Source organism: Homo sapiens, chromosome 22 (genome assembly GCF_000001405.40).
Source record: "Homo sapiens chromosome 22, GRCh38.p14 Primary Assembly".
Lineage (NCBI taxonomy): Eukaryota > Metazoa > Chordata > Mammalia > Primates > Hominidae > Homo > Homo sapiens.
This window is the reverse complement of record NC_000022.11, coordinates 37,442,545-38,507,666: the sequence shown is the minus strand read 5'-3', so window position 1 is coordinate 38,507,666 and position 1,065,122 is coordinate 37,442,545. Positions and strand designations below refer to the sequence as shown.

Genomic DNA, 1,065,122 nt, shown 5'->3' with positions numbered 1-1,065,122 from the left:
CAGCTCAACAGTCGTGTGACGCCATTTGGCCAAGCTTGCGGGGCTTCAAAATGCAGTTTGAGACGACAGGAAGCAGGTAAGGAGAGGGAAGCCAGTCTGGAAGGAATTGAGCGGAGAACGTGGACTAGCCTGGTTAAACACTTGTCCTTAGCCTTCGCCCTTTCTGTGTCTAAAGACCATCGCTCTGAAACCTTGTTCTCCTGAGAGTGCTGGGGTCTTCTCCGGGCCTTCTGAGGAGCGCCGTTCAACGGCAGCAAAGGGCCCACGGAGTCCACTGGGGCTCCAAGCAATTTTTTTTTTGAGACGGATTCTTGCCCCGTCGTCCAGGATGGAGTGCAGTGGCACGTTCTCGGCTCACTGCGACCTCCGACTCCCGGGTTCAAGCGATTCTCCTGCCTCAGCCTCCCAAGTAGCTGGGACTACAGGCACCCGCCACCATGTCCTGCTAATTTTTGTATTTTTCGTAGAGACGGGGTTTTGCCATTTTGGCCAGGCTGGTCTCGAACTCCGGGACTCAGGTGATCCTCCCGCCTCGGCCTCCCAAAGTGTTAGTATTACAAGCGTGAGCCACCATGCCTGGCCTCCAAGCACATTTTGTTTCTGTATTAGCAACAGCTGTGCTCGGCCAGGGACGGTAAAAATATACGGTTCAGAAAATGCACCTCAGTGTGAACCAAATGTAGCTGAGGGCACTTTAACCTGGAAGGGACATCGCCACCTCACAAACTCCGGAAAGAAAGGGACACGGCTCTTCCATCATGGCTGCCGGAGACAGAGCAGCGAAAGGCAACGGAAAGGAAATGGCGCCGGGGCCCGCCGCCATTCTCAGCGGGCCCAGGGCGGTGGGGCGAGAGGGCTGGCGGCGCCATATAGGAAGGCCAGCCACGGAATTTAAGACCCTCCCGGCCTCTGGCGCCAGAGGACTCTGAAACTTGATAACAATATGGAGGACGGTTATTGTCTCTGCAAAGCAACTTCTTCAAGCCGGCCGCGGGGTCTGTACCGAGATCGGAATCAGGCAAAATCCTCTATTCTCTAAACAGAATGCGTTACGCATACTGCGCATCTTAGCAACAGCAGGCCGGCTAACGACGCAAAGAATGTTACGTCGCACCAGAGGCGCTTCCTCCCACCTCATCCCACGTTCTAGTTCGGGTGGCGCGAGAACTCTACGCTCGCTCCGTACTTTGTTTTTCTTGTACAGACCGCAAAATACACCCATCGTCGCAACTGACGTAAAGTGCTTCCAAGAATACCCGTAGTTCCCCGCGGAGCCCTCGGGCTATTCCGAGGCGCTGTTTACGTATCGTCTCCGCCGTACGCAGCGTTAAGTTGGAGCCGACTCAGCGGCGGCCGCCATTTTGTGCAGTCGCTGGGAAGGAAGGAGACGCCTAAACCGCGGCACTGCCCGGTTTGAGCGTAGCCAAACCTGCCCACCGGCTTTGTAGCCCCGATTCTCTGTGTTTTGCTCCCGTCTCCGACGAGAGAGGCGGCGACGGTGGCGTCTGCGACGGGAGACAGCGCGTCGGAGCGAGAGAGCGCTGCGCCTGCCGCCGCCCCAACAGCGGAGGCGCCGCCGCCATCGGTCGTCACCAGACCGGAGCCGCAGGCCCTCCCGAGCCCGGCCATCCGTGCCCCGCTCCCAGATCTCTATCCTTTTGGGACCATGCGCGGAGGAGGCTTTGGGGACCGGGACCGGGATCGTGACCGTGGAGGGTAAGGGTGGGGGAGGAGAGGAGAGGCCTGGCGTGGGGGTGGGGGAGTTGCTTCTTGGGGAGGCCCGGCGGACTGCGAGCCTGGGAGCCTTGCTCTCGACCCGGGAGGCGAGGGGAGGCGACTCGAGGCGAGACAGCGGTTTCGTGCGCGGACCTCGGCCCCGGGGTCACTCGGGACCCGAGGAGGGCGGCCGCTTGGCGACGCTGGGCCTCTCCGTGCGGACGGCCGTCGTGGCGCGGCCCGGCCCCATCCCAGCCCCGCGGGGGATCGGGAGGGGCGGCCTGGCCGCATCAGCCCAGGCCCGGGCTTTGGCGCCTCGCCTGGTTTCCCGGCTCTCGAGCCGGGCCGCTTCGGGCGGGCTGTTCGATGTCTCCAGGCCTCGGCGTTCATCTGAAAAACGCGGATCTTCCTGAGAGAACACTTCAGCCCAGGAAAGCCTTACACGAAATGGCACCCTTGACGTTCTCTCCCCAGAGTTCACTGTTTAAGGCACGGGAGACGAAAAGACCAACTTCTCATTTTTAGAAATAGATTTTAATTCTCTTCAGTTATATTTTAAGTCGGAGGAAATGCATTGGGATGTAAAGCAGTGGAGTTGCTTGCCATCTAAATGACCGTGTTTGGGGGAAGGATGGGTTTTTGGGTCGTTACTTTAGTTTTAATCTTAATATTTCAGCCTTTTTTCTCTAATTGGACTGCAGCGTCAACTATTCTGCCTCGCTAGAAAGTTCTTGGTATTGTGGACCGGGCGTGGTGCCTCAGGCCTGTAATCCCAGCGATTTGGGAGGCCGAGGCGGGCGGATCACCGGAGGTCAGGAGTTCGAGACCAGCCTGATCAACATGGAGAAATCCCGTTTCTACTAAAAATAACAAAATTAGCCTGGCTTGGTGGCGCATGCCTGTAATCCCAGCTACTCGGGAGGCCAAGGCAGGAGAATCGCTTGAACCCGGGGGGAGGAGGTTGCAGTGAGCCGAGATCGCGCCATTGCACTCCAGCCCGTGGCAAGAGCGAAACTCCGTCTCCCCCGACCCCCCCGCTTCCCCAAAGAGTTACGTGACGCCACTTGATATGTGTGTGTGTGACCTTGGTCAAGATCCTACCTTTTGTGAGCCTGTTTCCTCTGAGGAACGTGATAATTGCCTTTACTTTGCTGTGTTGTCAGGAATTAAGAGATAATGGATGTAATAGTCTCACTGTAGTAGGCGCTCTGTTAACGATATTTTCTCCAAACGTTTTTGTCTTTTGTGGTTCAGATCCACAACTGCTGGATTTACTAGTCTCAAGCACTTCAGTTGCCACTTTTTACAAAATTATTTTGATTTATACCTTATTAGGAAGGAAAATATTTTATCTCATTGTTTAGAGGATGAGAGGTGGAATGTTTGCTTCGCGTGTGACAGTATTGCTAAGTTTAGAAGTGAATTTCAGTTCATTGACTTAGAAAAAGAACTTGAGATTATCTAGGAAAGTTGAAAACGACCCAGCAATTCCTCCCTAAGCTTTATACCCTAGACTGTAATGCCTAGAGAAATCCTTGCACAGGTACCCCAGGATCCTTGTACAGAAAAGTTTATATACCAGCATTCGTGCTAACAGGATATTGGAAACAACGCAAATGTCTCCATAAATTGTGGGTATTCGTACAATTGAATCAGCCGTGAAAAAGAGAAAAGAACTTGGATTAATGTGGATAAGTCACAGAAGTGTTGAGTTAAAAAGCACGTTGTGGTAGGGTGACACATTTAATTAAGGATATGTGCAAATATGATAGGAAAGGGAGTGGTTAACAAAATTCAAGGTAGTGGTTATTAGGGTGAAAGTTGTAAGCTTGAAATAGGCACATAGAGGGGCTACAAGTTACTAATAGTGTTCTATTTCTTTACCATTGGTGTTTGGTTTAATATTTCCTTTCACCATATATATGCTTTAATAAGTTATTTGAAAGGAAAAAAGTGAATTACTGATCCATACTTTGAGTATCAGATGACATTTTTTAAAAATTTCAAACGAACTAGCCTTCTTTCATAAGATCTGTGCCCCAACTCTCCCTTTCCCAAGAAATGTTCTTGATTATTTGAATTGCTGTTGTTTCAACTGAGTGTTACACAGTTGAAGTGGTGGTTATTTTGAAAAAGGAATAGGTGAGGTCAGTTCATGTATTTCACATGTGTGATGCAAAAATGATAGGCATTGTACATTTGAAGTAGTATGGTTTTTAATGTTAATATATGACTTCAAAGGTGAATTTTTTTGTAAAGCCAAATTAAACTAATTACTGACCGGATAAAAACATTTGAGCAGCATAGTATACCAGAGAGTACAGTGTGCGTATTTAAAGATGGCATGGATATGCTCAAAAGTAAAAGGCTTTCTTGAATTTTGAGGTCATTAATTATGTCAGCATTAATTATAAACATGGAAGACGGCATATTTTCCAAGAACCACATGTTTCAAATTAAATGTTTAGTGTAGAATAGAATGTCTTGAATAAATAGCCAGGGAAGTAAGGAGAGAGGAAAAAAAAATACATGAATGATAATCATCAGTTTAAAGCCTTAACAGGAATCTTACTTTCAAGTTTTATTTTTTCCTAAGTCACTAAGGTTTGGGTAGCATTGCAATGTGGCAATAACAATGAAGTCTTTTATAATTTGCAAGAGTGATAATCCAAAGACTTTCTACCTCTTGAAAAGTACCTTATTTAGCTGCTTCATTTGCAAGTGTGGCGGGAGCGGCAATTGAGGTGGCCTTTTGGTCTGTTCAGTATTGAGTCTTAAGCTGAGGGGCATATTAAATATGTCGCTGACACGGGTATCCCTATGCTATGTGCTCTTCCTGTTCTGATTCTTAATTTGTCTTCACTGTCTCAGTAGTGGTATAAATGGAATTAGCCAAGTTCTGCCTGTTGAGTGTAGGTATCCAGTGATCCCAATAAAATCTCCTGCCATCAATTTTTGTTACGTATGTATTTAGAGGAATGTCTGGCTGGTTAAGCCAGAGTTCTAATGGCTTTGAATTGCAGGAAATTGAGGCCCTGTAGAATAATACACCTACTTGCCTATCAATGATAAAGTGGAACTTTATATAAGATGAAGTTACAAGTGGGTTAGAGTGGGAAAAGGGAACTAAATTCAGTACAATATTTTACAAGGAGTAAAGAAACTGAGAAAATGCTATACAGTTTGTATGCCAAACAAAGACCTGTACTTTACAAGATCGAAATAGGGAAAATTAAGGCCATCTTAGTGTTAAGATTCTTCTAGGAAAAGTAGCTTCTGATTTCTTAAATATTAGCTTTGGCTAGTGGTCATATTTGTATTCCTCTTGAGCTTGTCTGTTGTGAAAGGTATATAAAAAGCAAGAAGTTGATCTTAAGTAATTAGTTGAGTGTTAAAGCCTTAAATAAGTCTTGTTAGTGTTTTTTTCTCTGTAAATTAATAATACCATTTGGGAACAAGAAGGAGATAGAAGGTAAAAGTAGAGATCAAAGAAGAAGGAAAGGTCATAAATCTATGTTCAGCTTTTTTTTTTTTTTTTTGACGGACCCTCCCTCTGTCTACCAGGCTGGAGTGCTATGGTGCCATTTCAGCTCACTGCAACCTCCGCCTTCCGAGTTCCAGCGGTTCTCCTGCCTCAGCCTCCCAAGTAGCTAGGGATTACAGGCGTGCACCACCACGCCTGGCTACTCTTTTGTGTTTTTAGTAAGAGACAGGGTTTCACTATATTGGCCAGGCTGGTCTCAAACTCCTGACCTCAAGTGATCCACTGGCCTCCGCCTCCCAAAGTGCTGGGATTACAGGACTGAGCCACTGCCCCCGGCAGGCTCAGCTCTTTTATTAGCGTAAGCTAAAAATGAAGACCAGTCTACCAGTCCTTTCCAAGACCCAGTTTTGCTTTGCAGATAAGCAGACAGGTGGAGTGCTTATCACAGTTTAATAGGGGAGCAGGCCCAAGAAGCTATTCTAAGATTGAGGGACTTGCTTGGAGTGTATCTTCCTTCTTGTCCACAATCTTCCCTTTAATTGAAACTTAACTTAATGTCATCCTTTGCCTGCATGTCTGTTACACAAAAATAGAGACTTGTGTCTGTTTTGTTTAGTAACTCCAGCACAGCACCACTTCAAACAGTAGCCGATACATACTTGGTACCTAGTAACTTGGTACCTAATAACTATTTGTTGAATGAAATGATGCTAACTTGTACTGAGTGCTGGCTATGCCAGATACTTTTATAGTACATTACACATTATTAGGTCATTTTCTCAGCAGCCTCTGAAATAAGTGGTATTATTTCTACTTTGCATAGGAAACTAAGGTGTGTGGAAGTTAAATAATTCTCTTCAAATTATACAGTAAGTGGCAGAATAAAAACTCAAACCATGTCTGGATCCAGAATCTGTGATTGTAATCCCTAGGATGTATTTCTCTCAATAAAGGGATTTTTAATTTTTTGCCTATTGTAGCTATATTCATAAACAGTATTTATTGTTGGGTAGTAAGGGAGGTTTTACACATTTCTCCATACCTTTAAATCACAGCAAATAAAATGGTCTTTTTGGAGGTAGGCTGGTAGTATCCCTAGAACTCCATCCTTTTTGAATATTCTTATGGCATGTACGATACGTTGCTTTAAAAATACTGATGAACTAACTAAAAATTCTGTTCCTAGATTTGGAGCAAGAGGTGGTGGTGGCCTTCCCCCGAAGAAATTTGGTAATCCTGGGGAGCGTTTGCGTAAAAAAAAGTGGGATTTGAGTGAGCTCCCCAAGTTTGAGAAAAATTTTTATGTGGAACATCCGGAAGTAGCAAGGCTGACACCAGTAAGTTTACATGTGTGTTTTAATGTACAGATTATTGAACCAAGTAGATATATTGGTTAGAGTTTATTCATACGCTACTGTTGCCGTTTTACATTTTATTCTAGTGTGGTGATATTTTTCTTAAAAAATTTTTTGGTTAATTTTTTTTTTTTTTTCCTTTTTGTAGAGACCGGGTTTCGCCATATTCCCCAGGCTGGTCTTGAACTCCCTAGCTCAAGCAAACTACCTGCCTCAGCTTTTCAAAGTGCTAGGATTACAGGCGTGAGCCACTGCACCCAGCTGATTTTTTTTTTTTTTTTTTTTTTTTTTTTTGAGACGGAGTTTTGCTCTTGTTGCCCAGGCTAGAGTGCAATGGTGTGATCTTGGCTCACTGCAACCTCCGCCTCCTGGGTTCAAGCGATTCTACTGCCTCAGCCTCCCAGGTAGCTGGGATCACAGGCACCCGCCACCATGCCCGGCTAATTTTTTGTATTTTTAGCAGAGATGGAGTTTCACTATGTTGGGCAGGCTGGTCTCAAACTCCGGACCTCGGACCTCAGGTGATCGACCTGCCTCAGCCTCTCAAAGTGCTGGGATTACAGGCGTGAGCCACCACGCCCAGCCTCTTTTTATTTTTGAGACGGAATCTTGCTCTGTCACCCAGGCTGGAGTGCAAGAGTCAGGGTTTCACCATGTTGATCAGACTGGTCTCCGTCTCCTGACCTTGTGATCTGCCCGCCTCAGCCTCCCAAAGTGCTGGGATTATGGGTGTGAGCCACCATGCCCAGCCTTTCTTACATTCTTATCTAAGACCCCTAATACTCATAAAAGGGGACCAGTTTAAATATGCATTTAATTTGTTCTCTTGTTGATAATGCTTACTAATCTGTTTATTATACATGATTGAAATATTGTATATTAGGTCATGTTTTTTCATCTGTTAGTGAAAAAGATAGATTGGCTTTTTTTTTTTTTGAGGTGAAGTCTCACTCTGTCCCCTAGGCTAGAGTGCTGTGGCATGATCTTGGCTCACTGCAACCTCTGCCTCCCAGGTTCAAGCAATTCTCCCACCTCAGCCTCCCGAGTAGCTGGGATTACAGACATGTGCCACCACGCCTGGTTCATTTATTATTTATTTTTTTTTTTTCAGTAGAGACGGAGTTTCACCATGTTGGCCAGGCTGGTCTCAAACTCCTGACCTCAAGTGATCCACCCACCTCAGCCTCCCAAAGTGCTGGGATTACAGGTGGGAGCCACCGTGCCCAGCCAACATTGTCTCTTCTTGTACCTCATTACCATTGTTTTTTGGACTCTACACATGAAATGGTTACTCTTTCAGAAGAAAGTGTAATGGAAAGAGTACTTGGGTCCAAGTTCCACTTTTTTTTCCTTCTCATTCTGACCTTGAGCAAGTTACTTATCTTTTTTCTCCTATAGAAAATGGAACTCTTAATCACCTACATCATTAATTAACTTACAAAGTAAGTAGGAGCCTTGCAGAGTTAAAGTGATACACATGAAAGTACCATGTAAACTATTAAATATTTGCCAACATAGCTGTGGACTGGATAATTGCTCAGCTAGCTTGGAACATAAATTCTGAATGTTTAGAATAACTAGTTTACTAACTTCTTTCATTTTTTTTCAATAGTATGAGGTTGATGAGCTACGCCGAAAGAAGGAGATTACAGTGAGGGGGGGAGATGTTTGTCCTAAACCCGTGTTTGCCTTCCATCATGCTAACTTCCCACGTAAGTGTTCTTCAATCTAGAACCTTAATTTGTTAAATTGGGTTGAATGGGAGACAAGGGTAGTAGGTTAAACTCTTTGAGCCAGGCTTGGGGTTTTGTTGAAAGGACAAGAGATTGTTTTTATGGTCATCAGTTCTGTTCTAGTATTTAGACTGAGGTTTTGTTTTTGTTTTGTTTTTTTGAGGTTTTTGTCTTTTTCTAGGGTTTTGCCCTCTGCCTTTTAGAAAACAGCAGAATGAAATTGCTTTCTAGCTGGATATAATGTGAATTTGCTAAACAATAAATGACTACCATGTTCCCATGTCCTGTTAGATGCTTTAGGGTAATGGTTTTTCAAATTTCTGGGAGAGGTAGACTATTGTAGCAGCTTTTGTTTGTTTGTTTTTGGAAACGGAGTCTCAACGTTGTCACCCAGGCTGAAGTGCAGTGGCGCGATCTCAGCTCACTACCTCCTCTGCCTCCTGGGTTCATGCGATTCTGCTTCACCCTCCCGAGTAGCTGGAATTACAAGGGCCCACCACCACTCTGGCTAATTTTTGTATTTTTAGTAGAGACAGGGTTCACCATGTTGACCAGGCTGGTCTGGAACTCCTGGCCTCCACTGGCCTCAGCCTCCCAAAGTGATGGGATTACAGGCGTGAGCCACCTAGCCTGGCCCTTAGAAGCTAACAGTGAGTTGGTCGGAGATCTAGTAGATAAAGAAAAAGCACTTTGGAGAGATGAAGCTGGGTAAATCTTATCTTCAGTGAGCTTAAAAGTTTTTTTAAAAACTCTTGGTTTGTGTCTTTAAACACAATAAAATACGCAAAATAAAATTCTCTTACAGAATATGTAATGGATGTGTTGATGGATCAGCACTTTACAGAACCAACTCCAATTCAGTGCCAGGGATTTCCGTTGGCTCTTAGTGGCCGGGATATGGTGGGCATTGCTCAGACTGGCTCTGGGAAGACGTTGGCGGTATGTATGAGCAAGAGAAGATCCTTGATATTGTGGTAACTTATTTTGCTATTCTAGTTGTCATACGTTCTCAGTTCTTCGTAGAAGTGCCATTCAGATAGTTAGATACTATTTTAGTTATTAAATATATGGAAGCATTTTATGTTCAAATTTGTATTGCTTCCTGTATATAGCAGTGGTAAGTTCTGTTTTTCACTTTCCTATTTATGCATTAATTCAGTAATTACTAAGTATCTAAGTAAGATTGTACTTCTAAGCGTAAGGTTGTCATTCTTTCCCCCCTCCACAGTATCTCCTGCCTGCAATTGTTCATATTAACCACCAGCCATACTTGGAAAGGGGAGATGGCCCAATCGTAAGTGTGTTTCAGTTTCTTTGTAATTCTAAGAAAAACTACAATTTAGCGACTATTTAGGCTTGGTGCTTTACATTATCCATTTGTACTCTTAACCACACCCTCCATAGGTGGAAATGGTTTCATTCTCATCTTACTTGGAATTAAATGACTTACCCAAGATCACTCAGCAATTGAATAGCTGAGCTTACATTTGAACCAAAGTCTTACTCTTAAAGAAACCATGCATGCTGTATGGGCATTTACTGTGCAGTAAATCAAGTGTTTTCTGGTTTTGGTGTGGTTTTTTTTGTTTTTTTGTTTTGATTTTTTGTGTTTTTTTGAGATGGAGGTTCGCTCCGTGTTGGTCAGGCTGGTCTCAAACTCCTGACCTGAGGTGATCAGCCCACCTTGCCCTCCCAAATTGCTGGGATTACAGGCATGAGCCACTGCGTCCAGCCTTCTTTCTTTTTTTTTTTTTTTTTTGGAGATATATTCTCACTCTTGTTGCCCAGGCTGGAGTGCAGTAGCGAGATCTCAGCTCACTGCAACCTCCGCCTGCCAGGTTCAAGCCATTCTCCTGCCTCAGCCTCCCGAGTAGCTGGGATTAAAGGCGTGCACCACCACTCCCAGCTAATGTTTGTATTTTTAGTAGAGACAGGTTTGCACCATGTTGGCCAGGCTGGTCTGGAACTCCTGACCTCAGGTGATCTGCCTGCCTCGGCCTCCCCAAGGTGCTGGGATTACAGGTGTGAGCCACCGCGCCTGGCATTGAATGTGTACTTTTTTTTTTTTTTTTTTTTTTTTTGAGATGGAGTTTCGCTCTTGGTTGCCCACGCTGGAGTACATTGGCACAATCTCGGCTCATTGCAACCTCCACCTCCTGGCTTCAAGCGATTCTCCTGTCTCGGCTTCCCAAGCAGCTGGGATTACAGGCATGCGCCGCCACACCCAGCTAATTTTTGTATTTTTAGTAGAGACGGGGTTTCACCATGTTGGCCAGACTGGTCTCGAACTCCTGACCTCAGGTGATCTGCCTCGGCCTCCCAAAATAATGGGATTACAGGTGTGAGCCACCACGCCCGGCCTACTTAACTTTTTTAAGAAATAAGCTTGCATTTGTCCTATATATTTATGAACATGTACAATATGTCTCAAGATATTCACAAAAAGAAATAATGCAGTACTTATAATACATAGTATATGTCTGACAGCATTATTATTAGTTGATATCTAATGGATCAGTATATAAAGCAAGTTTCATAATTTAATTTGAATGGTATATGATACCTTGATTTTTGTATTATTTGGCCAGATTGTACACAGTCTTGTCAGATTACATGTAAATTTTCATTGTTTTTGCCTTATCTACCTGGTGATGTGCTTAAATTAGAGGTCAGGAATGTGTCATTCTGCCAGTTTAAGTCAGGATGACCATCCAAAATTCCAAATTTTAGGCCAGGCATGGTGGCTCACACCTGTAATCCCAGCACTTTGGGAGGCCAAAGTGGGCAGATCACATGAAGTCAGGAGTTCGAGACTAGCCTGGCCAACATGGGGAAACCCCCATCTCTACAAAAATACAATAATTAGCTGGGCATGGTGGTGCCTGCCTCTAGTCCCAGCTACTCAGGAGGCTGAGGCGCAGGAGAATCATTTGAACCCAGGAAGCAGAGGTTACAGTGAGCCTTCATTGCACCACTGCACTCCAGCCTGGGCGATAGAGTGAGACTTTGTCTCAGAAAACAAAACAAATCCAAATTTTGAGGACCAATATGATCCTCAAAGTAAATGCTTGCTGGAGCATTTTGGTTTTGGGGGTTTAGGATGCTCAACCTGTAAATGAGAGTTGTATACTTAAAACCAGGTAATACAATCTATATCTCCACTTAAACAGTATATATAAACTATAATGATTGATAATGTGTCATAGTAAAAGTGACGAGGATACCAGTATCATTCCAAATGCTAAACATGAAGTTCTAATAATTTTTTTCTATATTCCATTGTGCTAATATTCCCCACTTCTGATCTTCACCCCATCACTTTTAATGTGCTAGATTAGACAGCAAAGAATTAAATTAGCTTTTTGTATTTTGTTTCTTCTTTTTTTTTTTTTTTTTTTTAAACCTTGGATGAGGTCTCAAGTGTCTTTTTGTTGGTTTCAGTGTCTAGTTCTGGCTCCTACCAGAGAGCTTGCCCAGCAAGTACAGCAGGTGGCCGATGACTATGGCAAATGTTCTAGATTGAAGAGTACTTGTATTTATGGAGGTGCTCCTAAAGGTCCCCAGATTCGAGACTTGGAAAGAGGTAATAATATATAGTGTAAAAGAATTGTTAGTTTATCTTACTTTACCAATTCCTGTGGAGGAAATTGGAGAAAAAAAGTGGGTTCTTGTGATAAACTCAGAATTTCAGCAGCTTAGAAATTCTCAGATGTGACTAAAACAGCTATTTTGAGAGAGAAGGTTCAGCATGGCTGGAAACTTTGTGAGGATTTGGTGATTGTACATAAGTCCTGACATGGTTTTGCGGTTACTTTGTTAAAATTTAGCTTCTCTGGGCCAGTGCGGTGGCTCATGCCTGTAATCCCAGCACTTTGGGAGGCCGAGGTGGGCGGATCACGAGGTCCAGAGATTGGGACCATCCTGGCTAACATGGTGAAACCCCGTCTCTACTAAAAATACGAAAAATTAGCCAGGCGTGGTGGCAGGTGCCTGCAGTCCCAGCTACTGGGGAGGCTGAGGCAGGAGAATGGCGTGAACCTGGGAGTCGGAGCTTGCAGTGAGCCGAGATCGTGCCACTGCATTCCAGTCTGGGTGACAGAGCAAGACTCCATCTCAAAAAAAAAAAAAAAAATAGCTTCTCTGCAGCATTGAGTACAGCCACCAGGGCTGCTGCTGCTGCATTTTTGTAGAGTCGGGGTCTTGCTATGTTGACCAGGCTGGTTGTGAACTGGCCTCAAGCGATCTTCCCGCCTCCTCTTCCCAAAGTGCTAGAACACAGCTGTGAGCCACTGCACCTAGTCGATTGGCTCGATCATTGGTTTTGTTTTACAGGTGTTGAGATCTGCATAGCCACTCCTGGACGTCTGATAGATTTCCTGGAGTCAGGAAAGACAAATCTTCGCCGATGTACTTACCTTGTATTGGACGAAGCTGACAGAATGCTTGATATGGGGTTTGAACCCCAGATCCGTAAAATTGTTGACCAAATCAGGGTGTGTAAAGCTAATAATAAGCAGTCTTTATGCCATTTGTCCAAGTTCCTTAGCCTGAAAGAAAGCCTTTCCTTTTTTGATAGCCTGATAGGCAGACACTGATGTGGAGTGCAACCTGGCCAAAAGAAGTAAGACAGCTTGCAGAGGATTTCCTTCGTGATTACACCCAGATCAACGTAGGCAATCTGGAGTTGAGTGCCAACCACAACATCCTCCAGATAGTGGATGTCTGCATGGAAAGTGAAAAAGACCACAAGTATGAAAGATATTTTACTCTGATTTGATAATGCTGATAAACCTTTTCTAATAACCCTCCAAAATTAGTACTGTAGAAACCAGTATATTTTGAGGCCTGAGAACATTAAAAGCATTGCTAGGTTTCTGATAATCCATCATCATATCATTTGTCAGAGCATTATGGTTAAATGCAAGGATTCTGAATTCTTGAGTTTGAAATTTAGCTCTGCTGATTACAAGCTGTATAATTTTGCACAATTTTGTGTCTTGGTGCTGCAGTTTCTTCATCTGTGAAATGGGAGTAATACCACTTACATGAGACTTGCTGTGAGGATGGTATGAGTTAGTATTTCTTGAGCACATAGCAGAACCTGACTCAGTACTCTAATAGTTATTAAAAATTTTAAAAGCGTAATGTGCAAAGAAAGTACTGTAGCCTTGGGAGTTGATATTGCAGACATAATCGTCCACATAATAACTTTCTGTGTGATGACTGCATTGTTGGTCATGTTTTCAGGTTGATCCAACTAATGGAAGAAATAATGGCTGAAAAGGAAAACAAAACAATAATATTTGTGGAGACAAAGAGACGCTGTGATGATCTGACTCGAAGGATGCGCAGAGATGGGTGAGTATAGCACCAAGGCAATTAACCTCTGGTTTTATAGTTAACTGGAAATTTCTAAATTGGTATTCCAAATGTTGTGTAATATTTCAATAATGCCTATCCATGCAGTTTGCTCTTTTAATGAGCACAGTCATCTATTCATGAAGCCTGACAAACCTTACAAAAATTGCATGATAGCATTTGGCTTTAAAGTTCGATTTTCTCCACTTTAAAAGATTTTTAAAATATTGGTCACTTTTCTTCTGATAGTTGGCCAGCTATGTGTATCCATGGAGACAAGAGTCAACCAGAAAGAGATTGGGTACTTAATGGTAAGTTTAAAACTAAGCATTTTCTGTTGATTCCCCACCCCCTGCCCATAAGTGAATGTTCATGCTCTATTTCAGGGATAGGCAAACTTTCTGTAAAGGGCCACATAGTAAGTATGCTTGGCTTTGTAAACCAAATGGTGGTCTCTGTTATAGCCACTCAGCACTGCTGTTTTAGGACAAAAGCTGTAGGCTGTAGATAATATGTAAAGAAGTGGCCTGGACTGGGCACCGTTGGTGGCTCATGCCTATAATCCTAACACTTTGGGAGGCTGAGGCGCGTGGATCACCTAGGCCCAGGAGTTCAAGACCGGTCTGGGCAACATAGTGAAATCCTGTCTCTAAAAGAAAAACAAAACAAAACAAAACTTAGCCAAGCTTGGTGGTGCACGCCTGTAACCCCAGCGACTCCGGAGATTGAGGTGGGAGGATTGCTTGAGTCTAGGAGACAGGTTGGAGTGAGCCAAGATCGTGCCACTCCAGCCTGGGTGACAGGGTGGGACCCTGTCTCAAAGAGATAAACGTGGCTATGTTCAGACAATATTTATTTGCAAAAATAGGCGTTGTGCCAGATTTGGCCCAAAGGCCAGTTTGTCTTACCCCTGTTGTATAGTTGATTGAATTACTGAGGGTACTTTTAGCGTGTGCTCATGGTTCTTTAAGGGCCACGATGCTGGCTCTTTAAACTTTTTCACAACTTTCACCACCCTCCCTTTATTAATAAAGTCTTCAATTTTTTCCTTCTGATTATAAAAATATAACTACCGTTTGGGGAGAATTAAACTGTTACTGAAATATTTAAAGAAAAATGTTTCTTAATGAGTCATATTTTAGCATATTTCCTTTCAGTCCTTTTTTTCAGGACTACTCTTAAGGGAAGCCATTGAGAAATGGAAGAGGCCATATTTTGTTTAAGAAATAAAATGTGGCCGGACACAGTGGCTCACGCCTGTAATCCCAGCACTTTGGGAGGCTGAGGTGGGCGGATCACCTGAGGTTGGGAGTTCGAGACCAGCCTGACCAACATGGAGAAACCCCGTCTCTACTAAAAATACAAAATTAGCCGGGCATGGTGGCATATGCCTGTAATCCCAGCTATTTGGGAGACTGAGGCAGGAGAATCGCTTGAACCCGGGAGGTGGAGGTTGCGGTGAGCTGAGATTGCGCCACTGCACTCCAGCCTCGGCAATAAGAGCGAAACTCCATCTCAAAAAAAAGAAAGAAAAATAAATAATATGCATACCTTTTGGGGGGAAATTCAGTTCTTTTCATTCTACATCTTTTGAACTTGTTTCCTACTGACCCCCAACTTTTGGTTGTGTCTCATTTGGGAAATAACTTTAAGGGGAAAAAAATCTAGCTCATATTAATTATGTAACAAATTGCCACACTCTCTTAACGGTATTTCATTATTAGTAGAGGTAACTATTGTGCTGCTGAATATGAGTGTAATAAAGATTTTCAAAAGAATCACTGTCAGTCATTACAAGAGCTTGGGATTTTCTGGCACCATTATTTGAAATTTTAACATGGTTATGTAAACAGATCAGATAGCAAGGAATGCTTATTTGATGATGATTATTGTTTGTTTTTACAGAGTTCCGTTCTGGAAAGGCACCCATCCTTATTGCTACAGATGTAGCCTCCCGTGGGCTAGGTTTGTATAGATAGGTGTCTCTGTCAATGGTATATGTATCTTTTGGTTTAAAGATTCGTCATTTCAAATTCAGACTTCAAGTTTAGAAAGTTGTATATACATGTGGTTAGATAAATATTTGAAAGAAAAAAATACAAAGCGTGATTCTCCCCATTCCCTGCCCCCCCCACAATTTTTTTTAACTTTGGTTTCCCCCACCCCCCTTTTATTTTCAAAGTCTCTTCCTGCTCCTAACAAACAGGCTTTGGTCTGCAGCAAGGCCTAGGCATGACTATTCAAACAGAGGGAGAGGAGACAGACAGCTGAATGGCTCAGCTTCTCTCTGGTGGTGGTTTCTGGCTGGATAGAATAAGCCTGACGAAACCTAGCTATTGTAAGCTAGTTTCTTCAGTTATTCTTTTCCCTATCCCTGTCTAAGCTAGATATATACAGAGAGGTCCAGTTTTATGAATGCTTATTAGATGGAATTTTATAAGTCTAATGCAGTATCAGAATAGCAAATATGTGTATTGCCCAGTTTAATTTACTGAGGTCAAATTATCATGGGCACTTGGCTATCCCCTCCTACCCATGCACTTATCTGTAGGTGTGTTATCAACTGATGATTTTCTGGAGTTTTTGACCCATTACCATTTAAGATATACAGAGAATTTTATGGTAGTTTAGCCCACTATTCTGAGCTAAACAGGTCTAACTCAGAACTTCTATATTTTAAAAAAAAAGATTATTTGTATTACAAGGAAATCCTTAAATTATTGACAGGTATTTAATTTGCCCAGTAAGGTGAGAAGTACCATATTATTCCCTTATACTATATAATATAAAGAGAACAGGTATTCAAACTGGAATACAAAAGTAATGAAGCCTTTTTATGCATTGCACTCATCATTCCCTCCTTCAGAGGTGGTGACCTGCAGCCATGATGGAAAGTTCTCTCTGCCCCTCTGCCCTCTGAGGTCATGTCTGGATCTGTGCCATTAGAACTTGGGCCTGTTGGGAGAGGAGGCGGAGGCCTGAAAGCAGTTTACATAAAGCTTTCAGTAATGGTTGGTTTTTAAACAGGCTTGCTATGTGCTGGTAGCTTCTTTGTGCATCTTGCCTAGACAATTAAAAATATTTGCTCCATGTCCCCTTGCATTTCTAAACCAAATTAATTGGCTACCATTAGAATAACTTAGACTCTTCATCCCACCCCCACTCATCCAAGTGAGGGGAGAGGGAAGGTACCCGAGTCTGTTTCTTGTTACTCAACATCAGTGCTTGTTTTGGGCCCCTTTGTTTGCTGCCTTGTAAAAAATCAAAAGAGGGAGAAAACCCACCAAAATGGCAGAATTCTGACCAATGTCCTACAAGATCCTGGAAAGTGAAGGCTTCTACCTCATAGACAGGGGTGCAATTTTCAGCTGAGTCACCAGGGCCTTTTTTCACTTCCTGTCAAGCGATGGTCTCTTAAATGTTCCCTTCAGGTAAGTTCTTTGATTCCCATAATTTTATAATAGTCATCCTTAGGCTACCACTTCCCTTTCCACTGGGATATTTTTTATTTTTCCTTTTTTTTGTTTGAACTACACACTGTTAAACTAAAAGTATTGAATTTATTTTGTTTTGTTTTTTAACAGAAGCTTTGATATCAGCTGCAGATCACTCAATACATGGCCGAGACAAATCTACATTGGCCGGAAGCAGCTCTAGATGAGCCTCTTGGCTAGACTTAGTCCCTCCTTATTAGTGATTGGCGATTCAGGCCATGTCATAGGGCCTTTCAGACAAAAGGTTCTTATCCCAGTCAGCTGGCCAAAACATTAACTTTGGATTTCTTACCCTGCTACAGCATCTTCTAGAAAGGCAGCAAGATAATATTGTGGCAGTGCACAGATAACATCAGGGTAGACTTGACTGGAGAAAACCAAATTCTGCGCTTGCTCCTGTGTGCCCCCATCCAGCTGTGCATGCACACACAGGACACCTTTCTAGTATGAAGAACTTGCATCATGTCTGCCCTCTATTGAGCACCCCCTTCTAGAAATACTTCCAAGTATTAGCATGTGAACTGTTGACTCCACCCTGGTGCTTTCTGCTAGGAAAGCACACTTAACGCATCCAGTGTAGTAATTGAACTTGTTCTACTGCCATGGTCATATGCAGTGGGATTGCATAAGGAGCATTATCCTAGCTCTGAAGATACCATGGAGTAGAATTCCCCACCCCCTGTCTTACATCCACCCTGGCCCTGTAAATTCTTTTTTCCTTTGTTGCGTCAACGACCCTAGCCGGAGACTCAAGCTGCCCCCTGTGATAAGTGCCTTCTCGTCTTTCTGGTGTGATTCAGGACTTTAGGGGTCAGTAAAGACCGAGGAGCCTTTATTGTAATAAGAAACAGACATAATGCCCCTTCTTCACAAGCCCTGTAACAACAGCTAATTTTTTTTTTTTAATCTCCCCTTTCTCCCTTGAAATTAATCCAGTCTGGGCAATAGATGCAGTCTGACCCTTTGGATGTAACTTACATTTTTTTTTATTAATTATTTTTTTCTACAATCACCCCAATTATCCTTGGGGGAGGCGTTGGAGGACCTGAAATTTTTACCCGAACCCAGGTTCTCCGGCGCTTGGCAACCAAATGGGGCTACAGAGAAGCATCTAAGCCAGTTCACAGAGCGAGCGTGTGTGGGGACTTCTCACTGCCACGGACCCTTGATGCATGCTCCCCGCGCTCCAGTGGTCCCGTGTCAGAAGGCGGAGTTTTCGAAAGGAGGCCGCCAAAAATAAAAGGCAAAGAGACGGGATCGGCTGCAGCGGTTTCCCAAAGGAGGAGGGAGTGTGCATCGGTCTGGTAACAAACAGAGAATGTTTTTTAATTATTTATATCACAAAAATCTGTGTTTTATCTAGGATATTTTCTGAATATTCTTTGTAAAATGCAGATTTTTTTCCACAAAACAGTAGGATTCTTTGTTATATTCTTAAAATTGTTTGTTTAAGTAGGTAAAAATATACATTCAGCTGAAAGCATTACACTAACATTTACATTTTAAGCCTTAGGAGGTTATTCAGCCCAATTCCCAGCAGTAGAGAGAATACTAAACTTGTGTCTCAAGGTTTCATGGTTTTCCCACGTTCTTTGGCTATTAATTTAATTTCCCAGGTCACGTAGACAATCATTGATAATTGAAACAAGTCCTGAGTTGAAATAACCTTGAGTTGAGCAAAAATATCCTCATTTTGGCAGAAGCTGGGCTTGGTAGTACAGTAAAATTTTAGTGTAATGTGCTCTTGTAATTGAAAGGGGATAGATAATCTGGATGTTTCTGCAAAGGAAAATAGGTGTGTACTTAACAGCTTTGGCTCTACTCAGTTTCTTAAAAAGATAAGAGCAAAAAAAGTTAAATGTTAATCAAAACATTTAAGTTTCCTTTAAATTGTAGTAATAAAATATATGAAGCTCCTTTTTTTACTTTGCTCTGTGACTGGTTTAAAGGTAAGTTTGTTATGTTGTTGGTAGATTTTGCCAGGCTTCTCCCAACAGAGTAGAAGTGATTTGGCCTCATAACTTCACAGTGGTTTACCACTTTGTTCTATGTTCTGGTTTTGTAAAGGATAGTACTGGAATTTGCGTCTGAAGACCAATATTGGTGTAACTCCTGTCAGTATATTGGTAAAATGTAGCAGAGGCAGGAGTTTGGATGTTTGGATGGGATTCCCTTAGGATTCTACAGCCAATAAAGATCCTATTTCCTATGCATGTCCCAGGAATCAGTAATCCTCTTTTACTCTGTTGGGATGAGTCTTTTTTTGTTTCTGTTCAGAGTGGTTACTAACTTCACCTTCTTTCCTCTTGCTGTCATCTGCATTCGTGCTTCCCACCTGTTGTTGGCATGTCCTTTACCTTCTCTTTCCCTGCCACATCAACCTACACACTGACTCATCATTGACGTGGAAGATGTGGAAGATGTCAAGTTTGTGATCAACTATGACTATCCAAACAGCTCAGAGGATTATGTGCACCGTATTGGCCGAACAGCCCGTAGCACCAACAAGGGTACCGCCTATACCTTCTTCACCCCAGGGAACCTAAAACAGGCCAGAGAGCTTATCAAAGTGCTGGAAGAGGCCAATCAGGCTATCAATCCAAAACTGATGCAGCTTGTGGACCACAGAGGAGGCGGCGGAGGCGGGGGTAAGGGTAAGTCCTGGAGTTTTCCAGGTACTGCCAAGGTATCTCTTTACGCCTTCTGTGACTTGCTTTTAGTTGCTGTTTTTAAGAAGGCTGTAAGTATGTTGCTTAATAGCAAAGGACACTGCCTAATGCTTTTTATAACCTTTTTCAACTAAGAAAACGTGAAGTTTGTTGTGATAGTCCTATTAGTTAAGCTAAATTGTGAATTTTTTTTTCTTAGAGACTGGTCTGAGGTTTGGTTTTGTTTGTTTGTTTGTTTTGAGACGGAGTCTTGCTCTGTCGCCCAGGCTGAAGTGCAATGGCGCGATCTCAGCTCATTGCAACCTCTGCCTCCCAGGTTCAAGTGATTCTCCTGCCTCAGCCTCCCAAGTAGCTGGGATTACAGGCACCCGCCAGCACACCCTGCTAATTTTTGTATTTTTAGTAGAGGTGGAGTTTCACCATGTTGGCCTGGCTGGTCTCGAACTCCTGACCTCTGGTGATCCACCTGTCTTGGCCTCCCAAAGTGCTGAGATTACAGGAGTGAGCCACCAAACCTAGCTGAGGCTGGTCTGTGGAGTTTCACCATGTTGGCCTGGCTGGTCTCGAACTCCTGACCTCTGGTGATCCACCTGTCTTGGCCTCCCAAAGTGCTGAGATTACAGGAGTGAGCCACCAAACCTAGCTGAGGCTGGTCTGAGTTTTAATGTGGTTGCTTTGGCGGGGCGGGGGCAGAGACAGTCTCACTCTGTTGCCCAGACTGGAGTGCAGTGGCACGATCTCGGCTCACTTCAACCTCTGCCTCCTGGGTTCAAGTGATTCTCCTGCTTCAGCCTCCCAAGTAGCTGGTACTACAGGTATGTGCCACCATGTCCAGCTAATTTTTGTATTTTTTGTAGAGACAGGGTTTCACCATGTTGGCTGGTCTTGAACTGCTGACCTCAAGTGACCCTCCTGCCTTGATCTCCCAAAGTGCTGGGATTACGAGAGTGAGCCAGTGTGCCCCCGGTCATGGTTGCTTTTTTAATACTTTCAAAAATGCTTAGTAGTATATTAGGTTTCCAGTTTTCCATACGGAGAGGTCAGTCATTTTACACTGTTTAGTGGTGGGTAGAAACTGAGACATAGCAGTTGCATCTACAGTTGCAGAATATCCTAGGATCTGGGCTTCCTGACTCAAGGTTTCATATTGTAATACCGTGTTTCTTGATCATCCTCAAGTAAGGGGCCTAAAAGGGTGAAAAGGTCTAGTGTCCTTTAATTTTTACTGTGCTTTTGAATGTGCCCCATTAAAGAATCAAATTATGAGTATATTTTTACAGTACTAATTGGGAGGCTGGCCAGCATAACTAAATATCAAGGAGACATGTTTAATACTTTTGTACCCAGTAGAATTTTTACATTGTTATGTTTAGGTCCTATATCTGCCATTAAAAATCTTCTTGTATCTTCCCATTAGGTGGTCGTTCTCGTTACCGGACCACTTCTTCAGCCAACAATCCCAATCTGATGTATCAGGATGAGTGTGACCGAAGGCTTCGAGGAGTCAAGGATGGTGGCCGGAGAGACTCTGCAAGCTATCGGGATCGTAGTGAAACCGATAGAGCTGGTTATGCTAATGGCAGTGGCTATGGAAGTCCAAATTCTGCCTTTGGAGCACAAGCAGGCCAATACACCTATGGTCAAGGCACCTATGGGGCAGCTGCTTATGGCACCAGTAGCTATACAGCTCAAGAATATGGTGCTGGCACTTATGGAGCTAGTAGCACCACCTCAACTGGGAGAAGTTCACAGAGCTCTAGCCAGCAGTTTAGTGGGATAGGCCGGTCTGGGCAGCAGCCACAGCCACTGATGTCACAACAGTTTGCACAGCCTCCGGGAGCTACCAATATGATAGGTTACATGGGGCAGACTGCCTACCAATACCCTCCTCCTCCTCCCCCTCCTCCTCCTTCACGTAAATGAAACCACTCAAGTGGTAGTGACTCCAGCAGACTTAATTACATTTTAAGGAACACTGTCTTTCCTTTTTTTTTCCTCTTCGCCTTTTCTTTTTTTTTCCTTTTTTCTTTTTTTTTTTTTAATTTTTCCCCCCAACCATCGTGATTTGTCTTTTCATGCAGATTAGTTAGAATTCACTGCCAGGTTTCTTCTGCCCACCAAAATGATCCAGTCTGGAATAACATTTTGTAAAAAAAAAAAAAATATATATATATATATATAGCTGACTGGAAGAGATTAATTTCTTCCCCCAACTTCTTGCATGTTGAAGATATTTGAGCTATTTTTCATCTAAAAGAGTAAGGTATTAGGCCCTTTTGTGGGAGCCCCATGTTTTGTTTTTCTGAGTTGGTGGGGAGGGAGGGAGGGGGAGGGCTGAATTGTTTTGCAGAGGAAGATGGCATCTGTGCTTTAAATTTCTCATTACTGGGTTAGAAAACAAAGAGGGATTGCCCTGCACATTTTCTTTTGTGCTTTTAAATGTTTCTTAAGTTGGAACAGGTTTCCTCGGGCCTGTTTTGACTGATTGCTGGAGTGCATTTGATAGTTAAAAATTACTAATTGGTTTTATTTCCCTTCACACTCTGCCTCCCCACTTCTCCCCCCGTTACTGAAAAATAACCATTTTAGTGTCAGGCTAGAAATTGAATTGCTGAGTTTTGTGTATCCTTTAAATTAAAAACCACAAGTGTTTATTGTAGTGGTTAAACTGTAGCATCTCAGCATCTGGGTGGAAGCTGCCTATATTTCTTCCCAGTTTAACTGGGGACCATCTGTGAAATTAATTTTCCATCCAGACAGCTGCTGTGAGCAAATGAACATAAATGCTCGCTGGAAATTTACTAACCAGTTTTTATATTGACCTGCAGTGTAAAAAGCACATTTAATTATAAACAATATATTCAAAATGGGCAAATTTTATTTTCAAATGCAGTGTAGAGCTAGATTAAAAGCAACTCTTTGCCACCTACTCTGCCCTTTTGGCAAAGTTACCTTGAACAAAGAATCTTAAGGGTTTATTAAGAACTCTTTATTTTCTTCATACCCTGTTCTCTGCAGTGCTTTCTAACAGCTTCTGGGTGCAGATTTTCTTCGGCATCCTTTTGCACTCAGCTTATTACAGGTAGGTAGTGCTTAAGAAAAGTCATGGAGGACTAAAGCCTAAGTCCTTTTCACTTTTCCTCCATCTGAAGGTAGGTGAGTTCATCCTCTTCATGGTAATGCTGTTTTACCAAGACTTTATAGCAGATGGACCCAGAAAGAATTTTCTGCTATTGTGTTCACTACAACAGGATAGGGACATCAGACAGCCCCAGAAACCCCTTCCAGATCTGATATGGGACTATTAATTTTTATGCTGTTAATTGGTATTCATTCACAATGCAGTTGAAGGGGGAAGGCTCCACTGCATTCTTTGGCTAAGGCCTGAATGCTTGCTCATCTGTAAGATCTATACTCGAGGTTTTGTTTTCCTTTTAAAATTCTTTAGGGAGAGAGGGATGGTTTCTGAGGGGTTCTGAAAGTATGATTCAATGTGCAACATACAGGTAGGTCTTCAGCATAAGCTGAAATATATGCATGTAAAAACTTTGACATCTTTTTTTTTAATTTTCCACTTTCTTCTTAACTTTACTTCTCTTTTTGTCCCCCCCCCATCTTACAGAAGTTGAGGCCAAGGGAGAATGGTAGGCACAGAAGAAACATGGCAAACTGCTCTGTGCTTTCAAACCAAAGTGTTCCCCCCAACCCCAAATTTGTCTAAGCACTGGCCAGTCTGTTGTGGGCATTGTTTTCTACAACCAAATTCTGGGTTTTTTTCTTCTTTCTTTAAACATAGAGGTACCACCACAAGGGATGCCCTACTCTCTCGCAGCTCTTGAAAGCATCTGTTTGAGGGAAAGGTCTCTGGGCAAGCAAGTGGTTATTTGGATTGCTTGCTTCCCTTTTTCCACCTGGGACATTGTAATCATAAAATAACAGTAAATTCCAAACCTCAAAAACTATTATGGCCTGAGCACAGCTGAAATCTAGCAGAGTTTAACTCTTCTGCCTCCATGTCTGTCACTTATAATTCAGGTTCTGCTGTTGGCTTCAGAACATGAGCAGAAGAATCGTTTTATGCTAGTTATTGCATTCATGGTTGAAACTCAACTTAGGGAAAGGGTTCCAATGTATTAAGCAATGGGCTGCTTCTCCCCAATCCTCCCTAACAATTCGTTGTGTGGACTTCTCATCTAAAAGGTTAGTGGCTTTTGCTTGGGATCAGTGCTCTCTATTGATGTTCTTGCTGGTCTCCAGACACATTCCTGTTGCATTAAGACTTGAAAGACTTGTAGATGTGTGATGTTCAGGCACAGGATGCTGAAAGCTATGTTACTATTCTTAGTTTGTAAATTGTCCTTTTGATACCATCATCTTGTTTTCTTTTTGTAGGTATAAATAAAAACACTGTTGACAATAAGGTGTGAGCTTTTATTGCTTAATTCTCTGAATAATTCAACGTAGACGTCTTAAAACAGTTTTTGTTTCAAGACAAAGATGGGGGATATTGGATTGACTGATTACTTTCGCACCTAAAACTGAAAGGAAAAAACTTAATACAAGAATTGGAATTGAAAACCCTAGCAGGATACCTAGTAGGTAAGGGTTTGGATATATCTGTATCTGCTCATAAGTAAAACAGTGATTGTGCAAATGGTACTCGCCTAAGTACCATTAGGTTATTGGTATTAAGGTACTAAGTACAAGGCAGGTATCAGCCACTGGTTTGAAAAAATTCAAACCAGTAAAAGATGAGTCACAAAACTCCTCCAGCCAAACCTGGTAAATTTGGTTTGCTTCTGGCCTGAAGGCAGTGTGAAAGTGAAATAAGTTTCACACTTAAAACTAGCTGACACCTTTATATCTTGACCACCTAAATTTGGTCATCTACCTGGAAAGTGGAAATTCACAAGAACGTACCCTAATATTTTAACTGGTCTTTAGTTGGGACATTCTAAGAGGAGGGACATTGTTCCAGATTGGGGTTGACTTGCTCATCATGAGTCTTGCCCTCAGGCCTTGGAGAACAATCATTTATGTTTTTTATTTCGTCGGTAAGACACCTTAAGGTTTCTTGTTGCAGTGAGGCACCATCTTTGTGCAGGTGGCCGAGGTTTTTTATGACCTTACAATGGGTCTTTAAGGGCGATCTATTGATGAGAAGGTCTTCTGGGTGGGATGATCAGGTTTTGCTGAAATCCACACTAAACACTTTTCTGGTTTTAACATTTGATCCCAAATTATGGATAAGTTGCCAAAGAGAACATTCAAAATAGTTTCCTTCATGTGCTTGTTAAGGCGTAGACTGTCTCTGAAGGTCCTCAGATTGGCATTGGAAGACTTAACTTCTTTCCCTTAAGGACTGGAAGAAAATGGAGATGAAATAAGAATTTACCATCTGATGAAAGGACTGCTTTATAACTTGATGCATAATCTTGGTATCATCTCTTAATGGCCGGCTCACAGTATATGTTCGATTGTTAAAGCAAAGGGGGAGTCCATCTCCGGTTGACTATGGACCTACTGATCCCCGACTTGGTTACTGGCACCCTTCCCCCCAGCTGTAAACTTAGCGATTGGCCTCAAATTGTCTATTGTACATCTCATACAATCAAATCAGCAGTCCTTCTCAAGTCCTAGAACTTGTGTCCACATGTCTTTCTACCTAGAGCCTTTTTCCTGATCAACTGCAACTGCCCCATAGCTAGTCACTGTACTTGGACTGCTTTCTACCCTACATAGCAGCTAGTGGATTGGGTTTTTTAATGACCCAATACCTGCCCTTGGCAATCAGAATGTAGTGCAAGCCCCTTACCCTGGCCTACGAGGCGCTAGGTCAAGCTTGTCCAACCCGCGGCTCAGGATGGCTTTGTGGCCCAACACGAATTTGTAAACTTTCTTAAAACATATGAAGTGTCTTTTTGTTTGTTTTTGCTCATAAGCTATCAGTGTATTTTATGTGTGGCCCACGACAATTCTTCAGTGTGGGCCAGGGCAGCCAAAAGGTTGGACACCCCTGCCCTATGTGAACTGGTCTTGGTTGACTCATCTCCAGGTTTATAGATTTTGACCCCACTAGGCTTTTTGTCCATCACACCAAGCTGGTGGTTGCCTTGGGGCTTGTAATAAGTTCTGGAATGTTTTTCACTACTAACCAAGTATTCTGTCAAATGTCATCTCACAGCTGTCTTGCATAGTACACATAACCTATTGGCCTGCATGTTTTTATGGCATTTGTTTCTTTATTGAAAATATTTGTCTTCTTGCATTAGAACACAAGCATTGTGGATGGCAGAGACTTGACTGTTCACATCTGTATCTGCTGGAATACTTATTAAATGGATGAGTAACTCCTTAGGCCAGTGTCAGCATTGCTGTCATCCCAGGACCTACCTTTGGTCACATACAAGTAGAAGAAGTCACAGTAGAAGATGGTTTGTACTACTCCAGACACGACTGCAATTTGGTCATAGAAATTCTCAGTCTGGTACCGCCTGATCCAGTTAGCCAGGTAGAGTGCCCGGTACAGACCCAGAAAGAACAGGTAGTGAGTAGTTATGGTCTCAGCCTCTCCAGTCTTGCTGATCATGAAGAGCTGGGGCAGGATAGCCACTGATTCCAGATAGATAGAGAAAGTCCAGAGGATCTGAGCCAAAGAGAAAGCAACCAGAGACTGAGCAAGACCAAGAAGAGGCCCATCTTAAAAGAACATAATTACTAAAACAATAGCTTGCTGGAGAAGGTACAGTAAGGAGGGAAAAAGTTCTCAATAAAAATTATAATATTTTAATCAGTTTAACCTACCATCTCTAGGTAAATATAAGGGTTTTTTTTTCTAATTTTTGAAAGATTATACAGTACACTGCTTTTTTCACAGTGTAGCGTGAGCATTTATATAGAAAACTACTTTTAATTTTTTTTTTTTTAAGATAGGGTCTTGCTGTTGTCACCCAGGCTGGAGTGCAGTGGCATGATCATAGCTTGCTGCAGTCTCAAACTCCTGGGCTCAAGTGATCTTTCCATCTCACCTTCCTTAGTAGCTGGGACTACATACAGGCATGTGCCACTACACCCAGCCAAAAATAACTTTTTTATTTATTTTTTTGAGATGGAGTCTCGCTCTGTCTCCCAGGCTGGAGTGCAGTGGTGCGATCTCGGCTCACTGCAAGCTCCACCTCCTGGGTTCACTCCATTCTCCTGTCTCAGCCTCCCGAGTAGCTGAGACTACAGGCGCCTGCCACCACGCTCGGCTAATTTTTTTTTTTCTATTTTTCAGTAGAGACAGGGTTTCACTGTGTTAGCCAGGATGGTCTCGATCTCCTGACCTCATGAGCCACCGTGCCCGGCCAAAAATAACTTAAATGATAGTTTCATAGTATAAAATCATAATTGAAGCCACAGTTTCTTAAAATCTAGTCATGTTGCCAGGCTCACACCTATAATCCGAGAACTTTGGGAGGCCGAGGTGGGTGGATCACTTGAGGTCAGGAGTTGGAGACCAGCCTGGCCAACATGGTGAAACCCCGTCTCAACTAAAAATACAAAAATTAGCTGAGTGTGGTGGCTCGTGCCTATAATCCCAGTTACTTGGGAAGCTGAGACAGGAGAATCACCTGAACCCAGGAGGCAGAGGTTGCAGTGAGCTGAGATCCTGCCACTGCACTCCAGCCTGGGCAACAGAGTGAGACTCCATCTCAAAAAAATAATAAAAAATTAGTCATGTCCATAAACACCAGCATCAGAATCTCCCATGATGCTTGTTGCCTGCAGATTCATGGGCCACAGTCCAAACTTACTGAGTTGAAATTTCTGGGCCTGGACTGTGCTACAGGGATACAGGGATCTGCTAATCGGTTGAACAGAACGTCTCAACAGCCAGAAGTAGGGCTGTGATGCCTGCTTGGTTTATGGGCATCATGACTATTGAGATGTGCTCATTTCCAACTAAAGCATTGTAAATAGCTTGTCAATTTCTTCTCAACTTATAACTGAAAGATACATGAGTAATGGTCACAGTTGTAAGCAGAAGGCAAGCCCAGGGTCTGGAGGGAAGGATGCAGGGAGCATATTTCCCTTTGAGAACTGGTACTCAGTCCATTCCCTTACCTCCAGCAGAGTGAAACTGTAGTTTTCAAGGAAGGAAAGGCCAATGACTGGGACCAGAAGAAACTCCAGGCGGAATGTGTCATTCTCACTGTCAAAAGTTTTACGGAATTTCCCATATATCATGTACACTGTAACATAGGCACAGAGGAGAAAAACCACCTAAAAGGGGAGAGAGACATGGGAATCGAATCTATGAAGTCATTTCCCGGCCTATTTACTACGCTCCTAGCCTACCAAACCTAAGGGTCAGTGTTCTGCCATAATGTAACATGAAGAGGTTAAATGTGTTTGCAATTTATCTTGGGTCCAGTTGCCTAGAATTTGAAATCAGTGACCCTTTCATTAAATAACTCCATGCTTCTATACTGGGACTGACAGTGCTGCCATGAACAAAGGTGCCCTTGTCGTCCCCTTCATTTGTGGAGCATTAGGTGAAACAGGATTGGTCTATTTCAGGGGATTTACCAGAGGCATTCCAGGGCTCTTGAAACAATTTTAAAACAATTTCCTGGATATGCATCAGTGACTTCTGAGCATTCTTCCACAAGGACTAGCCTTTTTTTTTTTAAATGTTGCCCAGTCTGGCCTCAAACCCTGGGGTCGAGTGATCCTCCTGCTCCAGCCTCCCTAGAAGCTGGGACTACTTATGGCCTGCTAACATCCCTTGAACTAACTGACCATTGCTCCTTCAGAAAAGCTCTCCTAATCACAGTAGCTGTCCTCTGGCATATAATGATTTCATTTTGATATGGCCTCCAACCTTCCAGGCCAGCACTTCTCAAATGAGTGTGCATCAAAACACAGATGCTGCCTGGGTGTGGAGGCTCACACCTGTAATCCCAGCACCTTGGGAGGCCAAGGTGGGCAGATCACCTGAGGTCAAGAGTTTGAGACCAGCCTGGCCAACATGGTGAAACCCTGTTTCTACTAAAAATAAAAAAACTAGCCAGGCATGCATGCGGGCGCCTGTAATCCCAGCTACCTGGGAGGCTGAGGCAGGAGAATCGCTTGAACCCGGGAGGCAGAGGTTGCAGTGAGCCGAGATCATGCCATTGTACTCCAGCCTGGGGGATAAGAGTGAGACTCTGTCTCAAAAAAAAAAAAAAAAAAAAAAAAAAAAAATCACAGATGCTGTCTCTTCCCTTGCCCCAAGAGCTTTTGATTTCATAGGTCTGGATGGGCCTGAAAGTTTGTTCTTCCTTTTTTTTTTTTTTTTTGAGATGGAGTCTCGCTCTGTCGCCCAGGCTGGAGTGCAGTGGTGCAGTCTTGTCTCACTGCAACCTCCGCCTCCTGGATTCAAGTGATTCTCCTGCCTCAGCCTCCTGAGTAGCTGGGATTACAGGCGTGCACCACCATGCCCGGCTAATTTTTATATTTTTAGTTTCACCATGTTGGTCAGGCTTGTCTCGAACTCCTCACCTCAGGTGATCCGCCCGCCTCGGCCTCCCAAAGTGCTGGGATTATAGGCATGAGCCACCGAGCCCAGCCTTAAAAGTTTGTATTTCTAACAAGTTTCCCAAGTGACGCTGATACTGCCGGAGCAGGACCACACTGGCCTAGAGCACTCCTATTTGTACTCCTATTTGGAGTTATTTCCTCGAAGCAGTCTTTTTTTCACTACAATGAGGCACACATTCTGTCGCCATAGCTCCATGTGAACATACTCATTTTAGCCCGTGATCACATGCTCTGTAAATGTCTAGGTACAAGTCCATCTCCCCTCTAAGAGAGGACTCCGTGGCAAGGTCCACCTCCTAATCCCCAGCTCCTAACTCAGTCCCTGGCACAAAACAAATGCTGGAATGAGTGAATGAGGTGGTCACTTTTTCATTTCATAAATGTAGAAACTAGCCTCTTTGAGCTTCCTAGACCTCATTCAGCTATGGCAAGGGCTGAGTCTGCTGTCTCTGCCAGGAATGCCCAAGGCTGACTTGGGCTGAGAAATGAACTAGCAGGTGATGTTTGATACATGTGTGAACTTAAGTAGACGGTGATTTCCAGTCCTCAGATTCACATTCACTAAATCTGAATGAGTTCAACACCTCACAAGTAACAGCAACCTCCACTCTACCAACTAGTAACAACATGCCTGAAATCCCAAAGGGATGTCTCTGATATGGAAGAAAAGGACAACTCACTTTAGTTAAATATTTTCTAGGTGCTGTATGTTATCTCATGTGATCTTCTCAATAGCCCTGCAAGATAGAATTCCCCCATGGAACCCTTGTTCCTTAGAAATAAGATTCCTAGGCCAGGCACGGTGGCTCTCGCCTGTAATCCCAGCACTTTGGGAGGCCGAGGAGGGTGGATCACGAGGTCAGGAGTTCGAGACCAGCCCGGCCAACATAGTGAAACCCCGTCTCTACTAAAAATACAAAAATTAGCCAGGCATGGTGGTGTGCACCTGTAATCCCAGCTACTCAGGAGGCTGAGGCAGGAGAATTCGCTTGAACCTGGGAGGCGGAGGTTGCAATGAGCCGAGATCACACCACTGCACTCCAGCCTGGGCAACAGAGGGAGACTGTCTCAAAATAAAAAAGACTGGGCATGGTGGCTAATGCCTGTAATCCCAACACTTTGGGAGGCCGAGGTGGGCAGATCACGAGGTCAGGAGACCATCCTGGCTAACATGGTGAAACCCCGTCTTTATTAAAAATACAAAAAAAAAAAAAAAAAAGTTAGCCAGGCATGGTGGCACACATCTGTAATCCCAGCTACTCGGGAGGCTGAGGCAGAATCTCTTGAACTTGGGAGGTGGAGGTTGCAATGAGCCGAGATCGCGCCACTGCACTCCACCCTGGGCGACAGAGCTAGATTCTGTCTAAACAATAAATAAATAAATAACTTGAACCCGGGAGCAGAGACTGCAGTGAGCCAAGATCGTGCCACTGCACTCCACTCTGTCTCAAAAAAAAAAAAAAAAGGGGGGGCCAGGTGTGGTGGCTCACGCCTGTAATTCCAACACTTTGGGGGGCCAAGGTGGGCAGATCACGAGGTCAGGAGTTTGAGACCAGCCTGGCCAACATAGTGAAACCCCGTCTCTATCAAAAAATACAAAAAGTAGCCGGGCGTGGTGGTGGGTGCCTGTAATCCCAGCTACTCTGGAGGCTGAGGTAGGAGAATTGCTTGAATCCAGGAGGCAGAGGTTGCAGTGAGCCGAGATTGCACCACTGCACCCCAGCCTGAGCCACAGTGCAAGACTCCATTTCAACAACAACAAAAAAGAAGACTCCTGGCCGGGCGCAATGGCTCACACCTGTAATCCCAGCACTTCGGGAGGCCGAGGCGGGCAGATAACAAGGTCAGGAGATCGAGACCATCCTGGCTAATAAGGTGAAACCCTGTCTCTACTAAAAATACAAAACTTAGCTGGGCGCAGTGGCAGGCGCCTGTAGTCCCAGCTACTCGGGAGGCTGAGGCAGGAGAATGGCGTGAACCCGGGAGGCGGAGCTTGCAGTGAGCCGAGATTGCCCCACTGCACTCCAGCCTGGGCGACAGAGCGAGACTCCGTCTCAAAAAAAAAAAAGACTCCTAGCTGATCATGGTAATTCCAGAACTTCGGGAGACTGACACAGGCAGATCACTTGAGCCCAGGGGTTTGAGACCAGCCTGGGCAACATGGTGAAATCTTGTCTCTATTAAAAATACAAAAAAATTAGCCAGGCATGGTGGTGCGTGCCTGTAGTCCCAGCTACTCAGGAGTCTGAGGTGGGAGGACCCCTTCAGCCCGGGAAGTTGAGGCAGTGAGCCATGATCGCACCACTGCACAAGAAATAAGATTCCTATTAGATAATGTGTCCAACTAAAATCTACATCTTGGCTGGGCATGGTGGCTCACACCCATAATCCCAGCACTTTGGGAGGTCGAGGTGGGTGGACCACTTGAGGTCAGGAGCGTGAGACCAGCCTGGCCAACATGGAGAAACCCTGTCTCTCCTAAAAATACAAAAATTAGCTGGACATGGTGGCACATGCCTGTAGTCCCAGCTACTTGGGAGGCTGAGGCACAAGGCAAGCTCCCGGCTTGAAACCAGGAGGTGGAGGCTGCAGTGAGCTGAGATTGCGCTGCTGCACTCCAGCCTGGGCAACAGAAAACAGTGAGACTCCGTCTTAAAAAAACAGAAAGAAGGTGTGTCCTTTGATCTTTACATGGCTGGTTCCTTGTTGTCACTAAGCTGTCAGCTTACATGTCATCTCTTTGAAGATGCCCTGACCACACTCCCTGAAGTAGCTCTCTAATCCTTCTCTATCACCTAAATAATTTTTTTTTTCTTGAGACGGGATCTCACTCTGTTGCCCAGACTGGAGTACAGTGGCATGATCATGGCTCACTGCAGCCTTGATCTACCAAGATCAGGTGATTGTCCCACCTCAGCCTCCTGAGTAGCTGGGACCACAGATGAGCACCACTACGCCCAGCTAAATTTCTTAAATTTTATGTAGAGGCGGAGTCTCACTGCATTGCCCAGGCTGGTCTCAGACTCCTGAGCTCAAGCGGTCCTCTCGCCTTGGCCTCCCAAAGTGCTGGGATTACAGGTGTGACCCTTTATTGAATGTTTAATATATGGCAGGGTTTTTTACATTTACATTTATTATCTCATTTAATGTTCCCAACCAAACCCTCTGAGCTAAGTAATGGTACTGTCTTTTTTTTTTTTTTTTTTTTTTTTTTGAGACAGAGTCTCACTCTGTCACCCAGGGTGGAGTGCAGTGGCGCGATCTCGGCTCACTGCAACCTCCGCCTCCCAAGTTCAAGCAACTCTCCTGCCTCAGCCTCCTGAGTAGCTGGGACTGCAGGCATGAGCCACCACGCCCGGCTAATTTTTTGTATTTTTAGTAGAGACAGGGTTTCACCTTGTTAGCCAGGATGGTCTCCATCCGCCCGACTCGGCCTCCCAAATTGCTGGGATTACAGGCATGAGCCACAGTGCCCAGCCCTGTCCTCATTTTTGCACGAGGACACTGACATACAAAGAGGCCCAAGATGAGGTCTTGCAGCCACTAAGCAGCAAAGTCAGGATTCAAACCCAGGTCGGCCTGGCTCCACAGAATGAGTTTCCAAGCAGGCTACCTCACAGTTTGTGGGGGCTTGGTGGCTTCCCCCAACCATCATCACCCAGCCCCTCACCTTCATTACTGTGTTGTAGATGGAGATGAAGTTGGTGAACAGGTCCAGGTACCTGGTGGTGAAGACGAGAGCAAACAGGATCTGGCTCTTCCCAGAGATGCCTGTGGCCAAGGGTAGACAGGAGACAATGAGGACACAGACTCCCAAGCCTGCCCACCCTCAAGAGGTGCACAGCCTGGAGCTGGGGAGGCCTCTAGAGTGTCCACTCCCACTCAAAGACCTCCTGTCCAGGGCACTGTCGCTCCCTAAGGGCCAGGAAACTCACCCTTCCCATCGGATCACTTGAGTCGTCGTTCCTCTCATTAAACTGTAATCTGTCTCCCAGTCTCCAAATAAAGACACGAACACCGAGTTCCCAGTCCCCCTGCGTGTGCCTGCCTGGGCTCTTGCTCTGGGGAGGATGTCGGGGGTGGTGTGAGTCGGGCTTGGTGGGGGTTGTTGAGGCTTCTCTTCACTCCACCCCCAGAGTTCCACTGACAGTCCCCAAAGCTCAGTCTTAGGAGGAACAACTCACTGACTTTACAAGGTGTTGATTCACCAGGGAGACCAGAGCAGGCAGAGGAAGGTTCAGGGCCAGGGGAGCATTCTATTTTATTTTTCAAACTGTAAGATTTAAAAAGCCTTTTTTCTTTTTTCTTTTTTCTTTTTTTGAGATGGAGTCTCACTCTGTTGCCCAGGCTGGAGTGCAGTGGCGTGATCTCGGCTCACCACAACCTCTGCCTCCTGGGTTCAAGTGATTCTCCTGCCTCAGCCTCCGAAGTAGCTGGGATTACAGGTGCCTGCCACCACGCCTGGCTAATTTTTGAATTTTTAGTAGAGACGGAGTTTCGCCAGGTTGGTCATGGCTGGTCTCAAACTTCTGACTTCAAGTGATCTGCCCGCCTTGGCCTCCCAAAGTGCTGGGATTACAGGCATGACCCACCACGCCCAGCCAAAAAGCCTTTTTTCTAGTTACAAAAGTTATGCCTATATTTACTCTTTGCAAAACAAAAATCAAACAATATACAAAGATGCAAAGATAAAAATATTCCAAACCCCTAGTGTTCATCCTTCCATATCTTTGTGAACATGTACACACATGACACCTATGTGTACACATATGATGCACATGGATGCACTGAGTTGACAAAAAAGGGTTCATACTCTCCATGATGTTTCTTTCTTTTTTATTTTTTTCTTTTTAGAGAAAGGGTCTTACTCTGTCTCCCAGGCTGGGGTGCAGTGGTGCAATCATAGCTCACTGCAGCCTCTATCTCCTGGACTCAAACAATTCTCCTATCTCAGCCTCCCGAGTAGCTGGTAACTACAGACACAAACCATCAGACTGGCAAATTTTATTATTAATTATTATTATTATTATTTTTGTAGAGACAGAGTTTCACTATGTCGCCCAGCCTGGTCTCAAACTCCTGGGCCCAAGTGATCCTCCTACCTCATTCTCTCAGTGTTGGGATTATAGGCGTGAGCCACCGCGCCCAGTCTAAATGCTGTTTCTTGACCCACTTTGGTCTCTTTCTTTTTTTAACTTTTTATTTTGAAAGAATGTTAGATTTACAACAGAGTTGTAAAGACAGTACAGAGAATCCCACATATCCAGCTATATCTAGTGTTAACATCGTATTTGGGCCGGGGGCGGTGGCTCATGCCTGTAATCCAACACTTTGGGAGGCCGAGGCGGGCAGATCACCTGAGGTTGGGAGTTTGAGACCAAGCCTGACCAACTTGGAGAAACCCCATCTCCACTAAAAAATACAAAATTAGCCAGGTGTGGTGGCTCATGCCTGTAACCCCAGCTACTTGGGAGGCTGAGGCAGGAGAATCGCTTGAACCCAGGAGGTGGAGGTTGCAGTGAGCCGAGATCGTGCCATTGCACTCCAGCCTGGGCAACAAGAGCAAAACTCTGTCTTAAAAAACAAAACAAAACAAAACAAAAAAACATCGTATTTAGTGACAGTACTTTATCAAAACAAAGAAATCAACATCAGTAGAGCACTGTTGACTGAACTCCAGGCTTTATTCTGATTTCACCAGTTTTCCCACTGCTGCCCTTTTTCCATTCCTGGATTCCATCCCGGAATCCATGCTGCATTTTGTTGTCATGCTCCTTAGTGTCCTTTGGCCACTTTTTATTTATTTATTTATTTTTTGAGACAGAGTCTCACTCTGTCACCCAGGCTGGAGTGCAGTGGTGCGATCTCGACTCACTGCAACGTCTGCCTCCCGGGTTCAAGTCATTCTCCTGCCTCAGCCTCCCGGGTGGCTGGGATTACAGGCGCCCACCATCATGCCCGGCTAATTTTTGTGTTTTTAGTAGAGATGGGTTTTCACCGTGTTGGCCAGGCTGGTCTCGAACTCCTGACCTCAAGTGACTGCCCACTTCGGCCTCCCAAAGTGCTGGGATTACAGGCGTAAGCCACTGTGCCCGGACAGCAGTCTTGGTTATCAGATGGAAGAAACAGTATATATATAGGGTTTGGTTTAACCCGTGGTTTCAGGCATCCACTGGCAGTCTTGGAACATATCCTCCGTGGATAAGGGGGAACTACTGTGCTGTCTAATTCAGGGTCTGGTTCCCCTGTACCCCTGAACTGTGCCTTCTCTAACCATCCCTCTGGTTCCAGACATTTGGGGTGGGAGAACATTTTTTTTTCTTTTTTTGTGAGGCAGGGTCTCACTCTGTCACCCAGGCTGGAGTGCAGTGACACAATCACAGATCACTGCAGCCTCAACCTCCCAGGCTCGGATGACCCCCCTACCTTAGCCTCCTGAGTAGCTGGGACTACAGGCACATGCTACCATGCCCAGCTAATTTTTATATTTTTTCTAGAGACAAGATTTTGCCATGTTGCCCAAGCTGGTCTCAAATTCCTGGGCTCAGGTGATCCTCCTGCCTCAGCTTCCCAAAGTGCTGGGATTACATGGGTAAGCCACTGCACCCAGCCTGGGGGAACATTTTTAATGAGCAAGAAGGAACACCCCTGAAGTCCCTAACATTCTGGAGAATGTGCTGGCTTTAGGGCGAGCCTCGGTCTCACATTCCTCACCTGCCAAACGGCCCCTCATGCAGAGTGGCAGGACTGAGCTGAGGAATACACAGTGCTCAGTGAGAACCTGAGTCCCTCTGGGGGGTCTAGCACGCGCGCACGTGCACTAGCCGGGGTGAGGGCAACAGTGGGGCTGGCAGTGGGTAATGAACCCCACTGGGGGAGGCCATACTGACCTGAGGCCAGCTCTGGGATGGCCTGATGTTCATCTCACTGAGCCCTCACACAGACTTTGACAGAGAAGCCCTCAGCCCCACGAAGGACTGCCTGGGAGGCAGCCCTGGTGGGGGACGCTTGGTCACCCGCTTGGGCCTTCCCCTACCCCTCTTTTCTCTTCATCCTCAGCCTGCCAGTCCCCTGGGTTTTACTCACATTTTCCTTAGCACTTTGGGAACCCTTGTGATCTTCAGTTTTGTTTTGCTTGTTTGTTTGTTTGAGACAGAGTTCTGCTCTTGTTGCCCAGGCTGGAGTGCAATGGTGCAATCTCAGCTCACTGCAACCTCCGCCTCCCAGGTTCAAGCGATTCTCCTGCCTCAGCCTCATGAGTAGCTGGGATTACAGGCACCTGCCACCATACTCAGATAATTTTTTTGTATTTTTAGTGGAGACGGGGTTTCGCCACGTGCCAGGCTGGTCTTGAACTCCTGACCTCATGTGATCTACCCGCCTTGGCATCCCAAAGTGCTGGGATTACAGGTGTGAGCCACTGTGCCCAGCCCCCCGGTGATCTTGAGCACAATAGTTTTCACACTTTTGAAAACAATCATTTCCACCAGGAAGCTGCACATGGAGACCCGGGACACAGAGGACAATGTGAGCCTGGACTGGCCAGAGTCCCTCCGGGGTCCACTAAGCATAGGTGGACCCCACTGCCAGGGGCAGCCCTCACTCCCATTTGACAAATGGGAAAACACAGGCCCAGGGTCACACAGCGAGTCAAGGGGAGGAGTGAGAGTGAAGCCCAAGTCTCTGGTCTTTGGGGCTGGGTCTGTTGAGGTCATACCAGGCCCTGCCTCCATCACCTCTGACTTCTCTCTGTGCACACACAGGCCCATCCCTGCCACCCAGCTGCCCTTTTTCTGTTCCCATAGTACTCACTATGGCCTCCAACAAACCGTGTCATTTGCTCAGTTTCCTAGGACTATTGTTTATTGATGGCTTCCTACCACTAGAAAGTCAGGTCCACCACTTGGCCGGGCATGGTGGCTCACACCTGTGACTCGAGCCCAGGAGTTCGAGACCAGCCTGGCCAATATGGCGAAACCCCGTCTCTACTAAAAATACAAAAATTAGCTGAGTGTGATGGCGGGCGTCTGTAATCCCAGCTACTTGGAAGGCTGAAGCAGGAGAATAGCTTGAACCTGGGAGGCAGAGGTTGCAGTGAGCCGAGATTGCGCCACTGCACTCCAGCCTAGGGGATAGAACAAAACTCTGTCTCAAAAAAAAAAAAAAAGAAGTGGGCGCAGTGGCCCACGCCTACAATCCCAGCACCAGCACTTTCGGAGGCCGAGGTGGGTGAATCACCTGAGGTCAGGCGTTCAAGACCAGCCTGGCCAACATGGCGAAACCCCGTCTCTACTAAAAATACAAAAATTAGCCGGGTGTGGTGGTGCGTGCCTGTAATCCCAGCTACTCAGGAGGCTGAGGCAGGAGAATCGCTTGAACCTGGGAGGTGGAGGTTGCAGTGAGCCGAGATCACACCACAGTACTTCAGCTTCAGGGACAAAGCGAAACTCTGTTAAAAAATAAAAATAAAAAATAAATAAAAGAAAGTCAGCTCCACCAGGGCTGGGCCTCTGCTGTCCGGGCTGTATTCTAGGTGCCCAGCAGTGTCTGGCAGACAGCGGCCAGGTACCAGTGTCCCCTCTTGGTCATGGTTGCTCACTCCGTGCAGGGCCTTCTGCAAAAGTGCAGGAAGAGGTTGGAGCTGATTCTCCCCTCACCAGGGCCTGCTGCTCCGGGTCCCCCACTCAGCATTCCTGGCCACCTCCCCTGAGGAAGAACCTGAACTGTCTCTGTACCTGTCTCTCCAGAGACCCCAAACCCAAATGGCCTCCAGGCCTAGAACCACTCCCTCCACACCGTACTGTTGCTCATGTCTGCACCAACCCCCACCCTGCCAGGCCTCCCCCTGCTCTGTGCCTTTTCTCTCAAAGCTTGCAAAGCAACCTGTTCAGGCCCCCTTCCAGGCCCCTTCCCGGCTCCCAAACCATGAAGGGCTCCCCAGACCCAACTCCCTGGCCTGGCAGAAAAGGCCCTTTCACATCTGGACCAGCCTCCCTCCTGGACTCATCTCCCTCCAGACCACCCCAAATCTGGCTGCCCACCCTTCCCGGGGGATGCCCGGTGCTTGGTGACCTCCATGCCTCTTCATCCCCGGAGCCCTCCACAGCACACACTTCCTGGATTGACACCTGCTCGTCCTCCGGGACCAGCACGGAGCTGCTCCTTCCACAGGGCCTTCGGGGCCCACTCTCAGCCTTCTCAGCCTCCTCAGCCCCACGAGGAGCCTGAGCTCACTCCTGCCTCTGCACACCCAGTGCCAGGCACAGGGAGGGCACCACGAGGATGCCGGTGGACAAAGATGGCTGGAGGAGGCTCTGGCAGCCTTTCGTGGCTCTGGATCTGTTGGCGACCGCGAGTCCAGCCTCCAAGCTTCTCCAAACCCCCAGCAGGGCAGCCAGAATGCAAACAGGGGACCCCTCCAGCCTTCCCCGGCTTCCGTTTAGAGGCAGCTCCATACCCGCCTGAGCCCGGCTGGTGCCCTCCTGCCACATCACAGCCACCGGTGCCACACATGCAGGCAGGGGAGGGACGAGGGCTCACTTTGGGGGGCGGGGTGGGGTCTGGGAAGGGGCAGGGAAGAGAAGACCTTGAGAATCGTGGGCCGTTCCTGAGTGCATATCTGCTTCTCCCCACAGTCGATGGTGGAAGGAACAATGGGTGTAACTGGTGGGAGGGAGGGGTTGTCACCTCCCTTATAACCCCCTCTTCCAACCAGCAGTGACACTGCCAACCTGAGGGGGCGTCTGTGCAGGAACAAACCCACCCGCCTCCCATCATCTCGAGGGGTCCTCCTCCTCTGATTTTATACAACTTTACATTGTTTTTGGAAGTGGAGCTCCGCAAAGTTTCAAGGACCCCCACGCCGGAGTCCCCACCCTGAGCAGACACCTGGAGCGCCCTGCCCTGCACGCAGGGGCATGAGGCTGGCCAGAGAGGGGGTCCCGCACCTCCCTGCCAGGCGCCCCTCACCCTTGCAGCACTTGGACCTCCAGATCTTCCCCAGCAGCAAGATCATGGCCAGGAGGTGGCTCAGGTCGCCGAGGATTCGGAACACGTTCATGGTCCAGCCAGTCAGTCGTGCGCCCGCGCCCAGCAAACTTCTAGGAAACTTTCTGGCGGGCAGGGCGGCTGCCACGTCTCCGGCCCCGGTCTCTAGGTGCCCCAGAGCCCTGCCTGCGCCTCACAGCTCCGCGATCGCACCCGCGCGCCGCCGCCCACGCACTCTTGGCCGGGCGGTGACGTGGCCAGGGCGGCCGCCGGCGCAGGGTGGGGAGCCAGGAAGCGGCGCGGCCCGGAGATCCCGCCTCCCGCCCATCCCAGCGCCCGGCTCCCGGACTGGGCGGCCCGGCGACGCGGGGGGGCTTCTGGCCTGCGCCCGGCTGCCGTGTGCGCCGGGTGCCCGCCACGACCCATGTCGCCCATGCCCCAAGTGCCCTCTGCCTTCCCTCCGCAGAAACTGGAGGCCTGCCACCAAGCCCCAATCTCTGCCTCAGTTTCCTCATCTGTACACAGGCCCCATAACACTGGTGCCAGCGCTTGGCAGGAGCCAGCACGTGGAAGTACCCTGTGGGGCGATTCCTGCTATTGTCCTCATCTTCCCGGAGCTGGAGCTCCCTCCCTGGGAGAGTGGGGTGGGGCGGGGCGAGCCGGAAGCGGAGTCCCCACCTCCGTCTGTTAATTTGGTTGTCCACCCGGTCGGGACCCGATCTTGCTGCAGGTGGACAATGGTAATGGCACACCACTCAGCAGCAGAATCAGACTGACCTCGGCTGCAGCCTGGGTCGGTGGGCCTTCCTCTCTCTTGGTCTCAATTTTCTCACCTGTAAAATCGGGTTGTTGTGGGTAGGCAGGAGGTCAAGCTGGTCAGGGAGATCCAGGGCCCTCGTTCGTGCCTTCCCTCTTCTTGGTGTTACTAGGATGTTAAACAGGGACACACAGGACAGGAGAGACCCAGGAGGGCTGAGCACCAGGAAGGGTGGGGAGTGAAGGGTCCCTGGTGGGAGGGAGTCCTCCCAGGGCTGTGTGGTCTGAGCAGGTCCACCACCCCCTCTGGATATAAGTCTCTGCGTCTGAAAGAGTGGACCAGGTGAGCTGAGGGCCCTTAGCCTCCCCTCCTTGACCTGAATAAGCCCTCCTCCCATTCAGCGCCCTCATCTCTCTCTAAATAACGGACCTCCTCCCACTCCCACCTCCTGCCACAGATAACCAGAGAGGCTTTTCCATGACAAATGTATTTAAACAGAGATGGGGTCTCACTGTGTTGCCCAGGCTAGTCTCGAACTCTTGTGCTCAGGCCATCTGCCTGCCTCAGCCTTCCAAATGCTGGGATTACAGGCATAAGCCACTATGGCCAGCCTCTTTTCTGTGATAAAAATCTGTCACTTCAGTGGTCAAGACCCTTCTATGGCTCCCTATGCCCCCTACTTTCCCTACTTTTCCTCCCAGGGAAAGGCAGTCCTTTTTTTTTTGAGACAGAGTCTCGCTCTGTGGCCCAGGCTGGGGTGCAGTGGCACAATCTCTGCTCACTGCAATCTCTGCCTCCCTGGTTCAGGCGATTCTCATGCCTCAGCCTCCCAAGTAGCTGGGATTACAGGCGCCCGCCACCACGCCAGGCTAATTTTTGTATTCTTAGTAGAGATGGGGTTTCACCATGTTGGCCAGGCTGGTCTCGAACTCCTGACCTCAGATGATTTGCCTGCCTCAGCCTCCCAAAGTGCGGGGATTACAGGCGTGAACCACCGCGCCCAGCCAAGGCAGTCCTTTGAGACCCCAAACGCAGTCCAAAGACCAGCAGCATTGCTACCGCTTGTTGGGAATGCAGAATCTCAGCCCCTCCCCAGGCATTCCCGGGTGAATCAGACTCCGATGTGCACACGAATCCCCTGGGGATCGTGTTTAACTGTAAAGTTCCAAAGGCACTCATCTAAACAGCACTGTGAGGAAGCAGTGGCCTCATTCTCATTTCACACATGGGGAAAGCGAGGCAGGGAGGCTAAATAACTTGCTTGAGGTCACACAGACACCAAGCAGTCCTGTAGCCCAGATTCCAACACACGGTCTACCATGAAATCATTCCCTTACACTGTGGGTTGCCATGGCAGGTGATGAGCACCCTGTCGCGAGAGGTGGGTGAGCGGCCGGTGGACGCTCATTTGTCAGAGACTCAGCAGCAGGCCCTCCTGCCCTGGCAGGGAGGTGGTGACCCCAATAGCCGTCAAGTACTGAGCATCTGGGTGCCAGGCATGGGTCAGGCCTGTTACTCAGGTTCTTTCCATCAACAGGCACGTGGTTCAGCGGCCTTCAGAGCCTCGCTTTGCAGGGGATGAACCTCGAGGTCCAGGGAGGTGAGGTGCCTAGACCAGGTCCCTCTGGGAGGAGGAGCCAGGCGCTCATCCCTGAGCTGCGGCAGGTTCCGAATGGCCCTTCTGTTCCCCGCTCCCCTCCAACCCTGCCCAGATGCCTCCTCCTCAGCCGGTGCCCAGAGAAGGCGGAGGCTATTTAAATCCCTCAGGTGTGGCTGCGGTTGTCTCTGCCCAACCAGCTGGCATTTCCTTCTCAGCGCCCACCTCCTCCCCAAGCCAGAGAAAAGCACGTGCAAGTGCCATTTGGTGAAAACATCTGTCCTCCTGGGAAGCAGCCCCCACTGTGTGTGTTGGGGGGGACGTGGGGCTGGAATGAGGCTGGATCCTCCCCTTCCCTTTATTTCCTCAAGACCACAGGGAAACTGGCCAAGGCCAGGGAGAGTCTGAGGAGGGACCGTGGTGCTGGAGGGGAAGGAACCCAAGCTGAATGGCTCCAGGGGCTAGACCTTGTCCCAGGCCTGCCACTGTGGCCTTGAGCCTGCCACGTCCCCTCTCTGGGCCTCAGCTTTCTCATCTGATAAATGGGAAAAATAAAGACAGATGTAGGCCAGTCACGGTGGTTCACACCTGTAATCCCAGCACTTTGGGAGGCAGAGGCAGGGGGATCACTTGAGGCCAGGAGTACAAGACCAGTCAAGGCAACACAGCAAGACTTGTCTCTACAAAAAATTAAGAAAACAGAAAATAAAAAAAAGATTAGCCGGGCATGGTGACAAACCTGTGGCTCCAGCTACTTGAGACGCTGAAGCAGGAGGATCGCTTGAGCCCAGGAGTTGAACGCGGCAGTGAGCTATGATTACATCACTGTATTCCAAACTAAGTGACAGAGTGAGACCTTGTCTCAAAAAGAAAAAACTAAAAAGAGGCCAGGCGCAGTGGCTCATGCCTGTAACCTCAGCACTTTGGGAGGCCAGGTGGGCAAATCTCTTGAGCCCAGGAGTTTGAGACAAACCTGGGCGACCTGGTGAAACTCTATTGCTACAAAAAAAAAAAAAAAAAAAAGACAAAAATTATGGCCAGGCACAGTGGCTCACGCCTGTAATCTCAGCACTTTGGGAGGCTGAGGTGGGCGGATCACCTGAGGTCAGGAGTTCGAGACCAGCCTGACCAATATGGTGAAACCCCGTCTCTACTAAAAATACAAAGATTAGCCGGATTAGTGGCGAGCGCCTGTAATCCAAGCTACTTGGGAGGCTGAGGCAGGAGAATCGCTTGAACCCAGGAGGCAGAGGTTGCAGTGAGCCAACACCAGGCCACTGCACTCCAGCCTGGGTGACAGAGTGAGACTCCGTCTCAAAAAAAAAAAAAAAAAAAACACACACACAAATTAGCCAGGCGTGGTAGCACGTGCCTATAGTTACAGCTTCTTGAGAGGCTGAGTTGGGAGGATCACCTGAGCCTGGGAGGTCAAGGTTGCAGTGAACTGAGATTGCGCTACTCTACTTGAAACTGGGCGTGGGTGACAGTGAGACCCTGTCTCAAAAAGAAATGAAGTATTGCAGGTGCTTAGCCATTGCTCTTTGCATCCAGTTTTCCTGATGTCCCTATGAAATGGATACTATGTCCTTATTTTACAGATGAGGAAATCGGGGCTCAAATTTGTCTCTTGCTCCCCAAGGTCAGTCACATGGCTCTCCTCTCCCCAAAGTCCTAAGGCTCTGTCCACAGTAATTAGCCCCACCTCTTTTGTGCCCACTAGGCTCCCAGGTGGAGACTTTCAAAGCTCCCCATGGAGAAAAGGGGAAACCCTTTACTCACGGAAAACATTTGGCTCTAGCCCCTGCCAGCACTCTGGCCACCTGCATGGTCATTCACGATCTGTCCCTGCTGCTGGGTGGATTCCAGCAAGTCCCTCACGTCTCTGAGCCTCAATTTCCCAACACTCAAAAATGTGCCTGCTGCAGGGGAAAGCAAAGAGGGAAATTTCCTTTAGCTCAAAGGGCAAGGACTGTTTTCTTCTCACTTAACAAAGCAAATTCTACGTTCAAAGTCAGATTTATGGAAGAGAGAATGGGGGACTTGCTCAATTATTTTTTAAAAATAGGTATATATAATCTCTCTCGCTCGCTCTCTTTTTCTGGTCCTAGCCCTTTCTTATATTTCACCACTGTTTGGAATATCCTGCAAACTGCCTCCAATTCTGTGTGGAAGGAAATAGGGGTGTAAAGTGAAAATCACTCCACTTAATTGGCTGTCTCTCACCGGGCAGGGGCCTGGAAGGAAAGCTATGTCCCGGGCTTCCGGGGCTCCCTAGAGCTTCCTCTAGGCCGCCAAGTCTTCCTCTGGCCTAGGCGAGTGGACGCTCCCCCGTGGAAGGAATGACCTCTTCCCAGGCAGCCCCTGAGGTCCCGCCCGCCCGGAGGCGCGGACGAGTCCATTTCCTAACCGAGTGCGGGGTGGGCCCAGCCTTCCTCTCCCTGCGGTTCCACCCCAGGTGTTCGGGAAGCTCTTTCCCCAGCTCAATATATTTTGAGTGACAGGAGGCAGGGGCAGCGGGCCGCATTTTACTGACACACCAAGGTTATAAACACCAAGGTTCAAAACCTCTCTTCCCGTTTTAGTTACAAACACATTTACTGAAGACCAGCTGGGCACCAGGCGCCTTGAGGGTTGAACTTAGGTGCAGCCTCCAGGGGCCTTTCTGGTGCTGTGGGAGGTGGGTGCCTGTGCACGGACTGGACCGCACAGAGGAAAAATGGCAATCACTGTCTGTTGGAGGGAGTCCCTGGGAGGACTGCTCTTAAAGAAGGCTTTAGGGCAAATGATGCTCTAGTGGGCTTTGGAGGGTGTGTAGGAGCTTGCCTCGGAGACAAAACCTTGGGGAAGAGAAGAGAGTCCCCAGTAGAAGGTACTAATTGCACAAAGGCGAGGAGATAAGACGTGGCCTGCCCCCCCGCCCCTCAGTGCCTTTTACTTGTACCATTCATTATTATTTATTATTATTATTATTTTCAGACGGAGTCTCACTCTCTCACCCAGGCTGGAGTGCAGTGGTGCGATCTCAGTTTACTGCAACCTCCACCTCCCGGGTTCAAGCGATTCTCCTGCCTCAGCCTCCGGAGTAGCTGGGATTACAGGCGCCTGCCACCACGCCCGGCTAATTTTTGGATTTTTAGTAGAGACAGGGTTTCACCATGTTGGTCAGGCGGGTCTCTTAAGTCCTTACATCAGGTGATCCACCTGCCTCGGCCTCCCAAAGTGCTGGGATTACAGGCGTGAGCCACCGCGCCCGGCCTGTAGAGGCCAAGGAAGGGAAGAAGGAAAAGATGAGCATTAAGGTTAGACAGATGAGTTAGGCCCTCAAACTCCACCACCTAAGAGCTATCTGAATTTAGACTAGCTAATCTCTCCAAGTTATAGTGTTCACATCATTAACCTGGGTATAAACCAAGTACCGACCTCATACAATAGTTATCCGGGTTAAAGTTAGCTAAATATCTAAAGCGATTTGCAAGATATAAACCACGCAATGCACGTCACCTCAGCTCCTTGCTTCCCTTCACAGGCAACTGAGGCCCAAAGAGGGTCTGCCAGAGCAGAGAGGGGCAAAAACAGACAACTCCAGGGTTTCAGATGGTGACCTCTCCCTCACTGGTTTATTCCTGAAGATGTGAGACTTCTAGGGCCTGGAAGTCTTCTGTGTCTTGATCATGGTGGTGGTAACACGAGTTTTATGAGTATGTCTGAAAAATTAATCGAGCTGTACCTTTTTTTTTCTTTTTAAGAGACAGGGTCTCGCCTTGTTGCTCAGGCTGGAGGAGGAGTGCAGTGACAGGAATGATAGCTCACTGCAGCCTCGAACTCCTGGGCTCAAGCCATTCTCCCGGCTCGGCCTCCCGAGTAGCTGGGACTACAGGTGCACGCCATTACACTGTTATTTTTTTCTAAAAGACAGGGTCTCGCTATGTTGCCCAGGCTGGTCTCGAACTCCTGGGCTCAAGTGAGCCTCCCGCCTCGGCCTCCCAAAGTGCTGGATTACAGGCGTGCGCCACCGCGCCCCGCAGAGCTGTACTTTTAAGATGTTCGCTGTACTATTTGTAAGTTACACCTCAATTAAAAAGAAAAGCATAATAACCCGGGCCGCGACGCCCCCACCCCTCGCCGCTGGCGACAGGTGTCTCTCGGTGACCAAAACGCGGCTCTCAGCGCGCGGAGTCGTGCGCCTCGCGGAGGCCCTGGCGAGGTTCCTACGGCAACCGCAAGCCGCTCGCAGCGTCTCCAGAGTGACGAGGCGCGAACGAAGACCCGGAGCCCGGATTCAGGAGTCACAGAGCGAGGCTGGAGAGAGACCGCGGCTGGCCAAACGAGGAGGGGAGAGGCTGGGCCACCCTTCGTCCTTGCGCTGGCATTCCGAGGACTTCCGGCAAACACCACTCCCCAGCCCTGACGGTGGCCACAAGCCGCTGCTTGAAAACACCCCTGGGGATTCATTCTCAGCTTTCCAGGTGGGAAGATGGAGGGCCTGGCTGCCCCCCCAGTAACTCGGGGCTCATCAGGGGCAGAGCTAGGCCCTGCACCCGGTGGCCTCCTTCCAAGTTCGTGCAGTGCAGCCAAGTGCCAGGCACTGGGGCTGGGTGCTGGCACCCCCTTGGGTTATGGGTCCAGCTCTGCTAGTAACTTACTGTGTGGTCGTGGAGTTCTCTCTCCTCTCTGAGACTCAGACATGGGGACACCTCCACCAGTATCTCAGAGTAGCTGTTACCAAGCGTGTGAAATAATGGAGTGTGAAAGCGGCTCACCAACTGGAACGTGCCTTGCGCATGCCACAGACCATCACAGTTGCCACCCAATTGCCATCTTGTCCTCTTTATCGCCCCAGCCCCTGGGGCTCAGAAATCTCTGTGCCCAGAAGTTTCAAGTCTGCGGGTGAGAGTCTACTCCACTTTCCCCTTCGAGAAGTGGGTCCAGGGCAGCTCTCCTGAGCACCAGTCATCATCTAGTCCCCAGACTTAAAGGGGTTCAGAGAGACACAACCCTTCATCCACCTGCCTGCCACCTCCTCCTTACCCTCTGCCCTGTGGTTGTAGAAGTTCCCCACTAAGTAAGGATTTCTGGAAACCCTAAGACACAGCACCCCAGACAGAGTCTACTGGGTAACACAACTGATTGCCCTTTAGATGCCACAGGCTGGGCATGTGTTTGGACAGTTGTGTGTATCTGTGAATATGTGTGTCCATGTGCTGTGAGGGTATATGTACACTGGTGTGTGTGTGTGTCCGTGTGCCTGGCATGCATATATTGGTGTACGTGTGTATTTGGGATGGGTGTGTGAATATGTGGATATAAAAGCATGTCTTTGCGGCTCCATGGTGTGTGTGTGCAGGTGGATGTTGTGTAGTTGTGGCAGACGTTTACCCGTGCATCTGATGCAGCTTTGCTGATGTGTGTGTACCCCTCGGTGGGCATGCGTGGGACTGTATTTGTGGTGTGTACAGTGGATGTGGAGAACTGTGATAACCTGTAATTGTGTATGTGTGGGAGTGTGCTGGGGGGTCTTGGGTGCGGGGGTTCTGCTCCCCCCTCTCCTATCACCTGAGTGACCTTCTTCCCTAGCTGAGGACTGTGACTGAGATCACAGGCATGCATGGGACAGCTCCTGCCCTTCCACAGACCTGTGGCTGCCCAGGTCTTGGGCCAGGGTGGGCACCAGGGGCCAGGGTGGGTGGGTGAGCCTAGGGCGAACACTCATGTGCCACCCCCTCCCTGCCTGGTCTCCTCCCCTCCCCACAGCAGGAGCAGCAGCGGGAAAGGTTGGCGGAGGGGGGCTATTTTGGGAGCGTCTCCTTAGCAACAGCTGCCACGGCCGTCTGTGGCGGTTTTTCTATAGGTGCTAAAATATTCCACCCTGGTGACTACTGAGTGCTGGGGGGTGGGCGAGGGTGGAGGTGGAGGGCAGGAGAGACCCCTACAGTCCTCTGTCCCCAGGGCACAGCCTGCTGGGATGGGTTCTGGGCCTCTGGCCCCCCAGTGTCCCTTTAATCACCTCTGGACCTCACCCCCTGGAAGCTCCTGGGACTTTAGAGCTCCGAGGCAGGCCAGCTGTGTCCTGATCTGATTTCTAATCTAAGTATCTGGGCTACCTCAGTTTGCCTCATCTGCAGAATGGGCTGGCTGGACCTTTTTTTTTTTTTTTTTTTTTTTTTTTGAGATGGAGTCTTGCTCTGTAGCCCAGGCTGGAGTGCAGTGGCGCGATCTCAGCTCACTGCAACCTCTGCCTCCCGGGTTCAAGTGATTCTCCTGCCTTCGCCTCCCGAGTAGCTTGGATTACAGATGCGCACCACAGTGCCTGGCTAATTTTTGTATTTTTAGTAGAGTCGAGGTTTCACCATGTTAGCCAGGCTGGCCTCAAACACCTGACCTCAAGTGATCTGCCCGCCTCGGCCTCACAAAGTGCTGGGATTACAGGCGTGAGCCACCGCGCCCGGCCCTGGCTGAACTTTAAGACACTCTCTAGGACAAAAACCTCTGGCCTCTGTGACTCTAGCATTTTGAAGTGGCCTTTTCCGTCTCCTCCCCAGCTGTCCACCTGCCTGGCCCAAGTTGCCCTCCCTTCCACTCCTCTCAGCCCTCTACACAGGCTCTCAGGGCCCCTGTAGGACCCAGGAGGTGTGAGCAGGACCCCACAGTAAATCGGTTAGTGAGTGCTCTGCTAGCCTGGAATGACCTTTCCCCAGAAAGTGGAAGTTGAGCCTGGTTCAAATCCTGGCCCAGACAGTTGCTTACTGCCTGACCCCAGACAAGCCACTTCCCCTCTCTGTGTGTCAGTTCAGAGTCCTCACCTGTGAGGTAAAGACAGGCATAGCCCGTACCCCACGGAGATCTTGTGAGGATCAAAGGAGAGAATGGAGAATGGAGATGGCCAGGACGTTTTACCAAAGTGTATGGTGGACAGAGGTTTTACAAGCATTCTCCTCCAAACTTCAGAGCGAACCTCCTTCCTCCAGACCATTGTTCCTGGCCACACCGGCCCTGCCACTCATGGCATTACTGCCCGTGCCTCAGTTTCCCCATTGGTAACAGGTGCCTGGAGAATTCTTGCAAGAATCAAAGGAGACAATCCCTGCGAAGGTCTGGATAGTGCTGAGCTAGGGGTACGAGTGCAGGGGAAGCAGGTTGTCCTCATTCCGTCTGGTGGGGGGGCGCATCTGTGGTGGATCATGACAAAGCCCACTTACCCTTGGGAGACCTAGTCCACACTGTCCCACTACAGACGAGGCCTCTGAGGTCCAGAGAGGACACGCATCTTGCCCAGGGTCACACAGGTTCTGACACCCAAGACTTTTCTCAACTCCCTCACACTGCCCCCAGGCCTCTGCATGCCCATTTCCATCTCTGCCCCCAACCTCACACAGGGCTAGAGGCTACTCACACGGAAGGTGAACAATGTGAAGTCTTCCTTTAGTCTTTGATTATCCTCAAAACAGCTGCTCGACCACGTGCGGTGGTTCACACCTGTAATCCTAGCACTTTGGGAGGCCAAGGAAGGTGGATCGCTTGAACTCAAGAGTTTGAGACTAGCCTGGACAACATGACAAAACCCCATCTCTACAAAAAATACAAAAATTAGCCTGGCATGGTGGCACATGCCTGTGGTCCCAGCTACTCGGGAGGCTGAGGTAGGAGGATGGCTTAAGCCCAGGAGGCGGAGGTTGCAGTGAGCTGAGATTGCGCCACTGCACTCCAGCCTGGGCAACAGAGCCAGATCCTATCTAAAAACAGCAACAACAACAAACACACACACACACACACACACACACACACACACACACACACACACCCCGAAGCTCAAAGTGGGTATTATAGTTCTCATTTTACATATGAGGAAACAAAGGCCCAGAGAGGAGAGTTGAGCTGCCCAGGGTCACACAGGGCTGGAGAGGAGAGAAAGGGCTCTTTCCTGGGGCCTCCGAACCTCTCCCTGCCTGGAGCTCCTCTGCTTGCCTCTCCCTACCTCCTCCCAGTCCAGTCTCCTTGCAGGATGAACAGCAGCCCCAGGGTGCGGCCCAGGCCCGGCAAGCTAACCCTCCTTGCCCCAGAGCCCCCATCCCATCTTCAAGTTTGTGCCCAGGGACTTGGCATCAGGAGACTGATTCTGTGACAGTAGATGCTTTGGATCTACAGACATCTCTGTCTGCATTTTCCCCTCCTTCCTGCCCCTTCCTCCTCTCCCTGCACCCCACACTCCCAGGATGGCTACCAGGTCAGGCCCGTGGCCAGGCAGGTCATTTGTCTCACCCTCATCCTCCCACTTTCCATCCACAGAAAAGGTGAAAAAGACCAGGCACACATCTCTTGCCCACAGGGCACTCAGGCTGCTTGAGTCTCCCCTGCATCCACGCACTGAGCATTCATGTGATGGAACATCAGTCCTGGCTGTCTGCCTGTGAGGACACAGCAGGGTAACCAGGGAGAGGCGTGGAACAGGACGTGCGTTCTGGAGGTCTGCACAGTCGGAGAGAGCCGTGAGAAAGGATGGCCACATTTATTGAGCGCCTACCATGATCTGTGTATTTCTTGTGCATCCACCTCACTTAATCTACCCCTTGGGAATGGAGGACGTTAGGGTCCTCAATTTACAGACAGATTAAATAAAAACTTGTTCAAGGTCAAGTAGCTCCTAGGTGCTTTTGAGCCTAGGTTAGCCTGACTCCTCATCCCACTAAGCAAGAACCATACTTGTGCCCCGCCCAGGGGCTGGTATGTGGTGGGTGCCTAGTGCTGGTTGAATGAATGAGTGGGTGATAAATGACTTCTGCTGGGGTCATCAGGAGGCCTTCTCAAGGAAGTGGCACTGAGGCTGGGCTTGGGGAACAGCAGGAATTCTCTGGGCAAAAAAGGTGGAAGGATATCTTAGTGAGGAGGAACAGTGCGTGCAGGCAGAGAGGTGTGGAGGCCTGTGGCGTGTTCTGGAATCTGTGGAATCAGGGTGTACCTGTGGATTTATGGGATGTGGGATGCCGGATAAGGTGGGGCCTGACTATACCACACTGAGGAGTTGGGACTGAATCCTTTTGAGTAGGGAGAGCCCACGAGGAAGGGAAACACTTGTGGTGGTTTGTGTGTTGCTGTTCTTATGCTGACATCCTCGAGGCTCAGGAGAGCCAGAGGGGATTTCAGATTTCATCAGTTCTCCACCTGGCTTTGGGGTGCCTCGGTCTCTCCCTCTCTGTAATGGGGCTAGTCGGTGATGGCCAGACTCCCAGGGAAGTTTTGCTGGCTGTCTAACTGCAGGTGTTCTCTCGTCCTACCACCCTGGAAGGAGGAGCACTTTCCCTCCTGTCTCCTCGGAGGGCTAGAGTGACGTGGCAGGATGGTCAGGATGTAGCTGGCTAGACAGGTGCTGTGGGTGCTGGGGGTTCCCTGACACCCCAGAGTGTGGGGCCCAGGCCTGACAGCTTGGGGTAATGGAGAGCGACAGAGAATAAGAGACTAGGGTTTGGCCTGGCTTTGTCATCTCTGGGTGACCTTGGCCGAGTTTCTGACCCTCTCTGGTACCCAGTCTCGCCATCTGTAAAATGGGGCAGTGGTGACTGAGTGATCGCGAGGGTCCCTCCAATAGGGCCCCCTCAGACTCCCAGAGTGAGGTGCTTCGGGTCCTTGACCGGCGGTACTTTGGGAGAGTACGAGGACCGCTAAGGAGAGGGGCGGACTCCGTGGGACCCCAGAGGGACCAGCTCCCACCCACCCCCCTTCCCGGCTCGGAGGAACCCTCTCCACCTGCCCCCTTTTGGGGGGGGGGCACAAAACCCGGGAGCGGATCCAGGAACGGGTTCTGGGAGGAGCGCTCCTGGGGCGAGGAGGAAAACCCGGGCAGGATCCAGGGCAGGAGCGGGGCCAGCAGCCCCCCGCCCCAGCCCCTGCTCCGCGCCGCGGGCCCCGCGGGAGGGGGCTTGAGGCCGGGTTAGGCCGAGGGGCGGGCAGGGCGGGGTCCCGCGGGCAGCCGGGGCTCCCGGGCTGGGGGGCGCGCGGCCTCCGCAGTGGGGCGCGGGTCACGTGTGAGGAGGGGCGAAAGTCTCGCAAAGCGGGGCGGCGTGCCGCGAGTTGGGAGTTCTCGGCGCGCCGCGGGCGGCGGGAGCTCGGGCTCCCGGGCGAGCCGGGGACGCGGCCAAGGCGGGGGCCGGGGTCCGAGACAGAGGGGGCCGCACGGAGAGTGGGAGGGGGAGAGACAGAGAAGGACAGGGGCCGCGAGGGAGACGGACAGAGACGCGCAGGGGAGAGAGGCAGCGCGGGCAGAGGGAGGCGGGGGGAGGCCGGCGGGCGACCGCGACGGAGACGGAGACCCCGCGGGCAGAGGGCGAGCGGGGCCGCAGGAGGCAGGGAGGCCGGGAGAGGGACCGGGACGCGAGCGCGGCGGAGACCCCGGCGGCAGGAGAGAGACGCGAGAGCGGTCGGGGAGGTGGCGACAGAGCCCGGCCGGCGGGGGCGGGGAGGGCGACCCCAGGCCGGGAGGCCGAGGGGTCGCGGGGCCGGGGCCGAGCGCAGCGGGGCCGGGAGTGGAGCGCAGGGCCGGGGGCAGAGCGCGCGAGCAGGAGCGGGTGACAGCGAGGGAGCTGGGCGCAGCGGGGGACGGCGGCGGGGAGGGCGCCTGCAGCGGGGGTGGGGGGCGCGGGCGGCGGGGCGCCCCGGGCCCCCGGACCCCCGCGCTGTGAGCCCGGCCGGGCCCGACGATGCTGACGCCGAGGCGGCGCCGAGGGCGCGGCGCGGGGCAGCGCTGAAAGTTGGGCGGCCCGCGGGGAGCGGCGCGGGACGGCCGGGACGCGCGGAGACCCCAAGACCCACGCGCAGACCGAGCGGCAGCCGGGGAGGGGAGCGCGGGCCGGCCGGCCGAGTTCGCGGGCAGGGGGCGCCGGGACTCCCCTTTCCGCGCCCGGGACGCCGCCCGCCGGATCGCGCCTTGGGATGTAGCGCCCGCTCGCCGCCTCCCGGACTCTCGTCGGACCCTCCGCCCAGCGGTAAGCCGCGCTCGCCCACCCCGGGCGCTGTCCGTCAGTTTGTCCCGCCGCGTGCGTGTCTGTGTGTCCCGGGCCCGCCGCTCCGGCCCCGCCCGCTCCGCACCTGATCCGGAGCCGGGTCCCGGCTGCCCGGCGCCGCGCGCGCGGTCCCGTGACTCCCCGGGAGCGGGCGGGCTCCACGGGCGGGCTCTGTCCGTCTGTCCGTCTGGGAGCGTCGCGGTCTGGGTTGTGGCCTGGAAAGGGGGAGAGAGGTGGGTGGAAGGGGTCTTGACCTCCTGCCCCAGCCATGACCTTTCCCTGCCTCCACCCACCCCAGTTGTCATGCCGGGGAGCTTCAAGGCAGGTGACTTGTGGCAAGGTGGGGGATGCCGCCTTTCCGCCTCCCCAGCTGCATCCTCGTTGCAAATGGCCCTGTGATCTGAAGAACGAAATCTCACTTCTCATGTTTTGAGCACCTACTTGGCGCCACACGACCCCAGGGCGCAGGGGCAGGGATTGGTAGAGGAGGCACTGCACGTTCACAGTGATAGACACAGGCTGGGGAGGGAGGCAGAGGCTGCTTTTTCCTCCGTGTGTAGGGAGCACCCCAAGGCAAGAGAGGTCTCAATGAGCCTCCCGCAGGGAGAACTTCCCCTGCAACCTGCCAAATGTCCCCCCACCAGTGTCAGCCTCCCTGCCCCCTACCCACATTTCTGCCCCCAGTGTCCCTGCTTCAGGATGGACAGGATGCAGGGAGTTGGGAGGTGGCAAGCTGGGTGGGGTGGAGCGGCGGGCTAGAGGCAGGGCAGCCTGGCCAGCTGACAGAGCAGGGCCTCAAGAGCAGTAGAATGTTCAGCAGCAGGTTTGGGGGAAGTGGGGAACTCAGGGAGGGAGGCCCAGAGAAGGGTTGGAGCCGTGTGTGTGTGTGTTCTCCCCCACATCCAGTCCCATGACCTCCATGGCTTCAGGCCTTTTGGGGGCAGTTAGCAGGACTTTAGGGGCCCAAGAGCCTCACTGTGGCCCTGGCTTGGCCTGTGCTGAGGGGAGCAAAAGGTGGACCAGGGCAGCTGGGGTAAGAGATGGGTGCAGCATGGTGGGAACAGAGACTGTTGGCCACTGAACTGACCCATATCCCAACTGGAGTTGGAAGGGCTGAGCCTAGAACATTCCACTCCATTCTCACTGGGAGGAGGGACTCTTTCTGGGGTGTTCCACACTGGGCAGTGGGTCTCATATGTCCTCCATTCAGCCTCCCAGAAATTAGCTCAGGTGGCTGGGAGAGCAGCCCCCTGGGCTGGTCACTCTCCTCCCAACCGTCATCTTCCACATCTGTGGCATGGGGACGTCACTCCCTGCCCCAGTGACCTCCAAGGCGGGCCCTGGGCTCAATGAGCAGTGGGCTGTTCACAGGCTGGGGAAAGCACTGGGGAGATGGGAGTAAAGACTCACTTTACCTTAAGAGAGATGAACAGCTAGTGGGTGGAGGTGGGCGTGGGGCAGTGGGAATATGGCGGAAATAGCTGACGAAGGAGGAGTGTCCAGGATTAGAGGGGGAATCTGGGGTACAATTCCTCATGGCCCTTTGGGTTATCCTTGAAAAGAAAGCTCTTCTCTCAGAAAATCCTCTGGAGTGGCTGTGACCAGGCAGAGCTGGTTGAGTTTCTGCTGGGTGACCTTGGGTGGGTGGCTTGACCTCTCTGAACCTCAGTTTCTTCAACTGGAGAATAGGTATGATGATACTGACTTCATCAGGGTGTTGAGCAGTTTCCAGACTGTGTCAGGTCTGTGAAAGCCGCGTGCGCCAGCCTGGAGCATAGTAGGTTCGTAGACATTTGCGAAAGAGAGAATGAAGTAGCTCTGGGAGATGCTGTGAGAAGATGTCTTAGCTTAGGATAAGAAGGAAGGGGAGGAGGAACAGTGTAGGCTTACAGGGCGGGCTGGTTCTTAATGTGGATCTGGGGGAGGCGGGGGCGAGTGCTAAGGGGGGTGTGAGGAGGAGGGGGCCCCTCTGCGGGGACCACTGAGTCACGAGGACATGTAAGCGACATGACAACCGGCAACATGGTAACCAGGAAACTAGCGGCGGTGGGAAACAGAGCTGGAGCAGTGTGGGGTGGGGGTGGCGGGTAGGCCTGGCAGTGCCGGGCTCAAGGGGTCCGGGGAGAAGCCAGGCTGGCCCCTCAGAGTGAGGAGGGGAGGCCCCAGGGCCAGGCTAGCTGGGGAAGAGATGGGGGCCCTGAGGGGAGGGAGGGGAGGCACCTCGGGGCTGTAGGGCAGGGGGCTCCTCCTGCACCACCCCAGGCTCCTCTCTGCTCCTCCACATCTCCACTTTTCATGCCTCTCCCCCTAGGATGCCAAATTTGGCTCACGCAATCTGTCGTCTCTCTTCTGAGATTGGCACCGGGACGAAAGCCGAGTGCATTACATCACCACCGCCGCCGCTCCCCCTGCACGAGGAGAGCAGTAGGGGAGGGCCAGAGGGCCGGGGGCAAGTGGCCAGCCCTCAACTTTCTTTCCTGTCTTCCTGCTCACTCTTCCCATCTCAGCCCTAGATGCTCGGGGGCTTCTGGGGGCAGCGGCTAGAGGCAGGACGTGGGCTCCAGTCTTGGGGAGATCCCAGGACCAGGGCAGAAAGTCAGGTCATGTTGCCAGCCCCCTGTCTGGGTGGAGCCTGGGGGCAGGGAGGCTTGGTTCAGGACCCTGGTCTGTCAGTGCCTTGCTCTGTGACCTTGGGCAGCCCCTTGCCTCATGTGGAGTCCACATCTGTATAGAGAACGGCTGGCCACTTAAGATCTTGGCGATTCTCCTGAAAGAAGGTGCCCTTAAGTTCTGCGGCTCTCCTGGGCCCAGAGGAGGGAGCCCTGGATTTCAAATCACCCTCTGTGACCTTGAGCAATTGGCTTCAATGCCTCATGCCTCCATCTCCCCACCTGTAAAATGGGGATGACAGAATCCTCAAAGGCAACAGCTATGAAAGCAGGAGACAGGAGTAGAGATAAGGCCTCTGACTCTGAAACCATAGACACTCAGGGGCCCGTGGATCCAGCATGCTGGGCAGGGGTTGGACAGGGTAGAGTGGGAGGGTGCCTGGATTCAGACAGAAGGTTTGGAGCTTAAATCACTGGTCTGATGCCTTCGTTTTACAAAAGTGGAAACTGAGGCCTGAGGGGGAAGTAGACCCATCAGGGTCACAGTGATGGTTTGTGGGCGGAGGAAGCAGAGCCAGGGCCATTGTTTTACAAAAGTGGAAACTGAGGCCTGAGGGGGAAGTGGACCCATGAGGGTCACAGTGATGGTTTGGGGGTGGAGGAAGCAGGGCCAGGGCCTGAATCCAGGGCTTCTGGCTCCCAGCTCTATCTGGAAGCAGACAGACAGATGTCCCTGTGTAACACTGTGGCAAGCCCAGACAGGACCCAGGAGCTTTGAGGGCCCAGCTCTGAATTCGGCCACCTCCTTTCTCCCTCCCTTCTCTCCAGATCCCCTCACCCCACTGTCCTTGGGCACTAATCCCCTCCCTCTATTGGTCTCTTTGAAGAACTCCTTTCAGTCTCATTTTAAAGCCAGTTTCAGGCAGTCCCAGGCAAGGACAGGTTGGATTTGGGGTTAACTGGAAGCTTATGCTCCATTCTAGAAAATTCCCAGAGCTGGAGGTGGAGCAAGATAGGGAGCAGCTGTGGTTGTTTTGTGAGATAGTGGGCTCCTCAATCCTAGAGGTATTCAAGCAGAGCCAGATGAGCACCTGCCAGGTGACTCTCGCCTTACGGGTGAGGCCGAATAACATCCCCACTTCCAAAATCCTAGGAGTCTTTGGTGTTTCCCAAAGAGGAGCTGGGAAGCAGTGCCCATCGCTTCCCCGCTTCCCAGCGAGGAAACACATTTGCTCGCCAGGCACTGGGCTAGGAGCTTTTGCAAATTCCCATTTAATTCTCCATGGCAATGTTGATTTGATGTCCCCGTGTTATAGATGGAAGGGCCATGGCTCAGAGAATCTATGTGATTTGTCCAGGGTCACACAGTAAGACAGCAGAGGAGCCTGGGTGTGAGTTCAGACTAGTCTGATTCTCGGGGGCTGTCTCTGGGGCTTCCCTGGGGAAAGAGTGGAAAACGTTCCTCCCTGGGGCTGGGGCTTGGCAGGAGATGGTCTAGACGCCCCCACAGCGTGACACCCCCTCAGGGATCCTCTGGCTCCTCTGGGGGCTCCATTCTGAAGACAGATACCACCATGCATCTTAGGGGAGAACTCATTTCATAGATGGGAAGACTGAGGCCCAGAGACAAGGAATGACCTGCCCGAAGGTGCCCAGAGAGTTAGATTAGGGCCAGGCTGCCTGTCTCCTGGCCCAGGGCTCTGTCCCCTGTGCCAGTGAGTGAGGAGGGGCCTTTGGGCTGACGGTGGTGGCATGAGGTGTGAGGTCGGGAATGCAGAGGGCTGAGAGAGGGCTGGCTCCAAGCTAGGGCTGCAGGAGGAAAGTTATCGGCGCAGGGAGAGGGGAGCAGAAGGGAAATGGCACATGTGCTACAGAGCCTGGTGAGGTCAGTGGGACCTGGCTGGCAGGAGAGGGTCTTGGAGACAACTTCCTTGGGTGGCTCTCTGTGTGACCTTAGGTCAGTCCCTCACCCTCTCCGAGTGATGTCCACCCATCCATGTGAACCTGGGCTGAAAGATCTATTTCCACCGAGTAGCTGTGGTTGGGCTGCTGTCGAAAAGCGCTCCTCCCAACGATGGGAGGACTGTGGGTCCTGGCAAGGGGCAGGCGGGAATCCTAGGGGTTGGCATAACCTTTAAGCCTCCTCTGCGGACTCAGCCCTCCTTGGGGTGTGGGGGATCGCCAGTCACAGCCCTTCTTCTCCTTTTCATCTTTATTTTTCTCCTGTTCCCTCTTCCCCTCGCTACGTGGGCTGATCGCTGCTCAAACTTTTAATTCAGATGGTAATTGAAATAATAATATGGGCTGAGGCCCCTCTGCTTGTGACGCTGCAGCTGGTGGAGCTCGGCTATGAATAGACCTTGAGTCACACACGCGCGCTCCTGCAGGCGCGCACACGGGCGCTCACGGGGTGGTGGGTGGGGTGCAGCATGGGGAGCAGGGGTGAGCTCACGCTCTGGCTTGCTCTGGTCTTGGCCCCCCACTCCCAAAGGTCTTGACCAATCCTGGCCCCGTGGCCCAACACGGGGTCCCTGTCGTGAACCTGGAAGACTTTGGACATAGATGATTCTCATTTACAGAAGGGGAAACTGAGGCTCAGCAAGGGGAAGTGGCTGGCTGGAAACAGGCTGGATTTGAATGGATGGGTTTTGCCTGATTCTAAGACCACTGTTCTCTGTTGGGACACACAGGGTGGGAAACCGGTGGGGAGGAGTGCTGGCGTGTGGCCCCTGCCCCTCCCTCTGCACCCGTTGCCCCACCTGCTCGCAGCCCCCTTTCAGCCTGCGCGTGCATGCTCAGGCACAGACACAGGCACACACGCATGCGCATGCGTGAGGGCTGCTCAGATGGCTGGTGCCGTTGCTTGGTGGCTGGGGTGAGAGCAGTGTTCTCAGGGTATTGCTGCAGGAGGGAAGCTGAGTGCCAGGCTCAGCGCTGGGCTTCATATTCATGATTTCACTTAATCCTCCACCACCCTGGGAGAACCATCACCCCCACTTCTCAGATGAGAATACTGAGGCTCAGAGAGAAGCAAGGATTGGTTCCAGGCTCCTGGGTGGAAACAGCCACAGATGCTTTGTCCTACTGTGCACCCAGTGCCAGCCCCTCCAGGACCCTCATTGGCCACCTGAAGGGAGGTGGGTACATGTCTGCCAGCCTAGGCCTCCCCTTTCCTTCCATGCAACAGCTCAGCCACTCCTCCCTGTGGCTGCTGGCCAGTCCCTGACCAGCCCTGGTGCCAACAGCTGGGACGTCTGGCCTTGGCAGGCAGGGGAGGGTGAGGTGCCCCAGAGAGACATTGGCAGGTCAAGAGGTCCTTAGGGGCTACCAGGAAAGGGGGTCCTTGGTGTTCCCGACCCCAGCAGGAGCTGTGGAGGGAGAAGTCAGCGTTGTAATGGTGACCTGTCAGCTGGGAGCTTTGGTCTAGGCCTGGGGGGCCCCCAGCAGGGCAGAGGGGAGCTGGGGCATGGGAGGTGCAGTTGGGCGGAGGAGCTCCCTGGGACTGGGATGGAGGAGAAGCCCCCACCAAGCCTGGCCCAGCAGCTCCTGTCTGCGGCTGCATTGGCCTTCTCTCCATTTCCTCTCCTGGGAGATGGAGAAACCGAGTCCGGAGACCACCAGGGTTTGCCCAGGGTCACTCAGCAATGGTGGCAGAGCCTCTCAACCCGGAGCTGCTCCTGACTCCTCTGTGTCCTGATGGCTCCCAGGGCTGCCGGCCCCTCCTCTCTCACTGACACTCCCCAGAGCTGTGGGGTCTGTGGGAGGCGAGCAGGGTCTGGGTCTCTTTAAGCTCCTTCTCCCCAGAAAATCCCCAGATCGGAGCGAGGGGAAGGGCAGCACTCCCTGGTCACAGCAGTAGGAAGGGTGGCCTGCGTCAGGGGCCTGGGATCGAATCCCAGCTCAGCCCCTCACTGGCTCCGCATGACCTTGACTAGGCCACTGTCCATCTGGGGGCCTCTCTTTGCCCCTCTGTGTATCGGGGGCCACCCATGGGGATGGTGGGGCGTGCTCAGCCTTTTCCTGTTTTGCCTGTCCTGGGAGAAGCTCACACACCAGCGACCCGGGCTGCAGGGATGGGAGGGTTCCTTTTTTTTTTTTTTTTTTTTAAGACGGAGTTTCGCTCTTGTCACCCAGGCTGGAATGCAATGGCACAATCTCAGCTCAGTGCAACCTCTGCCTCCCGGGTTCAAGCGATTCTCCTGCCTCAGCCTTCCAAGTAGCTGGGACTACAGGCATGCGCCACCATGCCCGGCTACTTTTTTCTTTTCTTTTCTTTTCTTTTTTTTTTTTTTTGAGAGTCTCACTGTGTCTCTCAGGCTGGAGTGCAGTGGTGCAATCTCGGCTCACTGCAACCTCCCCCTCCCAGATTCAAGTGATTCTTCCGCCTCAGCCTCCCGAGTAGCTGGGACTACAGGCGTGTGCCACCACGTCTGGCTAATTTTTGTATTTTTAGTAGAGACGAAGTTTCACCATGTTGGTCAGGCTGGTCTTGAACTCCTGACCTTGTGATCCGCCTGCCTCAGCCTCCCAAAGTGCTGGGATTACAGGGGTGAGCCACTGCACCCGGACGGGAGGGTTCTTTAGCTGGGCCACAGGAGAGGGTGCATGTGCTGTGGGGAGCTGACCCCATTTTACTGATGGGGAGATTCAGGCCTAGGGGAGGGGTGTGCCCATCTTCAAGTTGGTGGCAGAGTTGGCCCCTGGGACACCTCAGTGAAGCTTCCCCCAACCCCCTGCAGCTCCTCTCCCAGCCCCCACCCTAGACTCCCCCAGGAGCCTCCCCTCTCCTCATAGGCCTGAGAAGCCCAGGACCCTCTGCCCTGTGAGTGTGAAGGTACCACTCAGCCTGGGAGACAAATGGGATGGGGTCCGCAATTAGGGGCTCCTTGGGGCCATACAGGGGAGGTGGTGGGCACAGGCTGGAGAGGCCCTGGCTGGGGGTGAAATGGAGCAGGCAGAGGGGCTTTGGGCATCCTTCAAACCTCGTGCCCATGGATACCCTTCTGCAGTTATCCTGAGAAATGGGCCTCAAGTCCCTCCTCACTGTTCCTCACGGGGAGCTCCCCATCTCCGGGGAAGCCCACTCGTGTCTGGAAGGTTCTGCTAATTGATCCCTGACTCCCTCTTTCCTTCGCCCTGCCCTCTGGGGCAGAGAAACCCAGCCTGCTCTCAGCAAGACAGGAGGAGTGGCCCACCTCCCCCTCCCCTACCCCAAGGCTCCTCCAGCCTCAGTTGTCCCAGGCGAGGCCCGTGACTGGGAAACAGAAGATCTGGGTTCATGTCCAGCTCCACCCCTTAGCAGCTGCGGAATCTGGGGCAGGTTTTTCACCTCTCTGAGCCTTTACCCCCTGCCCCGTAAGGGTGGGCGTTTGCCTCTGTTTCTTTTTTTTTTTTTTTTGAGATGGAGTCTCGCTCTGTTGCCCAAGCTGGAGAGCAGTGGCGCGATCTCAGCTTACTGCAACCTCCGCCTCCCAGTTCAAGCAATTCTCTGGCCTCAGCCTCCCAAGTAGCTAGGACTACAGGTGCGCACCACCATGCTCGGTTAATTTTTGTATTTTTAGTAGAGATGGGGTTTCACTATGTTGGCCAGGCTGGTCTCGAACTCCTGACCCTCATGTGATCCATCCACCTCAGCCTCCCAAAGTGGTGGGATTATAGGTATGAGCCACCGTGCCTGGCCCTTTGCATCTGTTTCTGAGGGTGACTGGGAAGATCCTGTGAGCCTGTGAGTGAATGAATGTATCATAGCTCGTTGATATGAACTACTTTGTGACCCAACCACTCAAGGGCACTGCTGGGCCTGATTTCCAGACCCCCATCACCAGCCACTGCCTTGGGGTACCACTTCTCTGGACAGCTGAGCCTCCCCCGGCCCTCCCTCACCCAGGCCCCCAGAACTGCTTTGGTGGGCAAGGCTGGCTGAGTGCCAGCCCCGCCATGAGGCTTCAGATCCTGAGCCCACCTGACCTTGGAAAGGGCCTCTCTCTGGCTGGGCTCCAAGGCTGCCCCCAACAGACACCCGGCAGTGGCTGGGCAGCAGAGAGAGAGAACTGGGTGGGGCAGAGAGAGGACCACTTGCCAGAGCTGTCCCGGCTCCCTGAGACAACAGGCTAGAGGACAGAGGAGAATGGCCAGCCAGCCACGGGCGGGGCCCCACTTAGCAGCTACATCAGCAGCCCGGCAGAGCTTACTCCTCACAGTCAAGTGGGCTGCCTGAGAAGTGGGTGAGCGCCCTGTCCTGGGAGATGTGTAAGCAACTGCTGAATGGCATCTGTTATCAGGGCAGGAGGGGGCTCTATTAAAAGACCCGGGGAAAAAATTGGAACCAGACCCCAAAGAGTCCCTGTTATTTGGGCTGCAGAGTGGCGGTCCTGTGAGCTGGGGGGTCTAACAGACTTTTCCCAGTATTCCCCCATAACATCCAACAATTCCCCACATGGTTGTGTGTCACAAAGCCCGGAGTCCAAGCACCGCCCGTCACAGCTTCAAGACACACGCCGGATCCCATTTCACCGCTCCTAACCCCCACTCAGGCCAGTGCTTTAAAATTGCACACAGGTCCTGCCCCGTTAGTGGGTTGGGAAATTGACTTAGTGAGTTGCACTACTTGTTTTCCGAAAATGAAATTAAAAAGAAAATTTCAAAATACTATGCATGTAGTGAGGGTAAATATTATTTTGTGACGCTCTTACTTCAGCTTTAAATATATAGCCGGGTGCAGTGGCTCACGCCTGTAATCCCAGCACGTTGGGAGGCCGAGGCGGGAGGATGGCAAGAACCCAGGAGGTTGCAATTGAGCTGTGATCGCATCACTGCACTCCAGCCTGGGCATTGGAGCAAGACTCTGTCTCTAAAAAATAAATATAAAGTAAGTTAAAATAACAAACAGGATGTTTGCTTTTACTACGGATTTTGGTCAAAAAACTTGAAAGCTACTGTCCTGTGTAGAAATCCAGGAGGCGCCCTGATAGAGGTTCTGATGCTCAGGTTCCGATTTCCCTGGATGTTTGGTTCCTAAAGACATAGGTGCCACAACTTCCAGGATGCTGCTGTCCTGCCCTCAGAAGTAGCCGCCTGTCCCTTGCTCAGTGGACCACCCAGGTCCAGGCACCCATGCTCCTCCAGAGCCACCACCTCTCCCCAGGGCCTAGATCCCAGGCCGGGCCAAATTCCCTGCTTTCCGCTCAGCCCAGGCCCAGCCCTGCTCTGTCCTTGTGCCCTCCTGCTTGCCCTCATCTTCCTAGGACCTTCTCTTTATGCCCTTTCACACACACACACGCACACACACGCATGCACGCACACATGCGTGCACGGAGCTCAGCAAAGCCGGTTTGTGACTTACCTGCTTCCCTTCAGCATACAGTAGGTGCTCAATAAATGTTCACTCAATTATTTACAGACCGCCCTCCAAGGCAAGGCACTGCGCTGTGTTGAGACACATCTGGCACCTGGCAGGAAGGCAGATGCTGTTCCAGCTCAGGGGACATTTAGGGTGATGAATGAATGGATGGATGGATGGGGGTCGGCTGGAGTTGGAGATTCTCTGGCCTGAGGAGCCAGTGGGAAGGTGGTCAGCAGTAAAGAGGGGCATGCAGCCCGTGGCCCCCCCCATGGCAGGCGTTCTGTCAGTGACAGTCCCTTGGGGCTGTGGCCCAGCATTGAGTCATGGGCAGGGGCTGACTGTTCCTCCTGCTGTCTCTGGTCCTTCTGAGGCCTGTCTCCCATGCCCTCTCCCACTAGGTCCTGTACACATGTCCCTGCCACCCATCCCTGGGTGAGGCCAGGACATCCTCCCCCGAGCCCCTGACACCTGGGGGACACCTGGGAAGAGAAGCCCATGCTCCGTGGAGGGTGAGGCAGAGGCATGAGCCCTCTGACATCCTGTCCTCTGTCCCCTCTGCTCATGGCCATTGTGCTCATGTACAGTGACACAGAGGGTCTCCTGGTCACTGCTCAGAGGCCACCTCCGCTGGGAAGTTCTCCCTGACTACCGTGTCAAAAATAGCTTCTCCTTGGTCACAATGTGTCACATGACCCAGTTAGACCCTTTCCGGGAATTTTGACGGGCTGGGTTATCTTGTTTGTCAGTCGTTAGATATTTATGAAGCAGCTACTCTATGCCAGGCTCTGGGAGTCGGGGTGAAGTAGGGAGGCAAGGTTCCTGCCTGTAATGATGTTGCAGATGAGACTGGTTTGACTGCTAAGGGCTGCCAGGAAGATCTGAGAGCTGGATGGGAGGGAGGGCCTCGGGGCCTCTTGGAACAGGCAGCCTTTGAATCAAGACCTGAATGGTAGGAAGGCACAAGCGGTGGAGTCTTGGAGAAGAGAATTTCAACCAGAAAGAACAGCCAGTGCAAAGGCCCAGAGACAGGAATAAACTTGGTGCGTTAAAGGGACGGGAAGGAAGGTCTCTTCCCGTGGTTGGAGAGTGGAGGGGGTGCAGTCAGAGAGGGCAGGACCTCTCTGAGGCGGGGCGTTCATCCCGAGTGCCCTGGGGAGACGAGAGCTCTGAGCAGGGAGTGATGTGGAGATGGACTGCGGGAGGTGGGTGGAGGCTGTGGGAGGAGGTGGTGGGCAGAGACTGTGGGCTGCAATAGTGATGTGGCTCTTTGGGGTGGATGACTAGGTGAGGGGACGTGTCCGGGGCCCCGAGGTTCACCCGCTTTGGGCAAGCTCCCAAGCCCACTGTGGGATGATGATGACAGCACCTGCCTTGCAGGTGTGGACCAGTCAGTGCATGGCCCTCAGTGAACACTAAGTGCATGTTAGTTATTAACCCATTGTTATTGCGGTTGGGCTTAGGGAGGGCTGGAGGATGATGCCTAGGTGTCAGGCCTGAGCGACCTCCTGGGAGGAGTCACAGACTGAGATGGGGAAGGCAGGAGAGGGGAGGACGGGGGCATGGCTTGGGCTTGGCAGTGCCGGGTTCGCGATGCCTCTTCACTGTCCAGCAGACACAGGGAGCAGGAGCCAAGTGGGCTTGTAGCTGCCTGGGAGGGAGGCGCAGGCTAGGTGGTATTTTAAGCCACAGGACTGGATGAGATCACAGGACTGGGGAGAAGAGAAGGGAGGTGGGATGGCGGAGCTGGGCACTGCACGGTGTGGGTCATGGAGAGGCCAGAGGCAGGAGAGCAAGGGGCGACCTGGAGAGGGACCCTCAGGCCTGGAGGACTCAAGGAGGAAAACGAGGGCCAGTCCAGAGCCTCCATCAGAGCTGCTGAGAGGGAAGGGGGCACAGAGGAGCTCTGGAGGGGGCTGAGGGGAGACTAGGAGGTGAGGAAGAGTGGAGAGTAAGTCATGCCCTTCAAGAAGGGCTGCAGGCCGGGCACGGTGGCTCATGCCAACACTGTGAGAGGCTGAGACAGGAGGATCACTTGAGCCCAGGAGTTTAAGATCAGCCTGGGTAACATAGGGAGGCCCTGTCTCTACAAAAAATTAAAAAATAAGCCAGGGATGGCAGCACACACCTCAAGTCCCAGCTATTCGAGAGGCTGGGGTGGGAGGATCGCTTGAGCCTGGGAAGTCAAGGCTACAGTGAGCTGTGATAGTGCCACTGCACTCCAGCCTGGGTGACAGCGAGACCCTGCCTCAAAAAATAAAAAAAGAAAGAAAGGCTTCTGCACTTTACAGTTTACAAACCCCTGCCCACACTGTTCGCCTTGGCAGCATGCCTGTTCACTGGGTGTTATTCCTTCCCATTTTACAGATGTGACTCAGAGAGGTTAAGAAATTTTCCCAAAGCCACGCAGCCCATAGGTGAAGTGTTCTCAGACTTTCGGGGTGACAGTCCTTTTTTTTTTTTTTTTTTGATGGAGTCTTGCTCTGTCACCCAGGCTGGAGTGCAGTGGTGCAATCTCAGCTCACTGCAAGCTCCGTCTACCGGGTTCACACCATTCTCCTTCCTCAGCCTCCCGAGTAGCTGGGACTACAGGTGCCCGCCACCACGCCTGGCTAATTTTTTGAATTTTAATAGAGATGGGGTTTCACCATGTTAGCCAGGATGGTCTCGATCTCCTGACCTCGTGATCCGCCCGCCTCGGCCTCCCAAAGTGCTGGGATTACAGGCGTGAGCCACCGCGCCCGGCCACACAACCTTATGAATGCCTTCTCTGGAAAATATGCATGTGTACACATTAATTTTAAAACTTTTCATGTGCATTTTCCCACAGGTAATACATTCATACGGTTCTAAAATTTAAAAAGACACAAACGGGAATACAGTGACAGTTCTTCCTCCCACCCTGTCCCCAGCCACCTGCTTTCCCTCCCCGGAGCAGCCAATGTCACCAGCTTCCTGGGTCTCCATCCACAGACAAGCAGAGACAAGCAAATATGTGTATCTATAAATTTCTTCTCTCTCCTTTTTTACACAAATGGTAGCTACTATACTCACCGCTCATCACTGTTGCCTTCTTTTGCTTAAAAATACATCTTGAAGACCTACATTGCTCCTCACAGAGCTCTCTCCTGGCTTTTTCTGTCTGTGTGCTGTGCCATTCGTGGATGGGCATTTGGGCCGCTTCCAGGCGGTGCTGCTGAAGGCAAGGCTGCTCATTCCCCACGTGTGAGTCTCAGGCTGGAGTCCCAGGAGGGCCCAGGAGGCGTCACAGGCGATACCACCCAGTGGCCTCCACTGGATAAGTGAGGGAGTGGGGCTCGAACTCAGCCCTGACTGTTCTCACTCCTCCCTGCTCCCACGCCACTTCTTTAGGGGGCACCTGCTGGGGCCAGCCGAGCATCCCAGAGAAATCCTGTGTGTGAGTGAGAGGGGCACATTAGCCCCCATCCCCCTAGGTTCTGGGAGACACCCCCCACCAGCCGGCAGCCCCAACTCCTGGAGTCTTGTTTGCTGACAGCTAAGGATGAGGCAATGGGATGGGGCAGCAGCAAACACCACCTCACCCCCACCCCCAGCCCCACCCATGCTGGAGTGCGGGGATGAGGGTCAGATGATGATCAGACATGGGCTGTTACCATGTCACCTCTGCTGCAACTTCCCTGACCCCCGCCCAGCAGAACTCCTGGCTCTTCCCCAGCACCTCCCTTTCTGCCCAGCCCATGAGGAGATTTCCCCCTTTCTGGCTGGGGAGGGAGGGAAGCCAAGTGGAGGAGGGACTTGTGGCTACCATGGTCAGTCCTCAGGTGCTCCAGGCTGGGCAGGGCCTACCGGGCAACTCTGCTGAGAGCTCCCTCTCCTGTCTGTGAGCTGGCCTCCCTCCCCTACTCCTCCTGCTCTCTGGCCGGTCCTCCTCATCTGCTCTGCAGCTTCTCTCCCATCTGTGGGGCTGCTGGGGCCGGGTCTAAGACCCCCTCTCCTTTTCCATGCCCTTGGCCCAGCCAGTCTCGCCCACCCTCACAACTCAACCTGTCACCAGCGTTCACCATCTCATGCACCCAGCTCTGCCCACTCTCCCTCTGGAGGCTCGGGATCTGACGTCAGGTAGACATCTGCATTTGGATGTTCAAAGCCACTGCACACTAGAAACCGTCGCTCCCGAAACCTGGCCCCGTTTCAGTCTTCCACCACTACAGGCCACTCTCGACAACCCCCTTCCACCCTCAAACCCTGCGGACTCTTCACCCAGAATGCATGTGTCCCAAATCCATCTCCTTTTGAGCTCCATGGCCACCATCCTGGTAGCTCCAAGCTACCATCATGGTCTTCTCCCCAGCCGAATATACCTCATCACAGCGACTGGCACTGCACTCTGGACAGTGCAGACTTCAAAGGCTAGCTGAGGCAAGGGCCAGGGTGCCACTGGGATTATACTGGGAATGTTTATCTTTTATTTTTATTTATTATTATCTTTTGAGACAGCGTCTCATTCTGTTGTCCAGGCTGGAGTGCAGTGGCAAGATCTTGGCTCACTGCAACCTCTGCCTCCTGGGTTCAAGCGATTCTCCTGCCTTAGCCTCCCGAGTAGTTGGGATTACAGGCATGCACCACCATGCCTGGCTAATTTTTGCATTTTCAATAGAGACGGTGTTTTACCATGTTGACCAGGCTAGTCTCAAACTCCTGACCTCAGGTGATTTGCCCACGTCAGCCTCTCAAAGTGCTGGGATTACAGGCGTGAGCCACCATGCCCAGCCTACTTTTTATGTTTTAGGGAAAGAGTTTCACTATGTTGCCGAGGCTGATCTGAAACTCCTGGGCTCAGGCAATCCACCCGCCTCAGCCTCCCAAAGTGTTGGAATTACAGGCATGAGCCAATACACCTGGCTAGGAATGTTGTATTTCTTTTTTTTTTTTTTGAGACGAAGTCTCGCTCTGTCACCCAGGCTGGAGTGCAGTGTGCAGTGGCGCGATCTCAGCTCACTGCAAGCTCCGTCTCCCAGGTTCACGCCATTCTCCTGCCTCAGCCTCCCGAGTAGCTGGGACTGCAGGTGCCCGCCACCATGCCCGGCTAATTTTTTGTACTTTTTAGTAGAGACGGGGTTTCACCGTGTTAGCCAAGATGGTCTCAATCTCCTGACCTCGTGATCTGCCTGCCTTGGCCTCCCAAAGTGCTGGGATTACAGGCGTGAGCCAATACACCTGGCTAGGAATGTTGTATTTCTTTTTTTTTTTTTTTTTTGAGATGGAGTCTCGCTCTGTCGCCCAGGCTGGAGTGCAGTGGCGCAATCTCGGCTCACTGCAAGCTCCGTCTCCTGGGTTCATGCCATTCTCCTGCCTCAGCCTCCCGAGTAGCTGGGACTACAGGTGTCCACCACCACACCCGGCTAATTTTTGTATTTTTAGTAGAGACGGGGTTTCACCGTGTTCGCCAGGATGGACTCAATCTCCTGACCTCGTGATCTGCCTGCCTTGGCCTCCCAAAGTGCCGGGATTACAGGCGTGAACCACCATGCCCGGCCGGAATGTTGTATTTCTTAAGCCTGGTGGTAGATGCACAAGGCTTTATTTTATTTTATTTATTTGAGACGGAGTCTCACTCTGTTGCCCAGGCTAGAGTGCAATGGTGTGACCTTGGCTGACTGTACCCTCCGCCTCCCGGGTTTAAGTGATTCTCTTGCCTCAGCCTCCTGAGGAGCTGAGATTACAGATGCCCACCACCATGCCCGGCTAGTTTTTGTATTTTTAGTAGAGATAGAGTTTCACCATGTTGGCCAGGCTGGTCTTGATCTCCTGACCTCGTGATCCATCCGCCTTGGCCTCCCAAAGTGCTGGGATTGCACCTCACAGGTCCAAGCCATCCTCCCACCTCAGCCTCCTGAGTAGCTGGGACTATAGGCATGCACCACCACACTCAGCTAACTTAAATTTTTTGTAGAGATGGGGTTTTACCATGTTGCCCAGCATGGTCTTGGATTCACGGCCTCACGTGATCCTTCTGCCTCTGCCTCCCAACGTGCTGGGACTATGGGTGTGAGCCACCATGTCTGGCCTAAGGGCTTTATTGTATTAGTCCTTATTCCTATTTGTCTTAAATATTTCACATGGAAATTAAAACCAGACCAGGCAAAGCCTGACAGCCCGCCAGCCCTGAGGGGGACATCCGCAGCCCTTGCCATCTGCCGCCTCTGTGGCCTCATCCTGGTCCACTCACTCCCAGGCTCACTTCACAGCCACAACCTGGCCTTCCTGCAGCTTCTCAACACCAGACTCAGACTTTTGGAGTATTCTTTCTTTCTTTCTTTCTTTCTTTTTTTCTTTTTTTTTTTCAGAAGGACTCTTGCTCTGTTGCCAGGCTGGAGTGCAGTGGCGCGATCTCAGCTCATTGCAACCTCCACCTCCCGGATTCAAGCGATTCTCATGCCTCAGCCTCCCGGGTAGCTGGGAGTACAGGCGCCTGCCACCACGCCCGGCTAACTTTTTGTATTTTTAGTAGAGACAGGGTTTCACCGTGTTAGCCAGGATGGTCTCTATCTCCTGACTTCATGATCCACCCACCTCCGCCTCCCAAAGTGCTAGAATTACAGGCGTGAGCCATCGCACCAGGCCCTTTTTCTTTCTTTTTTTGAGACAGAGTCTTGCTCTGTCACCCAGGCTGGAGTGCAGTGGCACGACCTCAACCTCTGCCTCCCAGGTTCAAGCAATTCTCCTGCCTCAGCCTCCCAAGTAGCTGGGATTACAGCCACCACACCTGGCTTTTTTTTTTTTTTTTTTTTTGAGACAGAGTATCGCTCTGTCGCCCAGGCTGGAATGCAATGGCATGATCTCGGCTCACTGCAACCTCCCCCCTCCCAGGTTCAAGCAATTCTCCTGCCTCAGCCTCCCTAGTAGCTGGGACTACAGGCGCCTGCCACCACACCTGGCTAATTTTTGTATTTTTAGTAGAGACAGGGTTTCACCAAGTTGGCTGGGCTGGTCTCAAACTCCTGACCTCAGGTGATCCACCCACCTCGACCTCCCAAAGTGCTGGGAATACAGGCGTGAGCCACCATGCCTGGCCTAATTTTTGTAGTTTTAGTAGAGACAGGGTTTCACCATGTTGGCCAGGCTGGTCTGGAACTCCTGACCTCAAGTTATCTGCCCACTTCGGCCTCCCAAAGTGCTAGGATTACAGGCATGAGCCACTGCGCCCGACCTCCTGGAGTATTCTACACCCCACTTCCACAAAGATATACAGTTCTCCGGACAGACTCCCACTTACTACCCAAGTCTTGGCTCTGCCATTTTCTCACAGAGGCCTTTGGAGATGCCCATCAAACCAGAGGCCCGCCCTCTGACTCACCCCATGTTGTACTTTTCCTTCAAACTGCTTAACGCCACACACATCCGGCCGCCTGTGATGGCAAATGCCTACCATCCAGAGTGTGTCTCTCCAGCTCTTGCATAAGCTGGCCGAGTCCAAGGCCTGTGTCTGGCCCACAGCTAGCGTGCAGTCCATAGTAACTGAGTGGAAGCCCCAGCCAGGCAGTGGGGTGTTGAAGCCCCACCTGCCGCCACTGAGGGAGCTGCGGTTGTTCTGGAAAAGAGAAGCTTCAGGGATCCACTGGCCTTCACAGCCCTGTGGGGAAGATGGGCACAGGTATTTGTGGAGGGTGGGAAGCTCTCGAGGGAGGGCAGAGGACTGGCGTCAGCAATTCAGCAAAGGGCACACCTGTGGGTTGAAACAGGTGGCCTCTGGGTCCTCCAGCCCCCAGCGCCTGTGATTTGGCCCTCACCAAAGGCCCCTCTGGACATTTTGGGGAGCTTGCTTGTCAGCCTGCTCCCCCGCCCCACATTCGCTGGCCAAGTGGTTGGGAGGGCCCGGTGGGGTGCAGAGTAGGAGGAATGAGCCGGTTCACCCCTTGCTGCTCCAAGCCCCTGTGGAGCCCAAAGCTTGGTCTCCAGCGTTTGGCTGGACCTGAAATCAGGAACCTGGGTCCTGGCTCCAACTTGCCCTGTGATCCAGTTTCTCCATCCCCATAGGACTGACTTCACAGAACCTGGCACGTAGTAGGACTGGATGTGTACCAGGTGGAAGCAAGCGTGTGACAGTATTTCTTCGAGGCAGGACAGTAGCATGCCTTGTTAGCGTGCTTTGATGCCCATTGCCCAGGCCCACATCCTGGCTTTACCACTTACAAACTGTGTGACCTTGGGCAAGTTGCTGAACCTCTCTGTGCCTTGGTTTTCTTCTAAAACAGGGGTAATGATAATTTCCTCTGAGATCATTGTGAGAATGATAGGAATCGATCAGGGTAAAGTACTGAGTAAATGCGTGCTCAATGCTCAGATGCTCAGCCTGAATTTTTGCGATGTCAGAGGGCTGCCTGGTGAGGGAGGGGCTAGGTGTACCACAGGATTTCGTGGTCCAGAAGAAGGTGGGGAGGGGGACAGCTTTCTTGAGCCCCCACCATGTGGCATGCGCTTTTGGGACAATCCACATCAGGCCCTGCAGGTAGGCACTGCGATGCTCCTTTCACCATTGGAGATACCGAGGCTCAGAGAATCCAGTGACCTGCTAGAGCCAAGTGGGACTCGGCTTGGTTCCAGCCCAGCTCTGTGTGGAACAGCACCGAGGCTGCTCTTCTTGCCCACCAGCTCCCTAGTGCAGTGAATGAAGACAAACTGGGCAGGGCCCTGTGGATGGGGCCCAGGCAGGCTCTGGGATGCTGCATCTGAAATTGAGGGGAGGAAATCAAGAGGGAGCAATGTTCAGCCTTGAGTAAAATGCACCTTATCGATCACTTACTCTGGGCTGGGCACGTGGTGTGCATGATCCCATTTGTCCTCATTACAGTCCTAGGAAGTCTGCTCTATTATTAGCTTCTCCTAAAGATGGGGCATGCAGGGACTAGAGAGGTTAAGTTCCTCGCATAAGGTCACATGGGCACAAAGTTGTTTAGAGGCTCCAGAGCTGAAGCTGCTGCACCAGGCGGGGGGTTCCTGAGACTCATGAAGAGGAGGGAGTCAGGCCTCCCAGGGACAGGGGACTGCAGGGCCTGCAGAGGGCAGTGGCAGGTGGGGACCCTGCCACAGTTTCCCCTGTGGCTCAGTCTGTCTTTGGCTCCCCTTACTCTTTGAGGGGTACAGCTCAAAGAGCCGTGGGCCTGGGGTCTTGAGTTCTCTTCCTCCCTGCAAAGTTCCACTTGTTGGAGTGGAAAGCCCCTCCAATCAAACCAGACCTGAGGGCCTCAGCTGGAGTGGGGACAGACTCTGTGCTCCACAAGGGCTGGGAAATGGGACAGTGGTGTTAATTCTGTCTATTTCTTTTTTTTTTTTTTTCCCGAGACAGAGTCTCGCTCTGTTGCCCAGACTGGAGTGCAGTGGCACGATCTTGGCTCACTGCAGCCCCTGCCTCCTGGGTTCAAGCGATTCTCCTTCCTCGGCCTCCCAGGTAGCTAGGATTACAGGCACTTGCCACCACGCCTGGCTAATTTTTGTATTTTCAGTAGAGACAGGGTTTCACCATGTTGGCCAGGCTGGTCTCGAACTCCTGACATCAGGTGATCCACCTGCCTCGGCCTCCCAAAGTGCTAAGATTACAGGTGTGAGCCACCGTGCCCGGCAAATTCTGTCTATTTCTTCCAGGAAAATCCTCTACCCTTCAGAACCCATCCTGGGTGCGCTGAGCTATGCCCTGGGCTGCGTCCCCTGACCTCCACTGCCCTGTGCTGGCTCCCTCTGGTAGGACATTTGCTGGAGAGTCAGCCTCCCCATCTAGGCCCAGGAGGGCTCAGGGATGGCTGGGGCTAAGGAGACTCAGGAGCGCCCCCCATCTGTCACCTGACTCCAAGCTCTGTCTGGGTGCCTCGTTTTGTACATTTTCCCACCTCTCCTGCCAGGGAGCCATGATGGTCTCCCCATCTTGCAGACAGAGGGAAGGAACTTCTGACCAGAGCATGTTAGTGGTGGAGTCAGGAGTGGAAGGGGTTCCCCAGCTCCCAGTCCAGCATTCTTGGTCATCAGCTTCTGCATCTTTGTCATCACCATTATCAACATCAGTTTTTGCACTTTACCTGCAATGTAATAACGCATGGTGGTTGTCATGTTCATTCAGCAGCGGCCTGGTGAGGAAGGTACCAGTATCGTCATCTCCAGTTTGCAGATGAGAAAACTGAGGTTCAAAGAGGATATGCTGGGAGGTGACAGAGCTGAGACTGAGAGCCAGGTCTTGCCACCCAAAACATATGGGTTTAACCAGCACATTTTCTCATATTGAACAGAGGCCATGTGCTGCAGATAGACAGTGAGGCCTGAGGGCTCAGAGTAGCAGGGTCAGAGAGCCTCAGGGGCTCAGGGTAGGTCTGGAGGGATGGGGAGAGCCTGGGGGTCCCAGGTTGAGCAGGGTGATGTGGCAGGAGAAGGGGTCCCGAAGCCAGAGGCTGGGGACCAGGGTGAGCCAAGGACCTGGAGCTAGTCAGACTCAAGTTAGATTTCCAGCTCAAGCTCAGCATCACCCCTCAACCCCCCGGCATCTCTGTAGCCTGCAATTCTTCAGCTGGGGAGGAGAAATAACAACCCTTCTTGTTACTGTGGTAGGTGCTTAATACATACTTGTTAAATACACAAAGGATACAGTGATGCTTCAATGAGAGAGAGGAGGCAGCGCCTGGCATGGAGTTGGCAGAAATTCCCTGAGAGGGGCTGGAGAGAGAGGATGACTGGTTCCTCGGATCCCCAAGGCTGAGCTCTGTGACCTCAGGCCAGTCACATCACCTCCCTGGTTGTCTCACCCAATAATAGTCACCTCGAAGTCTGGTGGTGGGATGACATGAGATGCATGACAACCTGGCAGGCTGGCACTGGCCACTGCTCTCTAGGCGTGAGCTTCCTGCTCCTGTCTAAAGGAGCAGAGTTTCAGGCAGGGCTGGAGCTGCTGCCTGGCTCTGGCAGGGCCTGGCGGAGGTGCCCCTGCAGTGGCCATGGTGTCTCTGGTCAGTGGCACGGATCTCGGGGAGGAGATTTGCCCTCGAAGCCTTCCAGGTAGCTGGGACCTGCCGAGGCTGCTGCAAGCTGATCAGCTTTTCTTTTGCAAAGGGAGTTGTGGGCAAGGACAGATAAGTTAGTGTCCTAAAATTGTCGGGAAAACCTAAAAGTTGACAGGGTTGGGGTGGTCTTCCTGCCTCCTCTGGACCCCCAGGAGGCAGAGTCTCCAGCCCCTCCCTAATTCCTCAGGATGGGGCAGGATGGCTGGTGTCAGTGGTGAGGCCTGAGCTTCCTTCCACAGCTGTTGACTTACTGTGCCACCTCGGACACGGTGCCATGCCCTGTTCTTGGCCTCGGTTTCCCCAGCTGGCTAATGAAGTCTGGACTAAAGACTTGCAGATTTTGGATGTTTACAGCACAGTAAAATTAAGAGAAAGCCGGATGCAGTGGCTCGTGCCTGTGATCCCAGCATTTTGGGAGACCGAGGCAGGAGGATAGCTTGAGACCAGGAGTTTGAGACCAGCCTAGGAAACATAGTAAGACCCCATCTCTATAAAAAATAGTAATAATCAATTTTTGTGTTTATTTTTATTTATTTATTTTTTGAGACGGAGTTTCACTCTTGTTGCCCAGGCTGGAGTGCAATGACACGATCTCGGCTCACTGCAACCTCCGCCTCCCAGGTTCAAGTGATTCTCCTGCCTCAGCCTCCCGAGTAGCTGGGGTTACAGGCACACACCACCACACCTGGCTAGTTTTGTATTTTTAGTAGAAACAGTTTTCTCCATGTTGGTCAGGCTGGTCTCAAACTCCTGACCTCAGGTCATCCGCCCGCCTTGGCCTCCCAAAGTGCTGGGATTACAGGCGTGAGCCACCGCACCCGGCCAATAATAAATTTTTAAAAATTAAAAGAAAAGTCTGGTAACTGGTGTAGCATTGTCACTTCTTCATTTTGCCAAGAAAAGACATTAACATTTAAAAAGCAGTCAGCATCTCCTATGTCCATCACTTTCTAAAAAAATGTTTGCCACTGAAAGAGTCCCAGGATATAAAGGACAGCAGTACCATTGATCTTTTTTTTGAGATGGAGTCTTGCTCTGTTGCCCAGGCTGGAGTGCAGTGGTGTGATCTCGGCTGACTGCAACCTCTGCCTGCTGGGTTCAAGCGATTCTCATGCCTCAGCCTCCCGAGAAGCTGGGATTACAGGCGTGCACCATCATGCCCGGCTAATTTTTTTGTATTTTTTGTAGAGATGGGGTTTTGCCATGTTGCTCAGGCTGGTCTTGAACTCCTGGCCTCAAGAGATCCGCCTGCCTCTGCCTCCCAAAGTTCTGGGGTTACAGGCGTGAGCCACCGCGCCCGGCCCATTGATCCTTCTTAGGCTCATTTTGCCATGGGCTAGTGGCCTGCACTGGGGGTTTTGGAAACCTCAGGCCCCATTTCACCAATCCCTCTGGTTCTATGTCAAGCTCTGTGACCTTCAAAAAAGTTGGGGAGGATGAGTAGTCCCTTAATTGGAGGAGGACCTGATGCCAGGGAGAGGAAGAACTTGTTCAAGGTCACATACCAGGGCTGTGACAGAGGGCCTCTCCACCTCCCAGGGCCTCCATCGCAGAAAACAAGCCTCAAACTGCATTCTTCTAGTGCACATTCCATGCAAGCAAATTAGGCCCTGCATCCCTGCATCCACAAAAGTGGTTTAATCATAGGGATAAAGCAGACACCTAAACAACCAGGGGTCTTTTTTATTTTATTTTATTTTATTTTATTTATTTATTTATTTATTTATTTATTTTGAGATGGAGTCTCTCTGTGTCACCCAGTCTAGAGTGCGGTCACTCAATCTTGGCTCACTGCAACCTCTGCCTCCCAGGTTCAAGCAATCCTTCTGCCTCAGCCTCCCTAGTAGCTGGGATTACAGGCGCCCGCCACCATGCCCAGCTAATTTTTTTGAATTTTTAGTAGAGACAGGCTTTCACCAAGTTGGCCAGGCTGGTCTTGAACTCCTGACCTTGTGATCCGCCCGCTTCAGCCTCCAAAAGTGTTGGGATTACAGGCGTGAGTCACCTAGCCCAGCAGGGCCCTTTAAAAAAAAAAAAACATCTCTAGTCAGAGGAGGATGGTACTGAATTGTCAAGGCCTTTTGACCCTCTCCTGCCATCGTCAGCCTTCCCTGGGAAGCCCCATGTGACAAGGAAGAGAAAATCTGGCCATCTCCTGGTGGTTGTCACATGAGAACACAATGCCAAGCTCATACCCTTCACTTTTTGGCCAGGCCTTGCACGGGTCAGCCTCGAATTAGCAGCTGAACCTCTCTCTCCTGCTAAAATGGTCTGTGGTGGCAGCAGCGTGCTCTTATTTGAGCAAGTCACTGCAGACCAAGGGTTTTCAGGGGGATGGGATGTCACAGAGGCTGCTCCATGGGGAAGGGTGGAGGTCTGAGAAGTGCCAGGGAAGCAGCTTTCCTGCTAAGCTCCAGGATGTGCTGGGGGCACTGGGAACCCAAGACAGGGCCCAGCACATAGCAAGGGCTCAGGACACCTGCTGTGGGCTGTCGGGGAGGCACCGGGGTGAGGGGTAAACCATGTCCCCATCGGGCTGCACTGTGGAGGCCAGTGGGCTGGTGGGCCTGGGGAGTGAGTGTTGCCGCTGGGGCTGAGGATTGTGGAAGCTCAGAATTGACCCTGGGCACTCGATAATGGGGAGGAGTGGGCACTGCTGGCGAGGGGATGCCCAATCTCTGTAGCCATCAGGGGATCGGCTCCCTTACCCCCAAGGCCCCTCCAGAGGTGGGGAAGTCCAGGAAGAGATCTCGTCTGCAGCACCAGGTGAACTCGCCATGTCAGGAGGCAATCCCACCGGGCAGAGAACCAGGGATCCCCTGGAACCCTGGGCTTGTGTTTGGCCTTGGGCAGGGCCCCCCACCTTCTCTGGAGCTCAGTGACCTCACCCGTTGAAGGCCTGGGCCGCCACACCCTGTCCCCTCTGCCTCTATCCTGCACACCTGTGGATGGTGGTCCAGTTTGGACTGGCTGGTTTCTTCTCTTCCCTTGCCCCAAAACCCACTCCAGCCCCCTGCAGGGAGGAAGTGGATGAGGAGCTCTGGGGTGGGGGTGAGGCCTTGTTCAGGGCTGGCCCACCTGGCTCCACTCTGGGACTCTTAGCAAGTCCTTCCTATCTCTGGATGTCCTTGGTCTCCGATATAAAATGAGGGTCCTGAACTCGGTGACCCTATGCTCCTCCTGTCCTGACAGTCCGCGGTGCCCCTGGAGCCATTTCAGGCAGTGGGACAGAACAGGGGGAATACATTTAGCAAAGAAAGGCCTCCCTGAAAACTCTATTTACAGAGCAGAAGGTGTGCCTGGCCCCAGAACCCCAAGCCTTTCTCCTGGAGCCCTGGCTGCTGGGATGCTGCGGGAGGGGGCAAAGAGGGTCTGGGCCTCCCAGCTCTGAAGGGCCAGCATTACGTTAGAGGCCGTGCCTGCATGACCTGTCGGGTCTCCAGCATGATATCTCATTGGCCCAATTTTCTCATTTTCTTTTTTTTTCGAGACGAAGTCTCACTTTGTTGCCCAGGCTGGAGTGCAGTGGCACGATCTCGGCTCACTGCAACCTCTGCCTCCCAGGTTCAAGCGATCCTCCTGCCTCAGCCCCCCAGTAGCTGGGATTACAGGCACACGCCACCATGCCCGGCCTAATTTTTGTATTTTCAGTAGAGACGGGGTTTCTTCATGTTGGTCAGGCTGGTCTCAAACTCCCAACCTCAGGTGATCCACCCGCCTCGGCCTCCCAAAGTGCTGGGATTACAGGCGTGAGCCACCGCACCCAGTCAGCCCCATTTTCAAGATGAGGAAACTGAGGTTCAGAGTAGTCAACAGCTCGCCCAAGTCACACAGTGGATCTAGGACTTCAACCCAGGACTGTAGGAGCCAGGGAGCTCTTTGAGAACCAGGGGAATAGGGAGAAGAACTCGGAGTCAGGGTGGGTGACCGCGGGGGAGGAGGTGGGGGCAGGGCTCACTCTCCCTGGGCCCGGAGAGGGAGTTTCTCTTGGGAAGAGGCAGGCTCTGAGGCTGTTGATCTCTAAATTATAGCGTTGGCGCGTACCGGTTGCTGCGGCAACCGAGTTGTCCTGAACCGGGGAAGTGTATAAACATTGCCACAGATGCACAATTAGATCAGGAAGAAGAATAGAACAGAAAATAGAAACTTCCAGCCTTATGTAATTCTGGGCCAAAATGTTATTGGGAACCCAGGCCCAGTCCTGGCCCTGCCAGCTGCTGGGGCCTGGGGCAGCAGCATGTCTTCCCTGGGGACGCAATGGCAGAGAGGGGTGGAGAGAAGGTCTGTCCTCTACGGGCCCGAGGCGCATCCCGCCACCCAGTGGGGTGAGGGGCCTCTTCTGCTGCAACAGCTGGGGATGCTTGACAGGCAAATCCTGCCTGTCACCAGCTCCTGGGAAGTGTGGGAAGGAAGGCAGGAGGGTGATGGCTTTACCCCAGCACCTGCTGTCCCCGTAGGTCCCATGAGGTAGGGAGTTTTGGTGCCCATGTTACATGAAGACATGGAGGCTCTGAGAGGTGAACTGAATTGCCCGAGGTGTGTCCTCCCCTCCCACTCCCTGTCTCCCCGCCATCAACTCATTCATGTTGGTGCCACGCAAGTTTGTATCCACTGCCAGCTTTGTGGCTGGCAGGTGGCTTTCCATCTCTGAGCCACCTGGGACATGGGAATAGCGATGTCTACAGAGGAGTCAGAGCTGGGGGCTCCCCCTTCCTCCACCCTGACTGTCACATTGGATTCTCCCCTCACCACTGCTCCTAACAAGTGTGGGCACTGGGCAGGAATTTGGGCTCAAGGACTCAAAGCAACACTGGGAGAGAAGAGTCTAAGAAAGGAGCTCAGACCCAGGTGGGGCTGCGGGTCCCAGTAGAACTTTTTCTTTCTTTTTTTTTTTTTTTTTTTTTTTGACATGGGGTCTTGCTCTGTGACCCAGGTTGGAGTTCAGTGGCATGATCACAGCTCACTGCAGCCTTGACCCCCTGGGCTCAATAGATCCTCCTGCCTTAGCCTCCTGAGTAGCTGGTACCAGAGGCATGCACCACCATGCCTGGCTAATTTTCTTATTTTTTGTAGAGATGGGGTCTCACTCTGTTGCCCAGGCTGGTCTCAAACTCCTGGCACAAACAATCTTTGCATCTCGGCCTCCTAAAATGCTGAGATCACAGGCATGAGCCCCTGTGCCCAGCCAGAAATTTCTCAGTGATAGAACTCTCCTGTGTCTTCTCTGTCCAGTGTGGTGGCCGTTGACCACATGTGGCTCCTGATCACTTGAAATGTGGCTCATGCAAGGAAGGAGCTGCAGTTAATATTTTATTTCGTTTTAATTAAATGTAAAGAGCCACACGTGGCCAGTGGCTAGTGCACAGGAGGATGTCCAGCCCCCGAGAAGCCCAAAAGTGCAGAGATGGAATCCAGGGAGGGAAGCGGGCTTAGCGCCTCCGTGGCTCCCTATGCTCAGGGCAAGCAGGACAGAGGGACAGGGAGGAACCAAGATGGGCATCAGGAAGCTTCCAGAACAGTGAGCATAGGAGGGCCGGAGGGGCAGTGTTGAGGGGCAGGGACTAGGACCTGGATCCTTGTGGCTTTAGCTTCCTGGTCTATGGACCCCAGTCTCTAAGCTGGGCCGGACTGGGTGGCACTGGCTCAGACCCTGTCATCAGAGCCACCTCTGCTGCCACCCTCCGCCTGCCGGGGCAGAGGAAGTCTTAGGTCCTGGTCCAGGCTCACCTGCTTCTGAGAGTCTTGGGGCTGAGTCTGAGTGGCCCCGAGGGAGCCCCTCGCTCCCCAGCATCTCACCTGTCCGGCTTCTCCTCCGCAGGCCCTGCGTCTTCCCAGGTGACCACGCCGGCTTCAGGACATGCACGGACACAGCCGCAACGGCCAGGCCCACGTGCCCCGGCGGAAGCGCCGCAACCGCTTCGTCAAGAAGAACGGCCAATGCAACGTGTACTTCGCCAACCTGAGCAACAAGTCGCAGCGCTACATGGCGGACATCTTCACCACCTGCGTGGACACGCGCTGGCGCTACATGCTCATGATCTTCTCCGCGGCCTTCCTTGTCTCCTGGCTCTTTTTCGGCCTCCTCTTCTGGTGTATCGCCTTCTTCCACGGTGACCTGGAGGCCAGCCCAGGGGTGCCTGCGGCGGGGGGCCCGGCGGCGGGTGGTGGCGGAGCAGCCCCGGTGGCCCCCAAGCCCTGCATCATGCACGTGAACGGCTTCCTGGGTGCCTTCCTGTTCTCGGTGGAGACGCAGACGACCATCGGCTATGGGTTCCGGTGCGTGACAGAGGAGTGCCCGCTGGCAGTCATCGCTGTGGTGGTCCAGTCCATCGTGGGCTGCGTCATCGACTCCTTCATGATTGGCACCATCATGGCCAAGATGGCGCGGCCCAAGAAGCGGGCGCAGACGTTGCTGTTCAGCCACCACGCGGTCATTTCGGTGCGCGACGGCAAGCTCTGCCTCATGTGGCGCGTGGGCAACCTGCGCAAGAGCCACATTGTGGAGGCCCACGTGCGGGCCCAGCTCATCAAGCCCTACATGACCCAGGAGGGCGAGTACCTGCCCCTGGACCAGCGGGACCTCAACGTGGGCTATGACATCGGCCTGGACCGCATCTTCCTGGTGTCGCCCATCATCATTGTCCACGAGATCGACGAGGACAGCCCGCTTTATGGCATGGGCAAGGAGGAGCTGGAGTCGGAGGACTTTGAGATCGTGGTCATCCTGGAGGGCATGGTGGAGGCCACGGCCATGACCACCCAGGCCCGCAGCTCCTACCTGGCCAGCGAGATCCTGTGGGGCCACCGCTTTGAGCCTGTGGTCTTCGAGGAGAAGAGCCACTACAAGGTGGACTACTCACGTTTTCACAAGACCTACGAGGTGGCCGGCACGCCCTGCTGCTCGGCCCGGGAGCTGCAGGAGAGTAAGATCACCGTGCTGCCCGCCCCACCGCCCCCTCCCAGTGCCTTCTGCTACGAGAACGAGCTGGCCCTTATGAGCCAGGAGGAAGAGGAGATGGAGGAGGAGGCAGCTGCGGCGGCCGCGGTGGCCGCAGGCCTGGGCCTGGAGGCGGGTTCCAAGGAGGAGGCGGGCATCATCCGGATGCTGGAGTTCGGCAGCCACCTGGACCTGGAGCGCATGCAGGCTTCCCTCCCGCTGGACAACATCTCCTACCGCAGGGAGTCTGCCATCTGACCTCCAGGCCCGGCCCTCACCACTGCCCACAAGAGCCTCTGCCGGGGGTGGGATGCCAGGACACCCCCTCCCACACTCAGGACAGAGCCAACCCTGGCTCCGTGGACCTTCTGGAGGAAGGTGGGGGTTTCAAAGACTGGGGGACCCCTTCCTCCTGACTCCAGCACCCAGGCCTGGGAAGAGCTCGGCCCCGATCAGCCTGAGTTCCGCCAGCGCCTACTTCTGGTGGCTCTAGGTCCCCGGATCCACCACCCTTCCCCCACTGACTCTTCAAGGACGTGCCCTCTTTGCTCTCAGAACCTTGGGGAAGGTGGCTGGACTGCTGGGCGGGGGACATCTCGGGGTTTCAGGGTGGGCAGGGGGTTAGTTTGGGGAGGGGGGGGTGCGTTTCTTTTGCATGACTGTGGCCTGTTGCTCATGACTTTCTTTTGTAAATATCTATAAATGGAGACAGATGGAGACACCAAATTCACTTTCTGCCGTTTTTACCTGCTGGACAGGGAGATGCAGTCCCTCTCTGTGCACCCCTCCCCACCCAGCCCATCAAGCCTAGCGCCTTCCCCTGCCCAGCTGGCTGGCCCCTTGAGGCCCTCAACGCCAGCCACCTTGGCCCTTGGATGGTGTTGGGTTTGGGTGCAGAGGAGGGACTCTGAGGGGTGGGATGAGGGACCATCCCTCCCTCCCTGCAGTCCCTCCAGCCCCGGGCCCAGCCCAGATTGACAACAGAGTTTGTAACCATATATATATATATATATATATATTTTTTTTTTATTTTTTATTATTATTTTTTTTTCTTGAGACGGAGTTTTGCTCTTGTTGCCCATGCTGGAGTGCAATGGAGCAATCTCGGCTCACTGCAACCTCCGCTTCCCAGGTTCGAGCGATTCTCCTGCCTCAGCCTCCTGAGTAGCTGAGATTACAGGCATGAGCCACCATACTCAGCTAAGTTTTGTATTTTTAGTAAAGATGGGGTTTCACCATGTTGGCCAGGCTGGTCTCGAACTCCTGACCTCAGGTGATCCACCCACCTTGGCCTCCCAAAGTGCTGGGATTACAAGTGTGAGTCACCGCACCCAGCCGTAACTATATATTTTTAATAAAGTACATGGTCCATTAGGGGTAGGCTGGTTGAAGATGGAGGGGTGAGAAGGAGAGAAAGAGAGTGAGCAAGCACACATGTAATTGTGCCTGTGTGTGTCGTGTGTGTGCCTGTGTGTCATGTGTGTGCCTGTGTGTTATGTGTGTGCCTGTGTATGTGGCCCTTTCTGAGTGACTGACCCTTGGAGGGAACTTTACCACCTGCCATTCTCCTTCCGGCGAGTCAATAGAAGGATCTGGAGTTGGCATCAAAGAACCAAAAGCTTTGATGTCAGAGCTTTGTTACCTAGTAGCTGTGTGACTGTCAGCTCTTGGCCTCAGTTTCATCCTCTGCAGAATGGGATTAACCATCCCTCCCGCCTGCAATGATGGGCAGGACAGCCCTGTGTGGACGTCAGCCAACCCTTCCTAACTCAGGTGGAAGTGGGAAGGGCCCACCCGATCCGCACCTCCCTACATACATGCAGATCCACACACCGCTGGTAGAGCTGGCGGCAGGACACTGATGGGAAGGGCACAGGGGCCAGGAAACCTGGTCACAGACTTAACCAAGACAGGCTTGGTCTCTGCTCTCTGTGGGACCTCGGGTAAGTCCCTTCCCTTCTCTGCCTTCGGTTAGCCTATGCTCTATAACCAGCCAGCACAAAACAGAGACCAATGACGCATCCTCTCTTAGGGTCCTGTGGGTGGGCTGGGGTTCCTAGCTGATTTCTCCTGGGCTTACCCGGCAGCTGTGCTCAGCTGGAACATCAGTGGGCCTGGAAAACCCCCGATGAGCCCATGTACATGTCGGCAGCTGGTATGGCTTTCTGGGGTGGTGGTGGGGTTTGGTTCTCCTCCAATAGGCTGCATCACATTCCTTCATGGCGACTCCGGGCAGCAACCTACGAGGGCAAAGGTAGAAGCTGCAAGGTCTCCGGAGGCCTAGCCCCTTGAACTTGGATAACATCATTTCCACTGCAGTCTATCGGCCAGAGTCCAGGTCACGAGGCCAGCCCAGATTCAAAGGGTGGGAAATTAGTTTCCACCTTTTGGGAAAGAGGCAAAGTCACATTGCCAAGGACATGCCGAGCAGGAGGGAGCTGTGGCCATAGTTGGTCATCTATCCCAGAGCCTTGGAGTTTGAGGGTTCCTCCCACCCGACTTCTACTCTACAGGCTGACTGTGTGCCCCAGGCTGAAAGGAAGCAGAAGGCACCCTTCTGGGTCCCAGGGATCTTCCACACAAAGGTGCCAGCTGCCTCTAGAAACAGGGAACCAGCAGGCAAGCTTACCTGCTGTGCAGCACAGCGAGCTGCCTTGTGAATGACCACGTCTCACCAGCCCCGGCAGCATAGCTGCCGTTTGGGTGGATCACTGTGCACCCCGTATGCTGCGCTGCTGCAGAAGGAAACTTGAGGCCTCTTTCCTGGAGACAGAGCCAAGCTCAGGATCCAAGCCTCCCAATAGATAACTCATAATGTCTCTCATTTGCATAACACCTTTCACGTCCTTGGGTTCATTGAACTCTTACGAAACTCCAAGAGGAAGCCAGGACAAGGATTATGGCCTCCTTTTACTGATGAGGAAATAAATAGAGGCCCAGAGAACCAGGGGGCTGGCTGGAAACAAAGTGAGGACAGTCAGAGGCCCGGGAGCCTGCTTCTCCTTCACTCCATCCTCTCCCAGGTGGGGGCTCAATGAGGGGGAGGGGCTGCTTCCTTTCCTCCTCTGTGCCCTCCCAGATTTCCCAGAGTGCACCTGTGGCCTTTGGCCCCCACCCCCACCGAAGAGCCTGTGGGGGCCGCTCAGCAAGAAGGAAATTCAGTGGCGCATCTGCCCACATTCTGGAAGGACCCCTGGTCCCCTTCTGTCAGGTGAGTACCCCAGGGTCTCAATCCTGACCCTGGAGGCTCATGAGAGATGTCCCTCTATCCAGCCCTGCAGGCCCTGGGTGGGTCTCGCCAGGTCTCCCCACTCCTCCCACCACATCCCCAGGATGCCACGGCTTCCTGGGCTACGAGCAGTAACTGAAGAGGATTCAGGCTCAGGTGCTCCCAGACTCAGAAGCCTCCACCTAGAGCACGTCTTAGGGGATGTCTACCCTCCTCTAAGATGTGCGAGAGGCCCGGATGCAGGGTGGGGAAGGGGTACATGTGGGGTTACCCCCAAGAGGGCCCATCATCCACCATCCAGAGCAACATGGGGCGTTCCAAGGTCCCCCCAGGCCCTTCACCAGCTTGCAGCTTGCTCATATGCTTGTGGTAGTTGCTCTTTTGGGAGAGGCCTGGTCTCTCTGGTCACATGCAAGGTGACCTGTGGCAGGGTCACACAGAAGAGGCAAGTGAAAGCCCAAAGCCAGGACTTCTGGAGTGCCAAAGGGCAGTGCCAGTGTGGGCACTGGGGGAGGGGGCCACGCGGTGCCGAGAGCCCGCAGCTGCAGGGAGGCTCCCAGGCCTGGCTGCGCTGCAAACTCCTGCTGGCTCAGCTCTGCTCGGGGCTGACTCACCTTCCCTCTCCCACCTGTTCCCCTTTCACAGCCCTCCCACCTGCCTCCCTCCTCGTGCCGCTCCTCTGATCCCTCACTCCACTCCGGCTCCTGCGGCGCTGACGGAGCGGGGTGGGGGGAGTTGCTGCGTCTGGGGGTGTAAGAACCTTAGATGTCACGGAGCTTGGAATTGTGCCAACGGGCAGGCTGAAGGGGCCTTAAAGTGCTGCCAAGCCCTCCTCATGCCACACCAGCTTCCCTGCAGAGCCAGGGTAAGGAGACCCCCTCTGCCCTGCCCTGCCCTCTCTTCCCCACTTCGGTCACAGCCTCTTGGGGAGCAGGAGTGGTGGGCAGGATGGAGAGAATGAAGAGGGTATCATGCATGTGGAAGAAAAGGAGGAAGACAGGGAGGGAGGAAGAGGAAGAAAGGGAGGAAGACAAGGAAGGAGGAAGAGGAAGAAAGGGAGGAAGACAGGGAGGGGGGAAGAGGGCGGATCTAATGGGAGCAAAAAACCCCGCCCTCATCTGGCCACACCTGCCTGCCTGCCTGGAATTCCACGGTTCAGGCCTAATCCTTGTAGATTCACCATGGCTTCCTTCCCACCAGCTTCTGGAAGATTTATCTTCCTTATGAACTCAAATAGCTCACAGAAGAATAGAAAAGAACTTAGGAGGCATCCGACTCAGCTATTTCACCTCATTGCGTTCACCCCTGTCTTTGTTAGAGCCCATGGCTGCGATCAGATGACTGCTTCCTGCGTCTAGCTTTTCTCATTGCAGTTTTTTCCAGGTATTGACTTTTCTGGGTATTGATGGATTCTACATCTTTTCAATTTTTTTTTTTTTTTTTTTGAGATGGAGTCTCGCTGTGTTGCCCAGGCTGGAGTGCAATGGCGCAATCTCGGCTCACCACAACCTCTGCCTTCTGGGTTCAAGAGATTCTCCTGGCCAGGCGTGGTGGCTCACACCTGTAATCCCAGCACTTTGGGAGGCCAAGGTGGGCAGATCACCTGAGGTTGGGAGTTCGAGACCAGCCTGACCAACATGGAGAAACCCTGTCTCTACTAAAAATACAAAATTAGCCAGGCATGGTGGCACATGCCTGTAATCCCAGCTACTTGGGAGGCTGAGGCAGGAGAATCGCTTGAACCCGGGGGGGCAGAGGTTGAAGTGAGCCGAGATCATGCCATTGTACTCCAGCCTGGGCAACAAGAGTGAAACACCATCTCAAAAAAAAAAAAAAAAAAAAAATAGATTCTCCTGCCTCAGCCTCCCGAGTAGTTGGGATTACAGGTGTGCACCACCATGCCTGGATAATTTTTTGTATTTTTAGTAGAGACGGGGTTATGTTGGCGAGGCCAGTCTGGAACTCCTGACCTTGTGATCCGCCCTCAGCCTCCCAAAGTGCTGGGATTACAGATGTGAGCCACTGCGCCCGGCCTTCAATTTTTAATGACTATAGAATGTTCATCAAATTATAGAAGATCAAAAATTATACACCATTATGGATCATCAAGGCAACCCCTCATTTACAGATAGAGAAACTGAGACCTGGAGCAACGCAGTGATGAACATCTTTGTTCACTATTTTTTCTTCTTGTGCCTGTTTGCATAAGCTGAGTACAAGGTTCAAAAGCTAACAGAATTCTGGGCTCTGTCTGGCAGGCTGTAGAAATGCACCCTTCAGCCTTTGAATCTTCCTACAAGGACGATGTAGACCTGGGTCCCAGGAATTGGAAAGCGAAGGAGCTTTAAATCCAATATCCTGGCCAGGCACGGTGGCTCATGCCTATAATCCCAGCACTTTGGGAGGCCGAGGTGTGTGAATCACAAGGTCAGGAGTTCAAGACCAGCCTGGCCAACATGGCGAAACCCTTTCTCTACTGAAAATACAAAAATTAGCCGGGCGTGGTGGCGTGGGCTTGTAATCCCAGCTACTCAGGAGGCTGAGGCAGAGAATTGCTTGAACCCGGGAGGCAGAGGTTGCAAAGAACTGAGATCATGCCACTGCACTCCAGCCTGTGTGACAGAGTGAGATTCTGTCTCAAAAATAAATAAATAAATAACCAATATTCCCCTTCACAGCCACGAAAGGGGCTCCTAGTCAAGAGAGTGAATGAAGATGAGGAAGAATGGCAGGCAATGGGCACAATAATGAGACCAGGGCATGGGGCCGAGAGCACTGGCCTCTATGTGCCTATTCACAGAGAGGAAAGATCACGGGTATCAGAGCCAGAGGGTCCTAGATTTGAATCCTGCCTTTACCACTTACTAGCTGTGCAACTTTGGGCAAGTTAATTGATGTCTCTGAGCCTGTTTCCTTATCTGAAAGAGCCATTCATATCTATCTCACATGCTTGCTGTGTGCGTTAAATGAGATCCCATATGTGACCAGGCATGGCATGGTGTCAGGTACATTACTGGACCTAAATAAATACGAATTGCCTTCTGGAAGGGATTTGGATTGGCTTACAATATAAGACACACAATTTGAAAATGGACCTCTGAGCTACCTGGCAGCCATGGAAAAAGGGACACCTGATGGTTACTTTGCTCTCAGTCTATGAAAACTGGAAGGCTAGAGAGAGAGCTTGGGTTTGACCACTGTGTGATCTTGGGTGTTCTCTTCTCTTTCCTGGGCCTCATTTTCCCCATCTTCAAAGTTAGGAGCTAGGCCAGGTGCAGTGGCTCACGCCTGTAATCCCAGCACTTTGATCCCAAGGTGGGTGGATCACCTTAGGTCAGGAGCTCGAGACCAGCCTGATCAACATGGTAAAACCCCATCTCTACTAAAAATACAAAAATTAGCCAGGCATGGTGGTGAACACCTGCAGTCCCAGCTACTCAGGAGGTTGAGACACGAGAATCACTTGAACCCGGGAGGCGGAGGTTGCAGTGAGCTGAGATCATGCCACTGCACTCCAGCCTGGGCAACAGAGTGAGACTCGGTCTCAAAAAAAAAAAAAAAAGGAGCTGGGACCTGATGACCTCCAGGGTCCTGATGTGCCTGACCACCTAGGATTTTGTTCCTTTGGCCTTCAGAAGCTGGCAGGAGGTCTGGGGGAGAGGTGAGGACAGACAGAGATAGGCACTTAGCAAAATTGGCCAAGCCTAGCTTTGCCCCTCCCCCAATCACTGGCCACCCCTCACTCCACTTGCTGCCTGGAACCTGGCAGAACCTTCCCACACAGCCAGAAGCAAGTGCCTGGATCCTGGCCCTCAGCTCACACGCCGGCCCCACCCACCACAGATTCTAAAGGGCGTCTCAAGGTCACGCGATGAAAACCCGTTGAGCACCTTCTGTGAGTAAGGAAGGCCTGTTTTAGCAGAAACCGTTCAGCACTGAACCAAACCGACAAAGATGTAGCTGGGACCCCACCCTTCAGCCCTGTGCTGAGAGTCCTGAAGCCGGCCTCTGGCCTGGGCCCTGCCACCGACGCCAGGTGGGACCATGGGCAAACCCCTGCCGCTACCTGCTCAGGCTTGGGACAGCAGCCAGGGCTTCTTGGTCATGGTCGCTGGAGCCGTCCACTGCGGTTGCAGGGGCTTTGATAATGGGGCAAGTAAGCCAGAGCCCCTGCTGGGTGGAGGTTGCTTTCCGCTCTCACAGTGCCCACAGTGAGAAGGAGGCCAAGAAGAGACCTTTGGTTGTCCCCAGTTCAGAGGAAGAGAGGGGAGGGTGGGGGAATTAGCGACATCACACAGAGGAACAGCCACAGAGCCCTATCCAGAGCCAGGCTCCTGACCCTCCGCCTGTCACCAGGGTTACCTTCTGGGATGTGGCCCCTTGGGATGAGGGTCTGGAGGCCAGCACCTGCCCCTCTGGCCTCCTGGGGCTCCTGCTAAGCAGGGCAGAGGCTCAGCTCACTGTCCTCCCCTTGCTATCCCTGGAACGTCCCCCAGGCCTGTCTGAGCCCCTCCTGCCTCACCTCCCCCCGGGGCCTCTGTCTACACCTGGTGCAGGGCCTAAGGGTGAGTGCACACAGGCGGGAAGGGTTCAGGGAGAGGCGACAGAGCTGTGAGGATGGAAGGGATATTACACACTGATGTGGGAGGAGGTGACAGGGATAGGTTGTGACAGAGATGGGGAGAGAGAGGAGAAACACAGAAAGAGACACTGAGAGAGTCAGAGACAAAAAATGACAGAGAGACAAGGGCTGAGAGAGGGAGGCCTACTGAGGCCCAGGGGCCAAGAGTGAGCCCGAGGGAGGCAGAAGAGAACGCAAAACAGATCAAGCGGAGCTCCAGCAGAGGAGGCACCGGCTTGTGGGTCCGGAGACACCACACTGAGTCACAGGTGGACAGCAACAGGTGTCGGGGCACAGACGGAGGGGAAGTGACAGCCTCCCACCCACTACAAGGACTGGCATGTCTGTGGGGAAGCAGCTGGGTGCTCAGGGACCCCAGGATGGCAAAACCCTAGGCCCGCATGCAGCCAGGCAGAGAGGAAGGTGGGCATTAGAGAAAAGGAGCTAGGGCCAAAGAAGGGATGGCCCCGGGAGAAGGCCGGGGGCGCTGAGCGGTGCGGGAGCTGCACGGAAAAGCCAGAGGAGGCTAAGGAGATACAGAGACCAAGACAGCCCAGCAACTACAGCAGCGGCTGGAACCCAAATCGGGGAGATGAAGGCCAGGCACGGTGGCTCACACCTGTAATCCCAGCACTTTGGGAGGCCGAGGTGGGTGGATCACCTGAGGTCAGGAGTTTGAAACCAGCCTGGCCAACATGGTGAAACCCCGTCTGTACTAAAAATACAAAAAATTAGCCAGGTGTGGTGGCTATAATTCCAGCTACTTGGGAGGCTAAGGCAGAAGAATTGCTTGAACCTGGGAGGCAGAGGTTGCAGTGAGCCAAGATGGCACCACTGCACTCCAGCCTGGGCAACACAGTGAGACTCCATCTCAAAAAAAAAAAAAAAAAAAAAAAGGAGATGAAGAAAACCCAGAGGCTGGAGGGGACAGAGAAGCCCCGCTGCGTGCGTGTTGGGGGCAAAGGACAGGCCTGTTGCCAATGCCAGTTCCGCTTGGCAGCTGTGTGCCCCAAGCCTCCTATCTTCTTCTCTGCAGATGGGGACCCCGATGTCTGCCCTGTGGGCTGGAGCAGGCGGCGACTCTGTCCTGGCTGTGAGATCTCCTCCACCGCCCCTGACTCCTACCCTGTCAGGCCCACCCCCAGTCTCTTATCACCGCTGGAGGGGAATCTGAGCAATCCCCTACGGTAAGGGTCACAGTGAATGGTGCACTTTCCAGGTGATGGAGCCCCTTACTCTCTGATTTCCCATTTGACACCCCCCATCTGCCCTGTGAGGGGGGTTCTGTGATTCCCCCATTGTACAGATGAGGAGGCTCTGAGGGGTGACACGTCTTGCCCAAGGCTTTCTGGCCTTAAGGTTGAAGACTCTTCAGCCTCTGTACCCTGGCAGAGGTTGGCGGGGAGGCGAGTGAGGCTGAAGGGGGGTGCATGGCATGGGTGGGGCCGTACTGGGGGCTGGGCCAGGTGAGCAGGTGAGGACGACACACTAATGACCTGGGACCTTTTCCTGTAGGCAGTGGGGAGCTCTGGGCAGGCTGGGAGCAGAGGAGTGGGTGACGGAGGTGGCATTCAGGAGCTGCACGTGGCAGCTGAGTGGCCTGGAGCAGGGGCTGGGCAGGGATGGGAAGCCAGCAGGCCCGGGTGGGCAGAGTGGCAGCCTGGACGGGGCCAGCCTTCTCGCAGCCTCTGCCAGTCTCCAGGTGTCTGGGGCTGCTGTGGGACATTGAATGGGGCAGCAGGAATAGGGGGGCCACTTTTGGGGTTCCAAAACCAGTCAGGGAGGACCTGGGAAGCTGCCAGAGGCACCTCAGTGGGCAGGAGAGCGCGAGACAATGGAATGACTGGGAAATGGCAGGTGAGAGGAGGGAGGATATGGGCAATTGAGCATGGGGACGGCAAAGGTGGGGCCGTGGAGAGGATGGGCCAGGCTATTCACAGCCCAGTCACTGCAGGGAAGGACTGGGTGCGGAGGGGGCCGCAAATGGCCTTGCCACCTCCTGGCAGCCAAAGACCAGCTTGGGGTCAGGGGGGTAATGAAATCAGACTTCGACTTTGTGGCATCATGAAGGTGGCGGCAGAAGGGTGGGGCCTGGAGCCCGCAGCCTGGGTGAGGGGCCCAACCATGACCTCCCTCTCGGGTGGTCCTGGGCCCAGGGACTTCCTGGCCCTGGGCTTCAACTATAAAAAAGAGGCCATAACAACAGTCCCTCTCTCACAGGGGTGACAACCTGCAACTACATGGCATCGTGCACGTGGATCCACTGCAGCATGGAGCGGGGTCTGCATCAGGAAAGACACTCCTCCTCTTCCCCCGGCCGCAGGTGGGCCTCACTGAGAGACCTGGAGAATGGGTTTGCTGGGGAAGGCAGGCTTCGAAAGCCCCGGGTCATTGCAGCTGCCTCCCAGCCCAGCTCTCTGCCAGCCTCCCCGTGGGACATGTTATAAACATCAGAGTTGGATGGGCCTTGGCCAGGCACGGTGGCTCACTCACGCCTGTAATCCCAGCACTTTGGGCCACCGAGGCGGGTGAATCACCTTAGGTCAGGAGTTTGAGACCAGCCTGGCCAACATGGTGAAATCCTGTCTCTACTAAAAATACAAAAATTAGCTGGGCATGGTGGTGGGCGCCTGTAATCCCAGCTACTTGGGAGGCTGAGGCAAGAGAATCGCTTGAGCCTGGGAGGCAGAGGTTGCAGTGAGCCAAGATCGCGCTACTGCACTCCAGCCTGGGTGACAGAGCGAGCGGCCCCATCTCAAAAAAAAAAAAAAAAAGAAAAGTTGGATGGGTCTTTTGGGACTGTGGCCCGATCTCCTGGAAGTACGGATGGGGACACTGAGGCCCAGACAGGAAAGGGGTTTGCCTGCGTTTGGGCAGTAACTCAGACGCTCACCTGAGGCTGGAGCTTCCCAGGCCTGCCTTCTTGGCTTCAGGCCTGTCTGTGAGAAGGGGCGAGGCTGCAGCCTCCTGTGGGGCGGGACACAGGGCCTCACTGAGCCATCGCGCGTGCAGAGGGCCAGGCACCCGGCAGGTGGTCAGGAAACAGCTGCTCCTTCTGCCTGTGGAGGTCCCGCTCACGCCCACTGCTGGGGTTGGGATTACATCTCAGGCGTCATCCAGACCTGGCCAAATCCTGGCTCTGCCCCTTGCTACTGATTGACCTTGGAGAGGTGACTTGGCCTCTCTGAGCCTCATCTGTAACATGGGGAAGCCCCAGCTCCCACCTCACACCGCTGCCCTGAGGACGGAGGGAGATGATGTCTGTGGGCCAGGCCCCCAGCCCCTCAGCCCCTCAGCAGCCACGGTCCTCTCCCACTCCTTGGCCCGCACCCTCTGCCTCAGGCCGCACCCATAAGGCCCACCCCCTGCCACTCCGGCATAGGGGAGGGCCTGCCCTGGTAGAGGCTGAAGCAACTTCTCACTTCTGGCAGGGAAGTGACTCCAGTTCGCCTCAGGCCCCCAAAATAGAGTCCTATTTTAGCTTCCAGCTCCTCCATGGGGAGGCCCAGAGTGCAGCGGGAGGTGTTCACTGCTGAAACCTGTACCAGCCACTGTCACCCGCCCTCCCGCGCCCTGCCCTGCTCTGCCAGGCACTGCCAAGTGGTGTGCTTGGGCCTCTCCTGCCTCCTGGTAACGTCCCTGTCACCCAAAACCCTCCACCAAACCCCTGGGCTGCCTGTTCCTCCTGGTTGGGTTCCAATTCCAATTCCAATCCAGGGTCTTCATTCCCCCCGACCCATAGGCCCCAAGACCATCGTGCATATCAGAATCTCAGCATTCCCGTTCGCATTATTCAAATTAGGTCACCCGGACCCACGGACCAGTCTGTCCTTCCACAGCCCCATTCCAGGGAAAGCAGAAGTTCTCCCAGGGGCAGGAGGGAGACAGGGCTGCTGAATTAGAACTTGAGCCATAAAATATATTCGTCCAACCCCACAGAACCTTCCCCCCGAGCTACCTATGCCTTCCCGCTCCAGAGGCCTCGCACCTGCAGTGCCCCCAGCCCAGAGCGCCCTTTGTTGTCTCCAGCTGGGACTGGATTGCAGATTGCCTGCGTCCAGTCATGCTCTTACCCCCTCTAGGGACACTAAGGAAGGACGTCCAAGCAGAGGGACAGCATATACAAAGTCCCCTTATAAAAGAGGGGGCTGGGCCGGGCATGGTGGCTTACACCTGTAATCCCATAGCACTTTGGGAGGCTAAGGCAAGCGGATCACCTAAGGTCAGGTGTTTGAGACCAGCCTGGCCTCAAACACTGTCTCTACTAAAAATACAAAACTTAGCTGGGCGTGGTGGCGGGCACCTGTAATCCCAGCTACTCAGAAGGCTGAGGCACAAGAATCACTTGAATCCAAGAGGCAGAGGTTGCAGTGAGCTGAGATTACTCCATTGCACTCCAGCCTGGGCGACAGAATGAGACACCATCTCAAAATAAATAAATTAAATTAAAAAGGGGGCTGCCATCATCGGGCAGGGTGTTTCTGGCTTCCAGAGGAGCTAGGGGGCTTTCAGCCCTTTGCCACATTTTACAGATAAAAAACAAAGGCAGGCCGGGCATGGTGGTTCAGGTTTGTAATCCCAGCACTTTGGGAGGCAGATCACAAGGTCAGGAGATCGAGACCATCCTGTCTAACATGGTGAAACGTTGTCTCTACTAAAAATACAAAAAATTAGCCGGGCGTGGTGGCGGGTGCCTATAGTCCCAGCTACTCGGGAGGTTGAGGCAGGAGAATGGTGTGAACCTGGGAGGCAGAGCCTGCAGTGAGCTGAGATCGCGCCACTGCACTCCAGCCTGGGAGACAGAGCGAGACTCCATCTCAAAAAATAAAAAAGAGAGTGGAGCCAAGCCTTTCTTTCTGGAGGAGGCAAGGGGTTGCGAGGGACCCTCCAATGATCAGACTCTAGATTTGGTGAGTCAATGTGGGGACGGGGTGCAGATGGACGGGAGGGTGGGAGGCAGACTGTGGGCACAGAACTGGGGTTGCGGGCAGGTGGAAAGCTGGAGGTGCTTTGGCTGCATTCCAGAGCACAAGACCATAGTCAGCAGCTCCTCCATTAAAGGGGAAGCCAAGTGGGGCGCAGTGGTGCACACCTGTAGTCCCAGCTACTCAGGAGGCTGAGGTGGAAGGATGGCTTGAGCCAGGAGTTCGAGTCTGATTGCCCCGTGAATAGCCACTGCCCACCAACCTGGACAACATAGTGAGACCCTGTCTCTCTAGAAAAATACAAAATAGAAGGTGAAGACAAGACTCAAGCAAATCTCCCAAGGCCTCCGGGCTCCAGGCTCCCAGCCCCTAGGCCTCCAGGCAGGTTTCCCAACTGCTCTAGGTGCCAGAGTCCCAACATCCAGCCACACTGGCCAGGCTTGAGTCCCATGCCTGTCTTGAAACCACTATTACGGCCAGAGGACCACTCTCACTGGCTAGGCCTGAGCTGTGGGCATGGAGAGGCTTCTGATCTTAATGGGGAGACTGGGGGTCCTGGCTGTGGGCCCTGGCAGCCTTTGGGGAGGGGAGGGAAGGCCAGAGGGTCTGAGAGCCCAGGAGGGGAGGGAGGAAAAAGCCATGGGTGGGGGTGTGTGCAGGAGAAGGTTCATCCGAACCCGTCTAAGCCAAGGTCTGGTCACAAGGCAGCACAGAACCCTGGAATCAGGGTCCCGCTCTGCTGGGCCAGGTAAGGCCACACCAGACCTTGGAGGCCCAGCTACCCCATCTGTCAGATGGGGGCAACAGTCATACCAACCTCACCGGCTGTTAAGAGAGTATAAAGAAGAGTAGGCATTTAGCTCAGCATCGGCAGCTGTTATTTTTATCCTCATCTCTCAAAGTTCGCCTCTCAATCCCAGGCACGCACTGACTCTGGCTCGGCACCAGACAGTTGGCAACGCCCCTTTGCAGCCGGCATCTGCAGGGAGGCACAGGTGTCCCCGTCTACAGGTGGGAGACCAGGCCGAGCAGCCCGAGGTCCCTCAGAGGTCAGAATCAGGACCTCACCCAGAGCCCCCGACTCCAAACCCGGATCCTCCCATGGCCGCAGTGTTGGCCGACTTGAATTAGGGGGGGTTGGTTGGGGGGATGGGCTTCTTCGCCTGTTTTCCCTCCTGTCACAGAAGGACCAGAGTGACCTCATTCTCCCCTCCCCCGGGAAGTGCACCCCAGACAGGGGCTGTTACTAATTATTCTCACTCCTCCGCGGGCCCCTGCGGGCCCCGGGGTCCCTGCTCCACAGCGCCGCCCGGTGGCCGCCTCCGGAGCTGCCGGCTGCTGCAGGCGGACTGGCGTGGCCCCAGCGGAGCCCCCGCACCCGGAGCCCGTCTGGTTCCCCCGGCTTCAGTTCTTGCCCCCACACCCGCCCGCAGGCTTCACTCCTTCCTGCCGCGAGCACCCGGGGGCGCCTGACTCCCCGCACGCGTGTCCCCACGCGCACCACTGCTGCTGCCAGCAGGAGTCACCACGCCCATTTCTCAGGTGTACAGGTCAAGGCTCTGGAGGCGAAGGGACTCCCAAGGTCACGTGGCCAGGACGGGGCGGAAGGACCTTGGGGCAGACAGCCAGGAGTGGGAGGCAGAATTGGAGTCCGGGTATGACTTTGTTCCCTCATTTTGTTTGGAGCACCGGAGTCTGCAAAGTGAGTTTCACAGACACGATCCAGCCCTGCGCTGCTCCCAGCGTGGCCCCCGGGCTACCCGGATCAGCCTCCGGGCTGCGCTGTCCAACACAGTAGCCCCGAGTCACACTGCGCACTTGAAATGTGGCTGGTGTAACTGAGGTGTGCTGTGAATGTAAGATACACACCGGATTTCAAAGACTTTGTAGTAAGAAAGATTGCAGGCCGGGCGTGGTGGCTCACGCCTGTAATCTCAGCACTTTGGGAGGCTGAGGTGGGCGGATCACCTGAGGTCAGGAGTTCGAGACCAGCCTGACCAACATAGTGAAACCCCGTCTCTACTAAAATACAAAAATTAGCCGGGCGCAGTGGCGGGCGCCTGTAATCTCAGCTACTTGGGAGCCTGAGGCAGGAGAATCGCTTGAACCCGGGAGGCGGAGGTTGCAGTGACCCAAGATCGCGCCATTGCACTCCAGCCTGGCAACAGAGCGAGACTGCCTCAAAAAAAAAAAAAAAAAAAGAGAAAGAAAGAAAGATTGCAAACTATCTTTAAATTATCGTTTTTTGTTTTTTGTTTTTTGTTTTAGATGAAGTCTCTCTGTAGCCCAGGCTGGAGTGCAGTGGCGCGATCTCTGCTCACTGCAACCTCGGCCTCCCAGGTTCAAGCCATTCTCCTCCCTCAGCCTCCTGAGTAGCTGGGATTACAGGCACCCACCACCACGCCTGGCTAATTTTTTGTATTTTTAGTAGAGACGAGTTTCACCATGTTGGCCAGGCTAGTCTCCAACTCCTGGCCTCAAGCGATCCTCCTGCCTTGACCTCCCGAAGTGCTGGGATTACAGGCATGAGCCTCCGTGTCTAGCCTTCTTTTTACTTTTTTTTTTTTTTTTTTTTTGAGACGGAGTTTCTCTCTTATTGCCCAGGCTGGAGTGCAATAGCGCTCACTGCAACTTCTGCCTCCCGGGTTCAAGTGATTCTCCTGCTTCAGCCTCCCGAGTAGCTGGGATTACAGGCATGCACCACCACGTCCAGCTAATTTTTGTATTTTTAGTAGAGACAGGGTTTCTCCATGTTGGTCAGGCTGGTCTCGAACTCCCGACCTCAGGTGATCTGCCTGCCTCAGCCTCCCAAAGTGCTGGGATTACAGGCGTGAGCCGAGCCACCATGCCCGGCCTTCTTTTTACTTTTTAATGTAATTGCTGGAAAATTTAAATTGATGTGATGTGGATCATTTTGTGGCTTACATATTGTAGGACAGGGCTAGACTCAATTGGCAAAAGGTGCCCACTCCTGGTCCCCACCTCACACCCCTGACATCCTGTGTGAGATGGGTCCTGGGACCTGCATTTTAATAAGCTCTCTTCAGGATTCTGCAAACTACCAAATCTCAGATTGAAGCTCCAGGAATATGTCGGGCCTGTTCACCGTTATATTTCTCAGGATCTGGCATGGGGCCCAGCACATAGTGGGGTGCTCATTAAATATTTGTCAAGTAAATTGCCTCATCTATACTCATAGTAGGTAAGTAGGGGAGAGAAGACTTTTTTTTTTTTTTTTGAGACTGGGTCTCACTCTGTCACCCAGACCAGAGTGCAGTTGTCCAATCACGGCTCACTGCAGCCTCAACCTCCCTGGGCTCAGATGATCCTCCCACCTCAGCCTCCAGAGTAGCTGGGACTGCAGGCACACACCACCACACACAGTTAATTTTTGTATTTTTTTGTAGAGACAGAGTCTTGCTATGTTGCCCAGGCTGGTCTCAAACTCCCAAGGCTCAAGCAATCCACCTGTCTCGGCCTCCCAAAGTGCTGGGATTACAGACTTGAGCCACCGTGCTTGGCCGAGAAGACATTTTAAAAAATAATAACTGGTCCCTCTCCCTCCCCCTCCCCTTCTCCCCGGTCTCCCTCTGATGCCACCAAAGTTGTGAAAGCCGAGGCTGGACTGTACTGCCGCCATCTCGGCTCACTGCAACCTCCCTGCCTGATTCTCCTGCCTCAGCCTGCAGAGTGCCTGGGATTGCAGGCACGCGCTGCCACACCTGACTGGTTTTTGCATTTTTTGGTGGAGACGGGGTTTCACCGCGTTGGCCGGGCTGGTCTCCAGCTCCTGACCGCGAGTGATCTGCCTGCCTCGGCCTCCCGAGGTGCCGGGATTGCAGACGGAGTCTCGCTCACTCAGTGCTCAATGTTGCCCAGGCTGGAGTGCAGTGGCGTGATCTCGGCTCGCTACAACCTCCACCTCCCAGCCGCCTGCCTTGGCCTCCCAAAGTGCCGAGATTGCAGCCTCTGCCCGGCCGCCACCCCGTCTGGGAAGTGAGGAGCGTCTCTGCCTGGCCGCCCATTGTGTGGGATGTGAGGAGCTCCTCTGCCCCGCTGCCCCGTCTGGGATGTGAGGAGCGCCTCTGCCCGGCCGCGACCCCGTCTGGGAACTGAGGAGTGTCTCTGCCCGACTGCCACCCCATCTGGGAGGTGAGGAGCGTCTCTGCCCGGCAGCCGCCCCGTCCGGGAGGGAGGTGGGGGGTCAGCCCCCGTCCGGCCAGCCGCCCCGTCCGGGAGGGAGGTGGGGGGCGCCTCCGCCCGGCCACTGCCCCGTTTGGGAGGTGAGGGGCGCCTCTGCCCGGCCGCCCCGTCTGGGAAGTGAGGAGCCCCTCTGCCCGGCCGCCACCGCGTCTGGGAGGTGTACCCAACAGCTCATTGAGAACGGGCCATGATGACGATGGCGGTTTTGTCGAATAGAAAAGGGGGAAATGTGGGGAAAAGAAAGAGAGATCAGATTGTTACTGTGTCTGTGTAGAAAGAAGTAGACATGGGAGACTCCATTTTGTTCTGTACTAAGAAAAATTCTTCTGCCTTGGGATGCTGTTGATCTATAACCTTACCCCCAACCCCGTGCTCTCTGAAACATGTGCTGTGTCCACTCAGGGTTAAATGGATTAAGGGCGGTGCACGATGTGCTTTGTTAAACAGATGCTTGAAGGCAGCATGCTCGTTAAGAGTCATCACCACTCCCTAATCTCAAGTACCCAGGGACACAAACACTGCGGAAGGCCAAAGGGTCCTCTGTCTAGGAAAACCAGAGACCCTTGTTCACATGTTTATCTGCTGACCTTCCCTCCACTATTGTCCTATGACCCTGCCAAATCCCCCTCTGCGAGAAACACCCAAGAATGATCAATAAATACTGAAAAAAGAAATAATAATAATAATAATAATAACTGTAGGCCAGGTGCAGTGGCTCAGGCCTGTAATCCCAGTACTTTAGGTTGAGGAGGAGGACTGCTTGAGCTCCAGAGTTTGAGAGCTATATATACACAAGGAAATTAACATATAGTATAATAATAAAATAAAATATATTTTATATACTTATTTTTAAAATCATTAAAATTTTTTATTTTAAAAATTAACATAAAAATTGTAGTTATTGTACACAACATGTTGTTTTGAATTATGTATGCACTGTGGAATGGCTAAATCAAGCTAAGTAATGTAGGTGTCACCACATACTTATTGTTTTATGGTGAGAACACTTAAAATGTACTCTCAGCAATTTTCAAGAATACAATACATTGTTATTAACTGTGGTCACCATGTACAATGGATCTCTTGTACTTATTCCTCCCATCTAACTGAAATTTTGTATCCTTTGACCAACATCTCCCAACACCCCCACTCCCTCTGCCAGCCTCAGCACAACCACCGTTCTCCTCTCTGCTTCTGTGAGTCCAACTTTTTTTTTTGAGACGGAGTTTCGCTCTTGTTACCCAGGCTGGAGTGCAATGGCGCCATCTCGGCTCACTGCAACCTCTGCCTCCCGGGTTCAAGTGATTCTCCCGCCTCAGCCTCCTGAGTAGCTGGGATTACAGGCGTGCACCACCACACCCAGCTAATTTTTTGTATTTTTGGTAGAGACAGGGTTTCTCCATGTTGGTCAGGCTGGTCTCAAACTCCTGACCTCAGGTGATCTGCCTGCCTCGGCCTCCCAAAGTGCTGGGATTACAGGTGAGAGCCACTGTGCCCGGCTGAGTTCAACTTGTTTAGATTCCATAGTTTAAGTGAAATCACGCGTACTTGTCTTTCTGTGCCTGTGTTATTGCGCTTAACATAATGTCCTCTAGGTTCGTTCACGGTGCTGACAGTGACAGGACTGTCTCTTTTTTTAGGCTGAATAGTATTCCATGGTGTATATATACCACATTTCCTTGATCCATTCATCCACCGATGGACATTTTCAGTTGTTTCCACAGCTTGGCTATTGTGAATAAAACTGCAATGAGCATGGGGTGCAGATGTCTTTTTGACATACTGATTTCATTTCCTTTGGATACACACCCAGTAGTGGGATTGCTGGATCATATGGTAGTTCTATTTTTATTTTGTTTTTGAGGAACCTCCATACTGTTTTCCATAATGGCTATACTAATTTACATTCCCACCAACCATATGCAAGGATTCCCTTTTCTTCACGTCCTCTCCAACACTTGTTATATCCAAGATGTATTTCTAAAGATCATTATCTATATAATTTCATTAAACAAAATATTTTATATGAAGGACAAATGACCTGGTTTCCCCAACTAACAAATTGCAAGGAAAATAGAAGAGATAGAGTAGGAACCTATAGATTGAATGAGATTTAAGAGACATTGAGGCCAGGCACGGTGGCTCACGTTTGTAATCCCAGCCCTTTGAAAGGCCGAGGTGAGGGCCGGGCGCAGTGGCTCACGCCTGTAATCCCAGCACTTTGGGAGGCTGAGGCAGGCAGATCACCTGAGGTCAGGAGTTTGAGACCAGCCTGACCAACACAGAGAAGCCCCGTCTCTACTAAAAAAATACAAAATTAGCTGGGTGTGGTGGCGCATGCCTGTAATCTCAGCTACTTGGGAGGCTGAGGCAGGAGAATCGCTTGAACCCGGGAGGCAGAGGTTGCGGTGAGCTGAGATCGCGCCACTGCACTCCAGCCCAGGCAACAAGAGCGAAACTCCATCTCAAAAAAAAAAAAAGATTAAAACCAAAAGATTTTTCATTGTATTAATAACAGACAAACTAGGCTTCAAGGCAAAAGTATTATTAGAAACAAAGAAGGAGTATATAACTCCAGGAAGATAAAAACAATTCTGAACTCTTATACACCTGATAACACAACCTCAAACTATATAAAGCAAATCAAGGAGAAGCTAACAAATCCATTATTCTAAACAGAGTTTTTTTTCCTTTCTTTCGATAATGCTGGTGCCAATATAATTAGAGATTTTATGACAAACATTCAGTGACTGACACATCAAAAAGATGAAAGAATCACTAAGGATATAGAAAATATAAACAGGGGCCAGGTGTGGTGACTCACGCCTGTAATCCTAACACTTTGGGAGGCTGAGGCATGCGGATCACCTGAGGTGGGGAGTTCAAGACCAGCCTGGCCAACATGGAGAAACCCTGTCTCTACTAAAAATACAAAATTAACCGGCATGGTAGTGCATGCCTATAATCCCAGCTACCTGGGAGGCTGAGGTAGGAGAATAGTTTGAACCCGGGAGGCGGAGGTTGTGGTGAGCTGAGATCATGCCATTGCACTCCAGCCTGGGCAACAAGAGCGAAACTCCATCAAAGAAAAAAAAAAAAAGAAGATATAAACAAGACAGATATTCAATATCATTAGTAATAAGGGAAATGTAAATTAAAGCCGCAGTGGGTTGGGATTTTACTCTCACTGGCTTGGCAGATATTATGAAATTGAACGGTTTCAGATTTGGCAAGGAAATGAATCAGTGAGGACTCTCATCTGCTTTGGGCGGGAGTATGAACTGGTTCAATCTCCTGCAAAAATAGTTTAGCCTTGCCTAATAAAGTTGAACATGTTGCACACACAATAATTGAGCAATTCTCATCTTACACTTATTACTTAAGGAACATATATGTGGCTAATAGTAAGAAAAAAGAGAAATACAGCTGGGCATGGTGGCTCACACCTATAATCCCAGCACTTTGAGAGGCTGAGGCGGGTGGATCACCTGAGATCAGGAGTTGGAGACCAGCCTGACCAACATGGTGAAACCCTATCTCTACTAAAAATACAAAAAATTAGCCAGGCGTGGTGGCGGGCACCTGTATTCCCAGCTACTTGGGAGGCTGAGGCAGGAGAATTGCTTGAACCCGGGAGGCGGAGGTTGCAGTGAGCTGAGATCACGCCATTGCACTCCAGTCTGGGCAACAAGAATGAAATTCTGTCTCAGAAATAAATAGAGAGAAAAGAGGAGGTGCAGGCATAGAGACATACAGGGGTATAATTCAGGTGTTAGCAGTTTTTATGGGTGATGAGTACATGGTATCTCTATTTTTTTAAAATTGTATGTCTTTTGCATGTATATCTTACAATAAAAATTATGTCTATATATTTGAATATATCATGTCTGTAGGTCAATAGTTCTGGAAGGAGACCCCAGACTGTTCACTGTGGCTCTTCCTAGAAAGTGTTATTGGGAGGCCGGACGCGGTGGCTCACGCCTGTCATCCCAGCACTTAGGAAGGCCAAGGTGGACGGATCACGAGATCAGGAGTTTGAGACCAGCCTGACCAACATGGTGAAACCCCATCTCTACTAAAAATACAAAAATTAGCCAGGGGTGGTGGCGGGTGCCTGTAATCTCAGCTACTCAGGAGGCTGAGAGAGGAGAATCGCTTGAACCCAGGAGGCGGAGTTTGCAGAGAACCGAGATCGTGCCATTGCACTCCAGCCTGGGCCACAGAACAAGACTCTGTCTCAAAAAAAAAAAAAAAAAAGTGTTATTGGGGGACAGGTGCATTCAAGGAGGAGACTTATATTTTACCCAAATATTCCTGGATGGTTTTAGTGTTGTGTTTTTTTTGTTTTTGTTTTTGTTTTTTTATAGACAGAATCTAGCTCTGTCACGCAGGCTGGAGTGCAGTGGCGGGATCTCGGCTCACTGCAAGCTCCGCCTCCTGGGTTCACACCATTCTCCTGCCTCAGCCTCCCGTGTAGCTGGGACTACAGGCACCCACCGCCACGCCCGGATAATTTTTTGTATTTTTTTAGTAGAGACGGGATTTCACCGTGTTAGCCAGGATGGTCTTGATCTCCTGACCTCGTGATCCACCCGCCTCGGCCTCCCAGAGTGCTGGGATTACAGGCGTGAGCCACCGCACCCAGCGGTTTTAATGTTTTTACAGTAAGTGCATATGACTTGCATAATTTCAAAGACCTAATTACAGCAAGTGAAGCAAAACAAAACCCAAATAACATTCACTTGAGATGAGCGAAAATGCCACGGGGCCATTTGCAGAGGCAGGCTGGTGGGATGGAAAGAGCCGCCACTTTCTGGCAAGTGATGGGACCTTCCTGAGGCTCAGTTTCTTCATCTGTAAAATGGGCCCAGTGGAGTCCTGTCTCACAGAGTCCCTGGAGGATTAGGGAGAATGAGATGGGCAAGGGGCCTGCCTTAGCCCTGGGTGCTCAGTGGATGTTTAGGAGGACACAGAAGCACTGAAAAGAGGGGGACCGGGCCGGATGCAGTGGCTCACGCCTGTAATCCCAACACTTTGGGAGGCCAAGGCAGGCGGATCACCTGAGTTCAGGAGTTCAAGACCAGCCTGGTCAACGTGGCGAAACCCCGTCACTACTAAAAATACGAATTAGCCAGGCATGGTGGCACGTGCCTGTAATCCCAGATACTCCGGAGGCTGAGGCAGGAGGATCCTTTGAACCCGGGAGGTGGAGGTTGCAGTGAGCCGAGACTGCACTACTGCACTCTAGCCTAGGCAACAAGAATGAAACTCCATCTCAAAAAAAAAAAAAAAAAAGAGGGGACCAGTGTTTTGGGAGTTCAGAAGAGGGGCTAAAGATTATGAGACTGGGCTGGGCATGGTATCTCACTCCTGTAATCCAGCACTTTGGGAGGCCAAGGCGGGCAGATCACTTGAGTCCAGGAGTTTGAGACCAGCCTCAGCAACATAGCGAAACCTTGCTTCTACAAAAAATACAAAAATTAGCCAGGTGTGGTGGCGAGGGCCTGTCGTCCCAGCTATTTGGGAGGCTGAGGTGGGACGATCGCTTGAGCCCTGGAGGCAGAGGTTACAGTGAACTGAGATCACACCACTACACTGTAACCTGCACAACAGAGTGAGACCCTGTCTCAAAAACAAAGCAAAACAAACAAAAAAAAAAAACGAGTGTGGGACTGAGAACAGGCTTTCGGCTCTGGGGTGGGGGAGGTGATGTGTGTGTGCCAGGCCTTGGGGGACTAGGAGAAAGTGGAGATGGGGTCAAAGGATGACATATTTGACTGGGGCTAGGAGGTGAGAAGGACGGGGTTAGTCCAGGCCAGCCAGGTCTGGGCGGGGGCAGTGCTAGGGGAGGGCGGGAGGGAAGAAGCTTTGCTCAGCACCCAGCAGAAGTGAGGATAAGGACTAACAGGCTTTATTTGGAACCAGGGAAGTCATGCAAATATATGCAAAAGATCATGCAAATGAGCCTGGCTGGGTGGCCGGTGGGAAGAGGACCCAGCTGGCGATTTTGTTCCTAAGTGTGGTCCAGGGCCACCTGTGACAGAATCACCCAGGAGCTCATCCTGGCCCCTGCCACCCATAGCCCTGCTGCTTCCTCCCTTTGGGGCTGCAGCCCAGGAGTCCACATGCCCAGGGAGCTCCCGGGTGACGACTGACTTCCGCATTCATTCATGGACCTGCGCGTGGTGACGCATTATAATGATACCACATTATAATATGTAACACAGACATTCAAGCAGAAAAGTATGTCTCCCTCCCACCCCCATTCCCAGACACAACCCCCGGTGCCAATTCCTTGTGTGTCCTTTTTTTTTTTTTTTTTTTGAGACAGAGTCTCACTCTGTTGCTCAGGCTGGAGTGCAGTGGCGTGATCTTGGCTCTCTGCAGCCTCCGCCTCCCAGGTTCAAACAATTCTCCTGCCTCAGCCTCCTGAGTAAATGGGCTAACAGGCGTGCACCACCATGCCCGGCTATTTTTTGTATTTTTAGTAGAGACGGTTTTCGCCATGTTGGCCAGGATGGTCTCCAACTCCTGACCTCAGGTGATCTGCCCGCCTTGGCCTCCCAAAATGCTGGGATTACAGGTATGAGCCACCGTGCCTGGTCCCTTGTGTGTCCTTCTGGAAGCTACTCTATACATTCCCAGGTGATTCCGCCTCCAACTGTTCAGATCCACTGCATCTTTGCATCTTAGGGCGATGCCTCTGGGTCACTCTGAAACTGAACTGTCACCCTTACATGTCTTTATTCACTTACTCAAAATTCCTGAGGAGGCTGCTGAATGCAGGGCCCATGCCAGGCACAGGGGAGACTCCGCTCTGCCCTCAGGAGCTCGCAGGAGATGGGGAGCCATTCATTTACAAAAGGCAGCAGCCCAGTGGTTAGAGCCCCAGCTCTGCAGTCAAGATGCTGGGTTCGGCAAGACCTCTCCTTCCCTGAGGGTAGTAATGGTACTTGCATCTCAGGGCAGCAACGTCATGGGCAAGAGGCTCATGCAAGCGTGAGAGCAGAGCAGTGTCTTTAATAAATGCTGCTTTCCTTCCAGAAAACAAGACTTTGCCTAGAGCAGATGCAATGGGGTCAGGGAGGCTTTTTGAACATTCGCTGGCCAGGCTTGGGGCCAATCGGTATGAGCTGCTGGTGGCAATCAGGGCTTCTCTCTCTTTTCTTTTTTCTTTTCTTTTCTTTTTTTTTCTTTCCTTCCTTTCTTCCTTCCTTCCTTCCTTCTTTTCTTTCTTCTCTCTTTCTTTCCTTCCTTCCTTCTTTTCTTTTCTTTTTTTCACCCAGGCTGGAGTGCAGTGGCATGATCTCAGCTCACTGCAACCTCCGCCTCCCAGGTTCAAGCGATTCTCCTGCCTCAGCTTCCCGAGTAGCTGGGACTATAGGCAAGCACCACCACACCCAGCTAATTTTTGTATTTTTAGTAGAGATGTGGTTTCACCATGTTGGCCAGGATGGTCTTGATCTCTTGACCTCGTGATCTGCCCACCTCGGCCTCCCAAAGTGCTGGGATTACAGGCTCGAGCCACCGCGCCCGGCTGGGCTTGTTTTCTTGTCCCATTCTCAGGCAGAGCTCTCTCTGGCTACGGTTCCAGTGCTGTGGGGCCTGGATGGGCAGCTGTGACAACAGAAGGTCCACAGCCCTTGGCCTGTGTTCAGGGGCCCCGGGGCCAGGGGGAGCCCGGCAGTCTCTCCTGTGCTCATTCTGAGTCTCTCTGAATCAGCCCTTACCTTCAAGGCCTGCCTCCTCCAGGCAGCCTTCCTAACTGCTTCAGCCAGAAGGGGAAGGGGAGGACATGCTCACCACCCGCCGGGCTTACTAAATACCTGCTGCTGGGTCCAGCGCTATGACATTAAAATAAATAAATAAATAAAAAATAAAAATAAACTCTAGTTTAATCCTTCCAACCCTTATGGAAGGAGGCATTTCACACCCACAGGTGCGGCAACTGAGCCTCAGAAAGGTGAAGAGACTTGCCCAAGGCCGCCCAAAGAATCAGCCTCCATGTGGGCTCTAAGTCTGCCCTGTTCCTGTCTTTGGGACTCCCGCCCGGAGAGCCCGAGCCCCTCAGCAGCAAAGTCCCAGGGACTGTGGAGGGACTGGGATAGCTGGACTCCTGTCGGCAGGGATGCTCATCACTGGGTGACCTTGGTGACATGGCCCGCTCTCCTTCCTCCCTGGAACTCGATGATCTCATCTATCAAATAGTGCCTGGCCTGCGACCCAGGGAAGCTGGGAGCATGTCTTGTCTATACCTCCAGTCCCTCTGGGCCCCTCTCCCAGCCTCCACACACTTCTCCAGCTCAGAGGGTGCCAAACAAGCTCAGCACCCCCTGCTGCTCCCCACCAGGCCCCTTCCAGTCCCACAGTCCCCCATTTCCTGGGCCAGAGTCCTGAGCAAACCCTTGGAGTCTTCCTTTTCTTGCCCCCACATGCAGTCACCAGGTCCTTTAGCTTCTCCCAACAAAGGGCCCCAGCTGGCATCTGTCTCCACCAAGCTTTGGGCTCCCCACAGGTGGGCTCAGGTTGACTCAGCTCAGAGAAAGTTAACTGCGGGACAGGTGCACAGCTCAGCAGCAGGAGGTGGCAGAAGGTGCTGACCCTCCTCGTCAGCTCTGCCTGAGCTGTTTGGACAATTGTGAAAAATGAGGTGTAGCTGATGTTTGCTGCATTGAACCAAGGTGAAGTGGGGCTTTTCTGCCCCTTCTCCAAGTACCATGTGCAGAGCTTCTCTTTTGGTTCCATTCTTTGTTTTTTTTGCTGGCATCTAGTAGCACCTGACTCCTTTAGAGATGGCCTAGGAAGGGAGTGATGGCAAAGCTGGATTTCTTGTGGGTGGAGCTAAGCATAGGAAGACCAACGTTCGATTTTCAATTTTCACTTCATGCAGTTATGAGTTTCTAGCTTTTATTACAAAACCAAATGTTTGCAGTGTTCTCCTGTTACTTTTGGAGTTTCCATATTTTAATTGTTTGAACTATACATGCTTTCCAAATAAATGGGAGGTATGAGTCTCACATTCTAAGGGAAGAATGTGTCTCAGGGAAGCCCTCCCGGACGAATTCAGATCCCTCTATGTTCTTCTGAAAACACAGTATGTATTTGCAACCCAGCAGTCAGTCACTGGCAGAATTTTGCAACGATTTCCCAGTTTCGTTGGCACGACTCCAGGACAAGGTTCTTTGTAATTCTTTGCTCAAACATAAGGAGGATCACATATAAATAAAACTCTTAGCGGATAGATCAGTGAATATAATCATCTTTCAATTTTAAAAGCTACAACATAATAAGGCACTTTTTTTTTTTTGAGGGAGGCAGCGAAACAGTAACAAATCATGATGCTATAATGTGAACAAAGTGGTAGCTTTGGAGGGCACAGGGGGAAAACAAGCACAACCGTTTTTGCTCAGAAAATAATTCAGTAGCAACAAGGTCTGAGAGCCAGGAATCTCCTTGTTCTTACTGAAACGATTATTTGTCAAAATATTTGATTGTTTCCCTATTCCCCCTGAAAAGTTTGGACTTTTCTTTTTGCTCGATTTTGACACTGGAATTTTTAACTGTCAGTGCTATTGTGTTTACAGCATTCAAGTTCTCAGAGTTCAAAGGTTATCCATTAACATGTAGAATGAGGCTACACTTAAAGGCTCAACCTGGTTGCACTTGTTCATAGTTTCTTTGTTGTGTAGCAAGGCTCATAGTCATTTGTTTTCATAAAGTTAAATGAAGTTTCTTGTTTATGAAGTGTTTTTGGACTGTGTTTTAGAATGTGACAATAAGATTAAAAAATATATTTTAAAGATAGGTATTCATCTTTTGTCAGAAAAGGACTCCTAATACTAAAAGTGATCAATATCAGTGGACTTGAGTGAAAAAAAATTCACCCAATTTAGTTTTTTAGTGCTGGCCTAAGAATCTACCGGCACTGCTAATTAATTGTGAGTAATTGATTGGCTTCCTTTTTAAAAAAGACTAACCAGACCATATGGGGGGTTAGTAGTTATATATAAAATGACAGCAAAACATGACACTTGGCAAATTCTTCCCCTTTGCTGAGCTGTCTTCTCAAATTCCTTTTCCTATTTATTAAGATTGCATTGCTCACCAGCTCCGGATCGTTTCTGTAGTGCGTTCTTTCTTTTGATTTAGGAAATAGATATTTTAAATGCTTTTCTTGATGTGTTTTAAAGTTTTTTCATTTTGGATATGCCGAAGGCCAGTAAAAAAACAAATATTTGGCTATTTTGTTGGTAGCGACTTGCATAGATCCATTTCACATTTGCATTAGTTTGCATTTTGGGGTAGAAAAATTGTGGATATGTTTGTTATGTCTGTGGTTCCTCGAGGCTTACTTAAAATGGGGAAATATCACAGGCCTTAGGAATCAGGATTTTTTTTGTCCTTTTTTTCAGTAAGAAAAAAAAAACAGTTGGGAAACGATTTAAATGAGTTGTGCGTAGGGAGGAGGGGAAAGGGTAGCGGTTTTTTGTTTTTTTTTGTCCCCGGTTTCCTCCAAATGGATTTCTATCAAAACCAAGTAGATTCTTGGAACCTAGTCTAAGTTTAGAAATCTCAAGTTAGAATAGCGCAAGCCCAGTCCTTTCAGAAAAAAAAAAATCAGAACAATTAAATAGCTTTCTGAAGATACTCATTTAAAAACTTTATCTTCTCGACCTTCCTCACGCTTGAAGAAAATCTGAGGTGTTTTTCGCGCACAGCTGCCTTCTAACCCGCGAGCAACGGCGTTAAGGTTTTGTTTGTAATTCGGGGTGACCCAGGAGTTCGGGCCGCGGGCCCCTCCCCTCGCCCGGGCACACCTTGCAGAGGAGGGGGCGGCGGGGACGGGACCCGGGTCTGCGCCTGCGCACACCCTCGCGGCCCCCCCCGCCCCCCCCGCCGGGTACCTGTCACGGCTACCGCCGCGGCGCTCGCCCGCCACGTTAAATCGGATGGCGGGAGTAGGGGTATGGGGCGGGGGGCGCGGGGAGGGTGGCACGGCGCGTGCGTGCGCGGGAGTCGCCGAGCGATAACTGGGAGTGCGCGCGCTCGCCGCTCGCTCGCGTCCCGGAGGCGGAGTCTGTGGCGGGGGGCGGAGCGGGGGCGGGCCTATGCTAGTCACGTGGGCGCGGGGGCGGGGTGGGGCGGGGCGGGGCGTCTCCGAGCGGCGGGCCGAGGGAGGGCGCAGCAGCTGCTCCCTGAACACTTTCTGACCCAACAGTCCCCCAGCGCCGGACGCGCCGCGCCCTGGCGGCTCTAGGGACCCCCCCCGCGCCTGCACTTAGCCCCGCGCCCGAGGTGAGCCCGGCCCCTAAATCCTCCGGGCGGGGGTGGGGGTGCGGGACGCTCCTTTTTTGTTGGGGGTCTTGGAGGCGCGAAGGCACTAGGCGCCTCGGCAGATGGCTGCACCCCTCGCTTGCGGCTCCCCGTGTCTTTTGGGGGGCCGGGTGCGGGCGCGGAATCCGGGAGGTGTCCGCACAAAAGGCCGAGAAAACTGCGCGAGGCCTCCCTCCCTCCGCCCTCCCCGCCCCCTCCCCTCCGCGCCCGCTCCTCCTCTTTCAAACCCGGCCGGCCCGAGTGGAGTCAGCTCAGTCCCGGCAGCCGCCGCGCGAGGAAATGGCCGAGGGGCCGGAGCCACAGGTAAAGGGGGGCGCCCCCCGCCCGCGCCAGCCGGGGCGCCCGCCTGGTCCTGCGGAGGCTCCCGCGCCGCCCCCGAGGCGCCCGGCTCTCGTTGTCTTGTCCCCCCCCAGGATGACCTCAGTTCCCCGTCTCAGCTTTCTAGCTGCTCTTTCTAGGGCGCCCCCTCCCCAGCCGGCTCCTGCGCTTCCGCTGGCGGGAAGGTGCGGGCGATCCCGGGCTGCATCCGCTCTTGGCCGTCACACTCACGCCGCACGATTCAGAAGGGCTTGGGGTGCGGGGTTCCCTGAATCTCCGCCGGGAGCGGGGGTCCGGGGGTCTGCGGGGGTGGGCGGTGGGGGGCTGTTCCGAAAAGTTGGGTCGCCCCGCGGGGCGGGTCTCCCAATTTGCCCAGTCGGCCCTTGGGGCGCGGGCGGAGGGGGGACGTTGGCGTAGGGTCCCCCGCGATACCCCGGGAAGGGCCGGGGGAAGTTGGAAATGGCCAAAACAATGCGTCGGGACAGGCTTCCCCCGTAAACAATGGCCGGGACGGTCCACACGGGCCAGGCGGAGGGCGCGTCTAAGGGACCGCGGGAGGGGCTGGGCCTCTCCGCGGACCCCGAGGTGCGCCGGGTGACTCCCTCGGGTGCCCAAAAATCTGTCCCCGGGAGTCCTGGGGCGCCTGCTTATCCCTGAGCAGGGATGCACGGGGCTGCGTTTCCTGGATGTGTGCGATAAGGTGGCTTTTTTTTCCCTCCTCTAATTTTAAAGATTTTTCTTAAGTCTTAATGTTCTATAAACACTTAAAGAATATCTTTACAACTCAATTGTAGTGGAACACCCAAAGGCAGCTGGAAGCAGAACTGGGAACTCTAAAGGGCAGGAAGGATTGAAATGCTAGCCCAAAAGTGCTGCTGCTTTTTTTTTTTTTCTTTTCTTTTTTTAAAGGGAAGTTTCTGCCAGGAGGTGCCAAGTGGTGAAACCGCTCAGTTTCAGGCACAGCCCTCTTGTCTCTCGATTTGGCCCCGACTGCGAGCCGGACGGGATGGTGGAGGGGCGGAGGGCGCTGCTGGGGGCCTGGGAGGCTGGATTTAGGGCTGCCTGGGCGGTACCGCCCGAGGGGCAAGACCCGACAGCGGGGCGCGCGCCGCAACGTAAGTCCCGGGGATTTGAGAAGACGTTCAGGGCCTGGGTTGGAATCCACATTTTGGGATTCTGGGTAGGGCCACCGAAGACGGGAAGGCGCATTCTTGGGCGGATGGGGTGAGCAGGCGGGGAGTTTTCCGCCAGGTTTAGTTACAGGAGCTAGAAAAGGCCACTTCTGGGACCCTGGCATCTGGGCCACCCTGAGAGCCCCAGAAACTTTTTTTTCTTTTTCTTTCCCCCCCACCCCCCAGAAAAGGATAGTCATTTCAGGTTTAAGGCTTTGGTGTATTGTTCCACTTCGAAATTCCTTGAGCCTCAGTTTATCTTCCTGAATCAGCCTATGGTGCTTGCAGCGGAGAAAGTAAATGGCGGTTGCAGTGGTCCACTGGCCAGTTTGGGGGTCCTGTATAATTGGCCACTGTGTGTGTCAGGCCTCTGAGCCCAGGCCAGGCCATTGCTCACACAAAGCTTGTTTGGTGGTCTCTTCACACGGACGTGTATGAAATTTGGTGCCGTGACCCCAACCCTTAAGAAGGTTGTTTGTAATTCTCCCCACCCTTGAGAATGTACTTTGTGAGATCCACCCCTGCCCACCAGAGAACAACCCCCTTTGACTGTAATTTTCCATTACCTTCCCAAATCCTATAAAATGGCCCCACCCCATCTCCCTTTGCTGACTCTTTTCGGACTCAGCCCGCCTGCACCCAGGTGAAATAAACAGCCATGTTGCTCACACAAAGCCTGTTTGGTGGTCTCTTCACACGGACGCATATGAAAGTGTGTCCTACAGCGTAGCTAGGTTTCTTAGTTTTCTAGATCGTTTGGAAGCATTAAGCTGTATGTTTTAAGAAGCCTAGGTCTGATTTAGTTCAGATTGATTCAATAATGTCTTCATCGCTTTTGAGTTGGTTGAATGACTTGACATGAGATTAAGCTCAACAAAAGAAAAGGTGAGGTAGCAACAGCTGCCGTCCAGGCCTGGCCACTAGGTAGGGGTCTTAGGAGGCCTTTTACCTTCTCTTTTGTATATGTCAAGAGGGACATTTACAATGTTCTTATTTTACTGTACTTCTTTCCCCTGAAGTGGATGTTCTTTCTTGATTGATATCAAACAAGACTTAAAATGCTAAGTTTTATGATACTTAGACAATGAGTAATAGATGTAGTTTCTAAAAGCCTTTATGTGTCTGCAGTGACAAGTGCAGAGGAATAACCTCATTGCTTTTTGTCTGAAAATATAACAGGCAAGCCACTAGTTTGTGCTTACTTAATGTGTGCTAAGAACTTTTAAGGTATGTCCTTAATGGTAGATAACTTTTTTCCTTCTGAGAAGTCATATTTATTTTAGATATTGTTTTGTTCAATATTCTGGAGACTAATAGTGTTTCATTTTGTTTCTTAACCCTGATGTTGCTGCCATTTTTAATCGGTTATATTTAAATTCAAGAGGCCGTAAGTTATTTAAAATACAGTTGTCAGTAGTTACAAGGCAGATTTATCATTTATTTTAATTGTTAGAATAGGATTAATAATCTGTTTGGAATTTTAATTATTTGGCATGATGAGGAAAGCTAGTCCTTTAGAATTGTCTTTATTTGCCTACAGAAGGAGGAAGTAGAGGACAAGATACGACTTTTATTGGTGAAGGACACACACTTTTTTCTTTAGTGTCCCACTCTTTTAATCCTTTTGTCTTCACATTTTTCTAACGCTTTGCAGTTTGACCTTTGCTGTTTTTTAATAACTTGTGAGATCGAAGTTTAGCAGTTGTGTTGGGTTCCTATTCCCTTTCACTTCTTACTCAAAAAAAGGAACTAATACACCACTTAGAAAAAATTTGTAGAAAACTTTTCTCCCCTTTACCCTGAGGAATCTATTTTGGTAACAGGTCAAAATTTTTTTCCACGTAGTAGGGGAGGAAGGAGGAGCAGTGAAGGTTTTGACTTTGACTGCCTTTACTTTTTTAAGGTGGGGGTAGATTTGCATTTTCTTTGTGAGCCTCCATTTTTGGCAGGAAAAGTTCAGGGAGGAGTAGGAGCCCCTAATCCCCTTCCAGTGGACTTGTTTTGGAGGAAATCTGAAAATAAGACTTAATCATCAAGTCACTTATAGACTGATGAAATAATTAAGGAATATAATGGCCTGGCAATGACTAAGTCGTTCTATCTCCTCATTGCAGGTACATGCTTATCACTTTTTTCTCTCTTAACAACGTTTATTATGAAATGGCATGTTTTCGCCACAGCAGGGTAGCCATTTCCCAACCCTGGAGCACTCTTAATTCTGAGATGCCTGATTAGAGCCTCAGGGGTCCCAAAAGATGTGCTGTTTTCCCACTTTATAAAATTACATTCTTTTCTCACAGTTGTCACAAACATGATATTGGTTGATAAGAACTTTGGAGTAGTTTTAATGACTCTTGACTGCCTGAAAGATGCCACTTTAAAAAAGGAGCTACTTTTAGCTGACTCTATTTGAAAGTAAATGATTGGACCCTTTTTATGTTTTATATGAAGCTTTGTTTCCATTTGCTTAAAAAAAAAAATTCAAATTGTCCCATTTCCTGTATGCCCATATGGCCTGTATGTTATAGATTTTGAGGTTGCTGGGTATGATTTGTTTTAAATGGTTCTTTCCTAATTTCCCATTTCAGTTTAATCCCTGAGCAGAATGTTTAATGAATGAATTGGGAAGGTGAAGCTGAAGGACTGAGCAATGGCTGTTTTCAAGCCTTAGAATTAGAAAGTAGGAATGAAAAACATGAGACAGTTGCATAAACTGAGTATTCCACTGATAAAATAAACGTAATAAGATTTTAAATCCAGTTCCTTCAATTGAAATCTAACAACAGAATAGTTTTTAGATTACTGGGATATTAAAAAATAAAAACCTGAAAGGTATTTACAGAACAGCTACCAACATGGAATTAAAGGAATCTCAATCTTGTTAAATATTCGAAAGAGTGAAGGGTTTGGTTACAGCATGTAAATTAAACTTGAGACAATGGCGGGTGGAGGGGTCTTGATCCGCACACCTCTTTTCCAGATTCTGCGGCGGGGAGGGGTGTTAAAATTAAAATGCACATGGAAGAAAAAAGTTTATTACACAAAGACGGCAGGAAATTTCTTGAATTCGGGTGAAGGAAGCCTGATTATTGAATATCACTTAATGGCCTCATTTTAGAGGCAGAATAAAAACTTTTCTGAAATGCTCATGTTTTTGGAGTAAGGTGAACTGGGTTATTTTTCCCCAACCAGTAATAACAGACAAATTTGCAGTGGTATCTGGGGCAAAGGTTTTTGAATTTAGACCACGAAGAGAGATAGAAATCTGACTTTAAGAAAGTGGAAGAACAGGGACCATTCTTTCCTAAAATCTGCAGCTCACGATGACATGCTCAATTATTGTACACATCTATCTTCCAGATAAATAGGGGGGAAGCCCCCGCTAGCCAGCTGCCGCCACATATTACCCTTTTATATTTAATGTTGGAATGCTTTCCATTTGAACATTTGTTGACTGACTGTTCTGAACATCTCCATTACTTCCTGCCCAGGGTATCAGCATAATTGAGTTACTGGAAATTTGGGGACAGTTTGGTAATTTTATGATAAAGTTGAGAAGTAAAATTACTAAACCTGAAAGGGCAGCTGAAGAAGTTGTATGAGAGAGTTAGTTGGATTCCTTACTTAGCCTTTGTTCTTATTAAGCTTTACAAAACTTGTTTCTGACCTCCACATGACTGTACTTCCTATAGAAAAGCTCCCCCAGACTCAGAAGCTAGGTTTTTAACAGACTCGTGTAGTGTTTCTGTATTGGTGTTCCATTATTTTCTGGTGTGTCTGGAAACCTTTGGAATTTAAAATGTAGTTAAATGGACTGGAAATGTAGACTCTAGACATTTCTTGAATCAGCATTAGGAATAATAGTTACTTTTACTTCTACCTCTATCAAATAAGGATAACATAAAGCATCTCAGTTATACTGAAGAAGTGTTTCTTTCTTTTGTAATCAATATAGAGTTTTTCTTCAGTTTATAAATCGACTGAACAATGATTGTATTATTAATTGAAAGGAGACTTTCCCCCTTGATTTTGAAAGCAAACAGGTGACTGGAAAGAGCCAGATATACAACTTTAGTATGTAGTCAGCAAAAGATAGGATGGGGAGGGGAATATTTAAATCTTGCAGAAGAATGATCTTATGCCTTAAAAGGCATTGCCTAAGCTTGTATTTAGCTAGGTTACTTGAATTGTGTTTAATTCAGAGCGCTCATTGGAAAAAGTGGTATGGTGTACTGGTCTAGTAGTGGGTATAGTTATTTGTGTGTGTATATATATATAGATAGATGTGTGTATACACACGTTCAGTGTTTTCATTGCAGAGAGTTAGTGCAGGTAAAGATAGAACAGTTTATTAACAGTTAATTAATTTGCTGAAATCTTTTTTTTTTGGTGCAGTTAGGCCTGTCAAATTTTTACAGATATTTAAGGTTGTACTGGTTAAGTAGTAGTAATAGGAGAAATGGATAGCAATGCTTAGTCTTGCTTAATTAAAGTTTTTAAAAATTCACTTTCCTTATAACTTTTTTTCAGATCAGGATGTTTTTAAAAACCACTTTGCAGATGACAGTATCTGTTAATATTGAAACTAAAACTAGTATGTTATACTTTAAGTTCTTACTAAGATCCCTTAACTGACCTTAACTGATTTAGGATGAATTCAGGCAGTTTCTAGTTAATGACACTCAAATATGCTATATGATTATATTTTTATAGTACTTTGGTCTCTAATCCTATTTAAAATTGGTAATTTATGAACAATTTCAGCAAAATGAAATTATTTCCTTTACAAGCTTCCCAAGTTGAAGAGTTTAGGTTGTAACCTTAAATATAAACTTTGAATATTCCAATCTTTTTCTTTCGCTTAACTTGGAAGCATCTTTCCACAGCTAAATTAGGAAAGTTGGGTTGACCATTTAGCCTCGTGGGTGTGACCCCTAGTAATTTCCTTGAAACAGTGTTGAAGAATTTAGAGCATTAAAAATAAAAAATAAAAAAACCTGTAGCTTTTTGATTGTTAGTAGATGGCTATGCAGAGTTTTCTCCACTTGTCAGATTAAGAAAAAATACTGTGTGTAAAAGACAGAGGAAAAACTTTCAGAGAAAATGTAAACTTCTAGCCAGGTCTTGGAGATAATTTTGTAGTTTTCAGGGTACAAATGCATTGGCCAGAGAATAGCAATTTAAGTTGAATTTTTTAATAACTCCTTATTTGGACACCTCAGTAACTTGGGAAAAAGTAGCTTTGTTAGCAGTATGACAAATTGTGTATAAATATAATTTTTCTGTGTTTTTGAGGACTTGAATACCTTATTGCTTTGTATTATGGTAGATACATATTCCATATCAACAGTGTAAGATAACCTATTAAGCAGAAGAAACAAAGAGGCTGTGCTGTTTCTAAAAGTTAACAGTTTGAGTACATCAGGATGTAAAGAAAAATATTCCCAAGTTACAGTAATTGTCAGCAAAGTGGCTGTTGTACCTAGTTAGTTGTACTTAAGCACAGATTACTGTGCTTTTTATTAAGCAGTGTATAATGTGTCCTATTTGCTAATTTCAAGATCTATAGGTAGTGGTAGAATTCATGGTAGCTTTAGTCACAAATCAGTGTGTAATTAGTGACCTAAAGAACATCACACTTCTATTCCAGCCTTTTGTAGCAGTGTGGTTCCCACTGGGTTTCAAAGATTATGCTCTGGTAAATTTTAAAAGTATCTACTGAAATAATCCCAATAGAAGTTTCTTTCAAAATATGGCTATACTCAATAGCCCACTTGCCTTAGGTGTTAGGGGGTATATGAGTTAAGTTCTGTCGTTTACCTGAGTAAAGATTTTAAAATGTTTTTAAACATTGGAAACCATTTTTGTGAAGTACTTGTCAGTAAGCTTAGCGTGTTCGTAATGCTCACTTTCTTGCAAGCTAGAAGCATTTAGATTATAGTCTTGGATTATAATATCCTCCTTTTCCCCTCCAGTTCTTTGTTGAGAAAGACAATTTACTTTAACAGCAGTGCCATCGGTTTACTGCTGCCTTCTGTGTGCAGGAGTGTGGAGAGCTGGAGGCTTCTGGGAAGGCTTGTGTTTGTGCACACACACCATTCAATTGGAATGGTGATTTGCTGTTAGTAGATTAGAATTTCTATTTTGCTGTATTCTGTTATTAACATCTTTATTGTTACAACCACTTTAACGATTACTGATGAGCGAATTGGTTTTAAGCGATGTAAACCTGGTTTAAAGTATTATTCATTGTCTTAGAGTTTAAGGAAAGTGTTTTGTCTAGTATGTTAGCAGTTTCTAAGTCAAGAGCTGAAGGCATTTGCTGTCAGAGATAGCCCTAGGATGCCCAGCATTTTTGTTTTGGAGGGTCGTAAGGAGAGTGAGTATAAATCCAAATAGTGCAGTTTTTGTTTTGCTTGTGCTGATGAACTTTATGGTGTGATTAAATATGATTTTTTTATTACGCTCTTGAAATTGTACTCTTGAAGTTGCAGAATGGCAATTAGATGGCAGTCACTGATAGCCATGTAGAAGTTTTGATGAACATGCAACTTAATTTTAATTTCTGATCAGTTACGTTTAGTGACTGTGGCCAAACATGTGCGTACTGATTCTACACGTGTGCTAATTCCGTGACGTTTATTCACCAGCTATGTGTCGCGTGCCTACTCCTGTGTCAGGCACCTTGTTCCAGGCATTGGGGGCAGCAGTGGACAAGGCAACAGAGTCTCCATCCTGAGGTGTTACTTTTAGAAAAAGACAGTTACAAGCAAACAAACAGGATGGTTTTAGATCTGGACAGAGGTTTTCAGAGGAAGTCATCCTTGAGCTGTCACAATGCTTTGGGGTTAGGGTGTGCTGGGTAGTCAGGGATGGCACATTTGGGGTGCCTAAGGATTGCTGTGGCCCTGGGAGCCTAGGACAGTTGATCACAATTGACTATTAGAGTCAGTCTCAGAAGCTTTCCTGGAGAAAGAATTGCTGCTGTTTTGCCAGGAGGGTTTCCTTCCCCATCTGACCACACAAGAAGACCCCTTGGCCTAGAATGCCTGCCCTCATCTCCAGGTCTCCCAGGCTGTTCACCCTCCCAGGCAAAGTGGAAACTTCCTCTGTCCTAAGATCGTTTCCCACTGAACCTCCTTCATTGTCCTTCACTGCAGAGAAATAATCCTACAAGGTCTTGTGTGGAGACTGATGGTAACTTCTTTAACCCAGATAATTGAGAATTGGAACCAAAACATCTGTCTGTTAATAAATATTTTCAGTAACTAAGTTATGCTGTTTCCCTGAGTGGGAAATAACACTCCATCATATTTCTTTTTTTTTGGGCAAGAGGGGGGAGTCAAAGTCTCGCTCTGTTGCCCAGGCTGGAATGCAGTGGCGCGATCTTGGCTCACTGCAACCTCCACCTCCTGGGTTCAAGTGATTCCCAAGTAGCTGGGATTACAGGTGTGTATTACCATGCCCAGCTAATTTTTGTATTTTTAGCAGATAAGGGGTTTCACCATGTTGGTCAGGCTGGTCTCCAACTCCTGACCTCAAGTGATCCACCCACTTCGGCTTCCCAAAGCATTGGGAGTACAGGTGTGAGCCACTATGCCCGGCCTCACATCATATTTCTAATCCCGAGACTGTAGAGCTGGTGTCTCTTTTTGGAAAGGATGTCAGTAGAGAAGTGGAGTTCCCCAAAATTACAGTTTCACATATTAGTCAAGTTTCTAAAATACAGTAATAATGTTGAGAGCTGACGTAGGGACTAACTTAGTTTTTGTTTTTTTTTTTTCAAATTCTCACCTAACTTTGATTTTGCTAAATAAGGACATTAAAAAAAACCCAAAAAACTCCACTATTGCATATTGCCACTATTTGATTTTTTAAAAAATAAGCGTATTTTAGCATCTGCAAGTAGGAAGGGCCTCAAATAAATGAGTCTTTGTTCTTGGCCAGGGAAAACAGCGTTGTCAGCATTTGTTAACTGTTTTTCTAGGGTATGTGCTGTTATTCAGTTAAAACCTTGCCTGGGACGCTAGCATTCAGTAAATACTTGTTGAATAAGCAAATGAAACTTAAGCTTCTATGTATAGAAACCTAAGTCACTTCACATTCTGATTAGCAGAGTAATTGAATATTCTTTTCAGTGTGTAGATCTATCCCCAGAACCACAGAATATTGGAACTGTAAAGGCCATCCTAGAGTTTAACCAACTGCGTTAAATAGATAATAGAAAGATGTGGTATGTGGCAGTGACAACTTGAAGGTTGTGACTAGAACTCGGGTCTCTGGAGTGTTCTATTATATCACACCAAGCTGGTCACCAGCCCATGTGTTGATCCTCCATTGTGATAGCAACAAAGAAGAGACTTCAGGACATTCTTTCCTTTACCCTAATCCTTGATCTTCAGTCTTATTTAGAAAAGCTTAATGTTAAAGATCTAGTTTATTCAAAACTAAAGATAACAAGGAGTATGAGAATTTCTATTTCGGAGTGTAAAGGAGGAGATGTTTCCTTGGCTTCTCTGAGCCTACAGGCCTTCCTTGCTCTTTAAGGAAGTAGAGAGAGGGAGGAAAGTAAAGTATGCTTTTGTTTTTTAAGGTTACTTTGCTGGGAGTAGTTTGCATCCCTTTTGGTTTTCTTGGGTGGAATTAACTGACTTAAGTTTTAAGTAGTTGGGACTATTTAGAAACAATGCCTATCCAATGTTTGCCATAAAGGCAGAGGGTATTGGCTTTAGAAGTTAATTCTTCTCCAGGAGTGAAAATTAGCTTCTAAACCAGAAGCAGCAGAGCTAAATAAAGTAATTTTCCACCTGGCCAGTGCATGATGTGAAAGGTAGATTAAAAAAATCAGAGGACCCATTTTCTGATGAAAGACTAAGCCATGTTGAAACAGCCCTGTTGAGGATTTTATTTTAAATCTATACATTCACAAAGGAGCTTTGTGTATGTCTTTCCCTATTTGTTGTTTGGACTAGGAAGCCCCACCCAGTGCTTGTTGAAGGCAGAAAGTTGTGGAAAGCAAGCCGGGATTTGAACAGTGGATTGAGGTTTCGAATATCCAGTGAACCAAAATATATCAGGGTTCCCGTGGCCAAAATGAGTGACCATTCTGAGGTGTTAAGTATTTCTTGAATGGGGATTTTAGGAAAAGTTTCTGTATTTCTGTGCTCATTTTGTTGACCTCTGTATGTGCAAAATCTCTAAGGGGGTGTTTGGGCACTTAGATTGGATGCAGATTTGTTTGTATATGAAACAGATTTTAAATTGTTTTGTATACACTGGATTTAAAATATTTTAGTTTACTAAAGTGTTTTAATGTTTTCATCTTAATCTTCACAGTTCTTATAGTCTTTAGATTTAGGGAGGCTGCTGATGGCATCCACATGTGCATTTTAGTGGCATTTAAAATGTATTCAGCTGAATTTAACAATTTCTGACCTAAAACTTGACATTTTAGATTTAAGTCGGTAAAGCACTGATTTAAACTGGATTTTAACTGGATGAAATTCTGATTTAATAAGTGTACTGACTGGATAAAATGCCAGTGATTTAATTAACAAGCACGTTTAACAGGATGCCCTATATATTAGTTAAAAGTGAAGCAATTGAATTAGGTACCATTTCAAAATGGTTGCTATACCCACTCTCTCTATCCTCCAATTACGGTATATTTTGAAATGGTTGCTTTTCCCTTTTCCTTGTGTAAAGAGCCTGAGGAAATTTTCTTCAGCCTTCATCGTGAGAACCTGGTGGGGTTTCTGGAAGTAAAATTCATGAAAGTATAAGGGGCCCCCAAGACGGGACTCCAACAAGTTTTTAACTCTCAAGCTAGTCCACACTCAGCCACCAGTAAATTTATTGATTACCATTGAAGTGTTCCTACCAATTACTGGCTCTGTGGCTTCTGCTCTCAGGTAAACTGTGATTTTCTATAGTCACCCATCTCTCTAGTTTTTGAGGAGGTGGTTTCCCTGTGACCTCTATTCTCGGACAGATCTAAGAAAAGTTGTTGATTTTCAGTTTATCTTTTTTTCCGTTGTGAAGATGGGAGTGATGACTTCCAAGTTCTCTACGTGTTGGAGTAGGAACTGGAAGACCTAATTAACTTCTTAAGAAACGGTCAAACTGTTTTCCAAAGTGGATCTAGCACTTTACATTCCTGGCATTGTATAAGAGTTTCAGTTTCTATCTTTGTCAACACGCCATCTTTCTAATTTTAGACATTCTAATAGGTATCTAGTGGTTTCTTATTATAGTTTTAATCTGCATTTCTCTAATAGCTAGTGATGATGACCATTTTTTCATTTGCTTATTTGCCAGTTGCAAATCTTTATTAGTGAAGTATCTGTTCACATATTTTGCCCATTTTTTAAAAGTTGGGTTGTTTTCTTACAATTGAAGTTTATTTTTTCTTATACTCAAAATTTTAGTTGACACATAATAAATTGTACATATTTATGAGGTACAATGTGATGTTTCAGTACATTTTACATTGCATAATGATCAAATCATGGTAATTAGCATATCCATTGCCTTAAACATTTACCATGTCTTTGATGTAAGAATATTCAAAATCCTCTCTTCTAGCTAGAATATGAATGTATTTTAAATGTACAACTTTGTTTTCTCACAATCCTATAAAATGATAGCTTGAGTCAATGAGTTATCCCCCCAAGTCCTATCAACCTTGTCTATTTTAGTGAAATTTAATATTGTCTAGAAAACACTAAACAAACATAGTTATTCAGAGAGGATAACTGAGCCCTCTGGTTATTCTCTCTAACCCACAAAGGAAGCTGAACACTTGATGTAAACTTCTATATCAGAGTAAATAGTAAGAATCCCCTCCATTACATACAAAAGAAAAAATAACTGGAGAGTCTGCTCTGAGGTTATTATCCTGTGGTCTTTGGTTTTGGAACATTCTCCCCCACCCCATGCCCTTCTCCCTCATCTTTAATGAGTATCTGTATGTATGGCAGAACAGTATGGTTTTTTTTTTATTATTATACTTTAAGTTTTAGGGTACATGTGCACAATGTGCAGGTTAGTTACATATGTATACATGTGACGTGCTGGTGCGCTGCACCCACTAACTTGTCATCTAGCATTAGGTATATCTCCCAATGCTATCCCTCCCCCCTCCCCCCACCCCACAACAGTCCCCAGAGTGTGATGTTCCCCTTCCTGGGTCCATGTGTTCTCATTGTTCAATTCCCACCTATGAGTGAGAATATGCGGTGTTTGGTTTTTTGTTCTTGCGATAGTTTACTGAGAATGATGATTTCCAATTTCATCCATGTCCCTACAAAGGACATGAACTCATCATTTTTTATGGCTGCATAGTATTCCATGGTGTATATGTGCCACATTTTCTTAATCCAGTCTATCATTGTTGGACATTTGGGTTGGTTCCAAGTCTTTGCTATTGTGAATAGTGCCGCAATAAACATACGTGTGCATGTGTCTTTATAGCAGCATGATTTATAGTCCTTTGGGTATATACCCAGTAATGGGATGGCTGGGTCAAATGGTATTTCTAGTTCTAGATCCCTGAGGAATCGCCACACTGACTTCCACAATGGTTGAACTAGTTTACAGTCCCACCAACAGTGTAAAAGTGTTCCTATTTCTCCACATCCTCTCCAGCACCTGTTGTTTCCTGACTTTTTAATGATTGCCATTCTAACTGGTGTGAGGTGGTATGTCATTGTGGTTTTGATTTGCAGTCCTCTGATGGCCAGTGATGATGAGCATTTTTTCATGTGTCTTTTGGCTGCATAAATGTCTTCTTTTGAGAAGTGTCTGTTCATGTCCTTTGCTCACTTTTTGATGGGGTTGTTTGTTTTTTTCTTGTAAATTTGTTTGAGTTCATTGCAGATTCTGGATATTAGCCCTTTGTCAGATGAGTAGGTTGCGAAAATTTTCTCCCATTTTGTAGTTTGCCTGTTCACTCTGATGGTAGTTTCTTTTGCTGTGCAGAAGCTCTTTAGTTTAATTAGATCCCATTTGTCAATTTTGGCTTTTGTTGCCATTGCTTTTGGTGTTTTAGACATGAAGTCCTTGCCCATGCCTATGTCCTGAATGGTAATGCCTAGGTTTTCTTCTAGGGTTTTTATGGTTTTAGGTCTAACGTTTAAGTCTTTAATCCATCTTGAATTGATTTTTGTATAAGGCGTAAGGAAGGGATCCAGTTTCAGCTTTCTGCATATGGCTAGCCAGCTTTCCCAGCACCATTTATTAAATAGGGAATCCTTTCCCCATTTCTTGTTTTTCTCAGGTTTGTCAAAGATCAGATAGTTGTAGATATGCGGCATTATTTCTGAGGGCTCTGTTGTGTTCCATTGATCTATATCTCTGTTTCGGTACCAGTACCATGCTGTTTTGGTTACTGTAGCCTCGTAGTATAGTTTGAAGTCAGGTAGTGTGATGCCTCCAGCTTTGTTCTTTTGGCTTAGGATTGACTTGGCGATGTGGGCTCTTTTTTGGTTCCATATGAACTTTAGTTTTTTCCAATTCTGTGAAGAAAGTCATTGGTAGCTTGATGGGGATGGCATTGAATCTGTAAATTACCTTGGGCAGTATGGCCATTTTCACGATATTGATTCTTCCTACCCATGAGCATGGAATGTTCTTCCATTTGTTTGTATCCTTTTTTATTTCCTTGAGCAGTGGTTTGTAGTTCTCCTTGAAGAGGTCCTTCACATCCCTTGTAAGTTGGATTCCTAGGTATTTTATTCTCTTTGAAGCAATTGTGAATGGGAGTTCACTCATGATTTGGCTCTCTGTTTGTCTGTTGTTGGTGTATAAGAATGCTTGTGATTTTTGTACATTGATTTTGTATCCTGAGACTTTGCTGAAGTTGCTTATCAGCTTAAGGAGATTTTGGGCTGAGACAATGGTGTTTTCTAGATATACAATCATGTCGTCTGCAAACAGGGACAATTTGACTTCCTCTTTTCCTAATTGAATACCCTTTATTTCCTTCTCCTGCCTAATTGCCCTGGCCAGAACTTCCAACACTATGTTGAATAGGAGTGGTGAGAGAGGGCATCCCTGTCTTGTGCCTGTTTTCAAAGGGAATGCTTCCAGTTTTTGCCCATTCAGTATGATATTGGCTGTGGGTTTGTCATAGATAGCTCTTATTATTTTGAGATACAAATGAATTTAAAGGAGCAACCAAGGAGGCACCTGCGAAAGAAAGGTGAGTAATAGACAGTTAAATAAAGTCACCCATCAGCATAAGTGTGCATAGAACTATACACACACACCGGCACATGAGCAAATATATCCATCAATCCATCCATTCATCCGTCTATCCATCCACGCTTCTCTTCACCACGCAAACTACACAAACTAATCCATGCACAGGATGGAAACCTAAAATAAGGAGAAAGGAAACTGATGGACATTTGTGGAATTTACTCTCAGGAGCCTGCATGGCCATATAGATTTTTTTTTTTTTTTAACAGAGTTTCCAACTCGTCTCATTGTAGCATTTTTTTGTAACTTTGCATCCTTCTTTGATGAAATTGTATAAAGAGGAGCAAGTAATAGGAGAGTTGCTTCTTCCTGTTAGTGTATTTGTCACTCTTAGTTTCTAGTAAGCAGTTTTTTTATGGGACTCAGATTTCCTGAGTTGAGACCCTGCCAGATTGGCCCAAGGCAGGAGGGAATCCTATTTGCAACACAGAGGAGATAGTGGCCAACAAGGAGCAGTGAAGCTTTGGGCTGAAAAGAACAGAACTAATGGAATGTGGACTTGTCCCTCACCCTCCAGAGCTCGGTCCACATGTGAGGCTGGTGCCCAGACCCAACCCCAAACCCACCACCTCACAGGATGCAGCGCTTTCTTAGGCCTGCAGCTATGCAGCTACTTTCCTATGTCTCATGGACAGCAAAGACTAGCATGATGGGTGAAGGATGGAGGTGACGGAGGCATTCAGGAAGTCAGCCCTTAATGGGATTAGCAGGCTGACCACCTGCACAGTGGAGTTGAATTGAAAAGAAATTTACCCTCAAAAGGCTGTCACACATTGGTCAGCTTCAGTGGTAGAGAATTCAGTTAAATCTTGAGTCACTGAGTCTTGGATAGATGTAAAATGTGTGCTACAATTATATAAAGTATGATGTGTAGGGAAAATGGCATGGCAGATTCTAACTAACCAAATGCACCTGAATTCTGTAAGGTTCAAGCAGTTTACATGTTGAAAGTTAATTGGAACTGTTTTTCACTGAAAACGTTAAGTCTGGGAGTTACATGTTGTCTTACTATGTATGTTTTAAGTTCTTCGGCACTGCCGTGTGTGTGAATTGAAAGAGTGTCTTCTGGTAGACTGGCCAATGCAACATATGAACAGAAATACAATTACACATGTATAGATGTATATATGGACACACATATACATGCATTCATACCCACAACATGCAGAGAGATTGAGATTCGGGCTATTGACTCTCACGAGCATCCATGTGAATGAGGAGTTCCCTTGAGACTAGTTTTAGAGTCTTCTCAGGATGAGCTTTGTGAAGAATATTCTTTTGTTATTTCGATGGAGGCAGGAAAATGTGGAAGAACTCACAGAGGGAGGCTTTTTATGTTAGTGTTTGTCACTTTTTGTTTTTGTGGGAATGAGACTGTACTAGTAGTGTGGATCAAGGGGGAAGCAAATCCTGCTTGGAGCCAGAAGGAGATAGCAGTGGACAAAGAGCAGAGACTCCCAGTCAAAGAAGAGAACAGACATAATAGCCCTGGAAGTATTCCCCACCCTCCAGAGTTCTGCCACTATGTGAGGCTGACTGCCTGAGCCCATATCCATCATCACACGGGATGCAGCCCTTGCTTGATGTCTTCTGCTACTTGGCCCTAACTCTTGGGCAGGAAAGACAACTAGGATTGGTGAAAAGTGAGGAGGTGATTGGAGGTGAATGAGAATGAGAAATTCAGATGGGATTATAAGAAGGAGAACTTACAAACTAAAGTTGAACTGGAATTAAATCCCCTCAAAAAAGGCTGTTACACATTGAGGTGAAGATACAGCCACCTCACCTACATGCATCGCCATGTTCACAGCCTAAGATATTCACTGTTGGCGTATAAAACCTCGTTTCTAATAAAAAAAACTCATACCAGGTCAACTTAGTGATAAAAGTACATGTGAATATTTAAAGTGTAACCAGAGAATAACTCATAGAGTAACTGTAGCTATTTGGTACAAAACATTTAGAATTAGGCATCGTGTCTGTTTCTGACCATATTTGTTCTTTAGTCCCCATCCAAATGAGCTGACGGCAGTCAGCATTGATGGAGGCATCAAGGACATGTGAGTTATAAAAGATGTACACACAAACACACACACAAACATAACTATGACAGAGAGAGACAGACAGAGAGAGAGATTGAGATTAGTGGGATTTAGTCTGAGGAGTGTCCACAGCAATACAGAGTGTCTGACACAGTTTATTTATCTTCTCACTGTAGCAGGTATAGGTAAACTTCCACATTTTTCCAGTCGTTTTGGAAAAAAGAGAAACAGACTACAGAGGGAGGCTTCTGTCTGTTACTGTCTTGTCACCCTTAGTAAGTAGCAGGCAAATACCTTAGAAACTCAGATTTCTGTGTATGAGACACACCAGAGTGGGCCGAGGGAAGAGAGAATCCTGTTTGGAGTGAGGAGGAGGCAGGAGTACTTGGGGAACTGTGAAGCCTTCAGCAGAAAGCAACAGAGCTAAGAGCCTTGGAGGTGTTCTCCACCCTCCAGAACTCTGCCACCACGGAGGCTGGTGCTCTAAACCTCAAATCACCATCCTATTGGATTGTGCCCCTGTGTCAAACCTCTAGTTACCTGACCCTTTTTGTGGGACATGAGAAACCACCATGCTGGGTGAGCATAAGGAGCTAATGGAGGGCCTTTTAAGCAGGACATTGAATGGAATAAGAGGGCTGACTACCTACAAATTGGAATTGAGTTTGAAATAACTGCCACCACAAAGTCTGTCACACATTGAGACTGAGGTCATAATAAAGAGGTTTACTTAAATAGGGAAGCATTACTATTTTCCCCCGCCTAAGATTTTGGTTGTCGCCATATAAATCCTCATTTCTAATAAAGAGAAAAAGACATTCCAGGTTCCAATAGTGCTATACACATGAATAGTCAGAAATTAATTGGTTTCTGTCTAGAATAATGAAAAGTAATTTTTCCAAAATATAAATTCAGAATTAAGTCTCCTCTCTGACTGTTTTCTCTTATCATCCGCTAGTCCACAGACAAACGAATTTAAAGGAGCAACCGAGGAGGCACCTGCGAAAGAAAGGTGAGTAATAAATAAAGTCACCCATCAGCATAAGTGTGCGTAGAACTATACACACACACAGGCACATGAGCAAATATATCCATCCATCCGTCCGTCCACACTTCTCTTCAACACACGTACACAAACTAATCCATGCACATGATGGAAACATAGACCAAAGAGAAAGGAGACTGATGGACATTTGTGGAATTTATTCTCAGGAGCCTGCATGGCCATAGAGATTTTTTTTTTTTTTTTTAACAGAGTTTCCAATTCGTCTCATTGTAGCATTTGTTAGTAACTTTGCATCCTTCTTTGGTGGAGTTGTATAAAAAGGAGCTGGTCATAGGAGAGTTGCCTCTTCCTGTTAGTGTATTTGCCTCCCTCAGTTCCTACTAAGCAGTTTTTTTATGGGACTCAGATTTCTTACAGAAATTAATTGGTTTCTGTCTAGAGTAATAAAAGCTAATTTTCCAAAAAAGTAAATTTAGAATCGTGTCTCCTATCTGACTGTATTCTTTTATCATCCTCTAGCCCACACACAGGTGAATTTAAAGGAGCAGCCCTGGTGTCACCTATCAGTAAAAGGTGAGTTATAAATACATGAAGACACACGTATGCATAAGAGTGCATAGAGCTATACACACACCAAGCACATACACAAATATATCCATCCATCTTCATCCATACACACTTTTGTCAACACATTTACACAAACCCATGCACAAAATGGAAACACAAAACACGGAGACAGATGGACATTTGTGGAATTTACTCTCAGGAGCCTGCATGGCCATACAGAGTGTTTTTTAACAGGGTTTCCAATTCTCATTGTAGCGTTTGTAGATAACTTTGCATCCTTTTTTGATGGAGTTGTATAAGGTCAGTTCGTAGGAGAGCTGCTTCTTCCTGTTAGTGTATTTGTCACCATCAATTTCTAGTAGGCAATTTTTTAAGGGATTCAGGTTTCCTGAGTTTGAGACCCTACCATAGTGTTCCAAGAAAGGAGAGAATCCTATTTGCAACATGGAGGAGATAGCAGCCAATAAGGAGTAGTGAAGCCCTGGGAAAAAAAGAACAGAGCTAATGGAACGTGGACTTGTCCCACACTCTTGAGAGCTCTGTCCACATGTGAGGTTGGTGCCTAGACCCAACCCAAACCCATCACCTCACTGGATGCCACTTTCCTCAGGTGTGCGGGTACTTCACTGTGTCTCATGGGCAGGAGAGACTAGCATGATCAGTGAAAGGAAGGAGGTGGTGGAGGGTTTTCCCAGTCATGTGAAAACCTCTCCTGGAAATAAATCATAAAGTTGTAAGTAATATGGAAAACCTGATTCAAGTTAATTATAGTGTAATGCTCAAGAAAACTTGCAAAATGAATGAGATTTTACAGAAGGAATAAAAGGATTGTGTTTAATCAGTGGCTGATTAAGGAAACATCTAGGTGAGAATTCTGTAGTTACTCATTAAGCAATAGCATGTGAGTTTTGTATGTAGTATTGATTTTTAAGCCAATAAATAAATTTTTAAAAGAATTTATTTTATAGGATGTTGGAGGCATGGGCAAATTAAAATGTATTTCTATTATTATTATTATTTGAGATGAAGTCTCGCTGTTGCCCAAGCTGGAGTGCAGTGGTGCAATCTCGGTTCACTGTGACCTCCATCTCCCGGGTTCAAGCGATTTTCCTGCCTCAGCCTCCTGAGTAGCTGGGACTGCAGTCACGTGCCACCATGCCAGACTAATTTTTTGTATTTTTGGTAGGGGCGGGGTTTCACTATATTGGCCAGGCTGGTCTTGAACTCCTGCCCTCGTGATCCACCTGCCTCAGCCTCTCAAACTGCTGGGTTTACAGTCATGAGCCACAGCGCCTGGCTAAAATGTATTTCTAATATGTACATAGGTTTAATTTATATATAATTTAATTAATCTCTGATTAACTGACCATTGATAAATGAGTCTCTGTTAATTGTTGGACTTCACTTACTGGGCTTATGTGGTAGGATTTGCGTACCCTCACTTATTACATATGTATGTATTTCATATTTATGGAAAATCTACTCCTTTTGGTGCAAAAAATGTATTTGCTAATAGTGTCAAAAAAGAGAAATTCATTATATGTCTATGTACCTTTTTACTCCATCAGCACTGCCTTCAGTGAAATGACAACAGTAACACATGAACGAACATTCCACAAAATTTGAGGTTTAAGTAAATAGAAAGCTAGATGTAAACACACACATAGACACACACAAAAGTAAATACACACATAGACACACACAAAAGTAAATACACACATAGACACACACAAAAGTATACATGTAGAAAAGAGAGATTCAGATTTGGGAAGTTCATTGTATGGAGCATCCATAACAATACAGAGTGTTTTAGACACTGTTTTCTAAAGTCTTATTACTGTAGTATCTGCAGGTACCTTTCTTTCTTTGATCTAGTTGGATAAAAGAGGAATAGGTCTTAAGAGGAATGCTTCTTATTCCTATTCCATTGGTCACCCTTATTTAGCAGCACCCTGAAACCTTAGGAAAATATGAGAATGTGTGTATTGTATGACGCTCTACTAGAGTGAGCCAAAAGAGGCAACAGTCCTATTTGGTGCAAGGAGGAGGTAACAGTGGGCAGGGAGCTGAGGAGCTCTCAACAGAAAAGAACAAAGCTAATAGACCCCTGGTCTCTTCGTCTGTTACCACATGAGGCTACTGCCCCAAAGGTAAACCCACCCTCAGATTGTATGGAGGCCCTGCCTTGGGTCTGTAGTTACTTAACCCTATCTGAGGGGCAGGAAAGACATCCATGATTGGTGAAGAGTTACTAGTGGTATTTGAACGTGAGAAGGCAGAAAATTACAAGGGCAAGCAAGGTGGGTGTTTACAAACTGAAGTTGATTTTATGTAAATTTTGCCAGAAACAGTAACTTGGGGATTAGGTTTAGGAGTAAAGAAATGTATATAAACTTGATTCATTAAGTTTTTTTCACAGGCTGAAAAATTTCATTACAAACATCTAAAACCTCATTTCCAGAGAAAAATTAAATACCATGTTTCAAATAAATAACTGATTAATGTCCATTTTTCAGGGTAACTAGATTATAAATTGTAGAATAATTATTGCTAATTTGTATCAGAAAATTAAGTCTAGGATAACATGTGGAGTCTTGCTATGTTCATTTTTAATCCTTTAGCTATTACCCCATTGAATTAAAAAGAGTAATGTGTGGTAGAGTCATCAATGATGGGCGAGATTTCAGAATACGGAGAGAAAGAAGAGAGGCATATATTAAGATTGGTAAAATTCACTCACAAATGAAGTAATAAAGAACTGCACTTAAATTGTGATTCATTAGATTGTTTGTTAAGGCCCAAGAGCACCTTTACATAATATAAGGTTTTCTTCTAGGAAAAAATGATATATTAATAGTAGATTCCAAATCATTGACATATACATTTTCAGAGTTCAGCCAGTTTATAAATGTAGAGCAATTGTACATAATTTCAACCAGAAAAGTATGTCTCTGAAGTCACTTGACCTGATGTGTACATTTTTAATCGTTAGCACTGGCCCGGATAAAATGGCATCAGTAGTCTTTCGCTAATTTGATATATCTTTGATATAACTCACCTTTCAATGGTGGTGTCATTGAAAACTACTGATGTTATTAATTTGGGTCAGTGCTAAAGGATATATCCACACACACACAGACATATAACACGTATATATGTGTGTGTGTATATATATACACAGATATATCTTTTAGCTATATATGTAGTATACATAGATATATAAATATGTATTTGTGTGTATATATACACATATCTATATACATATCTATATACATGTCTACATATGTGCATATTTAAATGTGTGTATATATATCTATATATAGATATATTCTTTAGCACTGACCCAAATTAATAACATCAGTAGTCATATATATATCCTTTAATATACATATGAGCATGTGCGTATATATATATATGTAAACATATGTATATATCCTTTAGCATATATATGTATATATACACATATATAGTTTATATATACATACATGTGTGTGTATATGCAGGTATATCTTGTTTTATTGTGCTTTACTTTATTGCCCCTCAGATGTTACTTTTTTGTAAACTGAAGGTTTGTAGCAACCCTACATTGAGCAAGTCTCCTGGTTTTATTTTTCCAACAGCGTGTTTTCACTTTGTGTCTCTGTCACATTTTAATAATTCTTGCAATATTCCAAACTTTTTATTATCATATCTGTTATGGTGATCTGTGATCAGTGATCTTTGATGTTACTATTGTAATTGTTTTGGGGCAACACGAACCATGTCCATATTAAGATGACAAGCCTAATCAATGACATGTTTGTTCTGACTGCTCCACTGACTAGCCATTCCCCCATCTCTCTCCTTCTCCTTGGGCCTCCCTATTCCCTGAGACACAACAATATTGAAAGTAGGCCATTTAATAAGCCTATGATGGTCTCTGAGTGTCCTAGTGAAAGGAAGAGTCACATGTCTCTCACTTTAAACCAAAAGCTAGAAATGATTGTGAGGAAGGCTAGACTTCTTGCACCAGTTCAGCCAAGTTGTGAATGTAAAACAAAAACAAAAACAAAAACAAAACAGAAAAGCCAAAAAACTTCTTGAAGAAAATTAAGACTGCTACTCCAGTGAACATACAAATGTTGAGAAAGCAAAACAGTCTGATTGCTAATATGGAGAATGTTTTAGTGGTCTGGATAAAGGATCAAACCAGCCACAGCATTCCCTTAAGCCAAAGCCTAATCCAGGACAAGGCCCTCACTCCCTTTGATTCAATGAAGCCTGGGAGAGGTAAGGAAGCTGCAGAAGAAAAGCTTGAAGCTAAAAGTTTGGTTCATGAGGTTTAAGGAAAGAAGCCATCTCCATCACATAAAAGTGCAAGGTAAACAGCAAGTGCCGTTGCAGAAGCAGCAGCAAGTTATCCAGAAGATCTAGCTGAGATAATTGATGAAGGTGGCCAAACTAAACAACACATTTTCAATGTAGACAAGATAGCCTTTTATTGGAAGAAGATGCCATCTAGGACTTTCATATTTAGAGAGGAGAAGTCAACGCATGGTTTGACATCTTCAAAGCACAGGCCAATTCTCTTGTTAGGGGCTAATGAAGCTGGTGACTTTTAAGTTGAAGCCAACAATCATTGACTATTCTGAAAATCCTGGGGCCCTTACGAATTATGCTAAATCAAGCAAGATGGGTGACTAGAGATGCCTGGTGCTCATCTCCCCTACAAGAAAGAATTGAGGCAAGAAATACACATCTAAGATTTGATTAGAATATCAAAGGGATAGTCCTGGAGTGCAGCAAAGGAGTGGAGACACACCTGTGGTGACTGGAAGTTGCCACAGCATGGAAGCACTCAGCCTGTGCAGCCCCTTCTGCCCCATCTGGATTGAATTGGCCCAGAGACAGGAGAGACTTCTCATTGCAGGGTGAAGGTAGGCAGAAGATCCCTGTCACCCCACTGCCATCACAAACACAAAGTCTTTACAACAGGAGAATCTCACAGTCTTTGCAAGCCCTCAGGCCAGTTTGGAGTATTGCCAAGAATTGACACAGCTGCATGTCCTGGACTAGGAGTACAAGGTGAAGACTTCCCACCCCCAGAGACTTAAGCTGCAGCAGCACAGCACCATCTTGAGACCAGAGTCATCTCTTGAGTGTGCCCTCCTCTGGGGGCAGTAGCCACTGTGCCTCTCCAGCACTGGAGCTTTATCTTCAGTACACCAAGCCCACATGGGTGGGTTAAAGCCACAATCCCAGCTGTGTGGAGGTTGGTCCCAGGACTGGCTGTAACTCAAGTAATGCATGCAGGGAAATCAACCCCCACCACCACACTTCCAGACAGAGGAATAATCTGCAGTCCCATCCAGGGTAAATTCACTCTTAAGACAGCCAAACCACTACATGCCCTCTCCCAAGTGGGAGAGGCCCCTAAGCCTCTGAGCAGCTGATACACCCCCAGGTCAACAGAGTGACTATGAGCCCATGCTCAGGACCTGAGAAACAGCCTTGCAGGCCCCATCCACCACAGACATGCTCCTGGCCTGCCCAGGAGCCCTCTGCCTTTAATAAGGGCCTGAGAAACAGTCCCACAGGCTGCCCCCAGCAGGCACACCACCGAGTGGGCCTTGCACCTGTCTCTCAGACCTGAGAGACAAGCAGCTGTGTATGCCCAAGTCTCAGGGCCAAGAAACAACCCTGGGAGCTTACTCTGGCCAGCAGACTGTCAGGCCAGCTAAGCAGCCACATACCTATGTCCCAGCTTGAGGAACAGCCCTTTAGGCCACCCCCGACAGAAACACTCCCAGGCCAACTAAGCAGCTGTGCGACCTTGCATGAGCCTGAGAAATAGTCCTGTATCCATTCCCAGCAGATGCACCTCCAGACCAGCCAATCAGCCATGAATGTCCATGTCCTGGACCTAAGAAAGAGCTCCATGGGCTACTCCCAGAAGACATGCCCTTAGGCCAGCCGAGCAGCCTCGTGTCCACATCCTGGCTCATAGAAGCAGTCCCCTGGGCTTCCCCTGGCAGGCACCACCCAGGCCAGCTGAGCAGCAGTGTGCCCACATCCTGAGCTAGAATAGCTCTATGGACTACCCCCAGCAGACACACATCCGGGACAGCTGAGAAGTCATTTGACTGTATCCCAGGCCTGAGAAACCCCCTTCTTGGCCAGCCCTGGCAAAGATATTTTCAGTCCAGCTTAGCAGCTATGCAGCTATATATTTGGCCCATGAGTTTCCCCCCAGCAGACTGGCCACAGGCCAGATGAGCAGCTGTGTACCCACATACCAGGTATGGGAAACAGCCCTTCAGGCCACTCCTGGAGTGCATTCTTCCAGGCCAGGCAAACAGCTGTGTGCCTGCATCCTGGGCCTGAGAAACTGTCCTGCAAAGCACATCTGGCAGTCATGCCCTGGTTGAGCAGCTGCATCCCCATGCTCCTGGCTAGAGTGACAGCACCATGGCCAGCCGCATAAAGCCATACTCCAAGTTTTCTGACCCACTGTGTGCCTGCACACACCCCTACCCTGCGAAACAGCCCAGTGAGCCCACCCCTGGCAAGGCTGCACCACCATCACTACAAACTTCCTTAACCTAGGCCACTGAGTAACTTGCAAATGTTACTAGTGTGGATCACAGCTGAATAAACTACATGGAGACTACACTTACTGCATCCATGTAGAACCAAGGCCAGTATACCCCAATGAACAGACATCCAAGACCCATTCATACAAATAAATTCATACAAGTAAACCTACTCCATAAAATTGGAAAAGGTGACTTTTTCACCAGATGCATAGAAATCAATTTAGAAACACAGCAACCGTGAAAATGCAAGAAAACATGTCACCTACAAAGGGAAATAGTAATTATCCAGTAATAGAACCCAATCATAAACATATGAAATGGCAGAAAAAAGAATAATCTTAAGGAAACTCAGTGAGATGTAAGGTAATACAGATAGACAAGTCAATGAAATCAGGAAAACATGATTTGAAAGAGAAATTTACTAAAGATACAGATATCATAAAAATAACCAAACAGAAGCCCTAAGAGCTAAACAGTTCAATGGATGAAATGAAAAAATACAATCAATGGCTTTACAGACAAGAATAAGCAGAAGAAATAATTTCTGAACTTGAAGACAAGTCTTTTGAAATAACAGGCAGGCAAAAAAGGATAAAAAAGAATGAAAAAAGCCTACAGGATTTATGGGACACCATTAATTTGATCAAATATTCATATTATGGGCATTCCAGAAGGAAAAGTGTAGAGAAAATATGAGGAAAACATATTTAATAAAATAGCATGAAACTTCCTAACTCTTGAGAGAAAGCTAGACATCTAGTTCCAGGAAGATCAAAGAACCCCAGATACATTCAACCCAGACATTATAGTCAAATTGTGAAAAATCAAAGACAAAGATATTTTAAAATAGCAAGAGAAAAGTAACACACTTATAATGGAATCCCCATTAGACTAACAGCTGATTTCCCAGCAGAAACCTTAGGCTAGAAGAGAATGGGATGATATATTCGAAGTTCTGAAAGAAAAAAAATCTTTCGGCCAAGAATATTATACCCAGCACAGCTATCCGTTACAAATGAAGACATAAAATCTGTCACAGATAAACAAAAACCAAGATAATTCATCACCACTAGACCAGCGTTACAAGAAATGCCCAAGGGAGTTTTACATCTGGAAGTAAAAAGATGATAACCACCATCATGAAAACATGCAAAACTTTAAAAGTCACTGTTAGAGTCAATACATAAAGGAGAAAGAGAAAGGAATGAAACCTTATCACTACAGAAAACTACCCAACTTCAAAAGTAAACAGGAAGAAAGGAATAAAACATATACAAAACAACCAGAAAACAATAAAACGTTGGAAGTAACTCCTCACCTACCAATAATAACTTTGAATGTTAATAGATTAAATACCCCATGAAGGATATAGACTTACTGAGTGGATTAAAAAATAAGATCCAACTATATTTTATCTAAAAGAAACTCACTTTACTGGTAAAGAAACACATAGACTGATAATGAAGGGATGGAAAAAGATATTCTGTGCAAATGGAAGCCAAAAGTGAGCAGGAATAGCTATACTTGTATCAGACAAAACAGAGTTCAAGTTAAAAACCATAAAAATTGACAAACAAGATTATTATGTAATAATAAAGGATTCAGTTCAGCAAGAAATATAATTGTAATATGTGTATAATTGTAAATATGTATGCACTCAAACACCAGATCACCTAGATATATAAAGCGAATATTACTGGATCTAAAGAGGGAGATAGACCCCATTACAATAAGAGTTGGGCACTTCGTATCCCACTCTCAGCATTGGACAAATCATCTAGACAGAAAATCAACAAAGAAACATCAGACTTAAACTCCACCATAGACCAAATGGACATAAATAACAAACATATACAGAACATCTCACCTAACAGCTGCAGAATACACATTCTTTTCTTCAGCACATGAAACATTATCCAAGATAGACCGTATGTTAGGCTACAAAACAAGTCTCAACAAATTCTATCAGGTATCTCATCTTACCACGATGAAATAAAACTAGACATTCATAACAAGAGGAACATTCAAAACTATACAGACATATGGAAATTAAACAACATGCCCTTGAGTTACAATGAGTGAAGAAAGAAATTAAGAATGAAATTTAAGAATTCCTTGAAACAAATGTAACTAGAAACACAATATACCAAAACGGGACAGAGCAGAAGCAGTTATTAAGAAGTATGTTTTTAGCTTCAACCATGTCCCTACAAAGGACATGAACTCATCATTTTTTCAGCAAACTATCGCAAGGACAAAACACCAAACATCACATGTTCTCACTCATAGGTGGGAATTGAACAATGAGAACACTTGGACACAGGAAGGGGGACATCACACACTGGGGCCTGTTGTTGAGTAGGGGGAGGGGGGAGGGATAGCATTAGGAGATAAAACTAATGTAAATGACGAGTTAATGGGCGCAGCACACCAACATGGCACATGTATACATATGTAACAAACCTGCACATTGTGCACATGTACCCTAGAACTTAAAGTATAAAAAAAAAAAGAAGTATGTTTTTAGCAATAAATGCCTGGATCAAAAAAACTAGAAAACTTTCAAATAAACCACTGAACAATTCTACCTCAAGAAACTAGAATATTAAGAACCAACCAACCCCCAAATTATTAAAAGGAAATAAATAATGAAGACCAAACAGAAATAAACAAATTTGAGGCAAAAATTACAAAAGGTTAACAACAAAAAGCAGGTTTAAAAAATATCAACAAACCATTAGCTAGACTAATTAAGAAAAAGGGAAGACCCAAATAAGTAAAATCAGAAACAAGGAAAAGAGACCTCATAACAGATATGACAGAAATAAAAATAATTATTAGAGACTATTATGAGCAACTCTACAATAAATTTGAAAACCTGGAGGAGGTGGACAAAATCCTTGACCCATACGACCTACCAAGACTAAACCAAGAAGAAATAGAAAAAAACCTGAACAGACCAAAAACAAGTAACGAGATTGAATCAGTAATAAAAAGGCTTTCAACAAAGTCCAGGACCTGATGGCTTCACCACTTAATCCTCACTTGTGAAAGGAAGAGTCATTTGCCACAGCAAACTTCATTGTTGTCCTATCTTAAGAAATTGCCTCAGCCACTCCGACCATTGGCAACCACCACTCTGATCAGTCAGCAGCCATGAACATGGAGGCAACGCCCTCCACCAGCAAAAAGACTATGACTTGCTAAAGGCTCAGGTGATCATTAGCATTTTTTAACCAATAAAGTAGTTTTTAATTAAGGTATGTACATAAGTTTTTTGAACATAATGCCATTGCAAACTTAACAGGCTACAGTGTAGGGTAAACGTAACTTTTATATGCACAGCAACCCAAAACATTAGTGTGAGTTGCTTAATGCAGTTTTTGCTTTATTGCAGTGGTCTGGAATGAAACCCACAATGTCTTTGAGATATGTCTATACACATTATTTATATATTATATATCTGTATACATATTCTTTTATATATCTTTATATACATATATATAGAAAGAGACAGAGAAAAGAAGATAAAAATATGCAAAATTCAGTGTTGGGAGTATCCATGAGGAAAGAGTTGCTGGTTAATGATTGTAATTTTCTTTCTTAAATATTAGGTCTTCCAGTGAGCTAAGTCATGTTTACTATATCCTTTAGATTCATGGGATTCTTGTTATTCAAATATATTTTTCATCACTATTTTGTGTAGCAAATATCTAAGGATACATTTTTGCATTTTTTTTTTTTGGTGGCTAAAGAATGTTAGAACGACTTTCCAAGTTTGAAGTTGGAGATGCTGAAAATGTTGCTTCATATGAGTAAGTCAGTTTGAAGTTTGAAAGGAGGGAGCTATTGATGGATCTCTTATCTTTAAACAGGGCTTCCGCTGAGGCAAGAAGGAAAAAGGGAAACTATGGAAAGATATCAAAATGTATGGGTGGGAGGGTACACCGTATTTACTCCAGTTGAATTCTTAGACAAGTATTATTTTGAAAAAAAATTCCATCCATTCAGAAATAAATGTTCTTCTAGCTTGAAAATGTAAAAAGTATTCTTAGAGGAAATTAATTCCATTAAAAGTTTTTTTAAAAAAAACAGGAATGCAGAATGCTACTTAACTCATCAATAGTGAACGTTTCTCATTTTTACTGGATATGGTGTGATTCCCAATTTTGTAGATTTTGCCTATGAGCAAATAGTATTGATAGCAAAAGCAAACATATTTTGCTGACTAAAGACCTCTTTATGCTCATTGGGATTTTATTCTTATTTGTTTCTAATCTCACTAGAGTACTTCCTGTTGCACTGACCTGAAGGCATTTTATCATGTACTTACTGTAATGAAACAATACATTCTTAAACTGGCTTGTGTCTGAACTGCAGACATATTCAGGAGATTTTTCTTCTGCTTCTTTCTTGCCCAGTTGTATAACCATTCACCAGCTTGTGTCAATGCTGGAGAGGAAGTACGGCCATAGAGGAAGTTAACTCACCATGGTTGTAAGCTGTTGGTGTCTAAACAAAGATTGGAAACAAAGAGGGCAAATACAAGTAGTTCTTCAAATTACCCTGAATTTGCCACTGAATTAAACTGTGTGTCTGCAGATTAGCTATACGTTTTCTGTAATGGAGCTGCCCAGGGCTGAAACAAAATTAGATTAAGCAAGGCAAGCATTTCCTTCTTTCCTGACTCCAAACAAAATAAAGCAGGTTTTCATTTTATTTTATTTTTAAATTACAAAGTCTCATTACGTAGATATAGGAGGAATTTGCAATAGTCCCTGTGAGAAATGCTGGTGTTTCATACCAGGGGGATGATACTGGATTTATAGTAAAAGCTGGAATCAGTGCTTGGCTTTGGCATATCATATATTCATTCACCTGATACTCAGCAAGTCACTAACCCTCTTTAACTTTCAGATTATTCAAATGTAAACTGGCTATAATGCAATCTATGTACTGGATATTGTATTGTAAAAAATTAGTAATAAAACGAAAATAACATGCAAAAATACTTCGAAAACTCTGTAGATCTGTAAATAGGTTTTATTCTAAAAACTGAAAATAACGTAAGAGGTCATTAAAGGAAAATCAGAAAATACAATCAACAAATCTACCCACATATAGTCATTCTTAAGCTTTGATGCATGCACTTCTAAGTTCTTCAAGCATATACTTTTTTTGTTTACAGATATGAGACCATACTTATTCTTTTGTAAATAACCTTATTAATGACATCATTTTTTTTGTTAATATATATTCATGTGCACTTACAACATTATTTGTAACAGTTGTGTGATATTTCATGGTGTAGATGTGCTATATATAATTTATTTAATAGTCAGATATTGCTGAACAATTAAGTTTTTTACAAGTTTTTAACTGTTACAAAAATGAATATATTTGAGGCTAAATCTCTGTATATTGTTGGTTATTTGCTTGTTATAAATTCTCAGAAGTGGAAATTCTGTGTCAAAGGGAATGATTGTGACGCTATTGATACTGATATGTGCTTTAACATCAAGATGCAAAGTGTACATTTCTCCCCTCCCACACTTAACACTAGCCATCATTGATTTCTCTGATATTAGTAAATATATTTGTTCTAATGCACGTTCTTTGACACACCTTCATTTATCCTTTTCTGTCTTTGGACTGAAAAGTTAAATCTATTGATCCTTTTTCTATTTTATGTAATATAAGCAATTTCTCCCAGGTTGTCTTGCTTTTCACTATATAAAAGCATTTCATCCTCATGTAATCAAATGTATCTGTACTTTTCTTTGTGATTTTGCCTTTAATGTTATTCTCAGAAAGTCCTTCTTACCCCAAGATTTTAAACATATTCACCAAAATTTCTGTTTTGAATTTATTTTCTTCATTTAAATAAAATATCTGCCCTGAATTTACTTTGTCTTAAGGTATAAAGTGTAGAAATTTACTTTTCTCCTAAGTGACTCATAGTTTTTTCAGCATGAACATGTCATCCCCCTGTATTGTCCTTACCCTGTTTTAGTGATCTAGAGGGAGCAGGAAGACCAGAGTCACTACAGTGTTTTTCGTGCTTTTCATCATGGCCACCTCCCTACCCCCAGAGTCTGCACAAGAGAAAAATGTGTCCAGTGGGAGAGATAGCACCTGCCTTCAATACAAATCCCATTTCATTAAACATGGTCTTGTTAGTGTCATGTAGCTTCCACCTTCTATTGATAAAAAATGAGTCATGTTCATAGTTAATATTTTTGCTTTTAATTCAACTTTGATATTAATATTGGAACTTTTAAGTGTTTTAAGGTTTAGTATCTCATATCTTTTTTTCTCTCTCTTTTTTTTTTTTTGAGCCGGAGTCTCGCTCTGTCACCAGGCTGGAGTGCAGTGGCGCCACTCAGCTCACTGCAACCTCCGCTTCCCAGGTTCAAGTGATTCTCCTGCCTCAGCCTCGTGAGTAGCTGGGACTACAGGCACGCACCACCACGCCCAGCTAATTTTTTGTATTTTTAGTAGAGATGGAGTTTCACCATGTTGGCCAGGATAGTCTCGATCTCTTGACCTCATGATCCACCCACCTTGGCCACCCAAAGTGCTGGGATTACAGGCGTGAGCCACCGTGCCTGGCCTCTATCTCTTTATTTTTGAATTGTCATTTAAATTTAGTTTTTGTCTCTCGTGTATAGCATGTAATGCCTTTAATTTCAAAGTTATCTGAGAGTATTTCTCAATATGCAGTATGAGAGTAATATGTTTGTATTTATGATTTCTGGTACGTTTGGTTTTATTTATCATCTTTTTCTTTATTAAAAATACTTTGATATTTTCTTTGTAAATTTGTCTATATTTTGCAATTAATTGATTTGTTTTTATCCCTTGCATTTTTTGTTGATATGCAAGTCAGAAGCCCATTTCTAGTCTATCAATGTTTATATTTAAATGTTTAGAAAACATAATTATACCATTTTATCCATCAATATCGAGAATAAAACTGGACTTGTACCTGTGAAAGATAAGAAATGCAACCTGCCTTTACTTCTATCTTCTTCCACACCTTGAATCCTAGTGTAAGAATGCCTAAAAATTCAAATCAATACTATTATTCATGATTTTATATTATCTTTACTTTCAGAATCATTTATTTACATTTTCACCTGCTACTTTTCTTTTATTATTATACTGTAAGTTCTAGGGTACATGTGCACAATGTGCAGGTTTGTTACATATTCGTGCATGTGCCATGTTGGTGTGCTGTACCCATTAATTCGTCATTTACATTAGGCGTATCTCCTAATGCTATCCCTCCCCCATCCCCCCACCCCATGACAGGCCCTGGTGTGTGATGTTCCCCTTCCTGTGTCCAAGGGTTCTCATTGTTCAATTCCCACCTGTGAGTGAGAACATGCAGTGTTTGGTTTTCTGACCTTGCGATAGTTTGCTGAGAATGATGGTTTCCAGCTTCATCCATATCCCTACAAAGGACATGAACTCATCCTTTTTTATGGCTGCTTATTATTCCATGGTGTATATGTGCCACATTTTCTTAATCCAATCTATCATTGTTGGACATTTGGGTTGGTTCCAAGTCTTTGCTATTGTGAATAGTGCTGCAATAAACATACGTGTGCATGTGTCTTTATAGCAGCATGATTTATAATCCTTTGAGTATATACCCAGTAATGGGATGGCTGGGTCAAATGGTATTTCTAGTTTTAGATCCTTGAGGAATCGCCACACTGTCTTCCACAATGGTTGAAGTAGTTTACAGTCCCACCAACAGTGTAAAAGTGTTCAGTTTCTCCACATCCTCTCCAGCACCTGTTGTTTCTTGACTTTTTAATGATCACCATTCTAACTGTCGTGAGATGGTATGTCATGGTGGTTTTGATTTGCATTCCTCTGATGGCCAGTGATGATGAGCATTTTTTCATGTGTCTGTGGGCTGCATAAATGTCTTCTTTTGAGAAGTGTCTGTTCATATCCTTTGCCCACCTTTTTATGGGGTTGTTTGTTTTTTTCTTGTAAATTTGTTTGAGATCTTTGTAGATTCTGGATATTAGCCCTTTGTCAGATGAGTAGATTGCAAAAATTTTCTCCCATTCTGTAGTTTGCCTGTTCACTCTGATGGTAGTTTCTTTTGCTGTGCAGAAGCTCTTTAGTTTAATTAGATCCCATTTGTCAATTCTGGCTTTTGTTGCCATTGCTTTTGTTCACCTGCTACATTTTTATGCTACATTAACAATTATTATTTAGACTTACCTAATTTTGAGTTTATATTATTTATCATCTTTTCTCTGTAAGTCATCTTCCTTATTTCTGTGTTCTTCATTTTGATTCATTGCTCAGCTGACTCAAGCACTTTGAGTAATTGTTTTTAGGAAAGGTACATGGAGGCTATGCTTCGTGTTGCTTCATGTTGGAGTATCTGTCTGTTGTTCCCGAGTGTGAACCGTACTTTTCCTGGGTATGGATTTACTGAGTCATAGTTATTTCCCTGCAAACTCTGCACATAACTGCTTGAAGCTGCATTTACATAGTATACCTTTTTAACCAAAAAAGTCTCAATTGTGTATTTACTTGGTATAGTTTCAGGGGACACTCAAACAGATTAAGGGGCTAAAGCCACCCAAGCCACTTCTTCATGCCTTCGTAATCTGTCAGACTTGGTTCTGTATGGTGACATTGTCAAGTGAGTTCAGATTTATGACATTTCCTTGATACCCAGAGATCTAGTAGACTGTGTGGGATCAGAGGTTCTTGTAGTAAGGGAATGGCAACTTGAGGAGAGAATTCACCTCTTTTGGCCAATTGATCCTCCATCTATATCAGCCTTAACTCTCCAAGCCTGGGTGGAGGTGGTGGGTCCAGGTGGAGAGGGGAAGATTAGAAGGATTGGGGATTTCCTTTATCTCAGGTTAACCTAACATCATTCATCAAAGGCCAATTTTGTTTTTTTTAACTTTTATTTTAGGTTTGGAGGTACACGTGAGGTTTGTTACATAGGTAAACTTGTGTCAGGGAGGTGTTTTTTTTTTTTTTTTACATATTATTTCATCATCCAGGTATTAAGCTCAGTACCCAAATAGTTATCTTTTCTGCTCCTCTCTCTCCTCCTGCCCTCCCCACTCAAGTAGACCCCAGTGTCTATTTCCTTCTTTGTGTTCATCAGTCCTTATGATTTAGCTACCACTGATAGGTGAGAACATTCAGTATTTGGTTTTCTCTTTCTGCACTAGTTTGCTAAGGATAAGAGCCTCCAGCTCCATCGATGTTCCCACAAAATACATGATCTCATTCTTTTTTTATGGCTGCATAGTATTCCATGGTATATATGTACCACATTTTCTTTATCCAATCTGTCATTGATGGGTACCTAGGTTGATTCCATGTCTTTGCTATTGTAAATAGTGCTGCAGTGAACATTCATATGCATGTATCTTTATAGTAGAATGATTTGTATTCCTCTGGGTATCTACTCAGTAATGGGATTGCTCAGTCAAATAGTTCTGCTTTTAGCTCTTCAAGGTATTGCCATAGTGCTTTTTACAGTGGTTGAACTAATTTACACTCCCACCAACAATGTGTAAGTGTTCCCTTTTCTCTGCAACCTTGCCCGCATCTGTTATTTTTTGACTTTTTAGTAATAGCCATTCTGACTGGTGTGAAATGGTATCTCATTGTGGTTTTGATTTGCATTTCTCTAATCTGTGATATTGAGCTTTTCTTCATATGCTTGTTGGCCACATGCATGTCTTCTTTTGAGAAATGTCTGTTCATGTCAAAGGCCAATTGTCAGTGCCCCAGTTCTGCTCAGTATCTGCCCTCTTTGTTCTCCAGTCTTAGGCACAGGCTGTGAGCATTGTCTTAGGATTCATGGCTCTTGGGGTGGAATTTGAGTCCTGTGTTGGAGGCTTCAGTATGACAGAAACTTCCTGAAGACTTCTCCTACTGAAGCCTCCTGTGTTGGAGGCTTCTCCTCCTGAAGAGCTTCCAACACAGGAGGCTTCAGTAGGACAAAAAAAATTGTTCCTCATGAGCTACCTTGTCTCCAGCCATAAGGTAAAATGAGGCATTATTGGAGGCTCCATCAAACAGGTTCTCCTTCCTTTGATTAATGGAAGGAGCCCAGTCTTTCGGGTGTTTCTCCTTTGAAGTATATCTTACTAAAATGTCTTACCTCTGAAGTTCATTTGCAACCTCATATGCGACTCTTGCTAATGTATATCTGCTCACTAGGTGTCTAGTTTGAGGGGATGACAAGAGCATCATTTACTCCCTATGCTCATTCCTGAAACCTTATTTTATTGCAGTGGAAACTGAGATCTGGCCAAAGTTTGATGATTTGCCCAGGCTGGCATTAAAATACAGTTCTCTTCTACCACCCTTTTCTGTCTTCATGCTATACTCCTTGAGATGATGACCACAAGTTTAAGTTTAGTATTGCCATAAAGTTGGGGTTGGGGCTTTGCATGCAATGGAAATGTTACTAAACATCCAAAGTTTACTGTCTTCTGGATAGCATAGTAAACAAGTAAAATACTCATGGAGCAGGAAGAATAACATTTTAGCTATTAGTAAAAAGCATTTTGTTATACAACTTCTGAATAATTTTCTTTTAAAATTATATTTATAAGGGCCTTTGTTTTTTGGTTAAATTTACAATATATGTTAGAAGAAATCTGATTAATTTTATTTTTACTTCTTTTTGCAGCAGTAAGATTAAGAAAATTGTGCATTCAATTGTATCATCCTTTGCATTTGGGTATGTGAGACACAGAAAACACCATGTATTAAATATATCTGAGACTTGGCTGGGTGTGGTGGCTCACGCCTGTAATCCCAGCACTCTGGGAGGCCGAGGCGGGCGGATCACATGAAGTCAGGAGTTCAAGACCAGCCTGGCTAACATGGTGAAACCCCATCTCTACTAAAAATACAAAAATTAGCCAAGCATAATGGTGGGTGCCTGTAATCCCAGCTACTCAGGAGGCTGAGGCAGAAGAATCGCTTGAACCGAGGAGGCATAGGTTGCAGTGAGCTGAAATTGCACCATTGCACCTCAGCCTTGGTGACACAGCAAGACTCCATGTAAAAAAAAAAAAAAAATGAGTCTCATATATATCTATACATACATATATATATATATGAGACTTAATACTTCAATGAGAAACACTGAAATAAAATAACAAAAAAGCATTTCCACTGTCCATCAGTTGCTAAGTAGCCATGTGCCCCATCTAATGTAATCTAATTTATCATGGAATTTTGGTTTAAGCTGGACATTAAGAATTGCAAATAAATGGCTTTTGCCTAAGATTAATAGTAACATATTGTTTTTCTTCCATCTGCAAAAGTAACATTAATGAAAATCAAATGTTAAAATTCTGTAATTATTAGTAAAGTGTTTTATTAGTACCTTATACATCTGGAATTACTCTTTAATTCTGGAAACTATTTATTTAGACTACATAAGAGTAAGATTTCATACTATATGATATAGATTTATGCAATATAATTGTTTCCTTTTGAATTAATAATATTTGAATTTGAGCTGCAAGTTTTTAAAAAAGTACTTCAAAGACTAATTCACCTTCATAGATTAGGCAAATAGTCGAATCAATTTATGGAGAATGTATTTGGAATATGTAACAGCAAGTGGCAGGAGGTACTTTAGAGTTCAAGACTCATGTGCCCATCACTCTGCTCGAAGCACCCATAAAGATGAAATCATGGACTTGTTGAAAATGTCACTGATGAAAAATCTTGGTCTTTTAAGAGCTTATGTTACTCATGCTTTCATTTGGTTTTTATTAATAAATTCTTTAGAATTATCCAGATTAATGAGGGTTTATTTTTTATGAGAAGTTGGTATAAACTTCTTATGAAATTCTCACATTTTAAGAAGAGTTTGTAAACAGACACAGGTGATTTTAATTCAGTTTTACTTTTTCTCTCTTGAGGTGTTGGTCTGATGTGTCTACTATAAAAGGCCATGATAATATCTTCTGAAGTGGTTTGGTGAGAATTTTGTTTATTAAGAACTGCTTCTATTGGGTGAAAACAGTGATTTTTCTGAGATTCTAAGGCATTACAGTTTTTCCTGCCACTGGGCAGCTTAATACTAAATAATAACATTTTGGTACCTGATCAGTGGCTTAAATATAGTATAGCTATAGGGACAAATGCCCCTTTATCTTTGCATTTATTTATTTATTTATTTATTTATTTATTTATTTATTTATTTATTTATTTTAGACTATTTGGAGTTTTCCTCGTCTTACTGGATGTCACTCTCGTCCTTGCCGACCTAATTTTCACTGACAGCAAACTTTATATTCCTTTGGAGTATCGTTCTATTTCTCTAGCTATTGCCTTATTTTTTCTCATGGATGTTCTTCTTCGAGTATTTGTAGAAGGGTAAGTTTGATTATTTTTATAATAAGAACCACTTTGGGAGGCTGAGGTGGGAGGATCCCAAGGTCAGGAGTTCGAGACAATCCTGGCCAACATGGTGAAACCCCGTCTCTACTAAAAATACAAAAATTAGCTGGGTGTGGTGGTGGTTGCCTGTAATCCCAGCTGCTTGGGAGGCTGAGGCAGGAGAATCATTTGAACCTGGGAGGCAGAAGTTGCATTGAGCCGAGATCATGCCATTGCACTCTAGCCTGGGTGACAGGGTGAGACTCCGTCTCAAAAGAAAAAAAAAAAAAAGCATTTAAAAATAATTAACAGGAGCATTCACTGCAAACTGACTTAAGAGCCTTTGGGCCTTATGAGAACATTGGTGGTAGTCTGGCAGTACCTCCCCATGGCCTGTGTTTGAGGTGGCCCTGGATTGATGCTCCTCTGTCTTTGGACAGGGGTGGAAATAGTGGGAGGGACTGCATCTTGTGGTTTGAGTGACAGCTCAGCCATAGCACAATAAAACACTACGTAGACTTTTACAGTTTTTGATCTAGGCCCTGATTCCCAGACAGCACCTTTGGATCCACCTGGAGGCTAGGAGAACTTGCCATCCTGAAGGGAAGGACACAGGCCTGGCTGTTTTTACCATGTGATGACTGTAGAGCCCCAGGGCCTTCAGCAAACTCATGCAATAGCTAAGGAGTGGTTACAGCAGGTCTTGGGCAAGACCCCGTGCTGTGCTGGCCTCAGGTCTGACCCAATGCAGTCACAGTAGTGGTGGCCACAGAGGTGCTTATGTCACTCAACCCCAAGCTTTAGGTGCCTCAGAACAGAGAGAGAGACTCTGTTTGTTTGGGAGAAAGTAAGGGAAGAAAACAAGAGTCTCTTTTTGGTAATGCAGAGAATTATCCTGGATCTTGTCCAAGACCATTAAGGCAGTACCGCTATGAGTCTGCAAGAACCAGAGTTTAGGAGGCTTGGGGTGCCCCCTAAAGCAGATAGAGATTAGATCACAGTATCCAAGTTCTTTCAAGTATCTGGAAAGCCTTCCCAAGAAAGATGGGTACAAACAAGCCCTGACAGTGAAAACTACAATAAATACAGTGAAAACTACAATCAATACCTAACTCTTCAATGCCCAGACACCAAAGAACATCTGCTAGCATCAACACTATCCAGGAAAACATGACCTCACCAAATGAACTAAATAAGACACCAGGGGCCAATCCTGTAGAAACAGAGATATGTGACCTTTCAGACAAAGAAATCAAAATAGCTGTGTTGAGGAAACTCAAAGAAATTCAAGATAACACAGGGAAGGAATTCATAATTCTATTAGATAAGTTTAACAAAGAGATGGAAATAATTTAAAAGAATCAAGCAGAAATTCTGGAGCCAAAAAATGTAATTGGCATGCCAAAGAATGCATTAGAGTCTTTTAATAGCAGAATTGATAAACCAGAAGAAAGAATTAATGAGCTTGAAGACAGGCTATTTCAAAATACATAGAGGAGACAAAGGAAAGAATAAAAAACAATGACGCATGCCTACAGGATCTAGAAAATAGCCTCAAAAGGACAAATCTAAGTGGTATTGGCCTTAAAGAGGAGGTGGGGAGTGTAGAAAGTGTATTCAAAGGGATAGTAACGGAACGTCCCAAACCTACAGAAAGATATCAATATCCAAGTACAAGAAAGTTATAAAACACCGAGCAGATGTAACTCAAAGAAGACTACCTCAAGGGATTTAATAATCACAGTCCCAAAGATCAAGGATAAAGAAAGGATCTTAAAAGCAGCAAGAGAAAAGAAACCAATAATATACAATGGAGCTACAATATATCTGGCAGCAGACTCTTTAGTAGAAACGTTTCAGGCCAGGAGAGAGTGGCATGACATATTGAAAGTGCTGAAGGAAAAAAACATTTACCCTAGAACAGTGTATCCAGTGAAAATATCCTTCAAAGTGAAGGGGAAATAAACACTTTTCCACACAAAAGCTGAGGGATTTTGTCAACACCAGACCTGTCCTAGAAGAAATGCTAAAGGGAGTATTTCAATCAGAAAGATAAGGACATTAATGAGCAATAAGTAACAACCTGAAGGTATAAAACTCACTGGTAATAGTAGGTATACAGAAAAATGCAGAATGTTATAACACTGTAACTATGATGTATAAACTACTCTTACTCTAAGTAGACTAAACTATGAGCCAATCAAAAATATTAACTACAACTTTTCAAGACATAGATGGTATAATAAGATAGAAATAACAAAAAGTTAAAAAATAGGGAGACAAAGTTAAGTTGTAGAGTTTTTATTAGTTTTCTTTTTACTTGTTTATGAAAACTTATAAGATTAAAATAATGGATTATAAGATAGTATTTACAAGCCTCATGGTAACCTCAAACCAAAAAACATAACAATGGATACACGAAAAATAAAAAACAAGAAACTAAATCATATCACCAGAGAAAATTACCTTCACTAATGAAAGACAGGAATGAAAGAAGGAAGAGAAGACCCCAAAACAACCAGAAAACAAATAACAAAATGGCAGGAGTAAGTCCTTACTTATCAATAATAACATTGAGTGTCAGTAGACTAAACTTTTCAATCAAAAGATAGAGTGGATGAATGGATGAAAGAACAAGACCCATCCAGGTGTGGTGGCTCACGCCTGTAATCCCAGCAGTTTGGGAGGCCAAGGCAGGCAGATCATGAGGTCAAGAGCTAGAGACCATCCTGGCAAACATGGTGAAACCCTGTCTCTACTAAAAATACAAAAATTAGCAGGGTGTGGTGGTGCGCACCTGTAGTCCCAGCTACTCAGGAGGCTGAGGCAGGAGAATCACTTGAACCCGGGAGGCAGAGGTTGCAGTGAGCCGAGATGGTGCCACTGCACTCCAGTCTGGTGACAGAGCAAGACTCCAGCTCAAAAATAAATAAATAAATAAATAAATAAAATAAAATAAAAAGACCCATTGCTCTGTTGCCTACAGGAAACACTCTTCTCCCATAAAGACACATGTAGGCTGGAAGTGGTGTCTCACTCCTATAATCCCAGCACTTTGGGAGGCAGAGGCGGGTGGTTTACTGGAGGTCAGGAGTTCAAGACCAGCCTGGCCAATATGGTGAAACCGCGTCTCTACTAAAAATACAAAAAATTCGTCGGTCATGGTGGCGGTCGCCTGTGATCCCAGCTATCACCACTGAAACTCCTTTCAGTTTTCAGAAACAAACTGTAGGTGACCAGAAGCGTTATCCGCTAAGCGCACCACTTTAAGTCCCTGACTTAGAGCCACAAGTGTTCTGTTTACCTATTGTTACTACTCTTTTCACTCTGGCAAACAGATTAATTCACACAAAATTTTATTTGAATGGCTTTTCAATTTATCATAACAATGGTTACTAAAAAGTGAGAGAATATGTACTAAGGGTTGAGTACAAGTTAGTGCTAGTAGAAAATAAGAGCCTTAATAGAGAAAAAACTAGTTCTAATCAAAGACTGGATTTAGTCAATGATGTTTATATTTTTAGCTTACATTTATAGCTTCAGAAACATTTTGTTACTGATATTCCTATCATAATTATTGTTTCAAAAATTCTCTAGTCCCTAACCTTCCTTTTTTCATTAAACAACTGTTTTAAAATTAAACTGTTATCTTGAAGGTTTTTTTTTCTTTTGAGACTGAGTTTTGCTCCTGTAGCCCAGGCTGGAGTGTAATGGCACAATCTCGGCTCACTGCAACCTCCAGCTACCAGGTTCAAGTGATTCTCCTGCCTCAGCCTCCCAAGTATCTGGGATTACAGGCATGAACCACCACGCCCAGCTAATTTTTTGTATTTTTAGTAGAGATGGGGTTTCACTGTGTCGGCCAGGCTGGTCTTGAACTCCTGACCTCAAGTGATCTGCCCGCCTTGGCCTCCCAAAGTGCTGGGATTACAGGCATGAGCCTGGGTCCTCAGCCTTGAAGATCTTATAGAAAAAAGCAACTACTGTGTTATAGAATAACAAACTTTAAATAGAAACAAAGACATTTTAATACAATCTTAATTACTCTGTGAACATGTAGATTAACCTTTAAATATAGGCTTTTTTTTTTCCTCAAAACAGGATAAGAGTTATCTTCTCATTTTTAATTTCCAAGTTGAAACTACAGATGACTATGTTTACTGAATCACATTTCAGGATCTTAAATCTTCGGACAATTATGTGTTCTTTTTTTCTTCACATTTTTGGAACTCCCTCAGATTTAACATCAATTAAATAACCTAGCTAAAACCTTGAACTCTTTTCAAAACAGTAAGTGGTAGAATAACAATAATTTCATACTCATAGTTTTAAAAGAATTAAACAACTGGATTTGACAGACATTTTCACAATTTTTTGTTGTCATGCAATTTTGGATACAGCCATTCTGCATGGTTTCACAAAGTTGGCATAGAGAAATATAAGTTTCCTAAGTTGAAACGGAAGATTATAAAAGAGGGAAGGAGAATGAGAGTAAGAGACTGGTTAAAGATGCAAAGGATTTCCACTTCTTCATTGTTATGTAAATGTGTCTGCTTTTTAAAAAGCACAATCACTGAAAAATCTATTTGGATAATGCCTTCACTCTATGCAACTATATCTGACTACAGGCTGAGCACCCTTAATCCAAAAATTCTGAAATGCTCCAAAATGTGAAATTTTTTGAGTGCCAACATGATGCCAAAAGTGGAAAATTCCACACCCGACCTTCTGTGACAGGTTTGCAGTGAAAATGCAGGTATACAACATGAAGATGAGGTCAGGGAGTCATCTAAGACAAAAACCATTGTTAATAAGGCAGATGACTCCATAGGGAACTTTTTTTTTTTTTTTTTTTTTTTGAGACAGAGTGCAGCTCAGTCGCCCAGGCTGGAGTGCAGTGGTATGATCTCAGCTCACTGCAACCTCTGAGTCCCAGGTTCAAGCGATTCTCCTGCCTCAGCCTCCCGAGTAGCTGGGACTACAGGCATGCATCACCACGCCCGGCTAATTTTTGTATTTTTAGTAGAGACGGGGTTTCACCATGTTGGTCAGGATGTTCTCAATCTCTTAACCTAGTGATCCGCCCGCCTCTGCCTCCCAAAGTGCTGGGATGACAGGTGTGAGCCACCGCGCCAGGCCCATAGGAAACATTTTTAAAAGCCGGCCGGCAGAATGTCTCCTTAGCCTTAACGGACCCGCTTCCTGGTCCCTCAGCTGCTTCTGATGTTTCTTCTTGCCTAAGAAAAAATAAAATGTGGTGTACAGTAAACTTTTAATGAAAACACAGCATCCCAGGAGACTGAACGCCTGCCGCTGTGTGTTTCCACTGTTCAACAGCTGACACAGGGATTCTGATGCCGCTGCTGTGCTGCTTAGTTTCTCTGAACACTTTTTTTTTTTAACTGTACTAATGGTATGTCATTTTTTCTATTGTTAAGCACTCATGTGTGAATAAGTGTAAGAAAATGATGGCTTATCAGGAGCATATAAATTCAGAGTCAGGAGCTAGGCACGGTGGTTCACGCCTATAATCCCAGCACTTTGGGAGGCCGAGGTGGGTGGATCACCTGAGGTCAGCAGTTCAAGACCAGCCTGGCCAACATGGTGAAACCCCGTCTCTACTAAAAATACAAAAGTCAGCTGGGCATAGTGGCAGGCGCCTGTAATCCCAGCTACTTGGGAGGCTGAGACAGGAGAATCGCTTAAACTTGGGAGGCAGTGGTTACAGTGAGCCGAGTTCGCACCATTGCCCTCCAGCCTGGGTGACAAGAGAGGACGACGTGTTAGATCACTTTCAAATCCACACCAAGTGGAGACTCTGCTGGATGGGCGGAGCGCAGGCTGGCTCCAGGCCTTCCTGTTCCTGGCTCCGCCACCACCGGGCACGCTCAATTTCTTCCCCTCACATTCACCCAGAATGGGTCTATGTCCAGCCTGGTGGGGACCCTGCCTGGGCTGGGGGCTTGTCTCCCCACCAAAGAGGAGATATAGCAGGTACAGGCACCAGCACATGGCGGGGCTCAGAATATCCCCGCTGGATTGAATATGTGACTTCAGTCCATAGAATGAGAGGCTCCTGGCCGGGCGCAGTGGCTCATGCCTGTAATCCCAGCACTTTCGGAGGCTGACGTGGGCAGATCACGAGATCAAGAGATCAAGACCATCCTGGCCAACATGGTGAAACCCTGTCTCTACTAAAAATACAAAAATACAAAAATTAGCTGGGTGTGGTGACACGCGCCTGTAGTCCCAGCTACTCGGGAGGCTGAGGCAGGAGAATCACTTGAACCCAGGAGGCGGAGGTTGCACTGAGCCAAGATGGCGCCACTGCACTCCAGCCTGGGAGACAGAGGGAGACTCTGTCTCAAAAAAAAAAAAAAAAGAATGAGAGGCTCCTGGCCCAGCCTCACCTGCTGATTAGCGGGATGTAGAGGCTTTCTAGTGCTGGCTTCAGATCTTGTCACTCCACTGTCACCTTTGTTGTCTCCAGTGCCCACCTCTAAACTATTGTATTAAAATTATAGAATAACATGTTTTTAAATCAGCTTGCTTTTTTTTTACTTGAACAATTTTATTATTTTATTTTTGAAACTGAGTCTCACTCTGTCACCCAGGTTGGAGTGCAACGGCGCGATCTCAGCTCACTGCAACCTCTGCCTCCCAGGTTCAAGCGATTCTCATGCCTCAGCCTCCTAAATAGCTAGGATTACATGTGTGTGCCACCACGCCCAGCTCATTTTTGTATTTTTAGTACAGATGGGGTTTCACTATGTTGACCAGGCTGGTCTCGAAATCCTGACCTCAAGTGATCCGCCCGCCTTGGCCTCCCAAAGTGCTGGGATTACAGGCGCGAGCCACTGTGCCTGGAACAATTTTATTTTAAAAGGAAACTTCCTATCCCTACATAAGTGGAAACCAGTATCAACTTGCCACATATGGAAGGTAAAAGTGAAAAGAAATAGAATGAAGTCAAACAAGGAGTTTCTATTCTAGCCAGGTACTCCTGCTGGTCAGTGCTGGGCCCAAGGCCCAGGACCTGCCTCTCTGACTTTTGTTTTGGTTTCATTTGTTTTTTTTAGGGGGACAGGGTCTCACTCTTGCCCAGGCTGGAGTGCAGTGGTGCGATCTTGGCTCACTGCAACCTCAAACCCCCGAGCTCAAGCAGTCCTCCCAATTCAGCCTCCCAAGTAGCTGGGACCACAGGCACACACCATCATGCCGGGCTAATTTTTGTATTTTTTGTAAAGAGGTTTTCACCATGTTGCCCAGGCTGGTCTGTAATTCCTGGGCTCTAGTGATCTGTCACCTCGGCCTCCTGAAGTGCTGGGATTACAGGACCACAGCCAACCTCTGCCTCTCCATTGACGAGGTTGATAAGGTGGTGTAGACGGCTAGCACTCGATGGAGACCTCCTGACCCCATCAAAGGGAAGGGGAAAACACAGGAAGCTCTCCCACTGTGTGGTCAGGGCTAGTACCAGCTCTGTCCCTGGGCCTTGACAGGGCCTGGAGACACCTTTGGGAGGAGCAGTTCCAGCCCAAACTCCTGCAAGGGAGGGATGGAGAGGGGAGAGGCTGAACACAACCCACCTGGAACCCGGGGCTGGGCCCGATGCTTTGAATACCAACTTAATCTTCACAACAGCCTGTGAAGGGTGTGTGTATGCACGCGCGCGTGTGTGTGTGTACACCAATTTCTTGCTGAGAAAAAGGAGGCTCAGAGAGGTTAAGGCATTCGCTGGAGTCCACAGCAACCAAGCCGCTGGAACCCCTCCGCCGGGTTCCGAGGCCCTCGCTGTTCTCAGGCCAGCGCAGAATTGGTCCCAGGGCTGGACTCCTCCAGGTGGGGCGCCCGGAGCACTCCCGACCACCTGCTCCAAGGACACTGCCTCCTGGAAGCGTCCCTGGTTTCCCTTCGGAGGTGAACTCGTTCAGGGCACTTCTCGGAGTCGCAGTCTCAGGTGGCCAGGGCAGGCCTTCTCCCTATGGGTGCTCCCCACGTCCGCCCTGGGCTTGGCAATGAGAAGCAGCCCCGCCCCGCGTGACCAGGACCCGCCTGCAGCGCCCGCGGCGGCCACACGGGGGCAGCAGGCGAGCGCCGCCCGAATTCCCGGGTCCCAGCCTGGGCTGGACCGGAGGGCACTGGCGGGTTGCCTCGCCCCAAGAGCCTCAGTTTCTCTGTCTATATAATGGACTAGGCTGTCTGCCAGGGCCTTTTTGGTCCTAGCAATCTGACCCCAAGCGAGCTTTATTAACAAATAGAAAAAAGAAGACATAAAAACAAACAGCCGGGCGCGGTGGCTCATTCCTGTAATCCCAGCACTTTGGGAGGCCGAGGCGGGCGGATCACCTGAGATCGGGAGTTCGAGACCAGCCTGACCAACATGGAGAAACCCCGTTTCTACTAAAAATACAAAATTAGCCAGGCGTGGTGGCACATGCCTGCAATCCCAGCTACTCGAGAGGCTGAGGCAGGAGAATGTTTGAACCTGGGAGATGGAGGTTGCAGTGAGCCGAGATTGTGCCATTGCACTCCAGCCTGGGCAACAAGAGCAAACTGTGTCTCAAAATAAAATAAAATAATAAAAATAAATAAATAAATAAAACAAATGCAAAGGGGTGTTTGCTGAGTGTCCCTGATGGGTCCCACAGAAAAGTCCAGGCCCAGGTGGAGACCAAGAGCCAGGAGAGCACCACGAGTCCCCTGAGGTCACACCTGACTCCCAGCCCAACTCTGGGCCAGTGGAAACCCTCATGTCCAGATGGGGAAACTGAGGCCCAAATGGTATGGGGACTTGCCCAAGCCCTCAAATGGAGGACAGGGCAGAGCTGAGCCTGGGACTCTCACCCAAGTGGTCTCCGGGGGCCTCCCTCTAAGTCTAAGGACTTAGCAACCCCTTCGCTCACGTTTTTTGGATTTTTTTTTAAGGCAGAGTCTCTCTGTTGCCCAGGCTGGAGTGCAGTGGCACGATCTTGGCTCACTGCAACCTCTGCCTCCCGGGTTCAAATGATTCTCCTGCCTCAGCCTCCCGAGTGGCTGGGACTACAGGTGCCCACCACCATGCCCGGCTAATTTTTGTATTTTGAGTAGAGATGGGGTTTCGCCATGTTGGCCAGGCTGGTCTCGAACTCCTGACCTCATGATCTGCCTGCCTCAGCCTCCCAAAGTGCTGGGATTACAGGTGTGAGCCACCGCGCCCAGCCTGTTTTTTGGATGTCTAATGGAACCAGAACTGGCGGTCCCTTCTGTTTATGGACCCGTGCACACAGCAGGAAGGAGAGGCTCCAGAGGCCCTGGACTCGGGGGACAACCCTCGCTTCATCACCTCCTGAGGGTCCACCGCAGCCAGCCCTGGGCCTTCTGCCCCTTTCACTCCAAGATCTCTGGGCTGACCTTCATCAGCCCCTTCCACCCGCCTCAGGAGGTAGGGACAAGGCTGGGGGTGGCCTTTGCAGACCCTGAGAATGAATATTGTCCTGCATACACAGCCCAGTGGCCACGAGAGGCCGACGAAGATACTGAAGGTCACAGAGGGCCAGAGGCGGGGCCAGGGCTTGAGCCACCCTCTCTCCAGGCCCGTCTATACCATTGGGCTGCCCCCTTCAGACCTCCGGGCAGGAAAAGAAGGTAGAGGGGATATTCACTGAGCCCCCGCCTCGAGCCTGGGCCCGACCTGGGGTGTTTGCCTTACTGGCCGCTCCAGCCAGTGTGAGAGGCTGCACTATCATGCACCCCACTGACAGGTGAGGAAGGCGCTGTGACCACCAGAGGAGTGAGCAGACTGGAATTTGAGCCCAGGTCTGCTCAGCTCCTACACCCGGCACTGAGCTTCCGGTCTGACCTGGCTCTTGGGCAGGGGCCCTGCAGGCCGCCTCCCTATGTGGCCCCAGAGTCCAGAGAGCAGCAAGGAGAGTAGGTTTCTACGGTGACCTGGGCAAATGAAGACACTAACCTGTGCCTCAGTTTCCCCAGCCCTTCCCACTCACAGCAAAAAAAGAAACGAGGGCCCTTCAGCCCACCCAGGTCCCATGTTCCAGTGCTGATGTTGGGGACAGCCTGGGGCCCAGCCTCAGGAAGGCTGTGTGAACAGCTTCCTCAGCTGGGAAGTGAGGGCAAGACTGGGAAGGCCCTACAGCCACTGGATCTGGGGCCATGTTGGGGGGCCAGTGAAGGGGGCACCCCAGGCTAGTCTTCCAGGAGCTCCCTGGTTGGGGGGACAAGGAAGGACACAGGCAGGGACAACCAGGGCCACACTCAGGGCCATTGTGAGGGACAGGGATGGGGCTGTTGCCATCGTAGTGACAGAGCTGTGGTATGCTCCTGCCACCTTGCATTCCAGCCCAGGCTGCTCCCATCTTTGGCAGAGGGTGGGAAAACACATGATCCTGCCTTCCAGAGACTGTACTGGTCAGAGAAAGACATCAGCAGGAGAGCCAGAGATTCCTCCTCCTCTCCATCATCACCATCACCATTATTCTCATCACCATCACCGTCACCGTCATCATCATCATCACCATCATGGACTTCAAAGAAGTTCAAAGAATTTCCTCCTCTGGCCAGAGTGAATCCTGTTCTGTGGAAGCAGGAGGCTGGGTGGGAAGCCCTGTGGAGGCTCCACCCGTGTTTGGGTTCTGGGCAGGGATCTGGGGACAGGGGAGGCCTAATGCTTATTGCAGAAATTCTCTGCCTGGGAAGTCAGGATCACTCCTTGGAGGAGGCAGCCTGTCCTCTGAGCTTTCAGGAAAGGAACTGGTTGTGTGGTTCCCTGTAAGCTCTGGAGATGGGGCGGGCAGTAGGGGGAGGAGCACAGCAGTGTGGATGTATTAATACTTAGTGCTGGCCGGGTGCGGTGGCTTACGCCTGTAATTCCAGCAGTTTAGGAGGCCAAGGCAGGCAGATCACCTGAGGTCAGGAGTTCAACACCAGCTGAGGCAGGAGAATCGCTTGAACCCAGGAAGCAGAGGTTGCAGTGAGCCAAGATCACGACATTGCACTCCAGCCCTCCAGCCCAGGCAACAAGAGTGAAACTCCGTTCCCCCCCGCAAAAAAAAAAACTTAGTGCCACAGAACCTACGCTTAAAACCAGCTAAAATGACAAATCTTATATGATAGGTATTTTACCGCAATTTTAAAAATTATTTCCTGGCCAGGTATGGTGGCTCACATGTATAATCCCAGCCCTTTGGTGGCCATGGTGGGAGGATCCCCTGAGGCTAGGAGCTTGAGACCCGCCTGGGGAACATAGTGAGACCCCGTCTCAACAAAAATTTTTTAAAAATTAGCCAGGTGTGGGCCGGGCACAGTGGCTCACGCCTGTAATCCTAGCACTTTGGGAGGCCGAGGTGGGCGGATCACGAGGTCAGGAGATCGAGACCATCCTGGCTAACACGGGGAAACCCCGTCTCTACTAAAAATACAAAAAATTAGCCGGGCATGGTGGCGGGCGCCCGTAATCCCAGCTACTCGGGAGGCTGAGGCAGGAGAATGGCGTGAACCTGGGAGGTGGAGCTTGCAGTGAGCCGAGATTGCACCACTGCACTCCAGCCTGGGCGACAGAGCAAAACATCGTCTCAAAAAAAAAAAAATTAGCCAGGTGTGGTAACGTGCGCCTGTAGTCCAGCTATACAGGAGGAGGTTGAGGCTGTAGTGAGCCATGATTGCACCACTGCACTCCGGTCTGGGGGACAGAACAAGACCCTGTCTCCAGAGTAAATAAATAATTTTTACTTAAAAAATTAAAGAGTCCAGGTGCAGTGGTTCATGCCTTTAATCCGAGCCCTTTGGGAGACTGAGGTGGGTAAATTGCTTGAGTCCAGGAGTGTGACACCAGCCTGGACAACAGAGTAAGACCCTGTCTCTACAAAAAATAAAAATATCAGCTGGGTGTGGTGGTGTGTGCCTGTGGTCCCAGCTACTTGGGAGCGTGAGGTGAGAGGCTTGCTTGAGCCTGGGAGGATGAGGCTGCAGTGAGCTGTGATCACACCACCGCACAGCCTGGGTGACAGAGCGAGACCCTGTCTTAAACACAACAACAACAAAAAAATGAGGTCTTACTGCCCAGGGGCCCATTACCCTGCTATCTCCCAGCCCTCCCCACACAGAGTCACGTGGACAAGATGCTACGCGCTCACAAGGCCTCTTGGTCACCGTAACTCAGGGAGCCTTAGAGTCTTACCATCCGCCCTGCACCTACCCCAGCTGTCACGCACATCCCTGCCATCTGGGAAGACCCTGAGCTCTGTCCTCTGCTAAAAACCTGCTAGGACCCCTGTGGTCTACAAGACACAGTCCAGAGGCTTTGGTCTGGCATTTAAGGCTCCTGGCACTTGACCCGCTGACCTCTCCCATCACTCCTTGTGCAGGCCCTGCCCTAGCCCTGTGGGCACCTGTACCCAGCTCAAGGAGCAGCTTCGGAGCAGCCTCCCAGCAGCCTCTACTTCCGTCTAGACCTCCATACCTTGCCCGTCCCTGCTACCCCTTGGCCTTCGCCTTCCCTTCCTCTAGGAATGCCCTTCCCCAGCCTGGCAGGCTGACCCTGCTCCCTCCTCTGCCTCCTGGATGGCTCACAGGGGCATCCTCTGATGGCCCTGTCTTGACAAATTCCAGGCCCTTCCTGGTGCCAACACAAAGTAGGGGCTCAGCTGGAATCAGCCTACGGATTGGTTCACTGCAGACTTCCTGTCCAACCTCTGAACTCCATGGAGGAGGTGGGACTGGTAGGGACAACCCAAGAGAGTCAGGACCCCTGGGTTCCTGTCCTGCTCGAGCTTTGTTGTGTGACCTCAGGGAGGTGTCTCCCCTTCTAGGAAATGTGGCCTCCTGGGCAGCCAATCCCACAGGATGTGCTCCGTCAGAGCAGCAAAAGCGGGGACAGAGGGAATTATCAAGGCCATGACCCGAGGGTGGGGCACGGTCAGGTGACAGAGTGACAGGTGCATCATCCCCATAGCAGAGTTAGCTGGGTGCTGACACTCACTCACCACCTCCCGCCTCTCAGAGCTATGCTCAGTGCTTAGCCAAGCCTGTCCTGGCCTGCCTGAATGTCAGGGAGTGACCAGAACTTAGTCACCAGAATTACCCTCTTCGTCACCGCCTTCATACTCATCCCCATTCTCCTCATCACCGCCGTCACCCCCGTGCCATCAGCATCTGGAGGTTCAAAGAATTTCCTTCTCTGGAGGATGCCTCTGGCCAGTGACAAGCCTGCTCTCTGTATACAAGGTGGCCTGGACTAACAGACCTTTCCAGACTCTGTCCCTGACCTCCCCAGGGGTGTGAGGGGGGACAGGAACCCACTTTCCTGAGTACCTGGTATACACCAGGCATTGGGTTTTGTCTTCATAAGCTTCAAGGCGGGAATCTTAGCCCCATCTTATAGACTGGAAGACTGAGGCTTGGAGAGGTGGAGTTGCACAGTCGGGAGCTCACATGGTGGGGACTCAACTGAGTCTGCTCACCTCCAGCTTGCTCTTCCCTCCGCTTTTAGGCAAAAAGCAAAAGTGAGCGAAAAGCCTGTCCTCCGAAAGCCACCCCTTCTCAGCCCCATGGGCTTGCTCTTGCTGTCCCCTGCCTGGGGGTCCTCTGTGCTCCGAGGCAGCTGGGGTCAAGAGCCAGGCCCTGTAGCCCCCTTGCCAGGGTTCAAGACTAGCCATGTGACCTTGAGCAAGTCACTGACCCCTGCCACCAGGGTTCTCCAGCCATTGTTAAGTGGGGATGCTAATAACACCAGCCTCCCAGGGGCAGAGTGTGAAAAGCATTTAGGACAGAGAGGGGCACGGGTTGGCCAGGAGAATGATCATTTCCCCACCAGGTCAACGCCACCGCCTCTGCACTGCCTTCCTGGCCATCATCCCAGGTAGAGCTGCCCTCTTCCTTCTCCGCAGCTTTTCTCATCCTGCAAAGCAAGGGTGAGTAGCCTCCCTGCCTCCTCCTCACCCCTGGCCCTGCATCTCTTGAGGGCAGCAGTCTGCGGGGGGGTCCGCCAGGCTCCTGCTCATGCCCCTGGCAGGCCCTCGGATCTGCTGACACTTGAGTGAGCAAGTCCTCTTCCGTTTCCCCCTCCCACTCCTGTGGCCACCTGTCACCTCCTGGGAGTGCCGGGCATCCTCTCTGACCTTCTACCGACCCCAGCTCAGCTGAACCTTGTGTTCCGTGAGCTGAAACCCTCCAGCCCTCATCCCTCCTTGCTTCTAGCACAGGATGAGGGCCCCCTATGATCTCTGCACACCTCCTGGGCTCAGCCTGGAGTCCTGATATTCCCTGCCCACTGGCCACGTGACCTTAGGCAAGGCCTAGCCCCTCTGGGAGCCCTGGGCCATTCAACTGTAAAAGAGGGAAGAGACCCCCTTGCCTTCATGGACCGTTCTGAGGATTACAGAGAGAAGGTGGGAGCTCTTTGTAAACTGTAAAGCCTGGTGCACTTTGGAGATCTGGCCTTGTGGGTGCTCATTGCTGGCCGGAATGGGGTGGGGTGGTGGATGACTGGAGTCAATTGGGAAGCACCTGCCTTGTCTGAGAGAAGAACTAAGCTCGATGTCCCAGTGGGGCAGAAGCGTGAGTCCCTCAGCCTTGGAATCAGAAGGCCTGGGGTCGGTTCCACTGAATTCACTCCCATCCTGCCCCAGCCCCTGCTTTGAGCTAAGACCTCTGTCCAGCGCCCGGACCCAGGTGAGCCCCACAGTCCCTGTCCCGAAAGAGCTGAGAGCCTGCTGGGGAAACAGTCCTAGAAACACCTCGCTAGCACCCAGTGTGGACCCAGAGGAAGGGGCTCCTAGGAGAAGTGGCCCAGGGCCCAACTCGGAAGGAAGCAGCCTTCAGAATCAGCCGCTGGAGCTGCGGGACTCGCCCACGGCCCTCAGGACTCCCTGGTAAGGTCCACGGAAGCTTCGGGGAAGAGGCAAGTGAAGTCTTCCAAGAAACTGCCATAATTCAATCAGAAAAAGAACCCTGTTAATTTAGTCAAAGAACCAGTTAATTGAATTTCTTTCCAAATCCAGGCCTATTCAGAAAGCCAGTGAATTCAATGCCTACTAAATTTAAAGTCAACTCTCCAAGTAATCTAATGAATGGCATGGCCAGCTGAGTCAAGTCCCCAATAACTCTGCTTTGAAATTGTCCAGTCCCGTGACCATCATTCAATCGGCTTAGCTTTTCTTCTTTTTTTTTTATTAAAGTGTAATTTGGGGAAACAATGGTCCACTTTGGTCAAACGACCAGAAAGTTGACGCTGAAGAAGGCCGGCGCCAGTAAAATGAGAAATTGGTCATGCCTAGCTGGGGGTGGCATTGTGTGGTGACAGGGCTCAAGGAGGGTGTTAGGTCCCCACTGTACCCCAGCCAGTGAGCCTGGGGTGTCCTTCTCGCACTCTTTGCCTCCATTTCCACATCTGCAAACTGGAGAGGCAGCTGAGCATTCAATCAGGAAGCCAAGGGGAGCGCCCTCCCAAGGATGCCTGGTGGCAGGTCCCCTTCCCTCACCATTCTGCCATCACCCTGGGCCTTGTGGGAGAGGAGCCTGCAGATTCTGTTGACCCAGTTTCCTTCTCTGTAAAATGGGGAAATTGGTCATTTAATTTAATTCGATTTATGGAATGGAAAATATTTTCACAGACATCAAAATTCAAAAGTTGGGCGGGCACGGTGGCTCACCCCTGCAGTCCCAGCACTTTGAGGCTGAGGCAGGCAAATCGCCTGAGGTTAGGAGTTCGAGACCAGCCTGGCCAACATGGTGAAACCCCATCTCTACTAAAATACAAAAAATCAGCCGGGCGTGGTGGTGCACACCTGTAATCCCAGCTACTTGGGAGGCTGAGGCAGGAGAATCGCTTGAACCTGGGAGGCGGAGGTTGTAGTGAGCCAAGATCACACCACTGCACTCCAGCCTGGGCAACAGAGTGAGACCCTGTCTCAAAAAAAAAAAAGAAGTTACCAAAGAGGGTACAGTACAGTCTCCTTCCCTCTCAGTTTCCCTTCCACCCTGTCCCCAACCTTTGTATTTTCTTTCCTAGGAACAGTCTCTTACTATTCTTAGTCATTTTTATATTATATTATTAGTATTTTTCTTATTGATTTGTAACTGCTTTTTATATACTAAAGAAAGCATGGGCTGGGTGCGGTGGCTTACGCCTGTAATCCCAGCACTTTGGGAGGCCTTGGCGGGCGGATCACGAGGTCAGGAGACCAAGACCATCCTGGTTAACATGGTGAAACCCTGTCTCTACTAAAAATACAAAAAATTAGCCGGGTGTGGTGGAGGGCGCCTATAGTCCCAGCTACTCGGGAGGCTGAGGCAGGAGAATGGCGTGAACCCGGGAGGTGGAGCTTGCAGTGAGCCGAGATTGCGCCACTGCATTCTGGCCTGGGCAAAAGAGCGATACTCTGTCTCAAAAAAAAAAAAAAAAAAAAAAGCATGACTCGCAAATATTTTTCTTCTGGGCCCATCCAGAGATGCTGTATGTACATAGAAGCAAATACACATATATTTCAAGGGGCACTTTGAATCTAAGTTTGCTGGGGCTCTTTTCAAGTCAATGGTCCGGGTGAATCTCTGTGGTCTGAATCTTGAAGCTGGAGCTAGGACCAGAGCTGGGTGACCTCTCACCATTCTGGGCTGGGAACGACTCACCCTCAGTTCCATCTCTATCCGTTTATCTTAGGCCTTTGAGGGGAGGGACTGCACCTGAGTACAGCACCCAGGCGTCTTCTGCAGCCCACAGAAGGTTCAGCTTAGGGCTGGACGCAGTGGCTCACACCTGTAATCCAAGCACTTTGGGAGGCCGAGGCGGGCAGATCATCTGATGTTGGGAGTTCGAGACCAGCCTGACCAACATGGAGAAACTCCATCTCTACTAAAAATACAAAATTAGCCGGGCGTGGTGGTGCATGCCTGTAATCCCAGCTACTTGGGAGGCTGAGGCAGGAGAATCGCTTGAACCCGGGAGGCAGACGTTGCGGCGAGTCGAGATCTCACCATTGCGCTCCAGCCTGGGCAACAAGAGTGAAACTCTGTCTCAAAAGAAAAAAAAAGAAAAGAAAAGAAGAAGAAGAAGGTTCATCTTCAGACTCCTAGTCCAGAGCTCTCAGCAATCCTCATCTTGTAATGCTGTCTACAGACTCCAAGTATGCAATGGGCCAAGCCACACCCTCTCCCTCTTCCTCCTGCCCAAGGGCAGAGATTCATGGAAGGTTGTCTGTGATGAGGAATGGAGTCGTTGCCCCGGCCCAAATCGCACCCCAGGCCTGACTCAGTTGGTGGGCCTCTGCCTTTACTGCCTTGGCAAACTCCTACACATACTTGAAGGCCCAGCTGCAGTGAAGCTCCTCTGGGAAGACTTCGTGACTCCCATCCCTTCTCTCTTATGGCTCTGATCACCTTGTCCATGTCTACACTTACCAGAGCAAGAACCGTGTTTTCTGGTTTCTCGGTCCTCCAGGATCTCCCAACGTGAATTAGCAACCGATGCATCAAAGGTGGCACCTCGGCCGGGCACGGTGGCTCACGCCTGTAATCTCAGCACTTTGGGAGGCCGAGGTGGGCAGATCATGAGGTCAGGAGATCGAGACCATCCTGGCTAACATGGTGAAACTCCGTCTCTACTAAAAATATAAAAAAATTAGCCGGGCGTGGTGGCAGGTGCCTGTAGTCCCAGCTACTGGGGAGGCTGAGGCAGGAGAATGGCGTGAACCCGGGAGGCGGAGCTTGCAGTGAGCTGAGATTGGGCCACTGCACTCCAGCCTGGGCGACAGAGCAAGACTCCGTCTCAAAAAAAAAAAGGTGGCACCACCACCATTTTGGGGCCTCCTCAGTTTCCTCATTTGAAAAGGAGGAACATAATATAAGGCCAACCACAGAGGGTTGTTGAGAGGATTAAATGAGTCAGCTCATGAAAAGCCCTTAGAACAGTCCCAGGCGCAGAGCAAGGGCACAATGTGTAGTTGCTATCGATTATGACTAGTCTTGGGATCTTGAGCAAATCCCTTCTCTTCTTCGTGGCCTCCGTTTTTTGGTTTTTGTTTTTTGTTTGAGATGGAGTCTTGCTCTGTCACCCAGGCTGAAGTGCAGTGGCGCCATCTTGGCTCACTGCAACCTCCGCCTCCTGGATTCAAGCTGTTCTACTGCCTCAGCCTCCCAAGTGGCTAGGACTACAGGCGCCCGCCACAATGCCCGGCTAATTTTTGTATCTTTTAGTAAGTATGGGGTTTCACCATGTTGGTCGGGCTGGTCTTGAACTCCTGACCTCAAGTGATCTGCCCGCTTCAGCCTGGGATTACAGGTGTGAGCCACTGCTCCTGGCCAGTTTTTGAGGGTTTTTTTTCTTTTTTCTTTTCCTTTTCTGTTTTTTGAGATGGACTCTTGCTCTGTTGCCCAGGCTGGAGTGCAATGGCAAGATCTCTGCTCACTCAACCTCTGCCTTCTGGGTTTAAGTGATTCTCCTGCCTCAGCCTCCCGAGTAGCTGGGATTACAGGCACCCACCACCACGCCCAGCTAATTTTTGTATTATTTAGTAGAGACGGGGTCTCACCATGTTGGACAGGCTGGTCTCGAACTCCTGACCTCTGGTGATCCACCTGCCTTGGCCTCCCAAAGTGCTGGGCTTACAGGCATGAGTCACTACGCCTGTCTGGGCCAGTTTTTTAATCTACAAACTGAAGGGTGAAATTGCATGCCTGGTCAATGATCACCAATGGATGCTAAATCCACTGGGTAAAAGATTGATGGGAAACTTTGCAGCAGAAGGATGAGGCTAACAACACCTAAAGCCACTGATTAACCTTAAGGTCACTAAAAGGTAGGGCGGCCCGACCCTATGGGCCTCCTTCTCTGGTGCACCAGGAAGGACACAATGTCATCTATGAAATATTCTTTTTTTGGCCGGGCGCTGTGGCTCACGCCTGTAATCTCAGCACTTTGGGAGGCCGAGGCACGTGGATCACGAGGTCAGGAGATTGAGACCATCCTGGCTAACACGGTGAAACCCTGTCTCTACTAAAAATACACAAAAATTAGTCGGGTGTGGTGGCGGGCACCTGTAGTCCCAGCTACTCGGGAGGCTGAGGCAGGAGAATGGTGTGAACCCAGGAGGCAGAGCTTGCAGTGAGCTGAGATAGCGCCACTGCACTCCAGCCTGGGCGACAGAGCCAGACTCTGTCTCAAAAAAAAAAAAAAGACTCCTTTTGAGAAGGAGTCTTGCTCTGTTGCCCAGGCTGGAGTGCAGTGGTGCAATCTCTGCTCACTGCAACCTCCCTCTCCCGGGATCAAGTGATTCTTCTGTCTCAGCCTCCCAAGCAGCTGGGATAACAGGCACCCACCACCATGCCCTGCTAATTTTTGTATTTTTACTAGAGACAGGGTTTCACCATGTTGGCCAGGCTGATCTGGAACTCCTGACCTCGTGATCCACCGGCCTTGGCCTCCCAAAGTGCTGGGATTACAGGCGTGAGCCACCACACCTGGCCAAAATATTCTTGATAAAATCATTGTTGAATTCAAATCAAATCAAGCTACCAGCCTCTAGGGTCTACACTTGATTACCAGCTTAGGGAAATATGGGGGTAGTGGAGCACATTTAAAAAAAAAAAAAAACCCGAGGGCTGGGTGCGGTGGCTCACGCCTGTCATCCTAGCACTTTGGGAAGCTGAGGGGGGCAGGTCATCTGAGGTCAGGAATTCAAGACCAGCCTGGCCAACCTGGTGAAACCCTGTCTCTATTAAAAATGCAAAAATTAGCTAGGGATGGTGGTGAATGCCTGTAATACTAGCTACTTGGGAGGGTGAGGCAGGAGAATCTCTTGAACCCAGGAGGCAGAGTTTGCAGTGAGCCGAGATTACACCACTGCACTCCAGCCTAGGCGACAGAGCAAGACTCCGTAAAAAAACAAACAAACAAACAAAATACCCACGAGGGCTGGACGCGGTGGCCTGTAATCCTAGCACTTTGGGAAGCCAAGGTGGGCAGATCACTTGAGGTCAGGAGTTCAAGACCAACCTGGCCAACGTGGTGAAACCCTGTCTCTAGTAAAGCTACAAAAATTAGCCAGGCGTGATGGCAGGTGCCTGTCCCAGCTACTTGGGAGGCTCAGGCAGAAGAATCGCTTGAACCCAGGAGGCAGAGTTTGCAGTGAGCTGAGATCACACCACTGCACTCCAGCCTGGATGACAGAGACTCCATCTCAGAAAAACAAAACAAAACAAAAAAAAAACCCCAACAAGGATGCAGTCGACTAAATCCAGACTGTGGGGCTCAGTCTAGAATCTTACTCGGTGACGAAAAGGAAGGAGGACCTGACACACATTACAACATGGATGAACCTTGAAAACACGACACTGAGTGAAAGAAGCCAGACGCTGTCTCCATTTACATGAGCTGTCCAAAAGAGGCAAATCCAGAGACAAAAGTCCATTAGCGGTCCCCAGAGGCTGGGGGGAGGGCTGAAGTGGGGAACGACTGCGAGTGGAGATGGGGTTTCTTTTTTTTTTTTCTTTTTTTTTTTTGAGGCAGAGTCTTGCTCTGTGGCCCAGGCTGGAGTGCAGTGGCGCGATCTCGGCTCACTGCAGGCTGTGCCTCCCGGGTTCACACCATTCTCCTGCCTCAGCCTCCCGAGTAGCTGGGACTACAGGTGCCCGCCACTACCCCTGGCTAATTTTTTGTGTTTTTAGTAGAGACGGGGTTTCACCGTGTTAGCCAGGATGGTCTCGATCTCCTGATCTCGTGATCCGCCTGCCTCAGCCTCCCAAAGTGCTGGGATTACAGGCGTGAGCCACCGCGCCCAGCTGGGGGTTTTTTTTAGGTCAATAAAAATATTGGGGAATTAGGCTGGGCATGGTGCCTCACGCCTGTAGTCCCACTGCTTTGGGAGGCCGAAGTGGACAGATTGCTTGAGGTCAGGAGTTCAAGACCAGCCTGGCCTACGTGGTGAAGCCCCATCTCTACCGGAACTACAAAAATTAGCCAGGCATGGTGGCAGGTGCCTGTCCCAGCTACCCAGGAGGCTGAGGCAGGAGAATCGCTTGAACCTGGGAGGTGGAGGTTGCAGTGAGCTGAGATCATGCCACAGCACTCCAGCCTAGGTGACAGAGTGAGACTCCATCTCAAAAAAAAAAAAAATTGGGGAATTAGATAGTATTAGTGGTTGCAAAACCTTGTGAATATACTAAAAGCTACTGACATTTTCTTTTCTTCTTTTGAGATGGACTTTTGCTCTTGTTGCCCATGCCGGAGTGCAGTAGCGCAATCTCGGCTCACTGCAACCTCTGCCTCCCTGTTTCAAGTGATTCTCCTGCCTCAGCCTCCTGAGTAGCTGGGATTACAGGCTCCTGCCACCATGTCCATCTAATTTTTGTATTTTTCGTAGAGACAGGGTTTCACCATGTTGGCCAGATTGATCTCAAACTCCAGAACCTCAGGTGATCTGCCCGTCTTGGCTTCCCAAAGTGCTGGAATTACAGGCTTGAGCCATTGTGCCCGGCTATATATAAAATATATATTTTATATATTGTATAAAATATATATTTTATATATTGTATAAATTATATATTTTACATATTGTATAAAATATATATTTTATATATTGTATAAATTATATATTTTATATATTGTATAAATTATATATTTTATATATTGTATAAATTATATATTTTATATATTGTATAAATTATATATTTTATATATTGTATAAATTATATATTTTATATATTGTATAAATTATATATTTTATATATTGTATAAATTATATATTTTATATATTGTATAAATTATATATTTTATATATTGTATAAATTATATATTTTATATATTGTATAAAATATATACTTTATACATTGTATAAAATATATAATTTATACAATATATAAATTATATATTTTATACAATGTATAAATTATATATACTTTTATATATTATATATTTATATGTAATATATATATTATGTATAATATATATATTACATTATTGGTGGATGGGCCTGATAGCTGACCTCTCAGTCTTGCAGCTTGAACTCTGGGAAGCTCTGTCCTCCCTGGGTCCTTTCTGGGTTGGCACTGCCAGCCTCAAAGCCCCCTGGGTGGGAGGAAGGGGCTCCCCCTCAGGAAGAAGGCAGGGTGAGACTCCTGCCCCTCACACTCTGTGGTTTCCTTCCACACTGCCTTTTTTTGAAGCTGTTGCCCAAGGGTAAACAAACTCTGCTCCTTGACTCCCTTTAGCCCAGTGGGGGCTGGTAGCCTTTTAGCCTGGTGGCTAACCAGGAGTTTGCCTAAGAGGCCCTGTTGGGCTTAGAACAGAAAGGCCTCTGGCCCTTTCTACACATGTGACTTTGGGAATCAACCTCTCAGACCCTCCTTTCCTCATCTGTAACATGAACAAATAAGAATTCCTACCCCAGGACTATGGCAAGGATTACATGAAAGAGGCTTATCCTAGATTATAGTAGGTGCTCAACTAATGGGAACTTTTTTTTTTTCTTGAGTCTTGCTCTGTCACCCAGGCTGAAGTGCAGTGGCGTGATCTCAGCTCACTGCAGCCTCCGCCTCCTGGGCTCAAGCCATTCTCCTGCCCCAGTTTCCTGAGTAGCTGGGATTACAGGTGCCCGGCATCATGCTTGGCTAATTTTTGTGTTTTTATTTTTACGTTTTTATTTATTTTTATTTTTTAGATGGAGTTTTGCTGTTGTCACTCAGGCTAGAATGCAATGGTGTGATATCAGCTCACTGCAACCTCCGCCTCATGGGTTCAAGCAATTCTCCTGCCTCAGCCTCCTGAGTAGCTGGGATTACAGATGTGTGCCGCCCTGCCTGGCTAATTTTTGTATTTTTAGTAGAGATGGGGTTTCACCATGTTGGCCAGGCTGGTCTCAAAGTCCTGACCTCAAGTGATCCACCTGCCTTGGCGTCCCAAAGTGCTGGGATTACAGGTGTGAGCCACCGTGCCCTGAAACTGGGAACTTTTTAAGGAATGAAGAAACTTAGCTGGGCGTAGCGGCTCACGTCTGTAATCCCTGCACTTTGAGAGGCCAAGGCAGGCGGATCATCTGAGTTCAGGAGTTCGAGACCAGCCTGGCCAATGTGGTGAAACCCCGCCTTGACTAAAAATACAAAAATTAGGTCGTATGTGATGGCTCACGCCTGTAATCCCAGCACTTTGGGAGGCCAAGGCAGGTGGATCACGAGGTCAGGAGATCGAGACCATCCTGGCTAACATGGTGAAAACCTGTCTCTACCAAAAATACAAAAAACTAGCTGGGTGTGGTGGCGGGCACCTATAGTCCCAGCTACTCGGGAGGCTGAGGCAGGAGAATCGCTTGAACCTGGGAGGCAGAGGTTGCAGTGAGCCGAAATTGCACCATTGCACTCCAGCCTGGGCAACAGAGCAAGACTCCGTATCAAAAAAAAATTTTTTTTAATTAAAAAAAAAGAAATGAAGAAACTTTATAAAAGTGATATAAGCTTATTAGATGTTGAAAAAGCAGGAAAACAGAAGGATAATAAAGAAGCCTCATAGTGCCACCACCCAGAAATAATCGTAGTGAACATTTTCCTTCCAGACTCTTCCTTGTGCATAAATTGTTTTGCTTTTAAGTATAGCTGTGACCCTGCTGTCACCACACATTGACATCCTGCTTTTATTCTCTTCATATTATAACATATTTCCTCATATTATTATAAGCTGTTTGTAAACATAACTTAATGCTTGCATAATATTCTATCGTGTGTTTGCTCTGTTAAAGAACCCCCTTCTCTGGACACTTAGACCAGCCCCAACCCTCCCCATTATAAAGAACTCCACAATGCCTGGGTGCAGTGGCTCACGCCTCTAACTCTAGCACTTTGGGAGGCTGAGGTAGGTTCATCACTTGAGCCCAGGAGTTCAAGACTAGCCTGGGAAACATAGTGAGACCCCACCTTTTTTTTTTTTTTGAGACAGGATCTCACTCTGTTGCCAGGCCGGAGTGCTGTGGTGCGTTCTCTGCTCACTGCCACCTCCCCCTCCCAGGTTCAAGCTATCCTCCTGCCTCAGTCTCCCAAGTAGCTGGGACTACAGGCATGCACCACCACACCCAGCTAATTTTTGTATTTTTAGAACACACGAGGTTTCACCATGTTGGTCAGGCTGGTCTTGAACTCCTGACCTCAAGTGATCCACCCACCTCTGCCTCCCAGAGTGCTGGAATTACAGGCATGAGCCACCACGCCTGGCCAGAGACCCCATCTCTACAAAAGATGGAAAAATTAGAAAGGTGTGGTGCTCGCCTGTAGTCCCAGCTACTCAGGAGACTGAGGTGGGCAGATGGCTTGAGCCCAGGAGTTCGAGGCTGCAGTGAGCCGTGATCACACCACTGCACTCCAGCCTGGGCAACAGAGCAACACCCTCCCTGCTTCAAAAAAAAAGTAAATAAAAAGATCTCCACAATGAACAGGTATTCTGCATGACTTCCTTGGAAGAGATTTCCAGAAATGGAATTGCTGCCCTAAGGCAAACGCTAATTTACGACTCTTGGGCAGCTGGAACCTGTCCGACAGAGCGGAGACCCTTATCTCTGCCACCACCAGCAGGCTGATATTTTCAAGAAAAAAATTTGCCAAATACAAGCAGTCTCAGATAATACAAAGAAGATGGAAAGTTTCCGGAGCGCAGGTGTCAGATCCAAAGATAACTTGACCCAAACACCCCGATCTCCATGTCCCTATCTCTCTCTTAGGTGTTGGAGCGGGCCGGAGAGAAGTAGAGTGGGCTGCGAGGAGAAGGAAACAGGCCTTTCGGAGGCTCCTCATCCCTCGGAGGTCATCCCTTACTCCAGGTGATCTGAACCTGAAGTCCGAGGCCCCAAGAGTTCTAAGTAACCCAGGGGTGGAGGTGGGGTGGGGGATCCCAGCTCTTTCCGATCTGGGAGATCAGAAAGATGCTCATCTGGGAGAGTGGGACCTCCCCTTTCAGTCCGCCCACCCCCGAGGACCGCACTTGGAGGGCCGCACTTGGAGGACCGCGCCTCCAAGGCGGGCGCGGCTGACGCCCGGGGCCCAGGCCATGTGGGGCGTGCGTGCCGGGAGAAGTGTCCCAGCGCCTCACCCCGCAAGCATGAGAACCACGAAACCCCCGGGGCCGGGAAACCGGGGCGGGGCGGGGCGGGGCGGGGCCGGGAAGCGGCGCGGGGCTGGGCCGGTGACGTCGCGGCCCCGCCCCCGGCCGGCTCCCTCCTCCCGGAGCGCTCCCCAGCGGAGTCCTCACCTGCAGGCACAGGTGTGCGCACTTCGCATCTCGAAGGCCGGCCAGCAAGCTTCAGGTGAGCGCCAGCAGCAGCTGGGGGTAGGTGCTGGGAGGAGGAGGGCCCGGGGTGGGGGTCCTCACTCGACGGAGAGGAGAACCGGGTCAAAGGAGAGGAGGAGGAGGTGGGCGTGGGTCTGTGGAGATACTGCCTGCTCCCCCCAAATCCTCCCTTGTCTCTGGGTTATAGTCACGTTGTCCTGAAAACGTAGACTTTGGAGGGAATTGAAGGAGAGGAAGTTGAAGAGGAAGCAGCAGGTTTCCAAATATTTCAACCGCAAATGTATTGTTATCATTCTTCTTATTATTTATTTGTTTGTTTTGTTTTTTTGAGACGGAGGCTCACTCTGTTGCTGGCACGATCTCGGCTCACTGCAACCTCTGCCTCCCGGGTTCAAGAAATTCTCCTGCCTCGGCCTCCCTAGTAGCTGGGATTACAGGCATGCACCACCACGCCCGGCTAATTTTTGTGTGTTTTTAGTAGAGACAGGGTTTCGGCTGGTCTCCAAACTCTGACCTCAGGTGATCCGCCCTCCTCGGCCTCCCAAAGTGCTGGGATTACAGGCGTGAGCCACCGCACCCGGCCCTATAATTCTTTTTATTATTATCATTATTATCATTGGTGCCTTTTCTTTGTTGTAAAACTGTATGCCGATTGACTATTTGGCAAATGTAGAAAAGTAGGAAAGAAATCATCCATAGTACCAGGACACAATCACTCTGGATATTTTGGTGTGTTTCCTTTCAGTCTTTTTTCCATGCACAACCATTTTCATATAATTTTATCATACTGTATCTGCAACTTTTATGTCCTGCTTTTCCCTTGAATATTGTGTCATAAGCATTTTCTCGTTGTGGTGAGTCATTTGTGTATGTGTAATCATTGTTTTAATGGCTGCATAATGTAACATTTGAGAGATTGACCATGGTTGGGTACCATTCTGAACACTCCATGGAAGATTATGAAGGGAGACCGGGAGATGTAACAGAAAAAAACAGGCCAAGACCTCCACCGCCAACACTGGGATCTGGATAAAGACCTTTGCTCTCTCTAACCATGAGTTTCCACATCTGGAAAGTGGGTACATAGAGCTACCTCCCCAGGGTGTTGTGAAGATTAAATGAGCTAAATTATGTAGGCCCTGTCCCCACAAACACCGCCATCATGGGTCTGGCAGAAAAAGGGTCTGCATGTTTGTGTGTTTGTAGAAAGGACTTGGACCAACTGAAGGTATTGAGGGACCAGAGAACGGGAAGTGCTGGGGAGAGAAGGACGGGGATGAGCTCTTGGGAAAACCCCCAGAATGAAGACATCTCTGAGTCTGGGCCAGGTGGACACGAACCACTAGGTCGGCGCATATCCGCTCCTTGTGGGCTGGGAGCAGACAGGATCCCTGAGCCAGGGCCAATGACCTCCAGGCCTCCAGATGGGTTCGCCCCTTTGGGATGAGTTTCTGGGCAAGCTTCAGAGTGAGGGGATTAGAAGAAAAATAGGAAGGGGTGAAGGTGGGGCATAGTAACCAACCCCTTGTACAGATGAGGAAACAGGCTCAGAAGACAGGTGATTTGTTCAAGATCCACATGGGAAACAGTAACCGAGTCGGTTTGGCCCCCAGGGCTCCTAACTCCCTCAGGGGTGTCTACACCAAATGCCTGGATGGGGGAGTTAGGGAGAGGAGGATGTCAGGGCTGGGTCATCAGCTGTACTTGTACCAGGCTAATCTTTGCTTAGAGAAAACAGAAGTCTCTGTGCTTTGGGCCTCCGTTTCCTCAACTGTGAAATGGGAATAATAACTCCCCAGCTACCTACTTACCAGGCCCTCCTCCCACTTTGAAAGGCCTGCTCAGTCTCTGACTGTACACCCCCACCCTGGCCCCTCATCTTCTTAACTCCCTGGCCATCTTCAGAGGGGGTCTGGGTGCTGGGAACCTGTGGCCACACCTCAGTGGGATAGGAAATCCCCATTTCCCAGAGCCATCCATTTCTAGACCCTGGGGGGCTTGCTCCGTTTCTCTAACCGGGCTTTTTTGTAATGTGCACCCACAGCACGCTCTCACTGGATGAGAGCAAAAGGGCTCTGAGCCCTGTTGGGAGTGTCTGAGCATTAGCATTAAAATAATCTTGTAGAAAGGGTCTGTGACCCCCCCCTCAAGGTCATCCCTTTCTGCCTGGCTTGCCACTCCAGGACAGGAGTCTGGTTAGCAGGCTCCCCTAACAATTGGGTATCCAGGGGTCTCTGATGTTCTAAAACAGAATTAGGACAGTCATCTTCCAATTCACAGAAAATTGGAAGTGGTTCATTACATAGTCACAATGTTAGTCATTTGGAATAACAGCACCAGGACCCAGAAGCAAGTCGCTGCCTTGGGCCTGGGAAATGACACTTTCTGAAACTTTCACAGCCCCACAACATGTCTGTTCAAAAATCTGATAGCTAATACTTATTGAGGACCTCGTGTGGCTGTCTCTTGTTCTAGGCACTTTAGAGTCATTCTACGAAATGGATACATATTATTTAATTTAATTTAATTAATTAATTTGTTTTTGAGATGGAGTCTCCCTCTGTTGCCAGGCTGGGGTGCAGTGGTGCGATCTTGGCTCACTGCAACCTCCACCTCCCGGGTTCAAGCGATTCTCCTGCCTCAGCCTCCCGAGTAGCTGGGATTACAGGCACACGACACCATGCCTGGCTAATTTTTTAATTGTAGTAGAGATGGGGTTTCACCACGTTGGCCAGCCTGGTCTCGAACTCCTGACCTCAGGTGATCCACCCGCCTTGGCCTCCCAAAGTGCTGGGATTACAGGCATGGGCGACACAGGGAGACTCCATCTCAAAAAAAAAAAAAAAAAAGATACTGAAACTGAGGCACAGAAAGGTTAAGTAAGTTGCCCAAGGGAAGCCAGGATTCAATCCCAGTCTGTCTTAACTCCAGACCCCTCATCACTAGGCTACACTGCCTCTCTAACCTAAGAGGGTGTCTGACATACATCTGTGTTCTCAGACATCTCTCTGTTGTTTTCTGCACAAGGCATCAGAGCTTTCCCGAAGAATCCCTGCACTCTGTCAGTGTCTACTGACATCCCTGTCTCTGTCTTAGCCCTGCTCACACTAATTTATAATGACCAGTTCCTAGGTTTGGGTCTCCTTGAGTAGGTCAGCTCCACCGTGCAAGACCCATGTACATTTCATCTCTGGACCCACCGAAAGGCCCAGCCAGGCCCAGCTCTGTAGCTGAATTAATAACTAGCCAGGCCAAGGCCCTGTAGGTGAATTAATAACTGCAGCTACTATTCACATGCCAGGCTCTGAGCTACGGGCTTTATGCACAGCAGCTCTTTGATTTATTATTATTATTATTATTATTATTATTTTGAGATGGAGTCTGACTTTGTCGCCTGGGCTGGAGTGCAGTGACACGATCCCAGCTCACAGGAACCTCCGCCTCCAGGGTTCAAGCGATTCTCCTGCCTCAGCCTCCCAAGTAGCTGCGATTATAGGCACCAGCCATCATGCCCAGCTAATTTTTGTATTTTTGTAGAGATGGGGCTTCACCATGTTGGCCAGGCTGGTCTTGAAATCCTGATGTCAGGTGATCCACCCTCCTCAGCCTCCCAAAGTGCTGGGATTACAGGCATGAGCCACCTCGCCTGGCCACAGCAGCTCTTTTAATCCCCACTGAGGTGGGTGCTATTGCCACCGCCATTTCTTAGATGAGGAAACTGAGGCTTAGGAAGGTCCTATAAACTCATCCAGCCACATAGCCTGGAGCTTAAAGTAGCCAATTAAGAATTTGAATCCAGCCTCTTGAAGCAGAGTGTTGTTTTTTTTTTTTTTTTTTTTGAGACAGGGTCTTGCTCTGTTGCCCAGGCAGGAGTGCAATGGCGTGATCATGGTTCACTGCAGCCTTGACCTCCTGGGCCCAGGCGAGTCTCCCACCTCAGCCTCCCAAGTAGCTGAGGCCATGGGCATGCACCACCATGCCCGACTAATTTTTTTTATTTTTGTAGAGAGAGAGTCCCCTATGTTCCCAAGCCTGATCTTGAACTCCTGGGCTCAAGTGATCATCCTGCCTCGGCCTCCCAAAGTGTTGGGATTACAGGCGTGAGTCACTGCGCCAGCCTGAAGTAGTCTTTATCATTGCTGCCCCTCAAGTGAGAACTCGTTCCAGGGGTCTCCAACACTAATGCAAACTGTGGTTGCATACCCCATCTGGGAAAATGTTTTTGATCTGCAGGACTACATATGAAAGGAAACAAAATAAAGACTGAAAAAAACCCACAAAAATATTTTTGAGCATTCGTTTTGTATTTAATTGTATATTTAGTATTTATAACTTAGGTATATGTGTTCTGCTGTGTTCATAAGCACATTATAAAACATACATTAGGGGCTGGGAACAGTGGCTCATGCCTGTAATCCCTGCAGTTTGAGAGGCTGAGGTGGGCTGCTCACTTGAGGCCAGAAGTTTGAGACCAGCCTGGCCTACATGGCAAAAACCCATCTCTACTGAAAATACAAAAATTGGCCAGGCACGGTGGCTTATGCCTGTAATCCCAGCACTTTGGGAGGCCGAGGTGGGTGAATCACCTGAGGCCAGGAGTTCGAGATCAGCCTGGCCAACATGGCAAAACCTCATCTCTACTAAAAATACAAAAATTAGCCGGGCATGGTGGCTTGCGCCTGTAGTCCCAGCTACTCGGGAGGCTGAGGCAGGAGAATTGCTTGAACCCGGGAGGCGCGGGTTGCAGTAAGCTGAGATCGCGCCACTGCACTCCAGCCTAGGAGACAGAGCCAGACTCCGTCTCAAAAAAAAAAAAAAAAAATTAGCCAGGCGTGGTGGCACAGGCCTATAGTCCCAGCTACTCGGGAGGCTGAGGCATGAGAATCGCTTGAACCTAGGAGGCAGAGGTTGCAGTGAGCAGAGATAGAGCCACTGCACTCTAGCCTGGGCAACAGAGCAAGACTCTTCTCAAAAAATAAATAAATTTTTAAAAACCTACATTGAAGTAGAATATTTAGCGGGCTCAGATTAAAAACTGAAGAATACAAATTCTGATTTTTTTTCTTCTTACACCCCACTGGGTTAGTTAGTGAACCTGATGGGGTGCAGACATCTGCCTGGGAGTCAGCTACCTTAACGGTCACCAGAATCCCTGTGCTTCTGGAGTGGTGGATCGGACTTGTGGTGTCCTGAGAGGGGTGCCCAGTTACCATGCATTGAGGGAGACAAAGGCAGAAGGTGCCCAGTCCCCAAGGCAGGGTGAGGCTCCAGGCTAGGTCTGGAGAGGAAAACAGAAGTTCTTCCTAAGCGATTTTTTTTTTTTGAGATGGAGTCTCACTCTGTCACCCAGGCAGCTAGAGTGCAGTGGTGTGATCTTGGCTCACTGCAACCTCTGCCTCCCGGGTTCAAGTGATTCTCCTGGCTCAGCCTCTTGAGTAGCTGGGGCTACAGGCACACGCCACCATTCCCGGCTAATTTTTTGTATTTTTTAGTAGAGATGGGGTTTCACCATCTTGTCCAGGCTGTTCTTGAACTTCTGAGCTCGGGCAATCTGCCCGCCTTGGCCTCCCAAAGTGCTAGGATTACAGGCATGAGCCACCGCGCCTGGCTGGCTTTTTTCCTTTTTTTGAGACGGAGTCTCTGTCTCCCAGGCTGGAGTGCAGTGGCATGATCTTGGCTCACTGCAACCTCTGCCTCCCGGGTTCAAGCAATTCTCCTTTCTCAGTCACCCAAGTAGCTGGGACTACAGGAGTGAGCGACCGTACCCAGCTAATTTTTTTTTTTTTTTTTTTGAGACGGAGTCTCGCTCTCTCTCCCAGTCTGGAGTGCAGTGGCGCGATCTCGGCTCACTGCAAGCTCTGCCTCCTGGGTTCATGCCATTCTCCTGCCTCAGCCTTCCGAGTAACTGGGACTACAGGCGCCCGCCCCCACACCCTGCTAATTTTTTGTATTTTTAGTAGAGACGGGGTTTCACTGTGTTAGCCAGGTTGGTCTTGATCTCCTGACCTCGTGATCCACCCGCCTCGGCCTCCCAAAGTGCTGGGATTACAGGCTCGAGCCACCGTGCCCAGCCTTTTTTTTTTTTTTTTTGAGATGGAGTTTTGCTCTTTCACCCAGGCTGGAGTGAAGTGGCGCAATCTTGGCTCACTGCAACCTCCACCCTCTGGGTTCAAGCGATTCTCCTGCCTCAGCCTCCTGAGTAGCTGGGATTATAGGTGCCCGTCACCATGCCAGGCTAATTTTTGTATTTTTTTTAGTAGAGATGGGGCTTTGCCATGTTGGCCAGGCTGGTCTCGAACTCCTGACCTCAAGTGATCCACCCGCTTCGGCCTCCCAAAGTGCTAGGATTACAGGCGTGAGCCACCGCGCCTGGCCAATTTTTTTTTTTTTTTTTTTTGGACGGAGTCTTGTTCTGTCACCCAGGCTGGAGTGCAGTGGCACAATCTCGGCTCACTGCAGCCTCTGCCTCTGGGGTTCAAGTGATTCTCCTGCCTCAGCCTCCTAAGTAGCTGGGAGTACAGGTACGTACCACCATGCCCAGCTAATTTTTTGTGTTTTTAGTAGAGACAGGGTTTAACCATGTTAGCTAGGATGGTCTTGATCTCCTGATCTCGTGATCTGCCCACCCCGGCCTCCCAAACTGCTGGAATTACAGGCGTGAGCCACTGCGCCAGGCCCTTCCTAACTTTTATGCATTATTTGGTCAGATTCTCTTAAACTCTCTGAGCCTCGGGTTTCCTCCTTTTTTTTTTTTTTTTTTTTGACAGGATCTTATTCTGTTGCCCAGGCTGGAGTGCAGTGGCATGATCTTGGCTCATTGCAGCCTCGATCTCCTGGCCTCAAGCGATCCTCTCTCCTCAGCCTCCTGAGTAGCTGGGACCATAGGCATGTGCCACCATGCCCAGCTAATTTTTTTATTTTTTGAATAGAGACAGGGTCTCCCTTGTTGCCTGAACTGATCTTGAACTCCTTGTGAACCTCAGGTTTCTACCTGCAAAATGGGCAGGGTGATCTCCAGCTCACAGGATTCCTGTGGCATTTATTAAACCAGATTCAGTGCTGAGTACCCAGTGGGGAGCCTGCACGCTGTCCATCCAGTAAATCCTAGTTTTTTTCTCTCCTCTTGTCCATGAGCAAAACTCTAAGCTGTTCTGAGCAAAGCCATTGGCTAAATCTCCTAGTCAGCTCCTGGGATTAGAGATCCTCTTACCTCTTCCATCCTCTTCAGCCTTCTCCCCTGAGGGAGGCCTGGGTGCCATTTGACTGGTCTCCCCACAGTGGGCCCTTCCCACCCCCAAATATCCGAGGTTCCTACCGTTCAGCTATTGCTCAGGGCTGTTCCTTCCCCCCAGCCAACCACCATCCAGATCCCCCCTACATTTATTTATTTATTTATTTATTTATTTATTTAATTTGTTTATTTTTTATTGAGACTGAGTCTTGCTCTGTCACCCAGGCAGGAGGGCAGTGGCACAATCTTGGCTCACTGCAACCTCTGCCTCCCTGGTTCAAGTGATTCTCCTGCCTCAGCCTCCCGGGTAGCTGGGACTACAGGTGCGTGCCACCACGCCCGGTTAATTTTTTGTATTTTTAGTAGAGACGGGGTTTCTCCATGTTGGTCAGGCTAGTCTTGAACTCCCGAGCTCAGGTAATCTGCCCGCCTTGGCCTCCCAAAGTGCTGGGGGTACAGGCGTGAGCCACCGTGCCCGGCATCCCACCTACTTTCAAGTCCTGCCTCCTCCCTTCCACCCCCGTGTCAACTTCAGAATTTCTCTATAGACAGGGCTTAGGGAGACAGTCTGATGGCAGGGGAAGCAGGGGTCGGAGACTTGTCTCAGTGCTGTATTTGTGTAGCACTTCACATAAAATTACAAGAATAGCAACTGCCCACATCACAAAATGCCCAGGGCGAAGGGGAGACGGCTGCTCGCCAGCCATTGGCACCACCACTGCCCCCAGACACTGACTTTCCTGTGGCGGTCACTGTCTAGCGTATTCTCTCAATACTGTAGGACCCTCTTTTTTCTTGTGTCTATTCAGCCTCTCCTGTCGGATCGTCAGCTCCTGGCAAGCTGGGGCCGGCGCAGACCTCTGAGGCCCTGCAAGGAGTTGGCATCAGGAAATGCTTGTGGGTGAACGTGTGATGTGGCAGGATGATGAGTCGCACCAACTATGCCGAGCGAGGAGCGCTGCTGTGGGCATCGGGATTATTAGTCGCAGCAATCATCCTCATTCCCGGAGCCCAGCTAATGAGTGGTTGTGTGAGCTGGGAACGGGAAGCCCTGGCTTCTCAGAGGACAGAAGGAGCAGGTTTGGGCGCTGGTTGACTGCAGCACAAACAAGGGATGTTGTGATGAGCAGAGGGGTCAGAGGAGCCCATAGGGCCGGGGGTGACAGGCCAAGCTGAGGGAAGGAAGCAGGCAGAGGTGAGCTGGAGGCCGGGCACGGGTGGCCCTTTGGGGATGCCAAGGATTTGTGTAGTGCTCCCTGCTCCTGGGGACACGTGACAGGCGCTCCTGGCTCCTCTGGGAGTTGCAACAGCACAGGGAATGCTGAGTGGAGCAGGAGGACAGAGGGCCCCAGCAGAGCAGGAGGACAGGCAGCCACCGTGAGAAGGGATGGGTGGGGCAAGGTGGCCCTGAGGGAGGGCTGTTAGGGAACATCTGGCTCAGGATGGAAAGTGTCAGGCCCTGCCTTCACCCCTGAGATCACACACACAACATCACCATTGCACAAGTATTTACGGGGCACCCATGACCAGTTGGGTACCCACAGGAGCACCTATGGGAGATTTCTCTGTCTTGGAGAGACCCTAAGAGCATTAAAAATGAACAAGTTAATGTTTCAGCCAGTCATAAGTACCATGAAGAAGATAAAGCAGCTGGCCAGGCACGGTGGCTCACACCTGTAATCCCAGCACTTTGGAAGGCCGAGGCGGGCGGATCACGAGGTCAGGAGTTCCAGACCAGCCTGACCAATATGGTGAAACCCCGTCTCCACTAAAAATACAAACATTAGCTGGGCGTGGTGGTGCGCGCCTATAATCCCAGCTACTCAAGAGGCTGAGGCAGGAGCATCGCTTGAACCTGGGAGGCGGAGGTTGCAGTGAGCCAAGATCGCGCCACTGCACTCCAGCCTGACGACAGACTGACTCCGTATCAAAAAAAAAAAAAAAAAAAAAAAGCAGGATATCCCCAGTACAGGAAGGACAGAGGGGAAGGAAGCCCACTGAAGACCAGTCAAGGAGGGCTTCTGTGCAGAGGTGACTTTTGAGTTGTGATCTGAGCCCTGAGTAGGAGGCAGTCATGGAGGATTTGGGGAGATCATTGTAGGCAGAGGAACAGCCAGGCAAAGGCCCTGAGGCATGGTGAGATGACAGACAGTGAGGGAGGGAGAGTGAGGTTTGAAATGGGGTCTGAGGCAGGCAGGGGCTAGATCATAGCAGGCCCTGGGAAAGAATGTGAATTTCATGCTAAGGGAAGAAGGAGCCACTGGTGTATTTTCAGTAGCCACAGTCAGATCTCAGTGGTTAACAGGCCACTGTAGTAGCCAAGTGGAAGACACACGTGGTAAGAGTGGCTGGGTTCAGAATCCAGTTGGAAGGTAGAGCTCATGGGAGCTGCTCAGGTTTTGAATATGGGGGTAAGGGGTGCGGGGAGAGCCGTTTCCCACTGAGCCCAGATTTGTCACCTCAAGGTCTTTCTCAGCTTAGTGCCCGGGATGTGGAGTGTAGGGTCCTTGCCCATCCAGCCCTGCCCTTAGCTTCAGCTGGGGAGACTGAGAGCTTTAGCACTCACTTTGTCCAGCTCCTCAGAGAAGGGCTGTGGATTCTCCAAGGTCGCGCTGAAATTCAGACTGACCAGGGACCAAACCCAGACCTTGCTACCCTGCCCTGCTGCCTCTCCGCTGAAGATGGAAGAGGAGGGAGGAAGCCCTGGCAGGAGTGACCTGACCGGGCACGGCCCAGTGGTGAGGTTCCCTGGAAGAAGTGCCTGAAAAGAGAGCCTGGGGCCAAAGCTGTGCCCTGGGAATAGTGAGGGGTGGGTAGGATGTCATGGAAGGGTCTGGGGACAAAGAGCCAAGGCCTAGCTGGGTAAGGAGAGGAGAGTGCCCCAGGACAGCATCTTCAGGCTGGCAGGGCTGGGGGCGGGGGAACCTCTGGAGCCTGTGGGCCACAGACTCTCCATGAACAGGGCCTGAAAAGGGGAGGACCCTGAGAAGCTTCCCACCGGGGCCTTCGAGAGCCAAGACCAAGATGGGCAAGGCTAGCAGCTCCCCTGGGCCCAACTAGGTTTGCATATCTCCAACTCCCACCGTAGAAGGGGCTGGCGGTGGCCCCTCCAGAGGAAGGGTGACAAAAGGAAAGGAGAGGCGGGGGATACAGCCTGCAGGGCTCAGGTGCTCAGAGGAGCCCAAGTCAGGAGCCCTGCATTGAACTCTGCTCGGCTCCTAAGAATAGCAACATTGTAATGTAAGCATCTTCCTCTTACTCAGGGCTGCTTCTGGGCTACATTGTTTTTGTGATTTATATTATCCCCATTTTACAAATGAGACTCAAGAATTTTAGGAACTTGCCTAGTGTCACACTGTTACAAAATGGGAGGATACTATTTGTTTTTTTGTTTTGGAGACAGAGGAGTCTCCCTCTATTGCTCTATCGCCCAGGCTGGAGTGCAGTGGTGCCATCTCAGCTCACTGCAACCTCCACATCCTGGGTTTAAGGAATTCTCCTGCCTCCCAAGTAGCTGGGACTACAGTCACCACCACCATACCATGCCAGGCTAGTTTTTTATTTTTTATTTTTTAATTTTTTTTTTTTTTTTTGTATTTTTAGTAGAGACAGGGTTTCACCATGTTGGCCAGGCTGGTCTCGAACTCCTGAGCTCAGGCAATCCACCCACCTTGGCCTCACAAAGTGCTGGGATTACAGGCATGAGCCACGGTGCCTGGCTGCAGAATACTATTTGAAGCTAGCTTCTTTTTTGTTGTTGTTTTTGTTTTTTTGATACAGAGTCTTGCTCTGTCACCCAGTCTGCAGTGCAATAGCGGGATCTCGGCTCACTGCAACCTCCATCTCCCAGGTTCAGGTGTTCTCCTGCCTCAGCCTCCCGAGTAGCTGGGATGACAGGCGCACGCCACCATGTCCAGCTAATTTTTGTGTTTTTAGTAGAGACAGGGTTTCTCCATGTTGGCCAGGCTAGTCTTGAACTCCTGACCTCAGGTGATCCGTCTGCCTCAGCCTCCCAAAGTGCTAGGATTACAGGTGTGAGCCACCGTGCCTGGTCGCAGAATGCTATTTGAAGCTAGCTCCTTAACCATGTGGAGCTGCCATCACATGCTGCCTGTGACCTTGGACAAGGCTCATTCCTTCATTGGGCCTCAGTGTCTCTATCTGTAAAACAGTGGAGGGGGGCCAGGTATGATGGCTCACGCCTTCAATCCTAGCACTTTGGGAGGCTGATGGGGGAGGATCACTTGAGGGCAGGAATTCGAGAACAGCCCAAACAATGTAGTGACCCCATTTGGGCAACATAGAAACCCTGTCTCTATAAAACAACAAACAAAATTAGCCTGTGGCTGGGCGCAGTGGCTCACGCCTGTAATCCCAGCACTTTGGGAGGCTGAGGCGGGCGGATCACCTGAGGTCAGGAGTTCGAGATCAGCCTGGGCAACACGGTGAAACCCCGTCTCTACTAAAAAAAAATACAAAATTAGCTGGGTGTGGTGGCACATGCCTGTAATCCCAACTACTTGGGAGGCTGAGGCAGGAGAATTGCTTGAACCTGGGAGGCGGAGGATGCGGTGAGCCGAGATCACACCATTGCACTCCAGCCTGGGCAACAAGAGTAAATCTCCCGCTCACCAAAAAACAACAACAACAACAAAAAACAAAATTAGCCTGTGATGGTGGCATACACCTATAGTCCCATCTACTCAGGAGGCTAAGGTGGTAGGATCGCCTGAGTCCAGGATTTCGAGCCTGCAGTGAGCTATGATCATGCCACTAAGTTCCAGCCTGGGTGACAGAGCAAGACCCTGTCTCTAAAAAACAAAGAAACAAACACAAAATGAAAAAAGCAGTAGAGTGGAATAAATGAAGCTTGTAGCTCTCCCAACTGGAGTCCACAGTTCCTTCTGTAGCGGATGGGTTCAGGGGCAGGAGCCTGATGGGGGACACCTAGGGCTTTTCTTGAAATCATGTCCACAGCGGGGCATGGTGGCTTACATCTGTAATCCCAGCACTTTGGGAGGCTGAGGCAGGTGGATCACCTGAGGTCAGGAGTTCGAGACCAGCCTGACAAACATGGTGAAACTGCATCTCTACTAAAAATACAAAATTAGCCAGACGTGATGGCACATGCCTGTAATTCCAGCTACTTGGGAGGCTGAGGCGGGAGAATCACTTGAACCTGGGAGGCGGAGGTTGTAGTGAGCCGAGATCGCACCATTGCACTCCAGCCCGGGCAACAAGAATGAAACTCCATCTCAAAAGAAAAAAAGAAATTATTTCTTTTTTTTTTTTTTTTTTTTGAGACGGAGTCTCACTCATCGCCCAGGCTGGAGTGCAGTGGTGCGATCTCAACTCACTACAACCTCCGCCTCCCGGGTTCAAGCGATTCTCCTGTCTCAGCCTCCCAAGTAGCTGGGATTACCGGCGTGAGTCACCACGCCTGGCTAATTTTTGTGTTTTTAGTAGAGGCAGGGTTTCACCATGTTGGCCAGGCTGGTCTTGGAACTACTGACCTCAGGTGATCCGCCCACCACAGCCTCCCAAAGTGCTAGAATTACAGGCGTGAGCCACCACGCCCAGCCAAAAGAAACTATTTCTTCCGTTAGCCTGGGAGAGTGGTTAAGGGCACAGACCCTGGCAGGCCACCCCCAGCCCCAGCCCCCGAGGGTGCAGTGAGAGCTGACCTCGTCAGTACAGGCCACGTGTCTCTAAAGAGCCTGGCGAATGGTGGGTGACAGCACTTGGAGTTGGTCAGAGATCAGGAGGCTGTCTCCTCACCGTCCATTCATTCACTCATCCAGCAAATCTTTGTTAAATACCTCCTATGTGCTGGAATAGATCCTAGATATTGGTGATACAGTGGTGCCCAAAATAGCATTAACTCCTTCCCTTTATGCAGCTTAGACCCCAAAGTAAGGAATGCAGACAAAAAAATAAAAATTCCCTGCAGAGCATGTTAGATAGTGATGTGGAGTTCCCTACAGAGCATGTTAAATAGTGATACAGGCCAGGAGAAAAAGAGACAGGCAGCAGAGGCCCGGCCCGGCCCGGTGGCTCATGCCTGTAATCCCAGCACTTTGGGAGGCCAAGGCGGGTGGACCACCTGAGGTCGGGAGTTCAAGATCAGCCTGACCAACATGGAGAAACCCTGTCTCTACTAAAAATACAAAATTAGCCGGGCGTGGTGGCACATGCCTATAATCCCAACTACTCGGGAGGCTGAGGCAGGAGAATCGCTTGAACCCGAGAGGCGGAGGTTGCAGTGAGCCGAGATCGCGGTGAGCCGAGATCACGCCGAGCCGAGATCGCGCCATTGCACTCCAGCCTGGGCAACAAGAGCAAAACTCTATCTCAAAAAACCAACAACAACAACAACAAAAAAACAGAAACAGACAGCAGAGAAGGGGAAGGCAGTGACCCATGGGGATGGGGTTTTATTATTATTATTATTATTATTTTATTTTTAGTAGAGACAGGGTTTTCCATGTTGTCCAGGCTGGTCTCAAACTCCTAACCTCGTGATCTGCCTGCCTCGGCCTCCCAAAGTGGTGGGATTACAGGCATGAGCCACCGAGCCTGGCCTATTTTTTTTTTTTTTTTGAGATGGAATCTTGCTCTGTCATCCAGGCGGGAGTTCAGTGGCACGATCTCGGCTCACTGCAACCTCTGCCTCCCAGGCTGAAGCAATTCTCCTGCCTCAGCCTCCCAAGTAGCTGGGATTACGGGCGCACATCTCCACTCCTAGCTAATGTTTGTATTTTAGTAGAGATGGGGTTTCACCATGTTGGCCGGCTGGTCTCAAACTCCTGACCTCAAGTGATCCACCTGCCTCGGCCTCCTAACCAAAGTGCTGGGATTACAGGTGTGAGCCACTGTGCCTGGCCTTTATTATTATTATTTTTAAATTATTTATTTATTTTTATTTTTTGAGACACGGTCTCACTCTTTTTTTTTTTTTTTTGAGACAAGGTCTCACTCTGCTGTCCAGGCTGGAGTGCAGTGGTATGATCAAGGGTCACTGCAGTCTCAACCTCCTTGGGCTCCGGTGATTCTCCCACCTCAACCTCCCAAGTAGCTGGGACTACAGGCATGCACCACCACACCCAGCCACCATGCTCAGCTAATTTTTGTATTTTTTGTAGAGAGAGCATTTCGCCATGTTATCCAGGCTGGTCTCAAACTCCTGAGCTCAAGCAACGCCTGCCTCTGCCTCCCAAAGTTCTGGGATTACAGGTGTGAGGCACCGCCTGTGGCCCAGCGCCAGGATTTTAAATTGGGAGACTGGGCCCAGACGTGGTGGCTCACACCTGTAATCCCAGCTTTTTGGGAGGCTGAGGCGGACGGATCACCTGAGGTCAGGAGTTTAAGACCAGCCTGGGTAACATGGTGACACCTCCATCTCTACTAAAAATACAAAAATTAGCCAGGTATGGTGGTGGACGCCTGTAATCCCAGCTACTCTGGAGGCTGAGGCAGGAGAATTGCTTGAACCCGGGAGGCGGAGGTTGCAGTGAGCCGAGATCGGGCCACTGCATTCCAGCCTGGGAGACAGAGCCAGACTCTGTCTCAAAAAATAAATAAATAAATAAACTGGGAGACCAGGAGGGCCTACCTCTGAAGGGGACTTGAGAAAGGTGAGAGGTGAGGGGGGTTGGTGCTCTGCGGGAAGAGCGCACCAGGCAGTGGAAACAGCCCCTGCCAAGGCCCTGAGGCCAGAGGTTCATTCCATGGGAGGCCAGTGAGGCTACAGGGCTGTGAGCAAGAAGAAAACTTACAGGAGCTGAGGTCAGGAGAGCCAGGTGCGGGGAGTGGAGGACAGATCCTGGAGGGCCGTTTTCAGGCCAGCCCTTGATGTTTAGTAAATCTATGAGTCCTTAGTCAAGACTGAGATTCCTGGGGCAGGTACTGAAATCTTTCTGGGTTTATCTGCAGCCATATCGTCATTATCTGGGAATTCCAGGGCTGTCCTTGGGATCCCAGCCCAGTGCTCCTGCGTGCCAAGTGATCTTGAAGGGTCTGAAATAGGGAGCAGGTAAAAAATGTCAGTTTGGGAACACAGTGGCTCACACTTGTAATCACAGCACTTTGGGAGGGCGAGGCAGAAGGGTCACTTGAGCCCAGGAGTTTCAGACCAGTCTGGGCAACACAGTAAGACCCCATCTCTATAAAAAATTTAAAAATTAGCTGGGTGTGGTGGTGCATGCCTGTAGTCCCAGCTACTTGGAAGGCTGAGGCAGGAGGATCGCTTGAGCCCAGGAATTTGAGGCTACAGCGAGGTATGATCCTGCCACTGCACTCCAGCCTGGGTGACAGAATGAGCCTCTAAAAAAAAGACAAAAGCCAGTTTGGAAAGGTGTTGTGAGAGCCACTATTCCTGAACCAATGCAGAGCAGCTGAAACCCAGGGTGGGCCCCTTGGGAGCTGGCAATTCACCCCACACCTATTCTAGCCTGATTTCATCTTCTTGTTGGCTTGCAGAGAAGGTAGCTAGGGGAACTTTGCCACACCCTTGGGTTTTTTGTTTTGTTTTGTTTTTTATTTATTTTTTTGAGACGGAGTCTCGCTCTGTCGCCCAAGCTAGAGTGCAATGGTACGATCTCGGCTCACTGCAACCTCCGCCTCCTGGGTTCAAGTGATTCTCCTGCCTCAGCCTCCCGAGTGGCTGGGATTACAGGTGCCCGCCATCGTGCCCAGCTAATTTTTTGTATTTTTAGTAGAAACGGGGTTTCACCGTGTTGGCCAGGCTGGTCTTGAACTCCTGACCTCAGGTGATCACCCGCCTTGGCCTCTGAAGTGCTGGGATTACAGGGGCGTGCCCGGCCCCACCGTTGGGTTTTAAAGTTAGGAGTTAAATCTGAGAGGAATCACTGTGAACCAAGTCGGAGAGAGAAGTCAGGCTGTGGGGCTGCTGGAACACGTAAGGTTTTGTTTTTCACTTTGGACCAGTCTCCCCTCCTCAGCTGGGTTTTGTGTCATGGTTTGCCTTCCCTTATAGCTTCACTGCAAAGCTCTTTGGAAGGGCCCACACACAGGTCTTCCAGGGATAGGAAGGACAAGGACTTGGGCCCACAACTCAGGCAGTGGACAACAGCATGTCCTTCCAATGGCAAGGCAGGGAGGCTCCCTAGCAGGCCTGGGGATGAGCCGGGCTCCTCAGCCTGGCTGGCCCAGGGAACTGAGCAGGATCTTAACTGGGGCAGGGGGTGGGGTGGGGGTGCTGGGGTGGGAGGTGTGGTTACAAGTCCTGAATGCAGAGGGGAGAACGTGAACGTGCTGCAGTCAGACCTGGCGATCTGGCTGGGTTAGGAAGGGGCAGGGGGTCTGTTCCAGCCAGGCCCAGTTTAAGGGAGAGGTTGATCTGTGCCCTTAGGCAAGCACTGGGAGGAGCCTGATTCCTTCTCTGAAAGAATACAGTGTAATCTGTTGTTGTTTGAGAGGATTAAATGAGATAACAAATAACCTCCTCTCCCAGGGCTGGTTGCCTTGAAAGTGCTGAAGAAGAGGAGGGCTTTGGGAAGCAGGGCCCAGGTTGGAAGGTTAGGGGTGGTAAGGACTGGAGGACACAGGGGCAGACTTCACCCCCTGCTCAATTGTGCCCAGGCCTCTCTGCCTGGGCTCATGTGAGGAAAGAAACAAAATGGGTGGCGGTGGGGTGGCGCTCAGGCCGGCTGAGAACTTGGGCCCAGAGTTACCGGATCTCCTAATGCCCCCAGAGAAACAGGGAATCTGGATCTGAAATATGAAATCTTCCAGTTTTAAAACTTTGGGGAGTGGCCAGGCATGGTGGCTCACGCCTATAATCCCAGCAGTTTGGGAGGCCGAGGCAGGCGGATCACTTGAGGTCAGGAGTTCCAGCCCAGCCTGGCCAACCCCGTCTCTACTAAAAATACTGTGTGGTCCTGGGCAAAAATTAGCCAGGTGTGGTGGTGCACATCTGTAATTCCAGCTATTCAGGAGGGAGGCTGAGGCTGGAGAATCACTTGAACCCAGGAGGCAGAGGTTGCAGTGAGCCGATATTGAGCCACTGCACTCCAGCCTGAGCCACACAGCGAGACTCTATCTCAAAACCAACAAAAACAAAAAGCAAAAAAAAAAAAAAAAACTTTGGGGATTAATTAACAAAACAACAACAGAAAGCACCGCGCAGGCCAAGTAAAGCCCACCACCTGGCTGGTGACCCCCTGCTCTGGCAAAGGTGTCACTGAAGGCAGGCCCTCCTGGGAGGAGGCTTCTCACTCTCCTGCTCTTGGAAATGGGCTCTAGATAGACCCAGTTTCCTGGTGATCGCTGGGAGAACAGAGCTGTCCTGTTGGGCTTTGTGGTCCTGGGCAAAGCCCTTCCCCTCTCTGGGCCAGTTTCCTGGCCGGCGAAAGGACTTAGTCTGTGGGGCTCCTGCCCGTTTGGACACGTGTGTGACTCAGTCCCTCAGCCTCGAGGAGGGAAGATACGGCTATTATAGAAGTGACTCCTCCCAGGAACTGTGCTTCCGGGATTGGACGCAGGGCCTCAGGCATTTTGCGTGTCCACAGTCACAACTGTGTGAATATAGGTGTGTCATAATTGGAAGCTTTGCATGGCTCAGTGTAAATATCATCACTTTAATGACTTTGTTCTGCAACCTTTCATCGCGGCTCTGCATGCCGGTAGAAGCTTTTATTAATTCTGTGACCTGGGGAGGACAGGGTCCTTCCTCCCATTTGCTGTTTAAGGAAACCCAAGCTCAGAGCTGGGAGGTGGCTTGGCTAAACGTGCACCACTCGGAGCCCAGACTCAAGTGTCGGTGCTTTGGTACTTGTGGCACCCCTCCTTCAACAGGGGAGAATGAGGTTGGGATCTGAGGGGTCCTCTCTGTGCCCATCACAGTTTGAGCTTCAGGGAAAAGAAGAAGAGGTCTTTGCCCTTCGTTTTTCCACGGGAGGAGAATGTATGAGCCCAGGCTACCTTTCTGGGCCTTGTGTCGACATCCCTAGCTGTCTCCTCAAATCTCTTGCCCTGAATCAACCTGGCCTGTGTTCTCTGCGGCACTCGGAACCTGGAGGCGGACTGAGCCTCCAGCAGTCTAACATCTTTTGCAGTGTCGTGAATAGCCGCCTGTTTTCGCAGGGGCCCAGTGCTCTGCCTGGAGAGGAGAGAGATCCTGGCAGGCGGGGAGAGGAGACTTTGGGTCTAGACCCTCCCCTCCCATCCCCTCACCTCCGCTTTTTGTGCGCCCTCCTCTTCCCTCTGTCCCCCCCGCACCCCGTCTTTTCCACCTGTGCCCTGGACTGCATTAGGGTGTCAGTATCTGTGTGCTCCCCCACCCCCACGCGTAAGCCCGCGCGCCTGCACTGAGGCTGGGGAACTGCGTCTCGCAGCTGCGGCCCCCAGCGCGGAGGGCGCGGGCCCTTTAAATCCTCCGGGGCGGCGGCGGCGGGCCGGGGATGACATCAGCGGGCGGGCCCGGGGCTCAATGGGAGCCGGCGGGCGCGCGCGGTGCGAGAGCGCGCGAGCCGGCGGCGGGGGCGGGCGGGCGGGCAGGAGGCCGGGAGGAGGGAGGCGGCGGCGGCGGCGGCGGCGGCGGCGAGAGCCCAGAGCCAGAGCCCGGCCGGGGCCGAGCGGAGCGCGGCGGCGGCGGCGGCGGCGGCGGCTGGGCCGGGAGAGGCTGGCGCGCCGGGCGGCTCCGCGAATCCTCCGGCATCCGCCCCGGCGGGCCGCCCCCGCCCGCGGCAGCCCCCCGAGCAGTGGCCCGGCATCGGCGCCTTCCCGGCGGGGTAAATATCGGGGGGCCGCGGGCCCGCGGAAGGGTGCAAACCTGGGGGGAATCGGGCTCCCTCAGCCTCTTTGTTTTTGCTGGAGAGGGAGGGAAGGGAGGGCAGACACACGCGCGTTCGCGCTGGGGTGTAGGGGGGGCAGCCCGGGCGCCGCCCGCTCGGCCCGGCGAGGACAAAGGCGCGGCTGGGGACGAGGAGGAGGGGGCCTGTTATTTTGCAGGCTCGCGGGGGAGGCCCCCCGGCCGGCCTGCCTCCGCTTCCCCCCGCTGGGCCCTCCGAGGCCCCGGCCGGCCAGGCGGCCACCCCGGCTGTGATTTGGGGACGCTGAGGGAGGGGGCTTGGGGTGCTGGGCGCCGGATACTGTTGATTCGGGCCCGCGTAGCGTTTCATCGGACAATCACCGGCGCCCCCTGCTCTCCCGGCCCCGGCGCCCGGACCTGGGGGTTCGCAAGGCTGCGCCCGCTCGTTGGATGACGGGCGTTTGGGGGTCCTAAGGTGAAGAGGTGTGTGGTCACCAGGCCACTGATTTGTTTTTCTTTGTGGAGAGAAAGAAAGGGGTGGGGGTTATTTGTCGGATCGGATTCTCCCATTTTTGTGTGAGAGATTGATGTCTTGCAAGTCTCTAAGGAACGCAAAACAGTGTCTGGGTGTCGTTAGAGGATTCCCAAGCTCTTGTTAATACCCTAACTCGAAGTGGGGTGAGCCCCCTCCCCAACTTTTCCCTTAGTTTTCTTGCATATTTTCTTCCTGGCATAGCCTCCTTCCTGGAGAAGGATTTGGAGAGAGGAGAAGGGGACACAAGTGTCTCAAGTTGCTTCCAAGCAATGCCTGTGTTTGGGTCTCCTTTGCCTTCGTTTCTATGATGTCCCTTCAATTTTTATTTTAATCGTCCGAGGGACAAGGGCCCCGGCTCAGGGGTAGGCGATGGTGTTCGGGGAGTAAGAAGCACTGCCCGTGTGCCATGCTGGTTGGTAGTTTGTCTAATTTTTTTAACCTGCTGAAACTCTTGAACCTTTATATCCACTTTTCCCCCCACTTTGTTTATCTCCCCCCCTCCCCCATGGGAGAAGCAGCAAAAGAACTGAAAAGCCTCTCCATTCCTGAATGAAGCTTTTCTGCTCTCCTCTGGGAGGCTTTTTGGGTATTGGTGCCGGGACAGTCTAGGCTCCCCCAGGGACCTTGGACCCCTGGGGTGTTGGGGAGCGACTGGGGGTCTGGGTGGCTGGCACATAGCAGTCAGGGGGTCCTGAAGGGCTTGCCCCTTCCCGCTCTCGTTCTCTGCAGACAGCCGGTGAGTGGGGAGAGACTGGGGGGTCATGTGCAGTATATTTATGTAAGACACCCAGACAGAGGGCACGGGTATTTATATAACCCGGCGTGGGTATTTATGTAATATAGGATGCGGGTATATTTATGTTCCTTTCCTAACCTGCGGGTTTCCTGGCTGCCATGTGTGGTCTCTGAATTGGTGTTGGCAGAAAGTGGACTGAGGTGTTGGGGGGGGGTTGCGTGCACACCCCCCCTTACCCCCCAACAGGGCTCACTGTGTGTGCCTGCTTTTCTTTCTTCCGTTGGAGTGTACACACTCGGGAAGCTGGACGTGTGTGTACGTGGGATGTGTGGCGTGTGGGTTTCCTGCAAACGTGGACTGTGTTCCCCTGGCAGCGTGGCACCTCAGCTGAGACAGGCCAAGCATATGGGCAGCGGCCCTTGATTGAGAGCCCAGAGTTTGGCCAGCTCTGGTGGAGGTCCCTGCCTCGTGGTTATTGGTGGAGGGCTGGTGAGCTCCTTGGGAGCCAGGTGCCGGGGTTCCCTGTCTCTCCTGGGATCTGCCCACTGTCCCTGGAATCCATCTCCCTCCCAGGCTGGCCTGGTTGTTGGGGGCAGCACTTGGCACGGGCAAGGGGCTGATCTTCTGTGCCAGCACAGCTGCTCTGCAGTCTTCCTGTTTTGCCCTGTTTGTGAGTGTGGGAGACCACCAGGTGGGACAGCCGGAGCCCTGTCCTCGGCGAGGCTGTACCATCTGCAGGGTGGTGTGGGACAGGTGGCATGGCCTCTGTGAGCCTGAGTACCCTGTCTGTGAAAGGAGTTCCCTCTTGCTAGTCCTTGATGCTGGTCCTCTTGTAAACACCCCTCCCCCTGTTTACTGCAGTCCCTGGTCCCTGTCCCCACGGCAGCACTGCCTCCAGGCCTTCAGTTTCCTCCTCTGCTGACCAGGAACAGGGTGTCCGGACTTTTGCCCCAGGCCAGAGCAGAGGGGTCCCTCCTCTGCCCCAGGCCAGAGCAGAGGGCTCCCCCCTGGCCCTGAGGAAGGAGAGAAGCTGCTCACATCAGAACTCCTCCTCCCACCCATCCGGGGCAGGCGGCTAAAACCCTGGCTCAGTCCCCTTTGTTGTTCTATGAGGGCCCTCTTAGGAGACCCTCCTAGTCTTAAAGGACGCCAGCTCCAAACAGTTTATCCAAGCGGCTATGGGCCTCCGTGTGAGGTCTTGGTGTCATGACGTAGAGATGGGGAGGTGGCTGGAAGGTGGATGGTCGAGGGCATTCTTTTCTGCCTTCCCCCCAGTAGGGGATGCGACTTTCTCCTGCAAGGCGTGCTGGGCACTGGCGAGGTCTGGCCTCTGGGCAGGGGCAGTACTTGGGAAGACCAGGCCAGGCTGTGGGAGCCTGGGGGGTAGGAGGTGTAAGAGGGCTGATGCCCGTTGTGATCCCTTGAGAAGCTTCTTTTGAGGGGCCCCTGAATGAGCATCCCCCAAAGACATGCTTGCTTGGCTGCTTCCTCTCTGGCCACACTGAAACCTGTCCTCAGCCTGCCTTAGCTGTTCCCCAGGTGTGTGGAGTGCAGGCTGTGGGCCACCTGACACCTGCAGAATGTGGTCTTCGAGAATGCAGGTTTTCGAGTTCCTGGTGGCTCTGCCTGGCCTTGGTGGACTGGACCCCTTTCCCGGCTCCCCACGTCGCTGACCCTCATGTTCCTGCTTCCTCTGCAGCAAGAGTGAGCCATGGAGCTACGTGTGGGGAACAAGTACCGCCTGGGACGGAAGATCGGGAGCGGGTCCTTCGGAGATATCTACCTGGGTAAGTGTTCCTAGCTCCAGCTGGAGCCCCTGGGGCCAGCCCATGGGACCAAGAGGAGGAAAGACCCCAGGATTTGGGGATCTGAAGTCAGAATGTGGCTCCAGGGGCATGATTTGCCCCAGGGCCATCCCAGATGGGGAAGGAAGCAGCAGGTTGCCGGGAGGCAGGCCAGGGGGCTCCTCTCGCAGGCCAGGCTGGGCACTGGAGGGTATTTTTAGCTCCAGTTTCTGCAGGAGTCATGCGGTTCTTTTGTGCCTCAGTGTCCCGGGTCAGCTGGGTCACCAGCTGGGTGTGGGAAAACCCAGGCGGGGTTCACATCCTCTCCCCTGCTTCCTGGGAGAAGGATATTGGTAGATAGAAGGGACTTGGGTTGCTGCTGGACCCCTAGCCAGGCCCCCCTCTCTATGTCCTGGCCTCCTGGAACCCAGCCCAGGCAGGCTTTGGGATGACGCAGGCTCCCCTGTAACCTCGGGGGTGGGGTGGGGGGATGCGGTCTCCTCATTAGGGAGTTCTCTCTCTCTCTTTTTCTCTCCGGATGTGCTTCCTGTTGAAAGTATGAGTATGCTGTGATGTTGCATTTTAAACAAATCACTGACCTCTCAGTCCTCCCCTTGGCCTGGGAGAAATGAGGCTTGCGCCTTTCAGTGCCACTTCTGAGGGGCACGGTCATGAGTCTTGGCCCTTCCTTTGTGCTTATTGGTCCAAAGGGAAGGTATTTAGTGTTGGTGCTTGTGGATTAGCGGGTGGAGGCTTGAAGTTGCTGGAGTGAGGTGGCCAGCCCTTCTACGAGTTATCCTCATTCCTGTCCCTGCACCCTCAGAAGCAGGCTAGACACACCTCTGTGCCTTGGTTACCCTCCTTGGAAAATGAAAATCAGCTCTGTCCAGTGCAGAGAACACCAAGTCTGTGTGTCGTGTCCATCAGCTCAGAACTTCGGGGTTTCTGTTACCCCATGGTTAGGGTTCCTTGGAGTATGAAATGTGCTAAGGAAGCCTCAATGGAGACGGGGACGGAGACTGGGAGTTCCCTGACCACTTCCTTGCAGGGTACTTTCTGCAGCCCCTAGAGATAGTACCAGATTATTTGTTTGGCACATCAGGAAACTGAGGCACAGATGGTCAAGTTGGCCTCCCAAGACCGCTCTAGAAAACTGGCAGAAGCAGCCTGTATGCCCACAGCCCTCCACATGAGTGAGAGCGTGGAAGACAGAACATGCCGAGGGAGACGTTAGACGTCTAGCTCTGCGTTCTAGACGTGGCTTTGTGTGGCTGTGGGAAGGTCATGCAGCTCCTCTGTGCCTCAGTGTCCCCATCTGTAGTTTGTGATAATGCTGCCTGACTGACCAAGAACTGTTCCAAGGCAGAGATGAAATGACAGATGGGAAAGTATTTTGTAAACTCTAAAGTGCCAGCCAGATGTGCAGTTCATTGCTGAGTGCTTAGTAGATGAGCCTCCCCTATGGACACCCTGGAGCTCAGAGGGAGGGAGAGTGTGTGGTGCAGCTGGTTTAAAGGTTTTTCTCTGCGACCCCAAGCTACTCCCGGGGAGGCAGGCATTTGGTAATATCTGCTAGTGCCCAGCGCAGTGGGTGTTCACTGAAGGCTAGTCAAGCAAACCAATGAGAAAATGGGGATTGTGACATGCACAGACATGCACAGTAGCCTCACAGCAGAATAGAAAAATGCCGGGATGGCCAGGTGCGGTGGCTCACACCTGTAACGCCAGCACTTTGGGAAGCCAAGACAGACAGATTGCTGGAGTCCAGGAGTTCGAAACCAACTTGGGCAACATGGTGAGACCCCATCTCTACAAGAAAAATATAAAAAGTAGCTGGGCATGGCGGCACGCGCCTGTAATCTCAGCTACTCAGGAGGCTGAGGTGGGAGAATCACCTGAGCCATGGAGGTTGAGGCTACAGTGAGCTGAGATCACACTCCAGCGTGGGTGTCAGAGTGAGACCATGTCTCAAAAAAAAGGAGGCCAGGAGATATGGCTCACACCTGTAATCCCAGCACTTTGGGAGGCCGAGGCGGGCAGATCACTTGAGGTCAGGAGTTCGAGACCAGCCTGGCCAACATGGTGAAACGCTGTCTCTACTAAAGATACAAAAATTAGCTGGGTGTGGTGGCACATGCCTGTATCCCAGGTACTCTGGAGGCTGAGGCGGAAGAATGGCTTGAATCTGGGAGGTGGAGGTTGCAGTGAGCTGAGATCGTGTCATTGCACTCCAGCCTGGGCGACAAAGCAAGACTCCATCAAAAAAAAAAAAAAAAGAAGGAAAGAAAAGGGCTGAGATGTGGGGGCCAGTCCAGGTTCAGATCCCCAGCGTGTTCCTCATTTGCTGTGTGACCTGGAGTAAGTCACCATATCATTCTGAGCCTCAGTCTTCTCATCTGAAATGAGTGTACCCAGCTCCTTACTGTTTGTGAAATTGGAGTGGGTGTAAAGGACCCTCGTATTATTGAAGCTGTTGGGCTGAGCACTGAAGTCTGGAGCCACTGGCTGGAGGTCAAAGGGCATGGAGACAGCTCTTGGCACAGACTTGTTCCTAGACAGCGCCCATCCCAGGTCCCGTCGCTCTTTTTGCAGACAGGAGACAGGCCCATGGCTGGAGCGGGGACAGCCCAAGATCACTCAGAAAATCCAGAATCTTGTGTGGTGGGACCTCCCTGGGGACAGGACTTCCTGTTTATCTGCATAGTCATCTCATTCATTTTAAAAACTAAGTACAGATTTACTCCTCTTTGTACTGGCTCTAGAGTAAATTCGACCTAGGTTTGGGTGCTGGTTCTTCCTTTTGTGAGCTGTATGCGCTTGAGCAGGTGATGACCTTGTCCATCCTTGGCTTCCCCATCTGCAAAATGGGGTCGTGCAAAGTAATGAGGTCGTGGCGTGTAAAATACCCACGTGTGCTGGGCCCAGCAGTAGTGCTGTGCGCTGCGCCCCCACCATTGGTCTTAGTTTCTAGTTCGGAGTTGATTTCGAAGGGTCTGGGTCCTCTGGGTCTGAGTCTGGGGAGGCGAGTCAGACTCCTGACTCTCCCATCTTCACTGGTGCAAGGGCCTCAGGGGACCCTGCCCTGACTCACCATCCTGCCAGCACCCTCCTGGGCCCCTGTCTTGTTGGTTTGGGGACAGTGGTGATTGTAGGGCGTCCCCGGCCAGCCTTGCTGGCTCCATTTATTCAACACTCTGGCCACATTCTTATCCCCAGTGCTCTGCCAGGGCCTGACTCCAGATGGCCTCTGCCGGTGGGGCTGGATGCGTCCTCCAAGCCCTGCTTTCCAGGATCACCCGAGGGCCAGCACACTATGGATGTGGCTTCTGCCCCTTCTCCCTCTGCATCATAAGGGGTCAGCCAAGAGAGTGGGGCCTGCTTTGTTAAGGCACTGCTGTTGCCCATGCAGGGTCCAGAGGTGGCCAAATCTGGGCCCATTTGCTAGACTTGCATCCTGGGGAACTCTCTAGACCTCTTAGAGTCTCTGGTCCTCAGCTCTGAAAGGGGTGGCGAACAGTGTTGTTCGCTGACAGGTGGTTCCAGGGGTGAGAGTTAGTGTGGGAAATACTCCAGGCCTCTGATGGGTGGGAACTGAGGTTGCCGCCGCTGCTGCTGCCGGGACGGTGGGCTTCATCCCCTGTCCTCCAGTCCACCCATGTCCCCGATTGTGTCCATGTGTCTGTGTAGGTGTCAAGTAGGCCCCCGTGTGAGGCTGGCCACGCCCGTGGCCACCTGGAACTTGCCAAGTTCCCAGCCCCTCTAGGGCCAGCCAAGTCCAAGCCCTTTTCTGTGTCCAAGTTTGTTTTGGGAACTGGCATTCCCTCCACTGTGTCTGACTCATGGGGCATCTTCTGTTCCTGAAATCGGGCAGTTCTAGCTTCTAGGCCTTCGCATGTGGGGCACCCCTGCATCTATGCTCAGCCGGCTCCCAGACACAGCCTCTGCCAGGAAGCCTCACCTGGAGTTTGAGTGGAGAAAAAACACAGGGACTTTGGGGACTAAGTTTCAAATTCTGGCTGTGCCCCATCCAGTTCTGTCAGACCTTAGGCCAGTTACCTAACGTTTCTGAACCTCAGCTTAGCGGTTGTAAGAATTAAGGGAGCTCAGAGAAAAGCCTGGCGGCTTCCTGATAGAATTTAGAGGCCACCAAGGAACTCATTGGTGGCAGGACCTGCTGCAGGGGGAGGCAGCTCTGGCAGGTTTCCAGCACTTGCGGGGGTCAGAGGCTTTGCCTAGCAGCTTGGGTCCCTGTCCCTGGGAAGTTTGTAGCATATGATCATTTGACCTTTGGTGTCTGTTTTTCCACATGTCAAACAGAAATGCAAACAGTAGGCCAGGCACAGTGGCTCACGCCTGTAATCCCAGCACTTGGGAGACCAAGGCGGGCAGATCATTTGAGGTCAGGAGTTTGAGACCAGCCCGGCCAACATGGTGAAACCCCATCTCTACTAATAATACAAAAATTAGCCAGGCGTGGTGGTGTCTGCTTGTAATCCCAGTTACTCGGGAGGCTGAGGCATGAGAATCGCTTGAACCCGGGAGGCAGAAGTTGCAGTGAGCCGAGATCATGCCACTGCACTCCAGCCCAGGCGACAAAGTGAAGCTGTCTCAAAAAAAAAAGAAAAAAGAAATACAAACAGTAGTACTCGAAGAGTGGAGTAAGGGCTCGAGGGGAAGAGGGCCCTGTCTACCACTACCTCCCCAGCACCTCTCCTCCCTGCACACATCTGCCGAATCACCAAGTGCTGCAGGCCCTGCCTCCAAAGTGTCAATCAGTTTCTGCACCCTGCCCAGGCAGGGCCACCGTCAGCTCTTGCCTGGTCTCTGTAGTGGCCTTCCCAGGCCTTCCACTACCCCTCTAGCCTCCTCCAGCCCTTTCGTATCCACCAGGTAGCCTCAACAGGGTGATTTTTGTCCCCCAGGAGACATATGTCAAGATCTGGAGACCTTTTGGTTGTTACAATTCAGGGGGAAAGGGGTGCCCTGGCATCTAGTGGGTAGAAGTCATGGGTGCTGTTAGACTGTGCAGTGCCCAGGGCAGCCCCACAACCAGGAATTCTCCAGCTCCAGTGTCAGTAGTGCCACGGTTGAGAGATCCTGTGATCACACACCTGAACATGGCCCTTGGTGCCTCAGGCTGAAGGCCAGGATCTTAGCCGGCCATTCAAGACCCTTCAGATCTCTTCCCTGCCCACCTCTTCCACTGTCTTTTTCTGCCACCCCATGGTTCCCGCTGCACCTGCTGCTGTTGGGCCTCTGCTTGTGCCGTGACCTCTCTTGTCTGTCCAGTACAGTCCTGTTTGGGAGCCAGGAGCCCTTGCAGCCTGCCCTCCCGGAGGCTCTCCTTTCCTCATAGCATGGCTTATTCCCTCTTCCCCTCCTCCCACTGGGTGGACACCGGCTCATCTCTAGCCTAGGGGCTGCACTTCCCACCAAGCCGAACATCATGGAGCATTGACTGTGTGCCAGGCACTCTTGTAAGCATGTTTGTCTGTCAGAACATCCCAATGAGCCAGATAGTGTCATCGGTTTACACATGAGGTACCTGGGGCTCAGAGGGGTGAAGTGCCTTGTCCGACGACCCCTGGCCAGGGGATGTCCGAGTCAGGATTTGGGCTCTAGTAGGTTGGCTCTGAAACTCACACTTCAACCGCTGCACTCTCCTGCCTCTCTGCTCATGGGGAAATGGAGCATGGCCAGGGGACTCTAAGGATCCTCACTGTCCCCTGGAAACCTGTGTGGCTCATCCCAGTGACGAGCATTGATGTGTCAAAAGCTCTTTACAGTTTGCAAAGTACTTTCATTCCTGTTGCTGGCTAGATTGAGTTATTCATTCTGTTTTTCTTTTTCTTTTATTAAAAATCCAAATACTCAAAAATCAAAACACAAAAATGTGTTAAGTGAAAGAAGCCAGTCACAAAAAATCACGTTGTATGATTCTGTTTGATTCTATTTCTGTGAAATGTCCAGAAAAGACAAATCCATAGAGACAGAATGTAGATTAGTTGGGGGGCAGGGGATGGAGCGAGGAGATAGGACCTTACCCCACTAAAGGCTACAGGTGTTTTCAGGGTGATGAAAATACAGCCCTCCTGGGCCAGGCACAGTGGCTCATGCCTGTAATTCCTGCACATTGGGAGGCTGAGGCAGGTGAATCACTTGAGCCCAGGAGTTGGAGACCAGCCTAGAGATGGCAAACCCTGTCTACAAAAAATACAAAAATTAGCCAGGTGTGGTGGCTTGCGCCTGTAGTCCAGCTACTCGAGAGGCTGAAGTGGGAGGCTCACTTGCGCCCCAGAGGTTGAGGCTGCAGTGAGCTGTGTTAGTGCCACTACAGTCCAGCCTGGGTGGCAGATTGAGACCCTGTCTCAAAAAGAAAAAGAAAATACAGCCCTCCACCTTCGGTACCTGTGGGGAATAGGTTCCAGGATCCCCCTCAGATACCAGAATCCTCTGATTCTCAAGTTCCTGATATAAAAAGCTGTAGTATTTGTATATAAGCTACGCGCATCCTCTGTATACTTTTTTTTGTTTTGAGACGGAGTCTCGCTGTGTCGCCAGGCTGGAGTGCAGTTGTGTGATCTCGGCTCACTGCAACCTCCGCCTCCCAGGTTCAAGAGATTCTCCTACCTCAGCCTCCTGAGAGCTGGGATTACAGGCGCTCCCACGGGAGCACCTTGGCTAATTTTTGTATTTTTAGTAGAGATGGGGTTTCATCATGGTGGTCAGGCTGGTCTGGAACTCCTTGCCTGGTGATCCGCCTGCCTCAGCCTCCCAAAATGCTGGCACCTGGCCTTCTCCATATACTTTAAATCATCTCTAGATCACTTATAATACCTAATACAATGTAAATGCTATGTAAATAGTTATTGTACTGTATTTTTAATTTTTATATTATTTACCTATTTATTTTTGAGACATGGTCTTGCTCTGTCACCCAGGCTGGAGTGTGGTGGTGTGATCATAGCTCACCGCAACCTTGACTTACTAGGTTCAAGCAGTCCTCCTGCCTCAGCCTCCCAGGTAGCTGGGACCACAGGCACGTGCTACCACGCCTGGCTAATATTTGTATTTTTTGTAGAGATAGGGTCTCACTATGTTGCTTAGGCTGGTCTCGAACCGCTGGACTCAAGTAATCCTCCTCAGCCTCCCAAAGTGGTAGTACTACAGTTGTGCATCACTGCACCCAACCTATTTCTTATTGTTGTGTTGTTATTTTTTATTTTCTCCCCCCACGTATTTTTGATCCATGGTTGAATCGGCAGATGCGGAACCCACAGCAGATGCTGATACGAAGGTATCAGCTGATAAGAAGATGCTGTGTTCTAATTTTTAATTTTTTTTTTTTTTTTTTTGAGATGGAGTCTTGCTCTGTCGCCAGGCTGGAGTGCAGTGGCACAATCTCGGCTCACTGCAACCTCTGCCTCCTGGGTTCAAGCAATTCTCCTGCCTCAGCCTGCCGAGTAGCTGGGATTACAGGCGTGCGCCACTACGCCCAGCTAATTTTTGTACTTTTAATGGAGATGGGGTTTCACCATGTTGGCCAGGATGGTCTTGATCTCTTGACCTTGTGATCCGCCTGCCTCGGCCTCTCAAAGTGCTGGGATTACAGGCGTGAGCCACCGCGCCCGGCCTGTGTTCTAAAATTGATTGTGGTAATGGCTGCGCAAGCTTGTGAATATACTAAAAACGGTGAGTCGCACACTTTGAGTGACTCAATTGGAGAGTTATCTGAATTACATCTCAATAAAGGTGTTGAAAGAAATTGCAACTTATAACACAGTATCCAGTGAAGCGTCCCCCACCCCTTCCTCCCTGACCCACTTAGCCCTGTACAGTCATGTTTCTGTTCAGTGTTTCTTTATGTAGCTAGAGCCAAACACAGATACTTAGTTCCCCACCTTTTTAAAGAAAACTGAAATGAGAGTGTGGAATATACACTGTTCTGTGCTTTGCTTTTTCACTTCCTGTATCTTGGAGATCTTTCCACTTGTGTGCAGAGAGAGCTTCCTGGTTCTTTTTCCATTGTATTCTGTTTTATGGATGGGCTATTCTTTATTTAATCAGCCCCCTCAGGAGGGACATTTGGGTTGTTTCCAAGCTTCTGCTGTTCCAAACAGCCTGCAGCCGACAGCCTTGTCCCCGCCTTGTTTTGCACCGTGCTAGGATGTCAGGTAAACTCCCAGAAGCGGGGTTGCTGGTCAGGGCTGAGTAGCGTCAAATCCCCCTCCAGTGGCGACTCAGCAGTTGACGCCTCCACCACCTGGGAGGAGTGCTCAGCGCCCCCACAGTCTTGCCGACAGACAGGTGTGTTATCTCGTAAGACTTTTGACAATCCTAGGTGAAACATGGTCTTTCACGATCATATTAATTTGCATTTCTCTTACAAGGAGGTTGGGCATCTTTCCCTATGAGTAAGGCTTTTCTATTAATGATTTCTTTCTCTGTGAAGTGTGTGTTTCAAATCCTTTGGCCTATTTTCTGCTGAGTCTTTTTCTGACTGATTTGTAGGAGCTCATTACATATTAGCTCTTTGCCTGTGATAAGAATTGCAAGTGAGTATGTCTCTTAGGACTTTATTTCCGGTGTTTTTGCCATGCAGAAGGGATTCTTTTTTTTTTGGAGAGGAAGGAGCTTTTTTTTTTTTTTTTTAAATGGCTTTAGGATTTTGAATCAGGGATAAAAATAAAAGCTTTGCCTAACCCCAAGGCTATAAGGCAATTCTCCCTTCTTCTAACATTTCATTGTTATTTCTTATTAAACGTTGAGTGGATGCAAAGAATACGTATAGAATACCTGCATGGCCTAAGGTGTCCCTCCCTGGGAACCACCGTCTGACATTTAATCTTTTTCCTTTCTTTCGTGTTTAAATCTGTATTGTCCAGTCTTGTTGCCTGTTTTGATATGGAAACAAGTAGAACTGTGCTTGCACTCTTCTTTTTTTTTTTTTTTTTTTTTTTTTTGAGCTGGAGTTTCACTCCGTCACCCAGGCTAGCGTGCAATGGCACAATCTCGGCTCACTGCAACCTCCGCCTCCTGGGTTCAAGTGATTCTCCTGCCTCAGCCTCCCAAGTAGCTGGGATTACAGATGCCTGCCACTGCGCCCGGCTAATTTTTGTATTTTTGGTACAGACAGGGTTTCACCACCTTGGCTGGGCTGGTCTCGGACTCCTGACCTTGTGATCCACCCGCCTCAGCCTCCCAAAGTATTGGGATTACGGGCGTGAGCCACTGTGCCTGGCCTCGGGTAGAATGTTTTCAAGGTGCACTCGTGTCGTAGCGTGTATCGGTACTTTATTCCTCTTTATTGCTGAATAATATTCCGCCGCATGGAGGCACTGCATTCCATTCATCCTTGCATCTGTGACAGATGTTTGTTGTTTCCACCCTCTGGCTGCTGTGAGGAGTGCACCCCTGGGACCAGGGTCATTGTGTGAAGCAGGCATCCTTTCCTCTTCACTGCCGCCTGGGATTCCCTGGTGACTGCGCCACTGTTCCTGTTCTTCTGCTGCTGAGCACTTGGGCTGTTTGCTCCTGTGTCCATCCTTGTCCTGTCCCCCTGGTGCACACGTGTTTCTGAAGGATGTACACTCAGGAGTGGGGTTGCTTGGGCGAGCGTTTGTTTATGTTCAGCTTCACCCAAGAGGTGCACAGGGGCTGTGCCAACTCACACCCACACCTTTATTTCTTATATACAAACTTTTCCTCTACTTGAGATTTCTCCTGGTTGTGGTGTGAGCCATGGTGTCTTTTCTCAGGTGGCCAGCCGGTTGTTCAGGGACATTATTAATGAACAGTCTCATCTTTTCCTCTGATGTGAGGTCCTGCCTTTCTCCTGTCTTGAACTCCTCCTGAGGCTGTGTCCCTGGGGGTTGTTCTGGCCTGTTTGTGTCCTGTTGCGACACTGTCCTACTCCTCCTGCTGGGCTCGCTGCTGGCCCCAGGAAGGAGACACCCTGTCGCCCAGCCTAGCCCCAGCCCTTCATCTCATCCACCCATACAGCCAGGGAAACTGAGGCAAGGTACACTTTGGGCTTGGTCTTTCTTGTGACTTCTTGAGTTGGGCAGTGGGCCCAGGCAGAGAGCGGGGCCTTGGTGTGTGTGAGGGTATTTTCTTAGAGCCCCTTGAGAAGCCAGGAGTGGACTGGGGGAGACGGGGAGGTGCAGGCAGGACCTCTGACCTATGCTGGAGGCCAGCAGAGCCGGGGTTGATCTCAAGGCCGCCATTTACAGGTCAGGTGACCTTGAGCTGGGTCTCTAGCTGGGTCTCTGTTTTCTCATCTCTACAAGGGGGTTGAGAATCGAATGAGACACTGGATTAGAATGTGCAGGGCTGCCTCTGAAGGCATCAGCATTGACTGAGGGGTTGCTGCGGCTGTCCCATCCTCATCCTGTAGGCCAGGGTGGTCCTGGCTTGTTCTGGTGTGTTCGGCAGCCCAGCCCCATTGGGCCTCTTCTGCACGTGCCACCATCTCAACCCGACAGACCTCACTGCCTGAATTTGCTCTAGGACTCAGCCCCCTCCCTTAGGTGGTCTGTGAGCCTTTTGCATACCTGACCCTTGCCCCACTCACATCGGGCCTTCTTGTCGCCCCAACCTGTGGCCCTGGGTAGCCCTTGTGTGTCACCTCTGTCCCTCACAGCGCTGACCTTCTTTCCCCTCAGGAACCCTTTGCCGGGGCTCCTTTGCCCCCTTCCCAGCCTCCCCCAAGAGCTCCTCAAGGGCAGATGGCCCCGGGCCCGGCACACGCCAGATCTCAGAAATGCTTAGTGGGGCGCCTGGGACTGCCTGGCCTTTGAGGGTGACCCTGGTCCCTTGCCTCCCTGCCCCGGGCAGGTGCCAACATCGCCTCTGGTGAGGAAGTCGCCATCAAGCTGGAGTGTGTGAAGACAAAGCACCCCCAGCTGCACATCGAGAGCAAGTTCTACAAGATGATGCAGGGTGGCGGTGAGCGCAGGGTGGGCGGCGGCGGGCGCCGGGTGGGTGGCGGTGGGCAGCCATGAGCACAGGGTGGGCCGGGCGTGGCTGGCTGCCTGCCTCTGACCCCTGACAGAGGCCCTCTGCTTGACCCCCAGTGGGGATCCCGTCCATCAAGTGGTGCGGAGCTGAGGGCGACTACAACGTGATGGTCATGGAGCTGCTGGGGCCTAGCCTCGAGGACCTGTTCAACTTCTGTTCCCGCAAATTCAGCCTCAAGACGGTGCTGCTCTTGGCCGACCAGATGGTGAGTCCCCGTCCCCTCCATCCCCAGCCAGATGCCTGTGGGCCCAGGATACCAGCCCTGCCTCCTGCCCCCAGAGGATGCCAGAGGATGGGCCTGGGCCAGGGGACCTTGTCCACTGGCTATAGAATTGTAGGTGTTTATTTATTTTTTGAGGCGGAGTCTCACTCTGTCGCCCAGGCTGGAGCGCAGTGGTGCGATCTCAGCTCGTTGCAACATCCGCCTCCCAGGTTCACGCGATTCTCCTGCCTCAGCCTCATGAGTAGCTGGGATTACAGGCACCTGCCACCACGCTGGGCTAATTTTTGTATTTTTAGTAGAGACAGAGTTTTACCAAGTGATCCGCCCATCTTAGCCTCTCAAAGTGCTGGGATTACAGGCGTGAGCCACCGTGCCCAGCCAAGTTGTTTATTTAAAATGTGATTTCAGGCCCAACTCCAGACCTGCCGAGTCAGGGCCTGGGACTCTGCCTGGGGTAGTTTTATTTATTTATTTCAAAAATATCATTTAATTGTAAGAAATAGAGATGGGGGTCTCACTGTGTTGACCAGGCTGGTCTCAAACTCCTGGCCTTGAGCAGTCTTCCCATCTTGGCCTCCCAAGATGGGAATTAACACGGGATCACAGGCATGATCCACCACGTCTGGCCTGCCCTGGGTAATGTAAAGCCTGCGGTCGGTCACACAGACCTGGTCCTGTTCCAGACCAGTGACCGTAGGTGAACGCCGAACCTCTCTGAGCCTCAGTGGCCTCATGTGAGAGTCTCTCCTTTGTTGGTTGTTGAGGGGATTAGGTGAGATACCATTCAGCGCCTTGCCAAAACAGGCCCCTCTAACAGGCTGTTGTTAAGTACTAAGCCCTTCATCAGCATAGGGAGGAAAGCTTCTTAAAAATACAAAACTGTAGAATTTTGAACTTGGAATGGAATGTGGAGATCTCGTACAGGGGTTTTAATCTTGGTCTGCAAAAGCCCTGCGATGTAGGCTGAAGGTGTGTGAGCAGAGGGTCGCCAGAGCCCCTCATGGTGTGAAACTCAAGAAAGGTGCAGGAGATGTTGAGCTGTGCTGAACCTGGGGCCAGAGCCAGAGGCCACGGCATGTGGATGGATATTAGTTTGAGTTTTAAAAACTCGACTGAAAAGGTGGCTCAAGTCTGTAATCCCAGCACTTTGGGAGGCCGAGGCAGGCGGATCTCCTGAGATCGGGAGTTTGAGACCAGTCTGACCATCATGGTGAAACGCCATCTCTGCTAAAAATACAAAAAATTAGCCAGGTGTGGTGGCGCGTGCCTATAGTCCCAGCTATTCGGGAGGCTGAGGCAGGAAAATCACTTGAACCCTGAAGGCAGAAGTTGCAGTGAGCCGAGATTTTGCCACTGCACTCCAGCCTGGGCAACAGACCGAGACTCCATCTCAAAAAAAAAAATATCAAAGGAAAGAGGGCCATGTGCCTGTCTGAGTTTGGCATCCTTCGGAAGCCCTGTCTTTTGTGTTCTGCCTCTGTCACCTCTTCCTGGTCTAGGCTTCCCCCATGTTCCCTGCCTGCCCCTCGCCCACATCTGTTGCCTCTCTGGCTCCCTAAGTCCTGTGAGTGTGGGGCCGGGCAGGCAAGCCTTCCATGGGGAACCAGTTGCCTTTCTAGCAGACTCTTCATTTCTGGATCTTCCCATTAGCTTTCCTGCAATACTCTCTTTCTCTGTCTCACAGCCAACTTGGTGAACTCCCCCTTTAGAGTTCATCCTGATGTCACATTTTCCAGGAGGCCTTCTCTGGCCTGCCCCTTAGTTATCCTTCATGGTCGAAGGCAGGCCTTTCTCCCTCTGCCTTTCCACCTCTGTGGCCCCAGCCCCTGCCTGGCCCAGAGTGCTAGGCAAGGGCCCCTCTGTTGAACAAATGGCCCCCCTCCTCCCCAGATCAGCCGCATCGAGTATATCCACTCCAAGAACTTCATCCACCGGGACGTCAAGCCCGACAACTTCCTCATGGGGCTGGGGAAGAAGGGCAACCTGGTCTACATCATCGACTTCGGCCTGGCCAAGAAGTACCGGGACGCCCGCACCCACCAGCACATTCCCTACCGGGAAAACAAGAACCTGACCGGCACGGCCCGCTACGCTTCCATCAACACGCACCTGGGCATTGGTGAGGGAGCCAGGCCTGGAGCAGTGTGCACCCGGGGCCACTGGCTGGGGCCCAGCTCTCTGGAGCCCTCTCACCCCCTACCCTGATGGAGGCCCCCAGGCTCTTTTCTAGTGAGAAAGTCCCCACCCCGTCTGCCCCCAAGCTCGTGCTTATTCCGTGTCCTTGCACAGTCGGGTCTTCCCCTTCGTAAGCCAAGCTGTGTGTGCCGGGCGCCTTCCCTGGCCCTGCTTCCTCCTCCGCCCTGTTGGTGCAGGCTGGAAGATACAGGCTCAGAGGTTTAACATGGGTTGCTTAAGGTCATGCAGCTTAGCTAATGCCAAAGCTGGACTTGACCCCGGCCCTGTCTGATGCTGAAGCTTGTGACCTCTCCACGGGGTGGGCCAGGCAAGGGGGCAGTAGGTGCCCTCTCATAGTCATTGAATGATTAAGTGCCTGAACTGGAAAAACTAGGCCCAAATTAAGTTGAGAAGGCCCTGCCTCAGGCTTCTTCTCTGTAGGAGGAGGATAATAGCAGTGCCTGTTTAAAATGCGTGCAGTGAGCAACATCCGACGTGGGGGCAGGAGGGTCCTGGTGCATTGTGAGGAGCATGACCCAGAGGATGAGTTAGGGGCCTGAGTGGACCCCTGTCCCTCACCTAGTCTTTGACTCTCTGTGCAGAGCAAAGCCGTCGAGATGACCTGGAGAGCCTGGGCTACGTGCTCATGTACTTCAACCTGGGCTCCCTGCCCTGGCAGGGGCTCAAAGCAGCCACCAAGCGCCAGAAGTATGAACGGATCAGCGAGAAGAAGATGTCAACGCCCATCGAGGTCCTCTGCAAAGGCTATCCCTGTGAGTAGCCCAGTGGGAGGGGACATGCCTGGGGGCCCCTGAGGCACTGTCTAAGGGAAAGGTGAGGCCATACAAAGCCCACGCTGGGGCTAGGCGCGGTGGTTCACGCCTGCAGTCCTGGCACTTTGGGAGGCCAAGGCAGGTGGATCATGAGGTCAGGAGGTCGAGACCAGCCTGAGTAACATGGTGAAACCCTGTCTCTACTAAAAATACAAAAATTAGCCCCACCTGTAATCCCAGCTACTCAGGAGGCTGAGGCAGGAGAATTGCTTGAACCTGGGAAGCGGAGGTTGCAGTGAGCCGAGATTGCACCATTGCACTCCAGTCTGGGTGACAGAGCGAGACATCATCTCAAAAACAACAACAACAAAGCCCACACTGGGCTGCCCCACAGCCCTTGGCACCTGAGCAGTAATCCCTGGCTCTTTGCCACTCCTTGGCACAGCCAGAAGGCCCGGTTTCCCTGTCCTGGCTGTTACACCTGTTGCTTCCCGGCCTACATTCCTGCCTCATCTCCCAAGGGCCCTCTCCCCAGTGTTTTTGAGGAGGAATTGGAAGTTTTCCTCTTCTTGCTTAGGTTGTGTTAGAAGGTCCCGTCAGGCTCTTGCAGTCCTTTGAATTTATGGCAACGATTGATCTGTGGGCCCCAGGGTGCTTGGCGAGGGCAGCGGAAGAGCTGTGGGCATGGATGGCTCCTGGATCCGGCTACCTGGCAGAGGCTCCTGGCCACTGTTCGCAGGTCTTCCCTTGCTCTGAAAGCAGCAGAGGCTCTGCTCACGGGCAGGCTAGGCTTTCATCACAGTAGGATAGGGAAGGCCATGGCTCTGTTGCCTCCTTTTCTTGCCTCTCACAGATTGGAAGTATCTAGGGACAGTGGGTGGCTAGGACAGTGCTGGCTGCAGGGGGTCTGGGAGCGTGGGCCTCACAGTGGCCTTCTCTATCCTCTGCAACACCCTCCAGCCGAATTCTCAACATACCTCAACTTCTGCCGCTCCCTGCGGTTTGACGACAAGCCCGACTACTCTTACCTACGTCAGCTCTTCCGCAACCTCTTCCACCGGCAGGGCTTCTCCTATGACTACGTCTTTGACTGGAACATGCTGAAATTCGTGAGTCACCTGGAGGCCAAGGCGGGCTTGGGGGACTGGATGGGGAAGGCCCTGACTCAGAGGGCCAGAGTGAGCTGGTGGCGGGAGGGGCTCCCGACAGACGGGAGGTACGAGCTGGACAGTGTGGTTGACCTCACTGGGGTCCCAGAGCCCTCCAGCCTCATCCGTGCTGACAGCTTGTGCCACCATGGGCAGCAGGGCCCAGGCAGGGCGCTGTCTCCCGTCGGAACAAGGAGGATCTGGCTTCACCTGGGGTCCCTCCTGGGTGCCCGCAGCAGGGCATGGGTGGTGCTGGCGGCGCCCCCTGCTGCCCTGATTGCTGCCTACACCGTCCTGCTGCTCCTGTTCTGCACATCCCAGGTGGCTACCTGCACCATGGCCCCTCGGGCCAGCCTGGACCCAGTCATGGTGCTTGCTTTCTTCTTGGTCATGGGCCCCTGGGTCTGGCTAGGCAGTTGTTCTGTTTCCCTCTTTTAAGAGTCCCAGGGGTGGGGTTGGGTGGGGAGCAGCATTGGCCGGCCGTACCCAGAGCTCTGGAATCTGTGAAATTGTATGTCTTGTTTCACATCTCTTCTGGAAAAGGGGGCTTCCTCGAGCCAGGCTCAGCCCCGTGACAGCCCCATGACAGCGAAGGGACCTTTCTGTCCCCGCCCCTGTCCCTGTGCTGGGCCCACGTACTCACCCACGTACTGGTAAGGATCCTCTGAGGTCTGGCTTTTCCAAAATTTGCCACTTGACCAGTGAGCGCAAGAGGCTGAGCCTCAGCTGTGCTTTTTGTCCCTTTCAGGTGCCCGGCTCCCCTGGGCACCCAGAGCCCCCCAGATAGGCCGGTGGAGGAGGTGGAGGAGCTGTCCCCCCAAAACTACTGGCCTGTGGTCTGGACTCCAGGGCCCCATTTCTGATGTCGCCAGGTGTGCCTGAGCCCATCGGGGCCAGGCCTGAGGAAGTGTTTCTTGGGAGGATGGGATGACCCCCTGTTCCCAAGAGATGGCAGCACAGTGGAGGCCATGGTGGAAAAGGCCCTGCCATGGGGTCCTTGAGGGCCAGGACAGCCTGAGGGAGGGATGGTGGCCACTGCCCACAAGGGGCCTGGTGGGAACGGGTCCCAGGACAGACTCATAGCTAGACCCCGTTGGCGGCCTCTGTGTTGAACCAGAACTCATTAAACACCTCCTCTTGCTTCATCCTGGTGTGCCTCTTTCATGGCAGGGCCCTCAGCCACCCTGCTAGATGGTTAGGACCAAGGCTCTGTTCTCCTGGAAGCCAAGGTCGGCACATTGGTCTTGGGCTTCTCTTCTCTCTGGGTTTCTTGTTCACTAAGGAGTAACACAGAGGTCAGGCAGAGAATGGGGGTCTCGCAGGCTAGGGACCTCAGGGAGAGGCCTCTGTTGCCCTTTTCAGCAAGGCTGGAAATGGGATATGGGCAGGGGACGTCTTCTCTGACTTCACCCTAGACCTTCTGGCTCCAAATGGGGCCCATGGCCTTGAGCACCTGGGACCAGCTCTTTCCACCACAGGGCATTGGGCACTGGGCACTTTCTTATCGAGATAGTCACTCCCACGTCTGGTTCGTGATGGGCTTGGCCCTCCAGCTCAGCACAACTGCAAGAATGGATTTTGTATTCTCTAGACGGACACTGTCCAAGATGGTAGCCATTGGCCACATGCGACACATTTTTAATGAATTAAAATTAATCAAGACTGGAAATGTCGGCCAGGCCTGGTGGCTCATGCCTGTAATCCCAGCACTTTGGGAGGCCATAGAGGGCGGATGACTTGAGGTCAGGAGTTTAAGACCAGCCTGGCCAACATGGTGAAACCCATTTCTACTAAAAACACAAAAATTAGCTGGGCATGGTGGTGTGTTCCTGTAATCCCAGCTGCTTGGGAGGCTGAGGCAGGAGAATCGCTTGAACCCAGGAGGCAGAGATTGGAGTGAGCTGAGATCATGCCACTGCCCTCCAGTGGCCACCACATCCGGCAAGGCAGATGGGACCATTTCCTTCATCCAGAACGTTCTGTGGACATCACTGCTCTAGGTTCCTCCCTTATGGAGTCTCACAAGACTGTCTAGCCAGCAAGATCTCTTTTCCAACCAGGCCAGGAGCACCTCTCCACCCACTGCTGCTGGTCTGACCGCCTTCCTGGAAGTCCCTCTTGAGGCAGGCCCTGGAGTTAGAAGCTGGGCAGAGGCACCCACAGCCTTATCCTTTGCCAATCTCTGACTCAATGCCACGGCCACTGTAGTGAGCTGAACCACCTCCAGCAGTCCCCTGGCAGAAGCACCTGGAAAACATGCAATGGGAACCTTCACCCTGAGGCCAGGCCCTTCCCATGCTACCCAACAGTAGACAGGACACCCTGTGTTGTTGGCTGCACCGGGGTGCTGGGATCTGTGGATCCCTGGGGCCTGGAAGCCACTCTCAGCACATACAGCCACTGTGTTCCGAGGTCCAGTCAGCTGGCCGGGAAGGAATTCAACACAGCCAAGGACAGAGGTCCATATGATGACGGGTGGATGCTCGTGTGACTTTGCTGACCTTTTATGTTTTCTATGGGCAATAAAGGCCAAGAGAGCTCCCTGCTGTGTGTTTCTTGCGTCCTATGGGTTGGATGGGACCATGGAGAGTCGCCCACTTCTTGCCTCGGGGCTGGCAATGGCCTGAGCCTGCTGGGCTCACAAAGGGCAGGGGCTCCAGCCCTCTGCTTGGCTGCTGGCTGCAGGGCTCCACACCTTGGAGTGAGTCACTCAGCCTCTGTATCCCAAGCATGGAAATGAGATTGACCTGCCTCACAGGGTTGATGTGACTCTGCCCGCAGAAGGTTCGGCACGGAGGTGCCACAGCTCGTGTTCCTCCCCAGGCTTTGCTGTGGCTCTGGCTGAGTCACTGTTGGCCAGCCTGCAACCGAGTGGGAGCCCAGGGTGAGGACCGGAGGTCAGGAGTTAGAGCCCCGGTGGTCCCAGGCCTGCCTGAGAGGCTTCTGGGTGGGAGGATGGGAAGATGCATCTTCTAGAGTGTTCTAAGGCAAGACTCTGAACAGTGACCTCTTGGGGTGCAGAGAGCAGAGTGGGACTAGGTGGCAGAGGCCTGGGTTCAGACCCTAGCTCTGCCCTGAGCTGTGCAACCCCGGGCAGGTCACAAGGCCTCTCTGGGCCTTGGTGCCTCACTAAGATTCAGGGATCATTCTGGTCCTAGCCACTACTTCCTGGAGTTGCTTAAAGACAGGGCCCACCCCCACCTCTTGGCCAGTCTCCTGGGAGAGACATGGGTTGCAGGAACCACACCCTGTGCCCATGAGCAGGCCCCCAACTCAGCCCAGAGCTCTCTCCTCCACAGATGCGGCCCCCTTCCTGCCAGCCCCCTGCCCTTCCCTGTGGACGGCCCCAGGATGAACTAGGTAACGCAGTCGGGCGCTGCCCCCACATATGCTCTTCTCTGGCCCCTTCTCACTTCCTCCTGCACCAGGGGCGGCAGTGGCTGGACAGCAGGGCACCTGGGGGCTTAGGGTACCCCTTCTGCTCCAGCTTTGCCTGCTGGGCCTCTTCTTCCTCCGTGGGGAACGTGGCCCCATTTTCTTCTCCAGCTCCCCTTGAGCTTCTGTCCCAAGGCAGGCGGTGTCTGTGGGTTCCCTGGGCCTCCTGGCTGTGGCCTCCACTGCACCTGCCAGAAGCCATTGCCAGGTCCCGGCAGGGGGAAGGACAGCTCCCTGATGAGAAGAGCCCCTGGCTAGGTACCGGGAGAGCTGGTCTGAGTCCTAGCCCAGCCTTCCACTAGTTTTGTGACTCTGGGCCTGTTCTTTTCCCCCTCTGGACACCCCTAGCCAGTCTGCTAGAGGCCTCTAAACAGCTTTCCTGCTCGGTTTAGCAACCTTGAGTAGTTAAGGGCTCTTGGTACACAGAGGGGGGCCAGGGCAGGCCCAGCCCCAGGTCAGGAGGGCCAAGAGGTGCTCTTGATCATCCTGGGCGCATTAGTTGTCCTTTCTCTGGCTCCATCCCAGGAGAGCAGGGCAGACTGACCTCCCTCTGCCCCCAGACTCCTGCTTTCTCCTTCCTCTGGTGGTTGTGTGGCTTCGTGTCTCTGTGCTGTGTGATTGTGGGTCTTGGCTTCCCGCGCTTGTCAGGGAGGCTGGAGCAGAAGGTTTCTGAGATATCCACCTGGCCTCCCTCCCCTTCTGTGCCCTGCAGGGCTGCTGGGCCCAGAGCACCCTGGCCTCTGGGGCTGACTGGTGTCTTTTCTTGCATCCCTGCAGGGTGCAGCCCGGAATCCCGAGGATGTGGACCGGGAGCGGCGAGAACACGAACGCGAGGAGAGGATGGGGCAGCTACGGGGGTCCGCGACCCGAGCCCTGCCCCCTGGCCCACCCACGGGGGCCACTGCCAACCGGCTCCGCAGTGCCGCCGAGCCCGTGGCTTCCACGCCAGCCTCCCGCATCCAGCCGGCTGGTGAGCAGGGACTCAGGCAGTGGGCTGGGTTCAGGGTGGGTGGGGGGCTCTGTTTGTGCCTACTCTGAGGGTGGCTTCCCACTCTCCCTCCAGGCAATACTTCTCCCAGAGCGATCTCGCGGGTCGACCGGGAGAGGAAGGTGAGTATGAGGCTGCACAGGGGTGCGCCCGCCAACGTCTCCTCCTCAGACCTCACTGGGCGGCAAGAGGTCTCCCGGATCCCAGCCTCACAGGTGAGCTGCCCCCCTGCCAGTCCCTCTGGGCCTCAGAACTGAGTTAGAGACCCCCCAGTGGGAGGTCAGGCCGTGGCTCTGTTCTTCCCTTTCCATCGACGCTGCTTGCCTTGGAGTGAACCCCTTCTGTAGAGCCAGGACTTGGCCTCATTTAATCCTCTGAGGTCTGATGAGCCCTCTTGAGCAAAGTCATTCACCAAGGCTCAGGGCAGTAACATTCCCTGGCAAGTGGCACAGCTGGGCTCCAGTCCTCGCTGCCAGGGGCCCAGCCAGGGTGGGCAGCAGGGGCTCAGAGATGAGGTGTTGCTGCTCCCTGACATCAGGGAGCCCCCAGGAGCCCCTGTGAGCATTGGCAAGAGCATGGGGTGTAGGGGCAGTGAGGTCCCATCCTCTTTGGGGCTATGTTTGGATGGGGACACTTGGGAAGGGGGAATCTGTAGTTGCCCAGGGCAGGTGGCCTGGCAGAGGTGGGTGGGAGCCCTGCCCTCGTCCTCCTGCCTGTGGGCGAGGAGGGAGTCCTGCGAGAGAACCCTCATTGGCCATCTACTTAGGTAGCAGGTTTGCCTCCCTGGGCAACATTCTTAGCTACAGACAGGGACATCTTAGAGTCACTGGAATCACACAGGCCTTCCCTCAGCTTGAGGGGCTGCCTGGAGGTGGGGGTGGGGGTACACCTCCTCAGTGGGGAGAGACTTGCCAAATCTCTATCGCCAGCGGCTAAGGGACTTGACTTGAAGCTTGTACCTCCCTCTCTCTCCCTCCCCCTCTCTCCCTCCCCACCCTCAAAAGACAAGTGTGCCATTTGACCATCTCGGGAAGTGAGGAGAGCCCCCATTGGACCAGTGTTTGCTTAGGTGAGTCCATGACTGCTGCAGATGCAGCCAGCCCAGCCGACCTAGAAGCTCCCAGGGCCCCAGAAAGAGACCAATGTGTTGTGGAGGGGTGGGTGGCAGTGGCAGTGGCAGATGGTACCAGGCGCCCCAGAACTCTAAGGGGCCTCAAGTAGTTTAAAACCTCGGAGGCTGCCTGACTTGGGGCCAAGGGTTTCTATGCTCAGGCCTGACCCCTCATGGATTAGTTTCTGCTGGAAAAACTTTTTCTGCCCTCGGCCAGGTCTCTATCTCCTTCTGCCTTAACATATTTTGGAAGGTTGGTTCCCAGCAGAGACGGGGCCATGGGCTCACACTCTGACCTCTCCCACGGCATTAGCCCTGTCTCAGCCTCTGGGCTGTTACGCAAGTTAATTCCTGCACAAGACTCACAACAGGGCTGTGGAGGAAGCAAAGGAGCCCTTTTTATGCCTCTGTAGTAGGACTGAGAGAGGCCCTCTGGCCAGCGTGAGCCTGCTGGTTCTTCCCGGACTGTACCAGGCCTTGAGGCGGGGTATGGAAACGCCCCACTCTGGGGCCTGGCTTGGGGAAGGGGAGGCGGCAGGGGTTCTTTGGGCTTCTCGAGGGTATAATCTGAGCTCTCTGGGGAACGTGTGTCCATTTGTAGGCAGTAGTCCGACACGTCGGGGGACTCAACTTTACACTGGGACAATCTGTGTGTGGTCTGTTTTGTAGAAATTCATCCACACAAGAGAGTGGAGGCATGAACAGGGCTGGCCTTCCTCGGATCTCAGGCCCAGGAACCAAGCTGTCCATGGCGGGCTGGGCAGATATTTGGGGGTGGGGTGGGGAGATGCTCACCAGGAGGGCAGAGAAGGGAGAGAATCCGTTTCTGTCACATGAAGATGGATCTCCTAGCGTGCTGGGCCTTGAGCCAGGCTCTGGGGCCCAGAGGGAGATAGACCAAGGGACGAGAAGACAGGAGTTTGGGGGGCCAAGTGCAGTGGCTCGCACCTGTAATCCCAGCACTTCGGGAGGCCCAGACAGGTGGGTCACTTGAGGTCAGGAGTTCGAGACCAGCCTGGCCAACATGGTGAAAACCCATCTCTACTAAAAACACAAAAATTAGCCGGGTGTGGTGGCACACACCTGTAATCTCAGCTACTCGGGACGCTGAGACAGGAGAATTGCTTGAATCTGGGAGGTGGAGGTTGCAGTGAGCCGAGATCGTGCCACTGCACTCCAGCCTGGGGGACAGAGCGAGACTCCATCTCAAAAAAAAAAAAAAGTAGCCAGAGACAGCTGTGTACCTCACCTGTCTTTTCCCTTCTCCCTTCTAGTGTCTTCACTGTATTTTCTTTAAAAAAAAAAAAAAAAAAAAAAAGGCAAAAATAAACCACTCAAAAGAACAACAAAAAAACCCAGCACAAAACCGACGATGGAGTTTGTTTCTTTGATTTCTTTGCCAATGGCAAGAAGATGAGATGCCCTCAGCACTGAGGATTCTTGCCCCCTTGTGGTGCCCGCTGCCCCCAACCTTCAGGCTGCCAGATGCTCCCCTGACAACACCAGGCTACAGGAGCCAGACGCCAGGGCCTGCCCGGCCTCCTGTTCCTGCCCCCACCCACCACCTGCCTGGAGAGGAACGGGTCGGGTCCGTGTCGGAGAAGTGACAGGTCCCAGAGCCAAAGCCGGCCCTCAAGCATCATCAGGGAGTGGTGTAGTCAGTTGAAGGCAGTTCCCACCGAGTTTTCCGAGCCTCAGAATCCAGGAGATACGCACAGCCCCACCCACTCTGAGATGACAGTGGCTGACTTCCCGTGCTGGGCTTTTCCATTGTCCCCCTGGCCTCCAGGCTCCTCCTCTGCCTCTCCATGGAGTGGGTGGGGAGGTGGTGGGGGCCGGCGTCCCCTGCGTGTGTGTGTGTGTGTGTGTGTGTGGATGTATTGACCTGTGTTTCCCAAGACAGCAGGTGCCACGGCCCGCCCCGCCTGCCAGCCCGAATTCCCGTTCTCCTGTGTCTACTAACAAGGACATGGGGGTGGGCGGTGACCTCCGCATCCCTCAGAGCTCAGAGGGTCCTCGCTGCCACCGGTCCCCCCCTAGCCCGTCATCAGCCGGTGGCAGCTCCATCTTCCATTCCTGGTTTTAGGGCAGAATCCATGGAGACTGCTTCCAGAAGGCATCTGGCTCTGAGTTATAAATTACTTCCCTGGTCCTGACAGTCACCTGGGGTCCCCCCTCTCCCTGGTTCCACCTTTCTGAGGAGGAGCCTGGAGTCAGGGCTGGGTTTTGGATTAACCCATCCTTCCTAGTTAACACCTTTTTGTTTTTATTTTATTTTATTTTTGTTTGTTTTCTCCGTGTGTGTGTTTTCCTAATTTATTTACCTCTGTTTCCCCTTTTTCCTTTTTTTTTTTAATTAAAGAGCAAAGCTTTTTATTACTTTGTAATTTAAAAAACTGAAAAAAAAAAAACTGAAGAACTTTGGGGGGAATTTTGTACTTTTTTCCTGTGTAAATATTGGACTTTTTTGAGCTTTATCGTGGTTGTTAATTTGAAGTAATAAAGTAGAAAAGATAAAGTGATGCAGGCAGCCCTTTGTCCACCTCTGTGCCCTTAGGGCCTCTCCCTGCAGACCCGGAAGTGGGTCTTGCTGGGAGCAGCAGGAGTCAGTGAGGAACAAGCCCTCGCCCTGAAGGCAGGTGTGGCTGGGGCCACTTTCAGAACACTTGGGCTGTGGTTGGGATGTCCGGGGGCTTTGAAAACACGAGTGCACACAGGTGCCACGCCACAGGTGCCACGCGGGGGTCTTGTAAAGAGGGCTGGGGTGGGGCTGAGAGCTTCCCCCTGCACACTCCAGGTGTGCTGATGGCCTGGGGCCCCTCTTTGAGAAGCAAGGCCCTAAAAGCTCTTCACACATGATTTTATCCACACAAGTATCCTGAGTTAGGTCCTGTTAATAGCCCTGCCTTCGGACAAGAAACTGGTCCTGCTGTAAAATATCTTGCCCACAGTCACAGCTCTGGTGGCAGAGGCAAGACGAGCCGAGGTCATCTCGCTGTGGGGGTTGTGGGGGTGCTCTGACCCTCTCCACTGCTGACCCTGGGGCTCCATGAAGGAGAGTGCTGGAGCGAGCTCTGATAGTGACTCTGGATGAGGTCCTTCAGTCAAGCCTTGATAAAAGGGCAGCGCTCAGCCTCGCCTGCCTTGGTCTCACCAGCTTGGAAAAGAATCTGTCCATCTGCATTTACCCAACACAGTTTACTTCCTTTCGTCAACCGAAGAGCCATTATTGCCACAGTCTCAACCCAGAGGCAAGACGGAAGCTGTCTGGCTGATAGGTCTGCCTGGGAAGCGGATGGAGGGCCCTGGGAGGTTCCCCTCGGGCGTTTTGAAATCCTGGACATAGGTCAAGGCGCCTTCCAGTGCTGGCCGTCAAGACCCAGTGACCCACAGGCTCACGGCCTGGTGGAGGGTTTCCTGCTGTGTGAGGCCCAAGTAAAGGTGGGTCCCCTTTACAGGCATCAGGTATCAGGTGTGTTACCAAAGCCAGGAAATGCCAGTAGGCCCTGGAATGGCAGGTGCTAAGCAGAGCCTGGGCCTTGGGGCTGGGTGGCAGCCAGGAGTCAGTGGTCAATTGGTCAGCCTGCGAAGAGCCATTTTGTTCACCCGCACTTGGTTGAATGAGGTGCTGGGGGAATGCAGCAGAGAGTTCCCCTGCCTCCCTGGACTTTAGGACCTTCTGGGATGGACAACCTGACACCAGACAGCGAGTGGAAGTTACCAACTAGAGGCCCTGAGAGAAAATAATAAGGAGCTGGTCTTTGTCTTTTACAGTGAAAAGTATAGTTTTGTTTTTTTTTTTGTTTTGTTTTGTTTTTGAGACAGGATCTTGCTCTGTCACCCAGGCTGGACTGCAGTGGTGAAGTCATGGCTCACTGCAGCCTCAACTTCCCAGGCTCAAGGGATCCTCCTGCCTCAGCCTCCCTAACAGCTGGGACCACAGGTGCGTGCCACCATGCCTGGCTAACTTTTGTATTTTTTGTAGAGATTAGATCTCACTGTGTTGCCCAGGCTGGTCTTGAACTCCTGGGCTCAAGCAATCCTCCCACCTCAGTCTCCGAAAGTGCTGGATTTACAGGCATGAGCCATTGTGCCCACCCTATTTAATCAATTTTAATAATAAGCTAATGCTTCTCCCCCTCCTCTTTTTTGGTTTATTTTTTGGATATGAAGGTGTTTACATACACGAAAGTCAAGCTGTCTAAAAAGCTATAATCTGAGAATCCCTCCCGCCCCTGCTGCTCTGCCCCATTTCTACCCATCATGCTTCTTCCTGCATTCCTTTCTTAGAGAGCTAATGTTTGGGAGTGGGCAGTGACTGACAGCCTCTAAGGAAGTGACATTAATGCGTCAACCATACAGTTTAAGTACACCAAATAATCACAAGGAAATTTTGCCCCTACCAGAGGGGGCAAACAGGCACCTGGTGAGTCATTTTCATTCATGCCACAAAAAACACTTGCTAACTGGGCTTTTGTGTGGGCACCAGGGTGCCAGCTACTAGGCTGGAGGTGGTGCAGGCGTGGAGGGTTGGGAGCACAGGATTGGCATCCTGGGGGCTTCGGGCACATCTCAGTTTCCTCCTCTGTAATGTGGAGGTGATGATGCCTGTTTCTTTCTTTTTTTTTTTTTTTGAGACGGAGTCTCGCACTGTCGCCCAGGCTGGAGTGCAGTGGCGCGATCTCGGCTCACTGCAAGCTCTGCCTCCTGGTTTCACGCCATTCTCCTGCCTCAGCCTCCCGAGTAGCTGGGACTACAGGCACCCCCAACCACGCCCGGCTAATTTTTGGTATTTTTAGTAGAGATGGGGTTTCACCGTGTTAGCCAGGATGGTCTCAATCTCCTGACGTCGTGATCCACCCTCCTCGGCCTCCCGAAGTGCTGGGATTACAGGCAGGAGCCACCGCGCCCGGCTGATGATGCTTGTTTCTGAGGGTTGCCAGAATTCAGTGAGACCTCAGATGAACACAAGGGCTAAGCTCATTGAGGGTTCACCTGTGCCAGGCCATTTCCAACCCTTTGCTCCCAAAAAGACTGCGAGGTTAACGTATTATGTTCCTTATATTATTTTATTTATTTTTTGAGATGGAGTTTCGCTCTTATTGCCCGGACTGGAGTGCAATGGCACGATCTTGGCTCACTGCAACCTCCGCCTCCCAGATTCAAGTGATTCTCCTGTCTCAGCCTCCCGAGTAGCTGGGATTACAGGCATGCGCCACCACGCCAGGCTAATTTTGTATTTTTAGTAGAGACGGGGTTTCTCCATGTTGGTCAGGCTGGTCTCGAACCCCTGACCTCAGGTGGTCCACCCACCTCAGCCTCCCAAAGTGCTGGGATTACAGGCGTGAGCCACCGTGCCCAGCCATATGATCCCTATTTTATAGATGAGGACCCTGAGGCACAGAAAAGATGCCCTGGCTCGACAGCCCATGCTGCTAACATTGACTCCACAGTCCCAGGTGCCTCCTAAGCGCTCTGTTGGGATAACTCCTTGTTTCAAACATGAAGTGTGAATCTTCCTTCCAGGGACTCATGGCCTAGTCAGGGGAAGGACTCAGAGTAGCAAGTGGTTCACCCCAATCCAGAATCCAGTGTGAGAGGCCTAGTGTGAACTCAGGACAAAGGAGGGTGGGAATGTGTCTGGTATCATCAAGGAAGGTGTTTCAAAGGTACTCGGCCTGAGCCTTGAGATGTGAGTGGGATTTTGCTAGGGAAAGTCATTCTCAGCAGAGGCAACAGCATGTGCAAAGGCCCAGAGGTAAGAACTAGCATGAGATACTCAGGGAGGTCCAAACGGAGTGGGAGGGAGACAAGTCACAGTGGCTGAGGCTGGAGAAGTCCGATCCTGCAGAAGCAGGCTTGCATCCAGAAAGCTCTCCCACTCCCTAGCTGCAAGCAGCTCGGCCTTCTTGAGCCCTGATTTCCTAATCTGTAACATGGGGAGAATTGTCTGCACAGAGGCTGTTATGCCCCCTTAGCCTGACCCCTTCCGGGCCCACTCGCCTGACTTCCATCAGGCAGCACCTCCTGGACCTTGGGGAGCTGCTGCTGGGGGAGGGGCACGATGGAAGTTAACTTGGGGAATGTGAATCTGGCAACAGTGGGCAGGGAGATTGGAGAACAGAGAAAGGAGGCAGGAAGAAGGCTTAGGGAGCTGAGGTCACGACCCAGGCACGAGGTGTCCGGGAGGCCAGGATGACTGAACTGCTTCAGAACAAGATCTGTTCTTTTTTTTTTTTGAGACAGAGTCTCGCTCTGTTACCCAGGCTGGAATGCAGTGGCAAGATCCTGGCTCACTGCAGCTTCCGTCTCCCAGGGTCAAGCAATCCTCCCAAGTAGCTGGGATTACAGGCGCACGCCACCATGCCTAGCTAATTTTTGTATTTTTAGTAGAGACGGGGTTTCACCATGTTGGCCAGGCTGGTCTCGAACTCCTGAACTTGTGATCCACCCACCTTGGCCTCCCAAAGTGCTGGGATTACAGGCAGGAGCCACTGCGCCCAGCCGGTCTGTTCTTAGCAGAATGAGAGACAGGGAGAAATCGAGAGGCTCTGGGGCTGCCAGCCTGGGGTCCTGGGACCACGAGCATGGCAGGATCACTGATGGGAAGCTAGCTTGGGTAGGGGAGGGGCATATTCTCAGCCCCAAGCCAAGGAGGGGCAGCCAGCAAGAGAGGTGCTCAGCCAGAGGAGTGGGGCATCGGGAGGCGGCTGGTCAGCTCAAAGCAACAGGGTAGTGGGAAAGGCAAGGCTGGCAAAAAGGGGCCCTGCCTGGCCATTTCCCCCGATTACCCTCTTTTCAAAATTGAATTACAGGGCCAGGCATGGTGGCTCACGCCTTGCTATTCCCAGCACTTTGGGAGGCTGAGGCAGGTGGATCACCTAAGGTTAGGAATTGAAGACCAGCCTGGCCAACATGGTGAAATCCGTCTCTACTGAAAATACAAAAATTAGCCAGGTATGGTGGTGCATGCCTGTAATCCCAGCTACTTGGGAGGCTGAGACAGGAGAATAGCTTGAACCCGGGAGGCAGAGGTTGCAGTGAGCCAAGATTGTGCCATTGTACTCCAGCCTGGGTGACAAGAGCGAGACTCTGTCTCAAAAAAAAAAAAAAAAGAATTATAGACCAGGTGTAGTGGGTCATACTTGCAGCAATTTGGGAGACTGAGGTGGGAGAATAACTTGAACCCAGGAGTTCAAGGCCAGCCTAGGCATCATAGTGAGCCTCCATCTCTATTTTCAAAAATAAAAATTAAAAAATTGAATTGTAATTTATGCACAGAAAAATGCACACATCTTGAGCGTACATTTTCCTTTTTCCCTTTTTTTTTTTTTTGAGACGGAGTCTTGCTCTGTTGCCCAGGCTGGAGTGGCGATCTCGGCTCACTGCAACCTCCAATTCTCCTACCTCAGCCTCCCGAGTAGCTAGGACTACAGGCACACACCACCACAACAAGCTAATTTTTGTATTTTTAGTAGAGATGAGGTTTCACCATGTTGGCCAGGCTGGTCTCGAACTCCTGACCTCAGGCAATCCACCTGCCTCAGTCTCCCAAGTGCTGGGATTACAGGCATGAGCCACCACACGTGGCCTGGAGTGTACGTTTTTCTACTCCCGTGTAGTCACTGCCTGGATGAAGATGTAGGTGCTTGTTAATATTCCAGCACATCTCCTCATGCCCCTTCCCTTCCACACCCCGCTCCCCCATACACACACAGGTATCCACTCCTCTAAGTTCTATCACAGGTTATGTGCGGAGTGAGAAGGGAGGCTTGGAGCTCAAGAGAGGAAGAGGAAGGCCTGAGCTGGGACACTCTCACAGGCTCGGCTGGTGGGAGGAGTTTGTTGTGAGGTCGAAGAGGCCTGCAAGTGTTTTGGAGGCCACAGAACTCTTGAGCTGGGGGTGTCCAAGAGTAGACAGCAAAAGATTCTGAAAAGGAAGGAGGGGAGGGACCAGGGAGACTTTGACCTGGGACAAAAGAAGGGGCTGGGTTTCCTCTGCACTTGGTCTCGTCACCTCCCCTCTGTTTTTTATCTCCTTCAAAAATACAAGCTCCAGCCGGGCGTGGTGGCTTCTGCCTGTAATCCCAGTACTTTGGGAGCCTGAGGCAGGCGGATCACGAGGTCAGGAGATTGAGACCATCCTCGCCAACATGGTGAAACCCCATCTTTACTAAAAATACAAAAATTAGCTGGTCATGGTGGTGAGTGCCTGTAATCCCAGCTACTCAGGAGGCTGAGGCAGGAGAATCGCTTGAACCTGGGAGGTGGAGATTGCAGTGAGCTGAGATCGCACCACTGCACTCCAGCCTGGCAGCAGAGCGATACTCCGTCTCAAACAAACAAAATAAATAAATAAATAAATAAAAATACAAGCTCCTGAAGTCACTGGCCTGCTCCTAGGGGGTAGCATCCCCTCTCCATTCACTGCCTGCCCGCTTCCTACCCTTGGTGCTCCCAACCCAGGGTTTCCTAAGGGAGAATGGATCAGGCAGACCCCTGAAGCAGCTCCAATGGAAGCCCCTTTAGTGCAGCATTATTTTTATTTATTTATTTATTTGAGACAGGGTCTTGCTCTGCTGCCCAGGCTGGAGTGCAGTGACAGGATCATGGCTCACTATAGCCTCCACCTCCCAGGCTCCAGTGATCCTTCTACTAGCTAGGGCCACAGGCATGCACCACCATGCCTGGATAATTTTTCCTTTTTTTTTTTTTTTTGGTAGAGACAGGGTTCTCTCTATGTTGCCCAGGCTGGTCTCAAACTCCTAGGCTCAACCCATCCTCCAGCCTCAGCCTCCTGAAGTGTTTGGATTACAGGCATGAGCCACTGCGCTTGGTGAGCAATGCAAAGTGTTATAGCAAAGTGAAATATTCTCTCTCTCCCGTCCTCTCCTCCCTCCTCTCATCTCTGCTTTATTTCAGAAACAGATGTGGAAACAGTTATGGCTAAGAATGCTCAGTCCCCATGGCCTCTTTCCCAGAGCCTACAGCACAAGCGCCCACAGGAACACAACTGGTCATTGGAGAAGTCCACACATTCCAAGCTCTGACCTCACTCTGCCCAATGACCAGGCATCCGTAATTTGTTCTCAAAGCAGCCTTCTCCAGGGTCTGCCTATTTCCCGCCTGCATGTGGGTCAGGGAGGGAGAAATGCCCAGGTGCAGGATAAAGGTTGCCATGAAGCCGTCTTTTTCTCCTTCTCCTCCCTCTGTCCTCCTCTTCTTTCACCCTAGCCTTGGGCACCAACAGCAGCTCTCTATCCTTTCAAGTGGCCCACGTGAAGTGGTGTCCCGTAGCCTGCTGAGGTTCAGGAAGGTAAACATCCAGTGTTTGACTTCACCAAGGTTGCCGGTGCAGGAAGGGCTGATGGGATAAGCAGAGGGTTCAGCCCTGAAGCTGTGGGAGGAGCACTGCCCCTTTAAGAAGGCAAACCTCACAGCTGTAATCCCAGCACTTTGGGAGGCCGTGGCGGGCAGATCACCTGAGGTCAGGAGTTAGAGGCCAGCCTGGTCAACATGGTGAAACCCCGTCTCTACTAAAAATACAAAAATTAGGCGGGGCGTGGTGGCACACGCCTGTAGTTCCAGCTACTTGGAAGGCTGAGACAGGAGAATTGTTCGAACCCAGGAGGCAGAGGTTGCAGTCAGCTGAGATTACGCCACTGAACTCCAGCCTGGGTGACAGAGCAAGACTCCATCTCAAAAACAAACAAAAGAAAGGCCCACCTGGGGCAAAGGATGCCTACAGATAGTAACCTGGGCTCCTCCACGGCCCTTGAAGAATGTCTTCTCAAGTAATTATGCCTCCCAAGGACTTTCATCCCAGCATCTTGAAAGCACGTAGTGTAATTAACTTTGAAGTCACCCCATCCAGGTTTACCAAGGGCAGGCCTGAGACCTGATGAGTCACTGCAGCTCTGCCACTCAGGCCTCTTGGTTCCTCCTCTCCCCTTTTCCTCCCTCTTGTTGCAGCTTCCCTGAGAAAACCCAGGACCTGGCTGGGGGCGGTGGCTCATGCCTGTAATCCCAGCACTTTGGGAGGCTGTGGTGGGCAGATCATGAGGTCATGAGTTTGAGACCAGCCTGGCCAACACAGTGAATCCCTGTCTCTACTAAAAATATAAAAATTAGCTGGGCATGGTGGCGTGCATCTGTAGTCCCAGCTACTTGGGAGGCTGAGGCAAGAGAATCGCTTGAACCCGGGAGGCGGAAGTTGCAGTGAGCCGAGATCGTGTCATTGCACTCTAGCCTGGGCGACAAAGAGAGACTCCATCTCAACAAAAAAAAAAAAAAGAAAAGAAAAGGAAAACCCAGGACCCAGCCTCCCCAGCTCCCTGCATGCCCCTGACCCAAAGGTGGACCTCCCTTTCCTGATGGCATGTCCCGGACAGGTGACTACATCCGGGGATTTTGTAAAGAATCTGAAACATGTTCCTGGTGATTCCAGGAAAACTGATAGGAAATCCTTCTCTGTAGCCTGTTTTTGTTCGCTTGTTTGTTGGCTACGTAAGTTTGAAGTGGGACTCATCTCACCGAGGATGGAGCCACAGGTCACATGTGCAACTGAGAGAGACAGAGAAAGGAAGCTTCTTCTCTCTTGTGTCTCCTACTCAGGATCCTTACACAGCAATCTGTGAATCACCACCAGCTGCATACCTGATTCACTCACACACACACCCCAGGTAGCGCACCCAATCGGAATGGCCTTGTTCTGCTTGCGGATGGCCATTGATATCCTGAATGTCACCACCCCAACAAGAAGGGCTGCGTGAAGTTGGAAGCATTTTCGGTTGCTGGCTGATTTCCACCAAGCGGGGGCTGGCATAGGTTCACGGGTTCATTTCACAAACAGGCTGCCCAGGTGTGACCTTGGTCAAGTAACATTGCCTCTCTGTGCCTCAGTTTCCTCATCTGCCAGGTGGCACTCACAAGATCTTGGTTGACATTGCCTGCCACGTAATGAATGCTTAATGAACAGCAGCGGTGATGAAGATGATGAAGGACAGTCATGCCTGCCCCTGCGTGTCAGGTTCTGGGAACAAAAAGATGATTAAGATCCAGTCCCTTTTGCCCTCTGTTTGTGTCAGCACCCATTCTCCTGACTTCCAGAAATTTCCTGTACTTTGAAAATCACACACAAGGCCAGGCCCGGTGGCTCACACCTGTAATCCCAGCACTTTGGGAGGCCAAGGCTGGTGGATCAGGAGTTCAAGACCAGTCTGACCAATATAGTGAAACCCTGTCTCTACTAGAAATACAAAAATTAGCCAGGCGTGGTGGCAGGCGTGTGTAGTCCCAGCTACTCGGGAAGCTGAGGCAGGAGAATAGCTTGAACCCAGGAGGCAGAGGTTGCGGTGAGCTGAGATCGTGCCACTGCACTCCAGCCTGGGCAACGGAACAAGACTCCGTCTCAAAAAAATAAAAATAAAAATAAAAATAAATAGATAAATAAATAAAATCACACACAAATATTTGCATTAAGGGCTGGGCACGGTGGCTCATGCCTGTAATCCCAGCACTTTGGGAGGCTGGGGCAGGCAGATCACTTGAAGTCAGGAGTTCGAGACTAGCTTGGCCAACATGGTGAAACCTGTCTTTACTAAAAAAAAAAATTAGCCGGCTGAGTGCAGTGGCTCACGCCTGTAATCCCAGCACTTTGGGAGGTTGAGTTGGGCAGATCACAAGGTCAGGAGTTCGAGACCAGCCTGACCAATACGGAGAAACCCTGTCTCTACTAAAAATACAAAACTTAGCTGGGCGTGGTGGCACATGCCTGTAATCCCATCTACTCAGGAGGCTGAGGCAGGAAAATTGCTTGAACCCGGGAGGCGGAGGTTGCAGTGAGCTGAGATCCCACCACTGCACTCCAGCCTGGGCGACAGAGCGAGACTTCATCTCAAAAAAAAAAAAAAAAAAAAACTTAGCCAGGCGTGGTGGTGCACACCTGTAGTCCCAGCTACCCAGGAGGCAGAGGCGGGAGAATTTCTTGAACCTGGGAGGCGGAGGTTGCAGTGAACCGAGATCGTGCCATTGCACTCCAGCCTGGACAACAGAGTGAGACTCTGTCTCAAAAAAAAAAAAAAAAAAGATGGAGTCTCACTCTGTTGTCCAGGCTGGAGTGCAATGGCGCGATCTCGGTTCACTGCAACCTCCGCCTCCCAGGTTCAAGAAATTCTCCTGCCTCAGCCTCCCGGGTAGCTGGGATTACAGGTGCCTGCCACCATGCCCAGCTAATTTTTGTATTTTTAGTAGAGACGAGTTTTACCATGTTGGTCAGGATGGTCTTGATCTCTTGACCTTGTGATCTGCCTGCCTCGGCCTCCCAAAGTCCTGGGATTACAGGTGTGAGCCACCACGCCCCGCCGAGACTCCGTCTTAAAAGAAAAATTGCATTAATGAGGCATCCAGTATGCATTACCCTGCATGATGTATTTTTTTTCCCACTTGATGACAGGGACAATGAAAGTTTTATCAGGGACCTGAAGGAAGGGTAGGAATTAACTAGGAGAAGGAAAGGGATGGAGACAGCAGTGAGAAAGGGTGTGTTTTAGGTGATGGGAACAGCAGCATCAAGGCTGTGATACTAGACACAACGTGGCTGCTGGAAATACAATCATTGGTGACAGTGTGAGGGGCAGATTTGCTTAAAAACTGGCCTACTGGCCAGACACAGTGGCTCATGCCTCTAATCTTAGCACTTTGAGAGGCCAAAGCAGGAGGTTCACTTGAGGCCAGGAGTTTGAAACCAGCCTAGACAACATAGCGAGACCCTGTCTCTACAAAAAAAAAAAAAAAGAAAAAAAATTAGCTGGGCCTGGTGGTATGTACCTGTAGTCTCAGCTACTTAGGAGGCCAAGGCAGGAGGATTGTTTGCGCCCACGAGTTCAAGGTTTCAGTAAGCCATGATCATGCCACTGAACTCCAGCCTGGGCGACAGAGAGAGAGACAGAGAGAGACCCCGTTTCAAAAAAAACAAAAAACAACAACAAAAACAGAACTGACCTATTGGGCCTGTTTACATTTTTACTTGTAAACAGCAATTTCAGATTTCGGCTGGGAGCGGTGGCTCAAAGCTGTAATCCCAGCACTTTGAGAGGCCGAGGTGGGCAGATCACGAAGTAAGGAGTTTGAGACCAACCTGGCCAACATGGTGAAACCCCATCTCTACTAAAAATACAAAGATTAGCCTGGTGTGGTGGCTCGTACCTGTAATCCCAGCTACTCATGAGGCTGAGGCAGGAGAATCAGTTGAGGAAGGGAGGCAGAGGTTGCAGTGACCTGAGATCATGCCATTGCACTCCAGCCTGGGCAACAGAGTGAGAGTCCATCTCAAAAAAAATTAAATAAACAGCCATTTCAAAAAAGACCTTCTTACTCTGCTTATTATTGTAGATATTAGAGGAAACACTTATTGAGTGCTTAGGATGTGCTAGGCCCTGTGCTACCAGCCTTACTTATGTTATTTTGTTTGATCCCCACAGCAGCTCTGACAGGATGGTCCTGTTCATACCCCCATTTTACAGATGAAGACATTGGAGGGCCGGGTGCGGTAGCTCACGCCTGTAATCCTAGCACTTTGGGAGGCCAAGGCGGGCGGATCACGAGGTCAGGAGTTCGAGACCATCCTGGCCAACATGGTGAAACCCGTCTCTACTAAAAATACAAAAATTAACCGGGAGTGGTGGTGGGCGCCTGTAATCCCAGCTACTTGGGAGGCTGAGGTAGGAGAATCGCTTGAAACCAAAAGGCGGAGGTTGCAGTGAGCTAAGATCGTGCCACTGCACTCCAGCCTGGGCGAAAAGACTGAAACTCTGTCTCAAAAAAAAAAAAAAGAAAGAAAAGAAAAGAAATTGGGGCTTACTGAGGCTTACAAGACTTGCCCAGAATCCCACAGCCTGTCAGTGGTGGAGGCAGTTGACGACTGCACAGGCTAATGGCCTCCAAAGAGCCACCCAAAGAGCTGATGGCTCTGTCCTAGGTCCCTCCATCTCTGCTCTGGGTGAGGTCACATCTCAGCCCTGTCCCTGATCATCCTTCTGGATGACCCTTGGAGAGCCACTTAAAATCCCAGAGAGGCAGAACATCTGAGTTTTTTTCCCCAGCACTCTTTCCCAGTTTTTCTGGTCATGGCACCCCATTTTTCTTTAGGTACTCATGCCTCCTTTTCAGTACATTTGGTTCTGAAGGGGCTGACTCCACCCACTGGCTCCAGGGTGGGCCTGTGATCCAGGCCTGGCCAATTGATGCCCTGCATTTCCTGGCTACAATGATTGGCTCAGAGATGGGACCGTGACTCAGGCTGGGCCAATCAGAGGTGACTGTGGGACATATCTTGGAATTCTTGGCAAAGAGGTGCTCTCTCTGCCACTGGGGGGGGGGGAAGGCCACATGGGAATGGGGCCAAAACACACACACACACACACACACACACACACACACACACACACACACACACACAGAGCAAGAGACGAAGAGAAATAGCATCCCAATGACACTATGTGAGGCCTCAAATCCAGCTCTGCTTTGAACTCCTTAAGTGAACCCATATATTCCCCTTTTTTAGTTCGTTATTTTATTTTATTTTACTTTTTATTTATTTATTTATTTTTTGAGACGGAGTCTCGCTCTGTCTCCCAGGCTGGAGTGCAGTGGCGCGATCTCAGCTCACTGCAAGCTCCGCCTCCCGGGTTTACGCCATTCTCCTGCCTCAGCCTCCCGAGTAGCTGGGACTACAGGCGCCTGCCACCACGCCCGGCTATTTTTTTTTTTTTTTTTTGTATTTTTAGTAGAGACGGGGTTTCACCGTGTTAGCCAGGACGGTCTCGATCTCCTGACCTCGTGATCCGCCCGCCTCAGCCTCCCAAAGTGCTGGGATTACAAGCGTGAGCCACCGTGCCTGGCATGGTTCCTTCTTGATCCCCACCTCCCTCTCTATCCTCCAAATTCTGTATTAATTAGTTTCTCCCTAACAGAAAATTGGAAATAACCTGAAAGTCATTGAAGAATGGTTAAGTAAATTATATAGATCCATGCCACGAATGGCATATTGTATAGATATTAATGTAGTCTCTTGACACATTCCTAATCATTTCCATATTGAGTGAAAAAGGCAGTTATAAACTTATATGATAGCCTTTCTGAACGCTGTAAAAAAATGCTTAGAAGAAAGATTGGCTTTGGCTGGGTGTGGTGGCTCATGCCTGTAATCCCAACACTTTGGGAGGCCGAGGCGGGTAGATCACTTGAGGTCAGGAATTCGAGACCAGCCTGACCAACATGGTGAAACCCTGTCTCTACTAAAAATACAAAAATTAGCTGGGTGTTGTGGTGCGTGCCTGTAGTCCCAGCTACTCGGGAGGCTGAGGCAGGAGAATTGCTTGAATCCGGGAGGTGGAGGTGGAGGTTGCAGTGAGCAGAGATCGTGCCACTGCACTCCAGCCTGGCGACAGAGTAAGACTCCGTTTCAAATAAATAAATAAATAAATATAGGCCAGGAGCGGTGGCTCACGCCTGTAATCCCAACACTTTGGGAGGCTGAGGCGGGCAGATCACGAGGTCAGAGATCGAGACCACGGTGAAACCCCGTGTCTACTAAAAATACAAAAAATTAGGCGGGCACGGTGACCGGCGCCTGTAGTCTCAGCTACTCCAGAGGCTGAGGCAGGAGAATGGCATGAACCCGGGAGGTGGAGCTCTCAGTAAGCCGAGATCACGCCACTGCACTCCAGCCTGGGCGACAGAGCGAGACTCTGTCTCAAAAAAAAAAAGAAGGAACCAAAAGGTGATATCTGATTTGGTCCTTGAAGGGAGAATAGGAGTAGCTGTTTGCTGAGTTGAGTTCAAAGGGGTGGAGCTGGTCATTGAGAAAAGCATTCTTTCTTCATTAGCCTGTGGGCAGGGGGAAAGGTGAGGCTGGGGGCCTGGGAAACCATTATAATTGTCCAGAAGTTAAGTCAGACTGAACCAGGGCAGTGGAGGGGAAAGCGGACACATTTAGGTGGAATCTTTGAGCCTTGTTAGAAAGAATAGGCCAGGCATGCTGATCACATCTGTAATCCCAACACTTTGGAAGGCAGAGGCAGGAAGATTGCTTGAGGCCAGGAGTTCAAGACCCAGTCTCTATAAAACCATTAAACATTGAAAATTAGGCCAGGTGCAGTGGCTCACGCCTGTAATCCTAGCACTTTGGGAGGCCAAGGTGGGCGGATTGCCGGAGCTCAGGAGTTTGAGAACACCCTGGGCAACATGGTGAAACTCTGTCTCCATTAAAAAAATACAAAAAAAAATTAGCTGGTCGTAGTGGCGCGTGCCTATAATCCCATCTACTCGGGCGGCTGAGGCAGGAGAATCGCTTGAACCTGGGAGGTTGCAGGGAGTCGAGATCGCGCCACTGCACTCCAGCCTGGGCAACAGAGCAAGACTCTGTCAATAAATAAATAAATAAATAGAAAATTAGCTGAGCGTGATGGTATGCCCATGTAGTCCTAGCTACTTGGGAGGCAGAGGTGGAGGATTGCTTGAGCCCAGGAGTTTGAGGCTGCAATGAACTATGATCAAACCATTGCACCCCAGCCTGGGTGAGAGAGCAAAACCCAAGAAAGAAAGGATGGGTAGTTGCATGGAGGAGGGGTGAGAGGGAAGATAGCAAGGTAGGTGTTTATCTTCATTTTGGAAAACCTGAGTAAAGGTCTTGAGAGGGCTTTTTTCCTCCCACAGGGAGCACCAACTAGGGCCCCCAATACCACCTGCTGACCTGCCATATCACTCAGACCAGGTGACTTTCTGTCTTTGAGCCCCTTCCGGGCAACCAAGCCTAAAAATACCCACCACCTGCCTCTGTCCCCTGCCAGCCCGGGGCCTCTGTAAGTTGAGACCCAAGAGTGCCCCTAAGCAGAAACCAAGACCCTGAACTGAAAGCCCTGGAGGGGAAGTGTAAGTCAGGTTGTGTCTGGTCTGTAAGTGTCTTGTACTACACATTGCAGATATGGTGGGTAATTGGGACAAAGACTTCCTCCTGAAGGGGTTAGTGTGTAGGGAGGGAGAGCTGGGAAGTCATAAACAAGTTACAATGCAATTGATAAGCCTTACTCTTGTTAGGACAGACCCAGGCATGTCCTACCTGGGGCTGGGGAGGAATCGTTCTATAGGATTTTGCTATTACCAGATCTCTGGTCATGTTATACCTACTTTTGCGGGGGCATGTTCTCTATGCCAGACCCTGTACTAAGTACTGGGATTACATCAGAAAACAAAAAGGATACTTGGGAGGCACAGGCAAGAGTATCGCTTGAACCTGGGAGGTTGAGGCTGCAGTGAGCCAAAATTGCACCACTGCATTCCAGCTTGGGTGACAGAGTGAGACTCCATCTCAAACAACAACAACAACAAAAAAGCCAAAAAGGATGAAAATCTTTCTCTTCAGAATTTATTGGCCAGGCACACAGTGGCTCACACCCGTAATCTCAGCACTTTGAGTGGTCTAGACGGGCAATTGCTTTGAGCCCAGGAGTTTGAGGCCAGCCCTGGCAACATAGCGAAACCCCATCTCTACAAAAAAAAAAAAAAAAAAAAAAAAATACAAAAATTAGCCTGGTATGGTGGCACATGCCTATAATCCCAGCTAACCAGGAGGCTGAGGTGGGAGGATCACTTGAGCCTGAGTGGCGGATGTTGCAGTGACCTGAGATTGTGCCACTGCACTCCAGCCTGGGTGACAGAGACTGTCTCAAAAACAAAAAAACAAAACCGAAAAATTTTGTGTTCTACTAGAAGAAGACACACAGGGAAACAGGCAAACTATATAATATGATAGAAATGAAGTGACAGGGTGGCTCACGCCTGTAATCCCAGCACTTTGGGAGGCTGAGGCAGGCGGATCACGAAGTCAGGAGATCGAGACCATCCTGGCTAACGCGGTGAAACCCCGTCTCTACTAAAAATACAAAAAATTAGCCAGGCATGGTGGTGGGCGCCTGTAGTCCCAGCTACTCTGAGGCTGAGGCAGGAGAATGGCATGAACCCGGGAGGCGGAGCTTGCAGTGAGCCGAGATAGCACCATTGCACTCCAGCCTGGGTGACAGAGCGAGACTCCGCTTCAAAAAAAAAAAGAAAGAAAGAAAGAAATGAAGTGACAGGGAAAGTAGGGCACGGTAAAGGGAAATACAGAGTGCATGTGAGGGGTCTGGTAGTTTTACTAGGGGTGCTCACAGCAGGCCTCACTAAGTGGAGGACATTCGAGCAAACCCTTGAAGAAGGTGATGGAGGAGCCATTCAGGTATCTGGGGAAACAGCGATCGCAGCAGAGGGAACAGCTAGTGCAGGGGGCTCGGGGCTGAGTGTGCTCAGCTTGTTCTAGGAACAGCAAGGGATCAGTGTGGAGGGAAAGGGTAAGAGATGAATGAGATCAGGAATCCCCAGGAGAGTAGAATGTCAGATCAAGTGTTTGTAAGGACTTGTAAGGCTTTTACTTAGAGCGAAACAGTGAGCCAATGGAGGGTTTTGAGCAAAAAAGTACCATGTTTTGACTTCGATTTTATTTTATTTTTTGAGACAGATTCTCATTTTGTCACCCAGGTTGGTGTGCATTGGCACGATCTTGGCTCACCACAACCCAACCTCCGCCTCCCGGGTTCAAGCAATTCTCATGCCTCCAGAGTAGCTGGGACTACAGGCATGTACCACCACACCCAGCTAATTTTTGTATTTTTAGCAGAGACAAGGTTTCACCATATTGGCCAGGCTGGTCTGTAACTCCTGGCCTTAAATGAGCCACCCGACCTCACAAAGTGCTGGGATTACAGGCGTGAGCCACCGTGCCCGGCAGATTTTAAAAGAATCTTGGCTGGGCGTGGTGGCTCACGCCTGTAATCCCAGCACTTTGGGAGGCCGAGGCAGGCGGATCACAAGGTCAGGAGATCAAGACCATCCTGGCTAACGCGGTGAAACCCCGTCTCTACTAAAAATACAAAAAATTAGCTGGGCATGGTGGCGGGCGCCTGTAGTCCCAGCTACTCGGGAGGCTGAGGCAGGAGAATGGCGTGAACCCGGGAGGCGGAGCTTGCAGTGAGCCGAGATCGCGCCACTGCACTCCAGCCTGGGCAACTTTGAGACAAAGAGCGAGACTTTGTCTCAAAAAGAAAAAAGAGAAAAAAAAAAAAGGATCTCCCTCACCCCTGAATTGATAGAATGGATCAGAGGGCAAGGCTGGAACAAGGGAGAGGGGTTAGCAGAACTCTGCAATAATCCTGTGCAAATACTGGACCAGGGTGGTAGCACTGGAGGAGGAGTGGCAGACATCTGAGTCTAGATCTATTTTGCAGGTAGAGCCAACAGGATCTCCTGCCTGCCTTATTGGGTAGCGGGCAGAAGGGGGGCATTCATTCACAGCTGACTCCGAGTTCTGGCCTGGGGACTGGAAGGATGGAATTGTCAACAGCTGATGGAGGCAAAGCTGAGAGGGAGCAGGTTTTTGTGTGTGGAAGTGGGGTTGGCTCAGCTCAGACACGCTGACTTTGAGATGCCTGCTGGAGCTCCAAGGAAGAGGTGTTGGGTAGACAGTTCAGGCGAGGAGTCTGGAGACATAAATACATTTGGGGATCTTGAGCACATCAATGCCAGAACTTAATTGCATTTTATCTTGTTCAGTTAACCTAGGTGATGTCTGGACCGGCAAACAGAAATGGACTAGGCGGCTTGAACCCTATCTGAAGACTTTTGCTAGTTCGGCAGCCTAGAGCCAGACGGGGCAAGAAAGAATCGCTGCTAAGCGGAGTGGGAAAAAAAGGCCTCTTTCAGTGCTTTGCCATTTCATCTGGCCTAATTGCACACAACACTCGGTCCACGTTCATTCCACAATTCCACACGCATCCTTCACTCAACAAATAGCCATTGTATTTCGTTTCATCTTCAAAACAGGCTCAAATGGAGGAAATTAGGGTTAAAAGAAGTGAAGCACCAGCGAGGGTCAGGGGCAGAGATCGCAGCCCAGAAAGCTCTCGCGGTTGGGGGCCGGTCGTAGCTGGTTTTGTGAGTGGCAAGAGAACCCGGGTCGCGCCCCAACCCGCGGGGCGGCGGGCTGGGGTTCGGGGCGGCGGGCTGGGGTTCGGGGCGCGGCCCCTTTAAGGCCCAGGCAGTGATCTCAGCCGCGTCCGCCGCCCCGCCCTCCCCGGCGGCGAGCCCAGAGCGCATGCGCGCCGCGGCTGCACTCCACTGGGCCCGGGACGCGCCGGCGGCGGCGGAGACTCCGGGGCTGCGGCGCCGCCCGCCCCGCCCGCAGAGTCCGGCTGCCGCGCATCGTCCGCAGACGCCGCCACCGCCATGGGCTCCTGAGGTATCCCGCCTGGCCGGCCTCGCCCGGGAGCCCCAAGGGGGAGCTGCGACTCCCGAGCGCGGGGGGCTGCTTGTTTCGGAGAGGCCCGCGCGAGGGACGCCCGGCTTCGGCCGCCGGCTCCCGGGCGGGGAGGGCACTACGGAGGCCGGTGCGGCCGCGGAGGGAGGGGGCATCCGTCTCCCCACCCGTGCCTCCTCTCCGCCCCGCGAGGTCGCCCGTGGGTGTGCCCGCTCCCTTTCCACGCCAACGTGGCGGGGGCAGCTCCTGGAGTGTAATCGGACCTGTCCGGGGGGCGGCCCCGGGAGAGGGAGGCGGATGGACCAAGGCGCTTTGCAAGAGGGATTGTGTGCTCCCGGGTGGGTGTGCTGGCGACTGGCACGGCCGAGTGAGTGGGGGAGGCGTCCGTGCCCTGTGCGGGTGGCAGTGACCTGGGAGGGTGGTCGGCGGGGGGCTTTCGGGGCTGCGTCGTGAGTGGAGGGTGTACACGCCCGCCACACAGGTCCGCAGGTTTGGAAGGGGATCGACTGGGACCTGGGGCTCGAAAGATGTTTGCCCCCAAAGGGACCGTGGAGACTGGTTTTGGGTGTCTGTATCCTTCCCGTGAATTGTACATTTCCTCCTGGGCACACCCTTGGTACCTCGCTTGGATCCACTTACCTCCAGTGCTGGGTGGCTCCAGGCCAAGGCAAGGCAGTTATGCTGGGGGTTGGGCATGGATTCCCAATACATATCCCCTCTGGAGGTGTTGTATAAGGCCAGACGTTTTACTCCTCCCTCCTTTCCAGGGCATTTTGGGGCAAAGCAGGTATTTGCATGCCTGATACCTGTGGTGAGGTGAAGGCCATGTATTATTTATCTGACTGCTGGTGCTTTTGTAAGGAAAGAAGCAGCAATCTGTGCCCTGGAGGCCCTGCGCTGCAGAGTCAGCCAGGCAAACAAGCTCACCTGCACCTGCAGAGGCAGCGCAGGTCTCAGAGGTGTGACTTCGTTGACAGGTTATGCCTACAGTGTCCCTTTCCATCTACCTATTTAGCTTCCTTGGTAGAACCCCTAGGCTCTGCACCTCTGAACCTTGCCTAGGGTGCTGTGCGTATCAGAGTTGGGACCTGGGACGCTGGGGTGGGAGAGCCCCAGCAGCCAGGTATGTGTGCCCACCTGGACAGAAACATTTGATGCCCAAGCCATCAAGGAGCTCTCAAGCATGGGGGAATCAGATTTGGAAACAGGTGATCACGATGATGTGAAAAATACCAAACAAAGGAGTAGAAGGAGTACAGAGGCAGGTTCAGTTCCCGGGGAGGGGGATCGTGGCCGCAGGAAAGACTCCCTCATAAGGAGACGGTTGAGCTGAAGCCTGAAGGATGACTGACGTTCATCTGAGGCTTTTCTGCTTTCCACATATATTTTCCTGTGTAATTTGCACAGCAGCTGTGTGAGTAAGGAACAGTTGTCCCTATTTGCAGATGCGGTAAACTGAGGCCCAGAGGGAATTCATGACGTTCTTCTCCACGATACGTGGCAAGCCTGGATGGAATCATCCTTTAACCAGGACCTCTCTCTTGCTGCCAGATCTTGTCTTGCAACTTACTGAGCATCTACTATGTGCCAGGCACTATGCTGGGGCATAGCGGTCTGATGATCAATGGGACCTGGTGCCTGCCTTCTAGGGGCTCCCAGTGCTGGGAAGATGGACACTGATTTAGTGACCCCAATCTGGATACGAGGCTCCAATAGCTAATGTGGGTGGAGAAGGCGCTGTGAATTCCCCCAAAGCATTTGTGCAGTCGTTGGGATTCTGGATGTCTTATTTGTTGCACCCACGGTGGTGGTGGGTTATTCAAAGAGCCCCTTCTGAATTTCTCCAACCAAGTAGAAAGAAGAGCTTCGAGGCAGAAGGGTGAATGAGCCACTTGTCCTAGTTCTTTCCTATTGGCCGAGTTCTGTGAGCAGGGGCTTCTGTCCGGAGGCTGTTTGCTCCCTCTCTGTCTTAGAGGTTTTGCTCCTGGTCTCTGGCTGGCCTGCCCAGTCCCTCACCCTGAGAAGGGCTCAGAGCTATTTCCAGTCCCTGCTGTGCTCATTTTCTCTCTGTAAATTCCCTGGAGTGGAAACAGCCCCGGCAAGGCAGGGTACAGCTTTTTATTGTTTTGAAAACGAGTCACAGCTCTGGGCCTTTAGACTGGGGATCTGGTGTGGGAGTTCTGGAAGGCCAATAGCTGGGCCCCTGGGAGAGCTCTGTGTGGGGTCTGCACCAGGCCCTGCAGCCCCGGGTAGTAAGCACTCACCGAAGACCATGCTGCCCTGCACTGTGCTGGGGCAGCCCTCTAAAAGGTGGTTGGCAGAGGGAGCCCAATGTGTAACAAATATGTGCAAGACAGTGCCCTACTTGTGGTGGAAACAGAGGGCCCTAAAGGGGCCCAGAGGACAATAGGAACAACAGTCCGTTTATTGAGCACTTACTGTGTGCCAGGCACAGTTCAAAGCGCTTTCATGAATTACTGTATTTAATTTTCCTACCACCCAGTGTGGTGGGGGCTGTCACTGTCTGCATTTTGTAGGGGAGGCAGCAGAGAGTGGAACAGCTGAGTTTTGAACCAGTAGGTCTGACCTCAGAGCCCATGCTCCTCCCCCATAACCCTGGGGTGCTGGAAGTCGTCTTGGCCCTGAAGGACGAGGGGTGCTCCACCTATGAAGGAGAAGGAGGGCGTTCCAGGTAGAGGGAACTCCGGGCAGATGTGGAGGTCTGAGCTGCCTCACCTCTCAGACGCAGAGGCTTGAACTGCCTGTGACTGTGTTGGGTCTGTGTCCTGAAGACCTTTGGAGGCCCCGCCAAGGAGTTTGAACTTGATCCTGATGTCAACAGGGAGGCCTTGAAAGTTTCTGGAAGGATGTGACATGCTCAGCCATGTGTTATGGGGCAGTATTACCATCCCTTCTCATCCCTCCTTCATTCCTGCAGAGAACTTCTGGAAGACCAGGCCTTTGTTCCGTTGGCTTTCCTACAGCCCCTGGCATCGCTTTTAGACCCCGCCGCCTTTCTCTTGTTGTCTTCTAGCAGCTTTTGGTCTTGAAGACCCTGTGTGACTCAGGGCAGGTTCTGGAGCCCACTGTTGTAACGGTGTCTGCCCCACTGCTGACCCCTTGCCTGCTGGGAACTGGCTTCTCTGAGCTGGAACTTTTTTTGTTTTTTGAGATGGAGTCTCGCTCTGTTGCCCAGCTTGGCATGCAGTGGTGCTATCGTAGCTTGCTGCAGCTTCTACCTCCTGGGCCCAGGAGATCCTTCCACCTTGGCCTTCTAAAGCGCTGAGATTATAGGTGTGAACCACCATGCCTGGTCAGCTGGAACTTTTTTTTCTTTTAAGACAGAGTCTTAGGCTGGGCGTGGTGGCTCATGCCTGTAATCCAAGCTTTGGGAGGCTGAGGTGGGCAGGTCGCCTGAGGTCAGGAATTTGAGACCAGCCTGGCCAACACAGTGAAACCCAGTCTCTACTAAAAAAAATTTGCCAGGCATGGTGGCACACACCTATAATCCCAGCTACTTGGGAGGCTAAGGCAGGAGAATTGCTTTAATCCGGGAGGCGGAGGTTACAGTGAGCTGAGATAGTGCCACTACACTCCAGTCTGGTGGGTGATAGAACAAGACTCCGTCTTAAAAAGAAATGGTCACTAGGAGCACGGGAGGAGGAGGGAGAGAGGGAGGTAATGCGCTGAGCAGTTCTGGTGACCCAGAGAGAGAATTGGGAGATGCAATTTAAATCTGTGCGCTTATTAGCCCTGTGGCCTTGGGCAAGATGCTTACCAGGTTCTAATTCCTGCTGTTTAAAAATAGGGGGCAAATGATTCACTTTCCTTCATCTGTAAGATGGGAGTAATAACAGTGTGGCTGTCACGTGGCTGGCCTGACCAATGTCTGATGGAGCTCAGCACGGTACCTGGCACACAGGACATGCTTTTATTATGACCTTACAGGCCCATTCATTTATTTGAGAAGGAGGCATCGCAGGCCTGTGTGCCAGGCTGTTTGCGGGGAGCCGCCCTCAGGAGCCGAGTGCAGCTGGGGAGAGAGAAATCAGACACACAAGCAATTATGATTGTCCTGGGGGCTCTTAGGGAACCTTAGGCCATTGTCGCCTGGGCGGGCACTTGTCTAGTGAGGTGATGTGTATTAAGGTGGAGGAAGAAGTGGGCTCCAGGTAGAAGGAAGAGCACATGCAAAGCAGAGGTCTGAGTTCATGTCTATGGAGTTGTTTGATACTAAGTCTCAGCACTTAGTAGACCTGAAATAAATGTTTGCTGAATGCCATCTCCTCAGCCTCAGAGAGGACAGAAACGGGAAGAGGTAGAGTGGGAGGCGGCCACAGAGAGAAGAATTGAAGGGTCACCCAAGTTGTAGATTTTCTCATCATTCCCTCCCCTTGGCCTCCGTCTCTGTGGAAAAGCAGGTACTAATGTGGTGCAGGTACTAACAGTGCGTCTGAGTCTGCCAGAATTCTTTCTTTTTTTTTTTTTTTTGAGACAGGGTCTCCCTCTGTTGCCCAGGCTGGAGTGCAGTGGCAGGATCTCGGCTCACTGCAACCTCCGCCTCCTGGGTGATTCTCGTGCCTCAGCCTCCCAAGTAGCGGGGATTACAGGCACCCACCATCATGCCTGGCTAATTTTTGTATTTTTAGTAGAGATGGGGTTTCACCATGTTAGCCAAGCTGGTCTCGAACTCCTGACCTTGTGATCTGCCCGCCTTGGCCTCCCAAAGTGTTGGGATTACAGGTGTGAGCCACTCTGCCCGGCCTCCGCCAGCATTCTTACCGGGCACTCATTCCCAAATTGCTTGTCCTCAGCACTGGAGAGGATAAATCTAAATGCAGAGGTGGCTGACAGCTGGAATTAGGCGGACACCCAGGTAGCATTTGTTCACGTGTCTATTTGCTGCTGTTTTAGGGTGGCTGAAGCCCTATGCTTGGGTATGGCATAGAAGGATGGTGCGTGGCTTCTGGTTGGTGACTTTTCTAGTCTTAGGTTAATCATGGCTCAGTGTCTGGCGAAATGTACACAGTAGGTAGTGAAGTGGTTTTTGAATAAACAAATGAATGGTTGGATGGGTTTGTGGCACTGCCACTCAGGATAAAGCTATAATTATTCTTGAAAAATGACGGATATGGCTAGGTGCGGTGGCTCACACCTGTAATCCCAGTACTTTGGGAGGCCGAGGTGGGCAGATCACTTGAGCTCAGGAATTGGAGACCAGCCTGGCCAACATGGTGAAACCCCGTCTCTACTAAAAATACAAAAATCAGCCAGGTGTGGTGGCATGTGCCTGTAAACCCAGCTACTTGGGAGGCTGAGGCAGGAGAATTGCCTGAACCTGGGAGGCGGAGGTTGCAGTGAGCTGAGACTACGCCATTGCACTCCAGCCTGGGTGACAGCGAAACTCCATCTCAAAAAAAAAAAAAAAAAGATATTAGGGGTGGTTGGAACAGGATTGGTTATTCCAGGAGCCGGTGGTGCTCACTAAACAGCCTTGAGTCTGGCTGGCTGGTGTGGGAGGTCTTAGGCCTGTGATGGGAGACAGGAAGCTTGGTGGACACCTCCTTTTCCTTCTCTGGGGTGGAAACCACAGGGGAAGATCCACCCAGAAAGCCTTTGTGCTGAACCTGCGTCACTTCCAGCTCAACCATGTTTTACAAAGTCACATCCCACTAAGTGAATATTTGGTGAAAAGTTTGCCACGTTGATCTCAGTCTTGTACCTTTGAAAAACAATAGGCTTCTCTGAGATTAGAAGTAGTACTTGTTTTTTTTTTTTTTTTGAGACAGAGTTTTGCTCTGTCGCCCAGGCAGACAGTGCAGTGGTGCGATTTCGGCTCACTGCAAGCTCCGCTTCCCGGGTTCAAGCCATTCTCCTGCCTCAGCCTCCCGAGTAGCTGGGAGTACAGGCACCTGCCACGGCGCCCGGCTAATTTTTTGTATTTTTAGTAGAGGCAGGATTTCACCGTGTTAGCCAGGATGGTCTCGATCTTCTGACCTCTTGATCCACCCGCCTCGGCCTCCCAAAGTGCTGGGATTACAGGCGTGAGCCACCGTACCCGGCCGTACTTGTTGATAGTAAACTTGAAGCACAGGAAAGATTGGGGATAAGAATAAAAATTACCCCAAATTTCCAAATCAAGAAGTAATCATGGTTCAGGTTTGGGCAGATGTTCTTTCTAGGCATGAACACACGTTATCTCATTGTTTACTTAACACCGGGTTATAAACATTTACCCATAGCATTTGAAAGGTAGCTATAGATAGAAAAGAATCAGAGAAGTTCTAAAACAGCTCTTGCGCTTTGTTTCAAATTCTCTGCAGGAAAGATGAGGTCTTCAGCCTTTTTTTTAGCTGGACGGCACCGTTGCAGCAGTGGTGAACAGGGCACTGGATTGAGTCAGGAAACCCAGCTGTGACCTTGGGCAAGCCACTTGCCCTCTTTGAGCTTCACTCCTGCTAAGGCAAGGGGCGCTATTCGTACCCTGTCTGCCCACCTCACAGGCTCTGGTGAAGTCCTTGATTTGAACGCCTTTAGCTCCCAAGGTTGTGGTTTGGAGATAGGGCAGGTCACATGACCATGAAGACTGAAGGAGAAACGTGGAAGCACGTGTGCCTGTTGCTTCTTTTCCAACTTAAAATGCTTGGTGATCTCCTGAAGACTCCAGCCTCCTCTCTGGGAAGCCAGGATCCACAGACCCTTTACCTGCGGGTCATGGGCAGTCCCAGATGGTCCCCCTCCCCAACAGAGGGGGTGCAGTGAGACCTCCGGAAGTTACTGCCTCTGTTACCCTCAAAGGGATTTTCAGATCAGACAGCCCCCCTACTCCAAGGGACGTGTGTGGAGCTTGGTACCTTTATTTATCTCCTGCTCCAACCCCTGTGGACTGCCTGCACCCAGAATGGGGCCTCTCCTGCTGGCAAGTGGCTGAGAACCTCCACTCCACTCAGCAGGGCTGTTCCCCATTTACCGAAAAGCTCCGAGAGAAAATAACTAACCCCATGGCGCCGCTGTAGCTACTGGCAGAGCCTCCTGGTCCCCACCTCTAGCGCCTGTGGTTTTTGTTTCATGCAGAGTGAGCAGTGAATCTGGGATCCCATCAGCAGTCAGTTTGGGTGCCTGCGAGGCACAATGATAGATGTTGGTGAAGGGTATGTGTGAGGATATTAATTAATATTAACATGCTAGTTATATTAATATTCTCATTGGAATTTGTGGGGCTTTGCAAGTTATATTTCAAATATATGGTTTTATGTAATCCTTTTAACTGCCCTGAAACCTTGAAATTATTGCACCTATTTTATAGATGGAGAGACTGAGGCTCAGAGGGGTGAATTGCCTAAGATCCTGGGGGAGGAAGCACCCAGGTTTTCTGGTTTTGAGTCCTGGGCCCTTCCTGCTGAGTAGCTACCCCCAACACAGACCTGCCCTTGGAGAGCTTGCAGCCACACTGGGAAGGCCAGTGTATTGGATTGCTGCTTAGACCTGGAAAGCACGTGAATAAAGCTTCAGGTTAAAACCATGGGGGTTCCAGGAGGCAGCAGTCGGCTCTGCCTGGGGGTGAGCTGAGGAGCCGGTGCTCTCTGGAACAAGGGTAGTTGGGCTGAGGCTCAGTGGACAGTGGAGGTTGGCAGGTGAAGTGCAGGAGGTCTTTGCAGGGAGTGGGACCACCTTGAGCACACACAGAGGAATGAGACAGGCAGGTTACTCAAGGAGCAGAGGTCTCGTGACCACTTCCCAGAGCATGTGGGGTCCTAGCCTCATCTCCAGGAGGAGAAAGTGCATCTATACACAGATTTGTCAATGGAGTTTAAATAGGATGTGGGAAAATCTAGATTTTCCAAAACAGTACATATTTGCTTTGAGAAGAAAGGTAGATGCAGGATGCATAGGTTAGATAATTTTAATAGCAGTAACCTCAGAGCATGTAAGTATGATTTGATTTACTGGAGTGCCTGGCCGTCTCAGTCAGTGGGAGCACGGCTTGGGCTGGGAGATGAGGTTGACAAGGGTTCTTTCTCTCAAATGCTTCCTTTGGTTTGCTAAGAGGTATCTCCTACTCGGCCGGGGGCAGAAGACTTTTCCTTCTTTTCCCAGTTTGCAGTAGTTGGGCCAGATTTGTGGAAGTGGGAGAAAGGCCTGCCCTGCTTCTACATAGAGTTGGCTGTCCTGACTTGATACTCGGTGTGCCTTCCAGAGACCCGCCTCCATCTCCTCAACTCCCTGGCTTGATGCTTAGGTGGTGATGGCTGTTGGGCACAGGAGTTACATAACAGATCTGTGATGGACCCAGGAGCAGAGCCAGCTGAGTGAATGTCATGGAGTGGGAGTGGTCTTGCATGGCTGTGGTGTCCCCTGCAGCTTGTGCAGGGTATGTGGCAAGAGGTGCTCACCACTCATCTGGAATGGCTAGACTGGAAGCACTTGGCCCTCTTGGGCTCTGCACCCCCACCCCCTCCCACCTGGCCTGCCTGCTCATCTTCATGGGCGCCTGGGGAGACCAATTATGGCTGCTTGTCATAGTGGCTCAGGTCACCGTTCACACTTCCTGGGACCAGGACATCAGAGCCCTGAGAAGGGTCAAGGGGCCAAGTGGGCCTAGCCTTTTACTGACAGCTGGGAAATGCAAGCGTGTGGACCAGAGCACCAAGTGAGTTGGGGCCGGTGTGGGTTCAGCACCGTGTCCCTACCCAGAGCTCCATTTGTTGAAAACAGCCTTTCTCTACCGTTTCTTCACTTGGACAACTTTAAACTATGTATTGGCTGGTCGCGGTGGCTCACGCCTGTAATCCCAGCACTTTGGGAGGCCGAGGTGGGCAGGTAACTTGAGGTCAGGAGGTCGAGACCAGCCTGGCCAACATGGTGAAACCTCATCTCTACTAAAAATACAAAAATTAGCCCAGCGTGGTGACACGCACCTGTAATCCCAGCTACTCGGGAGGCTGAGGCAGAAGAATCGCTTGAACTTGGGAGGCAAAGATTGCAGTGAGCTGAGATTGCATCACCGCACTTCAGCCTGGGAGACAGAGCGAGACTGCATCTCAAAAAACAAACAGAAACCTACATATTTTCTATATTTCCCCCAACATTGAGGCTCATTTCTTGGATGAACAATTTAAATGTACTGTGCCTCTCTGGCAATATTTTCCAAAATTACAGATGTTTCTATACTTTCACCGGCAGCTCTGCCTCCCAGAATTTATTCTACGGATGGGTTAACACGTGTGCAAAATGATTTATTTGCAAGGTTCGTCATTGTTGCCTTATTTTTAATAGCAAAAGATTGGAGGCAGCTTAAATGTTCATTCGCAGGGGCCAATGAACAAACCATGGCCCGTCTAAACATGGGATACCGCGTGGCCATAATACATAAGATGGACGCTCAACGCACTGTGCCGGATTGAGCAGCAAGGTGGATTGCCGAGGGAAGAAGCAGGTCTGGGCGGTGTGTCTCGGAGCTGCCATCAGTGTAAAAGGGAAGAGAATCAAAAGTGTCTTTGCTTGTCTATGCCCAGGGGGTCTCTGGGCAGACACCGCAAGTCGGTGATTGTGATGCCTCTGGAGGGGGTGCTGGTCATGGGAGATTGCTTGTTTGCTGGAGATCCCATGTACCTTTTGATTGCTGAAGCAGGTGAATGTACGCCTTTCCAAGAAATTAAAATGGGCCAGGTGCGGTGGCTCACGCCTGTAATCCCAGCAGTTTGGGAGGCTGATGTTGGAGGATCACTTGAGGTGAGGGGTTCGAGACCAGCCTGGCCAACATGATGAAACCCCATCTCCACTAAAAATACACAAATTAGCCAGACATGGTGGTACATGCCTGTAATCCCAGCTGCTCTAGAGGCTGAGGCAGGAGAATCATGTGAACCCTAGAGGCTGAGTTTACAGTGAGCCAAGATCATGCCATTGTACTCCAGCCTGAGCTACAGAGCGAGACTCTGTCTCAAATAATAAAATAAAATAAATTAAAAACATAAGGACTGTAACCTTGCCTCCTGCCCAGTGTAGGAAGGTCAAGGTTCTGGCTACTTCTCAAGTACAGGAGCCTCACTCAGGCCCCAGACCACTAATCAAAAAATATGTGCTTGGTTCTCACAAAGGGGCCGAGTGTGAGGGCTTGGGTGTTGCTTGGTAAATACGACCCCCGGTCCCGGCCTTGGAGAGATGGAGCCCTCTCTGGGCCCCTTGGACACACTGCTGTTGGCTGACTTTGTCATTTTCAACCCTTGCTCCGATTGGCTCACGTCATGATTTCTGAAACCTTTGGGGGCTTCCCCACTGACAGAAAGATACACTTTAACTCAGCACTGGGCATCCCAGGCCCTCTTTACTGGGCCTCTTCTTGAGCCGCACTTGGCCTGTCACCCCTTCCTCTGTCTGCCCTCTTAACTCCCCACCTCCGTGCCTTTGCTCATATAGTTCCCTTTGCCTGCCTTTCCGTCCAGAGCAGTCTCCACGTGCCCAGGTCCTGTCTGACTTTCAAGGGCCAGCTTAGTTTCCACTTCTGCACTGCCTTCTGACCTCCCTGGCTTCTGTGTAAACTGCCCAGATCAAGCCACACAATGGTTCCTGCACCCAAGGAAGCTCCCTGGGGCCCCCTCCTGGCCACTCGCTCTTCGCCGGTAGTCACCACTCACACCTTGGCACTTTCGCGTGGTGCCTGCCGCTGCCTGTTTGGGCCTCCCACACACAGAGTGTACAGAACGGACTCCTCGGTGTCTGGCTGCCTTCCCGCAGCACTGTCAGATCATCCAGGTTGCCTGTAGTGGCCCTTTGGTTTTTTTCTCTGCTGCGTAGGAGTTCACCAAATATACCACTATTTATTCATTCTCCTGTGGACAGGCATTGGGTTATGTCCAGCCTCTTCGGTGAATTCATTCTTGTCTTTGGGGGCGCGTGTGCGCTCTTTGCTGGGTATACACCCAGGGTGGGTTGATGGCTTACCTGACTCAGAATGTGTTTGCATGAATGAAATTCAGGTTGGTATGAGAAATCTAGGGTGTCCTGGCTGGAGCCAGGCTTCTTGATTACAGGGACAGAGCAGGTACAGGGATCCTGGTTTAGACAGCCTGCTCCCATGGGGTGGTAGCATTGTTGGGGTGCAGGATGCTGAATCTGCAGGGGACCTATCCGCTCAGTGCCCAGTGGGATTTTAGCTGGCTGGAAAGGTGGTCACATGTAGAGGGGCTCAACAATCCAGCTAAAGAGGCTGAGCGTTGGTCCATTGTTCTCAATTTGAGAGAAAACTGAGATCATCAAAATTAGGACTGGTATGTACTAAAGGAAAGAACCTAATTACAAGGCTGAATTGAGTAAGCCCTCGCTGAGGGACTTTGGATTTCTTTGTTGTTCCCCTTTATTTCTGCACCCCCACCCAAGTGACAGATATGTACATGATTGGATGATTTTGCTTTCCTGGTTGAGAGATTCCTGGGAACTTGGCCCAGGAGAAGGGGGAGAAATGTGGAGCCGCTAGAGTGGCCTCCGCTTGTTTGTGTTGATTGAAGGGGAGACGGAAGGAGAGCTGTGGACCCCTGACCCCTTGTGAGGGCATGTGATCCTTTTCAAAAGGCTCACCAGGCAGAAGTGCCTGGCCAGGGGCCGCTCTTTCCCTCTAATCCCCTCTGGAGAAGGGCCAGGCTGTGGGTTGCTGACCTGCTCTGATGTGGATCAGCCTCCCCCAATAATGCAGCTGCCCAGAAGCTCAGAGAGCCCAGGCAACCCCCAAAGGCAGGAGGGCCGGCTGTCATTCCCGTTGTCATTCCCAGGCGGCTGGAGTGGGAGCAGAGCGGTCAGTTCAGATGAACAGTGCTCGAGTCTGACCCCAACCAGCGAGTTATGGTAAGATGGAAGGTTCTCCATCTATATTAAATAAGAGAACAAAAGCCCTCCCAGGCTGCATGAATATTCCAGGGATATATATGTGAACGGGTTGCCAGTTTAGCTTGGCCTGTGGGTGGCAGCCGCCTGAGTGAGCACTTCGTGGCTGCAGCTCTAAAGGGTTTGGATCTGAAACTAATGAATGAAAATATGACCTCAGAAGATTTAAAGAGAGCAAATACCCAGCAACAGAACCTGGGTCCCAGAGACTGTTGGGAGCATGAAATCCCAGGCTGGCCGAAGGAGGAAGTGGGAGAGCAATGGCAGCTGACATCACATGGTGCCAGACCTTCTCAGTGCTTTCTGTGTTCACTCATTATTCCGTCCCTCTCTCTCAGAGGCAGGTATGGCTGCTTCCCCATTTTATAGATGAGGAAGCTAAGGCAAGGAGAGGTTGTGTAACTTGCTCACAGACACAAAGCTAGCCAGTGGCAAAGCTGGAGGTCAGGTCTAGGTGGTCAGGCTCCAGAGTTCTGCGGATTTCACAGCACGGCAGTGGCAGTCGGAAGAACCATTTGTCAGGTGATTGTGGGCAAATGACGTCAGCCCTTCAAACCTCTGTTTTGCATCTGCAAGCTGCTTGCTGCTGCAACAAATTACCAGAAACTTAGTGACTTAAAACACAAATTAGGTCGGGTGCGGTGGCTCACATCTGTAATCCCAGCACTTTGGGAGGCTGAGGTGAGTGGATCACTTGAGGTCAGGAGTTCGAGACCAGCCTGGCCAACATGATGAAACCCTGTCTCTAACAAAAATATAAAAAATTAGCCAGGCATTTGGCCGGGTGTGGTGGATCACGCCTGTAATCCCAGAACTTTGGGAGGACAAGGTGGGCGGAACACAAGGTCAGGAGTTCAAGACCAGCCTGACCAATATGGTGAAAGCCTGTCTCTACTAAGAATACAAAATTAGCAGGACGTGGTGGCACGCGCCTGTAGTCCCAGTTACTGGGAGGCGGAGGTTGCAGTGAGCCAAGATCACGCCACTGCACTCCAGCCTGGGTGACAGAGTGAGACTCCGTCTCACAAAAAAAAAAAAAAAAAAAAGCCAGGCGTGGTGGCACGTGCCTGTAACCCCAGCTACTCTGGAGGCTGAGGTGGGAGAATTGCTTGAACCCAGGAGGCAGAGGTTGCAGTGAGCCGAGATCGCACCACTGCACTCCAGCCTGGGCCACAGAGTGAGACTCCTTCTCAAAAACAAAACAAACACAAATTATAGATTACTTACAATAAGAAAAACCAATAAAATGCATGCGCACACATTAATTATCTCACAGTTTTGGAGGTCAGGTCCAGAATGTGTTTCACTGGACTAAAATCGAGGTGTTGGCAGGGCCATACTCCTTCTGGAGGCTCTGGGGGAGAATTATTTCCCTGCCTCTTCCAGCTCCTAGAGACCACCTCCATCTGTGGCTTGTGGCGCCTTTCGCCATCTGCAAGGGCAGCAGCGTAGCAGCTTCCACTTTCCTCTCTCTGCTTCCTTTGTCACGCTGCCCTCTTCTCGCTCTCTACCTCCTGCCTTCCTCCTACGAGGACCCTTGTGATGACATGGGCCCACCCAGGTTATCCAGGATAATCTCTCATTTCAGGACCCTTAATTCAGTCACTTCTGCAAAGTCCCTTTTGCCATGTAAGGTAGCATGTTCACAGGCTCTGGGGGTTAGGATGTCAACATCTTTGGGGGATTATTCTTCAGCCTACCACACAGCACATAATAAAATCCATGGGCAGAGGGGATAGCAGCAGTAAGGTGTCCCTCAAACATGAGTTAAAATGACTCTGACGATAGAATCTGGGTGAGATGGTGGGATGCTCCCGAAATAAACTCCAAGGCAGGTGGCCAAGTTCAGTGACGACATAGCTGCGTAGCTTATCTGAGAAAGGATGTCTCTGATGGGGGGCCAGCCGGAAGACGTCTTTCCTGGAAGAGGAGGGAGGTGGGGCAGTCTTGGGAGAAGTGAGACTTTGGGTCCCACGGCCAGCTCCTGCCACATTCTCAGTGGATTTCAGGTTGGGAGGAGGGATACCATTACAGTTGAAAATAAACATAGAAATAAACGACACTGGATGTCTGCTTCCTCATCAGCCTCCCTACAGTTCTGGAAGACGGTCCAGGCCCACATCCCCTTCTCTGCTGTTCTAGAATTCAGAACGCTCAGAAATCCCAAAGGTTCTTCTAAGTCTGCAGCAGACTAATTTCTGCTGCAAAAATCTGACCTGAATTGATGTGATACTAATTATGGCCTTTAAAACTATCTTCCTTAGGGTGACTAACAGTATGTTTTCCTATGAAAGTACTATATGTTTGCTTTTGGGGTGTTGCACCCACCCTTCCAGGAGTGTCACTGTGTCTAGCAGCATAATCCTTTCTAAAATCTGAAAAATTCGGCTGGGCACGGTGGCTCATGCCTATAATCCCAGAGCTTTGGGAGGCTGAGGTTGGTGGATCACTTGAGGTCAGGAGTTCGAGACCAGCCTGGCCAATATGGTGAAACTCTGTCTCTACTAAAAATACAAAAATTAGCCGGGCATGTGGCTTATGCCTGTAATCCCAGCTACTAGGAAGGCTGAGGCAGGAGAATCGCTTGAACCTGGGAGGCGGAGGTTGCAGTGAGCCGAGATTGTTCCTCTGTACTCCAGTCTGGGTGACAGAGTGAGACTTAGTCTAAAAAAAAAAAAAAAAAAATTTGGAAAAATTCTAAATTCTTAAACCCATTTAGTCCAAAAGCCTTAGCTACAGGACAGTGCACCTGGACTTTTCTCCCTAAGAAACACAGTCAGAGAGGTCCAGTCACCTGCCTCAGGCCCAGCTTAGGTGATAATGCTGAGGTTCCAACTCAGTTCCCTGTCTCAGAGCCTGGGACAAAGTGCAGACTGCGTGGCCTGGCCTCTTTGCCACCTGCTGGGTGGCGTGTGAATGAGAGACAGGTGTGGAGACTGCACTCACTGGCAGGTAGGCTGTATGTGGGGGAGGTGGGGGTCCTTGAATTTGTTTTCTGTCTGATCTGCAGCCTGGAACTGAGCCAGGGGGCCTTGTCTGGGGAAGGACAGAGAGGCAGAGAGATTGCAGAGGAGAGGGGAATAGCAGCAGCCATTAGGAAGCCTTGGGCCTTTGCCTATCACTATAGCACTGCTCTCCAAACTTCCTTGGATCACACAGCCCTATCAGTAAAAAAGAAACCAGAACAAAACCTCTTGAACATGCACCCCCAATATGTGGATATTGGTGTAATTATAAGTGTATGTTACAATAAGTATACACGTATATTACTTTACTGTTTCAGTGTGTACGTAATAAAACCTACACCAAAAACAGAAACCAAAGGCCAAGCTAAAGATGTAATAAAGAAAATTTTTACTTTGTTGACGGTACAGAAACCTCCTGGGTTCATACACGGGGTCATTTTTTGGAACGTGCGCTTTCGTGATCAGTGAGAGAGAGTTTGGAAGGTCTGGCTGGCTTCACGTTCGGCTTGTTTAGAGACTGGGTTTTAATGGCTGCTTTCCCTGCAAAAGATCCTGTCTGGGACAGGAAGCTGCACACGGAGCAGACGCATCCTTGGCTTTCTTTCTAAATCGGGTTACTCATTTTTCCATCCCGTCCACTGAGTATGCAAAGGATTTGTTGAAATTTGGCCGGTACATTTCCATCCTCCCTGATGCCAATCACGTTTTTGTAAACGAAATGGAAGGTATTTTATTTTAAAATTCTTAACAAGCGAGTCCAAAACCCACTAAAATGCTTTGGAAAATTTTTAATGGACTAGAAAATTCTGTTACGTAGCTTTTTAGGAGTTCAGCTATGAGAGGATTTTTTTTTTCTTTTTAAAGTCAGTGACAGACATATTGTTTTGGTGCATGCCAGTAATACCAGCTACTTGGGAGGCTGAGGCAGGAGAATCACTTGAATTCTGGAGGTGGAGGTTGCCGTGAGTCGAGATCGCGCCATTGCACTCCAGCCTGGGCAACAAGAGCGAAACTCTATCTCAAAAAAAAAAAAAAAAAAAAACTATTAATGTCCACTTCCAGGCTTTGATACTGTACTACAGCTAGACTAGACGTCACCCGTTGAGGAAGCTGGGTGAAGGGCATACAGGACCCTAGATTCTATTTTTGCAATTTCCTGTGAACCTACGATTATTTCAAAATAGAAAGTTTAAAAAGTCTTTATCAAGTACAGATGCACACCGAAGTATTTAACATTACATCTGGGGGACAGGGAAAGATGCAACAAGATTGCGCAGTGTTGCTAACCGTTAAAGCTCAGTGATGGAGAGGTGGAAAAATTCATTACACTATTTGTTCCAGTTTTGTATGTTTGAAATGTTCCATAATAAAAAGCTTTAGACAGCAGAACAACAGATTTTTCTATGAAATGTGTAGTAAGATGGGGAGGGACTCAGTTTGTATCAGAGATTTATTGGTTATCTTGTGGAAAAGCAATCAATAAGGATTGTTGGCCGGGCATGGTGGCTCACGCCTGTAATCCCAGCACTTTGGGAGGCCGAGGTGGGAGGATCACGAGGTCAGGAGTTTGATACCACCCTGTCCAAGAGACCAGCCTGGCCAATAAGGTGAAAACCTGTCTCTACTAAAAATACAAAAATTAGGCAGGCATGGTGGTGGGTGCCTGTAATCCCAGCTACTTGGGAGGCTGAGGCAGGAGAATTGCTTGAACCCGGGAGGCAGAGGTTACAGTGAGTTGAAGATCACACCACTGCACTCCGGCCTGGGTGACAGAGTGAGACTCCAAATCCAAAAAAAAAAAAAGGTCCCCTGGGCTAATTTTTGTATTTTTAGTAGAGACGGGGTTTCTTCATGTTGGTCAAGCTGTTCTCAAACTCCCGACCTCAGATGATCCACCCGCCTTGGACTCCCAAAGTGCTGGGATTACAGGCGTGAGCCACCATGCCCAGCCCAACAGTACTATTAACTGAAGTACAGACCTTATTCAGTTTTCTGCATTTTCATGTAGGGTGTATGTGTAGTTCTCTTCAATTTTATCACATGTAGATTCATGTAACCACTACCACTATCAAGATACAAACTGTTTCATCACCTGGAAGGAACTCCCCTGGTACCCTTTAAAATTACACACCCCCACCCATCATCGTCACTGTCCTCTGCCAACTACTACACCATGCTCCATCTTTATAGCTTTGTCATTTTGAGCATGTTACATAAATGGATCATGCAGTATGTGACCTTTTGAGATTGGCTGGTTTCACAAAATGTAACACCCCTGAGATCCATCCAGATCACTTGTGTGTATCAGTAATTTGTTCTTTTTTCTTGCTGGGTACTATTCCATGGTCTGGATATACCAGAGTTTAACTTTTTGCCTGTTGAAGTACATGGGTTCTTCCCAGATTTTGATGATTACAGATACGGCTGCCGTGAACATTTGTGTACAGGCTTTTGTGTGAATATACGTTTTCATTCCTGTAGAATAAATGTCCACAGTGATTACTGGGTTGTGTAGTAAATGCATGTTAGTTTTATAAGAAACTGCCGGGGCCAGGCATGGTGGCTCACGCCTGTAATCCCAGCACTCTGGGAGGCTGAGGTGGGTGGATCACAAGGTCAGGAGTTCAAGACCAGCCTGGCCAATATGGTGAAACCCCGTCACTACTAAAAATACAAAAAAAATTAGCCGGCCATGAGGCCGGGTGCGGTGGCTCACGCCTGTAATCCCAGCACTCTGGGAGGCTGAGGCGGGCGGATCACAAGGTCAGGAGTTCAAGATCAGCCTGACCAACATGATGAAACCCCGTCTCTACTAAAAATACAAAAATTAGCTGGGCATGGTGACACGCGCCTATAATCCCACCTACTCAGGAGGCTGAGGCAGGAGAATAGCTTGAACCAGGGAGGTGGAGGTTGCAGTGAGCCAGGATCGTGCTACTGCCCCTCCAGCCTGGGGCGACAGAGTGAGACTCCGTCTCAAAAAAATAAATAAATAAAAAAAATTAGCTGGCCATGGTGGCGGGCACCTGTAATCCCAGCTACTCAGGAGACAGAGGCAGAGAATTGCTTGAACCCGGGAGGTAGAGGTTGCAGTGAGCCAAGATGGTGCCAGTGCACTCCAGCCTGGGCGACAGACCAAGGCTCTGTCTCAAAAAAAAAAAAAAAAAAGAAAGTGCCAAAGTTGTTTTCCATGGTGGCTGCACCATTTTATCTTCCCACCAGCAATGTGTGGGAGATCAGGTTTCTCTGCATCCTTGCCAGCATTTGATATTGTCAGTATTTTTTATTTTATAGGTATATGATATATATTTTTTGGTACCCAGGTATGGGATGTGAAGGTGTTTTCAGTTTTTCAGTTTGCATTTCCTTAATGGCTAATGATGTTTAACTTTTGTTGTGTTTGCCTGTTTGTTTGTTTTGGAGACAGAGTCTTGCTCTGTCGCCCAGGCTGGAGTGCGGTGGTGTGATCTCAGCTCACTGCAAGCTCCACCTCCCGGGTTCAAGCGATTGTTCTGCCTCAGCCTCCCGAGTAGCTGGGATTACAGACATGTACCACCATACCCGGCTAATTTTTGTATTTTTAGTAGAGACAGGGTTTCGCCATGTTGGCCAGACTGGTCTTGAATTCCTGGCTTCAAGTGATCCACCTGCCTCAGCCCCTCAAAGTTTTGGGATTACAGGCATGAGCCACTGCGCCATGTACTTATTTGCTGTGTATCTCTTCTTTACTGAGATATCTGTTCATGTATTTTGCCTATTTTCAAGTGGGATTGTTTGGTTTTCTTTTTACCATGGTGCTTTTTTTTTTTTTTTTTGGAGACAAGAGTCTTGCTCTGTCCCCTAAGGGCGGGAGTGCAATGGCACGATCTTGGCTCACTGCAACCTCTGCCTTCCTGGTTCAAGCAATTCTGCTGCCTCAGCCTCCTGAGTAGCTGGGATTACAGGCGCCAGCCACCACACCTGGCTAATTTTTTTATTTTTAGTAGAGACAGGGTTTCACCATGTTGGCCAGGCTGATCTCGAACTCCTGACCTCAGGTGATCCGCCCACCTTGGCCTCCCAAAGTGCTGGGATTACAGGTGTGAACCACCGCGCCTGGCCCATGGAGCTTTTTGAGCATTCTTCATACATTCCCAATGCTAGTCATTTACCAGATCTGTGACTTGCAAATATATTCTTCCACTCTGTGGCTTGTTTATTCATAGTGCATAAGTTTTTACTTTTCTTATATTGCAGTTTATCGATTTTTTCCTTTTATGGATCATGCTTTTGGTGTCAAGTCTAAGAACACTTGGCCATCTCTAGGTTTCAAATATTTTCTCCTGTCTTCTAAAAGGTTTAGAGTTTTACATTTTACATTTAAATGTGTGATTTATTTTGAATTAATTTTTGTATATGTGTAAGGGTTTATGTTAAGGTTTTTTATTATTTATTTATTTATTTATTTTTGAGATGGAGTCTTGCTCTGTTGCCCAGGCTGGAGTGCAGTGGTGTGATCTTAGCTCACTGCAACCACCACCTCCCAGGTTCAAGTGATTCTCCCGCCTCAGCCTCCCAAGTAGCTGGGGATTACAGGCACATGCCACTACGTCTGGCTAATTTTTGTATTTTTAGTAGAGACAGGGTTTCGCTATGTTGCCCTGGCTGGTCTCGAACTCCTAGCCTCAAGTGATCCACCCACCTTGGCCTCCCAAAGTGCTGAGATTACAGGTCTTCGCCACCGCACCCAACCAATGTTGTTTTATTATTATTATTTTTTAATCAGTGTTGATCAGGTTAGCCTCGAATGTGTAGCCTCACCTCCCCGAGTGCCAGGGCAACCGGCCTGAGCCACCGCGGCTCCCATTATTATTTTTATTTATTTATTTACTAGTTTTTGAGACTGCGTCTGGCTCTGTCACCCAGGCTGGAGTGCAGTGGCGCGATCTCGGCTCACTGCAAGCTCTGCCTCCCGGGTTCACGCCATTCTCCTGCCTCAGCCTCCCCAGTAGCTGGGACTACAGGCGCCTGCCACCAGGCCCGGCTAATTTTTTGTATTTTTAGTAGAGATGGGGTTTCACCATGTTAGCCAGGTTGGTCTCGATCTCCTGACCTCGTGATCCACCCAGCTCGGCCTCCCAAAGTGCTAGGATTACAGGCGTGAGGCACCTTGCTGGGCCCTTTCTCCATTTATTAATGGGACTTCTATAACCTAGAACTGTCCCTTGTTAATTATGTAATTCCCCTGAAATGTTATAATGAAGAAACTGAGGCTCCGAGAGAAGTACCCGCGCAGGTTGCACGTGGTGGAGTCTAGTGGGAGTCCTGTAGGGTGACTCACAGCAGAAGCCTGGTTATGTCCCCACCACATGGAAGCCTTCTCTGACCCCCTCCCCAGCCTGCCCAAGCCCGATGCTTGCTCTAGGCTCCTGTAGTGCTGGACACTCACCTCAGCAGTGCAAGGGGAAGAGGCCTCCAGGTCACTCCTGCCTGTGGCATAGAGAAGGCATGAAGAATGGCTTGGAGCACCTTAAAGGCTGAGGCTGGGTCTGCCGGTGCCTGGCATGGAGTCCAGAGGCCTCAGGACTTGTTAGAAAGATGATTTCAGCATCTTCCATCAGGGCCCTCTGTCATGTTCCTGGCAGAAGTTTAACACTTGGTCAATTAGGGAAATAATGGGAGACAGTTGTGGTGGCTCTCGCCTGTAATCCCAGCACTTTGGGAGGCCAAGATGGGAGGATCGCTTGAGCCCAGGAGCTCGAGACCAGCGTGAGTAACATGGTAAAACCCCATCTCTCCAAAAAAATACAAAAATTAGCTGGGCATGGTGGCTCATGCCTGTAGTCCCAGCTACTTGGGAGGCTGAGGTGGGAGGATGGCTTGACCCCAGGAGGCAGAAGTTGTAATGAGCTAAGGTCATGCTACTGCACTCCAGTCTGGGCAACAGAGTGAAGCTCTGTCTCAAAAAAAAAAAAAAATTTGTTGGACATGGTGGCACATGCCTGTGGTCCCAGCTGCTTGGGAGACTGAGGTGGGAGGATCACTCGGGCCTAGGGAGGTCAAGGCTGCAGTGAGCTGTGATCATGTCATTGCACTGCAGCCTGAGCAACAGAGCAAGACTCTTGTCTCAAAAAAAAAAAAAAACAGCATCATCTGGATCTGGTCCTGCCAGAGCAGCTGGAATTCTGAGCCTCATCTGTTTGCATGGACTGCATTGGAAAAGGGGAGACATGGATGGAGCCCTTCCCCACCCCTTTCCCCACGGGAGTAAAGAGGCTGCACCAGATGGCATTGCCCCTGCTTCCCCAAGGTCCACAGGCTGTGCCAGGTGAACGTCCTGCTTGCCTGTGGGACCTGGGCAGGCAGCTTCCCGGTCAGTGCCTGTACAGAGTGTGAAAGGGTCAGAATCCAGTGCCCACCCTGCCCCAGCCCCAACACACTGTGAACAGTTTGCAGAGTCTGGCCTTGTGGTCACTGACTTGGGAGTACGTTTGACAGCCTCCGTCTGCTGCCTTGGGTCCAGGGAGCAAGGCGAGCTCTGGGCCTTCAAGCAGCTGCCTGCACCTGCTTTCTTGGGTATTGGGGACCATGCGTCTATGAGCCAGAATACGGCTTTAAGTATTTTGGGGAATTATGAAAACCCTTGAATTGTTGCCACCCTGGGTGGCTGTAAAACCAAGTTCTGCATCGTTTTCCTCATCTCTAAGATGGAGATAATGTTACTTTCTTCAAAGTTGCCTTGAGAAAATACATGAGATAATGTTTGGGGAAATGCTTTGTAAACCACCGGGGTTGCCCAAGAGTAAAATAAGTTGTTTATGAATTGGCCTCGGTGCAGAAACGTGGCCAGCATGGGTTGGGCTGCGGAAACACTCCCAGCCATGGTGGCTTCTCCTCCACCCTGGGGGACCTGCCTCCCCTCCTGCTAGAAGAGTCTGGAGGCTATGGGAGGAAGGGTATGGCCATGTCTTGTTAGGAGGCTCTGGAGCAGGAGGGGTGGCTCAGCTAGGTCCCCCCACTTTGTAGGAGGTGAGGAGACAACGTGTTGATAGGACCTGGCCTTGAGTCCTGGCTCTGATTTGGGGGTAAGTCACTCACATCTCTGGGTGCATTTCCTCTTGTGAAATAAACGACCTATATGAAGAACGTGAAGGGGCCCTGAATGCCAAGTGGGCATGGGCACGTGAGTGGGCAGAGCCGCAGGAGGAAGCTGGCCTGTAGCCTTCACCCACATCCCAGCCCTGGCTCGGGTCTGCTCTCTGGGGTTGCCCCTCTGCCTGGGAGTCCAAGCTGGGGGTTTCTCAACACCGCCCTTAGTCATGAACAAAACAGCCTTCGACATCCCCCCACACCTTGCTTGGAAGGTGAAGATTTGAGCGTATTTGTACTTCCTTTGGTCCCCCCACAATTCCCCATGTTTATTCATTTAATTTGGGATGATAGACAAAGATGATGATTTACAACCCCAGTCTTTTTCAAGAAATATTTCTGGCACTGGTTTTCAGTTTTGCAACCATACTTACAGGAGCTATTCTTGGACTTGTCACTGTGTCTCTTTTTCAAAGCTTGCCACCAGTCTTTATATAGACACCTTCTCCATTTTTGAATTTCTTTATATAGACGCCTTCTCCAGTTTTGAGTTTTAGTCTCGATTTGTGTCTCAATTGGTGTGTTAAGAGATCATGTATATGTGGGAAAATAGAAATGTACAGGGCTCTCCTAGGGTGCACACTTACAGCTAAGAGCCGACATGGTGGCGGAGATGCTGCGGCCGTTGGCGAGGAGCCGGGGTGCAGGCGGGCAGTGCAGACAGACAGCGGGCGCAGGATCCTCTGCATCGCGGGGCCAGGCTGCAGGCCGCCGCACCCAGGAAGGCCCAGGGAAACCTCCGTTGGTGTCAGGATATTCTGACTTGAATACCAGCTTGCGAATTTGGAAGGGACCATGAGATCATCTAGGTTGACCTCTGGGTTCAGACCGAGACGGTCGGGGTTGGTGTTCGCTCATTCTCTGAGCTCATTTTTGGAGCAGGGAACCCACGTGGCTGGTTGGCGGGGGAGCTGGTGCTCACGCTCCAGCCAGGCTCTTTCCTCAGTGCCTACATACTGCACTTTGCATCTTTTAAAATTGTCGGGTGTTTCTCTGGTTGCATTGCAGGTTATTGCCAGAGTTGGTGATTTGGGCAGAGGTGTTTGCTGGATGGCACTGACCAGCCTGTCAGCAGGTGGCTGTACTGAAAGGGCCGCCCCATCAGGGCTTGGGTAGAGGGTGCAGCCAGGCTCCTGCCTTAGTCTTCTTGAGCCACTATGACAAAATCCCATAAATCGACTGCCTCCTTCCTCACAGTTCTGGAGGCTGGGAAGTCCAAGATCAAGGTGCTGGCAGATTCAGTGTGTGGAGAAGGCTCACTTTTTGGCTCAGAGACGGTGCCTTCTCCCTGTGTCCTCATGTGGTAGAAGGGGCATGGCAGCTCTCTGGGGTTCCTTTTATGAGGGCACTAATCTCATTCATGAGGGCCCCACCCACTATTCTTTGTTTCACTGTGAGGCACCTCACGATCTTTGGAAACAAGCAGTGAAAATCAGTAGATAGGCCAGGCACAGTGACTCACGCCTATAATCCCAGCATTTTGGGAGGATGAGACAGGAGAATTGCTTGAGGCCAGGAGTTCAAGACCAACCTGGGCAGCATAGGGAGACCCCCATCTCTACAAAAAATTAGAAAATTAGCCAGGCTTGATGACGCACGCCTGTAATCCCAGCTACTCAGGAGGCTAAGGCAGGAGGATTCTTGAGCCCGGGAGGCGGAAGCCGCAGGGAGCCGAGATTGCACCATTGCACTCTAGCCTGGGCAACAGAGCGAGACCCTGTGTCAAAATAATAATAATCAAGTTAAGTATTGTAAGTGGGCTGGGGGTGTGAGATCTTGCCTCAAAGAGTAGGCAGGAGGATGAACATGTGAGTGGTGACAGACCCGCGTGTTCGAGGATGCGGAATGGCTAGAAGTCTCAGAACTGGAGAAGGTGTGCAGGCAGGCTTTCAGGAGGGGTGGCACATGGGCTGGGTTAAAAGATGAGAGTTTAGAGGTACACAGATTGGGGAGGAGCCACAGAGTCTCCAAAACAGCACAGCTGGATGATGGGGAGTGGGTCAGCCATTAAGGAAAGGGGGAGAAATGGCGAAGAACGCACACAGGCCCTCGGAGGAGGCCTCAGCAGTAAAGTGGTTTTACTGGCTCCAGGGTATAAAGATGTTCAGGCCCACCAGGAAGCTCCCGAATTTCTGTTGTGTGTCCACGGTTCCCAGTGCTGCCTGTATAGTCCCAAACAGAGCCGCTGTCCCCAGGGGGCCTGCATTCTAGGTGGGGTGGGGGGAACAGTTAATAAATACATGAGTGAATCGAGTTAGTCGGGTGGTGTCGATGTAATGAGTGCTCTGGAGGAAAAGAAAGGAAAGCAGGGAGTCAGGCATGCCCAGCCTGGGAGAGGCTGACATGTTTTCATGGTGGTCAAGGTAGAGACCTAAAGGAAGGGTGGGAGGGAGGTATTTGACTGAGCAGAGACAGCCAGTGCAAAGGCCCTGTGGCAGAAGCAGGCTTAATATGTTCAAGGAACAGCAAAGAGGCCAGCGTGGCTGCAGCTGAGGATGGAAGTGGGAACTGTAGGAGCTGAGATCATAGAGGACAGGAGGTCCCATCGAGTCCTTGGGTACGGACTATGGTTTTTACTCTAGGGGAGCTGGGAGCTATTGGAGAGTTTTGAGCAGTGGCGGCCTGGTCTGGCTAATCCTTGGAAGACTCACAAACATGCTGAGTGGGGACTGGTCATTAGAGGCAGGGGCAGAAGCAGAGAAACTGGTCAGGGGCCTGTTGCATCAATCCAGGGGAGAGGCTGGCTGGGACAGGGTGATGGTTGGGGTCAATACAGACATGGTCAGGAGGTGGGTGGAGAGACCTGGAAGATTCTTTCCAATGCTGCCACTTGCCCTGGGAGGAGACTCACATTGCAATTTCTTCTCTCTAGGCTAGCTTGTCACTTTCTGCAAAGGTTTCCCTCAGGGAGCCTCCTGCTGCCAGGCACCATGACAGTGAGGGGGGATGTGCTGGCCCCGGATCCAGCGTCGCCCACGACCGCAGCAGCCTCGCCCAGCGTCTCCGTGATCCCCGAGGGCAGCCCCACTGCCATGGAGCAGCCTGTGTTCCTGATGACAACTGCCGCTCAGGCCATCTCTGGCTTCTTCGTGTGGACGGCCCTGCTCATCACATGCCACCAGGTACCCAAGCCTGGCAAGGGGCCTCTAGAAAGGTCCAGAAAGGTTCCTGGCTGAACAGAGTGTGGGTTAGGCTAGGCTAGGCCAGGCTGCACTGCAGTAGTAGGTAAGCCCTCTGTTCTCAGAGGCTTCCCTCGATAGAAGTCTACTTCTTGTTTGTTTGTTTGTTTTTTGAGACAGAGTCTCACTCTGTCACCCAGGCTGGAGTACAGTGGTGCGATCTTGGCTCACTGCAACCTCTGTCTCGTGGGTTGGAACAATTCTCCTGCCTCAGCCTCCTGAGTAGCTGTGACTACAGGCGTGCGCCAAGAAGTCGCTTTCTTGCCTGCGTCCCAGGGCCCAGTGCAGCGCAGGTTCCGACGTGTGGCTCTGGCTTCAAGCCTCGCCCATCTGACACCTAGCAGCAGGGAATGTGCGAAGGCACTCTGTATATTTAACCACCTCCAGCCAGAGGTGACACTCGTCACTCTGTTCACCTTCCATTGGCTGGAACTAGTCTCGTGTCCAGCCTAAACAACAGAGAGCCTAGAACTGCAGGAGCACAGGGACAGGGACCGCTTTGCAGATGAGAAAATGGAGAGCCTGAGAGGGAGGGGGAGAGGAACTAGCCTGGTCACTTGGAAGTTGGTGGTAGAGTGGGATAGAAGTCAAGTCTCCCGTCTGCCTGTACTTGTGGCCCCAGAGGAGGCTGATGTGGGCTGGGACGGGCCTTGGTGGCTGCAGAGGTTTGAAGGTGGTCCAGTGGAGAGGGGCAGGGTGAGTCTGCTCGTGTTCCCTAGTCAGCCCCTTGCCAGCTGCCCTGTGTCCCCATCCCTTTTAGAACCCATTTGCGTCCAAGGCTTTTGGCTCATAGCAGATGGAGAATATTTTGTTCTTTTCCTCCCCAGCCCAGGGCTCGGCTGGGCCAAGTGTGATGTCATGAGAGCTGGGACGAGACACCCAGGGGCTGCCTGGACTGAGGACTGTGGTAGAGCAGCTCTTGGCATTTGTGTGTAGCTTTTACTTTTTTCCTCTGCTTCCTAAAAGTAGCATTCATTCTCCTAACTTCCTGGTGAGGTAGCTGCCTAACTAAACAGAGCAGCAGTGGTGCTGCCTCTGTTTACCAGATGGGAGGAGGAGGCACAACCTGAGGACATCCCTGCAGCCACTCGGCCAGGAAGTGTGTCCACCCGCCATAGCGTGAGGGCTGCGTCTGTCTTGCCATAAGTTAAGGGACGGGGCAAGGCTGCAACCCAGGTGGCAGTGATTTAGCTCAGTGCTGCCACAGTCACAGCCGGAGTGAGGTAGAGGGAAAGGGCACACACTGATGGCCCAGAGCTGCCAGTGCGTGAGGTCCCCTGGGGAGCTTGTGGAAACTGCATTTCCATCCTCATCCTTGGCCTTCCTGTGGGCAGGGGTGTGGGCTCACTGCCACCTGCACCTGCAAGACTGCCCCACAGGCACTGCTGCATGCACTCCACGAGCCTTGTGCACGCCCGCTGGTCTGAGTCTCACAATGGCCTTGGGAGGCAAGTCCTGTCATCCCGCATTTTGCAGAGCAGGGCTCTGAGGCTCAGGGGTAGGTCACGTGCATCGGGTCACAGATGAGTCGGTGGCAGAGCTGGAAGCCCACCTGCCCTCCCGTCCCTGTGGACAGGAGGGTCCCCAGCTGACCCCACACCTCTGCCCCCAGATCTACATGCACCTGCGCTGCTACAGCTGCCCCAACGAGCAGCGCTACATCGTGCGCATCCTCTTCATCGTGCCCATCTACGCCTTTGACTCCTGGCTCAGCCTCCTCTTCTTCACCAACGACCAGTACTACGTGTACTTCGGCACCGTCCGCGACTGCTATGAGGGTGAGGATGGGGACGGAGTGGGGAGGGCTGGCGGGGGGCTGGGGGGCTGGGAGCCCCTGTCCCCACATTCCTCCCCGAGGGGCTTCATGAGGACTGTCTTGACACACCCCTTGCTGCTTTACCTACTACAGGGTTTCTGTCCCAAATTGACAGGTAACAGCACATGCAGCTAGAGTCTCACCTCACAGGTACCTGGAAGCAAGGGCCCTCCACCTGGGTCTCGCTTCTCAATGCTGGCGTCTCAGGCAGGTACCTGGAAGCAAGGACCCTCCACCTGGGTCTCGCTTCTCAATGCTGGCGTCTCAGGCAGGTACCTGGAAGCAAGGGCCCTCCACCTGGGTCTCGCTTCTCAATGCTGGCGTCTCAGGCAGGTACCTGGAAGCAAGGGCCCTCCCCCTGGGTCTCGCTTCTTAGTGCTGGCGTCTCAGACAGGTACCTGGAAGCAAGGGCCCTCCCCCTGGGTCTCGCTTCTTAGTGCTGGCGTCTCAGGCAGGTACCTGGAAGCAAGGGCCCTCCCCCTGGGTCTCGCTTCTCAATGCTGGCGTCTCAGGCAGGTACCTGGAAGCAAGGGCCCTCCACCTGGGTCTCGCTTCTCAATGCTGGCGTCTCAGGCAGGTACCTGGAAGCAAGGGCCCTCCCCCTGGGTCTCGCTTCTCAATGCTGGCGTCTCAGGCAGGGTGGGGGCAGCAAGCAAGTGGTCTGTTTGTAGAGACCCCAGGTGGCCCCAGGTGCAGTTGGGTAGGGACCCTTCCAGGGATCCCTGGCAAGTCAGTGGCAGGGCTGGGGCTCTGTCCCCATGGGTCTTAATTCTGAGGGCTTTGTCCCACGAGTGGGTGCCCTACTGTGCCACCCAGGAAGAAGACTCGATTCCTTCCGGGGACTTGGTTCTGGATGTGGAGTGGAGACATCACCTGCTCCCATCCTGAGCTCCGACCACAGGCCAGGAGCTGGGTTGCCAAGAGGAGAAGCCAGCCTCACCCCTGCTGCCCTGCGGGAGGCTGTGGCCCCTAAACAGTCACCACAAGGAGACCAGGATGCTGCTCTCATGGGAGCTGGCCTCTGACCTGTCTTGGGCAGGTCCCAGGCATTCCTCATCTGTTAGAGGCCAGCAATGCCCAGGTCTGCCCTAGACAGGCCAGCAGGAATGGAGAGGAGGGGTTCCTCAAGACCCCTGCATTGGGCTGGGTGCAGTGGCTCACGCCTGAAATCCCATTACTTTGGGAGGCCGAGGCGGGCAGATCACCTGAAGTCGGGAGTTCGAGACCAGCCTGACCAACATGGAGAAACCCCGTCTCTACTAAAAATACAAAATTATCCGGGCATAATGGTGCATGCCTGTAATTCCAGCTACTCAGGAGGCTGAGGCAGGAGAATCACTTGAACCTGGGAGGCAGAGGTTGTGGTGAGCTGAGGTCGTGCCATTGCACTCCAGCCTGGGCAACAAGAGCGAAACTCTGTCTCAAAAAAAAAAAAAGACCCCTACATTGATACCCATGCTATTCTCAGAGTGTGAGGTTTCCTGTCTCCTACCCACACCTGTGCTGCTGGTTTTAGGTAAAGTGACCGGATGTGGTTTTCCTAATCTCAGGCAGAGCAGCTCTGGCCATGCCCAGAAGTTGTCTGTTTCCTTGACCTGGGAGGGTGCTGCCCCAGGCCTGCACTCTGTGGATATTGGAGTGAAGCATGCTCATCCCCCAAGCAGCTGGAGTCTCTCTTCCTCTCCACGTTGAAACTTGTGTATCCCTGAGAACTCATAGGGCACAGGAAATGCCTTTAGGTTTGGCAAGAAAATGGAGGCGCCCAACAGGAGCCCATTGCACCCCAGCCTTTCATATTTCTGCCTTCCCACCCCCAACTGCGGCCACATCAGGCAGGTGCTTCCCAGCCTCAAGGGCTTGATACGTGCTGTGTCCCCGGCCTGGGAAGCTCTTCTGCTCTGCGTGGGGTCCCTCCTTTCCATCCGTCTGTTCCCCGCCACTCTCACTCCCAGCACCCATCCAGGTCCTCGGCCCCACCACAGTCTGCAGCTCCCTTGCTTCGTGTTCCATCTTCCTGAGCATGATTAGCCCTGCCAGAGCAGGATGGGGTGCAGCCATGCCCAGACAGAGCCGGGCCCATGGGAGATGCCTACTTCCTCCCTTTTGGATGAATAAGGGACTTAATCAAACCCCTGCCCTGTGCCTTGCATTCCTCCATGTGGGGCCTCAGTAACATCCCATGCTCCCTCCTCGCAGGCTGGCGTTCCATCCTGTCCTTCCAGATGAGAATACTGAGGCCAGATGGGGACCTGCTCAGGGCTTAACTGGGGCTCTGGTGTCTGATATTTCTGGAAGCAGCCAAGTCTCCAGGGAAACCTCTGGGTCCCTGGGGCACCATAAAGGCTGGAATTGGCGAAGTGTGGGGCTGAGAATCCACTTCCATTCAGCTGCCAGCCTCGCATGGGTACCCAGGGGCAGCCTCTGCCCACCTGTTCCTTCAGAAGCACAAAGCTGTTCCCTGCCAAGGTGGCCTCTCCTGTGTGGTCGGGGGACAAGTGTGGGCTCTCTTCTCGGCGGGACCCCAAAGACAGGCGCATGGCAGAAGGCGGGGCACACAGCCAGGGGAGCCTCCGCTTCACTCTCACTCCGTGCCCCAGAGGCGGCAGCAGATGGCTGGCGGGCACCCCTCACTCCAGAAGCCTCTTTGTTCAGGCCCCGCCTGCCCTGACCTGCCTCCCTGCCCGGGGAGAGGTCCTCCAGGAAGTCGGCCACCCTGTGAAGCACATCTCCTAGCAACGCGATTATCCCTTTGGCCTGGCCTCTCCCAGGGAGTTTACAAACAGTACAGCAGCTGCAGTGAAGTTCAGGCTGCCCCCGAGTTCACCAGCTTTTTTTTTTTTTTTTTTTTGAGACCGTTGCCAGGCTGGAGTGCAGTGGGGCAATCTCAGCTCACTGCATTCTCCACCTCCTAGGTTCAAGTGATTCCCCTGCCTCAGCCTCCCGAGTAGCTGGGACTACAGGCGTGTGCTACCACGCCCAGCTAATTTTTGTATTTTTAGTAGAGACGGGGTTTCACCATGTTGGCCAGGATGGTCTTGATCTCTTGACCTTGTGATCTGCCCGCCTTGGCCTCCCAAAGTGGTGGGATTACAGATGTGAGCCACCGTGCCTGGCCAAGTTCACCAGCTTTTAGCATCAGAGGCAGCGGGGCCTGCTCCTTGCCTTGTCCCTGCACCACTGCTCTGGGTCCTAGCCCCTCTCTTGCAGCTGCCTCTGCAGAGTCAGTGATGGGGCAGTCCCCCCCGATCCTTGTATTTCCCCTCTCACCCTTCCTTCTCAGTGCCCAAGAGGGGCCAGGAGGGCCCAGGAGGGAGTGGGATTCACCTGGGCTGGAGAACTCTGCAGATCCAGCCAGCCCTTCCTGAGGACCTGCTCAGAGCTGAGCACTACGGTCATTTGCTTTTTTTCTTTTTTTTTTAGAGACGGAGTCTCGCTCTGTCGCCCAGGCTGGAGTGCAATGGTGCAATCTTGGCTCACTGCAACCTCCTCCTCCTGGGTTCAAGCAATTCTCCTGCCTCAGCCTCTCGAGTAGCTGGGACTACAGGCACACGCCTTCACGCCCGGCTAATTTTTTTTTTTTTTTTGTATTTTAGTAGAGACGGGGTTTCACCGTGTTGCCTAGGCTGGTCTTGAACTCCTGAGCTCAGGCAATCCGCCCGCCTTGGCCTCCCAAAGTGCTGGGATTACAGGCGTGAGCCACCAAGCCTGGCCCTGCTTTTTTTCTTTGTTAACAAAATTCTGCTTTTAAAAAACACTAAAAAAAATTACATTTATTAAAGTAATATAGGCATATGGTTGAAACACGAAACTCCCCTAACTCCTCACTCTGAAGTTCACTGTACTTTCAACTCTTTCAGCTGTTTTCTTCCTAGAATGACCTAAAATATGCTTGTACTGGTTTTTGTTGTTGTTTGTTTTTCAGTTTTATATGATGTTACATGGTGACTTCCTACTATGGAAGGGCTTTGTTTAAGAGACAGGTCTCGTTCTTTTTTTTTTTTTTTTTTTTTTTTGAGACGGAGTCTCGCTCTGTCACCCAGGCCGGAGTGCAGTGACGCCACCTCGGCTCACTGCAAACTCTGTCTCCTGGGTTCACGCCATTCTCCTGCCTCAGCCTCCTGAGTAGCTGGGACTACAGGCGCCCGCCACCACACCTGGCTAATTTTTTGTATTTTTAGTAGAGATAGGGTTTCATGGTGTTAGCCAGGATGGTCTCGATCTCCTGATCTTGTGATCCACCTGCCTCGGCCTCCCAAAGTGCTGGTATTACAGGCATGAGCACCGTGCCTGGCACTGAAGAGACAGGTCTTGTTCTGACAGACACAGGCGTGTGCCACCACCATGCCCCGCTAATTTTTTTTTTTTTTTTTTTGTAGAGATGAGGTCTCACTGTGTTGCCCAGGGTGGTCTTGAACTCCTGGGCTCAAATGATCCTTGCGCCTCGACCTCCCAAAGTGCCGGGATTATAGGCATGAGCCACTGCATCCAATGCATTTCCTTTTCTTATGTAACTTTTTGTTTTTGCTCCAGTTACTACTTGCCTTCTTTTAGTTTGCTGAGTTTTCTACATATACCTATCACTAGTTTATTCCTAAATACTTCAGTTGAATTTAAAAAACAAAACAAAACAAACCAACCAACCAGCCCTGCTCTCAGTAAAGCCAGGCCAATCCAGGAATCCCTGAGCTCTGCCATTTTCCCCGTGACGCTTCTCCTGGTGCCTTCTCCCTGTGCTGCAGTCAGGAATGCCTGCTTTCCAGGCTCCCGCTGCTCAGCTGTTGCCCTGGCTCTTTCATTCACCATAAGCCTGGAAACCGCTTCTCCTGTGCTGAGTCACCTGTTCCGTGGAGGCTGTTTCCTCCTTGTTCATGGTTTGCTCTCCCTGCCTGGTTGGAGCACGTCTTCCAGCAGCTTCCTGAGAAAGAGAGTGCATGGGAGGTCTATTTTGTGGAATCTGAAAATATCTTTAGTATATTGTTGTATTTGATTGGTATTCAAGGGAAATACAATCCTAAGTTGGAAATCCTTCTCCCTTTGAATTTTGAAGGCATGTCTTCACTGTCTTAGATTCTGATGTAATTTCTGGAAAGTCTGCTGTATTTGATCCCTAGTGCCTGTATGTGTGTGTGACCTGCTTGTGCTTTTTTTTTTTTTTTTTTTTTTTGCCTTTTTTTCCCCCCCTCTCCTCTTTGCATTTAGGATCTTGTCTTAATCCCCAGTGTCCTGAAATCTCACAGGAGGTGGGATAGTCATTGTGCTCGGCAACCTGGCGGGCCCTTCCAGTGTGGATGCTCCTGCCTTAAGGTTCTGGGAAGTCTTTCTGTATGTTTCTTTGATCATTTCTTCCCCTCCACTTTCTTCCAATCTCCCTTTCTGGAATTCCTGCTAGTAGGACCTCGCGCTTCTGGATTGAGCCTCAGATTTTCTTTATAATTTTCTGGCTCTTTTTTGGTACTGTTTTCCATGAACTTTGTTTTGTTTTGTTTTTTGTTTTTGATTGTTTGTTTTTTTAATCTTACCTTTGAGCTTTTCTGTTGAATGTTTTAGTTCCTTTATCATGTTTTAGAATGTCAGTAGCTCTCTCCATTCTTTTTCTTTATGATGCCTTGTTCTTGGTACGTGAGAGAGTATTGTTTTTTGGTCTCTGGGGATGGTCATTGCAGTTTTCTTCTGTTCCCTACATTGTCTCTATCTCTTGAATTCCTTTCTTCTGTTTGGTCGCTTTGGTCTTTGACCTTCTTGTTAGAAGCGCTCCTCAAATATCAGTATCCTTGGCTATTTTTTATATATAAGAAGGGCTTAAAATACCAGCAACTCAGGAGGCTGAGGCGGGAGGATGGCTTGAGCCCAGGAGTTTGAGGCTGCAGTGAGCTGTGATCGTGCCACTGCACTCCAGCCTGGGCAACTGAGCGAGACCTCGACCTCATCTCTACCCGCCCCAGAAAAAAAAAAAATTGCTGGACCTCCTGATTGGGTGATGGAACATGGGGTGTTTCCTTGGCTGTTTGTATGCAGCATGGGGGGCAGGTACCAAATGAAGCCTTTTTAAATTCTGGGACCTGTTTCTGTAGAGAATAATTTTTCATCTCCTGCCTCAAAACACTGCACAGGCTGAGTGACTGGTACAGCGTGGCAGAGATCTGAGAGGACCTCTCGCCCTTCGTATTCAGGCTTAGTCTTTGGATTTTCTCCAAGTTGTCCCATTACTGCCCTCAGCTGGACCGTGTTCTGAGGATAGAGCTGTCTCAGCCTCTGTTGAAACTTGTAATGCAGTGGCTCCACGTGGAGACTTTTAACCAGCTTCTGCGTCTGCACCCTCACCCACAGCCACCAGAGCTGCCTGGCATGTGCAGTGCTGATTTTTCCTAGGGCTCTGACTCCCACCCCCACCCCCAACCATCCGCCACTCGGTGACCATGGAGCGGTGGGCATGTGGCGTTCAGAGCTTTGTTGATGTCGCTTGGCTGTTGCCACTCCTCTTGTCCTTGAAGGTTTGCTCCCCACCCCACCCTCATTCCTTCTCATTTCAGTGGCGTTAGGAGGGCGAGGAGGGGGATAGTGGAGATAAGTGTGTGTTTAGCCTGTGAACCCTGTGACTAGTGCTTCCTGTTCTCAAAGAGAGGGCTGAGTCTTGGAAGAGGGCTTAGTGCCACGTACCATCTGCGAGGGCTGGAATTCATAGTGCTGGCATGTGTCACCAGAGGGTGTGGAGGGGCAGGCAGATGGGGGCAGGGTGGGAACCACCCCCCATATGCATTCAGTGTTTGATTGTGGGGTTGGGGGTGGGCCATAAAGACAACTCTGAGACAGTGCTGGGGAGTTCTGTGATCAGAGGCACAGGGCCTTGGGGTTCAGAGGCAGGAGGCGGTGTCCGTATGTCGCTTTATGCAGTTGCTGTTTGTTAGGAATGTTTGCGTGGCATTTCACAGTTTTCCCACGTGTTTTTCATCACTGTTAGCTCATTCTCACCTCCCAAGTACCTGGCAGAGTATATATATTATCCCCATTTACAAATGTGAAAAAAATTTGAATAGGCTCTGAAACTTGTCCAGAGTGACCCAGATCTTGTAATGGCCAAAGGCCAAACTTGCAGCTGGGTCTCTGAATCCTAGGGCTCTGTGCCAGCATGGTGAAAGAGAGGACAGGACAAGTTTCTCCCCTGGAAAAGTGTGAACTCCTGTTAGGGAAAGAGATTTGAATGCATGACAGCAACAGAGAATGATGCTTCATTCACTGTCCAACCGGGGTGAGCACAGCCGAGGGCCGCAGGTGCAGGGCCACACAAGAGCCAGAGGCCAGTTTGCTGCCAGAAGGACTCCCTGGCTGGCTGTGGCTCTTGCAGATAGAGCCAAGGATTATAAGACCTCGATAGTGGCCAGGCGCGGTGGCTCACGCCTATAATCCCACCACTTTGGGAGGCCAAGGTGGGCGGATTGTGAGGTCAAGAGATCGAGACCATCCTGGCCAACATGGCGAAACCCCATCTCTACTAAAAATACAAAAATTAGCTGGGCGTGGTCGTGCATGCCTGTAGTCCCAGCTACTCAGGAGGCTGAGGCAGGAGAATCGCTTGAACCCAGGAGACGGAGGTTGCAGTGAGCCGAGATCGCACCACTGCACTCCGGCCTGCGACAGCGAGAGACTCTGTCTCAAAAAAAAAAAAAAAAAAGAAGTTGATAGATCCAAGTGCAGAAAGACATTCAGAAGAAGCCAGTAGAAGAGAGGTCAGAAACAGCATTCAGGGCAGAAAGAAGCAGGAATAAGCATGATCAGCAGAGGATAAAAAAGCCGCGAGGGGGCTGGGCGCAGTGGCTCACACCTGTAATCCCAGCACTTTGGGAGGCCGAGGCAGGTGGATCACCTAAGGTCGGGAGTTCGAGACCAGCCTGGCCAACATGGAGAAACCCCATCTCTACTAAAAATACAAAATTAGCCAGGCGTGTGGCGCATGCCTGTACTTCCAGCCACTCGGGAGGCTGAGGCAGGAGAATTGCTTGAACCCAGGAGGCAGAGGTTGCAGTGAGATCGCGCCATTGCCATTGCTCTCCAGCCTGGGCAACAAGAGCGAAACTCCGTCTAAAAAAAAAAAAAAAAAGACAGTAGGGAGGAGAAGAGGAACCATTTGGCACAGCTTAGAGTCTGGGGTCACTTGTACCACGCAGACCCCTGCCCCCTTGGTTGCAACACACTGTGCCCATTCTTGTCCAGGATGATCACCCATCACTGAAAAGAGGCATAAGAACGTTCTGAGGCCCCTATTTTCTGAGCAGAGAAGATTTCTGCCCAAAGTGGGCAAAATTAACTTTTCCAGGCTCATCCACCCGTTATCTGAAATACAGAATGCCCCCAGTCTTTCCAAGTAACCAGAGTGTTTCTCTGCAGCAGAAGGCTGGGCCATGAGGCCAGCTTTAGGCGCTGAAGGTGTGCACAGGGGGTGAGCTTAGAATGGCCCAGTGTGCCCAGGGTCATCGGGGTCCCGCACGCAGTGTGTGGCACACAGTAGGCACACAGCGAGTGTGTATTGAAGTTATAGCAAGTTATATGAGTGTGTCTGCCTCCTGACCCTGGGAGCTGCACGCAGAAACGTGAGAGGGCAAGTACTGAGTCTTTTCTCAAAGCCCGGGGGCTCTTGGGGTAAGTGTCTTAGGTGCTCCATGCCTGAATTTCCTTATCTGTAAGCGGGGATAACTCCTTCCTTGTGGGGGAATGAGGGTGGCCGTTGCGGGGGGATGTGAACATGTAGAGCCTTACAACTGCTGGGTCCTGTAGCATTTATTAGGTCACGGGGCAGCTGAGAGGCTGGGTGGGGAGCAGTCTCTTGGCCTACAGCTTCCTACCCAGGCTCAAGGAGCTGCCAATAGGAAAGAAGGCCATTCAGAAGAAGCCAGTAGAGGAGAGGTCAGAAGCAGCATTTGGGAGGGCGACAAACAGGAATAACAGGATCCACAAGGGACAGGAAAGTCACGAGGGAGAAGCCTGGAGCCTCGGGTTTGGAAGGGACTGCTTTAGAAAGTCTGCTGAGGGGTTACCCAGCCTGATTGCTTCTGTTGGCAGCAAGCTCACGACTTCCACCTCTGGACTCTGCCCGTTAGAAATGGTTTCTTATAGGCCAGGCGCAGTGGCTCATGCCCTTAATCCCAGCACTTTGGGAGGCTGAGACCAGCGGATCACTTGAGCCCAGGAGTTCAAGACCAGCCTGGGCAACATGGTAAAACTCTGTCTTTACAAAAAAACAAAAAACACAAATTAGGCAGGCATGGTGGCCCACACCTGTAGTCCCAGCTACTCAGGAGGCTGAGGTGGGAAGATTGATTGAGCCTGGGAGGTCAAGGCTGCGGTGAGCCGTGATCGCATCTGTGTGCTCCAGCCTGGGCAACAGAGTGAGATCCTGCATCAAGAAAAAAAAAACAAAAAAAGGAAATGGTTTCGTATATTGAGTATATTGAGCTGCAGTCCTTCTGGGATCTGCCCCTGGGAGTCCCATCTGCCCCTGGGAAGAAGGTGGTTGTCACGTCTATTAAGAGAGTGACCCCTGATGTCTTCTCGTCCCCAGCACAGTCCTTGTTTTGTGTTCATCCTGGTCCTTCTCTCCTGATACTGTGCATTTGTCTCTAGTTTGAGATGTGGTGTCTAGAATGGAGCAGAAAGTTCCAGATGGGGCATGGGGGTGGGGAGCGGACAGCCTACTCTCATTCCAACGATGGAGGAGTTCCTCCCAGAGGCTGGCCCCAAGGCCATCAACTTTCCAGTCTCCAAAGACAAAACCCTCCAGAGAAGACACAGCCTGATTGTCCAGGCCAGGAGAGAGAGGCCCTCCGGTCCCTCACGCTGGTTGCTGCCCTCTGGACTTGGCCTGAGGGCTCCTTGGTCATTTATGAGAGGGCTTAGCACAGAGCCTGGCACACCAGCTGTGGTAGATATTTAGGGAGATGTAGAGTCATTGTGTGTCTCCGAGGCCTCTCCAGGGGTCTGGTACTGGAGCCGTGGTGGGAAGGGCGGTGGGCAGTGAGCTTCCCGGTCAAGCACCTCCCTCCAGCCCCGTCTCAGCTTCTCCGCTCTTCTTACATCCACGCACGCATCTTTTATTTGTTTCCAGGGGATGTGTTGAGTTTTCCATTTTAAACACCTTTGCTAAGATGTTGGAGGTGGTGTTTCACATGGCTCTGTACTTTCCAGGAGGGAGACTGATGTGTCCAGTTGGTCAGTGGGGCCAGGCTTGGGCCGGTTGCGTCACGTCTGAGGAGATTCTGTCTCATCTTCTCCAAGAATTAGGGAGTCCATTATCGACTCACTAATGATTGTTTAAAGGGAACTGTCAGCAAATTGGTACTTTACAGACTGGCTGGCCCCAGAGCACCTCCAAAAGGTCAAGAATCTTGAACTGAGAGGGATGATGACATTTGATGATTCTGATCAGTTGTGTGCAGAGCCGGTTACGGAGGGACCTCGGCCACGTAATTCAAAAGTGTGCTGACTGCTGACATGTGTTTTGATGCAGGAAAGGACACGAGCCCAGATGCCAAGCCTTTCTTGGGAGAGGACTGCAGGGATGGGCTCTCCCGGGAGGGAGCTTCCAGATAGAGAGGGCTTATGGGCCTGGGGCCCCTGTGGCTTCCCTGGAGGGTTTTGTTGTTCGAGACTGGAAAGCTGATAGTCTTGGGGCCAGCCTCTGAGAGGAGCTCCTCCAGTGTTGGAATGAGAGTGGGGTGTCCCCTCCTGCCCTGCCTGAGCCTGTTGTCATGGCAGGCTCCCCTGGGGAGATGGTCCATGTACGTCTGTCCATTCCTTCCTTCAGTGTTGATGACATGTTTGTAGCTGCCAGGCCCTCCGGTAGTCATTGGAGGTAGGACTGCATTCTACCTGCAAGGAGTTTACAGTCTGGAAAAAGCAGTAGGTAACACACCGTGGACTCTTGACTGTGCCCTCAGCTCATCTAAGGCTCTGCACGTTCACAGCCCCTGACCCCACCAAGGGAGGAGTTATCCCGCTTACAGATGAGGAGATTCGGGCATGGAGCGCTTAAGACACTTGCCTGAGGCCACACAGCTCCTAAGAGGTGGGACCACAGTTCACAACCAAGGCAGGCTGTCTCCAGGGCCCATGGCTCTTTACCTTACTTAATGTTGCTTTTGTGCCGGAGGGATCAGGCAGAGCCCAGAGAGGGGTGATGTGTGAAGTAAGCAGGGTGCAGGACAGAAGAGGCGGCATCTCAGTGGGGTCTGCCTCTGCGGTGAGCAGAGGGACCAGAATGTACCATTGCATGCAGGCGTGAGTGATCACAGCACGTCCCAGGAGCTTCAGTCATGGTTTTATCTGTATTCCACTTACCATGGCTGTGCAAATAACTACTGCCAAAACACACTAGTGTAAAACAACCATCCAGTTTCTTCATGGATATTATAGGTCAAGAATTTGGACTGGGTGCAGGGGAGATAGTTTGTCCCTGCTCCATGACCTCTGGGCCTTGGCAGGAGAGCGTGAAGGCTGGGGCAAATCACCTGAAGGCTCACTCCCTTGTGTGCCTGGCAGTTGATGCTGGCTGTCAGCTGAAGGCCTCGGTTCCCTCACATGAGCCTCTCTGTGCGGTGTCTCCAAAGGCTAGCTCGTGCTTCCCCGCTGCATGGTGACTGAGTGCAAGGACAGGCATTCAAGGGAAAAAGAGCCAGAGGAAAGAGGCCTCTTCCAACCCCTACATCAGATGTCACAAAACATCACTTTGGCTGTGGTTACTCAGGGCCACCAGATACAAAGGGAGGGAACAAGACCCCACCTCTCAGAGGAGGGGTGTCAGCATCACGAGGTGTGGCAGTCTAGAAAATGCAACCGTCGGCCGGGCGCGGTGGCTCACGCCTGTCATCTCAGCACTTTGGGAGGCCGAGGTGGGCGGATCACCTGAGGTCAGGAGTTCAAGACCACCCTGGCCAACATGGTAAAACCCTGTCTGTACTACAAATACAAAATTAGCTGGGTGTGGTGGTGTGCGCCTGTAATCCCAGTTACTCCAGAGGCTGAGACAGGAGAACCACTTGAACCCTAGAGGTGGAGGTTGCAGTGAGCCAAGATCGTGCCACTGCACTCCAGCCTAGGGGATAGAGCGAGACTCTGTCTCAAAAAAAGCAAAAACAAAAAACAAAAACAACAAAAAAAAATACAACCATCATGATATAGCTGGACCCGGCTTAGAATGGACACGGTCATTGTGCTTGGCCTTGTGAGGTTTTGAACAGAGGTTACTGGCAGGCTGACATCAGGTTTGGCTTAATGCCCACCCCTTTCCCTTTGCCCCATAGTTCTTGCTGGTGAAGAGTCATCTGGAGATTGGTGGAGACTTGTCTGTCCTGAGACATCCTGAGCTGCCTCCAGCACAGGCAGGCAGTACACACAGCCCTCAGCCCTGTCTAGGGGCTCCTGGCCCTGCAGGCAGCAGATAGACGGTAATGGTCGTGACAGCCAACACCCAGCGCAGTGAGCCCCGGACACACTTCTGAACACTTTCATGCTCACGCCTCACAGCCACCTGCCAAGTTGGTGCTCCTGTGATCCCCTTTGATAGATGAGGAAACTGAACCCAAAGAGGCTCACACACATCGCATACCTCTGCTGTATGTGTGTGAAGGGTGAAGGGACAGTCACAACAAGGCGTGGTCAGTGCTGGGGGACATATACATGGGGATGCCACCTGGAGATGGGAGCCCTTAATGGATTAGGGCAACCGTGAGTAGCATAAAATGCCGCAAATGTGTTCCTTTCCAAATCGCTGAAGGCCAGCTTTGCCTAAAAAACATCACCAGGGCTTTCCACGCTCCAGTTCAGTCAGTGAAACTGTTGTGGTGTGCCCCGTGTGTGCCATGAGTGGCACCTGTGTCCTGAGGAAGGCGAGAGGGGGAGACCAGTCATTGTGACACAGGGTGGGAAGTGTCTGCAAATCAGGTTCCGTGGGTAGGAGGGCACTCACCTCCACGATGGTCACCGGGGACTTGTCACACTGGGTGCCATCCCAGCTGGGGTTGATGGATCCTGAGAGTACAGCGGGAAGGGTGCTAGAACCTCTGGGATCTGGGAGTGCAGAAGCACCGAAGGATAAGAGAACCTGCTCTGGGGAGAAGTGCAGCATTAGTGCTGCTCGGGAGTGGCGGGAGCTTGGGCAGGGACCAGGTCACCCATTGAAAGATCAAGTGCCAAGCTGGGCGGCACCAGGGAGCCTAAAAGGACTCTGTACTGCAGGGGCTGGCGGGGTCAGATGAGAAGAAGCCCTCTGGCTGGAGGGCCACCGTGGCTCCCTCGACCTGTTCTGACCCTGTTCTGCCCCTCCCCTTGGCCTTGTGCCTTTACTGGATGCCCATCCTCATTCCCATGTCCTCACCCTGGCTCTTCCTCTTGCGTTCTTTCATTTTGGGTACCGTCTGCTGCACCCCTTCCCCCGCCTTCTCCACACTCTCCTCCATCCTGGCATGTCCATTTGCCTCTAGCACCCTGCAGGCAGCAGCCTTCATTTTGCTGACCCAGAAGGAACCACCTGACCAGGAGACCCGTTACAGCGTGTTGCTGTATTTATAGCATCAACATTTACAGCAGACTTGCTGTGCCATCACTCCCGGTGGCAAATTTTGGGTCTTTGTGGAGATGTTGAGCCGAGTCCCAATTTAGAATGAGCAGCCCAAGCTTCCCAAGGTTTTTACTGTGTTCTGTGTGCTGCCGTGTGCTTTGTTGTAGCTCATAGTGCTGTGCGTATTCCGGATACCGCTACAGGTTGTTGACTGGATGAAGGTTCTTCCCTCTCACTCCTGCTTGGAATTTCTCCCAAGATTTTCACAGAGACTGTTTTGTTGTTATCTTATAAAATTGTGACCTGTAACACACAAGTATGTAAGACAAATATTTATTTATAAATACATTAGAGATGAGGTCTCGCTATGTTGCCCAGGCTGGAGTGCAGTGGCTGTTCAGAGGTGCGATCCCACTCTGGAGTTTGACTTGCTCTGTTTCCAACCTGGGCTGGTTCACCCCTCCTTCGGCAACCTGGTGATCCCCCACTCCCAGGAGGTCACCGTACTGCTGCCAGACTTGGTGCAGACACCAGATCAGTGTAGCACACTACAGCCCAGAACTCCCAGACTCAAGACGTCCTCCTGCCGCAGCAGTAGCTGGGACCACAGGCGCATGCCACTGCGCCCGGAAAAACTAATAAAGGCAATACTGTTTCGCCCCAGGGTCGACACTGCCAGCCCTCCCAAACCTCCTGAGTACCCACCCTTACCTCAGCCTCCTCTGGCCTCCCCACATAACCCTGAACTCACGACAGTCCCTTCATAGTATTACGCCAGTGCAGGGGTGCATCCCGGGATAAGATAATTTAGGTGTGCCGGGTTTTGAACTTAGGAGTGGGAGGTCAGATGTCTGTGTTCTTGACGGGCTCCTTTTGCACAACCTTATGTCCCCCAGCCTCCTCCCTGTTGCCACACACAGCTGTGGCTCTTTCACCTCCATTGCTGTTTAGAATCCCAGCATCTGCGGACCCATTCTGCTGATTTGACTGGTTTCTCCTGGACACTCTCTTCGCAGCCTTGGTCATCTATAATTTCCTGAGCCTGTGCTATGAGTACCTAGGAGGAGAAAGTTCCATCATGTCGGAGATCAGAGGAAAACCCATTGAGTGAGTATGGAGTCTTCCCAGAGCCCTAAACCACCCCGTTTCCTGGGCCTGGTGTACCTCGAGCCGTCCTGGCACCAGCTGGACACAGACCATGTCTGCCCGTGACCTTGACCTGCTGTGCCTCACCACATTTCCTGAGCAACGCCATTCTTCTGGGCGTTTTAGGAGGGCCTCTGCGGCTCAGTCTTTCTCTCTCTGTCTCTTCCTGTCTCAGTCTTAGTGCTTTCCTGTCTGTTTCTGCCTCCTGCAGTTTTTACATTCAGAGCTCTCCAAGTTGGTTTGTCACCCCAGGGCCAGTGCAGCCCTGTGTCCCTCCGCCTATGGCATGTGCGGATGCCCTGCCATGCCTCTCCCTGTGCTTGGCCTCGGGTTCAAAGTCTGCCCAGAATGTGTGCCCCAGCTCGTCTGGATGGGTGGGAGGGCGGCCTTCCCCACCCCACTGTTCCCAAGTCCTGGCTCTTCACTCACTGCCACTGCCTGCTATGCTTGTCTCTTCCAGGTCCAGCTGTATGTATGGCACCTGCTGCCTCTGGGGAAAGACTTATTCCATCGGATTTCTGAGGTTCTGCAAACAGGTGTGTGCCCCCAGCAGCTGCCTAGCTCAGGAGGAGCAGGGCGGGGTCTGGGAGGCCCTGCCGTGGGCTGCCCTGGGCCCCACCTTAGAGGTCCCCTTTCCTATGAGGCACCCCAGGCCCCCAGCACCCACCCCCCGAAGCTGTTAGGCAGATACCACATTAGCAGGGTGTGCTTGGAGGGGCAGCGACCGACATCCTGGGAGTGTCTGTTGCACTGTGGGCAAGAGCTGATCCCAGACTCTTGCTCGTGTGACCAAGTCTCAGTGTGTGTGAAAATCAGAAGAAGTGCGTGGGGATTCTAGAACCTCCATTTGAAAACTTCTCATCAGCTGCAGCTAGGGGGCAGGAGGGTTTTGGCATTAAAGACACACGCCAGAACAGGCCTCTGCCGTCTCTTCGTCTCTCCCTGCATTTCCTGGTTGGCAATCCAGCCGCTCTAGCTTCCTGGGCTGACTTCCCTGTGGTCTAGAGTAGCCTTGGCAGTCCAGCCGCTCTAGCTTCCTGGGCTGGCCTCCCTGTGGTCTAGAGTAGCCTTGGCAATCCAGCCGCTCTAGCTTCCTGGGCTGACCTCCCTGTGGTCTAGAGTAGCCTTGGCAATCCAGCCGCTCTAGCTTCCTGGGCTGGCCTCCCTGTGGTCTAGAGTAGCCTTGGCAATCCAGCCGCTCTAGCTTCCTGGGCTGACCTCCCTGTGGTCTAGAGTAGCCTTGGCAATCCAGCCGCTCTAGCTTCCTGGGCTGGCCTCCCTGTGGTCTAGAGTAGCCTTGGCAATCCAGCCGCTCTAGCTTCCTGGGCTGACCTCCCTGTGGTCTAGAGTAGCCTTGGCAATCCAGCCGCTCTAGCTTCCTGGGCTGACCTCCCTGTGGTCTAGAGTAGCCTTGGCAATCCAGCCGCTCTAGCTTCCTGGGCTGACCTCCCTGTGGTCTAGAGTAGCCTTGGCAATCCAGCCGCTCTAGCTTCCTGGGCTGGCCTCCCTGTGGTCTAGAGTAGCCTTGGCAATCCAGCCACTCTAGCTTCCTGGGCTGACCTCCCTGTGGTCTAGAGTAGCCTTGGCAATCCAGCTGCTCTAGCTTCCTGGGCTGACCTCCCTGTGGTCTAGAGTAGCCTGGGTGGGGGCAGTGTGGTGGGGTCGCTCAGTGTGTGGGCCTGGGTGTCTGACCATCTGAGCCTGATTTCCAGCTTTTCCTCTGACTCTGTGACCTTGGATAATTGGCTTACCCTCTCTGAGCTTTAGTTTCCTCCACTGTAAAATGAGTGTAATGATACTCCTCTCTAGAGATGGTTGTGAGGATCAGATGAGGTCATGGATGTAGAGCTTTCAGCCCGGCGTGGTGGAGCCCACGGCCTCCTGTTCAGGGAGGCAGAGTCTGAGGGGATCACGCCCACTCTTCATGACCTTGCGTTAGTCTCCTCTGGGGCTCCGTAGGGGCTCTGTCATGTCAGCCCCTCCAGCTTCGCCAAGAGTAGTCACGAAAGTACATGAAACCCACAGCCAAGTCACGATGGCCCTGGAGGGCGGGGCCTGCTGCTCCCTTCTGTGCAGGGCCCAGGCCACAGGGCGGGCACACCCACAAAGCCTCCACCTGAACATGCCAAGTCTCCAGTTCTGCTTCCAGACCTTCCTTCCCTAGCATGTTCCTAAATTCAGAATCTCACCACTGGACCTGCAGGGAAAGAGTTAAAACTATCCTGGGTTCAGGGTGGGGCATTGAGAGCCATTGTTTACCAGTTGGTGCAGCCACCCAGGTTCCGGCCAGCTGTGACTCACTGCCTTGTTTGATGATTATATTGTCTACAAAATTTTGATTTCATGATTGTTAGCTAGTGTGGCCTTGTTAGAAATTATTCCCCAGCCCTGTGGGCTCAGATGTTCTGTTCTTGTTCCTGGCGGTGGCAGGGAGAGATATAAGAAGAAAGAGAACAAAAGAGGCCTCTTCCTTTCTTTACCAGGGCGAGAGAGCACACCCCACAGCTTTGTCCTAGAGGCACAGAGACAGGCCTTTGACTCCTCAGGGCCAGTGCTCAATATCCAGACCTTCTGGAGAGATTCCCTACTTAAAGTAGAGATTCCCAGATCAACCACCCACTACCCTAGCCCATAGGAGAAGTTCTGGAATGGAGCCCTGGAACCTGGCACATGTCTAAAGCTCCCTGGGGGTTCTGATGTCCAGCCCAGCCTGGGAACTGCTGACTGGTCCAGGGTATGGTCAGGTGATGATTCTGGGGCCTGCTGGCCTGGGCTCTGCTGCTGCTGCTGCTGCTGCTTCAGCTTCTCTCTGCCTCAGTTTCCTCACCTGTACCATGGGGATAATGACAGCACCCACGTCAGGGGGCTGTCATGAGTACCAGGTGAGCTGACCCAGGGAAACACCAGCCTGTTGCTAGGCTCATAACTGGAACTCATGCAAACTGCCGTTCTTCCCTTTTCCCCAGAAGGTGCCAGTCCCACTTCTCTAGGCGGGATGACAGGGCCAGGGACGTTCTGTGGGGCTTTCTGAGAGTGGGACTGCACGTCTGCCCCATCACGCGGGCCTCTCCGTATGGCAGCCCCATGGTGTGGGCTGCCTGGGGCTCCCCTGCAAGACCCACTCAGATCCCCAGTTGGGGCAGAAGCTGCAGGTTTCACGGATCACGGTTCCCACTCCAGGCTCCTCGTCCTCTTTGCAGCTACACTAGTTGAGCCTTTTGGATTGGATTTAACCTCCCCCAGCTCCTCAGAAGGGGTCTTAGGGCTTAGATTTATTTGCTTTCTAGATAATGGTGATACTAGTGATGTTATGGGCACCATGGGTCCGCCCGTAGGGAATCGGGAAAACCTGGCTGAGGAACTCTTTCCGTGGCTCAGCCAGCTAGCAGGCGCCGTTAGTGCATGTACAGAGGCGGGAGACTCCCGAGAAGATGCTGCGCTTCCTGGCTGTGCCATCCCCGCAGCAGTGGCCCTGTGGTGTGGGGAGTGACTACATCCTTTTCATCAGGGAGTCTGTGCTCAGAGGCCAAGTGTCTGCCCAAGCTGTCCCCAGAGTTCAAACTCAGATTTTGAGACTCTGGAGTCCACGTGCTCTGGGCTCCTGCAGGTCACCTCCATCCCCAGAGTGACCTCTGCTGACCAGAAACCCTGGACCCAGGCCCAGAGAGTAGGGCTAGGAACCAGATCGGGGGTGGACATGGAGGATGGGAGGAGGCCCTCACCTGCGCCGGCTTCCCGGTGGCTGGTTCCTTGAGCAGGGCCCTAGCCTTGCCCCGGGCACCAAGGTCTCCAGGACCTGGCCCTGCCCATCTCCTCAGCCACCTCTCTAGTGCGCAGCCCCTTGCACCTGTCCACCCTCTGCCTCGGGGCCTTGGTGCAAGCTGCCCCCTCTGCCTGTCGAGCCTCTCATCTCCGGCACCCACCTGATGGTCCTGGCTCGAGAAGCTTCCTTGTGTGCATCTCCTGTCTCCCGCCTCCATCGTGCCCTGCCACACCATTCCTCCCTTCCTCCCTCCCTTCCTCCACATGCTCATATCACATACGGCATTGCGCTGGCTGCATCTCCTATATGTTCTGCCCCCCGCCCCGCGCAGACAGCAGTCCCCTGGGAGCAGGACACGTAGCCACCCCCCATCTCCTCCATCTCCTCTATCCTTCCATCCCCTCCATCCCTTCGTCCCTCCATCCCCTCCGTCCCTCCATCCCTCCGTCCTCTCCGTCTCCTTCATCCTCTCTGTCCCTCCATCCGGTACAGTTCCGTCTGCCAGAGGCAGGGCTTGCTTCATGCCTTCTGTGCTCCTCCTCCACACTCAACCTCCTTTTCCCCCCAACAGGCCACCCTGCAGTTCTGTGTGGTGAAGCCACTCATGGCGGTCAGCACTGTGGTCCTCCAGGCCTTCGGCAAGTACCGGGATGGGGACTTTGAGTAAGCAGCGGGTGCTCCCCGGGGTGTGTGGGAGGAGTGTTGGCGCAGGCTGGTGCCTTGGCTCAGGGAAGGGGGCAGCCAGAGTGGCCGCACAGCCATGACCTTCCTGGGTGTCTGGTGCTCACAACCCCCCTGAAGTCTGAGCCCAGCAGTGGACACCCTTGCAGTTGGCCCCGCTGCCAGCCCCGGAGTGAGCCATTGGCAGCAGTCACGTTCATGTCCAGGCTGCAGAGTGGTACCATGAAGGGATGGGCCACAAAGGGACAGTGACCACTGCTGAGGCAGGGAGCGAGAGGGTCAGAGCCCCAAGAGGTCGGCTCAAGTCCACAGATACAAAGCCCGTGCTGTGTAAATTGTCCACACCCATTTCATTCTGGGCTTAGTGAAAGTGACCCCGTGGCTGGGCACAGTGGTTCACGCCTGTAATCCTAGCACTTTGGGAGGCCAACGCGGGTAGATCACCTGAGGTCAGGAGTTCAAGACCAGCCTGGCCAACATGGTGAAACCCCATCACTACTAAAAATACAAAAAATTAACCGGGCGTGGTGACGGGTGCCTATAATCCCAGCTACTCGGGAGGCTGAGGCAGGAGAATCGCTTGAACCCAGGAGGCAGAGGTTGCGGTGAGCCAAGATCACGCCATTGCACTCTAGCCTGGGTGACAAGAACAAAACTCCATATCTAAAAAAAAAAAAAAAAAAAGTGACCATGTGTCTAGCCCTGTGCTTTCAAGCTCTCGGCACACACTGTCTGTGAACTGTGTAACAGCCCTGCCAGGGCAGGTGGGCAAAAGGAGGTCAGGGGGATGCAGCCGACCGAGTGAAAAGGCAGCAGAGCTGAGCAGCGTCACCTATTTTGACGCCTGTTATCTGAGTGTCAGGCTATGGCCTCGGGCCCGGCCCTGGCTTCCACACTGGTGTCCAACGTTAGGAGTGTGGGCACCAGGGCTTAGACAAGTCCACGAGCCACGCAGAGGCAGTAGAGCTGGTCTGGCCTGCAGGCGCACCCCATGTACCCCCACCCCTGTCTGTCGCTTTGATCACCCATTCTGACCCCTTCAGTGGCTCGTTGAGCTCTGCTGGAGGTGTGGGGCTGAGAGCCATGGGGACTGTGTGTGGTGCAGTCGAGGAGAGCCCCTTCCCTCCAAGGGTCTGTCCCAGCCAGAAAATGCTCCCCGTCCCGCAGCGTCACCAGTGGCTACCTCTACGTGACCATCATCTACAACATCTCCGTCAGCCTGGCCCTCTACGCCCTCTTCCTCTTCTACTTCGCCACCCGGGAGCTGCTCAGCCCCTACAGCCCCGTCCTCAAGTTCTTCATGGTCAAGTCCGTCATCTTTCTTTCCTTCTGGCAAGGTGAGCCCCCTCCCAGCACCTGGAGGCTGCCCATGCCACCCTGTCCTCTGCGCTTCCTGCTGCCCCTTCTGCTTATGGTCCCTGGTGCCTGTAGGGCCTGTTCAGAGGGGCCTCAGCCCACTGGGCACTTGCTGGGGGTGAAATCTGAGCCCTCGAGGGCCTTTCCCAGGGGCTAGGGAGAGCTTTGGTGGGGCCGCTACATGGATGAGAGGGCCCAGGAGACCCTGCGTAATTGCTGGCATCTCAGTTTCGGTGGCAAAGAGCTGGGAGAGTGGGGTTTCCGGAGGCTGTGGCCTTGTGTCGCTACCCCTGCCCTGCAGGAGCAGCTGTGGCCCTGCTCACATCCTCACTGGGGCATGTGGGCAGCTGAATGGGGCATTGTGGAAGAAGGGGGAGCAGGAAAGGAATCATTCTGGGTCCAGACACCCGTGCCTCCCCATCCAGGCATGCTCCTGGCCATCCTGGAGAAGTGTGGGGCCATCCCCAAAATCCACTCGGCCCGCGTGTCGGTGGGCGAGGGCACCGTGGCTGCCGGCTACCAGGACTTCATCATCTGTGTGGAGATGTTCTTTGCAGCCCTGGCCCTGCGGCACGCCTTCACCTACAAGGTCTATGCTGACAAGAGGCTGGACGCACAAGGTATGAGCCAGGGTCCTAGGCGACCCCCGCTGGGAGAAGCAGGGAGCCCCAAACATCCCAGGACCCTCCCACCTCCCAGCATCCTACAGGTGCGGCTGGGTCAGGACATGGGATCCCCACTCTATATGCAGGAATGGGGCCACAGAGGTCGGGGAAGAGCAGGTGCCACCAGCACGACCGATTCGGTCCTGGAAGCTCAGGCCACCTGTCCCTTGCAGCAGGTCCAAGTGTGGCGGTCCAGGGCTGATACAGACAGAGACTGTAATGAATAGACAAATTCCCTCGGGCTTCTAACTCCCAACACTGTGGTTACCATTTTGTCCTGTAATTCCCTCATCTCATATGCTATTTTTTAAAAAAAGGATACTTCTGGCCGGGCACGGTGGCTCACGCCTATAATCCCAGCACTTTGGGAGGCCGAGGCGGGTGGATCACAAGGTCAGGAGATCGAGACCATCCTGGCTAACACGGTGAAACCCTGTCTCTACTAAAAATACAAAAAATTAGCCGGGCGTGGTGGCGGGTGCTTGTAGTCCGAGCTACTCGGGAGGCTGAGGCAGGAGAATGGTGTGAATCCAGGAGGCGGAGCTTGCAGTGAGCGAGATTGTGCCATTGCACTCCAGCCTGGGTGACAGAGCAAGACTCCGTCTCAAAAAAAAGAAAGAAAGAAAAAAAAGAATACTTCTGAGAAACAGACTCGGATGGTAATAGGTTTTAACAGCTTTCTTTTACACCTGCGAATCTTCCTCCTTGCTAGAACAGTGGTAAGTAGCCCCAGTTGTACTGGAAAATGCCCTGGAGAGCTTTTGGAAGTGCTGATACCCAGCCCCACCCTCGGAGATCCCGCTGTAATGGGTCCGGGCTGGCAGGCTGGGTGTGCTGTGAGAGTTCTGTGCTTTAAGCACTCCCAGGGTGATGTGAAAGTGCTGCTGCCCGGGACGCTCCACTGGGCTGGAAGGGCTGCCTCTGGCCACTGGGCAGAAGGGGGTTGTCCTTGGAGGATGGGGAAGAGGAGGCTGGGAATGCCTGAGACTGATTGAGCCAGTAAAGGGGCAGGAGGGACTGGGGAGAGGGGAGCCTCCTTCTCTGACACATCCACCCAGGAGCCTGGCTGCTGCCAGCTGTCTGCCCGAGTGGCTGGAGGCAAGAAACCCACTTCCCCAGGGCCTACCTGCAGGCCCCACACAGGCTCCGTGGTGGGTGGTGTGGACTGTAGAAATGTCTGCCTGCAGCGGGGCTCCGCGGCCCACTTCCCGCCCCCCTTCCTCTGTGCCTTCCCTGGTGGGGGAAGACCTACTCTGTGCCCAAAGAGCAGGTGCACAAAGGCCAGGGGTTGCCACCTGGTGGCCCAGTTGGAAGGATCTAGCAAACACACACCCAGCATTGAGGGCAGTGTCCCTTGGACCTGGTGTGGTATACCCTGTGCCCGTGGGAACATCATCCTTGGGCCTGGGGCCTGGGGCCACCCCAAGGAGCAAGGGGGCCCATGGCAGAGAACCATTCCTGCACCACTGGGGCTCAGCAGAGGGGCTCTGCTGCCTGGCCTGAGCTGTCCCTCTAGACATACCCACGCCCGGCCGGGGAAGCTGCTTGCCCTCTTCTGCCTCCCCACTGGTCCTGAGCCCCCTGCTACCCTCTAACCCAGGCCCAGACCCTCAGCCCTCAGGATAGGCTTAGGTGCAGAGCTGGCTCAGCTGTGCGATTGTAACCCCTCCCTCTGAGCCTCCATGTCCTGGTCTGGGAAGTGTTGTGAGGTTTGTAAAATGTGAGGTGTGGATGTGGCCCCAGGCTAGCCGGGGAAGAAGTGGGGATGGGACGTCCTGACCTAGACGTGGAGGCGGAACTCAGTCGCCAGACGGATGTTTCCTGTTGGCGTGAACACCAGGGGAGGAGTCATCCCTAGGTGGATATCCCCCCTGCCAGGCCCCAGGAGGCACCTGGAGCTTCCTGGGTGCCCTGTGGGGCCTGGGGGGGTGGGGACAGGGTGTGTGGTGTGTCGTGCTGGTGGGCCTCGGTGGTGGGCACACATTGTTCACTCAGCTGTCTCTTGTCTTCTCTATTTCTTTGGCTTCTCTCCCCGCCCCCCTTGCCCTGCTTTTGCCCGGGGTTTGGCCGCGGGCAGTGCCAACATACGGCCCTTACGGTAGGTCCCGCTCTTGGTCTGCATGTCTGTCCTGCATGTCAGTTCTGGTCACTGTCACTGGCATGCGTCTCTCTGTAGCTCTTCTCCGTGTCCTCATCTCCTCCCCACCGGCACCCCCTGGGTGGGAGCGCCCAGAGCACCTGTCAAGGGCCACCCTCTGTAGAGCTTGCCTGCTTCCGTCCTCGTTTCTCGTTCTGGAATATGCCCCGCCTTCTTCTGGGGGCACAGTGCTGTTCATGGGATATCGGGGCATTTCACGATGTTTCCAAGAGTTCACAAGCTGAGTCAGGAATCCTGGGTTCCAGGGGTGGGCTCGTCCCTTACATCCAGGTGTCCTGGGCCACCTTTCTGCTCTGAGCCCCTGAGGATGGGGACAGTTGATTAGAGAGATGAGGAGGAAGCCCTCTTAGAGGGAGCCAGTGAGTCGCATCTGCTCCCCTGGGGGTGCAGGCCAGCCTGGTCCTGATCTCCAGAGTAGAGGGAGCACAGCACTTCCCCCGGTGGTGGGGGACGCGCCTGGCACCTGTGGAACCGGGCACCCCTGGCTTCCAGGCCCTCTGGCCCCACATGCCCCAACTTCAGTCAGTGCTGAGCCTGCTCTGGCCTCTCTGGGGCATTCTAGGCTCACTGCCCATAGCTTGCCAGTCTCCACCCTGGGTCCCTTCCCTGCAGCCAGCCCAGCTCCCAGTGGGGGTTTATGTCTGCTCCTCTTCACAGTCCAGCCTCCCCTTGGGGCTCCCCAGCCAAAGAAGTCCATTTTTTCCTGCCCCTTCTCATATCCTGGACCCCATTCTCTGTCCCAGAAGGGATGGTTGAAGGGCATAGCTTTGGGTTGGGGGGTGTCTGTCCCAGGATCACGGGCAGGGGCTGAGCCACCTCCCTCTCACCGTCCCAGCCTCCTCACCTGCCCCTCCCGCTCCCTGCCCGGCAGGCCGCTGTGCCCCCATGAAGAGCATCTCCAGCAGCCTCAAGGAGACCATGAACCCGCACGACATCGTGCAGGACGCCATCCACAACTTCTCACCTGCCTACCAGCAGTACACGCAGCAGTCCACCCTGGAGCCTGGGCCCACCTGGCGTGGTGGCGCCCACGGCCTCTCCCGCTCCCACAGCCTCAGTGGCGCCCGCGACAACGAGAAGACTCTCCTGCTCAGCTCTGATGATGAATTCTAGGTGCGGGCTGCAGTGGCGGAAGTGCTGGCGCCATAGCCACGGTCAGGCTGTGCCCCACCTCCAGCCTCACCACCAGGCCAGGAGGCAGCTGGCACAGTGCTCACGCCGCCTTTATTTATTGGACCAGAAACACTCACATGTCACTTCCAGAGGAACGGGGGACAGCCAGGCTCGCCCATGGGCCTTCAGGAATATTTATACATGGCCCAGCCTGCACTGCCCGGGCGAGGGCAGAGGACACTGGGAGCAAGGCTTATGCCCCTGCTGCCCGTCCTGTGCTGGGGGCATGCTGGGACCAGCCGCACCCAGGCCCCAATGCTTGTGTGTGGACCAGCGGCTGCAGCCTTCTAGCCCCTCCTCCCCGCGAGACTCTCAGGCTGAGGTCGGCAAGCCGTGGCTCCCCCACACACCGTGCAATACCCTGTCTGACCTGGGCTCTTCCCGCCTGCATCCCTCCCCTGTCCACCTTTGTCCAGTGCTAGATTCACCTCACCCCGGGCAGGAGTGGGGATGTGGGCGCTCTGTGGTCCTCCCCTCCTGACCCAGGCCTCTGTGGCATGCTGCAAGGATCAGAGCCAGACACCAGGAGTCACAGGCCCCACCCAGGAAGGGCATTCAGGGCCCCTGGGCACCGCTTCTGTTGAAGCAGGGGCTTCTGGGCCCCTGGGTATCCCCACCTGTCGTGGCCACACCTCTGCCTGCCTCATGCCCCTTCCCCCTGGCCTACCAAGGACAGCCCACAGCCCGCACTGCCGGCTCACTTGGGTCCTTCCTCGATAGCTTTGGGCAGAGCCCTTGCTTCCTGGCTGCTTCAGGGCTCAGGGGCTCCCAGCCCTCCTTCCCAGGCTGATGCTGGGTCCTCTCTCTCTTTGGGGCTTCTCCCTCCCGTTTCAGGGGAAAGGTCTGAGTCTCCACGTTTCAGACCAGCTTCTGGGGGAAGGCAGTCCGGCAGGGAGACCGGGAGGGGTGGCCACACAGTGGGGAGCTGGGAGGTGGGGGGAATGGTCCCAGACTCCTCTCGGGGCCCCTATCCACACAGGGCCTGGTGTTCTACCCCATCTGGCCCCTGGCCCATCTCTTCTGTGCCTTAGTCACATATGAAAGCGCCCCTCCCTGGCTCCCCATCTGTCCCACACGCTCCCTGGGGCTCTTAGTTCAGCTGCTGGCACTCGCAGGATCCTGCAGTGCTGGGCCCAGAGCCCTTGGACAGGCCTCAGGAGTGGTCAGGACCACCAAGCCCCTCCTCTCCCCCTCCACACCTCTAGACCTGGGGCCTCCGGAACCCCCAGCAGGCTGGGCTTATACTAGCTCCTGACTTAGGAAGAGCCTCGTGTCACAACACGTGTCCCTACAGGCAAAGTGTCCTGGCATTTAAAACCCAGATTATCCCTGGGTTTGGGCTGCAGTCACCTGGAGAAGCTGGTAGGGTAAGGGAGAGGGACCCTGCCGGTGTTCACTGGGGATTCTTTCTTTTGGTCCTTCCTGGAATGAACAGGTTCCCTCCCTGCCACCTGTGAGGAGAGTTGGGGCCCAGCCGTCTTCCTGGCCTCCTTCCTTTCCTCGTGGCAGAGGCCTGCATGTGGGTGCCAGAGGCCAGCTCTCCCCCTCCATCTTGGGGGGGCGGAGCAGTTGGGCCCAAGCTGCCCGGGAGGGTGGGTGCAGACACAGGCTGAGGACCAGCCCTGGCCCTGCCCCGCCATCTGCTTTCACCAAGCTGTCTCTCCACCGTGGCTTCCCTTCTCCCTCCAGGCCAAAGTGCTGCTGATTCCCACTCCCTTGGTTTTCGCCTGCCCAGCGTTGCTGTTTGCGTGGAGGGTGGGGGGAGCTCAGTGGCAGGGAATCAGCGGTCCGTGGGGTCGTGGGGACGGGAACATGTGCCCGACCGCTCCATCCCCTCCTCCTCCTTAGGATGCATAACCTACCTTGTCTTTTTTTTTTTTAATTTTCTTTCCAGGTAGAGTAGCTCTTTGTACATAAAGAATACTTGAAAAATTAATTGTATGATGTATGAGAAGACAGAGTCTCCTAGTTTTGTATCTTGTTGTATGACTGCCATGAGTTCCACCAGAAAGCCACTCTATTTTGGTCTCTGTGACATTTTAAATGCGTGACAGAAGTGAGCAAATAAAGTGAGGAAGAAATCTATATATGAGATAATATAGATTGTATTGAAATCTCTGCCTGTGGGTGAGGTTTTTCCTTCCTCCTCCCTGCCCCCTGCTCTGGCTTTGGGGTGGGTGGAGTGGCTGTGGGTACAGGCGGCTTAGGAAACCCTCTCCTTCCTGTGTGTAACCTTTCAGTGATGGGGGTTCGGATTGATAGGGACCAAGGTCAAGGCCCAGGCCCCCCTTGGACAAAGGGTCTCCCCAACCTCCAGCCAGTTCCCAACCCAGGACGGCCGGGCCGCAGGCGGTCGATGCTCCTTCCCTGTTTGGTCAACCAGGTCCATGGGGCCCACATGCTGGCAGCCCCGCTCCTGCAGGCATCTCCCAGGATTTCCTGGGATCCCCCTTTCAGACGAGCTTCCTGCGTCTCTGGGACTGTCCTCCACCCTGGGACCCTCAGGGCCAGGGACCCTGGGGCAGGGGGCCGCTGGCTGTGGGCACAGTGCCTGGCCTCTCTGGTACCGCATGCCTTCTTGGGGCCTGGCTTGCTGCTGACGGGAGCACTCAGGAATGCGGTGTGGGTGGGGGAATTCCCACCAGCCTCCCGAGGCGGGTAAATAGCCTGCGTCCTCCCGCAGCTTCCTGCTGCCCTTCCCGCAGGCCTGAGCTCAGCATTTCAGGGTCATGGGCTTGGCAGGGAAAGCACCGAGCCCCAACCTGAGAAGGGGAGAAAGCCCCGTGGACACGGCCTACCTACGTGATCTGGCCCTTTCCCGGACTCAAATCCTGCACCTTCGCCCAACTGGTCCCTTACCCCGCGGGCCCCATACCCAGCCAGCCCCATACCCAGCCATAGAGTTGGCCTCACCTCGGTCTGTGCCACTGTAAATGTGTGTTCGGAGTGTTAAAACCTGCAGCCCCACAGGTCTCCAGGGTTTTTCGCACGTAATGCCCCATAGCATCTTCATTTTACAGATGGTAAACTGAGACTGTAAGAAACCAAATAAGTACCAAAGATCCCACAGCTAAGAACAGACACCTAGATTCAAACCCCAATTGCCGTGACCCACAGACCACAGTATACTCCACTCCTTCTTCAGGGTGCCCCAGAAGGGCTGGCAGATTGGGTTGAAATTAGTGAGTTTGAGGCCTAGGACAAGACACAGGGTTATGGTTTAGGCCTGCAGGTGGGGGCTGGGAAAGCCACTCTCCCTGCCTCCCTGGGCATTCCGAAACATGGGGAAGATAGTTTCCACTTGGCTGTAGAAAATCAGATCTCAATGTGAAAGTGCTGGAAAAATTACTCTGAAATCTGGGTTTTTTCCTCTCTGGGTGGGACTGTCTGTTCACTAAAGGGATGCCCAGGGAATTTAACCCTAAATTTCTTCTTCTTTTGAGACAGGGTCTGTGTCACCTAGATTGTGCAGTGGTGCAATCATAGCTCACTGCAGCCTCAAACTCCTGGGCTCAACCACACCACCATGACTGGCTAATTGTTTTCTTTTCTTTTCTTTTCTTTTTTTTTTTTTTTTTGAGATGGAGTCTTGCTCTGTCACCCAGGCTGGAGTGCAGTGGCGCGATCTCAGCTTACTGCAACCTCTGCTTCCCGGGTTTAAGCGATTCTCTCTTGTCTCAACCTCCTGAGTAGCCAGGACTACAGACATGCGCCACCACACTCAGCTATGTTTTTCTGTTTTTTGTTTTGTTTTTCTTTTTTTTTTTGAGACGGAGTCTCACTCTGTCGCCCAGGCTGGAGTCCAGTGGCGCGATCTCAGCTCACTGCAAGCTCCGCCTCCCGGCTTCACACCATTCTCCTGCCTCAGCCTCCCGAGTAGCTGGGACTACAGGCGCCCGCCACCATGCCCGGCTAATTTTTTTTGTATTTTTAGTAGAGACGGGGTTTCACCGTGTTAGCCAGGATGGTCTCGATCTCCTGACCTCGTGATCTGCCTGCCTCAGCCTCCCAAAGTGCTGGGATTACAGGCATGAGCCACCGCACCCGGGCCATGTTTTTTTTTTGTTGTTGTTGTTTTTTGTATTTTTAGTAGAGACGGGGTTTCACCGTGTTAGCCAGGATGGTCTCGATCTCCTGACCTCGTGATCCGCCTGCCTCAGCCTCCCAAAGTGCTGGGATTACAGGCGTGAGCCACCGCACCCGGGCCATGTTTTTTTTTTGTTGTTGTTGTTTTTTGTATTTTTAGTAGAGACGGGGTTTCACCATGTTGGTCAGGCTGGTCTTGAACTCCTGACCTCAAATGATCCACCCGCCTCAGCCTCCCAAAGTGCTGGGATTACAGGTGTGAGCCACTGCGCCCGGCCTGTTTTCTTACTTTTAAATTTCTTGTAGAGATGGGGGTCTTGCTATGTTGCCCAGCCTGGTCTCAAACTCCTGGCCTCAAGTGATCCTCCCACCTCAGCCTCTTCAGTAGCTGGAACAATAGGCATGTGTACCACCACATGTGGCTAATTATTTTTTATTTTTTGTAGAGATGGGGTGTCACTATGTTGCCCGGGTTGCTCTTGGACTCCTAGTCTCAGATGATCCTCTTGCTTCAGCCTCCCAAAGTGCTGGGATTACAGGTGTGAGCCACCATGCTCCGCCAGAATCCAGTCCTAAATTTCATTGTGCCCATGGCTTTGTCTTCCCAGGAGCTCCTGTGCTCTAAGCAACCAAGAGGAAGCATCGAAGTTTCAGCATCACTGGTCTCTGTCGCCATCTCCCCTCCACCTCATACCCTGTGCAATAGCTGGTGATGTGCACTAGCCCTCCCCGCCACCAGAAGCCCTAAGGGGTTGAAAGCAGAACCCCATTTTAGACACCCCTCGCCAAAAAACATAGTCCAGGATACACATTTATTCTCTGTGGAAAAAGAAAGAATTTGACTTTATTTAGAAAGTCTACAAAATACAGAAGACGATAACTCGCTTGCTGTAAGTCAGGAAATAAATAAATTCTAGGAGCCGGGCAATATTTTTTAACTTTTTTTTTGAGACAGGATTTTGCTATGTTGCCCAGGCTGGAGTGCAGTGGTGCGATCTCAGCTCACTACAACCTCTGCCTTCTGGGCTTAAGTGATCCTCCTGCCTCAGCCTCCCAAGTAGCTGGGACTACAGGCATGAGCCACCATGCATGGCTAATTTTTGTATTTTTTGTAGAGATGGGGTTTCACCATGTTGTCCAGGCTGGTCTCAAACTCCTGGACTCAAGCGATCCCCCTCCTTGGACTCCCAAAGTGCTGGGATTACAGATGTGAGCCACCGCGCCCGGCTTAAACATTTTTTGTTGTTGCTCTCCGGCTTTCCCTAAATATAAGATAAAATGTGATTTATTTGCAGATATAAAATATAAAGCCCAGCTCAGGGCCATACGCCACTTTTCCCAGGGAGCAGGAGCTCGGGCTCTGGCTGGGGAGAATAACTTAGATCCGTGCAATAAATAAACAGTGGGGAGGGGCAGTGTGGACAGTGTTGGGGGAGGGACTGAGACTGGGCTTCCCAGGAGAATGACAATCAAAGGCAGGGGTCAGCCCCCACCCCACAGTGGACACTGACAGGGGTTGAGGTGGGACCCTTCTTCTTAGGACCCCACTCCAGACTGTAGTAGGACTGCAGGGTCTGTCTCCTTGTCTCCCTATTTGCCACAGCAGTCCATGGCCCCCTTTCTCTGACTGGCCAGCCCCCGGACACCCTGGCTGCAGGGACAGCCTAGGGCTGAGCCAGGCCAGCTCCTTCCCACTCTTCCATCCGTGTCACCTTCTCTCTCCCTCTGCTTCTCTCCCCCTCCCTTGCAGAGAGCGGTCTCCCAAGCCAGGGAGGCCCTCCCACCACATTTCTGAGTCCCTGTCCACTGTCCCCCTGAAAACCATGGCTGGACTCAGGGCAGCAGTGAGGACACCCAGGTTTTGGTCCCAACACAACCACTAAGTGAAATGTGACCTCAGGCCTGTTTCCCCATCCGTGAACTGGGTTTCACTAGTCTTCCCACCCACTCTTTTAGTTTCGGAAGGCCAGGCACCCCCAGGCCCAACCAGAGGTGGGGGCATCTCTTCAGTGCAATTTCTCAGCAGGACGGTCCCGTAAGTCACAGACAGCCAAACCTAGCTTTGAATCCTGGGAGGGTTTGGAGGGCATATTGGCACAATAAGAGCAGTTTCCAAGATGAGGGGTGCCCTCTTCTCCCCCAACAGCTGTTCTCTAAGCCGGCTCTGTATCTCTCAATCTAAAAAGGCTAAACTTTCAGCCAAGGGCGATCCCAGATCCAGACCTCTGCCCCATCCCCAACCTACCCAAGTTCCCCTTCCCAGGGTCATTCGGTCCCAGTTTGGGGGGCTGCAAGAGGAAGACAGGGCCCACGAAGGGAATGTGTGTGCACCAAGGGGCCAGTGCTGCAGAGAAATGGGACCTGGGCACAGAGGCGGCGCTCAGGCACTTTGGGGAGGGAGCTGAGGCCGGAGGGGCGTGGCTGAGGCATGGCGGGGGCGGGCACTAGGAGCAGGAGGCCGGGCCGTGGGCGGGGTCCGGGCCGTGGGCGGGGCCAGACCCCGAGCCCGGGGTGGACTTGACGATGGTGATGACGCTGGCCGGCGCCACGAGCGTGGCGGGCCCGCGGGCGGCGGCCACGGAGCGCGCGAAGCCCTGCAGCGCCTCGCACTTGCCGCGCAGCGCGTCGAGCTCCAGGCGCATGGCGGCGTTCTCGCGCGCCAGCTTGTCCACCTCGCGCTCCAGCTCCGACTTCTGCTTCTGCAGCTCCTCCTTCTGGCACACGCGCTTCACGCGGCAGCTGGCGGCGTAGCCACGGTTTTTGAGTGTGCGGCGCCGCTGCTTGAGCCGTGTCACCTCCTCGGCGGAGAGCCCGCGCAGATGCCGGTTCAGCTCGCGCACCGACAGCCCCATCAGCGCCTCGTCCGACAGGTGCGGCGTGTTCTCGCTCAGCTCTCGCTTGATCTGCGGGCATGAGGAAACTGAGGTCCAGGGGACTGGGGACGGGCCCCCCCGCTCCACCCGCGGTGTTCCTCTTTCACCGCCTTAGCCGCCGAGGTGGTGGGTGGACTTGATCCAAAACCCCGAAGGGGAGCAGGAATCCGGGAAGGGGAAACCGGGCCAGACTAGGATCGGGACACAAAAGGAGGCCACCCCGGGGCTCAGCCTGAATTCTAACCTAGCGCCAAGCCCTGGACTCAGCCAGAGAAACCCAGGTCGGAAAGCACCTTTGAATGCCCCAGGGGACATTGACCCGATGGGGAAGGAGGCCTGGAGAGGGAAGTGACCTACCCCAGGGACATGCAGCCTGTGACCAGAGCCCAGGCCTCCTGGTCCCAGCCCATGGCTGTGGCCCTTCCCTTTGGCATCATGAAGGCCTGGTGCCTGCTGAGCCACCCAGGGGATTCCAGGAAAGAAGGGGAAGTTGGGATGAGGAGGCTCTGCATGGGCAGGGAGGGAGGGCTTCACTGGGTTGACAGAGGCTGCCTCCTCACCTTTAGAGCTTTGCTGGATAGGGGATCCACAGACATGTTTGCAGAAGGTGCCCTCTGGGCTGCAGACCTAGGGTAGAAAGGAGGTCAAAGTCACTGTTTTGTTTTTGGTTTCCCATTTAGAATAAAATCCAAACTCACTACCTTGCCATTCAAGGCCTCTGCTATCTTAGAACTGATTCATACCTGCCACCTTCCTCTCTCCACATTGGTCCACAGGCCTCCTTGAATGGCTCCTTCCAGCCGCGGGAGCTGTGCACAGGCTGTGCTCTTTACTGTTCTAGCCCCATGGTGACTCCTCATCATTTAGGTCTTTGCCCAATGTCACCTCCTCAGGAGGTCCTCTTTGACCATTCTGGCTAAACGCCTCTGTGTCACATCACATAACCCCGCCTATTAACCCTTGTAACAGTCACCTCTTCTGCATTTCTCATGCTTGGTTCCTCATCTATGATTTGTTTCTCCTTCCCACTCCTCCTCCACCAAAACGGAAGCCAATGAAGGCAGAGGCCTTCCCTGTCTCACCACGGCATCAATATGCCTAAATCAGTGCCTGGTATATAGTAGATGGCTCAGTAAGTGTGCACCAAATGAATAGATGTGCCTCTCCTGACCATTCTTCCACATGGGGCTTGGACATGTGCCTTTGATTTGATTTTTCAGAACTTTTCTTTCTCTTTTTCTTTCTTTCTTTTTTTTTTTTTTTTTTTTTTTTTGAGACAGAGTCTCACTCTGTCACCCAGGCTGGAGTGCAGGGGCGCGATCTTGGCTCACTGCAACCTCCGCCTCCCGTGTTCAAGGGATTCTCCTGCCTCAGCCTCCCAAGTAGCTGGGATTACAGGTGCCTGTCACCACGCCCAGCTAATTTTTTGTATTTTTAGTTTATTTTTATTTTTAGAGACAGGGTTTCGCCATGTTGGCCAGGCTGGTTTTGAACTACTGACCTCAGGTGATCCACCCGCCTCAGCCTCCCAAAGTGCTGGACAGGTGTGAGCCACTGTGCCCAGCCAATTTTTCAGAACTTTTCTTAAAGTATAACCTACATACAGAAAAGTACACACAGCATATGTGCACCAGTAAATGCCTTTACACAAAGCCCATCCAGCACCCCGTAAGATACAACATCAGCCAGTCCCCTCTCTCCCCAGGCCTCCTTCATCTAGACCTCTGTTTTGGGAAAGTTTTCCCAACCTCCTGGGGGCTGCCCCATACTAACTCAGCATGCCCTAGGCAGATGGGGCAGCCATCCCTAGACCAATGAGGGCCTCTCATCTCCTAATCCTCCCTCCCACAGGCCTGACAGCCACATGCTCCTTCAACAACTATTTATTGAGCTCTTTGCCAAACATGTACTTGGTAATGGGGAGAAAAAGGTGAATAAAACTCGTGGAGGGTCAGTGGTCATTGCTCTGGGCTGGAGAAGGGGACCATCTCCCAAAGTCCCCTTTAAAGCAGCAGTCCTCTCTGTCTCTAGCTGATAGGATCTACTTTGCCAATCCTCTCAGGTTCTCCGCCATGAGAACCTGAGTTTTCTCATCTGTCTCCAAGGGGAGGGGGCAGTGATAAGAAGCCAAGGAAAATAAAGGAAGATAGGCTGGGCGCGGTGGCTCACGCCTGTAATCCCAGCACTTTAGGAGGCTGAGACGGGCAGATCACCTCAGTTCAGGAGTTCAAGACCAGCCTGGCCAACATGGCAAAACCCTGTCTCTACCAAAAACACAAAAATTAGCCCAGGCGTGGTGGTGCATGCCTGTAGTCCCAGCTATTTGAGAGGCTGAGGCAGGAGAATTGCTTAAACCTGGGAGGTGGAGGTTACAGTGAGCCGAGATTGCGCCACTGCACTCCAGCCTGGGAGCCTGGGTGACAGAGTGAGACTCCATCTCAAAAAAAATAAATAAATAAAAAGAAAACAAAGGAAGATGCTTTGTGATCTGAGCTGTAGCATCCTATAAACACGTACCGTATCGGAAAGAGCATCACCCAGTTTTGTGGACAGCAGAGGGCAAAAGCCAGATCCAAGTCCTGGTTCCTTGAGCTGTCTACAGGGTTGACCTCACGGGTTGGCTCAGCCTCTGACACATTCTGGCAGGACCGGGGTGTCTCCCAGGGACAAGGTGCAGAAATGGAAAGCACATGGACCTTGGTGCCAGACACACCTGGGGCCTTTTGGGGGTGGTCTCGCTCTCTAGTTGTGTGGTTCTGATAGGTCAGCCACTCTTTCTGTGCCTCACTTTCCCCCTGGGTGACACAGGTAGCTGTGTTAAGTCAGCTCATGTCACACCTCTCTCAGGACCTTCCCACGGCTCACTGGAGTAAAGCCAGAGTTGTCACCATGGCCCACAAAGTGCTGCAGAAAGTGATCCCCAGTGGCCGGGCGCGGTGGCTCACGCCTGTAATCCCAGCACTTTGGGAGGCCAAGGCGGGTGGATCATGAGGTCAGGAGATCGAGACCAGCCTGGCCAACATGGTGAAACCCCGTCTCTACTAAAAATACGAAAATTAGCCGGGCGTGGTGGCACGTGCCTGTAGTCCCAGCTACTTGGGAGGCTGAGACAAAAGAATCGCTTGAACCCGGGAGGCGGAGGTTGCAGTGAGCCAAGATTGTGCCACTGCACTCCAGCCTGGGCGAGAGTGAGACTCCGTCTGAAAAAAAAAAAAAAAAGAAAGTGCTCCCCAGCATCCCTTCTCCAACCTCAGCCCTACTTGGCTTCCTTTTGTTTCCCCTGCCTCAGCCACACCCGCCCTTCCTCAACACAGGATGCACGCTCCTCTCCAGGGCCTTTGCACTGGCTGGTCCCTCTGCTGGCGTTTTTGTTTTTGTTTTTGTTTTTTATACAGGGTCTCACTCACTCCGTTACAGGCTGGAGTGCAGTGACACGATCACAGCTCATTGCAGCCTCAAACTCCCAGGCTCAAGTGGTCCTCCTACCTCAGCCTCCCTAGTAGCTGGAACTATAGGTGCATGCCACCACACCTGGCCAATTTTTGTACTTTTTGTACAGACAGAGTTTCATCATGTTGCCCAGGCTGGTCTTGAACTCCTTGGCTCAAGCGATCCGCCTGCCTCCGCCTCCCAAAGTGTTGGGATTATAGGCATGAGCCACGACGCATGGCCTCTGTTGGCATCCTTGTTCCCTAGATATCCACAAAGTTTGCTCCATCACCTCCTGAGGTCTCTTCAAATCTCATGTTCACTCAGTTTAGAATTTGCAACCCCTGATACACACACGGACACACACACACACACACACACACACACACACACACACTCCCTGTGTCCCTTCCCCACCTCAGGTTTCCCCATGTGTAATTGTCATCACTCACATATATGGTGGTTATTTGTTCAGTGTCTGTCCCTCCCAACCCCCCGATTAGAATGCCAGCTCCATGAGGGCAGAACTTATACCTGATTCACCGCGGCCTCCCCCATGCCTAGAACCGCGCCTGGCACCTCGCAGATACTCAAGGAATCCTTGCTGAGTTCTCAGTGTGACTCAGGCCAAGGTGGGGACAGTCCAGGGCTTCTCAGGAAACTCCCCAGCTCCTCCCAGCCCACACAGTCAGGGGGTCTGGCAGCTCACAGGGAAGGAAGGAGTGGGACAGAAGGAAGTTGGCGCTTGCAGAGATCCCCTGACAGGGGCAGCCACTGTGGCCCTTAAGCAGGAGAGTCTTAGGGGTCACCCAGGTTTCGCTGGGGGTAGCTGGGTGGACCCAGAGTGCCAGGTCAGGACCCAGGCAGCTTTAGACCCCTGTGCGGATCCACGGTGAAGACCAGTGGCTTCATGGGGTGACCCCTGAGCTGCGACCCCCCACTGCTGAACATGCCGGCTTAGCCTGGGCTCTGGCCTCAGTTTCCCTGCCTAGCACTCCAAATCCTAGGGGGCTCAGGCCCTGGCTGCCCACCTAGCTCTCCTTGGGGGCCTCTGTGCACTCCCATCCTACCTGGAAAAGTCATATGAGATCTGCTGGCTACCCTGACCTTTCAGATACTATCTGGAGACGTTTACATGTCAACCTCACCGATCCTACCTTTCAATGCAGGCCTTTTTTTTTTCCCTTTTTTTTTTTTTTTTTTTTTTGAGATGGAGTCTCGCTCTGTCGCCCAGGCTGGAGTGCAGTGACAGGATCTCAGCTCACTGCAACCTCCGCCTCCTGGGTTCAAGCGATTAGCTCTGCCTCAGCCTCCTGAATAGCTGGGACTACAGGCGCCTACCACCACGCCCAGCTAATTTTTGTATTTTTAGTAGAGACAGAGTTTCACCATATTGGTCAGGCTGGTCTCGAACTCCTAACCTCAGGTGATCCACCTGCCTCGGCCTCCTGAAGTGCCGGGATTACAGGTGTGAGCCACCACGCCCAACCCAATGCAGGCCTCTTAAGTGGTCACCCTCACCACCCTACACACACCTGGGGAGGTCCCAGCACACCTCCCTGCTGGTCTCAGCTCATTCCCACACAGCAGCTGGACAATCTTTGCACCACGCGAATCTGACCATGCCACCAGCCAGATTAAAGCCTTCCATGGTTCGGCTGGGCAAGGTGGCTCATGCCTATAATCCCAGCACTTTAGGAGGCTGAGGCGGGCGGATCACAAGGTAAGGAGATTGAGACCATCCTGGCTAACATGGTGAAACCCCGTCTCTACTAAAAAATACAAAAAATTAGCCGGGTGTGGTGGCAGGCACCTGTAGTCCCAGCTATCAGGAGGCTGAGGCAGGAGAATGGCGTGAACCCGGGAGGTGAAGCATGCAGTGAGCCGAGATCGCGACACTGCACTCCAGCCTGGGCGACAGAGTGATACTCCATCTCAAAAACAAACACAAAAACAAACAAGCAAACAAAAAAAAAACCTTCCATGGTTCCCTACTATCCTAAGGATGGAGTCCAGACCCACCCTCCCAGCACCCCAGGCCCTGTGTGTCCAGCCCCACGCCCATTTCCCACCACTGCCACCTCCACTCTGTGCTCCAGCCACACAGAATTTCTTTCACTTCCTCCCACCCGCGCTTTCTTGCCTCTGAGCCACCTCCCACCCCATGATATTTCTCTCCCCTCACTCCCCTCTACTTTGTTTGGCAGACTCCTACTCATCCTTCGGCCCTGGGTGCAGACATCTCCTCCTCCAGGAAGCCCTCCCTGATCCCTAGGACTTGTTAGGGACCCCCACCCCTGTGTGTAATGGGTTGTATTTCCTTGCTGTCTCTCCACCAGACAGGGAGAGGCTGAGTCAGCTCTGGGTGCTTGAGGCCACCCATCTCAAGACCTGGCAGGGAGCAGGCACTGGGGAAGGGTGGATGGTCAGAGTCTCTGACGCCATCACCCAGCTTGTCACCAAGCCGGGTTCCAAGCCGAAACGTAGTTCAGTACCTCCTGGCCCTGTCTCTAATTCTTCCTCCTCTCCAGCTGCTTCCTTGGGCCTGTTGGCAGAGACAGTACAGATGCTAGGCGAATGGGAAGAGAGCAGAGGGGATCCCATCCACGTGACTTTGGGCCCAAAGGTGGGGTGTGGGAAACAGGGAAAGGAGCACTGGATTGGGAGTCAAGCTTGGGTTTAAGTCGCATCTCTGTTTTCTCAGGCTGTGTGACCTGGGGTGAGCCACTCCATCTCTCTGGGTCTCCACTTTCCCATCTAAAGGATCGGAACAATACCTGCCTCGCAGGGTTTTGGTGGAATCAAGTGGTATACACTGTAGAGGTCAGTGAGCAGCTGGGAGGTTAGAATTGCTGTCTGTCCAGGAGGGGTCAGGCCTGTAGCCAGCACTGGGGTCTCGCTCTGATTTAGCATCTCCCAGCTGGCTGGGGTCACACAGGGAACTGCAGGAAAGGCCCTTAGAGGCCATCAGGTCCTGCCTCCTCCCTTTACCCAAGGGGAGGTAGAGACCCAGAGAGGGGCAGCACTTGCCTGAAGTCACACAATAGGTGTGAATGAATAGCTGCAAAGGCCCAGGACTGAAACCTGGTCCCTTCACACCGTCACCTCCCTGGTTCGCCCAACCCTGAGGTAATGCCCAGAGAGGACAATAGAGTAGTCCAGGCTCATACAGCCAGCATGGGGTAGAATTCAGGCCTGAGAGTTCAAGACCAACCTGGGCAAGATGGCTAGACTCCATCTCCAAAAAATAAAAAGATTAGCCGGGTGCAGTGGTGCACACCTATAGCCCCAGCTACTCAGGAGGCTGAGGCAGGAGGAACCATTGAGCCCAGGAATTCAAGGCGGCAGTGAGCTGTGATCCCGCCACTGCACTCCCTGGGTGACAAAGCAAGACCCCGCCTCTTAAAAAAAAAATTAGCCGGGTGTGGTGGTGGGCGCCTGTAGTCCCAGCTACTGGGGAGGCTGAGGCAGGAGAATGGCGTGAACCCGGAGATGGAGCTTGCAGTGAGCTGAGATCGCGCCACTGCACTCCAGCCTGGGTGACAGAGCGAGACTCTGTCTCAAAAAAAAAAAAAAAAAAAAAAAAAAAAAAAAAAAGATGGCCAAGCAAGGTGGCTCATGCCTGTAATCCCAGCACTTTGGGAGGCCGAGGTGGGCGGATCATGAGGTCAGGAGACTGAGACCATCATGGCTAACACAGTGAAACCCTGTCTGTACTAAAAATACAAAAAATTAGCTGGGCCTGGTGGCACACACCTGTAGTCCCAACTACTCAGGAGGCTGAGGCAGGAGAATCGCTTAGAACCTGGGAGGCAGAGGTTGCAGTGAGCCGAGATTACGCGACTGCACTCCAGCCTGGGTGACAGAGCAAGACTCCATCTCAAAAATAATAATAATAATAATAATAGAATTCAGGCCTGAGGCCACATGGAGCCACACACCTCCTCCCTGTGTGGCCCTGGCAGGGCGACCTCCCTGGGCCCTGTTTCCCTAGCCCTGTGAAGATGAAGCTGGACTTGCCAGTTTCCAAGGCCACCCCAGCTCTGATTCTCCAGGATTTGTGTTGGGCCCGCTAGGGATACGATTTGCAAGTTACAGTTAAGTATCCAGGCCCCCTTACCAGCCGTTTGGGGAGCTGGCACGTGCAGTGATGCTTGGCCACCTGAGCTACACAGAAAGACCCAATGGGAGAAGGGAAGCCTCTCCCCACGCAAGTTAATCAACTGCCCTTTGGGTGTTGCGGCTGATACAGAACCTCAGAGGCACAGTCTGGCCTCATGCACAAGTCATTTTTCCTGAGTCCTGGATTCCTTGCTAAGTGGGAATAATCACAATAATCTTGGTGTGTAAAATATAAAGGCTTAGGCAAGGCCAGGCGTGGTGGCTCACGCCTGTAATCCCAGCACTTTGGGAGGCCAAGGTGGGCAGATCATCTGAGGCCAGGAGTTCAAGAACGGCCTGGCCAACATGGTGAAATCCTGTCTCTACTAAAGAAAAAAAAAAATGCAAAAATTAGCCAGGTGTGGTGGCGCACACCTATAGTCCCAGCTACTTGGGAGGCTGAGGCAGAAGAATTGCATGAACCCGGGAGGTGGAGGTTTCAGTGAGCTGAGAACAAGCCACTGGACTCCAGCCTGGGCAACAGAGCGAGACTCCATCAAAAAAAAAAAAAAAAAAAAAGGAGGCATAGGCAAGAAAGATCACCTCATCTCACCATCATCCCACTATCCACAAGCAACAGAGACATCACTAACCACACACAGCACCAATTCCCAGTGAGGCAGGCCACAGCCCCTGAGTCTTTCTCAGCACAGAACTGTTTTCTCCTGAGCTTGGACACAGCCTAGAATCCTCAACACTGCCTCCAGACCAGGCCTGAGAGATGGAACCATCAGCCATTCCCTATCCTTGATAATAGCGGAAGCTGGCTGTGATTGTAAATACCCTCAGGTGCTAGGAAGGTTTTGAACCTGCTCTTCCCCCACTCCTCCATGCCCTCCTGTCCGAGCCTCAGCCCCCTCAACCGCATCCTGGATGTCAGCTGAGGCACCCACGTTTGCCCAGGAATGTCCTAGCTCAGCAGTCAGGCAATCACAGGGGGAAAGTCACAAGAAGGGGGAACTTTCTGGTAACCTCAGGCTTTCCGCTGCCAACCCCAGGCCAGGGGCTGCCAAGGGGCCTGGGTCCTCTGCCTTTGCCAGGCTGGCTGACCCTGGGCCTGAGAAATAGTAGCTGATCCGATCCCCTGTTCAGCACCTGAGGCAACCAAGCCACTGTTTGGTAGCCGTGGCGGACTGGAACCCAGGGGTCCTCTGTCTTCTATGTCGGCCACCACCACCTCTCCCTGGCTTCTTCCCTTGGAAGCCAGCAGAGCTGACCTCCAGGGTCTGCAGGTTCATGACGTCTTCTGGAGGCATAAGGAGAGAGGTGACTCTTGAGGGACTGACAACTGCCTTGTCCAGTCAGCAGCCACAACCCTCCAACGTCCCCCTCCCTGGCCCCACCAGTCCACTCCAGAGACATCCTGTAGAAGGCCCACCCGCTGGCATGGGCTCCTTTCTGGCTGCTGAGCCATTCTGCTCGCTCTGTGAGGACAGGGAAAAAATGTGTTTTCCTAGCTCTTGGCAGTCAGCACTGCTGGAGCCTCCTCCCTGCTGGAAGGGGAGCAAGGCTGGAAGAACCAAGCACCACAGAGAAGCAACGGCCTGGGGTTCCAGCCCCAGTTCAGGTACCCTCTCACACTCGCTGTGTGGCCTCAGGTACGGCACTCCCTCTCTCTGGGCCTCAGTTTTCCCACTATGCCAAACGTCCTCCGAGCCTAAGGTACCTTCCAACAATGACTGTCTCTGAGTTTAGAGTTTCAGATTCTGGCCCAGAGCTCCAAGACCACCAGCAGAATGGAGGTAGGGAAAGGAAAGCGGTGAAGGCTTCCTGGAGGTGGGGGCATGAGACACAAACTATCAGACTATCAGACTAGCCCTCTTCTCCACCTGCACAGCCACAGACCACTTCCTCCTTCATCTGGACCATGACCACAACCGCCTGCTCACCAGCCTCTTGCCTTGCCCTCCGTCTCCAATCCCCATCATTGATCCTCCCCCAAGAGCTGTCAGAGGAATCACTACTGACACAAACCCACGAGCCTGTCCGTGCTTGGCCCATTTCAAAACCCTGCAATGCCAGCCTCCCCGCAAGCCAACACAGTAGGGTCCTCAGGCCTCAACCGTATTCCTGTCCACTCTCTCCCAGGATCGTATGCTAACAGATGAATGAACAGACAGCAAATTCTACTATCCCTGAATGTTTCCCAAAGGGACAAGCGGGCAGTGCATGCCTGTGTGTGTGAGGGAGGAAGTTGCCTGAGTCCTGAAGGATTTGCTCGCTTTTGGGAGACTGCTTCAAGATTCCCCCAGCCCCTGCCCTGGCTTCCTGTTTCTCTGGGGTTCCCAGGCCTTTTTCTCCATGTGTTGTGGAGCTCTTAGAGGGCAGGGATCCAGGGCTCATTCATTCAATCAGCAAACATCCAAGAAGCACCTACTATGTTCCAGGCTCTGTGCTGGGCCCTGGAGACCCTGAAGTGAATCACAGCTCCTGCCTTCAAGGGCTTCACAGACAACCACCACTCTATCAGACTCAGCACACTAGTCACCTCCCCAGGGAAGCCTTCCTTGATTGCCCTGGCTAAGTCAGAGCGCTGTTATGTACTTTCAAACCACAGTGACTTCTCCCTCACATCACCCATCTAAGCTGTGTTTTGCATTTACTTCTGTGGATCTTTTTTCAAGTTTGTGTCCGCTGCTGAGCTATAAGCTCCCAGAGGGCAGTCTCTGGATCTGGTCTGTTCATCTCATCCCTGGCATCTGGTCCAGGACAAGGGCCCAATGGCAATGCAGGGCCCAGGGGTGATTCAATGGGAAGTTAAACTTCTCAGTGCTAACTTTCCATCTGGGACTGAGTCAACCAGCCACTTCCCCTCATCCCCTGACCCCAGGCCCTACTTTGTAATGTTTCCTGCCCAGCTTTGAGGGTGGGCCTGTCTGGTTCCTGTGCTCCTGGCCCCAACCCTCCTGACTCAAACCCCACCTACTCTTGGGTACCCCCAGCTCCTGGCATGGGGCTGTCAGCCCTGCTTTCTCTTCCACAATTCACCTGGAAAATACGCTGTCTGCACAGACTTCCAGAGCTTCCCCCTTCTACCCACCATCCTGCCATCCTGGCTGTTACCTAGTTCCCAGTGGTAGATGGGAATACTGAGGGTCCGGGCTGCTGTAGCAGAGCTCACCCAGGGTTCAAAGATCCAAAGTCAAAAGATCATTGGTTCCTCACCCTAGCAAGTTCAATTGCTCCCCTCCCACAATTCCATAGACCGTGGGTGGGTGGGTGGAGGGGGAAGGTGGATTAAGACCAAGGAATCTCTAGCCCCCAGCCCATCCTGCAGGCGGCTACGACAAACAGGTGCTTTCTGCAGGGCTATTGGGTGAGTGGGTGGGTGGCGGCTAGGTCAGGCCCCACCCCTCACTCATTAACCCTCCGTGCAGTCAGAGTTCTATCCCCAATGCCTACTGACCCTGCCTGGCCCAGGGTGAGGGCACTCGGGGTCTGTCGGCTGGCTCAGAGCCTCAGCTAGCTTCCGGCGTCCAGCTGTAGGTCAGTCTAGTCTCACCAGTCCCACTTGTGAACTGAAACTACCAGGAGAGCGGAAACCGGCTCCGCCCCATCCTCCACGACCTAGCAGGTACAGCCTCCAGAACCCGGACTAGCTAAAAGCCTGTGGTCCTCTCCCTGCGCCGCACCCTTGCAGTCAAGGTTTTCTGGCCCTTCCTGTTCTCATGGGACTGAGGGGATGGGCAACCCTGGGGACGAACGAGAGTCCCTTGGTTCTTCCCTCCCCAGGAAGCCCCAAAATCTGGGGACAAGAACCTGGGCTCCAACTCACTTTGTTACCAGATCCACCGGGGTGCCAAGCGGGGGTGGCTCACATCCCTCACTCCTAGCTCAGCTGGGTGGGGTCTTTGATACCTTGCCCCACCCTGTGGCTGCGGGCGCGGGCTCTGGGCGGGAGACAAACACTGGGGTCACGTGGCGGAGGCCCTGGGAAACTCCGGGGAGAGCCGGGGACGGACAGCCCCGGGTAGTAGGACTGGGGCGGCCCGGGCCAGAATTCCCAGACCCCGTGCGAAGACGCACGGGTCCGCTTCCTTCGCTCGGGTCCTTGTTCCGCGTTTACTCCGGTGGCCGGCCCAGGGCACGCCCTCTCCGAGGTACACACTGCTGGTGTACAGGCCCCAGGGAGCGCGCGCGCGGACACGCACACACAAGCACAACACACGCACACACGCCCCCGAGGTACACAGCGCACGCACGCACCGGGCAGGATACCCAGGCCGCCCGCCAGGGAACACACGCCCGCCCTCGGACGTAAACAAACCGCGCACGCACCGCCCGCGGGCGCCGGGCCAGGGCCTGTTCCCACCGAGTCACGTAGGAGCACAGCGCCCCCGCCCCCGCCGGGCGGACGCGGAGATCGCCGGCCTGCGCTGCCCCTTCCTCCCGGCGCCGCCGCCTACCCGCCCGCGCCCCGGGAAGGGGCCCCGTCTCCACCCCCACTCCCCCGAGCTGGCCTCGGCCCCGTCCTCGGCGTCCCCGGGACGGCCGCTCCCTTCTCCCCGCCCCGAGCCGTCCGGGCGATGGAGCTCCGGGAGCCCCGACGGATCGGGCCCGGGCGCCCACCCCAGGCGCATCCCGGGACGCAGAAACCCTGCCGCCTTGGGGTCCCGCGCACCGTCCTCCTGGTCCCGCGTTCCTCACCCGCTTCTGGGCCCGCTTGGTCCGGCGCGCTCACACACGCGCGTCTCGCCGCTGTCCCGGCCGCTGTCCCGATCCGCGCTCCGGTCAGTCTCCCCTCCGCTCTGAGCCGCAGGTCGCTCTGAACCGGGCGCCCGGGAGCGCTGCGCTGAGTTTTGTTGTGGGGCGGGCGGCGCAGGGGGCCGAGGCCGCGCGGAGTTGTAAGGCGAGCTTCCCGGAATTACTCACTCACAGGATTCCTTTCATTCATAAAAACCCAGTCATGCGGTGACGTCACCGACCCGGCCGCCCTCCGGCCAGGAGCGGCCGCTTGGTCCCTCGGCCCCGCCCCCGTATGACCCCGCCCCCTGGAAGCCCCGCCCCCGGGGCTGCCGCGATTCTCTGCCTGGTTCCAGGGCTCGCTGGGTGCGTTCACGTGACACCTCGCGAGAGCCCCGTGGGTGTAGGTGTCATTGGCTCATTTTACAGGTAGTGGTCCTGGCCCTCTTCTTTCGACCTAGACCTTCTGCCTTAATGATCTCATCCAGTCCCGTGGCTTTAAATGACATTTATATGGCTATGAGCCCCAGGTTTGTATTTCCGGAGCGAACAGCTTCTCTGAGTTCCAGACTCATAGCCAGCTGCCCACTCTGCGCATCCAGTGGGTGTCAGATGGGCACTGCAGAGGACTCGGCCCAAAAACCCGCTCCTGATCGTCAGCCCTACCTCTGCTCCCTTGCCACCCCATCTCAGCTGCTCAAGCCAAAACCTTGGAGCCTGGCTCCATCCCTCCCTCTCCCTTCCTCCCCACCTCAGGACTCAAGCTAGCGGTGTCTCCAGGTCTCCTGCATAGGACCATTTCTCACCACCTCCAGTCATGGCACCTGGTCTCGGCACCATCAGCTTACCCGGACAATGGCAGCAGCCTCCGAGGCTCCCTACTTTGCCTCCAAAGTCTTTCTTTCTATACCAGCCAATGTTCTTCTCAAAACAAAGCTCAGGTTGTTTACACACCTTCTTTGGCCACTCTCTCCTCATCCACTGCTCTTCGGCCACAGTGCCCTTCTTTCTGTCCCCCAAACATACCAAGCTCATTCCTGCGACAGGCCCTTGGCACTGGCTGTCTGGTCTTCTGTTCACTTGCCTGACTCTTTCTCATCTTTCACGTCAGCCCGGATGTCACTGCCTCAGAGAGACATTTCCTGACCACCCTGGTTAAAGCAGTCTTCACCTCTGAATTTTTTTTTTTTTTTCGAGACAGGGTCTCACTCTGTCACCCAGGCTGGAGTGCAGTGGCACAATCTCGGCTCACTGCAACCTCCTTCTCCTGGACTCCAGCCATTCTCCCACCTTAGCCTCCCAAGTAGCTGGGACCATAAGCACACACCACCATGCTAGGTTCATTTTTTGTATTTTTTTTTTTTTTTTTTTTTTTTTTTTTTTGTAGAGACAGGGTTTTGCCATGTTGCCCAAACTGGTCTCAAACTCCTGGACTCAGGCAATCCACCCACGCTGGCCTCCCAAAGTAATGGGATTACAGGCGCAAGCCACCGCACCCAGCCTTGAAATTTGTTCTTATATTATCTTAATACTTCTGTAGGGTGTTTCATCATTTATGTATGTGAGTGCTGGTTATTGTCTGTCTTCCCCAACCAGAATGTATGTTTTATGAAGGCAGGCCTTGCTTCTTTTTCTTTTTCTTTTTTTTTTTTTGAGACAGAGTCTCACTCTGTTGCCCAGGCTGGAGTGCAGTGGCATAATCTTGGCTCACTGCAACCTCCGCCTCCCAGGTTCAAGGAATTCAGCCCCCCAGTAGCTGGACTACAGGTGAGTCACCATGCCCAGCCAGGCTGGTTTTGAACCCCTGACCTCAGGCCACCCACCTCGGCCTCCCAAAGTGTTGGGATTGCAGACATGAGCCACTGCGCCTGGCCAGGCTTATCTTGTTCACCACTGCCTGCCCAGTGCCTGGAGTAGTGCTTGGCACATAGTAGGCCCACAGTAAATACATGTTGAAGGAATACATGACTGGAGGCTCAGAGAGGTGAAGGTGACTTTCTAAATTCACTCAGCTAGGAAGTACAAGCACTGGAATTGGTATCCAGGTCTGAATGATTCCTGGCCCAGATGTTTGGGGGTACATCGCAACCAGGGGAGGAGGGCCACATAAACATGAGGGGTGTGCGCCGTGGTGGGAAGCCCCACCCAAAAGAGATGGCTTTGGAGGCCACGTGCGGGGTGGATGTTGCTGTTCATCCCCTGCTTTCCTTTGCTCATGATGTTCCCACTGCCTGAAATTCCATCGCTCCCACAGTCCCTCCTGTGAAGCCGACATCATGGCACTTACTCCACTGTGGAGGGCATAGGGCCTCTCCAAATGGGTAGGCCTCTATGTGGCACCCTGATCACCAGTAAGGATCCCCACTTTCCTTTTTTTTTTTTTTTTTTTGAGCCGGAGTCTCGCTGTGTTGCCCCAGGCTGGAGTGCAGTGGCGCGATCTCAGCTCACTGCAAGCTCCACCTCCCGGGTTCACGCCATTCTCCAGCCTCAGCCTCCCGAGTAGCTGGGACTACAGGCGCCCGCCACCGCGCCCTCCTAATTTTTTTTTTTTGTATTTTTAGTAGAGACGGGGTTTCACCGTGGTGTCGATCTCCTGACCTCGTGATCCACCCGCCTCGGCCTCCCAAAGTGCTGGGATTACACGCGTGAGCCACCGCGCCCAGCCCCCCACTTTCCTTGATGTAGCAAATTCGATTTCAGCGCCCTTGTCTTGCTTTCCTGCCTCTGTGCCTTGGTCCACCAGACACTATGGCTTCTTTCCGTTCCCTCCCACAGGCTGTGGGTTTGGTATGCAAATTGGCCCACTAGTTTCCCAAGTGACCAAATGTTGAGGCAGCTTTGTCTAGCACTCAAAAGGATCTCTAAAAACCAATTGCTCAGTCCTCTCCATGTGCATAGCAGAAAGAGCCACCTAGGTTAACCTTTGGGGTAGGAAAGTTCTCAGTTTTAGAAACTGCACAATGGTGAGTTGTCTATTTTCTCTACCCCCCACCCCCTTTAAAACCAAAACCAAAACAAAACAAAACAGGGTCTTGCCCTGTTGCCCAGGCTGGAGTGCAGTGGCATGATCATAGCTCACTGCAGCCTTGAACTTCTGGGCTCAAGCGATCCTCTCACCTCAGCCTCCCGAGTAGTTGGGACTACAAGTGTGCATCACTGTGCCTGGATAATTTTTCTATTTTTTGCAGAGATGGAGGTCTCACCATATTGCATAGGTTGATCTTGAACCCTTGGCCTCAAGCCTTCCTTCTGCCTCAGCCTCCCAATCTACTCCCTTTTTTATGAGCTTCTCAAGAGCTGGGGCCACACCTGGAACACTGTAGGTGCTCAGCTAGTGAGTGAATTCTCAGTGGACCTGAACAACACTCCTGGACACCATGCTGCCTAGATCCTTTACTCCCATCCCCAGCCTGCCAGAACAAGGGGGTCAGTGCCTCATTATCCACCCTGCAGGGACTGCTTCCCATAGACATAGCTCCCTTTCTGGTCAAGATCAAGGGCCATGGTGCAATGTCCTATTTAAAAGTGGGAGCTCAGGCTGGGCATGGTGGCTCGCACCTGTATTCTCAGCACTTTGGGAGACCGAGGCAGGAGGATCACTTGAGCCCGGAGTTTGAGACCAGCCTGGGCAATATGGCGAAATCTTGTCTCTATTAAAAAAAGAAGAGGAAGAAAAAAAAAAAAGAAATGACCATCAGGCAGCCACCATAGTAATCATGGGTTGCAGCAAGAATCACCAATGGATATGAAAGCTTGATGAGAAAGTATTTACATAGTTTCAAGTTATTTACCCACAAGATGATAATTAATTATGGAAGGAAAAATAATAACTCTGCAGTGGAGAAATTTGGCAGACACAACCTTCGCTAAGTGATCAAAGTTAATATCACCAGTAAGGGGCAAATTGCCACGGAGTTTGTAGATGAGGTAATTACTGCATGGATGCCCAACTTCCTGGCTTCAATGCTTGTCCTGTGGTCATAGAAGAGAATGTGTCCTTGATTTTAGGAAATATACACTGGAGTATTTATTTATTTATTTATTTATTTATTTTTTTGAGATGGAGTCTTGCTCTGTCACCCAGGCTGGAGTGCAATGGTGCGACCTTGGCTCACTGCAACCTCTGCCTCCTGGGTTCAAGTGATTCTCCTGCCTCAGCCTCCTGAGTAGCTGGGATTACAGGCACCCACCATCATGCCCGGCTAAATTTTGTATTTTTGTAGAGACGGGGGTTTCACCATGTTGGCCAGGCTAGTCTTGAACTCCTGACCTCAGGTCATCTGTCTGCCTCGGCCTCCTGAAGAGCTGGGATTACAGGTGTGAGCCACCGTGCCTGGCCCACTAGAGTATTTAGAGGTAAAAGGCATCATGTTTGCAATTTACTCTGACATGGTTCTGAAAATAATACATATAGATAGATAGTGTTATGGGTGGAATTTCATAATGTTAAAATGTGTATGTTGAAGTCCTAATGCCTAAAAATCTCAGAATGTGACTGTATTTGGAGATAAAGTTTTAAAAGGCATAAGTAAATTAAAATATATACGGTAGGCCCTAATCCAATCTGACCAGTGTCCTTATAAGAAAAGAAAATTTGGCCAGGCGCAGTGTAATCCCAGCACGTTGGGACGCCAAGGCAGGCAGATCACTTGAGGTCAGGAGTTTGAGACCAGCCTGGCCAACATGCAAAACCCTGTCTCTACTTAATTAAAAAAAAAAAAATTAGTCGGGAGTTGTGGCACATGCCTATAATCCTAGCTACTCAGGAGGCTGAGGCAGGAGAATTGCTTGAACCTGGGAGGCAGAGGTTGCAGTGAGCCGAGATCACGCCATTGCACTCCAGCCTGGGCGACAGAGCGAGACTGTCTCAAAAAAAAAATTGTTTTTTGAAAGTAGGGACTCTCAAGTCAGCCTGTCGGGTTCAGATCCTGGCCCCACGCCTCATCAGCTGACGTCATCTCCACCCTCTATAAACCGGGCTAATAGTGCCTCCTTTGCAGGCTGTGAAACAACATAATGTGTTTGCACTTATAAGCCTCTGGCACAGCGCTTAGTATATAATAAAAGATCAATAATATCAGGTTAGAGAGAGGAGTCCTCTACAGCAGGGGTCCCCAAATCGCAGGCTGAGGACCAGTACTGTTTGTCCGTGGCCTGTTAGGAACCAGCGGGCTGAGTGAGCGTCACCGCCTGAGCTCCGCCTCCTGTAGGATCAGCACTGGCATTGGAGTCTCATTAGGAGCGTGAACCCTATTGTGAACTGCGCTTTTGAGGGATCCAGGTTGTGTGCTCCTTGTGAGAATCTAACTACGGCCAGATATGCCTGATGACCTGAGGTGGAACAGTTTCTTTTTTTTTTTTTTTTTTTGGAGAGAGTCTCGCTCTATCCCCCAGGCTGGAGTGCAGTGTAGCCATCTTGGCTCACTGCAACCTCCGCCTTTTGGGTTCAACTGATTCTCCCACCTCAGCCTCCCCCAAGTAGCTGGGACTACAGGCACGCGCCACCACGCCCATCTAATTTTTGTATTTTTAGTAGAGACGGGGTTTCACCATGTTGGCCAGGCTGGTCTCAAACTCCTGACCTCAGGTGATCTGCCCCGCTCAGCCTCCCAAAGTGCTGGGATTACAGGCGTGAGCCACCGCGCCTGGCCACTGGAACAGTTTCATCCCGAAACCATCCCCCACCCACACTCCCCACTCTCCACCCCCACCCCACCCTCATCTGTGGAAAAGTTGTCTTCTACGAAATGGTCCCTGGTGTCAAAAGCAGAGGAAATGGACAGAGTGATCAGTTCGCCCAGAGGCCAAGGGACCACACCCTGGATGCCAGGTGTGGTGCTCCCGTGTATCAGGTCACACTCAATCCTCTCCATGTCTTAGCACTTAGCTATTATCATGGCCATGTTGCAGATGAGGAAATCGAGACCGTGGCAGGTGAGGAATCTTGCCCAGTATTGCACAGCTAGTCCCTGGCAGAGAAGGACTTAAACTCAGGCTGGTCCGACTCGAGGGCTGCGCTCTCTCCTGCTGCCCCCGCCGGAATGATTTGCTGGGTTTTGTTCTGGAGAGATTCGATATTTCACGTGGGCCACTTCAGAGTCTGACGATAATTAGAGCACACGCCATTTCTCCGCGTGGGCACCCCCGGGTGGGATCCTGGAGGAACCTTGTGCCCTCCTCCCCTTCTTCCTCCTCTTCCCTTCCCTCTACTTTGTCAATCCTAAGGCAAACCGGGCAGGGCCTGGCAGAGGGTGACTCTTGACCAGGGCCACTTTCTGCAAATACAAGGGTCCTGAGTCTGGGCTGGAGATGTGATTGTTCAGCAGAGAGAAAAAAGGTTTGAGCAAACCCAAACAATTGGGCCGGGCGCAGTGGCTCATGCCTGTAATCCCAGCATGTTGGGAGGCCAAGGTGGATCACTTGAGGCCAGGAGTTCGAGACCAGCCTGGCCAACATGGTGAAACTCTCGTCTCTACTAAAAAATACAACAATTAGCCCAGTGTGGTGGCATGCGCCTGTAGCCCCAGCTACTCCGGAGGTTAAGGCAGGAGAATCGCTTGAACCCAGGAGGCGGAGGTTGCAGTGAGCTGAGATCTCACCACTGCACTCCAGCCTGGGCGACAGAGCAAGACTGTCTCAAAAAATAAAAATAAAAATAAATCCAAGCAACCCCAGTACCTACTGTTACTGTTTTTGTTTTGAGACGGAGTCTTGCTCTGTCACCCAGGCTGGAGGGCAGTGGCCCGATCTCGGCTCACTGCAAGCTCCACCTCCCGGGTTCCCGCCATTCTCCTGCCTCAGCCTCCCAAGTAGCTGGGACTACAGGCGTATTATTGCTTATGAATCACATTTATGTGCCTAAGAGCTGTCATCTCACAAAATTCTATGAAGTATCTGTATCATCCCCACTTTATAGATGAGGAAACCGAGGCTAGGAGGGCTGAAGCCATTTGCTAAGGGCCCTTCCCACCCACATGTGAATATGAACCTTTCGTCTCCACTTCACCAACACTGGGAGTTTTCATTGTCTAAGCTCTGCTAATTTCCTAGGCAAATGACGTTATTGTATTTAAATTTGCATTTCTCTGAATAGGAATGAGCTTGAACACATTCCCATTTGCTTGTTAACCAGTTGGGTTTTTTCTTCTTTTGTTCGTGTGCTTTGCCTATTTTAGAGAATACATTTTTATGTTTGCAAACTGATATTTTAGGAACCTGAAACAGTACTGCACATGCTCCATTTTTCCCCAGCCCTCCATCATTTTCCCTCTAAAACCTCCCCCCCCTCCCCACCCCCAGCAGCTTCAATATACCTGGAGATGTGCCAGCCCTGGTCTGAGTCCTTTTGTGCCAAGCCTGTAAAACCATCGCTGGGGCACTGCTGCTCCGTGCACTTCACTCCTGCATGCCAGCTGCTCTGGCTTCTGGAGAGAAGCCACCATCGCGACCACAACCACCACTGCAACAACAGCTGCGGTCACGACAAGGTCATCTTCTCCAGTCACAGCCAGATCCTCAGAGCTGCCAGGAATCCCTGGAGTACTCGCCTTTCTCCTTCATCCGCAGGCCTTCATCCTCATCTCCATCGAACCTGCTCTCCTGCCACTTCCAGAGGAAGCAGAGGCCATGTGATAGGCACTGCCTCGACCCTCTGCACCTGCCCTTCCCTCTCCCTCCCAGTCCCTTCAGAGGCTGTCCTTTGTCTTGCCCTAAACCTACCTCTCCTCCTTCCAGAATCCCCATGCCCACACCCCAGTCCCCATCCCCTCCCTCTGAAGCAAATGGCTTCAGCCCTCCTAGCCTCGGTTTCCTCATCTATAAAGTGGGGGTGATACAGATACTTCATAGAATTTTGGGAGATGACAGCTCTTAGGCACATCAACGAGATTCATAAACAATAATAACAGTAGGTACTGGGGTCGTCTGGATTTTTTTTTTTTTTTTTTACTGAGACAGTCTCGCCCCGTTGCCCAGGCTGGAGTGCAGTGGCAAGATCTCAGCTCACTGTAACCTCTGCCTCCTGGGTTCAAGTGATTCTCCTGCCTCAGCCTTCTAAGTAGTTGGGGCTACAGGCACCTGCCACCACACTGGAGATGGGACTGAAATGTCTCCAAGTGGCTGTCATCTCTAGCAGCCACCCCTGAACCCCACCTTTCACTCCACCCTCACCCTAACACCCACCCTTGTTTTTTCTTCCCTTTGTGGGCAAACCTCAAGTCATCCCCACTCATTGCCTCTGGGTTCTCACTGCCTCTCATTCCCAATCCCTCACGGGCTGAGGGCTGCCCTCAAGAAACCTCTGAAGGGACTCTGGCCGGGGTCCCAGTGGCCTCTTTGTTACTAAATCCAGGTCCAATTTTAGCCCTAATCTGTCTTGACCTTTGACAGCATGCAATGGTGTTGCAATCTCCCTTCCTTTTAATTTTTTTCCTCTTTTTTTTTGAAATGGAGTCTTGCTTTGTCATCAAGGGTGGAGTGCAGTGTCACCATCTCGGCTCACTGCAATCTCTGCGTCCTGGGTTCAAGCGATTCTCCTGCCTCAGCCTCCTGAGTAGCTGGAATTATAGGTGCCTGCCACCACGACCAGCTAATTTTTTTTTTTTTTTTTGAGACAGAGTCTCGCTCTGTCACCCAGGCTGGAGTGCAGTGGCGTGATCTCAGCAAGTTCTGCTTCCTGGGTTCACGCCATTCTCTTGCCTCAGCCTCCCAAGTAGCTGGGACTACAGGCCCCCGCCACCACGCCCGGCTAATTTTTTGTATTTTTAGTAGAGACGGGGTTTCACCGTGTTAGCCAGGATGGTCTCGATCTCCTGACCTCACGATCCACCCGCCTCAGCCTCCCAAAGTGTTGGGATTACAGGCGTGAGCCACTGCACCCGGCATTTTTGTATTTCTAGTAGAGACAGGGTTTCACCATGTTGGCCAGGCTGGTCTCGAACTCCTGACCTCAGGTGATCCACCCACCTCGGCCTCCCAAAGTGCTGGGATTACAGGCATGAGCTACTGTGCCCGGCCTATTCTTCCCCTCTTTTTGGAAACACTGTTTTCTCCTTGGTGTTTTTGTCTTTGTTTTGAGACAGGGTCTCCCTCCCTTGCCCAGGCTGGAGTGCAGTAGTGCCATCATAGCTCACTGTAACCTTGAACTCCTGGGCTCCAGCCATCCTCCCGTCTCAGCCTCCCGAATAGCTGGGGTTACAGGCATGCAGCCACATGCCTACCTCCCCTTGCCTTCTAAAGCTCAGATTTCCCTCCTATCTTTTCAGCTTTCATCCCTGGCCCTCCATCTTGGCCTCTTAATTCTTAGCGAGGCTCAGAGCTTTAGCCTTTGCCCTCTTTTCTTATTGCTGGGGAACCTTATCCCTACCTCAAGATTTCAGGTGCCACCTGATGTTGAGGACTCCCAGATCTCTATTTTGGGCTCCCAGCTGTCTCTCATGGACCAGATCTGCTTAAGCAACTGCATGGATGACATGTATTTTCCCCTGCCCTTCCCTGGCACGTCTAACTCCACGTTGTCTCAGTGGAGCTTAGCGCCACCCTCCCCACCTAATTTCTCCAACAGGTTGATGATGCCACCTCCTCCCCAGTCACCCTGGAGAGAAACCAGGCCATCATGCTCACCTCACCCTCTCCCTCCCTCCCACAGCAAACAAGTCACCAGGCTTCAGTGATCTCATCTCCTTAACTTCTCTCCAGCCTCTCTCTTCCCTCAGCCATGGCCTCTGTTCAAGCCACAGCACCTGGCTCCAGGACAATTGCAGCAGCCTTCTGCCTGGTCCCCCTGCCTCTAGCCTCCATGCAGAGGATAGAGAGAGCTTTCTAAAACCTAAACTTGGCCAGGCTACTGCTCTGCTCACAACCCTTCCATGGCTCCCCAGTGCTGTCAGGACAAAGTGTAAACTCTTTCCATAAGCCTCCTCGATCTGGCCTCTGCCTGCTTCCACCACCTCCTCTCAGCTGCAGCCACCGTGAACTCTGTCCTCATACCCATCATTCTCTTCTACTGCCTCGTGCTTTCAATCTTCCCAGTCCTTCTTCCTGGAACTCCCTCCCCGGCTTGTGCTTCAGTCCCCAGCTCAGATGCCACTTTGTTCAGCAGGCTTCCCAGATCATCCCCAGGCTGACTCAGGTTCCTGTGTACAAGGTAGGAAACCTACCAGTGTATCCCTCATGATAGCACTTTCCTCTCTGACTCGGTGTTCTGTGTCTTCATGGCTGTCTTCTCTTAACCCACATGCTTTTTGAGGACCAGGATTACATCCTTTCATTTTTGTGTCTCCAGAGCTTTGCCCGGGCCATGGCACATAGCAGAAGCATGATCAATGTTTTTCTTTCTTCTTTTCTTTTTTTCTGAGACACAGTCCTGCACTGTCACCCAGGCTGGAGTGCAGTGTCGTGATCTCGGCTCACTGCAACCTCTGCCTCCTGAGTTCACGCGATTCTCACGCCTCAGCCGCCCAAGTAGCTGGGATGACAGGCGTGCATCGCCACGCCTGGTTAATTTTTTTTTTTGTATTTTTTATTTTAGTAGAGATGGGGTTTCACTCTGTTGGCTAGGCTGGCCTCGAACTCCTGGCCTCAATGATTTGCCTGCCTCAGCTTCCCAAAGTACTGGGATTACAGGCGTGAGCCACCATGCCCTGCCTAGGCCACCGTGCCTACGCTGGGAGCATGATGAATGTTAATGGGATGAATGGAGGAGTTGTCCTTGTTCCACTGGGCCTTGTCCTAGGCTCAAGCAAGAGGGTCAGGCTGTGGCGAGACAGGGAGGAAGGAAGAGAGTATCATTAGTTTCTAAGAACAGGGGTCCCTAACCCCTGGTCTGGGTCGATGGCCTGTTAGGAACTCGGCTGCACGGCAGGAGGTGAGCGGCGGGCGGGTGAGCGAGTGAAGCTTCATCGATATTTACAGCATATTTACAGCCGCTGCCCATTGCTCACTCACATTGCCACCTGAGCTCCACTTTCTCTCAGATCAGCGGCGGCATTGGATTCTCATAGGAGCTCAAACCCTATTGTGACTTCGCATGCGAAGGATCTAGGTTTTGCATTCCTTATGAGAATATGATGATCTGTCTGCCTGATGATCTGTCACTGTCTCCCATCACCCCCAGATGGGACCATCTAGTTGCAGGAAAACCAGCTCAGGGCTCCCACTGATTCTACATTGTGATGAGTTGTATAATTATTTCATTATGTATTACAATGTAATAATAATAGAAGTAAAATGCACAATCAATGTAATGGACTTGGATCATTCCCAAACCATCCCCCGGCTCCGTGGAAAAACTGTCTTCCACAAAACCAGTCCCTGGTGCCAAAAAGGTTGGGGACCTCGGTCCTACAATGTCCTTTGGCTCCCTGACAGTGGGGACTGTGTTTATATCACTGATTGCCCTCATGCCCTGTGTAACGCTATGGCAGGGCAGCCAAACACGGATTGATTCTCTGGAGATCCCTGCAATTCCGTTTCATTACCATTGCATCCTGGGGGCACAGTGATTCAGCCTACTCATGAATGTGTGATTTGCAGTAGAATTTCAGGAGCCCCTGGGACATAAAAGAGGATTATCAGGGCTGGGTGTGGTGGCTCACACCTGTAATACCAGGACTTTGGGAGGCCAAGGCAGGAGGATTGCTTGAGCCCAGGAGTTCAAGACCAGCTGGGGCAACATAGCAAGCCCCATCTCTACAAAAAAAATTTTTTTAAATTAACCAGGTGTGGTGGTGCTCTCCTGTGGTTCCAGCTACTTGGGAGGCTGAGGTGGGAGGATTGCTTGGGCCCAGGAAATGGAGGGTGCAGTGAGCCACGTTTGAGCCACTGCACTCCAGCCTGGGTGACAAAGCAAGACTCTGTCTCAAAAAAAAAAAAAAAAAAGGTAGGGGCTGGGCACAGTGGCTCACCCCTGTAATCCCAGCACTTTGAGAGGCTGAGGTAAGCAGATAGCTTGAGGTCAGGAGTTCAAGACCAGCCTGGCCAACATGATGAAACCCCATCTCTACTAAAAATACAAAAATTAGCTGGGCTTGGTGGTGGGCGCCTGTAATTCCAGCTACTCGGGGAGGCAGAGGCAGGAGAATCGCTCGAACCCGGGAAGTGGAGGTTGCAGAGAGCCGAGATCATGCCACTGTACTCCGGCCTCGGCGATGGAGCAAGACTCTATCTCAAAACAATAAAAAATAAATAAAAAGTATTTTGGGGTGATACACACATTCAGACCATAGAACATGCGATGATATGGAAAAATATATTTGCCTTTATATTCCAGTGCTTTTTCACAATAAACTATTATCTGTATATCTGAGACAAGTTTGTATTAAATTGTGAGCCCCAAGGACAAGAATAGAGATGTCTTTAGTGTCCCCACCATACTAAGAGTAAGGCCGGCCAGGCATGGTGGCTCATGCCAGTAATCCCAACACTTTGAAGGCCGAGGTGGGCGGATCATGAGGTCAAGAGATTGAGACCATCCTGGCCAACATGGTGAAACCCCGTCTCTACTAAAAATACAAAAATTAGCCGGGTGTGGTGGCACGCGCCTGTAGTCCCAGCTGCTCAGGAGGCTGAGGCAGGGGAATCTCTTGAACCCAGGAGGCAGAGGTTGCAATGAGCTGAGATCGCGCCACTGCACTCCAGCCTGGCAACAAAGCGAGACTTTGAGTCAAAAAGAAGAAAAGAAAAGAAAAAGAGTAAGGTCATGCACATAGCAGGTATTTCATAATTAATGGCTGACAAAACATAAATGAGGACGAGAAGCACAAGAGAAGGGACAAAGGGATTAAGAGCTTGCACACTCTGACCCTCAAGAACTCCACATTAGATTCCCCCATCGTGAGAGGCTTGGCACACACCCTGCATCTTTGCCTGAAATACCCCTGCTCAGCCTCTCCAAATCCTCATGTCCTTCGCCATCCTTCACCATCCCTCACCATCCCTAACCATCCCCCACCATCCCTCTCCATCCCTCTCCATCCCCCACCATCCCTCACCATCCCTCACCATCCCTCACCATCCCTCTCCATCCCCCACCATCCCTCACCATCCCTCACCATCCCTCACCATCCCTCTCCATCCCCCACCATCCCCCACCATCCCCCACCATCCCTCTCCATCCCTCTCCATCCCCCACCATCCCCCACCATCCCTCTCCATCCCTCATTATCCCTATCCATTCCTCTCCATCCCTCTCCACCCTTCTCCATCCTTCACCATCCTTCAGGACTCAGGTTTAAGCCAGCTTCCTTGTGAAGCTCCCTGGTTCCCTGTTCCTGAGAACCAGCTTCTCCTCAGCCCGCAGTCTGTCCTGTGAACCCCTGAGCTGGGCTGAGGTCCCCCCAGAGTAGGGAAATCCTGCCCTTCCTGACCAGGCCTGGCTTTTGCCCTTGGGATGGGAACACACTTGGCTGCTGCCTCACAGCTCAGGGTCACCTCCTGAGGAGCCCACTTCCCTCCTGTGGAGGGCACAAGCCCTGATGTCCCACTCAGCAAGTCAGAAGCCATGTAATTAGCATCATCATGCACAGCTGCCGTGTGGGCTCCGCACCCTCCCATCACCTCTCCCAAGGCAGCAGAAGGATTTTTCCACATTGCTTCCTGGCCCCAACCTTCCAGGGCACCCACTGCTTGTGGGACAAGGTCTGCATCCTTGGCCTGGAACTCAAAACTCTTTCTTTTTTTTTCTTTTATATATATTTTTTGAGACGGAGTCTCGCTCTGTTGCCCAGGCTGGAGTGCAGTGGCATGATGTCAGCTCACTGTAACCTCCGCCTCCCGGGTTCAGGCGATTCTCGTGCCTCAGCGTCCCAAGTAGAGTAGCTGGGACTACAGGCACCCGCCACCACGCCCAGCTAATTTTTTGTAGCTTTAGTAGATACAGGAGTTTCACCATGTTGCCCAGCTGGTCACAAACTACTGACCTCAAGTGATCTGCCTGCCTAGCCTCCCAAAGTGTTGGGATTACAGGCGTGAGCCACCGCACCAGCCCTTTTTTTCTTATTTTGAGACAGGGTCTCACTAAGTTGCCCAGGCTGGAGTGCAGTGGCACAATCATAGCTTACTACAACCTCCCTTCCCTTGGGAGGCTGGGGCTCAAGCAATCCTCCTGCCCCAGCCTTCTGAAGTAGCTGGGACTACAGGCATGCACCACCATGCCTGGCTAATTTTTAAAATTTTTGTAGAGATGAGAGTCTCGCTATGTTGCCCAGGCTGGTTTTGAACTCCTGGGCTCAAGCGAGCCAGCCGTTTTGTGCTCCCAAAGTGCTGGGATTAGGGGGAGACTCTTTCTAGATGGCCTCTGGGGACTGTTCTCCTGCTCACACACCAGGTTTCAGCAGTGCTCAACCCCTTGCCGGTCCCCAAACAATCCACACAATCTCATGGTATTGACTTTTGCTCACACAGTTCTTTCCACCTAGAATGTTCTCTTTCCTAATCCAGCCGGCAAACTCCTACTTAACCTTTGACATCCAATTTAAGATCAGTGGTGGGTAAATTTTTTTTTCTGTAAAGGGCCAGAGAGAAATATTCCAGGCTTTGTGGGCCATGAGGTATCTGTCATGATTACTCAATTCTCCCACTGCAGAAAGCAGAAACGTGTGTAAACAAATGGCGTGGCTGTGTTCCAATAACACTTGTTTACAGAAACAGGTGGCAGGCAGGATAGTTTGCCCACTGCTGCTCAAGAATAATCTCACAAAGCTTCCCACAGGAAGGAGTTTGACAATGCCTTCTAGCAATGGCTTACGTATTTTATCGTAACACAAACTTGGACTGTAACGTACCTATAGCTGTGATGATTAAATGGGCTGGTGGTCAGACCATCATCTCTCACCTGGATTTCTTTTTCTTTCTTTCTTTCTTTCTTTCTTTTTTTTTGAGATGGAGTCTCACTCTGTCACCCAGGCTGGAGTACAGTGGCACTACCTCGGCTCACTGCAGTCTCTGCTTCCCGGGTTCAGGCAATTCTCTGCCTCAGCCTCCCGAGTAGCTGGGATTACACGTGCCCGCCACCATGCCTGGCTAATTTTTGTATTTTTAGTAGAGACGGGGGTTTCACCATCTTGGCCAGGCTGGTCTTGAACTCCTGACCTCGTGATCTGCCTGCTTCAGCCTCCCAAAGTGTTGGGATTATAGGCATGAGCCACCATGCCCGACCATGGATTTCTACAATAGCCTCCTCACTGGTCTCCCAGCCTCTGCCTTCCCTTACACTCTATTCTCACTGAACAGACATAAGCTGTTAAAGTGTAAATTCATTCTGGTCACTCCTCTGCTTAAAAACCTCTCATGGTTCCCTATTGCCCTGATATTGAAAGCCAAAGTCTTAAAATGGTTTCCAGTGTCCTACAAGTTCTACTCCCAATATCCTTTTAACCTCAACGTTATTGCCTACTACACCCCCACTGGCTCTCTACTCCAAAACAAAGCTATAATAGCCTCTTTGCTTTTCCTCTTAAAACAAGCCAGGCGGGCTTCTGCCTCAGGGCCTTTGTTCTTGCTCCATCTGGAACACTCTTTTCCTGGTTGTGCACATAGCTCACTCCTTCGCCTCCATCAGGTCTTTATTTAATTATCTCCCTTCTAACGCTTTTCCTGGCCCATCTAGTTAAAACTGTGACCCTCCCCGGTCTCTCCTTCCTGTGTTTACTCCCCAGCATTCCTCACCCTCTAACTCACTATATATTCCCCCAACTTTTTGTTTTGTTTTGTTTTGTTTTGTTTTGAGGCAGAGTCTCCTTCTGTTGCCCAAGCTGGCGTGCAGTGGCAAGATCTTGGCTCATTGCAACCTCTGCCTTCCGGGTTCAAGCGATTCTCCTGCCTCAGCCTCCCGAGTAGCTGGGATTACAGGTGCCAGCTGTCACGCCCAGCTAATTTTTGTATTTTTAGTAGAGACGGGGTTTCACCATGTTGGCCAGGCTGGTCTTGAACTCCTGACCTCAAGTGATCTGCCCGCCTCGGCCTCCCAAAGTGCTGGGATTACAGGCATGAGCCACTGTGCCCAGCTTCCTCCAACTTTTTAATTATAAAAATGTTCAGGCCAAGAACAGTGGTTCATGCCTATAATCCCAGCACTTTGGGAGGCTGAGGCAGGCAGATTGCTTGAGGCCAGGAGTTCGAGACCAGCCTAGGCAACATGGCGAAAAGCAGACTCTACCGAAAAAAAAAAAAAGCATAGTGGCCTGAACCTGTAGTCCCAGCTACTCAGGACACTGAGATGGGAGGATCGCTTGAGCCCAGGAGGCAGAGATTGCAGTCAGCCAAGATCACCCCACTGCACTCCAGCCTGGGTGAGAGAGCCAGACCCTGTCTCCAAAAAAAAAAAAAAAAGAAAGAAAGAAAGAAAAAGTTCAAACACACAGATAATTGGAGGACTAGTGCAAAGGTATTCAAATAGACATGCCCAGATCCCACAGTTAAGGTGCTTTGAATGTAAGATGCTAACATGATGACACCCTCACTCAAAGACATTAGCAAAACACACTCTCTGTTTCCTTCTCTATCTAGTTTATTCTCCGTCTTTCCCCACCAGGATGTGAGCAGCACAAAGGCAGGGATTTTTGTCCATTTTGTTCAGTGCCTGGGATTACACGTGCACCAAGAACACTGCCTGGCACATAATGAGTGCTCCTAGAGTTTGGAGAGAGAAAAGACAAGACAGGTGCTGATTCTGGTTCTGCCTCTCGTTGACACTGGCAACTGGCACTGCCTCTCATTGGCAACTCTGGGGATAATTTTCCCTTGTGGAACCTCATTCTCTTCATCTACAAAGTGGGGATGGCAGTACTATATCACAGGGCTGTTGCAAGGATAAAAAAGTAAGAAGTCGGCTGGGGGTGGTGGCTCACACCTGTAATCCCAGCACTTTGGGAGACTGAGGCGGGTGGATCCCCTGAGGTCAGGAGTTTGAGACCAGCCTGGCCAACTTGGTGAAACCTCGTTTCTATTAGAAATACAAAAATTAGCCAGGCGTGGTAGTGCACGCCTGTAATTCCAGCTACTCGGGAGGCTGAGGCAGGAGAATCAGTTAGAACCTGGGAGGTGGAGGTTGCCGTGAGCCAAGATCGCGCCACTGCGCTCCAGCCTGGGTGACAGAGGGAGACTCTGTCTCCAAAAAAAAGTAAAAGGTGTGATATTGCACTGTTAGCATGTTAGTTAGATTTCCATCTAGCTCCTTGAAGGAAAAGATTAGTCTAGTCTGACCCTCTGTGCTCTGGGCTCTTAGAGGGCAGACGCCCTCCCTGATGTATGGGAGGAGCCTAGCACAACACCTCAGGAGAAGTTCTTTTGACTTTAACTGCTAGCAGCTCCATCTGCTAGCACTACAGAACACACTCCCTCGTGCTTACTTGCCCCATCCCTTTACTTGCTCATTCAATGCTACCTAATAATCCCCTCTATTCCATCTTTTGATTTATCTACTCATTAAATGGTTTCCACCAGAAATACCTAGGGAAGGGATACTTAACTTCATCAGGTACTGAGATTCTATTTTGTGAATGTCTTCTGTGGATCTTTGACTGTTTCCAGCAATTGATCCAGCCTCTCTTGGCCTTTTCTGCATTTTATTATTTATTTATTTATTGAGATGGGGTCTTGCTCTGTCGCCTAGGCTGGAGGGCACTGGTGTGATCTCAGCTCACTGCAACCTCCACCTCCTGGGTTCAAGAGATTTTTCTGCCTCAGCCTCCCCAGTAGCTGGGATTACAGTTGCCTGCCACCACGCCTGACTAATTTTTTTGTATTTTTTTGTAGAGACGGGGTTTCACCATGTTGGTCAGAATGGTCTCGAACTCCTGACCTCAGGTAATCCACCCGCCTCAGCCTCCTAAAGTGTTGGGATTATAGGCATGAGCCACCACACCTGGCCCTTGTCTGCATTTTAGATTCACCTGTGTATCTGCATTTCCAAATGTGCTTTGCAAAATCCTGAATGCAAGGGTGGGTGTTTGTTGAAGAATGGGACACCTCATGTTGCCCCTGTGGGTTTTCTCAGGAAGGAAAGATTGCTTGGCAGTGCGTGGAATGCATGGCCTTTTGCAAGCTCCTTGATAACCATCGCTCTAACTTTGCTTGTTTGGGGTGTGGAGGCAAGATATTTTCATTGAGAATTCTGAGTCTTTATCCTTTTCTCTCCACTTCAAGCTGAAACTTTTTTTTTTTTTTTTTTGAGACATGGTCTCGCTCTGTCACCCAGGCTGGAGTGCAGGCGATCTTGGCTCACTGCATCCTTGACCCCCCGGCCTCCCCTGCACAGTAGCTGGGACCAAAGGCATGCAAGACCACACCTGGATAATTTTTGTATTTTTTTTAAAGACGAGGTTTCTCCATGTTGCACAAGCTGGTCTTGAACTCCTGAGCTCAAGTGATCTGCCCACCTCGGCCTCCCAAAGTGTTGGGATTACAGGCGTGAGCCACTGTGCGCAGTCAAGCTGAAACTCTTAAGCAAATTTTAAATCTTACTTTAAGGAACAATTTCCTCACCTGTAAAATGGGGACACGAGGATATGATGGAAGTGAAGTCACTTTGTAACTGGTAAAGCTCTGTACAGATATTAGTTAAGATGGTTAATTTCATTAACCTGTGAAGATTCTTAACTAAACCTTGCGCAAGTTGCATTGGCTGCCCTGTCTAGGCACTAATATCTTTAGACGGACTAAGGAGGAAACACACTTTTTTTTTTTTTGAGACAGAGTCTGGCTCTGTCACCCAGGCTGGAGTACAGTGGCATGATCTTGGCTCACTGCAACCTCTGCCTCCTGGGTTCAAGCAATTCTCCTGCCTCAGCCTCCTGAGCAGCTGGGACTACAGACTATGGCCAGCACACCCAGCTAATTATTTGTATTTTTAGTAGAGATGGGGTTTCACCATGTTGGTCAGGCTGGTCTCAAACTCCTGACCTCAAGTGATCCACCCGCCTCAGCCTCCCAAACTGCTGGGATTATAGGCGTGAGCCACCGCACCCGGCCTACACGCTTCTTTTCACAAGAATGACACCCGCAACTATACTTCCCACGTAAATGGAGAGCAGTCTGGCAGATTCATCTAGACCTAGGGTTGGGTGATTATTAGGGAAAGAAAAGGTCCAACCAAGCCAGTGGGCTGAAGAGAGGACATGACCTGCTCAGTCCGAAGCAGATGTGTGACTAAAGTCTAGTCTCCTGGCTTCTCTGCAAAATACCTCATTATCGGCATTATTAACCCTAACAACTGCCATTTATTGAAATCCCACTATGTGCACGAATGGGGACCAATTTACTTCTAGATATTACAACAATCTTGTATTACTGTGCCCACTTCCTGGATGATGGGTCTGAGGTTCACAGAGATCATTTGCCCAAGTTCCTACTGAAAGTGCTAAGGTATTTCCTGAGACTGGCTCAGGGTGTGTTGCCAGACAACAATGCACACATTTTTAACACAATACTAAACTTAGTATATTATACTTATGTTAAAAATTTCGGAGCCGGGCGTGGTGGCTCACGCCTGTAATCCCAGCACTTCGGGAGGCTGAGGCGGGCAGATCACTTGAGGTCAGGAGTTCGAGACCAGCCTGGCCAACATGGTGAAACCCCGTCTCTACTAAAAATACAAAAAATTAGCTGGGCGTAGTGGCGGGCGCCTGCAATCTCAGCTACGCGGGAGGCTGACGCAGGAGAATCGCTTGAATCCGGGAGGCGGAGGTTGCAGTGAGCGAGATCGTGCCACTGCACTCCAGCATGGTCGACAGAGCGAGACTTGTCTCAAAAAAAAAAAAAAAAAGGACATGTGGTAATTCCCCTAGGGAATTTGGCCTTAGTTGTGAAAAATAAAAAAGCTATAATCAATTTCTGTTCTATCGGAAAAAAATGTATTGGCTGTTTAGCTGAAATTCAAATGTAACTTAACATCCCGTATTTTTTATATGCTACATCTGGCAACCCTGGCTTGAGGCTACCTGGCAAAAATCAAAACAGGTTCCTCCTTGTTATGCCCTATGCCTCTGTTGCCTTTATTTTTATCTTTACGAGCAATCATTAACAGTAACTTCAGACTCCAGGCTCTGGTCGCTTTAGGAGGCGGAAGGCGGACTAGGGTAGGACTCCTGGCCCTCATCAACAGGACTGCCAAGAAGCCGGGCACCTTCTGCCCCGCACAAACATGGCCGCGCCTCGCCGCCGAGGATTGGCTCCCGCCGAAAGCTCGTCCTCCTGGCTAAGGGAGCCCCTTCCATTGGGCAGTTAAAAAAAATGGCGGACCCCGCCTCCCGCCGTCCTCGGGCGCGGGGGCGGAGCCTAGAGGAGGCCTGGGACAGGGCCACCAGTGATTGGCGGAGAGCGGTGGTCAGGCCATCACGTGGCCCGAGGCCCGTTTGTTTGCGGAAGTAGGAGGAAGTAGAAGTGCTGAGTAAGCCGAGGTGAGTGACCTCGCGGGTGGGCGGGGCCTGGGGGTCCGTTCCCCAACTTCCTCGGCGCTCCGGACTCCCAAGTCTCCGCCGGACCCTCCTTTGGATATTCCTCGTGTCTCCGATTCTGAGGCATGTCCTCCATTAACCCTTATGTGACTCCCTGAGTGCCCCCACCTTCCATCTTTTCATCCCCCTGCGTCCCCAATTCCCATCCCGAGACCGCCCGTGTCTCATCTCGAACTTGTGGACCCCAGGGACCCCAGCTTCGACCCTGAGTTTCTCCCCTGAACCCCAGTCTCCTCCGTGTGTCTCCCTCAGTATCCCTAACTTCCCGAGTCAATCCATCTCTTCTCTTTCCCCGACCCTCAGTGCCTCTTTAGGCCCCATTGGCCGTCCTAATTTTCCTTCCTGTGCTCCTCTAAGTGCTCACTTGATTCCCCACTTCACGTCCGTCTCCACCTTTCGTGGTGCCTCTACTCATTTCTCACTCCCTGCTTCTCCTGCCTTTCCTCCCTGCTTTTTTTCCTTGCCTTTCCTCTCTCGCGTGCCTCCAGACCTGCCCCCGACATGCTCCCTCCTTCCCCTCAGCCTGGCCACCCCAGAGTCTCCCACCCCTAATCCTGTGTCCACCTCCTGCTCCCACAGATGACTTGGAAGCTGGTGACAGGGAGCATGTGACCAGGGTGATCATGGGACTGGGTCGGGGCAAGCCTGTGGGTGTGGGACAGGGAGGGCACAGGGCAAGGGGACCTGTGGCCGTATTTTTAATGGGCTACCCACATGACCCCAACGAATACCTCCCCCTAGCTTCTGGGTCTTTCCCTCACCTGCCTCTTACCCGCCCAACAGGATGTCAGGCAGGTTCGGTTTGGCAACGTTGAGGCTGCACCCTTGGGCTGAATGCATTGTTTTTGAATGCATTGTTTTTGTTAGAGTTTCTGCCTGGAGTTTGGAACCTGTTTTCTGTCCAAGTCTCAGTTTCCTCATCTGTGACAGGGGAACTGTACCTCCTGCCCTCGTAAGTCTGCCATGAGGTTCAAAATTTGAATGAGAAAATGTAGAAGGTAAAGCTTTATAACCAGTATGGCCCTGTACAAATACATGATTTTACTGTTGGGTCATAGGCAGAATTGAAAGGAGTGGAAAGGGAAAGGGCTAGAATGAGAAGACAAGGAGAGAAGGATGAGCAGGAGGTCCCTTGTCTTTCAGTGTATCATTTGGCAGTGTTTGTTCATCACCTCTTGTGAGTCAGGCTCTTCTGTATATGTTCTCTTCACCATTCATTCAGTCATCGTTTATCTAACAAATATTTACGGACTGTCTGATGTTCTAGGCTACCCTTGGTGTGGCCAATGATATTCTCACTTCACATGAGAAAAAGAGGGCGCATGAGTTGCTTGAGGTCACACCGATGAGGTTGAAGCTGGAATCTGACACCAGAGCCTGTGTGATTGTCCTGATGTGTAAGGTTTGCTACTGTTTAGGACACTTCTTGTTCCTTCCGTGGATTACTTTCTTGTTACATGAGAGACTCCCCAAAAGGGAGTTTCCCTCTTACTCAGCAGAATGACATCACTAAGAGATACAGAAAGGAGAAATTTAAATACTCTGTGTGTGTGTGTGTGTGTGTGTGTGTGTGTGTGTGTGTGTGTCTGCAGACATCTATTGGGTGTGTGTGCTGGGGGAAGTAGGTAGGCAAGGAGTAAGGGGCCGTAGTGAAGAGTGTGTTACAAACTTCACTTTGTAGAGGGTGGCTCCCTGGGAGAATATGTTCTGTGTCTTTCACAGTGGATTTTGATAGGGTCATGTCTTAAATGCCTCTTCTCGTTTTCGGATGGTGATCTCATCCAGTCTTATTTCTTTAAGTGCCGTCTCTATTCTGTCAGCCCACAAATTTATATCCCCAGTCCAGTCCAGACCTTTCCCTGGAATGACATACTCAAATCTAGTTGCTTACTCAGCACCTCAAACTTAGGCTTTTCAAACTTGAAGTATTTATTTATTGATTTATTTATTTTTTGAGACAGAGTCTCACTCTGTCACCCAGGCTGGAATGCAATGGCACGATCTCGGCTCACTGCAACCTCCACCTCCTGATTCTCCTGCCTCAGCCTCCCAAGTAGCTGGGATTACAAGCATGCGCCATCATGCCCAACTAATTTTTGTATTTTTGTAGAGGCGGGGTTTCACCGTGTTGGCCAGGCTGGTCTCGAACTCCTGATCTCAAGTGATCCACCTGCCTTGGCCTCCCAAAGTGGTGGGATTACAGGTGTGAGCCACCGCGCCAGGCCTCAAACTTAAGAGTTTAGAATTGAGCTCCTGTTAGTTCTGCCCTCCATCCCTGACCCCACTCTTCACCAAAACATGTCCCTCCCACTCTCTTTCTCATCTTAGGACATAGGAGTATTGTTCATTCAGTTGCTCAGGTCAAAGCTGTGAGATTATCTATGATGCCTCTCTGTTTCTTACCCCACACCCAGCCAGAGTGATCTTGTTAAAATGTTGTTTCTTTGCAGTGGCCTCTCCTCTCATGGCACATGCCTGGCCCCCTGTTGCCTCTCTGATGTCACTGGCTTCCTTGCTTTTCCTGGAACTCGCTAAACATGTTCCAGCCCCATGGCCTTTGCACACGCTCTCTTTGCCTAGCTATTCATATGACTTTCATCTCTCTCCATCAGGTATTTATTTAAGATCAATTTCTTGGTGAAGACTTCTCTCCTCACCCAATCTAAAATTTCACTCTCCACCTCAGCACTTCCTATCCCCATTCTCTGGTTTTTCTCCTCAGTAGTTAATTGTCATCTAAAACCTTTGTAAATATTTACCTGTTTATCTTCTTTATTATTAGTAGCTCTGTCTAAAATATAAGTTCCAGGATGTCAGGGATTTTGTGGGGTTTTTTTTGGTTGGTTGGTTGTTTTGGTTTTGAGACAGGGTCTCACTCTGTTGCCCAGGCTGGAGCGCAGTGGTGCGATCTCAGCTCACTGCAGCCTCCGCCTCCTGGGTTTGAGTGATTCTCCCACCTCAGTCTCCCAGGAAGCTGGAATTACAGGTGCACGCCACCACACCCAGCTAATTTTTGTATTTTTTGGTAGAGATGGGGTTTCACTATGTTGGCCAGGCCGGTCTTGAACTCTTGACCTCAAGTGATCCACCCGCCTCGGCCTCCCAAAGTTCTGGGATTACTGGTGTGAGCCACCGCGCCCGGCCTTGTTTTGTTTTAAGACAGGGTCTCACTGTCGCTCAGGCTGGATTGCAGTGGCACAATCACAGCTCACTGCAGCCTCGACCTGCTAGACTTAAGCAATCCCCCCACCTCAGCCACCTTAGTAGCTGGGACTTACAGGCATGAGAGATACCATGCCTGGGTAATTGTTAAGTTTTTGTAGAGGTGAGGTCTCACTATATTACCCAGGCTGGTCTCAAAGTCCTGAGCTTAAGTGATCCTCCTTCCTTGGCCTCCTAAAGTGCTGGGATTACAGGAGTGAACTGCCGTGCCTGACCAGTCTGTTTTGTTTACGATTGTATCCTCAGCGGTTAGAACAATGCCTGCCACAATCCATCTCAGTAAATATTTGTGGAGTGAGTCATAACATGGGCCACACTGTACCGTGCCACCAGCCCAAAGATCTCTTAAAGTCACCCCTGTCTCATGTGCTTGGGAGCTCCAGTGACAGTTTCGGGGCAGTTTGCTTCCAGCTGTGGTCCAGCCAAGCGGAGTGAATGAAAGAGATGCTTTTTCCTTTTGTGAAAGGACGTTTTGCTCTGGCTCACGTGAGCAGCAGTGCATTTTGAGACGAGGGCCTTGGCTTTTGGAATCTAAGAGCCTGTTGAGCAAGCCTCGCTCAGCCACCTTCTTTCAGCTTTCTCCTGAAGGCAGTTTGAGGATTAAGAGCCTGATGCTCTGGATTCCACCTAATTGGGTTCAGATCCTGGCAAACTGTGTAACCTGTGCCCCAGTTTCCTGTGTAATGTGGAGAGACCTGGACCTTTTCTTACAGGTGTTTGGAGGGTTAAATGTGGCAATTCGGCCGGGCGCAGTGGCTCATGCCTGTAACCCCAGCACTTTGGGAGGTGGAGGTGGGCGGATCACCGGAGGTCAGGAGTTCAAGACCAGCCTGGTTAACATGGTGAAACCCCGTTTCTACTAAAAATACAAAAAATTAGCCGAGTGTGGTGGTGCGCGCCTGTAATCCCAGCTAGTCTGGAGACTGAGGCAGGAGAATCGCTTGAACCCGGGAGGCAGAGGTTGCAGTGAGCCAAGATCACGCCATTGCACTCCAGCTTGGGCAACAAGAGTGAAACTCTGTCTCAAAAAAAAAAAAAAAAAAAAAGTGGCAATTTACCCGAAACTGTGGTGAAGCGTCTGGCGCCCTGTGGGTGCTGGGCAGCAGTGGGTGCTGATGGGGTGTGAGGGGATGGGATCAAGCCCTTTCCCACTAACTTAGGAAAGAGGTTGGAATGAGCTGGGGTCAGAGGGAACATTTGCGGGGACATTTTGCCGGGAGGCTGCCTTGGAGGTTCAGAGGCTCAGATGACCCCTGTGTTCATTCAGTGTTTTCTCACCCACAGATTGAGCACCTGCTGTGTGGCCAGCCCTTTGCCTAGTGCTGTTCAAGAGTCAGAGGACATAGGCAGGCAATCCCCCACCACAACCTGCCACCCCATTTCCTCTCTTGGGGCCTTGATTTCTCCACATGCCAAACAGGGAGAATGATTGCACCTTCCTTGTTTCTTTTTTTTTTTTTTTGAGACAGTCTCACTTTGTCATCCAAGCTTTAGTGCAGTGGCATGATCTCGGCTCACTGCAGCCTCTGCCTCTCGGGTTCAAAGATTCTCCTGCTTCAGCCTCCCAAGTAGCTGTGATTATAGGCACCCACCATCACGCCAGGCTAATTTTTTTTGTAGTTTTAGTAGAGATGGGGTTTTTTTCTCACACGTTGGCCAGGCTGGTCTTGAACTTCTGACCTCAGGTGATCTGCCCATCTCACCCTCCCAAAGTGCTGGGATTACAGGTGTGAGCCACCGCGCCCGGCTGCGCCTTCCCTGTTTCTTTGTGAGCTTGGAGGTGGATCACAAGTGTGAAACCCTTTGCCAACCGTGAGGCATGGTGGCCTTGTGAGAGGACGGAGGCCGGTGTGTGGTGGCATGCTCCCGTGCTGTGTGGCACAGACGGAGCTACAGGAAGGAAGTTGGGGCAGCTTGGCACTCTGAGTGGACCCTGAGTTTCCAGCCTGCTCTGTCTTGACTGGGTGGGAGGAGGGTGCTCAGGAGGGTGTCACTGCTGCCAGGTTCTGCTGCCAGGACCATCCAACAGTTGTTCCAATCATGGGACATCCTGTCGTCAGCAGCTGGGGCTCGTGAGGCCTGATTTCCACCTCGGGCAGTTCTGTGTGTGCTCCTGGAATCCCCCACGTGGCCAAGCCTGTGAGGTCTGCTTCCTGGCCTGCTGCCTGTGGGTTCCTGTCACGCACCTCTCGGGCAGCTGTCCGGCTCCTCTGCTCTCGGCTTAGTCAAGAAGGAAGCAGAAGGCTTGGAGTCTTTCCTGCTTGGACTAGGAGTGAGCTCAGCCTAAGTGCCCTGACTATATATAAAGCTGAACTTTCCAGACCGAAGCCTGGGGATGGATCAGTCCGATCACTTAGGGCCGCTCCTGAAGGAGTGCAGGTGCTAGATACAGGTTCTCCCGGTGGAGGAGCGAACCCCTTGTGGGCCGTTAGCTACTGGTGGGATTTGAGCATGGTATTTCCCTATCCGTTGTGGAGAGGAGCATGGCAGCTCAGAGTGGGTGGGAACAGTGTGTGGTCCCTGTTATCACCTTCAAGGGAATAAAGTGTGTCTGGGGGCTTCAGAGGTGCTGGCCCCATGGGCTTATAGGTGGTTCATTCATTCATTCTCATTCATTCATTCACCAAACTTATTAAACACCCACTGTGAGTCAGGAACATCATGCCAGGTGCTTAGGGAAACAAATCAAAGCGGGTTGGGTGAGCAGCCCAAGCCAACAGATGCACCCCCATTCTCACATGGTGTGTGTTCCTGTGGGCTGGGCCCTGGGTGGTGTGGGGTGCTGGGGAGAAGAGGAAGGCACACCAGGCTGCAGGGCGGAGGTGCGGGTATGAATTTTCAGAGGAGATGGCACCTGAGCTGTATCTTCATGGATAAGAAGAGATTTGTTCATTTGTCCTTTGTGGAGCACACATTCAGGTTAAGAAAGTGGGGAGGATGGGCTACGCTGATGGAGCGTATGTGTGGTATCCCCAAGTGCACTGAGACACGAGTTTGACGTGTTCTGGGAAGATCGATGGTGCGGCGTGGCTGGAGTAGAGGTGAGGGATGAGTTGGAGGGGTGAGTTGGGCCAGCTCTCATGGATGCTGGAGTCTGGGCTTTCCCTGGGAGGTCATGGGGCGCCACTGGCCAGGGTCAGCAGGGAGACCTGCAGCTGGATTTGCATCGTACAGTGGGCATGGAGGGGTGTCAGGCTGGGTTGGGAACCGTGCAGGCTGGAAGGGCACTCTGGTGCTCTGAGCATTCAGAGGGGGCAGCTGGGCCTTGAAGGATGAGCAGGGGCTCCAGCAGGAACTGGAGAGCGCATTCCAGGGAGGACGCAAGTGCAGGCCCCTTTCACTACAGAAAAGCAGTTTTCACACAGACCTTCCAAAGGGGAGGAGAGGGGACTGCCTGGGCCTGGCAGCTGCGGCAGGTAGCAGCAATCAGAGGGCAGGGACCGCTCCTCCCGTGCCTGAGACCTGCCCAGGGTCCTTCAGGGAATTCGTAGCTGAGGAGGAACCAGATTTTTGGGACTGAGTTCTCCCTCACCACCCGCTCTGAGCCACCCTCTTGGTCCCTTGTCCTCTACTGCACTTCTTCCGGGGCTTGGCTCCTCGTCATGAGAGGAGCTTCCCTGGGCATGGCGAGGGGCGTGACTGACATAGCAGCCCTGGACAAGTGGCTCCAGGTGACCTGTGTTCACGTTGATCACAGCACTAACCACGGCCCCTCCTCTCAGCACCTTCCCCTCTCGAGCCGTCCAGTCCCAGTGAAAATGCTCACCGTTCATGGGTGGGCTGAGCAAGCCCCTGATCTCTGCCTTCCTCCGTGTTCTGATCTGCTTCATCTGCTGTGAAGGCCTCTCGCCATTTCCCCCGCTGGCAAACTCCTGTTCTTCCTGGAAAGTTCAGCTAAAAAGTCATCCCCTTTAGGGGTCCTTCCCTCAGGGGACCGTGCACTTGGCGAGACAGGGACTGGTCTTGGGTCTCTCTGTTGACTGTTTTATGAACCCAGGTAGTCACTTCCAGGGAACTCATCAGAGATGCTACCATTGGCTCCAATCTCCCTCTGTTCCCACTCGAGGTTTTTTGTTTCTTCGTTTGTTTTTCTTTCTTTCTTTTTTTTTGAGACAGAGTCTCGCTCTCGCCCAGGCTGGAGTGCAGTGACATGATCTCGGCTCACTGCAAGCTCCGCCTCCCGGGTTCACGCCATTCTCCTGCCTCAGCCTCCCGAATAGCTGGGACTACAGGCACCCGCCACCACGCCCAGCTAATTTTTTTTGTATTTTTAGTAGAGACGGGGTTTCACCATGTTAGCCAGGATGGTCTCAATCTCCTGATTTCGTGATCCGCCCGCCTTAACCTCCCAAAGTGCTGGGATTACAGGCGTGAGCCACTGCGCCCAGCCCGTTTGTTTTTGTTTTTTGGTGGACATCAACTTTAATTTGCCCTTTGTTTTGTTTTGTTTTTGAGGCAGGGTCTTGCTCTGTCTCCCAGGCTGGAGTGCAGTAGTGCAATCTTGGCTCACTGCAGTCTCGACCTCAAGAGGATCAAGCAATCCTCTTGCCTTAGCCTCCCGAGTAGCTGGGACCACAGGCGCACACCACCATGCCCAGCTAATTTTATTTTATATTTTGTAGAGACAGGGTTTTGCCATGTTCCCCAGGCTGGTCTCAAATTCCTGGGCTCAAGCAATCCGTCTGCCTCAGCCTCCCAAAATGCTGGAATTACAGGCACGAGCCACTGTGCCCGGCCTTAATTTGCCCTTTGAACATGTACAATTCAGGGCCTCTCTGGGCCTCAGTTTCTTGATCTCTGAGATGGGAAGATGGGATAATAATACTTGTTCCTCCCGTCCTTCAGCTCCTCCAGGGGACCCTCACACCAGCACACTCTCTGTCAGTCTTCCCTCAATGAACCCAGCAGGCAAGCTTGGTTTTGACAGAGGATGGGTGAGCAGAGATAAGGAAAACGGCCAGAAATATCTGGCTTCCCTCAGCAGGGGCACCAAAATTGGTACCTGGAAATTGCCTGGCTTGGACAGGCAGAATTGTCACTGTCAACCCCCACCACCAAAGGTCTTGGGTCTTTGTCTTTCTGCTTGTGGTGTTTGAGAGAGCTGCTTGACACAGCCGAGGTGCGGTCTGTGTCAGGTGACCTGGGCATCCTGGGGGTGCAGGGAGAAGCCCAGGTAAGGAGGAGGAGGGGCCGGTCATCAGTGGGGAAAAGTGATTGTCTACCCCACGGGAAGGTCAAGGGTAGGACGCTGTGAGAAGCCAGGGGGAGAGATGAAGTGAGGCATGATGCGGGGGGCCCTCATCCACCATCCCCCTCTTGCAGCTGTGCTGGGAAGAGCCTAGGCTCCAGGGTCCAAGGTGGCAGGGACAGAAGGAAGCACGTGTGAGCACTTTCTCCCTGCTGGCCCGCCTTCCTGGTTGGCAATGCCGTGAGTGTTCCAGGATGTGGCCCCGTGGCTGTCATTTCCTTTCTTCCACCTAGTGATAACAATGGCCACTGTTTGTGTGCCCACAGTCGGCCTGTGTCCCAGACACCTTCCCTCCATTGCGTCATCTCGTCCTCCTGCCTACCCTGAAGGCTGGATGCCAGCCAAGCCTGTCGTTTCTGTGGCCATGCTGTCGTGGGTGTGTGGGGGGCATCCCCTAGCCCCAGGCTCTGGTGGGGGGTACACAGGCTGGGCCATTGACGAAGGGGTGTGTGGAATCTTTCTTTGATTTCACTGCACCCCTGGTGACTTTCTCCCTCAATCTGAGGCTCATGGGTGCTGGATGCTCTTGACTCTCTGCCCTTCCTGGGCGCACCCCTCCGCGTCCCTGTGGGCCCGTCCTCGGGGTAGCCTCTCTGCGCTCTTCCAGGCCAGGCCTGAGTCCCACAGGTCCCCATCTTCCCGGCTGCAGCCCCCAGAGGCTCAGCCTATACTGCTACTTCCTTTGAAAACTATAATCGCTTTACATAGCATCTGGAAAATAGGGAAAAGGAAAAAACAAAAGCCCATAAACCCAGCACCCTCATCTACTCAATGGCATGTTTTCTGTCAGTCTATCTTGGTTTGTTTTCTATCAGGCTTTGTTTTTTCTATGCATAATATTTACTCAGTTAAATTTTTGTTTTGACAAACTTTCTGTGAGCCAAGCTTGTGGACGGAGATGAAAAGACGAGCAGCTGCCTTTGAGAAACTCAGACTCTGGGCCAGCCCATCTGGGTGCCAGCTTTCACTGCTCCACCCACTAGCTGGGTGACCCTGGGCCCGTGACTTTACCCCTCTGTTCTTTGGTGTTCTCATATGTAAAATGAGGATAATAATAGTAACCAGTTCATAGAGTGGTTGTCAGACAGAATGATTAATGTACGTAAAGCTTTCAGGATGGTGCCAGCAAGATGCACAGGAGTGTTTGGTAGGAGGATGACGAAGCTTACCGTCTGGCAGGAGGGGCAGTTGTAACATGCTGGGCTGTGATAGTACAGATGTGTTTAAAGTGAGGGAGAGCCCAGAGCAAGGAGAGAGAACCTGGCATCTGGTGATGGTGTATCAAGAACATTTTAGGCCAGACACGGTGACTCACACCTGTAATCCCAGCACTTTGAGAGGCTGAGGCAGGCAGATCGCTTGAACCCGGGCGTTCGAGACCAGCCTGAGCAACGTGGTAAGACCCTGTCTTTATAATTTTTTTTTTTTTTTTTCTGAGACGGAGTCTTCACTCTGTCACCTAGGCTGGAGTGCGGTGGTGCTATCTTGGCTCACTGCAACCTCCACCTCCCGGGCTCAAGTGATTCTCCTGCCTCAGTCTCCCAAGTAGCTGGGATTATAGGTGCCCACCACCATGCCCAGCTAATTTTTTTATATTTTTAGTAGAGACGGAGTTTCACCATGTTGGTCAGGCTGGTCTCAAATTCCTGACCTCAAGTGATCTGCCCTCCTCAGCCTCCCAGAGTGCTGGGATTACGGGCATGAGCCACCATGCCTGGCCTCTATAAAAATTGTTTGGAAGAAATTACCTAGGCCTGGTGATACACACCTGTAGTCCTAGCTACTCAGGAGGCTGAGGTGGAAGGAGGTAGAGGCTGCAGTGAGCCATGATTGAGCCACTGTACTCCAGCCTGGGCAACAGAGCCAGACCCTGTTTCAAAACAACAACAACAAAAACATTTTTAAGGAGGAGGCTGAGAACCACGAGAACCAAGCTTGGATTTGAAGAAGGATCAGGGCTTTCTCAGACAGAAAAGGAGAGGAAGAACATTCCAGATAGACATCATTGAGAGATGGCACTGAGCCTTGTAATGGGACACTGCGAACTTTTCTTCAGTTGTTATGATCTTTTTTTTTTTTTTTTTGAGACGGAGTTTCGCTCTTGTTGCCCAGGCTGGAGTGCAATGGCGCCATCTCAGCTCACCGCAACCTCCGCCTCCCAGGTTCAAGCGATTCTTCTGCCTCAGCCTCCCAAGTAGCTGGGATTACAGGCATGCGCCACCATGCCTGGCTAATTTTTTGTATTTTTAGTAGAGACGGGGTTTCTCCATGTTGGTCAGGCTGGTCTCAAACTCCTGACCTCAGGTGATCCGCCCGAGTCGGCCTCCCAAAGTGCTGGGATTACAGGCGTGAACCACCGTGCCTTGTTGGTATAATTATTAGTATTGATCTTTTTTCCTTTTCATGTGCCTCTTAGTGGGCCCCTTGCTTTTGTCTTCCTTCTGTCCCCAGGGTTGATCCTGTGCTCAGCACATAGGCCAGGGAAGAATGTGGCTGTGACCCAGTGTCCACTCAGATGTCCTCTCTCCCCCAGGGCACCCATACTCTGTCCTTAGTGTCTTTTGTCTGGTGACATCTTGGCACAGAGGCAGAGGGCGGCCTCCGTCTGATTGGCGCCTGGCTTTGGTGACAGTACCTTAGGAAGGCAGTGTATTTTCTGGGAACCTAGGAAATAACAAGGTATCTAATTCCATCATCAACACTGGGGACAATTTCCATGGCAGAAACTATGACTCTGAATATGCAGCGTAAAGTTACCACCCAGACACTGCTGCTCCTGAGTCTCGAATGGCATCTTCTGCAGGGGCTCCCCCACCTGCCCCTGCAGAAGGTGCAGTTCGTTCATTTCCAAGGAGCTTGCTTTTGTGTGCTGTCTCTCGGAGCTCTTTGGGAAACCTGTGGTAGCAGGAAACAAAGGATTTAGACCAATGCCGATGATCCCCTTGCTCCGATAGAGTGTGACATGATGCTGGTCACCTTTTGGTATCTAGGAGGGGGGACATTGATTTTGTTTGCGGAAGTGAAATGATCCATGCTGGCCTCTTTTTTTTTTTTTTTTTTTGAGACAGAGTCACCCTATCGCCCAGGCTGGAGTGCAGTGGCGCGATCTCAGCTCACTGCAACCTCTGCCTCCCGGGTTCAAGTGATTCTCCTGCCTCAGCTTCCCGGGCAGCTGGGACTACAGGCGCCTGCCACCACATCTGGCTAATTTTTGTATTTTTAGTAGAGGCAGGGTTTCGCCATGTTGGCCAGGCTGGTCTCGAATTTCTGACCTCAAATGATCCGCCCGCCTCAGCCTCTCGAAGTGCTGGGATTACATGCCTGAGCCACTGTGTCTGGTCCATACTAGCCTCTTTGAGTGCTGAAAGGTTATCTCTGTAACTTATTTAGTGAGAACCCTCCATTTGCCCAGGGCATTACTGCCTATAATGTATGTTCACATGTGCTATCTCCTTTGGTCAATACCACACACTACAGGTGAGGAAACTGAGTCTCTGCTGGGACACTGGGTCAGGAAGCAGGCAGTTAAGGTCACCTGTGCACAGTGGCAGCACAGGGGGACAGCCTTCTAGGTAGCCAGCCTGGCCTGAGGGTTCTGTCACTTTTACCTCCCACTCAGTGTTGTTTCTCTTTCTTTCCCCTCCTTTTAAGATCCCTCCAGGCCCAGGATCTGGGGACAACGCTGGTGGGGAGTGATCTGGGTGTCTGTGCAGGAAACCGCTGCACTGGGTGAGATGGGCATGGGAGACTGTGCCTGGCTGACCAGAGACCTCGTTTTCTTCCAGACAGAGGGGGAAGACGGTGGGGCCTCCCCACCTGCCCCGCAGAAGATGCAGTTCTTTGGCCGCCTGGTCAATACCTTCAGTGGCGTCACCAACTTGTTCTCTAACCCATTCCGGGTGAAGGAGGTGGCTGTGGCCGACTACACCTCGAGTGACCGAGTTCGGGAGGAAGGGCAGCTGATTCTGTTCCAGAACACTCCCAACCGCACCTGGGACTGCGTCCTGGTCAACCCCAGGAACTCACAGAGTGGATTCCGGTGGGTGATGCTCAGCGGGAACATACTTCTCTCCTTTCACTCCCCCACGTCTCGGATTGGAGGTCTTATTGGCCGAGAAGCAGTTTCTTTGAGTCTCTGTCTGAGGGGTCTGGAGAGGGGTGGGAGAGAGGGGAGACTGTACTCTTGGACCAGAGGGAAGGGCTTCCGAGACTCCACACTTCTGGCCCATCAGTGTCCCAGCACGAGGCTGAGGATGGAAGCCTGGGTTGTTTCTGGCCTGGAGGCTCGACCTATATGGACAAAGGGAAGAAGGAAGGACAGGGAGACTGAGAGTGTCCACATCAGATAAGGCCCATGGGGAGAACCTTTAGCCCTGGCTCTTTATTTTTGGTTTTGGTTTTTGTTTTTTGAGACAGTCTTGCTCTGTTGCCCAGGCTGGAGTGCAGTGGCGCAATCTCGGCTCACTGCAACCTCTGCCTCCCAGGTTCAAGCGATTCTCCTGCCTCAGCCTCCTGAGTAGCTGGGATTACAGGCACCCACCACCACGCCCAGCTGATTTTTGTATTTTTAGCAGAGACGGGGTTTCATCATATTGGCCAGGCTGGTCTCAAACTCCTGACCTCAGGTGATCTGCCCACCTTGGCCTCCCAAAGTGCTGGGATTGCAGGCGTGAGCCACTGCACCTGGCCTAGCCCTGGCTCTTTAAGGGCATGGCCGTTCTCATAGGGGCTGCCCAGGGTTTGCTTAGGAAGGCTGGACAGAGCTGTTGCCTCTTGGGGCATGCTGGGACTCCCCTGGGCCTGAAGAGAAGGCTCAAAAGCCAGGACAGGCCTGAGGGAACCGGGCCAACGGCAGAGCTGGTTGGGAAAAGGGGAGAAGCAGCCAAGGTTCCAAATGCAGGCCCCAGCAGTGCTTGGCAGACTGGCATCTAGTTGGGCTCAGACAGATATCCCTGTTTCCGCTCACCTATCCATCTGGCTGTCCTGTCAGCCATCCATTCAACATGCACCAAGCACCTCCAGTGTCTCCAGAGTCCTGGGCTTCGGGCCAGTCCTGGCTGGCCTGTGAGATGACAAACATGTCCTGTGTCTTTAAGGAACGTACAGTCTGGTGGGGGAGGTCCGGTGCAAACAGGCGTCATAGCACCCCTTGAGGAGTGCTGTGACAGAGGGAGAGCCTAGGAAACAGTGTGGATCACAAGGAGGTGATTGAGAGCTACTCTGCGTCTGGAAGAGTGAGGAGGAGCCTGTGTGGCAGAACAAAATGGATAAGGTCGTTCCAGCCGTGCAGAAGTGTGGAGGTGTGAGCCTGCAGGCAGGTGGCTCTGGTTGGATCCCAGGTGCATGCAGGGCTTTGGTGAGAGTGAGGCTGAAGGAAGCAGCTGGGGACTCATTCTGACTAAAGAGGCATGGCAGGAGGGGTCTCTGAAAGTGTCAGGCTGGGGGCCAGGGGCTGCCACCAACAGAAGAGCAAGGCAGGTATCAGGGCCCCATCCAATCAGGTGAGAATTCAGAGCCTGGCTCCACAAGGAACCTGAGGCAGAGGCACCCACAGCAGGTGCTTGGGCTAAATGCAGCTCAGTGGCCAGTGCAGGCACCAGTTTTAATACAGTGGGGCCATTCCAGATTCTGAGTGCAGATGGGGCTGAGCAGACCGCCTTCCAGCTGGACTCGATCAGGACTGACCCTGGACGGGGCAGGCTTGCACTTGTAGCTTCAGAGCTCCACTGCAGGCACAGCTGACCAGGGCAGCGGGTCCACTCCTTGGAGAGCTGGACAGCCCCACTTTTGAGGTACACGGCCCTGGGGATACCACTAATCTCCACGTACCAATAATCACCAAGTTCTGTCAGTTGTAAAATCCCTTGACAGGATTCCAGATTTGTCTCAGCCAGCTTAAGCCCCAGTGTGGGCAGACCTCCATCCCAGGAGGATTTAGTCCTTTGTCAGCAGCTTCTTAGCTACACGTAAGCTATTCTGTGGTACTTTATAGTTTACAGGATTTTTTGTTTTCTTTTTTTTTTTTTTTTGAGACAGAGTCTCGCTCTGTCACCCAGGCTGGAGTACAGTGACGCGATCTCGGCTTACTGCAAGCTCCGCCTCCCAGGTTCACGCCATTCTCCTGCCTCAGCCTCCCAAGTAGCTGGGACTACAGGCACCCGCCACCACGCCTGGCTAATATTTTGTATTTTTAGTAGAGATGGGGTTTCACCATGTTAGCCAGGATGGTCTCAATCTCCTGACCTCGTGATCCGCCTGCCTCGGCCTCCCAAAGTGCTGGGATTACAATTTTACAGGATGTTTTTAAGTATGTTGGGTTAGCACATTCTCTGCCAATCCGTGGAGGTGGGCAAGGAAGGCAGTATTCCATTTTATGCATGAGAAAATAGCCTTGGGATGATAAGTGATTCATCCCACTTATACACAGGAAGCAGTGAAGAAACAGAATCAGTGTCTTCTGGTTCCCAATTCATTTCTCTGTGCTGCTGTGTTGTTTCCATGTATGTATGTATGTATTTATTTTTTTGAGACGTTAAGTCTTGCTCTGTTGCCCAGGCTGGAGTGCAGTGGCATGATCTTGGCTTACAGCAACCTCTGCCTCCTGGGTTCAAGCTATTCTTCTGCCTCAGCCTCCCGAGTAGCTGAGACTACAGGTGCGTGCCACCATACCTGGCTAATTTTTGTGTTTTTTAGTAGAGACAGGGTTTCACTGTGTTAGCCAGGATGGTCTTGAACTCCTGACCTCGTGATCTGCCTGCCTTGGCCTCCCAAAGTGCTGGGATTACAGGCATGAGTCACCATGCCCGGCTTTGTTTGTCTTATTTCTAAATTTTATTGATTTATTTATTTTCACAGTCATAGCTCTGGAGTCTTTTTTATCTTCTCCCCTCTAACCTGCTCCCACCCGAACCTTTCCATTTCAGCAGATAGCATCATTGCAACGGGCTGTGCCAGATCCAGCCATCACATCCACCTTTCCAGCCAAAGGGAGGGTGGAAGGGCAGGATGCAGAAGGTCAATCTCCCCCTCCTCAGGGACATTTCATGGAAGTTGCACGCATTGGCCAGAACCCGGTCACATGGCCACAGCTAACTGCAAAGGATGCTGGGAAGTGTTGCCTGTGTTGCAGACAGCCACGTGCCAGTCGAAAATCAGAGGTTCTTTCTCCCTCCGTCTTGCTGCTGGCTCGCTTCTCCAGACCACAGTCATTGTGCACGTGTCTCCTGCTGCTCCGGCTGTGGCCTGCACTCCTCTCATCCTCTTCCAAGCTGCTGTCACAGCGCTGTTTCCAGAGGGCAAATCTGATTGGTCACTCCCCTGCTTTACTCCCCAAGGGCTTCCTGTTTTCTTTTATTTTTATTTTTATTTTCATTTTTTGAGATGGAGTCTCGCTCTGTCGCTCAGGCTGGAGTGCAGTGGCACAATGTCAGCTCACTGCAAGATCTGCCTCCTGGGTTCATGCCATTCTCCTGCCTCAGCCTCCCAAGTAGCTGGGACTACAGGCGCCCGCCACCACGCCCAGTTAATTTTTTTTGTATTTTTAGTAGAGACGGGGTTTCACCATCTACTCTTAGCCAGGATGGTCTCGATCTCCTGACCTTGTGATCTGCCCGCCTCAGCCTCCCAAAGTGCTGGGATTACAGGAGTGAGCCACCGCGCCCGGCCAGCTTCCTGTTTTCTTAACACATCAGGTGCTTAATGACTTAAAAGGGCCCAGTGTGATCAAGTTTCTGCCTCTGTGTTCTCAGCTCATGCCGCCTTGTGCTCCTGGCCTTTGCCCAGGCTCTTGCTGTGGCCTGGAATACTCCCCTTTCTTTGCCTGCCTTCCTTCCTCTTGCCCTCCCCTGACCTGCAGGCTGGATTAGGAGTTTCTGCTGGGCATCCCATGGCACCCGTCCCTGCACTGGGGATCCTGCTTTCCTGGTAGGCCACAGACCTTGTGAGGGGAGGGACTGTGTCTGTTGGGTTCATGACAGTGTGCCCAGCCCCCAGCAGGTGCCTGGCGTAGATCAGGTTTGTGGAACAAATGAATGTGATATATTAATTTAGCTTTAGAGTATTCATTGAGGGCTGCTGTGTGCCAGGCCCTCTGTGCCACCTGGGTGGAGGGTGGAGGACTGTTGCATTGAGGGCAGTTGAAGGAGTGAGCTGGGAAGTGGGAGGTGGAGGATGGGGACTGGGATGCAGGGTTTGAGGTTATCAGGGGTCCCAGAAGCAGTAATGCCAAGGCCTAGGCTGTGACCTGGAGTGAGGGCTGCGATGGGGTGGGGTGGGGTCGAGGCTGTGGAGGAGGGTCATCAGGGCACTGCTGGAGCCCTGGGGTTCTCCAGGGCCGGGGGTGGTCATTGCAGTGTTCTCCCAGCTCCTCTCAACACCCTGCGGTCTGTGGAGAGCAGGCCTGGTGCACTGGACTTGCCTCTGGCCAGGGCTGAGTTTCTGCCTTCTAAACGATCTTCCTCCTGTGTTGCCCTAGAGGCCTCTGGACTGTCCTGAGTACTTGACGCGTGTTAGAGTGAGCATGGGCTGCTAGCCTTCCGCTCCAGGTGGAGGAGTTTCTGTTGTTCTTTTGCTGCTGTTGCTGCAGTGAGCTGCCAGGCTGAGCTTCTGGATGGACCTGGGGGATGGAATTAGGAGCTTCTGAATTCTTGGGTTGTATAACCTAAGGCCGGAGAGTCCCACAGCACTGCTGCTGGGCGGAGAGACTGGACCCTGCTGATACAGACAGCGACAGCAGCAGGAGCATCTGCAGTTTCCCAGCAGGTCCTGCATGCCTGGGCTTGGCACTAGTCTAAGTAGTAACTCATGTTATCCTCACGACAGTCCCACGAGGTGGGGTCATTACTGACCTCCTATTACAGATGAGGAAACAGAGGCTTGCAGAATTTGAGATCACACAGCTGGTCAGCGTAGCGATTATTCAGACCCTGTCACCTGGCTCCAGAACCCACTCGTTTACCTTTCTTACATCAGGGCTGCTTTGTAGTGTGGCGAGCTGAGTGGAGCTCCACCCGCCTGGGCTGATCCTGGCCCTTCCTGCCTGACCTATGGTGCGGGGGCCCTGGCTCTCCCCGTGTGAGCCCCCAGGGGTCACTTGTAATATGCCTGTGTACACTATGATAGCATAGATACTTCTGTTCCTGGTACAGATTAATCATTTACGGCTGGCATTGACTTGTAACAGATGACATTTGATGAAATCAACCAGCCTCTCACTGGTATCTCAGCAGAAACAGGGCTGTACCTCCCAGGCATCCTGGGAAGGATGATAGAAGTGTGTGATCTGTGCTTCCCTACCGGGAGCTGACTTTTGAGGCTCTCTGGACTGGGACTTTGCCATAAAACTGCTTATCAGAAACCTCAGATAAGTGGAGTGCCCTGTGTCCTGGCCACGTACTCTGGGGCCAGCTCCTCCATCCATTCAGTCCTCCCACATCCCATCTTCACCAAGCAGAGTGGAAAGCGGCAGGTCTCTGCGAGAAAAGGAGGCTCTGTACCCAGCCTTCAGTGAGATAACTTTAGAGTGGGGCCTTGTATTCCCTACACAGGCCTTGTCCCCGACACGGCCTCTTTGCCCTTGCTTCTCCTTCTGCTAAGAATGCTCCTTCCCAACTCCTTGGCTGGACACACGGCTCCTGCTCTGTGGGCCTGTCCTGTTCCCACTCAGAGCCTCAGCACCCCCCATGTGGCCAAGACACAGCCCCTCTTGCCTTAGGTTGCCGTGGGTCTGTTTCCACATCTGTTTCCCCTCCAGACTGCAGGGCTCCTGAGGGACAGGGCCTGGGGCCAAGTCTCCTCTGCGTTCCTGATGCCTGGTGGTGTGCCACGCTCTCCGTGGGTGCACGGTAAATATCTGCCGAGTGGCTAGATGTATCCATGGTTGCTGAAGGCCAAGTGTGTTGACCAGAGGGCGTGGGAAAGGCTCCACTGGGGTGGCTGGGGTAGAGATAGACCTTAAGGGGTCCAGAAGACTCCACCAGCTGGAGGGAAAGGCCCTACAGAGACAAGGTACTAGGAAAGGCCCAGAGGACAGAGGAGGGGCCCTGTGGGGAGCCTGTGGGCAGGAAGGGCCTGTGCTGGGCTTTGAAACTGGGGACTCAGGTACTGCTCTAGCGTGAGGGTCCTTGGCATTTTTTTTGGTCCAGGACCCCCTGAGGTCCCTGGGGAATGAGAACAGGCTCACACAGCCACTTTCAAGAGGTTTGCAGGTCCCCTGAGGCTTAGCCACAGACCCCTCCCACCCCAGCAGAGACACAGCAGAGGCTTCTGAGTGGAGGCCAGGTGGCTTCAGCCTGGGGTTCTAGAAGGGAGGGAAGAGACACACCCCCGTGTGTCCTCCAGAGCCTCAGCCTTCTCCCTGAATCTCCCCTTTGCCTCCTCACTGTAACCCACACCTGGCTCTCCTTGAAGGACCCGCTTGCCCCGCAGCCTCCTGAGAGTTTTCTCTCCCAGTCCCTCTCCCACTGGGCCTGGAGGTGGGGTAGGGTCCTCCTTGCCCCCAGCCTTGAATCTTCTGTCACCCTACAATACCACTTGCTGTCACCCCGGTGATAGGTATCTACGAGCCTGGGGTGCTCCCCCACATCCTCAAAGATGTGAGCCCCTGACTCAGCGTTGCCTCTGGTTCCTGACCCTCCACATTCACATGACCACGCGCTGGCCTTTATCATCGCCAGTGACAGCAGCTCTCCCGTAAATACAAGTTTCAAGCACCCCACTTTCCAGTCTCTGCCTTCTGTCTTTCCAGTTCATTCCCTCTAGTCCTCCACCCACACAGTGCTTTTCCCCATTGACAGGGAATTGCTCCTGGCCGCTTTTCCCAGCCCCATCCCGTTCATGTGCCTTGCTTTGTACCCAGCATGGACTCCATGGCCTGTCATTGTCACTCCTTCACCTATACTTCCTGCCTCCTTGCTTCTCTCTCTCTTCGTCATCCTGGCATCACCACCCCAGAACTGCTTGGTTTCAGTTCTCCACCATGGCTAGGGGAACATACCTTTTTGCTGACTGCTCTCACTTTCTTTTTTTTTTTTTTTCTTTTTTTTTTTTTTGACACAGAGTCTCGCTCTGTTGCCCAGGCTGGAGTGCAGTGGCACACTCTCAGCTCACTGCAACCTCCACCTCCGGGGTTCAAGCAGTTCTCTCTGCCTCAGCCTCCTGAGTAGCTGGTATTATAGGCACCCGCCACCACACCCGGCTAATTTTTGTATTTTTTTTAGTACAGACAGGGTTTTGCCATGGTGGCCAGGCTGGTCTTGAACTCCTGACCTCAGGTGATATGCCTGCCTTGGCCTCCCAAAGTGCTGGGATTACAGGCATGAACCACCCTGCCCGGCCCTATTGCTCTCACTTTGAAATCACGACATGAGCCACAGTGAGCCTATGATGTGGTTTGACGTCTTTCTGCATTTCTCTGTTCACCCCTCTCCCAGAAGGCATGCCTCCTTCCCTCCCCTCAGCCTGCAGCCCCTTCCCCTCCACGCTTACTCTCAGCTGATAGCCCTGCTGCTGTCTCGCTGAGAAAATAGAAATAGCCAGAGGAGAATTCCCTCTACCCCATGCACACACCTCTGTCCCCGCCTACTCCACATTCCCTGTTGTCAGCACCGATGTGTTTAGCTGAGGGTGGTCCCCCCATTCAAGGCCATCATCTCCTGTCATCTACTTCTTGACACCATTTGAACAATTATCTCCCCTCTTTCCTACATAACACTTTCCCCTTTTCTACTATATATTTTTTGCTATGGATTGAAAGTATCCCCCCGAAATCATATGTTGAAGCCCCAATCCCTCGTGTGATGGTATTAGGAGGTAGAGCACTATGGGGGTGATTAGGTCATGAGGATGGAGCCCTCATGAATGGGATTAGTGCCCTTAGACGAAGAGGCAAGAAAGAGATGATCTGTCTCTGCCATGTGAGGGCACAACGAGAAGATAGCCATCTGCAAACCAGGAAGTGAACCCTCATCAGGAACTCTATCAGCCAGCACCTTGATCATAGACTTCCTAGCCTCTAGAACTGTGAGAAATAAAGGTTGTTTAAGCCTCCCAGTCTGTAGTTTTCTGTTATAATGTCCTGACCTAAGTTATTTTCCATCGCTATACAATGGGTTATTTTTTTCTTTAAAAAAAAATTATTTCTTGACTCTACTTTTTCCTCCAGAGACTGCTTATATTCCACTGTCTTCATTCTTCTCCTCCTGTTTTCTCTCTTTAAACTTTTCAAAAATAGCAAAATATAACACATATAGAGAAAATGATATACAGCTCAGTGATTTATCACAAACACCTGTGTAACCACCACTCGAATCTAGAGATAGGACATTACAGCACCCCAGAAGCCCTCCTTTTGTCCCCTCTTCCCAAAGAAGGGTAACCAATAACTTGCCTTTTATGATAAAGGCTTTTTTTTTTTGAGATGGAGTCTCACTGTGTTGCCCAGGTTGGAGTGCGGTGGCGCAATCTCTGCTTACTGCAAGCTCTGCCTCCTGGGTTCACGCCATTCTCCTGCCTCAGCCTCCTGAGTAGCTGGGACTACAGGTGCCCGCCACCACGCCCGGCTAATTTTTTGTATTTTAGTAGAGACGAGGTTTCACCGTGTTAGCCAGGATGGTCTTGATCTCCTGACCTCGTGATCCACCTGCCTCAGCCTCCCAAAGTGCTGGGATTACAGGCGTGAGCCACCGCCCCCGGCCAAGATAAAGGCTTTTCTATCTGGCTTCTTTGTTAGCATTTTGTTGGCGAGATTGATACGTTTTGTGTGCAGCTGTCTGTCATTTTCATTGCAATAGAATTCCATTGTCTACTATATCACAGTTACTCATTCTACTACTGATGAAAATTTGGGTTATTTCTAGTTTTTTTGGTGCATACATGCATACATTTCTGGTAGACATACCTAGAAGTGAACTGGCTGCATTATGGGCCATAACTTGTCTTCAACGTTAGTAAATAATACCGCCCGTCTGTTTTCCAAGCAGCAGTAAATGGCACTTTCTGTTACTTCATATCTTCTGTTACTTGGTACTGTCAGGTTTTAAAATTTTAGTCATTCTGTCGGGTGTCTAGTAGTATGTTATTGTGGTTTTATTTTGCATTTGCCTGATTGCAAATGAAGTTGAGCACTTTTTGATACAGTGATTAACCATTTGGATATCCTCTTCAGTGAAGTATCAGCTCAATTCTCTTGACTATTTAAAAAATAAAGTTGTTTATCTTTTTCTTACAGAGTTTTAGGAGGAGTTTTTTGGTACATGTGCAGTCCAAATACACACCTTTTGTCAGTGATACGTGTTCAGCTGCACACACGGTGTTTTGCCTTTTTATTCTTTTAATGGTATCTATTGATAAACATGAGTTCTTAGTTTTAATGAAGTCAAATTTGTTCATCTTCTTTACGGTGTACTTTTTGTGTCTTGTTTAAGGAAGTCCTTCTCTATCTTAAAGCTTTGAGAAGCATTCCTTCTTTCTCCTATTTTCTAAAAATTGTTGAAGATCTCCTTCCTTCCTTCCTTCCTTCCTTCCTTCCTTCCTTTCATCTATCTCTCTCTCACCCAGGCCAAACTTCAGTGGCATGATCATGGCTCACTGCAGCCTCAACTTCCCAGGCTCAAGTGATCCTCCTGCCTCAGCCTCCTGAGTAGCCAGGACTACAGGCACGCACCACCATACCTGGCTAATTTTAAAAATTTTTTGTAGAGACACGGTCTCATCAAGTTACCCAGGCTGGTCTTGAACTCCTGGGCTCAAACAATCCTCCCACCTCAGCCTCCCAAAGTGCTGGGATTACAGGCATGAGTCACATGTCTAGCCTGTATTCTTTCTTTCTTAAATGTTTGGAAGAATTCATGGGTAAAACCATGTGACCCTGGAGTTTATTTGTGGGAAGCTTTTAAAACATGGATTCGATTTCTTTAACAAATATAGGACTATGAGATTTTCATCTCATGTCGGTTTGGGTATGTTGTGTTTTCAAGGAATTTTTCTATTTTATCGAAGTTGTCAAATTTGTCTGCAGGTCCCCTTATTTCCTTTTTAATGTATGGAGGATCTGAAGGGATGGTACTTTGTGTTGTCTCTATTTCTTGTTTGGTTTTGCTAGTGATTTGCCAATTTAAAAAATCTTTCCAAAGAACCAACTTTTGGCTTTGTTTATTTTTTGAAAACCTGAGTAGCTGGGATTACAGGCGCCCACCACCACACCCGGCTAATTTTTTTATTTTTAGTAGAGGTGGGGTTTCACCATATTGGCCAGGCTGGTCTCGAACTCCTGACCTCAGATGATCCACCCGCCTCGGCCTCCCAAAGTGCTGGGATTACAAGTGTGAGCCAGTGTGCCTGGCAAGCCGCTTTTTAAATGGCACCAATCCCATTCATGAGGGCAGAGCCCTGATGATCGAATTACCTCCTAATGGCCCCATTTCTTAATACTATCACACTGAGAATTAAGTTTTAACATAAGAATTTTAGGAAGACACAAACATTCAGACCATGGAACATATATAAAACAGTTGTCCTACCAACTAACAGAATACACATTCTTTTCAAGAACACCTATATAAAAATTATAGACACTGACCTATGCTGGCCATAAAGCAAATATGAACAAATTTCAGATACCTGAAGAGATTTAGACTATGTTCTCCAACTACAGTGCAATTAAGCTAGAAATCAATAGCAAAAATGTAACTATAAATGAGCCCGTATGTTTGAATTTTAAGCAAGATATATGTAAATTATCTATGGTTCAAAAAAGAAGTCACAGTGAAATTTAGAAAATATCTTGACGTGGCGGGTTGCAGTGGCTCACGCCTGTAATCCCAGCACTGTGGGAGGCCAAGGCGGGTGGATCACCTGAGGTAAGGAGTTTGAGACCAGCCTGGCCAACATGGTGAAACCCTGTCTCTACTAAAAATACAAAACATTAGCCAGGCGTGGTGGTGGGCACCTGTGGTCACAGCTACTTGGGAGGCTGAAGCGGGAGAATCACTTGAACCCGGGAGGCAGAGGTTGCAGTGAGCCGAGATTGCACCACTGCACTCCAGCCTGGGCAACATGAGTGAAACTTCATCTCAAAAAAAAAAAAAAAAGAAAAGAAAAAGAAAATATCTTGACCCAATGATGATGCAAATACTACGTATCAAACTTGTAGGATGAACTTCCACTTCTGGCCATGACAGAGGAGCCTGTATCAGACTAGCCTTCCTATTTATATATTTATTTTTGAGATGGGGTGTCGCTCTGTTGCCCAGGCTGGAGTGCGGTGGTGCAATCTCAGCTCACTGCAACCTCCACCTCCTGAGTTCAAGTAATTCTCCTGTCCCAGCCTTCCAAGTAGCTGGAATTACAGGCGCCCACCACCACACCCAGCTAGTTTTTTATATTTTTAGTAGAGACGGGGTTTCACCATGTTGGCCAGGCTGGTCTCGACACCTGACCTCAGGTGATCCACCTGCCCCTGCCTCCCAAAGTGCCGGGATTACAGGTGTGAGCCACTGCGCCTGGCCGTGAGTGACCTTTTTAATGTGTTGTTGAATTTGATTTGCTGGTATTTTGTTGAGAAGTTTTGCATCAATATCCATCAGGGATACTGGCCTGTAGTTTTCTTTTTTTATATGTCTTTGTCTGGTTTTGGTGTCAGGGCAATACTGGCCTCATAGAATGAGTTTGGAAGTTTTCTCTCCTCTGTTTTTCATAATAGTTTGAGTAGGGTTGGTATTAGTTTTTGTTTAAATGTTTGGTAAAATTAAGCAGTGAAGCCACTGGGTCCCAGGCTTTTCTTTGCTGGGAGACTTTTCATTACAGCTTTGATCTCATTACTTGTTATTGGTCTATTTAGGTTTTGGATTTCTTCACGGTTCCATCTTGGTAGGTTGTGTATGCCTAGGAATTTATCCATTTCTTCTAGGGTTTTCAATTTATTGGCATATAATTGTTCACAGTAACCTCTAATAATCCTTTGAGTTTCTGTGATATTGGTTGTAATATCTCTTTTGTCATTTCTGATTTTTTTGTTTGGGTTTTCTCTCTTTTTTTGTTAGTCTAGTTAAAGATTTATTGATTTTGTTTATCTTTTCAAAAAACTTTATTTTGTTGATCTTTTGTATTGTTTTGTTTCAATTTCATTTATTTCTGCTATGATCTTTATTATTTCTTTTCTTCTACTAATTTTGGGTTTGGTTTGCTCTTTTCTAGTTCTTTAAGAGACATCATTAGATTATTTTGAAGTTTTTCTACTTACTTGATGTAGGTGCTTATAGGTACAACTTTCCTCTTAGTACTTCTTTCCCTGTATCTCACAGGTTTTGATATGTTGTGTTTCCATTATCATTTGTTTCAGGATGTTTTTAAATTTCCTTCTTAATTTCTTCATTGACCATTCAAGAGCATATTATTTCATTTCCATGTGTTCGTATGGTGTGCAAAATACCTTGTTTTTGATTTGTAGTTTTATTTCATTGTGATCACAGAAGATACTTGATATGATTTCAAATTTAAAAAGTAATTTGGCTGGGAGAAGTGGCTCATGCTTGTAATCCCAGCGCTTTGGGAGGCCGAGGCAGGCAGATCACGAGGTCAGGAGATCGAGACCATCCTGGCTAACACAGTGAAACCCCGTCTCTACTAAAAATACAAAAAATTAGCCAGGCATGGTGGCAGGTGCCTGTAGTCCCAGCTACTCAGGAGGCTGAGGCAGGAGAATGGTGTGAACCCGGGAGGCAGAGCTGGTAGTGAGCCGAGATCGCGCCGCTGCACTCCAGCCTGGGTGACAGAGCAAGACTCTGTCTCAAAAAAAAAATAATAACAATAATAATAATTTAAGACTTGTTTTGTGGCCTACCATATGGTCTATCCTTGAGAATGATCCATATGCTGAGGAGAAGAATGTGTATTCTGCAGCCGTTGGATGAAATGTTCTGTAAATATCTAATAGGTTCATCTGATCTATACTGCAGACTAAGGCTGGTGTTTCTTTGTTGATTTTCTGTCTGGATGAACTGTCTAATGCTGAAAGTGGAGTATTGAAGTCTCCAGCTATTATTGTATTGAGGTCTATCTCTCTCTTTAGCTCTAAGAATACTTCCTTTATATATCTGGGTGTTCCAGTGTTGAGTGCATATGTATTTAAAATTGTTACATTATCTTGCTGAATTGACCCTTTTATATAATGACCTTCTTTGTCTCTTTTTATAGTTTTTGTCTTGAAGTCTGTTTTGCCTCATAGAATAGCATAGCTATTCCTGCTCTTATTTGGTTTCCATTTGCATGGAATATCTTTCTCCATCCCTTTAGTTTCAGTCTATGTGTGTCTTTACAGGTAAAGTGTGTTTCATGTAGGCAACAGATCACTGGGTCTTGTTTTTCTATCCGTTCTGCCACTCTGTGTCTTTTGATTGGAGAGTTTAGTCCATTTATGTTCAATGTTATTACTGACAAGTAAGGACTTACTCCTGCCACTTTATTAATTATTTTCTTGTTGCTTTGTGATCTTCTTTCTTTCCTTCCTGTTCTCCTTTTAGTGAAGGTGATTTTCTCTGGTGGTATGTTTTAATTTCTTGCTTTTTATTTTTTTGTGTGTATCTGCTGTATGTTTTTTGATTTGAGGTTAACATGAGGCTTGCAAATAATATCTTATAACCTAATATTTTAAACTGATGACACCTTAACACTGATTGCATAAACAGACAAACAAGCAAAGAGAAAACTAATAAAAACTCTACATTTTAACTTTGTCCCCCCACTTTTTAACTTATTGTACTGTTTATGTCTGAAAAGTTGTAGTTATTATTTTTGATTGGTTCCTCTTTTAGTCTTTCTACTCAAGATATGAGTGGTCTACATATGACAGTGTTATAATATTCTATATGTTTCTGTGTACTTGCTATTACCATTAAGTTCTGTACTTTCAAGTGATTTCTTATTGCTCATTAATGTCCTTTTCTTTCAGATTGAAAAACTCCCTTTAGCATTTAGCAGTATGTGAACTGCATTTTTCAAGTCCAGAATTTCTGCTTGATTCTTTTTTTTTTTTTTGAGATGGAGTCTTGCTCTGTCGCCCAGGCTGGAGTGCAGTGGCGCGATTTCCGCTCACTGCAAGCTCTGCCTCCCGGGTTCACACCATTCTTCTGCCTCAGCCTCCCGAGTAGCTGGGATTACAGGCGCCCGCCACCACGCCTGGCTAATTTTTTGTATTTTTAGTAGAGATGGGATTTCACCATGTTAGCCAGGATAGTCTCGATCTCCTGACCTTGTGATCCGCCTGCCTTGGCCTTCCGAAGTGCTGGGATTACAGGCGTGAGCCACTGTGCCCAGCCTGCTTGATTCTTTTAAATTATTTCAATCTCTTTGCTAAGTTTATCTGTTAGGATTCTGAATTCCTTCTCTGTGTTAGCTTGAATTTCACTGAGTTCCCTCAAAACAGCTATTTTGAATTCTCTGTCTGAAAGGTCACATATCTCTGTCTCTCCAGAATTGGCCACTGGTACCTTAATTAGTTCATTTGGTGAGGTCATGTTTTCCTGTATGGTCTTGATGCTTGTGATGTTCGTCAGTGTCTGGGCATTGAAGTTAGGTATTTATTGTAGTCTTTGCAGTCTGGGCTTGTTTGTATCTGTTCTTCTTAGGAAGACTTTCCAGGTAATAAAAGGGACTTGGGTATTGTGATCTAAGTTTTTGGTCACTGCAGCCATATCTGCATTAGGGGGCACCCCAAGCCTACTAATACTATGGCTCTTGCAGACTCGTAAAGGTACCACTTGGGTGGTCTTGGATAAGATCTGGAAGAATTCTCTGGATTACCAGGCAGAGGCTCTTGTTCTCTTCCCTTACTTTCTCCCCTAAAAGTGGAGTCTCTCTCTCTGTGCTGGGCCGCCTGGAGCTAGGAGAGGGGTGACACAGGCACCTCTGTGGCCACTATCACTAGGACTATGCTGGCTCAGACCTGAAGCCAGCACAGCACTGGGTCTCACCCAAGGCCTACAGTCTCCACTGCCTGGCTACTGCCTACGTTTGCTTAAGGCACTAGGGCTCTACAGTCAGCAGGTGGTGAAGCCAGTGAGATTATGTCCTTCCCTTCAAGGCAGCAAGTTCCCCCTACCCCCATCCTGGGAAGGTCCTTAGATGCCATCTGGGAGGCAGGGCCTGCAGTCAGAAACCTTAGTAATCTCCCCAGTGCTCTATTCTATTACAGCCTGGCTGATACCCAAGCCATAAGGCAAAGTCCTTCCTGCTCTTCCCTCCCCTTTCCACAAGCAGAGAAGTCTCTCTCCATGGCCACCACTGCCCCAGCCCTGTGGCAGTGCTGCCAGGCCACTGCCAACGTTCATTCAGGGCCTAAGGGCTCTTGAAGCAACTGAACACTGCCAGGCCTGGGACTCTCCCTTTAGGGTAGTGGGCTCCCCTCTGACCCAGGGCAGGTCCAGAACTGCCACCCCACAGCCAACACTTAGAATCTGGGACCCCAAGAGCCCTCTTGGTGCTCTGCCACACTGTAGCTGAGCTGGTACCTAGGCTGATTTTTGCTTTTTATGAAGGTACTTTTTTGTGTGTATAGTTCAATTTGGTTTTCCTCCAGGGAGGACAATTGGTGGAGGTTTCTATTTGGGCATCTTTTTTTTTTTTTTTTGAGACGGAGTTTTGCTCTTTCACCCAGGCTGGAGTGCAGTGGCGCGATCTCGGCTCACTGCAACCTCTGCCTCCTGGGTTCAAGCGATTCTCCAGCCTCAGCCTCCCCAGTAGCTGGGATTACAGGTGCCTGCCACCATGCTTGGCTACTTTTTTTTTCAATTAAAAAGTAAACTTTAATGTCGAAAATGCAAACTTGGGGAAGGCAGAAAGATCACACACAAGGCTGTCGCTTCACACTTGGAAGGTTGCACGGCGGCCAGGAGAGGCACTCCTCACTTCCCAGACAGGGCGGGGGCCGGGCAGAGGCGCTCCTCACTTGCCAGACGGGGCGGCGGCCACATGCCTGGCTAATTTTTGTATTTTTAGTAGGGACGGGGATTCTCCGTGTTGGCCAGGCTGGTCTCAAACTCCTGACTTCAGGTGATCCACGCACCTCGGCCTCCCAAAGTGCTGGGATTACAGGCATGAGCCACCGCGCCCAGCCCTATTTGGCCATCTTGCTTTGCCTCCACCTTCATTTGATAACAGAACACCCCCATGTAACCACCACCACAATCAAGATATAAGACATTTCTGTTATTCTCCAAATTTCCTTCACCCTCCTTTATAGTCCATGGCACCCACCCCATCCCTGGGCAACACCTATGTGCTTCCTTTTTTTTTTTCCCCGCAGGAGGACGTCTTCCTATACCTATGTGCATTCCATCACTGCTGCTTTTAATCATATAGCGTGTAGTCTTATGAGTCTGACTTTTTCACTTAGCATAATGCTTTTGCAATTTGTGATTGAGCGTTTTCATATGATTCTGTTTTTTCTGTCTCTTAGCTTGGAAGTTATACACTTTTTAGTAGTAACTGTTGGGAGATCGTTCTCCAAGAGTCTCTCTCATATTTCCATACATCCTGCTAGCAGAGACATTGACTACCTGTTTTTGTCTGTTTAGTGTTGCTATAAAGGAATACCTAAGTCTGAGTATTATACATAGAAAAGAGGTTTTATTTGTCTCATGGCTCCTCAGGCCATACAAGAAACATGGTGCCAGCATCTTACCAGTGTCACATGGCAAGAAAGGAAGTGAGGAAGAGAAAATAAGTTGTTAACTGGTTGTTAAAAAGTGCCAGGCACGGGCCAGGCACAGTGGCTCGTGCCTGTAATCCCAGCACTTTGGGTGGCCAAGGCGAGTGGATCACCTGAGGTCGGGAGTTTTGAGACCAGCCTGACCAACATGGAGAAACCCTGTCTCTACTAAAAAAAATACAAAAAAATTAGCTGGGCATGGTGGTGCATGCCTGTAATCCTAGCTACTCGGGAGGCTGAGGCAGGAGAATTTCTTGAATCCAGGAGGTGGAGGTTGCAGTGAGCCAAGATCACCTGGGCGACAAGAGCGAAACTCTGTCTCAAAGAAAAAAAAAGTGCCAGGCTCTTTTTAACAACCAGTTCTTACAGGAACTAATAGAGTGAAAACTCACTCACCCCCACCCCACAGGGAGGGCATTCATTCATGAGGGATCCACCCCTATGACCCAAACACCTCCCATTAGCCCCCCACCTCCAACATTGGAATCAAAATTTAACATGAGGTTTGGGGGGCAGAAATCCAAATTATAGCACTACCTTTGTTCCAGGCTACCTTCAAAGGATGTTTATACAGCAAACAGCCTTGGAAAATAGAGTTAGGGTCTCCTTGTAGAGCACAGGGTAAGTTTGCTTACTTTTCAGCATAATCAAGATTGTGTCTTCTTCTGGAGCAAAACTTTGACAACAACAAGCGGGGCAAAGTCTGAAACCTTTTGCACATCTTGACAGAACCTTAGAGATTACGAGATTTATCTCTGCCTTACTCAAGGTCCATTAGTATCTTCCAGAACAATAAGTTGGTCTTAGAATCCTTTAGCTATGTATTCCCTTCCAGGCTTCGATGCTGTGTGCTGTTGTTTTATTTAGTTTTTATTTTAAACCCAACAAGACGCTATACCATCAATACTTATTTAGATCCCCCCACATATTTAACTTGCCATGGTGCTTCATTCTTTCATGCCTCTTTAAGCATCCATCTAGGATCGTGTTCATTCCACATGAAGAGAAAGCTTTTGGCCCAGCACGATGGCTCACACCTGTAATCCCAGCACTTTGGGAAGCCTAGGCGGGAGGATCGCTTGAGCCCAGGATTTCCAGACCAGCCTGGGCTACGTGGCAAAACCCTGTCTCTACTGAAAATACAAAAAATTAGCCAGGTGTGGTGGTTCACGTCCCTGCTACTCGGGAGGCTGAGGTGGGAGGATTACTTAAACCTGGGAGGTTGAGGCTGCAGTGAGCGTTGATTGCACCACTGCACTCCAGCGTGGGTGACAGGAGTGAGACCATGTCTCCAAAAAAAAAAAAGAAGGAAAGAAAAAGCTTTTGTATTTCCTTTCGTGTAGGTCTGCTAATGACAAAGTCTCTGGGTTTTTTGTTTGACTAGAGAAATGTTTTAATTTTAACCTTATTCTTGAAGGTTTTGTTTTTGTTTTCATTTTGTTTTGTGTGCTAAGTACAGAATTCTCATTGGCATTTATTTATTTAGAGACAGAGTCTTGCTCTGTGGCCCAGGCTAGAGTACAGTGGCACGATCTCCGCCTCCCAGGTTCAAGCGATTCTCCTCCCTCAACCTCCTGAGTAGCTGGGGCTACAGGCATGCACCACTACACCTGACTAATTTTTGTATTTTTAGTAGAGACGGGGTTTCACCGTGTTGCCCAGGCTGATCTCAAACTCCTGAGCTCAAGTGATTTGCCTGCCTTGGCCTCCCAAAGTGCTGGGATTATAGGCATGAGCCGCCGTGCCTGGCCAGCATTTATTTTCTTTTCAGCTCTTTAAGGAAGTCATTCCATTATCTCTGGGTTCCATTGTTGAGAAGCCAGCTGTCATTCTAATGGTTGCCCTTTGAAGATAACTTTTTTCCCTCTGCTATTTTAAATATTTCCTCCTTGTATTTTATTTTCAACAGGTGTAATGTGGCACATATATCAGCAATTGTTATGTTACATACAATACATATTGTGCAACATATGTATCATTATCAGTTATTGCTGTGTAACAAACTACTCCAGAACACAGTGGCTTATAAAAGGAATCATTTATTTAGTCCTTAAATCTGCAATTTGAGCAGAGCTCAGTGGGAAAGCCTCAGCTTTACTTTATATGGCACCATATAAGGTAACTCGCAACTGGCAAGTTGGTGCTGGCTGTTGGCTGGTAGTTCATTCAGGGCTCAGGGCCCAGGACCAAGAGTCGTCACCATGGCTTGCTTCAGCCTCCTTGAGGCATGATGGCTGGGTCCCAAGAGAAGAGAAATAGAAACTTCCAGTCTCTTAAGGCATTGGTCTGGAAGCTGGGACGGCATCACTTTTGCCATATTCTGTTGGTAACGCAGTTACATCGCCAGATTAAAGGGTAAAGAGATACAAATTCCCACTGCTCAGTGCAAGGAATATCAGTGATTTTAGGGGGCCCTGTTTTAAAACCCCTACAAGGTGCTAAGCGTGGATTTCTGGGGCTTTCTTGTTTTTTGTTTTTTTCTATGTGTTTTTTTTTTTTTTTTTGGTGGTGGGGTCAGGGAGGGCTTATAGGGTATGTTAAATCAGCAGAATAATTTTATTTATTTATTTGGAGATGGAGTTTCACTCTTTTGCCTAAGCTGGAGTGAAGTAGCGTGATCAGAGATGGAGTTTCACTCTTTTGCCTAAGCTGGAGTGAAGTAGCGTGATCTCGGCTCACTGCAACCTCCGCCCCGCTGGTTCAAGCAATTCCCCTGCCTTAGCCTCCCAAGTAGCTGGGATTATAGGCACCCACCGCCACGCCCGGCTAATTTTTATATTTTTAGTAGACATGGGGTTTCGCCATGGCTAGTCTGGAATTCCTGACCTCAGGTGATCCACCCACCTTGGCCTCCCAAAGTGGTGGGATTACAGGTATGAGCCACTGTGCCTGACCTATAATGTTTTTTAAAAATCAGTTTTGGAAAGTTTGCAGACATTAACTTTTCAAATGTAGCTTCCATTTGATTCTTTTTCTACTCTGCCTCTGATCCTCCACTTATGTATGTATGCTAGATCTTTTATTAGATAGTCTGTGTCTCTTATGTACTCTACTATATTTTGTATTCTTCTGTCTCTCCATGCTTTATTCTGTTTACTCTTTCCTGATTATATTTTTTAATTTTGTAATTTCCATTTGATGCTTTTTTGATCATTCAAAACTCTTCACCAAAATTCTAAATTTCCTTTTTTAACCTCTCGAATGTTATCACAGTTACTTTAAAGTCTATTTTGGATAACTTAAATATTTACAGTCCCCTCACAGATATGTTTCTTTTGTATATTGTTTCTGTTGGTTTTCTTTCATGTCTTATCTCCACATATGCCTGGTGAGTTTTGATTATGTGTTGGTCATTGTATTTGCAAGTATGCTCGTAGAAATAATCTGGAATGGCCGGGCGCAGTGGCTCATGCCTGTAATCCCAGCACTTTGGGAGGCTGAGGCAGGTGGATCACGAGATCAGGAGATCAAGACCATCCTGGCTAACATGGTGAAACCCCATCTCTACTAAAAATACAAAAAATTAGCTGAGCATGGTGGCACGTTCCTGTAATCCCTGCTACTCGGGAGGCTGAGGCAGGAGAATCACTTGAACCAGGAGGCAGAGGTTGCAGTGAGCCGAGATCACGCCACTGCACTCCAGCCTGGGTGACAGAGCGAGACTCCGTCTCAAAAAAAAAAAAAAAAAAAAAAAAAGAAATAATCTAGAGCCTAGTTTGATGTTTCCTTACAAAGAATGAATTTATTTTTGCTTCTCCCATTGCAACTAGGATAACCTCAGTCTAGTTTCTGGAACTGAAATCACTTGAGGCTGAACTGTGGTCTCTGTGAGAGCGTGTCTGTGTATGGCTCACCCTTATTCCTAGGCTACGTAGTTCTTTAGGACCCTAACCCAAAGTAAGAGATGTTCATCAGGGCTCTCCTCTTGGCAGACGCCTGGGCTCCAGTCCCTGTGTCCTGAGCCCCATGAGGCTGTTACTGGTGCTGCTCGTCTGCCCATCCTCTCCAGTAACAGCCACCTGAACACTGCAATTCCTGGGTTTCCATCATTCCTTCCAGCCTGGTGAGTCATCAGTGTCTTTTGAGGTATCCAGTGCCTGCCAGCAGATGTTTTTTAATAATTTGTCCAGCATTTCTGGCTGTCCTCAGTAGGTGGTCTGTTTCACATTCCCTAGTCTGCTGTTAATGGAAAGTGGAAGTTCTGAGAGAGAATCATCGTTCCCGTCAGCATTCAAATGCCTGATTACACTTTCCCCATTCGCTATCCTTTCCTTTATTTGCTCCTCACCACAGCAAAACTCCTCAAAAATATCTATCTTTGCAATCTTCAGATTCTCACATTGTGTCCTTAAACCCACTTTAATCAGGCCTTGGTTCCCTCCATTCCACTAAAAGTAATGTTGTCAAGGTCGTGCATGCCTCCGTGATGCTAATTCCAGTGATGAGTTTTCAGTTGTCATTCTCTGACATATCGGCAACACTTGATGTGGAGTACCCTGATGTTGAGAGGCTGGTGAGATGAAGGAAAAACCCAGCCAAGGGCAATGAGGAATGGCTTCCTTCCGCCTCCTCCTTCCCTATCTTTGTTGTGGTTTTTGTTGTTTCTGTAACACTGATTACGTTATAGTTTATTTAATGTACTTCCTTATTCTATGTTTTTACTTTAGTCATTTTGTTGATCTCCTCCATAATAACATAGGCTCGGGCCAAGCACAGTGGCTCACGCCTGTAATCCCAGCACTTTGGGAGACCAAGATGGGTGGATCACTTGAGGTGAGGAGTTCGAGACCAGCCTGGCCAACATGGCGAAACCCTGTGCCTACTAAAAATACAAAAATTAGCTGGGCGTGGTAGCAAGCGCCTGTAATCCCAGCTACTAGGGAGGCTGAAGCAGGAGAATTGCAGGAGAATCACTTGAACCCAGGGGGCAGAGGTTGCAGTGAGCTGAGATCGCGCCACTGCACTCCAGCCTGGGTAACAGAGTGAGACTCTGTCTCAAAAAAAAAAAAAAAAAAAAGGCTTCAGGAGGGCAGAGCATTTTATGCAATTGTTCATTAATTGACCCCTCCATTTGGCACAGATCACATGCCCAGTAGTTAACTGTTAATCAACGCACTCTCTGTGGAACAACAGGCTGGTCCCGTTGAGCCAACACTCTCTGGGCACTGCCTTCACTAGACTCTGGCTGGCTGCTGCGCTTGTAGAGGTATGCAAGACAAAACCTTTTGGTATGTTAAAAGCCCTGGTCAGAACTTTAAGTAACCATCACTGACATATAATGGTTATGGTTTTGAAAGTGCTTTTATAGTGGTTTTTCATCTGTCCTCACAGCACCTCTGGGAGGTAGGTAGGACAGGTACAGTTAGTCTCATGTTTCAAATGGGGCTCAGAGAGGGAAAAGGATTTCCCAAGATCACACAGCACCTTAGTAGCAAAACTTGGACTCAACCTCAACACTTAAAAATGAACAAAGCTGGCCGGGCGCAGTGGCTCATGCCTGTAATCCTAGCACTTTGGGAGGCCCAGGCAGGCAGGTCACCTGAGGCCAGGAGTTTAAGATCAGCCTGGCCAACATGACAAAACTCTGTCTCTTCTAAAAATACAAAAAATTAGCCGGGCATGGTGGCGGGTGCCTGTAATCCCAGCTACTCAGGAGGCTGAGGCAGGAGAATCACTTGAACCTGGGAGATGGAGGCTGCAGTGAGCCGAGATCGTGCCATTGTACTCCAGCCTGGGCAACAAGAATGAAACTCCATCTCAAAAAAAAAAAAAAGAAAAGAAAAGAAAAAGAAAAGTTTCCCTTTTTTTAAATATCTCATTTTAATGACTGCATAATAGTTTATTACATAGTTATACCATAATTTATATAATATTTTGTTGCTGTACATTTAGGTTAAACAATACTTACTTAGTTCCTACTATGAAGAGGGGCCAAGTACTCGAGGCTGGAGCTCTCACATGTGGCAATGAAATTAGAAAGTGGATATGGCAGGGCTGTGGTAAAATAAAATATAAAAATAATAAATGATATTACCAAAGAAAAGGAAAGTTTTTCAAAATAAAGGAAAATCTAGACAAGCATAGTGGCTCACACCTGTAATCCCAGTACTTTTGGAGGCTGAGGCAGGAGGAACACTTGAGGCCAGGAGTTCAAGACCAGCCTGGGCAACATAGCAAGACCCCCTGTCAACAAAAATAAAAAAAAATTAGGCCAGGCACAGTGGCTCACGGTGGCTAGTGCCTGAAATCCTAGCACTTTGAGAGGCTGAGGGGGGTGGATTGCCTGAGCTCAGGAGTTCGAGACCAGCCTGGGCAACATGGCCAAACCCCATCTCTACTAAAAACACAAAAAATTAGCCAGGTGTGGCAGCACACGCCTTTAATCCCAGCTACTCTGGAGACTGAGGTAGGAGAATTGCTTGAACCCGGGAGGTGAAGGTCGCAGTGAGGTGAGATTACAACACTGCACTCCAGCCTGGGTGACAAAATGAGACTCTATCTCAAAAAAAAAAAAAATTAGCTGGGCATGGTGGTGCATGCCTGTAATCCCAGCTACTCAGGAACTAAGGTAGGAGGATCCCTTCAGCCCAGGAATTCGAAGATGCAGTGAGTCATGATCACACCACCGCACCCCAGCCTGGGTTACAGAGCAAGACCTTGTCTCTAAAAAACAAAGAAAGTCTAACCTAAACGCCATTATGTCATTTACATGTGTATAGGGGTGTGTGTGTGTGTGTGTGTGTGTGTGTGTGTGTGTGTGTGTGTGTGTGTTTGCTTGGGAGGGGAGTCGGGCTGGAGCTGGCCAGGCCGCAGCCTGGGGACCTTCTGATTCCAGCAGGGATGTGGGCCGAGGGTCCCGCCTTACTCATTTCGGGTCTTGCTCCTCTGTCCTGGCTCTACAGACTCTTCCAGCTGGAGTTGGAGGCTGACGCCCTAGTGAATTTCCATCAGTATTCTTCCCAGCTGCTACCCTTCTATGAGAGCTCCCCTCAGGTCCTGCACACTGAGGTCCTGCAGCACCTGACCGACCTCATCCGTAACCACCCCAGCTGGTCAGTGGCCCACCTGGCTGTGGAGCTAGGGATCCGCGAGTGCTTCCATCACAGCCGTATCATCAGGTGAGCAAGGGAACAAGACCATTTGGACAACGTGTGTGTACCTGCTTGTGTGGGCAGTGGGGGCCGCAGGCCTCGGTTCCCCTCCATAGTTTGACTTAAAAAGGAGCAGGGCCTGGCATGGTCGCTCACTAACGCAGTCCCAGCACTTTGGGAGGCTGAGGAGGGAGGATCACTTGAGACTAGGAGTTCAAGACCAGCCTGGCAAAATAGCAAGACCTTGTCTCTACGAAAAAATTAAAAAATTAGCATGTGTCTATACTCCTAGCTACTTGGGATGCTGAGGCAGGAGGATTGCTTGAGCCCAGGAGTTAGAGTTTACAGTGAGCTATGATTGCACCACTGCACTTCAGCCTGGGTGACAGAATGAGACCTTGTCTCTAGGAAAAAAAAAAAAAAAAAAAAAAAGGTGCTGCGTTGCTACCAGATTAAAATGTAAGAAGGACAATGTAATGTTTCCAGAGTCCGGAGTGCTCACCAGGTGCCAGGTCTGTGGGAGCTGATTTCTACCCACCATGAAATTGAATTTTCCCAACCCCCACAAGGTATCGTCATTTTATTTTACTTTATTTTATTTTATTTTATTTTATTTTATTTTATTTTATTTTATGTTACGTTATGTTATTTTATTTTGAGACGGAGTCTTATTCTGTCACCCAGGCTGGAGTGCAGTGGCGCGATCTTGGCTCACTGCACCCTCTGCCTCCTGGGTTCAGGTGATTCTCCTGCCTCAGCCTCCGGAATAGCTGGGATTACAGTAATGTGCCATCATGCCCGGGTAATTTTTTTTTTTTTTTTTTTTTTTTTTGAGACGGAGTCTCGCTCTGTCGCCCAGGCTGGAGTGCAGTGGCGCGATCTCGGCTCACTGCAAGCTCCGCCTCCCGGGTTCACGCCATTCTCCTGCCTCAGCCTCCCGCGTAGCTGGGACTACAGGCGCCCGCCACCACGCCCGGCTAATTTTTTTGTGTTTTTTAGTAGAGACGGGGTTTCACCATGTTGGCCAGGTTGGTCTCGAACTCCTAACCTCAGGTGATCTGCCCTCCTTGGCCTCCCAAAGTGCCGGGATTACAGGCGTGAGCCACCATGCCCGGCCCAGGTATCATCATTCTAGAGAGAGCTAACAGGACTTGTGCAGGTCACTCAGCCAGAGAGGGTGAAAGAGGGGCTTGGATCCTTGGTGTCTGCCCAGGCTGCTCTTCTGGAAGCTGAAGGCCTCCTTTTGTGAATCCATTCAGCCAGCAGATGGAGCAGCTGTTGCCCCTGGTGAGGGCACTGTCCCCACCCTTGCACAGGGCACCAGTTGGCCATCTTGTGCAGAGGTAGCCACACCTCCTCTGAGTCTCTATCCTAGATAGCTCAGTTAAGCTCCCAGGCCCAGAACTCAAAACCTCACTGCTGGCCGGGCGTGGTGGCTCACACCTGTAATCCCAGCACTTTGTGAGGCCGAGGCGGGTGTATCACTTGAGGTCAGGAGTTTGAGACCAGCCTGGCCAACGTGGTGAAACCCCGTCTCTACTAAAAATACAAAAAATTAGCAAGGCGTGGTGGCGCACGCCTGTAATCCCAGCTACTCGGGAGGCTGAGGCAGGAGAATTGCTTGAACCCAGAGGCGGAGGTTGCAGTGAGCCGAGATTGTGTCACTGCATTACAGCCTGGGCAACAAGAGTGAAACTCCACCTCAAAAAAACAAAACAAAACAAAAACCCTCACTGCACTTTAGTTTCCAGGCGTGCTTTTGGACAGCACTGTCTCATCTCACCATCACTCTGTCCATTTCCTGGGGCAGGCACAGCAGCTTGTGTCGATAAGGATATTGACGCCCAGAAAGGTTAAGTGAATTGCCTGAGGCTAGTGAGATATCCGTGTTCTGTGACCCTTTCCTGTGCCACCACCCTGCCCACTTCCTGCTGGTGTGGCCCTGGGGCCCATCTCTTGTACGAGTGAGCAAACTGAACAGAAACCTGATACAGGTCACATCAGATATAATTACATTCAAATCAGCCCAACTAGCTGAGTGGCGGGAATGCTCTTGAGCTCAAATAAACCAGAAAGTCCGAGTTTCCGAGTGCACTTCCCTGCATGTGCACTTAGGTCCCCCTGCCACCTTGTACCACACCTGCTCACCTCTGCTCACCCTGGCCCTCTCCTGCAGCTGTGCCAATTGCGCGGAGAACGAGGAGGGCTGCACACCCCTGCACCTGGCCTGCCGCAAGGGTGATGGGGAGATCCTGGTGGAGCTGGTGCAGTACTGCCACACTCAGATGGATGTCACCGACTACAAGGGAGAGACCGTCTTCCATTATGCTGTCCAGGGTGACAATTCTCAGGTGCTGCAGGTGAGCAGGGGGAGGGGCAGGGTGACTGGTACTGATACCTCCCGGTGTCCACGGTTCCCTTTGGGCCCCTAGGCTCAGGTGTCACTCTCAGGCCTCTCACTGTCCCCCATTGGTCCTTGAGGCCTGAGCTCCTTCATGGAGGGTGCAGACCCCTCCCTGGCTCTTCCCTCCCAGCCCTTTTCCAGGAGCCACGTCCTCAGTCTCTTTGCTTGATAAACCTGGGGACGGCCTCCAACCCAGCAAAATAAACCCCAAAAAAGGCCCAGCTCCAGTCAGTTAGTTCAGTTCCACTTTTCCTGAGCACAAACTGTGAGCCAGATGCCTGCCTGGAGGGGCTCGTGGGCCAGCGGGACCTGGGCTTAACCTTTTGCAAGCTTGTCCAATCTGTGGCCCTGCAGGCTGCATGCAGCCCAGGACGGCTTTGAATGTGGCCCAACACAAATTCACAAACTTTCTTAAAACATTATGAGATCCATGCATGGACCTTTTTTTTAGATCAGCTGTTGTTAGCGTTCATGTATTTTATGTGTGACCCAAGACAATTCTTCTGATGTGGCCCAGGGAGGCCAAAATATTGGACAACCCTATTTTACAGGAATTCAAACCAAGCAAACCAAACTGTCTCCAGTTCCTGTAGGCATTTGTGCCAGAGGCCCTCCTGTTAACGTTTTTGATTACCTGGGCAAAAGATGTGATTTTTTAATTGTGGGCAAGCAGATGGGGTGATACTATTAAATAGCTATTTCATATATTAGATTGAACAGAAAAGGCAGGATGTTGGATTATGTTTTATTGTCTAGAATTAGAAAATTCTTCTAAAGATCATGTTCTCTCTGCCTTGGCATCAGAATGCAACTACGTTATACCAGAAAATGTGGATTCCTTTTTTTTTTTTTTTTTTTTTTTTTTTGAGACAGAGTTTCCCTATGTCTCCCAGGCTAGAGTGCAGTGGTGCGATCTCGGCTCACTGCAACCTCCACCTCCTGGGTTGAAGTGATGCTCGTGCCTCAGCTTCCTGAGTAGCTGGGATTACAGGCATGTGCCACCATGCCTGGGTAGTTTCCGTATTTTTAGTAGGGATGGGGTTTTGCCATGTTGCCCAGGCTGGTCTCCAACTCCTGGCCTTAAGTGATCCACCTGCCTCAGCCTCCCAAAATGCCGGGATTACAGGTGTGAGCCACTGTGCCCGGCCCAGAAAATGTGGATTCATATCTTATGCTTCTTGCTCTCAGGGAAGGGAATTCTCCACCCACTGTTGAACTCCACTTTCACCGAGAATCCTCTGCGCACCCAGCATGGTGCCGCGCAGACCCTGCCTCCATGCGGGGGTGTGCACACCCGCTTCTCGATAGTCATGCACGACTGCAGCTGTCCTTTATCCGGTGCTGATTGGTGCCTGACCTTGAACTGAGTGTTGTATGTGTTCCAGTTAATTCTTAGAATACACTCATGGGGTGGAGGTCATTATTCCCCTTTCCTCTCCGAAGAAACTGAGGTTCAGTGTTGTTAATTAAGAAGCGTGCCCAGGGAGGGCCACAAAGCTGAGAGAGTGGGGCTTGACCTTACATTGGCCTCGATGCCAGCCCTTTGCTCTTCCTGCTGTGTCTCTGGCCTGCCTTCAGGTCCAGTGGGACTGCTGTGAGGTGACCCTGGTGTCACATGGGTACACTGTGGTTGTAATGAACCTCATGGGGACAGCACTGAGCCAAAAGTGAGACAGTAAAACCCTCCTAGCACTTTCTTTTTTTTGAGACAGCATCTAGCTCTGTCGCCCAGGCTGGAGTGCAGTGGTGTGATTGTGGCTCACTGCAGCCTCAACCTCCTGGACTCAGGTGATCCTCCCACCTCAGCCTCCTGAGCAGCTGGGACTACAGGCTCGTGCCACCACATGGGCTAATTTTTTTTTTTTTTGAGACGGAGTCTTGCTCTGTCGCCCAGGCTGGAGTGCAGTGGCGCGATCTTGGCTCACTGCAAGCTCTGCCTCCCGGGTTCATGCCATCCTCCTGCCTCAGCCTCCAGAGTAGCTGGGACTACAGGCGCCCGCCACCACACCCGGCTAATTTTTTTTGTATTTTTAGTAGAGACAGGGTTTCACCGTGTTCGCCAGGATGGTCTTGGTCTCCTGACCTTGTGATCCGCCTGCCTCGGCCTCCCAAAGTGCTGGGATTACAGGCGTGAGCCACCACACCCAGGCCACGCCAGCTAATTTTTAAAATTTTTTTGGTAAAGATGGGGTCTCCCTATGTTGCCGAGGCTGGTATCACACTCTTGGTCTCAAGTGATCCTCTCACCTCCCAGTGTGTTGGAATTACAAGCATGAGCCACTGCGCCTGGCCCCTGGCTCTCTTTTTAATACTGCTGTTCTTTCATTGAAAACATAGTACCTGCATGTAGAAAAAAATCAGTCAGGACAGAATGAAAAGCAAGAATCATTCCCACCTGGACCCCCAGTGCCCATCCTGAGATACAGCTACCTTTTAAGTTCCTTGACTCAGAAATGTTTCATGTGAGCCACAGTCATGCCAGGTCGACCCCTTCCCTCCCATCCACACTGGCACTTGGCTTTCCTGGTGCTTCTCTTTACGTTCTTTTTTTTTAGACAGAGTTTTTGCTCTATTGCCCAGGCTAGAGTGCAATGATGCAATCTCAGCTCACTGCAACCTCTGCCTCCTGGGTTCAAGCGATTCTCTTTCCTCAGGTTCCTGAGTAGCTGGGATTACAGGTGCCTGCCACCATGCCCGGCTAATTTTTGTATCGTTAGAAGAGACGACATTTCACCATGTTGGCCAGGCTGGTCTCAAACTCTTGACCTCAGGTGATCCACCCACCTTGGCCTCCCAAAGTGCTAGGATTACAGGCATGAGCCACTGCGCCCGGCCTCTTTACGTTCTTATCAGCATCCTATGGAGTCAAACTTCCCTTCCTCTTTCATCAGCTCCTTGGAAGGAACGCAGTGGCTGGCCTGAACCAGGTGAATAACCAAGGGCTGACCCCGCTGCACCTGGCCTGCCAGCTGGGGAAGCAGGAGATGGTCCGCGTGCTGCTGCTGTGCAATGCTCGGTGCAACATCATGGGCCCCAACGGCTACCCCATCCACTCGGCCATGAAGTTCTCTCAGAAGGGGTAAGACCTCCTCCCCTCCCCATCTGCTGGCCTGCTGGGCTCCAGCTCTCCTGTCACCTGTCCCGTGCCTGAGGCAAGCAGTATCCACCATAGATCTTAGCATCTCCAGCCTCAGAGCAGAGGCCCCGGGTTCACAAGCCTCATTAGGCCCCGCCTGGCCCAAAGAAGGTGCTCCATCATTGTATCATGGGTAGGAATCTCGGTTCACAAGTTCAGCTGTGCAAGGAGGAGACTTTAAAATTTTTCTGGCTGGGCGCGGTGTCTCACGCCTGTAATCCCAACACTTTGGGAGGCTGAGGTGGGCAGATCACCTGAGGTCGGGAGTTCGAGACCAGCCTGACCAACATGAAGAAACCCCATCTCTACTAAAAAATACAAAATTAGCTGGGCGTGGTGACACATGCCTGTAATCCCAGCTACTTGGAAGGCTGAGGCAGGAGAATCGGTTGAACCCGGGAGGCGGAGGTTGCAGTGAGCCGAGATCGCACCGTTGCACTCCAGCCTGGGCAATAAGAGCGAAACTGTCTCAAAAAATAAATAAATAAATAAATAAATAAATAAATAAAAATAAATTTATTTAATGTACCTTAATTCCTAGGAGTGAATCTCCCTCTATAAAACTGGAGACAACCAATCTTAGCCCTCTTTGGGGTCTCCTCTTTCCAGCTCCCCTCCAGGTGGTGCTCCAGTTCTGGAGTCTGATGCAACCCCAAGGCCCACCTGGCCCCTCCTCTAACCCAGCCCAGCCTGATCTGAACAGCCCCCCGATGGCTTCAGTGCTCCTTGGTTTCTTGTGTGCCCAGCTCAAAGCCTGGGAAATGCTTGGTAAGGTGGCCGAGTGCCCGTCCACCTAGATGCCTCTTTCCTTTCTGGCTGGTGGCACGTTGGGAGGCAGGTACAGGCTCATGTTTTGGGAGCCTGGGAACCCCTGGTGTCAGGAAAATTGTCTTCAAAGGGGTAGGGGATGAGATAAAAAGATAAATGAATATCTCAAATCTCAAAATACTATCTAGGCCAGGCGCGGTGGCTCACACCTGTAATCCCAGCAGTTTGGGAGGCCAAGGTGGGTGGATCACCTGAAGTCAGGAGTTCGAGACCAGCCTGACCAATATGGTGAAACCCTGTCTCTACTAAAAATACAAAAATTAGCCAGGTGTGGTGGTGTGTGCCTGTAGTCCCAGCTACTCAGGAGGCTGAGACAGGAGAATTGTTTGAAACTGGGAGGCAGAGGTTGCAGTGATTTGAGATTGTGCCACAGCACTCCAGCCAGGGCGACAGAACAAGACTCCATCTCAAGAAAAAAAATACTATCTAACAGGAACAACATCTAGAATGAATGAATGAGCCAATGAGTCCTTCGATCCTGGCACTGTGCTAAAGCACCAGCCTCACCGAAATGAATAAGCCACTCCAGGACAGGAGACACCCCAGCCACCCAGAATCTCATAGCGCAGTGCCAGACAAGCAGTGAGAAGGCATGGACGGGCAGCACTCAGGCAGGGAGGCTGGCACTTGTGCCTGTCCTCAGGTTGTTCCTTCCTCTGGGAGCTGCATCCACCTTGCTAGCCCCATGGGGCATTGCTAGCCCTTCTAAGGGCTGGACCAAGCCTGGACAAACCCTCCTTTCCTTGAATCTCCCAAGCACAGCCAGAATGAGCTAGAGCTTTCAGAAATACTTGACCAAACAGAGAAGATACCAACACCCCCAGCCCCGCAGTCAGGTTCCCCATTTGCAGGTTGTGACCTGAGTGGACACCAGGTGATGCTCTTCTCTACCCAGAGGGCTGGCACATGGCCCCACTCTTGCTTGTCTCCAGCCACCCTGAGCTGTACTGGGCAGGAGCTGTAATTGACCAGTTTTCTCTCTCTTCAAACAACCTCAGCCCTCACCGGTCCCTCTGTCCCCACACAGGCCATCCTGGGTGGGTCCAGCGTCCCATCACATAAGAGGATCTTTGCACAGAAGACAAAGGAAGAGGCTCCTACCTTGAGTGGAGCAGGGAGATCCCTTATCGACTTGGCAGCCAGCACAGCCCTACTCCAAGAATCCCACGGCCTCAGTGTTACTGACAAGTGGTTCCCTCACAGCTCAGACTAGGAGCTCCCTCGCTGTTTTTCTTTTTCTTTTCTTTTCTTTGTTTTGTTTTTGAGACAGAGTTTCACTCTGTCACCCAGGCTGGAGTGCAATGGCATGATCTTGGCTCACTGCAACCTCTGCCTCCCAGGTTCAACTGATTCTCCTGCCTCAGCCTCCCAAGGAGCTGGGATTACAGGTGTGCGCCACTATGCCCAGCTAATTTTTGTATTTTTAGTAGAGATGGGGTTTCATCATGTTGACCAGGCTAGTCTTGAACTCCTGACCTCAGGTGATCTACTTGCCTCGCCCTCCCAACATGCTGGGATTACAGGCGTGAGCCACCGCGCCTGGCCACCTCTGCTGTTTTTCAATGCAGCTGACCTTTCCCACAAAGCTCGGTTTGTGCCTGCGGTTCTCAGATGGTTAAGCCCCTGCTGAGGAAGGGAAACAGATAATCCCAGACAGTGAGATGGAGGCTGAGACTGAGGATGCCTGGGGGCTGCACTAGGAGCTCAGAGACGGCATCAGGCAGCTGGAGTTCAGGGAAGGTTTGGGGGCAGCAGAGCCCGAGCCAAGCCATGGACACTAGCCGGAGCTGGCCACTCGGGTGAAGACTTGGGGGGCTCCAGAGGGCCCAGGGAAAGAAGCTGGGCCTGACTCCATGTGCCTAGTGCTGAGCACCAAGCGCTGGCATAAGGGCTGTAGGGAGCTGGGCAGCATAAATCCTGGGCCTGTGCTGGGCACCCCTAATAATAGAGAACAGCAGCTGAACACTAACGCTGTCCCAGCCACCGGCTTAGCCTTCATGTGGGCTATTTCACTATAGCCCAGAGAGCTGATGTATTTTATTCCCCCTCTAAAGCTGAGGGCCAAGTGTGGTGGCTCATGCCTCTAATCCCAGCACTTTGGGAGGCTGAGGCAGGAGGATCGCTTGAGCCTAGGAGTTTGAGGCTACAGTGAGCTATGATCATGCCATTGCCCTCCAGCCTGGGTGACAAAGGGAAATCCTGTCTCAAACAAACAAACAAAAAACAGATGAGGAAACCAGGGCTTAGAGAGATTAAGTAATTTGCTCAAAGTCAGGCAGTCAGTAAGTGCCAGACCTGGGAATTAAACCCATGTGGGCTGTCCTAGTAATTGCACTAAAAAAAAAAAAAAAAAAAAGCTTTATTGAGATATAGTTCCTATTCCATACAATCCACCTATTGAAAGTATACAATGATTCTGATATATTATGTTTATTTTTTCCAACTGTGATAGATTATATATAACATAAAATTTGCCATTTTAACCACTTTTGTTTTTTGTTTTTGAGACAGAGTTTCGCTCTCGTTGCTCAGGCTGGAGTGCAATGGTGTGATCTCGGCTTACCGTTACCTCCACCTCCCGGGTTCAAGTGATTCTCCTGCCTCAGCCTCCCGAGTAGTAGCTGGGATTACAGGCATGCACCACCATGCCCAGTTAATTTTGTATTTTTTAGTAGAGACAGGGTTTCTCCATGTTGGTCAGGCTGGTCTCGAACTCCCGACCTCAGGTGATCCACCCACCTTGGCCTCCCAAAGTGCTGGGATTACAGGCGTGAGCCACCACACCCGGCCCATTTTAACCACTTTTAAGTGTACAATTCGGTGGTTTTAATCACATTTACAATGTTGTCCAACCATTACCCCTTTCTAAAACTTTTCTTATCACCTCAAACAGAAACTGTAACCATTAATAACTCCCGATTCTCCCCTCCCCACAGCCCCCGATAAGTCCCATATCCTCTCTGTCTCTCAGAACTTGCCTGTTCTAGAACCTCGTATCAGTGAAATCATACAGCGTTTGTCCTTTTGTGCCTGGCTTATTTCACTTAGCATGATGTCTTCAAGGCTCATCCATGTTGCAGCACGTATCAGAATTTCCTTTCTTTTTAAGGCAGAATACTATTTTGTTTATCCATTCAGTCCTTCACTGATAGACGCCTGGGTTGTTTCCACCTTTTGTCTGTTGTGAAGAATGCTGCTGTGTACATGGGTCTGCAAATGTCCATTCAAGTCCCTGCATTCCGTCCTTTGATACTTCCGACCTCAGGTGATCCGCCTGCCTCAGCCTCCCAAAGTGTTGGGATTACAGGCGTGAGACACCGCGCCCAGCCAGAAAAATTTTAAAGTCTTCTCCTTGCACAGCTGAACTTGTGAACCGAGATTCCTACCCATGATACAATGATGGAGCACTTTCTTTGGGCCAGGCGGGGCCTAATGAGGCTTGTGAACCCGGGGCCTCTGCTCTGAGGCTGGAGATGCTAAGATCTCTGGTGGACACTGCTTGCCTCAGGCACCGAGTAGAAAGCAATTGTGCTCTTTCCCACTCTGTCATACTGCTTCCTATAGCATGCAGGTCACTGTGTGACTCACTGACAGTGTGGTAAGGAGGTGGAGGGTGGCTGTGTGCCAGGCACAGAACTGGGCTCTGAAATGCCTGGTCTTCCTTACACCCCAGCCACTCCTCTCAGCACTCTCTCCATGTTGCTCAGCTTCTGGAGGCCACCAGTGAGGAAGCTGGGGCTTGACTTCAAGCCCATCTGACTCTAAAGCCAGTACCAGGGAGGGTGATCATTGCTGGTGGCAGCATCAGGAAGGCTTCCTGGAGGAGGGGGTTAGTTGTGCCTTGAGGGGCTCAGTACAGCCTTAACCATGGTGAGTGTGCTGGTTGGGTTTGCTGAACTTTGTTTGCAGTGATGCTCTCTGTAAGCAGTAGATGAAGCTCCAAGTCCTGGCTTCATCCCACGCCACGCAGACCCTAGCTTCTGCTCACCAACCGGGGCCCCTCTCTCACCAGGTGTGCGGAGATGATCATCAGCATGGACAGCAGCCAGATCCACAGCAAAGACCCCCGTTACGGAGCCAGCCCCCTCCACTGGGCCAAGAACGCAGAGGTGAGTGGATCCTGAGGTGGGTGGGTGGGGCAGGGGGCCGGGCCCCGCAGGTCCTCAGGGCCCTCAGGAAGCAGGTTCCCGAGAGGACCCTGAGGCTAGCACTTGGGGGCTGACCTTGCAGTGGGTGTGCAGGCAGAGAAGTCCATGAAGAGCTGGGATCCTGGCAGGGCTCTGCTGCTCTCTGGCTGGGCGGGGGGATCCGCCCTGTGCCTCAGTTTCCTCATCCATGAATTCTGCTTTGGCGATGTGATGAAGTCAGCAAGGCAGTGTGTGACAAAACTCGGCACAAATTGTAAAGTGCTTCCCAAATAGAAGGTGGCGTGATGATGATTGTATTATTAGTCAGGATTCTCTAGAGGGCCAGAACTAACAGGAGATATATATATAGAGAGAGAGGGGGGTTTATTTTTTTATTTTATTTTTTTTGAGACGGAGTCTCGCTCTGTCGCCCAGGCTGGAGTGCAGTGGCACAATCTTGGCTCACTGCAAGCTCTGCCTCCCAGGTTCATGCCATTCTCCTGCCTCAGCCTCCTGAGTAGCTGGGACTACAGGCGCCCGCCACCACACCCGGCTAATTTTTTTGTATTTTTAGTAGAGACGAGGTTTCACCGTGTTAGCCAGGATGGTCTCGATCTCCTGACCTCGTGATCTGCCTGCCTTGGCCTCCCAAAGTGCTGGGATTATAGGCGTGAGCCACCGTGCCTGGCCTAAAGGGGGATTTATTAAGGAGCATTAACTCACACGATCACAAGGTCCCACAATAGGCCATCGCAAGCTGAGGAGCAAGGAAGCCAGTCCAAGTCCCAGAGCTGAAGGACTTGGAGTCTGATGTTTGAGGGCAGGAAGCATCCAGCACGGGAGAAAGATGTAGGCTGGGAGGCTAAGCCAGTCTAGCCTTTTCACATTTTTTTCTGCCTGCTTTATATTCTGGCCGTGCTGGCAGCTGATTAGATGGTGCCCACCCAGATTAAGGGTAGGTCTGCCTTCCCCTACTGACTCAAATGTTAATCTCCGTTAGCAGCACCCTCTCAGACACACCCAGGGTCAATACTTTACATCCTTCAATCCAATCAAGTTGACACTCATTATTAACCATCAAGATGATGATGATGATGATGGATGATGATGGTGGTGGTGGTGGTGCTGGGCCTAGCTGCACACACAGGGAGCCTGGCTGGGCATCTCCTCTGAGTTCTTCCCCTAAGCTAAGCTCTGTCCTCCTGGGAGGATGGAGGCCTCTGGTCTCATCACCAGGAAGCACAGCTTGACAGAGAATGGGATGCCCCAGAGTTCATGGCCTACTTCTCAATGTGATGGGCCAGGAGGGAGGGCACTGCCAGCCTCAGGGTACCTCTGCATTCCAGGAGCCGGACACCGAGTCAGGCCCTTCCGTGTAGGTTTGGTCACTCATTGTCATCACATGCTGTGAGGTGGGGACTTGCATTCCCATCTTCACAGAAGCCCTGAAGTGCACATGGCTACAGTGACCCATCCAAGCGCAGGCAGCTGGGATGAGTGAAGCTGGGCTTTGGGCTCAGGTCTGTGACTCCAAAGCCAGGCTCCCCTCCCTGTTCCCAAGGCTCTGCCAGGGATGTGCATTGCCAAGGCCCAGTGAGAGGTGATACCTTTGCAGGGTTCCAGGGAGGGATGCAGGGAGCGGGGTGCTTCAGGACAGGCCCCAGAGGAGCCTTTGCAAGGAGAGTGGGTTCTGTTGGCACTAGGAAAGGACCAGAAGCCTCTTAAAACAGTCAGCACATCTTTGGCTTTTTGTCCCTAGTCTTGGGATGCTGATGGGATGGGAGGCAGTCTAGGCCCCCCTAGAACTGGGGCCTGCCCCTGGAATCCTCTTGCTAGCGCTTTCCAACATCCCAGTACCTGTAGGCCTCTCAGAGCAGAAGTGGCAGTGCCCACGTGTCCCGGGGTGCGGCAGCTCCCCGAGTGCCTGTGCTAACTCAGCCTGACCGTCTCCCGCAGATGGCCCGCATGCTGCTGAAACGGGGCTGCAACGTGAACAGCACCAGCTCCGCGGGGAACACGGCCCTGCACGTGGCGGTGATGCGCAACCGCTTCGACTGTGCCATAGTGCTGCTGACCCACGGGGCCAACGCGGATGCCCGCGGAGAGCACGGCAACACCCCGCTGCACCTGGCCATGTCGGTGAGCCCAGGACCGCGTGTCCTGCCCTGTGGGGCCCCGGTGGGAATGCAGGAGGGCTGTCCGGACTGGAGCCCTCCTCCCCACTGTCTCCCTCCTATCGTCAGCTGCTCCAAATCATCTTCCCACCCAAAGCTCAGTTCAGACCCTGACTCCTCCCTCAGGAAGCCTTCCAAGTCCCCCTCTCAGCCCAAAATAACACCACCTCCTGTGTGCTGTGGTACCTTTTCCACCTGTGCCCCCATTTGGCACTTGCATGGCACGAGAGGGAAAAATGACAGCTCTGGCCATAGACTGGCCCTGAGCAAGCCATGTCACCTGTCAGCCTCGATTTCCTCATCTGGAAAATGGTGGTGTCAATACTTATCTGGAAGAGTTGTGGAAAAGTTATGGTGGACACTTGGTCACCCTCTACAGAATGTCTAAGTGACACACGCAGTACCTGGCCCGAGTGAGCATCCTGCTTCCCTTCACTGGTCCGCGTGTTGCTCTCATCTTCCCTGGGAGGCTGTAAGATCCTGGCAGGCAAAGCCTGAGTGTGCAGCCCAGCAGCCTGTGGCAGGTGCCAGGCATATTCGTTGGTTTATTATAGAACACAGTTCCTGCCCTCAAAGCCCTTACTGTCTGGTTACACATCTAGAGTATGAACATATTAAACCTAGCAGAGGAGGACGTTACTGTGTTACAGACATATGTGTGTGCATGTATTCTTTTTTTTCGAGATGGAGTCTCGCACTGTCGCCCAGGCTGGAGTGCAGTGGCGCGATCTCGGCTCACCACAACCTCCGCCTCCCAGGTTCAAGCGATTCTCCTGCCTCAGCCTCCCAAGTAGCTGGGACTGCAGGCACGTGCCACCATGCCCAGCTAATTTTTGTATTTTTAGTAGAGACGGGGTTTCACCACGTTGGCCAGGCTGGTCTCGAACTCCTGTGTTGGCCAGGCTGGTCTCAAACTCCTGACCTCATGATCCACCCGCCTTGGCACCCCAAAGTGCTGGGATTACAGGCGTGAGCCACCGCGCCCCACCGTGTGCACGTTTTCTATAGCAATACCGTATGTACAGAAGTCTGTTTACTGAGTCTCAGTGACAGAACATGAGAGACCCCCGGGACTCTAAAAGCTGATTCAGGACACATTCAGAGACATCCTGTTTTATACCAAAGGTCAAAACTTGGAAGAGATGTTGTTGCCCAAAAGGCTGAAACTATAAATAGTTTCATTTTTGAAACTGTGGACATTTTTAGCACTGGGTGGGCCCTTGGAATGATCTAACTCAGCAGTTCTCAAGTTTTTTGGCCTATTTGATCCCTTTATACTCTGAAAAATTATTGAGGATCACAAAGATTTTTTAATCATCTGGATTTTCTTTATCTATATTTACCATTTTAGAAATTTAAAGTGTGAAAATTTCAAAATATTAATTCATTTAAAAATAACAATAATAAATATATATGCCTACTATGTACCCACAAAAATTAAAATTAAAAATTTTTTAAAAAACTTAAAAAATAACTGGCCAGCTGCAGTGGCTCGTGTACACCAGCACTTTGGGAGGCCAAGATGGTCAGATCACCTGAGGCCAGGAGTTCGAGACCAGCCTGGCCAACATGGCGAAAGCCCATCTCTACTAAAAATGCAAAATTAGCTGGGTGTGAGACCTCTGAAAGGGTATCACGTGTTCACAGGGGTCCCCAGGTCTTACTTTAAGAACTGCTGATAGACTTTGGTCATCTTCATCCCATCTTCACAGTTTTTGGCATATTCATCAACCACCTTTACAATTATGTACTTAATCACCTCTTCAAATTGGCTTACTTTTATTTATTTATTTTGAGACAGAGTTTCGCTTTTGTTGCCCAGGCTGGAGTGCAATGGCACGATCTTGGCTCACCGCAACCTCTGCCTCCTGGGTTCAAGCGATTCTCCTGCCTCAGCTTCCCGAGTAGCTGGGATTACGTTCATGCGCCACCACACCTGGCTAATTTTGTATTTTTAGTAGAGACGGGGTTTCTCCATGTTGGTCAGGCTGGTCTTGAACTCCTGACCTCAGGTGTTCCACCTGCCTCAGCCTCCCAAACTGCTGGGATTACAAGCGTGAGCCACCGTGCCCGGCCTGGCTTACTTTTAAACTGACTTAAATTTATTTTGAGAGAAATGTTGCATCACTACCATAAATGGCCATCCATCCATCCAGTGCCAACCATAAAAGGTAACCAATGCAGGGCGCGGTGGCTCACGCCTGTAATCCCAGCATTTTGGGAGGCCGAGGTGGGCGAATCACGAGGTCAGGAGTTCAAGACCAGCCTGGCCAACATGGTGAAACCCTGTCTCTACTAAAAATACAAAAAATTAGCTGGGCGTAGTGGTGGGCACCTGTAATACCAGCTACTCTGGAGGCTGAGGCAGGAGAATTGCTTGAACTCGGTAGGTAGAGGTTGCAGTGAGCTGAGATCACGCCACTGCACTCCAGCCTGGGTGACAGAGTGAGACTCCGTCTCAAAAAAAACAAAACAAAACAGTAACAACAACAAAAAATCACAGTTAATGCTGAAAACACACACATATCTGTAGCCATAGAAGTCCTAATAGAATGTGAAGAACTGTTTGGAAAACCCCATTCTAGACCCACAGCTTCATTCTCTAGGCAGGGAAATCGGGTCCCAAGAAGAGGAAGGTGACAAGGCCAGAGCCCACAGTTCCAGGTGGCCAGTGTGTCCTCTGAAACCATGCCATGCTCTGCGCCCCTGCCCGGCCTCCAGGTGTGGAAATGTGTGACGTTCTTCGTGGGGACACTCCCCCGAAGGCTGCCATTAGGGGCACGTGTGTTCGGTTACCCCTCAGGGATGACACCCTGGACTGGGTGGGCAAGATGGCCTTCCCTGCCCTCACCCACCCTCTCCTTGCTACTCCTGAAAGCCATCAGCAGCTGACCTACTGTGTCCCCATGGCTCCTGGGTCGGGGTCACAGATGCACTGCATCTTTGGAGGCGGAGCTGGCAGAGCAGGGGCGAGTCACTTCTAGTTTCTGCCTGGGTTCTTACACCCTCCCCTGTGGGTGCTTTTAAGCCTGTTTGTCAGGTCCCCAGCCATCAAATGGCAGACTTTGGACTACCAGATTGACTTGGGTGGGGGTGAGGAGGGTTCCAGTGTCTCCCCGTGCTGAGGAGAGGCCCGCTGGGTGAGTTGACAGGTTGGGGCTGGCAGCCAGGGGCCCCTTTGTTCTTCACTTCCCCGGCAGTTGCACGTCTTATCCTCTCTCCATCTCCAACAGAAAGACAACGTGGAGATGATCAAGGCCCTCATCGTGTTCGGAGCAGAAGTGGACACCCCGAATGACTTTGGGGAGACTCCTACATTCCTAGCCTCCAAAATCGGCAGACGTATGTGCTCTGCACTCTGGGGCTGGAGTGGGGTGAGGGTTGGGTGGATACAGGGACCGAGGAGGAGGGAAGTCCCAGGCATCAGGTGCCAGCATCCTGTGCTGACCCGCCCTGCTCAGAGCTGCCAGGAGCACCTCGTACTCAGAGAGGGGGCTTCCTTACCCAAGCACAAGGGCCCTGAGCAGTAGATGCAGGCCCACCACGGGGCTTGCTATACCAGCATCCTCTCCCGTGCAGCGCCCCCCACCTCAGGGAGCTAAGATTCCCAGCAGGGGTGGGGACAGGAGAGCCAGCAGCAGCCTTCTTTCCCCACCGTTGGGGAATTCACTGATGGAACCACTGGCTAGAATGACCAAGGGTGCATGCACTACACTGCACGAGCTCTGGGCATGCCTGTGTGGGCAGAGTGCATGGCCATGTGCTGCACGCTCGCACAGTGAGCCTTAGCTTCAGAGCTGGACAGAGCAGATCCTCCTCACCAGAGGCCTGGAGCCCGCTCTGGAGGGTTTCAGCAGCTGTGGGGGTCACTGTGGGCAGGTACCTGATGGCAGCAGTGTGTGTGTGCCAGTGCACACGTGTGTGTCTGCATGCACCGCATCTATGACCTCCTTTTCAGCAATCCCATCCATCAAATGGAGTAGGTGCCCCCTGGCTGGCTCATTAGTCCCTTTGGAACCCTGAACTATCACTTAGCATTTTTGAGAATCACTGAATGTGGCCATGGGATTCCTGCTTTCTTGGCTGGAGTAGAAGGAAAGAAGGGGTTCCCACAGGCATCGGGCAGGGTGACACTGACCTCCTCCTCCCATATCCTCCTTCCCTGGCCTTAGGAAGCTGCTTGGGATGTACCAGCCTGGGGGCAGCACTCCCTGTCAGGGTGGGCTGAGGCCTCTGGAGCAGCCCACGTGCCCAGGGCCTGGGAGCTGGGACAGGGGACGGAGTGTGGAAAGGAGGGGCCTCTCCTTTGCATGTTGACATCATTTCTGATCCTGTGCCATCTCCCCTTCCCCAAACCATGACAAGTTGTCACCAGGAAGGCGATCTTGACTCTGCTGAGAACCGTGGGGGCCGAATACTGCTTCCCACCCATCCACGGGGTCCCCGCGGAGCAGGGCTCTGCAGCGCCACATCATCCCTTCTCCCTGGAAAGAGCTCAGCCCCCACCGATCAGCCTAAACAACCTAGGTAGGCCTCGCCTCCCGACTCCCTCTTCTCCAGCTGGTTCCCAGGCCCCTGGATCACAGCAGGCCCCACCAAAGCAACAGGATCCCTAGGACGGAAGTCACTAAAGGAAGCCGGGGAGGATGGGGCCGGAGTTGTCAGCCTCTAGGCAGCCAGCAACCCACAGATCCCAGAGGCCTAGGGTGTCCCTGGCTGATGTCCCATGCTCCGTTGCCCCTGAGAGGATGTGTCCTGCACACAGTCTCAGGCCTGGGCATTTCCAGTGGCACCCATGAGGTGGCTGCTGTTACTGCCCTCCTGTCCCCAGGGCGTTCAGGGTGGGCAGTGAGGAGTGCTGTCGGGGGACTGGGGGCCCGGGCCCTCTGGCTTCACCTGTCCCTCTGGCTTCACCTCTATCACACTGTTTGAATCTCGGTTGGGCCTGAGACCTGTGTGCCCCCTTCCTGGCCCCGTGGTGACTTTCAGACGTTGAATGTGGCCAGGCAGCCAGCATCTGCCCCGGTGCATTCCTTGGTGCCCAGGGAGACATCCCCAGACTAGACAGGACCCTTCTCTGGACTTTCTGTGGGCTGGCCCACTCAGGGACCTCCATTGTTTGGGAGCGGGGTCCCCTGAACAGAGGGCAGCCAGGAGCCAGTCCTTGGTGAGCCAGACTTCACTGTGGAGGCGGCAGCACCTTCAGCCAGGGTAGCCCGACCAAGCCTGGAACTCTGGAGAGGCACCGTGACTGTGGCTTCTAGTCCTGGCTCCACCTCTCTCTCCCCTCCCAGGAACTCCCCCTCCACCTCCCATCTTTATCTCTCAATTTTGCAGGCAGTCACCCAAGCCAGGCCGGATGGTGGGCCTGGGGTGCGGCGTCAGATGGGTAACGCCCTGGGCCTGGAGAGGCCACCGAGCCTAGCCATGCGGCATTAGCTCTAGCTCTCACTCCCTAATCCGTCCTTCTTAGCTGCGCACACACCACACGCCCCCTCCCCTGCACCCTGTCCCCGGCCTCTCTCAGCCACTCTTCTGCTTCCCTTGTTCACTGTGGAGCCGTGTGCCCTGGGGAGGGGGAGACACCGCTTCGCAGCCCTCGGTTCTGCTTTGCTGCTTCTAGACTCTGCACAGTGGTGGGGGGCTGTCAGAGTTGGGGTCACGCGGGCTGCTGCACCAGGCACCTGGGGACTGGGCTGCTTGTCAGGAGGGGCAGCTAGTCAGTTGGGTGGACGTCAGGCAGGCCTTGGACACAAAGGAAGACATGGACAGAGTGGATGGTGGGCCTGATCCCGGAGGCCACTGGGATTTCCAGACCTGGGATCAGGACGAGGGATGTCTCCTTTCATCCATGGACTTAAACCCCGAGGAACGTCCTGACTCAGCCTTTTGACTAAATGACCTTGGGTGAATTATGGACCCTCTTAGAGCCTCACCTGTCAATAGGGAATAAGAATTCTTAGGCCCCAGGTGGTTATTGCAGCATCGGCTCCGATGCAAGAAGAAGCACTTTGTCTGAAGAGGACACGCAAGGGTATTCATGCCTTGGGGTTTCAAGAGGAAGAGATTGAGGGGAACCTGGGAGCTGGCTGGGCAGGGTGGGGAGCCCTTCCCAGAGCAGTGGGCCCCCCTTTCCACTCCAGCCCATTTCTCTCCTGTGGCCTGTGGCTCAGCTTTCTCCTGGGACAGAGTCCTTCCTGTGGGGAAGGGACAGATGACAGGGGGAGTGGGGGGATGAGGGCGTGGCCGTGGGCGAGGCACAGCCCAGGTTTGATCTAGGGACCTCTGGGGTAGCAGGGCTTGGGGACCCACCTGACCACAGCATGCCCTGCTCTGTGCCTCACAGAACTACAGGATCTCATGCACATCTCACGGGCCCGGAAGCCAGCGTTCATCCTGGGCTCCATGAGGGACGAGAAGCGGACGTAAGTGGATCGAGATCGGGGGCAGAGCGGGGAACGTGTGCGCTTTCCTGCCCCTCACCCACCCCCTGTTGTGGGCTCAGGGCTTTACTCTCTGCACCCTCACAGCCGGCGAAGTGGCTCTGCTCCTAGTCTTATAGTTCTCAGCAGAGACAGAACATGGAGAGCCTGTGTCGCTCGTTCATTAATGCTGGGCGGTGCAGGCTCTGGAGACCAGCCCAGGGTGCCAGGCTTCTTGGACTTGGTGGGGCTGGCGCAGTGTTCTGGCCTCCCTCCCTGATCTCCTTATGGCTAGAAGAGGGGGAGATGCCTGGGTCCCCCCTGGGGAGATCTCAGCAGCTGCTTCCCACTGCTCCTACTGGCTTCCTTAACCACCTCCCACTGCAGAATAGTGGCGTGGGCTGCCTTCCCCAGCACCTGCTGTATACCTAGTCCCATTGTAAGAGGCGGGCCTGGGTGACAGGATGCAAAGAGAAGACGCCCAGGCCTTGCCCTTCAGGCATAATCCCGGGTGCTTGAACTCAGTGCCAGCTGGCACGGCAAGGTACCAGGACAAATGCGTTTCCAGCCACTGTGCTGTCGCCACCTCCCTTGATTGCTGCAGTTGATTCATTTATTCTTTATTAGTCTCTCATGTTCCTAATAGCCTTCCCAGGGAGGAATTTGTAACCTTGTTTTACAGATGCAGAACCTGAGCCCCTGAGAGGTGAAGTGACTTGCTCAAGGTCACACGGAGTGAGTGTCAGGGTGGCAACTCACAGCCGGGTCTTCCGAACCCACGTCCTTTGTGCTACCGCAGGCTCTCTCTGGGTTCTCTGTGGACTCTATACCTAGTGCCAGCCCTCTGCAGGGAAAGCTCTCTTCTCAGAATCAGAGGCAGCTCCACTCCCAGGGCCAGGCAGTGATCGTGCAGCTCTGTGGGTCCTCTCACTTCGCACTCACTTCCATGCTACCCTGTTGTGTGCCCTGGAGGTTCCCCTGCCCCATCAGCATTCCCTCCCCTGTGCCCCCTGCATGCTCTTGCACGCGGGCACACGCACACACACACGCACACATGCACGCACACACACCCACATGCACATGCCTGCGGGTTGCCCACATGCATGTGTTGCCCACATGCAAACACATGGACACGCACACACATGCACACATGCAAACACACGTGCATGCACACACATACACATGCGCACACATACACATGCATGCATGCACATGGACACCCACACACATGCACACACATGTACACACATGCATGTACATACACACACCTGTGCAGGGGCTGAGGTGAGGCAGCTGCACCTGAAGGGGGGACCCACATTTCCCAAGGGAGGAAAAGCAGATTCCCCAGATTCTGGAGCCTCAGAACCCTGCCTGGAGCGGGGCTGAGGCAAGAGTCAGGAGACCCCTCGGTAGCTCCCCACTTGGGCCTTCCAAGCTACAGAGCCCTGCGCCCTCTGGGTTGATCTCTGTCGCCAGCCCCGCATCTTCGGGAGTTTGCTTTGGCCTCCAGCAACAGTGTAGTCTCTCCCCTGCCACCTCTAGGCTTGCTGTGGGGCTGGGTACCTGGTCCAGGAAAAGACCCCTAGAGGTGGGACCCGGGCCTCCTCCATTTATCAGCCCTCTTGGGCACCTCCTGCATCCCCTTGACACACAGCGCTGCCCAGAGCAGAGGCGGCTTCTGCCCTGGTGGAGCTTCCAGGTCAGCGCAGGAGAGAGTAAAAGAAAGATTGCGAATGGAATGGAAGCAGCCTCCACCAGGAAGCAGGTGGAGCAGCAGGCGGGCTGTGAGGGAGGGTCTCGATGGCATCAGGGCAGGCTTCTCTCAGCTTCATCAAGCTGAGATGGGAAGATGAGAAGATCAGAGGAAGGTTCCAGACTGAACCAACCACAAAGGCATTCCCCCAGGGCATGGCCAATGAGGACAGGCAGGATGTGGGGAGACGTGTCAGGGCGCGCTGGAGAGCATGTGACTCAGGAGGCGGCAGACCTGGGTCCAGGTCCAGTCCGCATCCATATGACTTGGTTCCCGTCACCTAACCTCTGAGCTACACTCCCTCCGTCACTCAAAAATATGCACAGAGAGTAGGCGCAGTGGCTCCTGCCTGTAGTCCCAGCTACTCGGGAGGATCACTTGAGCTCAGAAGGTTGAGGCTGCCGTGAACTGTGATTGCACCACCACACACCAGCCTGGGTGACAGAGTGAGACCCTGTCTCTATAAATAAATAAATAAATAAATAAGGCTGGGCACGGTGGCTCGTGCCTGTAATCCCAGCACTTTGGGAGGCCGAGACAGGCGGATCACATGAGGTCGGGAGTTCAAGACCAGCCTGGCCAACATGGAGAAACCCCGTCTCTATTAAAAATACAAAATTAGCTGGGTGTGGTGGCGGGCACCTGTGATCCCAGCTACTCGGGAGGTTGAGGCAGGAGAATCGTTTGAACCCGGGAGGCAGAGGTTGCGGTGAGCCGAGATCGCGTTATTGCACTCCAGCCTGGGCAACAAGAGTGAAACTCCGTCTCTAAATAAATAAGCACAGGGATGTCAGGGAGGGTCTGCCTCAGAGGCGTTTGGGACAATGACATGAGCTAATGCTGGTAGCACCCCTCCCATAGCCCCTGGCATGAACCTCTCCCTTCCTCCCTGCCCCCTCCTCCCCTGCTTCTTCCACCTTGTGTGGAGGCCCTGATACTCTGTCACTGCCCATTCCTGGCCTGGCTGTAGGGTCCCCGCCCCTCCTTCCCCAGCCTTATTTAATTCCAACAGACTTTATCAGGCACCTGCTTTGGATCAGGCCTGATACTGACCAAAATCAGGTGTCCCAAGTTGGGGAGACTGGCCGAGATCCTGCTGGGATGGCGCCTGGTCAGTGATGCTATCCCCCGACCTTCCTTTCCCTTTCTCTGTTGCACTCTCCAGCCCCTGAAATACTAGACATTTGTTCCTTTACTGCCCTCACCCCCACCCTCGCTGTCCTGCATAGGACAGAAGTTCCTCGGGTCCGTCTGGGTCTGTCTGCCAGGACACAGCTGCAGGGGACAAGGGCTATGAGGGTGGATGTAAAGTACTGGGCTGTGGCAGGACCCTCCTCTCTCCCACTGCTGTTCCCACTGCAGCCACGACCACCTGCTGTGCCTGGATGGAGGAGGAGTGAAAGGCCTCATCATCATCCAGCTCCTCATCGCCATCGAGAAGGCCTCGGGTGTGGCCACCAAGGACCTGTTTGACTGGGTGGCGGGCACCAGCACTGGAGGCATCCTGGCCCTGGCCATTCTGCACAGTGAGGGCGGCCCCTGGGGATGGGGCCAGGCGGGGCTGAGACCTGTGTCCTCAAGGGGCCGAGTTTGTCTTCAGGGCTTTGCAAAAAGAGAGTGGAGGAGTAGAGGAGGGCTATAAGCACTTTGAGGAGGCAGGGGCGGGGCTGCAGGTGCTGAGGTCCCAGGCTGGAAGGAGAAGGGCTGGGCCCATGGGCTTGGGTTTGGGGATCCCCCGCCCTCTGGCCACAGAGGGTAGAGCTGGCTGTGTGAAATTTTGGCATAGGAAGCGTTTCCTATCGACTGCCTTAACCCCTCCTCCCCTCACCCCTGCAAAGCAGGCACCAGGGGCCACACAGCCTGCTGCACATAAGGAATCCCATTCCCAGGGTGCACGCAGCAGGCAGTCTCAGGAATGAGGAGCCACTGAGCCTCAGGATGCCAGAGCCCTCGCCTGCACACTTCATTTTACTGGGAAATTTTACTGGGAAATTAAGTTCCCAGGTGGGGAGGGATGACGTGAAGTCACATAGCTCATCCATGGGGTCGCTGGGCTGGAGCACAGTCCCCTAGACTCCCAGCCTGGCACCTCCTAGGCCACAGGGCACTGTGTAGTCTCCTTTCACTGCCGCTTTGCGAAGGCGCCTGGCTTGCTGGACAGATAGCCGGGTGGTCAGTGTTGTGACGGCTCCTCTGTGGAGCTGTCTGAGCTTCTAGGTGCTGACAGGTGGGGAGGGGCACTGCCAGATCAGGGTCCTCAGCTCCCCCCAACCCCCTGGACATTGTCCTGGGACTCAACATGTCTGACTGGTGCCCCTGCCCCTGTGCTGGTCAGATTCCATTTTCTCCAGAGCGCCCCCACATCTGGATCCTGGTCATGCAAAGTCTTGGAGGTGCCCGGGGAGGACTCCCCACCCTAGGGTGGGTATCAGGGCCTGTGGGCCAGGCCTGTGTTGGATGCTGGGGATGCAGAGCTGAGCCAGGCATACCCCAGCCTCAGGAGCAGGGGGCTCAGCCAGTCCAGGAGGTGCTGGGGACAGAGTCCCATGGGCGGAGGAGGAGAGTCATCTGTCAAGTTGCCGGGACGTTAGTGTCCACGGCGGTTTATTGACTGGTATTTCATTTCCTTTTGATGATTCTCACCATAGCCCTGCGGGGTGAGCAGATGGGGAAACTGAGAACCAGAGAGGATCAGCCAGTGAATTGGGCAGTCAGGACTGGGTCTCCAGCAGTGTGCCCAGCTCTCTACCCCAGCCTCAGGGTCCCAGCATCCCCTCTCTGGTCTTCCACAGGGTCCAAGGGCGGGCACGAGGTCTGAGCAGGCAGACTGGGCAGAGTCCTAGCTTCTTCTCCAAAAGGGCCACGTCCTTCTTCAGGGACCATTTCTTCCCCATCCGGGGTCTTGAGACTCCCAGGGGCCATGGAGGGGATTTGAGAGGTCTCCTGGCTGATCCTCCGGTGTGGGCAGATGGCCTCCTTTCAGCTACCCTCTGCTTGTACATCCCTGGCCCTGGGGAACTCACTGCCTCACGGGGGAAGTGGGGCAGCTTCTCCTTCCTGGAGGTGCAGCCGGCCCCTTGGCCCTGTCTGTTCTGAAGGCTCAAAGGACAGGGCTATTCCTTGTTTTCTGTGACAAACAACGTGGGTCTAGCTTTTATAAGCTTTTACTCTTGAGGGGCTCTTCTTTAAGGAAAATAATACAAAATCATGAATACAAGATGAAGTGCAGAGCCGTGGGGCTTCAGTGGTTTTTGAGTCTCTCCGTTGCCCAGGCTGGAGTGCAGTGGTGCATCTTGGCTCACTGCAACCTCCGCTCCCGGGTTCAAGCGATTCTCCTGCCTCTCAGCCTCCCGAGTAGCTGGGACTACAGGCGCCCGCCACCACACCTGGCGAATTTTTGTATTTTTAATAGACGGGGTTTCACCATGTTGGGCAGGCTGGTCTCAAACTCCTGACCTCAAGTGATCCACCTGCCTCAGCCTCCCAAAGTGCTGGGATTACAGGCGCGAGCCACCATGTCCAGCCGGAAGGAGGTTTCTCTCTGTCTGTCTGGGAGGTTGCAAAGGAAGGGCCCAGAATTTGGGTTTGCTTAGGCCTCGGTAAACCCGCTTCCTCCTGCCACCTCCTGCGTTCAGGCGCTCTGCAGGCTGTTCTACGGGAGCCCTGCGTGTGGCCGCTGCATCTCCCCGCCTCTGACCCCTTTGTTCCTAGGTAAGTCCATGGCCTACATGCGCGGCATGTACTTTCGCATGAAGGATGAGGTGTTCCGGGGCTCCAGGCCCTACGAGTCGGGGCCCCTGGAGGAGTTCCTGAAGCGGGAGTTTGGGGAGCACACCAAGATGACGGACGTCAGGAAACCCAAGTAAGCCCTGGCGCACTGGGGCCGTGGCCGCAGCTGTGCCCACTGTGGCTGTTCCCTGGGGACAGAGGGCTCCCTGTCCTGCTGAGGGAGGGGGAAGAGCGCCCCACGCTTGAGGGGAGCAGAGGGAACCCCCTTCCCAGGGAGGCAGAGGGCTGGGGTGTGGCTCTCACTTGGGCATGCAGACACCTGCTGAGCGCAGGAGGGGCGTGGCCTGGTGGGCCTGGCTCTGCCCTGCCTGGCTCTGCCCTGCCCGGCTCTGCCCTGCCGGCTCTGCCCTGCCTGGCTCTGCCCTGCCCGGCCAGGGGTCTGGGGCTTGCCTGGAGAGAGCCTGGGCCACCCTTCTCTGAGACCACCTGGGCAGAGGCTGGGTTTTTGCTGCCCAGGCAAAAGGAACCCACTGGCCTTTCAAATGACACGGCTAAACATTTTCTCACATTTCAGACAGCACTCGCTCCCAGGATCGGACTACTAGGTTATAATCAGAGGGCTTCAGTCTTACCTTTAATTTAAGGCCTACAAGACTTGAACTAATTTAAGTCAGACTGAAGGAGAAAGTCACATTTCCAGGAAACATTTGTTTGGGAAGCCCAAATCCTAGGACTAAGCAATGCATCCCGTTCGGGGCTGGATGAATGGTGTGTTCCAAGAGGAGTGTTTTGAGCATTTCTGAGTGATTTTTTCATATTTTGAAAGTGAGTGTCCCCCAGTCTTAGGGGCCCGGCATCCCCTCTGCGGTCTTCCCTAGGGTCCAAGGCCAGGGACCTTCAATCTTTTTTCCCACTCTGTGGCTTGTCTTTCTGCTCTGTGGTGTTTCTAGGTTTTTGTTTTTTGTTTTTTGTTTTGGTTTTGGTTTTGGTGGCCCATGTTCTTAATGAGGTAGATAATATTTATAAATATTTTTCTTCTTGTAGTTTGTGATTTTTTCCTTTCTTTCTTTCTTTTTTTTGAAACAGGGTCTTGCTGTGGGGCCCATGCTGGAGTATATTGCTGTGAACACGGCTTACTGCAGCCTCGACCTCCTGGGTTCAAGCAGTCCTCCCATCTCAGCCGCCTGAGTGCCTGGGACTACTAGCATGTGCCAACACATGTATTTTTTGTAGAGATGGGGTTTCACCATGTTGTCCAGGCTAGTCTTGAACTCCTGAGCTGAGGCGATCCTCCCGCCTTGGTTTCCCATTACAGGCATCAGCCACCATGCCCAGCCTAGTTTGTGCTTTTTATTTCTCGTTCATAAACCCCTTTGCTGCCCCCAAGCAGCACACGATTCTCCTGTGTCGAGCTGGAAAGCTCTCTAGATCTGCCTTTTACATTGAGGTCTTTTATCAACCTGGAATTGATTTTTGTATGAGGGTGAAATCCAAGATCCAATTTAATGTTTTCCACGTGATTGGCCAATTTTTCCCAGCCCCATCTGTGAAGTCTGTCCTTCCCTCCGCTTCCTCAGCAGTGGGTCAAGCATCCCTCTGCTCTTGGATCTGCTCCAGGCTGTGTTTTGTTCCACTGGTTGGAAAGCTGTCTCTGTGCCCGGACCACAGAGCATAAAAAACTACCGCTGTGTGGTGAGTCCTGGTGTCTGGGTGGCAGATCCTCCACCTTGGCCTTCTTCAAAAACATCATGGCTATTCTTGGGGGCAGTAGAGAGAAGTGGATACAAGCATAGACCCTGAAGTTTCTACCTCTTCTCAAAAATAGGAATATGCCAGGCATGGTGGCTCAAGCCTGTAATCCCAGCTCTTTGGGAGGCTGAGGCAGGAGGATCACTTGAGGCCAGGAGGTCGAGACCAGCCTGGGCAACATAGTGAGACCCTCATCTCTACAAAAAATTTAAAACTAACAATTAGCTGGGCATGGTGGCACTATGGCTGTAGTCCCAGCTAATTGAGAGGCTGAGGTGGGAGGATCACTTGAGCCCCGGAGGCTGAGGCTACAGTGGGCTGTGATCCCATCACTGCACTCCAGCCTGGGCAATAGAGTGAGACCCTGTCTTAAGACAAAAAAAAAAAAACAAAAACAAACAAACTCACAAACTATAAAAAGAAAAAATATTTATAAATTCTACTCCATTAAGAACATGGGTCCATCCAAATAAATAAATAAAACAAAAACACCATAAAGGGAGTAAAAAGACAAGCCACAGAGTGGGAGAAAAGATTTCGAATCCATACATCCATCAAAGGACTCATTTTCAAAATATGAAAAGATCATTCAGAAATGCTCAAAATAGTAACCACCATTTTACTTTCTCTTCCTATGAGTTTAACTGCTCCAGGTACTGTTAAGTAAAATTTTTAGGGGATAATTGATTTGGACCAGGATTCTGTACCAGGCCCAACAGAAGAAACGAATATGGAGTCATTCATGCCAAGTGAACCTAGTTAGCTTAGGCGTATACCCATGTAACAAATAGCTGAGTTCTGGTTAGCTACAACAGCTAAGCTTTAATCAATCATAGATGGCCACCTGATTCAAACAAGGCAAACCAATTAAGCTCCACACCTCACTTTGGTTTTCAGCCCATCAACACTGCCTGACCACGTTGCAGGCCAGAGTTCTTTGAACCTATTCTGGTTTTGTGGCCTGCCTGACTCTCAGTTCATCAATAAAAGCCAATTAACATCTTTAAATTTGTTGCAATTTTATCTTTGACCGTACCTTATGTAAGTGGAATCATACAGTATTTGTCTTTTTGTGACTGGCTTATTTCTTTCTTTTTTTTTTTTTTTGAGATGGAGTCTTGCTCTATCACCCAGGCTGGAGTGCAGTGGCGCGATCTCGGCTCACTGCAATTTCTGCTTCCCAGGTTCAAGTGATTCTCCTGCCTCAGCCTCCGGAGTAGCTGGGATTATAGGCGTGCACCACCATGCCCGGCTAATTTTTTGTATTTTAGTAGAGACAGGGTTTCACCATGTTGGCCAGGCCAGTCTCAAACTCCTAACCTCGTGATCCACCCACCTCGGCCTCCCAAAGTGCTGGGATTACAGGGGTGAGCCACCGTGCCCGGCCATGACTGGCTTATTTCACTTGGCATCCATGTTGTAGCGTGTGTCAGAATTTCCTTCCTTTTTAAGGCTGAAAAACTCCATTGTCTGTTGGATACACGTTTTGCTTCTCCATTCATCCATTGATGGATATTTTAGTTGTAAATTGACTGCTGTCAATGTCGGATGTGCAAATACCTGTTTGAGGCCTACTCTCTCTTACTGGTGCCTTCTCTAGAGAGAATTCTGATGGGTTCAGTTTGATCATATTTTGTTTAAGATTTTTGGCCAGGCGCAGTGGCTCACGCTTGTAATCCCAGCACTTTGGGAGGCCGAGGTGGGCGGATCATGAGGTCAGGAGATCAAGACCACAGTGAAACCCCATCTCTACTAAAAATACAAAAAATTAGCCGGGCGTGGTGGCGGGCGCCTGTAGTCCCAGCTACTCAGAGAGGCTGAGGCAGGAGAATGGCGTGAACCCGGGAGGCAGATCTTGCAGTGAGCCGAGATTGCGCCACTGTACTACAGCCTGGGCAACAGAGTGAGACTCCGTCTCAAAAAAAAGATTTTTGTGTCCACGCTCGTGGGCGAACTTGACCCGTTTTTTCCTATTTTGGGTTTTGAGGAAATATTTCCTCTTTTTATTTTTCTTGGAAGAGTTAGTATAATAGTTTATTTTGAATTTATGGTAGAACTTGATAGTAAATTCTTCTAGGCCTGGAGTTTGCTTGGTGGGAGGATTTTTGATGATGGAATTAATTTCTATAGTGGTTGTGAGACTGACCACTCGGGGTTTCTAAATACCTTTTTGAGTTAGTTTTGGTTAAGTGAGGTTTTTCTAGGAATGTGTCCATTTCATCTAAATCTTTAAGCTTATTGGCTTAGAGTTGTTCAAAATATTCTGTTTTTTTTTTTTTTTTTTTTTTTTTGAGACGGAGTTTCACTCTTATCGCCCAGGCTGGAGTGCAATGACGTGATCTCGGCTCACTGCAACCTCTGCCTCCTGGGTTCAAGCAATTCTCTTGCTTCAGCCTCCCAAGTAGCTGGGATTACAGGCATGCGCAACCACACCTAATTTTTGTATTATTAGTAGAGACGGGGTTTCCCCATGTTGGCCAGGCTGGTCTCGAACTCCTGACCTCAGGTGATCCACCTGCCTCGGCCTCCCAAAGTGCTGGGATTACAGACATGAGCCACCATGCCCAGCCGATTCTCCTTTTTCTAACGTCTGCAGTGTGTGTTGGTGCGGCCCCCTTTTCTTTCCTGATTTTGATAACAGATAACAGCCATGTTTTATCAGTCTTGCAACAGGTTTTTCCATTGGATTAGCCTTTCAAAAAAACCAACTTTTGCTGAATTGTGCCCCCAAGGTTGGACCAATCTGACACTCCTCCAGCACTGCCGGAGAGAGCCTGTTTTGCGGGGATGGTGCGGGGAGAAGCCCACCTATCCCGAACAGAGGTTGGAGTGGGCACTCTGCTACCCAAGGCCCTGGGGTGTGAATTGTGGGGAAAGGGAAAGGTGGATGGGCGGGTGGCTCAGCCGTCCTCCTGCCTCATTTCTCTCCAGGGTGATGCTGACAGGGACACTGTCTGACCGGCAGCCGGCTGAACTCCACCTCTTCCGGAACTACGATGCTCCAGAAACTGTCCGGGAGCCTCGTTTCAACCAGAACGTTAACCTCAGGCCTCCAGCTCAGCCCTCAGGTTTAAACCATGTTTGATGCATCCATGGGAAGCGACTGGCCCGAGAGGCTGTGGGGTGGTGGGTGGGAGTCGTGCACTTGCCATCAGGCACCCTCACCGTGCCACCAGCCCACCCGCTGCACTGGTCTTTATTGGCTGAGGACAGGGATTGCGGGGGAGCTGTCAGGCCCCTGGCAGGTTAGAAAAGTCCCTGGAAAGTCCTCAGCTGTACCTGCCTTCCACCAGGACGAACTAGCCAGAGAGTGTGGCTTCGTGGGTCCTGCTTCTGAAGAGTTCCCAGCCTCCCCTCTTCCCGCACCCCCAGCCCCCAACACGCACACCCTGAGATCTGGAGTGCATGGGTTTTATGCCAGTCCCTTGTGCCACTGGGCCGCCCTCCTTCCCCGCCCCTAGACCAGCTGGTGTGGCGGGCGGCCCGAAGCAGCGGGGCAGCTCCTACTTACTTCCGACCCAATGGGCGCTTCCTGGACGGTGGGCTGCTGGCCAACAACCCCACGCTGGATGCCATGACCGAGATCCATGAGTACAATCAGGACCTGATCCGCAAGGTGAGTGCCGTAGGCCAGAGGGCCTGGACCCACTGCTCCCTGGAGCCAATCCTGTGTCAGCAAACCATGCTAGGGACCGACCCCCAGGACAGCAGGTGGCTTTTACACACGCACTCATTCATATGTGCACACAGGGCAAATTGATCTCACTGGAACCTGTTCCATGGGTGGGATCTGCCTGAAGCACTGTGCTAAGGGGGATCTGAGGACCACTGTGCTCTAAGTGTGCATGAGTGGGGAGGGCGGCATGCATACCATGAACGTGCCACTCGAGCCAGCCTGGGGACAGGACACATGCTTGCCCTTGAGCTCACCTCTGTGGATAGACAGTCCCACAGGAATGCCTGTCCCCACGGGTTGCCGGTGCTGTGGTGGAGGACCGTGAGGCCTCTGCTAAAAGGCCTGGGGGCTCGGAAAGGGCTCCATGGAACAGGGGACCCATCCTGAGGCCCTTGGGGACAGAGCAGTGCAGAATCAGTGATCTGGAGGAAGAGCAGCAGCCCTCTCTCTGCAGAGGTACAGCAGAGGCTGGCAGGACCCAGCATGCTAGGGGAGGCCCTGTGGCGTGGCGGGCGGTGGGTGACCGGGGTGGGCGAGCGCGGTGGCTGAGCTCAGACCCTGGAGCCAGGGCGCCTCTGGGGGTCCCCGTTCTGCCTGCACTCACTGCAGCTACCTAATGGGGCCATCATAGCGCCTGCCTGGGGAGGCTGCGAGGCCTTGGCATGCTGTTGTCTGTGAAATGTTCACAGCACTGCCGGGAGCCTGAGCTGCATCCTTGCTGCTGTGGTTTCCCGAAGCCCCAGGGCGTCCTGGGCAGCGCAGCAGAGGCTCTGGGCAGACAGAGAAGCGCCCTCTAGGGGCCAGATCGGGCAGGGCGGGCTTCCTGCAGGCGGCAGAGACCGTCAGACTGTCAGACACTAGCCAGTCTAACTCTCCTATTGCGTGCGGATGGGGAGCCTGGGACCCAGAGTGGGAGGCATCACCCAAGATCATCCAGCAAATCGGCAGCAGAGCTTGTTCGGAAGCAAATAAGAGAGGCAGCGGCCGGGCGCAGCGGCTCACGCCTGTAATCCCAGCACTTTGGGAGGCCGAGGCAAGTGGATCATGAGGTCAGGAGATCGAGACCATCCTGGCTAACACGGTGAAACCCTGTCTCTACTAAAAATACAAAAAAATTAGCCAGGCGGGCATAGTGGCAGGAGCCTGTAGTCCCAGCTACTCGGGATGCTGAGGCAGGAGAATGGTGTGAACCCAGGAGGCGGAGCTTGCAGTGAGCCGAGATCGCGCCACTGCACTCCAGACTGGGAGACAGAGCGAGACTCCGTCTCAAAAAAAAAAAAAAAAAGGCAGCACCCAGGGCTCAGGTTCAAGCCTTAGCCCCTACTTCCCTACCACGTGGCCCCTGCAGCTGCTTCCCGGCCTGAGCTTCGCTGAGAGCCCTCATTTGCAAACTGGGTGATCAGTGCCCTCTCCACAGACTGGCTGGAGATTAAATGAAGTAATGATGCAAATACCTGGCAAATCACCAACACCAAGGAACACCGTCTGCCTTTCCTCCCCTGGCCACGACTTGACTTGGGCCAGCATCAGATGGGGTGGGCGGGATCCTTCTTGCAGCTGGTGTATGTGTGGTCCTGTTGGTACACAGATGCTGTCCTGAGCAGATGGCATGTGATGCCCGCACCAGCCGTTCTGGGGTCACGTGCAAGAGGCTGGCTGGAAATCATGCCAGGCATGCTCTTGCCACCAGAGACCTCTTGCCCTGTTCTCATGTGCCCCAGAGCCCAGTCTTGGGCCTCCCCTTGACGCTCCCCTTCGTGCCCCCTACCTGTGGAAGGTCTCTTCTGACTGCCCCTGTCCTGTTCCCAACAGGGTCAGGCCAACAAGGTGAAGAAACTCTCCATCGTTGTCTCCCTGGGGACAGGGAGGTCCCCACAAGTGCCTGTGACCTGTGTGGATGTCTTCCGTCCCAGCAACCCCTGGGAGCTGGCCAAGACTGTTTTTGGGGCCAAGGAACTGGGCAAGATGGTGGTGGACTGTGTGAGTGTGGGCCCCTCCCCCAGGCCACTTCCCTCAGGGTCTGTAGCCCAGGTCGATGGCTTCCCCTCATCCTGTGGGGCCTTTGGTGTTGGAGGAGACAGCAGGGCTCTGTCCATCGCCTTTAGCCAGCTGGAGGGAGAGAGAGTCCACAGTTCAGAGTCTCAGTGCGGGGCAGGGACCCTCAGTGACCACCAGCAGGGGGGTTTTCAAACGCTTTTTAGCTGCGGATCCCTTTCTGCAAACATAGCGCAGTGTAGAAGCCCAGAATGGACAAAGGCTCCAGAGCGGGCTGGGCGCTCACCCTGTAATCCCAGCACTTTGGGAGGCCAAGGCAGGCGGACCACTTGAGCACAGCAGTTTGAGACCAGCCTGAGCAATATAATGAGACTTTGTCTCTACCAAAAAATTAAAAACTAGCTGGACATGGTGGTGTGTGCCTGTGGTCCCAGCTACTCAGGAGGCTGAGGTGGGAGGATTGCTTAAGCCCAAGAGGCAGAGGCTGCAGTGAGCTGTGATCATGCCACTGCACTCCAGCCTGAGCAACAGAAGGAGACCTTGTCTCAAAAAGAAAGAAAGAAAGAGAGAGAGAGAGAGAGAGGAGGGAGGGAGGGAAACTTCAGGGAGAGGGGACATGGAGGCCTGTCGACTCAGCCGCTACCCTTTCCCCCACTCATCATCCCTGAAAGGGCACTGCTGAGACCTCTGCCCCTCTGATTGCACAGCTGGGACAGTCCCTGCAGTCCCAGGAAGGGGTTTTGCCCGAGCCGCTCTGCTGCTGTGTGGCTCAGCCTGACTCGAAAGAGCCTGGGGCTCCCCAGGCTGGGGCTCCGAGAGTGCAGGGCAGGGCCGGGCGGGGTGCGGGCCGGGCGGGGTGTGGGCCCGGCACTCACCAAGGCTGCTTCTCACCAGTGCACGGATCCAGACGGGCGGGCTGTGGACCGGGCACGGGCCTGGTGCGAGATGGTCGGCATCCAGTACTTCAGGTGAGGGCTCAGCCGCCCCAGCCCTTGGCCCCGTGCCCTGGCGTGGTCGGACTCACCGACCTTCCCCTCCCAGCCCTAGTGTGGACTTTCCCTTCCCCAAGGGTCTGCTCTGTTCCCCAAGCCCACCCTGGTCCTAGCTGGCGTCCCCTGCCCAGCCTGAGCATCCTAGGGTGACCCCCTCCTCCCTGGCCCGAACAGATTGAACCCCCAGCTGGGGACGGACATCATGCTGGATGAGGTCAGTGACACAGTGCTGGTCAACGCCCTCTGGGAGACCGAGGTCTACATCTATGAGCACCGCGAGGAGTTCCAGAAGCTCATCCAGCTGCTGCTCTCACCCTGAGGGTCCCCAGCCTCTCACCGGCCCCAGCTGACCTCGTCCATTCAGCCCCTGCCAGGCCAAGCCCAGCCACTGCCCTCCCGGGCAGATCTGGGCCCAGGCACCTCTGAGTCCATAGACCAGGCCTGGGAGAATGCCAAGCTGCCTGCCCGAGGCTGGTCCTGAAGGCCTGTCTCCCACTAACCCCGCCTTCCAGCACTTTCTGTCATTCCAGGCTGGGAAAGTCTAGAGCCCCCTTTGGCCCCTTTCCCTGACTGTCAAGGACAACTGACTCCCCCATCAGCTCAAACATTAAGGGTACCCGGGCACAACCGTACCCCTGCCCCCAGCCCCAGCCTCCCTGAGGGCCTGCCGGGCTGCCTCTGCCCCAGCCCCCAGCAAGGGCACTCCCAGGCTTCCTGGTGGGTGCAGCCCACTCCCTCTGCCCTCTGCTCCGTTCCCTGGGGGCTGGGACTAAAGAAATGGGTGTCCCCCACCCCATCAGCTGGGAAAGCCCAGGCCGCAGGAGTGGGATGCCCGTTGGACTTTGCCCCTCACACTGGCCCAGCCCCTCACACTGCCCCACCCCGAGAACCCTCAGCTCTCAAAGGTCACTCCTGGGAGTTTCTTCTTCCCAATGGAAGTGGCTTAAGAGCCAAAACTGAAATAAATCATTTGGATTCAAGTTCACCTGTGTTGTGTGTGCAGTGGTGTGAGATCCACCTGTTCCCCTGACCCCCGGCTCCCCTCGGCCTTGACCCTTGGCCTTGACCGGACTTTTCCTTTGTACCCGGACACTCTGTTTTCCAGGATCCCTGGGCAGGGACACCTCCTCTTTCCTCTAGGCCTCCCCTAAACCGGCCCTTAGGGTATGCAGAGGCAGCTGCCAGGCCCACATACCCCCGGCAGGCCCAAGGAGGGCCACAATCTTCAACTTCATCTTGGAGGACCAGGGAGAGCCCCATTTGTCACCCAGAGAGGCCGGGGACTCCGCGTGGACAGGCAGCGCGTGTGCAGGGCCGAGGTCTGCCCAGGGCTGGGCAACTCCAGCGTTTGTGCTGCTCCTGCTCCGGCAAGTGGAGGAGCTGGGCGGGCCAGAGCGGCTGTGGGAGCCAAGCTCAGAGGGCGTGGCCCCACTGTGAGCCGCAGGCCTGAGGACAGTGAGAAGTAAAGCGGCGTTCCCCTCCAGGGGCTGCTGCTGCTGGGTCTGGCAGAGAGAGTCCTGGGGGAGGGCATCGGGCAGCGCCCGCCCAGTAAGGTGGGCAATGCCTGGTATAGGCAGGTGGGAGGGCGGGGCCCCCCAGGGTTGGGGTCCTTGAGGAGGGGGTGACCCAGGAGGGGGCTCATCCACATGGGCACTTGTATCAGCCCACAGCTCCAAGGGGTGAATAATTGAAGGGCAGGTCACACGAGCCTGCCCGGCACAGGATGCCTTCCCTGCCGGATCTGGTTACGCCCCAGATCACATTCTGACATCCCGAGTTGGTGAATAATTAAGCTGCCACTCCTCTGAGGCAGGCCTCCATCTCCAGGTCCCTCTCCGAGGCTTCCTCGCTGCCAGCTGAGTCGTGGGCACCTGAGGGACTACCTACCACTGCTCCCGGCTGTGCCATCGCCACCAGCTCCCAGCCTCCTGCTCAGACCCGGGACAGCCCCTCCATGGCCCCCGAGATGGACCAGTTCTACAGGTCCACCATGGCCATCTACAAGGTGAGCACATGGGTGGCCAAGCCAGGCCTGAGCCCCTCCTCCCAGGGCACAGAAATCAGGCCCGCTCTGGAGGACGGAGGGCCAGCCGGGGCTACAGATGTCCTGGAAAGGGAAGCCTGGAGCCAGGCTGGGCCAGGGGTGGGTACGGGGGTAAGGATCCCCGAGAGCACTCAGCCATACAGCGGGAACCCCCAACTCCCAGATGCTGGACAAGGCAGGAGGGAGCCCAAGGCCCAGGGTGGGGAGAGTTGAGTCTGGATGAGAAGGGCCTGGCTGCCCGGCCTGGGAATAAAGAAAGACCCTCCCTCTCTCTCTCTGTCTCTCCCTCTCTCTCTCTCTCTCTCTCTCTCTCTCCCTCTCTCTCTCCCTCTCTCTGTCTCTCTCTCTCTCTGTCTCTCTCTCTCTCTGTCTCTCTCTCTCTCTCTGTCTCTCCCTGTCTCTGTCTCTCTCATTTCTGAGCCCCTCAGACTTCCTACTTCACCCCCGGGGGGTTGTTGCAGCCGCCACAGACATTTATTGAGCGCCTCCTGTGTGCAGGACCCTTTCACCTGGAGGCCTCACACCACCCACCTGTGAGGTGGAAAATGACCACCCTGCTTGATAGATGAGAAAACTGAGACCAAAGAGGTTAAACAGCTCATTCAAGGTCACGGAGGGAGGAAGAGGTGCTGCTGGGATTTGAACCGAGACCCAAGTCCAAGTCCAGGCCCAAGTCCAGGCCCGTCTTCACCATCCGGGGAGCTCTCTGCCCGGCCCCAGCCCGAGGAGGCCCACACTAATCCAGCCACAGCCTTGCCCATGGGGGGCTGTTCTCGGAGGAGGGCGAGAGCTGCCCTTGCCCCGGGGGTGACTGTTGGCAGCCCCAGGCGTGTAGCCCGGCAAGGCCTGGACACAGGGCAGGGCTGAGCCGTGCCCAGTGGGGACCACAGCAGGCGGGCCAGCTTCTGCCCAGCGGGAGGAGGAGAACCTTCCAGGTGCACCATCTCGGGAGGCACCTCGGTCCCGCCAGAGCAGACGTAAGCGGGAGCTGGCTGTGAGGGGACCACAGCTTAGAACAGGACCCCAAAAGATGGGCTCTGAGGTCCCTGCAGCCAAGAGCCAGGATTCTGGGTGAGCCTAGGTTTGTAGATGGGCCCCCCAAAGTCTGGGGCTTCTCACTGGGCTGGGGGTGCCCTGTCCCTGACGCCTGGTGACTTGACTCCATCCGTGGTTCCTTCTCGCTCCCCCATCTCTACACCTTTTTCCTCCCCTGACCCTGGGGTCCAGAGCATCATGGAGCAGTTTAACCCCGCCCTGGAGAACCTGGTGTACCTGGGCAACAACTACCTGCGTGCCTTCCACGGTGAGTGCCTGCCCGGGCCACCGAGCCCCAGCCCTGGGCCTCTGCTGTTCCCACCCACCCAGGCCCCTCCCAGATTCTCTGCATCCCACACCTGTTCATCCTCAACCCTACACCCTCCTACCCACCACCCTCACCCTCACACCTCTGCAGCCAGAGAGGCCTTATGCACCCCCACTCTCCTGTGCCCACGCACCCCAGTCCACACCCAGCACCCCTCATTGCCCCCTCCTTCAGGTGCCTCCAGACACTCCCATGATGCAGTACCAGGCCCTGCAGGCCCACACAGCCCCAGGGCAGCCCCTGACAGTGCATACATTTCTAGGCGTCACCTGGATGCCACCAGCTGAACCCACCCCTATACTCAGTCCCACCTCTGCACCCAGGCTCACACAGCAGCTGGCTTCCTCACTTCAACTGGCCACCACCCACACACCCTGCAGCTGGCCTTGACATTCACTCGGTCCCCGTGCAAACCCTTGTACCCGTCCGCTGTGGCCGCTCATACCTGCCAATAGCACCCCACTACCCACCAGTGCTGATCAACCCTGAACCTCAGGGCCTCCCATCCCCCTGCTTCTTAGATGCTTTCCACGCCACCTCCCTGCCCCCAGCCCTCACCTTATGCCCCTGCACCTGAGTTTCACAGCTCAACTGGTCACACCCTCCTCAGGGGCACACACAGATGCCCACACCCCACCCAGGACAGACACAGTCCCCTCCAGATGAAAAGAGCCTCCAGAAGGGTGGGGCAGAGGCAGGGCTGGACCAGACCTGTCCCTTCTGGTCCACAGCTCTGTCCGAGGCGGCCGAGGTCTACTTCAGTGCCATCCAGAAGATTGGGGAGCGTGCCCTGCAGAGCCCCACCTCACAGATTCTGGGTGAGGCTCCCCCTCCACAGCAGACCCCATTCTTGGGCCCTCCTTTTGCACCCTTGCCCTTCCAGGATGTCCCGAGTCCCTGACACAGGCCTTTCAGCCCAGGGCCCAGAGCCAGACTCTTGTTCTGGGGCCCAGGCTCCCCGCCACCACTCCCTGCCGGGCTGCTCCCAGGCTGGGACACACATGGCCTGGCTCCCAGAGAACCATATGGGAAGTTCCCGGACTTTGGTCCCAAAATCCAGTCTCGGGCAGGCCCTCTGTTGGCTTTCAGCGGAAGAGGGTGGTGGGTGGGCGGGGCAGGCTGCCACACACCAAAGCCACAGCTGCATCCATGCCTCCAGGGGAGATCTTGGTGCAGATGTCTGACACCCAGCGGCACTTGAACTCTGACCTGGAGGTGGTGGTGAGTATCAGGCCCCAGGGCCTGGAGGGGTCACTCGAGGAAAGTGGGCTATGTTCCAAGGAGAGGGCCCAGCCTACCAGATGCCCTTCCCAGGGAGGATGACCGTGGCTGCCCTTCCCAGCACCCGGCTCTGTGGGGCACGGTTCCCTGCAATAGTCGTTCAAGCCTCTAGCAGCCCTAGGAGGCTGGTGGCATTTCTGCCTCCATTTTATAGAGGAAGAAACTGAGTCTCAAAGAGCTAGTCATTGCCTGAGATGCCAGAGTGAATGGAGGCCCAAGGAAGAGAAAGGTCCTTTCACTGCAGCCCTCCTCACTGCAGCCTCCCAGGGAGCAGCCACATGGACCTGACCATGTCACTCCCAGGAGCAGAACCGTTCCACGGCCCCACTGCCCGTAGAACTGAACACAGGCTTCTCAGTGAGGGGTCCCTGGCTCTGTCGATCCAGCAGCTTCTCCTGACACCCCCAACACAGCCCAGCCCCCCGGAAGAGTGGGCCCTCTGCTGGTGTCCCCGCTGCGGGGCTGCTGTCCTGCTGTCCTCTCAGCCTAGAGCCACCGGTCCCTCCCCCTGCCGTCCAGTTGGGAAGCAGCTGTCCCCTCCTTCCCAAAGCCTCCTCTGACTCCCTGGGGCAAGTCCAGTCACCCCTCCCCCTGGACTCCAACAGATGATTCTGTCCGTTCTTAGCTCGTGGTGGGTTCAAAGCCCAGCTTCACCAGTGACTAGTTTTGTGACCTTGGACTCTATGCCTCCACTTACCTATCTGAGGAATGGAGAGAATCATAATAACTGCCTCCCAGGGTTCTTGAGAGGATGACGTGAATTAATAAGCATAAACCGTTTGCCCTGGCCCCTACTTACTGCCCCTGGATACCTTAGCTATGATAACCAGAAGTTAACTCACCTGCCCCTATCCCTCCCAAGACTGGGAGCGCCGCAGAGCCTTCCTTCCTCTCCGTAGCTCCAGGGCCTTCCGCCAAGCAGGGCTTCAGTGACACAGGGGAAAGAAAAGAGCTGAGGGAGTCAGCTTGGCTAGATGGAGAGAAGAGAGGGCTTTCCAAGGGAGCATGGCAGCGGGCTGCGCACAGCCATGAGCGGGCAGCAGGCAGGCATGAGCCAGGGCTTGGGCGCAGGGGCTGAGTGGGAGAGGTGGGGTGGGGCCTGGTGGTGAGGCAAGTGGGAAGGTTCGGAAGGAAATTTTAACTAATTGTTCTCCCTCCAATGTGTGAAGGGGAGCCCCTGGAAGTCAGGGTGCTCTTTGGGGGATACCATAAAATACTAGTCAGTTGGGCATGGGGAACAATCTTTTTTTTTTTTTTTTTTTTAATTTTTTTGAGACGGAGTCTTGCTCTGTCGTCCAGGCTGGAGTGCAGTGTCACAATCTCAGCTCACTGCAACCTCCGCCTCCTGGGTTCATGCCATTCCCCTGCCTCAGCCTCCCGAGCGGCTGGGATTACAGGCACCTGTCATCATGCCTGGCTAATTTTTTTATTTTTTTGCAGAGACGGGGTTTCACCATGTTGGCCAGGCTGGTCTTGAACTCCTGACCTCAAGTGATCTGCCCGCCTCGGCCTCCCAAAGTGCTGGGATTACAGCCGTGAGCCACCGCGCCTGGCGGGGGAACAATCTTTCTATTAGTAAATGCACATCCCACGCACACACAACAAGGCCCCAAGGCCCCTGGGCTCCGTGGACTCCTTGGGCACTTTAGGATGTAGCATTAAGCCCCTGCCACCCCCTTGGATGTGGGCACGGAGTTATGGAGCCTGTGGGTTCCTGTCCTTGTGTTCAATGGCTGTCCTTGTCACTTGTGGCACACCTGGGCTGGGCAGGGATGAGTGTCACCCAGGCCCACTCTGTAAGGAGAGCTGTCCTCTCCAGGCAGTGGCATCTCAGCTGTGATAACTGGGCAGGTCCACTGGCCAGAATCATACCAGACAGAACAGTGCCAGAGGCCACCCCCACCTGCAGCTCATTTATTTGATCCCTACTGACTGCCCTGTGCCAGGCACTGTGGTAGGCCGCGGGAATACAGCAGACAAAAACCCCTGCCATGCCAAAGAGGGAGCCAGAAAAACCCACAGTGAGTAAGTGAATCGATACGTAACACGTTCCATGCAAAATACACTAGGAGAAAAGTAGAGCAGGGAGGGGATGTCTTTGGGGGGTGCAGTTTTTAACAGACGAGGTGACACTGAAAAAGGCCTAAAGGTCCCGGCGCAGTGGCTCACGCTTGTAATCCCAGCACTTTGGGAGGCCGAGGTGGGCGGATCACCTGAGGTCAGGAGTTCGAGACTAACCTGGCCAACATGGTGAAACCTTGTCTCTACTAAAAATACAAAAAATTAGCCGCGCATGTGGTGGCGGGCGCCTGTAATCCCAGCTACTCGGGAGGCTGAGGCAGGAGAATCGCTTGAACCTGGGAAGCGGAGGTTGCAGTGAGCAGAGATCGCACCACAGCACTCCAGCCTGGGTGACGGTGAGACTCTGTCTCAAAAAAAAAAAAAAAAAAAAGAAAAGAAAAAGGGCTGAAGGAGGTAAGGGCATTAGCCAGGAATACATCTGGGGGAAGGGCAATCTGGACAGAAAGGACAGCTTGTGGAAAGACCGAAGGCTGCAGTAGAGGGCAAGTCTCAGATGACCAGCCATTAACAGGTCCTGACTCTGCAGGCCCTGGCGGGACTCTGGCCCTTCCTCTCAGTGAAAGGGACACCTTCGGAGGGTCTTGAGCCAAGGAGGGACAGGATCTGACTTAGAATGTTTTAAAAAATGTTTGTTATTGTAAACTAAAACACAGGCACAGAAAATCTTGCTGAACAGATTAGAGCGTAATGAATCATTATTAGGCAAACCAGACCTGAAACTACCATGCAGAACTTTGCCAGCCTCCCCAGAAACCCCTTCAGGTGCCCCCATCAAAACCACAGCCTCTCCCTCCCTCTAAAAGCGGCCGCTGGTCTGAGGTCGCATTTCCTTGTGTGCCTTCGTGGTTTATCACTCTACCTTACAGCCTGAGACACTAGAATTTGGTTTCACTCTTAAAAAAAAAAAAATTTTTGGCTGGGTGTGGTGGCTCACGCCTGTAATCCCAGCACTTTGGGAGGCCAAGGCAGGCGGATCACGAGGTCAGGAAATCAAGACCATCCTGGCTAACACGGTGAGACCCCATCTTTACTAAAAATACAAAACAATTAGCCGGGCATGGTGGTGGGCGCCTGTAGTCCCAGCTACTCGGGAGGCTGAGGCAGGAGAATGGCGTGAACCCGGGAGGCGGAGCTTGCAGTGAGCCGAGATCGCGCCACTGCACTCCAGCCTGGGCGACAGAGCAATACTCCGTCTCAAAAAAAAAAAAAAAAAGAAATTTGAGTCTCTTCGAACCTCCGGGTTCCCCTTCCGTCTGTTTCTTTTCCTTACACTTTGTCTGTTGGAGACCCTGGGACCATCTGCTCTGACTTTCCCATAGTCTGGAAGTTGCTGAGGATGCTCTCCTAGTATGTTCAGCTGGTTTCTCTGTCCTCTGGATCCGGAGCCTTGCCCTTGGCAAGACCAGAGGGGCTACTGAGTTCTTCCACCAGGAGGCATCACTGTGTCTAGATCTGCCATGCATCCGGGGATACACACCACTGTTCCTCCCATGCCTTTTCAAAGCATTCTTAGCTAGGATGCTTCCAGAAAGAGACCCTTCCCCTTATCTGCTATTATTACCCACTGGCACGTTTCATATGGAGAGGGCAGGAGAAAGGTTTCATTCATTCCCTTTATTCATCAGGTTCCAAGATAATGAATTTGTGCCCTGTCATCCTCTGAAGGTGAAGCCACCAATTAACTTTATGTTTTTACTAACACCATTATGTAGTACTTTTATTTACTATAATCAATATCGTAGATTTAAACTCATTTGACCTATTTCAATGGTTGGCAATTATTACGTTTACTGAAGTTGAAAATGTCCTATTTTTGGCCAGTGGAAGCTTCTTTTTTTTTTTTTTTTGACATGGAGTCTCACCCTGTCACCGAGGCTGGAGTACAGTGATGCAATCTCGGCTCACTGCAACGTCCGCCTCCCAGGTTCAAGCAATTCTCCAGCCTCAGCCTCCCATGTAGCTGGGACTACAGGTATGCAACACTGCATCTAGCTAATGTTCATATTTTTAGTAGAGACGGGGTTTCACCTTGTTGGCCAGGCTGATCTCGAACTCCTAACCTCAGATGATCTGCCCAGTTTAGCCTCCCAAAGTTCTGGGATTATAGGTGTGAGCCACTGCACCTGGCCATTGGAAGCCTCTTTAATCTGCCTCCTGAGTCCTTGCTATCTGCCTGACAAGAGGTTCCAGGCTTATCTGCTACTTGTGCTGTGTGAGACATGGAATGAGCCATTTCTTCATGAAGCCCTGTTTTTACTTTTTGTTTTTAGTGCAAGTGGTATTTCAAAGCCATAATCTGAATACTAGTGGTGCTCATTGCCACTGGCTTGATCTTTGTTTCTAGGCTTTTTTGGTGGCTGTGCAACGCATAGATGGATACATATTTATATGCAATGTGTGTGTACACACATATAACACATATTCTCTCGCTCTGTCTCTTTATTTCTATTGCTGCTGGACAAATTCATCTTATTTATTTATTTATTTATTTTCAGAGGCAGAGTCTCACTCTGTCACCCAGGCTGAAGTGCAGTGGTACAATCATAGCTCATTGCAGTCTCCAACTCCTGGGCTCAAATGATCTTCCTGCCTCAGCCTCCCAAGTAGCTGGGACTATAAGAAAATGCCACCGTGCCTGGCTAATTTTTTTTTTTTTTTAATTTTGAGATGGAGTGTCACTCTGTCTCCCAGGCTGGAGTGCAGTGGTGTGATATCGGCTCACTGCAAGCTCCGCCTCCCAGGTTCACGCCATTCTCCTGCCTCAGCCTCCCGAGTAGCTGGGACCACAGGCGCCTGCCACCATGCCGGGCTAATTTTTTTTTTTTGGTATGTTTAGTAGAGACGGGATTTCACCGTGTTAGCCAGGATGGTCTTGATATCCTGACCTCGTGATCCACCCGCCTTGGTCTCCCAGAGTGCTGGGATTACAGGTGTGAGCCACCGCACCCGGCCGTGCCTGGATAATTTTTAAACTCTTTTTATAGAGATGAGGTCTCACTATGTTGCCCAGGCTGGTCTTGAACTCCTGGCCTCAAGCAGTCCTCCCATCTGGGCCTCCCAAAGTGCTAGGATCACTTTTAGACCATTGATTCATTTTCTTCTGTTTCATGGGCCTTTCTGGTGTGTTTTGGTTGTCAGTAGGAATGTTATTCTCTTCCATATTCTCTTTTTTCTAATAATAACTTTCTATTGGATTTCACCTCAGAGATTGTCTGTGGAAAAGTAGGTTTTTTCCTGAAATTGTAAAAGGAGCACAGTCAAGACAGCTCTTCTCACTTTGCAAGATCTCTTTCTGTTGTTCTTATGTAGTTTTCCAAAAATATGGCAGCTCCCTTTCTGCAATTTCCTGGTTCCGTTCATGCTCCTACTTTTGTTAGACTTTCTCTTTCCTTTTGTGTCTGTTGTCCTTGTTCCTGATTTTGATCCTCCTCACGGCATTCTCTCCTCCACATGGGCCCTGTCTGGATGGGAGCCTGGCTGGTCAGTTTCAAGACTTCCTAGAGGCTCGACTACTCCAGCCCCTTCAGACTTTACCAGGGACCTCTTACCTTCACCCTTTGGACTCACAAACTCCTTGGAGTTTCAGCTGCTGTTCACAGACTGGCCTACTGAGCTTCCCATGACCATCTGCTGGCCATGTCGGGGTGCACCTGTGCTCAGGTCCCTCAACGCCCAGCTACCTCCCACTGCTCCATCCACATGGATGCTGGTCACACTGACCTCACAGCCGGTGCTGATTTTTGTTTGGAGGGTTGTAGAGATATACTGTCATAGTTTTGTTCTGAATGTTGTCTTGAGTTTATTTTTTTCTTTTGGTGGTTTTGTTTGTTTTGTTTTGTTTGTTTGTTTGTTTTTTGAGACGGAATCTTGCTCTGTCACCCAGGCTGGAGTGCAATGGCGCCATCTCAGCTCACTGCAACCTCTGCCTCCCGGGTTCAAGCGATTCTCCTGCCTCAGCCTCCCAAATAGCTGGGATTATAGGCGCGTGCCACCATGCTCGGCTAATTTATGTACTTTTAGTAGAGATGGGGTTTCACTATGTTGGCCAGGCTGGTCTCAAACTCCTGACCTCAGGTGATCCACACACCTTGGCCTTCCAAAGTGCTGTGATTACAGGCATGAGCCACTGTGCCTGGACTTTTTTTTTTTTTTTTTTTTTTTTTGAGACAGGATCTCACTGTGTCACCCAGGCTGGAGTACAGTGGTGCAGTCACAGCTCATTGCAGCCTAGACTTCCTGGGCTCGGGCAATCCTCTCACCTCAGCCTCCCAAGTAGCTAGGACCACAGGCATGAACCACCACGTCTGGCTTTTTTTTTTTTTTTTTTTTTTTTTTTTTATGTAGAGACAGCATCTTACTATGTTGCCCAGGCTGGTCTGGAACTCTTGGGCTCGAGCAATCCTCCCACCTCAGCCTCCCAAAGTGCTGGAATTACAGGTGTGAGCCACTGTGCCTGGCTAGTCTTAAGTTTTTTATTTTGCTGTCTGGTTTCTCCATTCATTTTTAGGAGAAGATGAAGGAAGGTTTTGAAACTACATTTTATTTCCACCATCATCCCAGACCTGAGTTTTTTTTTCTACTGAGGTAAAGTTTACATACAATAAGATGAAGTTCCTAAATATGTTGAGTGTTAAGTTCAACAGATTTTGACAATTGTATGCCCTGTGTGGCCACCATGTTAAACAGGATTTATTTAGAACGTTTCCATCAACCCAGAAAGTTCTCTTATGTCCCTTTTGTCAGTGTCGCCCCCTAGGGGCAAAGGCTTTCTGACTTCTATCTCTGCAGATGAATTTTGCCTGTTCTAGTGCTTCGTTTGAGTGGAACTGTGCCCTGTATATTCTTTTGTGTCTAGCTTCTTTCACTCAGCATAAGGTCTGTAAGATTAATTCATGTTGTTGCATTGTATGAATCTGTTTGTGTCACTATCAAGGAATACCTGAGACTGGGTAATTTATAAGGAAAAGAGGTATATTTTGGCTCATGGTTCTGCAAACTGTACAAGCATGGCACCAACATCTACTTAGCTTCTCATGAGGGCCTCAGGAGGCTTACAATCATGGCGGAAGGTGAAGGGGTAACAGGTGCGTCACATGGCAAGACAGCAAGAGAGAGAGTGGGGAGGTGCTAAGCTTTATTTATTTATTTATTTATTTATTTATTTATTTATTTATTTATTTATTGAGACGGAGTTCCACTCTGTTGCCCAGGCTGGCATGCAGTGGTGCGATCTCGGCTCACTGCAACCTCCGCCCCCTAGGGTTCAAGCGATTCTCCTGCCTCAGCCTCCCGAGTAGCTGGGATTACAGGCAGCCGCCACCAGGCCCAGCTGATTTTTTTATTTTTAGTAGAGACGGGGTTTCAGCATGTTGGCCAGGCTGGTCACAAGCTCGGCCTCCCAAAGTGCTGGGATTGCAGGTGTGAGCCACCACGCCTGGCCTGAGTTCACAAAATTTAAGGAGGCAGTGCTGTGACATTCACACTAGCGCAGGGTCGGGAAGGCTTCCTTTTGATTGGATCCAGCGGAAAGCGGCCCCTCAGAAGCATCTACCTGGCATTTCTATAACAACGCACGTTTCTGTTCACCGTTGTATCACTCTGGAAACCTACGTGCCACTTCCTTCTTGGTGCTGACACCCTTCTCTACACACACACTGGCAGCCATAGCTCAGGGTTTCAGTACCAAAGAGGCACCCTCAAGCTCCCTTGCAGACTAGTGGGCACCAAAGTTTGGGAAATAACTGTGGGAGAAAACCTTAAACTTTAGAAATTTTATTATGTAGTGATTTTTTTCTGCATATTGGGAGGAGATTGCCAGCATTCCTTTTCTGGGCGATCCCCTAGCCCCGTGGGATGATGTGAGGACACCTAGAGCAGGAGGAAGGACCCACTGTGGGAAAAGGGTGTGTGGACAGAGGCTGCGCAGAGGCGGGAGGGCCTCCAGAGGAGGACGTGTCCGCGGGGTTGGGGAAGCACCTCTTGTGTCCCATGCAGCCTGAACCCTCCTGCAGCTGGAAGGGTTTAGGTCCAACTGCCCAACAACATGGAGTGACTCAGAGAAAGCTGATGGAGAATACAGGGTACCAGGGCATCACCTGGGCCCACAGAATCGAAGCTCATCAAGCTCTCAGAGAGCAGCTGGTCAAGCCTTTCCTTTTTCTTTTTTTTTTTCTTTTGAGACAGAGTTTCACTCTGTCACCCAGGCTGGAGTGCAGTGGCGTGATCTCCGCTCACTACAACCTCCGCCTCCCTGGTTCAAGTGATTCTCCTGCCTCAGCCTCCTGAGTAGCTGGGATTACAGGCACGCACCACCATGCCTGGCTGATTTTTGCATTTTTAGTAGAGATGGGGTTTCACCATGTTGGCCAGGCTGGTCTCGAACTCCTGGCCTCAGGTGATCCACCCACCTCAGCCTCCCAAAGTGCTGGGATTACAGGCGTAAGCCACCATGCCCAGGCTGGTCAAGCCTTTCCTGTTACAGATGGGGCAACTGAGGCCCAGAGATGGGTGGCAACTTGTCCAAAGTCACAAAGCAAATAGGAGGCAGAACTAGAATGAGGACGAAGCTTCTGAGCCTGAGCCCAGCAGCCTTTCCTGTCCTGCCCCGGTGGCCAGACATCCACTTGCCATGGGAACCTGTCACCTCCCAGGCCCATCTGAGACCTCAACAGCTTCTGAGTGTTTTTGCTGGGCTGTGCCCTGCCCATGGTGCTGAGGACACAGAGGTGAGCCATGGCCATAGCAGCTCCAAGGGGCTATGCATGGGGCCCTGGCCATAAATTCTGTATACAACTGGAGGAATGGACAACGAAGGAACAAATGTGCACCCATTCCAGAGACAAAACGAGGGAGCAATGGATTCTGCTTGGGAAAGTCAGGAAGACAGGAAGCTGGCACTGGAAGATAGGGAGGAAATTCCAGGCAGAGGGAATGATGTCATCAAAGCACAAACTAAGAATAAGACAAAAAATAAGAACCAGAAGACTCTGACACACTTATCAAGGGTTCGTTTCCAGGCAGCACTGCACTAAACATTGTGAATGTTTAACCATTTCGTCCTCCCTCCAGCCAGGTGGTGTTCTTGTCTCCGTTTCTCTGACAGGTGGGCAGGTGCCTGGTATATTAGGAGCACGATGGGCAGTCTGTTATAGCAGAAAGTGCAAGGGGGTGCTGGGGCCTGGGAACAGTAGGGGGGCCTTGATCACCCTCACCCTGCACTCCGCTCAGGTGCAGACATTCCATGGAGGCCTGCTGCAGCACATGGAGAAGAACACCAAGCTGGACATGCAGTTCATCAAAGTGAGTCTGGCCTCCCCACTCGGCCCCCAACTCACTGCAGGCAGGACCCCCTCTCCCATTTGACAGGTAGGCACACACAGGCCAGTGCTGAGCACTGACTGGGCCCCAGATTATCCATGTTCCCAGCTGAGCCCCAAGTCTCCAAACTTCCAGGGCCCTGATCTCTGGGAGGGGTGTCTTGAGCTCTCTGATGTGGGGGGATTCTCCCTCCCCGACTCCACCCTACCCCAGGACAGCCGCCAGCACTATGAGCTCGAGTACCGCCACCGAGCGGCCAACCTGGAGAAGTGCATGTCTGAGCTGTGGCGCATGGAGCGCAAGAGAGACAAGAACGTGCGGGAGATGAAGGTGCGAGGGCCGGGAAGCGGGGGTGGGCCAGGAAGGGCGGGTGGGCAGACCTCGGGGCGAGACCGGGCCCTGGGAACCCCGAACGCCTCCCTGAGCTCCCCCACCGAGCACCAGCCCAACTGTGATGAGCGTGGCTGGGGAGGTCAGCCAGCCCCTGGTGGGGTGGGCGTAACTAGCTCCTAGGGCCACGCCCAGCACCGCCCCTTGCCCTGTGGCTTACTGGCCTTACCCAGAATCCCCGGGCCTCTCCTGCAAACCCATCCCACCTCCCCCATCTCCTACTTCACCGAGAAAATTGCTCGCTTGAACATGGTGCCAAAGGTGTCATCCACCAGCCGCCCATCCTCCTCCCCTCTCTCCTGCCTGGCAGAGGTATCCCGCCCCCGGCTAGGGCCATTCCCCTTCCTGAGCCTGGGGCCCCATCCCTGGCCTCTGTCTCCAAGATCCAAACCCATGGATTAACCCTCTGCCTCCCTTCCCGTCTCTTCTGGCTCCTTTAAGTGAGCTCACGCCTCCCCTCCTCAGAATCTTCCCCCCAAGTAGGGGCTATTAACCTACTCATTCATATTCTCATTAAACCCGTCCCCCTGCCCCCCCAGCCCGTGCTTGGGCTTGTGCTGGGTGCCAGGGACAGAGCGAAGGCTCAGACAGCAGCCCTGCTTGTGAGAAGCACCTGGGAGAGGGAGACGCAGGGCCCAGACTCATAACAAGGCTGCTGATGATGGGGCAGGCTCAGGAGCTAGGATGGGCCGGGTGATGGGGGGTGGGCTTGGGGAGAGGGCAGTCAGGAAGAACAGGGGGCTTGAACAGCTGGCGCCTGTGGGCGAGGGGGGTGGGATGAGACACACCCACCGCCCCCAGCCAGAACTCCCGTTCCCCCCCAGGAGAGTGTGAACCGGCTGCACGCACAGATGCAGGCCTTCGTGTCTGAGAGTCAGCGGGCGGCTGAATTGGAAGAGAAGCGGCGCTATCGCTTCCTAGCAGAGAAGCACCTGCTACTTTCCAACACCTTCCTGCAGTTCTTCGGCCGGGTGAGTTGGACTGGGGGGCAGCAAGCGGGGCGCTTCTAGGAGCTGCCCCCTCCTGAGTGGCCGTACATAGAGGTTTCCCTCCCTTCTTCCCTCTTCCCTCCCTGCCTGCCTGTCTGTAGAAATTCATTTTATTTTGCTATCTCCATCCATTTCTTCCTTTGTTTCTGGGTTTGCTTGTATCACTGTATATTCACTCATTTATTCACTCGTGATATTGTTTGTTTTTAATGCATTCACGAATTCATGCATTTATTTATTCATGTGTGGACCATTTTTTAATTCCTGTTTGTATATTCTCACAATTCACAAATTCATTGATAGGTGTGCTCAGTTATCGTCTATTAATTTTATCATATTATTTATTTATTTATTTTTTGAGACAGAGTTTCACTCTTGTTGCCCAGGCTGGAGTGCAACGGCACAATCTCGGCTCACTGCAACCTCTCCCTCCCGGGTTCAAGCGATTCTCCTGCCTCAGCCTCCCGAGTAGCTGGGACTACAGGCATGTGCTATCACGCCCGGCTAATTTTTGTATTTTTAGTAGAGACGGGGTTTCGCCATGTTGGCCAGGCTGATCTCAAACTCCTGACCTCAAGCGATCTGCCTGCTTCGGCCTCCCAAAGTGCTGCGATTACAGGCATGAGCTACCATACCCAGCCATTTTATCATATTATTTAAATCCTCTATGCTCTTGCATTGTTCTGTCTGCTAGACTAGTCAGACTCTCTCATCTCTCATTGGATTTCTAATAGATTTCACTTTCTGAATTGAGCTGCCATGTTGTTTGGCGTTTTTTGGCTATAACTATTCTACCTTCTTTGTAAATATTGCCATTTATGTACTTAATGTCTCTCTTAAGTTTGATGCTTTTAATTCCGCCTTGTCTGATATTAATACTGCTCTATTTTCTCTTCTCTTTGCTTATCTCTTTGTATGTTAAGTATACTTTCTGTTACTGACTTTTGAGTTTTTGACCAGTCTTACAGTCTGTGTCTTCTAATAGAAAAGGAATTCAGCCCATTCCCATTTAACATAATAATGAAGATACCTGGGTTTTATTCCTTTTAGATAACTTGAGCTAACTGTATTTACTTTGTCATTTCCTCTTTTTCTCCCACACTATTTCTTGTCAGTTTGGTTGAGTTATTATACTATACATTCCCCTTTTCCCTTTATTAATTTAGAAATTGCACTATTTTTTTCTCTCTACCTGTGGTGACCTCACTTTGTGACTTTCATAATCACATATATATCCACCTATTTTCCAAAAATGCCAACTTCACCCTACTACAGACACACACTGTTCAGTCCATCGCTCCGCCAATTCATAAGATGAGACCTTGATTTAAAGCTTTCCACAAAAATTAGGCTGGGCGCGGTGGCTCACACCAGTAACCCCAACACTTTGGGAGCGCGAGGTGGGTGGATCGCTTGAGGTCAGGAGTTCGAGACCAGCCTGGCCAACATGGCGAAACCCCGTTTCTACTAAAAATACAAAAATTAGCTGGGCGTGGTGGCAGGCACTTGTAATCCCAGCTACTCAGGAGGCTGAGGCAGGAGCATTGCTTGAACCTGGGAGGCAGAAGTTGTAGTGAGCCAAAATCAAGCCACTGCACTCCAGTCTGGGCGACAGAGTGAGACTAAGTCTCAAAAAAAAAGATGAGATAATACCTTAAGAAGTATTTTCCTGCCCTCCAACTATTCTGAGGTGGGGCCTTTGGAAAGCTTTTACTCCTGTCTTCATCCTTCCCATCCTCCACTTCCTGGTTTTGCCAAGATAGTTTAGGACTTAGTTTCAGACCTCACTAGTCATCTCTGCAGCATGACCCTTGTATTTTGATAAACTGATTTTATTTATGTGTGTATGTATTTATTTATTTTGAGACGGAGTCTTGCTCTGTTGCCCAGGCTGGAGTGCAGTGGCGCAATCTCAGCTCCCTGCAACCTCCACCTCCCAGGTTCAAGTGATTCTCCTGCCTCAGCCTCCCAAGTGCTGGGATTACAGGTGTGCGCCACCATGCCCAGCTAATTTTTGTATTTTTAGTAGAGACAGGGTTTCACCATGTTGGCCAGGGTGGTCTCGAACTCCTGACCTCAGGTGATCCACCTGCCTCGGCCTCCCAAAGTGCTGGCATTACAGGCATGAGCCACCACGCCCGGTCCTGGCTTGGGGTTCTTATCCCTCCCACGCCTCCCACGCCTCCCACGCCCTCCCCGAGTCTCTGGATCTGAACCCACGGGCCCAGGGATACATGACTGGATCCAAAGACCCAGATTTCGGCTCAGGCTCTCATCTGCCCACTGTCACCGCCTCACCCGGCCCCAGGCTCAGCCTTCTCGTCCCCTGCTATCCCACAAAAGGTCTGCCAGGGAGAAACAACTTCCTTTTTTGAAAAACAGTTTTATTGAGATATAATTCACATACGATTCACCCATTTACAGTGTACACTTTCTGGTTTGTAGTATATTCACAGAGTCATGCATCCATCACCACTATCAAGCTTAAAATATTTTCAATACCCTCCACCACAGTAACCCAGTACCTCGGCCAGGCGCGGTGGCTCACACCTGTAATCCCAGCACTGTGGGAGGCCGAGGCGGGTGGATCACCTGAGGACAGGAGTTCGAGGCCACCCTGGCCAACATGGTGAAAACCCGTCTCTACTAAAAATACAAAAGTTAGCCAAGCGTGGTTGTACATGCCTGTAATCCCAGCTACACAGGAGGCTGAGACAGGAGAACTGCTTGAACCCAGGAGGTGGAGGTTGCAGTGAGCCAAGATTGCACCACTGCACTCCGGCCTGGACAAGAGCGAAATTCCGTCTCAAAAAAAAAATACAAACCGGTACCCCTTAGCTGTCATTCCCAATCCTCCCACTCCCCCAGCCCCAGGCCACCAGGAATCTACTTTCTGTCTCAATACATTTGCCCATTCTGGACATTTCATATAAACAGAATCATACAATGTGTGTGCTCTTTTGCGACTGGCTTCCTTTTCACTGCTGGATAATATTCCATTGCTTGGATACACCACATTGTATTTACTCGTTTACTCGATGTATTTACTCAGATGTTAGCTGATGGACGCCTGGTTGTTTCCACTCTTTGGCTGTCATGACCACTGCTGCGCTGAGCATCCATGTACGAGTCTTCATGTGGACATATGTTTTCATCTCTCTTGGGTATATAAGAGTAGAATTGTGGGGCCATATGGTAACTCTATGTTTAACTGTTTGTGGAACTTCCAGACCGTTTTCCGGAGTGTTTCCGTGTCCATCAGCAGTTTATGAGGGTTCCAGTTGTTTCACGTCCTCGCTACTATTTGTTACTGTCTTTTTGATAATAGCCATCCTAGCAGGTGTGAAGCGATATCTGATTGCAATATTGATTTCCGGTTCCCAGATGGCTAGTGATGTTAAACATGTTTTCCTGTGCTTCTTAGCTATTTATAGATCTTCTTTGGAAGGAAACTCTTTTTCACCTGTGTTAAACTCCTTTTTGCCTGTAAATAGTTAACCATCAACATTAAGAGAAGAGCTGACCCCCTCCTTGACTGCCTCCTCGTGGGTGAGGGTCCCTCAGGAGGGAGCTGTGGGTTGAACAGGCAGATTTTCCCCTATGCATGGTGTGTTAGTCCGTTGTGCATTGCTATAAAGGAATACCTGAGGCTGGGTAATTTATTTTAAAAGATGTTTATTTGGCTCTCAGTTCTGCAGGCTGTACAAGAAGTGCATTGCCCGCATCTGCTCCTGGCGAAGCCTCTAGAAGCTTACAATCATGGCAGAAGGCAAAGGGGAAGTTCATATCACATGGCCAGAGAGGGAGCCGGTGGGGTGCCACACTCTTTCTTTTTTCTTTTTATTTTAAGATGGAGTTCTGCTCTTGTTGCTCAGGCTGGAGTGCAGTGGCATGATCTCAGCTCACTGCAACCTCCACCTCCTGGGTTCAAGCGATTCTCCTGCCTCAGCCTCCTGAGTAGCTGGGATTACAGGCATGCACCACCATGCCCGTTAATTTTTGTATTTTTAGTAGAGACGGGGTTTCACCATGTTGGCCAGGCTGGTCTTGAACTCCTGACCTCAGGTGATCCACCCACCCACCTCGGCCTCCCAAAGTGCTGGAATTAAGGTGTGAGCCACCGCGCCCGGCCACTGCAATCTTTTAAACAAGGAGATCTTGCATGAACTCATACCACTCATTACCGTGGGGTACAGCACCAAGCCATTTATGAGGGAGCTGCCCCCATCACCTCCCACTAGATCCCACCTCCAACACTGGGGGGTCAGATTTCAAGATGAAATTTAGAGAGGACAAATATCCAAACCATATCACATAGGGAGCAAGTAACATGTTGTCTGACCCAGCTGGACTTTAAAACATCCAAGATCTAACTCCTAAGATAGCTAAGCATATATATTTACTTCTTGTTCTATTTATAAGTAGAAGGCACATTTGGGGTGGGCGTGGTGGCTCATGTCTGTAATCCCAGCACTTTGGGAGGTCGAGGTGGGTGGATCACCTGAGATCAGGAGTTCAAGACCAGCCTGGCCAACATGGTGAAACCCCGTCTCTACTAAAAATACAAAAATTAGTCAGGAATGGTGGCGGATGACTGTAATCACAGCTACTCGGGAGGCTGAGGCACGAGGATGGCTTGAACCCGGGAGGCAGAGGTTGCAGTGAGCCGAGATTGCGCCACTGCACTCCAGCCTGGGCAACAGAGCAAGGCTCGCTCTCTCTCTCAAAAAAAGAAGGCAGCCTTAGAATAAGATTTAAAGAACTCTAGGTGCCCGGGCACGGTAAATTGTCTTTCTTATTCATCTTCGCTAATTAGTCTTTGCTTAGTCCAAGTCTAGTCAGTAACGTGCCTTCCCACCTCATCCTTAGCTTCTCTCGTTTACTGCAGCTGTGCAAATGTATCTCCAGGATAAATTCCTAGAAGTGGAATTGGTAAGCCCAAGAATATAGTCATTGGTTGCACCAGTTTACACTTCCATCAGTGATGTATGAGTTTCTGTGCTTCTGCACCCCTTGACAACAGTGTATGAGCAAACTTTCTGATCTTGGCTAATTAGAAAGGTAAAAATGGTATCTCGGTGTGGCTTTACCTCATACTTGTCTTAAACGCGAGCTTGACATCTTTTCATGTTTCAAAGCCATTGGATTTTCTGTGCTGTGACATGCCAGTATCTTTTCATCCACTTATTAATTTGTAGGAGCTCTTGATATGTTACTGAAACCAGCTTTTTCTTGGTGATGAGTTGCAAATACAATAGCCAGTTTGCCATTATCATTTGCCTGTGTTATGATTGGTTTTGCTATACAAAAACATTATTTTTATTTAGTAAAATGTATCGGTCTTTTCAAGTTTATGGGTTTGGTGTCATACTTAGAATGGCTGTTTCACTTCGTAAATATATTTTTAAAATTTTTCCCATGGCCTCTCTGATGGTTTTGAAACCGTATGCAGTGTTTCTTCTCACCCACCATTTATTTTAATTTTTGTGGTACATAGTAGGTGTATATATTTATGGGGTACATGAGGTGTTTTGATACAGGCATGCAATGTGTAATCATGACATGCTGGAGAATGGGTATCCATCCCCTCAAGCATTTATCCTTCGTGTTACAAACAATCCAATGATACTTTTAAATCCCTTTTAAAATACGACATGTGACTGGGTGCAGTGGCTCACACCTGTAATCCCAGCACTTTGTGAGGCTAAGGCGGGTGGATCACGAGTTGAGGACTTTGAGACCAGCCTGGCCTATATGGTGAAACCCTGTCTCTACTAAAAATACAAAAATTAGCCAGGAGTGGTGGCGCACGCCTGTAGTCCCAGTTACTTGGGAAGCTGAGGCAGAATAATCACTTGAAGCCGGGAGGCGGAGGTTGCAGTGAGCCAAGATCGTGCCACTGCACTCCAGCCTGGGCAACAGAGCGAGACTCTGTCTCAACAACAACAACAAGAAAGATATGCAGAACCTAATGCTCTCACTTTGCTTATGTCTCTGAAACTTCTGCACAAAGGCCTTCGGGTTTTATCTTTGTGCTATTCTGCTAATTAGTTACTGCAGGGAAACAGAGGGGCTGTCCACTTAGTGACCAGCTAGACTAGTTGCTCCAGTGATGGGAGGCACCAAGCCTTCCCGTTATTGCTGCCTGAGTTTGACGTGAGGTTTTTAGTCATGGGGCCAGGTTCAAGGCAGAAATCATTGAAAGTGTAGTCGTAGGGGGCATCTTCAAGGACAGACCAACACAGACCCCTTCAACGCTTACTGAATGTGACACCTTGAGCCAGTCACTTAACTTCTCTGACCCTCAGTATCTTCTTTTATAAACTGGAGATAATAATTGCACCTACCACCCAGGGCTATTGCGAGAATCAAGTAAGATAATGCAGATAAAGCGTTTAAAGCAGGGCCTGGTATGGAGTCACTGCTCGACAAAGGGAGCTTTTCTTAAGGTGACCGTCTTGAGCTAGGCCTTGAGGGACAGGGATGTTTGAAAAGAGGGAGCGATCTTTATGGCTGGAGAATGCAGCATTCTGATTGTACCTGGGATTTTATTATGACTGAGTGACAACACAGAAAGGTCAGTGCCATTGAAAGAAGTTTTAGGCCAGGCTCGGTGGCTCACGCCTGTAATCCCAGCACTTTGGGAGTCCGAGGGCAGGCAGATCACCTGAGGTCAGGAGTTTGAGACCAGCCTGGCCAACATGGTGAAACCCCGTCTCTACTAAAAATACAAAAATTAGCTGGGCATGGTGGCAGGCGCCTGTAATCCCAGCTACTCGGGAGGCTGAGGAAGGAGAATGGCATGAACCCGGGAGGCGGAGCTTGCAGTGAGCCGAGATCGCGCCATTGCACTCCAGCCTGGGCGACAGAGCCAGACTCCGTCTAAAAAAAAAAAAAAAAAAAAAAAAAAAAAATGCATTTTCCATAGTGTTACTGGGTAAGTAAGTAATGGGACTGGGTTCTTTGGTCGTAGTTTCTATCTAAGCGCCATTCCTGAGCCTATCGCTGCAGGAAGGAGGATGGGGTGATTGAGTGGCCAGGCCTGGGTGCCACCCCTACCCCTGAAGCTGGGCGGTGAGGACAGCCCCGCTCAAAGCACACACATTGACGCGGGAAGCGGGGGGTCAGAGGAAGCTCTTCGTGGAAAATGGAGGTGCCTTTGCCAAAAGTAGAGGGTGCGGGTTGGACGGTGAGCTGGCTTCTGGCTCCTTCCAGCTAGAAAATCCGGTCGTCCCGAGCTGGTAGGGCCTGAGCTCTCAGGTCGAGGGTGTCATTTTGGGTCCCCAGGATTCAGGGAGCCGCCCGGACCTGGCTGACCCCCGTGTCCCCGCCCGGCCAGGCCCGGGGGATGCTCCAGAACCGCGTGCTGCTGTGGAAGGAGCAGTCTGAGGCCAGCCGCAGCCCGTCGCGCGCCCACTCCCCCGGCCTGCTGGGCCCCGCGCTGGGGCCGCCCTACCCCTCGGGCCGCCTGACGCCCACCTGCCTGGACATGGTGAGGCCCTGGGCGCCCCCGCCGCCGTTCGCGCCCCCGCCGCCCCCCGCGGGGGCCCGGGGCCTCAGGCCCCCAGCCTGGAGCCTCCTGCCCCCCAGGCTCCCGCTCTACGCTGCATCCCCCGGCCTGCCCTTCCGCCCCGGCGCGTTCTCCGCGCCCCCGTGGTGGCCCGGTCTCCGCCCCCAGAACCCCTACGCCGACGCCTGGGACTGGGGGTGGGGGCTGGACTAGGGCGCGGCCCCGCCCCCCCCCCCCCCCGCCCCACCCTCCCCTGCCCATCTCCCCCGCAGCCCCCGAGGCCCCTGGGAGAGTTCAGCTCCCCCCGCAGCCGGCACGGCTCCGGCTCCTACGGCACCGAGCCCGACGCGAGGCCCGCGTCCCAGCTAGAGCCAGACCGTCGCTCCCTGCCCCGCACGCCGTCGGCCTGTGAGTGCCCCCGCCCCGGGGCGGCAGGAGGGCCGGGAGAGGCGCGGGGGTGGGGCTGCAGCAGGAGGGATCGAGGGCAGACGCCAGGAAGAACTTCCTGCCCACGTGCCGCCGCGCTCTCCCGCCCACAGCCTCGCTCTACAGCGGCAGCGCCCAAAGCTCGCGCTCCAACTCCTTTGGCGAGCGCCCGGGCGGCGGCGGGGGCGCCAGGAGAGTCCGCGCCCTGGTCTCCCACTCGGAGGGCGCCAACCACACGCTGCTGCGCTTCTCCGCTGGGGACGTGGTGGAGGTGTTGGTGCCCGAGGCCCAGAACGGCTGGCTCTACGGCAAGCTGGAGGGCTCGTCCGCGTGAGTGGGAGCCTTGGAGGGGCCGGGGGTGGGTTGAGAAGAAGGCCCTGGGGGCCGGGAACCCGGGGACCTGCCGGACTGAGGTTTCCCTGGCCTCCCCCGGGGGCCTCGGACAATGCTCCTCTCCTCCCGACCCCCGCACCCTGCCTCAGTTTCCTCATTCATTCAGTGGGAGTAGGAAGAGCCGCCTTACCAAGTTCAGGATGACGGTCCTTGAGAGCGGGCAGAGGATGGGGGATGGGCAGGTTCTTCCAAAAGTGTGGAAATGGCAGAAATCCTATTGCTTGAGCACCTACTGTGTGCCTGCCTCTGGGAGGAGGCTGCTTCCCCTCTGCAGAGTCAGCCCTGGAACTCTGATGCAGGGGGCTGGGCTGGGAGTAGGGGCTTAAATGTGCTCACCTCTTTGCGGTCAGGCTCCGTGGAAATCCTGAAAGCACTTAAACTGGGCTGTTTTGACACTTGACGTGGAGGAGGATTTGGGGAGTTTCATACAGTGAGGTTGCCAGAAAGTGCGGAGGACAGCAGGGCTGGCAGCTAGCAGAGGGAATGGACAGGCACCACTGTCCTGCAGGGGAAAACGGGGCAGATGGGGCTGGCTGGAGCCAGGCAGTGCCCCCTCGGGGCTTCATGGGCAGGGTAGTGTACGGTGCCCACTCCTGCTGCAGGAGAGAAGCAGCGCAGGATGAATGCGTGCATGGGCAGAGCGGGTGGTGGCTGCCCACACCAGCCCACGGATGGATGAGTGGTCCTGTGCTTAATGGATGGTGGACAGGCGAATGGGTGGACCAGGGGATGTGCGTCTGGGTAGGTGGAGGTCTGTGTGTGCAAGTGGATGGCCTTAAATGGCGGGGGGGGGGTCACTGACTGGGTGGTTAGGGACATGGGAGGATGCGCAGATGTGGTGGACAGACACTGATGGGTGATTGGAGAGGTGTGAGTGGTGAGGGGGTGCTGGATGGATTCGTGGCTACACGGGGGATGGAGTATAGACAGGTGAGTGGGGGATAGGTGATGTATGGAGGGACTCATAGTTAGGCGCGAAGGTCCATAGCTGGGCGGGTGACCACAGGGACAGGAACGGAAGGGGGTCAGTGGGGAGAGAGATGACTGAGAACGCCAACGATAGGGACACCTGCTGCTGGAGTGGCTGCTTCACAGACCCACAGCAGAGGACGGTGTGCTGCAGATGCCTTGGGGACCTGAGGATAGAACCTTCTAGATGGAGGCTGTCACACCCTCCTGGGATGTTCTGGGACCATCGTTCCATCCTTGACTCACATAGCCTGTTAGGGAAAAGGATAGCGTGTGTTATTATCAGTAGGCACTTGCAGGTGAAAACAGAAGTAAACATACGGAATTGATTGTAGTCTGTCAATTCGAGGTGAAGTAGCTTCCAGTGACCCTGAGGGGAGGATGTCTTCTTTTGGTCATTGTCCCCAGGCCTGGCTTCTTTTGGTCATTGTCCTCTGCCTCTACCCCACAGGAGCGGTTGGTTCCCCGAGGCGTACGTGAAGGCTCTGGAGGAGGGGCCCGTGAATCCCATGACCCCCGTGACCCCCATGACCTCCATGACCTCCATGTCCCCCATGACACCCATGAACCCCGGGAACGAGCTGCCTTCCAGGTACCTGAGTCATCAGGGGTGGGGCGGGGGTGAGGACGCCGGCAAGGGTGTCACTGCCCAGCGGAGAGGATCTGCAAGGTGCAGGCTTGTTTTTTTGTTTTTTTGTTTTGTTTTGTTTTTTTTTTTTTGAGACAGAGTCTCACCCTGTCACCCAGGCTGGAGTGCAGTGGCGCCATCTTGGCTCACTGCAACCTCTGCCTCCTGCATTCAAGCGATTCTCCTGCCTGAGCCTCCTGAGTAGCTGGGATTACAGGCACACACCACCACACCTGGCTACTTTTTGTATTTTTAGTAGAGACAGGGTTTCACTATGTTGGCCAGGCTGGTCTTGAACTCCTGACCTCAGGTGATCCACCCACCTCGGTCTCCCAAAGTGCTGGGATTACAGGCGTGAGTCACTGCACCCAGGTGGCAAGGTGCAGTCTTGAGTGGGCCCAGCCCCCTTCAGCCCCTGGAGAACCACCGGCCCTGAGCCCCTCTCTCTGCCCTGAAGGTCACTGCGTCCATCCCTCTGCCTCCTCTCAGGACCTCCCTCCGGTCAACAGTCTCCTTTCATGCAGGTGCGGGGAGGAAGCTGTCGGATGCCTCCTGCCTAAGGTGCCCCAGCTACTGGCAGGACAAGGGATTGGACAGGCCCCAACCCCTTTCCTTCCCCCTCCTTTCTCTGGACTTAGGTCCTACCCACTCCGGGGCAGCCACAGCCTCGATGACCTCCTGGACCGGCCGGGCAACTCCATAGCACCCTCGGAGTACTGGGATGGCCAGTCCCGCTCCCGCACCCCAAGCCGGGTGCCAAGCCGTGCCCCCAGCCCTGCACCTCCACCCTTGCCCAGCAGCCGCCGCAGCAGCATGGGCAGCACAGCAGTTGCCACTGACGTCAAGGTGAGCCCTTGCCCGCCCTCTCTTGGGGCCTCCAGCGGGCAGGGAGGCAGGAGAGCAGGGATCCCGAGGCTCTGTCACCGGCTGTCTGGCAGGGGACCCGCCTACCTGGCCTCACTCAGTCTGTTCCTCAGTGCAGGGAGGGGTGGTGTGGGGCTGAGTCTGGGCTGAAGGGGAAGACCAGGGTCCCAGGACAGGGTGTGGCCTGGGGCTAGCCAGTAGGACGGGGCTGGGGGAGGCCAGGGAGGGCATCTCCGATGGAGCCACCCCGGTCTTATCCTGGGGGCGTGGTTAGTCCTTGGAGGTGGTGCTCTGGCCTAGGGGTTTCTCACTTCTGCAACCCACAGAATTCTGGGCTTCAGAACGTCAGGGTCTCATTTTCCAGGAGCCTGGCATGGCAGGGGCTCTCTGGCCCAGTCCTCTGCCCTTGGGCATGGGGAGAGGGAGGGGAGGAGCAAGGGATTGCTTGCCCCTCTCCCCACCAAACCAGCCCTTCCCCACCCCCACTGCAGAAACTGATGTCCTCAGAGCAGTACCCACCACAGGAGCTCTTCCCGAGGTGAGTCCTCACATGGGGGCCCAAACAGTGAGGAGGGTGGCAGGTGCGGCGGCACACACTTGTAGTCCCAGCTACTAGGGAGACTGGGGCAGGAGGATCTCTTGATTCCAACAGTTCAACATCAGCTTGAGCAACACTGTGAGACCCTATCTCTTAAAAGAAAAAAAAAGATGAAGCGGGGCAAGGAGTGGATGGAGACCAAATAGGGGCAGGAGGCAGGACCCAGCTCAGTTGCCCAGCTGCCTTCCTGAGCCATGGCCAGGTGGGGATCATCTGCCCTTCTCACCCCATTCTCTCTCTCCTCCTACAGGGGCACAAATCCTTTTGCCACTGTCAAGCTTCGTCCCACCATCACCAATGACCGCTCAGCACCCCTCATCCGCTGAGGCGGGGTCCGAGGTCGTACCCCACAGTGCACCTGCCCAGGGGCTGTTCAGAGCTGGCAATGGCAGCGACAGCAGCAACAGCAGCAGATCCAAGAAGCGGGTCCCTGAGACGGGGGGTGGCTGCCCTCCCCAGACCACCCCGGCAGCCTGAGCAGCTCCAAAGCACTGGCTTGGGGTCCGAGACCTTCAAAGTAAAGCAGGCGGAATGGGGGGACAGGACAATTTCTCCCCCTCCAGGGGCTCCAGGACTCTCCCTGGGGGGCCCACCTCTTGCCCCCTAACCTCTTTCCCCCTTTTCTGCCCCCGTGGGGAGGAGCCCCTTGTACCTGCTCCGTGCCCAACACATGCCCTCTCTGTACATCTTTTGTAAATGATGAGAAATAAAGGAAGTGGACGCAAAGTGATGCGGCAGCAGGACTGGTGGTGTCTTATTTGGGGGACAGGGCAGGGGGTGAGGGATAGAGACTCCCCCATTGGAGAATGGGGTCTAGGGGGTACTGAGGTCCTGGCTGTTCCCCGGGAAGCCATCTCACTCCCAGCCCCTTGTTTGTTTGTTTGGAGAACTCTTTAGGGCTGCCCCAAAGCCCTCGCGCTGCAGCCCCCATCTCCACCTGCTCTCATTTCGACCTGTGGGTTTCCTAGGAAGTAGCGGCTGCTCGGGTCAGGGGAGAGGTGGCAGTGGCCAAGGGCTGGGACCACCAGCAAGCTGCCCTCAGGCGGCCTGGACACAGCACCCTTTGTTTTGGCCCCTCCCCCCCCCACATTCCCAGGCACAGGCGTGGATTAGCTTCATTCTAGAGAAAGCTGCCAGCCCCTCCTGGAATGTGGCCTGGGGCGGGGGGTTGGGGCGGGGGCAGATGAGGCACTGAGGTGATTAGAACCGTTGGGGTCTCTTCAGGGCAGGGCTGTGCCCCCAGCACCAGACTAGGACCCCCTGGGCAAGGTCTCTGTGTCTACCACCCCAGGCTCCAGGAGGCACAGGGATTCTCTTCCTCCCTCCTGGACTGGCTTGGGACAGGGAGCCCACCGCCGAGGCCCAGCCTGGCCTGGGGCTCCCAGTCTCTTCTCCCCTCCTGGACAAAAGCCTCTTAGCAGGGGTGAGGTGTGGTGGGGGCACACACTCTAAGCTCCAGGCCTGGGGCAGGGAGCGTCAGGCGGGAGTCGGCCAGAGGCTCAGCCCAGGCTGGTGGGAAGCTGGGGTGTCTGGCAGCCCCCATCCGGGTAAGCTTCACCGGGAGCTGCGGCGGCGGCCCCTCCCTGCAGGCCTCAGGAGATGTGAGGCTGGACCCCCAAACCCACGAGGCAGGCTCAGGTGAGTGTGATGTGAGGGCTGCCTGGGATCACCCTCCTGTCTCCACCTTCAAGTGGCTGCCCCTGTGACAAGAGGACAACAGGCAGGAAAAGCCACAACCTGGTCCTAGTGGAGGAGGGGCAGAGTCCCGGATACCCTGGGGGTGGTGGCACTGCCCAGTGCCAGGAGGGACACTCCAGGCAGGAGGGCAGGAGGCTATCCCCAGCCCCCGGCTCCTGGTGCACCTGTCTCTGAGTACACCCTCCTCATCTGTTATGGGGGCGCTTGTAACTGCTGTGAGGGCCCCGGGTGGAGCCCCAGGAATGAGACAGGCTTTGGAGCCATTCTTTTCATATAGAGGGTTTGAGGTTTGGAGGGCAGAAGGCCACTCTCTCAGTGCTGCTAAGGTTCCTACCTGTCTGGCAGAAGCCAGAGACCTGACTCCTCTCCCGCAAGATTCCCAGCTGGCCTCGGGGTGATCAATCACCCATCTTACATCGGAGGAAAGGGAGGTTGGGAGAGGGGAGGCGACCGGCCCAAGTCAGGGAGGGAATCCATGGCTGAGCTGAGATGCATGGGAACTCAGCTCCCCTGGCTGATATCTGTTGAAAGTGGCTTTTGTCCCCTTAATGTTCTAATGACAATAGTCATTTGTGATCACTGAGAAACATTAGGAACATGGCGGAAGGCTAAAGAGGAAAATCACGCACAGCGGCCCTTTGCAGCCGGCATCTGCCCCTCTGCTGTTTGTTCTGTTGTCCCGAGACCCTCACGCGTACGGGGCGACTTTGGTGCTGGACGCCCACCTCCAGGCACATACCTGCTCCACTTCCCGACGCCTTCCACCTGAGGCCCTGAGGGGCCAGCAGTTGTCCTTCAGAGGGAGCCTGCAGAGGTGCAGAGTCAGGTGGGACCCGTCGTCCTCCCCTCGTCCTTCAGCGCCCTTTGCAGGAGAAGGAGACTTGGGGTGAGAGTCCTACCTCCGTTTCCCCTTTTGGTTCCCAGACCTGAGCCACCCTCACGTGGGTAGCCCTGTGCCTCAGTTTCCCCATGCTTCGTCTCCATCCCCCTCCTTCTCTAGGCTGCTGGCCCAGCCCCTCCCTCTTGTCCCCGCCCCCTCCCAACAGAGGCAGCGATGGGCGCTGGCGGCCCCCGGCGGGGCGAGGGCCCCCCAGACGGCGGCTGGGGCTGGGTGGTGCTGGGCGCCTGCTTTGTGGTCACCGGCTTCGCCTACGGCTTCCCCAAAGCCGTGAGCGTCTTCTTCCGCGCGCTCATGCGCGACTTCGACGCCGGCTACAGCGACACGGCCTGGGTGTCCTCCATCATGCTAGCCATGCTCTACGGCACGGGTCAGTGTCCCCGCCCGGCCCTCCGCCTCCCCGGGACCCCTGGGATCCGGAACCAGGAGACACCCGAGCCCCTGAGCATCCCCCTGACCCTCGGGGTGGCCCCCGAAGTCCCTTCCTGCCTGTGGGAACCCTGGCACCAGAAAGAGGGGAAGAGAGGGCGGGAGGGAGACAGCGGCCAGAGGCGGGGCCGGCCCAGGGGGCTGCCCTGCGAGCTCAGAGGGCCCCTTCTAAGACCACACCCGCCCATTGTAGAGGCAGGAAAGCTGAGAGCCACAGAAGCACTCCCCCTCCCCGCAGCCCTGACCTGTAGGTGGGGGCTTGCTGGAGTTCCCATCCTGGGAGGCGGGGCTGCGGAGGAATCCCAGTCTGTGCCAGGGCGGGACTTGGAGGCTGTGAAGGTTAAAGGGGTGCGGAAGCCCCCGCTCCGCTTGGGGTTTGGGTTCGCAGGATGGGGTGCTCTGGGCCTTGCCCTCGCAGGATGCTGTCTCTTTGGCCTGTCCCCTCCAAGCTGTGTGACCTTGGCCAGACACTGCCCTCCTCTCTGTGTCCCTGAGCCGGAGGTGACCTTATTCCTTAGAGGACTCAAGCCATCCCGGGACCCGGGTGGTGACCCTGCCCTGCCCACAGGCCCCGTGTCCAGCATCCTCGTGACCCGCTTTGGCTGTCGCCCGGTGATGCTGGCGGGTGGGCTGCTGGCTTCCGCGGGCATGATCCTAGCTTCCTTTGCCACGCGCCTCCTGGAGCTCTACCTGACCGCTGGGGTGCTCACAGGTGAGGGCCCCCTGGTCTCCTCTCCGCTGGGTTGGGGGTCGGGGGTTCTTGCTGCAAGATCTGTCCTCGGTTTCCCTATGAGGGACAGTCTTCGAAGTCCCTCGGCTGGGTTCCCGGATCTGCTGGGTTCCCGGGCCTGGCCCCTCCCTCCTGTGGGGGCCAGGGAGGGGCTCTCCGGGGACCCCGGCACAGCACCGCCTCGCCCGCAGGCCTGGGCCTGGCCCTCAACTTCCAGCCGTCGCTCATCATGCTGGGGCTGTACTTCGAGCGGCGGCGGCCTCTGGCCAACGGGCTGGCGGCGGCGGGCAGCCCCGTGTTCCTGTCCGCGCTGTCGCCGCTCGGCCAGCAGCTGCTGGAGCGCTTCGGCTGGCGCGGCGGCTTCCTGCTGCTCGGCGGGCTCCTGCTGCACTGCTGCGCCTGCGGGGCTGTCATGAGGCCGCCGCCCGGGCCGGGCCCGCGACCGCGCAGGGACAGCGCCGGCGACCGCGCCGGGGACGCTCCGGGCGAGGCGGAGGCTGACGGTGCGGGGCTGCAGCTGCGCGAGGCATCCCCCAGGGTCCGGCCCCGCCGGCGCCTGCTGGACTTGGCAGTGTGCACCGACCGCGCCTTCGCCGTGTACGCCGTCACCAAGTTCCTGATGGCGCTCGGGCTCTTCGTCCCCGCCATCCTGCTGGTGAACTACGCCAAGGACGCGGGCGTGCCCGACACCGACGCCGCCTTCCTGCTGTCCATCGTGGGCTTCGTGGACATCGTGGCGCGCCCGGCGTGCGGCGCCCTGGCGGGCCTGGCGCGTCTGCGGCCGCACGTCCCGTATCTGTTCAGCCTGGCCCTGCTGGCCAATGGGCTCACAGACCTGAGCAGCGCACGCGCGCGCTCCTACGGCGCCCTCGTCGCCTTCTGCGTCGCCTTCGGCCTCTCCTACGGCATGGTGGGCGCGCTGCAGTTCGAGGTGCTCATGGCGGCTGTGGGCGCGCCCCGCTTCCCCAGTGCGCTGGGCCTGGTGTTGCTCGTGGAGGCCGCGGCTGTGCTCATCGGACCGCCCTCTGCCGGTGCGCCCCGAAGGAAGAGGGGGTGGCGAGCCTAGTGCCCCTTAGACCCAGGGAAGCTCCATCCCCCTGTCTCAGATGGAACTTCCAGGGATGAGGGGAAGGGGCAGTCGGGTGGGTGGACTCCCCTTCACGGCCAGTTAGTCCCTCCTCCAAGCCGGACCGCCCGCTCTGGGTGAGGACAGAAAAGCCCAGGAAGGTGCAGGGAAGAAAGCAACACTGGTAGCTGGCCAGATCTGCCATCCCAAGCAGTTGGCACAAGGCCATCTGGAGCGCAGGTGCTTATTCTCATTTTGCAGATGAGGAAACTGAGGCACAAAGCCTTAGCGCAAGTTGCAGCCCCAGAATGAGAGCCTCAGTGTACCTGCTGCTAAATGCCCACGCCTTTAGAATGGTGCATCTAGAATGGTGACTGGAATGGGGACAGTATCTTTGGGAAACTGGTGTTGGGGCCAGAAACAGAGTGGGGGTGCTCAGCGGGCAGATGGGGAGAAGCACTGGTGTCTTTCACTGTGCAGATGGCCTGCTGGCACTTGTCACCGTCACCCTTAGGAAGTCATCGTCATGAGGGTGGTCAGGGAAGGCTTCCTGGAATATCCCCCAGGTGAAGGCACAGCATGGATGGGCAGGGCTTGTTGGGGGGGAACAGCGTCCTTATGCAAGCAAGGCAGGAACCAAAATTGGAAAGGTGGGAGTGGGGGACATGAGGGTTTTCCTGGGTTGTCAAGTTATCTTGAAACAGCAAGGGAGCCTGCCTTTGAGTCCCAGAGGCTAGAGGGCTGTGAGATGGTGCAGTAACCAGGGAGGACACCTTGCGGGGGCCGCAGGCTGCACTGAGATGGGGTGAGCTGCTCGTCCTTCCTTCAGGGCTGGGCTAATCGAGTGCCCTCACTGAGCTCTGTCATCCCACCTGACCCAGTGAGAACGGCAAAGTCCCTGAGCCAGTGTGTGGGCAGGCCACAAAACCAGCCTGCCCAGGCCTCAAGGAACCGTCTTCCATTTCTTGTGTGAATCTGGATGGATCTGATGGGCAGAGGAGGTGCATGGGGTGAGGAGAATGACCTAGAGAGAGGGTGGAGCACACAGACAAACCACACTTTAGGGGGAAATACTTGCAATTAAGAGATTTTCCTGGTCGGGTGTAGTGGCTCATGCATGTAATCCCAGCGCTTTGGGGGGCTGAGGCCAGAAGTCTGAAACCAGCCGGGGCAACATGGCAAAACCCTGTCTCTACCAAAACAAAACAAAACAAAATTAGCTAGGTGTGGTGGCGTGCACCTCTGGTTCCAGCTACTCAGGAGGCTGAAGTGGGAGGATGGCTTGAGCCCAGGAGGTGGAGGTTGCAGTGAGCCAAGATGGCACCACTACATTCCAGCCTGGGCCAATGGAGTGAGACCCTGTCTCAAAAGAATAAGAAAATTCCTGAAGCCAGGTGCAGTGGTTCACACCTGTAATCCCAGCACTTTGAGAGGCCAAGTCGGGAGGATCCCTTGAGCTCAGGAGTTCAGGACCAGCCTGGGCAACACAGCAAGACCCCATCCCTAAAAAAAACATAATAAAAGAGAGACTTTCCTGAGTTTGAAAGTAGTATCTACAAGGGATAGAAGCCTTGAGAAATAGAGAAGGAAATGAGTTACTGGCCCACAAGCCCCACCTGTGCCGATGATGGCTTGGTCTGGGATGCTCATGGGCCTCCTGGGACAGAGGGGTGGGAGGACTAAGCCAAGCCCCTGAGGACCAGGGCATTTACATGGCAACAGCAAGAGGTGGAGGCCCCCAGGAGGGCAGAGCTAAGCCCAGGGCCCCCTCCCCGCTCCCACCCCAGATACCCCACTGCCAAGCAAGTCACAGGACACTTGTGGGGCTTGAATCAGAGGGTGGAGGGGACGCCTCACCAGAAGCCACATATCACTTAAGCAATTGAGGTCCAGGGACAGCAAGTGACATTTTTAAGGTTTCAAATGGCAGAATCCACATGAGGTTTTACATCTGTAAAACAGGAATAAAGAGTGGGCATGTGTGTGTCACCCAGGAGCCTCACCAAGTCAGTGGCACCACCCTTGACCTGAGAGTGCAGGAGAGTGAGGGGAGGACCCCACAGGACCTTACCTCTCCCTCCTCTTCCTCCTCCTCCCCAGGCCGCCTGGTGGATGTGTTGAAGAACTATGAGATCATCTTCTACCTGGCCGGCTCTGAGGTGGCCCTGGCTGGGGTCTTCATGGCTGTCGCCACCAACTGCTGCCTGCGTTGTGCTAAAGCTGCCCCGTCAGGCCCAGGCACTGAGGGCGGAGCCAGTGACACTGAGGACGCTGAGGCTGAAGGGGACTCTGAGCCCCTGCCTGTTGTTGCAGAGGAACCCGGCAACCTGGAGGCCCTGGAGGTGCTCAGCGCCCGGGGCGAGCCCACAGAACCAGAAATAGAGGCGAGGCCGAGGCTGGCTGCCGAGTCTGTATAACTCAGGGTGCTCTGGGTGGGGTGGCCCAGTGACTTGGGAACACAGCTTCTTGTCTCAGAGAGCCTGGTACGCTGGGAGGCTGGTCTGGGGTGGTCACTCCCGGGGTCCACGTCTGGGCTCCAGTTGATCCCCTGGGTGTCTGGGAACTGCCTCCCTCATCTGTGCCCCAAGTTCCGCCAGGCCCTGCCCCATCGCCAGTGAAGCTGCTATGGAGCAACAGGAAACTGGTGATAAAGCTCAGCTGAACGACAGAAGGTTCTATTCCTCCGCCCAGGCTCCGGCTGCCACCTGAGTTGGGGGTCAGGGTGGTGGGAGGGAGTCTGGGAGGTCTCTCTCCAGGCCCCCTAAGCAGGCTTCTAGGTGGGCAGTGTTGGGAGGAAGCGTCAGAGATGGATGAAGAGACCCATCGTTCCCAGGTGTAGAGACACAAGGGGCTGGGCGGGCACAGGGCTCAGGGGCACAGGGCTGGGTGGGCACAGTGCCTGGCTCCTGCCCAGCCCCACTGCTCAGAGCTGTCTGCTGAAGGCCCCCTCGCTGGCATCTGCCTTTTCCCGTGGAGGGAACGAGGGGTTGGCAGCAACTAGGGTTCAAGGTTGGGGTCTGCCTGCAGGCGGGGGGCCCGAGCGGTCTGAGAAGACTCACAGTTCCCAGGGTCAGGGTCGGTTTGAATCCCAGCCCCGCTGACTTCCTTGCTCACTGGAGGCTGAGCATACGACTCCGTCCCCTGGGGTCCTGGGGAGGGTGGGACCAGGCGCTCAGTAACACCATGGGCCCTGCTGCCTTCCACGAGGTGGCCATGTCCCCTCACCTTCCCAGAGGGCATCTCTCCCACTAGAGGATAAACTTGGGTGTCCAGGGCCAGGGGCTTTTGCTGTGGACACTGTGCTGGCAGCCAGGTCATCTGCTGATCCCAGCACCTGCCTTCTCCCCACGGAGCGTCCCACGATCTCCCTCACACTTTGACATCTGACCTCCTGCACTTGGATCCAGGTGCACGAATCTGGCAAGACGCGATGTATTCCCTCTATGCATTTATCCTCCTCCCATACATCACACCCCTCCTTTCTTTGCCTCCCTCCGAATCATGAGCGTGGTGAACAGGCCCCTGCAGAGGAAGCCGCCTTCCCTCCGCAAACTCCCCTCACCTTCCAGCCCGGCCCATAGTGACCCCTCCCCACTGGTCCCTGCTGGCCCTCATTTTCCATCTAGGCCCCAGGAAGGTCTGGGGAGCCCCACAGATGCCTGGCCGGCTTCTACTTATATGGCCTGTGGCTTCCCCTGCACCACTAGAGCAGTGACTGCGTTTGACTTTATTATTATTATTTTTTATTTATTTTTTTGAAATGGAGTCTCGCTCTGTTGCCCAGGCTGGAGTGCAGTGGCACAATCTCGGCTCACTGCAAGCTCTGCCTCCCAGGTTCACACCATTCTCCTGTCTCAGCCTCCCCAGCAGCTGGGACTACAGGCCCCCGCCACCACGCCTGGCTAATTTTTTGTATTTTTAGTGGAGACGAGGTTTCACCGTGTTAGCCAGGATGGTCTCGATCTCCTGACCTCGTGATCCGCCCGCCTTGGCCTCCCAAAGTGCTGGGATTACAGGCGTGAGCCACCGCTCCCGGCCCGTCTGACTTTATTTAAGATTTAAGAGTGCTTGCTCTGTGCCAAGCCCTGTTCTAAGCCCTCTCCAGATGTTCATTTAATCTCCTAACAAGCCAATAAGGTAGGTGCCACACTTCAGATAGGGAAATTGAGGCCCAGGGAGGTCAGGAACGAACCCAGGCTGTCAGTTCCAGCCTGTGCTCTTGGCCTCCACTCTGGCTGCCCCCTTCAGGGAGGCAGTGTGGTCTGTCTGATGGCTCTGCGGGGACCCAGGTGGGCTCCTGGTGACAGCCAGCCCCTCCTCCATGTCCCACCCCTGCCAAGCCTCCCATTTGGGTTTCTGCCCAGCAATGCATGCTCAAAGCTGATGCAGAAACCCTTTTTCCATCCTGGACTCAGCCCACCTCGCACACCCTGTTGCCCCCTCGCATTCTCAGGATGGCCATATTCATCGTCCAAACAGGAACACGTTAGAGTGACAAGGGCCACTATGACTGATTACACCAGGCCGAGGCTGGCCAGGAGAAGCAGGAGAAGTGGCCACCCTGTTTCTGCCACTCTGCAGACACTCCCCATGGCCTCTCCCCACGCCCCTCTTCCCACAGCCCCCGAGCACCTCTCCCCACACGCCTTTCCCCACCACCCGGGCAGCACAGGCGCGCCTGGAGTCAGCACTTACCCCTCACCACCCTCCCCTACTTGGGGGCTCAGTCGCCCTGGCTCCATGTCTGCCCTTCTCTCCCCCAGAGGTTTATTTCCTGTCGGAAGCACAGAAAGGTCACAGATTGGGGGCGGGGGAAGGGGGCGGGGGGTGAGATACAAAAGGTTCCACAAAGCAGAAAGCTTTGGAGGCAGGTGGCAAAGTCAGGCCTTCAGGACAGATCTGAGTTAAAACCCACTGTGTCCCCACACAGGGCGTGGCCTTGGGCAAGATCTTTCTCTGAGCCTCAAATCACCAGCTGTGAGGGGACCACAGTGCTAGCCCTGCAACACTTCAGTGAGGCATAAATGGTGCATAGCAAGGGCGCTGTCAATAGACGGTGGAGGGGAGGGGCAGACAAGGAGGGTCTGAAGCCACTGCGACCACTGCGCCATCCAGGTTTGTGTTTATTCGATACAGGCCCAGAACCCAGCCCTCCTTCAGAGAAGTGGCCGAGCTGGGGGAACAGAATAAATAAAGGCCGCCGAGGTGTGATGGGGACTGGACGGGCCGGTCTGGGGCGAGGCAAGGGTGCCCAGGAGGCATTGACCCCAACCTCAGCTGTCCACGGCTGGCCCCACTCCCAGCAGGCTCCGGGGGCAGTGTGAGCGCCCACAAGGAGCAGGGCTCGGACTCCTGCCACCTCCAAGTCCTTTCTTTTCCTTCCTGCCCTCCCTCTCCTTCCTAAGGCAGGTCCAGAGACCAAGCTCTCCCTCTGGCCGGGGAGCCGGGAGGGGAGGGAGGGTGGAGGGGCCAGTGTCCAGGTCCCAGGCCATGACCCTGGTGCCTGTCCTGGGCAGGAGCCCAGGTTCGCTGTGCGAGGACAGAGGAGCAGGGAGGCAGGCGCCCCAAGCCAGCAGGCCTTTATGCGTCGCCCCCTTGCGCGGCGGCCCCGCCCCGCTCCCAGGCTCCGTCCTCCCACGCACCCTGCCCCCGGCACCACAGCCGCGGGGCACTCAGGAGTCACACCAGCTTCCACCCTTGTCCAAGGGCCCAGCAGCCCCTCGTGTATCCCTGGACGGCTCCCCAGCTGCCGTGTCTTCCTCCTCCTCCTCCTCCTCCCCATCTGTGAACTCCTCCTGGTTGAGGCCATAGGCCAATGTGGTGTGCGCCAGGTCTACCTCGATGGGGAAGACGTCGGCATCCCGCAGCACTGCGTAGCAGTCGTTGTAGTACTTGGACATGGTGGACACGAGGCGCTGCAGCTGGAACACGATGTCCTGGACTGGGGTGGGAGGTCGGGGGACAGGCTGCAGTGGGCTCTGGCTGCCTGCCTCAGGGAGGAGACTCTCCCAGCCCACCCGGCCCACCTCTCGCCTCCCCTGGGCTTCCCACTCGGGCACTTCCCTGACCCCTCATGACCTGGCAAGGGGCGGAGGCAGGGGCCGCCCAGCCCGGGGCCTCCCCGCTCCCAGTTCAGGGAACGCAGGAGGCTGCAGGGTAAATGGATCATGGATGGCAGCCCACGGAGCCCACGCGCACAGGCCAGCTCCACCCAGGCCAGGCTCTGGGCAGATGGCTGGGCTCCTGGAGGGGCTTTACATCTGGGCCGTGGCCTGGCCCTGAGAGTACCCCTCTGGGCCTCAGTTTTCCCACCTCTGAAATGGAGAGCGGACGGGGAGGAGGGCGGCGCTCACCGTGCTTCTGGTCCAGCAGCTCCATCTTCTCCAGCACATCCTTGCGCATCTGGGAGAAGCGGGCGCGCGCCTCCTGGCGGCAGCGCAGGATCAGGCGGTACTCATAGTTGCCGGTGCTCACCCGGTAAAGGGGCTCGCCTAGGGCCTGGGGCGGGGGTGGGACAGGAGTGCCTGCTCAGGGACGGCCTCGCACCGCACTGTGCTTTCAAAGCCACGGCTGTTCTTCATTCCTGAGACCTCATTTCTGAGACTTCAGTGTTTCTCAGAAGCACTCAGTGATAGCTTTGAAGAGAGGAAAAAACCAAACCCAAACCTCTGCCACATTCAATGAACACTGGCCACGAAATGGATCCCGACAGCAGAAAAATCAAACACTTAAAAGCGCCTCATAGGAGTGAAGAAAATCCGATTTCCCTCCAAGAGTCCCCCAGACTGAGGGAGTGGTTCCCGGCCGGGTGCCCAGCACCCCGAGGCCCAGCGAGCGGGACTGGGAAGATGGCCCTAAATCTCCAGGAACGAGAGTCCAGCCAAGTCCCCCCGGTCTCTCCCGGGTTGGCCTGAGCCACCTGCTATCCCTGGCAGACCAGGTGGGGGGAAGTACAAGCCCCCCACCCCCTCCAACACTCACAATGCAGCTGTATTCCTCGTCATCCATCTCCTTCACCTTCAGGCAGTACGACTGTGTGGGACAGGTGAGGCTGTCAGAGTGGCTACTACCCCCACCCCAGGTCCCCAGCTCCACCCCCATCACCCACACGCAGCAGGAGAGGCTGGCGCAGGTGTTCAGGGAGTCCCAGAGCGGGCAGCGGCAGGTGCTGAGGGATGACAGGGCCTGAGGCTTAGGCGGCCGAGTTGACCAAACTCAAGGCCCAAGAGATGCTCTGGGGAAAAAGGGGTCTGTCGTTAAAGGAGCTTAGGAAGACCCTTGAAAATTCACACTGCACATCAGCCTAGCAAAGGCTCTGATAAGTCCTGCAGCAAAGGAACCTTGGCTTGCTTAATAGAGCATTTTCTCTCAATTCCTTTGACTGTAGAATAATTAAATGTAAAACTCACGAACGTTCACTGACACCCATTTTATGCTCACTCACCTAGTCTAACCCATTGTTTAAAGGCAACAAATCCCAAGGGGTCAGAGTGCACACAGCGAGAGCCATGCCCGCCCCAGGCTCTCAGATGCTTCTTTGTGCAGGCGCAGCAGGGCTTTGGCTGCACCTCCCTGGGCCTCTGGGCCCACACCTGGAGCAGACATGCTGTCAGCTCTGGCTGGCCTCGCTGGCCGCAGCATGGCTGACTGAAGTGGGGCAGATCTCCAGGGTGGGCGCTTGCCCTAGCAGCCTGGGCACCTGGACTACTCACCAGGTACTCAAACTTCACGTCCAGGTACTTCTTGATGGTGAGGCGAGTGTCCGGGATGGCTTTGTTGAGGTACGTGTTCAGATCCGTCAGCATCTGGAAGAGGGTGGGTGGATGCTGAGGCTGTCACGGCAGGGGTGTGCCAGGGTGACAATGAATGGCACTGATGCGTCACCCTTGTTGGTGGACTCGACTATCAGAGCCAGATGGTGCTCCCTGATGCCTTGTCCCTCTCAAGGATGAGAAGACTAGTGCCAGGCCTAGGGCAAGCTGTGACTCAGTGGCGAGCCAGGGTCAGAAGCCAGCCCAGAGGTCAATGGCAAGGCCCAAGGGGGCACAGTGACTCACCCACAGTCCACTGTGTGGGTGACTGAGCCAGAGGCTGTACCCAGGCACAGGACTCCAGCATACGACCTTCTCTGCATGCCACACTCTCCCCTCCCCACCCTCACACGCCAGACACACACATGCTCAATAGGACCTACCGGCTTGATGGTTTTCAGAAGCCGAATGCCGAACTTCTCGATGCTGCGGTGGGCATCGGCGAACTTCACAAAAGCCTCGCTCGCAGCTGGCTGGGGCTCCCGCACCCCGATCACGGAGAACACGTCCCCAAAGGCTGCAGGACAAGTTTGCCTTGAAGGCTGCCCCTACTTGGCCCCCTAAGAGAAGCCAGGGGTTTGTTGGGGAGAAGCAGGGCAGGGGGCCTGGCAGGCTGGAAGCCAATGTCTGCACAGGGGCTACACCTCCAAGAGAGCTGGTCTAAACCCCCTGAAGGAGCTGAGTCTACACCTGGAGGAAACTGGATTGACACCTCCAAGAGCTGGTCTGTGCCCCCTAGAGTCCTGAGTGTACACACCAAGGGAGTTGGCCCTCATTCCCCAGAGGGACCAGTGAGAGAAGACTGGGTCAAGGTTTGTGGAGGTGGCGCCGCCTGAGGCAGAACACTGGTCCGAGTCTAGACACCTGGATTGGAACAACAGCTCCACCACTTGGGAGCAGTGTGGCCCTCTCCTTTGTCTGGGCTTCATTTTCTGCAGTAGCTGGGGTCAGCTGCAGTCGGCCTGCCCAGAGTTACAGGTTGTCAGAAATATAAATAAGCAAGGGCCTTGTGTACTGCCAGTGGCAGTGTGAGGAGACAGGGTGGGGCCTGTTCATCGTTGCGGCCCTTAAGAGACCAGCTGATCTAGATGTTCCCCGCAGGCCCATCGCAAATCCCAGCACCTGGGACCAGGCCCAGCCCAGAGGGAGCCTGAGGTCAGGCGCTGTGGGTCTGACCCACCTCAGCATGGGAGTGAGAGGCCCCAGGGATTGCCCACGGTCACACCACAGCTTTGGGGGATGCCATTACCCCGGTGAGTCTGCGACAGCTCATAAAAGGCCCGTAGGAGGTTCTTGGTGTGTTCCGTCATCCCTGTGGGAGAGACCGAGTGATGCGGAATGGGGACGCATGGCGGGGACCACACTGGCCCAGGGCAAGGCCTCCAATTGCCCATGCCACCCAAGGCCTCTGCTAGGCCCTGATACATGGCCTTTCCCCACCGCCCAACCACAGCCCAGGGGTAAAAGCTCAGTCCGACCCAACCCGTGAGGAGCCCCATCAGACAGGGGCGCCAGCATTTTGTAAGATGCAGGGGTACACAGCCTGCTGTGGGCTTTAGCCCTGGGACAGTGTGGGATTCCGGGGGACTCTCGCTATGTTTACAAGTGCTATTCTCTGAATTTTTATGAGTATCAGGTTTTGTTTTTTTTGAGATAGGGTCTTGCTCTATTGCCCAGACTAGAGTGCGGTGGTGTGATCTTGGCTCACTGCAACCTCTGCCTCCCTGGTTCAAGCGATTCTCATGCCTCAGCCTCTCGAGTACTGATTATAGGCACACACCATCATGCCTGGCTAATTTTTGTATTTTCAGTAGAGATGGCGTTTCACCATGTTGGCCGGGCTGGTCTCAAACTCCTGACCTTAAGTGATCCGCCCACCTCAGCCTCCCAAAGTGCTGGGATTACAGGCGTGAGCCACTGCACCAGGCCCCTGAGTTATTTTTAAATTCAGAAGAAGTATATATTCTTAAGAACTCTTAATGCCCATGGTCCTAGTATTTTGTAGGCTGGCATTCCTAGTGCCAGCACCCCTGTTGCCACTCTGCTGAGAGCATGCTCCCTGGGGTAGAGCTAGTGCCAGGACGAGGCCACCCCCCACCCACCTTTGTATAGCTCAGCGGTCCGCTCCAGCTCCTCTAGCCTCTTGACAAGCCCATCTGTCGGGATTCAAAGAAGAGGGGAGGTCAGTGGGCTCAGCAAGCCACAGGAGGCCCAGGGCCATGCTGGGGAGGGGAGAGGCAACCCCAGAGGAGAACCAGGAAGGGAAAGATCAGGGGTCCCAGGGAGGGGGATTTGGCAGCTCGGGTCAGCTGGGTTCAAAGGTGTTTTGTAAATGACTAGGCCCTCCTCATGGCCAGCGGAGGGTCCGTGCCTAGCAGGCAAAGCTCCCACACTTCTAACACAAAGCCTGCTGACAGCTGGGGAGGAAGGCTGGCAGGGGCCATAGGAATGGAGATGGAGCAGCCAGGCCTCTAGCGCAGGAAGGACATGGTCTCTGCCTCCCAAGCACACAGATGGCTCAGAAGGGAAAACGCAACTTGGGGAGGGAGGGGGAAATTCAGGAAGGCTGAGAGAGCTCACACTGGGAAGAGGCCTTGGTGATCAGTCATTGGCTTAGTGTTTCTTGAGCACCCACTGTGTGCCAGCCACCATGTCAGGCTCACTTTGAGCCAAGTCTTGCTCTCAAGGCTGAAAGCCCAGCAGAGAAGCCAGCCCAGTGGCCGGGCGATGGACAGCAGTGTGATGGTGAGGGCTGCAGGGGAGAGGTGGGGCAGTCAGGTGCTCTCTGCTCCCCAGCCTCCTGTGTTGACCTGGGTCAGGGTTTTTTAGCAGAAGAGGGGAGGAGCGGAGGCTGTGTTCAGGCCTCTCTGGGCAGGGAGGTGGCAGTGCGACAGGCTGTCGGGGAAGGAAGGGAGCAATTCAGAGGTCTTGGGGAGGCTTTGGCCACCCGGTGGCCTCCAGGCCTGGGTTCCCCAGAGCCTTAGCACCTGGCCAGCGGCAGGAAAGGAGCCATGTAAGCATCGTGTTGTTGTTTTTAGCTGGGTCATGGGACATCATGACAGCTTCAATTTTAGAAACCCTATTTAAGGCCAGGGAAATTGCAAGGTTTGGGGGGAAAAACACAACAACCAGTTCTAATTTCATCTCAACGGCTGGTAACTACAGTAACAGGGATTTATAGGCACGGCACCAGGAGGCTGAAAATAGCAGCCGCCACTTTTGTACACCATTTGGAACAAGCTCAGTCCCCACCCCCACTTCCTTAGCCAATAAAGCCCAGTGTGCCCAGCTGAGCCTACAATTTCTAGAAGTATTTATATCTACCCCACAGGCACACTGCAGAGCTGCTGCTATTTTTAAACTCGGACTGGCGACGGTAGGAGGGGGACTGAGTGTTTCGCTGGCCACCCCAGGGAGGGAAAGTGTGTGCGCATGTGTGCATGCGTGTGTAAATGTGCATGTACACGCCTCCCCCCTCGCCTGCGCAGCCACCACGAAGGGAGGACCTGCAGAGGCAAGGGCAGCAGCACCACCTCCTGGACAAAGGAGGCAGGAGGTGGGCCGCGAGAGTGCTGGGGTGAGGGGTAAGGGGCTGAGGGCAGGGGCAGAGGCACCTCCCCACACTAAGTCTATTTTCCCATCTGTGACCTGAGGGGCACTGGCTAAGACAGCCCAGCTGACAGCTGTGGACCCTCCGGGAGCTGGAGAGGCCTCTGGGGGTACAGAGATGGTGACTTCTCAGTTCCACGGGCAGAGGCCAGGGTCAGACCCGCGGGACCCACAGCAGCTTGGTGGGCAGCCATGGTGCCCCCCACTCTTCTCAGCCTGGGCTTGAGTCCCCGGGGCCCCAGCTGGGTGGGAAGGGACTCACCATTGCACAGGATGGCCCGGCTCAGGCCCAGAGCATCTGCGGTCCCTGAACTCATGTTCTCCACCAGCCGGTGCTTGACTTTCTTCAACACTGAGCGGGGGACAAAGGACCTGGTGAGTCTGTGGCTGCCCAGAGGCCATCCCTGCCCCCAGCCTTACCTCCATGCACAGGGAGCACCCCACAGGGGGCAGAAGGGCTGCTGGGGGTGGCTGTGAAGTGGGGAATGTCCAGTGGGGAGGTCCTAGGCCCCTGCCCTATTCCCTCTGCTTCACAGAGGTGCTGGCAGCCTGGGCAGTTAAACATGAAGCGCTTCGCCCAGGGCCTGCTACGCAACATCAGCTGCTGGTTGCTGAGAGCCCAGTGCTGCCCGGGCTCAGCACAGGCTAATGGAAGCCAAGGAGGCCTCTTCCCCTCCTCTGTGTCACATCAGGACCTAGGGTGTCACATAAAGGGGAGGGGGAGAAGAGGGGCCCCTGGGCTGGTTATGTGAAAGTAATGGGCACCATCAATGACCATGAAGCTCGGACCCCAGACTCAGTTACTGCATCTGACCAGCTTAGTCCTAGGAAGGGGACTTAGTCCTGTGTTGGAACCAGAGGGTTTCGGAGGGAGCTCCCAGATAGATCCAGCCTGCCCTTAGCCCCTTGGCCTCTGGCCCTAGGGTGTATGAAGGGGATTGCTGGGCTCCAGAGCTGAGACCTAGGTGTGCGCTCACCAGGGGCTGCAGCGCCCTCTCTGGGTCTCAGGCTTTGATCCATAATGTGAAGCGGCCGGTCCAGAGGACTCGAAGCTGCTGTCCAGCTCTTGAGTCTTAAAGTTTCTACAGAACCGAGGCTCAGCCCCTCTAACAGGAGGGAACTTGTCCCAGGGCGCAGACCCTCTGCCCAATGCCTGAGGTCCAGTTCAGATCCAGAGTCCCCCTGGGAGCTGATGGCAGGAGAGGCCAGGGAGGAGTGCGCTGTGCTAGAGGGCATGAGGCGCCAGGCCAGGGTTAGGCTGCTCTCCCTTTATGAAGAGTGAGGCCCTGGGCCATGGAAGCCGAGGCGCTGGCCTGCAAAGGACAACCCTAGGGTAGCAAGTCCCCAGAGGAGATGGCAGAAGCAGGGAGGTAGGGGTGAAACGCGGGGGAGTGAGAAACCAGGGACAGAGTACAAGAACAGATGCAGGGAGAGCACCGGGAGGCCTCCCAGGCCTTTCAGATTTGCTTGGTCAGAGGTCAGAGCCCACAGCCATGTAACTCTGGATTCTCCTGTCATAAAGGGGAGGGCAGGGCTGGCTGTGGCACTTCTCCTTTGGGCCAGGGCCCATCCAGGGAGGCTGCTGGACACCCGTAACTGCTCTGACCAGCTTACCAATGTCCAGGGACATGCCCTGCTTGGGGTCCGCCTGCAGCTTGTTGTAGTGGATGGTCACCTCCCCCTGGAAGAGCAGCACACACAGACTAGTGAGCGAGGCTCCACACCCTGAGCCCCTTCCCAGCCAAGACTGTTCTGGACTGAGACTCCTGAGCCCAAGGCCGGGTGCGGTGGCTCACACCTGTAATCCCAACAATTTGGGAGGCTGAGGCAGGCAGATCACTTGAGGTCAGGAGTTTGAGACCAGCTTGGGCAACATGGCAAAACCCCATCTCTATTAAAAATACAAAAATTAGCTGGGCGTAGTGGCGCGTGCCTGTAATCCCAGCTGCTCAGGAGGCTGAGGCAAAGAATCACTTGAACCTGGGAGGCGGAGGTTGCAGTGAGCTGAGATCACACCATTGCACTCCAGCCTGGATGACAGAATGAGATTCTGTCTCAAAAAAAAAAAAAAAAAAAAGAATCCTAAGCCCCAGTAAGGGCCAGGCTGAGCGCTGTGACATGGCCCCACCTTGTGACCCTGTCTGATCCCAGGCCCCTCCCTTCCTACTCTACATCCAAGCCCTGGGGAATCAGTGGGGACAGGGCCGGCACCGGGCCCACAGCCTGGCGGTCTCTGATGTCTTGTGCTTCGGCCAGGTCAGGCTCTCCTTCTTCCCTCCCCACGCAAACCACACTCCAAGCCTTTGCCGTGTCATTTCCCTACACTGATTATTCCCTCCTCCACCCCAAAACACCCCATCCCCAGGAATCCCTCTACTCATCGAACAGCACATCTGAGCACTTGCTCTGTGCCTGGTGCTGGGGCACCAAGGGGAGGGGCAGGGGCAGCCCCAGCCCCGCAAGGCTGATGCGAATCAGGGAATTACACAAACCACTTTCTAACGACTGCTCAGGAGACAAAGGCTTCTCCCAAGAGGACTTGCCTGAGCACGGGAGGGCGCTGTGTTCACTCTCATCCTTGCAAACCAAAAGCCCTTGAACTTGGGACCACATTCATCCAAATATAAAACAGGATTTTAAAATCAAGTCCCAAAGGGAAACCAAAATGAGCAGATGCAATCAGAGTCAGAGGTGGGGTGTGAACTGCTCCCGCAGAATGAAACACAGGCGTGCTCAGGGGCCACCCCACAGGGAGCAGCTGTAGGCCAACGGCAAGCGGGCTGCAGTGGGAGTCGGGCCCGGGCTCCAGTTCAGCTGTGTGACCACAAGCAGGTCACTCCCCGCCTGTGGACACCTGTAAGATGGGAGAGTAATCCCTGCCCAGCACCCAAACAGGGGAGCTGGGCCAATGCTGCATCCCTGTCATGGCTGTGTGCAAATACAAAGAGCTCTTGTCCTCATGGGCAACCTGAGGTGCTGGTATGACCAAGCCTGAGAGGACAGGGAGGGACCTGGCGAGTGGAGATGGGGAGGAGATGCGGAGGGGGGAAGGGCTGCCAAATGGGGCACACACAACCCAACTCGGCCAGAACGAGACCCCCTGCACCTGTTCCCATGATCAGCTCCTCTGCCTAACAGGTCATACCTGAGGCAGTGATACCCAGACCACGTGGAGTGGCAGCTGTGGGGTCTCAATGAACCTTGCTGCTTCCTTTTTTTACAACAGAGCTCTGAGCCCCAGCCCCAGGCCCTGATTTGTCCTATGGCTAAAGGGGCTGGAATAGGAGAATGTGCAGGATGGGACTCTTCCTACAGCAAGGAAGGAGAGAAGCACGGACTACTCAGGAGCAGGACAGGAGGATAAAGGGGAGAGAGGATGGAGCAGCGGCTGGCCTGGGTTAAGGCAGGAAGGCGGACTATCAGGAGTGCCAGAACCCGGAGGATGGAAGTGGGGCTGAGGGAGGTAGCTGCCACCCTTGGCCAAGCTGAACTCACAGTGGGGACCCTTGCCCCCGAGACTTTCAAATCACCCCATGGCTGTGCACTGCCTGCACATCAGTTCTTTCACAGTATTGGTTTCCTGAGACTAGCTAGCAGCCACTTCGCTAGGAAATGGCAAAGGGGCTGCATGCTCGCTTCAGGAGAGGCCGGGATGCCGCCTGCCATTCCAGTCCTGGAGCGGCAGGGGTGGGGGAAAGCGGGGCAGGCAGTGTGTGACTCTGGTCTGTAGAGCAGAAGATCAGCTGGCCTGGGAGGGGGGTCTCTGGGTGTCTATGAGCCCAGGAGGCTGTGTGGGACCGAAAGTTCCTACAGGATGGGGAAAGGGCACTCTTCTTTCCCTCCTAGCCCTCACAGGCCCAGCGTGACCCGGCTGACATTATTGGGTGTCTACTGACCCAGGGAGGATCACCTTGGACTTTTAGCTTCAGCTCTGGCACTGACTGGGGACACATGGGCTTGCCTGAGGGGTGGTTCCAAGTCTGTCAGCTCCCTGGGAGCTCATGGGGACCTTGTGGTCTTGCTGCCCACTCTCTTGCCAAGGTTCAGCACAAGTCCTGGAGCACGATTAGTATTTATTGAATGAATGAGGGATGGATGAGGGAGGCTGGAGTGTGACCCTGACCCTGCACATGACAAGGAAGGGGGCGGTGAGGGCTGATACCCCCTTCCAGGCCTGCTGGGACCTCTGGCAGCCTGGAGGTCTCAGAAACATGTGTTGCTGCCTCTGGACACCTGCTCTGCAGCAGCCCTTACCTTCACCTCCTGAATCATCTTCGCCACCTCCACCTTAGTTTTCCCTTTGATTGACCTGCCATTGACACCGGTGATCTCATCGCCAGCTGCCACTGTGCCGTCCAAGGCTGCTGGGGTGTTGTCAAATACCTGTGGGTGCATAAGGAGAGTGGTGGGGGAAGAAAGGGAGGGCTAAGATGGAACCTGGGAAGACACCTGACCACTGCCTGGCTCTGTCTTCCACTCTACCCTCTGCTCTCGTTTTTTGAGAAAGCGTCTCACCACCCGGGCTGGAGTGCAGTGGCGTGATCACAGCTCACTGTGGCACTGAACTCCTGGGCTCCAGCAATTCTCCTGCCTCAAATACATAGTCAAATGATTTCTTTTTTTTGAGTCGGCGTTTCGCTCTTGTTGCCCAGGCTGGAGTGCAATAGCGCCATCTCGCTCACCGCAACCTCCGCCTCCCGGGTTCAAGCAATTCTCCTGCCTCAGCCTCCCGAGTAGCTGGGGTTACAGGCATGCGCTACCACGCCCGGCTAATTTCGTATCTTTAGTAGAGACAGGGTTTCTCCATGTTGGTCAGGCTGGTCTCAAACTCCCGACCTCAGGTGATCCACCTGCTTTGGCCTCCCAAAGTGCTGGGATTACAGGTGTGAGCCACCGTGCCCGGCGGCATCAAATGATTTTTGACAAGGGTGTCAAGAACATTCAATGGGGAAGGACAGTCATTTCAACAATGGTATGTGAAAAATGAAGTTGACACTACTTAACACCACATACAAAAATTAACTCAAGGCCAGGCGCAGTGGCTCACACCTGTAATTCCAACACTCTGGGAGGCCAAGGCAGGCAGATCACCTGAGGTCAGGAATTCGAGAGTAACCTGGCCAACATGGCGAAACCCCATCTCTACTAAAAATACAAAAATTAGCTGGGCATGGTGGCAGGCGCCTGCAGTCCCAGCTACTCAGAAGGCTGAGGCAGGAGAATCGCTTGAACCTGGGAAGTGGAGGTTGTAGTAAGCCGAGATCATGTCACTGCACTCCAGCCTGAGCAACAGAACGAGACTCTGTCTCGAAGATAATAATAATAATAATAATTAACTCAAAATTGTTCAAAGACCTAAATGTAAAAGTTAAAACTATAAAACTCAGAAAAATGCCTAGTCCAAAACCTTCACGACATTGGAGTTTACAGTAATTTCTTGGATGTGACACCTAAGATCCAAGTAACAAAAAATAAACAAATTGAACTTCATAAAAATTTTAAAACTGGTGCATCAAAATACACCATCCAGTCTGGGCAATGTGGCAAAACCTTGTCTCTACAAAAAACACGAAAATTAGCTGGGCATGGTGGTGTACGCCTGTAGTCCCAGCTACTTGGGAGGCTGAGGTGGGAGGATCGCTTGAGCCTGGGAAACAGAGGCTGCAGTGAGCTGAGATCCCGTCACTGTACTCCAGCTTGGGCAACAGAGTGAGACACTGTCTCGAAAAAAAAAAAAAAAAAGAACAGAGAAGAGAAGAAAAGAAAGGCAACCCACAGAATGGGAGAAAATATTTGCAAATCACATTTTTGATAAGGGATTAATATCCAGAATATATGCAGAATTCCTAAAACTCTTTTTTCTTTTTTTCCTCTTAGCCGATTGTGCTTTGTAGAGAATTCTTAAAACTCAACAACAAAAACCAAACAACCTAATTCAAAAATAGACCAAGGGCTGGGCACGGTGGTGCGCACCTGTAATCCCAGCATTTTGGGAAACCGAGGTGGGAAGATCGCCTGGGCAATATGGCAAAACTCTGTCTCTACAAAAAAAATACAAAAATGAGCCAGGCATGGTGGCGCGTGCCTGTAGTCCCAGCTACTCGGGGGTCTGAGGTGGGAGGATCGCTTGAGCCCAGGAGGTTGAGGCTGCAGTGAGCCATGATCGCACCCCTGCACTCCAGCCTGGGCGACAGAGCAAGATCCTGTCTCAAAAAAAAAAAAAGTTAAGATGGTAAATTTTACCACAATAAAAAAATAGAAAAAAGCAGAACAGAGAATACAGAAAGCAGGATGTCATCATCGAGATACATGACAAGAAGGACATGGTGTTCCCGATGACGCCCTCTGAGGATCTGGCACAATAAACAAAAGCCTGTGCCTGCAGCTACCATCACGACTCCTCCCAACACCAGGGACAAAAACAAAGTCCTCAAAGTTCTCACAGATCAGAAATAAAACACATCACAAATAAAGGATCACCAATAAGAATGGCAATAGCCATGTGACAGCAAAGGACAATGTGACAAGGCCATCACACTTCCACACAGGAATTACTGTCAACCTTGACGTTCATTCTTGAATCGAATGAGCCAAAATGTCAACTGAAAGGAATATGGGAACCACAATGACCAAAAAAGACAGACCCGAGGTCTCAAAAAATTGACATCCCACGTGCCCTTTCTCAGAAAGCTACAGGAGGATATTCTCCACGGGAGATCAGGGAGTAAACCAGGAAAGGGACCCCCAAGATGGGGGAATCCAAAGAGAAGGGGCAGGGGCAGGGGGAGGGCACAAGGGGGAGAGACTACAGGGCGGAAAACAGACTGAAGAAAATGGGGCCGGGCATGGTGGCTCACGCCTGTAATCCCAGCACTTTGGGAGGTCGAGGCAGGTGGATCACTTGAAGTCAGGAGTTCGAGACCAGCCTGACCAACATGGTGAAACCCCGTCTCTACTAAAAATACAAGAATTAGCCAGGCGTGGTGGCACGTGCCTGTAATCCCAGCTACTTCGGAGGCTGAGGCAGGGGAATCACTTGAACCCGGGGGCTGGAGGTTGCAGTGAGCCAAGATCACGCCATTGCACTCCAGCCTGGCAACAGAGCAAGACTTAATTTAAAAAAAAAAAAAAAAAGATGGGAAATTGTGGAAAACATACTGAGAAAACAAGGAGAGTGCAAATGAAAAAAACAAAACAGGAAATTACCCCCACCCTCTCAAAACACAAGAACAGGCTGAATTAAGAAAAGAAACATAGATTCCTCAGAAAGTTAAACATAGAGTTGTTTTGACTAGAATGAGGGCTCCGCAAGAGTAGGATCTTTGCTTTCTTATTCTTTTATCCCTAGTGCCTACAACAGAGCCTAGGAGGCATCTGGAAAAGATTTCCCGAACAAAATCTCCGTTGTACTAATATTAATTTAGCCAAAAATAGAAAAATAACTATGTTGGAAAGGTGGGATGAGAGGAAACAGACTGGTCATGGGAAGAACTAAATTCTCATCTACCAGACGAGGCAAAGTCAATAGATATTTACAGGTGATAGATCAAGAAACAACAGGATAGGCTGAGCACGGTGGCTCACGCCTGTAATCCCAGCACTTTGGGAGGCTGAGGCGGGTGGATCACTTGAACCCAAGAGTTTGAGACAAGCCTGGGCAACATGGCAAAACACCGTCTCTACAAAAAATACACAAAAATTAGCCAGGTTTGGTGGCACGTGCCTGTAATCCCAGCTACTTGGAGGCTCAAGTGGGAGAATCATCTGAGTCTGGGGAAATCAAGGCTGCAGTGACCCATGCTTGCACCACTGCACTCCAGCCTGGGCGACAGAGTGAGACTATTGAGAAAAATGGAAGCCCATGCATGAAGAGACAGAGAAAGCCGGGTGAGGTGCCCAGGGGAAGGGCAGTGGATTGCTATTATTTGATACAGGGCTTTTAATGCTCTTGACTTGGTAGAGGCAAGTCATATGGCACTTTGATAAAAACAAAATTGAATTTAAAAAAATCAATTCTATGATGATGATGATTATTATTATTTTTGAGACGGAGTCTCACTCAACTGCCCAGGCTGGAGTGCAATGGCACGATCTCGGCTTACTGCAACCACCATCTCCCGGGTTCAAGCGATTCTCCTGTCTCAGCCTCCCAAGTAGCTGGGATTACAGGAACCCGCCATCATGCCTGGCTAATTTTTGTATTTTAGTAGAGACAGGGTTTCACCATGTTGGCCAAGCTTGTCTGGAAGTTTTCACCTCAGGTGATCTGCCCACCTCAGCCTCCCAAAGTGCTGGGATTACAGGTGTGAGCCACCGCACCCGGCCAGTTCTATTATTTTATTGGCTGGTGGTTCATGCCTGTAATCCTAGCACTTTGGGAGGCTGAGGTGGGTGGATCGCTTGAGGCCAGGAGTTCGAGACCAGGCCGGCCAACATAGCTAAAACCTCTCTCTCCTACAAATACGAAAATTAGCTGGGCATGATGGCGCACACCTGTAATACCAGCTACTCGGGAGGCTGAGGCATGAGAATCGTTTGAATCCAGGAGGCAGAGGTTGCAGTGAGCTGAGATCACGCCACTGCACTCCAGCCTGGGCAACACAGTGAGACTCTGTCTCAAAAAAAAAAAAAAATCAATTATACTATTTTATGATGTCTGTTCATTCTAAGCAAACTTGCACCTGAGGTAGGTAGAGGGAGGTGGCGAGAGGCTGAGCAGACACACGGCCAGGAGGCCAGGCCTGGGGGAGGTCTTGCTAATGCCTCCTGGGTCACAGGAGGCCGAATGGCTCATGAAGGAGGCAGCACTGTGAGCAGAAGCAAGACCAGGTCGATCCTGGGAATCTGTCTTCGAGGCCTACAAGCGACTCCTGAGCAAGATCCTCACAGAGGCCAGTTTCCCATCTGCCACCAGTGAGAGGGTTAGAACAGGTATTCCCAAGGCTACAGCAAGGTCACTGACTTGGATGAGCCACACAGTGAAGGAGGCCCCACAGCAGGCCTGTCACCACTCCTGAGTTACAGTGGACAGAATATCACCAGTGCAGCTTCCTCTGCAAGAGACACAAGAGTGTTCCTCACCACTGGCAGAGCATCTGGGAAAATGTACAGCTACCTGGAAAATAGCAGCAGCTACTGCTTAATGCATGGTTCTTTCTTTTTTTTGAAACAGGGTCTCACTCGGTCACCCAGGCTGGAATGCACGGAATGCAGTGGCGTGATCTCAGCTCACTGCAACCTCTACTTTCCAGGTTCAAGCGATTCTCCTACTTCAGCCTCCCAAGTAGCTGGAAGTACAGGCGTGCACCACCACGCCCAGCTAATTTTTGTATTTTAGTAGAGACGGGGTTTCACCATGTTGGCCAGGCTGGTCTCGAACTCCTGACCTCGTGATCCACCCACCTCGGCCTCCCAAAGTGCTGGGATTACAGGTGTGAGCCACTATGCCTGGCCAATGCACGTTTCTTAACTTCTAGTGTGTTAGGTCGTTTTGTTGACTTCTCACAAGAACCCAGAGATGATTGTGTCTACATGTTTTAAATCCCCGCTTTCTAGGTGATGAAACTGAGGCCCAAAGAGGTTAAGTAACTTGCTAGTAAGTAGGAAAGAAGCTTGCATTTGAACTCAGGCCATTATTTCATCGTGTTCCTATGACACTTCATTTTGGCTAGTACGCAAGGCTGATGGTTTTGTTGATTCAATAGTCAATTTCTATTGCATGTCCACTATGTGCCAGGCACTGTACCTGGTGCTTACTGCAGTGAAAAAGCAAACCAGGACACTGCCCTCAGTGCAAAGAGTCTACTCTACTAGACAGAGGGCAAATAACAAGTAATAAGTGCCGAGAAGGAAAAAAACAGAGCGACACAGGGGAGAAGACAGGGCAGAGCAACGCAGCGCAGGTGGTCAGAAAGCCCCTCTGAGAGGGTCAGACCTCAAGAATGAGAAGGAGTCAGCTATGCAGTGTGGAGAAATGAACCTGCCTTTGTCATGCCCAAGTAGGGATGTACCTTGTGCCCCCCTCCAAAGCGCCCAATACCTGGACGATATAGAGGCAGGGACAGTACTGGGCCCCTCCTCCAATGCTGATCCCGATCAGGTTCTGAGCATCCTTCTGCAGGGTCACCTTCCCAGGCACAGTCGGGATTCCGCTAGAAAGGAAAGCAAGCTAGGCTGACTCTCCTGGCAGAAGGATGACTGGAGCGGGTGGGCCCTCTAAAACTCCTGAGGGGCTCCACTGGCTGCCCAGCTTTTTCTCTCCCTCCCTTGGACAAAACAACATTTTGTGCTGGAACATGCACAGCTCTTGGAGTTAAGCAGATGTGGGATCAAACCCCAGCTCTGCCATTTATCAGCTGTGGAACTTGGTTTTTTTTTGAGATGGAGTCTTACTCTTGTTGCCCAGGCTAGAGTGCAATGGCGCAATCTCGGCTCACTGCAACCTCCGCCTCCCGGGTTCAAGTGATTCTCCTGCCTCAGTCGCCCAAGTAGCTGGGACTACAGGTGCCTGCCACCACGCCTGGCTGATTTTTTTGTATTTTTAGTAGAGACGGGGTTTCACCATGTTGGCCAGGCTGGTCTTGAACTCCTGACCTCAGTTGATCCGCCTGCCTCAGCCTCCCAAAGTGCTGGGATTACAGGCGTGAGCCACCGTGCCTGGCCAGCTATGGGACTTGGGTAAGTCAGCCTCTGTGCATCTCAATTTCCTCATCCATAAAATGTGGATGAGCACCCTTATCAGAGTTCTTCTAACCATGCATGGAGGGCACTAACAGCAACCCAGTCCATAGCAGGCACTCCATAAAAATAGGTCCCCCTTCCCTTTCATTTATTCGATCTCTGAGATTTGAGCCAGGTTCTGTCCTTGTCACCTTATCAGGCATCTATGTAGTATGATGGCCACCTACTCCAGGGAGTCTTCCTCTATTAAACTGTCCACCTCCCACCTCTCAACTGCTCGATTACCTCTCGGTTTCCACTATAAATTAGCATTGACTGGTGTTTTATGATAAGTACTCACGCTGATTCACTTATTCATTCAAAAAACATTCGCTAACAACCTACTGACGTCAAGTCCCTTACTAAGTGCTGAGCATAGAGAAAGGCATTGCACCCACTCCTTGATCTGAAAGAGGATATATTCTAATGGGAAAATCTGTCCTACTAACAACCTATGTTGGGAAGGAAGGGTGTCTACAATATTCCTATTCAACCTTCAAAACCTGGTTCAATTGCTACGTCCTCCATGAAGCTTTCCTTGACCATCCCAGCAGAAGCACTGCTCCATCTGCTTTGCTCTTCTTGTCACCAAGTCATGCTAATAGTGCCCTTATGGCACTGAGCTGTGATTATCCCTTTAACTGTCCACAGCCCCCTACAAATAGTGAGCTCCTGGGAGAGCAGGGTCCATTGCTGCTTCAGTACAACAACTGATCCACCGCTGAGAAGCAAGGGTCTGTGGGACTGGGAAGTCCAGGGAAATGAGGAACTTGGGGCTCCTATACTGCTGGAACTTGGGGGAATAAAATACTCACAGTTTATCCTCTTCGATGTCATAATCCAAGTCTGCAAACATGGTTCCGAGAGTTGGAGTGGGCTGGCTAACTGCCCAGCTCGGTAGGGGAATGGGGAACTGGATCCGGGAGAGAAAGGAGCATAGGATTTAAGGAACCCAAGTGCCTAAATGCCAACGCCACCCCTCCCTCCACCACCTCATACGGGACAGCAGTGCCCTCCTCTTCCCTCTGGAGTGGGATGGGACAGTCTCCGGGTGGGGGGCTGGGTAGGTGATTCTTACTAGGTACAAAGGGGGGCTCCAGGCCAGGGCGATAGGCTCAGATCCCAGAGTCCGCCCCACGGGTCTCCAGGCCCTGGGGAGCTGCCTCTGTCGCTCACCGGAAGCGTTGGTCCCACAGCCGGGTCCCGGCCAGGCTGGTACCTGAACCCACCTGCCGTTCCACCTGGCGGTGGCCGCGATTGTCACGTCACTTCCGGCAAGACGCGGAAGTCCCGGCTTTCCCCCCACTGGATATTTGCTCCAATCCCTGCAGACAATCCTTCCCTTCCCGGCTCCCGGGACGCTCGGAACCAAGAACGAGAACAAGTATTGGCGGAAGCTCGCTGTTAGTAGGAACAAGCGAAAACAGAGGAACGGTCTGGACAGGCTGACAGCGTCTAACCCCGCCCTTTGCCCTGCCGCCGCCGCCATCTTGGGAAGGGCAGGGTTTGTCCCAGCTTCCTCAGCTGCACTCAGGGGCCCGCGCCGGCCCGGCGGTTGCCATGGCAACGAAAGCATCCCTGAGCCGGGGTTACCTCCGGCGAGGCTCAGTGGACTATAAACCCCAAGACATCATGCCCTTTCACCCCTTCACCACCTGGGCCTGTGACTCCCCTACTAGAATGGCCCTTTGAGGTCCCAGCCCATCCCAGTTTCGCCAACTTAAGTGCCAAAGAGCGGGGAGTGATTTTGTGCGGGGCCACACACAGTTGGTGTAAGATCTGGATCGTGGCCCTGAAACTCCCGCCGCCTAGTCTAGGGATCTTTGAACGTCCAAACACTAAACAGAGAGCCAGGAGAGGTGTATTCAGTGGGTCTTGCTATTAAGGACAGACTGGACATGCTCCCTTCCCTTTATGTGCCTCAGTTTCCCCATATGTAAACCAAGGCCATTGAGGTAAATGCTTTCTATGGTATATGGTGAAAGGTTTCTCACACCCCCTCCTCCTTCCTTAGTCCTGAGGAGCAGCCCCCCTGGGGTCCCAGGGAGGGTCACGGTCCGCATGTACCTGAGGCTCGGGAAATGCTATCAGTGCTCCCCAGAGTCCGAATCTTGTCTCCTCGCCAGCCTCTGCTGCCACTGCTATTGTGTAAAGTGGGTTCCCTGGGGGAGGTTGGCTCTCCCAGAGCCACAGCCAGGCATCCACCTCATCCGGCAGCATGGGGCCAGGCCCATCCAGCTTGCTTCCCCAGCTGCCCCAGGAGCCATGGAAGAAAGATACAGAAGGATGATTATCCACATATCCCACGGCCGGTGGAAGCCCCGCCCTACTCTCTCCTTAGGTGGCTAATTGAGTCCGGACAGATGTGCAGAATGCCGTGACAATAACAGCCTTCCCACGTGTCCACTGCTCTCCTGTGAGATCACTTTCACAGGATTTGAAAGCTCACCACCACCCTGTGAGAGAAGACCAAATCTTGCCAGCCACATTGTGCAGGCAAGGAAACGGAGGCCCTGGGAAGCCTCTTCCTCTGGTATCATAGCGGCAGGGCTGGGGCTGGGAAAACCAAGCTCTGTTTCCAGGCCAGAATTTTGGTTTCAAAAAGCAGCAGTCTAAGGCCAGGTGCGGTGGCGCACACCTGTAATTCCAGCTATTTGGGAGCCTGAGGCAGGAGAATCGCTTGAAAATAGGAGAGGGAGGTTGTAGTGAGCCGAGATCAGGCCATTGCACTCCAGCCTGGGCGACAGAGAGAGACTCCGTTTCAAAAAAAAAAAAGGCAGCAGTCTCCAAACCCAGGTGCCTTAACATGGATTGTGGCTCTTCCAGCCCATGACCATGCTAGCTCAGGCCCAGGCTCTGCCATTTTGTAGCTGGGAGATCTTGGGTGAGTCGCTGTCTCACTCTGAGCCTCAGGTACGTGTAGAATGGGGAAATGACACCTGCCACCAGGTATTTGTGAAAGTCAAGATTAAAAGGAGAGGCTGGGCGCGGTGGCTCACGCCTGTAATCCCAGCACTTTGGGAGGCTGAGGAGTGTGGATCATGAGATCAGGAGTTGGTATAAGATCTAGATCATATATCTGGACCAGCCTGGCCAACATGGTGAAACCCCGTCTCTACTAAAAATGCAAAAATTAGCCAGGCATGGTGGTATGCACCTGTAATCCCAGCTACTCAGGAGACTGAGGCAGGAGAATCGCTTGGACCCGGGTGGCGGAGATTGCAGTGAACCGAGATCGCGCCATTGCATGCCAGCCTGGGTGACAGAGCCAGACTCCATCTCAGAAACAAAAGATTAAAAGGAGAAACAGGTGTGAGTGCTTTGTAAACAATTTGCATGGCACAGCTGTCACTCTGACCTCAAAACCCCCTACCCACTCTGGCCCTTCTTCTCAGGTTGGGGAAGATGCCCCTGTTTTCTGCCTTGTTCATCCCTTGCCTGCAGGCTCCGCTCTAATTCACCTCTTCCCGGCAGCCTTAGCAGACAATCTCAGCTCATATATCTTGCTCCCTTTTCTGAGCTGAGCTCCTGAGCAGTTGCTATTTGAATCATTTGTTCAGCAATTTGCTGTGTATTTGCCTTGTGAAATCTCTTCATGGTTTTCCTGAGCCAATTCTGCAGTGATTAATTTATTACATGCTTGTATTTTGTCTGGCAAGGTTTTTATCCCCTTTAAATTTGGGGCTTACAGCTCATAGCTACGCCTGGCTAATTTTTGCAATTTTTTTCTTTTCTTTTCTTTTCTTTCTTTCTTTTTTTTTTTCTTTGAGATGGAGTCTCCCTCTTGTCGCCCAGGCTGGAGTTAAGTGGTGCGATCTCAGCTCACTGCAACTTCTGCCTCCCGGGTTCAGGCGATTCTCCTGCCCCAGCCTCCTGAGTAGCTGGGATTACAGGCGCCCACCACCATGCCCGGCTAATTTTTTGTATTTTTAGTAGAGACGGGGTTTCACCATGTTGATCAAGCTGGTCTCGAACTCCTGACCTCAGATGATCCACCCACCTCAGCCTCCCAAAGTGCTAGGATTACAGTTGTGAGCCACTGCACCTGGCCTTTTTCTCAACTTACTTTCTAATCTCTGGCACCCCCATCTTCCATAGTATACTTAGAATCCATCAACAGGTGTCATTGTGACAGACAAGAAAAAGGAAATCAGATTGCTTTGTAATACTGTTGGTGTGAAAATGTCACAACCTGCTTAGCTTTTTTAGCAGAGGGGGTCACTGGAATCAGCCCACACAGCAGAGGAACATGTCCCAGTCAATTGAGGGGGTCTGGTTGGGACCAGGAATCTATTTGAGGGAAAAGAAAGTTCAAGTACCTTATTCTATCACCCAAGTAAGCACTTCTTGTTTTTCCAGCTGGACAGGAAGCCCCTGGTTCGGGGCCAGGTGCTCTGTTTTGCCCTTCTCTGAATTGGCCACGATGTCCAGCGCAATACCTGGCTGCAAATCTGGTGCTTGCAGAAATCGCTGCGGCTTTAGTATGAGATGAAACTTTCTCTGGATCCAGGAGGAGAGGACTTGCATGAGCAGAGGGGGTCAAGAGGGTTGGGTGTCTCAGGGAAGAGATGAGGAGGGCCTCAACAGGGACAGTGGCAGTGGCCTGAGTTTCCTCCACAGGGCTGGAATCACCAGGCCGTGTCTAGGTCCTGAATTTTGGTTTTGGAAAAACAGCATCCTTCAAACCCAACAGCTGTAACAGAGATTGGAGCTCCCCTAGCCCAGGGTGGCTCCAGCTCAAATCCCAGCTCCACTCTTTTAGCTGGAGGACCTTGGACATGTCACCCTTTGTCTCTGAGCCTTGGTGTCTGTGGAGTGAGGATGATGATCCTCCCAAGACAGTGGTTAAAAAGAGGAAGACAGGCTGGGCGCAGTGGCTCTCGCCTGTAATCCCAGCACTTTGGGAGGCCGAGGCAGGTGGATAACCTGAGGTCAGGAGTTCAAGACCAACCTGGCCAACATGGCGAAACCCCGTCTCTACTAAAAATACAAAAAATTAGCCGGGCGTGGTGGCACACGCCTATAGTCCAAGCTACTTGGGAGGCTGAGGCATGAAAATTGCTTGAATGCGGGAGGCAGAGGTTGGAGTGAGCCGAGATTGCACCACTGCACTCCAGCCTGGGCAACAGAGTGAGACTCCGTCTCAAAAAAATAGATAAATAAATAAATTAATTAATTAAAAGGGGAAGACAAAAAAGGAGAACCAGGTGTGAAAGTGTTTTGCGAGTGATTCACAGAGCACAGATGTCAGAGGTTTTTATCGTCCTTCTGTTTATAGCTATTTTGCTGAACCCCTGCAGAGGTCGGGGCCGATGGTGCATTTCATGAACCCTAAGATGCTCAGGCCTCTGCATCAGACTTGGCTGGGAAGTGTCTTAAATGCAGATCCCTGGGCTCCAGCTTAGACCTGTTGGATTGGAATCTCTGGGGAAGGGGAGATCTTGGGGGCTGCATTTTCGCAACGCTCTGTGGGTGATGCCAATGCCTGCTGCGGTTTGAGGACCACTGTGCCAGAGGTGAGAACATGCAGTGTCTGTGCACACTGAGGTGGGCCTGTGCGAGGCACCAGCAATCCGTGTCCCCAGGGCCTCACCATCCCAGATAATCCAGGGTGTTGCGTGGGCCCGGAGGAGGGGCTCCTGCCCAACCAAAGGCCAGCGAAGGCTTCCTGGAGGAGGTGCTGGTGGTGCCCAGGCTGAGGCAGGCAAAGGGAAAGAGGGAAAGGTGCAAAGGCTTCCCGTGGCGGGTGGTGGAGGGGACAAGGCACAGTCCCAGGCCCCTGGGAATCGCAGTCTGGCGAGGGAGACAGTTGGGGGCAGCGACTGGCAAGGGCCTCAGAGGGGAGGGCTGGGTAGAGCCCCTTCCTCAGGATGGGTAGGATTCTAGGGGTTGAAATCAGGGTGAGGACACCCACCTACTCCCAGGAGGCTGAGCTAGGGCGGCGGCTCACACCCTCCCTCTTCAGCTCGCATCTCCTCCTCCCCTGAGGCTACTCCTGAGTCCGTCCAGGCGCCAAGGCAAGTGACCTCTGTCCTGGCCTGGCCCTGCCACTGAAAGTTGTGTGACCCTGGGTCTGGGTCCCCTCCAAGCTTCCATCCCTGTGGCTCCGTCTGAGATTCAATCCACAAGGGCTGGCTCTGCTGCCCACATTCCTGGGGAAGTGCTGCCACCCGGTGGCCATTAGGAAAGACAGCTCCTGGAGCACGCGGCCCGCCACAGAGCCCCCAGCTTTCCGCACCTGCCACTGTCGCCACCTGCTGACTCAGGGCTGCCGTGGAGCTCAGGGGTCTGTATACTTTGTGGACGGGTGAGCTGGTCTTGTGCATGCCCGCGTTGTGCCTGGCTGTCCGCTCTGCAGCCACCGCTGTCCCCCAGCCGAGGCCTGCAATCCTCCTTACTTAAAGGTCCAGAAGCCGGAGTGGGTTGCTGGAATTCAGCTCAGTTCGTCGTCAACATAGACATTTAGAGTGTGGGCTTTCAGGTCAAGCAGACGACAGTGACCCGGGCAGCTAAGGCTGGGTGCCTTCTGTGCACAGGCCCAGAACCGAGCAGCTTCCATTCCCTTCCTCACATGAGCCTCACAGCAGTGTGGTGATCCCACATGCTCACTCATTCACGCACTCATTCATTCAGTACATTTTTCTTGAGCACCTACTACGTCCAGGCCACACACCAGGGAACGAGACAAGCAAGGCCCTGCCTTGATAGAGCCCTCGTGAGTGGGAGGAGCAGGCAATCAACTGGTAAGCAAAGAGTTGACTGCTTCCAGCTGGTGGCAGACACCAGAGATTTTATAAAATGGAGGGGTGGGAAAGGTGATGGGTGCAGTGGCGCGATCTTGGCTCACTGCAACCTCCACCTCCTGAGTTCAAGTGATTCTCCTGCCTCAGCCTCCCAAGTAGCTGGGATTACAGGCAAGCGCCACCACAACTGGCTAATTTTTGTGTTTTTTGTAGAGATGGGGTTTCACCATGTTGGTCAGGCTGGTCTCGAACTCCTGACCTCAGATGATCCACCCACCTCGACCTCCCAAAGTGCTGGGATTACAGGCATGAGCCACTATGCCTGGCCCAGGGGGTTCTTTAGACGTGCCGCTCTGAGAGGGTCTCTCTGAGGAAGTGCTCAGGGACACCCAGGAGGAAGCAGCAGGGCGTTTCTGCGGCAGGTGTGCACTGTCACCCTCAAGCGGCCTGAGAAGAGGTGGTGCAGCCAGCAGGGGCCAGTCCTGCGTTCTTATCCCCCTCTTGTCACAGATGCCTGCAGAGTGGCTGGTGATGGGGCCTGCGCTTGCTTGCTAACCAGTCTCTAGTCTGTTTTCTACAGACAGCCAGGTCCCTGTGGGCAGAAACCTGGCCCATCCAGGTCACATCTCTGTCCCCAGCACCTAGCACACTGGCTAGCATGGGGTGACACTCAACACCTGTCTGTTAAATGAATGAATAACTGTGTCATCAAAAGTAGGAGGCCAGATACCAGGCAGTGGCCAGAGATAGCAGAGGCCTCAAGTGCTGGCATCAGAACCCCAGACTTGATCTGCCTGGCACTGAGGAGCCACAGAAGACTCTAGCCGGGAAGGGAAAGGGCAGTCAGACTTGTGTTTGCCTGGAGGCCCCTGGCTACCATAGACAGGCTGAGGGAGACAGGGGGGCCCATTGGTGGGGATGGGAACACCACCCCCTGAGTCTGAAGCAAGGTGGGGACAGGACCCAGGGGCCGAACCACTGGGAAGCTGGGTTGGGGCAGCAGAAGGGAGGCCTGGCGGGGTGGGCCAGCCCTGAGGACAGCGGGTCACGAGGGTCACCTTCCTCTTGGGACAGGAAAGTGTCTCCCACTAGGGTGGCAGCAGTGGAGGCGAGGGAGGGGGTTAGTGTGGCTCAGGGGCATCCGCATCCTTCTGGAAGCCTGTTCTTAGCTTTGATGGATCCCTGGCTCTCACCACCCTTGGGGTACAGGGCAGCTATCTCCTCTCTTCTCCACTGCCTCCTCCAGTCAGCTGCCTCCAGCCAAAGGTGGGAGGTGGGCTTCCGTGGGGCCCCAAGTCCCCCCAGCCACCCCCAAAGTGGTTCTATTCCTGGCTCGGCTGGGCGTGTAATGGGCTGACCTCTGCCCTCCCCTCCACCCCCACCCCCCATGTGCCCTGCCCCCGGGTTAGGTCAGTGATGAAAGCTGGTGGGAGCCCAGGGGGATGGGGAGGAGAGGGACAGAGCCTGATTGTTCCCCACCCTGGCAGCACAGTGGCTGGCTCATTGCGCTCGCCCTCTCTCTCTCCTCCCTCTCCCTTGGTCAGGGTTCTCAAACTCAAGTGGGAAGCTATTTCTCTTGTAGATGCTGCAACACCCCATCCCCACCCCTCCCTCAGAGGTTCTGAATCTTTGGGACCTTAGTGGGTTGGAGGCCCATGATTCAGACACAGGCGGGGAAGGCTGGTGGGACCACACTTTGGAAAGAGCCGGGGACCAGAGCCAGAAGACCTTGGGTGTCACTGGCCCCCTCTGAGCCTCAGTGACCTCAGTGTGGAATGGGGTCTTGGGACGCGAAGAGCAAGGCCAGCCTAGAGGAGAGGGATGAGGACAGACAGCAGGTGAAACTGATGTGAATGCGCCTGGTCCTTCCTTTCTCCTCGCCTGCCACGCCCCGACCTTCAGTATCCCTGTGTGCGTTGGTCTGTGCCGGGCTCTTTGTCCCATGGGTCTCGGTGGCCGCCTCTGCAGTGATAAATCCCAGACTGGCCTAAAGACCGTAGCTGTACGCCTGGCCTTGATAGTGGGTAGGGCAGGTGTCCCACCTCGTTCTGTAGGAGTGTCTCAGCTATTCTTACTGCTTTGCTCTTTCTCACTGATTTTTGGAATCAGCTTGATTAGCTCCATCAGAAAGCCTGTCAGGTTTTGATCAGGACTGAGTTGAACTGACATTAATTTGGGGAGAATGAACATGTTTATACTGAATCTCTCTATGCAACTTAATAGCTGTCTCTTTGCATTCACTTACATCTTTTATTTCTTATTAAGGGAATTTTTTAAAGTACAAAATTAGAGAGAAGAGGGTAATGACGCTTTTTGTACCTAACACCAAGTTGCCCAGTGATCCCTCACCGCCGCTCCATTTTCAGCCACAACCCTGCCCATGCTGCACCCCTTCCTCCATCTCAGCTTTCCTTATGGTGAAGCAAATATTGAGGATCTTCTTTAATGTCTTCCAATAACATTTTTTGTCTATGTTTTTATTTTCAAATAATTTTAGACTCACATGAAGTTGCAAAAATAGTACAGAAGGGTCCCAGGTACCCTTTTCCCAACTTCCCCCAAAGGTAACGTCTTATATAGCTAGAGTACTTGACCACAGAACTTTATTCAGAGTTCGCTAGTTCTGCATGCATTCGGGTAGGTGTGTGTGCACACGTGTGTATGCCTGTGTGTGCATGTGTATGTGTGTACAAGTGCCTCTGTGTGTGTGTGTGTGGTTCTATGCAATTTCATCATGAGTAGATTCAAGTAGCCACCATCACAATTAAGATACAGAACTGACCAGGCGTGGTGGCTCACCCCTGTAATCCCAGCACTTTAGGAGGCCAAGGCAGGCAGATCGCTTGAGGTCAGGAGTTTGAGACCAGCCTGGCCAACATGGTGACACTCTGTCCCTACTTAAAATACAAAAATTAGCTGGGCGGGGTGCAGTGGCTCCCGCCTGTAATCCTAGCACTTTGGAAGGCTGAGGAGGGCGGATTGCCTGAGCTCAGGAGTTCGAGACCAGCCAGGACAACATGATGAAACCCCATCTCTATTAAAATACAAAAAATTAGCTGGACGTGGTGGCGCATGCCTGTAATCCCAGCTACTTGGGAGGCTGAGACAGGAAAATTGCTTGGACCTGGGAGGCGGAGGTTGCAGTGAGCCAAGATCGCACCATTGCACTCCAGCCTGGGCAACAGAGCAAGACCCTGTCTTAAAAAAAAAATTAGTTGGGCATGGTGGCACGCACCTGCAATCCCAGCTACTCAGGAGGCTGAGGCACGAGAATCACTTGGACCTGGGATCATGCCACTGCACTCCAGCCTGGGCGATAGAGTGAGACTACATCTCAAAAAAAAAAAAAGAAAGAAAGAAACTGCCAAGCCATTTTTCAGTGTGCCTGTACCTCAATAGCATTTTAGGTTTATCACCATAAATATTTCGTTAGATGTAATTTTTGTTATTATTGTAAATGGAAGATTTTTTAAAATTATATGTTGTCAGCTGTGATGTTTATAAATGCAATTACTTTTTTCTTGAGATACAATTTACATACCATAAAAATTCATCATTTTAAAGTGTACGATTCAGTGGTTTTTTGTATATTCTCAAGGTTATATACAACCATCACTGCTATCTAATTCCAGAACATTTTCATCATACCAAAAGAAAACTTAACCCATTCATAGTCACTCCCCAAGCCCTCCTCTCCCCAGCTCCCCGAAGCTACTAATATACTCTCTGTCACTATAGATTTGTCTATTCTGGGCATTTCATATAAATGGAATCACTTCATATGTGACCTTTTACCTCTGGCTTCTTTTGCTGAGGATCATGTTTTCAAGGGTTATCGGTGTTTTAGCTCTAATTAGTTTTTTTGTTTGTTTTGTTTTGTTTTGTTTGAGATGGAGTCTTGCTCTGTCGCTCAGGCTGGAGTACAGTGGCGCGATCTCGGCTCACTACAACCTCCACCTCTCGGGTTCAAGTGATTCTCCTGCCTCAGCCTCCTGAGTAGCTGGGATTACAGGCACCCACCACCACGCCCGGCTAACTTTTGTATTTTTAGTAGAGACGGGGTTTCACCGTGTTGGCCAGGCTGGTCCCGAACTCCTGACCTCACGTGATCCACCTGCCTCGGTCTCCCAAAGTGCTAGGATTACAGGCGTGAGCCACCGCACCCTATAATTAGTTATTGATATTGATTTGATGTAGGAATATCCTTTCTCTGCTAAATTTCATTCATAGTTCTAATACTTTGCCAGTTAGATGATTTGGGGTTTTCTATGAATAGACAGTCATACCACTTATAAATAATACCAGTTTTGCTTTTCTTTTCCAATCCTTATCCCTTTTCTTCATGCCTACTTTCCAGGCTAGGACCTCAGGTGCAATGTTGAATCAACTCATGGATGAGGGGCAAACCCATCCCTGATTTTAAGAAATGTGTCCATTACCCCTTTAAGAACTGTGTTTGTGCTGGGTTTTGTGGATAATTTTTATCAGTTTAAGGAAGTTTCTTTCTCTTTTTTTTGAGACACAGTCTCACTATGTTGCCCAGGCTGGTCTCAAACTCCTGGGCTCAATCGACCCTCCTACCTCAGCCTTCCAAGTAGCTGGGATTACAGGCGCACACCAACAGGCCCGGTTAAACTTGTATTTTTTGTAGAGACAGGGTTTCACTGTGTTGCCCAGGCTGGTCTCGAACCCCTGGGCTCAAGCGATTTATCTGCCTTGGCCTCCCGAAGTGCTGGGAGCCACCATGCCCAGCCTAAGGAAATTCCTTTCTATCTCCAGTTTGCTAAAACATTTCTATCTTAAGTAGATGTTGACCTTGATTTCCAGTGCCAAGATGATCATATGACTTTTCTCCCTTAATTTATTAATGTGATAAATTCACTAATAGATTTTTCAAATGTTAAATGATCCTTACATTTCTAAGATAAACTCAGTTTGGGCATGATGCATATATCTGTTTGGCTAATCTTTTATTTAGGATTCTCACATCTAATTTCACAAGCAGGGTTGGTCTATGATTTTCCTGTGAGTGCACTTTGTAAAGGGAAAGGAGCCGTCTCAGGTCTCAAGTGTCTGTCTCTGATGATCTGCCCACCTCGGCTTCCCTCTCTCCCGGTCTCTGTCTCTTTCTCAGGGTCTCTATCTGTCCCTCCCCATACACACTGCTTTGGCTTGAGGGTGGTTGGCCAAGGGGGTGCCCTCTCAGGGGACAGAGAGTGGGAGGCTCCCCCAGGCCTCCGAGGGAGCCTCAGGGGTTGGGAGCTAGAGAGCCTGGGACCAGCCAAGCAGCCATTGCTCCTCAGCCCCTCGCTGAAAAGCGAGGCTCTGTTCTTCTCAGCCCCACACACTCAGCCCTCAGAGGAAGTGGCTAAAAAGGAGCTGGGGTCAGGGGTTAATGACCCCATTGTGCCCAGGGCTGACGGATGGCCCTGCTTGTCAGGGACACCCCTTCATCCTTGGAGGGAGGGGCCCCGCTGGCCTTTGATAACCATTGGGGGCCACCTTCCTGCTGGGGGGTGCCAGGCTAGCCTCTTTGGTGGGGTCTGGTCTGCTGAGGCCCTGGCATGCAGCCCTCCGCCCCCTCTCTACACCCACCCCATTCTCTACATGGGGCTACAGGGAGCCACGGAGGGGGCTGCTGACCGAGGGAACTGCCCATGGCCCTCAACCATCAATCTTGGGCGCCTGGCACAGGCCTGGGCCACGCCAGCCCTGTCCATCTTCTGGACAATTGTACCCTCAGAAGTGACCTGGCGAAGCCCAGCTCTCCCACATTTTGGATGGGGAAACCGAAGGGGTGGCTTGGGCAGGAACATGACCAGGAATAGAACCAGGTCGTGTGACGTCCTGCCCAGATGTGCCAGGATGGGGCCAGCACGGGGACATGGAGGCAAAGCAGACACAGTCTCTCCCTCGAGGGACTCACAGGCTGGAAGTGGAGGATCAGCATGTCAACCAAAAATTATAACGGAGGAATAGGGGGTACCAGAAAAGGGAACCCCAGCCGAGCCAGCAAGCCAGGGAGGCTTCCAGGAGGAGAAGATGCTGGGGCTGATTATTTTTTCTTTTTCTTTTTTTTTTTGAGACAGAGTCTCGTTCTGTCACCCAGGCTGCAGTGCAGTGGCACAATCTCAGCTCACTGCAACCTCTGCCTCCTGGGTTCCAGCGATTCTCCTGCCTCCAGCCTCCTACGTAGCTACCACCACGCCCGGCCAATTTTTTGTATTTTTAGTAGAGACGGGTTTCACCATGTTGGCCAGGCTGGTCTCAAACTCCTGACCTCAGATGATCTGCCCACCTCAGCCTCCCAAAGTGCTGGGATTACAGGCATGAGCCACCGTGTCTGGCCTTATTTTTTATTATTTATTTATTTTTGAGAAAAAGTCTTGCTCTGTCTCCCATACTGGAGTTCAGTGGCACAATATCGGCTCACTACAGGCTTGACCTCCCAGGCTCAAGCAATCTTCCCACTTCAACCCCCCAAGTAGCTGAGACCACAGGTGTGTGCCACCACACCCAGTTAATTTTTTAATTTTTTTGGAGAGATGAGGTCTCACTACATTGCCCAGGCTGGTCTCAAACTCTTAGGCTCAAGCAATCTTCCTGTGGGGCTGATTCTTAAAGGGGGAGTAGAAGTTAGACCAAAGTAGATGGGGACAGCAGGGAAAGGTATTCCAGGCAGAGGGAACAGCATATGCAAAGGCATAGACTAAAACCAGCTGTGAGAATCACAGCAGTTCAGCAGTGAGGGAGGAGGCTAAGGAGGCCAGCAGAGGCCAGGTTTTCCAGGGCCTCACATATCGTGTTAAGAAGTAAGATGTTGGCCAGGCCCGGTGGCTCACGCCTGTAATCCCAGCACTTCGGCAGGCCAAGGCAGGCAGATCACCTGAGGTCAGGAGTTCGAGACCAGCCTGGCCAACATAGTGAAACCCTGTCTCTACTGAAAATACAAAAATTAGCTGGGCATGATGGCATGGGCCTGTAATCCCAGCTACTCAGGAGGCTGAGGCAAGAGAATCGCTTGAACCCGGGAAGCAGAGGTTGCAGTAAGCCGAGATCGCGCCACTGCACTCCAGCCTGGGCGTCACAGCGAAACTCTGTCTCAAAAAAAAAAAAAGGGCTGGGCACGGTGGCTCACGCCTATAATCTCAGCACTTTGGGAGGCCGAGGCAGGCGGATCACAAGGTCAAGAGATCGAGACCATCCTGGCCAACATGGTGAAACCCCGTCTCTACTAAAAATACAAAAGTTAGCTGGGCATGGCGGCAGGCGCCTGTAATCCCAGCTACTTGGGAGGCTGAGGCAGGAGAATCACTTGAACACGGGAAGCGGAGGTTGCAGTGAGCCAAGATCGTGCCACTGTACTCCAGCCTGGCAGCAGAGTGAGACCTCAGCCTCAAAAAAAAAAAAAAAAAAAAAAAAAAAGAAGTAAGATGTTAAGATGTTTAGACTCGGCAGTTAGTTTGTTACTTGTGTGGCATTGACCATTGACCCTTCAAACACACTTGTGGCCCTAAGTTCCTCCTGGTGCTACAAAAAAAAAAAATCCTCATAGGCATCATTTTTAGTGGCTGTGTCATATTCTGTCTCAGGATTGTGCTATGATGCACTTTACCAATCCTCTACTGGTTTGTGTTTTGTTTTTGTTTTTTTGAGACAGAGTCCTGCTCTCTGACCCAGGCTGGAGTGCAGTGGTATGATCTTGGCTCACTGCAACCTCCGCCTAACGGGTTCAAGCGAATTTTGTGCCTCAGCCTCCCTAGTAGCTGGGATTACAGGCACCCGCCACCACGCCCGGCTAATTTTTGTATTTTTAGTAGAGACGGGGTTTCACCATGTTGGCCAGGCTGGTCTTGAACTCATGACCTCAGGTGATCCGGCCGCCTCGGCCTCCCAAAGTGCTGGGATTGCAGGCATGAGCCACTGCGCCTGGCCGTAATCCTCTACTGTTGATTAAGGTTGTGGCCAGTTATTCACAATTAGACACATCGCAATACAGATCTTTGGGCATGAATCTTTATTTATACCTAATTTGCTTTAACAAAGTGTCATACAAATGTAGCTTCCATTTGCATGAAGTCATCACAGCCACCAAACCAGCAGAGCATCCGCGTGTCCTTCAACAAGCGCCCCATAGGTGTCACGTCTGTGTTATACAGTGGCTCTAGGGCCTCCCTTGAAATTTGGCTGCAAATGTTATCGACAAAACCAACTTACCACCTGTCTTCTCTCTTCCTGGGCCCTCTCTCCTCCCATGCATCTTTCTAATTCACCTCCAGCCTAGGAAATGGAAGCACCCAAGGCATCAGGACTGTGTCAAAAGGAAGAATAAATGGACTTCGAGTGGGTCAATGAGGCACAGGAGGGGCTCGCTCAGGTCGAAGTGCCTGATTTGGGTCCAGGGTCGGGGGAACTCTCCCCAGCCCCAATGGGAGTGTGTGTGCATAGGGGTAGTGGTGGAGAGATGGCGCCCTGTGGGTAATTAGGGGAAAGTGCTTTGAATCTGCCCAGAGCATACAGGCATAAGGGCAAACTGACTAAGGCCCTACTGTGTGCTGAGCCTGGTGGAGTGGAGGGCAGTGACAGGTACAGCCTGGGTGGGAGAGGAAGGTGCAGTCCTCAGCTGAGGGATGGGGCTGGGGGCCTGGGGAAGCACCGGGAGCTACCTAGCCTCTCTCAGTTCTCCTCAGTATCCACACCAGGTGCGCTGATGACAAGTTGCCCAGGACCAGGCAGGGGCACCTCTGAAAAGCTGTAAATAAACCCACAGAGGACAGGCCCCTTGCTCCCCAGGCCAGGGGCACATGGCCAGCACTCGGAGCTCTCAGAAGAGAAAGAACAACCCTGTTTCAGACGGGACCTTCCACACAGCCCAGCAGTGGCATGTGGGCCCTCACCCAGCACCACCCACCCTTTCTGGTCCCCAAGGCTTCCTTCTTCTGGGACCTTCAGTAGAGACAGTAAACCCCCTGAAGCCCTACACTCCTGACACCCCTCCTCTATTGCAGAGAGGAGAGGCCATTGGACAGGGCCCCTTGGCCTCCCCTCCGGCCACCAGCTTTGCAGCTCTCAGTCCTCACCCCACCTGCTGCCCGCCTGGGAGTGGGGGGCCCCCACCCAGCTCTAGAACCCTCCATCTCTGCAGGAGCCCCTCTCCCACTGGCCCAGCCCTCTTCTGTGTGGTCAGCAGCTCTTCTCCCCTCTACCCATTCCTTCCTCTCAGCCCAGAAAATAAGAACAGCTATTGCTCTACTCCTTCTCCCTTCCCAGCCCAGCTTCCCCAAAGAACTGTCTACTAGCTGTCTGCACTTCCTTCCCTCCTGAATGCTTGTGACCCTGCTCTGGAGAAGGTGCCATGGCATGGGAAGGCACTCTCCCAAACCCTCTCCTCCTCGTCTCTCCAGGCCACTTTGCTGGCCACCCCACCCTCCTGGACAGTGCGGCTCCTTCTCTGACCCCTCCAGGTGGGTGGGGCAGGCCTGCAGACTTCTTCCTTCCTCTTTTCATTCTCCCACTGGCTCACACCCAGGGGGTCCCTGGAGCCTCTTCACAGTGCCCATCCTGGCACAGGCCATGGGTCAGTCACAGCCCCTGGGCACCTGGGCACCAGGGCACCCTGGGCCTCCCGGCCTCAGTTGGGTTGTGGAGGGAGGAGCCAAGTGTGACCATCACAGAGATCCTCCGGGGCCTCCAGCCCATGACCTGCAGGGACCAGGAGGACCCGGAGGAAGGCAGCCACTGTGTGCTCCTGGACCCAAGCAGACACCAGGGTTCCTCTAGGAGGGGCTGGGGCACCAAACTTCTGGGTGATCTGCTGGCTGGGCCCTCGTTCCTCCAGGAAGAGCAGTTGAGACACTATCCTACCCCATCCTTCCCCAACTCCTCCCCAAAGTCATATGCAGCAAGCCTCCAAAAATTGGTGGTTGGGGTTTACTGCTTCCTGAGGTGGAGTAATCTCCACCCAGGGGCAAAAATGTCCAAGTACAAATATTCTCTTTCTCTCTCTCTTGCTTTTTGATAACAGCTTTATTGAGGTGAAATTCAAATACCATACAATTCATACAGTTAGAGCATACAGTTCAGTGGGTTTTCACATGTTCACAGAGTTGTGCAATATTTTCACAGTCATTTTAGAATATTTTCATCACCCAAAAAAGAAAGCCTGTGCCCGTTAGCCATGATCCTTCCCAGCCCCCAGCCCCAGCCCACCACTCACCCACATTCCTTTCTCTACAGATTTGCCTATTCCAATATTGCAGACTTAATGTCTCTTGCCTCAGTTTCCCCAACTATAAAATGGGGGTGATAATGGTACCTCCAATTTGATAATGGTTGGGAGGGTTCAATGAGTTAACGTAAGGATGCAGGATGAGGTCTGTACAGAGTCAAGGCTATGTAACGTCTACTGTCGTTATTACTTGACCTTGGCTAGGTGTCCGGGGGCTGGAGCTTTTCCACCGCCCACAAGCCTTCCACTTGCCCCATGAGCTCATTCCGCCCTCCCCTCCATCCCCCGCCTGGATCCTCTCCTAGACTCCAGACATCCCAACAGTCCCTCCCCAAGCCTGTCTGTCCTGCTGTGTCCCTCACTCAGGAGATGGAATGACCTTCCACCTGGTCACCTGGGCCAGAAACTGAGGGGTGTCCTGGAAACCTCCCTCCCCCTGTGCCTGCCCCCGCCATCTGGTCCATCAGTCTAGACCGTGTCCTCACATCCCTTCCCTGGCGGCCGCCTTGACCAGTCCCCACCACCAGCACTAGTCACCAGCCTGGCTCTGGCATTCCATGTACTTCCGTCCACCATGCATTGTTCACGGGGCTTCAGGCGAGTCACTCCTCTCTGAGCCGCCGCCTCCTGGAAAATAACACAGGGATAACTACGGTGCCGTCTTCCTTCACTGTGTTGAGGATGACATGAATGAAATACATGAAGAACTTCAGCCTTTGATCAACGTCACTGTTGTCATCATTATTCTCTCTCCTCTGGCTGACTTGACCACTCCTGTCCAGGGTCCTTGCCCCCATGTTCCCCTTGGCACATCCTCCACACGTTTTATAAAAGCTGCCATTACAGAGCGCTGACCGTGTGCAGGACAGCAAGCCCAAACTGCCATGCTCCCTTCACCATCACAACATGCCCACCAGGCAGGTGCCAGTGCCCTCGTTCACAAAGGAGGAAACTGAAGCTGAAGGACCCCCACAGGAGTTAACCATTGCCTCTGGATACACCGCTGGCATCTGTGTATTGATTCAAAGCATTTACTGAACATCTACTGTGTGCTGGCACTGAGCTAGGTGCTAGGAAAACAGTAATGAACCAGACTGGCATATGGTCAGGCCATATGGTGACAACCTTTCTAGAACACAAATCTGACTCCCTTGAAATCCTACAGTGACCACCCCACTGCCCTCAGGATCTAGTCCCCAGACCTTCCCAGGCCACCCTTGGTCCTCAGGAGCTCCCTGCTGACCTCTGTAGCCACTTTGCTGACTGCTCTTCCCCCTGCTGCCTCTCCCACCACCCCTGCCAGGCCCTCTGCTCCAGCCCATGGCCTGGGGTGCCTCTCCCCACCAGTTTTGCCATTCACATCTGCTTTCCTACCCTTTTCTCAATTTCTTTTTTTTTTTTTTTTTTTTTTTGAGACAGGGTCTCACTGGCCCCCAGGCTGGGGTGCCATGGTGTGATCTCGGCTCACTGCAGCTTTGACCTCACAGGTTCAAGTGATCCTCTGGCCTCAGCCTTCGAAGTAGCTGGGACCACTGGGACCACAGGCATACACCACCATGATTAGCTAATTTTTTAATCTTTTTGTAGAGACAGAGTCTCCCTATGTTGCCCAAGCTGGTCTCCAACTCCTTGGCCTCAAGTGATCCTCCCACCTCACCCTACTAAAGTGCTGGGACTACAGGTGTGAGCCACCACACCTGACTCCATTTCTCATTTTCATTGCCTGCAGAACTTTTACTGTCTCTTGAGACTTTATTCACAGTCACCTCCTCCAGGAAGCCTTCCTTTCCCAACTTCAGGTTAGGCGCTCCTGGGTAGCCCAGGCCCCCTCTTGCAGCACAGGGGCTCTTCACTGATTTGCCTGTCTTCCTTGAGGGCCGCCAGGGTCTCGCTGAACTCAATGGCCCTCGCCCTGCCCCTGCCCGCCACCCCGTCCAGTTCCGGGTGCTCGGGTTTCCTCTCTGGGTGTCTGTGCGCGGCTGGAATGCCAAGGTTCTTCGCCAGCAGTGCCTTTGCTTCCTTTGCGCCTCTGTGGAGGCAGGGCTGGTGCAGGGGTGGAAGGGGTGCCTCTTGGGAGCAGCTGCGTACAACCTGCCAGGGCTCTGGCTCCTGGGCCTGGGTGAACTGCCCAGGTCTCCATCCTTCCCCTCCCCCGGGCACCGGCTCTCACAAGGCGGGGGTGGCTGCCCTGGGAAGAGAGGATCTGCCCTGGAGTCAACTGGATGAGCGCCCAGTCCTGGCTGTGGAGCCTCTCTGTGCCTCAGTTTCCTCATCTGAAAATGGCATCATCAGCCGTCCCCACCCACCTTGCAGGGCTGTGAGGGGACGTGGGCAGGGACAGTGGACAGAAATTGTGTCCCCGGACGGCAGACTCTTCATTCTCTCGCTGGCTTCCTGACATTCCTATCTAGGACAAGTTGTGTTTCAGTTTCCAAAAATTCCGGTACATTTGGTTTTAGGCTTTGTCTCGGGAGACAGCCCCATCTGGTGCTTCCCACGGGTGGGAGCGGGTGCAGAGACGGCTCTTTCTGGAGGGGCTGGTTCCCAGCGGCGGCCCCCTCAAGCGCAGTCCACTCAGTCGTCAGAGGGGAGCCGCTCCCGGGAGGCAAGGGCCGCGGGAAATGGCGGAGGGCTGCCTCTTGTCCCATGCAGGGACGAGGCCTGGCGCGGAGGCTGGGGACGGGAGGGTCCTGCCACTCCCTGGGGGGCGCAAGGTGGGTCACGAACGTCCTGTGGAGCCCCAGCCGCCCCCTACGACTGCCCCGGCCCCGAGAACCCTGGGAAAGCCCAGGCCGCCCTGAGGGCCGCTCGCAAGATGGCGGCCGCCAGTGCAGGCGCTGGGAGAGGGAGGGCGCCGCGGCCGCCACGGTCAGCGCGCAGCCCCGGGGTGCGGGCGCCGGCGGGGGGAGGAGGGAGTTTGGGTGGGTGGGGGGCCGGGAAGAGCCAGCGAGAGGGGCAGGGAGGGGAACAAAAGGTCCCTTTGTGGCGCTGCGGGAGAAGAGGGAGCGCATTACCCAATGCCCAGAAGCCATGTTGGTAACAAGAGAACCATTCTCTGCCTCACTTGGAAAACAACTTGGAGCAGAGAGAGACAGGGAGAGATTTAACCCCATGGGCGCGGGCGCAAGGGGCTCAAGGCCACGGCGGAAGGTGGGGAGGAGCGAGGGCACACTCAACGCCTGGACGACCAATCTCTCAACCCGTCCCATCCTGTGCCCGGGTGGCTCCTGGGTCCAGAGCCCATCATGGCCGCCAGGTCAAACCCCAGCCGCCCTGTGACCCGGCCAGAGCCATGGCTTCCACCTGCCTGGGCCCGGCCTGGTCCTTTCCCCCAAGCTGCTTGCTCCAAGCTCTGGGGCCTGGCCCACCCTAACCTCAAGAGGACGCCCTCTGAATCCTCACATCCTCTGGCTTCAGGTCCCAAAGCTGGTCCTGGTTCCAGGGCCACCAGGGCTCCATTGGCCTCCTGATACTGACAGGGAGCTTGTCCCTTCCATCTTTGCACAGTTTGCCTTTCAGGACGTTTTTCCTAAAATTTAATCACATTTTTTCTTTCCCCACCCCAGCTTTCTCCCCTTCCCCCACCTTCTACCCCCCAACACTGGCTCTCAGGCTCCCAGAGAGGCCATCTGATAATAGGCAAGTTGTTCTAAAAGAAGCTACTGTTCATGAGCACCTACTGTGCTTAGGGTACTTCCCACACGCTGACTTGATGACCCTTGCTACCTCCGGCCAACCTGCATGAAGTGAGCTGCTGTCTCTCTGCTGAGGCTACTTATTCAAAAAGCACCTCACACAGGGCCACACATAGGAGGCACTCCATGAACAAAGGATAGGAAGAGTTGGGAGGCCGAGGTGGGTGGATCACGAGGTCAGGAGATCAAGACTATCCTGGCCAACGTGGTGAAACCTCATCTCTACTAAAAATACAAAAATTAGCCAGGAATGGTGGCACGTGCCTGTAGTCCCAGCTACTCAGGAGGCTGAGGCTGGAGAATCGCGTGAACCCGGGAGGTGGAGGTTGCAGTGAGCTGAGATGGTGCCACTGCACTCCAGCCTGGGCAACAGAGGGAGACTCCGTCTCAAAAAAAAAAAAAAGGAGATAGGAAGAGGCCAGGCATTGGCCAGGAAGTGGCTCACAGCTGCATTCCCAGCACTTTGGGAGACCAAAGCAGAGGACTGCTTGAGGCCAAGAGTTCAAGACCAGCCTGGGCAACATAGCAAGATCCCCATCTCTACAAAAAAAAAAAAAAAATAGCCGAGCATGGTGGTGTGCACCTGTAGTCCCAGCTACTCTAGAGGCTGAGGCGGGAGGATCGCTTGAGCCCAGGAGTTCAAGGCTGCAGTGAGCCAAGATTGCGCCACTGCACTCTGGCCTGGAAGACAGAGTGACACCTTGTCTCAAAAATAACATGACATAACATAACATAACATAACATAACATAAGGTTGCTCATTAGCAGAATAAAAAGGTCAGTCCTTCCTTCCTTCCACAAACACTGATTGAGCAGTGGCCATGTGCCCAGCTCTGGGGCTACAGCAGTGGACATAACAGACCAGCTTACCCTCACGGAGCAGATATTCTCCTCTCTCCTCAGGAAGATGCATAGTATACAAGTAAACCTACAAGCTAACATCAGGCAGCCATGAGTTCCAGAATAAAAAACAAAGCAGGGTAAACGTGAAGAGAGATGGGAGGGGTGTTATGTTAGACATGGTGGTCAGAGAAGACCCCTGCAAGAGTATGACCTTTGACAAAGATCTGAAAGAAGAGAGGAAGGATGTCTGGGGAAAGAATGTTCCAGCCGGTGGCAACAGCACAAAAGGCCTGAGAGGGAATGTGCTGTTGAGTTTAGGAACAGCCAGGAGGCCAGTGTGTGGGAAAAGGAGTCAGACACGTGGGGTTGGAGGGCCCAGCTCTGAACGCTGGGGGAAGGCTAGGCATGAGGGGCCCGTTGGGGCTTTAAGCAGGGGATGGTGTGGTCTGAACTCCATCGCAACAGGACTCTCTGGAGGTCAAGGTCAGAAACTGAGAGACCCACAGTTCTTGGCCGCAGCCCTCCTTACCCCGTCTCCCATCCCTTGCAGCCACTCCTCCCCGGTTGCCCACCCCTCCTAAATGAGATCCAAATCATTCTTTCAGTAAGTGTTTACTGAGCATCTAGTATGTGCTAAGAATGGGCCTGCTCCTCTAGGACAGGTTCCTAAGGAGAGCAGCCTTGCCCATGAGGGCGGTTCACTAATGGGGGCTTCCAGGCCCCTGAAGGGGAAAGTTGCCTGTGGACTTCCTGGTTGCACAGAAGGAAGCCTCTCCTTCGGGGAATTTTTAAAGCTTCTCAAAGGACTCTGAGGACATTCCCTGCCCCACCAGCCTCATGGTGCCGTGACATCAGCAAATGGCCTAGAAAAGCAGGGGCTCGGCTGGGTGCGGTGGCTCACACCTGTAATCCCAGCACTTTGGGAGGCTGAGGCAGGTGGATCACCTGAGGTCAGGGGCTCGAGACCAGCCTGGTCAACATGGCAAAACCCCGTCTCTACTAAAAATACAAAAACTTAGCCAGGTGCAGTGGCAGACGCCTGTAATCCCAGCTACTTGGGAGGCTGAGGCAGGAGAATTGCTTGAACCCGGGAGGCGGAGGTTGCATTGAGCCAAGATCCTGCCACTGCACTCCAGCCTGCGCAACAGATCGAGACTCTGTCTCAAAAAAAAAAAAAAGAAAAGCAGGGGCTCAGTGCCTCACCTCTGACCTCAGGCTGGTTCCTGGCCTCCCAGGGCCTCAGTTTCCTCATCAGTAAAACCACACCCACCCTGGAGCTTTGTGGGTTCATCAAAAGAAGGCAGCTTGCCCTTTGGGGGCAGGAAGGGGGCTCTGAGACGTGAGGCTGCAACTCATGGTCACCCAGCTGGGAAGGGGCAGCACCTCCCACCCGCTCCCGCCAGGGCTTCCCCTCCTCTTCTGCTGTTCCCAGTGGCCCGGCGGGTGCCTCAGTTCAGCCATGGTTATGAAGCAGATGCATATGAAGTGCCTGCGGGTGTCAGGCAGCACCTGGAGAGTGAGGTGGGGCAGTCATGCAGAAAGTGGTGATAGTAGCAGGAGGTTTCAGATGGCAGAGAGGCCGGTGGGCAGGAGAGGGAGGCTGCATGGCCCCGAGGACACGAGCAGGATAGACCGAGGGATTGCAAATGAACAGAAAAGAAACGTGCTCCTGCCAGGCCCCCTGCCCTGGGAAGGGAAGAGAGCGACCCCTGATTCCCACTTGCCCCACTGACTTGCTCTAGACCGTTGGGCAGCAGCCCCTTGGCCTGTTAGGCCTCAGCATCCTCATCTGTCAAATGGGCTTATCCCTCTCGTCCCATAGGATGGTGCTGAGAATCAGGCAAGGTGAGGGGTATGCACACACCACACTGGATGTAAAGGCCTCGGAGGCGCCTGTTGTTAACAGTTAATGGGCTCCAGATGTGCACCATTTACAGAATAACCCACCATGGTGAGTTTGTGCCACAGGCGATGCCACAGAAGGGTGTGAGACCGAGAGAGAGAGACACACACAGGGGGAGAGAGAGAGATGGCTATGGCAGAGAGCAGGGAAGGCTTCCTGGAAGAAGCAAGACCTACACTATGTGTGTTATGGAGGGATGGGCAGGATTTGCAGAGGCCAAGAGGTGTGGGGAGAGCTTAGGTGGAAGGACCAGCACAAGGGAATCTGCTTGGGGAGTGGGGAGGGATGTCAGCCCCCTGGCTAGCAAGGTGGGGTGGGGAGGCTGGGGTGGGATCCTGGAAAGCCCCAGCTCGTCCTAGGCCACGGCCCCAGGTCTCACCTCCCACCACTCCCAGCCCTGGGCCGAAAGCTCCCAACTGGTTTCTCCTCTGGCCTCTGCTCAAGCCCTGCCCCCACCTCCAGTGCGCTCTGTGTCTCTGCTGGCTGCTTCTGACTCATTGTTCCGAGCTGCGCAGGCACAACCCCCTCCAGAAAGCCCAGGCTGACAGGTCTCCCCTGGGATTAGTTCATTCTGTCCCAAGGGGAAGCTGCTATTATTATCCCCATTTTACAGAGGGGGACATTGAGGCTCAGAGAGGGGTCCAGGGCTGCACGGCTGGTGTCAGCGCTGGGATTTCAACTCCAAGTGGCCTGGCTCTCCTTTGAGCTCTTGGCTGCCTCCGCACCCCGCCCCATGCTGGGCACTTCGGTCTCCTTAGAGCTGGTGCAGGAGGTCGCTGGTTTTGCATTATCCCCTCCCCCGCTTCTTGGAGGAGGAAGCTGGAGCCCAGAGAAGGGTTGGGACCTGCCTGCCGCCACGTGGCCAGGAAGTGGCCGAGCAGATTCTGAAGCCAGGAGTGGCTGACCCCACTCCTCTGTGACAGGCCTGGGGAAGCTGCCAGGCCTGGGACGCAGGGGTGCATGGAAGGGAAGAGGCTGTGGCCCGAGGCCCAGTGAGAGCCCAGTGCAGCCCTGGAAGGCGGAAAAGACAACTAGTGGGGATGAGGAGCAGCGTGGACAGGCCCAAGGAGCTGGGGGACAGATGGTGGTGGTGAGGCAGCAAGGCTGAAACGGTGGGAGTAGAGGAAGCAGAAGGGGAGGCGGAAGGAGCTGACAAGGGGAGTCGGGAGGACACCAAGGGGCCATGCCAAGCCCTAGGTTTTGGGGCACTCCTGCCCTGTCCGGGTTCGGCCCCAGCCACTTGACCCCTGGGATGGTGCAGGGAATAGGGGTCAGCGGCGGTCACAACCTCTCTTGACTCCCAGAATCAAAGGGGTTGGGGCCCCAAGTGAGCAGCAAACTTAGAGTCAGCATGGGTCATGAGGAGTCGCCCAGTGCCCTCGTCCACGTCACACCCTCTCCCAGCGAGCACAGGACAGAAGCCTCGAGGCCCTTCCACGGGCACTGTCGTCAGTCAGTGGAGTCACATGGGGGGCAGGCAGCGGGGCCGTGGCGCCTTCCGGTGGCTTCCCCACATCCACCCCTCCCCTCAGGATCCTGCCACCGCTCTTGGAAAACAACTGAGGAAATCAAGTGGAAACACAAATCCGCCACCCAGTCCCTCCCGCTCCGCCGGGGCCAGATCCCATCCCCCAACCCCCACTGCACTGGGGGAGCAGGCTTGGCCTCAGAGGCTGTGCCAGCCCAGCAGGGCTTGCCTTGGCGAGGCTCTGTGGGCACTGGTGATTGGTCCTGGAGTTCCCAGCAGCTGGGCCTGTCTGTCGCCCCATCTGGTCCTACAGAACCAGCCCTACCCCAGAGGGACTGGGTAACCAGGCTTGAACCCCGCTGCAACCTCTAGACTCTGGGATCTGGGGCCAGGGAAATTCCAGCCCTGGCTCTACCAGAGCCTAGCAGGCCGCCCTGGACAAGCGCTTTCTCTCTGTAGGTCTCAAGAGTCCTCATCTGTAAAATGGGAGAGATAAGCCATGCCCCGTCCACCTGAAAAGGCTGGCGAAGAAAGACAGGGCAACTAGGGAGGACAGCTCTGTGCAAAATCTCAAGATTTTGTCCACTTCCTTTTTTTTTTAATTTTCTTTTTTCTTTCTTTTTTTTTTAAGACAGGGTCTCACTCTGGGGCCCAGGCTGGAGTGCGGTATCATGATCACAACTCACTGCAGCCTCAACCTCCTGGGCTCAAAGATGGCTCACAGATGGCTGCTTTGATGTTTACAAGGAGGTGTTGCGTCACAGGTTGGGAGGTCATGAATTATGTCATGCTCCATGTGGGGGACATGAATTATGTCATGCTCCGTGTGGGGGACATGAATTATGGACGGCAGTAAGGGATTCCAGAGGCAGCTCACCAGTGGCCCACGGAGCCCTTCTCAGCTTGGCCTCCCCACCTCCCACCGTGGCCACCCCTCCTGCCCCTGCAGGCCTTCATAACTGCGCATCCAGGCAGCTTCCTTGCTGAAGCACCCTCTCCGCAGAACTCCTGCTCATTCCTCAAGACCCAGCTCGACTGTCTGTCCTCTGTGACACGTCCTGATTCCAGGCAGCATGAGGGGCGTCCGCCACCCCACGTTGGTTCCTACAGCACACTGTGTCAGTGTGGCATCATCCATCCATGTCCCCAATCAGGGTGTGGACAGGGCCTATGCCTCAAGCATCCTGGTTTCCCTGCCCCATGCCCAGTGTTGGGCCTAAGGAATAGCAGAGCTCAGTGGACTATGTGCCTGACTGTGGGCAGAGACCCCGGTCTCTCCTGGGCACACTCAGCCTCGAGGCAGCAGCTCGGCTCCTGACTGATGGATTCAGGGGCAGGTGATGGGTGTGAAGCAGTTTCCCCTGTCAGATACCCGCTGTGCATTTTTGGGAGGACCGTAACAGTGGAACTCCAGAGCTCTCCTGGGAAGATGGCTGTGGTGGAAGGTGAGAGGACACTGGCCAGTTAGAAAATGGATAAAAGCAGGCCAGGTGTGGTGCAGTGGTTCACATCTGTAACCCTGGCACTTTGGGAGGCCAAGGTGAGAGAATTGCTTGAGATCAGGAGTTCAAGACCAGCCTGGGCAACAGAGTGAGACCCTGTCTCTACAAAAAAATTAAAAATTAGCTGGGTGTGGTGGCTTGTGCCTAGGCTTCCAGCTATTTGGAAGGCTGAAGTGGGAGGATCACTTAAGCCCAGGAGGTTGAGGCTGCAGTGAGCCAAGATCGCGCCATTGTACTCCAACCTGGGCCACGGAGCAAGACCCTGTCTCAAAAAAAAAGTAAAAGAAAAAAAAGAAACTGGACAAAATCTCCAGACTTCAGACCAAAACAGAGGCCAAGACAGAGGGGACTAGAATGCTGGGGAGGGGACTACGGATGTGTTTGGAAGGAAAAATTGTCATGGCCGATGACTAGCCATAGGGGATGAAGGGGATGGATGAGTCAAAAATGACTCCGAAGCTTCATGCCTGGGTCACTGGAGAACAGTGGGGCCGTTGATGGGGCAGGGAAGCGGGGAGGGGTTGGTCTGGGGGCAGCATGGTGACGCGGGTTTGAGACATGGACTCACAGCACTTTCAGGCTGGAAGCAACCTTCGGAGGTCACCAGGGTCACACGTGAGGAAGTGGAAGCTGAGTGAGGAGCTGCCACTCAGCCGGGACACCTGTGACATCAGGCGCCTGGGACAGGGTGTTGGTGCTGGTGGGGACCTGGACAGCGGCACAGGGTGTGAAGTCCGTGCCTGCCCAGGTCCTGCACTGGGCTCTGGGGACCTGGTGGTGAATCAGACCCAGTCCCCACACTTAGGGGCTCACTGTTCCATGGAGGAGACAGACATGACTGTAATTACTACCTGGGCTAAGAGGGTGGTGTGGTGAGGACTCAGAGGGCCAAGTCTACCTTGTGGGGGGACGTGGGTAGGAGAAGTAGCCAAGGAACGAGGGCATCCTTGTTGTCAGAAGTAGGCTCCTCCGTGCCAAGAACATCTCATTTAATCCTTGCAACCATCCTGCAGGCTCTGTGGTATTACTGTCCGCATTTTACAGATGAGTTTGAAAAAGATGAAGCAGATTGTCCAGGGCCCTGCAGATGGAATGACACCCAAACTCTCGCTCTTAACCCCTGCGTCTTGGAAGAGGTGTGCTGGAGCTGAGGCCTGACAGAGTAGTAGGAGTTTCCCAAGGGACAAGGAGGGAGGGGGCGACACCGACACTTGCCAAGACCCGTCTTTCCATTGGCAGGGTCTGAAGTGCTGGTGGTCTGTAGCCTGCTTCCTTACCTCTTGCCCAGGGCCTCTCACAGCTCTTCCAGCCCTCGTCCTGTCCCAGGGCCCCTCATTTCACAGACCCTGCCTTTCCCACCCCCTACTGGTGACAGCCGACTGATCTGATGGATTTGTCCAGCAACTGAGCTGGGGGTGGGGTGGGAGAGGGCCTGTTCCTGATCCCCGGGGAACCACTGACCACGCTCCCCAGGCCTTCCCAGCACAACCCTGCCCCCACCCACACCTCCCCACTGCATGACCTCTTCTTATCCCGGGAGTGACCCTGCAAAGCAAGTCATCCCAGAGAAGTGAGGATGTGCCTGAATCACCCAGTGCATAAGCAGCTGAGCTAAGTCTCAGACCCACAGGCCTGGGGTCTCAGACCATGGCGGTCCCCTGGGCTTGGACAAACCACAGAGTACTTTTCTATCCTCGGGCTCCGGTTTGCAGGGCACCATGGGAATGATCGGGGAGAAGGAGGGTTGAGCACTAGCAGTCTTGGGCAAATACAGTTTATAACCCAGGGTGTGGCAGTGCGCTGGAGTCAGCGCACACTGGCTCCCGAGAGCCAACTGTGAAAGTCTCTGGAATCGAAGCCAGTTGATATTACCTTGGAAGCTTTGAGCCTGCCCTGATGGGACTTTTTCCACTATGAAAATTGGCAGTCTACCTCTGTGTCTCCCACCTCCACAAACAGAGCTGGTTGTGAAGCATATTTACCAGCACATGACTGTCCAGAGGGCCCGACTCCTGGCTCCCCAGGGGGCTTGTGGGTTCTCTCAAGCTCCCAGCCCTATCTGGGGATCTTCGGGGAGTCGTTCTTGCTCAAAATCCATTGATATCTCCCACTTGCCACCAATAAAAGTCCAGACTCCTCCCCTGGGTTTTCCATCCCCAGCTTCAGGCCCAGGCAATCTTCCCAGCTGCATCTTAACTGTTCCCTTGCTGCCCCCACGCTTGAGCCAAACAAGAACAGATGATGCTTGTGGAAAAGGCCCTTGCTTCCTTAGTTTCCTGCTGCTGCAACAGCCTCACCTTGGCTCACGCTATTCCCTTTTCCCAAAATGCCTTTCCCCTAACTCTGCCTCTTGAAATCATCTCCAGCCTGCAAGGCTCATTCACAATTGGTGTTCAATCAATGTTTCTTGGCTGAATGGGAGGGAGCGTGGACGAAGGCTCCACAACCAGGACTGACCTGATGGTGCCTTGGTGAAGGCTAAGACCCTGGGAAACCCTGCATCCAATCCTCTGCCTCAGGACAGAGACACCCCAAAATCCCCTGCCTTCCCTAGCTTGCTTGCAGTCTCCCAGATGATGGGGTGTTAATGGAGGACAGACTGGTCACTGCTTCACAGGTAGCAAAAACAGAAACCAACTTGAACCATCCAGGTTACCTGGAAACCAATCCCTTCATTCTGTGGTCAGTCTCAAACTCCTCTGCATCCTTCAAAACCCATCCCAGGTGCTGCCTCCATTGAGAGGTCTTGCCAGTTAGAAGTCCTCCATTACCCCCTTGCCCCTGTGCCCTGCACACACTGATCATTGCACTCATGGCACAGGGTAGTGCTTATCTGTCTGTCCATCACCCCACTAGACCATAGCCAGAGGAGACAGAGCCTTATTTAAGGCTTTATCCTCAGGCTGGTGCCCAACAAGCTTAGGAGGTGCTTGTTGAACTAACTTGAAATGACTCCATCACTGTCAGCCAAGTCATCCTCCACTATCCTTGGGCCTCAGTTTTCCCCTCTGGATAAGCCAGACTTAGACGGGGTCATTTCCAAAGACATTCTGCATCTCCTATTCTGGGATTCTGTGATATGCCCCACTCCTTATCCATCTCTAATCTTCAAGTCTCCTTCCCTAAGCTGCAAGCCTTCCAGTGGGTGACGCCCCTTCCTCGGCTGCCTTCACCAGCACCACCTCACCCTGCAGACCACAGCAGTCTCTCCTCAGACCCCTGAACTCCCTTTTTCAGGGTGTTCTCTTCTCTCAGACTGTGGACTCCTCTGAAACCCTTTCAGAAGCCTCTCCTGCCCACTCCAGGCCTGGCTCACCAGCCAAGTGCACAGTCAGCACCCATAAGTGCCCATCAATGAGCTGTGATGGAGTGGCCGGGGCTTGCAGGGCCTTTGGAGAGCTGGCAGAGTTCCTGTTCAGACAGGCCTGGGAGCTGCCTGCCTATCACAGTGCGGGTGGAGGGTCCCCTAAAGCCCCCAGGACAAACAGCCACATCCCATTCTCTGCCTATTTCACTCAGACCTTCAGAGGGTGTGTGTGCAGGAGCGGGACAGGCTGTTGCTGCTGCCCCTTCCTCCCCATCCCACAGAGGGACACAGTGGCTATGTGGCCGCTGTCCTCTCCCCAATTTCTGCTTTCTTCTCTATCTCCCAAGCACACCCAGAGACATGCACGTGCATACACATAGGCACACACATACACACATTCATGCACACACGTATGCACACACATACATGCACACACGTATGCGCACACACACATGCACACACACGTACGCACACGCACACACACACACGCACACACAGATGCATGCGCAGGCACAGAGGGTCATGAGCCCCCGTATCAGTCACCCTGCACTGACATTTGGAGCACAGGGAGTTGTCCATGTGCCATCCAGGTGTGTTGACCCCAGGGAAGACCATGTGGGGCTGTGAGAAGGGGCTCCCAATCCCTTATCAGTCTTGAAACCCCCCACCCTAAAGCATCGCCGTGCAGCAGGAAAGCAGCCCACGCAGCCTCCAATCCTGGCTCTGTGTCTCTGTCTAAATCACCCAGGTCCCCACTGTTCTCATGTGGTGACCTCCTCCATCTCTAGCGCAGTCTCTCTCTCTCATGCACACAAGGTAGTCAGGGAACACACAGAACAAGCTGCGGGATGTCAAAAGGGGCGGTCAGTGGGCCAGGACATCCCAGAAAGCTCCAGGGAGCAGGGACTTTCGGTGATGCAGATACGATGGCTTACAACCCTGACTGTGGCGCCTCCTTCCCTAAGGGCTAGCTGGATGATCTTTAGCAAAATCCTAACCTCTCTATAGCTCAGTTTTCCTCCCTAGAATACAGTGGCGGGTAACAGCGCCACCTTGTAAGGTGGTTATGATTAAATGCATTTGATGTCCACCACACTGTGGCATGCAGTAAGGGCTCAATAAACATTGGCAGCTGCTGTTATAAGTGTGGAGGGGGTGTCCAGTGTCCTTGCCTATGAGCCCGCACTGTGCTGGGTGCTGGGGAAGACACCGAGGAGTTCATGAGGATGGGGAGGAGCAGACAGGGAGCCGGCTGCTCACAGGCCTGGGGTGGCGGAGGCGGGGGAATGTGTGTGTGCACACGTGCATATGAGCATTTGTTTCTGGGTGTGCTGCAGGAGCAAATGAGGATTGTTGGGGGCCAAGCTCTGATGGAGGAGGATCGGGAGCTGTGACAGGCCCCACATGAGGCCAGATGTGGTCTCAGAATAGCACAGCGAGAGGAGGGAGTTCCGGGCAGAAGGAATGGCCTGGGCAAAGGTTGTGGACAGTGAACTGTGGCCAAGGAGGACATGCTGCGGAAGCCACCAGCTTCAGGACCACCCCCACTGAGCAGAGGACAGAGACCTCCTTGAGCTGCTCTTGACCCCTGCCCCACATGGGTGACACGCCTCCATTTCACGCCTCTACACCTTTGTCCATGCAACCCCTCCCACAGTCACATCCTGTGAGAAGAACACGAACTCAGCGTGCTTTCCTAGAACTACAGGTGCCCCTCACCCAGCATGGGAGCACTCTGAGGCCTGCAGGTAGGAGGAACTCAATAGAGACTAGTTGATGAATGAATGAACGAATGAATGGACCACGTGTATCCCCCATACGCTAACGAGTCACCTGAGGACTGGCGTCATCCCGCACCCTATGCCATCTCGCACTCCACGACACACTGCACAGTCCCCAGGGACAGGGACACACATCCCGCAGGCCATCACCATCCAGTGAGCCTCGCCACCCGGGCCACATGGAAAGCCGCTGTCTCTCCATGCACGCCCCTCCCCGTCCATCCACCCACCCACACACACTTTCCCTCTTGCCTGGGGCAGCTGGGAGGGGGAGCTGGGGCAAGGCAGGGCCAGAGGAGCCTCAGAGGCAGCCGGGGTAGGAGACTGGGGGAGGCTGGGAAAGTCCGGGCTGTCTCTTCTGGGGGGCGGTGGGCGGTGTGGTGGGGCGCTCGCAGGGATGGGGGGAGGGAGGAGGGTCGCCAGCCCAGTACAGCTGCGTCCCCTCCCCAGCAGCCTGCCTGGGCACAGAAAGACCTCTTTGTTCTCCGCCTTTAAAGGGTAAGAGAAACACTTATGCATGGCAAATTAGCCCAAAAATGTATTTCTCTAAAACACCCAATTGTCTCACCAGGCCTGCAGCTGCAGGGAAGTTCCAGGGAGCCGGGGGAGGGGGCGGCTTTGGGGTGACCCTGGGGGACAGAGAGAGGCGGTGGGGAAAGAGGGGCCATCCCGCCTTCCCTCCTCTGCTCTCAGAATCTCACAGTTGCAGATGGGCACAGCTGGGGAGGGCCCTGGGATCATGAAGACCAGCCCCTGGTGTTATAGAGGGGGAAACTGAGACCCAGAGAGATGGTCTGCCTGGTCTCAGGTCACACAGCAGAGTGAGTGCTGGCTGGTGGCAGAGAAAGGGCTGGGTCCTGGGTCTGCTGGCCTCTTTCATCTGTTCTCACTTGTCCATGCTTGGGTCAAGCAAGCCAGCTACCCTGGGCAGGAGGGAAAGAGAGGGAAATTGAGTGTTCTGCTCAGAAGCTGCCTATTCAGGGCTTCAGTGCTCAGGAGGATGGACAAGGCACCAACCAAGCCTCCTCCCCAACCTGGTGCCCGCCTACCAGGCATCTGAAGGCCAGCCTTCTGGGGCAGTGGGGGATCCAGGCAGGGGCACCTGAGGGGAGTCCTCCACCAAAACCTTCTCTGAAGAGCAGGCAGCAGAGTCCGTCTTATTCAGCAAACTGAAACCCAAGTGCACGAGGGGAAGATTCCAGGGCCCTCTGAGGAGCACATTCTCCGGTTGACTTCTAGATTCAGAGTCATTGATTTCAGAGCATCTGTTGAGCGCTCCTGAGTCCATCCCATGTAGAAGACAGGAGGGAGAAGAGACGGTCCCAGCCCTGGGGAGGATGTCAACTTGGTGAAGTGAGTTTCATACATAGGAAACACCATGCTGGCCATGAAAAGTGCCCAAAAGAGGGTGCAGATTGAGTGCCCTGGATCCTGTGTTCAGCTCGGGTGAGACCATCAGCAACCTGGGCTCAGTTTATGCATCTGTACAATGGGGTGATGATATCCACCCAGCAGGACTGTCGGGAGAAGTCAGCGGGAGGAGATGCTGAAAGAGCCTAGGCTGTGGGCCAGTGCGTAGGAGGGTCTCAGCACTGTGTATTCCAGCCCCCAGAGAAGTCTGGAAATGAGAGAGATGGGAGAAGGGCGTGGACAGGCAAACGAGGGGGACGATCAGGGAATTTGTGAATGTTGGGACTGTGAGTGTGAATGTGTGTTTGTGATCGTATCTTTGAGTACGTGTGTGTATATGAATCAGTGTGTGCACATGTGTATCTGTGAGTTGTGGGCATGTGTATGCATGTGTATTGTGATTGTGTATGACTGTGCGTGTGTGTGTGTACGTTGTGATTGTGTGTATAATTGCATGTGTGTACGTGCATGTGTGCTGTGATTGCAAGTGCATCTGTGTGTGTTTGTGTGTTGTGGGAGTACATGAGTGCCTGTGTGTGTGTGTGAGCAAGTGAGTGCACATGTGTCACCGTGAAGGGACCATATTTGGGAACATCTCTTGGGAGGGAGACTGAGCTAAGCCCTGAAATGGTCAAATATATGAACAGGCCAAGCTGCCTAGGGAATGTCCTCTTGAGTGGCTGGAGGGACCAGGACACCAGGAGACAGAAGGGACCTCCAAGAGGCCCGGAAACGCCAAGAAAGGAGAAACCTGCTGTGGGGTGGAGGCCTTGGCTCCACCTGGCTTCCCTGACATTCCAGGCATCCCTGGTGCAAGGTGGCACCAATGGTTGAGCCAGCCCCTGGGGTGAAGCAAGACCCTCCCCTCCACTACTAAGAATCTCCATGACTTCCTCTTCCCTCCGTGGACTCCTCTGCATGGTCCACAGCACCCTGCACGACCCCTCCAGGGTCCTGCCTACACTGTAGGAGCAGGCAGAGTCTCTGAGCCACTCTGCCCAGTCCTCTCCCACTGCCAGCCTCCTTGGTTCCCTGCACTTCGGCCAGACCAAATCACACTCTCAAATCATGCCCTCAGATGCACCACCTTCCCTTGACCCTCCGCACCTGCATGGATTGCACCCCCACCTCCCAGACCTGGTCTGCCTGGGGCATTCTCAGTCAGCACCAAGTGTCCGTCCTTCCCATGTTTGTCCCTGCCCCTGCCCTCCTGCACCCCCATAATGTCTTGTGCCCCCACAAACATCTGTTACAGTCCTCTCAGCATGCTGTAGCTTACAAAACCGTGATCCCTAAGACCGAAAACCAAGGAAAACTTGTCAAAGAATTCTCGCTATAAAAGTCACCAAGAATTGAAAGCAGGGACTCAAACAGATAATGTGACCACACGTATTCATAGCAGCATCATTCGTAATAGCCCAAAGTAGAAACAACCCAAATGTCCATCAATAAATGAATAAACAAAATGTGTTATATCCATATAATTTATTATTCAGCCATAAAAAGAAAATTCTGACACACGCCACAAGATAGATGAAACTTGAAGACATTATGCTAAGTGAAATAAACTAGAAATAAAAGAACAAATATTATATGATTCCATTTTTCTGAGGTCCCCAGAGTAGTCAAAATCATAGAGACAGGGCCAGGCGCTGTGGCTCATGCCTGTAATCCCAGCACTTTGGGAGGCCAAGGTGGATGGATCACCTGAGGTCAGGAGTTCGAGACCAGCCTGACCAACATGGTGAAACCCCCGTCTCTACTAAAAATACAAAAAATTAACCGGGCATGGTGGCAGGCACCTATAATTCCAGCTACTCGGGAGGCTGAGGCAGGAGAATTGCTGGAACCCAGGAGGAGGAGGTTGCAGTGAGCTGAGATCATGCCATTGCACTCCAGCCTGGGCAACGCAGTGAGAATCCGTATCAAAAAAAAAAAAAAAAAAAATTAGCCAGGCGTGGTGGTGCGCACCTGTAATCCCAGCTTCTCGGGAGGCTGAGGCAGGGGAATCACTTGAACCCGGGAGGCAGAGGTTGCAGTGAGCCAAGATCGTGCCACTGCACTCCAGACTGGGTGACAGAGCCAGACTCCATCCCAAAAAGAAAAAAAAGCAAAAATCATAGAGACAGAAGAATGGGGATCTCCAGGGGCTGGAGCTAAGGGAGTTAGTGTTTAATGGGCATACAGTTTCAGTTCGGGAAGATGAAAAAGTTCTGTGGATGGATAGTGGTAATGGATGCACCACAATATGAATGCACCTAGTGCCACGAAACTGTACACTCAATAATATAGTTAATATGGGAAATTTTAGGCTACATATATTTTACCACACACACAAACTTATTGGAAAAAAAAAAGGCACGAGTCCCTTACAGTTTGATGAGGAAGACCTTTTCATAGATTTTAAGAAACAGTTTTCAGGCCTTGTAGCCTGTTGATAACAGAAGACAAGCAGACATCACTGACGTCCTTCAAGCAGATGCTGGATCTCTTCTCCCCAGTGTCCCAGCGCCACGTGTAGGTGAGATGGGTGCACAGTGACGTGTGCTGATAAACAAATGCCTTCTATGACTAGGTCCCCTGCCAGACCCCACTGCTGTCTGGGAAAACCACTCTGGAGGCACCCTCCTCCCAGTCCCTATCACAGCCCAGGAGTCTTCAGAGACGGCTGGGACACCCCAAGGGGAACACAAAATAACCCAGTGGAGCACAGAAGGAGAATCTCAATGCTTATTTCTGTTTCTTTGTTTGTTTTTTTGTCTGTTTGTTTCTTCAGAGACAGAGTCTTGTTCTTGTCGCCCAGGCTGGAGTGCAATGGCACGATCTTGGCTCACTGCAACCTCCGCACCCTGGGTTCAAGCGATCCCCCTGCCTCAGCCTCCCGAGTAGCTGGGATTACAGGTGCCCACCATGCCCGGCTAATTTCTTGTATTTTTAGTAGAGACAGGGTTTCGCTATGTTGGCCAGGCTGGTCTTGAACTCCTGGCCTCAAGTGATTCTCCTGCCTCAGCCTCCCAAAGTGCTGGGATTACAGGCATGAGCCACCTCATCTGGCCCACTTATTTCTTTTTTTATTTTTACTCTCATTCTTTTAAAACTTCTACTTTGTGCATGTTGAGCATAGTAAAACATGTATATAACTTAGAAATAAATAAACAGATAATGCCTTGAGATCTTACTTAGGAACTAAATAGATTCTTTTCTGTCTTTCTTTCTTTTTTTTTTTTTTTTTTTTGAGACAGCGTTTCACTCTTGTTGCCCAGGCTGGAGTGCAGTGACGCAATCTCGGGTCACTGCAACCTCTGCCTCCTGGGTTCAAGCAATTCTCCCACCTCAGCCTTCTGAGCACCTGGGATTACAGGCATGTGGCACCACACCCAGCTAATTTTGTATTTTTAGTAGAGACAGGGTTTCACCATGTTGGTCAGGCTGGTCTCGAACTCCTGACCTCAGGTGATCCGCCCGCCTCGGCCTCCCAAAGTTCTGGGATTACAGGTGTGAGCCACCATGCCCAGCCAGATTCTTAGAAATTATGTGAGATATACTCCACTATCCAAAACTCAGGACCCAAATATATTTAATAATGGCTTCAATACTCAAATGCATCTGATTCATACTATCCAAACTCAGGAGGCAAATGAATTTTTTTTTTTTTTTTGAGACAGTATCCCTCTGTCACCCAGGCTGGAGTGCAGTGGCACGATCTCAGCTCAATGCAACCTCCACATCCCGGGTTCAAGTGATCCTCCTGCCTCAGCCTCCTGAGTAGCTGGGATTACAGGCGTCCACCACCAAGCCTGGCTAATTTTTGTATTTTTAGTAGAGATGGGGTTTCACCATGTTGGCCAGGCTGATCTCGAATGCCTGACCTCAAGTGATCTGCCCGCCTTGGGCCCCAAAGTACTGGGATTACAGACGTGAGCTACTGCGCCCGGCCCCAAATAGATTTTTCAAATGAGGAATATCTGTCCATATTCTGGGACTCTGTGCCCCACATTTTTACTGAGAAGGACGCATAATCAACAAGGTTGGCCAGGTGCAGTGGCTCACGCCTGTAATCCCGGTACTTTGGGAGGCTGAGGCGTGAGGATCACTTAAGCCCAGGAGTTTGAGACCACCCTGGCCAACATGGTGAAACCCCATCTCTATTAAAAATATAAAAAGTAACTGGGCATGGTGGCGCGTGCCTGTAATCCCAGCTACTTGAGAGGCTAAGGTGAGAGCATCACCTGAGCCTGGGAGGTCGAGGCTGCAGAGAGCCATGATCGCGTCACTGTACTCCAACCTGGGCTCAAAAAAGAAAAAGGTCAGGGACAGCTGCTTAGATCATTGGAGTACTGAAGTCTTGTGGCCTCCTTTAACAGATGGGAGAAATTAGATTCTGTCATTCTCACTTCACCCCCAAGAGACAGATGCTATTACCCACCAGAGTTTTTCTTATCAAACCACAAGGAAGAGCTTGGCAAAGGCAGCCCCATGGCCAAGTTCCCTCTCTACCAGCAAATTCTGGGCTACCCTCACCAACCTCAACACATACGCACCGTCCCTGGCCAATTCCTCCTCACCTATAAGCCTTGGTTCAAGGTCAGCAACTCCAGGAAGCCTTTCCTGGTGCCTTCCCCAGCCAGGCACTCCCTCAGCCTGGGCCTTCCCTTGCTGGCTGTCTTCCCCTCAGAAGCAGTGTGCGCCCCAGGAAAGGTCCACGTGGGACTCTCCTCTGTGCCCTGGATGCTTTGCTGAGGGCCTGGTACACAGTAGAGGCCCAGCCAGTGGCCATGAGCAAAGGGACAGGAGTAACCGCAAAAGAGCCTCACACCAGGCAGCACACACAAGTGTGGGACTGGGAGGCAGCTCAGATCCCTCCTAGCCCTAATACCCAATCATGACCCTGATTGCAAGTAAGTGAATGTGCAGCTGACCCTGGATGGTTACAGCACAGAAGAACCAAGAAAACCATGGCAACGAGAGGGGGTGGAGGTGGAGGGGAAAAGGTGGCAGGAAACCTTCTGATCCCACCCGACTTCTTTGTGTTTTGGTGTTTTTTTTTTAGACAGTCTCACTCTATTGCCCAGGCTAGAGTGCAGTGGCATGATTATAGCTCACTGCAGTCTTGATCCCCTGGGCTCAAGCAAGCCTCCCACCTCAGCCTCCCAAGTAGCTGGGACTACAGGTGTGCATCACCACACTTAGCTAAATTTTCTTTTAATTTTTAGTAGAGGCCGGGCATGGTGGCTTATGCCTGTAATCCCAGCACTTTGGGAGGCCGAGGCCGGCAGGACCAGGAGTTTGAGACCAGCCTGGCCAATGTGGTGAAACGCCGTCCCTACTAAAAATACAAAAAAAAAAAAAAAAAAATTAGCCAGGTGTGGTGGTGCACACCTGTAATCCCAGCTACTCAGGAAGCTGAAGGAGGAGAATTGCTTGAATCCGGGAGGAGGAGGTTGCAGTGAGCCAAGGTTGCACCACTGCTCTCCAGCCTGAGAGACAATATGAGACTCCATCTAAAAAAATTTTTTTTAAATATGTATATATATGTGTATATATATATGTATGTGTGTGTGTGTGTGTGTGTGTGTGTGTATATATGTGTGTGTGTATTTAGCAGAGACAAGGTCTCGCTGTGTTGCCCAGGCTGATCTCGAACTCCTGGACTCAAGCAATCCTCCCACCTCAGCCTTCCAAAGTGCCGGGATTATAGGTATGAGCCACCACGGCCGGCCCACCTGGACCTGGACTTCTGTTTTATTTTTGTTTTGTTTTTTCTTTTTTTTTTAGACAGAGTTTTGCTCTTGTTGCCCAGGCTGGAGTGCAATAGCACGATCTCGGCTCACCGCAACCTCTGCCTCCCGGGTTCAAGTGATTCTTCTGCCTCAGCCTCCCGAGTAGCTGGGATTACAGGCATGCGCCACCAAGCCCCACTAATTTTGTATTTTTAGTAGAGATGGGGTTTCACCATGTTGGTCAGGCTGGTCTCGAACTCCTAACCTCAGGTGATCCACCTGCCTCCATCTCCCAAAGTGCTGGGAGAGTACAGGCGTAAGCCACCATGCCCAGCCCCACTAGACTTCTTAAGAGGCCAGGGAAGACTTGGACTGCTGTGGGCCCCGCCCACGTGAGGAGGGAATGCCACCTTCTTCCAGACAACGGCCTGATTTTCCTGGTGCCCCCCCACCATGTCCGCCCTCCCTCTCTCTGCCTTGGGCAGATCTATTTCCTGGGCAGATTCCTGTGAACCGGGCCATTTTCAGGGCGTGCTTGGGGGATCAGGGAGGGTAGGTGTGATCCACGGGGTCATGACCACATCTGTCACCTGAGGGGTTCACTCCCCAACCACCCCCAAGGAGGTCCTTGTGAGGCCACGGACTGCTCCAGGGCGGGCTGCTCCTGGAGTGTCTCCAGCTGCTGGGCAGTAGTCACGGGCTCTCAGCTGATGGTTGCCCAGGGCACAGATGCCAGTCATGTGGGGATGGCCGGGACCCTTGGGGAATGTCAAGCCCGGGGGCTGAAGAAGCGGCACCAGCAGCTTAGGAATGGGGGATGTGGAGGGTGTCATCTTACCCCTACTCTGACCCCGCCCACAGCCACACTGTGCCCCAAACATGTGTCAAGTCCCCATCACTCCAACACAGACACCCACACACATGCACACCTTCCCAGTCCACCGACACACAGCCACGTGCACAGGGAAAGGCCCAGGTGCCCCCACACCTCCTTCTCTCTTGGTCCAACCTCTTCCACCCCCTCCCTCCACGGCTCACTCTTCTCCACATTAGCCATGTTTCCCAGCCCCAAAGCATCCCCAGGATCTTCTGGAAATCCTGAGGCCAATGGCCTGGTTCTCCCTGGAGACGGGGGGATTTCATGTGCCCGAGCCATCCTGGCCCTCCAGAGGCCAATCTCTTCCCTGAATCTGACCCCAGCCTCCCCAGCTCTCCCGCACCACACACTGGCCTCCTCCCATGGGCTGCCTGGAGAGAGGACACCCTCCTGCATCTGGCCTCATCTCCCCACTGCTGAACCTACCAGCACATCCTGGTGCTGCCTGCTCTGGTGATAACTTCCAGAGACTGGGGTCTACCATAGAAAACTTTGGTGGACTCTCAGCAGGGAGAAGATGCAAAAACTGCACATTCAGGAGTCAGCCCAGCCTGGGCCACCTCACAGTCAAAACACAGCCTCAGACGGAGTCCTGACCCCAGCCCAGCCCCAGATGGAGCCATGACACTAGTTAGAGATTGTCCATCAGAATTCGGTGATAGCCTGAGGCCTTGACCCCACCCTAAGCCTGAGGCCTGACCCTGACCCTGACCCCTCCTTCAGCTCGATTCTAAATCTAAAATGACACTTATGAGCCTTGATCTTGGTCACAAACTGGACCCTGATCCTGAAACCAAAAATGAATATTTACTCTGCAGACCCCAGAGTGAACCATTATCCTAAGTCCAGAATGAACGCTTACCCTATCTCTGACTCTGTCTATAAACTGAGCCCTGTTCCAAATCCTACATAGCCCTGATCCTAACCCTACACCGAACCCTTAACCTGGCTCAAGCCTAAGCCCTGATCTTGACTTCAGACTGAGCCTTCGCCCTCTCCCAGAATGAACGAAAGTTCACAGATGAGCCCTGGTTTCGATCACAGCCTGAGCCCTTGCCCTGGCTATAGCCTGAGTCCCCACTCTAAGCCAATCCTCTCAGCAAACTCTGCCCTCCGTCATATAAGGGATGGTCCCCACTGGTTTCCCAGGACAGAAATTCCTAGCTGAAGCCCAGGAGGATCTGGATAACGTTCCACCTTATGGCCACGTTATAGGGCCCACATTATAGCCTCTGTTATGTGGCAGGAGGGCAGGGACAATCATGCCCATTTTACAAGTGAGGAAACCAATTCTCAGGGAGGCTTAACTTGTTCCATATGGTTCCAATGAGTAGAACTGGAACCAAAGGGTAGAAGCTGCAGGGAGACAGAGTTCAGAAAGAACTTCCCAAACGCCTGGGCTGGGCAAGGACAGAGCAAGCCATGTGAGGAGTGAGCTCCATGTCACTGGAGCTGTGCCAGCGGGGGCGGGTGACTTCTTGGCTGGTGCTACAGAGAGACCTACAGGAAGTTGCAGGGAGAGGCCACAGCCTCAGAGGGCCCCTCCAGCCCTGAGATGCTGACGGGACTGCATGACCCATTCAGGTGCTCTGAGCTCTTCCCTACAACCTGGACATAGCCCTAGATACAGCCCAGACTGCCAGATCTGGAAGGACCCTACAGCCCATTACCTGAAGAGGGAGACACCCACAGGCCCAGAGATGGCGAACAACTTGGGAGCCCTTGGCAGAACCAGGTGGTACCAGGGCCCACCTTCCCCTACTGAGGTTCTTTTTCAGCTCCTGCCCCCGCATCTGGACCAGGCCCAGCTGGGAGACAGACCCCCAAGAGCCAAGCTGACATTGAGCATGATCACTCTGGGGGCAGTTCAGGGTTTTCTGTCCTAGTGTGAGCCCCCTATTCCACCCGAGGCTCAGACGCACAGACCCAGGACTAGGAAGGGCACGTCATCATTTCCAAAACCCCCAGAGGAGCCTTTCTTCCCCAGCACACCAGTTTTGCAGGCTTTAGGCACCCAGACCTAGAGAGGCTGCCTTGGGTGGCACAGCAAGCCCAGGGCACATGAGGATGCAGACCCCAGACCCTGGCACGTGCCCCGCTCAGGCACGGCCCCACAGCTGCCTCAGGAGGGCTGGAGAGTGGTGGGGGGACCTGGTGCCAGGCAGCAGAGGCTGGGGTGGGGGGCTGGCTGGCCCCTTGCGCTGCCCCCCGGCACCCCGGCCTGGCTCCATCTCTCCCGGCCGCCCAGCTGCCGGCACATCCGCCCAGGCCCAGACATCAATCCACACCAGGCCCTTGCTCTGCTCTTTCTTTTCTGCCCTCCTCTTCCCTCCCCAGCTTGTATCTTTTTTTTTTTCCTTCTCTCTCTCTCTCTATTCCAACATGTCATTACAGTAGAAACAAAAAGCGCGGGGACAATGCGGGCATTGACGGCGGCCCCCTCCCGCCCCCTCCCCCCGCGGTGCGTGCCAGCACTCTTTCCACCCGCCCAGGGCTGGAACCGCTGCCAAAGGAGCCCTGCTCATAAACAAGAGGAACCAGATAAACCAGGAACACAATAGAGGGATTTGTTGCACTTAGAATGGTGGGAACAATGTCAACGTCGCGCGCAGCTGCTTCTAAGCCCCCACCCCACCAAGTCCTGCCAAGCAGCCCCCTCGCCCCTAAGCCCCTCTGATTTATGAAAGGTCAGAGGGCATCATGGCTAAAGGGCCCCTTCCTCACATCCCTCGTTAACCCTTCGGACACAATGGTCCCTTCTCTGGGAGGTGGCGGATGGGGGCGTGTGTCAAGCGCAGCACTTCCTGGAGCATCCCAGGGACGGCTGGTGGAGGTACAGAGGGAGGAGCAGGCTCCCAAATGCCTTTGGGCCGGGGCTTTGTCCAGAGTAATGCCTCATTGGAGGAGGCCTTCTGAAATGACCCCCAAGGGTGTGGTCAGAGCCCACTTTGGGTCTACATGATGATGACCCCAGGCTTTGGCCCAGCTGTGCCTTTCAGGGCAAAACAGATTCGCTGATGCCCCAGTGGGTGCTGAGTCCCTGGCCAGACGCAGGGGGTGTAAGGCTGAGCAAGACATAACCCCTAATGTGAAGGGAACATAGAGGATGAGTATGTAGGAGCCTAGGGCAGTGGGCCTGACACTGCTGGTGTGGGCTAGAGAGTAGGGAAGACCATCGGGGGAGAGTTCCAGGAGGGGTGGATGCTTGAGCAGAGGAGGCCACACAAGCAAAAGCACAATGGGCAGTACCAGCAGAGGCCGAGACTCAGATGCACCCCCACCGCCACTTATGAGACCTGGGGTCCTTTCCCACTGCTCCATCAGTAAAATGAGGATAATAATAATACCTATCTCACAGAAACTTGGGAAGTTAAGTAAACAAACAAAAATAAGGTACCTAGAACACAGCGTGGCACATGGTTAAGGTTAGACAGGTGTGGCTGCTGTTGGTGGTGGTGTTGTTGCTATCATGGATTCTCATAACTCCCCTGTCTTTCTATCATGGCCCCCACAGAGGGGGCAGCTGAGGCTGGGACACCTCTCAGGTCACATAGCTGCATTTACAGAGCCGGGATTCCAACCCAGGGCTCCTAACTCCAAATCCAGGAATCTTTCCTGCCTATTCAACTACTTTGGATGGGGGACCCAAAAGCAGAAATCTGGGATTGAGGGAGAGAGGAGTGCTCAAGGAGCTATTCCAGAGTTGATCCCAAAACAGGTCTCAGCCTGTCTTCCTTCCCCCAGATCACATCGAGTCCAGTTAGTTCCTTCAGGTTCAAGCTCAAACTAGACGAAGGAAGACACATGGGAAAGTCTCCTGTTCACCCACCTCTCACCTCTGCCAAGCAGGGGCTCCTGACAACACCCTGAGCCTGTCTGCTCCCCACAAACCATCCCCACCACCTCAGCTGGAGCCTCAGGCCCCTTCCATGGGCACCAACTCTTTCTCCAATAGAAGTTTGACTTTCATAGTAATCACTAACACTCCAGTGCTTGAGGAAATCCTGTCAGCTCTACCTTCAAAGCACACCAAGAATATCCAATCTCACTTCTGTTCAACACTGTATTAGAAGTCCTAGCCAGAGGCCGGGTGCGGTGGCTCATGCCTGTAATCCTAGCACTTTGGGAGGCTGAGGCGGGTGGATCTCAAGGTCAGGAGTTTGAGACCAGCCTGATCAACATGGTGAAACCTCGTCTCTATTAAAAATACAAAAATTAGCCGGGCGTGGTGGCGGACACCTGTAATCCCAGCTACTTGGGAAGCTGAGGTGGGAGAATGGCGTGAACCCAGGAGGCAGAGCTTGCAGTTAGCCAAGATCGCGCCACTGCACTCCAGCCTGGGCGACAGAGCAAGACTCCATCTCAAAAAAAAAAAAAAAAAAATACAAAAATACAAATACAGGTGTGAGCCAGGCCCAGTGGCTCACACCTGTAACCCCAGCACTTTGGGAGGCCGAGGCAGATAGATCACGAGGTCAAGAGATTGAGACCATCCTGGCCAACATGGTGAAACCCCATCTCCAATAAAAATACAAAAATTAGCTGGGCATGGTCCTGTAGTCCCAGCTACTTGGGAGGCTGAGGCAGAAGAATCACTTGAACCCGGGAGGCAGTGGTTACAGTGAGCCGAGATCGTGCCACACTGAGTCTCCGTCTCAAAAAAAAAAAAAAATTAGCCGGGCGTGGTGGTGGGCGCCTGTAATCCCAGCTACTCAGGAGACTGAGGCAGGATAATCACTTGAACCCAGGAGGCAGAAGTTGTGATGAGCCGAGATAGCACCACTGCACTCCAGCCTGGGCAAAAAGAGGGAGACTCTGTCTCAAAAAAAAAAAAATAAAAAAAATAAGTCCTAGCCAGAGCAATAAGGCAAGAAAATGAAATAAAAGGCATACAGAGTGGAAAGGAAGAAGCAATACTGTCTTTATTCACAAACAACATAATCATCTATATAGAAAATCCTAAGTAATCTACAAAACATCTATTATACATGAGTTTAGCAAGGTTGCAAGATAGAAGGTGAATACAAGTCAATTATATTTCTTTTTTCTTTTTTTTTTTTTTTTTTTGAGACAGAGTTTCACTCTTGTTGCCCAGGCTGGAGTGCAATGGCGTGATATCTGCCCACAGCAACCTCCACCTCCCAGGTTCAAGCCATTCTCCAGCCTCAGCCTCCCGAGTAGCTGGGATTACAGGCATGCGCCATCATGCCCGGCTAATTTTGTATTTTTAGTAGAGACGGGGTTTCTCCATGTTGGTCAAGCTGGTCTTGAACTCCCAACCTCAGGTGATCCGCCCGCCTCAGCCTCCCAAAGTGCTGGGATTACAGGCGTAAGCCACCGCGCCTGGCCACAAGTCAATTATATTTCTATATGCAAGCAACAAACAACTAGAAATTACTTTTTAAAATATTTAAAACCACATCACAAAACATGAAATTTTTAGGGATAACTTGGGGATAAATTTGTATTATAAATATGTCAGAATGAAACAGAAGAATGTGGAGAGAGAATGAGGTGACCTAAATAACTTTGTGTAATGGTGTTTTTACTAGATACTGTACAGCTAAAGACAAAAAGAACTATACACAAACACTGTATGCTAGCTAGTAAATTTGTTTTTGACAAGGGTATAAGTTAGGAATTCTGAGACCATTTTACATGTACACAGAGTTTGAACAGATAGGTAAATATGCTATAGACAATGATAGCAAGATTTCTCTCTGCTTAAGAAAGAAGTCACAACTGACCGGGCGTAGTGGCTCACGCCTGTGATCCCAGCACTCTGGGAGGCCAAGGTGGGTGGATCACCTGAGGTCAGGAGTTCGAGATCAGCCTGGCCAACATGATGAAACCCCGCCTCTACTAAAAATACAAAAATTAGCCAGGCATGGTGGCATGTGCCTGTAATCCCAGCTACTCAGGAAGCTGAGGCAGTAGAATCACTTGAAACCGGGAGGCAGAGGTTGCAGTGAACCAAGATCATGCCACTGCACTCCAGCCTGGACGACAGTGAGAATCTATATGAAAAAAAGAAAAAGAAAGAAGAAAGAAAAGAAAGGAAGGGAAGGAAGGGAAGGAAGGGAAGGAAGGGAAGGAAGGGAAGGAAGGGAAGGAAGTCATAACTAAGCAATGAGGGAGTGCTAGAATAAGTTCTGTGGGGCAGGAGGTGCAGCTTCATTTCCATCTCCTTGAGTGAGAACTGGACTTAGTGACTCACTTCTGATGGACAGAATATGAAGACAGCTGTTTTTACAGTGGAGCAGACACCATCTTAACTCAGAGGTCTGGCTGACATCACCATGAATAAGACATATCAATATCATGTACGCCCTGCAATGACGTGATGATAGGGCAATCACCTCTGTGGTGTTCTTCCCCAAAATCCACACCCTCATTTGAAAAAACACCAGAAAAAAACAAGTTGAGGGACATGGTACAAAATGCCTGACTTGTACGCTTCAAAAATGTCAAGGTCATGAAACACAGGAAGGAGAATAGAGAAACTGTCAACAGTTAGGGGGAGACCTGGGAGATATGGTGAGTAAACGTAACGTGGGATTCCGGCTTGGATCCTGGAACAACGACAACAACAACAACAACGACATTAATGGGAAAACTGAGGAAATCTGAATAAAGACTGTACTTCTGTTATAGTATTTTACCAATGTTAATTTCTCAGTAAGTGTATCATAGTTATGTAAAATCTTAACATAGAGGAAGCTGGGTAAAGGATATACGGGAATTTTTTGTACTGCCTTGGCAACGCTTCTGTAAATCTAAAATTATTTCAAACTAAAAAGTAAAAACAGGCCAGGTGCGGTGGCTTACACCTGTAGACCCAGCACTTTGGGAGGCCAAGGCAGGAGGATCACTTGAGGCCAGGAGTTCGAGACCAGCCTGGCCAATATGGCAAAACCCTCTCTCTACTAAAAATACAAAAATTAGCTGGGCATGGTGGTGGGTATCTGTAATACGAGCTACTGGGGAGGCTGAGGCACAAGAATCGCTTGAACCCAGGAGGTGGAGGTTGCAGTGAGCCAACATTGTGCCACTGCACTCCAGCCTAGGCGACAGAGCAAGACTCTGTCTCAAAAAAAAAAAAAAAAAGTATAAAAATATAAAATACTTAGGGATAAATTTAACAAAATATGTGAAGACCTCTACATGAAACTTATAAAATATTACTGATTGCTTGGTGCTTTATTATGCTGAAAAAAGAAATAAAATTTTAAATAAATAAATGTTGCTGAAAGAAATTAAGGAAGACATAACTAAATGCAGAGCTATGCCACATTCATGGATCAAAAAAACTAAACATTGCTGAGATATCAATTCTCCCCACATTGTCCTATAGATTTAATTCAATCCCAGTAAAGAAAAAAAAAAATGCCAGCAAGCTTTTTTTGAAGAAATTAACAAGCTGATTTTGAAATTTATATGGAAACACAAAGGATCCAGACTAGTACAGGAATTTTGAAAAGAAGAACAGAATTGGAGGACTTGTACTACTTGATCTCAAGATTTACAAGCCTATAATAATCAAGTCAATGTAGCATTGACATAAAGGCATACATCAGTGGAAAAATAGAAAGCCCAAGAATAGACCCACACATGTGGTCAATTGATTTTCAACTAAGGTGTAAGAGACAAGTCAATAGGGAAAGAACAGTCTTTTCAATAAATAGCACTCAAACAATTGAATAAGCAAGTGTAAAAAAAAAAAAAAAGAACCATAACCTTTATCTGACAACATATTTTTAAAAATTAATTCGAAACAGATCACAAGGCTGGGTGCCGTGGCTCACACCTGTAATCCTAGCACTTTGGGAGGCCAAAGCAGGTGGATTACTTGATCCCAGGAGTTCAAGACCAGCCTGGGCAATATGGCAAAACCTTGCCTCTACAAAAAAAAAATACAAAAATTAGCTAGGCATGGTGCGAATGCCTATAGTCCCAGCTACTCGGGAGGCTGAGGTGGGAGGATCACTTGAGCCTGGGAGATGGAGGCTGTAGTGAGCTGTGATCATTCCACTGCACTCCAGCCTGAGTAACAAAACAAGACCCTGTCTCAAAAAGAAAGAAACAGATCATAGCCCCAAATGTTAAATATAAAACTATAAAACTTTTAGAAGAAAATATAGGAGATAGAATTTGGGAACTTAGGCAAAGATTTCCTAGATACGACATGAAATGCACAACTCATAAAAGAAAACAATTGATAACTTATACTTCCTCAAAATTCAAAACTTTCGCTCTTCAAAAGACACCATTAAGGCTGGGTGCAGTGGCTCACGCCTGTTATCCCAGCACTTTGGGAGGCCAAGACAGGCGGATCACCTGAAGTCAGGAGTTCGAGACCAGCCTGGCCTGCATGGCGAAACCCCGTCTCTAATAAAAATACAAAAATTAGCTGGTCGTGGTGGGGTGCTCCTGTAATTCCAGCTGCTTGGGAGGCTGAGGCAGGAGAATTGCTTGAACCTGGGAGGCGGAGGTTGCAGTGAGCCGAGATCGCGCCACTGCACTCCAGCCTGGGTGACACAGCAAGACTCCCTCTCAAAGCAAAAAAAAAAAAAAAAAAAAAAAAAAACACAAGGAATTATTACTACATATTTATTACATATACATATTTATTAGAATGGCTAAAATTTTAAAAACTGATCAGACTAGGTGTTGTTCAGGGTGAAGGAACTGGAACTCTGAAACCTCGCTGCTGGAAATGTGAAATGGTACAGCTAATTTGGAAAACAGTTTGATCCTTTCTCTCTCTCTCTCTGTCTCTCTCTCTCTCCTCTCTTTCTTTTCCTTTATTTTTTTTTTGACAAGGCCTTGCTCAGTTGCCCAGGCTGGAGTGCAGTGCTGCAATCATAGCTCACTGCAACCTCAAACTCCTGCGTTCAATCAATCCTCCCACCTCAGCCTCCCGAGTAGCTGGGACTACAGGTGTGCACTGCAATATCTAGTTAATATTTTTACTTTTAATAGAGATGGAGTCTTGCTATGTTGTCCAGGCTGGCCTTGAACTTCTGGATCCAAGTAATCCTCTCACCTCAGCCTCTCAAAGTGCTGGGATTACAGGCATAAGCCACCACGCCCAGACTTGATCATTTCTTTAAAAGTTAAATATACATACCTCATGACCCAGACATTCCACTCATGGCTATTTATCTACAAGAAATGAAAGCATATGTCCACACAACTTGTACATGAATGTTCATAGGAGCTTTATTTGTAATAGCCCAAATCTGGAAACAACCCAAATGTCTATCAACAGGTGAAGGGATAAACAAATTATGGTCTAGCCATACAATGACATATTCTTCTGTAATAAAAAGGATAAACTACAGATACACACAACAACATGGATAAATCTCAAAACAATTATGCTGAGTGACAGAAGCCAGACCACACACAAAAACGAGTACCTTCTGTATGATTCCATTTAGATAAAATTCTAGAAAATACAGATTAATCTACAGTGACTGCACGTGGTTGCCTAGGGAGAGGGTGGGGTGAAGGGAGGGATGACAAAGGGGCAAGAGGAAAGTTTGGGGACGGTAGATGTACTTGTTTACTTGATTGTGGTGATAGAGTTTCATGTGTGATGCATACATGTGTCAAAACTCATCCAAGTGCACCTTTTCAATATGTGCAGTTTATTGTATGTCAACTGTACCTAAGAGAAGCTGTCAAAAACGTAATTTTAAAAAAGGAAAACCAAACCCAACCAGGAAACTGTGTACTTCTCACCACTGCCACTGTGGCCTGCCAGGCCACCCCCAGCTCCCTGGCCCCCGCCATTGCCTCTCCTCTGAAATACCTCAGGGGCCTCCTTCCTGGCCTCCCAGCTTCTGCTTTGACCCCCTCAGGCCATTCTCAACAGAGTAGACAGCAATCCTGTGAACACAGAGATCAGGGCACATCTCTGCTCTGCTGAAACCCTCGCAGCCCCACTGCCCTTGGAGTACGAGCCCATGTCGCCACAGGGACCATCTGGTGGTCCCTCGAATCTCTTCCTCTCTGTCCCCCTCGCTCATTCTGTCCCAGCTGCACTGGCCTCCTGGCTGTCCTCAGAACGCTCCGGCCACGCTCCCACCTGGAGCCTCTGCACGGTTGTTCCTTCTGTCTGGAATGTTCTTCCCCAGATACCCAAATGTCCAACTGCCTGTGCAACTTCAGGTCTTCATGCATATGCCACCTTCTCAGAGGGGCCTGCCCCTCCATCACTGTCCCCTCTACTCCTGACACCCCTTTCCCTGCTCCACTTGCCCACATATCATACTATGTAAAATTAATGCACTGCTTTTTTTCTTTTCTTTCTTTTTTTTTTTTTTTGAGACAGCATCTCACTCTGTCACCCAGGCTGGAGTGCAGTGGTGCAATCTCGGCTCACTGCAACCTCTGCCTCCTGGGTTCAAGCGATTCTCCCACCTCAACCTCCCTAGTAGCTGGGATTACAGGCGCAAGCCTGGCTAATTTTTTGTAGAAGAGACGGGATCTCGCCATGTGGCCAGCCTGGTCTCGAACTCCTGACCTCAGGTGACCCACCCGCCTCGGCCTCCCAAAGTGCTGGGAGTACAGGCCTGAGCCACCGCGCCTGGCTTTTTTAATGTTTTGTTGTTGTTGTTGTTTGTTGGTTTTTTTTTTTGAGACAGAGTCTCTCTCTGTCACCTAGGCTGGAGTGCAGTGGCATGATCTCGGCTCACTGCAACCTCCACCTCCCAGGTTCAAGCGATTCTCCTGCCTCCGCCTCCCTAGTAGCTGGGATTATAGGCGTGCACCACCACGCCCAGCTAATTTTTTGTAGTAGAGACCGGGTCTTACCATGTTGACCAGCCTGGTCTTGAACTCTTGACCTCAGATGATCCGCCCACCTGGGGCTCTCAAAGTGGTGGGATTACAGGCATGAGCCACAGCGCCTGCCTTTTTTAATGTTTAATTTTTTGTTTTGTTTTGAGACAGACTCTCTCTGTCACCCAGTTTGGAGTGCAGTGGTGCAATCTCTGCTCACTGCAACCTCTGCCTCCTGGGTTCAAGTGATTCTCCTGCCTCAGTCTCCTGAGTAGCTGGGATTAGAGGCAGGTGCCACCACGCCCGGCTAACTTTTGTATTTTTAGTAGAGACGGGATTTCACCATGTTGGCCAGGCTGGTCTCAAACTCCTGACCTCAGGTGATCCACCTGCCTCAGCCTCCCAAAGTGCTAGGATTATAGGCGTGAGCCACCACACCCAGCGAGTTTATTGTAAAGCAACAGAGGAGCTAAAGGGGGCCTGCCGTGGCAGAGCTCTGAAGGCAAGTGGGCTGCACACAGACCACAGCGTCTATACTCACTCGCGCAGGCCTCAGTCCTGCTGCCCCATCACAGGGAGCCCAGCAACGCTGTAATTCCCCATTCTTCAGGACAGAAATCTACCATGACCACAACTAGTGTGAGTTCCCCTCTCCCTCCCTCAGGCATTTGTTAATTCAGCAAGTCTTTGCGGAAGGCCTGCTGCTGCTGATGGGCCCAGGCAAGGCCCTGGGGGACTCGGGAAGAACTGGAGGCCCGCGGTGCCCTCTCTGTCACCTGCCAGCCACCAGAAGCCCTGGGAGGCATGGCTTTCCATCTCATTTTGCAGACGTGAAAGCGGGTCTTGGAGGCATGGGGGCGGCCCCGCTCTGTCCACCGCCAGCTCCTCCAGTGTCCTTCCACCTCCCAGGCTCCCAGCATTCCTTTTTCCAGGTCAACCTTAGCCACATCCCTCACATGTCTGGAACCTTGCCCCCTGACATGGGTCTCTGCTGCTAAGTCCCCCTTCTGTCTGCCAGCCACCCTACTGCTGCCTGCCTGGGCCACCTCATGCCCTGTGAGCCCCTCAGGGTCTGCCCTATGGCTGAGCCCACTCTCCCTCTGCCTTCTTGAAAGGTTCCCACCACCCTGGGCAGTCCTGGGTGGCTGCTATCAGGAGACCTAGTGAAGAAGGGGCTGGGGGCCTGCCGGAGACATGGTCTCTCTCATCCAGATTTTCACGGCACTCTGGGAGGGCCCTTCCCTCAGGCTTTCAGGGTGCCAGATGTCCAGTTGGGGGTCTAGGTTCATGTTCCCACTCTGCAGCTCACCACAGGCAACCTTAGCCACATCTGTCTCCCTCCAGGCCTCTCAGCTCAATTCCCTGTAAAATGGAGTACCCATACCAGTAAATTTCAAGTTCCTTTCAGATGTGTGCGCCTGTGGCTTCCAGAAGCTCTACAAGAAGACAGATGCAGGGTGCACTCTGGAAACTTGGACTGTGATCACAAGTCAGCCCACTGTCCTCTCCCAAGCTCCTTCTAATCCAGACCTCTGTTGGGTGAGGCAGGAGGACCCCAGGATCCCCACCATGCAGATGTGGAAGCTGGAGCTCGGAGACGACAGGCTCCCCAGGACAATGGCATAAACAGAGGTGACAGAGCTGGGGCCATGGTTGCTGACCCAAGTTCTGTTCCCTGTCCTTCCCCCGTTGCTGCCTCCCCAAGCCAGGCCCTTCCTGGGGGGTCTGTGGGAGCAATGGACCAGGTAGGATGGAAAAGCTGCTCCTTGCTCCCCTTGCCCGCTCCTCCCCAGAGCCACATTGAAATTTCCCTTCTGGAATGACCCTTGGGGACTAGTGCGAGCAGGTATCAGCTCCAAGAGTAAGGGATGAACCTGCCTCGTCTCCTCTGTCTTCCCAACATGTGCCTCGGCGCCTGGCCTGGCACACAGTATGTGCCTGCTAAATATTTGCTGAGTGAGCGGCTGGAGGGTGGCCCTTGCTATGGGCTGGGTGGCTGTGGTCAGCTCCTAATGATCACTCTGACTCCAGAAATAATCCCAGGTCCCTGGGGTGTGTGCATAGCCACCCACATGCCTGCTCACTGCCTCGCTCACTGGTTCGCTGCCCTCCATATGTCCCAAATTCCATCTAGACCAGCGTTTTTGCAGCTCAATGGAGTGAAGAGCAAACCATTTTTTTTTTAATTTTTTTAGAGATGGGGTCTCACTCTCTTGCCCAGTCTCGAATGTAGTGGTACCATCATGGCTCACTGCAGCCTCTACCTCCTGGGTTCAAGCAATCCTCCCAAATAGCTAGGACAACAGGCATGGGCCACCACACTTGGCTAATATTTTTTTTCAATAGAGATGGTGTCTCACTAGGTTGCCCAGGCTGGTCTTGAACTCCTGGCCTCAAGTGGTCCTCCTGCCTCGGCCTCCCAAAATGTTGGGATTACAAGCGTGAGCCACCACATCTGGCCCAAGGTTTTTAAAAACCAATTCTTTGCAGACCAATACTTCTGTAACATACAATAAAAAACAATTACTAAAAATGATTCACAGTCTTGGAAATTGCAGCCACATCAAATTGTTACAGGAGTTTCTAGACTATACTTGTCTAAGTTCTGTACTCATCTCTGACCTTGCTGAGGATCAGTGACAAACAGCGCAAGGAGGTCCCACTCTGCAGACCTCGCTCAGAGGGTACTGCTCTGGGTCTTGTCATTTTAGGTGATTACATCGCCCCTCCATTCCTATTTTGCCTGACAATCCCTCACCCTGGCTCCTGCACACCCGATCTATCACCAACTGCCTTCCATCGTAATGTTTTGCTGGTGGGAGCTCTCCTCTCTGGCCCCCAGGCCAGTACCAGCTCTCCTGCTATCAGTCTTTCCTCCACCTGGCCAGGATGAGCTTGCTAAAGGTCTATAGGGTTCCATCACCCCTGAGCTGAAATCCTTTGTGGTTCCCCATTAGGACTCCCAACTCTTAAATCTGGCATTCGAGGTGGCTCACATGCCTGTAATCCCACCCTTTGGGAGGCTGAGGTGGGCAGATCACTTGAGGCCAGGAATTTGACATCAGCCTGACCAATATGCTGAAACCCTGACTCTACTAAAACAAAACAAAAATTGGCTGGGCATGGTGTTACACACCTGTAGTCCCAGCTACTCGGGAGGCTGGAGTGAAGGACGTTGGAAATAGGTGGTAATAACACCCCTACCACTTCCTGAGTGCTCACTGTGGGCCAGGTGCTTTCTACCTAAAAGACATGCATATCTACTCGCTGAGTTCTCATAACTGTCAGTATGGAGCAAGAGATGGCAGGCAGGCCTGATTTAACTACAATCTGCAGAATCCATACATGCCCTGCAGTTAAAAACCAATGGCTCCTGGCCTTTCTTCTTGTTTTTCTATATTTTCTAATTTGCCAGCAACAAATATGTATCACATAGTTTTGTTTTGTTTTGTTTTTTGAGACGGAGTTTCACTCTTTTTGCCCAGGCTAGAGTGCAATGGCCCAATTTCAGCTCACCGCAACCTCTACCACCCAGGTTCAAGTGATTCTCCTGCCTCAGCCTCCCAAGTAGCTGGGATTACAGGTGTGCGCCACAACACCAGGCTAATTTTGTATTTTTAGTAGAGATGGGGTTTCACCATGTTGGCCAGACTGGTGTCGAGCTCCTGGCCTCAAGTGATCTGCCCGACTTGGCCCCCCAAAGTATTAGGATTACAGGCATGAACCAATGCGGCCAGCCTATCATGTGGTTTTTGACACTGGGTTTTATTTATTTATTGTTTTCTTACAGAGGTAATCAAGTTAGCCAGTGGTTTTTAACTTCAGGGCATGTATGGATTCTTCAGATTCCAGTTAAATCAGGACTGCCTGCCATCTCTTGCTCCATTCTGGCAGTCATGAGAACTCAGCGAGTAGATATGCATGTCTTATAGGTAGAAAGCACCTGGCCCACAGTGAGCGCTCAGGAAGTGGCAAGGGTGTTATTACCACCTATTTCCAATGTCCTTCACTCCAGCCACTGCCTGACTTGTTCTCAAATCTCTCCTCTTCTTCCCTCCCTACGACCCATCCTAATACAGGTTGTCATCATTTTTCACCGGTGTTAACACTCCAGCCCCTGGCCAGGTGTGGTGGCTTATGCCATCAGGATCTCAGGGAGGTGGGAGGGTCACTTGAGGCCAGGAGTTCTAGACCAGCCTGAGCAATATAGTGAGACCCCCCCCACATCTCTACAAAAGAATAAAAATTAGCCAGACACAGAGGTGCATTCCTGTAGTCCAAGCTACTCTGGAGACTGAGGCAGGAGGATTTTTTTAGCTGAGGAGCTTGAGGCTGCAACGAGCTATGTCACGCCACTGCACTCCAGCCTGGGCAACACAGCGACACCCCATCTAAAAAACAAAACAGTATCCTAATCTCCTAGTGGGTCTCCGGCCTCCACTCTCCAGCACCTCCCTCCCTTCCCCATCAACCACGCAGCTGCCACAATGCTTTGAGAGTGAACTTGGGGAAAAAAGGCTGACTGTTCTGGGCACAGTGGCTCACGCCTGTAATCCCAGCACTTTGGGAGGCTGAGGCAGGTGAATCACCTGAGGTCAGGGGTTCGAGACCAGCCTGGCCAACATGGTGAAACCCTATCTCTAATAAAAATACAAAAATTAGCTGGGCATGGTGGCGCGCACCAGTAATCCCAGCTACTTGGGAGGCTGAGGTGTGAGAATCGCTTGAACCTGAGATGCAAAGGTTGCAGTAAGCCGGGATCATACCACTGCACTCCAGTGGTGACAAGAGTGAGACTCCGTCTCAAAAAGAAAAAAAAAAAAATAGGCTGACTGTGTCACCACCACTCTCCTCACCCTTCTTAAACTATCTCCCAGCCGGGTGCAGTGGCTCACTCCTGTAATCCCAGCACTTTGGGAGGCCGAGGTGGGCGGATCACTTGAGGTCAGGCGTTCAAGACCAGCCTGGCCAACTTGGTGAAACCCCATCCTTACTGAAAATACCTAAGTTAGCCAGGTGTGGCGACACGCACCTGTAATTCCAGCTACTCAGGAGGCTGAGGCGGGAGAATCGCTCGAACCCGGGAGGCGGAGGTTGTGGTGAGCCGAGATCACGCCACTGCACTCCAGCCTGGGCAACAGAGCAAGACTCTGTCTCGCTCATGGTTCCTGACTGTCCTTAGGATAAAGTCCAAGCCTGGTACATAAGCCTCTACCAAACTTTCTAGAGTTACCCTAACCCCTCCCCTGTTCTCCACATCCTAATTCCAAAGTATCTTGCATGCCAAGTATCTCGCCTTTCTCCCTAATTTTCCATGTGCTTTCCCTTCTCTGAACCTTTGCTCACACATCTCCCTTTACGTCAAGACTCAAAAGTTGGCCGGGCGCGGTGGGTCACGCCTGTAATCCTAGCACTTTGAGAGGCCGAGGCAAGCAGATCACGAGGTCAGGAGATCGAGACCATTCTGGCTAACACGGTGAAACCCCGTCTCTACTAAAAATATAAAAACTTAGCTGGGCCTGGTGGCAGGTGCCTGTAATCCCAGCTACTCGGGAGGCTGAGGCAGGAGAATGGCGTGAACCCAGGAGGCGGAGCTTGCAGTGAGCTGAGATGGCGCCACTGCACTCCAGCCTGGGCGATAGAGCAAGACTCCGTCTCAAAAAAAAAAGACTCAAAAGTCACCATCAGGCCATTTTCCCCTCTATTCAATCCCTTCTCTCTCTGTAAGGTTGCACCCAAACATCACCTCCACCGGGAAGCCCTTCTCCGTTGCCCCCAGACACAGCTGACTTTGCTGAGCAACCCCAGCCCCATGGCCCCAGCCAACATGGTGAAACCCAGTCTCTACTAGAAATACAAAAATTAGCCGGGCATGGTGGCAGGTGCCTGTAATCCCAGCTACTCAGGAGGCTGAGGTGGGAGAATTGCTTGAGCCTGGGAGGCGGAGGTTGCAGTGCCCTGGACACTTTATAAGACTCTTGTGGGTCCCACTGACCCCACATTGCATCAAGCATGTTGAAATGTACCCACGTCACATGCTACATAGAACTGGTTGGCTATAAACAAGTTTTAAAGAGTCTTTTTTATTTTTCATTTAAAATTTTGAATAATTTCTCTGTTGCTATTTTTGTATACTTTGGAGCTGGAGTTTTCTTCTTTAGTTCTTAAGCACTTTTGTGGCCCAATAAAAAGTCTAGAAGTGATATGCTTTGTCCAAGTTTGGGGAAAAAAATAAATTAAAAAAAAAAAAAAGGCCAGGTGTGCTGGCTCGCGCATGTAATCCTAGCACTTTGAGAGGCTGAGGTGGATGGATCACCCGAGGTCAGGAGTTTGGGACCAGCCTGACCAACATGGTGAAACCTGGTCTCTACTAAAAATACAAAAATTTGTATTTTCGTATTTTTACAAAATACAGGCATGGTGGCAGGTGCCTGTAATCCCAGCTACTCAGGAGGCGGAAGTGGGAGAATTGCTTGAGCCCAGGAGGCAGAGGTTGCAGTGAGCCAAGATCATGCCACTGCACTCCAGTCTGGGCACCAGAGTGAGACTCCATCCAAAAAAAACCACTTGGCCAGGCAAGGTGGCTCACACTTGTAATCCCAGCACTTGGAAAGGCCTAAGCGGGCAGATCACTTGAGGTCAGGAGATGGAGACCAGCCTGGCCAACATGGTGAAACCCCATCTCTACTAAAAATACAAAAATTAGTCAGGCATAGTGGTACATGCCTGTAATCCCAGCTACTCAGGAGGCTGAGGCAGGAGAATCGCTTGAACCTGGGAGGCAGAGGTTGCAGTGAGCCGACATTATACCATAGCACTCCAGCCTGGGCAACAGAATGAGACTCCATCCAAAAAACAAACAAAGCAACTCTATAGTCCAGGAGCCTCCAATGTCAGGCATTCACTGTCTCCATCCCAGTGCTCATCGCTCTCTGTGTCCCCAAAATGAATAAATTCGTAAATTCCCCTAAAAATCTATCTTTAATCTCTCTGAATCTAATATGATGCAACTCACATTATTTCTGTATCTGTCAACTGTGTCTCTATAAGATACTTCTGTAATTTTTATCTGTTCTCTCTAAAGATCTCTGTTCACAACACACTGGGTGTCCAGCAGGCACGGTCGAGAGCCTGCCATGGCCCATGTGTTACCGTTCTTGAGCCTTGCAACAACTCATGAATAAATTCTATTATCCCTGTTTTACAGATTAGGAAACTGAGGCTGAGAGAGGGGAACTAGCTTGCAAGTAAGAGGCCACAGGGCAAAGAAGGGCTCTCAGGAGTGTTGACTCTAGTCCTTCTCTAACCTCTCTCAACCCCTCCTCTCAGTGGTGCTGCACCCATGCCAGCCGCCACTCCTTACTTGCTCCTTTTCCTACCCTCTGCTTCCAGGCAAGACGCAGATGTCATCTCCGTTCATACCCTTCATCTTGCCTCAACATCATCACCCCATTCCATCCCATAAACACTTCCTGAGTTCCTACTATGTGCCAAGCGCTGTGCTGAGAACTGGAATGAAAATAATGAATGCCAAGGTCACCAGGCTATGAGCTCCGAGGGCAGGGACAGAGCCCACAGCAGAGTTGGTGGGTCCTCATCAGCCCCTGTGAAGTGCCTGTGGTCTCCATATGTTCCCAAAGGAAGCTGGTTTCACTTTGAGCATGTTGGAGAATGTTATTTCAAACACCTTACACCTCCAAAGCCAGGCAGGGAGCCCTGGGCTGCCCCTCCTCAATGGTGTTGGCTTATTCCTCTGGGTGGGGCCTGTGTCCAGCAGCCCCTGGGCTGGTGACACCAACCACCCTAGTGCCCTGCACAGACTGCAGAGGAACACAGGGTCAGCACCATCTCGAGGGGCCCAAAGCCACCCTCCTGATAACCCCCCATATTTGGAAAGCACTTTAGTTTGCAAAAGGCTCCACCTTCTTTCTCCGTGTGTCCTCTCCCCACCCCAGCTATAAGTAAGGAATTTTCCCAGCCCACTTGGCCCCTAGCATCCAAGTTTGGGCAAGAACCCAGGAGTCCAGACTCCTAGCCCAATGTAGAAGAGCCTGCCAACTCTGTTTACTCCACAGTGCCCCAGAAAGGCCCTCTCTTTTCTAGACCTCAGCTCCCTGTCAGTACAATAAGAAGGTCCGGCTGGACAACCGCTAAGCTCCCTTCAGGCTTTAGCATGCCAGAGTCTACCGTGGGGGCGCAGGTGGCCAACTCCCAGGGGAGGAACCGAGGCCAGTGGCTGCACACACTGTGCCTGCACCATGCCGTCAGGGGAGGCATCATGTTCCGGCAGGACCAGCAGGATGAGTCACCAGATATGGAAATGACGCTGGCACACAGGAGGTCTGGGGGCCAATAAGCTCACCCTCGCCAAAACCACAGCTGAGGAGGAACAGTGCTGGGATCCCTGCGATTCGCCTAGCGGGCACAGGCTGCCAGGTGCAGATCCAGGCAGTCAAATGGTGTGCACAGTGTGCCTTCCAGCCCAAGGGTAGTGGAGGCTGCCCAGCCCTCCAATAACAATAATCATCACAATAAAAATAACAACACACAGTGGTTGGCTATTGTGTCGGGCACTTGACACCTGTTACCTTCTCTTACCTCTGAACCTGCCAGTTATGACATGACCCATTTTCAAGAGGAAACCCCGGGGCTCAGAGAGACAAAGGAGCTCTGCCCAGGTCACAGGGCCAAGGAGTGGGGCACCCTGCTCTGACTGCCCCAAAGCCCTCATCCTCCGCACCCCACTGCCTCTGCGTCCCACAGAGTCTAGGCTCATTTCGGCTCGGTGGCCAGCCTGAGGCCCTGGGGAGGGGAAGGGGTGTCAGGACGCCCAGGTGCAGATGACCTGGGAGGATTCTGACTCAGCCCCACAACTGGAGCAGGAGAGCACCACACCCTCCTAGGCCTCCTGGAGCCTCGCCAAGGCCTTCCTTAGGGTATGACATTCGGATGTCAGGAGACCTGCTGGTCCTCAGTGACCACAGGCCAGGCTGAGGCTGCCACAGGGGCCTGAGCTGACGAGGAAGGCTGAGCCCCCTGTGATGGCCGACAAGCTCCAGCATCCCCACACGCAGGCGGCCAAAGGTGCCTGCAGCCACCCGGTAGAAATGTGTCTGAACTGGGCCTGGAGCCAGGCAAGTGGGGCTCCTGGATCCTGGGACAGAGGGTACAACTCAGGACCCCAGGCTGGCACTCCACAGCACCATCCCCAGGGCATTTCCCACAAGGAGCACCTGGATCTCTCAGCAAAGATGGGGGCAGACTGGGAGAGCCCAGGAACTCAGGGCCAGCTGCCCAGCAGGCCCACCTCGGGGTAGAGGGTACGGCCGTCTGGGAATGAGGGAAGACAGAAGGGGGAGGCCCTGGGTGAGGGAATGACAGGAGGGGGTCTTCATCTTGTGTAGGGACGGGGGCGCATCTGTGGTGAAAAGCAGGACCCATCTTGGGGCGGCGGGTCCTCCTACCAGGGCGGGCTCCTGTACCAGCCAGACCCTAATGCCCTGCCTTTGACATCTCCGTCTCAGCCCCCACCACACCTCTCCTCTCCTCTCCTCTCCTCTCCTCTCCCTCTCTCTCTCCCTCTCACATTCCTCTGGGAGTCGATCAGTGCTTGAGTGACACCCCAGATGACTCTTTGCTATTAATTCCCACACACAGAATGGGCCCCTTGTTCTCTTCTCTCGGAGGAATGGCCGTGGCCAAAGCCATCCCAAGAGTCCCTGACTTAACCCTTCTCCTGGCCGGTCCTCTGCACATCCCACGCCCAGGGCCACAGGGCCAGCAGTAGGGAGGGTGCAGAGAGGGAGTCTGGAAGGAACAGGGGCTCCTTCCAGCCCACAGCCCCTGGAATAAAGTCCCCAGGGTGGGACAGCAGGACCACCCCAACCTGCCCAGGGAGCCTGACAGCAACTCCTCACCTGAGGTTCTCACCAGGCCCTGGAAGTCAGAAGGCCTGTCCAGATGTAAGTGTGAGGCCCAGGGTCCACAGCCTCCCCAGGGCCAGCCTGATGTCTCTGGACCCCAGGGAGGCCCCTTCAAGGGGCAGGTGGAAGGCTCAGACCCTCGGCCCGGCCCTGGCCTTGAGGGAGTTAACACGGACTGGAGGCAGGACACCACCTGTCAGGGCAGGTCTCTGAGGAGAGATGAGGCGGCCATGGCCTCTTTTGATCACAGGATAAATTGCTCCGTTGAGTAAAAGCCCAACATCCCCTCATTCCCTGCCCCTGCCCCACCCCCAATCGACCAGAGGCGGGAAGGAAAGGCTTAGACAATGAGAGAGAGGGAAGAGCTTGTGAGGAGAAACTGAGGCCCCGGGAGGGGAAGAACATACCCCTCCACTCCCACTTCCCACCCTCTCCCTGCCTCTTCCCCAATTCCACAAGCCGTCTTGGCTCTCTGGGCGCTGGAAAGCTCTCACCGGAAGGGGACACAAACACCTGCTCTTCCATCAATCTGGGCAACCCTGGCTCTCGCGCCAGGAGATGGTACAAATCCTGCGGTCCATGACTCTGTGAGGGTCGTGTCCTAGGGAGGCTCGGACGCATCCTTACCTCCTGCCTGTCCCCCCTCGACAGACGGTGAGCTGTGGGCTCACAGGAGGTGAGGTCCCTGGGACAGCCAGAGAAAGGGCCCCGGGGCAGTCTCAGGGAAGCTGGAAATGGGAAGAGGGAGATGCGGAGCTGGGCACAGGCACGAGGGAGGGGCAGGGTGACCCAGGGCATGCAGGGGACAGAGCCGGGTGTCCTGGGGAAGGTAGGCTGGAGCCAGGTGGGGAAGACTGCAGGTTGCCACAAGCCTTGGCTTCTCTAACTTGTCAGCTCTCCCCATCTCTGTCATTTTCCCAGGGTCCTCCCCACATTTACAGAGGCAGGGCAGATGAGAGGTGGCACAGGACAGAGACAGAGAAATTCATGGAGGGAGGGACAGAGAGAACGCATCAGGGAGAGAAAAACAGGGAGAGACAGAGACAGGGCTGGAGAGAGACAGGGAGCCAGGGCAGGAGGGCCAGGACAAGAAGGACACCAAGAGGCAGGAGCGACCAACTGTGGGATGTGGGGTCAAAATTAAAAAGCTTCCCAGAGAGAGGAGGCTGGGGACAGAAAGAGGAGAAGGAGGGAGCAATGGACAGAGAAAGAAACAAGGTGGAGGCCGAAGTGGAAAAGAAGGGAGAAAGGTCAGGGGGAAGAGGCCTTCAGAGGAGGGGATGGAGGGGAGACTCCGGCTGGGAAGCTCAGGGCCCTCCCAGGCCCCTCTGTGTTTGTTCCTGGCAGGTCCACAGCACACACCCTCCCCAGGCAGCACCCTGCTCCCTACGGCCTGCCACCTGTGTCCCAGCTGGCCTGCCACCTGTGTCCCAGCTGGCACCCCAGAGGATGCAGCCAGCCACTGCAGCCCTTGCCTTCCCGAGTAGGACACAGGAGTGGGGTGGCCTGCCCTAGGGGTGGGAGTTTCAAGGCTGGGGAGAGGCCCTTAGACCATCTATGGCAGTAGTGCCTCCACCAGGTGCGTCGTAATCGCAGCGGAGATTTAAACATACAGATGTCCCACCCAAATCTACCACTCAGAATGGGGCCTGGGAATTAGTCTTTTAAAACTCCCCAAGGGCTTGTGTTCTTTGGCCCCAGGTTTGGACCACATTGGCAGATGAGGAGAATGACAGTGGCCAGAGAGGGGCTGTGCCCCACCCAAGGTCACACAGCAATTACTGACAGAGCCCAGCCTTTCAGTGAGGCCTCCCAGGTCCCACCCAGGGCTCTTCCTCCTGTTGAGTGACACTGCAGCTAGGTCTGCACAGGGCTGGGCACACAGGAAGGGTGTAAGTGGGCAGTGCCCTCTCCCTCTCGCTCCATCCCTCCTGCCTCAAGGCCCCAGCCAAGCTCTCCAGGGGCTGCCAGGGCAGTCCCCAATTTCAGGCCAGAAACCAAATGAGGGAGAGGAAGGGATTTGCCCAGAACTGGATTTCTGTCCCCCACTGCCCCGCCCTTGTCCCCCTAGTGCCAAGGCCTGGGGCTGTGAGCTCTCTCGCCAGAGATGGGGGCGGAGGGTGGGGCAAAAGGGAGGAGGGGAAGACCCGGGTGCTTCCTGTTCCCCCCTCTTTCCCTGCCTCCCTGGGCTCAGGGCTGGGTCCCCTGGGGCAGTGGTATCTGAAGCTGACAGATCTGCCCTGTCCTTCCTGCCTGCTGGGGGAAGGGGTGGAGCTGGCTCAGATCCCCCATCCCCTCCTCCTCTTCCCTAGGTCCTCAGGGGCTTGGCTGCCCATTAAACCCAGCCTGGTCCCCCAGGGTGTCCCTGCTCCAGAAGAAGGAAGAGCACTGGACTAGGAGTCACGACCACCTCCATCAGTGAGAGGCCCTGGACAGCCTCATCTAACCCTCAGCCTCCTCCTCGCTCTTTATTTTTTGAGACAGGGTCTCACTCCTGTTGCCCAGGATAGAGTGCAGTGCCACGATCATGACTCACTTCTCAGACTCAACTTCCCAGGCTCAGGTGATTCTCTCACTCAGCTTCCCGAGTAGCTGGGACTACAGGCACACACCACCACACCCAGCTGATTTTTTTTTTTTTTAATTTTTAGTAGAGATGGGGTTTCGCCATGATAACAAGTAGAAAGGGGGTTGCCCAGGGTGGTCTTCAACTCCTGGGCTCAAGCGATCCACCAGCCTTAGCCTCATAAAGTGCTGGGACTACAGGTGTGAGCCACTGTACCTGCCTCTCCCAGCTTTTTACCCCCCATTCTGTCCTCACCACTCATTCATTCATTCAGGCAATCAGTTGATCACTGAGGACTTAGGAAGCTGCCCTCATGAAGTAGACATCCTTGTGGGGAAGACAGACAATGAACAACTAATCCGCCAATAAATATGTGATCATAAATTGCAATGAGTGCTATAAAGGAAAAGTCCAGGGTGCTGTCAGAGAAAACAGCTGGTACTGGAGGGTCGAGAGAGGCATCTCTGTAGACATGAGCTTTAGGTGATCCCCCAGGAGGAAGTCTCCCAGCAGGGAAGGATGTGAGGGGACTCTCCATGCAGCGCTAAGGGAATGACAGACCCAGGAGACAGACCTGCCAAGCTATCTCTCTGATCACTGAGGTTCAGCAAGCACTTATTGAGCATCTGCTGCGTGCTCACATGTCCAACCCCGAGCACTTGGGGGACAAAAGGTGGGAAACAAAAGCAAATGTGGGCCTGTCTCAGTAGAGCCCTAAAGCCCCTGACAGCAAATCTGATAGACGTCAGAGGCCAGCTCCCTCAATGCACTGATGGAGAATGTGCCAGAGAGGGTGGCTGGCTTCCCCAAGATCACACAGCAGGAGCTGGGACCTTGGCAGAGTCGGAAGCAGCTCCTCCCATTGCACCTGCCAAAGCAGTCACTGCGATTTCAACTCTGGGTTCTAAGCCCTAAACTCTCTGATTTCTCAATTTGCCACCTGGTAGAGAGGTGAGGTAAATATAAAACACCTGTGCAGGTGGCGCACACCTATAATCCCAGCATTTTGGGAGGCCAAGGCGGGAGGATAGCTTGAGCTCAGGAGTTCAATGAGACCAGCTTGGGTAACATTGTGAAACCCTGTCTCTACAAAAAAATACAAAAATTGGCCGGGTGCGGTGGCTCACGCCTGTAATCCCAGCACCTTGGGAGGCCAAGGCGGGTGGATCACCAGGTCAGGAGCTCGAGACCACGGTGAAACCCCGTCTCTATTAAAAATATAAAAAATTAGCCAGGCATGGTGGCGGGCACCTGTAGTGCCAGCTACTCAGGAGGCTGAGACAGGAGAATGGCATGAACCCGGGGGGCGGAGCTTGCAGTAAGCCGAGATCACTCCACTGCACTCCAGCCTGGGCGACAGAGAGAGACTCCGTCTCAAAAATAAATAAATAAATAAATAATAGCCAGGCGTGGTGGCTGGTGCCTGTGGTACCAGCTACTTGGAAGGCTGAGGTGGGGGATCGATTAAGCCCGGGAAGTAGAAGCTGCAGTGAGCCGTGATGGCACCCCTGCACTCCATCCTGGGCCACAGAGTGAGACCCTGTTTCAAAAACAACACAAAACAAAATAACACCTGCTCACAGTGAAGCACACACAGCTGAAGGTGAGCTGGGGTGCGTGTGTGTGAGGCCCTCAGCCTGGCAGCCTAGCAGATATTATACTTCCTGTGTGAACCGAAGCCCCTGACATGTGAACACACCCCAGGGCTGTGCCTGGGTTCCCTGTTGTGATCTCAGTAAGCTCAACTCTGCACCCTAGAAAGGGAAGAGGTTTTCCCGGGCTTGATTATAGACAAGACAAAAGCCATCACACCTGGAAAATGCGGGGCATTAACTGGCAGTTGAAATGACTGAAAGAGGCAACTACTAGGTCTTGTTTTTGTCAAAGGTGCTAGGCTGAGCACTTGCCATTCCTTACTTCTTTTGAGACGGAGTCTTGCTCTGTCGCCCAGGCTGGAGTGCAGTGGCGCGATCTCGGCTCACTGCAAGCTCCGCCTCTCGGGTTCACGCCATTCTCCTGCCTCAGCCTCCTGAGTAGCTGGGACTACAGGCGCCCGCCACCATGCCCAGCTAATTTTTTGTATTTTTAGTAGAGACGGGGTTTCATCATGTTAGCCAGGATGGTCTTGATCTCCTGACCTCGTGATCCACCTGCCTCGGCCTCCCAAAGTGCTGGGATTACAGTCGTGAGCCACTGTGCCCGGCCCTTTTTATCCTTGTGACATGGCAGGTATCGTGATTCTCATTTTACAGACAGGAGATTGAGGCATGGGAAGGTTACTTAGCTTATCCCAGTCTCACTGGTAAATGGGGCAAGGGCCAGCCTTGAACTCTGGTCTCTGGATCCCCAGCTCAGCTCATCATCACTCGGCTCCCATTTTCATTAACAAGTGACATCAGCGAAGAATAAGAAAACCTTATGTCGGCGAGGAGGATCCTTCAAGCTCAGACAAACGCTAAATTCTGACTGGATCACCCCATTTTTACCTTTAAGGGACAGCAGTAAACCGGGTGAGAGCAGTAAGATGGGTGGGCTGAGCTCCCTTCCTGCCCAGCCCTGGTCTGGGGCAATGGCCTGGATCACAGAGGAAAATGACAAGGAATCTGGAATGAGAAGACTTGGTCCCATTGTCGTTGTCAGTTCCTAAGCTGGGCAACCTTGACAAGCCCCTTCCCCTAAGCTGCCAGCTGCCTGCCAGTGGTGAAAGGACAAAGGTCTCATGAGCCATGTGCAGCCCACCCTGCTCAGACCATATTTACAGACAGCTCTTTTCCACTCCAGGGACAACACCAATGGACCCATCTCATAAAGGTCCCCTCTGCCCCCTCTCTTCCTTCCCTCCACCTTCCCCACTCTCTTAATCCTCATGCATGTCTGCACCATGTTGCCTAGTGTCTAGACATGTATGAATGAACAAGCTCCCTAAAGACAAGGGGCACACTCACCCCTCTTTATTTACCCCACAGACAGCAGGAGCTTGCCTAGGGTAGGTCCCCAGGAACCCTGGGAACAAAATGTCACAGCAGACATGTCCAGTTCCATGACTAAACAGTCATGTGAGCTCAGTCACTTGCTTCCCCTTCTGCTTTGGTTCCATGGATGGCCATCGGCCCTGGCTCTGCAGCCTCTGTGGTGACTGGGAGCAGACGGGGAACATCTGATGACAGCATTTTGACAGGATAAGAAGCAATAACTAATATAAAAATTAGCCGGGGGGCGGGCACGGTGGCTCACACCTGTAATCCCAGCACTTTGGGAGGCCGAGGCGGGCGAATCACCTGAGGTCTGGAGTTTGAGACCAGCCTGGGCAACATGGTGAAACCCCATCCGTCTCTACTGAAAGTATAAAAATTAGCAAAGCATGGCGATGTGCACTTGTAATCCCAGCTAGTCGGGAGGCTGAGGCAGGAGAATTGCTTGAACCTGGGAGCCAAATGTTGCAGTGAGCCAAGACCACACCACTGCACTCAAGCCTAGGCAACAGAGTGAAAGAGTGAGACTCTGTCTAGAAAAAAAAAAAAAGAAGAAGCAATGACTACTCTAAACCCAAGGTCAACCAACAGCCACCTTGGCGGCAGATCCCCAAGCTGCTGGTAACAATAGCTACCATTTACTGGGTTCCGTCATGTGCCAGACCCTGTCTTAAGTGTTTACATACCTTATCTGCTTTAATCCTCACCACAACCTGGAAGGAAGCTGAGACTCAGAGACCTTAACTCATTTGCCAAGGACACACAGCTAATAAATGGAGGTGTCAGGATTCAAACCTGGAGCTAGAGCCAGGCATGGTGGCACACACCTATAGTCCCAGCTACTCAGGAGGGTGAGGTGGAAGGATCACTTGAGCCCAAGAGTTTGAGACACCATCTCTAACAATGTTTTTTTAAACCTGGACTGTCTTAACTCAGGAGCGCATGCTCATTCCTTCCCCACATGCTGCCTGCACACATTCTCTTCCATGCAAGCCCTTCATCTGCTGACGTCACTCCTATGTAACAGGCACCACGGAGGAGGTGGGAAGGACCCAGCCCTCAAGTCCACACCCCAGCAGGGACAATGCAGGAGGACAATGAGAACTCTGAAGGCATGGGAACACAGGGAACTGGGGGTCAGTGCCATATTCTATTCAGCTGCTTCCCTGGCCTGACACTGAGTAGTCACCTGGTACACGTCAAACAGGTCTGAACGGAGTTGGAAACCAAGGCAGGGTGACCCCAAAGTAAGGAACATGCACATCTCACTCAGGGGCCATGGTGCCTCCACATCCACCTCAGGCAACTATGTCCTCTCCAGAACAGGGTGAAACTGGTTTCCATCAAAAACTCTACAAGATGTTAATAGGTGGTAAAAATAATAGAATAATAAATTAAAGATTCATATTAAATATTTTAAAGAGCAGTTTTTAACTGCAGAATTTAGAACTTTTAGCATGCTTAGAGGCAATGCATCTCTTTTACTTAAACAGTTTAAAAAAAATTTGTTTTAAATAATGGTGGCCAGGCGCAGTGGCTCACACCTGTAATCCCAGCACTTTGGGAGGCTGAGGCAGGCAAATCACCTGAGGTCAGGAGTTCAAGACCAGCCTGGCCAACATGGTGAAACCCCGTCTCTACTAAAAATACAAAAAACTAGCCGGGCATGGTGGCATGCGCCGGTAGTGTCCCACCTACTCAGGAGGCTGAGGGAGGAGAATTGCACAGGAGGTGGAAGTGGCAGTGAGCCCAGATCACGCCACTGCACTCCAGCCTGGGCAACAGAGCCAGTCTCAAATAATAATAGTAATAATAATAACAATGGAAACGGGGGTCTCACTATGTTGTCCAGGCTGGTCTCCAGCTCCTGGACTCAAGCAATCCTCCCACCTTGGCCTCCCAAAGTACTGGGATTACAGGCGTGAACCACCACGTCCCACCCTTACATCTCTAAAAAGAGGAAGCAGAAAGCAGTGTTTCCCAAATGTCTTTCAAGAGATGCCTATCAGTGTCCTGAGGAACACCAAGGGTCTGAGGCATCACGAGGCATCACCTTGCAAACACTGGATCAGGCACGGGCCTCTTGTTTTGAAATACAATTCATGGGTTATCAAATATGGAAACACTCTCAGAGATCAGCTAGCCTGCTGATTTTACATTGTACAGATGGGGAAACTGAGGCCCAGAGAGGGAAGAAGGTTGCCAAGGCAACACAGGGCCTCCACAGCCATTGGGTCTTGACCCCAGCTCTTGGGGTCCAGAGGCCCAGCTCCAGCTGCCTGTTTGGCCGTGCCAGGTTCCAGGTTTCTACATCGGTCTCTCCCATCAAACCCTCAGCTCCTCAAAGCCAAGGTCTGGTCTCTCTCACCTCCCAGTCCCAGCTCCTGGCCCAGTGCCCTGCACAGAGGACACATTCACAGAAGTTCCCAGCAGCTGGAGAGGCTCAGGGCAGACGCCAGGAAGGGCATTCCAGCAGCTGGGGACAGATGGCAGGAATGGGCAGTCAACTTCTCTGAAGGCTTCTCAGAAGAGAGCAGAGGCCAGGCTGCCAGAGGCAGTGCTGGACACTGGCCCCAGCTTCCTGGTTTCCAGAAAGGATGGAGTTGGGAGCGAAGGAAGATTCCAACCCCGGGAGCTGCCTTGCTGGCCTGGGTCCGAGACCCTCTGCTTGCACCAGAAACAGGGAGGGGCAAGAGCCCCTGTTGGGACAGGCCATGGAATGCCATCCTCCTCCCCCAGAGCTCAGACCCTCTGCCTCCAGGAAGCCACTCCTGCCCGCTCCAGCCTCCCTGGTCTTTTCCTCCTTGGAACTCTGACAGCAACTCGGCTCAGGGAAGGTGAGCCGAGGCTGAGCATGGCCTCAGGGGCTCCCAATAGGAACTGGAGACTGGCCTGTCCTCCAGGCTGTTCAGTAAGGAGGCAGAGCACATCTGAAGGTGTCTCCTCCTCTGAGGGAAAGTCATAGGGAAAAGAATTCCAACCAAGGTGCCCAAGGTGTGTCCTGGAAGAGGACCTCTCAGTGGGGCTGCAGCAGTGCCTAGACCGCCAGCAGGCAGAGGGAGGACAGCGCTCCAGGGGAAGGTGGAGCAGGCCCAAAGGCCCAGGCAAGGAGAGGAGGCAGGAGCAGGCCAACCTGCAGCTGCACTTGCAGCCTAGGGGCAATAGAGCAGAGTGGTCAGAGGCTGGGCTGGGACCAACCACAGGTCCCAGTCCACACCCTGTCATCATTCGCTGGGCGAGCTCAGGCCTGTCACTGAATCGCTTTGTGCCTCAGTTTCCTCCCTAAAATGAGAATAATAGCATCTACTCAGAGGGTTGTTGGGAGGATGAAGTCCGATGACAGGAGCCCTCACAGCTGAGCCGGCACCTGGGGAGGCCCTAGAGTGTCGCCTTCGCTGTTAAGGGGCATGGCAGAGGAGGCCCACCCATGACAGAGGAGCTTGTCATCCCAAGCAGGAATGCCACCTGGTCTGACATTAGGATTCAAAAGGCAAATGATAAACTCCTGACTGTGAGGCCGTGGTGGCTGCTCGGTTAATACTTGTGCACTTGACCTGAGGTGAGCATCCTCCACACCTCCCAGTGCTGGCCTAATAGCTAAATGATTTCCTCTGACTCACATTTATTGAGCAGTCACTATGCTAGGTAGGGGAGATGTGTGTGTGTATTCTTATTTAATTCTCTCATCACTTGGGGATATCAAGGGTGCATAAGATTATCAACATCGTACATATGCAAAAGCCGAGTCCTGAGAGGTTAATAGCGTGATCTGCCTAAGGCCCCTTGGGTACTAGTGGCAGGATTTCTTGACTTCAAGTCACTTTCCACTACATCCGAGACTGAGGATGACACAGCCTTATCCAAAGGTGGAGGTGGCCTAGAAAATGCTCAGGGGAGCTCCCACAGCCACCCCAGCGCACTCAGACTCGGCTGAAGACCCACAGGGTAGCTTCTGTCTGTCACTATGCTGCCCTCGACCACTAACCTGTGCCCGTCGGCCCTCCACCTTCCCAGTGCATAGGCCCTCCCCTGCCACACCCCAAAGCTCTCCGGATACCCCAGTATAACCTGCCTGGCTGGTGGGTCCAGTACCCAAGACCCCTCCTCCATCCCTGGTGATTTTGGCTCTGGAAGGGGGTCATTCACAGCCTCAGGGATCCAGAGACTCTGTGAAGACCTCCCAGGGAACTTTATGCTTGTACCTCAGCCCCAGAAATTCAGAATCAACCAGTCTGGGGTGGGATCTAGGCTCCAGTATGTTTTTTTGTTGTTGTTGTTGTTTGTTTTTATGAGACAGAGTCTTACTCTGTCACCCAGGCTGCAGTGCAGTGGTGCGATCTCGGCTCACTGCAACCTCTGCCTCTTGAGTTCAAGTGATTCTCCTGCCTCAGGCTCCCACGTAGCTGGGATTACAGGTGCGTGCCACCATGCCCAGTTAATTTTTGTATTTTTAGTAGACATGGGGTTTCACCATGTTGGCCAGGCTGGTCTCGAACTCCTGCCCTCAGGTGATCTGCCCGCCTCGGCCTCCCAAAGTGCTGGGCTTACAGGAATGAGTCACCACGCCTGGCTCAGTATGTTTTTCTTTTTTTCTTTTTTTTTTTTTTTTTGAGACAGAGTTTCGCTCTTTTTGCCCAGGCTGGAGTGCAATGGTGCAATCTCAGCTCACTGCAACCTCCACCTCCCGGGTTCAAGTGATTCTCCTGCCTCAGCCTCCCAAGTAGCTGGGATTACAGGCGCCTGCCACCATGCCCAGCTAATTTTTTTTTTTTTTTTTTTTTAGTAGAGACAAGGTTTCACCATGTTGGCCAGGATGGTCTCAATCTCTCGACCTCATGATCTGCCCACCTTGGCCTCCCAAAGTGCTGGGATTACAGGTGTGAGCCACCACACCCAACCAAGGCCCAGTATGTTTTTCTTAACTCCACAAGTGATTGTAAATTCAACAAGAATTAGAGCCAGTCCTAGGCAACTGATTAGAAATGCAGAACCTCAGGCCCCACCCCAACCTGAAGAATCCCAGTGCGCCTTCCCATTTGAGAAGCACTGCCCTACGCCAAACCCCGTATCCGCAAGCCAGGCCCTGTGAAAGGCCCCCGCAGGGAAACTGGAGGTAGGAGGGCACACAGTCCAGATAGAATTAAAGAGTGGAGGCCAGGACCCCCCAGGTCGCATCCACACAGCACTCAGAGGTGCTAAACGCTTTCCCTGTGTTCCCTCATCCCATCTCAGCCCTGTCCTCTGAAAGTCAGGAAGACAGTCTCATGCCTGTGTGGGGAAACTGAGGCTGGGGCAGAGCCTCAACTTGACCAGACCATCCCTCACTCCTGCATGGCCCCTGGTTCTGCAGCCAGCAGATTTCCTGACCTTCATCTCAGTGTATCCTTCAGGGCAGGCAGGGAGGGAGGGTGACCATCGCCCCACGTGACAGGTGAGGGACCAGGGACCCAGTGGGGGAACACAGGCGGAGCCTTCCATAAAGCCGGACCAGCTCCCTCAGGAAGAGGACTTGGGAGCTGGGGGGTGAAGGGTCACTGCTGACCGGAGGCAGCTCTGCCAGGCAGTGTCATCAGTGGGCTTCACGTTTGACTGACAGGTATTCCTTTCCTCTCCTCCTCTCTGGGGCCCATCTTCTGAGTAAATCCGGGACCTGCCTTAACAAAAGCCAGGCTGAGTCCCAGGAAAACCCTGTTGCTCCGGAAAGGCCTCCTTGGGCCATGGAAGGAAGCCTGGATTTCCACCATTACACTCAGACCGCAGACCCCTCTCTGCTGCAGAATAAACACCCTGAGAGAAGGCAGGTCATAGAGCCTACCAGACACCACACCTTGCCATGGACGGTGACAAACCCTCACTTCAGGACAGAGAGGTGATGGGGGGTGGGGTAAGGAGGTCACAAGCATCCCTGGAGAAGGGTCAAGAATGAGGGGGTAAAGGGACCCCTGCCACCCCCAGCAGGGAAAGGAGGAGAAGGTGACACTGGCCCTCCTGTTGTCCTGCTGGGGCAGAGGCCCAGGTGTCTTCAGCCAGGATCCCTCCCCTCTCCAAGCTCCCTGCTCTTCAGGAATGACTATGGGTCCTTCACCCTTGCCTGCTGGAGAGCACTGGGTTCCCAGGGCCTGGGATGGGATGGAGGGGATCCCAGTTGCCAGCATGGTGGGCAGGGATGTGTTCGCAGCAGGGGCCCCAACCACACACACACAGCACTGGTCATCTGACAGCCCTTCCCACCCGCCCTGCAGGCCCACCTGCCTCACCCAACACTGCTCAGCAAAAAGCCCAGCACAGCCCTGAGAGGAAGGCAGTGTCTGTGCGGGGACAAGGGAGAGAGAGAGGGAGTGGCCCCTTCTGTCTAGCGTGGCTTCCTGCAGACAGAGCGTGCCCACTGCTACCCCCACCCCCATCCTGGCACAGCTGGACCAAGGAGGGCAAAGGAGGAAGCAGGGAGTTAGAGAGGGGGCAGCTGTGGGACCCCACATTCCACCTCCTAACTCTGGGCTCTTTCCTTCCACAACCACCCCTCCTGCCCCAGGCGGGTCTCAGGCCAGTCACAGACACAGCAGAGAGCGGGGAGGTCCTTTCCTCAAAGAGGAGGAACTGAGGGGTGGAAGGATGAGTGGGGACCCACCGGGAGAGAGAGATGCCAGGCAGGCAGGCAGCGGGCGGGCAGCAGCGGGTGTTGGAGGCGACTGCAGGGCAGCCGGGACACGACGGCAGATGCTCGTCCCTCGTCCCTCTGTCCATCCAGGGCGGCTCCTCTCCGGGCGGTTCTGAGGCCGAGCGGGCGCTGTTAAAAAGCTTTTTATGTGTGTGTGTGTTAATCACATGATTGCCGTTCACCTGTATTTCGAACAAAGACAGCTCACTGTTTCAAGGCCCCGAACAAGAGTCTGGGCACAGGGAAGAGAAGGGAGGCGGGGGGAGGAGGGTTGGCAGCGCCGGGGGTGGCGTCGAGGAAAACTGGGGGGAGATTGTCCAAGGCCAGCAAGCGAGAGAAAGAGAAAACCCTTATCAAACTCCTAATTCACTGGGCTCCGAGGCCCCAGACACACTGGCCCGATTGTCTGGCTGGTTGTGTGTGTGAGCATGTGTGTGTGTGTGTGTGTGTGTGTGTGTGTGTGTTCCAGTGTCTGCTCCCCCCACCCCCAACATGCCTCTGCCTCGTGTGACTACCTCATTGTGTCCCATTTCCCACCCCCTACACCCCTTTGGACTTTCCCAAGCATGAGGCCTTGCCTCCCCAGACCCTTTGCAGCCCACTCCAGACAGGACCCCTTGGGGTGGTCTTGGGGCTTTGCCCTGCTGTTGAGGAGCTCAGAACGTCACATGGTTGCCAATGCGACCCCAGCTCCATTACATAACCCACATACACCCCACCTCGGCCTCAACACCCCGGCGGGGCTGCCCTCAGTTAAGAGAACAGCACTGCGACCTTTGGAGGAGAGGCCAAGGAAAGAGAGAGAAAAAGGTGTCAACGGAGGATGGGCAGGAAAGAAAAGGGGAGGGAGGGAGAGGTGGGCAGAGGAGGGAAGAGGCAGGGCAAGTCCCCACCCCTTGTTGGGGTGGGGGAGTAGAGGACTTCGTGACAATCAGGACTAGGACTCCCCTACCCTCTCCCAAGACAGGGTGAGCCCAGTGTGGAAGGAGCTGGGTCCCAGTAGGTAGCAACCCAAAATGCCTCTAAGACCTACTGAGAGAGGGCCCCCAACCTGTCCCACCTTGGCCTCCTGGCAGCTTTAGTCTTGTGTTTCCACCTTGAACCAGACCAGAACGCGCGTGTGCTGGGTGTCTGCAGAGAAGGGACCAGGGGTCAAGCTGGGGCTCTGCACTTCTCAGAGGGATCCCTGAGAAGTCTCTCTTACTGTGCAGGATGGGGCAGAAAGGGCTGCCTGGGAAAAGGTAGGAGGCAGGGTGAGGAGCTGGGCATCAGTGCCTGGCACACACTAGGCACTCAACAGGATTTCGCAGACGAAGCAGCTAGGGCCAGCCACCCTCACGGGCCCCCAGGACCCTCACCGCCTTCACGTCTCTCCCTAGTCCCCTGCCAAGTGCCCATCCTGCCACCTGAGGCAGACGTTAGGAGTCCTGGTTGGGCCCAATTTTCTTCCATCCAACAGGTTCTGACCCTCCAGCCTACATCTCTTCCTTCCTCGGCCTAACCTCCCCTCCACCTCCCAGACTAAGCCCAAGATAAGCCTCAGCAAGATGGGCCTGGGCAGTAGGGCAGGGAGCTGGGTGGGGGGGCCTGGGCTCCGGGTGGAGGAGCCCTGAGTGTTGGGGATGAAGGAAAGCCTGGAGGCTCCACCTTCTGCCCTTCCCTCCCTCCTCTCCCCTCCCCCCTCTCCCCCTCCTTCCTTCCCCAGCCCTCCGCAGCGGCTCAGGCTCAGTCGCTCAGTCAGTCTCGGGCTGTCCGGCCAGGGTGGTTGGTGGTAAGGATTCAGGCTCCGTCCTAACGAGGCCGTGGCCTGAGGCTCAGGGCCCCCCGCCCCTCCCTCCCAGCCCACCAGCGTCACCTCCCAGCCCCGAGCTGGACCGCACACCTTGGGACACGGTTTTCCACTTCCTAAGGACGAGCCCCAGACTGGAGGAGAGGTCCGAGGAGGTGAGTGCGCAGCCTGCTCCTCCCTGGCCCGCCCAGGCCTGGGACCCTGCTGTGAGGTGGAGAGAGGCGACACCCCGCCCTTGCCCCCCACCTGGCTCTCCTCTAAACCCCGTTGGGGCAGGCTGAGGGAAGAAGGAAAGGTGAGAGAAAAGGTGGGAAATTCCAGGGGCCGGGATTAGAGCAAAATAAAGGCTCCGTTTTTTTCTTCCTTATCATCAACAAACCTCCACCCAAAAAAGGAGGCTAAAAAAAAAGCCACCCACACCAAGAGACGGTTGGGACCAGGTGGTGGGAAGACACAGAGGCGGGACGCACCCACCTAGAGTCTGGCATGTGCGTGGGCCCCAGGGGCCAGATGGGTTTAGCTGGAGCAGGAAGGGCCGCCACCTCGGGGCTGTGCCCACGTCCTGTCTCGGGCCGCCCTCGGGGCTGCGCGCGCGGCCGCTCCATCGCGCCCTCCTTCCATCCAGGTGGGCGTTGGACTCTTTGCGAGGACCCCGGCGGCTGGCCCGGGGGAGGCGGCCGAGGCGGCGGCGGCGGCGGCCGGGGGCGACATGGCGGAGGAGCAGGACCTATCGGAGGTGGAGCTGAGCCCCGTGGGCTCGGAGGAGCCCCGCTGCCTGTCCCCGGGGAGCGCGCCCTCGCTAGGGCCCGACGGCGGCGGCGGCGGATCGGGCCTGCGAGCCAGCCCGGGGCCAGGCGAGCTGGGCAAGGTCAAGAAGGAGCAGCAGGACGGCGAGGCGGACGATGACAAGTTCCCCGTGTGCATCCGCGAGGCCGTCAGCCAGGTGCTCAGCGGCTACGACTGGACGCTGGTGCCCATGCCCGTGCGCGTCAACGGCGCCAGCAAAAGCAAGCCGCACGTCAAGCGGCCCATGAACGCCTTCATGGTGTGGGCTCAGGCAGCGCGCAGGAAGCTCGCGGACCAGTACCCGCACCTGCACAACGCTGAGCTCAGCAAGACGCTGGGCAAGCTCTGGAGGTGAGCACCCGACCGCCCCCCGGGCTCGGGCCCTCTAGCTTCGGGTGGATTCAGGGTAGCCGAGGCGGCCCGGCCTCCTGCACCTCAGAGCGGGACTGTCTGGCAGTCCTCCTTGGATAGGGCTGGAAGACCAGGTGTGGGGGCCGCGCCCGCCCTTCCATCACAAGGACCCTGGAACTCGGAACTCCAGCGGCCTAGGCCGGGTCTCCCTACGGGGCGGCGGGCAGGAAGGCGCCCCCTCGTGGTTGGAATTTTGCGGGTGGCAGACCGTGGGGCCTGGGGCTTTGGAGGGAGGGAAGGAGGCCTTCACTAACTCCTGCCCACAGATACGCACACTATGCCACCAGCTGCTGTGGTCAGGAGGATACGAGGGAAACGCTTGGAAAGAACCAAAGGGTTGGCTGGAGATTCAGGGAAACTGAGGCAGTCAGATGGAGAACTCAGGGGAGGTTTAAAGAAAACGGAATTCAGATGAGAGTCTTTGGAAGAGTGAGGGATGAAGAACTGCGGGACAAATCTGCTGCTGCGGGACCTCATCCTATCCTAGGGCTCTTCCCTGGGACTTTCTGACGCCACCCTCCTTTGAGTTGGGGGCTTCTTCATCCTCCTAGGGAGAGGACACACAGTAAGGGGCTCCCCCTCCTGCCCTGCCCCAGAGTCACCAAGCTGATCTCTTTCCTCCCTCTCCCAGTTCGGCGCCATCTTCCCTGCCAGGGCCCCACCCCAACGTTGAGCAACCTCTTCCCCACTGCCCCAGAGCTGGAGCTGAGCACTCTGGCCAGAAGGAAACCTTGGCCTCCTTCCTGCCCAGGGGCCCTCAGAGTCCCAGGTTCCCTGGGACCAGCCCACACCTCTAGGAAAAACATCCCCCGCAGGGAGCAATTATCCCACCCTCGACTCAGGTCTGGGGTTCAGCCAGGCCTCCTGGGGATGTGTGGAACAAGACAGTCCCCCACTCCCACCCGGGAGTGCCAGAGCAGCTCTGAAAGAGACCAGGGACTCCAGGAGATGTGAGCCGGTAGCAGTCACCTGATTCTCGCTAGACTGACCAAGAGACAGGCCCAGAAAGGCAAAGGAATCACAAAGGTCACATAGAAGTTGGTAGCAGAGCCAGGGCCAGAACCCAGGACTCCCATACTCTCTGTCCAGAGGACTTCCCCTGACCCTGGTGACAGTGGTGGATCACCTACACTTTGAGGAGTGGTCAGGAGGTTGGGGGGAAGCAAGAAGATGAGAACAAGAGTGAGGAGCATCTGGGTTCCAGAAAATTAGGGCTTTGTCAGAGGAGCCCGGCTCTCTTCCGCTGCCCTCCCCCTTGCCAGCCACAGTTGGGTAGAGATTGGGTCTAGAGGCTTAGAGTGGTAGAAGGTGCAGGAGGATCTCCAAGAGACCAAAAGATTCACATCCCGCCCCCTGGCCTGTTCTTGCCATGTGTTTGCTGAAGACCTGGTGCCCCTTCCCCTGCCCCTTCTCAGCCCTCAGTGCCCTGCTCACCCAGGGCAGGCCCAGGGCTCAGCGACCAGCCCGCTGTGTGGACCCAGACAGCCCAGTTCTGCCCAAGAGCAGAGGTCACAGCTAGCTCCTCCACCCAAGGTCCATCCAGATCTGGGTGGGGCTTGGCCCAGGCCAGTATCTTTAGTGCCAGGGGACAAAGAGCAAGTGAGAAACAGACAACCAGGAGAGACATACAGATAGGGCAGACTCTGGGGACCATGAGAAGACCACAGTACGAGCCCAACGAGAGTCAAAGCAAGGACGGACCTCATTTTCCCTCCATCTCCCATTGCCAAGGGTTTAAGATTGGCTCCTCCATTGTCCCTGTCCCCAGGTTCCCCCAGCCCAGAACCCTGGGCTTGGACTCCCTTCAGGAGGACTTATTCTTGGCCATCACTCAAGCTGTGTGCACAGGGGCCAGCCTGAGGTGTGGCAGTCAGGAAAACTGGCACTACTTGCTGAGGACCCAATCCCAATGGGAGGATGGGGCCAGAACCATGGCAAGGATCAAAGGCAATGCCAACAGAGGGTGGCTCCCTGGACCCTGGAGGGGGGTCCTGAGAGACATTTGGATTTGGGCTGGGCTGGCCAATTGCTCCAGGGGCTTCTCCTGAAACCTCCCCAAGCTGTGACTCCTGGGATGTCAAGAAGTGGGGTGGTTAGGTAGGCAGAGCTGGAAAACAGGTGTCTTAAAACCAAAAAGAGAAAGATACACACAGACTGTGTGGAGTGCCCCAAGGGAGTGTGGGATCAGACACACTGGAGCCCAGGTCCTAAGGGGCCGTGTCAGCCCCAACAGTCATTCTAACCTTTGATGCCCATCTGGGGAGGGGCTAGTTGAGGCTGATCACAGGGTGGTGCCTGTGGGTTGGCTGATCTGCCTGGAAAGAACCAGAGCCAAGAAACTGGAAAGGCGGACACAGGCAAGAGTCCCTCCTGTGTGGTGGGGGTCACCCAGCCTCTGTTCCCAGTGCCACAGGCCCCTTCCCCAAGTAGTCTTCTTATGCCCCTGGCCTAGCAGGACACAGGTAGCAGCAATCAGTGCCCCACTGTGGGAGGTCCCCGGTTGGGGTTTCCAGTTTGGGTGAGGAATCAGCCTACCTCTTCTTGCCCCCATTCCAAACCTGGGAGACCAGGGAGAAAGAGGGCTGACAGGAAGGTGCAGATGAGGACTGGGTTTGGAGTTAGAGCTGGAGGCGAAGTTGGGGGTTTGGGGCTGGTAATGTTGAGTGGGGACTGGTGCTGGAGATTGGGTTTACATGGTGGGCAGGCTGGGCTTGGGGTTGGGGTGGAGGTGGAATCAGCTGTCCGGCACAGCTGGTGGAGGAGGGAGCTGGGGTCGGGGATGGCAGTGGCCCCAGGCTTAGATTTCTGTCAGGGTTAGGCTAATGCTGGGAACTAGCTTAGGAGGTAGCAGCGGAATCCGATGTTGGAATCCTCTCTCTCTTCTGGCCCCTGTCACTTTCTTGCTGATGCTGGCTGCCAGCTGGGCAGGGGGCAAGGGAAGGATAGGTGAAAGAGTGAGCTCTGTGTCCCATGTCCCCAGCCATCCCAGAAGCCCCTCTGTTGGGGTCCACTGCTGGCGGAGCAGCTCTCTCCTCTGTGGGTTCTCCCCAGTCACACCCTCAAGGCCTGCTCCACCCCCTCCCCTGGTCCCAGCCGTCAGAGAGGGTGCCCACATCCCACTCCCTGACTCTCAAGGCCCTGCTCCGGCATCTTTGTCCTAAGTGTGTACACTGACTCTGACAGAGTCTCGGCTGGAGGGACCCTCTGAGAAAGCTGGGGCTAGGGCTGGGCTCAGGGCCGGGGTGGGGGGAGTAGACAGGGAGGCTAAGCCGCAGAGGAATGCTGCTGCCGGCTAGGAGGTGCCTGGCATGACCACCCCCGCCCAGCCTGGGGAGGGAGGGCTCGGCCTTCTGCTGACTGGGGGAAGAGGGCACTCACTGGGGTGTGAGGGGTGGGGCAGCTGAAGAGACAAGCCCTCTGGACTGACAGACAAGGCTGCTCCCACAAAGACTCATGGATTCTCAGTACCAAGGTCTGGGATTCTAGAATCTGGACTTTCCCCTCGACCCCCTCTGTAAGGTACCCCATCCTGCCCTCCTCACCCTGGGGCAGCCAAACCCTAAATGCCCTCCACCCTCCAACCCTGGCCTAAGGCTGGAGTCGGTGGCAAGGGCGCTGGCTTCAGGGCTTCTTCTCTCCATGTGTTGGTTTCAGGGACTGTTCCAGGGTCTGAGGAGAGGCTAGCTTCCTCTACTCTCTGCTATTTTCTGGACAAGGATATAGGATCCCCCACAGGAGGCAGTACCCCCCACCCAGACCCATGGTAAAGAGGAGCCACATCTGCCCCCTCAGTCCCACCACACTGGAATTCACACAATCAGGACCCAGAGTTAAGAGTCCAACCCTAGATCCTCCTGTCCAACCACCCCCGCAAGCAGCATTAGAAAAGCACCTCTTGGGGCCGGGCACGGTGGCTCATGCCTATAATCTCAGCACTTTGGGAGGCCAAGGCGGGTGGATCACCTGAGGTCAGGAGTTGGAGACCAGCCTGGCCAATATGGTGAAACCTCGTCTCTACTAAAAATACAAAAATTAGCCAGGCATGGTGGTGCGTGCCTGTAGTCCCAGCTACCCGGGAGGCTGAGGCAGGAGAATCGCTTGAACTCAGGAAGCCGAGATTGCAGTGAGCTGAGACCGCATCACGGCACTCCAGCCTGGGCGACAGAGTGAGACTCTGTCTCTAAATAAATAAAAAATTAAAAATAGAAAAGTACCTCTTGGGCTGGGCACAATGGCTCATGCCTGTAATCCCAGCACTTTGGAAGGCCAAGGCAGGCGGATCAACTAAGGTCAGGAGTTGGAGACCAGCCTGGTCAACATGGTGAAACCCCATCTCTACTAAAAATACAAAAATTAACCGGGCGTGGTGGCGCATGCTTGTAATCCCAGCTACTTGGGAGGCTGAGGCACAAGAATCACTTGAACCTGGGAGGCAGAGGTTGCAGTGAGCTGAGATCATACCACTGAGCTCTAGCATGGGTGACAGAGTGAGATTCCCTCACAGAAAAAAAAAAGAAAGAAAGAAAAGCACCTCTTCCTCAAGGTGCTCAGCCCGCTTCCCAGGCCCTGGTGCAAGGCATCTCACATCCATTATTCTGGCCAATCCCACACCCAAGTTAAGCCAATGTTATCATCCTTTTATAGGTGAAGAAACTCAGGCTCAGAGAAGTAATTTGCTCAAGGTCACACACACAGCTAGTAAGTAGCAGAGACTGAGTTCTCCCCCAGCCATGCTGCTTCTATTGCCCACCCTCAGTCCCAGGGAGCTCACCCCCACTGAAGTAGCCAATTCCACTTGCAGACAGCTTTGATGATGAGAAAGTTTTTCCTTTCCTTGAACTGGCATCTGCCCCTTGAAACCTCTACTCCTACTTCTAACTCCTCCTCAGGGGCTGCCAGGAGCAGCGGGCTGACCCCTCTCTCACCCTCCAGCCCATGAAAGATTTGGGGGCAGCCCTCTGAGGCTGTTATTCCTTGGGCCTCACATCTCTCAGTCCACAAATCATAGGGCACAGCCCCCACCCCGGGTCCTGTCCTCTGGGTGCCCCATCCCAGGGCCTCACATCTTCCAAGATGGACACTCAGAGGGAGGCCAACCTGGAGTGCTCTGGCATTCACGCCAGCCCCTCTGCTGTCCTCTCCGCCTCCCACCACACCCCAGGCTGCTGAACGAAAGTGACAAGCGCCCCTTCATCGAGGAGGCTGAGCGGCTCCGTATGCAGCACAAGAAAGACCACCCGGACTACAAGTACCAGCCCAGGCGGCGGAAGAACGGGAAGGCCGCCCAGGGCGAGGCGGAGTGCCCCGGTGGGGAGGCCGAGCAAGGTGGGACCGCCGCCATCCAGGCCCACTACAAGAGCGCCCACTTGGACCACCGGCACCCAGGAGAGGGCTCCCCCATGTCAGATGGGAACCCCGAGCACCCCTCAGGTGAGTGCTGATGACAGAGCTGAGGGTGGGGCAAGGCCAGTCAGTGGAGACAGGAGATGGCTGGATGGCAATGAGACCCTGGACTCTAGGGAGAGCGTGCCAGGCTGTGCAGTTGCCCCAGCAGAGCTGCAGGGGCCCAGAGGGAGCTCCATGGGGGTTCCGGTGCCAGGGGAAGTGGCTGGGTGAGATGGCTCTGGCCAGGGCTGATCCTACTGGGCAAAGAGGGCCAGTTAAAGACTGTGGAGGCCGCCGGGTGTGGTGGCTCACACCTGTAATCCCAGCACTTTGGGAGGCCGAGGAGGGCAGATCACGAGGTCAGGAGATCGAGACCATCCTGGCTAACATGGTGAAATCCCATCTCTACTAAAAATAAAAAAAATTAGCTGGGCGTGGTGGCGAGCACCTGTAGTCCCAGCTACTCAGGAGGCTGAGGCAGGAGGATGGCGTGAACCCAGGAGGCGGAGCTTGCAGTGAGCCGGGATCGCGCCACTGCACTCCAGCCTGGGCGACAGAGCGAGACTCTGTCTCAAAGAGAAAGAAAAAAAAAAAGACTCTGTGGAGGTCATGGAGTGAGAGGTGGCTGGGGCAGTTACAAGTAAAGGGGGAGAAGACAGGATGGTTTTGAGAAATGGAAGAGCAAATGGAGGAGAGGAAATCACTGCCTCTTTCCCACCAGCCATTCTTTTTTTTTTTTTTCTGGAGACAGAGTCTCACTCTGTCGCCCAGGCTAGACTGCAGTGGCATGATCTCGGTGCACTGCAACCTTTTCCTCCCGGGTTCAAGCAATTCTCCTGTCTCAGCCTCCCAAGTAGCTGGGACTACAGGTGCACACCGCCACGTCTGGCTCATTTTGTGTATTTTAGCAGAGACAGGGTTTCACTATATTGCCCAGGCCCAGTCTCAAACTCCTGAGCTCAGGCAATCTGCCCGCCTCGGCCTCCCAAATCCCACCAGCCATTCTGACAGAGGAGACATGGCATGTGATACCGTGTCTGGCCATGGATGGGCCAGACATAAGCTATCTTGTTTAATTTTCATTAATGATAATAACAGCTAACCTTAATTGAGCAGCTACTCTGTTCCAGGCACTGTGCTAGGTGCTAGTTGCCTTATGTATACTAACTCAATCCTTGCAAACAATGTGATGAGGTACCCAAACTGCCTGGGCTCAGATCTCAGCTGTGGCAAGTTACTCTCATTTTACTGATGAGAAACAAACAGGAACTTCCCCAGTTTGGCTCCCGGGCATCTGCTTGGCACCACAGCTGCCTTGCCTGTGTTCCTAATGTACAGAAAGTGACACACACAGGTCTGCCACATGGGAAGTGCTCAGTGAGCAGAGCTCTGCCTTCAGAGGACACGCTCTGAGTCCTACTTTGTGTCAAACACTGGAGTGGACACCAGGGGTACTAACCAGAGAAGCCTACAGTCCCTGGCCTCAGGGGCCCATAGTCTAGAGAGAGGAGCAGGGATGAAAACGAGTGAATTAAGTACAGGAAGAAACAAAGCTAGGCATGGTGGAATGCGCCCGCAGTCCCAGCTACACAGGAGGCTGAGGTGGGAGGATCACCTGAGCCCATGAGTTTGAGACCAGCATGGGCAATGTAGTAAGACTCTGTCTTTTTTTTGTTTTTGTTTTTGTTTGAGATGGAGTCTTGCTCTGTTGCCCAGGCTGCAGTGCAGCGGTGCCATCTTGGTTCACTGCAACGTCTGCCTCCTGGGTTTAAGCGATTCTTGTGCCTCAGCCTCCTAAGTAGCTGGGATTACAGATGCACGCCACCACACCCAGCTAATTATTGTATTTTTAGTAGAGATGGTTTTTCACCGTGTTGGCCAGGCTGGTCTCGAATTCCTGACCTCAGCCTCCCAAAGTGCTGGGATTACAGGCATGACCCAGCACGCCCAGCCTCCTATCTCTTACTATATATATAGTATATATATAGAGAGAGAAACAAGTGCACAAGAAGTCTGTGTGAGATCCAGAGGTGGCATGGCCGTCTATCCCATCCAGTCAGGTCTCCAAGAACACCCCACTGCCCACCAGACTCTTGTCAAGGAAGGCTTCCAGAAAGAGGCAATGCCTGGGCTGCTTGGTACAATCTCTATTTTACTGATAAGGAAACTAGTTAAGAGAAGACTGGGGATTTGTCCAGACACAGAACCAGGATTCAAAAGCCTAGGCAGGTCTCTTGAAGTACAGAGCCCTTGGCCAATGCAGGACTTGGCGCTGCCTCTGGTCTGATGAAGGAGGCACAGGCCTGTCCTTGGGGAGCTCCTAGTCTCTTAAGACCATGGACATGTTCTGTCTCCATTGGGATGCCAGGCAGTCATCCCTCCCACACACGTGTACATACTCTTCACCTTCAAAGATTCAGGGACACACACACACACATCAGGAGACCCTGGACCACATACAGAGCAACCACCTCAGAATGAAACTGGACACAGACTTTTTCTCACCCTTCAAGGCCCCACCCCACTCAGACATCCTTCCCTGATCAAACCTTCCCCAAATCCCTGAGGCAGCGGGTGGACTCCTCCTCTGGTCTCCCAAGTCCTTGCATATTGTCACCACAGCACTTCCAACTCTGGGTGCATGTGGATCTATGGATCTATGACTAGACTATGAGCTTTTGGGAACAGGGATCCATTTTATTTACATTAGTATCCCCAGCACCTGGCACAGTACCTGGCATTTTGTAATGCTCCCTAAGAGTTTGCTAAATTAATATGTGAATAGGAAAGTGAACAGACAAAGGAACAAGGACCAGTTTTCTAAGTGCCCTCCCATGGAGGAAGGCAGCTCAAAGAACAACAGGGCAACACAGGCCAGCGTATGACGGGGCTAAGGGCTTGCCAGTGGGCTGGGAAGCAGGGTGGGCTCAGGAGGAGGGAAGGGTTGGAAAGGACACAACATGAGGCCAGGACAGGGAGCAGGCCCAGGCAACCAGCAAAGGTGAAACAGAGCACTCAGGAGCCTGGGCGAGCGAGGCTCAGCAAGGAAGACAGTAGGCATGGGTGTGGAAGCGGGGCTGGCAGAGCGCAAAGGCTGGGCCAGACCACCTGGACAGCAGAGAAGCTGATGAGAGGAAGAACTTTCCACAGGAAAGGTTTTTTCAGAATGAGGCAGGCCTCCCCAGGACCCATCCCTAAGATTTGAGAATTTCATAAACAACTAGAGATCAATCTAAGACACCAGTATTTAAACAAATGCTGTGGGGCGCAGTGGCTCATGATGGTAATCCCAGCACTTTGGGAGGCCGAGGCAGGTGGATCACCTGAGGTCAGGAGTTCAAGACAACCCTGGCCAACATGGTGAAACCCCGTCTCTACTAAAAATACACAAATTAGCTGGGCATTGTGGTGGGCGCTTGTAATTCCAGCTACTCAGGAGGCTGAGGCAGGAGAATCATTTGAACCCAGGAGGCAGAGGTTGCAGTGAGCCGAGATGGCGCCACTGCACTCCAGTCTGGGCAACAAGAGCGAAACTCCATCTCAAAAAAAAAAAACAAAAAAAAACCCGACTCATGCTGCCAAAATGTGAAACTTACAAGGTTTTCCCAGAGGCACCCGCTGCCTGAAGGTGAACCATGGAAGTTCACGTGCGCCCACCTGCCTCTAACCTGCTTCCCCCTTGCGCTCTCTCTCTCTGTCTCCCTTCTACCCAGGCCAGAGCCATGGCCCACCCACCCCTCCAACCACCCCGAAGACAGAGCTGCAGTCGGGCAAGGCAGACCCGAAGCGGGACGGGCGCTCCATGGGGGAGGGCGGGAAGCCTCACATCGACTTCGGCAACGTGGACATTGGTGAGATCAGCCACGAGGTAATGTCCAACATGGAGACCTTTGATGTGGCTGAGTTGGACCAGTACCTGCCGCCCAATGGGCACCCAGGCCATGTGAGCAGCTACTCAGCAGCCGGCTATGGGCTGGGCAGTGCCCTGGCCGTGGCCAGTGGACACTCCGCCTGGATCTCCAAGCCACCAGGCGTGGCTCTGCCCACGGTCTCACCACCTGGTGTGGATGCCAAAGCCCAGGTGAAGACAGAGACCGCGGGGCCCCAGGGGCCCCCACACTACACCGACCAGCCATCCACCTCACAGATCGCCTACACCTCCCTCAGCCTGCCCCACTATGGCTCAGCCTTCCCCTCCATCTCCCGCCCCCAGTTTGACTACTCTGACCATCAGCCCTCAGGACCCTATTATGGCCACTCGGGCCAGGCCTCTGGCCTCTACTCGGCCTTCTCCTATATGGGGCCCTCGCAGCGGCCCCTCTACACGGCCATCTCTGACCCCAGCCCCTCAGGGCCCCAGTCCCACAGCCCCACACACTGGGAGCAGCCAGTATATACGACACTGTCCCGGCCCTAAAGGGGGCCCTGTCGCCACCACCCCCCGCCCAGCCCCTGCCCCCAGCCTGTGTGCCCTGTTCCTTGCCCACCTCAGGCCTGGTGGTGGCAGTGGAGGAGGCTGAGGAGGCTGAAGAGGCTGACAGGTCGGGGGGCTTTCTGTCTGGCTCACTGCCCTGATGACCCACCCGCCCCATCCAGGCTCCAGCAGCAAAGCCCCAGGAGAACAGGCTGGACAGAGGAGAAGGAGGTTGACTGTTGCACCCACACTGAAAGATGAGGGGCTGCACCTTCCCCCAGGAATGACCCTCTATCCCAGGACCTGAGAAGGGCCTGCTCACCCTCCTCGGGGAGGGGAAGCACCAGGGTTGGTGGCATCGGAGGCCTTACCACTCCTATGACTCCTGTTTTCTCTCTCACAGATAGTGAGGGTCTGACATGCCCATGCCACCTATGCCACAGTGCCTAAGGGCTAGGCCACCCAGAGACTGTGCCCGGAGCTGGCCGTGTCTCCCACTCAGGGGCTGAGAGTAGCTTTGAGGAGCCTCATTGGGGAGTGGGGGGTTCGAGGGACTTAGTGGAGTTCTCATCCCTTCAATGCCCCCTCCCTTTCTGAAGGCAGGAAGGAGTTGGCACAGAGGCCCCCTGATCCAATTCTGTGCCAATAACCTCATTCTTTGTCTGAGAAACAGCCCCCAGTCCTCCTCCACTACAACCTCCATGACCTTGAGACGCATCCCAGGAGGTGACGAGGCAGGGGCTCCAGGAAAGGAATCAGAGACAATTCACAGAGCCTCCCTCCCTGGGCTCCTTGCCAGCTCCCTCTTCCCTTACTAGGCTCTATGGCCCCTGCTCAGTCAGCCCCACTCCCTGGGCTTCCCAGAGAGTGACAGCTGCTCAGGCCCTAACCCTTGGCTCCAGGAGACACAGGGCCCAGCACCCAGGTTGCTGTCGGCAGGCTGAAGACACTAGAATCCTGACCTGTACATTCTGCCCTTGCCTCTTACCCCTTGCCTCCCAGTGGTATTTGAATAAAGTATGTAGCTATATCTGCCCCTATTTTCCTGTTCTGCAGCCCCCCAAATCCACATGTAACTCATTACTGTCTCCTGTTATTTATCTCAGTAGTCCCCTCTCCTAGCCACTCTAGCCCCTATTAACTCTGCATTAAGCATTCCACATAATAAAATTAAAGGTTCCGGTTACCTGCTTGGTGAGCCTGACCTGGCCTGTCTCTTCATCTCTTATCCCTGTACTGGTGCTTCCTCAAATGCTTTCTGGAAGTAGCTAGGAGTAGAATGCAAAGGATAGATCATCAAAGGTCTCTCTCTCCCACCTCCCTCCCTCTTTCCCCACCCCCTTCCCCTCCCCCCTCCTCTCTCTCTCCCCCCTCCCTTCTCTCCTCTCTTTCTCTCTCTCTCTCCCCCCTCCCCCTCTCCTTTCTCTCTCTCTCCCCCCTCCCACTCTCCTCTCTCTCTTTCTGTCTCTCTCCCTGCTAAGAAAGTGGGAACAATGGAGAGTGTTAGGACAGCTGGCATCCCAGTGGGGTCCATCTGAGCTCAGGGACTGAAGCCTCAGATGGGAACTTCTCCCCAGCCCGGCGGCTATGCCCCACACTGCAGGGGGGCCACTCACTCTTAACTGGCTCAGCTAGAACTCACTGCCTTGCAAGCAGCCCCTCTGCTCACCCAGCACTCAGCAGACGGGAGTTTGCAAAGAATTCAAGAGACAGGTATCTGAAGAGGAGGAGGTGGGCTGAGGGTGACACCGTGCTGCCTGCAGTCAGAGGCCTGTCCTTCAGGATGTGTGGATAGGCCCTGTGTTGCTGCATCCCCCCACTTGCCACCTCCCCCAGCACACACACAGCAGCCCACGCCAGGATCTAGCCAAGCCTTCACAGCAGGTGCCCATGTCCAAGTCCAGACCAAGGATGTCAGACAGTCTACTCCTTAAGCGCCTACTCCCTAAGAGCTCTTTCCTCAGCAGAAGTCCAAACTGCACCCAGAGGCCAGGACCACTCCACCTCACAAGCACACAACTCCAAAGACTCTTTGCCATCTTGCTCCACTGATGAACAACTCCGATGGTTGGAAGTTCTTCCTCATACCCAGCTCATAACAGCTTATATCCAGCTGCCATTTACTAAGTGCTCCACCAAGGGTTTTATGTCATTCAGGCCAGTGAAGGGGTAGGTCCGATCGTTATCTCAATTTTCCAGATGGGGAAACTGAAGTTTGCGAGGCTGATGCTAAGAAGTGCTGGTGCCAGAATCTGAACCCAGCTCTGACTCCAAGGCTTGCATTTTTAACCATCATCCCCTCCACCTGCCTGTGGTTTGCAGCCCCTGCTTCTGCTTTGTATCTGGAGCAATGCATCTTCCACTGCTCCAGACTGGGCATCCTCAGCTCCCTTCCTTCCATCTGCGGTCTCCAGCCCCTAGTCAGGACCAGGGGAGAGGCAGGGCACCAAGAAGTAGCCCAGTCCCCAGGGTGGCCAAAATCCCTCCATCTAGGACCTGCATCATGGAAGCTCTTCAAGCAACCTCCCCAAAACTGCTGGTTCCCGTGAAGCTGGATGGTAACCGAAACCCCGATCTTTTAGACAATATCCATTGCAAAGTCATATCCAAATTGTATGTATGCTGTTTTTGTTTTGTTTTAGATAAAAGCAGGACTTTACACTGATCTTTAACAGATCTCACCTTGTTGGGTTTGACCCATTTCCCCACCTGTATTAAACTTTTTAGAACTTAGCTCTCCTTTAGAGCTTTATGTATCTGCAAACTTGAATAGCCTCATTCAAGTCACTAATAAAGGTCGAAATGAAGAGGGACACCTGTGTACAGCATTAAACGCCTCTCTCCACTGTCAGTCCTATTATCTCCACTCTTTTTTTTTTTTTTTTTTTTTTTTAGATGGAGTCTTGCTCTGTTGCCAGGCTGGAGTGCAATGTTGCAATCTTGGCTCCCTGCAACTTCTGTCTCCTGGGTTCAAGTGCTTCCCCTGCCTCAGCCTCCCGAGTAGCTGGGACTACAGGTGTGCACCACCACGCCCAGCTAATTTTTTTTTTTTTTTTTTAAGTAGAGACAGGGTTTCACCATGTTGTCTAGGATGGTCTCAATCTCCTGACCTCATGATCCGCTTGCCTCGGCCTCCTAAAGTGCTGGGATTACAGGCGTAAGCCACCGCACCTGGCCTATTATCTCCACTCTTTTTTTTTTTTTGAGACGGAGTCTCTCTCTGTCGCCCAGGCTGGAGTGCAGTAGCGGGATCTCGGCTCACTGCAAGCTCCGCCTCCCGGGTTCACGCCATTCTCCCGCCTCAGCCTCCCGAGTAGCTGGGATTACAGGCGCCCGCCACCACACCTGGCTAATTTTTTGTATTTTTTAGTACAGACGGGGTTTCACTGTGTTAGCCAGGATGGTCTTGATCTCCTGACCTCGTGATCTGCCAACCTCAGCCTCCCAAAGTGCTGGGATTACAGGTGTGAGCCACCACGCCCAGCTATTATCTCCACTCTTGAGGCTGTCTAATCAGTTCTAAAACTGTCTAATTACATCACCATGAAGCACACACTTCTCTGTCACAGTGGCATGGAGACTACTGATGCCTTGTCAAAATCAAGATTCACTGATCTCTGGCATTCTCTCAACCTACTGGACCAGTAACCATCGAAAAAAAAACTTATTTGGCAATATTGGTTCTTAGACACCCTATGCTAGTGCCCGATCTCCTCTTTATTATATAAGCACTTTTAAACATGGAGGGACCTATTCTAGAATTTTGTCATGGATCAATCAGTACTAACCTTATGTGTTTATAATCTTTACAACCCACCCTTTCCCCTTCATTGAAAGGCAGGACTTTTGTCCATTTGTGGTCTGTTCACTACTCCTGCTCGCCGTGGGATGAGGGATATGGAGCTGGCACAGTGGGGAGCAGGGGGCACATCCGGAAGATGACACTATCACCTCCAAGACCCCACATCTCATGAGAGTGAGTGGGAAATCACTGAGGATGTGGAAGGAGGGGAAATGACCCCAAGGAAGTCAGAAGACCTGGGTTGTGTGCATCCCTTAGACCAAAGGTTCCAAGTGTGCACAGGCCTCAGGAAGGCAGGAGCTCCACTTGTTAAAAAAGGGTCAGGTGTTTCTGGAAATGACTCAAGAGACTATGCCCAAACCCTAAGAAAACAGAACCAATAGTGGTGACCGGGACATTTTATTCAAGAGAAGTCAAAAGCCAGGCCCAGACAGCTGAATAGCAGGGGACTCCCCAAAAGAGGAGAATGGGAAGAGGAAGACAGGAGGAAAAACACCCCTTCTGTCCCATTTCCCTTGCACTCTATCCCCTAAGGGTTAACCCCCAATTCCCCTCCTCCCCAGCCCAAACCCCATCTCCCTTTAATCACATCTGATACTGAGCAGCCCAGCAGGGAACAAAGAGACCATTTAGAGAAATGGGGCCGAGAAAGTGACCCCCGCACTCTGGGGCGGCTGCCTGGATGCCAGCACAAAGGCGGCATTTCAGAGCTGAAATTTCAGCACCCAACTTGATTAAAGGATTCCACAGGCTTGGAGGAGGGTGGATGGGAGTGTGAAGTCCACTGCTCCCTGAATTAACCCTTCTCCAGGGCAGCGGACACCCCTCCCACCAATGCAGATCCTCACCATTCACTCCCCACATCCCATCCCAGGGCCAGGCTGCACCTAGGCCTGGAGGCCCTGCCTCCTGCAGAGGTTAGGGAAGCCCAGCTCCTCCTCTTTGAAGGGGAGCTGGCAGTGGAATGGAGGTTAAGGCTGGCATATTCAGGGAGCCAGTTTACCCTCTATCCCTGTTCATGTCAATATACACCCTCCCCCTGACCCCCTCTAGGAGGGAGGAGCCAGTGTGACTGGTCTTACCTCAGGTTGGGTAAGCAGGGTGGAGAAAGGAAGAGGACCCATTAGAACCTCAGGCAGAGGAAGGGGGAACTCCAGCTCTGACTTAATGTAACACCTGGAACCCAGGAGCACCACCACCCCAGCACCATGTCCCCAAGGCCTCAGGGGATCACCAGCCCCAAATAGGAGGGAAAGGATATCTTATAGAGGCTAGGAAGAAGGCATGGGTGTGGCACACCAAAGAGGTGGGCCACAGAGGACAGCGTGTGGGCAGAGTCCTGAGGAGGAGTGGGGACAGAGCCATGGGGGCAGGGGTAGGCAGGTGCTCGGTCCTTGCTCCAGCTGCTGACTTGCCCAGCAGGGCTCTGCCTGGGGAGGGTGGGAGATCAGCACACCCCCACGCTTCCTGCTGGGGCACTGCTCCTGAAAGGGGATCCGAGCCCACGATAAGAGGCTCGAAGCAGGTCCTTAGGAAACAATGGGTGGCTTGATGAGACCTGCTCTGTGATACTCCTGAGAAGGGAGAAGCCCCTGCAGCCAGTCCCCACTGGAAAGGAAATTGGGGGTTTCCGTGGCAACCAGCTCCCTGGGCACAAAGACTTGTCTGTCTGCTTGGAAGGCAGCTGAGGTGTCTCCCCTGCAGCAGCCTTTGCTCTGGGGAACAGGGAGATGGAGGGAAGGATGTGGGGGATCCAAAGGGGCTAAGGGCCCCTGGTGCTTCTTAAGGAGCTGACAGTCACAGGGCCACTGGAATAGGTGCATGCTCCACGCAGCATGGCGGTAACGGGGAAGCAACAGGTGGTGACATTGCAGATAAGCAGAGGGGAAGGGGGTTGGAAAGTTGAATATTTTATTATTTACACATATAAAGTGAGAATGAAAATTGGGCATGGGGCAAGGGCAGGAAGATGACTCCAGCTCAGTCGGTGATGATGAGCTCGTCCACCCCCCAGTCTTCATAGCTCCCATCTGGCAGGTAACGGCGAATGATGATGGGGATCTTTCGGGCCCTGTGGCAGGGGAGAAGTCACAAGTACATGAGGGCTGGTGACCCCAGCTCTGCCGCAGAAGGAACAGATTGTGTGCAAAACACAAGCAAAGAGAAGTCTTAGGAGCAGCCTCTTGGGGCTGATGAGTGTACTTTGTAAGAAAGCAATTACAAGAAAAAGAAAGTTTTTATATCAGACAAGAGGGGGAAGAATGACAGAATATTGGTAAGGCCTCCTGCAGCAGGAACAGGGAAATTCCAACAGCCAGAAGACGTCCATGTCTCATCAGTGCCCTCCCACTTTCCCTGCCTCCTCTTCTCTCTTCCTCCTACTTCCTGGTGAGCTGTTCCTAAGGATCTGTAGGAATAAGCATCAACTTCTCCAGCCAGGCAAGTGGGAGCAAAGGGTGCAACAGAGAGCCCAACAGATGCCTCCCAGAGATTTGGAGAAGTGAACCATGATTTGAGTGACTTACTTGAGTTCCTTCATGGCAATGAGCAGAGGATCTGTCTCCCCCTCCAGCTCCACCATCACAGGGGCACACATCCTGTAGGGATAGGGACAGGTGTTAGGGAGACTACAAACCCAGGGAGAAGGGCCCAACAGGCAGTGAGGGTGGAACGGCATCCTGGTCCCCACCTAGAAACGTCATCTTCTAGGTAGGCAGGCACAGTAGGGAGTGGTGTGTAGGGGCACTGCCAGAGATCTTCCCTGGCAGAGGCCTATCACAGACTCCGGAGTCCAGCGGCCACAGCAGAATGTCCTGGTGGAAAGGGAGACATGTGCAAAGGCACACCATTCTAACTGCTCCAACCCCAGAGCCTTGCCTCAGTGCCCAGTGCACCTCATTTCAATTTCTATTTTCTCTCTCTACTTTTTGGAGACAAGGTTTCACTCCCATTGCCCAGACTGGAGTGCAATGGGGAGATCGTGGCTCACTGCAACCTCCACCTCCCAGGCTCAAGCAATTCTCCTGCTTGGGACTACAGGCATACACCACCAGCTATGCTAATTTTTTTATTTTTTGTATAGATGGGTGAAATTAACATTTCGCCATGTTGCCCAGGCTGGTCTCGAACTCCTGGGCTCAAGCAATCCGCCTGCCTCAGCCTTCCAGATTGCTGGGATGAAAGGCATGAGCCACCATGCCCGGCATCATTTCCATTCTCTATAGACACAACACCTCAGTAGAGGCCCTGCCCTTCCTGCCCAGCCCTCCCCACCCTTCACCTGAGGCCAGCAGTCAGGGGGCTCACCTGCTTACAACACTGTCATGACTCCCCTTGGCTATCAGGCCAGAGTGCAGTCTGGTCCCTGTTTGCCTTCCTAGCACAGTCCCGTGCTACTTTCCTGTATTTACTCCACATTCCAGCCATACCAAACTATTTCTGGTTCCCTAGATGCGCCATGTTGTTTCCCTTTTGTGTGCTCTTACAAGCTCTTCCTCTCCCTAAAAACCTGCGAGAGGTTCAGATGTCTCCACCCTGGAAATCGTGTGCTGACTCTTCAGTACCTGGACTCATTTTGCATATACTTTTCTTGGCACCAATCTCATTGAACTGTAACTACTTGTTTGGAAACTTTCCACATTAGACCATGAGCTCCTAGTGGCCCAGAACCACATGTGATTCACCACGGAGGCCCAGCCCCCAGCATAACACTTGGCCCACAGTGGGGACTCTACCACCAAGCAAAGGGATGCCAATTCTAGGCCCATCTCCTCTAGGAAGCCACCCCTGATGATTCCAGCTCAGGTTCACACCAACAAATCCAGAATTAACAGGAGAGCATGCTAAAAAATACAGGTTCCTGGGTCCTTCCCCAGACCCCCGGAATAGAATCTCTAGTGAAGCGGCCTGAGAGCCTGCATTTGCAAAACTGCCCAGATGATTCTGATAATCAGCTAGTCTGAGAGCTACCAGCTTACTAATTTTATTACTAAATATTTCGATTTATATTACTCCCAAAAGCCTGAAAATTTCCCAAGGGCAGAGATGAAGTATTTAACTTTCCCTATATCCTCTCTTAATAAGTATTTAAACTTTCCCAAAATATAAAGCTTTAAAGAATGTGGCAAAATACCTGATCTGCATGTGCCTGCTTTCTTTCAAAATATAAATAATTCAAGGGCATTCACTCATTCCGCACCTATTATGCACATGGAATGTGCAAGAATGTGTCCTTAAGTAATTTAATTTTTCTTGCACCATGGCTTCTACAGAGAAACACATCAACCATCCAGTTAAGAAGTAGATGTGACAAACATCATCAGCCACCAGGTGGTGCTAATGAACCAGACTGAAACCCCATCCAAAACCTACCCAACAAACAGTTGTTCTGGCCAGGTGCAGTGGCTCACGCCTCTAATCACAGCACTTTGGGAGGCTGAGACAGGTGAATCACCTGAGGTCAGGAGTTTGAGACCAGCCTGGCCAACATGGTGAAACCCCGTCTCTACTAAAAATACAAAAAATTAGCCGGCCGTGGTGGCACATGCCTGTAGTCCCAGATACTCGAGAGGCTGAGGCATGAGAATCGCTTGAACCAGGAGGTGAAGGTTGCAGTGAGCCGAGATGGCACCACTGCACTCCAGCCTAGGTGACAGAGTGAGACTCCACCTGCACCTACCAAGTGCAGAGTCCCATTATGGCTGTACAAGAGCTTACAGCAGGCAAGGAGCCACCAGATGGTGTCATAGCCCTTAAGTGGAAAGAGCACTAAAGACTGGAATGAGCTGGATCAAGCTTTGCTCCCCAAGAAAAACAGGACACTTGGCTGGGCACAGTGGCTCACGCCTGTAATCCCAGCACTTCGGGAGGCCAAGGCAGGTGAATCACCTGAGGTCACGAGTTCAAGACCAGCCCGACCAACATGGTGAAACACCGTCTCTACTAAAAATACAAAATATTAGCCAGGCATGGTGGCGTGTGCCTGTAATCCCAGCTACTCAGGAGGCTGAGGCTGGAGAATTCCTTGAACCCAGGAGGCAGAGGTTGCAATCAGCCAAGATCATGCCATTGCACTCCAGCCTGGGCAACAAGAGCAAAACTCCATCTCAAAAAAAAAAAAAAAAGAAAGAAAGAAAGAAAAGAAAAACAGGACACTTGGATTTATGAGTGGCCTGGATGCTGGATGTTGGCCTCAAAACCTTTAAGTGCTGCACACTGCCCACCAAATGAACTCTAATCTTCTGAACCTGTCACTCACAGGACCAGTGTCATCTTCTCCAGCCTTATGCCCCAAGCTGCTTATGATCCCTCATCACAAATCCACAACTGCCTGCCTCCACCTGGACCTTTCCTTGGGCTGTTTCTGGCACCTGGAGTACCCACAAAACCAACTCTCTTTACCTGTCCCCACTAGAATTCTAATCCCTTCACAAGGCTTTCCCAGTCACCTCTGCAATAACTCTCTTTGTACCTTTCATAAAGCACCACTCGCATCTGCCTTGGGTTGTGGGTACCTGTGCACAGGTCTATCTCCCCCACCAGAAAACACCTGGAGGACTGGGGATTATGTCTTTTTTTTTTTTTTTAATTATTTTTGGTAACAGAGTCTCACTCTGTCACCCAGGCTGGATTAGTGGCACGATCTTGGCTCAGTGCAACCTCCGCCTCCCAGGTTCAAGCGATTCTCTTGCCTCAGCCTCCCGAGTAGCTGGGATTATAGGCGCGCGCCACCACACCCGGCTAATTTTTGTATTTTTAGTAGAGACGGGGTTTCACCATGTTGGCCAGGCTGCTCTCGAACTCCTGACCTCAGGTGATCCGCCCACCTTGGCCTCCCACAGTGCTCGGATTCCAGGCGTGAGCCACCGCGCCCGGCTGGGACTACATCTTTAATCATCTCAGCATCCTATCAAGTGCTAATGCAGTATCTTTCTTCAGTGCTGAAAGACTGTTTAACTTGCAAATAAGCAGTCTATTTGTTTTAAAAATAACTTATGAATTCTTCTTTCTACTGGGCCACTTTTAGCCTATATTAGTGTGCCCCATAGAATGCTCTGCAATGACAGAAATGTCCTATCCCCCTGTGCTATCCTTTATGGTAACCAGTAGCCACATGTGGCTACTGAACACACTTGAAATGTGGCTAGTTGTAATCCCAGCACTTTGGAGGCTGAAGCAGGGGGATCACTGGAAGCCAGGAGTCTTTTTGTGAGACCCTGTCTCTACAAAAAATTAAGACATTAGCCACGTGTGGTGGCATTAGCCTGTAGTCCTAGCTACCTGGGAGGCTGAAGTGGGAAGATCACTTAAGCCTAGAAGTTTTGAGGCTGCAGTGAGCTATGATAGCACCACTGCACTCCAGCCCGGGTGATAGAGCCAAACTGTCTCTAAAAAAATAAAAGAAAAGGCTGGGCGTGGTGGCTCATGCCTGTAATCCCAGTACTTTGGGAGTCTGAGGCAGGAGGATCACCTGAGATCAGGAGTTCAAGACCAGCCTGGCCAACGAACATGGTGAAACCCCGTCCCTACTAAAAATACAAAAATTAGCCAGGCGTGGTGGCGGGTGCCTGTAATCCCAGCTACCCGGGAAGCTCAGGTTGGAGAATCACTTGAACCCGGGAGGCGGAGGATGCAGTGAGCCAAGATCACACCACTGCACTCCAGCCTGGGTGACAGAGTGAGACTCCTTCTCAAAAAAAAATAAATAGGCTGGGCGCAGTGGCTCACGCCTGTAATCCCAGCACTTTGGGAGGCCGAGGCAGGCAGATCACAAGGTCAGGAGATCGAGACCATCCTCGCTAACACGGTGAAACACCATCTCTACTAAAACTACAAAAAATTAGCCGGGCGTGGTGGCAGGTGCCTGTGGTCCCAGCTACTGGGAAGGCTGAGGCAGGAGAATGGCGTGAACCCGTGAGGCAGAGCTTGCAGTGAGCCAAGACTGTGCCACTGCACTCCAGCCTGGGTGACAGAGCAAGACTCCGTCTCAAAAAAAATTAAATAAATAAATAAAAGAAAAAGAAGTGTGGCTGGCTAGTGAGAAAGAAACTGAATTTCTAATTTTATTTAATTGTACTTAATGTAAATGGACACATACAGTTCATGGCTACCATAGTTGATGGTGCAGGCCCAGAGGATCCTGACGTTGGTGGCATATTGGGTATGGCTGTCACACTGGGTGTGGCTCTAATGCCATGCATAAGAGCAAGGAGTGCAACCAGGCTGAGAAGAGGTCCGCTACTGAGGAATGGGGGAGAACAATGTTGTCCACCCATAAAACCCTTTATTGAAGTAGACATGATGGTCATCTTTACCCCTACAGGACTAGAGGAGGCAACAGCCCAGTGCTGCTTGAACACTAAGGAGGAGAATGTACAGACAGCATTTGCTGCCCCTGTAAGCACACAGAGTCCACAAATCTGGCCCCAGCTTTCCTTTGTTTTTTTTTTGTTTGTTTGTTTGTTTGTTTTGAGATGGAGTCTCTGTCACTCAGGCTGGTGTGCAGTAGTGCGATCACAGTTCACTGCAGCCTCAACCTCCTGGCCTTAGGTGATCCTCCCACGTCAGCCTCCCGAGTAGCTGGGACTACAGGCGCACGCCACCACACTCAGCTAATTTTTGTATTTTTTGTAGAGATGGGGTTTCACCATGTTGCCCAGGCTGATTTTGAACTTCTGGGCTCAAGCAATCCACCTGCCTCGTCCTCCCAAAGTGCTGGGATTACAGTTGTGAGCCACGGCACCCAGCTGCTTTTCTTTCTAGGCTAATTTCCATTATTCCCTACTTGAACTACCCCCGCTCCTCCAGATACCCACCATTTCCCACATCAGTCTATAGGGAGTTTGGGGTAGGGGCTCCTGTTCTCAGTCTCATGCTTCCCCACAGTACCATTAGAGTACCCCGCTCTGTCCCCTCACCTACTCCTCAAAAGAAAGGAGGAGGAACTATTCTGACAGGTGAGCCTGGGGGGAAAAAAAGCAGGCATCTGTGGCCCAGCCTCTTTGAAAGTCCCTGCTTTCTCAAAGCCATCTGTTGGCAGAGGGTGCTTCCAGTCTGTTCTCCAGTCTGCCCCAAACCTTAGCAGGCATCTGAAGGCCTGCACTGCCTATGGCTAACACATCTGCACTCATTGGACACTCGCATCTCCACCTGTCTACTCTATCTCCTGAATCTTTATTCTCCCAAATGTGGGAGAGGAGGGAAGTTTGCTGATTTTCAAATCCCCAAAACCCCACCACTGCTCTGTGCTTTCATCTCTCTAGCGTGCTTTCAAGCTGGAGGGCCCCCCACTCTGCTGGACTGGCCATAGTCTACCTCACATCAAGAACCACCTTAAAGCCAGGAATGGTTGCTCATGCTTGTAATCCCAGCTCCAGCACTTTGGGAGCTGAGGCAGGAGAATCACTTGAGGCTGAGTTCAAGACCAGCCTGGGCAACATAGCAAGACCCCTATCTCCACAAAAAATACAAAGCCAGGCATAGTGGCACATACCTGTAATCCCAGCTTGAAGCTACTTGGGAGGTTGAGACAAGAAAATTGCTTGAGCCGGCCAGGCGCGGTGGCTCATGCCTGTACTCCCAGTACTTTGGGAGGCCAAGGCAGGTGGATCACAAGGTCAGGAGATGGAGACCATCCTGACTAACACCGTGAAACCCCATCTCCACTAAAAATACAAAAAAATTAGCCAGGCGTTGTGGTGGGCACCTGTAGTCCCAGCTGCTTGGGAGGCTGAGGCAGGAGAATGGCGTGATCCTAGGAGGTGGATATTGCAGTGAACCGAGATCACGCCACGGCACTCCAGCTTGGGCGACAGAGCGAGACTCCATCTCAAAAAAAAAAAAAAAGAAAAAAGAAAATTGCACCGGCCGGGCACGGTGGCTCACGCCTGTAATCCCAACATTTTGGGAGGCCAAGGCGGGTGGATCACAAGGTCAGGAGTTTGAGACCAGCCTGGCCAATATGGTGAAACCCCGTCTCTACTAAAAATACAAAAATAGCCGGGCACGGTGGCTCACGTCTGTAATCCCAACACTTTGGGAGGCCGAGGCGGGCGGATCATGAGGTCAGGAGAAAGAGACCAACCACCCTGGCTAACATGGTGAAACCCCGTCTCCACTAAAAATACAAAAAGCTAGCTGGGCACGGTGGCGGGCGCCTGTAGTCCCAGCTACTCTGGAGGCTGAGGCAGGAGAAGGGCGTGAAGCCAGGAGGCAGCACTTGCAGTGAGCGGAGAACGCGCCACTGCACTCCAGGCTGGGTGATAGAGCGAGACTCCATCTCAAAGAAAAAAGAAAAAATACAAAAATTAGCCAGGTGTGGTGGTGGACGCCTGTAGTCCCAGCTACGCGGGAGGCTGAGGCAGGACAATCGCTTGAACCCGGGAGGCAGGGGTTGTACTGAGCTGAGATTGGGCCAGTGCACTCCAGCATGGGAGACAGAGCAAGACTCTGTCAAAAAAAAAAAAAAAGAAAAGAAAATTGCTTGAGCCCAGGAGTTTGAGGCTGCAATGGGCCATGATCAGGCCCCTGTGCTCCAGCATGGGCAACAGATTGAGATCTTGACTCGGAAAATAAAACAACAAAGAACCACCATGGCCGGGCGCGGTGGCTCTCACCTGCAATCCCAACACTTTGGGAGGCAGAGGCAGGTGGATCACTTGAAGCTAGGCGTTCGAGACTAGCCTAGGCAACATGGCGAGACCCCGTCTCTATTAAAAACACAACAATTAGTTAGGCATGGTGGCACATGCCTGTAATTCCAGCTACCTGGGAGGCTGAGGCACGAGAATCACTTGAACCTGGGAGGCAGAGGTTGCAGTGAGCTGAGATTGTGCCATTGCACTCCAGCCTAGGTGACTCAGCGAGACTCTATCTCAAAAAAAAAAAAAAAAAACTACACTGGTACACATTGGCTCTGAATTCACCTTTTTTGCTGCACTAATCTGACACGCAACCATCTAGTTCTGTTTTTTTTTTTTTATCGTTTTTCTCCCATATTGTTACTTGACTTCTCAGATGTTCATGTCCTAGTTCTCCTATTAGATCACAAGCTCCCTGAGGGCAGGGGACTAGCTCAATGCCTGGTACGCAGGGACGGCACCACTTTTGGAATGTGAGAGCAGAGAGTCTGTTTTCAGGTGCCAGGCTGGGAAAGATCAGCGGTACAAGAGCTTACTGTGGCCTGACAGATGGAGAAGACAGTGAAGGGGCAATCACTCACGCAATCTGGAGCGCTCGGGTGCCCAGCACGCGGGCTCGCTCGTACTTGGTCATGTATGGTGTGGTGATTCGCTTCTGGTTGGCCTGCGGTCGCTCCCCAGAGGGGAGGATCTCGACATTCTCCTGGCCTTCCTGGACACCAAGACAAAAAAGAGGGAAAGACTCAGGTGGCACTTTTGGGTTACAGGGAGAGTGATAATGACAACAATCACAATTCTCGCTACAGCCACCGTTAATGCTTACTGCATGCCAGGGGACCACATAACTGCTTCCTAACAACTCATGTAATCCTTACAATAACCTTATGAGGCAGGGATTACAGTTCTCATTTCAGAGGCTTGGAAAGTCAGCTAACCTGACCAAGCCTCAGACCTGGTAATGGAGGTCTGAGATTCCAGAGCTAACTGCCTCATCCAGAAGAGAGCAGAGGGCCTGGAGATGGGGTGGTATCAGAATGTTGGTCCTGTAAAAGAGGTCCTGGCACAAAAAAATTACCCTAAGCAGGAAGCTAGGAATAGTCTTCCCATCTTTCAGATAGGGGAGCTGAGCCAATGGGCCAAGTGGCTAGAAAAGTCAAGGTGAAGGCAGGAATATTTAACAATTACTTACTAAGCATTTGTCCTGAGCCAGATATTGTTAACAGATGCTGAGAAAGAAAGCTAGGAATTTCTGCTCTCAATTAATGGTCTAAAGGGGAGACAAGAGTAAACAGAGCAGGTGCTATGAAGGGTGCAACAGAGTTCCCGAGGAGGTGGGGACACCTCACTCACACTGGGGGTTAGGAAAACTCCAGGGATGAGGCTTGAGCTCACCTAGAAGGATGAGCAGGAGCTGTCAAACCAATGAGGAAGGAGGCAACATGCAAAGGCATAGAGGAGAAAGAGGTTTGGACAACTAGTTGTGGACAATAATTAGAACAAAAGGTGCGTAGAGGATTGTAGGCAAGAGAATAAATTCTGTGGTATATAAAGAATTAAGTAAACAGGCCAGGCGCAGTGGCTCACACCTGTAATCCCAGCACTTTGGGAGGCCGAGGCGGGCGGATCACAAGGCAGGAGATCGAGACCATCCTGGCTAACACGGTGAACCCCGTCACTACTAAAACTACAAAAAAAAAAAAAATTAGCCGGGCGTGGTGGTGGGCGCCTGTAGTCACAGCTACTCAGAAGGCTGAGGCAGGAGAATGGCATGAACCCGGGAAGCAGAGCTTGCAGTGAGTCAACATCGCCCCACTGCGCTCCAGCCTGGGCGACAGAGCAAGACCCCGTCTCAAAAAAAAAAAAAAAAAAAGTTGACTCTGAGCTGGGCATGGTGGTGCAGAACCTGCAGTCCCAGCTACTCAGGAGGCTGAACTGGAAGGATCACTTGAGCCCAGGAGTTCAAGGCTGTAGTGCGCTATGACCACACCTGAAAATAGCCATTGTACTCTAGCCTAGACAACGTAGCAAGACACCACTTCTTAATTTAAAACAAGCAAACAAACAACAACAACAACAACAAAAAACAGAAAGAAAGGATCACTCTGGATACTCTGTTGCGAATATTCTGCAGGGGGCAGTGGCAGAAGCAGAGAGGCCATTTAGGAAAGCCAGTAGTAACTGAGCATGTGGGCAAGTAAGAAAGGGTGCTGAAAGGAGAAGAGCACACAGAGCAGAGTCTGGAGTGAGACTGAAGCAGGAAAACCAGCCACACAATTCCTGCAGGAATGTGGCTGAAAAGCAATAAGATCTAAGCCAGGTTAAGGCACCAGGAGTAGAAAAATGCAGACAGGGCTGAAGTACATCTAGGAGGCACAATCTACATGACAGGGATGGGAAGGGGACCAGAAGGATGGAGAAGGACGCATCTGACTCAAGTGAAAAGGTATCTGAAAGTGCCATGCAGAGAGAGAGAAGGCTCCATGTCTCTCCAGAACATAACTGCATTTTTTCCCTCATCAGTCACACAAGACAGAAAGCCCTACTTTCCTCTTGAGGCTGGCAACCTATCCACCTAGTTGCTCAAGCCAGAAACCTGAGAGTCGTCCTCGTCACCACTCACTTTCTCAGCCCCATAACCAACCCACCGAAATAACTCTTTTATCTGCCTTCTCATCACCTGCACTACCAGCACCTATGTCCAAGCCACAGGCCTCTCACCTTTCACTCTTGCCCTTCCCCAGTTCACTCCTTACTCGAGGCAGGAATGTACTTTCTAAAATGTAACCTGGACTGTGCCCTGGCTCAAAGTTTGTCAGTAGCTTCCCATTGCCTTTAGGCTACAAAATACTGCCTCATCTGAGCCCTGCTTACCTCTTCCCTTTGCTCCTTAAGCAGTCCCACCCAGCAGAAAGCACCTGGCATATAATAAACATTCAACACATGTTTGCCAAATGAAGGAAGGCACCGTTTAACTTGTCAGTGAACTAACTGCCCCAGAAGCCACAGGCTGTGGACCACATGGACAAAAGCTTTCAGGCCCACCCTGCAGGGCTGTTCTGCTATGCAAGACTGGAACACAGCTCACTCTAACTGGGAATGCTTATGGCAGGGGCCTTGACCACAAATAGAAGGCAGACACATTCAGCTAATCATCACCTGTCAGACGATTTGGCAGCTTGGGCTGCAGAGGTGGGAGCCTGAGGCTGAATACTGACCTCTTCGGCATTCTCCAAGTCATCTAGCCCTTCATCCTCCTCCACATCATCAAAGTCGTCGCCATCAAAACTGTACAGGAAGAAGAGATCAGTTACTTAGAGCATCACTTAAAAGAATCAAAGAGGGGCCAGGCACGGTGGATCACACTTGTAATCCTGGTACTTTCGGAGATTGAAGTGGGCGGATCACTTGAGGCCAGGAATTCAAGACCAGCCTGGCCAACAAGGCAAAACCCCATCTCTACTAAAAATACAAAAATTAGCCGGGCATGGTGGCACATGTCTGTAATACCAGCTACTTGGGGGGCTGAGTCACAAGAATTGCTTGAACCCAGGAGGTGGAGGTTGCAGTGAGCCAAGATTGCACCACTGTACTCCAGCATGGGTGACAGAACAAGAACCTGTCTCAAAATAAATAAGAAAAATTAAAAAAAAAAAAAATTCAGAGGCCGGGCATGGTGGCTTTGTATTGTGGCTCTGGGATTAAGCCTGTAATCCCAGCACTTTGGGAGGCCAAGGCGGGTGGAGTTCAAGGCCAGCCTGACCAACATGATGAAACCCCGTCTCTACTAAAAATACAAAATTAGCCGGGAGTGGTGGTGGCACATGCCTGTAATCCCAACTACTTGGGAGGCTGAGGCAGGAGAATCACTTGAACCCAGGAGGCGGAGGTTGTGGTGAGCTGAGATCACGCCATTGCACTCCAGCCTGGGCAACAAGAGTGAAACTCCGTCTCAAAACCCCCCCCCGCCACCGCAAAACAAAAAACAAACAAAAAAAAAATCAAAGAGGGCAGAGATCTGTGTCTCGCCCAGTATGTAGGAAGCACTCAATAAATATTTACTTAATAAGTAAATCAGCTGAGTGCAGTGGCTCACGTCTGTAATCCCAGCACTTTGAGAGGCCGAGGTGGGTGCATCACTTGAGGTCAGGAGTCCAAGACCAGCCTGGCCAACATGGAGAAATCTCGTCTCTGCTAAAAATACAAAAAAATTAGCCGGGTGTGGTGGTGGGCGCCTGTAATCCCAGCTACTCAGGAGGCTGAGGCACAAGAATTGCTTGAACCCGAGAGGCGGAGGGTGCACTGAGCCACGGTCACCCCACTGCACTCCAGCCTGGGTGACACAGCGAGACTCCTTCTCAAAAAATAAAAAATAATAATAAGAAGAAGAAGTAAATCCGACTTTTGTTCCATTTTACCCCTTCAATTTTTCCCCATCTGCCCCCAAATATTGCTAGTACTCATTCATCATCACTGTTTCCCTCTCTACTGGATCATTCCCATCAGCATTTTTTTTTTTTTTGAGACAAAGTCTCGCTCTGTTGTCCAGGATGGAGTGCAATGGCGTGATCTTGGCTCACTGCAACCTCTGCCTCCTGGGTTCAAGCAATTCTCCTGTCTCAGCCTCCCGAGTAGCTGGGATTATAGGCACACGCCACCATGCCCAGCTAATTTTTGTATTTTTAGTAAAGATGGGGTTTCACCATGTTGACCAGGCTGGTCTCGAACTCCTGGCCTCAGGTGATCCACCCTCCTCGGCCTCCCAAAGTGCTGGGATTAGAGGTGTAAGCCACAGCACCCGGCCCCATCAGCATTTCAACATGTGCTTTTCCTCATCTAAAAAAAAAAAAAAAAAAACCCTTATTTCTCTTCTCTCTCCCCCTATAGCCCTAATTCCATGGTGTCCTTTGAAGCAAAAATGTGTGAAAGAGCTGTCCACCCTCACTATCTTCCTCTCTTCCCATTTTGTCATAATCTCACTCCAAAAAGCCTTTCACCCCAACAGCTCCATCAAAACCACTTTCCAAGCTCATTAATGATCTCCACGTTGCTAAATCCAATGGCCAACTCTCCTTCTCATTTAGCCTGATCTATCAGCTGGCACATTAGGCCACTTGCTCTCCTCACTTGACTCCAAGGACACCTCACCCTCTTGGTGTTCCCCCACCTCCCCGGCTTCTCTTTTCCCCCAAGCACTCAATGTCCAAATGCCCTAATGCTCAGCCACGGGTCATCTCCTCTTCTCTACTGACACTCACTGGGAATGGGGTAGCAATCCCACACGTTTCTTATTTTTATCTTCAGACTAGCTCTCTTTGCACCCACATATCCCACAGGTAATTTTTGGGCTCTATCTTTAAAATAGTAATATATCCAGAATTCAAAACCAGTTCTCACCACCTCTACTCCTACCACCCTACTATAAGCTACTGACTTCTCTCATCTAGATTACTACAAGCAGGCCGGGCACGGTGGCTCACGCCTGTGATCCCAGCACTTTGGGAGGCCGAGGCGGGTGGATCACAAGCTCAGGAGTTCGAGGCCAGTCTGGCCAACATGGTGAAACCCGTCTCTACTAAAACTACAAGCAATTAGCAAGGCGTGGTGGTGCACGCCCATAATCCCAGCTAGTCGGGAGGCTGAGGCAGGAGAATCCCTTGAACCCCGGAGGTGGAGGCTGCAGTGAGCCGAGATCGCGCCACTGCACTCCAGCCTGGGCGACAGAGCAAGACTCTGTTTCAAAAAAAAAAAAAAATTACTGCAAAGGACCGTCCCAGACTTTTATTTAATGCCACCCGGTGGAGCTGCCCCAGACCCTCCTCTGGAGTACTCCTATACTACATACGTCTAGAACTGGGGAAGCTCACGCGACCACCGTTACCTGCTTGCTTGCTTACTTATGGGCCTGTGACCCCTTTTCTAGAAAGTGAGCACGTGGAGAGGCAGGGACGATTGTTCATTCACCTCAATATTCCCACTGCATGATACAGAGCCCGGCTCGCTGGAACATTTGCTGAAGGACACCTTTTCTACGGATCCCCTCTGGACCCTCGAGCCTGGGCCCTCCTGTGCCTCCAGCCGGGGCTGTGCTCCTGGGTCGCCCGCCCTTCCCTTCCTCGGCTCCGCCGGCCCCCTCAGGACCCCAGTCCCCTCAGACATTGCCCCTAGACGCCAGGCTCCTCAGCCGACCCAAGCCTTGCCTCATCCGCCCCTTCCAAGGTTGCCGCAAAGGCCACTCCGCTCCCGCACTCACTTGTCCTCGTTGTCTGACATGACACCCTCGCCTCAGCGACCCCGCTGCGCCCCGGTCCCGCGCGGAGACCCGCAAACAGCGACACTACGACTCGCGCGGCTCCTAGCTTATCTTGCGCCTGCGCCGTAACCCAGAGGAAATCACTTCCGGGAGGCAGGACAGAGCGGGGAAAGTGCGCATGCGCTGACTGGTGTGTGCGCGTTTCTATAGTAGCGAGAGGCGCTAGCTGCCAGCTCCAGCAGCCCAGATCGCGCAGTATTTCTGCGTGGCACCGGTGCGGATGCGGCTGTAAAGCAGTGGTCACCGCCTCCGGGAGCCCACTTCTATGTGGAGAGGGGAGCACCCAGAGAGGGTCTTAGGGTGAAATTTCAATTTTGGCATATCACTCAGTGGGTACTGTTGTGACCATGGCTGTGTTAACACTCCCTCCCGAGGAGACTTCCCTGCCACAGGCGCTGGGTCAGAATGAGGACTGTGTGTGTGTATCTGTGTGTCTGGATGGGAGGTTTGGGCACTGTCGCAATATTAACTGGCGGCATCATTCTCTGGCTCGATCCCCGCTTCCAGACTTCTGGGGGTGTTGGGCGTCGGGGAACAGAGATTAGGGACAGGAGACAGGGGGTGTGTCATTGCGTCTTTCCCTCCTCAGAGTCCTCCCATGGCTTCACAGAAGCAGATGGAGGTAGTGACCAAAGGAACTGGGTTCCGGCGCCGCCCCAAGACCATCACTTACACCCCGGGGACCTGCGAGCTGCTCAGAGGTCAGTCCGTTAAAGCAGCGATCCCAGCCTTTTTGGCACCAGGGACCGGTTTCGTGGAAGACAATTTTTCCACTGACGGAGGTGTGGGGAATGGTTTCGGGATGAAACTGTTCCACCTCAGATCATCAGGTATTAGTTAGATTCTCATAAGGAGCGTGCAACCTAGATCCCTCGCGTGCGCAGTTCACAATAGGGTTCGCGCTCCTATGAGAATCTAAGGCCGTCACTGACCTGAAAGGAGGCGGTGAGGCTCGCTAGCCTGCCGCTCACCTCCTGCTGTGCGGCCCGGTTCCTAACAGGCCAGGGACTGGTACCAGTCCACGGACGGAGGGTTGGGGACCCCTGAGTTAAAGGATGAGAGAAGAATGGTGGTAGTTACCCTCTGTAACTCAGTTCCCCCGTACCTGACCTGTGGCTTAGCACTATTTTCCTTTACAGATAAGGAGCCTGGGGTTCAGAAAGCTTCAAAATTCTACTGCATATGCCTTATTCGGGGGCGGGGCGGGGCGGGGGGGAGGGGAAGGTTCAAGGTGCTACACCTTGCCAAAAGTCAAAGAACTAAAATTTTTAGAGTAGTTAACTCCTATGCATCCTTTAGATCACACTTTCAACTTTCCCGAGGAAGACTTCTGCTCCTCACCACCACAGTAGGATCAACTGTTATGTGCCCTCACACATTTTCCTTCACTGGGCTTAGCACAAGCTGTAGTCAGTTATTTGGTGTCCCATCTATCCCTCCAGATCATGAATTTCATCAGGCAGGAACCGTGCCTGTTTCGGCCCACAATTGTAGCTCCAGCCCCTGAAACATGATGAACAAGTATTCATGTGTTCTTTTACTCAACAACTTTTTTGTTTTTTTCCAACAACAACATTTTTAAGTCTACCATGTGCCTTAGACTCTGTTTTAGGTGCTGGGGATACAGCAGTGAAAGAAAATGAGGTGGCTCAAACCGGTAATCCCAGCACTTTGGGAGGCCAAGGTGGGCAGATCACCTGAGGTTAGGAGTTCACGACCAGCCTGACCAACATGGAGAAACCCAGTCTCTACTAAAAGTACAAAATTAGCCGGGCGTGGTGGCGCATGTCTGTAATCCCAGCTACTTGGGAGGCTGAGGCAGGAGAATTCCTTGAACCCAGGAGGTGGAGATTGCAGTGAGCTGAGGTCGCGCCACTGCACTCCAGCCTGGGCAACAAGATGGAAGCTCCATCTCAAAAAAAAAAAAAAAAAAAAAAAAAAAAAAAAAAAGAGAAAGAGGAAAAAATATTTAACAGAGGGCAGAAATTTTATTAAACCAGCAAAAATTCTTATCATACAGCTAATATAGAAGGATAACAATAAAATAAAATATATAGAATTTTAGGTGGTCGTAAGTGCTATAGAAAAAACGAAGCAGGAAAGATAGAGAAGGCATGCTCAGTGCAGAATGGGGCTAGGATGTAGGGTTTTAAATTTCAGTAGGGTGTCAGGTGAAGGCATCCGCCTGCAGCCCAAGAGGCCTCATAGAATGCTTTGTCGTGCAGTGATGATGAAGGAATCCAAACTGACGAACATCCAGCAGCGCCACATCATGGACATCATGAAAAGTAAGGGGCAGTCCACAGAGGCTTCCTGGACAGAGGGATCTGGGGCCACACTTTTAATGCTTCTCCATGTTAAGGGAGAGAGGACCTCATATAAAAAAAACAAAGACAGCCGGGCACGTGGCTCATGCCTGTAATTCCAACACTGGGAGGCTGAGGTGGGAGGATGGCTTAAGCCCAGGAGTTCAAGACCAGCCCGGGCAACGCCACAAGCCACAAGACCTCATCTCCACAAAACCTTTTTTTTTTTTGAGACAGAGTCTCACTCTGTCGCCCAGGCTGGAGTGCAGTGGCGCAATCTCGGCTCACTGCAACTTCTGCCTCCCGGGTTCATGCCATTCTCCTGCCTCAGCCTCCCAAGTAGCTGAGACTATAGGTGCCCACCACCACGCCTGGCTAATTTTTTGTATTTTTAGTAGAGACGGCGTTTCATCGTGTTAGCCAGGATGGTCTCGATCTCCTGACCTCATGATCCGCCCACCTCGGCCTCCCAAAGTGCTGGGACTACAGGAGTGAGCCACCACGCCTGGCCAACTTTTTTGTTTTGTTTTGTTTTGAGATGAGTCTCTCTCTCTGTCGCCCAGGCTGGAGTGCAGTGGCATGATCTCGGCTCACTACAACCTCCGCCTCCTGGGTTCAGGCAATTCTCCTGCCTCAGCATCCTGACTAGCTAGGATTACAGGCGTGCGCCACCATGCCCGGCTTAATTTTTGTATTTTTAGTAGAGACTGGGTTTCACCATGTTGGCCAGGCTGGTCTCGAACTCCTGACCTCGTGATCTGCCCGCCTCGGCCTCCCAAAGTGCTGGGATTCCAGGCATGAGCCACTGCACCCAGCCCCCAAAATTTTTTAAAATTAGCCAGGTGTGGTGGTGCCAACCTGTAGTCCCAGCTACTCAGGAGGTTGAGGTGGGAGGATCACTTGACCCTGGGAGGTCAAGGCTGCAATGAGCTGTGATTGCACCACTGCACTCCAGCCTGGGCGACCGAGTGGAGCCTAATCTCAAAATAATTAAAATAAAATAAAATTAAATTAAAATAAAAACAGGTCAGGCCGGGTGTGGGAGCTCACACCTGTAATCCCAGCACTTTGGGAGGCTGAGGCGGGCAGATCACCTGAGGTCAAGAGTTCAAGACCAGCCTGGCCAACATGGTAAAACCCTGTCTCTATGCCAATACAAAAATTAGCTGGGCATGATGGCGGATGCCTGTAATACCAGCTACTCAGGAGGCTGAGGCAGGAAAATCACTTGAACCCAGCAGGCAGAGGGTGCAGCGAGCCGAGACCATACCACTGCACTCCAGTGTGGGTGACAGAGCAAGACATCGTCTCAAAAACAAAAAATAAAAAATAAAAAAAAACAGGTCAGCTGTGGTGGCTTATACCTATAATCCTATCACTTTGGGAGGCTAAGGCAGGAGGATTGCTTGAGCCCAAGAGTTCAAGACCAGCCTGGCAAAACACATACATACTGGGGTGTACCTGTAGTCCCAGCTACTCAGGAAGCTGAGGCAGGAGAATCACATGAGCCCAGGAGTTCAAGGCCAGCCTGGGCAACACAGTGAAACCTCTCTCTACAGCAAAATTTTTGGGTGTGTGACCAAAAAAATTAATACTTCTGACCGCTCGCTCCTGGGGAATTGACCTTGTAGAGGCTGGATGGGCAGAAAAGGTAGACAGGCACCCAGATCAAAACAGTGGATGAGCCAGGTGCGGTGGCTCACGCCTGTAATCCCAGCACATTCAGAGGCCGAGACAGGCAGATCACCCAAAGTCAGGAGTTCAAGACCACCCTGGCCAACATGGTGAAACTCCACCCCTACTAAAAATACAAAAATTAGCCAGGTGTGGTGACCCGGGCCTGTAGTCCCAGCTACTTGGGAAGCTGAAGCGGGAGAATAGCTTGAACCCAGGAGGCGGAGGTTGCAGTGAGCTGAGATCACACCATTGCACTCTAGCCTGGGTGACAAGAACAAAACTCTGTCTCAAAAAAAAAAAAAAAAAAAAAAAAAATTAGCCAGGCGTGGTGGCACACACCATAATCCCAGCTACTCAGGAGACTGAGGCACAAGAATCGCTTGTACCCAGGAGGTGTAGGTTGCAGAGAGCCAAGATCATGCCACTGCACTCCAGCCTGGGCAACAGAGGGAGACTCTGTCTCAAAAAAAAAAAAAAAAACAATGGATGGGACCTGCTCTAAGCTGGGCTTTATGGCAGTTGAGAGGTGGGGTCAACTGACCAGACAGGTGACACACTTGGATCGCCTGGGGGAGAAGCCCCAGGGATGGCCAAGCGGGGGGATGGACAGCAGGAGGGATAGGTACCTGCTGTCATCCAAACTGTCCCTGCTTGTCCATGCACCACACAGAAAGTTTTAGGAACCCATCCATAGAAATTAAAGCATCGGTACAAAGATTTGATGTACAAGAATGTTTATTGCAGCATTGTTTGAAGTAGTAAAAAACAAACCTAGAAATAACCTAAATTTCTGAAACAAGGAGGTGAGCTGAATAAATAATGTATCCATTCTAAGGATACTAGTATATAGCTATAAAAAATAAGTTATATATAAATGGATTGATCTGGACAGATGTCCATGAAAAAATGTTAAGTGAAAAGAGTCTGTTATTTTAATATATTACAGTACGATCCAGTGTTTGAAAGAATCTTATATGCACATATATCTTTGAACATGTTTGTATAAGCATCAAAAAGGAAGGAGACCACCAAACTGTTACCATTATCACTCATTCATTATAGAGGGGTGGGACTGGAAGGAAGAAGAGAAGACTCCTTGTACTGTTTGACTTGTTTTGTTTTGTTTCATTTTGTTTTGTTTTTTGAGACAGAGTCTCACTCTGTTGCCCAGGCTGGAGTGCAGTGGCTCAATCTCAGCTCACTGCAACCTCCACCTCCTGGGTTCAAGAGATTCTCCTGCCTCAGCCTTCCCAGTAGCTAGGATTACAGGCCTGCATCACCACGCCCAGCTAATTTTTGTTTTTTGGGGGTTTTTTTGAGACAGTCTTGCTCAGTCACCCAGGCTGGAATGCAGTGGTGCAATCTTGGCTTACTGCAACCTCCACCTCCTGGGTTCAAGTGATTCTCCCGCCTCAGCCTCCCAAGTAGCTAGGATTACAGGCACCCGTCATAATGCCTGGCTAATTTTTTTTGTTTTTCTTTAGACATGGGGTTTCACCATGTTGGCCAGGCTGGTCTCAAACTCCTGACCTCCAGTGATCTGCCCACCTCAGCCTCCCAAAGTGTTGGGATTACAGGCGTGAGCCACTGCACCTGGCCTTTTGACTTCTTTTAACAGGTAGGTATTACCTTTATTTTTATTCTATTAATTTTTTTTTGAGACGAAGTCTCGCTCTGTCGCCCAGGCTGGAGTGCAGTGGTGCAATCTCAGCTCACTGCAAGTCCCACCTCCCAGGTTCATGCCATTCTCCGGCCTCAGCCTCCCGAGCAGTAGGGACTATAGGCACCCGCCACCACGCCCAGCTAATTTTTTGTATTTTTAGTACAGACAGGGTTACACCGTGTTAGCCAGGGTGGTCTCGAATTCCTGACCTCAAGTGATTACCCATCTCGGCCTCCCAAAGTGCTGGGATTACAGGCATGAGCCACCATGCCCGGCCAACTTTTATTTTTAAAAAGTGGCCAGGTGCAATAGCTCATGCCTATAATCCTAGCACTTTGGGAGGCCGAGGTGGGTGGATCACTTGAGGTCAGGAGTCCAAGACCAGCCTGGCCAACATGGCCTGTCTCTACTAAAAATACAAAAATTAGCCAAGCATGGTGGCGCATGCCTGTAATCCCAGTTACTTGGGAGACTGAGGCAGGAGAATCGCTTGAACCTAAGAGGCAGAGGTTGCAGTAAGCCGAGATCGCGCCGCTGCACTCCAGCCTGAGTGACAGAGCAAGACTCAGACTCAAAAAAAAAAAAAAAAAAAAAAAAAAGCCATGTGGGTCCTCCCACCCCAACTCTTCGTTCCCCAGGAGGAGATGCTTTGCCCCTACAGTGCAGCCCAACATCCAGCCAGAGAGTCTTACCTTCCAAGCAAATAGCCTCGCCCATCTACCTGCCTCCCATCCTCGCAGCCCGTCCCCACCTCCGGCCTGCCAACATGTGTCAAGCCAATGGGGCCTACAGCCGGGAGCAGTTCAAGCCTCAAGCCACCAGTAAGTGAGGGTCTCAGCTAGGGCCTTTCTCCATCTCCCTGGGGGAGGACAAGGGAGAGGGACGCAAGCAGCCCACAGGGCAGGTGGGAAGGTAGCTAATCAAATCCCCATGCACTTTGTACCAATGCTCTTGAGCCTCAGCACATGTTGGCTTAGGGGTATTCAGGGCGCAGAGGAAACCAGTCAGATGGTCCTTTTTTTTTTATTTTTCCAGAACTCAGGATTAACTGAAATCTACCACTTCCTGATGATAGGGGCTATCAGGGCTCAATGCCACAGCCTAACCTCTCCCTGCAGCCCCTATACATAAGTTGCCACTACAGGCATCGCCGAGGCCCCAGGTTCCTGAGCTTTCTTAGCCTTGCTCTGCTAAGTTTTGACAAAACTTTTTTTTTTTTTTTTTTTTTAAAGACAGAGCCTTACTCTGTGCCCAGGTTGGAGTGCAGTGGTGCTATCTCGGCTCACTGTAACCTCCGCCTCCCGGGTTCAAGCAATTCTCATGTGTCAGCCTCCTGAGTAGCTGGGATTACAAGTGTCCACCACCATGTCCAGTTAATTTTTTTAGTAGAGATGGGGATTCACCATGTTGGCCAGGCTGGTCTTGAACTCCTGGCCTCAAGTGATCCGCCCACCCTGGCCTCCCAAAGTGTTGGGATTACAGGCACAAACGACCGCTCCCGGCCTTTTTTTTTTTTTTTTTTTGAGACAGTGTCGCTCTCATTCTGTCACCCATTCTGTAATACAGTGGCATGATCATAGCTCACTGCAGCCAGAACTCCTGAGCTCAAGCAATCCTCCTGCCTCAGTCTCCAGAATAGCTGGGACCACAGGTGTTCCCCACACCCAGCTTTTTTTGAGACGGAGTCTCGCGCTGTCACCCAGGCTGGAGTACAGTGGCACGATCTCGGCTCACTGCAACCTCCACCTCCTGGGTTCAGGCAATTCTCATGCCTCAGCCTCCCAAGTAGCTAGGATTACAGGCACCATCACCATGCCCTGCCCAGCTAATTTTTTTTTTTTTTGAGACTGAGTCTTGCTCTGTCGCCCAGGCTGGAGTGCAGTGGCACCATCTCGGCTCACTGCAAGCTCCACCTCCCAGGTTCACGCCATTCTCCTGCCTCAGCCTCCCGAGTAGCTGGGACTACAGGCACCTGCCATCACGCCGGGCTAATTTTTTTGTATTTTTAGTAGAGGTGGGGTCTCACCGTGTTAGCCAGGATGGTCTTGATCTCCTGACCTCGTGATCCGCCCACCTCGGCCTCCCAAAGTGCTGGGATTACAGGCATGAGCTACCGCGCCCGGCCCATGCCCAGCTAATTTTTTGTATTTTTAGTAGAGATGGGGTTTCACCATGTTGGCTGGGCTGGTCTCGAACTCCTGACCTCATGATTTGCCTGCCTCAGCCTCCCAAAGTGCTAGGATTACAGGTGTGAGCCACCGTGCCTGGACTTTTTTTTTTTTTTTTTTTTTAGAGATAGGATATCGGTCAGGCGTGATGGCTCATGCCTGTAATTCCAGCACTTTGGGAGGCCGAGGCTGGCAGATCGTTTGAGCTCATGTGTTTGAGACCAGCCTGGGCAACATGGCAAAACTCCATCTCTACTAAAAAAAAAAAAATACAAAAATTAGCTGGGCACGATGACGTCCACCTGTAGTCCCAGCTACTCGGGAGGCTGAGGTGGGAGGATGACTTGAGCCCGAGAGGTTGCAGTGAGCCGAAATTGTATCACTGCACTCCAGTCTGGGCGACAGAGTCAGACCTTGTCTCAAAAAAAAAAAAAAAAAAGAAGAAAAAAAGAGATGGGGGTCTCACTACATCCATTAGGCTGGTCTTGAACTCCTGGTCCTAAGCAATCCTCCCACCTCAGCCTCCCAAAGTGTTGGAATTACAGACCATACCCAAACTCTTTTCTTGGTTCTTTCCACCTCTTCCTGCCTCTCTTGACAGTACAGTATTGCTCAGGAGAACCCAGGGTAGCAGCAGGTGTACGGAAGCCCTGTCTGCATGACCAGGCACCCTGCAGCAAGCACGTGCACTTGGGAACACAGACCATGAATAAGGGCACCCTTTACAGCCTAACTAGGCCATTTCTTTTTGGCCCTACAGGGGATTTGGAGAAGGAGAAACAAAGACTCCAAAATATCTTTGCCACAGGGAAGGACATGGAGGAACGGAAAAGAAAGGCCCCTCCTGCACGACAGAAGGCTCCAGCCCCTGAGCTAGACCGATTTGAAGAGCGTAAGACTCCGACGGACCAGTCATGCTGGGGGTGGGGGTAATGTGAGGAGGGGGCCCAGAATTGGATGGAGCAGTCAGGGGATCCCTGAGGGCCAAGGGCCAACAAGTGAGAAACACTATTTATTTATTTATTTATTTATTTTGAGACAGTCTTGCTCTTATTGCCCAGGCTAGAGTGCAGTGGCGTGATCTGGGCTCACTGCAGCCTCCACTTCCCAGGTTCAAGCAATCCCTCCTGCCTCAGCCACCTGAGTAGCTGGGATTACCAGCGCCCGCCACCATGCCTGGCTAATTTTTGTATTTTTAGTAGACACGGGGTTTCACCATGTTGGTCAGGCTGGTCTCGAACTCCTGACCTCGTGATCCACCTGCCTTGGCCTCCCAAAGTGCTGGGATTATAGGCGTGAGCCACCGCGCCCGGCCTAGAAACACTATTTGACAATAGAACCACTTCCTCTCCTCAAGAGAGGCAACCCGCTGCCTGCATCCCTCATGGGAACCTGACAGCCCTCTCCTCTGTCCAGTGGTGAAGGAAATCCAGGAGAGGAAAGAATTCCTGGCTGACATGGAGGCCCTGGGACAGGGCAAACAGTACCGAGGAATCATCCTTGCTGAAATCTCCCAGGTAGGAGAAACAACCAGGAAAGTGGGGAGGGGAAGGGCCCAGCGCCAAGTGCGAATGGAAATACAGGGTCTGCTGTGGCAGGGTTCAGGGGTCAGGCTCTAGCTCACTGCTGTGACAGCTCCTCAGGTTCCTAGCCCTGATACACCTGCTTTCCCTGATGCCCTTTGCAGAAACTCCGGGAAATGGAAGACATTGACCACAGAAGGAGTGAGGAACTTAGGAAGGGTCTTGCCACCACTTAATCTGTCTCCAGAGACGGGCAGGGTAGCCCAAGCTCGACCACTGGAGTCCACTCCTCTGCCAGGCAGGGCCATCCTCAGGCCAGCCCATCCTACCAGCCTTCTGCCACGTCAGGTGGTGGCATAGCACTGCCCTGCAGTACCCCAAGGCATACTCAGCAGCCTAGCCCCTGCCCCGGAATGCAGATGGAGCCTCTGAGACTCACAGCCCCGTCCGCAGAGAAGCAAAGCCCGAGCATCCCTACTAGGACATGTGTCTAAAGGTATCCACTGGGCCTGCTTCCCACCACTTCTGACCTGTGGCCTGTTCATTTAGTTTTCTGAATTCAGGAATGAATATGATTCCTTTCTTCCTGTTTTAGGATTTACTTATTTGATTTCTTACCGCCTTAGGCAAGTATTCAACCACAATGATTAACTGGCCAATAAAACATATTTAACGTGGGTCATTACAAGCACCATTTTGTTTTCAGAGGGATAAGCTTATTTGTTCAAGGCATTAGACTTTGTCAAGCCCAGATGGTTTCTAGCTACCTGTTTGCATATTTCAAGTGGCAACGGGAACCAACCTCTTGGGCACCCCATGGCTGGCTGCTGTGGCGGGTGCTGAATTCCACTCTGTTAATGATCTCAATAAACCTCTGCAACGGTTCATTATCCCTCTGTGAAAACTAAGTCTCAACAAGATACCACAACCAAGGGCATTTACCTGGCAAGCAGTGCATTCAGGATTAAAAGTTGGCTTTAGCTTTATGTCTTTCCACTATACCCATGGCCACAGAAAGAAACATGAAAAGGTGGGAGCGACCTAGAGCCCTGGCCTGGGAGTTCCAATCCCTGCATGTGCCGCGTGACCTTTCTTGGGCAAAACCCACCAGCTCCGTGCTTGTGCATCTGCGAGGCCCTGCTGGGAAGGAGTCACCTGACACCTTGTCCTGTACACAGCACATCTGTCCCCCTCCCCTCTGGCTCCTGACACCCACGATCCCTGCCTTCTCCGGTATTCTGTCATTTGCTTGTCCCACTAAATCACCAAAATATTTTGGAAATATCAACCTTGTCTCGGGCACCTGGAGGGAGTCCCATAATCCCATCAGGTCACATGACCCAAGTTTCGGTTTGCAGAATAAAACGGCCCTGTAAATGGTGAGGCCCCAATCAAGGGCCGGCTCAGGGACATCCCATGGAAAGCCTCTGTGTCCACACACCCTCAAGAACCTGAGGGCAGAGGGTGCAATCTAATGGGAACAGTTGTCCTCGACCTCGAAGGCCCCATCATGTGGTCAGGAGGCAGCAAACCAGAGAACCCCCCAGGACAAATCCAGTCCACCCTGGACACACAGTATCAGCCAACCCTTGATTGAAATTCAGGCTAGTGGCCGGGCGTGGTGGCTCACGCCTGTAATCCCAGCACTTTGGGAGGCCAAGGTGGGTGGATCACAAGGTCAGGAGATCGAGACCATCCTGGTTAACACGGTGAAACCCCGTCTCTACTAAAAATACAAAAAATTAGCCAGGCGTCGTAGCATGCGCCTGTAGTCCCAGCTGCTCAGGAGGCCGAGGCAGGAGGATGGCGTGAACCCAGGAGGCGGAGCTTGCAGTGAGCTGAGATCGCGCCACTGCACTCCAGCCTGGGCGACAGAGCGAGACTCTGTCTCAAAAAAAAAAAAAAAAAATTCAGGCTAGCTTTCAGCATTTACAAATTACACACACATAAAATCTGGATTTCTAGCTTCTTATGACAAAGGATCTGGCAACACCGGGCCCACATTCAGCCCCACAGGCCACAGGTGACTTGACTTGCCTCCAGTTCACCCCTGCCCCTGCCAGCTTTGTCTCCTGACACCGAAACAGCCCGTCAGAGCTGTCACTCGGGTTCATGCGTGTTACCTGTCTGGCCCTGGAAAGGCCCTGGAGTTGGTGGCGCCAGCTCCAGGTCAACAGGCATGTTTAGAAGGAGCCTGCCAGGGGCTGCATGGCCGAGGAGCCACCTCTCCCTGCAGAGGAAAGGGATCCTGCCCAGTGGCAGGCGGTGAGGGCAGAGATCCCTCTTGGAGGATGGCCCCAACATGGCCTCTGGGCGACCAGAGATGTTCAGCCACCAGGTGTGGCAGAGGCAGGTGGGAAGGCAAACAAGGCTGCCGCTGTGGCCCGAGGCTGCAGGGCACTGGCAGTTGAGGTTGTCTGTTTATTGGTGAGGAAACTCCTCGAGAGTTAATACAGTGTAATCTTTTCCCAGAGGTGTGTAGAGGGAAGGGGGCCTAGAGGCATCCCAGAGATAGCTTATAGCAACAGTGCTTTGACCAAGAGCTGCTGGGCACATTTCCTGCAGAAAAGGTGGCGGTCCCCATCACTCCTCCTCTCCCATAGCCATCCCAGAGGGGTGAGTAGCCATCAGGCCTTCGGTGGGAGGGAGTCAGGGAAAGAACAGACAACAGAGCAGACAGACCAGTGATGACCATGGGCGGGAGCGAGCCTCTTCCCTGGACCGGGGTGGCAGAGGAAAGCCTAAGTGAGGGGTCAGACTATAAACGTTAAGGAACCGAGATGAGCACCTGCTTCAAGTGCACCCTTCCTACCTGACAACCAGGGACCAGAACTGCAGCCTGGGGACAGCACTGGGAGCAGCTAACAGAGCACTCACCTGCCCCAGCATGGCCGTCGCAGCCCTGGTCCTGGCAAGGGAGGCTCCCTGTGGAGTAAGGGGAGACGAGGGAAGCCGCTCCTGGAACTGTGAGGGAGAGAGGGATGGATTTGCCCGTCAGGCCCATTCACGTCTGACAGTACAGGCCACTCAGTCATAAACTCAAACTTAACTGAAGACTTCAGAAACAGAGTTCCTGAGTGAGGGAAACTGAGATCCAAGGGCGCCTGCACAGGACAGGAAGACAGAGACTCAGAGCCAGGGATGGGGCAGGAAGAAGCCAGTGTGGCCCAGCGCCACTTGCTGGCCTGCCTGGAAGAGCAGAACCCTGGAGGCGGAGACCCAGCCCAGAGCTCATGGCAGGGGCTGGGCAGGGTGAGGGGCGGAAGTGCTCAGCAGGCGCCCCTCCCTGGACCCTGGGACCCTATTTGCCCCTTGGGTCCGTCACAGCATCCGCAGTCATCAGAATCAGGTTGGGCAGGGCTGAATCACCGCTGCCTGGGGCTCGGAGAAGAAACAAGAGATTCTTTGGCCCAGAGCAGTCAGAGGTCCCTGAGGAGGAAGAGGCCATCACCCAGAGGATCCCTCCCCTTAGTCATCTTCCTCCTGACTGATCTGAGGGGAGCAGGGCGCCCCCTTCAAACAGAGCACAGCCCAGGAGCTGCTCCAGGAGGGGGCAGTCCCCAACTGGCTTCTCGTGCTGTTAGCTCTTGTCTCTGGGGGACTTGCTCTTGGCATCACGTTTGTTTCCTAGCAGTTTCAACATCTTCATGGTCTTGAACTTCCCCTTCTTCTTGCCCTCAGGTTCAGCCTCCCTCTGGAACTCTGCAGCACAGAGAGGGGAGCACTTAATAAAGTGGAGAAGAGGGGTACATCCAGGGCAGGCTAGACCCAGTGACACAGGCCTGGGCATGGGCAGCAGGGCTCAGCCCAGCCCCACCACTTCCTGTGTGGAGCCTGGGAGGGACAAGACACTCACCTTTCCCAGCCTCTGTCTCTTCACCTAGAGGATGGGGCCCATCCTCCCCCTCCCCACCTCCAGTGTTTGGGGAAAGATCAAGATGGTCAGCACATGTAAGAGCTCTGCTGAATCCGGGAATTCTTTTTTTTTTTGAGACTGAGTCGCTTTGTCGCCCAGGCTGGAGTGCAATGACGCGATCTTGGCCCACTGCAACCTCCGCCTCCCGGGTTCAGGCGATTCTCCTGCCTCAGCCTCCCGAGTAGCTGGGACTACAGGCAGGTGCCACCACGCCCCGGCTAATTTTTGTATTTTTAGTAGAGATGGGGTTTCACTGTTAGCCAGAATGCTCTCGATCTCCTGACCTCGTGATCCCCCCCGCCTCAGCCTCCCAAACTGCTAGGATTACAGGCATGAGCCACCACACTCGGCCTAGAATCCAGGAATTCTGAAGCATGGCATCCATTTATCTTTTTCTTTTTCTTTTTTTTGAGACAGAGTCTCTGTCGCCCAGGCTGGAGTGCAATGGTGCGGTCTCAGCTCACTGCAAACTCTGCCTCCTGGTTCAAGAAATTCTCCTGCCTTAGCCTCCCAAGTAGCTGAGATTACAGAAGTGTGCCACCACACCCAGCTAATTTTTGTATTTTTAGTAGAGACGGGGTTACACCATGTTGGGCCAGGCTGATCTCAAACTTCTGACCTCAGGCGATGAGCCCGCCTCAGCCTCCTAAAGTGCTGGGATTACAGGCGTGAGCCACCGTGCCTGGCCCCACTTATCTTTTTTTTTTTTTTTTTTTTTTTTGAGACGGAGACTTGTGCTGTCGCCCAGGCTGGAATGCAGTGGCACGATCTCGGCTCACTGCAACCTCTGCCACCTGGGTTCAGGCGATTCTTCTGCCTCAGCCTCCCGAGTAGCTGGGATTACACGCAAGCGCTGCCATGCGCGGCTAATTTTTGTATTTTTAGTAGAGACAGGGTTTCACCATGCTGGCCAGGCTGGTCTCGAACACCTGACCTCGTGATCTGCCGGCCTCGGCCTCCCAAAGTGCTGGCATTACAGGCGTGAGCCACCGCGCCTGGCCCCCATTTATCTTTAAAAGGCTGGATTCACCCAGGCTGGTGCCCACAGCTCTGTTACTTACAACACAAACGCTGTCAGAGCAAGAGAAACCTTCAAAATCATCTGTCTGAGCCCCTAATTTTATAGACAAGGAAAATGTAGGCCTTTGAAATTGACTAATACCAACTGAGCCCTTTGTAGGGCCAGGGCCCTCAGCTAAGTTTTACACATTATCTCAGTAATCCCAGCACACACCTGTGAGGGGGTGCCATTTTCACCCGCATTCTGCAGATATGAAGAATGAGACCAGAGTGGTAGAGTGGCCAGCTCAAAGTCACCCAGCTCATAAGTGCCAGAGCTGGGACTAGAACTCAAGTAGTCTGACTTGGCCTGAGTCAAGACCTAACCACAAGGCCACAAAGTGAGGTACTGGTAAAACCAAGACCAAAACCCAAATCCTGGCCAGGAACACTGGCTCACGCCTGTAATCCCAGCATTTTGGGAGGCCGAGGTGGGCAGATCGCTTGAGGCCAGGAGTTCGAGACCAGCCTGGTCAACATGATGAAACCCCGTTTCTACTAAAAATACAAAAAAATTAGCCAGGGCCGGGCGCAGTGGCTCACACCTATAATCCCAGCACTTTGGGAGGCCGAGGCGAGCGGATCACTTGAGGTCAGGAGTTCAAGACTAGCCTGGCCAACATGGCGAAACCCCATCTCTACTAAAAGTACAAAAATTAGCCGGGTGTGGTGGCAGCTAATCCCAGCTACTGAGGAAGCTGAAGCAGAATTGCTTGAACTTGGGAGGCGGAGGTTGAGTGAGCTGAGATCGTACCACTGCACTCCAGCCTGGGTGACAAAAGCAAGACTCTGTCTCAAAAAAAAAAAAAAAAAAATTAGCTGGGTGTGATGGCATGCGCCTGTAGTCCCAGCAACTCAGGAGGCTGAGACAGGAGAATTGCTTGAACCTAGGAGGCAGAGATTGCAGTAAGCCAAAATCACACCACTGCACTCCAGCCTAAACAACAGAGTGGGACTCTGTCTCAAAAAAAAAAAAAAGAAAAGAAAAAAAATCCTTTGACTTACAGTCCAGTACTTTTTTTTTTTTTTTTTTTGAGACTGAGTCTCGCTCTGTCACCCAGGCTGGAGTGCACTGGCGTGATCTCGGCTCACTGCAAGCTCCACCTCCCGGGTTCACACCATTCTCCTGCCCCAGCCTCCCGAGTAGCTGGGACTACAAGCTCTCGCCACCACGCCTGACTAATTTCTTGTATTTTTAGTAGAGACGGGGTTTCACCGTGTTAGCCCTGATGGTCTTGATCTCCTGTCCAGTACTCTTTTAACTGTTTCAAGCACCACTTGGTCCCCAGGAAGCACTGCTATTTGGGCCCACGGACTCCAACAAAACCAGCTGCAGATCTCAAGGGGGAATGCACAGCTGAGGGCAAATCCACCCTGGGAAGATGCCTCCCATATACCACAGTCGTCTCTGTAGGCATCAGGGCATCCCACGGCTACCCTCCAAGCCTAAGCCACAGCCTTCCTGGCTGTATGCTGGCCTCTCTTGCTACACACAGCCCTCTCTGCACAACAGAGGCTGCGGAGTTTGTGCACAGCCATCCTGGTAGTGCCCACTCCAACCCTCCCTTCAACCAGTCCCTCCCTTCCAACCCCAATGCCGAAGTTCAAGTGCTCACCAGCCTCATCCCCAGCAAGGGCCTCACCTTTCTTCTTGATCATGGCTTCCAACATCTTGTCTTCCTCTTCCTCCCTGAAATAAGCAGCAGCAGTTAAGCTGGGCGTGGTGGCTCACACCTGTAATCCCAGCACTTTGGGAGGCCAAGGTGGGTGGATCACCTGAAGTCAGGAGTTCGAGATCAGCCTAGCCAACATGGTGAAACCCCATCTCTACTAAAAATACAAAAAGTAGCTGGGTGTGGTGGCTCATGCCTGTAATCCCAGCTACTCGGGAGGCAGAGGTAGGAGAATCGCTTGAACCTGGGAGACAGAGGTTGTAGTGAGCCGAGGTTATGCCATTGCACTCCAGCCTGGGCAACAAGAGTGAAACGCTGTCTCAAAAAAAAAAAAAAAAAAAAAAGCAGCGGCAGCTGAGAGTCCTACGGGAGGAAGGAGCAGATGCCCTCTCTGTCCACACAGGGCTGAGCAACGGTGCACTGGGATCGCTGGTAGGAGGGCAGGGCTGGCCTGGCCTGAGGCGTGGACTGTGTCTTTGGCTCTCCAGGGAGCTGCCCCACCCATGAGGCCCAGAGCCTGACCTGCTCTGGCCCTGCCCCCAGGACCCCCCACCCCTGGCCATGTCACCTCTGCCGGTCCTCATCCAGGCAGTTGATGATAGCGTTGCGCTGCTCAATGAGGGTCACAAGCTCCTGCATCAGCACCTTCTCCCGGGCCCGGTCCTCCTCCGTCCAGTCCTTTTCTGCCCAGGGAGAAAAGTTAGGGGGCATGAGTGGTAGGAAAGCCCTCTTCCTCCCCAGGCCACCAGGAGCCACTGCCTAAGTGCGGCAGGCCAGCCCCATGCTAAATACCATGCAAGAAACTAAGCGCAGAAAGGAAGGGCCCCGATAGGTGGGGCTTACAAGTTCTTTTTTTTTTGTTTTTTTTTTTGAGACGGAGTCTCACTCTGTCGCCCAGGCTGGAGTGCAGTGGCGTGATCTTGGCTCACTGCAGGCTCCGCCTCCCGGGTTCACGCCATTCTCCTGCCTCAGCCTCCCGAGTAGCTGGGACTACAGGCACCTGCCACCACGCTCAGCTAATTTTTTATATTTTTAGTAGAGACAGGGTTTCACCATGTTGGCCAGGATGGTCTCGATCTCCTGACCTCGTGATCCACCCGTCTCAGCCTCCCAAAGTGCTGGGATTACAGGCGTGAGCCACCGCGCCCGGCCAGGGCCTACAAGTTCTTAGGGAAAAGAAAGTTGTGACAGAAGAGACCAAGGACACCAGGCTGCCTACCAAAGAGCCCTGCAAGGGGCCCCAGCAGGGCCAGCACAGCACCTACTGCAAGAACAGGGCAGCACCAAGGGTCTCATGCTCATGTTCATTCATCCATTCAACAAATGTTCACTAGGTGGCTTCTGGCGGGAGGCAAGATTCAGGAGGGACAGAGTGGGGCAGGGGCGAGGAGACAACAGGGAACCCCAGGGCTCCTCCAGCAGGAGAAGCAACACAACCCAAGTGACATACTGGGACATTTATCCAAGGCTGTGGAGGAAGGTAGACTAGAGGGGATGCTGGGGGCAGGGAGCCCAGCAGGAGGCTCCCCTGAAGCTGGGCACACCTGCTGCCCCTCCTGCCTCCTTTCCTCTCAAGGCCCCAGCCAACCCACAGGACCACCCCCAGGGGCCCACTGGGGCCCTAGTATTTCCCCCTCCCCCAGCCTGCAGGCTCCAGGGATGAGTGCCCACACTTGGCCTTCCCTCCACAACATCTACCGCCACAGGCTTCCCTGGCTTCAAATAAATATCCTAGGCCGGGCCCGGTGGCTCACTCCTGTAATCCCAGCACTTTGGGAGGCCGAGGCAGGTGGATCACCAGAGGTCAGGAGTTCGAGACCAGCCTGGCCAAATGGTGAAACCTCGTCTCTACTAAAAATACAAAAATTAGCGGGGTGTGGTGGCACACACCTGAAATCCCAGCTACTAGGGAGGCTGAGGCAGGAGAATTGCTTGAACCTGGGAGGTGGAGGTTGCAGTGAGCTCAGATCACGCCACTGCACTCCAGCCTGGGCAACAGAGTGAGACTCTGTCTCAAAAAAAAAAAAAAAAAAGTAAATATCCTTAGCCAAGCGTGGTGGTGGGCGCCTGTAATCCCAGCTACTGGGGAGGCTGAGGCAGGAAAATCGCTTGAACCTGGGAGGCGGAGGTTGCAGTGAGCTGAGTTCACGCCATTGCACTTCAGCCTGGATGTCACAGTGACACTCCATCTCAAAAAAATAATAGGCCGGGTGCGGTGGCTCACGCCTGTAATCCCAGCACTTTGGGAGGCCGAGGTGGGCGGATCACGAGGTCAGGAGATCAAGACCATCCTGGCTAACACGATGAAACCTTGTCTCTACTAAAAATACAAAAATTAGCCGGGTGTGGTGGCGGGCGCCTGTAGTCCCAGCTACACGGGAGGCTGAGGCAGGAGAATGGCGTAAACCCAGGAGGCGGAGCGTGCAGTAAGCCAAGATCGTGCCACTGCACTCCAGCCTAGGCGACAGAGCGAGACTCTGACTCAAAAAAATAAAATAAAATAAAATAATAATAATAACAAATAGGGCCAGGGCTTGGCGCGGTGGCTCACGCCTGTAATCCTAGCACTTTGGGAGGCGGAGGCGGGTGGATCACGAGGTCAGGAGATCGAGACCATCCTGGCTAACATGGTGAAACCCCGTCTCTACTAAAAATACAAACAATTAGCCGGGCGGGGTGGCAGGTGCCTGTAGTCCCAGCTACTAGGGAGGCTGAGGCAGGAGAATGGTGTCAACCTGGGGAGGCGGAGCTTGCAGTGAGCCGAGATTGTGCCACTGCCCTCCAGCCTGGGCAACAGAGTGAGACTCCATCTCAAAAAATAAAATAAAAATAAATAAATAAATAAAATAAAATAAATAAATAAATAGAGCCAGGCGCAGTGGCTCATGCCTGTAATCCCAGCACTTTGGGAGGCTAAGGTGGGTGGATCACAAGGTCAGGAGATCGAGACCATCCTGGCTAACATGGTGAAACCTGGTCTCTACTAAAAACACAAAAAATTAGCCGGGCGTGGTGGCAGGCGCCTGTAGTCCCAGTTACTTGGGAGGCTCAGGCAGGAAAATGGCGTGAACCCGGGAGGCAGAGCTTGCAGTGAGCCGAGATCGCGCCACTGCACTCCAGCCTGGGCGACAGAGTGAGACTCTGTCTCAAAAAAAAAATAATAATAATAAATAAATAAATACCCCCCCCCAAAATAAATAAATAAATATCCTGAAGCCCCCTCAGCCACTGCCCCTTTCCCCTATGGCCTCACCTTGCCAAAATTGAGGAGCAGGTGGCCCAACCTGGTTCTGGGGACAGAGCAGGGCCTCCAAATCACCACCCAAGTTTGAATCCCACTTTGCCATTTTCCATATCTGGGGCCTGGGTAAGTTATGTCCCCAGTCTACACGTGGGGAAACTGAGACTCAGGGACATGAAATCTTTGACCAGTGTCACACAGTGAAGGTGGAGCTGGTATTTGAACCTGGCAGCCTGATGCCCCCAAGCAATGGCCCTCATGGTGTACTGTACTCGGAGCCTCATACACCAGCTTCACCTTCCAAAAGCAACATCCGGGACAGGCTGACAAGCCCGGGACGCACAGCCACCACACGGGGGCTGGAAAAGCCACAGTAAGCCCTGGGGCCGGGCTAGCCAGGGAGGCAGAGGAGCCGTGCCCGCTCTGGCCACAGGGCGCCGCTGTGGCTCTGAGTGGTGGCCACGCCCCAGCCTCCTGCAGAGTTGGGAGTGACTCACACAAGGCAGTGGAAGCCTGGGACATTCTGTGGCTTCCCCTGGGACACTCCAGCCTCCCAAATTCCCCAGTCAGTAGACAGTTCCCCTGCCACCATCCCCACAGTCTGGAGGGGCTGTGTGTGCAGGGACAGCCCCAGATCAGAGACATGGATGGAAGCCCAGCCCCGTCACCAACAGCCAAGTCCCTTGACCTCTCTGGCCCTCCACTTCCCATCTGTCAAGATGGCCCTTGCCCAGGGCTGGCACCATGCCTGAGCCATAAGAAAGTGGTCAAAAGCTTTGGCTCCCAACTCTGGAATCTCCATAGTCCTGGGGTCTCTGCCTGCAGCTGCGGTTCACTGCATTCCACGGTCACAGGGCGTGTGAGGAGCCCTCCTCACCAAACCCCAACTCGGCCACATGGTAACCATCAGCCATCAGCCCTTCAGAGGGTACAGAGTCCACGTCCACTGTCTCCTGGTCCCAAGAACACCCGAGGACGTGGGGACCTTCATTCCCATCTTACACCTGAAGCCACTGAGGCTCAGTGAGGCTAAGAATCCTGCCCAAGGTCACACAGCAAGTTAGTGGCAGAAGAAGGAACAGTCTGACCCACGCACAAAACAGGCTGGGCTGGTCCTGGGCCTGATCTTCATTCACTGAGAGCCTGTCATCCCTGGTCCCTCGGACGTCCACACCCTACACTGTCTGTGCGGTTCCTTCTCCTACCACAGCCCCAGCCAGCTTACTGCCTGTTACAGTCTCTCCCATCCTTGGGGGTGACCCAGACAGCCCTGCCCCGCACCTCCTCCTCTGGCCCTGTCCCCAGTCTGCCTGTGCATCCTACTGGGGTTTTGTCTGCCCGCTCCCCCACTCCTCCGTGTCACCAGGCCCCAGGGCAGGTGCCAGGGGAGTGCCAGTGGCTGCACTCACCTGGCTTATTGAGGAGGCACCGGAGCTCATACTCGACATCAGCCTGGCGCTGCTCCAGGTTCTGCTGCTTGAAGCTAGGGGTGGGAATAAGGTGACTCTTAACAATTCTGCCCGAGCCCCGGCTGCCCTGCCCTGCGCTGTTACTGATGAGGGAAGAGGGTAAGGGTTCTCCATTCTAAGCTCTACGGATTCCAGGGAGGGATGCCCCAGGCGGGGGGACTCACACATAGATGAGCTCGGACTCTCGCCGCACCAGTAGGTGCTTCTCGTGGATGAGCTTGAACCAGTCCACCAGCATGTCATCCTCACGGCCCTCTGGAAGCCAGATACCCACTGAGGCCAGGGCTGGCTGCCATGCCTGGCTCAGTTCCCCGGGGAATAGAGGCTCCTGCCCCCAGCCCCACCCAGCAGGCCCTCCCAGCCGCTCCCGCACCATTCAGGCCGCCACGCAGCTTCTCCTCCAGCAGCACCCCACGGTGCTCCAGGGCATCCAGCCGGCGCTCAATGGTATCCATCTCTCCATGGATGTCCTCCTCAGGGATGTACTGGTCAGCCTGGACCTGCCCAACAGTGCCTGGTCACCTGACGGCCTGCCTGGTTGCTGCCAGGAGCCTTGCCCTCTTCTCTGGCCAGCATTGGCCACTGGTGGCTCCAGGGCCCGGGCCCTGTCCCCCACCCCAGCATGGTAAGAAGGCAGGGTCCCAGTGGGGAAGGGGCCAGTGTGGGGACAGCCACAACCCTGCATGCCACTGGTCCCAGCACCAACAGACACTCCAGAAGGTGGCATGACTCCCTGCCCTTCACGGAAACGCCTCCTCTCTGCCACTCCAGAAAGGGTATCACAATGTCAGTGAGAGTGACCTTATTACAGAGATAAACTTGAGAACACTCTAATCAGCTTAAGTAGCAGTGTTATCATGAGTGCTTGATACTTGAACTTGTTAGTAACAAATTAAATGCACCACCCACTGCTTTTGGTGGTGAAGGGCTGATCTGCTCCAAATCCCTCCAGGCTGCAAGCTAGACCTTCCAGTTGGGCCGCCAAGAGTGCTCTCTTGAGCATCTGAGGCCCACTGCCTAGCCAGCCAGCCTCCTTAGAGTCCCAGGGGAAGACTGCAGCTGCAGAGTGGGGGTTGCCAGCCCAGGCCAGCCTGGTCTCGGGGGGCTCCCAGCTGGTACCTTGCGTTTGATGAGTGGAAAGCCGTGTCCAGGGGCAGGTGGCCTCACTGGCTTGGATCCCTTGGTGGCCTTCTTTGTGGCTGGGGACGCTGCAGGTGATGGCTTCCGGTTAAAAGGATTCTCCTTGCAGGAGGACTAAAGGGAAGGAGACATGACAGAGGGTGAGCCTGGGAAGAGGGCACGTGAGACCCCAGCAGCCTCATATTTGGGAACATGGAAAGCAGGCCAGCACTCCAGGGCCAGCAGGACCCAGGCAAAGAGACAGTCTCCTTGAATTCCGTCTCTGATGCACTCAGTCATTCAATAAACATTTCCATTTCCTTTTCCAGAGCTCTTCCCGTGTGTCAGTTACTGCACTGGATACTTTTTACACTTTTTGGAGACAGTCTCATTCTGTCACCAGGCTGGGTGCAGCTGTGGCATAACCATGGCTGCACTGCAGCCTCAGCCTCCTGGGGCTCAAGCAATCCTCCCAGCTCAGCCTCTCGAGAAGCTGGGACTACAGGCTTGCACCACCACGCCTGGCTAATTTTTTGTATTTACTTTTTTTTTTTTGTAAAGACAGGTTCTCACTTTGTTGCCCAGGCTGGTCCCAAACTCCTGGGCTCAAGTGATCCTCCTGCCTTGGCCTTCCAAAGTGCTGGGATTACCACACCTGGCCTTTTTATACATTCTTGTTTAATTCTCCCAACCACCCTGCCAAGTGGATATTACAATGACCATTTCACAGCTGAGTAAACTCAAGTTCAGAGAGGTTAAGTCATTTGCTCACGGCCACACACTTCCCATGAGCCCAAGCTGGGGTGAGAATCTGTCTGTTTCAGGGCCTGGGCAGCCATCTAGCATTGAGGGGTAGTGGTTAGAACCTTGCCCATGTGGCAGGCAGTGCCCTACTGTGCCCCACTGGTGGGGGTGCCTGGCTGTGCTAGCCTCAAAGAGGGCAGGGGTTTCCCTAGAAGCACAGAATGGCATTGGGTTTAAGGCAAGACAGAGCTATGGTAGTTCATTCAGGCCTCATAACCACCCTCTCCCCGCTGGGGACTCTGAGGCTCAGAGAGGTGAAGTTCCTCACCCAGGGTCACCCAGCCAGGAAGTGTTTGACCAGCAGATGGAGTCAGAGGGTACCTCCCTCCCTGCCAGAGAAAGATCTCATCCTCTGCTGCACAGCCCAGTACCCACACACCCAGAGCCCAGGCTCTGCATCCTTCCGTGCCTCTGGGGAGACCCCCGCCCTCTCTGAGGCCAGCACAGGCCGGGCAGCTCCACTGCCAGGGCACGGCAAGGCCCTGCCCACCACACGGGCAATGTCACTATTTCCCAACCACTCTTCCCAGCTCATTGGAAACAGACGTCACTGCGAGCCCCTTACAGAGGCCTCACCTGAGACCTGGGATGCTCCAAGAAGCACTGACCCAGCTTTCCCTCGGCAGCTGCGGAGCAGGTGGAGGCCTGTGCCAGCCCAGGGAGAGAGGCTCTCGGGGTGGGAGCTGCTCTGGGGTTTCTGAAGCAGGGAGGGTGCTGGGGCCCAGGTCTGGGCACAGCAAGAAGCCAGGGCTTGGCTCCCACAGGGCAGCACCCACCCAATGACCCAGGGTGGCACCCCAAGGCCCCCACTGCCTCTGAAAGTCTCCCCTAATCCTGGGGTGACAGTGGGACAGGGGTTCCCCACAAGCAAGTGCACCCGGGGTTCTGCCCCCTCCCTCTAACACACCCAGAGGGGCCAGCAGAGCCAAGCAGCCCAAAGCCCCTGAGCCCCTCAAAGGTTTTCAGCCTTTTCTCAGCCCCAAAACTTCAGACCAATATTCACGCAGCCCAGGACACGAAACACGAGAATCCGAAGGTGACCCACCCCCGTGCCCTCCACCACCAAGGAACCAGGGGGTCTTTCGAGCACTCAGGACACTTGGTGCCGCCAGCCCCTCACCATCTGTGGGAGCCCGAGGCCCAGAGGAGGATGGGGCCTGCTCAAGGACACACAGCAGGTGGGAGGCAGAGCCAGAATCAATGCCCAAGAGGCTCTTGCCGGGACCAGGGAAGGTTCAACGATGCCTGAGGCACATGGGCAGGGTCAGGCTACAACTTCAGCTGCCCCACAAAGGCTGTCCTGCCACCCTCTACCTGGGGCCAGATGAGCCTTGGGAGCTCAGAGGCCTGCAGAGCGTTGGGCCATCCAAAGGCGCTGTGGCTGCAAGACAGGGCCCTCATGAACTGGGTGCCCAGAGGAAAGTACTGAGCCCAGGCAATCCCCAGGTTCTCAGTATGGGGCTGAGAAACAGGTGAGCCCACAGCACACAGCATACCTGGAACAGGAGCAGCCTGGATGGGTGCCCAGCCAGAACCTCCCCACGCCCATGTCACCTGAGAAAAGACAGAGCCCAGCAAGGGAGCAGGAGGACAGGATAGGGCCACGTCTGCTCTCCTCGGTAAACACCCCTCATGGCACACAACAGAAGCACCCAAGAAAGCTGTGTGTCCTGGGTCCTTCTGCCTGTTGAGGGCTGACCCCCTGCCCACTACAAACTCCACACACAGCAGCATGTACATTATAGCACCTCCCCCTGACCTGGCTGGGAGCGCCTTGGGGACAGGGACCACTATGTCCACATGACCTGTGGAGCCCAGGCAGCCATGCACATGGGAGGCATTCAGAGACCCCAGCTCCCCTGTTCCATGGCGGGGAGACCCAGGTCTCTGCAGAAGGGAGTGAATCCCTCCCCTCTGTGCTCTACTCTAGGTCACCTTCCAAAATGCCCATTATGCCTATCTCCCTGAGCAGATCGTGAGCCCCTGGAGGCCAAAGACAGGGTCTTTTTTTTTTCTGAGACAGAGTCTCATTCTGTTGCCCAGGCTGTGGGCCATCTCAGCTCACTACAACCTCCACCTCCCAGGTTCAAGCAATTCTCCTACCTCAGCCTCCCAAGTAGCCAGGATTACAGGTGCCTGCCACCACACCTGGCTAATTTTTGTATTTTTAGTAGAGATGGGGTTTCACCATGTTGGCCAGGCTGGTCTCAAACTCCTATCCTCAAGTGACCTGCCTGCCTCAGCCTCCAAAGTGCTGGGATTACAGGTGTGAGCCACCACGCCCAGCCAGGATAGGGTTTTAATACAACTCTGCCCAGGGTCTGGCATCAGTAGAGCCTGAGTGAATGGAAGAGCGGACAGACAATACGGGATGACTGGTGGCTGGTGAGTGGAACCCAAATAGGCAAGTGGAGGGGATGGGAGGCAAACAGGGGCCCTGATACATAAGACCTGGGAGGCTATGTTTGTGGACAGGTGGATAGATAGGTGGGAGCTCTGGCAGATGGATGGAAGCATGGACAGACGGGTTTGTGCCTCATTGGACAGAGTGGGTAATGGGTAGATAGACTGGCCAAGGCCACTCAGGAAGTCAGAGGCCAGTAAAGATAGAAAAGGCCCTAGACAGCCGGGGGCAGTGGCTCACGCCTGTAATTGCAGCACTTTGGGAGGCCAAGGCGGGTGGATCGTGAGGTCAGGAGATCGAGACCATCTTGGCTAACACGGTGAAACCCCGTCTCTACTAAAAATACAAAAAATTAGCTGGGCATGGTGGCGGGCGCCTGTAGTCCCAGCTACTCGGGAGACTGAGACAGAAGAATGGTGTGAACCTGGGAGGCGGAGCTTGCAGAGAGCCGAGATCACACCACTGCACTCCAGGCTGGGTGATAGAGCGAGACTCCGTCTCAAAAAAAAATAAAAAAGAAGGCCAAGCATGGTGGTTCATGCCTGTAATCCCAGCACTTTGGGAGGCTGAGGCAGGCGGATCACGAGGTCAGGAGATCGAGACCATCCTGGCTAACGGGGTGAAAACCCCACTCTACTAAAAATACAAAAAATTAGCCGGGCGTGGTGGTGGGCGCCTGTAGTACCAGCTACTTGGGGGCTCAGGCAGGAGAATGGCGTGAACCCAGGAGGCAGAGCTTGCAGTGAGCCAAGATCGCGCCACTGCACTCCAGCCTGGGTGACAGAGAGAGACTCCATCTCAAAAAAATTAAGAAAAGGCCCTGGACATTTCTGCCCTGAGACCAGACCCGCATCCACTAGAGAGGATGTCACTTTTAGTGAGGGTGAGGGGGCACTCACCTTTACCTGCAGCTGTGGGGACGAGCTTCCAGGGGAAGGCACCGGGCTCCTGTCTCCAACCAACAAGAGAGGCGTTGGGGTGGCGCCACTGCAGGGCTTGGCTGGCTGGGGACCTGAGCTGCCCCTGGTCCTGGGGGCAAGGCCAGGGCTGGCTTGAGGCATTTGTTCCACTCTAGGCTCCACTAGTTCCCCAGAGGAGGCCAGGGAGGAGTTGGTAGAGAGGCTGACAGGGTTTCCAGGGGTACCAGGGGCATGGACAGCAGGCTCTGAGGAGCTCTTGGGCACAGCTGGCGGCTCCAGAAGCTCTGCACCTGCAGTCTGGCTGGCGCTCTCAGACGACAGGCTCTCCACGCTGAGCGCTGGCGATGGTGTGGCCGAGGGCGGCTCCGAGTGCGAGAGGCGGGAGGCGTGGAGAGCTGTGCGGACGAGCACCAGGACACCTCACAAGGGGAGCACCACAAGGGCTTCCAGCCCCACCTCCCGGCTCCACTCTCAACAGAGCCGCAGGCAGCCCCAGAAACCCAAGCCCTCCACATCGAGACAGGGCCAAGGCCCAGGGAACAGCAAACGCCCGGCAGGACGGAAGTCATGAGGTGCATCCAGCCACCCGAGTCCAACCCGCCCGCCTTGCGTTCTGCCTGCTGCCTCCACTTCCCCACACTCCCCATAGCCCCCATGAGGGCACCCACAGCAAAACCACCTTGGGAATGCCAGAGGAAGAGAGGTGGCCCCTCCTCTGCCCCTGATCTGCAGTGCGGAGGCAGAGGGGAGGAGCACGCAGCCCTCGCAGCCACCAGCTCTGGGACAGGCACTGCCGGGCACCAATTTATCTCCTCGTGGCTGATGGATATGATGCTTCCAAACACATTATCTGCATTTTCCAGATGAGGCAACAGGCTTAGAGAGGAGAGGGCACTCGCCCCAGCACGGGGTGGGACTGAATCCACTGTATCTGACTCCAGAGCTCATGCTCCTCTGCTGTCCCCTGAAGCTGCCCACCACTTCCACCCAGACAGGCCAGCCTCAGCTGGGGTCCCAGGGCTCCGCTCAGACCCCCTGAGCACCTGCCTCTGCCAGCTCTGGCATGCTCTTGCCCCACTGTGAGAGGGGGTCCCATGGAACTCTCAGAGGCGGCCAGACCCAGCCATGGTGAAGGTTAGGGCCAAAAACCCAGCTCAGGGTATCAGAAGACTGGGAGAAGGTGAGGGCCAAAAACTCCAGCGTTCCTGGGTGAGGGGGGAAGCACTGGGCGGAGGAGGCCCAGCAGCCTGGAGCTGAGCCACCATGTCACATGGAGGACTACAGACAGACTCAGGGACAGTCAGAGTCATTACACCTGGTCACACATGGCCAGGTGAGAGCCCAGGTCGCTCAGGAACTGCAGCGACAGTGACAGAGTTAGGCAGGATTCAAGCAAACGCCTCCTTTCCATGAGCCCCTCGCTGCACTGAGCACACCACTAGACAGCACGTTTAACGAGCACGACAGGGAGGGTGAAGAGATGGACTCGGGCCAGACTCCGTGGGTTCAAATCCTGCCTCTCCTGCTTAAGCACTGAGAGGCTTTAGGCAAACTACTTAGCCTCTCTGTGCCTCAGTCTCCTCACCTGCAAAGTGGAGGTGACGATACCTACTCACAGGTTTGCTCTAGGATTAAATGAGAAGTCACCCATGAAACACGTGGTGCCTGGCCTGGTAGGCTCTGCCCCACCACACCCCCTCCCCAGGCCCGGGCCCCACCCCCGAGTTCCGACTGTCAGGAGAGCTCCAGGAAAGGCACTCACCCAGTGGGGACGCGCTGGGTGCGCGCGGGGCAGGGCGCTTCTTTGTCTTGGGGCTGCTGGTAGGGGTGATGCCGTACCAGGGGTGCAGGGACTTGGGTGTGGACTCCGGGTGGCCCAGGGCAGGGCTGGTGGCCAGGCTGGGTGCAGCTGGAGCCTCTTCCTCCTTGTCCTCCTCCTCCTCCTCAAAGGGGTTATAGGGTTTGGACTCCAGGCTGGCCGTTGGGCTCGGCTGGGCCACCTCCTCGGTGCCTCCATTCTCCACCTGCCTGCTGTCCTGGCTTGGTGGCCCCGGGCTGCTGCTTGGGGGAAGTGGGGCTGGCTTCTTCTTTGGTTCTGCCTGCACCAGCGTGATCCATGGGGGGTCCTTCCTGGGGGCTGGTGTCCTGGAGGAGGGGGGAAGCAGCAGAAACCATTAGCAGAGGCAAGGGTCAGCTTCCTTCTCTCTCTAGACAGTTTTGACTCTACTTCAAAGGGGGTGGATGAGAAACGGCTGTTTCCCTTCTCCCACCCCCATCCCCATGGGGACAGTCTGAAATGGAATGTTACAGTCACAGCCTTTGAGGCCCAGAGAATGTGAACCTTCAAGTCACAGAGCTGCTGTTAACCCAGCCCAGGAAAGGATCGACCAGGGGCTCTGCCACCTACAATCCATGTACCCTGGGAAAGTCACCTGCCCTCCCTCTGTATTAGTCTCCCTTTCCACTCAATGGGGACCTTAATAATCCTTGCCTCACAGGGTTGGTGTAAGGATGCAGTGAGCTATGGAGTGCAGCACTGGGCGGGGCACTGGGGCACCTGCTCAGTGCCAGGGACTCAGTAAACGTTAACAACTGGCACAGCCATGGCCCACCTGGCTCCCTACAGACCGACCACATGGGGGAAGCATGGCCCTCAAATAACAGCTGAAGTAGATGTCCTCCACGTGAAGCAGGGTCCCGTGCTGCAGGACCTGAGGGACTGGTACTACAGCTGAGCTTTTCCAGGTCTTTCTATACTCTGCTGCTAAGCCTCAAATCAACTCTATAATCAAGCCTCGGCCTCCCATGTTACAGGGCAAAGGAGCCTGGAGAGGCAACGGGTACCAGAGGTGGCTGCCTGCACCGGGCACTGCCCACAGGAGCAGGGACCTGGGGAGGGGGCCAGGCACTGGCCGCAGGAATCCCGGGGTGAGCCTCAGGAGAAGGGGTGTGGGCCCAGCTCTCCTTCCCCTCCTGAGCCCCGCCCTGCCCATCCACAGGAAGCCTCTCTCCCTACCCGGCCCCAGAGTACCCTGATTCCCACCACCAGGACCTCCAAAGCAGGAAAGCCCCTCAGGGATCGACATACCCCTCGGACGGCTTCGGTGTCCCCCTCGGCTTGGGGACAGGCAGTTCGTGCAGTCTCCCTAGATGGGAAAGGAGAGTGAGCCAGGCCTTCATGGGCAGCAGGAGGTGGGCACCCAGGGAGCCAGCCACAGCACCTGCCTCCCCAGGAGCGCCCCGCCTTCCTCCTGGCACCCTCGCACCTCCCCAGGCCAGCCCATGGAGATTAGATAAGCACCCAGGTGCCTGAGAACAGTCAGGGGTCAAGGCCAGGCCACCTGAGACCCCGTTTGCATTTCATTTGAGAAGAAACCCAAATCCCCTCAGACACCCCCCGCCAGTGTGGGCAGAAAACATCATCTCAAGTCAGCCTGGGAGCCACCTCCTCCTGGAAGTCCTGGACTCCCAAGTGTCCTCTGTGAATCCCACAGCAGCCCCTGCTCCCCTCCTTCCAACTTAGCAAGACTTCCACAATCCACTGAAACCCTTGCATCTGTGCCTGTCTCCACCTCAACACTGGGAGCACCCTGAAGGCACAGATAGGCCTGAACAGTAATCTGTGTCCCCAGCGGTCAGCTCAGATCCAGCCTCCACAAGAGCTGAACAAATAGAATGTTCTGGTGCAAGTCGCAGGGTGACCCTGGGAGTCTCTCTCCCCGTGGCCACCAATGCCTTCCCTAATGGAATGATAAGGGCTGCCCAGCAGCCTTATACAAGGAGTCTCAATCCTACAAGCTCACGGAAACCCAGGGAGGTCATCTGGGAGCATTCTACAATGTGGGGTTGGGGGAGAATGCACCCACAGAATGGGCCAGGGGTCTCCACTGCAGCTCACACTGGCTCCGGGGCCCACCTGACCCCTCTGCTCTCCCCCAAGCCCCTGAGCTCTCCCCTTCTAGACATAGACAAGCATAGAGGCTGGGCATGGAGGTCACCTGCAGTGTGCCTGTGGATGGGCCAGGACACACAGGAAGGACACCAATGTGCAGAGTCCCAGAGAGCTCGGGGACACACGGGCACATGCAGAGTGGCACTTACTACACACCCTGAAACTAAAGCCCACAAGAACAGATGCAAAAGAGCGCATGCAGAGGGAGGCAGTGTAAGGGCGGGGCCTGGGTCTGTATTGTTTGCACCGTCCCAGCATGGAGAACAGAGCACGGCAGAGGCTGCAGGAACTCGGCATTTGGGGCAGGAATTAATATCCTCAGAAACAGGCCAGGCATGGTGGCTCAGGCCTTAATCCCAGCACTTTGTGAGGCCAAGGCGGGCAGATCACCTGAAGTCAGGAGTTCGAGACCAGCCTGGCCAACATGGTGAAAACCCATCTCTACCCAAAAATACAAAAATTAGCCAGACATAGTGGTGTGCACCTGTAGTCCCAGCTACTTGGAAGGCTGAGGCAGGAGAATCGCTTGAACCTGGAAGGCAGAGATTGCAGTGAGCCGAGATTGTGCCATTGCACTCCACCTGGATGACAGAGTGAGATTCCGTCTCAAAAAAAATAAAAAGAGCCCGGCACAGTGGCTCATGCCTGTACTCCCAGCACTTTGAGAGGCTGAGGTGGGCAGATCACCTGAGGTCGGGAGTTTGAGACCAGCCTGGCCAACATGGTGAAACCTCATCTTTACTAAAAATACAAAAATTAGCCAGGCTGTGGTAGCCTGTAATCCCAGCTACTCAAGAGGCTGAGGCAGGATAACTGATTGAAGCCGGGAGGCAAAGGTTGCAGTGAGCCGAGATCGCACCACTGCACTCCAACCTGGGTGACAGAGTGGGATTCCATCTCAAAAATAATAATAATAGGCTGGGCACAGTGGCTCACGCCTGTAATCCCAGCACTTTGGGAGGCCGAGGCAGGCAGATCACCTGAGGTAGGGAGTTCAACACCAGCTTGACCAACATGGAGAAACCCCGTCTCTACTAAAAAAAAAAAAAAAAAAAAACAAAAAAAAACAAAACAAAATTAGCTGGGCATGGTGGCGCATGCCTGTAATCCCAGCTACTCAGGAGGCTGAGGCAGGAGAATCGCTTGAACCCGGGAGGTGGAAGTTGCAGTGAGCCGAGGTCAAGCCACTGCACTCCAGCCTGGGGGACAAGAGCAAAACTCCATCTCAAAAAAAAAAAAAAAAAAAAAAAAATATATATATATATATATATATATAATAACCTCAAAAACACAGGCAGGCCCCAACACAGCACAGCACACAATGGCACAGATGGAGAGGGGCCCACCAACACTCCCAGACACACAGACTTTTCAATAGACAGTGCACTGCCACCCGGTGCCCCCTGCCCTGACTGCACCCTGCTCACCGTTCACCAGGCTGCTGCTGCCAGCCTGCTCCACCAGGTTCTCCTGCTGCAGACTGGAGCGGGGCCGGGGCGTGGGGGGTGCTGGGGTGGTGCTCTCAGAGGCCTTCCTGGGGGCAGGGGTGGGGCGGCCCGCAGGGGGGCTGGCCAGCTCCTGTAGTTTGCCAGGAACCCGGGGCTTGGTAGGGATCTGCGGCCGGGCCTCAGGGCTGGCCTTGGGTCCATCGGCCTCAGCCCCTGCAGGAGCACTGGAGCTGGGGCCGCCTCCTGGAACATCCTTGGCATCTTCTGCGAGTTGCTGCTGGTGCTGCTGCTTTGGCTGTGAGAAGGGCCCAGGCCTGGTCCCCGACCGTGTCCCCGGGCCCAGCCTGGCACAGTGTTCTGCACACACAAAGGTGCCCTCCTCAGGCCCATTCTCATAAGCCCCAGGGAGCAGGGTGCTGGAGCACCGCCGACACCTGGCAGGGGACAGGACAGGGGTTCACTTAGCCAGGCAGCTGGGCCCAGGCACTGGCTACCCCTCCAGCCGCACCCAGGGCTGTCTCCTCCCTTCCCTCCTCCCAACTGCCAGCCAAGCTCGACTCCATACCCTAGACTTCCCAGAGGATAAAGAAAACAGTAACTGTCAGAAGCATAGTGGAACAATAAAATCACCAAATCACACGAACTCAGCAACAGAAATTGTGAAAAATGCCTTCAGTTTATGCTGCAAGAGGAAGAAGCAAAGGTCCCCCTGAGAGGTGGCATCCAGTGAGTGGCTGCATCCAGTAGTGGCTCAGGAAAATAAAGCAGTGGTTTTTACCCAATCAGGTGTTGTTTTGTGTTTTGTTTTCATTTTGTTTTGTTTTGTTTTTTTGAGATGGAGTCTCACTCTTGTTGTCCAGGCTGGAGTGCAATGGTGCGACCTTGGCTCACTGCAACCTCCGCCTCTCGGGTTCAAGAGATTCTCCTGCCTCAGCCTTCCGAGTGGCTGGGATTACAGGCATCTGCCACCACACCTGGCTAATTTTTTTTTGGCATTTTTAGTAGAGACGGAGTTTCACCAAGTCGGCCAGGCTGGTCTCAAACTCCCAACCTCAAGTGATCCACCTGCATAGGCCTCCCAAAGTGCTGGGATTACAGGTGTGAGCCACTACTTCCGGCTGTGTTTTGTTAATGAAATAGAATAAGATACAATGTATAAGACAGTATCATACAAGAAAGGCCAAATAGTGCTTTGTGAAACTCTTACTCCAGCTGTGCCTCTACTTACACAGTTTTATTTCAGGTAAATATTTACATCTAGTCACAGTGTCAAGTGTATTTTTTACTAGGAGTTGCTATAAAAAGTTTCTTTTTATTTTTGAGGCAGGGTCTCACTGTCACCCAGGTTGGAGTGCAGTAGTGCAGTCATAACTCACTGCAGCCTCAAACTCCTGGGCTCAAGTGATCCTCCTGCCTCAGCCTCCCAAATGCCTAAGACTACAGGTGCGTGCCACTACACTAGGCTAATTTTTTTTTTTTTGAGACGGAGTCTCAGTCTGTCGCCCAGGCCGGAGTGCAGTGGCGTGATCTCGGCTCACTGCAAGCTCTGCCTCCCAGGTTCACACCATTCTCCTGCCTCAGCCTCCCGAGTAGCTGGGACTACAGGCGCCTGCCACCACCATGCCCGGCTAATTTTTTTTGTATTTTTAGTAGAGACGGGGTTTCACCGTGTTAGCCAGGATGGCTTCGATCTCCTGACCTCGTGATCCACCCGCCTCGGCCTCCCAAAGTGCTGGGATTACAGACATGAGCCATTGCGCCTGGCCTAATTTTTTTTTTTTTTAATTTTTTTGTAGAGATGAAGTCTCATTATGTTGCCCAGGCTAGTCTTAAACTCTGGGCCTCAAGCGATCCTCCAGCCTCAGCCTCCGAAAGTGCTGGGATTATAGGCATGAGCCACCACCACACCCAGCTCCGGCCTGTAAAAAGTTTCTAAAACACTGCCCTGGTAGCCAGATGTGACTGTGTTGGTAGAGTCTGTTTCCTCCTCGAGATTTTTCCCCATGACACCCCAATTCTGCGGTCAGGTTCCAGGGTTCCAGCACCAGCTGCCCCCCACTCAGGGGCACACTCAACCAGATCAAGTGCGTGCTGCCACTCCCGGCTTCCTTGACTGTTCAATTTCCTCTTTTGGTTTCATTTTTGAAACATATAAAATGTTTCCATGAATTTTCTAAGTTTTTTTACTTTCCTTGCTGCTTATACCACTCTCTTAAAATCTGGCTTCCCTTGGAAGCCACATACTTAAAGCAAGTTGTTACTGTAATTTTTTAAAACTTCAAGCAGAACATGGTAGCACATGCCTGTAGTCCCGATTACTTGGGAGGGTAAGACAGGAAGATCACTTGAGCCAAGGAGGTTGAGACCAGCCTGGGCAACATAGTAGACCCATCTTAAAAGAAAAAAAGATTTTTTTTTTGAGACAGAGTCTCGTTCTGTCGCCCAGGCTGGAGTGCAAAGGTGCGATCTCAGCTCACTGCAACCTCCACCTCCTGGCTTCAAGTGATTCCTGCCTCAGCTTCCCGAGTAGCCGGGATTACAGGTGCCCACGACCACACCCAGCTAATTTTTGTATTTTTAGTAGAGATGAGGTTTCACCACGTTGATCAGGCTGGTCTCAAACTCCTGACCTCAGGGTGATCCACCTGTCTCGGCCTCCCAAAGTGCTGGGATTACAGGCGTGAGCCACCATACCCGGCCAAAAAAAAATTTTTTAAGCTAAAATATTTCATTTTATTTTTTCAATGGCCTTTTTTTTTTTTTTTTTTTTGAGACAGAGTCTCGCTCTGTCACCCAGGCTGGAATGCAGTAGCACGATCTCGGCTTCCTGTAACCTCTGCCTCCCGGGTTTGAGCGATTCTCCTGCCTCAGCCTCTCGAGTAGCTGGGATTAGAGGTGTGCACCACCATGCCCGGCTAATTTTCAATGGCTTTTAAAGTACACGTGGCTTTTAAAGTGCTCCTTCATCCTCATCCAGTAGTTATCCTCAAAAAGCGTAGGCGCTGGAAGGAAAACCCCTGTGCTCTAACCCTGTTTCTGTCTCGAATCATGTGGCTGAGCAACTGCTTTTCCCCTCACTAAGCCTTGGTTTGCTCATCAGTAAAATGGGGATAAGCCAGGGGCTCTGGTGTGAAGGGCCTGGCAAGGTGCCTGGCGCACTGTGTGTGCTGAACCCACGGTAGCCCCCTCCCTGGTTTCGGGGGTAACACGCGGCCCTGGCCACTCACCGGAAGCAGTGGCGATGGTACAGCCTGCCGTCAGCCAGGTAGCGCTGCACCAAGTGCACATGCTGCTGGCAGGCTGCGCACGTGCTGCTGGGGGTCTGGCCGGTGCCCTGCTCTGACAGGCTGCCTGAGGAGAGCTCCTCGCCCTGCAGAGAACGAGGTGGGGGAGGTTGGGAGCAGGACATGGTCACCAGCCATCCTGTTCACATCACTGCCCTCTCCCTCCCTCCAACGGCCACCGTCACTCAAGTGTGCACCAGGCTTCGTGGTGGAAATGGACTTCATCAGGGCCCCAGGAGGGGCAGAGGGCAGGAGGCTGCCACTGTCTCCCAGGTGAGGAAGCCAAAGCCCAGAACGGAGGAAAGCCTTGTTCAAGGTCACTGAGCCAGTGCGGAAACACGAAAATCCTGACTTCCGGTTTCTGAGGCTTCCCTCCCCAAAGGAAGGCAGCTCCTGGCTGTGCAGCCCCTTCCCCTTGGCGGCTCCTGCCCCCTCCTCCTCCCCTTTGCGGGGGAGCCCCCCTGACAGGTTCCTGTCCTCCCAGGCCGACCTCAGCTGCCTTTTCTGTTCTCTCCTAGAACTGCCACGGATTTAAATCCCAGTTTCTCTACATCCAAGCACAGTGAACCTGAGCAAGCTGCTCAAGTGTGGGCTTGGGTCCCACCTGCAGAATGAAACTGTATAACCCCTGCCAGCCTCAGCCCCATGTACCCTCATGGAGCACCCACCCTGGGGCTAGCTCCCTCCAGCAAAGAGCAGATGGGAGCAGGAGGGGAAGGCCCTTTACACACTGTAAGGTGCCGTCCAGATGTGAAGGGCTGGTGTCACTTCCTCTAAGCCCTTCAAACAGGTGACTGGCAGTTGGCCCCCACTTCCTTACTAAGTAACCTTGGACAAATGACTAAACCTCACTGAGCCTCAGTTTCCTCATCTGTATACCAGGGCCCATAATGCTGACCTCCCTGGGTTGTTGAGAGGATTAAAGGAAATCAAGCCGGGAAGTTTACAGCTGTCTCCACAGGAATCAAGGGGAATCTTTGCTTTACTACGTGTGTAACTCCTGACAGTCCCATGATGGTGAAGTCAGCATTGTGGACTGCCCTCTCTCCCCTTGCCAGAGCTGGCATCTCCTGACCCCACCTGAGTCCTGGAGAAGGAGGTAGGGCTCCCTGCCCATAGAACGGGACTGGCCTCCTGACCCATGCCTCACTGCCCCAGTCAGGGACACCTGTTCCCAAAGCCAATAGGGCAGGGACAGAGAACAAGCACCCTCTGAACACTGTCAGGGCTAACTTCCTCACATGACCCAGTCACTGCAATGATAGTCGTCCACATAACTCGCCCCCTCCACCCCTGGCCCTCCCACCTCTCCAGGTATCTGCCTACCTGAGCCACATCTTCTGGTTCCACTGGAGTGGGTGCTACAGACGGCGGGGAACAGGGTGCAAGGCCCTTTCTGGGTGGCGAGACACCAGCTGCCAAGAGATGAGAAAGGGGTCCTGAAGCAGGTGGAGATCCTGGAGTCCCAGGAGGTCCCAACCTGGCTGAAGATTTGAGACCTGTAGCCATCACCTAAAGGCAGACCACCTAATGCAGTGGGACAGGAGCTGGCTCCCGCTTCACACGGGCCCGGGGACGCTTCCAGTTTTAAGCCAAGTGCTGAGGGCAAGCCATGAACCTCACTGAACCTCCATCAAATGGGGAGAGTGACTCCTACTGCACAGAGCCAATCCGAACAATGGCGCAACAGTACGATCACAGAACACAGCACCCGCGTGTGGCTACACCAGCAGCTTCCCTGCCACCAGGGTAGAGGAGGTGAAGGAAAGGAAAAGAAAGGAACCATATGGTGCTGCCCTGACAGCTCAGGAAAGGCGCTGCCTCCTTGGGGTTGACAAGGAGCTGTCCTGCCTATCCCCAAGTGGGTATTGGGGGCCAGAACCCGGCCTGCACACCCCCTCACCAGAACAAACCCACCCACCCTGGGTTCCTCTAAGACTCAGCTCCTCAGGCCGGGCACAGTGGCTCACGTCTATAATCCCAGCACTTTGGGAGGCTGAGGTGGGTGGATCATTTGAGGTCAGGAGTTCAAGACCAGCCTGGCCAACATAGTGAAACACCATCTCTACTAAAAATACAAAAATCAGCTGGACATGGTGGTGCGCGCCTATAATCACAGCCACTCAGCCACTCGGAAGGCTAAGGCAGGAGAATCGCTCGAACCTGGGAGGTGGAGGTTACAGTGAGTTGAGATCGCGCCACTGCACTCCAGCCTGGGCAACCGAGCAAGACTCTGTCTCAAAAAAAGAAATAAATTCAATAACACTATGGTTGGTGCCAGGAGTGGCTCCAGCTGACTGGGGAGAGGCCCTTAGAAGCCACATGAAGAAGCTGGACTTCATCCTGACATTACTCCCCAACCCCTTTCTGATTTCCCACAGCCACTCGGCTTCCTTCACTCCTGCCCTGGCTCCCTGAGCAGGCTGCAGCTCCTCCAGGGTGGGGGTCTGTCTGTTGTGCCCGGGGTCACTGGCACCCACTGAGCGTGGTGGCACAGCTGAACACTCAGCACAGCACCACGACATCTCAGCCAGGGGCAGGCTCCAAACTTACCCAGTCTGGTAAAAAGTCAAGGCTAGTCAAAGTCACTCTTGAAATGCCTCCACTCGCCCAGAAAGTACAGTACAGGACCATCTGGGGGAGTCGAACAGCCAGCTTTGCCTCCAGAGTTGGAACACATCACTGTTTCCTTTGCTTAAGCAGCAGATGGGATAAAAATGGTTTGCATTTAGGGGCCAAGTTGTATGAAAGGCACAAACTGTACCTTTTCTTTTTTATTACAAAAGGCAGATTTATTAGAGAAGGTATGAAAATACATTGCGAGGCTGAAAATACAGGCAGCATAACAAAGGACTGTCTGCCACAAACTGTACCTTTATCAATGAGAATCCCTGCAGGGCGAGGGAGTGCCCATGCCCACACTCAGCACGGTAAGCTGTGCCCACCAGGGCTGCCCCTGCCCACCAGGCTGCCCAGAGAGGGCCAACGAATGAGCTGCGTACCACCAACAGCTGCCCACACCCCACCCACCCCGCAGAGTCCCAGAGATGAGCTCAGTAGAGAGAGATTCAGGTTTGGCCACAAGGAAGGCCGCAGGCTAAGGCTGAATTGCGATTCTAAGGAATCCAGCTAAACGCTAATCAGTGAAATAAGAAGTAGTAAGAATACTAATCTTGGCTGGGCGCAGTGGCTCACACCTGTAATCCCAGCACTTTGGGAGGCCAAGGTGGGTGGATCACTTGAGGTCAGAAATCCCAGACCAGACCGGCCATCATAGTGAAACCCTATCTCTACTAAAAATACAAAAATTAAGCCAGGCGTGGTGGTGCGCACCTGTAATCCCAGCTACTTGGGAGACTGAGGCATGAGAATCGCTTGAACATGGGAGGCAGAGGCTGCAGTCTGCCAAGGTTGTGCCACTGAGCTCCAGCCTGGATGACACAGCGAGACTCTGTCTCAAAAAAAAAAAAAAAAAAGAATACTAATCTAAATAGGTGCCAAACACTGGTTTATACATTTCCTCATTTACTCCTCAAGTCAACCCTGTGAGATGGGTGTTATTCCTATCCTCACTGCAAAAGGGAAACTGAGGCAGAGTGGTTAAATAACTGACCCATGGTCACCCAAAGAGGAAATGGCAGAGTGAAAATTTTGAGTCCATGCTCTTAACCCCAACCTTAGACTGCCTCTCACCAGAGCCTCTGGGGTCTGGAAATACTTTCATTTTGTTTTCTATTAAAATATACATAATGTTATTTGTTCAATTATTTTAATCCCTAGTGTTACATCAGGGGGAAGGGGTATAAGACATTATTTTAATTTTTCTGCTTTTGCCATGTTCTAAATTTTCTTGTTTATTTTTTCTGTTTAGGGATGGGGTCTCGCTCTGTTGCCCAGGCTGCAGTGCACTGGCGTGATCATAGCTCACCGCAGCCTCAAACTCCTGGCCTCAAGCAAACCTCCCATCTCAACCTCCCATGTAGCTAGGACTACAGGTGTGCCACCACTATGCCTGGTTAATTTTTTTATTTTTATTTTGGTAGAGACAGGTTCTTGCTATGTTGCCCAGTCTGGTCTCAACAGCAATCCACCTGCCTCGGCCTCCCAAAGTGCTGGGATTACAGGCATGAGCCACTTCACCCGGCTATTTTTTCTTTTTTTCCTAAAGTTATTTATTTATGGCTGGGCATAGTGGCTCATGCCTGTAATCCCAGCACTTTGGGAGGCCGAGAAGGGTAGATCCCTTGAGCTTAGGAGTTCAAGACCAACCTGGGTAACATGGTGATACTCCACCTCTACAAAAAATATAAAAGTTAGCTGGGTGTGGTTGCATGCACCAGTAGTCCCAGCTTCTCAGTAGGCTGAGATAGGAGGATCACCGCAGCCCAGGAAGGTTGAGGACGCATTGAGCTGTGATCATGCCACTGCACTCCAGCCTAGGCAACACAACAGAGTAAAACCCTGTCTCAAAAAAAATACACATATATGTGCGTGTGTGTGTGTGTGCGCGCACGCATATATACACATAATATATGTACATATATATGTATATGCATGTATATATATACATATATATATATAATGAAAGAAAAGATGGCTGGGTGCAGTGGCTCATGCCTGTAATCCCAGCACTTTGGGAGGCTGAGGTGGGTGGATCACCTGAGGTCAGGAATTCGAGACCAGCCTGGCCAACATGGTGAAACCCCGTCTCTACTAAAACTACAAAAATTAGCCGGGTGTGGTGGCGGGTGCCTGTAATCCCAGCTACTTGGGAGGCTAAAACAGGAGAATCGCTTGAACCCGGGAGGTAGAGGTTGCAGTGAGCTGAGACCGCGCCATTGCACTCCAGCCTGGGCAAGAAGAGTGAAACTCCATTTCAAAAAAAAAAAAGAAAGAAAAGAAAAGAAACCTCTGACTTCATAAAACACTTTAAAGAGTTGGGCCAGGGCCGGGCGCAGTGGCTCATGCCTGTAATCCTACCACTTTGGGAGGCCGAGGCAGGTGGATCGCCTGAGGTCAGGAGTTTGAGACCAGCCTGGCCAAAGTGGCGAAACCCCATCTCTACTAAAAATACAAAAATTAGCCGGACATGTTGGTGCATGCCTGTAATCCCAGCTACTCAGGAGGCTGAAGCAGGAGAATCACTTGAACCCCGAGGGCAGAGGTTGCAGTAAGCCGAGATCGCGCCATCGCACTCCAGCCTAGGCAACAAGAGCAAAACTCTGTATCAAAAAAAAAAAAAAAAGAGTTGGGCCAGAACTGTCTAGACCGACAGCAGAGGCAGGAGGGAGGGGCTGAAATGGGCTCTACTCAGACCCAGGGACAGCAGGAATCCAGCGTTGGATTCAGGACACCTGGATTCTCAACCCAGCTGTTCAGTTTGTCTGCTGTGTGATCTTGAGCTCCTTGCTTCCCCTCTCTAGGCCTATCTCATCTCTGCAGAAGGGGAGGCCCAGCTACCTGCAAGGGAGGTCCTTGCATGGGAATGCCCAGTGACCTCACTCAGAACCGAGTCACTTTGTAGCCCCTGCAACTCTGGTTCCCCAGTTCCCCAGCCTCTCAGCTCTCAGTCACTTCTGTGGAAGACAGCACAGCAGCCTCACCAGACAGAGCCACTTCCCTGCTGGAGGAAAAACCCAAGGAAGTGTCTGCAAACAGGAAGTGAGGGTGGGTGCCGGGGAGGTGGACTCCATGCAGCGGATGAACGCAACCTGCTGTGTCTCCTCTGATATGATTGTGTTCATTTTCTGGTGGGTGTGTTTGGTGTCTATCTCCCCCACGGGACTTCAGCAGTGATTACATTCACAGCTGCATCCCCAGAGCCCAGCACAGGCTCTTTTACTCAAGATATATGTCAGGCCGGGCACCAGTGGCTCACGTCTGTAGTCCCAGCACTTTTGGAGGCTGAGGCGGGCAGATCACCTGAGGTCAGGAGTTCAAGACCAGCCTGGCCAACATGGTGAAACCTCATCTCTACTAAAAATACCAAAAATTAGCCAGGTGTAGTGGTGGGTGCCTGTAATCCCAGCTACTCAGGAGGCTGAGACAGGAGAATTGCTTAAACTCAGGAAGCGGAGGTTGCAGTGAGACAAGATCGTGCCATTGCACTCTAGCCTGTGCAACAAGAGTGAAACTCCGTCTCAAAAAAAAAAAAAAAGTGGGACTGGGCACAGTGGCTCACGCCTGTAATCCCAGCACTTGGGGAGGCCAAGGCGGGCAGATCACGAGGTCAAGAGTTTGAGACCAGCCTGGCCAACATAGTGAAACCCTGTCTCTACTAAAGACACAAAAAATTAGCCGGGCGTGGTGCCGGGTGCCTGTAATCCCAGCTACTTGGGAGTCTGAGGCAGGAGGTTAAACCCAGGAGGCGGAGGTTGCAGTGAGCCGAGATCGTGCCATCGCAATCCAGCCTGGGTGACAGGGCAAGACTCCATCTCAAAAAAAAAAAGAGCGAAACTCTGTCTCAAAAAAAAAAAGAAATATTTCAATGAGTGAATTAATGAATAAGTAAATGAATGACACACTCCTCAGCAGCCTGTTTACAACTCAGAAAACCAGTAGCAAGCATCAGACATCCCCAGGGCCACCCCCTGGGCCAGCCTCCGTGAAACGCTGAGTCCCCCTCTCACCTTGGCCAGGACTGCAGAAGTGGTTGTAATACTGGGACACATAGGTCATGATGCTGAGGCAGTCAGGGACGCTCATGGAGACCATGTCATTGGGGTCCAGGAGAGCGGGGATCCCCAGCTCCTTCTCAGCCACTTCAAAGGCCTGGGGTGGTGACAGGTACAAGGGCGGGAGCAGCCGAAGCAGGAAGAGGAGGAGGCGTTAGGGGGCGACCCCTCAGCCTAGGCCCAGCTCCCTTCAGTGGGATGGGGTGACTGTGGGCTCCCCTCAGTATTAATCCCACCCAAGCACCACAGGATGGCCTGGAGAAAGGGGAAGCCTGGTGCTCCATGCATGAGGAGGCTGGTGGGAAGCAGAGGGTGGGGAAAGGTGCAGCCAGGGCCGGTGTACAAGGGCAGCCACCGTGCAAGACCCCTGCCCTCCCCACCAAACACACACACACACACACACACATACACAGAGCCTCTTGGGCTTCCACCTGTCCGGGAACTTACCAAACGGTTATTCTCGAAGACATTGTCCTTGGAAAGCGAATCAAAATCTCTGCAAGAGGCAAAGGGAGGAGGGTTGGTCAAGAGGGGAGGTGACTGGGAAATAGGGGCGGGGTCAGAGTCAGAAAGGAGCTGAACAGAGAAGACCTTGTCCCAGCCAGCATCAACCTCAGCAGGGTTGCTGGGGGGGAGTCTGTGGATTACTAAGGGGGAAACTGAGGCAGCAAACATTCGCTGCTAGAGCTGGAGCTGCCAGGGCAGGGCAGGGCATGAGATCACGGGCCCTGGAGGCATCCAAGCAGAGGCTAGGAAATCACTGGGAAGGGGTGAGGCTCAAGCCCAGGCTTTCAAGCTTAAGATCCTTTGCCTCTCTGCAGGAAGCCACCCCTGGAGTCCGTGGCAAAGACATAACTAAGACCCGCATGTGACCTCCCCCAGGGCGCAGTGCTGGGCTCCTCTGTCTCATTTACTTTCTTTTCACAGCAACTCTGTTTGGCAAGAATTGATCTCATTTTATAGATGAGGACACTGAGGCCTGGAGAAAGGAAGCCACCAGCCCTGGGAATCCACATGTCTGGCCCTCCCACTGCTCACAGGCCCCTGCAGGTGTGTCACACACTCGGAGTAGCCACACCAACTTGCTGCATCCCAACCCGGTCCAGCCTGCAGATGAATGTTTTTCTTAATGGGGCCGTGAATAGAAGAACAAGTTTGAACCAGAGTGGAAATGTACATACTCCGGAGCTGCTGGCATAGAACAGCTGGTTGGCCCCACTGGGCCACTCCTGGGGCAGCCTCCATTGGGGAAGCAGTGAGGGATTTTCTAAACTAGGAAAGGTGAGAGGTGGCAGGGCCTGTCTGGGGGCCCCAGCACGGGACAGCTGGCTGGCCTGCAGGCTTTATTTATCCCCCTCCTCCCTCCCCACTCCAGGCCGCTGAAACCAGCAGAGACAGCTCAGTCTTCCCGCCGGGCAGCCTCCTGGGTGCATCCGCATGCAGCCTTGCCCTTCTATGGCTGAAAACTGCAGCCCTGACTGCCGGAGATGGGTGGGCAGAGGCAAGAGCAGGCCACGCCGCCTCTGAGGGCTGAATTCCCATGTGACCATGGGGTTGGGGGGATCAGCAGTCCTTCCAGCATTCATTGTCCCATGTGCAAATCAGGAAAAGCACTAATACCACCTCCCAAGCTGGTGGAGTCCCAGCTTGGTAAAGGGCAGGCCTCGCAGATATGAGGGAGCCAGGTAAGCACAGCCCCCTCCTCCTGCCCCCAACACTTTTCCAGGCAGGGGCCAGGGACTGTGAACCCTGGGCAGGAAAGAGTTGCTTGAGGACCTTGGAAGGGGTCTGGTGCCCCAGGGCTGGGTGGACGGGGAGAGGCAAGGTGACTATGTCTGGGCACCAGCTCCCTTTTTGCCACTCTGACCAGGCCACTTCCTTCTCCCCTGGGCTGCCTCCCTAGCTCCCCTTTTCTGCCACTGCCTCAGAGTGCGACCTTAGCAAGGTGTTTCACCTCTCGAAACCTCTGTCTCCCGGTCCGGTTCAGGACACTGCAACAGGGCGAGGAAAACACCATGGTACCCAGCCCCCAACAGAGGCTTTTTCCAAGACCAAATGAGACAAAAGCAACTTGTCTCAGCCGTTTATTTCGGTCACCCCAGAAGTGTTCCAAGAAGGCTGGGGTCACATTCTAGCTACTCTGTGCCCCCAACTCCCTACACAGTTCCCCAAATTTCGAAGATGCTCCGTAAATGTTTGTTGAATGAATCAATGTTGAAAACAGTGTGAAAACTGTAAAAAACCTTCAGGATCCTGCAGGTTTTCTTCCACCCCCATCTCTGTCCCTAATTAACATCTGTGTTTTGGTAACACATATATTTTCTGAGAGTCTTCAGAGGCCTGCGGAGTTCTACTTGGCTCTGGGGAAGATGAAGGACACAGAAATGAAACCCACATGGTCCACGCCCTCAAAGGAGCTTAAGCATGTCTGGATTTCGGGTGGTGCGGAGGGATGGCCCAGCCCCCACAACCCTCGTCCCAGCAGAGCCCTGGGCCAACACTGGGTTCACCCAGGCAGGGCCCACAGCCCCAGAAGCCTGAACCAATTTAGGAGATGATTCTTGCCCTCACTCTAGGCCACTCCTATTCTCACGGAGATCCTCCCAACCCATCACTGAGGACTTCCCTACACATTATGTGGGACCTGGGCCTCAGCTTCTCTCCTGTGCAATGCGCTGGCAATATTGCAAATGAATGCCTGGACATGATTCTGGATCTCAGAAGCGGAGCCACCCTCCCCTGCACATTTTTTCCAGCCACATCCCTCCCTTGCTTAAAACCTACGTGGTTGGCCAGGCGCGGTGGCTCACACCTATAATCCCAGCACTTTGGGAGGCCAAGGCAGGTGGATCACGAGGTCAGGAGATTGAGACCATCCTGACTAACACAGTGAAACCCCGTCTCTGCTAAAAATACAACAAATTAGCCAGGCATGGTGGCGGGCACCTGTAGTCCCAGCTACTCGGGAGGCTAAGGCAGGAGAATGGCGTGAACCCAAGAGGTGGAGCTTGCAGTGAGCAGAGATCATGCCACTGCACTCCAGCTTGGCTGACAGAGCGAGACTCCGTCTCAAAAAAAAAAACCTACGTGGCTCGGCCAGGCATGGTGGCTCACGCCTGTAATCCCAGCACTTTGGGAGGCCGAGGCAGGCGGATCACCTGAGGTCAGGAGTTCGAGACCAGCCTGGCCAACATGGTGAAACCCCATCTCTACTAAAAACTACAAAAATTAGCCAGGCATGGTGGTGCGTGCCTGTAATCCCAGCTACTTGGGAGGCTGAGGCAGGAGAATCGCTTGAATCCGGGAGGCAGAGGTTGTGGTGAGCCGAGATCACGCCACTGCACTCCAGCCTGGGTGACAGGCCTCCATCTCAAAAAAACAAAAACAAAAACAAAAAAAACCCTGCATGGTTCCCTGAGGCCCCTATCCATGCTCCTTAGCCAGCAAAAGCAGCTGTCAGCCATCTGTCCCAACTGCATCTCCCAACTCGCTACCTTGTGCTCCCCACTCAGCTACACAGCCTCCAGCTTTGCACACACCTCCCGCCCCTTGCCTTTGCTCAGATGGGGTCCCATGCCAGAACGTCCACCCAGCAGCCCTCACCTGGCTCCTGCCATCTCCTTGAAGACTATATTCTCCCTAGGAGGTCTCCCACCCCCAGCCCTCTGATAGGGTACATGGAATTGCCATCATCGTTTATACACGTTTCCCCTACAGGTGTGGGAGAGCGTGTAGGGTTGCCTGTTTTGTCGATTGGTACTTCCATTACCAGGTACAGTGTCCAGCACAGAGCAATATGACTCTACAAATACTGGTTGAATAAATGAAGAAATCAAACATTGTTATTGGGCCAGGCATGGTGGCTCATGCCTGTAATCCCAGCATTTTGGGAGGCTGAGGTAGGCAGATTACTTGAGCTCAAGAGTTCAAGACCAGCCTGGGCAACATGGTGAAAACCCATCTCTACAAATACAAACAAATTAGACAGGCGTGGTGGCGTGTGCCTGTGGTCCCAGCTACTAGGGAGGTTGAGGTGGGAGGATTGCTTGAGCCCGGGAGGTGGGGGCTGCAGTGAGCCATGACTGTGCCACTGCACTCCAGCCTGGGTGACAGAGTGAGACCCCATCTCAAAAAAATAAAAAACATTAAAAAAAAAAAAAGTAACATTAGTTACTCACAGTAACTAATGTTAAATGAATGCTTGTTATCTCATGCAATCCTCACATTTCTGTGAGCTGTGTCACATTATCAATCCCACCTCACAGATGAGGACACTGATGCCTGGAGAGAGCCCATGAGGACCCAAGGCCATGCGCCTAAGACATGGAGAAGCTAAACACAAACCAGGCGGCCTTTATTTACTTTGATGCCACCAGGCTCAGGCCCACCAAATGGCTTCACTTCACACCCAAGTCCCCTCCCACACTGGGTTTGTCCCTGCTTCCTGCCTCACTCCTGCCCCTCAAACAAAACAGAAGACCCCTTGGGCCCTCCCTTCCAATGCCCAGGTCTAACCCTGGTGCCCTTTTCCTCCATCCTTCTACCCCCTGCTCCTGGGCAACCAGGCATCAACCTTGTGCTTCCATTAGTATGGGTGTCACATGCCCCACAGCGGGCAGGGGCCCACCTACATGACCACCTCATCTTGTTCCCTTCTGTATCCACAGCCCCAAAACCCTCTCCTCCAGGGCCCAAGCCACCACCCACAGACACGGTACTGCAGGGTACATACAGGTAAACCAGGTGCACCTGCATCATGGAATCCTGAGGCAATCCCTTAGAAGCCTTCCCACATGCTGCCCTCGGACAGTGCAAATCTGGAGGTGGAACAGGCACAGAAAGCCTCCATCTGCCAGGCTGGGGGAGCCCTGGCAAGAGGGCTGCATGCGAAAGGGGTAGGGACCAGAACTCTCCTCCCTGATTCACAGGTGAGACCTGAAGTGCAAGGAATGGCACCAGATAAACTCACCCAGTGTTTTAGGAATGAAGGGACGAAAGGAGGAGAGGTTCCAGGGCTCAAGGCAGAGAGAGCAAAGACAGAGGCTCCAAGTCAACTGTTCCGGGGAGTCTGAATGCATTTTCCCATGAGAACCTCATTGGGCAGCTCTGGGCAGGAAGGGGCCATTTCACAACCTGCAGCACCCGGTTGGTGTCTATCAATCGGATCCTAGGAGTCTTCCCAACATTGCCGGCCTGTGACTCCTCTTGCGCGCCCCACCTGCGTGCCCCACTGAGGAGGGCTGCAGGGCCATCGAGCACACACCCGGGAGGCAGGGCTGCGTCCTAAGTTGGGGGGCGTGGGGAAAGCACAGGGTCTGTACATCCATTCATCCAACACCTGTTAGCCGAGGTCTCCTCTGTGCCGGGAACTGTGCTACTGTCCGGAGACAAGCTCCTATTTGGGGGTCAGAGAAGTGGGGGTTCACCTGCACACCCGGAGCAAGGGGCCACCCCGAGTGGGAAGCCTCGGGGGAGAGGGGAGGCCCGGCGAGCCCGTGGAGAAGAGTTTAGGGTAGGAGAGGCCCAGGGCCCCCAAAGAGGGCTCAACACCCCTTCAAAGAGGTCAAGGGCTTAGGGGTTCAGCGATCCTCGGCGGAAATCAGCGCTTTGTGGGCGGGGCCAGTGTCCCCGCGGAGGGACCAGCCTCGGGGGAGAGTTCGGGATCCCACGGGCGGGGTCAGGGCGGCCGGGCGGGGGAGGGGCGCCCTGGGCCGGGGTCTCAGGGACCCGCCCGGCGTCCGGGGCCGTCGGGGGGGTCGGCGTCTCCGTGTCCGGGGGCGGCGCCTGTCACCGCCCGGGCTTCGTGTTACTGAGGGGGGGCGGCGGTCGCGGCCCCAGCCCGCCCCGCGCCGCCCGCTCGCCCGGGGCCCCGCACTCACAGCAGGTCGGGCCGGTGCCGGTGCAGGATGGCGCAGAAGGCCAGGCCGTCCCGGAAGGAGCTGCTCAGGTCGCGGATCTCCACGCCGCGGTAGCCCTCGCACTGGCGGCGGCACCAGGCCAGCAGCGCGCCCCGCGGCCCAGCCATGACCCCGCGGCCCGCCCGGCTCCGGCTCTGGCTTCGGGGCCCCGGCTTGGCCGGGACGGCGGCCGCCGCGCGGGCCCGGTTTCCGGCTGCGGCTGCGGCTCCGAGCTCGGGCGCCGACCGGCAGGCGAGGGGAGGGGCGGAGGCGGGGCCGCGGTGTCCTCGCTCGGGCGCCCCGCGGCCCTGCCCTAACCTGCCCGAGCAGCGCCGCCGCGTGGCCCGGCCCGGCCGGCCGCCGCCTACTCCGCGCTGCCCGCTCGCCTCATTGTGGGCCGGTCGTGGGAGCGGGCGTCCCGCCGCCTCCGTCCGCGCCGGAGGCGCGCCCCACCCAGCAGCAGCTCCGCCTCCAGTGCGGAGCCCACCCCTACCAAGACGGGCCGGCGCCCCATCGCCCGCCCCTCGACGGCGCCGGGCTCCCGCTGCTCCACTGGGTGCCCGCGAAGCCCCCGCACCCGCCGCAAGCGGACCACTCCCCACGATGACTTCACCGCCGCGGCCGCCGCCGCGCCACCCACCGGGAGCCCTCCACCCTTTGGAGGCGGGACACCTCGTGCTCCCATCCGGCCTCCTTCCCGCTCCTAATGACCGCAAATCCCCCCTTCCACCCCTAGCTTGAAACTTTGGGGAGGCAGTTCCCCTGCAGACCTCAGAGCACCCCCCCCCGGATAGCCACCAGCTTCCCTCATCCCGGCTCCCCACCCTAAAGCACCGCTGAGCTGGAAGTTGTCATGTCCACCATCCCCTCCCCCATAGCTTGGCAGGGAGACCCATGCGCCCCTCCGCCACCTTTGGTCCAGGTGTCCCCTAGGTGATTCACTGAGCTCCCCTCAGCCCCTGTGTAAGCTCAGGGATCTCGTCCCTCCCCACTGCGGCCTGCCGGGTCCCCTCAGCCATGGTTAGTGTGGTGGTGGTTTGAGTTCCTATGGGAAGGACCTAGGCCAAGGAGGCCCCTGCCTGGGAGGCATACAGGCAGTTTGTATCTGGCCCTGGAACCTCCCCAAGGCTCATTCTCTATCTTTGCCGTCTTCAAAACCCCCGCCAGCCAACCGACCCTTCCAGCCAGCCAACCCTTCCAGCCAGCCGACCCTTCCGCAGAGGCCCCTCCTGACTCTCCCACAGATGAATCAGCCTCCATCTGCTGCAGAGGTGGTGATGTCACCCTGACCCATGCAATAGTTAGCTGGAGTGGGTATTTCGCTCCCTCCCAAGGGAAGGAACAGGGTCTTAGTCATCTTCATCACCCCTGAGCACTCAGGGGAGTGGAAAGATCAGGCATTTTGGAGCCCTATTAACCCAATCTCCAATCCTGGCTTTCCCCACTCCCTTAGTCATGTGATCTTGTGCCTCCCTGGACCTCAGTTTCCACGACTTAAAAATGGAGATAATACCTGCTTTACAAGGTGGCTGAGAGGATTAAGATGTAAAGTGCCTTACCCTTTAGTTATCACTCATAAATTCTATTGACTCCTGGTACTTGGTAAACATGATGAAATGGACTGAAATATTTTGTACCCAGATTGTCATCTGGGCCATTCTGGGTAAATTATCAAGGAGAGAGGCCGACTTAGGGAATTCTACCTCTTCAAAGTCCACTGAGTCCCAGTCCAGAATACTGGCCCAGGGCCTGGAGAACCCAGCTTGCCAATCTGGGCTGGCCTAACACTCCTGCAACTGGAAGGCCGCCATCTTGGCTCAGTATATGGACTCTCAGGCCACCTAGGAAGAGCATGGCCAGAGTGCCTGGCTAGCCCTCTGGACTTCTCACCAGCCCTGAGCTGCCAACTCCTGCCCTGTCCCCTGTGGGATAACAGTGGCAGGAAAGCAGGATTCCGGATGCTTTTTATGAAATCAGGGACTTGGGTTCAGGATCCTGACACCAGCATCCACCTAGGCCTTCAAAGACCACCCAGGACTCTCATTAAAACCTAAGGGGGGCGGGGTTGGGCACCATGGCTCATACCTGTAATCCCAGCATTTTGGGAGGCCGAGGCAGGTGGATCACCTGAGGTCAAGAGCTTGAGAACAGCCTGGCCAACATAGTGAAACCCCGTCTGTACTAAAAATACAAAAAATTGGGCCAGGCGCGGTGGCTCACTGTAATCCCAGCACTTTGGGAGGCCAAGGTGGGCGGATCATGAGGTCAGGAGTTCAAGACCAGCCTGGCTAAGATGGTGAAAGCCCGTGTCTACTAAAAATAAAAAAATTAGCCAGGCGTGGTGGCACGTGCCTATAGTCCCAGCTACTCGAGAGGCTGAGGCAGGACAATCGCTTGAACCTGGGAGGCGGAGGTTGCAGTGAGCCAAGATCACGCCACTGTACTCCAACCTGGGGGACACAGCGAGACTCCATCTCAAAGATGGTGGGTTTTTTTGGCTCACGCCTGTAATCCCAGCACTTTGGGAGGCCAAGGCAGGCAGATCACGAGGTCAGGAGATCGAGACCAGCCTGGCTAACACGGTGAAACCTCATCTCTACTAAAAATACAAAAAATTAGCTGGGCGTGGTGGCACACACCTGTAATCCCAGCAGGAGAATGGCTTGAACCCGGGAGGTGGAGGACGCAGTGAGCTGAGATCGCACCACTGCACTCCAGCCTGGGCAACAGAGTGAGATTCCATTTAAAAAACAAAAAACCAAAAACAAACAAAAGAAACCAGGAGGGATTATAGCCCTGTCCTCACTAGCCTAAAGGGCTCCCTTTAGGTCCCTGAAGACAGCTCCATATCTGATCCTGTTGCCATACTAATAGCTTACACAGCACAGCCTGGTCACCCCCATTAGCCATTTGTGGGCTTTATAAACTCATTATCTGAGTCAGCTCACAATGTTTCGAAGTAAGGACCTGTACGACCACAGTGTGTGACCGCAGGCCAGACAACTCACCCTCATGAACCCCAATTTCTTACCCTATAAAATGAGGATGATAATACTTGCTTTGCCTGAATCCCAGGGTTGTGGGTAACAAGGTGAGATAATGGATGAGAAAATGCTGTGCAGACTGTAAATCCAGGGTTCAGGTGGAAGGTGGGTCTGTGTGTTTACAGGTGAGATCAGAAGCCACAGAGATAGGTGAGTAGGGCACTTGCCCAAAATCATGCTATAATTTCGGGATTAGAATTGAGAGACTTGGGCCCTTAATTCAGTGCTGTTTTGTTTTATTTTTAACTATCAATTAAGAAATGGGGCCAGGCACGGTGGCTCATGCCTGTAATCCCAACACTTTGGGAGCCAAGGCCAGGAGTTCAAGACTAAACCAGCCTGGGCAATATAGGGAGACCCTGTCTTTTTTTGAGACGAGTCTCTCTCGCCCAGGCTGGAGTGCAGTGGCACGATCTCGGTTCACTGCAACTTTCATCTCCCAGGTTCAAGTGATTCTCCTGCCTCAGCCTCCCTAGTAGCTGGGATTATAGGCATGGGCCACCAAGCTCAGCTAATTTTTGTATTTTTAGTAGAGACACAGTTTCGCCATGTTGGCCAGGCTGATCTCAAACTCCTGAGTTTAAGTGATGTGCCCACCTCAGCCTCCCAAAGTGCTGGGATTACAGGCATGAGCCACCATGCCCAGCCTGAATACATCATTCTTATCAAAAATTTAAAAATAAATCTAAAGTTCCAGTTTGACTGTCTCCTTCAACTCTAGTCCCCTCCTAAGAAGTAGCTGCAGTTGTCGGTGTGAAACAGCCTTCCACACCTTGTTCACACATTTATAGTCAAGCATGGATTCAACAATATTTACTGAGCACCTGTTGGGGGCCAGGAGCTGTAAACAAGTAAACAACAAGGAGGCCGGGCACAGTGGCACACCCTGTAATCCCAGCACTTCGGGAGGCTGAAGCAGGTGGATCACTTGAGGTCAGGAATTCAAGACCAGCCTGGCCCACATGGTGAAAATCCGTCTTTACTAAAAATACAAAAATTAGCCAGGTGTGGTGGCACACACCTGTAATCCCAGCTACTCAGGAGGCTGAGGCAGGAGAATTGCTTGCACCAGGGAGGAGAGGTTGCAGTGAACTGACACTGCGCCACTGCCCTCCAGTCTGGGCGACAAAGTGAGACTCTGTCTCAAAAAACACAAAAAACAAAAAACAGGCTGGGCGCAGTGGCTCACGCCTGTAATCCCAGCACTTTGGGAGGCTGAGGCGGGTGGATCATTTGAGGTCAGTAGTTTGAAACCAGCCTGGTCAACATGGTGAAACCCCATCTCTACTAAAAATACAAAAATTAGCTGGGTGTGGTGTGTGCCTGTAATTCCAGCTACTCGGGAGGCTGAGACAGGAGAATCACTTGAGCCTGGGGAGGCGGAGGTTGCAGTGAGCCAAGATCGTGCCATTGTCCTCCAGTCTGGGCAACAGAGTGAGACCCTGTCTCAAAACAAAACAAAACAAAAACAAGGAGAACCTCAGGTGGTGACTGGTGCTGTGACAGAGAATGATGGGGACAGATAGCATAGCCAGGGAACACCTCTTTGAGATGGTAACATCATTTAGGCTGAAGAACACCTAACTCCCAGGGAAGCAAGCTGAATGCAAACAGGTGAGAGCTGTCAGTATAGGTAGAGTTTGAATCCTTTCTCTCTTTTTTTGAGACAGGGTTTCACTTTGTCTCCCAGGCTGGGTGCACTGGCACAATCACGGCTCACTGCAGCCTCCACCTCCTGGAGTCAAGCGATCCTCCCACCTCAGCTTCCCGAGCAGTTGGCACTAACAGGCATGCACCACCACACCCAGATAATTTTGTTTATTTTTTGTAGAGACGGGAGTCTCACTATGTTGCCCAGGCTGATCTTGAACTCCTGGACTCAAGCAATCCACCTGCTTTGGCCTCGCAAAATGCTGAAGTTATATGCACAAGCCCCTGCATCTGGCTGAATCCTTTCTGATTTCTTCCCAGGTAACAGCTGCAGGTGTCTAGCCATGGGGCAGGATCCTGGCAGGGAAGGACTGGCTAGGCCAGGGAAGGAAACAGTTCCATAAACAATTCTGCCTGTAGCCTAATAAAGGCGGGGAAAAGGAAACCAGAGGAACCACGGGAACCCAAAGGAAGCCCTTGACAGTTTGAGGCAGACGGTCGTGTTTCTCCACACACCATTCTTCCAGCCAACAGGCTTTGTAGCATGGCTTTGCAGGAGGGAGGTACAAAAGCAAGATTAAAAACAAGAACTTGGCCGGGTGCAGTGGCTCACGCCTGTAATCCCAGCACTTTGGGAGGCTGAGGCGGGCAGATCATTTGAGGTCAGGAGTTCAAGACCAGCCTGGCCAACATGGTGAAACCCCATCTCTGCTAAAAATACAAAAATTAGGCCAGACGTGGTGGCTCATGCCTGTAATCCCAGCACTTTGGGAGGCCGAGGTGGGCAGATCATGAGGTCAGGAGATTGAGACCATCCTGGCTAACATGGTTAAACCCCGTCTCTACTAAAACAAATACAAAAATTGGCCGAGCATGGTGGCGGGCGCCTGTAGTCCCAGCTACTCAGAAGGCTGAGGCAGGAGAATGGCGTGAACCCGGGAGGCAGAGCTTGCAGTGCGCCAAGATCGTGCCACTGCACTCCAGCCTGGGCGACAGAGCAAGACTCCATCTCAAAAAATAAAATAAAAAAAAAATTAGCCAGGGGTGGTGGCGGGCGCCTGTAAGCCCAGCTACTCTGGAGGCTGAGGCAGGAGAATTGCTCGAACTCAGAAGGGAGACGTTGCAGTGAGTCAAGATGGTGCCACTGCACTCCAGCCTTGGTGATAGAGTGAAACTCCGTCTCAAAAACAAAACAAAACAACAACAAAAAAAATAAAAACAGGCCGGCACGGTGGCTTACACCTTGTAATCCCAGCAGTTTGGGAGGCCGAGGTGGGCAGATCACCTGAGGTCAGGAGTTCGAGACCAGCCTGGCCAACATGGTGAAATCCCATCTCTATTAAAAATGCAAAATTAGCCAGGCATGGTTGCAAATGCCTGTAATCCCAGCTACTCAGGAGGTTGAGGCAGGAGAATCGCTTGAACCCGGGAGGTGGAGGTTACAGTGAGCTGAGATGCGCCATGGCACTCCATCCTGGGCAACAAGAGCGAAACTCCATCTCGAAAAAAAAAAAAGGCCAAGGTTTAAATGTTTTCCCAACATAGAATCTCATCATCCTTACTTTGGATCCAGTGTGCTGAGAAACATTTTAAGACTCCGTCTCAAAAAAGAAAAAAATTATTTTTTTCACCCATGGAATCTAAAAAAGTTGATCTCATAGAAATAGAGAGTAGAGGCCTGGTGTGGTGGCTCATACCTGTAATCCCAGCTACTTGGGAGGCTGAGGCAGGAGGATCGCTTGAGCCAGGGAGGTGGAGGTTTCAGTGAGCTGTGATTGCACCACTGCACTCAAGCCTGGGTGATGGATTAAGACCCTGTCTCAAAAAAAAAAAAAGAAAAGAAAAGAAAGAAATAGCTAGTAGAATGGTAGTTACCAGGGGCTGGTGGGTAGGGGGAGTGGTTGGGGAGATGTTGGTCAAAGGGTGCAAAATTTCAGTTAGATAGGAGGAATAAGTTCAAAGGATCTATTGTACAATGTGGTGACTATTGTTTGTTTGTTTGTTTGTTTGAGATGGAGTCTTGCTTTGTCGCCCAGGCTGTAGTGCAGTGGTGCGAACTCGGCTCACTGCAAGCTCTGCCTCCCGGGTTCATGCCATTCTCCTGCCTCAACCTCCCCAGCAGCTGGGAATACAGGCGCACACCACCTTGCCCGGCTAATTTTTTTGTATTTTTAGTAGAGGCGGGGTTTCACCATGTTAGCCAGGATGATCTCGATCTCCTAACATCGTGATCCACCTGCCTTGGCCTCCCAAAGTGCTGGGATTACAGGCGTGAGCCACGGCACCCTGCCTATGGTGACTATTGTTAATGACAATACATTGTGGGGTTTTTTGTTTTTTGTTTTTCTGAGACAGAGTCTCACTCTGTTACCCAGGCTAGAGTGCAATGGCATATCTCAGCTCACTGCAACCTCCACCTCCTGGGTTCAAGTGATTCTCCTGCCTCAGCCTCCTAAGTAGCTGGGATTACAGGCACTCGTCACTACGTCTGGCTAATTTTTGTATTTTTAGTAGAGACGGGGTTTCACCATGTTGGCCAGGCTGGTCTTGAACTCCTGACCTCATGATCCACATGCCTTGGCTTCCCAAAATATTGGGATTATAGGCATAAGCCACCCTGCCCAGCCGATTCTAGGATTCTTAGGGTGGAATTCTCCAAGTTCCATGGCTGTTTTCTGTGAATCTGACCACTCTGCTCTTCTCTCTTCTACCCAGTCTGTGCCCCAGGAATCAGGGCCCTGCCCAGGTTCTTGGCTCTGAGCTGCTCCCTGGGGGGCAGCCGGGCAGAGCAGTGGACAATGGAAGCATTGTGGGACCTCTGGAGCTGGGGCCTGGGGCAGTGGAAGGCGCTGGTCGCTGGAGTGGCAGTTGCTTCACCGTGTTCCCTCCTTGCTGGGCCAGAGGCATGCCTAGAACATGCCAGGACGGTACCCTGAGCCCCGCCCCTGCCCGCCTGGGTGAGGCCTGGGTCTTCTGGAATCCCAGCTATGCCTGAGGACAGACAGCTATTCCAAGCCTTTGTTCATAGACCATCCTGCCCTGGCAGATACACATTCTGGAAAATACACCTGGGACTGGGCAAGTGGTCTTGCCTCCCTACCCCAAAACTGAACTATCCTCCAACTAAACCCTCCAGAACAGAGAGGACATGTGCTGGCTCTCACTGGGCGGGTGCTGTCTGAGCTGGGAAACCCTCACACTTGTCTGGGGCTCCACGAGGGGGCAGGTCAAAGAAGCCACTGAAATATCCAAACTGGCAGGGACCCTTATCTAGCAAAGCCCTCTCAGTACACTGAGAGGAGAGACTGGAGCCCAGAGAGCAGAGGTGTTTGCTCCAGGTTGTAGAGACTCTTAGGAGGGGAGCAGGGCCCCCCATCCAGCTGCCCCACACTCTCTATGCTTCTGGCTGCTTGCTGAGGTCTCAGCCTGCCAGGCTCTCTCCCCTTTTGACTGCTCTTGAAATGGCTACTGCTGCTGTTCCAAATTGTCCACAGGCTTTATGACCTAGCTCAGACATCATCCCCTCCCTGAAGCCTTCTGTGATGGGCCCAGACAGAAGCCACAACTTCAGATCTTCTCACAGAATCCCACCCTTAGAGGGGACCTAGAGGGGATGTGCTTGCTAATTTACAGAGGAATTTCCACATGTCTACTACTGGCAGACCAGTGTGGAAGAAGCTCTATAAACAATCACAACGAACAGTCACAGAAAGACAAGGGTAGGGATGTGATGGAGAGAGGGGCCGAATGCTATAGGGCTTCCAGAAGGAGCCTGTCACCTCCTGCCAGGGACTGAGAGACAGCCCAGAGGGCTACATGTAGGAGGTGGCATTTGAACTGTTGCTCACATTGTATGGCATGTATTTGTGCATACCTGTCTCTCTTCATTGGATTGTGACATCATTAATGATACAGTTATGTAACTTTATGAGCACTAACCACACTCTAGACATCATGTGTGTGTTTGTGTGTTGTTTTTGTTGTTAAGGTACATTACCATATTGAATCCTCACAATTCTGTGAGCTAGGAGCTATCTCATTATCCCCATTTACTGATGAGGACAAGGCTCTGAGGGTTCAACAAGCATGTTCAAAGCCACACAGCTGTCAAAACTTGCAGTCACACTTGAAAAATAAAAATAAAAGTAAAATAAAATGAATATAATATGAACATAGCTAACAACAACAACAACAACAAAAAGTGCAGTCAGGACTCAGCCTAGCTATTTTTTTTTTTTTTTTTTTTGTTGCCCAGGCTGGAGTGAAGTGGTGTGATCTCTGCTCACTGCAACCTCCGCCCCCTGGATTCAAGCGATTCAGCCTCCTGAGTAGCTAGCTGGGATTATAGGCGCCTACCACCACGTCGCTAATTTTTGTATTTTTAGTAGAGATGGGGTTTCGCCATGTCGGCCAGGCTGGCCTAGAACTCCTGACCTCCGGTGATTCACCCACCTCAGCCTCCCAAAGTGCTGGGATTACAGGCGTGAGCCTAGCTCTGGCCTCAGCCTAGCTCTTTCTGACTTTACAAAGAACTTTCTTCTGGTGTATGGAGGCAGGCATTGTGTCCAGTTTACCACTGCATGCCTGGTTTTCACTGTAAATTCATTCGTTATCTTCCTGTGAGTTTGGTGAGCAAGAACCCCGCTGGGAGCCCCAGCTCCACAGCCTCTGCAGACCCTGGCTGCACTGAGGCCTTGATCCACGATACCAAAGGCCATTTCAGGACAGAAAGCTCCCAAGGCCTCCAGCCTTTGCTGTCTAGGAACTTCCCATCTCCCCTTCAACTTCAATTATTATTGGTGCTGGGATTTTTCCAGCAGGCCAGCAGGATTGATGTTTGGGTGCTAATGTAGTATTCAAGGCCCTAATAGTTGGGCTCCTGTCACTCTATAGGAGGAGCTCAGGGGCAGAAATTTGGCAGGAAGAAAGGGAAGGAGACTAGAGCCTATAATCCTAGCTAGCTATTCGGGAGGCTGAATTGCTTGAATCTAGGGAACAGAGGTTGCAGTGAGCCGAGATTGCACCACTTCACTCCAGCCTGGGCAAAACAACAACAACAATGACAACAACAAACAGCTAGGCTGAGTCCTGACTTTTATTTTACTTGACTTAGAATTTGGTCTGCATAGCAAGCCCATTGTTTATGATTTGGCTGTAGGTTAAGCCCACTGCTTATGATTTGGCTGTAGGTTTAGGGGGTGCCAGATTATTTGGGGTGGGGGAGCTAGAGCCCTCCCTACTACCCCCTCAGTATCAATCTGGCCTGCTCTGCAGGCAAAGGCAGGCAGAGTGGGAAACAGTTTCTGAGCCTTCCTGACACAGGAAGGTAGCCTCTCCTCTGAGGCCTGAGTGGCAAGGAAGGGGCTGTCAGACACCGGAAGAGGCCTGTTTGTCTCCCAGCTACCTGAGGTCATATGTATATGGTGTTGTGAGCCAGGCAGCTCTTCCTGTTAGAAACAGAAAGTGAGGCTTGTGTTGAAATTCTGGGAGTGAGCTGCTCTTTCCTCTAAATAGAGCAGGGGTTAGACAGGGCACAACTTATCCCCAGGTGATACAATACACCCGGGATGGATATGAGTCATCCCAAACACCTATATCATACCCGAGTTCACTATGCTCGGATTTATGTATTGTTTAGGGACAGGGTCTTGCTCTGTCGCTCAGGCTGGAGTACAGTGGTGTGATCATAGCTCACTGTAACTTTGAACTCGGCTCAAGCAATCCTCCCGACTTAGATTCCCAAGTGGCAAGGACTATAGGCATGCACCACCACGCCTGGCTAATTTTTTAATTTAATTTAATTAATTTATTTTTTTAGGACAGAGTCTCGCTCTGTTGCCCAGGCTGGAGTGCAGTGGCGCCATCTCGGCTCACTGTAAGCTCTGCCTCCCAGGTTCACGCCATTCTCCTGCCTCAGCCTCCCTAGTAGCTGGGACTACAGGCGCCTGCCACCATGCCTGGCTAATTTTTTTGTATTTTTAGTAGAGACGGGGTTTCACTGTGTTAGCCAGGATGGTCTTGATCTCCTGACCTCGTGATCTGCCCACCTCGGCCTCCCAAAGTGCTGGGATTACAGGTGTGAGCCATTGCGCCCAGCCCTCATTTTTTTATTTTTATTTTTGTAGAGACAGGGTCTCGTTATCTTGTCCAGGCTGGTCTCAAACTCCTAGGCCTAAGCAATCCTCCCACCTCAGCCTCCCAAGGTGTTGGGATTACAGGCATGAGCCACTGTGCCAGGCCTATGTTGACACTTAGAAAGACCTAGATAGGGGAGAATTACTCTCCTCATTTGACTATGACAAAGCAGAGGCTCAGAGAAGTTAAGCCAAGTGCCTGGAATTTTCCAGTTTCAAGGGGCAGCGTCAGGGTTTGAACCTAGACTCCCTTCCACTTCCCAACCATGACTAGAGAGTGAAGTCCACCCTCTCAGGATCCACTGGCCCCAGGTAAGAAAGTAGGGGTGGGAGTCAGGGCGTGAAGGAGATAACTTGATCTTAATCAAGTGGCTGGATAGGGGCAGGGTGGGGCCAGAAAGAAAGAAAAGCCAGGTCTTTCAGCTGCAGGCTTGACAGGAATGTGGAGCCACAGGAACCAAGACAAGTTGCTGCTTCCCCTAGCCCTCTCCTTCGGGAAAATCTCAGGAACTTGCTGATCAGGCTTTGGACCTTTCCCTTGCCTCCCTCTCAGCTTCTTCTTGATGCCCTTCCCCCACATTGGAGGCCAGTTCCTGACCCGGGCCACAGCCACTCCAGCCTATATCCAGTCTGCAGGGCAGGCTGGGGGTGGGGACGGGAGGCCACTGTTAGCAAGAGCCAGCGTGGGCACCACGGCTTTCCCTGGCTAAAGGCTGGGCTGGAGAGTACATCCATTCATCAATTCATCTGTGCCGCTACATTCCAGACAGGATTTAAGGCACACTCCAGCCTTATTCCTATACTGATATTGTTGCATTCAATCCTTATTCACTTACTTCCTCTTGCATTCACCATTCATTCAACAGAATCGCTTTACCGAAAGGGTCATTGCTCCCAAGTGCTGCCTCTTTCCTCCTATTAGATCCATTTAGATCCTTAGGATGTCACCCAGAATTCTAGAATGCAGGGCTGCAGCCCCCAGACAGCGGCTAGTCCCACTGCCTCATTTAGAAGATGAAGCCATCCGGAGCCACCTATGGTCAAGGCGATCATAGGAGGAAAAGCACCCCACGCCCCCAACTTGGACTCACAATCCAGTGTAGGAGAAGGATGCAGAGAGGGGGACTGTGTGGAAAGAAGTGTGCCAAGCCCAGGCTGGGCGCAGTGGCTCACACCTGTAATCCCAGCACTTCAGGAGGCCAAGGCAGGCAGATCACCTGAGATCAGGAGTTCAAGACCAGCCTGGCCAACATGGCAAAACCCCGTCTCTACTAAAAATACAAAAATTAGCCAGGCATGGTGGCAGGCACCTGTAATCCCAGCTACTCAGGAGGCTGAGGCAGGAGAATCGCTTGAACCTGGGAGGTGGACGTTGCAGTGAGCTGAGATCATGATATTGCACTCCAGCCTGCGCAACAGGGACAAAACTCCATCTCAAAAAAAAAAAAAAAAAAAAAAGAATAAGTGTGCCAAGCCCACCAGGGACTTGTCTGAGGAGGAACCAGCTCTAGCCTAGGGGCCTGGAGACCAGGGTTCCAGCCCCAGCTGTTCATTGCCTCTGCCCAAATTGTTAGGCCCTGGGCACCTCCACCTGGACGTCCCACAGGCTCCTCAAACTCCTGTTCCTTACCCACTTGCACTTACCTCCTCCAGTCCCAAACCTGCTCCAGCCACCAACCCCCATCTCAGACAGCCTGAGAACTGGGCATCTCACTTCCCTACAGCCTCCACATCCACTCAGCTGCCACATCCAAGTCCTGTCCTCTGCAACCTCCCAATCTCTCCAATTCTCCCCTCATGCCTGCTGCCGACACTGTGCGTGGGGCCCAGCTCCTCCGTGGCTGGCTGCTCTAGACAAGTGCCCTGGCCTCTGTGAATGGGCCTCCACACTGTCTAAACAGGCCTTCTCTTTGGTCCTTGGAGCAGTTAAGAGAGCCCCAGGGGGGAGTCTGGAGGTTTCCAGTCCCAGCTCCACCAGGAAGTAGCCGGGCTGTTCCACACATGACCTGCCTCAGTCATCTATAGCTCTACGGCTCTGGAGGCCAAGGTCATGGCCAGGTAACAATGGCCTCCCTCCCCTTATCACACACTCTACCCAAGTGTTTTAGTAAGGCCCTCCTCCCCTTATCACACACTACTGCCAGGTGATTTGCTAAGAACTTTACATAATTTGGTGCACAGAACAATTCTGAGGCAGGCGCTAACCCCATTTTAGAGAAAGGTGAGGCACTGAAAACTACGCAACTTGGCTCAGCTGGTATGTGGCAGTCAGGACTCAGACCAGGGTCCAAGGAAGTCCAAGCCTACACACTTTGCTCTGCCCCCTTCTCTTGCTGGTGGAGAAACTTCTGGAAACTGGTACCACCCAGAGCTCCCCATTCCCCGATAACAAAGCCCTTGCTCTCCTTAGCATGGGGGGGATCATGAACCTGGTTATTCTGCTCTGATGGAATAAAAATCCTGAGCTGGCCACAGCTGATGAATGCTGTGCATTCCGCGAGTGGTGCCAGGCAGAGTCCAGCTGTGCCTGCCCCCTCACAGGGGTTGCTAGCTGCCTGGCCTGGCTGCTGAGCCTGGACCAAGCTGCTGGGAGATGGCCCCAAGCCAGGCACTCATACACACTGGGTCTGTGTGACCCAGAGTGCCTGCAATGGCCTCACAGCAAAAAGAGTGCCAAGAGCCGTGTCAGACAACACACTTGGACCTGGCATAATTGTAATGATAGAGAACTATGACATGAACTATGAAACTGGCATTGAATTCAAAACACATTAACCCAGGGGGCTGCCCAGTTGAGTCGGAGTTCCTGCAAGCCACCATCACCAAATGTCAGGGCATAGTGGACAAAGCATGAGACATTCTTTAGGAGGAATCAATGCACAGCAACCTCCCTGCACCAAGGAACCATGTGGTAGCCAGGGAGTGGGGGGTAAGGAGCCCTGGCTGGCACTGGGCCACTCATTCGGTTCCAACAAGGCAACAGATGAAGGACGGCTTGGAAAGCTACCAAGAGCTCTACAAATGTTTGGACTTATAACTAGAGGCTGCTTTTTAAAAATTCCTTTGGGCCCGGGCACAGTGGCTCATGCCTATAATCCCAGCATTTTGGGAGGCCAAGGCAGGTGGACTGCTTAAGCTCAGTTCAAGAGCAGTCTGGGCAACATGGCAAAACACCATCTATACAAACAAAACTATAAAAAATTAGCTGGGCATGGTGGTGTATGCCTGTGGTCCCAGTTAATTTGGAGGCTGAGACAGGAGGATCACTTGAGCCCAGGAGGCAGAGGTTGCACTGCAGTGCGCCAAGCTTGTGCCACTGCACTCCAGTCTGGGTAATAGAGCGAAACTCTTGTCCCAAAAAATAAATAAAATCCTGGCTCCATCCTTTAGCTCTGGGAACTTGGACAAGTTCTGCAACCTCTCTGGTGAAGGATGGCTTCCCACCTCACTGAGATTCAAAGTCGGTCCTTCCTGTCTTCTACAAGGCCTTACATACAACCTGGAGCCTCATTCCAGGATCTGGCCTCTTCCTCCTTGCTACCTTCTGCTCCAGCTGGCCTTCTTGCTCCATTTGCTCCACATATAAAACATGCTGTGGCCTCAGGACCTTTGTACTTGCAGTTTTTTTCCTGGAGAGCTCTTGCCTCACATACTTGCACCATCCCCCTCCTAATGTCTTCAGGTCTCTGCTCAAATGACGCCAATCAGTGTGGTCCCTGACTATCCTATTCACAATAGAAACTCCTGCCTTCGATTTTTCTCTACAACACATACCACCATCCAACACACTAAATATGGCTTATCACCTGTCTTCAACCATTAGAATTTGAGTCTGAAGACAGGAATTCGGTCTTTTCCCACGTCCCGACTTCCCCCTTGCCTATCAGTGCCTGGCTGGTTTGCTCGTAGAAAAGGACCCAGCTTTCTGTCCCTGAATCCTCCAATGGCTTGATACACAGGAGGCAATGCATTCAATTCCTGCCTGGGGCTGCTCTATCACAGACTTGGGACTTAAACAACAGAGATTTCTCCTCTTACGGTTCCAGAAGCCACGAGTCCAAAACCAGAGGCTCCAGGGGAGAAGCCATCCCTGCCTCTTCCAGCTCCCAGTGGCCCCGCACATTCTTTAGCTTGTGCCTGCTAACTCCATCAGCCTGTCTTCACGTGGCCTTCTCCTCCTGTCTCTTTCCTCAGTGTCTCTCATGACACTTGTCATTGGATTTAGTGCCTACCTGGATAATCCAGAATGATCTCATTTTTAAAAATGTATTTTTAATACATGGGAACACTTCACAAATTTGCATGTCATCCTTGCACAGGGGCCATGCTAAACTGCATCATTCCAATTTTGGTACATGTGCTGCTAAAGCAAGCACAATGATCTAATTTTGAGATCTTTAACTTACAACCATTAAGACCTTCTTCCAAATAAGGTCATGCTGGCTGGGCACAGTGGCTCACGCCTGTAATACCATCACTATGGGAGGCTGAGGCAGGCAGATCACCTGAGGTCAGGAGTTTGAGACTAGCCTGGCCAACATGGCAAAATACCATCTCTACTAAAAAAATATAAAAATTAGCAAGGTGTGGTCGTGGGTGCCTGTAGTCCCAGCTACTCAGGAGGCTGAGGCAGGAGAAATGGTGCCTGTAGTCCCAGCTACTCAGGAGGCTGAGGCAGGAGAATCTCTTGAACCCAGAAGGTGGAGGTTGCAGTGAGCTGAGATTGCACCACTGCACTCCAGCCTGGGCGACAGAGCGAGATTCCATCTCAAAAACAAAAACAAAAACAAAACAAAGAAGGCCGGGCACTGTGGCTCATGCCTGTAATCCCAGCACTTTGGGAGGCCGAGATGGGTGATCATCTGAGGTCAGGAGTTTGAGACCCACCTGACCAACATGGTGAAACCCAGTCTCTACTGAAAATACAAAAAGCCAGGCGCAGTGGCTCACGCCTATAATCCCAGCACTTTGGGAGGCTGAGGCAGGCAGATCACCTGAGGTCAGGAGTTCGAGACTAGCCTGGCCAACATCGCGAAACCTCGTCTCTATTAAAACTACAAACATTAGCCAGGCGTGGTGGCGTGCACCTGTAGTCCCAGCTACTTGGGAGGCTGAGGCAGGAGAACCGCTTGAACCCCGGAGGCGGAGGTTGCAGTGAGCCGAGATCGCGCCATTGCACTCCAGCCTGGGCAATAAGATCAAAACTCTGTCTCAAAAAAATAAACAAAAATAAAAATACAAAAAATTAGCCAGGCATGGTGGCATGCAACTACTTGGGAGGCTGAGGTAGAATAGCTTGAACCTGGGAGGCAGACGTTGCAGTGAACAGAGATCGTGCCACTGCATGCCAGCCAAACAAATAAGGTCATGCTGATGGCATCCAGGGCTTAGGATATGGACATGTCTTCTTGGGAACCACCATTCAGTTCCCAATAATAATTATCAAACCAATGGGGAAAAAGAGCATACTGAAAAGCTTACGAATTCCAAGTGTGGGGAAACAGTAACTGAACATCCATTATAGGCCAGGCACTGCACTGGGCACTCAAAATAGCATTCTCATTTATTCGTCACCACTGCCCAGTGAGCCAGGTTCTGCTACACTTATTTTTTATTTTTTTTAGACGGAGTCTCGCTCTGTAACCCAGGCTGGGGTCCAGCGGCACGATCTCTTGGCTCACTGCAAGCTCCGCCTCCCGGGTTCACGCCATTCTCCTGCCTCAGCCTCCCGAGTAGCTGGGACTACAGGCGCCCGCCACCACGCCCGGCTAATTTTTTTGTATTTTTAATAGAGACAGGGTTTCGCCATGTTAGCCAGGATGGTCTCGATCTCCTTGACCTTGTGATCCGCCCGCCTCGGCCTCCCAGTGCTGGGATTACAGGCGTGAGCCACCGCGCCTGGCCTGCTAACCTTATTTTATATACAAGGAACCAGGCAGAGATGTGAGACAACTTGCAAGCAGGGGCTTCCAGTCCAAGTACCCACTATAGGGTGACAGGCATAGCATTAATACTGTGGGTAGGCAGGAAACCATTTAGCTCAGCTCCAGCAGCTGCCTAATGTGACCTTGATCAAGTCACTAACTACTGTGGGTTCATTTCCTCATCAATAAGATGAGGAACTACTACTAAACCTGAGTTGTAAGGTGTAAGTAATGTATATGGATCCCTCTTTGCACAGTTCCTGGCAGTAGGAGGTGTTCAATAGTTTCCTTCCAGGACCCAGCACTGCCACAAATATGTCATGAAAATTATAGGTCATTTAAAGTTCATAGGATCTTGTGACGCACAAACAAAATACTGAACGTGAAAATGTCCTGTAAACCAAATATACTGCTTTATGAACAAGAGGGATTTAAGAATTCAATTTAGGGCTGGGCACGGTGGCTCACGCCTGTAATCCCAGTACTTTAGGAGGCAGAGATGGGCAGATCACGAGGTCAGGAAATCTGAGACCATCCTGGCTAACACGGTGAAACCCCATCTCTACTAAAAAATACAAAAAATTGGCCGGGCATGGTGGCGGGTGCCTGTAGTCCCAGCTACTTGGGAGGCTGAGGCAGGAGAATGGCAGGAACCTGGGAGGTGGAGCTTGCAGTGAGCCGAGATCGCGCCAGTACACTCCAACCTGGGCGACAGAGTGAGACTCCGTCTAAAAAAAAACAAAAAGATTTTGAATTTAGGCGGGGCGTGGTGGCTCATGCCTGTAATCCTAGCACATTTTGGGAGGCCAAGGCAGGCGAATCACTTGAGGCCAGGAGTTCGAGACCAGCCTGGCCAACATGGTAAAACCCATCTCTACTGAGAATACAAAAATTAGCTGAGTGTGGTGGCACACGCCTGTAATCCCAGCTACTTGGAAGGCTGAGGCAGAACTGCTTGAACCTGGGCAGCGGAGGATGCAACGAACTGAGATCACGCTACTGCACTCCAGCCTGGGAGACAGAGTGAGACTCCATCTCAAAAGCACAAAATAAAAATAACTCAATTTAAACACTAACAACTGATGTATCCTGAAAGCATCAGGACACATGGGAAATGTATTACTGCCACAACCCACAAATTCTCTCCTACAATAATGAGACGACAAATCTGGCTCCAAAGATCCTTTACTGAGATCCACTTGAAACACTTCGGTCCTTAACTTGTTAACTGAGTTGACAGGCTGATGGCTGATCTAGGTAAAGGTTTCACGGTAGCAAAAACACTTCCTGCCTATAATACATCAAAACAGGTTCCTGAATGTGTGTGAATATCATCAAGGTCTCTGTCCCATCTTCTTCAGGGTTCGATTAAGCTAGAAGAGAAAGAAAAGCAAAGTTACATACGGGGATTTCCCCAACCCCTTTCCTACAGTGTGTATGATCACTAGGTCAGATTCCCAGCTGCCCCTCTGAAGCCAAGAAAGGAAGTTTCTGATGTGGGTGTCCACTATGTGTGTGCAAAGCCGTGACATTCATATGGCCCTGCACAGTTCACGCGGATTATTCTTTTATCTGCCCTTCACACTCAACAAACCCATACACAACACTGCTCTATCCATCTGACAGAAAAAGGATTCAGACTGGCCAGACGTTTCAAGGTTACTAGTTCAGTTAGGGGAAGAATGAGAAGCTTTGAACAGGATCCTTGTTAGAAGACAGCCCTAGCCCACCACCCTGACAGATGTGATCTAAACAGCCAGAAAGTAAAAAGAGCAGCAGGGCTGTTATGATCCTGCAGGAAGAGCCTGACCTCTGCTGGAGAACTCAAAGCACCAGGACACAGTAGCCCTAGCAATGGCCACAAAGAGAGACCCACACCCTTACAGTGTTTGGCCTGACCCACAAGACCTCTCCTAGGGCAAGACAAGGAATGCACCAAGTATGTCAAAACAGAGCTTCCTGTCCTCCAGCCTACAGGAACTAGCCAGACCTGTCTAAGTTGGAAAACAATGCCAAACGGGGAGGGATGGGCAAGAGCAGGCAGTGAATCCACCCATATTAGGAAATACCAGGGAGGGAGAGGAGAGCTGGCCACCCGCAGAGGGAGATCTTGGAAAGAGATGCTCTGGAGAAGGCTGATGCAGCAATTCCTACAGGCCCAACCCCACTCCCCAAACCCCAAGCAGCCAGCCAGTCTAGCTTGAAAATTTAAAGGGCCAACCTCAAGCTTTCTTTTGCAGTGGCATGATCTCTGCTCACTGCAGCCTCCATCTCCCAGGTTCAAATCATTCTCCTGCCTCAGCCTTCTGCGTAGATGGGATTACAGGTGCGCACCACCACACCCAGCTAATTTTTTTAATTTTTAGTAGACATGAGGTTTCACCATGTGGCCAGGCTGGTCTTGAACTCCTGATCTCAAATTCAGCCTCCCAAAGTGCTGGGATTACAGGCATGAGCCACTGCACCTGGCCTCTTTTTCTTTTTTTTTTTTCTTGAGACAGGGTCTTGCTCGGTTGCCCAGGCTGGAGGGCAGTAGGCTTTCTTAATAACAGAAATGAAAAATTTAAAAGGCCAGGCATGGTGGCTCATGCCTGTAATCCCAACACTTTGGGAAGCTGAGACGGACTGGATCACTTGAGGCCAGGAGCTGGAGACCAGCCTGGCCAACATGGTGAAACCCCATCTCTACCATAAATACAAAAATTAGCTGGGTGTGGTGGCACACACCTGTAATTCCAGCTATGCGGGAGGCTGAGGAGGGAGACTCGCTTGAACCCAGGAGGCAGAGGTTGCAGTGAGCTAAGATCACGTCGCTGCACTCCAGCATGGGTGACAGCACAAGACTCCATCTCAAAATAAATAAAGGAATAAAAATTAAAAAAAAGTAAACTCTCGATTCAGTTCCTAAGCTCTGTCCTGAGCCAACAAACCCCTCTTCTCTCAGATCTCTCACCTCCTCAAATTTGTGGATCTGACGGATGAAGAAATCCCCATAACGCCTGGCGACCTTGGTGTCCGCGATGTGGATCATGTCCTGTGGGGGAAAGCACAGTCAGGGAAGAGCAGCCAGGTGGAGGAGCAGGGCCATCTAACCCAGGAGCCACCATGGACTTGCAAGTGATAATGATGGTGAGTGTTAGATGTAAAGGTGGGGAAAAGACCACTGGAAAAACACCACCAGTTAACAGTAACTCACTCTTTCTAGAGAGTTTTTCTTTTCTTTTTTTTTTTGAGATGGAGTTTTGCTCGTCGCCCAGGCTGGAGTGCAATGGCATGATCTCAGCTCACTGCAACCTCCGCCTCCAGGGTTCAAGCAATTCTCTTGCCTCAGCTTCCCAAGTAGCTGGGATTACAGGCTCCCGCCATCTTGCCTGGCTAATTTTTGTATTTTTAGTAGAGATGAGGTTTTACCATGTTAATCAGGCTGGTCTCAAACTCCTGACCTCAGGTGATCCACTCGCCTCAGCTTCCCAAAGTGCTGGGATTACAGGCATGAGCCAATGTGCCCGGCCTAGTTTATATATATTTTTTTTATCAATTCATTTGTACTTTTATTTTCTAGACTTTTTTTTTGTCTTTTATTTTCTAGTCTTTTTTTTTTTTTTGAGATGGAGTCTTGCTCTGTCACTCAGGCTGGAGTGCAGTGGTGCGATCTCGGCTCACTGCAAGCTCCACCTCCCGAGTTCACACCATTCTCCTGCCTCAGCCTCCCGAGTAGCTGGGACTACAGGCACCCGCCACCATGCCTGGCTAATTTTTTTTGTATGTTTTTAGTAGAGACGGGGTTTCACCATGTTAGCCAGGATGGTCTCGATCTCCTGACCTCATGATTCGCCCGTCTTGGCCTCCCAAAGTGTTGGGATTACAGGCGTGAGCCACCGTGCCCAGCCTCGTCTTTTTTATTTTGGGAATAAAGATGTTTATGCTGGCTGGGCATGGTGACTCACGCCTGTAATCCCAGCACTTTGGGAGGTTGGGAATTCAAGACCAGCCTGACCAACATGGTGAAACCCCATCTCTACTAAAAATTAGCTGGGCGTAGTGGCGGGCACCTGTAATCCCAGGAGGGAGAGGTTGCAGTGAGCCGAGACTGCGTCACTGCACTCCAGCTTGGGTGACAAAGTGAGACTCCATCTCAAAAAAAAAAAAAAAAAAAAGTTTATGCTCCTACACTGTTGATAAAATTGCAAATTAGTCCAATCTTTAAGTTTTGTTTTTAGCTGAAAATATTTTGAACACCATTTTACTTTAAAATTTTCTATATCCCCTAGGTTAAGATCTAAGAACGTTCTAAATCTCTGATAGGATTTCTTTCAAGTTAAGAATGAAGAGTCAAAAAGGAAAAAAAAAAGAAGCACTTTGCCAAAGACAAACCTGAACCAGCAACAGAGGAATAACAGTAAAACATGCAATTAAATAATAATCAAATAGCCAATTCTTAGGAGAAATGTTTTGTTAAACTACCCAGATTAGTTGAGAATAGCTAGGCTGGTAATTAAGAGGTGACAGAGGAATGCAGGAGGCTACTATAATTGCCAAAGAACGTATATATGTCAGGTATTGAGAAAAAACTAGGCCAGGCATGGTGGCTCACACCTGCAATCCCAGCACTTTGGGAGGCAGAGGTGGGCAGACTACCCGAGCCCAAGAGTTTGTATTTGAGACCAGGCTGGGCAACATGGTAAAACCCCATCTCTACAAAAAATACAAAAATTAGCAAGATGTGGTGGTGCAGTCCTGTAGTCCCAGCTACTTGAGAAGCTGAGATAGGAGGATCACCTGAGCCCCCGGGAGTTGAGGCTGCAGTGAGCTGTGATTTTGCCACTGCACTCCAGCCTGGACAACTGGAGGATTAAGATGCTATCTTAAAAAAAAAAAAAAAAAAAAAAAAAAAAAAGGCTTGACATGATCCTGGCAAGGGAGAAAGTTTTCTTTATTTTTATTTATTTATATATTTATTTATTTTTAGAGGCAGGGTCTCACTTTGTTACCCAGGCTGCACTGCAGTGGTAAGATCTTAGGTCACTGCAGCCTCAAACGCCTGGGCTCAAGCCATCCTCCTGCCTCAGCGTCCTAAGGCAGGGGCTATAAGGGACTCTCTCCCATAGCTGGGACTACAAGTACACGCTACGAAGCCTGGCTCAGTTTTCTTTGATTTATAAAAGCATGATTTAAAACACTGGAAAACTTCCACTACTGACGTGTTATTACTTTTGGCAAATCTGTTTGTATCGGGCTAGCTAACTTATGGCAAAAACCAAGTCTTCCAGAAGCCATAAAAATGAAATGAGAGTATTTATTTTAAAGCAAAATGAACTTTCAAAAACAAACTACCCAAACTGACCTAGAAATTCCACAACTAGATATATATCTGAAAATTAAAAACATATGTTCACACAATAACTTCTAGATGAATATTCACAGCAGCACTATTCATAAGCCAAAAAGTGAAAAAAGGAACAAAAAACCCCCAAAAACCAAAAACCCCAAATGTGCAACAACAAATGGATAAACAAAATGCAGTACATTAATACATGGGATATTATTCAGCTATAAAAGGAATGTACTGACACATGCTATAATATGGATGAAACTTGAAGACATGCTCAGTGAAAGGACCCAAACACAAAAGTCCATATATTACATGATTCCATTTATCTGAAATGTCAAATGCAGAGAGACCAAAGCAGATTAGGGGTTTGCTAGGGGATGGCAGAAAGGGGGAACTGGGGAACTGCGAGTGACTGCTAGTGGGTAGGGAGTTTCTTTTTGGGGGGACAGAAATGTTTTGGAATTAGACAGTGGAGATGGTTGCAAAACACTGTGAACATACTAATAACCACTGAATTCTTCATTCATTCATTCATTCATTCTATTTATTTATGGAGACAGGGTCTCACTCTGTCACTCAGGCTGGAGTGCAGTGGCATGATCTTGGCTCACTGCAACCTCCACCTCCTAGGCTAAAGCGATTCTTGTGCCTCAGCCTCCCAAGTAGCTGGTATTACAGGCATGCGCCCCCACACTCAGCTAATTTGTGTATTTTTAGTACAGATGGGGTTTCACCATGTTGGCCAGGCTGGTCTTGAACTCCTGGTCTCAAGTGATCTGCCAGCCTTGGCCTCCCAAAGTGCTGGGATTATAGGTGTAAAGCATCACACCTGGCCAAATTGCACATTTTAAAATGGTGAAGTTTATATCCTGCAATTTTTTTTTTTGAGATGGAGTCTCGCTCTGTCGCCCAGGCTGGAGTGCAGTGGCGCGAGCTCTGCTTACTGCAAGCTCCGCCTCCCGGGTTCACACCATTCTCCTGCCTCAGCCTCCCGAGTAGCTGGGACCACAGGCGCCCACCACCATGCCCGGTTAATTTTTTGTATTTTTAGTAGAGACAGGGTTTCACCGTGTTAGCCAGGATGGTCTTGATCTCCTGACCTCGTGATCTGCCTGCCTCAGCCTCCCAAAGTGCTGGGATCATGCAAGTTTTTTTTTTTTTTTTTTTTTTGAGACGGAGTTTCACTCTTGTTGCCCAGGCTGGAGTGCAATGGCACGATCTTGGCTCACTGCAACCTCCACCTCCCGGGTTCAAGCAATTCTCCTGCCTCAGCCTCCGGAGTAGCTGAGATTACAGGCATGCGCTGCCACGTCTGGCTAATTTTGTATTTTTAGTAGAGATGGGGTTTCTTCATGTTGGTCAGGCTGGTCTTGATCTCCTGACCTCAAGTGATCCGCCCACCTTCGCCTCTCAAAGTGTTGGGATTACAGGCGTGAGCCACCATGCCCAGCCTTTTTTTATTTTTTTGAAGTGGAGTCTCGCTCTGTTGCCCAGGCTGGAGTGCAGTGGTGCAATCTTGGCTTACTGCAACCTCCGCCTCCTAGGTTCAAGCAAGTCTCCTGCCTCAGCCTCCCAAGTAGCTGGGACTACAGGCACCCGCCACCACGCCCAGCTAATTTTTGTATTTTTAGTAGAGATGGGGTTCACCATATTGGCCAGGACGGTCTTGATCTCCTGACCTCGTGTTCCGCCTAGCTCGGCCTCCCAAAGTGCTGGGATTACTTGCGTGAACCAACGCGCCCGGCTTATCATGCAAATTATGTATAAAAATTATGTTTTTTTCTTTTTTTGAGACAGTCTCTCACTCTGTTGCCCAGGCTGGAGTGCAGTGGCACAATCTCGGCTCACTGCAGCTTCTGCTTCCCAGGTTCAGGTGATTCTCGTGCCTCAGCCTCCCGAGTAGCTGGGATTACAGGAACGCACCACCATGCCCGGCTAATTTTTTAAATATTTTTAGTAGAGACGGGGTTTCACCATGTTGCACAGGCAGGTCTTGAACTCCTGACCTCTGATGATCTACCCACCTTGGCCTCCCAAAGTGATAGGATTACAGGTATGAGCCACTGCACTCAGCCTAAAATTATGTATTTTTAAGAACTGCTCAAAAAGTGCTATTTCCAACAATACATTTAGACCAAAATGCTTTTTCTCTTTTTTTCAAGATGCAGTCTCATCTCTGTCACAAAGGCTGGAATGCGGTGGCTTGATCTCAGCTCACTGCAACCTCTGTCTCTTGGGCTCAAGTGAGTCTCCTGTCTCAGCCTCCCAAGTTACTGGGATTACAGGCATGTGCCACCATGCCTGGCTAATTTTTATATTTTTAGTAGAGACAGGGTTTCACCATACTGGCCAGGATGGTCTTGATCTCCTGACCTCAGGTGATCCACCCGCCTTGGCCTCCCAAAGTGCTGGGATTACAGGCGTGAGCCATCATGCCCAGCATGCTTTTTCTCTTTTTAAAAAGTAGAGACAGGGTCTTGGTTTGTTGCCCAGGTTGGTCTTGAACTCCTGGGCTCAAGCAATTCTCCTGCCTCGTCCTTCCAGAGTATTGGGATTATAGCTATAAGCCACTGTACCTGGCCCAAAATGCTTTCAAAAACAATTAAAAATGCAGGATATTAGAAAAAAACTTACAGCATCAAAGAGCTGACAAGATAGTAACAGAACATTTTGGGAAAAAAGAAACCATTCTAAGAAAAGCACAGAAGACCCCCTCTGCCCTATGGACATTTGCTGATCTTAGAAAACCTGGGCTGACGGCCGTGTGTGGTGGCTCATGTCTGTAACCCCAGCACTTTGGGAGGCCGAGGCGGGCAGATCACCTGAGGGCGGGAGTTCGAGACCAGCCTGACCAAGACGGAGAAACCCTGTCTCTACTAAAAATACAAAATTAGCTGGGCATGGTGGCGCATCCCTGTACATCCCAGCTACTCGGGAGGCTGAGGCAGGAAAATCGCCTGAACCCGGGAGGCAGAGGTTCCGGTGAGCCAAGATTGTGCCATTGCACTCCAGCCTGTGCAACAAGAGCAAGACTCAGTCTAAAAAAAAAGAAAACAATTCTTTTAAAAACCTCATCAGCTCATCAGCGCCTGTAGTCCCAGCTAATCAGGAGGCTGAGACAGAAGGATTGCTTGAACCCAGGAGGCGGAGGTGGCAGTGAGCCAAGATCACATCACTGCACTACAGCCTGAGTGATACAATGAGACTCTGTCTCTAAATAAATAAATAAAAATGAAAATCTCATCAGACATTAAAATGTCCAGCTTGAACTTAAAAGTGCCAGTGAAAACTAACACTGTTCTTCAACCCACCTCCCCTCCTGAGAGGAAGCTACTGCTATGTTGCTTGTGTATCCTTCTGGAAAGAACTTGAGGCATACATAGGCATATATAAATGTATTACTAGCCACTCTGTAAAAACCTTACTTGTATTTTTTGTAATATACAAACCATCCAAACGTTAATCAATGGGAGAATGGATAAACTGCAGTACAATAACAACAGCAGATGCTGGACTATCACAGAACAATAAACATGAAGGAATCACTGCTACACACAATGGACGGTGACTCACTCAATTATAACGTTGAGCAAAAGAAGCCAGACTTAAAGAGTACATACTGTGTAATTCCATTATATAAAGTTCACAAACAGGCAGCACTAATCCAAGATGTTAGACATCAGGACAGGACAGGCGCAGTGGCTCACACCAGTAATCCCAGCATTTTGGGAGGCCAAGGTAGGAGGATCACTTGAAACTAGCCTGGGCAACAAAGTGAGACCCTGTTTCTATAAAGTAAAAACTTAAAATCGGCTGGGAACAGTGGCACATATCAGAGTTCGAGACCAGGCTGGGCAACATGGCCAAACCCCATCTCTACTAAAAATACCAAAAATTAGCCAGTCGTGGTGACGTGCGCCTGTAATCTCAGCTACTTGGGAGGATGAGGTAGGACAATCACCTGAACCCAGGAAGTTGAGGCTGCAGTGAGCTGAGATCACACCACTGCACTCCAGCCTGGGCAACCAGAGTGAGACCTTGTCTCAAAAAAGAGAGCCGGATGCAGTGGCTCACGCCTGTAATCTCAGCACTTTGGTAGGCCGAGGTGGGTGGATCACGAGGTCAGGAGATTGAGACCATCCTGGCTAACACAGTGAAACCCCGTCTCTACTAAAAAATACAAAAAATTAGCCAGGTGTGGTGGCGGGTGTCTGTAGTCCCAGCTACTCGGGAGGCTGAGGCAGGAGAATGGCGTGAACCTGGGAGGTGAAGCTTACAGTGAGCTGAGATCGCGCCACTGCACTCCAGCCTAGGCGACAGAGCGAGACATCTCAAAATAAAATAAAATAAAATAAAAATAAAATAATACCGGGCGCGATGGCTCACGCCTGTAATCCTAGCACTCTGGGAGGCCGAGGCGGGCGGATCACAAGGTCAGGAGTTGGAGACCAGTCTGGTCAACATAGTGAAACCCTGTCTCTACTAAAAATACACAAAATATTAGCTGGGTGTGGTGGTGTGAGCCTGTAATCCCAGCTACTCAGGAGGCTGAGGCAAGAGAATCGCATGAACCCGGGAGGCAGAGGTTGCAGTGAGCCAAGATCGTGCCACTGCACTCCAGCCTGGACGACAGAATGACACTCCATCTCAAAAAAAAAAAAAAAGCTTTGTGCAGTGGCAGTATGGCCAATGAGGGTTATGTGAGGTGTGATTATTGCTAACTAAAAATAAAAAAATAAAGAAGGCAGCAGGACAATGGCTTCCCACTTGTAAAGTACTCCAACAGTATACAAAGCACCATCCCCCTTTCTCCAATCTCATCTTCACAGCCTCCTTTCTCAGGCTACTCGGGCATACTACAACTGTCCCTTAAACTTATTGGCCTCACTCCTCTTCGGGGCCTTTGCTCTAACTGTTCCTCTGCCTGGAAGGCTCTTCCTCCAGATATCTGGTGAGCTATTTTTTTTTTTTTTGAGACGGAGTGTCGCTCTGTTGCCAGGCTACAGTGCAGTGCAGCGATCTCAGCTCACTGCAACCTCCGCCTCCTGGGTTCAAGTGATTCTCCTGCCTCAGCCTCCCGGGTAGCTGGGACTACAGGTATGCGCCACCATGCCCAGCTAATTTATTTTTAGTAGAGATGGGGTTTCACCATGTTGGCTAGGATGGTCTTGATCTCTTGACCCCATGATCTGTCCATCTCGGCCTCCCAAAGTGCTGGGATTACAGGCATGAGCCACCGTGTCCAGCCTTTGGTGAGCTATTAAGAACTCTCCACCAGATGGATCGCTTCAGGTCAGGAGTTTGAGACTAGCCTGGCCAACATGGCAAAACCCTGTCTCTACTAAAAATACAAAAATTAGCCAGGTGTGGTGGCGGCCTCTTATAATTCCAGCTACTCAGGATGCTGAGGCAGGAGAATTGCTTGAACCTGGGAGGCGGAGGTTGCAGGGAGCCGAGATTGCACCACTGCACTCTAGCCTGGGCGACAGACCAAGACTGTCAAAAAAAAAAAAAAAAAAACCAAAACACTACTCCCTCACCTCCTTCAAGTCTTAGCTTAGCTTAAACTTCACTTTCTCAACAAAGCCTGTCTGAACACCGTATTTAACATTGCAACCTGTGCTTCCCACCACCTCTGCCTTCCTTTACTCTGCAGTGCTTGGCAACTTCTTACTACATAGTTTGTTTAATTATAACATCTATTGTTTAATTATAACATCTATTGTTGGTAATCCCAGCACTTTGGGAGGCCAAGGCTGGCTGATCACCTGAGGTTGGGAGTTTGACACCAGACTGACCAACATGGAGAAACCCCATTTCTACGAAAAATACAAAATTAGCTGGGCATGGTAACACATGCCGGTAATCCCAGCTACTCAGGAGGCTGAGGCAGGAGAATGGCTTGAACCTGGGAGGCGGAGGTTGCGGTGAGCCGAGATCGTGCCATCACATTCTAGCCTGGGCAACGAGAGCGAAATTCCATCTCAAAAAAAAAACCAAAACAAAACCATCTATTGTTTATCTCTTGTGTTTTTTTTTTTTTTTTTTTAATAGAGAAAAGGTCTCACTACGTTGCCCAGGCTGGTCTTGAACTCCTGGGCTAGAGTGATCCTCCCACCCCAGCCTCCCCTAAAGTACTAGTATTACTGGCATGAGCCACCACACCTGGCACCTTGTGGCAGCACCACAAGGCCAGGAATCTTTTTGTTCCCCGATATACTTCATGTGCCCACAATAGTGAATGAAAGATACTGAACACTTAATACAAGACCCCAAGCCCAGGGGACAGGCATACCTTATCAATGTAGAAGTCAACCTCTGAGGCTGACTGAAATTCACCATCCAGGGCTGAGATACCGCTGGTCCACACGAGGTTCTTCATCTTGTGTTTGAAGACAAGAAGCTGGATCCGGAACTCCTGCTCTGTGAGGTCCAGGAAGCCAGCCAGCTTGGCCACAGGCATGGTGGTGTAGAGCTTCAGGAAGCTGCGGATGGTTGAAAGCTGGGCCTGCTGCTGTACTTCATCAGAAAACACCTTCAGCTGCTGCAGGAAGGGCTCTTTGTGGTAGTTGGGGTGCACATTATCATAGTTGGGCACTACAGGCGACAGGAACTTGGGGCAGGAGTAACTGAAAAGTTCTTCATAGACTTGTGGGTCACCTTTCTGCATGCGCAACATCTTGTCCCCATATTTCTCCCGCAGCTGGAGGTGAATGCTCTCATCAATACGCATGGGGTACATCGTGAGGGCAATGGCCAGCAGCGCATGCATCTGCTCATTCTGCTTGTTAATCTGGGGATGGGGTGGAGAGTGGTACTGGGTCAAATGAGACGGACTTCCTGAGGTCCCCACTGCCAACTGGCCTCACCATTCTCTGCACAGATCTTTGACTTACCCAGTTGTTTCATACCAGCCATTGAACTTCCCCAACATCTCTTCCAATCCTCCCTCTAGATCTACCTAACTTCCATCCTAGCTCCAGATCCTCCTTAGCCATCTTCTGGATTCCTTACTGGCACCTCTGTCTTAGTCTCTCCAGTTTGTCCCACACATCACTAGCAGGTCAATCCTTTTACACAGTTAGGATCGAGTTACCCAAAACCTTTGATGCAACCTTGATGACGACAGAAATATAGACTAAATAGTAATGTGCCGTGCAACAGCGTTTCAGTCAACAACGGGCCATGGGCCACATATAGGATGGTGATCCTGCAAGATTATAATCCTGTATTTTTACTGTATCTTAGATACACAAATACCTTTGTGTTACAACTGCCTATGGTATTCAGTACAGTAATATGTTCTAGACGTTTGTAGCCAAGGAGCCATAGGCTATACCATGTAGCCCGGGTATGTAGTAGGTTATCCCATCTAGGTTTGTGTAAGTACATTCTATGATGTTCACACAACAAAATCACCAAATGATGCATTTCTCAGAATGTATCTGCAGCATCAAATGACACAGGACTATACTTTACCTGGGTTAATGAAGGTTCTCAGAATCTAATAACCCAATTCCTACTACCTACTTGCCCTCCAGCCAGAACAGTTTATTGTGCGGCTGCATCACCACACTTTCAAGTCTCAACCACTTTGCTCATGATATTCTCTGCCTAGGAAGCTCCTCCCAATTCTTGAACCCATCCTCCTTCCCACCAATATCCACACCTTATATCAAAACATTTAGAACCCAGTGAACACTCAGCATACTGATGCTGAATAAATAAATGTAGGCACTGCTGGAGGATATAACTGAAACAAAAGATATTATCATCAAGTCCTTATCATCAAGATGTTAATGATCTGAGGTAACAGGCATCACAACAGAAACTCCTAAGAGTATGCTAGCCATTAAAAGTTCATTTTGGCTGGGCGTGGTGGCTCACGCCTGTAATCCCAGCACTTTGGGAGGCTGAGGTGGATGGATCGCCTGAGGTCAGGAGTTCGAGACCAGCCTGGCCAAATAGTGAAACCCCATCTCTACTAAAAATACAAAAATTAGCTGGACATGGTGGCACGCGTCTGTAGTCCCAGCTACTCAGGAGGCTAAGGCTGGAGAATCACTTGAACCCAGGAAGCGGAGGTTGCAGTGAGCTGAGATTGCACCACTGTACTCCAGCCTGGGTGACAGAGACTTCGTCTCAAAAAAAAAAAAAAAAAAAAAAAAAAATTAGCCGGTGTTGTTGTGTGCGCCTTTAAGCCCAGCTATTCGGAAGACTAAGGTAGGATGATCGCCTGATCCCAGGAGGTTGAGGCTGACGTGAGCTGTGACTGCGTCACTGCACTCCAGCTGGGTGATCTATTAGTAGGCACAATCACAGAGCGCTCTACAGTCTTGAACTCCTGGCTTAAAAGTGCAATATTTTGGATGGTGTTTACCAAGAATGGTTGGCATAGGTGCCAAGGATCCCCCTGATTAGAAAGGCCACTGGTGGCAGGCAGAGTCCCCCTTACCATCTCATACTTGTACGTGGTCCTCTGGAACATGCTCTTGGTCCTCTGGATGTAGAGGAGGATGTTGGCGAAGACCCGGATGGCATCCTGGTAACGACGCATCATCAAATATGCAAACCCAACATAATAGTATGTGGTGACCTGGCACTCTGGCACACGGGAATACATACTCTGTAGAAGGAGGTAGAACAAACATTCATGAGTCCCAATTCATCCTAGATAGAACCAGAGGTAGAAACACCAAGAGTTTTCCCTGCAGAGGCCCTCAACTATCCAGAGGAAGCTCTGGAGTCCCAGAGTTTGAGAGCGGATCTTCCTATTCATCAATTAAGTTGTATGTTTTGAGGAATCCATTTTTTTAGCTGTAAACAAGAAGGTTCTGGATCAGGTAATCCCTAAAATCTCCTTCAGCTCTAAAATGCTATACATCTCAGTTTTGTTATTTTTCCTTGCTTTTTCAATTAAGTCCTTTTGGACAGGGAAGACAGAAACACATACATGCACATGAGCCAAACACCAAATAAAAATTATCTGTAATATTTTTCTGTGGTTAGGAAGAACACAACAGCTAACCATGTATCAATGAACATACCATCTTAGAATTACATCTTTACTTAATTCTTTTTTTTTTTCTGGGACAGAGTCTTGTTCTGTTGCCCAGGCTGGAGTGCAATGGTGTGATCTCGGCTCACTGCAACCTCTGCCTCCCAGGTTCAAGTGATTCTCCTACCTCAGCCTCCTGAGTAGCTGGGATTACAAGTGCCCACCACCATACCCAGCTAGTTTTTTTTTTTTTTGTATTTTCAACAGAGACAGGGTTTCACCATGTTGGCCAGGCTGGTCTCGAACTCCTGACCTCAAGTAATCCACCTGCCTCAGCCTCCCAAACTGCTGGGATTACAGGTGTGAGCCACTGCGTCTGGCCTTCTCAATCCTTTAGCAAAATGTGAAGAGCAAAGAGCTGCCATGGGCCAGGCATGGTGGCTCACGCCTGTAATCCCAGCATTTTGGGAGGCCGAGGTAGGCGGATCACGAGGTCAGGAGATCGAGACCATCTTGGCCAACACGGTGAAACCCCAACTCTACTAAAATACAAAAAAAAAAAAAAAAAAAAAATTAGCTGGGCATGGTGGCGCATGCCTGTAGTCCCAGCTACTCAGGAGGCTGAGGCAGGGGAATCGCTTGAACCCAGGAGACGGAGGTTGCAATGAGCTGAGATCACACCACTGCACTCCAGCCTGGTGACAGAGCAAGCTGCCATCATCATTCCATTTTGAAAACAAAATAAAAAACTGTTGTTAACTACCAAAATCGTCCAGGTCTAGCTTTTTACCACAGCTGTTTGCCCAGTTTTAGTCTCAACTTTCAATGGCCTGAGGGAACAGTCCTCTTTCCTCTCCTGGAAATTTGTCCTAAGAGATCAGAGTGGTTCTCTAGAAATAGATATTCTGGCTCTGGCAAGAGGGGCCAGAGGCAATAGGCATCACCTTCTTGTTCAGTTCGATGTTCTCCAGCACCTTGATGGCCTGGTAGTAATCTCCTAACAGGGAGTGCAGGCGGAGAAGCCCGACCAGGCTGAAGTAACCAAGCATTTTGTAGAGGGAGTGCCGCCCATACTCCCCAGCCACACTCTCAGGGTCACCTGAAAGAGACAGACACCGTGAATACTGATAGGAGGCAGGTAAAGGCAGGCACACCTGACCTCTGAATGTTACTCAGTAGGCATCTCACCTACTGCCAGCCTTGAAAGCTTCCCTCAACAACTGGGGAATAACTTCAAAGGAATACCAAGAAACAGCAAAACCAATCTTATGCTAATCTTCGATTTACCAATATTTGCTTACAGGATGGCAGTTCATTTTGCTTATTTTTTTTTTGGTCCCAACACATGCAAAGGCCCCTCTCATCAGTAAAATACAACCACGAAGACTCCTCCTTTCAGAAAGCACATGAGGTCAAAGCTATTTTCCTAATAACAACACTAAGATGTTACTTGCCCTTCCCACTGAGTTGAATTTTGCATGATGCAAACACTATGTTGGGTAAAATTACTGTCAACTTAAGCATAAATCAGGCAACGACACAAAATTGTACCAGTAGTCACTGCATTGCTTCTTGCCATGCATTTGCACTAAAAGAACTAGTCCTTAGCCAGGCTTGGTGGCTTAGACCTCTAATCCCAGCAACTTGAGAGGCCGAGATGGGAGGATGTGCTTGAGCCCAGGTACCATATCTGAATAACCAGAGATTGTTGTATCAGTTGTTTTTTGTTTGTTTGTTTGTTTTTTGAGACTGAGATCTATGGAAGTGCTACTGCATTTTGGCCTGGGTAACAGAGAGACCCTGTTCTAAAAAAAAGACAAAAAAAAGAAAGAAAATTCTTTTTTCATTTTTACTTGAAAAAAACAACTGATACATAGGTCGGGAGCGGTGGCTCACGCCTGTAATCCCAGCACTTTGGGAGGCTGAGGTGGGCAGATCACGAGGTCAGGAGATCGAGACCATCCTGGCTAGGTGAAACCCCGTCTCTACTAAAAATACAAAAAATTAGCCGGGCATGGTGGTGGGCGCCTGTAGCCCAGCTACTTGGGAGGCTGAGGCAGGAGAATGGCATGAACCCGGGAGGCGGAGCTTGCAGTGAGCCCAGATTGCGCCACTGCACTCCAGCCTGGGCAACAGAGCGAGACTCCACCTCAAAAAAAAAAAAACAAAAAAAACTGATACGCAACTGAGCGCAGCTCATGCCTGTAATCCTAGCATTTTGGGAGGCCGAGGCGGACGTATCACTTGAGGTCAGGAGTTTGAGCCCAGCCTGCCCAACATGGTGAAGCCCCGTCTCTACTAAAAATACAAAAATTAGATGGGTGTGGTGGTGCACACCTGCAGTCCCAGCTATTGGGGAGGCTGAGGCAGGAGAATTGCTTGAACTTGGGAGGCGGAGGTTGCAGTGAGCAGAGATTGTGCCACTGCACTCAAGCCTGGGCTACAGAGCAAGACTCTGTCTCAAAAAAAATAAAAATAAAAAAAGAAGGAAAAAAGGGCAGACATTTTCACAAAAATGAAGTAAACCTGTCATACCTCAAAGAAAATAACTGACAGTGTTTGCTACCTATAAAACAGTTCAAAGGTTGGGCACAGTGGCTCACACATGAAATCCCATGAGTTCAAGATTGGCCTGGGCAACAAAGTGAGACCTTGTTTCTACCAAAAAAAAAAGAAAAAAAAATCAGCCAGGTATGGTGGTGCAAACCTGCGTTCCTAGCTACTTGGGAGGCTGAGGTAGGAGGATCACTTGAGCCCAGCAGGTAGAGGATGCAGTGAGCCATGATTGTGCCACCGCACTTCAGCCAGGGTGACAGAGTGAGACCCCATCTCAAAATAAATAAAAATTCAAGCTATTAAGCAAAAATGGAATTTTGTAAAACTTGTATCTGCCACTACAAGCTCTATAGCTTACAAATAAATGCTTACCTGATGTCAGTGGCAAAAGTAACAAATCTGACTTTTTAAAAAAATGTAATAAAATGTGTCAACATTTGGAAGATCTTTATAACTCAGAGAACCAATATTTTTTTAGAAATCACACATGGCCAGGCGCAGTGGCTCATGCATGTAACCCCAGCACTTTGGGAGGCCGAGGCAGGCAGATCACTTGAGCTCGGGAGTTCAAGAGCAGCCTGGCCAACATGGTCAAACTCTGTTCTACTAAAAATACAAAAATCAGCCCGGCGTGGTGGCGTGTGCCTGTAATCCTTCCTTTCTATATCCCTGGAGGCTGAGACAGGAGAATCGCTTGAACCCCGGAGGCAGAGGATGCAGTGAACTGAGATCATGACATTGCACTCTGCCTGAGCAACAGAGCAGATTCTGTCTCAGGAAAAAAAAAAAAGTCACACATGGATGTAAGGAACTCATTCAAATTACAGAAGTGACGAATAACGTTAACAAAAGAAAAATTCACCAATACAGTTTCAGATTCCTCACTGCACCTAATCTGTATGAAACTACCACTGGTTACTTCAAAGAAGTACAGGGTGAGTATACTTCTATAAATGCTTGTGATCAGAAGTGTTTTGGATTTTGCAATTTTTAATATCTGCATATGCCTAATGAGATATCTTTTTTTTTTTTTTTTTTTTCCCCGAGACAGAGTCTCGCTCTGTCACTAAGACTGTAGTGCAGTGGTGCGATCTCGGCTCACTGCAACCTCTGCCTCCCTGGTTCAAATGATTCTCCTGCCTCAGCCTCCCAAGTAGATGGGATTACAGGTGCCCACCACCAGGCCCGGCTAATTTTTTGTATTTTTAGTAGAGATGAGGTTTCACCATGTTGGCCAGGATGGTCTTGAACTCCTGACCTCAGGTGATCTGCCCGCCTCAGCCTCCCAAAATGCCAGGATAATAGGCGTGAGCCATGGCACCCGGCCCTAATGAGTATCTTAAGGATAGGATCCAAATCTAAACATAAAATTCATTTATTTTTCATATATGTCTTATACACACAGCCTGAAAGTAACTTTATTATAATCTTTTAAATACTTTTGTGCATGAGACGAAGTTCTGACTGCAACTGCTCATATGAGGTTGGGTGTAGAATTTTCTACTTACGGCGTCATGTTGGTGCTCAAAAAGTCAGATTTTGGAGCATTTCAGATTTCAAATTTTCAAGTCAGGAATATTCAACCCATACATACTACTACATGGTGTAGTATCAAAGAAAATCCTCTCCAATAATCCTGGCACTTTTGGGAGGCCAAGGCAGGACTGCTTGAGCCCAGGAGTCCAAGACCAGACTGGGTGACACAGCGACACCCTGTCTCAAAAACAAACAACAAAAAAACTTCCTATAACCGTGTGAAGCCAGATTTTCCTTCTTTTTTTTTTTCAGACAAGTTCTCGCTCTGTGGCCCAGGCTAGAGTACAGTGGTGTGATCTCAGTTCACTGCAATCTTTGCTTCCTGGGCTCAAGCAATCCTCCCACCTCAGCCTCCCGAGTAGCTGGGACTACAGGGGCACCCCACCCACCATGCTCAGTCAATTTAAACATTTTTTTTGAGACAAAGTCTCACTATATTGCCCAGGCTGGTCTCAAACTCCTGGACTCAAGCGATCCTTCTGCCTAAGCCTCCCAAAGTGCTGGGATTACAGGTGTGAGCCACAGTGCCTGGGCCAGATTTTCTTTATGTGCTTCAAACAAAAGAACACATTGCAACAGATTGAATGCAGAAGCAGAAATGAGAAGCCAGCTATCTCAGCCAGACAGAGAGATCTGCAAAAATGCCACTCTTCACTGAAAAAAAAAGAAAAAAATTTTTTAAAATAGATACATTTTGTGGTTCTCAATATTTTAACAGGGTAAAGTGGCTCTGACACCAACACGTGTGAGAAGTGCTTATCTAAACAAAAGCACTGGAGACACAGAAGTGTTTACAAACGCAAATCTCAATGTGCTGGTTCAGTCTGTTGGCCAATGGACTCCCAAGCCCCAGAGCCCCCAGCACAAATACTCTGCTACTGTTTGTACTCAAGCACCTACAAAGAGTCAACAGACCACCACCTAAGACATGGTGACTCATCTGCTCTCCTTGCAGTGATCTATTCATTTGGAACAGATGGCAAGCAGCTGGAAATTCGCAGGCCACGGCTGTCGGCCTGCTGCACTCACCTCCGCTTGTGTATACCTCCAACTGTCGGTTGATGTTGGATTTGTCTACCAGGGAATGAAGGACATTGAGGACACTATGAACATTCCAGATTTTGGGATTGGAACGAAGAAAGTCAATCTCCTCCTCTGACTTCTTGGCAGTCTTACAGCGGTACTGACTGAATGACTGAAACTGTTGAGGAAGAAAAGAAACATGCAGTAGTGGTATAAGCCCAAAGTGATCATCCATGTCCACAATGCTGAAAACGAGGCAATGCTCTGGCTCTGGATGGGGCAAGGTGAGGGTGAGATGACCACTTCTCATTCTAAACCATTCCGTACACTGTTTTTCAAAGCCATCTTGACTAAACTGTGAATTCTGTTCATTACTGAATGTTACTTACTACACAGTGAAGTAAAAATCTCTAGGATTAGAGGTAGTCTGTGGTAAAAACATCCAATCTGGAGTCAAACACAACCCAAAGTCACTTCCTGTCTCTGGGCCTCACAATGCAGTTGACCGGGCCACCAGAAACACCACAGGGGCTCTTGTACCATCTATTCAGATGCAGCTAGACTGTGGTACGCCCTGGGTTATGGGCAGTGATGTGGTAATAGGTATCTGCACGTGTGAGCCTTCCCTACCACAGCTGACCATCAGTTCCCAGACTATGTCACCTCTCTACCACTCTCAACCAGAGTCGTCTGGCCAAGCACAACGAACACAGAGAAGATATGCCACAGGAATCTGTTTGGGACAGAAGTAGAACCTGGAAGCACTCCTGGCCTGGCTCCAGCAGTCACACAGATGGAACACAACAGACCTACCTACTCAATTTTTTAAAGTTCTCTGGTTGAATCTGGTGTGCATCAGGTTTGGAAATCACAGACCTAAAACCTAGGTCTTAGAAGATCTAAGACTGTTCTTCAACTCTTCCAGCAGAGATCAGAGGCTCACCCCTGTAAACCCAGCACTTTGGGAAACTGAGGTGGGCAGATCACTTGGGTCCAGGAGCTCAAGACCAGCCTGGGAAACATGGCAAAACCCTATCGCTATAAAAAACACAAACGAATTAGCCAGGAATGGTGGCAGGCACCTGCAGTCTCCGCTACTAAGGAGGCTGAGGTACGGGCTTTGCCTGAGCCCAGGAGGCGGAGGCTACAGTGAGGTGAGGTTGTGCCACTGCATTCCAGTGTGAGTGACAGAGTAAAACTCTGTCTCAAAACACAAAAAATTATCTTCTTCTAGACTGTGGGACAAAATGCTAATTTTGTAATATAAAAACAAAGAATATGCCAGGCACGGTGGCTCACGCCTATAATCCCAGCACTTTGGGAAGCCAAGGTGGATGGATCATGAGATCAAGAGTTCGAGAACAGCTTGGCCAACATGGTGAAACCCCATCTCTACTAAAAATACAAAAACAGGCCGGGTGCGGTGGCTCATGCCTGTAATCCCAGCACTTTGGGAGGCCGATGCAGGCGGATTACCTGAGGTCGGGAGTTTGACACCAGCCTGACCAACATGGAGAAACCCCATCTGTACAAAAAATGCAAAACTAGCCAGGTACAGTGATACATGCCTGTAATCCCAGCTACTCGGGAGGCTGAGGCAGGTGAATCGCTTGAACCTGGGAGGCAGAGGTTGCGGTGAGCCAAGATCGCACCATTGCACTCCAGCCTGGGCAACAAGAGCAAAACTCCGTCTCAAAAAAAAAAAAAAAAAAAAAAAAAGCACCAAAACAAAAATAGCCAGGTGTGGTGGCACATGCCTGTAATCCCAGCTACTCGGGAGGCTGAGGCAGGAGAATCCCTTGAACCTGGGAGGCAGAGGTTGCAGTGAGCTGAGATCACGCCACTGCACTCCAGCCTAGGTGACAGAGCAAGACTCCGCCTTAGGGGGGAAAAAAAAAGAATATCCAGAATATATAAAGAATTCTCAGGCTGGGTGCGGTGGCGCTTACACCTGTTATCCAAGCACTTTGGGAGGCCGAGATGGGTGGATCCCTTGAGGTCAGGAGTTCAAAACCAGCCTGGCCAACATGGTGAAACCCCGTCTCTACTAAAAATGCAAAAAAAAAAAAAAAATTAGCAGGGCGTGGTGGTGCACACCTGTAATCCAGATACTTGGGAAGCTGAGGCAGGAAAATCGCTTGAACACAGGAGGTGGAGACTGCAGTGAGCAGAGATCATGCCACTGCACTCCAGCCTGGGCGAAAGAGCGAGACTCTGTCTCAAAAAAAAAAAAAAAAAAAAAATCCTACAAAGAATTCTCGTAATGCAATTAAAAAAGCAATCAAATAGAAAACAGGCAAAGAATAGTGATGATCACTTCAAAGAAAACAAAATTGACAATTAATATGGGAAATCAGAAAAGTATGATTTTTTTTTCTTTTTCTTTTTTTTTTTTTTTTGAGATGGAGTCTCGCTCTGTCTCCGAGGCTGGAGTGCAGTGGTGCAATCTCGGCTCTCTGCAAGCTCCGCCTCCTGGGTTCACGCCATTCTCCTGCCTCAGCCTCCTGAGTAGCTGGGACTACAGGCGCCCACCACCATGCCTGGCAAATTTTTTTGTATTTTTAGTAGAGACGGGGTTTCACCGTGTTAGCCAGGATGGTCTCAATCTCTTGACCTCATGATCCGCCTGCCTCGGCCTCCCAAAGTGCTGGGATTACAGGTGTGAACCACCGCGCTGATTTTTTTTTTTTTTTTTTTGAGACGGAATCTCACTCTACTGCCCAGGGTGGAGTGCGGTGGTGTGATCTCAGCTCACTGCAACCTCTGCCTCTCGGTTCAAGTGATTCTCATCCCTCAGCTGCTGAGTAGCTGGGATTACAGACATGCACCACCAAGTCTGGGTAATTTTTGTATTTTTAGTAGAGACGGGGTTTCACCATGTTGGCCAGGCTGGTCTCGAACTCCTGGCCTCAAGTGATCTGCCCGCCTTGGCCTCCCAGAGTGCTAAGATTACAGGCGTGAGCCACTGCGCCCGGCCAGAATTTCTTTCCCATTGAACTGACAAAAATTAGACAGACTGATAATATCCAGTACAGAAAACAGTTGGTCTTGGCTAGGCATGGTGGCTCACGCCTGTAATCCCAGCACTTTTGGAGGCTGAGCAGGGAGAATTGCTTTATCCCAGGATTTCAAGACCCCATCTCTGCAACAAATTAAAAATCAGCTGGGTGCACCTGTAGTCCGAGCTACTCAGGAGGCTAAGGTGGGGGGATTGCTTGAGCCCAGGAGGTCAAGGCTGCAATGAGCTATGATCACACCACTGCACTCCAGCCTGGACCATAAAGGCAAGACCCCCATCTCTTAAACAAAGAAACAAAAAAACCAACAGTTGCTCTCAAACACCGCTGGTAGTAACACAATTTGATACAGCCCATTGGTGGGACAATATATTACTATTTATTATAATTCAAAGTGATTGAAACGTTCTTTTATCTTGATTGTGGCACTGTACACATTTGTTGAATCTCATCCACTGTACACTGATTCTGGTACATTTTATTGTATATTAAACTACACCTCATGGCTGGGCATGGTGGTTCACACCTGTTTTTTGTTTTTTGTTTTTTTTGAGACAGAGTCTTGCTTTGTCACCCAGGCTGGAGTGCAGTGGCGCAATCTCAGCTCACTGCAACCTCCACCTCCCAGGTTCAAGCGATTCTCCTGCCTCAGCCTCCTAAATAGCTGGGATTACAGGTACCTGCCACCACGCCCGGCTGATTTTTTTGTATTTTTAGTAGAGACGGGGTTTCACCATGTTGGTCAGGCTGGTCTCGAACTCCTGACCTCGTGATCCACCCGCCTTGGCTTCCCAAAGAGCTGGGATTAACAGGCGCGAGCTGGTGGCTCATCTCTACTTAAAAAAATAAACTATACCTCAGTAAGCTGATTTAAAAAAACTTAAAAAGCAAGTATCGTTCAATCCACAATTCTACTTCTAGGTAGTGATCCCTAAAAATATGCCTGTGTACAACATATATATGGATATTCACTGATTCACTGCCTGTAATTGTGGAAACTGACAACCCAAAGGTTCATCATCAGAGGCATGGTATATCCATATCACGCACACTGCAGCAAAAGAGCAAGTCAGGTCTATGAAAATATGGTTTAAGTGTGTTAACAAGTCACAGTAAATGGCACAATAGAGTACGTAACCATTTTTGAAGTGATCTCTCTTTATACAGTCATGTTTATGTAAGTGCCTGAGAAACATCAACAAGGTGCCTTTCCTTCCAGACAGTAATTGATACCTCTGCAAAAGCAAGCAAGGCAGGCACTTTCACTATATCTGTAGTTTGAAAAAACAAAAACAAATAAATAAAACAGGGTGGCGAGGAAGAGCCACCTACCCCATGTGGCATCTACCTGGCCAGGACGAAATACACCAGCCACTTACTGACCCTCACTGGACAGTCTTTGTTAGAAAGCACCGTAAGCCCCTTAACAACAACACTGGCTAAGCCCAGGGAATTATGATTATCTTAAGAGGGATAAAGAAAATCAGCACGGATGATCCTTCTTCACTTGCTCTAAGTCAAAAAGACTGCTATTCATCTATAAATATTCCAAATAAAAGGATGACACAAGCCAAGGAGCCAGAGGGCAAACAAGGCCAGTACGGTTTGTGGCCTTTGCTATGAAAGGCACTGAAGCCTAATCTTGAGCAGGAAGCCTCCTTCTCAAGGAGCACTATGAAGGTTTCTCAGCTCACCACTCGTAACGGTTCAGCACTTTGTATACACAACGTCTCCCTGGTTCACGGAGTTCTAATAACATCTTTATTAAGATACCAATTTATCCTGAAATAATCAGTTAGAGCTATAGACAGCACAAAAAGGGGGAAAAGAATTATATTTTGTCAAATTATATATTTTATTTTTTTTGGTTTTTTTTTTGAGACAGAGTCTCACTCTGTCGCCAGGCTGGAGTGCAGTGGCACGATTTTGGCTCACTGCAAGCTCTGCCTCTCGGGTTCGAGCGATTCCCCTGCCTCAGCCTCCCGAGTAGCTAGGATTACAAGCGCACACCACCACGCCCAGCTGTTTTTTTTTTAGTAGAGATGGGGTTTCACCATTGTGGCCAGGATGGTCTCCATCTCCAGACCTCGTGATCTGCCCACCTAGGCCTCCCAAAGTGTTGGGATTACAGGCGTGAGCCACCACGCCCAGCCTATTTTATGTTTTGTAGTCTCTATTTCTCGAACTCCTGGACTGAAGCGATCCTACTGCCTTGGACCCCAAAAATGCTGGGATTACAGTTGTGAGCAATCTGTATTTTTAAATAGAAGGACTGGGCTAAATAAGATGGAAAAGAATAATGATGACATTGAACATCATCACAATCAACAGGCAACGTGTATTAATTATTCTGTGACAGGCACTATGCTAAACACTCTATACGTAGTATCTCAGCAACATTCGCAGCAATCCGTTTTAGAGATGGGGAAACCAATGCACAGTGTGGTTAAGTAATGTGCCCACAACAGAACATGTTACCATTTTAAAATGGGCCAGTAGGCCAGGCGCGGTGGCTCACACCTGTAATCCCAGCACTTTGGGAGGCCAAGGAGGGCGGATCACCTGAAGTTGGGAGTTCGAGACCAGCCTGGTCAACATGGAGAAACCCCGTCTCTACTAAAAATACAAAAATTAGCTGGGCGTGGTGGTGGGCACCTGTAATCCCAGCTACTGGGGAGGCTGAGACAAGAGAATCGCTTGAACCCGGGAGGCAGAGGTTGCAGTGAGCCGGGATAATGCCACTGCACTCCAGCCTGGGTAACAGAGTCAGACTCCATCTCCAAAAAAAAAAAAAAAGCCAGTAAACAGCAACAGCAAAACCTGGACTTTTACCCCCAGGCTACACAGCTGCTGTACTTTATTTGCATTTGGCACAGTTCTCATTCGACCTTGAACAGCAACTCCTGAGGTAGGTGATATTCTTGTTGTGATGAAAATGTTCTATTGTATTCTGATCGAGCATACACTTAAGTAACCACCACCACAATCAAGATATAGATGGCTAGGCATGGTGGCTCACTTTGGGAGGCCAAGTCAAGAGGCTCACTTGAGGCCAGGAGTTCAACACCAGCATGGGCAACACAGCAAGACCCTCGTCTCTACAGTAATATAAATATCCACGTAAGTTGGTGTGGGCCTTGTAGTGGCAGCTACTCAGGTGGCTGAGGTGGGAAAATCACTTGAACCCAGGAGTTCTAGGCTGCAGTAAGCTATTATCACTGCACTCTAGCCTGAGCAACAGAGTGAGACCCTGACTCTTTCTTTTTTTTTTTTGAGATGGAGTCTTGCACTGTTACCAGGCTGGAGTGCAGTGGCACGATCTTGGCTCACTGCAAGCTCCGCCTCCTAGGTTCACGCCATTCTCCTGCCTCAGCCTACTGAGTAGCTGGGACTACAGGCGCCTGCCACCACGCCCGGCTAATTTTTTGTACTTTCAGTAGAGACGGGGTTTCACCGTGTTAGCCAGGATGGTCTTGATCTCCTGACCTCGTGATCTGCCCGCCTCTGCCTCCCAAAGTGCTAGGATTACAGGCGTGAGTCACCGCGCCCGGCCTGACCCTGACTCTTAAAAAAAAAAAGATAATAGAACATTTCCATTGTGTGGGTAAAGAAAGTGAGGCTCTGAGTTTAAATAGCACATCACTGTTACAGAGCTACCAGCAGGTGGCAGCACCCAAGTTAGAATCCACTTCCACCTCGCTCCAAAGCCTGTGAAGCCTGTGTTCTTACCACCAGACCACCTAACAAGGTCTAGTAAGAGCTTGATGAAGGTCAGGAGCTGAACTTATCCGACTTCCAGCTTCCTATCTGGAGTGCTTAGGCTTCCCTGCCTCTTCCGAAAGCCAGCTGAAACTGGAGTCTACTGCCATGGGGTATTTTACACTACAATGGGGATATTTTTACACCCTGCAGCTTTTTTACACAAACAATAGTAACAGCTATTCCTGGCATGGACCAGTTATTTCAAATTAGGCTGAAGCTGACCAGATACCTGGTAGATGAACTCATCGATAATATCCCAGAGCCACTGGTTGGGTAGTTCAAGGGGAGCAGGACCATCGGCATCTGTGCAGGAGATCACAGAAAAGTCAGATTCAAAGCAATGACTCTGCCCATTCTGTAGGCTGCAGAATGCTTTGTAATTTCTCTCTTAAAAGGACCATGAATCACAAGACCTCCCCTCTTCCCACCTACACATTAAGATCCTGCTAATTTAAAAAAAAAAAAAAAAAAGCTGGAGGCCAATGCTGAACCTCATCATAACCACACACACCCTCTTGGCCAAATCTCAGACTCACTAAGAATGTAGTTGAAGAGATTGCAGTAGTTGTAATAGGATTCAAACCTCTGCTCCAAGGAAGGTCCCCCCTGTAAAGAAAACAAGAGATATCAAGATACAGATATTTAATTTTAATGTGTTTTACCCATGGTATACTGTGACAGCTGTGAACAAATACAAGAGAATTGGTATCTGTCCTCTCTTTCTTACTATGTAAATATGCAAGTGAGAGGGAAGATAGAAAGTCCTATAGCAGCTGACGCACTGAATACTGCAACACGTGGTTAGGTTCTACAGCAACAGACCTTAAATGACCCTCAGAGCAGGGATGATGATCTGGCAAAGCAGAGAGAAGGAAAAGTGTTTCAGAAAAAAACCACACTAGCAAAGGCGAAGAAGTTAAATCGTGGCACTTGAAGGCTAGGGAGTTAAGAGAAGATAATGCTGCACCGGGCATCACTAGACTACGGGCCAGGAATGTTGCAGTCTTCCAACGCCAAACAAGCATCTAGGTCAGGGGGCCTGCAAATCTATTCCGCCACCTGTTTTGTAAATAAAGAAGTTTTACTGGAACACAGCCATGCCCACTCATTACATATTGTTGATAACTGCCACAAAGACATAGCTGAACAGATCTGACAGAAACCATCATGGCCCTCGAGACTAAAATACTTATTATCTGACCCTCCACAGAGAAGGTGGCTGACCCCTGGTCTGGTCTTTATGTTGCTTGCATCTGAGAACCACTGATAGTTTCTGAGCTGGGGAACCATACCATGAGCAATGTATTTGTGATGGAGAAGAAACACAACTTTGGAGTCAGTCCCACCTCTTATTAACTGTGGGGTTCTCACAAGGTATTTAATCTCTGTAAAATGTGGGCAAAAGATTGTTGACTAGTCACAATGAAGTAAGATTATATAGCTGGGCGCAGTGGCTCACGCCTGTAATCTCAACACTCTGGGAGGCTGAAGTGGGCTGATCACCTGAGGCCAGGAGTTTGAGAACAGGCTGGGCAACATGGCAAGACCCCGTCTCTGTTTAATAAAAGTTATGTAAGGTGCTTAATACATTAAGCACAATCTAAGCACATTCAATGAAAAACTGCTTCCCAAGGGCTTAAAACTGGTCATTTATGTAGGAGTCCTGGTAGCTAATAAAAAGATAACAGCATCAATAAGCTTCTGCTGAATCTTCATCTACAGACCAAACAGAGAGATTAGAGGTGGTAAAACCAGCTATACTATGGGCTATGGTGTCATGGTGTTCCCAAAAAAGCAGTGTACACATAATGGCTAGATTCTTAGCATATCCACAAAGTACCTGAACTTTAGCATCAATGGTAGTAGGGAATCTTTACTTTTTTTTTTTTTTGAGACGGAGTCTCGCTCTGGTGCCTAGGCTGGAGTGCAGCGGTGCAATCTCAGCTCACTGCAACCTCTGCCTCCTGGGGTCAAGTGATTCTTCCGTCTCAGCCTCCCGAGTAGCTGGGATTACAGGCACACGCCACCACGCCTGGCTAATTTTTGTATTTTTAGTAGAGACGGGGTTTCACCATATTGGTCAGGCTGGTCTCGAACTCCTGACCTCGTGATCCACCCGCCTTAGCCTCTCAAAGTTCTGGGATTACAGGCGTAAGCCACAGCGCCTGGCCAGGAATCTTTACTTTCTATCAGATAAAGTAGTCAGAGATCCCGCTGGGATGCCGGAAAAACATGGCCCCTTACTCTGGCAGCAAGAACTTTTCCACCTACCACTACTGACAGTGGCTCCTGTGGCCAAGGCAGGAGTTCTAGCCATATCAAGCGGTCCTCAAGGAGAAGAGGGGTGAGTAACTGTGAGAAACTAGGACCTCCTTAGGTGGAGATCTTGGTGCCAATTTCCTTCACTTACACATGCATGCAAGCACACACATGCTCAATTAACACCATTATGACCAGACATTATTCTAGGCACTGGATTATATTGGTGAACAAGACAAGCACATACCCCGGTGGAGTTAACCTTCCAGTAGATTAAGAAACTCCCTCCCCTAAATAAACAAATACAACGTACAAGAGATAAGTGCTCTGAAGTGCCACGAATATTGCCAGGAGCCCAGGGAGGGAGGGGGAAAGTTTCAGGAAATGAGTGAGAAGGGAAACAGGGCTAAAACCTGGAATTAGTAAGTGTGATGGGAAGTCATGGTAGGATTGGAAGTGACCTGATGAAACTATGTAGCAAAAGGATCATGCTGGTTATTATGTTGAGAATAAACAGCCAAGAGTGGAAACTGACACCAGGTAAGCAGCTCCTGCAGTAATTCAGGGAAGAGATGATAATGACTTCAACTAGGTGAGCAGCAGTGTGGCAGTGAAAAGTGGCTGATTCAAGAAGTATGCTGAAGGCCAGGCACAGTGGCTCACGCCTGTAATCTTAGCACTTTGGGAAGCCGAGGCGGGCGGATTACCTGAGGTCAGGAGTTCGAGACCAGCCTGGGCAACATAGCGAAACCCTGTCTCTACTAAAAATACAAAAATTAGCCAGGCGTGGTGGTGCATGCCTGTAATCCCAGCTACTCAGGAGGCTGAGGAAGGAGAATCGTTTGAGCCTGGAGAATTGCTTGAGCCCAGGAGACAGAGGTTGGAGTGAGCCGAGACGGCGCCACTGCATTCCAGCCTGGATGACAGAGCGAGACTCCGTCTCAAAAACAAAACAAAATAAAACAAAACAACAAAAAGAAGTATGTTGAAGACAGAGCTTAACAGGATTTGCTGGATATCATGTCAGAGAAAAGTCAAGAATAATGCCAAGGCTTTTAGTCCAATTAACTTGGTAATAAACGGTAGCATTTATTGAGATGATTACCATGAGAAAAACTAGTTTAGAGGGAAAATAAGAATTCAGTTTTAGATGTGTTAAGCTTCAGATGACTCAGACAGCCAAGTGCAGATGCTGACAGCTGAATATACAAGTCTGGACTTCAGTGGGGCAACTGAGGCTAAAGATAGAGATTAAGTCATTGGTGTATATAAATAATACAGATGGCATTTTTCTTTTCTTTTTGAGACAAGAGTCTCACTCTGTCACCCAGGCTGGAGTGCAGTGGTACGATCTCGGCTCACTGCAACCTCCGCTTCCCGGGTTCAAGCGATTCTCCTGCCTCAGCCTTCCAAGTAGCTGGGATTACAGGCACCCGCCACCACGCCCAGCTTATTTTTGTAGTTTCATATTTTTAATAGAGACGAGGTTTCTCCATGTTGGCCAGGCTGGTCTCAAATTCCTGACCTCAGGTGACCTGCCCTTAGCCTCCCAAAGTGCTGGGATTATAGGCGTGAGCCACCGCGCCCAGCCTTAAATAGTACAGATGGCATTTTAAGAAACTTTAGGCACTCTAGGCCGGGCGTGGTGGCTCACGCCTGTCATCCCAGCACTTTGGGAGGCCAAGGCGGGCGGAACACGAGGTCAGGAGATGGAGACCATCCTGGCTAACACAGTGAAACCCCGTCTCTACTAAAAATACAAAAAAATTAGCCAGGTGTGGTGGCAGGCACCTGCAATCCCAGCTACTCAGGAGGCTGAGGCAGGAGAATGGCGTGAACCTGGGAGGTGGAGCCTGCAGTGAGCTGAGATCGCGCCACTGTACTCCAGCCTGGGCGACAGAGCGAGACTCACTCTCTCTCAAAAAAAAAAAAAAAAAAAAAGAAACTTCACGTACTCTATAATTTAGAAGTCGGGAAGAACAGAATCTAGCAAGTGCTCAAAGTTGGGATAATGTGTAGAATACTGGTGTTATAACAAGCTGGTCTAGATTCAAGGAGTTTTGTCACTTACTAGCTGGATAAATTTGAGAAAAGGTAACCTCTTGGCACCTCGGGTACCAACTTTGCACGATTGATAGTAGAATTAGATATGTGAAGATGTGTGCTAAGTGCCTAGCATTGTGCTTGGCATACAGTGACAGTGTTATGTACATCTCAGAGAAACAGAGGCTCAATGCTCTGAAGGGAAAAAGAACCCCAAGCAGAAGCAGCAGCAGGTACCTGGAAATATCCTATGAGGCTGGCAGCCTATAACCAGTGCATGGGTGATTGCCCAGTCCAGGAGAATTGTGGGGACAGAGAAATTTAAAAGAATGCATAGGTTATATAGCGTTAGTGTGTCTGAACAGCTTTCTGGGTTAAACTGTTCCTTCCACCGCTTCTTAAAACTCAAAAACATGCCAATCATGCCCAGACACTGAACCAATATAAACAAATGACTGTGTTCTAGGGACAAAAACAGCACAGAGTTAAAAAAACAAAAACAAAAAAAAAACTGCGACACTTAAATACTTACACTGACTTTGGCATATATGTGCCTGTAGTATAATTCTTTGTATAAAATCAGGAAGACAGCATCTGAAAGAGATGGCAGAAGGGTGCTTCACTAACCATAAAACTGGGGTATCCTGGCAGCTTTAGCTCTTTGGTGGGGAGGAATAAAGGTAATTCTGAAGACTAAACAACATCTAAATTGCTATGCATATGCCCCAAGAATACATGCAATGAGAAAATCCACTTCTCATTTGACTCCATCAACCTCAATCTCTGTCGATGAGATTAAGATCTCATTCAGATCTATTTCCTTTCACCATTTAGAGACTTCTGCCATCCAAGTGCATAAAAAAACCAGCACACAAGAGTAATTAGACAAGCGTGGTGGTGCGCACCCATGGTCCCAGCTACTCGGCAGGCTAAGGTGGGAGGATCGCTTGAGCCCAGCAGGCACAGGTTGCAGTCAGCCATTATCACACTACACTCCAGCATGGGCAACACAGTGAGACCCCCATGTCAAAAAAAAAAAAAAAAAAAAAAAAAGGAAGAAAGAAAATATTAATTTCAGAATGTTGTTTGTTTGTTTGAAGACAGGGTCTCGCTCTGTTGCCAAGGTTGGAGTGCAGTGATATGATCATGGCTCACTGCAGCCTCGACTTCCAGGGCTCAAGTGATCCTTCCACCTCAGCCTCCCGAGTAGGTGGGACTACAGGCATGTGCCACCATGCCTGGATAATTTTTTTAAAAAATTTTTTGTAGAGAAGGGGGTCTCCCTATGTTGCTCAGGCTAGTCTAAATCTCCCAGCCTCAAGAAATCCTCCCACCTCAGCTTCCCAAAGTACCAGAATTACAGCCGTGAGCTACGACACCCAGCCACAGAATGAGTTTTGAACTCATTCTGTGTTTAGTCAATTGAGAGTAAATGTTCAGGCCAGGTGCAGTGGCTCATGCCTGTAATCCCAGCACTTTGGGAGGCTGAGGCGGGTGGATCATTTGAGGTCAGGAGTTCAAAATCAGCCTGGCCAAGATGGTGAAACACCATCTCTACTAAAAATACAAAAAATCCGCCAGGTGCCTGTAATCCCAGCTACTCGGGAGGCTGAGGCAGGAGAATTGCTTGAGCCCAGGAGGCAGAGGTTGCAGCGAGCAGAGATCGCGCCACTGCACTCCAGCCTGGGCAAGACAGCAAGACTCCGTGACTCCATCTTAGGGGGAAAAAAAAAAGGAGTTAAGTGTTCAAAAAAACGTTAGCTATAACAAAACAAATGAGAGACTTGTACACTGAAAACACAAAACACTGGTGAACGCAACCAAAGACCTAAATAAATCAAAGACATCCCATGTCCATAGATTGGAGGACTTAATATTGGTTTTTTTTTTTTTTTTTTTTTTTGGGACGCAGTCTTGCTCTGTCGCCCAGGCTGGAGTCCAGTGGCGCAATCTCAGCTCACTGCAAGTTCTGCCTCCCGGGTTCACGCCATTCTCCTGTCTCAGCCTCCCGAGTAGCTGGGACTACAGGTGCCCGCCACCATGCCGGCCTGCCCAGATAACTTTTTTGCATTTTTAGTAGAGACGGGGTTTCACCGTGTTAGCCAGGATGGTCTCGATCTCCTGACCTCGTGATCCGTCCACCTTCACCTCCCAAAGTGCTGGGATTACAGGCATGAGCCACCGCGCCTGGCCTGGAGGACTTAATACTGTTAAGACGGCAATACTCCCCAAAGTGATCTTCAGATTCTAGGCAATTCCTCTCAAAATCCCAGCTGGCTACTTTGCAGAAATTGACAAGTCCATCCTAAAATCAATAAGCAAATCCAAGAGACCCAGAATAGTCAAAACAATCTTGGGGAAAAAAAAAAAAAGAACAAAGTTGGAGGACTTACCAATTCCCAATTTCTTTCTTTCTTTTTTTTTTTTTGAGGCGGAGTTTCGCTCTTGTTGCCCAGGCTGGAGTGCAATGGCGCGATCTCGGCTCACCGCAACCTCTGCCTTCCGGGTTCAAGTGATTCTCCTGCCTCCACCTCCCAAGTAGCTGGGATTACAGGCATGTGTCACCATGCCCGGCTGATTTTGTATTTTTAGTAGAGATGGGGTTTCTCCACGTTAATCAGGCTGGTCTCGAACTCCCGACCTCAGGTGATCCACCCGCCTCGGCCTCCCAAAGTGCTTGGATTACAGGCGTGAGCCACTGCGCCCGGCCTACAATTCCCCATTTCAAAACTTACTACAAAAATATAGTAATCAAGACAATGTGGCTGGGCACAGTGGTGCATGCCTGTAATCTCAGCACTCTGGGAAGATCACTTGAGGTCAGGAGTTCAAGATCAGCCAGGTCAACAAAGTGTGACCCGGTATCTACAAAAAATTTTTAAAAATTAGCTGGGCAGGCTGGGTGCGGTGGCTCATGCCTATAATCCTAGCACTTTGGGAGGCTGAGGTGGGCGAATCACCTGACGTCAGCAGTTCGAGACCAGCCTGGCCAACACGGTGAAACCCCGTCTCTACTAAAAATACAAAAATTAGCTGGGCGTGGTGGCGGGCGCCTGTAATCCCAGCTACGCGGGAGGCTGAGGTAGGAGAATTGCTTGAACCTAGGAGAATCGCTTGAACCTGGGAGGCGGAGGTTGCAGTGAGCCAAGATTGTGCCACTGTACTTCAGCCTGGGAGACAGAACGAGACTCCATCTCAAAAAAAATAATAATAATAAAATAAAATAAATAAATAAATAAATTGGTGCCAGGGTAGCTGAATATCCACAAGCAAAATAATGAAGTTGGATTTGCCTACCTCACCCATATATAAAGGACATCATCTAAGAAAGTCAAAGGTGGGAAGCTAGAGAGCTTATTCCAGAGTGACTGTAATGACCCCCAAATTATAGAAGGAAATAGAAACAAGTCAGTACAAAGATCTAAATTTCACCATATATGAGAGATCTCTGTCCTCTCTTAAATCATCCAGCCTTCGACAAGTTATTTTGCCAAGGACCTACTACATACCAAGCACCAAGGAAACAAAATGGTGAGCAAAACAGACACAGACCCTCTTGAGCTTCCTGTCTAATGACTCAGCCACTGGATTCCACTCAGTGCACAAGATATAAAGAGCTCACACCTACCATTGCCAACCTGTGGAGCAATGGCTTCAGCCTCGGGCCAAGGTGTATTCTTGAAGAATCTTTCAGTCAGCTTGGTCCAGCTAAAAATCAAGAAAAAAATCTCTAAAATTCCAAAAGGACTGGAGAATGCCAATCCTAACATTTTACAGATGAGGACCCAGGCTTAGAAAGGGGAAGATGTCAAATAAACAGAGCTGAGGCCAAAGCCCTTCAAGCCCACAACTGTCCTCAACCCAACTCCACACTTCAATCTTTCTCAACACAAGAAAATATTGTTTTTGTATCAGTTAGGGACCCATCAAGCTTTTCAGGATAATCTCCTGCCTCTGTATCATTAACTATAGCCATATTTAACTGCTTGCTGTTTTCTGCTATAAGAACTACTTTTTTGGCCACCATTCTTTAACACAGCGTTTCCATCTCCTGGAGCACATCCAAACGTCTCTAAACACAGAAGCAAATCAGTCTGCTGCAGTCCAAGGCCACAACAGACCTACAGCATCCAATTTAAACACTGCTGCCTATCCAATCCAAACACTGCTACTTGACAAACCTGCAACAGGTTGTTTAATTTTCTTCTCCTGATGCCCTCAGCAGCTATTAATACTTTCCTCCAATCTCCTCAAGCCCCACCCCTCCTGCTTCTCTGGCTCTTTTAGTCCAACATATAAACATGCTCAAGTTCCCCTAAAAAACACTGAACAGGCCAGGCATGATGGCTCACGCCTGTAATCTCAACACTTTGGGAGGACAAGATAGGGGTATCGCTTGAACCCAGGAATTCAAGACAAGCCTGGACAATATAGGAAGGCCCTGTCTCTACGGGATGGGGGTTGGGGAGAAACACAGAAACAGAACAGAAAAGAAACACTGAAACAGGCCAGGCGCGCTGGCTCACACCCGTAATCTCAACACTTTGGGAGGCTGAGGCGGGTGGATCACTTGAGGTTAGGAGTTCCAGACCAGCCTGACCAACACGGTGAAACCCCGTCTCCACTAAAAATACAAAATTAGCCAGGCATGGTGGTGCACACCTATAATCCCAACTACTTGGGAAGCTGAGGCAGGAGAATCGCTTGGAGCCAGGAGGCGGAGGTTGCGATGAGCTGAGATTGCGCCATTGCACTCTAGCCTGGGCAACAAGAGCGAAATCCTGTCTCAAAAAACAAAAAACAAAAACAGAAAAAACACAGAAACAAAACACAAAGCCACTCAGTGACCCTTTATGTCCCCGATACTTACCAATTCCCCTTTCTCACCCCACTGCTCTCTGGCTGTTGCTTCCATCACTCTACTGACATTGACCTTGCTAAGGTTATCAAGGCCCTCCAAGTTACCAAATTCAACTGGCTTTTTTTCTCATCTGGACCTCACTAAAACATTTGGTGATACTCTCTTCCTCAGTTTCTTCTGCAGACTTTTTGGTTCCTGTGACATTTCTTTGCCAATTTACTATCTACTTTTCACTTTTCTTTCTGCCTCCTTTACTAGATCCTTTCTTTGCCTGCCCACCCATCCCTAAAGAAACATACTTCTTAAGGCACCAGCATTTCTTCTCACATTCTCCTAGAGAAAGACTTACAAGATGCTTGGCTTCAACTGTCATCTGTATCTGCGGGCACTGCCCAATGCAATAGCCACTAGCTACATGTGGCTACTATATAAGCAAAGAGTTAAATTTTAAATTTCAGTTAGTTGCCATTTAAGTTTAAAAACCAACACTTAACTCAGTATTGGAAAACTTTTAGGTCTATTTGGAATTACTCTACTATTTGAAGATTCAAATTTCAAATTTGAATTACTTTTCCAGTCATAAACTCTATAAAATCTAAACACAAAGCAAGTATTTCTGATACACACTGGATTTAGGAAACTTTAAGTATAAAGAAAAAAAAGGGCAAATATCCCCTTAATTTTTAAATACTGATTACATATAGAAATAATATTTTAAATAAATCTCCACTTCGCTTGGCTGAAAAATTAAAATTAATGTCTAGCTACATTTCTATTGAACATCAGGTCCATTTTTTAATTTTGAGAGAGGGTCTCGCTCCATTGTGCAGCTCACTGCAGCCTCAACCTCCCAGGCTCAAGTGATCCTCCCACCTCAGCCTCCCAACTAGCTGGGACTATAGGCATGCTGCCACCATGCCCCAGCTAATTTTTGTAGGCGCTGATTTATATACTTCTAATCAGAAAAGACCCGGGGAATAAAGAAAACACAGTTCAGCACACTTGCCTTTCAGGTCACCCACCTGGCCCTCTTCCAACTGTCCTTTCCTTTCTTTCATTCCTGTTCTAAAGCTTTTTAATAAACTTTCACTCCTGCTCTCAAACTTGCCTCCCTCTCTTCTTCTGCCTTGTGCCCCTCAGTCGAATTCTTTCTTGTTAGGAGTCAAGAACTGAGGATGCTGTCGACCCGTACAGATACAGACTCATCATCAGTAGCATTTTAGCCCTCAGTGTAATTCTTTCTTGTGAGGAGGCAAGAACTGAGGCTGCTGTAGACCTGTACAGATACGGACTCATCATCGGTAGCATTTTACCCCTCAGTCGAATTCTTTCTTTTGAGGAGGCAAGAACTGAGGCTGCTGGAGACCTGTACAGATACGGATTCATCATTGGTAGCATGTTTTGGTGTTGTGTCACTTCAACACCCTTCAGCTGCTAACCTCTTTTGGTGCCGCATGACTTGGATCCATTTGCTAGTGGTGAAAGACCTCGATGCTGCACCTTCTTCGGCTGGAGGTGTTCAACCTCCGAACAAGGTTTTCTCCCTTTCTCTCTCCTCACTAACTAACCCCCAGATCAATTCTTCTTGGTCATAAGTGACTCTGTTCCCATTGGCTGATCTCTCAGCTCAACCTAATGGGTGGCTTGCAGGGGCGGGAAGGACCTTGGAGTCCACACCAAGTAGAACTTAGGCTCACGAGAGTGGCAGGGGTGAGGCCTAAAACCATGCAATGTCTGAGGTTTCCTCTGCTTTTCAACTACAATCAGCTCTTTCAAAACAACAAAAAAAGAAAACACATGTCAGAGATCCTATTCATTGATCAATAGGCCTTTGGCTATTTGTTTTCTCTCCCTCATCCTTCTGACTTGCTTAAATTCTATTTCCTTGGTGAAGTCACTCCTGACTATCCCAGCTTTGACTGACCTATCTTATCTCTAACGCTCATTACACAACGGCAGCCCCTCAAAACCTGCGGAGTTCAGCTTGCTCTGATATGTACTGAAGGGCTGCATAGCACAGTTTAGAAATTAGGCTTTGGTGCCAGACACTGCAGGTTCAAATCTCAGCACATCCATTAAACTAGCTACATGACTTATTTCTGTGCTGTTTCCTCATCTGTAAAATGAGAAAAACTGCTACTTCATGGGCTTACTGTGAAGGGTAAATGAGTAAAAACACAAACAACACACTGAACATTGATGGATCTATCCTGGTAATAAAAACAAATGCTAATCATTATTATTATAATTGTTAATAGTGATATTATTTTAGGCTTTGTATAAATTTCTGAGGATATAAAGTCCAACAGGCCGGGCATGGTGGCTCACGCTTGTAATCCTAGCACTCTGGGAGGCCAACGGGGGTACATCACTTGAGGTCAGAAGTTCAAGACCAGCCTGGCCAACATGATGAAACCCCGTCTCTACTAAAAATACAAAAATTAGGCCAGGCATGGTGGCTCCCACCTGTAATCCCAGTGCTTTGGGAGGCTGAGGCGGGTGGATCACTTGAGGTCAGGGGTTCAACACACGCCTGGCCAACATGGTGAAATTCTGTCTCTACTAAAAATACAAAAAAATTAACTAGGCATGGTGGCACATGCCTGTAGTCCCAGCTACTCGGGAAGCTGAGGCTGGAGAATCACTTGAACCCAGGAGGCGGAGGTTGCAGTGAGCCGAGATCTTGCCACTGCACTCCAGCCTGGGCGACAGAGTGACACTCCGTTTCAAAAAATAAACAAATGCATAAATAAAATAAAGTCTAACAAAATAAAATGTCCCTAGCCTCAAGGACTCACAAAGACCCCCACCCCCCAACCCCCCCGAAAGTACTGTTTACAGAGTGCTCACCTCATTTGTAGGAACTATATTACCAGGCCAGTCCCACCCAGAAAGAGGCCCTTTCAGCCAGTAGCCCATACCTGTTCTCATAGATGTCCTGGATCTCATACACCTTCTGGTCAATGACATCACTGGAGACACGACTGGCCTGTAGCTCATACACTTTCTGGTCAATCAAATCTGAGACAGTTTTGTGGAAATACTGGATGAAGTTTTTGATCACCTCAGGGATCACCTGATAGGTTTGCTGTTCATACTGACGTTCATAAGCAAGGTCCTGCTTTGGATCTCCTGGAGGTTGGATACAACAAATACAGAGTATGCTCAAACCCACATATATGATAGAACGAAATGGCAAGACCACCCCAGAAACTAAACTCAGGTCTGCGTAAAATTCCCTTTTGAATACTCAGAGATACAAACATCTCAAGTCACTCCCAATCTCGTTGTCCCTGTTTCTTCAAAAATATTACCATGACTTAAAGTTATTTTTCACTTATTATCTGTTTTGCACCCTTCTCCCAAGTCTAGGAAGTCAGGAATCTCGTCTGTCTTGTACTCAGACATACCCTCAGGGCCTAGAAAAGTGTGCGTTGGAGGGGAGAGAGGCAAGACTGTTGGAAAGTAAGTGGTAACAGGTACTTAATATTTCTTGAATGAATAACTGTCACCTTTTAAATATATGACTGTGCCAAGTTACTACTAATAAACCTCTCTGCTATATTTTCTATTCTTTAGGAGACATTAACATACAGAACTGCTGTAAGGATTAAACAAAATATTTCATACAAAGTACTTAGAACAATGGATAACACTGACTACTAAGTCAAGTCACTATAACGTTTCAGGAAACCTCAGACACCTCCTAAAAAGATTTCATTCGGGCTTGGTTTGAATTACTTAAATTTTTCACATCAAGATTTTCTTCCTTGGGGCAGGCGCGGTGGCTCACGCCTGTAATCCCAGCACTTTGGGAGGTTGGGGCGGGTGGATCACCTGAGGTCAGGAGTTCAAGACCAGCCTGGACAACACGGCGAAACCTCGTCTCTATTAAAAAAATTTAAAAATTAGCTGGGAATGGTGGTGGGCGCCTGTAATCCCAGCTACTCAGGAGGCTGAGACAAGAGAACTACTGCTTGAACGAGGGACGCGGAGGTTGCAGTGAGCCGAGATCGCACCACTGCACTCCAGCCTGGGGGACAGAGGGAAACTCCATCTCAAAAACAAAAACAAAAACAAAAACAAAAAAGCTTTTCTTATTTGGCTAATAGTTTACACAAGAAAACCATAGCCAGGTAAGTAATCCTTCTCTTCCAAGACTGAGGTGGACTATGATAAAAAGCCTGGTTTATTAGGCTTTATAAAACCCCTCGCACTGGCAGCTAATGACTGACTCCAAACCTGGACCATCAAAGAGCAATTTTTGATGCCTGTCAGAGCTGGTTCTAAGACATTCCAAAGGAACTGATCCCTACGAGTACTCAGCCAGCCTAACCCGTGGTCTCACCTGTGTGCATATCATAGTCGCTGGGATAAGCGTAGGGGTCATAAGCCGCCTAGAAGGAAAGAGACACAGTCAAGGACAGCCGCCAAGTCGTGAATTCAAAACGCTCATCCTAGAGTCTAGATGCCAAGCAGAGAGCTAAGGATACAGAGGCGAATAAGACACTGTGCCTGCCTTTGAGGAACTCACACGCCTTAGAGAAAAGGGACAGTAAACAGACAATGACAATACAACATTACGGGTGCAATGAGGTGGAGCAAAGGACAAGAGGCTGTGGGAATCAGCGAGATTTGACCAGACGGAGCCTAGACCAAAAAAACTCAGGTGCAGAAACACAGAAACGTCTAACAGGCCTTAGTCTCCGGTCTTAGAAAGGGGAAGGACAAGCCAATCGAACACGCGAAGTGGGCGGGCAGAGCCAGGGTTGTCTAGGGACCGGGAACTGTGGGAGCAGCCTGAGGGCCGGGCGGGAGGTCGGCCGGAGCTGGCCGCGACCCGGAAGCTGCCTCGCGCCGGGACCCACATCCAGTGGTCCCAGAGATCACCCCGTCGTGGAGCCCACCGCGCCCTTACGGCCACCTTACCTCAGACTCATAATCATCAGCGGGATAAGACATGGCTGCCTCGCTTGCGAGCACCGCCGGAAAGAGCGAAATGAGCGGCCCGCGCCTGCGTCCTGAGGCCGGAAGTTCAGCCCCACTCGGGCCTGCCGGGAAACCGGAAGCCTTTCCGAGGCCTCTGGCCATCTGAGACAGCCATATCCAGAAGGAAGAGGAGCCGCGTTCCGTGGCTCACACCTGTAACCCCACCAGTTTGGGAGGCCGAGGCGGGCGGATCACCTGAGGCTGAGGCCGGGGGTTTGAGACCAGCCTGACCAATATGGAGAAACCCCGTCTCTACTAAAAATACAAAATTAGCCGGGAGTGGTGGCGCATGCCTGTAATTCCAGCTACTCGGGAGGCTGAGGCAGGAGAGTCGCTTGAACCCGGGAGGCGGAGGTTGCGGTGAGCCGAGATCGCGCCATTGCACTCTAGCCTGGGCAACAAGAGGGAAAACTCCGTCTAAAAAGAATAAGAGGGTTACAAGTAGCCTGAATTTTCCTCTCTTCAAATAGGGACTTCTCAAAGAAGGTGAATCTATAATAGTGGTGTAGATTCAGATATAAGGACACGTATTTGGCGTAAAGGAGAGGCAAAGTTAGAGGAACCAGAAAGAATGCTACACAAAAGATGGCCGGCTTCTCGCGTGAAGGAAGATTCGGATACGGGGGCCTGATGGATTTAGTTGTAGGCGGTTTGCCTGCAGCGAGTAAATTATTCAAACGTTCGGACTTCACAAGACTAAACTTACTGGGGATAAAAATTGAGATTTGGCCGGGCGCGATGGCTCACGCCTGTAATCCCTACACTTTGGGAGGCCGAGGCGGGTGGATGATCTGAGATCAGGAGTTCGAGACCAGCCTGGCCGAAATGGCGAAACCCCGTCTCTATTAAAAATACAAAAATTAGCCGGGAGTGGTAGCGTCCGCCTGTAATCCCAGCTACTCAGGAGGCTGAAGCAGGAGAATCGGTGGAACCTGAGAGGCAGAGGCTGTAGTGAGCCGAGATCGCGCCACTGCACTCCAGCCTGGGCGACAGAGCAAGACTCCGTCTAAAAAAAAAAAGAAAAAAAAAAATTGAGATTTGGTCCCATGCAGTAAGAGGGAATGGAGAACAGGAGCCACCCAACTTTGGACATTAAAGTTGGAGCAGGCAAAGATGAGGCCAGCTGTGTCGCGAAGCCTGGGACATGGGCAGCTCTTGAGTACACCGGGTTCGAGGCCAGGGGAAACCCTCAAGGTAGAGATGGGGTTATAAAGCAAACCAATAAAAACCGGTGTATGAGTCAAGGAGAGGCCTTAGTTTAGCCATCTGCCCATACACAACACCTAGTGGAAATCCGAGTTCCAGTCCCTACTCCGCCACTGATTTGCTGTGTGACCAGGACTCTCTGGGTCCCTTTGTCACGCCGCCCTCCTTGCTTTTCCCACTGAGGCACGCTCCACCTCTGGGATTTTGCACTCACTGTTATCCAAGTCTAGAATCGAATGCAGTGGCACCCCCACTCCCATTCCCTTCCCCATCGGTATCTGCATGGCACCTTCAGGTGTCTGCTCTGATGCCATCCACTCAACATCCTATTGAGAATTGCAATGCCCAGCCCCAACTCCCTATGCTGCGTTCTTGTTTTGTGTTTCTTCCTTGTGCTGTCACCAGAGGTGACACAAATTTGGAAATAATGGAGCTTAAGCTTTACCGACCCTCGATTTGGTTCAGGACCTTCCCTGAACCAAGGAAGAGTCACAGTCTCTTCCTTGGTTCAGGGAGGGTCCCCAACAATGTCCTCATGGTCCTTTGCTTTTGTAAAATTTGTGAAATATTTTTATTGCTGAAACCACCTTTGCAAAAATTGTAACAGTGAGAAAATAATGACAGTGAAAGAGATCTGATCTAACCAACCCTCATCTTCCATTTAATCTTCAGACTGCCCTTAATCATTCCTGGCTCGAACCGAGCTAACTTTGGGAGACATTTAGTTTCTAGTTTAAATAATAACCCTTCTCCGAGGCCTGGCACAGTGGTTCACACCTGTAATCCCAGCACTTTGGGAGGCCAAGGCAGATGGATCACCTGAGGTCAGGAGTTCGAGACCAGCCTGGCCAACATAGTGAAACCCCGTCTCTACTAAAAATATAAAATTAGCCGGGCATGGTGGCATATGCCTGTAGTCCCAGCTACTCGGGAGGCTGAGGCAGGAGAATCACTTGAACCTAGGAGGCGGAGGTTGTGGTGAGCCAAGATTGCACCACTGCACTCCAGCCTGGGCAACAAGAGCAAAACTGCCTCAAAAAAAAAAAGAAAAAAGAAAAGAAATTGGCCGGGCGCGGTGGCTCACGCCTGTAATCCCAGCACTTTGGGAGGCCGAGGCGGGTGGATCATGAGGTCAGGAGATCGAGACCATCCCGGCTAAAATGGTGAAACCCCGTCTCTACTAAAAATACAAAAAATTAGCCGGGCGTAGTGGCGGGCGCCTGTAGTCCCAGCTACTTGGGAGGCTGAGGCAGGAGAATGGCGTGAACCCGGGAGGCGGAGCTTGCAGTGAGCCGAGATCCTGCCACTGCACTCCAGCCTGGGCGACAGAGCGAGACTCCGTCTCAAAAAAAAAAAAAAGAAAAGAAATTACCTGAAATCTTATAGTCCATATATGACAGGAATTTGATACAGGTTGCTCCAATTTGACAACAATTCTCAAAATGTTCATGACATTTGAGAAGGAGTTGTGAAGTCAGAAGATTTTCATGGGGCTGGATGTGGTGGCTCATGCCAGCACTTTGGGAGGCCAAGGTGGGAGGATCACTTGAGCTCAGGAGCTCAAGATCAGCCTGGGCAATATAGTGAGACCCCATCTTAAAAAAAAATTGGGGCCCAGGCACTGTGGCTCACTCCTGTAATCTCAGCATTTTGGGATGTGGAGGCAGGAGGATCCCTTGAGGCGAGGAGTTCAAGACCAGCCTGAACAAAAAAGTGAGACCATGTCTACAAAAAATCAAAAAAATAATTAGCCAGGCACGGTGGTACACATCTGTGGCCCCAGCTACTCAGGAGGCTGAGGTGGGAGGAAAGCTTGAGTGCAGTGAGCTGTGATCACACCACTGCACTCCAGCCTGAGTGACAGTGAGAGATCCTGTCTCAGCACTGTATCCATTATGGGGCAGACGAGGAGAGTACAAATAAACATAGCATTTTTTTCCATATAGTACAATGATAAACCTCACAATGGCGACTGCAAACACTGAAAATTCTGGAAGTGCTTTTCCAATTGTAAGAGAAAGATTACTTTTTTTTTTCTTTTTGAGATGGAGTCTTTCTCTGTCGCCCAGACTGGAGTGCAGTGGTGCGATCTCGGCTCACCGCAAGCTCTGCCTCCTGGGTTCACGCCATTCTCCTGCCTCAGCCTCCTGAGTAGCTGGGACTAAAGGTGCCCACCACCACACCAGGCTAATTTTTTTGTATTTTTAGTAGAGACGGGGTTTCACCATGTTAGCCAGAATGGTCTCAATCTCCTGACCTCGTGATCTGCCTGCCTCAGCCTCCCAAAATGCTGGGATTACAGGCGTGAGCCACAGCGCCAGGCCTTTTTTTTGTTTTTGTTTCTTTCTGAGATGGAGTCTCGCTCTGTCACCCAGGCTGGAGTGCCATGGTGCGATCTCAGCTCACCGCAACCTCTGCCTCCCAGGTTCAAGCTACTCTCCTGCCTCAGTGTCCTGAATAGCTGGGATTACAGGCGTGCGCCACCACACCCAGCTAATTTTTGTATTTTTAGTAGAAACGAGGTTTCATCATGTTGGCCAGGCTTGTCTTGAACTCCCGACCTTGTCATCTGCCCATTTTGGCCTCCCAAAGTGCTGGGATTACAGGCGTGACCCACCGTGCGGAAAGATTACATTTTAACTGGGTTGAGTGGGAGGGTTTATATATGGAAAGAACTTTTGCCAGGACACAAGACCTGGTCCGGTGAGAGCTGGGCAACTGTGAATGAGTCTCTTCCCTCTGCTTTTCAACTCCTCACCTATAAAATAGGGATGGTCCTTCTTGTCTACTTTATAGAAGTGCTTGTGGGGTACGGGATTGTGAGAAGTTTTATGAAAACGTGCACCCATGAAATGTTGCTTGAGGAACACTTATTTGTTTCCTGGTCTTCTCCCATTGGATTGTGAGCATCTCAGGGGCACCAAGTCTGATCCTGTGTCCAGGACCTAGCAGTTACCTGGCTCAGTGACTGGCTGTCGAACTAAACTATTGCTCTAATGTAATCACTTTGTATTACAAATCTTTGTAGATCAGTCATCTACGTCGGGGTTACCTAGAGAACTCTGACTAAAGGAAATCCATTGCATTTAGACACTATTACTCACAGTTTGTAGTGGTATCTCCAAATTTCAACACATTTTCCCTTTCCCACGTACATTATGCATTTGTGGGAAGTTCTTTTTTTTTTTTTTTTTTGCGTTCATTGATTTACAACATCTATATCTACATGGATGGCGTGGCTTCTTCATTTTCCTTTGTGAGTGCCTGCAAATCATCTTAATCTGATTTGCTAAGGTATCTGCTTGTTTTCTCATTAGACTGGGAAATGGAGAGGAAAAAGAAAAAAAAAGGCCGGGCGCGGTGGCTCACGCCTGTAATCCCAGCACTTTGGGAGGCCGAGGCCGGCACATCTCGAGATCAAGAGATCGAGACCATCCTGGCCAACATGGTGAAACCCCGTCTCTACTAAAAATACAAAAATTAGCTGGGCGTGGTGGCGCGCGCCTGTAGTCCCAGCTACTCGGGAGGCTGAGGCAGGAGAATTGCTTCAAGGAGGCGGAGGTTGCAGTGAGCCGAGATCGCGAGCCTGGCGGCAGAGCGAGACTCCGTCGCAAAAAAAAAGCGTCTGAAATGCTGTTTTACTGGCTCCGGTAGCGACGTACAGCGAAAGCCAAGGTCACTTCAAGTTTGTAATTGGTTACAATGTCTGTCAGTCACGTTGCCGGAAACCCTGTCCAATTATCCTGCTTGTACTGTGCCCTCCCTTTCCGATTGGTTTTGGGACCGGTTTAAGCTGGAAGGGTAGTCATTGGTTCGCCGCTCTGTCTCGGCCTGAGCCCGCCCCCGCTCGGTTGCCGTGGTTGCGGGCCCTGCCCGCCCGCCAGCTCGCTGACAGCACGACTCAGGGCGGAGGGAAGTAGGTCCGTTGGTCGGTCGGGAACGAGGCTCAGGCGGCCAGGCCCGCGCGGAGCCGTTGCCATGGCAGCCGCCGCCGGGGACGCGGACGACGAGCCGCGCTCAGGCCACTCGAGCTCGGAGGGCGAGTGCGCGGTGGCGCCGGAGCCGCTGACTGACGCTGAGGGCCTCTTCTCCTTCGCTGACTTCGGGTCTGCGCTGGGCGGCGGCGGCGCGGGCCTCTCGGGCCGGGCGTCCGGCGGGGCCCAGTCGCCGCTGCGCTACTTGCACGTCCTGTGGCAGCAGGATGCGGAGCCGCGCGACGAGCTGCGCTGCAAGATACCCGCTGGCCGGCTGAGGCGCGCTGCCAGGCCCCACCGGCGGCTCGGGCCCACGGGCAAGGAGGTGCACGGTGAGCGGCGCGAGCGGCGCGGGGGCCCGGGGCGGGGCAGCCCGGGCGAGGGGCGGGGCCTCAGAGGACCAGTGGCCGCGCTTTGGTCGCCCCCGACCCTCAGCCGGGGTCCCCCGACGTCTGCGCTGAGGGCCACACTGACCCTTGAGTCTCCTTTCAGTAACGATGGTGATGATGGTTTTTTTAGAAAGTCTTCCTGCTCTGAGCCAGTCACCCCAGTCTTCTCTCACTGGGTAATTTCTGAATGGAAACTTCCCATGACTCGGAACGCTTATTGGTGAATAATAAAATGAGGTACTGGGGAACACTTTTATTATCATGGAGAGGGGAGGCCAGAGCCTGCAGCCAAGTCGTACCAGCTTGTTTAAATGCACGGACTTGGACTCCTTTACCACAGTTAGACCTTAGGGCAAATGATAGACCCTTTCAACCTTAGTTTTCTTTTTAAATTTTTTTATTTTTATTTATTTATTATTATTATCTTTTTGGAGACGGAGTCTCGCTCTGTTGCCCAGGCTGGAGTGCAGTGGCGCCATCTTGGTTCACTGCAACCTCCGCCCCCCGGGTTCAAGCGATTCTCCTGCCTCAGCCTCCCGAGTAGCTGGGGTTACAGGCGCCCACTACCAAGCCCGGCTAATTATTGTAATTTTAGTAAAGATGGGGTTTCACCATGTTTGCCAGGCTGGTCTCGAACTTCTGATCTCAGGTGATCCACCCACCTCGGCCTCCCAAAGTACTGGCATAACAGGCATGAGCCACTGGCCCGGCCTCAGCCCTAGTTTTCTCATCTGTAAAATGGGATGAGTTAAGTAAGGTAATGGATGTTTAGCTGTTATGCTGCCTTTGCTGTGCCCCAAACACTGCTGATACATGATCATCTGTCCTCACAAGAACTCTTTGAGACATAGAAATTGTTCCCACTTTACTGAAGAGGAAACTGAGGCTCAGAGAAATTGTCTTATTCCAGGTCACATAGCAAGTGGCTGTTGCTGGTATTAGAATCCGGGTCAGCCCGACTCAAACTTCTCCTCTGGTATATCTACCATATTGTCTTCTACAATGCATGGGTGACATGGAAACCCAGGCACTGAGAGATTAAGAATGGGGACTTTGGGGATTTCTTCCAGGACTGGCTATGACTCTAGCCATATTTTAGTGATGTCACGAAGATGAAATAAGAATTTGGAAGCGTTGTATTGACCATAAAGTGCTGTATGAAAGCAAGGAATTGTCATGTATCTGAATTGCAATTTTTGACCATATCTCCGATGACAAAGACATTGCTTTCCATTAGCCATTGGAGGGGGAAAATCTGCTTAGGAAATACCAAATTTAGGCAAATCATTTGGGAACGACCTGCTTTGAAGGAGAATATAAGATTATCTGTGTAACCAGCTCACAAAGAGCTTCTGTGTAAATCATTTGCAATAACTCGGGGCTGGCAGAACAACTCAGCCTTGTTTTGCAGATGATAGACCTGAGGCCCAGCTGGGTTAACTAGCTTGCTCAAGGTCACCCTGTGACTACAAGTGATAGAGAGGAAATCTGGCTCCAAAAGTCTTGGAGGATTTGCAGGAGGATGTGGCCTTTGTACTAGCTCCGCCTCATTTCAAGTTTCTCCTTGTTCCCAGGGCACTGTCTTTCTTTTCTTTTTTTGAGACGAGAGTCTCGCTTTACCACCCAGGCTGCAGTGCAGGTGGTGCAATCTCGGCTCACTGCCTCAGCCTCCCAAGTAGCTGGGACTACAGGCCCGCACCACCACACCCAGCTAGTTTTTGTATTTTTAGTAGAGATGGGGTTTTACCATGTTAGATTGATTTAAGTTAGAACTTAACCTAAGATTGAGAAATATTTTTTCTTTCTTTTTTTTTGAGATGGAGTGTTGCTCTGCCACCCAGGCTGGAGTGCCATGGTGTGATTTTGGGCTCAAGTGATTCTCGTGTCTCAGCCTCCCAAGTAGCTGGGATTACAGGCATGCACCACCACACCCGGCTAATTTTTGTGTTTTTATTTTATTTATTTATTTATTTATTTATTTATTTATTTATTTATTTATTTATTTTGAGACAGAGTCTTGCTCTATTGCCCAGGCTGGAGTGCAGTGGCGCGATCTTGGCTCACTGCAACCTCCGGCTCTCAAGTTCAAGTGATTCTCCTGCCTTAGCCTCCTGAGTAGTTGGGATAACAGGCATGCACCACCATGCCTGGCTAATTTTTGTATTTTTAGTAGAGAAGGGATTTCACCTTATTGGCCAGGCTGGTCTCAAACTCCTGACCTCGTGATCCACCCACCTTGGCCTCTCAAAGTGTTGGGATTACAGGCGTGAGCCACTGTGCCCGGCCTATGTTTTTTGTGTGTGTGTGTGTGTGTGTGTGTGTTTGTGTGAGACAGAGTCTCACTCTGTTGCCCGAGCTGGAGTACAGTGGCACAGTCTTGGCTCACTGCAACCTCTGCCTCCTGGGCTTAAGCGATTCTCCTGCCTGAGCCTCCCAAGTAGCTGGGATTGTAGGCGTGCACCCCCATGCCCAACTAATTTTTTGTATTTTAGTATAGACAAGGTTTCACCATGTTGCCCAGGGTGGTTTCAAACTCCAGAGCACAGGCAATCTGCCCACCTCAGCTTTCCAACGTTCTGGGATTACAGGCGTGAGTCACCACGTATGGCTAGTTTTGTATTTTTAGTAGAGATGGGGTTTCAGCATGTTGGCCAGGCTGGTCTTGAACTCCTGGCCTCAAGTGATCCACCTGCCTTGGCCTCCCAAAGTACCGGGATTATAGGCATGAGCCACTGCGCCCAGCCATTGTGGCTTTTTTTTTTTTTTTTTTTCCTGAGACAGTCTCACTTTGTTGCCCAGGCTGGAATGCAGTGGCGTGATCTCATCTCACTGTAGCCTCCGCCTTCCGGCTTCAACCCATTCTCCTACCTCGGCCTCCTAAGTAGCTGGTGTTACACGTGCACACCACCACACCCAGCTAGATGGCTGGGTTTTTTTTGTTGGTTTTTGTTGTTTTTGTTTTTTTCTGAGACAGCGTCTCACTCTGTCACCCAGGCTGGAGTGCAGTGGCGCGATTTTGGCTTACTGCAACCTCCATGTCCTGGGTTCAAGTGATTCTCCTACCTCAGCCTCCAGAGTAGCTGGGATTACAGGCATGTGCACCACACCCGGCTAATTTTTTTGTATTTTTAGTAGAGATGGGGTTTCACCATGTTGTCCAGGCTGGTTTTGAACTCCTGGCCTCAAGTGATCCACCTGCCTCGGCCTCCCAAAGTGCTGGGATTACAGACGTGAGCCATCATGCCCAGCCAATGGCTGTGTTTTTTTTGTGTGTGTTTGTTTGTTTGTTTGTTTTGAGACGGAGTCTCACTCTGTCACCCAGGCTGGAGTGCAGTGGCGCGATCTCTGCTCACTGCAAGCTCCACCTCCCAGGTTCACGCCATTCACCCGCCTCAGCCTCCCGAGTAGCTGGGACTACAGGCACCTGCCACCACGCCCGGCTAATTTTTTTGTATTTTTAGTAGAGATGGGGTTTCACCATGTTAGCCAGGATGGTCTCGATCTCCTGACCTTGTGATCTGCCTGCCTTGGCCTCCCAGAGTGCTGGGATTATAGGCATGAGCCACCGCACCCAGCCATGGCTGTTTTTTTAAACTGGCATCCGTTACTCTCTTTACAGCTCTGAAGAGACTGAGGGACTCGGCCAATGCCAATGATGTGGAAACAGGTGAGTGTGCACAGTAGGTCCAGCTACAGGGTCCCATGGGCTGGTTGGGGAAGGAAAAGGCCAGGTAATCAATATGTGGGAAGGCAGTCTGCAAACTCACGCCCTTGGAGCAGGCTCACTGTATTTATTGTCTGACTGTGCAGTCATCTTGCTGAAGGTAAGTCTGGCTTAGACACTCACTCTCCCCATGCTCCCCTGTCACTTTGAACTTCCTGATGTCATAGCATTTACCACCCTGTGGACTCCTTGATGGTGGAGACCATGTATACTTTTGTATCCCTGGCAGCCAGCACAGTCTTCTGCAAAGAGTAGGCACTAACTTTGGAACTTGTGGTTAATGGGAGTGAATACTCAACTTAGCTGCCACGGCCAGGTGAGGTGGCTCATGCCTGTAATCCCAGCACTTTGGGAGGCTAAGGCAAGAGGATCACTTGGGCTCAGGAGTTTGAGACCAGCCTGGACAACATAGGGAGACCTCGTCTCTACAAAAAGTAAATGTTAGCTGGGCGCGGTGGCTCACGCCTGTAATCCCAGCACTTTGGGAGGCCGAGCTGGGCAGATCACGAGGTTAGGAGATCGAGACCATCCTGGCTAACACTGTGAAACCCCATCTCTACTGAAAATACAAAAAATTAGCCGGACGTGGTGGTGGGCGCCTGTAGTGCCAGCTACTTGGGAGGCTGCGGCAGGAGAATGGTGTGAACCTGGGAGACAGAGCTTGCAGTGAGCGGAGATGACGCCACTGCACTCTAGCCTGCGCGACAGAGCGAAATTCTGTCTCAAATAAATAAATAACATAAGAAAAAAATTTTTTAAAAATGTTGTGGAAATTAGAGAAATATATAAGAAAAAATCCATGTCCGCAAAGGAACTAATCTGTTAATATTTTGATGAATATCCTTCAAGGCTTCTTTCCTATACACTGGAATTTTCTTTATGGGCTGGCTTGCAAACTGCTATATACACATGCTGTAGCCTGCATAATTTTTTGTGTATCATAAACATTTTTTCGGGCCGGGTGTGGTGGCTCACGCCTGTAATCCCAGCACTTTGGGAGGCTGAAGTGGGCGGATCACCTAAGGTCAGGAGGTCGAGACCAGCCTGACCAATATGGTGAAACCCCGTCTCTACTAAAAATACAAAAATTAGCTGGGGGCTACTTGGGAGGCCCCAAGTAGCTGGGGGATTGCTGCCTGCTGGGAGCATAGCATAGGCCAATAGCTTGGGCAGCTGTTTCCAGCCAGAATGGATGTGTATCCAAGCCGAGGTCACGGGAGGGGGACCACTGTCTATGCTAGGGATTCCTGTGACCCTAAAATTTCTGACCCTGAGGGCCTTGAACCTCCTACGATGTTCTATCACTAGACGTGTAGTTTGAGCACTCAGAATCCATGGCCTTCAGTTGTGCCCTCAGAAGAACAAGTTGCTTGTTCCCATAGGACCAGCATCTAGGAAGGGCTGCTTTCCTATGCATTGTCGATGTCTTGTCTAGAGGCACCCCTGAGCCTCCCTCTCCATCGCTCGGGTCTGCAGCTTAGCTAACATCGCCGCTTTCTCCCCCTTCCTCCCTCTGTCTTGGTGGTGTCAGTGCAGCAGCTGCTGGAAGATGGCGCGGATCCCTGTGCAGCTGATGACAAGGGCCGCACAGCTCTACACTTTGCCTCATGCAATGGCAATGACCAGATTGGTGAGTCCTGGGGAGGGAGGAGGGAGTAGGGCTAGGCAAGTAGTGTCTCTGCACAGGCCTTGGGGGAGGCGCTGCTGTCTGCACAGCCTTGGGATGCCCAGTTGTTCTGGATATAAGGAAGACTTGGCACTGCAGTGCCCTGCCCTTCTCCCTCTGTTAGCCTGTGGAACTGGCAATGTTAGACTGGGGCAGGGTAAACCTGGGGGAGATAATATGATTGACTGAGGATGAAGGGATATCTCCAACTAAGAGACCACTGGAGAGTGCAGGGCCCAGGCCTTCAAGACTTTCAGGTAACATTTACTCAGTGCCAACCACAGCAGCAGGACAGCTTTTCTCTTTTTATAGGAGTCTTTTTTTTTTTTGAGATGGAGTCTCGCTCTGTCGCCCAGGCTGGAGTGCAGTGGTGCCATCTCGGTTCACTGTAAGCTCTGCCTCCCGGGTTCACGCCATTCTCCTGCCTCAGCCTCCCAAGTAGCTGGGACTACAGGCACCCGCCACCATGCCTGGCTAATTTTTTATATGTTTTTAGTAGAGACGGGGTTTCACTGTATTAGCCAGTATGGTCTCGATCTCCTGACCTCGTGATCCACCCGCCTCGGCTTCCCAAAGTGCTGGGATTACAGGCATGAGAGACTGCACCCGGCCACACCGGTTAATTTTTTTGTATTTTTTAGTAGAGATGGGGTTTCACCATGTTGGCCAGGCTGGTCTTGAACTCCTGACCTCGTGATCCACCTGCCTTGGCCTCCCAAAGTGCTGGGATTACAGGCGTGAGCCACTGCACCAGCCTTGCATACTTTTACTCAAAGTTATCTCCATGAGATTCACCCATGAATACTGCCTATATCAGTACAGTCTTCCCTCAGTGTTCTTGGGATTGGTTCCAGGACCCCACTCAGATACCAAACTCCATGGATGCTCAAGTCCTTTGAAGTTGGCCCTCCATATCCTCGGGTTCTGAGTCCAGGGTTCATTGAATCTGTGGACACAGTATTCACAGTTAGGGAGGGTGGACTGTAGTTAGTACTTTCTTATGCTGGTTTGTATTTCATTGTGATATACCCCATTTATCCATTCTACTATTGACGGACATTTGTGGTGTTTCCAGGTTTTAGCTTTATGAATGAAGTGTTGTGAACATTCTTGTATATGTGATTTGTGGCTGTAAACACTCATCTATCCTCTATAAACCTAGGAATGGCATTGTTGGGTCACTAGGGTACACATGTATTTAGCTTTAGTAGGTACTACTAAACCTTTTCCCAAAAGGGATGTACTGACACACACTCCCACTCCCCACCAGCAGTGTAAGAGTTCCACCTTTCCCTACGTCCCTGCCAGTGCTTGCTGTTGTCTCTCTTTAATCTTAACCCTTTTGGTGTCTCATAGTGGTTTAATTTGCATTTCTCTGATGGCCAGTAACGTTGAGCACCTCTTCATGTGTTTATTGGCCTTTTTTTTTTTTTTTTGAGACGGAGTCTTGCCTGTCGCCCAGGCTGGAGTGCAATGGCGTGATCTCGGCTCATTGCAACCTCCACCTCCTGGGTTTGAGTAATTCTCCTGCTTCAGCCTCCCGGGTAGCTGGGATTATAGGCACGCATCATCACACCCAGTTAATTTTTGTATTTTTAGTAGAGACAGGGTTTCACCATGTTGGCCAGGCTAGTCACAAACTCCTGACCTCAGGAGATCCACCTGTCTCGGCCTCCCAAAGTGCTGGGATTACAGGTGTGAGCCACCATGCCCGGGCCATTTTTTTTTTTAAACTTTAAGTTCTGGGATGCATGTGCAGAACGTGCAGGTTCGTTACATAGGTACACCTGTGCCGTGGTGGTTTTCTGTACCCATCAACCCGTCATCTAGGTTTTAAGCCCCTCATGCATTAGGTATTTGTCCTAATGCTCTCCCTCCCCTTGGCCCCCACCCCCCGACAGGCCCTGGTATGTGATGTTCCCCTCCCTGTGTCCAATTATTGACCATTTTTACATCCTCTTTTATGAACTATATGTTCAAATCTTTTGTCCTTTTTTTTTTTTTTTTTTTTTTTTTGAGACAGAGTTTCACTCTTTGTTGCCCAGGCTGGAGTGCAATGGCGTGATCTCGGCTAACCACAACCTCTGCCTCCCGGGTTAAAGTGATTCTCCTGCCTCATCCTCCCAAGTAGCTGGGATTACAGGCATGCGCCACTACGCCCGGCTAATTTTGTATTTTTAGTGGAGACCGGGTTTCTCCATGTTGGTCAGGCTGGTCTCGAACTCCTGACCTCAGGTGATCCACCCGCCTCGGCCTCCCATAGCGCTGGGATTACAGGCGTGAGCCACCGCACCTGGCCTCTTTTGTCCATTTTTTTAAAAACAAGTTTTGCCTGGGCGCGGTATCTCACGCCTGTAATCCCAGCACTTTGGGAGGCCGAGGCGGGTGGATCATGAGGTCAGGAGATCGAGACCATCCTGGCTAACACGGTGAAACCCCATCTCTACTAAATATACAAAAACTTAGCCGGGTGTGGTGGCGGGTGCCTGTAGTTCCAGCTACTCGCTGAGGCAGGAGAATGGTGTGAAGCCGGGAGGCGGAGCTTACAGTGAGCCGAGATCGCGTGACTGCACTCCAGACTGGGAGAGAAAGCAAGACTCTGTCTCAAAAACAAACAAACAAACAAAAAAAACTAGTTTTCTGTCTTTTTCTTTTTTTGAGACAAAGTCTCACTCTGTCATCCAGGCTTACGTGCAGTGGCCTGATCACTGCCCACTGCAGCCTCAATCTCCTAGGCTCAAGCAATCCTCCTGCCTCAGCCTCCCAAGTAGCTGGGACGACAGGTGCACACCACCAAGCCCAGCTAATTTTAAAACATCTTGTAGAGACGTGGTCCTGCTATGTTACCCAGCTGTTCTCTAACTCTTGGGCTCAGGCGATCCTGTCACCTTGGCCTCCCAAAGTATTGGGATTACAAGCATGAGCCACTGCGCCTGGCCTTTTTCTTATTGATTTGTAAGAATTCTTTGTATATTCTGGTTAGAAATCATTTATCAAATATAAATGACTTGATTTTCTGAGCTTGCTGTTTCATTTTCTGAGTGGTATACTTTGATGAACACAAGTTCCTAATTTTATTTTTATTTATTTATTTATTTATTTGAGACAGAGTCTCACTCTGTTGCCTAGGCTGGAGTGCAGTGGTGTGATCTTGGCTCACTGCAAGCTCTGCTCCCCAGGTTCAAGCTATTCTCCCACCTCAGCCTCCTGAGTAGCTGGGATTACAGATGCGTGTCACCACACCCACCTAATTTTTTATTTTTAGTAGAGATGGGATTTCACCATGTTGGTCAGGCTGGTCTCGAACTCCTGACCTCCGATGATCCACCCGCCTTGGCCTCCCAAAGTGCTGGGATTACAGGCGTGAGCTCCTGTGCCCTGGCCTATTTTATTTTTTATTTTTTGGAGACAGAGTCTCGCTCTGTCACCCAGGCTGGAGTTCAGTGGCATGATCTTGGCTCCCTGGAACCTCCACCTCCTAGGTTCCAGCAATTCTCCTGCCTCAGCCTCCCAAGTAGCTGAGACTACAGGGGTATGCCACCACACCCAGCTAATTTTTGTGTTTTTAGTACAGACAGTTTCAACATGTTGAACAGCCTGGTCTTGAACTCCTGACCTCAGATGATCTGGCTGCCTTGGCCTCCCAAAGTGCTGGGATTACAGGCATGAGCCACCGTGCCCAGCCATGTTCTTAATTTTAATGAATCCAATTTATCAATATTTCTTTCCTTTCTCTTTTTTTTTTTTTTTTTTTTTTTTTTTTTTTGAGACAGGGTCTGTCTCTGTTGCCTAGGCTGGAGTGCACTGGCACCATCTCGGCTGACTGCAACCTCGACCTTCTGGGCTCAAGCCGCCCTGCCACCTCAGCCTCTCAAGTAGCTGGGACTACAAGTCTGCCATCACTATGCCCAGCTAATTTTTGTGTTTTTAGTATAGAGAAAGGGTTTCTCCATGTTGCCCAGGCTGGTCTTGAACTCCTGAGCTCAAATGATCCACCTGCCTCGGCATCCCAAAGTGCTGGGATTAACAGGCCTGAGCTCCCATGCCTGGCCTTTTCTTTCCTATGGTTAGTATTTTTGTGACCTATTTAAGAAATCTTTGCCTGCCCAAGATGTTCATGTTCTTCTGGAAGCCTGTTTTAGCATTCACACTTATGTCTATGGTCCCTCTTGAATTAGTTTTTGTACATGGTGTGAGGCTCAGCCTGACCTCCCTGTATGATGTCTGGGATCCAGGCTACCTGCCTATGCATCCTTCTGGGTATTGGCAGACCCTGGTGATAATACAGCACACCCCTGAGGTGATCCCAAGACTGCCAGGAGGGAGAGGTTATCCATGGAGCTCAGCATCATTTATTGACTTAATTCCTACCATGGTGCTTGGCTGTGGGAGAAGCAGAAAATGCCCTGGACAGCCTTCACCAGGAGCAGCTGCTATTGGAAGAACTTTACTTAACCCTTCAAATCTCATTCCTACACCTGCATAGGCCAAGAGGCCCTCCCCAAATCCTCAGTTCCTGGCCCTCAGGGCTTTGCCCATGAACTCTGGTAAGTAAGTGAGTGAGTGAGTGAATGAATGAAGTAACACAGCCATCCATGCTTGCATTCCGTGTCCCCTACTCTGAGCCAGCCTCTCTAGCTAGGTTAGGGGTTCAGGGTGCAGGCAATGGAAGCCTCCGACAACTCCTCTTGGGTTTGCCTGTTTCCAGTGCAGCTGCTCCTGGACCATGGTGCTGATCCTAACCAGCGAGATGGGCTGGGGAACACGCCACTGCACCTGGGTAAGCATGTCAGAAGTCACTAAGACAACTCATTTGCAGCAAAGAAAGGCTCTTTAGATGAAGAGGGTGGGGCCCGGCATGCTCCTGGCAGAAACTGTGAGTGTCAGGGAAGATCCTAGGCCTGCACTCCCAGGGCTGCACTGCCCAGCAGCCTGTGTCCCATGGGCCTTCCAATCATTTAGCAGTTGGCTGTGCCCTCGGCAGAGCCAATTTAGCAACCTAGGCTAGCCCAGCAGCACTCAGCACTGTGGCTCACACTGAGGCAGATCCTATCTCCAGGCCTCAGTTTCCTCTGCTGTACAGGGAGGGAGTTGAACTTGACTTCTGAGTCCTACCTAGCTGTGCCTTGGCGATACCTTCTCAGTAGGCATAACTTGGCACAGGCGTCTGGGAGACACAGCCCTGCTCCCTCCAGTGGCCACGCAGAGCCAGGCTCTGGTGGTCCTGGATTCTTAAGTCTCTGTTGTTCTTCCTCAGCGGCCTGCACCAACCACGTTCCTGTCATCACCACACTGCTACGAGGAGGTATGTGGTTTCTTCCCCTCTCTGTCCTCTTTCTCCCCCTCACCCCCAGAATGCTCACCTCAGCTGGTACCTGCAGGGGCCCGTGTAGATGCCCTGGACCGAGCTGGTCGCACACCCCTGCACCTGGCCAAGTCAAAGCTGAATATCCTGCAGGAGGGCCATGCCCAGTGCCTAGAGGCTGTGCGTCTGGAGGTGAAGCAGGTGAGTACCCCTTCTGTGTGGAGACCACGGCACCAAGGCAGCACTGGACAGATGCTGCCCTAACCACAGACACACCTGCCTCTGGTCCCAGGGCTCCTGGGTTGTTTCACACTGACCCCAGTTGGCACCTGCTCCACTGTGCTTTTTGGAAGCAGCATCAGCCTGTCTGCCTCCCTAGGAACCCAGGCAGCTCAGCTCACCCTCTTGTTCCAGATCATCCATATGCTGAGGGAGTATCTGGAGCGCCTAGGGCAACATGAGCAGCGAGAACGCCTGGATGACCTCTGCACCCGCCTGCAGATGACCAGTACCAAAGAGCAGGTGAGCTGCAGCCACAGGCCCAGACCCAGGGCCTGGCAGGAGCCTCAGGGCCAGTCCACCCTGCTCCGATGCCACCAGACACTCGTATCAGAAAGAGGCTGTGGGCTGGGGCCAGCCGCAGGGGCTCACACCTGTAATCCCAACGCTATGGGAGGCTGAAGTGGGAGGATCACTTGAGGCTAGGAGTTCGAGGCTGCAGTGAGCTGTGATTGCCACTGAACTCCAGCCTGAGTGACAAAGCAAGGTCCTCTCAGAACATGTGGAAAAAGGCAAAAATTATAAAAACAACAAAAAAAAAAACCAGAGCAAGGCCCTGTCTCAAACAAAAAAAGTGGGGGAAAGAGCCTATGATTGTGGGGTTGCAGGCTTCAAAGCCTCCGTTCACTTCCTTTGAAGTTGCCAGTGGCTAGTGTGTGTTCATGGCCCTGCCCTCTAGGACAGCGCTAGGCCACCTGGTGTCAAAGATTGACCCTTGGTCAACTGCTGCGTAGTCAGAAGCCACCACACGCCCTGGGAGGAGAGACCGTGCCTGTGTTCTGTGCCTGTGGGATTGTGGAAGAGACCCAGGAGCCCTGGCACACCCCGTGTCCCATAACAGAGCCTCTGTTCCGTCCTGCAGGTGGATGAAGTGACTGACCTCCTGGCCAGCTTCACCTCCCTCAGTCTGCAGATGCAGAGCATGGAGAAGAGGTAGCAAGAGAGGCTCCCTGCCTTCCTGCCACTGCCCCACCCTGCCCCACTGCTGTCTCAGTACCAAGAAAAAGCCCAACATCTGGGACTTGGAGCTGCACTTGTCTGGTGAGGACCTTGCCCTCACCCGCAGATGCCGTGGGGCAGAGATGCTCTCTCTCCACGGCCTCAGAGCCACTCCCAGCCACAGTTTCCAGCATCTCTGTGGACAGGGACCACAGCTCCCAGCTTCTTCCAGTTCTCGCAGCACCAGACCAGCCTCTGCAGCTGCACTTCAGCTCCGCAGACCTGCGCTATCTCAGCAGACCTCACTTGCCCCATGGCCTTCATGGCGCGCTCCAGGCCTCAGACCCTTCTCTGTGTTCCGTCCTGGCCATGGGCTTGTTGCAGTCAGCAGGTGTGGGCTTAGGCGGGCACCCTGTGGCCAGGGGTACTGCGTGAGGCCCTCAGTTGGTCCTGTGCCTCTCACCAGCACTTAGACAGACACGTCACCAGACTTTCAAGGAGATACTGCAGTGAGTTTCTCTGGTTGGAAGGGGAGGGTTGGTGAGTCCCAGACCTTAAAAATACAAGGTTAAGAGGGACCCCAAAGCAAAAAATTCCAACCCTTTTCCTCCCAGTCATTGAAACACCAAAACTATTATACCGGAGGGTGTAATAGTTTTGCTGCCCAGTTGTGGTAGGCCAGTAGTGGCCTCCCAAGATGCCCATGTCCTAATCCCAGGAACCTGTCAAAATTACCTTGTATGGCCAAAGGGGCTTTGCAGATGTAATGAAGTTAAGGATCTTTCGCCAGGAAGATTATCCCAGCTTGTTCAGGAGGGCTTGATGTCCTCACCCGGGTCTGTATAACAGAAGAGCAGGTGACGGGAGAGGAGGTTGGAGGTGTAGCGATGGAGCAGGAAACTGGAGTTGAGGAGGGCAGCTCAAGCCACAGAGTCCAGGCCACCTCAGAGCCAGGAAATGCATCCTCCCACAGAGCCCTGGAAGGCCCCAGCCCTGCTCCCACCTGGACTGGCTCAGTGAGGCTAATTTTATAATTCTGGCTGATTTTAGAACTCTAAGGGAATAAATTTGTGTTGTTTTAAGTCACTAAGTGTGTGGTAATTTATTGCAGCAGCAACCAGAAACTAGTATTGTAGTGAAGCCCCAAAAACTCACCTTGAGGTTCAGTCCTGTCAGCAGCCCCGCTCCCCGCTGCAGGAGCACCAGTCCTTTGCTGTGGGCCATGGACAGGCAGAAGGAAGCGTGCGCTCCTAGCGGAGGCCTGCTCAGGGAAAACCCAGGGGATGGCACTGCTGGGCCCGCCCCTGCCCCAAGGCTGCTGATGGTGACTTTCTCCAGGTGATCAGTCCGTGTCCCGCCTGGCTCTGCCCTACTCTCCCCTTCACCAAGTTGGAATCCCTGTCTACCTTTCAGAGGAGGAGAGTGTGTTCCCCAAACCCAGCTTGGTATGGCTCAGATCTGCATTGAACTCATAGAACCTAGGCCAGGCCTTGGAGGAAAAAAGGGTCTGTCTGTGGGTATGAGATGTAGGGTAGGCCTGTCCCCAGGACCCTGTGAGAGGGAAGCCCAGTGCCCCACCAGGTTGGCAGGGCTGGGGAAGGGAAAGTGCAGTGGCCCCAAGCCTGAAGAGAGGCGGCAGAGGGAGCTGTGGGGCGCGCCCGTGGAACTCAGGCCACTGCCTGAGGTAGGTAAGGGAGGATGGCACCCCAGTCACATGGAGAGCAGAGGTGCGGTTCTGGGGTAGCTTTTCACTCGCTTCCTGCCATGTTACTCTGATCCCCTCCAGGTGAGCCTGCCCACTTTCTGGGCCCAGGGTTGCCATTGTATCCAAACACAGCCCCCCCATGGCCATGGCCCTGGGAATGGGGCAGAGCAGAGAGGAGTCCAGGGCAGAGGGGAGGCAGGGGCAGGAGGGAGCGGGCCTCAAAGTCCAGGAAGGGGGCTTTCTCATGGGTCCTGCTTGCCAGGTCTGTCCTCTCTCACCCTGGCCTGATCACCTGGGGAAGAATTGAGGCAAGGTTTCTCAACCTCAGGCCCAAGGGGTTCAATTAGCGAGCCCTTAGGGAGGTGTGAGCCCCCGAAACGGTGCAAGGTTTTGTGTGGAGAGTACACACATGCGTTTCTGGGAAACAGGTCCACAGCTCTCATTCTCATTCTCAGCAGGCTTCACACTCAAAAAAGGTTAGAACCCTTGCTACAGAGCTGTGGGAGCAGATAGGTGAGGACCTGCCAAGGGCACTCCTGAGCCCACTGTCCCCTAGGCAGGCTGCTTGGTATTTGCAGAGCTGAGAGCTGGGGCATGCTGGGACTGTGAAATCGCCCTGAGATGACCCACAGTCCTTAGCTGGGAAGCAAGGCCTGTGTCTCCTGCAGCATCCTCCATCCCTGGAGCCATGGATCCAGGAGAACTGGCCGTTGCGGAGGTGGAGTGTCTATTGTTGACTCCCTCCCTGGCCATGTAGACAGTGAACCAAAGGCTTGACTGAAGGTGGCTTATAGGTCAGTCATCAAACACTTGCCAGACAGCCATGTAGACAGCCAATCTGCCTCACCCCATTTCCAGCCAGGATATTTCCTGTAACCCCAATTGTGTCTGAAGAGCCAGCCAGATGAAGTCGGCCTCAGACACTGGAGTGAGTCACAAAACACCCAAGTGGTCCCTGAGCTGGCTGGACTGGGCAGGATAGAGAGCTCAGTGGTCCCTGAGCTGGCTGGACTGGGCAGGATAGAGAGCTCAGTGGTCCCTGAGCTGGCCATGGGCCAGGGCAGGAAAGAGAGCTCAGCTGAGGTTGTACTCACAGGGGTGAGTTTTGCTGGTTGCTGGCTGCTCTGCGAATTACTGAAGAGTCGGGGAGGTGCGGAGGAAGGCTTAGAAGATGGCAGGAAGAAGAAACATTTGGTGATTTCACCTTGCGGGTTAAGATCCTTTGCCTTATACTTCGTGTTTCTTTCATGTTAGAAATATTGGGCTAGGCGCAGTGGCTCACACGTGTAATCCTAACACTTTGGGAGGCCAAGGCAGGTGGATCACCTGAGGTCAGGAGTTCAAGACCAGCCTGGCCAACACGACGAAACCCCATCTCTACCAAAAATACAAAAATTAGCCAGACGTGGTGGCGCCCACCTGTAATCCCAGCTACTTGGGAGGCTGAGGCCGGAGAATCACTTGAACCCAGGAGGTGGAGGTTGCAGTGAGCCAAGATTCAGCCACTTCACCCCAGCCCGGGCAAAAGAGTGAGACTCCATCTCAAAAAATAAAAATAAAAATAAAAATAAATATTGACTTATTGACTTAGTGCTTGCTATGTGCTAGGCAGTGTTCTAGGTGGGAGGACAGCAGGGAATGAAAGGACAAGCTCCCTGCCCTTGCCCACCTGCAAACAGTGGTTGTGAAACGTGGCACGTACTCAGAGTACACCGCTATTCTGCGGGCACCCCCACCATGACCACCAAAACTGTCCCCCTCAGTTATCCCCACTGCCACCCCCAAATAGCCCAAGCCAGAAGTCTGGGGTGTCATCTGGGACACGTCTCTCCTCCTTACCCTCCAACAGTCACCAAGTCCTAGCAATTGTACCTCCTAAGTGGCTGACCCATCTGTCCATGTCTCCCCACCACTTCCAATACCTCTATGTCTTTCTCTCTGGATTCTCACACGAGCCTCCTGACTGACCTCTCTGCTCCAGTCAGCACACTCTGTACTTCCTCCCTATGAAAGCCTGCCTGGGCAGCCAGAAAGAGCTCCCTAAAGAGTAAATCTTTTTTTTCTTTTTTGAGACAGAGTCTTGCTCTGTCACCCAGGCTGGAGTGCAGTGGCGCGATCTTGGCTCACTGCAACCTCTGCTGCCTGGGTTCAAGCGATTCTCCTGCCTCAGCCTCCCGAGTAGCTGGGATTACAGGTGTGTACCACCAAGGCCGACCAATTTTTTTTTTGTATTTTTAGTAGAGATGGGGTTTCAGCATCTTGGCCAAGCTGGTCTTGAACTCCTGACCTAGTATCCACCCGTCTCAGCCTCCCAAAGTGCTAGGATTACAGGCGTGAGCTACTGCGCCAGGCCCCCTAAAGAGTAATTTTTTTTTTTTTTTGAGACGGAGTCTCGCTCTGTCCCCCAGGCTGGAGTGCAGTGGCGTGATCTCGGCTCACTGGAAGCTCTGTCTCCCGGGTTCACGCCATTTTCCTGTCTCAGCCTCCCGAGTAGCTGGGACTACAGGCACCTGCCACCACGCCCAGCTAATTTTTTGTATTTTTAGTAGATATGGTGTTTCACTGTGTTAGCCAGGATGGTCTCGATCTCCTGACCTCGTGATCCGGCCAGGCCTCTTCTTAAGAGGTTTGCACAAACAGGAAGGTAAGAAGGTTGTAGAATCCAAACCTCCTTCCAACTAAGAAAAGTGCCTTTCCAGGTCCCCAGGGCTGCCCCAGGCTCAGCCCTACACTTGACAGAGGGCTCAGATCAGGAGGGTTCTCTCAGGCCCTGGGGAGCAGTGGCCAGGACTCAATTCAGCCTCCGCTCCGACCCTCTTGCCTGCCTTGGGCTCTACTGGACACACAATTCTCTCCTGAGTTATTATTATTACGACCATCTGCTCTTCCAAGTGTTTCATTAGCCCCCTGAAGCAAACCTCGGAGCCTCGGGAACCAAGCCCAAGCCTGGCAGCAGGCCATCCATCTTCCTGCCAAGTCCACGGCAAAAATATCTTCCCAGTCCTAGGCCAGGCCTCGTTGGCTTTCCTCAACAGAGCTCACGGAGCAGACTCTTTACCAGTCTCCTCACTTCCAAGAAGGGCCCAGGAGAACCCACCTGATCGGAGTCCTCTGCCAAGTCTAGGCCTCCATTCCAGCTTGTACACAGCAGCCCTGGGAGCTTTCTGAACTGCACATCTGATAGGCCCCCTCCTCTCCTGAAAACCTTCAGTGGCATCACCATCTGCCTGAAGGATGAAGCTCCTGCCCTCCAGGCCTCCCCTGCCCCAATCTCTCCCTGCCTCAGCTGCAGGAGCCACTTACTGCCCTGCACGTCCCCTGCCTTGCACAGGCTGTTGCTCTACCTGGCATGCCCCTCCCCACCTTTGTCCAAGAAAATACATGTCAAATGTTACCTCTGGGCCGGGCGCGGTGGCTCACGCCTGTAATCCCAGCACTTTGGGAGGCCAATGCCGGCGGATCGCTTGAGGTCAGGAGTTCAAGACCAGCCTGGCCAACACGGTGAAACCCCATCTCTACCAAAAAATAAAAATAATAAAAAAATACAAAAATTAGCCGGGTGTGGTGGCATACGCCTATAGTTGCAGCTAGTCGGGAGGCTGAGGCAGGAGAATCGCTTGAACCTGGGAGGCGGAGGTTGTCTTGAGCCAAGATTGTGCCACTGCACTGCAGCCTGGATAACAATCTCTCTCTCTCTCTCAAAAATAATAATAATAATAATAATAGAAAAAAAAAGAAAAAGTTACACAGCCATGGGTTTGTATCCAACCTCTGCCAAACACCAGCGGTGTGGCAAATCACTAAATCTCTATGATCCTTGATTTCTACATCTGTAAAATGGGGCTAAACAGCCGGGCACAGTGGTTCACGCCTGTTATCCCAGCACTTTGGGAGGCCGAGGCGGACGGATCATCTGCGGTCAGGAGTTCAAGACCAGCCTGTCCAAAATGGTGAAACCCCATCTCTATTAAAAAAAAAAATTAGTCGGATGTGGTGGTGGGCGCCTGTAATCCCAGCTACTCTGGAGGCTGAGGCAGGAGAATTGCTTGAACCCGGGGGACGGAGGTTGCAGTGAGCCGAGATGGCGCCACTGTAGTCCAACCTGGGAGACAAAACTCTGTCTCTAAAAGACAAAAAAAAAAAAAAAAAAAAAGGAAAGGTTAATCATATCTATTTGCAAAGCTGTTTTGACAAAGAATGTAGCATGAGGCATATGGTACCTGCTTAATAAATGTTTTTAGAGACAAGGTCTTGCTTTGCTGTCTAGGCTGGAATGCAGTAGCGTGATCATGGCTCACTGCAGCCTTGAACTGCTGCCTCAAGCGATCCTCCCGCCTCGACCTCCCAAAACGCTGAGATTACAGGCATGAGCCAAGCGCCTGGTCCCACTTAAATATTAGCCATTTATTAGCTGTTGATGTTAAATTACCTAGGACTGAGCTTGGAACCAAGAAGGAGATAGTTAAGAGGTGGTGGAGGAAGCAGGGCCTAGGTGTCACCCAGTTGGAAGAATGGGCAGAGGGACTGCCAGGCTGGCTCTGGGCAGGCTCTGGGGGCTGCCCTGCTGGGGGCGGGCTGTGCTGTTCATATTCACACCCAGGGGTGTCCACTGGGCTGGTGCTCCGCTGTGGAGCGGGGACAAGTCGCTCCACTCAACGCCCCTCAGAGAGCTCGTGGCATTGCCCCATCCCTGGCCCGGTGGCGTCCCGCCTTCGGAGAACGGGAGTGAGACAGACGGACACAGGCGGAGTCCAGGCGGCAGGGTTTATTCCGGTCCTCGGGCAGCCTCTCCGCCGTGGACGGGTCCCTCCCTGGGCTCCGGGCCCTGGCCGCCACCAGCCAGCAGCCTCCCGCTAGGCCGGGCGTCTCCGGGGCAGCCGGGTGGGCCCGAGGACGCGGGGCGGACGCGACGCAAGGCGCGGCGGGCACGGTGGCGGCGTCGGCGGCCGCACGGCCACAGGCGGCGGAAGCGCGCGCGGAAGTGGCGCGAGGCGAGCGCGTAGACGAGCGGGTTGAGGCAGGAGTTGGCGTAGGCCAGGCAGTGTGAGGCCAGGCGGCAGGCGTAGGTGGCCGGGCTGAAGGCGAAGCGGCCGTACCAGAAGCACAGGATGAGCGCGTGGTGCGGACCCCAGCAGAGCGCGTAGAGCGCGGCCACCGCCAGCATGGCGCGCCCCGCGCGGCCCGTCGCCCTCCGCCGCGCCTCGGCCGCCGCCGCGCCCGCGGGACCCACGGCGGCCCACAGGAAGCGCAGCGTGCGCCCGTAGGCCAGGCTCACCACAGCCACGGGCAGCAGGTAGCCGGCAGCGAAGGTGGCCACGTCCAGGGCGCGGCGGCGCGCGTCCTCCCAGGCGGGCACGCAGAGCTCCAGCGCGCCGTAGCGCACGGTGCCGTAGTAGCTGAGGTAGGGCGCCGAGAAGAGCGCCGCCAGCAGCCACACCAGCCCCACTGCGGCGCGGGCGTTACGCGGCGTGCGCAGGGCGCGCGAGCGCAGCGGGTGCCGCACGGCCAGGTACCTGCGGAGGGCGCCTGGTCAGCGGGGCGGGCAGGTGCCCTCCCGCAGGGGCCCGCGCCACGTCCCGCGCCCGGGCCCTGCGGCCCAGTGCGCCTCCTGTGAACCGTGGGGGACGTGGCGGGGATTAAGGGTGTGAACGCGCAAGGTGCTTAGGCCCTTGCACCTAGCAAGGGCCCGATCCCGGTGACTTGTTATTTCTAGGATTATTTTATGGATGCGTCAGATGAGGTCCAGAGAGAAGTGACTTGCCCAGGGTCATCAGCTGGAGTGAGCCTGGATTTGACCCCAAGTTTCAAGCTGTGGAAGCAGATGTGTGCACAGCTTGGCCAGGTGTGGGCAGTTAGAAAATAGCTGGGCTGGGCGCGGTGGCTCACGCCTGTAATCCCAGCACTTGGGAGGCCGAGGCGGGCGGATCACTTGAGGTCAGGGGTTCGAGACCAGCCTGTCCAACATGGCAAAACCCCGTTTCTACTAAAAATACAAAAAATTAGCCAGGTGTGGTGGCCTGTAATCCCAGCTACTCAGGAGGCTGTGGCAGGAGAATCGCTGGAACCCAGGAGGCAGAGGTTGCAGTGAGCCAAGATCCAAAAAAAAAAAACAACAAAACAAAACAAAACAAAAAAACTGATGAACGCATTCGTGAGCTTCTTTTGCGATTCATTTCGCGCTTACAGAGCACTTACTATGTGCCAGACCCTGTGCTGCCACTTGAGACTCAGAGGCGTCCTCTGGAAGTTCACAGTGGAGGAGGGGAAGGGCAGGACAGTCCCCTCAAGCACGCCCTGCAGGTGCCCAGAGGCTGCTTGCGAGGGGTCAGGGAGCTTTTGTTTCCTCCCACCCACCTCCCTTTCTGGTCCCCCACTCTCTCCTTCCTAAGGCCAGTGAGGATCTGTTCAGGACTCCTCCCCCAACCCCCGCCCCCACAGCCCTGCCCAGCCAGGCCCCAGGCACAGCGCACCTGTCCACGGAGACAGCAGCCAGCGTAAAGCTGCTGGCGTACATGGTGAGGTAGATGAGCAGGTGCACGGCCTTGCAGACGAGGGCCCCAAAGAGCCAGGCATCCAGCGTGTAGATGGTGGCCTGGAAGGGCACGCAGCACAGGATGAAGCAGAGGTCAGCCACCGCCAGGTTGAGGATGAACAGGTCCGTGGTGCTGCCAGGCTCCTGCCAGGCACTCGGGCCAGGCTGCAGGAGCACTGCCAGCACCAGCCCATTGCCCACTGTGCCCAGCAGGAAGATTAGGGCAAAGACCACAGGCACTGCCACGGCCCCCACACTCCCTGGGCTGTCCAGTGAAATGTTCTGGGCATCAGCCATCTCCCCATCAGACGGGCACCTGGGAAGAGAAGCTGGAATCCTCAGGCAAGAGCCCCCAGTTCTGGTTGCTTGACCCCGGGATCTAACTCCCCCGACCTGGGTCTGGCCAGGTGTTCTGGGCTGGAAGCTCGTGGGAGATGGAGGAGGGGAGAGCAGAGCCAAAGTCATCGCTGAGTGTCACTGTGTGAGCAAGCTCGTGGTGTTCAAGGGGTGAGAGTTCCTCAGTTTCCTAAGGAACACCCCTGGAGTCCTGCCTGGAGGACTACCTAGGTATTTGAGGGACACTTTCAACCCACGAGGCTGGGGAAGGCACAAGCGAAGTAGGATGAAGATATGGCGATGGGGGGAGGGGCCAAACCCAGAAACTGGTATGTTTTCCTTCTCAATGGGGATCTGAAGCTCAGGGGAGACCCTGGGACATGGGTTTAGGGCTTTCTCTGGCTACAAGCTGTAGCCTTAGCAAAACACGGGTAACATCCCTGAGTCATTGGAGGGTCCAGTATAGTGAGATCATCACAATGGCAAAACTGGGAAGACCGTGTAGGTCACTGCTTCCTCTCTGCACATAGGGAAATTGAGGCCCAGAGAGGGGACATGGGAGGATAATATCACACTCGAAATGGCAGCTCTGGGGCTGTTGCCACCCTGGTATCCTGCCTCTTAAGCTAGAGTGCTCATCTGAGAGCTTGTAACAGGTGGTGCCTCTGACAACTTGTGTGTGTGCACACCGCACCCATGCTCACCCCCATCCCACTCTACAGCCCATGTCTCCTACTGCCTGTGGATCTCCTTGCAGGCTTGAGACCACTGGGGTGGTGGGACAAAGTAGGGGAAAGGGGGGTCAGGCAGGGAGTAGGGAAGAAAGGCAATGTCTGCCCCCATCCCAGCACCCAGCATGCAGTAGGTCCCCAAAGCCCAGGATGGGCAACACCCACCTCCGCCTTGGGCAGTGGGCTTGATCCTGGGTGGAATGGCCGGGCTGGGTGGGCCTCCTGATTCAGCGGCTGCCCCTTGGTGCCTCCCTGCAGGTACTGGTCTGCCTTCTACTTCTCCCCCTTTGCCTTTAAGGCCCCTCCTCTCCTCTGCCCCCTCTGCTGAGCCGGAGTTGGGCACTCCCTCTGGAGTAGCCACTGGCCACTTCCTCCTCAGTCCCTGATTTCCCCCAGGTGGCAGGCTCTTCTGCCTGGCTCTTCTCTGCCTCTCTGCGTTGCTGCTGCCTTTTCCTCTCTCTGCAGCCAGTAACCCATTGATCTCGCTCTCTGTGATTTGCTTTGTAGTTAACCCCTCTGTGCCCAGGGCCCAGCCAGTCTCTGGCACTCCCACCTCCTGTGGCCCAGCCTGATGTGACTCCATCCCCTATCCCTGCACCTTCTTGCTCCAATCCATGTTTAGAAAAGGTTCCTAGGCCGGGCATGGTGGCTCACGTCTGTAATCCCAGCACTTTGGGAGGCTGAGGCAGGCAGATCACTTGAGGCCAGGAATTCGAGACCAGCCTGGCCAATGTGGCGAAACCTTGTCTCTACTAAAAATACAAAAATTAACTGAGCGTCGTGGCGGGCGCCTGTAATCCCAGCTACTCTGGAGGCTGAGGCAGGAGAATCGCTTGAACCTGGGAGGTGGAGGTTGCAATGAGCCGAGATGACGCCACTGCACTCCAGCCCAGGTGATGGAGTGAGACATTGTCTCAAAAAAAAAAAAAAAAAAAAAAAGAAGAGGCTGGGCGCGGTGGCTCATGCCTGTAATCCCAGCACTTTGGGAGGCCAAGACAGGTGGATCATGAGGTCAGGAGTTCAAGACCAGCCTGGCCAAGATGATGAAACCCCATGTCTACTAAAAATACAAAAATTAGCTGGGTGTGGTGGCGGGCACCTGTAATCCCAGCTGCTCGGGAGGCTGAGGCAGAGAATTGCTTGAAGCCAGGGGTTGGAGGTTGCAGTGAGCCAAGATCGTGCCACTGCACTCCAGCCTGGGCGACAGAGCGAGATTCCGTCTCAAAAAAAAAAAAAAAAAAAAAAAAAAAAAGGATTCCTAGTCTTGACTGGGGTTTCCTGGAGTGGGAAACCAGGACTTGAGTCTCCTTTCGGCAGACTCCAGAGACTCCTCCCTCAGGCTCTGCAAATCCTGAGATCCTTCTCCGGAAGCTCTTTCCAGAGCCTTAGTCCAGCTGGAGCCCAGATGGTTTAGGTACCTGTCCAAAAAGTCTGGCTTTACCTGATAGCAACGGGGAACTACTAAGATTCTACAGCAGAGACATGACCCGCACATTTTCTTTCTTTCTTTCTTTTTTTCCCCCCACATTATCTTTTGTAAAAAGTTTGTTATGGGCCAGGCGCAGCGGCTCACACCTGTAATCCTAGCACTTTGGGAGGCTGAGGTGGGCGGATCATCTGAGGTCAAGAGTTCGAGACCAGACTGGCCAACATGGCAAAACCCTGCCTCTACTAAAAATACAAAAATTAGCTGGGCATGGTGGCTCACACCTATAATCCCAGCTACTCAGGAGGCTGAGGCACGAGAATCGCTTGAACCTGGGAGGTGGTGGTTGCAGTGAGCCGAGATCGCTCGCACTCCAGACTGGGCAACAGAGCGACTCTGTCTCAAAAAAAAAAAAAAAAAAAAGTCTATTATTGCCCGGGGTGAAAAGGATGGACAGAGTGGGAGAGATTTGATGAGTGACCTGTTAGGAGCCTCTCGTCTAGGCAAGAGCCAAAGAGGAGAATAGGTCTTGGTGAACGGCTGTGTGATTTGGTCATGGAGTTCTGTCCTGAACTGTGTGGAGGAGGGGCCACATGGCCAAATGCCTCCAGAGGGTTAGGGAGGCTAGCACCTGGGGAGCAAGGTACACTGGATTCAGCAATGAGGAGGCTGCTGGTAAACTGGACAGGTGTTTTGAGGGCAAAAGGCAGTCTGCAGTGAGTTAAGGAAGGGAGGGGAGAGGTGGAGGGGCTGAGTGTAGTGTTTTTAGAAGCTGGGGCTGGGGTTGGGGAGCATCAAGGGGAAGTGCGTAAGGGGAGAGAAAACAGTGTGAGGGGCGCTGATGGAGCCAGGACTCGCATCCCAGGCCGGAGGAGCTGGGGTAGATGCTCAGAACTAGCTCCTTAAGGCCAGGCGTGGTGGCTCATGTCTGTAATCCTAGCACTTTGGGAGGCCAAGGCAGTTGGATCACTTGAGGTCAGGAGTTCAAGACCAGCCTGGCCAACATGGTGAAACCCATCTCTACTAAAAATTAGCCAGGTATGGTGGTGCACACCTGTAATCCCAGCTACTTGGGAGACCGAGGCAGGAGAATGGCTTGAGCCCGGGAGGCGGAGGTTGCAGTGAGCGGAGACTGTGCCACTGCACTCCAGCCTGGGCAACAGAGCAAGACTCAAAAAAAAAAAAAAAGAAAAGAAAAGAACCAGCTCCTCAAAGGCCCCGGGGTTTTCACGAGGGCTCAGAGGTGCCTCTATAGAGCCTGATGTCACCTTCTTTAGATGCAGAAATTCCTCAATTTTTGGAAGCAGAGTCTCACGGAATTGAAACTATTAGGAATCTAATCTAGACTTGCCAAACCTGAATTCAGAAGCTTCAGAATTGAATTAATATATATATATATTTTTGAGACAGTCTCGCTCTGTTGCCCAGGCTGGAGTACAGTGGTGCGATCTCAGCTCACTGCAAGTGCAAGCTCCGCCTCCCAGGTTCACGCCATTCTCCCACCTCAGCCTCCCGAGTAGTTGGGACTACAGGCGCCCACCACACCCGGCTAATGTTTTGTTTTTGTATTTTTAGTAGAGACGGGGTTTCACCGTTTTAGCCAGGATGGTCTCGATCTCCTGACCTCGTGATCCGCCCGCCTCGGCCTCCCAAAGTGCTGGGATTACAGGCATGAGCCACCGCGCCCGGCCAGAATTGAATTAATTCTGAATTGAATTCAGAATTGAATTGCGCAAAGGAATTGTAGACTCTTATGATCCCTGAATGGCGAGACTCAGCTTGGTGGGATTTTAGAAACTTTGACAGACCTGCAACCACTGCGTGAAAGTAACGCACCCTTAGACTCCCAGAAGCCTGGACGAATGTGCATGCCTGAACCCTGGAACGGGCTGGAAAGCATCTGAGATTCATGACTTCGCACTCCTGGCCCTTGGGAGCCCCCTGCCCACAAGGTCCTTCTTGGCCTAGGGCGATGAGCTCCCAGCAGCGGCAAGGCTAAGCTGATATGAGAGCGGAGGTGGAGGGAAGGAGGAAGGAACAGGCGGCCATAAAGAGCGCGGCCGTGAGCCTAGACCTTGGGTGCGCCCGGTGCCACCTCCATCCACTCCTACTGCCGCTTCTGGTAGCCCGCGGCCCTGAACCCCGTGCGCGACGCAGAGAACAAGGACATTGCGCCCTTGGGGCGGTCCTCAGAGCCTCTGATTCTGCAGAACGCAGACTTGCAGCTGGTCCACGGCCGGCCCTCCCGCCCCGCGTGGCCCTACAGCTTGTCGTGGGCGGCCGGCGACTACCGGTAGGCGCCCAAGCCGAAACACGTGCACCCAGAGCGGCTGCTGCGCCTCCTACAGACACCTTCTGGATGACTGCGGAAGAAGCGCGGCGGCGGACCCGGGCTGGTGCAGCAGGACACGCTGAGCCGCGGGTTGGCCAACGGCGTGGAGCCCTACCGCGATCGGCTAGCCCAGGGGGTCGCGGCGCTGCCAGCGCAGCAGGGCAACGCCAGCGGCGGCTCCTGGGAGCCACAGGGGCGGCGACGCACTTTCTGCGCCGCTGTCTGGATCTCGCCTCGTGCCGCCTCACGTCGGTCTGGGTGGACCTGGGCCCTCTGTTCTGGCCCCGCCGGGTGCAGCACACCGACTGCCACACGTCACCCCGCAGCTGCCCGTGGCGCTTAACATGAGCTGCTGGCTAGAGCAGACCATGCTCATCCAGCTGCTGGCTCGACATTACTGGTTGAGCCCTTGTGCACATCCCCTGCAGCAGCGCGCCTGGTGCCACGTGCCCTAGCCGGTGGTGGTGGGCTGCAAATGTTCCTGCCGCTAATGTGGCCACAGCTACCCCAGCCAGGCTGCCTTCCACCCTCACACCGACCCCCCACACCCCCCCTCCCCCAGCTCCTGGACCCCAGCAGCAAGGTCCTCCGGATCGCAGGCTGGGATTCCCTGAATCCCAGCTTTCAGATCCTGCAGGGCTGGGCCAGAGCCCAGCTCATATTACATTGTTCATCCCAAGATAACAGGCAAATGGGTGGGCTGGAGGTGCAGGACGTCAGAGAGAGACGTAGGGCTAGTTTCATGTCGTTAATGATAAAGGGCCTTTTCGTCCTCTGTCCCAAGCAAACTAAGAGCTTCCCAAGGTCACACCACGCTGAGGGTGGAGCTGCGGGGACCCCACTCCCCACCCCACAAGGGGTCCACAAGGTCGCCAGGGAGAGACCGCCCTCCTCCCGCAGGCCCCTCCAACAGGAAAGCGGCGAGCCGTTGTGGGGCACAAGGGAGGATGGGGCCTTGGCAGCAGCAAATCGCCTCTCCTGGCCTTGACTGCTGGGCAGCCTGAACAGCCGCGGCCCAAGGCCCCCAGTCTGGAGGGGCGGGGCGAGCCGGCGGCCGCGGCCCGTGCTCGCAGCACCCCCTGGTGGCTGATCATCGTAGGCCTTGGAATGAGCGAGATGGAAGGACCTCAGACCTCAAGGCATAGTGGCAGGAGGACTGAGGCACACACAGGGACTGGAGCTTGCCGAAAGCCAGAGTAAGGCAGGGAGAGAGTGGGCGCGAACACAGGGTTCCAGACTGTCTGGAGCTTCCCCAGGGGTGATCCTCATTCTTTTCTTTTGGGCCTGAATCCTCTGCCTCTCCTTCCAAACATGGACACCCAGCCTCCTCCTATCTGGGCAGCTACAGGACATCTTCCAGTGGGGAGAAGGAAGAAGCTAGACTCTAAGACTAGACTCAGGGGCTGCAGAGTAGCGGGCAGTGGCAGGGTAAAAGGCCTGTGGGGCTAGTTCTCAGCAGCCCTCCACAGCAGCACAGAAACTACCCGAGACAAACGGTGGACTGGGCCTATCTCCCAAAGGCCTGGGTGCCAGCTTTTTTTTTTTTTTTTTTTTGAGACAGACTTCTGCTCTTGTTGCTCAGGCTGGAGTGCAATGGCATGATCTCGGCTCACCGCAACCTCCACCTCCCGGGTTCAAGCGATTCTCCTGCCTCAGCCTCCTGAGCAGCTGGGATTACAGGCATACGCCACCACGCCTGGCTAATTTCGTATTTTTAGTAGAGACGGGGTTTCTCCATGTTGGTCAGGCTGGTCTCAAACTCCCGACCTCAGGTGATCCGCCTACCTTGGCCTCCCAAAGTGCTGGGATTACAGGCCTGAGCCACCGTGCCCGGCCACTGGGTCCCATCTTAATCTAGGGAAAGAGGTCAGTGGAGATCTGCAGTCCTCAGGCGCCTCCCCTCAGAGCCCTGGCTCCTGCCTGATTCTTCAACCGGCCACAGGACTGGGCCTGCCCAGAGACAATAAAGCAGACCAGAGTGTCACAGCCAATTTTCACACTGTTGTTTCACATTCTCACAGCCCTCAGCACAGGTCACGTCCCAGCCCAGCTCTGGGACTTTGGTTCAGGGCTCAGAGCCTCTGGTCTGGGCTGATCGAAAACCTCCTTTGACCCTGTGGCAGTAGGCGGACCTTGGCTCTTCTCGTCCTTACCCAGAGCTCAGGGCAGTGCCCCGTGCAGTCGCCCCACTTCCACGAAGGCCTCCACGCAGCGGTCAATGTCTTCCTCGCTATGCACTGCTGAGATCTGTACCCGGATCCGGGCCTTGCCCTTGGGGACCACGGGGTAGCTGAACCCGATGACAAAGATGCCTGGGAGGGTAGAAAGCAAGGGCGTGCCAGAACCAACAGGCTTGGGGGCAGAACACAGAGGGCAAGGGAACTGCCCCAGGTCTCAGATTCGGGACTGCCTCATGGCTTGGGGTGTTCAAGCTTAGACAGACAGCTGGCCTAAGAGGCCGCAGCGTGGCTGGGTACGGGGCTGGGTCACAGTCTAGGGGTTTCCCTTTCTCTTCTCTCAGGACCCACCACCAGTTCCCTTGTCTCAGCACCCTTACCTCTCTTCAGCATGTCATCCGCCATGCGAGAGGCCAGCCGGGCATCACCCAGCATCACAGGGCAGATGGGGTGACTGGCTCCCGAGATAGTGAAGCCAGCAGCTTCCATCTTACTACGGAACCTGTGGGCACAAGGTGTCACAGGTAGCTAAGGGGCCGTGGAGCATTCACACCCGCTCCTTGCAGGGACCAGGCCCGAGGTCTATGCCCAAGTCTGCAAGAAGGATCAACAAAGACAGTTACAAGCTCTAAGAGGCAGAGGGGAGCCAGGCAGGGGGCAGGGAGAACAACAAGGGAGGTGGAAAGACAGGAGGGATAAGAAGGAGACACAGAAGCTAGAGGGGAGAGGCAGGGACAGAGAGAAGGGAGGGGAACAGGCAGAAGCAGACCCGGTGGGCACAGAGCTGTCTGTGGGCCTGGGCAGACACATGAGGCTGGCTCTCACCACGTCTCTCCGCCCCCGAGCCTGCCCTGCTGGGAGTCGCACCTCTGGGTCTTGGCAGCCATAGACTGGACAATGGTGTTACTCCCCATCAGCAGATCTAGGGCCTTGGAGGCGCAGCCAACGACAGCAGGTGGCAGACTGTTGGAGAAGAGGTATGGCCGGGCGCGCTGCCGCAGCAGGGACACCAGGGGCCCAGGCCCTGTCGTGTAGCCCCCTGAGAAGAAGGGAAGAGGTGGGGGGAGGGGTTGGTCAGGGGCCAGAGCCTACCCAACCCCCTCCTGAAAGTACAGTCCATGCTGCCCTCCCCACTTCCCTGAGCCCCTCCAGGGCCCTTCAAAAGGACAAGGGGACCCCAGGGACACAACCTTGCAGGTACCTGATGCTCCACCCAGGGCCTTCCCCAGGGTGGAGTTGATGATGGTGACCTGGTCCATCACACCCAGCAGCTCATCTGTGCCCCTGCAAGGGAAGCCACCGCTGCTGTCACTGGCCTCCTGAGAGCCCAGGGATTATGGATCATGCTGGGGACTGGCCTCCTCGTTTCCCAGCCACCCTCAGAAGCCCCACCCCAGGCCTCAGGTGCCACATGGTCCCACCGTCCTGTGGGCCCCAGGAAGCCAGTGGCATGGCATTCATCCATGAAGACCAGGGCACCATATCTAGAGGCGAGGCAGCAGATCTCCTGCAGGGGTGCGATGTCGCCATCCATGGAAAAGGCCCCATCAGTGGCCACCAGGCGCAGCCGATGCTTCTGCAGGAAAGACATGAGCAGATGGTGGGTGGTGTCAAGTTGGGCCAAACCACCCGTCTCTTGTGCTGCTTGGAGCTCTGAGAGCTCATCCTGCCCAGTGCCCAGCACAGAGGTGGGCACAGAGGTACCACCATCTTGGGGGCTGGAACATCCTCTCCCTCATCTGTGCCTCTCAGCGTCACCCATCTCCACCCTGAGCTCTGGACAGTGAGAATGGGCTCACATCTCAGTCTCCTGTGTAAGGTCCCAGAGGGCAGGCTAGGCTGGGACCAGGTCTCACCAACATGTACATTCTATCCTTATGCCTAGCAAGGGCCTGCCACACAGAAGGTGCTTGCTAATACTCAAGGCAGGCCGGGCACAGTGGCTCACACCTGTAATCCCAGGACTTTGGGAGCTTACGGGTTCGAGACCCACCTGGGCAACATAGTGAGACCCTGTCTCTACTAAAAATTTTAAAAACTGGCTGGGTATGGTGGCTCATGCCTGTAACTTTGGGAGCCCAGGAGTTCAAGACTAGCCTGAGCATTATAGTGAGACCCTGTCTCAAAAACAAACAAACAGGCTGGGTGCGGTGGCTCATGCCTGTAATCCCAACACTTTGGGAGGCTGAGACAGGTAGATCACCTGAGGTCAGGAGTTCGAAACCAGCCTGGCCAACATGGCTAAACCCCATCTCTACTAAAAATAGAAAATTAGCTGAGCACGGTGGTGTGTGCCTGTAATCCCAGCTACTCCAGAGGCTGAGGCAGGAGAATCAATTGAACCTGGGAGGCAGAGGTTTCAGTGAGCTGAGATCACGCCATTGCACTCCAGCCTGGGCAAAAAGAGTGAAATTCCATCTAAAAAACAAATAAATAAAAAACTGGGTGTGGTGGGCACCGGTAGTCCCAGCTACTCAGGAGACTGAGGTGGGAGGATCGCTCGAGTCCAGAAGATTGAGGCTGCAGTGAGCTATGACTGCACCATTGCAATACAGCCTGGGCAACAGAGTGAGACTGTCACACATACACAGGGAAAAACCTCAAGGCACCATGGCACAATGGAATAATGCTCTGGTGCCAGGCACAGTGGCTCACGTCTATAATCCCAGCACTTTGGGAGGCCTAGGTGGGTGAAATCAACTGAGGTCAGGAGTTCGAGACCAGCCTGGACAACATGATGAAACCCCGTCTTTACTAAAAATACAAAAATTAGCCAGGTGGGGTGGCGGATGCCTGTAATCCCAGCTACTTGGGAGGCTGAGGCAGGAGAATCACTTGAACCCAGGAGGTGGAGGTTGCAGTGAGCCGAGATCACACCACTATACTCCAGCCTTGGCGACAGAGTGAAACTCTGTCTCAGGGAAAAAAAAAAAAGAATAATGCTCTGGGTGTGAGGGATCTGGGTTCACATCTTGGACAAATCTCTGCTGTTTCAAACTTTCAGGCTATCTCTGTGAGTGAGGAGTTGGCCTCTCTAAGCCTCACTTCCTTCCCCAGGCGGAGGCTGAGGGTGGACCCAGGCGTCGCCCCACCTGGGCCTCCTGCAGCTTGGCTTCTAGGTCGGCCATGTCCAGGTGGCGATAGCGGTACTTGTGGGCCTTGCACAGCCGGATGCCGTCGATGATGGAGGCATGGTTCAGCTCGTCCGACAGGACTGCGTCCTCTGGGGTCAGCAGGGCCTGGAGGGAGGCAGTGAGCGTAGAGCCATCATTTAACCACCCTGGGCTTCTCCCTTGACCGGGACTCCAGCAAATCAAAAAACTGTACTGCCAGCCAGGGCGCTCCTCTGGGTAGAGAGGCAAGGTGTTCTGTGCTTCTCTCTGGGGCCCCCGTGTCTCAGTGCCGGGCTGGACCAGCGCCCTGCTCTAGTAAGAGGAGGTGAGAATATATTTGGTGAGTACCAGGCCCCCGCCTCCCCCAGCCTTCCAGCTGATGTAGCTTATCCCCCAAAGGCTCTGGAACTCAGGCTCCCTGCAAGCCCCAGGATTCCTCCTGGAGCACCTACCTGGCCCAACCTTGACCTCCAGAAGCGGGCTCTGGAGCCTCTAGGCATGGCACTGAATCCTGCTAGGTTCTCCCGACTGCCCACACCCAAGCCTTCCTCAGCCTAACAGGCCCCACCAACCCTCACCCGCAGGACAGCTTCCACACACCTCAAAGAGGCCGGCGTTGGCGTCATAACAGCTGGGATAGAGGATGGCATCCTCCCGCTGGTGGAAGCGGGCTATTTTTGCTTCTAGATTCTTGTGGATGCTCTGAAGAAAATGAGTGAGACACGTGTTGATGCCTGTGGGGTCATGTGGGACAAGTTCGAGGGGACAGAGGCTTGGAGGACCACAGAGACCCAACCCAGAAAGCCTGCAGCCTCAGTCTCCTTACTTTCTGCCACACATGGGCTATCCCAGAGCTGCCAGGAATCTGACAGACAGTTCCCACTGAGGAACTGGGGACCTGTTAGGTTCCCTCCCTGGGCAGACTTTGGTTTTACAGTGGCAGTCTAATGGTGGAATTACGGGCACTCGTGGAGAAGAAAGATGTGTCTTCCTAACACCATACTGAGTGTCTTTTTTGGTCGCCTAATGGTGAAGAAAAAGATCACAGAGGTAATTCTGGGTTCACCTGGGCCTCTAATTTGTAAATTTGAAAACTGTTGGGTCTGGGTGAGGGCTTTGCTGGGAAGTGACTGGATGCGAGTCAGGAGTTCTGCCTCTGACATTCATTTCACTCTCACCTTTCTGAGAGGGCAGTTAATGATAATCACAAGTAGTCAGGAGCACAGACTCTTTCTTTTTTTTGGCAAATGAGACAGGGATTCTCTGTCACTCAGGCTGGAGTGCAGTAGTGAGACCATAGCTTACTGTAGCCTTGAACTCCTGGGCTCAAGTGATCCTCCCAACTCAGCCTCCCCTCCCTAGTAGCTGGGACTACAGGTGCGCACCACCACACCCAGCTAATTAAAAACATTTTTTTTTTTTTAGAGAGAGGGTCTTGCTATGTTGCCCAGGCTGGTCTCAAACTCCAGGCATCAAGTGATCCTTCTGCTTTGGGCTCCAAAAGTATTGGGATTACAGGTGTGAACTACCATGCCCAGCCAGCATGGACTCTTGAGCCAGGGTTCAAATCCCACAACAGGCTGTGTGCCTCTGGGCAAGTCACTTAACCTCTCTGGATCTCAGTGTCCTCATCTCAATAGCGGGAATAAGAATAGCAACTATCACTTAGGATTAATGAGTTAATACTTGTAATGTTCTTTTTTTTTTTTTTTTGAGACAGAGTTTCCCTCTGTCACCCAGGCTGGAGTGTGGTCGCACCGTCGTGGCTCACTGCAACCCCTGCCTCATGGGTTCAAGCGAGCCCGGCCAGCTAATTTTTGTATTTTTAGCACAGACAGGGTTTCACCATGTTGGCCAGGCTGGTCTTGAACTCAGTAATCCACCCACCTCGGCCTCCCAAAGTGCCTGGATTACAGGCATAAGCCACCACGCCTGGCCAATAGTTGTAATTTTCTTAAAAGAATTCCTGGCACATAATAAGTACTATTTAAGTTTCATACTTATATAAATTTATTTTGTAACATTTGGAAAATAAATAATAGCCAACATTCATTGAGCAGTACTATGTGCCAGGCTGTTCTATGCTTTTTTTTTTTTTTTTTTTTTTTGAGACAGAGTCTCACTCTGTTGCTCAGGCTGGAGTGCAGTGGCGTGATCTCAGCTCACTGCAACCTCCACCTCCTAGGTTCAAGCGATTCTCCTGCCTCAGCCTCCCAAGTGGCTGCGATTACAGGCACCCACCATCATGCCAGCTAATTTTTATATTTTTGTAGAGAAAGGGTTTCGCCATGTTGGCCAGGCTGGTCTTGAACTCCTGACCTCAGGTGATCCGCCTGCATCAGCCTCCCAAAGTGCTGGGATTACAGGCATGAGCCACTGCGCCCGGCCTATTCTAAGCATTACATGTATTAAGTCTTTAATTTGTAATGATCCTATTAAGTGCTATTATCTTCATTTTCCCTATGAAGTAATTGAGACAGAGAAAAGTTAAGATACTTGCCCACAGGAACAGGGACACTAAAGGGCAGCACTGGCAACTGTGCTCCCGTCAGAACAGCCCCAGAGCCCTTAGTCTCAGTTCCTGCCGCCTACTCCTCTTTTCTTATAGAAGGTCAGGTGTGAGGGACTCTGTTTTGCAGGTGGGAAAATGAATGCTCAAAAAGGCAGTTTCCACTTTGGAAGGCCAAGGTGGAGGAGATCACTTGAGGCCAGGAGTTCAAGACCAGCCTGGCCAACATGGTGAAACCCCATCTCTACTAAACATATAAAAATTAGGCCGAGTGCGGTGGCTCACGCCTGTAATCCCAGCACTTTGGGAGGCCAAGGTGGGTGGATCACGAGGTCAGGAGATCGAGACCATCCTGGCTAACACAGTGAAACCCCGTCTCTACTAAAAATACAAAAAATTAGCCGGGAGTGGTGGTAGGCGCCTGTAGTCCCAGCTACTCGGGAGGTTGAGGCAGGAGAATGGCGTGAACCTGGGAGGCGCAGCTTGCAGTAGCCAAGATCATGCCACCGCACTCCAGCCTCAGCGACAGAGCGAGACTCCATCTCAAAAAAAAAAAAAAAAAAAAAATTAGCTGGGTGTGGTAGCATGCCTGTAATCGCAGCTACTCAGGAGGCTGAGGCATGGAGAATCCCTTGAGTCTGGTAGGCGAAGGTTACAGGGAGCCAAGATTGTGCCACTGCACTCCAGCCTGGGTGACAGAGCAAGACTCTGTCTCAAAAAGAAAAAATATATATATAAAGTTCCTTGGCCAAAGCTTTTCAGCAAAACAGAGGCCTGCACTCAGCCTTTCTGCTGCACAGCTCTGAGGCCAACAGTAGGCCCAGGGCTGTGGCTGAGCTGAGCTGGCTAAACCAGCCTTGCTGACTGTGGGAAGCAGGCAGCTGGGGTCAGTCCCCACAACCCCCCACCACTCACTGTGTACCTGGGTTCCACAGATAAAGCGGACAGAGCTGAGGCCAGCTCCAAACTCCTCCAGAGCCTGCAGACCTGCCTGGATCACCTCAGGGTGGCTGCTCAGGCCCAGGTAGTTGTTGGCACAGAAGTTAAGGATTCCTGAGGTGAAGGAGAGGAGATGGATACAGCAGCTCAGGTGGGGCAAGGGCAGGCCTGGAAAGATGACAGTGCCAGGCCCTGGGGAAATGGTCCAGAAAGGAAACAGACCTGGAGTCACCATTGAGGAGGCACCAAATTCAACAGCTACAGAAGGAGCGTCAGTGCTACACATCTTGAAGAGCAAGAAGTTTAAACTTTTTTTTTTTTGAGACAGGGTCTAGCTCTGTCGCCCAGGTTGGAGTACAGTGGTGCAATCATGGTTCACTGTAGCCCCAACCTCCCAGGCTCAAGCAATCCTCCCACTTAACCTCCTGAGTAGCTGGGACTACAGGTGCGTGCCACCATGCCCGATTAAATTTTTTTATTTTTTGTAGAGATGGGGTCTCATTATGTTGTCCGTGCTGGTCTCGAACTCCTAGCCTCAAGCAATCCTCCTGCCTTGGCCTCCCAAAGTGCTACGATTTCAGGCACAAGCCACTGTGCCCAGCCTAAACTCTGGCTTTGAATCACATTCTACCCAAGGAGGAACTCAGCCCTTCCTCACAGGCTTCTCCTGTGCCTGAAGACCACCACTGACTCCTTATCTGACCCCTTGGTTTCCTTGAGGGTTAAAGAAGAGGGCTGGATCAGACGCCTGCTGCAGTCCTGGAACTCCACAGTTTACTTTGCTGCCAGAATCACACCCCCAAAGGTAGGTGCCTGAGATACCAGTCCCCGAATTCTAAAGCCCAGAGTGAACACAGCTGACCTTAGGAGCAAACAGCCAGAGGGGAAAGTTCACACAGCCTGGGAAAGGCAAAAACAGGATGAGAACTTGGGTCTCCTAATTTCCCATCTTTTGACCGGCTCTAAGCTTCCCCTGAGGGAGAGAAGGGATTACCTGGGACCTCTGTTTTACAAATGAGTGCAACAGCACCAAGGGTTCTATGCCTATTTCCTGGGCAGAAGGCAGCTTTGGGAGCTTGTTGATGATTACCACTCACCTGAGGCCTGACACGAATAAGTCAGGTGTAACCACTGGTTAGAGTGAAATGAGGGAGGGCTGGGAGTGGTGGCTCACGCCTGTAATCCCAACACTTTGGGAGGCTGAGGCGGGAGGATCACTTGAGGTCAGGAGTTCGAGACCAGCCTGGCCAACATGGTGAAACCCAGTCTCCACTAAAAATACAAAAATTAGCCGGGTGTGCTGGCACGTGCCTGTAGTCCCAGCTACTTGGGAGGCTGAGGCATGAAAATCGCTTGAACCCGGGAGGCAGAGGTTGCAGTGAACCGAGATCTCGCCACTGCACTCCAGCCTGGGCGACAGAGCAAGACGAGACTCCATCTCAGAAAAAAAAAAGGAAAGAAAGAAATGAGGGAGACCTGGCAGGGCCAACTCATCATGTGATTTCTGTGGCAGCCCTGGGACCCCTTGCTTGCTATGAGTTTACCCAGCAAGCTGTCCTCTCTGGCCAGTCAGGCAATGTTCCAGCTCCAATATTCCAGCGCTGCCTGCAGCTAGCTGGGGGCTTTTGGGCAAGCCATTTCACATCTGTGGATTTCAGCCTCTTCGTTTGTAAAGTGGAATTAGTCATTCCTGCGTCTAGAAGTTAGCAGGAGTTCACGTGCAGCAACAATTGGTAGAGACCTTCACAAAGGAGCCGCTCAAGAAATGCGGGTTTTCTTGCTGGGCAAATCGCCTCCCTCCGTCAAAAGGGTTTAACCAGGCAAGAGTCAATATTAGGAAGCCATAAAGTCGCCCTGAGAGATGCGAAGGGGAACAGTAGCTAAGAGTGTAGGAGCCGCCCACCCCCACCTCCAGGACCTCCATTCCAGCGCAAGCTCGGGAAAGGTCTTGGAACGACTCCCGGAACGGAGCGTTACCTCCGGAGACGCCGTCCACGCGGATGTGCGGCCCCTGACGGGACGTGATGACCCGCTCACTCTTCCAAGTGCCAGCTCCGCGGATGCCTTCCAGCTCCCCCTCCAGAATGCCACGCAGCTGGGCCAGCGCTGACTGTGCGCGGCGGCCGCGGGGCACCCAGAAGAGTGCGGCGCGCCAGGCGTTCCCAGGCCACATCGCTCCTACCTCGCCCGAGCGCGCCTGCCTGCCTGGGAGCCGTGCGCATCGCGGACGCAGCCTGGTCGCGTGGCCGGGGGCCGGGCTCCAGCAGCCAATCGGAGCTAGGGGGGCTCGCTTAAAAAGGCGGGGAGGCGGGCCTAGGACGGGTGGGCGGGGCCTGGCGGGATCCGCCAGGGACCGAGAGGCTTGACTTGTAAGTTGAGACTGCCGAAGTCCGGATGGCAGAGGGGAGGGAAGGGGGCGGAGGAAGTCGCGTCAGGGCCAAGCCCACCAGACTCCCCACCGCATTCCCACGTACTCACCTCTCGGCCGGAAATGGGGTACCCTCTGGACCCCAAAGGCAGAAGCCTAGAAGCCGGCTAAGGCACGTTCCGCAGCCTCCGGGACTAAGGATTCCTGGCTTCTGTCCAGCTCCTGAACCCTCCCCCGCCATTCTCAGGTGCAAACGCCCCAGATGTCCCCACTGCCTGCCCGCCTAACCGCTCCGCATTCATTCTCCAGTCTTCAAAGTGAGGAAAAATACACCGCTCAGTTTCTCCCTTTTCCAATTTATTTTAAAGTTTTAAAATTACAAAGACAGCAAAATTTTCCCGGCACAAGTAACACTTGTTTAAAAAAGGGGGTGGGGGGGGGACGCGCAAGTGCGCGATTTTTCTATTTTATTAAAAATAAGAGAAAGACAACTGTACAGGTTTTTTCTCCCAGCTCCCGGGTGTGAAACTAAGTACTAGCCCTAGATATGTATATATACACAAACACACACATGCACACAGATCTAGCTCTGTAAAACTACTTAGCAAATCCCAAATCGACTGCAGTAAGTCTTACTATCCACTGCCCGCCCACTCCCCCTCCCCCTCCCGCAGCTACAACTACTTATAATAAAGGACTCAAAAAGAGATCGGGAGGTTTTAAGTGGCCGCAGCCCCACCAAACCAAGCAAAGACACCTCTTGTACAGGAGGAACAAAAATCCAGAGGAAAAGAAAAGTCTTCCTAGGACACAATCCATCGATTGCGTGGAAAAACCTAAGTTTCAACAGGGCACACTGAGGCACTTGGCTGACTCCCCACCCTTCCCCTGAAGTTTTCACTCCGGTTTAACAAGAGAATTTGCTGAAGCCACAAAGATCCCCCAATGGCTACATCCTAGCTGACTGGGAGAAACTATGGCTTCTCCCATCCAGCTGTCACTTGGACCCCACTCCCCTTCCCTAAGAAAATAGGGAGGCCGAAAGCGCAAACTAACAAAAATGAGAAGGAAACTGGGTTTGGGCCCCCACTGCTCACCACTGGGAGGTGGAAGTCAGCCCGGTGGCGGTTTTTTTCCCCCTCCTTCCTTTGCCGGCTGGCTGCTCCCTACCACCTCTCTCCTGCTGGCCAAAGGTTCTGAAACTCTCACAACGGGTGCCCAACTCAAAGAAAACTCACTCACCCTAAAGATATTCCTGCTAACCTCACAATTCCTGGGTTCCCTCTCATCTAGCCAGAACAAACTGCCTTGTGTCTTCTCCCCACCCACATCTACCTTCATGGCAAACAAGCCAACAAAACACACAAGCCCCCCCCGCAAATCCCTAACCCCGTAAGTAGGTTAATAGCAAAACAAAATATAAGTACATTCTCATCATTAGATTGGTTGTTGCTGTCCTTGCACAACTGGTTAAGGAAAAATGAATTATTCTGTAATTTCTGAAGAATCCAAATCCTGTCTCTTATAAAGTCAGAACAGAAGGGGGCAAAAGGTGGTGGTGAGCATCAAGAGAGAAAAAAGGAGAAAATTATTTACAGAAAATAGGAGACAGGAGGGAGTGTCCGCAAGAAAAGACTTCATTGTCACTTCTTCTTGCCGGCCCTCTTGGCACTGGACTTTGCTTTGGGTTTCACTGGTTTGGCCTTTTTGGGCTTGGATGCCTTGACCGGCTTGGCTTTGACAGTCTTGGGTTTTTTGGCTTTCTTGGGCGTGGCAGCCAGCTTCTTCTTGGCCTTCTTGACCGGGGTGGCTTTGGGTTTCTTGGTTGGGGCTTTGGAGGCAGCCTTCTTGGGCTTGGATGCCTTCTTTGGCGTGGCTACCTTCTTGATTTCCTTCTTGGTCTTCTTGAAGGCCACTGACTTCTTGGGTTCGTCGCTCTTGGCTAGCCGGAAGGACCCCGAGGCCCCCACCCCTTTGGTCTGCTTGAGGACACCGGTGGTGACCAGGCGCTTGATGGACAACTTGATCTGCGAGTCAGCGTTCTCACCCACCTTGTAGTGGCTCTTGATATACTTCTGAATGGACTGGCGCGAGGAGCCAGCGCGGTTCTTCTCGGCCTGGATGGCAGCCACGATCATGTCTGAATACTTGGGGTGGTCTGTGGACTTCTTGGAGGCCTTGGCCCGCTTGGGCTTGGCCGCAGGGGCGGACGTGGAATTCTCGGTCATGGTGGCCTGTCTGGTCCGGCTGTTGAAGGCGCCTTCCAAAGGGCCAGCCCTCGTCGGAGGCTGAGCAAAGCCTGCCTCGGGATCTGCTCCTGAGCCCCTGACTACCGGGCCAGTCTGGAGTGCGGCTCCCGGGGATGCGAGCGAGGAGTCGCTGCTTTTCCTCCCCGGCTCGGGTGTCGGGAGAGCTCGCCGAGCCGGCTTTGCGAGGCCCAGCCCCGCCGGTCTGTCGCTTGGTCTCGGCACCGGGCTCGGGCTCTGCCTCTGCCTCTGCCTCTGCCTCCGCCTCCTCTGCCTCCCTTTTCCCAGCTCCGCGTCTGGCGCTTGGGCGGCGCATCCGGGTATTTAGCGGCGGCGGGCGGACCGCGGTGAGGACAGGGCTGCTGGCTGCCTGCTCCCGGCCCGGAATGGCGCTGCGCCGCCGCCATCTGTGTTTCTTCCGCCGAGCAAATCCGACCTTTCCCCCCGGCCCGGGCCTTCCTGCTCCCCGCCGCCGCCCTGGGCCGCTGCCTGGCTCCCTGGGCTTCCCCGCCGGGCGGCCCGCTGGCCCGGCCGCCGCCCCCCGCGCCCGCCACGCACCCCAAACGGCGCCGAGGACCGCTGGTGTGCCGGCACATTTCCCCTTTGCGGGGGGCTGGCTCTGCGGGGCTAGGGAGCCTCGGTGCGGGAAACCCCCCGTAGCAAAGCTCTCCCCTGAGGCTACCGGGGGCTCTGCTCCCGGCCCGCTGCGGGGTCCCCTAGCCCGGTGGAGCTGCCGGAAAGCGGCCCCAACTAACACACGCGGCCCCGAGCTGGGCGACTCCCAGCCGGGCCGAGCCGGGACAGGGGGGAGGGGTCGCTCCCCCGGGGTCCGGTCACCTCTCGGGGGTCACCCCGCCACCGGTCCCTCCACACCTCTACCCCCTCTGTCCATGGGGCCCCCAAGGAAACTTTCCCTGAAAGAGTTGGAAGGGTACTTTCAAACTTTGTCCCTTCCCCCTCCTCTGCCGTCTCTCCCCCAGCGCGCCCCCCGACCTCTGCCTTGAGGTTCCCTCCTGAGGCCGAACCCCCAGTGCTGCCCGGACCCTCTGAGAGATGAGGAGGGCCTCCCGGGTGGCCTCTTCTCCTCAAAGACCCCTACATCTCCCATATACCCTAATCGGGAATTCATTTGTGTGCTTCTCTTAGCCTGGAAGTTTTGGGGTGTCAGAGACAGAACTCGCTGCCCCCCATCCGTGAGGCCCAGCCTGGGGGTTCAGTCCCCGTCCCAAGGCTCCTTGAAGGCAATGTGGGGGCGGGGGAGGGCGGTCCACAATGGAGAAGCTGCCCCAGAAGCTCTAACCAGGGACGGTCCGGGGGGCCCCTGTAATGAGGAGAGGCCCTGAGTGCTTTGGGGACTTGGGAAAGCGGGGCGCTAGGGTAGAGGTCGAGGAGGGGGTTATGTCCCTTGGGTTGTGACCTGTCCTCGGAAAGTGTGGAGTTGTTTAGAGAGCCGTGGCCGCGACCACCGCCATTTTGCTGGGAAGATGCGATGTCTTTGTTAAAATGCACACAGATTTTCCCGTGCTGCTTGGCAGGTGTAGACGAGGCGGACACGGGGCGCCACTGTCTGTAGGGAGTTCTGAAGCTCGAGGGGCTTTAGGGGCCCAGAGGCCAGCAGGAGAGACCTCAGAGACCCTAGGACCCCTTGTCTGCGGCCGACCTCCTACTCACGTGCCGGGTCCGCTTGGCAGCGGCCCTGGGCTGAGATTCTGCGACGTTTGCTCCCTGGGCCCCTCTCCCACAACCCCGCTTTTATTCCCTAAGCATAGAGGCCGGTCACTGTTCACTTAAACAATACCCTGGGAGTGGGAGTTTGTTGCTGGTCAAAATGATGAACGCATCCCGGTATGGTCCAAGAGCTGTTTGCAGACACAGTGGGCTACTGGGGAGGGGTAAAGGGGAGGGGTTCGAGGGTTTTGATGTTGGGGACGGGATCGTAGCTGCGTGGGTGTGGGAGGGCTCCTACTGGACCTGGGAGTCTCTGAAGCCAGGACAAATTAATGGGTTTCCCCCGCACGCCAAGGGATGGATTAATCCAAATGATTAGGGGAGGAAGGGGGAGGGGGAGCGCAAGACTCGGTGTCAGATGCCTTCTCTCTGGGCTTATCTCCGTGGCACAGGCGGGGAAGGGAAGCAATGGGGGGTCAGGTTAGTTCAAAAGGTCAAGGTTCGTCTTTTGATGGTGTCAATTTCTCTTAAGTTTCGTCATTTGAAAACACAACATTCTGGTGGCTTTGTTTTGGTTATTTTCAAAGACAACTCGGGTTCCCATTAAGACCTGGTTGGGTTAATACGCACCCAAATAGCCCCCCCTCCCCGTATCCGAGATGTTCCACCCTGAGAGCCCAGAACCATGTCACCCCATCCCCCGCCCCAGATCCGTGCATGTCTTAAAGACTGGATGAATCCAATGACACGACGATCAATAATTTTATTTGCACAGCGCTTTACAGTTTGCACAGTGCTCCCCACCGGTTTCTGGATCCTTTGCGCCTCCTGCCTTTGATCACTATCCCCATCACCCCTATTTTACCGCGGAGGCCCGGGACTTAGAAGGATGGATTGGGGGCGGGGTACTGTAAGGCTCAGCTCCCTGACACCTGGGCGTTCATTTCATTTTGTATCTCTCCTGTCCCTTCTCCCCGCCCATCCCAGCGACCTGTAAATTCCCGGAACTGAAGCCAGAATTGGGGAAAGGGGTTGCCTCGGGTTGCAGGGGCTTCCAGCTAGTGGACACCCCTTCTCCCGCCAGGCGGCGAGGTTCACCGCCCCTTCCCCTGTTCCGGGGAGTTGGAGGGGAAGGGAGGGGGTTCCCTGGGGCTTGGGCGCAGAGGCCGAAGCCGAGGCGGGCAAGACGAGGAAAGACGGCCTCCAATTGGCTTGGCCTCGCCTCGCCTCGCCTCGCCTCGCCTCCCCTCAGGGACACTGCAGAGCTGGGGGGCTTCTTCACTGCAGCCGGACCCCGCCTGGGCACCCAGGCAGGCGGCTCTCGGGTCCCCACCGGGCGCAGAGCCATCTTCCAGCTGGCGGACTGCGCAACCTCCCCCGCCCCCTTTAACGCGAGGCTCTTGAAACCCCAGGAACGGCGGAACCGCGGCAACTGCTCCTGGGAAATGTAGTCCCCGGCGCCGCGCCCCCTGCCCGCGACCCTCGGCAGCCGTCGCGCCCCCCGGGCGTGAGGAGGGGGTCGGACAGCTGCTGTGCCGTGGCGCGGGGAGGGTCCCCCGCTGTCTCTCTCGGGCCTCAGTTCTTCCACCTGTCGGCTCTACCTGTCTCTGGGGTTAGTGAGAGGGGGAAATGAATTCCTTCATGGAAAAGTATAAATCGCATTAGAATGCCAGGGGTCGTGTCCTTACTAATGGGTGTGTTTGTGCGTGCGCGCGCGTGTGCCTGAGCCCTTGGCACGTGACACCTCCACGTTACAGACAGGAGGCTCCCACCCCCACCCCTATGTTTAATGACTTGCCCAGGGATGATAGACTCTCAAGGCAATGCCCTGTTCACTGCACCACCTGTGGTCTTGTGGCATTCTGGGCTTTGTAATCTTTTTTTTTTTTTTTTTTTTTTTTTGAGATGGCGTCTTGCTCTGTCGCCCAGGCCAGAGTGCAGTGGCGCGATCTCGGCTCACTGCAACCTCTGCCTCCCGGGTTCAAGCAATTCTCTGCCTCAGCCTCCCGAATAGATAGGATTACAGGTGTCCACAACCACGCCCAACTAATTTTTTGTATTTTTAGTAGAGACGGGGTTTCACCATCTTGGCCGGACTGGTCTTGAACTCCTATCCTCGTGATCCACTCGCCTCGGCCTCCCAAAGTGCTGGGATTACAGGCATGAGCCACCGCTCCTGGCTGGTTTTGGAATCCTAATGCATTCCTTAATATGTGCCAGGCACTGGGATGGGCTCTGTGATATGGCCATAAACCAAAGTGACAAGAGAGCCCTGCCCTTGTGGAGCTGAGGTTCCCTGGAAAAGATAGATACACAATAGACTACATAAAGAAGTAAATTAGGCCAGGTGCGGTGGCTCACGCCTGTAATCCCGGCACTTTGGGAGGCCGAAGTGGGTGGATCACCTGAGGTCAGGAGTTTGCGACCAGCCTGGCCAACATGGTGAAACCCTGTCTTTACTGAAAATACAAAAATTAGCCGGGCGTGGTGGGGGGCCCCTGTAATCCTAGCTACTTGGGAGAATGAGGCAGGAGAATCGTTTGAACTAGGGAGGCGGAGGTTGCAATGAGCTGAGACCACGCCATTGCACTCCAGCCTGGGCGACAAGAACAAAACTCCATCTCAAAAAAAAAAAAAAAAGTAAATTATATAGTATGCTGGAAAGTGGCAATTGCAAAGAAACAACTGGAGCAGGGTTGGGGGTGGATATAGGCAGTGTCAAATGGTGGTGGTTTGCAATTGTATTTTTTGTTGTTCGTTGTTGTTTTTTGAGACGGAGTCTCACTCTGTTGCCCAGGCTGGAGTGCAGTGCCGTGATCTCAGTTTGCTGCAATCTCCGCCTCCTGGATTCAAGCGGTTCTCCTGCCTCAGCCTCCTGAGTAGCTGGGGTTACAGGTGTGCGCCACCACGCCCGGCTAACTTTTTTTTTTTTTTTTGAGATGGAGTCTCACTCTGTCACCCAGGCTGGAGTGCAGTGCCGCGATCTCGGTTCACTGCAACCTCTGCCTCCTGGGTTCAGGCAATTCTCATGCCTCAGCCTCCCGAGTAGCTGGGATTAGAGGCTCCCACCACCACGCCCAGCTAATTTTTGTATTTTTAGTGGAACGGGGTTTCACTATGTTGGCCAGGCTGGTCTCAAACTCCTGACCTCAAGTGATCCACCCACCTCAGCCTCCCAAAGTGCTGGGATTACAGGCATGAGCCACCACGCCTGGCCCCTTGTTCTACTTTTTGCTCCCTTCTCACTACTGAACTTGACTAGTCTAAAAAAAAAATGGTTCAGATGAATCCCACTACTCGGTATATATCCAAAAGGAAGGAGATCAGCATATTGAAGAGATATCTGCACTCCCATGGTAATTGCAGCACCATTCACAATAGCCAAAATATGGAGTCAACCCAAGCGCACATCAATGGATGAATGGATGAAGAAAATGTGGTATATAAACAAAGGGAATATTATTCAGCCACCAATAAGAAGGAAATCCTGTCATTTGCAACAACACAGATGGAACTGAAGGTCATCATATTAACTGAAATAAGCCAGGCAGAGAAAGACAAATATTGCATGTTTTCACTCATACATGAACACTAAAAAAGTGGATCTTTGCCAGCCTGGTCACCGTGGTGAAACCCCATCTCTCCTAAAAATACAAAAATTAGCCGGGCGTGGTGCCAGGCGCCTGTAATTCCAGTTACTCAGGAGGCTGAGGCAGAAGAATCACTTGAACCCAGGAGGTGGAGGTTGCGGTGAGCCCAGATTGCGCCATTGCACTCTCCAGCCTGGGCAACAGAGCGAGACTTCATCTCAAAAAAAAAAAAAAAAAAAAGGGGGATCTCGGCCTGGCGCAGTGGCTCACACCTCTAATCCCAACACTTTGGGAGGCCGAGGCGGGAGGATCACCTGAGGTCGGGAGTTCGAGACCAGTCTGACCAACATGGAGAAACCCCGTCTCTACTAAAAATACAAAATTAGCTGGGCGTGGTGGCGCATGCCTGTAATCCCAGCTACTTGGGAGGCTGAGGCAGGAGAATTGCTTGAACCCGGGAGGCGGAGGTTGTGGTGAGCTGAGATCGTGCCATTGCACTCCAGCCTGGGTAACGAGTAAAATTCCGTCTCAAAAAAAAAAAAAAAAAAAGGCTGGGCGTGGTGGCTTACGCCTGTAATCCCAACACTTTGGGAGGCCGAGATGGGCGGATCACGCGGTCAGGAGATGGAGACCATCCTGGCTCACATGGTGAAACCCCGTCTCTACTAAAAAACCCCGACTCAAAAAAAAAAAAAAAAGTGGATCTCACAAAGATGGAGAGTAAATTGGTGGTTACCAGAGGCCAGGAAGGATAGCAAGGAGGGGAGGAAGAAGAGAAGCTGATCAATGGGTACAATATACAGTTAGCTAGAAGAAATAAGACATAGTGTTCCATAGATCAGTAGGGTGACTGCAGTTAACCATAACCCACTGTATACTTCAAAAATAGCTACAGGAGAATAATTTGCATGCTCCCAGCATAAAGAAAAGATAAATGTTTAAGGTGATGGATATCCCAGTTCTTCTAATTTGGTCATTATGCTTTCTATGAATAAGCCGTCTTGTCACCCCTGTCTCAGGTGAGCGGCAACTATCTGAGGCCAGTAGCCCAGGAGTAAGAAGAATTTACCAAGACAGTTATAGGTAAAGAAAGGCACATTTATTAGAGAAGGTATGAAAATATGTTGCAGCCGGGAGTGATGGCTCACGCCTGTAATCCCAGCACTTTGGGAGGCTGAGGCGTACAGATCACCTGAGGTCAGGAGTTCAACACCAGCCTGGCCAACATGGCAAACTCCATCTCTACTAAAAATACAGAAATTAGCCGGGCGTGGTGGCACATGCTTGTAGTCCCATTTACTTGGGAGGCTGAGGCAGGAGAATCCCTTGAGTCTGGGAGGCAGAGATTGCAGTGAGTCAAGATTGCGCCATTGCACTCCAGCCTGGGTGACACGGTGAAAACTTGTCTCAAAAAAAAAAAAAAAATAGAAAAGGCCGGGTACGGTGGCTCACGCCTGTAATCCCAGCACTTTGGGAGGCTGAGGCAGGTGGATCACGAGGTCAGGAGATCAAGACCATCCTGGCTAACACAGTGAAACCCCATCTCTATTAAAAATACAAAAAAATTAGCCGGGAGTGGTGGCACGTACCTGTAGTCCCAGCTACTTGGGAGGCTGAGGCAAGAGAATGGCGTGAACCCGGGAGGCGGAGCTTGCAGTGAGGCGAGATCGCGCCACTGCACTCCAGCCTGGGCGACAGAGCGAGACTCCGTCTCAAAAAACAAAAAAAGAAAGAAAAAAAGAAAAAGAAAATGCGTTGCAAATTTGCAACAGGCAGCACAGCAGAGAAGGGGCTGTCTGCAAGGAGACAGAGGCTTGCTAGGGACGGGACAGGATGGTGCTCGTGCTGTATGCTGGAGAGGGCTTTACGCAGTACTGATAGTGCCGAGGTTGCAGTGAGCTAATTTGCAATTTTCTGTCAGCTGAGCGTCTGGTGATGGCTGGTTGCAGGAAGATTGTGAATTATTTGTGCAGGAGGGCATGTGTTCTGGAGCATGAAGAAAGGCACACTTAGAGCTTACCTGCTTTCGCTTTTTGCTTTCCCTCAATCTCACCAGTTCAACTCCTCCTTCCTAATTAGGACTCCACAACCCCCTCTCATAGCCCCTGTCCTTTCCTTCTTAGCACTTTTCACAAAATCACACTTTACAATGACAGCAGTGCCCATCTTCCCCACTAGAGACTGAGCCCCACGAGGCAAGCACGTGTCTGTTCCTTTCACACCCAGCACCCAGCAAGCAAATAAACAATCTGCACCCGCCTGGGCCTTTCCCACTTCCAAGGGGCTTTGACGTCCACACTTTGAGTCAAGATTCACACTCTGTGAGGACGGGGCAAACGGCAGGTGGAGGCACCCGAGGGGAAAGGAGCAAGGCTTGAGATAGAGGCGGGGGTGGGGGCGAGGGAGAGGCGGGGGGCAGCAGATGGCCCCTCACTCAGGGATGGAGGGGTGGCTGCTCTAGCCTGGGTGCTGGGTCCCCTCCTCTCAGCCCAGTCCTGTGATTCCTCTTAGAAACCTGCCAGAAACAGGGGCTCTCCCCTCCTCCTGTCCAGGCTAGGTGTCACTTAGATTCTCAAAACTGAAAAGTAATCAACATTTGAGGGCCCCAGGAATATAACAGAGAGTACAGTCAATGGGGATTTTTTGTTTTTTTCTTTTTTTTAATTTTAATTTTTGTGGGTATATAATAGATGTATATATGTATGGGATACATGAGATTTTGTTTTGTTTTGTTTTGTTTTTGAGATGGAGTCTTGCTCTGTTGCCCAGGCTAGAGGGCAGTGGCATGATCTCGGCTCACTGCAACCTCTGCCTCCCGGGTCAAGCGATTCTCCTGCCTCAGCCTCCTGAGCAGCTGGGATTACAGGCACGCGCCACCAGGCCCTGGCTAATTTTAGGATTTTTAGTAGAGACGGGGTTTTGCCATGTTGGCCAGACTGGTCTCGAACTCCTGACCTCAGGTGGTCTGCTTGCCTCACCCTTGCAAAATGCTGGGATTACAGGCATGAGCCACCGCGCCTGGCTAGAGATGTTTTGATAGAGGCACGCAGTGTGAAATGAGCACAGTCAATGGGTTTTTACAGACGACTCCTCTTCCTTTCCTCACACTGCTGTGCAGCGACTGGACAGTGTTCCCCTGCCTTCAGCTCTCTGCCCAACACACCGGGCCCTCAGCTGGGGGCCTCGCGTGGTTATATGTTGGGTATGGAGGGATTCTGCTCACATCCCCCAGCCCCAGCCCTATTATGCGATGGGTAACTGTGTGGGTAACTGTGTGGGGAGGCAGAAAAATGGCCTGTAAATATGACCACATCCTAATCTCTGAAACTTTCAAAAATGTTCCTTTAACGGCAAGGGAGAACAAAGGTTGCTAATCACCCGGCCTGGAGATGGGAGATGATCCTGGATTATCCTGGTGGGCCCAGTGGAATCACAAGGAATTTTTTTTTTTTTTTTGAGACGGAGTTTTGCTCTTGTTGCCCAGGCTGGAGTGCAATGGCACAATTTCAGCTCACTGCAACCTCCATCTCCTGGGTTCAAGCTATTCCCCTGCCTCAGCCTCCCGAGTAGCTGGGATTACAGGCATGCGCCACCACGTCTGACTAATTTTATATTTTTAGAAGAGACGGGGTTTCTCCATGTTGGTCAGGCTGGTCTCGAACTCCTGACCTCAGGTGATCTGCCTGCCTCAGCCTCCCAAACTGCTGGGATTACAGGCGTGAGCCACCGTGCCCGGCCAAGGATCCTTAAATGGGAGAGAGGGAGGCAGAAGAGTCAGAATCAGAGACAGTGTCCTGAGAAAGGCCTGCCCACTACTGCTGACGTTAGGATGGAAGGACCCATGAACCCAGGAAAGCAGGCAGCTTCTGAAAGCCAGAAAAAAAGGCAAAAACCAGATTCTCCCTTAGAGCCTGCAGAAGAAATGCATACCTGCTGACTTGTTGATTTTAGTTCAGTAAAATCATTTTGGACTCCTGACCTCCAGCTCTGTAAGATAATAAATGTGTGTGTTTCAGCCGCTGAGTTTGGGGTAACTGGTTAGAGCAGCAACAGGAAAAGAATCCACTGTTGTTGATGGAGATTTGAGTTGTTTCCACTTTCTTCTTTTTTTATAGAGATGGGCGTCTCACTATGTTGCCCAGGCTGGTCTCAAACTCCTGGGCTCAAGTGATCCACCCACCTTGGCCTCCCAGAGTGCTGCGATTATAGGCGTGAGCTGCTGTGCCTGGACATTTCCAGTTTCTTGCTTTGCAGACAATGTCGCTGTGACTTTCCTACTGCAAGTGCCCTGGTGCAAAGGGGAAGGAGCTAGAAGTATACACAGCTTCAGCATTACCAGGTAGTGCCACCTCCTTTCCAAACTGCACCTGCCCCGGGTTGCCATATGGACAATGGACTAGGGAAGGGCAGAAGAAGGCAGTGAAACCATTAGGGGCCATCTCAGTGATCCAAGTTCTGAATTAAAGTGGTGGCCGTGGGGGTGGAAGGAAGAGGCAGATATGAGAAATATTGAGGAAAAGTCCTTGCTAAAGGGTTGGCTGTGGGGGGTGAGGGAAGAGATGGAAGGACTCCCAGGCATCTGGAACAGAAACAAAGATGGCGCATGGCCCGGCACGGTGGCTCACGCCTGTAATCCCAGCACTTTGGGAGGCCGAGGTGGGCAGATCACTTGAGATCAGGAGTTTGAGACCAGCTTGGTCAATATGGTGAAACCCTGTCTCTACCAAAAACACAAAAATAAGCTGGGTGTGGTGGTGGGCGCCTGTAATCCCAGCTACCCTGGAAGCTGAGGCAGGAGAATCGTTTGAACCTGGGAGGCAGAGGTTACAGTGAGCTGAGATTGCACCACTGCACTCCAGCCCAGACAACAGAGTGAGACTCTGTCCAAATAAATAAATAAAACCAACAACAACAAAAAGAAGAAAAAAAAAAAGGCGGGCACAGTGGCTCACGCCTGTAATCCCAGCACTTTGGGAGACCAAGGTAGACGATCACCTGAGGTCAGGAGTTCGAGACCAGCCCAGCAGACATGGTGAAACCCCATCTCTACTAAAAATATACAAAATAGGCCGGGCGCGGTGGCTCACGCCTGTAATCCCAGCACTTTGGGAGGCTAAGACGGGTGGATCACGAGGTCAGTAGATCGAGACCATCCTGGCTAACAAGGTGAAACCCCGTCTCTACTAAAAATACAAAACAATTAGCTGGGCGTCGTGGCAGGCGGTTATAGTCCCAGCTACTCAGGAGGCTGAGGCAGGAGAATGGCATGAACCCGGGAGGCGGAGCTTGCACTGAGCCGAGATCGTGCCACTGAACTCCAGACTGGGTGACAGAGCGAGACTCCGTTTCAAAATAAAATAAAATAAAATAAAATAAAATAATTTTTAAAAATACAAAATTAGCCAGGTGTGATGGCACACGCACGCCTGTAGCCCCAGCTACTCGGGAAACTGAGATAGGAGAATCACTTGAACCCGGGAGATGGAGGCTGCAATGAGCTGTGATCTCATTATTGCACTCCAGCCTGGGTGAGGCACAGCAAGACTCTGCCTCGTAACAAAACAAAACAAAACAAAACAAAACAAAACAAAACAAAACAAAGATGGCCGGCCTTCTTTTGTCCTGCCCTGGCCACTGGCTGTCCTGGTTCCCCCCTCCTCCTTGACAGCCTCACCCTGTGGAGGCTGACCTCTCACCTGCTTCTCCCAAGTTAGGAAAACCCATCCCATGTGGGTTAGAAGTCAAATGAACAGAAAGACAAACACACATTTCCAGACAAAGAAATAAAAATGCAGGTGACAGTTTAACAGTTAAACTTTAACTGATCTAACTGAACTAAACCTTAACTAATTTCCAAGTTTGTTTTTGTTTGTGTTTCTTTTTCTTTTTTTTTTTTTTTCTGAGATGGAGTCTCGCTGTCTCCCAGGCTGGAGTGCAAGATGGTCTCGATCTACTGACCTCGTGATCCCCTCGCCTGGGCCTCCCAAAGTGCTGGGATTACAGGCGTGAGCCACCGCGCCCAGCCTGTTTGTGTTTCTTAAGACAGGTCTTCTCTGTAGCCCAGGCTGGAGTGCAATTATGGCTATTGCAGCTTTGAACTCCAGGGCTCAATCGATCCTCTTACCTCAGCCTCCCAAATAGCTGGGACTACAGGCACATGCCACCACACCAAAAATACTAATTTTGGTATTTTCTGTAGAGACAGTGTTTCACATGTTGCCCAGGTTTGTCTCAAACTCTTGGGCTCAAGCGATCCTCCCACCTTGGCCTCCCAAAGTGTTGGGATTACAGGTATGAGCCATTTCCAAGTTTTAAAGCACCATGGCACAGACTGAGGGTTTTGAACCCACAGACATAGTTTAGCCTCTTGCATGGACGGCGTCCTTTGGAAGGCCATGCGGCTCTCACATAGAGGAGGCTACATGTGCAGACCTGGAAAAATGTCTATGATATATTAATTGACAAAAGGAAGCTAAGAAAAATATGGGGGGACCTCATTTTTATAAAATAGGGATATTAGAGAACTACATACAGGTATGTAACAGTAGTTCCCATTTATTGAGCAGTTACTATCTGCCCACACTGTGCTAAGTGATCTATCCGTAGGTATTAACATTCGGTCTTTTGCTGTTGTTATCACTTCATTTGACAGGTGGGGAAGGAACTTACCTAAAGCAGTCCAATTCCATGCTCTTTTTTTTGTTTTGTTTTTTTTTTTTTGGAGACGGAGTTTCGCTCTTGTTGCCCAGGCTGGAGTACAATGGTGCAGTCTCAGCCCACTGCAACCTCCACTTCCCACGTTCAAGTGATCCTCCTGTCTCAGCCTCCCAAGTAGCTGGGATTACAGGCACCCACCACCACGCCCAGCTAATTTTTGTATTTTTAGTAGAGACGGGGTTTCACCATATTGGCCAGGCTGGTTCCGAACTCCTCACCTCAGGTGATCCACCCGCCTCTATCTCCCAAAGTGCTGAGATTACAAGTGTGAACCACCAAGCCTGGCCTTTTGTTGTTGTTGTTGTTTATTTGTTTGTGACACAGGGTGTCACTCTGTCACTAAGGCTGAAACACAAATCATGGCTCACTGCAACCTTGAACTCCTGGGCTCAAGTGATCCTCCTGCTTCAGCCTCCCAAGTAGCTGGGACCACAGGTGCGCATCACCACGTTCAGCTAATTTTTAAAATTTCTGTAGAGATGGGGCCTCACTATATTGCCCAGGCTGGTCTTGAACTCCTGGCCTCAAGTGGTCCTCCCAGCTTGGCCTCCCAAAGTTCTGGGATTACAGGAAACTCCATGCTCTTAATCAACTCTCAAAACTGCCTTTCTCTTAACCTGGCAGGAGGTGGGCAAATTTGTGGCTAGTCTGGGGACCGCCAAGAGAAATGAGATTGGGCCCCAGTTCCTCTCTCCTGATAGGATTAGCTGCTATCTGACCCATCAGGACAGTCCTGTCCAGCTGGCAGAGAGGACACTCATGCCTCAAAGGAAATAACTCACTCCATGGGAAGTAGATGTGGACAGGTGACCCAAGCTCAGTGCCAGAGGCCAGGCATTGGTGAGGGACACAGGTGCCATGTGTGGTTTGGGCTGAAAGTCCTGTTGGACCTGCCCACTCTGGCGTCATTTCCTTTTTCTTTCTTTCCTCTTCTTTTTTTTTTTTTTTTTTTTTTTTTGAGATAGAGTCTGGATCTGTCATCCAGGCTGGAGTGCAATGGCGCAATCTCGATCGCGGCTCACTGCAACCTCTGCCTCCCAGGTTCAAGCGATTCTCCTGCCTCAGCCTCCCAAGTAGCTGGGATTACAGGCATGCACCACCACGCCTGGCTAATTTTTGTATTTTTAGTAGAGATGGGGTTTCACCATGTTGGTCAGGCTGGTCTTGAACTCCCGACCTCAGGTGATCCGCCCACGTCGGCCTCCCAAAGTGCTGGGATTACAGGTGTGAGCCACTGTGCCCGGCCTAAGTTTTGTATTTTTAGTAGAGATGGGGTTTCACCATATTGGCCAGGCTGGTCTTGAACTTCTGACCTCAAGTGATCCACCTGCCTCAGCCTCCCAAATTGCTAAGATTAAAGGTGTGAGCCACTGCGCCTGGCTTGGCATCATTTTCCTTTCAGGGAGCTGAGCTCCTGGAGTGAACTGAGAGGACTGCCTCGGGGCCCACGCAGTGCACCACTAGGCCTTGCAGAGTAGGACTGGCCTTCTTTGGACAGAGTGAGTCCTTGGGATTCCCAGACTATTCTGGAAGAGACCTCAAGAGGGAGATGCTGGGCTTCTTAACAATAAATGAATGAGGATGCAGGAGAGATTGGTTAAAAAAGCAACCGCAAGCACTGTGGCTAGGGTTGTTCTCCAAGCTGGTGAAGTGGCCCGTGAGTGCGTGTACATGTGTGGACACTCCATGTTCATAGTAATGATTTTCTCTGAGAAATGGATTTGGGTCACAGTGCACTGTTATTTTTTACTTTATACACTTCTTTTTGTTTGTTTGTTTGGTTTTTTTTTTGTTTTTTTTTTTGAGACAGAGTCTTACTCTGTCGCCCAGGCTGGAGTGCAGTGGCGCAATCTCGGCTCACTGCAAGCTCCGCCTCCCGGGTTCACGCCGTTCTCCTGCCTCAACCTCTCCGAGTAGCTGGGACTACAGGCGCCCACCACCACGCCCGGCTAATTTTTTGTATTTTTAGTAGAGACAGGGTTTCACCGTGGTCTCGATCTCCTGACCTCGTGATCCGCCTGCCTCGGCCTCCCAAAGTGCTGAGATTACAAGCGTGAGCCACCGCGCCCAGCCTAGTTTATACACTTCTATACTGTTTTAGTTTATAAACAATAAGCGTGTCTTTTTTTTTTTTTTTTTTTGAGACTGCGTCTCACTCTGTCGCCCAGGCTGGAGTGCAGTGGCACGATCTCGGCTCACTGCAACCTCCGCCTCCTGGTTCAAGTGATTCTCGTGCCTCAGCCTCCCAAGTAGCTGGGATTACAGGCACTACTTGCCACCACGCCTGGCTAATTTTTGTATTTTTAGTAGAGAGGGGTTTCACCATGTTGGCCAGGCTGGTGTTGAACTCCTGACCTCAGGTGATCTGCCAGCCTCGGCCTCCCAAAGTGCTGGGATTACAGGCGTGAGCCACTGCGGCTGGCCATGTGTATTACTTTTTTTTTTTTTTTTTTTTGAGACAGGGTCTCTCTCACTCCAGTTGCCCAGACTGGAGTGCAGTGGCTTGGCTCACTGCAGCCTCTATCTCCCTGGCTCAGGAGATTCTCCCACCTTTGCCTGCCGAGTAGTTAGGACTTACAGGCACGCGCCACCACGCCTGGCTAATTTTTTGTATTTTTCGTAGAGACGGGGGTTTCACCTGCCATCATGCTCGGATAATTTTTGTATTTTTGTATTTTTGTAGAGATGCGGTTTCACTGTGTTGGCCAGGCTGGTCTTGAATTCCTGACCTCAAGTGATCCACCTGCCTTGGCCTCCCAAAGTGCTGGGATTACAGGTGGGAGCCACCATGCCCGGCTGGGAAAATATTTTCTCCTCCATGAACCATACTCTCAATGCACTAACTGGTGCTGTGACAAGCACCAGGGACAACAGGGACTGCTCTCTGGTGAGGGCCATGCCCAACTGGGGCCCAAATGCAGCTGGCATCAGTCCCTGCAGGTATTCACATATGCTTTGGTGCTGGCTGGGGGTGGAGCACACAGCGCTGCTTGCAGGGAGGAGTGGGTTTCTTCAGAAACGTTTAGGGCCCTTCCCCCATAGACATTAAAGATGTTAAACATACCTTAGGAGGCAATGTGGGCTGGTAGGAGAAGCACCCAAATCTGCTGTGTGACCTGAGGGCATTTGCTAATCCTCTCTGGGCCATGTGGGTGATCCTGTAAACTGAAGGTTTGGATGGACTTCTTCTATCTGCTAGAAGTCCCAAAGTCTAGCATAGTGGTGAGGCCCAAGTACTGGAGGTCCAGGTTGTATGGTTTCAAATCCCAGCCCTTCCAAGTCATAAGTATGAGGGTCTTGGCAAAAATAATAATGACCCTTCTGTGCCTCAGTTTCCTCCCCTGGGCATTATAGTAATTGGCGATAATAATGGCATTTGCCTGATAGAGTTTTCTTGAGGACTAAATGGATATGTATGTTATAAATACATACGTGTGTACATACTCTGTATGTAGCAAATGATAGATATCATATGAGTTATATATCATTATATATCTCACTTAGAAGTTCCTGACACAGGCCGGGCATAGTGGCTCATGCTTGTAGTCTTGGCACTTTGGGAGGATGAGTGGGGGGTATATCACCTGTGGTCAGGAGTTCGAGACCAGCCTGGCCAACATGGTGAAATCCTGTCTTTACTAAAAATACAAAAATCAGCCGGGCATGGTGGCACGTGCCTGTAATCCCAGGTACTCGGGAGGCTGAGGCAGGAGAATCACTTGAACCCGGGAGGCGGAGGTTGCAATGAGCCGAGATCGCGCCACTGCATTCCAGCCTGGGAGACAGATCTCCGTCTCAAAAAAAACAAAAAAATGGAATTCCTGACACAAAGTAAGTGCAGTTTAAGTATTAGCTGTTTTAGTATTAGCAGTTAAGTATTAGCTGTATCATCCTTGGTATTTCAGACACCTGGACAGAAATGACGTGTTTACCCAAAACAAGGCAGCAGAGGTTCATGACCATGTTAAGTATCTTTGTTTTTGGCTAAGCTTTATATCCATTCAGTGTGGGAGCAATGGATTTTCTTCCACTGATCCAAAGCTTTGATTGGCAGTTCCACGTGACTTTACTTGAGTTTTTACTGTTTAATTTTTAAAAATTTATTTGTAATTAATTATTTTTTTGAGACGGAGTTTCACTCTTTTTTTTTTTTTTTGAGACAGAGTTTCGCTCTGTCGCCCAGGCTAGAGTGCAGTGGTGCGATCTCGGCTCCGTGCAAGCTCCACCTCCCGGGTTCACGCCATTCTCCTGCCTCAGTTTCCTGAGTAGCTGGGACTACAGGTGCCCGCCACCATGCCCAGCTAATTTTTTGTATTTTTAGTAGAGACAGGGTTTCACCCTGTTAGCCAGGATGGTCTCGATCTCCTGACCTCATGATCCACCTGCCTCGGCCTCCCAAAGTGCTGGGATTACAGGCGTAAGCCACCACGCCCGGCCAAGTTTGACTCTTGTTGCCCAGGCTGGAGTGCAGTGGCACCATCTCGGCTCACTGCAACTTCCACCTCCTGGCTTCAAGTGATTCTCCTGACTCAGCCTCCCAAGTAGCTGGGATTATAGGCGCCCGCCACCATGCCCAGTTGATTTTTTTTGTATTTTTAGTAGAGATGGGGTTTCACCCTGTTGGCCAGGCTGGTCTTGAACTCCTGACCTCAGGTGATCCACCCACCTCGGCCTCCCAAAGTGCTGGGATTACAGGTGTGAGCCACCGCGCCTGGCCTATTTTTAATTTATTAATAATATTTTTGAGACAGGGTCTCGCTCTATTGCCCAGGCTGGAATGCGGTGGTGCATGTAACGTTCACGTGCTCAGTGTAACCTTGAACTTCTGGCTCGAGCAATCCTCCTGTCTCAGCTACCCAAAGTATTGGGATTATAGGCAGCAGCCACTGTGTCCAGTCTTAAGTTCGTTTGTTTGTTCCTTTGTTTGTTTGTTTTGAAACAAGGTCTCTCTGTGTTGCCCAGGCTGGAGTGCAGTGGCACAATCACGACTCACTGCAGCTTCAACTTCCCAGGCTCAAACAGTCCTCCCACCTCAGCCTCCCCAGTACGTGGAACCACAGGCCTGCCACCATACCCAGCTAATTTTTTCTATTTTTTTTTTTTTTTTTTTTTTTTTTTTTTTGTGGAGACAGGGTCTCACTATATTGCCTAGGCTTCAGCTCTACTTTTTTTTTTTTTTTTTTTTTTTGAGACAGAGTCTCGCTCTGTCGCCCAGGCTGGAGTGCAGTGGCGTGATCTCGGCTCACCGCAACCTCTGTTCCCGAGTTCACGCCATTCTCCTCCCTCAGCCTCCCAAGTAGCTGGGACTACAGGCACCCGCCATCACGCCAGGCTAATTTTTTTTTGTATTTTTAGTAGAGACGGGGTTTCACCGTGTTAGCCAGGATGGTCTCGATCTCCTGACCTCGGAGCCCTAAGTTTTTAAAATGTAGGAATCTCTTCTTAATGTAGTTTGTTTGAAAGACCAAAAGCTCTTTTTTTTTTTTCTTTGAGATGGCATTTTGCTCTTGTTGCCCAGGCTGGAGTGCAATGGCACGATCTCGGCTCACTGCAACCTCTGCCTCCCGGGTTCAAGCGATTCTCCTGCCTCAGCCTCCCGAGTAGCTGGGACTACAGGCGCCCGCCACCGCCACCATGCCCAGCTAATTTTTTGTATTTTTAGTAGAGATGGGGTTTCACTATGTTGGCCAGAGTGGTCTCGCAGGTGATCCGCCCGCCTCAGCCTCCCAAAGTGCTGGGATTACAGGTGTGAGCCACCACACCCGGCAGGCCAAAAACTTTTTTTCTTTTTTTGAGACAGGGTCTCACTGTGTCTCCCAGGCTGGAGTGCAGTGGTGCAGTCATAGCTCGCCACAGCCTCAACCTCCCGATTCAGGTGATCCTCCCACCTCAGCCTCCCGAGTAGCTGGGACTACAAGCCACCATGCCTGGCTAATTTTTGTAATTTTTTTTTTAATTGATCATTCTTGGGTGTTTCTCGCAGAGGGGGATTTGGCAGGGTCATAGGACAATAGTGGAGGGAAGGTCAGCAGATAAACATGTGAACAAGGGTCTCTGGTTTTCCTAGACAGAGGACCCTTTGGCCTTCTGCAGTGTTTGTGTCCCTGGGTACTTGAGATTAGGGAGTGGTGATGACTCTTAACGAGCATGCTGCCTTCAAGCATCTGTTTAACAAAGCACATCTTGCACCGCCCTTAATCCATTTAACCCTGAGTGGACACAGCACATGTTTCAGAGAGCACAGGGTTTGGGGTAAGGTCACAGATCAACAGGATCCCAAGGCAGAAGAATTTTTCTTAGTACAGAACAAAATGAAAAGTCTCCCCTGTCTACTTCTTTCTACACAGACACAGCAACCATCCGATTTCTCAATCTTTTCCCCACCTTTCCCCCCTTTCTATTCCACAAAACCGCCATTGTCATCATGGCCCGTTCTCAATGAGCTGTTGGGTACACCTCCCAGACGGGGTGCTGGCCGGGCAGAGGGGCTCCTCACTTCCCAGTAGGGGCGGCTGGGCAGAGGCGCCCCTCACCTCCCGGACGGGGCGGCTGGCCGGGCGGGGGGCTGACCCCCCCACCTCCCTCCCGGACGGGGCGGCTGCCGGGCGGAGGGTCTCCTCACTTCTCAGATGGGGCGGCTGGGCAGAGACGCTCCTCACCTCCCAGACGGGGTCGTGGCCGGGCAGAGGCGCTCCTCACATCCCAGACGGGGCGTTGGGGCAGAGGCGCTCCCCACATCGCAGACGATGGGCGGCCGGGCAGAGACGCTCCTCACTTCCTAGATGGGATGGCGGCCGGGAAGAGGCGCTCCTCACTTCCCAGATGGGATGGCGGCCAGGCAGAGACGCTCCTTACTTTCCAGACTGGGCAGCCAGGCAGAGGGGCTCCTCACGTCCCAGACGATGGGCGGCCAGGCAGAGGCTGCACTCTCGGCACTTTGGGAGGCCAAGGCAGGCGGCTGGGAGTTGGAGGTTGTAGAGAGCCGAGATCACGCCACTGCACTCCAGCCTGGGCACCATTGAGCACTGAGTGAACGAGACTCCGTCTGCAATCCCGGCACCTCGGGAGGCCGAGGCTGGCGGATCACTCGCGGTTAGGAGCTGGAGACCAGCCCGGCCAACACAGCGAAACCCCGTCTCCACCAAAAAAATACGAAAACCAGTCAGGCGTGGCGGCGCGCGCCTGCAATCGCAGGCACTCGGCAGGCTGAGGCAGGAGAATCAGGCAGGGAGGTTGCAGTGAGCCGAGATGGCAGCAGTACCGTCCAGCTTTGGCTCGGCATCAGAGGGAGACCGTGGAAAGAGAGGGAGAGGGAGACCGAGAGGGAGAGGGAGACCGAGAGGGAGAGGGAGGCCGAGAGGGAGAGGGAGGCCGAGAGGGAGAGGGAGAGGGACTGGGACTGGGACTGTAATTTTTTTTTGTAGAGACTGGGTTTTGCCATGTTGCCCAGGCTGGTCTCAAACTCCTGGGCTCAAGCGACCCGCCCACCTCAGCATCCCAAAGTGCTGGGATTACAGGCGTGAGACACTATACCTGAGTTCAAGTGATTCTCCTGCCTCAGCTTCCCTAGTAGCTGGGATTACACGTGCCCACCACCACGCACGGCTAATTTTTTGTATTTTTAGTAGAGGTGGGGTTTCACCATGTTGGCCAGGCTGGTCTCAAACTCCTGACCTTGTCATTCGCCCACCTTGGCCTCCCAAAGTGCTGGGATTACAGGCGTGAGCCACCGCGCCTGGCCTCACCTCAGCCTTTCTAGTAGCTGAGACCACAGCTACACCACTGCACCCATCTAATTAAAAACAAACAAACAAACAAACAAACATTTTCTACAAATGAGATCTCACGGTGTTGCCCAGGCTGGTCTTGAACTCCTGGCCTCAAGCAATCCTCCCACCTTGGACTCCCAAAGTGCTGGGATTACAGGCATGAGCCACAGAGCCGGCCTGTAACAAGACTGAAGGGAGGCCCATCTCATGCATGAGCATGAAAGCCCAATCGTCATGCTTATGAACGACAAAAGGATCATACAGCGAACATTTACTGGACATTGCCCTTAGTGCTCCACAGGTACTGTCTCATATAACACTCACCATGTCCCTGTCATTTTCCACATGTAAGAGGTGAGCGAACTGAGGCCCAGAGAGGTTGAGAGACATAAGTGGGTCACACAGGTAACTGGCAGGCGGTCTGCTGTGCACATGGGGGGCATATACAGGCATGCACATGGGCTGTGTATGTGAGCAGGAGTGTATAGAATGGGGCAGCTGTGAGCACAGGTGTTCATGAGTGCATATATGGCTCTGTTTACATGCTGTGGACGTGGGTGTGCCCAGCATGAGTTTTTTACAGTCTTGGCAGGCTCTGCTTCCCCAGCCTGGAGCACCCTCTCTCCTTTGGTCCCCCGATTACACCTATTTATCTTTGAAGCCTCGGTGCAGGCGTCACCTGTCCTGTGCAGCCTTCCCTGGCTCCTCTGGCCGAGTTAGTTGCACCGGGTCAGTTGCATCAGCTCTCCCTGGTGTTGCTGTCTCTCCCCTTGCCCTTGCAGGGTGAGCGCAGGGACAGGGCGTGTCCCTTCATGTCTGTGTCACTCAGGTGCCTGGAACAGGCTTGACCAGGATATTAACAGGAATAACAGCTGCTACTCAGACTCAGTGGGCCTGGCCACGCTCAGGGCCTCACTTAATCCCATTTCTTCATCTCATCTCAGGTGAGGAAGTGAATTTCCAGGGAAGATCATTGATTGAAGCAGGTGTGTGGCAGAGCCAGCCAGTGAGCCCTGAGTTTGGTGCCAGCCCTGCCACTCCCCTACCATGCTCCGTTCAGGACTATTTTAGTATTTTTTAAAACTTTATTTTGGAATAAATATCACATGCACATGGGAAATAGTGCAGAACATATGAAAGCATTTAACACTGAAATGTGTCCCACCACCCCTGTCCCCTGGCCTTCTGGCTCCCTCCCCGAGGAGGCAACCACTATTCCCAGGGTCTTGTGTGTCCAGGGCCCCTTCACACTGGGTTCCCTCACCCTGGGGGTGTGTGTGCACAAATGTATGTGTGCAAATCCTTCTGGAGAGGTTTAAGCATGAATAAACACAGATGCAAATCTGCACAGGACACAGTTTCCTTTTTTTTTTTTTTTTTTTGATACAGAGTTTTGCTCTTGTCACCCAGGCCGGAGTTCAATGGCATGATCTAGGCTCACTGCAACCTCTGCTTCCCGGGTTCAAGCGATTTTCGTGCCTCAGCCTCCCAAGTAGCTGGGATTACAGGCACTACTTGCCACCACGCCTGGCTAATTTTTGTATTTTTAGTAGAGACGGGGTTTCACCATGTTGGCCAGGCTCGTCTCAAACTCCTGACATCAGGTGATCCCCCGTCTCGGCCTCCCAAAGTACTGGGATTACAGGTGTGAGCCACCACACCTGGCCCACTTCCTTCTAATGCTGGAATGAATGTTCCTGTCAACTTTCAGACACACTTGGCCAGTGCAGCCAGCTGTCCTGCTCTTGAGTGAGGACACAGCCACGTGGGAGCAGCTGGAATGTGGCTCTGGAGATGCCACAGTTGAGGTCACAGCTAGTAGATGACACAGACTTTCAGCAACTGAATGAGTGAAGAGGGGAGAGACTGCATGAGATTGGAGTTGGGTTGTGGGGACACCCTGGGGTGGGGGCCAGGGACACCTATAAACCTGTCTTCCTCAGGAGATGGTGAGAATCTGCTGGAGTCCAAAGGGTCAGGGCCAGCCAGGCCCCTGTGAAGTTCTCCCTGTAGCGCCTCCCACCCCCACATCAGTGCATCCATGTCACACTGCTGGTGGGGCAAGTCCACCATCTGTCACCTTTCAGACACATTTGGCCAGTGCAGTCAGCTGCCCCACCCGAGAGTGGACACAGCCACATGGGAGCATCTGGGATGTGGCTCTGGAAATGCCACAGTCAAGGTCCCAGGGCCAGTGGATGGCCAAGCCAGGTGACCAACTTGAAGAAGCAGGTTCCTCCCACTCCGCCGGCCTGGTTGAGTCTTGGCCTTGAGAAGCCACAAGGGAGCTCATGGCGGGGAGACCAACTGGGGCCAGGATGGCCAGAGCTAGGGAGGGGCTGGGAGCAGCCCATGCAAGAGCTCAGGGGCTCTGGAAAGAAAGCGCGGTTGGCAGTCCCCGGGACGCAGGCGATGAAGGTGGAGCTGCGGGGTGGTGACAGGGCAAGGGCCAGCCAATCACACAGGCACCCCGAAACGCCTCCTGCCCTTTGCAGGGGGATCTAGCCTTTCTGGGCCCTTTGGGAATAAGCTGTTGCCCTGCTTTACTAGGAAACTGAGGCAGCAGTGTGGAAGTGGCTCCACATTGAGGCCTCCTCATGTGGCCTCCACATGAGGCTCATTCAAGTCAGCCTCACCAAGGTACACCCAGACCTCCCCCAATGCCTACCACAAGCAGGGGGAACCAAGGCACCTGGTCCCCAGGCAGCCTCCAATGAGAAGACCTGGGTCAGCTCAGGAGGCCACCTGGGCTGTGAGACCAACTGACCTGGCCGTCACCTCATTGTGCTGCTGAGTCCCGGCCCCCTACCGGGGACAACTGTGCTACCTCCCTCATCAGGCTGTTCTGGGAATTAAAGGAGCTTGTGAGTGAAAATGTTTGTTCCAGGGTCCAGCCCACAGTAAGTGCTCAGCAAAAAAAAAAAAGGCTTCGTGACTTTTAGGGAGGCACCCTAGGTAGGGAGGGGATTTGGGCTCTAGAGTCAGACCTGCTCGGATGTGAGTCACTAAATTATTGACCTTGGGTAAGTCATGTCCTTCTCTGAGCCTCAGTTTCCTCCTATAACAAGGGGAGAGCAATAAGTACTTCAAGGTGTTGTTGCGAGCATTAAAGGTTTGCCGTTCATCATGTTTGCTCGTGGCGGAAGCTCCATCAAAGTCAAGTCCCCTCGTAAAGTACTGTGGGACGCCGGGATGACAAGGGTGACTCACAGTTAAATCCTGGCCCTTTCGTGTACCGGAAACCTCCATTAGCCTCCAGCCCTTCAGGACGGCTGCCGGGCTTCCCAGTGGGTTTATGGGGACATCTGGTCCCTTGCCATTTGGTGTGGAGCTGAGGCTGTGGCTATTTCCTGCCTTGAGGGTGACTGACTCAGTGGTCATTCACTTCCAGTCAGTCAGTCCGTCAATCAACAAACACTCATCCCTCGGAGACAGACACCAGTGCTCTGTACTGGGCAGTGGGGACACAGAAGCGATTCAGAGCTGGTCCCTGGCCTCAGGGGGCTCACAGTCTGGGGGAGCCATAAGGAAAAAACATGTCAAGTTCCAAGTACTGTGGGATCCAGAGCAGGCTTCCATCCCCATCTAGGGGATCTTGGGGGGCTTCCTGGAGGTGGCAGATGATGACTGATCTGAGTCCTGAGTCTTAGGGGGTCTGCCGGGGAGGGGCTGGGAGTGGAAAGTGCATGCAGGGGGACGGCAGTGAGGATGGAAGAGTGCGCTACTGCTCCGTGCAGTGGAAGCCTGGAGCCTAGCGGATCCAAAGGGGTAGAGAAAGGAGACCACGGCAGACAGAGGGGCTTGCATGCCAGAACCCCATCCCAAGGGAACAGGGAGTCAGGGCAGAGATTCACAGAGGGGAGCAACATGGCCGCTCCCAGTTTTAGAAATCCCCCGCTGTGGGTGTGTGGATTGGACAGGAGGGAAAACCTGTCTGGGAATGAGGGAGGAGGCAAGCAGGGCAGGGGCATGGGGCCCAGGAACAGCAGCGGCCGAGAGAGGGAAGGGGAACCAGCCAGGGCTTGGTGGGGGTAGGGGAAGTCGGGCAGGACCCAGTGGCCAGGTCAAACCCTCCTGGACTGCCAGGTGCCCTTGACCTGCTGGGGGTCTGGGTGGTGCTGGGGCAAGATGTTGAGAGCTCTTTCCTAGCACAATTCTGCCAGCGGATCTACTGTGGAACCACCAGAGGGCCTGGCTCTGTGCCTCGCAGCACATCTTCCCCAACCCCAACAGAAAGGAAGCTCTGAAAAGTGACCTGTGGGCACCTGCCAACCTAGGAGGGACGGGTCGGGATTCTCACAGGCCATGGAACTGGGGCTTGGCCAACTGGAGCCGGATCTCCTGGGGACCTTGAGGGCAGCAACATCCAACTAATACTAAAGCAGCTCCAGACCAGGCGCCGTGGCTCAAGCCTGTAATCCCAGCACTTTGGGAGGCCAAGGCAGGCGGATCACAAGGTCAGGAGATTGAGACCATCCTGGCCAACATGGAGAAACCCGGTCTCTACTAAAAATACAAAAATTAGCCGGGCATGGTGGTGCGTGCCTGTAATCCCAGCTACTCAGAAGGCTGAGGCAAGAGAATTGCTTGAACCCAGGAAGCAGAGGTTGCAGTGAGCCGAGATTGTGCCACTGCACTCCTGTGTGGTGACAGAGTGAAACGCCGTCTCAAAAAAAATTAAAATAAAATAAAAATAAAGCAGCTCTAGGCTGGGCGCGGTGGCTCACGCCGGTAATCCCAGCACTTTGGGAGGCCGAGGCGGGCGGATCACGAGGTCAGATTGAGAGCATCCTGGCTAACACGGTGAAACACTGTCTCTACTAAAAAATACAAAAAATTAGCCGGGCTTGGTGGCAGGCGCCTGTAGTCCCAGCTACTCGGGAGGCTGAGGCAGGGGAACGGCGTGAACCCGGGAGGCGGAGCTTGCAGTGAGCAGAGATTGCGCCACTGAACTCCAGCCTGGGTGACAGAGCAAGACTCTGTCTCAAAATAAATAAATAAATAAATAAATAAATAAATAAATAAATAAATAAATAAAGCAAGCAGCTCTAAATCCTCCCTAATCCCGGCCCTGGGCCACATTTTTGACATGCCACCCCCCGCTTTTTTTTTTTTTTAGACAGAGTCTCGCTGTGCTGCCCAGACTAGAGTGCAGTGGCACGATCTCAGCTCACTGCAACCTCCCCCTCCTGGGTTCAAGGGATTCTCCTGCCTCAGCCTCCTGAGTTGCTGGGATCACGGGCGTGCGCCACCACACCTGGCTAGGTTTTGTGTTTTTAGTAGAGACGGGGTTTCACCACGTTGGCCAGGCTGGTCTCGAACTCCTGGCCTCAGGTGGTCCACCTGCATCTTCCTCCCAAAGTGCTGGGATTACAGGCGTGAACCACCGCGTCTGGCAACATGCACCTTTTCATCCAATCCTCACAACACCCAAACAGCAGCACATCACAATAGTCTTAACAGCTCACATGTACCTTGTTAACTCAGTCCCAGGCACCCTCTCAGCACTTCATACACATGAGCGCATTTCTCATCTTCATAATACTTCTGGGAGGGAGGTACTACTATCCCTGCTTTACAGATGAGGAAACGGAGGCACAGAGAGGTCATGTAACTTGCCCGGGTTGCAGAGCTGAGAGCAGGGGGACGGACGGAGGGCCATCTGACACCAGAGCCTGGGCGCTTCCCGCTCCATCACTCTGAAACATTCGCTCGCTTGGGCTGCTGGGAACCTCTCAGTTGCTTTACGGGCTTCTGCCCTTCCTCGGGGTTTCATCCTCTGTTCTTCTCTCCCACTGCACCAAACCCTAGGTCAACTTAGGGCCTTCCATAGCCCCCATGTGCTGAGGATGACCAAGATCGCTGTTCTGAGCCAAGGCACTGCTCACATAAAATTCCCCAATAGCCTCCCACTGGGTTAAGCACAAAGCTAGAGCTTGGACACATGACCCCCACTGTCCTTGCAAAATCAGATTCCAGCTCCAGCCTGTCCCCGCAGGCTCATCTCGAATCCCTCTACACACAAGCTGCAGCCATTTCAGAGCCTTTGAACTCTGCTGAGCTTCTGACGCTCACTGGACCTGGCACTCTCTCCCCCTCTCAGCCTAGCTCTATCCTGCTCGGTTCCAGCATCTCCTCTTCCAAGAAGCCTCCCCTGACCTTCCAGGCTGGGCCTGCTACACCCTCTGTGCTGTGGCTTCTTGTAATTAATCACCTGATTCCAATTTCACCTCCCTCCTGAAGGGAGAATGCTTGGTTCCATGTTGCATCCCCGGGGCCTACTCCAGAGGCTGACTCACGAGGCAGAATACACTGAACAGGAACGGGCTGCAGGGAGGACAGGGCCTTGATGGCAGCCTTAAGACTGAGGCTGACCAGGTCTTAGGAGTTCATGGAAAAGGTCTGGGCTGGAGACAGATGTGGATGGTTAGCACAGACAGTAACAAAAGCCAAGGATGAGAGATCAAGTTTTCACAAGAGGCCGGGCATGGTGGCTCACGCCTGTAACCCCAGCACTTTGGGAGGCCGAGGCAGGGGGATCACTTGAGGTCAGGAGTTCGAGACCAGCCTGGCCAACATGGTAAAACCCTGTCTCTACTAAAAATACAACAATTAGCCAGGTGTGGTGACGGCTGCCTGTAGTCCCAGCTACCCAGGAGGCTGAGGCAGGAGAATCCCTTGAACCTGGGTGGTGGATGTTGCAGTGAGCCGATTGTGCCATTGCATTCCAGACTGGGAGACAGAGTGAGACTCCGTCTCTAAGTAAGTAAATAAATAAGTCTTCACGAGAGAACAGAGGATTGCTGAGGACAGACTCCAGGGAAGCACATCAGAGGGCTGGGAAGAAAATGAGAATTCCACATAGGGGACTAAAGAGGAGCTGGGGTGTAGCTGAAGCAGAAACAGAGGAAAAAGATGGCTGCCAGTGAACCACACCTCCGGCGCTCAGGCCCTGCTGCCGCCTCTCCCATTGGACCTGGGCTGGCTGTGCGACTCATTTTTGACTAAAGTGATGGAAGGGATGCTGCAGCACCTCCAAGCCAAATTCATAAGAAGCTCGTAGGTTCCACTTGGGGCTGTTGAGGCTCCCTTTACTTTTTATTGTTTTTATTTTTTTAGAGATGGGTCTCACTCTGTTGCCCAGGCTGGAGTGCGGTGGCAGCAATCACAGTTCACTGCAACCTCCAACTCGTGGGCTCAAGCAATCATCCTGCCTCAGCCTCCCAAGTAGCTGGGACTCCAGGCACATGCATCACCATGCCTGGCTTTTGTTTTGAGAAGGAGTCTCACTCTGTTCCCTAGGCTGGAGTGCAGTGGCGCAATCTCAGCTCACTGCAACCTCCGCCTCCCAGGTTCAAGTGATTTCCCTGCCTCAGCCTCCTGAGTAGCTGGGATTACAGGTGCATGCCACCATGCCTGGTTAATTTTGTATTTTTAGTAGAGATGGGGTTTCTCCATGTTGATCAGGTTGGTCTCGAACTCCTGACCTCAGGTGATCTGCCTGCCTCGGCCTCCCAAAGTGCTGGGATTACAGGTGTGAGCCACCTCACCCGGGCTGCTTGGCTATTGTTTTTTTGTTTTTTTAATTTCTTGTAGATACGAGGTTTTGCTGTGTTGCCCAGGCTAGTCTCGAACTAACTCTTGGCCTCAAGTGATCCTCCTGCCTCGGGCTCCTGAAGTGCTGGATATACAGTCGTGAGCCACTGTACCTGGCCAGAACTCCTCTTCTAGGGGGAAGTCAACCACAATGTAGGAAGTCAGATTGTCCCAAGTCCACTATGCTGTAAGGAGCCCAAGCTAGCCCCGTGAAGTGGCCATGTGGAGAAAGATGTCCAGGCCGGGCACGGTGGCTCACGCCTGTAATCCCAGCACTTTGGGAGGCCAAGGTGGGTGGATTACTTGAGGTCAGGAGTTTGAGACCAGCCTGGCTAATGTGGTGAAACCCCATTTCTACTAAAAACATAAATAATTAGCTGGGCGTGGTGGCGGGCACCTGTAATCCCAGCTACTTGGGAGGCTGAGGCAGGAAATCACTTGAAGCCAGGAGGCAGAGGTTGCAGTGAGCCGAGATCACACCACTGCACTCCAGCCTGGGCGGCAGAGCGGGACTTTATCTCAAAAAAAGACACAAAGAGGTTGAGCCAGGTCAACCCACAGGACCATGAATATTTAAAAAGTGGTATTCTAGGCCATTACATATGTGGTTGTTGGCGACACAGCAATAGATAACTGAAACAGTTGGTAATTTAACACCTACACAGTCCTCTGGGGTAGACGTTATTGTTCCCATTTATCAGAAGAGGAAGTAAAGCCCAGAGAGAGATGTGACTCAGTAAGGCTCACCTAGCCAGCTGGAGGCAGCAGGTAGGGTTTGACCTGGCAGGTTCATCTGAAACCAGTTTGTTTTCTTTACAGAGCACATGCCTGGCTGCCTGAAGCAGTTGACCAGAACTTGCAGCCAAACCACGTGGTTTTGGTCAAATTCCCTGCGGCCGCGGTGACAGGGCCATTTCCCAGGTGGCTCATCTGGGAGCCTGCTGGAACCCTGGCTTATTCTTTTGTAAAGCAGGCTTCTTCCCACCCCCTGCACCATTGAGACGTGATTCACACATAGTAAAAATGAACAAATCGTAAGTGCAAGGCGTGGCATTTTTTTTTTTTTTTAAACAAAGTCTCGCTGTGTCATCCAGGCTGGAGTGCAATGGCGCGATCTGGGCTCACTACAACCTCCGCCTCCCGGGTTCAAGCAATTTTCCTGCCTCAGCCTCCCGAGTAGCTGGGATTACAGGCATGCGCCAGCAAGCCCGGCTAATTATTTGTATTTTTAGTAGAGACGGGGTTTCGCCATGTTGGCCAGGCTGGTCTCGGAACTCCTGAGTTCAGGTCATCCACCTACCTTGGCCTCCCAAAGTGCTGGGATTATGCCTGGCCGGCATGGTGAATTTTTACATCTGTATGTACCCACGTGACCACAACCCAGACCATGATATAGAACATTTCTGGGATCAGAATGTTCCCTTTTGCCCACTGCTGGTCAATGCCCTCAGCTCAGAGGTACCCGCTCTTCTGACCACTATCACCGTGTTTTGTCTGTTCTTGAACCTCACCTAAATAAAATCGTACAGCCTTACACTCTTCTGTGGCTATTTTTGCTCAACATTGTGTCTGAAAGATTCACCAACATTTTTGTGTGTAGCAGTTGTTTTTAAATTGCTGTATTCTAACGTATGAATCGACCACAATTTATTCATTCTACTACTGACACACAGCTGTATTGTTTATTTGCTGATGTGAGTATTACGGTACTCATCCTTTTGTGCATGTAAGGACTCATTTCTCCTGGATGTGTAAGCAAGAGTGGAAATGCTAGGCCATAGGGTAGATGCGTATTTAACTTGATGAGAAGCTGGTCAGTTTCCTGCCGTGGGTGCAACAAAGCACATTTGCACCAGCAGCGCCTGGGAGCTGCTCTTCTCCGTATCCCCACCAGCACTTGGTACTGGCAGACCTTCTCCTCTGAGCTATTCTGATAGTGGGGCAGTGCGATTTCACGGTTTTTAATGAGATGTGGAGCACCTTTCAGAGGCTGGCCTGGTTTTTGTAGCTGCCCTAGGCAGCCCTGAGGAGGGATGGGAGGGGGGTTGGTGAAGAGGATGTTCCTGCAACCCAGGTGTGAGACGGGGGAGCCCTGAGTTAGGTTGAGGCTAGAAGGGAGGCAGAGGATGGGATGGAGAGCTGTCTTGGGGGGACGGTGGGATGGTGAGGATGGACGGCAGAGCTGCCAGTGGCAGGCATCCCATCTCCCAGTGGCTAGGAACACTCCTGATCTCCTAAGGCAAGCAGTGCCGAGACAGGGCAGCACAAGGCCGGAGGATTTGATGGCACGGGGTCCTGGCTCTTTCTTCTTTGCCATTTTTAGCTATTGATGAGGGAAGATGGCGACAGGGCCAGGAGAGAGGTGTCCTCTCCTTGCGCCACCCTCCCCCTTTTTTTTTGAGATGGAGTTTCGCCCTTGTCACACAGGCTGGAGTGCAGTGGCGCGATCTTGGCTCACTGCAACTTCTGCCTCCTGGGTTCAAGTGATTCTCCTGCCTCAGCCTCCTGAGTAGCTGGGATTACAGGTGCTTGGCACCACGTCTGGCTAATTTTTTGTATTTTTAGTAGAGACGGGGTTTCACCATGTTGGCCAGGCTGGTCTCGAACTCCTGACCTCAAGTGATCCCCCTGCCTTGGCCTCCCAAAGTGCTAGGATAATAGGCAAGAGCCACCGCGCCCGGCCTCTTGTGCCTCTTTTTAAGACCAAGGACACCCTTCCCAGATGACCTCCTCCACCCCACTCCCAAGACTTCCCCTCGCATTTCACTGGCTTGCGTGAACTGCAAGCCTTGTCCATTCCTCAACCAATCCCTGGCAAGGGAATGGGAAACAATCTCTTCCCACTCCACGAGGTCACTCTCCTGTGGCTCTTTGCCTGAACACACCAGGGACGTTTGCTCCTGCTGGTGCCTCCACGTGGGAAGGCCCTTCCTGATTCTTCCATCTGGAAGAGTCATCTTTCAAAGCTGCCTCCAAAGGCAGTCTTCTACCTGCAGGCTGGGTCAGGGTCTCCTCTGGGTTCTCACAGCCTTCCAGGACCCCTACTGGATGTGGCCTGTTTCTGTGGCTCAGAAATGGGACCTCTTCCCAGCCCCATGCAACCATAATCAGCACAGCCAGCCATGGTGAGGACTCCCAGCCCGCTGGACCTGTGCCTGGCAGCCACAACCCTGCCCTCACCCCTGCCCAGGGCTGGGCATGACCTCTGGGAAAAGCCTCAGGAGAGGACTGGGACTGAAAGAAAAACACCCATTTGATGGAGAAGCAAACTGAGGCTCAGTGAGGGGTGTGACTTGCCCAAGGTCATGGTCAGGGCTAGTCTTAGCCCCAGGCCTCTCTCTCAGGCCTGGGCCCTGGGCCCTACTCCAGGGCTCCTCAGACTTTGAAGGTCACGTGAATCACTGGGGCACCCTGTTAAAATGCAGACGCTGGTTCAGTAGGTTGGGGTGGGACTGGACTTGCTATTTCCCACATGCTTCCGCTGCCACTAGCCTGCAAGCCACACTGGGGGCGTCACAGTCTGTACTAAGGGAGACCTTGGATTTTCAGCCCCACCCTCAGAAGCCTAGAGGCCGCTGCTTTAGGAAGGGTGGGGTGTGGGTAGGGTGTGAGTGGGGAAGCCACTTCAAGAAACCCCAATCTCCATTCCTGTTCTGCCAGCCATCTAGGACACCAGAGCTGCTGGAACGTTTTATTAAGTTAAGAGGTTCAGGGAGCAGAAGAGAAACACCTTTTGGGTGGCTCTGGCGGTTCTGCACCCAGCACAGCCTCGAAGGAGGCTGTGGGGCCATGGAGGCCAGCTGCTAGCTCCCTCTGTCCTGAGCCCCATGGTACGGGTCCAAATGGGGCAGGAAGTGTTAGTAGGAGGTAGGGCAGGAAGAGGGTGGCAGGCTCCCGCCTCTCCCCTGTAGAGACACCCCGCCATGGCTGCTGCCTGGGCCTCCGCCAGACCTCTGGGCCAGGGCCACCAGCTCAGAAGCCCAAGCAGAGGGTGGCTGGAGACAGAGGGGGACCAGGGTTGGAGGCACACAGCCACCAGGAATTGCTTTTTTTTTTTTTTTTTAAAGTATAAAGTGTTTTGGAAAAAAAGGAAAAAAATCTATATAAAAATCTCTTCACATATAAAATCCTGAAGAAGGTGCAAGGTGAGACCCAGTGCGAGGGGCGCGCTCAGATATGCAGTGTGTGTGTGTGTGTGTGTATCCGTGTGTACATGTGTGCACGTGTGTGCGTATGTGTCTGTGTGTCTGTGTGTGTGTGTGTGTGTGTGTGTGTGTGTGTGGTGGGTGCAAGTGCACGTGTGGCCCACAGAGGGTGGGGAGAAAGCTTGGCTTTTTACTTCCATCCAGGAGGGAAGGAGGGCGGCTGGTCCTCCAGCCTGGAGGGTCTGCAGCTGGGCGGGACCTGAAAGACAAGGTGCGGCAGGGCTGAGGCCTGGGCTGAGGGGCTGCGAGGCCACCCCAAGGCCAAGCAAGGGTGCTGAGTGGGTCCTTCCACCACCTCTCAGCCCCTAAGGTACAGCCAGATCCGCTCTTCCTGGCTCCTTCCCAAGCAGCTCAGCCATAGGGTGGCCTCTCCTGCATGCCATAGGAAGTCCATGAGGACTTATCAGAAAGAGGATGCTCCAGGTAGATGTGGCGTTGAAAAAGCAAAAATAAGAACACTTTGGCCAGGTGCAGCGGCTCACACCTGTAATCTCAGAATTTTGGGAGGCTGAGGCAGGTGTATTGCTTGAGCCCAGGAGTTCGAGACCAGCCTGGGAAATCACGGCGAAACCCCACCTATACAAAAAGTGCAAAAATTATCTGGGCATGGTGGTGAGGGCCTGTGGTCCCAGCTACTCAGAAGGCTGAGGTGGGAGGATCCCTTGAGCCTAGGAGGTTGAGGCTGCAGTGAGCCGTGATTGCACCACTGCACTCCAGCCTGGGTGTCAGAGTAAGACCTTTCTCAAAGCAACCAAAACCAACCAACCAACCAACCAACCAACCAACCAACCAACCAACCAACCACTTTGAGCCCTGCTAAGTCAAGAAGGAGTGTTAAGACTAACTGGGATAGAAGCCCGGCCTCAGCGTGCGATGTGTGTGTGTGAAGCTCAGTGGAGATTCACTGTGGGGGTCAGGGATGTGCACGCTGCATTTGCCTCCAGCCCCAAGAAGGGGGGTGCACTGAGTAGGCTGTGGCTCTGCACTGTGCCGCCCAGCTCTGGAGGAACAGGCTTAAGCTGATGAAGCAGCCTGTGGCCCGGGTCTGATGGGATCTCTGCAACAACCCCGTGTTGCTGGTTTCATTGTCCTTTTTACAGAACGGGAATTGGAGGCCAGAAGAAGGAAGTGGCCTGGCTGGGGTGGTCCAGGGAGTCCCGGGTGTGGGAGAGCCTCAGCCCCTGCCCACCCTGCAGGGCACACGCCTCGGCATCCACCTCTACTCAGCCAGGCTGTTGCGCATCGACTCCTTCTCCTGGAGGGCGGCCATGGCAAGACGCAGGTGCTCCTTCAGCTGCTCGATCTCCCGCTCAGACCGTGTCTTGATGTGGCTCAGCTCCACATAGACGTCCTGGTACTTTCCCGAGGTGAAGCGCTTGTCCTGGGGGGCAGGAGGCAGGTATGAGGGCATGAAGTCTCTCCCTCCAGCCCTGCCAACCGGGCACATGGGCAGCACCAGCAGCCAGACCTCCCCGCAGATACCTCGCTTCATCCCTCCAGGTGGCTCCCCAAGATGGCCGTGGGTTCTGGGCTTACCCCTCCCACCTCCCTGGTACCACCCAGGGACACAGGCGTCATTGTCATCCTCATCCTGTTTCGGGGGAGAAGATTTTGACCAAGACCGCAGGGCAGTGAGTGGCTGGGATGAGAACCAGGTCAGCCTGGCTGGGTGCTCGGGCCCTTCCTGTGAGTTCACGCCACCTGTTCTTCAAGTGCGGTAAACACGGTCTGGCTCACGTGCACTTACAGAGCCACCAACATGTCCACTTCCTGCCCCAAACTGACAGAGCGCACCAGGCAGTGACATAGCAGCCAAGGGTGGGCCAGGCGGGCTGCAGACTCAGACCTGGGCTGAACCCTGACCCACCCAACTCCTAGCAACGTGGTTATTCTCACTGGAGTGCAAGCTCCCCACAGCAGAGATTTGGGGTTATTTTGTTCACATCTGTCTTCCCAGCACCTAGCACAGTGCCCAGGATATAGTAGGTGCTCAATAATAATCAATAAATTAAATAATGCTAAATAAACAGAAGCCAAGTACAGCCTTGGGGAAGTCACTTCCCCTTTCTTAGTCTCAGTTTCCCTGTCAGTGAATGGGGATGATGACACCTACATGGGAGAAGCACAGGAGAGCCTGAGGAAGGATGAAGCGAGTGGAGGGCTTGGCACAGAGCAGGTGCTCACAGGATGGCATCCAGATGGCTCCAGAGTCCCCGACGGCCCCCAGCCCAGCGGAAGGACCTACCTTCTGCATCATCTGGAGCTCGTCCCGGAGGCACTGCACCTCCTTCTTTAGGTACTGGAGTTCGTTTTCTTTTACGCGAAGCAGCACCTGGGGATATAGGTGCTGGACTGACCCAGGGCCAGAAGCCAGAGCTACCCTGGCCCATAGTGCCCTGCAGCCCGGGTTCTCTCTGCCTCAGGCCCCTAGAATGCAGCCCCTATCTGCACAAAAACCCTCTACATCCTGGAGGCGGACTCCTCCAGGAAGCCCTCTCCGATTCCCCTGCTTTGCCTTCCCTTACTCTCACCCCTGTCCAGCCCGTGTGAGTGGATATCTCACGGTCAAGTCTGCTGCAGCCCTCATGCAGCACCAGGCTCTCACCTCGGGAGTGAGATGGATGAAAAGAAGCCCTACATAAACCTGAGCAGGCTGAACCACTCCACAAGGCACCTCATTAACCCCTCCCCAACCCCGAGGGCTAGGTGCTGCTGACTTGACCAAGGAGGAAACAAGTTCAGCCAGGACTGGGGAGGCTTAAAAGCTCAGACTGGAGCCAGACTGCCTGGTTCAAATCCCAGTCCAGCTATAAAAGCTTTGGTAAGGTACTTGACCTTCCTGTGCCTCAGTTTCCTCATCTGTAAATGGGGACAGTCATAGTAGCTAATGTATGGAGCTGTCAGGAAGATTAGATGAGTTAACAGACAAAAAGGGCTTCCAGAATTTCTAGGTACAGAGTGAGCCTCACCTAAGTGTTTGTTGAAGAAATAAAATATTGGGGCCAGGAGCGGTGGCTCACGCCTGTAATCCCAGCACTTTGGGAGGCAGAGGCGGGCGGATCACGAGGTCAGGAGATTGGGACCATCCCGGCTAACATGGTGAAACCCCGTCTCTACTAAAAATACAAAAAATTAGCCAGGTGTGGTGGCGGGTGCCTGTAGTCCCAGCTACTCGGGAGGCTGAGGCAGGAGAATGGCATGAACCCGAGAGGCGGAGCTTGCAGTGAGCCGAGATGGTGCCACTGCACTCCAGCCTGGGTGACAGAGTGACTCCGTCTCAAAAAAAAAAAGAGAAATAAAATATCGGCTGGGCACGGTGGCTCACGCCTGTAATCCCAACACTTTGAGAGGCCGAAGTGGGCGGATCACCTGAGGTTGGGAGTTCGAGAAGAGCCTGACCAACATGGAAAAACCCTGTCTCTACTAAAAATACAAAATTATCCAGGCGAGGTGGCACATGCCTGTAATCCTAGCTACTTGGGAGGCTGAGGCAGGATAATCGCTTTTTTTTTTTAATATTTTTTTTTTTTTTGAGACGGAGTCTCGCTCTGTCACCCAGGCTGGAGTGCAGTGGCACGATCTCGGCTCACTGCACGCTCCGCCTCCCAGGTTCATGCCATTCTCCTGCCTCAGCCTCCGGAGTGGCTGGGACTACAGGCACCCGCCACCGCGCCCGCCACCACGCCCGGGTAATTTTTTTGTATTTTTAGTAGAGACGGGGTTTCACTGTGTTAGCCAGGATGGTCTTGATCTCCTACCTCGTGATCTGCCCGCCTCGGCCTCCCAAAGTGCTGGGATTACAGGCGTGAGCCACCGCGCCCGGCCAGGAGAATCGTTTTAACCTGGGAGGCGGAGGTTGTGGTGAGCCGAGATCGCGCCACTGCACTGTAGCCTGGGCAACAACAGCAAAACTCTGTCTCAAAAAAAAAAAAAAAGTAAAGAAATAAATACTAAGGCCGGGTGTGGTGGCTCATGCTGTAATCCCAGCACTTTGTGAGGCCAAGGTAGGCAGATCACTTGAGGTCCGGAGTTCGAGACCAGCCTGGCCAACATAGTGAAACTTGTCTCTACCAAAAATATAAAAAATTAGCTGGGTGTGGTGGTGCAGGCCTGTAATCCTAGCTACTTGGGAGGCTGAGGCAGGAGAATCGCTTGAACCAGGGAGGCAGAGGTTGCAGTGAACTGAGATCGTGTCACTACACTCCAGCCTGGGTGACAGAGAGAGACTCTGTCTCAAAAAAAGAAAGAAAGAAAAAGAAAGAAAATACTACAGTGATACTGGCATCACACACATACACACATATTTTCTTACCCCAATATTTCCCAGTAAGGAAGGTGCTGGTGCCATTTTACAGATGAGCTACTGGGACTCAGAAAAGTGGAGTGATTTGCTATGGTACACGGCAGGTAGGTGACACAATGCAGGTGGGAGGGCAGAATGCTGGCTACTGGATGCACAGTAGGTGTTCTAGCCTAGTCAGGCTGGCCCAGCCACTGGGAGACTTGGCTTTCCTGCCACAGGTGATACCCAGCCTATGGCGGGGGTGCCCCATAGCCCCGGGCCCCGAGAACCACTGGGCTGCCTGGTGCTAGTGAGGACACTCACCTCTAGCTCGCAGGAACTCCGCTCGTTGCTGCGCCCGCAGCCATTGCCCATGCCCTGCGAGGCAATGAAGCCGCGCAGCTGGTCTATCTCCTCTGACAGGCGGCCATGCAGCTCCTGGGAGAGGCACGGTGGTCAGGGGAGGGGTGCCGGGACCCACCCGTGTCCCCCCAACCTGGGGCCAGGCCCACCTGGTTGTGGCGCAGCAGCTCCTGGCCCTCCTGCTGGCAGCGGCGCAGCGTGTGCTCGCGCTCCTCAGCCTGCCGCATGAGTGCCCCAATCTCCAGGCACTTCTGCGAGTACTGCTCCGATAGCACCTGCAGCTCTCGCTTCAGTGCCTCCACATCTGACCTGCCCCAGAGGAGGAGCAGAGGAGAGCATAGGTTGTCTTGCTCCTGCCAAGCCTGGAGTCCAGTCAGGTAGACTTAAAGCATCCCAGGACTCTGGGGTTCCCTCTCTAGGTTTGCCTTTAGCCTGCTGTGGGGCTGTGAACCAGTGACAGCTTCTCTGGGCTACAGGTGTTTACCCTAAGTGAGGGTGGCTTGGAGGAGCCCATCTTTTTTTTTTTTTTTAGATGGAGTCTTGCTCTCACTCTTGTTGCCCAGGCTGGAATACAATGGCACAATCTTGGCTCACTGCAACCTCTGCCTCCTGGGTTCAAGCGATTCTCCTGCCTCAGCCTCCCAAGTAGCTAGAATTGCAGGCTCCCGCCACCACATTCAGCTAGCTTGTATTTTTAGTAGAGATGGGGTTTCACCATGTTGGCCAGGCTAGTCTCGAACTCCTGATCCCAGCCTCCCAAAGTGCTGGGATTACAGGCATGAGCCAATGTGCCCGGCTGGAGGGGCCCATCTTTAAAGTTAAAGCCCCTGAAACCTCAACATTCCAAAACTGTGCTCTGGGGCAGGGAGAGGCCTAGTGGTCAACAGTGACACTGCAGCCCAGCTCCAGGGGAGACTAAAGGGGTGAAGAGGTGGGTGGAGGCTGGGACCAGCCAAGACAAGAAGCTGCCTGAAGGACTGTCTGTGAGGACTGGCATGGGGTCTGCCTGAGGACCTTCTGCTTCTGTTTCTTGCATCCATGAGACTGGAGCAGGAATCTCAGCTAGGGGCAAACTGATGTGTCCGCTGCCAAGGGGCCTCAGCAAAGTTCCTCAACCCATAACCATCAGGGTGGGCAGTTGGGCCCCGGCATCATCTTACTGGTGCTGCTTCCGGAGGCCATCCGGGCCCTGCTGGAGACTCCGTGTTTTGCTCAGCTCTCGGCTCAGCTCTTCCTGGTAGGCCTTCTTCATGGCTTCAATGGCTGGAAGCAGGGCAGAGAGGCACAAGAGAGACTGGAGGGGGGTCAGCAGCACCAAGTGCCACCAGCTCTGAGACGCCACATGTACTGGTGGAGTACTATGTGGACTCCACATAGTACTATGCAAGTACTATGGACTTGGACCAAGGAGTGCTATGCAAAGAGCACCGAACCAGGAGTCTAGAGTAGCCCAGGTTGTGTCATAAACTGAGTGGCTTGGGGTAAGCTCTCAACCTCTCTCAGCCCATCTATTAAGGGAAGATAATCCTGTTGGATGGACCCTACTGGGGAGACAGCTCAGGGTCTGACCATTGGTACCTCCTGTTCTAGTGATTTCCAGGTAGGACCCCACCTAGTACACCCCCCCTGCAGACTCTGAGGGCTCTCAAACAAGGCCTATCTGCTTTGACCAGCCTCGTGGTCAAGAGCTCAGGCTCCACAGTCAGCATAAACCGATGTGACTTTGCACAGGTGACTTAACCCCTTGTGCCTCAGATCCCTTATCTGGAAAACAGGGATCGATAACAACAGTACCTTTCCTCCATGGGGTTATTGGAAGGTGTGTGAAGAATTTAGAACAAAGCATGGCTCAGAGTAAATGCCCCAACATTAGCTCCTGCTGGCTTTATTCTCAGATTGTGAGCTCCTAAGGACTGAGACCGAGGCTTTTTTTTTCCCACTCAGGGCCACCCATGGTTTTACCCACAATTCTAAAATCCGAAACTTCTGAACATTGAAAGTTTCTCTCCTTTTTTTCTTTCTTTTTTTTTTTGAGACAGAGTCTCACTCTGTCACCCAGGAGACGGAGTCTCACTCTGTCACCCAGGAGACGGAGTCTCACTCTGTCACCCAGGCTGGAGTGCAGTGGCACAATCTTGGTTCACTACAACCTTTGCCGCCCACTTTCAAGCGATTCTCCTGCCTCAGCCTCCTGAGTAGCTGGGATTACACGCGCCTGCCACCGCGCATGGCTAATTTTTGTATTCATAGTAGAGACAGGGTTTCACCATCTTGGCCAGGCTGGTCTTGAACTCCTGACCTCGTGATGCACCTGCCTCGGCCTCCCAAAGTGCTGGGATTACAGGCATGAGCCACAGTGCCTGGCCTTTTTTTTTTTTGATGGAGTCTTACTCTGTCATCCAGGCTGGAGTGCAGTGGTGCAATCTCAGCTCACTGCAGCCTCTGTCTCCTGGGTTCAAGAGATTCTCCTGCCTTAGCCTCCTGAGTAGCTGGGATTGCAGCTGCCCACCATCACGCCCAGCTAATTTTTGTATTTTTAGTAGAGATGGGGTTTCACCATGTTGGCCAGGCTAGTCTCGAACTCCTGACCTCAGGTGATCTGCCCGCCTCAGCCTCCCAAAGTGCTGGGATTACAGGCATGAGCCACTGCACCGGGCCTCTGGTAAATCTTTTGGTGGCAATCCCCACCCTGAACGGACATGAGGCTATTTATGGTCTTTATTATTCCACTTAAGTGTGATTTTTATCCATTTCACAGCAGAAACCTTAGTGCCAGATTACAGGGCGAAGTCCAGACTCTGCTGAGGGGGAAGGGGTCTCTAACACACGCGGCTGCAAAGGCGATCTTCCTGAAATGCAGAGCACACTGGCCCCAAGGCTGGGTTCGAGTGCATGAGCACTTGGCACAGCACTGGCAGGTTGTGAGCTTCAGATCATGTGACATTGGCCAGCATTTCTATTGTTCTGCAAACCCCTAGTGATGCCTAGGAATGTGCCAGGCACACAGCAGGTGTGCGGTGGCAGGAGGGGAGGGAATTGTCCAGGATGAAGGGTGCTCCTGTGGGAAACATGTGGGGCCCAGTGCCTGGCACACAGCTGGCATGGACAATGCTCACACCTTCCCCTGCTCTCCCCAGGGTCTGGCCCATGTGCCCAGGGAGGAGGCACTCCTATGAGGACAGGGGATGCAGCTGATCAGCCTCTCCCCCACGCACGTGGGTAGCATGTGCCTTTAGGCAGACTCTATGGTGGCTGCAGGCCCCTGAGCAGGAAGAGTCACCACCTATGGTAGTGGTGGTGTTGGGGGTGGGGAGGGTATCTTTTACTGCCTCAGTTTCCCTTTTTAAGTAGGGCTACAGGCCAGTTCTTGGAGCTTCTAACACCTGCTGACCCTTTACCCCAAATGTGGCACTGAGACCCCTACATCTTATTTGATAAAATCCTCCCCAGTTTGGCTAGGAGGAACCTCAGCACAGAGGCTCAGAGCCCAGCCCACTGTGCCCCCCCCAGGGTCCATACCTGAGGCCGTGGCTGCCGTCTCCTCAGCCAGGAGCCACTCCTTCTCCTGCTGCAGGCGCTGCAGCTCCCGCTCGTGGTGCCGCTGCAGCTCCTCCATCACCTGCTGGTGCGAGGACTCCATCTCTGCCAGGCTGCGCTCACATGCCTCCTGTGGGCCGGACGCCAGGGTGTCACAGGCTGCCCCGTTCCTCTGGACAGCGGCCCTTCCCCAGCCTCCAGAGGAGAAGGCTCAGGGGCAGGTACACCACCTCCTCCTGGGTCCCAGCACCTCCAGTCTGCACCTGCTCCTGCTCCCACCCCCACCCCACGGCTCCTCATTCACAAACCTCACCTTGTCGCTCCTGCCTCAAGCCCTCCAGGGATTCCTCGTCCTACAGAGTCAAGTCCCCGTTCCCATGGCTGACCTTTACGTTCTCATCCCTGGCCTTTCTCTGCCAAGCAATCTCACAGTTACGGTTGCAGCACGTTCACACCTCTGAGCTTTAGCTATTCCCACTGCCTGGAATTTTGTGGTTTTTTTGTTTTTGTTTTTGTTTTTGAGACAGAGTTTTGTTCTGTCACCCAGGCTGGAGTGCAGTGGAGCAATCTCAGCTCACTGCAACCTCCACCTCTGGGTTCAAGTGATTCTTCTGCCTCAGCCTCGTGAGTAGCTGGGACTACAGGTGCCCACCACCACGCCCAGCTAATTTTTGTATTTTTAGTAGAGATGGGGTTTCACTGTGTTAGCCAGGATGGTCTTGAACTTCTGACCTTGTGATCTGCCGGCCTTGGCCTCCCAAAATGCTGGGATTACAGGCATGAGCCACTGTGCCCGGCCTGGAATGTTTTTTTGGCAACTTTACCTCCCTGGGTAATTTACTGACCTGCAGCCCAGTTTAAATGTCTCTCCTAGCTCTGTCTCTGGGCAGCCTCTCCCCTGCCTCAAAAGGTTCTACCTCTGCCAAACCATAAATTCCCTGAAGACTGAGAACATCTGACTGGCGCAGTCCCCAGGGTCTAGGCCAGGGCCTGACATGTGGCAGGTGCTCAGTAAATGAGCTGAAACTGATGATGTAATACAAAATAATGCTTAGTAGACAAGATGGGCAAGTATCTCAGACTAATAATACCCACTGCTGGGAGTGTCCGCCACAACGGTGTGTGTTGGGGGTGGTCCGGTGGCATCATCACATTTTGCGACCCCACTGGTTGACCTAGTAGGTTCACTCCCAGAAATGATCCCACAGAAAGTCGTATGTGTACAGAGACTTTTGGAACAAGGGTATTCCCTACAGCCAGGTTGGTAACAGATGAAAACTGGAAACAATCTAAATCCCTATCAGGGGAACTCTTGAATAAATGATGGGATCGAGCTTGACAATGGGACACAGGCAGCTGCTAGACAGAGTTTTTGTGTGGATGCTGTGGAAAAAGATCCCAAAATGAGGTGGTGAAAGTTGGCTTCTGACATACACGTGGTATGATCTCACTCACGGGAACAAACGTGCAGACCTGTCCGTCCCAGTGAATGGAAAACACAGAAAACACAGAAAAGGTAGGGAGGATATTGTAGGGGGCAGAATGATAGCCCCTCAAAGTTGTCCACATCTTACTCCCAGGATCTGTGACTACATCATGTTACATGGCAAAGAGGAATTCAGGCTGCAGAGGGAATCAAGGTTGCTAATCAGCTGACCTTAAAATCGGGAGATTATCCCAGATTATCCCTCAAGCCCAGTGTAATCACAAGGGTCCTTAAAAGTGGACGAAGGGGGCAGAAGCGAAGAGTTCAAGGGAGGTGTGACCAGGAAGGGATGGTCAGAGTGACGTGGCAGGAGAAGGACTCGACTTCCCCTCTGCAGGCTTTGAAGATGAAGGAAGGGGCCGAGAGCCAAGGGACGCGGACGGCCACCAGAAGCTGGAGCAGGCAAGGGATACAACGGGTGCCTGCAGAGGAACACAGTCCTGCCCACGCCTTGGCTGCAGCGCGGCAAGACTCGCGTTAGACTTCTCGCCTACAGAAGCGTGAGGTAATACATGTGCATTATTTAGGTAGCTGTGGTTACAGGTTACAGCTGCCACCAGAAACTGATAGGCAGGCGGCAGCAGCCACCGACAGGACCCTGGGGTGGCAGCTGGCAGCAGAAGGAGTGTGAGGGTGTTGATTTCCAGCCTTTCAATTTGTTTAAATTATTTTTGAAAATGTAAACATTTCTTTTATATAATTAAAAAAATGTTTAAGGTCATTAAAAAGGGAAGGGGAAGAAGAGCCAGGGAAGAAACTAAGGCACAGAGGACCAGATGAGGGACTGTCTCCCCCACGCAAAGGCCACCTCCCCGCCTCTCCAGCAGCCACACCTGGGGACGATTTGATGGAGGAGCGAGGGCCAAGAGCTTCATGTGGCGACAGGGGTGTCTGTCCCCTGGCTTCTGTTCCTGCCCTCTATGTGTCTCCTGGCTTAGGACAACAGAACATGACTTTGGACCTCAGAGGCGGTCTTCACCCTGGCTGCGCCTTGGAGTGAACCTGAACAAACCCCTCGCCCCCTCTGAGCTTCAGTCTTGGCATCCGTAAAGCAGGCCTCACAGGACCAGCCCCCGAGGCTCCCTGGGCACGGGAACCCTGTGCACAGAGGGAGACGGTACGCCAGCATCCACCAGTGGGGAGCCCAGCAATGTGGGGGTGGGCACTGCTCTTCTGAAGAGGGCCAGACCAGGCAGGCAGACCCAGCAGCTCAGGGGTGCAGGGGCTGACATCAGGAGGTGGGACTCAGCTGACGAACAGGGGCTCCTAGGGCCTCTCTCACCTACCTTCCTGAGTGGCCCAAGGTGTCCTGATCCTGGCTGCCACCTTTGACATGGACATCAAAGTAGATAAAGAAATGCCTCTGTCCCCACTGCAATAGTGGGGAAAGGTTCTCTTTACCAGATGTCCAGTGGGTGAAGCCCCAGACCACCCGACAGCTGTCGTGCAGCAGCAAGCCCCCAACCCCTGAAGGAAGGGCACCCACTCAGCCCGAGATACCAGCTGGGGAATCCCTCCCAGCTGTCACTCCTCCAGGTCCACCGAATTTCCATCCGCCTCCTCCCGTGCCTGAGGGCGATACAGATGACTCAGCTCTTCTTCTCTGCTGCCTTCCGCATCTGGGGTCACTCCTCCACCTGCCTGGTCTTCAGCTCTGCTCCCCAGTTATTCCCTTCTCCCCTCCCACCTGCTCCCCGTGCCCATCCCACCCTAACGGGACCAAACACTGACAGACTTTGGTGCACCCAATGGGGCACCTGGGGACCAGACCGCCTGAACTCCAGACACAGGTCTGCCTATAGCTCAAAGGTCACACCCTTCTGTGGGCCTCAGTTTTGCCACCAGTAAGCTGAGAAGCCAAAGCAGTGCCTTTTAAACGTCATTGTAGTGGCAGAGCCTTTATCTAAAGGAAATCTAAAGCTGGCTCTATGAGTAAAACGGACAAAGGTGGGCCAGTGCAGTGGTCACACTTGTACCCCCAGCACTTTGGGAGGCCAACATGAGAGAAGCACTTGAGCCCAGGAGTTCAAGACCAGCCCAGGGAACATAGTGAGACCTTGTCTCTACAAAAAAATTTTTTTAATTAGCCAGGCATGGTGGTGTAGCCTGTGGTTCCTACTCAGGAGGCTGAGGTGGGAAGACTGCTTGAGCCCTAGAGTTCGAGGCTGCAGTGAGCCTCTGTGCCACTGCACTGTAGCCTGGGTGACAGTAAAAGACCTCATCTCTAAAAAAATTAAAATAAAATAAAATGGAGGAAGATGAAGCCACTCTGATTATAGGTGGGTACGAATGGGTCCCAGCCCCACCCACCCAGAAAGCAGCCCCTGCAGCTTCTTAGAGCAGAGCACGCAGGCAGAAGCCCCCTGGCTGGGGGCCTCGGAGGCCCTCCCACCTGCCTCAGCTGGGGTGTTGGGCCCCCAGCTCCCTTCTCTGCCTCAGGGTGGGAGGCTACAGGGCACAACACTGGCTCCTCCCCTGCCCCTCCCCAGGACAAGGTAAGCCCCCAGCCTCACCCTCTGCGTCCCACCCCAATTCCCCTGCCTGCTCCTCTATCAGTGGAAACTCCATCCACTACTTGGCCCCAGGACGGTCTCCGGGCTTCCCTGGAGCAGCAGCCCCAGCCTCAGGGCCCCCAAAGGCCCCTCTGCCTTCCGTAGATCTGGTCATCCAGTCCCAAATTCTCCTCCCTCCAGACCCTTGACATTCACCCTCCTTCAGCCATTTCCTAATGCCTTACACCTGGCCCTCTCCCAAGCCCCCTCCACTCCAACATCACTTTCCTGATGTCACTGTCTGACCCCAAACCTCCAAAAGTCTGTGGAATGAGCTTCTCTTTTTTTGTTTGTTTTGTTTTTTGTTGCTGTTTTTAGATAGAGTCTCACTGTCACCCAGGCTGCAGTGGCAGGATCTCAGCTCACTGCAACCTCTGCCTCCCGGGTTCAAGCGATTCTCCTGCCTCAGCCACTGGAGTAGCTGGGATTATAGGCGCCCACCACCATGCCCTGCTAAGTTTTGTATTTTTTTTTTTTAGTAGAGACAGGGTTTCACCACTCTGGCCACACTGGCCTCGAACATTTGACCTCAAGTGATCCACCCACCTCACCTCCCAAAGTGCTGAGATACAGGCATTAGCCACCGTACCAGGCCAGAGCTTCTAACTATTAGCTCAGCACTGGAGGCATCCACAATACGCACCAACCAGCCTTCCTTCTCATGCCCCAGCCAATGCCTTCCTGAGAGCCCCCTCATGACGTGACCTCCCCTTGGAAATTTTTAGAAGGCTCCTCCTGCCTAGGGCCTAGATCTCAGCCTTCTTTTCTTTTCTTTCTTTTTTTTTTTTTTTGAGATGGAGTCTTACTCTGTCGCCAGGCTGGAGTGCCGTGGCGCAATCTCGGCTCACTGCAACCTGCGCCTCCTGGGTTCCAGTGGGTCCCCTGCCTCAGCCTCCCAAGTAGCTGGGACTACAGTGCGCACCACCACGCCCGGCTATTTTTTGTATTTTATTAGAGACGGAGTTTCACCATGTTGGCCAGGTTAGTCTCGTTCTCCTGACCTCGTGATCTGCCCACTTCGGCCTCCCCAAAGTGCTGGGATTACAGGCGTGAGCCACTGCGCCTGGCCCCTTCTTTTCTACTTTAGATAATGGTGTGATAACTACAGACAGCTGATTGTCAAATTTTTAGTAATTCTGTGATGTAGTTGTTAAGCACAGCCATTAACAATTAAATTTATATACTTTAAATTAACTATGTTAAAGACAAGGCAATAGATACTCAAATTTATTACTTCCTAAATATTTCACTGTGTTGTATTATGCGTGCTCTTGGGGCCAATCACATCTACTGTATCCGCATGGTGGAAATCCTAGTGAATAGTGTGACATCTCTTCCCAACTCTCTGTCCAGGGACTTTGTGCTGGTAATGCAGCATTGGCCACAGCGGGAGTATTTACACTGCAGAATTGGTAAACATTACACATCAGGGCTTGATTTATTGTTTTGTTGATTGTCTAGACTTAAGCAAGTGATAAGAAAATGCTAATAATGCAGATTAAACTTAGAAGTATCTCACATCTATAACCATTACATTGTAAATAGAACAAAAAATTGCAAAAATATTCTTAATAGAATATTCTCAAATATTCTCAATAGAAAACTACTATCCGATCTAGCAAAGAAGTAGCTGACAACATGGACCAGTAAAGTTTCGACAAATGTCTTCTCATCTTACTCATTACCATAAACAAAAATGTCAACCAGCACACGTTAGAACAACCCCCTTTGTTAATCAGTTGTGGATACAAGAGTATGGAAAAAATCACTGAAAGCATTCTGAGAAAAATCCATTTGCTGTACGGAATTCACAATAAAATTATATATTTTTATTTGTAAATTGTGTACTAAGCATTGTTTTTATTGGTAAAATTTATAATAAACTTATATATGTGTACACACACACGTTTTTTCTAGAGAGTTAGTTTGTCCTAGTTGTGACAACCAGAAGTATTCCCAGACACAGCCAAATGTCCCCAAGGGGGACAAAATGGACCCCGTTGAGAACCGCTGTCCTAGGCGGACGGTGCATTCTCTGAGGGCTACTGGAGGCTCCCCTGTCCTGCAGACCTCCTTGTGTGGGGCCTTGGCCCAGTGGGCCTCGGCAGGATTTCCCTGTGTTCAGGGAGTGACTCTCGGGGCCACTAGCCCCCCACTTCCCCGGGGCAAGGGTCCAAGTGCAGAGTGTCACACGGGGACTCACACACAGGCTCTGCAGTCAGCCGGACCCTCGCTCAAATCCCACCTTTGAGACCTGCAGGCGGGGTGACCTTGGGCAAGTCACATAACCTCTCAGAGCTCAGTGGCCTTGTCTGTAAAACGGGCACAGTGATCACGCCCACCAGCTGTGGGGAGAGTAAATGAGATGACGCATGTCAAATGCCCCACACAGGTTCCAGCACACACAGGAAGGGCTCCCAAAATCTCAGCTGTTTCCTGATAACACGGCAAGCAGAAATCTGCCCCCTCCCCCTGAAAAACAGCCCCCCGGCCTTACCTGTGAGATGTAGCCCGGGGGGATGTGGCCATCCTCCTGGGATCTCAGTGCACTCTGAGGAGCCTCCCCTTGGAGACGCCACGCCTCCAGCTGGGCCCGAAGAGCCTGAACCTACGAGGGAGAAGGGTGGTCAGTGGGACCTGGAAGCTGGGGCAGGGCTGGTGGAAGGCAGTGAGGAGCCCGCAGGCTTCCAGCTCCACACGGATACAAGCCCAGCGTCCCTGGAAGGCTTAGGAATGCCTCAGGGTTTGAGAAGGGCAAGCAGCCCTGGAGTGAGATGTAGCCAGGGGACACGCTGGGCTGTTTCCTGGATGGCCAGGTCAATGACCTGGGAGAGCCTTGGCCCAGAGAAGGCTAGACAGGGATAGGAAAAGGAAACTGTGGTCACAGATGTTTACACATCATGGAGGTGACAGAGGAAACATCTTTGAGCCTCAGTTTTCCCGTCAGTAAAACTGCTGAAGTCCACCCTAGGGGTAGAGGCCGCTGTGAGGATTCCACGAGTCAGTGCAGGCAGGGAGGCCACGGGCAGAAGATGAACAATAAACGGTCTCGCCCTTCTTCTTCTTCTTTTTTTTTTTTAATCTGAGACAAAGTCGGGCTCTATTGCCAGACTGCTGGAGTGCAGTGGCTTGATCTTGGCTCACTGCATCCTCTGCCTCCCGGGCTCCAGCCATCCTCCCACCTCAGCCTCTCAAGTAGCTGGGGCTCCAGGTATGCACCAGCACGCCCAGCTAAATTTTGTATTTTTTTGTAGACATGGGGTTTTGCCATGTCGCACAGACTGGTCTCAAACTCTTGGCTTCAAGGGACCCTCCCACCTTGGCCTCCCAAAATGTTAGGATTACAGGTGTGAGCCTGGCAGGTCTCTCCCTTCTCTTCCCACTTCTCTTCTCTATGGCTGCTAAGGGCAGAACTAGGAAAAAACAAAACAAAACCAAACCAAACTACTAAGGTCTAAGGAAGAAGATTCTAGTTCGCAGGAGTGTGGGGTGCACACTCACAGCAGATCAGGGGTGAGCTCCCCATCACTGTAGGAGTGCAAGACAAATGCCAGGGCATGAATGCAGGGACTGGAGGGGCGCTGGGGCAAGGGGCCTCCTAGAGAGCCAGCCGTGGTGCCTACCTCCTTCTCCAGTGCCTCGTGGCCGTCACTTGGGGGCCCTCGGCGCTCTCCGCGGCTTTGGTTGAGCAGGGCAGTGAGGGGCACCCGCTTATTCTCCCGCAGGGGCAGCTTCTCCAGCTCCTGCCACTTCTTCTCGATCTCCTCACTAAGCCGGTTTTGCTGGTCCTCAGTCAGGGGGGCACCCAGGCCCCGGCGCGGCCCCTCACCAGCAGGCACCTCTGGGGTCCTGCTGTCTGTGGCCTCAAACCACTTGCGCCGCTCCTCGGAGCGCTGGGCCAGGTCCCGCTCCAGCTCCTCCTGCTTGGCCAGGCGGTCAGGAGTGCGGGCTGGGGTGCGGGCCCGCTGCGGGGAAGCCTGGGTCAGCGGCGAGAGCTCCACGTAGTCCAAGGCCTGACGCTGCCCGTCCGCCTTCCGAGGGCCACCCCGGCTGATGACCTCAGAGCCCGCCCGCTGCTCCCCTGCCTTCAGGGGGCCCTTCTGGGTGCTGTAGCTGTGCAGCGCGTTCTCCTTGTTAGAGTCCGAGAGCCTAGGGCACCAGCAGAGCCACGTCAGGTGGGTCCTCACCCCTGCAGTCCCACAATGAGCACTTTTGGAGCGACACCTGTGTGCCAGGCCCTGTGCCAGGGGCTGGAGACAGACCCCAGGGAAGGAAGCAGCCCGACCTGAGCTTCCTGGTTAACAGACCCCAGGAACATCCCAGCTCCACCTCTTGACAGCCCAGGGACCCACCAGGATGCCCGGCTTCCCTCGCCCCCGTTCTTGTTTTTGTTTTTCAAGGGACAGGGTCTCACTCTGCTGCCCAGGCTGAAGTAGAGTGGTGTGATCATAGTTCACTGCAGCCTTAAACTCCTTAGCTCAAGTGATCCTCCTGCCTCGGCCTCTGGAGTAGCTGGGACTACAGACATGCACCACCACGCCCAGCTAATTTTTTAAATTTTTGATAGAGATGGGGTCTCAATATATTGCCCAGGTTGGTCTCGAACTCCTGGGCTCACGTGCTCCTCCCACCTCAGCCTCCCAAAGCTCTGGGATTACAGGCGTGAACCACCACACTGGTCTCTTTGCCCTCTTTGAGCTTCAGTGACCTCATCTGTAATGTGGGACAGCGACGCCTCTCACAGGATGGATGTGAGGACAGGGTGGGCGAACGTGGAAAGCAGGCAGGGGGCTTTTTGCAAATGGTGATCAATGAGGTGATGTAGGAGACCAATGTCCCAGGTTCCCGAGGCTCACAGTGGCAAGGGGGATGCCCAGTCACTGCTGATGGGGTGAAGGCGGGACCTCGGGGTGCACAGAACACAAGTTGCAGAGACTCTGAACAACTATGGCAATTCTCTTTATCCACAGTCATAGCTGGGTACGTGGTCACCCTGCCAAAAACTACACTCGCAGTATTCCCACAGCTACTTGTAGCCATGTGACTATAGGCTGCCGAGTGGGTGTGGCAGGTGGCTCCCCTGAAACGGCAGAGCGAGCCCCACCAGGCCAGGACTGCATACCTCGGGGCTGTTCTGAAGGGAGACATGAACATCTATCTCGATGAAGTTACTGTGCCCGGGGTTTCTTTCTTAAAGCAGCTGGGCCTAGATGCTAAATAACAGTCCAACTGCACAGTGCTTCAGAGTTCACAAAGTGCTCTGGGCACATCCTGGCACATGTACAGACATGACATGCTAACGTGACAGATGGGGACTCTGAAACCTAGACAGGAAAGCCTCTGGCCTAAGGCTGAATAGCCGCGGTGTGGCCAGTCTGGGGGACTCGGCCTCCGGGCTCAGGTGATCCTCCCACCTCAGCTGACAGGCGCACCCTACCACGGCCAGCTGATTTTTAAATTTTTTGTAGGGACGAGGTCTCACTATATTGCCCAGGCTGGTCTTGAACTCCTGAGCTCAAGTGATCCTCCCATCTCAGCCTCCCAAATCGCTGGGATTACAGGTGTGAGCCACTACACCCAGCCCAGCCCCCTTTAATACCACACTCTGTTCCCGCTGCCCAGCAGCTCCAAGTCCCAGCCCGCCATGGGCATCTGGGTATAAACTGTGGGGGGCTCTGCCACTCGGTAACTCAGCCCTCCTGCCCCAGTGCCCGTGGCAGCCTCCAGAAGGAGTGAGCTCCCCATCCCGGGAGGTGTGGGCGCCAAGGCTGAACTACCTAACCACCCCTTCCTAACACAGGCTTAGACACGGCCCCCACGGCACAGACACAGAGACAGAACAGCCACCTGGCAGGGGCTTTTGACTCACAGGCATCTCCTCCAAAGAGAAGAGGCCCCATCACATTTGAGAAGACAGATCAAACCTCAAACCCTCAGTGTACTTCTGGATGATACCGAGAATGCTCACTACTCTCTTCCCATGTTGTTGACAGAGAAACGAGGGCCCAGAAAGGTGCAGCCCTCAGGTGAGTACCTAGAAACCCACTCGGGGACGCAAGGGTAAGTGCCTCCCTCAAGGCCCCAGTCCAGCTTAGTACGTACTTGGTGACATCTGGGGCTGAAGTTGGACGTACGGTCTTTCTCAGAGCCTCGATCCAGTTCCGCCGGATGCCTGAGGTCATGGCCGACAAGGTATAGACAGCATCCTTGGTCTGCAAGGCCACCGCATGGGTAGGTTGCCACATGGCCAGCCGCATGACTCCCTCCCCACTATGGACCCCAGGGAGGGTGGCCCTTCCTTCCCAGGATGCATCTAAGGTCTTGAGTCTGGGGTGGGCAGGGGGTACAAAACCTCCCTTCCATTGGCCTGGGAAGAGCCCTGCTGGCTCCAGCGTCTCCCCCAGATATGCTAAGTGTTGGCATCACAGCTCTGGCTCTGAAGATAGGGCCTCTGGGTAAATGAGTGAAGGGATCCAGTCTCCATGGTGAGCCATGTTCAACACCAAAACCTCCCCCAGGGACCTCCAGCCATGCTGCCCACCACCAGCCCCCAAGCTGCACACAGCCTCACGTGGATCTGGAAGCCATAGTTGCGCTGCACCGCGTACTCAGTGACATCCGTGCAGGAACGCAGGTCGATCTCACCATCCAGCTCATCTGCCTGGAGCAAGAGGGCCCACTATGGTCCGTGTGGGCCCTGGTGTGACCCACCCCAGTGAACCCAGCCAGGCCACCCCAGGCCCTTCCGGGGGTTCATCAGTACACCCATGGCCTCACCTCCTCAGCAGTGGAGTCTCTGTAATATTTGAGACTTGAATCTGTCAGCACAAACCAATGTTTCTTCCACTGCGAAGTAGAGGTGGTGGTGAGCGAGGGGGAGGGAGGCTGCAAGGAGGATGGAATGAAAGAGCCAGTGTGTGTGATTGTACAGGTGTCCTGTGTGGCTGCCAAACTCACTATGCTGCACACAGGAGGGGTGGGGAGGCGGAAAATGCCAATTTGAGACCTGGCCCCTCCATTTCCTCTCTGAGCCTCAGGGGTAGCATCTGTGAAATGGATTGGTTTCCCCTCCGTAACCACACCCTCCCTTTCCTTCTTGGAGCTCCTTTTAAGATTGCCAAGGCTCCTCAGGCACCCCGGACCCAGTGCAGACAGGGAGGGGTGATGACCTGTGTAAGCAAGTCAGGGACTCAGCGGGGCCAGGACGTTACGTCTTTTTCCATATTCCCCCAGATCATCACCATGGTCAGGGACAATGGTCCCCTGGGAAGTAGGACTGGATGGAGCCCTGGAGTAGGAGTGAGTGCCAGCCACAATCTGCTGCCTTTTTTTTTTTTTTTTTTTGAGATGGAGGAGTTTTGCTCTTGTTGCCCAGGCTGGAGTGCAATGGTGCAATCTCCACTCACTGCAACCTCCCCCTCCTCCTGAGTTCAAGTGATTCTCCTGTCTTAGCCTCCCGAGTAGCTGGGATTACAGGCGCCCGCCATCATGCTCAGCTAATTTCTTGTATTTTTAGTAGAGATAGGGTTTCATCATGTCAGCCAGGCTGGTCTCAAACTCCTGGCCTCAGGTGATTCACCTGCCTTGGCCTCCCAAAGTGCTGGGATTACAGGCGTGAGCCACCGCGCCCAGATGCACGGTCTGCTTCTTGAACTGTAGGCTGGCTACCCACATCCGCAGCAGGTGAGAGCGCCCTAAGCTGTAAGTTTAGGATTTGTGATTGGGTGCCTTCCTGCAGTGCCTGTCTCTGCTCCAGCTGGGGTTAGATTGGCAGGACATGTAGGAAAGGGGTGGGGGCGCCAGAACAGCCTGATAGTATGCCAAGCCCAGCCCACCTCTGGGCTTCTGGTCACTCCACTGGAATGCCAGTCGCGGCCCGCCCACTGCCAGGGTCAGTGCATATCACCCGGTCCCCAGCCCTCCCAGGGTTCCCTCACATCACCAAGCCCTGTCTGTGCTGTTGGTTGTTTCAAGTACTTAGTTTTCTCTCCTCAAGAAGATGGTAAGTTCTCAAGGGGCATGCAACGACGATACCTTCTGCTTCTTTCCACATTGCCTCCCTGAGAAAAGGAGTTTTGTATCCAAGAGTTCCCTTTCTCTCTGTGTGCCTTTAGGCAAGTGTCTCCACTTTTCTGAGCTTCAGTCTTCTGAACCATAAAGTAGGGCTACTAAGAAGTCCCTATAGCTGGGCGCGGTAGCTCGCGCCTATAATCCCAGCACTTTGGGAGGCTGAGAAGGGTGGATCATCTGAGGTCAGGAGTTCGAGACCAGCCTGACCAACATGGAGAAACCCTGTCTCTACTAAAAATACAAAAAAAAATTAGATGGGCATGGTGGCGCATGCCTGTAATCCCGGCTACTCGGGAGGCTGAGGCAGGAGAATCGCTTGAACCCGGGAGGCGGAAGACACAGTGAGCCGAGGTTGCGCCACTGCACTCCAGCCTGGGCAACAAGAGTGAAACTCTGCCTCAGAAAAAAAAAAACAAAAATAAAAAACAAAAAAAGAAGTGCCTAGACCTTCTGGTGAGGCGAGCGGCGCCCATCCTCTCTTGTGTGGATGGCTGTCATGGCCCTTGGCATAGGGATGGACACCAACCAGGTTGCTGGGTTTGTTCTGGGAGGCCAGGCCTCTTAGAAGCATTTTCCTCTCACTAAGTAAACGGAGTTGCTGCTGCAGACCTCAATTGCCTCTCTGTAAAGTAGGACAGGGGTTCTATGCCAAGAGGTTTCTTTAGCTCTTCCAGGCCTAGCCTATGACTGTCTGAGATGGAAGCTGGGTGGAGCTCCATGGGCCTCAGGTGCGCTGAGTTCTGAGCCTGGGTCTGCCCCAGGTGCTCCTAGGCCTGGAAGAGACCAACACCCTCATGGGCCCGTCTCCTGTCTGTGCACCAAGGGGTTGGGCTGGCTGAATTCCCAGGGCCCTTCCAGTTCGGACATTCCAGAACCCTGTGATAGAGGATGACTAATGGCCAGCTCTGGGTGGGGCCTGTAATCCCTCTGCCCTCCGGGGACCCTGGGTGGGGAGGCCAGGAAGGGGTCACTGGCGGGGTGCCGGGCTTTGTGTGAGCCTAGAGAGCAGCCACCAGGGACAGCGGGCAGGCAGCGGGTAGGGAAGGCTGTGGGCTGGAGGGAATAAAACATGTGGGCCGGAAACACAATGAAATCCCCTCTGGCTCAAAGCCCTCTCCGGCATGCAGGCTGCACGCAGACCAGAGCAGCAGGCGCATGCAGGGCAGGGGTGGGGAGACGCTCCTGCCCAGGCAGTGTGGGCAGGGAGCCAGCCTGGCAGCCGAAAGAACAGAGCTGAGGAAACAGCCACTGTCCCTGCTGGTTCCAAGGACACATATGCCAGAGGAAGGGAAGGGTCTTTAGCTGAGCCCACAGTAAGTGCCAGGAGCTTTGTGGCACCTGTACGTGCTTGATCTCTCTGACCTTGTTATCCACTCTAGAAAGAATCACCATTATCCATTATGCCCATGTCACAGACGTGGCCACTGAGGACTAGAGGAGGCTTTGACTCAACCAGTGGGGATCCAGGTGGGTGAAACCCCAGCACCTGCGCCCTGAGCCCCACCCCCCTCAGACCAGGCTTTAGGAATCTGTGTCTCGGGCCAGACAGCTTCTACGAGCCCTTCCACCCAAGACCCTTGACTCCCACCCAGGCTCCTACTGAGGTGGCAGGGCCAAGAGACTCTTGATGAGATCAAGGGATGGGGCACTGGGTGTGAGGGGCTAGACGGCCCCTTGCTGTGATCCCTTTTACACACTGCAGACTGCTCCAGGAGGCAGAAGCCTAATGGGCAGCCTCCACCCCTCCCAGCCCCACCCCCAGGGTTCTCACACCAGCCCCAGCCCCACCCCCACTCCTGGGCTGCCCAGGGGCCCAGCAGCAGCACAAGCCAGCTTCCTCCCCTCCGGCCTCAGTCCTCTTACCTCTCCAGGCTCGTCCAAGATCGACATCCATCCCTTCTTGAAGTTGAGCAGATCGGGCTGTGGGGAGATGAGGAGGGAGGTGAGTTGGGTCCAGCAGGAAGCCAATGGGGGCTGGTGAGGGGAGCGTGCTGCACCCACCCTGTCCCCAAGTCCTGTGGGACCGAGCTCCTGGGAAGCCAGCCAAGAGGGCTAAGGCCCTAGGTAACCCCCAAGTCCAAGCAGGCCTCCCAGCCACTGAGGCAGCCCTGGCCCCTTTCCTGATAGTGGCACTCAGAGAGCCAAGAAGTTGGGCTGGGTGGCTGGCACACACACCCAGATGTCCCAGGGGCCTCTCTCCAGCCGACCCCTCGCCCAAGAATGGGAGAGAGGGGCTGGGAGGACTCTGCCTGCATAGAGACCCCCTGAGAGCTCAGAGGGCAGTCCAGACCAGCAGCACTGCGCGAACTGTCCAGTTCCTCCCTCTGACGAGGACCAAGTGCCCCACGGACCCTCCCATGGGCCCGCCAGTCCTGTCCTTTCCTCGGCTCCAGGAGACTATGGGAGGTGGAGCCAGTCACAGGCTGGGGTCAGAAACCCTCTGGTCCCCGCCTAGATCTCTTTGGGAAGGGTCAGTCCTGGCAAGCCCTACCTTCTGGGTGCCGCCCAGGGGGGCACAGCCCCGGGGTCTGGGGGCTACCAGCTGCAGCATGTCCCATGGAGACCTGTGCCAGGCACCCCCACCCAGGCCTAGATAAAGAAGTTGCTCATCCTGATATTTTTCTGACCATGCTCATCTAGTGGGTGCCAACCACCAGACCCTCCCTTCCTGCTGGGGAGACCTCTCTCATCTAAGTCCCGGTCCCTCTGCAGTCTCCGCTCCTGGCGCCGGCAGGGAGGAGGTGGCCACCGGTTGCCATGGCTCTGAGCCTACCTATCAGCCCCTACATCGAGGCCTCACCAGGCCAAGGTGTCTGGTTGCCTGCAGAGAACGGGTGGCATGGCTCAGTGGAGTGGGCGGTGACAGTGGCAGCTGGAAACCACAGCCACCCTGCCTGGCCACCTCTCCCGACCCACTCTCCACCCACGGAGCCCCTTCTCAGGTATAGGAAGTGGACCAACCGGGGCTTGGGACAGCTGAAGATCCAGAACCTTCCACAGCCACAGTCGGGGGACCCAGTAGGTTGGCATCCCAGCCCCTCCCTGTATACCTGTCTAAGGGAGAGACACAGGCTCTGCTCACGGCCGAGAACCCCTGGGGCTGCGTTTGTCCCGCTGCTCTGTATTCTGCCCACCCCGTCTTCCACCTGAGACGGAGGCTGCCCAGGGCGATCCCAAGCTAAGAATGAAGATTGGTGACCACACCTGGCTCCACTTCCCCTCAGTCTGGGACCTCCTGTGGCCCCAGGGCCTTGCAGGGGGCTTGACCACAGCAAGGCTCAGGAAAAACTTGCTGAGGAAATATCTACCCCCTGGTCTAAATTTCTGTGCTTTTTGGGCCATCTCCCCTACCCCCACCTAGCCCGGAGGAGCCAGGCTTCCTGGGCCCACAGAGCTGGCACCACTGGGCAGTCCCAGGCGAAAGTCCCTGGGCCAGGGCTGGGAGATTGGGGCAGGAATGACAAGCTGTCAGGCTGGAACCTCTAGGGCTGCCTGGGAAGTGGAGTCACTGTGACCTTCCTAAGTCACATCCCCTCTCTGAGTCCTGGCTGCCTGATGTGGCAAATGACGGGGCGGTCCTCCCCTCCCGCAGCTTCCGACAGGACTGAACGTGTCTGTACAAGGAGAAACCTAGTGATCCTCCAGAGCCCAGTACAGACACATCACATACCATGTCAGGCACGCCATGACACAGTGACCTTGGGGATAGAAGGTCACCAATTTGAGTTTTGTTTTGTTGAGACAGGGCCCTGCTCTGCTGCCCAGACTGGAGTGTGGTGGTGTGATCACAGCTTACTGCTGACTCAACCTCCTGGGCTCAAGCGATCCTTCCACCTCAGCTTCCAAGTAGCCGGGACGACATAAGCACTCCACCATGCTCAGCTAATTTTTTTTTTTTTTTTTTTTTTGTAGAGATGGGGTCTCCCTATGTTTCCCAGGTTGGTTTCAAACTCCTGAGCTCAAGTGATCCGCTCACCTCGGCCTCCAAAAATGCTGGGATTATAGGTGTGAGCCAATGTGCCCGGCCAACCAATGTGAGTTTTTAAACTGGCAGGGAAACCTGTCCCCAGGGTCAAAAGGTCCGATCATCTAAATCTCCCACGATGCCCCTTCATACAGGGCTCTTCAGGCCCAGCTACCTCTTCTTCACCTGCTAGAAGCTCAGTTTCTCCTTCCGCCTTTCGGGAGTACTGGCAGGTTCTCACAGCCCCGCCTCCTACCTGGCCAGGCACACAACCCCTCTACACACCCTCGGGCTGGCGGGACTCACTCAAAAAGGCTTGGTATCCCAGGCTTGCTTAACAGTTCCAGGGACGGCTCCAGGTGGCTTGCTTTATTTTTGAGACAGAGTCTCTGCTGCCCAGGCTGGAGTGCAATGGCGCCATCTCGGCTTACTGCAACCTCCACCTCCCGGGTTGAAGCGTTTCTCCTGCCTCAGCCTCCCAAATACCTGAGATTACAAGCACCCACCACCATGTCCAGCAAATTTTTTTATTTTTAGTAGAGATGGGATTTCACCATGCTGGCCAGGCTGGTCTCGAACTCCTGACCTCAAGTGATCCATCCACCTCAGCCTCCCAAAATGCTGGGATTACAGGCACACATAAGCCACTACACCCGGTCTCCAGGTGGCTTTAAAACAAAGTCCAGCTGCCTCAGGATGGCAGGGAAGCCTCATCACACTCTTCCAGCCTGGCCTCCCCTTGCTGAGGGGCCCCTGTTTATACCACTGCATATTCCTTGCCGATCACAACACACCAGGACTCCGGGCCCTTCATATGTGCCATGTCCTTGGCCTGAAACACTATGCTTCCTCCTCCTCCGATGACTAGGCAAGCGGCTACTCAGGCCTTAAGACCCAGCTTAATGGCCACCTCTGAGGTCCCTTCACAGTTCATGCCACTCACCGCACCACCAGCCGCCCCCGTCCTGCCCTCCCATGGCCCCTCTCAGAGGCCTCTGTTGCATCCGTGACTATCTTGAGGCCCTTTACTTATCCTTCACAGGCTAGATTAGATGCAACTCACAGTCAGGGACATACACTGTTTACCTGCCAGGACCCAGCACAGATAGGGGCTCAGGGAGTGTTTGCAGAAAAAAAAATTTTTTTTTAAAGTTATCAGGCACTGTTCTAGGCCAGGAAATTAGCTGTGACCAAGAGCTGTGGCCCCTGCCCTGGTGGACTGTAGGAAAGAGACAGTAAACAAGGGACCAAATATAATTTGATGCCCAGCAGGCGAGGGGGAAGGCTGATCCGGGAGCAAAGCTGCACCCAGGCAAAGGCAAAAGGGGTGGAAGAGAATCCCAACTCCCTGAAGCCCCGGAGCCTCACACACTCACACACCTGTGCCACTTGCTCTGTATGGATCCCTGATTCAGGGCACGGGGGCCAGGGGAGGAGGGTGTGAGGTGGGTACAGGAGGAGCACCAGCTGAGAGCAGGCTGAGGTCTGCATGGCAGCCAGGATGAACTCAATGAACACTATTAATGGTGATCATAGCCTCCTCTCTGCTCTAAAAGCTTTCATGGCTCTCTATTGCCCCTGTCCAAGCCCTAGCAGTGAGGCCCTCCTCCCCAGACCCCTTCCCTACGCTCTTGCTACTTCTCAAACATGACCACCCGTTTCTGTCCACACTGCTGTCTCCTCGCTAGTCCATCTCCACCTGACAAGGCCCTATAATCACAGGAGGACACCTCCCTCAGGAAGGCTGCTGCCACCAGCAGGGATGTGCTGTCCATCTTCCAAGCACCCCACACGCTGCTTCCGGCAGCCTTACCCTTGCTCAGCACGTGCTGCCCCCAGGACAGGCAACTGTGAAAGAAAGCTGGAACGGACCTGGATACAAATTCTGGCTTAGCCTGGGACTCACTGAGTTACCTGGGGCATGACACTTCACCTCGCCACACCTTGGTTTCCTCATCTGTTTGATTAAGATGTTACTACCAACCTTCAAGGATCAAATCTGGTAACGTGAAAGCACCCGGCTGAGGGCCGGGCAGGCACCCGGTGGGCAAGGCAACTTCTCTCCTCCTGGCCCCAGGACACTGACTCAGCTCCTCCCCCCACATCCCTTCTGCTCCTGACAGAAAAGGGGAGGCTGCTGACGACAGGAAGGGCCAGCAGGGAGGTGGCAGGATGTCCAGGAGGACGCCGAGGAAGTCCAGGCCATCACACTCACAGGGCAGGGGCTAGGCGTGCCACGCCCCCCAGCAGCCCAGCCCGCCCCCAGCAGCCCACCCACTCCTCCGCAGGGTCTCCACTCCCCTGAAAGAGGCCTACTGCCGCCTGTGCACACACACACCCTGCTCATCCTCCCCCAGGAGGGCCACTGGGCTGTCAGAGCCTCCCTGAAGCACTAGCCAGAAACCAAAAGCAGCCCCACCCCTCCCTTCCCGAACATCACGGTCAGTGGGCCAGAAGGACAGGGAAAGGAGCTACTCCTTCTCTTATACTTGGGGTGACCTCGGGCAACTCACCAGCGCCCCTCCCCAAGCCTCAGTTTATCTGGCTGTGAAGTGGGGAGTCCAGCGAACCCAGCTGTGAGGCTCAATATGCTAACTATGGCACAGGTAATTGATGGGGCTTGGGTACAGCTCACCCCCATGAGAAAGGCAAACCCCTGCCATCATGCCCCCTACTCAGACTCGCAGGCTTGTCCCAAGGCCCCAGGACCGCTGCAAAGTGCAAGCCCAGGAAGACGTGGTATCCCGCTGCTTCAGACGTCCCGGGACTGCCTCCCGGGCTGTGGGTGGGGCGGTCCGGCCACTTCTCGCCCACCCGACCTCGGGCCAGCGGCCACACGGAGGGCTGGCTTGCCCAGGCCCGGGTCAGCGCGACCCATCCGCACCCACGAGCGCCCCTCCCCAGCCCAGGCCCACCTCCGCTCCTCCCTGGGGCCCCTGGCCGCCTTGGGGAATCGGGTCTTCGTCTAGGGGGCTGGAGGGGAGGTGGGAAAGGGTCGCCCCGAATCCACCCGTGACTGGTGCCGCAAGTGTGAGGAGGGGGCGCCCGAGACGGGTCGTTCCGTCCCCTCAGGGTCGCCTGGGCTCCCGGGGGCGAGTGGGCGAGGGAAGGCGAGGAGGAGCCTGCGGGAAGGGTGAGGCCGGTCTGGCCGAAAGCGCTTCGGAGGTGGCCCCGTCTTCCGGCCCAGCCCTCCTCTCGCCTTCGGGAAATGAGGAGGGGGCTGCCCCGGAGGGGAGAGGCTGGGCTCTGCCTCGGGTCGTCGCCCTTCTCCCGGCCTCGGGCGCGGGCGGCTGACTGGGGCACTCACCGTCATGGCGGCGCCCCAGGGCGGCGGGAGCAGGAGGCAGGAACGTGGACGCGGCTCTCGGGCCGGGCTCCGCGGCGCGGGAACCCCGCCGCCGCCGCCGCCGCCGCCCCTCTCGGCCGCCCGCCGCCGCGCCTCCGGCCCTTCCTTTCCCCGACGCTGCCCCGGCCCCTTCCATCCGCCCATAAAACTTTTTTTTTTTTTTTTTCAAACTTCCTGGGAGGACCCGAGCGGGCCAATGGGTGGCGGGGAAGCCGAGACAAACAGCGGCGGGGGCCGCGGCGGGCCAATGGAAGCGCGAGACGGGCCGGGGGCGGGACCTGCCGCAACGGGACGGGCGCGCTAGGGCGGCGGGGCGGCGGGACGGCGGGACGGCGGGGTGGGCGGATGGGGCCGCAGGGAAGGGAGGGCGGTGGCGGCCGGAGGGCGGGCGGGCCCGGGCCGCGGGCGCGCTGGGAGGAAGGAAGGGCCCAGGGTGCAGGTGACTCCGGCAATGGCGCGGGGGCGGAGGATGCGGGCGGCCGGGCGTGGGCACGACTCGCCCAGGCTGCGCTTCCCGACCCGGCCCCGGAGCGATGGGTCCGCTAGGGCTCGGCGCCGTGATTTGGCGGGGACCGGGGCAAAGCACCCAGTACTAACGACTCAGCGGGTCCCACTCGCCAAGAGTCGATTTTCGTCCTCACCACAGACTTGGGAGGGAGGTCTTATTTTGCTAATGAGAAAACGGAGGCTCAGAGGGGTGAGCCGATTTGCCCGAGGTCACACAGGAAGAGGCGGAATTCCTAGCGAGTAAGCTGGACACAAAGTGAGTTCTTGGATGGCAGGGTCTCTCCCAAATGCCCACTCCTCACAAATGGGTCTTTTTTGGTTTGGGGTTTTTCAGGTGTGGGCGTGCACCCGTTGCTCAGGTTCCCAGAACGCTGGGCCGTTTGTTAGATGCTCTTTTCCTGCAGGTGAGTAGGGACCGTGGTGGAATTGGTTGCTAAATGCACTAGGAAGTTCGTGTGGCACGGGGATTCCAGCCTAGTGTTACCTTAAGCAAGGCACCTCTCGGTGCTCAATTTCACTCTCTGTAAAATGGGGTAATGCTGTTACCTCATGAGGTTGCTGGAAGGATTAAGTGTTAATTCAAGTAAGGCACCTAGGACAACCTCTTTATCCCTCATTAGCTATCCTTAGGCAAGGAGGCAGGGAAGCTTGGAATAATTGGCATTTCAATTATTCTGTCATCTTGATTTGGGGTTCAAAAATTATTGCCCTTGCCGGGCGCGGTGGTTCAGGTCTGTAATCCCAACACTTTGGGAGGCTGAGGTGGGTGGATCATTGAGATCAGGAGTTCAAGAGCAGACTGGCCAACATGGTGAAACCCCGTCTCTACTAAAAATACAAAAATTAGCCGGGCGTGGTGTCAGGCGCCTGTAATCCAGCTATGTAAAAGGCTGAGGCAGGAGAATCGCTTGAACCCGGGAGGCAGAGGTTACAGTGAGCAGAGATTGTGCCACTGCACTCCACCTTGGGAGACGGAGCGAGACTCCCTCTCAAAAAAAAAAATTATTGCTTTTATAATTACTGTTCCCATTTTGCAGATAAAGAAATGGAGGCCCAGGGAGCTGAAGTTCTTTCCCAGCATTTGCTGCCAGGAGTCTCTCCACCATGAGGAATGAGGCCAAGGTTAAGTCCATCTAACTCTAGAAACTGGCCTTCTGGCACCCCGGGCTGAGTTTTCTCACCCTACCCTTGCACCTCACTCAGGCAGTCAGTCCTTGGGAGAGTGAATGAACACGCAGGAGACCTCACCTACCACCAGGGTCCTGGTCCAGTGCCCTGGGCACCTAACAGCACCAGCCTCCTCCAGGCTTTTCTGGCCCCTGCGACTCCTCCTAGTACCCGCAACACAGTGACCAGACCACTTCCCTGCTCAAAGTTCTTCCACACATCACCAATGCTGACAGATCAGTGCTACATTCCTCTTCTAGGCAGTCAGGAACCATCACAACCTGGCTCCTGCCTGTCATCCTGGCCTTCCAGATTCTCATTTGACAGGCTGGAGAGACACATACTTTGGTCAATTTTGCAAAATACAATAAGTAAATAAAGAGATGCACAGCACTGGAGGCTGGGCGCGGTGGTTTATGCCTGTAATCTCAGCACTTTAGGAGGCCGAGGCGGGTGGATCACCTGAGGTCAGGAGTTCGAGACTAGGCTGGCCAACATGGTGAAACCCCGTCTCTGGTAAAAATACAAAAAATTAGCCGGGCGTGGTGGCACATGGCTGTGATCCCAGCTACTTGGGAGGCTGAGGCAGGAGAATCGCTGGAACCTGGGAGGCGTAGGTTGCGGTGAGTGAAGATCACACCACTGCATTCCACTCCAGCCTAGGCAACAGAGCGAGACTCCATCTCAGAAAAAAAAAAAAAAAAAAAGATACACAGCACTGGACTACTAGGAATTCCCAGGATAAGACAGGTCCTTCTACCCCCTGATGGTTCTCTGCTGTGCCTGGAACACTTCTCTTCCTGTCTTCTGTACCCCAGCACACACACACACACACACCCAGCACACACTCACACACACCCAGCACACACACACACACACACACACACACACACACACACACACACATTCTCTCTCTCTTTCTCCCCTTCCCCCTCCCAATGCTTGTTGGCCTGGAAAATTTCTTCCTTGAAGTCTCAGACCAAAGGAAGCCAAAGTGTCCCCAGCAGACTTAGGAACTGCTGGCCCAGTGCTCCCTACATCTGTACCTTTCCCCACTAAAGTGGTGACCACACTGTTCTCATCAGTTACATGTCAGTGTCCTTACCTAACTGGGCTCCAGTGGCCAGGGCTGGAATGTTTTTTGTCTACATCTTGGAAACCAGCCTAGGGCCTAAGCCCACAGCACATCCTCCGTAAGCACGGCTCGAATGAATGAATGCACCAATGAAGAAACCACAACTCATCCTGGCAGGTCAGAGACAGCACAGCCTCAGGGACCCAGGGGTGAGTTATTAAACTGGCAAAGACCAGAGCTACCAAACTTCGAGGTTATCCAGTCTCAAACCGTTACTCTACTGAGAATAATAAGGTAAGGCTCAGAGAAGGGCACACAAGTTAGGTGCCAAGCCAGAACTCGACTCCAGGCTTTCTGGCTCTTGGCCTTGGGCTAATTTCACTGCTTCAGCCCAAGAGAAGTTTAAATCTGCTCTGTGTAACTGGGAGGCCCTGCTGGCAGTTCCATCCCTAGCTCTTCATTTCCCTCACTCCCACATGAGAGAACCACTGTAGCCAACCTCACCAAGCCTCGGTTGCCGCATCTTTCTAATGGGGAAAATCTGTGGGGACTCCCAGAGCTGCAGGAGGGCTCAGAGAGATCAGGATGTGAAGGCAGTGGTGTAGGGGGCGTGTTGGAAGCACTGGGCTCTGAGGTCAGCCAGAGCAGGGTCTGAATCTCAGTTCTGCCCCTTGCTCCCTGTGTGACCTGGAGCAAGTGACCCTCCCTCTCTGAGCTTCACTTCATCATCTGTAAAATGGACAGTAGGCGTCTAACTGCACCTGGGAGTGTGGATCAAATGCAATTAGGTGGCGCCATGCAGTGAACACAGAGCTGGGCATGTAGTAGGCATACAATAAGTGCTGGTTAGCCAGCATCATTACCCCAGAGTGCTTTCCCTGCTTCGCTCCTCCTTCGCTCTACCAAGGACTTACCTGCCCCCTCCTGCCAGACGTGCTGTGTGTTGGTGACCTTTAGTTAGACAAGGTAATTCCTGCCCATGGCTTAAAGGTACCACACTACTCAGATAACCATGCTTGCCTGCTCACCCTCGGTGCCTTAACCACAAAGAGCAGCGAAAGGAAATTCTGGGCTCAGCTGGGTGACTCACGCCTGTAATCCCAGCACTTTGGGAGGCCAGGGCGGGCGGATCACTTGAAGTCAGGAGTTGGAAACCAGCCTGGCCAACGTGGTGAAACCCCATCTCTACTAAAAATATAAAAATTAGCCAGGTGTGGTGGCACACGCCTGTAGTACCACATACTCGGGAGGCTGAGATGGCAGAATCGCTTGAACCTGGGAGGCAGAGGTTGCAGTGAGCCGAGATGGTGCCACTGCACTCCAGTCTGGGGGTAGAACGAGACTCTATCTTAATTTAAAAAAAAAAAAAAAAAAACGCCTGGCGTGGTGGCTCACACCAATAATCCTAGCACTTTGGAGGTCAAGGTGGGCGGATTACCTGAGGTCGGGAGTTCAAGACCAGCCTGGCCAACATGGTGAAACCCTGTCTGTACTAAAAATACAAAAAATTAGCCGGGTGCAGTGGCGCACGCCTATAATTCCAGCTACTCTGGAGGCTGAGGCAGGAGAATCACTTGGACCCGGGAGGCAGAGGTTGCAGTGAGTAGAGATGGTGCCACTGCACTCCAGCCTGGGCGATAGAGCGAGACTCCGTCTTAATTTTTTAAAAAAAGGAAATTCTGAAGTGGATGGGAAAGTTAGTGTTTCGACAACAGCCCCGCAACCTCCATGCATCCTGATCTCCCTGAGCCCTCTCTGCAGCCCTGAGTCTCCACAGACTTTTTCCTAATAGACAGATGTGGCAACCGAGGCTCAGTAAGTTTGGCTACAACCCTTCTCTCATCTGAGAATGAGGAAAATCAGCTCCTTTATACCCCAAGCTGTGCGACCTCAGGCAAGTCAGCTCACCTCCCTGGGCCTCAGTCCCTTCATCTGTAAAATGGGCACACTGTCTCTGAGGTGCCCAGCCTAGTGCTGGACTCAGAGCCAACAGCGGTGAGTAAGAGAGTCAGCCTCTCAAAGAGAGAAGAGACCCCATGAGCCAGCCTGTGGCTGCTGGAGATGGCCAGGCCCCTTCTGTCCTGCTGTGAAGCGGGTGGGAGGGAGCGGGTCTCAGCTGCCTGCCCTTGTGGAAAACCCAGCCAGAGGCTTGAGTGTTTCCAGGCCTCTCTGGGCAGGGGATGGGTTACGTAACGCCAGATGTTTGTGAAACTGGCTCAGGCCCAGGTCTGAGACACACTTTGCAATCCCAGAGCCACTTATAAGCTCGCCTTCCCTTCCCCCATACCTGGCTCCCCGTTGGCCCAGGGCTGGCGAGAGGCTGCTGATTGGAAGCTTTCAGCTGTGTAGATTATTCCATCACCCCTCACTCCAAAAGCTGAAAGCAGCCCCCAAGCCTGCCCCGGAAGTGGGAAACCCACTCGCTTGCTGAGACCAGGATGAGCTTAAGAGCTCTGCTCCCACCTCTCCTGTCATGCGACGGCCCTAGGTGCCTCCTCCTCAGCCCCCACTCTCTCTCCTTTGCTTAACAGCCCCCTCCTCCCTCCCATCCCCGTCTCTATCCACCCTCACCCCTCCAGTCCCCACTGGAGCCAGCCTACCCTTCGCCACCTGAGGACCCCCAGAGACAGCAGGAACGGATTGAACAGCGTGGGCCGGTCCCCGGGCATCCGCCATGAGGTCACCAGTCGGCCCTTGAGCGGGCTCCCAGCCTTGCCCTCTGCTGGCCTCTTGTCTGCCTGTCAAACAGGGTCCAGTGTTGGCCCCAGGTCCCTTTGGCAGGATGGGGGCACCCCTGGCTACAGCCTCCCCTGCCCATTCTGTGGTGCCCCCCACCATGGAGCCCCAGGGTTCCCATCTTTCTCTCCTCCCAGAACTGCCGAGACGAGCTGGTTAACTTGTTCACACTACATCGTGTTGGACTGACAAGGCTCCCAGGGCTCAGCACCTTTGAAGGTGTGCACGTCATCACCCTAAAGTCAAACCACGGGCGCCAGCTGGAGGGGGTGCAGACCACAGGTATGTTTCTGCCCACATAGTGTTTTCAGAGTATTTCACATTAGGTTAGAGATTTCACATATAAATACATATCTCCAGTGTTTCTTGAAATATCGAAAGATGTGGAAACTCTGGGCCCGTCTTCCCCATGGCAACAGCTATCTGGAACCGAGGAGTCACACAAGTGCCCTCGGTGCCCCCCCACCTTCTCACCATTGTTACCTGCCTGGCCTTCAGGGCGTTAGGTTTGTGACCCCAGCTTAAGCAAAGGGAATGAGTTGTGGACTTCTACACACATTCCTAGCAGAGCCCCCAAATGCTCCCTCTTTGGAGTCATCCTCGTTGGGGAAACCAAGGCCCCTGTGAAGCAGAGGCACTTGTCCAAAGCCACACATGGGTTACTGGGAAGGTAGGAGAGAGCCCAGGGTCCTCGCTCTGGAATCTGCAGACTCTTTGGAAGTGGAACTTGAAGCATCAAAGCACAGGTCCAGGAGGGCTTTGGGGGTAGGGGTGCCCCCGACCCTGCTACCACATTCCCCATCACAGTCCTGACCACAGGCATGCAACCATCTCACTAGACTGAACTCTTTGATGGCGCTCCGACTCACCTGTGACCCACACCTGGGTATACAGAAGGTGCTCACTAAGTGTGTGTGAAAGAATGCATGAATGAGGTGGTTATCAGTTCTGACCAGTCAAGGCTGCCTAGGGGTGGGGGTAGGTTGAGATATTTTCCACGTTGATGGGCCGGGCCCGTTTCATGGAGACTAGAGGGGCACCCCGGCATTGCTGTTTCCGCCTCGTTCACTACTCTGGCTCCAGGATATGAAGAAATAACCCAGAAAGAGGAAGAGCAAAGTTGTCAGAGTCCCTGGGAGGGCTGGCAGCGCCTTTAGCGACCAGTGTCCCCTGTCCCCGCCCATTCCACAGATGGGAAGACTGGACTGCTCGAAGTTACAGCACTGCCGTTCGAAGCCACGCAAGAAATCGGGGCAGGGACGGGGGCAGCATGGGTGCCAGGTGGAGGTGCAGAGAGAGCGCTGGGTGGTTCCTGGGCCCTGGGTTCTAGTCCCAGTCCAGCTAGCCACTGACTGTATAACCTGGGACGACTCCCCTGCCTCCATTTCCTCATCTGCACAGTGAGGGTTTGGGCAGAATTCCCCCAGCTTTGACTCACGGCAGGGCCCTACTTGGGGGGCGCTATGCTGCCCAATGGACGCTCCCTGCCACCCCTGGCTTCAGGAGGCAACGGGAGGAAGAGCAGGACCGGAAAACACAGCCCCAAACAGTCTGTCTCCTCCTCCCCCACCTCCCACTGCCCCACGGCCCTCAACTCTGATCTCACCTCTCTGGAGGCTGAGGGTGACGAGAACAGTCTGTTTGGTAGGTCACGGGGAGGGGCGGGCAGAGTTGTGCTCACCAGCTGCAGCCAGGCCTCAGAGCAGCATCCGTGGGTCCCACCCCCGCACATATCTCTCCCGCCTCCAGGACCCTGGAGACCCTCCAGGCCTGGCTGACTGGGTACATCCTCAGCTCTCTGGCTCCTGCTCGTGGAAGCCCTGCTCTTTCAGCCTGGCCTGGCCCTTTCAAACCGGAAGGATCTCTTCCCACAGAGACCACTGGGGCCAAACCATCATTTGCGCAGGGAAAGACATTGACCTTTTCAGTCCCAGCAAATGAGAAGCATGGCCTAGGGTTCTGACCCCAGGATCGCCCACCTACCCAGGTCCCCAAGCCAGAAGGTGGCTCCTGCAGAGCCCCTCTTCTTAAGGCCCCACCATGCACATAGATGACCCCATGGCAATGCCAACTTTGGTCTGGTTGATTCTAGGGCTCTTCTGAGGAATGAAGCCCATCTCCAACCTGCTTCCCCCTCCCTTCCCCACCGTATGTACCCACACCCATGACCCAGCTACCGAGTCTGCCTGCTTCTGGTCAGTCAGGGGGTCTTGGCCTCTGCTTGGTTCTGACTCCTCAGGCTCCTCTGGTTGGAACTGGAGATTAAAAAAAGAACACAGCTTAGCCCAACTTATTCTCCAGGATGCATGCATCTGTCCACCTCATCCATCCATTCTATCATCTGTCCATGCAACACCCATCTAACGTCCAGCATCAGTAGATCCATGTATCCATCCAACCATCCAGTGTCTATCACATGACTCACCCTCTCATGTACCCATCATCCATTGTCTATCACCCATTCATGTATCTACCCTCCATTGATCCATCACATATCCATTTACCCAATACCTACATATCCCTCTCTCCATCCATCATCCATCTACCCATATCTCCAACATCTATCATCTGACATTCATCCACCCATGCCACATCTATCCATTCATATTCCACCCAAAGTTCATCCATCCATCACCTAAGCAACATCCATCATATATCCACCACCACCATATATTCATCACCCAGCTATCCATCCATCATCACCCATCTGTCATCCATCCAAAAGATGTCTATTATTCATTCAACATGCATCATTGATCCATCATCCATTCACACATTCACCCTCCATTCATTCATTGTTCACCCACTGACCCCTGTGTCCTCCATCTTGCATGCATCCACTGAGCTGTCCCCTCCTTTATGTCAGGCCCTGGGCCAGAGCTAGAGTTACAGAGATAAAGCAGGTAGAGATCCTGCCTGTGTGGAGCTTATGGGGAAATGACAACCCTATTAGATGGATGTTGCATGGACAAATGGAAGCAAAACTGCCAAGCCCAGAAGGGGACCATTACTAGGAGTGACTGTTCAGGGAAGGCTTCTCAGGACAGGGAGCCTGACCTAAGACTTCGACAATGAACAGGCGTTTGGTGGCTGAACAGGGAAGAGCATGTGCAAAGGCAGGGATATGTGCTCACAGGCCCTGCAGCCAGCTCAGCACCAATGAGGCAAATCCGGAGTGGAAGGAAGGGAAGCCGGCCTTGAGTGCCATGCCAAGGATTTTTTTTTTTTTTTTTTTTGAGATGGAGTCTCGCTCTGTCACCCAGGCTGGAGTGCAGTGGCGTGATCTCGGCTCACTGCAACTTCCACCTCCCGGGTTCACACCATTCTCCTGTCTTAGCCTCCCAAGTAGCTGGGACTACAGGCACCCGCCACCACGCCCGGCTAATTTTTTGTATTTTTAGTAGAGACGGGGTTCCACCGTGTTAGCCAGGCTGGTGTCGATCTCCTGAGCTCGTGATTTGCCTGCCTCAGCCTCCCAAAGTGCTGGGATTACAGATGTGAGCCACTGCACCCAGCTGTGCCAAGCCAAGGATTTTCATAGAGAGGAGCAGCTGGAGCCCCAGCAGGACCTGGTGGTTACTCGTTTTGTCATCTGTGAAATTCCTTTCAGTACATGGTGCTCCCATCCCTTCCCAGCCACCATCTCCTAGCCTCCTGAGAACCCTGAGCTTCACCATGAAACTGAAGAATCTTTCTAACTTCCTTCTTGACCTGGCCGGCCTGTGGCACCCAGCATGCCCCGGGACACAGCACCGTGTCCTCCTTGAGCTGTCTGTGTGCCTTCCTAACAAGCCTGACAGCAATCTGAGGGCAGGACGAGCTGACTTATCCCTGCTTCTCTGATGTCCACGCATTGAGTTGATTGGAGGGTCAACTCATCAAAGCCACAGGGAAATACAGGGGAGAGGGTTCTCCAGTCCTCCCATGGGCTCAGGAGCTTTGTGACGTGGTGGCTAAAAGCACAGACTTAGGCCGGGCATGGTGGCTCGCACCTGTAATCCCGGCACTTTGGGAGGCCAAGGTGGATGCATCACCTGAAGTCAGGAGTCCAAGACCAGCCTGACCAACATGGAGAAACCCCATCTCTACTAAAAACACAAAATTAGCCGGGCATGGTGGCACATGCCTGTAATCCCAGCTACTCGGGAGGCTGAGGCAGGAGAATAGCTTGAACCTGGGGGGCGGAGGTTGCAGTGAGCTGAGATTGTGCAATTGCACTCCAGTCTGGGCAACAAGAGCGAAACTCCGTCTCAATAAGTAAATAAATAAATAAAAATAAAAGCACAAACTTTGGAGTGGATGCTTTGATCTCATTTCTCACGACCTATGCATGTGTGACCCCCAGCAAATGCCTAAGGAGTCTGAGCCTCAGTTTCCCCATCTGTCAAGTGGCAGCTGCCTCCTATCCACTTGAGGCACATATGGCAAGGCCCTGGGCCCAGCACGGGGTGCACCCTGATGCCTGGAAGCCCTGCTCATCCTGGGGCAGGTGGCGTTGGACTTTGCATCTAGGAGATGAGGAGGCTTTGGAGAAACAAGCAGGAACCCCCACGGCACCCCAGCGCTGCCCGTCAGAGAAGTGGTTGGTCCATCTTACAGAGAGAGAGAGAGGCTGGTGTTCAAAACCACATGCCGTCCTCCCAATGAGCTATTGCCAGGGTGCAGGATTCTGGCCTCCAAGACCCTCCCTGCCCACCATCTTCAGATGAAGAATGTTCTGGGCTTCAAGGCAGCACCAAAGCACCAGTGAAGCAGGGGAAGGGCGAGCACCTACTGTGTGCCCGGCGCTGGGCCCACTTTGCACACGACCCTCATTTAAGCAGCCTGTCTTGGCAGCTAGCTGAACCCAGTGAGCATTGATGCACCCTCTTCTCTGTGTCTGAGAGGAGCTGTAGGGGCCAGAGAGGGTAAGCGAGGCTGTCCTGGACTCAGGTACCTGAGTACCACCAGGGGAAGGGGCATGCCCACACTGGCTACAGTCCCAGGTGGGGTCAGGTGTGTGCCACCAGACACAACATAAACCAGGTATGGTGGAGCCAGGAGGGGAATAGGCCCTGGCCAGAGCATCTTGCTTGAGGCCTCAGTGTGGTCTGCACTGAGCAGACCTGGGTTTTGCCCATGCCCCACCAGCAAGTGGCTTCACCCTGCGCATCAGTTTCCTTATCTGTAAATAGTGTATTTCTCACCTGGTTGCTAAGGAGACTAAATGGGAAAAGCACACGTCAAACATTCAGATCAGGGCTTGGCCCATAAACGCTTAAAACTGTGTTGCTCATCATCATTGTTGGGCCAGTTTGGTGATCGGGATGGGTTGTGGTCAGCAGGGAGGCTGAGGTCTGAGCCTGGAGGGGGATGCAGGAGCTTAGGCTACTCCAAGGGGAGGCTTTTCCAAGGAGACTTGGCTGAGTGGGGCTGACTTTCTGGCTACCCTTGGGAGGGTGGAAACCTCCTTACCTGCAGCTCTGGCAAGCTGGGGCCCTTCGCAGTGCTCCTGCTCCCCAGGGGGCCCGTCTGCTCCAGGCCTGCCAGAGTTGCGGTCGCTGGTCCTCTTGTCACTTTGATCTTTGGCCACTGGGTGGAGGTGCAGGCAGGGCTGGGCAGCTGGACCGGGCTCTGGGACTGCAGTGCGGGGCTGTGTCCATTGACTGGGGTGGCCTCGGCCCAGCCTTCTGGCTGGCTGTGTGACTCCTGCTCAGGGACATCGTTTGTGCCTGGGGGACCCAGCTCTGGCCCTAAAGCCCTGGCCAGGTCATCCCTGTGTCCAGCTGGGTCCTTGCGGGGCAGCCTGGCCTGCAGGAGCTCCAAGAGGCCCTCCCAGTCCAGGCTGGGGACACGGGCCCAGACCCCCTCTCCTGGTGCCCGGAGAAGGCCAAGCAGATCCCTCCAGTCAAGCTCGGGTCGCCTCTCAGAGCCACGCGGGTATGGACACGCTCCCTCTGCCCCCCAGCCCACAGCAGTGGGTGTCCCAGAGTGCCAGGATTGTGAGGACTCTGCGGGGCCTCCCCAGTTCTCAGGGGGGCTCGTGAGTGGGCTTCTCTTTCCTAGTTCTCTGGGGAGCTCATGAGTGGGCTTCTCCTCCCAGGCCTCTGGCTGCCCCCAGCTCTCCTTGTACTCCCTGGAAGTGCCCCCCCATGCTCCCTCCGGGGCTTTGGCTGCCCCCAGGCTGGGCTCTCCACATCCCCACCAGCCCCCAGGGCCCAGGCCTCCCTCCTGGCTGCTCCAGCTCCTTTCTAGGTGTCTATGAGGGCCCTGGGACCCTGGCGGTTCCTCCTGACTCTGCCACACCCCCAGAGGCTGTCTTGGGCCTGCTTGGCCACTCTCCAGAGGTCTCTGTGTCCGCAGCTCCCTCTCAGGGGTCCTGGCTGATGTCCTGGGGGGCAGCGGGGACCCCTGGAGCTGCCGATCTCCCTCAGGTCTCTTCTCAGGACTCCAAGGATGAGGGGGCTCTGCTTGGCTCCGCCGGGTCAGTTCTGCCTGTTTGGCAGGGAGCATGGTCACCTGGGGATGAGGTGAGGGGGTAGGTGAGGCTCTCTCTCTGGGGACCTGGCTGCCAGCTCTGCCTTTCTTAGGCCCCCAGAGAGTCAAGGCTGTGTCCACACAGCAGCCTGAATCAAAGCAGGCCAAAAAGTACACAGGGTCTCTGCCCCACCCCTCCGGGGTCAGCTCCTCCCTTTCACCCGCTTTCCTCAGTTCCAGAAAAAGATCTGCAAAGACCTGCCCCCGTTCTTGGCTTCTCACCCCTCTCAAAGATACTGATTCCAACTTGGGCTATCAGGTGCCAGAACCTCCACCACCAATACCCCATTCCACTGAGGCGGGCCTAGCCCTCTGGGTTTGGTTAAAGATACAAATTACCCTGAAAGAGAGGGCCCTTAGAGCCAGATTCTTGCTTCAAGGCTTTCCCTGAAATCTGCTCAAGACAGCAGTATTGGCCAGGTGCCGTGGTTCACGCCTGTAATCCCAGCACCTTGGGAGGCCAAGGTGGGCGGATCACTTGACGTCAGGAGTGACCAGCCTGGCCAACATGGTGAAACCCTGTCTCTACTAAAAGTACGAAAATTAGTTGGGTGTGGTGGCACACGCCTGTAATCCCAGCTATTTGGGAGGCTGAGGTAGAAGAATCACTTGAACCTGGGAGGCAGAGGTTGCAGTGAGCCAATATTGTCCCACTGCACTCCAGCCTGGGAGACAGTGCAAGACTCCATCTCAAAAAAAAAAAAAAAAAAAAAAGACAGCAGTGCTTAGTAAAGGAAGGGGATAGCGTGGGAGAGGGGCTATCTTCAAAGGATTAATGTGGGGTCTTGTGCATTTTGCCAAGAGCTGCTGGCCGTTGGGGAGAGGGGAGAGCTGGATCCCCATGATTGGACTCCGACCCTTTCATAGAGGACCTTCCTGTCCAAGCCCCCTGCCTGGCTTCTAGCGGGAGGGAAGAGGCAGTGGCCGCCCCTTGGGGTGCGGGGCCCCAGACAGCTGGCAGTGCTCACCTGCCTGCTGGGGGCAGGGCTGGACTGTCTTCGGAGAAGTTGGCTCTGGCCTTGGCTGGGCTGCTGTGACCGTCCCTCGTCCTGGGCCTGGAAGGCCCCCGCTGCCTCGGACTTCCTATGAGCAAATGCAGCCACTCCTCTGAGGGACTGTCCCACTCCCAGCACCCCAGCCCCTCTGCTCCCACCTCCAACAGGAGGAGATGTGGGACAGCCAGGGACCCACTGCAAGCTCGTTGAAGGGCCCTAAGTGAGGATGACTCTCAGGGCCTTAGTTTCCCCTTCTGAAAAATGGGGATGGTTAACACTGCTCTATTCTGCCTCATGAGGCTCTTGCGAACATGACGAGAAAAGTGGGGAGTAGAGGCGGTTGGGTGGGGAGGGGGATCTGGCCCTGGCCATGGCCCTCTCCTGTCTCATCCAGTACTTCCTATGACTAACCACCACCCCACCAGCAGCCCAAGAGCCACCCCCAGACAAAGGTTAGACTGGTCTTTGCGGGAATTAAGATTTATTGAGCACCTACTGTGTACCAGGCACTGGGCACACATAATCATTATGACAAAGCATTTATTGAGTGCTTCTTATGTTCCAGGGGCCAAGCACTTGTATCATGATCGCAGCCCACGAGGTGGGACGACAGAGCCAGACTGCTGTGTGCCCCCGTGTTCCATTCTTTCTGCCTTTTCCTGTCCATATTGTAAATTTTGGATTTCTTTTCCTTTTTCCCTCCCATCACTGTTAACCAACAGAATCCCAGCGCTTAGCCTTGAAAACTCCAGGCCATCCTAGCTGTTGGCAAAAGAGCTCTGAGCAAGATCAGAAGAAAGAAACATTCTCCCTGACAACTTCAGAGAGGCCAACATAAACTGTCCAAGCAAGTGTCTTTTTTTTTTTTTTTTTTTTGAGATGGAGTCTCGCTCTGTCACCCAGGCTGGAGTGCAGTGGCGCGATCTCGGCTCACTGCAACTTCCATCTCCCGGGTTCAAGTGATTCTCTGCCTTAATCTCCCAAGTAGCTGGGATTACAGGCATGAGCCACCACGCCTGACCCTGGGCAAGTGTTGTTTCTAAGACACTGGGCTTCAGGCATTGTTGACGCATCCGATGAAGATCATCTCTAACTTGTGTAAAAAGTCTAGTTCCAGTTAGTTGTCTTGCTTACTAACTGGGAGGCATGGCTGTTAATGATTAACGTGGTATCTCTATTGACAGGTAGAAACACCAAACAGAACCTGGGCATATCTCTCCCTTCCTCTACCTAAGGGGTCACAACAAAAGGCCCAACCACTCCATGAATGTTTATTTTGGTTGGGTCTCAGTTAGCAAATGGAGCCATGTCTTTGGTCGATGAACTGAACCAGGAAGAGAAGCCTGAAAAAGGCCACCCTGTGGTGGACCCAGAGTGAGGCAGCAAAAAGGGAAGTATGAGGAAACTCTGCTCAGGCCTCCATAGGCCCTGCTGTCTGTGGTGGGCCTGTGCCTGAGGAGCCATGCTGGAACGACACCTTCAAAAGTATGGGATTGGGCAGGGCGCAATGGGTCACGCCTGTAATCCCAGAACTTTGGGAGGCTGAGGCAGGCGGATGGCTTGAGCTCAGGAGTTCAAGACCAGCCTAGACAACATAGTGAAACCTAGTCTCTAAAAATACAAAAATTAGCCCAGGTGTGGTGGCTCATGCCTCTAATCACAGCACTTTGGGAGGCTGAGGTGGGTGGATCACTTGAGGTCAGGAGTTCGAGACCAGCCTGGTCAACATAGTGAAACCCAATCTCTACTAAAAATACAAAACTTAGCCAGGCGTGGTGGCACGTGCCTGTAATCCCAGCTACTCAGGAGGCTGAGGCAGGAGGATCGCTTGACCCCAGGAGGTGGAGGTTGCAGTGAGCTGAGATCGCGCCACTGCACTCCAGCCTGGGTGACATAGTGAGACCCTGTCTCAAAAAATATATATATATATATATGGGGTTGGGAGGCCAGGTACAGTGTCTTTACACCTGTAATTCCAGCACTTGGGGAGGCTGAGGTCAGAGGATCACTTGAGTCGAGGAGTTTGAGACAGCCCTGGCAACAGAATGAGACCTTGTTCTAGGAAAAAAAAATTTTTTTAATGAGCCGAGCATGGTGGTACGTGGCTGTAGTCCCAGCTACTTGGGAAGCTGAGGTGGGAGGATCGCTTCAGCCTGGGAGGTTGAGGCTGCAGTGAGCCATGATCATGCCACTGCATTCCAGCCTGGGTGAAAGAGCAAGATCCTGTCTCAAAAAAAAAGTATGGGGTTGGAGTTTTTTGTTGTTTCATGTCTTTTGCCAATGTCATTAGAATCAGAGCCATAAAGCACAATAATGTTAGTTGTTAGCAGTTATTGGCAGCTGGTTCGGAGAGGAACCAAAGTTCCCTGGAGGAAGTGTTTCTGAGCTTGAGGGCTCCCTGGGCAGGCTGTTTGTAACTTTTTTTTTTTTTTTTTTTTTGAGATGGAGTCTCGCTCTGTCACCCAGGCTGGAGTGCAGTGGTGCAATCTCAGCTCACTGCAACCTCCGCCTTCTGGTTTTAAGTGATTTTCCTGCCTCAGCCTGCTGAGCAGCTGGGATTACAGGTGTCCACCACCATGCCCAGCTAATTTTTATATTTTTAGTAGAGACGGGGTTTCACCATGTTGGCCAGGCTGGTCTCATTTTGAACTCCTGACCTCAGGTAATCCACCTGCCTTGACCTCCCAAAGTCTTGGCATTACAAGCATGAGCCACTGCACCCAGCCAATTTGTAATCTAATTGGAGGTGAGTGCGTTTCCTTACTCTGTGAGAGCTGAAGGCCTTAGAGTGAATTTTCCCCCGAACTGGGGTATAGGAGCTTCGATGAAGCAAGAGCCCAGACGTGACCCAGTGGGCTGTTCCTCCCTAATGGGGAGGACCAGGAGGACAATAGTGGAAACACCCGGTGCAGGGAAGCAAGGCACTTGTGTGTTCTCTTCCGGATGGATGCATTTTCCATACGAACTCCAGCTTGCTTGATGAGCATTCCTCCTGAGAACTCGCCTTCCTTTTTTCCCCCATGTAGAACTGAGAGAAAAGAGTGAGGGACTCAAGAAGATTCTGAAACCCCAACAGAGACCTGGCTTGTCCGATGCTGAAGCAACAGCGTCTCCTCGGGGCCACCTGTTCCCGAGGGTTGATGTGGCCGCACCAAGCATGACAAAGGAAACGTTTCCTTCGGAAGCTTAGATGGGTTCTTCGACCTCCAGAGAGAATTAAAGGAGCAAAGCCATCAAGTCTAGCAAATCCAGTGAAGGCTAGGTTTTGAATTCAAATGACCACAGGATGCTACGTGACTCTAAGAGATGCCAAAGGCATCTAAGGAAAAAAAAATTAAGATCAAGCCAAAACTCCCAATGCTTTGATGTGACAACCCTTTAAGAAAAATTTTCCAGACTCGGGACAATGCTTGGACAGAGTAGATGCTCAATAAATACATATCGATGAGGAAATAGGAGAAAATAAAAGCACACTCCTACAGCCACCCGCTCATAAGCTCCAGTCTGTCCCTTACACACACACTGCACAGTTTTAAAATTTTCCATATTCAGAGGATGAATGGTTTTCTACTTGGAAAAGGTGCCAGATAAGAGGAAAAATTTTAATTATTCAGTAAAATTATGAAAACTTCCCTAAAAGGTAAATAAGCTATTTCAAAGAGAGTAGAATTAAATGTATAGGAGTGATCGTGTAAAAACAAATGGTTAATAAAAGTGTAAACATATTTCTCATTTCTATTATTAATATAAACACCTTATCTCTCTGAAATTATCCTGGAAAAAAGGAAAGAAAATTAATTAACTTTGGCTTAAAGACCTTAATGTCCCTGCTGAGTTATTAGTTAAGACAAAGTTAGGAAAATTGACATTAGACAAGAAATAGTAATCATAAAAAGGTCAAAGACACTTTGGGAGGCCAAGGTGGGAGCATTGCTTGAGGCCAGGAGTTTGAGACCAACCTGGGCAACAAAGTGAGACTCCATCTCTACAAAAAGTAGAAAAATTAGCTGGGTATAGTGGTACACGCCTGTAGTCCCAGCTACTGAGGAGGCTGAGGTGAGAGAATCGCTTGAGCCTGGCAGTTTGAGGCCGCAGTGAGCCATGATCACGCCACTGCACTACTGCTGGGTGACAAAGCAAGACCCTGTTTCAAAAAAAAAAAAGGTCAGACCAGGCACGGTGGCTCACGCCTATAATCCCAGCACTTTGGGAGGCCGAGGTGGGTAGATTGCCTGAGCTCAGGAGTTCAAGACTAGCCTGGGCAACAGGGTGAAACCCTGTCGCTACTAAAAATACAAAAAAATTAGCCGGATGTGGCGGCATGCTCCTGTAGTCCCAGCTCCTCGGGAGGCTGAGGCAGGAGAACTGCTTGAACCCAGAAGGCAGAGGTTGCAGTGAGCCAAGATTGCACTACTGCACTCCAGCCTGGGTGACAGAGCGAGACTCCATCTCCAAACAAAAAAAAAAGTTAAAGACACTGAAGACTTTCAGGGTGAAACTACTCCATGATGTTACAATGGTGGATACTTGTCATACATTCATTCAAGCCTATAGGCTGTACATCACCAAGAGTGAACCCTAAACTTTGGGTGATTTCATAGTGTAGGTTCATGGATTGTAACAAATGTATCACCCTACTGCCCAGTACAGTGGCTCACCAGCACTTTGAGAGGCCAAGAAAGGAGGATCCCTTGAGGCCAGGAGCTGGAAACAAGCATACCTATCTAGTACAGGATATTGGTAGTGGGAGAGGCTGTGCATGGAACACTGCACTTTCTGCTCAATTTTGCTGTAAACCTAAAACTGCTCTGGGTTTTTGTTTTTAAGGCCAAAGAAAGAATTATACTAATGCTGGAGACCACACGGTTGTCATCTGGATATTAAATGATCAAGCTTACTGGAAAAGGAAATTTGAAGAACAAGAGATAAAGTTTCTTTTTTTTCTTTTTTTGAGATGGAGTTTCACTCTTGTTGCCCAGGCTGGAGTGCAATGACGCAATCTCAGCTCACTGCAAACTCCACCTCCCAAATTCAGGCAATACTGCTGCCTCAGCCTCCTGAGTAGCTGGGACTACAGGCGTGTGCCACTATGCCCGGCTAATTTTTTTTTTTTTTTTTTTTTTTGAGACGGAGTCTCACTCTGTCACCCAGGCTGGAGTGTAGTGGCATGATCTTGGCTCACTGCAAGCTCCAGTGCTGGGATTACAGGAGGGAGCCACTGCACCCAGCCAAGACTGATAAGGTTTCTCATGCAGATTCAAATCCAGGAGAAAACTTTCCCAAGGAGCAGCAAAGAGGAATTTTAGATACAAAATATTCCATACCCTTTAGGGTGATGAAAATGTTCTAAAGTTAGATTGTGGCAATGGTTGGACAACTTGGTAAATAAACTAAAAATTCGTTGAATTATATACATGGAAAGTTTTGAGACTTCCAGACTGCTTTTTGTTGCTGTTGTTCTCTTGACCCTAACTAATGGAATTCTAGCTCTGATTCTTGAAAACTCGAGGGCTGGAACTTCTGGGGAGAGAAACCTCAGCCTGATCAGGAGGAAATGCTCCCCTTCCAGGGGGCCAGTGCTGCTGACCAAGGAGACTCAAAAGACACCTGGACTTCAGGTGTCCCAGGATGTTTGACTGCTAAAAATCCATAATTCTGTGAGCTTTCTTTCTTAAAATAGGTAGCTCTGGCCATACATTTTTATTTTATTTTTATTTTTAGATGGAGTCTCACTCTGTCACCCAGGTTGGAGTGCAGTGGTACGATCTCGGCTCACTGCAAGCTCCGCCTCCCAGGTTCAAGCAATTCTCCTGCCTCAGCCTCCCGAGTTGCTGGGACTACAGGCGCCCGCCACCATGCCCAGCTAATTTTTTGTATTTTTAGTAGAGATGGGGTTTCACCGTGTTAGCCAGGCTGCTGTCGATCTCCTGACCTTGTGATCCGCCCGCCTCGGCCTCCCCAAGTGCTGGGATTACAGGCATGAGCCACCGTGCCCGGCCCTGGCCATACATTTTAAATTGACATAACTGTTTTCTGAAATGCATAGGGACCCATGAGTTTTCTTTGCCAAGGCAGGAAAAAATCATGGGTACTTTCTTCTTCTCCCTCATGCACGGAAGAAAAAAAAAAAAAACCCATGAGTCTGGATCAAAGGGTTTGAGAGTTCACTCTCATTTTGGCCGGGCACGGTGGCTCACTCCTGTAATCCTAGCACTTTGCGAGGCCGAGGCGGGTGGATCACTTGAGGTCAGGAGTTCGAGACCAGCCTGGCCAATATGGCGAAACCCCGTCTCTAGTAAAAATACAAAAAAATTAGCCGGGTGTGGTGGCACGTGCCTGTAATCCCAGCTACTCGGGAGGCTGAGGCAGGAGAATCGCTTGAACCCAGGAGGTGGAGGTTGCAGTGAGCCGAGATTGCACCATTGCGCTCCGGCCTGGGCAACAAGAGCAAAACTCCACCTCAAAAAAAAAAACAAAAAATAAAAAATAAAAAGACAGTTCACCCTTATTTGAATGAATGTGCTCATGTTCCCCTCCCTTACAGATGAGGAAACTGAGGCTCAGGTAGGTTAACTCACTATATCAGGTCATACGAGTTGACATGTGGCTTTGACCCAGGATTTGGACTCAGCCCTCCTGACTGCAGTCTTTGCTGTTAACCACTGGGCTGTGCATGACATCACTTAACCACACACACACACAAAACAGAAAACTCCCAATATGCAGAAACAGAGAAATGGAGCGATTTGCCCAAGGTCACACAGCCGGTAAATGGCAAGCCAGGGGGATTTGAACACTTTCTTTTGGCACCCTAACCCTTCACCTGTCCTGCTGCCGAGCCTCCTCCCCAGCCCACCTGGCTGACCCCACCCCCGGGCTCACCTGCGCTCTTGCCCGAAGAGGCGCTCCACCTCTGCACGGCCAGGGCTGTGGGTGCGGCCCCCGCTGCTGCACTGCGCCTGGGGCCCTGGCTGTCTCTGGGCCAGCCTCCTGGGTGGGGGCAGGTCGGCCAGCACAGTGTACTCCTCCCGCTCCAAGTTGTGCCTGGTCTCCCCGGGAGGCGCTGAGCCCCGGGAGCCCCCAGAGCTGCCCGGTGAAGGTGAGGGTGCCAGGAACGCTAGGTCACTGGGTGGGTGGCGGGGTGGGGAGGAGGCTCGGGGTGCATCCCGGTGCCCGATGCACACTTGGGGGATCAGCACTGGGGAGCCATGCAGAGAGTCAGTGGAGGGGGCCAGGCTCTCCATACTAGTTCCAGGGGGATCCTGGAAGAAGAGGGATGGCTCAGGAGCCTGGCGTGGTGGGGATGAGAAGGAGGGTGCATCCCGGTGCCCAATGCACACAGGGGTGGGGATGTGGGGGCACTCGTGCAGAGAGTCCATGGAAGGGACAAGGCTCTCTGTGCTGGCCCTGGGGAGGTCCTGGAATAAGAGGGAAGGCTCTGGGGCCTGGCGTGGTGGGGAGGAGGCCCGGGGTGCATCTCGGTACCCAATACACACAGGTGCAGGGAGCTGAAGGGGCTCGTGTTGGGGGGACTGACACTGATGCTCGGCATCTGATGTGTCTGGGAGGAAGGGGAAGGGGTCAAATTGGGTGTGGCGGGGGGGCGAGGACGCCCGGGGGGCATCTCGGTGTCCAATGCACACAGCAGGTGGTATATAGGGAGGCTCGTGGTGGGGCGGTTCACTCTCAGGGGCGCGGGGCTCTGGGAAGAAGGGGAAGGGGTCGTGCTGCAAATAGCGAGGGGGCGAAGAGGCTCGAGGGGCATCCCGGTGCCCAATGCACACAGCACATGGAGGCTGGGAGGGCTCAGGAGAGGTCAGGGGAGCCCCATAGGCAGCGGGGTACACAGGTGAGGAAGTTCGGGAGGTGCTCTGGTGGCCTGGGTTATGGGAGGAAGAGGTGGCCCGGGATGGCAAGTTGTACTGGGTGGGGCCAAAGGAGGACTGGGGTGGGTCATGCTGGGCTGGCCTGCTGGGAGAGGATGTCTGAGGCCTGTCACCTTGGGTTGGCCGGAGGGCGATGGATGCCCAGGGAACCTCGCTTTGCTTGGAGCGAGATGGGGAAGAGGTTCGGGGACCATCACTCTGAGTTGGCCGGAGGGGAAACGAGGCCCAGGGGATGTCTTTGTTAGTACGATGGGGAGATGAATTCCTGGGATTGTTCCATTGAGTGGAGCGGTGGGGAGATGATGGTCTCAGATTCTCCTTTTGGGTGCAGCATTGAGATGAGGAGGTTCCAGGGTTGTCTCGTTGAAAGGAAAAGGACTGTGTGCGGTCCCGCTGTGTACAAGTGGGTCTGAGGTTATCTCGTTTGGTACAAGAGGTTTTAGGGTTGTCTTGTTGGGTAGAAGATGATCTGGGGATGTTCTGTTGAATACAAGTTCTGGGGTTGTCCTGTTGGGTGGCTCTGATGGGAGAGGAGGCTCTGAGATTGTCCCGCTGGGCACAGGATGTTCTGGGGTTGTCTCGTGTGGCTCTATTGGGAGAGGAGGTCCTGGGATTGTCCTGTCGGGTACAGGATGTTCTGAGGTTCTCTTGTTGGATGGTTCTGTTAGGAGAGGAGGCTCTGGGATTGTCCCGCTGGGCACAGGATGTTCTGGGGTTGTCTCGCTGGATGGTTCTGTTGCGAGAGGAGGCTCTGGGATTGTCCCGTCGGGCACAGGATGTTCTGGGGTTCTCTTGTTGGGTGGTTCTGTTAGGAGAGGAGGCTCTGGGATCGTCCCGTTGGGCACAGGATGTTCTGGGGTTCTCTTGTTGGATGGTTCTGCTGGGAGAGGAGGCTCTGGGATTGTCCCGTAGGGCACAGGATGTTCTGGGGTTCTCTTGTTGGATGGTTCTGTTAGGAGAGGAGGCTCTGGGATCGTCCCGTCGGGCACAGGATGTTCTGGGGCTGTCTTGTTGGGTGGTTCTGTTGGGAGAGGAGGCTCTGGGATTGTCCCGCTGGGCACAGGATGTTCTGGGGTTATCTCGTGTGGCTCTATTGGGAGAGGAGGTTCTGGAGGCTCTGGGATTGTCCCGCTGGGCACAGGATGTTGTGGGGTTGTCTCGTGTAGCTCTATTGGGAGAGGAGGCTCTGGGATTGTCCCGCTGGGCACAGGATGTTCTGGGGTTGTCTCGTGTGGCTCTATTGGGAGAGGAGGTTCTGGAGGCTCTGGGATTGTCCCGCTGGGCACAGGATGTTGTGGGGTTGTCTCGTGCAGCTCTATTGGGAGAGGAGGCTCTGGGATTGTCCCGCTGGGCGCAGGATGTTCTGGGGTTGTCTCGTGTGGCTCTATTGGGAGAGGAGGTTCTGGAGGCTCTGGGATTGTCCCGCTGGGCACAGGATGTTGTGGGGTTGTCTCGTGTAGCTCTACTGGGAGAGGAGGCTCTGGGATTGTCCCGCTGGGCACAGGATGTTCTGGGGTTGTCTCGTGTGGCTCTATTGGGAGAGGAGGTTCTGGAGGCTCTGGGATTGTCCCGCTGGGCACAGGATGTTGTGGGGTTGTCTCGTGTAGCTCTACTGGGAGAGGAGGCTCTGGGATTGTCCCGCTGGGCGCAGGATGTTCTGGGGTTGTCTCGTGTGGCTCTATTGGGAGAGGAGGTTCTGGAGGCTTTGGGATTGTCCCGCTGGGCACAGGATGTTCTGGAATTCTCTCGTTGAGTGGTTCTGTTGGGAGAGGAGGCTCTGGGATCGTCCTGCTGGACACAGGGTGTCCTGGGGTTTTCCCGCTGGGGAGTACAAGTAGGAAAAGAAGTTTGGGGGTTGTCCTGCTGGGTAGAAGAGGTTCTGGGGTTATCCAGTTGGGTGCTTCGTGAGGGAGAGGAAGCTCTGGGGGTGTTCCACTGTGTAGATGAGGCCCTGGGGGTGTCCTCTTGGGTGGATGAGGCCCTAGGGGTGTCCTCTTGGGTGGATGAGGCCCTGGAGGTTTCCTGTTGGGTGGATGAGGCCCTGGAGATTTCCTGTTGGGTGGATGAGGCCCTGGAGGTGTCCCTTTGGGTGATTCGATGGGGAGAGGAGGCTCTGGGGATTTCACGTGTAGAGGCAGCCTGAGCAGTGTCCCTTTGGGCAGGAGAAGCCTGAGACGTGGTGCTTCGAGGTCCACTGTGTGGTGTCATGGAGGAAGCCTGGGTCAGTGTTGACCGGTGCCGCTCCAGGGACAACCCGCTTTCTCCCCGGAGCCTTGCCCAGTGCTGTCCTGCGCTCCGGCCCCCACCGCCGGTGTCTGGAGAGAGAAGAGAGGGGCTCAAGGTAAGGGGAGAGGTCCAGGCAGCTCTCATATTCTACCTTTCTTTGTCCCTTAGGACCAGTGATTAGGGCAAACCCCACACCCTCCTCCTACAGGTCTCACTGTCTGTACCAAGTGACTCCACCTCTCTGACCAAGGCTGATTAGACAAGGGCTTGGATGCCTCTCTCAAGCTGAGGTCAAGAATTTGAAATTGAGACCCTGACTCACTCAAGAGATGGGTTCAAGAACTGGAAGGCCACAGGGTCTGGGGATCCACGGACAAGACAGAGAAGAAGCAAATTTGTGGAGAGAAGTGTTGACAATGGCCTGTGTGACCCCAGGGAGGGAGAGGTGGGCCCAACAGCAGCCACCTGACAGTCTTCCCTTCCCAGTTCTATTTCCTTCAATCAGAATCCAAGGAATTCCCCCCATTTCTTGTTTTGTTTTGTTTTTGAGTCAGAGTCTCGCTCTGTCGCCCAGGCTGGAGTGCAGTGGCGTGATCTCGGCTCATGGCAACCTCCGCCTCCCAGGTTCAAGCCATTCTCCTGCCTCAGCCTCCCGAGTAGCTGGGATTACAGGCATGCGCCACCATGCCCAGCTAATTTTTGTATTTTTAGTAGAGACGGGGTTTCACCATGTTGGCCAGGCTGGTCTCGAACTCCTGACCTCAGGTGATCCGCTCACCTCGGCCTCCCAAAGTGCTGGGATTACAGGCGTGAGCCACCATGCCCGACCTTTTTTTTTTTTTTTTTGAGACAGAGTCTCGTTCTGTCACCCAGGCTAGAGTGCAATGACGCGATCTCGGCTCACCGCAACCTAAGCCTCCTGGGTTCAAATGATTCTCCTGCCTCAGCCTCCCAAGTAGTTGGGATTACAGGCATGCACCACTATGCCCAGCTCATTTTTGTGTTTTTAGTAGAGACAGGTTCTAATGAGCCTGTTTCCTGTGCGACAGCTCTAGAAAGCCCCTGTTTTTTTGTATCCAAATGTTCCTACCCTGAGGCTTCTCCTAGGGCTGCCATGAGGATAGGAAAGGTGCAGGGATGGACAACCTTTTATAAACTGGTAGCTGGGAGTTTGCCAGAAATGCAGAATCTCAGGTCCCAGCCCAGATGCACTGCTTCTGGATCTGCATTTAACAAAACTGTCTGGTGATTTGTACACCTTATAGTTTCAGAAGCACTGGCCTAAAGGATTAATGTAACTGTCCTCAGTAGTGACCCTCTTTGCAACTCCTAGCCTCATGACAGAGTTGCCATGACCTTGGTGTGTCACCCTCCACCCCGCTCAATCCCTCGGTCACCAAGCAGGTGTTGAGCACCCCTATGTACATGTCCCTTGGCTACTGCTTTAGGTGAAGAGTAAAGGGTATCATGGCCTCATCTTAAAGGAGCCACAACTATGGGTGTGGTGGCTTACACCTGTAATCCCAGCACTTTGAGAGGCCAAGGTGGGAGGATCACTCGAGCTCAGGAGTTCCAGACCAGCCTAGGCAACATGGCGAGACCCTGTCTCTACTACAAGTTTTTTAAAACTTAGCAGGGCCTGGTGGTACGTGCCTGTAGTCCCAGCTACCTAGGAGGCTGAGGCCGGAGGAGTGCCTGAGCCCAGGAGGTGGAGGTTGCAGTGAGCCAAGAATGTGCCATTGCCCTCCAGCATGGGCAACAGAGCAAGACATTGTCTTAAAACAAAAAACGAAACAAAAAAGTAGCCACAGTTGCCTTCATGCAGATCCCCTCCCTTCACGCCTTCTTAAGATCCCCTGTCCTCTCCCTTTGCAGCCACTGCCTCGTCCAGCCTCTCTGGGCTGGTGTTGGTGAAAGTCTGAGTTCCCAGCACCTAGCAGGGAATTCAAAATTTGCAAGGTTGCCAGGCACGGTGGCTCACGCCTGTAATGCTAACACTTTGGGAGGCCAAGGCGGGTGGATCATCTGAGGTCAGGAGTTCGAGACCAGCCTGGCCAACATGGTGAAACCAGTCTCTACTAAAAATACAAAAATTAGCTGGATGCAGCCGGGAGCAGTGGCTGATGCCTGTAATCCCAGCACTTTGGGAGGCCGAGGCGGGCGGATCACAAGGTCAGGAGATCGATACCAGCCCTGCTAACACGGTGAAACCCCATCTCTACTAAAAATACAAAAAAAAAAAAAAAAAATTAGCCGGATGCAGTAGTGCATGCCTGTAATCCCAGCTACTCGGGAGGCAGAGGCTGGAGAATTGCTTGAACCCGGGAGGTGGAGGTTGCAGTGAGCTGAGATCTGGCCACTGCACTCCAGCCTGGGTGACAGAGCGAGACTCTGTCTCAGAAAACAAAAAACAAAAAAAATTGCTGGTGGCTGATGTCCCATGGCATTCTAAAATACGTTTCATGCCTGGTAGTGGCTCACACCTGTAATTCCAACATTTCGGGAGGCTGAGGCAGGAGGATTGCTTGAGCCCAGGAGTTGGAGACCAGCCTGGGCAACATAGTGAGCCCCCATCTCTACGAAAAATAAAATAAATACATTCCATATTCACCTGTTTCTCTCATCTACACCCACTTCCTACTCCAAGCCACCACTATTTCTCTCCTGGATGGTTGCAGTAGCCCCCAAGCCTGGGCACTCTGGGGCCAATGTCATTGTTCATCCAGGGAGACTTTTTTTAAAGTCAAAGGTGAGCAGATCGCTGTGCCCCCAGCCTTCAGGGGAAACTGGAAGAGATGGGAAACCTGTCACAGATTGGAGGAGACGGAGGAGATGAGGAGAGGGACTAAAGGCAATGTGGGATCCTGGAATGGATCCTGGAACAGAAAAAGGATATTAGTAGAAAAACTGGTGAATCCCATCACGTCTGTAGCTTAGTTAATAGTATTGTAGCAGTGGGCCGGGCACGGTCACTCACGCCTGTAATCCCAGCACTTTGGGAAGCCGAGGCAGGCGGATCAGCGGATCACCTGAGGTCGGGAGTTCGAGACCAGCCTGACCAACATGGAGAAACCCCGTCTCTACTAAAAATACAAAATTAGCCGGGCGTGGTGGTGCATGCCTGTAATCCCAGCTACTTGGGAGCCTGAGGCAGGAGAATGGCTTCAACCTGGGAGGTGGAGGTTGCAGTGAGCCGAGACTGCGCCATTGTACTCCAGCCTGGGCAACAAGAGTGAAACTCTGTCTCAAAAAAAAAAAAAAAAAAAAAAAAAAGGGCGGGGGGGGATGAGTGAAACAGTGAGTGCAGTGTGGGGCCTGAGGTGTGATTAACGCAGTAGAGGGCTGGGTTGTATAAATTGGCAGGTTCAGGGGAGAAATCAAGGCCAGAGATGTGGACTCCGGAGTCATGGTTTTTCCCAGACAGTACCGAAAGCCAAGCAGCTAAGTGTGCAGGGAGAAGACAGAAGGGGCCCAGGACTGGGATGTGGGGCATCAGATATTTAAAAGTGAAGCAGAGGAGGCGGCCTCAGCAAAGGAGAGCGAGGTGGAGTGGCCCGTGAGGAAGGAGGCAGACCAGGAGTGAGGGATCGGGGAGCCCAGAGTGATTCTGTGCAAGACATTTATTTAGCACAAGGCCTGGAACATCAAAAAAACAGGTCACTGCTGTAATGCTGCTGCTGTTCTCATTGCTGCCTCATCTATTCAGCCATGATTGACTTGTGGGCAGTAAGTAAACGTCTGCTGAGTGCCTGAGTGAACATTGCTCCTCAGTTGAAGATGCCACATCTCCATCCCCTGCTTCCCTGAGCATCTGAAGCCTCAAAACCTCTTCCTCAGGGCTCGCAAATCCCACACAGCACAGCCAGCGCTGGGCCCATCCGCTCCCCAGCCACCTGCTCTCAGCAAAGGGCACACCATCTACCCAGACACCCAGGCCAGGAGCTGTGACTGTGTATCCTCCTGTCCAAAGTACCATCAAGTCTGCCTCCTAAACCTCTCTCCTTCTCTGTCCCCTCCTCACCCCACAACCATGGCCCTTATTTATTTATTTATTTATTTATTTATTTATTTGAGATGGAGTCTTATTCTGTTGCCCAGGCGGGAGTGCAGTGGGGCGATCTCAGCTCACGGCAACCTCCACCTCCCAAGTTCAAGCGATCCTCCTGCCTCAGCATCCCGAGTAACTGGGACTATAGGCGTGTCCCGGATCCCATCAGGCTCAACATGGTGAAACCCTGTCTCTACTAGAAATACAAAAAGTCAGCTGGGCGTGGTGGCAGGCACCTATAGTCCCAGCTACTCAGGAGACTGAGGCAGGAGAATCGCTTGAACCCAGGAGGTGGAGGTTGCAATGAGCTGAGATCGCGCCACTGCACTCCAGCCTGGGGAACAGAGCAAGACTCCATCTCAAAAAAAAAAAAAAAAAAAAACAAGCCCCAGTTGTCCCAGTAATGCCTGTCACAGCTCTGTGTCCTCCTGTCCCAGATCCCAATGGGCTCACACATGGCATTCCACGTCCTCATCCTGTTAGTCTCTTTTAATCAAGAAGAGTCCCCTAGCCGCTTTTTGTCCTATGAGGAGCCCAGTCATTTTGCAGAATGTCTTTCAATTCGGGTTTGTCTGATGTTTCACTGGGGTTAGGTGTAGGCAATGCATTTTCAGCAGGACGATTTAGAAGGGAAGGGATTCTGTGCCCACCCCAGCATCCCCTCCCCTGACCCCATGCATCATATCAGGGGGCATATTATGTTGGTTTGCCCCACTCTGGGGATGCTGAGCAGCCTCTTGGTGAAAGTGGTATCTTCCCGCTCTCCCCAGCCTAAGGGTGCCTTTCTCTCAGTAATCGATGCAGAATCTGAGGGGTGATACTGAGAGGTGACAGCATGCTGGCGGCCCTCACAGCCCTCGCTCACTCTCGGCGCCTCCTCTGCCTGGGCTCCCACTTTGGCGGCACTTGAGGAGCCCTTCAGGCCACCGCTGCACTGTGGGAGCCCCTTCCTGGGCTGGCCGAGGCCGGAGCTGGCTCCCTCAGCTTGCACGGAGGTGTGGAGGGAGAGGCGCGAGCGGGAACCGAGGCTGCGCGCGGCGCTTGTGGGCCAGCTGGAGTTCCGGGTGGGCGTGGGCTTGGTGGGCCCCGCACTCGGAGCGGCCGGCTGGCCCTGCCGGCCCCGGGCAATGAGGGGCTTAGCACCTGGGCCAGCGGCTGGGGAGGGTGTGCTGGGTCCCCCAGCAGTGCCCGCCCACCAGCGCTGCGCTGGATTTCTCGCCGGGCCTTAGCTGCCTTCCCACCGGGCAGGGCTCGGGACCTGCAGCCCGCCATGCCTGAGCTTCCCCCCGCCTCCGTGGGCTCCTGTGCAGCCCGAGCCTCCCCGATGAGCGCCGCCCCTGCTCCACAGCGCCCAGTCCCATCAACCACCCAAGGGCTGAGGAGTGTGGGCGCATGGCATGGGACTGGCAGGCAGCTCCACCTGCAGCCCCAGAACGAGATCCACTGGGTGAAGCCAGCTGGGCTCCTGAGTGTAGTGGGAACTTGGAGAACCTTTATGTCTAGCTAAGGGATTGTAAATACACCAATCAGCACTCTGTCTCTAGCTCAAGGTTTGTAAACACACCAATCAGCACCCTGTGTCTAGCTCAGGGTTTGTGAATGCACCAATCCACACTCTGTATCTAGCTACTCTGTTGGGGACTTGGAGAACCTTTGTGTGGACACTGTATCTAGCTAATCTAGTGGGGATGTGGAGAACCTTTGTGTCAAGCTCAGGGATTGTAAATGCACCAATCAGCGCCCTGTCAAAACAGACCACTCGGCTCTCTGTAAAATGGACCAATCAGCAGGATGTGGGTGGGGCCAGACAAGAGAATAAAAGCAGGCTGCCCCAGCCAGCTCTGGCAACCCGCTCGGGTCCTCTTCCATGCTGTGGAAGCTTTGTTCTTTCGCTCTTTGCAATAAATCTTGCTGCTGCTCACTCTTTGGGTCCACACTGCCTTTATGAGCTGTAACGCTCACCACGAAGGTCTGCAGCTTCACTCCTGAAGCCATCCAGACCATGAACCCACAGGGAGGAAAGAACAACTGCGGACGCGTCTCCTTAAGAGCCGTAACACTCACCACAAAGGTCTGCAGCTTCACTCCTGAGCCAGCGAGACCGCGAACCCACCAGAAGGAAGAAACTCCAAACACATCCGAACATCAGAAGGAACAAACTCCAGACACGCCGCCTTTAAGAACTGTAATATCGCGAGGGTCTGCCGCTTCATTCTTGAAGTCAGTGAGACCAAGAACCCACCAATTCCGGACACAATACTTTGAAACCATGACTATCCTGTTTGCTGACAAATTATCACCCTAGGGATTTTGCATCCGCCAGTGATTCATGCCTGAACCAGTTATTGCTACAGTGCCTGCAACAGTCTCTTAACTGGTTTCTCATCCTTCAACCCCTCCCTGCTCCAATTCATCCTTTGCATCTTTGATCTAGGGAACTTCCTGAGGCACAGGTTTAATTACATGACTTTCCTCCTCAAAAACCTTCGGTGGCTCCCTACTATTTAGAGAAGTCCAAACTCCTTGGCTAAGGCCAGGCATAGTGGCTCACTCCTGTAATCCCCAGCCAGGAATTTGAGACAAGCCCGGCCAACATGGTGAAACCCTGTCTCTACTAAAAATACACAAATTAGCCACGTGTGGTGGCGGGTGCCTGTAATCCCAGGTACTTAGGAGGCTGAGGCAGGAGAATCTCTTGAACCCAGGAGGCGGAGGTTGCAGTGAGCCAAGAGGGCACCACTGCACTCCAGTCTGGGCAACAGTGTGAGACTCTTATCTCAAAATAATAATAGTAATAATAATAATAATAACAGGCTAGGCGTGCCTGTAATCACGCCTGTAATCCCGGCAATTTAGGAGGCCAAGATGGGCAGATCACTGAAGGTTGGGAGTTTGAGACCAGCTGGGCTAACATGGTGAAACCCCATGTCTACTAAAAAGACAAAAATTAGCTGGGCATGGTGGCGGGAGCCTGTAATCTTAGCTACTTGGGAGGCTGGGGCAGGAGAATCGCTTGAACTGGGGAGGCAAAGGTTGCAGTGAGCCGAGATCACACCACTGCACTCTAGCCTGGGCAACAGAGCAAGACTCCATCCCAAATAATAATAATAATAATTAAAGTGGGTAGCATAACTCATTGTGGCTGCTCCATCATGACATGCAAACTGTTACTATTATTAACACTCAGGCCACCAAAGTAAGCCGTGCCCAGAGTCCCAAATGGCCAGTGAGATGGCTATCTGGGGGGCCCCAGGCCATCACCATGGGAACCAACCTGGCAGAAGGACTCACCCTCCTTTTTCTGGCCTGCAGCATCTCCTCCCACAGGGGACCTGGTGAGGAGAGACGGAGCCCTTTGGGAGCTGTCAGCTCTCGGCCCCTCCCGAGGCCTCCTCGGGATCATCACTGCGAGCTCGTCCCAGCTGGGGGCCTCCTCCTCCTGCCTCTCAACAGTGTCCCAGTCCTGCCAGAGAAGGGGAGGAGAAAGTATGTTTGCGGGAGAAAAAAGGCTGCAGGACATATACTCTCCAAATGAGAGGGGCAGAAGGAAGGGAAGGGAATTGGCATTAAAAAGCACTTCCCTGGCCAGGCGCTGTGGCTCACGCCTGCAATCCCAGCACTTTGGGAGGACGAGGTGGGTGGATCACGAGGTCAGGAGATCGAGACCATCCTGGGAAACATGGTGAAACCCCATCTCTACTAAAAAATACAAAAAATTAGCTGGGCGTGGTGGCGGGCACCTGTAGTCCCAGCTACTTGGGAAGCTGAGGCAGGAGAATGGTGTGAACCTGGGAGGTGGAGCTTGCATTGAGTGGAGATCGCGCCACTGAGCTCCAGCCTGGGTGACAGAGTGAGACTCTGTCTCAAAAAACAAAAAGAAAAACAAAACAAAAAAAAACAAAGCACTTCCCTGCAGGGCGCAGTGGCTCACGCCTGTAATCCCAACACTTTGTGAGGCTGAGGCAGGTGGATCACCTGAGGGCAGGAGTTCGAAACCAGCCTGGCCAACATGGTGAAACCCTGTCTCTATTAAAAATACAAAAACTAGCCAGGCATAGTGGTGGGCGCCTGTAATCCCAGATACTCGAGAGGCTGAGGCAGGCGAATCGCTTGAACCTGGGAGACAGAGGTTGCAGTGAGCTGAGATTGTGGCACTGCACTCCAGCCCAGGTGACAGAGCAAGACTCCATCTCAAAAATAAATAAAATTAAATAAAAAATAAAAAGCACTTCCTAAACTGTCAAGTTCTGTCCCCAAGAGGTGACAGTGAGTGGTGCCACACCTTCTGTGGTGTAGACTCCGCTCCATGGCCTCAGTAAAAAGCACTTCCAGGCTGGGCAACACAGTGAGACCCTGTCTCTACAAAATTAAAAAAAATAATAATAACTAGGCATGGTTGTGCATGCCTATAGTCCCAGCTACTGAGGAGGCTGAGGTGGGGGGATCACTTGAGCCCAGGAAGTCAAGGCTGTAGTGAGCCATGTTCACATCATTGCATTCCAGTCTGGGCAATGGAGCAAGACCCTGTCTCAATCAATCAACTTTTTTTTTTTTCTCTATTTAAGACGGAGTTTTGCTCTTGTTGCCCAGGCTGGAGTGCAATGGTGCAATCTAAGCTCACTGCAACCTCCCGGGTTCAAGCGATTCTCCTGTCTCAGCCTCCCAAGTAGCTGGGATTACAGGTGCCCACCACCACACCCTGCTAATTTTTGTATTTTTAGTAGAGACAGAGTTTCACCATGTTGGCCAGGCTGGTCTCGATCTCCTGACTTCAGGTGATCCGCCCACCTTGGCCTCCCAAAGTGCTGGGATTACAGGCGTGAGCCACCGCACCCAGTCTTCAATCAATCAATTAAATTAAAAGCATGTGCTGTTTGCCTGGCACTGTGCTGGGCTCTAGCAGGTGCTAAGTGCCAAGTCGCTCATCTTCAACGGACCTAGGAGGCATGTACATCCATTGAAGCCAAGAGCTTTGCCCAGAGTCCCAGAGTTCCGCATGTGGGACTGTGTGAGGTAGCCCCAGGGGCCAGAGAAAAGTGGGTTCAAATCCTAGCCCCACTACTTCCCAGATGTGTGGCCTCCACTAAGTTGCTCCCCCCGCTGAGCCTCAGCCCCATATGGGGCGACTGAAATCTCCACTTCTGAGGCTGTGGTGAGTCTCCCCTGAGCCCACACCCACCAAGCCCTTAGCATGGAGCTGGCCATGAAGCGTGTGAGGCTGGGTTGTTTTATTCTGAGTCTTATCACCACCCCCTGTCATTTTCCTTTTGGGGGGTCTCCTGGGACAAGCCTGTCTCTTCTGCTCTGCGGCAGCCCCTCAAAATGCAAATGCTGGAGGAAAGACTGCTGGCTCTTCTCTTTTCGTGGTTAAATGACCCCCGCAGCCTGCTCCCTTTCCTCTGTCTCTTGGAAATCTATTCCAGGGCTGGCCATGGGACTCAGCACTGTGTGTCGAGGGCAGGGCCCTGGGGCCCTGTGCCACTCTTGCGCTAGACACCAAACCCAACACTCTGGGATCTGAGAGCATGTGGCAGCCCGAGCCTGCTGGTGATTCACCCAGAGCTCCTGTCGGCTGAAACTCCTTTCCCTGTCTTTTCACAGCCAGACCCCAGCTGCCCTGGGCCAGCCTGTGCAGAAATCCCCACTCTCCAGGGGTTCGCCGGGGTGGCCCGAGCTGCCAGCTAATGGTCCAGAGGACCTCGTCGGATTCCCTGGTGTGAGGCTCAGCCCTGGCCTGGAGGTTTAGGTGGGACCCAGGGCTGCAGATGGAGGTGTGAGCCACTCTTGTCCCCCAAACTCCCACTCCTGGCTCACCACAGAGGACGAGTTGCTGGTATCATCAGGGGTGGCGGAGTCAGGGCTGGAGGTGGGGTCAGAGCCGGGGTCCTCGTTGCAGCTGCCACACAAGGAAGTGGTCAGGCCCTCCAGATAGGGTACTGCCTCAAGCTCCCGGCTCCTGCTCCTGGGGGCAGCTGTGGGACCCTCTTCTGGGAGCCCTGCTGAGGGGGATGGGCCCCTGGGAGAGGAGACAGACCCAAAAAGTAATGGGGAGTTAGGAGCATCCCCCACCCCACCCAGGCATATGCACTCACTCACACAGGGAGCCTGGGGCCCACACGCTGGTGTGGGAAAGGGAGCCAATGGTGAGAGCTGCCTCTGTGTCAGACTTTTTATATGGATTGCCTCATTGAGCTAAAACAGCATCCCTTTTTTTTTTGTAATTTTATTATTTATTTATTTATTTATTTATTTATTTATTTATTTATTTTGAGACAGAGTCTCGCTCTGTCACCCAGGCTGGAGTGCAGTGGCACCATCTCGGCTCACTGCAATCTCTGCCTCCCAGGTTCATGCCATTCTCCTGCCTCAGCCTCCCCAGTAGCTGGGACTACAGGCGCCCGCCACCACGCCTGGCTAATTTTTTGTATTTTTTAGTAGAGATGGGGTTTCACCGTGTTAGCCAGGATGGTCTCGATCTCCTGACCTCGTGATCCGCCCGTCTCGGACTCCCAAAGTGCTGGGATTACAGGCGTGAGCCACTGCGCCCAGCAACAGCATCCCTTTAAAGTAAGTATAATAATTCCCATTTTAGGCCGGGCGCAGTGGCTCACACCTGAAATCCTAGCACTTTGGGAGGTCAAGGTGGGTGGATCACCTGAGGTCAGTAGTCCGAGACTAGCCTGTCCAACATGGTGAAACCCCGTCTCTACTAAAAATAAAAAAATTAGATGGGCATGGTGGTGGCACACACCTGTAATCCCAGCTACTCAGGAGGCTGAGGCAAGATAATCGCTTGAAGCCAGGAGGTGGAGGTTGCAGTGAGCCAAGATCGTGCCATTGCGCTCCAGCCTGGGTGACAGCACGAGACTCTATCTCAAAAATAAATAAATAAAAATACAAAAATTAGTCGGGTGTGGTGGTGTATGCCTGGAATCCCAGCTACTCGGGAGGCTGAGGTTGCAGTGAGCCAACATCGTGTCATTGCACTCCAGCTTGGGTGATAGAGCAAGATGCCATCTCAAAATAATAATAATAATAATAATTCCCATTTCACAGAGGAAGACACTGAGGCTCAGAGAGGTCAAGAGACTGGCCAAGGTCACCGAGATAGGAAAGGGCAGAGCTGTGTTATGAACCAAAACTATTGCCCCAGCCCCAACTTTAAGTCTTAGTCTTAGTCTACTGACCCCAAGTTCAGTAAGTCTAAGAAGACAGACTCATGCTTGGCTAACGAGGATGTGAGAGGCAGCATGGCTCCACAGGCATTGACGGGTTCACTAGCCCAGATGCTGAGGGAGGGAGCTGCAGAGAAGGCTCTGCTTTAAAAGAAGTCACAGGCTCAAGAAGGCTTAGCGCTGGCAGTATCCCCAAAGAGTGACCCACAGACTGGCCTACACGATGATAATAAGTGATGGCCATAAAAAAGAGCTCTGTAGTCAAATGACATACTTCTCTACTTCCGTTACCCAAAAGCCACGATGCACGCAGGCAAGCTAAAGGCTCTGACAAGTCCTGCAGGAAAGCTATTCAACTTCATTTATCCCAGACTTTCTGAAACATACTTGATAACAAAGCTGTCTTTGTTTTTTTTTTCGTTTTTTTGTGGGTTTTTTTTTGTTTTTTTTTTTTGTTGTTTTTTTTTTTTTTGAGACGGAGCCTCGCTGTGTCACCCAGGCTGGAGTGTAATGGCACGATCTCAACTCACTGCAACCTCTGCCTCCCGGGTTCAAGTGGTTCTCCTGCCTCAGCCTCCCGAGCAGCTGGGATTACAGGCACCTGCCACCATGCCTGGCTAATTTTTGTATAGTTAGTAGAGACAGGGTTTCGCCATGTTGGTCAGGCTGGTCTCGACCTCCTGACCTCAAGTGATCCGCCCACCTTGGCCTCCCAAAGTTCTGGAATTACAGGCATGAGCCACTGCACCCAGGCTGTTTTTTTGTTTGTTTGTTTGTTTTAATATGCCTACCTGTGAGGAGCACATGAATGATCCCAGCACAATGCTGATTTAATTCAATCCCTCTTATTTTACAGAGAGGGAAACTGAGACACAGAAAGACAGAGTAACTTGCTCAAGACCCATCAGGGATGGATCTGAAGCTGGAACCCAGGTTTCTAGACTCTCAGACCATGGCCTCCCAAGGTACCATGACCTTAAAGGGGGACTGCCACTCAGGCCTGAGGGTGGAAGGAACCCCAGAGCCTGGAGCAGTGCACACCCACGTAGGTGGGTGACAGCAGGTGCCCCTGGGTGCAGGGACTGTTTAATCTTTTAAAGCTGTGCAAAGGGAACCAGGAAATGTGAGTAGGCTGTGGCCATGCCCACTGCAAGGTGAGTGTACAGCAGCCACACACCCTGGGGCAAAGCTGAGCTCGGTCTTGGGAGGTTATGGGGTGGGCAGGGCCCCTGGGAGAGACAGCCAGGACTGGGGAGGGGAGGCTCAGCCACTGAAGTGCAAACAGGGTGGTGTGATCTGAGTTCTTCCTGTGGGCCCAAGGAGCATGCCCACCACCCACCTGTGCCTAGGTTTAGAGGACTGACCACGTGACCCATGCCAGCAGCCATTAGAGACAGGTGCTGCCTTGGGGAAGGAGTGCAAATGGGAAGGGTGAGGGCATTCCACCCCATGAAGCCCTTCCTGGGCCCTGGGACTCTACCCACCTCTTGGGCCCTGGCCTGAGGCCTGGGTCCACCACAGACTGGCAGCCGGAGGTTGAGGCGCTGAGTGGGTCCTCAGGGGCAGGTGGACATCGAGGCAGGTCGCAGTAGGGCACCTCAGCACCTGAAGGGCTCCTGAGCTCCTGGGCCAGGGTTGGAGAGAGGAGACAGCTCAGCGCCCACGTGGGGGCTCCCCTCCCCCTGCACAGCCCCTCCCGGTGGCGTGGGAGTCTCCAGGCATCTCCTCGGGGGATCCTGCACTTCTCAAGGAGCTGCCCATCAGGCTAGAAGCACCCCTTGGGACTCAAGCCGAGGGCTGGCTGAGGTACCTGGTGTGTGCCTGCACACGTGAGTGTACACATATGGGCCTTGGAGCAGGTATGTGTGTGGATAAAGGCCTGGTATTGGGGGCACATGTGTGCACATAGGTGGAGCGAGCTCTTGCGCATGCGTGTCTACGCAGGTCCCGCGGGTACACCGATCTGTACGTTTGCATGAGTGCAACTTCATGTATACATGCATGTATGTGCGTGCGCCCCAGAACGAGGTGGATAGAAGGATCCACCAGGGTCTTTTGCGGCCAAAAGACAAGGGCGAGGAGGAAGGATTAGGCTGGCTGAGAGAAGGGAGAGGTCTGAGGGAGGAAGAGGCAGTTTGATGGTAGAGGAGATGGGAAAGCAAGGTCTTGGAGGACAGAAGAGATTTGCCCCACTAAAGGAGAGGCAGGGGATCCAGGGCTGGAGGGTCAAGGCCCCAGGAAAAGGGCGGGGGCTAGAGCCAGCTGCCCACTCCTCTCTCCCTCCACCTTTGGCAAGGCCACACCTGTGAAGGCTGGTCTGGTGCTGGGCTCACCAGGGGGGAACGGCTGCTCACCTCCAGGGCCCCCCCCAATTCCTCCCCACCTCTGGAGAGCGGCAGTTCCCTCCCCTGGTGGTGGGAGACAGCGGCCATGGCACCCTGCGCCCCGCCTCCTCTCGGATTACCTGGGCTGCGGGCTCTGGTGGTGGTGGTGGCTGTCGACTGTCAGCACCCTCGTCCCCGGGGGGCTCCGGCTCAGGCCCCCACACTGCTGCCCTCCCAGGCCCCGACTCCGGGCTGTGGTGGCAGCAGCCGCCGAGGCAGTGGAAACCTTAGAGGGGCCGGCTTCGGGAGCAGGGGCCCCTCATTACAGTTTCATAAGCCGGGCCCCAGCCAAGAACAATGAAAGACATGAAACCGCAGGAACCCGATCCCAGCAGCTCACCTGAGAGCCGGGAGGGGCAAGAGCCTGGGCCTGGGATCCCTGGGGACCCTGGAGCCCAGAGCCCAGGGCCAAGGCAGCAGCCTGGTCGGCACCACAGGGTGGGCACAGGCTCTCCAGGTTCCAAGAAGGCCACTGCTGGGGTCAGGCAGTGCCAAGAAGTGGGGTTGGGATGTCTGCCGTGACATCCAGGCCAGGGGAGGCCTGGTGGGATTCAGTTTCACCCCCTGCCCTGCAGCCAGATTCTGATCAGAGCTCGGCAGCAGGAGGTGTCAGATCCACAGCCGGGCCTGGCGCCTTGGCCACCCAGGGGACAGCACAGCAGAAATGAGGAGAGACTTGCCAGGCATCAACCAGGGGTCTCTGCCCCGCCAGGCCCAGCAGGAACCCTAGCCTAATGTGACACCTCATCCTGGCTTTCACCCCAGCCCCCGTCACCACCCCACACCACCCACTTGAGTGGGCCCCACGGTCAGTCCCCAGCTCTGATTTCCTGTCTGGCGGGTCAGCACTGGCTCTGGCCTCAGATGGACCTCGGGCCCCATCCTGGCTCCTCCGGTTCCCGGCTGGTGACCTCAGGCCGATGACTTCCCCTTTCGGAGCATTGTTTTCTCCTCTCGGAAATGGAGGCTGAGAAGCGACCAAGACCTGGGCCACGTGACTTATCCTCTCTGTGCCTCAGTTACCTCATCTACAAAACCGGCAGGATAGCAGGACCCACCTCCTAGGGGTGTTCTGAGAATTAAACGAGTTAATATTTGTAAAGGGCTTTTTTTTTGAGACAGAGTCTCGCTCTTATAGCCCAGGTTAGAGTGCAATGGTGCAGTCTCGGCTCACTGCAACCTTCGCCTCCTGGGTTCAAGCAATTCTTCTGCCTCAGCCACCCCAGTAGCTGTGATTACAGGTGCCCGACACCATGCCCGGCTAATTTTTCTATTTTTAGTAGAGACAGGGGTTTGCCATGTTGGCGAGACTGGTCTCGAACTCCTGATGGCAGGTGATCTGCCTGCCTCGGCCAAAGTGCTGGGATCACAGGCATGAGCCACTGTGCCTGGCCTCAATTTTTTTTTTTTTTTTTTTTTGTGAGACGGAGTCTCACTCTGTCGCTCAGGCTAGAGTGCAGTGGCGTGATCTTGGCTCACTGCAAGCTCCGCCTCCCGGGTTCATGCCATTCTCCTGCCTCAGCCTCCCGAGTAGCTGGGACTATGGACGCCCGCCACCATGCCCAGCTAATTTTTTGTATTTTTAGTAGAGACAGGGTTTCACCGTGTTAGCCAGGATGGTCTCGATCTCCTGATCTCGTGATCCGCCCGCCTCGGCCTCCCAAAGTGCTGGGATTACAGCCGTGAGCCACCACGCCCGGCCTTTTTTTTTTTTTTCTTTTTTTTGAGACAGAGTCTCACTCTGTCACCCAGGCTGGAGTGCAATGGCGCGATCTCAGCTCACTGCAACCTCTGCCTCCCGGGTTCAAGCAATTGTCCTGCCTCAGCCTCCTGAGTAGCTGGGACTACAGGGGTCCGCCACCATACCCAGCTAATTTTTGTATTTTTAGTAGAGACGGGGTTTCACCATGTTGGCCAGGGTGGTCTCGAACTCCTGACCTCAGGTGATCCACCTGCCTCGGCCTCCCAAAGTGCTGGGATTACAGACGTGAGCCACCACTCCCAGCCAATTTTTTTTTTTTAAACATACAGATTTTTTGACTCCATGTTAGAAATCTGTTGACCTAAAGCTAGAGGCAAATATGGCCAAGGGTCCAGAATCCTTGGAGGAAAAATGGGCTAAATTTGGTCCCTGGAGACCTGTGGTGACAGAGAGATGGGGAGAGAGTGGGTGAGGCAGACAGAGTCAGCCAGGGAAGACCCGCCCCAACCCCAGCAGCAGCATCTGAGGGTGATGGAAAAAAAACCCACCCATTCCTTCAATGCCTGACCACGTGGCACCATGGAATAGGTCCAGAGTGGCAGAGGAGTGCACAGGCAGGCAGGTGGAAGAGGCTGGAAGAGGCAGTTGCCATCTTCTGGGGCCCAGGAGGTTTTTTTGTTTTTTTTGAGATGGAGTTTTTCGCTCTTGTCGCCCAGGCTGGAGTGCGGTGGCCAGATCTCGGCTCACTGCAACCTCCGCCTCCCGGATTCAAGAAATTCTCCTGCCTCAGCCTCCCGAGTAGCTGGGATTACAGGCATCCGCCACCACACCCTGTTAATTTTTGTATTTTTGTATTTTTAGTAGAGTCAGGATTTCACCATGCTAGTCAGGCTGGTCTCAAACTCCTGACCTCAAGTGATCCACCCGCCTCGGCCTCCCAAAGTGCTGGGATTACAGGCGTGAGCCACCGCGCCCGGCCCAGTGTCAGTTTTTTACTATCACATCTGGTATACACAGGGAGCTGCTACCTGCCCAGAGTTGGGTCCCAGGGCCTGGCTCGGAGACACAACAGTCACCCCTCATGCATTTGCCAAAGGAGAGTTTCACAGCCTTGATCATCATCAGAGCAACTGGAAGCTCAAGAAAGTGGAGGATTTGATGTCGTGCCCCTCTCTGATCTTTTTTTTTTTTTTTTAAGATAGTCTTGCTGTGGCAGTGGCATGATCACAGTGCACTGCAGCCTCAATCTCCTGGGCTCAAACAATCCTCCTGCCTCAGCCTCCCAAGTAGCTGGGACTGCAGGCATGCACCACTACACCCAGTTCATTTTTTGTTTTGTAGAGATGGGATCTCACTTTGTTAACTAGGCTGGTCTTAAACTCCTGGTTTCAAGCCATCCTTTAGCCTCAGCCTCCTAAAGTGCTGTGATCACAGGCGGGAGCCATTGTGCCTGGCCCCCTCTCTTGAAACCATCTCTGGTCTTGGCTCCTGGGGAGGAGGGGCACACTGTGGGGTTTGCCTCCTAGCCTCTGGCCTTCTTGGCTGTCTCTGCTGATTCCCTGGCCTCCACCCAGGCCTGTTCTCATCTCATTCCACACTTTCTTCCACAGATGATAGGCTCATCCGTGAGCAAGACTTTGGTCAGTGACAGATCCTGAAGACTCGCAGGCCTCCATCTCCTGTGATGGTCTGGCTCTGAGCTCCAGCCCCACCAATTCACTAACTTCCCCCTCATCTCCACTGTATCCTGCCGACACCCCACACCATGCCCCAGACAACTCCAAACAGACCTCCCAACCCAAGTACCCTGCCTGAAGAAATTACAGGAGTCAGCCATGGGTTTCTCCCCTCCCTCACCCCCAAATCCTGTAGACGTGCCTGCTCAATTAGTTCGGAAATGTGTCCATTTGCCTCCATCTCAAAGCCCCAATCATCTCTGGCACCGATGAGTACGTGCACCTTTTCCTGGCGGGTCACCTGATTCACTCTCACCACCCTGCCCTCCATTCTCTCTGCCCAGCAATCAGAGTGACTGTGAAAAATGCAAATCAGAGCACGTCACTCCCTTATTTGAAATCTTCCGTGGCTTGGCCGGGCGAGGTGGCTCACACTTGTAATCTCAGCACTTTGGGAGGCCAAGGAGGGCAGATTGCTTGAGGCCAGGAGTTCAAGACCAGCCTGAGCGGCATGGTGAAACCCCATCTCTACTAAAAATACAAAAATTAACTGGGTTTGGTAGTACATGCCTGTAGTCTCAGCTACCTGGGAGGCTGAGGCAGGAGAATCGCTTGAACCTGGGAGGCAGAGGTTGCAGTGAGCCGAGATCACGCCTCTGCACTCCAGCCTGTGCGACAGAGCGAGACTCCATCTCAAAAAAAAACAAAAACAAAACAGAAAAAAACCTCAGAATCCTAAGTCCTCAACATGTCCACAAAGCCGCACAAGGCCAGTGAGACCAGGCCTCCCCCCATTCTCCATCCTTGTCCTATAGCTCCTCTGTGCCCCCCTCTTGCCTGTCCTCTCCAGCCCGATGTGCAGCCTCCTTTCTGCCTCAGGGCCTTTGCATATTCTTTGTTTGTTTGTTTTGTTTTGAGAGGATTCTCGCTCTGTTGCCCAGGCTGGAGTACAGTGGTGCAATCTTGGCTCACTGCAACCTCTGCCTCCTGGGTTCAAGAGATTCTCCTGCCTCAGCCTCCTAAGTACCTGGGATTACAGGCACCCACCACCACATGTAGCTAATTTGTGTATTTTTAATAGAGATGGGGTTTCACCATGTTGGCCAGGGTGGTCTTGAACTCCTGACCTCAGGTGATCCACCCGTCTCGGCCTCGTAAAGTGCTGAGATTACAGGCATGAACCACTGCACCTGACCTGTTTGTTTGTTTTGTTTTTGAGACAAGGTCTCATTCTGTTGCCCAGGCTGGAGTGCATTGGCATGCTCATGGCTCACTGCAACCTTGAACTCCTGGGATCCAGTAATCCTCCCACATCAGCCTTCTGACTAGCTGGGACTACAGGTGTGCACCATCCTGCCTGGCTAATTTTTTTTTTTTTTTTTTTGGTAGAAATGGGGTCTCACTGTGCTGCCCAGGCTGGTCTCAAACTCCTGAGTTCAAGTGATCTTCCTGCTTCGGTGCCTCAATCCAAGCACTTCCTCCCAAAGTGCTGGGATTACAGGCGTGAGCTGCCGTGCCAGGCTGGCCTTTGCACATTCTCCTTCCTTCCTCTCCTCTTCCTGCAATTTCACTAATGCTAATGCCTGCACAGCCTTTACTAAGCAGCTGAAATGTCATTTTTTTTTTTTTGGAGAAACTTTCCCTAATGCCCTATCCTTTACCTTCATGCCACTTACTGTTCCTTTATACATTTATCACAACCAAGATTAAATAATCATGTGCATTTCTCTTGCTAGAATATAAGCCCCATGAAGACAAGCCAGGGATGTGTCCCTCTCTCCTCCTCTCCTCCTCTCTCTCCCCCTCCCCCTTCCCCTCCCCCTTCCCCTCCTTCTCCCTGTTTTCTGTACTGTTCTGTTCTGTTCTGTTCTGTTCTGTTCTGTTCTGTTCTGTTCTGTTCTGTTCTGAGTCAGGGTCCAACTCTGTCACCCAGGCTGAAATACAGTAATGCGATCACGGCTCACTGAAGCCCCCGCCTCCCAGTCTCAGGTGATTCTCCCACCTCAGCCTCCTGAGTAACTGAGACTATAGCCGCATCCCACTACGCCCAGCTAATTTTTTAAATTTTTTGTAGAGATGGGGTTTTGCCATGTTGCCAGGATGGTCTCAAACTCCAAGTGATCCACCCACCTTGGCCTCCCAAAGTGCTGGGATTACAGGAGTGAGTCACTGTGCCTGGCTGTGCCTTTCTGATTTATCATGATTTCCCCATCATCTAGCATAATGCCTGGCACATTTTAAGCACCTATTCAGTACGTATGAATTTGTGAGCTGACCCACGGTCTCGGGTGGGAAATGGTGGGATTGAGACTAGAACTCAGACGAGCCTGAATCCACGGCTCTCCTGTTCCATTCTTGCCATCTTCCCAACCACTGGAAGAAAGTCATTTGCATGAAAGATGGACTCCCAGGCATCTGTTCCCTGAACCTGAACTTGCAGGTGAGCACAAGAGAGCTATTATTGGAGGTATCAAGACTGGTAGAAGCTGGGCGCGGTGGCTCATGCCTGTAATCCCAGCACTTTGGGAGGTCGAGGTGGGCGAATAACGAGGTCAGGAAGATCGAGGCCATCCTGGCTAACATGGTGAAACCCTGTCTCTACTAAAAAGACAAAAAATTAGCTGGGCGTGGTGCCGGGTGCCTGTTGTCCCAGCTACTCATGAGGCTGAGGCAGGAGAATGGCATAAACCTGGGAGGCCGAGCTTGCAGTGAGCCCAGATCGCACCACTGTACTCCAGCCTGGGCAACAGAACGAGACTCTGTCTCAAAAAAAAAAAAAAAAAAAGAGGACCTTCAGACCCCAATGGGAATGACGAAGCCATGGTGGTCAAGGTTGGAAGGGCCCTCGGAGGTTCGTGAGTCCCAGGTTTCTCATTGCGTGTGTATCAGGTGCTCTGTGTTTACATGCATGGGGGCTTGGCAGCAGACTACATCAATCACAAAGTCAGAAAAGGACTCTTCTTCACTCCTTCAATAACTTGAAGAAGAAAATCTCGGCCAGGCGCGGTGGCTCACACCTGTAATCCCAGCACTTTGGGAAGCCGAGGCAGACAGATCACAAGGTCAGGAGTTCGAGACCAGACTGACCAACATGGTGAAACCCTGTCTCTACTAAAGATACAAAAATTAGCTGGGCATGGTGGTGGGCACCTGTAATCCCAGGTACTCAGGAGGCTGAGGCAGGAGAATTGCTTGAACCCAGGAGACGGAGGTTGCAGTGAGCTGAGATTGAGCCACTGAACTCTAGCCTGGCGACAGAGAGAGACTCCGTCTCAAATGAAAAAAAAAGAAAGAAAAAAAAGGATTCTTCTTCACTCCTTCAATAACTTGAAGAAGAAAATCTTGAGACCAGGTGCAGTGTCTCACACCTGTAATCCCTGCAGTTACAGAGGTTGAGGTGGGAGGATCACCTGAGCCCAGGAATTTGAGACCAGCCCTGGCAACATAGTGAGATCCCATCTTTACAAGAAAATTAGCTGGCCATGGTGGCATGTGCCTGTAGTCCCTGCTACTCAGGAGGCCAAGGTGGGAAGATCATTTGAGCCTGGGAGGTCGAGGCTACAGTGAGCCATGTACTATAGGTTGGACCACTGCACTCCAGCCTGTGCTACAGAGCAAGACCCTATCTCCAAAAAAAAAAAAAAAAAAAAAAAAGAGAGAGAGAAAGAAAATCTCTAGATGATGCTGGTGTATTCTTAACATCTCTCTAACATCTGCTAATCTCCCTTTTTGACAAAGAGACAGCAGGATGCAAGCTCAGAGCCTTCCATAGAAAACACTCTCGAGGCCAGGCGCGGTGGCTCACGCCTGTAATCCCAACACTTTGGGAGGCTGAGGCGGGTGGATCACCTGAGGTCAGGAGTTTAAGACCAGCCTGGCCAATATGGCGAAACCCCGTTTCTACTAAAAATACAAAAATTAGCTGGGCATGGTGGCAGGCACCTGTAATCCCAATACTTGGGAGGCTGAGGCGGGAGGATCGCTTGAACCTAGGAGGCAGAGATTGCAGTGAGCTGAGATCACACCATTGCCATTGCACTCTAGCCCAGGCGACAGAGTGAGACTCTGTCTCAAAAAAAAGAAAAAGAAAAAGAAAACACTCTCAAGTTAGGGTGTAACGACATTTCTGTTTTGTTTTTTCTTTTTCTACCTTTCTTCTCTTTTTTGTTTTGTTTTGTTTTGTTTTTTGAGACAGTTTCATTCTGTTGCCCAGGCTGGAGTGCAATGGCGCGATCTCGGCTCACCACAATCTCCGCCTCCCAGGTTCAAGTGATTCTCCTGCCTCAGCCTCCCAAGTAGCTGGGATTACAGGCATGCACCACCATGCCCAGCTAATTTTCACCATGTTGGCCAGGCTGGTTTCAAACTCCCGACCTCGGGTGATCCACCCACCTCGGCCTCCCAAAGTGCTGGGATTACAGGCGTGAGCCACCGTGCCCAGCCTCTACCTTTCTTCTTAACCTCTTCTTCTTAACAGGAAGTAATTCTAGTTTTCTACTTGTGTTGATGATGTGAAGTTTTGTTTCAATAGAAGGGGAAAAAGATGTTGATTTAAAGAATAACAAAGTAAGTAACAGATTAGATAAGGCTATGGTAACAATCGTATCATATAAGCAGGAGGAAAGTGACTGAAGATTGTGAAACATTCACATGGTTCAACCACTTCCCTGCAATGTGGGAAAACCGAGGCTCTCGACAGGAGGAAGTCCAGCATCTGGGTTCAACTGCGAGTTAGCGGACACCACAGGCCCAGTCCTTCACCCATGCCCCCATCACAAACCACCCCAACCACGTGGAAAACTGGCCCACCTGGTATCTTGCTCCATGGGCCTCCTCAGGGTGGAAGCAGTTTTGACAGCGGTTCTGGGTAAGTATGTTGGCCTCAAAGTGTTCACACAGGGCATCCCCAGGCACCTCCTCCATATTGGGTGAGTCAGGCCAGGGCAGTTCCTATGATCCAATGGCTGACCGTCTATGTGAGGCCTGGCAAAAATGAGGGGGAGGCAAAGACCAGATGACTGGCTGGCCACTCACCTGAACCCCAGCCCCAGTTGCCCCAGTTTCCAGACAAGGACCAAGGAAATAAGGTTACTCATCCATTCCTTTGGGTTCCTGTTCTCCATCCATTCCTGTTCATTTATTCACTCAACAAACACTCACTAAGCACCTACTAAGCACCAGGCACTCTGCCAGCATTTGATGTGCGATTTCTAGTCCTTACTGCAGTGTTGCTGAAAGTGCACGCCAAGGACTCTGCATTACACCCTCCTGGGCTGTTCATAAAAATGCAGATACCAGGCCAGGCACAGTGGCTGATGCCTGTAATCCCAGCACTTTGGGAGGCCGAGGTGGGCCGATCACTTGAGGTCAGGAGTTCGAGACCAGCCTGGCCAATATGGTAAAACCCTGTCTCTACTAAAAATACAAAAATCAGCCAAGTGTGATGGCACGTGCCTGTAATCCCAGCTACTTGGGAGCCTGAGGCAGGAGAATGGCTTGAACCCAGGAGGCGGAGGTTGCAGTGAGCCAAGATTGCGCCATTGCACTCCAGCCTGGGCGACAGAGTGAGACTTCATCTCAAAACAAAAAACAAAAAAATGCAGATTCCAGCTGGGCCCATTGCGGGCGGCGGATCATTTGAGCCCAAGAGTTCAAGACCATCCTGGGCAACTGGCGAAACTCCGTCTCTACAAAAAATACAAAAATTAGCTGGGCAAGGTGGTGCAGGCCTGTGGTCCCTGCTACTCAGGAGGCTGAAGTTGGGAGGATCACCTGAGTCTGGGAGGTCGAGGCTGCAGTGAGCCATGACTGTGCCACTGCACTGAGAAAAAAAAAAAGCAGATTTCAGCTGGGTAAGATGGTGTGCACCTGCAGTCCAAGCTACTCGGGAGGCAGAGGTGGGAGGATCTCTTGAGCCCAGGAGTTTGAGGTGGTAGTGTGCTATAACTGCACCTGTGAATAGTTACAGCACTCCAGCCTAGGCAACATAGCAAGACCACATCTCAAAAAAAAAAAAAAAAAATCTAGATTCCCCTTTCTCTCTCCCAATTCACACAGTTAGAATCTCCAAGAGACTGAGGTCTGGGGCTGTGCATGTTAAAGAAGTGATTCCAGCCGAGGGCGGTGGCTCACGCCTGTAATCCCAGCACTTTGGGAGGCTGAGGCAGGCAGATCACTTGAGGCCAGGAGTTCAAGACCAGCCTGGCCAACATGGTGAAACCCCGCCTCTACTAAATACAAAAATTAGCTGGGCGTGGTAGCACGCACCTGTAGTCCCAGCTACTTGGGAGGCTGAGGCACGAGAATCGCTTGAACCTGGGAGGCAGAGGTAGCAGTGAGCGGAGAGCACGCCACTTCACTCCAGACTGAGCAACAGAGCGAGACTCCATCTCAAAATAAATAAATAAATAAATAAATAAATGAAAATGAAAATAAAGAAGCGATTCCTGGCCAGGCGCAGTGGCTCACGCCTATAATCCCAGCACTTTGGGAGGCCGAGGCGGGCAGATCACCTGAGGTCAGGAGTTCGAGACCAGCCTGGCCAATATTGCCAAACCCTGTCTCTACTAAAAATACAAAATTAGCCAGGCATGGTGGTATGCACCTGTAGTCCCAGTTACTCGGGAGGCTGAGGCAGGAGAATCACTTGAACCCAGGAGGCGGAGGTTGCAGTGAGCCAAGATTGCACCACTGTACTCCAGCCTGGGTGATAAGAGTGAGACTCTGTCTTAAAAAAAAAAAGTGATTCCCCAGGTGATTCTAGTGCGCCCCAAAGTTTGAGTGTCCTTGTCTTATAGCTGCATTGTAGATCAAATTAATGCCAATTTTAGATCAGGCAACTAAGGCTCAGAGAGGTTCCTTCGGTCACTGAAGGTCGCAGTGGCTGATTCAAATCCAGGGCTGTGTGTGTCCCTGCTCTCTCGGAGGTGGAAGTGAGGAGCACTGGATCATACTGCCAACTCGCACAGGTCCCTTGGGAAGCACAGCGAGGGAGGCAAAAAGCTGGCCAGGTATTTTCAGAGTTGAGGACGACGTCTTTGACAAACGTGAACAGCCTAAAGTCACACAGCAAGTTTGTGGCAGAACTTAGCCAAAAAGAAATCCTAATGTGTTTTCGTTTTGTTTTGTTTTGTTTTTTTGAGACGAAGTCTCTCTCTGTCACCTAGGCTGGAGTGCCGTGATGTGATCTTGGCTCACTCGGCTCACTGCAACCTCCGCCTCCTGGGTTCAAGCAATTCTACCTCAGCCTCCCCAGTAGTATCTGGGATCACAGGCATGCACCGTCATGCCTGGCTAATTTTTGTATTTTTAGTAGCAACGGGGTTTCGCCATGTTGGCCAGGTGAACTCCTGACCTCAGGTGATCCGCCCCCTTCGGCCTCCCAAAATGCTGGGATTACAGGTGTGAGCCACTGCATCCGGCCCCTAATGTCTTTTTTGGGGAGGTGGGGGCAGGGTCTTGCTCTGTCACCCAGGCTGGAGTGCAGTGGCTCGATCATAGCTCCTTGCAACCTCAAACTCCCGGGCTCAAATGATTCTCCTGCCTCAGTCTCTGGGACTGAGTAACTGGGACTACAGGTGTACGCCACCACGCCCAGCTAATTTTTTTCTTTTTTATTTTGTAAAAATGGGCTCTTGGCCAGGTGCGGTGGCTCACGCCTATAATCCCAGCACTTTGGGAGGCTGAGGCAGGCAGATCACTTGAGGCCAGGAATTCAAGACCAGCCTGCCCAACATGATGAAACCCTGTCTCTACTAAAACTATAAAAATTAGCTGGGCGTGGTGCGCATGCCTGTAATCCCAGCTACTCAAGAGGCTGGGGCAAGAGAATTGCTTGAACCCAGGAGGTGGAGGTTGCAGTGGAGCTAAGATCGCCCCGCTGCACTCCAGCCTGGGCAACAGTGTGTCTCAAAAAAAAAAAAAAAAAAAAAAAAGGCTCTTGCAGTGTTACCCAGGCTGGTTTTGAACTCCTGAACTCCTGACCTCAAGTAATCCTCCTCCTTCCCTCAAAGTGCTGGGATTACAGGTGTGAAGCATCATACCCTTCTGAAACCCTGGTGTCTTTCTTTCTTTTTTTTTTTTTTTTTTTGAGACAGAATCTCGGTCTATCACCCAGGCTGGAGTGCAGTGGCGCGATCTCGGCTCACTGCAACCTCTGCCTCCCGGATTCAAGCAATTCTCCTGCCGCAGCCTCCCAAATAGCTGGGATTACAGGCATGTGCCACCATGCCCGGATAATTTTTTTGTATTTTTGGTAGAGACGAGGTTTCACCATATGGGCCAGGCTGGTCTCGAACTCCTGACCTTGTGATCCACCCACCTCGACCTCCCAAAGTGCTGGGATTACAGGCTTGAGCCACCGCGCCCGGCCGCCCTGGTATCTTACTTGTGCAAGGGTTCTCCTTTCTGGGTGCCCCTAAGGCCACCAACATCCATGCCCTGGAGTGGAGCTGGGTCAGGAGAATCACTTAAAGATGGCCTCCCCACTCACACAGAGCCCCAGGGGGAGGGTGGGGGGTGGGAGGAACCCAACATCCCAAAACACCTGCAGCTTTTGGTGCCCCCAGGTCACCTGCCCACATCCATCCTCACCTGCTGTGTTCCAGGGGATCAGGCTTTTGTGGCCAATCTTGGTGGAGAGCTGAGGAATTTCACCTCCTCCCCTGGGACAGCCAGGGCCAAGGCTCCTCCATCATCAGACCTGGAGAAGGGAATGCGGTGGGGGCGACAGCAAGGCACGGTGGGGAGAGGGCTACCCACTGGTCCTTCCGTGGCCCCAGGGTCTCTGATCCTCCCCGGGCGGTCGTCCTCCCGACTCCTGGTGGTGGAAGAGGGGCGCATCGGCCCCGCCCGTCCTGGGCGTTTCTCTCCTGGTCTGGCCACATAAAGGAGCGTCGCCTAGCAGGAGAACGCCGCTCATTTTCCTGGGGGTGGGTAGGGGGCTCTACTCCACGTGCCCCTCGCTGCTCCCGTTTCCTCCCCTACCCACAACCAATAGGCAGAATCCTTCTCTAAAATGCACTTGAGATGTGGATATAATAATCAAAACCTTAAGCAGCTACACATGCCCCACCCAGAGAATGGACCCGGGACCCTCTCCATCCAGGCATTCAGCCAGTTCCTCCCCGGATCCCTCGACCCCTACCCCTCCTGTAGGCCTCCCCCTACCAGCTCCTCTTTTCTGAGGCCCAGTGCTAACCTTGGCTGGGTTTCCACGCACAGGGGCTGCCGGGGTGGGAGTGCCAGGGTCATGGCCTCTTTATTTTAACAATGAATCAGAGCGATGCTCGGGAGGTGGAAGGCCACGCCCCTGCCACGCTCGCATAGGCTCTCTCTGGGTGCCTCATTTACATGAAGACTGTGGGACTCTGTGGGACTGGACAAACCAGAACAAGGGGCGGGGCGGAGGCAGGCGGGGCGCAGATACCTCTGAGAGCGGGACTCACTGCACGTTTAGCCTGGGCCGCCTGCAGCCCTTGCCCGCTGGGGGTCCCCAGGGAGCCCTGGAGAGGGCTGGCACTGGCGGATCTGGCTCCTTCTGACCTCTTTCCCGTTGGTTCATTCTGCCGACAGTCCGCTGGGCTGGCTTTAGCACAGACCTTGGACTAGAGTCTTAACCTCTCTGTCATGACAGTTTTCTTACCGAGGAGGCGGAGGTTGCAGTGAGCTGAGATAGCGCCATTGCACTCCAGCCTGGGCGACAGAGCAAAACTCTTGTATAAAAAAGAAAAAAAAAATAGCCTGGCGTGGTGGTGTGCGCCTGTAGTCTCAGCTACTCAGAAGGCTGAGGCAGGAGCATCGCTTGAACCCGGGAGGCGGAGGTTGCAGTGAGCCGAAATCACACCACTGCACTCCAGCCTGGGCAACAGAGTGAGACTCCGCCTTAAAAAAAAAAAAAAAAAAAAAAAAAAAAACTTGTTTCCCATCTTTTTTCCTTTTGGTTGATATTTGCCAATTGTGGCGACTGGGATGGGAGGAGGAGGGCGAAATTCACTGGACAGGGAGGAAGGTTGCAGCAGGAGTCCAGGAGAGATGGGTGCAGTGATGAGACAGGGAAGGTAAACTAGATTCAGACACTTGTAGGCAGGTGAGCTTGGCACTAGGGTCACAGAAATCTTAGATTATTTTGAGAGTTGTTGGGGATCACCTGGGGGTTGGATTCAGACAGGATTGGCTGAGAACCTACATTGACACAAGCTTGTGCCCAGAGCAGAAACAGAAATGACTAAGATACAATTTCTCACTCAGAAAGCTCTGGTCTGGTTCGAGGGACAAACCAGGATTCACTGTGTTCAGTGTTTAAAAGAAGGAAACACCTACTATCATGGGAGGTCAGGTGGAGAAAGGAGGAAGGCAGAGAAGGCTTCTCCTTGGAGGTGGCTCAAAGGTGAGGAGATCGAGAAAGGCTGAGAACAGCCTGCAAACCTCTGAAGGTGGCTGGGGGAGGCCAATGCTAGCTCAGAACAAGGCGGGCATTTCTAGCAGTCCTCACAAGGGAGCAGGCAGTGAGCTCTCCAAGCTCAGGAGGAACTGAAGCCCCTCACCAGAGCCACCTGCAAGCCAAAGGAAGGTCAATGGCTCAAACCTGGGGGCGTCAAGGTCGTCAGCACCACTGGGACCTTGGAAAGGATGGACGCTGAGGCTTATATGACCCCAGAACACCTGCCCCCACAGTTCCTCACCTCACCCCCCTGGGGAGAGCTCAGGCCACCCCAAAACAGATCGTACCAAAAGAAGTTTTATTTTAATGGGCTGAGCCCAGCCTCAGGTAACTATGGCCACAGCTCATCATGTACTAGCACAGGGCCTGACCTTGGTGTGAAAACCGAGGATGGATAAATGTCTGCTGTGACTTTAGCTCCACACAGATGGATCCCCTCATGACAGCCCTTTATATATTTGGCTTCTGTGAAATAATCTGCTGATTATACCCCAACACCCATTCTCTCATTTTTTTTTTTTTTTTTTTTTTGAGACAGATTCTCGCTCAGTTGCCCAGGCTGGAGTGCAGTGGCGCGATCTCTGCTCACTGCAAGCTCCGCCTCCCGGGTTCATGCCATTCTCCTGCCTCAGCCTCCCAAGTAGCTGGGACTACAGGTGCCCGCCACCACGCCCAACTAATTTTTTGTATTTTTAGTAGAGACGGGGTTTCACCGTGTTAGCCAGGACGGTCTTGATCTCCTGACCTCGTGATCTGCCCGCCTTGGCCTCCCAAAATGCTGGGATTACAGGTGTGAGCCACTGCGCCTGGCCTCATTCTCTCATTTTTGAGATGGAGTCTTGCTGTTGTCACCCAGGCCGGAGTGCAGTGGTGTGATCTTGGCCCACTGCAACCTCTGGCCCTCGGGTTCAAGTGATTCTCATCTCAGCCTCCCAAGTAGCTGGGATTACAGGCACCTGCCATCACACCTGGCTAATTTTTATATTTTTAGTAGAGATCGGGTTTCGCCACGTTGGCCAGGCTGGTCTCAAACACCTGATCTCAGGTGATTGGCCCACCTCAGCCTCCCAAAGTGCTGGGATTACAGGCACGAACCACTGTGCCAGGCCCCATTCTCTCCTTTCTAACACAATCCCCAATTCTCATCTGAGCACTTGGTTTCCCAGAATAGAAGAGTTCCTGGCCGGGCGGGGTGGCTCATGCCTGTAATCCCAGCACTTTGGGAGGCCACGGTGGGTGGATCACCTGAGGTCAAGAGTTCGAGACCAGCCTGACCAACGTGGCAAAATCCCATCTCTACTAAAAACACAAAAATTAGTCAGGCGTGGTGGCAGGTGCCTATAGTCCCAGCTACTGGGGAGGCTGAGGCAGGAGAGTTGCTTGAATCCGGGGAGCAGAGGTTGCAGTGAGCCGAGATTGTACCATTGCACTCCAGCCTGGATGATGAGCAATACTACATCTCAAAAAATAAATAAATAGAAGAGTTCCTAGCCTGTCTTGTAGCTAAGAGCTCCCTTGCCTCTGCCTCATGCTTTGCCTCCTGCCTGGCCAACAGGACATGCCAAGTGCCAATTTTTCTTTTTTTTTTTTTTTGAGACGGAGTTTCACACTTGTTGCCAAGGCTGGAGGGCAATGGCATGATCTCGGCTCACCGCAACCTCCACCTCCCAGGTTCAAGCAATTCTCCTGGCTCAGCCTCTCGAGTAGCTGGGATTACAGGCATGCGCCACCACACCCAGCTAATTTTGTATTTTTAGTAGAGACAGGGGTTTCTCCATGTTGGTCAGGCTGGTCTCGAACTCCCGACCTCAGGTGATCCACCCGCCTTGGCCTCCCAAAGCGCTGGGATTACAGGCGTGAGCCACCATACCTGGCCCTAAATGTTTTCAAAAGGAGGGGCATGTTCTTCATCCCCTTTTCTGTCCTGCTGGCTGAAATGCAGACATAATGGCTGCAGCTCAAGCAGCCACCTTGTGCTGTGAGGCAGGGGCCATGTGTTGAAAATGGCACACAACATAGAACACAGCATAGAGTTAGAAGCCCGGCATCCCAGCCTCCAGCCTTCCCAGCTCCAGGCTGGGAACCTCCCATCTTTGGGATGGGAACTCTTTTACACAAGCCAGTTGTTTTTCAATTTTGTTTTAGAGTATATGCAGCTAAACTTAACTCTTCCTCATACATCTCTCAGAGGCCCAACTCTGGAAAGCGACAGGAGGAAGGAGCCCAGGTGCCTCCACAGCAATGGTGAGGGGCTCCTGGAGAAAAGACAAGTTCTCCAGAGGGCTCTGAATCCACCACCCTGATCCTAGAATTGGTCAAATCACTGTGACTCAACTTCCCTGGTCTGCTGGAAGAAATGAAGGCACACATGGAAAGGAGTGGCTGAGAATTTAATACTGGTAAACACTATAAATTGTAAATGTAAGTTGTAAATGACCTTGTCACTGGAGAGGGGAGAAGGAACTGGAGTCAGACGTCCCAGCAGAAACAGCAGCGGCAACATGCGGTAGGCACACCTGGAGAGCAACAGGCACTTTGGTAAGTGGTTCATGCACATGGTCTTATTTTAGTCTCGGGGCAGCCCTAAGAGGTAGGTATCTGGTGTCACCTTACACATGACGAGACAAACCAGAGAGGTCAGCACAGCAGAAGCTCATGCAGCGACCAAGCAGCAGAGCCTGGATTCAAACCCGAGCCCTGCTGTGTGCAAGAACCCCTGGGACTCAGCTGTTCCTGCTCACAGCAGGCTGAGCACCAGAGCCACCTGGAGGGCCCATAATAGGCACCACTGTGCCCAGGCACGAGGCAGCCAAGTGGCACATGCCACCCGGGGAAGACAACTTGGTGGCAGGGAGAGCAGGTGGGCGGAGCCAAGAAGCCAGGCCAAGGCGCTCAGCACAATCCCTGAGGGGAACTCACCATACCCGGGTGCAGCCCTCAGACTCCCACCAGCCTTCATCAGTGGGTTTTGATGGTGACATGGGAGAGGGCCTGCCCACTCCCAGGTACAGCATAACTGAGGCACAGTCACTAAGCCTGCCCCACTGTAAGGCCTGGCTGTTGGCTGTGGAGAGAGGACAGCCCTGCAGACCCTGGCTCACTGCTCACCCCCACTCCAGGAGCTCCCACATCAGGGCGGGTAGAGCCCGCAGTCCTGTCGCAGATGCCCCTCACCGCACTGTCCTGTCATCCTGACTCCATAGTCCACGGGCGTCAGCAAGCCCTGGGAACACAGTTCACTCCCCTTTGTGGTCCTAGTGTTTAGGACCCAACACAGCTCCTCTAACCAAGGCACAACCTGAAATTCTCTCCTGCCCAGGACTGACAAGCTGGGACAAGGAAGGGACAGGGTTTCCATCAACTCATCCATCTGGAAGGAGTGTGAAGACATGGCCCCTTGTGGAGTTCTAGCTGGCACCCGCAGGGTCTACTCTGGTGGGGGCTACTTTTGTACGAGTCAAGATGCAACTGCTTTATTTTTTAGTTTTTTTTTGAGACAAGGTCACAACGTTGCCCAGGCTGGAGTGCAATGGCGTGATCTCGGCTCACTGCAGCCTCCGCCTCCAGGGTTCAAGTGATTCTTCCACCTCAGCCTCCCAAGTAGCTGGGATTACACGCGTGTGCCACCACACCTGGCTAATTTTTGCATTTTTAGTAGAGACAGGGTTTCACCATGTTGGCCAGGCTGGTCTCGAGCTCCCGACCTTAAGTGATCTGCCCGCCTGGGCCTCCCAAAGTGCTGGGATTACAGGCGTGAGCCACCAAGCCCGGCTGCAACTGCTTTAGAAAGAATTAATTAATCCTTCCACGTTGGGACCCACCTGGGAGCTGCTGGAAGCCTGGGGACGCTGCCCCAGTGTGGTGATGGGGGATGACCTGGCACTCAACTGCTTCCACCACTTCAGTGTCAGTTGAGGAGACTCCTGGGGCCGAGGACAAGGGACAGGCACAGAGGCTCCTCGGTGAAGGGCATGGGGGGCACTGCTCCCCCACTGGCCTCAGGAGCCTGCTTTTCAGAGCAGCAGGTGGGCTCTGGATTCTAGCAACGGACACACTGATCCTTAACCCTGGTTAGGATCTTAACACAGGGAGAACTGTACTTTATTGCAGCCACAGGGCTAACTGCTGGAGACAGACCCATGGGCCCTGGCCATTTCCACCACCCCAAAAACCTGCCCTTGTGCGTGGTATCAAGGACAAACAAATCACAAGCGCACAAATCTGATGAGTGCCAGGTGGGGTGCACATTTGGGAAGATGCCCCCACGTGGCTCTGAAGGCTCTTCCTGGGGGAGGCCTGCTCTCAGCTGCCTGCTCCTTCGGGAATTCAAACCCCAGGCAAAGGCAGCTGACCCCAGGCAAAGGCAGCTGGCCCCAGGCCAGAGAGGTCCTGGCTTCCCAACCTTGAGCTGTGCAGTCATTACCTAGGTGCAGGCTGGGCTACAGGGACAGCCAAGCTGAGCAAGGACAGGTCCCCGCAGCCTAGACTGGGGCACCGCTTCGTTCTCGGTCTCACTCCCCGCTGTGCCGTGCTTTGCCTGTGAGACGGCGGCGCTGGGCCTTGCTGGTACGAGGGGCCCTTGGGGGCTTTTTGGAGTCCTGGGCCCGTCGGGGATGTTTCCTCTTGACCTTTTTGCGGCTGTGTGCATGTAGTGATGCTGTGAGGGAGGAGATCCTAGGGGAGGGCAGAAAGCCTCAGTTTAAGATTGCATTGTGGGGTGACTCACCACCTGGCTCACGGAGGGGATGTCAGGACAGGTTGCGAATGCCAGGACCGCCAAGTTCATGCCAGAGTTGGCCTGCTCTACCTCCAGAGTGCCTGCCAGCAACTCAGCTCAGAGACACAGGCCCTTCACCCAGGCACGAAAAGCACTGGAGGTCAGACACTATCAGGGGTGGGTGGGACAGGACGGGGCAATGAGGAGAGGCAGAGGATCACTGGACAGGCAGAGGGCTGCTCCGGGCCCTACACCTGCTCCACACCACCCTAAGGGCCAGGTCACTACTGCCAGCCAGGAGGGGTGGGACCGGGGAGGCAGCAGGCCAAGACTCACCGCTGAGAGAGCAGGGGGTCTCTGGACTTCCTGGGCAAGGCTTTGGTTGGTTTCTCCGTGGATGACGCCTCCTCCTCAGACCTGTCTCCAGCCCCTCCCTAAAGAGGCACAAGACAATGACTTACATGGAGCAGTAGCTGGGGGGACCTGGGCTGGGCACCCCGAGCCACCATGGCTCTGGCAAGTGGTGGCGCGCCCTGCTGCATCACAGGCCTGGGTTGGGACTAGAGAAGGCTTCTGATGGAAGAAGTCTATCTGCCCTAAAGCAAGGATTACACAGGGGAAGGTCTGTTTCCAAACCCTTTCCTGCCCCTAGAAGCTTCCAGGACATACTTAAACATTCAGGAATGAAAATCCTAGCAAAACGGGGACAAGACTTGTCTTTGTATCAGAACTTGCAGAATAGTGAGCATAAAATGAAAGACCGGTGTGAGATCAGTATGGTTTTGTTTTGTTTTGTTTTTTGAGATGGAGTCTCGCTCTGTCACCCAGGCTGGAGTGCAGTGGCACAATCGTGGCTCACTGCAACCTGCGCCTCCTGAGTTCAAGCAATTCTCCTGCCTCAGCCTCCCGAGTAGCTGGGATTACAGGTGCACGCCACCATGCCTGGCTAAGTTTTTTTTGAGACGGAGTTTTGCTCTTTTTGCCCAGGCTGGAGTGCAATGGCACGATCTCGGCTCACCACAACCTCCACCTCCCAGGTTCAAGCTATTCTCCTGCTTCAGCCTCCCGAGTAGCTGGGATTACAGGCATGTCCCACCACACCCAGCTAATTTTGTATTTTTAGTAGAGACAGGGTTTCTCCACGTTGGTCAGTCTGGTCTCGAACTCCCAACCTCAGGTGATTCGCCCGCCTCGGCCTCCCAAAGTGCTGGGATTACAGGCATGAGCCACTGCGCCTGGCCCCCTGGCTAATTTTTTTACTTTTAATAGAGACGGGGTTTCACCATGTTGGCCAGGCTGGTCTCAAACTCCTGACCCCAGGTGATAACGCCCGCCTTGGCCTCCCAAAATGCCGGGATTACAGGCGTGAGCCACCATGCCTGGCCCTGAGATCAGTATGGATGTGATAGGGGAGTGGCTCCAGGACTTAAGAACACAGTAACCCACACAAGGAAATGTGTTTTATATCGTAATTGTGTGCATATATGTCCATAAATCCTTAGGCACACCCAGATACAACTCCAGTGGAAACAGCTGTCTCATGAAACAATATTTAACATGACACTTTCGGATATTTTCAATTATATTTTTTTTTTATGCTGATTGCAACCTACTCATGATTCACAACCCACAGGTTGAAAACCCACTTAGTGCACACAGACGTGCCAGGGCTGCGAATCGCACAAAGGGAACGATCACAACAAACGGCTACCTTTTGTGAAGCACTTATGACAGGGCTGGGCACTGTGCCAGGTGACTCACATGGATTAACCACTTTCACCCTCATACCAATCCCACAAGGCAGGTGCCACCATCAGCAACCCCCAGTTCACTGATGGAGAAAGGGAAGCAGGCAAGGTGAAGGAGCCTGCCCAAGCTCCTCAGCCGCTCAGCAGTGGGGCTGGTCTTTGCAGCACCCCGGAAGCAGGGAATGAAGGGTCCAAAGGGAAGGAGCCCCAGCAGTGGGGTACCCACAACATGGGCCAGCACTGAGCAACCCCGACAAGCCAGTCTGCCCCCACGCCCCTTCTTCCCAGGGCTGGCAGTGGGATACCCATGACATGGGCCAGCACTGAGCAACCCTGACAAGCTGGTCTGCCCCCACGCCCCTTCCTCCCAGGGCTGAGACTGGGACCCACCTCAGGTGGGGTCAGCCCGAGCAGCCGGGCCCCCGAGAGGTCCAGGTCACTGATGGTGGTCACGGTGACTGTGTGGTTGGGGTGGTCATACTGCACCGACTCCGTCTTTGCTGTCACCAACCGGTCCAGCTCATCTGCCTCCTCTGTGGGGGTGGACACAGACCTGGTCTCAGTCACGGGAACGAGTGACCAGGCTCCAGCCTCCCTCCCGCCCTGGAGTGCAGTGCCCCCTCTACTCTGTGGACGTGGAGCGCATCCACAAGGTCACTGGCTGTAGAGCCTGGTCTGTGGATGAATGTTGTGAATGATCCCGTTTCCTTCATGCTCTAGCTGGTCCCCATGTCAGACAAACCCTCTGTGACAGCTACTGCTGTCCCTCCCCTCCACCCCTAGTCCTTTCCATCCTTAAAAACTGGGCTCTCTTCTCAGGCTTGGTTAACCATGGGGTTTGGGACTCCTTCTCCTGGTCTCTGTTCCACTTGCACTTAGAGGTGCTTAGGACCACCCCTGGCCCCAGGGTACCCCCCAAGATCCCTAGGGCCAAGGAGGTCAGCTTCTATCCCTTCCACCCACCAAGGGTATAAACCAGGCCCATCAGCTGTTCTCCAGGTCAGGCCAAGCATGCCACTTACCCAGAGCCTCTTCTCTCTCTGCCAGCATCTTCAAGTATTCCTGGTGGCGCTGAAACCACACAGGCAGGGAACACAGTGAGTATGGCCTCTCAGTCCAACCTCAGGCTGGGGTATTAATCACCCCCAGGGTGAGGGAGACCATGATCCATACTGCAAGATCAGGAGGAGACTCCATCTTCCATCACTCCCAGACCCGGGCCCACAGAGTCTCCACCTGTATAAACTATTCCCCAGTCCTGCCCACACACACATCGCCCCATGCCAGCAGCTGCCTCTATTAGGGAAATCCAAGGCTGCAAGTGCCCTAAGAATCAAAGACCTCCCTCCCACCTTCCCCCTGCGTACCTCCTCCCGAAGCTTCCTCTGCTCCTCTTTCAGCCGCTGCTTAATCTCCTCAATGGCTGCCTTCTTTCGCTCGACCTTCCGCTTGTGGAAGCCTGTCAGGTACTCCCTACAGGAAGGAAGCCGGCAGAGACAGGAGAGTCATTATACAAGGAGAGAAGGGCTCGCTCTAGGAGAAAAATGGCTAATGCCGCGCTCACTATGTGCTAGGCACCATTCCAAAAAAGTGTAAGTATTAGCTCATTTAACCTTCACAACAATGGCCAGGCATGGTGGCTCACGCCTGTAATCCCAGTACTTTGGAAGGTCGAGGTGGGAAGATCACATGACGCCAGGAGTTCAAGACCAGCCTGGCAAACATGGTGAAACTCCGTGTCTACTAAAAACACAAAAATTAGCTGGGCTTGGTGGCGCATGCCTGCAGTCCCAGCTACTTGGGAGGCTGAGCGGGGAGAATTGCTTGAACCTGGGAGGCGGAGGTTGCAGTGAGCCGAGATCATGCCACTGCACTCCAGCCTGGACGACACAGACTCCATCTCAAAAACAAACAAAAAACCCTCACAATAACCTGTGCGGTGGGTATCAATCTCCATTTTACAGATGGGAACGTTGAGTCACAGAGTCTAGGTTACTTGCCCAAGGTTAGAGAAAGGATACATTTAGGAAAATAAGGGAGATACTGCCTCTTTCCACTCAATACTCTCCAGGGATCTCAGGTTCAGGCAACAGGGCCAGGCTGTGGGGCGGGTGGGGGGGGGGGCCACACACAGTACATGAGGTAACCCCTTCCACACCTACAAACCTCATTACTCTCTCAACAGGGTTTTCAGGGCCACCACCATCCAGACCTTCGGAAACCCTGCACTGGACCAACACCCATGTCCCCAGGACACCTGACCCTAAACTCGCCTGTAGGGCCTGTTGATGCACGCTAGGAGTTTCCTGATGATGCCCAGCATTTCCCTACCTCCTTCCCTCGGTCTAATCTCAGCCCCTTCTCATCTCCACAGTGCTAGCTGCTCTGTTCCCATTTTGTCCCACGGTCCAGCACTGGGCTTTTCGCTGACCCGCTACCATGTGCCATTTATTTATCTGGCCAGACGCTGAGGCTCAGAGGTTCTGCTTCCTGATACGGGACCTGGCACACCAAAGGAGCCCAATAAATGTCTAGGGAGCGAATGAATGAACTTAAGCCACTCTCATTTCATTGGCTCATCATTTATCAACCACGGCTGGGCGCCTGCTGTGTGCCGGACCGATGGACTGGGCTGGGCTAGGGTGGTCGAAGCCACTGCTCTGAGACCCGAGCTTCCGGCTATCTGGCGGCGCACAGACACTAGGCGAGGTGGGGAGGTCAAGAAGGGAGAAGGTGGCGGCCGAGAAGGGAGAAGCGGGAACGCGGGCTGGAAGGCCGAGAGGGGTTCTCTAGCCACGCCAGGGGGCGGGACCGGAAGAGCCCCCGGCGGGAGCGTGCTCGGCCCCAGACCTGGCCTTGGCCGCGAAGAACAGCTCGAGGGGAGTCCGGTCCGGCTTTGCCACTCACCGCCTCTTCTCCTCGTCGAAGCTAAGAACGAGCCTCGGCCGCCGGTCGTCACCATCTCGCTTCTTCTTCTTGTTGCGGCCCATAGCAGTGAGGCCGCCGGCTTCCTCTCCCTGAAGACACTTCCGGGTGTAGCGTACTCATCCTCCCGGGCGCACACTTTAGCGTCGCACCGAAGTTCCGTCCACCAGGCCCAGCCTTTTAAAGGGACCTCCCAGCTCCTTTTCTTCCCTCTTCCCATGCATGACGCGCTGGTCCCTGATCTCTCCGTGACTCCCAGCTCCAGCCCCTCCCCAGCCTCGCTTCAATGAGAGCGAGGTCCCCTGGACCCCACTGCCTAGGACTGTGCCTGGCACACACTCAATATGGAGTTACTCGTGAATGGCCCAAATTTCCTGTACTAACCCTACTTTGGATATTTTTTTCCTTTAATTTATTATTATTGCTTTTGAGATGGAGTCTCGCTCTGTCGTCCAGGCTGGAGTTCAGTGGCGGATGTCGGTTCATTGCAATCCCTGCCTCCCAGGTTCAAGCAATTCTCCGCCTCAGCCTCCTGAGTAACTGGGATTACAGGTGTGCGCCACCATACTCCCTAATTTTTGCATTTTTAGTAGAGACAAGTTTTCACCATGTTGACCAGACTGCTTGAACTCCTGACCGCAAGTGGTCCTCCCATCTCGGCCTCCCAAAGTGCCGGGATTACAGGCGTGAGCCACCGTGCTGGCCCCTACTTTAGATGCTGATGTCAACTCGTTGGTAGTCTCCAAGAGGGAGCCAAACTGCCTGGATTTGTATACTGGCATCACACCTACAGCTGTGTGGTCCCAGACCAATGGTCTTCGCGGTGCCTCACCCTATTTGTAAAATAAGGGAAAGTATAGTAGCTTCGTAGGGTTGTTGTAGACACTGGTTCTGGAACTTTGGCATACATCAGAATCCCCTAGAGGGCTAAAAACCTGGATCGCTGGGCCCCACCCCGGAGTTTCTGATCCGATAGAGGTTTCTGAGTGGATTTCCGTTTCTAGCAGGTTCTCAGGTGATGCTAATGCTGCTGGTCCGTGGACTAAACCTTGACAGCTGTGATTGTGAGGAAGTTAATTATGTAAAGTTTGTCTAACATAAGGCACGCATACATGTGTTTTCTGCACAAGCCATCTTCCCTCTTTGTGCCTCACTTTGCCCAAAGGTGGAATGAGTGTATAATAACATCCTTGACTGAGAATGAGGGCATGGTTGTGAAAGATTGCAGTGAAACAACGCCTGAAGGGGATTTTTAGTCACTTGGATTGTATGCCAGAATCCTTCATCCGCTTTTTTTTTTTTTTTTTCTGAGACAGAGTTTCGCTCTTGTCACCCAGGCTGGAGTGCAGTGTTGTGATCTCGGCTCACTGCAGTCTCCGCCTCCCAGGTTCAAGCAATTCTCCTGCCTCAGCCTCCTGAGTAGCTAGGATTACTGGCACCTGCCAGCACGCCCAGCTGATCTTTGTACCCTGACTCTGAGTTTTGGAAGGAGGCAGGCAGTAAGTGCAGCACTCCAGAATGCTGAATTCATTCCATACAGCTCCTCTGCTTGGGAAATCTATGTGGGATCCTGAGAGGAAGTTACCTTTTTTTTTTTGAGACGGAGTTTCACTCTTGTTGCCCAGGCTGGAGTGCAATGGCACGATCTCGGCTCACTGCAACCTCCGCCTCCCAGGTTCAAGCGATTCTCCTTCCTTAGCCTCCCTAGTAGCTGGGATTATAGGCATGTGCCACCATGCCCGGCTAATTTTGTATTTTTAGTAGAGATGGGGTTTCTCCGTGTTGGTCAGGCTGGTCTCAAACTCCTGACCTCAGGTGATCCACCCACCTCGGCCTCCCAAAGTGCTGGGATTACAGGCGTGAGCCACCGCGCCCAGCTGGAAGTTACCCTTAAACTACAGGCCTGGCCTTTCAGTTCTGTGGCCCAGAGCAATGCAGGGGGCTCCCTTAGGGTGCTGGACTGCACCTCTGACCAGCTGCTTCTGCCCCTTAGTGGCAGTGCCTTAAAGCCACCCTTGGCACCTTCCTGGGTAGAGGCATCACCCTGGCTGAAGGTGCCCAGAGAGTCACCTTCTGCAGCTGGTCTGTCTCCTCCCAGTCCCAGGCTTCGACCTGCTTGGTTTGCCAGGGCTCCACTCCCACCCAGAGTGGTTGGAGATGAAAAGTGAAGGCTCAAGCCGGGCGCGGTGACTCACACCTGTAATCCCAGCACTTTGGAAGGCTGAGGCGGGAGGATCACGAGGTCAAGAGATCGAGACCATCCTGGCCAACATGGTGAAACCCCATGTCTACTAAAAATACAAAAATTAGCTGGGCATGGTGGCACACGCCTGTAGTCCCAGCTACTTGGGAGGCTGAGGCAGAAGAATCACTTGAACCCGGGAGGGTTGCAGTGAGCCGAGATTGCGCTGCTGCACCCCAGCCTGGCGACAGACAGTAGAGCAACATAGTAAGACCCTGTCTCTACAAAAAATTAAAAATTAGCCAGGCGTGGTGACATACTCCTATAGTCCAGCGACTTGGGAGGCTGAGGTGGGAGGATCACTCAAGCTCAGAAGTTTGAGGCTGCACTGCAGCTGTGATCATGCCACTGCATTCCACCCTGGGTGACAGAGTGAGACCCCATCTCTGAAAAAAAAAAAGAAAAAAAAAAAAAACAGGCCAGGCGCAGTGGCTCATGCCTGTAATCCTAGCATTTTGGGAGGCCAAGGTGGGTGGATCAATTGAGGTTCGGAGTTCCAGACCAGCCTGACCAACATGATGAAACCCCATCTCTATTAAAAATATGACAATTAGCCGGGCGTGGTGGTGCATGCCTGTAATCCCAGCTACTCGAGAGGCTGAGCTACTCGAGTAATCACTTGAACCCAGGAGACAGAGGTTGCAGTGAGCCGAGATCCCGCCACTTCACTCTAGCCTGGTCAAAAGAGCAAAACTCTGTCTCAAAACAAAAAACAAAAACAATAAGAAAAGAAGTGATGATAAACTTAATGAGGAAAAAGAGTAACAAGAGCAGCTGACATTTATTTAGCTCTTTACTCTCTTTAGATTATTGATTTTATTATTTATTTATTTATTTATTTATAGAGATGAGGGTCTCACTATGTTGCCCAAGCTGGTCTCAAACTCCTGGGCTCAAGCGATCCTCCCCATTCAGCTTCAGGAGTAGCTGGAACCACAGGTGCCCACCACTGTGCCTGGCTTATGATGATCTCTTTTGAGGTACAATCCACATTTTACTGAGGAGGAAACTGAGGCTCAGAGAGGTGCAGTCACTTGTCTGAGGTCACACAGGCAAAAACAGGTGCTGAGGGTGGGGCGCAGGTGGCCTAAGGACAGAGATTGACTTAACTTATCTGGACCTAGTTTCCTAGGCCCTTGGGACACACCAAGCCTTAAAAGGGGTGAAGGGAACCAACACTCACCGAGCCCCTATTGCGTGCCAGGCACCATGCATTTCTATACATCACCTCAGCTAATCTTTTTTTTTTTTTTTTTTTTTTGAGACGGAGTCTTGCTGTGTCGCCCAGGCTGGAATGCAGTGGCATGATCTCGGTTCACTGCAACCTCCTCTTCCCGGGATCAAGTGATTTTCCTGCCTCAGCCTCCCCAGTAGCTGGGACTACAGGCATGCACCACCATGCCCGGCTAATTTTTGTATTTTTAGTAAAGACGGGGTTTCACTTGTTGGCCAGGCTGGTCTCAAACTCCTGACCTCAAATGAATCTCCTGCCTCAGCCTCCCAAAGTGCTGGGATTACGGGTGTGACCCACCACACCCAGCCAATACTAGTGCAGTCTTTTTTTTTTTTTGAGATGGAGTCTCGCTCTGTCACCCAGGCTGGAGTGCAATGGCGCAATATCGGCTCACTGCAACCTCTGCCTTCCGGGCTCAGGCGATTCTCCTGCCTTAGCCTCTTGAGTAGCTGGGATTACAGGCACGCGCCACTGCGCCCGGCTAATTTTTTTTTTTTTTTTTTTTTTGAGACGGAGTCTCGCTCTGTCGCCCAGGCTGGAGTGCAGTGGCGGGATCTCGGCTCACTGCAAGCTCCGCCTCCCGGGTTCACGCCATTCTCCTGCCTCAGCCTACCAAGTAGCTGGGATTACAGGCATGCACCACCATGCCCGGCTAATTTTTTATATTTTTAGTAGAGACGGGGTTTCTCCATGTTGGTCAGGCTGGTCTCGAACTCCCGACCTCAGGTGATCCACCCGCCTCGGCCTCCCAAAGTGCTGGGATTTACAGACGTGAGCCACCATGCCCGGCCTAATTTTTGTATTTTTAGTAGAGACGGGGTTTCGCCATGTTGCCCGGGCTGGTCTCGAACTCCTGACCTTAGGTCATCCACCCACCTCGGCCTCCCAAAGTGCTGGGATTACAGGCGTGGGCCAGCGTGCCTGGCCAACTAGTGCAGTCTTAACAAAGTTTGCCAGATGAGGAAACTGAGGTTCAGAGACGTTGAATAACTGGTCCAAGGGCACACAGCCACAGAGCTGGGGTTTAAACACAGGTCTGTCTGACGCTGAGCCGGGCTTCCTTCCTCCACACCCAGTGGCCTCTCTTACCTGCCCCAGGACTTTCCTCTGCCCGGTTGTGGCCCCAGTCCTAGTGTCCTGTGAGTGTCAGCCAGTGTAGGGGAGAATCAATGTGGGTGAACTGAGGACAAGGCAGGGCAGCCTGGGGGACGTGTTCTCCAATGTCCAGCAGAGGGCACTCCATCTGCAGCCAGGCTTCTGAAGCTGTTTCTGGGTGGCCACCTGGGAGCCCCAGGAGAGCCTGGAGATTGGGTGTGGCTCATGGGAGTTCTCAGCATGTGTGTTCCATCCTCTTTGACCTCATAGAGAGATACATGACCCCCGCTTCCACCCAGGTCCCAGGGCACCCACTGAGATGGAAATCATCTACCCAAAATGGGTCTCATTTTATGGATGAGGAAACTGAGGCTGGGTGTATAAGAGACCTACTCACAGCTGGTGCCAGTTGCCCTAGAAAGTGAGATTTGCCAAGACCCCCCCACCCACGCACCATGCCTCAGGAGACTGTGCCTTGGGGTTATGGGGGAGCCTAATGATGTTCTCATTCTAACCTTCTGAACTTTGGCTCAGTTCCTGCAGCTGGTTCCCAGAGAGGTAGGGGCCCTGGGAAGATCTGACTGCAGCAGCAAGCAGGAAGGAAAAGGTGCAGGGAAGTAGTCAGTCTGCAGGGCACCCTAGCCGTCCACTCAGGCCCCAGCAGTTGTGATGGGTGGGTTTGATGGGGTTGGGTTAAGCATTACCCTCCAAGGTAACAGCCTGGGCTGGTCTTGGAGGAGACACTGTCTTTGGAAACCAGGAGAGAACAGGCTCATGGAGACCTCATCTCAGGTTGAGTGAGTCACCCCTACTCTGTACCCCAAGGAGGAGGCTGCGGGAGTCTGGAGGCTGGGCCTCATGTTGGCTGGCTTTTACCTCTTGGTTCTCTGCAGAGGCTGACGTAGCCCCCAACCCCAGCTCCTCCTACCACAGAAACGGGCTGGCAATGGGGTGCCAGGGTCATCACCCAAACCCACTGTTGGGGTGGGGGCATCTGCCCAGGAATGAGAGCCGGCAGCTTCCAGACTAGTCCTTTGGTTGCCCATACAGTCTAGCAAAGTGGGGTGCATGGCCTGAGCCCACAAAGCCGGGATCCCTGAGGAGCCCCGCAGGCTCAGCTGGACCTGGTACAGATCCGGGAGTCATTTCATCAATCAGAGCCCATTTCTTCCCCTTCAATTGGAGTAATAGCACCTCAAAAGTGGTGCAGGGATCTGGGTACGGTGACACACACCTGTGGTCCCAGCTACTCAGAAGGCTGAGGCAGGAGTATTGCCTGAGCCCAGGACTTTGAGTCTGCAGTATGCCATGATCATGCCTGTGAACAACCACTGCACTCCAGCCTGGGCAACATAGGAAGACCCCCATCTCTAAAAAAATAAAAATAAAAAAAAAAATAATCCGTGCACGAGGTATGGGAAACCACTATCCACTAAGCATTTACCATATGCCAGGTATTGAACTTGGCTTCTTTCATGCAACACCTCATTTAATCTCCACTTGATCTCAGCCAGAAGGCCAAGAAGTGACTGGTCTTTGGAACAACTCTTTGATAGGCTGTTTGTGTTATCCTCCTTGTTATAAAGGAATAAGCTGAGGTTCAGAGAGGTCAGTTAACATGCACAAGGCCACATAGCTGGCAGCCCGTTGTTGTCTGACTCCAAATCTCTTTCTAGCTCATGAAGGCAAATGAGAGGGGTCTCGTATTCTTCCCTCCACCTCCCTGTCTTCTGCCCCGTCACTACACACGAATTGGTCTGTCCTTGCCTCTTTCCCCCTTGATGTCATTTATGCAACATCCTTTGAGCATCTGCTGTGTGCTAGGGCCCACTAGGCTAAAAACAGTTTCAGGGCAGGGACTGACTTTTATTCAGTGGTCACTGACCCTCCTACTATGTGCCAAACTCTGTGTGCTTTGTCTGGGGGACCCAGCGGAAGACGTCATTGGAACTGAGGAGGTACCCGTGGACAAAGCGAATGGAAGTGAAGGAAGGGGGCAGGCCTGGAGGTGGGGGACCCCTCTCACACACACAAACACATGCACACACATACACACACACGCACAAGCACACACACGAGGCTGGTTCAGAGGGAGCAGAGGCAGCTGCCTTTATTGGGGGCCATGGGCTGGCTGATTTCAGTCAAAGGCCACACATTTGATCTTGAAGTCACCGTCAGCTGCCATGTAGTTGATGGCCTCCAGGTTGAGGCGGTTGGGGAACTTGAATTCGTATCCATCTGGCAGCTTGACGGTCAGGTTGGCCTGGTCGAAGGTGATGCACACCTGGGGGTAGAGGAGAGCAGTGAGCCGGGCCCACATGCCATGGGCCCTTCCAGAACCCGTTCCTCATGTGGCCCTGACACAGCCCCAGTTTGTGGCTGAGCCTGCGGAGGTACATTTATAATATTTTTTCTTTCTTTTTACTCTAATCCTATGATAGATTTTTTTTTTTTTTTGAGATGGAGTCTCCTCTGTCGCCCAGGCTGGAGTACAGTGGCATAATCTCGGCTCACTGCAACCTCCGCCTCCCAGGTTCAAGTGATTCTCCTGTCTCAGCCTCCTGAGTAGCTAGGACTACAGTTGTGTGCCACCACGCCCAGCTAATTTTTGTATTTATATAGAGACGGGGTTTCACCATGTTGGTCAGGCTGGTCTCGAACTCCTGACCTCAGGTGATCCACCCACTTTGGTCTCCCAAAGTGCCAGGATTACAGGCATGAGCCAGCACGCTGGCTAATTTTTTTTTTTTTTTTTGAGACAGAGTTTTGCTCTTGTTGGCCAGGCTGGAGTGCAGTGGTGCAATCTCGGCTCACTGCAACCTCCGCCTCCCGGGTTCAACCAATTCTCCTGCCTCAGCCTCCTGAGTAGCTGGGATTACAGGCATGCGCCATCACGCCTAGCTAATTTTTTGTATTTTTAGTCGAGACAGGGTTTCTCCATGTTGGTCAGGCTGGTCTCGAACTCCCGACCTCAGGTGATCCGCCCGCCTCGGCCTCCCAAAGTGCTGGGATTACAGGCATGAGCCACCAAGCCCAGCCTTTTTTTTTCCCCTTCGTTTTATTGTAATCAACCACTGAGGTTCAAAGAGGGGCAGACACTGGCCATCACACAGGAAGGGAGGGAAGGGGAGGGGAAAGAGCAGGCAGGGCCAAGGTCTCTAGTCACTAACCCAGCCCCGCCCCAGCCCACCCAGCCCCTGTCCCTGGTCCCCGGTTCCGGTCTGCAGCCCACCTCTGCAACACTTCCAGGCTGGAAGGGAAAGACAGCCTCCCGCTGCTCGGTCCCCCAGGCCCCGCCGTCCTTGCTGTTGCACACGATGGTGTTGGCGTCGCCGTGGGCGTTGAAGCGAGGGTTGAAGTGCAGGCACAGGTTGTTGCTGTCTTTGCCCAGGTTCAGCACGAAGCTGGGGGGTAACGGGTGGGCATGAGGCCACCTCGGCCAGCTCCAGCCCCACTGACCGACTAATCTGTCACTCAGTATCCCATGAACGCACCTTGCTGGAAGAACTCACTAACAGAGACAAGAAACCTGGATTCTAGCTCTGGCCATGCCACCTGCTCCTGCCCCTCTTCCCCTGTTTGCTCATCTGTACAATGGGGGCTGCACAGGAGGGCTCGCTTGATTCTTGAAGTCATTAGCATCCTAGCCCGTTTGGTCAAGGTCAGTGACTCCCTCCAGATGGTGACCTCCCGTCCTGTCTTGTACATCTCTGTATTCCCGGTGCCCAGCACAAGTGGGGCACACCAGAAAAAGATGCTTAGTAATTATGGGGCGAATTAACAAATAATAATAATAATACTCCCGGGCACGGTGGCTCATGCCTGTAACCCCAGCACTTTGGGAGGCCGAGGCGAGCGGGCAGATCATGAGGTCAGGAGTTCGAGACCAGCCTGGCCAACATGGTGAAACCCCGTCTCTACTAAAAGTACATAAATTAGCTGGGCGTTGTGGTGGGCCCCTGTAATCCCGGCTACTCAGGAGGCTGAAGCCGGAGAATCGTTTGAACCCGGGAGGCGGAGGTTGTGGTGAGCCGAGATCACGCCATTGCACTCCAGCCTGGGCGACAGGGTGAGACTGTGTCTCAAAAAATAAATAAATAAAATAATAAAATAATAAATAAATAAATAAAATAATAAATACATTTGTTGAGTGGTGATAATAGCAATACCTGCCTCTGAGGGTTTGGTTGAAATGAAATTAGTGCATGAGAAGTGTGCGGCTCTTAACAATATCAGCTGATCCTCATCCTCCTCACTGTCACTGCGCCAGCCGCATCTCACTTCCTCCACACAACCACCTCCCCCCTTGTTTTTCTAACAAACTGAGGCTAGGTGAGGTTGGTTGACTGGTCCAAGGTCACCTAACTGCCGAGAAAATAAGGCAGCCGTCTGAGTGAATGAGAAGTGAAGGAAGAAGGACCGGACTGAGCCAGTGAATGAATGAATGACCAGACGCAGGAAGGAGGGACTCAGGGGGAAGGCGGCGGTGACGCCCGCCCCACTCCTCTCCCCGCCCTCCCCAGCGACAGGTCCCGCCCAGACCGGAAAGGGGTGGGGGCGGGGGAGTCAAGGTATTACAGATGACGAGGCTGCAGCTGGTTTAGTTTAAGAGGCTACAGCAGGGAGGGAGCGGGGGAGGGGGCGGCAACGGTGGGGGCGCCCAGACCCTGCGGGGGAAGTGAGTCACCCAGAAAACGCAGCATCGGCGGCTGGCCGTTAACCCGCTCCCGGCCAGGGAGGAGATGTGGGCTTGGCCGGCCACGCCCTCCCTGCTGGACCAAGCCCGTCCCTGCCGCCCACCACCCCGACTTCACTTCTCACCTCTTAGCGTCAGGAGCCACCTCGCCTCGCACTCGAAGGCACTCTCCAGGTTTGAGATTCAGGTTGCTGGCGACCAGACCCTGCACAGACAAGCCCCGGCCCAGCCGGGTTAGAGGACAAGGCCTCCACTGCTCGAAGTGTCCGGGGGTGGCTGGGGGTGGGAGTGGGGTTGTTCCCGCCCGGCATCCTCTGACCAAGCCAAGGGGAAGCCTGGGGAAAGGATTGAGCTGTAATTTCCAGCCTCCGATTGTCTATGTGGTCCTGGGAAAGTCCCTATTCCCACCGGGGTTGGCTTCAGTCTGTAACGTGAAGGTTCTAGAAGACAGGCTCTAGAAGATTTTGCAGATTGGCTTGGGAATTTTGGACTCAAGAGTGACTTGGGAGATGGGGTGCTCTGTCCCATCGCAGATGGAGAGGATCAGGCTGGGGAGGGGCCGACACTTGGCCCACCGTCACACTGAATGGAGGGGCCGGCCCCTCTGCTGGAGAGGAAGTGGCTAGGGGCGGGCGACCCCACTATTCTCCTTCAAGCCCCTCTCTGCAAAGAGGCCCAGGGGCTAGAGAGGAGACCCTGAAAAACACGGCCTCTCTGCATTAGGGAGAATAGCCCTGCAGTCGGGCTGTGGCTGGGCTGGCTCAGGGTTAACAAGATTGAGCAAACTGCTGGGCACTGCTGTTCCCTGGCACCCCGAGTGGGTGGGCAAGAGTTAACTGGTTTGAGTGGTTTCTTCTGCCAGAAACTTGAACCCTTTCCCTGGGGCCCGAGGAAGATTCTCACCTCCCTGCCACCCCAACCTCCCAGCTTGGGGGTGGTGGAAGGGAATTTCCCCCGCCCCCCCCGCCACCAGCCTGGACACAACCACCCTCCACCCCCGACCTAGAAGGGCCCATCCTGGGCAGCTTGTCTCGGGTCCTGGCAACTTTTCAGCGTTCTCTGGAGCAGAGGGTAACTCTGCCCTGGCCTGGTGACCGGGACAGCTGCAGGGGGGAGGGGACAGGAGGCTCTTTGGGGTGGAGGAGGGGGAAAGGGATAGTGGCCTGGGTGTCCCCCAGTTGGCCACACCCTTCCCACGCTCACTTCTCAGAGAGCTGCAGAATGTCAACCCTGGGCAGAAATAACTGTGCTTTCAGACCCTGGAGGAATCCAGACAATTATCAATGCAGAGAAGGCCTTGAGGGACCATGGCGCCCACCCCCATTTTACAGATGTGGCCACTGAGGTCCAGAAAAGAGAAGGCACTGGTTCCAGGCCACACAGCTGGGGCTAGAATCTGCTCCCGATCTGCCCAGCTCTCCTCTGGCCATCAGTTCCTGCCCTATCCCCTGGACCTTGGGGGGGGGTCCCCACACTCACACAAGCCATGATTGAGTCCAGGAGGATGTTCCCGGGCAGGCGCACCAGCTGTCAGAAGACTCCACCCGAGAGAGATGGGCCCCCGGACGCTCCCACCCTTTTAACTGGACCGGACCGGGTGAGCCCCGCCCCCTGAAAGTTCAGCCAATTGCAAGTCAGGATAGGGCTGGGGGCCACTGGGGGCGGAGTCCGTGGAATTTTGAAGCCAGTTTTGGAGCAGAGGTGACCAATCAGAGTGGCGAGCTGCTGCCCCCCCTCACCCCGCCGCCCCCGGCCAGAGTCCAAGCTCCACCTCCTATTCTCCTTCATCCCTCTCCACCTCCCCACCAAAATTGTGCTGTGGCAGAGATTGGGGGAAGCCAGTGGAAAATAGTTTGATGATGAGCTAGGCCCACAAGTTGGCGGGAAGGGGCCTGTGGCCAGCAGGCTGGGCTCAGGGGGTGCCCAGAGAAGATGGCTGAGGAGGTGCAGGGTCCTTCAGGGAATCAGAGCTGGGGGAGACCAGGCCACTCCCGGGCAGGGACCAGGGCGTGGCTCCTGCTGCGTGCGCGTCTGCAGAGGGCCACTGACTTAACCACAGGCCCTGGCCCCACCCGGGCCTTCCCCGGAAGCAAGGACTGCGGCTGCTGCAGCGCTCTCTCGCTGGCTCCTCGGGAAGGCTAAAGAAAGGCTGGGCCGGGCGCCAAGCCTGAGGCTGCAGGGCTTGGCTAAGGCCTCGGGCTTGGCCGCGTTCAGGGGCAGGCAGGGGATAGTCAAAGCGCCCTGGCCTGACAGCCTCAGGCCTGAGAGTGTCAAGCTTAGGAGATGGCCCAGGGTGGTCCAGACCAGGAGGGGGTGGGGTCCTGGCTCTGTGCACCCTGTCCTTTCTCTTTTTTATTTTTATTTATTTATATATTTATTTTTGAGATGGAGTCTCGCTCTGTCGCCCAGGCTGGAGTGCAGTGGCGTGATCTCAGCTCACTGCAACCTCTGCCTCCCAGGTTCAACTGATTCTCCTGCCTCAGCCTCCCGAGTAGCTGGGACTACAGGCCCCCACCACCACACCCGGCTAATTTATGTACTTTTAGTAGAGACGGGGTTTCACCACGTTGGCCAGGCTGGTCTCAAACTCCTGACCTCAGTTGATCCACCCGCCTCAGCCTCCCAAAGTAATGGGATTACAGGTGTGAGCCACCATGCCTGGCCACCCTGTCTGCTCTCTTAACATCTCCTCTGAGGCCCGGCACAGCCCTCCCTTCCCTGAGTGTTCAGCAGGTATTTTACTGAGCACCTACTATGTACCTGGCCCTGGGCTCTGAGGATTCAAAGCTGAACCCCTCCCAGTCCCCACTCTCAAGGAGCGCATAGTTGGGGTGGAATCTGACCACAACCACGTTAAGAAGTAGATGATGGGCTGGGCGCAGTGGCTCACGCCGGTAATCCCAGCTCTTTAGGAAGCCGAGGCGGGCGGATCACCTAAGGTTAGGAGTTCGAGACTAGCCTGACCAACACGGAGAAACCCCATCTCTACTAAAAATACAAAATTAGCTGGGCATGGTGGCATATGCCTGTAATCCCTGCTACTCCTGAGGCTGAGGCAGGAGAATCGCTTGAACCCAGGAGGCAGAGGTTGCAGTGATCCGAGATCAGTCTATTGCACTCCAGCCTGGGCAATAAGAGTGAAACTCAGTCTCAATTAAAAAAAATAAAAAATAAAAATAAAAATAAAAAGAAGTAGATGATGATGGCTGTAAGGGAAGCCATGAGAAAGTGCTATGGTGGGCTGGCGGCTGCATGAGTAAAGGAGGTGGGTCGTGAAGGGTAGGCGGAGAAGTGCCTGGCTTTCCACCATGGGCAGAAGCTCCAGAATGAGAAGGCCAGGGCTGGAGAACAGTGTTCCGGGCATGTGGGGGAAAAACGGGGATGAGGCTGGGAAGCCAACAGGACCTGGACCATGGAGGGCCTCATGGGCTGGGCACAGGGCTTGGACATTGTTGTATGGGAGGAGGCTGGGGAGCCAGGGCTAGAGGGAGGGTGAGTACTGAGGCCAGATTTGGGCTCTAGGGAAGATCACTGTGGCAGAGAATTGAGGGTGGGTGGGAGGGGTGCTCACCTTACACTCAGGAACCTGGTGGAGGAAGGGGCGTGGGGAGCACTGGGCAAAATGAGGGGCATGCTGGGGGGTTGTCACGGGGACCTCCTTCTCCACCTGGCCGTCCCCCTTCTGAAACTGCTGGCACCAAAGAGGGACGAAGATGCGGACCAGGAGTGACTCACATCTGGAAGCCAGGCCAACACACCCACCCTGCCTCTCAGGGGCACCTTCCTCCAGATGCCCAAAGCCCACTCTGGTACAGGATGAGAGGGGAGTGTGTAGGGCCGCAAGGCGGACCCAGAGAGGGGATGGGGTTGCACCCCTGTGAGTGCCTTACCCCTCCTTCCAGACCAAGTGGCTGCTTGGAAACCAACCACAGCAGCTTCACTTTTTCCTCCGGGCCTCCCCAAAACCTCAACCATAGGAAGGGCTGGATGGGGCCCAGCCTAGTTCCACTGCCCCTCCCCCATGCCTCCCCTCTCTGCCAGATCAAGGAATGGGGCATCTCAGGCGGAGTCCTAGACCGAGGGTCAGAGGCGCTTCAGGTGTGGTCCTCGCCGGGCTGCGGGCGGGTGGGTGTGGCCACTTTCCCAGCCCAGCCCAATAATTGGGTTCTTGTAGCCTCAGGAGCTGCTCCTGCATCCTCCTCCACCCTGGAAAATGGGCCCGGCATCAGGGACTGTTTGCTGTTGGATGGAGGGACAATTTACTCCTCTGCAGCGTCTGGCATGAGTGGGGCTGGCAGGGAGGCAGGGTGGCATGGTGAAGAGGTCCCTAGAAAGGCCTATTTGGGAGTCTAGACACGCGGGTGCTGGCCCTGCTTGCTATGTCCCCTCAGAGCCTCCTGGCAAGCTGCTTCTCCCACTTGCCTCAGTCTCCCTATCTGTAAATTGGGGAGATGAAATCCTGCTTTCCTTGCACGAGGTGAATACAGGGTGGAACTGAGGTCTGTTGTACTAAACAGATGATTCGTGTTTTCATGGAGGCTCAGAAGGTTTTCACTTCCTTCTTGTCTCTTCCCAGGCTGTTACCTTCCCTAGGTCTTTGCAGCACCTCTGGGAGGTCTACATGTCATGCCCAACAGGTCCCCAACAGTCTCCTCTTGCCGAGGTTGGGGCAAGAAGTCTCTCCAGATTCCAGTGTCCCCTGTGACAGGAGCTGCGGTTTTCCTGGCGGGGAGGGAAGGCAGGGACACAGGTGCATCGTGGGCCTCCTCCCCCTAGTCCTCAGGGCCTCCTAGTGGCAGCGCCCACTTATCTTGCCAGGCCCTGTGCCCGGCGCCTTGCTTTCATTATCTCCCCTCTCATCTTCCCCTCGCCCCTACTTTGTGTCTGCCAACTTGGTTGAATTTCTGCACAGGGAAATGAAGCTGCAGTTAGAATCAGAAGAGGCCGGGCACGGTGGCTCATGCCTGTAATCCCAGCACTTTGGGAGGCTGAGGTGGGTGGATCACCTGAGGACAGGAGTTCGAGACCAGCCTGGCTAACATGGCAAAACCCCATCTCTACTAAAAATACAAAAATTAGCTGAGTGTGGTGGCGGGTGCCTGCAACCCCAGCTACTCAGGAGGCTGAGGCAGGGAGAATTGCTTGAATACAGGAGATGGAGGTTGCAGTGAGCCGAGATAGTGCCACTGTACTCCAGCCTGGGTGACAGAGCAAGACTCCATCACAAAAAAAAAAAAAAAGAATCAGGAGATGAGACGAGTGGTGAGTTCTGGTTTGGGGGCTGAGTGGCTGCAGCTGTAGCTGAGGTCCTTGGCTTCTCTGAACCCGTTTCCAGGCCTGGAAGATGGGAATAAGGCCACTGCTTGGAGGATGATAGGAGTGATGTCTAAGGAGGGGCTCGATGTTAGTGCTCCCTCCTGCATCCCCCAGGCTAAGGCCACCACCCCAGGGATTCTCCTCCCCACGTTATAACTGTCCTGAAATAGAGGCAGTGAGCTCTCTGGAATTCCTTTGTCCTGGGCTGGATCTTGGCTGCTGCCATGAGAAATGGGCTCAGCTTGGTCTAGACAAGTCATCCAGGCCAGCTCGGTCATTCCCGCCCTGCCAGGGACAGGGGGCAGAGGCGGGGAAAGGGAAGCTGTACCTCCTTCAGCTGGCGGTGCTGAAGGAGGGCGGCCCACAGAGGCGCCATCCACACCCGCAGCCAACCTGGGTGCTCCAGCCAGGGAAGGTAGGGGAGGTCAGAGCCAGCTTCTGAGTCCTAGAAGTCAGAGCAGGGAGGAACCCTGAGACACCGTGCCTGACCTGCTCCCCCATTTAATGATGCAGTTTAAGGTCGGGGAAACCACCCAGAGAGGGTGGCCACTTGACCAAAGTCACACAGGTAGCTAGGGCCGACCCGCTTTCATCTGCTGAACTAAAGATACCTGGGCTTGAAAAGCTATCTTTTCCCTCCTACTCTATGAAGGTGGGGGATGCCCCTGGCAACCTGGGCCCTTTTCCAGCCAGGTGGCACCTCAGCCCGCCCCTTCAACCCTGCTCATCCATTCTCACCTCCCAGCCTTTGTCCAGACAGCCCCCTCCACACCTGCCATTGGCCTTCCCACTTCTTGTCTGTATCTCTTCTGACTGCAGGCCTCAGCCCTCGGTTAGGGCCCCGCCGCTCCTCTCAGGTAAGGTCTGGGTGGGGGCCAGGTCCTTTCATTCACAGCCCTCCCAGACTCAGGCCTGAACCTTTACAATGCTTTTAGCATTTTATTTTATATTATTTTATTTTATATTTTATTATTTTACTTTTGAGACAGGGTCTCACTCTGTCACCCAGACTGGAGTGGATTATAGCTCACTATAACCTCAAACTTCTGGGATCAACCAATCCTCCTGACTCAGCCTCCTGAGGAGCTTGGACTGACTACAGGTGCACACCACTGGGCTTGGGTAATTTATTTTTATTTTTGGAGACACAGGATCTCGTTATGTTGCCCAGGCTGCTCTCTAACTCCTAGCCTCGAGCGATCCTCCCATCTTCGCTTCCTAAAGTGCTGGGATTACAGGTGTGAACCACTGTGTCCAGTGAGCATTTTATTTTGAAAATAATTATAGACACAAAGGAAATCTAAAAGCTTTTTAAGAGTTTAGAGTCTGGGCGCAGTGGCTCACACCTGTAACCCCAGCATTTTGGGAGGCTGAAGCGGGTGGATCATGAGGTGAAGAGATTGAGACCATCCTTGCCAACATGGTGAAACCCTGTCTCTACTAAAAATACAAAAATTAGCTGGGCATGGTGGCGTGTGCCTGTAGTCCCAACTACTTGGGAGGCTGAGGCAGGAGAATTGCTTGAACCAGGGAGGTGGAGGTTGCAGTGAGCCAAGATCGCGCCACTGCACTCCAGCCTGGCGACAGAGTGAGACTCTGTCTCAAAAAAAAAAAAAAAAAAAGAGTTTAGAAAATATCTGGCCAGGCATGGCGGCTCACGCCTGTAATCCCAGCACTTTGGGAGGCCGAGGTGGATCACTTGAGGCCAGGAGTTCGAGACCAGCCTGGTCATCATGGTGAAACCCCTATCTTTACTAAAAATACAAAAAAAATTAGCTGGGCATGGTGGGCATGCCTGTAATCCCAACTACTCAGGAGGCTGAGGTGGGAGAATTGCTTGAACCCGGGAGGCGGAGCTTGCGGTGAGCCGAGATCGCGCCACTGCACTCCAGCCTGGCCGACAGAGCAAGACTCTGCCTCAAAAAAAAAAAAAAAAGTCTGCAGTTGGGAGTTTCCATAGCACATTAATTCAGTGACTCAATAAAATCATCAAATGTCTAGGTTCTCGTGTAATCCTGGATGGTGGCTGTGTAGGCTGTCCTTGCTCTTAGGTCATACAAGCTGAAGAATTTTCGGTGAACTGTGTTAGCATCTGTAACATACTCTCAGATGGTTCAGTTAAAAAATGTAAACAAGCTGGGCACAGTGGTTCATGCCTGTAATCTCAGCGTTTTGGAAGGCTGATGCAGGAAGATCGCCTGAGCCCAGGAATCGTGGGCTGTAGTGTGCTAAGATTGGCATCAATATGGTGACCTCCTGGGAGAGGCAACCACAAGTTTGCCTAAGGAGGACTGTACTGGCCCTGGTCGGAAACAGAGCAGGTCAAAACTCCCACGATGATCAGCAGTGGGATCCTGCCTGTGAATAGCCACTGCACTCCAGCCTGGGCAACATAGTGAGACCCTGTCTCTAAAACAAAACAAAACAAAACAAAACAAAACAAAAGGGAAACCCCATTTCTGCAAATTTTTTTTTTGAGATGGAGTCTCACTCTGTTGCCCAGGCTGGAGTGCAGTGGCGTGATCTCAGCTCACTGCAACCTCCACCTCCCGGGTTCATGCCATTCTCCTGCCTCAGCTGGAATTACAGGCGCCCGAGTAGCTGGGATTACAGGCGCCCACCACCACGCCCGGCTAATTTTTTTTTTTTTTTGTATTTATAGTAGAGACGGGGTTTCACCGTGTTAGCCAGGATGGTCTCGATCTCCTGACCTCGTAATCCACCCGCCTCAGCCCCCCAAAGTGCTGGGATTACAGGCGTGAGCCACCGCGCCCGGCCAAAATTTTTTAAAAAATTAGCTGGGTGTGGTGGCATATGCCTGTGCTCCTAGCTACTCAGGAGGCTGAGGCAGGAGGATCACGTGAACCCAGCAGTTAGAGGCTGCAATGAGCCGTGACTGCACCACTACAGTCTAGACTCAGCAATAGAGTGAGACCATCTCTAAAACAGTAACAAAAAGTAAACATATATAAAGAGCAGTTAAGCAAACTGGGCAAATATTAACAACTGGTAAATCTAGGTGAAGGATGTAGCGGTATTCATTGTTATCCTTGCACCTTTTATATTAATTTGGAACTTTTCTAAATTACAAGTTGGGGAAAAACAAACCCAGTAAGTTCTTGCCGTCTTTCTGCTCTGCTACCTGCAACAGGGTCACCTGAGTTAAATGCTCAGCCATACCTCCTGATCACAGAATGGCTGCAACGGCTCCCAGGACCACACCCAAAGCCAGGAAAAGTGACTCCCTCCTCTATGTCCTTTAAAAGTGAGGCAAACAGCCAGGCGCGGTGGCTCACGCCTATAATCCCAGCACTTTGGGAGGCCGAGGCCAGTGGATTGCCTGAGCTCAGGAGTTCGAGACCAGCCTGGGCAACACGGTGAAACCACATCTCTACTAAAATGCAACAAAAATTAGCCGGGCATGGCAGGGTGCGCCTGTAGCCCCAGCTACTCAGGAGGCCGAGACAGGAGAATCGCTTGAACCTGGGAGGTGGAGGTTGCAGTGAGCCAAGATCGCACCACTGCACTCCAGCCTGGGTGACAGAGAGTGACTCTGTCTCAAAAAAAAAAAAAAAAAAAGAAGAGGAAAAAAAAAAGAATGAGGCAAACATTCCAGACCTCTCTTCATGTTTCATTGGTCAGAAGATTAGCCAATCACTGACCCAGAGGAATCAAATTACTGCGATTGGTTTACACTCAAGCTTTAAACTCATTAAGACTCAGTGCTTAGAGACGGGGCAAGATGGCTCACGCCTGTAATCCCAGCACTTTGGGAGGCCAAGTTGGGGAACACTTGAGGTCAGGAATTTGAGACCAGCCTGACCAACATGGTGAAACCCCACCTCTACTCAAAATACAAAAATTAGCCACGCGTGGTGGCATTAGCTGGGTGTGGTGGCAGGCGTCTGTCATCCCAGCTACTTGGGAGCCTGAGGCAGGAGAATCACTTGAACTTGGGAGGCGAAGGTTGCAGTGAGCCAAGACCGCACCACTGCACTCTAGCCTGGGTGACGGAGGGAGAAACTATCTTAAAAAAAAAAAAAAATTCTGTGCTTAGGCTGGGTGTGGTGGCTCACGCCTGTAATCCCAGCACTTTGGGAGGCTGAGGCAAGACTGTGTGGAGGCAACCATTTCCTTACTGGTGGAAGGGGAAGGGAAAGGGGGGTAGGGTCACATGGACCAATAGCTGTGTCCCATCCAGATGGGCTATGACCCAAGCCAGGCCAATGAGAATCTGCCCTAGGATGTTGGTTGGGGATTCAGAACTGAGAAGGATATACCTGGAGGGTGCTAGACCACCTCAGGGAGCAGACCGAAACCCCCTAAGCCTTAGCCATGTTGAGCTTTTTTTTTTTGAGACGGAGTCTTGCTTTGCTGCTCAGCCTGGAGTACAGTGGCGTGATCTCAGCTCACTGCAACTTCAAGCGATTCTCCTGCCTCCCAAGTAGCTGGGACTATAGGCACACCGCACCACACCTGGCTAATTTTTTTTTTCTTCCCGAGACATTGTCTTACTCTGTCACCCAGGCTGGAGTGCAGTGGCGTGATCTCGGCTCACTGCAAGCTCTGCCTCCTGGGTACACGCCGTTTTCCTGCCTCAGCCTCCTGAGTAGCTGGGATTATAGGCGCCTGCCACCACGCTCGGCTAATTTTTTGTATTTTTAGTAGAGACAGGGTTTCACCGTGTTAGCTAGGATGGTCTCGATCTCCTGACCTTGTGATCCACCCACCTTGGCCTCCCAAAGTGCTGGTATTACAAGCGTGAGTCACCGCGCCTGGCTATAAAGCACTCTTGACTCAAAGTATCGCTACACACAGAAGACACTCAGGAACAGGAATGGGTCATTTCATGCAGAGAACAATGTGGTGGGCCAGGTCCAGGGAGAGCACACTCCAGCAGGGGGTCCTCCTCCCTCCCCAAACATAGACTCAAACACAGGTGAACACTCCCACGCGCACTTTATTAAGTACGGAAGGACAGGTCACAACAGGGGTGGAGGTGGCGGGGAAGGCCCAGCCCCCACCCACCATCACTGGCACACAATAAATAAATAAGTAAATAGCCAAGTGGGCACGGGAGAGAGGTGGTACTGAAAACACTGACCGCACAGGGGGACACGAAAGCCCCCCTTCGAGCTGTGGCCATCAACGCTGTACGGGTACCATGACCAGGAAAGGGTGGGGCTTGGCCACAGAAGCCCCAGAGCATCACAAGTCTTTGTAAAGGAGAGGTGTCTTTAGGACGTGGACCACTCTTATTTACTGACTGAAACCTGGACCCCTAGCTGGTCCCGTGAGACCCAGATTATCAAGGGGCCACTGTCTCTCAGGCTTCTGGACTGTTCTACTGAGGATCTAAAAGACCACTGGGTCACTATCACTTGGGGTCCTGATGGGTCCACCCAGGGACCTAGGACATGCGAGGGTCATCGTCACTTAGGCTTCCGATTGGTCCACTCGGGCTCCAGGACGTGAAAGGGTCACTATTACTTAGGAACCTAAACTGGTACCCCACAGGACCCAACATTGATGAGTCACTATCACTTAGCCTTTGGATTGGTCCACCCAGGACAATAAGGGTTGTGGTTCCCTAGACCTCTGGTTGACAAGGACCCAAGGGCCAGGACCTGAGGGGCAGAGAGAGCTCTAGAAGCCCCAGGGAAGGGGGAGAAGACTAAGTACTCAGGGATAGAGGGAATCTTCAGCAGGCACCAGGGCCCAGATTTCAAGGAGGGGAGGTGACAGGGAAGAAATAAGGCCACCTGGCTGGGTCAGGCCAAGATGAATCCATAGGGGACCAGCTTCTGGGGCAGCAAAGAGTGCCCAGCCACTGCTGGGAGGGGGTTGCAAGGGCCCTCAAACCTTCCCCGGGTCCCAGCCCCACCCCGGTGCAGAACTGGACCAAGGAGCCGGTTGTGCTTAACATGGCTCGTGACCCATCGCCTCCACCTACGGGATCAGGGAGTGGGGAGGGGTGGGCCTGTGGCTGCAGGTGCAGTGGGCTCAGTCCTCCAACCCCTCTGTCAAGTCTGCGATGCTCTCCACATAGTAATGGGGCACGAGGTCGTGCTGGCCGGCCGCTAGGTAGGCCTGGGCCTCTTCTAGGCGGGAGACTCCTGTGAGCGTGAGCACAGTGGTCATGCCGCAGCGGTGGCCAAAGAGGATGTCGGTCTCCAGGCGGTCACCCACCATAAGCGTGCGTGCGGGGTCGATGCTGAAGTTCTCCGTGATGCACTCGAACATGTAGGGGCTGGGCTTGCCCACCACCAGGGCCTGGCGTCCCGAGGCTGTCTCCACTGCAGCGGCCAGGCTCCCGGTGCCTGTAGGGAGATGGAGACGCAGTCAGCAGGAGGGCGGCAGGGACAGCGTCAGGCCCTGAAACTGGAAGTCCAGGGAGGTGGATTGTGCCAGGGTCAAATCGGCTGCTGACAGGAGCCAGAAAGCCCACTTCCGAGTCTCACTGTAGTGGTTAAGGGTAGAGACGGCAACCAGATGCCGGCATCTGGACTCCATCTCCACCGTTCTTGGCAGGCTAGCTAACCTCTCTGTGCCTTGGTTTCCCCATCTCTAATATGGGGATGTCTACGGCACTTATCTCATGTGGGTACTGTGAGGATGCGTGGAGCTACTGCAGGTAAACAGGGCCTGGCTCGGTCAGTCCTGCCTGAGGTTCGCGATTTCACCCTGACAGCCGTGGACCTTTGGACAAACCACTCAACCACCCCAAGTTTCTCCGGACTCCTGAGAAAGCGGAATCCAAGTAATGCCTACCTCCAAACGGGCGCTGGGCAACACAGGGGCAAGTGCTTTGTAAATGGAACAGCACTTAACAAATAGCAGTTGTGGTTACTGCTGCAGGAATTCACGCGGCTGGCGTTAGAAACTGGCACAGCCCCTTTGGAACACAGCGGGGCACAGAAATGTTCGCACCTCTGACCCAGTCCGCGTCCCCCGGGAAAGTGATCACAAGAAGAGAATTCCAGCTGGAGACAAAAAGCTGCAGGCTGGAAGACGTCTGTGGCTACAGTAACCGATAAGCCAAACTGTGGAACACTCCCGAGTGTCCAACAATAGGAGGACTGTTTAGAACTAAAGGACAGTCCTGTCTTCCAGCCCAGTACCATCCTGCCTCACACAATAAGTCCACTGTGCCTGTCCCACAGACGTGTCTTTGTGCCAGAACATTCGGCCTTCATGCTAATGTCCCTGAACAAATGATGATAATCACCATTTACTAAGCACATTCTAAACTGCCTGGCCTGTGCTGGGTGTTTCTGGAAGCCCATTTTACAGATGAGAATGCCAAGGCTCAGGGACATTAAGTAATTTGCCCAGGGTTGTACAGCTTCATAAGTGGCAGCAAAAGGATTTGCATTCGGGTGGGTCCAACCCAGCTCTGACCTGGGAGTACAGATTGTTTCCTATGCAGGAATTTTATGAGCTGGTTGTTAAAGGAAGGTACTATTAAGAGTCACTTTATGGCTGGGTACAGTGGCCCATGCCTGTAATCCCAGCACTTTGGGAAGCACAGGTGGGAGGATTGCTTGAGCCCAGGAGTTCAAGACCAGCCTGGGCAACAGGGAGATCCCATCTCTACTTAAATATACATATATATTTAAAAAATTAAAAAAAAAAAGAAAAGCTGGCTGGGCACCGTGGCTCATGCCTGTAATCCCAGGACTTTGGGAGTCTGAAGCAGGCGGATCATCTGAGGTCAGGAGTTCAAGACCAGCCTGACCAACATGGTAAAAATCCGTCTCTACTAAAAACACAAAAATTAGCCAGGCATGGCGGCGCATGCCTGTAATCCCAGCTATTTGGGAGGCTGGGGCAGGAGAATCACTTAAGCCCGGGAGGCGGAGGCTGCGGTGAGCTGAGATGACGCCACTGCAGCATTCCAGTCTGGGCGCCAGAGCTAGGCTCTGGCTCAAAAAAAAAAAAAAAAAAAAAAAAAAGTCAACGTATTCCAGGCACAGCTGCATTTAAAATAAATAAATAAAAGGCCCAGCCTGCACCATGAAACCCCGTCTCTACGAAAAATAAAAAAATTATTGGCCTCTGTAACACCGACATCCGGTCCAGGGCACTCTTCACTGCTGTCATCTTGCGAATTTGGCCCTGCAGGGGAGGCAGGAGCAAAAGGAGGCCCCTCCACGGTGGAGGGTTTGAGTCAGACAAAAGCAGGTGGCAGCAGAGGCTGACTGGCAGTGGTCAGTGTGTGTGGACAGGTTAATAGCCCAGTGAGTAGACTGGGGGTGTGGACAGATCTCTGTCACTCCCTCTCTGCTGGCCACTGACCCGGACAGTCATTGATATTAAATCCTGGGGGTACAGGATGATATTGAGTGAAGAGAAGTGGACACAGGATTATAGTGGGGTACAGTGGCATATACCTGCAGTCCCAGCTACTCAGGAGGCTGAGGCAGGAGGAGTGCCTGAGCCCAGGAGTTTGAGATTAAAGTGAGCTGTGATCTTGCCGCTGCACTTCAGCCTGGGTGACAGAGCGAGACCCTGTCTCAAAAAAAAGTCAGCTTACAAACTTACAACTATATGATTTTTTTTTTTTTTTTTGAGACGGAGTCTCGCTCTGTTGCCCAGGCTTAAGTGCAGTGGCGTCATCTCGGCTCACTGCAAGCTCCACCTCCCGGGTTCATGCCGTTCTCCTGCCTCAGCCACCCGAGTAGCTGGGACTACAGGCGCCCGCCACCATGCCCGGCTAATTTTTTTTGTATTTTTTTAGTAGAGATGGGTTTTCACTGTGTTAGCCAGGATGGTCTTGATCTCCTGACCTCGTGATCCACCTGCCTCTGCCTCCCAAAGTGCTGGGATTACAGGTGTGAGCCACTGTAACCGGCCCATGGTAATCTTTTATTTATTTATTTATTTAGAGATGGAGTCTCGCTCTGTCACCCAGGCTGGAGTGCAATGGAGCGATCTCAGCTCACAGCAACCTCTGCCTCCTGGGTTCAAGCCATTCTCCTGCCTCAGCCTCCCAAGTAGCTGGGATTACAGGCGCGTGTCACCACACCCAGCTTATTTTTGTATTTTTAGTGGAGACAGGGTTTCCTCATGTTGGCCAGGGTGGTCTCGAACTCCTGACCTCAAGTGATCCACCTGCCTCGGCCTCCCAAAGTGCTGGGATTACAGGCATGCGCCACTGTGCCCGACCTAAATGATAATGTTTAAAACAAAGGTAGTAAGTTCTCAAAACTCATCACTTCTTAGTTACTGAACCACACTAGCCTCTGCTCTTTTTGCTCTTGAGGTTCCACCGTACCTGTGATGGTGGAAATCCTGTATGAAGGTGTGTGCTACTGCACATCTCTTCCTGACCCCACGTTCAGGGACTGACTGCACGTTGGTAGCTCAAGATCGGCTGTACTGGGAGTATTTACACCACAGAAGCCAGCACATGGTATAATCATGGCTTTCCCTGCTATTCCATGTTTCTCAGCGCACCACTGGTCTGACCCCAAATGCTCTGGGCCTCCTGTCTCCCTTCCCAAGGCTGACAACACTCCACTCAGTTAAGCCAAAGGCAAAGATGGGGAAGGGGAACAAAGGGGAAAACAGGCGGGGAGAGCAAGAATCCTCAGCCCTGCTGTCCCCAGATGAGGAAGAGAAACTTCCCAGGCTCACAAGATCAAGGCCGAGGTGGGCCAGAACTCATGCTTTCAGGCTGGCCCAGGGCAACACCCCTGGGAGTTCTCCCCTCATCTGACATCTTGTGACCTGCCTATTTTAAGAACTTGGTAGAGAATAAAAATTAGCTGCGTGTGGTGGTGGGTACCTGTAATCCCAGCTACTGGGGAGGCTGAGGCAGGAGAATCGCTTGAACCTAGGAGGCAGAGGTTGCAGTGAGCCAACATCAGGCCACTGCACTCCAGCCTGGGTGACAGAGCAAGACTCTGTCTCAAAAAAAAAAAAAAAAAAAAAAAAAAAAAAAAAAAAAAAAAATTAAAGAAAAAGAGAGAGAATAAAAGCCACGTGCTCCGTTGGTGAGCGATTCCTTCTGGGACAGAAAGGGCTTCCACTGAGTCATCCCAAAATGTTCTTCTGAGCTCAAGAATGGCCCCAACTCTGTCCTTCCCCACCAGGATGGAGCTGTTCACCTTTGGGCCCTGTGTCCCACATCCTTCATTCAGCTAATATTTACTAAGGCCCAACTACATGCCAGACACGGGATAGAGCAGTCAACACTACAAAGATCCTGACCTCAGGGGAGCGAGCCTCCTAGCAGGGGCATCTGGGAACATCGCCGTCTCCCAGGCCACCATCATTCCACTCCCCTCCACTCTGTAATCCACCGCTCTGCATGTTATGCTGATGACGTATTCCTAAGACAGCAGGCCTTTCTATTTGTCAGCTCAAGTGGCTGCCATGTGGTGACAAGATAAACACACAATTTCGGAGGTCCCTGGGGCAGGGGAGGAGGAGTTGGGGGTGAGATATTTGCATTATTTCAGACATACACATCATGGGGGCTTTTATTAATATTGTCACACCACACCACACCACACACACACACCACACCACACCACACTGTTTGAAAGCTGCATCAAGCTGTGCACAAACATGATCGCAGTGCTGTATTTGTTAAGCCTCTGCCTCCCCCTCTAGGCTATGGGAGTGACAGCAGGATGGGTGGGCACAGCCAGGTGGCTACTGAGACCAAAGGGGTCTGGATTCCACAGACGCCTGCAAGGCAGGTGTGGGCAGGGCCTGGTTTCTCCCTAGCTCCTTGACAACCAGCCTTCCTGAGCCCTGGGGAACCTCTTAACCCACAGCCTTAACCTGAGCCTTGAGGCCTCCTGGGAAAAACTTTTCATAGCATAGCCTAAGGCAGGCAGGAGCTGCTGCCGCTGACAGCCCTGACCAGAGAGCCCTCAACACAGACTTATAGGGAAACTGAGGCTGAGGTGAGCCCGCCCACATACCAAGCAGGTGTGCAGCACAGCCAGGAGAGGCCAAGGACTACAGAATCCCTCTCTGCCATGCCATAACACTGGGTTTACATCTCCTGGTGTATTATCACTGCCCTGCATCATGCCTCCTCCAGGAAGTCTTCCTAGGTGCCCCTGGCACTAGGCCCTGCTCACCACCCCACCATAATCCTGTGTCTACTTCTCTCCACTCAATACCATCCTGTACCCCCAGGATTTAATATCAATGACTGTCCGGGTCAGTGGCCAACAGAGACGGAGTGACAGAGATCTGTCCACGGCCCCAGTATACTGACTGGGCTATTAACCTGTCCACACACACTGACCACTGCCAATTAGCCTCTGCTGCCACCTGCTCTTGTCTAACGCAAACCCTCCACAATGGAGGAGCCTCCTTTTGCTTCTGCCTCCCCTGCAGGGCTGAACTCGCAAGATGACAGCAGTGAAGACTGCCCTGGAGGTCGGTGTCACAAAGGCCAAATTCAGGTTCCCGCGCTCTATCACTCTGCCAGAGAGTTGCTGGCAGAATTCTGCCCCACCCATCATTGGGGTGCGGTTGGAGGGTTGGAGGGGAAGCCTGCGAGGACTGTCCCTACTTGTGAGGGCTGAAACACCAATTCCCAGAGGCAGGATGGAGGCAGGTGTGTGGGGACACAGGAGGTGGAGGGGCTCACTATATCTGTTCTTGGGCAGCTCACTTCCCTTCTCTTAGTCTCAGTTTCTTTCCTCTTCTTTTAGAGATAAGGTCTCACTATGTTGCCCATGCTGAAGTACAGTGGCTTTTCACAGATGCAATGATAGCACGCTACAGCCTTGACCTCCTAGGCTCAAGCAATCCTCCCGCCTCAGCCTCTCGAGTAGCTGGGACTACAGGCTGTTGCCACTGCATCCGGCTGCCTCAGTCTCTTTACTTGAGAAATGGGACAATAACTTCCATCTCCAGAGTAATTTGGAAACCAAAGAAGAACACACACAAAGCTGTTTCATTAAGTTCTCTGTAACATGGGGGACTCTGGCTACAACTTACATCATCTGAACACCTACTATGTGCCAGGCACTCACCCTGATCACCGTCACCGGGCATGCTGAGCACTGCCATTTCTCACCCAGGCAGAGATGCTTGGAGGTTATGTAACTGAACACGATTACACAGCTGTGAAGCTGGAGCTGGACCTGGAACTGAGGTCAAACTCCACCGCCTTTGCTCCCCACACACCTGCCTACACCCTGCCTCTGGGAATGGTGTTTCAACCCTCACACAGGGGGACAATCCTCCCAGGCTTCCTCTCCAACCCCACCCCGATGGTGGGTAGGGCAGAATTCCGCCCAACTCCCTAAGTTACAAAGGGCCTCAGTTTCCTCATCTGTCCAACAGGGACCACACTGCTGCGCCTCACAGGATGACGGCTACAGGGATCAACCGCCCCCCACACCAAAGCACCCTGGGCCTCCCTCGCACTCTCCTGTTCCCCACCTGCCACCTGGAGACGCCTCTTCCCCGCCCCTCACCCTTAGGCGTGGAGGCGAATGCGCAGGTCGCCCCCATCTCAGTTTCCCCGCCATTCCCGCGCTCACCAGGGGTCCGGCTGCCGTCGCTCAGCGGGTGCCATGGGTCACGGTCGGTGGCCACGAGTAGGCACTCGGGGTCGCGCAGGTGCGCGCACGCCTCCCTCAGCTTGGCGAAGGAGAAGTGCTCGTCGTAGCCCACAAGCACGGCGCGCACGCGCGGGGCCGCGCCGTCCCCCGCGCTCGGGTCCCCGGCCAGGCGCAGCCCCGCGGCGCGCAGCTCGGCGCGCAGCCCCTCGCCGCCCAGCACGAACACGGCGCCCGGCGCGTCCGGAGGCCCGGGCAGGCGCTGGCGCAGCAGGCGCGCGGCGCACAGCGCGGAGCTGAAGAGCTGCTCGGCGCGCAGCCCCCCGAAGCCGAGGCGCGCGAAGCGCAGGGCCAGCTCGGGCCGCGCGCGCCGGCTGTTGTTGCTCACAAACAGAGCCGCCTTGCCGGCCCGCGCCAGCCGCTCCAGCAGCTCCGGGGCGCCCGGCACGGCGCGCTCGCCGTTCCACAGCACCCCGTCACAGTCGAACAGGACCCCCTGCGCCCGGCCCAGCACGTCGCGCAGGGCCGCTCCGCGCAGCCTCTCGCAGCGCGCCATGCAGCCGGCCGGCCGCCGGCCTCCCGCGCCGCGCTCTCTCCGCGGGCACGGCGCGCTCTCCCTGGCACGTTCCACGCAGCCGCCAATTGGCGCGCTGGAAGGACCGGGGGGCGGGGCGACGGCGTGGCCTGCAGCCAATGGGGGCGAGAGTCTGGGAGAGGAGCGAAGCCGCGAGCTAACGGAACTTGGAGAGAGGGGCGGATTCGTGGCCAACACCGAGGGGAAGGGACCAATGAAGAGCTAGCTTGATCCTTCTCCCCGTCCCTGGTTCTGCTGGACCAGTCGCCGCCGAGTTTCAACGCCGACTACACTCTTACGCGGTGGGAGACTGACGCTCTTCTTAACCAATAAGAATCTACAAACAAAACGCGAAGCGAAAGGCCCCGTGCCCTCCAGCCAATCAGAAGCTTAGGCGAGCTGGTTGCTGGGAGAAAAACAGATGTTAAATGAACTGCCTTTGGGTCGAATCTCATTGCCCCCTGAATCGTGGACGCTCCAGTTCAGAGCGAAGTCCCAAGAAACGTGTGTGTACGATGGGGTACGAGGCACATGGTGTCTTCTTGGGTGCTGGAGCCCTCGGTCTAGACCAGTAGTTCTTCACACTGCGTTAGAGTCCCCTGGGAACTTATTTTCAGATATCATTTACATATAGTAAAATGCATAGATCTTAAATGTACAGTTCAATGTCTTGACAAATGCTTTTGAAATCACCGATGTGTAGCAGGACAGATCCTCATGTAAGTGTTTTGGGTGAAGACTGGGCATTTTTTGGTTTGTTGGTTAGTTGGTTTAATTCCAGGGATTCTACCGTGAGCTAGGATAGGGTAGGGAAGCACTGGGCTAGAGGCTGGTAGGCTGTCACTGCAGCACGCCCCGGGAGGGCAGGATCCAGAATGGTCGTGGCCAATTGCCCAGAATAGTAATGGGGTGACCCAGGTTGGCTGGGTCCCTGTCTTAGGGAGGAGGCCTTGTGATCTGGAAGCAACCACAGGTCTTGGGACCTTTGAGGAGCCACTGGTCTGCAGTGTGGGGATGAATGAATTGTGAGCTGTGGTGTCACAGTTTTGAAGTTGTCTGCCAACTTCAGATAAGGCTGTGACCCCCAGGAGCAACTGGAGCTCCAACGACTTGGGAAAAACTGTACCTTGTACCCAACCTTGGAAGCTCAACTAGCTCCTATTCCCCAAGTGCCCTAAGCCTTTTGCTCCTGGCCTTTGCATAGATAGTCTCCTTGGCCTGAATGTTCCTTTTTCCTTTAAAAATTTCACCTTCAGGGCCGGGCTCGGTGGCTCACGCCTGTAATCCCAGCACTTTGGGAGGCTGAGGTGGGCGGATCACGAGGTCAGGAGATCGAGACCATCCTGGCTACGGTGAAACCCCGTCTCTACTAAAAATACAAAAAAAAAAAAAAAAAAAAAGAAAAAAATTAGCTAGGCGTGGTGGCGGGTGCCTGTAGTCCCAGCTACTCGGGAGGCTGAGGCAGGAGAATTGCTTGAACCCAGGAGGCGGAGCTTGCAGCGACCTGAGATCGTGCCAATGCACTCCAGCCTGGGCAACAGAGCGAGACTCCATCTCAAAAAAAAATAAACAAAAAATAAAAAATAAATAAAATAAATAAAAATAAACAAAATTCACCTTCAGGTCAGCTCCTGAAAGACTTCCCTTAAATATCACCTTCTCCAGGAAGCCGTTCTTAACCACCCACCCCATACCATGAGTCTAGGTTATATGGCCACCCCTAACTTGGCTAATATGGGCTCCCAGTGCAATGACACTTGATTTTTTTTGTTTTTGAGACAGGGTCTTACACCGTCACCCAGGCTGGAGTGCAGTGGCATGATCACTGCTCACTGAAGCCTCCAACTCCTGGGCTCAAGCGATCCTCCTGCCTCAGCCTTCCTAGTTGCTGAGACTACAGGCACACGCCACTACACCCAGTTAATTAAAATTTTTTTTTTTGTAGAGACAGGGTCTCACTATGTTGTCCAGGCTGGTCTAGAACTCCTGGGCTCAAGTGATCCTCCTGCCTCAGGCTCCCAGTGCTGGGATTATAGGCATGAGACACCGTGCCTGGCCAGACACTTGATTCTAATGGTTGCTTCTGCCTGTCTGTTTGGGAACTCTTTGGGTGTAGGGTTAAGTCTTGGAGCTAGCTCAGGGCCTGGCACAGAGCAGATTTAGGGAAGGTTTGAGGACAGATCCATCCCTGCTCCTTGGGGAGGCTTCCCAGCCTCCTCCCGGAAGGAGAGTGAGGGGTCCAGGAAACAGTGGGAGCGGTAGGGGCTTCTGTGGGCCAAGGGTGGTGCTTTGGTTTTCAATGGAGAGCAATACCTCTGTGGAGGGAATTGTTATAAAGTTTCACAAATGAGGAAAAGGGATACCAAGAAGTTAAGTAAATTGCCCAGAATGTGAGGGACAAGCCAGGCTTTGGAGTCAGACCTAGGCTCTAATCCCAGGCCCCTGCCTGACTGCCGTGTGACCTTGGCAGGTCACTTCTGTCTGGGCCTCAGTCTCCTCACTGCTAAGAGGTAATGGTATTTCCTGCAGTAGGAGAAGATTAAGTGGAAATCATCCACAGAACAGCACAGCATGTAGTGCAGAGAAAGCTCTAAAAATGTCTGCTGTGATCTCACTTCAGACAGGAAGAAAGGAGGCAAAGAATATGTATTGTTTTCCCCTTTATAAAATTGGCTTCTTTATTTCAAGGACAGAAAATAAAACTATCATTTGGGCAGCTGCTCCAGTTTTGTCCAAAATAATTTATTTACCAGCCTTACAAAAAACATGTCGGCAAGAGAAGAATCAGTCCCGTAGGAGCAGGCAAACCTCTCCTTCCTTCCGGTGGCTCCCCTAGGACCTGCCGGAGAGTGGAGAGTCCGGTGGGGGGGTCCCCAAGCCCAGGGTGGACGAGGAAAAGGTCAGGAAATAGAGGATTGTCCTGAGCCCTCCTGGCCATGGGGGCCGACCCAGTGGGCACTGAGGCACTTGTGGGCAAAGGCTGGAGGCCCATGCCCCTTTGTGGGGGGCGAGAGCTGTCCTGGGAGGGCCAGGTGGGGAGGGAGGGGGTGCTGAGGGCTGCTTAGGGAGAAACCAGCCACTCAGTTGGTCTCTGAGGCAAGGCTCCTGGGGCGGGGCTGAGGGGGGATAGCTGGGGGAGTGGGGACCCCACTGATAGCCTCAGGGGCTCCTCCCTCTGCTGTGGCAGCCCCCAGGTCCACCTGTGCAGGGTTACTCAAAGAGACTGGGCTGGGGGAGGCTGGACCTGGGGAGGCCGGGCTGGGGGAGGCTGGTGAACGCCGGCTTTGGCGCCGGGCAGGCTGAGGGGGTGTGGGGGGTAACGGGGGTGGCACTGTGGGGGCTCGGAGGCTGCTGCCAACCAGACGTCGGGGCAGGGCTTGGGGGGTCCCAGGGCTGCCAGAGCCAGGGGGCAAGGGCGGGGCTGGAGGGGAGGAGCGGGAGCCGGAGACCTGGGGGGGCGGCATGGTGGGCCGGGCTGGCGCCGGGCGCTTGGCTGTTGAGGAAGGAAAGGGTGAGGGAGGCTGAGTGTCCACGTGGCCTGTGGTGAATCCACCAAGCTCCGTGCCCCCTCACAACCTTTGCATCTGCTGTTCCCTCTGCCGGGAACACCGTTTCTGCGGCTGGCTCCTCATCGTCTAGGCCTCTCCTTGTGCCCTTTGCCCCCTTGGAGGCCCTCCCCGAGCACCCTAGTTAGAGTCCCACCCCATGCCCCACCCCAGCTGCTCCGTCACATTTTCCAGATGTATTTTCTTCGCAGGACTTTTTGTTCTCTGAAATTATCTTGCCCATTTATTTTGAATTTTTAAAAGTTCTTAAATTTTGAGACAGGGTCTCGCTGTGTTGTCCAGGCTGGTCTTGAACTCCAGGGCTCAAGCTAGCCTCCTGCCTCGGTCTCTCAAAGTGCTGGGATGACAGGTGTAAGCCACTGTCCCCGGCCTATCTTGTTCATTTTTATTTTACTGTAGACTACCTACCAGCCCTGGTCACGAGGCTCCCAGAGCTGTTCCGCCTATTCCTGGCTGTCCACTGCTCATTGCCTCCACTGAGTGTCAGTCACTCTCTCACCTGGTCAGCTCTGGGCCAAACTGACAGGTGAGTGTGCCAGAGGGGCTCAGAAGGAGGCCCCTGGTTTCTTCCCACCCCTGCCACCTCCTCTCCTTCACTGCCACTGCCTTTTTTCTTTTTTTTTTTTTGAGACAGAGTCTCATTCTTGTCACCCAGGCTGGAGTGCAGTGGCGTGATCTTTGCTCACTGCAGCTTCTGCCTCCCGGGTTCAAGTGATTCTCCTGCCTCAGCCTCCTAAGTATCTGGGATGATAGGCACCCGCAACCATGCCCAGCTAATTTTTGTATTTTTAGTAGAGGTGAGGTTTCACCATGTTGGCCAGGCTGGTCTTGAACTCCTGGCCTCAAGTGATCCACCCGCCTCAGCCTCCCAAAGTGCTGGGTTTACATGTGTGAGCCACTGTGCCCAGCCCCTTCACTGCCCTTTGAAGACTCCCTCCTTCCACTGTAGTCTGTGACCTCTGGGCTTCTGGAGGGACGGGACTCCAGTACCCCAGTACTCACGCCGGCTCCCCCTTAGTGGGCACGTGCTGTGTGCCAGGGCCAGGCACTCTTCCTGCAGCACCACTGCAGGCTCCATGCAGCCCCATAAGGTAAGTGCAGACACTGTCCCATTACACAGAGGAGGAAGGTGAGGCTCAGACAGGTGAACTCACCTGCCCAAGGTCAAATCTAAACCCAGAGTGCCAGGTGGCAAGACCTGGGCTCTTTATCACCTTGACTCCTGGCCTCCCCTGGCTGCCTAAAAAGATAGGAGGACCTGGGACTGCCTGTCCCCTCTCCCCGCCCACCCTCTGTCCCCTCCTCCCCTCCCACAGCCAACTCACTCCTCCGAGCCATGTCCTCCACTGGGGCAGCTGTCTCCGGGGGACTCCTGGTGACCTTGGGGGAGGCTGGTCTGGGAGGCACCTCAGACTCTGTCCTGCAGAGGGAAGGAGAGGATGGGGCAGACTTAGCCACCTCCCAGAAGTCTCATGGAATCCTGAGGAGTCTCCAGCTGCCAGGTGGAGTCCGGATCCTCCCAGCACTCGCTCTCTATCACTCTGTCCCCATGCCACGCACCCCTCCCAGAAGATGCTTCTGGCATTGGTTGGGGTCTGCATCCACTGAGCCCCTGGCTGCTTTGTGACCCTGTGACAGAGTCCATGTTCCTCTAGGGACCAGGAGGGAGCCCCACCTGCCTGGTAGGTAGGGCCAGGATGGGAGGTGGGACATAGGGCCTGACCTCTGCCTCAGCTCAGGGCCTCCATGTGGTTTTTTTTCTTGAGATGGAGTCTCACTCTGTCGCCCAGGCTGGAGTGCAGTGGTGCGATCTTGGCTCACTGCAGCCTCCACCTCCAAAGTTCAAGCAATTATCCTGCCTCAGCCTCTGGAGTAGCTGGGATTATAGGCACACACCACCATGCCCAGATTTTTTTGTTGTTGTTTTTTTGTAGTAGAGACGGGGTTTTGTCATGTTGTTCTTGAACTCCTGGTCTCAAGCGATCTTCTGCCCACCTCGGCCTCCCAAAGTGCTGGGATTACAAGTGTGCGCCACCTAGGCTTGTTTTTTTTTGTTATTGTTGTTGAGAAGTCTCGCTCTGTCGCTCAGGCTGGAGTGCGATGGCATGATCTTGGCTCACTGTGACCTCCGCCTCCTGGGTTCATGGGATTCTCCTGTCTTGGTCTCCTGAGTAGCTGAGATTACAGGCGTGCGCCACCATGCCCTGCTAATTTTTTGCATTTTTAGTAGAGATGGGGTTTCACCATGTTGGCCAGGCTGGTCTCAAACTCCTGACTTCAAGTGATCCACCTGCTTCAGCCTCCCAAAGTGCTGGGATTACAGGTGTGAGCCACCACACCCGGCCATTTCTTTTTCTTTTTTTTTTTTTTTTTGAGATGGAGTTTCACTCTTGTTGCTCAGGCTGGAGTGCAATGGCACGATCTTGGCTCACTGCAACCTCTGCCTCCCCGGTTCAAGCCATTCTCCTGCCTCAGCCTCCCGAGTAGCTGGGATTACAGGTGCGCACTACCATGCCTGGCTAATTTTTTGCATTTTTAGTAGAGATGGGATTTCACCATGTTTGCCAGGCTGGTCTCAAACTCCAGACCTGACGTGATCTACCTGCCTTGGCTTCCCAAAGTGCTGGGATTACAGGCGTGAGCCACCACACCTGGCCATTTCTTTTTGAGAAAGGATCTCACTCTGTTGCCCAGGCTGAGTGCAATGGCACAATCATTGCTCACTGCAGCCTCGACCTCCTAGGGTCAAGAAATCCTCCCACCACAGCCTTCTGGGTAGCTGGGACCACAGGTGTGCACCACCACACCGACCTCATTTATTTTTTGTAGAGACACAGCCTTGCTATGTTGCCCAATCTGCCTCCAAGTGATCTTTTTTTTTTTTTTTTTGAGACGGAGTCTCGCTCTGTTGCCCAGGTTGGAGTGCAGTGGCGCAATCTTGGCTCACTGCAAGCTCTGCCTCCTGGGTTCACACCATTCTCCTGCCTCAGCCTCCCGAGTAGCTGGGACTACAGGCGCCCACCAACATGCCCAGCTAATTTTTTGTATTTTTAGTAGAGACGGGGTTTCACCGTGTTAGCCAGGATGGTCTCGATCTCGCCTGCCTCGGCCTCCCAAAGTGCTGGGATTACAGGCGTGAGCCACCGTGCCGGGCCACGTGATCTTTATGAGATGCTTTGGCCACTGGAAGCCAGAGAGTGGGTGAGAAGCAGAGGGGGTCCTAGGCTCATTCCTCACTGCCTTCGGGTCTCTGCTTGGTCGTTTCTTCCTTAGCGAGGTCTTTCCTGGCCCCACAGCTAAAGTAGCCCCCACGCTCCCCCTTAACCTGCTCCCCCTCCCTTAGCAGCGCCTCTCCACCTGACACTATAGAGAGAACGCACTGGTGGCTGTGCTTGATGCTGTCTCTCTCTCTCCCTGTGCCCTGAAATGTGAGCATTTGTCTTGCTCATCAGGAAATTCAAGGTGTGAGCCGCAGTGCTCTGTGGTATCCTGAATAGTAGCTGCTTGGTATGGAGGCACCACGGTACCACGAAGCCCTTCCAGATTTAAACGATCAAAGAGAAGACGGTGGCCAAGCACTGTGGCTCATGCCTGTAATCCCAGCACTTTGGGGGACTGAGGCAGGCGGATCGCTTGAGGCCAGGAGTTCAAAACCAGCCTGGCCAACATGGGGTAACCCTGTCTCTACTGAAAATACAAAAATTAGCCGGCTATGGTGGTGCACGCCTGAAGTCACAGCTATTCGGGAGGCTAAGGCAGGAGAATTGCTTGAACCCGGGAGGCTGCAAGTGAGCCAAGATCTCGCCATTGCACTCCAGCCTAAGCAACAGAGTGAACTCCATCTCAGAAAAAAAAAAAAAAAAGAGGCTGGGTGCAGTGGCTTACACTTGTAATCCCAGCACTTTCAGGGGCCAAGGTGGGTGGATCATTTGAGGCCAGGAGTTCAAGACCAGCCTGGCCAACATGGCGAAACCCCATCTCTACTTAAAATACAAAAATTAGACAGGTGTGGTGGCACTCACCTGTAATCCCAGTTACTCGGGAGGCTGAGGCATGAGACTCAGTTGAACCTGGGAGGCACAGGTTGCAGTGAGCCAAGATTGTGCCACTGCACTCTGGCCTGGGCGACAGAGTGAGACTCTGTCTTAAAAAAAAAACAAAACAAAACTGGAAGGTATTTATAGATTCCAAAATGATCATCTCTTGAGTTCCCTAGGACTGGAAACAAAGCCTGGCATATAGTAGGTGCTCAGGAAATTGCTACATGATGAATAGGGCACACATCAGTGGCTGAGACAAATTCCGCCTCTGAGTCTCTGCCCCACCCTCTCCAAACTAGGAGATCCGGTCTTTGGGATGAAAACACTAATAATTACATTTCCAAAAATTCAGCTTCCAGCTCTGAGACATGGCGCCTCAGGCAGGCTGATTGTGGGAGTACCACAGGAGCCATTCAAGCCCCTCAGTCCTCACCTTTCCTTGGTAGCTGCTGAAGCCAAGGCTGGGGCCGGAGCTGGAGCTGGAGCCGGAGCCGGAGCCGGGGTGGTGGCTGGGGTGGGCACGGCAGTGGACGGAAGTTCCTCAGAGGCCAGCCTGTCACTGACTGTGTCCTGGAGGGTAACAGCTGAGAAGAGGCCTGACACGTTGAAGTTGATGTCTGGAGACAGAAGGAGCGGAGACGGCTCTCAGAGACCGCGCCAGGCTCCTCACTCCACTGGCCGGGACCGTTTCCCCTTCCCCTGAACCCATCTGGACCATGTTCAGCTTCCCCACTCCCGTGTGAGCCTCACCACCACCCCACAAAGCAGGCAGACCATCCCCGTTGTAAAAATGAGAAACTGAGGCTCAGACTTCCTCCTGGACTTATGGTGAGTTTGTGGGGCTACAGGGGAGGGAGCAGGGCAGAAGGAGGGCACCCAGCAGGGCGTCCATGCAGGCAGGAGCTTCACCTCCAGGGAAGAGGGTGTCTGCGCTCTGGATCAGCGCCTCGACGACGCCCACCACCTGGATGGAAGACACGGAGGCTGCATCCAGCTGGGCCTGGTCCCTGGGACAAAGAGATGCATCTGCTCAGCAAAGGGTTTGTGACCCCAACTCTCTGGCTGGCTCTGTGCTGGGCAATGGAGACACAAGGATCCATCATATTGAGTCCTTGTTCTCAAAAAGCCCACAAACCACCAGTTGATGGTAAATGTGTCACTCACATGCCAAATGTCCCCCTTCCTTCACCCTGACAGACATCACTAATTAATCAAGGACCCTTTTCCTCATAGTTGTGATCTGGACAGCCTCTACCAAGCAAATGCAATCAGCACGTGGGAGGAAATCTTGCCATCTGTGGCCAGGTAAATAATGATGACTCCTCACATAGCACTGCACTTTACACTTTAATTTTATTATTTCTTCTTTTTTTTTGAGACAGAGTCTTGCTCTCTCACCCAGGCTGGGGTGCAGTGGCCCGATCTTGGCTCACCGCATCCTCCACCTCCCAGGTTCAAGAGATTCTCCTGCCTCAGCCTCCCGAGTAGCTGGGATTACAGGCGCGTACCACCACGCCCAGATAATTTTTGTATTTTTAGTAGAGACGGAGTTTCACCATGTTGGCCAGGCTGGTCTCGAACTCCCGACCTCAGGTGATCCACCCACCTCGGCCTCCCAAAGTGCTGGGATTACAGCTGTGAGCCGCTGCCCCCGGCCTATTTCTTCATTTTTAGAGACAGGGTCTCATTGTGTCACACAGGCTGGAATGCAGTGGCTCCATCATGGCTCACTGCAGCCTTGACTCCCTGGGCCCAAGCAGTCCTCCCATCTCAGCCTTCTGAGTAGCTGAGACTTCAGGTGTGCACCATGCCTGGCTAATCTTTTTAATTTTTTGTAGAGACAGGGTCTCATTAAGTTGCCCAGGCTGGTTTCAAACTCCTGAGTTCAAGTGATCTTCCCACCTTGGCCTCCCAAAGTGCTAGGATTACAGGCATGACACTGGACCTGGCTTGCACTTCACAGTTTCTAAAACATTTTCCAATTCATCATATCACTCACTCCCCAAAGCAAAAGCCCTCAAAGTTTGTATGATTTCTCCCCAATTTACAGATGAGGAAATCGAGGTTCTGAGGGTGTCTTCCTCAGGCCCATCTCTGGAAGGTGGAGGGGTGGAGCTATTAGTAGAACCTGATCGAGCCAGGCGCGGCAGCTCACACCTGGGGCGCGATGGCTCACACCTGTAATCCCAGCACTTTGGGAGGCCGAGGCTGGTGGATCACGAGCTGAGGAGATCGAGACCACCCTGGCTAACACGGTGAAACCCTGTCTCTACTAAAAATACAAAAAATTAGCCGGGAGTGGTGGTGCGCACCTGTAGTCCCAGCTACCTGGCAGGCTGAGGCAGAAGAATCGCTTGAACCCGGGAGGCGGAGGTTGCAGTGAGCCGAGATTGCGCCACTGTACTCCAGCCTGGGCAACAAGAGCAAGACTCCATCTCAAAAAAAAAAAAAAAAAAAAGAACCCGATCTCTGGGCTCCCAGCTCCCCCATGCCACTAAACACCTCATCACCACCACTGGCCAAAATGCCAGAATTGCCTCTCTCCAAAGCCCTGTGGCCTGCACAGCCCCTTTGGCCTGTTCCTCACGGCAGCCTCAAAAACAGGAGCTGCTCAACCCACTCCAAAAATGGGGACACCAAGGCCCCGGGGAAAAATAGACAACAGATAGTTGGGATGGGATCTGCCTTCCTCCTGCCACCTCCCCCAGCCCGCGGCCCCTCACCCTTCTTTCTCAGGTGGCCACAGCAAGTTGGGTCCCAGGACTATGGCGATGTTGCTGGGTGTCATCTTGTTCACCTCCTGCTCCTCGGCCAGCCGTGCCAGGAACTTCATCAGGTACCTAAGGGCGGAGGCAGGCTTAGGCCAGGGGCAGAACGCACCCAGCCCTGAGAATTCTCCAGCCCAGGGTTTCCAAAGAGTGTGAAAGACACCGCCCAGAATGGTCTTAACATTGTCACAGTTAAATCAGCTTATCCACTGAGTGCCAACCCTGCAGTGGGCACTGAGCCAAGCTGAGTCCTCAGCAGCCACCCTACAGGGTAGAGATTGTTACAGTCTGCATTTTCCAGATGATGACGCTGAGTGGCCTGCCCAGAGGTGGCATGTGAAGCCAGGCGGTATGGCTTCAAAAGTTCAAGGTCTCATTTATTTCAATGCTTCGCATAAAAATGTGTGACTAATCCGGCTGGGCGCAGTGCCTCACGCCTGTAATCCCAGCACTTTGGGAGGCTGAGGCGGGTGGATCACCTGAGGTCAGGAGTTCAAGACCAGCCTGACCAACATGGTAAAACCCCACCTTTACTAAAAATACAAAAATTAGCCGAGTGTGATGGCAGGCGCCTGTAGTCCTAGCTACTCGGGAGGCTGAGGCAGGAGAACTGCTTGAACCCAGGAGGCGGAGGTTGCAGTGAGCCAAGACTGCACCACTGCACTCCAGCTTGGGCGACAGAGTGAGACCCTGTCTCAGAAAAAAAAAAAAAATTATATATATAAATGACTAATCCATCAAAGCTGCATTTTCAGTAATATTTCTTAGGATACAGTGGCAAGGCCAGGCTCAAGCCCAGGGTCCCAGGGTCCGTGACCTCAGCTGGGCTCTGGCTCTGCGGCAGGCTGGGGAGGCGGGCTCGGGCTCACCTGAGGTTGCTGAGGTTCTCGGGGGGTAGGCGGCTGCACACCTCTTGGAGGGCCTGCAGCCGGGCCCCTGGCTCCTTCAGGCTGGGGGGGAGTGGAGAGACCTGTCAGCCAGCGCAGGGCTACACCTTTGCATCCTCCTCCTCCCCATCCCCTCCCTCCTCCAACATCCTCACCTGGCTGCCCTCATCCAGTCATCATAGAGGTCGAAGGTCATCAGAGGCTCTGGCAGCTCCCGCAGATAGGACTTGAGGGCACCTGAAGGAGGGGTGTGGGGAGGGTCAGAGGCAGCCCCCACCCGCTCTCCCACTCTCCCTGTAGAAGGAACCTCCGGCCCTTGTTCACACTAACGTGTCTAGGTCTGACAGTTTCTTTGGGCTGTAGGCCCTTTTGAGAAAATGAAGGCTAGCCATCTTGTCCCCAGAAAAATGCCAAACATTTTCGGGGGGCTCATGATGGACCCCACATTAAGAACCCGAGTGTCCTCAGTCTCAACAGAATATCAAGTCTTAAAGCCAGGCTATCTTGGGATCGTTTCAAGCCACTGCACCCCCTCCCCCCCAACCTCCTGCCCAGGGCTCCCCGGATCAGGCACCTGCCACAGCGTGCGGGTCGGAGCAGAACTCCTCCAGGCTGTGGGGGTCCGAGGCCATTGTCTGCTTGAGACGCTTCAGCACCGAGGCCCCAGCAGCCAGACGGAAGAGACCCTGGGTTCGAGAGGAGGCAGGCAAGGGTCACAGAGGGGTGGGCAGGGCAGGACACCCTGGCGCACTTGTAGCCTGGGGTGTGCCACTGGCCTTTGCTAGGCCTGTGTCCCCGCTGGTCTGGCTGGCAGTGTGGGCACCACGGTGTCCACGGGCTTCAACCTTCAAGGTCTAGAATTCTGAGCAAAGGGCAGGGCTGGGAAGTCTGGGAGGAGGCGGGAAAAATCATGGGGAAATGGAAGCCCAGTCAGAAGTGGAAGGGAGGGGCCGGGTGCAGTGGCTCACGCCTGTAATCCCAGCACTTTGGGAGGCCTGTGCAGGTGGATCACTTGAAGCCAGGGGTTTGAGACCAGCCTGGCCAACATGGTGAAATCCCATTTCTACTAAAATAAAAAAAATTAGCTGGGCATGGTGGTGGGCATCTGTAATCCCAGCTACTTGGGAGGCTGAGACACAATCGCTTGAACCAGGGAGGTGAAGGTTGCAGTGAGCCAGGATCGCACCACTGCACTACAGCCTGGGTGACAGAGCGAGATCCTGTCTCAAAAAAAAAAAAAGGGTCGGGCGCAGTGGCTCATGCCTGCAACCCCAGCACTTTGGGAGGCTGAGGCAGGTGGATCACCTGAGGTTAGGAGTTCAGGACTAGCCTGGCCAACATAATCTCATCTCTACTAAAAAATACAAAAATTAGCTGGGCGTGGTGGTGCATGCCTGTAGTCCCAGCTACTTGTGAAGTTGAGGCAGGAGAATCGCTTGAACCCAGGAGACAGAGGCTGCAGTGAGCCGAGATCACGCCACTGCACTCCAGCCTGGGTAACAGAGCAACACTCCATATCTCAAAAAAAAAAAAAAAAAAAAAAGTGTAAGGGAGAAAGGAGGCCCCAGCACAGCAGGATTGCTGAGCAGCGCAGAACTGTTTTGGGGTATCTGCCACCACTAGGGTCTATCTTCAGGACAGGGGGGCAATGTATTCACAGCAGATCCAGCCAGTGTGTGGCAGTGGAGCCCCTGGTTTGAGAAGTCACCTTCTCAAATGACTCTGGGCATGGTTACCTCTCTACCTCTGTCTCCCTCTTGTGAAATTGTGAAATGGAGCCTGGAATGCAAAGGCTTCTAGTACAGCGCTTGGCCCACGCGAGCATTGACACGGGGGAGGTAGTGTGGATGCCGCAGGAGGCAGTCATGTCTTCTCCCAGGGAGCTGGGCTCGAATGAGGGAATTACAGGCACCCGGAAAGGGCAGCAAGTGGGCGGTTTGGGACAGAATGAGGGCCCCAGTGCTCCTTCCCCACCTGCCCCAGGGGACCCCACCTCTTCCTTCATGCCCTCAGAAAGCAGCATCATGACGCAGGCCTCGATGGGCAGGGCAATCTCCCGGCCCAGCTCTTGCAGGTGGGTTGCCAGCGACACCCCATACACCCTGGGGAAGTGGGTGGCTGTCATCGAAGGGGAGTGGTCTGCAGGGATGAAACAGATCAGCGGCCCAGGGCCTTCCCACCCCGAGCAGTCAGGCAGGGGCACCCCCCCTTCATGTCCTCAAGGTGGTACCACCTGCCACTGACTGTCCAGGCACACATCTGAAATCATCCGTCACATCTCTCGAATCAGCCCGCCTCCACTGCCTCTGTCCTAGTCCAGGCCACCGTTGCCTCCTTCTGCCTCACAGGCCTGGCTCTAGTCCTGCCCGCTTCACTCCACCCTCCACACAGTAGCCAGAGCTGCCTCTCCATCACAGATTGAGCCTAGCTCTCAGAACCCATCCACAGCTTCCTGCTACCTTTCAGGATGAAGTGCGAGCTTCTCAATAAGCCCCGAGCAGGGCAGGGTCAGGGGTGTGGTATCGCCGGGCCTATGTCCCCACCTGCTTGGCCGTGGTTCTCCCTCAGCTCAGCCAGGGCTGTGTCCAGCGAGCTCAGTGACCTGCGATGGTAATCGGCCTGAATCTCCAGGAGCTGTGGGGATGAAGGGACACCCTGAGCGGAAGTGGGGGAAGCTGAGCCTTCTATAGGGTCCTTGAGAGCAGACGCCCCCTCCACCATCTTAGAGCCCCAGTGGCCCCTGGCTCTGGCATTCAGCCCCTGAACTCTGGATGGCTGGGGCCCGGTCTTGGACTCACACGAATGAAGTAGTTGGCATAGGAGTCCTCCTTGGTAACAAAGTGGTACAGGTCAGCCAAGTACTCGTCCTTGGGGACAGAGAGGGGAGAGCTTACGTTGGGTGAGGCTGTGGGGTCTAGAGGGGAAGAGGAGGCTTGGAAGGGTTGGTGACCTCCCCCAGGCCACACAACTGCAGGTGGAAGGTCCCAGCCAGGCTCCTCTCTCTGCCAAGGTTGGTGCTTGGGGCCAGCCCCTGGGAACTCCCTCAAACTTTTCTGGCTTCTCGTCCCCATCTCTGTGTCTCCATAGACTTAGCACAGTGCCTTGTTTTTTGTTTTGTTTCGTTTGAGACGGAGTCTCACACTGTTGCCCGGGCTGGAGTGCAGTGGTGCAATCTTGGCTCACTGCAACCTCCGCCTCCTGGGCTCAAGCGATTCTCCTGCCTCAGCCTCCTGAGTAGCTGGGATTACAGGCGCCCGCCACTACGCCCAGCTAAGTTTTTGTATTTTTAGTAGAGACAGGGTTTCACCATGTTGGCCAGGCTGGTCTTGAACTCCTGACCTCATGATTCGCCTGCCTCGGCCTCCCCAAGTGCTGGGATTACAGGCGTAAGCCACCGCGCCTGGCCTTGCACAGTGACCTGTTATTCACCATTCAGTCATTCTTTCATTCACTCTTCATTTATTCATTCACTCGCTCGCTCAGCAAACAAACACATGGAGACTCAGGGAACAGACCAAGTCTCTGCCTTCCCAAGTTATGCATGGGGTACAGACAGAAGAGGCTACGAGGGAATGGCGGAGCTCTGCTGGCTCCTAGCCACGTGGCCTTAGGCAAGTCATGTCACCTCTCTGAACTTCAGCTTCCTTGCCTGTGAGATGGGCCAGGACCCACCCCTGCCACCCCTACATATCCAGGGGACCCCCATGGCCCTCACCCTGCATTGCTCCACTTTCCTCTTCAGCTCCTCCTCCTCCTCCTTCAGCGTCTCCACCTTGTTGGCCATGGTCGTATGGCTGTGACTACCCGGGCTGCCTCCTAGGCCTTGACTGCTGCCTGAATTCTTGGTTGCCTGACTGAGCCTGGAGATGATCCCAAGGTGAGCTGGTCACCTGCCCTGTTGCATGTCCAGAGCCAAGTGTCCCCTCCATACAGCAGACCACATGGGATTCTAGGATTTAGAGCTGCAGATCTGAGAGCTCCACTGGCCGGGGCCTCTGCCCAGGCTGGGCCATGAGTGCTCTGGGTTGCCCCCTGGTGGCAGATTTGGTGATCACAGCCACTCCACAGAGGGGAGAACAGGGCTGCCGCAGGACTGTTTACAGGATCCCAGGCTTTAGGGTTGCCCCAGCACCAGCTGTGACACACGCGGGCACACCCTCACAGATACGCTAACCACCTGTGCTCCTAGGGACCAGGCGTGCACAAGTACACACACTGTACTCAGCAGACCCCACAGCATCCTCCTGGTGTGGCCAGGGCCTCAAAGCTCTATGACCATCTCTGTGGGCTGACCCAGATATGAGCCCCCTGAGCGGCTGGGGCTCCCACCTGCTCTTGAGTGTGTTCCAGTCGGACACGAGCTTCTGGAGGCTTTTCTTGTGTTTGAGGATGGCTGGCAGCTCCTCCTGGGGATGGGCATGGGGGGGTCAGTGTGCTGGGGGAGGAGGGAGCCAGAAGCTGGGGAAGCTGGGGGCTGAAAGCAGGGCACAGGCTCACCTCACTCAGCCTGCTGAGTGGCTGCAGGACGTCCCTCTCCAGGGTCATCTCAAACTCGGCCAGGATGCGGGCCAGCTGATTCTGGATGGCACAGCTCATCTCCAAGGCCTTCCTGTGGACACGGCACCCCATGGGTCCAGGCGCCCGCTGCCCTCACCTCCACTGGAAACACTTGGTGGGGCCTCTCCTCCCTCACTTCCGGCCCCTCCTAGATATCCTTCATCTCTGCTAAGCTGAACACCCTCCCAGGCCTGGCCACCCTCACTGACCTGGGAACTGTCCCCAGCCTGGTCATTCTTCTGATGTGGATGCCCTCACCACCTGGACCCCCTCCCAGCTGAGATCACGTCTTGGTATCCCCAGGTGAGGGCTGGGCCCCGTCTGTGCTCACCCCATGCTGGAATCAGGGTCCAGCTCCTTGAAGCTCTCAGCCATCGTGGTGGACAGAGCCATGAGGGGAAGCTTCTTCTGCAGGGAGGGTGGGGCCGGCGATGAGTGTCCGTGCCTCCCTCCACCCTGCCTGAGCACCAGGCCAGCCCCTTGGGGCAGGGGAGGAGGGAACCCAGGAGGGCCACAGTCCCAGATGAGAGTGGAAACAAGATGACAAGGCGTGGTGGGGGTGACATTTCCCTGAGAGCATGGATGGAGCCCCTCTCCATCTGGCGTGCCCTTTCCTCTTCCCAGAAGCCACTTGACTGGGCAGGAAGGAATGACCAAGTCCTACTGCAGACTGGGAAACTAAGATGCAGGGAGGGCAGGGAGCTTGCCCCAGGTCACACAGGTGGAGGGAGAATGGGAGCGGGAGCTCTTTCCCCTGTCCCAGGGTATATATGGCTGACCTAGCCACCGCTGAGTTCAAACGCTCTATGGCTCCCAATTTCCTTGCCTTGGCCACACTGAATTGTCAACTGATTCCAAAACATGGCCCCACACTCCCACCCCATCTGGAGTTACGGGGAATGCCTGCTCTGGGATCAGAGACCAGGGTTCAAACCTCAGTTCTGCCACTTACTAGCTATGTGACCTTGGACAAGTGACTTTATCTCTGAGCCTCCAGTTCCTCATGTGTAAAGCAATGCCTGCCCCTAGGGTTGTGCCAGTGTTCCATGAGACAGTGCACTCATATGTTAGTAACAAGCTGGCGGTTATCAGCCAATAAACGCTGCCTCTTGATTAATAAACGTGTATCCCTCAAAAGCCAGCTCAATTGCTACCTCCTTCAGGAAACCCTCTGAGGCCGCCCCATTGACAGCCTGCTCTTGCGCACTGATTGGACAGAGAAGTTCAGGTGCTGTCAGAAGCCTGGCCTTGGCTTATGGGAACTGGTGCACAGGGAAGTGGGGTAAAGGTGATGGGGAAGGTATAGGGCCTCTTGAGTGCAGTGCCAGAGGGGCCTTGGAACAGAGCAGTCTCCATGCCCTTGGTGCCAGACACTCAGACTGGCAAGGAAACCCCAGCCCCGACCTTGCTTCCCCATTGGATGGAAGTCTCCTGCTCAGGCCCCTCCTTCCCGGGACCCCCCACTCACCACCCGCTTGTCCATGTCTGCCCCGCTCTGGCCCTGCAGACAGGCCTGCAGCCGCTTGTGGATGTTGTGGGCTGCCCGCTTGGCCGGCTCCAGCCGCTGTTCTACCTGGGAAGGAGGTATGGAGGTTAAGGATCAAGAGAGGCTGTCTCCCCCTGAGCAGGAAACTTTCTCCTGTCCCCTGGGGACCCCATGGCCAACAGCTTGAGGAATGACTCAACCCAGGCCCCTACCTGGCGTCCCCGCCCCGGCCCTCTGCTCCGAGACAGCCTGCACAGGCCTGCCTTCCCACCTGCCCGGCCCAGGCACGTACCTGCAGCAGGTCCTCACCCAGGAACTCAGCGGTCTCCGGGGTGCTGCGGGGAGTGGTGGGGGGGGGGGGGAGAGTGCTTCTGCTGAGCCTGCCTGGGTTAGAACGCCCCCTACTTCCCTTCCCCGCAGCAGGGCACCTGGACCCCAGTGCTTCCACTGTCCCTCCCAGCTGAGGCCTGCCCTGGGTGGCCCAGTTGCTTCATCCCAGTCGGAGCACATTCCATGGGGGTGGGAATAGGATACATGGGTTTTTCCTCCTCCACCCAGGGCTGTGTCCTGAGAGAGGGCGGACAGATGAAACTAAAGGGGAGGCTGAGAGACCCACCCGGGGCCCAGCTTTGGGACACAGAAGCCTCTTTTCTGCCCACTCCCAAATCCTCAGCCCACCCCGGGATGAGGAGTATTAGCTGGCCCCAAGAACGGGAAGTGCAGGAGCTCAGACTCCTAGGCACAGTCACACAGCACTCTGGACTACAGCTGTGGGCAGGGGTGCACAGGCCCTTGGCCCCCACCTGGGGACACATGGGGGATGCCAAGGCCCACTGCAAGGTGGTCTGACTGTCCAGGCTATGTAGGCATCTGTGCCAGTGTGAGACTAGAACCAGGTCTCTGGACACCCAGTCCCCTCCCTGGACCCAGAGAATGGGGAACTCCTGAGGCTGGGGGAAGAGGAGCAGAGAAGACAGGCTCTGAGAGGCTCCCCAAACTTCCGGCCTCCGTGCCACCGGCTCAGAGGCTGGGGGTGGGAGCTGGGAGACCTGGGGATATTTCCACCTGAGTCCAGGAAAAGCAGAAACGAGACAGAAGCAGGAGGCCCCTGGGCTGGGGGGAGGGGGAGGGGGAGGGACGCTGCAGGCCAGGGGCAGGCCCCTCCTCCCACCAGGCCAGGACCCATCTCCTCCCCTCGCCCCAGGTCTGTGGCCCTAATCGACCCTCCTCCCTCCCCGGCCCAGCAAGCAGAGGTGGTGAACTGTCCCATTGTCCAGAGGGGACAAGTGAGGTCAGGAGGACCATCCACTTAGAGACTCGTGGAGGCAGAGAAGTCCCAGCGTCCTAGGGCAGAGAGCATTCTCCCGCCTGAAGCCCCCTCCAATCCGGTAAGGGGGGGCATCCCTTCCCCCAAAGGCCACCCTTGCTCCTCCAGCTCTGCCCGAGAGACGGGGGCGGCGTTCAGAGAGGAGGAAGAGAGAGCAGGAGTCTGGCCGCTCAGAGGGTGGCTGCCCAGCTGTCCCCAGCCTCCCCCACCCCCGTCTCCCCCGACCCTTTTACGACCCCTCAAGTCCTGCCGGGGTAAGAGTGGGGCTGGAAGCGGGTGACACTCACCGTCCCAAGCTGCCCGTCTGGGCCAGCTGCCGCATGCGGTGCAGCTGCCTCTTCATCATCTTGGGGGCGAGCTGGGGGCTGCGGGGTCACGGCGGGGGTCGCGGGCCCGGGGAGCCCCCGGTCCAGCCTGCCTCTCCTGCGGCGCGGCTCTTGCCCCGGATGGGTGGGCGGCGCTCTCGCTTCCTGGGCCGCCGCGCGGCTCTTGCTGGCGGCCGGCTCTCTCCTCCCCCGCTCACGACTCCGCCCCCGGCCCCCAGGTCACTCCTCTCTCCAAGTTGGTTTCCTCGCTCTTCCCCGGCTTCCGGGCCCCCGGGCGACCCCCGGCCGGGCCCCCGCTGCTGTGTGTCCGCCGGCCGCGGCCGTCCACAGGTTGTGCCCGGCTCCTCCTCCCCGCAGCGCCCCGCCCAGCCCCGGTGGCGGGAAGCAGGTAAGCCCATTCCTGCCCCTGCGCCCGCAACCCGCCCCAGGCGGGGTGCCTGCCCCACCCGCAGCCTGCAGACCCGAAGTATAAATAACCTTTGCATCCCTCGCAAAGAGGAAAGGGTACCAAGCGAAAGAGGGGTAGGCCTTTCTGACCTGTCCTGGCCTCTCTGGGCCTGCCGCGGATACTGCCTTGCACTCTCTTCCGCAGAGGACCTCTGGCCCCCTGGAACTAAACCCCCCACCACTGGATGACTGGCTGGGAGCTTTGGCTTCCTGGGGCCACGGGCTGCTGTGTGGCCGTGGACAAGCCCCTGGAACTCCGGACTCGCTGTTTCTAATGGTCTGATGGGCCAGCTGTCCTGGGCCTGCCCATTCTGCAGAGTGGACAAGACACCCCTGCCAGCTCCCTTTAAGGGAGGTGCGTGCCACCCCTCAGCCACCAGGAACCCTCCCAGAGCGGTTCGCGACACCCTGTTCTCCACATCTCCTGGCAGTTTGCTCCATCTGTGAAGCCCGTCTCCTCTCATTCCTCCTGGCAAACAGCCTCAGTCCCCCTTCCTTCTTGTAGGGCAATGATGTAGGTGCTGCTCTGACTGCCCCCAAACTCAGTAGTTCTCCTCTTTGGCCCTCCACTCAACACAGAGTTAGGCATACAGTAAGTGCTCCATAACTGCTGGTTTTACAAGATGTGAGCGCCTTTAGGAAACAGTAGGCTCTCCTTACCCTGCACCCCTGTGGCATCAGGAGCCGCAGGCGTGGGGAAGAGGGGAGGGTGTGCCCCAGAGTCCTGCCACACCCTCTGCACTTTGCTTTGTTAGTTTCAGTTTAGTTTGAGACTATTTGAGCCACTACTGTGTGCCGGTGCAGACTGTGTGCCGGTGCAGACTGGGCGCCTCTCAGAGGCAGGACCTTGGCCCCACACATCTCCATACTCCCAGCACCTAGCCCAGGGCCTGGCACACTCACTGGCTGCTTCTCTCCTCCCTAATGAGGCAGGACTCATTGGGGGTGGGAGGAGCTGAGAAGGGAACCCAACAGCTGCCTGCTATGGCCAGAGCCTCCCAGATGGGAGCCCACCTGAGTGTGGAATCCTGGTGGGAAGTTGGGAGGCTCCAAGATCAAAGCTCAGGCCAGGATGAGATGTCAGGCAAGGTTCCCTCCCCCATCTCCCTTTTCCCAACAGGAAGGCTGCTGGCCAGTGACTATGGGTGGCATGGCAAGGGAACCTCAGGTGCCATCCTTCCTGTCCCTCGGGAAGTCTCTGGACTATGTGGTGCCCCTGCTCTGTTCCAGCCAAGCCTCCAGCCCAGACCACACCGGGCCTGGGCTTGTCTGGTTCTGTAGCTGGTCTGAAAGTCCTTGAAGGCAAGGTTTGGCTTACACCTCTGTCTCTCCTAGATTTGCCCAGTCCTGAGCCCCAGCTCCGGCCTGGTGAGGGGTCAGTACACGTGGGTTGTAGCCGCAGCTGTGGTGGAAACTACCTGAGCCATATTATCAGTCTAACTGAGCTCTTGCCCCGCGCTCCTGCCCTGGTCTCCAGACTCCCCTCCAGCCAGACCTAAGGGTCCTGGGCAGGAGAGACACCCTGGGCCTTTGAGTCGGATTCGGGTGGGGCTGCTGTGCCTCCTAGCTGGGTGATGGGTAGATTTTAGGCCCTCCCTTGTCACACCTGGATGTTGAATCATAGAAGGATGGACTCCCCAAAGGTTGGGTTAGGGTTATAGGCTGTTCCTTAGAAGGAATTGTAATCAGAGACTTACGGACTCAGAAGTTTTGATCAGTGGGTGTTGGGATCATGGCCTTTCTAAACTGCAGACACAGAAGGGGTACCTCAGAGCTCCCCAGCCAACCCCTCGTGGGGCCCTTCCCCAATCCAGGGGCCTGTTGGCTTGGGTCATTCTCTACCAGGCTGGTCTTAGCTGGCTCCTGCTAAAGCCTCTGGGACCCGGCAGTGTGCCTGTCACAGTGGCTCAGGCAGCAGGAACAGAGAGAGCTTAAGGGTGTGGAGGAGGCTAGCTGGCCAGGCTGTGGCTGTCATTAGCTGGGTAACCTTAAGTGGGACACTTCACGTCTCTGAACCTCAGCATCCTCCTCAGTAAATTGGAAATAATAGTACCTACCTCACAGAAGCGTTAGGTGAATTAATAGATGCAAGATGCTTATAAAGTGCCTTGCGTTGTTTCTTGTTACCATCATTATTCAGCTTGCCAAGTCAGGAATGGAAAGACCCCTTACCCCCATTCCTGCCCCAACGACCCCTGTGTGTGTCTAGCTGCCTTAGGACAATGGGACTTTTTGTTGTGCTATAGCATATCCTCCAGTGAGGGTGGTATCACTGTCCCCATTTTACAGGTGAATAGCCCAAGGCCCCTGGCCTAAGGTCCCCAGCTGGAAAAGTGGTAGAGGCCAAGTTAGGAAACAGATCTGACAGTCTCCTAAGCCCACGTGGGCTCTCCTGCTGTGCCAGACCCAGACAGCCTTGCCTGGGAGCTCCAGAAATGCTGGCCCTTGGCTCTGCCTTAACCCCTGTGGTTGCTTTGAGGGCCTGGCAGCCTCTGTGCAGATTTGTCTGTGAAAGCCTGGGACAGTCTGGGTAGCATGTGCTAGTAAGGCTTGAGCAGGATGTGGGCAGGGAGGTCAGCAGCTGAGTGGTGGTGGTAACGGGGGTCGGAAGCAGGGGCTGCAGGAGCAGAAACATCCCATTTTAGACACTTTGACAAATTGCCTGTTTGTAGTATCCCTCGGTGCTGCCCTCTGTGTGGACTTCCACCCAGAGCAGCTAGGGGCATAGTGAGATCTCTGGGGCTCTAAAAACTCCCTCACCTCCCTCCCCAAGCCCAAAGGACTTTCCAGGAAATCCTGGGGTGGCCCTAAGGCTGAGAACTCCATTTTAATCCTGATAGCCCTGGAGGAGTGTGTACCCTGAGCCCAGCCCCAGAGGACAGCCCGACAGAGGCTGGGGGGAGGACTTGGGAGGTATGGGGCAATGTGCCATCCTGGTAGACACCTCAAGACTGCTGGCCCAGACTCAGCCCATAATGTGTGACTTCTCTGAGCCTCACTTCCCATTTCACAGGGCATTTCAGAGGCTTAAGATGGGAGGCTATAGGCATCAGGTCCGGGGGCTCCTCTTGCCTGCCTTGCTGGGCTGGTGCCCTGGTTGCAAGGCCCAGAGAGACTGGGGGAGGGGGTATGTCGAGAGACCAGGCAGACCAGGCACAGTAGCTCACCACAACACTTTGGGAGGCTGAGGCAGGTGGATCGCTTGAGCTCAGGAGTTCCAGACCAGCCTGGGCAACCTGGCGAAACTCTATACAAAAAATAAAAATATTAGCCGGGCATGGTGGCACGCGCCTGTGGTCCCAGCTGCTCAGGAGGCTAAGAGGGTAGGATTGCCTGCGCCGAGGAGGTCAGGGCTGCAGGGAGCTGTGTTTACAACACTGCCCTCCAGCCTGGGTGAGAGACCTTACCTCAAACAAACAAACAAAAAAACCAAAAAACTGACTGGGGGCCGGGTGTGGTGGCTCACGCCTGTAATCTCAGCACTTTGGGAGGCCAAGGCAGGTGGATCACCTTAGGTGGGAGTTAGCCTGACCAACATGGAGAAACCCCGTCTCTACTAAAAATACAAACTTAGCAGGATGTGGTGGCGCAGGCCTGTAATCCCAGCTACTCGGGAGGCCGAGGCAGGAGAATCGCTTGAACTCGGGAGGCAGAGGTTGCGGTGAGCCGAGATCGTGCCATTGCACTCCAGCCTGGGCAACAAGAGCGAAACTCCGTAAAAACAACAACAACAAAAAACCGACTAGGCAGGAGCAGGCTCCCAGGCCCTTGCCACTTCTCCTGGCTGCCATAAACAGACGAACAGTGTGATGCGGTTGCTGAAAACCAAAATTAACTGGTGCCTCGGCCAAATCAACAGAAATGGAAGTGGGGCTTCGAGATCTGGGAAGTCCCACTGGTCTTGGCATGGCACTGGGGGTCACCCTTCAAGAGACAGAGCACACGCCTCCCCAGTGCACTGCATCCCAGCCCCTGAGACTGCAGAGCGCAGTGGCCCGGACCTCTGTGCAGCAACACGGTATTTGGGGAAGGACTCCTCCAGGGAGTGGAGGCCCAGGGTCCTTTCCTCTGGTTAGAACCCACCCCAGACTCTCAGACAGATGCAGGGCTTCTGTGGTACCTTATGTCTTTGCTCTCAGGGTGCCACACTGGCTCCCAAGTCCTTGCCAGCTTGTGAACTCTTAGGACAGGGGCTGGCCCAGGGGCTGCTCAGGAAACACTGGCATGACTGACAGGATGGGTGGGTTAAGGACAAGGCAAGGGACAAGGTCCAAAGGCTGAAGGGACCCCACCTTCCCGTCCCCGGAATATCCTGGGTCACTCCAAAGCTGACAGCCTGGCTCCTTTGTCCAAGGACTCCTCAGAGGGACCTTATAGCTCATTGAGTCCCTCTCCCCTTTTCCAGAAAGGAAAGCATCTTCCTCAAAATCACACAGCAAGCCAGTGACCCAGCCAGAACCAGCCCCCAGACTCCCAGCTCACAGTCCCACCTGTTCCCCATGCCAACCTGTACTCCTCCCTGCCATGGCCAGTAATGAAGACTGTGCTGGAGGTGGGACTCTGGCACCCCAAGTGGATGCTGCAGGGGTTATGGTTTCATTTCAGGTAGAAGAAACTTCCAACCGGAGTTATCTTCAGGAGACATCACAAGTGTGGAGGCGAGTCCTGCAGGGTAGGGAAGGGGAACAGGAACGAGGCCACGTGGCTGGGACAGGGTGTCTGGAAGCCTCCAGGGGCCAGCCTCTGTCTGGAGGGCTGTGCCAGGGTGGGAGTCCCACTGTAGGGATCTGATAGGAGGCTCCCGCAGGGTGCAGCTAATGCCTCTTGTCCCCTCAGCAGTAAGGCGGACATGGAGGAGCTCTCAGCCTGCGCTTTCAGTGTGGGCCCAGCAGAGAGGGGCCCCTTGCTTGCTGATGAGTGTTAAAGAGCACACACGCTGGGATGCGGGTGTGCTGGGCAATTCTCCAGCATGTCACAACTATATCTAAGGAGAAGGGTTCAGCGGCCAAGTTCAGATTGGGAAACACTAGATTAGACAAAGTGAAAATGGCTTCTTAAATGAGGGACTTCCCAGGGTCTGTATGGGCTCATCTACTCAGGAGAAACCGTGCGCAGCCTCCCTGGACTCATCTGAGCAGGGAACACTTTCCTGCAGAGCCACACGCAGGGCTGGCCTCCCACACAACAGGGCCCATCTGCCTGGACCAGCGCCCCCTCGCTCCCAGCTGTGTGGCCTCGAAGCCACGCCCAAGCTTGGACCCCAGCCTCCTGGTTGGAGAAAACTGATAGCACTGTGTGGGGGAGAGCTGCCGCTGCGAGTGGCAGGGGCCCAGCTCAGGGTCCCTGGGTCTGCTCCCAAACAAACTGCGATTGGTGCTGGGCAAGGGAGTGATGTCTGGGGGGAGGGAGAAGCTGGGCTTGGACTTCCCTCTGGGGTGCTGCAGCATCGAGGTTGTGTGGAGGGCTGAGCACAGCAGGAGGAAGTCGTGAGCAGCCAGGGGCCTCCCCCTCGGTGTCTGTAGCAGCTGGGGCTCCTGCCAGGCCCTGGCGGTCGCCCACTTCCAGCTGGGACGGTCCTGGTCCGCCACAGCCCAGCGCCCTCTCTGGTGACTCAGCACTGGCCACAGGCCCCTTTGCAGGGCCTTTTCCGGTGCAGGGCCCGGGGGGTGGTGGGGAGGGGGCCCACGGCCTGACCTCCAAAGACGGAAGTGGAGAGGTCTACAGGGCAGCCCTAGGGAACATGGACTCAACCCCTCCCATCTCCCTCAACCTCCAAAGGGCCACGAGAGCAGCTGGTCCAGGAAAAACGACGTTTTATTTTCATAAATACTCCTGCTCTCACTCACACACTGACCCCACTTCTGACCACGGACAGATGGATGGACAGACGTAAGACACCCATAGGAGGCCCCAGCAGAGGCCAATGAATGAAGGAGACACACCGAGAACTCTAGGTGCCCCACAGCCCCTCGCTGGGGCCATGGGCCTCTGGCATTACCCTTGAGCCCCCACAGTCCCTCAGGGGGCCCAATGGCAAAGGGAAACCCCCAGGAGTACGGGCCAGGTGAGGTTCCCCCAGCCTGGCCCCCTGAGGCTGTGACCACAGGGCCAATCCGGAAGAAAAGCAGAGTCAAACCACACACCAGAGTGCAAATAGCTGGGGGTGTAGGCGTCACCCCCCAGTCACTGGGTTCCTATGGAGGAGGCCTAAGCTGGTCCCCAGCTCCAGCATGGCCCCCGAGTTATGGCTGGGCCTTCCCATAAGGCATAAGAGACAGGTGGGGAAGACCCCACCCCAGCTGGGGTTGGGGCTGGGCCTGAGGTCCTGGCCCTTCCCCAACAGCTGTGCTTCCTCCCCATGACCCAAGTTCTTCCAAGGCTACACAGCCCCTCCCTCTCCAGGTCCCGGTGATGGAGACCCCAGCGGCACAAACCCAGGCCCAGCCTCCTACTGGGTTTGGCTCAGCAGGGGCGGGGCCGGAGCAGGAGGGGGAAGAGTCACTTGAGGCCTACAGGGGTGTGGGGAGAAGCACCAGGCCTGGGGGTGAATGGCCATGGGCAACAAAGGGTGTCCTTGGCCACCAATGCCTCCCTCCAGGCTGGACAGTGACCGGTCCCTCTGCCCCTTCCTCTCCCCAGCCCCTCTGTTCTAGAGGCTACCCCAGGTTTCAGGTGGGGGGAACTGGTCCACATCCCCCATCTCGTTGTAGGTCTGGTCACCCATGGTGAAGGTGAGCTTGTAGCGGAGGCGAACCTTCTCCTGGGGAAGAGATGGCAAAGGCAGAGGGGTCAGAGGAGGAGAAGTGGCCGTCCCCACCCTGCAGCACTGCCTGGGGGCCCCTTACCTTCTGGGGGTTGGCAAGCAGCAGGACCTGGGTGATTGCTGAGGGGTGGACGATGGGGTTAAAAGCTGGCAGCTCCGTGCCCGAGGGTGGCTGCAGCTTCACCTTCATAACCTGTGGGCAGATGGCAGGATGGGCACAGCTAGCCCTGGCTGCTTGTCCTGCTCTGAGGAACCAGGCCCAGCCTGCCAGCTCCCCTCCGGGGATCCTGGGGCTCAGTCCTTCTGGTCCCTTCTACACCAACCACCCAGCAAGGGAGGGAGACCTGCCCCCTGACAGGTGGCTCCCCACCCAGCTCCATGTCACCCTGCCTTGAGAGGAGGGAGGCATGCCCTGTCCGACTGGCTTGTCACCTTGGGGACAGCTGACTGGAACACGATGTTGCGGATGGGCTGGGGGGCGGTGCTCAGCATGGAAACCACCACCACCAGCACGTCGGAGCGCCCTGGCAGTGGGTCCCGGGCAAAATGGAAGAGGATGCGGAAGCCGTGCTGGTCATACACAGTCACGGGCAGGATGTTGCCTGTGGGAGAAGGTGGGAGGGCGATGGGACAGCTGAGCTGCAGCACATCCGCTCAGCCCCCAGCCCCCACCCGGCTGGCCTCAGGAGCTGGCTGCTGTACTGGCAACAAGAGCAAAGTCCTCCTTTGGGGCCTTACCTGGACCCTGGGTGGCAGTGCAGGCAGGGGCACAGAGCGGTGCCCAGAGAGGGCAGGTGAACCCCCAGTCTGATAGTGGAGGCAGGACACCCACCCCAGAGCCGAGTCACAGCCCAGCTTCCCCCGATGCTGTGTGGCTGCTGCCTGGAGTGCTGGGGTGAGGGACTTGGTGAGGGTGAGTCTCACGCTGTGTGACCTTGCGGCAGTCACTCCCCTTCTCTGAGCTCAGGGTTCTCCTACTGGTGAGAGGGGCAGCTCTGCCCACTGCTGGGAGACACTGTGGGGGTAGTGTCTTTGGTCACAGGGAGCTCATAGAGGGCAATGCTGAGGACCACCAGGCCTCATGTGTCTGCTTGGGGCCCGGGGCTGGGCCATGGTCCCCTTACTGCTCCTGGGCTGGAAAAACCCAGCCTTGGATCTGGGTCTTTATCATGGTTCAGTTCTGTAATCTGGGGGAGACCCCAAACCTCTCTGTGTCCTGGGCCCTGCCTTCCTGGGGATGGAAGGGGCCCAGAGCCTACTCCCTAGAGGTCTTCTTGCTTATATAAGCCTGGAGTTTGTACAGCAGTCCTCTGATTGCTCTGGGGCAGATAAGGAAACTGACTCCTGGGAAGGGGAGGGCCTTGTTCAGAGCTCCCCTCTGGTTGGCCAGTGGCAGAGCCAGGGGAGCCCTGCTTTCCCACTAGCTTCCCCAGACAGAGCTCCTGACAGGGCAGCAAGCTGACCCAACCCAGCCTGCACCTGCCCCAGCCCTACTCACTGGGTTTGATGGACTCCAGGGGCACAGTGATGCTGGCCAGTGAGAGCTCGGTTGGTACGGGCTGCTGCGGAGGCCTGGGGGGCTCTGGGGACACGGTGTGGAGAAGGCTGGTGGCGCTGGAGCTGGGGGAGCTGCAGCTGCTGCTCTTATTCTGCAGGTCCCGGAGTGTGAGCCGGGGGGTTGGCTGCTGCTTCTCCCTTAATCGGGGGACAGTGCATTAAGAAGTGATTCTTGGCCAGCGTGGTAGCTCACCCCTGTAATTCCAACACTTTGGGAGGCTGAGGCGGGCAGATCGCTTGAGCTCAGGAGTTTGAGACCAGCCTGGGCAACATGGCGAAACCCGGTCTGTATAAAAAATACAAAAAACTAGCTGGGCGTGGTAGCGCACACCTGTGGTCCCAGCTACTCAGGAGCCTGACGTAGGAGAATCGCTTGAGTTTGGGAGATGGAGGTTGCAGTGAGCCGAGATCATGCCACTGTACTCCAGCCTGGGTGACAGGGTGAGACTCCCTCTCAAAAAAAGAAAAAGTGATTCTTTGGTGATGGAGAGATCAGGGGCACAGGAAAGGCTGGCACGTGTGGCTATCTCTCTGGCCTTGGGTCTTACCTTTAGAAGGAGCAGCTCGTGTTCTCCCTCCACCCTGCACCCCACCTATTCACTCCAGCCCAGTGTCCTCCCCTCTGCCGGCCCTCTGGACCTTTCTCAAGGGAGCTGGGAACACCTGGGGGGAGGCCAGGCCAGTGGGCCCAGGTCTGCCTTGGGCACTGTTGTGTTTCCAGAGGCAGGTGCACTGCTTGGCATCTGCTGCTTACAAAACAAGACAGCAACGAGCCTCTCCCTGCTGGGCCTGGACAAGCCCAGGAGAAGTTGCTGGTTTGTGGGAACAGGGAGTGCTCCCCACCCCATGCCAGCCATGGTGGGCCCTCACCACCGCACTTGCTGGGATTCCGGGGGCAGCGACTGCTGCAGGAGGGTCTTCCCCAGGAGGTCTAGGTCGTCCAGACCGCTGCTTGCTGGCAGGGATGTCTGCGCTGGGGGTCGGCTTTCCATACTGGGGGCCTGGGCCAGAGCAGGGGCTGGGGGCTCAGTGGCATCCGACGACTGTGGGGAAAAGGATGCAGGTGGGGTGGGGCTGTCTAGAGAGGTGTCAGCATCACCTGATCCTGCCCTGAGGCTCAGTGTCCTCCTTGCAAATGACATCTGGGAAAGCAGCCACAGAGGTGGGGACCCCAGACCACCCATGTCCATGATGCAGGGTGGCTGGGTCTGGTTGGGGGTTCTACAATCCAGGGACCTCTGTCACCCTCAAGGGAAAGGAAGAGGGATTGCCCATCTCAATCCCAATCCCAAAGGCTGGGCTGCAGCCCCAAGGCTGAGACTTGGGGAAGATACAGCTGGAGGTAAGGGGAGGCCCTGTACCCTGGGTGGGTGTCTCCAGGCCCCTGGGCCACCCCCTGGCCCTGGGCTCTTGAGTAGAGCCCATCCATCCTTTTAGTTTCTCCAGGCCACTTGTCCCAGCTGCCCTGACCCTGGGACTGGGACAGGCCAGACTAGTTTGTGGTCCCCTCCTACCTGGAAGCTGTTCCATCCGGTACCATCCAGGCTTGGGCCTGAAGGGGGTGTGGGGTCACTGAGGCCTGAGGGGAAAGCAGGAGAGAGGTGAAGGAGCTGGGCTGACCCTGCAGAGGCCAGAGAGCCGAGGGGCCATGTGTGCTGGCATGGGGCTCCCTACCCCTTTCTGAGGCTCAGCACGGAGGGGAGAAACCCACATTTTCAGAGGGAACCAGCAGCAGAGCAGAACCAGTAACCAAGATCCCGGCAACCCCTTGTGCTGACCCCACACACGCTTCCCCTCTTCCTGGCCAGGCCACTCCAAAGCTCTGTGCACACAGACAATAGACATCAGGACTTTCATCTTCACTCGTCATCTGGCAGCAGAGAGCCTGCAGGGCTGGGCTGCAGGGAGAAGAGGTTCCTTTCCTCACGCATCCAGGCAAGGGGAGAGCAGCTCTGTGCCTGCCACTGGCCCACTCGAGGGACGCCTGCTGGGTGACTGTGGGCTAGGCACTGTGCTGGCTGAGCCACAGTGTCCCCAAGAATACGAGGACAGGGCTGGACTGGAGGCGACGCTGAAGGCCCTCTTGGCCCTGGCACATGCCAGTGAGGCTCACTGGTACTATGGAGGGCTGGGGATCCCTGTGGATGGCCCTAGAACTAGCTGCCGATGGGAAGGAGGCAGCAGGTCACCAGCCAGCCTGACCTCTGCCTGCCCTGGAATACTGTCAGCCAAGTTCACCCCAAATCTGACCTAGAGAAGATAAGGGATCTTGTTTCCAACAAATCCTGAAAAAGTGAGGTCCAAACCGAAGTGCTACCTGACAGGCAAAGGCAAGGGTACCAGGAAGCTGTGACAGTGGGTCCCTTCTAGATGCACTTCTTAGAGGCCAGAGATAAAGTGCACTGATGATGCCCTAGATGCTTCAGGCCCTTCAGATGCTGGTCTTGCTTAATCCTCAAACAACCTTCAAAGGTAGGGGTGAGCTTCTCAGCCCTCTTTTAGGGATAAGAAAATGGACTCAAAGTTGGTAAATAACCTGCCCGAGAACACACAGCTAGAAAGTGGCAGAGTCTGGACTCAGACAGAGCATGGCCTGACTGCCAGCATTTGAACACAACTCTGCCACTTGGCTGTGTGATATTGGGGGGTGACAGCCTCATCTGTAAAATGGAGACACCAGCCAGGTGCAGTGGCTAATGTCTGTAATCCCAGCTATTTGGGAGGCTGAAGCTGGGGTTTGAGATAAGCCCTGGCAGCATAGAGACTCTACCCCTAAAGAATAAAAGGAAAAAAAATTAGCCAATGCCTGTGGTCCCATCTACTTGGGAGGCTGAGATGGGAGGATTAGTTGAAGCCAGAAGTTTGAGACCAGCCTGAGCAATATAGTGAGACCCCCATCTCAAAACCAAAAAGAGGTGGGCGCAGTGGCTCATGCCTGTCATCCCAGCATTTTAGGAAGCTGGGGTGGGTGGATCACTTGAGGCCAGGAGTTCAATACCGGCCTGGCCAACACAGGTGAAACCGTGTGTCTACTAAAAATAAACTAATTAACCGGGTGTGGTGGCACACACCTGTAGTCCCAACTACTCAGGAGCCTGAGATGGGAGGATCACTTGAGACGGGGGAGGTTAAGGCTGCCTGAACACCCTCCTTGAGGGACAGGAACCTGTCTCCCACCCCTGCCGTGAAGAGTGAGGACCAGCCCCCTGTGTGGCCCCAGGGCCTCCTCCATTCCCCAGGCCCAGGCTGCAGGCTGCCCTGGCACTTCCGGCTCCTGTGCCCCCATGCTTTGCCTCTGAGAGGAAAACAGAAGGAAGCTGGTGGCTCAGAACTATGCCAGTGCAGTGCGGGGACAGGAAGTGCGGCTGCATCTCGCTTCTCTTGTGGAGGTGGTGCTGCAGCTGCTGGCTGGGGGCTGGTGGCCCTGCAGTACTTCCCCACCCACTGCCCCTCAGGTAGCTGCCACCCAGGGCTGGCTCCACAGGGGAAGATAAACCTTGTATGAACGTTCCTGTCCCTTGACCGTCCTTTACTTCTCTGTAGAATGGGGTAAAGGTCCTCTCCCTGCGGTCACCCTTGGCTCTGAATGAAGAGGGGGCGGCTGCATGGGGCTCGTAAGCAGCTTCAGGGAGGGTGCTGGCTGCTGGGTTCACAAAGGGAGCTCACAACTGGGCCTCCTTTCCCCTCAGCTCTCCTTCCCCTTCAGCTCTCCCTCCACACTCCGGGTCCTCATTTCCTTTTCCTTGCTTATGAACAACGAGTCAGAGCAGCCCAGCTGCTCAGAGTGTGGCTTCAGGATCAGAGCCCAGCTCAAGTCCTAGAGCCCTTTCTGCACAAGTCACCCAGCCTTTCTTTTTCCTTTTCTTTTTCTTTTTTTTGTGAGACGGAGCCTTGCTCTGTCAACCAGGCTGGAGTGCAGTGGTGCCATCTCGGCTCACCGCAACCTCTGCTTCCCCAGTTCAAGCAATTTTCCTGCATCAGCCTCCCCAGTAGCTGGGACTACAGGCATGTGCCACCACGCCCAGCTAATTTTGTATTTTTAATAGACATGGGGTTTCGCCATGTTGGCCAGGCTAGTTTCAAACTCCTGACCTCAAGTAATCCCTCTGCCTTGGCCTCCCAAAGTGCTGGGATTCCAGGCGTGAGCCACCGCGCCTTTCTGTGCTGCCGTTTCCTCATTGTGCAGTGGGGCTATTAACGGCACCTGCCTGCAGAGACCGTGAGGGTCACCTAAGACAGGACAGAGTGCAGTAGTGGGCACCACCAAAGGAAGCACTCCTGGAACCCAGGCAGACCCCGCCCAGGGCGCCCCGGGTCCCCATCACTTCTTCAAGGCCTTCGGGTCTGGTTTTTGCTTCAGAACTGGCTCAGGAAACCACAGTCTGAATCTTGGCTTCCAACATATCCCTGAGGATTCCTTTGATGTGGCCCTAACGTATCTGCTCTTCATCCCTTCAGTGGCTCTCAGGAGGAGGCTGTTCTGATCTCAGCTCTCGGATGGGGCTGCTGCCCTGAGAGCAGTTGGAAACCCAAAAATGGTTTGGGCAGCTGGGAACGCTTTGCTGCTTCCCCCCGGGGAAGCCTGGCCCCTGCTGGGCTCTGGAGCCGGAGCCTGCCCGGGAGTAACAGCAGGCCTGGCCCTGGACCAGCTTGGATCACCGAGTCCCTCGCGCTCTGGCCTCGGCTTCTCTGGAGCCTCTGGGTGCTCTGGAGCCCAGAGCCCTCCCTCTCCTCTTGGTGGATGAAGAAACTGCTGAACTTTTGCCCAGACAGTTCTCAATTCCAGGCTCTAACCTGTTGCGGGGAAATCCCCTGGTTTCCCCCCAGGCTGCCAGAGCCTGAATGCTGGTTAGCTTATCCGAGGCCGGCTTAGAGGTTGCCAGCCTCACCCTCTGGCCGTGTGGCCTCGCACAAGCTCCTAACTTCCCCGAGCCTCAGTTTCCTCAGTTGTGAAGTGGGCCTAATGCTCATCCACGTGCCCCACAGGATCCACACCTGGGGTACGTGGTTCCGCTAGCTGTGAGTGGGCCCTGGGATCATGCCCCATCTGCTGCTGAGCCCGCCCTCCTCCAGGCCTGGCCCCTTCCTCACCCAGAGACATGAGCTCGTCGTCAAGCAGGGAAACTGAGGCACTGGGCTGCTCAGGGCTGGCCTGCTCGCCAGGGCGGGTGGGCATAGCTGGGTAGGTGGTGCCCGCAGGCGGGAGATCCAGGCCTGAGAGATCCAGCAGGGCCGAGGTGCTCCCTGGGGTGGGAAAGAAGAGGCTGGCAAGTCCTGGGTGTACACGTGTCTCTCAGAGTCCACAGGGGTTGCGGGGGAGCAACACCTAACCCCCGATGCTTTACCACTGGTCTCCTGCCTCCCCTTCCTTGGCCACACCAGCCCCTGCCTGGAAACTGCTCAACAGGACCTCTCTTTGGCATATGATGGTACTTCTGTCCGGAATGTATTTCCTTCTTAGCTCTACTGGGCAAACTGCTACCCATCCTTAAGGCCCTGCTGAAACTTGGCTGCTTCCGTGCAGCGCCTCCATCTCCACTTCTCCCTAACAGAACCAATTCTAACCCCTTTTGTGACCCCCCAAGGCTGCCATCTTACCCTTATTAGACCTGAGTCTGTAATGTTTACTTTTCTAACCCCCCTCGCATTTTCTGATACATAAAGCCTCTGGGGTGTCATCTAGCCCTATACAACAGGTGCCAGATTTGTCAAATGAAAGAATGCCTTCCTTCTTCTGCCTGTCCTCACCAAACCCTCAGCTCCCCCACCAGACTTCTTCCCCCACAGCTGCAGGCTTGGCACAGACTTCACCCCCAGCTCCCTCCCTGGGGCCTTCCCCATCTTAAGGGGCCAGGGTCACCCTGGCAGTCATTCCAGCCGCTCTGAGACCAGCACACCACCCTGCACTCTCTGTGCCCCTCCAGCCTGATGGGTGCCCTCCCAGCTCTCCTGCCACCTCCTCACCAGGGATGGAGCCGGCTGTGGCATCACCGTTGACCTCCTCACCCCGCACCAGCTGCTTATACAGGTTGATCACCTGGGTGAGGTTGTCATTGGCCTGCAGGATCTCCGCTGGAACAGGCAGGAGGGGAGAGGCCAGGCTGAAGGACTGTGGGGGCCTCTGGGCGGCAGGGGACGAGGACCCCACATCCATCACAGCCTGTGTGTGAGGGGAAGGGAAAGGGGCAGGGAAACAGCCCATCTCGTCTGCTGAGACTCTGGCCCTCCGCCACCTCCCTGGTCTCACCTCCCACCCTTCCCTCATTCACTCCCTGCCATACTGCCTGGGCTGTCTCAACACACTGGGCCCGCTCCCGCCTCCAGGCCTCCACTCCAGCTCTGCTCTCTGGCTGCCCCAGATCTCTGCATGGCTTCATCCCTTACTGCCTTCAGGTCTTCACCCAAGGCTCACCTCAGGGAGGCCTGTCCTAAATCCCTCCTGCACCACCTCATCCCTTCCCTGCTTCTCTTCCTCCATGCCACTCACCACCGTGACGAACTGTCGGTGCTCATGGACTTGGTTATTGTCTGTCTCCTCTCACTAAACTACCATGAGGAAGTTTTTGTCAACCTTTTTTTTTTTTTTTTAATATAAATATATTTGAAATAGAGACTGGGTCTCTCTATGTTACCCAGGCTGGTCTTGAACTCCTGGACTAAAGCAATCCTCCCACCTTGGCCTCCCAAAATGCTGGGATTACAGGTGTGAACCACTGCACCCGGCGTTTTGCAAACTTTGATCAGTGCCAGATCCCTGAGGGCCTAGAACAGTGCCTGGCACCAATCAGGCCCTCGGCAACACTGCCTTCCCCAGGTGCCAGGGTGTGGGGCAATCTGGGCAGTGAGCCTTGTGGGTGGGGCTCCTGCTTAATGAGGGAGTGGATGGTACCCAGACCGCAGCCCAAGTGGCCCAGGCTGACACGTGGGCAGAGATCAAGGAAAAGAACCTGGTATGTGGCCCTGGCAGAAGCCGTCAGGCTCAGGTCTGGAACTGCCTGGGCTGTGGGATGCACTCTTAGCTTCCATTCACCCTCATTAGGGAGGAAGGTCTGGGGGCAGATGGCCCTCCGTCTCCCCTGGCTCTGCCACTGTTCTGCTCTGTGATCTGGGCAAGTCATTTTCCTCCCTTAGCCCCAGTTGTGAAAAGGGGATGGGTCTGCCTCCTGTGCAGCTGCGGGTAGTAAATAAGATGCCTGTTAAGGGGGCTGGCCCACAGGGCCTCTCAACAGGGGGGCGGCCCCTGCTCTGTGTCCTCAGAGAGGAGAAACCCAAGGTCGGTGCTGGAGAAGGGGGCCCCCTGGTGGTGGCTCCTTCCAACTGCAGATACTTAGCAGGGCCTGGGGGAGGTGGGGGCAGGAGGTGGAGGGAGAGGGGGGGACCTGACCTCAGCACCTGCCCTGGGCTCACCTAAGGCCTCATCATTGTCCTCTGTGTCACTCGCCAGTCGGAAGAGCGTGGGCCGCATCCGCTCACAGCGCTGGTACAGTTCCTGAGGGCAGCAGGATGGGCGGGTCAGGGTCCGCGTGGGCTGTGGAGTGGGCAGGGAGTGGGGTAGGCAGGGAGGCAGGTGCACCTTCATGAGGTCCTCGCTGCTGCCAGCTGCTGCGCCGCCCTGGCTGTGGCTCATCACCATCTCCGTGAGCAGTTTCACATTGTTGTTCACCTCCTCGATGGCATTCACCCTCTTCGAGATCTTCTCCATCCGCTTCTGGTCCTGGGGACACATTGGCCAAGGGCCCCTGAGAACCTTTGGCCTGGACGAGGCACTGCCCCCTGCCACTTGAGAGAATGTGTGCTGGGATCTGGGTTGACAGCTGGGTGACTGTGGGATCACACTCTGGGTGGGGCTCCAGCAGGCCCTGCCAGGAGCCCCTCATGCCTAGGAAGGGCACGCTGGTCCAAGAAGCCCCCAGTGCCCAGGCCTCTGCACAAGCTCATCAGGATCTTCAGAGATGGCCCAGGAACCTGGGTTTCCAAACCCCTCACCAGGTGCTTCTGAAGGCCCAGGGCCCTAGACCTCCACTGTGGTTCTCAGTGACTCTTGCCCTCCTTGTGTTTGCCCTTTCAAAGGAGGTTCCTGTACTTCATAGTGCAAGGGGACCTCTGTGGTCACCAGGTACAGCCTGGAAACGAGCAGGAAGACCCTTCCAGTGTCTGTCGGTGCCTGGCAGATGGGGGAGCCCGTGCCTTCAAAGGCTGCTTTTGGGAGCAGCCCGGCTTTCCCCTGCCCCTCCGCTTACTGTGCGTGCCCCTCCTTTGCAGAGTGAAAAGTGGCCTCACACAGTCCTCCCACCTTGGCCTCCAAAGTGCTGGGATTACAGGCATGAGCCACCACATCCAGCTTTGAAACTTTTTTTTCAGCACTTTGGGAGGCCGAGATGGGAGGGTCATTGAGCCCAGGAGTTACAGACTAGTTTGGGCAACAAAGGGAGATGCTGTCTCTACAAAAAATAAAATTAGCCGGGCGCTGTAGCGTGTGCCTTTGGTCCCAGCTACTTGGGAGGTTGAGGTGGGAGGATCGCTTGAGCCCAGGAGGTCGAGGCTGCAGTGAGCCATGATCGTGCCACTGCACTCCAGGATGAGATCTTGTCTCAATTAAAAAAAAAAAGTTTCAGCAGGCACCCAGGCAACATATGTATATTTACTTAAAAATTAAACATTTGGCCAGGCAGTGGCTCATGCCTGTAATCCCAGCACTTTGGGACGCCGAGGCAGGCAGATTGCTTGAGCCCAGGAGTTCCAGACCAGCCTGGGCAATGTGGCGAAACCCCTTCTCCACAAAAAAAATACAAAAACTATACCGGTGTGGTGGCACACGTATTTAGTGCCAGCGGCCTGGGAGGTTGAGGTGGGAGGACTGCTTGAGCCCGGGAGGTTGAGGCTGCAATGAGCCATGATCATGCCACTGTACTCCTGCTTGGGCTAGAGAGTGAGTCCTTGTCTCAAAAAAAGTCTCCTCATATACATACACGTATACATACTTACATATATTCATTAGTATTTTTAAATACTAAAAAATAATTTTAAAAATACTTAGTATTTTTAAATACTAAAAAGTAATTTTAAAAATACTTAGTATTTTTAAAAATATACTAAGGCCTAATTCATTTCTAACTTTTGACGAAGAGGTAGCCAGCCTCCCAAAGGCCCATCCAGAGCAAGTCACCCAGGCTGCCGGGAATTCTTCCCTGCACACCCTGGTCCCCCAGCATCAGCTTCTCTGCTGTGCCAGCCCGGGTCACTGCAGGGCTCCTTCCATGTGAAGATGCATACAGCCCCATCTCAGTGGCCCAGCTCAATACCCCCATCCCGCCTCCTCCCTGTGCTCTGGGCTCGGCCGCTACCTCCTGCACCATCTCTTTGATGAGCTTATTGGCTGCGCGGAGGTCTTCGGGATGGGAGCTCTTCAGCAGGCGGGCCAGCATCTGCAGAGACAGAGGGGTGTGACCGTGAGGGCAGCACCTGGGCCAGGGGTCAGAAGACTGGAGTCACATGATGGCTCCCCGCTTCCTGCCTGTGGGACCTGAGTAAGTTACTTAAGCTCTCTGTGAAATGGTGAGAATTTACTGATGCCTGATAGGGTGGCCACAGGCCAGCGGAGACACTGCATGTAAAGTGCACACCACAGCGCCTAGCAGAAATAAGTAATCAACAAATGGTGCTCCTTATATCCCCATGGCTGAGAACCTTTCTGGGACAATGTACAAGAACCTTAACAGTAGACACTCTCCAGGGCTGGGGCTAAGACTGGGGAGAGGGGACCTTTTACTTTAACCTCTTTATTTTAATCTTACCTCCTCCTGGGCTGTTTAACTTTTCACCCACAAGTTTTAATTTTATTAACTTTTAACAAAAAATTAGTGAAATTCTTATAGAAAAGGTCAAAATACCCTCAAACAAACTCCAGGGACACCAGACACACTCCTGTTTATTAAATGTGGGGATGCTGTATGGGACATACTCAGCACATATTAAATGCCCAGTAAACAGCGCCCATCATCTACAACGATGCCTGGGCTCAGTGTGTGCCTCTGTTCCAACGGCTGATGCCAGGGCAGCTAGAGGTCAGAACCCACGGACCCCCACCTGGGCTCAGAGTCCCCATATGTGCCTCCTTGGAGTCTCACCTTGGATTTCTCCTCATCTTCAAAGATCACATTCTTCGGCCGTGGAGGAGGAAGGGGAAAGGTAGTGTCATCTGGAAGCTTGGGGTCGGACTTTACAATCCCTGGATTAGATGAGTGTCAGAAAGGCTGTCAATATGTCCCAGGCCCAGGGGTAGGGGTGACATGGGGATGGGGGCAGGCAAGGGTAGGACAGAAGAGGGAGGTCAGTCTTTTGCCAGCACGCTGGCTCTGGACTCTTAGTGGCCTGGGCCTACTCCTACCTACTCCATCAAAATTGCCTGGGGGAGATGGTTTGGGGACCCATATTTTGAGGCCACTCCCTGGAGACCACTCTTTGAGGGGAAGCTTGATTCGAACTCACCTTCTTTCCACCCAAGCTAGCCTCAGGCAGAGCACAGAAGGCCGCACTAGCTGTATGTACTTTCTCCAGAAGTTAAAGGACAGACCCATGACCTTGCTGGCTCAGAAGCCCCTGAAGCCGCTGGAGCCCCAGCTCATGGTGGGGGAGGGGAAGGCAGGCCCTGGTCGCCCCCCACCCTCTGTGTGCCTCACCCTGCTTCTTTAGCATCTGGTAGGCCTCTGCGATTTTCACCTCCTCGGGCAGGCCCACTGTCCAGCTGTAGAGGAGCTCCAAGATCTTGTTCTTCACCTTCTCCGATGTCCGAGAGCCCAGATACTTCAGGGACACAGTGGGGAGGCCTTTGATACTGCCCAGCCCCACTCACTTCAGTCTCAAGCCCTGTCCACACCCTACTGCCTCCCCAGGACTCCCCGGGAAGCCCTCTAGCCTACAGGGTCCTCATAGCCCCGCCCAACCAGCCTGGGGTAGACTGAGTTCACCTACTACCCCTGCCACTTATTAGCTGGGTCAGCCCTCAGTGTCTGTTTCCCCACCTGCTAGATGGCACCATGGTGAGGATGCAGAACTGACATGAGGGACAGGCCTGCTCATAGTCGGCTCTGGGGACTTAGCCTTGACATCCCAGGAAAGAGGAGCCAGAGGTCTCCAGGCTGCCCAGGGAGGGGTGAGGGTGGAACTGGGAGGCCCTGGGCCTACTCTCCGTCTCCTAGCAGCAAACTGGGCTGGGGAAAGTGGCTCTCACAGCAGAGTCCCCTGTTGGGAGGAGAATGGGAGGCCATATGGATTATTCAGTAGCTCTGGTCAAAGGATGGGTCTGAGCAAGGAAGGGCCAAGGGGGTGGGCTGTCACTCAAACAGCTTAAGAAATGTTCACAGTAGGCCGGAGGCCATGGCTCACGCCTGTAATCCCAGCACTTTGGGAGGCCAATGCAGGTGGATCATGAGGTCAGGAGTTCAAGACCAGCCTGACCAATATGGTGAAACCCTGTCTCTACTAAAAATAAAAAATTAGCCAGGCTTGGTGGTGGGCACCTATAATTGCAGCTACTCTGGAGGATGAGGCAGGAGAATTGCTCAAACCTGGGAGGTGGAGGGTGCAGTGAGCTGAGATCGCGCCATTGCACTCCAGCTTGGGTGACAAGAGTGAAACTCCTTGTCAAAAAAAAAAAAAAAATGTTCACGGTAGGTAGGCCGGGCATGGTGGCTCACGCCTGTAATCCCGGCACTTTGGGAGTCCACGACAGGCAGATCATGAGGTCAGGAGTTCAAGACCAGCCTGGCCAACATGGTGAAACCCCATCTCTACTAAAAATACAAAAAATTAGCCGGGCATGGTGGCGTGCACCTGCAATCCCAGCTACTTGGGAGGTTGAGGCAGGAGAATTGCTTGAACCCAGGAGGTGGAGGTTGTGGAGCGTAGAGATCATGCCATTGCACTCCAGCCTGGGTGACAGAGCAAGACTCCATCTCAAAAAAATAAAGAAAAAGAAACGTTCATGGTCTGTGGGAAGACTCCTTGGGCTGAGCCGGGGATGGCCCGTCTGGAGCCAGCAGGCTCCATCACTCAGGTCTGTGGCCTTGGATGCTGAGGTCCAGGGAGGTTGCTCTTGTGTGGTGGGGACAGGGAAACCTGCCAGAGACCAGGTAGGGTTCTGTGGCCAGGTCCACAGGGAGTGATTTCAGGCCAGAGATGGCTGACACATACAGCCATCTGTCAGCTTATGTATTCCCTGGAATCATTTCTTCCTAAGCACCGGGCAGCTCCATGGCTGCCCCGCCCCTGGCCAGCCTGGAAACACTCCTCCGAGACCCCAGGCTGTCCCAGAATCAGGTATGAGAGGACTGTGAGAAGAGATCTGTGTTTTTCCTAGGTCTGAGTTCTAATGGGGGGCTGAGGTGACACCCCAGTGGGAGGCTCCCTGGAAAAGTCGCTCCACAATCTGAAGGTCCTCTTTCCTCTCCCCACATCCGACAGGGCAGGTCTGAGCTTGGGCTGGGGGCACCAACCTTGGGAGACACGACCTTGATGAGCTCGTTGAGAAAGCGGAACTTGCCCACTTCGTCGTGGAACCGCTTGCCGCAGCTCTTCATGCATGTTTCCAGCACCTGTGCAGGGAGGGGGGATGGGAGGGGACGCCCAGGTGCATCAGAGGCCGTGGCCTCCCTCCCACGCCTTGGACAGGGGCCAGAAGCCCATGGGTGGGCTTTCAGAAGGGAGGGAATGGCCTGTGAGGTTGGAAGATTCAGAGTCACACAGGCCTCTGGGACTGGTCATCACTCCCATGGGAGATAGGGTCAGGCGACCTACATACAGTGCCCAGCAATGCCCAACCTGTAGCAATGCTCTAGTCCCATTCATAGCTTAGGCCCCACATCTGAGTACCAACTGTACATTATTTTCTTACTATTTTTCCTTTTTTTTTTTTTTTTTGAGACAGAGTTTCACTCTTGTTGCCCAGGTTGGAATGCAGTAGCACGATCTCGGCTCACTGTAACCTCTGCCTCCTGGGTTCAAATGATTCTTCTGCCTCAGCCTCCCAAGTAGCTGGGATTACAGGCGCCCGCCCACCACGCCTCGCTAATTTTTTATTTTTAGTAGACATGGGGCTTCTCCATGTTGGTCAGGCTGATCTTGAACTCCTGATCTCAGGTGATCTGCCCGCCTCAGCCTGCCAAAGTGCTGGGATTACAGGCGTGAGCCACCAGCCCGGCCTATTTTTCCTTTTTTAAAAAAACCTTATATAGGCAACACCTACCTTGGCCTTATCCTAAGCTACATCTATGAAATCATAGGACTAGTTATACTTGAGAAAAAAATGTTAAAACAAATATGTAACAATAATGATTATTATTTAGAGATGGGGTCTCACTCTGTTGTCCAGTCTGGAGTACAGTGGCACAATCATAGCTCACTGTAGCCTTGAACTCCTTGCCTCAAGCAAGCCTCCTGCCTTGGCCTCCCCAAGTGCTGAAATTACAGGTATAAGCCACTGCACCCAACTAAACACGTAAGTATTAAAAGAGAAACTGTATCTCTACCACCACTTAAAATCAGCTTTGCTCCATGGTGGGTTGGTATGTGGCCCATGCTGGGGGCCACAGACAGTACACCCCTCTCTCCTCTGCTATTGAACAGATGCAAAACCTCAGGCCTGAGCCCAAGCACCACCCCTTAGCTTTACAAACGTGCAGATCTCTGGATGCAGATACTCCAGGAGTGTGGCCTCGGCAGGTCTGGGTGGAGCCCTGATTCCATGTGTTGAACACGCTTCCTGGAGAGGCAGCCGATGTGCAGCTGAAGCAAAGAACCCCTGGACCAGATGACCCTAGAGGGCCTTCCCTCAGCAACAGGCCTACGTGTATGGATGCTGGGGTGGGAGGCCAGCCCGCTGGCTGTGGTGGGACCCTTGGGGCAGGCCCGGACCTCCATCCTGGGCCATCTTAGCACAACTCTCTTGGGCTCTGAAGAGCCTTATGGACCCCAAGAACCTCAGTCTTGGCCTCCCTTGGTGTCGTCACATGGCGGGGGACGGATGGTGGCCTCTCCCCTTCTCACCGTCAAGGCCTGGATCGCCTCCCACTCCTGTGGGGACTGGATCTTGTGGGCCAGCAGCCGGGTGGCGAGTGGAGGCCTGGGTGGGAGGAACAACACAGAGCCAGAGTCGCCACGGAGTCCCGGTCACCCTAGGGCCACGACCCCAGGCCGCTGGGACTGCAGCCCTCCTCCAAGGGGCCCTGGTCGCCCTAGGGGAGGGTCACCACCCCAGCCCGCCGCCGAGACTTCAGCCCTCTAAGGTTTCTGCAGGCATATGCAAAGGCCCAGCTCCCTCTCCAGATCAGTTATGGCCTGAGATTGTGGCAGGGCAGGGCCAGACAGAGACTGCAGGCAGGGACCTTCAAAAGGTATGAGCTCAGCTCCTGGGCTGGCCTAAGAACTCTGATGTGTCACGTCCTTGGCTTGGCTTGCCATAGAGACAATTACAATATGCCATGAGAGACGGGCAGACACAGTTCCCTGGGAACTCAAGGTGGCAAAGGACGTTCTGCTGTGGCAAATCAGAGCAGCTTCATGGTGGAGGTGGTGACATCATCTAACAGACTGTAAAAGACCCGTCACCAGTGACGGTAAGAGCTCACATGTGCTGAACTGGTCATGTGTGAGGAGGCTCACATGCACTTTCCTGCCTAAGCTGCATAAGGCAGGCAGCACGGTCATTCCCGCCTCACCGTGGGAAGTTCCTTCAACTGTGAAGAAACTGACACTCAGAGGCAACCACTCACCCAAGGTTACTCAGCTAAGAGAGGGGACAGGACTCGTACCCAAGCAGCACGACTCCAAAGCACACACACCGCTGTTTGTGGTCCCGAAACTTTAGTATCGCCTGGGGAGCCCACTAAGAATGTCCACTCCCAGCTGGGCACGGTGGCTCATGCCTGTAATCCCAGCACTTTGGGAGGCCGAGGCAGGTGGATCATGAGGTCAGGAGATCGAGACCATCCTGGCTAACACGGTGAAACCCTGTCTCTACTAAAAAATACAAAAAAATTAGCCGGGTGTGGTGGCAGGCGCCTGTAGTCCCAGCTGCTGGGGAGGCTGAGGCAGGAGAACCGCGTGAACCTGGGAGGCGGAGCTTGCAGTGAGCCGAGATCGTGCCAATGCACTCCAGCCTGGGCGACAGAGCGAGACTCCATCTCAAAAAAAAAAATAAAAAGAATGTCCACTCCCAACCCCCCACTGGACAGTCGAGTCTGGGGGCAGCCCAAGAAGGTGCATTTACTTTATTTATTTTTTTGAGATGGAGTCTCACCGTCACCATGCTGGAGTGCAGTAATGCAATCTTGGCTCACTGCAACCTCAGCCTCCCGGGTTCAAGCGATTCTCCTGCCTCAGCCTCCCGAGTAGCTGGGACTACAGGCGCACACCACCGCTCCTTGCTAATTTTTGCATTTTTAGTAGAGATGGGGTTTCACCATGTTGGCCAGGATGGTCTCAATCTGTTGGCCTCGTGATCCACCTGCCTCAGCCTCCCAGAGTGCTGGGATTATAGACGTAAGCCACCACACCCGGCCTTATTTTTTATTATTTATTTATTTACTTATTTTTTGAGACGGAGTTTCACTCCGTCGCCCAGGCTGGAGTGCAATGGCACGATCTTGGCTCACTGCAACTTCTACCTCCTGGGTTCAAGCAATTCTCCTGCCTCAGCCTCCCGAGTAGCTGGGATTACAGGCATGCACCACCATGCCCGGCTAATTTTTTTTGTATTTTTAGTAGAGATGGGATTTCTCTATGTTGGTAAGGCTGGTCTTGAACTCCCAACCTCAGGTGATCCACCTGCCTTGGCCTCCCAAAGTGCTGGGATTACAGGCGTGAGCCACCATGCCTGGCCTATTTTTTTATTTTTTAAGAGATGATGTCTCGCTATGTTGCCCCGCTATGTTGCCCAGGCTAGCCTCAAGGGATCCTCCCGCCTTGGCCTCCCCAGTAACTGAGATTACAGGTGTGCACCACCATGCCTGGCTAAGAATGTACATTTCTGACAAGCATTCTAGGTAATTCTTTGTTTTGTTTTTCGAGACAGAGTCTCACTCTGCTGCCCAGGCTGCAGGGCAGTGGCGCAATCTCGGCTCATTACAATCTCTGTCTCTTGGGTTCAAGCAATTCTCCTGCCTCAGCCTCCTGAGTAGCTGGGATTACAGGCACGTGCCACCACGCCCAGCTAATTTTTGCATTTTTAGTAGAGACGGGGTGTCACCATGTTGGCCACGCTGGTCTCAAACTCCTGACCTCAGGTAATCCACCCACTTCGGCCTTCCAAAGTGCTGGGATTACAGGCATGAGCCACTGTGCCTGGCCAACATTCTAGGTGATTCTAACACAGGTAGTTCTGGTTCGTCCTTGAGCAAAGGGCCTACTGGCCTCCTCCCAATTGGGGAACATGCAGTTCTCCCTCTGGGGGGCCTTTCCCCACAAAGCACTGGCTGCAGGTCCAGCAGGCCTGGGTCTTACCAAGCTCAGGACTAGCATTTTCTCCCTGTGAGATGTGGGGGCAGATCTGAGTCCTCTGAGCCTTGATTTCTTTACCTGTTAAATGGTTCCAGCAAGGCCCACCCCAGAGAGTGACACCCAAACAGCATTCAGTGCCAAGTGCCCCATCCTCATCACTTTGTGAATACGTTCAGAATGAAAACCGGGTCTCCACCCACCCAGGCCATTGTACCCGAGACTGGGTTCTGGAGAGTGCAGGGCAGTGCAAACAAGTGGGGACGGCCACCTACCCCTCAAAGTCCTCGTTGAGCTGCTCGCAGAAGCCGTTGATGCTGGCCCAGTCGAGCTCCTTGTTCAGGGGGTTCGTGGCTCTATCTGGAAGAGGAGAGCTGGGGTCATTGTGGCCCGGCAGTGGGATTCCTGCTCTTCCACTCCTGACCCTGGCAAAGGTGTGGTCAGGAGTGGGAGAGGAGTGTGACTGAGCACGTGGGAAAGCTCTCCCCCTGCCTTCCTGCCCAGACAGCCTCAAGACCTGATTGTGGGTGTAGACAGACAGATGAGCACAGCTGCCCTCCAAAGGGCCCCACTTTTAGAGACTATGGTCAGGGCCCTTCCCCTCCTCCCCACTCCTCCCACCCCTGCAGCTGGACCCATCACGCCAGCCCCACCTCCTCTGATTCTGCTGAGAACAGTGTCTCCATAATTCTCATGAAATTTATGCTCAGAGGAGATCCAGAAGTAAGGGAGAAAAAAATCATAGTCCCGCCCTCAAGGAGCTGTGTAGCCGGGAAGTGGGCCAAGGGAAGCTAGGTTCTCAATAACGTGTGACAGAGGGAAGCCAAGGAGCTGTAGAAACACAGAGGAGGGGCCAGGCACGGTGGCTCATGCCTGTAATCCCAGCACTTTGGGAGGCTGAGGTGGGTGGATCACGAGGTCAGGAGATCAAGACCATCCTAGCTAACACGATGAAACCCCATCTCTACTAAAAATACAAAAATTAGCCGGGCTTGGTGGTGGGTGCCTGTAGTCCCAGCTACTTGGGAGGCTGAGGCAGGAGAATGGCGTGAACCCGGGAGGCGGAGCTTGGAGTGAGCCGAGGTCTCGCCACTGCCCTCCAGCCTGGGTGACAGAGCTGGGACTCTGGGTGACTCCGTCTCAAACAAACAAAAAAGAAACACAGAGGAGGGGACTCAGTTCAGTTTGGGGCTGAGGAGGCTGCCTGGAAGAGGCAACACACAAGCAGGGACCAGGAGGAGTCACCCAGGCTGGAGCTGGTACACCTCTGACCCACGCATGGCTGTATGGGCAGGAAAGATGCGGGTAACCACACGAGGCAGAGAATGAGGGGCCTCAGTAAGGAGTGTGAGTCTTACCATCACACCAGGTTCAGAAAGCCTTCATTCCCTTGGGAGTGGCTCCGGTGTCCCCTTCTCTAATCCTCTACTCCTGCCCAGGGTAGCAGTGCTGGGTCAGTTCTCTTTTGTGTCCCCCAGCCTGCTACGGCACTGCATCCCAGCCACTCATGTCCACACCTGTCTCCCCTTGGCAAATGAATGAGCAGTCAGCTGAGGGCAGGCAAAGGGTGAGGTTCTGGGGAAGACTGAATCCAGAAATGGATAGTGGCAAGGAAAGAGGGCCAACAGGTCTACATGAAGTGGTGTAAACACGACCAGACAGCTACCCCTTTAACCCCCAATACTGGTTAAACAACAATCTAGCTTACATGCTTCCCTGAACCTCCATTTCCCCATCTTGTAAAGCTGGAATGAAATATGGATTTTTTTTTTTTTTTGAGACGAGTCTCACGCTGTTGCCCAGGCTGGAGTGCAGTGGCACGATCTCGGCTCACTGCAAGCTCCGCCTCCCAGGTTCATGCCATTCTCCTTCCTCAGCCTCCCGAGTAGCTGGGACTACAGGCACCCGCCACCACGCCCGGCTAATTTTTTTTTGTATTTTTAGTAGAGACAGGGTTTCACCATGTTAGCCAGGATGGTCTCAATCTCCTGACCTTGTGATCCGCCCACCTTGGCCTCCCAAAGTGCTGGGATTACAGGTGTGAGCCACCGTGCCCGGCTGTATTTTTTTTTTTTTTTGAGACGGAGTCTCGCTCTATCGCCCAGGCTGGAGTGCAGTGGTGTGATCTCGGCTGACTGCAAACTCTGCCTCCCAGGTTCACGCCATTCTCCTGCCTCAGCCTCCCGAGTAGCTGGGACTACAGGTGCCCGCCACCACGCCCGGCTAATTTTTTTTTTTTTTGTATTTTTAGTAGAGACGGGGTTTCACTGTGTTAGCCAGGATGGTCTTGATCTCCTAACCTCGTGATCCACCTGCCTCGGCCTCCCAAAGTACTGGAATTACAGGTGTGAGCCACTGCGTCCGGCCTGTATTTTTTTATTTTTATTTTTTTTTGAGAAAGAGTCTTGCTTTGTTGCCCAGGCTGGAGTGCAGTGGCGAGATCTCGGCTCACTGCAATCTCAGCTTCCTGGGTTCAAACGATTCTCCTGCTTCAGCCTCCTGAGAGTAGCTGGGATCACAGGCGTCCACCACCATGCCCAGCTAATTTTTTTGTATTTTTGGTAGAGATGGAATTTCACCATGTTGGTCAGGCTGGTCTCAAACTCCTGACCTCAAATGATCCACCCACCTCGGCCACCCAAAGTGCTGGGATTACAGGCATGAGCCACTGTGCCTGACCAAAATATTGATTTTGGATGACAAAATACTTTTTGCATGGGAAGGCCATGGCGGCAGCCAGAGCTCGATCTTCATTTCTCCACAGCCCACCTCTAAGGACCACCCCTTCCCAGCCAGTTCTGCCCACGCCTGAGCACCGAGCTGAGGGTGTGGAAGGACACAGCCCAGGAGGTAGAACAGAGAAGGATCTGTGGACAGGAGGCTGGGGACTGACCCAGCATGTGGCGCCTGCCCTGGGCCATATGTTATGGCAGGGGGCCCAAAGCCCTGGAATCCCAGTGGCTGGCCGCCATTCATCCAACTCAGATTTAAGTATTCTGGGTGCTGGGGCTCCAGCAGTGAACAGACAAAATCCCTGCCCTCCTCAAGTTCACTGCCCAGCAAGAGAAACAATGAATACTCAGATTAACAAACCCCGTGTACTGCAGACTGTTGCAAAATGTTACAGAGCAAAGCATAGCAAGGAGAAGTGCAGACAGCCTGGGAGGTGGGGGCTGCTCTCTGGGAGGGCTTTCGGAGGGCTCTGGAGCCCTCGGGAGCTGCTCTCTGGGAGGGCTCTCAGAGCTGAGCTGAGATCGGAAGGACGAATGTTCTCTCTGGATCTAGATCTCTGTCCCAGGAGCTCCACAAGACCCTCTAGTCCCTCAGAAAAATGAAGCCCCTGTTGACCTCCTGGGGATACCAGGAATATGACCCTCCCCAACCCAGGGGTAAGGGTAACTGTCTACTCTGCCTCCGAGTCCCCAAACAAAGGCTGGGGAACATCAGTCTAAAGTTAGAGAATCACTGCCCATTCAATGACACCCAGCCAGAAGACCCTAAAACAGGAAGTCCCTTAAAGTGTCAAAGACACGTGAGTTGGAGTGAGGTCAGAGAAGCTGATTCTGGACTGCTCCTGGGTCAGACGCCAGTGAAGAGGAAGCGCTGGCATCATGAGACATCATCTTTCTCCCCCTGCCTCTGGCTGAAAGCCAGGGCCTCCAGATCCAAGGAGATCTGACTGACCTCCTTGGCCCATGGCCCCTGACCCTCAGCCCTCTTAATTCTACCTGAGGGGAGTACCCTCCCTAGCAGGCAGTTGGGGAGAACACCTAGAGAGGGAGGGAGGTGTTTCACAACAGGGTAAGACTCCACCCTGCCACTCTATAGTGCTGACAATAACATCATTTACCTCACTAGGCCGGGCGCGGTGGCTCACGCCTGTAATCCCAACACTTTGAGAGGCCGACGTGGGCGGATGAGTGGCTAACGCCTGTAATCCCAACACTTTGAGAGGCCTATATAGGCGGATCACCTGAGGTCAGGAGTTCGAGATCAGCCTGGCCAACATGGTGAAAGCCCACCTGTACTAAAAATACAAAAATAGCTGGGCGTGGTGGCGCACCTGTAATTCCAGCTACTCGGGAGGCTGAGACAGGAGAATCACTTGAACCCGGGAGGTGGAGGTTGCAGAGAGCTGAGATTGTGCCACTGCACTCCAGCCTGGGTGACAAGAGTGAAAACCCGTCTCAAAAAAAAAAAGAAGAAGCTATCCTTTACCTCCAGCCTCCACAAGGGAAGAGGAAAGATCTTACAATTCTGCTAGGACACAAAGGGGGAAGGAAAGGAGAAAATCCCAGCCCCAGTGTGTCAGGGCCCAGCCAAACCCAGGTATCTCTAACTTCTGCCTGGTTTTAGACTCTCTGGACTCTCAGAAAACCCCCACTGTTTCTAAACCTGAGAATGTTTTGTATGACCCACAGCTCAAGACCTGTGTCTGAGATCAGTTAGCCAGGGGCCCACCCATCCCCCCAGCCCAGTTGCTGCTGAGACCCAGGCGGACACTTCCGGCGTTCACAACGGTCAAGGGCTGCTGAGTGCCCCTTTTCCACCCCCTGCCCCTCTGGTGGCTAGGATGACTCTGAAACATCCCTAGAGGTTTGGTTCTGGGGCCAACCTCATGGTTCAACTCTGCTCAAGCCTGGCTTAAAAGGGGCCGGCCATGACCCCAAACCACGCTAGACAGTTGCCGGTGTGCCCGGGTCCAAGAGGGTTCCCTGAGGCCCTGGCAACGACGGGGTCCCAACAGCAGTTAAAGCCTTGGGAGAGAACCCTCACTAGACCAGGGAGAAGCCAGCCACGGCTTTCAGAGGCAGAGTCCAGGAGCGGGGCTGTGAGAGCAGGGGATCATCAGGGCTGTGGGTTAAGGAGCTCAGGTGGAGGGTTTGCGGGCTAGGAAGCCTAAGCAATAGGAAGCTACGTCTGAGGAGAAACAAGAAAAAAAGGGGTGTAGAAGCCTTTGAAGGAAGTTCAGCAAGAGCTGGGAAAGGCATCTTGGAGACTGAGGGGTTAGGCTGAAGGGAGTGACAGGGAGCTTGGAATTATTAATACTTCTGGAGTCTAAGACTCTCCCAAGCCTGTAGGGTGCGGGGGTTTCTCACTATGTGGCTAGAGACTAGGAGCGGCGGGAGGAATCAAATGGGGCAGTGGGTCCTCCCTTCCAGGACGGGGTAATGAGCAAATGTGACTACTTGCGGGCTCCAGGAACGCCATGCAGGGCCAGAGAGTGGAGGATTCGGGGCCTGAAAATAGTAGGGTCCCTCCCTCCCGGGTGTGAGATGCAACCCCGGGGAACCGCTCGCGTGCTCCTTCCCCGGGCCGCTACTCCGTGAAGCAATGTGAGCCTTGGGGGTTGGAGGCTGCTCTCTCCGTCCCGGGGGTTCCCGGCGCAGCTCACTCGCCGTCCCAGGGGTCATGGCCCAGGGATCCGACAGGTGGGCGGCGCCCGCTCCCACCGCTGGACCGCGCCGGGGCCGGGGTCCTCCATCGCTCCAGGGTCTGAGGGGCCGACTGAGGACACCGCCCCTCCCGGGCCGGGGGCGGGGCGTGAGGAGGGGGCGACCCGTACCCCGCCCCCGCCGGGAAGGGGCCCGCCTCGTGCCCCCGGTTCCGGTTCCGGTCCGGCCCGCGCCCCTCCCGGACACTCACTGATTCGCGCCTCCAGAGTCTCCGGCTCCATCGCGGGCTCCATCCGCCACCGGCCCCCAGCCTCGGCACCGCCCCCCCGCCCCCCGCAGCTCTCGCGGGACCTCCTGGGCACCGCCCTCTGCCGATTAAAGGGGCAACGTCCGAACGGGCGCGCTCGGCACCATAGAGAGGCCAACGAGCTCGCCTAGAGCGTCACCTACTCGCCCAACCCCACCCCCACGCGGCGTCTACGTCGCAGCTGGGACCGGCCGCCTGCTTTTCCGTTCCCGGCGCTCAGGCGGGAGAGGAAGTGGAGATACTGCAGGCTAAGGGCAGCACCATGGAAACCCCAAGGGACGCTCTAACTCGTTCTGCGTCACGGAGATGTCTGTGACCGCCTCCGGAAGAATTCTCTGCGGGCATGTTGCTGAGGGGCTCTGAGGCCACTTCCGGAGCCCTGAGCGGGTACTTCCGCTTAGAGTCGAACGTGGGAGAGTCCCTTAAAAGGGCGATAAGCTACATCCTCATGTACCTTGGCCGCTGTGAAAATGACGAAAATAAATCAGTTTCTTGAGTGCTTACAGTATTCTGGGCATTGTCCTAAGCACTATTTGTAATTAATCCATTTAGTTCTGACTCCTTACAACAAACCCACCAGATAATTAGTCGGCCTGAGGCCGCACAAGTAGCAGAGCTTGAACCCTGTGCCGTCTCCTCCATTCATCCAGCCAACGTTTAATGAACTCTTTGTATTTGCTTTGCTCTGTGATGGGCACAGAAGGAGATAGACAAGGCCAGATATTTATTACAGTGTGATAGGGGAAGCCCACGGGGTAGTGGGAACAAAGGAGGGGGCTCCTCCCCCAAACTGGGGTGGGGTGGGTGGGGGTGTTGTCAGGGGAGGGGTCGTGTCAGGGGAGGGGTCGTGTCAGGGGAGGTTTCAAGAGAAAGTGATACTGTACTTCGCTCAAAGACAGTCGGATTTCTCCACGTAGAGCTGGTGCGAAAAGATATTCAGGGAGAAAAAGTAGGATGAAGGCCGAGGAGGGCGGATCACGAGGTCAGGAGATCGAAACCATCCTAACACGGTGAAACCCCGTCTCTACTAAAAAAAAAAAAAAAAAAAAATTATCTGGGCGCGCCTTTAGTGCCAGCTACTTAGAAGGCTGAGGCAGAAGAATCGCTTGAACCCGGGAGGTGAAGGTTGCAGTGAGCCGAGATTGCGTCACTGCACTCCAGCCTGGGCGGCATAGCGAGACTCAGTCTCAAAAAAAAAAAAAAAAAAAAAAGTAGGATGAGTCCAGGGAGTTGGAAGTATTTCAATACGGCTCCCAGATATCTGCAAATAGATATCTATTTGCAGGAGATATCTTGGAATTAGGCTGGGGCAAGATCACCCAGGTCCCATGTTTTGCTGCCCTTTTTTTTTTTTTTCCCTGTAAGCAACGTTGGAGGTGTCGTTACAGTTTTACGGATGGTAGCAAAGTCAGGCTTTTGTTTTAGAAGGGTCCAGCAGTGGGAGGAAGATAGCAGTGGGAGCCAGACTGGAATCGGGGAGGACAGTACGAACAGACTTCCTAAGCTCGGCGCCTTTTCTCCTGTATCTCCCTCCATCAAAGACCTCCCTCACCTTGTGGCGTCACGACCTGGCGGCGCCTGGTCCCCGACTCACCTGGGTCCATTGCACTCTGTCGCCCCCTCGCGGCCGGCTGGGAAACCGGCCCGTGGCGACCTCTCCAGCGGTCCTGTGCCTGGGAGGGTTAAAGCTCCACTGAGACTAGGGAATCTGGCGAATCCGGTTCTGCCTTGGCGACTGACCTCGATTCACCTTGCGGAACCGCAGTAACCTCATCCAGGAGATGAGGGGGCTGTGCTGGGTCAGTTTTTCCCCTAAACTCAACCATTCAGCGACTGGGATGCTTTTCTAAATTCTCTCCCAAAGGCCATTGAGATTATACAGGGAAGTGATATGTATGTTTATTGCATTCCTCAACAAAAGCTGTAACGTAGTGTATACTTATAGCTTTTTGTTTATGTCTTTTACTACTGAAATGAATTATATATATTTTTTTATTTTATTTTATTTTTGAGACGGAGTCTCTCTCTGTCGCCCAGGCCGGAGTGCAGTGACGCGATCTCAGCTCACCACAACCTCTGCCTCCCGGGTTCAAGTGATTTTCCTCCCTCACCCTCCCGAGTAGCTGGGATTACCGGCGCCTGCCACCACGCCCGGCTAATTTTTTCATATTTTTAGTAGAGACGGGGTTTCACCATGTTGGCCAGGCTGGTCTCGAACTCTGGACCTCAAGTAATCCACCCGCCTGAGCCTCCCAAAGTGCTGGGATTACAGGTATGAACCACTGCGCCCAGCCTATTATATTTATTTTTGAGACAGAGTTTTACTCTGTCGCCCAGGCTAGAGTGCAGTGGCACGATCTCAGCTCACTGCAACCTCTGCTTCCTGGGTTCAAGCGATTCCCCTGCCTCAGCCTCCTGAGTTGCTGGGATTACAGGCATGCGCCATCATGCCTGGCTAATTTTTGTATTTTTAGTAGAGACAGGGTTTCGCCATGTTGGCCAGGCGGGTCTCGAACCCCTGACCTCAGGTGATCCACCTGCCTTGACCACCCAAAGTGTTTGGATTACAGGCGTGAGCCACCACGCCCAGCCTGAGATGAATTATTACTGAAATAAAACTCACATCGCATTTACTGCATTCATTTAGGGACATGTCTGTGCTGTCAGGAGTCACTTTTAAAGACAAAATAGATTTGATTTAGGTGCAAATTCTGACTTCACTGCTTTCTGGATGATCTTGAACAAGTGTGTCTGCAAAATTAATCCCCTACCACATGTTCCCTACCACCTTTTCTGCTGAACTTTTCTCCTTAGCACTTATCTCCACTACATATTTCATTTCTTTGTTGTGTTTTGTGTCTCTCTCCCCCACCAGAATGTAAGCTCCACCACGGCAATGGATTTTATTTAGTTACTTCACTAATAATATATCCCCAAGCCCTAAAACAGTAACTGTTACACAATAAGTATTCAATAAATATGCATCAAATAAATGAATGAATATGCCCAACATTGCACAGTGAGTATGGGGGTTTGGAGAGGCGAGCCAGGCTGTGCTTGTAACAAAGGCTCTAGGCTGTCCCTCTGAGTTCTGGGGAGCAGGGCGTGATAAGGTAGACTCAGGAGCTGTGTCTATGCGTGAAGGGCCTGGCCCAAACTGGGGATCAGGGTAGGAGGTACGGTAGGAGGAACCTAAAGATGGTGAAAGGAAGGAGGACCAACACGGGAAACTTGGAGGAAATGCCTGTGGCAGCCGTTCCCACCCATTCCCCACCATGAGCAAATGTGTTGCTTTGAGAGACTTGAGGAACCCCTGAGAAGGGCAGGTAAAGCTCAGCTATAATCACCTAAGCCATGCCGACCTCTAAGGATTTAACACCTCAGCTCCTTCCTAAGAAAACCCCTGGAACACTGGAAACGTTGGTGAGGGAGGGCTGGGGCGAGGGAATAGGAGCTGGGGAGATGGGCATCCTTGCAAACTTGGAGGAGAGATATGGGGGAGGACATGCAATTCTTTCTTGGAGGAGGATTGTAGAAGGTTCAGGAAACAAACTGAGGCGTGGCCCCAGCCTCAGCCCCTGTGACTCCAGTCAGATCCTGCATGTCCCTTCCGGGCATGGGAACCTCAGGGGAGGGGGGCACAGAGGACCATGGTTGTCATTGTCGCCTTTAATATTCCCACAGACCTCAGAGTTGAATTCTATTCTTCCTGTTTTACAGATGAGAAATCTGAGACTCTGAGCAAGGATGTGGTTGGCCAAGGCCCCCACGTGTCTCCATCACAAGAGCCCACATCAGAGCAAGTCCCTGCCTTCAAAGGATGGAAAGCACAGAAGCAGGCTGGGCGGGGTGGCTCAAGCCTACAATCCCAGCATTTTGGGAGGCCAAGACGGGTAGATCACTTGAGGTCAGGAGTTTGAGACCAGCCTGCTCAACATGGTGAAACCCCATCTCTACTAAAAATACAAAAATTAGCCAGGTGTGGTGGTATGCACCTGTAATCCCAGATACTTGCGAAGCTGAGGCACAAGAATTCCTTGAACCTGGGAGGTTGCAGTGAGCTGAGATCGCGCCACTGCACTCCAGCCTGGGCGACAGAGTGAGACTCCATCTCAAAAAAAAAAAAAAAAAAAAAGGCTAGTGGCTCAAGCCTGTAATCCCAGCACTTTGCCAGGCAGAGGCGGACGGATCACGAGGTCAGGAGATTGAGACCGTCCTGGCAAACATGGTGAAACCCCGTCTCTACTAAAAATACAAAAAATTAGCTGGGCGTGGTGGCGCGTGCCTGTAGTCCCAGCTACTCAAGAGGCTGAGGCAGGAGAATTGCTTGAACCCAAGAGGCAGAGGTTGCAGTGAGCCAAAATTGCGCCACTGCACTCCAGCCCGGGCAACAGAATAAGACTCAGTCTCAAAAAAAAAAAAAAAAGAATAAAAAAAGAAAACACGGAAGCAAACAAAGCACATGGAGGTAATTACGAAGGGACCCAAGTGGGCTAGTGTGAGAGAGTAGAGGCCATATGGGAAGTGGCCTGGACAGGCCTGTTGGAGTTGATATTTAAGCTGAGAAGGAGCCAGCGGTAGAAAGGGTGACTACGCAGACAGCAAGTGCAAAGGTCCTGAGGTCACACAGCTAAGAAGACAGAAAGCAGAATTTGAACTCAAGCTTGATTCTCTGCACCCAAAGTTCATGCATGATCCCAGGAGCCATGATTCCAGATGCTGCTGCTGACTGGGAGAGAGCAGACATCAGAAAGATGACAGAGCCTACGGAATGGATGTATTCAACTCCTCATGTATGTGTGCAGGGGACAGGGAGAAGGGCTCTATTTTCTGAATCCGATCTGGGCCAAGTGGTGTAACCAACATCATTGCCAAAATGTGTGAATTTACACAATAAAAGGCTCACAAAGTATTAAAATTTAGCTCTATTTCCCGGTGAATTTAATAAATTATCTTAATTGAAAAGAATCATGTTGGCTGGGTGCAGTGGCTCACACCTGTAATCCCAGCACTTTGGGAGGCCGAGGTGGGTGGATCACGAGGTCAGGAGTTCAAGACCAGCCTGACCGACATGGTGAAACCTCGTTTCTACTAATTAGCTGGGCGTGGTGGTGTAAGCCTGTAATCCCAGCTACTCAGGAGGCTGAGGCAGGAGAATCGCTTGAACCCGGGAGGCGGAGGTTGCAGTGAGCCAAGATCACACCACTGCACTCCAGCCTGGGTGACAGAGCGAGACTCCGTCTCCAAAAAAAAAAAAAAAAAATTATAATAAATATTTATTTATTATAAATAAAATTAAAAAAGAAAATGATGTTTAAGATGAAAAGAAATATAATTCAGTACAAATATATAAATGCCTGTGTTACAGAAGATTATCTCATTGGTTGTTTGCAGTTAAGCCTTTCCCCCAAAATCTAGATTGCCTGAAACAATGGGACAGCAAAAATAAGACCTGCTACAAGGTCAGCAAGACCCCGTCTCTACAAAAAATTTAAAAAATTAGCCAGGCATGGCCAGGCACAGTGGCTTACTCCTGTAATCCCAGCACTTTGGGAGGCCGAGGTGGGCAGATCACCTGAGGTCAGAAATTCGAGACCAGCCTGGCCAATATGGTGAAACCCCATCTCTACTAAAAATACAAAAAATTAGCCGGGCTTGGTAATGCATGCCTGTAATCCCAGCTATCTGGGAGGCTGAGGCAGGAGAATTGCTTGAAACCTGGGAGGCGGAGGTTGCAGTGAGCTGAGATTGTGCCACTGCACTCCAGCCTGGACAACACAGTGAGACTCTGTCTCAAAAAAAAAAAATTAGCGAGGCATGATGGCGCCTGCCAGTGGCCCCAGCTACTAGGGAGGCTGAGGTGGGAGGATGGATTAAGTCCAGGAGGTTGAGGCTACAGTGAGCCATGATTATGCCACTGCACTTCAACCTGGGCAACAGAGTGAGATCTCAAAAAAAAAAAAAAAAAATCTGCTGCAAGGGAAATCTGGGCCATTTCAGGGTGGGAGTGAGGGGACTGTGGCCACTAATGAAATGGATTTGTTCATTGGGCTTTTCCATGTCCTGGGAAGATTGGGGGGCAGGTGGGAATCTCCCATGTGACAGTTCATTTCACTACCTTTGATCTGATTCCAAATCAGGATAATTTGCTACCATTTATTGACTCATCCATTATGTGCCATGGCTTTTTCATTTATATCATACCAGTACTTTAAGATAGTTATTAGTCTTCTCAAATTACAGAGGAGGAAAGTAGAGGGCCAGTGAGGTTACAGAAACTCTTGCCTGAAGCCATAAATGGGGAGCTGGGGCCAAGTTCTGCTTGATTTCCAAGGTGCTGCAGGCTCTACCCTGCTGGTTTTCTCTGGGTGACCACCATGTAAAAGCCCCTTGGAGAGGCTGGGCACAGGCACAGGGGGCTCACGACTGTAATCCAAACACTTTGGGAGGCCAAGGCAGGAGGATCACTTGAGCTCAGGAGTTTGAGACCAGTCTAGGCAACCAGAAAAAAAAAAAAAAAGAATTAGCTCAGCGCTGAGTGTGGTGGTATGCAACTATAGTCCCAGCTACTCGATACGGCAGGAGGATCGCTTGAGCCCAGGAGGTCAAGGCTGCAGTTAGCCGGCCCAGGAATGTCTGCCCAAAGTTAGAGAACCTTAACCTCTGCTCAGTCCACCTCATGCTCCCCAAGCCAACTGTTCCTGCCTGCTCTAGCTCCCCAAGGACCTTAGATCTGAGAAGAGCTTATGTAGATTCACCTCAAGGTCTGACTACATGGTGTGGACCATCTCTGCTGCAGAGTGGGACTCTAGTCCCCAGCCTCCTCTGCCCCAGCTCTTCATAATATCAGCCTCTCCCTACTCTAGGTGCTCAGGTGTACCGGATGGGGTCATGTTTGCCAGTGACTGAATTGTGTGCCAACCAGTTAGGGGACAGAAGGGGCTGGGGAATGAAGAGTCTGAGCAACTCCCTTTTCCCCACCCCCGGACACCTTTTCATTGGGTAGGAAGATGTAAATTACAGGGGCGTGGACACTGAGGCGGATACTATGCCCTTACCCCACTGGCCAGAAGGAAACTAGAGACAGCGGATTTCATCAATGGGAAGACAATATGCAAATACTGCCCCGTGTTAGTTGGCTGATGGACAGTTGCTACTTTTCATTCTTGTGCTCTAGCACTTGGAGTTTACAGCATGACTCTGAGGTCGAGGTTACACAAGAAAGCAATTAATGATTCAGCGCCCACCTTGTGCCAAGTCCTGTGGCAGGACAGGGGAGGAAGTTGGGGGGAATAAGAGAGGCAAGCCCCTGCCCTGGTAGAATTTACATTCAAGTAAATTACTCAGCCCGTAAATGAACAATATACTTTCAGATTGGATGGTGCCACAAAGACAATCAGCCAAGAAGCTGTAGGCTGGTGGGGCTGTCCGAAGTCCTGTGTGGGTTTATTCAAAGTGCTGCAGAGGAGGGCGAGGGACCAATTACCCGACAGGTGGCTGAATGAGTGTGAGACAGAAGGGGCAGTGAATGGAGAATGAGGAGGAATTTCCTCCCCAAAGGTGGGTTGGGGGAGATGGTGTTTGCTAAATAAAATCTTTTTTTTTTTTTTGAGATGGAGTTTCACTCTGTGGCTCAGGCTGGAGTGCAGTGGCTAGATCTCGGCTCACTGCAACCTGCGTCTCCCACATTCAAGCAATTCTCCTGCCTCAGCCTCCCGAGTAGCTGGGATTACAGGCACGAGCCACCGCGCCCGGCTAATTTTTTTGTATTTTTAAAAATTATTTATTTATTTTTGAGATGGAGTCTTGCTCTGTCACCCAGGCTGGAGTGCGGTGGCACAGTCTCGGCTCACTGCAACCTCTGCCTCCCGGGATTAAGTGATTCTTCTGCCTCAGCCTCCCGAGTAGCTGGGAGTACAGGCATGCGCCACCACGCCAGCTAATTTTTGTACTTTTAGTAGAGAAAGGGTTTCTCCATGTTGGTCAGACTGGTCTCAAACTCCCAACCTCAGGTGATCCACCTACCTCGGCCTCCGAAAGTGCTGGGATTACAGGCATGGGCCACCAGGCCCAGCCCTGTTTTTTGTATTTTTCATTGAGACGGGGCTTCACCATGTTGGCCAGGCTGGTCTCAAACTCCTGACCTCGAGTGAGCCGCCCGCCTTGGCCTCCCAAAGTGATGGGATTACAGGCTTGAGCCACCTCGCCCAGCCTGCTAAATAAAATCTTTAGAACTGGGGAGCATGGCAATGCTGGAGGGAAAGAAGTGCAGGACAGGAGAGTGCAGAGCTGTGTGACTTCGGGTAAGTCACTTCACCTCTCCAACCTCGGTTGCTGGGAGGTTAGAAATAACATGTACATGGCCGGGCACGGTGGCTCATGCCTGAAATCTCAGCACTTTGGGAGGCTGAGGCGGGCAGATCACCTGAGGTCAGGAGTTCAAGACCAGCCTGGCCAACATGGTGAAACCCTGTCTCTACAAAAATACAAAAATTAGCCGGGCATGATGGCACGTGCCTGTAATCCCAGCTACTCGGCAGGCTGAGGCAGGAGAATCGCTTGAACCCGGGAGGCGGAGGTTGCAGTGAGCTGAGATTGAGCCACTGCACCCCAGGCTGGGAGACAGAGGAGGCTCTGTCTCAAAACAAAAACAAACAAAAAAAGGAAGTTACACGTACATTACCTAGCACGCGGTAGGCATTCTATAAATTCTTTTTTTTTTTTTTTCTGAGATGGAGTCTCACTCTGTCGCCCAGGCTGGAGTGCAGTGGCGTGATCTTGGCTCACTGCAAGCTCCACCTCCCGGGTTCATGCCATTCTCCTGCCTCAGCCTCCCGAGTAGCTGGGACTACAGGCGCCCGCCACCACGCCCGGCTAATTTTTTGTATTTTTAGTAGAGACAGGGTTTCACCGTGTTAGCTAGGATGGTCTCGATCTCCTGACCTAGTGATCCACCCACCTGGGCCTCCCAAAGTGCTGGGATTACAGGCGTGAGCCACCGCGCCTGGCTGGCACTCTATAAGTTCTAAATAAAGAAGCCTCCACCAGCCTGGGCAACATGGCAAGACCCTGTCTCCATAAAAAAATTTTAAAAATTAGCCCGTCATGGTGGTGCATGCCTGTGGTCCCAGCTATTTGAGAGGCTGAGGTAGGAGGATGGCTGGACCCAGGAGGTTGAGGCTACAGTGAGCTGTGATCGTGCCACTGCACTCCAGCCTGGGCAACAGAGCTAGGTACTGTGTCAAAAAAAAAAAAAAAAAAAAGGCTCCAAATGGTGGCTGCTATTGGTATACTGGGAGAGGCCGTCAGTTCCATTCTCTAGGTTTAGGGCTTTGGTCCTACCCTTTTCCTTCTCTTCTCCTAGAGCATATAGCTTCAAAGCACCTGTCTTCACTTCTCCCTGCCTTGGCTTGCCTACAGCCCTGCACACTGGCACTTTGTCTCCCTGCCTCCCTGCAGGACAAGGACTTCAAGGACAGCAGGAAAGACTTGGATCAGCTCCAAGGAAGAACTTCCTTGTCTTTCTGTTAGAGTTGCAGCTGCTGGGGGGAGGGGATCAGAATGCAGTTCTCACAGAGTTAGAGAATTCTAGAGCGGGAAGAAATCTTTGAGATTGGGCCAGGCGCAGTGGCTCACACCTGTCATCTCAGCACTTTGGGAGGACCAGGCAGGCGGATCACTTAAGGCCAGGAATCTGAGACCAGCCTGGCCAACATGGTGAAACCCCGTCTGTACTAAAAATACAAAAAAAGAAAAAAAAATTAGCCAGGCGTGTTGGTTGCGTGCCTGTAATCCTAGCTACTAGGGAGGCAAAGGTGGGAGAATCGCTTGAACCCAGGAGATGGAGGTTGCAGTGAGCCGAGATCGCGCCACTTCACTCCAGCATGAGTGGCAGAGTGAAACTTCATCTCAAAAAAAAAAAAAAAAGAAAAAAGAAAAAGAAATCTTTGAGATCATCTATCTAGTCCAGAGCTTTTTGATATTTTGTGGCAGATTTCCAATTTAAGAAATATGTTTTACATCAGGATGGGATGAATTCAGATTTCGTGGAGCCTGAAATTTGTAAAAAATTGGGGAAACTCTAAGAAAAAAGGATATAAAATGACTGATGCAAAATTATGTATTTATTTATTTATTTTTTTGAGACAGAGTTTCGCTCTTGTTGCCCAGGCTGGAGTGCAATGGCATGATCTCGGCTCACCAAAACCTCCGCCTCCCAGGTTCAAGCGATTCTCCTGCCTCAGCCTCCTGAGTAGGTGGGATGACAGGCATGCGCCACCAGGCCCGGCTAATTTTGTATTTTTAGTAGAGACGGGGTTTCTCCATATTGGTCAGGCTGGTCTCGAATTCCTGATCTCAGGTGATTCACCTACCTCGGCCTCCCAAAGTGCTGGGATTACAGGCGTGAGCCACCACGCCCTGCTTATGTATTTATTTAGAGTGAGAAATAGATAAAAAACTTTAAAATGTTGGCAAATACCATAATTATTAAATCAGAACAATAAGATATTTTTACTTAAGCACCTGACATGCCACTGTAATACATTTTTTTCCTACAATTTTGGGCCACGTGCTTGTTATGTAGCAATGATTTTATTTTATTTTATTTTCTATTTTAATTTTTATTTATTTATTTATTTTTTGAGATGGAGGCTTGCTCTGTCCCCCAGGCTGGAGTGCAGTGGCGCAATCTCAGCTCAGTGCAACCTCTGCCTCCTAGGTTCAAGCGATTCTCCTGCTTCAGCCTCCTGAGTAGCTGGGACTATAGGCACGTGCCACCACTCCTGGCTAATATTTTGTATTTTTAGTAGAGACAGGGTTTCATTGTGTTAGCCAGGATGGTCTCGATCTCCTGACCTCATGATCCACCCGCCTCGGCCTTCCAAAGTGCTGGGATTACAGGCGTGAGCCACTGCGCCCGGCCTTATTTTTATTTTTTTTGAGATGGAGTCTCACTCTGTCACCCAGGCTGGAGTGCAGTGGCGCGACCTTGGCTCACTACAACCTCCAGTTTCTGGGCTCAAGCGATTCTCCTGCCTCAGCTTCCCGAGTAGCTGGAACTGCAGGCATGCACCACCACGCCTGGATAATTTTTGTATTTTTAGTAGAGGCGGGGTTTCACCATGTTGGCTGGGTTGGTCTCAGACTCCTGGCCTCAAGTTACCGCCCACCTTGGCCTCCCAAAGTGCTGGGATTACAGGGGTGAGCCACCACGCCTGGCCTCTATTTTTATTTTTTTAGAGATGAGGTCTTACTCTGTCATCCAGGCTGGAGTGCAGCGGCATGATCATGAAGTTCACTGCAGCCTCGAACTTCTGGGAACAAGGGATCCTCCTGCCTCAGCCTCCCCACTAGCTGGGACTATAGGCATGCACCACCATGGCCAGCTTATATTTTCTTTTTTTTGAGATAGAGTCTCACTCTGTCGCCCAGGCTGGAGTGCAGTGGCATGACCTTGGCTCACTACAACCTCTGTCTCCTGGGTTCAAGCGATTCTGCCTCAGCCTCCCGAGTAGCTGGGATTACAGGTGCCTGCCACTACGCCTGGATAATTTTTGTATTTTTAGTAGAGACGGGATTTCACCACGTTGGCTGGTCTCAAACCCCCGACCTCAGGTGATCCGCCTGCCTCAGCCTCCCAAATTGCTAGGATTACAGGCGTGAACCACCGCGCCCAGCCTCCAGATTATATTTTCTATAAAGGGAAAGACAAGTCAGCTTTCTGGCATGGTTGATCAAAAAATGTTTTTTACTTTTTTATTTTAGGAAAGTTTTTCTCAGTGTCATATTGTGTTGTTGGTAATGTGTTACATGCTGAGACACAGCTCGTGTGTCATGCCGTGTAAATCACGAGGTGTAGAAACATTTGCTGTTTGCAGTACTGCTTCAGGTTTGTGCTCTGCAAAAGCATTCTGATCAATTCGACTGCATATGCTTTCTAACAAAAAACCAAATCTTGCGTGGTACACTTGTAATTACATATGCAACGTTATTAACTATGTTCGCAATAGGCAGGAGTTCTATTCTAACCAAGTATCAATGGGAACTGAATCATCCATTTATAATTTAATGCATCTGATAATTGGAAGAATTTTCTACAGACTAGCTTCTGCTTCCCTACAATGCAGACCTTGTTTCTCCTCCCAGGACCACATTCTTCCCATGTCGGGCATCTAGGATGTATACCGTGGTCATAGAGTGACCCCTGTCCCTGCACCTTTAGGTCAGGATGCCAGATGTGTCAGGGGGGTTCCAGGAGTATTTCTGGAAGCCATTCCTACACTAGGGCCACTGGCAATCACGTAACTAGTCACAGAAGTGACTGTGAACCTTATAACTATAACCCACTGATTTCAATTTTTTTTTTTTTGAGGCGGAGTCTCATTCTGTTGCCCAGGCTGGAGTGCAGTGGCGTGATCTCGGCTCACTGCAACCTCTACCTCCTGGGTTCCAGTGATTCTCCTGCCTCAGCCTCTTGAGTAGCTGGGATTACAGGTGCCCATCATCATGCCCGGCTAATTTTTACTTATTTATTTATTTATTTATTTTTAGACGGACTCTCGCTCTGTCGCCTAGGCTGGAGTGCAGTGGCACGATCTCGGCTCACTGCAAGCTCCGCCTCTCGGGTTCAAGTGAGTCCCCTGCCTCAGGCTCCCAGGTAGCTGGGACTACAGGCGTGCGCCACCACGCCCAGCTAATTTTTTGTATTTTAGTAGAGATGGGGTTTCATCATGTTGGCCAGGATGGTCTCGATATGACCGCGTGATCTGCCCACCTCGGTCTCCCAAAGTGCCGGGATTACAGGTGTGAGCCACCGCGCCTGGCCTGTTTTTTGTGTTTTTTTTTTTGGTATTTTTAGTAGAGACAGGGTTTTACTATATGTTAGGCAGGCTGGTCTCGAAATCCTGATCTCAAGTGATCCACCCACCTCAGCCTCCCAAAGTGCTGAGATTACAGGTGTGAGCCACCATGCCTGGCAAACTTTAAATTAAGTGTATGTCCAACTTACCCATTAGTGGGGTCTCAAAAACGCTTATGGCCACCTCAGTATCCCCTTCCCCAGGGGAAGTGTGACAGAGAGCAAGTCAGTGGAAAGAGATAGCAGCAGCCCTGATTGTGACTTAAAACTCTTACTTTTGGGCCAGTCATGGTGGCTCACGCCTGTAATCCCAGCACTTTGGGAGGCCGAGGTGAGCGGATCACTGAGGTCACGACTTCGAGACCAGCCTGACCAACATGGAGAAACCCCATCTCTACTAAAAATGCAAAAAATTAGCCAGGCATGGTGGCGCGTGCCTGTAATCCCAGCTACTTGGGAGGCTGAGGCAGGAGAATCGCTTGAACCTGGGAGGTGGAGGTTGCAGTGAGAGAGATCATGACCTTGCAGTCCAGCCGGGCAACAAGAGTGAAGCTCCATCTCAAACACAAACAAACAAACAAAAAAACCTCTTACTTTTGCAAACTGTTCAACACATGAACACTTGCTAAGGTCTCTCCCAAGACAAGGGAGGAGCCCTGGAATTTAAGGTCTATTAGCGTCATGGAAAATCCATCTCTGACTAGGCCGGACGCCGTGGCTCACACCTGTAATCCCAGCACTTCGGGAGGCCGAGGTGGCCGGATCACCTGAGGTCAGGAGTTCGAGACCAGCCTGACCAACATGGGGAAACCGCATCTCTACTAAAAATACAAAATTAGCTGGGCGTGGTGGCGTGTGCTTGCAGTTCCAGCTACTCGGGAGGCTGAGGCAGGAGAATCCACTGAACCCGGGAGGCAGAGGTAGCAGTGAGCCGAGATTGTGACCCTGCACTCCAGCCCGGGCAACAAGAGTGAAATTCCGTCTCAAGAAGTAAAAAACAAAAACAAAAAACTCCATCTCTGACTCACACACACACACACGCACACGCGTGCACACACACGCACACATAATCAAGTTTCACACGGCAATACTTACCCTACGTGCCAGGCATACTGATATCTTCTGTTCTGTTCTCTTTGGCAGCCTACAGTTAGAAGGTGCTGGTCCAAGTCTCATTTGAGTCCAGAGTGGATTAGTGGCTTGCTGAAAGTCACAGAACCAGTAGCCCCAGAGCTTTGTCACCTGCCTCCCAGCCTGTGGGCCTTTTCTCTGCCCTCACGAAACGCCTTTTCCCTTTGGGCTGCCTTTTGCTGTGGGTCTCTTTTTCTGCTGGGAAAGGGCTGGATTGGGTCAGGGGCCATTTCTACTTGCTTCTCTGTATATCCATGGGCCCTACTCACAGAGGTTCAGGAGATGGTGGTTGAATGAATGGAATGAATGCAAACAAACACTTGGCCTTTATCCAGTTCATATCCATCACTTTTTCACTGACCTCCAGACCTGAACCCACAATTCACCTTCAGGTGACAACTCAGGAACCCCACAGCGCCACCGTGAACGGTTGGGCAGGTTGCGCACTGCACATAGCACCTGGCTAAGCATTCAACCAGACATCCAGCTCACCTCCATCTGCCAAACCCCTCATCCTGGGGTGGGTTATACCTTTTCCTAATTTGCACAAAAGCACTGATGGGTTAGCGTCAACCCTGCCCTCAGACCTGGGTTCTTACTTCCTGGGCAACTTGGGGCAAATTACCTAACCTCTCTAAGTTTGCTCCTCTGTAAAATGGAGACTGTAATACCTACTTCAAGGGTTGGCATGTGGTTAAAGTGATAGCATATGCACAAAGTCAGCGCTCAGTTGTCCCCTAGAAATCATGACACGCTTGCACAAAGGGCCACGTTCACAGAGGATCATGCAGGTTTGCTCGTAAAAGTCAAAGACTAGAAACAACCTAAATGTCCACCAGTAGGTGACTGGCTGAAAATGTCGAAGGTGGAATACATCCCAGCCTTTAGAAAGAGAAAAGTGTTGGCCAGGCACGGTGGCTCATGCCTGTAATCCCAGCACTTTGGGAGGCCGAGGCAGGCGGATCATGAGGTCAGGAGATTGAGACCATCCTGTCTAACATGGTGAAACCCCGTCTCTACTAAAAATACAAAAAATTAGCTGGGCGTGGTGGCGGGCGCCTGTAGTCCCAGCTACTCGGGAGGCTGAGGCAGGAGAATGGTGTGAACCCGGGAGGCAGGGCTTGCAGTGAGCCAAGATTGCGCCGCTGCACTCCAGCCTGGGCGACAGAGCGAGACTCTGCTCAAAAAAAAAAAAAGAGAAATGTGTTTCACTGAGATGGAACAATTTCCAAGATATGCTGTTAAGGGAATAAAACCAAAGTACAGAACAGCCAGTATAGGCCAGGCATGGTGGCTCATGCCTGTAACCCTAGCACTTTGGGAGGCCAAGGCAGGAGGATCGCTTAAGCCCAGGGGTTCAAGACTAGCCTGGGCAACATGGCGATACCATGTCTCTACAAAAAATATAAAAATTAGCCGGATGTGGTGGCATGTACCTGTAGTCCCAACTACCTGGGGGGCTGAGGCAGGAGGATCATTTGAGCCTAAGGGGTTGAGGCTGCAGGGAGCCATGTTTGAGTCACTGCCACTGCTCTCCAGCCTGGGTGACAGAGTGAGATCCTGTCTGAGAAAAAAAAAAAAAGGGCCAGGCGCGGTGGCTCACACCTGCAATCCCAGCACTTTGAGAGGCCGAGGTGGGCGGATCATGAGGTCAGGAGATTGAGACCGTCCTGGCTAACATGGCGAAACCCTGTCTCTACTAAAAATACAAAAAATTAGCCGGCGGTGGTGGCACGCGCCTGTAGTCCTAGCTACTTGGGAGGCTGAGGCAGGAGAATTGTTTGAACCCGGGAGGCAGAGGTTGCAGTGAGCCGAGATCACACCACTGCACTCCAGCCTGGGTGACAGAGACTCCATCTCCAAAAAAAAAAAAAAAAAAAAAAAGACGCAGTCAGTGTCTGGCATGTTTTCATCTGCGTAGCACATAGAATATCCCTGGAAACAAGCATGAGAGAGATATTGGCTGTGGGGATTGAGAAAAGAGGGAGACTTGCTTTTCCCTGTAAAGCCCTTTTGAGCTGTGTGAAGTGTTTTAATCACATGCTTGTCTTAATTGTCATATTTTTAAGTAGAGGTTTAGCAATTGAAAAGCTGTTTTTCTTCCTAATTTATATTGTTCTCTTAGTGGCCAGCAGGGGGAGGTAAATGCTTTCTCTCTTCAAACATCTAAACCACCCCGTTGACAACCACCCTTCTTGAGACAGGAGAATGGCTTGAACCGGGAGGCGGAAGTTGCAGTGAGCTGAGATTGCACCACTGCACTCCAGCTCGGGTGATAGAGCAAGACTCCGTCCGGGGCGGGGAGCGCCTGGCCAATTTTAACCATCTTTAAATGTAGGATTCTGTGGCATTTATTACATTTATAACATTGTGCAACCATCACCACTATCTAGTCCCAAAACTTTTTTTATCACCCCAAACAGAAGCTCTATACCCATTAAACAGTAACTCCACTATTCTCCCATCCCCTCAGCCCCTGATAGCTTCTAATCTACTTTCTGTCTCTATAAATTGTCTATTGCAAATATTTCATATGAGTAGAATCATACAATATTTGTCCTTTTGTGTTTGGCTTCTTTCATTGAACATAATGTTTTCAAGTTTCATCCATGCTGTAGCATGCAGCATGTATCAGCACTTCATCCTTTTTCATAGCTAAATAATATTCCATTGTCTGCTGGGCACGGTGGCTCATGCTGTAGCAGGACGAGCCACAGACAAAACTCCTCAGACACCGAGTTAAAGAAGGCAGTGGTTTATTCGGCCAGGAGCATCAGGCAAGACTCCTGTCTGAAGAGCCGAGCTCCCTGAGTGAGCGATTCGTTTCCCTTTTAAGGGCTCACAACTCTAAGTGGGTCCGCATGAGAGAGTCGTGATGGATTGAGCAAGCAGAGGGTATGTGACTGGGGGCTGCATGCATCGATAATCAGAACGAAACAGAACAGGACAGGGATTTTTACAATGCCTTTCCATACAATGTCTGGAATCTATAGATAACATAACCAGTTAGGTCAGGGGTCGATCTTTAACTACCAGGCTTAGGTCAGGCAGGCCCAGGCCTGGTTTCAGGTCTGGTTCCTTGCTTTCGGGTCTGGTTCCTAGGCGCCAGGCTACCTGCCTTTAGTTTTGCTTCTCTTTCCTTTTCTGAGTATAAGACAATATAACACAATATGAGAGGATCTGTCTCTCTTCTCTCAATGCCTGTAATCCCAGCACTTTGCGAGGCTGATGTGGGTGGATCACAACGTCAGGAGTTCAAGACCTGCCTGGCCAAGATGATGAAACCCCGTCTCTACTAAAAATACAAAAATTAGCTGGGCATGGTGGCGGGTGTCTGTAATCCCAGCCACTTGGGTGGCTGAGGAAGAGAATTGCTTGAATCCGGGAGGCGGAGGTGGCAGTGAGCCGAGATCATGCCACTACACTCCAGCCTGGAAGACAGAGCAAGACTCCCTCTCAAAAAAAAAAAAAAATTCCACTGTTTGTATATACCACATTTTGTTTATCTATTCATCTTTTTTTTTTTTTTTTTTTGAGACAAGGTCTTTCTCTGTTGCCCAGGCTAGGGTGCGGTGGTGCAATCACAGCTCGCAGCCTTGGCCTCTGAAGCTTAAATGATTCTCCCACCTCAGCCTCTCAAGTAGCTGGAACTACAGGTGTGTGCCACCATACCTGGCTAATTAAAAAAAAATTTTTTTTTTGTAGAGATGAGGTCTCACTATGTTGCCCAGGCTGGTCTCGAACTCCTGCCTCAATCAGTCCTCCTGCCTCAGCCTCCCAAAATGTTGGGATTACAGGCATGAGCCACCATGCCCAGCTCCTTTCTTTCTTTCTTTTCTTTTTTTTTTTGAGACAGAGTCTTGCTCTGTGGCCCAGGCTGGAGTGCAGTGGCGTGATCTCGGCTCACTGCAACCTCTGCCTCCCAGGTTCATGCCATTCTTCTGCCTCAGCCTCCCGAGTAGCTGGGACTACAGGCGCCCGCAACCACGCCCGGCTAATTTTTTGTATTTTTTAGTAGAGACAGGGTTTCACTGTGTTAGCCAGGATGGTCTTGATCTCCTGACCTCGTGATCCTCCTGCCTCAGCCTCCCAAAGTGCTAGGATTACAGGCATAAGCCACCGCGCCGGGCCGTTAGCTCCTTTCATCTGTTGGTAGATGCTTGGGTATTTCCACCTTTGGTCTGATGAATAATGTTGCTATGAACATTGGTTTACAAATATTAGTTTGAGTTCCTGCTTTCGATTCCTTTGGGTATGTGCATACTTGGGAGTAGAATTGCTAGATCATAGGGTAATTCCATGTTTAGCTTTTTGAGGAACTGCCAAACTATTTATCATAGCAGCTGCAACATTTTACATTCCCACTAGCAACATATTATACAAGAATTGAAACTGTTTTGTTTTTTTTTTTTTGAGAAGGAGTCTTGCTTTGTCTCCTAGGCTGGATGGAGTGCAGTGGTGCCATCTTGGCTCACTGCAACCTCTACCTCCTGGGTTCAAATGATTCTTGTGCCTCAGCCTCCTGAGTAGCTGGGATTACAGGCATGAGCCACCATGCCCGGTTAATTTTTGTATTTTTAGTAGAGATGGGGTTTCACCATGTTGGCAGAGCTGATCTTGAACTCCTAACCTCAGGTAATCCACCACCCTTGGCCTCCCAAAGTGCTGGGATTACAGGTGTGAGGCATCGCGCCTGGCCAAGAATCGAAACCTTAATTTATAAAACCAAACAAGTGCCAGTTGCCTGCTAGGAAATGGACAGACTGGTGCAGCAGTGGTGAGGTCTCTTTACCTCTTTGCAAAATTGGCTCCTGTGCTGGGCTGAGGATGTGGAGTGTGAAGGCCAGAGAGGGAAGGGCTGGAGGACTCTAGGATTCTGCAGGGAACAAAGGTGGGCCAGTGAAATCCCCAGCTTGGGAGGTGGCTGGTAGGGGCAGGAGGAGCTGGCCGAGGGGGAAACTGAAACCCAGAGATCCTTAGACATTGAGCTGGAGGTCATCATACCCAACCCCTTTTGCTCCTGCTGGGGGAACAAGGGTTGGGGCTGTCACGCGTACAGAGGAGAGAATGGAGCAGAGAATGCCTGCTCCAGGAAGGTCCCAGATAAGCACCTAATTAGCAAACTAAGATGCAGGCGAGAGACCTCGCAATGGCCCAATGTATGCAGAGTGCTGAGCAAATGCCAGCCAATTAGCTATTAAATACAGAATAATAATAGTTGAGTACCTACTATGTGCCATATTCTGTATGCCAAGCCCATTACATACATTCTCTAGGAAGCTGAGGCTACCTGGCCTGCCCAAGGTCACACAGCCAGTAAGAGGCAGCGAGGACTTGAGGCCAATGCCATTCCATGAAGGTGCCGGAGCAGGCAGCAGCTCTGGACACCCAGCCACAGTCTCATCTGCTCTCCTGCAGCCCATGGTCTCCCCAGGGGCTCTGGGAATTAGGGGAGAATTCATGACCGCTCTGGTTGGTGGGTCTCGGGGGTTGTGAACTTGACCTGCAAGGGTATTACGGCACCTAGGTCCTGCTCCCATCCTAAAAATAAAGGGTCAGCTTCTGAAATGGACATTTCCCTGAAGGCCTGTACCTGTTGATTTTGGCCTTCAGGAAAATGTCCATTTAAACCAAGCTGCTTCTGGAATCCTTTGGATTCTGATTCTGGGAGATGAGGCCCTGGGGGCTCATAGGTGTTTCCCCTTGAGGAAGGAGGCTTGTATATGTACGGGGTGCTGCGGGGAGGCAGCCCAGATGGTCCTGAGACTGCAATCATCAGAAAAGCAGTGATGGCAGCAGAATCTGTGTGGCCCAGGGCAGAGCTGGGGCCAACTGTGAGAGGAAGGGGATTGCCCCCAGGGACAGACTTCAGTAAGAGTGGGGGTTTCCAGTGGCCATAGGTGCTCAGGGTGGATCAGAAGCCTTGGGAGTGGGTGTGCTCCTGCGACTAGGGCTGCACTTGGCGGGGGACCTCCTTTGGTTGTTTACCACATTAGAGATGGATAAATGCTCCTCTCCCTGCTTGGCAAACACAAAGATTGAGGCGGATATAGTCCTGTCCTTGGCAGATATAATCCTGCCAGAAGCTGGGGGTGGGGTGGGAATGCTGGGGTGAGCAGCGTTGCTTCATTGCTTCTGTTGTTTTAGCCTCTCCTCACCATCCCCAGGTACCCGCCCGCATGGACAGCTGTGACTGGGTGATTAAGATGCAGAAGGCTCAGGTCAGGCGCTGTGGCTCACGCCTGTAATCCCAGCACCTTGGGAAGCCAAGGCAGGCAGATCACCTGCGGTCAGGAGTTCAGGAAAAGCCTGGCCAACATGGTGAAACCTCGTCTCTACTACAAATACAAAAATTAGTCGGGCGTGATGGCGGGTGCCTATAATCCCAGCTACTTGGGAGGCTGAAGCAGGAGAATCACTTGAACCTGGAAGGTGGAGGTCACAGTGAGCCGAGATTGCACCACTGCAGTCCAGCCTGGGCAACAGAGCGAGACTCTGTCTCAAAAAAAAAAAAAGGCTCCACTATCCATGGAAAGACTGTGTGGCCTGGGCCAGGGAGAAGGAACTGCACTCAGGACTCAGGTCACCTGTCTCTGAGGAAGAGCACTCAAGGACCACCCAAGTCACAGAAGCAGCTTGGTTTATATCTTCAATTTCTAAAGACACAGAGATGGAAAATCTTCTTGCCACTTATAAGAAGGTGGACACAGAACCTGATGATCTTTTCTGTAAATCCACCCAGCACCACACGTGCATAAGTTGGCGTGGCCCTGAGACGGAGGCTTCCTGGTTCAAAAGGCTGGGATGATAAGCCAGGGAGGGGGCAGGAGGGATGGAGGGAGGGGCCGTGCTGCACCAGATTGGGGCCCTGAAGATACCCACCCTTTGGGGCTCTATGATGAGCAATTCCTCCTGCTGATCCACCATCCATGCACCCACCCCTCCCTCCACCTCCTCACCCATCCACCCACTTAACCATGCATCTTTTTTCTTTTTTCTTTTTCTTTTCTTTTTTTTGAGATGCAGTCTCACTCTATTGCCCAGGCTGGAGTGCAATGGCCCGATCTCGGCTCACTGCAGCCTCTGCCTCCCAGGTTCAAGTGATTCTCCTGCCTCAGCCTCCCGAGTAGCTGGGATTACAGGTGCGCACCACCACGCCCAGCTAATTTTTGTATTTTTAGTAGAGACGGGGTTTCTCTGTGTTGGCCAGGCTGGTCTCGAGCTCCTGACCTCAGGTAAGCCACCCACCTCAACCTCCCAAAGTGCTGGGATTACAGGTGTGGGCCACCACGCCAGGCCTCTTTTTTCTCCTTTTTTGAGGCAGAGTTTCACTCTGTCACCCAGGCTGGAGTACAGTGGCACAATCTCGGCTCACTGCAACCTCCTGGATTCAAGCAATTCTCCTTTCTCAGCTTCCAGAGTAGCTGGGCTTACAGGTGTGTGCCACCACGCTTGGCTAATTTTTGTATTTTTAGTAGAGACAGGATTTCACCATGTTGGCCAGGCTGGTCTCGAACTCCTGAGCTCCCTCTCCCTGACTCCCCTCTCCCTCCACACCAGTTGCAAGTCTGAGCCTCTGGACTTCAAGTTGGGGATCCCACGACCCCTCTTTGGGTTCAGTTAATTTGTTAGAGTGGCTCACAGAAGTCAGGGAAACATTTGTGTGTACTGGTCTATTATAAAGGATGTTATAAAACATACAGATGAAGAGATGTTTAGGGCGGGTTATGGGGAAGAGATGCAGAGCTTCCCCTCCCACCTGGGAGCACCATCCTTCAGGACAGCCATGTGTTCAGCTATCTCAGAAGCTGCCCAAACCCAATCCCCTGGGGCCTTTTATGGGGACTTTATTATGCCGGCATGATTGACCTCTGTGTAGAACTGTGAATGGGCAAAAAGGATCTGATCTAATATTACTAGACGAAGTGTGGAACCCCCGCAAGGCCCGTCTGTTCAGATTCTTCTTGGCCTCTCTGTGCAGCATTTCTTACTCCAAGGGATGGAGCAGGACCCCTTCTGAAATGAGGGTCTTATGACAAGGTAGGTCAGGGAATTTCTTTTTTTTTTTTTTTTTTTTTTTTGAGATGGAGTTTTGCTCTTGTTGCCCAGGCTGGAGTGCAATGGTGCGATCTCGGCTCACTGCAATCTCTGCCTCCTGGGTTCCAGAAATTCTCCTGCCTCAGCTTCCCGAGCAGCTGGGATTACAAGCATGCACCACTACGCCTGGCTAATTTTATATTTTTAGTAGAGATGGGGTTTCTCCTTGTTGGTCAGGCTGGTTTCGAACTCCCAACCTCAGGTGATCCGCCTGCCTCGGCCTCCCAAAGTGCTGGGATTACAGGCGTGAGCCAACGCGCCCTGCCAGGGAATTTCTTTACGGAAGAATTTCTGTGTTTTTTTTTTTTTTTTGAGATGGAGTCTCATTCTTGTCACCCAGGCTGGAGTGCAATGGCGTGATCTTGGCTCGCTGCAGCCTCCCAGGTTCAAGCGATTCTCCTGCCTCAGCCTCCTGAGTAGCTGGGATTACAGGTGCGCATCACCGCGCCCTGCTAATTATTTTGTATTTTTAGTAAAGACAGGGTTTCGCCATGTTGGCCAGGCTGGTCTCGAACTCCTGACCTCAAGTGATTCGCCCGCCTCAACCTCCCAAAGTGCTGGGACTACAGGTGTGAGCCACTGTGCCTGGCCAGAATTTCTGTTCTAAGAAAGAAAGGCAGGGGGAGATTCCTACCTTGAGGAGAGAAAGGAGCAGGTGAAGGAAGGACAGCCAAAGGTCAGAGATTGATTCTGTTTTCTGAGGCCTGTTCCTGAGGCCTAAAGCACCCCAACATTATAACAAAAGACTAACAAATGCTGTGAGAGTTATGAGTTAGAAACCATGGGCAAAACCTATTTTATGTAATAATAGTATCACAGCACCCATCCATCCATCCGATTGTCCATCCATCCCTCTTTTGAGTTAAAACTGACATGATAAGGAGCTCAATCCAGCCAAGAGCTGAGGAAGAATTCCAGGTGGAAGGAACAGCAAGGACATAAGGCATGAGACTAGAATGAGCCTGGTGAATTCAAGGGATAGAGATGTCAGTGTGGCCAGGGGGCAGGTGGCGTGAGACGGGGCTAAGAGGTGGACCAGACCCGATCGTGTGGGGCTGGTTAGCTGAGAGGGGAGTTTGGATTTCGCTGTAAGTGCAAGGAGAAACCTGGAGGGTTTAAAGCAGGAGAGTGGAATGTTGTCATTTACATCTTACAAAGAACCAGTGGTTGGTGGAAAGACTGTGGGGGCAGGAGTGGAGAAAGGGAGAAAGCTCGGTGGCTTTGGCCCACTCCCTGCTAAGTCTCCAAATTCCTTCCTCCTTCAAGGCCCCACCCTGATTTCAGGTGAGATGGGATGACCCCAGAGCTCCAGGGGACCTGGGTGGTCCTGGAGGGACACTAGCTGGGGATGGGTGGCCAGGCATGGCCAGTGGCTGCTGTGTAGAGAGGGGCCCCGGACCCGGCCATCAAGTTAAACAGGAAGATCCCTGGGCTGGATGAGGCGAGAGCTCTGTGGAAGTCCCCTGAAGGAGGGACGGTCAGCTCATCAGAGCTGCAGGAGCAGGGGACCCCCCCTCAGGCAGCCTAAACATCCTGGAGACCTGATGGTCATATATATAATTTATTTATTTATTTTGGGTCGGAGTCTTGCTCTGTCGCCCAGGCTGGAATGCAATGGCATCATCTCGGCTCACTGCAACCTCCGCCTCCCAGTTTCAAGCAATTCTCCTGCCTCAGCCTCCTGAGTAGCTGGGATTACAGGTGTCAGCCATCGCACCCAGCCCATAGGTTAACTTTTTAAATTAAAATTAAGGCTGGGCACAGTGGCTCACACCTGTAATCCCAGCCCTGTGGGAGGCCGAGGCGGGTAGATCACGAGGTCAGGAGATCGAGACCATCCTGGCTAACACGGTGAAACCCCGTCTCTACTAAAAATACAAAAAAATTAGTCGGGCATGGTGGCGGGCACCTGTAGTCCCAGCCACTTGGGAGGCTGAGGCAGGAGAATGGCGTGAACCCGGGAGGAGGAGCTTGCAGTGAGCCAAGATCGCGCCACTGCACTCCAGCCTGGGTGACAGAGCAAGACTCTGTCTCAAAAATAAAATAAAATAAAATAAAATAAAATAAAATAAAATAAAATTTAAAAAAATTCTCACAACCACCCTGGGACGAAGGTGCTGTTAGCTCCCTTTCACAGATGCAGAAACGAGGCTTGAAGCAACCTGTCATGGCCACTTAGCTTGTAGGTGACAGAGCCGGGACTGGACATTATCTATCTGTTGCTGAAACCTCTGTGTTTCCCACACCCCACCAGTAACTGAGGGTCTTCCCAGTCCCTCTGTGTGCTGCTGGGGAGGGCTCGGCAGAGAGGGAAGCAAGAGTTAAAATGGATATTGCCGGGGTGTTGATCTGTTTGTTCTTTGGGAGGAGGACAGCAGAGGACACAGTAGGGGTCTCAGGGATGTCAGGACCAAAGTCTCCCAATAGCAGGAGCCCCGTGGGAAGCTGTGTGCACCACCAGGCTCAGCAGGCATGATGCCTCAGGCCCATGACACCAAAATGTTTTAATTTCTTTTCTTTCTTTCTTTTTTTTTTGAGATGGACTCTTGCTCTGTTGCACAGGCTGGAGTGCAGTGGCACTATCTCAGCTCACTGCAACCTCCGTCTCCTGGGTTCAAGCGATTCTTCTGTCTTAGCCTCCCGTGTACCTTGGACTCCAGGCGCACGCCACCACACCAGGCTAATTTTTGTATTTTTAGTAGAGATGGGGTTTCACCATATTGGTTGGGCTGGTCTTGAACTCCTGACCTCAGGTGATCCACCTGCCTCGGCCTCCCAAAGTGCTAGGATTACAGGCGTGAGCCACTGCGCCCAGCCTAAAATGTTTTAATTTCTTATACAATCAGAAAAAAATAAACTTTTAGGTTGAAGAGAAAATATATACATATTTTTTGAGACCAAGGTCTTACTCTGTCACCCAGACTGTAGTGCAGTGGTGTGACCATGGCCGACTGCAGCCTTGACCTCCTGGGTTCAAGCGAACCTCCCACCTCAGCCTCTCCCGTAGCTGGGACTACATTTGTGCTCCACCGTGCCAAGCTAATTTAAAAATATCTTTTGTAGCCAGGCGTGGTGTCTCACACCCGTAATCCCAGCACTTTGGGAGGCTGAGGCAGGCGGATCACCTGAGGTCAGGAGTTTGAGACCAGCCTGGCCAACATGGTGAAATGCCGCCTCTACTAAAAATACAAAAATTAGCTGGGCATGGTCGTGGGCGCCTGTAATCCCAGGTACTTGGGAGGCTGAGGCAGGAGAATCACTTGAACCTAGGAGGTGGAGATTGCAGTGAACAGAGATTGTGCCATTACACTCCAGCCTGGGCGACAAGAGCAAGACTCCATCTCAAGAAAAAAAAAAATTCAGTATAGTATTATAGAATGTCTGTGGACATCTATGGACCAAAGATTCTTTAGCCAGGAGGGAGGCCTTCAGGAATATTATTCCGTCTACCAGCCTTCCAATAACAATTGCTTGGCAAGGTATATTAGTTATCTATCACTGCGTAATAAATTAACCCAAAATGTAGGGACTTAAAATAAGAAACACGTTTCTCATGGTTTCTTTGGGGCAGGAATCCAGGTGGGGTTTAGCTGAGAGCCTCTGGCTCCGGGTCTCACAAGGCTGCAGTCAGGGTGTCGGCTGCACAAGTTGTCTCCAGGCTGGCGTGGGGTAAGCTCCAATGTCAAGTTCACTCATGTAGCTGTTGGCAGGTCCTGGTCTTCATTGGTGGTTGGCTGGAGACGTCAGTTCCTTGGCACATGGGCCTCTCCATAGAGCTACTCGCAAGGTGGTTTCATTGCTTCTTCCCCAGGGCAAGAGCAGAGCAGAGGGCGAGAGAGACAGCAGGACAACAGTTTTTTTGTAACCTAACCTTGGAAGTGACATCCCATGACTTTTGCCATATTCTAGTATTCTTTTAGTTAGAAGCAAGTCCTGTGTCCAGTCATGCTCAAGGGAGCTGATTGGGCAAGTGTGTGATTACCAGGAGCTGGGGATCATTGGGGCCATCTCAGAGGCGGCCACCGCACAGAGGGCTCAAGGTCACACTGGAGGTCAAATGCTCTTTTTGCTAAGTGAGGGCAGTGCCACACACTTTGGCAGGCGCCTGAGCAAGGGATTGGTTGCTAGACAGCAAGCTCTGCTACTTTCTAGTTGCGTGAGTCCTGGGATCCCTAATTCCCCACCTGAAAAATGGGGTGAGAACAGAGGTTCCCTTGAGAATGTACTATGAGCTTATAACGATGAGGGCTGAAGAAAGTGGTTTGCAAAGTGCAGAATGCCCTTCAGAAGGTAGCCATTGTTAAGAGGACAAGGTTACAGATGTGAGTATTGGAATTTCTGTTCTTTTTCTTTTTCCTTTGAGACAGGGTCCGTCACTGTCACCCAGGCTGGAGTGCAGTGGCACAATCATGGCTCACTGCAGCCTGGATCTCCAGGGCTCAAGTGATTCTCTTACCTCAGACTCCTGAGTAGCTGGGACTACTGGCATGTGCCACCATGCCTGGCTAATTAAAAAAAATTTTTAGTAGAGATAGGGTCTCACTATGTGGCCCAGGCTGGTCTCGAACTCCTGGACTCAAGCGATCCACCCACCTCAGCTTCCCAAAGTGCTGGGATTACAGGGGTGAGCCACCATGCCCAGCCATTCTTTTTTCTTTTTTTAAATCTTTCATTGGTATAAAATATATACGCAGCAAAGTACGTAAATGATATGCATGGTCATTTTCCCCTGCTTTTGAACATTATTTTAAAACAAGTGAACTTTAAGTTCCTTTTACTGTGTGTACTTTCTGGAACCTCCTATAGTGAGATAATATTATTATTATAATCAGAAAAATGCCACCTTTAAAAGGTATAGTTTCTGTTGATTAGTTTCCAGGGAGAAAGCCTTTTAAAATTCCTTATCTCACTGGGGTTTTACCATGCCTTTGGGAGAAAGGCCGAGAGAGGATTAATTTCCTTGTGGGTGAAAGGAGGAAGTCACTCCTCACTCCGGGCTGGCAGGGGACTGAAGGTGGTGTCCTATGTGGGCACTGGGCAGTGAGCCACCTGCAGACTCCTGGCACCGAGGGCCCTCGGCAAGGCCAGTTCCCCACATCCTGCCCGGAGTGGCCACCGCCAACTCTGATGGAAAACGCTCTGGCTCGCCAAATCCTGAGCTCTAGAAAAGTTCTCCTTCTGGGAATCTGCCCTACATAAGTTGTCACGATGCAGCCAAAGTTTATGTCCAAATAGATTTAATGCAGCAGTATTTTTAATAGCAAAAATGTAGAATTAATGTGAGTGTTCAGCAGAAGGAAATTGGTTAAATAAATTCAGTCGTTGAAAGGTAGACTATTTCGCAGGCATTAAAGTATGGTTCTGAAATATAGATTTGTGGTCTTTAATGTTTCCCAAATGAAGAGAGATAAACAATTGCACAGACAGAGGGGTGTCTATAATGTAAATCTGTGGAGAACCGCCTGGAAGGAAATGTGCCAACAGCGTAAGCCAGTTCCCTCGTGGCGGTGGCATTATGAGTGATTATTTTTCTTTTTATTTAATATCTCTAATTGTCTATAGTAAGCATGCCAGTTACATAAGTAACAGAAGTCAAGAGCAAAGCATTTTCATCCTCCATGTCCCCCACTCAGCCCTCCCACTCCTTCTGCACTTTTATTTATTTTTTATTTTTTTATTTGAGACGGAGCCTCACTCTGTCGCCCAGGCTGGAGTGTAGTGGCGCGATCTTAGCTCCCTGTAACCTCCACCTCCCGGGTTCAAGCGATTCTCCTGCCTCAGCCTCTTGAGCAGCTGTGACTACAGGTGCGACCACGCCCAGCTAATTTTTGTATTTTTAGTAGAGATGGGGTTTCACCATGTTGGCCGGGCTGGTCACAAACTCCTGACTTCAGGTGATCCGCCTGCCTTGGCCTCCCAAAGTGCTGGGATTACAGGCTTAAGCAACCGCGCCCAGCTCTCCTCTGCTTTTGACCATTTGTTGTAAATAGTTTGAAATCTTTTCTTTGAATCCGTGTATTGGTTTTGAAACCTACATGTCCGATCAGATAAATAATATGGGGAGGGAAGAAGAAAACATAATGCTCTCTGACAATGAATCATAACATCATAGAAAATTAGAACCTTAGGCCAGGCGCAATGGCTCACGCCTGTAATCCCAGCACTTTGGGAGGCCAAGGTGGGCAGATCACGAGGTCAGGAGATCGAGACCATCCTGGCTAATACGGTGAAACCTCGTCTCTACTAAAAATACCAAAAAATTAGCCGGGCATGGTGGCGGGTGCCTGTAGTTCCAGCTACTCGGGAGGCTGAGGCAGCAGAATGGTGTGAACCCAGGAGATTGCATTGAGCGGAGATCGTTGCCACTGCACTCCAGCCTGGGTGACAGAGTGAGACTCTGTCTCAAAAAAAAAAAAAAAAGAAAATTAGAAACCTAGACTTTTTTTTTTTTTTGCAAAGCAAATCTCTCTTTTTACAGGCAAGGAAGCTGGGCTAAGTGAGGGAGGCTGGGAGAGCTGTCAAGCGGCTGCATTGCGGTTTGTGTGGGGGCAGAGCTGGGGCTGCTTCCCCTCTCGGGCTCTGGGAGCGCTGAGGAGGGGGAGGCTGGGCTGGAGGGAGGCCAGGAGGATGCTCCGGGCTGGGTGGGGTGGAGCTGGCTGAGGAGTCTTCTGCCTGTTTGTGCTGGGTACTGGGAGATGCAGGCGGGGAGACACAAGGTAGAAGGGGCAAAGTCCTCACCTAGGACCTTGAGGGAGTTAATGTGTAATATTCTAGGATATAAGCTTGACCACGAGTTGAGACCCTGAGCACAGGCCTCCAGGAGCCGCTGGGAGCTGCCGCCAGGAGCTGTCACCATGACGGTGAGGACACTAGCCCCCTGCTGCCTGCCCCACTCTGTTCATCTTTGTCTTTGCCTGGGTGGGGGCTTTTAGGGAAAACCATTGCTGTCCCTCTCTGGGCCTCAGTTTCCCCATCTGTGCAGCAAAGAAGTTGGACAGAGGTCTTTTTTTAAAAAACAGCATCTTGGGCCAGGCGTGGTGGCTCCTGCTTGTAATCCCAGCACTTTGGGAGGCCGAGGCTGGTGGATCATCTGAGGTTGGGAGTTTGAGACCAGCCTGACCAACATGGAGAAACCCCGTCTCTACTAAAAAAATACAAAATTGGCTAGGCCTGGTGGCACATGCCTGTAATCCCAGCTAATGGGGAGGCTGAGGCAGGAGAATCACTTGGACCTGGGAGGCAGAGGTTATGGTGAGCCGAGATTGTGCCATTGCACTCCAGCCTGGGCAACAAGAGTGAGACTCCATCTCAAAACAACAACAACAATACAGCATCTTGCTCTGTCACCAGGTGGAGTGCAGTGGTGGCAATCATAACTCACTACGGACTTGACCTCCTTGGCTTAAATGATCCTCCCACCTCAGCCTCTTGAGTAGCTGGGACCCCAGGCACTCACTACCACACTGGCTAATTTTGTTTGTTTCTTTTCTTTCTCTTTTTTTTTTTTTTTTTGAGATGGAGTCTCGCTCTGTTGCCCAGGCTGGAGTGCAGTGGCCCGATCTCAGCTCACTGCAACCTCTGCTGCCTGGGTTCAAGCAATTCTCTGGTCTCAGCCTCCCAAGTAGCTGGGATTACAGGTATGTGTCACCACACCTGGCTAATTTTTTTTTTTTTGTTGAGATGGAGTTTCTGTTGCCCAGGCTGGAGTGCAATGGCACGATCTCGGCTCACCACAACTTCCACCTCCCAGGTTCAAGCGATTCTCCTGCCTCAGCCTCCTGAGTAGCAGGGATTACAGGCATGGGCCACCACACCCGATTAATTTTGTATTTTTAGTAGAGATGGGGTTTCTCCATGTTGGTCAGGCTGGTCTTGAACTCCTGATCTCAGGTGATCCACCTGCCTTGGCCTCCCAAAGTGCTGGGATTACAGGTGTGAGCCACTGCTCCTGGCCTAATTTTTGTATTTTTAAAGTAGAGACAGGGTTTCACCATGTTGGTCAGGCTGATCTCGAACTCCTGACCTCAGGTGATCCGCCCACCTTGGCCTCCCAAAGTGCTGGGATTACAGGTGTGAGCCACCCCACCCAGCTTATTTCTTATTTTTCGTAGAGATGAGGTCTCACTATGTTGCTCAGGCTGATATCAAACTCCTGGGTTCAAGGGATCCTCCTGCCTTGGCCTCTCGAAGTGCTGAGATTACAGGTGTGAGCCACTGTGCCTGGCCTCCATTGATCTTTATAGAGATAAAAAAAAATCTCAGCTTGGGCAATATAGTGAGACCTTTTCTGCTACAGGTGCATGCCACTACGCTTTGCCTTAAAAAATTAGTGGGGGTAGCGGCACACTCCTCAGCCTTGGGAGGCTGAGGATCACTTGAGCCCAGGAGGTCGAGGCTACAGTGAGCCGTAATTGCACTACTGTACTCCAGCCTGGGCAACAGAGTGAGACCTTGTCTCATATACCCACACACAAAACCCAAGTCTTGGAGAGCAAATTGCCCAAGGCCACAAGCTGCAAATCACAAGGGGTTGAGTGGATTCCCACTGAGGTCTCTGATTCGTTGATTCTACACCAGACTCTGCCACAGCTTTACTGTGTGGCCTTGGCCAAGTCACTGACCGTCTCTGAGCCCCAGTCTTCCTTACATCTGTGGAAGGGGATCACAGGCTGCCTCTTCTGAGGATTAGATGGTGTATTCATTGCCTAGGGCTGCAATAACAAATTACCACCAAATTGTGGGTGGCTTCACACGATAGACGTTTGTTCTGTCTTGGTTTTGGTGACTAGAAACCTGAAACCAAGGTGCTACAGGGCTACGCTCCTGCTGAAGGCGCAAGGGGAGGGTTCTTTCTTGCCTCTTCCAGCTTCTGGTGGCTCCTCGCATTCCTTGGCTTGCATCACTCCAATCTCTGCCTCCAACTTCACGTGGACTCCTCTGTGTGTCTCCGTCTCTGTGTCTATATTTCTCTCCTCTTATGAGAACACTGGTCGTATTGGATTTAGGACCAACCCTAAACCAGTATGACCTCTTAACTCGATTACATATGCAAAGGAACTATTTTTAAATAGGTCACATTGAGGCTGGGCGGGGTGGCTCACCCCTGTAATCCCAGCACTTTGGGAGGCCGAGGCAGGCGGATCACTTGAGATCAGGAGTTCAAGACCAGCCTGGCCAACATGGTGAAACCCTGTCTGTACTGAAAATACAAAAACAAAAAAGAAGAAGAAGAAGAAAAAAAAATTAGACAGATGTTGTGGTGGGCACCCGTAATCCCAGCTACTTGGGAGGCTGAGGCAGGAGAATCGGTTGAACCCGGGAGGCAGAGGTTGCAGTGAGCCGAGATCGAGCCACTGTACTCCAGCCTAGGTGACAGAGTGAGACTTCATCTCAAAAAAAAAAAAAAAGGTCACATTGACAGGTTCCAGGTGGACATGAATTTTCGGGGGACGCTATTCAAGTGCAGGGGGGATGCAGGATGTGAATGTGCCAGGGGTCCTGCGTGGAAGGGTCTATGCCCTCATCACCCTCTGCCTCTCGGGGAGGACTGCTGTGGCCCACGGACTCTCCCCACCTTCTCTTTCCTGGTCATCTCACCTCTGCCTTTTCTTTCCTCTCTCTCCAGCTCCAGAGGCCATATCATCCAAATCCCTTATACGACAGATAAGGGAACCAAGGCCCAGAAAGGGGCTAAGCTGGCCCCAGGCCCCTCTGCCAATTAGGGGCAGAGTCGGCACTAGAGTCTGGGCCCCCAACTCCCCACCCCCCCAGCTCTAGGGACGACCACACCCCCACCCAGTTCTGCCTGTCTCTCTCTGCGCCTTTGACTCTGTTGGGTGGGGACAAGGCTCCCGGGCCTGCACCCTCCCGCAGCTCTCAGCATCCCTATTTGTCCAAGTGCACCCCTGACCCTGGACTTCCGAGTGCTTCTGCCCTGCAGCAGCCCCCACCTCTATCCTTGGGGTTTGAGCTTTGCTGTTTCAGTCAGGCAGCCCCCAGGAGCTGCAAGGGGAGTGTGGGTGCTTCTCTTAGTCCAGGCCCAGCTCCCCTATCCTGGCCTGACTGTTGCAGGGCTCGGGGTGTGGGCACAGGCTGCTGGCAGGAGGCAGGGAGCCATCTCCTGATGCTTGGTGTTAGACGTGTGTGTGCGCAGGGCACACGTCTGTGAGTGTCTGTGTGGCGGGCACACCTGTCTTCTGTTTCTTGTTTGAGCCCCTTTTGGACTGTCCTCACTGGATAACCTCATCTCCCAGAGATAATGGTCTTTGTCAGTGAGAGACTGATTTTTTTTTTTTTTTTTTTTTTTTTGAGACGGAGTCTCGCTCTGTCGCCCAGGCTGGAGTGCAGTGGCGCCATCTTGGCTCACTGCAAGCACCGCCTCCCGGGTTCACGCCATTCTCCTGCCTCAGCCTCCCGAGTAGCTGGGACTACAGGCGCCTGCCACCACGCCCGGCTAATTTTTTGTATTTTTAGTAGAGACAGGGTTTCACCGTGTTAGCCAGGATGATCTCACTCTCCTGACCTCGTGATCCGCCCCCCTCGGCCTCCCAAAGTGCTGGGATTACAGGTGTGAGCCACCGCCCCTGGCCAGCAAGAGACTGATTTTAATCCCGTCTGTCTGGCTCCAAAATCTGGACCCAACCCCGTTGTGTTAAGCAAAGACATGGGGAGTTAGGTGTCCAGCCTCCAAACCCCACTTTCTCTAAAGCAGGGAGGTTTTGCTCCCAGGAGACAACGGACCCTGTCTGGAGACATTCTTGGTTGTCACCGCTCAGGGGAGGGTGTCACTGACATCCAGTGGGTAGAGGCCAGGAATACTGCTCAACATCCTACAACACAAGAGACAGACCCCAACAAAGAAATGCCTGCCCCAAACGTCCAGACGGCCAAGGCTGAGAAGCTCTGGTCTGAGCAGCCTCCTGTCTGACATGCCGCCGTCATGGCCCGCTGTCCTGGGTTAAGCATTGCTGCCTCCTCCAGGCGTCTCTTATAAAATGTACTGCCAGGCCGGGCACAGTGGCTTACACCTGTAATCCCAACACTTTGGGAGGCCGAGGTGGGAGGATCCTTTGAGCTCAGGAGGTCGAGGCTGGCCTGGACAACATAGTGAGACCCCATCTGAAAAAAAAAAAAATCAGCTGGGCCAGGTGGGATGCCTGTGGTCCAGGCTACCTGGGGGGCTGAGGTGGGAGGATTGCTTGAGCCCAAGAGGTCAAGGCTGTAGTGAGCTCTGATCATATCACTGCACTCTAGCCTGGGTGACAGAGCAAGACCTTTAAAAAAAAATGTATTACCGGCTGAGGCAGGAGGACCACTTGAGGGTCAGGAGTTCCAGAGCAGCCTGGGTAACATAGCAAAACCCTATCTCTACAAAAATTTTAAAAATTAGCTGGGCATGGTGGCACACGTCTATAGTCGTAGCTACTTAGGAGGCTGAGGCAGGAGAATCGTTTGAGCTCAGGAGGCTATGAGGCTGCATGCAGTGAGTTATAATCGTGCTACTGCACTCCATCTTGGGTGACAGAGCAAGACCCTGTCTCAAAAAAAAAAAAAAAAGAAAGAAAAGAAAAAAAATGCTGGGTGTGGTATCTCACCCCTATAATCCCAGAACTTTGGGAGGCCCAGAGGGGAGGATCACTTGAGGTCAGGAGTTCGAGACCAACCTGGCCAAAGTGGTGAAACCCCGTCTCTACTAAAAATACAAAGAAAATTAGCTAGATATGGTGGTGGGAGCCTGTAATCTCAGTGACTCGGGAGGCTGAGGCAGGATAATTGCTTGAATCTGGGAAGTGGAGGTTGCAGTGAGCCAAGATTGCACCACTGCACTCCAGCATGGGTGACAGAGTGAGACTCCATCTCAACATCTCAAAAAAAAAAAAAAAAGAACTTACTGCCTGTGGAAGAGTTGAGCAATACCTAACAACCTACCCCTACATGTGACCAACCAGCGGGTCACTTCCTCCTCTGCAGAGAGGAGGCGGCTGCCAGCGAGAGGGCACTGAGGGTCCTCCCATGGCCACTGCCCCCTTGACTTCTGGCAAAGTGCCCCAGTCCAATGAGCTCATTCAGGGCATCTCAGATCATGCTTTTTCTGGAAATAAAAAGTCAGTGAGCAGAACTCCCACAATGTAAAAGTGTCCTCCCATAAGTTGTTCTAAATCTTTGGTGCCTGTTGCGTCCTGGTCAGACCAACCCTCACCCTCTGGTCATAGATGCGAAAACTGGTCTTGGGTAATGAGTTTTTTTTTTTTTTTTTTTTTAGACAGAGTCTTGCTCTGTCGCCTGGCACAATCTCGGCTCACTGCAACCTCCACCTCCTGGGTTCAAGCGATTCTCTTGCCTCAGCCTCCCAAGTAGCTGGGACGACAGGCATGTGCCACCACACCCGGCTAATTTTTGTATTTTTAATAGAGACAGGGTTTCTCCATGTTGGCCAGGCCAGTCTCAAACTCCTGACCTCAGGTGATCCACCCGACTCAGCCTCCCAAAGTGCTGGGATTACAGGCGTGAGCCACCGCTCCCAGCCCTGGGTAATGAGCTTTGAAAACCCAGCTTAGAAATCTTCCCTAGTAACCATCGTGAGGCTAGAGGAGGCTCCTACTGTACAGAAATTCAGGTGCTGCTTTCCTATGGAAAATAAGGAGCAGATGAATCTTAACAACAAGTAATCAAAATGATGGTCATTTGGGCAGACCACTGTCCAGAAAAAAAGAAAAAATTTAAAAAAGAAAATTAAGGCTGGGCTTGGTTCACGCCTGTAATCCCAGCACTTTGGGGAGCTGAGGTGGGCAGATCAATTGAGGCCAGGAGTTTGAGACCAGCCACACCAACATGGTGAAACCTTGTCTCTACTAAAAATGCAAAAATTAGGCATGGTGGTACATGCCTGTAGTCCCAGCTACTCGGGAGGCTGAGGCAGGAGAATCGCTTGAACCTGAGAGGTGGAGGTTGCAGTGAGTCGAGATCGCACCGTTGCACTCCAGCCTGGGCGACAAAGCAAGACTCTGCTCAAAAAAACAAAAAAAAAAACAAAAAAAGAAAAGGAAAGTAAAACAATAAATGATGGTGGTCCTGTGATTTGCTGTTGGTCTACGTGAGGCCCTGTGCATGGGATTTCACAAACATGTTCTTGAATCCTCTCAAAACCAGCTTGAAGGTTGGTGGTGTCTCCCTGGTGTGACAGGGTCTGTCATACAGCTGGCATTCAGCAACAACAACAACAAAAATAGAAATGGGAGTCTCGCTATGTTGCCCAGGCTGGTCTCCAACTCCTGGGCTCAAGTGACCCTCCTGTCTCAGCATCCTGAGTAGCTGGAATACAGGTACACACTTCCACACCCAGGCTATCAACTGTTTTTTAAATGAATAAATCAAATTAGTCAATTTTACAGAAGGGGAAAGTGAGGCTTGGAGAGAGACTTTGATGGACATAGGACTTGCGGAGTTTTATAGATTCTTAGTTTTTGTTCGTTTGTTTGTTTTTGTTTTTGAGACAGAGTCTTGCTCTGTTGCCTAGGCTGGAGTGCAGTGGCGTGATCTTGTCTTACTGCAACCTCTGCCTCCCAGGCTTAAGCCGTTCTCCTGCCTCAGCCTCCCAAGTAGCTGGGACTATAGATGCGTGCCACCACACCTGGCTAATTTTTGCATTTTTAGTAGAGACAGGGTTAAATGTTAGGCAGACTGGTCTTAAACTCCTGACCTCAGGTGATCTGGCTGCCTCGGCCTTCCAAAGTGCTGGGATTACAGGTGTGAGCCACTGTGCCCGGCCTTTTTTTTTTGTTTTTCTTTGAGATGAAAAGTCACTCTTGTCGCCCAGGCTGGAGTGCAATGGTACGATCTCAGCTCATGGCAACCTCCGCTTCCAGAATTCAAGCAATTCTCCCGCCTCAGCCTCCCAAGTAGCTGGGATTACAGGCGCCCGCCACCATGCGCAGATAATTTATTTTATTTTATTTTATTTATTATTATTATTATTATTATTATTATTATTTTTGAGATGGAGTTTCGCTCTGTCGCCCAGGCTGGAGGGCAGTGACGCGATCTCACCTCACTGCAAGCTCCGCCTCCCGGGTTCACACCATTCTCCTGCCTCAGCCTCCCGAGTAGCTGGGACTACAGGCACCTGCCACCACACCCGGCTAACTTTTTGTATTTTTAGTAGAGATGGGGTTTCACCATGTTAGCCAGGATGGTCTCGATCTCCTGACCTCGTGATCCGCCCGCCTCGGCCTCCCAAAAGTGTTGGGATTACAGGTGTGAGCCACCGCGTCCGGCCAATTTTTTTATTTTTAGTAGAGACGAGGTTTCACCATGTTGCCCAGGCTGGTTGCTAACTCCTGACCTCAGGTGATCAGCCCGCCTCGGCCTCCCAAAATGCTGGGATTACAGGCGTGAGCCCCTGCACCTGGCCAGATTTAGTTTTGGGTGGGCCAAGATCTTGTGCCTCTGATACAGTCATTTTCCATATCATATTTTTGTTTCTGGGGTTCTGCTGAGGGCAGCGTGATTTCATCACTTGAACACTTTGCGGAACTGGGCAGGAAGCACTCTGCCCATTTCATAGATGGGCAAACTGAGCCTCCGTCCTGTGCCTCTTCGGGTTGGGGTGGATAAGAGCAAAACAGGGCAGGGAGTGGGGAAGCTCTGGGAGGCCTTGATCAGAGCGCTCTGGCTCTGCCACTTTCCAGCTTGGTGGTCTCCTGCGTCCTCACGTGGGCAGGGGGATTGAGACCTGCAGCTGGGTTGGCATGAGGTGGATGAAGCTGCTGGGCAAGTGTGGGATTGATTTTCTGTGGGGACTCGAGTGGAATGTTTCTCTGTTGGCCCAGGGGGAACTTGAGGTTAAGAACATGGACATGAAGCCGGGGTCAACCCTGAAGATCACAGGCAGCATCGCCGATGGCACTGATGGGTGAGCAAGGTTTCAGGGTTGGGGGAGTCTGCAGGCCCGGAATAGGCAGGGCGGGTGGGGCAGGCAGGGCAGCCCTGTGAAGTGCTCAGGCAAGAGGGACGTCAGGCCAATGGGCCCTTTTTCACACCCTTCTCCCCACACCCCTGCTGGCCCCCACTTCATGTCTGAGGCTAGGTTTGGGGACCTGCAGAATTTCAGAGTTGATGCCATATGCTCTATTCTTTTGCCCCAACAGCCATTGAAGGGGCAGGTGGAGAAGCCCCTGGAACTCTGTCTGGCCCCCTGCGGGGCAGGTGCCTCTAGGGAACGCCCAAATCCCCAGAGACACCACCCTCTTTACCCAGCAGAATGGCCACAGGCTGGCATTTCATGAGCATTAAACCAGGGCAGCCACCAGGGGAGGCTGAGTGGTCTCGCTGGCATCCTCTTGGTTAGAACCAGCGGCCTCACCACCTCCGTGAGTCACAGTCCAGCGAAAGGCTCTCTCGCCTGCAGAACATGTCAGCGCATCTTGGAACTGTGCTTTATCTACTTTTGGTTAGAGAGGGGGCGGGCAGGTGCATGCCATAGGAGCTAAGGGAAAAGTGACTTATTTCTCCTACTTGGGTCCCTCAAGTTTGTCAAAATGTGTGATACCCTTGGTCTGAGACTCCCAAATGAAGACACCCCATGACCCAGAATGCCCCACTTTCAGGAACCCTGCAGGTCTAGCCCAGGCTCCTGTAGTGATCTTGCCAAGAAGTCATACAACCCCGGTTGCACACCCATAGTGACAGGGAGCTCACCACCTTAGGTTGGCTGCTGGTGGCTAAATTTAATAGGTCTTCAGATATCTAAGAGATAGCATTTCTCTCTCCCAGGAGAGCCACCCCCAATTCCCGAAGCTGTCACTATCAGTTACCCTTCTCTCAACAGCGTGATCCCTGCTCCAAATGGAATGTGCTACCACAGTGCTAAGTCTGAGCAGGTTGTTACCTCCCTTGTTTTAAGGCACAGATCTCAACTAACACAAGCTTTGATTCTTCCAGCTTGTGGTCAACCAAGGTCCTCCAACCCAAGCTGCTTTATCCAGGCCTGAGCCCTGAACCTCACCTGCTACCCCTTCTCCTGCAGCTTTGTAATTAATCTGGGCCAGGGGACAGACAAGCTGAACCTGCATTTCAACCCTCGCTTCAGCGAATCCACCATTGTCTGCAACTCATTGGACGGCAGCAACTGGGGGCAAGAACAACGGGAAGATCACCTGTGCTTCAGCCCAGGGTCAGAGGTCAAGGTGAGGTCAAAGGGGGAAAGGGCACTGGGGTGATGTCAAGGGGAGGGCCCAGATGGAAGAGAGCCTGGCCTGGACACAGGTGCTGGCCTTGTTTGAGCCATCAGGCACTGCCCTGGCCCATTTCCAGGGCCTCCTGCCTCCTTGACACCCTCCCTCCCCACAGTTCACAGTGACCTTTGAGAGTGACAAATTCAAGGTGAAGCTGCCAGATGGGCACGAGCTGACTTTTCCCAACAGGCTGGGTCACAGCCACCTGAGCTACCTGAGCGTAAGGGGCGGGTTCAACATGTCCTCTTTCAAGTTAAAAGAATAAAAGACTTCCAGCCGAGATTCTCTGTCCTGGTTCTTCTTCCGAGTCACACCAGGATCAACAGAGCTTGGGTGTGTTCCCCTATCCCTACCTGCAGTTCCTGCCCCAGGGCTAAAAGCAAACAAAATAATCTGTTTTTATCGAGTCTTCCTGTGGCAAGAACTGTGGCTTGTGACTCCTTTCTCTCTTGGGTCCCTCAAGTTTACAAAAACATGGGATACCCCTGGTCTGAGGACCTCTGAATGAAGGCACCCCATGATCCAGAATGTCCTGCTCTCAGGGATCCTGAGGTCCCGTAGTGATCCTGCCTCCTGCCACACATCCTCTGGTTGCATACCTGTAGTGACAGGGAGTGCACCACCTCACGTTAGCTGTTTGTGGCTAAATTTAACCGGTCTTCCGATACCTAAGGAGGGCATTTCTCTTTCCGTGCATTTTAATGCTCCTGGCATTTTCATAATACTGAGGAGGAAACAGATATGAGGACACCCGGCTGCCATGTTGGGAGGCTGAGACATGCTCCCAACAGTCCTACGCACTTGCTTCTGTCTACTTGCCCCCACTATCGCCAGAGCAAATGCCATGCTGCCCTGTGGGATTATGGGGCAGACACGAGTCCCAGGCACCTGGGCCAGGGGCTGTTCCCGGAACTGCAGATAAGGGCTCCCACCTGGGCCTCTTATCTCAGGGGCGTTCCAGCCTGGTTACTCATTACCCTCCCCTTGGCGCGTCCACTTCCCTTCCCTGCTGGGGGCCTTGATGGGGGATCCTTGGCTTTCTAAACTCCCTGGAGGGGAGGGGACTGAAGCAGACAGAGCTGATGCTGTTGTCCCAGGTCCCCAAGCATCTTGCAGGACACCTTTTATCAAAACAGCCTTATTTAATCAGGCCCCAGAGGCAAGTCTGGGGTATACAGGCAGGTGGGATTCCTCCCCGGGAGGTCATACCTGACCTTTCTGGGGTAAGAGGGAGGCTGGGGCGGGGATGTTGGGGAAGCGGCCTGGGAGACGGCTGTCAGGGTTGCAGCAGGGACGCTCTGGGATGAGCTGGGGGCAGGCGGTCCCTTTGGGAGGTGAGACAATGGCCCTGTGTGGTACACTCCCTGCCCCCCACCCCCCACGGGCCGCTTGGTCTGGCACAAAGGACACACTGTGAGGCTGGGTCCTCCAGCTGGTGGGGGTGGCATGGAGTGGGGCCTAAGGAACAGCTATTAGGTCCAGAGTGGCAGTCGGGGGAGGTGGTCAGTTTGGCAGGGCCTCTGGGAGCATAAAAGTCCCAGAGCAAGCCTGGCCTTCCCTGTCCTCCCTCCCATGTCTGTCCTGCAGAGGTGGGGAGGGGTTTAGGGGCAACATGACTTCTCCCCTCTCCGGTCTGGTAGGAACCAGCTGTTAGGTGAGGGGCCGGCTCTGCACCTAGGTGGGGCCCTGGGACCGTGCCCCAGCCCCTCACACCTTGACCTCATCATCCTCCTCAGCATCCGCAAATTCAAAGGTGTTTGCTTGCACTGTGCTGGGCACTGGGGTCCTGCTGCCTGCCTGGGGCGCCCTCCACTCTTCGTCCAGGCTCTCCCAGGAGGCCCGGGCTTGGGGCAGCACCTCCACCCGCTCCTGCCGCGCATCCATCTCTGGGTAGTGGTGGCCGCCATCCCAGCCTGCTCCCCAGTGCCTGCCGAGGGCAGGGCCAGCAGGTCCTCGGGGACCCCCTCCCACTGGGCTGGACTTCACCTCAGCCACTGGGCCCAACCCAGCTGTTACCCCATTGGGACAGTGTCCATGGGGTGTGGAGCTTGCGGCAGGGGCTGGGGGATTTGCAGCAGGACCCGTGGGGGTTGCGGCAGGTGCTGAGGGGTTTGCAGCAGGCGCTGGGGGGTTTGCAGTAGTGGCTGGGGGGTTTGCAGCAGGACCCGTGGGGTTTGCAGTAGGGGCTGGGGGGTTTGCAGCGGGGGCTGGAGTCTCAGCTGCAGGGGCTTCTGGGAGGCTCATGACCCCTAGCAGCTCGCTGAGGAGTGAGGGCCCAAGGTCGAGGTCCAGGCGGAAGGACAAGAGAGAGTCAGAGCGGCGAAGCCCGGGCTCAGAGGGGAAGGAACCATCCCGGTCTCGGTCATGCGGCTTTTCCGAGCGGGGCAGGCGGGAGATGGTGCAGAACCCAGAGTCCAGGCCTAGAAGAGAAATGGGCAGTGGGCTCAGAGCTGGGGTCCCTCACCAGGAATTCAGGAGGGGAGACAGGACCAGTCCTGGCTTGCTGTGTGGCCTCTGGCTAGTCCCTCCCCTCTCTGGCCTCGGTTTCTCCCATCTTTCCAATAGAATACACTCCATGGTCACCTGTGTGATCTTCCTGTCTACCCCGAAAGCTGAAAATCATCATTATCCTCATTTCCATTATGCAGATGGGGAAAGTGAGGCTCAGTTTGGGATGGGGCGAAGGAGCTAGCCCAAGGCCATAGAAGTCTGACGAGGTGGAATCAAGTCTGGAGCTCAAATCTCCTCTCAGTCCCAACTGTGACCTCAGCCATGGCCACCGGCTCCCTGCCATGACGCTGGCCGATGGCTGCAGGTGAACCCATAGCACGTGAGCTGGTTTGTGGACACAGGATGGGACCAGCAATCAGGGTCTGACTGTATAGAAATGAAGGACAGACATGTCCAGCCCCTGCTTCCAGGACTACAGACCTGAGACAGAATCGGGTTTCTGTGGACCAGTCCTCAGTGCGGTTCTGAGCAGCCGCCTGGGGCAGGGGTGTTAGAGCCACTCCCGCAAGGCAGGGAGTGGCCACCAGGTGGCAGCAGGGGCCCATGGTTCTCAGGTGAGCTCTGACCGAACGGCCAAGGTGGCACTTCTGGCTGGGCAGGAAGGCCTGTGGCTTGCGGTTCCTGTGAGTGGTTTCCCAAATTTGTCGAGTTACAGGAAACCAAGTTCAGATAACAACAGCTCCAGTGTCCTGAGCACCTACTAAGTATCAGCCCCCCTGCGCCTCTCCTGGCACTGAATCTTAGCAATGACCCCGAGAGACTCATTATCCAGGCGAGGACTTGAACTTATAGAGGTCAACTGACTTCCTGAAATTCAGGCAGAACTGGATTGGAATCTAGAGCCCAGGCCCTTCACCTCTCCATGATATCATTCCGACATGAGGGGAAGGCTTTGGTTGAAGGGGGCAAGAATGGGTGGGTGACTGGTTCAGCTAAGGCCCAGAGAGGGGGATGTGCTTGCCCAGGTCACACAGCAAGTGAGGGGCAGCTAGAATTCAAACTCCACCTCCTCACTCTCAACCTCAGGTGTTTTGGGGAGTCAGCTTGTTCCCACCACTGCACCCCCTCCCCATCCATGATGTGGGGTCTGGGCCTGACCTCTGTGGTCACTTGGAGCTCACTTGGAGCTTGGAGGAGCCACTGAACCCCTCTGGGCCTCAGCCTCAGCCTCTGAAAAGTGGGCCAAGATGGCCCAGGCCCTCACCGTAGCTGGAGTGGCCGTCCGTGGAGCTGGTGGGGCTGCTGTCGAAGCTGAGCTTGCCAACCACGAGGCTGTCGTAGGCGGCCTGGTTGAGCTGGGGCAGGGAGATGGCGTTCTTGATGATGGGGGAGATGGCCGGTGGAGCCGGGGAGGGTGCAGGGGGAGATGCCATCCTCCGGGGGGGCGCCCCCACCCTCCGCACCAGCTGCAGCTTCTTGGCCAGGAAGCTGCGGGGTGAGCGATGGGTGCTCCCGGAGCTGCCACCGTGGTTGCTGAGGAAGGACGTGTCCCCGAAGACATCCCCGCCACGGCCCACATGCATGGTGTGGCGGAAGTCCCCGAGTGGGTGGCTGATCATGTCTGCAGTCAGCCGCCTCTTTCCCTGTGAACTGGACACCCAGCCCACAGGCGAGAGCTTGCCCAGGCTCATGGTGGCGGCGCCTCTGCCCCCCTGGGGGCCGGGCATCAGCTCTGGCTGCTCACAGCTGCTAGTCCATGCCTACCAGGGGCCGGGGGAGGGAGGTGGGCTGGGCTTGGGATGGCTGCTCAGCTCCTTTGCCCTGGCGGAAGCTGTAAATGGCACTCTCCTAAGGTGAGGTCCCCAAATGCAGAGGCTGTGGGGGGTTCATGGCTCGTCTCTCCCAGGGGCCCGGCTCCCAGCCCCTCAGAAGCAGCTATAGATGTTCAAGCGCAGAGAAAGCACCCCCGAGGTGGTCGGCAACTCTCCTGCCCAGAGGTGGAGACCTGGAAGGAAGACAGAATGGGCGGTGACGGCAGGCCCGCGACAGAGGAGGAAATCCGGGGTCCAAACATTAGCAGCTGAAGAGGATAGATGATCACACCCAACTACACGGATGGAGGCCTCCAACTGACGCGGGGCAGAAGCTAGGCACACGGGGACCCAAGTGAGTCTGTGTATAGAAAGTTCAAGAACACAGCCGGGTGCGGTGGCTCATGCTGGTAATCCCAGCACTTCGGGAGGTTGAGGTGGGTGGCTCACCTGAGGTCAGGAGTTCGAGACCAGCCTGGCCAACATAGAGAAACCCCGTCTCTACTAAAAATACAAAACTTAGCCGGACGTGGTGGTGCGCACCTGTAATCCCAGCTACCCAGGAAGCTGTGGCAGGAGAATCACTTGAACCTTGGAGGCAGAGGTTGCAGTGAGCCAAGATCACATCACGGCACTCCAGCCTCGGCAACAAGAGCAACATTCCGTCTCAAAAAAAAAAAAAAAAAAAAAAAAAAAAACAAGGAAGTTCAGTAACAGGCAAAACCAATTGATGCTATTAGCAATCAGAATGATGGCAGCCTCTGAGCAGGTACTGACTGAATAGGGGACAAATAATTCATTGAGCTATACACTTAAGCCATGTATCAGGAAAAAATAGAAGCACTCATTCACTCATTCTAAGTCTGAGCAACATAATGAGACCTGGTTTTTACAAAAAAATTTTAAAAAAATTAGTTGGGTGTGGTGGTGTATGCCTGTGGTCCTAGCTACTCAGGAGGCTAAGAAGGGAGGATCCTTTGAGCCTAGGAGGTCAAGGCTGCAATGAGCCATGATTGTGTCACTGCACTCCAGTCTGGGAGACAGAGCAAGACCTTGTCTCAAAAAAAAAAAAAAAAAAAAGGAAAAAAAAAAGAAAGCACTTATTCTGCAGGGCCCACTTATGAAGCACTTACTAAGTGCCAAGACCTCACCCGCCTCATCGTTTAAACCCATACAATACTCCTGAGGGGCTGGGCGCGGTGGCTCACGCCTGTATTCCCAGCACTTTGGGAGGCCAAGGCGGGTGGATCACGAGGTCAGGAATTAGAGACCAGCCTGGCCAACATGGTGAAACCCCGTCTCTACCAGAAATACAAAAAATTAGCTGGGCGTAGTGGCGGGCGCCTGTAATCCCAGCTACTCAGGAGCCTGAGGCAGGAGAATTGCTTGAACCCGGGAGGCAGAGGTTGCAGTGAGCCGAGATTGCGCCACTGCACTCCAGCCTGTGCGACAGAGCGAGACTCCGTCTCACAAACAACAACAACAACAAAAACATTACTCCTGAGGGCAGCATGAGATTAGAGAGGGGAAACTGAGGCACAAAGTGACGTAACTTGCCTGAGGCTACGTAGTAAGAAATGGTGAAACAGGCCCCACATCCCAGAGCCCTGGAGCCCCAGGCTACACTGCCTCCTGCTGAGTAACTGAGTAAGTCACCTCCCTTCTCTGTGCATTAAAATCTCTGCCACGCAGCGAAGCCAGGAGGGAGCAGACACCTCACCAAAGCTTTGTGAAGCTGGGTAAACAGCCAGAGCAGAGGTTCCTCTGAACCATCCACCTTCAAGGAGCTTCCTGGAATAAGGATCCTGTGGTCAAAAGTGGCTTTTTCCAGCTGCCTCCTCCATGCGTGAGCATATTCAAGTCTCTGAGAAGGCCCGCAGGAAAAGACTTTATCACAGTTTGTCAAACTGACGTAGGAGCCTTGCTGTCAGGGAGCAAGCTTTGGAAAAAGCTCAGCTGGTGCCAAAAGCTATTTCTTGTGCATCTCTCCTTCCTGATTCCCCACCCCCACCATACACACACACACATCCTCCCCTGCTCCAGCTTCTCTAAGCATCTCTTGTTCTGACCCCTTTCCTTCTAGTGTCATACAAAGTCCAGGCTAGAGCGCACCTGTGATCCTATGCTTTTCCTGTGGCCCACTGAGGGCAAAGCTGGCTAGAGGTCAGATCCACAGAGCTAGTTGAGACTTGAACTCAGAGCCTCTGACTCACATAAGCCCTTGACTGGCTTGTGGAGCCCAGTCTCGCCTCCCGAGATCGGCAATGCACTTGGAGGGTGGGGAGGCCGCCTGGATTTTCCTGCCTTTCTCCCTTGGGCATCTAGCTTGGGCTCTGCACTTAACAAGTGCCAAATCAATGCCAGCTGAATCACAGATCTCCATGATAACCTGCATGCCAAAACATCACCCTGGCCCCTTCTGAGAGTGGGAGGGCAGGCTGGGCTCTGTGTCCTCACAATGTGACCTTGGGCAAGTCACTTACCTACACAGACCTGGGACCTCAGCTGATAAAAGTCAATAATGATCCTTAAGAACACCTATGTCTGCGGCTCAGCCTTCTTCCTTTTTTAAAACCATTGCTGCCACCTCCAAGCATAGAAATCTCAATACTGCCCTTCTAATGTTATTTGAAATTCAAAATAGGTTAAATAACAAGATAAGAACAAAGAAGCCAATAGGACAAAGCTTGCTTTGTTTTCTGACTACATTCTCTTCCCTTCCCACCATCTGATCCTCCCCCAACCCTAACTCCTCCCCCTCGTGGGGGGGAACTTCTGAATCATCTTCTTCCCTCCCTGGCACCCCCGGCACCGAGAAGTCCTCGTGGAATGTTTGCTGAAGTTCTGAAGCGATCCACAGTTGGCCAACCATTACATGATGTCATCTGATTCTCCAACAACCCTGCAAAGCCGCAGCGTGGCCTATTTGACAGGCAGCACTGAGGTTCGGAGGGAAGGGAGACCTGTCCAAGGTTAAGTGACAGGTTCATGGCAGGGCCAAGTTTCCCTGCTCAGCAGGGATTAAGGATGCATCTCTGGGGGAAGGAATGGGAGCGGGAAGGGTGTTCCTCTGTACAATGTCCTGTAGAAGGGTCTGCCATGTGGCCTTACCCACTTGCTCCCACCCCAGCTCCCTGACTTTTTTTTTTTTCTTTTTTGAGGCAGGGTCTCACTCTGTCACCCAGGCTGAGTGCAGTGGCTCCATCACAGCTAACTGCAGCCTCGAACTCCCAGGCTCAAGCGATCCTCCCACCTCAGCCTCCTGAGTAGCTGGGACTACAGGCACATACCACCATGCTCAGCTAAGTTTTTCCACTTTTTGTAAGGACAGGGTCTCACTCCATTGCCCAGGTTGGTCTCAAATTCCTGAACTCAAGCCATCCTGCTGCCTCAGCCTCCCAAAGTGCTGGGATTACAAGTGTGAACCACCACACCTGGCCTCCCTGACTTCTTGAGGCAGCACCTCATCTCCCAGCAAAAGGGGCTCCTCCCCCCTGAACCCCCATGGTCACTTTTGACTTGGGGGACCAGCTTCCTCCCCAATCTTGCGATGATCCCATCTTTCAAATGTTTCTGGGCACCCCCCCAATAGTACCCACCCCTCACACTACCCTGCCTACTGCGGTCGAGAGACTCTGCAGCGCTGTGGAGCTGAGGGCAGGGTATTGGGACCCGGTCTTCCCATGTGGAAAACGGAACAGCACACCAGGCAGTTCCCCTCCCAGGGGAGTTGCAAGGGTAGAAAATGTAATGAAACCCTCAGATACTGGAGCAGGGCAGCCATGGGTTCAAATCTGACACCTTTACACTAACATCTCTCATTCCAGGGACCCCGGTGGCAGCCACGTGGCACTTGCTGCCAACCACAGGGCACTGCTGGCCATCAGGTGTGCCTCACCTGGCACTGGAGTAAGCAGGGCTCCAAGTGTCCTGGTGCCAGGCTCACCTCCCCTCACCTGCTCAGGAACACCGCCCGTTAGTGTTCAGAACACCCCTTTCACAGATGGAAAAAACGAAGCTCAGAAAGGAGACATTTACCCTCAGTCACAGACCAACATTGCTGGTAAATGCCCCAGGGTGGGGGTGAAGACGATGGGGAATGGGGAAGACGATTTGGAGGGCTTGGATGCCCAGTGCTGAGCCCGGTGTGGGGTGCAGGTGCAGGCCTGGGAAGACAGGAGACCCAGCTCTGCAGATTCACTGCCTGTGACCTGGGCAAGGAGGTCACCACACAGCCTCAGTGTCCTTGGAGTCCTTATATTTACCCTATAGAGGATAGTCAGGGCCTGGGCACATGGCCTGAGCTCACTCAATGGTGGGAATGACGCAAGAACAAGTTTTGGAGCCGGGATCGGGCCAACAGGGGTCGCTGTGGAGGCACATGTGGTCGCGGGGAGGCCAAGGGCGGGTCTGAAGGAGAGCGGGGGCGGCTGCACCCTGGCATTCACCTGGGGGTCACCCGCAGGCCGCAGTGCTGGCCAGGGGCCCACGTCTCATCCTGGAGGCCACTGCTCGGGTGCACACAGCCCACTTCCTGCGGGCATCCAGCTGGGTGACGCCCCCCCCCACCGCTGGACAGCGGGTCCCTGTCATGGTTACGGCAGCTCCCCCAAACCTGCTCTGGTCCCTGGAATAAGGGGTTAAACCGGTCGGCTGACTTCTCCTGCTCCTCAAAGTCCAGACGCTTCAAGGTGGAGAGACGGGGAAACTGAGGCCAGAACGGGGTAGCTAGTTGTTCGCAGTCGCGCTAGGGGACCCGGTCCTCCGTATTCCAAGGGGGGCACCGTGGGCCATTAGGGAGCGACGGGGAAAGTGGAAAGGAGACGCGCTTCGTGCCCACCGCCCCGAGTTAGAGCCGAACCAGCCCGGGACCGAGCGAGACGGAGCGGCTGCGGGCCGCGTCTCGGGTCCCCGCGCCACGTTTAGTGCCGCTGCGGCCTCCCGGCCAGTCCCCCCTACTCTCTAAGCCTCAGTTTCCCGGTCTAGGAAAAGGGCTTCGAATGTTGCGGGTCTGGCACTGCTGGGGCAAAGGCAGAACAATCTGGAGGGCGGCCGGGATTGGAAGTCCGGGAAAGACTTCGGCCATCCAACATTCCCTGGGGGGACGGGGCTCAGGACGCGGAGGGTCGCTCCGCGGGGGAAGGGGACGACCGGCTGTCTTGGCCGGAGGGGAACCGGACGGGATGACCTCATCCGCGGCTCCAGCCTGGAATGCGGCGGTCGGGGAGGGGGGCAGGGTGCCTGTCCATCTCCCCGGGCCCCCCACCCCCCACTTCCCGCTCTCCGCGTGGGCCTCGGCGGAGGGGAGACATTCCGCCGCGTCGCCCGCTGCCCGCCCCGGCCCTTCCTTCCCCCGCGCAGGAAGGCGCGGAGACAGCCCCCGCTCTGCCCCTCGGCTCGCCCCCTCCTCGCGCATTTTGGCCGCTCAGCCGTGTCCGATCCTCTGCCCCCTCCACCAGCCTGGAACGGGACACGAAGCCCGAAAGCTCGGAGTTTCCTCGCGCGGCTCCGCGGCCGCGCCCGGCCTTCCTGTGGGCACCCGGGGGCGCCTCTCCCGGGCGGGTCCCGTCCCCGTTCCGGCCCCGGGAGCCTAGTAGGGTGCAGAGTCCCCGCGGGCGCCGGGACCCGCCGGCCTCCACGGCCTCCGCCCCGAGGACCCGCGCGCCCGGGCTGTTACCTGGCTCCGCGAGCCCCGGGGGCGCGGGACGAGGGCGGACTCGTCGTCTGCAGCGGCGGCGGCCGCGCGTCCCGGCTGGCAGCCCGGGAGAGTCGCTGGGCCGGTCTGCGCCGCCCTGGCCGCGGGCTCCGCGGGCTGGATCCGGGGGCGGGGGCGGGGTGTGGGCGCTCCCGCCTCCCGCCCGTCTCCTCCCGCCCGCGGGCGGGGCCCGGCCCCCTCCCCGGCCCCCTCCCCGGCACCGTCCTCGCGGCCGCCGAGAGCTGGCAGGGACGCGGCTGGGGGGCCAGGCCAGGCCTCTGCTCGCCACCCCGGACAAGGCCAGCCGGGGAACGTGCGGGCTGCCCCGGGGAGGCGACTCCGGTCCCCGGCCGCCAACCCCTCTTCCACCGGTTCCCCTCGTGGCCTTGCTTGGGGCGTCCAGGCCTGATGAACTCTCCTCCCTCCTGGGCCCTCCAGCCGCGCCCTGCGGGAGTTCGGGGAACCGGGAAGCTCGATCTGAGGCCTTGAATGCCTGGGCCTTTAAACCTTGATGTTTACAGGCATGACATGCCCACTCCTTTGCTCCCCATTCTCATTCCCTTCCATCCGGTACAGGCCCCGCGGTGCCCAGGAGGAAGACAGCCATACTGGGGCGACTGGTAGAGTGGGGTAGAGTGGCCGTCAAGACCGGGACCCTGGAGCCGGACAGCCTGGGCTCCTGTCCTGCCTCAGTCACTACTTACCTTTCTCTGCCTCAGTTTCCTGATCTGAAAGTGGGATAGATAATAGCAGCATCAGATGTTGTGTGAAGTGTTTCCTGCTCCAAGAGCACCTAGGAGGCTTGCTCGGCAGGTAAATGAAGTCGCATCTCAGAGACTTTACAGACCCTCCCCCCACCCCGCCCACCTCCATGGAGGGCAGGGAATCAGCCATACCCGGGACCCTGTGCCATCCTCAAGGAGGGGAGATAGATCTCTGGCCCCTGCCTCCCGTTGTTGTGCCCTCCTTTGACTACTCCCATCTGACTATAGAGTCCTCGGGCTGTCAGGGCACAGAGAGGTCCCTAATACTTCCTGCAGGGCCTGGGGGCTCAGGAAATCTTCCTAGAGGAGATGATACCTGAGTTAAGTCTCTCTCTCTCTCTTTTTTTTTTTTTTTTTTTTTTTTTTTTTTTTTTTTTTTTTTTTGAGACGGAGTCTCTCTCTGTTGCTCAGGCTGGAGTGCCATGGCATGATCTCAGCTCACTGCAGCTTCCACCTCCCGGGTTCAAGCGATTCTCCCTCCTAAGCCTCCGGACTAGCTGGGATTACAGGCACCCACCCACGCCCGGCTAATTTTTGTATTTTTTAGTAGAGAGGGGGCTTCACCATGTTGGCCAGGCTGGTCTTGAACTCCTTACCTCAGGTGATCCGCCTGCCTTGGCCTCCTCAAGTGCTAGGATTATGGGTGTGAGCCACTGCATGGTTGTGAGTTAAGTCTTAAAGGACGTGTAGGCAGAGGGAAGGGCAGTGGAAATGCACAGTGCACAGCTGGCAAGGGACAGCACAGCAAAGGCTGGGAGTGGAGGACCCTGCAGCGGAGGCAAACCCGGCTGAAGGAGACTGGCTGAGCGCTGTTGTGGCCGGGGATGAGGAGCTGTATTTACCCGCAGGTGGAGGAGACAAGGTCTTTACTGTTCACCCAGGGGCTAGGCCTCTTCCACTGGCTCCCTGAATCCCCATGCTGGCCACCAAGGGAAGGAGCTATTTCTGCAGCTGGACAAATGAGGAAACAGAGGCACAAAGCATTCTAGCATTTGCTCAAGTGGCACAGCAGTAGGAACTCTTTCCCTGGGGGCCGGCCCAGGAGTATTTTGTCCCATGGAGAACTGGAACAGCATCAGGACAGTGAGCCAGCAGGCAGCACTGGCAGGTGTACATTTAGAAGACTGACTGTTGCCCGGCGTGGTTGCTCACGCCTGTAATCCCAGCACTTTGGGAGGCTGAGGTGGGCAGATTACTTGAGGCTGGGAGTTTGAGACCAGCCTGACCAATATGGTAAAACTCCGTCTCAACTAAAAATACAAAAATTAGCCAGGCGTGGTGGCGGGTGCCTGTAATCCCAGCTACTCGGGAGGCTGAGGCAGGGAGAATTGCTTGAACCTGGGAAGCGGAGGTTGCAGTGAGCTGAGATCGCACCACGGCACTCCAGCCTGGTCAACAGAGCGAGACTCCATCTTAAAAAATAAAAATAAAAAAGTGCCGGGCGCGGTGGCTCACACTTGTAATCCCAGCACTTTGGGAGGCCGAGGCGAGCAGATCACTTGAGGTCAGGAGTTCGTGACCAGCTTGGCCAACATGGTGAAATCCTGTCTCTACTAAAAATACCAAAAATTAGCCGGGCATAGTGGTGGGCGCCTGTAATCCCAGCTATTCAGGAGGCAGAGGCAGGAGAATTGCTTGAATCTGGGAGACGGAGGTTACAGTGAGCTGAGATCGTGCTACTGCACTCCAGCCTGGGCGACAGAGCGAGACCCCATCTCAAAAAAACAAAAAACAAAATAGAAATCTGACTGTGAGTGAAGAATGGACTGGAAGGACAGTGATGGAAACAAAGAACTAGTGCTACTGTGGTTATTACTATTAATAGCATCAGTAGTAACCAGCACTTATTGAGCACCTGATGCATACCAGGTCCTGTAGCTCATTAACATGCATTATGACATTTAATTCTTGTGAGAGCCCCATAGGGAAAGTCCTGCCATGGTGTCCCTTTTGCAGATAAGTGAAGTGATTTGCGTAAAGCTCCCTACTTTGGCAGGATGGCCATACTTTCCAGTTTGCCTAGGACAGCCCAGATTACACATACTGTTCCAGTGTAATTATTAATAGCACTTCCTTTCATTCTCAAAGGTGACCTGGTTAGACAATCAATTACACGTCACTCTAGTCAGAGGATCCCTAGAGCGGCTGGTAAAGGAGGCAGTCTGGTGCAATGTCAAAGGCCCTGAGCTCAAATCCTGGCCCAGTGGCTGACCGTGGGCAAAGCACTTGGCCCATTTGAGCCTCAAGTTTCTCATCTCTGAAATGGGTATAATAGCAGTGTGGGTATTTACTAGTTGGGGTGTTGTGAGCCCCAGGCAGATGACTGAGCAAGCAGTCCTGATGGAAGTGGTTACAACCTGCCCCATGCTTGCTCCATCTTCTTCACCCGCGGGCAGGGAGGGCAGGCAGGAAAGAACAAGAGGTTGAGAACCTCCCTACTATATATGCCACACGCTTTGTCTTCTCCAGCTCATTGACAGGCAACCTGTGAATCAGGAATTCTTGCCCCCTTTTACATCTGGGTAAGCTGAGGCAGAGAGGAGCCCTCTCCCTCCTTTGCAGCCTGCCTCCAGATAGAAACCTATCTCCATGTAGGCTGTGCCCTTGTTCCTGGCTCCACTCCTGATTTAAGGATCTGACTCAGTTTTTCCCTCTGGAAAACGGGAGAAAGGGAGAAGTTTCAATATCCCCAAGAAGGATCCAGGGTTGGGCAGTCTCCCTTTATCATGCTTTTCTCCTCCCCCAATTTCCTGCGGTCCCCTTCCTTCCCTTTGAGAGGCTGTGCCCAGGAGTGCAGGGGTTAACCTTGGCAGGGCTGTAATCATCGTGCAGAATGCAGAACAAATGCCTCCCAGCTGGGGACGGGGAGCTGCTAGGTGAACCAACCGCCCAGAGCTCAGGATCCCCTACCTCCCTGTCTTGAAGGAACCAGGCTCCTCAGGCTATAGTCCCAGGGCTCAGCTGCCCCCTCCACTCAGCCCAGCAGATTGGGTTGGCCAAGGCAAGGGGCCTAAGGGAAGGAGGCAGGTCCTGGGCAGGGAGCAGTCTATGGAGCCAGGGAGGAGGGGGCAGGGCAGAGCTACGGAGAAGTATTTCCTCCTTGGGGACCCAGGAATGCCAGTGGCTGCTTCCAGGTTCCAGGGAGGTTTGGGATGGGAGCCTTCAACTGAGGCCACAACTATCAGCCCCTCCCTAGGGTGCATGTCCCCTTTGTACCCCAAAGTCTGGCTGGGCTTTTGGTCAGTTAATGCATCTGCTCATTGACCACTGATTGGTCTTTCCCGTTCTCCAGCTCTTGAGTGTCCACTGGTCCATCCATCTGTCGATGCGATCGCTAATTCATCCATCTACCCACTGCCCACTCCCCTGTCCATCCATCTGCCCTCCCTTCCATGCACCCATTTACCCACCTACTTCCTGTCCATGTCTTGATCTGCTACTCACATACATCCAATCACTCAACCACTTACTTACCCACCCTTCCATTGACCCATTGCCTATCCCCCATTCATCCATCCATCCACTTATGCACCCATCCAGCCGCCTACACACCCATGCATCCTTCCACCCCATCATCCATTTACCTACCTGTACACCCACCCACCCACTCTACCCAGCATTGTTTGATCCACTGCCCACACCCGTGGCCATCTACTCACCCACCTGTCCATCTACTCCTTCCACTTCCATCCTGTAATGCCCTTACACTGACTCACGCCTGGTCTCTGCTGACCAGTATGGGTGTCTGAGCACGTCCCCATCTTTCTCACACACATGCACTTCACTCACCTCATCAGCAGGTTACCTGGAGGCAAAATACCCTTGAAGACTGCTTTTTTTTTTTTTTTTTTTTTTTGAGACAGAGTCTTGCTCTGTCACCCAGGTTGGAGTGCAATGGCGTGATCTCGGCTCACTGCAACCTCTGCCTCCTGGGTTCAGGCAATTCTCTTGCCTCAGCCTCCTGAGTAGCTGAGATTACAGGCATCCACCACCATGCCCAGCTATTTTTTTTTTTTGTATTTTTAGTAGAGATGGGATTTCGCCATGTGGGCCAGGCTGGTCTCTAACTCCTGACCTCAGGTGATCCACCCGCCTTGGCCTCCCAAAGTGCTGGGATTACAGGCGTGAGCCACTGCGCCCGGCTGAAGACTGCTTTGAAATGTCACCTTCTTCTGGAAGAACTCCTTCAAAATGAGCCTCCCCACTGCATCCGGTCCATCCTCCATGTTGGTATCTATTTCCTGCTGAGATCGCTGATGAGAGAGTGATGTCTGTGCACGCTCTGTGCTCCTGGCACACTGGGAAATGAATGATCAGGACCAACATAGGAATTCTTGTTCATCGTTCCTTGACTGAGCCAAATGAGAGCAGGTACTCTCCTCCTGGGACCAATCCAGGGATACTCACTGGCTAGACCCCTGCAGGGGCTCAGGCACACCTGGGCACTGCAGGGGAAGGGGGCAGCTTTGGACTCTTCAAGAGGTTTGTGCTGTGACCTAGTTCTCCAGAGGTGACCTCACACCTAGGGGAGACTGGCAATGGGCCAAGGAGGCTGACCCCCATGCTCTCCCCAGTGTGCATTCCCAAGTCAGACAACCCTGAGTGCAAATCAGGACTTTGTCTCTCACTAGCAGAGTGACCTTGGATAAGTCAGTCCCCAGCATTGGTCTCAGCTCCATTATCTGTAATAAGCCATAAAGTTCATTGCCTGACCTGTAGTTATGGTCAAGGAAGGGTAGCTGTTATTATGACTTTTTTTTTCTTTTTTCTTTCCTTTTCTTTTCTTTTTTTTTTTTTTTTTTTGTTTTCGAGATCAAGTCTTGCTCTGTCACCCAGGCTGGAGTGAAATGGCACCATCTTGGCTCACTGCAACCTGTGCCTCCTGGGTTCAAGCGATTCTCCTGCCTCAGCCTCCCGAGAAGCTGGGATTATAGGAGTCCGCAACCACGCCCAGCTAATTTTTGTATTTTTAGTAGAGACGAGGTTTCGCTATGTTGGCCAGGCTAGTCTTGAATTCCTGACCTCAGGTGATCTGCCCGCCTTGGCTCCCAAAATGCTGGGATTACAGGTGTGAGCCACTGTGCCCGACCATTTTTTTTTTTTTTTTTTTTTGAGATGGAGTCTTGCTCTGTCACCCAGGCTGGAATGCAGTGGTGGTGATGTCGGTTCACTGCAACCTCTGCCTCCCAGGTTCAAGCTATTCTTGTGCCTCAGCCTCCCAAGTAGCTGGGATTACAGATGCCCACCACCACACCTGGCTAATCTTTGTATTTTTAGTAGACACGGGGTTTTGCCATGTTGGCCAGGCTGGTCTCGAACTCCTGGGCTCAAGCGATCCACCCGCCTCAGGCTCCCAAAGTGTTGGGATTACAGGCGTGAGCCACCGCGCCCGGCCTATTATGACTTTATCATTTTTCCTTTACCAGTAGGCAGTTTCCGTGAACACGTGGTAAATGGGTAGTTGCTGCAGCAGAGCCCTGGGCTGAGCACCTTGTGAGGGGGCAGCGGTAAGGAACGTGGGCCATACTTTCAAGATACTTAGAGTCTGCTGGGGAAGACAGAGGCCAGGAGACTGGTAGTGATGAAAGGTCAAAGCAGCGGTTGAAGGGACCAGGGAGGCAGAAGACCGACTGAGGAGGGCCAGGGAGCCTTCCTGGAGAAGGTGGCACTTGAGTTGGGCATTCTGTCTCGGGGTAAGATTGTCTGTAGGTGAAGTTGGGGAGAGAACAGGCTTCAGCAGAGAGGTGGAGGTGGGAATGGGTACACCTGAGTTCATGATCTGGTTCTGGAAGGCTAGAAGTTAAGTTGGGTCTACTGTGGAGGACGCAGGCAGAGGCACTGAATGCCGCACACGGGGAGGGTAGTGTCGGGTGCTAGGCTGGGCCACTGCCCCACTCAGTGATGGCGGCCCTCGGGGATCACAGACCCGGGGGTGACTCAGGATCCTTGATGGGGCTTCCTCATTAGCAGAGGCTGGGGGCAACCCTGCCTAATGCTGTTTTTTTGTTTTGCTTTTTTTTTCGCCTTGTGGCCCTTGATGACAGGAATGTGTTCTGAAAGAGCCAGGAGATGGAGACCCTCCTGGAAGGACCCTTCGGCTCTCTGGTTCCTTCCTCTGACTCCAGATCCCCACGAGTTAACACTTGGTGGGGTGAGAGGGGGCGGTTTCAGGGTTCTCAGAAGACTCCTGGGTGCTAGGCGCAGTGGCTCACGCCTGTAATCCCAGCACTTTGGGAGACCGAGGCCAGCAGATCGCTTGAGGTCAGGAGTTTGAGACCAGCCTGGCCAATGTGGCAAAACCCCGTCTCTACTAAACATACAAAAATTAGCTGGGTGTGGTGGCACACGCCCGTAATCTCAGCTACTGGGGAGGCTGAGGCATAGGAATCGCTTGAACCTGGCAGGCGGAGGTTGCAGTGAGCTGAGATGTGCCACTGAACTCCAGCCTGGGTGACTGAAAAAAATAAAAATAAAAAAATAAGGCTTCTGAGGCCACTGAGGCCCAGAGAGAATAGACTTGTCGGGGTTGCATGCGAGTGTGCAGTGGAGTCCTGGGCTGCCACACACTCCATGGCTGGCTTCAGTGTGGGTGAGCATCTGCTGAGTGTATGCCATCTCTCAGACTAACAGGGTGAAACAGGCTCACAGACAGGTAAGGCTCAGCACCGACTTGGCAGGGCTTCCAGGAAGACTGCCTGGAGGAGGTAGGATGAGCGAGGCTCTATAGATGTATGAGGCTGTGTGCAAACAGTGAGAGCCAGGCTGGAAACTCTAAGTGTGTGTGTCTGACTCGGGTATATGCGGCCAAGGTGTGTCAGCTGCAGTGATGGCTGAGATGTGCGGGAGTCAGGGCCTGGCCTGAGGCTAGGGAGTAGCCTGGGTGCCGGGTGATGGCAGATGCATCCCTATCTGTGTCACCCAGCTGCTCTTCGTCCCTATCTGTGTCACCCAGCTGCTCCTCGAGGTGATGTCTGGGTGCAAAAGGATTCTTGGGAGCAGTAGGGTCAGGATGGGAGTTAATCCCAGGGGCATTTTGGAGGGCGTGGCTGTGAGGCCCACGGGGAGGGCACGTCTCCAGGAGACAGCTGTCAGAGCCGGAAACGCCTCTGGAATTCCAGGCTCTGGGAAAAGGGCTGGCCTGTGGAAGAGCTTTCTCAGGCGGAGCCTTCCAGGCCGACCCAGCTCTGGTTTCTTGTTCACTGATCCGCAGGGAAATGGGGGTGGGGAGGCCCCCCCAACCCCTCTGGCTCCCTTTCTCCTGGAGAGCAAGAAGTTGGAGGGGGGTTGAGGAAGGATGTGGGGTCAGTTCCTCCAGCCCCACCCCTGAGGAGGACAGACAGATGGATGGACTGAAGGCGGAGTGGGGGTCCGCGGTGGCTGCAGTTGGAGGGGGCGGGAGGGGCAGCAGAAGGGGTCAGGGCCAGGTGACCCTGTTGTCCCTGGGTGATAGAAATGTGCTCTCCAGACCTGGGCCAGGTGGTTCGGGGCCTGGATGGAAGGGTGGTGGGGAGGGGTCCTCCAGGAGACCTTTGTTCTCACTGTGAGGTGGGTGGGGTGGAGAGAGGAGGGGCATGGAGGGGGGACAGGAAAAGTATTTGAGGAGCAGAAACAATGGCCTATTCTCTGTGGCCCACCCTGGCCTAAGAGATAGGCCCTTGGGCTGCAGGCCAGTCCTGCTTTGCCCTGACCATCTCCTGCATGGCCTCCTCCAGCCTGGCCCAGCCCTGGGGGCTTCACGTGGCCCTGCCTGGGTGGGCTGTGGGGGCGCCTTCCTCACCCCCATGGCCACGCGCTCATTCCTGGACACGTGGATCTCTCTGTTTTCTTCTAACAAAAGCCCGTCCACTTTGGTTAATGAAGCACTTCCATGTTCATGATCTCCTTTGTGTGGCAGAGACAGAAATGGACAAGGGAACACACCTTTTGCCCATGGCACCTGCCTGTTCATCAAAGAGCTGGGAGTCGGACCTGGCGCTCCTGGCTCTAGGTCCTGGGTTCACCCAGCAACCTCCTATGCCCCAAACCTGCTTCCTAGCTCCTGGTTTCCTCCTCTCTTTCCTGGATTGATGATAAGAAGAAGAGCAGAAGCAGGAGGAGCATTAACTGAGCATCTCCTGATTGCCAGACACAGCTCAGAGCTTGAAGTTCCACTTATATTTGCTCTGATCCTCACAACGCCATTGTGCAGATGAGGAAACTGAGGCCAAGGAGGTGAAGTAACGTCTCATGGCTTGGAAATGGTCACGCTGGATTTGAGTCCAGGTCTGTCGCCTCTCAGTGGCCTGCTGCCTTGAGGGCAAAGGCTCTGGGACCACGCTCAGAGGGACCATGATCTCCTCCGGTCTCCAGGGGTGAGGAGGAACCTCACGTCCTGTATACACATCCTTCTGGGGCAGGAATTGTTCAGAAGCAACCCTGACTGATGGCTGTTGCCTCTACTTACATCCCTTTGGTGACTGGAAGCTCACCACTCCCCCAAGAGGACAGCTCTGCCAGCCAAGAATTTCTCCCTGAAATGGAGCAGAAATCAACTCGTCATAACCTCTGCTCACTGCTCCTCTTTCCACCTCTGAGAACAGAGAGTTCCCCAGATGCTTCCCTTTGCAGAAAGTCAGAAGAAGACCTGGCTCCAAGTAGTACCAGTTGTGGATCTTGGGCAAGTTCTTTAGCCTCCCCGTGCCTCAGTTTTCTCATCTGTCAAGTGGGAGTAACAATGCCTATGATGGGCCGGGCGTGGTGGCTCACGCCTGTAATCCCACCACTTTGGGAGGGCGAGGTAGGCAGATCACGAGGTCAAGAGATTGAGACCAGCCTGGCCAACATAGTGAAACCGCGTCTCTACTAAAAATACAAAAATTAGCCAGGTGAGGTGGTGCATGCCTGTATTCCCAGCTACTCAGGAGGCTGAGGCAGGAGAATCACTTGAACCCGGGAGGCAGAGAGAGATCTCAGCTCTTCAGTGAGCTGAGATCGCGTCACTGCACTCCAGCTTGGTGACAGAGTGAGACTGTGTCTCAAAAAAAACCAAAAAACACCCAAAAACAAACAAACAAACAATGCCTGTGATCAAACATGTCTGCGAAAGGAGCTTTAGAAACACAGGTTGCGGGTGTGTCATAATCATTGCAGAGGCTCAAACTCCTTGTACTTTTCTCATTTGTTTCATGGACTTAACTTTCACATCACAGCAAACACTCATGAAGCACCAGTTCAGCACCTGGCAGCAGGGCACAGCCACTGCCTTTGTGGTTTTTTTTTTGGAGACAGAGTCTCACTCTGTAGCCTAAGCCAGAGTGCAGTGGTGCACTCTTGGCTCACTGCAACCTCCGCCTCCCAGGTTCAAGAGATTCTGGTGCCTCAGCCTCCGGAGTAGCTGGGACTACAGGTGCGCACCACCACACCTGGCTAATTTTTTGTATTTTAGTAGACATGGAGTTTCACCATGTTGCCCAGGGTGGTCTCAAACTCCTGAGCTCAGGTGATCTGCCCGCCTCGGACTCCCAAAGTGCTGGGATTATAGGCGTTAGCCACGGCGCCCGGCCCAGCCACTGCCTTTGAACTCAGAAATTCACACTCCCAGGCTGCAGAGAGGGGACGCGATGGTTTAGGGTTTTATGTGCAGAGTCATCTTTATGAATTCATAAAGACTCTGACAACATCCTCATGGGCAAGTGGAGGATCTCACAGGCAAGAAAACTGCCCAGAGAGGTGAAGCGACCTACCTGAAGTCCCACACCACCGTTCCAAAGGAGATTGACAGTGGATTCTCACCAGGCCATTCCTCGATTGGGTCTGCAGGGGTTAACCAGGCTGGCTGGCGCCTACCAAGCAGGAGGGGGGATCTCGCAGAGAGTGAGAGTTGGAGAATAGGCAGCCCCCTCTGGGTCTCTGACTCCCCCTCAGTGGGCAGCTTGAGCCCCTGCCAGCCTCTTGTTGACTCAGCCGGCCTCACTTCTGCCAAGGCCTGCTGGCCAGAGCTCCCACGGGGAGGGTCAGGCCACATTCTTCTCTGGCTGGAGCCTGAGGGGTGGCTGGCACCTCCTGGTGGAGTCTGTGTGCTGGAAAGAAGCTCATCTGGTTTGTGGGTGCTGGGACAGATGCTGGGGTGAAGCAGGAAATGTTTTTTGGGGGGAGTCAAGGATGGCTTCCCAAGGGACCACCTCAGAGCAAATGGATTAGCCTGGGAACTGGGCTACTTGGTTGCACGGCTCAGCTTGGTCTTTTTTTTTTTTTTTTTTTTTTTTTTTTTGAGACAGGGTCTTGCTCTGTCGCCCAGGCTGGAGTACAGTGGCATGAATATGGCTTACTGCAGCCTCGACCTCCTGGGCTCAAGCGATCCTCCCGCCTCAGCTTCCTGAGTAGCTAGGACCACAGATGCATACCACCATGCTCAGCTCGGCTAATTTTTTAAATTATTGTAGAGACATGGGCTTGCTATGTTGCCCAGGCTGGTCTCGAACTCCTGGGCTTAAGTGATCCTCCCATCTCAGCCTCCCAAAGTGTTGGGATTACAGGCATGAGCCACTACACCTGGCCAGCTTTGCCATGAATGAGCTGGGTGATCTTAGTGAGACACCCCCACCATCCTGCACCCCACCTCAGTTTCCCCATCCATCAAATGGGTATATGTGATAATATACCCTGCCTGCCTTACTCCACAGCTGTTGGGAGGATCAAAGGCAAAAACGAGTTGGGCCGGAGTGAACTCCCTTTGTAGGGCAAAGGCCCACACATGCTGGCTGGCCAGCCTGGCATTCTCTAGGGGAGCAAGTGAAGGGAAGGGGAGTTCAGGGGCAGCTCTTAGCTGTGGTGTGATCTGCCTGACATCCCTGCCTCCTCCCCGCTTGACATAGTGACACTGACAATAATAGTACCTCCTGGCCGGGCGCGGTGGCTCACACCTGTAATCCCAGCACTTTGGGAGGCCGAGGTGGGCGGATCACAAAGTCAGGAGTTAGAGACCAGCCTGGCCAACATGGTGAAACCCCGTCTTTACTAAAAATACAAAAGTTAGTTGGGCGTGGTGGTGCTTACCTGTAATCCCAGCTACTCTGAAGGCTGTGACAGAAGAATTGCTTGAACCTGGGAGGCAGAGGTTGCAGTGAGCTGAGATTGCACCACTGCACTCCAGCCTGGGCGACAGAGCGAGATTCCGTCTCAAAAAAAAAAAACAAACAAATAATAATAGGCTGGGTGTGGTGGCTCACGCCTGTAATCCCAGCACTTTAGGAGGCCGAGGTGGGTGGATTACAAGGTCAGGAGATCGAGACCATCCTGGCTAACATGGTAAAACCCCGTTTCTACTAAAAAAATACAAAAAAGTTAGCCGGGCGTGGTGGCAGGTGCCTGTAATCCCAGCTACTCAGGAGGCTGAGGCAGGAGAATGGCGTGAAACCGAGAGGCGTTGCTTGCAGCTGAGATTGCGCCACTGCACTCCAGCCTGGGCGACAGAGTGAGATTCCTTCTCAAAAAAACAAATAATAATAATAATAATAGCACCTCCTGCCAGGCGCACAGCCCTCAAGGGTTTACAAAGTCCTTTCATTTCTATACCTGTCACCTGCTGCCTCAGGGCCCTGGCAGAGAATACTCTTTCTTCTGCAGAGAATACTCTTTTCCCAGATAAGTGAGAGGCTGTTTTCTGCTCGGCTCAAACGTCCCCTCCTCAGGGGCCTACGGGACCAGGGATCTAAACTAAGTTCTTGGCTGGGCGTGGTGGCTCATGCCTGTAATCCCAACACTTTGGGAGGCTGAGGTGGGCAGATCGCCTGAGGTCAGGAGTTCGAGACCAGGCTGGCCCACATGGTGAAACCCTGTCTCTACTAAAAACACAAAAATCAGCCGGGTGTGGTGGTGTGTGCCTGTAATCCCAGCTACTCGGGAGGCTGAGGCAGGAGAATCACTTGAACCCGGGAGGTGGAGGTTGCGGTAGCCGAAATTATGCCATTGCCTCCAGCCTGGGCAGAAAAAGCGAAAACTCTGTCTCAAAAAACCAAAACACATAAATTAAGTTCTCTCCCACCCCTGCCCCCCAGCACCCTCCCTTCCGTGCTGCTGCTCTGTGCCTCTGGTGACTGCCATGACCTTGTTCAGGGGACCACCTTCCCCCATGACATTAACCTCCGTGAGGGCAGGGATGGTGACTGCGTTGCTCATCGCTGTGTCTAGTGACAGACAGCAGCCTTCCATGGTAGCTGTGATTGTTTTCCTTTGTAGAGAAGCTTAGAGAGACCAAATGCCTTGCCCAAGTCCACACAGCTGGGAAGGGATGGAGCCAGGACTGGGGCCCAGAGGCCTCTTAGATTCCAGTCCGTGGCTCTTTCAAGAAATGCCCACAACTGCGATGCCTGTTTCCTCTGCAGGCCCTGACTCCCTGGAAAAGAGAAAGCATGTCTCACCCCTTTGTCACCCCACGAGGTCCAGCTCGCGCCTCCTCCTTACACACAGTAGGTGCTGTGCCCGTATTTGTTTGGAAGATGTGGGAGGAACAAGCTACTATATTCAACATGCAAAGCCTGCTTGCCACCCTTGTGGGCCTCTGTCCCTTCACCAGGGACTAAGGACTAATGCCTCGGGCCCAGGGTGGGGGCATTCCAGGGGCCTCCTCACCCTGCTCAGGCAGGCCGGCTGGGCCAGCAGCTGTGGGGTGGCCAGATGCCCCACCCCTGGCGCCTTTAGGCCCTGAGCCCAGGCCGCAGGCTGAGCTGTTGGCTGGCACTGCTCCTTAGTCTTGGGGCAGGAACACCGCAGGGATTTTAAAAATAAAGGGCCTTGAGACAGTGGCCTGGCCCAGGCAGCCACAGGGCGGGGCGGGGGCCAGACAGGGACGGTGGGGGAATGCTGAGCCCGCAGCGGGCTGCAAGGCCGGGGTGGCCTCATTTTCTTCTCCAGAAACACTGCTCTCTTCCAAGAACGCCTCCTCCCGGCCTACTCTAAACATGGATCTCAAATATTTCCTGAGCACCTACTATGTGCCAGGCCTTGGTGGCAGTGGGGTGAATCCTCCACTCTTCCCGGCAACTGTATGGCTCTCCTCAGAGGGGCCCCTCCCTTCTTACCCAACCTCAGGCCACAGACTATTGACCACCTACTGTGTGCCAGGCAGCTCTGGCCTTTCACTCCTTGGCTCTTTCCCCTTCTGCTCTCACTCCCTGAGGCACCTCCCCTGTCCAGCCCATTTCAGTCCCCTTCTTTCTCCTCTGGCTCAGCTAACAGGAAACGCAGCCGGGGAGGTCAAGAGCCCCCGGCCTCCAGAGCGCAGCGTCTGGACACACAGGGCCTGTCTACATGGTGCGGTGGGGAAAGGGGGGCTTCCTGTTTACGACAATCACAAGTACCCTTGGGTGGTGCTTGGACAGGCCTCCAGGGCAGCCCCTCTAGTGTAGATCTAATCCCTCCCTAGGAGGGGCCCCCGAGTACCCCCACAGGCCCCAGGCAGCTAGCTCAGACCCTGGCCACTAACACCCGCGCCCCCGCCCGCAACACGGGATGGGTAGAGAAGGGAGGAGGAGCGAGGAGTCTTGGGAACAGCCTGGAATGTGGGAGTTGAAGGTCCGCAGGAAGCATCCCGGGCTCCAGGCCCCACTCCAAGTCTGGGTGCCCCGCCCCAGTCCTCTCCTCCCATCCCGGGGCCTCCCCAGCTCTGATGGGGGCGGGGCTGAGGGAGCCAGGAAGGAGGAGACCAGATTCCTTCCCGTCCCGCTGGGGCCGGAGGCTTCAGCTCTGGCTTGACCAGGCTCTGGCGGCCTCAGTCTCTCCATCCCTAGGGCAGGGCGTTGAGCCAGCTCCCGGGTCAGCCCCCATCTGCTGCTGCCTCCCTCTTTTTCCCCCCGCTGCCTGCACAATCCCAGAGGAGGGGTGAGGACGTCAAGAGGCTGAGACCGGCAGGGGAGACCTCCACGGAGGGGTGGGGCTGGCCAAAGGTGCCCCTGGGGAAGCAAACAACCCTGCCTACCTCCCCCTCCAGGCAGCCCCAGCCGATCGATCCTGTAGTTGCCCAATGGGTATTGACCGAGGGCCTGAGGGTCAGGGTCGCTGGTCCAGAAGAGGCCGGGCAGAGGGAGGCCTGCCCCATCCCCCACACGCTCCCTCACCTAACCCAAAAGGAGGTAGGTGACCCCTGTCCTCGTCTCCCCTCCCGGACCCCAGCCCCTTAGGGCACAACATGGTTGATGCTTGGGGCAGTCATCCCCCAGAGGCCGTGGGGGCACATTGGAGCTAGCTAGCTCAGAGGAGGCAGCCAGGGAGGGCTTCCTGGAGGAAGGAGGCCACCCTCTCAATATAGAAGCCTAAAATTGTGAAAGAGTGTGCCTGGCCCAGGAAACAACCTGGCCAAAGGCATGGCACTTCTAGAGAAGTGCTAGTGACATGATAGGGTTGGAGAAAGGCACAGGTGAGGGAAGGAGGGGAGGTTTTAGGGAGTGGAGGGCTGGGGTGGAAGGATGAGGTCATTTGTCCCAGTGGACTTTCTGTGGCTCTGGAGCGCCCTCTTTTGCCCCAGGCAGGAAGGCAGAGGGGAGCCTGGTAAAGGAACCACCACAATTTGATGTGGCTATGCAGACTTGGCGAGGGGAAGGGCCTGGGGACTGGGACTGGGACTACAGCCTCTAGTTCCATGAAGCCGCCCTACTGCCCTGGGAAGACCCCAGGTTTTCAGCCTTGTGAGACCCGCTCTGGGTCGGTGCCTCCAGGCGCTGGGGCGGCTCGCACAGGCTGTTCTGTGGTGGGGAAGAGAGTCTTGGCTCTTCCAAATTTCCAGCTGTGTAACCTTGGGTGAGTTATGAACTCCCCTGGCCTCAGTTTCCCCCTCTGTAAGATGGAGCTAAAAATAATTGCCCCAGAGGGCTACTGGTGGATGAAATTAATTAATTTATATTTTAGAAAGCACCTGGCACTAGTGTGCACCCAATTCCAGTTAGGAAACATTATTATTAATTGAGAAGAAGAGAAAGTTGGCTTTACCCCAAGGACATGTTGACAGGTGGGCGGAAGGTGTTTCACCAGAAGAGTCTTCAAAGAAGGACCTGATACGCAGCCTCTAGGATTCCCAGACTTGCCTGATCCAAGAAACTCCCTGGGGCTGTGGTTCAAAACATCAGCTTCTGGCCGGGCGCGGTGGCTCATGCCTGTAATCCCAGCACTTTGAGAGGCCGACGGTTGGGGGGTGGATCTCCTGAGGTCAGGAGCTTGAGACTAGCCTGGCCAACATGGTGAAACCCTGTCTCTATTAAAAAAAAAATCCAGATGTGGTGGTGCGCCTGTAGTCCCAGCTACTCGGGAGGCAGAGGCAGGAGAATCGCTTGAACTCGGGAGGTGGAGGTTGCAGGGAGCCCAGATTGCACCAGTGCACTCCAGCCTGGGCGACAGAGCGAGTCTCTGTCTCAAAAACAAAAACAAATAAACCCAAAATATCAGCTCCCCTTCTCCAAGTCTCTGACTGGGCAGGTCTGGGTGGGACAGGTCTTGGGATTTATAAGGAGGCCCCAGGCCTGAGCCTTCTACCAGGCAGGTATGGGGAGCATTCCTCTCTGATGACAAGGACTCACCCAAATGGTTTCTCCTTGGGAAGTGAGTCTTTCTTTCCTTCTTTTCTTTCCTTCTTCTTTCCTTCTTTCCTCCTTTCCTCCTTCCTCCCTTCCTCCCTTCCTTCCTTCCTTCTTTCTGTCTCTTTCCTTCCTTCCTTTCTTTCCTTCTTTCGAGACAAAGTTTCACTCTTGTGGGCTCAGGCTGGAGCGCAGTCGTGCTATCTCGGCTCATCGCAACCTCTGCCTCCCGGGTTCAAGTGATTCTCCTGCCTCAGCCTCCCGAGTAGCTGGGATTACAGGTATGCACCACAACGCCCAGCCAGTATTTTTTTTTTTTTTTTTGAGATGGAGTCTCGCTCTCTCTCCCCGTCTGGAGTGCAGTGGTGCAATCTCGGCTCACTGCAAGCTCCGCCTCCCGGGTTCATGGCATTCTCCTGCCTCAGCCTCCCGAGTAGCTGGGACTACAGGCATCTGCCACCACGCCTGGCTAATTTTTTGTGTTTTTTTTATTTTTTATTTTATTTTATTTTATTTTTTTCAGATGGAGTTTCGCTCTTGTTGCCCAGGCTGGAGTGCAGTGGTGTGATCTCGGCTCACTGCAACCTCCGCCTCCCAGGTTCAAGCAATTCTCCTGCCTCAGCCTCCCTAGTAGCTGGGATTACAGGCATGTGCCACCACGCCCACCTAATTTTGTATTTTTAGTAGAGACGGGGTTTCTCCACGTTGGTCAGGCTGGTCTCGAACTCCCAACCTCAGGTGATCCACCCACCTCGGCCTCCCAAAGTGCTGGGATTACAGGCGTGAGCCACCGCGCCTGGCCAATTTCTTTGTATTTTCGGTTGAGACGGGGTTTCTCCATGTTGGTCAGGCTGGTCTGGAACTCCCAACCTTAGGTGATCTGTCCACCTTGGCCTCCCAAAGTGCTGGGATTACAGGCGTGAGCCACCGTGCCCGGCCTGAATCTTTCAAAATACTTTTAAAAACCCTACTGTTTATTGAGCATGTACTGCCCGCCTGGCACTGCTCTGAGCCTCATCCGTGTTGATTCATGTCATCCTCACCACAATCCTATGTCGCAGTAGGTACTAAGATTTGTTCCCATTTCACTGATGGGGAAACTGAGACCTACAGAAGCTAAGAAACTTGCCCAACATCACAAAAACCCTGTGACTTGTGAGGCGTCCACCTGGACATGGGCTCTTACCCACTGGTTTGCAGTTTCCCAACCTGCCTCAGGGTCCTTGAACACTTGATGAAATTCCTCCAGGAGTCTTGGGTAGGAGCTGGGATCCTTACTTTTCACTCTTTTGCCCTCTAAGTTTGTGACGTTTGAATCAAGAAATGGCCGAATGCTTGAGGCCCAGAGTTTGAGACCAGCCTAATGAACACAGTGAGACTCCATCTCTAGGGTGTGGTGGCACATGCCTGTAATCCCAGCTCCTTGGGAGGCTGAGGCAGGAGAATTGCTTGAAGCTGGGAAGCGGATGTTGCAGTGAGCTGAGATCATGCCATTGCACTCCAGCCTGGGTGACAGAGCGAGACTCCATCTCAAAAAGAAAAAGAAAAGAAAAGAAAAGAAAATGAGCTGGGCATGGTGGTGCTACTCAGGAGGCTGAGGCAGGAGGATCGCCTGAGCCCAGGAGTTTGAGCAGGCTGCAGTGAGCCATGATTGCACCACTGCGCTCCAGCCTGGGCCACAGGGCAATTCCTAGTCTCAAAAAAAAAAAAAAAAAAAAAAAAAAAAAGGCCAGTTCTGCTTTAAACCCCACTGGAGAGGCAGAAGACTGGGGTTCAACTTCCTAGGCCCTACTTACTTTCTTTGGGGTGGTCTTGGGTAGTTCCCTCACCCTGAACTTTGGTTTCTGTATTTCTAAAATGGGGATACAGTACCTCCCTGGATACCATCCCTGAGTTACCTGAGACTGGGCTTGGGAAAGAGGTTTGCGAATGGTTCAGGCTGTGGGTTCCTGGGACCCAGGGGTGGTAGGCTCAGGGATAGGAGTGTGGACAGTCCAGGAGTTGCTCAAGCTTGTCTAGCCCCCAGAGCTAGGCTCTTTCCTAGCTAGTGTCATCAGTGGCTGGGGAGGTCATGCCACGATGGCAAAGTTGGGGGTGGCAGGAGTAGTAGGGAAGTCTGGTTGTGAGCCTGCCTTCTCCCATCCACCCCACCTGACACCCAGCACGCCCTGGCTGGCAGTTGCTAGTGATTCACCAGCTTTAAGCCCTAGTTTCATTTGTAATCAGGAAACGGGCCACTAGAGAGCCCGGGGCACTTTCTGGTGAGCCCAGACACCCTCCCAGAAACCTAGTGGGGAGGAGGAAAGCAGAGGGCCTGGTCCCAGAGAATTTGCATAATTTGTTCTTTGAGGAGGGTGAGAAATCCCCAGGGCCCAATTTCCCTGGAAACCATTTGCTCATGAGCTCATTCATTCTCGTTTATTAAACTCCTGCACTGTGCCAGTTACCAGGGACCTAGACAAGAACAGTGAAGTTTTCCGGGGGCTTCTGGGAGGGGAAGACCACCGTGTAATCGGGGTAACCCTTGCACAGCACAGTGAGGGATGTGTTTACAAAATTTGGAATCCACGGAGGAGAGGGTGGTGCATTTGGGCTTGGTATGGGTAAGGGGAGGTTCAACAATTCTGAGGCCCCTACCAGGAGGGTTGACAGTGCAGGCTGGGTTTGGCTCCTTCTGCCACTTTTTTTTTTTTTGACATAGAGTGTTGCTCTGTCGCCCAGGCTGGAGTGCAGTGGCTCGATCTTGGCTCACTGCAAGCTCCGCCTCCCAGGTTCACGCCATTCTCCTGCCTCAGCCTCCTGAGTAGGTGGGACTACAGGCGCCCACCACCACGCCTGGCTAATTTTTTGAATTTTTAGTAGAGATGGGGTTTCACCGTGTGAACCAGGATGGTCTCGATCTCCTGACCTTGTGATCCGCCCGCCTCGGCCTCCCAAAGTGCTGGGATTACAGGCGTGAGCCACCGTGCCCGGCCTCCTTCTGCCACTTCTGAATGGTTCTTCTCCCATCTGGGCCTTGGTTTTCCCATCCGTGAGCTGGACACAGGAATGGTGGCTTTTTCCTGGTGTTGTTATGAGAATCCAAAGGGTTAACACATGTAAAGAGCTTACGACAGCACCTGGTGTATGGTCAGCCTTGTGATGTTTTAGCTGATGCCACTGCTGAATGGTGGGTACTGTGGGAGGGGCTGCCCAAGACATGGGTTGGAGCATGCCTGGCAGACAGGGAGAGGACATGCCAGGGGAAGGCCACTGCCTGTGCAAATGCCCAGAGGTGTGTAGCACATGGATGTGTTGGACAGTGGTGGGGTGAGAGGTGGGAAGGAGCATTTGAAGATACTATCATTCCCTTTGGATATTCTCCTCAGGGCAGCAGGGAGCCATGGAAGGCTCTTGAGCAGAGGAGTGACATGGTAGAGCTGAACGCCAGGGCTACAGAGTGGTGATGGACTGGAGGGGCCAGACCAGGGCAGAGGGACCAGTTAGGAGTAGGCACAAGAAGCCTGGTGGGAGATGGGGTTCCTGAACGAGGGCATTAGTTCTGGGGATGGAGAGGCCAGGAGAGGACTAGTGGAGGGGGTGGGGCATGTAGCTGAGCTGCTGGTGATGAAACAAGGAGCGAGGAACACAGTGGGCTGAGGGAGATGGAGGAGTGTGAGTGTCCTGGAAGCCATTGATTCAGAAGATACTAATATACTTAGCAGGGGATGTTGAAGGAGGACTTTGAAATGTCTGTAGTAGTCGTCCAGGGGATCAGCAAGGGAAGGGCATCCCAGACAGAGAGCTGCCAAAGCAAGAGTGCAGAGGTGTCAAATAGCCTGTGTGTTTGGAGAGCAGTGGGTGTGGTGGAGTTTGGGTTTTGGGGGGAAGTAGGGGGCCAGGAGTTTGGGGCCTTGGGCACAATCCTGTAGGCTATTAGGAGTGGGAGTCAGTGAACCGAGTGGCAGGAAGAAAATTTAAACATCTCTATTAGTTTCCTGTGGCAGCTGTAACAAATGACCACAATCTTGGTGGCTTAAAACAATAAAAATTTATTCTCTCCACGCCAGGTGCAGGGCTCTCGCCTGTGATCCCAGCACTTTGGGAAGCCAACGCAGGAGGATCGCTTGAGCCCAGTAGTTCGAGACCAGCTTGGGCAACATAGTGAGACCCTCATCTCTACAAAAAACTTTAAAAAATTAGCTGGACATGGTGGTGTGAGCTGGGAGTCCCAGCCACTTGGGAGGCTGAGGTGGGAGAATCGCTTGAGCCCAGGAGGTCAAGGCTGCAGTGAGCTATGATCACACCACTGCACTCCAGCCTGGGCAATAGAGCAAGACCCTGTCACTGAAAAACAAACAAACAAAAATGATTAGTTCTGGAATCCAGAAGTCTGAAATCAAGGTGTTGGAGGGGCCCCGCTCCCTCTGAAGGTGCTAGGGGAGAATCCTTCCTTGCCTCTTCCCGCTTCTGGTGGCTCCAGGTGTCCTTGCCTTATGGCAGCCTCGCTCCTGCCTCTGCCGACATTTCCGTGTAGCTCCCTCTGTGTCAGCATCTTCTCTTCTTGTAAGGACACTTGTCAGTGGATTTGGCCCCCCACGGATAATCCAGGACGATCTCATCTTGAGATCCTTACTTTTTTTTTTTTTTAAGATGGAGTTTCGTTCTTGTCACCCAGGCTGGCGTGCAATGGTGCAATCTGGTCTCACTGCAACCCTCTCCTCCCGGGTTCAAGCGATTCTCCTGCCTCAGCCTCCCAAGTAGCTGGAATTACAGGCATCCGCCACTACGCCTGGCTAATTTTTTATTTATATTTTTAGTAGAGAGGGGGTTTCGCTGTGTTGGTCAAGCTTGTCTTGAGCTCCTGACCTCAGGTGATCCGCCAGCCTCAGCCTCCCAAAGTGCTGGGATTACAGGAGTGAGCCACCGCGCCCGGCCGAGATTCTTATCTTCATTACATTCGCAAAGACTCTTTTTTCAAATAAGACTGTATTCCCTGGTCCCAGGTGGACGTGTCTTTTGCAGGGGGGCCACCAGTCAACCCACTGCAAAATCCCCAGGCAGTGCCCTCTCCCACGTTCCTCTCCTCCTTGGGGCTCCCAGCCCCTCCAATCCAGCCTCCTTGAGTAGGAACTGTGTGGTCCTCATTCACTTTTCCACCCCTAGGGCCCAGAGTGGGCAGTGTGTTTGCAAATATAACTCCGTTCCTCTCTTCTTCCCTCCCTCCCTCCAGTAACCGATGCCACCAGAGGCTAGAACTGGTGCTGCACCTGTGGGACGAGGGCGCCACCGTGTGTCCAGCTTGGAGCAGTGTGGTCACAGGCTTGAGCCCAGCCCCTGCCCTGCTGACAGCCACTTACAGAGCGCCTGCCCCACCAGTCACTCCACCCACATCAGCCCTCTTCTTCATGGCCGCAGTATAAAGAGGGAATTACTATCCAGTTTTTCAGATAAGGAGACTGAGGCTGAGACCTTGCTAACGTCACCCAGCCTTCAGCTGCCGCCAACTCCAAAGCCACACCCACGCCATGCTGTGGACCAAAACTAGACCTGTGCGTGGGTCTGGGCGTGAGCCTTCAGACTTCTCAGGGTGTCCTGCTATTGGGAAGCTGACGCAGGAGGATTGCTTGAGCCCAGTAGTTCGAGACCAGCTTGGGCAACATAGTGAGACCCTCATCTCTACACCTCTTCTGTAAAGGGGGGAAGGTGCCAAGGACCGCCCTTGCCAGGTGGCCCCTTCCCCGTCTCTGGCCCTGAGAGAGACCTGCAGACCCCTGAGGCCTGTGGGTCTTGGGGGAATGAATTTTTGGGGAATACAATTCTGAGTACTTTCCAAACATTAGTCTTTTTGAATATTTTGGTGTTCATTGTTTTTCTCTAAACATTTGCATATGTGTGAACTATTTAGTGATTTAAAAAATATACTTAACTGGGTTAAAACTTTACGTAGGGCTGAGTGCAGTGGCTCACGCCTGTAATCCCAGCCCTTTGGGAAGCCACGGTGGGCGGATCACTTGAGGTCAGGAGTTTGAGACCAGCCTGGCCAATATGGTGAAACCCTGTCTCTACTAAAAATACAAAAATTAGCCGGCTGTGGTGGTGCATGCCTGTAATCCCAGCTACTCGGGAGGCTGAGGCAGGAGAATTGCTTGAACCGGGGAGGTGGAGGTTGCAGTGAGCCAAGATTGTGCCACTGCACTTCAGCCTGGGCGATGGAGTGAGACTCTGTCTCAAAAAACAAAAGAAAACGAAACCAACTTTATGTAGGCCTCCAGTTCCCCTCTAAAAGACAACAGCTGGCTGGGCGCAGTGGCTCACGCCTGTAATCCCAGTACTTTGGGGAAGCCAAGGCAGGAGGTTCACTTGAGGCCAGGGCTTCGAGACCAGCCTGGGCAACATAGTGAGACCCTGTCTCTATTTAAAACAAACAAACAAAAAAGGCCTGGCACCGTGGCTCATGCCTGTAATCCCAGCACTTTGGGAGGCTGAGGCAGGCGGATCACCTGAGGTCAGGAGTTTGAGACCAGCCTGGCCATGCGGCGAAACCCTTACTAAAAATACAAAAATTAGCCAGATGTGGTAGCGGTGGGGGGTGCCTGTAATCCCAGCTCCTCAGGAGGCTGCGGCAGGGAAAATTGCTTGAACCCGAGAGGTGGAGGTTACAGTGAGCCAAGATCGCACCATGGCCCTCCAGCCTAGGCAACAGAGCGAGACTCCATCTCAAAAAAAAAAAAAAAATAAAATAAATAAATAAAAAATAAATGAAAAACAATAACTGATGGCAGTTTCCTCCATATTCTCCCAGAGATGATCTGGGATGATTTATATATGTATATATGTATGTACATGTACACAGTATATGCAGACACACACACCACACACACATTCCCCCACTTCTTTTTAAAAGCAAATGGTGGCATACGATATACAATTCTCTACTGTCTTTTTCCACATAATGACATTTTTGCATTTATTCCATATGATTGCATATAATTTACCTTTGGGGGTTGTATTAGTTTGGGCTTCCTTAACAAACTACTATAGACTGGGGGGCTGAAATAGCAGAAATTGATTTTCTCACAGTCTGGAGGTTGGAAGTCCAGGATCAAGGGATGGGAATAGTGGCTTCTTCCCAGGCCTCTCTCCTTGGCTTGTAGATGGCCATCTTCCCATCATCTTTCTTCTGTACACATCTGTGTCCAAATCTCCTCTTCCTATAAGAGGCAAGGGTACTATTTTGATTGACATTATATACATGAAATAAGTGTATACAGAGTGAGCGCGCCATGTAGCCAGTAACCGAATAAAGGCCCAAATCATACTGGATTAGGGTTTGCCCTAAAGACCTCATTTTAACTTTTTTTTGAGACAGGGTCTCGCTCTGTTGCCCAGGCTGGAGTGCAGTGGCATGATCTTGGCTCACTGCAACCTCCGCCTTCCCGGTTCAAGTGATTATCCTGCTTCAGTCTCCCGAGTAACTGGGATTACAGGCATGCACCACCACGCCCAACTAATTTTTGTATTTTTAGTAGAGATGAAGTTTCACATGTTGGCCAGTCTGGTCTCAAACTCTTGTCCTCAAGTGTCCCCTCGGCCTCCCGAAGTACTGGGATTACAGGCGTGAGCCACTGCGCCCAGCCCCTCATGTTAACTTAGTCACCTCTTTATGCTTTGTTTTTGTTTTTAGAGACAGTCTCGCTCTGTTGCCCAGGCTGGAGTGCAGTGGCACAATCACGGCTCACGATAGTCTTGACCTCCTGGGCTCAAGCTATCCCCCTGCATCAGCCTCCAGGGTAGCTAGGACCTCAGACAGGTACCACTGCACCTGGCTAATTTGTATGGGGGGAGGGTCTCACTACAGTGCCAGGCTGTTCTCCAACTCCTGGGCTCAAGCCATCCTTACACCTCAGCCTCCCAAAGTGCTAGGATTACAGGTGTAAGCCACCTCACCCAGTCTTTTTTTTTTTTTTTTTGAGACAGAGTCTTGCTCTGTCACCCAGGCTGGAGTGTAGTGGCGCAATCTCGGCTCACTGGAACCTCTGCCTCCCAGGTTCATGCGATTCTCCTGCCTCAGCCTCCTAAGGAGTTGGGATTACAGGCATGCACCACCATGCCCAGCTAATTTTTGTATTTTTAGTAGAGATGGGGTTTTGCCATGTGGGCCAGGCTTGTCTAGAACTCCTGACCTCTGGTGATCTGCCCGCCTCGACCTCCCAAAGGGCTGGGATTACCGGCGTAAGCCACCGCGCCCAGCTTACCCAGTCTTCAGTCACCCCTTTAAAGACCTTATCTCCAAATATGATCACATCCTGAGATACTGGGGGTTAGGACTTCAACATATGGATTTTTGGGGAGCGCACATCAGCCCATGGCAGAGAAGCAGGGGTACAGTTTTAGTTGAAATATTATATATATGAAATAAGTGTATACACAGTGAGCACACCATATAGCCAGAAACCAAATAAAGACACAGAACACAGCCAGCCCCCATGAACCCCTGTGAGCCCACTTTCTACAATTCCTCCCACAAGGAAGGAGTATCCTGATCTTGCAGATTTTAACCTGGTTTTGTCCTCTGCGTAAATGGAATCCTGTCCTCTTTTCTGTCTGGCTTCCTTCACTCAACATTATGTTTATGGGATTCGTCCACGATGTTGCCTGTAGTTATACATTTATTATTTATTTTCACTGCTGTGTAGTAGCACTCCACTGTGTGAATATACCACTTTTTAAATTTATTTATTTATTTATTTTTTGAGACAGGGTCTCGCTCTGTCGCCCAGGCTTGAGTGCCGTGGTGTGATCTTGGCTCACTGCAACCTCTGCTTCTCAGATTCAGACGATTCTCGTGCTCACTGTAGCCTTGACCTCCTGGGCTTGAGTGATCCTTTCCGGCAGCTGGGACTACAGGCCATGTGCCACCATACCTGGCTAATCTTTAAATTATTTTTTGTAGAGACTGGATCTCACTATGTTGCCCAGGCTGGTCTGGAACTCCTGGGCTCAAGCAATCTTCTTGCCTTGGCCTCTCAAAGTGTTGAGATTACAGGAGTGAGCCACTGTGCCCAGTGATGTATTTAGATCTTATTTAATTTCCCACAATAATGTCATTTTATTAATTTTAAAAATTGAAATATAACTCACATACAATAAAATTCACCTGTTTTAAACTGTACAATTTAGTGGGTTTTTGTTTGTTTGTATATTTATTTATTTATTGAGATGGAGTTTGGGTCTTGTTGCCCAGGCTGGAGTGCAATGGCATGATCTTGGCTCACTGCAACCTTCACCTCCTGGGGTTCAAGCAATTCTCCTGACTGAGCCTCCCAAGTAGCTGGGATTACAGGCATCTCTCACCATGCCCAGCTAATTTTGTATTTTTAGTAGAGACAGGGTTTCACCTTGTTGGTCAGGCTGATCTCGAACTCCTGACCTTGTGATCCACCCCCCTCGGCCTCCCAAAGTGCTGGAATTACAGGTGTGAGCCACTGCGCCTGGCCAGGTTTTTAGTATATTTAAAAAGTTGTGCAGTCATCACCACTACCTAATTTCCAGATATGTTTTCACTCCCGCCAAAACCTCATACACCACCTGTCACCCTCCATTCCTGTCATTCTCTGTTTCCCCTTCCCCTAGTCCCTAGCAACTACTAATTCCTTTCTGTCTCTATGGATTTGCCTGTTTTGGACTTTCCATATAAATGGGATCATACAATCTATGGCCTTTTGTGTCTGACATCTTTCACTTAGTGTAATGTTTTCAAGGTTCATCCATGTGGTAGCACATATTGGAACTTTATTTATTTTTATGGCTGGAATGATACATTTATTATCCACTCACCCATGCATGTGTATTTGGATCGTTGATACTTTTGTTCTATTATGAATAATGCTGCTATGAACATCATGTGTAATGAACATGATGTGTGGGCATGTATTTTCAATTCTCTTGGGTATTTTATACCTAGGAGTGAAGTGGCTGGGTCATATGGTAACTCTATATTTAACTTTTTGAGGAACTGCTAAACCGTTTCCCAAAGCAACCGTGCCATCGTACATTCGCACTAGCAATGTGTGAGGGAGCTAATTTCCCCACCTTCTGGCGAACACTTGTTTTGTTTGTCTTTTTGATTACAGCCATCTGAGTGTGTGCGAAGTGGTATCGGATTGTGGTTTGGATCTGCTTTTCCTAGTGACTCATACATAACGACGTTCTGTAGTTTTCAGTGTACAGATCTTGCACATCTTTTGTTTGGTTTATTCCTACCAAGTTGATGTTTTTGATGCTTCCATAAATGGCTTCATTTTAAAAATAGACTTTCTTTATTTTTTAGAGCAGTTTTAGGTTCATAGTAAAATTGAGCGTAAAGTACAGAGATTTCCCATATAACACCCACCCCCCTAACTCAGAATTCTCCATGAACATCACACACCAGAGTGGCACATTTGCTATAATCAGTGAAGGTACATGGATAGATACATCTTTAACCCAAGGCCTATAGTTGACATAAGCTTCATTGTAAATGCTTGGTGTCCATTCTATGGAATTGACAAATTATAATGACATGTATCCACCATTATAGTATCATAGTCAATAGTTTCACTGCCCTAAAAATCCTTTGTGCTCCACCTAATCATCCCCTCCTTCCCCGGGGCCCCTGGCAAACACTGATCCTTTTGCCATCTCCATAGTTTTGCCTTTTCCAGAATATCATATAGTTGAGATCACACAGTATGTAGCCTACTCACACTGGTTTCTTTCACTTAGCAACATGCAGTTAAGCTTCCTCCATGTCTTTTCATGGCCTGATAACACATTTCTTTCTTTCTTTTTTTTTTTTTTTGAGATGGAGTCTCACTCTGTCATCCAGGCTGGAATGGCATGGATGGCAGTGGCATGATCTCGGCTCACTACCATCTCCACCTCCTGGGTTCAAGGAATTCTTCTGTCTCAGCCTCCTGAGTAGCTGGGACTACAGGCGCATGCCACCATGCCCAGCTAATTTTTGTAGTTTTAGTAGAGATGGGATTTCATCAGATTGGTCAGGCTGGTCTTGAACTCCTACCTTAGGTGATCCACCTGCCTCAGCCTCCCAAAGTGCTGGGATTATAGGCGCGAGCCACTGTGCCCCGCCTTCTTTTCTTTTTTCTTTTTCTTTTTCTTTTTTTTTAAGAGATGGGGGTCTCCCTGTGTTGCCCAGGCTGGTCTTGAATTCCTGGGCTCAAGTGATCCTTTTGCCTCAGCCTCCTGAGTAGCTGGGACTATAGGCACGTTCCACTGTTCATTTTCTTATTGTTGAGTTTTAAGAGTTTCATATATTTTGGTCGACAGTCTTTTATCAGATATGTCTTTTGCAAATATTTTCTCCTGGTCTTACCTTTTTATTCTCTTGACAGTGTCTTTCTCAAAGCACAGGTTTTGAATTTTAATGAAGCCCAACTCATCAATTCTTTCTTTCTTTCTTTTTTTTTTTTTTTTCAGACTGAGTCTCACTCTGTTGCCCAGGCTGGAGTGCAGTGGTGGGATCTTGGCTCACTGCAAGCTCTGCCTCCCGGGTTCACGCCATTCTTCTGCCTCACCCTCCTGAGTAGCTGGGACTACAGGCACCCGCCACCATGCCTGGCTAATTTTTTGTATTTTTAGTAGAGACAGGGTTTCACCATGTTAGCCAGGATGGTTTCGATCTCCTGACCTCATGATCCGCCCACCTTGGCGCCTCCCAAGTGCTGGGATTACAGGCGTGAGCCACTGTACCTGGCCTCATCAATTATTTCTTTTATGGATTATCTAAAAAGTCATTGCCCTCTTTCTGAGCCCGTGACAAACCAGAAGGAAAAAAATGAAAAGAAAAATAAGGCTGGGTGTGGTGGCTCACGCGTGTAATCCCAGTACTTCCAGAGGCTGAGGCAGGAGGGTTGCTTGAGCCCAGAGGGTTGAGGCCGCAGTGAACCACGATTGTGCCACTGCACTCCAGCCTGGGTGACAGTGCAAGACCCTGTCTCCAAAAACAAAACCAAAAACAGCAACAACAACGGAAAAATAAAAATAAAAAAAAAGTCATTGCCAAACCCGAGGTAATCTAGATTTTCTTCCATATTATCTGCTATGAGTTTAATGGGTTCATTTAAAAAACTTTGTTTATAGACCGGGCGCTGTGGCTCACGCCTGTAATCCCAGTACTTTGGGAGGCCGAGGCGGGCGGATCATGAGGTCAGGAGATCGAAACCATCCTGTCTAACACGGTGAAACCCCGTCTCTACTAAAAATACAAAAAAATTAGCCAGGCGTGGTGGCAGGCGCCTGTAGTCCCAGCTACTCGGGAGGCTGAGGCAGGAGAATGGCGTGAACCTGGGAGGTGGAGCTTGCAGTGAGCTGAGATCGTGCCACTGCACTCCAGCCTGGGCGACAGAGCGAGACCCCGTCTCAAAAAACAAACAAACAAACAAACAAAAAACTTTGTTTATATTTGTGGCTAGTAGACAGAGATATAGTTGATCTTATCTATTGACCCCATATCTAGTGACTTTGTTAAATCCACATAAGTTTTTTGGAGATGTGTGTTTAAGTCTCCTTCCATGACTAGACTTGCCCATTTCTCCTGTTAGTTCCATTGGGCTTTACTTGTATTTTGAAGCTCTGCTATTGGATGTATACAGACTTGGGATTCTGATACCTTCCTAACTGAAATGAAGTTTCTGCTCATGCTTCCTACCTTAAATTCTACTCTTTAACTTTGGGACAGGTACAGCAGATTTTTTTGTGGTTATTGTTTGGGTGATAGATCTCTTTCCATCTTTAAATTCGCAACCTTTCTGTGTTCTTTTCTTTTTTTTCTTTTTTTGAGACGGAGTCTTGCTCTGTTTCCAAGGCTGGAGTACAGTGGCGTGATCTCATCTCATTGCAACCTCTGCCTCCCAAGTTCAAGCAATTCTCTGCCTCAGCCTCCCGAGCAGCTGGGATTACAGGTGACCACCACCACCACCACCAGCTAATTTTTGTATTTTTAGTAGAGATGGGGTTTCACCGTCTTGGCCAGGTTGGTTTTGAACTCCTGACCTCGTGATCCACCCACCCAGTGTGAGCCACTGCGCCGGGCCTTCTGTGCTGTTATATTTAAATCATATATCTTGTAAGTAGCATATAGTGGAGTTTGTTACTTTATTCATCCTGACAGTCTTATCTTTTATTTGGAATATTTGGAATAATTAAAAAAGAACTACATGTTTCAATTTAATCAGTTTGAATCGGTTCTTTCTAACAAAAGGTGAAAGCTCTTTTACATTTTTCCCTATTTCCCCTCCTACTATTATTGTTGATGTTATTTTTGCTTTCTCGGGGTTTATAACACTTAAATGCTGTTTTTTCATCATGCTATAGTCTGAATGTTTCTTCCTAAAATTCATATGTTGAAATCCTAACCTTCAAGGTGATGGATGGTATTAGGAGGTAGGGCATCCAGGCGCAGTGGCTCATGCCTGTAATCCCAGCACTTTGGGAGGCTGAGGCGGGAGAATCACTTGAGGTTAGGAGTACGAGACTAGCCTGGCGAACATGATGAAACCCTGTCTCTACTAAAAATACAAAAAATTAGCCGGGTGTGGTGGCAGGCGCCTGTAATCCCAGCTACTTGGGAGGCTGAGGTAGGAGAATTGCTTGAACCCAGGAGGCAGAGGTTGCAGTGAGCAGAGATCGCGCCATTGCACTCCAGCCTGGGCGAGAGAGCGAGACTCCGTCTCAAAAAAAAAAAAAAAAAAAATTAGGAGGTGGGGCTTTGGGGAGGTGGTTAGATCACGAAGGTGGAGCCCTCACGAGTGGGATTAGTGTCCTTATAAAAGAGACCTTTGAGAGACCCCTCACCCCTTCCATCACGAAGACACAATAAGAAGGCACCATCAATGAACCAGAAAGTGGGCCCTCACCGGACCCAAATCTCCTGACTCCTTGATCTTGGACTTCTCAGCCTCCAGAACTATCTATCAGACTGTATAAAACAGGCTATACCCAGTCCTCCCCTTTCCCCTGAACCTGGGCAGACTTGTATTTTGACTAATATAATATAACAGAAGTGACACTGGCTGACTTCCAAGGCCAGATCATAAAAGGCGATGGCTTCCTCTGGCTGTCTCTTGACATGTGTCTTTGAAACCACCATGTAGGAAGCTGGCTGCCCTGCTGCCACCATGTTGTAGAGGCCAGGTAGTGAGACCACAGAGGACTGATGTCATGTGAGCAGAGATGAGCTGTGTCTGCTGAGTCCTGCCAGTTGCAGATTCCTGAGTTAAGTATATGGTTGTTGCTAAGTCAATGCTGCCATGTTTTTGGGTGGATTCCTATCAGCAATAGATAACTGAAACACCTGCCAACTTTATTCCCCAGTGCCCTCTCTGCTCCACTCCTGCCAGCTGCTGCACCCAGCGACTCAGTTCCCTATTGTAGGAATTTGTTCCACTCTCCCAGGCCCAGCTTCTGCCACATCTCCTCCAGGAAGTCTTCCTGCTTGCAGTAGTGGGCAGTGTTGAAAAGCAAGCCAACTTTATGAACCAGAGTGTGTCTAGGTTCAAATTCCAGGACACATAGCTGGGTGCCCTGGAGCAAGTTACTTGCCTCTGAGCCTCAGTTTCCTCATCCATGAAATCTGGATAGAAATTGTGGCTGCTAGCCGGGCACGGTGGCTCATACCTGTAATCCCAGCACTTTCAGAGGCCGAGGCGGGTGGATTACCTGAGGTCAGGAGTTTGAGACCAGCTTGGCCAACATGGTGAAACCCCGTCTCTATTAAAAATACAAAAATTAGCCAGGAGTGGTGGTGTGCACCTGTAATCCCAGCTACTCAGGAGGCTGAGGCAGGAGAATCGCTTGAATCCAGGAGGTGCAGGTTGCAGTAAGCCGAGATCGCGCCACTGCACTCCAGCCTGGGTGACGAAAGTGAGGCTCAGTCTCAAAAAAAACAAACAAAAAAATATATATATATATAAATAGTGACTGCTTCACAGGTTCGTCGTGGGGAGGAAAGGTGCTCAGAACGCTGCTTAGCATATAACGAGCATTCCATAATGTTGGCAATTATTATTATTATTATTTTTTCTTTTTTTTTTTTTGAGACGGAGTCACACTCTGTCGCCCAGGCCGGACTGCGGACTGCAGTGGCGCAATCTCGGCTCACTGCAACCTCCGCTTCGGAGGGTCAGGCCATCCTTCCACCTCAGCACCCCCCGAGTAGCTGGGACTATGGGCATGTGCCACCACACCCAGCTAATTTTTGTACTTTTCTTGTAGATACAGGATTTCATCATGTTGCCCAGGCTGGTCTCAGACTCCTGGGCTTGAGTGATTTACCTGCCTTGGCCTCTCAAAGTGCTGGGATTACAGCCACGAGCCACCTCACCCAGCCATAATGTTAGCAATTATTATATTGCCCCGAGCGCTAGGGTCCTATCCTGCTCTCTGGGAGCCCGCTCATTGGGAACCTAATTCATACTATTAATTAATTCATTTTACACATATCTCTTGAGAGCACCTGTATGCCAGTCACTGATGAGCTAGGCTTAGTGTGTGGGATTTACTAGGAACCTACTACGTACTATTCATTCATTGATTGTACCTATATCTGTGGAGTACCAGCTGCGCGCCAGGCACTGAGCTAGGCTCTAGGGATGCGGCGATGGAGGTGCGAACACCACCTCTGCTCTCAGGGGTTTACATTCTATAGAGACGGAAGTGGACAAATACATAAAAGAGTTGACAGATTTTGATGAGAGTACCAAAGTGAAAAATAGGGGCTGGAGACAAAAAAGCTAATTGGAGGGCTGGGCATGGTGGCTCACGCCTGTAATCTCAGCACTTGGGGAGGTCCTGGTGGGTCAATCACCTGAGGTCAGGAGTTTGAGACCCGCATGGCCAGCATGGTGAAACCCCATCTCTACCAAAAATACAAAAAATTAGCCAGGCGTGGTGGCGGGTGCTTATAATCCCAGCTACTCTGGAGGCCGAGGCAGGAGAATCGCTTGGACCTGGGAGGTAGAGGTTGCAGTGAGCCGAGATCGCACCATTGCACTCCAGCCTGGGCAACAAGAGTGAAACTCCGTCTCAAAATAAAATTAAAATAAAATAAAATAAAATAAAACAAAATAAAATAAAATAAAACAAAATAAAACAAAATAAAATAAAATAAAATAAAATAAAATAAAAAATTGGAGGATCTCCTTCCTACTCGGTGGGCAGGGAGACCTCCCTGAGGAGAGGACCTGTGAGCAGAGAACCAAAGGGTGTTTTGGAGCGGGGCATGAGGAAAGGGGAGGGAAAAGCATTCCAGACAGAGGGGTGGAGCTAGTCCAGAGGTGTCTTTGGGGCCAGGTGTGCGGGACTTAGGCCAGGATGGGCACGGGAGTGGCGGGGGGGTGGGGGGAATGAGCAGAATTTGCTGCCACCCCGATTGCTGGTCATGGGTTGTCCCAGCAGATAGGATACTCATAGATGACAACAGCCAACACTGTGCTGAACACCTACTATGTGGAGGCCACTGTGCTAAGCTATTTATGTGTATTAACTCATTCTGTCCTCGGAACAACCCTATCCGGTAGGTGCTGTTAAATAAAATGCATGGGAGGCCATTGTTTCAGACTAGCCTCCTGTACTAGGCCCATCCTACCAGACCAAATCAGAAAGGAGTCACTTGTGCTAAGAGCTCCATGCTCAAACTGAACTTTGAAATGGGTCTGTTTCTCTAGAGAACAGGAGCTTCCAGTCAACCTGAGTCACTGGCCTAAGGAAGTCTTCTCTGCTGTAACCCTTTACAAGGAAAGTAACTGTGAAACAACCATTCCGTTTTTCGTTCTCTGTCTCTGCCCTCTTTAGCACCTCTCTGCCTATAAAAAAGCTAACATCCTCTGTTCAGCTTATTGGAATCTCCCTTCTATTTCACAGAGGGAGGTGTTGCCTGATTCTAGAATTGCAAATAAAAGGCAATTAGATTTTTTTTTTTTTTGAGATGGAGTCTCACTGTGTTGCCCAGGCTGGAGTGCGGTGGTGCTATCTCAGCTCACTGCAACATCCACCTCCCGGGTTGAAGCAATTCTCCTGCCTCAGCCTCCCTAGTAGCTGGGATTACAGGCATCTGCCACCACGCCCAGCTAATTTTTGTATTTTAGTAGAGACGAGGTTTCACCATGTTGGCCAGGCTGGCCTCGAACTCCTGACCTCAAGCAATCCACCTGCCTTGGCCTCCCAAAGTGCTGGGACTACAGGTGTGAGCCACTGCACCTGGCCCTAAAAGCCAATTAGATCTTTAAACTAAGCGTGTTGTCATTTGACATTACTCCTATCCTCCCCATAAGGAGACTGAGGCCCAGAGAGAGGGTGTGAATGCAGGTGCTCCGGCTCCAGAGCCGGTGCTCCTGACCCCAGGCCATGCTGCTGTCCCTTTCGTTCAGGCCGCCCCCACTGCACAGGGATGGAAAATGGGGCCCAGAAAGGAGGTGTCAACTCCCCAAAGTCCAGTAACAAAAGAGTGGCAGAGTAGGGATTTCAACTTGGGTTTCCACAGCCACAGAGGCTGCTCATTCTCCCAAGAGTGCGTTGAGGCTGACATAGGTGGCTGGGTGGGACCGGGGCGCTCTGCCCGTGGCCTTACCTGAGCCTGGGCCTCCTCACTTGGACCTGGGGTAGTCACAGGCCCCGCCCCCTGGGGTAGCGTGAGATGGAATGAGTTCGGCACCTGGCACAGTCCATAGTGTGAACCCCAGTGGGACAGTTATTCACCAGCCTTCCGGGCAGGGATGGCCCACTCACCAGCTGCTCCTCCCCTGTGCGAGGGGCGCCTGAGTCATGGGAACAAGGACGAACAGGACTGAAACTGTGCAAGTTAAAGCAAGCGAAGGACAAGGATCCCTGTGGGAGCCTGGCATGAGACTTCTGGGCTCTGGGCCTTTGCACTGACCGTTCCTCCTGCCTGGAGCACCTTTCCTCTTTTGCCTCTTCTTCTGCTTTAGTTTTTGATGCCCCTGGGCAGAGTCGAGGATTTCCTCCTCTCATCGCTGCCAGCAACTTAAAGTGGTTGGGTATGAACCTGCTTCCTCAAAGCAGTGCTTGGGTTGGTCCATTCATTTGGATCCTCAGGGCAACAAACAGGGCTGGGCACAGAGACTGGCAGGGGACTGTGCTGGCAGGTGGGGGAATGTCACAACCTGGGCTGCAGGGTGAGGGGCGGGGCAAGGCAGGCCCTCATCCCACACTTAACATCTGTGATAATTCCCTTTCAGGTCCACACGTGCCCACTGTGGGACCTCACCAAACTTGTTCCATCATCTGAAAAGTGGGGAGAATAGGAGGATTTACCTCCTGGGTTTATTAGGAAGATTTAAGGAGCTAACCCTGGAAAATGCTGGTACGTCATATGTTGGGTGCATAGTAAGGGCTCAAAACTGTTTGCTACTGAGCAAAGTGTTTGTCACTGAGTGCCAACTTTGTGCCAAGCACTTCACATAAAGTCATTCATTTAATCAGACACAACCATGATTGTCTCTACACATCGGTCCTGTCCAGGGTCATGACCTCACGACCTCACTGATCTGGGATTTGAATCCAGGTCAGGATGATTCCGTGGTTGGGACTCCATGGTTGAGTGGGTGGTTGGGTGGGCGGCAGAGGAAGGCACGCCAGCCCGCGGAGCCCCAGTGACTCAGAGCCGTGGCTCCCCTGGCCCGCCCTTTCCTCTGACTCAGCCCCAGTGATTCCACAGGCACACTGGAATTCAGGGCCCCAGGCAGAGTTCCTCCATGGAGATGCTGGTGGGTGGCTTGAGCTCCCATGGCCACCCTTGGCTGTGTCCTGTGGCCCCCTGGGAGCTCCTCTCAGGTGCAGGGGGCTTGCCAGGGTGAGCATCTCCCTCCAACCACCTTGTGGTGCAGAGGGGCAAACTGAGGCACAGAGAGGGGCAGGGACGGGGCTGAATGGCACAGTCTCAGCGATGGGAGCCAGGTCTGGGGAGCCCAGCTTCAGTTTTCTCTGTCTTTTCCCAGCCTGCCCCAGCCCCATCTCTCACCTCCTGGCACAGCTTCCTGCCCCATCCCTGGATATCCCCAGCCTAACCCAGCTTCTTGCCCAGCCCAAGGCCAGGCAGTAGGCAGACATCTCCATAATTGGTCTGAATTAGGGTGAGGGTGGGTCAGCATTTCTACTCCTTGCTGTCAAGGCTGCTGGGGGTGGCCATGGGAGAAAGGGAAGGTGGGGACAGGGCCACCCTTCCTCTGGCCCCTGCAGGAGTCCCCGGTTCTCAGGGAGATGCAGTCACCTGATACTGGAGGGCCAGCACCATCCCTTTGGCTGTTCCTATCTCGCTTCCTTGTGCTCTGCTCTCCCTGCCTTGGGGAACCCAGGGCTCGCTTGGGCCACTGCAACCTCAGTTTCCCCAGTACATACAAAATAATAAAAAAATTTTTTTTTTGAGACAGAGTCTCGCTCTGTCGCCCAGGCTGGAATGCAGTGGCACCATCTTGGCTCACTGCAACCTTTGGCTCCCGGGTTCAAGCGATTCTCCTGCCTCAGCCTCCCAAGTAACTGGGATTACAGGTGCCCGCCACCACATCTGGCTGATTTTTGTATTTTTAGTGGAGATGGGGTTTCACCATGTTGGCCAGGCTGGTCTCGAATTCCTGACCTCAAGTGATCTGCCCATCTTGGCTTCCCAAAGTGCTGGGATTACAGGTGTGAGCCACCGTGCCCAGCTATAAAATAAAGGTCTTAAGGATCCTTTCAGCCTAGACTCTTGTGATTGGGCACAATAGCCTCCCCAACCCCTTCTCTCCCCAGTCCCATAGAATAGGACCTAGGGAGCCGGACACGGTGGCTTACGCTTGTAATCCCAGCACTTTGGGAGGCCGAGGCAGGCAGATCACAAGGTCAGGAGTTCGAGACCAGACTGGCCAATATGGTGGAACCCCATCTCTACTAAAAATACAAAAATTAGGTGGGTGTGGTGGCAGGCGCCTGTAATTCCAGCTACTAGGGTGGCTGAGGCAGGAGAATTGCTTGAACTCAGGGATCGGAGGTTGCAGTGAGCCAAGATCATGCCGCAGCATTCCCGCCTGGGCGACAGGGCAAGACTCCATCTAAAAAAAAAAAAAAAAGAATAGGACCTAGGGAAAGCTGCTATGTAAAGGTGCCCCGGGGGACACTGGGCAATGGGGAGGGGAAGTGACATCTCTGGACGAATTCAATTGAGGATGGGCATTTAGCATCTGTCTTGTGCTCAGGCTGTGCTAGAGTCCCTCAGATGAGGGGTAGAGAAACGTTTAGGAACTTGACCAAGATCACAGGCACACATTGTCCTGGAATTTGAACCCTGGGCGTTCTGGCTGTGGTGTAGTGCAGCTCATCACAGGAATTCTCCCCACTCTTGGGCCCACTCACTCGTCTCCTGCTGAACACCTGACTGCCAGGTCCTGTGCTGGGATCCATGCGGCCCAGGCCCTGATCCTAGTGAAGAGATGGCCAGAGGAGGCGAGATGGGGCTGGGGGTTGGGGTCAGGGAGCACAGATTCACCAGGCACCCAGACTTATGGACTAGATAACTCCAGACCCACATTCCTGGATGCAATCAGAGGCTGACAAAGAGGAACGGAAGGGTTGCTTGGGCCAGGGGCATCCTTGAAGGAATGAACAAAAAGGTGGATCCCTGCTTCTGTGGCCTTTGTGGCTGATTTGTGGAAGACAATGATAGCGGCGTATTACTACCAAGAAAAGTAAAGGCCAAAGTCCTCATAATGATCTTCAAGGCCTTTGCTCTGTCTGCCCCCCTTCCAATCCTCCTTCAACCTCCTCTCCTCCCCTGCTCCACTCCTCATCCTCACCACTCTTGGAACATTCCAGCTCACTCCTGCTAGCCAAGGACGGCTCTGTTCTTGGGATGGAAGTAGGCAACAAACAGGTTGCTGACATTTTCCTGGTGCAGCAAAGCAAGCACCAGGAAAATGTCAGATAGAGAGGAAATAGCTCTCGGGGCTCAGAAAGTGATACCTGCCAAATAAGGCGCTTTGATAGGCTGAATAAAGACGCAACCTCAAGGTCTCTCTGCCAACCTTTCCCCCATCCTCTCTGTCAATCCTCTGTCTCTCCCAAAGCACAGGAGGAGGCTGTTCTCCGAAGTTCCCTTATCTGCTAGAAACTGGACCCCAAAGAGGAACACGATTGCTTTCGATCCCTTCCCTGAAATTTCATTAACTGGAGATTAAAATTCATATCACAGAGGAAGAGAAAATTAAACACCACATCTAGAGTCCAGACAAACTTTGTCCCAAATGAGTGTTTCTTCTTCGGTCCCACTCAATTTCCAAAGAAAATCATCTGTAAGATAATGTCTGCCTCCCAGGCCCATTAATGCCTCCTAACAGTCATTCACTCCTACAGCCCCGTCTCCCCTTCCCCAGCGAAGAAGCGGATATAAACATCTGGACCTCAATGGATAACTGGGTAATCATTCTCCTATGATTCCCCTGTGCTAGGCATGTTAAATACATTTTTTATGCTTTTTTTCTTCTATTTATCTGCCTATTGTCAGTGCATTTCCGGCAAACCTCTAGAGGGAGAAGGAGAAGCTGTCCTTTGGCCCCTACGTAGCACAGAATTGCTTGGATGGGGTGTATGGAACTCCCTGCTGGAGGGTGCTCCTGAATCAAGGGAGGGGGAATTTGATCTGAGACCTGAAAAGCTAGAAGGAACCCTCCGTACCAGGAGTGGAGGGATGAGCAGTCCCAGCAGAGGCAACAGGGTGGACAAGGGCCTTGATGTGGAAGAAGCTGACAGGTTCCAAGAACAGAATGAGACTAGTGAGCGAGTGGGGCAGTGGGAAGTGGGAGGCGGGGGAGCCAGCAGGGTCTGGGGGCAGTTTGCATTTTATTCCAGTTTGGTGGAAACCATTAAGAGGTTTTAAGCCAGAGAAAAACCTGTTATGTTTTTAAAACCATCATTCTTTCCAGCTTAGGCAACGTGGCAAGACCCCTCTCTACCAAGGGTAAAAAAAGTAGCCGGGCATGGTGGTGCATATGTGCAGTCCCAGCTATGTGGGAGGCTGAGGCAGAAGGATTGCTTGAGCCCAGGAGTTCAAGGCTGCAGTGAGCTATGATTGGGCCGCTGCACCCTAGGCTGGGTGACAGAGCCAGACCTTGTCTAAGAAAAACCTCCCAAACCAAACAAACATCATTAAGGCTGCAGAGTGGAGAACATACCATAGCCCATAGCACTGTGGGTGGGAGTTTGTGGGGGCATGTGTGGCTTGGACCAGTGGGGCTACAGGCAGTAGGACGCAGACTGGTTTGAAACATGGAGGCATGCCTTTTGATGAGTTGGGAAGAGGACTGACATTCCTGTACCCACTTCACATATGGAGAGACTGCAACTCAGAGGCAGTCCCTGCACATGGGGGACTATTGTCCACTTTTCAGATGTAGAAGTTGAGAGGGGGAGGAATTTGTCCGAGTAGATGCAGCTAAGGCTGAATGTTGGTCTCCAGGGCACCCTCCACTCCTGGACTGTCTGCCTTTGTAGGTGTGGCTGGGACTACTCACCGCCTGCCTTTTGCAGACAGGGAAATGGAGACTCAAAGAAGAACAATACTCATAGCGGTGAGCCCGCGATAGAACCCAGGGCCCCTGGTACAAAGTCTAGATTCTCGGTGTCCCTGCTGTAGTCCCTGCCCGCCTTCCTGGCATAGCTATAGAGAGAAGATGAATGTAGCAGAACTCACAAGAGGACAATAATGAACATGGTACCTAATCACACGCTTGCACACTCGGTGCTATGGACGCCCGGGGACAGGGGAAAGATGAGGAGGCTCAGATGTTTGTGGGGAAGTGGGTACGCCCCTGTCTGCCTCCTGCCTGGCTTGATGCCCACAGTGGGTGGGTGTGTATGTGTGCATGTGTATGTGATGGTGCGTGTGCATGCCTGTATAATTGTACATGTGAATGTGGGAGTGTGGTACCCAAAGGAACTCTGTCGCTTCCCCTGGAATGCTGGGCACCAGGGGCACTCGGTGTACCCAGCTACCTGCCTGTTCAGACCCAGTGTGCCCTCACTTCTCTGTCCACTTATCTGCAGAGACCTCTTGGCTTCTGTGCCTTATCTTTAGGCCCTGCTTAGCTTCTCGATGAAAAAATAATTAACCATAGCCTCATTTTCCAAGGCGTCCATCCCGCTCTGCTGGCCAAGTTAAAAATATTCACGAGGAGTAGGGCTGCTGGTGGGAGGAGCTGCCGCTCTGCGTGGGAGGGCAACCAAGGCCACAGAGAGGGGAAGGACGTATTGAAAGGGAGGTCTGGTGTGTGCCTGGACTCGGGGCTTGGAGAGGACAGAGGCCAGGGGCTGGGCTCCGGCCTATTCCCATTGTGGCCTCGCTGTGTGAATTTGGGCAAGTTCCTTGCCCTCTCTGAGCTCTGCTTCCTCCTTTGTTAATTGAGGAATTTGCACTAGAATTCAGTTCTCCCAAAGCATTTCTTCTGCATGTAAACAGGTGACACCCAAAACAAAAACAAATGTACAACAAATGCAAACCAAAAAAAGGCTGTGGTTAATTAAGTTTGGAAAAGGACACCAGGATATATAAAGTTAAATCTGTTTCTTTACTGCTGGGGCTTTTTTTTTTTTTTTTTTTTTTTTTGAGGGGGAGTCTCATTCTGTTGCCCGGGCTGCTGGAGTGCAGTGGCACGATATCACTGCAACCTCCGCCTCCTGGGTTCAAGCGATTCTCGTGCCTCAGCCTCCCGAGTAGCTGGGATTACAGACGCGCACTACCACGTCTAGCTAATTTTTATATTTTTAGTAGAGATGGGGTTTCGCCATATTGGTCAGGCTGGTCTCGAACTCCTGACCTCAGGTGATCCACTCGCCTCGGTCTCCCAAAGTGTCGGGATTCCAGGCATGAGCCACCGCCCCCGGCCTTAATTTAAGCAGGGCTTTTCAGAGCCTTTATTGATTGAAACCTTAATTCTTTGGATAAGTAATACATATGTCCACGGCATCTAATTCAGAAGTTGTGGAAGGCGATTAGGGAGCTCACACCTCTTTCCTGTACCGGTTGTGCCTCCTCTGTTCCTCCCTGGCAGCAGGTACCTGGCAGCTTCTAATGCATAGCGAGACTGTATCGCATGCACCAGCAGATACCGTGTAGACTCGGCCAGTATCATGGTAAGACACCACCGGCCTCCCAGGCAGGAGCGGGAGTATGGATGGCTAGTCACAGCCCGCCCCCAGCATCTCTGGGACCAACACCTGGAGGAATACCCTTTGAGAATTGTGGGGTCCCTGGTCCTCAAGTGCCACGGGAGTTTGCGTAAGAGGGGAGTTGGCAGTGCTGCCCTGCAGGTTCAGACCCCCATCTTGCAGAAAGCCCCCATGACCTCTGCCCATTGCTGTCCCCCGCGGGGCTGTCCTGCGCTCCAGGGAAGCTCCCGCGCCCGCAGTGCATGTGGGGACCCGAGAAGGGCAAGCCCAGCTTGAGTGCCCGCGGGCTGCGCCGGGCGTGAGCGGCTAGCCCCGCACGGGCGGGCGCGCTGTGGGCGTGGGGAGGCGATGCGCGTGGCCCGGGGAAGGTGTGTCGCGGCGCGCGGGGGGTGTGAGCGCGCCTGCCCGCCCCCGCCCCGCCCAGAGGCCGGGCAGGTGTGGGCGGGCGGCCAGGACCCCGCCGAGCCGGGCTGGAGAGCCGGCGGGAAACAGGAAGCAGGGGGAGGCGCAGCCGGACGGCCGGGAGGGAGGGCGTGCAGACGGACGCGCGGGGTGGCCGGGGGCCGGACGCACGACCCGGGGCGGGCGGCAATGTGGGGAGGCCCGGGCAGCCCAGGAGGCTGCGGGGACGGGGGCGGAGCCGGGGGCGCCACGGGCACCGCCCCCCTGCGCCGGCGGAGCCGCCGCCCGAGTGCGGACCCGGGAGCCCGAGGCGACTGTAGCGTGCGGGGTGAGTCGCGGGGAGCTCGGGGCGCGCCCCCGACGGCGGGTCTGCGGACGACGCCCCGGGGGTGCTTGGCCGCACATCTAGCCCTAGGGAGCCCTGGTCGACCCCCGTGCGCCTCTTGCCCGCAGACCCTGAGGACACGGCCATGCCGGGCCGGGCGGAGGCGGGGGAGGCCGAGGAGGAGGCCGGGGCCGGCTCGGGGTCTGAGGCGGAGGAGGACGCGCTGTGGGAGCGAATCGAGGGCGTCCGGCATCGGCTGGCTCGCGCCCTGAACCCGGCCAAGCTCACGCCGTATCTGCGCCAGTGCCGGGTCATCGACGAGCAGGACGAGGAGGAGGTGCTGAGCACCTACCGCTTCCCGTGCCGCGTCAACCGCACCGGTGAGCCGCGGGTCCCGAGTGGGCCACGACCTGGGCCGGCCGTGCCCTGGGGCGCAGCGCCCACAGCCGTGTAGCGCGAAGCTAGGGCTCTGCTGCCCTGGGGCTCGGTCTCCGCATCAGTAGAGTGGGCCGGCTGGGTATGCCCACCAGCCTGCCTCCTCCCCACCCACCACTGCGCCTTGGCGGTCCGCGTTGCCCACACCGGGGTCAGAGTTTTGTCTCTTGGGGTTCTCTCCCACTTCCTGGGTCCACATTAGAGCAGAAGGTTGGATGTGGCTGCCAGGGCCGGCTGGGCCTGGGACCTCCCGGTCACAGCCGGTGGACTTGGCACCTTTCCTGCGCTCTTTGATCTCCGAGTTCTGTCTGTCCCCTCCTCTGTGCACCATACACTCCTGGGGGAGTCCTTTTTCAAGTGTCAAGATCCGTCTCAGCTTTACGTGGGTCCCCACTCCCACAGGGTGTGCCTTTGAACCAGAACTCAAAAAGGCATGATGGAATGGTCTTTAATGGTGGAATTTCAGGCATGGCCAATGGGAGAAGTATTTTCTTTGCTTCTGGGGATAGAGGGGGCTTCTCTGTGCCATTGAAAAGGCAGGCTGCATTTGCGGGCCGGCATCTGTGTCTGTGGGGGGTGTTGGGGAGCTCTGGGAGCCCAGGAGTCATGAGGGAATGTGCTCCCCTGGCTGTGGCAGAATGGCTCTCTTCTCTTCCCTGATGTGTTGGGACAGGCCCCTGTGTGTGTCACTGGCTCAAAAATCTGGGGAACGTGGGCCTGGAGCATGGTGGGGGCAGAAGCAACCAGGCACCTGGGGAGGCCTTCCCCTAGACCCTGGGTACATCCCCCCACTACTCTGTAGGGCGCCTGATGGACATCTTGCGCTGCCGTGGCAAGAGGGGCTATGAGGCCTTCCTGGAAGCCCTGGAGTTCTACTACCCCGAACACTTCACGCTGCTCACGGGCCAGGAACCCGCCCAGCGCTGCTCCATGATCCTCGGTGAGTGGATCTGCGGTGGATGCTGGCACCTCGGACTCCAGTGCACAGGCTCCTTTCCCCATCCCTGTTAGGGAGGCGCTCCCACTATGCCTGTTGAACAGTAAGGGAAACTGAGGCATGGAGAGGCTGAAGGGGCTTGCCCAGGGCCCCACGGTAGGCTGAGGGTGGGGCTGGGTGCTAGTGCCGTTATTCCAAGTTCAGAGCCACATGCTTAAGATGGCTCTTTCTTCGTGATACTGTTTTCAGACATATGTCTGACATACACAGATGTATAGTTTTTTATGTAAAAAAATACAGAGGCTCCAGGTGACTTTGAATTTTTTTTTTTTTGAGACAGTGTCTTGCTCTGTCACCAGGCTGGAGTGCAGTGGCGCGATCTCAGCTCACTGCAACCTCCGCCTCCCAGGTTCAAGCGATTCTCCTGCCTCAGCCTCCCGAGTAGCTGGGATTACAGGCATGGGCCACCACGCCCTGCTAATTTTTGTATTTTTATTTTTAATAGAGATGGGGTTTCATCATGTTGGCCAGGATGGTCTTGATTTCCTGACCTTGTGATCCGCCTGCCTCGGCCTCCCAGAGTGCTGGGATTACAGGCGTGAGCCACTGCGCCTAGCTGAATTTTTTTATATAAAAAACACAAACACATACACACACGCACACACGCCTACGTGTGTATTTTGCTTTTTCTTAGAACAACTGATTTTAGTGATTCTTTCACCTCTGTTACATACACTTGTTTTAAGTGACTGCATACTGTTCATTAGTGAAGTTAGGACATAATTCATTTAACCCATTTCCAGTTGATGGATACCTAGGTTTCCAGTTTTGTATTATTACAACGATACGGGAACATCCTTGTATGTGCGTCTTTGTGCAAATGTGTCTCAGGCGAAGAGGTTCTGAGAAGAATTTCTCAAAGAGTCTGTGTATTTTAACTGTTAAATCAACATACCTCCTACCAGGAATGTGTAAGGGCCCATTTGAATCCTGGGGATCATGTTTAAACGTTTTTACCATTCTGATATGTAAAAAATAATGTTATTGTTTTAAGTTTATATTTCATTGAGTGATACAGTTCACAGGTTACTAGTTATTAAACCTTGGGTAAATAACTGCTCTGTGCTTCAGTTTTTCTGTCTTTAAGATGGGTACAATAATAGTACCTACCTTACAGTGTTGTCATAAAGATTAAGATATATCTAGCACAAAGAATGAAGTTAACAAATATTAGTAGCTACTGTAATTATTGTTGATAGGTTGGTGCATATTTTCCTGTATTTATTAACTATTTTTATTTTGGGACTTGCCTATTGATAGTTTTTGTCCATATTTTTATTTGGTTGTTGATCTTATTGATTTGTAGGAGCTCTTTATATATTACGGCTCTGAGTTCTTGTTATATTTTCTCCCACTCTGTTGCTTATTAACTTTGTTACATCTTTCATTTTTCAAAGGTTTAAACATTTTTATATGGATTTGTCCATCTTTTTTCTCTTATAACTCCTGGATTTTGTGTGTTGTTTAGGAAGACCTCCCCTGCTCCCAATTCTACAAATATATTCCAGAATTTCCCTCTAGTGTTTTTATGGTTTGAGTTTTTTGACACAGTATGTTATCTCCTGGATTTTACTTGCCTGAGCTGCCTATTCTGTCCCCTGTTCTGTCCTGGCAGATGAGGAGGGGCCTGAGGGCCTGACCCAATTCTTGATGACAGAGGTGCGACGGCTGCGGGAAGCTCGCAAGAGCCAGCTGCAGCGGGAGCAGCAACTGCAGGCCCGGGGCCGGGTGCTCGAGGAGGAGCGGGCAGGGCTGGAGCAGCGGCTGCGGGACCAGCAGCAGGCTCAGGAGCGCTGTCAACGGCTGCGGGAGGACTGGGAGGCGGGCAGCCTGGAGCTGCTGCGGCTCAAGGATGAGAACTACATGATCGCCATGCGCCTGGCACAGCTCAGTGAGGAGAAGAACTCGGCTGTACTTCGCAGCCGTGACCTGCAGCTGGCGGTAGGCCCTGGGGAGATGGGTCGGGGAGGCAAGGGAAGGGGCAGCTTTTGCAATGTAGTAGCCAGCCAGCCTGTGTCCCAGAGCCACCATTGCTGGCTCTTTGACGTGGATAAGTCCTTTTAGTGCTCGGTGTACCTACTTCATTGGGTTATGACTGTGGTTCTCAATGGGGGGTGATTCTGACCCCCTAGAAACATCTGGCCATGTCTAGGAAATATTTCTGGTTGTCACAATTAGTGGGGATTTATTGGCATCTGGTGTGTAGAGGCCAGGGATGCTGTCAAACGCCCTGCAGGGCACAGGACAGTCCCCAGCAAAGAATTACCTAGCCTAAAACATCGGTAGGGCCGGGGCCAAGAAACACTGGGTTATGAGGATTTGATAAGTTGTTTTTTTTTTTTTTTTTTTTGAGATGGAGTCTCACCCTTGTTGCCCAGGCTGGAGTGCAGTGGTGTGATCTCGGCTCCTTGCAGCCTCTGCCTCCCGGGTTCCAGCGATTCTCCTGCCTCAGCTTCCCGGGTAGCTGGGATTACAGGCTCGTGCCACCACACCCAGCTAATTTTTGTATTTTTAGTAGAGATGGGGTTTCACCATGTTGACCCGGCTGGTCTCGAACTCCTGACCTCAGGTGATCTGCCCGCCTCGGCCTCCCAAAGTGCTGGGATTACAGGCGTGAGCCACCGTACCTGGCCCGGTGAGTTTAAGACACAGTTTCAAACATGTACAGTCCCTAGCACACTGCTCACAACTTGTGTCATCAGTAGCCATTGTTGATATTATTATCAAGAGACACATAGGTTAAACATCATGTCTTCTAATCCTCACCAAAGCACCATACGCCAAGCCCTCATTTGCAAATACAGACTCTGAGACTCAGATTAGTGAAAGGACTTGCTCAAGGTCACAGAGCCAGGAAGCGGCACAGCCTGGATTTGAACCGGGTCCGGCTGGCTCCAGTGCCAGCCCCCTTCCCACGCTGCTGTTCCGCCTACTCCCTGTGTGGGGAAGTCTCACCTGACTCCCTCCAGCAGCAAGTGAGGCTGTGCCTCCTACTGCATCTCACTTTCTTGGTTTCTGACTGGGACTCAGCAGGGGGATAATACCAGTATTTGACTGCCACAGGGCGTTGTTCCAAGGATTTAATGAGCTGATCCACGTCAAGGGCTTAGCAGTGCAGGCCGCACGGCACGCAGGAGGCTCTCTCCAGCCATGTTGCTCGAGGCTGCACAGTGGGTTCTGACCGTGGAGTTTGAAGCCTCCCTACCCCAGGAGCCTTGGGCCGTGGCTACAGCATTGCAGGTGGCTGTGAGGCTGTAGATGTGGGTGCACTGGTGTGCCAGTCCTCGGTTTGTGCACGCCAGGTGGGTCGATATCTTGGGGAGGTGAGCCCTGATGGGGGTGTTGAGGCCACCAGTTGAAGGGTCCAGGCTGCTGGTCCTGCTTGAGGATGTAGGTGGCTGGTTTGAGGTTGTGAGATGACCTTGAGGCTATCGTTCGAGGGCCTGGTTGGTGTGTGGCAGGAGACGGAGGCTTTCTGAGGAGTGATGGGCAGGGACAGGGACATGTCCCAGGCCTGCTCTACTGTGAAAAACCATGTGGCATGGGGAAGGCTTTCCTTTCTGTGCCTCAGTTTCCTCATCCTCATCACAGATAAGGATGATGTAACAATTATAAAACGGCCTTGTGCTTTATAGATACCATCCTCAGTGCTTGCCATGCACAGACCCCTTTAATTTTCCAGCCACCCTACGCTGGGGTGGACAACACTATCTTCCCCATTTCTAGAGGAGGAAACTGAGGCACAGAGAAGTTGGTTAGAGCACTTTCCCAATGTCCTGGGATTGAAGGAATTTTTTTTTTTTTTTTTTTGAGATGGAGTCTTGCTTTGTTACCCAGGCTTGAGTGCAGTGGTGAGATCTTTGCTCACTGCAACCTCTGCCTCCCACGTTCAAGCGATTCTCCTGCCTCAGCCTCCTGAGTAGCTGGGATTACAGGTGTGTGCCACCATGCCTGGCTAATTTTTTTTTTGTATTTTTAGTAGAGATGGGGTTTCACCATGTTAGCCAGGCTGGTGTCAAACTCCTGACCTCAGGCGATCTGCCCGCCTCAGCCTCCCAAAGTGCTGGATTACAGGCATGAGCCACTGTGTTCAGCCGGATTGAAGGATTTCTGAGTTGGCTCTCAGCACTGCTGAGGGGCGGTGGCTGGCAGGTAGGAGTGCTCCCCTTTCTTTACCCAGAGGGCTTCCCCTTTTTTCTGAAACAGACATGGGGCTTGCTGTAGGGTTTTCTCAGAAGAAATAATTTACTGCTTAGAGAGGACGGCGTGAGGGCTGCAGGCTGGGGGTACTGGGAGGGGCTGCAGCCCTCACGGCTTGTCCCACCTTTGGGTTGGGTGTGATGCGATTGGGAGATGTCCTGCGTGTGTGGCCATCTGGGGGCTGCTGGGACAGGGGAGGGGGATGGAAAAGAGATGGTCGGAGGTGCCTCTGTAGTCTGCAGGTCATCTGCCTCTACGCAGAGTGGCTGCTTTTTCCTATTTTAGGGACCTAAGAAGTGAAATTGGCCAGGCGCAGTGGCTCATGCCTGTAATCCCAGCACTTTGGGAGGCTGAGGCGGGTGGATCATGAGGTCAGAAGATTGAGACCATCCCGGCTAACGTGGTGAAACCCCGTCTGTACTAAAAATACAAAAAATTAGCCGGGCGTGGTGGCATGCACCTGTGGTCTCAGGGACTCGGGAGGCTGAGGCAGGAGAATTGCTTGAACCCGGGAGGTGGAGGTTGCAGTGAGTCAAGATTGAGCCACTGCACTCCAGCTTGGGCGACACAGCGAGACTCTGTCTCAAAAAACAACAACAAAAAAAGAAGTGAAATTAAACTTAGCTACTATAAATTTACCTTAATTTATAATTTATGTTTGGAGCTTTTCTGCTCCAAAATTAACAAAGGTGTTGCAGATGGATCTGAACAGAGCACCTGATCGTGCCTGGCTTGGCGGCTTGCATCCCCACCTCCCATAGGCAGGTGTGTGGCGGCTGGGATTTAATACCCTGTTTTATAAGGTGCAAATTTAATGAGCTGTTATTTCTAAGCAACATAAACTGAAGGAACGAACGCTATAATTTTGTGCTCAGTGAGTTTGTACGCCGGGATTAAATGCATCCGTATTTCCTGTTGCTCGTCGGAGACTCCCAGGTGTCCTGTCCTCTGAGCTCATCAGGGAAGCCGGCTGGCCAGGGGTCAGGCAGGAGGCCCTGGTGTGTGGCTGCGGTTTGCTGAGAGGGTGTGACCACAGTTGTCCTTGTAACGAGCTGTCTTTCTCTGGCTGTTCACAAAGCATGTTTTGTGAGTGGAAAGGAATGCGGGAGTCATGAATTTCTTTCTGAGTCTCTTGCGGAGGAGGAGGAGTGGACTGTTAATTTGTAGAATTGCCTGACCCAGCCTCCAGACCCGTGTGTGTGTGTGTGTGTGTGTGTGTGTGTGTGTGTGTGTGTGTGTGTGTGTGTGGAGGGGGGGCTGCCATTCTAACCTCTCAAGGCTGGGGAACTAGCAAGTCACTTTCCAAGAGAGGCCAGGGGACTCCTAGGGCACCAAATATTGCATGCCTGACTGTAGCACCAGAAGTCATTGTGACCTTTTCCCAACAATGACTTCATTTTATGGCCTGCCACCTGCTGCCACTCTTGTCACTGTCTGGCCACCTCAGACCCCACATGCGTCACGCTTGGCTGAGTGCACTCATAGTCCAGCAAACTGGCCATGCACGTCTGCTCCCAGCTTGGTGGTCACACCACAGCTGCCCACCCCCCATACCAGGCCAACTTCTGGCTGCACACTCCGAACTGGTGATTGGTTAGGGGCATGGGATTTTGTTTGAAGCTGTGAAGACAGCCACGGTCACACTGTGGCAGCTCTGTAGCCCTTCATAGTTTAGAGGCCTCTGCCCACTTGCTGTCTTGTTTGATTCTTGCAACACCTTTGGGAGGCAAATGATGGGGCCAGGGGATTGACTGGGCCCATTTTACTGATGAGGAAACTGAGGCCCAGAGGAGGTAAGTGACTTGCTCAGGATGACAGAGCCTAGAAGTAGCAAAATTGAAACCTGAACCCTGGAACTGGAGCTCTTGAGGGAGATGAACCAACAGCCAAATCTTCTGGAGTGGAGGCTTTGTTAGGAATTCCTTTCAGGGTGGACCAGACCAAGTCTGAGTCTCTGAGAGTGTGTTGAGGTGAGATGTTGGCTTGTTGCGGGGAGCATCTGGTTCCCGGACTGGATGAGTCCCTCAACTCTCAAAACCATTGCCCTCTCCTCTCCCCTCACACCCCCCCCGTACAGATGAGATGATTGAGGCACAGAGAGGGGCCATGACTTGCCCAGGGTCACACTGAGCTAGAGACGGAGCTGGGGTCTGACCCTGTTTTTTTTTTTTTTCTCCTTCTTTCTTTCTTCTTTCTTCCTTCTTCCTTCTTTCCTCCTCCCACTCTGCCCTCCTCCCGCCTCCTCCTTCTCCTTCTCCTCCTCCTCCTTCTCCTTCTACCTCTTCCCCCTCCCTCCTCCTCCCCTCCTCCTCCTCACCCCCTTCTCCTTCTTCTTCTTTTTTTTTTTTTTTTTTTTGAGACAGGGTCTCGCTCTGTTGCCCAGGCTGGAGTGCAGTGGCACGATTATGGTTCACTGCAGCCTCAACCTCCCAAAGCTCAAGTGATTCTCCCGCTTCAGCCTCCTGAGTAGCTGGGATAATAGGCGCGCACCACCACACCCAACTAATGTTTTAAATTTTTTTTGTCGAGACGAGGTCTCACTGTGTTAACTAGGCTAGTCTCCATCTGCCCGCCTCGGCCTTCTAAAGTGTTAGGCCTGGTTTCCCTTATTCTTTTTTTTTTTTTTTTTTTTGAGACAGAGTCTTGCTCTGCTGCCCAGGCTGGAGTGTAGCGGCGCAATCTTGGCTCACTGTAACCTCCATCTCCTGGGTTCAAATGATTCTCGTGCCTCAATCTCCCTAGTAGCTGGGACTACAGGCATGTGCCACCACGCCCAGCTCATTTTTGTATTTTTAGTAGAGACGGGGTTTCACCATGTTGGTCAGGCTGGTCTCAAACTCCTGACCTCAGGTGATCCACTGAGGGCCCGCCTCAGCCTCCCAAAGTGCTGGGATTACAGGCGTGAGCCACTGTGCCTGGCCCCACTTCTTCTTGATGCGGCCCTCCTCCTTTTCTGCCATGAGAATACTGGGCTAAATTGACGGGAGTCAGTGTCAGAAGTGCGGGACAGACAGCGTGTCGTGATGCAGCATGTCCGCCCACAAGTTCTTAGAGTGGATTCCCCTGGGAGGGTGTCCTTGGCCTTGCTACCCACTGCTCCTTCCTCAGCCCTGTTTGTTTTATATCTGTCCAGCCTGTCCTGTTTTCATAGACAAGCCTGGGGAGGACTCCTGCTTCGGCTTCTCTGGGAATCTGGGAGGCACCCAGGAGTGAGGGAGCAGGTCTTCCCACCCCTGTAACCCGTGGCTCCCAGTGTGTCTCCCTCTGGGCTGACCCATGTCTTGGGCTCCAGGTGGATCAGCTCAAGCTCAAAGTGAGTCGGCTGGAGGAAGAGTGTGCACTGCTTCGAAGGGCCAGGGGCCCGCCCCCTGGGGCAGAGGAGAAGGAGAAGGAGAAGGAGAAGGAGAAGGAGCCAGACAATGTGGACCTTGTCTCTGAGCTGCGTGCTGAGAACCAGCGGCTGACGGCGTCACTGCGGGAGTTGCAGGAGGGCCTGCAGCAGGTACCAGGGCCAGGGCTTGTGGGCACAGGCTGGGGGGTGGTCAGGAGGGCCTGCAGCAGGTACTGGGGCTTGTGGGCACAGGCTGCGGGGTGGGGGATCAGGAAGGCCTGCAGCAGGTAGCAGGGCCAGGGCTTCTGGGCACAGGCTGGGTAGCGGGGCTCAGGAGGGCCTGCAGCAGGTACCAGGGCTGGGGCCCATGGGCACGGGGGTGGGGGGTGGTCAGGAGGGCCTGCGGTAGGTACCAGGGCTGGGGCTTGTGGGCACAGGCTGGCAGGAGGTCAGGAGGGCCTGCAGCAGGTACCAGGGCTGGGGCCCATGGGCACGGGGGTGGGGGGTGGTCAGGAGGGCCTGCGGTAGGTACCAGGGCTGGGGCTTGTGGGCACAGGCTGGCAGGAGGTCAGGAGGGCCTGCAGCAGGTACCAGGGCTGGGGCCCATGGGCATGGGGGTCGGGGGAGGTCAGAAGGACCTGCAGCAGGTACCAGGGCTGGGCCTCGTGGCCATGGGGGTTGAGGGGGGGTCAGGAGGGCCTGCAGCAGGTACCAGGGCCAGCGTTCATGGGCACAGGCTGCGGGGAGGTCAGGAGGGCCTGCAGCAGGTACTAGGGCCAGGGCTCGTGGACATGGAGTGGGGGTGGGGGTCAGACCCGGAAAACAGGCCCTCTTGCTGTTTGCTTATCCTCCCAAGGCCTGGGAAGCTGAGGATTTCAGAACCAGGGATCTGAGATCTGGATGGAGTCCCGGTAGCCTCTTGCCTGAAGCTCTGAGCTGAGGGCCCTTAGCACGTGGCTGTCCCTGGTTGTCTGGTCTAGGGTGTGTGAGCAGCCTCCAGAAGGTCCTCAAACTCCCTAAAACTGCCCCCCTGATTTTGAGTGTGAGCATTTTTCTGGGGAAAGGGCCCCAGCTTTAATTTGATTTGTAGAGGGTGTGGCCTGGGGGCCCTAGGGCTTGCTTAGTGTCCTGCGGCAGGTCAGTGGCAGGTCAGCAGCTGCATGGGCCTGCCTCCTGGCCATTGTTCCACACAGGAAGTGGGGGATGAGAGCCAGTGTGTTTCATGGGGTTGGGGCACTTGGCTGGGGTGTGGGTCTGGGGGCAAGATCTTGGGCCCAGGGTCTACCTGTATGGGCCAGGCTCAGCCCCTTGAAGACCCCTAGTCATGGGGGTGGGAGTAGGTCTTGGGAATGGCCTCCGTCTGCTGCCCTGGATGGTGGGTGAGGGCCAGAGCACGAGTGTGTGCCTGGTGCTTGTTTAGGAATAATCCTGGGTGAACTTGTCCAGTCACACCCTTCTCCACTTAGCTTATTAGCTTACTTGTACCCCAGATACTCCCTGGAGGGTGGGTAGGGCTTGTGGGGCCACACCCACTCTGCCGATGGGGAGACAGAGATCCAGAGAGGGTCGAGGCCCCGGGCCAGCATGGCAGAGCTGGTCAGGTGGGTTTGGAGGGCTGAGAGCTGCGTGTCCCCTTCCTTCCCACACCCAGGGTGGGCCCCTAGCCAGACCCTGAGGTGGCCCTGCCCTGTGATCCCCAGGAGGCGAGCCGGCCGGGGGCCCCGGGCTCCGAGCGCATCCTGCTGGACATCCTAGAGCATGACTGGCGGGAGGCGCAGGACAGCAGGCAGGAGCTGTGCCAGAAGCTGCATGCCGTGCAGGGGGAGCTGCAGTGGGCCGAGGAGCTGCGCGACCAGGTGGGGCCCTGCCCGTGCCCTGCCCCTTGTGCGGGAGGGTGTCAGGCAGGGCCTGTGTGCTCACGCCTTCCCTGAGCATCTGCTTGACGCAGGCGCCGCGCTGAGAACTGCATTCATTTGTTCTCAGATGTTGACGGAGGCACCCTTCTAGGCGCTTGAGATGCCGCAGTGAGCAAAACAAAGGTGCCTTTTCCTTGAGGGGGAACTCCAGCAGGGGAGACTGGCAGTATGTGAGATACACAGTCCCACGTCAGCTATTTCATGTAGTCAAAGGCGATGAGCACCGTGGGAGATGCAGAGCTGGGGAAGGGGCCGGTTGCAGTTTGAGTGGGGAGGCCAAGGGTGGCCGGATGGGTGAAATGATGATCATTCTTCTCGTTTTACAGATTAGGCAGTTGAGGGCCTGTGAGGTAAAGTCAGTGGCTCAGACCACTCCACTGGGCAGGAGGGGACTTGTTATTGGGTCTCAGACTGTTGGTGAGCGTCTCTCACTGGCCCTCCTGGGCACCTGCTGGTTAGCTTTCTCATGGTCCCCAGCCCTGTGGTCTGACCCCGCCCCGTGCCACCCTCAGTACCTGCAGGAGATGGAAGACCTGCGGCTCAAGCACCGCACGCTGCAGAAGGACTGTGACCTGTACAAGCACCGCATGGCCACTGTCCTGGCCCAACTGGAGGAGATTGAGAAGGAGCGAGACCAGGTGAGCCCAGCCTGCGTGTACGAGGCCCTGGGCCAGTTGCTGCTTCCCATATGGGAGGAGACAAGGAGCAATGGAGGGGACTAGAATGGTAGAAAGAGACGTTAGCCGCTCCCTGTTGGGTTAGGACGGGGCACAAAGGCTGGGGGAACCAGACAGGAGACCTGGAGCCCTTGAGATACCAGCCTTACACCCTGGACCCACTGGCCTCATCTGAGCTCCTGTGGCAGTTACAGAAGCTGGTCCTGGTGTCTTCATTTTTGAATCCCTTGTTCTGTCCATCTCAAAGACAAGGCCAGCACAGAGGGAGTGCTTACAAATAGAAGCCGATGAAGAAATTCTCAAAAGTTTTGGCTTTCAGTCCCTGGGCACTATGACCCTTGTCTCCTGCCAAGGTTGTGGGGTGGGCTGAGGACCTCCGGCCAGTGCCACCAGGCCCCCGAGCCTCCTTGTGTGAGGTTCCATCTGCAGCGGGGAAGGGCAGGAGGTTTTTGTCCTTAACCAGGTGTGAATCCCACTAGAGGAGTTGAAGTCTGTATATTATTGTTGTTATTACTTTTTGAGACTGAATCTAGCTCTGTTGCCCAGGTTGGAGTGCAGTGGTGCAATCTCAGCTCACTGAGGCCTCCCAGATTCAAGTGATTCTCCTGCCTCAGCCTCCCAAGTAGCTGGTATTACAGGCATGCCACCATTCCTGGCTAATTTTTGTATCTTTAGTAGAGACAGGGTTTCACTATATTGACCAGGCTGGTCTTGAACTCCTGGGCTCAACTGATCCACCTGCCTCAGCCTCCCAAAGTGCTGGGATCAAAGGCATGAGCTCCCATGCCCAGCCGAAGTCTGCATATTAGAAATGCCCTCAGAATCCCCTGGCAAGCTTGAAAGTGCAAATTTGGGGCTTCATTCTCTGGACGTTCTGATTCAGGTGGTCTGGGGTGGGCCCCAGGAATCTGCATTTTATGGGGCTGCCCCCGGCTCTCTCTGAGGCATGGGTGACAGGTCTGGACCATGGGCCCAGCTCTGGAGCCCCTGGTCTTCACTGTGGATGCAGTGGGCTGGGTTTGACTCCTGGCTTCTCCACTGACTGGGATGCTGGGAGTGAAGCCCCTGGCACACAGCAGGTCTCGTGGAAAAGTTTTCAGTTCTTGGTGAAATGGTGAGAGCCTGGATTCTGCAGATGGACTGCCCGATTTGAATCCCAGCTCTGTCGCTCCTGGCTTGGTTTCCCCAGTCTGCAGAATGAGAATAATGATATTAATAGTATCTAACTTAGCCAGTTAGTGTGAAGATATTTAAATGAGCTGATAATTTAGCTCAGGGCCCGGCACACAGTGCTCAGTAAGTGATAGCTGCCATTCTCCTTACTGTCCCCATTCTCCAAGTCATAGGCCAGGAAAGCTGGGCCAAGGTGGCTCCTTCAGCTGCTGCCTCCCCTCCCCCAACCCTAGGCCATCCAGAGCCGTGACCGGATCCAGTTGCAGTACTCACAGAGCCTCATCGAGAAGGACCAGTACCGCAAGCAGGTGCGGGGCCTGGAGGCGGAGCGGGATGAGCTGCTGACAACGCTCACCAGCCTGGAGGGCACCAAGGCTCTGCTGGAGGTTCAGCTGCAGCGGGCCCAGGGTGGCACCTGCCTCAAGGTGAGCGGGTCAAGATTGTGGAGGTCCTGGCAGGAAGGCTGGGGTCCTGGCAGGAGCTCTTGGCCAGGGCTGGGAACGTGCCGGCCCTGGTGGGAGACCTCAGCCAGGGGAGGAAGCTTGGGGGAAGTGGGAAGAGTCCTCAGTTAGGGGCGGGAACTTGAACCCAGGCTGGGCTGGGTGTGGGCTGGTGAGCAGGCGGAGGGGCATGTTGGTCTCTGAGTTTCTGGGGTTGCTTCTGGGACACTAAGAATAGTTTGGAGCTGGTCTTTGCATTTAACTGGGGAAGGCTGGCTGCCTGAGTGCCTGTGTGCATGTTAGAATGCAAAACCTGGGCCTCAGAGACCAGCTAGTCAGGACTAACATGGGCCTAAGCATCCCTCAGAGACCAGCTGGTCTAATCCTCTCATCGCACAGGGCCCAGAGAGGGTGAGGGGCTTGCCCAAGGCCACACAGCCAGCTAGCACTGGAGCTGGAGTCCCAGACCCACTGTAAATTGGATCGTGGTCCTCAGGCTGCTGCCGGGAGCTCTGCTTTTTCCTTTTTTTTTTTTTTTTGAGACAGAATCTTGCTGTATCACCCAGGCTGGATCCCAGGTTCAAGTTATTCTCGTGCCTTAGCCTCCCTAGTAGCTGGGACTACAGGTGCCTGCCACCATACCCAGCTAAGTTTTTTTTTGTATTTTCAGTAGGGATGGGGGTTTCACCATGTTGGCCAGGCTGGTTTCAAACTCCTGACCTCAAGGGATCCTCCTGCCTCAGCCTCCCAAAGTGCTGGGATTAGAGGTGCGAACGCCCAGCCTGCGTTTTCTTATTTTGAGTTGCCTGACAGTGAGCTCCGCAGGCCTGGTGTTTGAAGCACTGGGGCCTGGAGGAATATAGGAAAAGTCAGCATTAATCCAAGACTTTTTTTTTTTTTTAACCCCCAGTGGCTTTTTTGCTGTTTGGTAAAGACAGAGTCCCTTTTCATGGCCAAGAGGCCCTGCGGGTGGGGTTCCTCTTGTCCTCTCGCCTGGTTCTGTGGGTTCCAGTCTTTCAACTGGAATGCATCACAGTCCTGCCTCAGGGCCTTTGCACATGCTGTTGATCTGCCTGGACCATCCCAGCTTGACCTACTTAGCGCCTCTATACCCTTGAGTTCTCAGTTCAAACCACAGTTTCTTTGGAGAGTACTTGGACTCCCAGGCTGGGTGGGGTCTTTGTGTGTTTTCCATGCCCTGGGCACCTTCCTTCTGCTATTGTCTCAGCTTGGGGCTATTTTGTTCACATGTCTGCTGGTTTACAGTTTATCTCCCATTCTAGGCTGTGAGCTCCCTGAGGACAGGGATCTGTCCCTGTGCTGGCACATGGCAGGTGCTCAGTAAAGGACTGTGGTTGACGTGGGCCTAGCACTGCTCACCTCCTTCCTCTCCTCTCCCTCTTCCAGGCCTGTGCCTCCTCCCATTCCCTGTGCTCCAACCTCAGCAGCACTTGGAGCCTGAGCGAGTTCCCCTCCCCTCTGGGAGGCCCAGAAGCAACTGGGGAGGCAGCTGTCATGGGGGGACCTGAGCCTCACAACTCGGTAAGACAACTGCCCCATCCCAAATAAGGGGGGACACTGCTATAGCATTATTACTAATGTGGAGAGTGCTTTCTGAAGGATCCATTTCACAGGTGAGGACACTGAGGCGCAGGGAGGCCAAGTACTTTACTGAAGCTCACCCAGAACCATTTCCTTGCCAGGCATAGGTGCCAGGAGGCGTGGGGAGCCACCCGCACACTATAATCTTGCAGAGCCCGCTCTTCTGCTCTGGGCCCTACTTCTCATTTGTGGAATGGGCACAAACCAGGTGTGCTGAGGACTGGGATGGTGCTGGGCAGTGGGGGTGACCCAGGCCCTGTCATGGCATTGCAGGAGGAAGCCACAGACAGTGAAAAGGAGATCAATCGGCTCTCCATCCTGCCCTTCCCCCCCAGTGCCGGCTCCATCCTCCGCCGGCAGCGTGAGGAAGACCCCGCACCCCCTAAGAGGTGAGATGGCTGGGGATAGCAGTAGACACCCAGGGAGGTGGGGCTGCCGTTTCCCGAACAGCCACCTCCCAGAATCTGCAATGCCAAAGTCAGGTCCAGGCAGTCACTTCCCTTTATTGCCCTCAGATGGCTGGAGCTCTGGAAACCCAGGTCCTGTGAGTCACAGGGGCGACCAAGGTCAGGCTTAAGATAAGGCCGATGGGCAGAGCGAACTCAGTCCTAGCCAAGCATCCTGGCAGGAGGGTCACTGGGGGTCAAGCCTTGAAGATCCTATACCCAAGGAGAAGCTTGATGGTTCAGGACTAGGGGGCGTGGAGAATGTTTCAAGGTATCAGGGACCTCCGGCAAGAAAGCCAGGCCCCAGGTTTGGGCATCAGCAGCAAATAGGGACCAGAAAAACCAAGGCGCACCCTCTGGTGGCAAGACCAAGGGCGGGAGATAGCCTGCCTCCTGGGGCGCGATCCTTGTCACTGCTTTTCCCCTGTAAGCAGCCCTTGATTTATTCCTTTACTGGTGAGAGGCTGGGCCCTGGGAGGCTGTGGTCAGTATGGCCTTGATCTGCGTAAATCTGTCCCAAGGAGGTGTCTGATGAGGAGGTCATGGTTTAATTTAGGAGGCGTACCTGGGAGTCACAAACCACAAAGGTGGCAAGTGAGGGTGAGGTGAGGGGTGAGAGATCAGGGGTGGCTTCCAGGAGGAGGTGGCATTGAAAGAGCTGGCTTTGAAGGGCATGCCAGGGCATTGTAGGTGGAACAACATTGGACAGAGGCCAGGACATTAACTTCTTACCCTGGGAGTTTAGGGGAGCCAGGTGGCATGGGTGCCCTGTACCTGGGACCCTGCCTTGAGTCTAGCCTGCATTTGCTTGGGGGCTGTGAGACATTTATCTGGTGTGGGGGCAGGAGGAGGGAGCGGGGCAGAGTGCCCACTGTGCCTCACCTCCTGCCCCCTCCCTGCCCTCTCTCTGCCCAGATCCTTCAGCAGCATGTCAGACATCACAGGTAACAGCCCTTGAGTTCCGTGGGGAGGGCTCCTCTGGTCGGGGGAGGTGGCTTTGCAGCCCACCTGAAGCCTGCACCACCTGCGCTACCTTTGGCCTGCATCCCCTTCCCTGAAGCCCCGCCGTGGCCCCTGCCAGGCAGGAAGGTTGTGCTTGGGAGGACCCTGGGGACTTTGGTTCCAGCCTCTCACCCCGAGCCCAGTCCTGGGCCTCACTCCTGTTCCCGGCTGTGATGTACGAGGCTCTTCAGTTCTGGGCCACCTTTCACCCTCTTCTGGGAAACTGCGGGGTCAGCCTGGTGGGCCCTGACCTATCTCTGAGCCCAGTGGGTCTGATGTGCTCCTGGGGCCTCAAACCTGCCAAGGCCTCTCTGGGCTGGAGGGGGGTCAGTCCCTGTCATGGACCCTGGCCATCCCTGTTTCCCAGTGCCAGATCCCTGAACCTCATTCTTTTTCCCCAGGGAGTGTGACACTTAAGCCCTGGTCCCCTGGCCTCTCTTCGTCCTCATCCTCTGACAGCGTGTGGCCTTTGGGAAAGCCGGAAGGCCTCCTGGCTCGGGGCTGTGGCCTGGACTTCCTCAACAGGTACTGTAGCTGCCTGCAGTGGGTGGAGCTGGGGTGATTGCTTGAGAGGGGAACAGGAGTGAGGTGGGAGGAGCAATTGCCTCGCCCCTGTTTTATGCAACTATTGGAAGATTAAGATCTGTAGACACTGGCAGCCCTTGGATTCCAATCCTGCTGCCGCTCTTGATCGTCCCTGTGACTTGGGCTGGTCCCTTCACTTCTCTGGGCCTCCATTTCCTCAGTAGCTAAAGGGAGATGATGACCCTTTTTGCATGGAGGTCTTTTGAGGGCTCTGCTCGCAGAAGCAAAGCACCCAGCTCTGCCAGGCATGTAGCAGGTGCTTAGTAATAGTTGTCACTTACAAGCTGTCCTCGTCCCAATGTCCTGCCTGTCAGTCCCTTGGCTCTGAGTCCCTGGGACTGAGCCACCCAGCAAAGTTTCATGCTGTGGGTGGGCTTGGGTCACCTCAGGAGCCCCTGTGACCGGGCCAGCCACAGGTCCATAACAGGAGTCACAAAGCCCATTAGTGCAGAGTGCACTGTAGGCGACGTGCTGTTAGTGTGGCCGGTGCGTGGCCGCTGTTCACACCTGCCAGTGTATCTAAGGGAGGGGTGGGGCAGAGCGGGGGCTGCACGGCCATTGTGGTCTTGGAACTCAGCTGTGAGGAGAGGGCAGGTAGGGAGAGCATCCGGTGACTGTGGAGGAGGAGCGAGGGGGAAGGGCGAAAGTCAAGGCTTCCTGAGTCAGGCTGGGAAAGTGTGGACTTTGGCTTGTACACTCTGGGAAATGTGGGAGGGTTTAGTTATTAACTGCAAGGCCAGCTGCTGGCTGTTTTACAACATGCTCTTTGTCCAGGGAGTAGGCATAATGACGATTATCTCTGCTCCATAGAGGAGGTAACTGGGGCTCAGAGAGGTTAAGCAACTTGCCCAGGGTCCCACAGTTGGGAAGTACCAGGTCTGGGTTCATAGTGACCTGATCAGATTTGGGTTTTGGAAAGGGCATAGGAAACATGGACTGTCAGCGCTGGAATGTGGAGGTGTTGGGTGCAGAGGGATGGGTCACGCAGCAGATGGGTACAGCATAGGACCAGGGCCTCTGGCCTCCGGAGCGGCTTGGTCAGCCAGTGTCCAGGCCCTGCCCCCACCTGGCCCCCGGCAGTGGGCTCAGCGAGACATTGTTTTTGCCTGTGCAGGACGTGCTTCTCGGGGAAGGGGTGGAGGCGCCTCCCTTCCTGCTCGCCTCGGCCCTTCCTCCCTTCCTCCAGTTTGGGCTGCAGCAGGGGTCCTGGCTGTTGTCCAGGGGGCGCCAGGATGCAGCCAGGGAGCAGGAGCCTCCGTCCCAGCCCCGCCCAGGCCCCACGATCACATGGGGCCACTTCTGCTGCCCATGCTGTTCCTGGGGAGGAGAGAGGTTCCTGGGGAAGAACACAGGCTGGGGAAGGTGCAGAGGTGGTGGACAGAGAGAGAGAGAGAAAGAGAGAGAGAGAGGCAGACAGGCGGAGAGGAGAGGGAGAGGGAGATGAGGGCCCGGACAGGTCCCAGGTCGGGGCAACTTGTGTGTCTCCTGGGATTGTGTTATGGCGAGGTGGGAAGAGCTGGCTTTGGTGTCAGCACTTGCTACTGTGGGACCTTGGGCATGTCTCTGAATTTCCCAGTGCCTCAGTTTCCTGCTCTGTAAAATGGGCTCACATAGTGCCTGTCCCTTAGGGTCACTATGGGGGTTTGAGTATCCCTTCTAGAATGCTTAGCACACTCACGGTGGATGTCAGCATATGCTCGCGGTTAGTTATGATTATTGTCGCCATTGTTGTTTAATCCTCAGAGCAGCTCTGCAAGGCTGGAATTTTAACCTCGTTACACAGACCAGGACACTGAAGTACAGAGACAGTTAGAAATTGGTCCCAAGTCACAGGCCCCTCGGAGCTGGTTGGAGATTCCGATGTGCCTCCCCACTGTCTCAGCTGTTGGAGATCTCACATCCGTATTGTGTGCCCACTTTGTACTGGGCACCATGTTGGGCATTTTCTCTCCTCTTTCCCATTTCCTGCCCATCTCTTGCCCTCAGCCTCTCTGCCCTGCCCTTCTCAGCTCCTGGAGCCTGGGTGCCGGGAGGGGATGGTGGATAGTGGGGGGCTGGGGCAGACCGGGGGTTGGGCTGACAGATAGTCAGGTGGGGGACAGCAAGGGAGAACTCATGGGGCAAGTGAGGTGCTGGGTGAGAGAGGCAGAGCATGGAGAGCACTGGAGGGTTTCGGGGTGCCGTCTCCCCAGCATAGCCTCACCACTGCCCAGCTCGCTCACGTGGCCCCAGGGGATCTCTGGCACCTTCTGTCCTTGCAAAGAGAGGGTTCCCATAAGTCATTGCCTGGCTCCACGGCCCACTAGCTGTGCCCATTCTTGGCAAGTTAACTTTCCTGTGCCTCAGTTTCCCTTATCTCAACCATCGGGTTGTCAGGAGGATTGACTGAGGTGATCTGTGTGGCATGCTTCAGTCTCAGCATCAGGTCCCTGACCTGGTACCAAGCAGGCACGCAGACTACTCAGATATCTTCCCACGGGGCCCTGGGGGACATTCATTGAGGCCATGTGGCCTGTCACTGCTCAGAGCTGGCAGAGCTGGCAGACTTGCCCCGTTCCTGTCTGCCTGTGACCTGACCTGACTGGGGAGGGGGCTGGGAGCTGGTAGCTAAGGACACTGTGCTTCCTAGTACCACACAGGCAGCCAGCTGGTCAGCCAGTCCCAGGAGCGGGGAGCAGGCAGCCCCTCTCCCTGCTGTGTCCTTTCTCTACCCCTCCTGCTTGTCTGCTGAGGCGGGGGGCTGGGAGGAACCCTATCTGGACCCTGCTCTGGGCAAGCCCCTGTGGGCTCTGCAGACTCCGAGGAGTGCTGGGAGCAGGTATTCCTGGTCTGTGGAGGCTCAGAGAAGTCACTGGTCCTTTGAGGAGGTTGGCAAGGGCGTCCTGGAGGAGGGGGCGCCTGAGCTGGGTCTTCAGGGAGCTGCAGGAGTTGTCAAGAAGAGCCTGAAAAACCTGAGTTGAAAGCTGAGGTCAGCCTTGATGCTTGCATTGCAGAGGGGAGAGGTGTGGAGGAGGGAGCGAGTAGAGGTGGGTGGGGTGGGTAGGGTTGGTGGAAGAGCCTGGATGCCAGCTGCTTACTGGGCTCTGGTCTGGAGAGGCCATGATGGTCAGTTGTCTGTGGGTTTGAAACAGGTGGGGAAACTGAGGCAAGCGAGAGGTGATTTGTTGTGAATCACACCTGATGCCAGTAAATGTCTAGTTTTGACAGAGCACTTAGTGTCTCCTGGGCCCTGTTCTGAGAGCTGCCCATGTCTAAACTCAGCGAGTAGCCAGGGAGGTGGGTGGAGCTGAGGCTCAAGCGGCTGAGCAGCTGGGCCGTTTGACCCCAGAGTTCCTGCTGGCACCCTGCGTGCTGTGCTTCTCGGACCATCTGACCACAACCCACAGTGAGAGAAACCCGGTACACATGCCTGGAACAAAAAGGTCATGAGATAATAATTGGATTTACCTGGGGTGGCGGGAGCGGGGTGGGGGATAGCATTGTACTTTCTATTCCATAGCATTATCCAGCTGTCCCAGTCGCAACCCAGTGAATGTTACCAGCCACTAAGGGCCAGGCCTGCAGTTTGGAGGCCCCAGAGTCCTCTGGTTTCCACCTCTCCCTGCATTATCTTTTATTCATGTGCCCCCCCCCCCCACCCCCCAGCACCCACAGAGGGCAAGGGGTGTCATTGTCAGCTTCGTGTTATGCATGTGGTAACTGACGCTCAGCAGCCGGCTCATTTGCCCAGGCTAGGGTGCAGTTTGCCCTGGGGTTTGGAGCGGACCGTGTGCTCCAGCCACAAAGCCAGGGCCAGCATAGCCAGGCCAGGTCTCAGGCCTGCCCCCTTTCCATGCCACCTCGATGCAGCCAGGACATGCGGCACTGAATGATGCCTCCCATGCCTGCATCTGTCCAGCCCCTCGGCCTGGCTCTGTGTCTTACCTGAGAGGGCGGGGCTGTTCCCCAGCAGTGCCGATTGGGTGGGAGGTCCTTGCAGCCGCGCCCTCCCCAGGCTGGCAGCAGGGGGCAGTGCAGCTGTGTCTGGGCTGCAGCTGCTGGGGTGGATGGAGATGCTTCGCCCCGCTGCCTCTCCAGCCAGCACACCTGCTGACCTTGGTCTCCCCACCTCCTCCAGGCCAAGGTGTCTGGCAGGGGACTTGGGGTCCATTTGTCTCTGAGCCTGGCCACAAGGCCTCACCTTTTCTCATCCAGGGACAGGCAGAACCCTACCATGATGGGGATTTTGGTGACGTCTTAATTGTCAGTGGTCCTCCTGCCCATGGGAGGAAAACCAGACGCCTCTGTTCCACGCCCTCCAAAGGGTGGCTCCAGCTTGCCTTTCCTGGGAGCTGCTTCCCAGGATGTAAAATAAGAATTAGGGCAAGGAGCTCAGCATGGTGTCTGGCACATGGAAAGCACCCAGGAAGTGTTCGCTGCTATTGTTATTATTAAATTCTTCCACGCATCCTGTGTTCTGTCCTCCACACCTTTGCTCTGATATATTCCTTCAGCCTGGAACTCTGTTTCCTCCATCTGTCACCAAAGTGCATCTATTCTTCACCAGCGTGTAGCCTAGGTACTTCTTCCGTGGGAAGCCTCTCTCTGCTTCCACGGCTGGTTGTAACCACCTTTGGATCTGTGCCACGTGCTAATGGTGACCTCCCTCCTCAGACTGTGAGCATAACAAGCTTTTTTTTTTTTTTTTGAGACAGAGTTTCAGTCTTGTTGCCCAGGCTGGAGTGCAGTGGCTCGATCTCGGCTCACTGCAACCTCTGCCTCCTGGGTTCAAGCAATTCTCCTCCCAAGTAGCTGGAATTACAGGCGCCCACCACCACGCCCGGCTAATTTTTTTGTATTTTTAGTAGAGATGGGGTTTCACTATGTTGGCCAGGCTGGTCTCGAACTCCTGACCTCATGATCCGCCTGCCTCGGCCTCCCAAAGTGCTGGGATTACAGGCGTGAGCCACCGTGCTTGGCTATATAACAAGCTTTTATTAGTCATCTGCTATGTGCCAGACACTGGGTTTGGTGCCAGGGCTACAGAGCGGAACAGTATAGAAGTTTGGTCCTGAAGGTGTTCGTTCTGATGGAGGAAACGAAAGGGCCGTGGCAAGGCAAAGTTGGAGTGCTCTGTGGCACGCAGGCTCCACTGCACCGTGTGCCCAGGTCCAGGGGAGAGGCTGCTTGTGACTTGAGATTTGAAGGATGATCAGCATTTCCCAGGTGGAGAAGGCAAGGAAGAGGGCACAGAAGATGGAGAGGCCTGGGGGTGGGAGTCATGGCATACTTGGGAAATGAAATCACTGTGGTTTTCCAAGAATGCTGAACTGAATCCAAGTACTGATTGGACTCCAATTCTCATCTCCTTTCTCCCTTCTCAGGTCTCTGGCTATTCGGGTGTCTGGCCGGAGCCCCCCAGGGGGCCCAGAGCCGCAGGACAAGGGACCAGATGGACTGTCGTTTTATGGGGACAGATGGTCTGGGGCTGTGGTGCGCAGGGTGCTGTCTGGGCCTGGGTCCGCCAGGATGGAACCAAGAGAGGTGAGGCCCTGCCTCCTGAGCTGGGGGGGTAGGGTCAGTGCTTTTGCCCAGGCTGGACATCCCTTAATTTGGTGGATCAAGATCACCGGGCAGAGCTTCTGGGGATTGGTCAAAGCCGAAGCGGGCTCAGTGATTAGCTGTGGTTGCCTGCTCAGCCAGGCTTAATTGAAGTCTGATTGGGCAGGGACTGGGAGGTGGAGCCAACTGACAGCACGTTACATTCCTGCGCTTCAAGTCGAGAAAGACCTGGATGAGCTGGGCGGGTTGGGGAGTCCTGTGGATGGGGGCGTCCTGTGGATGGGGACGGGTCTGACTGGGCTGGGCATGGCAGTTTCTGAGGGGGCGCTATCTGAACTGTGAGGCATGAAACACCCCCACACCTGGTCTTCCTCCAGCCCCTGGGCTGCTCTACTCTCAGAGGCTCACTTCTTTCCCTCCCTGCCTGGGTTTTCTCCCAGCAAAGGGTGGAAGCTGCTGGTCTGGAGGGGGCGTGCCTGGAAGCCGAGGCCCAGCAGAGAACCTTGCTCTGGAATCAGGGGTCCACACTCCCCTCCCTGATGGACTCGAAGGGTAAGTCTGGCTTGGGAGTCGGAGCTGTTGGCCCCAGAGGGGTCCTCTAACCCGTGGTGCATGGGGTGGGGAGGGACCAAGGACCTGAGAAGGGACCAGCCTTGCCCCAATTGCCCTTCTCCTGGCTCCCCGCCTGCTGATGCCTCCTTCTGTCTGTCCTTGTGCCCTTTCTCTATGCCTCCCTCTGTAAGCAGCTTACAGTGAAAGGAGCACTACATTAGGAGTCCAGAGACCTGGGTTTGAGTCCTGGCTCTGTTTCTAGAAGGCACTGGCCTTGGGCAAGTCCCTGCCCCCTCTGGACCTAAGTCATTCTAAGAAGGTGAAGGTCGGGTCCTGGGAACTCAGGCCTCGAGAGGGCCATGTCTTTGGCCCCACCAAGGCCGATCCTGGACCTCACCATCCTCCTCTTGTCCTCCTTGCTGCCCCCTGCCCCATCCATGCCCAGCCTGCCAGTCCTTCCACGAGGCCCTAGAAGCCTGGGCAAAGGGACCAGGTGCCGAGCCCTTCTACATTCGTGCCAACCTCACCTTGCCTGAGAGGGCAGATCCCCATGCCCTTTGCGTGAAAGCCCAAGAGATCCTTCGACTGGTGGACTCGGCATACAAGCGGAGGCAGGAATGGTTCTGCACCCGGGTTGACCCCCTCACTCTGCGGGACCTGGACCGGGGCACCGTGCCCAATTATCAGAGGTGACGCAGAGCCAGGAGCTGGGGATGGGGTCCCCCTGGGAGCCAGGGCTCAGATGGGGGTGCTCTCCCTCCACCTGCATTCCCTCACCATCCTCTGGGACAGGGCGGGGGGTTCGAGGAGAAATGAGGAGCTTTCCTTCTTTCTACACACATGATGTCACTCCCTCCCACAGAGCCCAGCAGCTCCTAGAAGTTCAGGAGAAATGCCTGCCCTCCAGCCGGCACCGAGGCCCCCGCAGTAATGTGAGCACGGCTGGGCAGGTAGTGGGTGGGGGGCCCCAAGGGTGGGGTCCAAAAGGGAGCTAGCAGGCTCTGTTCTCTGGCAACCTAGGAAGACACTCCCTCCCTCCTTCCCTGGTGATTTAATTGGTCATCTACTATGTGCCCAGCAAACAGAACAGCAGAGCTCACCGTCCAGGGTAGTTTAGAGATGAAATGAGGTAAAGCGTGCCTAGTATGCAGGAGTACCCCTGGTACATAATAAGCATTTGACAGGCTGGGCACAGTGGCTCACGCCTGTAATCCCAGCACTTTGGGAGGCCGAGGTGGGCGGATCACAAGGTCAGGAGATCGAGACCATCCTGGCTAACACGGTGAAACCCCGTCTCTACTGAAAATACAAAAACAAAATTAGCCGGGCGTGGTGGCGGGTGCCTGTAGTCTCAGCTACTTGGGAGGCTGAGGCGGGAGAATGAAGTGAACCCGGGAGGCGGAGCTTGCAGTGAGCCAAGATCGCGCCACTGCACTCCAGCCTGGGCCACAGGGCAAGACTCCGTTTCAAAAAAAAAAACAAAAAAAACAAACCAGCAGTCATGTCCCCTTTTCCAATGCCTGGATGGTGGCTGGGCTTCGTGGCCAGCGCTGCTGTGCACATGGGCAAGTGAGGCTCAGAGCCATCAGATAAAGGAAGAGCGAGGGCCCCAGCCAGGCAGCCTGCATTCGACCCCAGCTCTGCCACCTATCAGCTGTGTGACTTTGGACAATCACCTGAACCTTCCTTGAGGCTTGTTTCCTCATCTGTAAAGTGCGGGGGTTGTACTGCCTGTCAGGCTGTGCGTGGCAGGAGATGACTTCCGTGAGTTAGTGCCCCTCAGGGGCTTAGTGAGTGTCTGTCATGTTGTAGGCATTTGAGACCTGTCAGGTATTGGTAAAATCAGTGCCATCTTTATTGGTTTCATTAATTTTTCTACCAAGGTCACATTGCTAATTCATTGGAAGAGACCCTAAAGTTTGCCTCGTATGTGACATTTGGTTCCTCTTGGTCTCTGGGCCTCAGTCTCCCCATCTGTAGCTTGGGGGGTATACCTAAGGCTCCTCCACCAGGCTCAGACGGGCTGGCTTCCCGGGGGCCACAGGGATGGCTGCTCTCATCTGCCTGGGGGACTGTGCTGGGCTGGGGAGGGGCAGGGGAGGGCCTGGTGGAGAAGGACATCTTTGCTGACCCAGGCTCTTCTGGCAAGCCTGGACCACAGTGGCAGTGGGGCCCGCTGTGCCAGGGGTCCCGTTTCCTCCTCTCCCTGAGGGGGCGGGGCTGAGCTCTCAGATGCTCCTCTGTCCCTGCACCCTCCCAGCTGAAGAAGAGAGCCCTGGACCAGCTGCGGCTGGTGAGGCCCAAGCCCGTGGGGGCGCCTGCAGGGGACTCCCCGGATCAGCTGCTGCTGGAGCCCTGTGCAGGTGAGTGCGCGGGGGCAAAGCTGTATCCCGTGTTGCTCCCATTGTCCAGGGATGTGTGCAGCTGAGTGTCCTTTAGCTTGGGTGGCCTCTTTGGCCTGGAAGGGCCTGTTGTGAGGGTTCCAACAGGAGTGGGGGTCATGCTGGGGGCCTGAGAGACAAGACCACCCCACCTGCCATGGTGATTGCCAAGGTTGAGGGAGACCCTGCGGGGAGGTGCATGCAGACGTGGCTGTGACTGTGGGTTTGCACACATACTGGCTTGTTCTTTTCTGGCAGAGTGTGTGTAGTGGTGCTTCTCACACGTGTGTGGTGGCAGGTGCTGTGAGGACCCAGGGGGGTTCCCGGAGGCAGTAGGGTGAGGCCTTAGGCCAGACAGGTAGAAGGGGCTGGGGGAGCTCAGATGAGGGAGTAGCAAATCTGGGGCAAGAGGAGCGGGTAGTTAGGGAAGACTTCCTGGAAGAGAGGGAGTTTCCGCGGGGGCCTTCAAAGTTAAAGAGGAGTTCGTTCCAGGCAGAAGGCACAGAGGCATGGCTGTGTGTGGTGTGCTTGGAGGGTGTTGGGGACAGCAGGTGAGTATTGAGTACCAGCTCTGTCAGGCATTGGGGACGTGACTGTCCCTGCCCTCATGGAGCTTGCTGTCTAATTAGGGGGTAGAGAGTCAGATAATCCCACCTATGAACACAATGAGAGAGTGTGAGGTGTGCAGTGGAGAACTGGGGGCCGTGGGGCACATGCCAGGGGCCCTGATGTCTGGGGACCAGGGAAGGTGTGACCTAGGCTCTGAAGGGAGGGCAAGGGTTAACTGGGCTGAGTGGTGCAGGGCTGGGGCTTTGGGCAGCCCCAGGGCATGCAAAGGCCCTGTGGTTGGACGCAGCTGAAGGGAGAGTGGAGGCTGGTGGTGTGGGGTCAGTGGCTGGCAGCCTCCCCAGGCTCTCAGGCAGGACTGTGTCACCCACGTGGGGGATGTGGCTTTTATTCCTGAGAATCTGGGAAGTCACTGGTGTGTTGAAAGCAGGGGAGTTAACATGATCTGATTTGCTTTTTAAAGCCTCTCTGGCTGCTGGATGGAGAATGACCCGTAGGGGGCAGGGATGAGGCAGAGAATCAGGGAGGAGCCTACTGCCACCGTCGGTCCTACTAAGGGTGTGTGTGTGTGCATGTGTAGGAGGAGCAGCAGCAGGACTTAGGAAGGGATGGGTGGCGGGGTGGGTTTTGGGGTATCGACGAGCTGGTATGCTGCCTGCCTGTGCCCTTATCTCTTTTGCGCCCCTCCCCTGCCACAGAGCCGGAGCGGAGCCTCAGACCCTACAGTTTGGTGCGGCCGCTACTGGTGTCTGCCCTGCGGCCCGTGGTGCTGTTGCCTGAGTGCCTGGCGCCCCGGCTCATCCGTAACCTGCTAGACCTGCCCAGCTCCCGGCTGGACTTCCAAGTGTGCCCAGCGGGTGAGACTATGTGCCGGGGAGGGGAGGCTGGGTGCCCCTCTGGGCAGCCGGGCCCATGGATCCTTCATCTCTCCCTCTCCACTCCCTGTGCAGAAAGCCTCTCTGGGGAGGAACTGTGCCCATCCTCAGCGCCTGGAGCCCCCAAGGCTCAGCCTGCCACCCCTGGGCTAGGCAGCAGGATCCGGGCCATCCAGGAGTCTGTTGGGAAGGTGGGTGCTGGGGGCTGGCCTGGGGTGCTCACAGAGGTGGCCCAGAGCGGGTGCTGCTGTTCTGGGCTTGAGCGCCAGCGTCTGAGCGCGGGCCATGCTCTGCTGCTCACTGGCAGGGCGGCCCTGGCCAAGTCCTTTCCCTCCTGTGGCCTTCAGTTTCCTCACCTGTTGCCTGGGTGGGTGGGGGCAGTTGACTGCATGTGGGCCCCCCTTGAGGTGTTTGGCTGACACAGCTCACCTACACATCCTTATCCTTGAACTTGCCACTATCCTGGGAGCTGGCAGTCGGCTATAAGGTGGCGGGTGGTGGGTGGGTTTGGGTCAGCTCCATCCTCCGGGTGGGGAGGCCTAGGTCCTGAGGGGGAGGTCTGTATCTCCAGGTTGCCCCATGAGCCCAGGCCTCTTGTCTGTACTTTTGGGCTCCTTCCTCGTTGCCAGGGTCCCTCTGGGTGGGGAGGCAGGACTTGCATCTGGGAAGGCGGTGATAGGGGACCCGTCTGGGGGCAGCGCATGGGAGGCTGATGTCTGTGGCCCAGGAGTACATTGTAGCCTCGATCCTCCAAGCAGAAGCACTGCCTGCTGGAGCTGGGTGCTCGGGGTGTGCGGGAGCTGGTGCAGAACGAGATCTACCCCATCGTCATCCACGTGGAGGTGACTGAGAAGAATGTCCGGGAAGTCAGGTGAGGTGGGTGGGTGGGGCAGTGGGCAGGGCACTCGGACCTGAGAGCTTCCTCCTTGAGGATGCCTCTCTCCCTCCCCCCTCTCTCTCCCTCCCCCTCTTTCTCCCTCCCCCTCTCTCTCCTTCCCCCTCTCTCCCTCCCCCTCCCCCCTCCTTCTCCCCCTCTCTCTCCCTCCCCCCTCCCTCCCCCGTCTCTCCCTCCCCTTCTCTGTCTCTCTCTCTCCATCTCCATCTGCCATCTGTCTCTCTTTGGTTGTCCATCTTCTCTCTCTGACTCTTCCCCCTTTGTCTGTCCCTCTCTCCCTGTCTCTCTGTCTGTCTTGGTCCCCCACTTTGACCGCTGCTCACTCTTCTCTCGGCAGGGGTCTGCTGGGCCGGCCGGGCTGGCGGGACTCAGAGCTGCTGCGGCAGTGCCGTGGCTCAGAGCAGGTGCTCTGGGGGCTGCCCTGCTCCTGGGTGCAGGTGCCCGCCCATGAGTGGGGACACGCAGAGGAGCTGGCCAAGGTGGTGCGCGGCCGCATCCTGCAGGAGCAGGCCCGCCTCGTGTGGGTGGAGTGCGGCAGCAGCAGAGGCTGCCCCAGCAGCAGTGAGGCCTGAGGCTCATCTGATACCTGCACCTTCTCCCCAAGCCAGCGTGGACCCTGGTGTCTATGGTGAAGCTGGGCCCTCCCACCCTGAGCCTTCCTAGACCCTTGGACTCTCAGATGCAGGGCCCTTGGCTCTGGCCTCTCACCCCCAAGGCTGTCTCTGGCCCTGCCGAGCCTATGGGAGTCCCGGGACAGAGTGCCCACTCCCCTCTACTTGCTGCTCTGGGCCTCCCCACCTTTCCTGGGGTCTCCACATTCCCACTAGTGGGTCTTATGTGTGTCTGTGTCTTCTCCTTAAACACTCGCCCTGGAGTCTGTTCTCACACCTGTGCGCAGGTTTGCACACTCAAGTTCTCATGGGCAGGCTCAGGTCTGTCCCGCTGCCCTGGGCACGAGGTCTCCTGAGGACCTGGGCCTGTTCTGCTCCTAGGAGACCTGAGCCCGTTACCGCGTGACTCCCACCATCCAGCTCGCGCTCCTCGTGGATTCAGCCATGCATGGACTGGGGTGTTCCCTGGCCCATGGTCACCTGTGCCCCTCGTGTCTCCTCACATGGGTGTCTGTGGTTCTCTCCTGTGTAAATGTCACGCCCCACCCCTGTTTCATGTGGGCACTAACACGTGTGCGTTCCTGGCGGGCACACTCAGGACCGTGCCTCACAGGGCCCACTCCCTGCCTATGCCTCCCTCTTGGGGGGCCGAGGAGGGCGGCTGCTCTGTCATGAGAATGTACGGCCCGTGGATGATTAACGGGCCTTTTTCACTTAGAAGCTGCACATTATGGAGCATTAAACACTTTTGTCATAGATGCTGGTGGCCTTCTGCTTGCTTGTATCCCTGGCCTGGGTCCCCATCACTCTCCTCATTTGTCTCCCAGCTCAGGCGGATACCACCTTTCAGGTCCCCGCTTGCCTGTCAGGAGGGTCGGATTTCCCGCCTGCCTCTTCCCAGAGCCGCCCGCCATCTGTGCTGGCGTCACCTTACCTGCCCCTGAATGACCAGAGGAGGGCCCCACAGATGGGCCACCCCAACGCTCAGCCCTGCCCACAGCTGATCATCAGAGGAGTGTCCCCTGGAGCAGGGCACCAAAACTGGCAGGGTGTGGCCTCCGACTGAAGGGGCCTGGCTGCTGAGCCCAGGAGCTCAAGAGCAAACCCTTGGTATGCACGCAGGTTCCTGAGACAGCTCTACTGGAGAGAGGATGGTTGCTCCCACTGGGAGCAATCCAGGCAGCCTTACTGGAAGAAGTGCCACTTGAGCTTGGGAGTTGGGATTCCTTTCTTCAGGAACCACTTATTGGACCTACGTGTCCAAGTGCAGGTGACTGTCCTCAGCCACAGTGATGAGGCTGGGCAGGTCCCTGGGGCTTGGGGTTGTGGGTGTACTAACTAGGTAGGGTAGCCTCAAGGGCGAAAGCTCAGAGGCAGCACATGGGTTGGATCTGGCCACCTTGGATGGGGTCGGAAATGAGGTTGGGAAGGGCAAGTCCAGGGGTGGGGTTGGGAGCGCAAAGGAGCTTGGGCTGTGCCCTGGAGGCTGTGGGAGCCTCTCAGGATGTGGGAGCAGGGCTATGGGAGCTCTGGTTTGGAGTTGACTTAGAGAGGGCTGAGGCCAATTGGAGTAGGGGGTGGGGGGCAGGGGCAGTGGAGGAGAGAGGAGCAGACAGGAAGGAGGGGATCTGTGGCCTCCAGGGGTGGGTCTGGATCTCCATGTTTGACAAGAAAAATGCTTAAGAAGGGGTCAGGGCTGGGGATTTGGGGTGGTGGGTGGAGAAGGGAATGGAGAAGCTGGGAGAGGGGATTGGGGTGTGGATCAGGGGGCCACAGCCCCATCTTTAGTGGGAAGAGACAAGGAGTGGGTGTAGGGGAGAGGTGGTGAGGGTCTCAGAGACTGGACCACGCAGGATGACGGTGCTTGGGTATGAGGCCAGGGTGGACGGTGGGCCCAGGCTGTCCCGGGAACCCAGAGAGGCTTTCCCAGGATGGAGTGCAGGGTGCGCAGGGCACTGTAGTTTGGTTGAAACCCAAAGCTCTGGTCAGCCAGGAGACCCTGGCAACTCGGGTGGCCTCTCTGGGCCCAGGGCCCTCCCCTGTGGAGTGGAGGCCCGGATGGTGGAGTGAGCATGGAGGTACGGATTGGCCACGGCTAGGTGAGCACGTGTGGCTGGGGCTGAGCCATTGCTTGGGAAAAGGTCTTCCCACTCTCTACGACAGGGTGTCTTTGACAAGGTGCAGATTGGACTTGGAGGCCTGCCAGTCTGTCACCACTGGGGTAGGGGCTGGGGAGCTGGACCCTGAGTGGCAAAGGCGGTGCCCTGGGGGAAGGGCAGCCTCCCTGCATGGGAATCAGCGGCAATGCCGCTTTCTACTCCAGGCCTTCCCAGGTGTTGACTCTCCCATCCCCCCAGCCACATCCTCCCCACCGCGGGCAGTGGCAGTGGCCTTTCAGTTTACCCTTAGCTGTGCTCCTCTGCTCATGTGGCCCCTGCCTGGGCTGCTCTCCCTGCCTGAATCTTCCTGATCTTTGAAGCCTGGCTGAGATATTACGTATCTCCATGAAACCCACCACCAGGTCCTCCCAGCCCTTGGGACTTCTCCTGGCCCATGCCATATTCTGCCTTGTGGTGGGACGAGGGTGTCTGTGTGGCTGTCTCTCGATGTCTGTGGCTTCCTGGGCATGGAAACTGGGCTGTGTGCATTTGGGTACATGAACCTCCCCCTGCCCCACAGTGAGCCTGGCCCAGTGCTTGGCCTGGGGAAAGGCAGGGGCCTGTGACTTGGCTGCCTTTGCCTGTTCCCCGTGTCAAGCATCCTTTCTGTGGGGTGGAGAAGCCCACTCATCCTGTAATCGTCACCAAGTCATATTTTTGTCCCCATTTTAGAAATGATGAAGGTAACTTTCCTAGAGTCATACAGCCAGTGAGTGGCCCAGTTGGGAATTTTTTTTTTTGAGATGGAGTTTCACTCTTGTTGCCTAGGCTGGAGTGCAATGGCGCCATCTCGGCTCACTGCAACCTCTGCCTCCCGGGTTCAAGTGATTCTCCTGCCTCAGCCTCCCTAGTAGCTGGGATTACAGGTGCCTGCCACAATGCCTAGCTAATTTTTGTATTTTTGGTAGAGACGGGGTTTCACCATGTTGGCCAGGCTGGTCTTGAACTCCTGACCTCAAGTGATCTGCCTGCCTTGGCCTCCCAAAGTGCTGGGAGTACAGGCGTGAGCCATGGCGCCCAGCCCCCAGTCAGGATTTAAACCTGGTCTGTGGGGTACAGAGTCTGGGATCATCACCAAGGCTGGCATCATCACCATTCTGAGAATATGGCCTGTGAAGGGGCCTGGCTGGGGGCTGGCCCATGAGAAGGTCATTCAAAGGGTTGGTTTTCCCTTCCTCTCCCCCAGCTGTCCTCATGCAGGGTTGAGCCCGGCAGGGCCACTTCCCTTTGCCAGCCACCTGGTACTTTGTTGTGTTGAATTAACATTGATTGAGTTCTTGTCTGCCGGTCACTGTTCTAGGCACTGGGGATTAGGGACTCAGTGATCAAAAAATAAATCCTGCCCTGATATTCTCATGAGGAGGACAGAAACTTAGTTAAACATACAGAATGTTGGAAGATGAAAAGTGTGATGAAGAAAACAGTGAAGTGGCTTGAGAGGGACAGGCCTGGGGGGCTGGGAAGGAGGCGGCGAGGGGTTGCAATGTTAATAACGTGGTCAGGGAAGGCCTCACAGAGACGGTGACCTTTGTGTAAAGACCAGAAGGGAGTGGGGGAGTGAGACGTGCAGGTCTCTAGGGAGGGGCCCAGGTGGGAACAGCAAGTGCCAAGGTCCTGTGGCGGCCAGGTGCCTGGGCCAGCGAGGGTCCCAGGTTCTGGAGTGGAGCAGGGTGAGTAGCAGGAGATGGGGTGGGAGTAACTTGGGAGCCAGCTCACGCAGGGCCTTGTGGGCTGCTGTGTGCGTTTTGGCTTTTGTTCTGAAGAAAATGGGAGCCAGTGCAGGCTCTGAGTGGAGGAGGGAGGAGGTGTGAGTGAGCTTGTGCGAAACAAGATGGAGGTGGTGGCTGGAGAAGGCCCTCTGTCTGTCCACTGGTCAGGTGCTGGGAGAGAGGCAGCTCCAGAGACTGCGGAGTGAGGTCGGGTATGGGCTGGGGCACAGCTGGACAGGTGCCCTCAGGGGACCTCCTGTGAACTAGATGAGGAACAGAGACCTGGGTTCTGCCAGCTCTGCGGCTGAGTTGCTGGATCGTTTTTGCTCATTCTGTGCCTTTGTGCCTTATGTCTTCAGCTATAAACTGGGAACGACAGTCCCAGTGCTGTTGTGAAGACCTCAGGAACTGAGCGAACAACTGTGGGAGCCCCAGAGGTTAAGAGGTTATCACGGAAGGCTTCCTGGAGGAGGGAACCCTTAAGCTTTGAAGTCCAGATAGAACTCAGCCTAGTGGAGGGAATGTGGGTGAGGCTGGTGGAATATGGGAGAGCATCCCGGAGGAAACCTGTGAGCAAAAGCTGGGGGCTGGGTGAAGCAGGACACCAAAGTAATGGGTGTTGAATGGGCCGAGCTGACAGCTCTCTGGGGGAGTGGACGGTGCTGGAGGACACTCCCTTCCACCGGGCACGGAGGGTTTGTTGTGACTTCCTCCCACCGCAGCAGCTGGCAGAGCCGGGGCTGCCCTTTCTGCTGGTGCCTCCTTTCAGCCGCCTCTGTCTGGGGTTCCCTTCGTCTGGCCCCGCCCCTCGGGCTAAGCGGGGCGGGGCCAGGCGGTCCCGGAGGCTGCGGCAGGCCGGACAGCGGGAGCAGGTGGAGGACTGGCGGCGGTCGAGATCGTGCTGCCATGGCTCAGCCTCTGGGTCCAGAGCCTCAGCTCCTACCTCTTCCCTCCTTGCCAGCCCCTGATGCCTGCCAGACTTTTGCCTCTGCTGGAGCCCCTGCCTGACCAGCTTCCCCTCCCTGTCTGGTTGGGATTTGGGGGCTGAGCTGTCTGGGGTCCCAGGGCCAACCAATGCAGTGCCGGCTCCCGCGGGGCCTGGCTGGAGCCCTCCTCACCCTCCTGTGCATGGGGCTCCTGTGTCTGCGGTACCACTTGAACCTGTCCCCGCAGCGGGTACAAGGGACCCCCGAGCTGAGCCAGCCGAACCCGGGGCCCCCTAAGCTACAGCTACACGATGTCTTCATTGCAGTGAAGACGACCCGGGCTTTCCACCGCTTGCGCCTGGAGCTGCTGCTTGACACGTGGGTTTCCAGGACCAGGGAACAGGTGACAAGTGGGTGACATTGGGCCCTGGGGGTGGCCCCTGGCCTAAGGGGTTCTCAGAGGCCTTTCTACTGGGCTGGGGTCCCTGACTGCCTCATGGGAGAAGCTGCTCAATACCTGCCTAATCAGGGATCCTCTTCCTCTCTCCTTCTTCCGGGCTTTAGGGGCTGCCTGCGGCCCTGCCCGTGCCCTGTACTGGTCCTGACTCCAGGTGCACCCAGGTCCTACCGCTCCACCACTTTTGGGGGCCAGGCTGGGCCCCTGCTCCAGGCTCCCGGGTCCCTCCTGGGGGTTCTTCTATTCCTAGCCGCTCCCGTGGGGGCTTCGCTCCTAGCCACCCAGGCCCAGCCTGGCATCAGGGGTAATGGTGGGTGTTGGGCAGCTGGGGTGGAGGCCTCCAAGAGGTCCTGACCCAGACCCGTGCCCAGGCCAGGCTGTCCCACCCAGGCCCTAGGTGCTGTCCTGCCCGGGCTCTGAGGGTGGAGGACGGGAGGAGAATGGTGGGGTCTGTTCTTGGGGGAGGCATCCCTTCGGCCTTCCCGATAGCCCCTGCCGCTGTGTCTCTGCTGCCCCGGGTGTGCCGAGGCCGCCATGTCTGGCCTCCTGTGTTGGCTTCCTGCGGACTGCTTCCGAGGGAGGGAAGGAGAGCGCATGCCACGAGGGTGGCGGCTGAGGCAGTGGTGGGCCGGAGGTTGGGGAGGCCTGCCTGGCACGTGGGATTGTGTGTGTGTGTGTGTGTGTGCTCACACGCACGGAGCTGGAGTGTGCTAGATGTGTGTGACAAGAGGCATGTCTGTCACATGGCTGTGCGGCTCCGGCGAGCCAAGTCCCTTCCAGCCCTTTCCCTCCTCGCATCCAGTATCTTCCTTAAGCAAAGTTAGTGATGTCGGTGTTAGGGACCGTTGATGGGGGAGGTGGAGAATGGGTACACACACACACACACACACACACACATCGGTCCCCTCTTTGGCGGCTGGCTCAGTGGGAGGAAGTGACTGAGTCTTTGGAGATAGTCGAGACCTCCTGGAAGACCAAAAGGAGGGGGAGAGGATGGCTGGCAGAGGCCAGGCCCTCCTGGGGAGGGGCACCCTGCCCTGATTTCTGCCCTCGTACTTGGGATTAACTCTTCCCCAGCTGGCCCCCAGCACCTCAGCTCTTCTCTGGGCCCCACACGGCTTCTCATCTTGGGGAGATCCTGGTTCTTCCTGCGGAAGCAGCCAAGGCGGGCCCTCCCGCAGGCCTTCCTGTTTATGCGTCTGTGTACCCGGGAGCGTGGCCTCACGTGGCCCACGGCCCTTTCCTGTCTTATCTCCATCACCGCGGTGGTGCCCTTGCCCCGGATGAGGAAACTGAGGCCAGAGAGAGGAAGTGCTGGCTGGCGTGGTGTCACGCAGAAGGCCTGAGGGGACAGAGCCCAGTGGGACCTAGAACCTTGCTCCTGGTTGGGTGCTTTTCTCCCCTGCTGAGACTTGGGAACCCTGTGAGGACTGGGTCACTGGGCTACAGGAGTCGCTACCCCACGTCTCTCACCCTTTGGCTCACTTCTCTCTGTGACCTCAGCCAAGGCCCTCCCCTTTCGGCCCGCAGTTTCCCCATCTGCACGGGGCAGGAGTGTCTGGACCGGGCCTGAGCTGGTTAACTGCAGCGCTGGGCGCCCGCCTGGCTGGTTAAGGGCGGTCGGGTGGCAGGTGGGCCTTGCGGCAGGGGCCGGGACTCGTGTGCCGGCCTTTGTCCTGGGCTGAGGGGGTGGGCTGGGGGAGGCGGGTTTTGTGCTCAAGGCGAGCCTTTCTCCTCCCTATGGTCCCCTTGTTGGGGGGAGAGGTGGCAGCAGCCCCACCACTCCCCTCCTCTGCAGCAGATGGTCCCCGGCCACCCCTCCCCTGCCCCAGCAGGCTGCGTGTCCCTTTGTTTCCCGCGGCTGCCTGTGAAGTTTTCACCATTGTCAGGTCCCCTCCTTAAACAAGTCAAATGCAGCCCTTGGCTCCAAAGAAACTCTGCCCATCGCTCTGTGCCAACCTTAGGATTCCCAGGGACTGAAAGCGCCAGCCTCACTGCCCTCTCCTGTGCCCCCGCCCCCTCTGGACCTGGACTCCCCTTCCCGGCTCTCTCCCTCACTCTGTTCATGGCTGCTGGTGTTTTGTTTTGTTTATTTTGAGACAGAGTCTCACTCTGTTTTCCAGGCTGGAGTGCAGTGGCACGATCCTGGCTCACTGCAACCTCCGCCTCCTGGTTTCAAGTGATCCTCAGCTTCCTGAGTAGCTTGGACTACAGGCATGCGCACCACGCCCGGCTAATTTTTCTATTTTTAGTAGAGATGGGGTTTTGCCATGTTGGCCAGGCTGGTCTTGAACTCCTGGCCTCAAATGATCCACCTGCCTTGGCCTCCCAAAGTGCCTATTCTCCTGCTTTATTCAGGCTTACTAGATCTTCACCGGGAAACAGTCCTCAGCCCATTTGGCCCATGCTCCAAGCTTGAGAGTGTTTCACTATCGGGTGGCTGTTTGGTGGCAAAAGTTTGTCGAGGGCAGGGTAGGAAAGGCCTGGTTTCTTTGATAGGATCCCTTGAGGCTGTGTTGAAAACCGACTTGGGGTGGAGGCAGGGAGCAGGGAGGCCAGGGAGGAGGGCCTGCAGCAAAGCAGGCAGCAGGTGACGACAGTGGCGGGGACTAGGTGGCCGGGTGGGCCGGAGGGAAGAGCAGCGTCCCAGACGATTTGGAGGCTGGTGAGCAGAATTGATGACAGGCTCGGGAAGAGGTGTGAGAGGAAGAGAGGAGGAGCGGGGAGTCTGAGGTTTTGGGTCCCAACCAGTGAGAGGGAGGAGCAGGTCTTGGGGAGAACGGGGGCTCAGTCTTGATGTGTTAAGCCCCCAGGAGACGTCATGGTTTCAGGGGATTTGACAGTTTGGAGCTCAGGGAGAGGCTAGGGCTGGTGGTGTCCACGAGTCTCCAGCTCCCTGATGGTGTTTAAAGCTGAGAGGCTGCATGGCGTCACTGACGGAGTGGGCTTCATGGAGAAGCGGACCAGGGTCTAGGCTTGGACCACCACCATTTCCCCCTGCGGAAATCCAGAGACCTCCAGCATTCGCTAAATCTGACGGTGGGAGACAGACCCCAGGGAGAGAGGCTCAGAGGGTGGATGCTGCACAGGCCTTCCTGAGGAGAGCCAGGTGCCGGAGCAAGGAGACAAATTGGACCCAGCCTGTGGTCTCCAGGATGCCATCGTCTGGTGGAAGAGACGGGGAGAGAAATTTCTGTAACCAGGGAGTTTTGCTAACTGCTGTTAGTGACAGGAGAAACAGAGGGCTGAGGAACACATAGCAGGGGCCTCTAAAGTAGCTGGAGGGGTGTCAGGGAAGGCTTCCTGGGGAAGGTGATGCCTGAGCTGGGAGCTAGAGGGTGGAAAGAGGGCATAGCATGCGCAGAGGCTCAGAGGCGTGCGCACGTGCGTGTGTGTGTGTGTGTGTGTATGCGTGCGTGTGTGTGCGTGTGTGTGTGTGAGAGAGAGAGACAGAGAGAGAAGCCCCAGGGGTGGACAGGAAGTAATGAGATCAGACTACATCAGGCAGGGTGGCCAGGTGGCCCCTCACTGGCCACACTTAGGGAGGCTGGCCTTTATCCCAAGAGTAGTAGGGAGCCATGGAAGGTGTTAGTGGCTGGTGGGTGGAGTTGGGTGTTACTCGATTCTGGTCCTGGCAGGGAAACATATCTGAGGGAATGAGGCAGAGTCTTGCAGTAGTCCAGTGAGAGGTGATAGTGGCTCAGAAGCAGGGCTGTGGCCATGGGCCTTAGGAGATAGCCTGGCTCCCTCCTGCCCCTTCCTGTGTCAAACCTGGCTCCCGGCCTCCTGGCCTCCTATGCCTCAGTTTCCCCTGAAATACAAGTAGTTGAGCCTGACTTCACTGTCAACTCTTCCTTGCTCTTTTACACACAATCTTGTTTTATTCTCACAGCCACTACTATCCCCCTTTTGTAGATGGGTAAACTGAGGATCAAGGCGGGGACTCTTCTGATCTGAAGGGCTAATTCCTGGAAAGGAGGGAGGGGATTTTAGGTAAGCAGAGGGGAGCATTGCAGTTGGAGGCGCTGAGCTTCAAGGGAGGACAGGGTTAAGCCACGAGTGTGGCCCCAGTGGGGGCTGAGAGAGTCGGAGGGCTTTAAAGAGGTGGGACACTTGGAAGGGGTCCGGAATTGTCCTGAGTCCTGGGCCGGGCAGTCCCAGGGCCGGGGAGGCCCTCAAAGGCCCCTGATGCTCAATGGGTGAGAGGACCCACTTGGGCAGCTGAGAAGCTCTGCCATGTTGGGCCGGGCATGGAATGGGAAGAACACCAGTCCCCAGCCTGGCTTGTCTTTGTCCCCAGCCTGGCTTGTCTTTGTCGCATCCATGTACTTCCTCTACCTCTCATTCAGAGTCTGAGCTTGGATTATGTAGGGGCTGAGCAGCTTTAGCTGCCTGGGAGGCGGTGGGGAGAGGTCCGGGGCCTATGGGTTTGAATCTCAGCCTGGCACTTGCCAATCCTGGTCCATCACTCAGCCTCCTTTTTGTCATCTGGAAAGGGAACAGATGACAACGCCTGCCTCGTGAGGTTTGAGGGTCGTTGCGGGCAAGTGCATGTCCAATCTGGGAGAGCCGGACTGGGTTGTGAGGCAGCATTTCCGAGATGGCTTGCACAGGGGGTTTGTGTGGCTGTGAAGGTGTGACGTCTCCCTAGTGGCGTGGTGTCCCATGGTGTGGCCGTGGGTCTGTTCACATAGAGTTTGTGTCCTGAAAATGGGTTTAAGATTGTGTTCTGTGATTGTGGAGGAGCCGAGTGCAGCTGTGATTGTGTGTGTGTGTGTGATTGTGTGTGTGTGTGATAGAAGAGGGTGAGATGCTGCCCAGGTGTGTGGCTGTGGTTGGGTCCCTGTGGTGCTGCTCTGGAAAGGGGGTGAGTGTATGTGTTTAGACTGTGGGCTGTGTACACCCTGAAGTTGTGTGTCTACAAAAGCTGGGTTGTGTGTGTTGTATGTTGTCCTAAAGGAGCGTGTGACCATGAGAGGGGTGTGTCTGTCACTGGAGGAGTACAGAGTCCATCTGGGGCCTGGTGGTGGTGGGCTGTGGATTGGTCTGGGGTGTCCCTTGGGCCGATGTGAGTCCTGACCCCTTCTTCTCCTTCCTAGACATTTGTCTTCACCGACAGCCCAGACAAAGGCCTCCAGGAGAGACTGGGTAACTCTGCCCGGCCTGGGTGTGGTGGGGGACTTTAGCTGTTGCCTGGGAAAGCTGGGGCGGCTGTGCCCTGGCCTGAGGGTTCCCAGGAAATGGGCCGCCCACCCTTGGCATGTGGAGATTCCCCTTTGCCCAGGAGGGAAGTGGGCCTCTTCCCTGGAAACTGGTGTGGGCGTGGGTATGGGGAAGAGCGGTGCTGGACAAGGCCCTGGACACCTGAGTCCCAGCCCAGCCTGCTGTCCACTAGGTCTGTGGTCCTGGGCAGGTCTGCCTTCCCCGGGTCTCAGTCCTACCATGTGTAAAATGGGAGTGGGTGGGCTGCTCCAGACTCCCTGTTGCCCAGCCTTGCTCTGTATTCTGTGTTCAGGGCTCTGAAGGGGGGACCTGGGCAGGGTCCCCTGACTCCTCCTCACTTCTCCAGGGTCCCACCTTGTGGTCACCAACTGCTCCGCGGAACACAGCCACCCAGCTCTGTCCTGCAAGATGGCTGCTGAGTTCGACACCTTCTTGGCCAGTGGGCTTAGGCGAGTGTTCCTGGGTCTCTGGGGATAAGTGTGGTCTGGGCCCAGTGAAAATAACCCCTGGGACTCCTGGGGTCTGACTTCAGCCCCCACTCCTCTAGCAGGCAGTGGGCAGATGGCTGGGAAGTCCAGCTGGGTTCCAGTCCTGACATTCAGGATTGGGTATGTGACCTTGGGAAAATGGCTTTTTTTTTTGAGACAGAGTATCGTTCTTCTTGCCCAGGCTGGAGTGCAAATGGTGCAGTCTCGGCTCATTGCAACCTCCGCTCCTGGATTCAAGCGATTCTCCTGCCTCAGCCTCCCAAGTAGCTGGGATGACAGATGCCCACCATCATGCCTGGCTAACTTTTGTAATTTTAGTAGAGACGGGGTTTCACCATGTTGGCCAGGCTGGTCTCGAACTCCTGACCTCAGGTGATTCACCTGCCTCGGCCTCCTAAAGTGCTGGGCTTACAGGCGTGAGCCACCACACCTGGCCAGGGCGAGTGTCTTAACCTCTCAGTCTTGGTCCTCAACTGTGAAGTGGGTACCCTCCTCATGAGCTTACACAATATGCAACTTGGCACAAAACAGATGCCTTAAATGTCAGCCTCTCCCACCCCTACCCCCATTCCGTCACTGTTGACCGACTGTGGGGGTGCTTGGGGACCCTGGCTTGGAACCCCCCCAACAAGTTCACTGTCCCCGTTTCATCCCTACAGGTGGTTCTGCCATGTGGACGATGACAACTATGTGAACCCAAGGGCGCTGCTGCAGCTTCTGAGAGCCTTCCCGCTGGCCCGCGACGTCTATGTGGGAAGGCCCAGCCTGAACCGGCCCATCCATGCCTCAGAGCCACAGCCCCACAACCGCACGGTGGGTCCCTCTCCTCCTCCTTTGCCCCTTGGCCCGCTGATCCCAAGGGCCGGGCCGGTCCTGGGGGTGGGGGTGTGCTAGAGAGGTGAGAGGGGTTCTGGGTTTCAGGTTTGGCCCTATGTGGGTTTGGGCTGGTAGCTTCCCCTCTTCAACCCTCAGTCTCTTCCTCTGTGAAATGGGGAGACTGAGATCATGCAGTCGTGGCACAGACACAGTACATAGTGAGGCCTCCATCCCCCAGGAACCACGGCTTGTCCTGGTCACTCAGGGAGCATCCAGGTGAGCTGAGGCTGTGTGACACCACAGCAGGGCTCCCAGTCACCTGGTGTCCCCATGTAGGTGTGCAGGTTGTTAAAATGCTGGAATGGCTGGGGGCAGTGGCTCATGCCTGTAATCCCAGCACTTTGGGAGGCTGAGGTGGGTGGGTGACCTGAGGTCAAGAGTTCGAGACCAGCCTGACCAATATGGTGAAACCCCGTCTCTACTAAAAATACAAAAATTAGCTGGGCATGGTGGCGGGCACCTGTAGTCCCAGCTACTCGGGAGGCTGAGAGAGGAGAATCGCTTGAACCCAGGAGGCGGAGGTTGCAGTGAGCTGAGATTGTGCCACTGCACTCCAGCCTGGGCGGCAGAGCGAGACTCCGTCCCTCCGTCAAAAAAAAAAAAAAAAATTGCTGAATACTGTGGGGCTGGGTGATTGCTGCCACCTGAGCCCCAGAACCCTTCCCCACCTTCCCCTCCTGGGGCACCCTCTCCCTCCAGACACCTCCACTAGCCTGTGACTGAAGAGTCGACACCTGGCAAAACAGGGGGCTCTGTACCCGCCTCAGTTCCTGACCTGGATGGACACTGATTTGGGTTGCCAGATTCATTAAACAAATAAATGAAAAACCACTACATCCAGTTAAACTTGACTTTCTCATAAATAATGAGGAAATTTTTAGTATAAGTATGTCCCAAATATTGCATGGTTCTCTCCCTGTCCCCAGGACCCCCTGGGCATCAGGTGTTAGAGTGGTCCTGGCCCTAGGGCTCCCTTGGCTCCAGGAAGAAGGCAGATCGGGAGGTCCCTCTCTAGAGGCAGTGCCTGGTGCAGGAGCTGGGCACACAGCGGGGCTCAACCTCCCTTCCCAGGTCCCCATCTGCTTCATTAGGAAAACCAAGAGCAGAAAACACAGAGCCTTAATTATCAGTAGCTAATCAGCCTCTGAGCCTTAATTAAATTCTTCTGGGCCCTAGGGCTCTGTGTATGAGTGATTCCAGGGGAGCCAGGGGGTCCCCCAGGCTCTCACACCACTTCACTGCTGGCGACTCACCTCTGCCTAAGCAGTTTGCCTCTGGGGTGGAGAACTGCACGCTGGAGCCTGACTCCCTGGGTTTACACGGCAGCCCTGCCACCTCCTGGCTTTGTGACCTTGACTGAGGTCACCTCACCTCTCTGTGCCTCAGTTTCCTAATCTGTGAAATGGGTGATAACAGCCCCTACTCAAAGAGTGGTCGTGAACACAGAAGAAAGAATGAAATGAGGTCATCTCTCCAAGTCCTTGGAATGAGACCTGGCACGAAGTCAACACTAGAAAGTGTTAGTGATCTGAGGCCGGGCGCGGTGGCTCATATCTGTAATCCCAGCACTTTGGGAGGCCGAGGCAGGTGAATCACCTGAGGTCAGGAGTTTGAGACCAGCCTGGCCAACAAATAGTTAAACCCTGTCTCTACTAAAAAATACAAAAATTAGTTGGGCGTGGTGGCGCACGTCTGTAGTTCCAGCTATTTGGGAAGCTGAGGCTGGAGAATCGCTTGAACCTGGGAGGCGGAGGTTGCAGTGAGCAGAGATGGTGCCACTGCACTTGAGCCTGGGCAACAGAGCAAGACTCTGTCTCTTAAAAAAAAAAAAGTGTTAGTGATTTGTATTGGACACAGCCTGACCTTTGTTTCCCAGCCACATCTTTCCTATGCACACTCAGGCCCCGTCAACCTAGGCCCACCTCTGTGGCCCAGGAGAGCAGGTGCCATGTTCGGCAGCCCCTCCCAAGCCACATGGAGTGAGGTAGAGACCTTTCTCAGGGGAAAGGGGCATGGTGGCTGGGTGGGTAAAACAACACCTGTCCCCTTTAACTGGAATTCAGCTGGACTTGAGTCTGATCAGTGACCTCACCACTCATAATTAACTATGTGACTTCGGGCCTCTGTTTTCTTATCTATAGAATGGGTGCAATAATGCCAGGTTGTAGCAAGACTCTAGTGAGATTCAAAATAAAGGGCTTTTGAGCCATGCTGGTTGGGGGTGAAGGGTGGCCTGGCTGTCCCTTTTCCCCACAACTGCCACCAGGCTCACTCTGCCCCTTGGCCTTCCTCTCTCTCAGAGGCTGGTACAGTTCTGGTTTGCCACTGGGGGTGCTGGCTTCTGCATCAATCGCAAACTGGCTTTGAAGATGGCTCCGTGGGCCAGGTAAGCAGAGACCCAGGGGTGGGCAGGAAGGCGGGGAGGGGGTGGCAGCTGGGGTACAGGAGGGGCCTTTGCAGCAGGAAGGGCTTTGAGAGTGAGCTCAGGAGAAGCTGCTCCTCATTTGCGTGTGTCACAGAGCGGCAGTTGGTGGTGAACAAGCCACCTGCCACCTGCCCTCAGGGGCTGCACGGCTGAGCGCATGACGTGCCACTCACAGGCAAGTCATGTCATCTCCAAGAGCCCCAGTCCCCCCGTCGGCACATGGACCTGATAATGCAGTGGCCAATGGTGTAGTAAGGGTTAAATGAGAAAATGTCTGGGCTGGCCCTGGTAGGTGCTATTTACCGCCCTTTTCTGACTGGTCAATGCCGTAGGGGAGGTGAAGGCCAAATCTAAGGGTCTTCAGAGGAGGGAGAAGGGCCTTCTGGGTGAGGGAAGAAGGGAAGGCTTCCAGGAAGAGGTGGTATTTGAGCTGGGACAGTCCACTATACACTGGGCCATCTAAGGGAGATGATATTACTCCTAATAGCACAGTGGGTGTACATCCTGTGATATTATTCATAATATCATCTAAGGGAGATGATATTACTCCTAATATTATGAGGGGATCTCAGGGGTAGTGGAGGCCGCAGTGTGGGTGGGGGTGGGACACAGGTGTTCTAGAAGTGGCGAGGCCTGGCTTCTGGAGGTCTTTCCGGGCTATTATTATTATTAACAGCACCATCAGCAGCCACTCCCTTGTATTGAGGACTGACTCTGAGCCAGCTCTGTGCTCCATCAAGAGGATCACAACACCTGGGGGAGAAGGTGGCATTAGTCTTGTTTCTAGATCTCAGGCAACTGAGGCACTGAGATTAAGCCAGTCTGAGGTCAGCCAGGTTCAAGGTCACTCAGCTGCTGGGTTTGGCTCCAAGGTCTGCAAGCCTTGCTACTACCCAAGCCTGCCCTGCCTTGCCCTGGCTGGGAGGGGCGCCCCAGGCAATTCATACTGGACAAGAGCGGGCTCATTGTCCTGGGGCATGTCCACAGAACTGTGTGTGTACACATGACCAGGGTCATCCGTGTGCCTGGGGTGCCCCCACCCAGGCTTCTGCCCACCTCTAAATTACCTTTGTGTGAATTAGAAAAAGCCCTCTCCCTCCAACTCCTGCAGGTGCAGCTTGAGGGCATGCAGGCTGGGGAGGGGAGTGCAGGCTGGGGAGGGGAGTGCAGGCTGGGGAGGGGAGTACAGGCTGGATTTCCACACCCACTTGCCCCTTGGACAAGCATCCAGGGCAGCGGCATTAATGGGGTATACGCGGCCAGTTGAAGTCCATGCCTGGGACTCTGTTCCTGTCTCCCCTCAGCACTGGCTGACTCCAGCCCATCCTGCAAGACTCTGTTTAGGTGGCTCATGCCTGTAATCCCAGCACTTTGGGAGGCTGAGGTGGGTGACTCACTTGAGGTTAGGAGTTCAAGACCAGCCTGGCCAACGTGGTGAAACTCTGTCTCTACTAAAAATACAAAGATTAGCCGGGCATGGCAGCGGGTGCCTGTAGTCCCAGCTATTCAGGAGGCTGAGACAGGAGAATTGCTTAAACCCAGGAGGCGGAGATTGCAGTGAGCCGAGATTGCACCACTGCACTCCAGCCTGGGCAATGAAGGGAGACTCTGTCTCAAAAACAAACAAACAAACAAACAAACAAATGAACACACAAAAAAGCTGCCACCTCCTCTGGAAAGCCCGCCTGATTCTCCCTGTACCCCCAGGCAGCATGCTTCCCTCTGACTTAGCACCACTCTTTGAAAGACCTGCTCCCTGCTCTGTCTCCCGCCAGAATAGGGGCTGCTGTTGGGGGCAGGAAGCGTTTCTTTCTCATCTCTGTATCCTCAGCCCTAGCATGGTATCTGGCACCAGCAATGAATAAATGAGTGAATGAATGAATGACAAGACAGAGAGAGAAGGAAAGGCTACATTTATAAAGGGCATCACCTTCCCATTCCCTGTTTAATCCTCACGACAGCTCCACGAAGACACGGCCATTAGCATCCCCATTTCACAGAACAGGAGACTGAGGCTGAGGCTCCCCAAGGTTCCTGACTTGCTCAAGGTCATACAGTATGCAGGAGGCAGGTGCTCTGTTCTGCCAGCTTGTCCCAGTGGAGGGCCTTCATGGGGTGGCCCACGGCTCTGGGTGTGGAGGGCCTGGGCCAGCGTCTGCAGTCTGGCTCTGTCCCTCAGTGGCTCCCGTTTCATGGACACATCTGCTCTCATCCGGCTGCCTGATGACTGCACCATGGGCTATATCATTGAGTGCAAGCTGGGCGGCCGCCTGCAGCCCAGCCCCCTCTTTCACTCCCACCTGGAGACCCTGCAGCTGCTGAGGACTGCACAGCTCCCAGAACAGGTGAGCTGGCCTTGGGGGCAGGTGGCAAATGGGAAGGGGAACCAAAGGAACATGGGGTCCCCCCAACCCTCCCTCCTGGCGTTTGAAAGAAACCTGGAACTCCAGATTATGGGTCTTGGGTATTCCCTATTGATGGGGAAACTGAGGCCTAGGGTGGCAAAGGACACCCTAAGGGTACACAGGGACTCAACCCCTTCACCTCTAACCCTCAAGGATTAGCATTTGTGAAGCTGAAATTCTTTGATCTGGTCCTCAAATGCCGGGAAGGACCTGAACAAATGAGATGAGGTTGTCTTCAGGTTCCCACCACCCTGCTCTCCACCCATACCTCTACTCAGTCTTCCATCCTCCCCACATTCCTCCCGGGGAGCCCAGCTGGCTCTTCTAATTTTACCTGTTAGGAGCCCCTTCCTTCATCAAAACTCCCCTATCCATTGCTCAGTGCTGTTCCTGCCAACCCTGAGGTTACCGGGATGGAATGGGTCTTTGGGGGGACGCTCAGCATTATGTTAGGCTGGGGGAGGAGGGGGACCCCATCCCACCACCTGGCAGGTGATACAGGTCCAACTGGCTCTGCCTCGGAGAGGCTGCCCTCTGACACTGTAGATGGTCCTGGCTGGGAGCGTCCCCGGGATCTCCTGCCCAACAGTGTGACAGAAACTCAACGTGAACTGGCTAACCTGAAAAGGAAATTGTTGGCTCACATAACTGAGAAGCTCTCCCCCAAGTTGGCCCATCCTCAGGTGGGCTCAGCCCTCATGTTGGCAAGATGGCAGCCCCAGCTTTCCCCCCACTATCGGAGGAGAGCGCCTCCTTCCTTCAGATCCCCGGGCTGGCGTTCATTGATTTGATGACTGGGCTTGGGTCAGGTGACCCATCTCCTACCAGCACCTGGAGTTAGTGTTGATTGGCCAGGCCTGGAACTGGGGTGTGAGGTTGGTCCCATTAGGATGGCAGGGCCTGAAGCCAGGAAAGAGAGGCAGATTTGAGGCAGCCCAAACCAGGGCATCCTAATGGTTAGGGTATCCTGAGTACCCACAATGCCAGGCACCACACTGGGGTCCTTCCCTTCTTTTTTTTTTTGAGATAGAGTCTCGCTCTGTTGCCCAGGTTGGAGTACAATGGCACGATTTTGGCTCTCTGCAACCTCCACCTCCCGGGTTCAAGTGATTCTCCTGCCTCAGCCTCCTGAGTAGCTGGGACTACAGGCACCCACCACCATGCCTGGCTATTTTTAGTAGAGACAGGGTTTCACCATGTTGGCCAGGCTGGTCTCGAACTCCTGACCTCAAGTAATCCACCTGCCTCAGCCTTCCAAAGTGCTGGGATTACAGGCATGAGCCACCGCACCCAGCCACCCTTCTTTAACTCTCTGGTTCCTCACAGTAGTCACATGAGGTCAGTACTAACATTATCCCCATTCTATAGATGGGGAAAATGAGACCCAGCGAGCTGAACTGACCACGGCACACAGCTAATATGGGGCAGAGGGGCACTGGAACCCTAGCTGGGTGGTCCCTATGCCCACAGTCTTTAACCACTGTGCTCTACAGCCTCTGAGCTGAAATCATGATCCATGTCGTCACTGCCTGGTGGAGTAGGGGCTCCGGGTGAAGAGGGATGTGCCAAGGCCCTCCAGTGAGTCTCAGAAAACCTCCATTCTAGTCCAGGCTTGCAGCTTACTGGAAAGCTGCCTTTTCCTGTTGAGCCTCAGTTTCCAAATCTGTAGATGGGGGTATTGTTCCAGCTTCTCAGGGGAGCTCAACTCTTGAGGGAGCAAATGGGATTAAGGGCATGGCAGTGCTCTTCCAGCTGTGAAGTGCCTTGGGGCGTGGGGTGGGCTCCCACCACCAGCGGGGAATTTCAGGTTCCCGGGCAGCTTTCCCTGCAGCTTAAAACCCCTCCTCCACCTGTGCCAGGATGCTGCCCCCTTGTGGGGATCCCCAGTGTGATGCCCCAACACTCTTCTATCTCCCTGCCCAGGTCACCCTCAGCTACGGTGTCTTTGAGGGGAAACTCAACGTCATTAAGCTACAGGGCCCCTTCTCCCCGGAGGAGGACCCCTCCAGGTGGGTCTGGGGGCTGGAACCTTGGATGGGAGGAGTGGGGGCTGAGTCCAGGCATCCAAACATGGGGGAGCTGGGAGGGAGTGGAGTGGGACAGGCTTTGGTGGCTGACAGCACAGAGCTAGGAGTGGAGGGAGTGGATTTCAGTTTCTGACCCTGCCACTGGCTTGCTGTGTGACCTTGGGCAAGTGTCTTGCCCTCTCTGGGATTCGGTCTCCCATTAGTAACACCTGGAGGCTGGCCATGATGGATCTGAAGAGCTCTCCCAGCCCCAATCCTCTGGGGTTCTTTGGGAGTCCCTGGAAGGCTGAAATGCCTTCCCTGAGCACAGGCAACGCTCTCATGGTGGAACTTCAGGCTCTGGTGGGGGATTTTTATTTTATCTCTTTTGGACTCCTTGTTTCTTTGATACTCTTAAATGCTTCTTTTAGGCAGGTAAAGGGTTGGAATAACACCTTCCAGTTCTGCCCAGAACTGGCCACGGGGAGATGGGCCACCCAAATCCGCTCCTGACTGGTCTAGAGCAGTCTTGGAGCATAGCCTGTGATATGCAGCTTCCTTTCCACACACCAGCACCTGCCAGCTGTGGCTTTTTTTTTTTTTTTTTTTTTTTTTGAGATGGAGCCTCGCTCTGTTGCCCAGGCTGGAGTGCAGTGGTGCGATCTCGACTCACTGCAACCTCCGCCCCCCGGGTTCAAACAATTCTTCTGCCTCAGCCTCCCGAATAGCTGGGATTACAGGCGCCTGCCACCATGCCTGGCTAATTTTTGTGTTTTTAGTGGAGGCGGGGTTTCACCATGTTGGCCAGGCTGGTTTCGAACTCCTGACCTCAAGTGATCCGCCTGCCTTGACCTCCCAAAGTGCTAGGATTACAGGCATGAGCCGCTGCCCCCGGCCCAGCTATGGCTTGTGATTCTGGCCAGGGGTGGCGGGATGGGGGTGGAGAGGAGTTGGGGGAGGGGACACATGGACTCTGGGCCCATCAGTCCAACCCCAGAACTGATGCTTGACCCCTTCCCAGCATCTCTGCCAACTGATGGGCTGGCTTCACCTTGCATGCCTACAGCCATGGGGAGTTCCTCCCTCCTGTGGCAGTCTGTTCCATCTCTGGGCAGCTGGACTAGCCCCAACCCTTCTATTTGCATTTCTGCTCCTTGTAGTGACATGCAATGGGTCTGGGAACTGGGGAAGGAGCCCTGATTCTGCCTTTGGAGACTTAGCAGGGACTCAGGGAGGTAACGAGTAGAGGAGGGCATGAGGTGAACTCTGGGCCCACTTGAGTGACAGAGACTTGTCCAGAGGGAGTCCTGGGGGACGGGGAGTCTGGGACACTGTGTGTGTAGGGGATGAGGGTGAGTATGCCAGTATAGGTTGTTATGGGAGAGTAAGTCAGAGCCCTGATGTTGACTGGGGAGTAGGGGCTGGCCGGGGAAGGCTTCTGTGAGGAGGTAACGTGAAGGACCTGAAGGGCTAGCAGGAGTTCGCTAGGAGAAGAGCAGGTGGCAGATCACTCCCGCAGAGGGGACAGCATATGCAAAGGCCTGATAGCAGGAGACAGGCCTTGACCTGCTCAAGGTAGGAACGGGAGACTGTGTGACTGGAATGTGGAGAAGAGGAGGGAATGGTGTCAAATTTGGTTGGGGACGTGGCAGGGGCCTCTCCAAGGCCTTTGTAGGCTCTGTCTGGACGCTTGTGATGCTTGGAGGAACCAGGGCCCCTGGCCCTGACGTTCTGCAGTGCTGCCTGTCCTGGGGCAGAGGGCTCCCATGATGCTGAGGGCCCTTGCGGCCAAGGCTGCGTTGAACAAGTTGGATATTACAAGGAGATAGAATTTGGCTCGATATAGGAACAAAAATTCAAAATTCCAAGACGAACGAAGCTGCCTTCTAGTAGGATGAGCTCCCCGTCAGCAGTGTGTAAGCCGTAGCTATACTGACAAGAGGTTTAAGAATTGCTGTTAAATTTCCTCAAAGCTTGAAGATTCTAGAAGTCATAGATTACTGCCAAATGGGTCTGGAGCCACCTAGAGATTCAGATGCATGTGATCAGATGATTGGCCTCAGCTGAGGTCTCTTTATGGCTTCTCTGGCTTTTGAAGTTTCTCCAAACTAGCGGTTCTCAAGTGGGGGTGATTTGTCTCTTAGGGGACGTCTGGCAATGTCGGAGACATTTTTGATTCTTATGATTCAGGAAGATGCTACTGGAATCTTGTGGGTAGAGCCCAGGAATGCTGTTAAATATCTCGCAAGGCACAGGACAGCTCCACAACAAAGAATTCTCTGGCCCTAAGTGTTAGTGGTGTTGAGGTAGAGAAACCCTGCTCCAAACCGCCTCTGTGGCATGTGTGCACCTAGGAGAGTGGGCTGAGAGCAGAAGTGGGGGGTGACCATCCTGTCCTTTTCTGGTCTCTCTGCAGATTTCGCTCCCTCCATTGTCTGCTCTATCCAGATACACCCTGGTGTCCCCAGCTGGGTGCCCGATGAATCCTGAACTGCTGGGCAAAGGTTGGGCAGAGACTTCTGGGTGTGCCTTGGCTCCCAAGGTGGCACTGTGGGTCCCTGGCAAGTGTCTTGTGATAGGCAGTCCCTGGCAGGGCCTTCGGGTGGTTGGCAAGCCCAGGATCTGAGTGGCAATTGGCACTGAAGGCACCCCAGGCCCCTGGGAGGTGAGTTAGACAGCCCAGGGGACCAGGTGGACCAGGTGGTGGCCAGAGAGGCTCCAGGGGCTAGACTCCCTCAGGAGGCTGAATTGAAAAAGGGCAGGGGGCACTTGAGCTGGGCTGGGGCTCAGGGGTCCTAACCCTTTAGGCAGTGACATGGCCTCTGGGTGGGGTCTGGCCGTTGGCCCTGGCTAATGTCTCTCAGTCATTCCCCTGGGGCTCAAGCGCTGGGCCGCCCACTCCTGCCTCCCTCATCTGTGTCCCGAGTTCCTGAAGGGACATGGGTGGAATGATGGCAGAATCCAGGGTCTGCAGCACCTGCTGTTGTTGCCAACCAGTCTCCCAAAGCTCCTTGCTCCCCACCCCTTGCGAACAGGACCAGATTTTGTTTGGAGCCTCAGCATGCCGGGGCCCAGATGATGGAGCATAACGGGTCCCAGCCAATTGTGATGATCCTTTTTGCTCATTTCCCAGCCTTTCTTGCTGTTAGGGGCTACCATGGGACCAGCTCTGGCCAGAGGGAACTAAGCAAATCCAATAGAGATGTTTCTGGGGAAGGTTTTGCAGCCCACTCCCCATCTTCCTGCTATAAATGTGGGTGTGATGGCTGGATCTGGGGCAGCCACCTTGCTACCATGAAGGAAAGGCCAAGACAATCATCCACAGCTATTCCCTCCAGCATCTGGTTCTGTACAAAAATTAAATGCTTATTTGTTTAAGTCTCTCTTGGTCCAGTTTTCTGTTACATGCAGCCAAATTGTTCCTGACGGGGTATGGTCTTTATCTGTCTATCACAGTGGAGATGGTGATCACTTTTGGTGGTGTGATATGATGTGTGCAAAGACCATGTTACAGAGCCTGGCACAGAGAAAGGAAGGGCAGAGTGGCTGGTGACTGTTACTAGTGTGTTTGTGAGTCCTGGTGTGTGAGGCGGTACACAGGTGTATGTGTGTGTGTGGCATGTACCTTCTACATGTGTCTGTGCATAAACATGTCCATGTGTTTTTTTTTTTTTTTTTTTTTTTTTTTGAGACAGAGTCTCACTCTGTTACCAGGCTGGAGTGCAGTGGCGCAATCTTGGCTCACTGCAACCTCCGCCTGCAGGGTTCAAGCAGTTCTCCCAATTCTCCTGCCTCAGCCCCCTGAGTAGCTGGGATTACAGGTGTGCACCACCGCGCCCAGTTAATTTCTGTATTTTCAGTAGAGACAGGGTTTTACCATGTTGGCCAGGATGGTCTCGATCTCCTGACCTTGAGATCCGCCTGCCTCGGCCTCCCAATGTACTGGGATTACAGGCGTGAGCCACCGCGCCCGGCCTGTGGTGTGTGTTTTTGTGGCTGTGTCGCACATGTGTACATGATGTATACATGTGAGCCTGTGTGCTGTGAGGTGTGGAGTGGTTCCTCCTTTTCTCTGCCCCCAGGGCCTGGGTTGGGGGAGGTCAGAGAATCAGGGAAGGCGGAATGGAGACTCAGGGCTGAGGGACTTAGCCTCAGGTATCAGATAATGGTGCCAAAGGGCGATTTGACAGCCAAGGGCAGGAACTGAATAAATGCAAGTGCCCTTGGAATTTCCGATCCCAAGGAGGTGGATGGATGAATGAAAGTGATCATGGTGAAATTTCAGGCATGGTGGCACATAGGCAGGGGAGGGTTAGAGAGGGGAGGTCTGTGTCATGCCCAGTGATGCTTGGAGTTGGGGTCACAGTGGGGCTCTCAGATGGGGAAGGAGGAGGAGAGATCCCGAGGGCCAGAGGGGCCCTGATCCAGGGAGCCAGGGCTAGGGGCTCCACCCTTGAAGAATCAGAAACTGTCTTCTGGCTACATCTGTGCTGGGGACATCTGGAACCACTGAGCACCTGAAGCCAGCCCCTTTGTTTTCCAGGGAGGAGAGGTCCAGAGAGGGACTGCCACATGCTGTGGTCACACAGTGAGTTGGGTGCAACTGGCCACTTGTGCTTCTCCAAAGCCCCGCTTCTTTCTGGGCTGGCCCAGGGCTGGGTTTATGGGATGCCAGTCGAGTGAGGGCAGCCCCCGGCCCTGCAGCCCCGTGGGGCTGGAATGGTGCCATCCACAGTCGCCGTCCTCCCCACCCCACCCAGGGAAGGCTGCTCATCGGCCCGCATTTAGACGCGGCAGCAGATTTTCGTGTTGCTCCCAGATCCTGAGGGTCGGGTGGAGGGAACAGGACTCGGGCCATCTGCTGCCTCCATTGTCCCAGAATAGCTGGGGGTAGGGAGGGGGAGCAGAGTCAGCAAGGATCAGAATTGGGATGAAGGAAGGAGGGAGTCTGAGTTTAACCCTTTGCGTGTCTGCCTGGGAAGTTAGGAAGCTCCCTGTGCCCTGTGCTGAAGTGACCCATCTGGACCCCAGAGGCAGGGGCTGAGTGTGGGGTGGGGTAGCAAGGTTAGACCACCTAGTCTTGGCCTTGCCATGCCCCTTGGGCACATAGCTGCCGCTGAGCTTCCTCCCGTTTAGCCTGAGCTCTGCCTGCCCATTTTAGGGTGCATGTGGATGAGATACTTTGAGGACCATGAGTGGTCACTGATCCTTCGGCTAGGTGGCTGAGGGTAGGCCCCCATGATAACAGGGACAGAGAGTGACTCCAGAACAGGAGCCCTGGCCTGGGGCAGACACCAGAAGGAGCCTGGAGATCTCCTATAGGGGTCTATGGCTCCCTCAACCAGCCCCTATCCCCAGCAAGGAGTGTGCAGGGGCCCAAGGTAGGTCTCCTCTCCTCCCAGCAACCTTTTTCTTTTTTGAGACAGTCTCACTCTGCCACCGAGGCTGGAGTGCAGTGGCATGATCTTGGCTCACTGCGACTTCCGCCTCCTGGGTTCAAGTGATTCTTGTGCTTCAGCCTCCTGAGTAGCTGGGATTACAGGCATGTGCCACCACGCCTGGCTAATTTTTGTATTTTTAGTAGAGACAGGGTTTTGCCAAGTTGGCCAGGCTGGTTTCAAACTCCTGACCTCAAGTGATCCGCCCGCCTCGGCCTCCCAAAGTGCTGGGATTATAGATGTGCGCCACCGCGCCCAGCCCTGGCAATCTTTTAATTGATGCACCTGCTCCTGCTGTGAGTGAGGTGGACTCCACCCCGGGAGGCTGGTGACCTATCATCTCAGCTTTGCCCTTCTGTAAGTATTGATGCCAGCAGAACTATAAACATACATATCTACCATCAAATGCATGTTGGGGGTCAGGCACTGTTCTAAGTACTTGACATAAATTAATTCATTTCATTCCCACCTATTTGAAGTAGGTACAATCGTTATTCCCGTTTTACAGATTGGGAAACTGAGGCACAGAAGGGGAGAAGGTCCTTGTGCCAGGTCATAGGTCTTCTCGGTGCCAGAGCCAAGGTTGGAGGCAGCCTGGCTCTGCAGTGGTCATCTCGCTGCGGGACAACTGAAGAGTTGGAGAACCTCCTCAGGCCTGGGCTCCACCCTGCTGCCCACCTGTGGCTCTATGCCCTTAGGCAGGTGGCTTCACTGTTCACTGGCCTCTCATCTGTAAAATGGGCACAGTGGCTCCTATGCAGCAGGCTGCGAGGCTTTGAGATGCTGCATAGAAAGCTCCTGATGCGGGGTAGTTGCTCAGTAAGTAGCACCTCTCTGTCCTTGCTGAGCTCACGTTATCAGCAGTAAGAGGTTGGGGTACTGGGCTGGCCATAACCTCCACTCCCCACCTTGGCTGTTATCACAGCAGCCTCCTCGCTGCTCCTGTAGTCCTCTCTCCACTGCTCACTGGCTCCTGGCACAATGGCCTCCTTGCTTGCTGTGGCAGGTGTCATGTTCTCTGCCAGCACCAGTTCTTGCCTCTCCTTGTATTGCAACCCTCACTCCTGCACAGCTGGCTTGTTCTTGTCAAGCTCCCATGTCCCACCTCTTAGGGAGGCTCCCCACTCCCATCACACAGCAGCCACCTGGTGGTCATCAATCACCTCCTGTTATAGTCACTCATAACCTGTCACCCTTGCAGACCTGCCTTCCAGGTATTTGTTTGTTGTCTACTCCCACCTGGCTGTGAGCTCCACGGTCAGGGATCCCCTTGGTTCTGTTCCCTGCAGCTCATGACCTGGCATAGTAGATCCTCAACAAATATCTGAGGAACGAACAGAAACATAAGTGAACGGACTTCTCAGATCTCTTCCAGCTCTGTCAGTGTTTTAAGATGCTATGGAAGATACTGAAATAACTGAGGCAATGCAGTGGGGCTTCCTAATGGAGGGATCAGGCTGGCAATACCAGAACGCACCAAGCCTTCTTAGTATCACCCAGAAAGCGTTCTTAGTATGCTCCAGATGTGATCCCATAGGAAGGACACAGCACTTCCCAGGAAGTCCGCTTGCTAGAATGATTGACCCTACATCACCTCAACCCTCTGGACCTAAACACCAGTCTACAGGAAGCAGGAGGACAGTGCAACATGTTAAATGACACCACGAGGGTTCGGTCTGCCACATCAACAATGAGGACAGTCTCACATGACGAAGGGCCTGGTTTCCTCAACAAGTAAAAGGGCATAAAAAGGAAGAGAGTAAAGACTGTTAGAGAGGAAAATAGATTTAAGGGATAAAGTACCAAAATGCAATGTATGGGTCGGGTGCCATGGCTCACGCCTGTAATCCCAGCACTTTGGGAGGCCAAGGTGGGCGGATCACCTGAGGTCAGGAGTTCCAGACCAGCCTGGCCAACATGGAGAAACCCTGTCTCTACTGAAAATACAGAAATTAGCCAGGCGTGGTGGCGGGCACCTGTAATCCCAGCTACTTGGGAGGCTGAGGCGGGAGAATTGCTTGAACCCTGAGGCGAAGGTTGCAGTGAGCCGAGATCGCGCTGCTGCATTCCAGCCTGGGCAACGAGACTTTGTTTAGATCTTTATTCAAGCAGACGAACCCTAAAAAGGCATTTTTCAGGAAAATGAGAAAATTTGAAGATGGACTGCATATTAGAGGATCTTAAGGAATGGTTCATTTTATTAGGTATGGTGATGATGTTGGGCTTATTTTTAGAAATGTGCTAGTGTGTGAGAGATACATTCTGAAATATTAATGGGTGAAATGATCTGATGTCTGACATTTTTGTTAAAAAGGGGCTTGAGGGAGGAATGGAATGAGAATGGCAAAGTGGGTATGGCAGTTAGAGCTGGGTGATGGGTGCGTGGGAGTGCCTCATACCAGTCCCTCTACTTCTGTAGGGGTTTGAGACTTTCCATAATAAAAGTAAAATGGAATAAATAAAAGTCGGTCTGTGCATATTTCATTTCTCTGGCTGTGGCCCTCTCCTTCCAGCTCCCCCCTCCTCCACGCCCCACATTCAGGCCCAGAGAACATCTGTTTTTACCAGGCACAGCTGTCCTGGCCCCACTTCCTGTTAGCCCCAAACACCCGGAGAAAGGAAAGCCAGGCCTTGACTCAACTCTGGCTCCTGCCTGATTTGCATTTGGCCTGTTGCCTGGTTTCCCAGAGGCCCACCCTGATTTCTTTGGGTTCTGAGCACTTGTCTCAGCTGCTGTGTAACCCAGGAGCACTTCCCCTGGGCACATTCCTCTCCCTACTCATCCTCCAATAATTGCTCGCCTCCTCTAGCAGGGGTCAGGGAGGTGGAAGTGGGGATGGGATGGGTCCCTGTGTCAGATGCTACATGGGACAATCAGGTGCAAGCCCTGCCCTCAATAGGGAGTCCCAATCCCAGTTGGGACATGATTGAAAACATAGCGGCCGCGCAGTGGCTCACACCTGTAATCCCAGCACTTTGGGAGGCCGAAGCGGGCAGATCACAAGGTCAGGAGTTCGAGACCAGCCTGGCCAATATGGTGACACCCCATCTCTTCTAAAAATACAAAAATTAGCTGGGCGTGGTGGCACATGCCTGTAATCCAAGCTACTCAGGGAGCTGAGGCAGAAGAATCGCTTGAACCCGGGAGGTGGAGATTGCAGTGAGCAGAGATCACGCCACTGCACTCCAGCCCAGGAAACAGAGTGAGACTCCATCTCAAAAAAAAAAAAAAAAAAGAAAAAAGAAAACATAGCACATCATGTAAACAACGATAATCAGCAACCATATGGTGCAGGGAGGGAGGACTACATTCTGGGGGGTTCAGGGCGGGAGGAATCAGGCACATTGATGTGTGAAGTGGCGTTGTGTCTGGGTCCTAGGCCACGAGATCTGAAGGAGCAGAATGTGTCATACTGTGCCTTGCAGATAGGGCCGTGGAGACTCCAAGGAAAGATACAGATGCTGGTTATGGTTATGATAACTACCGTTCTCACATGCCTATGTATCTCATCTTGCAGGATAAAGGCCAGGTATGTGCCTGGTGCTGTGTCTACACAAAGCAGAAGGGGCTGCCTCTCTCCCTCCCTCCCCACGTCTACCCTGCCTGATGCAGCTCTGTGCCTTACAGTATCTGGCACAGTGCTGGGTACATAGCAGGCACTCCATGAAGACCAGCTGATTATTGAGGTCAGTGTTCAAACTCAGTCCAGTACCAAAATGGCTGGATAGAATCACAAGCAGTTAGGATAGTTGGTTAAAACAGATCCCAGGGCTCCATATTAGACCCTCAGAACCCAAATCTTTAAAGAAAGGGCCAGGGAATCTGTATTTTTACCTGCCCCCCACCCAGGAGGTCGTAAGTTGCTGGGTTACAGAAGGAGGTGAGGGAGTTAGAGGATAGTTCAGCACCGCGGACAGAGCCACACTGCCGCTTCCATCGACTCTCTTTCCTGGGACTGACTAGCTGGGGGCAAGGAAGGTCAGTCTCTGTATGTGAAAGGGATCCACAGTCTAATCCTGATGGGGGCCAGGTGACACCTGTGGTCTTGACCCCCACATGACGCAGCCCCGGTCCCTGCTTCGGGAGCAAGTTTCAGGGAGGACAATGGTCTCGCTGCAGAGACAGCTTCGACTGCACAGGGAGGGGCCGTATAATAAATATCCCCTCGATCTCTTTTATAAGTTGTAAGTGACCCCCATACTGTGCAAGCAGCAAAGCATGAAGCCTGAGCCTGTGTGAACAGATTAATCCCCCAAACATGGTTTGAGCACCTACTGTGTTCAAGGGCTGTGCTGGTAGCCACAGGGCATGTAGGGATGAGAGAGAGATACAGCCGCCGCCTCAAGCCACCTGCAGCTTGTCAAACATGGTTCATTGGTTGTTAGAAAGGAGAGCAGCCTTGAAGATAACCAGACCCTGAGTCCAGTCAGTGTGCGTGTTAGAGAGGCAGCCAGGGGAGTGGAGAGAACAGACATTTGGTGGCAGAGGCTTCCTGCATTTGAGAACTGGCACTGACAAGCTGCGTGGCCTTGTGCATGTGGCTTCACTCTCAGAGCCTCGGTTTCCTGATCTGAGAACTGGGAGTGACTGCATCCCTCCCTCTATCCCTGCCCCGCCCCCCAGCATGTACTAGGAAAGTGCCCACCTGGCCTGGTTCCCAGGACCCAGCCTGAGCACCATTCATTTACTCATAGACTCTGCATTTGCTGAAGACCCATTATATGCCAGTTACAGTGCCAGACACGGACAATAAGGTGGATGAGAGCTAGCACCCTGGGATCTGATACTGGGAGAGTAGGCAGACATGGCTCCTCCTCTTTTTCTCCTGAGCCCCCAGCTGGGCGACGTTTCTAGCTTCCCTTGCAGTAAGGGTGGCCATGTGACTGAGTTCTGCCTGATGGATGTGCCCCACTTGCAGGGCTGGCCCATAAAGCCCTCCCCCATGAGGTGATCTCTTTTCGTCTCCTTCCCTGGCTGGTGAGAGAAGCCTCTGGGTGCAAGAAGGGCAGAGCCTGGAGGCGGGAGGGGCCCAGGACCCGAAACAGCAGGAGGAAGTCTGTTCACCAAATAGTGGCACTGAACTGTTGCAAGCAGCAGAAACATACTAGTGTTGAGTTGAGGCCCTAAATTTTGGGGTGTTTGTTGCAGCACTTAGCCTGTCCTGACAAACACAGAGAGACAGACATCAAGCAGGTGCAAACAAGCAGGAATTTCAGAGACGATGGGGTGATGAAGGAAATAAACAGGAAGGGGACAGTGGAGAATCCTTGGGGAGGATACATTATGGATTTCTTTGCTTTTCTTTTTTATGAGACAGAGTCTTGCTCTGTCACCCAGGCTGGAGTGCAGTGGCACGATCTTGGCTCACTGCAACCTCTGTCACCCGGGTTCAAGCGATTCTCCTGTCTCAGCCTCCTGAGTAGCTGGGATTACAGGCGCCCACCACCATGCCTGGCTAATTTTTGTATTTTTAGTAGAGAAAGGGTTTCACCATCTTGGCCAGGCTGGTCTTGAACTCCTGACCTCAGGTGATCCACCCGCCTTGGCTTCCCAAAGTACTGGGATTACAGGTGTGAGCCACTGCACCCGGCCCTAGACTTCCACGCTTTAAAAAATGACATTATTAATTTTTAAAAATTGCATTAAAATATATATAACAAAATTTACCATTTTAACCATTTTAACCATTTTTTTTTTTTTTAAAGAGACGAGGTCTCACTCTGTTGCCCAAGCTGGAGTGCAGTGGCATAATCAGAGCTCACTGCTGCCTTGAATTCCTGGGTTCAAGTCATTCTCTCACCTCAGCCTCCTGAGTAGCTGGAACTATAGGGGCATGCCACCACACCCTGGCTAATTTAAATCTACATTTTTTTTTTTTTTTTTTTGTAGAGACAGGGTCTTGCCATTTTGCCCAGGCTCGTCTTGAACTCCTGGGCTCAAGCGATCCTCCTGCCAAAGCAATCCTCCTGTGCTTGGCCTTTAACCACTTTTAAGTGTACAATTCAGTGGCATTGATTTTATTCACAATGTTGTGTGACCATCACCACAACTTTTTTGTAATGTTTAATCATAATGTTTTCAAGGGTCATCCATGTTTGTAGCATATATCAGCACCTCATTCCTTTTTATGGCAGCATACTATTCCATAGAATGGATATGTCTCAGTTTGCTCCTGCATTCATGTCAATGGATATTTGGCTTGCTTCCATCTTTTGGCTATTGCGAATAATGCTGGTATGAACGTGGGTATACAGATATCTGTCTAAGTCCCCACTTTCAAGTTTTTCAGGGCATATAGCCAGAATTGCTAGATCATATGGGAATTCTATGTTTAATTTTTTTGAGGACCTGCTGTACTGTTTTCCATAGGAGAGCATCATGTTATATTCTTACCAGCAATGCACAAGTGTTCTAATTTCTCCACATCATGGCCAACAATTATTTTCTTTTCTTTTTTTTTTTTTTCCTGAGACTGAGTCTCACTCTTTCACCCAGGCTAGAGTGCAGTGCCATGATCTCAGCTCACTGCAACCTCTACCTCCTGTGTTCAAGTGATTCTCCTGCCTCAGCCTCCCGAGTAGCTGGGACTACAGGTGAGTGCCACCGCACCTGGCTAATTTTTGCAATTTTAGTAGAGACAGGGTCTCACTATGTTGGCCAGGCTGGTCTCGAACTCCTGGCCTCAGGTGATCCGCCTGCCTCAGCCTCCCAAAGTGCTGGGATTACAGGCGTGAGCCACCACACTTGCCTGTTTTTCTTTTTTAAAATAGCCATCGTCTTGGGTATGAAGTGGCACCTCATTGTGGTTTTGATTGGCATTCCCCTAATGATTAGGGATGTTGAACATCTTTGCAGGTGTTATTGGCCACCCATTGTATAATTTCTTTGGAGAAATGTCTATTCAACTCTTTTGCCCAGTTTTTATTCAGGTGGTTTTGTTGTTGTTGTTGAGTCCTCATTCTTTTTTTTGACAGCCTCATGGTATTCCACGTAATAGATGTACAGTTTTCTATTGACCAGTCAGTCCTCTATGGATGGGCATTTGGATGGTTTTCCCAATCATGTGCTTTTCAAACAATGCTACAGTGAATTTTCTCATACACGTGTTATTAAGTGCAGATGTGAGTATATTGGAGGATTGGTGGATTAAAGAGAAGGTGCATCTGTGGCCGGGCGCAGTGGCTCACGCCTGTAATCTCAGCACTTTGGGAAGCCGAGGCGGGTGGATCACGAGGTCAGGAGTTCAAGACCAGCCTGACCAACATGGTGAAACCGTGTCCCTATTAAAAATACAAAAAAAATTAGCCAGGCGTGGTGGTGTGCACCTGTAATCCCAGCTATTCAGGAGACTGAGGCAGGAGAATCACTTCAACCCGGGAGGCGGAGGTTGCAGTAAGCCAAGATCGCACCATTGCACTCCAGCCTAGGTGACAGAGTGAGACTCCATCTCCAAAAAAAAAAAAAAAAAAAAAAAGAAGGTGTATTTATCATTTCGGTAGACGCTGTCCAATTGTCCTTGAGAGTGAATGTGTTCCTTTTTATTCCCACCAGTCATGTAAGAGAGCATGGCGCGGCTATAAAACAAACACGTATGTTTTCGGCATCGTGCCAAAGATTTCGTCTTCCCTGGGGAAGCTAATCTGACATTTCCTCATACTGATGAAAACATTGGCCTAACATTGCACTCTGTCAAGGGATTTGCAACTTAATTGCATTTTGTTCATAAAACAATTAATATTGCATAACTTGCCATCAACAGAACTAATTTTGACCCTGCACTATGACAAATCTATTCATGCTTTATGTTTTAAAAATCCGCTCAAAGCTAAAAAAAAAAAGCTACTATTCGAATACCATTAAGCTGATATCAAAACTCAGACTCGATTGCAACGTGTCTCCCAACCTTTCCAAATAGCACAACATTTATTTTTCTCAATTCCTTTCCAGAGGTATATCCATGAAAATTCATGAGTGGGAATTCTTTTATCAAGAGTATCTAACAAGATAAGGGAACAACTCACATATCAAATATTAACTCAGCCTGAACATATGATACTATACGTGGATTTAGAGAAGCAGACAGCAGCTCTTTACCAAGCCCACACCAAACCACATGCTCCTCCAACTGTAATCAAGAAAGTAACTGAAATTGTTTGGGCAAATCAGGGCCTAATTAAAAGAGATAAACAGATGATAACCCCATTAACTCCATTATACGAATATATGTTTATAATGAACCAGTCACAGTTTTCAAGAAGAAGGCGGATGTTCTCAAGGGGTAAAAAGTCTCATAAATGAGGTACTAACTTGTAAATAAACTCAGGACAGCAAATTCTATATGTTCTGTAAGCAGCTAATGTGATATTTATATTAACTATAATAAAGATACATGCCAAGTAAAACATGAGGTGCAGGTGAATAAATGAGACATTCTTAATCAGTATAGATTAAAGCCATAGTAAATACACATTAGCTTTGTACTTAGTGTCAATCTAGAAGCTGGTCTACATAAATATCAGCTAACTTCTCTTTCCTTGCATGAAACCTTCAAGTTCACCTAGTTCAACCTCTCTCCCAGCGGAGGAATCCCAGGTCGCCTAACCACAGTTCGCCTTTCTCCAATGACGGTAGTTTCACTATTTCAAAAGGCAGTGAATCCATGCTGCTTCTGATTCGCTGCCCAAATTGGGAGCCGGTGATTTTCTCCTCCTCTGAGGGTTGTCCAGGGTGCACCATCTTCCTCCCCAGCCCCCTGAGATTCAGAGACACAGAGTCACCCAGAGATAATCTTTAAAGCTCCCCAGGTGATGGCAAGGTACAGCTAAGTGTGGGACCTACTGCCCTATAATGATCATCCATGATCTGCCTTGTCAGCTGTACATGCATTTGTTTATTCTTCATTCATTACTAGCATTTATTGAATACCCACGCTAGGAGCTGAGAGTACATACATGTTATTTACCTAATGTCTTTCTTTACATGGACCCTTTTGTATCTAAAGACATTCGTTTTAAATATTAATGAATCTGATGGATCAGATACAATCAAACTAGATACATAACTCTTAAAGAAGTTCATCGCTATTATCTAAAAATTACCCTGATAGTTTACTAGTGTTATTCACATGACCTTTTAGGAAATAATGAGTTCATTCATTCCTTCATTCACTCATTCCTTTCTTCCTCCCTCCCACATATGCTAAGTCTCTCTGACAGTCCATACGCAATGACAGGCACCCTCCCTTGCCCCCTGCTGGAAAATGCTCAGTGTCTACCTGCCACCCACAGTCACACCCCCTGCTGCTGGAACAGGAATGGAGCTGTTCCCAGCTTCTTTGGGCCTTTATGAAGCACATTCTTAGGGCTCTGTGCTCCTCCCACAGGTGCCCACCCTTTCCTTCACCCAGCCAGGCAGTCCTGGAGGTGTGTGTGGGGAATGCTGCTACCTGGCTGGATCCGGGGTAGGAGTCCCAGTGGACAGTGCAGAACATCACCAGCAGGGGGCACTCATGCATCACCACTGGCTTCTCACCTGGCCCAGGGCAAGGCAGGCCTGGCTGGAAGGTTAAGATGACTGGGGTGCCACTGAGGGGACCAGGCTAGGCTTGGGAGGGGCCCTATGGGATAAAAGGGCACGAAAGTGGGCCCCTTGCACTCAGATTCTAAGAAAATCCTCCCCAGCCAGGGGGAAGAAAAGCACACAGCACGTCTCCTTACCAGATTTAACAAACATGACCATCTGGGGGACAGCAGCCATCAGTTAAATAATCCTGCCATTTGGTGAGGGGCAAGGTTGCCTCTCAGGCACATGCTGGTTCTTTGTAGGGAGAGGAGTGGGACAGAGAGCAGACCTTCAGGCCAATGGGGCTCTCCTGGGGACTGGCCCTCATATCCCCACCTCCAGCCCAGCCAGGAGAAGACCAGTCTGGGTGGCCCGGGCCTTCTGCAACTGTCCTTTACCAGTCCCTTGGGCCTCATGTTCCCCTCCTGCAATCATTCCCACCCTACCTGCTTTTCCTGGGAGCATGAAGGTGGAAGTGTGTTGCCAACAGAGGAAAGCCATCTAAACAAAAACAAGGGAATCTAAAATGGAGCTCGCCTGCCCCCATCCTGCCACCCCCTTCCTACTTCGGAATTTGTGTGCATTTGTAATCTGTGAGTCTGTCTCATTGTGCATTGCTGGAGCTGACGATTAGGTGCAGTGGTGGCTCTCGCCTTGCCCTCTGATGACTTTTCCCTAATTGGTTTAATCTGTATTTTCACGCACTCACTGGAAAATGAGAAGAGCCGCCAGCTTCTCCGAGGAGCTGGGATGAGGCGTGAACCCTACGAGAAGGGTCGCGGGGGTTTGCGGCTCCTGCCATGGGGGCTGGGGAGGTCACAGGAAAATGGCAGACTGTCCTTGTTCTTGGGTACTCACAGTCCCCGGGCGAGGAGGGGCACGAATGGAGGAGGTACAGAAGGCGAAAACGTACTGGGGGCCTGCGTACCTGGGAAAGGAGAGGTGGGGAGAGGAAACCCTGACTGGGGTTGGCTCCCCCCGGGCAGAATGTCTGTCCGTTCAGGGGCAGGAACGGGGGCACCCAGGCAGAGAGATCCCAGGGGCAGAGTGTGAGTATCTCAGTGCCAGCTACTTGTGTTTCTGTGGCTTTCTCTGGGATAGGACAATTCTGTGGACCTCTCTCTGGATTTGTCATGACTTTGGGAAGACAGCTCGGTGGGTGTCTGAGTCTAGTGTGTTGTCTGTGTGTATGAGTGCATGAGTGAGTGTGTATGTGTGTGAGTTGGGTGTGACCACTGGTGGCTGCTAACTCTCTATTGCATTCGGCTTCCAGCCCTGCAGGGTTTCCTTGTTGAACCTCTGGGGATCCTGCCTTGGGACAGAGGTGGCTAATGCAGCAGGGGGCGGGGGTGGGGCTAGCCTAGATAGAGGCTTAAGCCCCTACTGCTGGGGTAAAGCGATTACCAGCGTGTGTGTGTGTGTGTGTGTGTGCGCGCGCGCGCACGCGTATGTGTGTGTGCGCCTTTAGTGGCTGCAGAATCCTCAACCACCCTGAGAGGGTCCAAATACTTGCCCCTGGCCTTCCCTCCCTTTCCTTGCCATGATTCGCAGCCCCCCAGCTGACCTCGATATGTTCATTTACTCTAAGACGCTGTGCTCTGAAATTGCTTCTCCTCCTCGGAGTTCTCTGGCTCTGATAGTGAAATTTCCACTAGTGTCAGAGGGGAGACAGTTTGGGATGTGGGGAGCTTCTTGATGCTGCCTTAGAGACATGTACAAATTGGGACCCTTGACCTTGCGTTTGACAAGTGAATCACTTATAATCACCACTTATTTTTACTTGCATCAACCTCACCAAGACGAAGAGCTTTGGGTTGCTCCTTCTGGCGCCAGGAGCCCCTACGCAGGGTTAATGATGATAAGAGAAGTGAGTGTGACTCAGCAGATGGAATGTTCCAATGCTGGTGAGTAAATTCAGTTTCCTATAACAAACAGACAATAAGGAAATTAGGTTCTCACCGTGAACCTGAGAATGGTGCTGATCCTTAATAGCCCCTCCTGTGTAGCAGGCACCGCTGTAAGCTCTTCCCAGATCAGCCGCCCTCTGTTGCCCATTTCACAGATGAAGAAACTAAGGCACAAAGAAGTGAAGTAATTTGCCCTGAGATTAACCAGTTCACGGAGCAGGGATGTGAGCCCAGGCAGTCTAGGGTCCTTGCCAAGTACCCAGCCACTGTGCCCTGCATTGCAGGGCAGCCCCGCACGTGGTCACAGTGTGGAATTCATGGTGTTTCCTGCAGCAGAGCCGCAAACCTTAGTCTTACCGGAGAGCTTCTTGCCAGCGACTTGATTTCACATGGCAAAGAAAGAGTAGGACAGGTTTAAAAGAGGCTTTTACTATACCCAACTGGTATTCACTTCGTGTGTCTGTTCTCTGTGGTTTGTAAATATTCTCCGGCTTCCCCTTGATCTCTACAGCAGGGCACGCTGTCCATGACAGCACTTTGCTTTCTCAACAGCGCTCGTGTCACCAGCTCGAGCCGCAGCCATCTGCATGGAGCACTGTTGACATTGCAGCCGTGGGGCCCACTCCAGGTCTGGCAGAGGCTGACTCACAGCGTCAGGGGGCTGGGAATGGAATGCTGGTCTTTTGGGCATCACGGACATCACAGAGGGAGGAAGGGAGGCTGGGGGTGCATCTGTAAAACGGGGGTGCAAGGGGCAGGGGTTGTACAGTGGTATCTACCTCACGGGGTTTGGGTATCAGTCAGGGCTTATTTCCCTTTGCTGAGAACAGAGGCTGGAAATATTGATAATAGTGGTTTAAACCATATCCAGACTTCTCACTCTCTCACCTAACACGTCGGGGGTAGGCGTCCTGGGTTGGTGGGGGCCCCAATGGTGTCTTCAGGGACCCAGGCTCCTCTCTTTCAGTCCCACCCGCCTTAGCAGCCAGCTTCCATCCTCAAGGTCACCTCATGATCCAAGATGGCTGCTGGGCCTCCATCATCACGTCTAACTTTCAGCAGGGACTGGGCACACACTGGCCCCAATGTTCCCTTCTGTCCCACCTGACAGCTTACACTTGGCCCTCAGTGGCCACTCCTAGCTGCAAGGGAGGCTGAGAAACGGAACCTTTTGGCCAGGCACATTGCCATCCAAGTGTTTGTTGCTAAGGCAGGTGGGAGACAGGATATGGTAGGGGCCCCCCACAGTCTCTGCCACAGCACGCAGTAGACTCCTGTGCACCGCAAGGTACAACCTGTCTATTTTTCCAAGTGCTGTGACTGTTTCAGCTCAAACAGCCAGATAGGTGAGGGGGAAGGAGTCCCACAGGCGAGCACTGGAAACCCACCCCTTCAGCTGATTGCAAGTTCGGGGTTTTATTTCTCCTTTAGTATCCTGTGGCAGTTCCAGCCTTGGGGAGGGAGGTTCTGCTTTCCTGGGGAGGCAGGTTCTCCAAGACTGCTGGACAGTCATGGAGGGGTCTAAGGAGAGAAGGAGAAGGCTGCCAGGCATGGGGCTCTGTGCCTTGCAGGTATGTTCCGAGAGGAGCTGTGGCGATAGCAGTGGCAGTACAGTCATCTGGCACTGCAGGCATCGCTCTGAGTTGGCAGGTCTGGGTGGTCCACCTGGGAGGTCAGGATAGAGGGACCCTGGGGTCTTGCAGATGCGGTGACCCGCAGGTGGCAGGCCGCCTGGAATGGCTTCCTGAGATTCTGCGGCAGGGCCAGTGACCAAGCCCATGCTCCTGGCTCCTCACCCTTTCTGCTGGGCCCTGGGAGAGTGCCATGAGGGTTGTGACAATGAGAGGGAACATTTAATCATGAAGGGACATTCGCCTCCATTTTCCCATTGGTCCTCTCCACATTGGGTAGGGTGGGCAGAAATTTTCATCCCCGTTTTACAGATGGGGAGACTGTGGAGATGCAGAGGCTGAGGGAGGCTAAAGAATGAGGTGGAAGTCACACGCGGCAGAGCTGGGCTGGGTCCCTGCGTCCTTTATTCCTGAGGGGGTGGGGGATGGCCTGAGTGCATTTCCTAATGTTGTGCCTTTTCTTTTTTACTTTAACTTAAAAAAAAAAACAACAACTGAGGTATAGTGTACATACAGAAAAGCAAAGAAAATGCATGGGTTTTAAGTGTTTAGTTCGATGATATACATACATTTATCAAACATGCCCAGCATTCCAAAAAGGTCCCTTTTGGCTGGGCATGGTGGCTCATGCCTGTAATCTCAGCACTTTGGGAGGATGAGGCAGGTGGATCAACTGAGGTCAGGAGTTCAAGACCAGCCTGGCCAACACAGTGAAACCCCACCTCTACTAAAAATACAAAAAATTAGCTGGGCGTCTGTAATCCCAGCTACTTGGGAGGCTGAAGCAGGAGAATCACTTGAACCGGGGAGGCGGAGCTTGCAGTGAGCTGAGACTGCACCATTGCACTCCAGCCTGGGCGACAGAGCCAGACTCCATCTCAAAAAAAAAACCAAAAACCAAAAAACAAAAACAAAACCCCAAAAAGTTTCCTTTTGTGTCCCTTCCCAGTCACTGACCTCCCATTCCACAAAGGTAACCACTTTTCTAATCCCTATCACTAGAAATTGGTTTTTCCTGTTCTTACACCTCAAATAAATAGATTCATAAAGTGCGTTCTCTTGCTTCTTGGACTTAGCATAAGCCTTGTGAGATTCATCCGGGTTGTGGTTTGTATGTCAGGAATTGATCCTTTTTTTTTTTTTTTTGAAACGGAGTCTTGCTCTGTCACCCAGGCTGGAGTGCAGTGGCATGATCTCAGCTCGCTGCAAACTCCGCCTCCCGCGTTCATGCTATTCTCCTGCCTCAGCCTCCTGAGTAGCTGGGACTACAGGTGCCTGCCACCACACCTGGCTAATTTTTTGTATTTTTAGTAGAGATGGGGTTTCACCGTGTTAGCCAGGCTGGTCTCAATCTCCTGACATTGTGATCCACCTGCCTTGGCCTCCCAAAGTGCTGGGATTACAGGCGTGAGCCACAGCGCCGGGCCTGGAATTGATCCTTTTTTTTTTTTTTTTTTTTTTTTTTTTATCACTGACTGGAACTCCACTGTGGGGATAGACCAGAATTTGTTTATTCATTCACCTGTTGATGGACATTTGGGTTGTTTTCTGTTTGGGACTAAAATTAGTCAGTGAGAATTTGCATTCATTGTGTACACATATGCTTTCATTTCTTCTTTTTCTTCTTCTTTTTTTGAGGCAGGGTCTCACTCTGTTGCCTAGGCTGGAGTGCAGTGACAAGTGGCACAATCTTGGCTCACTGCAGCCTCGACCTCCTGGGCTCAAACGATCCTCCCACCTCAGCCTCCTGAGTAGCTGGAACTACAGGCGCATACCACCACACCCAGCTAATTTCTTTTTACGTTTCTTTTGTGGAGATGGGATCTTACTCTGTTGACTAGGCTGATTTCAAACACCTGGCCTCAAGTGATCCTTGTGCCTTGGCCTCCCAAAGTGCTGGGATTACAGGTGTGAGCCGCAGTGTCTGGCCTGCTTTCATTTATCTTGTGTAAATACCTAGGAGTGGAATGGTTAGGTTATAGAATAGGTGTTTATTTAGTTTTTTTCAGCGTCTTAGTCCCTTCCTCTTGCTACAACAAAATATCTGAGATGGGGTAATTCATATAAGAGAAATGTATTTCCCATAGTTCTGGAGGCTGGGAAGTCCAAGATCAAGATGCCTGCAAATTCAGTGTCAGGTGAGGGCCTGGGCTTTCTTATTACATCCTCACATGGTGGAAGGGACAAAAAGGGACAAACAGTTCCCTTGAACCTCCTCTATAAAAGCATGATTCCCATCCAGAAGGGCTCCACCCTCATGGCTTCCTCACCTCCTAAAGGTCTCATTTCTTAGTCCTCTCATATTGACAACTATGAATTTTGGAGGGGACACATACCTTCAAACCATAGCAGGAAGAAACTGCCAAACAGTTTTTCAAAGTGGCTGAACCATTTACACTCCCACTCACTGTATAAGAAAGTTGATCCTCATCCTTCCAACATTTGATGTTTTTGTTCTTTTAAATGTTGCCAGTCTGGCGAGTGTGAATGACAGCTTGAGGTAATTTCAAGTTGTGTATCTCTGCTGCTTGCTCATGGTTGGTGTCTTTTTCAAGTATATATTGAGCATTTTGATACTCTCTTTTGTGAAGTGCCTGTTCATATCTTTTGCCCACTTAAAAATTGTTTTTTTTTCTTATTGATTTGTAGGAGTCCTTTATTTATGCTGGCTACTAGTCCTTTCTCAGATATATGTACTGAAATATCTTTTCTGCATGTGTGGATTGATTTTTCTTTCTCTTGATGGTGTATTTTGCTGAACATAAGTTTTTAATTGTAAGGAAGCCCAATTTGTAATTTTTTCCTTTTATGTCTAATGCTTTTCATGTCTTGTTTAAGCAAGCTTTGCCTATCAAAGTGGATTCCTTTTAACAAGTGAATCTCCCTTGCCTCACCCCATCTGGCTGCTCTCTCTGCCTCCTCATGCCCTATTGGATCTGCCTCCCAGCCCAGTGCTCCCAGAAGCAGGAGTGGGGAAGGTGGAAATGGTATGGGAGATCTGTGGCAAAGTGAAAGGCAAAGCCTAGATTACCCCCTCCCCAGGAAAGGAGATCTGTATCTCCCACCCCCTTCCTTCCCCTGTACAGATTTGGGTTTATGTTGGGCTGCAAGATTAAAGCCAAAGAGATTAAAAGATTACCTCTGGCCAGGAAGGCAAATTCTGCCTCTTTGCTCTTGGAGCTGGTTTGGGGGGAATCGGGGAGGAAGGAGGGCGGGTGGTGGCCATGATGGAGCCGCCTCCACCTCCAGATCCCCTCCTCCGACTTCCTGCTGAGAACCCCTCCCCGTGGTAGACTGAGGCCTAGGCCACCCTTACTGGGTGTGGCCTTGGGCACAAGCTCACCTTTCTGGGCCTCAGTTCTTAAGATGTAGAGTGGTGAGGGGGCTGAGCTGGATCAGCGACACCAACATGGGCTCTAGTGGGTTCTGAGTGTGGCCCCTGGACCAGTGTCCCAGCATCAGCCAGTAACTTGTTAGAAATGCAACCTTGGGCCCTTCTCCAGGCCTACTGAGACAGGAACTCAGGGGGCAGCAATCAGGGTTTGAAAAGCCTCCAGCGAATGAACACGAAGATCTGAGAGCCAGTGTCTTTAATAATGATAACACTTGATAATATTTAGAGCATTTAACTCTATAATCCCCAGTGACTCTTCTAAAGAATATGTATCTGTTGATTAGGATGCAGGTCCTGTAACTCACCCTGCTTTGCACATGAGGAAACTGAGGCACAGAGAGGGGAAGCAGCTTGCCCATGGTGAAACAGCTACTATGGGGCAGAGCCTGAAATTGGACTGGGGAGGCTGGCCGCAGAGGCTGAACTACTGACTGCTGCGCTGTGTGGCGTCGAGTTCCCAGGGCCTTCACAGACACCCACAGCCTTCATCAGCTTCTCCAAGGGGTGGGGGGCTCCAAAAGGCTGATCTCTAAAAGGGGTCCCTAGCACTCAAGGCCCTTTCCTGGCCTCCTTCCAGAGCTACTTGAGATCTGCTCGGACCAGGAAGGACACCTTCCTGCTTCCTCTCCTTGTCTTTGGGGGCTGCTAGGAAACCCCGTGGCTGAGGCTGCGACAGAGACACACAGTGCTAGATGTCTCGGAGATTCATCCACGCCTCAGGTCCTATTTCCTCACTCAGTATTTAGTGAGACCCAGCCAGAGAGGGGTAGAGGCTGGCAGAAAGCTGGAAGCTGAGAGAAGGCAAAAAGGGGAAGAGAAAAGCTTTCTATTAATTTTATGATCCTCGCTGCTAGCCCCCTCCTGCCGCTAGGGATGGTGAACTTCCCCCTCTCCCCTCGATGCTGAAAAGCGATCAAGGAACAGCCACGGCAGAGATGAGGGAGCTGATTTATGGGGCAGCCCTGGGAGCAGGAGTGAGCACGCTGGCTGGGAGGCAGCCATCCATCATGGCTCCCTGGAGAGCAGAGAGGGCCTTGGTGCCCAGCTCCACCGCCTGCTCCTGCCCGGCCCCCGCCTGTGCCCCCACTGGGTCACCTGTCCTGCCCTGTTCTCTGCCAGGTCACCAAGGGCCCTGCTTTCAGGGAGGGGACCTTGCCTCAGAAGCTTTGGGGCCACCAGCGCCTGTGCCTCTCACTTTCCTTCCTCAGTTCTCTTGGGCCTGCAGCCCCTTTGTACCTTGGAGTGAGGTGGGTTGGGAGGAAGGACCCCTGGGGAGGATGCTGGGCAAGTCCCTTCTCTAGATCTCAGTCTCCTCATCTGTAAAACGAGGGCTTCAGCCCAGCCCAGCCCATCCCAGCCAGCCTCCCAGGGCGGGTTGTAGAGGGGAATGGCGTGGCTGTGAGCTGTGAAATGTGAGGCTGTAACGAGGCCCTCGCCTCTTACGGCTGTATTCCTGCATGTGTGCTGGGCTGCGGGGGCGGAGGGTCTGAGTGCGTGCTTTGTATGCCACACCTCTCTGTATGTGCAGGTGTGTTCACCTGTGCATATGCACAGTGAGTCCAAGCTGCCGACGCACGCAAGGTGCATGTGCGTGCGTGTGTGCAACTGCACTGACAGCCGGGAGCGGCAGCTTCCGTGTAGCTCCTCCCCTGCCCACCTGGGAGGACCCCTCTGGAGGGGTGGTGGGGGCGTGGCTGGGTGTTCATGCCCAGGCCCATCCAGCTGGTTGTTTATTGATTAATTCTGCTGCCAGCTGATGAATGCCAAGCCTGTGCCAGGCGCAGGCCCTGGGCTGATTTACATAATTAAAAACCATCAGTAACAAAGCCAGGCCTCACCCACCAACTGCTTCCTCCAGCATGACAACAGGCTGGGCCTCCCTCCAGCACCCCACCCTGTCCTCTGTACCCCAAGGCTTTTCTTGCCCCCCCGATCCCTCAGCCTCCCTGCCTGCCCTGCTCTGTGACACCAGCTGTTGTCCAGTCAGTGATGGAGAGAGTGCAGCATCGTAGGATTCTCCAGTCACTGACTTCGAGATTCTATTAGTCGGTGGCTCTGAGGTTCTTTGATGGAGAGTCTCAGATTATAAGATTCAGCCATGAGCCTCCCAGAATGTGATTTTTCAAGAGTCTATTACTCTATGTGACAAAGGGGAAAAATGTTTGTTCTTAGCAGCCCTGACTGCTCACGGGGAGTGAGAGGGCCTGGCTTTCTGTGGAGGCCGCCATGGTAGGTTGGGCATATCAGCCACTGCTTTCCGGAAGGAAGAGAAATTTGTTGCTGCAGAGGGTGGGGTGGGCACTGCAGGGATCTGGGCAGAAGGAAGGGGGACCCAGAGACAGCCTGAGGGGGCTAGATGGAGGGATATTGATGAGAGGACTTGGAAACCCCCCTGAGAGGACTTGGAAACCTCCGATTCTGTGGAATGTGTGTCAGTCCCTTCCCACGTCTCACCTTCAGGATCCTCAGAGAAGGCTTGTGCATGTAGAGAGGCAGTTTGGGGTGGCGAGTGTGGGCTCCTTCACTCCCCAGCTGTGTGATCCTGGGGAAGCTACTCAGCCTCTCTGAGCTGCGGTCACCTTACCTGTAAAGTAGCGCAGGTGGTGAGAATTCATCATCTAGGTAAAGCGCTCAGAATGAAGCCGGCATGGGGTGAACCCCGCATGCATGGTGGCTATGATTGAGTGGCAGTGGTTCTTTTGGGGAGACCTTTGGCAGGCTGCTTAGACTCGGTGAAAGTAGAGACACACAAGAGTGGGCACAGGGCAGGGCTGGGTCATTCCATCCCCATAGGCCCCGCTCCCAGCTGGCATCCCAGTGCTCAGTGGATGTTTGTTGAATGAGTGAATGGTTTTCTCTTCTCTCAGCCCTTCCTATTGACTGCACCAGCCCCAGTCAGGCAGGTAGGGGATCTGGGACTTTTGTCCTCTCTCCAGTGGGTCCCCAGGTCTTGCTCTTTCCTCCTCCATCTGTCCCCATCTCCACTTCTTCCTCTCCATTCCCACAGTCCCAGCTCCATGGCTGCAGCTGCTGGTGGTGGTGAGTTCTTGCCCCTCCCTAGCTGCCTAGCCTCTGGCAGCCTTCCTCCCAAGCAGTGTGGAGAAGACAGGGCAGGCTGAGCCCACGTACACCATGGTGGTCTGGAAGTGAATTCACAGATCCTGTCTCTCTGAACCTCAGAATGGAATGCCACAGGTCTTAATCCTAGCATGAAAAGATCTTAGAATTTCAGCCTTCAGTTGCAGAATCTTAGAATTGAAACACTCCAGAGGAGCATCGCGTAAACTTGTGACCTTTTGGACTACAGGATGGCACAGGGTGCCCGTGTGCACCACCAATTAGGTAAACTCAGATTTGTCATCATTAAAAAATCTAAATTGGGCTGGGCGCAGTGGCTCACGCCTGTAATCTCAGCGCTTTGGGAGGCCGAGACAGGCAGATCACAAGGTCAGGAGATCGAGACCATCCTGACTAACACCGTGAAACCCCATCTCTACTAAAAAATACAAAAAAATAGCCAGGCGTGGTGGCAGGCGTCTGTAGTCCCAGCTACTCGGGAGGCTAAGGCAGGAGAATGGCGTGAACCCGGGAGGTGGAGCTTGTAGTGAGCCGAGATCGTGCCAGTGCACTCCAGCCTGGGCGACAGAGTGAGATTCCGTCTCAAAAAAAAAAAAAAAAAAAAAAAAAAAACTAAATCAAATATAACATGTAAAATTAATAATAGAACGTAGATGGCGCAACTGCTGTGGAAGACAGTTTAGCAGTTCCTTAAAAAGTTAAATATAGGGCCGGGTGTGGCGGCTCATGTTTGTAATCCCAGCACTTTGGGAGTCTGAGGGGGGTGGATCACTTGCGGTCAGGAGTTCAAGACCAGCCTGGCCAACATGGCAAGACCCTGTCTCTACTAAAAATACAAAAATTAGTCAGGCGTGGTGGCGGGTGCCTGTAATCTCAGCTACTCAGGAGGCTGAGGCAGGAGAATTGCCTGAACCGGGAGGTGGAGGTTGCAGTGAGCCGAGATCGTGCCACTGCACTCCAGCCTGGGCAACAGAGTAAGACTCCATCTCAAAAAAAAAAAAAAAAGTTAAATATAGAATCATCATATGATCCTGCAGTCCCACTCCTAGACACATAAGGGACTGGGAGCAGGAACTCAAACAGATGTGTCCACCTATGTTTGTGGCAGCCTTGTTCACAATAGCCAAAGGTGGAAACAGCCCAAGTATTCATCAACACAGGGCGGACTAACAAAATGCGATGTAGACATGCAGTGGAGTATTATTCAGCCTGAAAAAGGAAAGTCTGATGCATGCTACAACATGAGTGAACCTCGAAAATATTATGCTAAGTGAAAGAAACCGGACATAAAAGGACAAATATTGACCAGGTGCAGTGGCTCATGCCTATAATCTGAGCACTTTGGGAGGCGAAGGCAGGTGGATCACTTGAGGTCAGGAGTTCGAGATCAGCCTGGCTAACATGGCGAAACCCTGTCTCTACTAAAAATACAAAAATTAGCCAGGGGTGGTGGCGGGCGCCTGTAATCCCAGCTACTTGGGAGGCTGAGGCAGGAGAATCGCTCGAACCCAAGAGGTGGAGATTGCAGTGAGCCGAGATCGCACCACTGTACTGCAGCCTGGGTGATAGAATGGGACTCCATCTCAAAAAAAAAAAAAAAAAAAGGACAAATATTGTATGACTCCATGCATATAAAGTACCTAGAATAGCGAAATTCATGGAGATAGTTGAACAGAGGTTATCAGGGGTTACCTGGGGCAGTGGGGAGGGAGAACTGGGGAATTATCGTTGAATGGGTACAGAGTTTATGTTGGGGATGATGAAAAAGGCGTGGAAATGGACTGGACAGTGGTGATGTTTGCACAATAACACGAACGTACTAAATGCCAGTGAACTGTGTATTTAAAAATGATGAAAATGGGCCGGCGCAGTGGCTCACGCCTGTAATCCCAGCAGCACTTTGGGAGGCCAAGGTGGGTGGACCACCTGAGGTCAGGAGTTCAAGACCAGCCTGAGCAACATGGTAAAACCCCGTCTCTACTAAAAATACAAAAATAAGCTGGGCTGGTGGCACACACCTGTTATCCCAGGTACGCAGGAGGCTGAGGCAGGAGAATCGCTTGAACCCGGGAGGTGGACGTTGCAGTGAGCCGAGATCGCACCATTGCACTCCAGCCTGGGTGACAGAGCGAGACTCCATCTCAAAAACAAACAAACAAAAGTTAAAAAGGTTAAAAATGGTAAGCTTTACGTTGTGTATATTTTATCACAATTTTTTTGTTTGTTTTTTATTTTGAGACAAGGTCTGGCTCTTTCGCTCAGGCTGGAGTGGAGTGGTACAATCTTGGCTCACTGCAATCTCTGCCTCCTGGGCTCAAGCCATTCTCCAACCTCAGCCTCCCAGGTAGCTGGGATTACAGGCACGTACCACCATGCCCGGCTAATTTTTTTTTTTTTTTTTTGTAGAGACGGGGTTTCACCATGTTGCCCAGGCTGGTCTTGTACTCTTGGGCTCAAGCAATCTGCCCACCTTGGCCTCCCAAAGTGCCGGGATTACAGGTGTGAGCCACCATGTTCAGCCCTTTATCACAATTTTTTAAACAAGGTTTTGTGTCACTGAGAGTGATGATTCTGTTTGCAATCCTTCTGTCTTTTTTTTTTTTTTTTTTTCTGTTCACCTTCATGCCTCCAGGCCCTGTGTTCCCAGCGCGTAGTAGGTCCTCAATCATTGTTTGCTGAGTGGACAAATGGTCCCGGCTGTCTTGATGGCAAGCTAGTTCGGCCAGCAGCTCATGTTTCCTATCTAGACAGCTTCTTTCCTTGCACTCTTCATCTCCCCAAAGCCAATAGCCCCTTGCTAGGCTGCAGGCGGTCAGAGATGGCACCCACAAGTGCCTGTTCTGGGATTTGGGGATTAGACACAGCCTCAGAAGTGACAAAAAGGTGATTTATCATGGAAGCCTCCTTCCAGTACCTGTCAGAAGAGAAGATATCCCACACAGCACACTCAAGAACTGGAAAGTTGTCCAGACAAACGGCCTAGACCCTGCTTTGGTTGTATTTAATATTTCACACTCGAGAGGATTCCTTCTTGTTTGACAGCAGTGCTTGGATGTGGTTTTTAATACGCTCATTGCCGTGTCATTGATTTCTTCCCCCGAGCAGTGGACAAAAACATCTAGTATTGGGACAGAGTCAGGCTGTCGGGGATCAAGAACTTTGCCCCACAGTTTATCAAATGTGAAAAGTGTATTTTAGCTCCAAGGTGACAGAATCAGAATATTCAAGGTGCTGACTGTGTCACTGAGTCATGTTTCTTAAAATCAAAGGAATGGTTTTCAATGGCATTATTGTGTCATACAGATACTTTTTTTTTTTTTTGAGACAGGTTTCATTCACTCTGTCGCCCAGGCTGGAGTACAGTGATGTGGTAATAGCTCACCAAAGCCTTGAACTCCTGGGTTCAAGTGATCCTCCCGCCTTGGTTTCCCAAAGTGCTAGGAATACAGGCGTGAGCCATGGTGCCTGGCAGAGCAAGATTTAAAAAATTTAAAAAAAATTTAGGTCGGGTGCAGTGGCTCATGCCTGTAATCCCAGCACTTTGGGAGGCCAAGGTGGGCGGATCACTTGAGGTCAGGAGTTCAAAACCAGCCTGGCCAATGTGGCGAAATCCTGTCTCCACTAAAAAAAACAAAAACAAAAACAAAAAACAAAAACCAACACACACACACACACACACACACACACACACACACACAAAACAAAAAACAAAAATTAGCCAGGTGTGGTGGCACATGCCTGTAATCCCAGTTACTCAGGAGGCTGAGGCACGAGAATTGCTTGAACCTAGGAGGCAGAGGTTGCAGCCAGCCGAGATTGCGCCACTGCACTCTAGCCTGGGCGACAGAGTGAGACTCTGTCTCAAAACAAAACAAAACAAATTTAAAAAATTTTTCAAAAGCAAGATTAAAAAGATTGAAAAAATCTTGCCCCTCATTTAAAAAAACTTGGCATGCACATTTATTCCACAGTGAGAGTTGCTCAGGTTGGAAAAGCAGTTTTGTTCTGCCTGTCTCTTCTGACAGCTGGCTAAAACGATGTCCACTCAGTGGCCTGGGTTTAATTGTAATGTTCTCAGTTTCTCTCTGTGCTGCATGAAGATTGGGAGGCACATTGTTGCCCACCAGCTGCTCGCTGTGAATAAGTGCCGAGTGTTGACATTCTGGAGCAGGTGCCTCCATCCACATAGCGGTGCCCTTCCTGGCAGCCCACATGGTGGGCACTCTGCCGGCCCGGTTCCCAGAGTCCCTTTCTATCTCACAAAGTATTCATTAACTTACCCCATAAATGTCCTCCCTTATAGCATCACTGTTACGTGATGAACAGGACCCAAAGAAATAGTGGTACCCATTTCCCTCCTGGATGGATGGATCAGGTTGCAAGTTACGGAAAATCAAACTACAATTGGTTTAATAAATAACAGTGCATTCCTCAGAGTACAGGTCTGTCTGCTGTAACAAAAGCCAAAATCACCATGATTTAAATAAGACAGACATTTACTTCTCTGTCAGTGACAATCTGAACATAATGTGAGCAATGCTGAGTGGGTGTCCCTTTTATTTTGTTACCCATCTTCCTCAACCTGCAGGTGGCTTCACCATCTGGTTTACGATGGCTGCTGCAGCTCCTGCCATCATATCTGCATTTCAGCCCATGGAAAGGGCAGAAAAACAAAGGGAGGAACATACCTTTTCTTTGGAGGGCATGAACAGGAAATTGCACAACTCATTTCTGCCCTCATTTCATTGACCGGAATCCAGTCATGTGGCCATGCCCAAGTGCATGGTAAGCTGGGAAATGTAGTCTTTATCTAGGCAGCCATGGACTCAGCTAAAACTATTAATATTACTGTAGAAGAAGGGGAGAGTGGATATTGAGGTACAACCAGCAG

At 52.5% G+C, this 1,065,122-nt stretch overlaps 31 protein-coding genes, 9 long non-coding RNA genes, 6 other non-coding genes and 4 pseudogenes across 175 annotated transcripts, besides 255 other annotated features; 25 read left to right on the top strand and 25 right to left on the bottom strand.

The window, feature by feature from the left end:
• Window positions 508-1,399: an enhancer, noted in NCBI's record as "NANOG-H3K27ac-H3K4me1 hESC enhancer chr22:38902273-38903164 (GRCh37/hg19 assembly coordinates)". NCBI's record gives its function as "activates a minimal SCP1, AML or CMV promoter by ChIP-STARR-seq in naive H9 embryonic stem cells {active_cell/tissue: H9 hESC(naive)}" and the evidence as "EXISTENCE:reporter gene assay evidence [ECO:0000049][PMID:30033119]".
• Window positions 521-930: an enhancer, noted in NCBI's record as "active region_19012". NCBI's record gives its function as "activates an Ori minimal core promoter by ATAC-STARR-seq in GM12878 lymphoblastoid cells {active_cell/tissue: GM12878}" and the evidence as "EXISTENCE:reporter gene assay evidence [ECO:0000049][PMID:35858748]".
• Window positions 1,331-1,520: an enhancer, noted in NCBI's record as "active region_19011". NCBI's record gives its function as "activates an Ori minimal core promoter by ATAC-STARR-seq in GM12878 lymphoblastoid cells {active_cell/tissue: GM12878}" and the evidence as "EXISTENCE:reporter gene assay evidence [ECO:0000049][PMID:35858748]".
• Window positions 1,331-2,291: a biological region, named in NCBI's record as "NANOG-H3K27ac-H3K4me1 hESC enhancer GRCh37_chr22:38901381-38902272".
• Window positions 1,356-24,229, top strand: DDX17 (DEAD-box helicase 17). Of its 2 annotated transcripts, none has more exons than NM_006386.5 (13): window positions 1,356-1,716; window positions 6,387-6,537; window positions 8,168-8,267; window positions 9,094-9,227; window positions 9,517-9,582; window positions 11,730-11,871; window positions 12,621-12,781; window positions 12,865-13,037; window positions 13,536-13,646; window positions 13,896-13,957; window positions 15,552-15,611; window positions 19,552-19,788; window positions 21,227-24,229. In NM_006386.5, the coding sequence occupies exons 1-13, from the start codon at window positions 1,430-1,432 to the stop codon at window positions 21,730-21,732; spliced, it is 2,190 nt and encodes a 729-aa protein (NP_006377.2). In that variant the 5' UTR covers window positions 1,356-1,429; the 3' UTR covers window positions 21,733-24,229. The 2 variants fall into 2 exon arrangements, with proteins under 2 accessions (NP_006377.2, NP_001091974.1); NM_001098504.2 differs by having other exon boundaries at window positions 19,552-19,794.
• Window positions 1,400-2,291: an enhancer, noted in NCBI's record as "NANOG-H3K27ac-H3K4me1 hESC enhancer chr22:38901381-38902272 (GRCh37/hg19 assembly coordinates)". NCBI's record gives its function as "activates a minimal SCP1, AML or CMV promoter by ChIP-STARR-seq in naive H9 embryonic stem cells {active_cell/tissue: H9 hESC(naive)}" and the evidence as "EXISTENCE:reporter gene assay evidence [ECO:0000049][PMID:30033119]".
• Window positions 1,611-1,880: a silencer, noted in NCBI's record as "silent region_13722". NCBI's record gives its function as "represses an Ori minimal core promoter by ATAC-STARR-seq in GM12878 lymphoblastoid cells {active_cell/tissue: GM12878}" and the evidence as "EXISTENCE:reporter gene assay evidence [ECO:0000049][PMID:35858748]".
• Window positions 1,911-2,080: a silencer, noted in NCBI's record as "silent region_13721". NCBI's record gives its function as "represses an Ori minimal core promoter by ATAC-STARR-seq in GM12878 lymphoblastoid cells {active_cell/tissue: GM12878}" and the evidence as "EXISTENCE:reporter gene assay evidence [ECO:0000049][PMID:35858748]".
• KDELR3 (KDEL endoplasmic reticulum protein retention receptor 3) lies at window positions 24,220-39,571 on the bottom strand. 2 transcript variants are annotated; one of them, NM_006855.4, is made up of 5 exons: window positions 39,343-39,571; window positions 33,044-33,144; window positions 27,916-28,074; window positions 26,203-26,455; window positions 24,220-25,171 (listed from the first exon to the last, which is right to left on the bottom strand). In NM_006855.4, exons 1-5 carry the CDS (start codon window positions 39,431-39,433, stop codon window positions 25,131-25,133), a joined length of 645 nt encoding a protein of 214 aa, NP_006846.1. In that variant the 5' UTR covers window positions 39,434-39,571; the 3' UTR covers window positions 24,220-25,130. The 2 variants fall into 2 exon arrangements, with proteins under 2 accessions (NP_006846.1, NP_057839.1); NM_016657.3 differs by lacking the exon at window positions 24,220-25,171 and having other exon boundaries at window positions 26,032-26,455.
• Window positions 39,490-39,719: a silencer, noted in NCBI's record as "silent region_13720". NCBI's record gives its function as "represses an Ori minimal core promoter by ATAC-STARR-seq in GM12878 lymphoblastoid cells {active_cell/tissue: GM12878}" and the evidence as "EXISTENCE:reporter gene assay evidence [ECO:0000049][PMID:35858748]".
• Window positions 39,740-39,809: a silencer, noted in NCBI's record as "silent region_13719". NCBI's record gives its function as "represses an Ori minimal core promoter by ATAC-STARR-seq in GM12878 lymphoblastoid cells {active_cell/tissue: GM12878}" and the evidence as "EXISTENCE:reporter gene assay evidence [ECO:0000049][PMID:35858748]".
• Window positions 41,762-42,263: an enhancer, noted in NCBI's record as "H3K4me1 hESC enhancer chr22:38861409-38861910 (GRCh37/hg19 assembly coordinates)". NCBI's record gives its function as "activates a minimal SCP1, AML or CMV promoter by ChIP-STARR-seq in primed H9 embryonic stem cells {active_cell/tissue: H9 hESC(primed)}" and the evidence as "EXISTENCE:reporter gene assay evidence [ECO:0000049][PMID:30033119]".
• Window positions 43,690-44,189: an enhancer, noted in NCBI's record as "H3K4me1 hESC enhancer chr22:38859483-38859982 (GRCh37/hg19 assembly coordinates)". NCBI's record gives its function as "activates a minimal SCP1, AML or CMV promoter by ChIP-STARR-seq in naive H9 embryonic stem cells {active_cell/tissue: H9 hESC(naive)}" and the evidence as "EXISTENCE:reporter gene assay evidence [ECO:0000049][PMID:30033119]".
• Window positions 45,760-46,260: an enhancer, noted in NCBI's record as "H3K4me1 hESC enhancer chr22:38857412-38857912 (GRCh37/hg19 assembly coordinates)". NCBI's record gives its function as "activates a minimal SCP1, AML or CMV promoter by ChIP-STARR-seq in naive H9 embryonic stem cells {active_cell/tissue: H9 hESC(naive)}" and the evidence as "EXISTENCE:reporter gene assay evidence [ECO:0000049][PMID:30033119]".
• On the top strand, window positions 45,999-50,345 carry LOC124905116 (uncharacterized). Its single transcript, XR_007068096.1, has 2 exons — window positions 45,999-46,180; window positions 49,998-50,345. It is a non-coding gene; the product is annotated as an uncharacterized LOC124905116 (long non-coding RNA).
• Window positions 52,468-81,340, top strand: KCNJ4 (potassium inwardly rectifying channel subfamily J member 4). 2 transcript variants are annotated; one of them, NM_152868.3, is made up of 2 exons: window positions 52,468-52,687; window positions 79,496-81,340. In NM_152868.3, exon 2 carries the CDS (start codon window positions 79,535-79,537, stop codon window positions 80,870-80,872), a length of 1,338 nt encoding a protein of 445 aa, NP_690607.1. In that variant the 5' UTR covers window positions 52,468-52,687; window positions 79,496-79,534; the 3' UTR covers window positions 80,873-81,340. The 2 variants fall into 2 exon arrangements, with proteins under 2 accessions (NP_690607.1, NP_004972.1); NM_004981.2 differs by lacking the exon at window positions 52,468-52,687 and adding an exon at window positions 63,639-63,696.
• Window positions 54,572-55,190: an enhancer, noted in NCBI's record as "H3K4me1 hESC enhancer chr22:38848483-38849101 (GRCh37/hg19 assembly coordinates)". NCBI's record gives its function as "activates a minimal SCP1, AML or CMV promoter by ChIP-STARR-seq in naive H9 embryonic stem cells {active_cell/tissue: H9 hESC(naive)}" and the evidence as "EXISTENCE:reporter gene assay evidence [ECO:0000049][PMID:30033119]".
• Window positions 55,191-55,810: an enhancer, noted in NCBI's record as "H3K4me1 hESC enhancer chr22:38847863-38848482 (GRCh37/hg19 assembly coordinates)". NCBI's record gives its function as "activates a minimal SCP1, AML or CMV promoter by ChIP-STARR-seq in naive H9 embryonic stem cells {active_cell/tissue: H9 hESC(naive)}" and the evidence as "EXISTENCE:reporter gene assay evidence [ECO:0000049][PMID:30033119]".
• Window positions 64,106-64,606: an enhancer, noted in NCBI's record as "H3K4me1 hESC enhancer chr22:38839066-38839566 (GRCh37/hg19 assembly coordinates)". NCBI's record gives its function as "activates a minimal SCP1, AML or CMV promoter by ChIP-STARR-seq in naive H9 embryonic stem cells {active_cell/tissue: H9 hESC(naive)}" and the evidence as "EXISTENCE:reporter gene assay evidence [ECO:0000049][PMID:30033119]".
• On the bottom strand, window positions 71,282-73,323 carry LOC105373029 (uncharacterized). The gene is made up of 3 exons (XR_938251.3): window positions 73,244-73,323; window positions 72,706-72,803; window positions 71,282-71,364 (listed from the first exon to the last, which is right to left on the bottom strand). It is a non-coding gene; the product is annotated as an uncharacterized LOC105373029 (long non-coding RNA).
• Window positions 73,742-74,243: an enhancer, noted in NCBI's record as "H3K4me1 hESC enhancer chr22:38829429-38829930 (GRCh37/hg19 assembly coordinates)". NCBI's record gives its function as "activates a minimal SCP1, AML or CMV promoter by ChIP-STARR-seq in primed H9 embryonic stem cells {active_cell/tissue: H9 hESC(primed)}" and the evidence as "EXISTENCE:reporter gene assay evidence [ECO:0000049][PMID:30033119]".
• Window positions 75,659-83,389, bottom strand: LOC101927183 (uncharacterized). Its single transcript, XR_938252.3, has 3 exons — window positions 83,244-83,389; window positions 82,695-82,854; window positions 75,659-75,698 (listed from the first exon to the last, which is right to left on the bottom strand). It is a non-coding gene; the product is annotated as an uncharacterized LOC101927183 (long non-coding RNA).
• Window positions 83,390-83,448: 59 nt separating this feature from the next.
• LOC105373030 (uncharacterized) lies at window positions 83,449-97,311 on the top strand. 3 transcript variants are annotated; one of them, XR_938253.3, is made up of 6 exons: window positions 83,449-83,825; window positions 84,489-84,708; window positions 85,162-85,226; window positions 89,501-89,651; window positions 90,685-90,787; window positions 97,269-97,311. It is a non-coding gene; the product is annotated as an uncharacterized LOC105373030 (long non-coding RNA). The 3 variants fall into 3 exon arrangements; XR_938254.4 differs by lacking the exon at window positions 85,162-85,226; XR_007068095.1 differs by lacking the exon at window positions 83,449-83,825 and having other exon boundaries at window positions 83,994-84,708.
• Window positions 89,612-90,111: an enhancer, noted in NCBI's record as "H3K4me1 hESC enhancer chr22:38813561-38814060 (GRCh37/hg19 assembly coordinates)". NCBI's record gives its function as "activates a minimal SCP1, AML or CMV promoter by ChIP-STARR-seq in naive H9 embryonic stem cells {active_cell/tissue: H9 hESC(naive)}" and the evidence as "EXISTENCE:reporter gene assay evidence [ECO:0000049][PMID:30033119]".
• Window positions 94,611-94,810: a silencer, noted in NCBI's record as "silent region_13718". NCBI's record gives its function as "represses an Ori minimal core promoter by ATAC-STARR-seq in GM12878 lymphoblastoid cells {active_cell/tissue: GM12878}" and the evidence as "EXISTENCE:reporter gene assay evidence [ECO:0000049][PMID:35858748]".
• Window positions 103,154-103,653: an enhancer, noted in NCBI's record as "H3K4me1 hESC enhancer chr22:38800019-38800518 (GRCh37/hg19 assembly coordinates)". NCBI's record gives its function as "activates a minimal SCP1, AML or CMV promoter by ChIP-STARR-seq in naive H9 embryonic stem cells {active_cell/tissue: H9 hESC(naive)}" and the evidence as "EXISTENCE:reporter gene assay evidence [ECO:0000049][PMID:30033119]".
• Window positions 103,341-103,527: a transcriptional cis regulatory region, noted in NCBI's record as "candidate enhancer chr22.1870 targeted for multiplex CRISPR interference". NCBI's record gives its function as "positively regulates LGALS1 gene expression in K562 cells {active_cell/tissue: K562}" and the evidence as "EXISTENCE:mutant phenotype evidence [ECO:0000015][PMID:30612741]".
• Window positions 103,654-104,155: an enhancer, noted in NCBI's record as "H3K4me1 hESC enhancer chr22:38799517-38800018 (GRCh37/hg19 assembly coordinates)". NCBI's record gives its function as "activates a minimal SCP1, AML or CMV promoter by ChIP-STARR-seq in naive and primed H9 embryonic stem cells {active_cell/tissue: H9 hESC(naive and primed)}" and the evidence as "EXISTENCE:reporter gene assay evidence [ECO:0000049][PMID:30033119]".
• Window positions 108,695-108,974: a silencer, noted in NCBI's record as "silent region_13717". NCBI's record gives its function as "represses an Ori minimal core promoter by ATAC-STARR-seq in GM12878 lymphoblastoid cells {active_cell/tissue: GM12878}" and the evidence as "EXISTENCE:reporter gene assay evidence [ECO:0000049][PMID:35858748]".
• On the top strand, window positions 108,741-163,002 carry TPTEP2 (TPTE pseudogene 2; annotated as a pseudogene). Its single transcript, NR_002821.2, has 5 exons — window positions 108,741-108,887; window positions 126,677-126,730; window positions 127,244-127,297; window positions 146,107-146,268; window positions 162,926-163,002. The product of NR_002821.2 is annotated as a TPTE pseudogene 2 (transcript).
• On the top strand, window positions 108,752-216,976 carry TPTEP2-CSNK1E (TPTEP2-CSNK1E readthrough). The gene is made up of 15 exons (NM_001289912.2): window positions 108,752-109,229; window positions 126,677-126,730; window positions 127,244-127,297; window positions 146,107-146,268; window positions 170,961-171,059; window positions 193,498-193,585; window positions 204,419-204,529; window positions 204,658-204,806; window positions 206,715-206,943; window positions 207,602-207,772; window positions 208,733-208,881; window positions 213,133-213,325; window positions 213,419-213,558; window positions 214,348-214,412; window positions 215,729-216,976. Exons 6-14 carry the CDS (start codon window positions 193,510-193,512, stop codon window positions 214,378-214,380), a joined length of 1,251 nt encoding a protein of 416 aa, NP_001276841.1. The 5' UTR covers window positions 108,752-109,229; window positions 126,677-126,730; window positions 127,244-127,297; window positions 146,107-146,268; window positions 170,961-171,059; window positions 193,498-193,509; the 3' UTR covers window positions 214,381-214,412; window positions 215,729-216,976.
• Window positions 109,240-110,023: an enhancer, noted in NCBI's record as "H3K27ac hESC enhancer chr22:38793649-38794432 (GRCh37/hg19 assembly coordinates)". NCBI's record gives its function as "activates a minimal SCP1, AML or CMV promoter by ChIP-STARR-seq in naive H9 embryonic stem cells {active_cell/tissue: H9 hESC(naive)}" and the evidence as "EXISTENCE:reporter gene assay evidence [ECO:0000049][PMID:30033119]".
• Window positions 154,226-154,465: a silencer, noted in NCBI's record as "silent region_13716". NCBI's record gives its function as "represses an Ori minimal core promoter by ATAC-STARR-seq in GM12878 lymphoblastoid cells {active_cell/tissue: GM12878}" and the evidence as "EXISTENCE:reporter gene assay evidence [ECO:0000049][PMID:35858748]".
• Window positions 159,296-159,455: an enhancer, noted in NCBI's record as "active region_19010". NCBI's record gives its function as "activates an Ori minimal core promoter by ATAC-STARR-seq in GM12878 lymphoblastoid cells {active_cell/tissue: GM12878}" and the evidence as "EXISTENCE:reporter gene assay evidence [ECO:0000049][PMID:35858748]".
• Window positions 159,670-160,567: an enhancer, noted in NCBI's record as "H3K4me1 hESC enhancer chr22:38743105-38744002 (GRCh37/hg19 assembly coordinates)". NCBI's record gives its function as "activates a minimal SCP1, AML or CMV promoter by ChIP-STARR-seq in primed H9 embryonic stem cells {active_cell/tissue: H9 hESC(primed)}" and the evidence as "EXISTENCE:reporter gene assay evidence [ECO:0000049][PMID:30033119]".
• Window positions 162,660-163,159: an enhancer, noted in NCBI's record as "H3K4me1 hESC enhancer chr22:38740513-38741012 (GRCh37/hg19 assembly coordinates)". NCBI's record gives its function as "activates a minimal SCP1, AML or CMV promoter by ChIP-STARR-seq in primed H9 embryonic stem cells {active_cell/tissue: H9 hESC(primed)}" and the evidence as "EXISTENCE:reporter gene assay evidence [ECO:0000049][PMID:30033119]".
• Window positions 165,928-166,112: a silencer, noted in NCBI's record as "fragment chr22:38737560-38737744 (GRCh37/hg19 assembly coordinates)". NCBI's record gives its function as "represses an EF-1alpha promoter that drives an FKBP-Casp9 reporter gene in an ReSE screen in phorbol 12-myristate 13-acetate-treated (for megakaryocytic differentiation) K562 erythroleukemia cells {active_cell/tissue: K562(+PMA)}" and the evidence as "EXISTENCE:reporter gene assay evidence [ECO:0000049][PMID:32094911]".
• Window positions 179,640-180,151: an enhancer, noted in NCBI's record as "H3K27ac-H3K4me1 hESC enhancer chr22:38723521-38724032 (GRCh37/hg19 assembly coordinates)". NCBI's record gives its function as "activates a minimal SCP1, AML or CMV promoter by ChIP-STARR-seq in primed H9 embryonic stem cells {active_cell/tissue: H9 hESC(primed)}" and the evidence as "EXISTENCE:reporter gene assay evidence [ECO:0000049][PMID:30033119]".
• Window positions 181,749-182,043: a silencer, noted in NCBI's record as "tiled region #8587; K562 Repressive non-DNase unmatched - State 24:Quies". NCBI's record gives its function as "represses a minimal TATA promoter and a strong SV40 promoter by Sharpr-MPRA in K562 cells {active_cell/tissue: K562}" and the evidence as "EXISTENCE:reporter gene assay evidence [ECO:0000049][PMID:27701403]".
• Window positions 182,199-182,709: an enhancer, noted in NCBI's record as "NANOG-H3K27ac hESC enhancer chr22:38720963-38721473 (GRCh37/hg19 assembly coordinates)". NCBI's record gives its function as "activates a minimal SCP1, AML or CMV promoter by ChIP-STARR-seq in naive H9 embryonic stem cells {active_cell/tissue: H9 hESC(naive)}" and the evidence as "EXISTENCE:reporter gene assay evidence [ECO:0000049][PMID:30033119]".
• Window positions 182,710-183,222: an enhancer, noted in NCBI's record as "H3K27ac hESC enhancer chr22:38720450-38720962 (GRCh37/hg19 assembly coordinates)". NCBI's record gives its function as "activates a minimal SCP1, AML or CMV promoter by ChIP-STARR-seq in naive H9 embryonic stem cells {active_cell/tissue: H9 hESC(naive)}" and the evidence as "EXISTENCE:reporter gene assay evidence [ECO:0000049][PMID:30033119]".
• Window positions 184,602-185,393: an enhancer, noted in NCBI's record as "H3K27ac-H3K4me1 hESC enhancer chr22:38718279-38719070 (GRCh37/hg19 assembly coordinates)". NCBI's record gives its function as "activates a minimal SCP1, AML or CMV promoter by ChIP-STARR-seq in primed H9 embryonic stem cells {active_cell/tissue: H9 hESC(primed)}" and the evidence as "EXISTENCE:reporter gene assay evidence [ECO:0000049][PMID:30033119]".
• Window positions 187,890-188,794: an enhancer, noted in NCBI's record as "H3K27ac-H3K4me1 hESC enhancer chr22:38714878-38715782 (GRCh37/hg19 assembly coordinates)". NCBI's record gives its function as "activates a minimal SCP1, AML or CMV promoter by ChIP-STARR-seq in primed H9 embryonic stem cells {active_cell/tissue: H9 hESC(primed)}" and the evidence as "EXISTENCE:reporter gene assay evidence [ECO:0000049][PMID:30033119]".
• Window positions 189,583-216,976, top strand: CSNK1E (casein kinase 1 epsilon). Of its 2 annotated transcripts, none has more exons than NM_001894.5 (11): window positions 189,583-189,681; window positions 193,498-193,585; window positions 204,419-204,529; window positions 204,658-204,806; window positions 206,715-206,943; window positions 207,602-207,772; window positions 208,733-208,881; window positions 213,133-213,325; window positions 213,419-213,558; window positions 214,348-214,412; window positions 215,729-216,976. In NM_001894.5, the coding sequence occupies exons 2-10, from the start codon at window positions 193,510-193,512 to the stop codon at window positions 214,378-214,380; spliced, it is 1,251 nt and encodes a 416-aa protein (NP_001885.1). In that variant the 5' UTR covers window positions 189,583-189,681; window positions 193,498-193,509; the 3' UTR covers window positions 214,381-214,412; window positions 215,729-216,976. The 2 variants fall into 2 exon arrangements, with proteins under 2 accessions (NP_001885.1, NP_689407.1); NM_152221.3 differs by lacking the exon at window positions 189,583-189,681 and adding an exon at window positions 190,234-190,507.
• Window positions 190,517-190,906: a silencer, noted in NCBI's record as "silent region_13715". NCBI's record gives its function as "represses an Ori minimal core promoter by ATAC-STARR-seq in GM12878 lymphoblastoid cells {active_cell/tissue: GM12878}" and the evidence as "EXISTENCE:reporter gene assay evidence [ECO:0000049][PMID:35858748]".
• Window positions 192,596-192,645: an enhancer, noted in NCBI's record as "active region_19009". NCBI's record gives its function as "activates an Ori minimal core promoter by ATAC-STARR-seq in GM12878 lymphoblastoid cells {active_cell/tissue: GM12878}" and the evidence as "EXISTENCE:reporter gene assay evidence [ECO:0000049][PMID:35858748]".
• Window positions 192,666-192,835: an enhancer, noted in NCBI's record as "active region_19008". NCBI's record gives its function as "activates an Ori minimal core promoter by ATAC-STARR-seq in GM12878 lymphoblastoid cells {active_cell/tissue: GM12878}" and the evidence as "EXISTENCE:reporter gene assay evidence [ECO:0000049][PMID:35858748]".
• Window positions 192,906-192,965: an enhancer, noted in NCBI's record as "active region_19007". NCBI's record gives its function as "activates an Ori minimal core promoter by ATAC-STARR-seq in GM12878 lymphoblastoid cells {active_cell/tissue: GM12878}" and the evidence as "EXISTENCE:reporter gene assay evidence [ECO:0000049][PMID:35858748]".
• Window positions 196,143-196,192: an enhancer, noted in NCBI's record as "active region_19006". NCBI's record gives its function as "activates an Ori minimal core promoter by ATAC-STARR-seq in GM12878 lymphoblastoid cells {active_cell/tissue: GM12878}" and the evidence as "EXISTENCE:reporter gene assay evidence [ECO:0000049][PMID:35858748]".
• Window positions 196,206-196,985: an enhancer, noted in NCBI's record as "H3K4me1 hESC enhancer chr22:38706687-38707466 (GRCh37/hg19 assembly coordinates)". NCBI's record gives its function as "activates a minimal SCP1, AML or CMV promoter by ChIP-STARR-seq in primed H9 embryonic stem cells {active_cell/tissue: H9 hESC(primed)}" and the evidence as "EXISTENCE:reporter gene assay evidence [ECO:0000049][PMID:30033119]".
• Window positions 196,206-197,042: a biological region, named in NCBI's record as "H3K4me1 hESC enhancer GRCh37_chr22:38706687-38707466".
• Window positions 196,953-197,042: an enhancer, noted in NCBI's record as "active region_19005". NCBI's record gives its function as "activates an Ori minimal core promoter by ATAC-STARR-seq in GM12878 lymphoblastoid cells {active_cell/tissue: GM12878}" and the evidence as "EXISTENCE:reporter gene assay evidence [ECO:0000049][PMID:35858748]".
• Window positions 201,535-201,784: an enhancer, noted in NCBI's record as "active region_19004". NCBI's record gives its function as "activates an Ori minimal core promoter by ATAC-STARR-seq in GM12878 lymphoblastoid cells {active_cell/tissue: GM12878}" and the evidence as "EXISTENCE:reporter gene assay evidence [ECO:0000049][PMID:35858748]".
• Window positions 201,885-201,934: an enhancer, noted in NCBI's record as "active region_19003". NCBI's record gives its function as "activates an Ori minimal core promoter by ATAC-STARR-seq in GM12878 lymphoblastoid cells {active_cell/tissue: GM12878}" and the evidence as "EXISTENCE:reporter gene assay evidence [ECO:0000049][PMID:35858748]".
• Window positions 207,592-208,265: an enhancer, noted in NCBI's record as "H3K4me1 hESC enhancer chr22:38695407-38696080 (GRCh37/hg19 assembly coordinates)". NCBI's record gives its function as "activates a minimal SCP1, AML or CMV promoter by ChIP-STARR-seq in naive H9 embryonic stem cells {active_cell/tissue: H9 hESC(naive)}" and the evidence as "EXISTENCE:reporter gene assay evidence [ECO:0000049][PMID:30033119]".
• Window positions 207,592-209,348: a biological region, named in NCBI's record as "CDK7 strongly-dependent group 2 enhancer GRCh37_chr22:38694325-38695524".
• Window positions 208,148-209,348: an enhancer, noted in NCBI's record as "CDK7 strongly-dependent group 2 enhancer chr22:38694325-38695524 (GRCh37/hg19 assembly coordinates)". NCBI's record gives its function as "activates an origin of replication core promoter dependent on BRD2, BRD4, P300/CBP, MED14 and CDK7 cofactors, with strong dependence on CDK7, by STARR-seq in HCT116 cells {active_cell/tissue: HCT116}" and the evidence as "EXISTENCE:reporter gene assay evidence [ECO:0000049][PMID:35650434]".
• Window positions 216,995-217,702: an enhancer, noted in NCBI's record as "H3K27ac-H3K4me1 hESC enhancer chr22:38685971-38686678 (GRCh37/hg19 assembly coordinates)". NCBI's record gives its function as "activates a minimal SCP1, AML or CMV promoter by ChIP-STARR-seq in naive H9 embryonic stem cells {active_cell/tissue: H9 hESC(naive)}" and the evidence as "EXISTENCE:reporter gene assay evidence [ECO:0000049][PMID:30033119]".
• Window positions 217,703-218,412: an enhancer, noted in NCBI's record as "H3K27ac-H3K4me1 hESC enhancer chr22:38685261-38685970 (GRCh37/hg19 assembly coordinates)". NCBI's record gives its function as "activates a minimal SCP1, AML or CMV promoter by ChIP-STARR-seq in naive H9 embryonic stem cells {active_cell/tissue: H9 hESC(naive)}" and the evidence as "EXISTENCE:reporter gene assay evidence [ECO:0000049][PMID:30033119]".
• Window positions 223,638-224,164: an enhancer, noted in NCBI's record as "H3K27ac-H3K4me1 hESC enhancer chr22:38679509-38680035 (GRCh37/hg19 assembly coordinates)". NCBI's record gives its function as "activates a minimal SCP1, AML or CMV promoter by ChIP-STARR-seq in naive H9 embryonic stem cells {active_cell/tissue: H9 hESC(naive)}" and the evidence as "EXISTENCE:reporter gene assay evidence [ECO:0000049][PMID:30033119]".
• Window positions 234,505-235,134: a silencer, noted in NCBI's record as "silent region_13714". NCBI's record gives its function as "represses an Ori minimal core promoter by ATAC-STARR-seq in GM12878 lymphoblastoid cells {active_cell/tissue: GM12878}" and the evidence as "EXISTENCE:reporter gene assay evidence [ECO:0000049][PMID:35858748]".
• Window positions 234,657-291,272, top strand: TMEM184B (transmembrane protein 184B). Of its 18 annotated transcripts, none has more exons than XM_017028756.2 (10): window positions 234,657-234,783; window positions 259,648-259,897; window positions 261,567-261,732; window positions 276,333-276,423; window positions 276,923-276,998; window positions 280,797-280,888; window positions 282,074-282,243; window positions 282,688-282,882; window positions 285,005-285,025; window positions 285,957-288,376. In XM_017028756.2, exons 2-10 carry the CDS (start codon window positions 259,706-259,708, stop codon window positions 286,196-286,198), a joined length of 1,245 nt encoding a protein of 414 aa, XP_016884245.1. In that variant the 5' UTR covers window positions 234,657-234,783; window positions 259,648-259,705; the 3' UTR covers window positions 286,199-288,376. The 18 variants fall into 18 exon arrangements, with proteins under 18 accessions (XP_016884245.1, NP_001182001.1, XP_047297275.1 ...); NM_001195072.2 differs by lacking the exon at window positions 285,005-285,025 and adding an exon at window positions 260,782-260,882; XM_011530112.3 differs by lacking the exon at window positions 234,657-234,783 and adding an exon at window positions 234,939-235,139.
• Window positions 235,197-235,906: an enhancer, noted in NCBI's record as "NANOG-H3K27ac hESC enhancer chr22:38667767-38668476 (GRCh37/hg19 assembly coordinates)". NCBI's record gives its function as "activates a minimal SCP1, AML or CMV promoter by ChIP-STARR-seq in primed H9 embryonic stem cells {active_cell/tissue: H9 hESC(primed)}" and the evidence as "EXISTENCE:reporter gene assay evidence [ECO:0000049][PMID:30033119]".
• Window positions 243,281-243,781: an enhancer, noted in NCBI's record as "H3K4me1 hESC enhancer chr22:38659892-38660392 (GRCh37/hg19 assembly coordinates)". NCBI's record gives its function as "activates a minimal SCP1, AML or CMV promoter by ChIP-STARR-seq in primed H9 embryonic stem cells {active_cell/tissue: H9 hESC(primed)}" and the evidence as "EXISTENCE:reporter gene assay evidence [ECO:0000049][PMID:30033119]".
• Window positions 245,254-245,343: an enhancer, noted in NCBI's record as "active region_19002". NCBI's record gives its function as "activates an Ori minimal core promoter by ATAC-STARR-seq in GM12878 lymphoblastoid cells {active_cell/tissue: GM12878}" and the evidence as "EXISTENCE:reporter gene assay evidence [ECO:0000049][PMID:35858748]".
• Window positions 246,728-246,897: an enhancer, noted in NCBI's record as "active region_19001". NCBI's record gives its function as "activates an Ori minimal core promoter by ATAC-STARR-seq in GM12878 lymphoblastoid cells {active_cell/tissue: GM12878}" and the evidence as "EXISTENCE:reporter gene assay evidence [ECO:0000049][PMID:35858748]".
• Window positions 247,128-247,477: an enhancer, noted in NCBI's record as "active region_19000". NCBI's record gives its function as "activates an Ori minimal core promoter by ATAC-STARR-seq in GM12878 lymphoblastoid cells {active_cell/tissue: GM12878}" and the evidence as "EXISTENCE:reporter gene assay evidence [ECO:0000049][PMID:35858748]".
• Window positions 263,263-263,372: a silencer, noted in NCBI's record as "silent region_13713". NCBI's record gives its function as "represses an Ori minimal core promoter by ATAC-STARR-seq in GM12878 lymphoblastoid cells {active_cell/tissue: GM12878}" and the evidence as "EXISTENCE:reporter gene assay evidence [ECO:0000049][PMID:35858748]".
• Window positions 275,419-276,347, bottom strand: TMEM184B-AS1 (TMEM184B antisense RNA 1). The gene is made up of 2 exons (NR_186700.1): window positions 276,252-276,347; window positions 275,419-275,619 (listed from the first exon to the last, which is right to left on the bottom strand). It is a non-coding gene; the product is annotated as a TMEM184B antisense RNA 1 (long non-coding RNA).
• Window positions 275,667-275,946, bottom strand: RN7SL704P (RNA, 7SL, cytoplasmic 704, pseudogene; annotated as a pseudogene).
• Window positions 277,953-278,683: an enhancer, noted in NCBI's record as "H3K27ac-H3K4me1 hESC enhancer chr22:38624990-38625720 (GRCh37/hg19 assembly coordinates)". NCBI's record gives its function as "activates a minimal SCP1, AML or CMV promoter by ChIP-STARR-seq in primed H9 embryonic stem cells {active_cell/tissue: H9 hESC(primed)}" and the evidence as "EXISTENCE:reporter gene assay evidence [ECO:0000049][PMID:30033119]".
• Window positions 282,508-283,008: an enhancer, noted in NCBI's record as "H3K4me1 hESC enhancer chr22:38620666-38621166 (GRCh37/hg19 assembly coordinates)". NCBI's record gives its function as "activates a minimal SCP1, AML or CMV promoter by ChIP-STARR-seq in naive H9 embryonic stem cells {active_cell/tissue: H9 hESC(naive)}" and the evidence as "EXISTENCE:reporter gene assay evidence [ECO:0000049][PMID:30033119]".
• On the top strand, window positions 282,947-283,188 carry SNORA92 (small nucleolar RNA, H/ACA box 92). The gene has a single exon (NR_132774.1). It is a non-coding gene; the product is annotated as a small nucleolar RNA, H/ACA box 92 (small nucleolar RNA).
• Window positions 284,424-284,924: an enhancer, noted in NCBI's record as "H3K4me1 hESC enhancer chr22:38618750-38619250 (GRCh37/hg19 assembly coordinates)". NCBI's record gives its function as "activates a minimal SCP1, AML or CMV promoter by ChIP-STARR-seq in naive H9 embryonic stem cells {active_cell/tissue: H9 hESC(naive)}" and the evidence as "EXISTENCE:reporter gene assay evidence [ECO:0000049][PMID:30033119]".
• Window positions 288,138-288,989: an enhancer, noted in NCBI's record as "H3K27ac-H3K4me1 hESC enhancer chr22:38614685-38615536 (GRCh37/hg19 assembly coordinates)". NCBI's record gives its function as "activates a minimal SCP1, AML or CMV promoter by ChIP-STARR-seq in primed H9 embryonic stem cells {active_cell/tissue: H9 hESC(primed)}" and the evidence as "EXISTENCE:reporter gene assay evidence [ECO:0000049][PMID:30033119]".
• Window positions 288,138-289,461: a biological region, named in NCBI's record as "P300/CBP strongly-dependent group 1 enhancer GRCh37_chr22:38614213-38615412".
• Window positions 288,262-289,461: an enhancer, noted in NCBI's record as "P300/CBP strongly-dependent group 1 enhancer chr22:38614213-38615412 (GRCh37/hg19 assembly coordinates)". NCBI's record gives its function as "activates an origin of replication core promoter dependent on BRD2, BRD4, P300/CBP, MED14 and CDK7 cofactors, with strong dependence on P300/CBP, by STARR-seq in HCT116 cells {active_cell/tissue: HCT116}" and the evidence as "EXISTENCE:reporter gene assay evidence [ECO:0000049][PMID:35650434]".
• Window positions 291,156-305,673, bottom strand: MAFF (MAF bZIP transcription factor F). 5 transcript variants are annotated; one of them, NM_001161573.1, is made up of 3 exons: window positions 304,583-304,647; window positions 293,778-293,844; window positions 291,156-293,247 (listed from the first exon to the last, which is right to left on the bottom strand). In NM_001161573.1, exons 2-3 carry the CDS (start codon window positions 293,811-293,813, stop codon window positions 292,789-292,791), a joined length of 495 nt encoding a protein of 164 aa, NP_001155045.1. In that variant the 5' UTR covers window positions 293,814-293,844; window positions 304,583-304,647; the 3' UTR covers window positions 291,156-292,788. The 5 variants fall into 5 exon arrangements, with proteins under 5 accessions (NP_001155045.1, XP_047297226.1, NP_001155044.1 ...); XM_047441270.1 differs by lacking the exon at window positions 304,583-304,647 and adding an exon at window positions 293,961-294,094; NM_001161572.2 differs by lacking the exon at window positions 304,583-304,647 and adding an exon at window positions 305,429-305,673 and having other exon boundaries at window positions 291,160-293,247.
• Window positions 292,695-293,064: a silencer, noted in NCBI's record as "silent region_13712". NCBI's record gives its function as "represses an Ori minimal core promoter by ATAC-STARR-seq in GM12878 lymphoblastoid cells {active_cell/tissue: GM12878}" and the evidence as "EXISTENCE:reporter gene assay evidence [ECO:0000049][PMID:35858748]".
• Window positions 293,235-293,284: a silencer, noted in NCBI's record as "silent region_13711". NCBI's record gives its function as "represses an Ori minimal core promoter by ATAC-STARR-seq in GM12878 lymphoblastoid cells {active_cell/tissue: GM12878}" and the evidence as "EXISTENCE:reporter gene assay evidence [ECO:0000049][PMID:35858748]".
• Window positions 293,280-293,861: an enhancer, noted in NCBI's record as "H3K4me1 hESC enhancer chr22:38609813-38610394 (GRCh37/hg19 assembly coordinates)". NCBI's record gives its function as "activates a minimal SCP1, AML or CMV promoter by ChIP-STARR-seq in naive H9 embryonic stem cells {active_cell/tissue: H9 hESC(naive)}" and the evidence as "EXISTENCE:reporter gene assay evidence [ECO:0000049][PMID:30033119]".
• Window positions 295,375-295,519: an enhancer, noted in NCBI's record as "145 bp 22:38608227 sequence used in MPRA reporter constructs". NCBI's record gives its function as "activates a minimal TATA-containing promoter with rs2064103 allelic activity by MPRAs in C283T melanocytes and UACC903 melanoma cells {active_cell/tissue: C283T | UACC903}" and the evidence as "EXISTENCE:reporter gene assay evidence [ECO:0000049][PMID:36423637]".
• Window position 295,447: a transcriptional cis regulatory region, noted in NCBI's record as "rs2064103 or 22:38608227 MPRA-significant variant associated with a GWAS melanoma risk locus at 22q13.1". NCBI's record gives its function as "allelic transcriptional activity by MPRAs in C283T melanocytes and UACC903 melanoma cells {active_cell/tissue: C283T | UACC903}" and the evidence as "EXISTENCE:reporter gene assay evidence [ECO:0000049][PMID:36423637]".
• Window positions 296,068-296,212: an enhancer, noted in NCBI's record as "145 bp 22:38607534 sequence used in MPRA reporter constructs". NCBI's record gives its function as "activates a minimal TATA-containing promoter with rs11450220 allelic activity by MPRAs in C283T melanocytes {active_cell/tissue: C283T}" and the evidence as "EXISTENCE:reporter gene assay evidence [ECO:0000049][PMID:36423637]".
• Window positions 296,136-296,140: a transcriptional cis regulatory region, noted in NCBI's record as "rs11450220 or 22:38607534 MPRA-significant variant associated with a GWAS melanoma risk locus at 22q13.1". NCBI's record gives its function as "allelic transcriptional activity by MPRAs in C283T melanocytes {active_cell/tissue: C283T}" and the evidence as "EXISTENCE:reporter gene assay evidence [ECO:0000049][PMID:36423637]".
• Window positions 296,363-296,507: an enhancer, noted in NCBI's record as "145 bp 22:38607237 sequence used in MPRA reporter constructs". NCBI's record gives its function as "activates a minimal TATA-containing promoter with rs61328776 allelic activity by MPRAs in C283T melanocytes {active_cell/tissue: C283T}" and the evidence as "EXISTENCE:reporter gene assay evidence [ECO:0000049][PMID:36423637]".
• Window positions 296,421-296,436: a transcriptional cis regulatory region, noted in NCBI's record as "rs199576315 (now merged into rs61328776) or 22:38607237 MPRA-significant variant associated with a GWAS melanoma risk locus at 22q13.1". NCBI's record gives its function as "allelic transcriptional activity by MPRAs in C283T melanocytes {active_cell/tissue: C283T}" and the evidence as "EXISTENCE:reporter gene assay evidence [ECO:0000049][PMID:36423637]".
• Window positions 300,023-300,167: an enhancer, noted in NCBI's record as "145 bp 22:38603571 sequence used in MPRA reporter constructs". NCBI's record gives its function as "activates a minimal TATA-containing promoter with rs71195093 allelic activity by MPRAs in C283T melanocytes {active_cell/tissue: C283T}" and the evidence as "EXISTENCE:reporter gene assay evidence [ECO:0000049][PMID:36423637]".
• Window positions 300,085-300,102: a transcriptional cis regulatory region, noted in NCBI's record as "rs71195093 or 22:38603571 MPRA-significant variant associated with a GWAS melanoma risk locus at 22q13.1". NCBI's record gives its function as "allelic transcriptional activity by MPRAs in C283T melanocytes {active_cell/tissue: C283T}" and the evidence as "EXISTENCE:reporter gene assay evidence [ECO:0000049][PMID:36423637]".
• Window positions 302,817-302,866: a silencer, noted in NCBI's record as "silent region_13710". NCBI's record gives its function as "represses an Ori minimal core promoter by ATAC-STARR-seq in GM12878 lymphoblastoid cells {active_cell/tissue: GM12878}" and the evidence as "EXISTENCE:reporter gene assay evidence [ECO:0000049][PMID:35858748]".
• Window positions 303,007-303,151: an enhancer, noted in NCBI's record as "145 bp 22:38600595 sequence used in MPRA reporter constructs". NCBI's record gives its function as "activates a minimal TATA-containing promoter with rs2267374 allelic activity by MPRAs in C283T melanocytes and UACC903 melanoma cells {active_cell/tissue: C283T | UACC903}" and the evidence as "EXISTENCE:reporter gene assay evidence [ECO:0000049][PMID:36423637]".
• Window position 303,079: a transcriptional cis regulatory region, noted in NCBI's record as "rs2267374 or 22:38600595 MPRA-significant variant associated with a GWAS melanoma risk locus at 22q13.1". NCBI's record gives its function as "allelic transcriptional activity by MPRAs in C283T melanocytes and UACC903 melanoma cells {active_cell/tissue: C283T | UACC903}" and the evidence as "EXISTENCE:reporter gene assay evidence [ECO:0000049][PMID:36423637]".
• Window positions 304,087-304,166: a silencer, noted in NCBI's record as "silent region_13709". NCBI's record gives its function as "represses an Ori minimal core promoter by ATAC-STARR-seq in GM12878 lymphoblastoid cells {active_cell/tissue: GM12878}" and the evidence as "EXISTENCE:reporter gene assay evidence [ECO:0000049][PMID:35858748]".
• Window positions 305,017-305,456: a silencer, noted in NCBI's record as "silent region_13708". NCBI's record gives its function as "represses an Ori minimal core promoter by ATAC-STARR-seq in GM12878 lymphoblastoid cells {active_cell/tissue: GM12878}" and the evidence as "EXISTENCE:reporter gene assay evidence [ECO:0000049][PMID:35858748]".
• Window positions 305,517-305,846: a silencer, noted in NCBI's record as "silent region_13707". NCBI's record gives its function as "represses an Ori minimal core promoter by ATAC-STARR-seq in GM12878 lymphoblastoid cells {active_cell/tissue: GM12878}" and the evidence as "EXISTENCE:reporter gene assay evidence [ECO:0000049][PMID:35858748]".
• Window positions 308,536-308,585: an enhancer, noted in NCBI's record as "active region_18999". NCBI's record gives its function as "activates an Ori minimal core promoter by ATAC-STARR-seq in GM12878 lymphoblastoid cells {active_cell/tissue: GM12878}" and the evidence as "EXISTENCE:reporter gene assay evidence [ECO:0000049][PMID:35858748]".
• Window positions 322,685-322,829: an enhancer, noted in NCBI's record as "145 bp 22:38580917 sequence used in MPRA reporter constructs". NCBI's record gives its function as "activates a minimal TATA-containing promoter with rs13056506 allelic activity by MPRAs in C283T melanocytes and UACC903 melanoma cells {active_cell/tissue: C283T | UACC903}" and the evidence as "EXISTENCE:reporter gene assay evidence [ECO:0000049][PMID:36423637]".
• Window position 322,757: a transcriptional cis regulatory region, noted in NCBI's record as "rs13056506 or 22:38580917 MPRA-significant variant associated with a GWAS melanoma risk locus at 22q13.1". NCBI's record gives its function as "allelic transcriptional activity by MPRAs in C283T melanocytes and UACC903 melanoma cells {active_cell/tissue: C283T | UACC903}" and the evidence as "EXISTENCE:reporter gene assay evidence [ECO:0000049][PMID:36423637]".
• Window positions 325,565-325,674: an enhancer, noted in NCBI's record as "active region_18998". NCBI's record gives its function as "activates an Ori minimal core promoter by ATAC-STARR-seq in GM12878 lymphoblastoid cells {active_cell/tissue: GM12878}" and the evidence as "EXISTENCE:reporter gene assay evidence [ECO:0000049][PMID:35858748]".
• Window positions 325,565-326,284: a biological region, named in NCBI's record as "Sharpr-MPRA regulatory region 6169".
• Window positions 325,591-325,885: an enhancer, noted in NCBI's record as "tiled region #6169; HepG2 Activating DNase unmatched - State 1:Tss, and K562 Activating DNase unmatched - State 1:Tss". NCBI's record gives its function as "activates a minimal TATA promoter and a strong SV40 promoter by Sharpr-MPRA in HepG2 and K562 cells {active_cell/tissue: HepG2 | K562}" and the evidence as "EXISTENCE:reporter gene assay evidence [ECO:0000049][PMID:27701403]".
• Window positions 325,835-326,284: an enhancer, noted in NCBI's record as "active region_18997". NCBI's record gives its function as "activates an Ori minimal core promoter by ATAC-STARR-seq in GM12878 lymphoblastoid cells {active_cell/tissue: GM12878}" and the evidence as "EXISTENCE:reporter gene assay evidence [ECO:0000049][PMID:35858748]".
• Window positions 325,837-396,172, top strand: PLA2G6 (phospholipase A2 group VI). Of its 9 annotated transcripts, NM_001349867.2 has the most exons (18): window positions 325,837-325,883; window positions 338,196-338,449; window positions 359,044-359,174; window positions 362,014-362,229; window positions 364,379-364,562; window positions 367,498-367,685; window positions 372,583-372,679; window positions 374,654-374,836; window positions 378,105-378,213; window positions 379,237-379,398; window positions 381,218-381,296; window positions 384,409-384,572; window positions 386,758-386,908; window positions 391,456-391,592; window positions 391,986-392,140; window positions 394,013-394,180; window positions 395,090-395,163; window positions 395,362-396,172. In NM_001349867.2, the coding sequence occupies exons 5-18, from the start codon at window positions 364,488-364,490 to the stop codon at window positions 395,504-395,506; spliced, it is 1,887 nt and encodes a 628-aa protein (NP_001336796.1). In that variant the 5' UTR covers window positions 325,837-325,883; window positions 338,196-338,449; window positions 359,044-359,174; window positions 362,014-362,229; window positions 364,379-364,487; the 3' UTR covers window positions 395,507-396,172. The 9 variants fall into 9 exon arrangements, with proteins under 9 accessions (NP_001336796.1, NP_001336798.1, NP_001336793.1 ...); NM_001349869.2 differs by lacking the exon at window positions 379,237-379,398; NM_001349864.2 differs by lacking the exon at window positions 359,044-359,174 and having other exon boundaries at window positions 325,837-326,003; window positions 338,200-338,449.
• Window positions 326,915-326,984: an enhancer, noted in NCBI's record as "active region_18996". NCBI's record gives its function as "activates an Ori minimal core promoter by ATAC-STARR-seq in GM12878 lymphoblastoid cells {active_cell/tissue: GM12878}" and the evidence as "EXISTENCE:reporter gene assay evidence [ECO:0000049][PMID:35858748]".
• Window positions 327,265-327,434: an enhancer, noted in NCBI's record as "active region_18995". NCBI's record gives its function as "activates an Ori minimal core promoter by ATAC-STARR-seq in GM12878 lymphoblastoid cells {active_cell/tissue: GM12878}" and the evidence as "EXISTENCE:reporter gene assay evidence [ECO:0000049][PMID:35858748]".
• Window positions 331,141-331,430: an enhancer, noted in NCBI's record as "active region_18994". NCBI's record gives its function as "activates an Ori minimal core promoter by ATAC-STARR-seq in GM12878 lymphoblastoid cells {active_cell/tissue: GM12878}" and the evidence as "EXISTENCE:reporter gene assay evidence [ECO:0000049][PMID:35858748]".
• Window positions 331,162-331,306: an enhancer, noted in NCBI's record as "145 bp 22:38572440 oligo used in MPRA reporter constructs". NCBI's record gives its function as "activates a minimal TATA-containing promoter with rs4384 allelic activity by MPRAs in UACC903 melanoma cells {active_cell/tissue: UACC903}" and the evidence as "EXISTENCE:reporter gene assay evidence [ECO:0000049][PMID:36423637]".
• Window positions 331,178-331,370: a transcriptional cis regulatory region, noted in NCBI's record as "rs4384-gRNA-G1, rs4384-gRNA-G2 and rs4384-gRNA-G3 region targeted for CRISPR interference". NCBI's record gives its function as "positively regulates MAFF gene expression in UACC903 melanoma cells {active_cell/tissue: UACC903}" and the evidence as "EXISTENCE:mutant phenotype evidence [ECO:0000015][PMID:36423637]".
• Window position 331,234: a transcriptional cis regulatory region, noted in NCBI's record as "rs4384 or 22:38572440 MPRA-significant variant associated with a GWAS melanoma risk locus at 22q13.1". NCBI's record gives its function as "allelic transcriptional activity by MPRAs in UACC903 melanoma cells {active_cell/tissue: UACC903}" and the evidence as "EXISTENCE:reporter gene assay evidence [ECO:0000049][PMID:36423637]".
• Window positions 333,413-333,557: an enhancer, noted in NCBI's record as "145 bp 22:38570189 sequence used in MPRA reporter constructs". NCBI's record gives its function as "activates a minimal TATA-containing promoter with rs133010 allelic activity by MPRAs in UACC903 melanoma cells {active_cell/tissue: UACC903}" and the evidence as "EXISTENCE:reporter gene assay evidence [ECO:0000049][PMID:36423637]".
• Window position 333,485: a transcriptional cis regulatory region, noted in NCBI's record as "rs133010 or 22:38570189 MPRA-significant variant associated with a GWAS melanoma risk locus at 22q13.1". NCBI's record gives its function as "allelic transcriptional activity by MPRAs in UACC903 melanoma cells {active_cell/tissue: UACC903}" and the evidence as "EXISTENCE:reporter gene assay evidence [ECO:0000049][PMID:36423637]".
• Window positions 341,691-341,835: an enhancer, noted in NCBI's record as "145 bp 22:38561911 sequence used in MPRA reporter constructs". NCBI's record gives its function as "activates a minimal TATA-containing promoter with rs132971 allelic activity by MPRAs in C283T melanocytes and UACC903 melanoma cells {active_cell/tissue: C283T | UACC903}" and the evidence as "EXISTENCE:reporter gene assay evidence [ECO:0000049][PMID:36423637]".
• Window position 341,763: a transcriptional cis regulatory region, noted in NCBI's record as "rs132971 or 22:38561911 MPRA-significant variant associated with a GWAS melanoma risk locus at 22q13.1". NCBI's record gives its function as "allelic transcriptional activity by MPRAs in C283T melanocytes and UACC903 melanoma cells {active_cell/tissue: C283T | UACC903}" and the evidence as "EXISTENCE:reporter gene assay evidence [ECO:0000049][PMID:36423637]".
• Window positions 342,945-343,445: an enhancer, noted in NCBI's record as "H3K4me1 hESC enhancer chr22:38560229-38560729 (GRCh37/hg19 assembly coordinates)". NCBI's record gives its function as "activates a minimal SCP1, AML or CMV promoter by ChIP-STARR-seq in primed H9 embryonic stem cells {active_cell/tissue: H9 hESC(primed)}" and the evidence as "EXISTENCE:reporter gene assay evidence [ECO:0000049][PMID:30033119]".
• Window positions 343,446-343,946: an enhancer, noted in NCBI's record as "H3K4me1 hESC enhancer chr22:38559728-38560228 (GRCh37/hg19 assembly coordinates)". NCBI's record gives its function as "activates a minimal SCP1, AML or CMV promoter by ChIP-STARR-seq in primed H9 embryonic stem cells {active_cell/tissue: H9 hESC(primed)}" and the evidence as "EXISTENCE:reporter gene assay evidence [ECO:0000049][PMID:30033119]".
• Window positions 345,400-345,449: an enhancer, noted in NCBI's record as "active region_18993". NCBI's record gives its function as "activates an Ori minimal core promoter by ATAC-STARR-seq in GM12878 lymphoblastoid cells {active_cell/tissue: GM12878}" and the evidence as "EXISTENCE:reporter gene assay evidence [ECO:0000049][PMID:35858748]".
• Window positions 364,418-364,918: an enhancer, noted in NCBI's record as "H3K4me1 hESC enhancer chr22:38538756-38539256 (GRCh37/hg19 assembly coordinates)". NCBI's record gives its function as "activates a minimal SCP1, AML or CMV promoter by ChIP-STARR-seq in naive H9 embryonic stem cells {active_cell/tissue: H9 hESC(naive)}" and the evidence as "EXISTENCE:reporter gene assay evidence [ECO:0000049][PMID:30033119]".
• Window positions 384,556-385,065: an enhancer, noted in NCBI's record as "H3K4me1 hESC enhancer chr22:38518609-38519118 (GRCh37/hg19 assembly coordinates)". NCBI's record gives its function as "activates a minimal SCP1, AML or CMV promoter by ChIP-STARR-seq in naive H9 embryonic stem cells {active_cell/tissue: H9 hESC(naive)}" and the evidence as "EXISTENCE:reporter gene assay evidence [ECO:0000049][PMID:30033119]".
• Window positions 392,251-393,153: an enhancer, noted in NCBI's record as "H3K27ac-H3K4me1 hESC enhancer chr22:38510521-38511423 (GRCh37/hg19 assembly coordinates)". NCBI's record gives its function as "activates a minimal SCP1, AML or CMV promoter by ChIP-STARR-seq in naive H9 embryonic stem cells {active_cell/tissue: H9 hESC(naive)}" and the evidence as "EXISTENCE:reporter gene assay evidence [ECO:0000049][PMID:30033119]".
• Window positions 392,722-392,901: an enhancer, noted in NCBI's record as "active region_18992". NCBI's record gives its function as "activates an Ori minimal core promoter by ATAC-STARR-seq in GM12878 lymphoblastoid cells {active_cell/tissue: GM12878}" and the evidence as "EXISTENCE:reporter gene assay evidence [ECO:0000049][PMID:35858748]".
• Window positions 396,700-422,767, top strand: BAIAP2L2 (BAR/IMD domain containing adaptor protein 2 like 2). Of its 11 annotated transcripts, none has more exons than XM_005261751.5 (15): window positions 396,700-396,740; window positions 397,015-397,192; window positions 398,459-398,534; window positions 399,326-399,412; window positions 399,754-399,815; window positions 409,185-409,256; window positions 409,488-409,604; window positions 410,489-410,635; window positions 417,993-418,145; window positions 418,436-418,571; window positions 418,703-418,919; window positions 420,403-420,543; window positions 421,218-421,425; window positions 421,935-421,981; window positions 422,292-422,767. In XM_005261751.5, the coding sequence occupies exons 2-15, from the start codon at window positions 397,142-397,144 to the stop codon at window positions 422,365-422,367; spliced, it is 1,590 nt and encodes a 529-aa protein (XP_005261808.1). In that variant the 5' UTR covers window positions 396,700-396,740; window positions 397,015-397,141; the 3' UTR covers window positions 422,368-422,767. The 11 variants fall into 11 exon arrangements, with proteins under 11 accessions (XP_005261808.1, XP_011528681.1, NP_079321.3 ...); XM_011530379.4 differs by lacking the exon at window positions 396,700-396,740 and having other exon boundaries at window positions 396,983-397,192; window positions 421,218-421,277; window positions 421,320-421,425; NM_025045.6 differs by lacking the exon at window positions 396,700-396,740 and having other exon boundaries at window positions 396,983-397,192.
• Window positions 408,781-409,335: an enhancer, noted in NCBI's record as "H3K4me1 hESC enhancer chr22:38494339-38494893 (GRCh37/hg19 assembly coordinates)". NCBI's record gives its function as "activates a minimal SCP1, AML or CMV promoter by ChIP-STARR-seq in naive H9 embryonic stem cells {active_cell/tissue: H9 hESC(naive)}" and the evidence as "EXISTENCE:reporter gene assay evidence [ECO:0000049][PMID:30033119]".
• Window positions 420,878-421,657: an enhancer, noted in NCBI's record as "H3K27ac-H3K4me1 hESC enhancer chr22:38482017-38482796 (GRCh37/hg19 assembly coordinates)". NCBI's record gives its function as "activates a minimal SCP1, AML or CMV promoter by ChIP-STARR-seq in naive H9 embryonic stem cells {active_cell/tissue: H9 hESC(naive)}" and the evidence as "EXISTENCE:reporter gene assay evidence [ECO:0000049][PMID:30033119]".
• Window positions 423,218-423,999: an enhancer, noted in NCBI's record as "H3K27ac-H3K4me1 hESC enhancer chr22:38479675-38480456 (GRCh37/hg19 assembly coordinates)". NCBI's record gives its function as "activates a minimal SCP1, AML or CMV promoter by ChIP-STARR-seq in naive and primed H9 embryonic stem cells {active_cell/tissue: H9 hESC(naive and primed)}" and the evidence as "EXISTENCE:reporter gene assay evidence [ECO:0000049][PMID:30033119]".
• SLC16A8 (solute carrier family 16 member 8) lies at window positions 423,483-429,530 on the top strand. 3 transcript variants are annotated; one of them, NM_013356.3, is made up of 6 exons: window positions 423,483-423,679; window positions 424,306-424,625; window positions 424,786-425,007; window positions 425,635-425,778; window positions 425,988-426,827; window positions 428,963-429,530. In NM_013356.3, the coding sequence occupies exons 3-6, from the start codon at window positions 424,794-424,796 to the stop codon at window positions 429,277-429,279; spliced, it is 1,515 nt and encodes a 504-aa protein (NP_037488.2). In that variant the 5' UTR covers window positions 423,483-423,679; window positions 424,306-424,625; window positions 424,786-424,793; the 3' UTR covers window positions 429,280-429,530. The 3 variants fall into 3 exon arrangements, with proteins under 3 accessions (NP_037488.2, NP_001381060.1, XP_016884174.1); XM_017028685.2 differs by lacking the exons at window positions 423,483-423,679; window positions 424,306-424,625 and having other exon boundaries at window positions 424,630-425,007; NM_001394131.1 differs by lacking the exons at window positions 424,306-424,625; window positions 424,786-425,007; window positions 425,635-425,778; window positions 425,988-426,827.
• Window positions 424,975-425,024: a silencer, noted in NCBI's record as "silent region_13706". NCBI's record gives its function as "represses an Ori minimal core promoter by ATAC-STARR-seq in GM12878 lymphoblastoid cells {active_cell/tissue: GM12878}" and the evidence as "EXISTENCE:reporter gene assay evidence [ECO:0000049][PMID:35858748]".
• Window positions 426,340-427,121: an enhancer, noted in NCBI's record as "H3K27ac-H3K4me1 hESC enhancer chr22:38476553-38477334 (GRCh37/hg19 assembly coordinates)". NCBI's record gives its function as "activates a minimal SCP1, AML or CMV promoter by ChIP-STARR-seq in naive H9 embryonic stem cells {active_cell/tissue: H9 hESC(naive)}" and the evidence as "EXISTENCE:reporter gene assay evidence [ECO:0000049][PMID:30033119]".
• Window positions 427,300-429,026, bottom strand: LOC105373027 (uncharacterized). The gene is made up of 3 exons (XR_938249.3): window positions 428,934-429,026; window positions 428,720-428,813; window positions 427,300-428,054 (listed from the first exon to the last, which is right to left on the bottom strand). It is a non-coding gene; the product is annotated as an uncharacterized LOC105373027 (long non-coding RNA).
• Window positions 429,531-431,965: 2,435 nt separating the features above from the next.
• On the bottom strand, window positions 431,966-450,412 carry PICK1 (protein interacting with PRKCA 1). Of its 9 annotated transcripts, none has more exons than NM_001039583.1 (13): window positions 450,178-450,412; window positions 449,817-449,914; window positions 448,322-448,433; window positions 442,537-442,665; window positions 439,897-439,963; window positions 438,545-438,634; window positions 436,776-436,829; window positions 435,923-435,985; window positions 435,057-435,190; window positions 434,575-434,667; window positions 433,844-433,894; window positions 433,216-433,360; window positions 431,966-432,803 (listed from the first exon to the last, which is right to left on the bottom strand). In NM_001039583.1, the coding sequence occupies exons 2-13, from the start codon at window positions 449,855-449,857 to the stop codon at window positions 432,535-432,537; spliced, it is 1,248 nt and encodes a 415-aa protein (NP_001034672.1). In that variant the 5' UTR covers window positions 449,858-449,914; window positions 450,178-450,412; the 3' UTR covers window positions 431,966-432,534. The 9 variants fall into 9 exon arrangements, with proteins under 9 accessions (NP_001034672.1, NP_001034673.1, NP_036539.1 ...); NM_001039584.1 differs by having other exon boundaries at window positions 450,231-450,412; NM_012407.4 differs by having other exon boundaries at window positions 450,080-450,263.
• Window positions 432,206-432,707: an enhancer, noted in NCBI's record as "H3K4me1 hESC enhancer chr22:38470967-38471468 (GRCh37/hg19 assembly coordinates)". NCBI's record gives its function as "activates a minimal SCP1, AML or CMV promoter by ChIP-STARR-seq in naive H9 embryonic stem cells {active_cell/tissue: H9 hESC(naive)}" and the evidence as "EXISTENCE:reporter gene assay evidence [ECO:0000049][PMID:30033119]".
• Window positions 449,562-450,185: an enhancer, noted in NCBI's record as "H3K27ac hESC enhancer chr22:38453489-38454112 (GRCh37/hg19 assembly coordinates)". NCBI's record gives its function as "activates a minimal SCP1, AML or CMV promoter by ChIP-STARR-seq in primed H9 embryonic stem cells {active_cell/tissue: H9 hESC(primed)}" and the evidence as "EXISTENCE:reporter gene assay evidence [ECO:0000049][PMID:30033119]".
• Window positions 450,186-450,811: an enhancer, noted in NCBI's record as "H3K27ac hESC enhancer chr22:38452863-38453488 (GRCh37/hg19 assembly coordinates)". NCBI's record gives its function as "activates a minimal SCP1, AML or CMV promoter by ChIP-STARR-seq in naive H9 embryonic stem cells {active_cell/tissue: H9 hESC(naive)}" and the evidence as "EXISTENCE:reporter gene assay evidence [ECO:0000049][PMID:30033119]".
• Window positions 450,430-450,489: an enhancer, noted in NCBI's record as "active region_18991". NCBI's record gives its function as "activates an Ori minimal core promoter by ATAC-STARR-seq in GM12878 lymphoblastoid cells {active_cell/tissue: GM12878}" and the evidence as "EXISTENCE:reporter gene assay evidence [ECO:0000049][PMID:35858748]".
• Window positions 455,086-455,135: an enhancer, noted in NCBI's record as "active region_18990". NCBI's record gives its function as "activates an Ori minimal core promoter by ATAC-STARR-seq in GM12878 lymphoblastoid cells {active_cell/tissue: GM12878}" and the evidence as "EXISTENCE:reporter gene assay evidence [ECO:0000049][PMID:35858748]".
• Window positions 456,231-456,731: an enhancer, noted in NCBI's record as "H3K4me1 hESC enhancer chr22:38446943-38447443 (GRCh37/hg19 assembly coordinates)". NCBI's record gives its function as "activates a minimal SCP1, AML or CMV promoter by ChIP-STARR-seq in naive H9 embryonic stem cells {active_cell/tissue: H9 hESC(naive)}" and the evidence as "EXISTENCE:reporter gene assay evidence [ECO:0000049][PMID:30033119]".
• Window positions 456,732-457,232: an enhancer, noted in NCBI's record as "H3K4me1 hESC enhancer chr22:38446442-38446942 (GRCh37/hg19 assembly coordinates)". NCBI's record gives its function as "activates a minimal SCP1, AML or CMV promoter by ChIP-STARR-seq in naive H9 embryonic stem cells {active_cell/tissue: H9 hESC(naive)}" and the evidence as "EXISTENCE:reporter gene assay evidence [ECO:0000049][PMID:30033119]".
• Window positions 460,795-461,534: an enhancer, noted in NCBI's record as "VISTA enhancer hs492". NCBI's record gives its function as "enhancer in: hindbrain (rhombencephalon)[4/5] | cranial nerve[4/5]" and the evidence as "EXISTENCE:transgenic organism evidence [ECO:0001131][PMID:17130149]".
• Window positions 460,795-461,771: a biological region, named in NCBI's record as "VISTA enhancer hs492".
• Window positions 461,270-461,771: an enhancer, noted in NCBI's record as "H3K4me1 hESC enhancer chr22:38441903-38442404 (GRCh37/hg19 assembly coordinates)". NCBI's record gives its function as "activates a minimal SCP1, AML or CMV promoter by ChIP-STARR-seq in primed H9 embryonic stem cells {active_cell/tissue: H9 hESC(primed)}" and the evidence as "EXISTENCE:reporter gene assay evidence [ECO:0000049][PMID:30033119]".
• Window positions 464,878-465,377: an enhancer, noted in NCBI's record as "H3K4me1 hESC enhancer chr22:38438297-38438796 (GRCh37/hg19 assembly coordinates)". NCBI's record gives its function as "activates a minimal SCP1, AML or CMV promoter by ChIP-STARR-seq in naive H9 embryonic stem cells {active_cell/tissue: H9 hESC(naive)}" and the evidence as "EXISTENCE:reporter gene assay evidence [ECO:0000049][PMID:30033119]".
• On the bottom strand, window positions 465,752-554,004 carry POLR2F (RNA polymerase II, I and III subunit F). Of its 6 annotated transcripts, none has more exons than NM_001363825.1 (6): window positions 553,860-554,004; window positions 550,825-550,894; window positions 548,191-548,321; window positions 540,497-540,568; window positions 535,357-535,437; window positions 465,752-466,599 (listed from the first exon to the last, which is right to left on the bottom strand). In NM_001363825.1, the coding sequence occupies exons 1-5, from the start codon at window positions 553,877-553,879 to the stop codon at window positions 535,395-535,397; spliced, it is 336 nt and encodes a 111-aa protein (NP_001350754.1). In that variant the 5' UTR covers window positions 553,880-554,004; the 3' UTR covers window positions 465,752-466,599; window positions 535,357-535,394. The 6 variants fall into 6 exon arrangements, 5 of the variants coding, with proteins under 5 accessions (NP_001350754.1, NP_001288059.1, NP_001288060.1 ...); NM_001301130.2 differs by lacking the exon at window positions 535,357-535,437 and adding an exon at window positions 521,355-521,513 and having other exon boundaries at window positions 553,860-553,968; NM_001301129.2 differs by lacking the exons at window positions 465,752-466,599; window positions 535,357-535,437 and adding exons at window positions 538,355-540,042; window positions 549,196-549,293 and having other exon boundaries at window positions 553,860-553,968.
• Window positions 472,774-472,863: an enhancer, noted in NCBI's record as "active region_18989". NCBI's record gives its function as "activates an Ori minimal core promoter by ATAC-STARR-seq in GM12878 lymphoblastoid cells {active_cell/tissue: GM12878}" and the evidence as "EXISTENCE:reporter gene assay evidence [ECO:0000049][PMID:35858748]".
• Window positions 473,159-474,434: an enhancer, noted in NCBI's record as "VISTA enhancer hs491". NCBI's record gives its function as "enhancer in: heart[3/7]" and the evidence as "EXISTENCE:transgenic organism evidence [ECO:0001131][PMID:17130149]".
• On the top strand, window positions 473,439-475,495 carry POLR2F-AS1 (POLR2F antisense RNA 1). The gene is made up of 2 exons (NR_199596.1): window positions 473,439-473,502; window positions 474,512-475,495. It is a non-coding gene; the product is annotated as a POLR2F antisense RNA 1 (long non-coding RNA).
• Window positions 475,446-476,645: an enhancer, noted in NCBI's record as "BRD4-independent group 4 enhancer chr22:38427029-38428228 (GRCh37/hg19 assembly coordinates)". NCBI's record gives its function as "activates an origin of replication core promoter dependent on BRD2, P300/CBP, MED14 and CDK7 cofactors, and independent of BRD4, by STARR-seq in HCT116 cells {active_cell/tissue: HCT116}" and the evidence as "EXISTENCE:reporter gene assay evidence [ECO:0000049][PMID:35650434]".
• Window positions 478,740-479,240: an enhancer, noted in NCBI's record as "H3K27ac hESC enhancer chr22:38424434-38424934 (GRCh37/hg19 assembly coordinates)". NCBI's record gives its function as "activates a minimal SCP1, AML or CMV promoter by ChIP-STARR-seq in naive H9 embryonic stem cells {active_cell/tissue: H9 hESC(naive)}" and the evidence as "EXISTENCE:reporter gene assay evidence [ECO:0000049][PMID:30033119]".
• Window positions 508,475-509,329: an enhancer, noted in NCBI's record as "VISTA enhancer hs486". NCBI's record gives its function as "enhancer in: heart[4/10]" and the evidence as "EXISTENCE:transgenic organism evidence [ECO:0001131][PMID:17130149]".
• Window positions 508,791-509,085: a silencer, noted in NCBI's record as "tiled region #3171; K562 Repressive non-DNase unmatched - State 23:Low". NCBI's record gives its function as "represses a minimal TATA promoter and a strong SV40 promoter by Sharpr-MPRA in K562 cells {active_cell/tissue: K562}" and the evidence as "EXISTENCE:reporter gene assay evidence [ECO:0000049][PMID:27701403]".
• Window positions 510,480-511,041: an enhancer, noted in NCBI's record as "H3K4me1 hESC enhancer chr22:38392633-38393194 (GRCh37/hg19 assembly coordinates)". NCBI's record gives its function as "activates a minimal SCP1, AML or CMV promoter by ChIP-STARR-seq in naive H9 embryonic stem cells {active_cell/tissue: H9 hESC(naive)}" and the evidence as "EXISTENCE:reporter gene assay evidence [ECO:0000049][PMID:30033119]".
• On the bottom strand, window positions 518,814-518,873 carry MIR4534 (microRNA 4534). Its single transcript, NR_039759.1, has one exon. It is a non-coding gene; the product is annotated as a microRNA 4534 (primary transcript).
• Window positions 521,217-522,051: an enhancer, noted in NCBI's record as "VISTA enhancer hs564". NCBI's record gives its function as "enhancer in: heart[9/13]" and the evidence as "EXISTENCE:transgenic organism evidence [ECO:0001131][PMID:17130149]".
• On the top strand, window positions 523,112-535,355 carry SOX10 (SRY-box transcription factor 10). The gene is made up of 4 exons (NM_006941.4): window positions 523,112-523,328; window positions 523,799-524,310; window positions 529,532-529,800; window positions 533,469-535,355. Exons 2-4 carry the CDS (start codon window positions 523,883-523,885, stop codon window positions 534,170-534,172), a joined length of 1,401 nt encoding a protein of 466 aa, NP_008872.1. The 5' UTR covers window positions 523,112-523,328; window positions 523,799-523,882; the 3' UTR covers window positions 534,173-535,355.
• Window positions 524,006-524,843: an enhancer, noted in NCBI's record as "H3K4me1 hESC enhancer chr22:38378831-38379668 (GRCh37/hg19 assembly coordinates)". NCBI's record gives its function as "activates a minimal SCP1, AML or CMV promoter by ChIP-STARR-seq in naive H9 embryonic stem cells {active_cell/tissue: H9 hESC(naive)}" and the evidence as "EXISTENCE:reporter gene assay evidence [ECO:0000049][PMID:30033119]".
• Window positions 534,878-535,078: a silencer, noted in NCBI's record as "peak4487 fragment used in MPRA reporter construct". NCBI's record gives its function as "represses an SCP1 promoter by STARR-seq MPRAs in K562 erythroleukemia cells {active_cell/tissue: K562}" and the evidence as "EXISTENCE:reporter gene assay evidence [ECO:0000049][PMID:32103011]".
• Window positions 535,408-535,921: an enhancer, noted in NCBI's record as "OCT4-NANOG-H3K4me1 hESC enhancer chr22:38367753-38368266 (GRCh37/hg19 assembly coordinates)". NCBI's record gives its function as "activates a minimal SCP1, AML or CMV promoter by ChIP-STARR-seq in naive H9 embryonic stem cells {active_cell/tissue: H9 hESC(naive)}" and the evidence as "EXISTENCE:reporter gene assay evidence [ECO:0000049][PMID:30033119]".
• Window positions 538,851-539,145: an enhancer, noted in NCBI's record as "tiled region #10540; K562 Activating non-DNase unmatched - State 17:Gen3'". NCBI's record gives its function as "activates a minimal TATA promoter and a strong SV40 promoter by Sharpr-MPRA in K562 cells {active_cell/tissue: K562}" and the evidence as "EXISTENCE:reporter gene assay evidence [ECO:0000049][PMID:27701403]".
• Window positions 539,528-540,028: an enhancer, noted in NCBI's record as "H3K4me1 hESC enhancer chr22:38363646-38364146 (GRCh37/hg19 assembly coordinates)". NCBI's record gives its function as "activates a minimal SCP1, AML or CMV promoter by ChIP-STARR-seq in naive H9 embryonic stem cells {active_cell/tissue: H9 hESC(naive)}" and the evidence as "EXISTENCE:reporter gene assay evidence [ECO:0000049][PMID:30033119]".
• Window positions 540,043-540,104, bottom strand: MIR6820 (microRNA 6820). Its single transcript, NR_106878.1, has one exon. It is a non-coding gene; the product is annotated as a microRNA 6820 (primary transcript).
• Window positions 542,262-542,761: an enhancer, noted in NCBI's record as "H3K27ac hESC enhancer chr22:38360913-38361412 (GRCh37/hg19 assembly coordinates)". NCBI's record gives its function as "activates a minimal SCP1, AML or CMV promoter by ChIP-STARR-seq in naive H9 embryonic stem cells {active_cell/tissue: H9 hESC(naive)}" and the evidence as "EXISTENCE:reporter gene assay evidence [ECO:0000049][PMID:30033119]".
• Window positions 553,733-553,802: a silencer, noted in NCBI's record as "silent region_13705". NCBI's record gives its function as "represses an Ori minimal core promoter by ATAC-STARR-seq in GM12878 lymphoblastoid cells {active_cell/tissue: GM12878}" and the evidence as "EXISTENCE:reporter gene assay evidence [ECO:0000049][PMID:35858748]".
• C22orf23 (chromosome 22 open reading frame 23) lies at window positions 553,998-564,617 on the top strand. 7 transcript variants are annotated; one of them, XM_047441550.1, is made up of 7 exons: window positions 553,998-554,049; window positions 554,509-554,620; window positions 556,145-556,207; window positions 560,204-560,386; window positions 562,494-562,625; window positions 563,150-563,250; window positions 563,421-564,617. In XM_047441550.1, exons 2-7 carry the CDS (start codon window positions 554,518-554,520, stop codon window positions 563,490-563,492), a joined length of 654 nt encoding a protein of 217 aa, XP_047297506.1. In that variant the 5' UTR covers window positions 553,998-554,049; window positions 554,509-554,517; the 3' UTR covers window positions 563,493-564,617. The 7 variants fall into 7 exon arrangements, with proteins under 7 accessions (XP_047297506.1, NP_001193991.1, XP_005261839.1 ...); NM_032561.5 differs by lacking the exon at window positions 553,998-554,049 and adding an exon at window positions 554,066-554,219; NM_001207062.1 differs by lacking the exon at window positions 556,145-556,207.
• Window positions 564,618-564,844: 227 nt separating this feature from the next.
• MICALL1 (MICAL like 1) lies at window positions 564,845-601,370 on the bottom strand. 12 transcript variants are annotated; one of them, XM_011530471.3, is made up of 17 exons: window positions 601,099-601,370; window positions 595,667-595,715; window positions 595,175-595,316; window positions 589,872-589,960; window positions 588,489-588,631; window positions 585,241-585,695; window positions 582,950-583,007; window positions 581,624-582,006; window positions 580,541-580,711; window positions 579,841-580,256; window positions 575,734-575,868; window positions 574,988-575,114; window positions 574,779-574,869; window positions 574,555-574,628; window positions 570,473-570,587; window positions 569,848-569,921; window positions 564,845-566,958 (listed from the first exon to the last, which is right to left on the bottom strand). In XM_011530471.3, the coding sequence occupies exons 1-17, from the start codon at window positions 601,242-601,244 to the stop codon at window positions 566,837-566,839; spliced, it is 2,790 nt and encodes a 929-aa protein (XP_011528773.1). In that variant the 5' UTR covers window positions 601,245-601,370; the 3' UTR covers window positions 564,845-566,836. The 12 variants fall into 12 exon arrangements, with proteins under 12 accessions (XP_011528773.1, NP_001397747.1, XP_011528774.1 ...); NM_001410818.1 differs by having other exon boundaries at window positions 569,875-569,921; XM_011530472.3 differs by having other exon boundaries at window positions 579,847-580,256.
• Window positions 573,031-573,832: an enhancer, noted in NCBI's record as "H3K27ac-H3K4me1 hESC enhancer chr22:38329842-38330643 (GRCh37/hg19 assembly coordinates)". NCBI's record gives its function as "activates a minimal SCP1, AML or CMV promoter by ChIP-STARR-seq in primed H9 embryonic stem cells {active_cell/tissue: H9 hESC(primed)}" and the evidence as "EXISTENCE:reporter gene assay evidence [ECO:0000049][PMID:30033119]".
• Window positions 573,833-574,635: an enhancer, noted in NCBI's record as "H3K27ac-H3K4me1 hESC enhancer chr22:38329039-38329841 (GRCh37/hg19 assembly coordinates)". NCBI's record gives its function as "activates a minimal SCP1, AML or CMV promoter by ChIP-STARR-seq in primed H9 embryonic stem cells {active_cell/tissue: H9 hESC(primed)}" and the evidence as "EXISTENCE:reporter gene assay evidence [ECO:0000049][PMID:30033119]".
• Window positions 588,300-588,799: an enhancer, noted in NCBI's record as "H3K4me1 hESC enhancer chr22:38314875-38315374 (GRCh37/hg19 assembly coordinates)". NCBI's record gives its function as "activates a minimal SCP1, AML or CMV promoter by ChIP-STARR-seq in primed H9 embryonic stem cells {active_cell/tissue: H9 hESC(primed)}" and the evidence as "EXISTENCE:reporter gene assay evidence [ECO:0000049][PMID:30033119]".
• Window positions 588,800-589,301: an enhancer, noted in NCBI's record as "H3K4me1 hESC enhancer chr22:38314373-38314874 (GRCh37/hg19 assembly coordinates)". NCBI's record gives its function as "activates a minimal SCP1, AML or CMV promoter by ChIP-STARR-seq in primed H9 embryonic stem cells {active_cell/tissue: H9 hESC(primed)}" and the evidence as "EXISTENCE:reporter gene assay evidence [ECO:0000049][PMID:30033119]".
• Window positions 589,563-589,725: a silencer, noted in NCBI's record as "fragment chr22:38313949-38314111 (GRCh37/hg19 assembly coordinates)". NCBI's record gives its function as "represses an EF-1alpha promoter that drives an FKBP-Casp9 reporter gene in an ReSE screen in phorbol 12-myristate 13-acetate-treated (for megakaryocytic differentiation) K562 erythroleukemia cells {active_cell/tissue: K562(+PMA)}" and the evidence as "EXISTENCE:reporter gene assay evidence [ECO:0000049][PMID:32094911]".
• Window positions 590,098-590,598: an enhancer, noted in NCBI's record as "H3K4me1 hESC enhancer chr22:38313076-38313576 (GRCh37/hg19 assembly coordinates)". NCBI's record gives its function as "activates a minimal SCP1, AML or CMV promoter by ChIP-STARR-seq in naive H9 embryonic stem cells {active_cell/tissue: H9 hESC(naive)}" and the evidence as "EXISTENCE:reporter gene assay evidence [ECO:0000049][PMID:30033119]".
• Window positions 596,635-597,428: an enhancer, noted in NCBI's record as "H3K27ac-H3K4me1 hESC enhancer chr22:38306246-38307039 (GRCh37/hg19 assembly coordinates)". NCBI's record gives its function as "activates a minimal SCP1, AML or CMV promoter by ChIP-STARR-seq in primed H9 embryonic stem cells {active_cell/tissue: H9 hESC(primed)}" and the evidence as "EXISTENCE:reporter gene assay evidence [ECO:0000049][PMID:30033119]".
• Window positions 599,418-600,231: an enhancer, noted in NCBI's record as "H3K4me1 hESC enhancer chr22:38303443-38304256 (GRCh37/hg19 assembly coordinates)". NCBI's record gives its function as "activates a minimal SCP1, AML or CMV promoter by ChIP-STARR-seq in primed H9 embryonic stem cells {active_cell/tissue: H9 hESC(primed)}" and the evidence as "EXISTENCE:reporter gene assay evidence [ECO:0000049][PMID:30033119]".
• Window positions 600,232-601,047: an enhancer, noted in NCBI's record as "H3K27ac-H3K4me1 hESC enhancer chr22:38302627-38303442 (GRCh37/hg19 assembly coordinates)". NCBI's record gives its function as "activates a minimal SCP1, AML or CMV promoter by ChIP-STARR-seq in naive H9 embryonic stem cells {active_cell/tissue: H9 hESC(naive)}" and the evidence as "EXISTENCE:reporter gene assay evidence [ECO:0000049][PMID:30033119]".
• Window positions 600,818-600,927: a silencer, noted in NCBI's record as "silent region_13704". NCBI's record gives its function as "represses an Ori minimal core promoter by ATAC-STARR-seq in GM12878 lymphoblastoid cells {active_cell/tissue: GM12878}" and the evidence as "EXISTENCE:reporter gene assay evidence [ECO:0000049][PMID:35858748]".
• Window positions 601,038-601,757: a silencer, noted in NCBI's record as "silent region_13703". NCBI's record gives its function as "represses an Ori minimal core promoter by ATAC-STARR-seq in GM12878 lymphoblastoid cells {active_cell/tissue: GM12878}" and the evidence as "EXISTENCE:reporter gene assay evidence [ECO:0000049][PMID:35858748]".
• Window positions 601,038-601,863: a biological region, named in NCBI's record as "H3K27ac-H3K4me1 hESC enhancer GRCh37_chr22:38301811-38302626".
• Window positions 601,048-601,863: an enhancer, noted in NCBI's record as "H3K27ac-H3K4me1 hESC enhancer chr22:38301811-38302626 (GRCh37/hg19 assembly coordinates)". NCBI's record gives its function as "activates a minimal SCP1, AML or CMV promoter by ChIP-STARR-seq in primed H9 embryonic stem cells {active_cell/tissue: H9 hESC(primed)}" and the evidence as "EXISTENCE:reporter gene assay evidence [ECO:0000049][PMID:30033119]".
• Window positions 601,864-602,679: an enhancer, noted in NCBI's record as "H3K27ac-H3K4me1 hESC enhancer chr22:38300995-38301810 (GRCh37/hg19 assembly coordinates)". NCBI's record gives its function as "activates a minimal SCP1, AML or CMV promoter by ChIP-STARR-seq in primed H9 embryonic stem cells {active_cell/tissue: H9 hESC(primed)}" and the evidence as "EXISTENCE:reporter gene assay evidence [ECO:0000049][PMID:30033119]".
• Window positions 608,138-608,904: an enhancer, noted in NCBI's record as "H3K27ac-H3K4me1 hESC enhancer chr22:38294770-38295536 (GRCh37/hg19 assembly coordinates)". NCBI's record gives its function as "activates a minimal SCP1, AML or CMV promoter by ChIP-STARR-seq in naive H9 embryonic stem cells {active_cell/tissue: H9 hESC(naive)}" and the evidence as "EXISTENCE:reporter gene assay evidence [ECO:0000049][PMID:30033119]".
• Window positions 612,426-613,070: an enhancer, noted in NCBI's record as "H3K27ac-H3K4me1 hESC enhancer chr22:38290604-38291248 (GRCh37/hg19 assembly coordinates)". NCBI's record gives its function as "activates a minimal SCP1, AML or CMV promoter by ChIP-STARR-seq in primed H9 embryonic stem cells {active_cell/tissue: H9 hESC(primed)}" and the evidence as "EXISTENCE:reporter gene assay evidence [ECO:0000049][PMID:30033119]".
• Window positions 616,219-616,320, bottom strand: RNU6-900P (RNA, U6 small nuclear 900, pseudogene; annotated as a pseudogene).
• On the bottom strand, window positions 618,260-658,248 carry EIF3L (eukaryotic translation initiation factor 3 subunit L). 6 transcript variants are annotated; one of them, NM_016091.4, is made up of 13 exons: window positions 658,185-658,248; window positions 657,604-657,652; window positions 656,177-656,387; window positions 652,023-652,102; window positions 648,927-648,988; window positions 644,629-644,698; window positions 644,322-644,395; window positions 637,320-637,491; window positions 633,143-633,297; window positions 631,656-631,826; window positions 629,496-629,993; window positions 620,822-620,902; window positions 618,260-619,241 (listed from the first exon to the last, which is right to left on the bottom strand). In NM_016091.4, exons 1-13 carry the CDS (start codon window positions 658,215-658,217, stop codon window positions 619,203-619,205), a joined length of 1,695 nt encoding a protein of 564 aa, NP_057175.1. In that variant the 5' UTR covers window positions 658,218-658,248; the 3' UTR covers window positions 618,260-619,202. The 6 variants fall into 6 exon arrangements, with proteins under 6 accessions (NP_057175.1, XP_006724323.2, NP_001350714.1 ...); XM_006724260.5 differs by lacking the exon at window positions 620,822-620,902; NM_001363785.2 differs by lacking the exon at window positions 652,023-652,102.
• Window positions 627,430-627,589: a silencer, noted in NCBI's record as "fragment chr22:38276085-38276244 (GRCh37/hg19 assembly coordinates)". NCBI's record gives its function as "represses an EF-1alpha promoter that drives an FKBP-Casp9 reporter gene in an ReSE screen in phorbol 12-myristate 13-acetate-treated (for megakaryocytic differentiation) K562 erythroleukemia cells {active_cell/tissue: K562(+PMA)}" and the evidence as "EXISTENCE:reporter gene assay evidence [ECO:0000049][PMID:32094911]".
• Window positions 644,618-645,117: an enhancer, noted in NCBI's record as "H3K4me1 hESC enhancer chr22:38258557-38259056 (GRCh37/hg19 assembly coordinates)". NCBI's record gives its function as "activates a minimal SCP1, AML or CMV promoter by ChIP-STARR-seq in primed H9 embryonic stem cells {active_cell/tissue: H9 hESC(primed)}" and the evidence as "EXISTENCE:reporter gene assay evidence [ECO:0000049][PMID:30033119]".
• Window positions 649,923-650,423: an enhancer, noted in NCBI's record as "H3K4me1 hESC enhancer chr22:38253251-38253751 (GRCh37/hg19 assembly coordinates)". NCBI's record gives its function as "activates a minimal SCP1, AML or CMV promoter by ChIP-STARR-seq in naive H9 embryonic stem cells {active_cell/tissue: H9 hESC(naive)}" and the evidence as "EXISTENCE:reporter gene assay evidence [ECO:0000049][PMID:30033119]".
• Window positions 650,424-650,924: an enhancer, noted in NCBI's record as "H3K4me1 hESC enhancer chr22:38252750-38253250 (GRCh37/hg19 assembly coordinates)". NCBI's record gives its function as "activates a minimal SCP1, AML or CMV promoter by ChIP-STARR-seq in primed H9 embryonic stem cells {active_cell/tissue: H9 hESC(primed)}" and the evidence as "EXISTENCE:reporter gene assay evidence [ECO:0000049][PMID:30033119]".
• Window positions 655,071-655,365: a silencer, noted in NCBI's record as "tiled region #5684; HepG2 Repressive non-DNase unmatched - State 17:Gen3', and K562 Repressive DNase matched - State 14:Gen5'". NCBI's record gives its function as "represses a minimal TATA promoter and a strong SV40 promoter by Sharpr-MPRA in HepG2 and K562 cells {active_cell/tissue: HepG2 | K562}" and the evidence as "EXISTENCE:reporter gene assay evidence [ECO:0000049][PMID:27701403]".
• Window positions 657,562-658,083: an enhancer, noted in NCBI's record as "NANOG-H3K27ac-H3K4me1 hESC enhancer chr22:38245591-38246112 (GRCh37/hg19 assembly coordinates)". NCBI's record gives its function as "activates a minimal SCP1, AML or CMV promoter by ChIP-STARR-seq in primed H9 embryonic stem cells {active_cell/tissue: H9 hESC(primed)}" and the evidence as "EXISTENCE:reporter gene assay evidence [ECO:0000049][PMID:30033119]".
• Window positions 658,084-658,606: an enhancer, noted in NCBI's record as "NANOG-H3K27ac-H3K4me1 hESC enhancer chr22:38245068-38245590 (GRCh37/hg19 assembly coordinates)". NCBI's record gives its function as "activates a minimal SCP1, AML or CMV promoter by ChIP-STARR-seq in primed H9 embryonic stem cells {active_cell/tissue: H9 hESC(primed)}" and the evidence as "EXISTENCE:reporter gene assay evidence [ECO:0000049][PMID:30033119]".
• ANKRD54 (ankyrin repeat domain 54) lies at window positions 658,326-676,812 on the top strand. 14 transcript variants are annotated; one of them, XM_047441140.1, is made up of 9 exons: window positions 663,819-664,050; window positions 667,433-667,480; window positions 669,069-669,167; window positions 673,690-673,750; window positions 673,912-673,983; window positions 674,461-674,508; window positions 674,585-674,709; window positions 674,923-675,030; window positions 675,650-676,812. In XM_047441140.1, exons 2-9 carry the CDS (start codon window positions 667,460-667,462, stop codon window positions 675,722-675,724), a joined length of 609 nt encoding a protein of 202 aa, XP_047297096.1. In that variant the 5' UTR covers window positions 663,819-664,050; window positions 667,433-667,459; the 3' UTR covers window positions 675,725-676,812. The 14 variants fall into 14 exon arrangements, 10 of the variants coding, with proteins under 10 accessions (NP_001336782.1, XP_047297094.1, XP_011528179.1 ...); NM_001349853.2 differs by lacking the exons at window positions 663,819-664,050; window positions 673,690-673,750 and adding an exon at window positions 658,326-659,438; XM_047441138.1 differs by lacking the exon at window positions 663,819-664,050 and adding an exon at window positions 658,326-659,438 and having other exon boundaries at window positions 673,917-673,983; window positions 674,461-674,709.
• Window positions 658,607-659,129: an enhancer, noted in NCBI's record as "NANOG-H3K27ac-H3K4me1 hESC enhancer chr22:38244545-38245067 (GRCh37/hg19 assembly coordinates)". NCBI's record gives its function as "activates a minimal SCP1, AML or CMV promoter by ChIP-STARR-seq in primed H9 embryonic stem cells {active_cell/tissue: H9 hESC(primed)}" and the evidence as "EXISTENCE:reporter gene assay evidence [ECO:0000049][PMID:30033119]".
• Window positions 659,893-659,989, top strand: MIR659 (microRNA 659). The gene has a single exon (NR_030396.1). It is a non-coding gene; the product is annotated as a microRNA 659 (primary transcript).
• Window positions 663,163-663,862: a silencer, noted in NCBI's record as "silent region_13702". NCBI's record gives its function as "represses an Ori minimal core promoter by ATAC-STARR-seq in GM12878 lymphoblastoid cells {active_cell/tissue: GM12878}" and the evidence as "EXISTENCE:reporter gene assay evidence [ECO:0000049][PMID:35858748]".
• MIR658 (microRNA 658) lies at window positions 663,296-663,395 on the top strand. The gene has a single exon (NR_030395.1). It is a non-coding gene; the product is annotated as a microRNA 658 (primary transcript).
• A 5,369-nt stretch (window positions 676,813-682,181) lies between the features above and the next one.
• On the bottom strand, window positions 682,182-684,285 carry GALR3 (galanin receptor 3). The gene is made up of 2 exons (NM_003614.2): window positions 683,902-684,285; window positions 682,182-682,944 (listed from the first exon to the last, which is right to left on the bottom strand). The coding sequence occupies exons 1-2, from the start codon at window positions 684,258-684,260 to the stop codon at window positions 682,197-682,199; spliced, it is 1,107 nt and encodes a 368-aa protein (NP_003605.1). The 5' UTR covers window positions 684,261-684,285; the 3' UTR covers window positions 682,182-682,196.
• Window positions 688,024-688,575: an enhancer, noted in NCBI's record as "H3K4me1 hESC enhancer chr22:38215099-38215650 (GRCh37/hg19 assembly coordinates)". NCBI's record gives its function as "activates a minimal SCP1, AML or CMV promoter by ChIP-STARR-seq in naive H9 embryonic stem cells {active_cell/tissue: H9 hESC(naive)}" and the evidence as "EXISTENCE:reporter gene assay evidence [ECO:0000049][PMID:30033119]".
• Window positions 689,744-689,963: a silencer, noted in NCBI's record as "silent region_13701". NCBI's record gives its function as "represses an Ori minimal core promoter by ATAC-STARR-seq in GM12878 lymphoblastoid cells {active_cell/tissue: GM12878}" and the evidence as "EXISTENCE:reporter gene assay evidence [ECO:0000049][PMID:35858748]".
• On the bottom strand, window positions 690,484-699,733 carry GCAT (glycine C-acetyltransferase). 12 transcript variants are annotated; one of them, NM_001171690.2, is made up of 10 exons: window positions 699,504-699,733; window positions 697,510-697,718; window positions 694,679-694,780; window positions 694,058-694,204; window positions 692,387-692,541; window positions 692,167-692,249; window positions 691,833-692,004; window positions 691,346-691,467; window positions 690,942-691,100; window positions 690,484-690,738 (listed from the first exon to the last, which is right to left on the bottom strand). In NM_001171690.2, the coding sequence occupies exons 1-9, from the start codon at window positions 699,697-699,699 to the stop codon at window positions 690,949-690,951; spliced, it is 1,338 nt and encodes a 445-aa protein (NP_001165161.1). In that variant the 5' UTR covers window positions 699,700-699,733; the 3' UTR covers window positions 690,484-690,738; window positions 690,942-690,948. The 12 variants fall into 12 exon arrangements, with proteins under 12 accessions (NP_001165161.1, XP_016884166.1, XP_016884163.1 ...); XM_017028677.3 differs by having other exon boundaries at window positions 697,510-697,640; XM_017028674.3 differs by lacking the exon at window positions 690,484-690,738 and having other exon boundaries at window positions 690,770-691,100; window positions 691,791-692,004; window positions 694,058-694,390.
• Window positions 699,629-699,918: a silencer, noted in NCBI's record as "silent region_13700". NCBI's record gives its function as "represses an Ori minimal core promoter by ATAC-STARR-seq in GM12878 lymphoblastoid cells {active_cell/tissue: GM12878}" and the evidence as "EXISTENCE:reporter gene assay evidence [ECO:0000049][PMID:35858748]".
• On the bottom strand, window positions 700,235-702,438 carry H1-0 (H1.0 linker histone). The gene has a single exon (NM_005318.4). It carries the CDS (start codon window positions 702,120-702,122, stop codon window positions 701,538-701,540), a length of 585 nt encoding a protein of 194 aa, NP_005309.1. The 5' UTR covers window positions 702,123-702,438; the 3' UTR covers window positions 700,235-701,537.
• Window positions 701,347-702,042: an enhancer, noted in NCBI's record as "H3K27ac-H3K4me1 hESC enhancer chr22:38201632-38202327 (GRCh37/hg19 assembly coordinates)". NCBI's record gives its function as "activates a minimal SCP1, AML or CMV promoter by ChIP-STARR-seq in primed H9 embryonic stem cells {active_cell/tissue: H9 hESC(primed)}" and the evidence as "EXISTENCE:reporter gene assay evidence [ECO:0000049][PMID:30033119]".
• Window positions 702,273-702,352: a silencer, noted in NCBI's record as "silent region_13699". NCBI's record gives its function as "represses an Ori minimal core promoter by ATAC-STARR-seq in GM12878 lymphoblastoid cells {active_cell/tissue: GM12878}" and the evidence as "EXISTENCE:reporter gene assay evidence [ECO:0000049][PMID:35858748]".
• Window positions 703,697-705,593: a transcriptional cis regulatory region, noted in NCBI's record as "candidate enhancer chr22.1789 targeted for multiplex CRISPR interference". NCBI's record gives its function as "positively regulates GCAT gene expression in K562 cells {active_cell/tissue: K562}" and the evidence as "EXISTENCE:mutant phenotype evidence [ECO:0000015][PMID:30612741]".
• Window positions 704,091-704,385: an enhancer, noted in NCBI's record as "tiled region #8034; K562 Activating DNase unmatched - State 1:Tss, and HepG2 Activating DNase unmatched - State 1:Tss". NCBI's record gives its function as "activates a minimal TATA promoter and a strong SV40 promoter by Sharpr-MPRA in K562 cells, with weak activation in HepG2 cells {active_cell/tissue: HepG2 | K562}" and the evidence as "EXISTENCE:reporter gene assay evidence [ECO:0000049][PMID:27701403]".
• Window positions 705,245-705,294: a silencer, noted in NCBI's record as "silent region_13698". NCBI's record gives its function as "represses an Ori minimal core promoter by ATAC-STARR-seq in GM12878 lymphoblastoid cells {active_cell/tissue: GM12878}" and the evidence as "EXISTENCE:reporter gene assay evidence [ECO:0000049][PMID:35858748]".
• Window positions 722,034-722,141, bottom strand: LOC124905159 (small nucleolar RNA U13). The gene has a single exon (XR_007068166.1). It is a non-coding gene; the product is annotated as a small nucleolar RNA U13 (small nucleolar RNA).
• Window positions 725,432-725,931: an enhancer, noted in NCBI's record as "H3K4me1 hESC enhancer chr22:38177743-38178242 (GRCh37/hg19 assembly coordinates)". NCBI's record gives its function as "activates a minimal SCP1, AML or CMV promoter by ChIP-STARR-seq in naive H9 embryonic stem cells {active_cell/tissue: H9 hESC(naive)}" and the evidence as "EXISTENCE:reporter gene assay evidence [ECO:0000049][PMID:30033119]".
• TRIOBP (TRIO and F-actin binding protein) lies at window positions 731,111-810,619 on the bottom strand. 3 transcript variants are annotated; one of them, NM_001039141.3, is made up of 24 exons: window positions 810,578-810,619; window positions 809,971-810,079; window positions 806,188-806,361; window positions 797,101-797,240; window positions 794,256-794,457; window positions 791,733-791,904; window positions 781,164-784,482; window positions 774,255-774,369; window positions 772,225-773,268; window positions 768,948-769,025; window positions 766,635-766,772; window positions 755,839-755,895; window positions 752,683-752,790; window positions 752,477-752,566; window positions 752,008-752,117; window positions 749,529-750,054; window positions 748,403-748,513; window positions 741,850-741,997; window positions 739,491-739,593; window positions 738,480-738,639; window positions 738,292-738,405; window positions 735,931-736,017; window positions 734,903-735,066; window positions 731,111-733,884 (listed from the first exon to the last, which is right to left on the bottom strand). In NM_001039141.3, the coding sequence occupies exons 3-23, from the start codon at window positions 806,299-806,301 to the stop codon at window positions 734,905-734,907; spliced, it is 7,098 nt and encodes a 2,365-aa protein (NP_001034230.1). In that variant the 5' UTR covers window positions 806,302-806,361; window positions 809,971-810,079; window positions 810,578-810,619; the 3' UTR covers window positions 731,111-733,884; window positions 734,903-734,904. The 3 variants fall into 3 exon arrangements, with proteins under 3 accessions (NP_001034230.1, NP_008963.3, NP_619538.2); NM_007032.5 differs by lacking the exons at window positions 766,635-766,772; window positions 768,948-769,025; window positions 772,225-773,268; ... (6 more) ...; window positions 809,971-810,079; window positions 810,578-810,619 and adding an exon at window positions 761,247-761,433; NM_138632.2 differs by lacking the exons at window positions 731,111-733,884; window positions 734,903-735,066; window positions 735,931-736,017; ... (13 more) ...; window positions 809,971-810,079; window positions 810,578-810,619 and adding exons at window positions 747,713-748,250; window positions 761,247-761,433.
• Window positions 744,726-745,226: an enhancer, noted in NCBI's record as "H3K4me1 hESC enhancer chr22:38158448-38158948 (GRCh37/hg19 assembly coordinates)". NCBI's record gives its function as "activates a minimal SCP1, AML or CMV promoter by ChIP-STARR-seq in naive H9 embryonic stem cells {active_cell/tissue: H9 hESC(naive)}" and the evidence as "EXISTENCE:reporter gene assay evidence [ECO:0000049][PMID:30033119]".
• Window positions 750,012-750,176: a silencer, noted in NCBI's record as "fragment chr22:38153498-38153662 (GRCh37/hg19 assembly coordinates)". NCBI's record gives its function as "represses an EF-1alpha promoter that drives an FKBP-Casp9 reporter gene in an ReSE screen in phorbol 12-myristate 13-acetate-treated (for megakaryocytic differentiation) K562 erythroleukemia cells {active_cell/tissue: K562(+PMA)}" and the evidence as "EXISTENCE:reporter gene assay evidence [ECO:0000049][PMID:32094911]".
• Window positions 751,646-752,845: an enhancer, noted in NCBI's record as "CDK7 strongly-dependent group 2 enhancer chr22:38150829-38152028 (GRCh37/hg19 assembly coordinates)". NCBI's record gives its function as "activates an origin of replication core promoter dependent on BRD2, BRD4, P300/CBP, MED14 and CDK7 cofactors, with strong dependence on CDK7, by STARR-seq in HCT116 cells {active_cell/tissue: HCT116}" and the evidence as "EXISTENCE:reporter gene assay evidence [ECO:0000049][PMID:35650434]".
• Window positions 754,493-755,113: an enhancer, noted in NCBI's record as "H3K27ac-H3K4me1 hESC enhancer chr22:38148561-38149181 (GRCh37/hg19 assembly coordinates)". NCBI's record gives its function as "activates a minimal SCP1, AML or CMV promoter by ChIP-STARR-seq in primed H9 embryonic stem cells {active_cell/tissue: H9 hESC(primed)}" and the evidence as "EXISTENCE:reporter gene assay evidence [ECO:0000049][PMID:30033119]".
• Window positions 754,493-756,127: a biological region, named in NCBI's record as "CDK7 strongly-dependent group 2 enhancer GRCh37_chr22:38147547-38148746".
• Window positions 754,928-756,127: an enhancer, noted in NCBI's record as "CDK7 strongly-dependent group 2 enhancer chr22:38147547-38148746 (GRCh37/hg19 assembly coordinates)". NCBI's record gives its function as "activates an origin of replication core promoter dependent on BRD2, BRD4, P300/CBP, MED14 and CDK7 cofactors, with strong dependence on CDK7, by STARR-seq in HCT116 cells {active_cell/tissue: HCT116}" and the evidence as "EXISTENCE:reporter gene assay evidence [ECO:0000049][PMID:35650434]".
• LOC124905115 (uncharacterized) lies at window positions 760,368-769,059 on the top strand. Its single transcript, XM_047441691.1, has 3 exons — window positions 760,368-760,545; window positions 766,908-767,052; window positions 767,962-769,059. The coding sequence occupies exons 1-3, from the start codon at window positions 760,528-760,530 to the stop codon at window positions 768,120-768,122; spliced, it is 324 nt and encodes a 107-aa protein (XP_047297647.1). The 5' UTR covers window positions 760,368-760,527; the 3' UTR covers window positions 768,123-769,059.
• Window positions 760,664-760,773: a silencer, noted in NCBI's record as "silent region_13697". NCBI's record gives its function as "represses an Ori minimal core promoter by ATAC-STARR-seq in GM12878 lymphoblastoid cells {active_cell/tissue: GM12878}" and the evidence as "EXISTENCE:reporter gene assay evidence [ECO:0000049][PMID:35858748]".
• Window positions 760,994-761,223: a silencer, noted in NCBI's record as "silent region_13696". NCBI's record gives its function as "represses an Ori minimal core promoter by ATAC-STARR-seq in GM12878 lymphoblastoid cells {active_cell/tissue: GM12878}" and the evidence as "EXISTENCE:reporter gene assay evidence [ECO:0000049][PMID:35858748]".
• Window positions 761,564-761,863: a silencer, noted in NCBI's record as "silent region_13695". NCBI's record gives its function as "represses an Ori minimal core promoter by ATAC-STARR-seq in GM12878 lymphoblastoid cells {active_cell/tissue: GM12878}" and the evidence as "EXISTENCE:reporter gene assay evidence [ECO:0000049][PMID:35858748]".
• On the top strand, window positions 761,723-763,357 carry LOC102724378 (uncharacterized). 2 transcript variants are annotated; one of them, NR_160696.1, is made up of 3 exons: window positions 761,723-762,032; window positions 762,127-762,196; window positions 762,830-763,357. It is a non-coding gene; the product is annotated as an uncharacterized LOC102724378 (long non-coding RNA). The 2 variants fall into 2 exon arrangements; NR_160697.1 differs by having other exon boundaries at window positions 761,723-762,048.
• Window positions 765,988-766,504: an enhancer, noted in NCBI's record as "H3K4me1 hESC enhancer chr22:38137170-38137686 (GRCh37/hg19 assembly coordinates)". NCBI's record gives its function as "activates a minimal SCP1, AML or CMV promoter by ChIP-STARR-seq in naive H9 embryonic stem cells {active_cell/tissue: H9 hESC(naive)}" and the evidence as "EXISTENCE:reporter gene assay evidence [ECO:0000049][PMID:30033119]".
• Window positions 766,505-767,022: an enhancer, noted in NCBI's record as "H3K4me1 hESC enhancer chr22:38136652-38137169 (GRCh37/hg19 assembly coordinates)". NCBI's record gives its function as "activates a minimal SCP1, AML or CMV promoter by ChIP-STARR-seq in naive H9 embryonic stem cells {active_cell/tissue: H9 hESC(naive)}" and the evidence as "EXISTENCE:reporter gene assay evidence [ECO:0000049][PMID:30033119]".
• Window positions 781,344-781,845: an enhancer, noted in NCBI's record as "H3K4me1 hESC enhancer chr22:38121829-38122330 (GRCh37/hg19 assembly coordinates)". NCBI's record gives its function as "activates a minimal SCP1, AML or CMV promoter by ChIP-STARR-seq in primed H9 embryonic stem cells {active_cell/tissue: H9 hESC(primed)}" and the evidence as "EXISTENCE:reporter gene assay evidence [ECO:0000049][PMID:30033119]".
• Window positions 795,304-795,487: a silencer, noted in NCBI's record as "fragment chr22:38108187-38108370 (GRCh37/hg19 assembly coordinates)". NCBI's record gives its function as "represses an EF-1alpha promoter that drives an FKBP-Casp9 reporter gene in an ReSE screen in HepG2 liver carcinoma cells and K562 erythroleukemia cells {active_cell/tissue: HepG2 | K562}" and the evidence as "EXISTENCE:reporter gene assay evidence [ECO:0000049][PMID:32094911]".
• Window positions 814,193-821,324, bottom strand: NOL12 (nucleolar protein 12). Its single transcript, NM_024313.3, has 6 exons — window positions 821,192-821,324; window positions 819,652-819,757; window positions 819,307-819,355; window positions 818,675-818,817; window positions 816,873-816,970; window positions 814,193-816,493 (listed from the first exon to the last, which is right to left on the bottom strand). The coding sequence occupies exons 1-6, from the start codon at window positions 821,272-821,274 to the stop codon at window positions 816,331-816,333; spliced, it is 642 nt and encodes a 213-aa protein (NP_077289.1). The 5' UTR covers window positions 821,275-821,324; the 3' UTR covers window positions 814,193-816,330.
• Window positions 820,423-821,363: an enhancer, noted in NCBI's record as "H3K27ac hESC enhancer chr22:38082311-38083251 (GRCh37/hg19 assembly coordinates)". NCBI's record gives its function as "activates a minimal SCP1, AML or CMV promoter by ChIP-STARR-seq in primed H9 embryonic stem cells {active_cell/tissue: H9 hESC(primed)}" and the evidence as "EXISTENCE:reporter gene assay evidence [ECO:0000049][PMID:30033119]".
• Window positions 820,423-821,420: a biological region, named in NCBI's record as "H3K27ac hESC enhancer GRCh37_chr22:38082311-38083251".
• Window positions 821,231-821,420: an enhancer, noted in NCBI's record as "active region_18988". NCBI's record gives its function as "activates an Ori minimal core promoter by ATAC-STARR-seq in GM12878 lymphoblastoid cells {active_cell/tissue: GM12878}" and the evidence as "EXISTENCE:reporter gene assay evidence [ECO:0000049][PMID:35858748]".
• Window positions 821,364-822,305: an enhancer, noted in NCBI's record as "H3K27ac hESC enhancer chr22:38081369-38082310 (GRCh37/hg19 assembly coordinates)". NCBI's record gives its function as "activates a minimal SCP1, AML or CMV promoter by ChIP-STARR-seq in primed H9 embryonic stem cells {active_cell/tissue: H9 hESC(primed)}" and the evidence as "EXISTENCE:reporter gene assay evidence [ECO:0000049][PMID:30033119]".
• Window positions 825,654-826,154: an enhancer, noted in NCBI's record as "H3K4me1 hESC enhancer chr22:38077520-38078020 (GRCh37/hg19 assembly coordinates)". NCBI's record gives its function as "activates a minimal SCP1, AML or CMV promoter by ChIP-STARR-seq in primed H9 embryonic stem cells {active_cell/tissue: H9 hESC(primed)}" and the evidence as "EXISTENCE:reporter gene assay evidence [ECO:0000049][PMID:30033119]".
• Window positions 825,654-826,208: a biological region, named in NCBI's record as "H3K4me1 hESC enhancer GRCh37_chr22:38077520-38078020".
• Window positions 826,009-826,208: an enhancer, noted in NCBI's record as "active region_18987". NCBI's record gives its function as "activates an Ori minimal core promoter by ATAC-STARR-seq in GM12878 lymphoblastoid cells {active_cell/tissue: GM12878}" and the evidence as "EXISTENCE:reporter gene assay evidence [ECO:0000049][PMID:35858748]".
• Window positions 827,865-832,031, bottom strand: LGALS1 (galectin 1). The gene is made up of 4 exons (NM_002305.4): window positions 831,956-832,031; window positions 830,602-830,681; window positions 829,013-829,184; window positions 827,865-828,064 (listed from the first exon to the last, which is right to left on the bottom strand). Exons 1-4 carry the CDS (start codon window positions 831,962-831,964, stop codon window positions 827,918-827,920), a joined length of 408 nt encoding a protein of 135 aa, NP_002296.1. The 5' UTR covers window positions 831,965-832,031; the 3' UTR covers window positions 827,865-827,917.
• Window positions 829,405-830,215: an enhancer, noted in NCBI's record as "H3K4me1 hESC enhancer chr22:38073459-38074269 (GRCh37/hg19 assembly coordinates)". NCBI's record gives its function as "activates a minimal SCP1, AML or CMV promoter by ChIP-STARR-seq in naive H9 embryonic stem cells {active_cell/tissue: H9 hESC(naive)}" and the evidence as "EXISTENCE:reporter gene assay evidence [ECO:0000049][PMID:30033119]".
• Window positions 829,405-830,568: a biological region, named in NCBI's record as "H3K4me1 hESC enhancer GRCh37_chr22:38073459-38074269".
• Window positions 830,059-830,568: a silencer, noted in NCBI's record as "silent region_13694". NCBI's record gives its function as "represses an Ori minimal core promoter by ATAC-STARR-seq in GM12878 lymphoblastoid cells {active_cell/tissue: GM12878}" and the evidence as "EXISTENCE:reporter gene assay evidence [ECO:0000049][PMID:35858748]".
• Window positions 832,089-832,228: a silencer, noted in NCBI's record as "silent region_13693". NCBI's record gives its function as "represses an Ori minimal core promoter by ATAC-STARR-seq in GM12878 lymphoblastoid cells {active_cell/tissue: GM12878}" and the evidence as "EXISTENCE:reporter gene assay evidence [ECO:0000049][PMID:35858748]".
• RN7SL385P (RNA, 7SL, cytoplasmic 385, pseudogene) lies at window positions 837,928-838,203 on the top strand (annotated as a pseudogene).
• On the bottom strand, window positions 840,735-848,944 carry PDXP (pyridoxal phosphatase). The gene is made up of 2 exons (NM_020315.5): window positions 848,311-848,944; window positions 840,735-842,112 (listed from the first exon to the last, which is right to left on the bottom strand). The coding sequence occupies exons 1-2, from the start codon at window positions 848,882-848,884 to the stop codon at window positions 841,796-841,798; spliced, it is 891 nt and encodes a 296-aa protein (NP_064711.1). The 5' UTR covers window positions 848,885-848,944; the 3' UTR covers window positions 840,735-841,795.
• Window positions 846,719-847,229: an enhancer, noted in NCBI's record as "H3K4me1 hESC enhancer chr22:38056445-38056955 (GRCh37/hg19 assembly coordinates)". NCBI's record gives its function as "activates a minimal SCP1, AML or CMV promoter by ChIP-STARR-seq in primed H9 embryonic stem cells {active_cell/tissue: H9 hESC(primed)}" and the evidence as "EXISTENCE:reporter gene assay evidence [ECO:0000049][PMID:30033119]".
• Window positions 847,230-847,741: an enhancer, noted in NCBI's record as "H3K4me1 hESC enhancer chr22:38055933-38056444 (GRCh37/hg19 assembly coordinates)". NCBI's record gives its function as "activates a minimal SCP1, AML or CMV promoter by ChIP-STARR-seq in primed H9 embryonic stem cells {active_cell/tissue: H9 hESC(primed)}" and the evidence as "EXISTENCE:reporter gene assay evidence [ECO:0000049][PMID:30033119]".
• Window positions 848,448-848,557: a silencer, noted in NCBI's record as "silent region_13692". NCBI's record gives its function as "represses an Ori minimal core promoter by ATAC-STARR-seq in GM12878 lymphoblastoid cells {active_cell/tissue: GM12878}" and the evidence as "EXISTENCE:reporter gene assay evidence [ECO:0000049][PMID:35858748]".
• Window positions 848,568-849,069: an enhancer, noted in NCBI's record as "H3K27ac hESC enhancer chr22:38054605-38055106 (GRCh37/hg19 assembly coordinates)". NCBI's record gives its function as "activates a minimal SCP1, AML or CMV promoter by ChIP-STARR-seq in naive H9 embryonic stem cells {active_cell/tissue: H9 hESC(naive)}" and the evidence as "EXISTENCE:reporter gene assay evidence [ECO:0000049][PMID:30033119]".
• Window positions 848,758-849,067: a silencer, noted in NCBI's record as "silent region_13691". NCBI's record gives its function as "represses an Ori minimal core promoter by ATAC-STARR-seq in GM12878 lymphoblastoid cells {active_cell/tissue: GM12878}" and the evidence as "EXISTENCE:reporter gene assay evidence [ECO:0000049][PMID:35858748]".
• Window positions 849,258-849,307: an enhancer, noted in NCBI's record as "active region_18986". NCBI's record gives its function as "activates an Ori minimal core promoter by ATAC-STARR-seq in GM12878 lymphoblastoid cells {active_cell/tissue: GM12878}" and the evidence as "EXISTENCE:reporter gene assay evidence [ECO:0000049][PMID:35858748]".
• PDXP-DT (PDXP divergent transcript) lies at window positions 849,290-865,835 on the top strand. The gene is made up of 6 exons (NR_109952.1): window positions 849,290-849,412; window positions 856,955-857,336; window positions 857,742-857,813; window positions 859,245-859,344; window positions 863,906-864,040; window positions 864,703-865,835. It is a non-coding gene; the product is annotated as a PDXP divergent transcript (long non-coding RNA).
• Window positions 849,318-849,387: an enhancer, noted in NCBI's record as "active region_18985". NCBI's record gives its function as "activates an Ori minimal core promoter by ATAC-STARR-seq in GM12878 lymphoblastoid cells {active_cell/tissue: GM12878}" and the evidence as "EXISTENCE:reporter gene assay evidence [ECO:0000049][PMID:35858748]".
• On the bottom strand, window positions 851,550-867,998 carry SH3BP1 (SH3 domain binding protein 1). 2 transcript variants are annotated; one of them, NM_018957.6, is made up of 18 exons: window positions 867,821-867,998; window positions 866,499-866,541; window positions 866,189-866,293; window positions 865,052-865,128; window positions 864,661-864,772; window positions 864,493-864,569; window positions 863,879-864,023; window positions 862,962-863,030; window positions 862,707-862,797; window positions 862,157-862,302; window positions 860,738-860,849; window positions 860,319-860,400; window positions 860,146-860,226; window positions 859,232-859,348; window positions 857,418-857,515; window positions 856,942-857,125; window positions 853,794-853,888; window positions 851,550-852,395 (listed from the first exon to the last, which is right to left on the bottom strand). In NM_018957.6, the coding sequence occupies exons 1-18, from the start codon at window positions 867,877-867,879 to the stop codon at window positions 851,983-851,985; spliced, it is 2,106 nt and encodes a 701-aa protein (NP_061830.3). In that variant the 5' UTR covers window positions 867,880-867,998; the 3' UTR covers window positions 851,550-851,982. The 2 variants fall into 2 exon arrangements, with proteins under 2 accessions (NP_061830.3, NP_001336984.1); NM_001350055.2 differs by having other exon boundaries at window positions 851,550-851,741.
• Window positions 867,781-868,220: a silencer, noted in NCBI's record as "silent region_13690". NCBI's record gives its function as "represses an Ori minimal core promoter by ATAC-STARR-seq in GM12878 lymphoblastoid cells {active_cell/tissue: GM12878}" and the evidence as "EXISTENCE:reporter gene assay evidence [ECO:0000049][PMID:35858748]".
• Window positions 868,251-868,400: a silencer, noted in NCBI's record as "silent region_13689". NCBI's record gives its function as "represses an Ori minimal core promoter by ATAC-STARR-seq in GM12878 lymphoblastoid cells {active_cell/tissue: GM12878}" and the evidence as "EXISTENCE:reporter gene assay evidence [ECO:0000049][PMID:35858748]".
• Window positions 869,031-869,325: a silencer, noted in NCBI's record as "tiled region #10481; K562 Repressive non-DNase unmatched - State 14:Gen5'". NCBI's record gives its function as "represses a minimal TATA promoter and a strong SV40 promoter by Sharpr-MPRA in K562 cells {active_cell/tissue: K562}" and the evidence as "EXISTENCE:reporter gene assay evidence [ECO:0000049][PMID:27701403]".
• Window positions 873,240-873,329: an enhancer, noted in NCBI's record as "active region_18984". NCBI's record gives its function as "activates an Ori minimal core promoter by ATAC-STARR-seq in GM12878 lymphoblastoid cells {active_cell/tissue: GM12878}" and the evidence as "EXISTENCE:reporter gene assay evidence [ECO:0000049][PMID:35858748]".
• Window positions 873,490-874,363: an enhancer, noted in NCBI's record as "H3K27ac-H3K4me1 hESC enhancer chr22:38029311-38030184 (GRCh37/hg19 assembly coordinates)". NCBI's record gives its function as "activates a minimal SCP1, AML or CMV promoter by ChIP-STARR-seq in naive H9 embryonic stem cells {active_cell/tissue: H9 hESC(naive)}" and the evidence as "EXISTENCE:reporter gene assay evidence [ECO:0000049][PMID:30033119]".
• GGA1 (golgi associated, gamma adaptin ear containing, ARF binding protein 1) lies at window positions 874,103-898,833 on the bottom strand. 17 transcript variants are annotated; one of them, NM_001172688.2, is made up of 18 exons: window positions 898,311-898,627; window positions 894,476-894,634; window positions 893,393-893,477; window positions 890,670-890,745; window positions 889,121-889,219; window positions 887,306-887,429; window positions 886,754-886,854; window positions 885,971-886,051; window positions 884,200-884,340; window positions 884,034-884,115; window positions 882,591-882,698; window positions 881,718-881,870; window positions 878,141-878,205; window positions 877,497-877,669; window positions 876,568-876,764; window positions 875,502-875,671; window positions 875,152-875,262; window positions 874,103-875,066 (listed from the first exon to the last, which is right to left on the bottom strand). In NM_001172688.2, exons 5-18 carry the CDS (start codon window positions 889,202-889,204, stop codon window positions 874,956-874,958), a joined length of 1,701 nt encoding a protein of 566 aa, NP_001166159.1. In that variant the 5' UTR covers window positions 889,205-889,219; window positions 890,670-890,745; window positions 893,393-893,477; window positions 894,476-894,634; window positions 898,311-898,627; the 3' UTR covers window positions 874,103-874,955. The 17 variants fall into 17 exon arrangements, with proteins under 17 accessions (NP_001166159.1, XP_006724292.1, NP_001350700.1 ...); XM_006724229.2 differs by having other exon boundaries at window positions 894,476-894,643; window positions 898,513-898,627; NM_001363771.2 differs by lacking the exons at window positions 894,476-894,634; window positions 898,311-898,627 and adding an exon at window positions 898,764-898,833 and having other exon boundaries at window positions 890,619-890,745.
• Window positions 874,110-874,269: an enhancer, noted in NCBI's record as "active region_18983". NCBI's record gives its function as "activates an Ori minimal core promoter by ATAC-STARR-seq in GM12878 lymphoblastoid cells {active_cell/tissue: GM12878}" and the evidence as "EXISTENCE:reporter gene assay evidence [ECO:0000049][PMID:35858748]".
• Window positions 874,630-874,689: an enhancer, noted in NCBI's record as "active region_18982". NCBI's record gives its function as "activates an Ori minimal core promoter by ATAC-STARR-seq in GM12878 lymphoblastoid cells {active_cell/tissue: GM12878}" and the evidence as "EXISTENCE:reporter gene assay evidence [ECO:0000049][PMID:35858748]".
• Window positions 874,870-874,929: an enhancer, noted in NCBI's record as "active region_18981". NCBI's record gives its function as "activates an Ori minimal core promoter by ATAC-STARR-seq in GM12878 lymphoblastoid cells {active_cell/tissue: GM12878}" and the evidence as "EXISTENCE:reporter gene assay evidence [ECO:0000049][PMID:35858748]".
• Window positions 897,828-898,449: an enhancer, noted in NCBI's record as "H3K27ac-H3K4me1 hESC enhancer chr22:38005225-38005846 (GRCh37/hg19 assembly coordinates)". NCBI's record gives its function as "activates a minimal SCP1, AML or CMV promoter by ChIP-STARR-seq in naive H9 embryonic stem cells {active_cell/tissue: H9 hESC(naive)}" and the evidence as "EXISTENCE:reporter gene assay evidence [ECO:0000049][PMID:30033119]".
• Window positions 898,004-898,113: an enhancer, noted in NCBI's record as "active region_18980". NCBI's record gives its function as "activates an Ori minimal core promoter by ATAC-STARR-seq in GM12878 lymphoblastoid cells {active_cell/tissue: GM12878}" and the evidence as "EXISTENCE:reporter gene assay evidence [ECO:0000049][PMID:35858748]".
• Window positions 898,444-898,893: a silencer, noted in NCBI's record as "silent region_13688". NCBI's record gives its function as "represses an Ori minimal core promoter by ATAC-STARR-seq in GM12878 lymphoblastoid cells {active_cell/tissue: GM12878}" and the evidence as "EXISTENCE:reporter gene assay evidence [ECO:0000049][PMID:35858748]".
• Window positions 899,054-899,223: an enhancer, noted in NCBI's record as "active region_18979". NCBI's record gives its function as "activates an Ori minimal core promoter by ATAC-STARR-seq in GM12878 lymphoblastoid cells {active_cell/tissue: GM12878}" and the evidence as "EXISTENCE:reporter gene assay evidence [ECO:0000049][PMID:35858748]".
• Window positions 899,374-899,453: an enhancer, noted in NCBI's record as "active region_18978". NCBI's record gives its function as "activates an Ori minimal core promoter by ATAC-STARR-seq in GM12878 lymphoblastoid cells {active_cell/tissue: GM12878}" and the evidence as "EXISTENCE:reporter gene assay evidence [ECO:0000049][PMID:35858748]".
• Window positions 900,198-900,657: a transcriptional cis regulatory region, noted in NCBI's record as "candidate enhancer chr22.1757 targeted for multiplex CRISPR interference". NCBI's record gives its function as "positively regulates CDC42EP1 gene expression with high confidence in K562 cells {active_cell/tissue: K562}" and the evidence as "EXISTENCE:mutant phenotype evidence [ECO:0000015][PMID:30612741]".
• Window positions 905,811-906,105: a silencer, noted in NCBI's record as "tiled region #7746; HepG2 Repressive non-DNase unmatched - State 1:Tss". NCBI's record gives its function as "represses a minimal TATA promoter and a strong SV40 promoter by Sharpr-MPRA in HepG2 cells {active_cell/tissue: HepG2}" and the evidence as "EXISTENCE:reporter gene assay evidence [ECO:0000049][PMID:27701403]".
• Window positions 916,870-916,949: an enhancer, noted in NCBI's record as "active region_18977". NCBI's record gives its function as "activates an Ori minimal core promoter by ATAC-STARR-seq in GM12878 lymphoblastoid cells {active_cell/tissue: GM12878}" and the evidence as "EXISTENCE:reporter gene assay evidence [ECO:0000049][PMID:35858748]".
• Window positions 927,194-927,253: a silencer, noted in NCBI's record as "silent region_13687". NCBI's record gives its function as "represses an Ori minimal core promoter by ATAC-STARR-seq in GM12878 lymphoblastoid cells {active_cell/tissue: GM12878}" and the evidence as "EXISTENCE:reporter gene assay evidence [ECO:0000049][PMID:35858748]".
• On the top strand, window positions 927,580-937,419 carry LGALS2 (galectin 2). Its single transcript, NM_006498.3, has 4 exons — window positions 927,580-927,767; window positions 935,736-935,818; window positions 936,932-937,091; window positions 937,255-937,419. The coding sequence occupies exons 1-4, from the start codon at window positions 927,762-927,764 to the stop codon at window positions 937,402-937,404; spliced, it is 399 nt and encodes a 132-aa protein (NP_006489.1). The 5' UTR covers window positions 927,580-927,761; the 3' UTR covers window positions 937,405-937,419.
• Window positions 935,553-936,053: an enhancer, noted in NCBI's record as "H3K4me1 hESC enhancer chr22:37967621-37968121 (GRCh37/hg19 assembly coordinates)". NCBI's record gives its function as "activates a minimal SCP1, AML or CMV promoter by ChIP-STARR-seq in naive H9 embryonic stem cells {active_cell/tissue: H9 hESC(naive)}" and the evidence as "EXISTENCE:reporter gene assay evidence [ECO:0000049][PMID:30033119]".
• Window positions 936,054-936,554: an enhancer, noted in NCBI's record as "H3K4me1 hESC enhancer chr22:37967120-37967620 (GRCh37/hg19 assembly coordinates)". NCBI's record gives its function as "activates a minimal SCP1, AML or CMV promoter by ChIP-STARR-seq in naive H9 embryonic stem cells {active_cell/tissue: H9 hESC(naive)}" and the evidence as "EXISTENCE:reporter gene assay evidence [ECO:0000049][PMID:30033119]".
• Window positions 937,194-937,702: an enhancer, noted in NCBI's record as "H3K4me1 hESC enhancer chr22:37965972-37966480 (GRCh37/hg19 assembly coordinates)". NCBI's record gives its function as "activates a minimal SCP1, AML or CMV promoter by ChIP-STARR-seq in naive H9 embryonic stem cells {active_cell/tissue: H9 hESC(naive)}" and the evidence as "EXISTENCE:reporter gene assay evidence [ECO:0000049][PMID:30033119]".
• Window positions 937,931-938,225: an enhancer, noted in NCBI's record as "tiled region #9066; HepG2 Activating DNase unmatched - State 1:Tss, and K562 Activating DNase unmatched - State 14:Gen5'". NCBI's record gives its function as "activates a minimal TATA promoter and a strong SV40 promoter by Sharpr-MPRA in HepG2 and K562 cells {active_cell/tissue: HepG2 | K562}" and the evidence as "EXISTENCE:reporter gene assay evidence [ECO:0000049][PMID:27701403]".
• Window positions 938,039-938,183: an enhancer, noted in NCBI's record as "145 bp enhancer 93 fragment used in the MPRA reporter construct; PK_construct_476". NCBI's record gives its function as "activates an SV40 promoter by MPRA in HepG2 and K562 cells {active_cell/tissue: HepG2 | K562}" and the evidence as "EXISTENCE:reporter gene assay evidence [ECO:0000049][PMID:23512712]".
• Window positions 938,104-938,117: a transcriptional cis regulatory region, noted in NCBI's record as "HNF1 motif; MPRA enhancer 93 activity is reduced when this motif is scrambled; it is unclear which activator is functional in K562 cells". NCBI's record gives its function as "necessary for full MPRA enhancer 93 activity {active_cell/tissue: HepG2 | K562}" and the evidence as "EXISTENCE:site-directed mutagenesis evidence [ECO:0005528][PMID:23512712]".
• CDC42EP1 (CDC42 effector protein 1) lies at window positions 938,262-947,187 on the bottom strand. Its single transcript, NM_152243.3, has 3 exons — window positions 947,079-947,187; window positions 940,855-941,595; window positions 938,262-939,559 (listed from the first exon to the last, which is right to left on the bottom strand). Exons 2-3 carry the CDS (start codon window positions 941,315-941,317, stop codon window positions 938,847-938,849), a joined length of 1,176 nt encoding a protein of 391 aa, NP_689449.1. The 5' UTR covers window positions 941,318-941,595; window positions 947,079-947,187; the 3' UTR covers window positions 938,262-938,846.
• Window positions 939,192-939,843: an enhancer, noted in NCBI's record as "H3K27ac-H3K4me1 hESC enhancer chr22:37963831-37964482 (GRCh37/hg19 assembly coordinates)". NCBI's record gives its function as "activates a minimal SCP1, AML or CMV promoter by ChIP-STARR-seq in primed H9 embryonic stem cells {active_cell/tissue: H9 hESC(primed)}" and the evidence as "EXISTENCE:reporter gene assay evidence [ECO:0000049][PMID:30033119]".
• Window positions 943,201-943,701: an enhancer, noted in NCBI's record as "H3K4me1 hESC enhancer chr22:37959973-37960473 (GRCh37/hg19 assembly coordinates)". NCBI's record gives its function as "activates a minimal SCP1, AML or CMV promoter by ChIP-STARR-seq in naive and primed H9 embryonic stem cells {active_cell/tissue: H9 hESC(naive and primed)}" and the evidence as "EXISTENCE:reporter gene assay evidence [ECO:0000049][PMID:30033119]".
• Window positions 943,702-944,202: an enhancer, noted in NCBI's record as "H3K4me1 hESC enhancer chr22:37959472-37959972 (GRCh37/hg19 assembly coordinates)". NCBI's record gives its function as "activates a minimal SCP1, AML or CMV promoter by ChIP-STARR-seq in naive and primed H9 embryonic stem cells {active_cell/tissue: H9 hESC(naive and primed)}" and the evidence as "EXISTENCE:reporter gene assay evidence [ECO:0000049][PMID:30033119]".
• Window positions 944,730-945,336: an enhancer, noted in NCBI's record as "H3K27ac-H3K4me1 hESC enhancer chr22:37958338-37958944 (GRCh37/hg19 assembly coordinates)". NCBI's record gives its function as "activates a minimal SCP1, AML or CMV promoter by ChIP-STARR-seq in primed H9 embryonic stem cells {active_cell/tissue: H9 hESC(primed)}" and the evidence as "EXISTENCE:reporter gene assay evidence [ECO:0000049][PMID:30033119]".
• Window positions 945,337-945,944: an enhancer, noted in NCBI's record as "H3K27ac-H3K4me1 hESC enhancer chr22:37957730-37958337 (GRCh37/hg19 assembly coordinates)". NCBI's record gives its function as "activates a minimal SCP1, AML or CMV promoter by ChIP-STARR-seq in naive H9 embryonic stem cells {active_cell/tissue: H9 hESC(naive)}" and the evidence as "EXISTENCE:reporter gene assay evidence [ECO:0000049][PMID:30033119]".
• Window positions 945,639-945,868: an enhancer, noted in NCBI's record as "active region_18976". NCBI's record gives its function as "activates an Ori minimal core promoter by ATAC-STARR-seq in GM12878 lymphoblastoid cells {active_cell/tissue: GM12878}" and the evidence as "EXISTENCE:reporter gene assay evidence [ECO:0000049][PMID:35858748]".
• Window positions 945,945-946,551: an enhancer, noted in NCBI's record as "H3K27ac-H3K4me1 hESC enhancer chr22:37957123-37957729 (GRCh37/hg19 assembly coordinates)". NCBI's record gives its function as "activates a minimal SCP1, AML or CMV promoter by ChIP-STARR-seq in naive and primed H9 embryonic stem cells {active_cell/tissue: H9 hESC(naive and primed)}" and the evidence as "EXISTENCE:reporter gene assay evidence [ECO:0000049][PMID:30033119]".
• Window positions 954,468-955,049: an enhancer, noted in NCBI's record as "H3K27ac-H3K4me1 hESC enhancer chr22:37948625-37949206 (GRCh37/hg19 assembly coordinates)". NCBI's record gives its function as "activates a minimal SCP1, AML or CMV promoter by ChIP-STARR-seq in naive H9 embryonic stem cells {active_cell/tissue: H9 hESC(naive)}" and the evidence as "EXISTENCE:reporter gene assay evidence [ECO:0000049][PMID:30033119]".
• Window positions 954,732-954,876: an enhancer, noted in NCBI's record as "145 bp enhancer 128 fragment used in the MPRA reporter construct; PK_construct_4513". NCBI's record gives its function as "activates an SV40 promoter by MPRA in K562 cells {active_cell/tissue: K562}" and the evidence as "EXISTENCE:reporter gene assay evidence [ECO:0000049][PMID:23512712]".
• Window positions 954,765-954,782: a transcriptional cis regulatory region, noted in NCBI's record as "GATA motif; enhancer activity is reduced when this sequence is scrambled; it is unclear if both this motif and the upstream duplicate were each mutated in the experimental assay". NCBI's record gives its function as "necessary for full MPRA enhancer 128 activity {active_cell/tissue: K562}" and the evidence as "EXISTENCE:site-directed mutagenesis evidence [ECO:0005528][PMID:23512712]".
• Window positions 954,795-954,812: a transcriptional cis regulatory region, noted in NCBI's record as "GATA motif; enhancer activity is reduced when this sequence is scrambled; it is unclear if both this motif and the downstream duplicate were each mutated in the experimental assay". NCBI's record gives its function as "necessary for full MPRA enhancer 128 activity {active_cell/tissue: K562}" and the evidence as "EXISTENCE:site-directed mutagenesis evidence [ECO:0005528][PMID:23512712]".
• Window positions 955,050-955,631: an enhancer, noted in NCBI's record as "H3K27ac-H3K4me1 hESC enhancer chr22:37948043-37948624 (GRCh37/hg19 assembly coordinates)". NCBI's record gives its function as "activates a minimal SCP1, AML or CMV promoter by ChIP-STARR-seq in naive H9 embryonic stem cells {active_cell/tissue: H9 hESC(naive)}" and the evidence as "EXISTENCE:reporter gene assay evidence [ECO:0000049][PMID:30033119]".
• Window positions 968,402-968,901: an enhancer, noted in NCBI's record as "H3K4me1 hESC enhancer chr22:37934773-37935272 (GRCh37/hg19 assembly coordinates)". NCBI's record gives its function as "activates a minimal SCP1, AML or CMV promoter by ChIP-STARR-seq in primed H9 embryonic stem cells {active_cell/tissue: H9 hESC(primed)}" and the evidence as "EXISTENCE:reporter gene assay evidence [ECO:0000049][PMID:30033119]".
• Window positions 968,594-968,783: a silencer, noted in NCBI's record as "silent region_13686". NCBI's record gives its function as "represses an Ori minimal core promoter by ATAC-STARR-seq in GM12878 lymphoblastoid cells {active_cell/tissue: GM12878}" and the evidence as "EXISTENCE:reporter gene assay evidence [ECO:0000049][PMID:35858748]".
• Window positions 968,902-969,403: an enhancer, noted in NCBI's record as "H3K4me1 hESC enhancer chr22:37934271-37934772 (GRCh37/hg19 assembly coordinates)". NCBI's record gives its function as "activates a minimal SCP1, AML or CMV promoter by ChIP-STARR-seq in primed H9 embryonic stem cells {active_cell/tissue: H9 hESC(primed)}" and the evidence as "EXISTENCE:reporter gene assay evidence [ECO:0000049][PMID:30033119]".
• Window positions 969,510-969,719: an enhancer, noted in NCBI's record as "active region_18975". NCBI's record gives its function as "activates an Ori minimal core promoter by ATAC-STARR-seq in GM12878 lymphoblastoid cells {active_cell/tissue: GM12878}" and the evidence as "EXISTENCE:reporter gene assay evidence [ECO:0000049][PMID:35858748]".
• On the top strand, window positions 988,252-1,017,305 carry CARD10 (caspase recruitment domain family member 10). Its single transcript, NM_014550.4, has 20 exons — window positions 988,252-988,701; window positions 989,559-989,696; window positions 991,369-991,694; window positions 997,246-997,455; window positions 998,985-999,140; window positions 999,713-999,838; window positions 1,001,284-1,001,475; window positions 1,002,898-1,003,032; window positions 1,003,366-1,003,481; window positions 1,004,454-1,004,482; window positions 1,004,942-1,005,065; window positions 1,010,489-1,010,648; window positions 1,011,107-1,011,218; window positions 1,011,664-1,011,907; window positions 1,012,081-1,012,150; window positions 1,013,479-1,013,581; window positions 1,014,865-1,015,023; window positions 1,015,117-1,015,232; window positions 1,015,800-1,015,912; window positions 1,016,274-1,017,305. Exons 1-20 carry the CDS (start codon window positions 988,467-988,469, stop codon window positions 1,016,506-1,016,508), a joined length of 3,099 nt encoding a protein of 1,032 aa, NP_055365.2. The 5' UTR covers window positions 988,252-988,466; the 3' UTR covers window positions 1,016,509-1,017,305.
• Window positions 995,216-995,729: an enhancer, noted in NCBI's record as "H3K4me1 hESC enhancer chr22:37907945-37908458 (GRCh37/hg19 assembly coordinates)". NCBI's record gives its function as "activates a minimal SCP1, AML or CMV promoter by ChIP-STARR-seq in naive H9 embryonic stem cells {active_cell/tissue: H9 hESC(naive)}" and the evidence as "EXISTENCE:reporter gene assay evidence [ECO:0000049][PMID:30033119]".
• Window positions 997,887-998,713: an enhancer, noted in NCBI's record as "H3K27ac-H3K4me1 hESC enhancer chr22:37904961-37905787 (GRCh37/hg19 assembly coordinates)". NCBI's record gives its function as "activates a minimal SCP1, AML or CMV promoter by ChIP-STARR-seq in primed H9 embryonic stem cells {active_cell/tissue: H9 hESC(primed)}" and the evidence as "EXISTENCE:reporter gene assay evidence [ECO:0000049][PMID:30033119]".
• Window positions 998,714-999,542: an enhancer, noted in NCBI's record as "H3K27ac-H3K4me1 hESC enhancer chr22:37904132-37904960 (GRCh37/hg19 assembly coordinates)". NCBI's record gives its function as "activates a minimal SCP1, AML or CMV promoter by ChIP-STARR-seq in primed H9 embryonic stem cells {active_cell/tissue: H9 hESC(primed)}" and the evidence as "EXISTENCE:reporter gene assay evidence [ECO:0000049][PMID:30033119]".
• Window positions 1,004,408-1,005,005: an enhancer, noted in NCBI's record as "H3K4me1 hESC enhancer chr22:37898669-37899266 (GRCh37/hg19 assembly coordinates)". NCBI's record gives its function as "activates a minimal SCP1, AML or CMV promoter by ChIP-STARR-seq in naive H9 embryonic stem cells {active_cell/tissue: H9 hESC(naive)}" and the evidence as "EXISTENCE:reporter gene assay evidence [ECO:0000049][PMID:30033119]".
• Window positions 1,005,006-1,005,605: an enhancer, noted in NCBI's record as "H3K4me1 hESC enhancer chr22:37898069-37898668 (GRCh37/hg19 assembly coordinates)". NCBI's record gives its function as "activates a minimal SCP1, AML or CMV promoter by ChIP-STARR-seq in naive H9 embryonic stem cells {active_cell/tissue: H9 hESC(naive)}" and the evidence as "EXISTENCE:reporter gene assay evidence [ECO:0000049][PMID:30033119]".
• Window positions 1,019,881-1,020,390: an enhancer, noted in NCBI's record as "H3K4me1 hESC enhancer chr22:37883315-37883824 (GRCh37/hg19 assembly coordinates)". NCBI's record gives its function as "activates a minimal SCP1, AML or CMV promoter by ChIP-STARR-seq in primed H9 embryonic stem cells {active_cell/tissue: H9 hESC(primed)}" and the evidence as "EXISTENCE:reporter gene assay evidence [ECO:0000049][PMID:30033119]".
• Window positions 1,020,391-1,020,902: an enhancer, noted in NCBI's record as "H3K4me1 hESC enhancer chr22:37882803-37883314 (GRCh37/hg19 assembly coordinates)". NCBI's record gives its function as "activates a minimal SCP1, AML or CMV promoter by ChIP-STARR-seq in primed H9 embryonic stem cells {active_cell/tissue: H9 hESC(primed)}" and the evidence as "EXISTENCE:reporter gene assay evidence [ECO:0000049][PMID:30033119]".
• Window positions 1,020,903-1,021,412: an enhancer, noted in NCBI's record as "H3K4me1 hESC enhancer chr22:37882293-37882802 (GRCh37/hg19 assembly coordinates)". NCBI's record gives its function as "activates a minimal SCP1, AML or CMV promoter by ChIP-STARR-seq in naive H9 embryonic stem cells {active_cell/tissue: H9 hESC(naive)}" and the evidence as "EXISTENCE:reporter gene assay evidence [ECO:0000049][PMID:30033119]".
• Window positions 1,021,189-1,021,318: a silencer, noted in NCBI's record as "silent region_13685". NCBI's record gives its function as "represses an Ori minimal core promoter by ATAC-STARR-seq in GM12878 lymphoblastoid cells {active_cell/tissue: GM12878}" and the evidence as "EXISTENCE:reporter gene assay evidence [ECO:0000049][PMID:35858748]".
• Window positions 1,021,283-1,038,604, top strand: MFNG (MFNG O-fucosylpeptide 3-beta-N-acetylglucosaminyltransferase). Of its 3 annotated transcripts, NM_002405.4 has the most exons (8): window positions 1,021,283-1,021,744; window positions 1,026,898-1,026,946; window positions 1,027,368-1,027,470; window positions 1,028,169-1,028,322; window positions 1,030,686-1,030,771; window positions 1,032,990-1,033,155; window positions 1,035,139-1,035,224; window positions 1,037,638-1,038,604. In NM_002405.4, exons 1-8 carry the CDS (start codon window positions 1,021,490-1,021,492, stop codon window positions 1,037,702-1,037,704), a joined length of 966 nt encoding a protein of 321 aa, NP_002396.2. In that variant the 5' UTR covers window positions 1,021,283-1,021,489; the 3' UTR covers window positions 1,037,705-1,038,604. The 3 variants fall into 3 exon arrangements, 2 of the variants coding, with proteins under 2 accessions (NP_002396.2, NP_001159815.1); NR_029413.2 differs by lacking the exon at window positions 1,026,898-1,026,946; NM_001166343.2 differs by lacking the exon at window positions 1,026,898-1,026,946 and having other exon boundaries at window positions 1,021,283-1,021,751.
• Window positions 1,021,889-1,021,938: an enhancer, noted in NCBI's record as "active region_18974". NCBI's record gives its function as "activates an Ori minimal core promoter by ATAC-STARR-seq in GM12878 lymphoblastoid cells {active_cell/tissue: GM12878}" and the evidence as "EXISTENCE:reporter gene assay evidence [ECO:0000049][PMID:35858748]".
• Window positions 1,022,339-1,022,398: an enhancer, noted in NCBI's record as "active region_18973". NCBI's record gives its function as "activates an Ori minimal core promoter by ATAC-STARR-seq in GM12878 lymphoblastoid cells {active_cell/tissue: GM12878}" and the evidence as "EXISTENCE:reporter gene assay evidence [ECO:0000049][PMID:35858748]".
• Window positions 1,022,689-1,023,098: an enhancer, noted in NCBI's record as "active region_18972". NCBI's record gives its function as "activates an Ori minimal core promoter by ATAC-STARR-seq in GM12878 lymphoblastoid cells {active_cell/tissue: GM12878}" and the evidence as "EXISTENCE:reporter gene assay evidence [ECO:0000049][PMID:35858748]".
• Window positions 1,022,689-1,023,456: a biological region, named in NCBI's record as "H3K4me1 hESC enhancer GRCh37_chr22:37880249-37880758".
• Window positions 1,022,947-1,023,456: an enhancer, noted in NCBI's record as "H3K4me1 hESC enhancer chr22:37880249-37880758 (GRCh37/hg19 assembly coordinates)". NCBI's record gives its function as "activates a minimal SCP1, AML or CMV promoter by ChIP-STARR-seq in primed H9 embryonic stem cells {active_cell/tissue: H9 hESC(primed)}" and the evidence as "EXISTENCE:reporter gene assay evidence [ECO:0000049][PMID:30033119]".
• Window positions 1,037,923-1,038,424: an enhancer, noted in NCBI's record as "H3K4me1 hESC enhancer chr22:37865281-37865782 (GRCh37/hg19 assembly coordinates)". NCBI's record gives its function as "activates a minimal SCP1, AML or CMV promoter by ChIP-STARR-seq in primed H9 embryonic stem cells {active_cell/tissue: H9 hESC(primed)}" and the evidence as "EXISTENCE:reporter gene assay evidence [ECO:0000049][PMID:30033119]".
• Window positions 1,040,080-1,040,693: an enhancer, noted in NCBI's record as "H3K27ac-H3K4me1 hESC enhancer chr22:37863012-37863625 (GRCh37/hg19 assembly coordinates)". NCBI's record gives its function as "activates a minimal SCP1, AML or CMV promoter by ChIP-STARR-seq in naive H9 embryonic stem cells {active_cell/tissue: H9 hESC(naive)}" and the evidence as "EXISTENCE:reporter gene assay evidence [ECO:0000049][PMID:30033119]".

What these genes read in the sequence shown, in the direction of transcription:
- NOL12 (NM_024313.3), bottom strand. Translation starts at nt 821,274, where the DNA reads ATGGGCCGCAACAAGAAGAAGAAGCGAGATGGTGACGACCGGCGGCCG. An exon ending in AGAGGAAGCTTCGGGAGGAG is followed by an intron (nt 819,356 to 819,651) that starts GTACGCAGGGGG and finishes GTGTGGTTTCAG; the next exon opens with CGCCACCAGGAATACTTGAA. An exon ending in GACCCCCTGCTCTCTCAGCG is followed by an intron (nt 816,494 to 816,872) that starts GTGAGTCTTGGC and finishes GCCCTCCCCTAG; the next exon opens with GATCTCCTCCCTCACAGCAT.
- CDC42EP1 (NM_152243.3), bottom strand. Translation starts at nt 941,317, where the DNA reads ATGCCCGGCCCCCAGGGGGGCAGAGGCGCCGCCACCATGAGCCTGGGC. An exon ending in GGACGGCCACTCCAGCTACG is followed by an intron (nt 939,560 to 940,854) that starts GTGAGGGCCTGG and finishes TTTCTCTTCTAG; the next exon opens with GCCTGGACTCTGGGTTCTGC.
- ANKRD54 (XM_011529877.3), top strand. Translation starts at nt 663,429, where the DNA reads ATGGCAGCCGCCGCCGGGGACGCGGACGACGAGCCGCGCTCAGGCCAC. An exon ending in CACGGGCAAGGAGGTGCACG is followed by an intron (nt 663,757 to 667,432) that starts GTGAGCGGCGCG and finishes CTCTCTTTACAG; the next exon opens with CTCTGAAGAGACTGAGGGAC. An exon ending in CAATGGCAATGACCAGATTG is followed by an intron (nt 669,168 to 673,689) that starts GTGAGTCCTGGG and finishes ACACCTGCATAG; the next exon opens with GCCAAGAGGCCCTCCCCAAA.
- CARD10 (NM_014550.4), top strand. Translation starts at nt 988,467, where the DNA reads ATGCCGGGCCGGGCGGAGGCGGGGGAGGCCGAGGAGGAGGCCGGGGCC. An exon ending in TTGAGAAGGAGCGAGACCAG is followed by an intron (nt 999,839 to 1,001,283) that starts GTGAGCCCAGCC and finishes CCCCAACCCTAG; the next exon opens with GCCATCCAGAGCCGTGACCG. An exon ending in ACCGAGGCCCCCGCAGTAAT is followed by an intron (nt 1,012,151 to 1,013,478) that starts GTGAGCACGGCT and finishes GCACCCTCCCAG; the next exon opens with CTGAAGAAGAGAGCCCTGGA.
- H1-0 (NM_005318.4), bottom strand. Translation starts at nt 702,122, where the DNA reads ATGACCGAGAATTCCACGTCCGCCCCTGCGGCCAAGCCCAAGCGGGCC.
- LGALS1 (NM_002305.4), bottom strand. An exon ending in GTGGCTCCTGACGCTAAGAG is followed by an intron (nt 829,185 to 830,601) that starts GTGAGAAGTGAA and finishes GTTACCCCCCAG; the next exon opens with CTTCGTGCTGAACCTGGGCA. An exon ending in AGCCTGGAAGTGTTGCAGAG is followed by an intron (nt 828,065 to 829,012) that starts GTGGGCTGCAGA and finishes CTCTACCCCCAG; the next exon opens with GTGTGCATCACCTTCGACCA.
- MICALL1 (XM_011530471.3), bottom strand. Translation starts at nt 601,244, where the DNA reads ATGGCTGGGCCGCGGGGCGCGCTGCTGGCCTGGTGCCGCCGCCAGTGC. An exon ending in CCCCACAGCTGCAGGTAAAG is followed by an intron (nt 575,869 to 579,840) that starts GTGAGTGCCCCC and finishes CCTTCCCTTTAG; the next exon opens with TCCTCCTGCAAGGAGAATCC. An exon ending in CCTTGCTGGGGATGAGGCTG is followed by an intron (nt 566,959 to 569,847) that starts GTGAGCACTTGA and finishes TCTGTGCTGCAG; the next exon opens with AGTTCCAGAGGGAGGCTGAA.
- GCAT (XM_017028674.3), bottom strand. Translation starts at nt 699,699, where the DNA reads ATGTGGCCTGGGAACGCCTGGCGCGCCGCACTCTTCTGGGTGCCCCGC. An exon ending in CCAACGCCGGCCTCTTTGAG is followed by an intron (nt 694,391 to 694,678) that starts GTGTGTGGAAGC and finishes TCCTCTTACTAG; the next exon opens with AGCAGGGCGCTGGTCCAGCC. An exon ending in GGCCCTGGGTGGAGCATCAG is followed by an intron (nt 692,005 to 692,166) that starts GTACCTGCAAGG and finishes CCTTCTTCTCAG; the next exon opens with GGGGCTACACGACAGGGCCT.
- MAFF (XM_047441270.1), bottom strand. Translation starts at nt 293,983, where the DNA reads ATGTGGAGAGAGGAAGGTGGCAG. An exon ending in TGGAGAGAGGAAGGTGGCAG is followed by an intron (nt 293,845 to 293,960) that starts GTATGAATCAGT and finishes TTTCTACCCTAG; the next exon opens with GTCTGCAGCCCAGAGGGCAC. An exon ending in TATCCAGCAAAGCTCTAAAG is followed by an intron (nt 293,248 to 293,777) that starts GTGAGGAGGCAG and finishes TCATGCCCGCAG; the next exon opens with ATCAAGCGAGAGCTGAGCGA.
- KDELR3 (NM_016657.3), bottom strand. Translation starts at nt 39,433, where the DNA reads ATGAACGTGTTCCGAATCCTCGGCGACCTGAGCCACCTCCTGGCCATG. An exon ending in TCTACAACACAGTAATGAAG is followed by an intron (nt 28,075 to 33,043) that starts GTGAGGGGCTGG and finishes CTCCCCTTTTAG; the next exon opens with GTGGTTTTTCTCCTCTGTGC. An exon ending in ACAGTTTCACTCTGCTGGAG is followed by an intron (nt 26,456 to 27,915) that starts GTAAGGGAATGG and finishes TCTTTGGCTCAG; the next exon opens with ATCCTCTGGACTTTCTCTAT.
- LOC124905115 (XM_047441691.1), top strand. An exon ending in GGAGGGGGTGCAGACCACAG is followed by an intron (nt 767,053 to 767,961) that starts GTATGTTTCTGC and finishes CCCATTCCACAG; the next exon opens with ATGGGAAGACTGGACTGCTC.
- TMEM184B (XM_017028754.2), top strand. Translation starts at nt 235,099, where the DNA reads ATGGACCAAGGCGCTTTGCAAGAGGGATTGTGTGCTCCCGG. An exon ending in CGTCCGCGACTGCTATGAGG is followed by an intron (nt 261,733 to 276,332) that starts GTGAGGATGGGG and finishes CTCTCTTCGCAG; the next exon opens with CCTTGGTCATCTATAATTTC. An exon ending in CTTTCTTTCCTTCTGGCAAG is followed by an intron (nt 282,244 to 282,687) that starts GTGAGCCCCCTC and finishes CTCCCCATCCAG; the next exon opens with GCATGCTCCTGGCCATCCTG.
- GALR3 (NM_003614.2), bottom strand. Translation starts at nt 684,260, where the DNA reads ATGGCTGATGCCCAGAACATTTCACTGGACAGCCCAGGGAGTGTGGGG. An exon ending in GCTGCTGTCTCCGTGGACAG is followed by an intron (nt 682,945 to 683,901) that starts GTGCGCTGTGCC and finishes CGCCCTCCGCAG; the next exon opens with GTACCTGGCCGTGCGGCACC.
- GGA1 (NM_001363771.2), bottom strand. Translation starts at nt 898,806, where the DNA reads ATGGAGCCCGCGATGGAGCCGGAGACTCTGGAGGCGCGAATCA. An exon ending in TCAAGGTCGTGTCTCCCAAG is followed by an intron (nt 887,430 to 889,120) that starts GTTGGTGCCCCC and finishes GTGTCCCTGAAG; the next exon opens with TATCTGGGCTCTCGGACATC. An exon ending in CGACGAGCTCATGTCTCTGG is followed by an intron (nt 878,206 to 881,717) that starts GTGAGGAAGGGG and finishes CTTTCCCCTCAG; the next exon opens with GCCTCAGTGACCCCACACCC.
- C22orf23 (XM_005261782.4), top strand. Translation starts at nt 554,518, where the DNA reads ATGGCTTCACAGAAGCAGATGGAGGTAGTGACCAAAGGAACTGGGTTC. An exon ending in CATCATGGACATCATGAAAA is followed by an intron (nt 556,208 to 560,203) that starts GTAAGGGGCAGT and finishes TTCGTTCCCCAG; the next exon opens with GAGGAGATGCTTTGCCCCTA. An exon ending in GTTCAAGCCTCAAGCCACCA is followed by an intron (nt 560,387 to 562,493) that starts GTAAGTGAGGGT and finishes TTGGCCCTACAG; the next exon opens with GGGATTTGGAGAAGGAGAAA.
- PICK1 (NM_001039583.1), bottom strand. Translation starts at nt 449,857, where the DNA reads ATGTTTGCAGACTTGGATTATGACATCGAAGAGGATAAACT. An exon ending in AGATGATTCAGGAGGTGAAG is followed by an intron (nt 439,964 to 442,536) that starts GTAAGGGCTGCT and finishes CTGCTCTTCCAG; the next exon opens with GGGGAGGTGACCATCCACTA. An exon ending in TTCTGAAAACCATCAAGCCG is followed by an intron (nt 434,668 to 435,056) that starts GTAGGTCCTATT and finishes ACCCTCTTCCAG; the next exon opens with ATGCTGACGGATCTGAACAC.
- TPTEP2-CSNK1E (NM_001289912.2), top strand. Translation starts at nt 193,510, where the DNA reads ATGGAGCTACGTGTGGGGAACAAGTACCGCCTGGGACGGAAGATCGGG. An exon ending in CTTCGGAGATATCTACCTGG is followed by an intron (nt 193,586 to 204,418) that starts GTAAGTGTTCCT and finishes TGCCCCGGGCAG; the next exon opens with GTGCCAACATCGCCTCTGGT. An exon ending in CAACACGCACCTGGGCATTG is followed by an intron (nt 206,944 to 207,601) that starts GTGAGGGAGCCA and finishes CTCTCTGTGCAG; the next exon opens with AGCAAAGCCGTCGAGATGAC.
- KCNJ4 (NM_152868.3), top strand. Translation starts at nt 79,535, where the DNA reads ATGCACGGACACAGCCGCAACGGCCAGGCCCACGTGCCCCGGCGGAAG.
- POLR2F (NM_001301130.2), bottom strand. Translation starts at nt 553,879, where the DNA reads ATGTCAGACAACGAGGACAA. An exon ending in ATTGCCATGAAGGAACTCAA is followed by an intron (nt 521,514 to 540,496) that starts GTAAGTCACTCA and finishes GCTTTTTAACAG; the next exon opens with CGCCCGCTCGGCCTCAGAAC. An exon ending in CCTGGCATCTCTCTCTCCCG is followed by an intron (nt 466,600 to 521,354) that starts GTGGGTCCCCAC and finishes GTTATTTTCCAG; the next exon opens with GAGGCGGCGGCTCAGAGAGG.
- PLA2G6 (NM_001349864.2), top strand. Translation starts at nt 338,241, where the DNA reads ATGCAGTTCTTTGGCCGCCTGGTCAATACCTTCAGTGGCGTCACCAAC. An exon ending in ACAATTCTCAGGTGCTGCAG is followed by an intron (nt 364,563 to 367,497) that starts GTGAGCAGGGGG and finishes CTCTTTCATCAG; the next exon opens with CTCCTTGGAAGGAACGCAGT. An exon ending in GCCTCCAGCTCAGCCCTCAG is followed by an intron (nt 391,593 to 391,985) that starts GTTTAAACCATG and finishes CCCCGCCCCTAG; the next exon opens with ACCAGCTGGTGTGGCGGGCG.
- SLC16A8 (NM_013356.3), top strand. Translation starts at nt 424,794, where the DNA reads ATGGGCGCTGGCGGCCCCCGGCGGGGCGAGGGCCCCCCAGACGGCGGC. An exon ending in AGCCATGCTCTACGGCACGG is followed by an intron (nt 425,008 to 425,634) that starts GTCAGTGTCCCC and finishes CCCTGCCCACAG; the next exon opens with GCCCCGTGTCCAGCATCCTC. An exon ending in GACCGCTGGGGTGCTCACAG is followed by an intron (nt 425,779 to 425,987) that starts GTGAGGGCCCCC and finishes CCTCGCCCGCAG; the next exon opens with GCCTGGGCCTGGCCCTCAAC.
- BAIAP2L2 (XM_005261751.5), top strand. Translation starts at nt 397,142, where the DNA reads ATGGCCCCCGAGATGGACCAGTTCTACAGGTCCACCATGGCCATCTAC. An exon ending in CCACCATGGCCATCTACAAG is followed by an intron (nt 397,193 to 398,458) that starts GTGAGCACATGG and finishes CCTGGGGTCCAG; the next exon opens with AGCATCATGGAGCAGTTTAA. An exon ending in CTACCTGCGTGCCTTCCACG is followed by an intron (nt 398,535 to 399,325) that starts GTGAGTGCCTGC and finishes TCTGGTCCACAG; the next exon opens with CTCTGTCCGAGGCGGCCGAG.
- LGALS2 (NM_006498.3), top strand. An exon ending in ATCGCCGATGGCACTGATGG is followed by an intron (nt 935,819 to 936,931) that starts GTGAGCAAGGTT and finishes CTTCTCCTGCAG; the next exon opens with CTTTGTAATTAATCTGGGCC. An exon ending in GCCCAGGGTCAGAGGTCAAG is followed by an intron (nt 937,092 to 937,254) that starts GTGAGGTCAAAG and finishes CCCTCCCCACAG; the next exon opens with TTCACAGTGACCTTTGAGAG.
- TRIOBP (NM_001039141.3), bottom strand. Translation starts at nt 806,301, where the DNA reads ATGGAGGAGGTGCCTGGGGATGCCCTGTGTGAACACTTTGAGGCCAAC. An exon ending in CCAGCTTGCCAGAGCTGCAG is followed by an intron (nt 769,026 to 772,224) that starts GTAAGGAGGTTT and finishes TTTAATCTCCAG; the next exon opens with TTCCAACCAGAGGAGCCTGA. An exon ending in GACGGCAGCCACGGCCTCAG is followed by an intron (nt 739,594 to 741,849) that starts GTATGGACCCTG and finishes CCCTGCTTCCAG; the next exon opens with CCATTGAAGCCATGAAGAAG.
- PDXP (NM_020315.5), bottom strand. Translation starts at nt 848,884, where the DNA reads ATGGCGCGCTGCGAGAGGCTGCGCGGAGCGGCCCTGCGCGACGTGCTG. An exon ending in CGACGGCAGCCGGACCCCTG is followed by an intron (nt 842,113 to 848,310) that starts GTGAGCGCGGGA and finishes ATCTCCCTACAG; the next exon opens with GCACCGGGAGCCTGGCCGCT.
- SH3BP1 (NM_018957.6), bottom strand. Translation starts at nt 867,879, where the DNA reads ATGATGAAGAGGCAGCTGCACCGCATGCGGCAGCTGGCCCAGACGGGC. An exon ending in CAGACGGGCAGCTTGGGACG is followed by an intron (nt 866,542 to 867,820) that starts GTGAGTGTCACC and finishes CACTCCCCGCAG; the next exon opens with CACCCCGGAGACCGCTGAGT. An exon ending in AGACACCCTCTTCCCTGGAG is followed by an intron (nt 857,126 to 857,417) that starts GTGAAGCTCCTG and finishes TTCTGTCTCCAG; the next exon opens with ACATCAACTTCAACGTGTCA.
- EIF3L (NM_016091.4), bottom strand. Translation starts at nt 658,217, where the DNA reads ATGTCTTATCCCGCTGATGATTATGAGTCTGAG. An exon ending in CTGATGATTATGAGTCTGAG is followed by an intron (nt 657,653 to 658,184) that starts GTAAGGTGGCCG and finishes CTTTCCTTCTAG; the next exon opens with GCGGCTTATGACCCCTACGC. An exon ending in CAGGACATCTATGAGAACAG is followed by an intron (nt 652,103 to 656,176) that starts GTATGGGCTACT and finishes CTTGATTTTTAG; the next exon opens with CTGGACCAAGCTGACTGAAA.
- SOX10 (NM_006941.4), top strand. Translation starts at nt 523,883, where the DNA reads ATGGCGGAGGAGCAGGACCTATCGGAGGTGGAGCTGAGCCCCGTGGGC. An exon ending in ACGCTGGGCAAGCTCTGGAG is followed by an intron (nt 524,311 to 529,531) that starts GTGAGCACCCGA and finishes ACCACACCCCAG; the next exon opens with GCTGCTGAACGAAAGTGACA. An exon ending in GAACCCCGAGCACCCCTCAG is followed by an intron (nt 529,801 to 533,468) that starts GTGAGTGCTGAT and finishes CCTTCTACCCAG; the next exon opens with GCCAGAGCCATGGCCCACCC.
- CSNK1E (NM_001894.5), top strand. Translation starts at nt 193,510, where the DNA reads ATGGAGCTACGTGTGGGGAACAAGTACCGCCTGGGACGGAAGATCGGG. An exon ending in CTTCGGAGATATCTACCTGG is followed by an intron (nt 193,586 to 204,418) that starts GTAAGTGTTCCT and finishes TGCCCCGGGCAG; the next exon opens with GTGCCAACATCGCCTCTGGT. An exon ending in CAACACGCACCTGGGCATTG is followed by an intron (nt 206,944 to 207,601) that starts GTGAGGGAGCCA and finishes CTCTCTGTGCAG; the next exon opens with AGCAAAGCCGTCGAGATGAC.
- MFNG (NM_002405.4), top strand. Translation starts at nt 1,021,490, where the DNA reads ATGCAGTGCCGGCTCCCGCGGGGCCTGGCTGGAGCCCTCCTCACCCTC. An exon ending in AAGATGGCTCCGTGGGCCAG is followed by an intron (nt 1,030,772 to 1,032,989) that starts GTAAGCAGAGAC and finishes TCTGTCCCTCAG; the next exon opens with TGGCTCCCGTTTCATGGACA. An exon ending in CCGGAGGAGGACCCCTCCAG is followed by an intron (nt 1,035,225 to 1,037,637) that starts GTGGGTCTGGGG and finishes GTCTCTCTGCAG; the next exon opens with ATTTCGCTCCCTCCATTGTC.